The following is a 1,153,433-nucleotide window of genomic DNA, read 5'->3' on the forward strand; positions in this document are numbered from 1 at the left end:
AACTCTTCCAGTAAGATATTTCAGAGTTGTGAACAGGAAATAAGATGACCTCTGAAGGCCTGGCTCTCAGAAGTCTAGTACTAATTATTTTGTAAGAACCTAGGCAATATTAAAAATAAGCAAAAACAAAACCCAAAATTGGAGAGGACTTTCCCGACATGCTTTTCTCACTTAGAAGTTTTCCTTTAGCATACAACAATAATTGTTTTCTATGTACCATTTCTGTTACCACTTAATTAATGATTTTCAGTTATAGATTTTGTTCAGTTTTGAGAGAAGGGAAAAATGTGAATGGAAGATAATTGTAAATATATTAATTTCTTTTCTGTTTAGTGCATGTAAAAAATTATCATTAGTGTAAAGAATAGATATAGTTTATAAAATTTTTATCAGAAGAAAGTTGGCTTCTTCCTGGCTCATTAATTAAATGCTGCACAATCACTTCAAGGCTGTTGATTGGAAGTGTTCCAAATGGTTAGCCTACCCAGGACCCCCACATGCCTTAGTATAGTCATAGCCCTATAATAATAAGACAGTGTGTTTGAGTACCCACAGTTTGCAAGTCCATGGCTGATCCCAAAATTGTATCCTTTCACTCATTCTTGATTTAATAATACCTGTCATGACCTACACTTTGAAGTTGCTAGACACTTAATGAGTTTATATTTTAACTCATACTGTAATAATTTTTCTACAAAATATTTTTGCAAGTTTAAACATTTCAAGTGGTAAGTAGTTCATTTCGACAACAATCAAACTCTATTATCAAGAATGGATTTCTGTTTTTCAGTGTTCAGAAGTGATTATTAATTTTTTTGGCCATAAACATTAAACTCTAGTTCTTGGCAATTTTCCTGGAGACTTAGGAAGATAGGATCTTATGTGTCAAAATCTCTAAAGTATATAAATAAATCTCCAGGTCTAAAGGGGTAATTTCAGTGAAATGTGATACCTTTATTCATGTGTGAACTCCTAGATGACACAAATTAAGTTGATTTGAGGTTTGCGCCATGTCAAGTCATGTATTTAATAAATGCTTCCAGAGAATATGACTACTACTCTGATGTTGCCACAATTCTCAGTTTTTCACAACAGGACTGTATGCTTTTCTAGCTAATGTTTTCTTCCTGTGCCCACATATGTTTCAAGTTCATTTGTGTGTGTGTGTGTGTGTGTGTGTGTGTTGCTAAATATTTTTTATTCTTCATACTGAAAAATATATGGGGGTTTTGTTTTTTTCTATGACATCAGTCACCTGCAGGAGAGGTATTAATAATTTGGTGCAGAGTATAAATACTAAGTGTAGAACAACTGGGAAAGAGATATAGCAAATGCCACACATCACTGCATTTTAATTGACATCCTCTCCCCCTGGCAGTACTTATAAGTTCCTATATGACCTTCACAGAGGGGTTTCATGTTAAAACATTTAGAGGAAGCAGTGATCAGGTTAGCAGCAGAAGCTAAAAATGCACTTCTAAGTCTTGGAGCCTACTTATATTTGAGTTGCTGTTTGTTGTAGTTTTATAAACTAAAGCTGAATTATATGTGAATTACAATATATTTATTAATTATATATAATTTTATAGACCTTTTACAACTTATTGAAGCCTTATTGTGTATGTGTATAGTATCTCCTTTTTTCCACAATAATGTGCAAGAAGATATGGATGTTTGTGTATATACATTTTATATATATATAACATAATTATATGTACATATTATATTTATAAAATTAACCCCATTTACAAATGAGAGAACTGACACTTAAAGACATCAAATGACTAACCTGAAGCCTCATAGCTATTAAGGCCTATACACAACAACTTGGATACTTAAAATCTTGGTTAAAGCCTACTTCAGTAAGTATATAAGAATTAAGCAATATGGCAACAAATAGAATAAATCTATTGGCAAATATTTGCTGAGTGCCTACTGTGTGCAAAGCGGTGTAGGAACCTCATTTTCTCATTGCTTAGTGGCACTTTCTAAACTCCTTGGCTGTTTTATAGTTGCATTTTCCATCATTATAAAGGCATGACCCTCTCCTGGGCTTCAAGCCAAATACTGAACAGCATGAGATAATGTGCAAAAACTTATTCTTGTCATCTGATAATTTATAAAAGCAAAATTGTCCATGAGAAAGATCTCTATAAATATGCTTTATATAAAATCATGTGTAAGATTTTACTTTTTGAGTTAAACCACTTGTTTTCACTTATATTTTAAGACTGTTGATCAATGTGGCCTACTTAGTCGTTACAGAAGCAGACATTTCTAGTGCCTGCTGTTCTCCCTGGGAAGGCTTGTCACTTTGCAGGAACCATATTATCTTTTTGAGGCCACCTGGGGATAGTTTATTAATTTGTTGGTTTACCAGTCTCTAATTATCCTGAAATACTTAATGCTATTTCCAAAGGTGCTACAGAGAACGGCACTGTAAGTCTGATACTTGGTAATTTTCACTTTGTGATATCTTTCCATGGGAAATTCCAAATGCATATCTAGAAGGGAGCCATGGCTAGGGTTCTTTCTCCTTCACTTAATATTCTCCACTGAAGACAATTTGTTTCCCTTGCTCAGTGAAGAGAAGAAATAACACACGAGAGTTATTGGCAGCAAAATAGGAAAATAGCAACATCAGAAATGTGACAATTAAGAGGCCTGTAATGGCGCATATGTGTCGTAAACTGCCAATTAACCTTGATTATAAGAAATGTAGTCAACCTCATTTACCAATATTCCTCTTCCAGAAGATCTTGACCACCGTCAATGGTCAGTGCAGTGTCTAACTTGGCTTTTGTTTCATTGGACCACTATGGGCAAACCTTTTTACTTCACTTCAGAATTCTCATCTGGAGGTTACAAGGGAATGTTGTTTCTAGTTATTGAGTATAATCCATGTATTTGCTTATTTGTACATAATACAGAACACATGTATAAAGCAATTGGTGAATTCATGAAGAAACATGTGGAATATATTCCAAGACTTTTAACCTGATGGTTCATAAGTGTGCTTCAGCATTTCCAGAAATAGTCAATGTTTTGATTTCCTTTACATCAAATTTATTTCAAGCTTATTTTTTCCATCAGCTTCAATAACTCAAAATTTAGCCTAAAAAGAGAAAAAGTGTAGTTTGCAAAATGCTTATCTTGTGGTTCAAATGTTCTGATAGTATGAGGACCCGTGAAATCTCTTGACCTCACATTTATTTTCCACACTAGTCTGCTACCATTCACAGTCCAAGGTTAAAAAAAGAACTGTTTACATCCAAGTTTCCATGTCCTCTTTTCTCATTCACTCTTCAGAACACTCCAGTCTGGCTATACATCAACTCTGCACCAAAACAGATTTGATCAAATAACATCTTTCGGTCCTCTTTATTGTTGATCTCTCAGCAGCATTTGACCTCATTGGCTACTTTCTCTTTTCCTTATCTTTTCTTCTTATCTATCTCATTTCTTCTTTCAGAATTCCCTGAAGGCTTGTATTCTTAAATATGACTGTTAAATGTCAGTTTCTCAAGACCAATAACTCCTGGATGTAAACGGGCGAGGCCCCGATTCTAAGCAGGCTTAGAGATTCAAGAGCCTGCTTGATATCTCCAGTTGGGTATCTCATAGATGTCTCAAGTTTAACACATCTATAACTAAATAAACTATAATAAATAAAGTATACCTTTCTTTTCCCCTCACACACACACCACACACACACATCTCACACATCAAACACACACCCCACCCCACCCCACAAACACACAACCACACACCACTCACTCCTTCATAGACAGCCTTCCTCTTGTATTCTGTGTCTCAGTAAATGGTATCCCCCTTCAACCACTGCATCAGAAAACAGGAAATTATGCTGGACATCTATCTCTTTTTCATCTTCTTTATCTAGTTATAAATTTAAATTTCCAAATCCTCCTTGATTTTGCCTATTTCCAGTTCCCACTGTCATAACCCAAGTTCAGGTTACTTTCTTCTCTTGCCTGGGTTAGGATCTGCAATGGCCGATCCTCACTGAACTCCCTGCATTAATCTAGCCACTGCATTGCAGCCAAAGTGAACTTTGGAAAGCATAGATCTATCATGTCCCTGCCTTACTTAAAACTCTGTGTTGTTTTAATGTAACACAATTTAATTATATACTATAATTCTTAGGATAATGATCAAGTGTTTAATACATCCCAAGATGCCCTACAGAATATAATCCCTGCTACCTCTCCAGCTTTATTCTGTGCCATTCTTCTCCTAAGTGCCTTTCAGTGTACCAGGTTCCTTTCTGTCTCAGGACTTTGGCATAGTCCATTCCCTCCATTTTGAAAGCTTTCTGTACCCACTGAACCCTATCTCATCTCCCTTCACCCAGTAAATAACTACATATTCTTTAAAGCTCAGTGAAAATGTTGGTTCCTCAGAAGCCTTCCTGACCATTCAGAATCCTCTTGTTATAAAGTCTCCTTGGCTGTCCTTTTCTGTTGTTGAATCTAACAAAAATATTAAATAATGGCTTAGTTAACTACTTGTTTGAAGTTTTTCTCACCTGCTGTAATATATGCTCCATGGGATCAAGAACTGTATTTATATTGCTTGTTGCTGCACAACGCCCGAATAGTACCTTGCCATGAAAGCAGTTTCACTTATGTGTATTTAATGAATGATCAAATGAACAAGTAACAATTTAAATGATAACTGATATTGGTAATTTCTAAAACACTGGCACATAGTAGGCACTTAATAAATGTTTATAAATCAATCAATGAATGTTTAAAAGATACCATTTTTTGCTTAAATAAAGAATGCTGCTGGTAAATATTGAAACCTGGCCAGATTATTAACTATACCTTTTATTATCAAAATGATGTTTGTTATTTTTTGCTTTGGCAGAGAGAGTTTTCTATTCTCTTAAAAGCATACAATTCAGAGAAGAGAACGTGGAATGCTTGAATGCCATCATACTAAAGCTGATAGTTACCATGTTATATATAGGAAGTTTTTTCCTGTCAGAGTCTACGTATTTCAGATTTTTAAAAAATGGGGTGGAATAAAATTTTCTGCAACTCTTAGGTTTAACTGATTTTGTCATTATATTATTCTAGATGTTTTAAACTCACAAGACTTCACTGACAAACTCAGTAACCTCTGCTGAATTGTAGTATTTTCTTTAATTATGAATTTAGGCAATACACACACTAGTACTAGCTCTAATTGTGACTCCATTACCTATAGAAATTAAAAGCTTTTCATATATTAGAGTTGCTGCAGACATCTCAAATATCATTTTAAGTAATCTCTACTTTGAAATTATGGGTAGTTACATTTTGTTACTTAATGTTCTAATAGAGACATAAAATGCTATATTACGAACGTAATCATTTAAAATATTGATGACTGTGTATTGGTTCCTTTGAAATTCTATGTGTTTTTAAAATGAATTTTAAAACATTACTCTGGAATGAGGACTTTAGGTTTTACCAGATTGCCAAGGATTCCATATCACAAAATGTAAAGAACTCTTGCATTATACTATTTTTTTAGTTGTGTCATTCATTGTGTTTAGTGTTCATTCAGAAAACAATTCTTTAGCGGGGAGACTCCAGTCTTCAAAAGAAGGGTCAAAATGAAAAAGAATGCCACAGGTCCTACATTCAAATTCAGTTGTTAAAATCTTGGTTTTTCAAACAGTTTTGTAAATTTCTTGCTTTAACATGTAGTATGTTCTTTTCCATCCCTATTCTGTTTGAACCCAAATTCTACTCATTTCAGGCTGAAACTGAGGTTTTGAAGTAGAGCTGGGTCCCTAAACACTTGCCACTTCACACCTCTCTGCATGGAAGTAATTCTTTGGGACTAAATTTTTCTCTTTCCCTGTAGGGAATAAATACATGTTTGCTGACGATGAGAAAGAATTAACCTCAGGCTCACTCTATTCTGGGCTGCATAAGCCTATGGTTCCGAATGGAAGGAGGTTGCAAGAAGCATTCTTATTATTTTGTCACACTGAGGGTGGAGGAGTTGGTCAGTGATTGCTAATGAAAATATAGTCAGACTCAGTATTTCCACCATGCTATAATGGCTTTAAACAAACTAGCAATGAACTGTCTGTTTTAGTGAACTTTCTAGGTAATTGTTGAATTGTTTTTGTAAATGTAGAAACTTTGATCCATATTATTTTATTGATCAGATTATTTATAAATGCATTACATATCTTCTTGCTTTCCTAAAGTGTGTTTGTGGATGTATATACAGATATATACACATCCACACACACACATATTTCTTGCCTGCATTCTAAAAATGATTTAATTGTGACCATAGTATTGCATTCTGTTAATTATGGTTCACTTTTCCTGACATTTTCAGATTACCTATAATGAGAGCAAATGTTGGTATCCCGAAGGACATTGGCTTTGAAGCAAGACATCTGGGCTTGATTTCTGGCTCTTCTGTTCAACAAGCAGTTTTGTGACCATGGGCAATTTATTTAGCCACAGCTCAGCTTACTCAACTGTAAAAAGAGGGTGTTAATACTGCCTCATTAATTGAATGAAATAGTAGATGTACATTGAGAGGTACATATCTGGTACCTAATAAATGGTAGTGACAGAATTAGTGTGTTGTAAAATTCTATCTTCAGGACAACTGAATACTTTGTGCTTTTTCCTGTATGAAAGATCTGTTCTAGTGTTCTTTTGTCTACTTTTAGTGGCTAGCATATCACTGCTGAAAGAGTAATTGTACTTTCTAGCTCCTTCCTTATTTTTGCCTTGTTTTTTTCTTCCTCTCTTTGTAATTTTGGTTCATAACTTTTAGTGTTATGATTACCAATTCTTGCATTTCATAGGCAGGGTTAGCCATTGCACATGCTTTTTCCATTTGATCAATGAACTAATGAATTATACTTCAAAGCATGCGATAATTTTTTCTCACATATCCTATTGTCTTTTGGGAAATTTTATGTTGTTCAGAGGCTTTTCTTTTTCTTTTCTGTTTGGTCTCTTTTGAGATTATGGGAACTACCATGAATAAACAAATGTAATCTGAGGTTGCTTTCCTGTGTGATGTCCCCTAGGCTCTGCAAGTCATACATCTGGGGGATGTCACTACTCCTGCTGTCCCTCTGTTCCTGTGTATGCTAGAGATTTGGGACATTTGTCAGTCTCCTGAGTTGTGCAACCTACTCTTCTTTTCCTGTTCATTAAGAGAGAAGCCCACAACACTTCAGTTTGCTCCCCCAGGAATATAGTTCTCCAATCATATGAAACTGTCCTCTCCAAGGCAGAGAGCAGCCATAGGGTGAGGTTGGAGGCATGTTGGGTCCTGGTGGGGTTGAGTTCAACCTAAACTCTATGCCTGGATTGACTGCACATTCTGACACCCATCTCCATTAGATGTCTCTTACTCATTGTCTCACAATTTTCCTTGAGAGTCTCGCTGTCTTCCTGTCATTCCAAAGTCATAATTCCATCATCCCAAGTCCATCAGAAAGATGCTACTTCTGGAATAGGTTCAAATGTATTTCCTGCGGGGCCCATATTTAAGAATATTTTGGGACAGGAAGTTCATCAAACACTCACTAATAGAAGGTTTCCTTCTCTTCTTTCTCCCCTCCATCCCAAACAAACACAAAGTAAAATTCTAATAAAACCTTCACCTCTGGCTGAGTTAAAATATGCTGTTACAAAAGTAATTCTGACAGATTTTGATGTTTTCAACATTCAGATATTTTGAAGAAAGATTTTAAAACTCATTTTCATCCTGTGTGAAGCTTTCGCTGTACATTTTTCCTCTTACCCTGTTTTTATGGATTTACATTTTTAAGTCAACTTTTTTGCCATCAAAACTGTACTTAAATTATAAATAGTATTTCTATATTCATGGATTTTTCTTTTCACTAGCAAGCAAAAAGTCAGGATATCTTAGCTGTGAAATAGTTATAAAAATTTTAGGTAAATTTGTGAATATTAGAAATTGTACTTCACATGAAAATATAAGGTTCATGTGGTACATTTTTGAATTTAAAAAATATTATGGTATAATTCTTTTTCTTTGAATTCATGAATTCATCAACAAGTTAATCTTAGGAGAATGGATTTTCTTTAAAAGGACTGTGGTAAATCTAACTTCAATGTTCAAATGACCCATAATGTGAAGGAGATAAGCACATGGAAGATGCTTCAGTACACAGAACAGAGTTTAGTCATAGGAATAAATTTGATAGGAATCACATTCGGCTGTAACAGGAATTTACATGAGGAGCAATGTAGCGAGGTAAATTCTTCACTTAAGGGATAGAAACGTAAGGCAGACTTACATAGCTTCTAGGTTTGCTGCATTATGATTATGCTGTTGTTTCATCATTCACTCCTAGGGTTTATTTTGTGCCTCAATGTGAAAGGGAGCTTTTGTTTGTTTGCTTTTTGTGGGTTTTTTCACCGTTATTTGTTGTAAGCTGTTTATTTCTTCATTAATGTTTCACAATTTCATTCAACAAACATTTATTCCATTTGGCTTTTTCCACAGCAAAATCTGGAAAAAACTGTGTTAGGTTCTGTGGAGAAACAGAAATGAATAAGGTATGAATTTGCACTATCTTCTAATCCACTAGCGTAAAGAGACATACAGACAACTAATTCACACAGAGTGGAAGGAAATGAGAGCTGTGGCATGTATGCAGAGGGACAGCGTTAAAGTGGATGTGGAGAGGAATGTGTCTATTTCATGAGCGAATTCTTGAAAAAGAGGTGGGATTTATGGTTGCTGGACCTAGCATTCAATTAATAGCTTACGAATAATATGGATTGTTATTAGAGATTTATTTATTTATTTTTGTGTTCAAGCACGTTAGGTGAAAAAAGTAATAAAAAATTTTAAAACCTAAAAATTGTGACAAGTGAAAATGCATGCAAGCATCCATGTCACATTTCCTTTTCTTTGGGGAGCAATATTAAGTCAAGTCAGAGAACAGGGAAGTGGCTTTATCTGAAGGGTTCTTTTAGGAATCACTAACATTTGAGTTCAAAGTAGATAATTACTTCAGATAAATGTAGTTTAAATATAGTTTTCACCCCAATGACTGTGTTTAAATCTTAGGCAATCTAGTCAACAGAAACATGAAGTTTCACATTGCTAGACACAGTTAAGCATTCCACAATTGCCCTTTCTTGCCGCTGTGTTTGCAGTTTGGAACAAAACTGATTAACTAAATCCAAAAGTTTTTTTGTTTTTATTTATTTATTTTGAGAATAAGTCAAATGGATTTTAAATGGCTTAGGAAAAGATACTTATTTTTATTAGAGGGCTTACTTTCCTGTAAGAAATTGAGCAAGTTTTATGGCCTTATCAGGGGCATATTTAGAAATCAAACAGAGAAAAGGTTTTAACAAAACCATGTTTCACAGTATTTGTCTAAAACTTCCACATAACCATTAGCTCAGCTACCAAAGCTGGTACCATTTTGTGACGGTGGAACTTTCATATGTGCCCCTATACCCCTCTTCTAATTGTTAGGCCTGAGAAATGTATTAATTGTCTTCATACTAAAAAAATATGCACAAAATGGTAAATCACGTGGCTAAATCCAGAAAAGAAAGCAACAAAAAATATGACTAGAACCATTCCTCAACATTCTCTCTTCCTTTCCTCAATACTGCACAGTTTTAGCATATTTATTTCTGTACAAATTTTATAAATCGACATGCTTTTTTAGAGTCAGAGCTGTCTTTGTGTTCCTTGCAACAGGTAGCATGGTCCTTGCCTATAAAAGACACTTGGTAACTATTAGACCGAACCACATAAATTGCTCTTTGTATAGAGTCAGAAATACTCAAACACTAGTGATATCAAATGGTTCAATCTAAATTTGTTGAGTGAATGAGGAAATCAGTGCATGAATTATTCTTCCAACTCATAGTCTATGGATTTTTATCACATAACATAGAGCTTTCACTGGATAATGCACCTTACTGAGCTTTGTCACTCTAGAACATTGCTCTCCAAGCTCCTTTGATGACACACCCTCATTAATAAAACATGTTTGAGGTGACACATCCAAACATGTATTCTTATTATAATCTATATACTTACGTTTTATTACAATACTAAGGTATTCTTGCAATTCTGTGCACCATCTATCAGTTCCCTGGTGTATGCATGCCTCATTTTGTAAACACCATTCGTAGCTGAGCTCTCTGGTTCTTGCAGAGAACTACAAGTATGTTATAACTGATCTTCAAAGTTAATAATTTCTGAATAATTTCATCTAAAAATATAACTTCTGTGTAAAAATTTAATGATGGATTCCAATCAAAGTGGGAGAAGGGATATTTCTGATATACAGACACATTAATTAAACAACAAAGGGAGCCCTCATGCATCCTAGCAGATTCCTCCTTTTAGGATTCTATTTTAATTCAATTAAATATGGCCGCTTTTTATTCAAGGTCATGTTGTTTTCAATTTGTATCTATTCAATCTTTCATAAATTGCAATGTATTCTACCTAGGAGTTATGATTTATACCATTTATACTGCCTCATAAAATGTCTTTAATACTTTAGCCTACATTTATTTCTCCTTAAAAATTCTAATGGCATGTATTGTCTAATTCAAACAGCTGCAGTCATTGCCGTATGCTGTTTTTGTTGGGAAATCTAAGGAAGGGACAGAGGCTTGAAGTGGATGATCTGCTAAGTTTGGTTCTAAGATTTGATGCTTCTGAGTTTATGAGAAGGCTTTTAGGACTTGAATGTCACCTTTCTCGATCTATACAAGCAATAACCACATAACCAAAATTATTTTTCTATTTTTTAAAAAAAAGAAAATATAAAAAGGATGCTGGAGGACAGAGAAACTGAGGCTCTAATTCGTCCCTTAAACGTGGCTCCTTTGTTCAGTGTGAGGATCAACATCACTCCCCTGTCATTTAATTTGATACTCTACTCTTGGCAAGGTTTATTCTCCGTTAGGCTCAGTGGGTGATATCGTCACTGTCCATATGATTAAATGACACTTAGTAATATGGATTTTCCAAGTTGTGTAATATCTTCCTACTCTGTCATCACTATCCCCACTTTATAGCCAGAACACAGGCAAATTTGGCTCTACAGTGAAGGGTTCAGATAGATAAATACGAGCAGGGGAGGTTTTAATTTGGCACTAGCGTTGTTTAGCATTCATAAAAAATTGTTTTACTGCCCAGATGTTGGAAATTTATTAATTATCATATTGGCTCTTGGGCCTCGTTCTTGCAAGAACTATAGTAGGTGCCAGAAGCTAAATAACCTTTTGTCATCTGCTGAATAAAGGATTGTTTGTGCTCTCCAGTTGATGAATTATCTCTGTGCCTTGTCGTTATAAAAAGAAACTCATCTTGTTCACTGGCCTGGCAGGAGATGAGAAGGCCCTAGAGAGAGCACAGAGGATTTTTCCTTTCACAAATCATATGTAGGATGTATGCTGTTGAGTCCTGTCTGGAAATGAAAGTGAAAAGAACTCAGGACAAAACATAAAACTTTCATTGTTAGTAATAGTTGATATATGATAGATCATTACAAACTTATAGGATTAAACATCTGCTTTTACCCATACTAAATTATTTCAAACTAGAAATCAGTTGTAGCATAGACAAATGTACTTTTGCATGTGCTTTGGAAGTCAAGAGAAATTTAAAATTAAAATTTAAAATTCTAATGAAGCTAAGATAATACCAATAATTTTATGTTATTATACTCGTTTATGACAGATTTATGGAAACATTTGATATCAGAGCATATCATTGTGTATTGAAGAGAAAAAGCTAAGTTATTCCTTATAATCATTATGTTTCCACTAAATAGAATGGGTCAAAACCTGCAACTGGATTCATTGCTTTGCTGTTTTTTCTTTTTTAATTAGTGAATAAACTTTATTTTTTAGAGCCGTTTTAGGTTCACAGTAAAATTGAACAGAAAGTGCAGAGTTCTCATGTAACCCCTGTCCCCACATTGATAGTGGGTGATAGATTCACCCACTGTCAATATCCCACACCACATGGTACATTTGCTATTATAGGTGAACCTACACTAATACACCATTATCACTCAAAGTCCATAGTTTACATTAGGGTTCACTCTTGGTGCTGTGCATACTTTGGGTTTGAACAAATGTATAATAAACATGTATCCACCATTATGGTATCATACAGAATAAACTAAGCTCTCTGTGCTCTACCTATTCATCCCTTCATCCCCACCCCCAACCAATGGCAACCATTAATCTTTTTCCTTTCTTCAGAGTTTTGTCTTTTCCATATTATTGAAAACATACAATATGTAGCCTTTTCAGATTGGAATTTTTTCACTTAGTGAGATGCGCTTAAGTTTCCTATGGAGGACTCTCTTTTTAAGGCTTGATAGCTCATTGCTCCTTGTCTGGGTGTATCACAGTTTATTTTTCTAGTCACCTACTGAAGGACATCTTGGTTGCTTCCAAGTTTTGGCAAGTATGAATAAAGCTGCTATAAACATCCATATACAGCTTTTTGTGTGGACATAAGGTTTTAGTTTTGAGGGGTGAATACCAAGGAGCACAACTGTGGATCACATGGTAAGAGTATGTTTTGTTTTATAAGAAACTGACAACTGTCTTGCAAAGCGGCTGTACCATATTGCATTCCTACCAGCAGTGAATGAGGGTTCCTGTGGCTCCACATCCCCACCAGCATTTGGTGGTGTTGGTGTTTTCTAGTTAGCCTGTCTAGAAGCTTATCAATTTTTTAATCTTTAAAAATAATCAGCTTTTGGATTTGTTGATTTTCTCTTTACAATTTCTTTGATTGTGGCTATGATTTTTATTGTTTCTTTTCTTCTGCTTACTTGGACTTAATTTGCTCTTTTTTTCTAGGTCTTGGGGGGAGTTTAGATTATTGATTTTTAGATCTTTCTTCTTTTTAAATATATGTGTTCAATGCTATAAATTTCCCTTTAAGCACTGCTTTTACTGCATCCCACAAATTCTGATAAATTGTATTTTCATTTCCATTTAGTTCAGAATATTTTAAAATTTCTCTTAAGATTTCCTTCTTTGACCCATGTGTTATCTATAAATGTATTGTTTAATCCCTGAGTATTTTGGATTTTTCAGCTATCATTCTGTTTTTGGTTTCTATTTTATCTTCATTGTGGGCTGAGAGCAGACCTTGTATATCTATTTTTCCAATGTGTGAAGGTGTGTTTATGGCACAGAATGTCATCTGCCTTGGTGATCGTGCCATGTGATCTTGAAAAAAAATGTGTAATCTGCTGTTGCTAGGTGAACTGGTCTATATATGCCCATTTATCTAATGAAGTGATGATACTGTTGAGTACAACTGTATCCTTACAGATTATCTACCTTCTGGATCTGTCCATTTCTAATAGAGGGGTGTTACAGTTTCCAACTATAATAGTGTCTTTATTTCTCCTTGTAGTTCTATCAGTTTTTGCCTCACTAATTTTGATGTTCTGTTGTTAGGCACATACTCATTAAGAATTGTATGTCATTTTGAAGTATTGACACTTTTATCATTTTGCATGACCCCTCTTTATTCCTTATTGTTTTTCTTGCTCTTCCACTGTGAGCTTGTGGGCTTAAATGAAGTAATGAGGAGGGAATACAGCAGGAGTTAGAACGAGAGCATTATGGAGGTTTTAGTTGGAGGAAGAAGGCACAAACTCTTTTCACCAATCTCACTTATTCCTCAACCAAATGCAATTATGAATTCTGCACACATAACTCATTTATGAAATTACTTGTTCCAAGTCCAATTAACTAATATTTAGTCTTTATCTTATTTGTTCCCTCAACTGTATTTGACACACACAGACTACTAGACTACTCTCTTCTTTTGAAATATTCTCTTCCTTTGCTTTCTGTGATACTGCAATCTCCTTATTCTCTAACTTTTCTTTCTACTCTTCTCTGTTTCAGATATTTCATTCTCTCTTACCCTGCAAACTGTGGTTCACTTTATGACATTACTTTAAAGCCTCTTCTCCCTTTGAGTACTTTCCTGGAACAGATGTGTCCACTTCTATGGCTTAAGTTTCAACTGTTATAGTTATGACTCCCACGTCTACACATCCAGCTTAGGTCAATCTCCATAAGCTACAGACCAGCATATTCAAGTGCTTACTGGACAACTCCACTGGGAAATCTTTCAGACACCCTGAACTCAATGTATAGAATACTGAATTCAAAGATTTTCTCCATAACTCTAGTCCTTTTTCTGTGTTCCTTAACCTAGTGAATGATATCAGTCCACCATACCATGTTGCTCTAGCAGAGAAATTTGGGATAATTCTTAGCTCCTCTTTCTCATCTCCAGTATACAATCAATCATCAAATCTTGTGTATTTGAACTCCGTAAAATCTCTTGAATCTATTCAATTTCCCCTATCTTTTCAAATTTGTGTTATTATCATAGTTGAATGGAATTGCCACCATTAGCCCCTAATTGGTCTTCCTCTCTCCAGTCTTTCTACTTATCCATTCTTTATCAAACTCTTTTTTTTTAACATCTTTATTGGAGTATAATTGCTTTACAATGGTGTGTTAGGTTCTGCTTTATAACAAAGTGAATCAGTTATACATATACACATGTTCCCATATCTCTTCCCTCTTGCGTCTCCCTCCCTCCCACCCTCCCTATCCCACCCCTCTAGGTGGTCACAAAGCACCGAGCTGATCTCCCTGTGCTATGCGGCTGCTTCCCACTAGCTATCTATTTCACGTTTGGTAGTGTATATATGTCCATGCCACTCTCTCACTTTGTCACAGCTTACCCTTCCCCCTCCCCATATCCTCAAGTCCATTCTCTAGTAGGTCAGTGTCTTTATTCCTGTCTTACCCCTAGGTTCTTCATGACCTTTTTTTTTTTTTTTCACTTAGATTCCATATATATGTGTTAGCATACGGTATTTGTTTTTCTCTTTCTGACTTACTTCACTCTGTATGACAGGTCCATCCACCTCACTACAAATATCTCAATTTCGTTTCTTTTTATGGCTGAGTAATATTCCATTGTATATATGTGCCACATCTTCTTTATCCATTCATCCTATGATGGACACTTAGGTTGCTTCCATGTCCTGGATATTGTAAATAGAGCTGCAATGACCATTTTGGTACATGACTCTTTTTGAATTATGGTTTTCTCAGGGTATATGCCCACTAGTGGGATTGCTGGGTCACATGGTAGTTCTATTTTTAGTTTTTTAAGGAACCTCCATACTGTTCTCCATAGTGGCTGTATCAATTTAATTTACATTCCCACCAACAGTGCAAGAGTGTTCCCTTTTCTCCACACCCTGTCCAGAGTAGTTGAAGTTTCAAACACTTGAAACTTCTTTCAAAAAGGGTAATGGGTTTGCTCTCCTGTCTAAATGTGCACTCAGGTTGTTTTCCTTGAATGGAAGTCATTCTCATGACCAATTCCCTTCTACTTATCTTTCTTGTGTAGGTTAAATGTTGCTTTCTCTTGAAATCACTTTATGGACATCCAAAGTGTGTGTCCCATATGGTCTACAAGTTCCATATGGTCCTGTATACTCTGTAGTGTAAGACTTACTGCACTGTTTCTTTACTGCCTGATTAGTTGTCTCCTCCCTTGGCCTGCAAGCTCCTTGACACTCCTTGGCCTTTTTCACTATTATGCCTCTGGAATCTAACACAGTGTTTGACATGGAATAGGTAGTTAAAATTATTTTCTTAATGGAGGAATAAAAACTAAGGCAGAAGAGAGAAAATAATATAAATAATAGCAGGGATTTTTGTTTGTTTGTTTGCACTTTTGAAGTTCTTACCCATAAAGATTTCTGATATTTACACAGAGAGAAAGGGGAGGCTACATTTGAAAATGCTTGGAAGCAAAGGAAGGAAGGGGAGCAGCTGGAAGATGCTTCTTAGGAAAGATGTGGGAAAAGTATTGGAGAGAAGGGATATCTCTTACTTTAAATATTTAAAATAGATTTTGTTTATCTTCATGAACTAATTTATACCTGTTTTACAAAATTCAAAAGTACAACAGGGTGTATAGTGAAAAGTTAATTTCCCATGTTTCCTGTCACCCAGCCATCCTTTTACTCACCCTGGGGACAATCACTGTGATTAGTTTTCTTCTTTTCCTTCTATGTACAGTCTATGTATTCCTAAACATCTATATATGTTTATATGTATGTTTTTTAAAATATATTTTATAGAGTCAGCAGCATGATATACACTTTTCTGTGCTTTGTTTCTGCTATTATCTATCATCTATCTGTCTGTCTATCTAAAGTATCTATCCATGTATCTATCTGTTTATTTATCATGTGCTCATCAGCATAACCTTATTCTTTTTAAACTTTCATAGAATTCCATAATATGGATGTGTCATATTTTCTTTAATCTGCTCCACACTATGGACAATTGGACTGTGCTCTATCTTCTGCAGTGACAAAGAGCATCACAATGTATACCCTATACCAGCATCATTTTGCTTACATGAAATATAAATACTTAACATTAGAAATGTCACATAAAAAGATGGAAATATTTTTAATCTTGAAGGACTTTACTAAGGTGCCTTCATTGGAAGCTGCATTAGTTACACTCCCACCAGCTGCATCTTCAGCTGCCTTTACTGGCACTGTCACCAATGCAATATGTTGCCAGGCAAGTTTATTTTTGCCAAACTAATGGGTTAAAATGCATCTCATTTTAGTTTTAATTTAAATTTCTGCTAATATAGCTGAGAATACAGTGTCCTTTTCTATGTTTAAAAGCCATATGTTGTTGATTTTTTTTCTTTTTGGTAAACAGTCCATATGCGTTGCTCATTATTTTCTTAGTGGGCTATGAGTATTGTGATGATTTATTTCAAAGTTCTATATCATTATAAATATTTATGTAACCTATAATTATATTTAAATATTTATAATGGTAACTGTAATTATTATATATGTATGCGTATATATATATATATATATATAGCTATAGTTACATATCACAAAGACATATGTGTGTGTGTGTGTGTGTGCATGAGTATGTGATACGAATAGAAAATATTTCCCCCATTTATCTTTTATCTTCTGACTTTGTTCATGAAGTTGCTACCCCTTTGGAGAATCTTTTAGCACTGCGTAGTCAGACTTATCAGTTTTTCTTTTACTGCTTCTGAGTTTTGTGTAATTTGGGAAGTCATTCCTCATTTTAAATTATGTTTTAAAAATTCTCTGCTGTTTTCTTTGAGTAATTAATTTAATTTTACATCTAAATCTTTAATTCAACAGAATTTTATTTCATTATAAAATATGAGGTCATATCCAACTTTTTTTTTTCAGATAGTTTCCCAGATTGTCACAGTGTTATTCAATGTATGATACATATTTTCTTCACTGCTTGGAAATGTTATTCTTTTTATATATGTCAATGATGATTTGCTCAGTTTTCATATGTGATTTATTTATAGGGTTTTTGTTTGATTCAGTTTGATTCTTCTCTCTTTCTACTTCTCCACCAGATCAATTTTTTAATTATTAAAGCCTTATCTAATATATTTTGATATCTAATAAATAGTCTTTCTCATTAATCTTTATTTTTTTACTACCTAGCCTTGATTGTTTATTGTTCTATGTGTTCTTTAGACTATCTTTAGACTAGTTTGCCTAGTTTTTACAAAATCTGTTGAATATTATCATTAACGCATATTAAAATAGATTAACTTACAGATACTAACAACTTAATAATAATTTTGTATCTTCTGCAAGAACATGTTTTTTATTTGTTTTAGTCCTTTTATGTTCCTCAGAGGATTAAAAAATTTTTCTTATATAGAATTTGCACATTTCTTATTAATTTATTCCTCGATCTTTGATATTTGATGCTATTTAAATGGAATATTTTCTTTCATTATTCAGCACGATTGGTTTTTGTATGCATGTATGAAAGCTATAGATTTCTGCATATTAATTTTTCACTTACTCATTGATATCTTTGAATTTCCAGATAAAATAATTTAATAATTATATTAATTGAATTAATATAATATTAATTAATATAATTAAATCGATTGATATTTGTTTAATATATCAATATCAAATAATATATTTTTCAACTCTCTTCCAATTTGTATTTCTTTTCCCTATCTAAATGTGTTCGATAGTACCTCCTTACTTATGATGAAAAATGTTTGTAAGAGAAACCATCTCTATCTTGTTTCTGACATTAATGGGGGTATTTCTATTGTAAACTTATTAAACTCATGTTGTGAGTTTATGATTTCAGGTAAATATATTTATGTTTTATCATATTAGTAAAATAATTCTTTATTCCTCTCTTCTCATTAACAATTGTAATCATTATCAAGAATGGGTTTTGATTTACATAAAATCTAGTATAGTATAAAATGTAATATCTGTACATAATAATAATAATTGTATGATTTTTTTCACTTTAGATTTGTTATCATGGTGAATTACACTAATGCATTTCTTAATATTTGGTTTCTTCACATTTCTGGGAAAAAATACTTGGTATTTTAATATGCTGCTGAAATCTGTTTGTACTTAGACTAATATGATGGGAATAGATGGAAAATTATGTTGAGATAGGAACAAGCAAATGTATGCGCTATGTGCTTATTATTAATAACCTTGGTCATTTCACTGAAGTAAGAGGAATGATAATCTCTTTAATTACTAAACATTTTAAATGCCCATCCTAGAAGCGAGGATTGTGCTTAACACTGGGGTTAAAAAGATGAGTAGGACATTATTCGTATCTTCAAAGATCAGTCAGAAAAGCATTCAACAAATCATAATGCGTTGTGGTCAGTGCTTTTATGATGATAGCGGCCATGGAAATTCAGAGGCTGGGACAACCTGGATGTATGGTGGTGTTGGGGAGGGCACCACAGATGGTGACACATCATCTGGTTTGGAAGGGCAAGTTTAGGTTTTGCCCTAAACTTGGGAAGTGGAAAGAAAGAAATGCAGAGGGTGGCAGGTGGGACATCCTCAATTCATGATGATGTGCTGGAGACTGAAGTTTGATTTGAGGTGTACCTGGAGCAGCAACAGGGTGTAATTTGTTAGGAAACAAAGTGGAGATGGTTTCTGGTAGCCTGTACACAGAAGGAAGTGCCAACTTGACTAGAATTATTATATAAAGGCTGAAAAGAAACTTAGGACTTATTTCATTTATATGGCTACCTTGGTTGACAGCACCTTTCTCTAGCCTGAGAGATGGTACTAAAATCACCCAGGTGTAACCAGGTGGTAGAAGTCAATGTGTGCAAGAGCCTAGTGAGGTTCTGGGCACAATGAGCATTTCTTCCAAAGAGGGGTAAGAATGATTGCACTATGTAAAGAGAGAGGCATTGAGAATAAACACATTCTGATGGTGTCAAAGAAAGAAATCAGCACTGCTTATTGAAGGGGGCATCTTTTCTCCATTGTATATTCTTGCCTCCTTTGTCTTAGATTAGGTGACCATAGGTTGCGTTGGTTTATCTTTGGGCTTTCTGTTCTGTACCATTGATCTATATTTCTGTTTTTGTGCCAGTACCATACTGTCTTGATTACTGTAGCTTTGTAGTATAGTGTGAAGTCAGGAAACCTGATTCATCTTTTTTTTTTTTTTCACCTGTTTTTCTTTCTCAAGATTGCTTTGGCTATTCAGGGTCTTTTGTGTTTCCATAAAAATTGTAAAATGGGGAGGGGGAGGGAGGCCCAGGAGGGAGGGCATATAGGTATACATACAGCTGATTCACTTCATTGAACAGCAGAAACTAACACAACATTGTAAAGCAATTATACTCCAATTAAAAAAAAAAAGAAAGAAATCAGATGAGACTGTGTAGCTAATATTTAACAACTTCCAGCTGAATGCATGCCAGACACTGTATATGTACTATCCCCAAACCTCAAAGCAACCCCGAGAGATAGGTATTTCATAAGTGAAGGGTAAGATACACTATGTAGTGTGCTTAAGTCACAGAGCTGGTAAGTGACTGAGTCAGGATTAGAACCCATGTCTGCCTGGTTTTGGAGTATAGTGAGAGACACAACATCACAAACCTGAAGGGATGCCTTGAGAGGTCACACAAGTCCTGTGTATGTTCATGCCAGTGTGCAGCTTATGTGAAGCTAGAGATCAATTATGGAGAAGTATGTAAGAGCTCCCTGGGGGACCAGCCTTCTATCTCTACAAACTGCCTACGTTAAGATCCCAGTTCTCCTTGTGGCCACTATGTGCCTACAAGTATTGAACACCCAAATGTGGCAGTGACTCTAAAAAAGGGTGGCAAAGCCTAGATTCAACATTGTGCTTATGGTCTGGTCTCTTGTTCTTCACTAATTTTTAAGGTCAAGAATTCTTGACCCCTTTTCTGACCCTCCTAATTGTATCTGCTCTCATAGAAAGTTTGACCTCTATACTTTACATACAAAGTCCTATACATTAGAACATTGTTGTTTCCAGAACCTACCAGCTCACTTATTCTGAGTCTAGTAATAATAATGATAGTGCTTATATAGCATTTATCATTTGCCAGACACTGTTCTAAGTGCTTTACATATTTTAACTTATTTAGTCCTCCCAGCAATGCTGAGGTAGGAACTGTATCAGCAAGAATTAAGCCACAGAGCTTCTAATGGCAGAGCATGATTTGGCTCAGACCTTAACAGTGAAACTAATTTATTAAACATTTTCTATGTGCCGAGATGCAGCAGGTGCTTTATTTGCACTGTTAGCTCTAATTCTCACAATAACTCTGTGAGGTGGATATTATTATCCCCATTTGATAAATGAGGAAAGTAAGCATCATAGAGGTTAAACAACTTGCTAGTAGGTGGTGGGTGAATCCGGGATAATTGAAGCACAGGCCTGTTTGACTCCAAAGCCCAAGCTATCTCAGTCCATCCATGCCTGGAGCCTACCCGTCATTCTGAACTAGCTCTACTCATCCATGTTGGGTCCTAAGAGTGGGGAATGAATAAAGGACGCTGATGGATTCAATGTGCTGTCATACTGGATAATAAAGAGAGATGGTGGGGGGAATGAATGGAACAGAAGCTAAACTCTCTTAAGGAAGAAATGTTCTCTTCCGGACAGTAGTAGATATTATCCTCATACATAGAAGATATTTGTGAGGGTAATTTACAGAAGTGAGCTTAGTTGGATTACTTTCAGATATTTGAATGAAGAATTTCCATCATCTGTACTTAATTTAGCACTTTTGACTGAGAGCTACTGGTGTTAGTCTTTTACCAGCAGAGAAAACATTACTGAGTTAATTGTCACTTAAGGTGTTAAACTGCTGGTTCTTTCATTTCTCATCTTTCTACTCATAAATCTGATTTGATGCTAAGTAAATGCCTGCTCCTTTTCTTTATTTCTGAAGATAGAGTCTAAATAATTACTTCATAGACTATTTCTTTACACTTCATCACTTTTCTTTTGTCAGTTGCTTAGTGTATAATTGTATTTAAAATATTTGGTTTTAGTCGATGCTCTTTTTTAAAAATTAGACTTCTTGAAGTATTTTTGATTGTCTTGGGCTTTGCTTTAATTGACATAACCTTCCAGTTCTCCAGCTTTTTTGAAACTTTCCAAATTTTTTTTTTACTTCCCAAATTCCTGCTATTGTTTTGGTATTCTGTGACCTATACAGCTCTTCACTTTTAACATATACTGTTACCCTATTCAAAAAATTATATATTAATCTATTGTGACACTTATTTTTCTTGAAAATAACATATATTCCATAAATTTTGTGTTCAAGCATGTAAATCCAGAGAACTTTTGGATTTTGCCTTTATCATTTTTTTATTACTATTATTTTTCCAAACACCTTGATGTCAGGATATATGTTAGAAAATAGGGGAGAAAATATAGAAGTATAGTGCTTGAAGACCTTGATTTTTCAAGAATTGTGAAACTTGGTATAAACAGAAGAAGAGTATATAGGCAAAATAACATGGCAATAGGTATTGCAAAAACTTTTCTGGAATTTCCTACTATTGCTAATTCTGTAGGACATTTAAAATTACAAGTCTTTATGGTATTCAATTTTGTGAAAAAATTCAATTATTGTCTTTAATTTTTTCTTCATTCTTAGGCTATTTCTAGCTTATGTGATAGACTTGATTTTGATTCCTTTTTATTTTTCCTAAAAATTTTATTAATTTTTACCTGTATGGAAAAATACATACACATTTCTATAGAAATCATGTTATTAGACAGTCAGGTTCTTATCTTCTTTATTGCAGCTAAACTGCCAACTACCTATAAATCCCATGCCTCCTTTCATTCAAAGGCAAGGTTAAACATGTAATTCTCAATAGATCAAAGATTTTACCTTTGGTTGGCAGACAGTCTAAAGCTCTACCTTACATTTTCCTGTAAGGAAATAGGATATTTGATCCTTGGTCTAAGTCCTCTGCTATTTTTTGTCGTGATGCCACTCATCTCCTTATAAAATCCTGCATTTCATTATTAGCTTCATGCAGATCTGCAAATGGCTGTTTTCTCTTATTAAGTTTCCTTGGGCTCTTCAGCTAAAATGGGGCTCTATTTTATAGAAATGCATTTCTACTCTTACTATTACTATATCCTTTTAGTCATTATTTCAATTTCCTCCTCACTAGATTTCTTTTGAATTTCCTTTAATTTGGTCCCTTAACTCATGAATTCACCAAAGCTATATTTCCAAATGTCACTAATAATCATTTCTTGTTAAAAACCCAAAGCTTTCTCTCTGCTCTTGCATTTCTTTCACTCTTGATTACTTTCGACACATTTAAAACTCTCTTTATTGCTTATATTTTTTTCTCAGCTCTAAGACCCTATGAGTTGTAGATGTTTGATGTCATCTCTTTCAGATATGTCTTTCAAACTTTTAAAAGTCATTTATATTATTTGGTCTCTTGAGGACCAACTGTGGACATTTCAAGGTATAACTCCTCTATTTTCAGGAACTGGCAAAGTGAAGGATAATTGGAACTACATTTACATTCCTAATGCGTTTTTTCTTCAGTTTTCACACTGTCCAGAGGACATATCCACTGGAATAACCCATTGCCATCTTAAAGCAAACCAGAATTTACCAACTCTTTCCTATTTCTAAGCCATTTGTCTTACTGTGTACATGTATATGTGTTTCTTGAGGGAATCTCAGTGATTAATTAGATACTATATATTGTCTGTGTCATCATAATAAGCAAAATCTGCTCTAATACAGTAGTTGCTAGCCATGTTTGGGTGTTGAGCACTTGAAATGTGGCTAGTGATTAGCTTCACTTGTTTCTTTTTTATTTTTAAACGCAAATGATATATTTTCTATCTATAGGGATAAATATTAGTAAAAGTTTCACCTGTTTTTGCATTTTTAAATGTGGCTACTAGAAAACTTAAAATTACATATGTGGCTTACATTTTATTTTCTTGGGCAGTTCTGGGATAGGTTATGCTACAGTCACAACTCCCAAATCTTAGTGACTCACAACTACAAAAGTTTAATTCTCACTCATGCTTCATGTCTGTTGCAGCTTGACTGCAACTTATGCTCTAAATCCCCTCACTTTAGAATCCAAGTTGATGGAACAGCCACTATCTCAAAGTCTTTCAGTCAGTGGGATAGAGGGAAAGGGAACTCCAGGGGTCTTGAACAAATAATGAAATGCTTTAGCCTGGAAGTGACTCACTTTACATCTCTAGTTTTGATTCATTTATCAGCAAAGGTTGCATGGTCCAACACAGCTGTAAGATCAGGAACTACAGCACTACTATGTCCAGAAGGTAGAAAGCCAAAACTATATAACAAATAGCATTAATCTACTATGCAGTCTTTTGGAAAGTTCTTTCTGATTGTTTTTCTCCATTGATTTTAGTGTCTTTAATGCAAAATGGCCTCAGTTGTCTGTTTTCCTTTAGTCGCCTATTTGGAAATGCTATTTTCGCAATCATACCATTACATTTTTTATAGAATAATGGAAGTAGTTATTTAATCTTCAGAGGTATCTTGAATTATTTTCAGTTACTGATTAGAACTTAGTCATTATTGGATGTCTCATACAATTGTTATAGTTCAAATTAAATATGTATTAGAAAATTTAGAAAAGTAAATATTGGCAGTTTTCACTTATCCTCTTTGTTTATAGATTATTTCCTCATGATTTTTTCCCAAATTAAAGGACTTTTATATTTTTCATAATGCTACAGAGATGTGTTTCCAGTTTAGCAGAGACTTCATAGCAATTAACACACTGTCACGAGCTGTAATCACTAGAAGAACAGAAAATATTGAGTTATTTGTTACCCTATGATCATGGGGGCAACCATTCTTTCTATGAGACACTGCTGGAGTTGGTGTCACCTGGTTCTTCTGGAAAATAAAGCCTGTAATTTTACTTATTCAAATTCACCTTATGCTTTTTTCAGAGAGTTGACGTAAAATCCTATATGAGATGCTCACTCTCCATGAAAACGACCAAACTACATTATTGACACAATCACCACAAAGATCCCATAAGATGCAGTTATGCAGAGAGGTGAAGGGTGATAATGAAAATATCACAGGTTTTGGAACACAGACTTTTTAGCCAGGAAGCATCTCCATGTTACCATTTGCTAACTGACCTTAATTAAAGTATTTAAGCTTATTAGGCTTCACCTGCTCTGGAAAATGGGGGTAGTTCTTACTGTGTAGGACTAACTGAAGTCTAACTGACTTCTGGCATGTATTAATTTCTCAGTAAATGCTAGTTGTTATGAGAAGAGCTATAATGTAGCCTCATATCCTAATTGGTGGCAACAAAGAGCTTATTACTTTTCACAGATGGATTCCTTTTGCAGAAGAAGTGTTCTCATTATTAGTTTCTTCTCGATAGCTTTTTCATTTTATTTTGAAATTATACAGTCTGTTTCAATTTGTCCTTCAACCCTGAGTCTTGTTGTACCTTTACTATGTGTTCTCAAACACCTTAGGTAGCCCTTCATTTAAATCACTAGAGGCTTTCCTTCAAGTTGGCCTCACAGCTGGGTCTCTGACTTTGATCATTTCTTTCTGCGCCTTTCCCCACTATGCTTATGCCACTTTCATAGCATTTATTACATATGCCCTTCTACTATAGTCTTATGTATAAGAGTTATTGCTCTATAAATCTTAGGCTTTTAAGGGAGGGAACTTTCACAGTAAGAATCAATTAAAAGTAAATGGAAAACACATTCTGTACTAAGCTTTCCAATGCCTTTATCTCAATTTAAAGCTCTAAGGGACACAAAAAGACAGATGCTGTGTTATTCCTGTTTTATAGACAAGGGAAACTGAGGCTAAGACAATAAGTACCCAAAGTAATACTGATAGGATTCAAAGCCAAGCTGGCCTCTATTTAAAACTCAGGTTCTAAACCACTGCCCACATTTCCTGCCCCACCTCTGCTCGACTCCTGTGGACCTCTCCACTCCCTGTAACACTCAACATACTGTCTTGATTCATGCTTTCACTTGATTAATAAATAAATTTAACTTTTCTTAAACATCATTACTTTTATTAGTAGTCAACTCATGTTATTCATGAAAACCGAAGGGATCAAAAGCATCAATAACTTAAGAACTACAGAAAGTAATACCTCTCTCTTCCATTATTTTAGATAAAGAAGACCAGTCACAGAACATGCTGAGAGGGCCTGTTTCAACTGGGCAGGAGCTAACTTCTAAGCTTAGGGCCACAGTTTTGAGCTTCCTTCATGGTGCATGGTTCCTCTACACTCTTGATAACATTTCCTCTTCTATCTCTATTTATTACCTACTTATTACTTCTACTTTTTTAGCCTATGTTTTGAGATAGTTCATAAAGATACAATTTAATAGAATTACAATGAAAAGATGGAAAAAATTAAACATGGAATAAAGGAAAATAAGAATAGAAAAGCTAGATGCCAGGAGTATGGTTTGTTCACAAGGATATATCATAAGACCCTAGACAGCTAGGGGGAAAAGACTGGAAATTTGTTGCTGGTCTTCTTTACACCTAAGTAAAGTAGAAATGTAATCAAATATGAGGTTTAGTGTTCCTAATATGGAAAAGACTGCTTTCTCAAGGGAAATTTAACATATGCAGGCATGTTTTGGTGTAGTGAAAAATATCCTTTATTAAATACATTACATTTTCCATGGCTACTTGATAAGTTTTGCTTTGTGTCACAGCAGTGCAACAGAACTCGCTTATTAAATGGTGTGTATTCTGTCTTTCCACCAGATGCCCATCTTATTCCCTACTACATTTAGATATCAGGCTGCAGGTGGCAGTGGCAGGACTGAGGAGGGAACTATGAGTCTTAAAATACACATATAAAATGAAGGGGAAAATGTAGGTAGGATTGTATTTAGGCTACCAAAAAAAAATGTAAGTAGGATTGTGTTTAGGCTACCAAAATGAACAGACTCCAAAACTGGAGTGAGATGGTCCCACCAGACTAAACAATGACCACAGATGTTGACTCACTTACTTTTGATGATGATGAACAAGACCTATTTTCAGTAATGATTTCACGTATATTTAATATTTGCTCACATTTCACTGTTGTTTCTTTAGCACCCATTGCTAGCTTTTGGTTTTCTGCTGTCAAAATAAGTGGGAAAAAGAGAAGGTCATGGCTTCCCTGGTGGCGCAGTGGTTGAGAGTCCGCCTGCCGATGCAGGGGACATGGGTTCGTGCCCCGGTCCGGGATGATCCCACATGCCGCAGAGTGGCTGGGCCCGTGAGCCGTGGCCGCTGAGCCTGCGCGTCCGGAGCCTGTGCTCCACAATGGGAGAGGCCACAGCAGTGAGAGGCCCGCATACCGCAAAAAAAAAAAAAAAGAGAGAAGGTCAAATGGATATGGCATTTTTTATTCCAAAATAGGGCATGAGATTTGAGTATAGCCAAGGACATGCACAGATGAGTTTTGACAAAACTAAGAATACGTTCACAGTCATCGGTCAGCTCTCATGATCTGAAACTGATTAACTGATTTACAGAGTCACGTGGCAAAAACGAAGCACTGTGACTAGGCAGCAGAAGTGAGTTGGAAAATATAAACCAAGTTGCCTTTTGGTGTGATCTTTTTGAGTGGCGTTGGGGTCTCCAGGAATTTGACTGGCTTGGTGAATCCCTTTCTCTTTGACCCTCCTCTGCCTCTCCTGGATGTGTCTGTAGAGATGGGAAGATGGCCATTGATCCAGCTGATATCTTACCAATCACTGAGCTCTTCTGAGAGGTGACCAAGCATGACTCTCTGGTTTCCACTCTGTCTTAATCACAGCCAGTTCTTTAGATGGTTAATCTTCCCTGATAATGAGGATTTAATAGTGTTTTAATTGTGATTTTTACTTCCTCCCATTTTCCATTTCCATTACTTTTTTCACTGAGAGTTAATCATTCATCAACATTTGAAGCAGAAAGTAAACAATCTTTTGAACTTTAATGTGTAAATAGTAAAACATTAAGGCAGTATTCTCAAAGTGTGTCTAAGGGCTACCCATATCAGAATCTCTTCATGTGGGGACTTCCCTGGTGGTCCAGTGGTAAAGAATCCACTTTCCAATGCAGGGAATGCAGGTTCAATCCTTGGTCGGGGAACTAAGATCCCACATGCTGTGGGGCAACTAAGCCCACGTGCCTCAACTAGAGAGCCCGCGTGTCACAAGCTACAGAGCCCACGTGTTGTAAGCTACAGAGCCCACGCACCGTGGAGCCTGCACGCCACAATGAGAGAGAGAAAACCTGCATGCCAAAACTAGAGAGGAGCCCCAGTGCCAAGGTCCCACGTGCCGCAACTAAGACCCGTTGCAGCCAAAAAATCCCCACTCCAGACTCATTGAAGTTTGAAAAACAGTACCTTGTGTAAACTAGCATAGCAAAAAAGTAATTTTTACTTACTCTTCATTGTTTTAATTATTTAAAGGTATAATAATGCTAGCTATCTTTCCATGAGTTACCATACTAACTCCTGTGGGGACTATGGTTCTCAACTGGTGTCCCACAAGGAATTAAACCCTAATGACTTAAGGCATCTGTTATATGTAATGAGCTTTTCTATTATGCCTCTAGAATGATACTAGTTATGTAGCAACTACCAGAGAGTGGAAAAAAATAATCATTCAGTTTTCCATGTTCTGAGGTTCAGAGGGGCAACCTTATTGAGAAGGAGAATTGAAATCATTTTATTGAGTTTATAAACTTGGCATTCTCATCCATTAACAAAGACATGATATTTATGTTACTTAGGACAAATTAGAAATTGGCAATGTCTTTTGATGTTTCAAAATGTCTTATTATCAAAGTAAATCATGCTCATGTTGAAAAAAAATCAAGTAGCGTTCTTCCCCTAACTTCTGCTGCAGTGAAAAGCAACTCCAAAATTGCATTGGCTCACCATAGCGAAGGCTTATTTCTAGCTCATACTGCATATCTATCCCAGGTTGTCTGGGGGCTAGCTCTGAAACATGTATTCTCATTCAGAAACTCGGGCTGATGATTAGCCACCAGAGTTTCTGACTAATGTTACAAAGAAAAAGGGAGAGGGTGGTTGAATTATGCACTGGTTCTTAAAGCTTCCACATGTCACTTTCACTCAGCTCCATTGTCAGGAAGTTCAGTCCTGCCATATTCTCACAGGGCAGAGACTGGGAATATTTGGTGAACAGCACTAATGATTACAAGTTTACTGAAAAGCAAGTTTATTTTTTAAACTCCTCCCTCCTCCCAGGCTCCGTCCCCAAGCGACAACCACTTCTGTTTCTGTGCTTACCTTTTCTGATGTGTATTTTTAAATGATATGTTTATATCTCTTTTTTTAAAAATATACTTACACATAGTATATTGATTTCCTGCTATGAAAGAAGAGTTTAGTTCATTCACCCCATCAACCTCTCTGTTCCCTGCCCCTGATCCCCAACTATCTTGCCTTCTTTGGAAGTGAATTGAAGATGTACTATAGTAAGAAGAGGTTATACCAAGGAAGATGAATACATGTCGAGGAAAGAGTGGGCTTAACTTAGAAGCACAGTCACATGCTGTCCTACTATGATAGCTATACTGCTGACTTAGAGAAGAGTAGAACAACTGGTTTTGGGTAGAAGACTGGAAAATAGGAGTCTGTAAGATACAAAGAACGATTTAACAACTTGCACAAAATTACGAATATGGTAAAGGCATTTGGTGGAGGATTAAAAAATGAGAATTCATTCTAAATGACACAAAAAAGTATTTTCCTTATAGAAATATAGGGGCTATTGGACTTAGATGAAACAAAATCCTAGTATATGACTCAAGGTTGCAACTGACTATACTTGCAGCAGCAGCATCACAGTAATAACAATTACTAGGTTTGAGAGTTTGGAACTAATCTAACTATATAAATATAAAAGTAAATTTAAGGCTGTCAAAGCTTAGGTAGAGCAAAAAAGAGGGTGAGGAATGGGTGGGGGCATTAATGTCCTTTCTCATTCTGCAAAATGTGGAGTCAGTGCGTATTGTCTGTGATTCCTGACATTTGAACTGGAGGTTTGAAATTTCAAAGGTATCAATGAGGGGACTGAGGATAGTGATTTAATTATATGTGGATTGGAAGATTAACTTCCTGAGAAAGGAAGCAAGAGTGGTAAACTTTCTGATACTTTGCGTACCTAAAAATGCCTTTATTCTACCTTCATATTCAACTGATAATTTCATTTTACATAGAATCTTTTTTTTTCATTTATAGTCCGTTACTTTGAAGGTTTTGCTCTAATTTGTTTTCATACTTCCAGTATTACTAGAATCCAATCTGATTCATGTTCCTGCATTGCTGACCTATTTTTTTTCTCCTTAAAAGAATTTGTGATCCCATCTTTGAACTTGATGTGGTTAATTTTTACAAAGATGTATCTATACGTGGATTTCTTTTTTCATTCTTTTTACTAGGTACTTGATGAGCTCTTTCAATTGAAAAGTCATATCCTCCAGCCCTGGGAAATTCTCTTCTACTATTTCTCTGATAATTTTTCCCCTACATTTTTTTCCTATTCTCTCATTCTTGAATTCTGGTTAATCAGGTAATGGACTTCCTTGTTTGACCTCCTGCATTACATATTTTCTCTTATTTATTTCATCTTTTTAATATATTTTTACTCTTTCTAGAATATTTCCTTTAATGTGACTTTCATTTCTTCTACTGAACATTTATTTTGGAAATTTTATTTGCCTTTTCCAAGAGCTCTTGTTCTTTTATTGTTCCATTTTTGTTGAATCCATTTCTTATTTTATGCATTCAATGTCTTCCTATATCTTCTTCCCAGATACTAATGAAAGCCTCTTTTAAAGTCTTATTCTGTTCTCTACATTTTTTCTGTCTCTTTTGGAGTTGATTTTTCCATTTGCATAGTTAGGCCATTTTTTTTTCCACATTGCTTTTTTTTCCTTAATGATTGGTTACCTTTTATGGTTAGAAATGAAGTATGTAAACGTTTCCTAGAAGCTCTATAGATGTGGACAGAATTGATCATTAGTTTTCTCTTTATGGTGAATAGGAAAGAGGCCAGCCCTTATACTGGGGTTCTGTAAATGTCAGATACTGAGTTTTCTTATATTTTCATTAGAAAAGAACTCTCTGTTTATTGTTTGTTTGTTTGTTTGTTTTTGACCTGGGATAAGTGATGGACTACTGGGTATTTTGCGGGATCAGGAATTTTATTTAGACTTCCGTTTAATCTCCCTTTTTTCAGTCTCATCCCTCAATTTTAGTGTTATTTATATAGAGTTGACCTTTATATTTAAAGATGTTGTTGCTGCAGGTGTCAACTATTACTCTAAGAGCGATTAAAAATCCATGCTACATGTCTGTTATCCCTTCTATTCCAATAACTATAAAATACATATTTTTGTTCAAATAGCTGTAGCTGGTGTGATTTTTCTCCAGAGTTCTGGATATTTCCTTTAACTTTTCTACCTCATCATACTCACATGACCTGTCTTCAGCTTTTCGTTTGCAGTAGGTGGTCTATTGTATTGAATGTATTGAAGAAAACTCAGTATTTACTTGCATCATTTTATCTAGTTCTCTTGCTACCCTGGCTTTAGACAACTCAGGTGAGCATATTACCTAGCTTAATTTTGTCCAATTTCTTAATTCTGTTTGAAACATCCATTATTGGTTTTATTTTGGGTTTCTTGGGGGGTTATTTTTTGTTTTTGTTTTTTTGCACTAAAATGTCAGAAACTATGTCATTGAAACAGAACTTTCCATCCAGAAAAGAAAAATCATTGCTTATATAGCTTCCAGCTAATTTCACAACATATGTTCAGATTTTCTACTTTTGACTATTATCATAGCACTTAACAATGTTCTACAAAGATAGCAAAAACGGATGTGCTACTAATGAAATCTGTCACTTGGATGTGGGGCTTCCCTGGCACAACTTAGTAAAGAACTCAGAGCTTCTTCAAGATAATGATTAATTTTAGCACTAGTCTGCCTTTTCAAAGCAGTACATAAACTCCTGATGTATATACATATGACATATTCATTAGGATAAAACCAGTTCTTGAATAGTCTTGAAGTTTTCTGATAATTTTGACAGTGTCCAGTGAGTTGAAAGTTTATCAGAAGATAGCAAGCATATTCTAATATTATCTTATATTCTGAAACATGACTAAAAGAGATTAAATAAAGTCAGATATCATAAGTTAAATTCTTATAAGAGTAGCCAAAGAATCTTGGATTTCTGAGACTAAGACATCAATAAGATTGATGATGATTCATTCATTTATATATGCAATTAAATGTTTATTGAACTCAAAATCTGTGCTAGTCACTACACTGAAAGCTAGAAATAAAATGGTAGAGAAAATAGATGCAGTTCTTTCCCTCATAAAGCTTAGAGATAAGTAAAGAGAGAATTGTAATACAATGTGATAGTGTAATAAAATATTGTTTGTCATGGGAACACAGATGAGTGACAGTAAACAAAGACTTGGGTGGAGGGATGGAGGTCAGGGAAGTTTTCTCAGTGAGAATAATGTCTTAGCTGAAATCTAAATGATGTATGGAAGTTAACCAGGTATATAAGAGGTCAGGAGTGTGTTTTAGAGAAAAAGGACATGGAAAATTCTGAAGCATGGGTATAATTGAGTACCAAAATAATGTTTAGAGTGACTGAAGTATTGTGTTGAATCATGTGTGAGAGTGGAATAAGGTGGTAAGTCATAATAGTGTGCTAACAGCAAAGGAAACCATAAACAAGACCAAAAGACAACCCTCAGAATGGGAGAAAATATTTGCAAATGAAGCAACTGACAAAGGATTAATATCCAAAATATACAAGCAGCTCAATAACAAAAAAAAAAAACAACCCAATCCAAAAATGGGCAGAAGACCTAAATAGACATGTCTCCAAAGAAGATATACAGATTGACAGCAAACACATGAAAGAATGCTCAGCATCACTAATTATTAGATAAATGCAAATCACAACTACAACGAGGGCTTCCCTGGTGGTGCAGTGGTTGAGAGTACGCCTGCCGATGCAGGGGACGTGGGTTCGTGCCCCGGTCCGGGAAGATCCCTCATGCCGCGGAGGGGCTGGGCCCGTGAGCCATGGCCGCTGGGCCTGCGCGTCCGGAGCCTGTGCTCAGCAGCGGGAGAGGCCGCAGCGGTGGGAGGCTCGCGTACCACAAAAAAAAAAAAAAAAAAAAAAAGCTACAATGAGATATCATCTCACACCGGTCAGAATGGCCATCATCAAAAAATCTAGAAACAGTAAATGCTGGAGAGGGTGTGGAGAAAAGGGAACCCTCTTGCACTGTTGGTGGGAATGTAAATTGATACAGCCACTATGGAGAACAGTATGGAGGTTCCTTAAAAAACTAAAAATAGAACTACCATGTGACCCAGCAATCCCACTACTGGGCATATACCCTGAGAGAACCATAATTCAAAAAGAGTCATGTACCAAAATGTTCATTGCAGCTCTATTTGCAATAGCCAGGACATGGAAGCAACCTAAGTGTCCATCAACAGATGGATGGATAAAGAAGATGTGGCACATATATACAATGGAATATTACTCAGCCATAAAAAGAAACGAAATTGAGTTATTTGTAGTGAGGTGGATGGACCTAGAGTCTGTCATACAGAGTGAAGTAAGTCAGAAAGAGAAAAATAAATACCGTATGCTAACACATATATATGGAATCTAAGGAAAAAAAAAAAGGTCATGAAGAACTTGGGGTAAGACGGAAATAAAGACACAGACCTACTAGAGAATGGACTTGAGGATACGGGGAGGGGGAAGGGTAAGCTGTGACAAAGTGAGAGAGTGGCATGGATATATACACACTACCAAACGTAAAATAGATAGCTAGTGGGAAGCAGCTGCATAGCACAGGGAGATCAGCTCGGTGCTTTGTGACCACCTAGAGGGGTGGAATAGGGAGGGTGGGAAGGAGGGAGACACGAGAGGGAAGGGATATGGGAACATATGTATATGTATAACTGATTCACTTTGTTATAAAGCAGAAACTACACACCACTGTAAAGCAGTTATACTCCAATTAAAAAAAATAAGTGTGCTAAGTCATAATAAAGACTTTATTATCTTAAAAGTAATAGAAAGCACTTATTTGATTTTAAGTAAGAAAGTACCGTGATTACTTGTGTGTGTGTGTTTATTACTCTGGCTTCTGTTGGAGAATGGTCTAGAGAGAAGCAGCATAGGACGGTAGAAAGGCAAAGGGCTATGCCTTCAACTGTGTAAGAGATAAGGACGTGGCAATGAAAACAGAGAAAAGTAGATGTCATAGAATTTGTACATTCTAGTAATTTATTGGATATAATGAATGAGGAAAAAGGACTCAGGAAGCACCATATTTCTAGCTTGGGCAACTAAGTGGTTATCAGTACCATTCCCTGAAAAAAAAAAAAGGAGTACATGGAAAGAATTGGGTTTGGAGAAATCCTTGAGATAAGTTTGAGATATATTGAGTTTCAAGTACTTGGTGGAACATCCAGAAAGAGGTATGTAGTAGATAGTTAGAAAAATCGGTTTAAAAAATATTTGACAAAGATTTGGAAATTTTCCATATATTGGTGGCAAACTAAGCCATAGAGTTCATGACACAATCCAGAAAAAGACTCCAGAATGAAAAGGGAAAGGGTCCATAATAGAAAACTGAGGAACCTCAACATTGAAGGGATGGGAGACCAAGAAGGCCCTAGAGTTAGGAGAAAAAAACCGGGAAGGGGTATTACAACAGCATCAGGGAAAGAAAGTGCTGTGACATGGAGGGAGAAAGTAATCAAGAATGTGAATTGATACTGACAAGTCAACACATGATAAAGAGTGTAAGTTATCTGTTAGATTTAGCGGCAAGATAGTCATTGACGACTCTGCAAAAATTTTATTGTCAAAGATGAACTGATGCCTAAGAGGTAGTGTAAAGGCAGAGATAGAAACAAATATACGTCCCAGAAGACTTGTAACTCTAAGAAAGTATGTGAGAATTAGCTTTCTTTGAAGCCCTGTCCTGCAAGAATAGAGATTAAGTTAGGTAGATAGATTAATTTTAAGTAAAATTTGAGACTTTCTCACAAGAGTAATAAAAGAAAAATGCATATGAATTAGATTTCACTAGATCCTCTGTCTGGTACGTATTGGTATGATAAGCCTGGGCAGTGGGTTGTGCTGTCAAATCTCTGCATTATTGTTCAGCTGACAATGAAATGATAACAAATGTTCAATATCATCTCTTTATATATACTTATACACATAAGTTGAGCAATACTCACAAATCTGCAAACAAAAAAGTATTCTGCATCTTGAATGAAGAAGAAAATAATTCAGTATCTTACTAAATTCCTTAACAAAAAGAGCAATGCTCTTTTGAAATACTGTTGCAAATTAATACATGCACATGCTTTTTTAAAAAGAAAATACTGGGCTTTCCTGGTGGCGCAGTGGTTAAGAATCTGCCTGCCAATGCAGGGGACCTGAGTTCGAGCCCTGGCCCGGGAAGATCCCACGTGCCGCGGAGCAACTAAGCCCGTGCGCCTCAACTACTGAGACTGCGCTCTAGAGCCCGCGAGCCACAACTATTGAGCCTGCACGCCACAACTACTGAAGCCTGCATGCCTAGAACCCATGCTTCTCAACAAGAGAAGCCACTGCAGTGAGAAGCCCGCACACCTCAGCAAAGAGTAGCCCTTTCTCGCTGCAACTAGAGAAAGCCCATGCGCAGCAACGAAGATCCAACACAGCCAAAAATAAATAAATTTTTTAAAAAAATTTTTTAAAAAGCAAATACTGCTCAACTCAAAATGTATGAAATAAAAATATAACATCTTACATTAAGCCCCCGGTTTACTCCCTGGAGAAAACCATCTTTTCAGAACTTTTCCCTGAGTCTATAAGTAAGATATGCATTTTAGGGGAGACTTATCCACTTTGGGGCACTTGTTAACTGAACTTGGGACTAGAGTGACTTGCATTATTTAAATTGTTCTTGGGTACAATTACTATTTTCTCTTGTGACTATCTCAGTGCATACCAGTCTGAATCTTTCCAAATCTTATTTTCATACCAGAGGCCACCATCAGCTGTCATTTGAGTTCTCTCTCATTCTGAACTACAGTCTTGTAAATTTTTTATTCACTCAACAGGATTATAGCCCATACTTTGAAAGGGGTACTTCATTCTAATTAGTTCCACAGGTGCCTTTCTTTTCCAAAGGAAATAGTTTCCACACTGTCTCCAGAAGAATGTTTTTGGGTCATTATCCCTTTGATAAATGAACTCATTGCTGAGCTGGGGTTTCCTTAAAGGGTCTCTGTGATGCACAGAAATGCTGTGTTATAACTTTTGATCCATGACTGCTCTAATTTTCTCAATTTATCCAATATTATATCCAGATATGCAATCCCAGATCTCCAATGAACCACACTGATACCTCCTTGTTAATTTTATGTACTTATTTTTTCTCAGGTTGCTACTAAACATAAGTTCTTCTCTTCATACTAGTTATCATGTGTCAGCATTTACAGAATTAGGTTGTTTATGGCATTGGTATGAGAATAAAGTATTTCCAGACAATGGATTAGTGGTTTGAATTCTTCCCATGCTATCAGTAATCAAAAGTTGTTAGTACTCTCTTGGGGTCTATATAAAGTGAAGGTGGTCAGAGTACAATTCTAAGGCAGGAACAGAAGTCTTGGTAAAGAGACCAGATGTCTTCTTTGAATAGCCTGTTAAAACAAAACCTGAACATGTTTGAATTTTTTTCCCAGAAGTTATATCCGTGGAGTAGCAATAAAATGTTTCATTCTCTCTTCCCAGCAATTTGCTCATACTATAGTAATTTATAAATTTATTAACTTACCCATTTACTGCTTTCTCCAACGGTAAAAGCTCAAAATGTTCTTTGAGATTGTTTCTGTTTTCCTTGTTCCAAACCAAAGCCTGCCAAAACCAAACATCTTTGATCCTTTACTTAACACCTGCAGCTACCTTATTACTGATGTTTCTCTGGATCTCATAGTTTATCATCCTGTCAAATGATGGCTGTAAATCTATCCTGTGTCTCTAAAATTAATGGTTGGTCAATATATCAAAGAAGCTTTATGTACATTTAACCAAGTCAAACTAGGATACAAAAATATATATAAGATGATTCTTAAATGCTTCTATGATATCAGCCAGACTTTAAAGTTTTGCATACCTTAATATAATAAAAAGGTGAAAGAGAAAGCATTGAGGAAATCAAACTGGAAACTGTGCTTGAAATCTAGAATGTTTCGATGCGCCTAAACTTTCCTTTCTAGACATGTGATGCTTCTGAAGTGGTTACAGAAATAATGTGATCTGTCTGGAGAGCTAATAGTGGTCAGTATGTTTTAAGACAATTTTCTGAAGGAAAGTACAGTATATGATTTTTGTTTGATAATAAAGACTGGACTTTGATATTATTTATTGAAGAATTTTTCCATTATTTTTTACTGTGGCCCGCAAAACATGTATTATTTTATATTAGGATCAAGTATACACAAACACACTGACATGTATGTGTATGTGTAAATATATATATATAAATATGTTTAGATTTGTATGTGCATGTATATGATATGGAGCAGAGATTTTATTAAACGATTCTTACTTTACAATGTGCAATGCTGTCTGATATATTCTGTTCTGTTCTACTGTGTACCATTAAAAAATAACTAATCATATTCCATTAGATTTATTTCATGCCCGATTAATGGGTTACACACTACAGTTTGAAAAACACTGCTCTATTGTGATTCCTTGAGAATTGTGAATATATATTTCTATATTATGTTCTTCCTACCACAATTGCTTTCATTTAAGAAAAAGATTTGTCATAAGATATATTTATGTGTTAGGGATTTTTTTTAAACCACTAACTCTGAATTTCTGTTAGATTAAAGGTACCACATGTTCTAAGGGAAGACCACAAGTATGGTCACTATCATTGTGGATCAAAATAGTCCATAACTATCCCTCTTTCACACAACTAGATAGTAAATCCAGGTAAGCTATGTGTTTAAAAGGAGTATCAAGCGAGAGAGTGGCATGGACATACATACACTACCAAACGTAAAATAGATAGCTAGTGGGAAGCAGCCGCATAGCACAGGGAGATCAGCTCGGTGCTTTGTGACCACCTAGAGGGGTGGGATAGGGAGGGTGGGAGGGAGGGAGATGCAAGAGGGAAGAGATATGGGAACATGTGTATATGTATAACTGATTCACTTTGTTATAAAGCAGAAACTAACACACCATTGTAAAGCAATTATACTCCAATAAAGATGTAAAAAATAATAATAAAAAAATAAAAGGAGTATCAAGATTTTTCTTTTCACTTGTGCTTATCTGTTCCCTGAATAAATGAAAGCCTGCTTCCTAGACTAATATTCCAGCATACTTACAAGCTCTAAATATTCTTTAGCAAAAGACAAAAGTAAATATTTCAAATTTTGGTTGAACAAAGTGATTATATAATATCTTTCACTCTGTATATCTATTTTAATATAGTTTCAGTGAGCCATACATTTTTTTTTCCTGTTTACTGATCTATGCTCCTATGTCAACAAAAAAGTTGCCTATCATTTTATACTAAAATTTACTTTCTCCCTGAATGAAAACAATGCTTCCTCTTTTTTTATTAGATTAAATTATTTACAGGAGGGATGCTAAATCATGCAATGCTTGTTATAAAAATTGTTTGAACCGGTTCTTTATGATGCTTACATTCTTGGAGAAGATGACTGTGCATATTTCTGAACCAAATTTAGCCTGCTGACAATGTTAACCCTTAAAATTTGGAGGACAAAGCAGTCCTTTGTAAGTTATGTTCATATTTCCTTTGCCTGCAAGTCATCCAACATTTTTCACTCTATTACAGAAGTCAGTCACATAGTCTCTCCTAAAAGCTAACCCTTCCCAGTGGGCCATGATTGGTGACATAACCTTATCTTCTACCTTAGTGATTAATTCCACAGGTCACTGGCAGATGATGGTTTTCAAAATGCAGAAAGTGATGAGGAGATTATGAGGATATGTGTCACTTGAGTTAGACTCTGAAAGCCTGAAAGGAGTCATGAATTCTATTGTTGGCTCAGTCAAGGTTTGACTTTTAATATCTCAATTGAACTTACCCTTTTCGCTTTTCCTGCAGAGTATTGCAGTTTGTTATAATTTTTTTTAGCAATCTTGAAGATTTTTTACAAGTGGAATGTGAATGAGAAGTACATTTAGGCAATTAAGATGGAGAAAATTTTGCTTTTAATAAATACATGCAGAGGTTTAGAGCAAATATCAGTGTAATTGGGTATCGGATCCAATATATGTCACGTTTTGATAAATAGTGCGTTTAGGCACATGTGCCTGGTGTCAAGGAAGGATCTAATGCTTGTATGTCCTTCATCAGTCTTCACAAATGACTGAAGTTTAGGGAGAGCAGGAAGAGTAAAAGTAAAGAAAAGAGGGCTTCCCTGGTGGCGCGGTGGTTGAGAGCCCGCCTGCCGATGCAGGCGACACGGGTTCGTGCCCCGGTCCGGGAAGATCCCACATGCAGCGGAGCGGCTGGGCCCGTGAGCCATGGCCGCTGAGCCTGCGCGTCCGGAGCCTGTGCTCCGCAACGGGAGAGGCCACAACAGTGAGAGGCCCACCTACCGCAAAAAAAAAAAAAAAAAAAAAAGTAAAGAGTCTAAATGAGTTAATAAGAATAATGTTAGATATTTACCTTATTATTTCCCTTCAACACATTCATCACACAGAATTTTCGAATGACCTGGGAGTCATCATAGTCATCATATGGCTACTGGGTATTTAGTATATTTCCTAAAACTACTGAAAAAATGTTGAAAGTATTTGCTAAATTCTTAAAGTTCACAAGCCGCATTTGTAACCTGCGAAGTCTTTGTGAGACTATTATGCTAATATTTAGTGAAATTAATTTTACTAACATAAACTTTTCTCGTAGACCAGCGACTAGAACAATAGAATGTAAACTAAGATTTTATCATGAAACATCTTAGACATTGAGAAGTTCTGACTCATTAAAATATGCACTACAATTTAGTCACTTATAGCTATATCCTATAAGAATATTTTTAATTTAAATTCCCTGACATTCTTCCAGTTTTTTTCCCTACACATATGGTCTTTTTTCATCGCAAACATTTCTATAATCAGATCTCTTCACTGCACTATCACTTTAATTGAAAAACTTCATTCTGGTTCTTTCTTCTAATCACCTCCACTTCTGTCTTAACCCTCATGTGTAACTTTTGCAGCAGAGGAGTCACAGTTTGAGTTGGGCTGGAGTTGCGGACAGGTGGTGAGGTGATGACTACAGAAAGTAAAGGAATATCAGTGATGAGCGGTGTAATTGTCGGATTCTTACCTGAGTTTTTACAGAAAAAAAAATAAATAAAAAATGGAATTAAAGTGAAGGATCATCACATCTTGGGAAAAGAACACAGAGCTAAGCCAGCTCAGTGCTAGCTTGAACTAAACATTGGAGGTGTTAGTTCTGCTACCGTCTATATTATGGATTGATTAAATTGGTTGGATACTCTTCGTCACTTAGTTAATATGCAAGATTTAAATGGCTTAACGGCTGGAGTAATTGTTTTGTGTTTTTGAAAGTATTGTGTTTGACATAAATTTTTTTTTAATGATCTCTGATCCTAAGAAGGGTTATATTAATGCCCTGAGGATCCACCCTTTAAAAGATCCTTTTGTCTTTTACATAAACTTTGGATCTACTTTGATGTAATCTCTCAATTTTAAAGATAATTATAATTACTTTCTTCAACAGAAAATCTCTTTTTAAAAAAATTTTATTTTATTATTTTTTTTAGCTTTTTATTTTATATTAGAGCATAGCTGATTAACAATGTTGTGATAGTTTCAGGTGCACAGCAAAGGGACTCAGCCATAGATATACATGTATCCATTCTCCCCCAAACTCCTCTCCCATCCAGGCTGCCACATAACTTTGAACAGAGTTCCCTGTGCTATACAGTAGGTCCTTGTGGGTTATCCATTTTAAATATAGCAGTGTGTACATGTTGATCCCAAACTCCCTGACTATCCCTTCCCCCCATGCTTCCCCACCCCAGTGTGGTTCATTCTCTAAGTCTGTGAGTCTAACAGAAAATCTTTTATGCATCAATATGAAATCCCTTCCAGAGGCAGGCAGAGTTGCACTGTGATCATGGAATCAAAGCCATCCGGCTCCAAACCCCAACTTAACTATTTACTACTCAGGTGACCCAAACCAAGCTCTTTCATATCTATAAACTTCTGTTTCTTCATCTATATAATGGTACCAATTGTACTTACTTATTCAGAATTCTGTAAGCATGACCAATGACAGTACTTTGCAAGAAAAAGGCACTTAAAATGGTAGTAGTAGCTGTTTTATTATTGTTGTTATTAGCAAAAGCTCTGTATAAAGTTCCTAGGCACTATAGTAAGTTAGCAGTAATTACAATTTATATAGTTATAAATTACAGTGATTCCTATCAGCAAATTAGTAGAAAACTAAATAAAACAAATATATTCAAAATGATAGAGAATACTCTTTGTAAGCCAGCCATAAGATGATGACTGTTAAACAATGGATGATCCTTTCCTTAGAGAAGAGAAAATTATTTATTCCATATTGAAATAGATGCACTGTGTAAAATTCATGCTGTGACACATGGGAAATTTTCTGTAGAATGTGTGACTAATCCACTGTATAATAAGTTCATTTTCACCTTTGTGAAAACATGGAAAAGTCTTTTTGATGGCAAAAGTGAGAGCTGGCCACCTGGGAAGAAAGGAAGTCAGCCTATAGAAATCAGATTCTTAACAGGTACAGGGTCAGAAAAGTTACGGTGGTTTTAAATACAGCATGACTTTTGAGCAATTATTGGCTTCTAAATAATCCAAGATAATTTGAAAGAATATTTTTTTCTTAGCTCAAATCATCCATACTTCAGATAATAATTGTTGGCAGTGGAGAATTAATGTGATAGTCTCTAATTTTTCCTACACATTTGAGATTTTTGTATTAAATAGCATCACTTATTTATATATATGTACTATTGTTAATGTTTTGCCTTATTTATATGTTTATATAATACAGTAGTGTAGAAAAGCACACTATATTTTTGAAACTTAATGATTTCTATATAAGAAGCTATTTAGATATTCAAAATATGATCTGTGGACTAGCAACAAGGAAGCTTATTTAAAATGCACACTTTCAGATTCTGCCTCAGAACTATTGAATCAGGTATTGTGTTTTAATAAAATTCCAGGTAATTCAGTGCACATTAAAGTTTGAGAGGCCTTGGGTTAGATCCCAAAGTTATTCCTGACTTCGGAGGTCTTTATATTTCCAAATTATAAATACTTGCAAATTAGTCCTGCAGATCCAAATTTCCAAAGTGATGGGAATTACCATAGTTAAGTGGTTCATTAAGAAAGAAATCCTAATTAAACAAACAAAAAAAATCTAAGTGCACATAGATATGTATGAAAAGGAAATTACATTGTTTACCAAGGCTGATACCAAATCCAAAGCAATGACAAGAGTCTCTAAATATATGAAGGGCTGTTCACCAGAAGAGAAATTGAAATTACTCCATGTATTGTATATGCAGAGAGAATTACTAGCATCAATGAATAGAATATAGAGGAAAAGAGATTTTGGTGACAGGTAATTGAACTGTGCATATGCGCATTACATTCCTTCACAAGTAATATGTTTATCTCCCTTCCCCAAGCATAGGTTACCCAGTTATCTGTCAGGAACACTGTTGAAAGAGCTTCTTGGGTAGGAGGTTTAAACTGAAACACCTCAGAAGAATGACCTCCGAGGTGACTTTCAACTTTAAAATTCTAGGATTTGTCTACTCAGGTACTAAAAATGCCTGTGAATCGTTGGATATATGTGACAAGTGAAAAGAGAACTGTTTGAATGAACATAAGTAGTGGTTAGGTTTAACAGCTAATAAGAATAATCAGCTACACTGCCTGTGTAGATTTAAGAGGCAAATTACATGTTTAACAAAGCTGACTAACAGAGGTGCTTCAAACTATTTTGTGAAGACGTGGAAATTCTCTCACTGAGCCCTCTGCTGGCTGATATGCAGGGCAGCACTGATTTTGGGGTAGGAAAGGAAACAAAACTTCCCCTCTGGGTATAATGTTAGCTGGTGTTTGTACATAAAGAGAGGTATAGAGAAAGAGCAGGGATCAGTTGATTAAGATGGCTCGTGAGCGTTGCAACTTGTTTGACTCTTGGAAATTTATTTTTGATTATCTTTGTTAGAGCAGTTGATTCAGTTGGTGCCATGTGGTGACACCAGTAGATGACTTATCAATTTTTAAATATGAAAACCAAATCTATTTTCAAAAATTATGCTGAAATTTATAATTATATAAAGCTTTAAAAAGTATAATTAATAATTGGCAGTTTCCTAAATTAAGAGTGAAAGATAATTCAAAATTACTTTAGAAGAGAAACAAAACTGTATAAAGGTCTACCCCTGCTTCAATATGTTTAAAACTAGGTTTGTTTAAGACTGAATCAACAGTGATGGTTAATTCACTATCATTTTCAGGATGCAGTGGTGCTATTGAGGGAGAATCCAACACATGGGGGGAAAATACCCTAATGTGGAATGTTTCCATTATCCCCCAAAGTTCCTACTGTGCTTTTTTTCCAGTCAATCTCTAACACCTACTTTTCTGAATTGAATCACACTTTAATCAGCATAGCTTAGCATTGCCCATTCTTGAACTTCAGTGTATATGATTTACGTTTGGCTTTTTTGAGTCTGAAAGATTCATTCAGGTTTTTGGCTTTATCAGTAGTTTGTTCCTTTTATTTATGAATAGTATTCCACAATTTATTAGTTCTCTTGATGGTGGACATTTAGCTTGTTTAAAGTTTTTGGCTCCTATAAATTAAAGTTACTATGAATTTTTTTATTTCTCTTGTGTAAATAGGTAGTAGAATTTTTACTCCTATGGTAGCTGTGTAAATATAAAAAAACTAACAAACTGGTTTTCATAATACTCAAACCTTTCTACATTCCCACTAGCAATGTCTGAGAGTTCCAGTTGCTCCACATCCTTGTCAACACTTGGTATTTTTAGTATTTTAAATTTTAAGCCCTTCTCGGCTGGGGGTGTGGTGATTATGAAAATGTATTTCATTGTTCTTTTAACTTATTTTACTCTAATGATGTTGAACACCTTTTTGTGCCCTAATGGACCATTTATGTGTCTTCTTTAGTGAGTGGTTTGTTCAAACTTTGGCTATTTTTTATTGTGCTGTTTATCTATATATTGTTGATTGCTTAGTGTATTTTATATATAAGTCCTTTATCAGATCAAGAAAAAATCCTGTTATTGTTGGTTTGCTTATAAATATTTTAAAATCACAAATGGGTATAAAATTCTATAGTTATTTTTCATCAATTGAGATGTTTATATAATTTTTAACATTTAATTGATGAATTACATTGAATTATTTTTGAATGTTAAGCCTCCCTTGAATTAATGGGAAACTACAAATTGAAGCTTTTCTATATATTGCTGTATTCATTTTACTAATATTTTGTTAAGGACTGTTACTCCTATGTTCAGAAGGAACATATGTAGTTTTGTGTTTGATCTTCTTGTCACGTGTTGGTATCAGGATTATGTAGAGTTCATAAAATGAATTGGGAAGTATCCCATACTTTTCTAACGTAAAGAGTTTTTTACGTAAAGAGTTTTTTAAAGATTGAAAGATTGACATTATTTATTCCTTAAATATTTGATAAAATGCAACAGGGAAGCCTCTAGGCCTATAACTTTTTTGTTGTTACTTTTTTTTAAGAAAGATTTTTAATTATTCAGTTTTTAACATAGATATGGGGCTATTCAGATTTTCTCTTTTCTCCACTACTTTTGATAGGTTGTGCATTTCAAGCGATCTATTTATTTTATTTAAGTTGTCAAATTTATTGGCATAGAGTTCATAATATTCCTATGATTTCCTTCTATTATCTGAAAGTTTTGTTTTTACTTGATCTTACCTCTTTCATTCATGATATCAGTAATTTATGTCCCCTTATTTTGCTTGACCAGTCTTCTAGGTGTTTTTCAATGCTATTGATCTTTTCATAAAAACAGCTTTTGGTTTTGTTGGTGTTTTAAATTGTTTCTTTGTATATATATACATATTTGGGGGTGTTATTTAGTCTCTTTCTTCTAACATTAATTTATGGCTATTAATTTCTATCTAAACACCATTTTAGCTGCATCTCACAAATTTTGATATTTTATAATTGTATTATCATCTACTTAAAATGTTTTCTGAATTTCCTTGTGATTTGTTCTTTGATCAATGTGTTTTCAGGAGGGTGTTTTTAATTTCCAAATGTATGAAGTGTTCTTTTTTAAGATTTTTTTTTTTTTTTTGCTGTTGAATTCTAATAATTAATTGTGGTCAGAGAAAATACTCTTCATAATTTTAATATTTAAAGGTTTTAAAACTTATTTTGTGCCTCAGCATATATTACATCTTGGTAAATGTTCCACGTACATTTGTAGTTTTTGTTTGAATGAATAAATACATAATAAATATGTAAATAAATAAATATCTATTAGTTCAAGATAGTTGATACCTTAATCCAAATTTCCCTAGACTTAACTGACTTTTTAATATGCTTGTTTATTAGTTATTGAGAAAGTAGTGATAAATTCCATAACCATAATTGTGAAGGCATTTACTTCTTTTTCAACTAAGTTTTGAAGCTCATTTATTAGGTATATACATATTCAATTTTTGTGTCTTCCTAATGAATTGACTTTTTATCATTATGAAATAATGATAAAATTTTAATCTCTCATAAAACTCTTTATCTTAAAGCCTATTTTTATGCTATTATGATAGCCACACCAGTGCTCTTATAATTAGGGTTTGCATGGCACAGGTGTTTCTATCTTTTTTATTTTTAAGCTATTTGTGTTTTTATATTTGAAGTGTGACTCTTGTACACAGCATATAATTCATCTCACCTTTTAACCTAATTTTAGTCTGGTCTTTGAATTATTTAATCCACTTACATTTAATATAATTATTGTAAGATTGTGTTGAAGTCTCCTATCTTCTTTTATTATTTTCTGTTTACCCTATCTAATCCTCTTATTTTGTTCCTGCTTTTTTATATTATTTGAATTAATTGAGTGTATTTGAACATTCCATTTTATATCTTCTGTTAAAATTTTAGCAAAACCTCTTAGTTTTGGTGATTGCTTTAGAATTTATAATATGGATTATTAACTCATCAAAGTCTACCTTAAATTAAGTATTTATTACTTACGACTTCACAGAACCCCCTCCCTTATATTTTGTCCTATTGCTACACTTATTTCTATATTACTAACCCCTGACACTTTGTTATCATTTTGCTTTGTTTTTAAACAAATTGAGAAATAAACTGCAATGCAACACCCTCCTACTTCCAATATTGTAAATTCAAAAAGGCAGAGGCATCACTGATGGTAGTTGGTACACCTAATTGTAGATGAATTTAATCTAATTAAATATGAGTGCCATTGCCAGATCAACTCAGCCTGCAAGGATGCTGAAAGAGCAATCGCTCATATTAACTACCAGAGAGAGGAAAGAGCTTGTACTTTCAGATATTTGGGTTTATTTTGGATTGATCCTTAGCAGAGCCCCCAAATCTGAGGTGCTGGGAATACTGTGCAATCTCTCAACTTTCAGCCCCTCCTCCACTGCTGCTTTCTTGGAAAGATTCAGGAGGGAAGAATTGATGGTCCAAACAATTTGTTCTAGCATTTGGGTATCTTTTAGATACACGCACAACCTACATGCCCTACACTGTTATCTAAGGCATGACTGATTTGCCCTTGTCCTTGAAAAGTCTCTCTGTCTATGACAGACCTAGTCTCTCTCTGCCCAGATCAAGCACTTAACTCAGTGTGTAGAAGCTGCTACACTCATGGCTCACCTATTAAGTGCCTGTTCTTGTCTGGAATTTGGTTCATCAAGGCTTCCTAGCATCTACCATGCTTCATTCACCACACAGAATGTTATGATTTTTTATTTGTCTAGTTTTTCCTTATTATTACAAGGGTAGTGAAGGTGTTTTGCACTCCTCTACATCCTATTTGGAAGTAGAAGACTCACCAGCAAGTAAATACTTTAAATCAATACTCTCTTTCTCTGCAGATATAACTAGAGATAGAGATATAGAGAGAGATAGAGACAGATATACAATAGATTTAAAGAAATGTTTTAGCTTAATGTATGTTTTATGCTCTGTGAATGCTAGAAAGCTTTTTATATATATTTTATATGGCTAGTTAAATGAGAGTTATATATTAGTAGACTTTAAAATAGTATATGAAATATTCTCTCCCATGAAGAGAATACATCTGATCATTAATAAAAGGCAGTAAAGTATATTATCAATTGACTTCAGTGATAAAATTACTTTATCTAGGTCAGCTTTGCAGTAAATCTGAGCATTATGACTTTCCTTATAGTCCTAGAGATGTAGAATTGTAATGAAGAGAGAGAGAAAGAACAGGAAGAAAGAGGGGAGGGAAGGAAAAGGGAGATGCTGTGAAAATTATAGAGATTACTTGAGACATTATCACTGCCTGGTTATTTACTGCTGTAAATTTAAAGCAGTCAACAGAGTGATTTTTTTTCCTTGTTCAAATACTCACCAGTTTTAGGTCAGTGCTAGTTTTTCTGCAGGCCTTTACATTTTGGACTAGATTCTTAGATATATTCTAACATGTTAAAATTGCAGAGGTTTATAAAACTTACAGAAAATTTTAGTTAGTTGCATTTACCCCAAGATAAAAAGGCAAACATTAGAAATGGTGAAATTACTCAAGATTAACTAAAATGCCACAATAACTTATATGTATGCATATCTATATCTACCTACCCAGCTATCTATCTATCTATCTTTATACATATTTGTCTCTGGAAAATTCTTCTCTTCAAGACTGTAAGACTGTTCAGGCCTGGATATTCTTGGGCTTTCACAAGGTAATATAGCCATACCTTCTCATCATTTGCATCAGTGATAAGGATTAAGTATGTTGAAGAACACAAGATCATATACTGCTATAAGCTATTTAGCTGAAAAATCAAGATGTTAAAATATATAACAGTTTATCAATTATCATCTGTACAATAAGGTTTATTTTATTTTGTTTTCTGTTTGTTTCCTTAGTCTTATATCAAAGAGAAGCCTAGATTGTTCCTGTCAAGAATCGTCTACAATACACTCGAGAATCAATAAGTACTTCCTTCTGGGCTTAGATTTCAGCCACTGCAAAAAAGTTTGTCATTACTTGACAGAAGCTTTAGGTGGCCTCAGCTTAGTGATGGCTGCTCTCTAGGAAGGTTATCATTGGGTCCTGCTCTAGCAGGCAAACCATCAGAGAATTTCTATCTGAGGAAGCATCGCCTTCACTTTCAGCCTCTTGTGTCTGCCCTGAACACATTGGTTGCTTATATGGTTGTGATGTTGACTTCTAAGATCTGTGTACTCCCTTCCACATTTTTCCTAGTCTTTGTTTTCAGATCTCATGTCTCCCTAGGTCTTAGCTCAAAACCCCATCCAAAAGCTTTATTATCTTCTGGCAGAAACAGGGGTGTAGGTCACTATGGTTGTAGATATACCTCTCACATCAAGATCCCCTGAGGGCCACAAACAGCACAGGGACTTCCACCTTCAACTTAAAAACACAATAGCAGGCATTACATATGTTTGGCAATAATATAAAATTAATTAAAAAGTACTATATCATAAGAAAAATATTAGTTGAAGACTTTTTGCTGCAAAAGAAGTAAGACATTGCTTAAAACAAACATATGTATTACTTTATTCATTAACTGATTCATTGGATTACTAGTTAATTCATTGAGCCCATATGACATATTAAGCATTAAATTAGATGCTGTGAAAAGTATAGAGATTACTTGAGACATTATCACTGCCTGTAAAGAATTTAGCCATCCAGTAGGAGAGATGAAATATGTACATTAAAAAGTATAATGAGAGGTATAATCTGCTGAAGGCTATACAACATTCTGGGAAAATGCTTTAATGGTCCAATTTCTTTGAAGTGTTGTGGCAGAAGGATTGAAGAAGTTGGGTCATGGAAGATCAGCACAGTTGGACTTTTTATTTATTTTATTTTAGTTTTTTAATTAATTTTTATTGGAGTATAGTTGCTTTACGGTTGTGTTAGTTTCTACTGTACAGCAAAGTGAATCAGCTATACATATACATATATCCCCTCTTTTTTGGATTTCCTTCCTATTTAGGTCACCACGGAGCACTGAATATAGTTCCCTGTGCTATACAATAGGTTCTTATTAGTTATCTATTTTATACATAGTATCAATAGTGTATATATGTCAATCCCAATCTCCCAATTCATCCCATCCCCCCTTTCCCCCTTGGTGTCCATAAGTTTGTTCTCTACGTCTGTGTCTCTATTTCTGCTTTGCAAATAAGATCATCTGCACTGTTTTTCTAGATTCCACTAATATATGATATTTGTTTTTCTCTTTCTGACTTACTTCACTTTGTATGACAGTCTCTAGGTCCATCCACGTCTCTACAAATGACCCAGTTTCATTCCTTTTCATGGCTGAGTAATATTCCATTGTACGTATGTACCACATCTTCTTTATCCACTCCTCTGTTGATGGACATTTAGGTTACTTCCATGTCCTGGCTATTGTAAATAGTGCTACAGTGAACATTGGGGTGCATGTCTCTTTTTGAATTATGGTTTTCTCTGGGTATATGCCCAGTAGTGGGATTGCTAGGTCATATGGTAGTTCTATTTTTAGTTTTCTAAGGATCCTCCATACTGTTCTCCATAGTGACTGTATCAATTTACATTCCCACCAACAGTACAAGAGAGTTCCCTTTTCTCCACTCCCTCTCCAGCATTTTATTGTTTGTAGATTTTTTGATGATGGCCATTCTGACTGGTGTGAGGTGATACCTCATTGTAGTTTTGATTTGCATTTCTCTAATAATTAGTGGTGTTGAGCATCTTTTCATGTGTTTGTAGAGAGGCAGAGGGTGAAGATATTTCAGACAGCAAAAAGAATGTGAGCCAAGAATAAAGGGGAGCCACTGAGAAGCATATGCTCAAGGAATGAAAAACAGTGCAATTTGAGCAAATGCTAGGGAATGTGGAGATGGTATAGCTGGAGATAATCCTAGAGAAGTAGACCAGGATCAGATGTGTATGTGTGTGTGTGAATGTGTGTCTTGGAAGTGGGTAATGATGTAAGGGGCCTTACATCATTAATTCAACCACTAAAGACTGCAGTAACTAAAATATATATAGCAATCTATATTTATATATATCATCTTATTTAATCTGTCCAGCAATTGTCGTCACTCAGTCTCCTTTGTTGGTTACTCCACTTCCTCTAGACATTTTAACATTGGAGTGCTCTGAGGTTCAGTTCTTGGTTCTCATCCTATGTGTTTACATTCACTACCTTTGTTATTTCATTCGGTCTCATGGCTGAAAGTAGCATCTATACGCTATAGTTTTTCAAAGCTGCATCTCTATTCCAGGAAGTTCTTTTGAATTCCAAATTTTTATATAAAGGCACAAGTCAGTACTGCCTCCTGGACACTCCAGCAAGATGTCTCATAAACTTTGCCTAACATATCCAAAGTTGCAATCCTTATCTCTTCACATCCTCCGAAAAAAAAAAGCCTATTCAACCTGCAGCCTCGCCACCTGAGATAATACTGATTCCACCATTCCAGTCACTCAGCTTGTAGTATATGTTGCAATAGTAGATAAACGTGCTTGCAGTATGGGTCATCTGAAGACATGAGCTGGCCACAGCACAAGCCTGCAGCTTTGCAGTCATCAAACATTGTGTAATGAGAACACAGTGTGCCTGCTCAGGGTGAATTGCTGTTCGATAAAAATTCGAAAACAACTTGGAATTATTGATAATATACATGCATTTGCTAGTTGAAAAACATCAACGGGGCCTTTTAGAGATGCTCCAAACTCACCTGAAAAGGTATTGCATGAGAAATTCAGAATAAACAAGTATATCTGTAGGAAAAGCTAAAGGAAGTTAAATGTAGGTAAATGGGCGCCAAAAGCCAGGAATGATTTAAGTTTATTGACTATCAAGAGACATTTATTTACATCAAGTAGTAAAATTATATTACTAAAAAGATAAGAAAAACAACAACAACTTTATCTAATTAAGAGCCTCTAGCATTACCAGGACTCTAGATTCTCTCCAATCTGCTTGTATATGTTTGCTCTCAAACAGATTTATATTTTACTGAGATCTTTGAAAATGTGATAATGTTATGCAACAAGGGCACAGACCTTAGAGTCATCCTTGAGTCATTTCTTTTTCTCACTCCCTCCTATATTCAGGAAATCTTCTTGCGTCTACCTTCAAAAGATACGGGAATCCCACACCTTTCTCACTACCTCCATTCCTGTCACCCCAGTGAGAGCCATCAGCATCTGCCGTTTGGATTTCTGCAACTGGCTTCTCACTGGTCTTCCTGTTTCCACACTTGCCCCTCTACATCCATCTTCAACACAGCAGGAGACTGAGTTTTTACAAAATAAAACTTATTTTCCATTCTCATGTTCAACATCCTGCTAGGGGTTCCCATTTCTCATAATAGTCAAAATCCCTATAATGGCAAGTAAGATCCTATGTGATCTGGACCTTATTACCTGTCTGACCTCATCTTCAGTCTCTTTCCCCTTTCTCTCTGCTCTAGCCACACTGGCCTTGTTGCTGCTCCATGAACAAAGATACCAGGCACACCAGGTACTTACTTGCTCTTCCATCTGCATAGAATGTTTTTCTCCCCAAAAGAAGTTTGCTTCTTTGAGCACCTTCCACCTGTTGTAGGCACAGGTTTCTGTTAAATACCTCTGCTTTTTCTCTATGCCCTTTATAAACCTCAGTGAAGGGAACAATATAGGGATATAGGATTAATAATGAAGAGTGCAGGTTTCTATTTATCCTACTTGTTCAAGTAGAAAGACATTAAGTAGAACTATGCTGATCCTACTGAGAAATGGATGCTTAAGGATATCATCCCATCAACTCTGAGCTCCTGAAGAGACGGAAGCATCACAAGATGGTTCAATCCTCATTCCCTGAACTCTTCAGTGTCTATAAGGACCAGAATCTCTACTGAGTCATGTTGTACATGCCATGCACAAGAAATCAATCTTTATTGTTATGAATAACAGGGATTTTAAAGTTATTATTATAGCCCAACCTAATCTTTTCTGAATAACATACTATTGTTTTAATTCACTTATCATGTTTACCAAGGTTACAATTAAGAGTTCAGAAAGCTAACAGGAATGAATGAGGAAAATCTTCCATTCAGTTAATATGTGTTAACCACACCTATTTTCTGGATACTGGGAATATAGTGATAAGTAAAATTTCCTGTCTTCTTAGAGCTTACAGTCTAGGAGAAGTTGGAATCAAGTGTTGGGTAGAGGGAACTATGAAGCAAATGTCCTGCCAAAAGGGAAACCCAGCCCAAGGTGATGAGGATGAGGAGCACAGGGCAAAGTTGGACGGGATGTGGAGCTAGATTACAACCATTTTAAGTTGGGGAGGTCAGCAGAGGACCATTAGAACTCAGTCCTGGGAAACGGGGAAGGCGAGCACTGTGAGGATGTGAAAGAGAGCAGGCAGCCAGGTGAGGAATTCAAGAGAGTAGTCACCATATAACTTACTTTGGTCATATGGGAAGATGTTAAAGGTATGCTGTTTGTACATCTAAGAGCCAATGTGCAATTATCCATGCTTTCTTCTCCTTTGTGAACTCTGAGCTCATGAAGAGACGGCAGCATCCCAAGAAGTCCCCCGTGTAGACTGAATAGAGTAAGATAGGTTGCAGGCTGCCTTACAGATGGAGGATAAAGCGGATGCCAAGGTGAGAGCAAGTATTTTGCAGTGGTGCAGCATGGGAGTGGGAAAAGGGAGATTACCTGAAAGTGACTGGGATTTGGTAGCTGAGCAGCAAAATTATATTTTGCAAACTCTAGTAAATCCCAGGATCTGGGCTGCTGAATTCTTACTTGTTCTACTTCTCTGAAGCCAGGAAAAGAACCAGAGTGCATTTAGAAAGCTGGAGCCTTCTTCTAACAATTATGATGGGCCTAGGAAAGGCTAGGTACTAAAAGATGGTGGAAGTAACATGGGCAGTTCTTCAGAGAGATAGCTTTATTTTTCCCATTGCATAGGGAAAAAGAGAGAAGTTGTAAGATATCTGTCACCACAGAGAAAGGAGGAAAAGTTCCAGAAACATGATTTTGAGACATGGCTCTTCAGATTCCTAGTTATATGTAATATCACATAAAGATAAACTGATTCATACTACCACCAAGGTGCTTTGACAGAAAGAAATGCTCTGACAGACTTGACAGTTTCAAATTCAGAATTAATTGGAGTGAAGATGGAGCAGATGTTACAATGAGAATTTTATTCAGACTATAGATGTATGTATTGAAGAGCATTTCCTTTGAATGAAAGAAAACAATGCCAATTAAAGCTGTTTTAGGCATATTAGAATTCAGTGAATTAAACTGATTTTTTTCATTAATTGTGAATAGAGATTTAATCCATCACTATGTTCATCCTCTTCAAACTCAAAGCAAACAGAATTATTCATAAAGAAGAGGGCCTGAGAGAAGTGGGATTAGGTAAAGAATGGGCTATAAGGGTTGAGGTATAATGGAGAGATGTAAGCCTATAATTAATGGCACTGAGAGCAGCTGATGTCAGGCAGTTATTACAAAATAGTACTTTATTCTTTCAAATTAGTCTAAAGAGGGCTTGAAAGCATGCATCACCGTATCCTGTTTGTTAATGGGTTAACCATCCACAAATTTCATGCGTTATGATTTCAACAGGAAATAGCTTTAGGATGGAGATTGAAGCTACAGAGTCTAGCTTTTCCCCTAGGCTTTTAATTGTTAGGCGTTGTTCTTGACCTTCCCTCACCTCAACTTCAACAGCATTCAGACAAATTAGTTAATTATATGGGTTAGTAGGTCACCAAAACATGTATAATTGAACAAACCATATGCAAATCAAGACTAAATTATTTGGGAATTAAATAATGCTTGTAAAATTAGATTCTTTAGTGACACTCATTAACAAAGTTCTATGAAATCCTTAAATTCCAAAAAAGAATCTGCATTCTAAAATAGTATCACTCTCTGCCCCACTTTATATCTCAATACTAACTGATGCTCCTCTTCCATACTTAGCCTTTCTCAAGTATTTTTCCCAACATCCTCTATATCCCCATCACACAAATGATTAAACATTTTCTTGTCTATGTGCTGTCGATAGCTCTACTTCAGCAGTTATCTCTTTGGCTCATACCTCTTTATTTTTTTTAAATAAATATTTATTTATTTATGGCTGCATTGGGTCTTCTTTGCTGTGTGCGGGCTTTCTCTAGTTGCAGCAAGCGGGGGCTAGTCTTCATTGCGGTGTGCGGGCTTCTCATTGCGGTGGCTTCTTTTTTCGCAGAGCACGGGCTTTAGGTGCACGGGCTTCAGTAGTTGTGGTACATGGGCTCAGTACTTGTGGCTTGCGGGCTCTAGAGTGTAGGCTCAGTAGCTGTGGTGCACAGGCTTAGTTGCTCCGCGGCATGTGGGATCTTCCCAGACTAGAGCTCGAAGCTGTGTCCCCTGCATTGACAGTTGGATTCTTAACCACTGTGCCACCATTCCTAGACTGCAAATCCTTTAAGGATAAACTGTAACTTAGGCATCTCTTTATCTCTAGGGCTTGGTAGACGGCCTGGTACATAGTGTGTCTTCAATTTTTTTTGGTTAAAAAAGGAATGAACAAATGAAACGTAAAGAAGAATTTTCCTGCAGTTTGAAAACTAAAAAAAAAAAAAAAAAGATTTATCACCCATAAGTCAAATATATAATGAATTATTCTAATATCAAATGGTGTCATAAGATGACACTAATGTAGAAGAAAGGTTTGCAATGAGTTTCATTCTATGACCCTATAGGACCTTAGGAAAAATTTTTAACCCCTTTACCTGTTAAAAAAGGATGATAATACCTATAATACCTACTCCTATTATCTACTTTAATCTTTGCTTTGAAGATAATTGAGAATTGCATAATCGTGTGTGTATGTGTGTGTGTAAATTCTGAAAACCATGATATGTTAAAACATGTAAGTTTCCACTGCTCCATTAAAAGTGGTCACCTTCTATAAAATAAATTAGAAAAGGCATTAATCAATTTCAAGAACCCCTATTTAATATTAGGGTTGAATGTATGAACCATACATATATTTTACTATTAATTCTAAACTGAATCATTTTTTTTTCTTTTGGGGTACTCTTTTTTTTTTTTTGCGGTATGCGGGCCTCTCACTGTTGTGGCCTCTCCCGTTGCGGAGCACAGGCTCCGGACGCGCAGGCTCAGCGGCCCTGGCTCACGGGCCCAGCCGCTCCGCGGCATGTGGGATCTTCCCGGACCAGGGCACGAACCCGTGTCCCCTGCATCGGCAGGCGGACTCTCAACCACTGCGCCACCAGGGAAGCCCTCTTTTGGGGTACTCTTAATCTCACTAAGTTTTAGATATTAATGGGAAGGATGGAAAATTCTGTTTTATTTTTCCTTCTTAAAAATCCAGTGTACTAGTTTTATTAAATAGAAATAAGGGAGGTATACATTGATTCAAATAAATCAAATATTTTATGTTTTTGTTATCCTTCAAAATTCTTCAAATCCAAATGTTTACATTTTTATATAATTGAAATCAGAGCAGAAATTTAATTTTGAATACTGTTTCCTTTGCTTGCATTGTATCTTGAATGTTTTTCCAAGTTGCTACAGAATTTCCTAATAATATTTTCAAGCATATTACCATATTTTACTTAAATATTTCACTAATTCTGGATATTTTGATTGTTGCTAATTTTGCTATTATAAATTATATTGGAAGGAACATGTTTCTGTAAATAGGTTTTCCTTCTTTGGGATTATTTCTTTGGATTAAATTTCTAGAGTAGGGATAAATTAAACCACTCGGCTAAGTTTACCTCCAGTAAACAGCTATATAGGAAAGGGGAAATATTTTCCTTCTTAATAAAGAATTCTTCTGTTGAGCGTCAAAATCCTGAAGCTAAATTAAATGAATGACAAATAAGAATTTGAGATATGTCATGAATATTTAAAACCATTACTTAACAAACAAAACTAAAAAAAGAAATTGGGGAAATAAAGGTAGCTTCAGAAAACAAAAAAAGATTCCAGGAATTATTTCTTCAGCACTATGTGTTTGTTTTGTCACTACTTTTGCCTGAGGTGAAAAATGCAAAATTACAATGGAAATATTATGGTTCTTAAAAAGTTCAGTAAAATTACTCTCCAAAAGTATTTAACACCAATAATGTACTAGTTTATCCTATCAGTTTTGTGAGAGTGTTTTGTACTATGGAAAATATGTTTGATTAGACTTAATTTTAATAAAATTATTGTATTGTTTACCTTAAAAGCAAAAGAAGTAAAAGAAACCAAGGGAAAGCCCAGGATTGTGAGCCTTCATACAAATGTTTCTTCACAATCTATTATGTATTAGATTTTAAAACAGATTTTTACTTCATCTTCAGTTTATGACTTAATCTGTAGCCATGTTCATTTGGTTACTGAGGGCTTCTATTACATTTTTCATTTCAGTATTTAAATTCTATAAGAACTCATCATTCTTTTATAGGTATGTTTCAGAGAAGCCTATTTTTGTTGTCTTAAAACAGTAGTCCCTTGAGTCTCATTAAGAGTAACAGGTTAGGGCTTCCCTGGTGGCACAGTGGTTGAGAGTCCGTCTGCCGATGCAGGGGACACGGGTTCGTGCCCCGGTCCGGGAAGATCCCACATGCTGTGGAGCAGTTGGGCCCGTGAGCCATGGCTGCTGAGACCTGCGCGTCCGGAGCCTGTGCTCTGCAACGGGAGAGGCCACAACAGTGAGAGGCCCGCGTACCGCCAAAAAAAAAAAGTAACAGGTTAAATGAAAAAAAAAATTTTCTCTGTTTTCTTAAATATATATTTCCCCACCATGGTTTTCTTTCTTTCTCTTTTTTTTTCCTATTTATTTGTTCTTTCTTTTTAATGCTATGGGTTTTCCTTAAATGCTTGCTGGTTTTCTGTTCGAATTTATGAATAAAAGATTAGATTGTTCAACATAGGTATCTGGCAAGGTTGTCCTCTCATGGTAATGGAAAGTTTTAGAGCTGTGAATTAGGAGCCGCTGAGGATCATGGTTGCCCTATTTTCTGGCAGTGTGATACAGTATATGCAGCAAGTTCAAGTGAGGCCCACTTCTCTGGAATGTATACCACATTGTCCCACATTCGTGCTTTTTGTAAAAAATTACTTAGAAAATAGCATTAATTCATTCTTGCGTTTTTTCTTTCAACAAAATTTTTTGTTGTGACACTGAATAAGTTCAAAGTGCTTGTGAATAAAGGTGACTCTCTCCCTCAAAGAGCAATTAGTAAAAGTGCAAGTGTGGGGCTTCCCTGGTGGTGCAGTGGTTGAGAGTCCGCCTGCCGATGCAGGGGACACGGGTTCGTGCCCCGGTCCGGGAAGATCCCACATGCCGTGGAGCGGCTGGGCCCGTGAGCCATGGCCGCTGAGCCTGTGCGTCCGGAGCCTGTGCTCCACAACGGGAGAGGCCACAACAGTGAGAGACCCGTGTACCGCAAAAAAAAAAAAAAAAAAAAAAAAAAAAAAAAAGTGCAAGTGTGATAAAAGAAAAGGAAAAGTAAAGGTTGACTAAAATTCCTCCCTAGCCCAGGTTGGGAGTGAGACCAGAGGCTGGTAAGAGGTGGGGTTGGGTGGAGTGAGTGGTGTCATGAGCTCTAGAGTCAGTGCTGACTATAGTAAGATTTGATGGATCTGTACAGGTAAGAACGGTGAATTGGTTGAGAAAGAGGGCTTTCAAAGAGAACTTTCGAGACAAAAGGAAAGTCATGTGAAGAAGTCAAATGCTTAAGAAAGGCCACGGTGGATTTGAAAAATCACAAGTAGCTCAGCATGCTTAGAGAAAGTAGTGTGTGCAATGGCTGGACAGGAGGAATCAAGAGACATGACGTCACTAACTGGATGAGCTTATTGGACGAATCACTTGATTACTTTGTTTTCTTATCTGTAAAAGGAGCAAGTGGTTTTCCAGTGGTGCTCCAAATTGCCCTCCTAGGGGCTGGAGGAGCATGGTGGGCAGACCTCTTGGTCCCCTGCCTCCTTCCCTTCTACTACATCAGTTCTGTTTTCATCTGAAATATTTGACTTATAATTTCACGTAATTTTTTTGAAAAACTTATCACCGCCAAAAATATTTTGGGAACTAAAAGACTAAACTATTTAGGTCTTTCTGCCAATTTAGGAAAAATAACAATGTGTACTGTTAGAAAAAAACGTCAGACTGGGAGTCCAAGGTCTGATTTCTACACTTGACAAACCCCTGCGTGACCATAAGGAACTCAATTTTCCTCTTAGTCAATTTCTTCAGTAATAAAAAGGAACAAATATTATCTGCTCTCTTGTCTCAAAGGTTTTTTTTACAAGTCAAATAAAATTAGATTATGCTAAAGTACTTAATACTCAAAGTACAACCATGATTGATATTCTTAAGGAAAATATCACCTATACTGAAAGGTCTTTCTATGTGCAAGAATCTCTTATATCAAAGATGCTCTTGGCATGAAGGATTTGGTTATTTAAGGGAAGTATCACACTTATGTCACACATTTCTTGGCTCAAATTCCTTTACCTAGAATTGAGATAAAAATCTCTGTAGTGGACAACTTTCTCCACAACTTTCAAGATATATCAGAATGAGTTTTATTTATTTTAAAGTTTTATTTTAATAAAATTTAATATTAATAAGCATTATATAGTTCATTGACCAGTGATGGTAACCCTGTATCCCAGGATTTTTCCTTTTTCCTTTTTTTTCCTCTTTTGGCTGTGCTGCACAGCTTGCGAGATCTCAGTTCTCTGACCAGGGATTGAACCCAGATCACCGCAGTGAAAGCACTGAGTCCTAACCACTGGACTGACAGGGAATTCCCTTCAGGATGTTTCCTTGAGTTATACATTCCCTCTCCCAAGTATATAGAGATACTATGTATGAAATAAAATGTATCTGTTGTTCATAGTACATTCCTTACAAAGCTCTAGAGAGTAGGTTTAGATGTTTGGTTTTCTTGATTGTTGGCGGTGTTTTAGTAGAGCATTTACAAAAGCAACAAACCTTTCTCTTATTAATGCTGGTCATTCCCAATAACAGAACTTAGACATGTGTTAGGTTAAGAGACCTTTCTCTATCCAAGGTGAATAGGTGAAAAAATTGAGGAAAATAGATAATTCTGCTTTTCCACAAATAATGTGGCCATTTCAATATTGCACATGAGGAAAGAGAAACTCAGAGGAAATAAAGTGTCACTAGCAAGTGGAACACTTAAGAATTGAATCCAGATCCATATGATAGCAAGCAAATCCTGTGCACATCACTCTGTGCTAGAAGGTCCAGTTTAATTCAGTTAAATATACTTAATATTATATACACTTATACATTATATATTGTATTGTATGTATGTTAAAAGAGAGGTAGAAGGGGAGAAAGAGAGAATGAGAAAAGGAGGGAGGCAAGCTATATTGAGACTGTATTCTGTTTTCTGTTATTATTGCTATTATTATTGTTATTATTTTGTCTTTTACATTGGTTCCTGGTCTACTTCTTGAGGTATTCAGGGAACAAGAGGATAGAGAAAGATTTTTTAATTTCACCAATATTAGGAGTCAAAAAAGATGAAAGAACATTAGCATTATATCATAAAATTTCATTTCAAATGTATGTAGCCAAAATTAAGATTGATATTGAGTTGTAGTTTGACTAGTTTGTTTTAGATTTGGATTAATTTTGAAGCTTTTATTAAAAGCACTCGATTTATAACCCAAAGTTCTTTGTAACTCAATTAAATGCTATCAATAAGAAATACCGTTTGAGTATGGTGTAAGGTAGTGTTCTAATTTCATTCTTTTACATGTAGCTGTCCAGTTTTCCCAGCACCACTTATTGAAGAGGCTGTCTTTTCTCCATTGTATGTTCTTGCCTCCTTTGTCATAAATTAGGTCCCATATGTGCATGGGTTTATCTCTGGGCATTCCATCTTGTACCATTGATCTATATTTCTGTTTTTGTGCCAGTACCATACTGTCTTGATAACTGTAGCTTTGTGGTATAGTTCAAAGTCAGGGGCACTGATTCTTCCAACTCCATTTTTCTTTCTCAAGATTGTTTGGCTATTTGGAGTCTTTTGTGTTTCCATACGAATTGTAAATTTTTTTTGTTCTAATTCCGTGAAGAATGCCATTTGTTCACTTTATTGTACAAAAGAAACTAACACAGTATTGTGAAGCAATTATACTTCAATAAAGATCTGTTAAAAAAAAAGAAATACCTTTTGATAAAAATATGGTTGATTAATTAAATAGAAATATTCACATAATATTGATGAGTAAACCAGAAATAAGGAGACCTTACTGCACTAGAAGATAGAGCAAGATACTAGATGTTAAAATTTGATTAAATAAAATTAAAATTCAATTTGAAATTTAATATTTAAATAATTTATATCAGGCTTCCTATAAATAAGTAGTTTGAAAAAACATTATTGGAAAGCATATTTCCAAAAACACTTGATCATTTTAGGTATTCTGTTTTTAAAAGCGTATGATCCAAGGCAGGCTCCTACCAAAGTTTCTCATTTATACCCATCATTAGACTAATTTGCTTAATGGACAGTCTTGATTACAAAACAAATTCCTTTGGAAACTTTAATCCTCAAAGAAAGGGAAAAGAGAACAGGTCATCAAAGAACATTCATTGGATACCACAGAGAATGATTATTCAACTTTCAAAGGATCTACTCAACTACTCCATCATTCAACTTCAGAAGAAAATTATGAGTGGTTTTTATAAAAGGCCTTGGATGGAGTCAGGATAAACAAATCGAGCCACATTTTTGATCTGCCACCCCAGTAATTCTAATAAAAAGATTTTATTCTGATTTGTCATACACTTAGTGAACACATGTGAATGTGGGTTCTAGAATTTCAGTTAATGTCCAGAATAGTACACTTCAGTTTCTGGAATTCTGTTTGAAAAACAGGACAGTTAACAATTTTCATGGCATTTTTCCATGGTGACTCAAAAATAATAGATATTAGTTCCCAGAATACATCTTCATGTATTTTTAGTATCCTATTAGGTAATTGATTTAGACTTGGAATCTTAAAACTAATTTAAATCACCTTAGGCTTTCTTACCATCTCCTCACCATCATATTCTTTTCTAGTTCGAACATCATTCTTCTCTGTGGAGAAATTGGAAGCTAGGGTTTAATGGTTTGCTTTTCTATTGGTCATTTGTTCATATTACCTAGCTGGCCCCAAGCAATGTCATTCTTATCCTATCCTTGGTTATCTTTTTGCTCTGAAAATATCAGAGAAATTTCTTTTCTTATATCCTTAGCATTTTTCACAAACATCAGACAACTCAGTATTGTTAGGTATTCATATTCTTCTTTCATGTTATGTTGTTCTTCCTTTCCCAGTTTTTCTTTTTAAACATACTTCTTAAGTGCAAAGTTACAAGAAAATCGGCCATATAATCATCCTGATTTCTTTAGATTCCTTAATGATTCTTAATCTAGATTGTTATAGATAAGAGAATATTAGAATCAACTGTAGAATAATATATGAATTTTTCTTTTTAATTTGTTTCTTACTGTCTGATGCTGCACTGTTCAATGTGGTAGTCACTTATATGTGGCTTTTGAGCTCTTGAAATGGAATTGGATACCAAGATGTCCGATATAAAGATTAGATTTTATACTTTGTATGAAAAAATTATAAAATATCTCAATAATTTTTAATAGTGTTGCATGTTGAAATGATACTTTTAAAAATATATTGAGCTAAATAAAATATTGAATTTACTTTCACCTGATTCTACTTCTTTTTGAAAAACATGTTAGAAAATGTAAAATTGCATATGTCACACACACTTGTTTCTGTTGGGTAGCACTGATTATTCTCAGAGTACTTCTAATATTTTTAATTAATTGTATTATCTTCCTATTGCTGCTGTAACAAATTACCATAAATTTGGTGACTTAAACAACAAAAATTTATTAATTTGTAGTTCAGGAAGTCAGAAGTCTAAAGTGAGTTGGCAAAGGCTTTCTTCTTCGGAGGCTCAAGGGAGGAATCCTTTTCTTTGCCTTTTCTAGCTTCTAGCGGCTACCTGTATTCCTTGGCTTATGGTCCTTTCCTCCATTTTCTAAGCCAGCAGTGTAGCACCTTCAGATCTCTCTCTATTTATCTCCCTGTGATCTCTGCTTCTTTTATCACATTTCTTAGTCTGACTCTGACTCTTCTGCCTCCTTCTTATTAAGGACCCTTATGATTACATCAGGCCCATCTCAAGATCCTTAATCACATCTACAAATTCTCTTGTGTCATATAAGGTAACACGTTCACAGATTGCAGAGATTAGGATGTGGATATTTTTGGAGGGCCATTGTTCTGTTTACTATATTAAGTACATTTAATGTTATGCATCCTTGGTTTGTTTGTTAATTACAATTTTTTAAATTTAGTTTAAGAACAATGACACTTTAATACAAGCAACCAAACAGAAACAGAAACAAGTCTGAAGTGGCATGGTGCAATGGTTTCTCATCTATCAATGCCATGGACCACAGTGTGACCTTAGTTACATCAGTCATTTGCCTTCTTGGGCTTTTTCTATTTAGCAAAAGGAGATTTGGGGTGTCTATGCAAGGACTATAAAACTGTAATTCTTTGGGTCACAGTTCAAATATACTCTACTTTGTTTAATGATTAGTTTGAATCCTGGTAAAACTAATTTCAGCTATTTTTCCTGTATCTTTTATCAGATTTGTGAATGAGAATATGAATTATTAATTGTTTTAATGTATTGCAGATAGCTAAGAATTATACTTGCTTCATTGTATAATAGGTAAACTCCATTTTTCTAAACTACCTTATAGTCTGTTAACTTCGTGACTTATAACAAATCTTGCTTTGAACTTTTTTGACATTATCTTCTCTGCATAATGTACTTAAGCAACTACTTTTTAAAAATTACTATTTTGTCTCTTTCCTTGTCTCCCTCCCTTCTAGTAAACTTAGATATAAGTGGTCAAGATTTCATTTTTAAAATAACAAAACATCATTTATTAGCTTGCTTATCTCTAGGGAAGTTCGGGAAGTTTTTAGAGAAAAAACCAAAATGCTTAAGCTGAAGGTCATGATTTTTAGAATGGATGGTTGGAAGGTTGAACAACTTCTTATGCATTGAGTGTAATGTGGTTTTATCATTCTGTTTGATTGCATCATTCTACTGTTTGTTTCCAGGTATCAGAAATGATTTTATTCACATACAATCAAAAAACAAGCTCTAAATCCAAATACATGTGATTTTAGAAAAACATTCTTTTGAAACATTTGTTACATCATTCCTAGTTCAATGTAAATAATCAAACATTAACTAAAGAGGCAGATTTATGTATTCAGAGATCCTGAGAGGGAGAGACAGACACAGACAGAGAGAGAGAGGGAGAGAAAGAAAGAGATGGAGACATACACAGAAACATACAGAAACAGAGAGAGAGAGAGAGAGAGAGAGAGAGAGAGAGAGAGAGAGAGAGAGAGAGAGGGAATATCCATTCCTTTTTAAGATGTAATTTAAAGGTCTCCTTTATTTAATGTTTTAGGAAATTATGGAACTAAATATTTTGGGACAGGTAGATGGTGCTCATTAAATCACTAATTGAACAATAATGAAAATCCAGGCTAGTGTTTACTTTTAATTGTGTAATTGGCATAAAATCCTATTCAGAGAAGAAACAGTAACCAACCCATGTGTGTGAAGTCAATGAGATGGCAATGCCATTGGAATAGAACTAAAAATTTTTTTTCCAGCTTGAACTACAGAACTACAGAACTACAGAACTACAGAACTACAGAACATTAATTTTCATGTGACTTTTCCATAGTTAGGTCAAATTTTACAATAAATTTTATTAATACTGGAAATAAGACTCAAATAAGCTAATATACAATAAACTTTAATGGATGATGTACAATAGGATGGTTTCCTGGTTTCCTGGTTGTATTTATTTGGTACTAAAGGAACACTTAAGGAATACTTTTAATACTTATTATAAAATACATTTTAGACTGCACTACAATGTATTAAAATTAATCATGGTATGATGGAGTCAAAAGCAGCTAAAATATCAAGAGAATCTGCTGTGACAGTTATGAGAGGGTCAGCATAAATACTATTCAATCTTACAAATATATAAAGATCTACAATTTAAAATAAATCAGATTTTCCACAAAATGATAATGTATTAAGCTATTAACTAAAATCTTTGAAGTTGAAAATGTATATATATATATATATATATATATATATATATTTTTTTTTTTAAACATCTTTATTGGAGTATAATTGCTTTGCAATGGTGTGTTAGTTTCTGCTTTATAACAAAGTGAATCAGTTATACATACACATATGTTCCCATATCTCTTCCTCTTGCATCTCCCTCCCTCCCACCCTCCCTATCCCACCCCTCTAGGTGGTCACAAAGCACCGAGCTGATCTCCCTGTGCTATGCGGCTGCTTCCCACTAGCTATCTATTTCACGTTTGGTAGTGTATATATGTCCATGCCACTCTCTCACTTTGTCACAGCTTACCCTTCCCCCTCCCCATATCCTCAAGTCCATTCTCTAGTAGGTCTGTGTCTTTATTCCTGTCTTACCCCTAGGTTCTTCATGACCTTTGAAAATGTATATATTTTTAAGTAAAGAATAATTGTACCAATTAAAGATAAGTATCAATAATAGGTATTTTAAAAAAGAGCTCCTTCAAAAAGAAATGAAACAGATTCTTAATTATTAGCATAATAGCACAAATATTTGGAAGTTTTTAATAGATCAAAATGATTTAAGCTTGTTTTGAAATTTTGGATGTATTTCTGACTAAGTCCCTGAGCTTTGAAAATATGTTTCATTATCTCATACAACCCTTGATGAAGAAGCCCCATTTCTCTATGTAATAGTTTCATCCTAAAATATCTAGTCTTGATCATTCATTCTTTGGTTTCCATTACAGGTCTTCAAACCAAGAAATATAAAGATGCATCTGGTAAATTTAGCATTCAAGCAGGTGTGTTCTCCCAATACATACCTGAAATATTCAGTATCAGTCAAGTGTTTTAAGTAGTCTTTTCTAATTAAGCAGGCTTATGTGAGCAGATTCTTCCCTGTAGAAAGAACCTCTTCGTAAACAGCCACCCTTGCAGTAGTTAGACCTTGTAATGTTGCAACACTTTTTATTTTTATGCCTTTCATAATCCCCAATTGCCATTCATTTAGATTCAAGACTTGAGCACTTAAAATGAGGTTACATCAGGGGAGTTCTGAAGATGGTAGAGGAGTATTTTTTCCGAAGACTTGCTTTTGAAATATGTTTTACAATATTTTATAAGGTATTTTTTTTTCAGACATAGACCAATCTTTCATAACATCCTAACATGTTTACTACCAGGCAGAACTTGACTGATTTGACCTGGTCATAAAAGTGCGCTTTTATATCAATTATCCAAAAAAAAATTACAGTTCTCTTTTAATAATGACTCTTATATTAAAAGCAACAATTAAATACTTTCTCATCTAGTTTTTCATAGACCCATGCAATTTCTTTATATGATCCATTTGGTATTAATCATTTTTTTAATTTGTTTACAGTAAAATTGAAATAGGATGTGTAATCCTACCTACTGTGGGTTTTTTCAGCTGAAATTTTAGTGACGCAATCAAATTAGAATCCCATATTCCAATTGGCACTCAAGTTTGCCCTTCTTGGCCCTTCATTTCCCATTATTGTTAGTCATAGTAATTTTTTACTTCCCTCCTCTATTTCATTCTCTGAAGAGAGACTAGTGAGCCCATCCAGCATAGAGGATAAATTTGTTTTCTTCATGTACTGACTAGTTTCACTCTTTGATCTATTGAGTCATTCATTCACTAATCATTTGCACTATGAGGAATATAAAGATTAAGTAAGTTTCTATCATCTCTGTAAAGTAAACCATCAAGGAAAGAAGTGAATTTTATTCATATTTTATTCTCATCCTCCTACTTCTTCTTTTACTTTTCCACCTTCAGTGACTCTTTCAACCTGTCAAACAAGTTTGCACTTAAACACACTAAAAATGAACCTTCATTTTGATATTAATATCTATATCTCTTCAGTATGCATGGTGAAGTATTAATTCAGAATAACTAGTAACCATTTACAATCAACAAATCAATCATCAATAGCAAATTCAGGGTTTGTGGTTGTTGTTTGTTTTAAAGTCAAGTCTTCTGTGATATGCTTTGTACCGTGCCCAGTATGCAAGAGGTATTCAATAAGTGGTTACTGAAAGAATATGTCAGCCTCTCCAAATTTCAGAAATATTGTATCTGCTTCTTGTAGACCCCTTGTCTGCTCTATTCTCAAAGGAAATTAAATTGTTCTGTTACTCTTTCTTTATAACAAAGCTTCTTTGCTTATTGCCCAGGAACACTGTTCTGAATGGTTTACAATCTGTTGTTTGACGATTTGTCCAGACATCTTTCCTGAGTTCACTGTGAGTTGAGAATATTAACTGCTAATATAGCTCATTTTACTTCTAAGATTGGGCTCTAAAAAATTCTTCCCGAATATTTGGTACCTTCTCCTATTTTGCATTAATTATGAAAAATACTATCTAATGACTTTGAAATGAGATTTCCAGTTCTCATGTTTCACATCAACAAAGTCGCCTTATTTGAATTCACATGTGTGTTTTAAATGTTCTGGAAGAATCTTCTTTTGTGTTGTAGTTTGGCTTGGGGCTACTCTGAATTTGGTGGTTTCCAGTTAACTGGTCAGAACTGAACATGGTCAATTAATTGCCTGTTTCACAATTTCAGAGGCCCAGTTGCTATATGTAAGATCAAAGGAAAATACCGCCCCCCAAAAAAGCTAGTTAAGCATTACTTTTTCCCCCTATTTCAACCATATTTTTCTCATTTAGGTGGTGATTTTTGCTTGCTAGCTGGAAATTTTTATACCCCTTATAGAAATAAATAAGCATCTATGCATTTCCAGTTCTTAGAAATATAAAGAACTACAAATTAAAAAAAATCTGTATAGATTTAAAAAATCTATATAGACTTCTATGCAGACAGTACATTATGAAATTCTGAACTCTCATATTATTTTTTTCACTTCTACATATACTTATTCTAAACAGAAATTTTTCTAAAACTACAAGCGTTCGTAGAAATCACCTAATTTAAATATTTCATTTTAAGAAAATGGTTCAGACCTACAAACACTTTACAATGTGATATTATAAATACCTGTGTGGTCAACATTAAGTATGAGAAAGAAAGCGCTGAACATTGGGTTGAGGCTCCCCACAATGTCTTTCCAATTTCATTAACTTTGGTTCATCCCAGAGATAACCTATGCCCTGAATTTCATGCTTATCATTATCATGCATGTTTATATAATTTTGCTACATACACATATGCTCAAAAACAATAGATATAATTAGATATAATAATGTTTTAAAACTTGATACATAAATATATCATCCCACAAGTACCTTTCTGCAACTCTGCTTTTGTTGTTGCAGCTCCACATTGCACTTTTGAGGTGCAGTCATGCTAACTCAAGTAGCTATAGTGCATTCACTTTTCTTTTTACTGCATCTAATATTGCAGTATGTGAATATTCTATAAATTCCTTGTTCACTAACATATCCAAAGATGTTTTTATTTTTTCTCTTTCAAGTAATTTTGCAATGGGTATTTTCCATACATGCATAGAGACCTAGAGAAGAATGCACGAGTGGAGAGACTGGATTTTGGGATGGAAGAATCTTTATTGCTCATTCTCTTGAAAGTTGTACTATTACCTGTTCTTCACGGTTTCTCCACATCCTCATAAATATTTCATATTGCTGGACTTATAAAATTTTGCCAATTTCATAGTTGTGAAATGGTATTTCATCATTTTAACTTGCATTTCTCTACTAACTAGGGAAATTGAATACCTTTTTCAGATGTTTATTGGACATTGAGAATCCTCTTCTGTCAACTGACTGTTCATCTTGTTGGCTCATTTCTTTTCTATAATATTTTTGTCTTTATCGATTTATAAGAAATCTGTATGTACTTGGATACCAATCCTTCTTTGGTTATATAACCAGAGATATCGCATAGCAAATATATTCTCTCAGTCTATGCTTTGACTTTTTGTATGTACATACATTTTTTTCATATGCCTAATCTATTGTCTGAATAATTCATCTTTCCTTACTGCCCTCTAATGCCACCTGGTATTTATCAAGTTTCCATAAATGTGGGGATAGAGTTCTAAGCCCTCTATTTTGTTCCCCTGGACCAACTTCTAGCTATGAACCAAAGCTCCATTGCCTCAATTACTGTCATTATATATTAAGCCTTAATAGTCAATATAGAAATTCCCCATACCTTGTTCTTCAAAATTGTATTGACAAGTTTTGACCCTTTCCTCTTGTATAAACACTTTAGAATTAACTTTTCAAGTTCTATGAAAAACTACAGTGGGCTTTCAATAATAATTACTTCAGTTTTATAGATTAATTTACAACTGAGTCTTCCATCCAGGAGCAAGTATACTTGTTAGTTTATTTGAGTTTACTCTTTAATTTTAATAGATAAATTAACCCTGGGTCAGAAGTGACTGCTCAAAGTCACATAGCCAATTAATAACAAAACCAGTGGTAGAAGGAAGATCTCTTGACTCCTTAGTAGCTCGTACACTAAAAACATTTAATTATTTAGTCAGTTAAGAAAGAAGACCTTGGAGTCCTTGCAGCTACTGCACCCACCAGCAGGAAAGTGAATTCAACTTCCCGAGTTTACTAGGCCCTTGATAAATCAGAGTGTAGTCAGAGGGCTTGCTAGAAATGCAGAATTTCATCCCTTCCCTGGTCCTACTGAATCAGAATCCTCATTTTTAAAAGATCCCTGGGTTATTGGTAGACACATTAAAGTTTATGAAATATTGCTTACCAAACAATCCTGAAATTCATTGCATTGGTTGTTTTTCTCTAAAACCTGCCAAAAATGCATATATATATACACACACACACACATATGAATGTTCCTTTAAAGGAAACAAAATGTTAAGGGTTTTTCTAAAAACAGCGTATCTCAGGAATACTGAGGCTTCTTTTGATTTCTGTAGTTATTCAGGAAACAAATACATTTGGTTTGAAATCACTAGCTGCCCCAAATTGGCCTTTTAGCTACTATAAGCCATTGGGGAAAATTCTGTAGAAAAAAGATGGAATACTGCAGAGACAGAAGCACAGAAGATTCAGTCTTTAAAGTAAAACAAAGAAGAAAGATCAGACGATTTTTTCAAGTAGTCACATACTATTCATGTTAATCTCTGTTCAGCCTTCTTCTTGTTTCACTACTATAGCAGCCAGTTATCTACAGGGGGGAGAGGGGAGGGAAAAAAAAAAACGGTGAGGAGAGGGGATTAAAAAAAAAAAAAAAAAAGTGAGATCCCTGCAATATCACGTCAAGCCACTAGGGGTATCTTTGTACCATTTTTCATCCTGCACTGATTTGGAGTAGAAACCTATATTAGGGGAAAACCAGGGTCCTCGGCATTTTTTGCGAGCAGTGCACCCAGAATCCAAAAAAGACTTTAAAAAGAAAGAAGGAAAGAATCCACAGTTCTTTTGGTCATCTGAACAGGGCTACGAAATCGCTCTACTGGACATCAGCACCAGGGATTCATTTTTGAGGTCAATTTCCAATCGAGATAAATCTATTGGATTAGTAGGATTATCTGATTGCAGCTGAAAGAAGTAACGTTGTTTGATCATTTGTATTTTTCGCCTGATGGTCGGATTTACATGGAGGTGGCTTTGAGTCTCAAGGATTCTGGATCGTGGTTGCATCTGGAGAGAAAAAAGGATCAATCGACACGTTTTGGAAGTGTCCGTGGGTGAATAAAAAAAAGAAAAAAAAGGAAGGGGGGGCGCAAAACTGGGGTTGCGGCTGCTTAGAGAAGAAAAAAATAAATAAAATAAAGGAAGCATCTTGAATTCTGAAGCAAGAATTAACCGGGTGCTCGAGATTCCAAAATAAGCGTCTAGGAACTGGTAAATACTTAGAGCAATTCAGCTTGAATTTGACGGCGAAGTGTTACAGAAACTGTCTCCTTGAATTATTGGAAGGGGACTGGGGGAAGATGAGGGGGCTCCTTCTGTGGATTTATCTTACTGAGGGTAAGTGTGGGGTCTTTTATTGGGAGGGGGCTGCCTGGGTCTGTGTGCCGCCGCGCGGAAGGTGCTGCGGACAGGGTGCCTGTGAAATGGAAAGAGAAGTGGGGGATGTAGACCACCTCGCGCATCTCCGGTGGATCGCTAGGGAGCTACCTAGATCGAGCTCAAAAACCTTATTTTGTGGCGTCGGTGGGGAAGCCAAGCAACCCTCCAAGCTCTCAAGTTTGCATTGAAAATCTCTCAGTTGGGAGATCCCTCTTGGATCTAGTGCTTTCTCCTAGTGATACTTTAAGGAGAGGCGGCAGCGACGCCTTGGAAAACCTGCATGTGGAAGGGGGGGAAACCCAAGTAGAAATCGCTGCTGCCTCGGCCGCGGTTTTGGTGGCTGTCTTGGCTTCCAGGGGGAATTGGCCGTTTCATATTGTCTCTTTCTCCCTCGCTCTTTCTTCCTTCCCCTTCCCGCCTCTCCTCTCAGAAACACCAAAGGGTTACAGGGTCACTGCATCGGATAGAGACAGTAGAAGTGGGTGACTGGCCACACATGTTGTTTTGTAATTCACTTGCTCGACTTTGCATAATACAGTCCGAGGTAACTTTCTTCGAGTTGGACGAGTCCAGGAAGGCGTTGCAGCCTTTCTGCCGAGGGCCCAGGCTGGCAAGTGCGCCAGGCAGCCGGCTGCATTTCTGATGGATCCCTACCCTGGCTCCCTCGCCAGTTACTGGCTTTTCTTTCCAACTGAGCGGTGCGCGCGTTCCCAGACATTTTCTTGCAACTGAATTCAGGGATTTTTTTTCTTTTTCTTTTAAAATGTTATTTCATTGCTCTCAGTAAAAGCTCGTCGTTATTTACAGTAGGAAAATCAATTTCAGCAGATATAATTAAAATTAATCACTCAAATGAGTGAATATTAATTGACTTAGGAAACTGTAAGTTGCTTTGGAATCAGAAAAGCATATTATTTCTGAACCAATTTTGGAGTCCACATAGGTTCAGAACAATTACATATAAAGAAGAGGTTCGTTTAAAATATGTAGATAGACATGTTAAATAAGTTAATGCACTCCCCTCCCTTTATAAGCTTCTAATACCTCAGCATCATAGTTTTAGTTGGCTTTTCCTATTTAAGGCCAATTTGTTAAATTTTAAACCTCAGACATTCAGCTGTATTAGAATAAAATGGAAATATATAATAGTTAAACTATAAAATAATGTATTTTCTACATTTTAAACTTTTAAAGAAAAGCATCAAATATTTTTTCAGGGGTTTCTGTTTATAGATTATGAAATGTGACCTTTATGGTTTTAACATTGAAACCTCTTCGTTAAGTGTGAACTCATTGAAAGGCAACTCTTCAATATCATCTAAAGCACTCATCATCCCAATACTTATTTCAGGAATTCCAGATACATCAGACGTTCAGGTATTAAAAGAGGAGCCTCACCAAACTTTCTTCCTGGATTTGTGTGTGTATATGTGTTTCGTAAATCTAAACACTGAAACAAGAACAATGCCATTCCTTTTTTAAGATTAAATAGTAAAATATGAAACTCTTGTCTCCCAAGGATTCTACAGTGGAAAAGTTACTTATTTCTGCAGACTTTGCGTAAGTTTTTCTAGAGATGATAAAAACAGTAAGAAATAGTTTCTACAAGCCTAACTGTTAGTTTTAAGAAGATATCTGAGAGGTTGGGTTTGCCTTTTTTTTAAAAAAAACGCAGCTCTAAATCACGTGGTTTATGTGCAGCAAGAACTAGAAGAATGGATATTCTGCATTTTGTTACATTCTAGCCACTGATGCTGGCCAGAGTCCACTAATATTAACATCTTTTTCAAAGTTTAAGTTAAAAACGACAGCTAGCAAGTAACATATTAAATGATAATAGTAAATCAATAATGAAGGTGAATGGGAGATGGGCTGGGATTCCTCTTTTTAGACTAGTAGAGAATATAATGTTGATACTATAAAAGTAGATGGAGAATATGAAATATGAAAGAGGAAGTCATTTTAAATTTTAATTTGCATATTTCACAACCACTGACGCAGTGGTCATGGCATGTGCCATAGTGCTAAAGCCAGAAGAGTCAGCTTAAAGGACCTTTGTAATGGCTGAACAATATTTTCGTTTGTCAAGAATAATCAATACTTAGTAGTCCCTCGTTCCATTTTCTTTTGGCAGTAAAAATGAAAAGGGGGAAACTTCGGCCCACTCTATGGTTTCTACAAGCGGTTCCTACATAAAACTCTGGTAAACTTTGTAGGTGGTAGATCCACTTTGGAAGGTTAATAATGATAGAAATAAAAATAAACAAAATGATACACCACAAAAAAATTTTAAAGCTGTAGCCAGTAAATGAAGAGCAAGTTACCCAGTTACATAAAAGTTCTCTATTAATAGAGTGGATGACTCTAAGAACTATTGAAAAACCTGAAGAGTTCATTTAGAAAATTAATTACATTTGCTCTACTTTATCCAAATACATGTTTTTTGGGTCATGATTATTAAAAAGAACATGGTAGCCTTGATCAGCTGTTTCAATTTTGCTATTGAATAACACAAAATGTGGTAGTTTGGGGTAAAGAAATAGAAACTCTCAATTAGCCCTGAAAGTTGCAAGCACAGTTCCTAATGTATGTGACAAGAAATAGCGTTGGATTCCCCCAAGCTTATCGCCATGGGAAAACTGATGTTGATTCACTGGAGCTTTGCTGCACCTGTCTCTCGAAAGCCTTCCATGTGTTCTAGCTGGCCTAACATTCAGGGGGTGCTGAATACATTTGCTGCAGATTCGTTCCATGATTTTGAGACATTTAAATACAGTTAAATATTATTCTACATTAACTGATTTTTTTTAAAGAAAATTGCTACACACTCTTAATTGAAAGCAAAATGAAAAGGGCAATTCTTTTTTAATGATTTGTTGAAATTTAACACATGGCTTCTCAAAGTGCCAATCTTCCATCTCTTCTGCTTTATCAAGAAATGCAAAAAAATAAAACCCTTAAAACTTAAAAAGTTTCAATATTTAATTTTGCAAAGCACAGAAACATTAAAAAATTAACATATAGAACACTCACGATGAATTTAAGGTGTCCTTTTAAATGCCTTTTAAAAGGTAATTTAAAACATTTTGAGGTAGCTAACCTCTTAATCTTGTGGGATAGCTACATTCTCAACTGTTCCTAAGAATAATTCCTTAATAGTAACAGGTTTGATTATTTATGCTTTGTTATTAATGGCATCACATTGACAATGTCAAATTTTGCTATGTTGCTATAAAAGGATATGATATATTTCTGCCTTCAATATCTCCCCCCCCAAAGAAAACCCACCTATTTGGTAGCAAACATGTTTGAAAGAGAAAGACTGCCAACTCTAAGCTTAACTGAAGTCAGGGAAAACTAGTAAATCACTCCAGATATTTGAAATTATTAGACATTAAACTTTTGGGGGATTTTATATGAAGTCTTTTTATAACAGTCGATATAATCTCTTCTGTGTCTATTTCCGTTGCATGTAAGAGAAATTCTAGTCAATGGCAAAATGCTTTACTGCTGCCATTACTGCAGACTTTATAGATGAGAGATGTGTCAGCATGTTAGCTTTAGCAGTAATGCCTCTTTTGTGTGAAACCTTATGGGCCTTACAGGCACTTTCTCATCCTGACACTCATAAAGCATTCAATTCCCCATATTTATTATTTAATTTTCTTCCTATATATAGCAACAGAGCACTTCAGTATATGAATGTGTACCCAAAAAAATGACAGGCAAGCATGAATGGGACTAATGAGCTTGAATAATACACATATTAGGGGTTGCTAAAGGAAGTTTAATTAAGAAAAACAAGTTGAGCATGAAATTCATTTTGGAACAAATGCAAGTTAAGTTATTTCTACAGATGTAAAATCAAAAATCACAGGGATACATCACAGGAAATAAAGTTCCAGCCTGAGACTAGACCTACTAAATGCAGTTGACATCTTAGGACCTGCCTTTAAGTTGATGAGCTTGGGTCTGACTTATGAAATCGAAGAATATACACTTTTTCACAGTTTTCACTCTTCTGTAGCAATTTTGGTTTAGTACATTAACTCTGTATCCAGGCATGTTCTGTATTAGTCCCCTTGAGACAGGCCACACAGTAGCCTTTCATTTTTCTATGGTCTACTTTTCTAATACCACATATGCTTGCAGGTAGGGCTACCTGCCAAAACCCATGCCATCCCTTTGGGTGTGCTGTAAGTGGTGCTTCCATAGGAGGTCTGCTCATATATCAATTTACCTGCACCTATAGTTTAATTTCTGGCATAATTTAGAAAATAAGTGGATTTATTTATCTGTTTGCTTGCTTATTTATTTATTTGGTAGTGGCATTGTATATTGGGGCAGAAATTGAAGGAGAGAGAGAATATTGGGCAAATATTTCCTTAGAATGTGGTTTTCTCATATTTTGTCTGTATTTAAATAATGTAGGTACATTCTGGGAAGAGTGAAGCAGTCAGGCAATAATATGAAGGTCTTATGTATGCTCCTCAACAACTGCCTTTTTGGAAACATCCAATTGATAGGCTAATTTATTATTCATACAGACCTTTGGCATCACTTGTGTGTAACAGTAGTTTTTTCTTCCTTGAAACACCCAATGAATATTGAGTCTTCAGAAGAAAAGAGGTTAGTTGTAACATTTCAAAATGAATTGAAAATCTTGCCTTTTTTTTAGATAGTTATGGTGAATACTTTCATACTGTCGTATGGAATACTCCATATTGGAACTTTAACATGGTCACACGTTAAATCAATAAATACTGATTTGATAAAAAACTAACTTAGAATTATCACTGGCGTAAGTTTTTCCCATAGGACAACCATTCCGCTTATGATAGAACTGACCAGGAAAACAGTGATTACTACATATCACATTGACCAACAGTTATCACAGTATTCACACCTGAAAATAATACTTGAGCCATCAATTCGTTAACCGTAAAGCTAAAAGGAGTAAAATTTCACTTCTGTAACCATTATGTTGCAAGTCAGTGCATCTGTCATTTTTAATTTAAATCTATATTACTTAGCTATCCAAAACTTTACATGCAAGTGACATTGTTATCTATCCTTTCTATTATGGGTTAAAAAAAAAAAGTTACTAGTTTCTTTACCTCTTTAACTGTGCCTATGTTGCTCTAAGATTGCATATGTTGCTCTAAGATTGATGCCAAAAGTTTCTATTATTTAGAGCTGTGGTCTTTAGTAATAAATCTGAGAATTATTTAATATATAAGAGTAAAACATTTTACATGCTGCAATAATACAGTAGTAGTAGTCTGTATAACAGCCGTAATGGCAGGGATTTTTGTCTGGCTTTTCAAAGCTATGTGTGTTTCTCCCCAACACCTAGAACAGTGCCTGGTATATCAGTAGTGACCAATAAATATTGCTAAATAAATATAGAGACCTGGTTCTAACCTTGGATGTTAACAACTAAATTGGTAACCTCTTGCTTAATACCTGATCTCTTCATTTTTGCTTTTAATTTTTTCTTAACATAAATCGTTGTTTGAATTGATAGATATTTAAAGCTATGTGCAAAATTCCAAAAGTAGAAAGGAATATATTTAAAAGATTGCATTTTAATCAAAGATAAATAATAATTAAAACTTTTTAGTGAAATTTTTATACAGTTTATTTTATTTTGTTAAATTATTTTATCAAGACTCATAAGTATAATAGGATTGTTTGTGGTTATACTTTACTAAAATGTACATTAGAATTATTTTCTGCCATGTAGAAAATGTGATATCTCAAGGAACTTTGGAAGCACTAAACATCATTTCAAACACTTAGAACACGGGCAGTAAGATCTAAAATATAATGATATTTGGCATTTTGGCCATTAATTCTTTTTTCAATTTTTAAAGCCATTTATAATTACAAATTTCCTATTGTTCAGTTTTATTTAAATGGTGAAATAATTTAAACTTACTCCATGTGTATATTAAATTCTTGTGAATATATATTCATTGATGTTTTGTTACACAAATGGCCCATGAATAGAGCATTGTTTTGAATTTCGTTATTATTAGTACTAATAATACTGTAATGCATCAGTGTATAATGGATCTGTAATACGAAGAGAAAATAAAAGATGTGGATATCTGAAGAAGATTGCAAGTGTAATAGCCTTTCCCCTTTGGGGCACTGGTTGAGCTCTAAGCCAGGTCAGGAGTGACAGAACCCTTATTGTTGTTTGGTGCCTTACACGAAAGGAGTTGGTGGTCTCAGTCCAGTTCCTAGCAGACAGTTACTGCTTAAACAATAGTAACTATAGTATTTGCCAATTCCAGCAGAAGCCTAGGACTGAATGGGCACAAAGGTTTAACTCCCCCCTCTCTGCTAATCATCCTCCAAGGGGTCAAGATTGACTCACCCTGGCACAGGGCCATACTGAGAAACTTAGCCCTTCCTCTGCCAAAGTTGTAGCTATTCTCTGGCAGCACGGGATTTTTTAAAGAGGAATTTAATTAAACAGGGCACCAGGAATGGCAATTCTCCACTCTTCCCAGGCACAGCAACTCACCAGAAAGAAAAATAGGCTTAAATACTGAACTGAGAAGGTAGCATTGCTCTTAGGTTGTACTGTCTTCTCTATAAAGATACTGGCAGGCATAATTAAGTTGCTTCTGGATACGATGACTTGCAACCCAAAAGGGGCTCTTGTCAGACAAAAGCCTCATTAATATCAAGGGAAGTAATCAGCTCTACCTAGCTGTCTCTCCTGAGCTCTTGAGTGATTATTCATTTCTTTTGGGAGAATCACAGGGTCACCAAATGGTTTTAAAAATGTGTCCTGTGGTATTTTACATATACATTAAAACTGTTGCCCATGCTTTTTTTTTTAACAACCTGTTTTACAGTTCTTGCCCTTCTTGCCCCCTTAACCTTCTTGCTCCTCGGTAGATTTTAAATTTAACAATTAATATTTAGATATTCTATCTGAGAATAGGTTCAGAGTAAACAGAAAGTAAAACTTGTTTTATACAGTTAGATGTTAAATGGATTGTTTTACTTGCATACCCAAAACAAAACAAACAAGAACCACCCAATGTTTAGCCATTTGTGTAATGATGGTCTTAGTAGAAATATTCAGTTGCAGAATGCAGAAGGAAACACTACCACTTAGATCTCTTTTTCTTTGTGTTGTCAGAAAGCTGTTATGGCATCTGAAAATCCCAATTTTTGCCAAACAGTAATGGAATTAGTCACCAGTCTATATGACCGTCCATGCACACCTCTGCATGATGAGGAATTTTCATTGTACTTCAACTTGTCATCACCTCTTCTCTGTTTTATCTTCTCTTGCTGCAACTGTAATTAAGGTAATGCCTTCACAGAGGTCAGGTATCACAGATGAATAAATAAAATCTGAGGATAGGGTTAATTAGTGAAAAACAATATAATGAATGAATGGGTTATTCAGTCAAGAAATATTCTCCAGTGACCTACAATGTAATAAATTGTTTGGGGGATGGTAGTTACATATCAGCAATTCAAAAGCCATAGCCTCTGTTCTCAAAGATTAAGGCTAATCTGATTACGTTATTTTTGTGATTATAATTATTCTCATCATACTTGGAGTAAGATCTCACATCCCTAATTTTTTGGCCTAGAATTTCTTGAAATGTCACTTCTTCTCCAGCCTGATGCCCCACCCTTCTCTCAAGTTACACTGATCTCTTTGTTAATAGGGAGCCCCAGGCTTCACAGCATTTGGGTCTCCCCTTGCCTCTGTCTGACGCAGTTTGCCCCCTGACAACTTCTACTCATCTTTCAGAACCCAGTTTACAGATCACTTCTTCAGGAAGATCATCCTTTCCACTCCAGACTCATTAACTCTCCCCTCAGAGCATTATCCTTCTTGGCAAAGCATTTATGACTAAATAGTTACCTGTGTGATAGATTTACATAAAGTTTGTCTTCCCCATTGAACTTTAGTCTCTTTGGGAATCATCACTATGCCTCTCTCCTTCATGTTGGCCTTCCCCGTGCCTGACAATAAATGATGTAATAATATAAGAATGAATAGGGAATCCAGGTTTACAAATTACTACAGTAAAAAGTACTACAGGTTCCGTTACAAGAAAGGCAACAAATGCTTTGAGAGTTGCGGGGAGGGAGTGTTTTTGTGACTGGGAGGGTCTGAGAAGGAAGTACTGACATTTGAGCCAGGCCTTGAGGGATCCTAGCTGGAGTCCCTCCAGGCAAAATCTGATGGGGAGAGTATTTTTCAGGAAGGAAGATCTTGGTAAACAAGTTAGGTCCAATTCACTGACCATGGCTCCCAGTGCTGTGTTTTGTTTGTTTGTTTTAGTTAATATTGTTTTTTCACAAAGATAGTTTGCTACCAGGTATAACCTCTGTGATATACTTGTGATTTTTTCCTGTTAAAATATTTTGTTGGTAAAATTTTTTTCTCCTATTTCTGTCAAATTTTAGTTTGCCTTTTCTCCGTAACATTCTATTTTCTCTGTTATTTACTTACATCATTGGAGAAGTTCATTCAGAGTAGAAATAGCCCAAGGAGTGAGAGAACAAGTAGAACCCTGCTTACATGTTCTGTGAAGGAAGGGAGAACGGGATGTAACCTGGGAACCCACTGAGGCCTGCTTACCCTTCCTCCTAGAAGGAGGCTCTGGATAGAATTGAGGAAGAGGCAGGGTTTATCTTTAGAGTCTCTGAATTCTTCTGCCTTATCTCTTTCTATTTGTTGGAACTCCCTACGTTCATAAAAATGTTTTCTTTTTTTGTTGAAAAGTGTTTCAGTGGCTTTGTGTTTCTGATCTTTAGTTTAATTATCTGTTACATAGAGATGATAATTGTCTCTAACTCATGGTATTTAGACACAGCTAAATGAGATGATATAGTTAGCTCACTGGCCCCAGTCCATACTTGTTGGTGCTAGCATTAATCAAGTTATTAATTAATTAACGATGATCATGCCAGTATATACTTGTCACCATGTTGTCCATAGCTACGGGTTGGTATGGCCACAACATGGGCTGTGATAGACCTTGAACTTCTACATGATTAAGGTCTTGAACTTTGATATTCCCATCTTTGTGATTTTTGGTTCTAATTCTTTCTTACGTTTTCTCCTTGTACCCTTCTGGTTCTGCCTGCCTTCCTACCCAGATTTAGTTAATCTATTCAACACTAGAATTACCATTTCTTATAACCTTTGCTCCTTGAAATTCTACCATTCTTGCCTTGCTTATCCCTATTCCTAACTGCTGTCATTTACTCTCTGACCCAGGTTATGGAATGTTGCTGGAAAAACTTTCAATACCACACCATTTGGAGCCGCTCCAAATTATGCCTATTAATTAACCTCAGCAAGCTAATCAGCCACCTTCCTATTTCCCTCCTGTTGGTGTCCTGTGTATTTCACTCTCCTGAATACCTTCAAACTGAGCGTACGACTTTATTGAGTTTGTCTCATTCAGGAGCAAAGCAAAATGTCATGTATCATAAAGGTTCAGGACATATTCTTTAGAGTTAGGGAGTCTGCCTTTTTATTTATTTATTTTAGCTCTGTGCCCTTAAGAAAGTTATCTAACCACATAAAGCCTCATTTTCCTCATCTCAGATAATAATACTTGGCTTATAATTTTGTTGTGAGGACTGAATGTAAAGTGCTTTGGACAGAGCTTGGCAAATATTTGATGATCTATAATATTAGCTTTTCTTGACGTCATTTTCCCATAAATGTGGATGTATTTAGCTGTACTTCAAACTGTACATGAAAATAAAACTGTTTCCAGTTTCTTTCCCACCAATTCATTCACTAAAGTAATGGTTTCCACACCTTTGTGGTTACATAATCCTCTGTTTTTGATAACCAAATCATAAAAAAGTACAAAATATATACTTATACTCCTACATAAATATCTCTACCATCAGGTTGCAAAACATACACAAAAATAGACACTAAGTGATGAGAAAGATGTCAGTTTTTTTTTTTTTAACATAAACTTGATGCCTTCTTCCCATGATTCATTAATAGCTCAAGATGTAGAGATTCTTAGGGCACAGTTCACAGCTACTAAAATGGATATAAATTTGCATTTCAAAATTATCTTTCTGATGTTTGCAAATATTTTTGTCTGCTTGTTATTATATATGATTAGATAGCCATTATTTTCAGTCTTGCAATGTAGCTGAAAAATAACTTATGCTAGAACTAGGAGAAGTTTCATTTCTGCTCTGTTTTTGTCCATATATATATATATATATATATATATATATATTTTTTTTTTTTTTTTTTTTTTTTTTTTTTTTTTTTTGCGGTACGCGGGCCTCTCACTGTTGTGGCCTCTCCCGTTGCGAAGCACAGGCTCCGGACGCGCAGGCTCAGCGGCCATGGCTCACGGGCCCAGCCGCTCCGCGGCATGTGGGATCTTCCCGGACCGGGGCACGAACCCGTGTCCCCTGCATCGGCAGGTGGACTCTCAACCACTGCACCACCAGGGAAGCCCTGTCCTTATTCTATTACTAGTATTTCCTTTAATCTATATCTTGTGGGAAAATCTTAATGTAGTGGCCAATTTTTTGAGTGTTACATGAACTAAAACATGATGAAAAAGGTATACATCTGCTTATCCAGTGATATTAACTCTAATACATCACCAAACATTGAAAAGGAGCGGTAACAACAAAATGCCACCTGCTGGCAAACCCACCGCAGTGTAGAACCATCACCTTCCAAAGAACATCTCAAGTGTTCTGTGCATCACACAGCCACGTGAAGACACTGGCATGAAACCATATATTCATATTAGCAAAGCTTAATTTCTTCCTCTTTTTGCTTTATAAAAAAATTACAATACATAGAAGTTCAATGATTTACTTCCCTTCTCTCATCTGGTACTCTTGTGGTGGGGTATGAACACACTGCTCTGGGTATCTCTGCTCCACAGTACCGCCAGTTTAATTTTCTTGTGAATAGATTTGATAATACTCTTCCCCTGCTAAGAACATTTCATGGCTTTTCATCATCCAGTGAATAAAATCCAAACTCTTTAGCCTTTTAATTAAGGGCTTGCTTGATTTGGCTGTAACCTGCCTTTCCAGTCTCATCCAGTGCTCAACCTCATTTACTCTGTGTTCTGCCCAAACTAAACTGTGCTCTCCTCAAATGTGGCTGCTGCTTTCCTTTCTGTCGTAGGTCAGGTTTCCCAGGGAAAAAAAAATAAAAAGACTCTGAGATGGAGGTTTGCCTGCTAAAAGTTTATTTGGACATACCATCGGGAAAAACACCTGGGAGGGCAGTCAGGGAATCACAACCAACTCCTCCCTCGACCCCTTTCCACAGGGAGCTTTGCATCTGGGATGGCCCCTCAGAGTGGGTCTGCATTGAAGCAAGAAGACCAGACCTTTCTACACTGGTGTGGACTTTCTACTTGGAGTGTGAGCTGCTCCCAGGGAGGTTGAGCACCACACTACCACTACATATCTTTTCCACTGTTTCTGGAATATGCCCTCTACCTGGAACCGCTTCTGTAACCATCAGTGTTTGTCCAGTTCTTTGAGGCCCAGCTCATATTCCCCTTGATTCATGAACTCTTTCCTTATCCACTAATTCAAGGTAGACCTGTCTCTCCTTTTAAAGCCTAAGAACATTTTTTTTTTCTGATTGCATTCATTTGTTTATTCGTCTCATTTTTAATTACTATGTGAATTAATTACACATTATTTACTTTAAGTGGTCAGTTACTGAACTGACCCACAGGACTCAGATAGGTTATACTCACTGGACAGCTTTATTACAGGCAAATAATATAAAAGAGCAACAGCAGGAGAAGGGTATGCACTGAATAGGGTCTGTAAATCTCAGACTCAGGCTTCTTTGTTCTCCCGTTCCTGGGTCCCACGGGATACCCCTTGTCTCCAGGTCTTGAACCACCAACAGTGTGCATGTGAAACATCTTGGTATAGGAAGCCCACAATCTGCTGGTGGTCAGGTTCTCTTACAGTGAGCCGTTCCCATAAGCACATTTCAGTTACATGGCCAGCATTGGCCATTGTAAACTGCCACACTCCACTGAATCCAGTTATTACTAAATGCAATTATTATTAAATTATTATTACTAAATCCAGCTCTTAAATCCGATTATTATTACTAAGTGCTGTTGCCAGGCTATGTTCTGACTTCAACTTATAGATTCATAGGTATGAAACATTATTTATCTTTAGTTAATACAGTCAGTCATTTATTTCTGGATCTGGATTGCAAATTTGCATGTTCACTAAAATTTATTCATAGCCCCAAAGTCAATACTCACGGTGCTTTTGCAGTCATTCACAGACATGAGCAAAGCAACCAAAAATGTGAGTCACCCCATGAGCGTGCTTCCTGCTGAGGTTGAGCAAGGTGATGATGTGACTTCTGGTTTCAGCTCTCACGCAGAGATGAACAGAGGATGGAGATGGTAGAGAATGCAGTATAGTGAAAGAAGCTCCAGCTCTGGGGCCCGTGGAGGGGACTTGAATCCCAATTCTGGCATCTGTCAGTGAGGTGGCCTCAGACAAGTCACTAAACACTTCTGAACTTTGTTTTCTCTTTTGTAAAATAAAGAAAATAGACTCTACTAGGATGAATTGTTTTAAGGGTTTAAGATGATAATTTGTAACTGTGTGAAATATGTATATATAATATATGTCTGTGTGTATATGCACATACACATGCACACATGCATGTATGTATACACATGCATTTCCCTCGGAGCAATGGATTCATATTCTCTAATTCAGTGTTTGCAGTGACTTTATAGAACATAACTATGGTAAATAACAACCATCAGTTGTGTAGCATTGGCCAAGCTCCATGCAGCTCTGGTGATAAGCGTGTAGTCAATTCAGATCTTTACAATATTGTAGCTGCTTGGGAATAATGACTAGATTGTACTTATCTTTAAATTCTCATAGGATTTAGCACAATAACTTATACGTTATAGATATCCAATAAATGTTTGTTGAGTGAAGGAAAAATTGGATGCATGTGGCCACCCACTGTGATTATTTAATGTCCTAGAAATTTCTCTCTACTCTCTCCAGCATCATCTCTTTGATCTGGGTCACTCAGGAACAAACTAGTTGATGGACCAGGTGTTATGATAAATTAATGCAAGGAGGTAATATATTCCCATCTATTTTGTTTTTTTAAATGTTATTTATTTTTGTTTTATTTATCTCAGTGGGATTGCACATGCTTTAACCCAAAGGGAAGAATAATGGAAGAATTTGTGAGCTAGTATCTCCACCTACTGCAAAGTCAGAGAAAGCTAGTCCTGTGTGGATTGATAAGCTCATCTACTTGCCTGGACTACTGAATAAGGCTTTTCTGACCTCATTATTTTAATGTATTTATTATAAAATATTTCAAACATACAGAAAAATACAGAGAATTCCATAACAAAGATGTGTGTGCTTGTGTGTGTTTGCGTGTGTCACCCAACACCATCAAATCTTAGATTTGTAAAACTTGCTGTAGTTAATTGTGGTCTTTTAAGGCCTCATCCCAGATTATCATTCAGAGTTCCGATTAATCAATTAATAACATTAATTGCTAGAACTAATTTCATACCTTTTCTCCCTACCCATGGATAGCAAATATTCTGTTATTACATATTTATGCATCTGTGAATAAAATATATAGTTTTGTTTTTCATATTTTAAGCTTTATTTAAATAGCATTTTACTATATCTAATCTTTTTCAAAAATACTGAGATTTATTCTTGCTGATATATTTAGGTCTAGGTTCTTTATTTGCTCTGAAGTATAGAATTCTAATTTGTGAATATATCCTAATTCATTTATCAATATCTGTTAATGGACATTTATCCTATTATGAAGTTGGGCTTTTTGGGGTTACTCATTATTTTAACATGATCTTGCGTAAACACATATAGATACCCAATCACTGCATTCAATGTAAAGTAAAAAAAGGTAAAAAAGGTAACAAAATCTAAAGTGCCAGTAAGAACAAGGTAGACCATTTAAATTTCTGTTTCTATGAAATTGTCAGAGTATTTACCTCCATTCTGTTTTCTGAAGGAACATAAAACACTTTTACAATTCAATTTTAAATGCACTAGGATCAGTTTTTTAAAAAGTGTTCATTGTGAAGTGAGAGACTGTATCATGTGTAATGATCAAGGGGATGGCCTTTAAATTAGATGCCAGTGGGCTCCTGGATCTGCTGTTGTTTAGCTGAGAGACCTGGGCCAAGACACTTAACCTCTAAGTCTCAGTTCCTTGTAAGTAAAGAGGAGATAACTGTTGAAGCTAGTTTTTAGAGTTGTTGTAAATGAGATGTAAATGCCTAAAAACTAAGGGTTTGGCATATACTGTACTAATAAAACACCAACAAATAGGAAAAAAAAAAAAAACCCTGCCAACAAATTTGAGAGTCTTTATATTTAGGCATATATATACGTATATATGTAAATTTTCAGTTACTTAATTAAACAAGCCATATTTTTACATTAAACTTGGGCAACTGTTATTATTATAACAGTGACCTCTGAAAAATATCTGGGGTCGATACTGTAATTATACAGGTAAGCCCATGTATAATGGGATATTTATGTAACCTTAAAAGCTAACCATTAGAATTTGAAAATTTACCATGGAATGCAGAATTCTCATCCTCCACAGTTTGTGTTAAAGTAGCACATTAAAGTGGGAAACAGCAGCCCTTTTATTTTTAACACAGTTAAGGATTTGTGAGTACAAAAATGAGCGTTATTTTGTTAGTAACCAAACAAGTACTTTTTTTTAATTTTTAAATTTTATTTTATTTATTTTTTATACAGCACGTTCTTATTAGTCATCTGTTTTATACATGTTAGTGTATATATGTCAATCCCAATCTCCCAATTCATCCCACCACCACCACCCCACCCCACCCCACTTTCCCCCCTTGGTGTCCATATGCCAATCAAGTACTTTTTATTCCGGATGAGATACCAAGTATGTAAAGAAGAATTTTTAGAAATCACTGTATTTGAAAATTAAGCTGAATAAAATATGGTGATGGAAATTTTTAAGTCCTCACCACAGGTTCTCTATTTTAGGTGTCAAAATGCTGCTCTTTAACACCAAAAGGTGAGTAGGGAAGACTGAGTCATGCTGTGGCCCACCACGATTCTGTGCAAGAATGAGCATTATGTACTCTTAACAGAGGTGGGTTTGTGTAGCTAAATCTTCAATACATGCTAGAGTTCTGGCACAGAAATGGGATGGGTCTAAGCCTGTCTTTTGTATGTTAATATGCTTTCACAACAAAGGTATGAGCATTAACACAGACAAGTATTCTTGAAGAAAGGCATTTATCTTATTGCCATCTGTGATGAATTGTTCAGAGCTAAAGGAACACCAGGCTTGAACCAAATCTCCTGCTGCCCTAAATAGTTTTTGCAATCTCCTTTTCAATAATATAAAGTCAGGACAGCCTCACTGCCAGACCAGCACTTCTTCAGGAATCTTCCCCATAATATGACAGGATAGAACCATCTATAATACAAATCAACACTGTTATTTTCAAACTATGCACTTTAAAACATTGCTTGAACAAGAAAAGACAGATTTGTCCAGTTGTGTGCTATTTTGCAGTTAACGCAAGATTACACTGTGAATTGCATTGCACTGAATGTTACATTTTATTCTGAGGCATCCTAAGTTGGACTGGGTAAAGAGTGTTAGATGTTTGATTAATGTCAGTATGCAACGCTATGATTAGGTATGGTTGCTCTTTGAAACTGCCGCACTCTTCTTTTTGTGTTGTTCCTTTGACCTTTAACAGGTAGTGAGAACATTTGTAATTTAAAATATATTGACTGACTCAGAAGTTAATTTTCCTGTTGCAGATTTACTGATATCTAAAATATATAGCTAGCTAGATGGTAAAAAGAAAAAGTCTGCAAAAAATGATGCCAACTTCTGTCTCTTTTTCAAGTTGTGTCTAAAGGCATTTTTTCTTTTAAATTCTTGAATCTTAATTTAAGGTGAATGACCTTATAAGGTAGTTGCACGTAAATGATCATAGTTGAGCTAATATTGGTTTTCTTGTTCTAGCATAATCTTTGTTTTTTCTATATAGCACAGGATTGGGGAACCATCCTTTTATTTGTTTGTTTAATATATATAGTCATTCTTAAAAAGTTTGTTTATATTCCACTAATTCCCTACATATATATATATATATATATATATATATATATATTTTTTTTTTTTTTTTTTTTTTTTTTTTTTTTTTGCGGTATGCGGGCCTCTCACTGTTGTGGCCTCTCCCGTTGCGGAGCAGAGGCTCCGGACGCGCAGGCTCAGCGGCCATGGCTCACGTGGGCCCAGCCGCTCCGCGGCATGTGGGATCCTTCCGTACCGGGCCACGAACCCGTGTCCCCTGCATTGGCAGGCGGACTCTCAACCACTGCGCCACCAGGGAAGCCCCCTACCAATATTTTTAAAAAGTTTTTCTGTTACTGAATTCTAATTTTTAGTATGTTTGGTGATTAATACTGTGGTCCCTTAAAGTGATTGAAGACTTTCAATAAAGGGAAAACTTCACACATAACCTTCAGTATTTTAAGAAAACTATATTGTGAAATGCTCCTGAAACTGTATATTTTAACAAGGCCTGCTTTCTATTAAGTGTGTATAAAGCCAGGAGGCAAGTTTCTCAATATTCTAATTATCGGTGATTTCATCTGTCATCTCACATCAAACCATAATTTTCCTATGGTAGTATTTAACTCACCTGAGTCCAGCCTATAAAAGTATTTCTGTAGCTTGTAAAACATCTAGTTATCACTCTGTCTATTTTAGCTTGTTTGTACTAATGATTTATTTTCATTTTCTCTAGGATATAGACCTGCAGCTAACTGGATTTGATTTATAAGAGGGAAATGTACAGTCAATGGCCACTCTCACTATGTTGCTACTATGGAAAACAGAATGGTCAATAGGATATGGCCTGATAAATAGCGATGATTGAAGATGCTACTTCAATACATGTGAAATCAATGGGAGATACTGGCTGCATGAAGAGCTTTCTGAGCTTTTCTTGACAAGCTCGCCTTTGAGAAATCTGAGGTGTATTCTACCGTTATACGGTTTTTCTCAAGTGGATACAAACACCTTTGCCTCACTGCAACCAGACAACTACACAACTGATGTGGGACCATGGCACTGCCCAGATGCATGTGGCCAGCTTATGTTTGGAGAGCAGTAATGGCATGCTTGGTACACAGGGGATTGGGTGCCTCATTGACTCTTTGTGTGTTGGGCTGTTTGCTTCAGGCTGCTCACGTGCTCTCACAAAAATTGGATGATGGAGACCCACTGGTGACTACCAACTTCGGCAAGATAAGAGGGATTAAGAAAGAACTCAATAATGAAATTTTGGGTCCAGTTATTCAGTTTCTTGGCATTCCATATGCAGCCCCGCCAACAGGAGAACATCGTTTTCAGCCTCCAGAACCACCATCTCCTTGGTCAGATATCAGGAATGCTACTCAGTTTGCTCCTGTGTGTCCCCAGAATATCATTGATGGCAGATTGCCAGAAGTCATGCTTCCTGTGTGGTTTACTAATAACTTGGATGTGGTTTCATCGTACGTACAAGACCAGAGTGAAGATTGCCTGTATTTAAATATATACGTCCCAACTGAGGATGGTGAGTTTACTACAGGAAAAACAGGGAGATATATTTATATTTTTCTATTCTAACAATATTAATTCATGTGTACTGGTAGCATGCATGGCTTTTCCTGTCGGCATGTAGACATATTTTACATGTGTGCATGCAGCTCTTTTTGTTTATGTGTGTTGGCGTTCTTATTTTTTTCCTGTGCCTACTCATTTTCTTTCCTCTGCAGCACGTATATTTAGGTAGAAATGGGTTCCTAATTTCCATTTCCTACCGAATGACTTCTGAGAAGATGCATCAACGTTTCTCCATTGCATGTGCAGGCTCACCGAATTGGGGATCTTTCGCACTCAGTAAATGCAGGAGCGTATTAAGTTAGATAGTGGTGTTGCATGTTCCGGCGGTCTGTGATGGAGCGCCATGTTATTTTCTAGTCTTCTATTCATTTTTCAGTAAAAAGAATATCCAAGGAATGTGCCAGAAAACCCGGCAAGAAAATATGTAGAAAAGGAGGTATGTATAAAAGTGAAAATAAAAAATGGGGGAAACAGCTTGCAGAGGAAGAACAAGATATTCTCCCTAAGGATGACTTGCTGACGCTGGGAAGTGAATGGTTAGGCGATATTTGGAATTTATTGAAGGCTGTCAAAGAATAGAAAGAGGGTTGAGGAGAGCTCTAGCTGAGTAGATGACATTGACAAAGCTCATTGGTGGTGCCCTGTGTGCTGGTGCTGGTGGCATGGACAGGAGTTGAATCTCTGCTTTGAGTTTGTGTATAGAGAAAAAGATACTTAGGTTGTTACATTGCCTGCAGGGAACCCAAAGATGCTGCCTTCCCAGCTGTTCAGCTTTGATCTCTGAACCCTTTTCTACAGATAATAGATTCCTGTTTCTCTTAAAATTGATCAGTTCAGTCACAAACCTAGTGTTTTGTTTGTTTGTCCTTAGTTCCTTCTGAACACCCTATGAACTTTCTCATGTAAGGGTAAATTTTCCATAACTGGTGGGCAATTACCATTATTAAGTAATGGTATTTTTTCCCAGACAGTCTTTCTGTTTTCAATCACTCTTCCAGAAAAAAATGAGATTTTGCAGCTTTTTATACTAAATATTTACAGTCTTAAAATTGCTTTAACATTTTTATATTTATGTTAAACAATTTAAAGCATAGGGAAGAACATGATTCAGAAGCTACAATTAAATCAACCTTCAAAGCATCCTCTAGCCAGATTGAGCAAATGTAGACACTGACAGCTGCAGGCTTGCATCTGAATGTAGCTTGTCCACACTCCATTTTTATAGAACATCTAGTAAATCACTCATAGGAGAGTATGATTTTCTCTGGCAGTAAATTATCTGTGTTATTTTGACCTTATTATAACTTTGTAGAATTTTCAATCTTCATACAGAAGTCATATTAATATTCCAGTTCTGTACATTCTCTCTCTCTCTGTGCATTTCTAATCTCCTGGCTGGACCAAGTCAGATTTCATTACAACATTCTTGTGGGGTGGGGAACGTCTAAACTGCTTTTTTTCACTGGGATTGCATTATGTGGAAGAAGCTTCATATCACCAAATCCTCAATTGCAGATCAGACGTATTTGCATTAAATTGAATTTTGCTTTGTTTTTGTTCTTATTTCTTTGGTCAGACTGATAGAATGGAATTTAACCTTTATTTTATTATTAATGTCATGATTTGGGTTAAAAGAATAGTATACTTAAGAAGGTGGATATGGAGGCAACAAAGATGTTTTAGATAACTAAAAAAGTCTCTTGTTTTTTCCCCAATGAGAATAACTGCAGTAATTTATATGCTTTCAACTAATGTACAGTACTGCAGTGGTTATTATTATGCAGCTTATCAAGCACGTGTAATTAGCTAAGTGACTTTTGCCTCCTATCACAAAGATGTTGATTCACAAAGTCATAAATAAAGATGCCATTGAAGAATGCATAAATATAGCATAATACATAAAAATGTGTACAATTAAAAATTGATAAGGACATCAAAAGGTAAGCTAGTAAGTGAGAAAGTGACCTTCTTCTCATACAACTTCAGAAAGAAATGGATTCATTAAAAAATTCTTTTTCATGGTTCTTTCGATGGTTGGTTCCATCTGCTTTATGAGAGAGTTGGCAAAGAAGTATGTAGGCTGTGCTATTTACTTTGGCAAACTTTGAACTACTTTATAATTAGCCTGAGGACAAGATCTATAGATACCTACATCAGTCTGTGGTTTATAGTCCAAATCTACTGTGTTTTCATATTAAGAATTCTAAAACATTTGTTCACTTTGGTATTTAATATATTATTATAACTAAGTTATGCTGTTTATTAGCTCTTTGTATATTATCCTAACATCTAAATAATTTAAATGTAATTTTCTATATAAATAGTTTTTTTAAAAAATAAACAAAATCAAAGTTTAGAGCTTGACTTTTAAGCAGAGGAATAGAACTTTTTCCCCCAAACTTTCAGCTTTTTTTTCCTTCTCTATCGTGAAGGGTCTATTCACTTCAGGAAATCATATTTTCTTGGTTCAAAAAATATTAGTTATTTCATATTTATGCATATGCTAATATATATACTGCATATGGACTTTGAGTTCTTCGACAGAATTGTGGAAGTTTAGGAAGTATAGAAATAGTTGTGTTGCATTTTATCTAGGTGCTAATAAAATTCTGGCTTATTGTTTATCTGTTTTTTTTTAATTGTGTATGGTCATCTGCAGAGGCAGATGGACCACCACCCTTGTGCCAATCTGTGTATGCTGTATTCATTCAAATCTGTTTCTTAATTGCCTATTATATGCACTATCAGTAATGAATGAAACAAAGATCTCTCTTCCCATAGAACTTGTGTTCAAGTAAGTTTACAAAGAACAAAGCATTTTCTGCACTTTAATCTGTATGAAAGGAAGAACATCTTCTCCCTCCTCCAAAAGATGCTTTGCTGTAATTTTTAAACAGAGCTTTTATACTATTTTTCCTATACAATTGAAGAAAAAAACATATTTTTACCAATAGGCTGCCTCTCATTTACAAAAGGTCCCAGTTGCACTTTTTAATCCATCTTTTTAAATTTCCCATGATAGTTTTAGCCATATGTTAACTACTCTTGTAGATATTTCTTCAGGGCTTTATCCTTGAAAAACTGAAAGAAAGGATGAGTGCTTAAAATGAGATAACTGTCAGCACTTGGCCAAATAGGCAGGCAACATGTGATAGAAGCTGGAATTTGGACGTAGAGACTGACATAATTTATCACCAAACTTTATGAAGAAAGTATATGACTGTCCTTATTTTACAAATTTGAAAGAAGGTTCTCAGAGTTAAGCATTCTGACCCAGTTTCTACTGCTAGTAAGTGGGTGGAGTCAGGTTTGGCCCTAGTTCTTGCTTATATTAGATGCATTTCCATTATGTTAAATTACATCCTGTGGATGATTTCTACAGCAGAGGCTTGTATGTCTCCACCCCTTTACCCTCCTTTTCTTCCTGCTTGCTTTTGCACATTCAAATATATCGTGAATTCTTTTTATTCTATCAGTTGACTCTATTTTAGATGGGTTTAATGCTCACCTTATTGAATTGGGTCAAGCCAATGTTAGCAACTGATTTCCAGAAAACATGCTTAGTACACATTTTAGTGAATACTTTTAAATAGTACACGTTTTCTCACTGTCCAGACAAAGATCCCAGCGTATTCCTCCTGGCTGCTATCAGGAGTAGCTTTAATTTGCTTATGTTTCATTTTGCTTCTCTAGTTCACTCTCTTATGAGAGTTGCCAACAAACCGTAAAGTGGTCAAATATTAGGCAGTAAACATGAGAAGAGGAACAAGAGACCCGGAGAATCCACAGCAAATTGATTGGCTTACGGATACCCTAGAGTTGTTTAGCTTTGTATTTCTCCAGTACTTTGACTATAATTTGCATAGCTCGTGTGAGACGAATACAGAATTAATTTTCGTTTCTGCATAAGTTAACTCACTTTTTTCACTTACCCCAATTTTATTGTATAGAAAATTACAATCTCTGTAGATGGCTGTGGTACAGTTCTTGACTCCTTGAGAATTTTATTCCTGATTTTCATAAGTATTTAACATTTACACACTCTGCTTAGTAGTCTTTACCTGAGATAATATTGAATTCATTCAAGAGCCTTTTCCATAAATTTAGGGTTTATTTGGTCATTTGTTGAACATAGAGACTGATTTTTTTCCTAATTAGATATGTATAAAAATGACTGCTATCACTGTCAGTGTGTTTAGGATTTTAAAAGGGGATTATATTCCAGAATGCTCTTCCTTCATGCTTATACATTTCTATCTGATTTATTATTCACTTAACAAATGTTTATTGAGTCCTTACTCCGTACTGATTAGATTACTGCTCTAGGCCCCTGAGATACATCAGTGAAAAAAAAAAGCAATTAAAAAATCCTTGCCCTTCTGGAGCTTATATGCTAGTGTGTGGAGACACATTGTAGACAATAAACACAATAAACAACTAAATTTAGAGGGTATAAGAAGATGAGAAATAAACAGAGTATGGAGGCTTGGGTGTGCTGGTGTGGAGGGTGAAGGTAATTTTAAATAAGTTAGCCAGTATTGTCTTCTTTTGGACAAAGCCCTGAAGGAAACGAAATGAGTATCTGAGGAAAGAACACGACAAAGAGCAAGCACAAAGGCATTAAGATGAGATTCTGCCTTGTGTATTTAAGGAACAACTAGGGGTATGGTAAATCTGGAAAGAGTAGAGAGAGCGAGGCAATGAGATTCAGAATGATCTGACTTTATGTTAAAGAGATCATTCTGACTGACTTATTGAGAGTAGATTGTAGGAGAGTATGGAGGAACCGGGAGAGCAAAGAAGAGGTTGTTGTAGCTTGGACAAGATGTCAGCCTGGTCCAGGCTCAGACCAGAGGAGTAACAGTGGAAGTCATAGTCTTGATATATTACAAACATCACATTTCTTGCTCATTTGGTTATGGGTTGTAAAAGAAAATGAGCAGTCAGAGAAGATTCCTAGATTTTGGTCTGAATGTCTAGGAAAATAGATTTGCCATCAATTAAGACAGAAAAAAGGAATGTAGAATAGTGTAGGAGGAGGCACAGTAGAAGAATGATGTTTAGCTTGGACATGTTAAATCTGAGGTGACTCTTAGACATCCAAGTGTAGACATCAAGGAACCAGTTTGGCATTCAGGAGAGAGGTATAAATGGAGATATATATCTGGGAGTCATTGTGATATAGAAGGTAGAGTTTTAAAGTCATGAGTCTGAGTGAGAATAAAAGGAATTGAATGAAAATAGAGTAAAGAGATGACACCAAAGATTAATCCAGGGACATTCCAACATTAAGAGGTCTGGAAGAAGAGAAGGAAAGACTATGGAGACTGAGAAAGTGTCACATGTGAGATGGGAGGTAAACCAATATATTTTTGTTGTCCTAGAAGCTAAGTAAAGAAAATGCATCAAAATAGACAAGAGTGATCAACTCTACCAAATGAACTCTTGTGGGGTGGTGTGGGTCAGACACACTGGAGTGGGTTGAAGAGAGAATGGCGGAAGATTTGGAATCACTAAGCATAAATGATTATTTTAAGGAGTTTTGCTGTAAGAAGGAGCAGAAAAAATGGAAGTGTAAGGACAATAGAGGTTGTTTTGTTGCTGTAGGTTAAGATGGAAGAAATAGAGAAATGTTTGTATGATTAAGTTTGACATAAATACACTACCATGTGTAAAATAGATAGCTAGTGGGAAGCAGCCGCATAGCACACTGAGATCAGCTTGGTGCTTTGTGACCACCTAGAGGGGTGGGGTAGGGAGGGTGGGAGGGAGACGCAAGAGGGAAGGGATATGGGAATATATGTATACATATAGCTGATTCACTTCATTGTACAGCAGAAACTAACACAACATTGTAAAGCAATTTTATTATAATAAAAGAAAATTTAAAAAAGAGAAATGTTTGTATATAGTAGGAAGGGAACAATTAAAAATATAGAGGAAAGATGATAGACTTCTAGAATAATATCTTTAGAGAAAGTTGGGATCTAGTATACAATTGGAGGTTTCAGATTAAAAAGAGCATTAGTAGATAATTTAAATTAACATGTAGCTAGGCAGAGTACATGAGTATGAGTACATGGGTAGAAGTAGTAATATGATTCTATTCTCATCTGATTGTTCCTATTTTAATTGTTCAGTGTGTAACATTAAGGGAAGTGGAGATAGAATTAGCATTGGTGAGCTCTTAATATGTTCTAGACATTTAGCCTTATTCATTTATTTAATATCACAACAATCCTATGAGATTTTTATTCCCACTTTACAAATGCAGAAATAAATGGAGGACCAAAGAGGTTAAGTATCCTGCCCAAATATACATAAACCAACTGTATTTTCTTTAAGGAGATGATTTTAGAACAGAGGGAATAAAGCAAAACAATATAGCAGCAACAATAACAATTCTGTTTATGTGGGATCCCAGATCAAATAGAAAATTTGGTGGCCAATTTGCTAGTAGAAAAATCACTACATACTGAAATAATTAAAACGTCTGGTTTATTTGGGGTCTGAAGATAAATGGGAAATCAGATTAAACCAGAGATTTGGCTTCATATTTGAATTAGTATCCTTGGACAGATGTGGTTAAGTCTTCTAAAAGCTAAACAGTTCAAGTTGGAACTCTGAAATGAAGCAGATCTAAAAGGGTTGTAAAGTTTTAAAAGAACAACATCAATTGTTCCATTGTCTACTGATAGGCAGAGAGAGTCTCCTGAAGCTGATGATTAAAAGACTGTTATAGGTGTCCAACTCATTTTTTCCAGAGAATAAATACTTTTTTTCTTGTAGAAATTGGGGTTGAAGTTGAAAGCATATGACATGCCACCAGCAAAAAGAGCTATGTCACAGAATAAATCCTCTGTAGAAAATGCTTTCCTTTCTACTATCCAGTGTAATGATACGTGTTTTAAAGTGTTGTTTTCACATACAGAATATACTACTAGCTTCATAATTATGATGTAATCTTTGCTTTAATTAACTTCTACATTACTTTCTTTTACAGATTTTGTTGATAATCTTTTGTCCTCTCATATTTCTCCCCCTCTTCTTCTTCCTCCCATGGAGGTACATGCTGAAGTAGTTTAGGAAATGACCAACTTCAAAAATCACACCAGTACATATATTTGCTAGTAACAATCACATGATCTCATTCTGGATTTGATCATCTGAAGCTCTGGACTAGATGTGGAAGCATAATTTCTAATCATAAATCTTCACATAGTCCTTTGTAAGTGGACAGAATACTCTATGTAATACTCCCTATATTAGATTCCTAGGGCTGCTGTAACGAATTGCCACAAACTGTGTTGCTTTAAACACCAGAGATTTATTCTCTCACAGTTCTGGAGCAGAGAAGCCCAAAATCAAGGAGTTGGCAGTTTTGGTTACTTCTGGAGGCTCTAAAGGAGAATCTTCCTGCCTCTTTTTGTAGCTTCTGCTGGTTGCCAAAAGTCATTGGCATTCTTTGGCTTGTAGTTGTATTGCTCCAGTCTCTACTTCTGTTGTCGTGTGGCTTTCTTCCCTGGGTGTCTCCCAGTGTCTCTGTGTCTTCACATGGCCTTCTGATAAGAATACCAGTCATAAGATTTATGACCCTTCCCAATCCAGTATGACTTCATCTTAATTACATTTGCTAAGGCCCTATTTCCAAATAAGGTCATTTCTTTGCTAGGGTTGCTGTACAAAGTATCACAAACTGCGTGACTTACACAGCAGAAAATTTTGGCCTCACGGTTTTAAAGGCTGGAAGTCTGAGATCAAGACACTGGCATGGTTGGTTCTTTCTGAGGGCTGTGTAGAAGATTCTGTTGTAGGTCTCTCTGGCTTGTAGATGGCTATCTTCTCCCTGTATCTCTTCACAGGACATTCTCCCTTTTTCTATTGAGGCATGATTGACATGTAACATTATATTAGTTTCAGGTGCACAACATTATGATTTGATATTTGTATATATTGTAAAACAATCACCACAATAAGTCTCGTTAACAGCCATCCCTATACATTTTTTCTTATGATGAGAACTTTTAAGATTTAGCAACTTTCAAATATGCAGTACAGTATTATTAGCTATAGTCACCATGCCGTACCTTACATCCCCATGACTTATTTATTTTATAGCTGGAAGTTTGTACCTTTGACCCCCCCTTCACCCATTTTAACCACCCCTCACCCCCAGCCTCTGTTCTATCTATGAGCTTGCTTTTTTGTTTGTTTGTTTGTTTGATTTTTAAATTCCACATTTATAAGTGAGATCATACAGTATTTGTCTTTCACTGACTTATTTCCCTTAGCATAATGCCCTCAAAGCCCATCCATGTTGTCTCAAATGGCAAGGTTTCATTTTTTTATGGCTTAATAGTATTCTATTATGTGTTCTTTATCCATTTATCTATCAGTGGACACTTAGGTTGTTTCCGTATCTTGACTATTGTAAGTGATTCTGCAATGAACATGTGGGTACATCTTTTCGAATTAGTGTTTTTATTTTCTTCAGATAAATACCCAGAAGTGGAATTGCTAAATCATATGGTAGTTCTATTTTTAATTTTTTGAGGAACCTCCACATTATTTTCCATAGTGACTGTGCCAGTTTACATTCCCACCAGCAATGCACAACTGTTCCCTTTTCCCAACATCCTTGCCAACGATTATTATTAGTTGTCTTTTTGATAATTACCATTCTTATAGGTGGTATCTTATTGTAGTTTTGATTTATATTTTCCTGATGATTAGTGATGTTGAGCATCTTCTTACATACTCATTGGCCATTTGCATGTCTTCTTTGGAAAAATGTCTGTCAGATCCTCGGCCTGTTTTTTAATTGGATTTTTGTGTTTTTTTGCTCTTGAATTGTTAAATTACCACTTTTTATAAGGACACCAGTCATATTGAGTTAGGGCCCACCCTAATGACCTCCTCTTAACTAATTATATCTGTAAGACCCTATTTCTAAATAAGGTCACATTCTGAGATACTCAGGGTTAGGACTTCACTATATGAATTTTGGGGTAACACAATTTAACTTGTAAAGTCACATTCTGAGGTTCTAGTTGGATATGAGTTCTTGAGGGATACCAAGCACTCTTCCATTTTTTTCATTCAAACTGAATCCCTGGAAAGATCTCAAAACGGTGTTATAATTATACCCATTCTACAGTTGAAGAATTATTGCTTGTTGGGGTTAAATAACTTACCCAAGGTCACATGGCTGCTAGTTAGGAATGCTGGGGCTCTTTTCAAATCAAAACTCAAATTTCACTTGATATCCAGTCCTTCTAATAGACACAGATTCTCTCTCCTCTACTGAGAAGTTCCTTTAATTTGTTTTTAAGCATTTTTCTATCAAGATAGTGTACTATGCATTAATCTAGATACTTTTAAATATCTAAGTGTTTGACTTTGTGTAGACAAAATGATTCAGACTTTTAAAAAATTTTCCCTGAATTTTAAACATTTTATCCAGATGGTTGCTTACATGCAAACACTGTTTTAGTTAAGATTAAGATCTTACCAATTTAAAGCTGTAGTAGCATTGATTTTCAATACTGTTTCATTTGTCATATTTAGGAAATTGGACCAAGTTCTTCTTAAAATAATTTTTAATTGAAGAGCTATTTCTTTGTTCACTTTAATCCTATTCATCTGGTATCTATGTAATGATAGCATTAGAGCAATTTAATTATAGCCCATAATTTTCATTAAAGTATGTGAAATGTTGCAAAAATTAGTTTTCAACAATGACAAAAAGAAATCTTAATAAAAGGCTGGGGTCTTTGCAACCATTATTATAATTTTCAAAAGTAGAAAAACTGATTAATCAATAATAGTCTTAATATTCTGTTCCTTGTTTCAGGACTGAAGGAAGAAGTTTTCACTCTCCCCTTCATCCCTTTCCTTTGAGGCAAAGACTTTTGCCACTGTTACGTCAAAAAGGAAATGACATATTGTCTCCTAGTTAGGAGGATGATACAAAAATACCTTCCCTCTCTTCTTTTTGGCTCACATTCTGTTCTTCCAAAAACGGTTCAGGGCTCCTCTTCTAGAACCTTCTTTTCCAAGTTCTCCAAGTGGAAGGAGGAAGAGAGAGGATAGAGGGATAAGTGTGCACAGCACAGGGATGACATAAGGACAAATGTAACACTTCCAAGTAGATATGAAGCATTTGTAAATATTGCTGCTGCCAGGAAAGGAAGAGGGAGGCCTGGGTAGAATTGTTAAGAACATTTATGCTCCTTCTGATTTGGATTCCTAGGCCTCTCAGGAACAGATATGTCCCCATGAAGCGGGTCTGTGGAAAGGGGAATGCCCCTGGCTAGTGATCACTCTCCATTCCTGCTAAGTTCTCATTCACCATCTTCTTCAAGCTCACCATCGTTCCAAGTAGTGAAAGGTCAGGCCTCAGTTTGCAGCTCTAAGCTTTGGCCAGAAAGAATTGATATGTCCCTTTGGCACAGTAGTTTACAAGCCAGGCAGTTCCTGAGGATTCTGAGTGCCAGCGCCTCTCCTGACCCACACCCAAGTCCCCACCATCACCCAGTGCCACGCCCTCACACATCCACACCACCAGCACAACTTGGCTTTCATTCCTTACACATATAGGGAGAGACTACCTACCGTGTCAAGATTTCTTAAAAAAAAAAGAAAAAAGGAAGGGGCGGGATTCTGTTGTTTAAAAAAAATTGGAAGTCATTTATTTAGGGGATTGACTTTATTTCAATGAGAACTGAAATATCTATAAATTTGGATTCGGAAGAGGAATATTTTCTGTAATGACCATTTAAAATATTTTGTATTTCAATTTACTCTGAAAGACCAGGGATGAGATTTTTTTCCTGTTTTTATTTTATGAAGATCTTTGGTCAGCTGTGCAGTTTAGCAAAGGGCTTTTTGAGGGAAACACACATACACGAACACACACACCACACACACACACACACACACACACACACACACACACGTAAAATGTAGAATATTTACTGGGGCCTCATATTGCCATTAGTGGACTCTTTGACTATCCAAGCCGTGCTTTTCCCTATCTATATCTATCTATCATCTATCTATGTATCTATCTATGTATCTATCTATCTATGTATCTATCTATCTGTATATCTATATATTTATGTATTATTCTTTTGGTGTTGATGTTGCTTTGCTCTGTTCTGTGTTCTGCATCCAGAAAGCGGTGCTTCAGATTTCCTACATGACTGTTTCTTCCCTCTGCCTGAGCCCACTGTGGACAAAGCACTCATGTCCAGAACTTCTGGAGGCTCAGTTGGGCAGGACATATTCTTTGCTCTCAGGGAGCTTAACCTGCAGTGACAGCCAACAGGACATTTTTGTTAGTGACCATGTCAATATGACCAAGCAAATGTAAGCCTGATCTGTATTGAAATCTCAAAACAAAATGAGGGAATGGCTGCTTCTGTGAGAAAAAAAAAGGTAATGAGGCTGATATTTGGCACTGTGTTCCCTATAATAAAACATTTAATTAAATCTTTAAATGTGTTTGGAGAACAAAATATGCACATCAGGCATAACCAAAACTATAATTATATCAGTCCTGTTGCCTGAGCCCACCTTTGTTGCTCTGCCAAGAAGCAATGGTTTAAAACTTTCTATCCATCTGTTTAAAAAAAAAAAAAAAAAACAGCCTATGCTGTACCTCTGCAAATCTCTGTAAACCTTGGGAATGCTTTGGCTACTGATACAACAGCTGCCAAGTTTCTGGGCTGCAGGCTGTCTCCTCCAGAGGTAGGTTGTCAGCTGCTGCTCTGTGGTTCTTTCCACACTTTTGTTGAGCATCTACTCTATGCAGGGCCCTGTGGTGGGCCCTGGAGATACAGAGATAAAAAGGGCATTAAAGAGCTGTCCTCAAAGCATTCCCTGTCTTGTGTGGGTAGCAGATACAGAAAGAGAAAACAACAAGGTAGTAAGAGCCCTGAGGAAGGGAAGCAAGGACCATTATGGGAACACATAGGAGAGGTGTCTGTGGTTTAGAGATGTCTCGTGGTAGAAAGTTGTCCCCTATGTGAGCACCCAGGAATAAATATTGTAGTCCCTTCATGCCTTCAAAGGCTAGCATGGTCTGTGGGACCATTTTACCAAGTAACTCCAGATTAAAATATCTCTGAGTGTTTATTTCAAATGTTTGCTTGTTTATTTGTGGGTGGGGATGTGTAAGTATGTATATCTGTGTGTCTCCACCTTCTTTGCCCAGATATCAGTTGTCTTCCGTTACTGCTCTTACTTTGCCAGGCTTTACAAACACTGCCTGCCCACTTCTGAGGTAATGAATCTGATCTGTCATGGGTTGGGAAACTGAGCAACCACAATTAAAAAGAAACAACAAAAAAAAACTTGTTTGTGAAGTAAAAAATAAATAGGCTTGAAATGACTGTCTCCACTATGAGTAATCCATAGCAACTTAAATATATGGTCTCGCTTCAAAGAATTTTTTTAAAATTTTGTGTTCTAAATAACTGAGGCTTTTGAAGATCGTAGCCTCCAGATAAGTGAGGTGTTTACTAATTGTGAAGCTATAGGAGCCAACCTCGTCCTCATGAGGTGACCCCTCAGGGATGTGTGCAGGCATCACTTACTCCTGATACTCAGGATACTGCAGGCATTATCCCTCCACCTCAGTGCACCCCTTCCCTCCTTCCTTCTCCACGTCCCTTACCTTAATCTAGAACCTCCATCATTTCTTGCCTGAACCACTACAATAGCCTTATAGCAGGTCTTTCTATTTCCATTCCTGCTCCTGCAGTACATTCTTCACATAGTGGCCAATGTGATCTTTAAAGTCTGAAATCAGATGCTATCACCCCTTTCAGATCCCTTCAGGGGTTTCCTATTGCTTTTAGAATAAATGTAGTACTACCAACCATGGTCTACGAGATCCTACATGATGATTCCTGCCCACCTCTGCAGCCTCCTTCCATATATTTCCCCCTTGCTCTCTAAATTCTAGCCTTGCTGATCCTGTTTTGATAACTGGAATAGCCAATTTCTATCCTACCTCAGGACCTTTGCACTTGCTATTCCTTCTACCTCAAATGTACAATGTCTACCTCTTTTCCTAAGTCTTGTAAATCAAGTCTTGGCAAAATGCCACCTTATCAAGGGAGCCTTTGCTGAACACTCTGTTAAGGTAACCTCACCTCACCATTTTCTTCCACTTATTCTTTTACATCCCCTTGGTTATTTCCTTCATTATATTTTTATCTCTATATGAAATTATCTTGTTCATTTATGTGCTTACATATATACTTTGCCCCAGAAGAACATTTCTCTTCTTCACTGCTCTATCCTCAGTACTCACAAGGGATTCAATAAATATTCATCCAAAACATAAACAACCTTAAGAAACAATGCACTTTGTTGGAGAAAGCCTTCATCTCCCACCATCTACATTTATTTGAGTAATACTGCACCTGCTATCATTCCTCACCAGACAGAGCAAGTAATAATATATTCTGCTCCTCTCTGCTATGTAATCACTATTTGTTTATGGCTCCCAAAATAAAGAAAATTTCAAAGCCAACACCAGAGTCCTTAACTAAGAAATAACAGTGTTCAGTGGCTCAGTGTCTGACAGATATAACCTGGACTCTGTTGCAGGGGCCCGAGTGGCTGCCAACAGCCGAGCCGAGGCTCTTGGCCCTCTGCCTTTGCACGTTTCTGCCAGCCTTATTGCCTCTGCACTGAATTTATATTTTAATATAGGACGCCAGCAACGCATTTGTGTAATAGGAGCACGGAGAATGATTTTCCTTTTCCAGGCCAGATGCTTCATTTTCCCTTCCCACCTTCTAATTTAATTTTCTCTCCCTCTTACCCAACCCCAAGTTCCCTCCTGTGACAAATATATCTTCTTTTGTCATTATTTTGCCTTCTTTTGTAATTATTTTACATTCTTTTGTCCTTGTTCTACCATCTACCTCTGTGATAGGACTCCTCGCCACTGTTTCTACTAAGGCATTTCATTTGAGGTTACTCAAGAAGCAGCGCCTGAGTGCTAGATGAGCTAAGAGGAGGTCTAACTGAATTTGCTCAAGGGATTTTCTAGATAGTATGAAATAACTCCTCCAGTGGCCTGTGCTGGGGAGCTCCTTCCTTATGATTTAGGCTTCAGTTCGTTCATATCACCATTAGCATGTGCGTGTATCCAGAGGGTTATTTTGCCCTTTTCTTCTTTTATTAGGTATTATCAACTACTGGCTTTCCTATGAAAAACCAGAAATTTCTTTTTAAAATGAGGCAAACCAGAGATTGAGACCTTCCTATATGTACAGCACCATAGGCAGAGTTTTGGAACATGGTTTGTGCCCCCAAATGACTGATAAATGAAGGAGTATTTTGAGCCTGACGAATAATGGGCAGCTTATATTACTGAGATAAATGGAGAGGCCAGTGGCTTTTCTAGTGGATGGTGGAGGCTGGATCTTGTACAATTCAGGATGGAGAGGCATAGTAAGAGCATGGTAGACCTAGAATCTCTTAATCTAGTTGAGAGAGACAAATCTGGCAGTAACGTAGACTAAAGCTGTGTTTCAGAACACATTGCAGAGCTGATGAGTAGAGGATATTAGATTCCTGATACGGCTGGCTTCATAGGAGGGTAGTCTGTGCAGTCAAACTGATCCCTGTATGCAGAATGTCTTCACACTTAGTTAAATGCTCTACTGTTGCCATCTTGAAATTCATAAGAATTTTTGAACAAGGGATTCTGCATTTTCATTTGGCATTGGGCCTCACAAATTATGCAGCCAGTCCTGCTTCCTGGCTTTGCTGGCATTTTCCCCATTCTGCATACCCATAGATGCTCTTGTAATTCTGAGAGACAGTAGAACAGAAACCCTCTGTGCATGTCGGAAAGTCTGATTAAAACTCTCAACTGAAACGCTATGAACACTTGTGTTTGTACCCTTAAAGTTCCCTTCACGTCTAAGGGGAACAATGAAAAAGGGACATGTTGTAATTTGGGGAAATAAAAGGTCTGTTTTTCTCTTATTGCTATTTTTATGCATTTGTTCATTTCATGAAGCAGTTACTGTGTCTAATATGTCCTAAGGACTATGCTAGAAGCTGAGAATAAAAACAACTAGATATACTAGATATGGTATTTGCCCATAAGGGGCAATCAAGCAAGGAATAATTTTTAAAAAATAATTATTATAATAGCTACCATTTGTGCAATGCCTATCGTGGACTAGCCATCGATTTAAGCATTTTATATATTAACTTAATTCTCGTAGAAGCTCTTTGAACTTGTTACTGTTTGTGTCCCCACTTTACTGATGAGAAATGTAAGGCACAGATAGGTTCCATAAACTGTATGAGATTCCACAGCTAGAGAGCGGTGGAGCCAGGATTCAGAACCAAGCAGCTTAACTCCTTTGACAGTGCCCTCCGTCATTAAGTGTAACAGATGTTAGGGGTGCTATGAGGGAAGTAAATAACAGTTATGTGTGGTAGGGTGCTGTCCTGAGGAGGGAATGGCTAGTTCCATCTTGGATGGGAGCTGGAGAGAAAAGGGCTTATTGTAATCATCTTGCTTGAAATGGACTGTGAAGCATGAGGAGGTGGCCCATCCACTGAGGAAGAGGATCTCCTGGGATGACGAGGGAGGGAGCTTGACTAGGTAGAGAGCAGCATGTGGTCAGAGAGTACACTGAAGCCTTGATAAGGCAGCTCCCAGATCTTTGTGTCTAAGGACCTTGGAGGTTTTATCTAGGTGATGGCAAGTCATTAAACATTTTAAGCAAAGACTTGACATGATCGGATGAGCACTTTAGAATATTCTCTCTGACAACAGTGTAAATCCACGAATGAAAAACCACAGTAGAGATGAGTAGAGGGCTATTGTAATGGTGTGTTAGTGACTATGCAGGCCTTACCAAAGGCAATGGCTGGAGGGTAGAAAGGAGGAAATGAAGGATAAGAGATGTTTATTGGCAGCCTGATAGGATTGGGGGGTTGACTAGTGTTGGGACGGCGAGGAAGGAATGGAGCACAGGATGTCTCTGGGATGTCTCGGTGCCCAGCGCCTTCCATTCTGACCCATTGACCTTGCTTCCCCTAACCAGCCTTCTCTAACGTGCTTTTTCACCAGGACTCAAGAGGGAAGGGCAGGATAGAGAGTGAGTTACAATAAAGAAATGAAGTTTGAGGGAATTTCCTGGCAATCCAGTGGTTAGGACTCCATGCTCTCACTGGCAAGGGCCCGGGATCAATCCCTGGTCAGGGAACTAAGATCCCACAAGCCACATGGCAGGGCCAAAAAAAAAAAAAAAAATTAAGAAATGAAGTTTGAGAAAAGGGAAAATGTCAGTAGCAGAGGAGAAAGAGAAAAGGAAAAAAGCTTCCAGAAAACAAAACAAACAAAAGGACAGGATAGTATACTGAACAAGTTTTTAATCTCCCATATGCCAAATGTAAGTTAAACTTCTGGAAATAATGCCATATATATATATATATATAAACTGAGTCATCTTTTAACAGTAGAACTTAGAGGGAGAGAGAAGTATGTCAGCACGAGAAAGACTTAGACGCTTAGAAAGAGTCCTGAGTCTGTAACCTACCCTTGGTTGGTGCAAGCTTGAAAGTGATAAGAAAGAAATGCATAGACAGCAAATCACAAACTGTCAACTAGAAAGAGAGGAAAATTATTTAGTTACATGTAAATTGTTAAAAAGAACATACAGGTGCATAATTTATGTAGATTTGTATTAATGACTAGACAAACGAACGTAAATTTTCAGAACACTAATAACTCAGAAAATACATGTTGATTGAATTCAACATGTATTTGTGGAGCATTTACTGTGCGGTATGCCTCATGCTAGCTATTGGAATATAAACTCCAGTCTGTACAAATTAATGACACATACAGACGTACACATTATACATGCTGTACTCAGGTACTTAAAATCTAGTATGGGGCTTCCCTGGTGGCGCAGTGGTTGAGAGGCCGCCTGCCGATGCAGGGGACACGGGTTCGTGCCCCGGTCCGGGAAGATCTCACATGCCGCGGAGCGGCTGAGCCCGTGAGCCATGGCCGCTGAGCCTGCGCATCCGGAGCCTGTGCTCTGCAACGGGAGAGGCCACAACAGTGAGAGGCCCGTGTACCGCAAAAAAAAAAAAATCTAGTATGAAGGTAAATTATAGATAATCAAGTATGTGTACTAAAAGACTAGAGAGGTCATTAAAGAAAGACATGTTATAGATCCTTTTAAGAATGCAAGAACTCATCAAGTTGGGTGTGAATCAGAAAAGTTCCTTAAAAGAGGTAATATTTTGAATCAGCCTTGAAGGATGGGTAGACTCTCAGCAGGCAAAGATGTAGGACTTGTATCCAGCAAAAGGAAAGGCATAGCAATTAACAAAGACTGGGGACAATAGTATTCAGTTATTTATATCACAGAAAATATTGAATTATAGTAAAAGATCAATACTAGTTTTAGTGAAATATTAGAAGGCTAAGATGAGTGATTTTACTATCAACGATTATGCGTTAATGATTTTGGGGGCAAGGGATTATGATAAGTGTGGTTTCAGAAGAAAGTGGGCAAGGAACAGGAAGGTTGGAGAATTGACTAGATTACAGGAAAGGGGACTAGATAGGAAATAATGGTCCTATAGTTCAAATGAAAAGTGGCTTGCAGTGGAAACAAAAAGATGATGAATTTGAGAGAGATTTCAAAGCAGAATTAGCAGAATTGGAAATTGATTGCAAAAATATGGGGGTGGACAGTGAACAAGGAGCCATTGTCAAAGTTGACAGAAGATAGGAGACTGTATGATCCTGAGGAAATTGATGCTGTTAACAAGTCATATTTCCAGATCTACTCCAGGAATAGATGAGCTTGTGAAGTTTTCAGCAAAATTGATCATGGGAATGAATATGCCCTCCTTTCCTTTATTCTTATCAAAATGAAAGTACAAGAAAAGCTATTTATGCCTTTGTAGTGTGTTCAAATAAAATATTAACCTCATCAAGGCAAGGAAAGCCCCTGAAAAAAACCCTACATTCATTTTTTTATCAAAGAGGGGAAAAAAAGATGATGCATCTTCTGCACTAAAATTCCTCTATGACTGTCATTTCAGAGCTGAGTATAGCTCTAGATTTCCAAAAGAGAAATGAATAGGGTGCATAATACTTTGCTCAGAAAAAAGCCACCCATATACTGCCATAGCCTGTGTGAGTATAATTCTCATTGACAAGCCAAGATTGAGAAATGTATACAAGGCCAATTACACAGACTCAGCCTGTTTTTCCAGCTATTTAACTGTTCACATCAAGGGCTGTGTTTACTTGCATGGAAGTGGAATGGACCCAAAGAACCTGAAAGCAGCATAGCCGCATGTCTTGCTGTGAGAAGTACATGCAGGGGCTGGTGAGGCTTTTCCCTGAGACTCATGCTCCTAGATCATTAAAACCACATAAACCTCAGAGAAAGACTGAGAATACAGAATGTGGGACATGAGGTAGAAAATTATCTAAAGCAGTGGCAGGAACATCTGGCAAGATCAGAGCATGATAGAATGCCCAAATTGCTTTCTGATGCTGACCTGCTAGAAGAAGAAGAAAAATAGTCCCAGGAAAAAGGGGGAAAAAAAAATCAAACTCATTTTGAGATTTTAGGAAAATGAAAGTTTACATTTCTAAAGTGATCACAGTGATCACTTTTAATAATAAGTTTCAAATAGGAAAATTACTTATTTGGGGGGATTTCTGAAAAATAAAAAGAGAACAAAGTAACTAGCCAACCCAATTAGTAAACACAGCAAGTTGCCATATTTCCTGCCCAATAACAGATGCAGGCCTTAGGGGAGCTGCACGCCGCCTTCCAGATCATTGAACAAATGACTTCTGCAGTGCACTAATTATGCTGAAAGAGTTAAAAAAGCATCTAAATATGTTCTACACCCAAGGAAATTTTGGGTCTCAGGGAAGCTCAGCTGTGGGAAGAACCAAACTATGACTATTCCTGAAACCCCACATGCCAGCATCCAGCATCCTGTCCCATCACCATCCTGTCCCATCACAGCAATGCATGATGTTTATTCCTCTCTGTCCATCTTGTTTGCCATGTCCATGTTGGTGGCCTGCCTCTAATATGGGCTTCCACATAAACCTCAGTGAAGGTTAAACTTAGTGAATGTTACATCATTCTTATGTGTTTTGTCCTGAAAATCCTTTGGCATGAAAGTCAGTGATACTGATTGCATGTTGACAGCAGGGGAGCCTATGACAGGGTTTTAAAAGGGCTCAGTGGATGGGAAAGGAAGTTAGGACAGGTACGTATATAATGTAAGTATAAGGGAGTATGATAATCTTCATGAAAGAAGAAAAAAGTGGAGTCTTTGGAGGCTTAAAAGATAGGAGGGATGATATCTAATTGTGAATGTGTTTTAGATCAGGTTAGAGAGTGGGCAATCAGAAAATGACAGTATTTAAGGTGATCTGGACTTTTGACAAGCAGATATGGAAGGAGAGCAGGTGTGCCAAGAGGACAGAAGAGCATGAATGAGAAGAGGCAAGGAGGTAGGAAGGAACAAGGATTGTTACTGTCTCCTGGCTGGAGTTGGGCTGGGAAGCAGGCAAGGAGTACCGGGAAAGAAAGACTGATTGGGACTTTGTGAAGGACTTTGAATGCCAGTGTGAGGATATTACATTTAATTTGGTAGGCAAAGGAGAGCCGCCAGATGTTTGTGCATAAGAGAGTGACATGACTAAAACTGTTTTACGAAGATTAATTTGGTAGTTGTCTTTGGTTAGATTGATGTTGCAAGAGGCTGGGACTTGGAAAAAATTGGTTAATAGGCTTTTACAATTGTGTCATCTGATCAGTAATTTAAAAAATCTTATAAATATTTAAAATTTCCTGTAGTCCCACTGATATCTGTTTAAAAGACTCCAAAAGAGTATAAAGAACATTATTAGCTTTTTCTTTCTTTCTTTCTTTCTTTCTTTCTTTTTTTCAAAGAAAGAAAGTTGTGCTAGGAGAACCAGTACATGAAGTTGAAAGGTTGTTTTCTGGGAAAGGGGTTGGGCCCTCCAGCCTCCTGTCAGCACATTAGCTGTGGAAAGAGCTCGGGCTGGATTCATGGCTTCCTGTTCTCCTTCTGTCATTGCATCGCTGTGTGACTTTGAACAAGTCGTGTCACCTCTTTGGGCCTCAGTTTTCACCTCATTTATGAAATGAGGTTTGGGCTCCATGACCTCTAGAGTCATTTTCATATTTCACTCTTTCAGTTTTTTTTTTCTTTTTTTAATAGGAACAAAGGGAATTGCAATGGATAAAGGATTAATGTCTGTCTACATTTTCTTCCGCCTATTTCACTGACTCACCAAGAATTCTAGAGAGGAGGATGAGTTGAACACTTCACTTCGTGCGTGGATTTAATGTAGCATGAGCTTGTTTCATTTCTTGCAACAGTTTAAATGCCATCTTTAATGTTTTCTTGTCATGCTACTCTTGCTGTTTTTCCCTGTTTCCAGGAAACTAAACTGTTGCAGATGTCTGTTCCCGTCTTACAATGAATTAAGGATACCTTAAAGATATAGTTTCTTCTTTATATTTAAAAAGACTTAGAATACCAATTTAAATAAATTAGCTGTGGTGTAATATTGGTATATCTTAGTTTTATCTGCAAGGGAATAATTTAAATCAGCTAGCTATGAAGTGTAATACTTTAAAGACGTGAATGCAAGACAGCTGCCGCATGCAATAAGAACAAACAGAGGCTATTTCTACTAATTAATTAAATTATAACAGAACATAGCTAGCATTAGGCAACCAATGGTAGTATTTCCAAGACTGATTTATAGCTCACAGGTTGCCTAATTTTTCTTAACTGGGGAGGTGATATGGTTTATAATTCTTATATTTTTTTCTTTCCTTCTTTATTTATATATTTTTTCTGGAGGCTTCCAGGTAGTCTTATAAAAGGCTTGTGAGGATAACATTATTAATATGTATTTCAGTGAGAATCTTCTTGAGTTGTATGTAATTTCATCCATGTCAGTTTGGTCAGACAGATAGGTCAAATATTCTTAACTCTACTCCCTTGCCACTTTCCTGATTCTATTTAGAGAATCATCAACTGTTTCTGGATATACTCTATTATGTTTAAACAGTATTCAGCAAACAGAGTTTGAGTCATTGGGGGACTGGGGATACTACTGTTAGAAGTACCACTCCCCTTTTCTTTAATTTTACAGAAAAATGGACAGGTGAACTATGGTGGTAAAGAATTAGGGTAAAAGAATGACATTAATACATTAGGAACAGTATCCTTCATATGAGTTTTAGAGATAAGCTAATGTGAACTGTTTTCTGAGATGTGGACAAGTATTTTGACGTTGTAGAAAATGGAAAATTTTTGCCTCTTTCCCACCCTAACCCTCCCTCAGACACACATACCATCATTGCTACCACCTGGTACTTTTGCTCATATTGCAGTTGAATAAACAAATTTGGATTTATTTATCGGTTTTAGTATATTTGATTAAGTGGGGATATGTGTACATTTACTCATGCTTCTACATCGTCTCCCAGGTAGCATTTCCAAATGGGTCTTGGTCTTTCCCTTTCCTCTTTGAGAAGATACAAAAGACATGTTTGTTTCAAGCTACAAATCATGAACCATTTACTAAATAATCTGTTATGTATTATTTATGAATTAACTAACACATCAATATTTTAGTTATTGATCCAAAATTAAGAGCAACTGTTAACTAGTAAAATAATAAGGTAATTAAGAAGTATTCATTCAACTTGCCTGACCTAGTCACCTAAATCTGCCTCAAAAATCTTGGAATGTTTAACGTAATAAAATAAGTATTTAAGGAGTCTACAGATACAAATCAATTGACTTTTAACAGAGTTATCAGTTTGAAAAGCTCAGTACCAAATTGAAAAAACTTAGTGTTAGGACTATGGACTTTGATTAATATAAAGGGTGATAGAAACATCTTTGAAATTTAGTGTGATTACTTCTTCTTGTAGCTAGATATATAGCTTTGGCAATTGAATTTATATTAGCATCTGTATCACAATACATTCAAATTATGAAGTCTCTTCTCTGTTTATAGCCTGTAGATCAATGTTGTCTAATAGAACTTTCTGTAGTCATAGAAATGTTCTATATCTGCTCTGATTGGTATGCCAGCTAGTAGCTACATGAGGCTATTAAGAACTCAAGATATAGCTAATGTGACTGAGAAACTATTTAATTTTACTTAATTTTTATTAATACAAATTAAAATTTAAACAGCCATCTATGATTAATTGCTACCATTTTGGACAGTGAAGCTAGAGGATGAATACTAGTATCACCAGAAGAAAGATAAGGGTTATCTAGGATTTTCATATATGAGTAAAAACTTAGTATCTTTATTTTCATGAGTTTGAATTTAGAAGATAATAGCTATTAACTGTTACAAAAAAGGAACTTATTCAAATGGAATATGTCAAGTATGATTATTTTTAATTTCAGGCATTTTTAGAATAGGACACTATAAAATTTATTTTAACCAGCTCTTTGCAAAATTTTTTCCTTGAAATTTTATCATCAATGAAAAATTGAAACAAAAGATATTCAGAACAGTGTGTTGCATCAAAGGTTATTATTTTATACAGGGTACTCTTGATAATATTTTTTTCAGAGAGATAGATACTTAAGAGCTTCTTTTTGTTATTGAAACTAATGTTTACCAAATTTTCTCTCAAGGACATATACCATTGTGGGCCACATTCCCCTAGCTATTCTAGAATTGGTCTCTGAATAGTGACTTAATCATTTGGAATTATTTTTATTAGTTGTTTTTATGACTCTCAGCTTACAAACTTGTCATATGGTTTGTTTTTAGAGATTTTAAAGTGACCATTATAACTGTTGAATTTTCAAATCGTTTTCTAAGACTGTGCTGATGAATCATAATCTATCCTTCATTTTCAAAAACTAGCTGTTGCCAAAAATGGCAAAACTATCCCAGTGAGAGACAAAAGTAGATTTTCCTCGGGATCTTTTGAAACTCACTGTCTGGGGAACAAAAACATTTTCATGAGATTGGTTCATGAGGGCTTCCCTGGTGTGCAGTGGTTAAGAATCCACCTGCCAATGCAGGGGACACGGGTTTGAGCCCTGGTCCGGGAAGATCCCACATGCTGCGGAGCAGCTAAGCCCGTGCGCCGCAACTACTGAGCCTGCGCTCTAGAGCCCGCGAGCCACAACTATTGAGCCTGTGTGCCACAGCTACTGAAGCCCACACACCTAGAGCCCGTCCTCTGCAACAAGAGAAGCCACCACAATGAGAAGCCCGTGCACTGCAACGAAGAGTAGCCCCCACTCGCCACAACTAGAGAAAGCCCGCGTGCAGCAACAAAGAACCAACTCAGCCAATAAATAAATAAATAAATAATAAATAAATAAATTTATTTAAAAAAAAAGATTGGTTCATGAGTAAGCCAATGTCACCAAAAGTGATGTCTTCTTTCTTGCCTTTCTTTCTTTACTCTGATTACTATGGTTTTAAGCTGAATGCATTATATGGAAACATTTGCAATTTGTGATTTTCTAGTATATTAACTTGCAGTATTGCATCATCTCACCTAGCGTGGCTTTTGATGTTGTTGTTTGTTTGTAGCAAATGAGTTCATTGCAGCCCTTGGTACAAAACCTCTTGCTTTTAAGGCTATTATTCTTTTACTCATGATTTTCTTAATAGCAGCTTGAGTTTTTTCTAATTTTTAAGAAGATTACATGTCACTTATTTTGCATACTTTTTTTGTCACAAGGACTCATGCTTTAAGCTTTCAAGAAGCTGGCTGTGCTTATCATCCAGGTGAGACTTTTTATCTGCTGCCTGTTCAGCAAAAGAATCGTTCCTGAAAATCTGTATTCATTGTCTGAATTCTTCGGCTGTCTTCCCATGAAGCTTTTGTTGATGTTGTATCTGAATCCAGTATTTGTCCTTTGAACTTCTCTCTTTTATATCTCCGTATCTTTCTCTTTTACGTGAATGCTTGCTTCTCTTCTTGTCAGATACTGCTCTCATCTTCTATCATTTGCATAGCTGGGAGTTTAAGCAGTGAAAAATAGTTCTTATTGACTTGAGCCTGTCCTGCCTGAATAAGCAACCTTCCTGAAGCCCCAGGGTCATCTGAACCGGCTTGGATTCCTCACCTGTGAGATAATCTTGCTCTGTAACATGCTCTTCTTAGTGAAGACTGTTTTCTGTTCTTGTTTATAGATGTGAGGATGTCATTTGACATTAACCTTAGGGTGAGCTCACTCATCTGGAGGGAAAAAACCCCACAAAACCTCTTTCTTATTCTTTCATTATTACTGAGTTTTTCTGCCTGCAATTCATATGAATTTCCACACATTTCACGAATTTTAGGTTTTGCCTTTTAACAATAGTCATCGAGCATCCAAGCTGTGCAGAGCAACATATTGGCCTTGTGATTGGTTACATATGAAGGAATCCATGTAAATATGCACATAAAGAAAGGAGTTAGAGGGCATGCCAAATGAGAGTTTTAAACATATATTCACTCAATATGTAAAACATTGTATAGTTACTGTCTAATAAAATTGAGGAGAATCTTAGAGATACTTTAAGCCACATTATTTTTTAGGAAAGTAATTTGTTTGGGACCTGACATAACTTTAAAATTTTGTCTTAAGAAGCTAAATGTAATATTTTCATTACTTAATGAAGTCAAGGCACTTTGTGGAGCTTTATATAAGTAATTATTATTACTTTATAAGCAGTTTTAGGATTCCTATAATCTTTTTCTTTATTGTTTATTTTAATTACAGTGGTAAGGGGCATATCTGACTTGTAGAATATCTTGTTGCCTTTTTTTTTTTTCAGTCCTCTAACCAGGAGGATCTAATTATTTCCTTGCACATGGACCAAATCCTCAGACTAGAGTTGATCCAATGTTAATTAGGTTGGCAAACACCATCTCTAAGTTCTTAAAAATTAGACTTCAAGAATAGCAAAATGATCAATAGACAATTACCTTTTTAATTAACAAGTACTTCTGAAATTAAAAAGAAATATTCTTTATTCAGAGACTTAGCTTTGGTTATCATTAAAATAGAAAAAAATAATTTAGGTTTAAAGGAAGAGCCATGTAACAATAGGTTGTAAAATATCCAATGAAAGGTTATTTGAAACTTGGGAATCCTTAGATAAAGGGCTTTTAAGCAAGTTTCTATTAGACAACTCCCTTTGAGTCATGTATGCATAACTAATCCCTTTATCTCCAACCCCTTCGCGTCTTGTTTAATATTGCTGGTTTAAACATCTGTACCTTCATTGCTTTAAAAAAAGAAAAGAAGGCTTGACTCTGTTAAGACATTGAAGAAATCGATCTCCATTTCAGACTTTATCAGACTTGTATAATTATAGTTGAAAAAGCCTTCAAAATTCAATAAATTCTTTTTCTAACCTTTATAGAAAAGTTTTTTAATACTGTATACCAAAAATTCAAGAGAACTTGAAAAATGCTGAAAGTTAAAAAAAGGTAGGAGTTGTTTGAGGAGGATTTCTTTTCTCTAGCAAAGGAAACGAGAGAAAAATGCATGTCTTTAGAATAAACTATGTTTCTTGGTTACTTATGAGACATGCCTGGGAAAACGAACAAAGGCAGAGCCAGTCAAGTGTAATTGGGAAGCTAAGCTATTTTGGAAGGAATTACCAAGTCTACACAGACAAGGAGAAAAGTATTTCCAGGGAAGCGCTTAAATGGCTGACATTCTCTCCAAAGGATGAGGAAAATTTTCAAGGCACAGAGCTAATGTTTTCCCCTGTTGGCATCATGAATAGAGAACAGTAATGTTTTTTAAAGTAATGAATATGAAGTTCTAGAACCCCTAAGTGTACTATAATTATTCATAATCTTACCTGTTTTTCTCTAATTTCGGAGTAAGTCTGCTATGTTTAAGGAGATAGAACCAAAAAAAAAAAAAAAAAAAGAGAGAGAGAGAGAAAGGAAAGAAAAGAAAATTTTATTAAAATATGTGTGGATGGCAGTGTTCTGCATTTCTCCCCAAATCAAGTGGTTCAGTATATTCCTTTCAGGTAGTTCCTACTGACCTTAGATACTTAGACAACACCCCCCACCCCACCACCAATTTTGTGCAGTAATCAATTTAACAGCATTCTTATTTAATATTATCATCCTTCAGAATTTCTTCTTTTCCATAGAGGGAAGCTCAATCCTTTGTGAGGTCTGTCTCTGCAAGGGCATCTGTCAGGTACCAGCATTCTTTAAATTTCCTTTCTTACATGTTTCCTCCAGGTAGAACAATATGCTTCTGACGTGCCTTGCTTACATTTTATTTCAAGTGTTATAAACCTCCTTGACTTTGTTACCCCAATTAACACTGCATACAAATATTAGAGTTGTTGAAGGTTGAGGAGGAAGCCTCTTGAGAGAGATGAGACTTGAGGGATGTAGTAAGGAAGAGGTATGGTTTGGTTAAAGTTGGTCCAGATGGGGAGCCTCAGATAAAATTCCAAGATAAGAGCCAGTAGGTAAGTTGCCTTCTCAGGACTTAAAATGTGGTATGACAATTTGGCCTTCTCAGTGATCTTTCTGATTGGTAACTTCATAGATAGTTTTAGATTTCAATGATTGGAGAGAGACAAGTCCATTCTGAAAGTGGTTACTTTATATCAAATGTGTGGTTCAAATCATTATTATTAGCAAGTATCTATTAACTGATCACTGAATAAGGAGTATTCTATTAAGTAAGCAGGCAGGGGATTCTTACATGTAGAGAATACAGATTCTTTGTTTTGAAAAAGATTGTTTATGATGCTATTTGTTCATCCTAAGTGTAGATTTAAAAAAAATCTTTAGGGTTAACTTTTCTTTCCTTTTTTTCTTATTTATTTTGGGACTTAACTTTCCTTTTACTCCTGAACAGCCAAAAACAACAAAAGACTTTGTGCTTGGCTCATATGTTTCTGTGTTTCTGTGTGTGTATGTGTATGTGTGTGTTTGGCGGGTAGTAAATATTTCTATGAAATATGTATATATGAAAGAAAGTGCTGCTACTAGGAGCAAGGGTTTCACTTCTATCTTTGTACTTCAGAAATGTTGGTTTTTGTCTGAGAGTTATTCTTGAAGTATAATATCATTTGACAACTCAGTAAGTGTAGATATTTGTAGTTACCTATAACCATGGTTACAAGAGTAAATCCAGTCCAACTACAAGTAAAATCTACTCTGGAATAACAGTTATTTACTTGGGAAATTATTTTCCAGCATGCCTTCAGAATAAGTGAAAACGGGTTTCCATCTCACAAATTTCTGGTCATTATTTTTCTTGCATTGTACATTAAAATTAAGTTGTGGCACAAAAGCCTTGAAAATTGTTTTTTGGTAATTTATAATTTAAAGATGCAGTTTAAAAATGTTCCTGATTTCATAATGAACTTTAATATTTTTCTCCTGTCTTAAGCCTACAAAACTTGATCCAGGAGCAGATTATTTTACAGCTGGGGTATAAACTTTTGGAAAATGTTTTTTATAATAGAAATGCTGCCATAACTTTAAATCTAGCAGTGAAAGGAGGCAACCTTCAATCTTCATGATTTGCTGACAACATAGAAGTTTGTTTTCAGATGCATCTGCAATGTCTATCTTGAGCAGTCCAGATTGTAGGAAATAAAGTATCTTCCTCTTAGCGAAAAAAAATTCATTTTGCTGAGGGCAGCATCAGTGGAAATGGGTTTAGTATGCTGTACATTTCACTTAGTGCTTCTTGAATTTTGCTATATATTTTGGTTATAACATGGGGCTTCCCAAATGGTGGTTGTGCAAACATTTGTTCTGCATTATTTTTTCCCCAGAGTGTCTGGAAACCGTAGCTATGAAGTTTCTAGGAATAGAGTAAAAAATTTCATCTTACTTTCCTTTCAAAAATGTTGGTGCATCCTAGTCTTGTGGAAAATGCCTGAAGTTACTGTGAGATTATTTTATCTGAAGGGATGCTTCTGTTGACGGTCTGTATATTATAAACACTCAGAAAAAATGCCCATAAACTGCAGCAGAAAAAAACGACCTTGGTTTACTTTTCGCCTTGTCATTTTGTGCTTTATGTTCAGGTGAAGGCCAGAGAATTCAGTCAATCAATCATTAGATATTTGAATACCAGCTGGGTGCTTGACTATTTCTAAAAATTTTTATTGGGGTATAATTGCTTTACAGTGTTGTGTTAGCTCCAGGTGTGCAGCACAGTGAATCTCTGCCTGTCTAGCAAAGCTCAAGGAGGCAGGGTTGCTTACAGGTCACTCTGCTCCCTCTGTCCATTCTTTTTCTCTTGAAATTAAGAGACAGGGAAACCAGCTCCCAGATATTTGTGTTCCTCTAATACTGTGGGCTCACTAGGTACACAGACAGGATTTTTGATAACTACAGAGGGTTCACCTTGAAGGATGGTTTTCGTAGTTGTCTTCCAAAGAAGGATTGGGATGAGGTTACTTCAGTATCTAGTCTCAGAGAACTATGAGTCTAAGTGCTTCTGGAAAGTATTTTCGGTAGTGAAAAGTTTGTAGTTCTTAAAATATTCCTAACTTTTGATACCATGAAATATTTGTTATATAAAAGAGGTTCGTGGGAGCTAAAATCTGATAAATGGTGGGGGAGGGGTACGGAGCAGATCATAGAAAGCCTTGTAGGCTACATTATGGACTTTAGCTTTTACTCTGTTTGAAATGAGGAGTCTTTGAAGGATCTTGAGTCAAGAATCATCATGAGCTGACTTTTTTTTAGCTCCTTTCAATCTTAATAATAGTATATCCAGAACTGATATCTTCAAAACATGACAGATTATTTTACCATCATTTCATACTCTAGTTAAAAACCTTCTGTGGTGTTCATTTGCTCTTCATATAATATCTTTCGTGGTTTGGCCTCTGCCAACTTTTTCTAGATTTATCTGGTTCCACACTCACCTTGCTATCTGGACTGCCTTCACTTTGTCCTTCCTTTAACATTTCTAATATACTTTCACTAGGACAGTTTCTCCTATTGTATGCTCTTAGCCATATATATGTATATCATTAAGTGACAAGATGGGTGTTTACAACTGATCTGATAGGAAGTGGGAGATTTTGTAAGTTCCTAAAAAGACATATTTTGTAGCCCAGGAGTTCACCCTTGGAAGAAACTTTGGAGGTATCTGGTTCAAACAATTTCCTAGCATTCCAAAATGGCGACTTGGGTTCTATGTGGACACCTCCAGCGACAGGCAAAGGAATTGCCACCTGTGAAGAAAGCCCAGTCCTTTGAGCTATTAGAAACAACTTCTCTGAGAAAAGAATTCCTGGTGAAGTGTATCAGGTAAAGAAAATTAGACTTCTAGGGCCACAACAGAAAGAAACTTCCTGATTCTCCTTCTGGCTCTCATTTAACAGTACAGTATTTATAGAAAAACAGAATATATTGGTCTGGATTTATTTTTACTCTTAACCTTTACTGATCTCCCACAGCTTGTTAAACTTCTTACGCATAATCTGCTTCTCTTAGCTTATACTAAAAACGACACTGCAGGGCATTGTTCTATTGCCTATTTTAGTAGAATTCTGAGATGGTGTGATGAATGACAACTTGTCTAAATAGTTCCCTACTATAATAAAGACAATCTACTCAAGGCTTTATATTCCAATAAAGGTAACCTTGCCTAAATCCATATTTTTAATTTAAAACATTATAGGCCTTTAAATTTTTCAAATTACTTGTGAAATACATATTCCTTGTTTTTTTAAAAAACAAACAATATAATATTAGATAAAACAGCAAGTGAAAATCTCCATTGACCTCTTGCATCTCACTAGATAATTTACTGACAGAAAATATGAAAAATATGGTTATAAAACACAAGTTAAAGTTAAACAAAATGCCTATTATATGCCCCATAAAAGAAATGAATAATTAAATAAAATCTCCTCCCTCATGCTCCCCAATCCCATCCCACAAATATGATTACTATGAACAAATTCATAATCCTCTATATTTACATATATTGCTGTGCCTCATGTAATATATTCTTACATACATATTACAAATATCTATCATATGAATAAGTATATAATTAACTCTTTTACAAAACGGGATAACATAATAGATGTTATTCAGCAATTTGCTTTTTTTCACTTAGCAATAAATTATAGACATCTTCCCACATTCCCTTTTTTTTCTTTTTTACTAATTTTTAAAACATGTAATAGGAGGTTTTACCATGGTTCATTTAACCATTCCTGTCTTAAAAATATATTTTAAGATGCATACTAAATATTATTTAGTGCATTTATACTTTAGCTTATTTACTGTTGTTAATGAAAACTGTGCTTTAGGAAGATTGCTCTGTCGTCAGTGTTCAGGAGAAATTGAAATTGGGAAAGAAGGTGCACGAGAAGAGCAATAAGATATTTTTTCTCCCTGTGATCATCCCGATCTGAGATGGAGTGAGATAGACTGGGATGGTGCAGAGGAAGGGCTGAAGCTGAGAGCTGGAGGAAGCACAGTCAGGGAAGGGGCCCATGGGATGACAGTAGAACATCTGAGTGGACATGAAGAAGATGAGAGGGCTTTGTCACACAGTGTAGGAACGTTGCCACTGTGACACATAGATAGATTGAAATTTTGGATCTCTTCTAAAATAAAACACACTTAAAAAAATAAAGTCATCAACAGAGTCCATGAACATTAATTTTGCCTAAAATCCACTGATAGTTATATAATACCATAAATAATAACAGAAAATATCTACAGGCCATTGTATGTTTCCACTTGCCATTTGCTTCTTATACACATACCATCCATTTTCCACAATCCCCCTGTGAGGCAGGCATTGTCATCCCTATTTTATTTTATCTGTGTGGCTCAGAGATATTAAGTAATTTAAGTTTATAAGGAGTTATTATCTTTGGAGCTATGCTGCTTCTGCAGATAAGGGCAAGGGAGCTCCTGCTTCCTATATTAATTCTCATTAGTTCTCTAATAAACATGAAATAAGGCATGATGGCAATAGAAGTAGAGTCCTCTGTCTAGTTTTGAAATACAGGTACTGTCGTTCCACTTTTCTGTTTTGAACTGAAAGTTTGGGTTTATTTTTTCTGTTTGTTAGAAGAGAAAAACAATCACAGAGATCTATGGTGTCTTGACTATATTTCTAATAGGAGTATACAAGATTTTTCTGAAGAAAATGATTTCAGAACACACTTTTCTGGAATGTATGCTCAGGCCATTCAAGGAACTGACTACAATTTGAATATCTCCCTTTGTTTGGGTTTCTATACTCAGAAATAATTTTTCTTTATTATCTTAATTTTTTCATTACTGTTATTGATTGGAAGACATTTTATATCAATGAAAAGCTTAAAATATCATTCATTTGTTCCTCAAAATTATTAGAGACTCTGTCTATGGGGAGCTCATTATATAAAACATTTTTGAAAGGACTGAGTTTTATGTTTAGTAAAATGAGACCCACAATTCTGTGGAATTATTTTACTACTGAGTCTGTTAATAAATAGGTATGGAAGAAGATAGTGATCAAGAACATTAGCCTCCTGATGTGCAATTCCAAGCAGAGGAGAGCTATAGTTTATTTATTGGCCATGCAAAAACATCAAGGAGGGAGTGTTTTATTCCCAACTTCTAAACTATTTTAATTTGGTATTTGCCAAATTGCCTACCCTAGTTTCTGTATGCCCACTAAATAGTAAGAAGGGACCTTAACAATGGTGTTTATCAATTGATTGTTTAGTAGGATGTAATTAGTCCGTATATGGAAAAATTGCTCTGTATAAATTGTATCTGTGATTCCCCCTACCTCACCCCTCATTTCTTGAGTTCCAGGAGAACTCACCCCTGTTGATTTCCAGAACTTCACATTTGGTCCTTCCCTTTTGGTACTTCCACCAGTGCCAAAAGAGAAAAGAAAAGAAAGAGGAAAAAAATGCTTTCTGTCAACCACCTGTTTCCTGTATAATTAATTAATAGAGCAGTGAAGTGGTCCTATTACACTTAGAGGTAATATAGAGCTCCAGAGAAAAGTAAGACTCACAGTGCCAGAGTTGGAGGGGGAGGGTAAACCCTGAAAGGAAATTATAACCTAGTATAGATTACAAAACTGAGATTCAGAAGTTGAGTATCTTCCCTAAGGTCATAATTTGTCCATGACATTTCTGTCTCTTCTTCTGCCTTTCTTCCTTTTATTTTATTAAGCAGAAAACCCCTCATTCCTCATCTTTAGTGTGTCCTTTTTTTAAACTCTTCAGCCTGGGATATTTTTGGTACAACTAAAAATTTCTAAGCAAAAGAGAATTGAGTTCATGGTATGGAATTTCAGAACACGATTATAGTAAACTTTTTGTTCATTTTTGGGACTAGCTGGAAAATTGTTCTATGGGTACTTACTGTTAACTTGACAAAAGGATATTAATCTTCCAGATAACACAGTGACTCTCATATTTCTATTGGATTCATACACTGTTGGGGTCATTAATAAATATAATGGAAAAGATTACAATAACAAACAAAATTAGAAATCTAAAAGAATTAGGATGAAAATGACTTCCCATGTAAAGAGGTCAAAAGAGGACCTTTGGGTGTCTCATGACAGTGCTGTGCTTAAACCAGTGTAAAAAGTAAATTCTCCATTGTTAACTTTGATTCAAAGTAGAATAGAAGTAAGATAAGCTCTGGGAAAATTTTTTATCTCGTATTAGTCTCACAGTGAATAAGGTAATGTAGGTTACTCTGATACATTCGTAAGAAAAGTGTTACCTTGGCTGAAGACACATACTGGGTCCTTTATTCTCAAGAAAAGGACTTGGCTCGCCTATCTGTAAAATCTGAAGGTCAAGGAAAATCAAGAGGCCTGTGAGATGTCTTAGCATATTACACATGGGGTGAATAGGTAGCTGTATCTAGGAGACATTTTATTATAAAATAGCTTTGGAAATATGCAGTTTAAAATATTGAGAATAATTTTAGTTTCCTCCTGCTTTTTCATTTGCTCTGCTATTATAATACATAAAAGAAACAGTGATCACAATGGTCCGTAGTTGGTTTCTGAATAACATTCAAATTGAATGACCCACACTTGGTATGAGTCAGATAGAAAATAATTTTTTTATACCTATTCCTTTATAGGTAAGTCTTTTACATGACTTTGTTTCAGTCACTAGAAAATGGTGAAAGTAACATTTAAAAAACGAGTTAAAAAACAGTACCGTATACCTATTTAAGGCTACTAATATAATCAGAATTTGATTTTTATGACCCTTATTGCTTTTACAGGCATTATTTTATAGTTGAGATATAGTTGAGATACTGTGATGTTATGAGGCGTGTCTACATAGCACAGATGTTTGTTCTCTGGAAGCTGAGCTTAGGGAAGCTTCTGTGATGCCTTAACATATAGAACTGAGTTATGGGTGAGAAGGCCATGGGGAAATTACATCACTAGCTATACTATTATGCAAGGACATAAAGATGGTTTCTTTTGTGCCTAGGTCACTATAATATGCACATAGGATATAAACTTTGATGGGTGCTTGTGCTTCTCTGTATCTATGTATTGGATTTGGCCCTCTGGACCCAGATAAAAATCACTAGAAACACTGTTTCACTCCTTACCTTTCAGCATTTGGAAGTGGAAAGTTGTGAAACTGATGGTAAACCACTCACTGCAGTTGAAGGTGTATGCTGTTAGGTATATTGATAGATTTTAGTAGAGGTGTTTTCTTTCCCTACATCCTCCAGAGATCTAAAACTTGAGATAAGACTTTTTTTTTTCAGCTAGGATAAAATTCTGGTTTTATGCCACTTCATGTTTATCAATACAGTTCCTGTTCTTTTTTTTAAAACCAGTGAATAGATAGGGGAATGCATTTGCTAGAATATTTCTTTTATATACAGCAAAGGTGAAAAACCATGGATGTGCCTCTATTTTGATGTTCCAGGCTGAAGAAGTGTCACTATAGCTGTGAAATGAAGTGGGTGTGAAATGAGTTTGATGGTTCCATCAACTTCAGTAGGCATATGTTTATTTTATCCTCTAATAGGAATAGATAATGCAAAAATTGTTATAAAATTAAAAGTACAATAAGTTGAGGAAGGAACCAAGATGGTGGAGTAGAAGGATGTGTTCTCACTCCCTCTTGTGAGAATGCCAGAGTCACAGCTAATTGCTGGATAATCATTGACAGGAGGACACTGGAGCTCACCAGAAAGGGTACCCCACATCCAAAGATAAAGGAGAAGACACAATGAGATGGTAGGAGGGGCACAATCACAGTAAAATCAAATCCCATAACTTCTGGGTGGGTGACTCACAGACTGGAGAACACTTATACCACAGAAGTCCACCCACTGGAGTGAAGGTTCTGAGCCCCACGTCAGGCTTCCCAACCTGGGGCTCCGGCAACGGGAGGAGGAATTCCTAGAGAATCAGACTTTGAAGACTAGTGGGATTTGATTGCAGACCTTTGACAGGACTGGGGGAAACAGAGACTCCACTCCAGGAGGGCACACACAAAGTAGTGTGCACATTGGGACCCAGGGGAAGGAGCAGTGACCCCAGGGGAACTGAGCCAGACCTACCTGCTAGTGTTGGAGGGTCTCCTGTGGAGGCAGGGGGTGACTGTGGCTCACCATGGGGACAAGGACACTGGAGGTGGAGGTTCTGGGAGGTGCTCCTTGGCGTGAGCCCTCCCGGAGTCTGTCATTGGCCGCAGCAAAGAGCCCAGGTAGTCTCCACTGTTGGATTGCCTAAGGCCAAACAACCAACAGGAAGGAAACCCAGCCCCACCCATCAGGAGTCAAGTGGATTAAAGTTTTACTAAGCTGTGCTTACCAGAGCAGCAGTCAGCTCTACCCACCACCAGTCCCTCCCATCAGGAAACTTACACAAGCCTCTTAGATAGCCTCATCCACCAGAGGGCAGACAGCAGAAGCAAGAAAAACTACAATCCTGCAGTCTGTGGAACAAAAACCACATTCACAGAAAGAAAAGATGAAAAGGCAGAGGGCTATGTACCAGATGAAAGAACAAGATAAAACCCCAGAAAAACAACTAAATGAAGTGGAGATAGGCAATCTTCTAGAAAAAGAATTCAGAATAATGATAGTGAATATGATCCAGGACCTCAGAAAAAGAATGGAGGCAAAGATCGAGAAGATGCATGAAATGTTTAACAAAGACCTAGAACAATTAAAGAACAAACAAACAGAGATGAACAATACAATAACTAAAATGAAAACTACGCTAGAAGTAATCAATAGCAGAATAACTGAGGCAGAAGAACAGATAAGTGACCTGGAATACAGAATGGTAGAATTCACTGCTGTGGAACAGAATAAAGAAAAAAGAATGAAAAGAAATGAAGACAGCCTAAGAGACCTCTGGGACAACATTAAACGCAACATCATTTGCATTATAAGGGTCCCAGAAGGAGAAGAGAGAGAGAAAGGACATAAGAAAATATTTGAAGAGATTATAGTCGAAAACTTCCCTAACTTGGGAAAGGAGATAGCCACCCAAGTCCAGGAAGTGCAGAGAGTCCCATACTGGATAAACCCAAGGATAAACACACTGAGGCACATAGTAATCAAATTGGCAAAAATTAAAGCCAAAGAAAAATTATTGAAAGCAGCAAGGGAAAAATGACAAATAACATACAAGGGAACTCCCATAAGGTTAACAGCTGATTTCTCAGCAGAAACTCTACAAGCCAGAAGGGAGTGGCATGATATACTTAAAGTGATGAAAGGGAAGAACCTACAACCAAGACTACTCTACCCGGCAAGGATCTCATTCAGATTCGAAGGAGAAATCAAAAGCTTTACAGACAAGCAAAAGCTAAGAGAATTCAACACCACCAAACCAGCTCTACAACAAATGCTAAAGGAACTTCTCTAAGTGGGAAACACAAGAGAAGAAAAGGACCTACAAACACAAACCCAAAACAATTAAGAAAATGGTCATAGGAACATACATATTGATAATTACCTTAAACGTGAATGGATTAAATGCTCTAACCAAAAGACACAAGCTTGCTGAATGGATACAAAAACAAGACCCATATATATGCTGTCTACAAGAGCATATATATGCTGTCTAAAAGAGCATATATAGACTTTGAAATAAAGAATGTTACAAGAGACAATGAAGGACACTACATAATGATAAAGGGATCAATCCAAGAAGAAGATATAACAATTATAAATATATAGGCACCCAACATAGCAGCACCTCAATACATAAGGCAACTGCTAACAGCTATAAAAGAGGAAATCGACAGGAACACAATAATAGTGGGGAACTTTAACACCTCACTTACACCAAAGGACAGATCATCCAAAATGAAAATTAATAAGGAAACACAAGCTTTAAATGACACAATAGACCAGATAGATTTAATTGATATTTTTAGGACATTCCATCCAAAAACAGCAAATTACACTTTCTTCTCAAGTGCTCATTGAACATTCTCAAGGTTAGATCACGTCTTGGGTCACAAATCAAGCCTCAGTAAATTTAAAAAAATTGAAATCATATCAAGCATCTTTTCTGACCACAACACTATGAGATTAGAAATGAATCACAGGGAAAAACACATAAAAAAGACAAACACATGTAGGCTAAACAATACGTTACTAAATAACCAAGAGATCACTGAAAAAATCAAAGAGGAAATCAAAAAATATCTAGAGACAAATGACAATGAAAACACGATGACCCAAAACCTATGGGATGCAGCAAAAACAGATCTAAGAGGGAAGTTTATAGCTATACAAGCCTACTCAAGAAACAAGAAAAATCTCAAATAAACAATCGAATCTTACACCTAAAGGAACTAGAGAAAGAAGAAACAAAACCCAAAGTTAGCAGAAGGAAAGAAATCATAAAGATCAGAGCAGAAATAAATGAAATAGAAACAAAGAAAACAATAGCAAAGATCAATAAAACTAAAAGCTGGTTCTTTGAGAAGGTAAACAAAATTGACAGACCATTAGCTAGACTCATCAAGAAAAAGAGGGAGAGGACTCAAATCAATAAAATTAGAAATGAAAAAGGAGAACTTACAACAGACACGGCAGATATACAAAGCATCCTAAGAGACTACTAAAAGCAACTCTATGTCAATAAAATGGACAACCTGGAAGAAATGGACAAATTCTTAGAAAGATGTAACTTTCCAAAACTAAACCAGGAAGAAATAGAAAATAAGAATGACCAATCACAAGTAATGAAATTGAAACTGATTAAAAATCTTCCAACAAACAAAAGTCCAGTACCAGATGGCTTCACAGGTGAATTATATCAAACATTTAGAGAAGAGCTAGCACCCACCCTTCTCAAACTCTTCCAAAAAATTGCAGAGGAAGGAACACTCCCAAACTCATTCCATGAGGCCACCATCACACTGACACCAAAACCAGACAAAGATACTACAAAAAAAGAAAATTAGAGACCAATATCACTGATGAATATAGATGCAAAAATCCTCAACAGAATATTAACAAACAGAATCCAACAACACATTAAAAGTATCATACACCATGATCAAGTGGGTTTTATCCCAGGGATGCAAGGATTCTTCAATATACGCAAATCAATCAATGTGATACGCCATATTAACAAATTGAAGAATAAAAACCATGTGATCATCTCAATAGATGTAGAAAAAGCTTTTGACAAAATTCAACACCCATTTATGATAAAAACTCTCCAGAAAGTGGGCATAGAGGGAAACTACCTCAACGTAATAGAGGCCATATACGACAAACCACAGCAAACATCATTCTCAATGGTGAAAAACTGAAAGTATTTCCTCTAAGATCAGGAACAAGACTAGGATGTCCACTCTCACCACTATTATTCAGCATAGTTGTTTTTTTTTCTTTTTTTTTTTTTTGCAGTATGCGGGCTTCTCACTGTTGTGGCCTCTCCTGTTGCAGAGCATAGGCTCCAGATGCGCAGGGCCACCAGGGAAGCCCTCAGCATAGTTTTGGAAGTCGTAGCCATGGCAATCAGAGAAGAAAAAGAAATAAAAGGAATACACATTGTAAACTAAGAAGTAAAACTGTCACTGTTTGCAGATGGCATGATACTATACATAGAGAATCCTAAAAATGCCACCAGAAAACTACTAGAGCTAATCCATGAATTTGGTAAAGTTGCAGGATAGAAAATTAATGCACAGAGTGGCTTCCCTGGTGGCGCAGTGGTTGAGAGTCCGCCTGCTGATGTAGGGGACACGGGTTTGTGCGTCGGTCCGGGAAGATCCCACATGCCGCGGAGCGGCTATGCCCGTGAGCCATGGCCGCTGAGCCTGCGCAACCGGAGCCTGTGCTCCTCAACGGGAGAGGCCACAACAGTGAGAGGCCCGTGTGCCGCAAAAAAAAAAAAAAAAAAAAAAATTAATGCACAGAAATCTCTTTCACTCCTATACACTAATGATGGACAATCTGAAAGAGAAATTAAGGAAACACTCCCATTTACCATTGCAACAAAAAGAATAAAATACCTAGGAATAAACCTACCTAGGGAGACAGAAGACCTGTATGCAGAAAACTATAAGACACTGATGAAAGAAAATAAAGATGATACCAACAGATAGAGAGATATACCATGTTCTTGGATTGGAAGAATCAATATTGTGAAAATGACTTTACTACCCAAAGCAATCTACAGATTCAATGCAATCCCTATCAAATTACCAATGGCATGTTTTCCAGAACTAGAACAAAAAATATTAAAATTTGTATGGAGACACAAAAGGCCCCAAAAAGTCAAAGCAGTCTTGAGGGAAAAAAACGGAGCTGCAGGAATCAGACTTCCTGACTTCAGAGTATACTACAAAGCTACAGTAATCAAGACAATATGGTACTGGCACAAAAACAAACTTAGATCAATGGAACAAGATAGAAAACCCAGAGATAAACCCACGCACCTATGGTCAACTAATCTATGACAAAGGAGGCAAGGATATACAATGGAGAAAAGACAGTCTCTTCAATAATTATTGCTGGGAAAGCTGGACAGCTACATGTAAAAGAATGAAATTAGAACACTCCCTAATGCCAAACACAAAAATAAACTCAAAATGGATTAGAGGCCTAAAAAACTCTTAGAGGAAAACATAAGAAGAACACTCTTTGACATAAATCACAGCAAGATCTTTTTTGATCCACCTCCTAGAGTGATGGAAATAAAAACAAAAATAAACAAATGGGACGTAATGAAACATGAAAGTTTTTATACAGCAAAGGAAACTGTAAACAAGAAGAAAAGACAACCCTCAGAATGGGAGAAAATATTTGCAAACGAATCAATGGAAAAAGGGTTAATCTGCAAAATATATAAACAGCTCATGCAGCTCAATATTAAAGAAACAAACAACCTAATCCAAAATGGGCAGAAGACCTAAGTAGACATTTCTCCATAGAAGACATACAGATGGTCAAGAAGCACATGAAAAGCTGCTCAACATCACTAATTATTACAGAAATGCAAATCAAAACTACAATGTGGTATCACCTCACACCAGTTAGAATGGGCATCATCAGAAAATCTACAAACAACAAATGCTGGAGAGGGTGTGCAGAAAAGGGAACCCTATTGCACTGTTGGTGGGAATGTAAATTGATACAGCCACTATGGAGAACAGTATGGAGGTTCCTTAAAGAACTAAAAACAGAATTACCATAAGACCCAGCAATCCCAGTACTGGGCATATACCCAGAGAAAACCGTAATTCAAAAGGACACATACACCCCAATGTTCACTGCAGTGCTATTTACAATAGCCAGGACATGGAAGCAACCTAAATGCCCATCAACAGACAAATGGATAAAGAAGATTTGGTACATATATAGAATGGAATATTACTCAGCCATAAAAAGGAACGAAATTGGGTCATTTGTAGAGACGTGGATGGATCTATAGACTGTCATACAGAGTGAAGTAACTCAGAAAGAGAAAAACAAATATCATATATTAATGCGTGTATGTGGAGCCTAGAAAAAATGGTACAGATGAACTGTTTTGCAGGGCAGAAGCTGAGACACCGATGCAGAGAACAAATGTATGGACATCAAGGGGGGAAAGCAGTGGGGGGTTGGGGTGGGGGTGGGATGAATTGGGCGATTGGGATTGACATGTATACACTGATGTGTATAAAATTGATGACTAATAAGAACCTACTGTATAAAAAAGTAAAATAAAATTCAAAAAGTAAAAAAAAAAGTACAGTAAGTTGCAGCTTTGTGAACATTTTTAAAAGAACTGTTTATGGAGAAGTTTAAAATAAAGTTTTTGGTCATAGTCTTATAAATATTTTTGTTTCATTTTTTTAACAGTTACCTCCTAAGTATGTGAGGTTAGGTCTCTAATTCTTTTGATATTTTGTTTCTCATTTGTAAAATGAAGGTGATACCTACTATACAAGGATTAATGAGCAGTTAGATGAAAAAATGTGAAAGAGTTGTCTATCACCCTTTGCATGTAATGGGTTATTTTGTCAGAGATGAAATCTCCATGAAGTGCTTTTTATGGGAATATCAATTTTTTGAATATGATTTATAATCTCATGGTTCTATGATAATTTTTCCTATAAGACCATTATAAGAAGCACCCAAAGTAGCTTTGGAGAGAGGAATTCTTTTGCTGTATTAATTTTCATGTACTAATTAAAGGCATTAATTGCTTTCCCAGCTGATAGAGTATAGGCACACAGTACAGGAAGGTATTGCCACACATTAAAGGAAGTGTTGCATAAATTGAAGAAGTATAGTCACAATGTTTAAAAGTCAAACAAGTGGGAATTTAAGAAAAAGTTCGAACTTAGCTCCAGGTTTGATACCACCCATACTTACAAATTATAACGTATTCATATTTGCTGTTACCAAAGGTTAATCATTCATGTAAAATATGAATTAAGGGATTCTATTTTTAATAAAAATAGAAAAAAAAAGAATTGAAACTTTAAAGTGAGTGATTGTCACTCCTTATATTACTTTTAGCCTGTTTCATGTGCTAAACAGGAATGCTGAAGGCCTTGTGAGACCTGCAGGGATAGGGAAAGTAGCAGTATTGTTGAACTTGAATCTTTGATACAAGGTACTTCACCCAGTTAGAATTTGATTCCACTAGATTTGTTTTCTGACTATAAATGTGAATGGGACAGACCATTAAGAATAAAATATCTAATCAATAAACAGTTTTCCTGGCCAGCATGCTCTTTCTGACTCAGGGCTACATCCTAGGGAAAATGCTGCTGATTAGCAATCTCTCTCGTACCTACCCAATGGAGTGAGATAGTTATTTGGGGTCTTACAGTCCTGAAATTTCAGCCAGGCAGGTGACTAATTTGAGTCCAGAAGTAGAGTGAAGGGTGTAGAACTTGGTCTGACAGCAAACAACATGGCAAAATGACAAAGAGGTTAAGAGAACATAGCCAGCCTAAATGTTTATGCCCTAATAGCAGTTCTTCAAAATACATAAATCAAAACTTGATCAAACTTCAAAGAGAAATAGATAAATTAGAATAATCTTCTCTAAATAATTGATAGAATCAATAGGCTGAAAATCAACAAGAACGTAGAAAAGGTGAACAGTTTTACAAACAATTTGAACTAATTGACATATATATAACATTCCACTCAACCTAGAGCAGAATACACATTCTTTTCCAAGTGCACACAGAACATTTACCAAGATAAACCATATTCTAGGCCACAATATTCTCAATGAATTTAAAAAGATTAAAGTCATGCAAACTATGTTTTTTTTTTACCTTAATGGAATTAAACTAGAAATCAGAAAGAGAAATTCTCTAGAAAATTCCCAAATATTTGGAACCTAAATAATATACTGTTAAATAACACATGGATCAAAACAAATCAAAATGAATATTAGAAAGTATTTTAAACTGAGTGAAAACAAAAATACAATATATCTAAATATATGAGCTGCCCCTAAAGCAGAATATAGGGGGACAGTTATAACAATAAACTCCTATATTATAAAAGAATGGTCTCAAATCCATGGCACCAGCCTCTACTTTATGAATCTAGAAAATTAGGAGCAAATTTTACTCAAATTTAATATAAAAACACATGAAGTACTTAGGGATAAATCTGCCAAAAGATATTCAAGACCTGAAAAATATTGTTGAGAGAAAGTAAAGAAGACTGAAATAAATGGAGATATACCTTGATCTTTGGTCAAAAGAGTCAAAAGAATATGTATTGTTAAGGTGTCAGTTCTCTCCCTAATGATCTATGGATTCAGTGTAATGCCAATAAATATATCAACAGGCTTTTTTCTTAAAACAAAGATTGATACCCGATTCTCAAGCTCATAGAGAAATGCAAAAAATCTGGACTATCTAAAACAACTTTGAAAAATAAGAAAAAATTAGGATAATTAGTACTACCTGATTTCAAGAAAAATATTAATAAATTGAACATCACCAAAATTTAAAACTCTGGCTCATCAAAGGATACTGTTAAGAGAATGAACAGAAATGCCACACACTGGGAGAAAGTATTTGCAAATCATATCTCTATAAAAGATTTATATCCAGATTATATATAACAAAACCTCAAGAAGCAATAATGAGAAACCAAAACACAAAATAAAAACTGGTCAAAATATTTGAACAAATATTTCACCAAAGAAAATTTAGGGATAGGAATCAAGCACATGAGAAGATGCTCAACATAATTATTCATAATTACTCACAACAGCAGTATACCACTACATATGTATTACAATAGATAAGACTGACCATGCCAAGTCGGTGGAGGATGTGGGGGAATGAACACTTTTGTACATTGCTGGTGGGAATGTAAAATGGTACAACTACTTTGGATAACAGTTTAACAGATCCTTAAGAATCTTAACAGACACTACTATATGATCCTATCATCTGATTGCTAAGTAATTAACCCAGAGAAAAGACAGCATGTGTCCATGGAAAGATTTATATGTGATGTCCTTAAAACCCTTATTTGTATTAGCCGAAAACCTTAATCTACCTAAATATCCATCAACAGCTGAATAGATAAATTGTAGAATATTCATAAAATGGAATACCACTCAGTAATAAAAAGAGAATAAACTACTGATACAAGCAACAACATGAGTGAATCTCAGAATAATTATTCTAAATGGAAGAAGGCAGACTGTCTTTTTGCCTACATTTCTCTTTCATCATTCTTTACTCAAATCAGTTTCCTATAGATAGCATTTAGATGGTGTCCACTATTTTGCCATGGCAAATAATGACACAGTGAATAATCTGTTGCATGTACTGTTTTTTACTTTTGGAGGATTATCTTCTGGATGAATTCCTAGAAGTGGATTTGCTTTTATTGTGGAAGAAATTGCCAACTTCCACTCCATGTGGTTGTACATTTACACTGCCACCAGCAATCTATAGTCTACTCATTTCCCCCACAGCCTCTCCTTTGTGTGTGTTGCCAAAGTTTTGAAGTCTTACCGATTTGACAGATTAGGAATGGTCTCACCTTTTAGGTTAAATTTGGTATTATTTTACTATTGGGGTTATAATGAGGTTGAGTACCCTTTAATATATGTTCAAAGACCATTGGTATCTTTTTATCTGTACTTTCATCTCTGTCAGTCTCTCTAGGTCTCTGTCTCTGTCTCTGTTTTTGATTTTTAGAATCTTTTTCTATATTAGGGTGGTTTTTCTGTGAGATAAACTGCAATTATTTTATTGCAGTTAGTAATTTGTCTTTTGTTTCTGCTTATGGTATCTTTTAGAACATGGTAGTTTTTTTTTGTTTTAATTGTAATTGAAGTTATCAAACTTTCATTGTTTCTGGATATTTGGTTATAATTAAGAAAGCTTTAGTTATAATTTAGAAACCACACTCAGTTTATAAAGTGATTCATCCACTTATATGTCCTTTTAGTATCAACATGGTTTACTTTTTTTTCACTTAAATGTATTTCATTTGGAATGTATTCTATTGAGTAATGTTAGATGCAGAGCCAGGTTGATTGTTTTAAAAACGACTATCCACTTGTCTCAACATAATTTATACACTCCATCTTTTTCTTATTGATTTAGAATACTACTTTTTTTTAAACTAATTTATTTATTTTTGGCTGTGTTGGGTCTTCGTTTCTGTGTGAGGGCTTTCTCTAGTTGTGGCAAGCGGGGGCCACTCTTCATCGTGGTGCACGGGCCTCTCACTATTGCGGCCTCTCTTGTTGCGGAGCACAGGCTCCAGACGCGCAGGCTCAGTAGTTGTGGCTCACAGGCCTAGTTGCTCCCCGGCATGTGGGATCTTTCTGGACCAGGGATCGAACCCGTGTCCCCTGCATTAGCAGGCAGATTCTCAACCACTGCGCCACCAGGGAAGCCCTAGAATACTGCTTTTATAATACACTAAATTTTCACATATCCTTGGGTATACTTTCGGTCTTCTATTTTGTTCTATTAGAGCTGCGTCATATAGTTTTAAGATTGTAAAGGCTGAAGAATATGTTTTCATATGTGGCAGGACTGGTACTCAATTATTCATATCTAGGGATTTCCTAGCTATTCTTGCATGTTTATTTTCTTACGTAAACTTTAGAATTAACTCTTTTAGCTCAAAAAATGAAAAGTTAGCATTTTTGTAGACATCATAATGAATTTATGTGTTGATATGGTTGATTGAAGATGGCTACAAATTCTTGGTTACTCATACATGAAGACGTGGAGTTTAATAGCCCTTCTGGTTTAATAGCCCTTCTAGCAGTATTAAGGAAGTTGTATGGCTTTGGGATCCCATAGTGTGTTTGCCTCTTGAATTCCACTCACTATGGTATCTCAGGTAGGAGCCTTAAATTCTGGGGATGAGGGAATCTATGGATCCTTCTGCTTGTTAAATAGATTTTCAAACAATCCTGAAGTTTTTAGGCTTGATTCACCACCCTTTCAACTACTTATTTGCCAATTCTTGGAATATTTGGAGTTCTGCAGTGAAATTTGGTTGGTTTTTGACCTTCCTACTGCAGCTTAGAAATCAACTGTTTTAGCTAAGTACTTCATTTCTTGTTTTTCAGTGTTCTAGCTTCCAAAATGGTACGATTGTCTGCTTTCTCTTCTTTTGTTATTTTGATATTTTGCCTCTTTCAAAGGATCTGAACTGTCATTTTAAGGGGAACTGGGGAGTAGTGAGGACTGCTAACACAAGGTTTTTGCTTTGAATTCATTTTTATCGAAGTATAAATACTTCCTCCTTAAAATCATTAGTTAGAAACCTGATAACACACTCTTGTTTTAGAATGTTTTAAAATATGGTGCATATATTCTGCCTTCAGCTAAAAAAAGAAATTAGAATTATCCCACCCACTCCAAAGTCCCAGATTCACTCACTTCATCCTCAGTAACACTAGATAACTAACTAACTAAATAAACAAACACCAGGGCTTCCTGAGAGACAGAGCCATGAATAATGGATAATTTTGAGAAGTACTGGATGATGATCCTTGTTGGAAATGTTCTTCCCAAAAGTTTCTTATTACTTCATGTTATTTTTCTCATAAAAGCTGATAAATGTGACAGCAGATGTATGCCCGGATCTGCTGTGGGAGTGATAAACCTAAGTTTGAAAGTGCATAGACACTTTCACCAAAATTCAGTAAAAGGGATTGAAAGAAATTAGGCTATAGCAACTCTACCAATAAAACATAGATAATTAAGGAGAGGAAAACAGTATAACTTGTATATCTAAGTTGAAGTAACTTAACAGACGAGGTGACAGTGTATATATTAGTAGAAGCTGTGGCTGTACATATTTATAACACAAGTCCAAGATACCACATCCTACAACTATTAGCATTCAGCAGGATCTTGGAATTCAGGATAGTGACCTGCAAGGATGATAATCTGAATTTTGTACATGCTAGGATAATGCTACTTCTGATTTCTATACTGAAACATTTTGGCTACTCTAACCTTAATCTGGAAATAGCATAGAACCTTCCTGTTCCATCAGATGACTTCTGATATGTCCGCTCTCAGGTGTGCATGCTTTTGCGGAGCTGGCAAAAATGAGTCAGGGTGAAAAGGTATCAAAGCCTTCTTGCTACTTTGTTTTGGTTCAAAGCTAAAGGTGCTGCTAACCCAAGACTCTCTTTGGGTTAATCTTGCTAGTCTCTCCCCAGGGCCCTGTTTCAAGGGTACGAAGGTGGGGTGTTGATTCCAGTGCTAGCCATGGTCTTTAAGTGGGGGCCCCAAATGATCCACTGGGCCTAATATCTCTGTATGGTTTATAATGTACATTGCAATCTATTCTTACAGGACTGTGTCTGTATGATTTATACACATGCATAGAATGGAGGTCCATCCTTAAAACATTTGTAAAACTATCCTATAAAGTAAAAAAGTTATTCAAAGAGAATAAATATCCCAGATAGCCTTATTTGGCACTTCTGTGAAGACAGGCACATAATTATCACAGCCCTCTCTTCTACAAGGGAGAAATGTAACACAAGGAATGTAAAACCTAGTGTCGTCTCATTAGGCAGATGAGTCCCTTAACTTCTATTGCCTCTATTTTTATATTTTAACCAGAGAATCTTGGCTTACCATTTGTGTCACTGTGAGCAATAGCCAGTGCAAGTAATAATAAAATATCCAGTGAAAATAAAATATAGAAGAATTCTAGAGTTCAAAAGGGTGCCAAGTTAATATATACATATTCTCATATTATATTTAATTGTGATGTATTAGCTGTTAAAAACAAAGTGGATTAAAGAAAAGGCACTTGTATTGTAATTTTTTTCAAATAAACAAGTGGTGATTTCTAAGTCTATTCTATTTGCTGACTTCTCTTTTTGCTGTGTGTCAACTCTTTGTGACACAGCTAAAATGACAATCACTGCATGATATAACCATGTACCTGGCGTATACAAGGGTATGTCAGAAATATTAACCATGTGGGAGTCATTTAAAAAGCAAGTAAGTATGACCAGAATCATTTAGCACTTAGAACCTTCCAGAGGAGCAGTTTAAAAAATAGGCTTGGGCCACAGGGTCTTCTTTGACAGCTAACATCCTGGGTTTATTATATAAGAGGGACACTGTGATGCCTTGATCCCTGATTCACACATTTTAGAGCATTGCTAGCTTCAAATCTTGATATGTGTATTGTTGCTGCTTATTTGTGACTCTCTGAGCTTCTTCGTGTGCCTTTGAGTGTATTTTCTTCACTGCTTTCATCATTTGCATGCTTGTGTTTGTCTTTAGCTAGGAGTTATATGTGTGTGGTTCTGTTTTGTCAAAATCCCCTATCATAATGGTCTCCCACCTCAATATCTTGTAGGCTAAGTGTGATTCCTGAAAGTCATGTGTTTTGTTCTGAATTTACTTAACTTCTTGTATTTAATTAATAGAAAATAAGTTTTCTTCATCTGTACTCTGTTGGTTTATGTAGGTCTCCTATCCTAAGTATATAGCAAGAGAAGATGTGATACATGTTGTAGTAAAATGAGTGGTTATTCTTGCCATTCTGTAGAAACCTCCATGACATAGAGACAGCAGAGGCAGGTGAATTATGTTCCTCTATGTCAGCCCCAAGCTAAATGGGGCTTTATCTTTTCCACACAATGAAAGCATCTAGAGAGAATGCAAAGTAGTTTCCATTGTACAATGAATCACTCATTAAAGTCAGTTGACATCCATGGAACACTTGTTTCAGGTATCACAGCCATTGGGGCAAAAGCTGGTTATCAAAGAAAGACAGAACACTACATTGGACTAATTGTACTTTTATATTCTTTTCAAGTGAAAAACATATTTGGGGGTACATTAAAGACATTTTCTGTATATGTGCATTGAAATTTATGTCCCCCAACTTTCAAGTGTTGTGTTTGTTATAGGTTTCTGAACATATGTGCGTTATTTTAACTTCTAGAAAGTTGTCAAACCTCTTAAATTGCCTGAATGATTGAGGATCAAAACCATTCTAGTCAATTAATATGAGAATGCTATTTGAGTGAAGATCTTTGGAACATGATGCTTTATATATTAATTCAACTTTACAACTTGGAATTAAAAACAAAACAATTTTGTGCAACAAAAACTGCTTTAATATACTTTATCTTATCTAAGACACTATTAAAATGCTAAAATGTACTACTACTAGTTTAAAATGAGGAATCAGAATCAAAGAAACATGAGGTTCTCCATGATAAAGTCCTTTTGACTGGTAACAAAAATACTGGTTCATATATTATATGGGTCTCCCCAGTCTGTCCTCTCTTCATATTACACTTTGAGGTATCATTATGCCCTGGAAAGATGTTTGGCTCAATTTCAGACTCAGCTATTTACTCTGTATGATCTCAAGTTAATGAACTTCTCTGGGCTTGAGTTTCTTCAGCTGTAAACCAGGAGAGTATGAGAGTGCTTTTAAAACATTCTTTGAAGAGACTGGAGAGCAAGCAGGAATGAGTAGTGTCCAGTTAAAGATCTATTATAATAGTCCACTTGAGAATGATTGTGCCTTTCGTAAATGTAGTAGCGGCAGAATTGAAGAGAAATGAACTAATTAAGGAAATGTTTAGATGAAGAAGATCAAGAGAATTAAAGGTAGAGTAGTGAGTTGAAAAATTTTGTAGAGTTTCTCTAGGACTCCAAGAGAAAATATTTGGTTGATGACTATGATAATTATAATACTTAATGTTTATTAATGGCTTACTGCTATGTGTCTCAGTAAAGGTGAATGATATTATCCACCTTTTTCAGATGGGGAAATTGAAATCAGAGAAGGCATGTGCCTTCCTTAGCATTACGTGGCTGGGAAGTGGAAGCATCTGGATTTGACTCTACATCTGTCTGAATTCAAAGTCTAAGCTCCCAGAATTAGGTACAAACCAAACTATATGGTAACAGTATATGGTTAGTATTGATACTACATTACATAGTGGTAGTGATGGTATGTACAAAGCACTAATAATTCCCCTTAGGATTCTGAGTTTCCTTCCACCATTTGAAAGAAGAATTTCTTCTTTGATTAGATATTTGGCATGTGTATTCCTAGAGCTATGTATCACCAGACATAAGTCTTTGTTCTCATTAGAGAAAGGTATACTATTACTTGTCTTCAGCTGTCTCTTAAATACAGCTGCCATTCATGACTATAAATTATCCAGAATCATTAGGTAAAGATTGTAATCCAGCATTTTGGGCCGTTTAGTGAAGGTCATTAGAATAACCATTTTATTGATTAAAAAGGAATATTTACCAATATAGTTAATGTAAACAGTGATCTACTTACGCTATGTGCATAGTAATGCAAATCAGAACAAGAAGTAGTGTGTGCAACAACATTTGGGATCCCCATTAATCAGACAACCGCAGCTTTTTACTTATTAAGTTGCTGTGGGATGATTGCTGAAGGCATTGGTCTGTCAGAACTCAAATGACAAGACTCATGCCAGTGTTTGCACGGGTAAATTCTTTAATCATTTCACTCTTCTTTGTATAGCTTATAATTCTGTTACCCTTCCAGTGAAAGATAAACAAGCTATCTTTCACTGGTTACTGAAGTCTCCTTTCAGCCCATGTGCACTCATGACAAAGGACATTATGGGATCTTAAGAAGAAAAATATTAAGGCTGTTCAATTCCATTGTCAGATAGGCCCTTGCAGGTCCTAAACTTAATACATAAAGAAGGGATGATAAACTTAGACTCAGATAATTTGCTTCTAGACATAGTTCTGCTACTTACAAAAAAAAAAAATTCAACCTTGACAAAGTCACTTTATCTCAGTTTCCTCACATATGAAATAAGGAGGTTGTACAATTTAGGGTGTCTCTCATCTATAATATCCTAAAACCTGGTCATCTAACTATGTTTAATTTCATAAACTATATTAAAATTGTTAGAATAATCTGTGCAGTTTAAGGTTGATTCAGAAATCCATTTGTGGTATCTCTTTCAAGATAGCTACAGTCTTTCCTTTTTTATTCCTTATAAATATTAGATGTTTGGTTCTCTGGAAAATTGGATTTTTTTAATTCATTGGCATACAATTTTATTAATTTCCTTTAACTTAATCAGTAATTCCCAACTGGAAGAATTTGGCAATGTCTGGAGACATTTTTGATTGTCACAGATCGGGGAATAATACTGGTACCTATTGGTAGAGACCAAGGATGCTGCTTTATATCCTATAATGCACAGTACAGACCCCTACCCCCAATATAGAATAAAGTGTCAACAGTGCCAAGGTTGAGAAATCCTAAACTAAATATGCACTTTAGAGTAAATAGGAACTAGTCTGGGGGTCTTACTTTGTACCATATTATATAACATATTACAGGGAAAATATATAAATCAATTCATTACCTATTTTAAATCCATCAAGCAACATTGAGTTGTAAATAATGTTTTTCAGTTTCTACAGAGGAATATTTGAAAGGCAGTGGGATAGATAGTAAGAGAGATTCTGGAGTGGGCAGATATAACTTCATAGCCCGTATTAAAAGAGAGTATTAAGTGCTTATAACTAAAAACTGTTTAAAACTGACACATGACAATGATTATGTTAACAATGATTTCAATGAATAGTATACTTTTGTTAATTGATTTCCTAAAAAAATTCTATGAATCAAAAATTTCTTTGTACCAGTTGTTTGACTTATTAAGGTTTTACAGCAGAAAGGGAATACTGAGCGATGCTTCTGTTTCTTATTGAAATTAGAAAAGAAAATAGGACAAAAACAACTTTCAAAAAAGTTTTTTCCCATTTTTAAATAATGTATGGAAAAAAATAATTTTATATGCTGTAAGAAAGAAAGTACTTGCATATATAGAAACTGGTGCCAAAATAATAAATAGCATTGGAAAGATACTGTAAAGAACTGTGCTGAACAAGAGAAGCTCCTAAAGATATTAAAACCACCCACAAATGAATCAGAAAAAAGCTACAGTTGAAAGATGACTAGAAATGTACTGGTAATTGAGCTGGGAACCATCTTCAACATGCTCCTTTTCTAAATATTCCATCTTTTCTGTACTAATGTGACCTGTAAGGGTCAGTAACCATGACCAGAAAATGGTCAAGTGTAGAGCAGTGAATTCAGATACTTGAAAGCCGAGCTTCCTGAAAATGATCAGTTTAAAATCTATAAATCAGTGCTATTCTTTCCCATTATGAGCAGTCTTTTTCCCAAAGGAATCCTGGCTGATGAGTAGGAGTGCATTGTTGGAAAGAACTGCAGGAGTACTTCTTAGGTGTTTTTCCCCTTTAGCAAACCGTTGGGTAGCTGGAGGAGTATTCAGCATGAGGTATACTGTCATTATATTTATTCTAGGGCTTTTTCAGCACTGTAATTTATTTTTGTGCCAAAACAATATAAATTGTTAAAAAATGTACTTCTTCACAATATGAAACAATTGGACTGGATCCCTATGGAATTATGCACATACCTTAGCTAAGAGGATGGTATTTTCTGAATAATTAAAAACCACATCCTTTTGCAAAAACAAAACACTTAAAATCTTTATCAGTACATTTTTAAGGGCTACTCTTCTAGTTGGACCTAAAATGAACTTTTGAAAAATTTTAATGATGCCCTGAAAGCTCACCACATCTTTATTTTACAACACATTACATCTACTATCTCTTGCCTTTTTACTGAGCTGCTTCCTTCCGGAAATGAACACTTAAGTAGAAGCAGTGTCTAAATTTTAGAAATACAGAATCACTTCATTGTGCAGGGAAAAAGTTCTAGAAAAAGTATGGCCAAATCATCCCCTTTATGAGAAAGTAATGGGCAGCTTAGATAAGAGAAAAATTAAAAGTAAAAAGTGAGCACTAGACAGAACTAGCAATTCTCTCCTCTGTGATCCTAAGGCAAAGGATAAGGAAGTTCCAGTCACTGAGCACCTGCAGTGGGTAAAGCACTCTTCTGATGCTTTCACATATGTTCTCATGGAATCCTTTGAGGCACCATGCAGGGTGAGTGGCACTGTATTGTGTATATTTCATAGATGAGACTACTGAGGTGCAGAGAGGTTAAATAAGCTCATTCAACTAGTGAGTAGACAGAGTTTGAGTCCAAATGTGAGGTCTCTAAAGTTTGATACCCTTTCCTCTAATCACACTGCTTACATTCTTTGCTGTTCTCTTATATGTATTTCTATTAAAAAAACTTCCTCAACCACCTTAAATCTCCACTGCTAGATGAGTTAGTCCTTCAGAGTCAGAAGCCAGGGTTTACACATGTTAGTGCTCATCAAATACTCAGTATTACTGACTGGCATATGGTTGGTCCTTACAAATATTTGTTAGATAGATGCCAAGATTGAAAACATTCACAAAGTGCATCATCCTCCATTTGTCAAGCAAAGGTTGTAGAATGGCATACCTGTCAAAGCATTTATATATTCTGAAGGTCAATGTTAAATAAACGTGTGGTTTTAGTTCTGCTGAAGTGACAGAGTTTACGTAATTGACACTGAAGACTTCAACATGTGGAAAGACTGCTTAACTTCTGTCTACTTGAATCACCTTACGAAAAAAACCCCAATTCTTTAGGTATGTGTTCAAAAATAGTGTTTGTCTAAAACAACATGGGAAAAATAAGAAGATATGTATTTCAAAGGAAAACATTTACATTTACCTATGTGGTGTGTGTATTTCTCAATGTGCAAAGGGAACAAATCACCTGTAATTAGAAGATCTAAAGTAGTGGTGACCAAATCCTTTTGGTAAATTGTTTCTATAATAGGAACTTTGTTATACTTGTTCACGTTTTTTTGCATTTGTAATTGGTATTAGTTTCTAGCCCCAACTGATATTATAATGGAGCGCTGCCCAAGTATTTTGTTTATGTCTGACCTCTTCTCGTGAACTCCTGGTGGGCAGGGACTGGCTATTCATCTTTGTATCCCTGCTGGTGGTTAATGGGTGAATTCGTAGTTTACAGTACTGTTGTATGTGATTGAGGTTGCAAACTGTGATATAACTGGAAAAAGCATCATGCCTGGACTGGAAACTCTAGCTCCACATCTTCTCTTAAATGTCTCTTGACTTTGAGTTCCTGATAAGTAAAATTATAGCATTGCAGAAGTTATATGAAGCCTTTTCCCCCTCTGCCCATCATATTCTATTGACATAGATACACACAAGCCTAAGGATCCTCTTCTCTATTAATAGAATACACTGATGCAATTCTGGACCAAACCATACGCTCTGACCAAGATGTGTATCATTTTGAGTGAACTATATTCAGTGAGAGTTAAAAGTTATACTCTGCAGGGAGTTGAAAGCATGCCTGATGTGTTCATGTTAAAACAATTTATTGTTTTTGAAGGAAAACTGTGTTCAGTTAGATCTGTCTTAATCAGAAGATGTCAGAATTTAAGGACCTTTCCTCCTGTACAGAGATGTGACTAACAGATCAATCATTCCATAACAGGGAGTCTCCTGATGATGTTGTCTTTCTTTGAAAATGATCCCAGTTCTTTCTGAATGTATCATAGTTTCATTGCTATCCTGAGGGTGAAAACTCTGTTCCAGTCACATATTAAAAAAAAAAAGGCCTACATTTCCATGAATACTAACTAAATGGATAATAAAGATGAGCAGCTTTATTTATAATATTACTTTTTATTTATTTATTTTTTCTTATTAGTCATCCAATTTATACACATCAGTATATACATGTCAAACCCAATCTCCCAATTCATCACACCACCATGCCCACCCCGTGCCGCATTCTCCCCTTGGTGTCCATACGTTTGTTCTCTACACTTGTGTCTCTATTTCTGCTCTGCAACCCGGTTCATCTGTACCATTTTCTAGGTTCCACATATATGCGTTAATATACTATATTTGTTTTTCTCTTTCTGACTTACTTCACTCTGTTAGACAGTCTCTAGATGCATCCACATCTCTACAAATGGCCCAATTTCGTTCCTTTTTATGGCTCAGTAATATTCCAGTGTGTGTGTGTGTGTGTGTATATATATATATATATATATATATATATACACACCACATCTTCTTTATCCATTTGTCTGTCGATGGGCATTTAGGTTGTTTCCATGTCCTGGCTATTGTAAACAGTGCTGCAGTGAACATTGTGGTACATGACTCTTTTTGAATTATGGTTTTCTCTGGGTGTATGCCCACTAGTGGGATTGCTGGGTCTTATGGTAATTCTATTTTTAGTTCTTTAAGGAACCTCCATACTGTTCTCCATAGTGGCTGTACCAGTTTACATTCCCACCAACAGTACAAGAGGGTTCCCTTTTGTCCACACCCTCTCCAGCATTTGTTGTTTGTAGATTTTCTGATGATGCCCATTCTAACTGGTGTGAGGTGATACCTCATTGTGGTTTTGATTTGCATTTCTCTAATAATTAGTGATGTTGAGCAGCTTTTCATGTGCCTCTTGGCCATCTGTATGTCTTCTTTGGAGAAATGTCTATTAGTTCTTCTGCCCATTTTTGGATTGAGTTGTTTGTTTTTTTTAATATTGAGCTGCGTGAGCTGTTTATATATTTTGGAGGTTAATCCTTTGTCCGATGATTCATTTGCAAATATTTTCTCCCATTCTGACAGTTGTCTTTTCGTCTTGTTTATGGCTTCCTTTGCTGTGCAAAAGCTTTGAAGTTTCATTAGGTCCCATTTGTTTATTTCCATTACTCTAGGAGGTGGATCAAAAAACATCTTGCTGTGATTTATGTCAAAGAGTGTTCTTCTTATGTTTTTCCTCTAAGAGTTTTATAGTGCCCGTTCTTACATTTAGGTCTCTAATCATTTTGAGTTTATTTTTCTGTATGGTGTTAGGGAGTGTTCTAATTTCATTCTTTCACATGTAGCTGTCCAATTTTCCCAGCACCACTAATTGAAGAGACTGTGTTTTCTCCATGTATATCCTTGCCTCCTTTGTCATAGATTAGTTGACCATAGGTGTGTGGGTTTATCTCTAGGTTTCTATCCTGTTGCATTGATCTATATTTCTGTTTTTGTGCCACTACCATATTGTCTTGATTACTGCAGCTTTGTAGTATAATCTGAAGTCAGGGAGTCTGATTCTTCCAGCTCCGTTTTTTTCCCTCAAGACAGCTTTGGCTATTCGGGGTCTTTTGTGTCACAATACAAATTTTAAGATTTTTTGTTCTAGTTCTGTAAAAAATGCCATTGGTAATTTGATAAGGATTGCATTGAATCTGTAGATTGCTTTGGGTAGTACAGTCATTTTCACAATATTGATTCTTCCAATCCAAGAACATGGTATATCTCTGTATCTGTTGGTATCATCTTTAATTTATTTCATCAGTGTCTTATAGTTTTCTGCATACAGGTCTTTTGCTCCCCCTAGGTAGGTTTGTTCCTAGCTATTCTATTCTTTTTGTTGCAATGGTAAATGGGAGTGTTTCCTTAATTTCTCTTTCAGATTGTTCATCATTAGTGTACAGGATTGCAAGAGATTTCTGTGCATTAATTTTGTATCCTGTAACTTTACCAAATTCATTGATTAGCTCTAGTACTTTTCTGGTGGCATCTTTAGGATTCTCTATGTATAGGATCATGTCATCTGCAAACAGTGACAGTTTTACTTCTTCTCTATCAATTTGTCTTCTTTTATTTCTTTTTCTTCTCTGATTGCCATGGCTAGGACTTCCAAAACTAGTTGAATAATAGTCGTGAGAGTGGACATCCTTGTCTTGTTCCTGATCTCAGAGGAAATGCTTTCAGTTTTTCACCATTGAGAATGATGTTTGCTGTGGGTTTGTTGTATATGGCCTTTATTAGGTTGAGGTAGGTTCCCTCTATGCCCACTTTCTGGAGAGTTTTTACCATAAATCGGTGTTGAATTTTGTCAGAAGCTTTTTCTGCATCTGTTGAGATGATCATATGTTTTTTCTCCTTCAGTTTGTTAATATGGTGTATCACATTGATTGATTTGTGTATATTGAAGAATCCTTGCATCTCTGGGATAAATCCCACTTGATCATGGTACATGATCCTTTTAATGTGTTGTTGGATTCTGTTTGCTAGTATTTTGTTGAGGATTTTTGCATCTATATTCATCAGTGATATTGGTCTGTAATTTTCTTTTTTTGTAGTATCTTTGGTTTTGGTATCAGGGCGATGGTGGCCTCATAGAATGTGTTTGGGAGTGTTCCTTCCTCTGCAATTTTTTGGAAGAGTCTGAGAAAGATGAGTGCTAGCTCTTCTCTAAATGTTTGATAGAATTCACCTGTGAAGCCATCTGGTCCTGGACTTTTGTTTGTTGGAAGATTTTTAATCAAAGATTCTATTTCATTACTTGTGATTGGTCTGTTCATTTTTTCTGTTTCTTCCTGGTTCAGTGTTGGAAGATTATACCTTTCTAAGAATTTGTCCATTTCTTCCAGGCTGTCCATTTTATTGGCATAGAGGTGCTTGTAGTAGTCTCTTAGGATGCTTTGTATTTCTGCGGTGTCTGTTGTGAGTTCTCCTTTTTCATTTCTAGTTTTATTGATTTGAGTCCTCTCCCTCTTTTGCTTGATGAGTCTGACTAATGGTTTATCAATTTTGTTTATCTTCTCAAAGAACCAGTTTTTAGTTTTATTGATCTTTGCTATTGTTTTCTTTGTTTCTATTTCATTTATTTCTGCTCTGATCTTTATGATTTCTTTCCTTCTGCTAACTTTGGGTTTTGTTTGTTCTTTTCTCTAGTTGCTTTAGGTGTAACGTTAGATTGTTTATTTGAGATTTTTCTTGTTTCTTGAGGTAGGCTTGTGTAGCTATAAACTTCCATCTTAGAACTGCTTTTGCTGCATCCCATAGGTTTTGGATCATCGTGTTTTCATTGTAATTTGTCTCTAGCTATTTTTTCATTTCCTCTTTGATTTTTTCAGTGATCTCTTTGTTATTTAGTAATGTATTGTTTAGCCTCCACGTGTTTGTGTTTTTTACGTTTTTTTCCCCTGTAATTGATTTCTAATCTCATAGTGTTGTGGTCAGAAAAGATGGTTGATATGATTTCAATTTTCTTAAATTTATTGAGGCTTGATTTGTGACCCAAGACGTGATCTATCCTGGAGAATGTTCCATGCACACTTAAGAAGATAGTGTAATCTGCTGTTTTTGGATGGAATGTCCTAAAAATATCAATTAAATCTATCTGGTCTATTGTGTCATTTAAAGCTTGTGTTTCCTTATTAATTTTCATTTTGGATGATCTGTCCTTTGGTGTAAGTGAGGTGTTAACGTCCCCCACTATTATTGTGTTACTGTCCATTTCCTCTTTTATAGCTGTTAGCAGTTGCCTTATGTATTGAGGTGCTGCTATGTTGGGTGGATGTATATTTATAAGTGTTATATCTTCTTCTTGGATTGATCCCTTGTTCATTACAAAATGTCCTTCTTTGTCTCTTGTAATATTCTTTATTATAAAGTCTATTTTATCTCATATGAGTATTGCTACTCCAACTTTCTTTTGATTCCCATTTGCATGGAATATCTTTTTCCACCCCTTCACTTTCCATGTGTATATGTCCAGAGGTCTGAAGTGGGCCTCTTGTAGACAACATGTATATGCGTCTTGTTTTTGTATCCATTCAGCAAGCCTGTCTTTTGGTTGGAGAATTTAATCCATTCACGTTTAAGGTAATTATCGATATGTATGTTCCTATGACCATTTTCTTAATTGATTTGGGTTTGTTTTTGTAGGTGCCTTTCTTCTCTTGTGTTTCCCACTTAGAAAAGTTCCTTTAGCATTTGTTGTAGAGCCGGTGTGGTGGTGCTGAATTCTCTTAGCTTTTGCTTGTCTGTAAAGCTTTTGATTTCTCCATCGAATCTGAATGAGAGCCTTGCCGGCTAGAGTAATCTTGGTTGTAGGTTCTTCCCTTTCATCACTTTAAGTATATCATGCCACTCCCTTCTGGCTTGTAGAGTTTCTGCTGAGAACTCAGCTGTTAAGCTTATGGGAGTTCCCTTGTATGTTATTTGTAATTTTTCCCTTGCTGCTTCCAGTAATTTTTCTTTGGCTTTAATTTTTGCCAATTTGATTACTGTGTGTCTCGGCATGTTTCTCCTTGGGTTTATCCTGTATGGGACTCTCTGCGCTTCCTGGACTTGAGTGGCTATTTCCTTTCCCATGTTAGGGAAATTTTAGACAATAACATCTTCAAATATTTTCTTATGTCCTTTCTCTCTCTCTTTTCCTTCTGTGACCCCTATAATGTGAATGTTGTTGTGTTTAATGTTGTCCTAGAGGTCTCTTAGGCTGTCTTCATTTCTTTTCATTCTTTTTTCTTTATTCTGTTCCACAGCAGTGAATTCCACCATTCTGTCTTCCAGGTCACTTATCTGTTCTTCTGCCTCAGTTATTCTGCTATTGACTCCTTCTAATGTATTTTTCATTTCAGTTATTGTATTGTTCATCTCTGTTTGTTTGTTCTTTAATTCTTCTAGATCTTTGTTAAACATTTCTTACATCTTCTGGATCTTTGCCTCCATTCTTTTTCTGAGGTCCTGGATCATCTTCACTATCATTATTCTGAATTCTTTTTCTGGAAGATTACCTATCTCCACTTCATTTAGTTGTTTTTCTGGGGTTTTATCTTGTTCTTTCATCTGGTACATAGCCCTCTGCCTTTTCATCTTGTCTGTCAGATTTATTGAGCAGCTACTATGGGGCCAGAGAATGTTTTATTCTCTGGCTTTAGAGTGGATTCCTTAAAGAGAAAGAGGATTTACATTTTAGTACAAATATTGCAACATTATTTGTAATAGCAAAAACTTGGAACCATGAAAACTTAATACTGTGTTATATTCTCACCAAAAAGAAAAAAATTGTAAAATATTAGGTGATGGTTGTGTTAAGTTGATGGTAGAGTCCTTTCCCAATGAAGATGTATATCAAATCATCACATTGTACACTTTAAATATCTTACAATTTTTTTGTCAGTTTACCTCAATAAACCTGAAAAATAATGTTATATCTCATTCATTTATTTATGTAATCCATAAATATATGTTTATTGTAGGTTGTAGGCCCTAGGGATACAATGTGCTTTCCTTAAGAAGCTTACAGTCTAGAAGGAGGATATAGACCTGTGAATAGTAATATAAATGTCTAAATACTATAATTGGAATTTTTCCAGGTTATCATGAATTCAGAAAGTAGGCAGTGATCATCAAATTTTCCTTAAGGAGAACCTAACTAGACTTCATGGAAATGGTAGTTGACGGGTCTCAAATATGAGAAGGCAGTTGTCAGTTTGGTTGAGATTTCAAATCTGAAGAAAAAGAAAGGTGTTAGCAGAAATAATGAACAGGGAAACACCCAGCTAAATTAAAAGGCACATAATTTAAAATGAGTGTATGAGATGGTAGGTAGGGTAGTGGGAAGGTTGGTGTGACGTGAAGAAATAATCTTGAATTACAACACAAGTAGAAACCATATCTGAATGGGCCTTTCAGTTATTGTAGTTTTCACATGGTCCGTAACTATCTGTGCTCTCAAGAAAGACAATCCTGGGTGAAACCCTGGCTTGGCCCTTCTTTAGTGGTATTGCCATGGGCAATTCACTTCCTCACTGTCTTATTATTTTTTTAATCTTTAATATGGGAATACTAATGTTTAATTCAGAAGGATGCTAGTAGTATATACTAGTTGTGGCTAAACCCCATGCATAGCCTGTAGTAGTTTATCATAAATATTAAAGCTATCATTGCTGTATTTTTGTGCTATGTTTATTTTTTTTCCTATAGACGTTGAGAAGTCATTACTGTCATTTTAAGCAGGAAAGTAAATGATTACATTCTTTTATTAAAAAATTGGGATGGGATAATTTTATTTTCATTTTTAGTTTAGTTGAGGAAAATGATCACATTCTGTTTTTTCTATCTATTATCTCATGTATTTTTCTTTTTTTCCTTTTTTTTTGTGAGAACATTTCAGTTCTATTCTCTTAACAAATATCAATTGTACAATTCAGTGTTATCAACTGTAGTCACCACATTATACATTAGATCTTCAGCCCTTATTCATCTTATAGCTGAAAGTTTGGACCCTTTTATCAACCTTTCCCTAACTCCCCCACCCCCAACCCAAGGCAACCACTTTTCTACCCTCTAGGAGTTTGACTTTTAAATTTTTTTTTTAAGATTTCACTTATAAGTGATACCATGCAGTATTTGTCTTTCTCTGGCTGGCTTGTTTCACTTAGTATAATGCCCTCAAAATCCATCCATGTTGTCAAAAATATCAAGATTTCCTTCTTTCTTGTGGCTGAATAATATCCTGTCATATATATATATTACATCTTCTTTATCCTTTCATCTGTTGATGGACACTTAGGTTGTTTCCATATCTTGGCTACTGTGAGTAATGCTGCAATGAACATTGGAATACAGATATCTCTTTCATATCTTGTTTTCATTTCTTTTGGATATATACCCTAAAGTGTGATTGCTGGATCATATGGTGGTTCTATTTTTATTTTATTTTTTTTTGAGAAACATCCCTTCTGTTTTCCATAGTGGCTGCACCAATTTGCATCCTCAAGATGATTGTGTTTTTAATTTAAGAAAGAGCAGTGTGGTGGCAATTTGGGAATGACTTGAAGGGACTTAAGAAACAGACTTCTTAGGAAAGTGTTACATTTATTGAGTGTGTAGAGGGTAATGTGGGACAATCTTTTAATATATTGTTTGTATTAGTTTCCTAGGGATGTTGTAACAAAGTACCATAAACTAGGTGGTTTGGAACAACATAAATTTATTTTCTCACGGTTCTGGAGTTCAGAAATCTGAAACCAAAGTGTCAGAAATGCCGTGCTCCCTCTGAAGGTGCTAAGAAGGAATCTAGCTTCTGGTAGTTCTTTGGTTTGTGACAGCATCACTCCAGTCTTCTTACATCATTCTCCCTGTGTGAATGTCTGTCCTTCACATGGCTTCCTTTTCATAAAGACACCAGACATATTGGATTGGGGCGCATCCTACTCTGGTATGATCTCCTCTTAACTAAATACATCTGCAACTATCCTATTTCCAACTAAAGTCACATTCTAAGGTCCTGGGGGTGAGGACTTGAACATATGAATTTGGGAGGACACAATTCAAGATATAACATTGTTCTTTCTGACTTCAGAAAGAGCATTGTGGTAAAGATTACAGAGTGAGAATTCAAAGCTACTTTGTAGTTATAAGGTCAGTTTTATTATAGAACCAACTGCCTCTGTTCATCAGTGCTAATCAGAAACAAACCTCACCATTCAAATACTGGGCAAGTATGGGATGGTGCCTATAACTTCTCTTAATTATGCATGTATTCATGGATCAGGCAGTTTAAAATTATTAAGTGATATCAGGTTTTAACAAAGCAAAGTATAAAATTTTGTTTATAATATAATTAAAGCTATATAAGGAATATTCATGTATGTGCATGTCTAAAATTTAACATACTAAAAAGAAGTGTTAGTTTTATTATGATGCTATGATTATGAATTTTTCCAAAATTGTCTTTAAGTTGATTTTTCCTATAAATAAAGAGAAAGCAGATAAATCCAAAACATCAGCTGATTTGTTAAAACTGATTGCTTTGACTTCTAGATCTTGATTTCCATGCAGTTTGAAACCTATCATCATTATTCTGAGCATATAGAAGAAGCTTAGTAAATGCTTCGTGCCTTGATGTGATTATTAATACCACAGCTCAGATGTGACATGGAAAGTGAGTAGAGTGCTGAATTGTTTTAACTGCATCTATTCCATTTTTGTTTTAACTGTTGGCCCATTTCTTGATGTTGAGAGAGATAATGTTTAACTCAGTCTCATTTTAACTTAGAGTAAGGATGAAAAAGTGTTGATCATCTCATTCATTTACAGAAGAATTATGGTAGCTTTTTCTTTCAGGAAAAAATAATTTTGGACGCCACCTAAAAAGGCACTGCTTTTGAGTAAGATGAAACGAGAAATAGAGGTGTGCCGTTTGTTAATTATGAGTTATTGGTGGTATTTTTAGAAATTCTATAAGTAGCTCAATTTAAAAATGGGCAAAGTGTGTGAAGTTATTTTGAGAACAAAATGTCATTACCGAAGGTGTACTTTGTCATATACTGAACTAATAAATAGTTCAGAAAGTCCTTTGCAAATTTATCAAAATGTCATCTTCAGGTACTGGGTTGGAAAATTAGTAACTGCTGGAGTGTGTGACTACTAAAAGGTGTCACTGTAGGCAGGGGCCTATCAGTTTTTAGCTTCAGGCATAAAGCAAAACTGTTAATCATCAGTGTTGAGATTTAAAATGTCAGAAGTTCTTAACATAAAACATAAAGGTTAAAAGTTAAGCATCTATGGTAGTGTATATCCCAATGTACAAAAAGAAAACAGAATGCTAAAAATGTACTCAAATAAGTATCTGAGTACTTTAAAAATACTCAAATAAATTACAATAGCTAAGAACGACATAGGTAGCAAGCACCTTTATAGTATATAATGGCATGTTCTTTAGTTTTATTCCTATAAGATGATTTGCCTTGGCTTTTAACTACTATAGGTGGGCTGAGGGATGGTTAGTATACCCTTCACACATACACCTAGATACACATACACATAGATACATATGTGGCTATTAATGTGTTTGGGAAAATATAATTTTGCTTCCTCAACGAAATTCTTAGCATGTGGAAGTAGCCTAAAACCTTTAATGAAGTGATATAGAATTAGACCATTTTACTTTAACATGTTTATCCACTTGGAAGAGAGAAGACCTGCATAGGAAATGACTCTATGCTCACTATACCTGCAACAATATTTCTCCTGACACTTTATATTTGGCTCTTTGCTCAACTTCCCAACACTTTCACATACACTTGGCTCATTTGCTCCTCCCCAGGATGCAGATGGAGCCAGTAGGAAATCCCACTTGACAAACGAGGTCAAAAAAGTGACCCTCTGGTGTTTCTAGTATTTGACCCAAAGGCAAACACAGGCTAGACCTGGGACAAGAATTTGGGTCTTCTAGAGGTCAGAGATCCACTACAAAGTATTGTGGATAAAATGATATTTTAAGTGCAGAGTAAAGATTTAGGGCTCATCAGAGTTCAAGCAAGAAAGGAATAGCTTATTTTTAGTCATGAAGCTATACTGGTCTTTAAGATTTGAGCAGAGTAACACTTGGGATTTATCTGCTACCCTTCCTTCAAAGAGAATACATAAATATTTCAAATGCTATTAATCTATACCAGTGAGATAGCACATGGTGACTATTAGAGTAGATAAAGACTGGCCCAAATGCTTAAGGGACCTGCATAAGGCCACTGTTTACAGCACAGTCTATTCTAACACCTAATGATTTAGAAACCCTTGGAGAGATAAAGATTAAATCCTGGCTGAATTCTCAATGGCTTTGGACAAGTTATTAAACCTCTGAGAGCCTCTGTGCTTCATCAGTACAATGGGCTGCTGGTAATTCGTCTTGGATAGAGTTGACCTAAGGATTAAATGGGAGAGCGCATGTAAATTCCCTAATAGAGGCCTGACACATTCAAGAAAACATGCTTCTTCCCTTTCTCTCTTCTCTCCATCACCTAAGGCACTTCTTTATGATTTCAGCCTAGTTTACTTCAATCAAGCCTAGTTACTATTTACCTTGTTATCATATTTATAGTATTTTGTAGTTTTATCCTCAAGTTTAAGTACTTATTATAGTGTGCCTCTTTCAACTGAATTGTTTTATTCTCCTTGCTGAAAAATAGAGGTCAATGTCACTTTATAACAGCATAAATGATTATGCTCATTATTTGGGGGACATTTTAGAAGGAAGCAGACCTTTAGGGACTCATTGGAGGTTTTGCTGGCTTAGGCCTTCTCAGTAAGCAATTGATCTCTCAGAGTAAGGGAATTTGGAATGACAGAGTTTTATTTTTAAGAACTGTTATGGTATAACAAGGGAGCTGGTTTGTGGTAAATAAAAGTTGTTTTTTTAAAGGACTAAATGGGTATTTTAGGAAATTTTATTTATAATTCAAAGATTTGTATTTATTTATAATAAATTATAAATTTATTTCCTCGTGAATAATATGGAAGAGACAAAACAGCATTTTCTGATGCTATGAAATGTACCCCTGGGTAACTGAGCAAACTAAATTGCCAAAAGACATAGTGAGTCGAACTGTGAAGAGTGTCTCCAAATACAGTGATTTTACTTGAGCATAATTCATGTTATGTCATTTGTTTGGCAATAATTAGGTTCCAGTCCTAGTTAATCCCTGATAAAATCTTTAACGTATGATGATGTGGTCATGCCATCCACATAGAGGAAGAGAACGTCTTCCTATTTGCTACAGCAGAATCCTTGTGCATTTACCCTGAAAGCAGTATCAGAGCTTTAGGATATACGTTAAGAGGAGAAGCTTTAAAATACGGCCGCCTTTTGAAATACTGGTCTGGTCTGTCAAGGTAGCATACCTTCTGACCATGATTTTTGCAGTGATGTTAAAATGCCAATTTTTAAGAAAAAGAAGGGAGTATCAAGCATGATACCAGTATCTTACCTACATTATTGTATTTAGTTCTTAGAATAACCTTGTAAGCTCAGTGGTGTTATCTCATTTTACACATGAGAAAAACTGGGGCTTGGAAAAGATTAGCATCTTGTTAATGTCACACAACTAGTTAGACATTACAGTGCAATCTCTGAATACAATATCCATTTTTGTTAGTTTTTTTTTATTGTTTTAATTACATGCAGTCACCCAATAATCATTAGTGTCTGGAGATCCATATTAAGGTCATGAAGGTTTGTTTCATTTTCTGGAGTAATAAGAAGTGAATGAAAAGTGTACAATATTAAAAATTTCTTTTGGCAGATTTCTGTAAAAGATAAAAGAAAATATAAGGACAATCAATAGTAAAATGGTCTTGTCTGAAATTTACTTATTTCATATAAGAATTATTCGTCATTTTATCAAGCATATTTATTGAGCCCTTATTGCATACCAAACGTTAAGCATTCACATTATTATCTCAGTTTTAAAGATGAGGAAACCAAGGCTTAGAGAGTTTAAATACCTTACCTAGGTCACCAGGCCTTCACTGGAAAAGCTAAGATTTGAGCCAATGTTTGGATGACTTCAAAGTCTGTGCACTTAATAGCTTTGTTTTCTCTTGGGCTGAAGAGGAAGCCCTGTAGGGGAAAAAATGTGGTAAAGTTTGAACACATTATTCAAAGCTGTAGGAAAATTTGTTAAAGATATAAAAGACTATCCTTTCAAAAATGGTATCTGTATAAGAAACCAGTACTGGGGAGTTTTTAGGACAATAGTAAATTAAGGGTTGAAGCCCAGTAATTATTAGGGTAGCTTTAAAAATTTCCATTGCAAAGACCTTTCCTGAAGTTAGTTTTTTTCTGAAATTATGTAAATAAGACATGGTAAAAGAATTTAGAGAGTCTTAGTTGGCATAAGACATAAGTTCATAAACTTGGAGGAAGTGATCCAAATTAGGCAAAGTTTTCTGTCCCCAGGTATCTGTAATGGCAGTAATAGGACCCTGAGATCTATTTTTATTGTTACAAAAAATCTAACTCTTTTCATGTTTTTTGCATGATGAGGTTATTCAGGTTCACTACATTTCTTTGTTTTTTACTCATATCCATCAACCAGAAGGTAACATTATTCTCCCCAAGCTGACCAGGAGTTTTGATTGACAGCTATATCCTTTTAATTTATAAAATGCATTGATTATTAATAAATGGTATTTGTTAGTCTTTAAAAATATGAAGCTTTGGATTTAGTATAAAGAAGGAGTGAAGCAATAAAAAAGAAATCTTTGTTGATTAAATATTTGGAAATGATTATACTGAAATCTATGTGGATCTTTTTTAATGAAATCTTTTTACACAAATAAGGATGAATGTCAATAGAATATCCTTTTTTTGTTCTTTTTGGTCTTCAAAGTAGTTGATTTTCAAAATGCCGGTATCCCAGGCTCATTTCATTGCACATACATTTCTCAATTGACCAGCCAGCTCAATATCCAGACCTGATCATATTAATATGTTTAGGAGCTTCAGGTAGCAGAAGTAAACCGAGCAATTTATTAGAACAACAACAAAAACAAAAACAACTGAGAAGTCCTTACATATCAGAAGTAATCTGAAAATCAAACTACAGGTAAATGAGAAAAAAAGCGGTTGTAAGTAGGGGAAGTATCACATTACCCAATAGTTTTTTTGTTTGTTTTTTTTTTTTTTTGCGGTACGCGGGCCTCTCACTGTTGTGGCCTCTCCCATTGCGCAGCAACAGGCTCCGGACGCGCAGGCTCAGCGGCCATGGCTCACGGGCCCAGCCGCACCGCGGGATGTGGGATCTTCCCGGACCGGGGCACGAACCCGTGTCGCCTGCATCGGCAGGCGGACTCTCAACCACTGTGCCACCAGGGAAGCCCTACCCAATCGTTTTAACCAATTCTTTTATTCTTGGTGTCTGCTAATACTTTATTAACTATCATTTATTGATGCCAGGAACCAAGCTAGATGTTTTGTAAATATATAATTTCATGTTCTAAAAAACATTCGAGGTTGGTTTATACATGAAAAAGGTTATACATGAAAAGGTTAAGTAACTTGTATAAGGTTATATAACTTGGGATTAAACCCCTGCTTGCTTGATGCAAAAGCCCATCTCTTCTATCATGCCATTTTTAAATGCAGTGTAATAAAAGATGTAGCAATGGTACCATGACATACTACTCAGCAATAAAAAAATAATGAATTGTTGATACACTAAACAACTTGGATGAACCTCAAGAGAATAATGCTGAGTGAAAAAAACAAAAAGCCAATCCCAAAAGATTATGTACTATGTGATTCTGTTTATATAACATTCTTGAAATGACAAAATTGTAGAAATGGGGAACAGATTAATGGTTGCTAGGGGTTAGGAGGGAGTGTATGTGGAAAGGGGCAAGACGGAAGTGGATGTCTTTACAAAAGAATAATACTAGGGATCTTTGTGGTGATAAAATTGTTCTGTTTCTTTTTTTTTTATACAATTATTACTTTATTTATTTAAAGTTTAATTTGATTGGCCTGCAGCTGGTTTACAATGTTGTGTAGTTTCAGGTGTACAGCAAAGTTATTCAACTATACACATACATATATTTATTCTTTTTTAGATTCTTTTCTCTTATAGGTTATCACAGAATATTGAGTAGAGTTCCCTGTGCTATACAGTATGTCCTTGTTGGTTATCTATCTTTTATATCGTAGTGTGTGTATGTTCATCCCAAGCTCCTGATTTACCCTTCCCCCAACATTTCCCCTTTGGTAACCATAAGTGTGTTTTCAATATCTGTTAGACTGTTCCTTTTTGTAAATAAGTTCATTTGTATCATTTTTTAAAAATTGGATTCCACATATGAGTGATAACATATTTGTCTTTCTCTGTCTGATTTAATTCACTTAGTATGGTAATCTCTAGGTCCATCCATGTTGCCGCAAATGGCATTATTTCATTCTTCTTTATGGCTGAGTAATATCCCATTGTATATATGTACAGCATCTTCTTTATCCATTCATCTGTCGATGGACATTTAGGTTGCTTACATGTCTTGGCTATTGTGAATAGTGCTGCAGTGAACATTGGGGTGCATGTATCTTTCTGTTTCTTGACTCTGGTGGTGGATACATGAAACTGTACAAGTGATAAAAGTGCACAGAACTACACACACACACTGACACCACCCACATATACACATGTACATATACACACATACATATACACATACATACATATACACATACATACATATACACATACATACACACAGAAGTACAAGTAAACTGTGGAAATCTGAGTAAGGTCAGTGGATTGCATCAATGTTGATATCCTGGTTGTGATATTGTATTAAAGTTTTGTAAGATGTTACCATTAAGGAAACTGGGCAAAGAGTACAGGGGATCTCTCTGCAATATTTCTTTCTACTGTATGTGAATCTACAATTGTCTAAAATAAGAAGTTTAATTTTAAAAAGGTAGGAAAGGGAGTGCAGAAAGGGAAACCTTCAGCAACCTTTGGGGCTTGCTAATCTTTCCTGCTTTCTGAACGGTCAGAGAGGTGGGGTAGTGATGCCTTGGACAGATTGTAAAATCTGAGCAGGCTAACGGGCAGACCAACAGGACTGGATGTTAACAGGGTCCAGATGGAAAACTGGAAAAAAAAACAAGGCCTGGTAGTAGGGCCAGAGCCCTGCTATATTTCAAATAAGTGCAAATGCCATGTAAAGAATTTTAGCCCGTCCACCCTCCTTGGGCCCTGACAGTGGCCATTTAGCCCCCAATAACTGATAAAAGAGAGAATACACAGGCTATCTTTTCTAGATAAAATGAAATTTTAGGGTTTTTTCCTAATAAAGGTACTATGTTAAATGTATAATTGATTTTATGTGTATACCTTTGGTGTACTGTTCATGAACATTTATATGTCAGAAAATACATTTAATACAAATGATATTTTTGTTGTGAACATATAGTTGCTACATACTGGAGATGTTGAGTAAATATCCATCCTTAGACTTAAGAATGCCTAAATTTCCACTGCACATCTCAATATACTCCAAACAAAGCAATTTTTCATACTTTCTTTTCATTATTTGTTGTCATGTTCTCCCCTGTCTAGACATTGAGTCCTAGGATTGTGGGCCAATTCTTCATTTTTTTTAAATCTCTTCTTCTTTTACTGTGGGCATAATACCATGCAAATAGTGATCTTAATTAATGTGTGTTGAAATAATATAAAAGTGAATGGTGAGGAGAAAAAGGGTAAAATAGCATGTATAACTGCCCAGAGCATATTAAATTTCCAGGGAAGGAGAAGGCTACAGAATTGGAACTGAAGGACCTGAGACGCAGAGAAAGAATATTTCTAAAGCCATCAGACAAGTGCTTTGTTGAGGGACCAGGGCAGGATATACAGATGTCCAAACAGGTATGGAATGAAAAATGCCTATCATCGGGGCCAGAAGGGTGATCTGGAGACCAAGATTCACACCTGAGGATACAAATAGGAAGCCAGCCAATTATTAGAGAATTTTGTCTTTTACCAGACCTAAAAATAGTTCCATTTTACATCTGCTTGGAGCTAGATGCTGGAATATATTTCTGACATCCAGTCTAGTCCAGAAAGTGTACGAAATTTAAGCTCTTCTTGCATGTAATTCTATGCATTTCATATCTCTTTTGTCTGCTTTTATTGCTTCATTTTCATTCCTCATAACATATTAATAAATTTATCATTTAAGGTCTTCAAGTTGCCTTTAAACTGTTTTGGAGGGAATTTGATTTTGACTTCCTTAGCAACAATTTTTTTGAACTAGAACAGTTTCTTCACAGATAGACAGAAATATTTTTGTTTAGAGACCACCATATAGACTTGATAACTGTATAACCAATATATGAAGCTTATGTATTCTGAACGTGTATTCTTAAAAATATTTTAACATAGATAGAAATAGAGATGTAAATATCTAAATACTTACATCCATGGGACAAAAAGAAACTACTATAAATGAACCGTCTCACGATCAACCAGACACTGTGTGCTAACCACTCATATAATCTTCCTAATAATCATCCCTTCATTGTGTACTAATGTACACATTTGGTAGGTACAGAAACTAAACTTTGGAAACATTAAGTAATTGATTGAAAGAGATACAAAAATACTTGAGGTGGGATTAAATTTGATGGCTGACTCCAGAGCCCTGTTTATTCTGTGACATCAAGTGGCTATTTTCAGGAAAAAAAAAAAAAAAAAAGGCCCAGTAAAATATAATTTAATTTTCAGTTATCTATAATTTCTGCTGTAATGTTTAAAATTTATGTTCAATTCTGTCAGTGGGATATGTGCAGTTTCCTCAGTTTGTCCCTTATCTTGCTATATGTATGTGGAAGCAGTTATGATTTAAGCTGTTGAAACAGTTTCTGAATTGAAATGCAATACATCTAGTCAACCTGAGTGCCCACAGGCCTTTAATGTGACAAGAGCAGTTCATTCTCACAGTGTCTCTGATGTAGTCATACAACAAACATATAGTAAATGTCTACTATTTATTAGTACTTGTTCTACATACTGGAAACACTAAGATGAATGTGACATGATTCCTGCTCTTAAGGAACTTATAGATTGGTGGAAGGGATATGTAAGAAATAAGAACTCCATAGAGTAATTAGCATTAGAGGTAAAAGAAAAGGCCATATTGCTGGTACAAAGAAAGGAGAGCTTATCGTTGCCTACTTATTATGAAGCCATGAGGAAACTAGGGCAGGCTTCACAAAAGAGATGATGCTTGACTATGAATTGAAGGAGTAGTAGGAATTATCAGATAGAAACATCTCGGGTCATTCTAAAGAGAAAGATTCATGCCCTGAGGTTTCAAGGGTGCTGTGATAGTTCATTGTTGTTATAATAACTACAGAGTAAAAAGTTGAGGAGTGGCTGAAGAAGAGGCTTAGAGAGGTACACTGGGGCCAGATTTTAAAGGAACTTGTACAGTAGCCAAAGAGTTTAGTCTTCATGTTGGTGGTAATGAAAACCATTCATGAACTAGTTTTTTATCAGGAGAGTGACATGATCAGATAAAAATTTCGAAATGATCACTTTGGCAACCGCATGGAAAAAAGATTAAAACAAAAAAAAAGCCCTGGAAGCAGAATACTGGTTAGGGGGCCACGAATGTAATCTAGGTGAGAAATACAGGGGTCAATTCAATAGGAATTGAAAAGAGGGGCGGATTTTAAAGATATTTAGAAGAATGTGTTGCTCTGTAACATGTTGGTGTTGAAGAGTCTGTAAAAGCTGGGTGGTTCCATGAACTGATATAGAGAATATAGTTAGTGGAGCAGGGTTTTGTTGAGAATTAAATAAATTTGGTGTAGCTATGTTGCTGAGTTTGAGAATACTCTGGAGACCATCAATTAGTACTGACCCAGCCTGTCAGTACAAAGAATTCCATTCTGCAATGTTATGCAGTCTAGATGTTAAAAATGTACAATTAGATTTTAGAAGCAACCTAAGGTTGATGAAGGACAAGTAGATGAGTTGACTGAGGTTTTTTGTGAGAGAAAAATGTGATTCACTAGGGCTGGTAAAAATGAATAAGTACAGGGAGAAACTGGTAGATCAGCAGAAAATACACAGATCAAGGACTTAGAGGTCCCAGGATTTCAGAAAGAATAAGGGAATGAAAGAGCTGAAAATAGTTTAAAGATTTTACAGGTAGAAGAATTCTGAGTCATATGGTACTCTATAGATTAAGGTTATATGAATGGGTTGCTGAAATTATTTGGGGATAAATTTTATTATAAAAGAAGAGATCAAAAAACTGAGAAGCTAGGAAATTGGATACATGTACTGAAATCACTCAAAATCATTACATGAGTTAGACTGGAGAGGGAGATTGTAAGCCAAGTTATTTTTTTCTGTGAATATAGGGGATTGATTTGAAGATCAGTAAAAGAAATGATTAGAGTGAGGAGTGAAGTATAGTATAGTAAAATATTTTGGCCTGAAGGAGAAAGGACTTTTTCAAGAATGAATTAATAATATTCTTAAAATTGAAGCCAGAAGCCAGGACAATGCCTGAGGTAACCCCTGTGTCTGATGAGAAACCAACTGCATGAGTCCTATCACCAGATGCTGACCATGGATGACTGAGTCATGGAAACCAGCTCCATGTTCTAAAGAATATGGCCTGTTCTATGATAAAAGTTCTTTGGAAAGTGCCTGCTGAAGGAACAATTAATTATGATTGAGGGAAGTCAGGGAATGTTCTACAAAAGATAAAATATTGGACTAATACTTGGGAGGTGTATAGGATTTTCACTGGAGGAGAAAAGAGGAAGAAGTTGGAGGGAAATATTTCAGAATAGCAAATATTTTGAGGCTACAGTGAAAAGAAGATGAGGTTCGAAAGCTTTTATCCTGTCTTTTAAAGTTTCTTTTTTTTTTCTTTAGCAGGGGTATGAGTTTTGTGCTAATTTATGTGAATATACTGCAGGTTTCTTAGAAATTTTACTTGTATATTGCTTACTGATAAAGTCATTTGTCGAATAGTAACTTAGCATTTATTTGAAAAAGGAGATGCCATTTTAGGGGTAATCAGAGATATACTTTTAGTATGAATCACCACTGTCATAGTTTTAGAAATGCCTAAAAGTAATAAGAAGCAAAGGTGGAAAGGTCAATAATGTAATCTTTTGATTAATTTAAAATATAATCATTAGTTTTTAGAACACTGTTCTCTATGTCATGGAGGTGGTAAATTTTAAAAATTCTAAACAACTAAATTCATTTTAAATTCTAATTCTCTGAATGTCAGGTGGCAAGATGGATCAAGGTCATGCATGGTCCCTGTGCTTTCTCAATAATACCATTTTATGACAATAATGATATTCCAGCGTGAATTTGAAATGTGTTAAGGGCAAATAATTGAAGGAGAGGAAGTTGGTTGACAATCCATTTAGACCTCTGTCACTAGGGGATTTGTAAGGAAACTGAAGTAACTTTGGGGATTGAATTATATGTATATATAATTGTTTCAGATCTTGGTGCAGAACACTTTTGATCTGATTTATATATATATATATATATATATATATATATATATATACACACACATATACACACACATACACATATATATATATACACACACACATATACATACACATATATATTAAAAATATATATACAATACATATATAATATATAGTACATATTAAATATACCTACTAGATATAATATATTTATATATTATGTATATGATATATACATAATATATATATATATCATATACATAATATAAGGTTAAAGAATGTTCTGAACCAAGAACTGAAACAAATGCACCCTTTCTAACCCAAATTAAGCAATCTGATGCCTAGGAATTGGAATTTGAGACATGGGAAATTGGGTCAGACTTTCTTTCTGCTTCAGGCTACATTAAAAAGAAAGCTAGAACAATTCATCTTAAAGATTGCCCATTTGTCTCATGTTAAAGCAGTATTTTTCAAGAAAATAATGTTTACCAGTAGGGATTTCAGCTACATTTTTTATTTGAAATTTGTTAGTCTATCAAATACATGATGACAAGATTGACTGTTCACTTGATATACCTTCAGACTACTCTCTCTTCAAAATACATGTAGCATTTTCTGTCCTGTAAGATGAGATAAGCAGAGGTTGTTTTATATGCTGAGCACTACTTTTTTAATACGGTAAGGAAATATAAACATGAAATGTTTTCTCCAAGCCAAGGTAACAAAATGACTTTATGGTCAGTGTTTGGGTATGAAAGAGGGATAGAAGATTGATGTTTTGATGGATAATGATTGACTCTTAGCTGTTCTCACTCTTCTAAAGGCAAGGATGAATTTGCACTGATGCTTCCTTGCTGTCATTCTAAATTATATATTTCTGTGGCTCAAGCTGTTATCAGTAATTGTAAGAGGATATTTTTGTGACAGTCAGCCCTCTGGAGCCTGTGTGATGAATCTGTCCTTGGCTTCTTCAGCCCTCCCTGGCTGCTGTACTTGAGGTGTACCTCTGCACTCCCTACCTCTCAGGATGAGACCTGCACAGTCTTTTCGAACTGTTTTTATGACGAACTCCCTGAGTAAGAAGCAGTTGAATGACTTGATTAAGCACTTGTGCTCTGGACTCAAACCTGCTGGTAACTACCTATTTGATATATGATCAGGGCAAGTTATTTAAGCTCTCTGCACCAGATTCCTGCACTGAGAATGGGAATGCTGACAGCAACCTACCTCACAGGAATGTCAAGCTGAATGAGCAGGCGTGGAATGCTGAGCTCAATGAATGCTCAGTACTGTACTTACTATGATGTTTGTTTGGGAATTCATCTAACTACCCCACTCAACCTCCTTATTTTTTAACAATATTTGTAACAGATTCTGAGATTTGTAAAATGAACTTACTAAGAATTGACAGACGGTGTAAGCCCTATTAAGTAGGAAAGCAGGCTATGAAGTTTGTTAGACCTGATTTGAACCTGACTGTGCCATTTACTAGTGTTGTCTGTGGGCAATTCATTTAAACTCTCTTTGCTCTGTTTTTCATTTTTGAAATGGTCATAATGCTAGTAATATCCACCTTATAGGGTTTTGAAAGAATTAGATGGGAAAGTATATATATACCACTTCACATAGTGGCTGACATAATGAATTCAAGAAATGATAACTATTGTTATTATTAATATTACTCTGAAATTTTTCATTAAGTGATTCCCTTTATGAAGTTATCTCTGCCCACCTACAATAACAATAGCTATTACTATATATGCCATGATTTTCCAAAAGATATTCCTTATCTTTTAAATTGCTGCCTGAGGTGTCAATGAATTATATATTAGAATGTCATGGATGTTGAAACCTGAGGGTCATACCTAAACTTAGGTATCTCTTTAGTTGAAGAAATCCACCAAAGCCACTGTAATTTAAGGAGTTTTCTCCATCATGAGAGAATATTTAGAGATTGTTATTAAATTGTCATCCTGTATAAGTTGCTGCTCTTGCAACTATTGACAGAGATGAAAGCTGTGCTTTTCATTATAGGGCATTCTGTATACAGCATGCGTTTTTGTGGTTAGTTTTACAAAAATAAATTTAAATGTGCTTTCTTTCATTTAGTATTAATATGCAGCTGGCATGTATTTATAACTGATGTATAAGTAGCTATTTTTTGCTCCTTTTAAAATACAGAGATTTCATTTGATTCACTTTTCTTTCATTTTAATCCTCTTGTGTTCTCAGTGGAAGAAATGATCATTCCTGCATATGTCAGGTTCTCCTTCCCAGCCCCCTCCTCTGCTCCTCATGAATTTAATGCTGCTTCATGCACTGTGTGTTTGAAAACACCATGTTTAGTGAGTGCTGGCATTATCTTTCTGGAAAATAGCGTTGAAATTTCCCCAGATCCCACTAAGCTTTTCTCAGCCTGTCACAATTGAGGATGTGAAATTGACTCCAAATGGGGGGAATCTCCCAGTGACAGAACGATGACCAGTGCTGAGACATGTAAAAGGTAAAGAATTAGAGAAAAGACTAGATTTGATAACCTAGAGGTAGTAACACAAAATATAGTTTTCTTATCCTCTTTCTCGCACTCCCCATTTTCATGGTAATAAAAAAAAATGACTTAATTACAAGTTAATCACTTCCTGTGAGCAAATCATTTATACTTAACCTCAGGTCCATACAATTAAGACACAAGTAATTCCCTTCACTTGGTTGATAGGATCAAATAAGATAATGTATATGATGAAGGCACAGGATAAACTGTGAAGTTGAGAAGGGTATGTCAAGTATTATGCTTTTGTGAATTTTTTCAAATTTAATCATCCTTTCAACCCTAAGAGATGCATATTATCACCATTTGGCAGATGAAAAAACAGACTCTAAGGATACATGTTAGTAATTGTCTGTAGGGTTTGATTTTAACCAAGATGCAGCTGATTCCAAAGCTAGTGGTTTTTGTTTTTTATCACAATATGCAAATGTAAGATATTATTATTATTACTTAATTATATATAACAAGAGTACCTTATTTTGTTCAGTGAGTTAAAATTCAAACCTGCTAAAACAGAAAATAATTCAGAGTGATTATTAACTTTTCAAAAGAATTCTATGCTTTTGATGACACAATAGTGTCTTTTAAATATAACTTTTTTTTTCTAGTGCAATTAAGATACAATTTGATATTTAAAGACTTCATTTATATTCAAATTTCCAGAAACGTGGTTTGCCTAAATTGACATGTCCCTTCAGTGCATTTTCACTTTGAGCTCAGAAAGTAGATGAAGCATATTTGACAAGGATAAATTTGGAGGTTAAACATCAGAATCTGCATAGTGTACTTGCCATGTTCAGCATAGTTTAAGTCTGAATTGTACCTGAGTAATAAGATATAAGCGATGTTTATTGCTCTAATATACTTACAGGACATTAGCTTTTCTCACATCTGGACTTTGAAGACCTAGGCCAAAGAAAAATATGCTTGTGATGTCCAAAGAACTCAGTGTTTAAAATGTGCTGAAATGGTCCCATTAGATCTGTGAGCTCATGTGATACCCAATTTAGAGCATATTGGAAGTGCTGGTCACTGAGTCAGGTTATTGTTTGCTTCTTTGTTAGTTTTAAAATTATATACAGAGAATTTATGTGGAATTTATATTTCCTGGAGAAGAGATTTAAAATCTGAAAGTTGTATGTAGTTTAATTGACTATATAGTCATCTCAATTTAGTATTTTCCTGGCCATAGCAGCTAAGACCATAACTCAGCTATTCTAAAACTTGAGCAAATGAACAATGGAATGATACTCCAGAAGCTTTAAAGGTAAATAATCCTTGTCCTACATCTAATGATTCAGAAGTTACTGTTTTTAATAAAGTTCTTTATGTTGAGGAAAATATATTACTTCATACTGATAGAACTTAATTTATGTCACCATTTTAAGCCTCTATGCCCCAGTATGGTGCCAGATGAGTCCTACCGTGATGTTAGCCTTCATTATTAGACTATCTAAGGGCCTTTCTCTTTCATAATGGAAACTCATTTAATAATGTACGGTTTGTGTTACATAAAAGATAATTACAGGATACCCAGTAGTTGCCCCAGTTGAAAATCAATTTAAATAAATTGCTCCCAGTATTACAATAGACACAAAATGAAACATATTGGTAATTACTAATTATGAGACAAAATCATTAAGAGCTCTGTGGACAAGAAGAGGACACATTTGAATCATTTTTTATGTATGGTTAAGACATATCCTCAGGTTTTATGAGCTATGTGGGTTGAGGTTACTAATATCTTAAGAAAATTAAGTGCTAATGTTTTGGAATGCATCAATAATTTGAAGTGTTCTAAACACTATGGTAAAAATGTTCCCAAGATTCCTACCCACACAATATTGCTGTGTGGCTTTTGAGACCTTAAGTTATTAGGTATCATTGTTATTCCATAGCTGCTGCATAGAACATGGGCTGCTAGGCATGAAGAAAGGAGGATATTAGGATCTAATTATCAGAGATAGGTTGAAAGTCAGTGATTCAAGAAGGTGAGCTCTGTGTTGATAGGGAAGGGAGATGAATGTGTCAGGTAAGAACCCAAATCCAGGAAATTCAGTAAATCAACCTAAATCAAGGTTGGGTGATTCTGAGTGACTCTGAAGCAGGGACTGGGATTTTCTATATACACTGTATCAAACAGGCAAGCCTTAAGAGAGGGTTTAAAGTGGGTGTGGACAGATCATTACTTTTTGTAAACCTCAGATGTCATCACACAATTAAAATCAAAATAATAAACTTCTCCCATTTAAGTATTTTTGTTTTATTTTCATTACTCGAGGAGGTGGGTCAAAAACAAATCTTGCTGTGATTTATATCAAAGAGTGTTTTTCATGTTTTCCTCTAAGAGTTTTATAGTGTCTGGTCTTACATTTAGGTCTTTAATCCATTTTGAGTTTATTTTTGTGTATGGTGTTAGGTAGTGTTCTAATTTCATTCTTTTACATGTAGCTGTCCAGTTTTCCCAGCACCACTTATTGAAGAGACTGTCTTTTCTCCATTGTATGTTCTTGCCTCCGTTGTCATAGATTAGGTGACCACAGGTACATGGGTTTATCTCTGCATTTTCTATCCTGTACTATTGATCTATATTCCTGTTTTTGTGCCTGTGCCATACTGTCTTGATTACTGTAGATTTGTATTATAGTCTGAAGTCAGGGAGCCTGATTCCTCCAGCTCCATTTTTCTTTCTCAAGATTGCTTTGGCTATTCAGGGTCTTTTGTGTTTCCATACAAATTTAAAAATTTTTTGTTCTAGTTCTGTGAAAAATGCCATTGGTAATTTGACAAAAGCTTCTGCATAGAAAAGAAAACCATAAACAAGACAAAAAGACAACCCTCAGAATAGAAGAAAATATTTGCAAATGAAGCAACTGGCAAAGGGTTAATCTCCAAAATATATAAACAGCTCATGCAGCTCAATATCAAAACAGCAAACAACCCAATCAAAAAATGGGTGGATGCCCTAAATAGACAGTTCTCCAAAGAAGACACACATATGGCCAAGAGGCACATGAAAAGATGCTCAACATCACTAATTATTAGAGAAATGCAAATCAAAACTACAGTGAGGTATCATCTCACACAGGTAAGAATGGCCATCATCAAAAAATCTACAAACAGGGCTTCCCTGATGGTGCAGTGGTTGAGAGTCCGTCTGTTGATGCAGGGGAAACGGGTTCATGCCCCAGTCCAGGAAGATCCCACATGCTGCGGAGCAGCTGGGCCCATGAGCCATGGCTGCTGAGCCTGCACATCCTGAGCCTGTGCTCCGCAACGGGAGAGGCCACAACAGTGAGAGGCCCGCATACCACAAAACAAAAACAAAAACAAACAAACAAAAATCTACAAACAATAAATGCTGGAGAGGGTGTGGAGAAAAGCCAACTCTCTAGCACTGCTGGTGGGAATGCAAATTGATACAGCCACTATGGAGAACATTATGGAGGTTCCTTAAAAAACTAAAAATAGAACTACCATATGACCCAGCCATCCCACTACTGGGCATATACCCTGAGAAAATGATAATTCAAAAGGACACATGCACCCCAGTGTTCATTGCAGCACTATTTACAATAGCCAGGACATGGACGCAACATAAATATCCATTAATAGAGGAATGGATAAAGAAAATGTGGTACATATATACAGTGGAATATTACTCCACCATAAAAAGGAACAAAATTGGGTCATTTGTAGAGATGTGGATGGACCTAGAGTCCGTCATACAGAGCTGAAGTAAGTCAGAAAGAGAAAAATATTGTGTATTAACACATATATATATGGAATCTAAAAAAATGGTACAGATGAACCTATTTGTAGGGCAGGAATAGAGACGCAGACGTAGAGAATGGACATGCGGACACAGAGGGGGAAAGGGAGGGTGGGACAAATTGGGAGATTAGGATTGACATATATACACTACCATGTGTAAAATAGATAGCCAGTGGGAACCTGCTGTATAGCACAGGGAGCTCAGCTTGGTGCTCTGTGATGACCTAGACGGGTGGGATGTGGGGGGGGAGGGAGGTCCAAGAGGGAGGGGATATGGAGATGTATGTATACGTATAGCTGATTCACTTCGTTGTACAGCAGAAACTAACACAACATTGTAAAGCAATTATACTCCAATTTAAAAAAATTAAAAAAAAAATCTTCTCACTTGGTTGAGAGGATCAGAACCTGAAACTCATGAGGGGGGTGTGTGATGTGTTTGGTGTAGTGACATGTGTCCAGGAAGAGTAGTTATCATGTGTGAGAAAGTGTGTGACACTGGGACATTGTTAATCTATGTATGTTGGGTTCTCCTGTGGTTGCGAAGAAACTCCAAATGGAATCTACAATCATGTTGTTTTCCTCGGATTTGGGACTTAACCATATGTTTGTAGAACCATGATAGATTCCCCTGAAACAGTGGTTTGCAAAATGATCAGACTCAATAACTTGTTTGTATAAAATCTTTTGTAATGTACTTTAATTATACTGAAATGAAGCTAATAGAGAATATTCTCTACCTACATATGCCTTTTTTCAAAACTAATTTTAAAATGAATATGTACTTTATTATGTAAATGCATGGGAATGGCTTCACCAGAAGATAGATGAAGTAGCCAGATGTCTATGCCTATGCATAGAATTGCTAAAATGGCTAAAATGCAGACAGATACAGGTAAGCTGTGTTGGAAACACAGACACCATCAGCAGTTCTGCTGTCAGTCACCCTATTCTCCAAAATGGTAAGTGACTCTTGATAATGTTCTGGAAAAGAAAATACAAACTTCCCTAGATTTATATAAATAGTTGTATTTGGGGAGAATTCATATTTCTATTCGACTGTGACAAAAATAAAATGTTTAAATATTGATAAGCAAAAAGGAGTCAAATTATGGGCTCAGATAACTACATATAGTCTTTTTACTTTATATATATATGTCCAGCAAGGTGTTTGAAAGGTGTGTGAGATGCGATGTAGGATAATTCTTCACTCTACAGGATTGTTCTTAGAAACAGAATATCTAGCAAGTAGTGTCCAACAATCAATGAGAGAGGCTCCCAAATTAAAAACAAACAAACATAAAACAGGCTAGAGGACACCAACCACTGTAGGTGGAAACTGTTGCTCTATACTAGTTTTTAAATCTGAATTAAATTTCAGGAAATATTAGTTTTCTAACAAAGGTCTAAAATCAAATAGAATGGTAAGGAATGCAATAATAAGACATGTTAGTGTCTAAAGTGCCTGATCTTATGGTCATTCTGCAGTTCATACATGGAAATGTATGTATTTGTTTGGGTTGTGGACCTAGACCGAGTCTGAGTGAGAGTGTGCCTTGACTTTTCAAAGCCCTTTTCTTCAAATTTTAAATGACACTACATGACATAGTGTATGTGAACATGCCTTGTAAACTGTTAAGTCAAATATGAATGCTAGCAATTCTATTATGGAAATTTCCTTAAATACTGACATAAGGGTTTGTTAATGGCTCCTAAAAGGCAATGGAATCCTTTTAATTTGTGTGCTCTCCTGGGGTAGTAAGTTTAAGTAAGCTTAGACAAAGTTAATGACTCATTAGGATTTGAACTTTGGCCCCCCAAAACAATACTGTTTTCTTAGGACTTTGTATTCCTCGGAGTGCTGCATGGCTGGGAAGCAGAGAACAACTAAAAGGTCATTTGCATTTTCTTTTTAATCTTAGTAATCCACTGGAATCAAAGAATCATAGTCACTCAGAGAGCCCTTTAATTGTTTTAGTCCTCAAGATAAGGCTGTTTATCGAATACTAAACATATGCCAGGCACTATGTTATTAAAGACATTGTAGGCAAGTCTCATGGTCTAACTCTCCCTCTAACTGGATGTGTAGGAAAACTAATCTTGCCTTCCTCTACATCTGTTTTAAACAGTCCTTACAGTCAGTATTCAAAAGTGGTCTTCAAAATCTCACGGACAAATTGCCAATTTCTGAAACAAACTTTTCTTATTGCCTTTTCTCTCCCTAAAACTGTCCAGGAGTATTTGGAAGGGTGTTATGTATGAGACGATGGCAAAAGTTGAGTTTCTCCATTTCAGCATCCTGTTGTCAAATTTAGTCCCTGCACATTCCACGTGGGTGTACCAATTATTTGTACTAATTACTGACATCTGAAACTAGTGCAATTTATGTCCTGCTCTGATAGACCTTACTCTGCTCTGACTGGCTGCATTGGCCCCATTTGGCATCAAGACAGTCAGACCCTGTTTTCTGCCCTAATTCACTTCCAGCCTCTTCTTTGGATTCTTCTACATTATCCTGGTGGACTACTCAGCAGGTTTGCTGGTTCTCAACTCAATATCTTGACCATGTGAGATAGTGCTTGCAACATAGCAAAACCTACCCAAGAGCCTTTCTTTGTCTGACTACTTATGCTTCTAAGGGTATGAAATTTAGTTGTGTTCCAAGACCATGTGGGATAGCACATGAGTTGGCTTCTTCCCCAAGTCATAGAGACTAGATAAGAGTCATGGTGGAGTTTGCAACTAGTACAAGACCCATTCCGCTCTTAAGGTTCCTCGCACTTACCTGATGCTCCTCCCTATGTTTTGGACAATCTAGGAAAGTCAGGACATGCATCTACTGAAATGGCTCTTCTACTTTCCTTTCCTTCTTTCCAGTGTTCTCTGGGGCCAGAAAGGGGAGAGTGGGATTTGGCTCCATGGCCTTTTCCTGTTGACCCTGCCAAGGTCTGACCCTCATTACCCTAAAGGAGGAGCCTAATTAATTTTGACAATTATTTCTCAAGATAACGGGAACCTCGTTTGCAAGGCTTAGATGTGCACAAAAATCAGATATTGACTAAAATAAAAGCTAACTTTTATCTCCATTTTTTCTTCCTTTTTGTATTTTATCTTTCACAAATCCTGATCTTCCCATTCTACCTTGCCCCATTCAATTAGGTGCTTTGGGTGAACTGCAATAAAAATCCTCTTCTCATGATAAAAAAGCACTTTGATAATTTTCAAAATATATCCCCAGTAAACTAAGCATTTAAGATAACGGTGGTAGAGAGGTAGACATTATCCCTATTCTCATGGAGTCCACATTCTATTTGTGGAGAATGGACACAAGATAAGTAAGTATTAATATAAATAAAATAAATTGAAATGAGTATACCAAAAAAGTAAACAGAATGTTAAAGCAGGGAATATTGGTGGGCTTGAAGATATTGGGTGGTTCTGATTTTTTGTTTATATTTAAAGAAACTGAGACTTAGAACTTTTCAAATATTAATCACTTAGTTACTGGGAGAGTCAGGAGTAGAGGCCGAACTCCAGAATCCTTTCTGAGTGAACCCATTTTACAGGTGACATTTAAAAATAATAATGATTCTGGCGTGAGTGTCGGTCTGACTGGTTTGTATAAAATATTATGCTATAAAATATCCTCTGCTCCAATTAAACTAGGGTGCTCACCACCTCCGTCATAGCTTACATATTTCATACCTTTGTGCTTTTTTCTTTTTCATTCCTGGAACGTTATATGCTCTCACTTCTAGGCATCATAATTCTCTTCCAGCTTAGACACATCCTTATTCATGAATCTAATTCTGAATACCACATCTAGAAATAAGCTCTCAGCTCCTGTAATTACCTCATATGGCATTTTTCACATACTGCCTGAATTACTGTTTGGTTTCCCACTGAGTTGAAATCATGTTGTGGTCCAAATACTATATACTATAAATGTATATAGCTCTTTGCTCACAGTTATTGGTAATTATTTGGTGACTAAATACATGAAGTATGTAATAAAAACCCATGATTCTAGATTCCATAGAAATTCCTGGTACATAAATGGTTCAAGGGCCTCATTATCTAATCTAGTTAATGAAGGACATAGTTTCTGCTTCTGTTTACAGCAACACTGAATGCATGCAAGAATAAAAGCACAGTGAAACATAAATATAGATACGTGACTAATTTTGTATATGAGGAGATCAGAGCCAGGTGTGCTTAGTGAAGGGAGCCGAAGACAAAGAACTTGAGTTTAAACCGTTTTTGAAGTACAGGCTGAAAAAGTTGTGGTGCCTTGGAAAAAGTGGCTTGGGAGAAGCTTTAGAAATTGCAGAAGTTATAAAGGGTGAAGACAAGTTCTGTGTAGAGTATAAGTTGATATGCCTGAATGGAGTATTAGCTGGAGAATCCAGGGGATGGGGAGGTGGAAGCTTTGAAGCCTGTGATTAGGAGTTTTAATTATATTCAAGGGATAATTGGGAGCCATTGTTGGCTTCTGAGAAGGGGAACTTGAAATAACATTTAGGGAATACTCCTACTCCTGTCCTTTGCTCATGCTGTTTTCCCATCTGGAAGGTTTCTTTTCCTTTCTTCCCACCTCTCTTTAGCCCATTTTCCTTCAAAGATTTGTTCAGGCCCTCCATCTCTGAAGCTTTTCTGATGATTCTAGTCAACGTGTGTAATCTCCTTCTCTCTCTCTCTTTCTCTTTCTCTCTCTCTCTCAATGTCTCTCTCCCACCTGCACCCCATTGCATTCACTACAAAATTAGCACCCTTCTTAATTCTTTCTTCTTAATTCATAATTGACTCCTTAATTTTTTTTTTTTTTTTTTTTTTTTGTGGTACACGGGCCTCTCACTGTTGTGGCCTCTCCCGTTGCGGAGCACAGGCTCCGGACGCGCAGGCTCAGCGGCCATGGCTCACGGGCCCAGCCGCTCCGCGGCATGCGGGATCTTCCCGGACCGGGGCACGAACCCGTGTCCCCTGCATCGGCAGGCGGACTCTCAACCACTGCGCCACCAGGGAAGCCCCTTAATTTTTGTTTTATTTTATGGTCATATTCAGTAGTCCAGAGTTTCTTGTGTACATCGATGGAAAATAAGGTCTCTGCAGGAAGGGATTGTATATTATATTCTAGAATAGATCTAGGTGCATGGATGATTAATACATATCTTTAAGTTACACTGGAAAAACCTATGACCCAGATATCAGCTCAGAAATAAATAAAGTTTAAGGGTTAGAAGGGACCTAGAGTCCTCTTCAGAGCTTGTGTTGGGATCAAATATGGAATCAGTACCAATGGTTTGTATCACACTTTTGACCCTCGGTGGTGTTTTAGACTGATCATATGCTAGGCTCACCATACCTGGTTCTGAATGATATTGATCTGTCTCAAAAAGAAAATAAAGTTAAGCAGCAGCAACAAATATTTCCTCTTGGTGAAATGTTTTCACTGTTGAAAGTTTTGGAAAAGTTATTGGCTTCTAGGTGGTAACTAATAGACAAATTGAATTCCCATTTGCAGAAGGACTGTAGTCATGTGAAAGCCAAGATGGTCTAGCACAATGCATCTTTTTATAACTGAATACAAGATTAATTTCATTGCTCTTAGATACATATATCTTGCGTACTGTGGATTTAATATATCAGAAATTAGTAGAAGATTTATTTTTCTGGTAGCAATAATTAGTAAGTAAAATTCAATGTACAAATAAATTCAGTGTACTGATTATTATGTCAAATCTGGCATCTTTAGAAAAAACTGGCATCATTATGATTTCCTTTGTATTTAGTTTCTAGAGATAAGAAATTCTTATTTGAAATCAAGATTTTGTTAAAGCCCACTAGTGTTTAAAGAAAGAATTGTTCTGATATTAACCTGGTAGATGTCATTGCATCACTTACTGAGGTAGCCACTGTCTTTTCGGGTATAAAATAAGTAAGCTGTAAACCTTGTTTGGCAGATATCACTCCTCTGTGCATGGCAGAAGTGCATTTTTACTCAATTATTTTTTAAAAAGCAATGATATATTTACATATGTGGCATAAGAATTAACTGATAAATATCTCTGAGGCCCAAATACCATGTGACTGCTATATAATATAGCAAGCAATCTTTGAAAATATAGAATACTATATAAATGCAAACTGTGACTCTTTTCAACCACATTTCTTTGAAGTACAGAGGTAAGATTGGACTTATCAAATATCTGCAGTGGGTGTTGAAAATCCTTGGTAACGTACTAGTTTAACTTTTATATTATTTTAGAAATGTGTTTGATAGCTGAGATTTGGAAGTGCACAGAAATCTTCAGAACCCTGAAGGCAAAGATGAGCTACTTGAATTTAATATGAACTAAAATGGTAATACCTTATACTCAAAAGCTAACTTTTTTTGCAAGATACTCTGAAGTCTTTAGCTGCATTACGTCTCATACTCAGAATACATCTGTGAAGATGGTCTCTGTGAACAGGGTTAAATGCAACGGAAAGAACACTGATAGAAATAAGGAGGGGTCACTTCCCCATTAACAGTTACTGTATAGAGTGAAAAGTACGTGCCTGATTTCAGAAAGAGCTGATTACACAACTGTCTTCTCCACTAGTGGGACAGGTCAATCAAATCAAATATCTTTGCTGTTTCACATGGTACAAATGTGTGGCCTTGGAGAGTTTTGTTACATGATTTCCTCAAGAATACACTAAGTGAGAGTAAGAATTATGAGAAGCTGGCTTAGGAATCTTTCTAAGATAATTTTATGGAAAAATAATACAGCAAGTAATTTTGACATCTTAAAGTAGAGTGAGATGAAATACTGAGGATCTTGCAATATGGGGGAAATATTTTGGGTGACCAGTGAACCATCTGTAAGGTCAGTCTTATTAAGGACTGGGAATATGTTTTAACTATAAATTTCAAGGAGCAACTGAAATAAAATTTACCTATCAACTACAGGAAACAAGGGCCATTATTGCAAATTCCTGCATAGGTGAGTGGTAGCATCAGAGGTAAAAGCAAAGGAGAATAATGGAACGTGTAGGAAAGTGAAGAATAAATAACCCACCATGTATTCAAATCCAACTTACACTTTTGCATTTGGGCGAGAAAAACAAACATCTGCAGGCCCAATTTCAGGTTGCAGTATTTTAGATTGAGCTCTCTGATATATGTCAAAGGGTTTTCCAGAAATATTAAGACTGTAATTAGAAAATAACATTTTGTAGAGATTCTAAACCATGAGTTCAAACTTTACCAATACTTCAAACACTACATAAAAAGTTACCTAAATATTGATATGGTATTTATAAGTTAAATGATCCATTTATTGAAGAGAATTTCTGTAAGCATCGCTTTAACAACCTGGTTATACTTGTGTTTTATTAGAACTTTAATTCATATTAGCCTTTATTCTCCTGAATTTAGTAGCATGAATTAAAGAATTTTTTCTCTCTAATACTGGCTGTAGGACAGAATCGCAGATAACTAATATTTGGGGTTGAAAACATGGAAAATAATGAACAAAAGGAAAACAAGAAATTGTGGTTAGAAAGATGAAAAAAGAAGTGAATTTACCAAAAAAAGGTTTTTTCTTGGGCTTTATTTTGGGTCTCCAGATATCCAGAGCAAATATTTTCAGGGGGAATTGGAGATACTGCATTGGAGAAAAAGAAAAAGTGATTAGAAAACTCTTAATATAAGAGATCTTAATTTAATCCATGCCGCAGAATGAAATTTATAAAGAAAGCATAAAAGCACACACTTTGGGGCTTCCCTGGTGGCGCAGTGGTTGAGAGTCCGCCTGCCGATGCAGGGGACGCGGGTTTGTGCCCCGGTCCGGGAAGATCCCACATGCCGCGGAGCGGCTGGGCCCGTGAGCCATGGCCGCTGAGCCTGCGCGTCCGGAGCCTGTGCTCCGCAACGGGAGAGGCCACAACAGTGAGAGTCCCGCGTACCAAAAAAAAAAAAAAAAAAAAAGAAGCACACACTTTAAGGGCAACACACTGACAGCGATATGAAGACACAGGAAAATAACAGTTCTTGAAAAGCATGGCGAAAGTCCAGAGGAAACTGTATCCTTATATATATAAACAGAGAGTGCTGTGAAATTGACCAACCCTATTAGTAATTTTGTGGGACATATATTGGTTGCTACTGGTTAAAAGTGTTGTAAAACTCAGGGGTTTTTCTCTTTGTGCTCTAAATTAAATAAGATCAATTATCAATTATACCTATTTTTCTGTATGTTTAAGTCAGTGATTCATTGTGGTTAGGGTAGGACAAAATAGGGCAAGATGAACCACCAAATAAAGCTAAACATAATGTAGAGGTGCTAAGCAACCTGAAAATGAGTTGGACGCTTGAGGGGCAAGTGGTGTGCTGAAAGCTTGTGAACAATAATGACGAGGTCCTATTTAGTGTCTCAGTGTGTATGGTGCATTGGGACACATTGAGGGGTGCATGATCGAGGGCTTCAACGATATCAAGATATGAATTGATTCAACAACACATATTTTGTTATTACATTGTCTTGTGCTACAAAAAGAAGCAGCATTGCACAAGCTCTTGTTTGTCTGTCAGAGTGTATGGTTGGATAAATAAGACATGCTTTTGTGCATAGTTTCTGGTATCCAGATTGAAAGCCTGCCATTGTTGCATAGGCATCATTGAAAATATTACTTGCCTGATGGATTTCTGCCTTGATTGTAAATTGAAAAGTAAGATTATTAAGCTAGGACCCTCAGCATATGTATGCAATGCTCCTGATTGGAAGGTTACTCTCATGTGCAATTTTGTGTTGCCTTTTATTGACTGTGACAGAACACACTTGCAGCATTCGTACAACCAGCTGCTCCAAAGAGTATTAACAAGAAATGAATTCCAAAGGTGGAAAATAGAAATATATTCTGCTGCCAGCCCTTCACTGAAGTGTAGACAGATAGTTGAGCTGTTGAAAATTTGCAGGTTTATCAGATGCTACTAATAAATTTCTACCTATATCTTTATTTGTCCTCCTTTTTTGTAATGGTATTGAGACTCTTTACCTTTGTTATATGACACTTTTCCAGAGACTTTTAACCGTGTATATGGAGCCTTATGTGTAGTCACGGACTTCCAATTTTTTTAAATTAGTCAATTTTTAAAGTATTACACATTTTATGGCCAAATAAAGTTGCCAATAAGTAATGCATTTCAAAATACACTAATTTTTCAGAAGAGAAAGGGAAGACTATTTACCTTCAAAACCTAAAGTACTTTGAAAATGTAGTACTGCAATTTTAAATATTCTGTCAAACTGAACAGTATTAATACAGTCAGTCCCCAAGTTTCAAAGGAGTTGTGTCCTAACATTCACTTGTTAGTCAATTTCTTGGAAGTAAAAAGTATACATACATATTTTTATGTAGGAAATGGTGATTAGGTTCCCAGACTGACTCACAAAATCCTCCTCAATAAGTGCCGCTCATGGGATACATTCATACTGGGGCTTTTATTACCACCCATTTATTGTTCTGAGTTACTGGTAAAGTTTTAGTGGCAAAACTTGGCCTCATATATGAATCTTTTTTTTTTTTTTTTTTGCAGTATGCGGACCTCTCACTGTTGTGGCCTCTCCCGTTGCGTTGAATCTTTTGATCCTATTATTTTCCAATGCTATTTACACTGGTATGCTACCTCTAAAATTTTTGTTTTTGTTTGTTTCTTTTAATTGGATATCGGTGAGTAATCCATAGACTTTCTGGTTTGGATATAGGAGGCATACCTGCAAGTCAGTTTTGTCTTCCTCACTCTTGCAGTAAAATCTTGGGCAATTTACTCTCCGACTCTCACTCAGTTTTTCTCTCTACCTGTAAAATGCAGAGAGTAATTCCTTTATCATAGGATGTCTGTGAACATTAGAGAGAGAGTTTGTGAAAGGTCTGTCACAGTGCCTAGCATATGTTGAGACACTCAATATGTGGTAGCCATTTATGTGTGACACTTTATGGTGCCTCTGAAGAGATTAAGTTCCTACTAACTTGATCAAAAACTGGAAATCTATTAGATTATATATTTCAAGGAAAGAGTGAACAATAAAATAGTGGCATGCGGCAGGAGCAACTGGCCCTCAGAAATAACTACAATCAAAGCTTTAACTGCTGACAGCATTCTCTCCCTAGCTTTTATTTCTGTTTGTCTTGGTATCTTGACTTCAGGGCCTCCCTGAACACTCTAACTTCTCTGAGGACATAGTGGGAGAATGGCTATGTAATCTCCTAAGACCTTCTTTTTCATCTCTAGTTCTTTAAATCTAGGGAAAGGACTTTGAGTTGACCATGTTGGTTAAGTGGTCTACTCACTGCTAAACCAATCATCTGTGGCCCCAAATGGAGTCATCCTGAGCTAAAGTGAACATTCATCTGGCAACTGTCTATGAGGAGGGTGTAGACTGAAGTTTCTAGAAAATGGAAGACAAATGCTGGGCAAACAACCCTGTTTGTTATGCTTCTTAGTTCTTTCCTCTCCTTCACGTTTCTTCTCTTTCCTTTACCTAAAAATATGGCCAATTGACAATTGAAGGAACACCAGTTAGACTTGTTTCCTTGTTTCTAACACCAGTTAGACTTGTTTCCTTGAGCCACATAGACATGTTGCCCCACATACACAAAAAATTCTCAATTTCTGCAGTCTAATCATACTTCCATGATTATATTATGATCATTATTCACCTGCAAGGAGTTCTACAGACATCATGGGGTAAATACCTAACAGAGTAATATGTTTCATAGGAGTGTTTTGCCAAATAAGAACATGTTTGTTGTAAAGAAAACGATCGGAAGATATGACTCTTCCAAAAGTGGACAGTCTACTATAGCCATAGAGGAGGCCCGAGTATCCCTGGCTGTACTTACCAATGCTACTCTTCTCATATAACTTTAAAACTATGATCAGAAGTAATATTATCATATTGGTTTTGATCATGGGGAAAGTTAAATTATCAGTTTTTGTGCTATCTTTTATTAACCAATGTATAAATACATATTTTAATTACAGTGAGATTTCATAGCTATCCATAGAGAACTCTGATGAGAGTCAACGTGGCACTGTGTGCGAAGCACAGGTCTGGGAGCGGACCAGTGATTTTTTCTTTGTTTTTCTGTGGATATTTTGGGGGTCTGGATTTCCAGGTCTATGTGACCTCAAGCAAGTTATTTTACCTTTCTAAGCCTCAGTTTCTACATCTGGTAAACAAAGAAAATGCAGATATAAATAGTGCTTACCTCATAAGATCTTTTTTGAGAAATATAAATAATGCATGCAAAGTATCTTGCACACAGTGCTTTCATATAGGTTAGTGATAATAGAGGTGATTATAAATGAATTAGTGACCATTTTTATCTCTTGTCTGATTTTATGGAATTTTTAAATAAGATTGAGAGCAATATGCAAATGTTTATACTGTTTGTTAGGGAGAGGGAAAAAGATTTTCAATCTAATTTTCATGCCTATTCTCTCGTATAGGCTGGACCCTCTCTGTAATTAGAGAGTAAATTACTCACCTTTTATTGTTACATTAATATTTTTCAGATTACTGTGGCCATTTTGTAAATGTGTGTTGCAGTGCATTGAATGGTAACCAGTGGACTAAGAGCATTAAGATAAGGCTTAAGAAGTGAGAAAAAAAATATGCCTTATCTCTAGCTAATTTAAACACTATCTGCTTTTCCATGTTTTAGTGTATCAGTCCATAAATTTTTTGGAGAATCATTGCTTTGTTGCAGGAGGTTGTTGATTTGTGGTGCTTTGTATTGTTTTGCAACTATTAGACACTCAATAAATGCTACTTGAAGATAATGGTGGTATTTTCTTTTCCCCTCAAGAAATGGAAATTCAGAAAAGAAAAGCATCACATTGCAATAATGAATTATCAAACTGAAGATTTTTTTTTCTATATACAAGTGAAAATAAAATCAGTGTTCAGGTGTTCTTTTCAATACTGATTCTTCCACTGATGAGAATAAAAAACCTTTCAAACTATTCCATTAAATAGATTCTGGTAACCTAACTTATTCCATGCACTTTCTAATGGGAGAACAACAAAATACTCCCTTTTGATATGTTAAGACTTCACCCACTAATGGCAAAATGCCTTAAAGTGGGGGCTTCCCTGGTGGCACAGTGGTTGAGAGTCCGCCTGCCGATGCAGGGGACACGGGTTCGTGCCCCGGTCTGGGAAGATCCCACATGCCGTGGAGCGGCTGGGCCCGTGAGCCATGGCCGCTGAGCCTGCGCATCCGGAGCCTGTGCTCTTAGTCTACACCTTGTTCTTTACCATGCCCTGTGGGACATACTAAAGAAGTATGTCCTCAAAAAGCAATATTTTGCTAGATAAATTTTCTACATTATGCAAAAATATCTGAAATTCTTAACAACAAAAACTAGGACCATTTACCTCTTAATCATGGCAAAACCATTTCTTAGATTACTAATCTGTTTGGTCATGCTCATAAACCATGGTTAAATCCTTGCAATAGCCAATCTTAGGGACATATATTTATTGTCCCTACTTCTCCCAATTTTCCACATTGTGTATTGTGTAAAAAAAGTAAGGCAAATGCCAGTTCTAAATAACAATTTTAGATGAACTAATTATACAGTAAGGCTGACAAATATATGCTTTGACTGATATTGTAGAATTACCTCATTTGTTTTAATAATAGTATGAGTTACTACATCACTTGTCACAGTGTTTCTTATAATTAATTGAAGGGGGTTAATCTAAAAGTAATCTAAATTTTCTTCTGTTTGAATTAATATCATTACATAATTTGTGAAGCACATATGACCTCACTCCTGTAACCTGTAAGATAACTGTTTTTATTTTAGTTGTTATATGCACCCTTCTGGCCTTTCTCCTTGCATTCATAGTTGTAATCAAAATTGATAATAATATGGATACTAAATTACATTTCCCTTTCAAAAACAGGACATGGCCTTAAAATTATGGGATGCCTCATTTAAAAAACACCTTACAAAGCCTTACCTCAAAGACAAATGTTTGTATGACTCTGATTTAAAACTTAATGACAATTTGTGCATTATATAGCTGTGCATACATAGATATTTTCAGCAACTTGATTGTTGATTTTTGTAATGTATCCTATTTTTATTTGGTTTTTATTTCCTTGAATATGAATAAGCATTTTTTTTTTACTTGAAGGAGAGATTTAAAATGTAAGTACCACCTTCATCTTAATTTTATTCTGTGTTCTATCCACTTTATCTATTTTTCCATTTCAGAGCCCAAATTTCATGATTTACCAAGCATGAATATAAGATAAAGGAATCCAAACTAAATGTCACCAATACAGTTAAAAACATACATCTATAAATTTTAGGAAAAATCCAAAATCAGCCTGATATTAAATATGTTAGTCTACTCTTGTGAAGCTCTTTTCTTCTTTGTTTGCTTTGACCTAAATTTCCAGCCTGGTATTCTGATTCATATGTGTCATGAGGGCAGCCAGATGGCCTGATTTTTCCAGGCCAGAAGCAAAAAGTGTTCTGCTTTCTCATGGATTATTTGAAATAAGTTGCTCTTGCAGTGAATATAAATGTAAGCTTCCTGTGTCAGTGAGCTAAGCAACAGAATGCGCGGTTTAAAGTCACAGGCCTGAGTCCTCGTCTCCAGTACTGTCATCATAGCCTCTGTGACCTTGACTTGTTTTTCAGTCTTGAAAATGGGAATTATAATATGATCGAGAGCATTTTATGTCCTAAGGTTTGGAGGAAAGAATAATGTAGAAAGGTATAGGAGTAGCAGCAGGTAATTTGGGGGGGACTGGATAATAGAGACATTGTAAATTGCCTCACAAATAATGAGCTCTCTTCTCCTACCAGTGGGGAGAAAATTACCTACTATTGGAAGGTTAGAGGATGATAAGAAAAGAAAAAGAAAAAAGAATTTTGCTGGTCACAGAGGAACCATTTAGTGCACTGGGGTGCAATTTATTAAGTGGACCTTTGTGGCTAAAAAGAGCTAATTCACCTGCCAAACTGAGCAAATTTACATTATTCCCATCCAAAGGATGAGACCCTGCATAGCTAGTTATTCATCTTTTGGGAAATAACTTGGTAAGATATGAGCAATGGAGTAAATCAGCAAAATGAAATGTATTCCGAAATGCTGAAAACCACAGGCTCCTGGGAAATATACTAAAATATTATTGTTAGTTGTATATCTACAAAAATTCTTGTAAATGCGCTCATGTTAATCACTACTGCAGAAGCGCTCTATTTCCTTATGTCTTATAATGTTCTGTTTCTCAGAAAAATACAAGATAATTTAAAAATTAATCAAAAGAACCAGATTAGTTCATTTGAATTAAATCTTATGGAAAACTGCCTTGTTATAGATGTGAATCCTAGTTAGTGACTTTCTCAAGGTGAGAAAAGATATACCCAAACCTCCATATTACTATAATGTACTTTGTACTCTACAAGTAGAAACAAATAAATTCCACCATCATTAAGACTCTATGAAGGAAGCTGGGCAGTAGTGGTTTATGTTTTCACAGTGAGTTTCTGGTATTGAATGGAGAATTTCTATCATATTTTCATCGAGTTTTCATAGCATCTGTACGTAACAAAATGCCTGTTTTTCCTCTCTGATGCATCATTTTTAGGCAGAAACTTGTGTTTGTGTTTTTGGTGTTTAGCTATTACCTGAATATAACCCAGTCTCCAAAGATTTCTGCCACATTTATCTTTTGCATCTTTCCAGTCTCCAAAGATTTCTGCCACATTTATCTTTTGCATGCAAAAGATTTTGCTATAGAAGCTATGACTGATATATGGCAGGGCAAGGCAATTATCAAGAAGCCAGAATAGAGTGCTAATGTGTGTATTTGGGAGTGGCTAATAGAAATCTTAAAACCGAGACTTCACAAGGGTGCCAGAAAATCCCATTAAAGTTTATCTAAAGATTTTCTGAAGCATATAGTCAGAAAAATGCCACCCCCCCACCGAAGGATGTCCATGTTCTAATCTGAGTCTATGAATATGTTACATTATATGGCAAAAGGAACTTTGCAGATGTAACTTACTTATTTTTTATTGAAGTATAGTTGATTTACAGTGTTGTGTTAATTACTGCTGTACAGCAAAGTGATTCAGTTATACATCTATACATTCCTTTTTTATATTCTTTTCCATTTTGGTTTATTATAAGATATTGAATATAGTTCTCTGTGCTATATACAGTGGGACCTTGTTGTTTATTCATTCTATATATAAAAGCTTACATGCAGATATAATTAAGTTAAATACCTTGAGGTGGGGCAATTATGCTGGATTATCTGCGTGGACCCAATGTAATCACAAGTGCCCTTATAAGAGGGAGGCAGGAGAGTTAAGGTTAGAGGAGGTGTGAGGAAGTAAATTGAAAGCAGAGTGATGCAGACTTGAGCCAGGAAAGAGGGTAGCTGCTAGAAGCTGGAGAGGGCAAGGAAGCAATTCCCCTAGAACCTCCAGAAATAATGCAGCCCTGCTGACACCTTAACTTAGCCTAGTGAATCTGATTTTGGACTTCTGACCTCTGGAACTGTCAGATAATAAATTTCTGGCATTTTAAAATCAGTAAAATTTGTGGAAATTTGTTAACAAGAAACTAATAGACAGTTGTTAATCTGACTTTTCAACTTTAGAATATAGATTGAGGTTTAAATTAGAATAGAGTGATTCAGACACGACCCTGAGCCATGCTCTTAGTTCTTTTCAAATAACAGAGCTAGAATATATCTTAGTGATATAAGCCTATTGCACTTGAGTACTTAAAGCCAGAGGAGATAAATGATCTGCTCAAGGTAACACAGCTAGTTACAGTGCAGAGTAACTTTGGGGCTACATAAGACTCTTAGACTACTGATATGTAATTTCTCTTCAGCTGCCTCCGTTTCATGATATGAAAACATTTGCTTACAAAAGGTCAGTGCTTAAGAAGTGTTTTCATATGTTGTGATAAGGAACAGGGGTAAAAGTGAGTGTGACGGTGAGGGCATAGGGCTGGGGAGGGGTCACTTCAGAACAAGAATTTATACATGTCCTACTGAATTCAAGACTAGGCAGACAGTCATGAACTGATTAGCCATGGCCCCTGCCCTCTTGGTTTCTGTTAGTTAGGAAGGCAGACATAAACAATTACAATTAATAAATAACTTGCAAGGAGGAAGATTCTGCAAAGAAGCCTTCAATCACAATATGCAAGGAGTTTTCCCCATAATCTATATGGTCTTTGAATAAGATGATAACCAAAAAAGAATTTAGTTTCACCAAGAGAGCACCATAATTTTGAGCTGTTGTTCTTGCCCTGTAGAGATTTCATAATCACCTGTTACTTTGGGGAAGGATGGATATATGTGTTTTTCAATATCTTTGGAAACATACTTGTGTATATTTTAGAAGCCCAGGTTTGCTGATGACACTTTACTGCGTTACCATCAGTTTCTATGGAGACACTAACTATTGTGCAGTTAAGGGGGGGAAAAAAAGACTCCTCTGCTTCCCTGTGGCTTTAAAACTGTTTTTACTTGTTTTCCTATTCTGCGTATTCAGAAATAAAATTAAAATGGTTTTCTTTTCAAATAATGTTATCTGAATGCCAATAGGATTCTCTTTTATTTCCCCAAGACTGTAAACATTTACAAATTAAATACAGTCCAACAGAAAATGAGATCTTCTCTGACCATCCCATTCTAATGGCAAAGATAGTGTTTCCTCTGTTTGCTTTATAAATCTAGAAGTTTTTGGCATTATATTTCTTAAGTTCCTTTTTAATAACTTATACATTAAACATTACCAATAACTTTACCTTTGATCTTTTGTACAACTGTGGTGTGTAGATAACTTCCATTTACATTAACTGAAGTTACATTTGTATGCTAATAGGAAAGTACCCTTTATACAACCAAATTAGTATAAAGCTATATGAAAGAACAAGTCTTTTCTACTTAGAAGAGGCATGTGATTCTATTTAACAAAGAAATTCACATTAGCGTTTGTTTTCTGGATTCTGGTGGATCCATTCTGTTTTCTTTTGCATCATTTAAAATAAGTTTTTAAAAATGTATTTGGTAAACAACAGATAGGATTTCCTGCTCCAAACTTCCTTTTTACACTGCTTTACTTACTGGGTAGATCTTTTGATTCATTTTAATTCCTCCTTAAAATAGGATTCTCTGCCTACTGTTTTGTTTTTTTTTAAGTTCTATGAAATGCTGAATTACATACATATCAGTAAATATTAGAGTTGGTGAAGGCTTAAAACCTTTCCTAAAAATGGTTGTAAGATATTTAAAAAAAATTACTCCTGAATTCACACATTCAAATGCACTTTAATATCAAAGTTAAATGTTAAGTGTTAACAGTGAATCCATGGAGATGGTGTCATACTTTGCAGTCTAAGTACTTTCAAGTAGCACAAGGTCTTTCAACATAATTAGCACAGAATAGTGAACCCTGCCAGAAATATGGGATTCACCATTAAATTTAGAGGCTTCTTTATCTCTCTAAGTCTAATCATGTGTGCAGAAGACTAATTGTTAATAGCATGGTCTTTATTGCTCATAGCTTTCTTTTATTTTAAATGGAATGGTCTGCTTTGTGAGAAATTATTAGGTTTTATAGGCCTACCTGCATAGAACCTTTTGTTGAATGTCTTATGGTTTTGCCAATTCAGATCCTGAGAGCAATTAGAGGCTATGGCAGAACTGTTCCTTTAATCACACACATATTTTTTATTGCCTGCTTTTTATTTTTTTTACCTGCAGTAGCAGATGCAAAAGCTTCAGTTACTTGCGAGTACACAGAGTAATTGTTAGCCAGTGCAAAAGCTTGGATTGGGAGGCATAAGCTAGGAAGAGGAACATGTTACATAAGTCTGGCACATGGCAGAATGTGTCCTGATGTCTAACATTGTCCCCACAATGCTTATGTTCTCAATCATAGAAGAACAAGTCTTTAACCATTCTCTAAAATGGCAGGGTGGTTTCATTGTTTAAAATGATGGTCAGAGTTGGTCAGACTGCAGTCTTTTCGGACATATGGATTTGTTCAACCAAAATAATTTATTTGCTTCCCATAGTCAGTTGGGAATTATTTGTTGTTCAGTGAGGTAAATAATGGGGACACTTTTCAAACGTGCTCATAACAGTGGTCACAATCAACATTTCATTTCTGAGAGTTCAATTTATATGATGAGTCAGAGACTCCCCTGGTGAGATCCGATAGAGGCATTGTCAAAAATGTTGCAAAGTTTGATAGTATTTTGAGAGAAATTCATGTTACAGTAGAAAATTTTGCTGAAACATTTTGGCCACTTGGCCTACTGAGCTTCTCCATGACACAGAAGGACTCAATGAGATTACTGTTAATAATTTAATGATGATGAAAGTCACTGTTGTTTCTGTATTAAAATGCCTGTATAAACTGCATATTACTTAGAGTTGTCAAATAGTGATGAAGAGTTGGTATTCGCTTTCCAAAAAGCTTTCATCAAATGACAGTAAGCTCTATGTGTGTACTGTTGCATGTGCCTTGAACTTAACAGTGCTTTTCCTTCTCTGTATCTTCAATTTGTTAGCCAGTTACCGGTTGCTCAGGCAACTCTACTTCTGCTACCATATAATCAATAACAGTCAGGGTACTCTCAATCTTGACAACTTTCTTTAGTGGAAAATTACTTTGCATAGGCTTTTTACCATCCCGACTGACAAGCCATCTTCACTCAAATCTACAGTGTCAGGCATTATCAACCCCCAAAAGGTACTGACAGCTTTAGATATATGCATGTACAAATCAATATTATTTTTCAACTAATATCCTTTGGAAACATTTTTTTTTTACTGAAATAATAAAAACTAGATAAATTTGTGACCTAAATCTAGTGGCAAACCTGAAGCTAACTTTGAAGAATGTCATGTGAAGTTTCAGGAGCCACAGTGAAATATACCGGTGGGGAGTGGGATGACCTGTCATTTTTGATATAAAGAAATAGGTCATTGTGAAAATGTTGTCATAGCAACCAGTGGTACTAAGATGTTTCTTCCTCCCTTCCTCCCCCTTCCTTCCTTCCTTCCTTCCTTCCTTCCTTCCTTTCTTTCTTTTTCTTTCTTTCTTCTCTCTCTCTCTCTCTTTCTTTCTTTGTCTTCCCCCCAAGGTAAAGGAAAAAATAGAAAAACACCTTTACATTGCCTGGTAGATTCCATTTTGGGTAATGGATTTCAGACAGGTAAAAATGCATATTGTTGCTTTGAAGCATACCTGAGATCTTTGAAATCCTAAGAGGGGTTTACAGTTGTATAGGTACTTTCCTAATTAAAATATTGATGAGAGATTGAGGGAGTATTTCTTTTTATGGAAAAGATATGAAGAAAATAGAAAATCCAAGAATAACTTTAGCAGGTAGGAAGTTTTATTTGAAATAATCTGACTTCTTTGGTTATAAAAACATGGAATAATTATTCTGTCATCAAGTGGAAAACCTAACCTATCTGTCCTTTTTCTTCTTTGGACATTTTGGCCACAAAAAAACCTTGTTTGTATTTATGAAAATTAGTTGTTGTAGTGCTGTTGTTGTAGTAGTGCTGTTTTGTGGTCTTCAGATCAAACGTAATTAAGAAAAAAATTCTAAAAGAGGTTGAGAGTTTTTTACCCCTCAAAGGCAGTAAGGTTGGGGAGAATAATGCGTTATGAGTTATGACAACTTATAATATTTAAACTTAAAAATAATTAAACCTACTCCTTGCAAGTATTCAAACAGTGCTAGTGTTAAGTAGAACTTGAAAGTTCCTTATAGTTCTACTTTCAGAGATAAATATTGTTTATGATTTGGTATAGACTTTTCCATACTTGTCATACATATGTACATATATTTTATCTACTTAAATGCAGGCATACTGTATTTACTGTTCCATCAGTTGCTCTCTTCACGTAACAATATAATGATTTGTTAATACATGTAGATTTACCAGTTTTTAGAAAAAGGTGTTCTGTAATTTATTTTTTAAATTCCATATGATTAAGATTCGGACTGTTCAAATTTTCTCCATTATAAATAAAAATACTACCATACTATTCTACTATAATCAATGTGCGTATGCATATGTCTTTGAGTACTTGTTCAGGTACATCTTGGGTATCGGTTTCTGGAATTGGATTTGCTGGCTCCAAGGTGTTCAGGCCGTTAATCCTATTTTACATCCCCACCAGCGATATATGAAATTTTGGGTTTCCACATCCCTCATTTACATTGTTCTTAACTATCTTTTTTTGTTCTGTGTTGCTATGATAATTGAAAATATATTCAGTTGGTTTTTGAATCCGCTGCTCTCTCTTATTAGTAGACTATTGTTTTTTTCAGCCATCAGATCTAGCAGGCATTACCAAACCTGTAGACATGGATATCTCCCTATAGATATCTATGATTATAGATCATATAGATATAGACATAGTTATAGATATAGTTACAGATATAGTTGTAAACACAGATGTAGACATAGATATAGACTATAGACATAGACAAAGATACGCACACACACACACACACACACACACACACACACACACACACAAACACACACATTTCTTTTCCCCATCGCTAGCTTCTGCTTACACTGTTTCATCTATCTAGAAACTTGGATTTCTCCCTATATACCTTGATTCATCCTGGGAAGCTGAGCTCATGTTCTTCCATCCCTACTGAGTCATAACTCTTTTGATTGCAAGAGTCAGAAATTGTATCTCCCTCCTTAGGACGTCTGTGGTGCCTTGCACTCCTCTGGGACACTTAGACTTATCCTATCTCTTTAATTTGACATAGGCATTTCTCAACTTCAGTATTAGTAGGTACACTCCCTGATTGCAGGAACTATGTCTTACCCATCTTTCATCCTCCACAGCTACCTTATGATTTGGCAATATTTATTGATTTGGGGAAGGTAATAAGTCAGTGTTGTGTACTTATGAGTTCCCATCGTTGTCTGCCACAAAAGGTGTGATGTTTGAGAAATATGGTGTTTTGGGGAAAAAACATAGGATATGGAGTCAGAGAATTTGCCACTTACATGCTGTGTGATTTGGGGATGTTCCTCATCTTCTGTGCACTTCAGTTTAATTAATCTGTAAAATTAAGATAATAACAATATACTTCACAAAGTAGTAATGAAGAATAAATAATAGTTTGATAAGTGCTTTATACATTTTTCTATAATCGTAAATATTAGGGTTAAGATGTGAATTTTTGTGTCAGTAGAAAGTAAATAAGAAGGCTGAGTCCCCATCTCCCAATGTGTTTCCAATGATGTGAATCTTAAGTAGGTAAATAGATAACAAGATTCCAGTTGTAAATGTTATGACCATATGCATCCATCAGAAACTGTTTAGTAAAAACCGAAAGGAAAATCAACTCACAAATAGGGTTATACTCTCTTTCCTGTATGATAGAATAGTTAAATTAATGGCTAAATCTGATTAAGAAACTGAAAAATTACAGCATTGCCTGCTGCCAATACAAAACCCAATGGACTGTGAGATAGGGGTATGGTAACACTTGAAATTACCTCACATTGTTGAATATTAAGGCAATTTTGCTACCTGTCCTTAGAAATAAAACAGCCCTTGCAATTACATTTTGTAATTTATCATTGGTTCAAAACTTAACGACTTTTACTGTAATAAGTGGATCATCACAGATGACAAAGCACAGTTTTAATTAACAGTGACAGGTAAAAGTCCTTACAGTCAGATTGAATTTATATTAGCAATTATATAAGAAATTCTATTTTAATTATCACAGTTTTACTTTGAGGTTAAGAGTACTAATCATATATAGTCTTACCCCTAACAGTTTGTGAGGCATGAGCAAATATTAAAGAATTCTTAAATATGTTAAATATGTTCTTCTTGATAAATACATTTTCATAATGACCTAGAAGCCCAGGTTTGAATTTAGAATTCTCTAACCCTTGGGTTTCTATGTCAGACCTTGGCTGAAGAGCAGGTCTCTCATCTGTTGACTGAGGCATCACTTTTCTATCCCCAGCTCAACGCTACACCACAAGGGATCTCATGCTCCGATTCTAATGAATCCTATCTCTAAGTCCCTTGATGCTACTTCCCAGCCCCCAAAGCTCTGTCTTGGCCAACCTTCTGGTCTAGTGATACACATATTCTACCTTTAGGAAGATGGACTAGGAAGGAGTCCTACAAGTTCCTGGATTAACCTTAGGAAGATTAGGGCAGGAAATGTCAGAGTTTTACATATCCTGGAGAATGGTCTAGAAAAGGTACCATAACCTGCAGGTGGGCACATCCATTTGGCCCTGCATATTCTTTATCACTTGAGGAGTGCAGAATCACAGAGAGTCATAGATAGGCCTTAAAAAGTACGGGGTCCAGGGGCCCACCTCACCTAGGTCTAGGGGTGGTAATGATTGCACATGAAGGACTTGAATATATCTCAGAGTTATCAATAGATAATGCCACAGATATCTCAAAGATAATAATGTCTCATATACTGATTTTAAATTATATACACTTTATGTAATAAAGAAGGCTTTATATTTAAACCAATGCATTATTTGGTATATTAATTTTGTTTTAAATACAAGGTTTCTGTTTGAAACAAAATTTCTGTGATTTCTGTTGAGTTGTGGTATGATTTCTTTTTTAACATTTTTGTAGGGCATGTAGTTATTAAGAAATCTATATGTCAAAGTCACAAAGTGTACCAAATAGTTCACATAGACAATGCTACAGCTATAGGTATATGCACAAGTCTGGAGAGTCTAGGTATTTGTCCAGCAGGACTAATGACTATCCTGTACACTGTATAGAAGTATATATCTAGAAAAGCATAAGAAACATTAGAAGCATATGCAACAAATTGTTAACAATGGTTTCCTTGGGGGTGGAGTCTATATTTCTAATGTTTTGTGCTTTCAGTACCTTTGTAATATTTTTAAAACTAAAGCCATTGATAGACTTTAAAGGTATAAATACCTAATGCAGTACTTATATGTTGAAATTTCAATATTTGTCTACCTAACATTACTTTTTCTTTTATGCCATGCCAAACTGGTGATGGACATATCTTTCATTAAATTGGACACTCAGTAGACACAACTAATTCTGGATTTTCAAATATTTAATGAATGAATATATATTTAATCTGACACTGTAAGAAAATTTTAATGAACATATGAAAAGATACAGTAGAAAATATTAGCCTTACATAAAATAGAAAAGGAACAAGAAGGTACCCTTGTTGACTTCTTTGGAATCCTATAGGTTCTGGAATCTCACTACTGTCATGTTTAACATTTCATTTAATAATACTCTACTTGCTGTATTCCTACGCACACTCACAACAAAAAAATTCTCTGCATTGATTTCCCAGGATTCATGCTTTTCTTTCTTACTTGACTGTCTAGCACAGTCTAATTTTTCAGCATTTAAGTACCCAAACTTAGTTTTAAATGCTAAGTTTCTGAATTATTTCCAGTTATTACCTACTGAAAGCAACTAAAAACAAGTCATATTGCTTAAAGATGATTTAATTTTCTAAAGCTTGGTTTACGTAGAATACTAAGTCTATGTCTGCAATGACCATTGAATGCCTCACAGTGCATGAGTGCAGTGTCTCTGATAGCGGGGCTTTTGTTAAATTAATGAAAGCTTAATAATTGCATTTTTAATTGTAGCCATAAATTTTTTGTTAACTGAGGATCTTTTCACAGTGAAGTCCCTTCATACCTGAGACAGTTTAGAGGTACTACATACTTTTAGAGGCATCTAATTCAGGCTTAGCAAACTCCAAAGCATGTATAACTGATTTACTTGCTGTACATCTGAAACTAACACAACGTTGTAAATCAACTATAGTCTAATAAAAATTTAAATAATAAAAAATAAAAATAAATTAATTAAAAAAAAACCCAAACCAGTCAAGTACTATGAGAGAGTAGATCAGGTAGTCTATAAGAAAAGAGGAACTCATGGTTCGTGCGGTGACCTGGGAGTGCATACATCTCCTAAAGGCATCCGTTAGAGCTCTTTTAAAGTGTTGTGCCAGTGAAACTAAACACTCTTATGGGCTCTGAGTTTGAGACTCTAGAACTCAGATTCTCACTTATTATACATATTTAATATTCTGTATTTACCAATGCAGATAAGAAGGTCCATAGATTGCCATATTCTAAATTGAGGAAACAGGAAAAACACAAAATCAAGAGATGCAGACATTTGTGGATGGAAAATAGTATTGATTTTATGATGGATATTTGGTATTATTGAGCTCATTTGGGCTATCTGTTAAGATTTAAGTGATTCAGGGTACTATTTCACAGATATCCCAATTTAGATGTTTTCTGGCTTAGAACCAACAGTGGGCTTATTAGCTTGTGTCTGGTGACGAGGGAGAAAAATCAGTGTGTAACTTGCTTTTCAAGTCAGGGAGGTAAAAGGCAATCTCTTAAGTCAAAACATGGAGCATAAAGAAAAGAAGTCCCCCAATGAAACAAAAACTGTTAAAGCTACCACTTACTGCACGTCTGTTTTCTTTGCTAACATATGAAGGCAGCAAGGCTCATAATTTTCATATTACTAGGTTCAGGTCAATCAAAGGGTTAAAAAAAAAATGGAGGCTGAAGGGACTTCTCCTTTTGCCAGGGGATGTGTCTCCATCATTCGTATCTTTTACCTGCTCTTAGGGGTACCCAGTAAGTATGGTGGCTGCTTATGCTTCTTATGGGAATTGGCTCACCAAGGTGTTGCCAAGTCCCCATGAAATGGGAGCCCAGCTACCTAAGGAGGTAAGGTTAGGGCCTAGAACCTGACTGGCAGTGGGGCTGTCTGGATGCCACCTGACATATTGATCAACAGCCCTTTACATTTCCCAGAGCAGGGACAATACTTGTTCCAGGTTTGGAGTGGTACAGAGATCACGGCTCACTAAGTGGGTCAGAGAGTGAGCAATAGAAAACTGTGAGGGCACAGAGCAATACAGGTCATTTTACTTTTGAATCTGACATTTGTCAAGAGCCACGTGTATTATTTGGTTCCTGCTTTTAAGCAGCTTTAAAAAGTGAACAGAATGTAGATCAGGAAGTACTGTACATTCTTCTATGGCTGTGCCTAATAATAATTTATAAGGCATGTAGTATATGATAGTGATTTTTTTTGTTTTTAGTGGATTTCCATCTGAGGACACTGAAATTTAGAGAAGGTGAGTTGCTTGTCCAGGAACACATAGCTAGTAAGAAGGGGGATTCACACCCATGTTTGTTGAATTTCAAGCCTAAGCTAGCCACTCTTTATTAGCTATGATTAAGCTAGCTACGCTTAAGATTCTGAATCACTAAGCTTGTCTAGTCATTTTAGCATAACGGCTAAGATTTGGACTCTATACAAGGCTGTCTGGGTTAAGAACCTGGCTCCACCACCTACTACTTGTGTGACCTCAAGCAAGTTACTTTACTTTGTTGAAGCTCAAGTTTCTTACTATAAAATGAGGTTAATAGAATTCAGTTCCTAGGGGTCTCATTAATATTAAACGAATTAATACATGGGAAATGCTTAGACTAAATCCTGCCTAGTGCATAGTGAGTTCTCCATAAATAGCAGCTATTATTGCTATCATTATCATTACTATTACTAATTATCAAATACCACCAACCCTACAAGTAAGGACTAAACAAAGCCTTATAAATAAATGACTTTTTTTTTAACTTGGGGTATTAAAATTCAAATTTTTAAAGTTATGATGAGCAATGTGCTATATGTTAAGTAACAGATTAATTTCAACACTTCAAAACAGACTGACAAGGGTGGAGAGAAATGCAAAACAGCAAGAAAACATGAGAAGGAGAGAGACAGACAGACATGGACAAAGAGACAGTGAGAGACCTATACAGCAGCAGCCAGGATAGAGTCAATGATAAGCCCAAAGACAAAGAGGCAAATGTACATTCTAAGAGACTGTTCATCAAGCAATACAATTAGCTTGTGATTTCAAATGAACTATTACTTTAAACAAGATTGCATTTTCATAATTCTAGGCAGACATCAAAATATCCTCTCTTTGTATTGATTCAGATGGAGGCTTAAATAAGGCTTTCCAAAAAAATAGCTGTCACAGTATCACTGAGAACTCTGTGATAATGTGGAATCAGAATAAAGAACAGAGGCTAGGTCCCAAATAAGCAAAACATAAGAAAATGGATACTTTATTTGTGTTCTCTTTACTCAATAAAATATTACCATCTTGGGGTTTACAAATTACAGAGACACATGGCTTCATAACTTAGTTCTCATTTGTTTAAAAATCAACTTTATTTTTTCTTTATCTGTGGGGAGCAAAGTGATAATGAGTTAGTACAGTGTAAGAGTAGAACAGTTAAAGAAAGGAAAAGGATGGCACAAATGTTAGCTTTATATTTTCAGATATGATGCTTAGGACACTGAAAATTGCCCTCCTTTTTGGGAAAAACTGTAAATTATTTCCGTTTTCAAAATTATAATAATCCTATAATATATGGCCAGATTGCCTGGCTTTGAATCCCAACTTCACCACTTACTATATGACTGACTTTGGATAATTATTTGACCTTTCTGTACTCTTTGTCTTTAAGATGGGATTAATGATAGTAGAGGGTTCTTGTGGGAATTAAGTAGGATAAATATGCAAAGTGTTTAGAATGCTGCCTTACACCTATTTGTACTCAATACATGTTTATTATTAGCAGTAGATATTATGTATGTGATTATGTTCTTTAGCTGACTTTCCATTAACCAGGCTACATATGCACTCGTTAGATGTTATAAAAATGTTTCAGTGATATTTTATGGCTTTATTCCTAAAGAGTTAATGCTTTTTATGTTTTGCTCCCTCCAACCAAGTTAGAGATGGCCCAGGATACAAAGATAAAAGAGAAATATGAAGAGACAAATAAACTAAGGAAAAGAGGGATGAATATTTGAAGGCAAAGAATAATGGGAATATATTTGTAACTCTGTGTTATTAGAAAATAATATCTTTTAAGGATATTAACTTGTTAAGATTCAAATTACAATGTTACATTAGTTGTAATAATTGGTTATAACAATGTTTTGAAAACATTCAATTTTTTGTGTTATATCATCAGCTCAGCTGAGAATGTCTTAAAAGTGGAAATGCAAGTGTTGATAACTCTAAGGACATAAACTTTCACTCATCCATTTATAGAGTCTTTGTTAAATACTTAAAAAAAAAATGGCATTTAAGAAAATGGGTTCTGGGGACTAGAACAGAAAATTTCACAATTTGTATGGAAACACAAAAGACCCCGAATAGCCAAAGCAATCTTGAGAACAAAAAACGGAGCTGGAGGAATCAGGCTCCCTGACTTAAGACTATACTACAAAGCTACAGTAATCAAGACAGTATGGTACTGGCACAAAAACAGAAAGATAGATCAGTGGAACAGGATAGAAAGCCCAGAGATAAACCCACGCACATATGGTCACCTTGTCTTTGATAAAGGAGGCAGGAATGTACAGTGGAGAAAGGACAGCCTGTTCAATAAGTGGTGCTGGGAAAACTGGACAGGTGCATGTAAAAGTATGAGATTAGATCACTCCCTAGCACCATACACAAAAATAAGCTCAAAATGGATTAAAGACCTAAATGTAAGGCCAGACTCTATCAAACTCTTAGAGGAAAACATAGGCAGGACATTCTATGACATAAATCACAGCAAGATCCTTTTTGACCCACCTCCTAGAGAAATGGAAATAAAAACAAAAATAAACAAATGGGACCTCATGAAACTTAAAAGCTTTTGCACAGCAAAGGAAACCATAAACAAGACGAAAAGACAACCCTCAGAATGGGATAAAATATTTGCAAATGAAGCAACTGACAAAGGATTAATCTCCAAAGTTTATAAGCAGCTCATGCAGCTTAATAACAAAAAACCAAACAACCCAGTCCAAAAAAGGGCAGAAGACCTAAATAGACATTTCTCTAAAGAAGATATACGGACTGCCAACAAACACATGAAAGAATGCTCAACATCACTAATCATTAGAGAAATGCAAATCAAAACTACAATGAGATATCATCTCACACCAGTCAGAATGGCCATCATCAAAAAATCTAGAAACAATAAATGCTGGAGAGGGTGTGGAGAAAGGGAACCCTCTTGCACTGTTGGTGGGAATGTAAATTGATCCAGCCACTGTGGAGAACAGTATGGAGTTTCCTTAAAAAACTACAAATAGAACTACCATATGACCCAGCAATCCCACTAGTGGGCATATACCCTGATAAAACCATAATTCAAAAAGAGTCATGTACCAAAATGGTCATTGCAGCTCTACTTACAATAGCCCGGAGATGGAAACAACCTAAATGTCCATCATCGGATGAATGGATAAAGAAGATGTGTCACATATATACAATGGAATATTACTCAGCCATAAAAAGAAACAAAATTGAACTATTTGTAATGAGGTGGATAGACCTAGAGTCTGTCATACAGAGTGAAGTAAGTCAGAAAGAGAGAGACAAATACCATATGCTAACACCTATATATGGAATTTAAGAAAAAAAAAAGTCATGAAAAACCTAGGGGTAAGACAGGAATAAAGACATAGACCTACTAGAGAATGGACTTGAGGATACGGGGAGGGGGAGGGGTAAGCTGTGACAAAGCGAGAGAGAGGCATGGACATATATACGCTACCATACGTAAGGTAGATAGCTACTGGGAAGCAGCCGCATAGCACAGGGAGATCAGCTAGGTGCTTTGTGACCGCCTGGAGGGGTGGGATGGGGAGGGTGGGAGGGAGGGAGACGCAAGAGGGAAGAGATATGGGAACATATGTATATGTATAACTGATTCATTTTGTTGAAAAACAAAAGAAAAAAAATCTTTTCTTTTTAATCATATACTGAATAAAGTAGGACCCTGAAAATGGAAAAAAAAAAAGAAAAGAAAATGGGTTCTGGGGGCAAATGACATAGTGTTCAAAATTCATTTCCATCACTCATAGCTACAACCCTGGTTGACCTCTCCAATTCTTGATTTCCTCATCTGAAAAAAAAGGGCAAACGATATGTCTATCACAGAGGTTGTTGTGAGATTTATTGGACTAATGCACATAAAGGGCTTAGAACTGTGCTTGATGCCACATTTGCATTCCCTAATTGTAACTTATTATATTAATCCTTGGGTTAGGAGGGACAGTGATCAGAAAGTTGCTGTTCTTTTTTCTTTTTATTGGAGTCTAGTTGATTTATAATGTTGTGTTAGTTTCAGGTGTACAGCATAGTGAATCAGTTATACATGTACATATATCCACTCTTTTGTAGCCTCTTTTCCCATACAAGCCATTACAGAGTATTGAGTAGAGTTCTCTGTGCTATACAGTCTGTCCTTAATATTTATCTATTTTATGTATAGTAGTGTGTATATGTCAATCCCAGTCTCCCAATTTTTGCCTCCCCCCACCCCTTGTTCTTGGTCTCAAGCAGATTGCAAGTCAATTGGAAGACACTGAAGAGTAAATAGGCTTCTGTAATATGGTATGGTAATTATTCTGCAGCAGATAGAAGTATGTATAGGTCGCTGCTCATAATGAGTAATGAGAACCCAATCATTTTAGGGAATGAAGGATGCCTTTCTGGAGAATGTGATCTGTGAACTGGATTCTAAGAAAATGAGATTTAACCTGAGAAGAGAGTGGGAAGGGTATCAAAAGTTGAGGGCACTGCATGTGCCCAGGATACTTTGGGAAAATTCAAGTTGTCTAGTATTGCTGGAGAAAAGTGAGCGAGTAGGCTGAGGAGAGCGGAACAGTTGATAGAAGAAGAAAAGTGAGCAGGGGTAAGATCAGAAGGGTTTTGTTATAGGTGTCAAGGAGGTTAGACCACCAGGGATTCCTCAGAATAATCACATGTTGAGAATGAAGCTGTAGAAGGTCCCTTTGGTACAACATAGAAGATGGAAGGAAGGAGGTTTCTGGCAGGGCCACCCCTTTGGAGGCACTTCCTAAACTCCAGTCATGAGGTCAGAGTAGCCCCCAAAAGGGCCCAACAGTGGGGAGAGGGATAAGTGGATGGAATTTACTCAGGTGGAATCAACGGAACTTGATGTTTCCTCACTTCTTTAAATATGAATACAGACCTTCCCTCAAATGATTATTCCATACCCATTTTCACTTTATTTCCTGAGTATAAATCTGGACCTTGTAATTTGTTTTGCCCAATAAGAACTTATAATATGCATGTTTGATGGCCTCAGTATAAGCATTGTTCTTGCCCAATTCCACAACTATCATATAGACCATTTCTGCTTGAAATGTATTAGGTTCGTGGTTCCAATACCAAGAGAAGAAGAGGCAAAATAAATACGCCACTTCTTTTTTCCTTATTTCATAAGTGACAAACAATTTTCTTGGTGTGATTCATCTCACTTATTAAAGAGCTTTAACATTTGAGGGTCTGATTTTGTGCTATTACAGAATAAAGGTAGCAAAAAAGGGACTATTTCTCTGTGAGAGGAGAAAGGTTTTACATCCTTTTTATTACAAACAAACTTGACTTCAGTTTTCTCCTCATTTTCTATCCATTGGCCAGTATATAGAAGTCTTATTATGCTTTCTGATACTGCATTGATGAGAAAAATTAAGTTACTTAGATAAGTAGCATCCATTGTTTTTATAGTTAGAAAGTTTATTGGTCAAAAATATATAAACTATTCCACACAGTGCATTGGTTGATAGTTAAATGAAAAAATAAAATCCTTGTTCTGTTCACACTGTCTTTTATGTCATAACAATAAGAAAACAGGGTTTCAGACTTATTTTTTTCTTTATTTAGAGTTAATGAATTTTTTCAACTCTTGCTGAACAAATAAAATTATATAAGACAGCAGAGAGTTGTATTTTAAATTATTTGGGGGATTTAAAAAATCCCTAATAAACATGTTTACTATGTTTAAAATCCCTAATGAACATGTTTACTAATAGCTAGAGATATTCATAAAACAATTCTACCATTAATATAAAAAGCTTTGAGGTTTTTTTTTTTTTTGCAATATGCGGGCCTCTCACTGTTGTGGCCTCTCCCGTTGCAGAGCACAGGCTCTGGACACGCATTCCCGGACCGGGGCACGAACCTGTGTCCCTTGCATTGGCAAGCGGACTCTCAACCACTGCGCCGCTAGGGAAGCCCCGCTTTGAGTTATTTTACAAAACAAAATTGAGTCTACAACCTTATTGGTTTCCGGTCAAAATTGACTATATACAAGATCTGGTTGAGAAAATGAATTTGAAGTTTTAGAAAAGGGATTTAAAGGAATTAATCTTTACAGACATTTTAAATTTCTGAATTTAACTAAAATATCTCATTTACTGGAAAGATGGGTCACAAATTTTTTAGATATATTCATTTTACTTAAACATGAGTGCTTGTCAGTAGGATAATTTTTTATTTATGTATAATATATACCATATATACATAATGTTTGCATTTCAGGTAAAGTATCATTTATATAATCTATAAGTAAGTGACTCATTTAAACTCTAGTCTCTCTTACAGCAGCCTAAGCACTACTAATGTATAGGAAGCAAGAGGCAGCGCAGTCTTTACCTCCAGAGAACCTCAGATTTCACACCTTTGGAGCTCATCAGAGCCCATTCAGATTTATCCCAAGGGGTCACTTGATGCACTGCCTGATTCTCCTTCTTCCTGGGGGCTGAATGCACAGCTTCAGTAAGACACCCAACTCCTGCTGGCTTAAGAACAGAGTTATTTTAATGATGATTATAATGAGCTTTAGTGTTGCTGGGAGCCAAATGTATCCTTAAGTCCAAGAGAGAACACTGCAATCAGGGTGAAGTATAACGTAGCTTAGATTATTATTTGATAAGTTGGCCTTTTAATTTTTCCCTTCTTCTGTACTCATTTATTGCCTACTGTTCCAAGGTGAATAATTACCATGTATCTTTATGAAGATATCACAGCAACTGAAACACATTGAAGGCACTGAGGGGAGGGAACTGCCTCAGAACGTCTATCCTGACACATAAGTCAGTGAAACTGTGCCTTTGATCCCAGGACCTGAATTCATTTCTAGTATTTGATTGCGCCTCCAGCAACCATTACAAGCTACTCTTTATTAAGTGACTCCGCCTTAGCAGATGACTTTTAACAACTGCTAAGCCCATCCTTGCACTGCATTGTCATGAGAAGTTCATTTAAGAAACATCTAATAAAAGAAACTTCAGCTAGCCATTCGATATGATGATGCCGTGGCAATCCTGAGGGTTAGTGGACATTGCGAGTGAACTTTGGTTTTAACAGAATTTGATGTGATCTGGTCTGAAATGGTTCTGTTTATTTTCTCTCCTGCCAGACTTTATGGTTGAGAAATTTGTGGAAAAGAATCAAGTCAAGTCGTTTTCATTTTTAAGCTGTTAAAATCTCTTAAGGGAAGTGCATTCACTTGATATTGCTCATTTCCATTTTCATGAAAAAAGGTTTATCCCACCAGATAAAATTGGGAGTGCATAAGAAGCAGGAAACTAGAGGTCTTGGTCCCAGCTTGCTATGTAACGGCTCCTAACCAGTGGCTCCCGAAGTGTTTAGGGTATGATCCTTAGTAAGCAGCACATTTTCCATACAGTATACACAGTATGTTAAAAATTGAAAAAAAAAGTTTCACAGAATAATACCTTTTGTAACAGACAATGGACTCTATTTTCTATTCTATTTCATTAAGAAGAGATGTTGGTCACAAATCACTAAATTGATTTCACCATACATGAATGGGTCTCAGTTTGTAAAACACTGCTCTAGACCACAAATTACACAACTCAGAATAGAGGGAGGCATGCAATCTATTTCTAAAAGTTCCTCCCAACTGTAAAAATCTATGACTCTGACTAGAAAATGCATGTAGATGTGATCCTCACGTGGTAGATTCAAATCAATGAATATCCTGACTAGGCCGATAGATGCATCACCTGCCTGTGTGATCCCATTCAGTATGTGGCTCTCTGATGCAAATTGTTTCTAAAATAAGTGGTAAAATGTGAGATTTTTTAAAGAACATTTTTTAATAATCCCCAAAAAATGCTTATAAAAATACCTGAAATTTTACAGTTATTGTACAATATGTGAGTATTACAATTGGTGAACTGAATGTGAAAAACTTTTTTGAACCACTAATATAAAATAATTTCCTAATTGCTGAGCCACAGTTGAAGGTAATTTATGTAATGAGATCCACTTTTCACACCACTATCATTTTCTCTGTCCCCAGGATAGACCAGGCTGGCATGGAAATTTCATGGGGACAGGGCGATTGTGTCTTTAAGACCCATTGACCATTTTTTTCCCAAAGCAAGGCACTATTCTAGGCCCAGTTCCATGGCACTCACTGGGTATTTATAGAGTCTATGAATGTAAATGAATGGATGAATGGATGGATAAGTAAGTTTGTTCTATTAAGGCTTGTACTAGACAACCCAGAAATAACAAAACTGTCTTATTATATCTGGTTTTATTTTCTTTTAGTCCTTCCTGGACTTAATTCCCTTAGTAAATGTACCCATTCTGATCTCTTGTTTCACCTAAACCACTTCCTTCTGAGTACCTTCTTGCCTGACTTAGCTCCTGACCATCTTCTTTTTACATTTTCCTCACAAAACTGACCAGCCTATTATCTGGTTCCTCAGATCATTTGTTACACACTAGTGCCCATTATTTGGTTCTTCAGTCCATTTAGTTACACACTAATTAATTCATGTAAAGGAATGAAGAAATCTCACTAATTGCTTATAGTATAACTGCTTTCAGAAGAATTTACATCTCTTTTCTGGGAGAAGGCATCCTATTGGATGGTGTTATTAGCACTGTCAGAAAGATATGGGAAAGTTAAAGGAGGATATTTTGTCACTGTCTCACAAATAACCTCATATGGTTGATTTTGAACTTTCCTCAAAATACTGACACTACGCTGGGGACATAGACCTTTCTGTGGTCTAGGAGAGTTTTCTTTTATTTATTTATTTATTTATTTATTTATCTATCTATTTAACATCTTTATTGGAATATAATTGCTTTACAATGGTATATTAGTTTCTGGTGTATAACAAAGTGAATCAGCTATACATATACATATATCCCCATATCTCCTCCCTCTTGTGTCTCCCTCCCACCCTCCCTATAGGAGAGTTTTCTCAAACTGTGGTTGTGGATTTTGGGGTGCTTCTAAAAAGGGTCAATCTCTGAGTCATGAATCAGACCTATTAAATCAAGATTTCTGAATATAGTAACCAGAAATCTTTATTTTAAAATAAACTGTCTCAAGTGGTACACATGCATTAAACTGAAGACCCACAGTTTAAATATTTTTTTTGCATGTTGCAAAGTATCTGTGATAACTTGTTTGAAGATAAGTTTCAATGTCCCCCTATTCAAATGATCCAAACATCACTTATTTTTCCTCTTGCATTATAAATGGACTTTGGGACCATGGGACATGAAACCACAGTTTAGTAGGAATGTACAGTGAATTCTAGACTACTTATCAAGACTTATCAAAAGTCTACCTCCTTAATAGGCAGAGCTAGTGTTCATTTATCACAGATTATTTACTTAGGAATGACCAAAAATGTTTGAGACGATAGAGGTAGATGATCTTTTAATCCTGTTTCAGCTCCAGGGGAAAAAAACCCAAAACTTTCATCATACTACACATTATTTGGAAGTTAAATCCACTAAGGAAAAAACACAACAAAACTAAATGTTTTACTCGTATTTCTATGCAAATATATTCTGAATATTCGAGACCTTTAGATTTTCCATCTGAGTTTCTCTACTAGCAAGGGTAACAGAGTTAAATTTATTCTTTAAATGAATATTATTAAATGCCTACCAGATAGAAGGCATAGTGCTAAGATCTGGAGATGGAGGAAGAAACAAAGACTTCATACTTGTTCTCATGGAGCTTTTGATAATTCTAAGGAGATAATTATTTGTGAAGTTAATTTTTAATGATACCGAAGTACAGTTGCAATGAGAAGTATGTGAGTGGGAGGCCAGGGCACCTGATTCAGGCTTAGGGGTCAAGAAAGACTGCCTTGAGGAATAATATTTCATCACAGTCCTGAAGAATGAACAAGAGGTAGATGACCAGGCAAAGGGTCAGGTAAAGCATTTCAGGCAGAGACAGCATCAGTGAAGAGCCTATCCTTTCATTTGTAAAAGATGTTTTGTTTTGGTTTTTTTTGAGTGTTCATATGCAGCACAGCACTATTTTCTAAGTAAAATCTATCGTTTTAGTTGTACATAATCAATTCTTTACTTTCTACTTCCAAATTTGTCAGTTTGGTCACCAAACTCTAAGGTAAAATACAAATGCGTAATAATTTATAATAATAATACTATGTTCAGGGTGCTTGCTGTGTGCTAACTACTGCTCTTAGTATATTTATGAATTATCTTATTTCATCTTTACAACAACCCAATGAGTTTTTCAAAGGCAAAACACACTATATAAATTTTATGTAATTATTTATAGAGATTATTAGAGAAGGCCTTGAGATAGTAGAGAATTTTAAAAGTAAGAAAATATGTTTATTACTGCTAGAACAATTATAAAATAATTTTGTATCATCTCTGCAGTATAGTAGTCACAAAACTACGGCTTGCTCTTCTCTCTGCATACCCATTTAATCATTTTAATGGAATGGAAAAGTGGCTCCCATTTGGCCAGGATAAGGTACCAGGCAGGCATTGGTCCTGAGTAGGAAGCTGCTATGACTTGGTGGACATCATGAATATATGCTGGGCAAAAAAAGGGCCCCCATGGACCTGAGTTAGATATTTAATTATTAGAGTTTTAGAGTCTTTTGTATTTTTCAGGAGTCTGTTGTAAAACTGTAAATTTCTTAGAATGAAGAAATACCTTAAGCAATGGCACCTCTGAGAGATTAGTAAAATAACAGAATTGATTGAAAAATTGCTCCAAAGTTAGTATCTACAGACTGGGTTGGTATCCTTTGCTGTCTCAGTAATAAACTCTGTGATAGCTTTGTAAAAGCCATTACCCTGTACAGACTTTGCTTTCTTTTATCCTCATAAGCGGTCTTAGACTGTACTCATATATTAAGCCACAGGAGACAATACTAAGAAAAGTTTCATGTGCAGGCACTGTAGCCACACCACATCCAGGATCTGACAACTATACTATCATGTGACCTTCATAAACTTACTTAACCTCTCTGTACCTCCCTTTCTTTATCAGTACAATAAGACCGATAATACTCTCACTATCATTGATAAGCTTAATACCTATCATAAGATTTTTGTAAAGACCCATTCATTCATTTATTCATTCAACACATTTTTAAGAGCACCTACTATGTGCTAGGTACTATGGTACTTTTCAGTGGAGGAAAGAAAGACATTAAATAAAAGAAAAAAATAATAGAGTATGGAGAAAAGTTAATTTGAGAGGAGGACTGTTTTAAATAGCATGTGTAGGGAAGATATTGCTAATAAAATGGCATTTGAGCAGAGAACTGAAAGAAATGAGTGAATAAGTCTTACAGGTGTGGAGGGAGTGGGAACATATTGGTAGAAGGATTAGCAGAGGCAGAGGCCATGACATGAGTGTTCATGACATAGTCATAGAACTGCAAAGAGGCCATTGTGGTTAGGGGAGAATTTTGCAGAGATAAGTTCAGAAAGATATCAGGATGGTAAGAGCATATAAGGGCCTTGTAGAACATTATAAGTACTGGCTTTTACCATATATCATCACATTTAAGACAGTTTTAGTTTCACCATTATTCCATATATGACTAAGAAAAAAACAAACCTTCCATGTAAACGGTGGTACAGTGTTTTCCAATTAATTTTTTTTATTTTGTTTTTATTTAAAGAGCTCATTTAGCTTTATTTAGGCAAAGATTCTTCTTTATGCCATTCATTCTAGCCTGCCACTGTGTCTTGTTGCAAACACAGTAACTTCTAATTTCAATGTTGAATCATAGTAGAAACTTATTGAAGATGTTAACTCAAGATATGTAGTCCCAACAGTATCTATAATTCAGCTGAAGTGATGGTGCTGTGAGCACCTATGACCAAGTTTGCTCATGCATAAGCAGTGACCACTATATCAAAACTGCCACCTGGCTGACAGCAAATATCATACACCTTTTGATTTCATATATAAAAAGTAAATGTGTATTATTATCAGTTAAATATAGGCCTAAATGAGATAGAAATTCAGAAGAGAGGGTATTGAGAAAAGGGGTGATGATTTACTTCAAGAATCATTCTTGTCCCCATAAAGGGAATAGACTGACTGAAATGAGCAAAGGTGGAGGCAGAGAGTGGGCAGGAGGTTTATTTTATTTACAATAATTCAGTTAGATGGTAGTGGTTTGACTCCAGTGGTAGTTCAGAAATCGTATGACATGGTTAGGTTCTTATATATTTTGAAGCTGGAGCTGACAAGGTTGTTGATAATTGGGTATGGGGAATGAGAGAAAGAGAAATCAGAATGACTCTCAGGTGATGGGGAAGACTGTGGGCAGTTGGTTTAAGGTCCACAGAGAAGGTTAGGAGTCTGATTTTAGGCATGATACATTTGAAACTTATTACTCATTCAAATAGAAATGTTGAGTAGGCAGTTAGAAAATGGGCCTGGATTTTGGAGAAGTACAGTCTAGAGAATCAAAATTGACATAAAATGACTCCATCCTAGGATAGATGCTGTTTAATACCATGAAGCAGGATGGCATCACCTAGGTCAGTGTTTCTCAATATTTTTGGCACTATCCACACTTAAAATAACATTTTACATCACAAAGGTACACAACCTACACACTGGAGAAAGAGGTATTGTTCCATGTAACTTTATCTTACTATGTGTGATACATTTTGTTTTTCCTGTCTCCTTTTCTCCTTTTGTTCAAAAACCACAAGTTACTGCATGTTTCTCACCTTGAAAAGCAATAGCCTAGAATGACAATGAGGATGGAGAACAGATGAGTTCCGAAGACTGAACCTTGGAGTTCTCCAACATTTAGAAATCTAATTGATGTAGTATATGCAAATATCTTCAACAATGCCTAACTCGAAAAGTTAAGTTTTCAAAAAAATGTTCATTTTTATTATTAAAATGCACTCCCTCCCCCAAATATTCCTTGATTTATTGTTACCGGTCTTACAGTTAGAGGGCTCAGGCTGTAGTTTACAGAAAAAGAAATAGGTACTATGTTAGTTTTCTATGGTGTATAAGTAATAATCACAAATTTAGTAACGTGAAACAGCATACATATATTATGTCAGTTTTGATGACTTAGAAGTCTGAGTACAGTTTAGATGAGTTTTCTCTTTCAGGATCCCACTAGGTTACATTCTAGGTGTTAGCTAGGGCTGTAGTCTCATCAGAAGCTCAACTGGGGAAATATCCAATTCAAAGCTTCTCAGGCTGTGGGCAGCATTCATCTCCTTAGAGTTGTAGGACTGAAGTATTTAGTTGCTGGCTGTCTCCTAGGGGTCACTCTCAGCTTCTAGATGCCACCTCCTTTTTCTATTCCTTGACCCTCTCCATAGACAGTTCAGAGCATATATCTTACTTCTTCAAGCACAGCAGGTGAATTTCTCAAACTCTAGTCTGCTAAGATGGACTCATATAATGTAACATAATCATGAGAATGACAACACAACCTTTGCCATACACCATAATATAATCAAGGGAGTGAAATCACTTTTGTCATACTCTATTGGTCAGAAGCAAGTCATTTGTTATGCCCATAAGGGGAAAGGACTATAAGAGGACCTGGCTTATTGGAGGTCACCTTAAGGTGTGTCCTCCTGCCTTTCTCCTTTTTATTCAGGTATTCCTCACAACCTGGAACTTGTAGAAAAGAGTTAAATTTCTGTTCTTCATCGTGATTATGAAATAGGAGAGCACAAACTAGGGGTTAAAAAGACATGACCTCTACTATGAGTACTTTCACTGTTATCAGGTGAATATGACAATGTAATTAACTGTCAGAACCTCAGTTTTCCCATCTTTAAAATGGTGGTGGCAGTGTCTTTCTAGAATCTTTTCTCACAGGACTCTCATGAGTATGATATGAAATAATTTATGTAAAATTGAATTTTGAGCTATGAAGTAGTGACAATACAAAAACTATAAGGTGACAATATTCTATATGATGATTATACTCTAATTCTCTAAACTTTCATTGGCCATCTGGGAGGATACAGCAATATTATAAATGGCTTATGGCTTTTCACTTTGCTCTAAACCTTGTCCATAGCAAGCTCTCAAATATTTATTGGACAAGTAAGACGTGTTTTTCTCCATTTGGTTTATAACTAGTTTTGTTTATCTTGGGAGCCATAGATAGTTTTACCTTCTTTTATAAAGTATGTTTGATTTTTAAGAGAAACCACAAGTGTTGCACAGTTTGTACTAAAGGACTACTTTATTGCTTTTTTTATTACCTGAAAAATGCAACAAAAATTTAAAATTAATAACAGTCAGTAACAGGGAATAGGGATAATAAAGGTTATGATACTTGCTTCAGAAGCAACTGACTTTCCATTTCTTATTAAAAAAAAAAAAGATGAGAAAACCTTCTGGTGGTTTATCAGGGGAGTATTAAAAAAGGAGATAGAGAAAGAAATAAGAAACTTTTAAACTTGAAGCTTAAATTTGCTACTTAGCATCTTTCAATTGAGAACAAAATTGGGGATTTGCTTGATTTGGATGGTTCCTCAACTCCCAGAAGAACCATATTCATATTTGGGAGGAGAAAACAATGAAACATTAGGAGGGGAACTGAGCAATCTGGGTACCATAATTATTTCATGGGACCATGTCAGTTGGTCAAAGTGGCAAGCTTAAATGACCATTCCCAGAAAACTTATGTGATATACAGAGCTGAATCCCTGGGAAAGAAACATATTTTCTTTGTAGAACAATATCTATTTTGTATTTGTTTTAATTTTTTTTTATTTCATTAAACACATCTTCCAGTGCTCATCATTTAAAATAATTGCATCTTGTCAATATTTTGCATTTATGCCTGTCACTGTCTTTCTAGTGCTGGAGTTTTATGCTCTTTCAGCATCTCAATCGATCTCCTAGAAATAATATTAACACGTCCAGGGTCGCCTTTCACCATCTGCTGGGTATTTCCAAATAAATCTTCTTTCAACTGAAATTCACTTCAGCAAAAGCAAGTTTCTAACCTTTCAACCTGGTTCTTGCCCAGCCACTTTTCCTTCTTCATCTGTATAAGGACAAGAACATCCACACCTGGCATGCGCTATGGGCCCTCAGTCCACAAAAATGTATCTGAATTCTTTATCCTTCATTCAGGGAAGACATTCTGGTACATTTACCAATCTTTTCTACCCTGGAACATTGGTTTATAGCACCTTTTGAGATGAAGGCAGAATTATTCTGATATGATGTATTCTGTACATTTTTTGATATTGCTGAGAAAGAATTTTTGTAATTACTGCCTCTTGCAAGCAAGAAGTGAAGGAGGGCAAAAGACACAATACACTCTGGCTTACTGGAAGTGATGTTTCCCATCTAGCTGTAAAAGAAAGTATATTTGAGTAGGTGAGTCAGGTCAAAACATAAAAGTCTTTGTACCTGGTCTAAGGAGTTTAGATTCTACCCCAAAGAAATAGGGAGCCACTGAGAGTTTAGGGATTATGAGGAAATGTGAAAAAAAGTAAGAAAGTAATCTTTAGTGGTTTGTCCTATGATTCAATCATACACCTTGAGGCCAGTGTTGCTTTGAAGGTGGTTATACTCATGCTGGTGTGAGGTGCTGAGGTTGGGTAGAATTAGAAGTGAGAAAGACAACTGGATGTGTAGTAGAGAAAAATGACTAGAGTTAGTGATAGATTTTGAGTGACAAATGGTTAAGATGTGGCTAGACTGTAAGTCCTAAGAAAAACAAAAACAGAAAAACTTTCATAGAAGCTCTCTTAAAGGCAAGTTTTGGAAAATGGAAAAATAATATTTTTACACTACAGATCTAGGTAAACATTGCAGGTATGTATGAGAAAACAGTGTATAACAGAGGTGATTATTTTGTTTTTTGACCTTTCTCTTATCTTGCTTCAAGCCATGTGAGGCTTAGAATTAGTTAAGTATCTATAGTGGTTTGAATAGTGCCCCTCCAAAATTCATGTCCACCCAGAAGCTCAAAATATGACCTTATTTGAAAATAGGGTCTTTGCGGATGTAACTAGTTGAGTCATGCTGGATGAGGGTGGGCTTTATATCCAAAGACCTGTGTCCTTACAGGACAAGGAGAGAATACACAGGGATACACATATAGGGGAGAATGCCATGTGAAGACAGAGTAGACTTTGGCATGAGGCAGCTACAAGTCAAGGAACACCACATATTGTTGAGAGCCACCAGAAGCTAGGAAGAGGCAAGGGAGGATGCTTCCCTAGACTTTAGAGGGAGAATGGCCCTGGTGACAGCTTGATTTCAGATTTCAAGCCTCTAGAATTTTAGCAGAATAAAATTCTCTCATTTCAAGCCACCAAGTCTGTGGTAATTTGTTATAAACACTGTACTTAGTGCTTTGTTCAGATGAGTTCACAGAAATCTGTGTTGGAGGGCTTATTATTACATACATTTTAAATGAGGAAACCAAGGCTTTGAAGGACTTTGGACCTAAGAACACAGTGGTAGTATCTGGTGGAGCTGGGATTCTTAAAATTACAGTTGGACTCAAGATCCACCAAGCAAATGACCTCTCCTCCATTCCTTCAGCTTCAGAGCAACTCCTAGGAAATGTATTTCAAGATTTAAGGGTCTCTGAAAAACATTTTTCGTTGGAGTAATTAGAATTAGGAATGGGTCAAGTGTTTCTGCCCCAGATAAGACATCTTATTCCTATGCTTAGACTTCTTGGGCTTTCTGTGGGCCTCTGAGTCTTTGGGGATTACAAAAACTTCATTTTGTTTCCATCCTTCCCAATTCTCCAGTCTTTGGTAACTAAAGATTTTTATAATCTCTAAAGTTTTTTACACAGGGACATAAGTTGTGTGGGTGGTTTAAAATACACACACTTCCATAAACTTGGAGTCTCAGTGAAGCAATATGCAAAATATTTAAGCTTTTTTTAATGATTTCTTCTTAATTTATCATAATGCCTTTGATGGAATGCAAATCTGCACTTTGGAGTTTCTGCTGTTTATAGAAGATGTACACTGGCAAGTGAACTTTTTTCCTTTTGAAGGAGAAATATCACCAATATTGAATAGAATGCTTTGAAAATGTCTTTCGGGCTTCCCTGGTGGCGCAGTGGTTGAGAGTCCGCCTGCCGATGCAGGGGACACAGGTTCGTGCCCCGGTCCGGGAGGATCCCACGTGCCGCGGAGCGGCTAGGCCCGTGAGCCATGGCCGCTGAGCCTGAGCGTCCGGAGCCTGTGCTCCACAATGGGAGAGGCCACAACAGTGAGAGGCCTGCGTACCACAAAAAAATAAATAAATAAAAATAAATGAATAAATAAATAAAAATGTCTTTCATAGCCATGCTTGTATATATTGAAGGTAAATTCAATTTTTAAATCTCCAGGTTTCCCACATTATAAATGTATACATTGTTGGATTCATAAATGGGTGATTCAATAATATCATATAAATTTTTATTTATTGCCAATTTCCATATTATTGTAAATGCTTCAGAAATCTCAGTTTTCATTTACATGTCTCTTTGTTTCAAATATTTCATTTATTGGACTTATAATTTCTGAGTGGGTCTAGGAGGCAAATTCTCCTCTGCTTGCCCTCTGCTCTGAATTGTGTTTACTGCTAGAAAAACGCATTGGTTCGTAATACAATCAACATTTACTTATTGAGTGCATACTATTGGCCAGACACTATTCTAGATATTGAAAATATAATAACGAACAGGAGAGTGTAAAATATGGTTATATGCTTATGTGTATGCATACATAAGAGATTAATTTGATCAATTCTCTGGGAAATACTAGGATATAAAAGAAATAGTAAAAGAAAATTGTTTTACGAAATATCACGTACAGAATATCAATGATTTCTGACTCAAACTGCCTCAGGGTTTGATTTTCTAACACAGTGCAGTCCCAAAGAAATAAAATGTGAGCTACAAATTTCACCATATGTAATTTTAAATTTTTGAGCAACCATGCTTAAAAAATGTAAAGAAAAATAGATGGAATATATTTAATATATTAAATAAATGTATTAAAATATATGGTAACTATATATTTTATTTAACCTAATATTTCCAAGCATTATCATTTTAACAAGTAATCAGTGTAAAAATTATTGAGATCATACATTTTTTGTACCAAGCATTGAAATTCATTGGGTATTTCACACATACAATATATCTCAGTTTGGACTGACCATATTTCAGGTGCTCAAAGCCACACGTGGCTAGTGGTTACTATATGACACAGTGCCTATCTAATGCCTTGATTTTTTCCTTACCTTTTCCATTTAAAATAGGGACATCCGATCTTTTTTTTTTCTCTAGTTCAACATTCTACAAATGGAAAAGATGGGGGAGAAAAGCGAGGATTTATACTCAATTATTTTCTCCAGTATTCCAATAAAAACACAAAGTATAGGATTTATTAAAAGGACATTTAAAAAATATAAAGCTAAAATGTTCATAGCTTGCTTATAAAAGTATCAGATTTGGATATCAGAAGCAGATAATAAAATCCCTGATATATGCTTTTTGAAAATAACTGAGCAAATGATATTTTCTAAGTTTAGAAATTTAAAGAAATTTGGAAAAGACTTCAAAAGAAGCCATGATATGAGCCTTGAGAGATCTTTGGCCAGCACCAAGGGATTATTCTTTCTCTTCGAGCAGCTCTGCAGAGGAATTTTATAATATAACCTGTTACTGTTTTCTTTCCAATATCTATCACGTTGAGTCTCAGATGATGATTTTTTTCTTTTTCTCTGGCAGAATTCAGTACTATTTTATGCATAATTTAGATTGTGTTATTACTCTGGCTTTAACGAAAAATAGGTTTTTTGCAATTCTTAGGTTCATTTTATTCTTGAGGAGTTTATAGTTTTGATGAGTTTTATACATTTGTTAATTTAATATGACAATGAAACCTAGCACTGAAATCTGGAGAATGAAAAGAGAAATGGAGTTACTTTATAATTCTGTTTCTAACACTTTGTAAAATCATTTAATTATAGGGTAGACTATGTTTAATTTTAAATTTTTACTTCAGAGGTGCACAAATGGTATGAAAACTGTATGGACTTTGAATCTTGGGTCCCACCAGGATTATGAGTTTCCTCATTGTGAAATGGGAACAATACTACCTTCACTGCAGGTCTGTTGAGAGGATTAGATGAGATAAATATGACATACAGCGTTGTAAGAGTATCACAGCATTGTGTGACTATTAGTAAAGGTTAACTACTCCTTCTCCCTTACCATAATCACGGCTTATTTTTCTGTTAAAACAAACAAACAAACAAAAAAACCAAGTTCTATCTTCAATCTGAACAACAGCAGATGAAACATTTTTTTTCTTCTTAAGGAAACTGATAAAATTTAAAAAAAAACTTGGTTTTAAAAAATAATGCATCAAGAACAAAATCCTGCTCCTATAATTTATGTAGGCATATAAATATTTAAACAAAAAGTGCAAAGTAACATGCATTTAGGTTCTTCGATCATGACTGATTAGTTGAAGCAGTCAAAAAATAAAAAATCAAAAATGAAAATACTGCTCTTTGCCAACAGGTTAATCAAAAGACAAAATCACTGAAGAATTAACTCAATAAAAATCATAAAAGAATTATAGTTTAGAATAACTGATGTATATTTTTTCAAGAGAAATACAGACTAAATTATTTTCTACATTTATTCTAATGCACACCTCCAATTTATCAGTGGTTAGGACAGTATTTTAAGCTAGTTAAGATAAAATATTGTATGTCATTTAAATTGCTTTAAACCTGCTTCACTAGAACCCTACATGCCCCAGTAGGATGTCTTAGCATAACTAGATGTTTTCCGTCTTTTAATTACTATGACTAATTTTTACAGCTCAGTTACAAACCCTTGAAAATAATGAATATGGTGACACAATCTTAATTATAATGGTGCAAATAGCACCACTCTAATACAGTGTGAGGCTTACATTGAAAAGGAATTTCCCCGGAATTGAAGCTCCTCTGATTGCTTTCCACATCACGTTTTAAACAAACACTGTGGTGCTTTAGCCATTACTTGGTTGCCTAGGATACACAGTTAATGTAGCCCTAAGATGCTGCTACCAGTTAGGCTTTGAAGCCATGCCTGGAAGTGCTGCATATAGCTGCTTTTTAATAAATTAGAGAAATTTAACAGAGACACTTTGGGGGAGGTGCATTTTGATTAATGAAATAACCAACTGTATTTTTTGAGTAGTTACATTGCTAATAGTTATTTTTATTTTAGTTTAGTGTAATTTTCTGTGAGACAGGCTAAAAGTGACTGTTTATAAAACAAATGCAAAATTGATTCAGTGACCTAATTCTCAGGCCATTCTCCAAGATTATAATTTTCTTTGTTACTGAAGTACTGAAAAAGGTAACTAGCTAATCAGATGGAATCATCTCTATAAGCTTCTTCATTTGATAGTTTCTTTTATTGTTACATTTTTATTTAGTCTGTGTGACATACCACAGTTTATTTTTTTAAGATATTGCAACGTTCATATATTATCATAAAAGTTTTATTACAATAAAAATAAACATTAGCAAGACAGTATTTGTAACCAAGTAACTAATGAGATGCTGAACCACAGAAATGTACATAAATTTCAACAGTTGGTGTATAGGTTACTATATCTTTCAGATTAACAAGTTACCTTTCAATTCCTGTAATAGTACATTTTTAATGTTTCACCAAAAGTTGGTTTGCGATTAAATGTAAGATGGAAATACAAAGCTAGTTTTAAATCTTAGCAAAATTTTGGGTTATCTGATTTTAAAAATCAGTAGTGGTCTTGCCTTATTCCTATGAAAAATTGAATTGTTTTCGTGGCCGACTTGAATGCAAATCAAATTGGAATTGCTATTGAGTGGGAAAATCCAGCACTGAGCCAGCAGGTGGTGCTTGAGTTATAAGTGCATTTAGAATAGAGTTTTGTTTGTTTGTTTGTTTGTTTGTTTGTTTGTTTTTAAATCTTGCACAGTCTTCAGGGATGGTTGCTCTTGTTTTTGTTTATTCTGTAGGAGTCATTACATTTTAGAGGGGAAAATATTATTTAGGGATTCTGAAGTATCTCTGGAATTGAGAGGCTTAACTCTTTTCCTTTCTTTCTTTCCCTCCCTCCCTCCCTCTTTTCTCTAATCATTGTTTCCTGCTCCACAGTGGCTTTCAGCAGCTGTACTGTCAGGTAGGAAGGGTGAAATCTTTTCTCCAAAGCAGAGCACCTGGGTGGTAGGAGTGGTAATATATTGTTTCTACAGTCAGGTGCACAGGGAGAGATTCCAGCAGGTAGTCTGCAAGTGCATCACTTTCTTATCTGGGAGGGATTCAAGGAGGTTCCTACCTTCATCTTGAAATCTTAGTATATGTTTATGGCTCCACTTTCCAGGTTCACTGTTCTGTGCCTGCTCTCTCTTTTTGCCTGTGGTTATTAGCATGCAGCATTCTTTATTGTGACTTCACTTTCTTAAATCCTCAAAACACATATGGTCTGAAAGGTAACAAAGTTATGTCTTTTCGCATTTGTTACAAGTAGGAAGGATGGTGTTTATGTACTAAATTCTCCAGAAAAGAGTTTACCATTTGGCCAAATTCAACCGGACATCAAAAATCATTGCTTTTCGGTAGATTGTGCATTTTTTATGAAATATAGTTAATTTACAATGTTGTGTTAGTTTCAAGTGTACAGCAAAGTGATTCAGTTTCATATATATATATATATACATATATATAAACTAACATATATATGTTAGTTTCAAGTATACAGCAAAATGATTCCATTTCTCATATATATATATATATATACATATATATATATATAGTGCACTTTTAAGTTAGATGTACTAACACTAGTGAATGACCATAGTACCTAAATAACAATGGACATTATACTGCTGCATACCTAGTGTTTTTTCTTTCCATGAGCATATCCAGTATATTTTACTCTTACATTTTGATTATTAAATCTAAAAAAAGTGCTAAATAGTCCACTGTTGCTACAGAAATAATCAGAGAGCAATTTATAATTGCATTAACTTTAGAGAATCCCTTTATTGGTTGTTTTTATTAAGTAATATTTTGTTTTGTAGTAAGGATAATTTTAAGGCCCTAGAGTTTATTTGGACCATCAAGTTTCTGATGCTTTAGTTTGGGTGTTAACTAAGTTATATTCCTAAAGTAATAGGTGTGCTGTTTCTCCATTTATTATGAATTATATTAGATAATAATTAGACTATGTGGATAGTTAATTCATTTTAATATAAGCAATCTGAATAGATCACATTTTTCCTTTCATAAAACGTCCCCTTTCTCCTTTTTTTTTTTTTTCTGTAGGAATTTTCCCTCCCAGAGTTAATTCTTCAACCAATTATTGTAATGGTTCCTTTCTAACTCTGATTTAAAGTGGTCAGACCAGTTGGTATCAGCAATGGCAGAGTAAAGCAAATAAAATAATGGGCCTTCCTTCTGTATGATTAACATGGCATCACACATCCTTTTCTTCAAAAATTTTTCTTTTCCCTCTTAGAATTAAACTTAATACACTATTTGTCAGTTATAAATCAGGCTATGAAAATGGGGGTCTGCTAGGTCTCTGATGAAGGGAATGAAATTCATTTTGCCTGTGTAAGCTCCATTGGTTTGTACGTTACATTAATGTTCCATTTTCCAGGTTTTTATTATTAGGAGTGGACATAGATGCAAAATGTATACACGGTTCATTCAAACTCCAACTGCTATTGAAAAACATAATAACCAAAATACAAAGTCCTAATGATCTTGGGTCCAGGGAGTGAATATTTTGTTTTTTATTCATGGGAGCTTATTTTCATATCCTTTCTCCCTTCAGATCTTGCACATAGAACAAGTGAAACAAATTTCTTCTTTCCCAGTTCATCCTTGGCTACTTGAATTTACTGTAGAGCTAGAGAAAAGGAATGTAAAATACTAATGAAACAATGTCAGCTCACAATCCCAGAGTGCCGCAAATCAAACTCAAAGGGTTAGGAAAAAGACCCCTCTTACGAATTTATGAGAAGGACTAAAATTTCTTACCAGTTCACAAATTATATTTAACTTTTCATTCTTTTTCTGCATATAAAGCTTGTTGTCAGCTGGCTGATTCTTTACACACCAGGCCAACTCTTCTGTCTCAAATCTGCCTAGAGATAAGTTTTGAGAGGAGCAGAGACCCTTGGGGACGAAATTTGGTTTTGCTAGTTTTGTTATTCCCTTTTCACAGGACACTGTATAATAATTTTCTGCTCTGGGGTCTTGAAATAACATTAAAGATTGACAATTCAGTTAGGCTTGTCACCTTCAGGTCTAAAGTTGACTCGTACAGGGGAATTATGATATCCACATGACTTTTAAAAAATACGTTTTATATATAAATATTATTTTTCCAATTACAGGTGGCATTTCAAAATACTTTCCTGTGTTGTGGGTCATTCAAACACATTATAAAAATACATATTTTATCTTTGTATGCCCATACTCTCCCTTAGGGTGATTTTGGTCTTTGGAGGAGCTCTTAGAAACTTCTTTCTCAGGCAGACACCAAACAGATGGGAGCACAGAAAAGTTGCAAGACTCCATGATTGGAAGATAGGCAAAGACCGAAGGAAGTAGATGCCCTAGGTTAGAGATAATTCCCAGGATTTAGGATTGTGGGAATGGGGTAAAAATGAACTCAGCTTGATTCATTTTTAGGCTTTATATTTACGACTTTGTACAATATATGAAAATGAGAACTCTTTCTACCTACCTTTGTTTTTGGCCTTCCTTCTTCCCCCCAGCCTTCTCAACTATGGAAGTGAAATTGCTCATTGATTTCTGTGGTTGAAGAAGGAGGAAATTTATCCTGTGCCCCACCCTCCTTCCCTGCAAAGCCCTGCAAATGTGATCACTGAGCTTAGAAAAAGCATGTAGGTTCATTATGTACGTTTTGTATGTAATGTCTTGGCAAGCTTAATGTCCAAGGAACATAATTTATAGACAGGAATGCAGAACCAGTATCAAAGGAATGGAGAAGAAATGCAAACAGAGAAAGGGATCAGAACATAGTTATGAGATGTGATTAAGCCTTCTCCCTTTTGTTTCTATTTCTGAACAAAAATGTTTCCTTTGTCACTTCTCATGGAGCTTTCTCCTATGTAGGAGGCAGGCTTGGGAGCTTGGGGAGGATTGCAGTGTGAGAGAGGAGTCATTAGAGTGACCAAAATGAGTTTTCACTTGAAAATCCATGTACCTATACAAGTTCCTTTTTCCTGTTCTGTGGGTGGTCTTTTCAGTTTCTTTATAGTATTCTTTGCAGCACAAGTTTTTAATTTGGGTGAAATCCAGTCTATAAATTTTGTCTTTTGCCATTTGTGCTTTTGGTGTCATATTTAAAAAGGCTTCACCTAATGCAAGGTCACAAAGATTCACTCCTGTATTTTTTTCTAAGAGTTTTATTGGCTTTGCTCTTTAGGTCTATGGTCCATTTGGGTTAATTTTGTGTGTGGTGTGAGGGAAGGTCCAACTTCATTCTTTTACATATGGATATCCAGTTGACCTAGTACCATGTGTTGAAAAAACTATTCTTTCCCCATTGAATCGACTTGGAATCCTTGTCAAAAATTAGTTACTGCAAACGTGAGGGTTTATTTCTAGACTCTTAATTCTATTCCATTGATCTATATTTCTATCCTTAATGCTAGTACCACACAATCTTCCTTGGTAGTAAGTTTTCAAACTGGAAATTGTGACTCTTCTAACTTCGTTATTTTTTAAGATTATTTTGGCTTTTTGGGGTCCCTCAAACTTCCATTTAAATTTTAGAAACAGCTTGCCAATTTCTGCAAAACAGTCAGCTGAAATTTTGATAGGAATTGTGTTGAATCTATAGATAAACTTGGAAATTACTGCCATCTTAACAAACAATAAGTATTTTGATAGATGAACATGAGATGTCTTCCTTTTATTTATGTTTTTAAAAATTTCTTTCAATAATGTTTTATAGTTTTCAGAGTATGTTTTACACTTTTTGTTAAATTTATTCCTAACTCTTTTATAATTATTTTTATGCTTTAATAAATTGCTTTCTAAATTCATTTTCTGATTATTCATTGCTACTATATAAAATTAGAATTTATTTTTTATATTGATCTTGCACAACGCAAAATTGCTGAACTCATAAGTTTTAATAGTTTTTGAGTGGATTCCTTAGGATTTTATATAACAAAATACATCATCTGCAAATAGATTTTTTACTTCTTTTCTAAAATGGTGCCTTTTATTTCAAAATCAAAAACATCCAGTCCAATGTTAAATAGAAGTATCAAGAAAAGACATGCTTGTCTTGTTTCTGATTTTATGGGAAAGCATTCAGTATTTCACCATTAAAATGGTAAAATTAGCTCTGGGTGTTTTGAGCATGTCCTATGTCAGACTGAAGTCGTTCCTTTCTATTCCTAGTTTATTGAGTGTTTTTCTCATGAAGAGCTGTAGATTTTTTTCAAATGCTTTTTCTGTATATGTTGAAGTAATAGTGTGATTTTTGTCCTCTATTCTGTTGTTATGGTGTATTACATTAATTAAATGTAAAACCAAACTCAGATTCTTGGGATAAATCCTACTTGGTCATGGCAGATGATCTTTTTATATGTTCCTGGATATAATTTGCTAGTAGTTTGTTTAGAAGCATACTCACTTCTACAATGCAAAGCACTTGTAAAAGCAGGCTGAAAGACAGATACAAACAGACTATGCATCCACCCTTGCCCTGTTTTCATTCAACATGTTTGTCATCAGCAGCAAAAATGAGGAGATACAAATTTAAAGTATTTGGTATCTTAAATATACGTGTGCATTAGTGACATAGCTAAAGAAATACATAAAATACCAAAATCATGCCAATCCTAACCTCCAGTTTATAACCAGGAAAAACATTTTGAATCTGAATCTAGGTGTCCCAGAAAGAAAATGTCCCTGCCTCCATTTTGAGGTAAGGAGGAAAAAGTTGTAGATGTAGATCTATATATGATCTACCTATCTTATCTATTTATCTATATCTATCTACCTAATCTTCTTCTCACAAAAATTAAAATATATTTGCTGAGGAATGTCACTTTCTATGGGTTTAGCCTTTACTTGGTAAGCAATGGAAAAACACTGCCATCTTTTGATTAAGGATGTGCTATAATAGACGTGCAAAATCTGGTTAGATGAAAAGCACACGTATCTGTAAAGGTTTTAACCTGCACAAAAGGCTACCGACTAAAGGTCCACGCTCTGACAACCAACCTAGTAGATCTTCTGGAAAACAAAGGGAACCATTGTTTATCTTGTCAATGGAAGGGGTTTGCATATATTAATTCAGGATTTAATAGCAAGCTGAGCCATGGGGAGCTGCTATCATGATGATAAACGCCATTGGAGTCCTCCAGAAAAGGTACTTGTGATGTAAAAGACCTCAGGGAATGGTTTCTGGGGAATCCATAATTAAACGTCACATCATGGCAAGGGCAGAGATAAAAAATGACTTGGAAAATGATAAAATACGAATGTCGGGTCAAAATATTTTTATACCATGTAAAAAAGGCTGGCTCTCTATCTAGTGGCTCTGGACTTCCAATCAAGCGGCTTTGGTGAATAAACTATTTGTAAACAAAACAAAGATAGTGAATACACTTCAGCATTGCTTGTCTTGATAATGTTGATAGAAATTCCTGGATTCTAAATGGGATTTCTTTCATTCTGGATTGATGTTCACAAGAAAATTGAACAGAATGATACAACAGTAATTTGTTTCCTAATAGATAGTTCGAAATATGTTAGGGATGAAATAGTTGTACTTGCTTTCCTCACTTTCCCTAATTTAGTTTGTTTATTTAAAAAAGGAAAAAAAAAGAAACAAATAAACCTACTTTAGCTTTTGGTTGTATAGTCTGATAAGAGAGTATTGTGATTCAAAACCAGTTCATTCCTCCACGTGGATCCAACTCACTGTGATAAACACATAAAATATGAAGGTAGGTAAATTTATACACAGTCCTACCCCTGGGGGCTGCCATAGAAGCCAAACAATTAAAATTGCTGGGCATCAACTGAACTAGGTAGTTGGAACGACATCAGTGATTTTGGAAAATACTGGTTTAATCCTACAGTAAGGGTAATTGAAAAATTCTGATCTTTAAAAAAGTGGATTCCCACTTTCATGGCTTTCTTAGGTGAGTTTAACAGTGAAAGAATGGACCATCTTTTGCACAAGGTACAGAATGAATATGACTCTTTAGATAAAGTCAGATATAAAACCAATATAAAAGCAGTGTCCTGGCCATAGTTTCTCCCTAATCCCTCACCCAACCCCCTTTTCCCAAGAAATGCTGACTGGAAAGAGAAGAAAATGAGTTAAGACAAAAAAGAAAGAAAAATCTCAGGAATAGAAGTTAAACAAAATACAGTGAAGTTTAGGAAATAGAGAATACAGAAAACAAAACTAATGACGACAGGCAACAACGTCTAAAGTGAAAATATGCTTGCTTTTTCTCATACCACAGGTCATAGGCAAGGAAGCATTCTTGGATAATGACAGATTTTGGAATTGAAGGAGAAACTGAAAGAATAAATTGTTCTCAAAAACTAAAATAGCTGTACATAGGTGGAAGAGGTAAGGGCTAAGGACCAGCACTGACAAAGAAGAACCAAATGAAAGTAGATGAGATGTGAAATCAAGAAGGAGTCAAATTATCTTCTGTGACACTTTCAAGGCCTATAGAAAAAGTTTTGACCTTATACAACACACACTGTATTATTAACATCCAAAAACCAGCTAGTAGATTTAGGAAAACTCTTAGCAAATAGATATGGAATTAGTTATCAGAATGACTAAATACAAAGAAATTTGACTTAGTCGATATTTTATAAACTAATAGAGTTTTATAAACTAATTAAGATAGTTATTAGTACATAAGTATTATATCTTAAATATCATAAGAATCAAAGGAGTAATAATCCATTAACTTACTGCTTGATTTTCATTAAGTGGCACCAACTGTATTCATGTGCCTAGCACAATATCTGGTACATAGCAGGCAATCAATAACTATTTCTTGAGTTAGTATATAAATACGTTTTATCCAGTGCCTTCACAGAGCAGATGATATTATTGGCCTTCACCCAATATTTCTTACATGCCCATTATGTGCCAGATAAAAGGGACACAGGACACACATGTTCTGAGGGGTTGATAAACTTTGAAATGGCATAAATGGGCTCATTGACATTTATTCTATTTACTGTGGTCTTTTATAACAGCTCTCGAACTCATGAAAACATAGTTATGTTACAGCTAAGAAAATCTAAGATACAAAGACTGGAAAAAGTAAGAAAGCTTCTATCCCTGAGAAAGTTGAGTATGTATCCATACACCTACCGCATCCCTCTATTTCATGCTCCCTTCATGGAAGCTGGCATTCTTGCTCCCTCTAAGCCCTCTGGTGAGCAAGCAGAACTGGTCTCACTTCAGTTCTTACATCAACCAAGTCACAGAGATGTCTTAATTTATCCTGCAATGCTGTCCATCCTTTCTGTAATATGATTTGTTTCAACCATATCTCTCTTCCTTCCAGAACCCCATTCCACTTCCCTTTCTCCAAGGATAACTATATTACCTCTCTTAGGGATGAACAGTATATCTATTTTCCCTTTAAAGGAGGCTGACACTTTTAGTGAAACTGAAGACTCAAGTAGTCATCAACAGGGACATTGAAGAAGAAGAGGGAGGAGATAAAAGAGCTGAGATTCTTTAAAATTATGACCAATTGTTACTGTACCACGTAGTATATATAGAATTTTTCTATTTGTCTCAATTGATTAAATGTAGTTAATGCCATTTCCAAAATACTTTGTTTTCCTTAATAAAAGAAAGTGAGTGAAATATTTTCAAGCTCCTACTACATGCTATACATGACTACTACATTATGCATACATTTTATATACACTATCTTACTTAATCTTTACAATGATCTTTTAAAAAGGTAGCTACTGTATTCCCATTTTACAGATGAAGAAACAGTGTCAGAAAGATTGAGCTTTCGTTAAGGACTCATAACTAGGTATATTATAGAAATAGCTCTAGACTCTTATTATACTTTCTTTCATAAAACATTATTGCCCATATATGAAAATAAAGATTTAATTTTTTATATGACATATTGATGCAACAAATTCTACCTGAGTTCAGGCATATATTTCTCCTTCACTTTTGCTTTATGCTAGATTCCTTTGCAAGAGGGCAAGTTGTGATTTTGTTCTCATGAAAGTGGCTTCTGGTTTCCTTATTTTAGTTGAGGTTTTAGGAACCTGTTCCTATGGGTCATCCCTAACGTAGGAAAAGCAGAAAGCATATTTAATGCTATTTTGGATAAATTATTTTTCTAGATTTGGGGGTGAATTGTTTGTATATTACCTGTAAAATTATTTGTACATGTTTGAATTTAGTATATTTCCCCCAAAACTTGTAGAGATTGCCTGGCTAGACCTATGTCTTAATAGCAGCAACTTTGCTACAGAAGATCATTACGGGGCGTAGCTTGTTTCCCTCAATATGCTTTGTCTACCAAAACTTGTATTATTATTGAGACCTTTCTGTAGATGGAAGTTTTCTGCTGTTGACCCTTAAAGACTCATAATAAACTCACACTTCAGCAATATATGGCAACAGTTGAGTTCTGCAGTCTAAATTTAATTTATCATTAATATTTGATAGCAGCTTTAATATTTAAAATCACACAAATATCTAACAAGGAGTGGTGACATGTATAGCATCTTGAGTAGCTTGTCCTGGAGTGTAGTCTAAATTATGTTCTCTGTGATAATGATTTCGTAGTGACTAAGTACTCATCAGCTCGAGGGACAAATACACCATTTACTCTACTGTGTTATATTTCCTTCTTTGAACAGCTGCTACTTAGTATTCTTATTACTTCATGTCAGGGCTTTGTACTATCAAATATATCATAGCAAATATCCATTTCTTTGCTTCCTTCACATAGAATTTGAGAAGAGAATCAGTTTTTTTCTTTAGAATTTCCTCTTCACTTTTTTCAGCTTTGAAACAGTATTGCCAACATTCTGTTTTCTGTGTCTTAGGGAAAAGTGTTTCATCCTTTGTGGGGCTACAGGGATGAAATAACAGAAGCAGCAAGCTGCTGGCCTCTCATTGGGCAGTTTGATGTGGAGGGGGTGGGAATTGTTCAAGAATGAACTCTGATTCACTAGGCAAGTTCTCTGTCTCTCCTTCAAGGTTAACTCCAGCCTCTGCAGTTTCTTTGACTACCTGCAGAATCCGATGTTCAGAGATAGACACTCATATTTCATTTGTCATATGTTTAATGTTTAATATTGTAAAACCTGTCAGAGGAGGCAGTTGTCAACTGTGTAAGATTTCTGAACACTGGAGCATCACCATTTTTTAAAAAATTTAAAATAAGCCAGTTAGGAATTCAGACAAATTTCTGTAACATAAAGAGGCAGCATGATATAGTAAGGAGTAGTGGAAAATGCATGGATTTGGGGCTACACTGATCAAGGTTTATGTCTGTGCTCCACATATTTTAGTTATGGAACCTAAGACCATTGACTTCATTCTCTGAGATTCAATGAAATGCAAATAATAGGACTCACCTTGAAAGGTTGACATGAGAAATATATATCATATCAGGATAATAGATACCACACAATATGTATACAAAAGTTTCTTTAATTTCTTCCTTCCGTTTCTTCCTCTTCCTTTAAACAGACATTTATTGAGCCCTCAGACACTATGCTTTGGTCTAAGGAGACAGTGATAAGCAAAAGCAGATGTACTATCTGCTCACAGGGGGTATATAACTGAATGGAGAGAACTACAACAAAAAAACAATCATACAAATAGAAGTACACTGTCATTGGAACAGGTACTACAGAAAGGAGGGACAGATGAGAGCATATTTCAGAAGAATTTGAGTCTGCCATGAAGGTCTGGGAAGACTTTTGTAAGGCAGTGACAGTTGATCTAAGGTCTAAAAGAGAATTAGGAGTTAACCAGGCATAGTAGGGGGTGAAAACCCATCATCATCATCATCATTATCATCATCACCACCACCATCATCATCATCATCATTATCCCTACCATCACCATTATAAAACACGAGCCTCTTTTAATGTTTTTCCAGAGAAGGAAACTCCATTCCAAATTTTGCAATTCATTAAATTGTGCTGTGTATCACATCGTTGTCTTTCCTTCTGCCTTTCTGTATGCACATCCCTGCCTTTGGTCACTTTTGGAGGCTGCTGATCAGCAGTGGTACTGAAGAGGCTGTTATTAATCTTTTGTTTTCTTTATTGCTTTGTTGGGGTGAGGCTGATAGATCTACTGTACATACCTTCCAACAATTAAAATCCTCTCTCTTCTTCAGCAGAGTCCATCACTCACTCTTTGTCCACATCACCAACTCCAGATGTTCCTAACATTGTTAACAGGCTACCTGTCTTTCCTAGCACTAAACTGAAACTGGGAAGTCCAGTTGGGTCAGTGGTGGGCATTCCTAATGGTCCATTCCTGACCCTGGTAGATGAGCCCTGTGTATGGGCAGTCCGTGGCAAACATGCACAATGGCACTTGTATTCTTCATCTATTGTGAAATGTCTGTAGAATTAATGACTTGATAATTCAACTCTTACCATGTTTTCTGAGTTCAGAAATGGCTTGCTTGTGACTAATGTCCTTACTACAGTTTAAATGAAGAAAAAAGGGAAGTGGGGGCAGATGATAGCTTTATAGTAACAGATATCATAATATAGTTATGTATGCAATTATTTACTCAAGATATGTAAATTACTTATCTTCTTTATCACCGGAAGATAAGTAATCCCCACGAAACACAGATCATGTCTTTTTGTTCAATATATCACATAAGGAAAGTGGAAGTTATTGAATATAATGGAGGAAATGGTATCAATATCTACCTAGTATGTGTGGAACAATTTTTGATACCTGGTGACAGCTTCTGGGAAGAAAATGTAATGGTGAGATGGTTCTCCCAGAGTTATCCACCAATGTATGTGAGCAGAAGAGTTTTCATCTCTGTATAAACATTGACTGTTTGCCTTCCCATATCTAGATGAGGGAGAGAGAATAAGAAAAGGATGGATGTGAGGAATTAGCCTCACAGTGACTGGCTGTATCTACATATTATCACAACATCCAGATATAATTTTTTTTAAAAAATCATCTTTCTCCATATGATCAACCATTAACTACTAAAAACTGCCTGAGCATGGCCTTATGTTTTTACCTTTCATCTGGAGAATGAAAAGTGTAGACATCTACCTGTATAAAATGTGTAGACATCTACCTGTCTATAAATGTGGCCGTTATATCATAACCCTAAAAAGTGTATTTAAAACAACTGCAACACAGCATTGGAATATTGACATAAGGTCTGAGAAGTAATTCTGATGGTGGCTCCAAATTCTTCTCGATGCAGGTGTCAACAACTTTTTCTGTATGAATCTATCATGGCTAGATAGACTGCTATTATTTACTAATAACAATATTGTCCAACATTTGAATTACCTTTGAAAGTTTACCTAGTATTTTTGTATATGTTTTCTCATTGAATCTTCACAATGATTCTCTGAAGGATGTAAAAATATCATCAGAATCTTATCTTGATTGAGGTGACAAAAACGTTAAAGAAAGGAGTCAAATCCAGATTTTCAGATGCCAAGTCTTATTCTCTGAGCATAATCAATTTAAATCGTGTCCATTAAATATACAGCCAGATAAAAAAAAGTTTCAGAAACTTAGTGTATAAACTCTTAACATATTGTGCATTCAGGTTCTTCTATTGCTAACATTGCCCCTTGTTAACAACAATATCTATCTCATTGAAAATACTATACTGGTAATAAAGTGTTACTTGGAAATAGTTTGGAAACACAGCTTGGAAATATTTAGTTTGTGTACACAATTTAATTTGCTGTAATTCTTTATATATATATATAGCATTATATCTGTCAGCAGATATAATTAGCATTGGTATCTGTCAGTCTTTTGGAAATATCAATACTTTTAAAGTTACAGGTAAAAAGATACTCTAGTGATTTTCTATCTAGCTGATAAATTTTGTTTTGCCTCTAAAATTTAATTTGAAATAATTTTAGTAGCATTTAATGCTCATTTTTTAATTTAGTAAGTTGAAATCACTACCCTTAAAATTAATTTTACTTGGGTATATATGGATTACCTATTTCTAGGTTATTTTATGCGGGTGTTTAGGAATGGAGAGTTAGCTGAGACGTTCTCCTTCCCCATAGATGACCAGAAATGTGGCACTTTCACTATAACTATCTAAAAAGGCCTTTGTGGAACAAAGTGGAGAATAAATAAGTAAATAAATAGATAGATAGATAAATAAATACAGATGCATGCAAAGTAGAAGTGGCATTGGAAAACTGTCAGAATTTCAGCCTATTTACTTACTTTCATATTTTTTTACAGGGGTTATAGCTCATAGTACATTTCCATCAGCCTCTGAGAAAATGACATGGCCCCTGAGAAATGATGCACTTTGGACTCAAACCTGTCTCTGACCCCCATCTCCGCAGTCATCATGTGTAAACTTAAGGAGATTTTACCCCTTCTGTAAGATAGGAAGAATGATTGATCTCCTGGAGAAATGGAGGAGCTGAGACGATTATGTGCATATGCACAGGAGCACACACATGGCGTGGTGGTGACCAGCACAGTGTGGACCCATATCCAGTACTTAAAACATAGGAAAGTACATTCTCTTGTGTTCTGTTTAAAGTCAAGGAACAAACTAGCATTCTTATAACAGTATCAAATAGAAGAATCTCTTCTCAATATAAGATGTGAACTATACAATTAAAAGATATAAAAAATATTTATAATTCAATTCCTCATATAGGGGCTAATTTATCCATCATATCTCAAGTTACCTAGAAGTAGAGCCTGAGGTGGAAAATTCTTGTACAGGTGGTTATTGAGGGAGTGCTCATGCAAGAAATGGCATGAGAGAAGCAGGATAGGGTAGGAGATAAAGCTTATAAGTAAGGTGGTCTTAGTGGGAACTGAGCTTTAGCCTGATGGCTCCAGGAGTCCTGGAGCATTAATTACCCCACAGAGCTGGTCCCATCTTGCTGTATGGGGGTGTGGCCTTTTGTCCAACGTGTGCATGATGGGGGAAGGCATGCCAGGGGTGCGATATGTAATCTCCTGGGCAAGGTGGCTCCTGTGTGCCCAAAGACAACTCTCCAAAGAAAGGGGAAACTGTGACTGTTAGCGGCCACTGAGGAGAGTTCACTTGCCTGATAAAGGGTATGTGGGCAAGGCCACCACAGTGGTCACGCAGTATCTCATTATATTACACTGTATCTCACATGCCAACCAAAGGAACAGACACGTCGGGTAAAGTCTGGGAGAGTTCCAAATGAGAAACTTCCATCATTTTCACAGATGAGTTACCCTCCTGACATCGATATATGACAATACTCAAAGAGTATTGCCAACCAGGAAACTCACCTGAGCCTTTTGTGTCCAGCATTTTGTTGAGGCTTCATCACCTGGGCATTATTGATTTAATTATTGCCAGGAGAGTTAAATTCAATCAGCCACCTTCTCCTCCTTGGACATATGTAGAGATATGTGGCTCAAAACCATGTGGTTGATTTTTGTTTTTTTTTAAAATTTGTCAACCCCCAATCCCAAATCACCTTGTTAACATAAACTATCAGGTATGGTCCATGGGGCCCTCCATGAGTCATCCGGTTAGGAAAAATGATTAGGTAAGAGAGGAGGGACACGATAGGTACAGACACTCTCATCACTCAGGAAATTCCAAGAGTTTAAAAAGGAGCCCGGGCAAAACCCAGACCTCTCTGTAGGTGAGGCCAAATTCTTTACTACACATAGGCAATAATTCTATTCTTTAAAATAGTTTGCATCTTCTTATGATAAATGCTTTGCTCATTGGTTTATTGGACCTGAATTCTCACATGGACTCCAAATTAAAGTCTATTACAAATTAGCCTAAGGCCTAGATCCTCTCTCTTAAATGTTACTCTATGAGTGTGATCCAACCTACCTATACAATTCTCATAAAGAAATGATCAGAAGAAATTTTAAAGTTCCTGAAAGGAGAGGATTTTGGTAGCAATACAGTTGGAAGAATGGGAGATTTGTGTCTAAGTATCCTCTGAAAGCTACATTTGTAGATCAAGCTTGCAGTTTAAGACTGCTTATTTATTTGGAGAAGTTTTGATTGCTGCTGAGAGGCTAATTGATGTAATAAAATGGCTACTCCTTGGTGCTGCCTCTGGGTATAGAGAATCCAGGCTCTTTGTGGCCCTGTGATTGCAAACATGTGGAGTCATGATATGCATATAGTATGATTAAGTTGTGAAATTGAGTTCAAATGCATGCTTATATTTTGTTTGCATATATGTGGCATCTTCTGTGTGCTTGATGCCATCATATAGAGGTGAACAGAATACCTGGGTATCACTCAGGTGTACTCAGAGGTTCTGGTACATGGATTAAACCCCTCTGGCTGCATCCCCTATTTTGACACCTAATTGGATCTGTGGTCATCTTTTCCCGGTCATACTCTTAGGCACAGTTTCTTTACTTTTTTTTACCCTTTCTTTTATTCATCTACATTCTTTCTGTTTGACTTCTTTTTCTAGGAAACCAGAAATGCTATGACAGAGAAAGAAAAACCTTAGGTAGACTATATTTTATTTTATGCCTAATTTACTCTAGTTAATCAAAGACTGAAAAGTGAAGGTGAAAATATAAGGTGGAGAACACTATGATTGAATTAAATACACAGCTTGTCTTCAAAACATGTTTCACTTGTCCTTTTTCTTTTTTAATTTAAGCATATTTTTGCTATAATTTAGAAAGCAAACTTGGAATAAAGTCACAGGAAAAAATAAGACGATGATTTATGGCCTGTGAGATTTACAAAGTCATTTTTTTGTATGATCACGTAGTTTAGTCAAAAGGCTATTGAACAGGCCCTGAATGGATCAATTTGTCTTTCCTAGCCCTCAGTTTCCTCTTCTGTAAAATGAGATTGTCCTAGCTGAATGGTCTCTAAGGATCCCTTCTAATTGTAATATTATACATTTTACATTGGGTTACATGACTTGAGAATTTGGCATGTTAGTGACAAATTCAATTAATGTAGACAAATAATTTGATGTCAGTAAACCAAAGCATAACTAATGATTTCATTAACCAGAAAGACCTTTTGTCCAAAATAAACGCTCAACTTTCTAGTTTGAAACAACACCAGTGATCCTTATTCCACATGTAAGACATCATTTCCTAACTAGTACTTCTACTGTGAAAATTAACTGTGAAGGTAATGTGTTTATTCAAAATGTTTCTCTTCTGGCAAAAGGTGATTATAACCCATTAAACATTGCTGTCACTGGGCTGTGATGACCAATACATACTAATTAAGAACAGAATGAAGTGTTTCTCCATCACCTGGTTTTCTGAGAATAACTCCCTGTGTAACAGGGTAAAATTTTTATATTACAATAAAATCTTCATAAACTACATTAAGTTATCTGGACAGTGGGAATGTTCCACTGGTAAATTTTGTATACTTTTTGTTTATTCGTGCTCAGTTGAAGATAACAGTGCCCGAAGTAGGTAAACTTAATGAAGTTTGTCTCCAGTCTTCTCCCCTGTGCTTTTCCTCTGCTCTGGTCAGAAATTTGTCCAACTGGAACTGTGGAGACCTAGACTGAGTTGATTCTGTCATCCCATCAGAGGCTTCTTCCAGAATGTGGATACTGCCCTGCCCTGATTTACGCTATACCAAAGCAATCTTTCTTACGCCCTGCCCTTCTTCTCTTTCCACCCCTTGTAACTCTGCTCATTATTTTGGACTTTCTGCTGAAGCCTATTTCATGTTGTCCAGGCTTTGGGACTTTATTTTGCTCCATATTTAATGAAATTTTATTATCACAACAACCCTTTTCTCATGTCTTATACCATAACCTTATGCTTCCTGTATTTGTTTTAAACTTGGATAATGAAGTTTCTGGTAACAGTGTTCACTGAATTGCATCACCTCTGCAAATTGGAGGTTACTGAACTAAGATAGAAAACTCATTTCCTTGGCATAGTCAGGGTATTATATTTTGTACTTAACAAAACTTAACAAAATATTAGCTTACAGACTGAATGGAATTTGCCAGTTTTCTAAGAATTAGAACGCGGTACAGTACAAGTAGTTGTGGATCTGTACCAAAATAATTTTATATCTGTTGAGAATTCAGAATGCACTTCTGTGCCTCAGAGGAATCATTATGCACACTAATTACTATTGTACACTGCTGAAATAGCAGTTAGTAGAAGTTTCTTTTGATAGAAAGGCAGATAAATCAAGTTCCCTGTAGTTTAATTCTTTAGATGGTACATAATCTCTTTATGCAAATGCAGGTGTCCTGCAGTTTACATTGAGGTCTAAACTCCAACAGAGTTGTGTGGAAGAAAACTCAAAGGCAAAAAAGTTCTTTGTAATGTACTTGACCCTGGGATCATCAGAACATTTCAGCACAACTCAACTGCCTGAAGAAAGAACAGTGCTGTAGAGGAAGAACTTTAACTATGGTGGATGGTGCAAAAATCACATTAAGTGTAATAGCTCCAGAGAACGTGTTTCAAAAAACAGTTGGAAGGCCAAGTGTTCAACCATGTGACAGATATGTCCCTTGAAACTGAATTCTGGTTACAAACTATAGAAGTATAGCTTTGAATTTTAAAATATGATTTTAGTGTAACCAAAGTAGGGGAATATCTATAATTGGACTATACTAGTTATAATTATGTTTTGTGCAAAGACAGACCATTTGCTTTTTTGGAAAACAACAACAACAAAACCGACATGATCCAATTTCAAATGACTTAAATATTCTGCATTTCCATTCATTGCTTGCCACAGAGGATCATAGAAGCATATAATATGTTTGTCAATTATTTAATATATATAATAAAGACATCATGGTCATAATGAAACCACACAACTCAGATTGGGACTTGAACCCACTGTCTTTTAATTGAGATCACACACATGGTCTCAGAACTTGGTGAAGCTCAGGTTCTTGATGTCTTATCTCAGAAAGAATTTAGTGAGAGACAAAGTGATAGGTAAGAAGTGGATTTATTTAGAAAGATACACATTCCACAGACAGAATGTCGTCTGTCTCAAAAGGCAAGAATGGCCCTGGAAGAAACACACACCACAGAGTGTGGGCCATCTCAGAAGGCAAGAGGCCCCAAAATATGGAGTGGGTAGTTTTTATGGGCTGGGTAATTTCATAAGCTGATGAGTGGGAGGATTATTCCAACTATTTCAGGGAATGGGTGGGGATTTCCAGGAATTGGGCCACTGCCCACTTTTTGATCTTTTATGGTCAGCCTTGGAACTGTCATGGTGCTGGTGGGTGTGTCATTTAGCTTATGCTGATGTATTACAATGAGCATATAATGAGGCTCAAGGTCCACTGGAAGTCAAACCTTCTGCCATCTTGCACCTAGTTGGTTCTAACCAGTTTATGTCATATCCTCACCTCAAGGGCTATGTTATTCTTTTAAAGGTTTGGCCCTGCCCCCTTCCCTCCTGTTCCAATAACTTGTGGATTTAATCTAACACTTATTTATCAGTTTTCTAGTTCTTAATGAAGTAGTTTTAATTCCGTCCATTTTATTTGCTGTATGTTTTTGTAAAAGGAAACACATGTAAGCACAACTATCACATCTTCCTAAATGCAGACGTGTTGCATCCATTTGTCCAATTCATTCAAACAGGCCTTAACTAAGTTACCTCTGTGAGTGAGAGCCTACTGTGCTAAGAATCAGACACTGATAAGACAGAGTCTTCCGCCAAGGCATCAAGAGTCTAGATAAACAAGTCAACGATTTTGTCGTATACAGGAAGGAAAAGATTATCCATAAAAGAGAACAACAGAAATAAAGTCATGGAAGTGTGAAAGCTTAAGAGAATTTGGGAATAAAACATAATAATTGTTAGTAAGCCCTGTTCTAGGTACTATGCTAGGAACTTTATTATCTAATGTTATAATATAATAATCTATTTTATTCTCTAATATTATAATATTAGTGTTATCTATTATGAGTCCCATAACCATCCTTCAAGTTAAGTTTACTTTCCCAATTTTACAGATAAGAAGCTGAGGGTTAAATAACTTGAGCAAATTGTCAAATCTAGTAAATCATGGAGCTGTGACTTGAATCTGGTTCTGACTCCATTTCCTGTGATTTTAAAACTCTGAGTCTTAGACTGAGTGGTTTGTCACAGCTGGAGAAAAGAATTCTGGGAAAAGTGGCTGAAACACAGTCTCTTTACCAGGCAGGTAAAGATCTTATGGACCCTGTGCACTGCGTTTGTATTTTTCTGGTCTTCAAAATTTCATTCATGAATGTGAGTTATTTCCAGGATTATGGTGATAACAAATATCCCTCCTGCCAGACTTCTGAGTGGCAAATAACATATATTTTCTGGTTTCTGAAAAATGCAGATTTGCATTCTTGACCTGACTTTTTTTAACTTGGAAAACGTACGCAGTTTTTGCTGTGAAGACTGTTGACCTCTTGAACTCTTTTCTTTCCGTCTTGCCCTCAGCCCTATGTCAACCACTCACTCCCACAGACACACCCTGTATCTTCCATCAGAAGCAGAAATTCCTCCATGAGCTTGCTTTCAAGTATTCCTCTCTCCAATCACCAACTACTCTTTTCCAAGCTTACCCTTGATGCCCCAAAATCTTAAAATTCTTCAGTCCTACTCAGTAATGCATCTGTTGATTCAACCAACTCTTCCTTGTTTCTCATCCCATTGATATCTTCTTCCCCAGGTTTAAGAAGCTCACAGTCCATCTTTGTTATCTCTTACCTACAACTATATTTAATTCCCTACCCCTCTCTTCCTAGACCCTGATTGTCTGCTTCTTCACTCATTCTGCTAAATATGATAGGAAAGGCCACAACCACGTTGAGTGGCTGGCCACTCTAAATATAATGCCAACTTCAAGTGGTTCTCAGGCTGCCCAGTAATTATATTATAGTTTCCTTGTTTATTTTCCTTCCTTCTGTCGTTGACCTCTCCTGAATAACTCTTTCTGAGTTATTGTTTTCTCAGGATATATGCCCAGTAGTGGGATTGCTGGGTCATATGGTAGTTCTACTTTTAGTTTTTAAAGGAACGACCATACTGTTCTCCATAGTGGCTGTATCAATTTACATTCCCACCAGCAGTGCAAGAGGGTTCCCTTTTCTCCACACCCTCTCCAGCATTTATTGTTTGTAGATTTTTTGATGATGGCCATTCTGACTGGTGTGAGGTGATACCTCATTGTAGTTTTTGGTTTGCATTTCTCTAATGATTAGTGATTTTGAGCATCCTTTCATGTGTTTGTTTCATATGTCTGTATGTCTTCTTTGGGGAAATGTCTGTTTAGGTCTTCTGCCCATTTTTGGATTGGGTTGTTTTTTTTTCTGCTATTGAGCTGCATGTGCTGCTTGTAAATTTTGAAGATTTTTCCTTTGTCAGTTGTTTCACTTGCAAATATTTACTCCCGTTCTGAGGGTTGTCTTTTCCTCTTGTTTATGTTTTCCTTTGCTGTGCAGAAACTGTTAAGTTTAATTAGGTCCCATTTGTTTATTTTTGTTTTTATTTCCATTTTTCTAGGAGGTGGGTCAAAAAGGATCTTGCTGTGATATATGTCATAGAGTGTTCTGCCTATGTTTTCCTCTAAGAGTTTTATAGTGTCTGGCCTTAAATTTAGGTTTTTAATCCATTTTGAGTTTATTTTTGTGTATGGTGTTAGGGAATGTTCTAAATTCATTCTTTTACATGTAGCTGTCCAGTTTTCCCAGCACCACTTAGTGAAGAGACTGTCTTTTCTCCATTGTATATTCTTGCCTCCTTTATCAAAGATAAGGTGACCATATGTCGGTGTCTTATAATTTTCTGCATACAGGTCTTTTGTCTCCTTAGGTATGTTTATTCCTAGGCATTTTATTCTTTTAGTTGCAGTGGTAAATGGCAGTGTTTCCTTAATTTCTCTTTCAGATTCTTCATCATTAGTGTATAGGAATGCAAGAGATTTCTGTGCATTAATTTTGTATCCTGCAACTTTCCCCAATGCACTGATTAGCTCTAGTAGTTTTCTGGGAGCATCTTTAGGATTCTCTATGTATAGTATCATGTCACCTGCAAACAGTGACAGCTTTACTTCTTCTTTTCAAGTTTGGATTCCTTTTACTTCTTTTTCTTCTCTGATTGCTGTGGCTAAAACTTCCAAAACTATGTTGAATAATATTGGTGAGAGTGGACAACCATGTCTTGTTCCTTATCTTAGAGGAAACGGTTTAAGTTTTTCACCATTGAGAACGATGTTGGCTGTGGGTTTGTCATATATGGCTTTTATTATGTTAAGGTAAGTTCCCTCTATGCCTACTTTCTGGAGGATTTTTATCATAAATGGGTGTTGATTTTGTTGAAAACTTTTTCTGCATCTAGTGAGATGATCATATGGTTTTTCTCCTTCAATTTGTTAATTTGGTGTATCACATTGATTGATTTGCATATATAGAAGAATCCTTGCATTCCTGGGATAAACCCCACTTGATCATGGTGTATGATCCTTTTAATGTGCTGATGGATTCTGTTTGCTAGTATTTTGTTGAGGATTTTTGCATCTATGTTCATCAGTGATATTGGCCTGTAGTTTTCTTTTTTTTTTTTGACATCTTTGTCTGATTTTGGTATCAGGGTGATGGTGGCCTCGTAGAATGAGTTTGGGAGTGTTCCTCGCTCTGCTATATTTTAGAAGAGTTTGAGAAGGATGGGTGTTAGCTCTTCTCTAAGTGTTTGATACAATTTGCCTGTGAAGCCATCTGGTCCTGGGCTTTTGTTTGTTAGAAGATTTTTAATCACAGTTTCAACTTCAGTGCTTGTGATTGGTCTGTTCATATTTTCTATTTCTGCCTGATTCAGTCTTGGTACGTTGTGCATTTGTAAGAATTTGTCCATTTCTTCCAGGTTGTCCATTTAATTGGCATAATTGCTTGTAGTAATCGCTTATGATCCTTTGTATTTCTGCAATGTCAGTTGCTACTTCCCCTTTTTCATTTCTAATTCTATTGATTTGAGTCTTTTTCCTTTTTTTCTTGAGGAGTCTAGCTAATGGTTTATCAATTTTGTTTATCTTCTCAGAGAACCAGCTTTTAGTTTTATTGACCTTTGCTATAATTTCCTTCATTCCTTTCTCATTTATTTCTGATCTAATCTTTTTGATTTCTTTCCTTCTGCTAACTTTGGGGGGGTTTTGCTCTTCTTTCTCTAATTGCTTTAGGTGTAAGGTTAGGTTGTTTATTTGAGATGTTTCTTGTTTCTTGAGGTAGGATTGTATTGCTATAAACTTCCCTCTTAGAACTGCTTTTGCTGCATCCCATAGGTTTTCAGTCGTCATGTTTTCCTTGTAATTTGTGTCTAGGTATTTTTTTATTTCCTCTTTGATTTCTTCACTGATCTCTTGGTTATTTAGTAGTGTATTGTTTAGCCTCCATGTGTTTGTATTTTTTACAGATTTTTTTCCCTGTAATTGATATCTAGTCTCATAGTGTGTGGTCAGAAAAGATACTTGATATGATTTCAATATTCTTAAATTTACTAAGACTTGATTTGTGACCCAAGATATGATCTATCCTGGAGAATGTTCCATGAGCATTTGAAAAGAAAGTGTATTCTGTTGTTTTTGGATAGAATGTCCCGTAAATATCAATTAAGTCCTTCTTGTTTAATGTATCATTTAAAGCTTGTGTTTCCTTATTTATTTTCATGTTGGGTGATCTGGCCATTGATGAAAGTGGTGTGTTAAAGTCCCCTAGTATGATTGTGTTACTGCAGATTTCCCCTTTTATGGCTTAGCATTTGCTTTATGTATTGAGGTGCTCCTATGTTGGGTGCATAAATATTTACGATTGTTATATCTTCTTGGATTGATCCCTGGATCATTATGTAGTGTCCTTCTTTGTCTCTTGTGATAGTCTTTATTTTAAAGTCTATTTTGTCTGATATGAGAATTGCTACACAGCTTTTTTTTGATTTCCATTTGCATGGAGTATCTTTTTCCATCCCCTCACTTTAAGGCTGTATGTGTCCCTAGGTCTGTAGTGGGTCTCTTGTAGACAGCATATATATGGGTCTTGTTTTTGTATACCTTCAGCCAGTCTATGTCTTTTGGTTGGAGCATTTAATCCATTTATATTTAAGGTAATTATCAATATGTATGTTCGTATTACCATTTTCTTAATTGTTTTGGATTTGTTATTGTAGGTCTTCACCTTCTCTTGTGTTTCCTGCCTAGAGTAGTTCCTTTAACATTTGTTGTAAAGCTGGTTTGGTGGTGCTAAATTCTTTTAGCTTTTGCCTGTCTGTAAAGGTTATAATTTCTCTGTCGAATCTGAATAAGATCCTTGCTGGGTAGAGTAATCTTGGTTGCAGGTTTTTCCCTTTCATCACTTTAAATATGTCCTGCCACTCCCTTCTGGCTTACAGAGTTTCTGCTGAATGATCAGCTGTTAACCTTATGGGGATTTCCTTGCGTGTTATTTGATGTTTTTCCTTTGCTACTCTTAATATTTTTTCTTTGTATTTAATTTTTGATAATTTGATTAGTATGTGTCTTGGCATGTTTCTCTTTGTATTTATCCTGTGTGGGACTCTCTGTGCTTCCTGGACTTGATTGACTATTTCCTTTCCCGTATTAAGGAAGTTTTCAGCTATAATTTCATCAAATATTTTCTCAGTCTCTTTCTTTTTCTCTTCTTCTTCTGGGACCCCTAAAATTCAAATGTTGGTGTGTTTATTTTTCTCCCAGAGGTCTCTGAGACTGTCCTCAATTCTTTTCATTCTTTTTTCTTTATTCTGGTCTGCAGTAGTTATTTCCACTATTTTATCTTCCAGTTCACTTATCCCTTATTCTCCCTCAGTTTTTCTGCTATTGATTCCTTCTAGAGGATTTTAAATTTCATTTATTGTGTTGTTCATCATTGTTGTTTGCTCTTTAGTTCTTCTAGGTCCTTGTTAAACGTTTCTTGTATTTTCTCCATTCTATTTCCAAGATTTTGGATCATCTTTACTATCATTCTGCTGAATTCTTTTTCAGATAAACTGCCTATTTCGTCTTATTTGTTTAGTCTGGTGGGTTTTTATCTTGCTCCTTCAACTGCTATGTGTTTCTCTGTCTTCTCATTTTGCTTAACTTACTGTGTTTGGGGTCTCTTTTTCACAGGCTGCCAGTTTGTAGTTCCCGTTGTTTTTGGTGTCTGCCCCCAGTGGCTAAGGTTGGTTCATTGAGTTGTGTAGGCTTCCTGGTGCAGGGAACTCGTGCCTGTGTTCTGGTGGGTGAGGCTGAGTCTTGTCTTTCTGGTGGGCAGGACTGCGTCTGATGGTGTGTTTTGGGGTGTCTGTGACCTTATTATGATTTTAGGCAACCTCTCTGCTAATGGGTAGGATTGTGTTTCTGTCTTGCTGGTTGTTTGGCATAGGGTGTCCAGCACTGTAGCTTGCTGGTCGTTGAGTGGATCTGGGTCTTAGCGTTCAGATGGAGATATCTGGGAGAGCTTTCGCCGTTTGATATTACGTGGAGCCGGGAGGTCTCTGGTGGACCAATGTCCTGAACTCGGCTCTCCTACCTCACAGGCACAGGCCTGGCACTCGACCAGAGCACCAAGACCCTGTCAGCCACACGGCTGTTGGGAAGTCTGAGGTCTCTGCCAGCGTTCATTAGGTGTTCTGTAGGAGTTGTTCCACTTGTAGATGTATTTCTGATGTATTTGTGGGGAGGAAGGTTATCTCCATGTCTTATTCCTCCACCATCTTGAAAGTCTCCCCATGCTGAAGTTTATAGGTTTGAAATGATATGATTTCTGAAAATTGCTTTGAGATACTTTGTAACAAAAGAAGAAGTAGGACGTATAATTTAAAAACCTTCATCAATCTTGGATGATGGGTGCTGTGGACCTAATTATGTTTGTCTCAAATTCACCTATTGAAGCTCTAAACCCAATGTGACTTTGGAGATAGGACTTACAGGAGATAATTTAGATCAAATGAGGTTATGAGGGTGGGATTCTAATCTAATAGTACCGGTAGCCTTATAAGGAGAGGAAGAGCGAGGGCTCTGTTTTTCTCCCAATGCAGTCACATACCGAGGAGCAGTCATGTGAGGCCACAGCAAGAAGGTAGCCTTCTGCAAGCCAGGAAGAGATTTCTCACTTAAAACTGAATTAACTGGCACCTTGATCTTAGATCTCCCAGCCTCCAGAGCTGTGATAAATCAATTTTTGTTGTTTAAGCCACCCCATCTATGGAATTTTGTCTTGTCATCCCAAGCAGACTAAGACAATGGATGGGGGGAATTGATTATATTAGGCTTTCTAATTTTATGTATTTAGAAAACAAAAAATTCTTCTGCTGACAGTTTCTGACCTATGTCAGTAGAAATAAAATGTTATTTAAAAATAGAATTCTCATTTTACTACTCTGTCCCCTAACCTCAATCCATTTGATCTTGTAGGTTTCCTGCTAATATGTCACTAGCAGCCTGCAGCCTACAGGAGACAATCCAAACTGCTTAGCCAGCCAGTCTTTCCCATAATTAAGCTCTAAGTAAATATTTCCAGAAATGTCTCCCTCTGCTCTCTGTAACACATCTTTATACTTTAACAAAAGAAACTAACTTTACATTACCAAAAATGCCCTCTCTCCATTTATATTTGTAATGATTCTTCAAGTTCAGCTCAATTTTACATTAAAATAAAAAAGATAACTGAACAGTTACTATATCCAATTATATGCAACCAAATAAATGAAGGCTGCATAGGTTCCGACAGCACCCCTTGATTCTTCCTTCCTAGGGAACTGGTAATAACCTTCAATCAATGTGGCTGTGAAATTACTTCAGATAGAACTGTACATCCTCTCTTATGACTCTCACTCTGGGAGCTTCATTGGTGCAGGCATGTTTCCTAGTTTCAATACCTTTATTGATGAGTTCATAGTTTTGCACTTATATACTTGCAGGATGTTCAGCCCATATTATTGTGTTGCTTTTCTTTTACCTTACACATTTTCTTTCCCATCACCTTCTTTTTACATAACCCCCGCCCCCCAGGATGTTGATTTTAACTTGCTACTTCCATATTCTTTTAATTCATGTAATTATATACATACACACATACAAAAGTTTCAGTCTTTGGTTTACAAAATGGGAATATTTCATCTATACTTCTCTGCATCTTGCTCCTTCTCACTTAACAGCTCATTACAGAAATCCCACCTCATCAGATGATGAAGATTTGACTCATTCTTCAAAATAACTTCATAATATTCTCAGCAGAGATAAACCACAGTTTACTCAACCATTTCCCTATTGATAAGCATTCACTTGTCCTCTTCTAGTTTTGCCACTAACACCTTGTGGGAGTGGAATCACTAATATGTGGATTTTAATTTGAACACATGCTTTCAAATTGCTTTCTGAAAAGTTTGTGAGAGTTAACATTTCTTTAAGCCATGTATAAGAGTCCCCTAGTACATGGGGGCATGTTAGGCATTATTACACTTTTGGTCATATGCCATCCACTGGGGAAAATAGTCGTATCTCAGGTTTACTTTCATTTGCATTTCTCACACTCTCCATGGTGGTTCATCATACTTCCATCTATCTTTGCCCATTTTGATTTGCTCTATAAATTATCTATTCTTATCTTTGGCCCATTTTTCTGAGATATAAGTCTTTTTGTTATCTGTTTTTAAATAACTTAGAATATTAAGCATAATAACCCTTTTAAATTATCTACATTACAAGTATTTGTTTTCTCTAATCTATCATTTATTAACTGCTTAAAATTTACTTTGGGGGCTTCCCTGGTGGCGCAGTGGTTGGGAGTCTGCCTGCCAATGCAGGGGGCGCGGGTTCGTGCCCCGGTCCGGGAAGATCCCACATGCTGTGGAGAGGCTGAGCCCGTGAGCCATGGCCACTGAGCCGGCGCGTCCGGAGCCTGTGCTCCGCAATGGGAGAGGCCACAACAGTGAGAGGCCCGCGTACCGCAAAAAAAAAAAAAAAAAAAATTTTACTTTGTTCATAGATGAATTTTGAATGTTTATATAGTAAATACGTTTATCTTTTGTTTCATACCTTCTAAGTCTTTTGTCTTGTTTATAACAAACTCTGAAACATCTAGGTTGTATTATATAATCTCTAAATTGTCTTCTAAGATTTTTATTGTTTTATAATTACATCTTTAATCAACAGGAATTGGGTGAGACAGGGATCCAATGTATTTTCTTCTAATGGATAGTCAGTTATAATATCCACTTACTAAATTAGACCATCCTTTTCAAATAAATTGAAAAACCTCCTTAGTGATTCATTATATTCCACAATATACTGTGATCTATTTCTGAGCCATGTGTGCCTCTCTGCCAGTGGCTTTAAAATTTTACATTCATATAAAATCTTCTCTCTTACTAGTTGGAAGTTCTGTCTTCTTGCTTTGGGGTCCCATAGTACTTTATTTTTACTTCTCTTAAGGCAATTACCACTTCCTACCTCAAATTATCGTTGCTTATACACGTCTCTACATTGCTATAAAATCCTTTAAGGGAAAAATGCCCATCTAATTTATCTTTGCACGTTCCACAGTTTCTTGAGCAATTTAGAAACTTTGGACATAGTTATTGAATGAACACACTAATGATTAAACACAAATTATGAAAACCATAAGAGTTTCATACAGTTTTAGAAACCCCAAATATGGTGATTCTAATCAAGATGATGCAGGATTTGTTCTTGTTTTACCTCAGAAGTTCTTGCTACAGTGAATGGATTTGAACCAAGAAATTTTATTTATGTAATCTCTTAATGTTTTACTCATTGGTGTATAAACTCTTCTTGCATAGTTCATTCTACTATATGAACATTTAGTAAGTGGTTCAGTTTAATTTAGTTTTATACTTAGTACCTTTTCCCACTTATAAAGTCATGAATGACATAAATGAGTTCATACATCTACAAGATCCAGAAAACTTTGATAATATTAAACCAAACCAGAGAAAAGCATTTATTATTAAAGGTGGTTTATTCACATATTTTTCTTAATCACAGCTCTTGAAATGCCAATTCTGCTGTAATACAATAACAAACAACAATCAGAGCAACTAAAATTTCTAATTCATTAATATGTTCGCATTACATAAATCTTGATATTCAAGTCGGCAAAAAAGAGGGATTAACAAATGTTCACCTGGAGCTACCTAAAATCTTGCAGCTTTAGCTCTGGGCCTATAACAATTTGCAGAGGAACTGTTTGTGGTAGCCTCTGGGTAAAATAAGATAGGAAATTCTGCTTCATTTCCAGCCATTCTGTGAAATACACTGAGAAAACCTGAAAGCTGACTCAATTTTGCCCTTTTTGACATAATGTTTTCTTTCTTTATATTCAGCATATATATATAAGGCAGTGTGCAAAAAATTTTAATACTCAAATGAGCATGTAATGATAATACTGAGATGCAGTCCTTGTGTTAAAAAAACACCCTAATTTGCTTGTTCTGGTAGGATGCTCAAAGTGTGAGTCAAAAGTGCAGTTGCACTGGGGCAAAAGCTAAGGGGTCCTGATGAGGCAGACTGATAGGCAGGATTTATGGAACATTGCCACTTTAAAATATGGTTATTCAGCTCATTTTGGGCAGCTCTTTCTGAGATTTTTTATTAAATAAATCATCATATTTCTGAGATCAGGAGCCCTCCATTAATGTTTTAATAGACTTCATCTTCCTTAATGACCTTCATTTCCTACAGAAATATTTCTTCTAGCCTGGTAACTCCAAAATTAGCAAAATGAGCAAACAAGGCCTTGGCCATTGTTGTATGAATTGAGTGGATGCTCTTTTTGTCCTTGTTACTTTTTTTTTTCTCTGATTTAAGCTTCTCATTTGAGATAACATAGACTTTTTACCAGGAACAAATCAATGTCAGAAGGCCAACCTAATAACAATAAGCCAAGAGCCATCAGCTTAATATCAAAGTCTTTGATTAAATCCTTGGAATGGGCCGGTAGACACATCTAGTTCTCAGAGTTCAAAGCAAAGAAATAATCCCAGAAAGCAGTTGAAGGGTTAGAGAAAGTCAGAGGGAAAAGAATCCTATGGCTTGCTAGTAATTTTAGTGCTAGTCAGTAATATTGAGACATTCTTCTGATTTAATCCTGATTATTTTATTTATTTCTCCAGTACAGGAAATAAGCCAAGGGTGGTTTGGGTGGTGCTGAGTTTAGAGGAAATGCAGAGAAGTGACTCCCTTGGAAAGAAGGGAAATAACAAAAGAACAGTGTTAAAGTAGACACCAGAGAATGATGTTCTCTGACAAGCAAACATGCTGGGTCTAACTTGCCTTCCCTGGTAATGAAGCACTTTTTGTTTTGTCATAAAATGAAAAGCAGTTTACTATAACAGTGGGTTGCTAAACGTGAGATCCATCATAAAAGTGATGATGTAAACAGATATTTGACCCATTTAAAAATATAATACATAAAAAGAAGTGAACAACAAAACAGTTGAGTGATTAAAATCTAAATGAGATTAAATATACCATGGTTACATAAAATATGCAAATGATCTGATCTTTTTCTTCATTTACTATATCTTAATGGTCGGGGAAATAATGTACTTCCAATTGATACTAAAAAGAAACTGTTTTATTATGTTTACTACACAATGAGTCTGCCTAAGGCATTCTCTAGTTATGTTATACATTATTAACTGTTATAAACCATTACTCTGAATAGCACCCAAGAGTCCTGGAAGTTAATGTATCTCTTTAAGTGCTTAGCTCACTACAACAAGGTAACTTAGACATTGAAAAGTGACTGCTTGTTCATTGACTCTGATTCTGCCAAGATTAGGATAAAGTTAGGAGTGGGGTCAGAGCATGTCATAAAACATAAAAGGAAGAAGAGGGGAAAAATTCAATTCATTGAAACAGAAATTCTCAATGCTGATTTTATGATACTCTAGGGTATCCATTTCAATAACTGTCACAGAATTCTCCAAACGATCAAAGAGTATGGCTCTGACATGCCCTTCTAACCGCCCCCTCACATAGGTCCTTAACAGGCACGAGGCATGTCTGTAGCCTTTCCCCTGATACCACTGCTGATAAGGACATGATTAGAGAAATGTACAGGGTTTGGAGAACTTACTTCCCTCTTTCTCTTCCTCCAATCTGTTAAACGTATTTGGTCAGAAAATTTTTCTATACTTCCTGTACTGCTAAGGACAGAGATAATTAACTGTTGATTATTTCATTAATGTTATCCCAACACATGATGTAAGGGAAGCTCCCCTCCATTTTTTGTTCCAATCTCTACTAGAAAGTATAAATACATATTCCCTTGTCTGATTGAATTTATTTCTTTATTCAGCAAACATTTATTCACATATCTACTATGTGCCAGGTAGTATGCAAGGAGTAGGAAAAAAATAAGATATATATATCCATGTCCTTTTGAATAAAATTGGAAAACACTTAAGAGAAACTCACGGTTTTGGTTTGTTTTTATATTACAAGTATAATTTTGGTTTGATAGGACATTTGTGATTTTTTTAGTTTACCTTTCTTTATATCTCATTCATTGTGAAATTTTCCTAGACCTGTAAAACATTTTTTGATACCATGAAGTCTCTCATTTAATTTGCATACATGGTACAGCTAACAGAACTTATTAGTTAACAGGTAATAGAACTGTCCCATGCCTTCAACTTTGTTCTTTCTGAGCTTCTTCCTGGTGGACTCTCCTTTATTATATGCCAGAGATATAAGAAAAAGGAGAGATATGAGGAAGAAAAAAACAGAAGAGGGAACACAAAAAAATGGAAAGAAATAAGATGGAAAGGATAAAGGGATAGTATGTAACAGGAAGACAAGGAAATTCAGAAGTGGGGAAACAATAAGTAATGTTAAAGACAGAAGCAAACTCATACTTATTTATTGTTTCACACATCAAGCACAGCCCCTCACTGTTTCCTAAGAGGTAAATAATCATTTATTATCCAAACATTTACAAGCAGATCCTCACTGTGTCCAATAATCTAACAAATGTCTGAGAGATTGCATTTAAAAAATTACAAAACACTATTCATCTATTGTTTTTAAACCTTCTTTTCATTGGGCATGTTCAGTTTTTGAAGTTGTCTGTGAAGTTTTTGTATTCTCACAGATGAGTTCCAAACAAACAGCACAAAACAAGCAAACAAACAACAACAACAAACCCTCTACAGTTCAGGATGGAGAAAAGTTTAACGGGAGCTCATGACAAAACACACCTTGGGATTGCAGTAGAGTGGGGTCTTAAAAATGTGTTAAAGTATAATGTGGTCATCAGGAAAACCAATATGATCTTAAGTGACGTAATAGAAGTATAATGTGCAAAAAGGAGGTGATAATTATACTGTGTCTGATTAGACCTGCCTTAGGTTTTACATTCATCACGGAGGACTGCAGACAGACTATACTCCTATACTCCGTTTAGAGGGTATGACCAAGAGAATGAGTAAACTGCCTCCTGTGGGCTTGGACTGTTGAGTAAGCAAGATGAGAGCAGAACTAGGGGTACAGCATGGCTGTCTTTACTTATCTGAAGGGCCACCATGTGGAACAGGTATGTTTGTTCCTATGGCCTCACAGCATTAGGAGTAAGAAGTATATTCCAGCTCACATTTTAAAGGGTATTCTCGTCCTCACAGATGCCAGTAATAGATTGGGCTATGCCAAATTCCTATTAGCCACAATTAGCATAATCTGGATACCTACCCGGTAAGAATATTGTTGAAAGATTCGATCATCAGGTGGATAGCTAAATGAAAGGATTTCTATGTCTCCTTCTACTCTAAAACATAACTTTCTGAATATTAATAGAAAATAGAAATATAGAGTTCTCTAGTCTATCAAAAGGTATATGTATTAATAAATATCTTAGTATAGTTTTCCTCAATAAATAATTTTTATTACCTTATGTCAATGAACCAGTCATTTATATTGGTTTTTATAACACTGCATGATACTATATGATAATTTCTATCTTATTCACTAGAAAAAATATCCTTATGTCCATCATTAGGGCTTCAAGACGGATAAGTGAAGACATGTGCCAGAAATTACACATGTAGATGCGTATGTACACAAACATTTGTATGGAGGAGGTTGTCTATTTAGGAATAGAATTACTTCTGGCTCACAGAATTACTTCTGGTTTGTGAATATTAGAAAGAAAGAAAGAAAAAGAGACACGAAATCTGGCGTAGCAGAGAAAACTTTAATTTCGTGGAGAAAGATATACAGGAAAATGAGTTTTCAGAATCTAAAACAGTGTGAGGGGAAAGTTCCATTGGTTTACTAATAATAGGTAATTGACCAGATAGGCAAGAGCTGTTTCTACATTGTAGACTAAGCAGATTGAGATAAATCAGTGATAATGTCCCTGGAGAGACGGTAAAATGATATGCAAAGAAACAAAGAGAAAATTTACCAGTATGAGCAGAAGGTGAAAAAGGATCTGGAATTTCTTGTTTCTTATTTTGAAATTGAAATCTTTCTCCTATAGCCTCCTTCTTTCTCTAGAACCCAAAAGAGTAAGCGAGCATATAATTGGAATGGTATCCTGTTTTAGAGAATTTTACATGCTCTTTTCAAACCATACATTCCATTGGTCCAGTCTAAATCTATAACTCTGTCCAGTTTCCTTTAATTATTGGGTTTTGGAATGACCACTGATGCCATGGAGAGTCCTACTCTTATATTATGAGGTTAGGACTCCAAGAAAAGTTGCTTTACACACTTTTACTATCTACTTCAATGAGAAAAGAAAAAATTGATTTCCATTTCTTTTCAGCACATTTTATTCCAACATATAATTATTTGGTCAAGATCCTTCCATCACCTTTGTGTTACATCCATTATGTCCTTTGGAGGTAGGTCATACTCAGGGTTTTGGTGACATAGTAAAACTTGGTGGAGGAGAAAATCTATTTTCTAAGTCACTGTATTCATGTTATTATACAGATGCATATATATATATATATATATATATATATATATACACGCACAAACATAATTTCTTTATTATGTTTTGTCTTTTCTTCCTCTTTTCCTCATACTTTTTCTTATTCACCTTATTCTCCTTCCTCCTCTTCCTCCTACTTTTATTACTAGTAGCAATAGCAACAGTAATGTCTTCTACTTATTGAACAATGACCATATGTTTGGTGTGTGCTTGTCAGCCTACATACATTATGTGTAGCACTAAAAATGTTAGTATTTCCCCACTTTATAGGGGTAGAAACAGAGGGGGGGAAAATGTTAATTCACAGAGTTAGTAGAGCAGGATCCCTGCATTGAATTATTCTAAAAGTCAGGTAGTGCTGAAACTAAAATTTCACAATTTGTAAAGTTAAGAGGACTGGTCTCAATGGATGTTGAAAGAAGCAAAGGGAAACTTGTTTTACATATGCAAGTAATGATAAATATTTCCATTTGTATAATTTCGGGACAAGTTTATAAATGAAAGCAGGGTGTGGACATGAGTTATTTCTGGCTGTCATTTTATTATAGTGCCATTTAAAAACTCCTGTGTTAATTGAAAATGATTCTTACCAAAGTTTTATCTAGATAAATAATAATTTCGAAATTTTGGTTAAAAGTTTCTGCTGCCTATCTCCCTAAAATATCTCCTTCATTGATGCTCCATTCTCTAGATCAGTAATGATAAATAGTAATTACAGTTTATCTTGAGAGGGTACTTTAAAACTTCAACTATAACTGGCTGTAAATGTTTAATGTGTAATTATAATGTGGAAATAAATTAATAACCTGGAAAAACAAAAGAAGGGGTTGGCATGTGTTCCTTTCATATTGAACATTTGTCTTCCAATAGACACTGAATCAGTAATATGAAATTGGTACTTAAAACAATAATGTAAGCCTAAAGGGATTTCTTACACTTGATGACCAAATTATATTTGGTACATAATTGATATTCAGCATATGTTGGTGAATAAATGAGGGATGGACAACATAGACCGAAGTTGGCTTGTACTTAGCATAAAAGATATTTTCTAATATGTAAGGAATGATGGCCAAAATCTTGGAGGGTCCAAAGGTATTTACAAGGGAACAGGCATTTTCACCTAAAAGATATTAAAAATAATAATACTAGAGAATTATTCAGACAGTCTCAGATACTGACTTTTCAAGACCTCTCCACCAGAAATTTATTATTTGTTTTAAATTATCCAGCTAATTCATTAAATCATTCAACATATGAATACATTGTTTAGTAAATAAAAAGAGTGGACTCAGTAAACAATGGTGACCCATTCAATCTGGAGGAGTAAGGCACACATTAATTGATATTCTAATTGTATATGTTTTAAAGTTTCAAAATTTTTTTGAAATTAAATGATAATTTCAAAATCTAGAAACTAGTCTGGACAAATCAAGTCATTTGGCAAAGTTCAGCGATTAAAGGAATCTTCATATTTGATACAATTGCATCCCTAATCATTTCACTTTCTACTTTTGAACAATAATTTTTTGTAATTTAAATTGTAATTTTTAAGGTTCCTTTGAACGTTTAAAGATTAATTTTATTTAAATTTCTCTGTTCATCTCAGTATTACCTAAGCACAGTTATTCAGAAATAAGTTCCTGAGGGCTTCCCTGGTGGCACAGGGGTTGAGAGTCCGCCTGCCGATGCAGGGGACACGGGTTCGTGCTCCGGTCTAGGAAGATCCCACGTGCTGCGGAGCGGCTGGGCCCGTGAGCCATGGCCGCTGAGCCTGCGCGTCCGGAGCCTGTGCTCCGAAACGGGAGAGGCCACAATGGTGAGAGGCCCGCGTACCGCCAAGAAAAAAAAAAAAAAAAAGTTCCTGATATTGCCTTCTATTTTTTTTTTTTCCTATCTGAAGTTCTGTCTCAAATTCATATGTATTCATGAAATACTTAGAAAATTTATCCACGTTAGAAACTGGAAATTAGGTAACCAAAAACAATTTGACTTTCCAATACCTGAGTTTGGCCAAAAAAAAAAAGAGAGAGAGAGAGATTAGAGTTATTTTTCAGAGAATAGTACTTCACTGATTTTTTAGAAAATATCCAATTTCTGCTATGTGAGAGCTGAGATGTTCTTTGTGAAGCTCTTATCTGATAAAGAATGAGTTTACTCATCAGTTGTCAGTTACTCAAGATGATTCAACAGGAAGTGAGAGAAAAATTGCTGAGACAATGCATGCACTAAGCAGTTTATTAATGAATGAATAGCCCCCTCCTCCAATTCTAGTAAACAATCCTGTGCAGATTTGCTTCTTAGCATCTTGAGAAGATTTTCATCTCAAATGTACCTCTTTCAAAGATGCTCAAACTCTTGGAATGGTCACCATTCATCAGCTTACACTTTACATATTACATATGCTAAGTATTTCCTCAACGTCACCTTTTATTTACCTCTCCCTAGGACCGTGTATTTTTAAAAGAAAATTATTTCCATCAAACTACATTTATGTTTTAATTAATTTTCTTCCTTTTACCTATCAAATACATATGATATCCAATCACAAGTACTAAATTATTTTTTCAGTCAAAAGCAAAACAACAAAACTTAAATTTTAATTGACCTAGGTATATCTCCATTACTTTATTTGAGACTCTTCATGGCTCAAAAAGTCTGAATCAGGAAGCATAGTTTTGTTTTTTGGGTTTTTTTTTTTTGCGGTACACGGGCCTCTCACTGTTGTGGCCTCTCCCCTTGCGGAGCACAGGCTCCAGACGCGCAGGCTCAGCGGCCATGGCTCGCAGGCGCAGCCGCTCCGCGGCATGTGGGACCCTCCTGGACCGGGGCACGAACCCGTGTCCCCTGCATCGGCAGGTGGACTCTCAACCACTGCACCACCAGGGAAGCCCAGGAAGCATAGCTTTGATTATTGTGATTAATAGTGATTTTTTTAGTATTAACTGATTTTTTCCCCTTTAATCCATCTTCTTCACAACTGTCAGAATATCATATTTACCATGAAACTCCTCTGCCAAAATCTTTCAGTGATTAACTGTTTCTTCCAGGAGAAAAAACAAGCTAATTAGCATGGTTTACAAGAGCAGCCATAACCTGCCCCATTCCTCATCTTCCACCAATGCTTGAGTTACAGTACATATTCAAGTGACTAAACCATTTGCCTTCTCAATCTGTACTTCACTTCCCAACATTCTCCCCAAGCATATATACTAGTATCTTGTGTTCTCTGCCAGTCATACTTCTTCTCAGCTCAGAAAAACCCAACTTTCCACTCAGAAAACTCTTTTGAACTTTTCAGCATGTGCTCCCTTGGCAACTCATGTGTGTGTCTGGAGTAAAACATGCTATGCATGCAGCTGTCTGCCTTTCTAGGTGCTTAGCTCTTTGAGAGGTGGGTCTATGTCTCAAGAATCACGTACTCAGTGCTTGGCACACACAATGGCAGGATTGGAGACAGGCTTTAAGCTGGTGAGAGAGACACTGAATGGAAAGATAGAAGAGTATAAAGTTGAGTTCATCTATTTAACTTCCTTTAGTCATATGCCAGTGAATAAATGAACAGGAGCATCTTGTTATGATTTGAAATACACAAAAGAAGAGTTCAGAGTCAGTTGGCTTCTGATACACTCTTCCATTACATCACCCACCCCATTGGAAAAAGGTGGCATTTCTCCTACAGGACAACAGAAAAATATACAGTATTTTTGTTTTTTATATTTTCTTCATGCAAAATCTATACTTTTCAAAGCTCAAGGCAGTTAATGGAGGTCCCCAGTTTCTACTGTGTTCCAAAGATGCAGCAAAGTTTGGAAGTTACGTTCTTTTCCTGGACTTCTGGAAAATGTCACACCCTAATAGAATTCTCAGGCTGGTAGGAATCTTAAGAGATCTAGAGCAACTCCTTATTTTACAAGTGAGGAAACATTTGCTTATTTAGCCATCATCCATTTCATAGTTGAAAATGTCAGGAAAGTGCCTGGTGCCATGACAAAAAAGAGTAAGCATGCTCTTATTCGGGGAGTTCACTGTCTAGTTAGAAATAATGCCATTTAATAAGGTAATTACACAGATAAAACATTTACAGAATTTGGACCCAAAGAGGTGAGTTGATTTGCCCAAAGCCTCATGCACAGAAAATTGGTGGTTGATCTAAAGTGTAGCGTACAAATGAGTTAACTTCTGTCCTTTGCTCTTTCTAAAATTGTTTTTAAAAGTTTTGTAAACTATAGATATATGAATATTTTAATTACTTTGTTGTTACCCTTTGATGTTTTGCTTTTCTACTGGTAGAATATTAAATCAGTATTTACTGCAGTATATCTAAAATTCAGGTCAGTGCTGTCCCTCATAGACTCCTAATTCCTTTGAGAGAAGGTATGGTATAATGATAAAGACAACAGCCTTTTGAGTGAGAGCCACATGAATCACAGCTGTAGTCCACCACTTAACAAAAAATACAACCTCAGACAAATTAATTGACCTTTCTCTCTTAGTTTCCTCATCTGCGAAATAAGAATGGAAGTGTTCCTCCCACATATGGCTTTTAGGGGATTTAATAAGACACTGCATGCAACATACATAGTAAGCACTCAATAAAATGGAAAAAAGTTTGCTATTTTTGTCATTTTGCCACTTATATACAGTCTTTATAGTACAGTCTGTGAATCAGAAAACATACTACCAATAACATAGCACTTCAGAGCTGAACTTGGAGTTCACTCAGTTTACAAAGTAAAAATCATTTGCTCACTCCTTTGTTCAAGCTGATTCCTCAACTTGCAGTAGTCTTGCTCTTGTCTTTCACCTCTCAACATCCCTATGATGCTTTAAGTTTCACCTCAAATGCACTTCCACAAAGAAGCCTTCACTAAGACTGCACAGAAAAATTGAATCCCCCCTTTTTTCCCTTCCCATAGTAGTTTGCTGTTATCACTGATTTCAAACATCCTGATTTTAAAATTGTCTGCAAGTCTATCTTCCCATAGTATGATGAGATCTGTAAGCATATGGGGAATGGTTAGCACAATTTTGTGCATAGTAGGTTCTTCTAAACTGAAAAGAAAATGAGGAACTTCATTATCCTTGTGACTCATCTTAATTTTGCAATCATATGCCATCATTTAGAAACAAATTTATAAACGTAAATGCAGATGTGATGATTAGGGTATTTGAGCACATTGAGGAATATCATAATTCTAGAAAACTGTAGAGGAAGTAATTTTCTTGACTGGAGAGCAGTGGTAAATTCACTCATTTTTTATTTTTTATTTTAGTTTTTATTGAACTATAATTGACATACAATATCCTGTTAGTTTCAGGTGATTTGATATTTTTACACATTAAAAGTGATCACCATAAGTATAGTTACCATCTGTCACCACCATAAGATGTTATTACAATATTATTGACTATATTCTCTATGCTGTACATGACATTATTGTGACATTTATTTTATCACAGGAAGTTTATAACTTTTAATCCCCTTACCCTATTTAGTCTGTCCCCTGACCCCTCTCCCTTCTGGCAACCACCAGTTTGTTCTCTGTATCTATGAGTCCATTCCTGTTTTGTTTTATTTGTTCATTTGTTTTGCTTTCTGGATTCAACATACAAGTGAAATCATACAGTATTTCTTTCTCTGTCTGACTTGTTTCACTTAGCATAATATCCTCTAGGTCCATCCATGTTATCACAAATGGCAAAATTTCATTCCTTTTTGTGACTGAGTAATATTCCATTGTGTGTGTGTGTGTGTGTGTGTGTGTGTGTGTGTGTGTATCACATCTTCTTTATCCATTCATCTATCGATGGACACTTAGGTTGAATACATATCCTGGCTATTGTAAATAATGCTACCATGAGTATAGGGGTGCATATATCTTTTTGATTTAGTATTTTCCTTTTCTTTGGATAAATACCTAGAAGTGGAATTGCTGGATCAAATGGTGGTTCTATTTTTAATTTTTTGAGAAGCATCCATACTGTTTTCCATAGTGGATGTACCAAGTTACATTCCCACCAATAGTGCACCAGAGGTCCCCTTTTTCCGTGACCTCACCAACCCCTGTTATTTCTTGTCATTTTGGTAATAACCATTCTAACAGGTGTGAGGTGGTATCTAACTGTGGTTTTGATTTGAATTTCCCTGATAATTAGTGATGCTGAGCACTTTTTCATATACCTGTTGACCATCTGCATGTTTTCTTTGGAAAAATGTATATTCAGGTCCTTTGCCCATTTTTTGATAGAGTGCATGCTTTTTTATATTGAGTCATATATGTTCTTTGTACATTTTGGATATCAACCTCTTATTGACATATGATTTGCAAATATCTTTTCCCATTAATGGTTGCCTTTTCACTTTGTTGATGATTTCCTTGGCTGTATCATGTATTCCTATTTGTTTATTTTTTCTTTTGTTGCCCTGGCCTGAAGATATATCCAAAAATTATTGCTAAGTTCAATGTTAAAGAGCATGCTGCCTATGTTTTCTTTAGGAGTTTTATGGTTTCAGATCTTACATTTAAGTACTTAATCAATTTTGAGCTTATTTTTTTATGGTACAAGAAAGTGGTCCAGCTTCCTTCTTTTGCATGTAGCTGTCCAGTTTTCCCAACACCATTTATTGAAGAAACTGTCTTTTCCCCACTGAATATTCTTGTCTCCTTTGTTGTAGATTAATTGACCATTTGTGCCTGGGTTTATTTCCAGGCTCTCTATTCTGTTCCGTTTATCTATGTGTCTGTTTTTGTACAAGTACCATACTGTTTTGATTGCTATGACTTTGTAGTATAGTTTGAAATCAGGAAGCATGATACCTCCTGCTTTATTCTACTTTCTCAAAATTGCTTTTGCTATTTAAGGTCTTTTGTGGTTCTGTAAAAATTGTAGGATTATTTGTTCTATTTCTTTGAAAAGTACCATTAGAATTTTGATAGGGATATCATTGAAGCTGTAGATCATTTGGGATAGTATGGACATTTTAACAATGTTCATTTTTTCAATCCATGAGCATGGAATATCTTTCCACTTATTTGTGTCACCTTCAGTTTCTTTCATCAGTGTCCCATAGTTTTCGGAGTACATGCCTTTCACCTCCTTGGTTAAATTTATTCCTAGGTATTTTATTCTTCTTGATGTAGTTGTAAATGGGATTGTTTACTTCATTTCTCATTCTGATAGTTTACTAGTGTATAGAAGTGCAACATATTTCTGTATATTAATTTTGTATCCTGAAATTTTACTGAATTCACATAATACCTTTTTTGGTGTGGTGTTTAGGATTGTTATATATAATATTATATCATCTGCAAACAGTGACAGTTATACCTTTTCCTTTCCAATTTGGATGTCTTTTATTACTTTCTTTTTTGTATGTGTAATTGCTGTGGCTACAGCTACTGATACTATGTTGAATCAAAGTGGCAAGAGTGAGCATCCTTGTCTTATTTCTAATCTTAGAGAAAAAACTTTCAGCTTTTCATCACTGAGTATAATGTTAGCTGTGGATTTGTCATATATGGTTTTTATTATGTTGAGATATGTTTTCTGTATACCCATTTTATTGACATTTTATCAGAAATGGATGTTGAATTTTGTTAGATGCTTTTTCTGCATCTACTGAGATGATCATATGATTTTTATCCTTCATTTTGTTCATGTAGTGTATCATGTTAATTGACTGTAGATGTTATACCATCCTTGAATCCTGGAATGAATCATACTTGATTATGATATATGATCCTTTTAATGTATTGTTGATTTTGGCTTGCTAATATTTTATTGAGATGTTTGCATCTATGTTTATCAGGGATACTGACCTATAATTGTTTTTCAGTGTCTATCTGGCTTTGGTAGCAGGCTAATGGTGACATTGTAAAATGAGTTTGGAAGTGTTCCTTTCTTTTCAATTTTTTGGAATAATTTGAGAAAGATAGGCATTAACTCTTTTTAAAATATTTGGGGGCTTCCCTGGTGGCGCAGTGGTTGAGAGTCCGCCTGCCGATGCAGGGGATGCTGGTTCGTGCCCCGGTCCGGGAGGATCCCACGTGCCATGGAGCGACTGGGTCCGTGACCCGTGGCTGCTGAGCCTGTGCGTCCAGAGCCTGTGCTCTGCAACAGGAGAGGCCACAGCAGTGAGAGGCCCGCGTACCAAAAAAAAAAAAAAAAAAAAAAAAAAAAATTTGGTAGGTTTACACGTGAAGCCATCTGGACCTGAACTTTTGTTTGTTGGGAGTTATTTTTTGATTACTGAGTCAATTTCATTACTAGTAATTGGCCTATTCAGATTTTCTTCTTTTTCATAATTTAGTCTTGAAGATTATATGTTTCTAGGAATTTATCCATTTCTTCTAGGTTGTCTAATTTGTTGTATTATCTTTGTACATAGTTTTCTTTTATGATCCTTTGTATTTCTGTGGTATTGGTTATACTTTCTCCTCTTTAATTTCTAACTGTAATTATTTGAACTCTCTCTTTTTTTCTTGATGAGTCTGACTAAAGATGTGTCAATTTTGTTTATCTTTGCAATGAACCAGCTCTTAGTTTTATTGATGTTTTCTTTCCTTCTTTTCTTTTAGTTTTAGTTCATTTATTTCCACTCTAATGTTTGTAATATTTTCTTCCTTCTACTAACTTGGGGCTTTGTGTATTTTTCTTTTCCTAGTTCCTTTAAATGTAAATTAGATTATTTAAGAATTTTCTTGTTTCTTCAGGTAAGCAGGCATTGCTATGAACTTCCTTCTTAGAATTGCTTTTGCTGCATCCCAAAGATTTTGGAACATTGTGTTTTCATTTTCATTTGTCTCAAGGTGTTTTCTGATTTCCTCTTTGATTTCTTCATTGACCTATTGGTTGCTTGATGGCATGCTGTTTTGTCTCCATGTGTTTGTACTTTTTTAAGTTTTCTTGTTATAATTGATTTCTAATTTAATACCATTGTGGTTAGAAAAGATACTTGATATGATTTCAATCTTCTTAAATTTATTGAGACTTGTTTTGTGGTCTAAATGTGATCTATCCTAGAAAATATCCCACAAGCATTTGAATAGTATTTGTATTCTACTGTTCTGGATGGAATAGTCTATATATGTTTATTAAGTGAATCTGATCTAATGTGTTGTTTAAGGCCAATTTTTTTTAATTGATTTTCTGTCTGGATGATCTACCAATGATGTAAGTGGGTGTTAAAGACCCCTACTATTACTGTCAATTTCTCCCTTTATTTCTGTTAATATTTACTTTAAATATTCAGGTGCTCTTATGTTGGATGCAAAAATGTTTATATTTATCATTATGTAATACCCCTTTATTATTATATAATACCCTCTTCACCTTTTGTTACAGTCTTTGTTTAAAAGTCTATTTCATCTGATATAAGTATTGTTACACCAGCTTTTTTTTTTTCCGTTGGCATGGTATGCCATTTTCCATCCCTTCACGTTCAGTCTGAATGCCTTTGGATTTGAAGTGAGTTTTGTAGGCAGCATAGAGAAATGTCTTATTTTTTTTTAGTCCATTCAGCCATCTTATGTCTTTTGTTTGAAGAGTTTAGTCCATTTACATGTAATTATTGATAGGTAAGTACTTAATGCCATTTTGTAAATTGTTTTTGGATGTTTTTGCAGTTCCTCTCTGTTTCTTCTTCTCTTTCTCTCTTCCCTTCTAGTTTGATTGTTTTCTTTAGTGTTATGTTTAGATTCCTTCCTCATTTCCTTTTGTGTATTTATTATAATTTTTTTCTTTGTGGTTACCATGAGGTTCACATATAATATCCTATATATATAACAGCCTTTTTTAGTTTGATAGTAATTTAATTTTGAACACTTTCCAAAGCTTTATATTTTTACTCCCCCCGGCACATTTTATATGTTTGATAACACATTTTATGTATTATGTATTATCTTTTATGTATTCCTCAAGTAATTATTTTATGTCAATTAATTTTACTACTTCTGTCTTTTACCTTTTATACTTGCTTTAGAAGTGATTGATTCACTACCTTTATCAAGTATTTATATTTTTCTCTGAAATTTTTCTTTTGTATGCCTTTTAAATTATTAGTGTCTTTTAGTTTAGAGAAGTCCCTTTAACTTTGCTTGTAAGGCTGGTTTAGTGGTGATGAACTGCTTTAGCTTTTGCGTATCTGGGAAACTCTTAATCTCCTCTTCACTTCTGAATAATAACCTTGCCAGGTACAAAATTTTTGCTTGGCAGTTTTTTTTTTCCTTTCAGAGCTTTGGGTATGTCACGTCACTGTCTTCTGACATGTAAAGTTTCTGCTGAGAAATCTTCTGAGAACCTTATGGGGTTTCCCTTGTACATAATAAGTTGGTTTTCTTTTGCTGTTTTTAAGATTCTCTCTTTATCTTTAACTTTTAACATTTTAATTATAGTGTTTCTTGGTGTATTTTTCTGTAGGTTATCTTATCTGGAACTTCCTGGGCTTCCTGGACCTGGATTTCTGTTTCCTTCTCCAGATGAGGGATATTTTCAGCCATTATTTTTTTCAAATAAATTTTCTGACCATTTCTCTCTCTCTTCTTCTGGAACCATATCATGTGAATGTTATTCCACTTGAAATTGACTCAGAAGTCCCTTAAGTTATCCCCACTTCTTTTCATTCGTTTTCAGTTTTGCAGCTCTATCTGGGTGTTTTCTCTTCCAGGTCTCTGATTTGTGCTTTACTTCATCTATTCTGCTGTTGAACCCCTCTACTGTATTTTTCACTTAAGTTATAATGTCTGTTCGGTGCTTTCTTTTTTTTTTGCTTTATATTTTTCTATCTCTGTTGAAATTCTCACTGTATCCATCTATTTTTCTTTCAAGAATGGTGAGCATTTTTATAACCATTACTTTGAACTCTTTATCAGGTTGGTTGCTTATCTCCATTTCATAAAATCTTTTTCTGGGGATTTGCCTTGTTCTCTGTTTTGAAATATAATTCTCTGTCTCATTTTGCATATCTCTTTGTGTTTGTCTATATGTATTAGCTGAAATGGCTACCTCTCTCAATCTTGAAGGAGTGGTCTATATAGGAGCAGATCCATGTAGCCCAGAACCACAATCTGCCCTGGCCACCAGAGCCAGGCACTCTATGGATGTCCCTCATGTGGGCTGCATGCATCCACTGGCTGTGATAGGGCCACGACTGCTGTGCAGGGAGGGAGGGGCTCAGTGAACTCCCCCCGACCAGATGATGGCTCAGTCATCGCATGGGGAGGATCAGATTTGAGTCACTTAATTGTCCTGGTTACAGCTTCATCTTCGTATGAGATAGGCAGGGCTTGGGGCATTTGCCTGGCCCAGTTGCAGCTCAGCTGCTGGGAGGATGTAGCTCAGGACTCTCATCCTTCCTGGTGTGGCATGGGATGGTCAGAGCCCTTCCTCTGGTACTAGCAGGATATAGATAGTGCACCAAAAGTGACAGCTGTAGGCTCCATAACCAGCAAGTTAGAATGAGATTATAAAAATGGCATCCACCAGTGCTTCCATCCTCAGATAAAATTCCTGTTGGTCCCTAACTCTCTGACAGATGGTTTAAAATTAGTAGGTGGGTCTCCCTCACTTATGGTATAGCTGCTTCTCAATCTGTTGCTTTTGCACTGGATCTCAGGGCCAGTGGGTTTGTCCACAAGCCCTTTAACTGCAGGATCTCTCTTCCCTACCAGCCTATGATTCTCTTTATCGTAATCCCTTTTGATTTTCAAACCAGACCTTTTGGAGGCTCATCTTTCCAGTCCCAGCCCCCAGGATTGGTGTGGCTGATGTGGGGCATAATTCCTTCACTCCTAGAGGGAGAGTTCTGTAATTTTGGGATCTCTTCTGATTATGAGGACACCACAGCTGGGGGGGGGGGGGGCGGTCTGAGGAAGGCTGTGTTTCTGACTCTCCTACCCTTCCTGATACATCTCTTTTGTTTTTTTACTATGGAGGTACTGTTCATTTACTGCTCAGGTCCTTTTCAAGGAAAATTATTCCATATGTAGGTATAAATTTGTTGTATCCTTGGGAGGAGGTGAGTTCAGGGTCTTCCTACACGGTCATTTTGAATGCCTTCATTTTTAATTGATGGGCTAAAGAACTACTCCTTGAATGAGTAAGTACTCAAGGGATAAAATGAGAACTTGAGTTGTACAAGGTTTGAATGTGACACTGTATTTTAAAAATAAAAGCTAGTAAATGGGTAATTTGAGTTTCATTCATTTATCCATTCATTTCTTTCAAATATTTATTGAGCTTTCAATAGGGCTGTAGAATTTAAAATATTATTACCTTACCCTCCAAGATTTCAATATTGTTAAAATATGGTAATATTAGACTTGATAATTAGAATGTTTAAACCTGATTTAGATTTTAAAAATAAGTTTTGATATTTATTTAAACAAATTATTTTGTACATGCTGTATTGTAAGAATGGGAATCCTTTGAGGAAGAAGATGGGGAAACAAATTAAAATATTCTAATTCTAAATATATATATATACATACATATGTATATATATATATATATACATCTTCAAATAGCTGTGCATTCACATTTTAACATGTTATAATTAACTTGAAGTCTTTTCAGTCTTGAATTTAACAAAAAAAACAGTAAAGTGTAATCTTATTTTTAAAAATTCTATAGGTCTCTTTGATGAATGATAGTAATTATCAGTACACTGATAAAAGAGAACTATAGAATCATTAGTATTGATCATTATTGATCATTAGTATTGATCATTAATCATTAGTATTGACCATTCATTAGTATTGATCAGAGGGAACAAAATCCTTGGTACATTTTTATTAGTCATATAAATATGTGTTTCAGTTATTTAAAGGGAGAAGAGATTTAAAAGATTATTGACTCATTTCCATTTTCCCTTATGTAGATGTTAAAATTTTTGGGTTTTTTTAATCAATTAATTAATTTATTTTTGGCTGTGTTAGGTCTTCATTGCTGTGTGTGGGCTTTCTCTACTTGCAGCGAGTGGGGGCTACTCTTCATTGTGGTGCGTGGGCTTCTCATTGTGGTGGTTTCTCTTTGTTGCAGAGCACAGGCTCTAGGCACACGGGCTTCAGTAGTTGTGGCATGCAGGCTCAGTAGTTGTGGCATGCGGGCTATAAAGCGCAGGCTCAGTAGTTGTAGAGTACGGACTTAGTTGCTCTGTGGCATGTGGTATCTTCCTGGACCAGGGCTCGAACACATGTCCCCTGCATTGGCAGACGGATTCTTAAACACTGTGCCACCAGAGAAGTCCCGAGGTTAAAGTTTTGACTAACTTATTCTCATCTTAAATAGCATACAGTGGAAATAATTTTTTTTTAATTTGAAAGAACACTTTTTATTATAATGAAGTAAAAATCAAATTTTTTCACATTTTCTCATACTGAATAATGAAATTTTGTAAGATACTCTGTTTAAAAAAGAATATGAAAAAATGAATAAAGCAAAATTATAATGATTGTGCTTCTCAAATTTACACAAAATCAAATTTTCATATATGTTTAAATTCACTTATTTCCTAACAAGTCAATGTATTCAGAACTGTATAATCTCTTTCCTTTATTTTACTTTACCTTTGCAAAGTTATAATTACAAAAAAAAAGTGATTATATTGTGTTTGTAAACACTCACACTCTAAAGATAAAGTTAAAATCTCCCTTTACCCTTATCCAAACTCTCTTCCATTCCCAGAAACAACTACTGTAATCAGTATATCTGCCATCATTTCCTATATATTTACAGGCCTACTCATTGAGTTTGCAAGAACATTTTATGTGTATTTTAAAACATACACATCATTCTGCACCCTTTTTCTTTGCCTTTTTTTGGTCTTTTGTACGTTTTAGTAAGTTAATGGCTTTATCTCTAATGCATTTAAAATTTTTTAAGTTTAGCTCATATTTTTGGTTACTATTATGAATGGACACTTTTCTTTATAATATTTTCTGATTGCTCAAATATAATTATTATATTTGAAAGCTTTTGATTTTTATGTGTTAAACCTGTTGAACTCATTCCTATAGTTTGACCTAGATTCTTAAGTCATCTATGTAAATGCTAATATTTCTTACAGATTTTGAAAATATTGTTTCTTCTTTTCCTATAAATACATCTTTGTGGGGGGGTTTCTATTTTTTGGCATAAAATTCTTCTCTATTGAGTAGAATCAATGATGGAATTAATGACTCATTATATCACAATCATAAAGCAACTTCTTTTTTTCCTATTGTGCCTTTTTATCCACTTGGTGGACAATTTCCCGTCCCTTGGAGGAAATTACAGTGGTCCCCTAGACCACTGTAATTGTGAAAAACTCACATTTTATTCAAAGTTAAACTTCTCTTCTCCCTCAACTTGCTACTGCTACTTGCTACTGCTTCAGATCAGAAGCCTGCACCAGAGAATGGGGTGTGGTGGCCTTTTTCTCTTCCCATTCCTGCTCCTTAGTGACTCTGATCCTCCTTCCCACTCATTGAGTGTGTTCTTTTGTTCTTTTGTGGGTTGCCTGACTCCTTCAACTGCAGCTTCCTCTCCCTCTGCCAGCAGGTTCTAATTCCTCTCAATTTTGCATCCAAGGGCACCACTTGGACATCTTTTGAAAAAGCTGTTTTACTGTGGCTAAAGCCTGCTTGGGTAAACTTTCTTTTCAAATAACCCGTGGTCAACATCTCTACCATGAATTCCATATTCACTCTCCTGGAAGTATTCACCTTTGGTCTTCAATCAGTGCAAGGGCAGTTACTGCCCCAATACAACATTCTGCCCCTCTGCCATGACTCATTTCAGTCAATTTTTTTTTTTTTGTTATGTGGGCCTCTTACTGTTGTGGCCTCTCCTGTTGCGGAGCACAGGCTCTGGACGCACAGGCTCAGTGGCCATGGCTCACGGGCCCAGCTGCTCCGCGGCATATGGGATCTTCCCAGACCGGGGCACGAACCTGCGTCCCCTACATAGGCAGGCGGACTCTCAACCACTACGCCACCAGGGAAGCCCCATTTCAGTCAATTTTTGCCTGTACTTTTTCCCACTGAGCTCCAAGGCATGCATACCAAGCTCTCCAATCCACTCTTTGAAGCTCATACTGAATGGGAAGTGAGGCAAAGCATTCATCTTCCCTCCTCCGTGGGGAGGGGAAGGAAAATGTGTCCACGTATAAATCATTTATTTCCGTATAATCAGTATTGGGGTAGGAGTCACAAGCCAGCTTTTTGGTCACCTCCTTTGCTAGTTTTACATAGACAATCTAGAAGCTCACTTACGAGCAATTTTGTTCTTGACCTTGTCTAAGAAAGAAAACATTCATATAAATTCATATAAACATCTTTTTTAAAAAAGATTTTTTTGATGTGGACCATTTTTAAAGTCTTTATTGAATTTGTTACAGTATTGTTTCTGGGTTTTTTTTTATATGTATATGTTTTGGTTTTTTGGCCTTGGGGCATGTGGGATCCTAGCTCCGCCACCAGGGATCGAACATGCACCCCTGGCATTGGAAGGTGAACTCTTAACCACTGGACCGCCAGGGAAGTCCCCCTAAATATCTTGTTTTTAAAAAAATCCTGGGGCTTCCCTGGTGGCACAGTGGTTGAGAGTCCGCCTGCCGATGCAGGGGACACGGGTTCGTGCCCCGGTCTGGGAGGGTCCCGCATGCCGCGGAGCGGCTGGGCCCGTGAACCATGGCCGCTGAGCCTGTGCGTCCGGAGCCTGTGCTCCGAAACGGGAGAGGCCACAACAGTGAGAGGCCTGCGTACCGCAAAAAAAAAAAAAAAAAAAATCCTGGCCATTCTTGATTTCAGCTGATCTGTTACCACTAAATGTGGGTTTTGTTATAAATTTCAAGTAGATAACTTTCATTACTTTATTAAAATTTGTTGAATTAATAATTAGATTAAATAGCTATTTGTGCCATGCACTGTTTTTGATCCTGGAGATATAACAGTAGGAGGAAAAGTACTCTGTCTTACATTGTAGTTGGAGGAGGAGTCATAAATGTATAATACACACAGATAATTACATATATAAATATATCCAATATTTTAGAAGTTGATAAGTGCTATAAAGTAAACAAAACATGGTTATGTGACAGAGTGACTTGGGTATGAAAGCAGATGAATTGGGGGAGAAAAGGTTTCTTTATAGAGATGGCATTTAAGGTGGATTATCAAGTGGAACTAATCGTGTAAGGAAGAGAACCTTCTAGTCAGGGAAAGTAGCATCTGTGAAGTCATAAGATTAGGATATAATTACATATCTAAGAAACAGAAAGAAGGACTGTATAGCTATAGAACAGTGAGGAAGGCAGAGAGTAGATTCATTCAAATAGCAGAGCATGTGGACCATGGTAAAGAGTCTACATTTTAATTTTTTTTTTTTACATCTTTATTGGAGTATAATTGCTTTACAATTGTGTGTTAGTTTCTGCTTTATAACAAAGTGAATCAGTTATACATATACATATGTTCCCATATCTCTTCCCTCTTGCGTCTCCCTCCCTGCCACCCTCTCTATCCCACCCCTCCAGGAGGTCACAAAGCACCGAGGTGATCTCCCTGTGCTATGCGGCTGCTTCCCACTAGCTATCTAACTTACGTTTGGTAGTGTATATATGTCCATGCCTCTCTCTCCCTTTGTCACAGCTTACCCTTCCCCCTCCCTGTATCCTCAAGTCCATTCTCTAGTAGGTCTGTGTCTTTATTCCTGTCTTACCCCTAGGGTCTTCATGACATTTTTTTTTCTTAAATTCCATACAAATGTGTTAGCATACAGTATTTGTCTTTCTCTTTCTGACTTACTTCACTCTCTATGACAGACTCTAGGTCTATTCACCTCATTACAAATAGCTCAATTTCATTTCTTTTTAAGGCTGAGTAATATTCCATTGTATATATGTGCCACATCTTCTTTATCCATTCATCCGATGATGGACAATTAAGTTGTTTCCATCTCCAGGCTATTGTAAATAGAGCTGCAATGAACATTTTGGTACATGACTCTTTTTGAATTATGGTTTTCTCAGGGTTTATGCCCAGTAGTGGGATTGCTGGGTCATATGGTAGTTCTATTTGTAGTTTTTTAAGGAAACTCCATACTGTTCCCCACACTGGCTGGATCAATTTACATTCCCACCAACAGTGTAAGAGGGTTCCCTTTTCTCCACACCCTCTCCAGCATTTATTGTTTCTAGATTTTTTGATGATGGCCATTCTGACTGGTGTGAGATTATATCTCATTGTAGTTTTGATTTGCATTTCTCTAATGATTAATGATGTTGAGAATTCTTTCATGTGTTTGTTGGCAGTCTGCATATCTTCTTTGGAGAAATGTCTATTTAGGTCTTCTTCCCATTTTTGGACTGGGTTGTTTGTTTTTTTGTTATTAAGCTGCATGAGCTGCTTATAAATTTTGGAAATTAATCCTTTGTCAGTTGCTTCATGTGCAAATATTTTCTCCCATTCTGAGGGTTGTCTTTTGGTCTTGTTTATGGTTTCCTTTGCTGTGCAAAAGCTTTGAAGTTTCATTAGGTTCCATTTGTTTATTTTTGTTTTTATTTCCATTTCTCTAGGAGGTGGGTCAAAAAGGATCTTGCTGTGATTTATGTCATAAAGTGTTCTGCCTATGTTTTCCTCTAAGAGTTTGATAGTTTCTGGCTTTACATTTAGGTCTTTAATCCATTTTGAGATTATTTTTGTGTATGGTGTTAGGGAGTGATCTAATCTCATACTTTTACATGTACCTGTCCAGTTTTCCCAGCACCACTTATTGAAGAGGCTGTCCTTTCTCCACTGTACATTCCTGCCTCCTTTATCAAAGATAAGGTGACCGGGTTTACCTGGTGGCACAGTGGTTGAGAGTCTGCCTGCCAATGCAGGGGACACGGGTTCGTGCCCCGGTCCAGGAAGATCCCACATGCCGCGGAGTGGCTGGGCCCGTGAGCCATGGCCACTGAGCCTGCGCGTCTGGAGCCTATTGCTCTGCAACGGGAGAGGCCACAACAGTGAGAGGCCCACGTACCGCAAAAAAAAAAAACAACAAAGAAAAAAAAGATAAGGTGACCATATGTGCATGTGTTTATCTCTGGGCTTTCCATCCTGTTCCATTGATCTATCTTTCTGTTTTTGTGCCAGTACCATACTGTCTTGATTACTGTAGCTTTGTAGTATAGTCTGAACTCAGGCAGCCTGATTCCTCCAGCTCCGTTTTTCGTTCTCAAGATTGCTTTGGCTATTCGGGGTCTTTTGTGTTTCCATACAAATTGTGAAATTTTTTGTTCTAGTTCTGTGAAACATACCAGTGGTAGTTTGATAGGGATTGCATTGAATCTGTAGATTGCTTTGCGTAGTAGAGTCATTTTCACAATGTTGATTCTTCCAATCCAAGAACATGGTATCTCTCTCCATCTATTTGTATCATCTTTAATTTCTTTCATCAGTGTCTTATAATTTTCTGCATACAGGTCTTTTGTCTCCTTAGGTAGGTTTATTCCTAGATATTTTATTCTTTTTGTTGCAATGGTAAATGGGAGTGTTTTCTTGATTTCAGTTTCAGATTTTTCATCATTAGTGTATAGGAATGACAGAGATTTCTGTGCATTAATTTTGTATCCTGCTAGTTTACCAAATTCATTGATTAGCTCTAGTAGTTTCCTGGTAGCATCTTTAGGATTCTCTATGTATAGTATCATGTCATCTTCAAACAGTGACAGCTTTACTTCTTCTCCGATTTGGATTTCTTTTATTTCCTTTTCTTCTCTGATTGCTGTGGCTAAAACTTCCGAAACTATGTTGAATAAAAATGTTGAGAGTGGGCAACCTTGTCTTGTTCCTGATCTTAGTGGAAATGCTTTCGGTTTTTCACCATTGAGAATGATGTTGGCTGTGGGTTTGTCATATATGGCCTTTATTATGTTGAGGAACGTTCCCTCTATGCCTACTTTCTGCAGGTTTTTATCATAAATGGGTGTTGAATTTTGTCAAAAGCTTTCTCTGCATCTATTGAGATGATCATATGGTTTTTCTCCTTCAATTTGTTAATATGGTGTATCACGTTGATTGATTTGTGTATATTGAAGAATCCTTGCATTCCAGGAATAAACCCCACTTGATCATGTTGTATGATCAGTTTAATGTGCTGTTGGATTCTGTTTGCTAGTATTTTGTTAAGGATTTTTGCATCTTTGTTTATCAGTGATATTGGCCTGTAGTTTTCTTTCTTTGTGACATCCTTGTCTGGTTTTGGTATCAAGGTGATGGTGGCCTCGTACAATGAGTTTGGGAGTGTTCCTCCCTCTGCTATATTTTGGAATAGTTTGAGAAGGATGGGTGTTAGCTCTTCTCTAAATCATTGATAGAATTCGCCTGTGAAGCCATCTGGTCCTGGGCTTTTTTTTGTTGGAAGATTTTTAATCACAGTTTCAATTTCAGTGCTTGTGATTGGTCTGTTCATATTTTCTATTTCTTCCTGATTCAGTCTTGGCAGGTTGTCCATTGACAAGAATTTGTCCATTTCTTCCAGGTTGTCCATTTTATTGGCATAGAGCTGCTTGTAGTAATCTCTCATGATCTTTCGTATTTCTGCAGTGAGAGTTGTTACTTCTCCTTTTTCATTTCTAATTCTGTTTGAGTCTTCTCCCTTTTTTTCTTGATGAGTCTGCCTAATGGTTTATCAATTTTGTTTATCTTTTCAAAGAACCAGCTTTTAGTTTTATTTATCTTTGCTATCGTTTCCTTCTTTTCTTTTTCATTTATTTCTGATCTGATTTTTATGATATCTTTCCTTCCGCTAACTTTGGGGTTTTTTTGTTCTTCTTTCTCTAATTGCTTTAGGTGCAAAGTTAGGTTGTTTATTAGGGATGTTTCCTGTTTCTTAAGGTAGGATTCTATTGCTATAAACTTCCCTCTTAGAACTGCTTTTGCTGCATCCCATAGATTTTGGGTCATCGTGTCTCCATTGTCCTTTGTTTCTAGGTATTTTTAAATTTCCTGTTTGATTTCTTCAGTGATCACTTCGTTATTAAGTAGTGTATTGTTTAGCCTCCATGTGTTTGTATTTTTTACAGATCTTTTCCTGTAATTGATATCTAGTCTCATAGCATTGTGGTCGGAAAAGATACTTGATACAATTTCAAGTTTCTTAAATTTACCAAGGCTTGATTTGTGACCCAAGATATGATCTATCCTGGAGAATGTTCCATGAGCACTTGAGAAAAATGTGTATTCTGTTGTTTTTGGATGGAATGTCCTATAAATATCAATTAAGTCCATCTTGTTTAATGTATCATTTAGAGCTTGTGTTTCCTTATTTATTTTCATTTTGGATGATCTGTCCATTGGTGATAGTGGGGTGTTAAAGTCCCCTACTATGAATGTGTTACTGTTGATTTCCCCTTTTATGGCTGTTAGTATTTGCCTTATGTACTGAGGTGCTCCTATGTTGGGTACATAAATATTTACAATTGTTATATCTTCTTCTTGGATCGATCCCTTGATCATTATGTAGTGTCCTTCTTTGTCTCTTCTAATAGTCTTTTTAAAGTCTATTTTGTCTGATAAGAGAATTGCTACTCCAGCTTTCTTTTGGTTTGCATTTGCATGAAATATCTTTTTCCATCCCCTCAATTTCAGTCTGTACGTGTCTCTAGGTCTGAAGTGGGTCTCTTGTAGACAGCAAATATATGGGTCTTGTTTTTGTATCCATTCAGGCAATCTGTGTCTTTTGGTGGGAGCATTTAGTCTATTTACATTTAAGGTAATTATCGACATGTATGTTACTATTCCCATTTTCTTAATTGTTTTGGGTTCGTTATTGTAGGTCTTTTCCTTCTCTTGTGTTTCTTGCCTAGAGAAGTTCCTTTAGCATTTGTTGTAAAGCTGGTTTGGTGGTGCTGAACTGTCTCAGCTTTTGCTTGTCTGTAAAGGTTTTAATTTCTCCATCAAATCTGAATGAGATCCTGCTGGGTAGAGTAATCTTGGTTGCAGGTTTTTCTCCTTCATCACTTTAAATATGTCCTGCCACTCCCTTCTGGCTTGCAGAGTTTCTGCTGAAAGATCAGCTGTTAACCTTATGAGGTTTCTCTTGTGTGTTATTTGTTGTTTTTCCCTTGCTGCTTTTAATATGTTTTCTTTGTATTTAATTTTTGACAGTTTGATTAATATGTGTCTTGGCGTATTTCTCCTTGGATTTATCCTGTATGGGACTCTCTGTGCTTCCTGGACTTGATTAACTATTTCCTTTCCCATATTAGGGAAGTTCTCAACTATAATCTCTTCAAATATTTTCTCAGTCCCTTTCTTTTTCTCTTCTTCTTTTGGAACCCATATAATTCGAATGTTGGTGCATTTAATGTCGTCCCAGAGGTCTCTGAGACTGTCCTCAGTTCTTTTCATTCTTTTTTCTTTATTCCGCTCTGCAGTAGTTATTTCCACTATTTTATCTTCCAGGTCACTTATCCGTTCCTCTGCCTCAGTTATTCTGCTATTGATCCCATCTAGAGTAATTTTAATTTCAGTTATTGTGTTGTTCATAATTTCTTGTTTCATCCTTAGTTCTTCTAGGTCCTTGTTAAATGTTTCTTGCATTTTGTCTATTCTATTTCCAAGATTTTGGATCATCTTTACTATCATTATTCTGAATCCTTTTTCAGGTAGACTGCCTACTTCCTCATCATTTGTTATGTCTGGTGGGTTTTTATCTTGCTCCTTCATCTGCTGTGTGTTTTTCTGTCTTCTCATTTTGCTTATCTTACTGTGTTTGGGGTCTCCTTTTTGCAGGCTGTAGGTTCGTAGTTCCTGTTGTTTTTGGTGTCTGTCCCCAGTGGCTAAGGTTGGTTCAGTGGGTTGTGTAGGCTTCCTGGTGGAGGGGACTAGTGCCTGTGTTCTGGTGGATGAGGCTGGATCTTGTCTTTCTGGTGGGCAGGTCCACTTCTGGTGGTGTGTTTTGGGGTGTCTGTGGCCTTATTATGATTTTAGGCAGCCTCTCTGCTAATGGGTGGGGTTGTGTTCCTGTCTTGCTAGTTGTTTGGCATAGGATGTCCAGCACTGTAGCTTTCTGGTGGTTGAGTGAAGCTGGGTGCTGGTGTTGAGACTGAGATCTCTGGGAGATTTTCGCCGTTTGATATTATGTGGACCTGGGAGGTCTCTTGTGGACCAGTGTCCTGAAGTTGGCTCTCCGACCTTAGAGGCACAGTAGTGACTCCTGGCTGCAGCACCAAGAGCCTTTCATCCACACGGCTCAGAATAAAAGGGAGAAAAAGTAGAAAGAAAGAATTAGTAGAAGTAGAAAGAAAGAAAGAAAGAAAGAAAGGAGGGAGGGAGGGAGGAAGGAAGGAAGGAAGGAGGGAAGGAAGGAAAAAAGAAAGAAGATAAAGGAAAATAAAATAAAGTAAGATAAAATATAATAAAGTTTTTAAAATAAAAAAATAATTATTAAGAAAAAAAATTTTTAAAAAACGGACGGATAGGACCCTAGGACAAATGGTGGAAGCAAAGCTATACAGACAAAATCTCACACAGAAGCATACACATACACACTCACAAAAAGAGGAAAAGGGGAAAAAATCATATATCTTGCTCTCAAAGTCCACCTCCTCAATTTGGGATGATTGGCTGTCTATTCAGGTATTCCACAGATGCAGGGTACATCAAGTTGATTGTGGAGCTTTAATCCGCTGCTTCTGAGGCTGCTTGGAGAGATTTCCCTTTCTTTTTGTTTGTTCTCACAGCTCCCGGGGGCTCAGTTTTGGCTTTGGCCCCGCCTCTGCGTGTAGGTCGCCGGAGGGCATCTGTTCTTCGCTCAGACAGGACAGGGTTAAAGCAGACGCTGATTCGAGGGCTCTGGCTCTCTCAGCCTGGGGCGGGGGAGGGAGGGGCACGCAGTACGTACGGGGCGAGCTTGCGGCGGCAAAGGCCGGCGTGACGTTGCACCAGCCTGAGGCGCGCTGTGCGTTCTCCCAGAGGAGTTGACCCTGGATCCCAGGACCCCGGCAGTGGCGGGCTGCACAGGCTCCCCGGAAGGGGGCTGTGGATAGTGACCGGTGCTCGCACACAGGCTTCTTGGTGGCGGCAGCAGCAGCCTTAGCGTCTCCCGCCAGTCTCTGGGGTCCGCGCTTTTAGCCGCGGCTCGCGCCCGTCTTTGGAGCTCCTTTAAGCAGCGCTCTTAATCCCCTCTCCTCACGCACCAGGAAACAAAGAGGGAAGAAAAAGTCTCTTGCCTCTTCGGCAGGTCCAGACTTTTCCCCGGACTCCCTCCCGGCTAGCCATGGCGCCCTAACCCCCTGCAGGCTGTGTTCACGCCGCCAGCCCCAGTCCTCTCCCAGCGCTCCGACAGAAGCCCGTACCTCAACTCCTAGCCCCGCCCGACCCGGCATGTGAGCAGACAAGCTTCTCGGACTGGTGAGTGCCGGTCGGCCCTGATCCTCTGTGCGGGAATCTCTTCGCTTTGCCTTCCGCACCCCTTTTGCTGTGCTCTCCTCCGCGGCCCCGAAGCTTTCCCCCTCCGCCACCCGCAGTCTCCACCCGCGAAGGGGCTCCTAGTGTGTGTAAACCTTTCCTCCTTCACAGCTTCCTCCCACTGGTGCAGGTCCTACCCAGGTACGTGTGGGGTTTCTTGCCTCTTGGGAGGTCTGAGGTCTTCTGCCAGCGTTCAGTAGGTGCTCTGTAGGAGTTGTTCCACGTGTAGATGTATTTCTGGTGAATCTATGGGGAGGAAGGTGATCTCCGCGTTTTACTCTTCCGCCATCTTCCCGGAAGACTCTAAATTTTAGTTTAAAAGCAACTGGAAGAAATTAGAAGGTTTTCAGCCAGGAGAGTGAATTAAGGTGTAAACTGAAGTTGTCACAAGCAGACATTGATGTGTGATCACCCTAATTATAAGACTCCTGAGATAGCCAAAGCAAGAAATGTTAGTGGCTCAGATAAAGCTATTAGTAGTGGAGATGGAGAGAACTCATAGGAAGTGCGCATGGGGGAAGAAAAGGACATCCTGCAGCATAAGGTGCTTCAAATAGCCAGTCTTTGCCTCTGGGCACTCCCTAATCTTCCTCTGAGTTTTTGGCTACCTGGTCAGCCTATCTTTCCAACACAAATGCTATATTTAAAAATCCTTTCAACAAACAGTGACTCCTGTTTCTGGCCTGGCCCAAGACAGGGGTAGGAGGACATTATAAGGTTCCACAACTGCTTCTACTATCATATCCCAAATAGCTACATTATGGGTTCTTTGGAGTCCTTTCTACTTCTGGTCTCTCTTGGTACTGAAGCCACCTTTTGTGGTAATTTTCAGTGAGTGTTTTGATGGTGTTTTCTATGTTCAATCCAATTTCATTTGTTTTCTGTATTTCTGGAATTCCGTGATATTTCTGAGTACATTGGTAGTCTTATTCATATCTTTTTCTTGGAATTTCAAGATATGTGGGGAGTGAGAGAGATTCTAGCTTTTGTTTAATCAACTGTCTTGATCTTGAACGTCTCTAATACAGCCCTGCAACACACACACACACACACACACACACACACACACACACTGGATATTACATATCATTTTAATATAGAGTGCTTTTCCTTATTGCTACAATATTTAAACTCATTCAAATCTTTTAGTTGCACTTCTAATGGAATATCTACTAGTTTTGAAAAATCAGGTTTGATACATTACAGTTGTCTTCCTCAGGTATTGAAAATGTTGTCTAAACATTTTATCATCGCATTAAGTTAATGCAGACAATCTTAAGTCAATAAAATAATTTTATATGTCCTGAATTTCCTGTCTTTTTTTCATCTAGATGCTTATTACCATAATCGAATATGCTTGTCTTTTCTGAGTATTTATAAGAAATACTAGGTTTACTAAATCTGCATTGAATTTGCAATAATTAAAAATTAAAGTTACAAGAACTTAAATCTTTCAAATATAACTCATTATTATATATTCAGATTATATAATTTAGATTATTTCATGGCTTTACATCCTTCATTACTTTTATGAGTTTTAAAATACATATGTGTCTTCTGTCTACTTTTTAATCTTTTAATGGGAATGTGCTGCTCTCCCTTAAGACTTTGGTCTTTGGAGTGGACCAGACCTGAATTTGATTCCTAGCTGTGCACTCTGTAACCTTGGGTAAAATACTAATCTCTGTTACTTCTTTTTCCCATCATAAAATTGGGATCATGTCTACTGCAGGAGGTAGTGGAAATTTGGTGATGTAATGTATTTAAGTCTTTTTCATAATGCCAGATTTTTAATAAACATTCATTGCTATCGTTCTTCTTCCCGATTCCACGTTCGATTTCAATTTTGGCATCACCACTTATTGGTTGTGTTGATATAATCTCACATAAGCAATTTAATAATTCTGAGAGCATAGAATTTAGGGGTTAATTAAATATGAGTGTAGATTCTAAAGTACTTTAAAAACAATAAAGTATTTGATAAATGCAAAGGTTGCAAAACAGAATTAAAGTGACACTTTTCTTAACTTAGGACATCAGAAAATACATCACTATTACATAATTACAGAGTAGAAGGAAAGATAAAGACAGTAATCATGTAGTAGGACTACACAGCACTGAGATTAAATGTGGACAGTCATAATAGACAATCAGTATCAGATATGGAAACATCAACTCTTGTCTATCTACTTCAGATTTTCTGCTGGAGTTCTTTACCGTGCATTATAGCCAGTTTCTACCAGCAACATTAGCTTGTCCGATCAACTTGTATTTTTCCTACAGGTTCTCTCCCCTTTGCTTCATCACAAAACATCCAGGTAAAGAGGCCCCATTCATATTTTTCTTTAACTAAATTTCTGCCTTAACCATTAGTCCCAAATGTGCAATTCTAAATAATTGCAATTTCTTACAAATATTTGTGTACCAAACAAGAATATTTCCTTAGAAATTATCATGTTTTACTACACCTGTCATTTGTAAACTTCATCAGCGGGTTTTAGGGAGCCCCTAAGCTAAATATAAATAATATGCTCATAAATGGAATTTATTTATTATGGATTATATGAAGAATTTGGTGAGATATAATAAAGGAATAATGGCTTTTTAAAAGTATAATTGCATCTTTTATCCTTTCTTATTTTAATATTTGATGATATGAGTTATTTGAAGATATTTGGTTTTCTTACTGTAGATTGATATAATCAACTGACATCAATGATAAGGTCTAATCTACTGTAGTGTTGCCAATCTGATACAACTGGGATTACTCCAGTAATGTGTGTGGAGAAATTGATTTAGCTGATGGACCTTCAGCAACTGCCATCGAGTACCACATTTTCAGTTCTTTCTTTGTCTTTCTTTCTTTCTTTCTTTCTTTCTTTTTTGTGTCAACCTTAGTGCATGTATTTTTTTAATTGACGTATAGTTGATTTATAATAATATATTAGTTTTAGGTTTACAAAAAGTGATTCAATATTTTTATAGATGGTACTCCATTTAAAGTTATTACAAAATAATAGCTATATTTCCCTGTGCTGTACAATATATCCTTGTTGCTTATTTATTTATACATAGTAGTTTGTGTCTCTTAATCCTGTACCCCATCACCGCTCCCCACTTCCCTCTCCCCACTTGTAATCACTAGTTTGTTCTCTATATCTGTGAGTCTGTTTCTGTTTTGTTATATACATTCATTTGTTTTATTTTATAAATTCCACAAGTAAGTAATAATATAGAGTATATTTCTTTCACTGAGTGTAATAATCTGTAGGTCCATCTGCATTATTGTGTATATATATATATAATATATATATCCCACATCTTGTTTTATTCATTCAGCTGTTGATATGCACTTAGGTTGCTTCCATATCTTTGCTACTATAAATAATGCTGCTGTGAACATTGGGGTGCATGTATCTTTTTGAGTTAGTATTTTTATTTTCTTTAGATATATACCTAGAAATGGAATTGCTGGATCACTTGGTAGTTCTATTTTTAGTTTTTTGAAGAACCTGCATACTGTTTTCCATAGCGGCTGCACCAATTACAATCCCACTGACAGTCTACTAAGTTTCCATTTTCTCCACATCCTCACCAACATTTGTTATTTCTAGACTTTTTGATGATAGCCATTTTGACAGGTTTGAGGTTATATCTCAGTGTGGTTCTCATTTGCATTTCTCACCTGATTAGTGATATTGAGCATTTTTTCATGCGCCTGATGGCTGTCTATATATCTTCTTCAGAAAAATGTCTATTCAGGCCTTTTGGCCATTTTCTGATTTTTTTTATATTGAGTTGTATGAGGTATATATATATACATATGGTATTAACCCGTTTTGGTCATATCTTTGCAAATATTTTCTCCTATCCAGTAGATTGTCTTTTCATTTTTAGTGGTTTCCTTTGTTGTGCAAAAAATCTTTTAAGTTTGATTAGATCCCATTTATTTACTTTTGGTTTTATTTTTTTTTGCATTAGGATATAGATCCAAAAAAATATTTCTGTGATTTATGTCAAAGAGTATTCTGCTCATGTTCTTTATTTTCTAGTTTTATGGTTTCAAGTCTTACATTTATGTCTTTAATCCAGTTTGAGTTTATGTTTGTACATGGAGTGTGATTCTTTCCTTGGAACTGTACAACTTTCCCAGCACCACTTATTGAAGAGACTGTCTTTTCTCCATCGTATATTCTTCCCTCCAGTATTGTAGATTAATTGACCATAGATCTGTGGGTTTATTTCTGAGCTCACTGTTCTGTTTCATTAATCTGTGTGGCTGTTTTTGTGCCAATATCATGCTGTTTTTATTACTTTAGCTTTATAATGTAGTCTGAATCAGGAGCATGATCCTTCCAGCTTTGTTCTTTTTTCTCAAAATTGCTTTGGCAATTTGGGGTCGTTTGTGGTTCTCTATAAGTTTTAGGGTTATTTGTTCTAGTTCTGAAAAACATCATGAGTATTTTGATTGGGATTGCATTAAAACTGTAGATTGCTTTGAATTGTATGGGCATTTTAACAATATTAGTTCTTCCAATCCTTGAACACAAGGTATCTTTCCATTTCTTTGTATCATCTTCAATCTCCTTCATCAATCTTTTATAGTTTTCAGAGGACAGGTCTTCACCCCCTTGGTTAAGTTTATTCCTAGGCATATTTTTCTTTTTGGTTCAATTTTAAATTGGGTTGTTTTCTTGCTTTCTTTTTGTTATAGTTAATTATTTGTTTATAGAAAAGCAACAGATATATGTATATTAATCTTCTATCCTGCAACTTTACTGAATTCATTTGTTAGTTCTAGTAGTTTTTTGGTGGAGACTGTCTGCATTAATTTAATGCATTGATAAAAAATTTAAACAACATTTTCAGTACCTGAGGAATACAACTCTAATGTATCAAATATGAAAAATTTTCAGAACTAGTAGATATTACATTAAAACTGCAACTAAAAGTTTTGAATGAGTTTAAATATTGTAACAATAAGGAAAAGCACTTTTATTTCCTTTCTATCTTTATTATTTTCTTCCTTCTGCTGGCTTTGGGCTTTAATTTTTTTTTTTTTGCAATACGTGGGCCTCTCAGTGTTGTGGCCTCTCCCGTTGCGGAGCACAGGCTCCGGATGCGCAGGCTCAGCGGCCATGGCTCACGGGCCCAGCCGCTCCGTGGCATGTGGGATCTTCCCGGACCAGGGCACGAACCCGTGTCCCCTGCATCGGCAGGCGGACTCTCAACCACTGCGCCACCAGGGAAGCCCTAATTTTCTTTTTCTAATTCCTTTAGATGGTGGGTTAGGTTGTTTATTTGAGATTTTTTTGTTTCTCGAAGAAGACCTGTATTGCTATAAACTTCTCTCTTAGAACTGCTTTTGCTGCATCCCATAGATTTTGGAAAGTTGTGTTTCTATTTTTCTTTGTTTCAAGGTATTTTCTGATTTCCTCTTTGATTTCTTCATTGACCCATTTTTGTTAATTAGCATGTTGTTTAGTGTTGATGTGTTTGTTCTTTTCTCATTTTTCTTTCTGTAATTAATTTCTAGTTTCATACCATTGCAGTTGGAAAAATTGCTTGATGTAATTTCTATCCTCTTATAATTGTTGAGAATTATTTTGTGGCCTGGTATGTGATCTATCTTGGAGAATGTCCCATGTGCACTTGAAAAGAATGTGTATTCTGCTGTTTTTTGATGGAATGTCCTGTAGGTATCTGTAAAATCTAACTTATTTATTGCATCATTTAAGATCACTGTTATCTTATTGATTTTCTGTCAGCATGATCTGTCCGTTGATGTCAAGGGAGTGTTAACATTCCCTACTATTACTGTATTATAGTCAGTTTCTCACTTTATGTCTGTTAGTATTGCTTTAGATATTTAGGCACTCCTGTATTGGGTGCATATATGTTAAGGAGTATAATACCCCCTTCTTGTATTAATCCCTTCATTATTATATAAAGCCCTTCTTTGACTTTTATTATAGACTTTGTTTTAAAGTCTATTTTGTACGATAGAGCATTGCTACCCGTGCATTCTTGTCATCTCCATTTGCATGAAATATATTTTTCCATCCCCTCACTTTCAGTCTTTAGCACTTCAAGCATATAGATGGGTCCTTTTTTAAAATCCAGTTAGCCACCCTATGTATTTTGATTGGAGCATTTGGTCCACTGAAATTTAGAGTAACTATTGATAACTATGTACTAATTGCTATTTTATTATTTGTTTTCTAAACAGTTGTTTTTGTAGTTTTCTCTGTTTATTTTTTTGTTTTTCCCTTGTTTTTTGATGATTTTCTTTAATAGTGTTCCTTTCTTTCTTGTTTCGGTGTATCTGTTGTAGGTTTTTGATTTGTGGTTACCAAGGGGTTCCTATATGTTGACCTATAACTGTATCTATGTGTTTTAAATTTGTAGACATTTCAATTCAGACACATTCTAAAAGATCTGCCTTTTTTACTCCCCTCCCCTACATTTTGTGTTTTTGTTGTCTTACTTTACATCTTCATTTTTATCTCTCTACTGCTTATTGTAGTTATAGCTGCTTTTACAATTTTTTTGTCTTTTAATCTTTGTACTAGCTCATTTAATTGGTTGATCCTCTGTTCTTACTCCCTGTCTTTCCCTGTGGAATTTTTCCTTTCCTATAGTTTCTTTCTTCTTGTTATAACCTTTTCTTTTCCACTTAGAGAAGACACTTTACAGTTTCTTTTAGTGTAGGTTTAGTATTGATGAACTCTTAATTTTTGCCTGATAAGGTCTTTATATGTTTTTCAATTCTAAATGATCTTGCTGAGTAGTCCAAGTTGCAGTTTTTCCCTTTCAGCACTTTGAATATATCATGCCACTCGTTATGACCTGCAAATTTTCTGCAGAAAAATCAGCTGATAGCCTTATGGGGGTTCCCTTGTATATTACTCTTTGTTTTTCTCTTGCTGGCTCTAGAATTCTCTCTTCAACTTTAACTTTTGCCATCTTAATTATAATATGTCTTGGTGTGAGTCTGTTTGGGTTCACCTTATTTTGGATACTCTGTGCTTCCTATACCTGGATATCTGTTTTCTTCTGCAGGTTTGGAGAGTTTTCAGCCATAATTTCATCAAATTTATTTTTAAACCCCTCTCTATTTTCTCCTTCTATGACCCCATAATGCAAATGTTGGTACACTTGATGTTATCCAGGAATCTCTTAAACTGTTCTCATTTTTAAAATTTGTTTTTCTTTTTGCTCTTCTAATTGGGTGATTTCCATTATTTTGTCTTCTAGATCACTTATACATTCTTCTGTTTCACTTAGTCTGCCATTCATTCTTTCTAGGGTTTTTCATTTCAGTTATTGTATTCTTCAGTCTGATAGGTTATTTTATAATTTTCTAGTTCCTTGTTAAAATTCCCATTTTGTTCATCTATTCTTTTTTCTAATTCAGTTAGCATTCTTATTACTAATGCTTTAAATTCTTTAGGTGGTAAATTGTTTATTTCTGTTTTATTTATTTTTTGAGGGATTTTCTTTTTCAGTTGAGACCAGTTCCTCTCATTATATTTTGCTTAACTTTCTCTTTCTCTATGAATTTAGGTGAAACAGTTACCTATTGAGGTTTTGAAGAGGTGTTCTTATGTAGGAGTATTTCTATATGGTCTGCATGTGCCCATGCCTTTGGTGGGAGAGCTGGATTTGATGTGAACAGAAGTCACGTCTTTCTTCAGGGTGCAGCTGTCACCTTGGTAAGAAGTGGGGCTGGAGATGGAAGAGCTAGAGCTGGAGCTAGGTGTGAGGTGGGGCTCCCCCTCTGTTCAGTGACTATCGTCTCCATATTGGGGGTGGGGTCAGATACCAAGGTGATGGAGCAGAAACTATGAGGGTCAGGGCCAAACTGGCTCTATTCCCAGTTCTCTCTCCCAGCACCAGCATCCTTGCCCCAAAGGGTAAAAGTATTGGAGCAAGAGGGGCCCATGCAGGCTCTTGGCTCATGACATGGTGTGAGCTGGAGTAGGCTGGCCGCAGACAGAGGCAGTGCTTCTGATGCGCTGCCTGTGCAGATGCTGGCAATGGCAGCCTCCACTGTCTCAGAGTCTCCATTGTCCTTTACAGCTGATTGCTCCCCCCAGCCTCTGCTGCCCCCACCCTTTTGTGGAGCAGGCAGGCCTGCATTGGCTCTTAGTGTGTGTCAGGGTGCAGACTGTCACAGTCCAGCCACTCTCAAGAGATCAGGACCACCTGTGATGTGCAACCTGTGTAAGTGCCAACAATGGCCACCCCCGCTATGATCAGACACTGCCCAGGGTCCAAGTCGCCTTTGCGTCCCATGGCTGAGGGCTGAGCTCTCTCACCATTTATGGCAGCCCTCACTCCAGTGTGGAATTGCGAGGTGAAGTATGCAGAGATGGAGCATTCACTTGGCTCAAGCTGAGGCCCATGCCGGGGTGGTCATGGGAAACTGGGCAGCCACTGGAGCAGTCCTCAATCCACCCTCCCACCCTACCTTGTGAGTATGTCAGCACTTGCACACTCCTCCCAAGTGGAGTACACACTTCCCACAGCCCTCTTGTTCCAATGGCCCTCCAACCAGCCAAGGGGGCTCATCTTCCATGTCAGACTCCAGGACTGAGGCACCCAATTTGTGGCTCGAACTGCTCACTCCCCAGGCTAGATCTCTGCCCATGTAATCTCCCTTTCCCTCCGAGTCCCCTCCTAGGGGCACAGGTTCTGACTTGATCATTTTCCTTCCCTTCCTACCCAATTCCATGTGGATCTTTCTTACAGCCTTGGTTGTACAGGAGTCTTTCTGCTAGCTTTCAGTAAGATTTTTTCCCCATGTTGATGTATTTTTGATGTGTTTGTGGGGGGAAGTGAGTACCAAGTCTTCCCAGTCCACCATCTGGATCAATCTTTGCTACTTTAAGTGTAAGAGAAGGAAATCAATTAAATGATTAAAGGGGATTTCCTCATAATTGATCACTCTCTGATGGCAAATCTAATTCCTGTGGAAGCCATGTGAATGACTTGGCTGTTAATATGTTTATTTTCCTCTATACACAGAAATAATATGTGTGACCCTACAGTGATTCTTCAACGAGAGTGACTGGTTTTTTTTTGCCAAACTAGATGCAGATACCTCTCCAGTCTTTTCTTATGATTCATTGAAAAGGAACTCTTGTAGGGAGGTTTGATAGATGGGTTTTTGATAGCAATGGAATAGACTTTCATTAAGACAACATCAGCTGAACACAAATCAAACCTGTGAGTCTGACTTCATTATTGCCAGTATCTTTATATCCAAGCCAACAGTGTAGACTGTGTAGACCATAGAGAGGTGTTGATGAATTAAAAATTTTTAAAATAAAACTTAGTCAAAATAGAGTATCTATATAACTGGGTAAGCAATAATAATGATTAAACTTGCAGGCTCTGTGACACTGCTTTAAATTCAGGTTCTCCACTCATTGATTTGGACGAGTTACTTAATCTTTCTAGAAATATCAGTTTACTCACTTATGAAATGGGGATAATAACAGTATCTACCTCACAGAGTTATTGAGTAGAATTAATAAGGTAATTCATGCAAGGTTGTTTTGCCAGTGCCCAGGGTATAATAGATAATAAAAGCTAGCTTTATTAGATTTTATTACAACCATACGATAGTACTTTGAATATCCAAAGTAGTGTGTTATAGATTCTGTGAGTGAATCTTCATAAATAAGTGGTAGAATCCATCCCTGAACACTCAAATGACTTATGTTAAAGAGCATTTACCACTCTTTTCCAAATTCCATGCTGGTCTGAAAGGGTTCATGCAACTTTCCTAAGTATCTATTTCATGCATGAAAAATCTAGCACATTTGTGACTAATAATGAGAATAAACATTTTATTAAACAACCGATGCTCCAGTGGTTATTGCATTCCTAAGGAGTATAATCCTATGAACATTAATCAAATTCATTTTTCAATTAAGGTGTTAAAGTTGATGCTTGGTCCCTGAAAGGCCATTCCTGATTATAGAAGCTGGGATTGTAAAAGTGTATTTTAAAATAGCATACCGTTTCTTTAGTGTTCTTTTTTTAATCACGTTTTTCATAGCCTGTGATCATACATTTATATTTACAATATGAGTGTCTTATTCATGTGGGTCCACTTTATTTTTTTCTAGCTTTATGAATCTCTTATTTATTTTGAAATTAGACTATAAATTGTCCAAAACAAGTACCTCAGTATCCCTATCATTGTTGAAAAATAAGAAAAATGGAAAAGACTAGAGCCCTGCAAAATATTCAGCAGACTTTATTAAGCAGTGGTTTTAGGAAACAGAAGTGAATTTTTTTGTGTGCCAGTGTTTCCATCTTATTACAGATGGCTCCTGCTGGCAGAGGATAAGGGCAGAGGGAAGCCAATAAACTTGCCATCTTTTTCCTAAGAAGATATGAATAATATAACATATACCTCTTAAAAATATTTTTGCCATCATTCTCTAATAATATCTGTTTCCTCCTGTTTATCTGCCTTAAGGTTGCTATAGAAAGACAATATTTAACCTCCATATTTCTTATCAAAAAATATTATATTACTGTTGAGTGTATTTTGTGTCTTAGTCGTCTCTTTCTTAACAATGAAGTTAGTGTTCCAAACATGGATGGCAGAAATCAATTTTAACTGTCAGGTGATGTGTTTTCAATAAGCAACTTAAATCACTTCATGTTCTTTAAATAGAGGAACAAAGGTAGAATTTAGGATTATACATTACAAAAAATAGAATTTAGGATTAAGGATTATACAAACAAAAATAATAATCAATGTGATTGAAGATTTTGATATATTACTGTTTAACCAATAATACTTATAATGGTAAAAATTATTCTTATGGAGTAAAAATAAATGCAGAATTACCCTATTTAATTTGAATATCTAATATATCCCTGGTATAACAAATAATTTAAGGTAAGTGGGCTAGTATCACATTTAATGTTTTATTCATAAAATATCAAATATTTTAATAATAAGAATGTTCATTAAATAAGAAATAGTTATACTTGATGTATTTTACATCAATAATCTGTGGAGATAAATAGTAGGATTGTAGAAATAGTAAGATCTGATAAGCTAGAAAATTTGAATATTCTCATTAATTAGACATTAGTTCAAATATTCATTTTATTTTAATACTTCATTTTTTTCTGGAAAATATTGCTTGATTTTTCTTAGTTGAGTGTACTTTATTGAACACAGACTGCATTTTTTATTTTTATTTTTCATGTATAAGGTGTCTGAAAAGCCTCAGAATAAACATTGTGAATGCTATCCATTAAACTTATAGCATGTGGTACCTGTAGCTATATAGGTAGAAGAGATTTGTTTGACTCTAGAAGGCATCCAGTTTAGGTGAAGTGCTACTTTGATTCAAGTCATTTCCCTTAATTTTTGTTACTCCCCCTTATTTATTTAACAAACCTTTACTGAGTTCTAAAATGTGTCAAGCTTTGGCCAGTGACTTCAGGTGCAAAGATGAGTTTGACATGGCCTCTCTCCTTCAGATGCTCAAAATATATTGGAGAAACCAGAGAAACATCAAACCAACTGAAAGCAGTATGGCAGGGATTAATGTAGTTTGGACTAATTATTGTGGAGCATAAGTTAAATCTGTATATTACAGAAATGTTAAAATTAAGCTGATTGTATTTCAGTTAAGTAGATTTTGAGAAGAGTTGTCAGCTACAAATCTAACTGTATGGGTCCCAGGTTTGGGGTAACAGACCTTAAGGATGAGTAGCTGAATATGGAGTCAAATAACAAAAAATGTTTTACTAGTTTTCCCTCAACTACTATTTTTACAAGATTATATGAAATGTTCACAAATTGATGCTTCAGTTTACAACTAGCCATTTTTTAAAATTTTCTGTCAGTTATTTATTTATTTTTGCCAAAAAAGTGCTATCCATTAATCTGCAAGGTCTGTGAGTCAGGGAATTAAAATGCATGAATAAACTTTCAAACTTGCTCTGCAAAAATGTAAAAAGCTACACGTTTTCTAGACAGCTGTCCATGGAATATGTCATTTGTTCTTTGAAAAGTCCTTATTTAAACTTAAGGTTGACACTTTGTCCTTAATTCATGCTGCAATGCTTCTAACTTCCCTACATAATAATGTGAGTTAAGGACTGTATTAATGTATAGTTGCTAGTGCTGTCACTTGGTTCATATATTTAACAGTATAATAACAATGACTCTTACATGTTTCTCTCTGTATGATACAGAAATACATGCATACATGTGTATGTATGTGCTTATTGGGATCATAAATGGATTCACAGGTTATATTTATGTCCTAAATGTGAGTCTCAAATCATACTCTGTAGTTTATCAGCTGAAATAATTGTTGTGGTAAGTTCAAATAGCTGGAAGACTTAAAAGGTTCAGAGAATGTTTCATGAAACATATACACTTTTGAGTTGCCCATCTGCATCTTCAATGTCATGTACGCTGGTAATCAAGATAATAGCGTGTGTCTTGCTAATCCAACTGGAATGTCATTCTGAGTGGCCATTTTATTGATGAGGTAAAAATTCAACACATTTATCCCTGTGTAGTTTAAACTCCCCACTAGCGTTGTAATTAATTGGAGAAATTAAATATTTATTCAGAAGTCAATAGAGATTTTGGCACAAATAAAGTCAAAGCATCATAGAGCAAGAAGTAGTCTAAGAAAAGCAGACATTTAAAGGTATGCCTTGAATATTTATTTGATTTGTCCCAGGTTTAACAGAAGTTAAAAATTATGACCATATGATATTTTTAGTGATAAAAAAATGGAAACACTGAGAAGAGTGCAGGTGAAAAAGTAAACGTTCACACTATTTCCCTATAACACATACCATACTAACTCCCTAGAGAAAACGATTTGTAACAGTTTCTGGATATCCTTCCAGGGAATATCTGTGTACATTTAAACATGTGTGTCTTTAATTCTTTTTCTATACAGATGAGATGATGCTTTCCATATTGTTCTGAAATTTGCCTTCTCTTCTTAATCATGTGTTACATAACTTTAATATTAGAACATATGGATCTAATTCATTTTAACAAATGCCTAAGAGTGAATTGGTTCACTGATAGTGAGTAGATGAACTTTAATAGATATTTTAGTTTCCATTTTGCTTTTTTATCATTCCCATTTTTGGATTGACTTAATTACCGTGTGTTATCATGGGCAGTTGGTTATTTCTGAAGCTGAAGATGGTTTAAATTGGTCTCCATGATAAGTATTGGATCAAACATGGGTAACAGAGTTGCCACCACTAGTTAGTGATGGGATTTTGGACCAGTGGAGTTAACTTCCCATGTTTCTGTGATTACATTTATAAGATGGATATGTTTTATTTTTATTGTTCTTTTAGAGCTTTCCTTTGACTCTTTTTTATTTTACTTATTTATTTTTGGCTGCCTCCCGTGGCATGTGGGATCCTAGTTCCCTGACCAGGGATGGAACCCACACCCCCTAAAGTGGAAGCATGGAGTCTTAATCACTGGACCTCCAGGGAAGTCCCAGATGGATATATTTTAAAACAGGAACATCAACCCTTGACTTACAAGGTGGTTAGGAGAACACAGTGAAAGATTGTGTGTTTAGTGTTTTGAAAAAGATGAAGTCTCTTTTAAATGTAGATTTAGCGTTCCATGCTCTTATAGAGTTGTAAACTGTTAGCTCAAATCTGGACAATGGGGCTTCCCTGGTGGCGCAGTGGTTGGGGGTCCGCCTGCCGATGCAGGGGACGTGGGTTCGTGCCCCGGTCCGGGAAGATCCCACATGCCGCGGAGCGGCTGGGTCCGTGAGCCATGGCCGATGAGCTTGTGCGTCCGGAGCCTGTGCTCCACAACGGGAGAGGCCACAACAGTGAGAGGCCCGCGTACAGCAAAAAACAAAACAAAACAAAACAAAACAAAAAAATCTGGACAATGTTACATGCCTCAGTCATGGAAAAAGAACTTCTGGTAATTTTATTTTATTAGACTTTACTTAATCTGAGACTTAAGGGAAGTTCAAGGTCTCACTGGGCAACACACAAGACACAGTGGATGAATCTGCCTCTCCTTGTGCCTTTAGTTACTGTTATTACAACTGGTCCTGTGAGCCCAACAAAAGCAATCCTACTGTCCGAGAGTCTTCTGAAGTTTTTAGTTATCTTTGTCTATCTGTAAATTGTGGATAGAGAGGAGTAAGACAAATCAGTTGTGGAATCTAATTGTGTGGCCCTGTGGCAATTGGGGAAGATAGGACTTTGAAAGTGCTAACTAGGCTAGGATAAAGTACATGCAACACCTAGCAAAGTTCCCTCCTATTACATAGATAACCAAGTTAATCGTAATGTAGTACAGGGGTCGCCAATCCCCGGGCCACAGACCAGAACCGGACCGCACAGCGGGAGGCGAGCGGTGGGTGAGAGAGCGAAGCCTCATCTGCCGCTCCCCGCTCTCCATTGCTCGCATTACCACCTTAACCCTCCCCCGCCCTCTGTGGAAAAATAGTCTTACACGAAACCGGTCCCTGGTGCAGAAAAGGTTGGGAGACCGCTGATGCAGTAAAGGCAATAGGTAGTGGAATTATAATAAAGAAAAATCTCAGCAAGATATTTCATTTTACTATAAAACCATAAAAAATGTATTGTACAAAACTGTGAAAAAACTGTGTGTGTGTGTGTTTTGGTAAACTGGTAACTTACTATGGCAGTTCTGAGCACTGCATATTTCAAAAAGTTCAGTACCTTCTAACAGCTCCTATTTTATGAACGTTTGTATTTTATGGACTTTTGCTCCTGGGAGTAAATAGTAAAATAACTGCAGGTATTTTATCTACTCATTCCATGCCTCAGGCAGCCCCTGGGAGAACAGGAAAGGGAACAGGTGTGGTGTGGCCAGGCAGCTTTTATTGTGTTCTCAAAGCTTGCCTACTCCCTTTTCTTTGCATTGTTCCTTAGCACCCATGAATTAAAATTGTTATAGGAATTTCTCAAACTGTAGACTTATATCTAGTTACCACACTTCATTCCCCCCTTCTTTGGTTTAAGTATTCACAACTAATTAGATTTCTTTTCAAAAATCTAAAATCACTATGCAACTGTAAAAAAAAGATGAGGAAGTTTTACATTTATTGGTATAGAAAGATCTCCTGGATATATTGTTAAGTAAAAAAAAGCAAGGAGCAAAACAGTGAATTTAGAATATCATCCTTTATGTAAAAAAGAGTAAAAATAAAAATACATATAGTTAATAATTGCTTGTGTCTGTATAAGTAATTTCCTTGAATTTGCATGAAGGATACAGAAAGGACACACACAAAACTGAAGAGTAGTTACTTACAGGATTGGGAATAAAAGGCAGGAATAGGGGAGTTAGGGGTGGATGAAATGGGACTATGACTTTTCAATGTACTTTGATATTTATTGATTTGATTTTTCAACTTTGTGAATGAATTATCTATTTAAAAGATACACTAAATGAAAAAAATTTTTGAAATTCATAGTGGATGTAGCAAAATGCATTGCAGACAGCACGGACTATAAACCTGAAGGGAATGGGTTTTTGTAGCACATGTGTCACTGTAGCCTGTAACTTAGGACAAGTTTCTGAGACTCTCAGTCTCCCTGGCCTCAATGTCCTCACCTGCTTCAGATGAAGAGGCTGCAGTAGACTATCTCATGCCCTAGATGTCATTTGGGTTGTATTTTAATTGATCTAAGACTGTGCATAATCTAGAGCTACCGGATTATTGCCGTAGGCCACTGAAATAATGGAAACATATCTTCTAATATATTTTCCATCCAAAAAGTTGTCATAATATTTCTTTGAAGAGGTCCCTTTTATAATGTTCTTCTAGCTGTATTTTTTAAAGGTAGGGACATTGCGTGAAATAATCTCTCTGTAAAATATTTGATTATATAGCAGTTTCCCTTAGAGGAATTTAACTTTTCAACAAAATTTTAGCCTAGAAATATGCCCTGATAATAGTGATAGAATTTATGGAGCATCACCTATGTCCCAGGTAGTGTACTAGGAAGTTTACGTCTGTAATTTTCACACCAACCCTACAAAAAGTTGCTTTTACCCGTATATTTCCTCTTGAGGAAATAGGGCTTAGAGATATTTAGATCATGGAATAGATATTCTAAGTGTAAAACTTGAGTGTCAACAGAATGTATTTGAAAAGGCAAGGAAGATGAATATTAACATCCCTCCATAGAATATGTTAGCTGTAGCCCTGTCTAGAGGCAATAAAGGGCTAGATAATTTCTTTAAGTCTTTTCACTGACAGACTGGGTCTGAGAGAGGGTATGTATCATGGGAGCTTCTCTTGTCTGCCTACTGTCCCACAGGCATTCTCAACAGAGAGACATATAGAGAAAAGTGGACACACTGAGACACCCACTCAGTGATGCCCATGTAAATGGGAGCAAACAAGCAAGACCCACAAACTATACCCACAGGCACAGAAGGAAAGAGAGAGAAAGGGAGATACATACAGGGAAAAATGCAGAAACTGAGATACATGCCCTCAGAAACACAATCTCAGAGACAACCACTGCAGAGATACAGTGAGATGGATCCGGGAGGCTCACGGAGAAATACACAAAAATACAGATAGAATGAGACACAGAGTGTCAAAGACATTTCAGAAGCAGCAAAAGAGAGACTCATAAATGGAGACACAGGGAAATATATATACAACAGATAGAAAAAAGTACGCGCCTGGTCAGAGAGATACACATGGCAGAGCGAAGCATGCAAATAAGCAGCAAGACATAATTGGGCAGAGTCTCATACATTCAGAGCCATTTAGACACACAAGAAAAGTGGTGACATGTAACTCCACAAGAATGAAACATGCACTTAACTAGACAGAAAAATTCACACACCTTCACATACAGAGAAATAAAACACAGAGAGACAGATGTAACATTCATGCACACGAAGATAGGCACACACATAAACAGGAGGGGAGACATAGATACCCATAGCCTGGAGACAAAGAGAATAAGACTTTAGTTCTTAATATAATAATTGGTCCAAAGTTTGCCTGCTTCCCTGGCTCCTGCTTCAGGCAGAGGGCCAAGAATTCCTCGTTTCCCAGGCCACAGATGGCGCCACCACCCTTAGATTACTGTGCTCTGTTCTAATTACATTTTTATATTTCTGTTGATTTCATTATGTTCTAGGGAACAAATTTCTTTCACTCTTTGATGTTTATCCCCCTTGGATATTTCTTGACAATTTTCACATCTTCCTTACATTACACTCCTTAATTATCCTAAAGGAAAGTTCTGAACTGCTTCAGGTTGGGGTCATTGTTTTGTCTAAAAATGACATTTTCCTATTTAGGATTTCCTACATAGCATTTTTTCCTATATTATGTATAATATTAAAGTGAATATTCTTACTAATAGGTGAACCCCAAAGAATCAGAAATATTATCCGTATTAAATAAATTTTATTTATTCACACCAATATGGTATAAAACATTTTGAGGTAAAGATTATTTTTTGACTAGACATAAATATGAAAGCAAAGGAATGGCGCTACTTAGTACTTTTAATGGCACATACATGTTTACATGGAGATCTATATATATGTGTGTATATATATATATATATATATATATACACACACACACACACACAAAATCTATCTGTATATATATATATCTATTTACTTATCTACCTATTTAAATATTCCCACGAAATACAGCATTTTTTGGGAATGGGCAACCCTGTTTCTTCTGGGCATTGTCTTCTCAAACAGAAAGCACCATTGGCCTTCAGCTTGCAGTCACACAGACATTTCCAGCTGATGTGTGTCATAGCCAGACATGTACACAACTTGGTCAGTTTCATATATTTATGTACAGCTTTTCATTTTACTCCACGTTGAGAGTTAAAACAGAAAAAGAGTCAAGATTCCCCAAATAGGAAAAGGGTCTAGAACCCAAGTTTTCCTCAAAGTATGGCCCAGGGACTTCATTTATCATTAAATTGTTGAATTCTAGACTGAACCCTGACCAATCTCAGGGGGAAGGGGAAGTAAGAATTGTCATTTTTAATAAGCTCCTTAGGTGTTTTTTATCCACACATGTTGGAGAAGCACTATCTGGAGAACTAAATTATATTGATTTTCTTACAGGGATTAATTCTGAAAGATATGTTCAGATACAGATGAAGGACAATGTGGGAAAATATTCCAGCTGTGAATCTTGTGCAATGAAATTGTCCTGAATATCCCTATCTATTAAGTTTTCTTTCTTCCTTTTTTAAAATGATGAACCATTTTAGTCTTTTTATGCTCCTGTTCTCTTGTGAGTTTCTTCACTGCCCTTCTGCTTAATAAGGAATATCTAGAACAATTAAGTTGCCTACAGATTTCTACACCATTCCAACAAAATAGTGTTGAAACTCATTCATTCTCAAGGAAAAGTTATTTTCAGGTGAATCACAAAGGGTAAATGAACGCTGATTCTATGCAGTTAAAACATTAGATACTGTTTCTTAATGTGTTCCAGAAAAGGTGAGTTTTAATACTAAATAAATACAGATGTAATCCTATTCAAAGGAAAAATACCTAGGAATGGTAACTTAGAAAACTCACATTGGAGTGATTTTTCTCTTATAAAAGGGATTTATTTATCCAAATAATTCACCACAGGGTGTTCAACAATGCAGCATCTCTTAGTGTCTTTGAAATTTACAAACATTGATTCATGTGCAAATTTTTGAAACACATCTCTTGCTTGAAGTCAACTGCATATTTTTTATTGCTTTAAATTTTAGTACAGCTGTTTTGAGCTTTCTGTATTAAAATAAAAATTCTGTGATATTTGTGACATGGCTGTTTAACTAAATGTGAAATATTTCACAAAATCAAATGTGATTTCCATATATTTGAAAAATGTGCTTTTTGTTTTCATTGTAAAAAACTGGAGACTAAATATAAAAGTGTTTATATGGGTAAGATATTTTTTTTTCTTCAAAGGAAATCTTGACTGCCAGTAGCAAAATATAAGTTATTAAATATGTTGTTTTTGATAAATATTTTTATTCTGAACTATCTTACAGAAAGTAGCTTGATTCGAGGCATTTTAATGGCTTAGAGGGAAGAATGAAAATCAGAGGAAGGAGAAATCAATAAAGCATGGGACCTCTTATCCTATATTGATTCTTATAATCCAGTAACCATTAAATACTTGAGAGATAAGCCTCTTTTAAAATGGCATGTTTATATTTTGAAGATCAAATACGCTAATTTTGCTCATGGGTTTCCCAAAATACAGTTCATGCACAGGATAGAATGCAAGCTTTCAGTGGTCATGCTTCCTATTACAGATATTCTTTTTTTTTAAATTTAATTTAATTTATTTTTTTATACAGCAGTTTCTTATTAGTCATCAATTTTATACACATCAGTGTATGCATGTCAATCCCAATCACCCAACTCATCACCCCCCCACCCCCCTGCCGTTTTCTCCCCTTGGTGTCCATACGTTTGTTCTCTGCATCTATTACAGATATTCTTAAGCTGAGTGTCTTAAAGGCACATTGTGAGTGGGGTTACCTTCAAGCAATCGCTTCTTACAATGCGATTTCACCTTTTAAGCAATGCTACACATTATAAAAATAAAGCTAGAACATCCAAGTTGGTAATAGAATTAACAATAATATTTTAATATTCAAATAATTTAAAAGCATAATGTCATCCAGAAGATCATTGTTAACCTTTCTGCAAAAATTTTTGGCATCTTAACTGGATAAAGTATGAGAATGCTAGCTTGTCCCAAACCTGAACTCACTTCTTGATGAGTATTATTACAATGGAAATAAAGAATTGCTGTGACATTTTGCTTTTAAATTTTTTTTTTCCTCATGCTACAAACTCAGACCTGACATTTTGCCAAAAATGAAAAAGTACTTTTTAATCCTCATTTGCTGGTAATCATTTTCAAATCTATAATGACTAAAAATTAAATGGGTAATGGTTATATTAAATACATTTGGAACCTTTTATAAAGACACCATAAAAATACCTATTTTTTTCTCGTGCAGTTCTAGTATCAGTCTAGTTTTTTAATGTTTCATTTACTGTGTTTTATTAATAATTCTTAATATTTAGTGTGTCCTTAAAATGTTCCAGGGACTGGTTTATTACTACATTTAATGTATGAGCTTGGTGTTATTTCTATTCCCAATTAACAGATGGTTAAGTCAAGGGCCAGAGTTATCAAGTAACTTGCCTAAAGTCTGATAACAGGTAGGATAGTGCAGCCAGGGTGCAACAACAGGAAATCTGATTCCAGAACTTGTATTATTAATAGGCATGTAATAGGAAGCAAGGGGATTTTAATTTTTAAAAAATTGTTTTAAGTATATATGGACTTTCTTCTTTAAGATAATACAAATACTCTTCTTTTGAACATGTGATGCAGTCAGTTCTTTGTGTCATAGCCATGACCTTTGTAACTGGTAGTCCCCACTATTTCCACTTCACTTAATTCCAATAATACAAAGCTCCCACGTTACATGTGAAAAGTCTTTCACAATATGTTCAGAACCATCATCTTATTTGATTCTACAATAATCTCCTGAGATGGCTAGAAGGCAGTGTCTTTTCCTTTTTACAGCTAAAGAAAGGGAGGCTTAGAGATGTGTAGTAACTTGAACAATGTCACACAGATTATCACCTAGTTAAGTGGCAGAGTTCAACCTAGAATCCAGGCCTTTTGTTACTAATTTGCGCTCTTTCACTACAGAATCTGACAGCTGTCATTTTGAGATGAGCCATCTCATGCCGCTAATTCCTCTGGGTACTTACTGTGAGCGCAATTGCCTTACAGCTTCACCATCTGGGCCCTAGTGTGCCTGTGGGATCCATACCGCTGGGACGAAGTAACAGACTCAGGTTCAAATGTGATGTTCTCCATTTAAATAGATCATGCTTCCTGCCTTCTTCCAGGCTGCCTTGCTTGCATGAAGCTAATTTCCTGCTTACTTAGCATCTCTGTTAGGGACAAGCCCCTATGAGACCCATTCCTTCTGCAGACCACAGTACTCACGTATGTCTTTATTGTTTTAATCCTGGGTATACAACCTTGTTTCTCTTTCCTCATACCATAGAAGAGTTACTCAGCACATCTTATCTTCCACTTTCCCACATTTGTAAATGATTCATTTACTGTTTTCTTCATCATTTTAATGCACCTAATGCCATATAATAAATTAGCAGCAGAGTTTACTCTGAGTGGGTTGGGAGTCTCATATATATATATATATATATATATATATATATGTGTGTCTCCCAATGAGACACTCCTGGATTTTGACTGCTATTCTATTGATCTCCCTGAAAGCAATTTAATGACATTTTTGTGATATTCCGCAGGGGCACAGAATAATCCTGATGGTATGAATTCCAGAACAATATAGATCTGGCTCCACATCCTGGCTCCCTACTTATTAGAAAAAAGATTCTGGACAAATTTGTCATTTTTCTAAGCCCTGGACTCCCCTTCCAACTCACCTGTAAATGGAATAATAATAATTCTGGGATTTGGAATAGTTGTGAGGAGTCAGTGAGATAATCCCTGTGGAGTAGTTAGTATAGCATGCTTTCTTAAACAAGTTTATTCATCTCTATTTCCCAAACTATTAAATGAAGTTAATACCACCTACGTCATTACAATAGCTAAGATTTTGATTGACCATTACATTGCATCAAGTAAGCAATTTGATATATTGACTAATTTAGTTCTTATTACAACTCCATAGATAGTAACATTAATATCCTTATTTTACAAACCAAGAAATGGAGAAATAGATAAATTAAGATCACAGAGCTTTTAAGTAGCAGAGGCAGGATTTGAACCCAGGTAGCATAATTCTAGAACCTCTACTTTTTTTTTTTTTTTTTTTTAACATCTTTATTGGAGTATAATTGCTTTACAATGGTATGTTAGTTTCAGCTTCACAACAAAATGTAGAACCTCTACTTTTAATCACTATGCTGTATTGCTTGGCTTAGCCTATTAAAATTATATGAAATTCCATTATGTGTTAGACACAAGATAAACACTCAGTTGATGGCTCATCCAGAAAACTATTTCTGCCAGATGGTCATTGTCAAAATATGGAGCTATGTGTAGCTAATAGGGAAATTGTTCTTGGGTGAAGAAGTACTTTAACATAATCTTTCTGGATTCTGTTCAGTTCTGTTCCGTGGGCACTGTCCAAATTTACATTTGAAGAAACAGTAATACAGAGGGTAAGAACATTACAAAAGTCACATAACTAGTAGATGGCTGAGTAGGGATGACCTAATTCTAAGTCTTTTTTCTTTAGTACATGATATGATAGGAGGTATATGTGTGAGTGTGTGTGTGTGTGTGTGTGTATGTGCATATTAAGAATTTGGTTTGAGGCAATGGATAGGAGAGAAGTGAAAGACAGACAAAAATTTAACCAAACTTCTCTATGTTAAGCCCTTTCCTAGCCATTTATAATTATTACAACAATATTTTTAGGGGGGTTAGCATTGTGCTACTAAGAATCTCTGAAGTTAAAAAAACATGTCCAAACATGAATGAGTCAGGATCTGAACATATATATATATGTGTGTATATATGTGTGTGTATATATATATATATATATATATGTATACGTATAGGTTTGGAGATATATATGTATCTCCAAACCCATTACAACGTAGTGGCAATATCAAGAAGTATTAATATATATTTTAGGGAATACATTTTAGAGTCATAGACTTCTGGGTTTGGAAATGTCTTTGAGATTAATCCAGAGGTAATATTAAAAATATAAATTGTCTAGTTAGAAAGAATATCAGCCTAGCAATGTGGCTAGGTGCTAGGAGCCCCCTGCTATGCCAGGCATGAACCCTTTAGTTTCTTAAACCTGCTGCAGTGAGGACATCTGGGGAAGGGACTAAAGCCAAAGCATCTTAGGTCGTAGAGTACAGGGTTCTGGGCAAAAGTAATTTGCTAATCTGTGCAAGAATTTCACTATTTCATTGGCCTATATGGCCATACCTTAGCCCTAGCTATTCTTGTTCTTCTTTTAAGTCAAGTTGACTTTAATTTGTCCACACTTAAATTATTCCATAAACAATTCAGTTTAATAATATGCATACTGGGAAACTGTTCCTCTTGACTTGTATTACTTATTTGGTTTAAACCCTATGCTCTTTGTCCTTCCTAATCTGTTGGCTTGTTTTTGATATTTTTCTGGTTTTCTATTTAAAGGCATTTCTATGACTTCTAAATAAAATGCTGATTAGGGGAATACTAATGGCTTTATAGTTGTTATATAATTATGGTAGGTCTATTGGTTTGTGGTTTATTTAAAAGAGATCTATACTACATCAGATACTTCCACACCCAATTTTTCCATTTCTCTGCTTGTCTTTTATTGCCATGTGACTTATTGTAAAGGAGCTAACTAGATAAGAAATTTGAGATCTAGACCTGGCTCTACTTTTGACTAGCTCTGGGGCTAGGCAAAGTCATTTCACACTCTTATTTTCTTCAGGACCTGTGAAGTGAGAGGGTTTGATAGTCACTCAGCAGGGTCCCTTCCAGCTCTAGTGTCTGCCCTATGAATCTGGGCATGTATGATCACTGGATTCAAAAGTGTTTCTGTAGTATCTAGTGTAAGCTTTACACTTACTGTGTCAGGCGAGAAGGAGCACAGAATTGTGTCCCCAGCAGATTTCCACTTGCATGGTAAGAGAGAGACAACCCGTGTGGAAAGGAGTGCATGGAGTAGAAAGAGGATAAAACTGCTTCACTGAGGATCACAGATGTTTAACAAGGACGGGCATGTGTGAGACTGGAAACTCAAGAAGTCATCTCAGGAACACACACTCATCACTAGCCTGGCTTCCTCAGGACTTTAGCATTCGAGGGCTTGTCTTCACTGGCTTATTTCTCAATGAGACCCACTTGGACAATAGGAACTTAATAACTGGAACTTCATAATTACTTGTTCAATTTATTTATCTCACTTCTGGAGATAGAATGTAGTACGGTCGAGGAATTAAGGTATTTTCACAATCAGGTCTTGCTGAGGAGTATAGAACTACCTCTAGTTCATATCCTGAAGACAGCAGTTGAGGCTGAAACACACAGTAGTACTCCTTTTTTTCGGTGTAAAAATTTTTACACATTACTCTAGAGGAGATACCCATGATTATCCATCTCTTTTCCTCCTCTCTGAGTTGATTATAATTAGAACTTCAATGAGTTAACTCTATGGTATAAAACACACAAGGTGTGAGTGTGCGAGCTCTTTTCTGTGCAACAGTGATAAGACTCACACTGGAAAAAGAAGTATTCTGTTTTTATTGTTTGTTTGTTTTTTCCTCACATATGATTTTTGGTAAGAACATTTAAGCTCTGCTCTCTTAGCAAATTTCAATTATACAGTACAGTGTTATCAACTATAGCTATAGTCACCATGTTATGCCTTAGATCCTCAGACCTTATCCATCTTATAACTGAAAGTTTTTACCCTTTTACCAACCACTCTCTATTTTCCCCACTCCCCAGACCCTACCACTTATTTTTCTACTGTTTCTATGAGTTCCACATATCAATTGATACCATGCAATATTTGTCTATTTGTCTTTCTTTGTCTGTTTTGCTTCACTTAGCATAATGCCCTCCAGGTTCATCCATGTTACTGCAAATGAGGGGATTTCCTTCTTTTCTAAGCTGAATAATATTTTATTGTGTATGTGTATGCTACATTTTCTTTATCCATTCATCTGTTGATGGACACTTAGGTTGTTTCCACACTTTGGCTATTGTGGATAATGCTGCTATAAATATGGAAGTACAGATATCTCTTTGAGATAATAATTTCATTTCCTTCGGGTATATACTTAGAAGTGGGATTGCTAAATCATATGGTACTTCAATCTTTAACTTTTTGAGAAACCTCCATACTGTTTCTATATTGGCTGTACCAGTTTACATTGCCACCGACAGTGTACAGGTGTTCCGTTTTCTCCACATCCTCTCCAGCATTTGTTATCTCTTGTCTTGTTTGTTTGTTTGTTTGTTTTTTGCGGTACACGGGCCTCTCACTGTTGTGGCCTCTCCCGTTGCGAAGCACAGGCTCCGGACGCGCAAGCTCAGCGGCCATGGCTCACGGGCCCAGCCGCTCCGCGGCATGTGGGATCTTCCCGGATCGGGGCACGAACCCGTGTCCCCTGCATCGGCAGGCGGACTCTCAACCACTGCGCCACCAGGGAAGCCCAATCTCTTGTCTTTTTGATAAGAGACATCCTAAGAGATGTGAGGTGATATCTAATTGTGGTTTTGACTTACATTTACCTGATGATTAGTGATGCTAAACACCTTTTCATGTACCTGTTTATCATTTGGAGGTCTTCTTTGGAAAAATATATATTCAGGTCCTGAATTTTTAAATTGTGTTTTTTCCTACAGAGTCGAACATGTTGCTTATGCATTTTAAGGTATTAACCCCCTATTGGATATGTAGTTTGCAAATGTTTTCTCCTGTTCCATAGGTTGCCTTTTGATTTTGTTGATGGTTTCGTTTTCTGTGAAGAGCTTTTCAGTTTGATGTGGTCCCACTTGTTTATTTTTGCTTTTGTCGTGTTGCTTTTGGTAAATTCAGAACATCATTGTTAAGACCAACGTTAAGGAGCTCACCCTCTAGGCTTTCTTCTAGGAGTTTTAATGTTTTATATTCAAGTCTTTAATGCATTATGAGTTGTTTTGTGTATGGTGTAAGATGGGGTTCTGTTTCAGTCTTTTGCATGTGGCTGTCCAGTTTTCCCAACACCATTTATTAAAGAAGCTATCATTTCCCCATTGTATATTCTTGGCTTCTTTTTTGAAAATTAATTGACCATATATGCGTGGGTTTATTGACCATACTGTTTTGATTTCTGTAGCTCTGTAATATAGTTTGTAATCAGGTTGTGTGATGCCTCTAGCTTTGTTCTTCTTTCTCAAAATTGCTTGGGCTATTTGGAACCTTGTGAGTTCCATACAAATTTTAGGATTACTTGTTCTATTTCTGTGAAGAATGTCACCAGAATTTTGATAAGGATTGCACTCAATCTGTAGATCCCTTTGGGTAGTATGGGCATTTTAACAATATTAATTCTTTCAACTTGTCAACATGGAATATCTTTCCATTTATTTGTGTCCTCTTCAGTTTCTTTCATCAATGTCTCATAATTTTCAGTGTACAAATGTTTTACCTCCTTGGTTAAATCTATTCCTAAGAATTTTAATCTTTTTGATGGCATTACTTGCGGGATTGTTTTCATAAATTCTCTTTCTGATATTTCATTGTTATACAAACACAGCTGATTTTTGTATATTGATTTTCTATCCTGCAACTTTACTGAAATAGTTTATTAGTTTTAACAGGTTTTTTTTTTTGATGGAATCTTTAAAAATTTCTATATATAATATCAGATCATCTGCAAATAGAGACAGTTTTGCTTCTTCCTGTCTGATGGATACATTTCATTTCTTCTTCTTGCCTAATTCTTTTGGATAGGACTTCCAGTACTATGTTGAGGAAAAGTGGTGAAAGTGAGCTTCCTTTTCTGGTTTCTGATCTTAGAGGAAAAGCTTTCAGCATTTCACCATTGAATATGATTTCAGCTTTACATTCGTCTGTCATATATGACCCTTATTAAATTGAGATACCTTCCCTCTATACAGAGTTTGTTGAAAGCGTTTTGTTTTGTTTTGTTTTATGAAAAGATGTTGAATTTTTCCAAATGCTTTTCCTAATCAATGGTCCTTGATTTTTATCCTTCATTTTGTTAATGTGGTCTTTTCACATTGATTTGCAAGTGTTGAACCATCCTTGCATCCCTGGAATAAATCCCATTCAATCATGGCATATGATTCCATTAATGTATTTGAATGATAATGTATTTGTAATGAATTTGGTTTGCTAACATTTTCTTCAGAATTTTTGCTTCTGTGTTCATCAGGGATATTGCCTGTAATTTTCTTTTCTTGTAGTGTGTTTGTCTGGCTTTCATATCAGAGTAATGCTGGCCTCGTAATATGAATCTTGAAGCACTCCCTCATCTTCTATTTTTTGGAAGAGTTTACAAAGAATTGGTATTAGCTCTCCTTTAAATGTTTGTTAGAATTCAGATACAATGTATTTTGTATCTTTTCAGTGGAATGAAAAGATAAAATCTGGAAATAGTAGAGAGGGTCTTATGGTTCAGTCTGGGGCATTTAGTCTAAGATAATACAGAATAAGGAGATAGTAAAGGTTTTTAAATAGAGTAGTGAAACAATGAAAGTGGTGTTTAATGAACACTAATCTGAACTGTATTTTAAAAAATATTTTACATGATTTGTTTCTATTTTGAATTTTAAAAAATCTTATTTTTGCTCATGAATTTCTAAAGCATCAAAATGAGTGCTAAACTATATTTAGTTTTCATCTGTCTTTATAGCTATTTTAAATCTCACAGTACAAGATTGTTGTATATACTTTTGCATTCCCATTCCCTTGGAGTGCTTTCAGTTTTAGTCTTAGAAGGAGTTGAATGTGTGTACATTTTAGCTGATGATGATTATTAAATCCTTTTCTCTTTGGGTTCACCACTATTATAATCTACTACTTCAAAAACTTATAGAATACAAAATGGCTTGAGAGACAGTCTAGAGTCTGGATGATCGTGGGAGCAACTACAAGACTACTGTAATAATTCAGGCATATGGTAACTGTGGCCACAGACCAGGTTAAAAATAGACAGTTTGGGGAGAGGGTGACAAGAACAAAATTTCTCTTGGAAAATTTATGAAATCTGGCTAAGGCAAAAGGGAGGAAGAAGGAATGGTTCAAGATTATTTCCACATGTATAGTTTAGAAACAGAGGGAAGCATTATACCTATGAAAGCAAAACCTGTGTTGGGAGGTAAAACTGGTTTTGAGGTGGACATGCTGGGCATCCCTGTTATACTGAGATAAGAGTGAGATATCCAAGCAGAAATAGCTTGTGGACTATATTTTTCTATGAATATAAGAATAGTTAGGATATGTTAATTCTCAGGCAAAATAGATCTAAATATGTGTTTAATAGAAAACTTTAAAATATTTATAAAATCTCAGATATGCTGGAGTCTTAGATTTTATATTTTGTGACATTCATTTTATTTGCAAACAAAAATAGAATAAGACATTGTAGGCTCTTTTTCCTGATCTAATTTCTTCTAATAAAGCTATTCTCATCTGATAAAAATATAATGCAAAACCTCTGTATAAAATATCCTCCGCCATATTTCTTCGAATGACTTTGCCTCTTTCTAATTTTCTAAGATTCAGATAGGGCAGAGTTTATCAGTCTGTGCTTAAACCTTTTAAATGGCTTCCTATTGCTTTTAGGATTAAGACAAAAATCCCCAGGCTAGAGGAGCTGCATGCTCTGAATGATGCCTGTCTATCTCTTCATTCTCACCACGCACTACTCTCTCTTCTACTCCCCATATGGCAGCCACAGTGACCTTCAGGCTCCCTCTCATTTTAAGCCTTTGCACACGTCATTGTTTTCTGTCTGGCATCTTCTTCACACCCTGCCTACCCATCTGCAGCCTCCGTTTTTGCTTAGTACTCACTTATCCTTCACTCTTCAGGCTACATTGCACTCATTCAATGAAGACTGCCTGGGCTCAACCAGGTCCCTTTGTACAACCTTTGGTAACATCAAGACTTAATATCCTTAACACAATTTGTGTGTGTGTGTTTATGTGTGTGATTATTTGTTTAGTGTTTCTTTCTCCAACAAAATTAATTTTCATGCAGGCAAGTGTCTTGCTTTTTTTCCCACTGTATCCTAAGGACCTAGCATAATATGCATTTGTTGAATGACTAGATGACTGAATACTGGCAGCCGTGACAGGGAGGTTGGACTATTGATGCTATCTCAATCTTCCAGCCTTGTTGAGATAGTGCTGAGCATCTGGTGGTACTTGTGTCCTCACCATACTCCAGGTACATCTCTGGATAATATGTGGAAAGCCAGGGCAGTGGAGAGTGTATCTTCACAAAGTACTGAAGGGTTTATATAGCATACAGCCATGCTGCTCCAGATGGGAAGGGAACATTATTCTGACATTCTTCAAGCTATAAAAATACTGCATCTGCATGTTTTAAAAAAATCAAACAAATATAAAAAATAATGAGCATGTGCAAATTTGGTGATGCTCAGATTAGGGATTAACCTATTTTTGTTACTTTTTATCTAGTTAAAAAAATTTTCCCCAGATCCTATAATTTTTATTTTAGACAGGATTGCTTTTGACTTCAAAGTGTTGTAATCAGGGTAATTTTATGAAGATAAAACTTGTTTTTCATATAAATATAAATAAGGTCTTCTTAGTATACTGGACCAAAAAGATTTTTCTTCCCCTCTCTCTAGATTTTAACATCAGATTCTGTTTTTCCCAAGAGTCATGTTTTCTACTGTGTTCTTCCTCTAAAGAACTGTCCAAGGGAATATGTTTTGTGTTCATACTGGCATTTTCTTCCAACACAAAGATAAACATAAAGCATGCCTGCTGCTTTCATACCCTTGGATGCCAGTTTCCATAGCATGTGTACATATGAACCACTAGCCTAAATAGTCAGCTCACCTAAAAGATACTCAAAAGTCATGAATGACATGCTAGTGCCACCAAAATTCACACAGGTATGGATTCTTTGAAAACTATCAATTGTTCCAAAGTTTGCTTCCAGTGTCTCAGCACAGCTGTTTGCATTACATTTTAATTTTATCATAATGTAGATTTATGACATTATTCAAAGATGTCTTTTAAATTGACAAATTTTCAGGAAAGAAAGTTATTTTCCAGCCATGATTTTTTGATATATGTTCGTATAATTGATAGTTTAAGAAGGGTGATAACTTTAAGTAATACAGTAGTATCAAATTAATTATTATTCCAAATCAGTTTCTTTCACGCATTTCTCCATTCTTAAGAGGTGTGTATTGCAGTTATATAAAATCGACTAAATTTCAACGGGTAAAATTTAATACCTTTGCAATGACACCAATTGTTGTGATATTTGATTTCTTAAAGTCATTGTATTTTAATGTTTATCAGTTTGGAAAACAATCAGATACAGTAATATACTGCTATTTTTATCTAAAATGGATCAAATTCTGGTATTGCCCTCCATATGTTCTTCAGACGTAGTTAGATTTTTACATCCTTGACCTTAGTTTTATAAATAAATTTGTCCTAAGAACATCCCTGAAAAGATTTAGCCTGCTTCCAGTTGTTCCAGAATAACAGTGGTAGCATCCTTAAATTTTCCCATTCTGTGGAAACTGCCTTAGGAATCCTTCAGAGTCAGTTTACCTCAAAGACTGTTGGGTAAAGAAAAGATTTAGCCTGCTTCCAGTTGTTCCAGAACCACAATGGTAACATCCTTAAAATTTCCCATTCTGTGGAAACTGCCTTAGGAATCCTTTAGAGTCAGTTTACCTCAAAGGCTGTTGGGTAAAGAGGGTGGGGAAAGAGTATAGCAGTGTCATTAGCCAGGGCTCGCCATTTATCCCAATGGGACTCACTGGGGCCTGGAGCTCTCAATAATCCTAAAAATTTCAAAGACATATTCTCTTAAGAAGGACACATATTCTCATGGACAGCTTTCTAAGTCAGGAGCTAATGATACCCTCAACCTACTTGCCTTTTTGGGCAGATATGTGTGACACAAAGTACGGAAAATTTCTGCTGAATTGAACCTGTAATGAAGGAATTTATAATCAGTTCTAATGTAGGTGAGACCTAAAGTATATTAGACTTTCATCAAAGGGAATGATAAGAAGCAGCATTAATGTGGGTGGATAGTAATTATTTCGAAGCTCGTAATTATTCTCCAGTTAACTACAGAGAAATGCTGGTATTTTTATTCTTTTTTGAAAAAGTAAAAGGCACTATGGTCAGATTCTGAAATGTAAGAATGCATCATACATCTTTTGTAAAGGCTGATAACTTTGAATTATACTTATGTTAATAGCAAAGGAACTATTTTAGATTTAAGTGAGTTCAAAGTTCATGGTTAGGAGTCCCTTTACCTTTCGTAGTACTGTTGTTTCACCACTGAATCTATTTGTTGCCCTTAGGAGATATAAAATATAGTATTTACTCTCACTCCCTTTCAAAAAGACATGAGGTCCACTTTCTTATTAACTCTAATAAGAGTTATGTGTGAGTTCCTCAAGGAGGACAGACCCTATAGTGTTTCAAGATAGGATAAATCACTTCTACACTCAGGTTTTAGAGGACTCATTTGCTTTATATTTTGGTGATTTAAGATACCCCTTTAAACTGCTGGTATTGAAGATGCACTATCTGTAGTTTAAAAGAATCATAAGCTGTGGTTGGAATGTTGATAATGATTGTTATTTATTATGACGGATAAATGTTTTACCCTTTAGGGAAATCATGTTGATCAACTTGCAGGAATACATAATCTAAATAGTGGTTGCCTAATTTTCATAAGAAAATTAATGACAGTTACCCCTTACGATATTTTATTTCTGCTTAAAATTTTTTAACATCAGTAATTATATCAACAGTAATAGATTAAAAGAAAAGAAAAATGAGCCAGAGTTGCTAATATCCTTGAAAGAAGGGAGATCAAGACAATGGTTTTCTTTCCAGCCTGGGAATAATGAATCTTGAGATCATATAGGGATGTTTCTGTAATCCACAAACATATGTTTACTCTACTGAGGCTTCCTCAGGGAAACCAATGTTGAATTAGTTTCTCAATTTGCAACCCAAAACCTCTCAGATATGTATTCTCAGTTTCTTTAGGCACACGACATAAAGGAAATCTGCTTTCTTTCTTTTTATAATCTTTTTTTTTTTTTTTGGTGGGAAAACTGTTATCAGTCCTCTTTTTCCCAAGTAACCTTCAAAAAATCAGATGTGTAAAAAATTCTTGATGTTAAGAAAACCCAGCTATGCTTGACTCACTAAAGTACTGCTGGAACCCATAATGTGGGAACAATTTAATATCATCCAATAATAAGGTTTTAAATAAAACCTATAGTATTCAATAAATGAAATTCTTTAGCTGGGAGAGTGACTTTATCCTTCCCTAGGGTAATGATGCCCTCATCTACTCATGATGCTGAAGCAATATCTGTAATCTGTTTCTAACCCTTCCAATTTGCTACAGTAAAGGATGTTCTATATAGTGTATGTATGTAATCATTATCCCACATCAGTTAGAGGCATGCAGCTTTCTGAATAGGGAAGGTGATAATAAATAATGTAGCAAAAGGCTGGTTCAACCATTCCCTTCACAGAAAAATTCTCGTATATACAGTATCATGGTTTATCTACTAATGCAGACCCAGAGTCAAATAGCAACTGAGATCTATGTTCCCCATGCAAACAACTGGGAGATCATATGTTAATAAAGATTCTGTTACTGTCCCATCTCATGAAGACCAAGAGCTAACAATTCTGTATGTGTGCAAAGTATGTAAAACTATTGGCTCTTGTCTGTAGAACCTGAATGATTTCCCAAAGAAGGGAGTCATGTAAATTGCCTTGGCTACCCTAGGAGGAGAAATAAAGATAATCATCCAAGAGACACCTTATAAAGCCCCACACTTAATTTAATTGTGATAGGTTTACATTTGTCTCCAAAAATTATTGAACTAACAATTCAGCAAAGAAAAACTTGAGCTCACATTAACAGTTTCCTAATATAGCCAAGAGTCAAGCAAATTAAGTAATTTAACTAAAATTGGAAAACAAGGTGTGGTTTTGGCAGCAATAAATAACTACCACTTAATGTGTGTCATTAACTAGTAAATAAAACCATAATTTTTATATAGTATCCTTGAAAATAAAAATGCAAGAAAATATTTTTGTTGAGGTTTGTCCATTTACTCCTTTAGGTAATTACAGAAAAATTAAAATTTTTCTAAGTCTAATATGTTACATGATATTTTAAAATTGGAAATATTTCAAATATAGTTCTGATACAGCAATTTTTAAATTTAAATTTATTTTTTTTTTATTTTTCAGAAATGCAGCAACATTGTTGCATGAACATTAAATAATACTGAGATACTTTCTGCATTTAAACAGGGTCATATTCAAGACATGTAGATTTCTGTGAACTTGCAACTGAGTGCTAATTATAAACTATTGCTTTCATCTAGGTTTTTTCTTAATGGAATGATTGCTTGCAGAACTGTGAAATATATCATTTAACTTACTGTGTACAGCTCCTCTGTCTGTATTTGGAATGGCCTTGAAACTATGACCTTACAATCAAGTAGTCAATGGGTCCCTTCAGTTACATCATCAATTTCTCCATTTCCAATCTTTAGATCTTTGCCAGTTATTACTGTTTTTCAAGGCTGTCTCTCTGAGCTGACGAAACTCATCTATATCTCATATTTTCCTTCTGTTTTCTGGGATGGTGTTCTTGAATTCTTTGAAGGCTGTGATATTAGGTGTAGTTTTGAATTACAAACATAATGCATAGTAATCGCTGAGAAGAGTTCGAAATCTTTCTCAAAATGTTTAACAATCCTTCCCTATGAAGTGTGCTTAGAGTTAATGCCTGCTTCTTTACTATTTATATTATTGAAATCAACATATGACTTTCAGCCCTCTTTTTTTTCTTCCTTTTTCTATAACTATTATTTTATGCATGACAAAATTCTCTTGCTTACCGTTATGTGGTTGTCTGTCTTTTAACTTGAGTGTTATGTGTTTGTAATGATTGCTTTTTGCATGAGGATTATGAAATGCCATACAAATTAAATGGTTGTGAAATGCAGGGCTTCACCTGCTTTTTTGTACACTGAATATGTCAATCATGTGACACTTAAAATTACTTTCATATGGCCTGTGACTTCCCCTTTGGTGTGTGCCTTTATTCTTAGCAAATTAGTGTGGTTAAGAATAATAAAACATTTATTAAACATCCACAGTATTTTAATACAATTATTATCCTAAAATATGATCTCATTATAAATAACTATACTGGGCATGGAATTGCACTAGGGCATAATTCCATTATATTTCTAAATTGATTATGAAATATAAGCCCTGACTCTGTAACTACCTTAATTGCTAAACACCAACTTCTACAGTGGTACCTTTGCTCTACCAAGTGATGAGATTATTTATTCATACATTTGTGCAAGTTGAAATTTCTTAAATCCACAGTTAATATTTAATCAAAACACATGGGGAAATATTTGTATAATGACAAGTAATTTTAAAAAGTCACAGTTTTGAAAAATGTATGATATAAAAATGTATAAAACTTAAGTGTTAATGCTTTTACAAAAAAAAAGAAGAAAAAAGAAAAAAGAAGCCTAAAATTTTTCGTATCTCTGTTTTCCCTAATGCTATTATACTGTCCCAAATTAAAGAATGAGTTTGGCCTACTTTCTTTATTGTTGTCTCCAATTCAGATTAGAAAAGACACTGAATAAATTAAGTTCTTTCATCTAATAAAACTGTTTACTTTTTTTGTATGCAGTGGGTATTTAAAAAAAAATCATTTCCTTTGCTTATGACTTGAGTTTCAAACCATAACGTATTTTTTTATGCTGGATATATTCACAAACCAAATCTTCTATGAGATATTTTAGGGAAAGGGTATTTTTTCTTAAACAAAATAGGTAATCAACTTTGATGTAACCACTTTCCCACTCTTTTTTGGAAATATCCTTGAGAATTTTGGTATTTACATTTATTTTTTCCCCTCAGTCTTGTTTATTCTTGAATTGTCTTTTTTTTTTCCCTCCATTTCTCCGTTCTCAATCCTAGGTCCCCTTACAAAGAAACAGACAGATGATTTAGGTGATAATGACGGTGCTGAAGATGAAGGTATTTTTTTCCACCAAATCTATTTGCATGACAAGGGCCTCAATCACTTTTTCCACCCCTTTCTATTTTTTTACTTCTTGTCTTTTTTTGAAGAGTTGTTTTTAATTCCCGTTTTTGATGTGTTTTGTCTTCTTGCTTGTTGTTACATATAAATACGCATTTTTAATTTTTTAAAAAATGAGTGTTAAGTTTTGCTTTTGATGCCAACCATTACAACCTTTTAAAAAGGGGACATTTTTTTGTTTTCTTGAACTGACTTTTGATATGTTTCATCCCACATTTTGACTGAAACTTGTCCATATTCTCTGAACTAACAATCTCTCCCCTGTAGTCTCTCTGTACCCATTTTGCATGTTTTCTAATCTATGTAAATATTTTACCCAATATCAAAATGTTTCATTTTTACATTTGATATTTGTTTAAAAAAACCCACACCCAATAAAATGAAGGACAAGCTAAAGACTGAAATAAAGTGTTTCTTGAGCAGTATAATTTAGATTAAAAAAATACTGTTTTCTGTTGGTGTGCTTAAATATCACATAAATAAATGAAATCGTATAGATATGAAGGATATTACACCTATTTAGATAACTGTAGTAAACATTATGCAACCACTTAAGTACCCTGAGAAGATTAGATGGATATCCCTTAATTTCAAAGGCACGTAATTTTGAGATTGACAAATGAAAATATTCTGAATTTCAAATTGTTGCCAACTATAAGTAATAATTTTTTCCTACTGTACTAATAACAAAATTCTTTTCTCTTTCCAACTTTCTTATGACATACAATTCTGACATACTCTGTAAATGTAAGTACTCACTAGATTGATTTGATATTTCTCATTCCATTGTGTACCTTTACCTGGTATTAAATGGAGTGTCTAGAGAGGACCGTTGATTCTTTCAGTTCATTTTGGCTCCAATTAGTTTTTTTTTTTTAATACCATCCTAGTTATGATTCTTATAGAGATAATTAATGTAATCTCAGGCTTAAAAATAATTCCCAGAACCCTAGCAATTAAATCTCATAAGGATATTAATAATATGGTAAGAAAGATTTTCCAAAATAAAATAATCCACAAGCAAGTCAGTAGACATGCTAGTTCCATGAGGTACAACTATGAATGAATGCATCCTTAACTGTTTTCATTAAGATATATATATTTAATAAACTACTTCATAGTAGAAAATTAAATTATAGAAGTAAAGTATTAAAAGCTTAAAAATTATATTGAGTGTTAATATATTTATAACATTTAAGAATTCTTCTGATTAAATGAAATTTATGACATTTGATTAAAAATTCATTTATCATGAACACCACCAGTGGATTAAAGATTAAATACAATGCAGTCATTAATAGTTGAAATAAATCATTATAGCTGCACAAGATTGTCATTTTGAATGCGAAATAGCTAAAAATAGACATAATATCAAAATGCAAATTGTGATTGTTTTTAACGTTGTTGGAAATCTGAAGTATTAAAACATCAAAGACATTTATTCACTTTGAGGACATGGGTTTTTGTTCCTAGTGCTCTCCCTATGAAGAGTGCTGCCACTTGGGGGCTTTGAGATTTGTTGAACCCTCTGAAAATCCTTAACTCTTAGACATTTGTTATCTAAATAATACCTAAGACTTCCTAAGTTCTTAGTGTGTACTCACAAGGTTAGTATACATCATTTTCCTGTTTTAAAAATATTTTGATTGCTGATTTAATATGCTTTTTTTTTTTTTTGGTAAAACAGCATTAAGTGAGATATTTACATGTTTACAGATGATACCTCTGAGCAACCACAGTGAGCTAAGCCCTATAAACATGAATATATCTCAGAGACCTATTTTGAAGCACGTGTAACATTTTTAAATAGCCATTAAAAATATCCTAAACCCCTACTTAAATTGGCAGGTAGTATTTAGGTTACGTACTAAGCCAGTCGTCATAAGAGTTATCAAATCAATAAATATATTTAAATGCTCAAACGTGTAGAGTCAAAGCAGTTCAATTCAAGTTCTGTCAATTCCTCTGTGTTATTTGGGTAATTGTTTAGAAGACAAGAAGGATAAATTCAAATACCCTCCAGACAAAAACCTTCATAGAAAAGTCTGAGCATCTTCTGTTGAATTTGTTTGAAAATTTTTCTGTTGATGTGAGGGTGAATGAAAACCGAGGCCAATTTTCACATTTAATTTGTTTCAAATCTTGAATCAGCATTATTAGATAAAGCAACAGATTTAAACTACTTGATAAACTACTCCTTTTACTTCAGTCAGAAGTCTAGTTATCTGGTCATTTATATGGGATTGTCCATTGTTTCCTGATAGCCCAACTCTTTTACTTGATTTCTAGCTTTCTGTCTCAACACTGTATTCAGAGGCTACCTGAGACATTGACTGGGGCGCGCCCCTCATTCACTTAAACTCATCCAAAGCTTCTCAGTGGAGCACTGTTCTTTACTTCTAATTCTCATTTGTGTTTTTGCCATTATTTTTTGCCACTTTTAGGCCAAACACAATTGTATCAAATTTTAATAATAATCATAAGAGCTGCATATTTTATTGGCTTTTTCCCTAGTTTCAGAAAGACTAATCTGAAGTGATTAAAAATGGGTCAAAGCAAAATCCTAGGTTTCTACCAATTTATTTTGGGAATTTAAGAAATATTTAATTTTTTAAACTGTGCTGGGAATACCTTAATTTTTCAATATTCAAATGCAATTTTCTATCCTACATAGAGCTTTTTAAAAGTTACTCTTGTAGATTTTTGTATATTTTTTAACTAAAAATTGTACTTTTGATCATAAGTCCAGTTTAACAAACGCAGATTTATCCAACACTTCTATATTCTTTTGCTGGTCCTGAATAATAGCTGAGGTTCATCAAATGAGTAGGGGGCAAAAAAAATCTTGAAATATCTTTAAATGTATCAGGGAAAGATTTAACTGAGGCAATACCCCACAATTTAAAAACTGCTAAATGCTCCAAAACTCAAAATTATGGGCAATTAAAAACTTCATGAGTCCTTTAATGAAAGAGAAACCAGTAAACATGTTTAAGGAGTTATGTGACTAATAATTATTCACTAGGACTATTTTTTTTTAATTTAATTTTATTTTTTTTAATACAGCACGTTCTTGTTAGTTATCCATTTTATACATAGTAGTGTATACATGTCAATCCCAATCTCCCAATTCATCCCACCACCACCAACCCCGCCCCGCCACTTTCCCCACTTGGTGTCCATACGTTTGTTCTCTACATCTGTGTCTCCATTTCTGCCCTGAAAACCGGTTCATCTGTACCATTTTTCTAGGTTCCACATATATGCGTCAATACATGATATTCGTTTTTCTCTCTCTGACCCACCCCACCTTGCATGACAGTCTTCAGATCCACCACGTCTCTACAAATGATCCAATCTCATTCCTTTCCATGGCCGAGTAATATTCCATTGTATATGTGTGCCACATTCCTCCCATCCATTCATCTGTCGATGGGCATCTAGGTTGCCCCCGTGACCTGGCCACTGTAAACAGTGCTGCAATGAACATTGGGGCACATGAATTCACTAGGACTATTAAAGGGAATTATGACTTCAAACATAGGTTGTCAGGCAAAAATAAATCCACATTAACTGCTCTAGAGCTGTTGGCACTTGCTACATTGGCTTAAATTTTTGGTTTATCAGAAAGATAAAAAGTTACTAAAGTTAAAAATCAAGATGTCTACTCAGATTCCAGTTTATTATTTTTTAACTTGAAAATCTTAAATACTTTCTTACCATAAAAATTTTACAAGAAAAATAATCATCAGTGTAGTATTTCTCTTTTATCTTCCCACTTTTTTCAGAGACCTAGATGCTTAGCAAAGCTTTAAAACATTGCAAATAACAGAAAATATAAACATGCTTTAGGAATATTTGTAGTTTTACTAAACCTGAACTAGTGTTTTAGTCTTTGGGTATTCTTTTGATTTTAGTAAGGTCAGTAGCAGCTAGTTTAGGCAAACTCAGATATCTTAGGTAAATTCTACTTTATTTCTAAGGGAAAATATGAGACAAGGTTTAGAGGGACAACATGGCTCTAATAAATTCATTATAAGCCACTACATCTAATATATTTGAACTAAGACACAGTGGCCACCCGAAATTTTGTTATTAAAATGATGGCATTAGCAGATAGCATTCAATGGTAGGCTATATGATATATCAATTTCACTTATAGAGGTCTGGTTCTTTTTAAAATCAAAGTAAATAGAGATATAATTTAAACTATTTACATTTATTGTTATATTATTATGATATTATATTTATCATATTTAAACAATTTACTATTATATTTACATCAAAAATGAGCTGTAGTGCTTCCCTGGTGGCGCAGTGGTTGAGAGTCCGCCTGCCTATGCAGGCGACACGGGTTCGTGCCCCGGTCTGGGAGGATCCCACATGCCGCAGAGCGGCTGGGCCCGTGAGCCATGGCCGCTGAGCCTGCGCGTCCGGAGCCTGTGCTCCGCAACGGGAGAGGCCACAACAGTGAAAGGCCCGTGTACTGGGGAAAAAAAAAAAAAAAAAAAAAAGCTGTAGACTATGAAAAAAAGTAAAGTCTAAGATAGAACTTATGATAAAACACTATCAAAAGTAAAGTCTAAGGTTGACCACTCTGATAAAACATTATCAAATAATTCTAATTGCTCTGTAATATAAATATGGCATTTTCCAAGCTTTATTAGCAATATTGAGTTGTTATGTACAAAAATTGTACCTATTTTGGCAATTAATACACCATACAGCATTAACTTCAGGGTTACTTCAAGCAAAAAGAAATACTGTTCAGAACACAGCATTAGAATTTTATAAAACATTCTGGAAAAGAACTGCTGGACACACTAAGTTCTTAGGCAAATTTGAAATCATTGAGAAGTTTGGGAAGACAAATTGGAAATTAGAATCAGCCCAAACAATCAGTAATCTTTTCAAATCTAATTTTCAAAGAAAAATAGAGATATACCACTCAAAATTGCTCCTAGCATCTATTATTGTATTTTCAGTGTTTCCTGACAAAGTCCACTTCATTCTGTTATTAGGTATAAAATATGGCAGGTCTTCCCAATGTGTGCCTGCATTGTTTTCCAGGTGAACAGAACGATTCTACCAAGATTTCATTACTGTTCACAGTTGGTGCTTTGTAATTCTATGTAATTTTAATTAAAGAAGAATTCTGAAACAGCCTCCCTCTGTGCTACCTCCAAGCATACAATTAGAAGAGCACAGAGTCTGCTGTGAACAGTCAGTTAATGGCTTCAGTTTAATAATTTATTATTGCTTTTTCAGTGCCAGACATACTAGAAAAACACGCTAAAACTGTGTGCAGCGAACAGGCGTTTAAGGAGGAGAGTTTGACAATTTCAGAAGAATTGTTTTCTCTCTGTAAGCCTAACATCTCCACAAGCCCCCAGATCTTACAAATGAGTGAATATCATTTTCCCTCCCAACGATTTAAGGAGAAAATAAATTTAGGGTTTTTTTCACTAAATGTAGCTGAGTCTGGTGAATGTCAAAGTATCCTCCTCTCACCAGTTAAAAAATTAGACACTCTTCTCAGATACACCCTCACAGGGAGAGGGGGAGATTTTGATAAATTTATACACTGATATTAAATACTAAGTCAAACATAAAGTAGTCTTTTTTTTTAAAGTCCTAAATTCTGCAATTAGCTATTTCCCCAACTTGAAAATCTGGACAAACAAGTTGAGCTACAATTCCTGATCTTAAAATGATTTTCATTGAAGGAAATCACTTTATTATTATAGTAGAAAAATTGAAGCATTTATACTAGTCATCTTTTTTACAAGAAATGTAAAGCAGCCTCTAAATTATCACCAGTTTTTTCAATGAGTTTATATCATGTTAGTCCATTCTGAAAGTTGAAACCTCAGTTGTTATGATGTAGGAGATTTGTCTGATAAAAAATGTCAAAAGCAAAGGAACAAAGCCATACTTTTAAATGACACTTTTAATATTGTCATAAAAGAAAGATAATACACGATGTAATTTTGTTTCAATTGTGGGCAGAAGAGATCATCGACCATTGTCTAATGGTAATGTTTTAGGTATGTTTATATTCATAATCATATAGATACATGTACACATATAATACTTCAATCTACATAATAGTTAAAACCATGTTCACCAATATACTGTTTAGCATTTTTATCTCTAGAAATTAGTATCTTTTAATACCAATTATAATTATCCTATGTTTCCCTTATGTATTATTTCTAGACACTTGTTGAAACTGCATAATCAGGGTAAAGTATCTTAGAAAAGCACATACATTTGATTAAAATTTAGAGCTGTAGAAATCACTTTAACATCACCCTAAACTTTAGCATTTTGCACTTGGATTTAGCTGTATTCTGTCTCAAATCTGTATGACAAAATCTTAGAGCCAAAGTGGGGCTAAGAAGAGTAGAATATTTACAAAAAGAGGGTAAAAAATAAGTTAATCTGTTTTCTTCTTCCAAAGGGTAAGGGTAATTGGAGTGAGCAGAAGACCTGGACTGAACTAAAAAATATCATTTAAATGAAAGTCCCCTAAATGCAACAAAGACAGAAATATAGATGTTTGGACTCTATTGCCTAAACATTCATCTGACAGTACTTGAATAGTTAAATGAAACTTCTTGCAACTTCTATAGCACAGTGTTGTAATTATGTTCTCAAATTGGAGCATAAGTTATTCCATGTAATTATGATGCATTCAGTACATATCTTTACAGTAATTAAGAAATGGAAAAACAGTGTTTTATTCATAGTAGCAGTGATACCATTGTACTTAGTTTATGGTTCATAAATTCCATATGAAGTTTATAACATTTGTAAAACGAAGTTTTAAGAATCATTATCATTCTATTATTTCTTTTGATTCTACTGTCACATCAGGAATCAATAAAAAAAAAAGCACTGAAATTCACACCTACTTCCAATTTGTCCAAGTTTTGTAATTCAGTTTATGATATTTAACAAAATTTTAGGTAGAAAACAATGGATATCTATTGCTCTTTTCTGCAATAGATCTTAACATAAGTTGCTTAAGAAACACTTTAACAAAGACAGTAATTTAAGGAACTATGTTAAAATCATTCCCTCTTGTCCCTAAAATGGAAAATGTATTCTCTGCTTCATTATGCGTGTTGAGGATAAGAACAATTGCCAACCATTTGTTTTTCAGATATTCGGGACAGTGGGGGTCCCAAACCAGTGATGGTGTATATCCATGGTGGCTCATATATGGAAGGGACTGGAAATTTATATGATGGGAGTGTCTTGGCAAGTTATGGCAATGTGATCGTCATCACAGTCAACTATCGACTTGGGGTACTCGGTAAGAAATTTCTTTTTTCCCCCCCATTAATCCATGAAATATGTGATAGTTTTGTTTTGAATTGTTTTGTTTTGCTTTGCTTTGTTTCACTCATTGTTCTATGCTTGCTGATTCTGAAGCAAAATTTTTGATATTTTCAGTAAATTCTATAAATATTCATAAATTACTTGACAAAAGACAGCTAGGGTTGGTTTTAATATTTAATATAAAAGGTAATGAAATTATTCACATTGTTATGGAGTGCTCTTCTTAGCTTGGCTTTATAGAAATGTGAAAGGCAGCAATGGCAGGGCCTTTCTTAAGAAGAATTAGTCCCTGGGCAGATTTTTCTCTCTTCTACTTTTCTTTTTTACAGTGCTATAAAATTGCCTGAGGTTTGCCATGAATGTAGAAATAAGTTTTTATTCTCTTCAATAATATGTGTATGGACTAGCTTTGGGGAATGATTGCCATTTCTGTGTAGGTTTGTTTGTTTGTTTCTTAAATTTATCAAATATAATTAGAAATATTTTGTTTAAATGTATTTTGATTGAATTATTTGATTTGCAAAACATGCATTGATTTCATAAAGTGTCAAAGAGTTCAACTCAATAATGTATATACATGTAAAACAAAATCAAACTAGTTATCTTTCGTTTTGAAGAAAAGTATAGAACAATATTATTTAAAATAAATTTTTAAGTACTCTGAAATAGGCATAAACTTGCTATTCTACTTGTATAAATTTATTTTTTATAGTATTGTCACAATTTGGTGAGTAAAATAACTATCATTTAATAAGACACCTTTATCTGTGGTATTAGTTAAAGGTATTTGCTAAGAGTACAATTCATTACAAAAGTTTTTTTTTTTTTAATCTTAATTGATCAAAGTCTTTTCCCTTCTTATGCACTTAAAAGTTATCATTTGTGTTATTTGGGCACAAAAAGATACCTCACTCATTCTTTACTCTGAAATATTTTGAAAAAATTATTTGAATTATATTCTCCTTTATAATAATTGTTAATATAATTTATTTTAGCCATTGAGAATCAGTTTATTTTTCTCTTCAGTGTTAGTTATTATTATTCTAATCCCTTCTATGTAATCATAATCTGTGTTTATGCCAATCTCAAAATATAAAAAGGAATGATTTTTGTCAATCACGTTTGTGTGTCTTGGGGAAGGAGATATGTTAGCAAAGCAAAGTGAGAGCTTGATCTTTTTCTAGTTTTATATTTTGAATTTGGAGTATGGTGGACGATATAATAGATACACTCTGTCAATGTAGATATAAAGTATTTCTGTACCATTGTTCAAGTACACATTAGTTTCCCCATCATGTCTAATCATGCATTGCTTCAGTTATTCTTATAATTTCGCTGCATAGGGATGAATGACTTCCCACCAATGAAAACTCTCTATATTAGAATATATATAAAGAGATGCTAATAATAATCTTCTTAAATTAATCTTAAATATTATAGTGTTGTCATCTGTTTCTTAGGCAAGATTTGAATGTGAGGATCTGCACTATCTTTAATGCATTTAACTTTAATCATGGCATTGTTTATAGCTTAGTTGTTTTTAGCGATTATTATTCTCATATTTTTGTGAATTTCTTAAATTGAAAATCCTGATGCAGTGACTAGTTTTCCAATTGAAAATTTCAAATTAGATGCCAAATTGTGGTAACAGTATTTTTAAGGACTTGAACATCCACAAAGTCATATACACTGATTTTATTTTTAAAAAGTCTTTTGGCCACCCCTTACGTTGCCTCACTCTGTTACTGGTTGTACTCACATACAGTAAGGTCCCATAAAATAAACTGTGTTATGTTGGTATAAGCTTTGCCCATTTTAAAAAATGTGTTCAGAACTGATGAGGACCTGACTTTGATCCAATTTGAATCCTATATTCATGTTCATATCCTATCTTTAAATTCCATACTCTGAATAATTGGATTTCAGGACAAAAGATTAACCAGTTAAAAAATGAAGAACTTTGTCTGTATAATGGCAGGCAGTGTTGGTGTTGATGATGGATGATTTTTCCAATGGTAAATATTTGTTCTGGCTCTACTGCAGTTTAGGATTTAACCTTTAGTTGGCTCCTTTGTTCCTCTTAAAGACGTTGTAAACTAATAATCACTACTAAGAATCAGCTGTCCTTTATAGACCTCCTCTCAATATGATAAAGTACAAAACTTTGTTAGTGAAACATTCTTAGGTGAGTTTTGGGACATTAGTTCTAGAACATATGTATTCTGGTCACTTCTAAAATATGTGTTGGGCCTTGTGAAAATGTATTTAAATGAATTAATTCATGAAGAATAAGTTATCATAACATTTGTTTCAGCACACTTTGCCTGTGTGGTGTACCACAACCAGCTCAACAGCTGATCTGCCAGGAGAACTGCAACAATAAAGACTGTAGGGTTTTAGTTGTTGTTGTTAATACTTTGTCTAACAGTAATAAGGTAAGCCAAGGTTTCTTGGCTGTAGGATCCAAAAGTATTGCTGTTTAGTTGGCACTTGGAAGAGTTTTGGACATTAAGTAGAAAATAAGGTTTGATCCCATGTCAGAGGAAATCCTGAGCTGTGTTTTAATTTGGATGTTTTGGTGTTAAGGAAATGAATTTTGGGGTCCAATGTACAAATTGGCTAATTAAGAGACTTACTGTCAGCTGATTGCCAGGAAATATCAGGATGTCTGAAACAGATAATATAATTCATTTTGAATTGAATTTGCCATCCCAGAGGAAAAATATATTACAAGTTTATTTGTTTTAGCAGTAACTAAAAAGGTGATAATGTTTCAGTAAAAAATTTCATACAGCTATCTAGCAGCCAAATTTCCAGTTTAAAGTATTTAATGTTAAAAACATATTTTGTTCATTACAAAGAAGAATTAGCATAGAAGAAAAAAATACCTCCTATGATAGCATTGTTTTGAAGAAGCTATCAACAGGTTGGAGTTAGTTTCTCAGCCAAGACCCTTTTGTGGTTTCCTTTGAAGTGGTAACACAGACTATCAATATCATTGCATTGAAAATGCTACTGGTGGTAAGAAAAACTGCAATAAGTTTGGAAAAAAAAAGCCTAGGGGGTAGTGGATTCTGCCTGCTAACCTCTCTTCCCCAGTTTCATCTTAGAGTTCTCCATAATCTTATCTCATTCAGTCTCACACTTCTTTTAGTAAACAGTTAGACTTTCTTTCACTTTTGGTTATATACATTCTTTGTCCTCAGCCAGTTTTAACTCTTTGTCCTTGGTTATCTAATACATGTTATATAAATGTCCTTTAAAATGTATTTAAAATAATTATTGAGTTATTTTTTAATATTCTGGTATATAGTTAAAATAAAAATAAAAATTATCGTGTTGGAAACAGTGAGAAATGCTTTGATTAGGTGGTCTTAAGAGAGGAAAATAGTATTAAATATTTTTACTGTAAATAGGGTAAACATATGTACTTATGGACAAGCATTGAAAGAGAATATGAAATAAATTCTTCACTATTAAGATGAGGTATTATACAGTAAACCTATTTGAAAATAGAAACTATCTACATATATTTTCAAATATTAAAAATGAAAAAATACATTAACTAATTTAGTGTTAAAAATGTGTTTCAGCCCCCTCTCTAAATTTAGAATAAAATTATGTTATTTATTAGAGAAAAATTTTTAAAAATTATCTTTGTGGAGATCTAACTTAGGCAAACATAAGATTTTTATCTGATGGAAATTTAATAAGATACTTTTATTTTGCTATGGATATTTTAGCGACAATTATGCATTCATAATTCAAGCACATGTGATTTATATTAGAAAAAATTCTCAAAGATTTCAGAACTACTGATATCTCTGGATATTTGGCAAATTTTTAGTAAAGGGTCTAATTAAATATTTTACTTAGTAATCTTATGTCTCTACTACCCATCTATGGAAAAAATAATAGAGTGCTAGTTTATTTACTAGTTACATTTGAAGAATTACATTTAGCTAACTTCATAATGCCATGTGAGGCTAAACCACTTAAAACAAGCTTTCATTAACGTTACTGTGTATCAATTTTAATGAACAACTAAATTTATATTTATTCTATTAGAAATGGTTGTGAGACCTGTTAATTCTTATAAACTATAATGTCTATGCAATAATAATGCTTCAAGTATTATCAGACAAATGACAGAAATAAATATAACTTTGGTGTGGTCAGTCATCAAATATATAACACTTGTTTGCAGAACTGTACATCTTCTATGCAGGATAAAAAGTAAGAAAAATACAGTCCTTATCTTTACAGAGTTTTCAATCTAATTGAGGGGGAAAACAAGCAGTCAATAGAGAATAATAATTGATTTTGTACTTCATAATAATATATATTTATTAATTGATTTGTATGTACATGGTCACTTGATATATTAAAAAAATCAGAACAATGAAGAAAGAAAGGAAGCATAGAATATCAGATGGGTCAATATGAATGCAGTGATCAAAATTCTTATTTGAATCTGAGCAGTCTAGCAGAAAGGAGATTTGGTAAACTCTAGGTAGTTATGATTTAAAAAGAAAAGCATATTCATTTCTCAAGTGGCACAGTGTTTTGTCATTATTTTTCTTTTTTTTGCATTGTTTTTATTTGTTTGGCTCTAAATCCTAAAGCAAAGAAACAATGCTAAATGTGACCTTATATTGAGAGTAATATATAATCAATTATTAAATTTTATAAGATGATAATAACCCACTATCATCCAAATGTGTTCTTAGGAGGTGGGAGACGGAATCAGTCTGTACTTGAAGAGTCAAAAATGTCTTCATGAACTTGGTAGTATTTGAGCAAAACCATGAAGGATGGACTGTCTCTGGGATTAACTAAAGAGGGGAGAGAAGGAAATCCTTTTTTATTTTTATTTATTCATACTCTTTCTACTTCAAAAAATTGGATGTAATTTGTGGCAAAGACACACATATAAATAGGTCGCTAAAATCATATTGAATATGAATACCCATACTATAAAGAAAGAGGAGAAACTTAGACTACGAATATATACTGGAATTGAACATAAATGTATATCCCAATTTCCTAGAAGCAAGGTAAAAAGGATAATGGATTGAATTTCATAATTGTTATTATCAGATAAAGGCAACATATATATCTATATTTTATAAAAAATACACAAAGTTTTTTTTCACACTATAGTACAGAGAAATTTATCATGAGTTGTTTTTAGTTGGAACACCAAGAAAACTATAGGAATCGTGTGATAGTCTTTATGTCATTAGAAGATGCAGAAATATTCTCAAGCATATGATTATGTATTAACCCTCTGTAAAAGCCAAAGACATAATAATAAATGACCACAACTTCTATAGTGTCATTTCAGCAAAGAGGTAACCAAATACAATTCAAGTAAGAATTCACTTATAATAAGGTAGAGCTAAAAACCAATTTAGAGCAATGACAGTTAACTGAGTCCATAGATTTCTTCTCTCAAATACCAGTTGTGTCAACTGAGTTTTAATAAGGGCTGGATGGTAATCAATTTTAGATTGAGTGCTAAAATGATCTCCTGGAGTAGAGATATTGTTTGTCCTTTGGAAAAATAGAAACTTTAGATAGATAACGATACAGTGCAAAGTAGACTGTTCATTATTTTTATTCTACTTTTTCCCTCCAAAATGGTAGGTTGCAATAAAAGCAAGTATTTAGTTATGCCAAAAACATAGAAAACCTGAAAGTAAGCATGTCGGTCAGTGTGAGTGTTAGTTAAAAGAAGTTAGTTTAAAAAACAACAAAAATGTGTTTTAGGTACAGTCATGTATCATTCATTAATTGATTAATTCAGCCATTCATTAATTCTATATAAATTGAGCAATATTAAGTATCAGGCATACTTATTGAGCATATTGTGAAAAACAAGATGGATGTGATCTCTGCTGTCCAGTAGATTACTAGCTATTGGGGGATATAGAAAATAAATGAATCATTACAAAAATGATGTCCTTTACATAGATAATGATTTAGTGCAAAGTTAACTCTCTTTATAATTACCTAGTAAGTGCAGTGAGAAGGCAGCTAATCTATTCTACACACTCAGAAAAGGTTTCCCAGAGGAGGTGACATTCAGGTTTCCCTTTCTTATACTTTACTGAAAAAGGCCTTGTTGAGACTCCCCGGGGCTTCGAGATTGTCGATTCCATTGGTGACTTCTCCGTTCTCATCTTATTTCATCTCTCCATAGCACAGGACACAGTTAAGCAGTCCCTTTCGGTCATGCTTGTTTCTTGGCATCACACCAGGGTTTCCTCCTGCCTCACGGTCTGCTCCTTCTCAGCCTCCTTTGCTAGCTCCTCTCTTACCCTGAAATCTACATGTCGAAGTGCCACTAAGCAGAAATTTTGGCTCCCTTTCTTCTCTCCCTACCATATCTCCCTAGGGGAATTTATGCATGGCTCTAAATGCCATCTGTAGATAAGTGACTTCCAAACTGTATCTTCAGGACTGACTGTTCCTCGGAGCATCAGACTTGTGTACTTCTGCCTACCAACATCTCTAATGACTAATGAATATCTCAAGCTTAATGGCTAAAATATGTTGATTTTCTCAGGTCTGCATATTTCATTGTCTTCCACATCTAGGTTATAATAATACTTGCAACAACAGTAATAACAATCACAGGCACATTCTTTGAGAACTTATATTCCAAAAGCTGTTTGGGCAGTTTGTATAGGTGACATTTTTTTTGGCTCCCCATTGAGGAGTCCAAGGATTACATTATTAAATTCCCACAGTAAGCCTATGCGGTAGAGTTGTTATTTTCCCGATTTTATAAACACAGAAACAAATGAGTAGAGAGGTTAAGTAACTTATTCACAGTCATATGGTCAGTGTTAAGTGGTGGAGCCAGAATTCTAACCCAGACAGTGTTCTCTTGGGCACAGCACTGCACTGATGGCATTGGCACTGCCATCCATCTGGACGATCAAGCAAAACCTCTAAAATTTTTTTCCAATTTGTCTTTCCTTTAGGCTGAACATACAATTCATCAGCTTCTCTTACTGAATTGTTCCAGCGTACACCCTGGGTCTGTCTCCTTTCCATTTCCCCCTCTGCCAAACTAAGCCAGTTCTCCTTGAACCTCTTATATTATTTATCTCTTTCACTTTTGCTCCCTACCTGTAATTCATTCTCCACACAGCAAAATCAAATTATCTTTTTAAACCATAAATTATACCAGCTCACTTTTCTGCTTATACCCTCCACTGGCTTCCTGACTGTTCACTGAGAATAAAATCCAAAGTCCTTCCCTGCCCTTTGTCTCACAAAACCCTGCATGAATAGGTATCTGTATCTCTCAGTACCTGTACCTCTTGTACCTGTATCTCTTAGTTTGTCTCAAAATGCTCTTCTTCTCTATGCAAGCCATCTTTTGTTCTTCATACACACCAAACTCATTCCCATTTTAGGGATATCATACTTGCTCTTCCCTCTGCCCCAGATCTTTGTGGGGCCAGTTCCTTATTCTCCTGATTTGGTTTAAATGTCTTCTTCTCAGAGAGACTGTCCATGTTCATCCAATCTAAAAAGAACCACCATGTTACAAGTCATCTACCTTTTAAAATTCTCTCTATTACATTGATCATACCCAATTACTTCCTATTTATATTTGTATGGGTTTTTTTGTTTTATTATTGTCTAGCTCTCTAAAGCCTAAAGTAGTCCCTGGCACATGGTATTCGCTCAGAAAATATTTGTTAAATAAATATAAAGTGGATCTGAAGAGTCACTAGGTGTTGATTTGATGTGGTCATGGAGTGAAGGAGGCCAGGTTTGAGGCAGAGAAAAAGTCTGGGTGAAAGCCAGGGGAAGAGAGAGGCTTGGCATGTTGAAAGAGATGAGCAAAGCCAGCTGAAATGCTTTGAGTAAGGGGTGAGCAGTGTCAAGTAAGGCTGAAAACAGGCAGCAGGCCACACAGTATCTCATTAAAGATTTAGGAATTCTAAGAACAATGAGAAACAATGATAGGGCATTGAGCAGATAAGTGAAATGATTAGATTTGCATTTTAAAAAGTGTGTTGAGTAGGCCTAGACCTTGATCAAAGTTGACATTCTGCTATGGATACAAAAAAAAAACATGGCTTGTGCCTCATTAGGGTGAGATGCTTGGTAAAGTCAGTGAATGAGACAGATATTTCACTCATAGAGGATCAAGGGATAAGCTGGGCACTGCCTGACTCAGGTGAGTATGGGAATCTGTCCTTTATACAAAGAGCAACACAGGGGTTTTGCTGCTTTTCCCTCCTTTTTTTGATAATGGAAAGAATCAAACCATCATTGTGGAGAGGTCTACTGAACTCCTGCTTTGAGGAGTATGAATCAATATGATCACTATTATTCCAGAGACTGGCCAATAAAAAAAACTGTAATAAATTACTGTATTATGATGTTTTCTTATTTGAGTTTCTGTGTTATTAATATGACCTCATTTAAGCTCTGGGTTGTCCTAAAAAAGAGACTTTTTTTTCAATTCTAAGACAAAGTTGGACGTCTGTGGTTTAAGATTTCATTAAGATCAGTGATTTTGAATAAGGCCTAGTACATAGAAGAAACATTTCCCTCATTTCTAGTCAAGGTGTTCTTCTGGGGCCAGAATTGAACAACTTTCAGGCACTCAAAAGGACTGCAACTCACCAATACATGAACAAAAATATATTTTGTTTCCCTTTCAGAGCAGAGGCCATCATCTTAACTCAGTCATTCACTTATTCACTCATTAATTCCACAAACATTTACTATATGCCCACGATTGGTTCCTGGTAGTTGGGGGTCTGTGTTCACAATGTTGAGAAAAGATCAGACCCAATCCTTCCTTTCTGAGCCTCACAGTGAGTAAAAAGATTTCCATTAAACAAATAAACAAAACTCTTAGCACAAATATTGATAAGTTGTATTTCCAAAAAGAATACACTGTTAAGAAAAAGAATATTTGTGGTGAAATGTAGACTGAGAACTTTAGGAAAGGCCTCTATGTACCTTTCATGCCAGCACAGTTGTAGTTTTTAGTTTTTGTTTTTCTCCATGCATTTACACAGTTAAATATTAAAAGATCGATAAATATTTTGAAAATAATTTTAAAAGATGTAAGATAATTAGAAGCAAAAAAAGTCATTTAAACAAGCAGCTGGGGTAAAAATGCAAAAATCCAGACAAACAAGCAGACCACCCACAATCAACCAGGCAAAGGTCTCTATCAGAATTAAGTGAGCAAAATTGGCTTGTGAAATACAAATACACAGGGAAAGAACCCCAGAGAAGGACTAGCTCTTAGCTATTGGATCTATAAATTGAGAGCTAAACAGTAGTACTTTTCAGAGACAATTGAAGATGTCCTCCCTCACCTGCCTTATATCCCTGAGATGATCTATGCGAAGTAGTAAGTTAGTCCCATTACTGACTTTTTTATTATTATTATTAAACGGAGATATGGGTCCCTTCTTCATCCAGCGTCAGTTTTTCCTCTTTGTTCCAAACAAACAATGAGGGCTTGGAATTTGCTTTTGAGTTTGGTTTGCTTTCAAATGATCCTTTCCTCCCTCTGATGAGTCCTCAATATCAGACCAAGGCAGGACTCCCCCAACTTCCCATGACCTAGTGCCGTAGTCCTTGATATCCCACTCACTTTCATTACTTTGCCTTAAACACGTACTGCAATTTCATCTGCCAGGACATCTCATGAGGTCTTTCTCTTTTTCTTTCTAAAGTCTTTCCTTGAACTACTTCATAAACATTCAAATTTTGCTCCTTTTCCTTTGTCTTCCTGTTTTTAATCGGCAGAGTTAAAAATTTTTTTAATTGCTTATATTTGCTTCCTTCCTTCTATTTCTATTGCTACTAACTGTTCACCTTGGGTTAACAGGCCTTCTAGCTGACCTTCCAGCCTCTAGACTCAAATGTATGTGTCATTTCATTCCACACCACAAGCAGGCAAAATACCTTAAAAATACAAAAGAGTATCAGTTTGGTTGTTTTCGTTGTTGTTGTTTGTTCTGTTTTGTTTTATTTTCCTCTGGTCTACATCTCTAAATGGTTTTCATCAACTCTGGGATCCATTCCAGATTTTTCCTGCCATTGCAGATCTGCTAAAGTATGTTGCTCTTCATCTTAGCAAACTGTATCTTCTGTTCATTTCTGGAAAGTTCCTTCCACCCAATCCAGAATGACTTCTTCACAGCCTACCTGGATCATTTCCAACCACTTACTTGCCACATTTTGCCCAGTCTCCAAGAATCAGCTATCACCCTACCTTCTGCAAAACTAACCCAGGCCAGATTGATCTATCTCTTCTTTCTGCTTCCATAACCTTCACTTTGGCATGCAGAATGCATCTATTAACTGCTTAATGTGGTAGCTGCCTTGCAACCCAAACTAGAAAAAAACACTGTATGTTATCTGGTTTTCCAGTTTCCTTAAGACGAATAGAGTACTCTGCATATATAATTCAAAAGCTATTAATATTCACTGTGTCCTCTTCTCAGGATATACATGTCTTAGGATACAGAGCAAGTGGAAATAGTGGTTGCTGCTGGAGGATGTGGATAGTAAAGAGTACTAACCATGTCCATACACAGGCCTCATGCCTAGTCCCACGTAAATGAAGTTAGATCTTGTTAATGGTAGCAATACTTTGCCCCCAGTAGCAATGGCAAGAAAAGCCCCTGGATCCTCTGGAGAAACACCCTGTGTACTGGAACGGTAACACATGAAAGCTGTAATTTATTTTAAACTGATTAGTGATTTCTGCATTTACCATGTATTTAATATTTACAGTATTCTGTTTCCTGCTTAGCACGGGGTAAGTGAAAAGATTGGTGCTCCTGAGCAATAGATAAACTTAAAAACAGTGTTAAGGGATTCCCTGGTGGCGCAGTGGTTGAGAGTCCGTCTGCCGATGCAGGGGACGCGGGTTCGTGCCCTGGTCCGCGAAGATCCCACATGCTGCGGAGCGGCTGGGCCCGTGAGCCATGGCTGCTGAGCCTGCGCGTCCGGAGCCTGTGCTCCGCAACGGGAGAGGCCACAACAGTGAGAGGCCTGCGTACCGCAAAGCAAAAACAAAAACAAAACTGTTAAAACACCACTCTTTGAGTTAAAATATATACAATGTGGCAGAAAGGATAACTATTGACTTTATATGTGTAATGGGCTATGAAATCTATAAAGTTTTTGAACTCAGCTTAGGGTTGCTCCTTTGTAAAGACAAAGGGAAACAAAAGGAAAAATTTTTTGTAATTTCTTTAACTTTGCCTTTTGATACTTTACCTGTCTTGAATAGCATTACAGGTGCTCACCTATTGCCATGAACAGACAGCGGTTGGGGTGAGAGATCTTAAACTGACTGTTGATTACCCACATTCCAACCCATTTTTTTCTGATAGGGCAGTTAGGACCATAGGTTTAAATATTATTCTTCAAAATTTTTTCCATATATGAGACAAGTTATATTTCATAACTGATTCATATATCAATAAAGTCACCATTTAGAAACCTTTCTAAAGAGCTGAGACAGATCCAAGAGAAATATTAATTTCTGTTCCGGTATGTGCTAGCTTCCTGTATTTGACCTTTGAAAAACAGCACCTTTTCTAGAAAAGTCAGTTCTCATAGAGAATATACAACATACTCAAATAGAAATAAGTTTTAAAAAGGATTTTTGTGTTAGTATCATCATAATTAGGGATAGTTTTTCTGACAGAAAATAGGTAACTATTCTTAATGTTATTTAATTGTGCTAGAGTTGTTTTTTTTATTTTGTATGAAAATAAGCTTTAACAAATATTCATTATTCCTTTTTAACATAAATAAAAACAGTGCTCCACTACATAGTGTTTTCCCTTGAAACATATCATAACGTTATCTGTTTAAACTCATAAGAAATTTGTTTTTCAGAGTGTATGTTCGACCCTTCTGTTTTAGAGCCAATGTGTAATATTTACCAAAGCAGATTTTTTTTAGTCTACAGTTTATATTGAGGTTAATTTTCTAGAAGAACATGTTTAGAGGAACCACAGCAACCCTATATAACTGTTCCCTAATTATAAGCAACTCTGCTTTGAAATGAGTAGTAGCTACATACTTCCTTAGGAATACTTCACCATAAGTTATATAATCTTGATATTTAGAAAGGTTATTAACTACATATTAAATAAACACCTATTTTTAACCTTCCATTTTCTAGAAAGTATTTGTGGCAGCTTATCAGAGTATATACAATAAAATTATGGTTATATATAAATAATGAATTGGGTTTATAGAAAATAGAAGACATGGAAAAGGGGAAAAAACATAGTCTCAAAACATTTTCAGAGTTGAAGATTTGGGCTCTGAGTTGGGACTCTACCAAGTTTCATTTATGTTTAACTGTGAAACATGACAATTCTTCAGAGAAATCAAAGATACTCCAGGCATTGAGTTTTTCAAAAAAAGCTCCTCATGTGTTATTTCATGTTCAAAGGACAATTATACAAATGGAATTCTATGATGAAAATGCTTAAAAATAAACAGCCAAAACCCTGTAATTTAAGCTTAATTATGCACCTTTTTTTTTTTTTTTGCCGTACGTGGGCCTCTCACTATTGTGGCCTCTCCCGTTACGGAGCACAGTCTCCGGACGAACAGGCTCAGCGGCCATGGCTCACGGGCCCAGCCGCTCCGCGGCATGTGGAATCTTCCCGGACCGGGGCACGAAGCCATGTCCCCTGCATCGGCAGGCGGACTCTCAACAACTGCGCCACCAGGGAAGCCCCTATACACCATATTTTGATGTGCTCTGTTTACCTACAATCATCTACCCCATAGGGTACCTATTCTCCACCTGTTGCTAGAGTCCAGCAAAATGAATCTTTCAGATAAAGAGCAGGTGGGGGCAGGAGATGTTGAAAATAAAGCATGTAGAGGGACGGATTTTTAAGCTATGTACACATTCTGTAAGTAAGTTTTCTAATTGGATATTTGTTTTGTATGAGAAAACTACTAGTTATCTTATTTTGCTGACCCATTATTTTTATAGGCAAACGGAATCAGAGAGTTTGGTTTAAAAAAAAACAAAAGCCTCTCTGTGGCTGGCCCAGTTCATCTGCTATTCTTAAGAGGAAAGGATAATACACTTAGTTTTTTGTGTTTTTTTTTTAAATGGTATCATATGATCAAGAACCCAAATTTGTTTCTGTCTATTATTCTCTTAAAAAGATCAACTTGCTATATTATCTTTTTTCTTTTTTCAGTCCTCGTTGCTCCAGTCTTTACATAGAAGTAAAAAATCTACTCTTTTTCTGAAGTAGAATTAAAATTGGGTAACTACAATTTAATGTCATGTCAGTTAACTGTACATGATTTCTATATGACTCAGTAGATGTCAATGGAAATTCTTGATTGTATTAAACTGAGTAAACCCTAATTAAAAATATCTTCACATTATTTTGAAGTTGTATATATACATGTACTTTTTCAGGTTAAAAAAATGATCTGTTAGTCTAGTTTTGAATCTTGCAAAGGTTATGGAGCTATTCTCCTAAATGTTCCTTTTGTAAAACTCCCTATCTAGCACTTACTGCTTCTAGCCCAGCTGCCCAAAAGAATTATAATGCAATTGATATATGTAATTTTAAATTTTAGAGTAGCCACATTAAAGGAAAGAAACAAATAAAACTAATTTAAAAAATTTTATTTCATTCACCTTAATATTTTATTCAACCAAAATATAATCATTTCTAGATTGAATCAACATGAAATTCTTAATGGACATTATGCATTTTTTCTGTTTTGCAATAAGGTTTATATTTTAAACTTACAGAACGTCTCAATTCATATGCTTATTTCCAACAGATAAAGTAAAATGTAGTTCTACCAAAATAATACAGTTGAGTTTAACAGAAAACAGTATTTGACGCTGCTTTGTTTTTAAAATTAAACAAAAATTTTAAATGTAGTTCTGTAACACAAAGCACATTTTAAGTGCTCAATAGTTGCATGTGGATAGTGGCTACCATACTGGGCACCATTTATTCTAGACCTGGGTTCCCCAACCCCGGGTCGCAGACCAGTAGTGGTCCTCAGCCTGTTAGGAACCAGGCGGCAGAGCAGGAGGTGAGCAGCGGGCTGAGGGAAGCTTCATCTGCCGCTGCCCATCACTCCCCATCACTCGCATTACTGCCTGAACCATCCCCCATCCCCACAAAACCGGCCCCTGGTGCCAAAAATGTTGGGGACCGCTGCTCTAGACTGTTGTTTCTTAACTTTTTTGATTATACTCACCTGTTGGGATACACTTTTGAAGTAAGAACCCTCAGTTCATGAATATATTTGTAAATTATATACATATATTATGGTACTAATATATTATCTATATTATAAAAATACATAGAAAACAGAAGTTTTAAAGATGAAATATCATTTTAAAACAATGGTTATTTTATCTTACTCATTTTTTTTAACATCTTTATTGGAGTATAATTGCTTTACAATGGCATTAGTTTCTGCTTTATAACAAATTGAATCAGCTATACATATATCCCCATATCTCCTCCCTCTTGCATCTCCCTCCCTATTCCACCCCTCTAGGTGGTCACAAAGCACTGAACAGATCTCCCTGTGCAATGTGGCTGCTTCCCACTAGCTATCTATTTTACATTTGGTAGTGTATATATGTCCATGCCACTCTCTCACTTCATCCCAGCTTACCCTCACCTCACACCAGTCAGAATGGCCATCAAAAAATATACAAACAATAAATGCTGGAGAGGGTGTGGAGAGAAGGGAACCCTCTTGCCCTGTTGGTGGGAATGTAAATTGATACAGTCACTATGGAGAACAGTATGGAGGTTCCTTAAAAAACTAAAAATAGAACTATCTTACTCATTTTTAAGCACATTTAAAGACATGTGCTTTAAAAGCATTGCTCTGTTTAAGATATTAGTTTCATGTTTTGTCATCCAGATATTCAGAAGACTGTTTCTAAGATCAGTCTAATGTTTAGTTTTAATGGCAGTTAGGGTTGAAAAAGATGATTCACAAAGACACCAAAGTACATTTAAGGAGCAGTTCATTACTAATCATAGTATATTTAAATCCATATAATGTCTTGATAGTTCTGAAGGCTGAATTCTTGTTAGATAGGATTAGACTGTCATGGTTTCTGCCTTGGAATGTAGTTGGCTACAAGCTCACTCTTAACAGAAAAATAAAAGTGTCATTTTGTGTCTTATTGGTACTTGTAACACCTTCAATCTGTGGGTTTATTGCAGGAATCCTTTGAAGCCACTTGCCCCCCCCCCCCCCCCCCCGTGAGTGCTAGTTTTGTTAAAATTAGATAACATAAACAATAAATCTACCTAACTGGGCTCATGTAATGTGCAGTATGCCTTAGAACAATGAAATTAACAAGGACATAAAAGGCTGCTAGGCAATGTCCTCCCTGCCCTCAGGAGTTGTCATGCACTGTATATGACATGTGTATGTGACATGTGCACATAAATGGTGTGTTTGATTTACATACCCAAGGAAGGCTTCAGTGTCATTTTATATATTAGAAAAGTTATATTTCTTTTTTTCTTTATGGTAGATAAATATAAATATATGTTTTGCTATTTTCTTCTTCCACTCCTTTGAATCACATCATGACTCCCTTGGGAAAGCACTTACCATTATGAAGACTACTGATCTAAGTTTAAATGTTCTTTATCATAAGGAGTATGATTCAGTGACGTTATGTACAGATATTATGATTTGAGGATTTTTCTCATTGATCATTGGTAGTAGTTTCAATATATCAAATATAAGTAACTAGAAATATCTTTCATTGTCTAACATTGAACACCATGATATTATTAAAGCAGGCTAGAAATTTTATATGGGCTCTTTCAACTTTGTGAAAGTTGAAAAAACTCCATCCAACATCTCACAGCCTAAAGTGGGCCCAAAAATCCACTTAATCCTCCTCAAACTGTTCCCAGGAGAAGAGCACAGAAAACTGTGCCAGCCAATGAACAAATGCAAGAGTGGAGGAATTAAGATCTCTATTTTTAAAATATTCCTCATATCATTCACTTCATAAGAATTCAAATTAGGCTTTATTACATTTCAGATTATGATACTCTGCTAAAAGGGATTGAGAAAACTTTTTAGCCAAAAAAAAAAAACTTTTTTAAAGGATGTTTTAAAGTGTTGGAAGTATGATTTTCATTTATTTTTCACTTATTTGCAAATGCCATTATGATAATGAGCACTTACAAAGATCCTTTTTCATATTTCATGGTGGGAAAAAACATAAGCATATATCATTTTTCAAAACTTTCAACTTGATTGTGTTTTGTATATCCTTTGCTTGGCTTGCTATATTTGTAGTGGCTAATATCAGTAAAATGTATTCTATTATTTAATATTTTCCTTTCTTTCCTATTTCCCCCAAATATAAGGCCTTTTATTAGTCAAAAAATAATTGGTGTTTATACCGTGCTCTCCAAACTCAAGAACTTTCTGGCCAAATTTGTTGGATGCTCATCTCCATGTAACATGATCTTTGCCTACATGGTGCTTGATATGCTCTTTTCCACTAATGAGAAGTAGATCTAAGAGGATTAGATCAAAGGAATGATAAAATTGAAATCACCATATGCTTCCTTTTGATTATTCAAATTATCAAATTATTTGATTGGTCCTATTATTTCAGATTCTAAAATACTTGAGGTTTCCCAGGTGAAATATTACTCATCTTCTGCTCTAAGATATTTTCTCTCAGATAGCTAAGAAGGAGGCTAATCCTAAATTGTGATTTTGGTTCATATTGTAGAGCAAATTACAGTGCATTTTGAGTCAAGGCTCTGATGGAAATAGGCAAGGTTAAGCCACCTCACTGAAAATGGACACTCATCTCCTACTTTTCTTATGTAGTTGCACCCATGAGACATACTTATTCAAGAAGCTGACAAATTTATGCAATTTAATTCCAGAGTGCTTTTTATAACAAAGAGTGCATTGACTATTGACTGTGTGTGTGTGTGTTTAAATAGGAGGATGTTTCTCTATTAGTCAGAATAGGCTAAGTTTTGCTGCAGCAATAAAAACAAAATATCCGTGGCTTAATATGACAAACTATTTTTTTCTTGCTCACTCAAATTCTTTTGGAGATACAGGCAACTCTGTTGATCATCTGTCCTCTGTGTGACATTTCTATAACTCAGATTGTCTTGATCTTGACCTGTGTCTCTGCCATCGCAATACATGGCCTCCTTGTTTCCTGAGGCAGAGGAAGATCACAGAATTTCACATAGCTTCTCATTGCCTCAGTTCAAAGTAACTGATGGCGTTGGCCACAACAAGTGATATGCCTCCAACTAACTGCAAGAGTACACATAGGGAAGCAATAGAACATGTTATTACTGCAAGAGTACACATAGGGAAGCAATAGAACATGTTATTACTATTTCAGCCATGATGCTTTAGTCATTTAAGGCAACACTTAAACATTGTGTGTCTGATTTCTCAGAGATTCATTCTAAGGTTCTGTCTGAATACTTTTCCTTAAAAAGCCAGTTTGCAGTGTTTTGAAAATAAGGGCTTCTGGTGAAGATATTGATAATGATTAATTCATTTGAAAAACAATAATTAAACGGTTAATTTATCCTAAGCTAGATATTGGGGATACAAAGAAGAGTGAAACATAATCTTTCTGCTCTTAAGAAGCTTACTGATTTGTGAAAAAGATACTTAAACGTATACATTTTGAGTTCTCTCACTTATTCAACAAGTATTTATTTATCACCAGTTAGGTGCCAGGTCCTATAATAGGAATCAGGACAAAGTTTCTGGTTCATAGTGATTATATTCTATATGAGGGTAAAGAGAGTATATAAGAAATCTAATAAAAACAAAAAAAGTTATATCAGAGAGTAGTAAGTACTGCAAGGAAGAGTAAAACATTATGATGCTCAGAGATGAAGCTAAAAAATCTACTTTAGATTAGGTGATCAGAAAAGACTGCCCAAGGTGGGGCCCTTCCTGCTGAGACCTGAGGAGCCATCCATTCCAAGATGGAGGGACACAGCATTATGGGGAAAGACCAGGAAGGACCAAGTTTCTTAAATTGTGATTAGTTAGACTAGAGAAAACAGACCAGTGGCGCTACAGCACAACATATCAGGAGTAGTGTGATAGGGATTGAATCTGGAGAGGGAGGCAAAATGTAGATTACATAGGGTCTGCATAATGAGATGAGCATTCTAGTGAAGCAATGTAAATAAGCTTATGCTATTTAGGGGCACCAAATTGGACCTATTATCTTACAGCAGGGCAGGGATCAATGAGAAAAACTGCTTGGGGAGAAAGGGTGCCTGAGCTGGATTTTAAAGAATGAATATGCATCAGCTGGCCCAGAACAGTTGAGGGTCAGCACATGCAGGGAATGTTAAGCTGTACATTATTATTAGAGCTGAAAATGAGAGGAAGGGAATTGTAAATATATATCTGACTGTGCCGAGAATTTGCAGTCATGGACAGCAAAGGGAAAGCACCTTAAGCCATTTTATTTTTGTGGGCCCCACAAAAAATATCAGAAAAAATTGTACCATTTCTCACATTAACATTTTGCTTATCTAAAGAAAACAAAATTAAAGGATGTTTTATAGTTTTCATAATCGTGAGTTCGCTAAAATCATTCCTATGATTGAAGCTTCTTCATTATATGTATATATAATGGCATGATTTGTGTTGCTGTCATGTTATGTAGACACTTATTTAAACACATTAATTTTGACATTGCAGGTTTCTTTCTGTAGTGTGAATTCTGTCATGTTTTCCAGGACTTAAACTATTTTAAAGGCCCTTCAAAAGCTTAGGAGATTTAAAAACCTAGGCTGAGGGTGTATGTCCAGAAATAGGGATCTCTTTCTATGTGATAAAGACAGGTGATTCCAGGTAGTAAGAGTCCTTCAACATTCATCCAACTAATATTCACAGTCTACTCTACCACGCTAGATGCTGTTTTAGGTACTGGGGACACAACAGCAAACAAGAGAAAAAATTCTCTTCCTTGTGCCTCATATTCAAATGAGAAGAGAAAAGCAATAAACAAAATAAATAAGTAAAATACAGAGTATGTTATGATAGTGATAGGTGCTGAGGAGAAAAACACATCATAGAAGGTAGATGGTAAATTTGCAAAAGGAGTAGTGAATTTTAATAGGGTGGCCAGAGAAGGCTTTGAATAAAGACCTGACTGAGAGTCTGTACCAATAGATATCTGGAGAAGAGGGTTTTAAGCAGAGGGAAAAGCAAAAAGCAAAGGAACTGAGCTGAGAGAGGGACTATGTGTATTCAAGAAACAGCAACTCAGCCTACAGATAAGTCAGATAGGCCCTGGGGACTCTGCAGATGATGCAGAGTTGCCTTTGGAGGGAATGTGGCTTCTTTTTTTTCTTTCCCTGAGTAATATGGAAAGGCTTTGAATGGTTTTGAGCAGTAATACCATGACCTGAATTACTTTTTAACTGTGATCTTTTGGCTTCTGTGTTGAGAATAGGTTGGAGGCGAGCAAGAGTGTATGAAGGGCGATTAGGTGGGAGGCTACCATGATTATCCAGGCAAAATATGATGGTAGCTCAGACCAAAGTGGTAAGTGTAGAGGTGGTAGAAGTGGCTGGATTCTGAGTGTTTTGAAGATAGAGCTGATAGGATTTGAAGGATGGACTTATAAAGTCAAGAATGGTTCTAAAGTTTTTGTCCTTAGCCACTGCAAGAGGGAGCTTCCATATCCTGAGAAGAGGATGGCGGGAGGAACAACTTTGCAGTGGTGAGGCAGGAGCTCAGGTCTGGATATCAATTTGGAAATGCCTATTAGGTATTAAAGTGGAGGTTTCTACTTGGTAATTGGATATGCAAGTCTGGAGTTTAGGGGAGAGGTCCAGCGAGAAAGAAAAACTGGGAAAATTAGTGGTTTTTCATAATCCAAATAATCATGACTTTTGGGGTTTGGATTCTTTTGTAGGGTTTACCTGATTTGTTTCCTCAAATCTGTTTCATTCAGATTTTTATGCTTTTCTTCTGCCCTCTTGTATTCTAACAGTTAACATGCAGCCCATCTTATTTAATACTTGGCCTCGAGCATAGTCGTATATCTAACGGTCTTAAACATCATCTGTGATGTTTTCTTCTTATCTACAGCAAATAGGTAATTGATCCCAAGATGCCCTGCTGAGTGGCCATAATATTACTTTCAAGATGAGTTTTATCAGGTTATAGAATAACTGGAGTTGGGGTTTGTACATATATGTATTATATATGTGAATGTGTACATATATATAATATGTATGTATGTATGTATATGAATATATATATTCAATCAGTTTATCAATATGTTTCCATGTGTTTAGCCTATGTTTTTATTTTACTTGGACTTATCTGAGCATGTTAAAGAGATACCTATTTAATATAGTAAGCTATGCATACAGCCCAACCTGTCCCATCAAGATTTATAATTCTCTAATTTCATAGGTCAGTTAATAGGATTCCCATTCAGCTCCCAGGCTGTCATAACTTGTGACATTCAAGTATGTGTTTCGGTATGGTTTTAGCCAAGGGAAGTCATGTAGCCAGTGAAGCAGAGAGAGGAAAGAAGATTGCCATACTTGAATCTGTACCATCAAAATGACAAAATGGGTCTATCTGTAATAAACAAGAAGTTAGTGCTTGATATGCCAACAGCGTCAACTGTAATGCACAACAGGCAAGTTATTTATGAAGTGAGCCTCTTGAAAATATATAGCTCTTATAATATGAATTTCATTTCTATGTTCCTTCCAACAATATAGTGTGGCATTATCCATCTATTTAGAACACATGGTTGCTTTATTATTTTTTAAAAAAATATGATGACACCATAGAGCTAGGAAATATCGAAGAAATTCAATCATGTAACAAATGGAACCCAACTATTTTTAAAAATATGTTGTGATATTTAGCTTTTTTAAAATTTAGGAGAAAATAAAATATAATTTTCTAGAACACAAAGCAGGCTGTGCTAGTGTTAGGCATGTATTATTTACCAAAAGGGGAGAGGCTTCTCAATAAAAGATCTGTTTAGTTTGCAACTGATAGTCAATAAAATTTTCTTTCTGGAGTGATCATTTAAATTTGCAACAGTAAAACTTAGGCCCAAATGTTTTCGTTGGGAACACATTTCATTGTCAATAATCTAAGTCAGTGGGTTATTCATTTTAATAGAGATGTAGTATATATTGAACAATATACATGTTATTATTATATGCAATTAATATAGATAATAATATAGTCAATATTGCATGTACACACACACATTCTTTTATCTATGTCTTCTCTATCTCCAAAATGATTTAAAACAGCATTTGGCTACCACAGATACATAAAAAATTTTTAATATTGAATTACAGTCATGAGTCACAATCCAAGAATACTAGATGTTTCCTTCCGGGAAGAAAAAAAGAAGTGGTCATCTGTCTTTCTCACCTTGAAAATGAGAAACTTAGAATTGGAGAATGAATATAGCTCCATAGACTAAAGGACGTTAGAAAAATAATAGATTTACATATCACTGACATTTATGAATTGTTTTCACAGTTCTTTTTTCATTTGATCCTCATAAGATCTCTGTAAAGTTGGCAAGGCACGTATTAATAATTCCAGTTTGTATGTGGGACGTGTGAGGCTCAGTGATGTGAGTAAGGATGGCACTACTGATAGGTTTGCATGCCAGAGCTGGAACTTGCAACCAGGTATCCTCACTCAGGATAAAACGTAAATTCAAAATGGTTAAGATAAATCTGTAATATAAATCTACAGCATCATGACTATAGGGGATATTAAAGACACTAGAATGTTTTAAAGTACAGTCCTAACTTTATAATGCCTAATATATCGTCTCAACCATTATGACAATTCTATAATGACGTGAGTCCTATAACGTTATTGTAAGTAAGACATATATTGGAATTTTGAAGTGTTATTCATACTATGAAGTTAACTATTCTTCGAGGTTACCACCACATTACTACAACTGCTGTTTCTATTATTACTACAACTAATACTATAGTAGTAATAATCATAATACCAGTTAAAACAATATTAATGATAGTTTATTCATTTATAGACCTTACTGTATATACAAGTTGGAGGATTTTATAAATTTATTTTTTAAAGAAAAAAGTATAAAGTCCTGACAACATATTCTCACCGATGGAACAATATAAACTTGGGGAAATAATTGTGGTTTCATGGAATTTTCTTTAGCAACTTCTTCCAGGCAATTTAAATTTAACTGACTTTGTTAATTTCATATTTTAATGTGGTATTATGATTCATGAAAGAACTTTCTAGACTTTTGAGACTCTATTACTGAAAAAGAAAAGTTTTCAGGCCCCTATTACTATGCCTGTGTCATAATTTTTCTATTCAGACAGTGTGGTACAATCCATTAGTGGCATCAAAAGTTAGAACAATATAGCATTTTCTATAACTTCAAGTTAAAATGAGCATTTCTGGTTGGGATTTTTTTCTAAGGCTGTCAACAAAATGATAATGCTCACATGGGGAAGTGGATCTAGAATATATAATTACTTGCTAAATTGATCTCAAGGCCCCTATATTGATCTACTAGGTAACACGGTAGTCATTTTTGAAAATCACTGTAATATGTGTTACGAAAATCATCTGAAATATACTTACATAATAGATGTTAATATCTCCTTTGGAACTTTTGCATCCCTTTTACATGTTAACACAATGGACTAAATAATTCTAAAATTGTACGTTGAGGAAACAGTTTTGTTCTTTTTCCCCAAACTATGCATGAAAATGACAAGAAATGGGAAATTAAGCGTACTCCATTTTCATTCTTAATTCTCCTCCTTGCCTTCAAGACAAAAATGAGGGTTTTTTTAAGTTCTTAATGCATATAAAATTAAATAAAACCATACATATACTTTAGGGTAACATTTCTATTAACATTTGAATGTGTTTATCTATATTTAAATGTGCTCGTCATAGAAACTATAGAATAAAGGAAAATCTGCTTTAGGACAGTAAACATAGACAAGTCCCCCTTCTTTATGAGACAACCTGAATTTTAAAAGAACGTCTGCTGTAAACGTATCTGAAGACTCTGAAAAGCCTTTTGTTCCATAATGATATTCATTAATGTACAATATGTTGAGCAAAAGGAATAGCTGTCACCTGAGGTAGACGCTGAGTATGTGAGTCTTAGCATGGAAGTGCAAACTCAGTGACACACTGAACATTCAAATTCAAATGTACTGTATGTTCTCATTTGTATCCGTATATTAAAGTGCTAATTAACTCTTTCTACTGCAGAGTATTTAGCATATTTAGTAGTATACATTTATGTTATTTTTCTTTTTAACTGTGGTAAATCAAAAATAAGTAAATAAATAAAACAATAACTAGCCAAAATGTATGTGTGTGGCTATTAGGTTCTGTGCAGAGGAGGTCGGTGGGAAGGGGTGGAGATTATGCAACTCTAGACAATGGGTAATCCTGAAATTTTTATATAATTTCAAGTCATTAAATAATCAACTTGTATTTTTGAAGGAGCTTTATTGAGGTGTAATTGATATTCTAAAAACTGGGCATATTTAATGTAGATAATTCATTGAGTTTGGACATATGCATGTACCCACAAAACCATCACCACAACCAAGGTATCAGTCAAGGTATCAAGCCATCACCTCCAAAAGTTTCCTTGTCTCTCCTTATTGTCTGTGGTAAGAACTCTTAATATAAGACTCTCCTCTTAAAAATTTTTTAATTGCATAATATACTACTGTTGACTATAGACACTACACTGTACCACAGATATCTAAAACTAATTCATCTTGCATAAGTGAAACTTTATACCAATTGAAACAACTCCCCATCCTCCTCTTCCCCCAGTCCCTGGTGATACTATTCTGTTCTCTGTTTCTGAGTTTGTCTCTTTTAGGCATTTCATATAAATGGAATCATATAGTAGTTGTTCTTCTGTGATTGATTTATTTCACTTGACATAATGTCCTCCAGGTTCATCAGTATTGTCATAAATGATAGGATTTATTTTCTTTTTTAAGGCTGAATAATATTCCATTAAATATATATACCACATTTTCTTGTTGTTGTTTTTTTTTGCGGTACACGGGCCTCTCACTGTGGTGGCCTCTCCTGTTGCGGAGCACAGGCTCCGGACGCGCAGGCTCAGCGGCCATGGCTCATGGGCCCAGGCGCTTCGCAGCATGTGGGATCTTCCCGGACCGGGGCACGAAGCCGTGGCCTCTGCATCGGCAGACGGACTCTCAACCACTGCGCCACCAGGGAAGCCCGTATACCACATTTTCTTTATCCATTTACCTGTTGATGGACATTTAGGTGGCTTCCATAAGTTGGCTGTTGTGAATAGTGCGTCACTGAAACTTGTGTTTTTGAAATTTTACAAATGGCACACTTACAGTTGAAAAAAAAAAACTAGTCTTACTTTGATTGGACAGAATAGGAAATAGTGCTGTGCAGTTAAGTGACAGGAAGTAATGGAAGAACTGAGTCTAGAACCAGATTTTTTGATCCCCAAGTCAAGGCTTGTTCTTTTACATTGTGCCTGGTTAACCTGAGAATTTTGTTTAGTGTGAACATTTGAAATTGCATACCACCTGGTCAACTTGCTATTTTGACAAGGAAAAATTGATAACCGGCTATATAAGAACGTTTTATTTGTATCAGTTTTAACATCAGATTTGGCCAAATTTGTAGCCTTGTAAAATAAGTATGACCCCCTAATTTTGGATAATTTACATTTAGCATATTTGGGATACTTTAAGTATATCAGATTATGTTCAGTCAACTGCACATTTATGACATATTTTATTTTGAAAGTTAACTTTTAGCCTTTACATTATGGTTTGTTCAATTACTGATTCAGGTTATCACACTTATCAAGTGAAAAGTTTCTTAGTAATTTTGTATACCTTGAGAAGTTAAGTTCTTCTTTAGTATGATAAATAACTTTTGCCAACCCTAGTCTTAAAGTCATTCCACTAGAATGTATGTTTAATATGAACTGGGGATTTGTCTGCCTGATTCAATGCTGGATTCCCAGCCCTAAATCCCTGCCTGTCACAAAGAGCCTTTCAAGAAATCTTTGTTGAATGAATGAATGATTCATTGCTGCTTTTCTATAGAACTTGTTTTAAAAAAAAGTAGATAATGATGTTGGTGGAGTTTCAGAATATTTCCAAGAACTTCTGAATTGCTTAGAGAGAGAATAAAAAAATTGGGACTTACGATTGCTGAGGCAATGGATTCTATACTCATAGAGTGAAATTGTCTCTATGTTTGGAATCCTGAGAGTGCGAATAAAAATATGATGTGCAAGCAGTCGAGGTTGACTGATGCTTCACATGAAAAGTCTTACTGACATTGAGCTATAGTTTTCTTCTGCATATATTCATCCAGTTCAAGATGTTAGAGTGTATGAATTATTTTTATTCAGGAAATAGGTTTTCTTGGTTTAATTTAATATTATCAAGAACGAAAGTTTGAAGAGAAAATTAGACCCTCACACTACTGTTTCTTTAACTCCTTGAATTAGATAACTACTTTTTCTTTAGAGATTAGGATACAAGCCAGTAATTTATTTCACCTTTGGTTAATGTGAGTAAAAGAAAACAATCCACCAACCTTTTCTTAAATCATTGAACTTAAATCATGTAACACAATAGCTATCGCCCTGTCATTTTTTAATTTTTTTTAGTTTCAAGTGAAACTTGGATTTAGAGTGTTTACCTATTATATAAAATTGTCGTGTTTTTTTTTTTTTTTTTTTGCTGTGTGGGGGCCTCTCACTGTTGTGGCCTCTCCCGTTGCGGAGCACAGGCTCCGGAAGCTCAGGCTCAGTGGCCATGGCTCACAAGCCCAGCCGCTCCGCGGCACGTGGGATCTTCCCGGATCGGGGCACGAACCCGTGTCCCCTGCATCGGCAGGCGGACTCTCAAGCACTGCGCCACCAGGGAAGCCCGAAATTGTCGTATTTTTAAACAGTGAGTTTTTACCCAGTGTTGAGCTAGGTCAAGTCATCAGCATGATGAGACCCTGAAGACCCTCTGAGGGGCTCTAAAAACTAATGTGTGCTTTTTTTTTTTATTGTGGTAAGATGATTTAACATGAGATCTACCCTCTTAACAAATGTTTCAGGCTATGCGGATAATGCTTAAATCATCCAAACAAGTGTGGCAGTCAGAGAGGAAATGTGTTATTACGGATGTACCTAATAGCCCTGTTATTGTTGTTCCCTCTTAACTGATAAAGCAAATGAGGCACAGAAAAATACAACTTGAAATAGTTACACTGCTAGTAAGTGGTTTCTGTGGACACTGGAACCCAGAGACAACCTGAGGCAGAGATTCCAGCCTAACTACTGTGCTGTTTTACAAATGAAAACCTGGGTAAGGGTATATTTTATACTTAATTTGACAGACAAATTAAGATTAGAAATTTAGTGATGGTTTTTGAGGTAAAAAGATATGCTTGGACTGTGATTAACAAAATAACAGAGATAATAAGTATGTATATAATGGTGGGAGACTATAAAGAGGATATCACATACCTACACAGCAAGGAGGGTTGCACTATAAATGTGAGCATGAAAAGAAAGAGGATTTGTTGTTGTTGTTGTTTGTGAGAGACATTGTAGGACACCTCATGAATGGATGCAGGAAGGAGGAGTCAAAGGTGAAACTATGGGGCTTCCCTGGTGGCGCAGTGGTTGAGAGTCCGCCTGCCGATGCAGGGGACACGGGTTCGTGCCCCCGTCCGGGAAGATCCCACATGCCGCGGAGCGGCTGGGCCCGTGAGCCATGGCCGCTGAGCCTGCGCGTCCGGAGCCTGTGCTCCGCAACGGGAGAGGCCACAGCAGTGAGAGGCCCGCGTACCGCAAAAAAAAAAAAAAAAGGTGAAACTATGTTTTTGATATTCCCTACCCAGTTTTTAATACTCTCACAACCTGACTTCAACTTACCTGTACAACTTCATTTCTTCCAGCATCTCTGTGAATATTATAGCTGTCACCCCACTCTAAGAATTACAACACACAGATCATTTTGCACTGTGAGCATAGAAGCTACTAGCTTTATAATAATTATTCCTACTTTTTTTCTCAATGTCTAAGCAAATCTAAAGTTTTTGGAAAAATTTAAACACTCTACCAAATTAACTGTCTTCATATTTGTTCCACATGTATATATCCCAAATCAAATACCAGTCAAATGTGGTAAAATTGTTTGTTGTATTATTGTAAATGGATCATTATTTCCAGTGTATACGTTTTCCCAAATATAGATCATCTGGTATGACTTCATCCCACCCCTCTTAAATGAGAGTATATTTATCCGTTAAGGCAGCTTTAGAAAAATTTTGAATCTAGCACCTAAAGTAGATGAAATTGGAGAATTGTCTTGGCATTCACAAACTACATGGGATAAGAGAAAGTTGTTCGGGGGATGGAGGATGAGTTCAGTCTTTTACACGTTTGCTGATTTAAGTTTGTAGTGAGATAGCAAGGTGGAGATGCCCAATGAGCAATAGCAAACACTGATCAGTAGGTCTGGAGGGACCTGTTGTTGGAGATGGACGTTTGGATGGTATCCATAGAGGGCATAGGTGAAGTCTTGGGTGCAAATGAAATGACTAAAGGAGTAATATTGGATGGCAAAATGTGTTGAAGGTAGAAACCTTGGGTAATTTCTACATAGAAGAAATCACAACGAAGAAGATGGATCAGCATAAGTAAGAAAAAACACAGAAGTGAAAGGAGATCCAAAGGATGAAGTATGATGAAAAGGAATGGTTAGTTCTCCAAGAAGGCAATGGAGAAATGCTGGTGACTTTGGTGGTCATGCGTGACATTGGGGAACATTGTTTTTATAGAATGATAGGGCCAGAATTCAAATGGCAAATGGTTAAGGAACCTATGTTTAGCTGGGGTTGAGGTGGCAGGGAGGTAGCCCTTTTAGATTGCTCTATCAAGAACTCTGGTAATGAAGGAAAGTAAGACAGAGGGAGTGTTATGAGGGGAAAGTAGAGTGGAGGGAAGTGCTGTATTTATTTTGTTTTCATATATTGATGGAGTGTGTGGGTTTGGTTGCATGTGGGTAGGTATGTTTGGAAGGGTGGTCCTAAGGAAAATTAAATGTGAAAACATTTCTAAGGAAAAATTAAATATGAAAACAAAAGCTGTGGAGAATAATACTTTGTTAACGGGATGCAAATTTGATGCAATAAGTTCTTGAAACACGAGGGAGGGGCTGAGGTATTACCTTTTCTGTAAATTTAACAGCAGAGTAAGAAAAGTTTTCAATTTGTTTCATCTGCTTCTACATTTAAATTTCTTGAGTTAGGCTGTAAATATTGGAAGGAACAGTGAATAATAATGTTTTTCATTGTTTCATTATAGACATTAACAGAGTAAGCATAGTTCTGAACTTATTTGGCATGATTATTCAACATTTGCACTCATTTGACAACTTTTATTGAGTATCTAGTTTGGTTTACACACTATACCAGAAAAGACAAAAACAACACAGAGTTGCTGCCAAGTTCAAGGAGTTCACAGTTCAGTAGTTTAAAATGACCAACCGTTATAAAGCAAAGAAGATTATGACATAAGAATAAAGACATTATCTTATGATCTGTGGAAATTCTTTGAACTGGCAAAATACCATGCATTTAAGATGGTATCTCTAGGGAAGAAAAGGGTTTGGGGAAAAAGCCACTGGATTATGTGAAAAGGAGTTTCTCGGTGATCTTAAAAGATAGTGATTTCCATAAAGGTAGCTCACTCTTCATTTTGTTAATTCCATACTCCCACCATCCTGCTGATGTTAGTTGAACAAATTCTAATTATTAACAGACATATCATTGTTTATGGTAGAACAAATATAATTTTGAAGTAGTCTTGTAAAATGAGTCTGTGCCTTAATGGGCAAACCCTGCAATTTTATTACAGTGTCAATACATAATAGGGCGTGCTTTATTGGGCCTTCACTATATGGCTGGTGTGCTGTGAGTTGTAAGGCCAAATCCTATCCACTTTCTACTGTAGAACATCTAGGCTAATGATCTTCTATAAACAAAAGCAAAGAAACAAAATAAACCAGAACACATACACACAGACACACACACACAGACACACAGACACACACACCCTGGAATTATAATGAGAAATTTATATTGTTAAAAATCTACTCTTTTCAAATATTTCTTTAGGATTCAGTAATATTCACGATAGATAGATAGATAGGTAGATAGGGATATAGGAATTAATCCAGGAGCAACTTAATAGGGAAAAAAGAATGTTAAAAGTGAAAGGGATTTAAATAGTATCTAGTCCAACTCTTTCTTTATAGGTTAAAAATTGAGGTGAGGTATTAGAAGAAAAAATAGGGCTGAATCTAGTTCTCTTTACTCTCATTTTAAATTTTAATTTAAAATGTTTTGATATCATAGTATTCAACACTTTGTCCTATAACCATTTGTTTAGTCATCTATTTATCACTCACCACTGGGATGGTAATTTTCTTGATAGGCAAGAGCTATGCTTTGCTAGTTTGTGTCCCAGGTACAAGTACAGCTCCTAGAACATAATAGATATTTAAAAATATTAGTTTGAAAATATTAGTAGGAATGAATGAATGAGCCATCTTATCTAAGATGCATATTTATAAATCCTCCACTCAGGACTCCATCCAGTGTTACTGAATGAAGCCTCATTGAACAGAAAAACCTGCCCACACTCTGTTACATCCTCTGGCTTACTAGGGTACACTCTCAGCAGCTAACAGGAGACCCAGGGCTCAGTGCTTTCATATAAGGTAAACTGGCCCTGGTATTTCAGGGACATTTCTAAGCAATTTAGAATGGAAGTTAGAAACAGATCTGGAGATTACCTGGAGTGTCTGGGATGAGAGAAGATGGGAGGAGGATAGGATGGACCCAAGCTGGGGAAATCCTCATTCAGATCCCACCAAAATTGCAAGTTTCTTAATCCTCTGGATGCTACAACCATGACTCTTGACCTGGAAAGATGGGGAATCTGATTTCACTGTGTGCCATCCCCTCCCATTTCCACAAATGAATTGAACCAGAGAGAATCCTGCTGGGGAGAGAATGATGATATTTTACTGAGGAGGAAATTAAGACATGGGAAGATTAACTCATTTGCTCAAGGGTAAGATGAATTACGTGTGCTCACAGTATTACACCTAACTGATACTCCCCTTCCACGTCTTAGTATCACTGAACTCAAACCGATATCACTCACCTTAAGGATGGTAATTTTCTTGATGGTCATGAGCTATGCCATCTGTGAGTCTGAGTTACTAAATTAAATGGAAGCTTTTCTTTTAATAACCATGTGAATGGTGGACAGACATTGCCCTTATATCTAAATGAATCAAGAACCACTCTAATACATATCTCCCAGAAGCATTAATAGTCTAAAAAAATTTTAGAACCTTCCTTTGTAGTTAACATTTTTTTCTTTCCTACTGCTCCATGAGTGCACAAGAAAGGAAAATGTTAAACTGCCTCTGATGCTTAATAATATTCCAAAGTAGTTGTCTTAAAAAGTATATTAAAGGTGACTCTCTTACATGTCTTCCTTTACCTGATTAAATGTTTAAAGAACAACTGTTTGAAATGATGAACTTGCAAAAGACAGTTAAATATGTTCTTGTTTAAAAAAAAAAAAACACTGCAATGAGAAGATTGTTTAAAACGTATCTTGGGATTGCATTCTGAGATGACAACTGACGAATAGCTTTGTTTTGCTCTTTTTTTGCCAGAAAGCTTTTTATACATTACTTAGATCTCTCAATGCATTTTTCTCACATCTCAAAGATGGTATGGTTTTTATATTACTTACAAAATGCAAATCAAACACAAAGGGAAAACAGACATTTTGATCAAGTCCTCAATTCTTCAAATAAATGTTTCTAACAATGAGTTACCAGCTATATTAGAAACGTTAGCTTTAAAGACAGTGGTTTATTCTGAAGAGAAGTTTTTAAAAAGCTATATTATTGTATTACTTTAGGCACTCCTAAAAAGTGTATTCATTATAAAATTATTTTCTAAGTATGTAGAGAAAAAGATAAAACTTCTTTATATTATGAAATTCATTCACTCTCACCTTTTCCTACCTGTATTTCTCTAAAATACAGCCTTGGCTGCATGGGAACATTTTTATAAATAATAATAAAGTGAACCATACTAATTATTCCCCTTAAGGATAATTATTTTCATTCAACCAATAATATAATAGGAGAAAAGCTTACATTCACTGCTATGTACTTGTATAAGTCAAGAAACATTTATTGAAGATTTGAAACAGGTTAGGTGATTATAGTGTCAAAGAGATGAATAAAAGTTATTCAGTAAACAAAAACTTTCTGTTCTCAAGAAGCTTACCGTCTAATGAAAGGAGTAAGTAACAAACAAGTATATTATATTTCCCTCTACTGAACATTTACTCTATGCCAGCCATCTTCTTAATGGCAGGGCATGATTTTTCAAGCCCTATTACCTGGACTCAGATAAAAATTCGCCAATTACTAGCTGTGAGACCTTGAGCACGTTACTTAACCGCTTTTTCCTTTTCTGTAAAATAGTGATAATTGTAATACCTGATGTTGTTATGATAGTTTAATAAACTGATAAGGGTAAAAATCCTGGAAGAGTGCTTGGCACACAGTAAGCATGAAATCAGTATTAGCTATTAGTAACTTGAATCCTCATTCCACATTTATGAGGTAGGTGTTGTAATCTCTGACAGACAGAGAACCTTAGAGACATCAAGTCTTTCCAAAGTTGTACGCTAGAGAGGACAGAGCCATGAGTTAGTCCCGTGTCAGCTCAGCAGACTCCCAATTCCACTGGTCTTCACAATGGTTTTCAAATTAATTTTAACGATTAGAAACCTTTAAGTCATGTATCTCACAGGGTAGTAACAGTATAAAGCTATATATTTTATTTCTATTGCAAATGTCATCTTTGTGAATGCTAAAATACTCTTTCACTGCTTTTAGCATTAAAATATAGAAATGTATACATTTCTACATATATTTGTATGTATAAATATATGTATATATTTTATATAAATATATATATAAAATGCCATTTTCCTCTGAACTGCTAAGAAAAGGAAGATGTGAAATAAGCAATAGCTCTTCTAGAATATTGGCCTGCATTTATTGAAGTATACACAGTCACCTTCCAATCTGGAATACTTTGTTGATTTTCTCAGCTAATTTTTCTTCTATTTTTAATAGATATTTCATTTAATTTTTATGTGAATTGTTTTACCTCCTATTGGGTTTTAATGAGATGTGAAGTATTTTATTTTCCAGCTGTTATAGAATTAAATAGCATCTATTGACATTAAAAATTAGCTATAATTACCTGCAATAGGTGTATTTTTAAACCACCCATAAAGAACAGAAAAGCTGTTTTCTACACATAAAGAAAGTGTGTTGGGGAAGGGTGGGTGAGTGGCTAGTTGCACATGAGATGAGAAACCAGTTGAAGGGTTCACAACCTCCTAAAAATGCAGGAGGGACATAGGATATTTCTAATCATTTTATGTACAGCTTATCAGCAACTCTTCCTGGACTACAGATGATTTTTTGAAATACTATATAAGCTTTACAGTAAGTAACGTATAATTAAAAGATCATTTTTTTCCATGGGGGGAAGGGTTATATTTTTTTCCTTCAACTTGATATTGTTTTGTTTGAATTACTCTATATGTGGTTCCAGATAAATATGCACTTAATTTTAGTTCACATTGATTAGTCACTTTTCTAAGTCTCTACTGAGCTTTATAGACATTAAGGGAAAAAAGGACAAATTCGATCTCTAGTTCACTCCATGTGTTGTCACTCAGCCATCTAAAAAACCATAAGACTAATTAGGCAAAGCAAGAGACTGCAGAGTGCAGTGGCTCCTTCATCTGAATATGTCTGACAACCTACAAACATTAGAAGGGTTCACGTTACTAGAAGCTTGTTTGAAAATTCATACTGTTTTGGACTTCACTGGTGGCACAGTGGTTAAGAATCCGCCTGCCAATGCAAGGGACACGGGTTCGAACCCTGGTCCAGGAGGGTCCTGCATGCTGCGGAGCAGCTAAGCCTGTGCGCCACAACGGTTGAGCCTGCGCTCTAGAGCCCGCCAGCCACAACTACTGAGCCCACGTGCCACAACTACTGAAACCCTCACGCCTAGAGCCCGTGCTCCTCAACAGGAGAAGCCACCGCAATGAGAAGCCCGCGTACCACAACAAAAAGTAGCCCCCACTCGCCACAACTAGAGAAAGCCTGCATGCAGCAACGAAGACCCAACGCAGCCAAAAATAAAATAAATAAATAAGCAAACAAATTTTTTAAAAAAGAAAAAAGAAAATTCATACTATTTTATTAATACAAAACCTGTGGTATGCAAAATGTTAAGTACTTCTTAGGATTCGTAATTCAGCATGAATTAGGTATGAATTCCATGCTGTCTTAAAATACTGCTTTAAGCCAATGCTAATTACTTGTCCTTAGTCAAGCACTTTAGGGCAGTGTTGGGAACATGGGAAGCAAACAGTGTGATACAGTAAAAAGGGTACTGATTAGGAAATTGTCCCTGCTTTGGCGTTAGCCTCTAATGTGGATTTTGGTAACTCATCTCAACTACCTGAGGCTCCCTCTTCATATATAGTATTATGACAGATGATTAAACCAGATGATTTCTATGTTCCTCTACTGTGATGCAATTCTCAGATCCCATGACTATGGAAAATTTTCCATTCAATAAATAGATGTGTTCATAGTTCATTGATATAACCAAGTACATTTGAGCTCAAATGTAAGAGTCATATATACTAAAATGAAATATATTTACCTAAGCATAATGTTTTCTCTATATTAATGTATTTGTTTTAATTACACACACACACACACACACACACATTCCTTCATATAAGTGTAATACTTCCTGCAGAAAACTCAAGTAATACAGAAAAAAATATAATGAAGGGTGTAAAAAGCCCTAAAGTCTTACTGCTCATAGACAGCCAGTAAAAATAGTTTTGTGAACAACTTTCCAAACATTAATGCTTGCATTAATCCTTACATACTAAGGTAATGTAAAATTTTATATAAACTGCATTTTATACATATAAATCTGTATATGTATATGTGTATATTTATATATATTTCCATTTAGCAATATAGCCAGACATCTCTCAATGATAATGACCATACTTATTAATGATGACATGCAATAACATATAATAATTACACAAGGTGATCCTCTTAGGTCCCCGGGGGGCAAGTTCTCATCTTAAGAATCACCGTGTTAGAATTTCTGGGTTATGCTTAGATTTTCCTCACCAAATGATTAGAAACATGTTTATTCTTACTTTCTTCTAGTACTTCCTTTGTGGGAATTTAAAAAATATATTTAATTCTTGACTCTGTCTGGAATTTAGTATAAAGAATGAGTTAAAGACACACATCCCTGTTTGATGGCCATTTCTCTACTCTTTTGGTTGAAACAAGTATTTTCCTCACTAACTTTAAATAATTTTGTGAAGTACACATTAAGAATTTTGTATTTACTTGGGTCTATTTCTAGACTCTCTTTACTCTTCTATTTGTCTTTTAATCTTTTATGTTGCTTATATCATGGCATTTTTACTTAGCTTTATAATATGGTTTAATATTTGATGGGTCAAGATCACTTCACACACATTCATTACTTTTTTGTTCATTATTTTCCTATGTTCACAAATTTATTTTCTGACAAATTTTAGAACATTTCATCAAATCTAACTTCCTGAAATTCATTATAGGGTTGTAATTATTCTGTAGTGAATATATAAATTAATTTAATGAAGATAAATGCTTTTTACAATGTCAAGTCATTCATTTTCAAGAATAAGTTCTCTTCTGTTTTCAGGTCTCTGATGTTTATTTCAATAGACACATATATCTAGGCCATATAAGTTTGTGATTATATGTATTCCTTGATTTTTCAGGGTTTTGTAAAGGTACATTTGAGACAAGTTTTTTAAACTATATTTTACAAATGGTTACTGTTCTGAAGTGATTCCTAAACATCCAGCTTAAAGAATGATTTTTATACTTTCTAATAACTTTTCTAATAACTTAAATTTCCAACAACCAAGATATTTGAAAATATTAATAATGTTATCCCCAGCTTTCCATACACATTAACTGAATGAGGACTAGATCCAGGTTTGGCTGCTAACAATATTATCCCCTTCATTAACAATGCCAGGCACCTGGAAGATGCTCAATAAATAACTGTGAGTGTGTTAAAGATTTTTATCTCGTGGTTCTAGCTTAGGATTTAAATAAGAGAAGGAGCAACCTTCATTTTGCCTAATTTCAAGAATGCTTCAAGAATTCTACCATTAAACCAGACTTGGTCTTTTGATCAGAGTCACAACATACTCATGTTAAAATGTTAAAGAACTACTCATCCATTTCTTACATGCTAAGAGTCTTATTAAAATAGACTTAAAATTTTTATCAAATGCCGTTTGATATCATTTGGCACTTTTTCCTTTCACCTATCAATATGGTAAATTAGAGTGTTTCCAGTTTATACAGGGCCTAAAACGTATACAATTTAAAGGACTCTCTTTAAGAAAGGAATACAGAATTATGAATGCCTAGTTGAGTCTGCAAGTGAATAATTGTTTAGGATGGAAAAAGAAAAGCTGCCATGGGAGAGTTCCCTAGGAATAAAAGGTACTGAATCTAAAGCTTTATCAAATTCATGTTGTTGTGAATTATAGAGAATTTCTAATATTTAACTAACCTTGTGTTTCTGAGGTGAACCCTATTTGGTCATGACATAATTCATTAAATATCTTGTTTACTTCTATTTGTTATTAATATATTTGTAGGGGTATTTTTGCATTAAGATTCATGTAAAATTGTGAATCAGTGACGTTTATTTTGTAAAAACAAATGAGAAACATCCTTTCCTTTCCTTTCTCTGTAGATTTTATATTCTAGTGGAGCTTAGTGCTCTTGTTTAAATTGTAAGTCTTTTATATTCTTGAAATTATCAATAACAACTTGATGAGTTGTTTTTAATCTCATCAAGCTGATACTGATAGAGCATAAATGCAAAGATGTTTCCAGTTAGTCTCAAGTGAGTTTATTTGTGATCTTCCAATCTTCCTATATTATTGCTATTTTAGTATAATTGCTGATCAGAAATTTAGGAGAAATACACTGACTCTTCCACACCTTTATACCCATATCTTGTTCACCTTGCATACTGTTCTATCTTTAAGACACAGCCACAATCACATGTAACCTGCTTCATTAGTCAACTCCTTAGATGTCTTCCCAGATATTAACTGTAGGTTGTCAGCATGGTGGTGCTGCCACAGAAAGAATAGCAACAAATGATACCTTTCCTTACTAAGGTTGGCAGGTAGTCAATTATTTGTGAGATGGAGAAATACTTCTCTCTCTTAATGTTCCTATTGCTGATGCTTTTGGGGCTTAAAGAATTAAGTTTAAGTATGAACTAATAAAATAGTTTCAGCACATCTGAAAAGTCAGGAAACAGTATGAACTGAATTTTATACAACGTTGGTTACATTTTTAAATAATATCCTTAATAACTTTTTCTTCTAATCTCAGTCCCTTTTACAGAAGAAGTACTTTTGTAAGTAAAGCGGTAGATCCAACATTAAATCCAATCTAAAATAAGTATAACAAATACACTACAGAGCGTCCCAAAAGTCTAACACCGAGAAAATTGCATATTTACACTGCAGCATGCTTGGTGGCTGAATTTCACAAATGGATTGAATTATACACTAACACATCAACTATTTCTTGTATGTGTCTACTAAGTGCATTTTGACTGAGTCTTTGTACTGAATACATGTCCTTTAAAAAAAATTTTTTTTTCTATTTGGACCATTTTTAAAGTCTTTATTGAATCTGTTACAATATTGCTTCTGTTTTATGTTTTGGTTTTTTGGCCCCGAGGCATGTGGGATCTTAGCTCCCCGGCCAGGGATCGAACCCACACCCCCTCTTTTGATAAGCTGATACAATCTTTAAAACTTGCATTACTTAACAAAGACAGATTGTGTTTAAGCTTCATGTTTTCTGCAGATTTTTCCTGTGCCTTAAGAAATTTCACGATTTTAAACATCAAAATAAATCAACCCAATAGTGTGTTAGGAACTCAGGGTCAGCAATAATGGTGATAGTATCTTTTCTGAGTTTTAATTAAAATTATTGTGATAATCATTTTACAAGTTAGTTACCAAAATGAATATACTTTTGATGGTGATGTACCTTGTTTTATATAATTGATATATTACACCCCAAATATTTTTATTCATTATATGTAAAAATACTATATCTTTAATGTATTTATAAATGCTATTTGTAAACACTGATCAAACACTTCAGAAATGTGAAAAAACAAAGTAGGTAACTTTTTACCATTTACCAAATGTCCAGGTTCTCATTTTATCACTTTTATGCTGTAGAATTTTGTTAGTTTTTTTTTAATTTTTAAGCAAAATGCACCTTTAATATAGGGAAAAAAACCTTTTTTTTTCAAATAATTCAAATATCCATTTTCCTTTGCAAAGTACACCAGTACAGATTTTTTAAAAATGTTAGCTACTTGGGAACTCATTTTAATTAAAGTAATCAAATTATATTTGTACCTAAATTAAATGTCCCATAACCACTCATTTTTTTTCTTTTATAAAATTTATTTATTTTTGGCTGCATTGGGTCTTTGTTGCTGCACACTGACTTTCTCTAGTTGCAGCAAACAGGGGCTGCTCTTTGTTGCGGTGCATGGGCTTCTCATTGTGGTGGCTTCTCTTGCTGTGGAGCACGGGTTCTAGATGCCTGGGCTTCAGTAGTTGCGGCACGCGGGCTCAGTAGTTGTGGCTCGCGGGCTCTAGAACGCAGGCTCAGTCGTTGTGGTGCACGGGCTTAGTTGTTCCACAGCATGTGGGATCTTCCTGGGCCAGGGATCGAACCCATGTCCCCTGCATTGGCAGGCGGATTCTTAAACACTGTGCCACCAGGGAGGTCCCCCCATAACCACTCTTCAATTTCAATATACAAAAAGGGAAACAGTGCAAGAATGCCAACTGAAGGCTTCACTTCTTTTTGGGTTTGCCCAGGAAGACCCTTTCCTTTGAAGCATATATGGAAATAATAATTACTATAAAGAAAGAAGGGTAGGTTATGTGAGTATGAAATTGTGCTAACTTTCTGTGTGTATATAATATTCACTCATATCATAACCAGGACTAACTTTTTATCTACAGGATAATGGATAACTCCTTTAGCTCTTTTCAAATCAATATTTATTCATTCTTTTATTATAGTAATGACAGCCCAAGAAGAAAGTTGCATGATAAATTCAAAATTATTGACTGATAAAAAAATATGGAAGTACAGCGGATGGATTGCCATTAAAATTGATATTCATTGGGAAAAACATTGTGGAGGAATTGATAACTGGGGCTTGAAAGACATATAGCCCTGAAACAGAGGGAGACATGTAGAAAGGTGTCACTACTGTTTTGCCAAGATGAGGTTTGGCAAGATTGTTACCTTCCTACTTATACCTAGTTGCTAGAAAAGTCGAACCAAAAAAGCTCAGATCTTTGCCAGGCTGGTTTGCTTGTTTGAGCATACTACAAGATCAAAAATCAGAAGAGACTAAACATTTTGTTCAAAATCATGAAGAATTATTTTTTGGTAGAGCAAAGTGTATCAATCCTGTCTTATAAATATTAATGCACTATATCACATTTTTCACTGTTAGAAGGAAGGAGTAAAAAGGAAATGTGACATAGTCTGTCACTTTAGATGCTTTAACAAACAGTATTTGCCAAAATGTGGATGAACTTTTTTAGGATCGTTACATTAACAATTGATGATAGTGTTCATAAAAGTGGTGATATAAAAACTTGTATTTTAAAATTAGTCCTGTTTGTGCACCAAGTTACTGACTAAAGTCGACTCTTTGGAAGAATAATTATAATACAATTAATATGAAAACATTTTCTTTGCTCAAGTTGTTTCCTCTGGATGTTTGCATGTTGTCATTCAAGTGTGTATGTCTAAATAAAATTGTCACTTAAAATATTCATGAAAGGGCTTCCCTGGTGGCGCAGTGGTTGAGAGTCCGCCTGCCGATGCAGGGGACACGGGTTCGTGCCCCGGTCCGGGAGGATCCCACATGCAGTGGAGCGGCTGGGCCCGTGAGCCATGGCCGCTGAGCCTGCGCGTCTGGAGCCTGTGCTCCACAACAGGAGAGGCCACAACAGTGAGAGGCCCGCGTACCGCAAAAAAAAAAAAAAAAAAAAAAAAAATTCATGAAAATATTTAAAATTTTTAGAAGTAACTGTACTTTAAACATTGTTTAATAAATGTCTATTTTGGTAGGTTAACTAGAAGCTACTAATAACAAAATAGTCTTGATTTTTTTAAGTTGAGATGTACTTGGCAAAGGAGTTTTCTGCACTAAGCCTACATATTTGAAACATTAATTTTAGATGTGTCTATGGCAACATAATGCATTCTTGTAGTCTTCCAAGATGTGCCACACTTTGTAATCTTTCCTAAGAGTCACACACCAAGAGGCCTGCCATATGTAAAGTAAAGGATGACCATGACTGTTCAAAGAGAATTGCCAATACTAACACTTTCTAACAAACTTCTATTACTCAACATACATGGCTTGAATGTCAAGAAATACTGTAACTAATTTTAACATGAAATTCTAGATAATTCTGAGTATTGCCCATCATCCCCAGTAGAGACAAGGCAGCATTACAATTCAACTCTATAAATAAATATGCCAAATCTTTTATAATTTATATTATTATGGTGGCCACACTGAAGGTTGGGGACCATACACTGCCACAGCACTATCATCCTTTAAAAACATTTAATTTCACATTTCCTCATCATATCGGTTACTTTGTGATGAAATAGTAATGCTGTTCAGAATCTTCTCTCTCCCTGAATTTTCATTGCCAGGTCTTATTTTTCCCACCAACAGCAAAGAGAAGGAAAGATACTAGTTCTCTTCTGTTATTCAGCCGTGTCCAATATCGGGATCTTAAGGCATTCCTCTCAGGGTATTTTGTCAAGTGTACAGCCTCTTATTCTGGTGTGGATAGAATAAAAAAGAGACTTTCCTAATGTTGCAGAGACTTCACTTCTAAGGAGTGTAGTTGCAACACGTTTATGCTGTTGCCATAGTAGTAATAGTAACATTGCCAAATATGAGTAGCATTTTTGTAGCTCTTTCACTACACATTATCTACTTGCTCATGCTATCTCATTTCCTCCTTAAAACCACCTGTATTTTGGAGGTGTTAATCCTGTTTTCCAACTGAGCATAACTGAATTTTAAAAAGTGTTTAAAAACTTTGTCTAAGTCACATAGTTGAAATGGGAATATAAGGCAGATCTCTCTCAGGTGAAAACTGTCTGAATATAGATACAAAACTTGATATTTAGTAATTGTATTTGCCAGAGGTTGAAAAAAGAAAGTAGCACGTATATTTCTGTCACAGAAAACTTCCCTTGTAGCCAGGAGCTATTGTCCAGCAAAAGTGGCAGCGATATTATACACCGTAGGTGTGACAGTTCGGTCCAAATTAGATTCAAAACCAGCTCTGCAAAAACAGAGAGGCTGATGATCCTTCCTGGAATCTATTTGCATGAATGCGTATGCATGGAGACTGTTCCACAGGGAATCGGAAGAAAATGAGAGTTGGTTTGTAAATGGAAGACCAGGGAGTAGTAGAAGACTAGAGTGTTGAGCAAATGGCAAGAGGTCCAAAATATCACTGGAAAGCCAGAGGTTGACGGATGCAATTTCATAACAGGTTTTGTGAGACTCAGTATAGAATGAACTTTAGAGCTCATATTCACAGGGAAGTACAAATTGCACAGAGTCACCATTCTACCACACAGAACCCAACATTACTCTGGCTTTGGGGACCCTGGGAACTTGGAAATATAGAAAACGTTCTTTTGGCATTTTCCCAGGGCATTAATTAAAAAAACAAAACAGAAAAAACTGAAGAAACAAGATCTTTCATGTGGCTCATGTTTTTATTTAAGACTCACTCTTGAGCACAAGAAGAAGTTCATGTAAGAATTACTGGCTAACATTCTAGAAACATGTAAGAATAACTGCCAAAGGCTTTGAAGTGGATGGACCTTGAGTGGAAATGCTGTAAGTCAAGCAGACTGAAGCTGAGAGCCACGGTAATTTGGGTTGATCCAAATTTTTCTGTTGATCCAACTTGAACCCACCGGCTGCTGATGCCCGGCACACTCATGATCAAAATCCTAAAAAACTACTTGATGTCTCCTGTATACTCTAAACATCCCCAGTATCATGATTTGAAACACACAGTCTTCTCAACCTAAGACTCCCTCCCATATCAGTCTTGGAGATTTTATCATTTATTTTTCAAAACCCAAGTTAACTTCCAATTTTCTTATCTAACCTGAATGATTTTCCTCCTCTCTCACCTCCCAGTCCTACGAAGTGGACACGAAATAAATACTTTGCGAATTGTCAATATCGAACAAGCTTTGAAAATTGACCTACAAGTACAAAAAAAGAAAAAAATTGCGAAAAATCATGTTACCACCTTGGAAGGAGAAAAGAGGGATAAAATTCTTAAAGACTGCAGCCTCTGAAATAGATTCCATTTATTGGGCTCTATTGGATATCTTCAGGATATTACTTTTTTTTATTTTACTGCCCAAGAATTCCAGGATCCCCTTATTCCCTCTCTCAAGCATATTTTTTAAAAATTAAATCAATAATGACCAAGTGCTAATAACAGAAACAATAGTTTTTAAAAAACTGTTTAAATCTCAGTATTGCCCTCAGTACAAAAACATTTCTCTTTGTATTTTATATATATATATATATATATATACACACACACACACACACACACACACACACGTATGTGTGTATATAAATACACACACACATACATATATATCTTACTATTTCAGTGACTTCATTTAATACACACATACACACACACGTGTGTGTGTACATATATATACACACACATACATATATATCTTACTATTTCAATGACTTCATTTTGCAGTTACCTCTTTGTTATCATCTCCACTTGCATAGTGAGCCTGGAAAGAGATTTCCAGCCTTTTCTTTTCCATTTTGAAATCTCAGAGGACAGCATTGTGCTGGATTTAAAAGAAGCATGAGTGAAGAAAAATGAGGTCCATCAGATTTCTCTGCTTTAGACTGAGTCATATATTTTCCCTATATCCATACACCAGGCAAAATAGAAGGATAGAATGATTTGTCATTTCCTGTTCTGGGATGTTTAATTTCAGCCACCTTTTTCAAGGTCTGGAAAAACAGTTACCTTCTGTTTTAAAGTTATAATCTAGTAATCAAACCCATGTATGGCCTGGGTAAAATGTTAAGATTTGATATATTTCAGAGAGCACTGCCATTTGGATAGGTTTCCAATTTCTGAACTCTCTTATTTATCCCCGTTGTTGATTAAAATGGGTCATGATTTCTATCATTAGTTATCTCATTGTAAACATACAACTTTAATATCGAAAGGAGTCAGCATAGATGGTTCCCATGATAATTCCTAACTCATACATTATTTGATTTCATTTCATTTGGAATGTCAGTTTTAAACCTGTAAGTACTGAGCCCAAATGAAATTTTTATATGAAACTCCTTATTCATCATTAGGAATAAATTGCATGTATAGTTCATACAGGTAGCCTTGGATTTTTCATTAATACAATGTCCCTGCAAAATACTCATTCTAGGTCTGAAAATGATTCTCAGATCACTTATACACGTCTTCACAACCATAGAAGCCACACTAGTAATGTCAGTAGTTAATTGAAATCATGGATCGTGTCTTAGTTTGAAAATGCCTCTGTAGCTTTTGTATACAGTAAAAACTTCTAAGGTTTTGGATTGGAGAAAATCATAGTATAATTTCAAATTGTTTCTCTACTTAATAAAAATATGTATATTTAATATTCTGTTTGTGTATGGCTTAATTTCACTTTGTTGTTGTTGTCTCACTCTGCACAGCAATGAAGCCTGAAATACTTCAGGGAAAGAAAAAATAAAAAGAAAGAAAGAAAAGAAATGAAATCTTCCCAATTCAAGGGATTTGGTATTTTATCTAGTTTGACAGTAAATAAAAGTACTTTGAGCATCTTTCTAATAACTAATACTATGAAAACGATATCACACTCTCAAAGAGCTTACAGTATTGTTATACTTAAAAAAAAAATCAACAACACAACACTGTCTTCCTGTTAGTACTCTTGCACTCTAAAAATGTATGCCTTTGGGTCTCTTTTTTTTTCTGCCTCTCAGGCATATGTAACTGTGACCTAGCAAAATTATTTTGGCTTGTTTTTTAGTCTATTGCTTTGTACCAATAACAGGCCACACCCAGTATATTCAGAGAGACCACCATGCAGGTAGGAGTCTTGGAAAATATTTTTAAGAGCTGTGATTTTAGTCCTTAGGAGACAATACTCTCATGTGATATGAATGAGAGAGATAACAGTTAAAGAGACATTTGATAATATTTTTTGACTCCATTGATACAGTAAATAAAATCAGTTAATTAAAATACTTTTCCCCCCATTGAAAAGCTGAATTTTCTTCTCCAGGCCTCAGTTTCTTATCTGTCTATTTAGGGGCTTGAACTAAATAATGTATAGATGGGTTCTCTTATTTTACATATTTGAAATTCTTAGATGTTATACAGGGCATGTACACTAAACATTGTCCATTTCATCCAAATTTAAAATTTTTTGGCATCAAGTTGTTCACACTATTCTCATGGTATTTCTAAATCTCAAGGGTATCAGTAGTTATATCACTCCTCCTCCTTTTTAGTCTTAATTTTTTAAAGTTTGTGCTCCTTTCTTACTTTCTTAATCAATCCTACCAGAGTTTTGCTTATTTTATACATCTTTCAAAGAGCCAATTTTTGGTATTATTAACCCTCACTGTTTTGTTTCTTTATTTTCCGTATTAGTAGTTATTTATTTTGTCTATTTTATCTTCCTTTTTATTGTTTGGGTTTTACTTTGTTATAGTTTATAGTTTTTATTAGAACGCTTAGTTTATTAACCCTAGCTTACTTTTTATTTAACATTAGTAAATATTTTATTAATTATTTGACATTAACATTTAGATGTATCTCAGATACTTTATAGGTAATATTTGACTGTTGTTCTGTTCTACGTATTTAGAAATTTCCACTATGGTATCTTCTTTGACCCAATGCATTATTTATATGCATTTTTTTTGTTTTTGAATTTCTGAGAATTGTTGGCTACTTTTAAATTTCTAATTATATTGATTTTTCTGACTGCAGTTTGTAGCCTATCAGTTATTTTATGTCTGTTCAGATGTTCCTCTGTGGCCCATTGTTGTTATAAAAATATTATCTATTTCATTCCAGAGATTCAAAAATGTTTTCTAAAATTAATAAATCAAGGTATATATGTGTATATATATATATATATATATATATTATAGCAGGAGGAAGGATGAGTGTCATCAACGGATTAGTTAAAATACATTTAAAAGAGTAAATAACCTACCCTTGTGAACAATGTGATCAGGTTGATTCCTTAAAGATTCCAAAAGGCAAGGACATTTATATCCAAACTTCTGTTTTCTTATAAAGAGAAATACTGTCTAAAGAGATGAAATGTAAATGATTTTAATTCTTTTTTTAATATCTTTATTGGAGTATAATTGCTTTACAATGGTGTGTTAGTTTCTGCTTTATAACAAAGTGAATCAGTTATACATATACATATATCCCCATATCTCTTCCCTCTGCGTCTCCCTCCCTCCCACCCTCCCTATCCCACCCCTCTAGGTGGTCACAAAGCACCAAGCTGATCTCCCTGTGCTATGCTGCAGCTTCCCACTAGTTATCTGTTTTACATTTGGTAGTGTATATATGTCAATGCTGCTCTCTCACTTAATTCTTCATAACATTGTTCTTAAAGAAGAATCTTCCACAGTGTCTGTCTGCCTGCCCTGCTTCAGTAAGAGGGCACATTCAAGGACAGGCCTATGGGATAGAGGCTTATAAGACTGTCACAGAAATGCATACCAGTTGCCTATACTAGTCAGCATAAACATAAATGGACATCCAAAGAGTATTAGACATCTTCTTTGAGTTACAATATAGGTTTGTATATCCTTCTATAGTTCAATATAGTACATGATTTATACTCTTAATGCCATTTATCTGTTTTTAGGTGTTCTTAATTAGCCTAATGTAAAGTCAGGGAAGACTTCATTATATCTCAAAATTTAAAGTGCATGTTTTAAACCTTGAAAACATAAAAATAATAATTATAAAATAACACATATTAGATGGTGGTAAAGGTACGGTTTTGAAAGAACAGTGACTACTTCCTCTTATCTTTATACTGTGAAGTCTACAGATGATGCATGATTTTGGCAAATCAAGAGAAAAAAGTAAAGGTCTATAAATCTTAAAGTCCTTATGGCAACCACTAGAAATTTTTTGAAAATAGTGATAAAATAAAAGAAATAACAAAATCCAGAGTTGGGAGATGGAGAGGAAGAGAGGGATAGTGTTTTGTCTCCTAAATTTCTTATTTTTTGTATTGGTGAATTAATAGACATTGTTATGAGTTGGTAATTCCAGTAATTGGCATGTATGTGTTTATGTAATTGTAAATACACAACTATAATATTTAACAAATAACAGTAAAAGTTAAAATGACTGCCAACAAAACAATTAAAAATAAAACTTTGGGTAGTGCAGATGGACTGAAGTTTATGTATATATGTATGTGTGTGTGTTTCTGAACTTTTAGTTTTATACCTCTCTGTGTGGTTGAAAATATTTAATTATGAGTCTGACATAATAATTTATTTATCATCCTATATTCAGGCAAAGAATACTGTTCAGATAAATGTTTCACTACATCTGTATTTACTGATATAGAAAGAGGACTACAATATATTTATAAGTAAATAAAAACATAATACATATAATGGTGTGTATTACATATTCTGATTGTTTAAGAATGATAAAGATACATATATGTTTCTATTAATCAATTCATGGAAAGTATCAGGAAAGAAACACACCAAACTAATAACAGTGACTATCTGGACAGTGCTTTATCTTGTATTCCGTTGTATTATTTAAATAAATGTTTCACTACAATAATGCATTGATTATATAGTACAATTTTAAGCATAAAAGAGATTCTAGGTAAGTTAGTTGGCAGGATATCTAACTTAACCTAGTTTACTTTGTGCTTCCAGTGTTCAGGTTTTCAACTCTGTACGTATAGGAACTCTCTGTGCCTTGGTCACGGCTCAGCAGCCAGACCAGGTCAGTCACAAAACCACAACAGCAACTCTTTAAATATTTCTGGAATGAATTCATAAATTTAAGCAAATTTCTTAATATAATATGTGACATATATTAATAGAAGGTATGCAATAGATGAAAGCTTTTGTTTTGTTAAATAACCTATATGAACTAGTAAGAACGAACAGCTTTCAGTAATTAAAATTAAAAATCATTCAGATAACAATGTGAGTGATGGCTGGTGGAAAACTTTATTTTTTCTATTATTTTCCTCTCTGTAGTTTTTAGATGATCTATTTGTACACACATTTCATTTTTAAAATAAAAAAGCTATTAAAAAGTTAACTCCAGATTGTTTTGGCTCAAGATTACAAACAGAACATTCTCACTTGTGCCTTTTTATTTCTGTCAGTGGCATATACCTGCCTTTCTTCGCAGTTTATGTTTAATCCAGATTTCTCCAAAATGGATAATACAATTCCTAAAGCTTCTTCATTATCATCCTTCATACCAGCAAATCTTTGCTTACTTTTAGGTTTTAGAATTCTGATAAGCAGTGATGCTTCTTTCTCGTAAGTTCTACCTACAATAAAATCCTGTTGAGTACAAGAGTATGTAATGGCATTTACTTCCTCAGTTAATTTCATTGTGAATGTGCTAGAACTTGTGTCAATGAAGTTATTCTGAATGTCTTTAATAGACAATAAGCCTCAGTCATGAACAGAGTGAGGAAAAGGGAGAATTGCACATGGACTAATTGGATGGTTATGGCTTCCGATGAGTTTCCATTTCCCTTCAGGCTTTGGACTAAAGCTGAAAGCAAAAGTATTTAAAATGCAAGATGCCAGAGGTACTTTGCTGCTCTGATTTAGCTTTAAGTAAGTCAGTTGTGTTACTGACAGGACTGGCACTCCACAGTAGGATGGTAACCATAATACAGTAACCTAGAAGATGAGGTCTGGAAGTTTTCAGGCAGAGAACTTGGTCAGTTGTCATGGAGTCTGCGTCTTATATTAATAAAGGGAAATTGATCAGTCTCTTGCAAAAGACATAGTTAATTTTCTCTTCAAACTCAAAGTACAACCTGACATAGCTGTTTCTGATATTCTGATGATGGTGGTGAGAGGAAAATTGAAAGAGTAATGATCTGTCTCAAACGGAAAAATTATGATCAGAAAGGAAAAATTTAACCATTTTGCTTTGGTATAAAGCTGTCAGTCCAATAATAGGCTGTTGAATGGCTTGTTTAAATGCAAGAACTTAGTATAGTATTCAAGAAATACGATATTATACTCTTTATTTAACTAGCATAATATGACAGGAAAAATAACCACTTGTCTCCATTTTAGAAATGAGATATAAGTAACATATTATAAATTTGTCCTAGTTCGTGGATGTGACAGTTAATTGATGTACATATTGGCAATTCACTTAGTAGATTATCATTTACTGTCACTTTTTAAATTAGAATGTGATCTTCCATTGTCTTTAATCTATTTACGTCATGGATGACAAATTTCTTTCCCTTAAGCAAAATCTTTATTTATCATAAGGCAATTTTACCAAAACAGTTACATAAAGGAGGAAACCATAATAAGAATCATTTAATTTTTGAATTTTCAGACTACTTGGCATCTTGAAAAAAATAATGAAAACTATTTTATTTTTAGTAAAAATATTTGTGATATTTGCCTTCTACAAAACACTGAAATTTTCCTTTACCTTCAATATGTAATTATTTTGCCATTAATTTCGTAACCACGCCATGAAAAATTTGAGTAGACTAAGGCAGTGTTTATGTATGCAACTGAAACTTAAGTGCAAGGTATAATCACACACTTCTGGTCAGCTCTGAAGGCAGAAGCCACTTCTACAGTTTTAACTCTGACACATGCATCCCTTTCACCTATAAAGGCCTAAGTAAACAGTTCTACTGGTAAAAAGGGGTTATTTGTAGAGGAACTCTGGGCACATGGGTTGTGGAGAAGAGAGATGGAAAAAAATAGAGTAAAAGAGTCTGAACTACATTTTGAGGGGAAAAAAATCACGTGTGCCCATCCATCAGCTTTTGTTGGGAGTAAAACAAAGTGTATGTAGATGATGTTTAACTAATGAAACTTTGTTTAAATTATTTCAGATTGGACTACCAATTTGATGGTATAGTTAGCTAGTACTAATTCCAGAGTAAGACTGTGAGTGCAGTATGATATTTGTCAAAAGTAAATGCTACTCCGTACTAAGTGACATCTTTAGCTTTATTTTAAAGACTTGGTATGAAGTAAATGTAACCCCAGTTGTATTTATTCTTCACTTTTACTCTTTGTATTTATTTTCAGTTCATCCATTTTTTTTTTAAATCTCAGTTTTGAAACTCACTTTCAGCCCTTTCATCCCCTAAGGTCTTAACATCACGATGTATTATACTATCACGTATATACTATCGTTTCAGTGCCTTTAGGAAAGATATTAATACTTCCTTGCCTCCAAAATGCTCCAACCTCAATGACTGTGCTTAGTTCTCATGCATGCATAATTATAGCCAACATTTATTGAACATATAATGTGTCAAGAACCACTCTAAGTGCTTTACATACACTAAGTAGTTTATTCCTGACTGCATCCCAATGAGAGAGGTACTGTTATATTTGCAGGCTTACAGAGGAAAACCTGAGACACAAAAATGAAGAAACTTGATCAAGGTAACCTTGCTGGGAACTAAAAATTTTGAAGTTTAAATTCAGGTGGCTTGATTTCAGACTTTGCCCTAAATCTTAAACATGGAGTTTTGATATTAGGAAATACAGATGCCTCTTGGAAGGATGCTCTTTAATGTGGCTAGTAGACATTATTTATGCTTCAAAATGAATGAATGGAGGAAAACTTGGATGAGTATAAATTTGACATTGGAAGAGGGATGGCTCTTTGGGAATGAAATATGACAAAGAGCTGAGATGCTAGAATCTTAGAAACACAAGACCCTTGCTTGACAATTTTGATTAGAAAAATGTGTGAGAACTGTATTATGCTGTTAGCCATGTGTTCTGGAGTCTGAGAAGTAAGGGGTGGTAGGCTCCCTCTTCAGGTGACTAGTTTAACAGCACCAGGCCTGCACAGTTGAGAGAACCCCCTAAAAAAAAGGACACCTATGAACACATCTGCTTCTTTCCCATGAGCCTGACATCTGTTCTTTCATGAGGGTAATTTTGTGGTTTAGGAGATCTGGTTGCAAGAATATTTTTGTGAAATGCTCTGCAAGCAAATAATAAGGCAGCTCATTACTTTGAGAATTTCTAATGGTGGGGGGCCGGCATTTGAAAACAGTAATGACAGTAATTAAATAGACAGTAATCCTTTCTCTACATTATATAGTTAATAGGAGCTAAGGTTTGTTTCTTTATATGAAAGACTAGATAGTGAGAGAGGCTGAGAGAATAATGCTGTTTTTTTGAGAAAGCAGTCATGTGTTTGGTATCACCTATTATGAGTAAAACTATTTTAGAGATTGACAATTGACTTACATAGAGTTGATTTTATATTCTCAACTAAGTTTTAGTCAATATCAAATTCGAAACCTCAGCAGCATCCAATTGATTTTCAGGTTTTAAACAAAAAGGAATCTATCTCATGGAAGATGTTGTGCCTGTGTTAACACGTAGCCACCGAAGAGACCACTTTTTCAATAAAGCCATGTTTTCTTATTTAAGAATATATGTATTAGGTTGGTAGTGGAGATTTATACAGTGATGATGTTAGTTACCTAGCACCCTTTTGGGGATAGTCATTATCCTGTACTTAGATATAATAGGGTTTAATTTATTCCAGAAAGATGTGCAACATTTCTAATGTCTTTATGGGGAAAGAGGAGTAAAAATGGAGAAGAGTTAAAACTTAGAAAATTACATCATTCAGAACTGTAAGTTTCCAACTGTATTTGAATGTTTATGGCTGTCTTAGGCACAATACTATCTTCCAACAGTACAACCCATCTGTACTACTAGGAAGATCTGAGCAGCACATTAAGGGTCAATTTTGTGATTAATTAGCACTCTTAAAACTGATTTGTATAGAAACCGTCAAGTAAAATTTAAAATGTAACCCTGTCTTTACCAAGTCTACAGAAATGATACCAGATCCCAGCACAACAATCAGTCAGCTGTGTCTCCTAAATTTAGTTTCAACCTAGCAAAAATGTGTTTGCTGTATTGACCAGAAAGTAGAGGCAATTGTGGCCAATAGCTTGAGTTCATACATCTAGTAAACGGGCTGTCTTAGATGAAAAGAAATATATATTTTTCTGTATTTGCTAATTTAGAAGTTTTTGCACAAGGTTACTGAAACTACCAATGTGTGTCACTTATATTATGGTTTTGATTTTTATCTATCTTTGATAGATAAACTGATTTTTATGGATATTTATGAATAATTCTATGTCAAATATAAATATTACAAATCCACTTTCCAGAAGTTAAACTAACTATACTAGTTTTTAAAGGAACATACAATCTACATATATTCTCTTGCCTCATGGCTTGTTAGTAAACTAACATATTGGTTAATATTAATTATCAGGCAGCTGCTAATTAACATTGTGAACAAAGGTGGTTTATTATTATTAGGTGATGGTGGTTGGGAGGATATGTCAATTACTCTTTCTATTGTAATAATGTAGGCACATTTCACTCCTAGAAAATAATCACCTGAAGAGGCAGGGTAAGGGGGACATGTGATAGGCTGAGAAGTTTCCAATTCAGTTACTAAGAATACTTGGATGTATATATATTTTTTCAAAGTGAGGTGGACCAGGATTCACTTGTTCGAACTGAGAGTTAGATTTGCTTTAGCTTTTCCAATTATAGCCCTGGAGAGTGTTCTTATGTGGCTTTATTGCCTTTTTTTTTTTTTTTTTTTTTTTTTTTTGGCGGTACGCGGGCCTCTCACTGCTGTGGCCTCTCCCGTTGCGGAGCACAGGCTCCGGACGCACAGGCTCAGCGGCCATGGCTCACGGGCCTAGCCGCTCCGCGGCATGTGGGATCTTCCCGGACCGGGGCACGAACCTGTGTCCCCGGCATCAGCAGGCAGACTCTCAACCACTGCACCACCAGGGAAGCCCCATTTTTTTTTTTTTTAAAGTAACTCGCTATCCAAAACCTTAATCCCTGCAAAGACAATAGTCCAGATTTTCTACATGTCTTCGAATTTTAATGCAGATTTTAAAACTGTAGCTTTCTAATATTTCCCGGTTACATTCATAAATGCCATCCAATTCATATCTGTGGCTTTCTCTTCACATCAATGATTGGTAAATGGTTGGTAAAAGTGCAACAATTGGAGAGTCCTGAGCTTTTTTTCAGCAGTTACAGAATCCTATGGGTCCAATTACTGAGTGGGGGGAGAAGTAGTTGATGTGGGTGAGTATGGAGAAGGTGAATGTGAGAATATAAGGAGATTGGATAACCAAGAAGTTAAGGCAAGATGCTGAAGGCAGTAATATTTCAAATGATTTATCTGCATATGTTCAGTCAACACCTTTGTCTATATTGATATCATTCAGCAGCTGAAAAATACCATGTTTTCGCTACCCAGAAATTCTGGTTTATATGGCATCATGTAGGGTTTACTTGGGTTGTTGTTTTCAAATAATTAGGATACAGTAAATCACGAAGTAAAGTTACATTGACCACTATTCACTTATTAGTGAATAAAAAGGCACTCGTACATCTGTGTCCCTCTTGGTTGTGGTTTCCACATCTTTAAGTGAGAGTAAAATGGTTCTAGTTATGGCCAAAAGAAGGATTCAACCAGAAATCAGGCAGGGTCTGACTGCTTGAAGTTTTACATAAAGAAAGTCTAGAGCAGTGACTCTCAAGCTTCACCAGGCATATCAAACTTCCGTAAAAATGTGAACTTAACAGGGTCCTGTGGCCAAGGATACTGATTCATTAGTTCTGGTGGAACAAGACCCTTGCATTTTACACACACTTCAGATACTCTAAGGCATATTTCCTCTGACCATATTCCATATCTTGAGGTACTCTAGTCGCCAGTTGGGCCTAAACCCATAATATTTGCATGAGGCATTTGGAAAATGGGAAGAAGCAAAGAAGGAGGGAGGCAGCAAAGGAGGGAGAGAGAAAGGGAGAAAGAGAGAGTAAAGAAAACAGAAAGAGGAGAAAAGCCTTGGAAACACCCTCAGTTGAACTAAAAGGCAAAAGTTATCGATAGATTCTGAAAGAGCATAAGATAGTCTATTCTCGACTTAGATGTCATTTTTCATATTTTTGAGTATATTTTTACTGAGTGATATTTCACACTTTTAAGGAACATAGCAATAGATCAGAAAAAAGTTAATTCCAACTGCAAAGGATATCATTTGGCTACACCATTATTTTTTTTAAGTGCAGATAAATGGTGAGTAGCATTAAATCTGAACTTTGTAGTTTAAATGGCAGAGTCATGCACCACTATTGAAATTGCTATCAGATTCAGGAAGAAATAAAAGCAATTACTAATTGCTTATATTTGATAAAAATGAGCTGTTTTCTCAACATAGAAATGAATATATGCCTTTAAAACCAGTTCTACATATAAAAATCCTACTAAAGAGTGCCCATAAATTTGATGAAAATGATAAATAATCTTGAACTTTGCGAGATGATCTTACCTAGGATTGTATATGTATGCTAACTAATGGCCTATGGAAAATGTTGTTTGGTTTTATTCCCTGGACACCAGAAATCTATAATCTTTTATTGTAAGGAAAAATGAAGTTTCTCTTAAAATCCATACCCAGAACCTACCTTAAGAGGACACTTTTTATTTTTTGAATAGGAAATGAATGAAAAAGTCTGTCTTTAGGAAGCTGCATTTGCGGGTGGTCAGTAACCTAACCTGACCACATCAATGGAAACACAGGCTCCTTGGTGTGGGAAGAGGCCCTCAAATCAGCATGAGAGAAAGCCCATCTTTCCACTTCTACTTTCCAATTTTTGTACTGGCCTCTATGGAGTTATACATATATATGTATTATACATATGTGTGTGTGTGTGTATGTGTATATATATATATGGCAAATGAGGCTCTAATTCATTGTCTCTTTGACTAGTGTTTTTGTTGCTGCTTGCATCAGATGACCGACAGAGGACAAATTAGTTTCAGCCTGTATCGAGAATTCCAGCAGGCAGAGGCATCTGATTCAGATAAATTAAGCACACATTTGAAAGAAAATCTTTTATTCTAGACACGGCTGACTTCATTGCTAGCTGTGATGTTCAGCAATAGATCCAGAGGCTGAGAGAGAGGAAGTGCTGACCAGTACAAATACATTTCAGTGTGTGAAGCATGCTGGATTATCAGAAAGTCTGTTCAGAACACATCCTCCTAGGTTTTAGCAGAGATCCTTACTTTTGCATCAAAAAACTGTGGTGTTTACCATACACGTTACCATGTATCTCTTCAGGCCTGTTATTAAGTTGCCTAAATATATTTTTGTCATTATTTTTATCTTATTTGAAATTCAAGCTTTTAAATAAATTTATTTATGTATATCTGCTCCTGATTTCAAAGCCAAAAACTATAAATTTCATGAAATTAAGGACCACATCATCACAAAAACCTAATAAAGTACATCTCACCTAGTTGTTGACTATTTGTTGAAATAATAAATACTTGCTTAGTTAGAAGCAGCTTGGGAAATTAAAAATAACTCGAAAAACATGAGCCCTAGAGGTTGGTTTTAGGTAAAATTTTGTGCTAATGTAGCTCAGTGTTTTCTTCTTTTTAAGGTTTTTTTTATATTTTATTGACGTATAATTGATATACAACATTTTATTAGTTTCAGGTATACATCATATGATTCAATATTTGTATATTTTGCAAAACGTATACAACAATATGTCTAGTTAACATCCCTACATAGTTACAGATTTTTTTTTATTGTGATAGGGACTTGTAAGATGTACTCTCTTAGCAACTTTAAAATATGCAATATAGTGTATTGTTAATTATAGTCACTATGCTGTACCTTACATCCCCATGACTTATTTATTTTATAATTGGGAATTTGTACCTTTTCACCCCCTTCACCCACTTGCCTCCCCCCCCCGACCCCTCGCCAATGAGCTTGGGGTTTTATGTTTGCTTGTTAGTTGTTTTGTTTTGTTTTGTTTCATTTTATTTATTTGGCTGTGCTGGGTCTCAGTTGCAGCATGTGGGATCTTTGTTGGGGCATGCAGGATCTTTAGTTGCGGCATGCGGGCTCCTTTGTTTGCAGCATGCGGGATCTAGTTCCCTGACCAGGGATCGGACCAGGGCCCCCTGCACTGGGAGTGCGGAGTCTTAACTACTGAACCACCAGGGAAGTCCATGCTTGTTAGTTTTTAGATTCCAAATATAAGTGAGATCATAGATGTTTGTCTTTCTCTGTCTTAGCTCAGAGGTTTCTGATAATTCGAGCAAAAAGGGGAACTGTTTGAGTTTTGCTGTAATGGTCCAGTAAAAGGAGTACCCAGGATGAGAGATTTACCTGGTTCTGAATTTAAAAATGTATCAAGCTGGAAGATAGTTGAAGCTTTATAGTTTTTCAAAAGGGACAGAAACAATCTTCATGTTTCTTACATTAGCCCTCAGTGAAATGGGAGAGTGCGAAATTAAATGTTTACTCAGTGAGGATTTTACACTGAGGAGCCACCAGAGGCAGAAAGATCTTCTTGACTGTTGTTTCCCTAGGAGTTAACAAAATGCCTGGCATATAAGAGGATCTCAGTAAATGTTGTTTGAATTGAAATATCTCAATCTCAGTTAAAAAGCAAGTTGGAGATAGATCACTGGTTTTTGTTCTCCAAAAGATAGTATAGCCCTACTAGTAGCTAAACATGTGTACGATACCTGAAACCCAGACAACTTGGTACAATAGAGTCATGTCTGGACTACAATCTTGATAATGTATCAGGACAAGCTCCCAACTGGGTCAGACCTGCATGTTGCTGCTGTTGATACCTTTCTTCTGGAAGAAGAATGGTCCAGATAGAGACCACAAGAGCACGCATTCAGGTACGCTTGCTGCTTGGTCTAGATAGAGGCCACAGGAGCATGGTCTAGCATGGTGCAGATATGGACTAGAATGGTCTTGATAGAGGCCACAAGAGCACGCATTCAGGTTTGCTTGCTGCAAATGTGTGAAATACCTAATCGTTGTCTTGATTCGGCTGGGAACTTTTGGGACATTACTTAGGATATAAAATTTTAAAACTTGAAAAAAAGATTTCTTTTAAACTTGCGTGACATTAAAATAAAATATGAAATATTTATTATCCATAAAACTTTTTATTGTCAAACAGTCATGGCAGTTTACTGGAATTCATGAGAAATAAATTGCTGAACAGCACCTTTGGCTTATAATTTAAACAAATGAAGACTGGCTGGGTGATCCACCAGGTGAGGCAGTGCTAGCTGTAGCCAGGGTAGCTGGGTAATGAGACAGGGGAGTGTGATCATGTGGGCAAGGACATTGAAGTTGCCTCCCTCTCGTGGACCGAGGGAGTCCCCTGGCCAACACTACACAGTCAGGAGGACAATTTGATTTGACAGACTAACTGGCTAGCTCTTTAGTCTAAATTGAACGTGTGGGCAATAGAAGGGTCTTTAATGTGTCTCCAGGGTAGGCCTGTGCTAATGACTGAGCGGCTGTGATTTAGACTGCAGTGTAATCTGAACTAAAACGAAGCAAAAAAATCTAGAATTACAAATGACTTCTGTACTATCTCTGCCGTGTTCTCGTTATCTCTGTGGGCAGGCAGGATCTCTGGGAAAATGCCTAAATAATCACTAGATTTGTCCAACGATGGCTTGATTAAATAAAATTTTGTTGGTTGTTTGTTTATTAAGGGAATTTGTTTTTTCTGCTACTTTTGCTGTAGAAAAGTCTTTCCACTGTGTGTGTGTGTGTGTGTGTGTGTGTGTGTGTGTGTGTGTGTGTGTGTGTGTGTGTGTGTGTGTGTGTGTGTGTGTGTGTGTGTGTGTGTGTGTGTGTGTGTGTGTGTGTGTTAGCTTTCTGAACCGCCTTAGTTCCCTGAGGCTAACCAGAGGGCCCACTGCATAGGATTCTTCAGTGTTTGGGGTGAGCCTAAGTGCCTTCAGGGCTAGAAGAATGACTCCTTTTCTTTTCCACTGAGGCCCTGCAGCTTGCTTTAAGGATTTTCTGTTTGGTTTCTATTTGGCTTCTCTAAAAGTAAAGTTTTGAAGTGGGTTTTAAAGCTTATAATCTCACTAAGTATCTAGTTTATTTCCATGCACAAAGGGCTTTCTCTTGGATAACGTCTGGAACTTCCCTTCGTCCTTTGGCAGCTTTGTCTTTTGTTCTTTATTAGACAGGGAGACAGGATATAGGAAAAGTAGGTGAAAGAGGATGTGAGCCAGACCTTAGAGTCTGATGACATGATGTCACTCACATCGTATTACGATGAAGTGACCCAAACCCTGAGGTCAACAGAGCCTGACACATGAAGGAACTCAATTATTACTTGCTAACTGCAAAAATCCATGTATTACGGATTTTAAAATATTGTAAGCTAAGGAGATGCTTTAAAATTTTTTATCAATATAATGAAAATTAACTTATAACTCTATTCAAAGTTTTAACTGTAAATTATTTAAAAGATGGATCCATTTGTAATTCTAGATGTTTGTGTTCCATATTTATATAGAACAAGAAATTCTTTAAAGTTCTTGTTTCGTTTCACTGTGGAATTTTCTTTCTTAGTAAAAGATACTTACAAATATTGTAAATGTTTTTGAAGTAGTCTTTTATGCAAGTTAGAATATCCTGGTCAACTGTGAAAGCTTAGTATTACTAAATTGTCATGACCTGGTTCCAGATATAATATTTTCTTCCTTCAGCTACACATCCTGTCTCTTGGACTGTAGACTTTGGACAGTAACTATCTTATGATATTGGACAGTCAAAAGGCTTCCTACCCTTACCCCTGGAGGTATACACGTGTGTAGACTGTCAGCTTTTCACTTTTAGAAGAGATCCTTAACGCTTTTTGGGCTACAGACCCCTTTGGCAATCTGATGAATCTTGTGGATCGCTTCTCAGAATAATGTTTTAAATGCGTAAAATAAAATATGTAAAATTATAAAGGAAACCAATTATATGGAAATATAAAATATCAAAATATGTTTAAATGTAAAGTTTAAGATTATATGGACGTTCTTATTAACACATTGAATAACAATATCTAGCAAGTGGGTCTAATAACAAACATCATTTCAAAGTAGTGATGAGCATAAATAATATTTTGGTGTATCTGTATCAATTATAATGTGATATGAAAATACCTATGCTTTGTAATGATGACATAGTTATGGTACTGTTAATACTACTGTGGTTTATTGCCTACATTCAAAATGGAACACAATGCAAAATTTCAGTTAGAGGTTAGTGATGATAGACATGTAATATTTTTCCTCATCCAAGTTCACAGACTGAAGTCATGAACCCCTGTCATAGAGCAGTAATAACAGCATGATCTCCACTGTATAAAAAGGTAAAGATTTGAGACTACCTAATAGGAGGTACATTTTGAGAAATAAATTTGCACAGATCTATTCCATCTCTTAATTATTCCCTTTTGTGACTAGTAGAGTGTTTTTGAAAGGTGATGAAAGGAGGGAGCACTCTGATTACAGATGGAGAGAACCTAACCCGAGCCCTAAGACAGTGCCCTTTTTAATTAATGGATTTTGAAGTGTTTAGGGAGTACATGCTCTAAAGGCAATGCAACTAGTCATGGTTAGTAATTTTAGCAGGCTTTGGTTTTCAAAGGCAGAGGAGTATTGGGGTATAAACCCTGTCTTCTCAGGTTTTCCTGTAACAGAGCAAAGAGTTTTCACAAGCTTCTCCACTCCCTGTCAGACTGCCAGCACCACCTGAGCACCACAAGAAAAGCACAAAAGATGTTTGGCTACTGCTAGAATGTGTGCTTTGGTGGGGTGGTGTTCTAGTCTGTATGTATGTGTCCCCCCCAAAATTCATGTTGGAATCTTAACTCCCAAAGGTGGTGGTGTTAGTAGGTGCGGCCTTAGGGAAGTGATTAGGTGAGGCAGAGAGCCCTCATGAATGGGATTAGTGTTATTAGAAAAGAAACCCCACAGAGCTCCTCAGCCCCTTTTACCATGTGAGGATGCAAGGAGAAGCCTGAGACCTGGAAGAGGGCCTTCACCAGACCGTGCTAGTCTATTGATCTCTGACTTATGGCCTCCAGAACTGTGGGAAATAAATTTCTGTCATTTTATAAGCTAGGCAATCTGTGGTATTTTGTTACGGCAGCCCTAAAGAGCTAAGACACTCAGTACAGAAATTCATGAATCCACAGCAATTATTAGTTGTACATGTGGCAGTGACTTTCAGCTCCCTCTTCCTTTCATCCAAACTTTACTTTCCAGGCAAACTCTGTGTCTGGAACCTCAGTTCATAAGATCTGTACTTAAGTCCTGACTCTGCACTGTATGCTGAATTTCCTTCACCCTTGGACTACTCATTTATAAAATCTGTTCTGTCTTCTGAAAAGATTTGTTGAAAGCATCAGATGTAGTAATACATGCAAAAACCATTTATTGTAAGTTGTGAAACAATGCACATACGGATAATAACATGATAGTAAAAATAAGCATACTGAACATTGTACTCATAAATGAAAATTAATGTAGCAAGACTTTTTATTTATTCAAAACAATTTTAAATAAAAAATGGCGTCACAATTTTTTTTAATGAGAAAGCACTTTGATTTTAAATCTTTAGTCCAGAAGTATTCCTAATAATGTCCTACATTTTTAGAGTTACGTTTTCAATTGGTTTTATGATATTAAACAGGATAGATGTCAGGAAACTTCTGTCTTTCTAAAATTCTAACAAGAGTTCAGCATTTCAGTTGAACATTTTGTCTAATCAAATGACAGACTTATTTTCATTAGATAAGCAAGCAGGACCTCAGATGTACTTTGTAAATGAAATGTAACTACCCAATAAGAAATTAAGAGATGCTTACAAAGAATTTAGTGCAGGTCAGGCTGGGGTAGGTAAGAGGTTTTAAAGCTTACCACGTGCCTGAAAAGCCTCTCAAAAAATCCCTGAGGGGGCTTCCCTGGTGGCACAGTGGTTGGGAGTCTGCCTGCCGGTGCAGGGGACACGGGTTCGTGCCCGGTCTGCGAAGATCCCACATGCCACGGAGCGGCTGGGCCCGTGGGCCATGGCCCTCTGGGCCTGCGCGTCTGGAGCCTGTGCTCTGCAATGGAAGAGGCCACAGCAGTGACAGGCCCGCATACGGCAAACAAACAAACAAACAAACCCTGAGAAAATTTTAAAACTGAAGATAGTGATTGATCAATGTGATAACATTCTAAGTATAGTAACAGTGCTAAAGAGCTGAAAAATCAAATTGATTTTCCTGGAAGGCAGGCACATACTAAGAAATGTCAAGTTGGTAGGAGTTCTTAGAGGAAATAAGATGTTTACGTTTTGAACAGTAGGTTATGACACCTGTGGAAGTGGGTAATTTTGATAGCACATTTGCAGTGGTTGTGCGTCAGAACAAGTTAAATCCCTTTTACAAAATACTTTTTCTTCTTTGTAACTCAGTCATCGAATATTTATATCTCAGTTTAAAACATTTGGGGAGCTTCATTTTATTTAAAAAATTTAGCAAGAATTGATTAATTTTGATTAATTAAAATAATGGTCAGCTGTTTTTTTACATGCATAAAATTGAAACAACACCTTTCAGTTTAGAACAATTAATGAAGGGACAATATTAATTAAACAAATTAAACAATTAAACAATAATTGGAAAATTTTAGACCGATATTGTTAATTTACATTTCTGTGAAAGAAATATGGAGCATTGCTAAAAATAGTGTGATTTAAAAAGTTATTATATGATTCCAGAGCTGGGGCAAGAAAACATAAGATAAGCCTGGGGCATCTTGTGTTGCCAGAAAGTAAAAAGTGCTAAAAAAATTGGGCCATATTCAAAAGGCACAGAAGCTAACCTGACATAGCTCCCAATGGCCAAAGCTAGAACAACTTAACCAACAAAATAAATAGCATAATAAATACATTAAATAAATGAATAATTTTTAGATTATATCCCAAATCTTAAATAAATATCTGTGAATCCATACTGACACAAATATGTAAGTAGGTAAATACATGAATGGGGTTGAAGTGACAACTTTTTCTAGAGAAGAATTCCAATGAATAAATGTAGAAAGAATGAAGAAAATAAGAAAAATCACCATTAAACCCCAAAGTAATAATTGCTTTAGTCAAGATCCACTGATGAATGCTAAAACTGGTGAGTAAAAGTTTAAACAGAGGGCTTCCCTGGTGGTGCAGTGGTTGAGGGTCCGCCTTTCAATGCAGGGGACACGGGTTCGTGCCCCAGTCCTGGAAGATCCCACATGCTGCAGAGCGGCTGGGCCCGTGAGCCATGGCCGCTGAGCCTGCGCGTCCGGAGCCTGTGCTCCGCAACGGGAGAGGCCACAACAGTGAGAGGCCAGCGTACCGCAAAAAAAAAAAAAAAAAAAAAAAGTTTAAATAGAAACTGGATATTTGTATAGTCTCAAAGTATCCTCCTCCCCAAATGTGAAATTACAAAGGAAAAAATAATAACGTTACAATAGAGAAATCCTGACAGATACTGCATTATGTTAACCAAGTGATCAAGGTTAACATCACCAGCAATACATAATGATATGATTGATATACCTCCATTCCACACACTGAGAAAGGCACAATGCTGCTCTGGTATCTTTTCTAATAATACATAAACTGAATCTAATCATGAGAGAACATTAGATAGACCCAAATCATGAGCCAGTCTATGAAATAATTGACCATTACTCTTCAAAAGTGTCAAGGTCATAAAAGATAAGGAAAGACTGAGAAACTGTCAGAGAATGGAGGTGACTAAAGAGACATGACAATTAAATGCAATGTAGGGTTCTGGACTGGATCCTGGAACAGAAACAATATGTTAGTGAAACAGACTGGAAAAACTTGGATACATTCTGTACTTTGGTTTATAGTAGAGCAACCAGGTTAATTTCTTACTTTTGATAAATGGTCTCTGTTTATATAAGATGTCAACATAAAGACAACCTGGGTGAAGGATATATGGGAACTGCTACTCTTATATCAAATCTAAAATTATCTCAATATAAAAAGGTTTTTTTAAAGCTATTATAATAAAACTGACATATACAAGTATAAGGTAATGAGTAACATTTATACAGCAATGAGTGCCAGGTACTGTTTTAAATGCTTTATATATACTAACTATATAGTGTTTACAGTATTATCATATAACTGCTATTAGCATCACCATTTTAAAGATAGGAAAACTGAGGCAAAGAGAGGATACCTTTTTCTTCCAAAGTCATCCATCTTGATAATTGTGGAGCTGGGACTTCAACTCAGGCTTGTAACTCTAGAATATGTACTCTTAAACCACTGTCTAATGGTCTCCAAGATAAGTGACTTACCTATAAGGAATACAGTTACTGTAGTGGTTTTACCTTTGTTTTAAACACCTTGGGAATTTATTTCACAGTTTGTGGCACTTTTTATAAAATAACCTGTATGCTAGCTAATGTTTGTCCTTTGAGAATGTCTTTGGTCTTTAAAAATCATATAGGGCCACGTGAGCTAGGTAGTTTTAAATAAAAAGTAAGATGTGGTTATTTAGTAATGACCTCAGCGTTTTTTTGTTTTATTATGGGTTTTATTTTTAAATTTTAATGAAAAGATTTTAATCACATTTCTCTATTAAAATACATGGCATGTATATACTGTTCTGCAACCTGCTTTTTCACTAAACATTGTATCATGGATATATTAGAGATAAATACTCTTCTTCATCACTTATAATATGAAAAGCATTTAAATCAATGAATATATTAGACTTCATGTAATCAAGTTTGGATATTTGGTATTGTTTTAAGAAACAATGCTGCTATAAAGATCCTTGTATATACAATTGACCCTTGAACGATGAGAAGATTAGGGCCACTGACCCTCCATGCAGTAAAAAATCTACGTATAACTTATAGTCAGCCCTCTGTATATGCAGTTCCTCTGGACCCAAGGTTCCACATCTGTGGATTCAACCAATCTTGGATGGTAGAAATTGAAACAAATCCACTTATAAGCGGGACTTTGCAGTTCAAACTCGTGTTGTTCAAGGGTCAGCTATACATTCTTGTATCATTTTCCATCTATACATTTAGGCATTCATCCATACTTTTTCTCATTCATTCTTTCAAATATATTTATTTTTACCTACTAGTGCCAGGCACTGTTCTAGGTGCCAGAAGTATAGCAGACAAAAAAAGAAGTTATCCTCTGCCCTTAAGGATCTCATATTCCTTTTTTTAAAAATAAATTTATTTATTTTTATTTATTTATTTTCGGCTGTGTTGGGTCTTCATTGCTGCGTGCAGGCTTTCTCTAGTTGCAGCGAGTGGGGGCTACTCTTTGTTGCGGTGTGAGGGCTTTTCATTGAGGTGGCTTCTCTTGTTGCCAAGCATGGGCTCTAGGCGTGAGGACTTCAGTAGTTGTGGCATGCGGGCTCAGTAGTTGTGGCTGGCAGGCTCTAGAGCGCAGGCTCAGTAGTTGTGACATATGGGCTTAGTTGCTCCACGGCATGTGGGATCTTCCTGGACCAGGGCTTGAACCTGTGTCCCCTGCATTTGCAGGCAGATTCTTAACCACTGTGCTACCAGGGAAGTCCAAGGATCTCATAGTCTTTAGGATAAATTCCTAGAAGTAGAATTGCTGAGTCAACAGTTATATGGATATTAATATATTTTGACCTATTTGCAACATTATTGTCTAAAGAAGTTATGACAATTTAAAAACCCATCAGAAATGTTTTAGAAAGTCCTGGTAAACTGATTCTGCAATGTTTTCTTCTCTGTTCTTTAGATTGAATAATTTCTGTTGTTCGATCTTCAAATTCACTGAATTTTCTATTGTCTCCCTTAATGTTAACTCTATCTAGTGAAATTTTATTTCAGATAATATATTTTTCAGCTCTAAAGGTTCATTTTTTTTGACAGCTTCTATTTCTCACCTGGCATAATTTATTATTGCATTAATGTTGAGTGTAGTGTCTTTACATCCTTGAGTATAGTTATAACAGCTGTTTAAAATCCTTGTCTATTCATTCAGACCCTGGGGTACTTTAGAATCAGTCTTCATTAGTTGCCTCGCTATTGAGTGTGTATCATGTTTTCCTATTCTTTTAATGTAATTTCGAATATATCAATGGATATTATGAATGATATATTGTAGAGACTCTAGGTTCTGTTATGTTCTTCCAAAGATATGCATATCTTTGCAGTTGTTGTCCAGTGTCTTCAGATAGTTTTGTGTGATTTATAATTGTCAGAACTTATAGTTGTCATCTTAGGGATAGTTGTTCCAACAGAAGCCACTTGGCCATGACCAGAAATGTAATTGCATGTAAAATGATTCTTGAAAGCATTTCTCAAGAATATCTTAAAACCATTTGCTCTAAGATCAGGAACAAGACAAGTTTGTCCACTCTCACCACTATTATTCAACGTAGTTTTGTAAGTTTTAGTCACAGCAATCAGAGAAGAAAAAGGAATAAAAGAAATCCAAATTGGAAAAGAAGAAGTAAAGCTGTCACTGTTTGCAGATGACATGATACTATACATAGAGAATCCTAAAGATGCTACCAGAAAACTACTAGAGCTAATCAATGAATTTGGTAAAGTAGCAGGATACAAAATTAATTCACAGGATTCTCTTGCATTTCTATACACTAATGATGAAAAATCTGAAAGAGAAATTAAGGAAATACTCCCATTTACCATTGCAACAAAAAGAATAAAATACCTAGGAATCAACCTACCTAAGGAGACAAAAGACCTGTATACAGAAAACTATGAGACATTGATGAAAGAAATTAAAGATACAAACAGATGGAGAGATATACCATGTTCTTGGATTGGAAGAATCAACATTGTGAAAATGACTGTACCATGCAAAGCAATCTACAGATTCAATGCAAACCTTATCAAACTACCAATGACATTTTTCACAGAATTAGAATAAAAACTTTCACAATTTGTATGGAAACACAAAAGACCCCAATAGCCAAAGCAATCTTGAGAAAGAAAAATGGAGCTGGAGGAATAAGGCTCTGGGACTTCAGACTATACTACAAAGCTGCAGTAATCAAGACAGTATGGTACTGACATAAAAACAGAAATATAGATCAACGGAACAGGATAGAAAGCCCAGAGATAAACCCACGCACATATGGTCATCTTATTTTTTATAAAGGAGGCAAGAATATACAAAGGAGAAAAGACAGCCTCTTCAATATGTGGTGCTGGGAAAACCGGACACATACATGTAAAAGAATGAAATTAGAACACGCCCTAACACCATACACAAAAATAAACTCAAAATGGATTAAAGACCTAAATGTAAGGCCAGACACTATAAAACTCTTAGAGGAAAACATAGGCAGAACACTCTATGACCCAAATCATAGCAAGATCCTCTTTGACCCACTTCCTAGAGAAATGGAAGTAAGAAGAAAAATAAAGAAATGGGACCTAATGAAACTTAAAAGCTTTTGCACAACAATGGAAAGTGTAAGCAAGATGAAAAAACAACCCTCAGAATGGGAGAAAATATTTGCAAATGAAGCAACTGACAAAGGATTAATCTCCAAAATTTACAAGCAGTTCTTGCAGCTCAATATCAAAAAAACAAACAACCCAATCCAAAAATGGGCAGAAGACCTAAATAGACATTTCTCCAAAGAAGATATACAGATTGCCAACGAACACATGAAAGGATGCTCAACATCACTAATCATTAGAGAAATGCAAATCAAAACTGCAATGAGGTATCACCTCACACCAGTCAGAATGGCCATCATCAAAAAATCTACAAACAATAAATGCTGAAGAGGGTGTGGAGAAAAGGGAACCCTCTTGCACTCTTGGTGGGAATGTAAATTGATATAGCCACTATGGAGAACAGTATGGAGGTTCCTTAAAAAACTAAAAATTGGACTACCATATGACCCAGCAATCCCACTACTGGGCATATACCCTCAGAAAACCATAATTCAAAAAGAGTCATGTACCACAATGTTTATTGCAGCACTATTTACGATAGCCAGGACATGGAAGCAACCTAAGTGTCCATCGACAGATGAATCGATAAAGAAGATGTGGCATATATATATATACAAAGGAATATTACTCTGCCATAAAAGGAAATGAAATTGAGTTATTTGTAGTGAGGTGGATGGACCTAGAGACTGTCATACAGAGTGAAGTAAGTCAGAAAGAGAAAAAGAAATACTATATGCTAACACATATATATGGAATCTAAAAAAAAAAAAAAAGGTTCTGGGGAACCTAGGGGCAGGACAGAAATAAAGACACAGATGTAGAGAATGGACTTAAAGACACAGGGAGGGGAAGAGTAAGTTGGGACGAAGTGAAAGAGTAGCATGGACATATATACACTACGAAATGTAAAATAGATAGCTAGTGGGAAGCAGCCGCATAGCACAGGGAGATCAGCTGGGTGCTTTGTGACCACCTAGAGGGGTGGGATAGGGAGGATGGGAGGGAGATGCAAGAGGGAGGAGATATGGGGATATATGTATATGTATAGCTGATTCACTTTGTTATAAACCAAAAACTAACACACCATTGTAAAGCAATTATACCCCAATAAAGATGTTAAAAAAAAAAAAGTGCTTTGAGCATCAGAATAGCATTTTGCATATAGACCATCACTGGATAGATAAATTCTCTAGACCTTGTTTAAGTTTCATTACTTTGTACCTGTAGTTTATAAGTAGATATGCTTTTTTTCTTTCTAAGTTTTAAACCTATTGACGTGTTTGATAATTCAGAGATTTTCTTTCTTGTGAAATTAGATCAGCATTAAAAAAATAATAAATTTACATTGCCTTTACACAGAATTCTCTGTAATTGACAAGAATTCTCTGGAGGAGATAGAATTATAAATAGATATTTTTAAATATTAAAAATAAGCCAGAAAAATCGGACAGAAGGGATCAACTTCAATTTATGACTTTGTTTCCTAGAATCTAATTTCTATTTCTGGGCATGCTAAAACTACCTGTCCTAGTCTTAAAGTTTTACCCTTATGTGCTATTTGTAATGAGGCACATTAGAATATAGGTGGTTTCAGATTTATGGCCTGCCCTGTTCAGAGTGATCTTCAAGTAAAAAATATAAATATAGCACTTTCTGTACTATTGGCTAACATATTGTTAACAGTGAGTGATGGGAAGTTCTGATTTAGGTTACTTAATAAGGACCTACATACTTTGGAGTGAGCTGGAATTTTTACACCCACATATACCCATAACACACAGAGGAAACTGAAAGGAAGTCTCCTACGTATGTATATGCATAAAACCCTAGACTCTATCTGTACACGTATTTTTATCTCATATAAATTAAAATCAGATGAACACATATATAATCTACCAATACAGTAAGATTCAGCTAAACTGTCGCAACTGTTTGCAATCCTCTGAAGATCATTCCTGAGGAATCTAGCAAATATTAATGTTTTACTGTGAAATTATGTTGCACATTTTTCCCTGACCTCCACTTTATTCTTTAAAGTGGTTTTTGTAATCAACTCCCCACGCAATTTAGAACAATATTCATATCCTGTATTCTGTTATTTTTTCATAAATACATTATATCCGTCCAGCTCATCTGAAGCACTTTATTTAAAGGAAACTCAAAGTACTTGTGCTAGGTACAGTAGATGATTGAGAAGTGAAAGAATGGCTAAATTGTTTATTGTCATTGCCATATTAGAGTTTGAAAGCAAGGAAACACTTTAAGACAAAACTGAAATACTTAAGATAGTAAATGCTATATAGTTAGCCTAGAAATAGATTCTGTTACATATAAGAATTTGATATATGTACTATATTAAATACATGATAAATAAGAATTTTAGATCATTAATAAAAAGGAAGGTCATTCAGTAAGTGATTAAAGGATAAGTATCTACAGGAAATAAAATGTATGTCAACATTATCAATTCACTAAATATTCAGTTAAACACTTGAATATTTTTTAAATGCTGAAAATCAAAACTCAGGAAACGGAGAAAACACAGAGAAGAAATAAGCTGCAGGAAAGAAAAAAAAATTAGTTGTCTGAGACATCGTTTTCAGCAAATATTAAAAAATACAAATCTTTATTACTAAAGCATTAAATACTGAAATATATTAAAACTCAGAAGATAAATGGACAAAGACATGAAGTAATCACTGCCAAAAAAAGTAATTAATAAATCTATAAGAAAGAGTTGACCCCTCTGTATTTAAAGAAATATACATTGGGGCTTCCCTGGTGGCGCAGTGGTTGAGAGTCCGCCTGCCGATGCAGGGGACGCGGGTTCGTGCCCCGGTCCGGGAAGATCCCACGTGCCGCGGAGCGGCTGGGCCCATGAGCCATGGCCGCTGAGCCTGCGCGTCCGGAGCCTGTGCTCCGCAACGGGAGAGGCCACAATAAAAATTTTAAAAAAATGTACATTGAAATGACATTAAAAATCTATTTTTAGTCCCGAAATCAACAATTGTTAAATAATAGTATCTTATAGTATCAGTTGTATTTTGATTGGTAAAAATTTTTTTAGAAAGTGAGTGGAAATTTGTATCAGGAATCATATACATGATAACATTATTTGTCATAATTTCCTTTACAAAGAATGCATTAATAGGAAAGAATCCAAAATATGAAAAAAATTTTACCGTAGGGATGCTTGTTATTTAAGACAGAAGTATTTCATACCACCTAGAGGCCCATCAGTAGAGAACTATTTAGGTATATTATGGTACACACAGACTCTTACGCAGCCATTACAAATAATGGTCACTAGACCCTGTAAAGTTATGGCAACATGTTTATTATATAATGCTATATGAAATATCAGCATACAAAATGATAAAAACAATATGATTATAGCTATGTAAAAGAAGGACACTTAGAAAACGAAAGTACTTCAAAATTGTAAAATTATGTGCATTATGGAGACACTATGAATAATATTTGTCTTCCTTGTTCTACTCCTCAAATTTACTGTTATATGGATATTACTTTTTAACTGCAAAAATAAATGTTAAGGGGCTTCCCTGGTGGCGCTGTGGTTGAGAGTCCGCCTGCTGATGCGGGGGACGCGGGTTCGTTCCCCCGTCCGGGAAGATCCCACATGCCGCGGAGCGGCTGGGCCCGAGAGCTATGGCCTCTGAGCCTGCGCGTCCGGAGCCTGTGCTCCGCAATGGGAGAGGCCACAACAGTGAGAGAGGCCCGCGTACTGCAAATAAATAAATAAATGTTAGGTATAAAAATTTTTAAATTTGCATGTTGAATACCAGAAATACTCTAATACGTAGTCAACATTTTTAACACTTCCCTCAGTTTTACCAACTATTATTTTTCTTTCCTTATGAAGACAGAGAGTATTAAACAGCAGCCAAGTGCAAGTATCCCTCTGGTTCTCAGGATTTCCATAGCACTTAAATTATAAACTAAGCCCTTAAACTGTACATAAGGCAAAATATTTTAGAAGCAAACGTAATTTTAATAATGCATTTTATCAATAAAAGCCTAAATAGTTCATAATTCAGATCTCATACATCTTTCTCAATTTTGTTTCCTTGACTTCTTTCACCATCATAGCTAAATGCTGGACTTGTAAAGTCAAAATCCAGTCAAAATGTGGACTTAACTTTTCTAGTGATCTTGATAAAAAAGTATTTGGTAAATTTTGTCTAAAATATCAAATAAATATGTTATATTTAGAGCTGGAACAAGTCGTAAAAACTGTCATCCAATTCCCACTCTCCACCTCACAAAAATTTTGAAAACTTTAAGTGAAGGGCAACAGCTAATTAGGGACAGAGTTCTCACAGGAAACTCAAGTCTCTCAACTCCTGTTCAGTGCTCTATCCAATATATTATGTTGCTATTAAGGATAATTTTACTTCTAATTTTCCATGGTTAGTCTTAAAGCACAGCCATTTCCTAAATATACTAGGGAAACATATTTTTTGGCTTTCTAAAAATAGCCAGCTCTGAAAGAGATCTTTCCAAGTTTTATCATATTTTAATAACTGTTTTTTAAAATTATCAATCTGTATTTATAAAAATTTCACTCTGAAAATTCAAAACAACATTAAAAAAAAAACACTTCAGCCACTACCATCATCGCCAAAATATGAGCTCTTTTCAAGGAAATAATTTATGAACTTTAATTAGAACTTTCTAAGTGACTTTTAACTGATATTCTAACTGTATCTCATTCCTTAAAATAATGCATATATGTAGCATCAATAGGAAATGTTTATTGCCAGTGACAGTGGAACATGCTGGTGTATGTGATATGCATATATGAGGCAGGGAATAGAATCTTTGTGAATCACAATACCCTGTTTATTCTATTCCCAGGACTCTCAATTATCAGTATATCTGAACTTCCCAGTCCAATAATAATTGATGTATTAACAGCTATCCTAAAGCAAAATAAGATACTGAAGTGCTTCTTGACATCACAGATAAACTAAAGAGTGTTGAACATATTTCTGTGTTATGCTCATTTCAATATAGGCTAATCTTTTGAATGAATGTATATTATACTATGAAAATGTATTAATATGAATATTTGATTCCCCAGAACTTCTACCTAAAATAATAGATAGCAGAAAGTTATTGTGAAGTGTGTCTTTCTCTACATTATGTACCTACATGATTTTTTTTTCAGGTGTTGAAGAGGGCATTGTGATTTTGGGGAGTATTTCAACTCTGCAGTGTCCCAGTTAAAACCAAAACTCAGAGGTCCTCATTTTTTTACCTTCTTTGTCATTTGAATATGGACTATTGACAGCTCATCATTTACAAGACATGCACAAAGACAGGGTTATCATGACAGGGTTATTTAGTTGTTAATTAACTTCTTTGGCTGGAAGCTTCCTATTGTTAGGGTAGAATACTACATTCCACAGCAGCTATAGAAATATTTTGTTTGTATTCACTATTTGCATGTAGAATAATTTTGAAACCAAAGTTGAAAGCTTCTAATTTTATGCAGAATGACAGCTATGTATTTCCATAAATGTCTGAGCATTTTGATGTGAAACTGTTTTTTCTCATCTGAAGTCATAATTGTTCAGGGTGAAAGTAGGACATGGGAATGAATAATAATAATAATTTGCCTTTTTGAGATCATGGCAATAATAAGCATAATTGTCAGAGCTGCATATAAGCAAAAGGAGCTTTGACTATAGGCAGCATGACAAGATGGTTATTGAGGGGAGGAGGTTTGTGAATTGCTGACAGGTGGATTACCCATCTTTGCAGCCATCTTGCTTCTCTGTCCTCTTTCTGCATAACTGTAGTCTCTAGCCACCTACCTGCTACTGCTATACTGGAGACTGTGACAAAGAGAGCAAAATAGAGGTCAGTGTAGGAATCCCAAAGGGTTAATACCTTTTATCATAAAGCTCGGTGGCATGACCATTTAGATGTGACATGCCGGTTTTTTAAGCAACCTGTTCCTCCTTAGAAGGATCCATTACTCTGGGTTGTCAAGAAGTAAAAGGTTTTTCATTGTTGTTAAATGATGTTTTAAAATCCTGTCCAATTTATGTTAAAGAAGGTAGCTAGGATGGTTGTGTCTGAAAGACAGCGAAACATGAAAAGGAATAAAAGAACACAGCAAACATGAGATCTGGCAACAACCATGCTAGTTGTTCGGCTGCCAGTACCAATAATAAGGACTAGTTGTTCTGGTTGAGAAAGCTGTTTAATTCAGATGCATCCAACAAAATACACATCCTTCAAAAGATATACAGTATATAAATGTATACTCTAAAAAGCACCATCACCAACTCCAATTCTGAATGACTCGAAAAAACATTTAAATTCCTCAATCTCATAGACATAAAAAAGAGTGTGTCGAATTGTGAGAATCAGGAGAGATTTTGCCAAAAATAAAGTGTTCACTGTGTGTGTGTGTGTGTGAGCATGTGTCTGTGTGTGTATGATTAGGTAAAATTTTATGAGTTTATTTGGACTCGGTATCATTTTCTGGTTACCCAGTGATCATTTTCAGTCACTCCACTTACCTATAAAGAGTATAGCATAGGAATCTGCAACCAAAAGCTGTCCCCATTAACATTCTGTATTAACCTGGACTATGAGAGGAAATTCCCTTTTAAATTCCCATTTCACACAGGGAACTGTCTTTCATGTGTTCAGACCAAAATACTGACCCTCATTCCTGGGACCTATCCCCTCAGTTGTTTTTCAGAGAGCGGTGAGAGGTTTATTCAGAACCACCCACACATGCTTGTCTATTTCCTGGGTGATTGACAGAATGCATTTGTGAAAAGGCTGCTTGGATCAGAGATGCAGCCTGTGCCTTTGGTACAGAGATGCTCCACAGTGTAAAATCTAACCGCCCTTATTGGATATTGCATTAGCATCATGCACAAAATGTTCAGCTGCCTTACTCTTGAACCCTTTTCCCTGACCCCAAACAAATGCTTTCTGGAGATATAAACGTGTGAAAGGTGGTCATTTATATAAACCTGAAGAAATACAAGGAGATAGCATTGGAGGCAAATTGTTATTGCACTCTGACCTTGAAGGAAAATTGATTTATTATCATGAAATAACAAAGTACTCTTAAGGCTAAAACATTTTTGCCTTACTTCAACCTGATGAAAAGGTCTATTTCCAAGTTATAAACCCATCCAAAGTGTGGCCTCTAATGGAAAATCTGAGAGCTCCTTCACACGTGGCAGTAGGAGCCACTGTGCTGATAAAAGTCTTCATTAAAATATGGTCGGGATCTGTGTGCTATGGCAATTTTCAGCTACAAATAGAAAAAGAATTGGTTGCACCTGTAATGAGAATTCAATTAAATAACTTTGGGGAAAAAAACTAGAAGGAGGGCTTCCCTTGTGGCACAGTGGTTGAGAGTCCGCCTGCCGATGCAGGGGACACGGGTTTGTGCCCCGGTCCGGGAAGATCCCACATGCCGTGGAGCGGCTGGGCCCGTGAGCCATGGCCGCTGAGCCTGCGCATCCGGAGCCTGTGCTCCGCAACGGGAGAGGCCACAACAGTGAGAGGCCCGCGTACCGCAAAAAAAAACCAAAAAAAACTAGAAGGAAATAAATATTGAATCCTTCGTCACTGAGTGTTTATCTTGAAGGGAACAATGTATAGACTGGAGAAGAGTGGAGATGAGCAGACATGGCCCCTTTTCTGTTTATTCTTTCCTGCTAAGGACCTGTTCTCCAACCAAAGCCTTGCCTGCATGTCTAGTTCTGTGAGAAACAGGGTGAAACAAGACCACTTGTTCCACGCAACACAGAGATGTTGGAAAGGTTGACAGGTAATGTCAGTAAAGCACTGTGAACTTTCTGGACACAACAGTAATACTGCACACTGTTCATTTTTTGGACTATTGATCAGATGCAATGGTTACTAAATAACCAAAAGTAGCAAATACGTACATCGATCTCTTGGTTCCCAGCTGGGAGCATTGTAGGCTAATAATATCTCCCTAGATTCTCTGTAACTTGATGTGGTATTTTGTTGGATTTTCAAGTTATCTGAATAATCTGAAAATCATTTAAAATATTTATAGAGAAAAAGGGTTTCAAATCCCTGCAGTGTATTGCATTTGGTCAAAGCACAACCCTAAAATAATTTCTCTTTTTTATGTACATTATGCCTTTGCCCAGTACATCCCTCTTCACCTGTATGCCTAGCTTGACCTTTACCTTTTCCTCTAAAATTCCCGAATCCAATTTTTTCTAGCTGAAACATCCACAAACGTTGAACAGCGGGGATGATTTACTCCTGGCCAATGTTCAGGGCCATTTGCCAACCTCCGCAGCACAATCCCAAAGCTTACCAGGATAGTGGGTGTGAGTGGCCCCCACTGAGGTTTCCTGGGGACTCTTCTCAAATCCAACATATTCAAATTCAGAAAGGTTGGTCCTTTCTAATACCCAGTGATCAAATGAAATCTAATTATGCTATCCCTAAATAAACCCTCCAGCTCTGTCCTAATCAAGTCATAATAATGCCCATCGCGCAGAAAAGACAAAATTGCTTCTAGCACATTGCCTCACACCTAGCAGTAAGTAATAAATACTTGATGAATGAATATGCAGGCAAGTGCACTAAACAGCAGAATGCATATTCTACAGCCAAGGTCAGAGCAATTACATTTTGGAAGCAGACTTCACGGGGAAGTAACAGTCGCCTGCATCACTGTTCTACTGAAGCACATAAATGAAATGGTTTTGTTTATCGTGGAAACTTGATAATTGAGAGAAATCATCTATTTTTGTTTTATTAGTATTTACTTATTTTAAATATATTTTATATCAGAGTTTGTTACACATATTTAAATAGTTTTTTGCAAGTGCCTTATTTTATGCATTTTCATTTTTTATGTATTTTCGTTTTTAGTTCCCTTTTTCTGTTTGGGCCTGTGAACACAGACTGCTTTGTAAGTTTCTATATCATGGCCTCCAGTAGCTCTTGCCATCTCTGTTCTCTGTTTCCATTTTAGGCAACTTCTTTTTTCAGATGTGATGCATTCTTTCTAAATGTGGGTTGGCCAGAAGAAGGGTGAGAGGAACAAAACATTATTAGGATTTTCCTATACATGTTTGGTATGCATCATTTTCTTTTAAACTTCAGAATAGCACTGTTAGGTAACTAACAGTAGCCCCAGTTTACAGAGGAGAAAACTTGAGTTTCAAAAAGTGTATAACTTCCCGCAGGCTAATGTATCAGCACACTATTCAGAGCCAGGAAAAGACAAAACAACAAAAAAAGAAAATGACAGTTAAGAAATGAGAGACATAAGACATTATATCATAACATCTATAAATTTGAACGCTTACTATGACTTCCATATCTCTCTACTCTTGTGGGGTTCCTACCCAGCTCTATATCCCAATTATGGTTCAGGAACCACGAGACAGGCAAATGTGAGGTAACAGACAACAGTGACTGCAGCAAGTAGAGGGGAAGGGGAAGTGAAGAGTGCCAAAGGGTTACTGCCGTAAGCAGCAGTGAGGTTTTAAGCTGACTCAGAAGATATATTGTCCTTGACAGTCATTGCAGTAGGTGGCGATATTGTACTACCTTGGAAATTTGGGGAATTTTTTTTTTTTTTTTTTTTTTTTTTAATATCTGAAGTGAATCTATACTACAGCTATGAATCTCCTGGGCCCCTGCCTCTTGTATACCTGCTAGTTACATTAATTTTTGACCCAGCCTGAGCTTCAGACAGGAAACAAGTATCTCCCTTCCACAACTCTCTGAGAAATCAGATCCCAATATCTAAGGGCCCTTTGGCTCTCCACCTGGATGTCTCCTAACACCTCAAACCCACATCCTAAATTGACTATATTTCCAGCCTCAAGCTATTTATCTCTCTTTTCTGACTTTTCTAGTTAGAGATACCCCCGTCCACCCAGTCATCCAAGCCATTAACATGGGGGTAAGCCTTGTGGGCAATGACATAGTGGTTAAGAGCACAGCTTTTGTAGTAAGTGGGTTTTGAGGTCAATTGCCATGATTTGGAATCCGGCTCTCATACTAACAGTGTGACTTTGAAAAGGTTAGTTTACCTCTTTAAATCTCAGTTTTTCCATCTTTAAAATGGATATAAGAATCATACCTTTCTCTTAGTATTATTGTGCAGGTCACATGATATAATCCAAGTTAAATACTTAACATAGTGACAAGCATATATTAAGACACAGCAAAAATTAATTATGGTGATGACCGTGATGATTAATGATGGTCCTTGACTCTTTCCTCACTCATCCTCACCACAGGTTACCAAATCCTACACATTCTAAGTACTTTCAGATCTTCACCTTATGTCTGTCACTTTGCCTTAATCCTTGATCTTTTTTTGTATAATCATTATTGTATGGGCTCCTAACCTGTTTCTTTACTTCTTGCTTAACCCACCTCCATCTGTCCTTTATGCTGCCCCAGAAGCATAAATACAATTTTGTTTTCCTCTGCTTAAAATTCTATAGTAGCTTGCCTATTGTTTATAAATCCCAAACTCCTTTTCACATCATAAAAAGTTTTGTGTGATATGAACTCTGAATATTTATCTAACAACATCTTTGGCCTCCTGCCACTTATACCCTTCATTCTTTTTCATGCAGGATGTGAATGAGACGGAACCAAAGTCATTCCCCCTCTTCATGCCTTTACTTGTGCCCCTACTCCTGCCTGAAACATCCTGCCAATTTATCCAACTTTCAAACTCCTATTCGCTATTTAAAATCCCATGAAGCACCTCCGTGTCCTCTTTCCTCCCCTTCCCAAACTGGTTGCTTTCTCTCTTATGACATACTGGATTTGGTATTGAGTTCCATTGTAACACTACCACGGAGTATTGCAATAATAATAATGCAACAGTATGATAATTATTATTACCATTATATAGCTACTCTGGTCCCACTGGATGCCGACATCTAGCACAACACCTAACAGGAACCTGAGCAGAAGCCTGGGAAACCAGTGGAGCATAGTGGCTTACCAAGAGGTAAAAGGAAGACATACAAGCTCATTGCCAGGCACAATTCATCTCAGAGACTCAAGTTTATAAGAATGGAGTAGTCCTTGGTAGCTGATAAGTTTTCCAACCACTTGGGGTGGGGGAAGGAGTCTCCAAGTCGTTCACTGTCCTGGAAGATCTTCTTTGATGTTCTTATTTGAGTGTAAAGATACACTCTAATAGATACTTCAGTCATACAGTATATGAGGTTTTTTATTGCTGCCATACAAATTGCCACACACTTAGTGGCTTAAGATAACACATATTTATTATCAAGGAATTAGAAAGTCTTTCACAGGTCTCACTGGTCTAAAATCAAGTGTCAGCAGGAATGCGTTAGTTATTGCAGGCTCTACGGTAAAACCTATTTCCTTGTTTTTTCAGGTTGTCGACAGAATTCAGTTTCTTGCAGTGGTGGGGCTGGGATTCATTAAGAACTAATGTGACTAGATTAGGTCTATCTGGATAGCACAGCTGCAAAGTTCCTGTTGCCATGGAAGGGAGCATATTCACATGTTCTCAGGATTAGGGCATAGTCATCTTTGGGGAGCATTATTCTGCCTAGTGTACACAGAACCCAATAATTACTGTCAGGCTGGTCCGTCTGAGAACTAGGAGGTTTATAGTATGTAGAATAAAAGTCTCTTTGGTTCTGGGAAATAGGACGTCTCCTTTAAGTTGAGTCTTCCAAATAGCCTGCTGTGAAGTATCTGAAAGAACTAGATAGGCTTCCATCTCCAGTGTAGCAAGGCTTGGGGATTGCTTATGTGAATTCCCCATGCCCTGGAAAGGCATTTTACTTCCCTAGTATTTAGGACCTTAGTTGGCATGTGTTTGTTTGGTTTACAAAATATAGGCATGTGGAGCAAAGTTGGTATATGCTCTGTTAGGAATTCTCTGACATTACCTCTGCTTTTCATTCTCTTTTCCATTCCAACCTTGGACTGTAGTTCCCATTCACCCAGTGGACATTGGCATACATCATTATAAGGTGCCTCTCAGGCCTGAAATGTCCAATTCTTTCAATTCAGCCTTCTTATATAGCATCACTCCGTCTCCCTTTTCTCACCTAATCATATTCTTCCTTAGCAAGGGACCTTGACTTCAATTCTCATTTCACTCAAATAGATACTTCCTTCCTTGTCACACTCCCTTTTCCCCTTCCTTGAACTGGATTGTCAGTTGGTATTCCCAACCTGCCTTGATTCCCAAACCTACTAGTAAATATATCCCATCAAATTTTCACAATAATTATTCTTATGCCTTACCAAATGCTGTTTCCAGGGTCCCCAAAGATCTTCTTTGTCAGACCAATGTTCTGTCACTCACAAGCAAGTACCTTACTTCTCTTTTGCATTTAACTACTTCCTTTTTGAAACTCAATTCCATTGAATCTATGATTTTTTACTCTTTTGTTTTTTACATATTTTTAAACTCTTACCATCTTTCTGGGCTTTTTTTGCCTCATAATAAGATCCCCCAAGATTCAGCCTCACTGCTTTCCCTTCTGGAAATCCTAGTAGAGATCATCACCTTTGTAGCACCTAGATGTCTTTGTAATAAAATCTTCAAGCACCTACTATTTCCCTAAATAACTACCATGTTAAATTGAGAGAGTGAGATTTGGTACTTTCCCTCAAAGGGTACTTTTCCATATCATTGCTACCCTTTTCAATTCCTATAAATATATTATTAAATAAACACACTGGCTGATGCCCACTGTGGATCTGTAGAACCTAGAAATTAGGTTGTAAATATGAATATCTAAGATTGGATAAGTTGTTAAGCTACTAACTATAGTCTAAATATAGTCTCAGTCACCAACAGGCACGGTTCATCCTAATAAAGAGATTTTACTTTTAAAGTGTGTACCCTAAATCCAGTGAGAATTTACATTTTGATCTTATTATATCTAGGTTAGGTATACTGTCATACTGATACCCTCACTTGAATGTAGAACAAGTAAAGTGTTTTTGTTCTAACTAGTGAAAGGCAAGATAAACAATAAATATCTTAACAAGAGGCAAGTCTTTCACTGAGCTGGATAAACTTTAAGGACTCAGTTCTACAAGGAAGCTATAGATTTCTTCTCTCCTTGCCATAAACATCTACCACTCATGTTACAAATCAATATTAATAAAATAGCAGGGTGTTCTTGCCCCTTTTAGACTACATGAGTCATTTCAATCAATCAAATTTATTCATAAAAGCCACGGTGTACTGTAAAAAGTTAATATTGAGGAAAAAAAGAATTTAAAAGCCACACATAAAAGAAATGCATTTTGAGATTATAGTTGAATTGTCAAGATTTGAAAGAGAAAATATATCTAATGAAAGGTTATGTCTTAACAATTAGCTTCTACTGACGTAAATGATCATCTTTCTACTAGATGGCCCCTCGTTATATGTAACAATTTTGAACTTACTAAAAACTATAAAGTGTCAAGCTCTTTATTTGTAAGTTATCCTGAAGATGTATTTAAAGTCCAATATTTTTCCATCTTTTAATCATTTGGAGGATTTTATTTTTATAACTGTACATTTATACAATTATATTTCACCATGCATTTTTATTTTACATTTTGCTTAAGTAAATATAGGAAGGAGTTTTCCTTTTCAGTTTCTCTTTTAGATATAGGGAGAAAAATTACTATAGTTTCTTAATACAGTAGCAGGCAGTGATGTGCTGGAGCTAGCTCATACTGGTTTGTAAAAGCCAATTGCATCCATCTTTCCCCAATTCTGCATTCAAATATGTCACATTCGTAGCTTAAAATTGGCATATTCACACCATAGAAATCAGCAAAAGCTACAGATCAGGGCTCTTCTCCCCAGACAGCTGGTTTTTAAAGTATTAACCAGCATACCACTGATATTAGGGTATATACATTTCCCTAATATACTTAGCTGCTAGATCTGGGGAGCCAAAGGAACTGGTTAATTGGCTTTGTTTTGTTTTTGTTGTCATCTGTGTGGTGGTTGTTGTTTGTGTGGGGTTTTTTTTGTTTTTTTTTTTTAGCAGTTGACTAGGGACTTATCCATTTCTGTGGTAAAACTGCCAGTATGAACTGTGAATCCTTTTTTAATAGTGGGGTTGTGCACTCCTTGACAGGGCACCAACCATAGTCACTGTAATAAACAGACTATCAGCCACAGAGTCAACACACTTTCAAAGAGATCCAAGGACTTTAAGCAAATTGAAATTTAAAGGAAAGATGAAATTGTCCTGTGGATGATTCATATAGAGCTTAAAGGAACATTGAAAATGATAGTAGCAATAAAAAATCAAGTTTGATCAGTGGGTTAAGAAATTAGTTTTTCCCAAAGATAATAGAATTATTTGATAATATTGTGTTAAAATAATTCAGTTTAGAGAGAGAATGATAGACATATACATCTCTGAATCTTTTGGCAAAATAAGATAGACAGGAAGCCAATTCCATTCCTTCTACTTTTCCTTCCTCACCCCCATTTCAATCTCCATGAAACTGTGGGCTTTGATTACTTTAGCAGAGGTGAAGAGCTTTGAGGTGTTGGGGTACATAAGCTTCAAAACTTAAAGGATGATCTCAGAAAACAAAATTTTGCTGAACCTGAAACAGTCTGCATTAATGATTTTTGTGATTAAAATTAATGCACTGAAATTTTTTTCAAACTAACTGGTAAAAAATAATTTAGAGTGACTTGCATTAGTAGACTACATTGTTTAACTTTCTCTCAAAAAACAAGCCTGAAAGATGTTACCTCTATGAAACTCTTCAGTTGGGAACATGAGTGACCCTTGGTCACTGCTTTACAGCTCCTACTTAAACTAGACCAGCGAGATTAAACCAGGCTTGACAAACTCTGGCTGGTAGGCCACATGTAGCCTACCACCAGATTTATACAGTTGCTGAGCTCAGTATGATTTTTACATTTTTAAATGATTGAGAAAAATCAAAAGGAAAGTATTTTGTGATGTAAAAATTATATGAAATATAAATTTCCATAAGTAAAGTTGTATTGGAACACAGCCATGCCCATTCTTTTACATGCCCTTATGGTCACTTTCAGGCCATAATGGCAGAGTTTGACTAGTTGTAACAGAGATTATATGGCCTGTAAAGCCTAAAATATTTACTGTATGTCCCTTTACAAAAGAAATTTGCTTAAGCAGGGACTAAATTATACTTATTTTTTTTGATGGTTTTATTCCATTCCTTTACTTGAATCAAATTAGCAAAATCAACAGTTTTCTTAAGGGCATCAAAGAGCTACATAAGTTAATTATGAAACATCTAAACATGGAAATAAAACAGTGCATATCAATCAGCTGAGTTCATTGCAGGTTATGTGTTCAGATTTTCCCTTTCCCCTCAGTTGTCTCCAGCCAGTGGCTCTTGAGCAGCTGGTGGATCTTCTACTCCTCATGTTCTCTCCTCACCAAAACACAGAGGATAAAAGGGCAAAGCCTTTTGGAAATACTGAAAAGAGATCAGTAAAGATAATGCTCAAGACAGAAAATAAAGAAGAAAGCTCATAATGATATTGTATTCTTTTTTACTGAATGCTAAAAACATTGATTTCTCAAACATAAACTTTAATATGTGCCCAAGTTTTTGACTGGAATAATCTGGACCTTCTCAGAGTCTGACCATAGCTTTGGGTGCATCTGTTACATTGTAGATGTGACTATACCCTAATGTCATTTGTCCTGCTTATATGCAAATGCAGGTAGCCAACCAGAGGAAAAGAAGTAATTATTGGGCTTCCCTGGTGGCGTAGCGGTTGAGAGTCCGCCTGCCGATGCAGGGGACACGGGTTCGTGTCCTGGTCCGGGAGGATCCCACATGCCGTGGAGCGGCTGGGCCCGTGAGCCATGGCCGCTGAGCCTGCGCGTCCGGAGCCTGTGCTCCGCAACGGGAGAGGCCACAACAGTGAGAGGCCCGCGTACCGCAAAAAAAAAAAAAAAAAAAAAAAAAAGTAATTATTGCTGGATTAAGGCTGCCCAAATGAAGAAAAAAATGGATTTTAAAATATCATGGATTTCTCCCCATGGTTCCCTTTTAATTACTTTCCTTATAATTAAATGTGGTTTTGAATAACTCTATCTCCATCTCTATCCCGTGTAGGTTTTCATAACTATGGGGGGACGGCAGTGGGGGGAGTAGAAGAGGGAATCTACTGTAACTTCTCATTTTTAAGAGGCAGGGTTTACTTAGGATTACCTATCCAAATCCCAAACCATCTTGAGGTCTTCAGAGTTTCAGAGGAAGGCAGGTATGCAAAGTACAAAGGTTCAGAGACAGAATTGACACTGAGACGGGGCAACATTTATTTTGACCAAGAAAGTAATCCTAGAAACTCAGTGAAACAATTCAGGCTTAATTATTATTTGCTTAGCATTTTATCCTGATAGGGGATGTGTGATATATTGCCAATACTGCTGCAGAGAAAACTAGGTAGTTATGAAGTGACTATTTTAAGGTCGTAAAAGCGATAATTAACATAGTCCTGTTTTAAAGCCAAGTCTTCTGTCTCCAAACTCCTATCTTTTGCAACTGTTCTTCAAGGAAAGCAGCATAGAGTTCAAGAAAAGCACATAGAAATTCTCTCTTAGGACTTTTTGACCATCTAATTTAAAAATATTCAGTTACTGTCGTTTAGCCTAGCAGAAGCTAGAATATAGATATATTTTCCCTCACCTTCCAGAAGAACGCTTTTCCAGTTTTGAACATGGCATTGTGACCGAGCATGCATTAGGAATTCACATGCATTGCTCTCTTCAAGATGTTCGTGTACAGTGTGTGGCCCACCACGGTGTGGGGAGGGAGGAAGGAAGAAGCACAATTAATACATAGACTCACTTCTGAAACCAATAACTAAAAAATAGAAATAGAAACAATATTTGGAAGCTAGTGTGATTTTTTTGTTGTTTGTGTGATTTTTTTTTTTTTAAAGAATGTGTTTTCTTTTAGCAGCTTGGCATTTTTCTCTATTGCGTGTTAGAGTTGAATAATAAAATTATGGTTAAATCTGTTTGCAATCTCATTTTGGAGTTTGTTCCATTTGTTAGCTGCCCCCTAAAGAATATTTCCTAGTTTGCTTTTTCAAGATTTGCATATTTTGTGTATAAAACTTAGGTAAGTGAGATCCTCATTTCTAAGATCCCTACAAAGTGATGAAGGGTTCTGTTTTTCAAAACTGAAGTATAAAATAGTGATAACTCTCTTCATGGTACTTGGGACATTTTGATTTTGCTCATTTCATTTTGGAAACTATGTTGGGAAATGATCTGAATTTACGCAGGGCATTTAACTTCTTTTTCAAGAATAGGCCCTAAAATGGTGTGGAATTTTATTGATTTACTTTGAAAATCACTGCACCACCCTTCAAGAACTCTGAACTGAATTGAAAGGACATATTGCAGTTGCTATATCAGAGACAGAGTCATTTGTCTCACAAAATTACACAGTATATATTGAAACTTTAGATAGATTTTGCTTGTCTAAAATACAACTTTTATATTTAAGTCATTTTAATGACAAGCTAGTATAAAAACTAATGATCAGATCTTCTGGTGTAGATTTTCTTTTTGTAGATTTTGTAGATTTTCTTCTGGTGTAGAAAATCTGGTTGCTTACACAGATAGCCCTTGAATAAATGTTATTTAATTATCCTAATCAGTGCTCATACTTTTTCAAGAAACCCTCCAGTTTCCCTCATTCTGCCATATCTCTGTATCCCAACTTCTTTTAGCTTGGATACTTTAACTTTTTCCAAATCCCACAGTTTTCCTATTCCTCTTGGATAGGACCCATTAAACAGTCCACATAGGGGTCTTAGCTTCTGTCCTTTGTGTTGGCCTTCCCACAGGGATGGATACATGACTGGCCTGTGTCTTCACATTCCTCCTTGTCTGGTGAGGATTTCAGGACTAGAAACAGCGGATTCTTGGGACTTCCCTGGTGGTCCAATGGTTAAGACTCCACACTTCCACTACAGGGGACAAGGGTTTGATCCCTGATCGGGGAACTAAGATCCCACAGGCCGTGCAGTGTGGCCAAAAAAAAAAAAAAAAAAAGCTGATTCTTGGCACTAAAAATGTGATTTTTAAGAGAGTTTGTGTAAGGATAAAGAAAAATGTGATATCTCAAATTTATAGGTCAACTTGATTTCATATAGCAACATTTTCTAATGGTTACATAAACTTGCTTTTCACAAAACGGAATAATTTAAGATTGTATTTATTCTTCCACATGATCTTTGAGTAACCAGGGCTATTCAACTCAGTTTTTCAGCTGGCAACTATATTTTACTATTTGATCATTGGTTCTTTCAACAGGCTAGATAGCCTTACTCTTTTTTTTTTTTTTCTTTGTCATTGAGAAAGCTTGGAGTAGACATGGAATAGTGCATTTTGGCTTGCTTCTGGGCCAGCTGAGAACACGATTGTAATTGTATTAGACTATAACTATTCTGTGAACTCACAGCGTCCAGTCTAAAGATATCAGGAGCATCTATTTAACAAATATGTATTTCCTGACTACTATCTGCCAGACAGTGTTCTGGTGTTAGAAACAAAAGTGAGACTCACTACTTGTATTAAAGAGCCTCCATAGGATAAGACAAATAAACACAAAGTACTATGCTATTACTGCCATCATGAAAATACTATAAGAGCCCTTGGGTTTGCCACCTAACTTAGCTTTAGTGGATCAGGACATCCTACACAGGGCAAACAGCACATGTAAAAGTCTAGAAAAGTTTAGCGTGGAGAAGAGACTTGTGAAGTTAACAATGGCCAGGTCAGGGAGGGCATTGCCTCTTTGATTAAGAAGTTTACCCAGGGGACAAAAGGACACCACACTGATGGGCTTTTAGGAGGGCTATGGCCTTATCAGATCGGATCTGTAACAGTCTGGGAGAGTGTTGATTAGATCTAAGGAAGAGGGATTGCTGTGAAGAGAAGGGATGGTTTGGAGAAAGAACAGACCAGACCTGACTTGGCTACTGACTGAATGAGGGAAGGAAATGGAGTAATCAGGAGTAATCATGACCTGGACAGATGATGAAACTTTTACCTTAGGACATGTATGTGCTAATGTTAAAAAGCTTTTGTATGATAATGATGATCTAATTTTGTGCTTTGACCATTTAAAAATATGTATAAAATATTTATATAAAATATAAAAATGTTCCTTTAAATTCTTTTTTTTTGCGGTACGCCGGCCTCTCACTGTTGTGGCCTCTCCTATTGCGGAGCACAGGCTCCGGACGCGCAGGCTCAGCGGCCATGGCTCACGGGCCCAGCTGCTCCGTGGCATGTGGTATCCTCCCGGACCGGGTCACGAACCCGTGTCCCCTGCGTAGGCAGGCGGACTCTCAACCACTGCGCCACCAGGGAAGCCCTCCTTTAAATTCTTTAACAAATAAAGCTCTCTACTACTGCAGTTTCATATTTCCTTTCTAGAAGGGACAGATGGCAGCTTCAGACTGGGAAGAGGTGATTAAAAAGTGAGGATTATCTATTGGTGAGGCCAGGGCTACCTCATCAAGGCAGTTGCATTTGAGATACAGGAAATAGGAGAGAAGGTAGGAAACTATACCTGTGGGTATATACCTTCTGAAACAATGAAGCGGTTGCTGAAAGCTGGGACAGTTTGTCTTCTATTTTAAAGTCTCAAATGAGAGTCAGTGTCAGTCTCAGCCAGATTCCTTGAAATACCGTCATATATTTCAGGGAGCTGTAAGGGGATCTTTTATTACATCCTTTCTAATCCTGATGTGCCCTCTAGAAGTTGGCTTTAAAATACTTATAGTCTTTTCTTCCCCAGCACAGACTCAGAAGGTGCTCTCTTTTTTTTTTTTTTCTTTTTCCATTTTCAAGTAGCTACAAAGTTTACTGTTGAAGTAGAGATTTACTTTTCCAAGAAATTTTGAAGGTCTTCTACATGATGGTACAATTTGAACTTTAAGAACTTTGTAATATATTCATTTTATGTGACTTCAGGCTGCCAATTTTATTTTATTTTTTGAAAAGTTAAACTCTCTGAGGTTCTTAGTCCGCATAGAAATTCTTGTGGGTTCCTTTAGGCACCACACGTTATTTCATTATTGTGTGGACTTTTTTAAAAAAAAAGAGGTATGGTGTAAAAATCTTCCTTTCTCATTTTTTCTGTCTCCTTAGCTCTCCCTTTCCTCTATTCAGTTTTGGCCCAACAAATATTTATTCTTGGGCTAATACATTTGAGGCTTTGGAAACTCAAAAAGAAAAAGAGGCTATCCCTACTGTCAAGTGTTTAGAATCCCTTTCTCTCCTGCTTTTCTCTTTTTAACTTTCACCTCTTTTAAAAATATATCTTGCCTTATTTGTTCTGCCTTTTTTTCCCTAAGTGGACTACACTTTTGTACGTATGTGAGTAGATAGCATTTTTTTTTCCATTCAGCGTTCAAGTAGGCAAGCACAAATACGTGACATATAGGCCCACGGAAAGTTTCCATCCTCAGCACGGCGGCTGGAGGAAGATATGGATGGTTTAGCTTTTCATTTCTTCTTCTGGGTCACTTCTACTTCTGGGAGGGAATGCTTGGGGCCAGATCTGACCATATAAAGATATGTTTGTGTTTGTGCGCCTGCTTGGTAGCCAGCAAAGTGATGGTGATAAGATTTGACAGAAAAATGCCAATGGATGTAGACTAGAGTGAGCTCCACTGAGGGAGATGCAGGATAAGCTTCCCAATACAAACTACACAAAGTTGGAGACACTTCGGTGTTCCCGGTGAGAAGACCAAGGTGCCCTGGATTTCTGGGACCCAGAAAGACCCTGATACCACTGCTTCCACCATATTCTTGAGGTGAGGATCTTATAAGAACTTTGGAAAAGCTCTCCTTTCTAGTCTCATGGGGTTTTGAACACCCTTGGCACCTCCTGACAATAAGTTCAGGCAAGTTCTGGTTACTTGCCTGAGGCAAGTAATTGGTAACAATTCCAGAACCTCTGTGCTTGCCTAAGCTCTATTTCCCAAATGGACCATCTCCATAGCAGGATGAGGCCTCAGGCCTGCTGAGGTCTATTCCTACAAGTTCCAGATTATATTAATTTTCTACAGATGAATGGCACTGCGAATGTCTTAGTTATTTCTTTATTCTTATTTTGCACAGTTTGAATTTGCAACTTGAGCCCAGTTGTTAAAATGACTCTAGAGCAAGGAAAGCCAAAGATTTCGTATTAACTTCCAACCCCAATTTGTACTGCCTGCTTAGAGCAACACGTTAAGGAGGATGCCAAGGCTTCATGCTAGTTCAGTGAGAGAGAGCCCTGGTCTATCAGGGATATATTCCATTGGCAGGGAAAGGCAGCAATGGCATGTGTTCCTGACATTTCCCATTCCTGGCCTATCACTATCCGAAATCTTCAAGAGAGCAGAAGACAGACCTCTCATGTGGCCCGCCCTGTGGCATACACTGGCCTGTTGGATGCCGTCTGTGAGTTAGATTACCAGATCTACCAGTGACGATGGATGTGATAAGAAATACATCACTTGGGGCATTTCAAGCAAGCACAGAGATGTTTGGTAAAAATAACAGAAGACACGGATCCAGAAGCAATTTCTCTAGCAGATTTGCCTCTATAATTGCAGGGAAGTCTCAGCACATAGTCTTTCCTTGAAGCAAAACGGATGTCACTGACATGGTAGGACTTGTGGGGTTCTGAGAACTCTTGCCCTAACAGAAATAAAAATTTCTTCCATCAGTTTGTGGGCAGTCCTTGAAATTTAATCACAGGGAACATATCCCTGTGATATACTAAGGAAACTGAGCTCTGCTACATGAATAAATTGTAGAATTAAAGACCTCTTGGCGTGAGAAGGAACACGAGGGTCATTGATCCAGTACTATGGCTTTCTAGTCAAGGAAACTGAAGCACCCTAACCAACTAGTTCTCTTTGATTTCAGGGGGAAAGAAAACTAGTATTTATTCACTAGCTACTAACAACTATTATAGATTAGGAGACTTGAAAGCAGAGAGTTTAAGTAATATGTTTATGATTATACAACTAGGTTAGTAGCATAGTTAGAACTTGAACCCAACTTTATCTGGCCCCTAAGTGCCTGTGCTCTTTGCACAAGATTATATCGCTCTCTATCTTATTATCATTCTTCCCATCTATTCTCTTCTTTATCCAATTCACCCACTCTATAGATCTCTGCTACTTTTGACTTAGTAAGCGCCTGATAAACTAATATATGACTTGTGTTAAGACAATGTCTTATGACACTTATTGTGTACCTACTTTGTGATAGTTTCTAAGAATGTAAAAGAGATATCACCCTGCCCTGAAAAATTCCAGAGCATTAATGCACTGCCATCTATCTAGACAACCTATTAATATTTGTAAACAAATTTGTGATAAAGTTACAACTACATTTTCCATCATTCCCAACACAGAGCCAAAACAGTGGCTGCTTCTTTGGGCTATTTCAAATCTACTTCTTCTGTAACACTAGATTTCTTTCCTTTTTTTCCCCTTCTTTTAATGAAATATTAAGAATGTCTACCTTACTCAGGCTCTTTTTGATTAATTAATAACTGCTTGAAAAGGTCTTTGAAAGCCTCAAATCCTAAGCAAATTATAAGCTATTTTCTCCTATAGTTTTTGGCATTTTTCTCCTCTAGGAACAGTTGAAGGGCTTTCCCATTGTCTGGGCCTAGTCATCACTAAAACCTAAAGAGGAAAAAATGGTGGCATGAAATATCTACTTATTATTGCCCCTGGCCAGGCTCAGCAGGCAGGAAAGATTGGAAACCCAGAAAGCCTACAGCTCAGCTTCATTATAAAGAAATGCCACCAGCAGCATTTCTCACTTCACTTTCTGAAAGGATATTTAAGTGTAAGAGTTTTTCCCCAGCAAGTCCTTGTTATTCAGATTGAAGTATTATGTCAGGTGATACCCTCTGACTTTGAGGCACAATTTAAAATGTGCATTGCCCCTTTCAGTTGGTGGAGAGCAGTGCATTCATGGTATTTCCAGAGTCCAGGATTCCACAGAGGGTTTCTTTGGAGTCAAGGACAAACACTCTCCTAGCCCATGTCCCTACATTTCTGTCCTCAAGCTAAGTCATTTTCTCTCTTCTTATCCCATATGAAGAGTTGAGACTGACTATGAAAGAAGCATCCTGGAGAAGGTGTAACTTACAGTTGCTTCAATTATTTTTCACTTTTCAACATACTGTAGAGCTAAAAGGAGAAAACAGCACATTCTGTAGAAATAAATGTCAGTTAAAGCTATAAAAATAAGGGATTAAGGGAATACTTATAGTTACTAAATTAAAAAAAAAGTATTTAAATGTTAATACCAAAGCTAGTTTGATTGTAGTGAAAACATCACGCTCATCTGGTAGTTTCAACTCAGGGCTGTGCATCAGAACACCCTGGGGAGTTCTTCCAACTTTCCAATGCCAGCCTCCATCCCCACCCCAAACCCTTAGGGATGGAGCAAAAAGTGCTTTCTGAAAGAGATTTTCATAATATTTAAAGAGCAACAAAGATGTTTGCATTTCTAAACCTCATCATCTCACTGGTAGTAAATTATCCTAAAGAAATAATTCAAACTAAGCGAAGAGCTACATGAGAAGAGTTCAGAATTATTTATTATACATAAAAATTTAAAGAGTTTAAATATTTAATGGACAATAATAATTTCTATCCCCATCACCCCACACCCACCAATATAGCACCACCTGCCTGTGTTGGGCTTGAAGCCTGTCTAGTACAGAGTTGGCTCTGGAACCAGGCAGAATGAAGCCTACTGGTGGCAGTTATCTGTGACTCTAGTGGGGTTGGCAAAGCCAGGGACAATTAGTACTGATGTCATTTCTGAAATTAGACTTTAAAAAAAGACACTGCTTGTAAAAGACCAGAAGGAAATAGAGAAAAATGAAAATGATTTGGCTTGTTGAAATAGTGGGCCTGCACAATAATTATTTTTCTTTCATTTGAGAAAAATGAAAATGATTTGGCTTGTTGAAATAGAGGGACTGCACAATAATTATTTTTCTTTCATTTTGAATTCTGTTAACATAATTTTAATGTCTGTACAAACCTTTTTAATGGGAACTATTGGCAGGCTAAAGATATTTTTTAGCTTTATTAATTTATCTAAAGATTAAAATGTAATAACATCAACTGGCCAGACTCAAGCAGCTTAAACCCAGTGCCTTAAGAGTCACCATTTGTCTCAACTATCACAAAGTACCTCTTCCTACCAGTGGGACAGGAAAATGGATCATTCCTCCATTACTGGCACACATTTGGATTAGGACATTGTCTCCCAAAATTAATGTTATTCATTTTTAGGAAATGACTAGCATATGCATTTTATTATGTTAGCTAGTTACTAAGTCAGGAAGTCCTTATGGAATGATTCAAGGCAAGAAGGATTTGATTGAGGGGGGTCGGGGAGGCTCAGTTAAGATATAGAAAAAGCCCAGACACTGGCCTTTGGTATCTCGAAAAGAAAAGCAATGCAAACTTCATTTTAACCCTGGGATTGACTCATTATCAAGGCTAGCAAGCTGTTGATCTTCTGTTTCCTTCTGGATACTTCTGTGGATAAATTGTTCCCAGGGGCCTATGTTGTGGATCATCCTTTATCATAGGACTTTCCCAAACCAAAGGATTGCCGGCTTTGGGCCTTTCCCATAACAAAGTTTTATTCAAAAGGGATTCTGTGTGTGTGTGTGCTGTGCCAGGTACAGTCCCTGGCATCCTAGACCTTACAATCTCATTTTAAGACTCAACTTGTTCAGTCTCTGCTATTGAGCAATTAGTTCACCTGAAGATGCTCATTGTTGCTGATGAATTATGTGGTTTCTTATCTGTCAGGTCAATGGGCGAGAAATTTATTAACCCAGAGGTCTCCTAGTTTTAAACCCTAAAGTCACTGTAGTCTTAATCCATGCACTTGAAACCACTGGGGTTGATATTCAATATCTTTCTTCTTTTTCCTCATTGTTGGTAAAAGTTCCAGTGGATACAGTGCTTCTCAAATATTAAAGGCCACGTAGATCATCCAGGGCTTTGCTAAATGGCAGATTCTGGTTCAGTGGAACTGGGGTGGTGCCTCAGATTCTGCAGTACCAATGCCCTCAGGTGATGCAGGTTGTGTTGCTTATCCATGGGCTACACTTGGAGAAGCATTGGCTTAGGAATGAGCCAAACCATGAAGGACAGAGGAGGAGAGAATGCAATCTTTTCCTTCAACAAACTGAATACCAGCCTTCATTTTCCCTTCTAGTAATTCATGTGATCATTCTAAGTCAAAAATTTGAAATTTGCTACTATTTTATTCTGCTCTATTGTGACTCTCTTTTTTCTTTCTCCTTTTCATTTCCCACACAGGAAAAAAATGGGAAAAATTATGTAGAAAATTCCTTAATATAGTTCATATTTCTTCGGTATCCTTTTTTTTTAAGTTCTATATATGGTATACAGATTTACATGCAACTTCAGCATATATATTCTACTGTATTTAAGATTTTAAGATTACTAAAGTTTTATAAATAATATATAAGGCTCTCAGCCAATGTGTATATTATGTAAATAATTGTGTGCTTGCTTGAGGAAAACAATCACCTTGGTAGTGATGCAGCATAAAGAATCTATGTTTGGAGTCAGATACTTGATTTTGTTTGGGCTGTTTTAATTTCATTTTAACTGGCAATTTTCTTATCTTCTTAAATCGTTCATCATCTGTAAAATGACTATGATAATTAAAAGAGGAAATTTACGTGAAACACCTTGTAACTGAAAGCATTTTGTATGGTTGCTAAATATTGATGATTCATTGTTTTCGTATACCTTGTCTGAAATCACAATATATTTTATTGCATTTCACATGCCAGTATCAACGAACCTCATTAAATTTAAGTAAAAGAGAGATAGTAAATTAAAAAACAAAAGCAGAACTCCTTAAACTCACTGTACCTCTAGAAAGAAACAAACTGTTATAATATACACACAGAATTTATTAAGAAAGTAATCCCCTAAAAAATAAAAATGTGCTAATTTTTGAGAAATAATTATTTAAGCTATTACAAGCTCCAGTGGTTTTATAGCTAACATTTTTTCCTCTAGCTTTGCGAAATCTAATAGTTTATCTCAATTATTATGTGACACTAATATGCAAGTATCTAAGAGGTGAAATAAATTCATATTAACCTTGCATAAAATGGCTTCGAAAACAATGATCAAACTTCATGAGAATGCAAAAATACTCCTTAAATATGATAATCATTCAGAAACACTGACACATATATCTAATGAGTCAAAAATATTAATTTTCTTTTACTCTCCCCCAATATATGTAAATGTTAGCTTGCCTGCTGAAAAGGTTGAATCAGAGATTAGCTCAAAACTGTCAAGGAGAATATCAAAACGGCACCTTCTAGGGCATGTAGGCAAACCAGATACTTACTGGAGACAGGCTAATTTATCATAGTGCAGTTGCGATGGCAACAACAGTTCTTGGTGCCATGTGACCCAAAGCAGTTTCTGTTGACTGGCTCTAATTGACTGTCAGTTCAGCAAAGGTTCCACTGTTTCCAGTGAAAAGGAAGAGAGAGCATTGATACTTGTTGAAAAGGCATAATAATAATAGTGTATCTCAAACCATGAAAGCGTCCCTTTGTCTCCTTGACGTTTATTTTTATTCTGGCTAAAGGGACCCCTCTAATTTTTGTTACACAAAGCCCCCTTATTTATTCACAGATTAAATATGTGTTTCTCTGTTTACTAAGAATTCCATCTACGCCAATAGAGTTACAAACAACAAGTATTTAAATCGTTTATGATAATAATGATATTTTACTTACAATGTGCTAGATTTTGAGCATCATTTTTCTAATATTTTTCATAAAATCACAAGAAGTCTGGTTGCATGAAATATGAGCTAATAATTAAATTTCCCTGCATATCATTTTCTCAAATATAAAAAAATATAGAGCCTGATAGTGTTCCCCTCTGATCAGAAAGAGCATGAGATCTTTAGGGAAGGTAGACAATAGGTTGCACATAAATTTTCTTGTCTCCTTTTCACTGTTAATTTTCATTGATGTGTAAGTAACAAGGGCCATTGAGATAGTCACACTCCTTGATTCCACAATTTCACTCTTGGGATTTTTGTCTTGAGGAAATTCCACTAAAGAAAGAGTTCTGTGACATAGGGGAGAAAGAATGAGATTCGGAGTCAAATAGATATGAATTTCAAATCCTGGTTCTGCCACTTGCTCACTGAGTGCCCTTGGGGAAGCATTTTACCTCTGTGAGCCTCAAGTTTCCTCATTTGTAAAACAGCCTGGAGAGTATCCATCCTGAACAGTGATTGGGAGCCTTATAAACCACATGTGTTAGGTGTCTGGTCTATGCCTCGTGTATCTATCAGAGCTCTCAGTATGCAGCCCTTCTCAGTGCAGCATCGTCTGTAAAGCAAAAACCTGGAAACAATCCACATGCCCTGAATTAGAAATCTGAGTTAGTAAATTCTATACTAGTAAATTAGGTATATCAACAGAATTAAATATGATGTAATCAGTTAATATTTTGACCTTAAAAAAATAGGACTTATGGGGGAACTTTTATAACTTAATATAAAAACAGCAGCATTACAAATAGCAGAAGTAGAATAATGGGCTTTATATTACACTATCGTGTGAAATATACATTTATGAAGAAGGTAGTTTTCCAAACGAAAATAGTATAGGTAGTATGGCTGTAAGTGATTACTGTATTAATGTAGAGCACCTCCTTTATGGTACTTTACTATCTTTTCAATTAAAAATACATAATGAAAGAAAAAATGTAGAGGTTGGAGTGGCAAGGTGAGCACCCTCAGTGGCCTGCAGCAACTGGAATGCCCCCTACGTCCCTCTTTCTCTTTCACTTAAGAGAAAACCGTTCACCCAAACTCCAAGACAGGAACTAAAATGTGGCTCTGCTAACACTGTTGGATGTCCCCAGAGCAGTGCTGCTTCATGTGAGAAACAGAAAAGACTTTTCAAGAAAGAATCCATGTGTGAAAGAATTGCAGTTTATGCACCAAGGAGATAGTGAGTGGAAGTGAAAGCAATTTGCAAGGTTGATTAAAAGGTGTGGTTTGCATTTGGAACGCAATTTTCTTTCAAATTTAGGACTTAGACCTTAGATATCCTAGCATATGGAAGGAACAGCTGTAAGTCCACCTTCTAGTTTTTTCCGTAGCACTAAAAATTCATTATAACCTCAAACTAATGATCACAGGAACTAAGAGCCATGATTTTCTAGCTGAGTTTTTTTGTTTGTTTGTTTGTTTGTTTTTGCGGTATGCGGGCCTCTCACTGTTGTGGCCTCTCCCGTTGCGGAGCACAGGTTCCGGACGCGCAGGCTCAGCGGCCATGGCTCACGGGCCCAGCCGCTCCGCGGCATGTGGGATCTTCCCGGACCGGGGCACGAACCCGCGTCCCCTGCATCGGCAGGCGGACTCTCAACCACTGCGCCACCAGGGAAGCCCTAGCTGAGTTTTTAAAGTAGCAGTTGAGCGGTTCATTGAGTGCCAGGTTCGGTGCTGACAGCCCAGGAAGGAGTGAGGAAGACAGATAAGAAGGCATTGAACGAGGCAGCTGGGTGAGTCTCACAGTGAATGCTGACATGCTCTCCTCTCTCAATATCCTAGTTAAACTGGCTAGTGTCCAGGTACGCTTATCTACTCTGCCAAGGACAGGCCACATTTCACTTCATGCAAAACGTATGTCAAGCAGAAGAACTCAGTAATAGCCAAAGAAAAGTGCTTGATGCCTTTTTACAGTATTCTTACCAAGACTGCTCTGCTCCCAACCATGAGGTGATTCTTAATGTACCTGAAGAGTCTCTGTTGAATTTTATGTTGCTGTTTTAAAGCAGAAGGATATATATTGAAAAAGATTAAAAATATAGACTGAAACTCTATCCTATTGGTCTTGGTAAATTATGTCTCCTTCATTGTTAGGGTCCCCTCTGTAGGCCAAAGTCACACCACACTCCAGTGGACTTATATGGTATACTCAAAACAAGGAAATTACACTTTAGTCAAGTACTGTGTCATTGGCATTCTCACCGACAAGCCCAAGTGGCCTCTTGAAATTTGGTGGCCCTGTGCTTCCTTATGACGCATGGGTCATAGTTTTGGACCATGGTTCTCCCTCCCTAGTTCACCCATCTTTCCCTCGTTCATCCATCTGTTTTTGAGATCTCATCTCTCTCTAGGATGTGGCTAAGTTCCCATTGCTCTGTTAGCCACCGGCTTCTCCCCTCGCCCAAATTCCTGGGCAGATCACTTTGGAATCAGAGGGAACCTCTGCTCCACTTCAGCCTGTGTTCAAAAGGTTTAGGCTTTTGTAAAGCAAAAGCCAGCAAGGCATTTGCTTTTTCTCTTTCTGACTTACTTCACTCTGTATGACAAACTCTAGGTCCATCCACCTCATTACAAATAACTCAATTTCGTTTCTTTTTATGGCTGAGTAATATTCCATTATATATGTGTGCCACCCTAGGGGCAGGACAGGGATAAAGACGCAGATGTAGAGAATGGACTTGAGGACACGGGGAGGGGCAAGGGGAAGCTGGGATGAAGTGAGAGAGTGGCATGGACATATATACACTACCAAATGTAAAATAGATAGCTAGTGGGAAACAGCTGCATCGCACGGGGAGATCAGCTGGGTGCTTTGTGACCACCTAGAGGGGTGGGATGGGGTGGGTGGGAGGGAGATGCAAGAGGAAGGGGATATGGGGATATATGTATATGTATAGCTGATTCACTTTGTTATACAGCAGGAACTAACACAACGTTGTAAAGCAACTATACTCCAATAAAGATGTAAAATAAAAGCTGGCAAGGCTTACAGGCTCTGCCTGATTTGTGATCAGCCTTATATATCGCCAGAGGCAATGAAGCATAGAGGCTACTAAAATAGGGAAAAAGGTAAAGGAGAACATACAGAGAGAGGAAAAACAGTATTATCTACTGAGATGCATACCTTCACAGTCCAGGACAAAACACACAATAAAGTCATGTGTGTGTATGTGGGGTGTGTGTGTGTGTGGTTTTTGTTGCTATGTGAAAGTGAAAGTGAAAGCGAAAGCGTTGAGGCCTAGAGACAGAGAAAGGCTAAAGCAAACATGAATCAATAACGACAAGATCACCAGGTTGAGTGGAGTAACGATTTGAGCTCCCTGATATAGGCCCTTCAAACTAATGCTAGGTCAGCTCCAGCGATCACTGTTTCATAAATCAATAACTGATTCAAGTTTATTTGTTTTGACTTTGTTTTAACTTAAAAGAGTGCCATACTCTGTGTGGTGGGATGTTCATTAGATGATGTGCCTGTATTTGAATGTGGCATGAGATTTTATTTTGAATGACATATGATCTTTGATTATGAGTTTTTAATAAAATTACTAATAGCATTAATTGTGACTTTTTAAAATCATTTCCACCTTAAGTTTGACTTTGGCCCTTTAGATTAGCTTGTTTGGGCAGCATATTAACAAGGCTGAGGTTTCAGGCATGAATTTCTTCGGACCTGGCTAACCTGACTCCATTCCTTGGTTATAGATTAGACTTCTAACCCCAACCTGCCAGTTTTAAATGACTCTTCTGGTCTCAAGGGGTGTTTTATAAGAGAATGTGACCAAATCAATGGGAATCGATTTCCTATTGGAAAAAGACTCAAATTTTATGACCTACATCTTATGAGTAACCAGCGTTTTGCATATGAAAGACATAATTGATTAATTTATTTTCAAATGTCTACATGGATATCAAGATAAAACAAGTTCACATTAAAAACATTGATTACTCTTGACAGGTAGACCGAAGTCTATATCTGCAGGCAGGAAATTTATTGCTTTTGAATAATATACAATTAAGTTTTTCAACATTTTCTAAGAGCGTTCAAAAAGGAAAAAAAATATGTACATACTCTCCTGCCTATGATTCTTTACCTTACAACTAATCAAGTAACTTCTAGAGTTATTTTCAGCGTTGGTAATATACAAACTACTTAATAAAGACCCATTTCATTTGTTAAGCCAGGCAGATACTGTAGTAAATGTGTCAGAAATAGTGATGGTGAACTGCTACTTTATAAGCTCAAGTCATGTAACTTGTCATCTGCTGCTCCCCTATTCAGGCCTTGACTAGTCTTTTAAATTTTTTTTCGAGAACCGTAATGCTTATGTGTTTGTCTCCTTTTGTTTCCAATGTCCATGCAGCTTCTTTTTCCAATTCATGCTCATGTTTAATGCCTATCCTACCTATCCTAATCTTTCTTATTCTTTTCTCATTTCTTTTTTTTGTTTGTTTTGATTAAAGTATCATTTTAGGCTGAATTAAGATTGTGTGAAAGAGGCAACATAGTTTGAACATGGATGTCATGAGCATGATTTTAAATTTTCTAATCCTGTTTTCAAATCTGTAAAATTTAGGTAATGATTCACTCTATCTTAGGCTTCTTGGGAGGATGAGATCAGATAAGCACATTATTTAAACTGGCACAGTGTAAGCATATACAGGAGTATCAATATATAGTAAAAGTTAGTGTTTTGATGATTACTTATTATGATCATCAGACATTGAGGGGTCTGAGTCCAATTCCCTTTCAGCTACCCCACTATTGCTGAGGTTAATGAGCTAGTTGTAGGGAACTATGATATCTGATAACTAGGTCCTTTCATGTTGCAACACATCATGAAACACTCAGTAACTACAGTTAACATCCTATATAAAATGGATTAAAAAATTACAAATCCCACACTTTGGAAGATATTAATATTGTACTGAAGATATTTTATCTATTGTATTATGAAGCCACAAACACAGTTGGTCAAACACACCTGTGGCATGCTAGAAATATTTTGTTCGTTCATTGATTCATTCATTTATTGATCACTGTAAGTTGAGGGATTTTCGGAACAAAGAAATATTAAACTCCAGCTTAAGGAAATATATAAGGGAGGCACATAATTACCATACAGTCTAATTATAATATTTAGTATCAAATAATTGGATACATGTAAAAGTTCTTTGTAAATGTTGTCATAATAGTGACAATAAAGGATTTCATGAAAACCACTAAAAATGGTGACCAGTTAATCACTGGTGACCTTCAAGGTAGCAGTTTGAGTAGAATGTATCCTTTAAGGCAATTTTTAATTATTGTAAAGCCTAAAAAGATACATAGCTTAGTGAAGATTACACAAAATGTATGGGAAACAGAGATGAGGCTACCTTTTCATAAAAGTGCTTGAATTTGACCTGACTGTAATATAGAATGAATGTTCCAGTTTATCCATAAAGGATATCCTAGTATTATGAGGCTGAGGGGTCACTGGCTCCTGGAGAATACTGAGAACAAATCTAAAGGCTTTAATTAGAGTAATGTTGGAAGATGAGAGCAAATGAAATGTTCTGGATGGTTTCTGGTGATTGGACCAAACTGTCAAAGAACGCAGACAGCAAGAAAGCAGACCTTGTTTTATGTCAATTCGGGTGGTTTTTTTTCTCCCAACTTCAGACTACAGTTGCAGAATAAGCGACTTCCAGCATACTACTTAATTAAGTGAGAATAACTTAGAAAAGGAAGAAGGTACACATTGCTGAAAAACTAGTTCTAGCAAGAAAATCTGAGTAAGTTCACTCCAAAGGGAATTTGAGAATTTACATAACAGAAAATAGGGCTAAATTTAGAGATGAAAGACCTGATGTGCAGAATCTGATATAGCTTCACTGGATGAGGAGGAAGTTCTTGGATTTTATCATAAAGGAAGATTAAAGGAGATAATGATCTTTTGGATTATTTTGTATTTCTCTGGATTGATACTTTTATCATAACTATTGGAGTCAGTCACGCCTGGAATTAAATTGACTGTGTAATTTTAGACAAACTTTGTGAGGCTTAGGTACCTCTTTTGTAAAAATGGGAACACTAATACGTATAAAATATAATATGTTATGGTGACTGGTATAAGACCAGGTAAAAGTCAATATTCATGAAAATGGCAAGCATTAGAACATCATTTGAATACAAAAGCAGATTTTCTATGAAACAAAGTATGTAAACATACCTTTTTTTTCCCCCTCTAGATTTTTCTAAGCCATGACCTAAAATGGCCACTCCTGAGTTCTCTAGTGATGGTTAGACCAGTTACTCCCTATTAGGGAAAATATTCAAACTAAAAGTAAGGCAGAAATTCTGGGATGCCTGATGCCTTCCACCTTGTTTGAGAGGCCTCATATCTATGACAAGTTTAAATACTATCATCTGAAGTCAGGAAGGAGGTACTCACAAATTTTTCCCACAGAGCAACCTCTTATACTTCAACTTTTCATTTTTGGTTCCTTATCTCAATTTATTTTTGGTGAATAACATGGAATTTGAAGTCAACGGACTCTGGTTAAAATCCTTTCACTTTCTTTTTGTTTGTCCTTTTCAAGTTAAACATAGATTTAGTTTCTCATCTGTAATACTGAAGTATGAACACTTATCTCTATTTTCAGATTTAAATGAGATAGTGTTTATAAAATGCTTATCTCATTGATGCATAGTAAATATTCAGTCAAATGTAGTAATTTTTATTATTATTTATTAATATAAACAGTACATTAAATATTACTTATTAATATCTTCAAAGTTTGATGTTTGTAATCCTTTTGGTATATATTTTTATGGGATCTTTACTCTACTTATTCAATGCTACATGATGTGTTCTCCAAAGGGTACTAGACAACAAAATGTTAAAATGCGTAGAGCGGCAGCCTTTTCTAAGTCATTTCTTATCTTCACTAATTGTGTAAATTTCCTATTGCTGCTGTAACAAATAACCACAAACTTAGAAGCTTAAAACAACCTAAGTTTATTATCTTACTGTTCTAGAAATCAGAAATCCAAACATCAAGGTGTTGGCAGGATTGCATTTCTTTTGGAAGCTCTAGTGAGGCATATATTTCCTTGCCTTATCTATCTTCTAGAGCTGCCTGCATTCCTTGGCTTGTAGCCCCTTCTTCTGTCTTCAAAACCAGCGGCCCAGCATCTTCAAATTTCATTTTCTCTCTCTGACCTTTGCTTTCATCATCACATCTTCTCTGATTCTCAGTGTCCTGCCTCCTTCTTTCCCCTGCAAGGACTCCTATGATTTTGCTGGATCCACCCTAATAATTCAGGGTAATCTCCTTTTTCTTTCATAAAAGATAATTAATACTTTTTTAAAGGTTTACATACATTTTAGAAGATAAATAATATTAAAAATGTTAATATGGTTGCTGAAGAGTGTTGACTTTACTTAATCAAATGAGCATGCTGAGATGCTATTTCTTTTTTAAGTTGTAGTAGAGGGGCCCTAGACTGCAAACTGCCCTGAATAGTTGAGATATTTCTCAATGAGACATTGAGAAAAGAGGAGAAAACCTTATATCTTATGAATTCAGCAGTTCCAATATTGATCTTCCAATCTGATAAGACTAAATACAATTACTTAAAGGCACTAAAGTGAAATGGAAGTAAGATTATTACTTATAGTTATCAGGTATTCTACTCCACCTTTGTAGTAACCTAGCTAATCTCTAGCCCAACCTACAGGTTTTAAACAGTTTCACAAATTCATTTAGGAGCCACCAAAATGAATAAGGAAGGAGTCTTGAGAAAAGGAAAACTAAGTGCTCCAGGTCTCCCAACCTATGTCAACCAGAGCTTTTCAGTTCTTAGTTTGTTTTGACTGAGAGAGAGAGAGATGGAAGGAGGGAGAAGTGTTTGAAAATCACTGTTCTAGCACTTCATACCTGGTTGACAAATGCATTAACATATTTAAAATTAACAGTTTGTAATTTCAAACATGGAATTATAAATTCAAGGAACATAATATAAAAGTAAATTAAAATTCAGCGTATGTGTTTCAATTTCAGGATCTGTTGACTTATTTTTCAACTAACATGTTGACTTCAAGTTTTGAGACTCAAAATGAGTTAAACCTAAAAAACCCTCCAAAACAACTTGGAACTTACATGGAGTACATCAACTGTTTTTACAACACTTCGATGCTTATTGTGTATACAGTAGAAACAATGAAGTTGACTTTAGTAATCTATTGTTTTGGTTGTAGTGATTTATTTTTTCTGTGTTCAAGTTCAGTTGATACTAGGAATGCATCTGGAGACATTCAAAATAGCTTTCTTTCATTCATCTAAAGGCTTGGTTTCTTCTATATTGATTGTGATCAAATCTCATCTATTTTACCCTAAGAAAATAATCCTTTCTCAACAACTCAAATTAAATGGAACATATAAATATGAATTTTCACTTCACTTAAGAGATTATCAAGGCATTTTTCCAACAGGATTGTATTATCCTCATTGAAGGAAGCAATTAAAGTGTGTATGAATTCTATGACTTGTCCCAAATTATACAGTAAATGATTGTCAAAATGAGAAAGGAAACTAGACTCTTACCAACTAGTATGTGTTCTCACCATGATGTTTCTTCTTCTATATGTAAAAACTTGGGCAGCACAAACTTCAGAAATTGACACCATGAAGAATTTAGTGCTGTTGATCTTTGCTAATTGTAGTACTTGGGATTATTTGAATCGCTTGATTGACTGAAACAGACCCCGAGGACATGACTATTCTTACTTGTCACTCACTTTCTATCCTGAGCAGAACATTTTCCTCTGTGCCATTCTGAATGCGTTACAGCAAAAGATATATAGCAAGGCCAAGTTCAAGGCCTTAGCAACCAGGGTGCTGCCAGACAGTTCCTAAGTCTTGTGTAATGTCTTGGTGTTCCTTGATTATTTGCTAAATATAACACTTACAAAATAATGTTTTAAGGAAACAGCCTCAGTGATCCAGGCAATACAACTAGAAATCTTTAAGGAAGAATATAGAAATAGATTTTCTTTCTGACTTGGAATAAAAACCAAGTTGTATACAAAACTAAATATTTATGTTTTAATATTTTTGATCAATTTTCATTAATAAACTCTCCTTGGACTTCAAATGGAGAGAATCAGGCAAACATAGGTTATTTGCCAAGCATGATAGAAGAAAGAAAATATAAATATAGTTCAGGCAATTTGTCTCTATATTCATGTTTACTAAAATAAAATCAAAGAGAATTATTTAATCATTTGTTTTCATAGCACCTTAAATGAATAATTTAAGGTACATGGCCTAAAGGTTTGGAGGAATTGTCTTCTGGAAGAAAGAAATAGTTTTAGATTTTGGGGTGAGGGGAGTGGGAATTGGGCACTTGGGAGAGGATTTGATGGCTTGTTAGACACGTGTTTGTGAAAGGTATCTGGAATGACTCAGTAATAAGGCAATTATTTCAAATCAAATTGTTGTCTTCAGATGAAAACAAAATCAAAAACATTGAATTGGCAACATACGCTAATCAAATGTATGTCAACTGAGCAGCAAATTATAGGAACCATTTCAAATAATTTAAATCATATTTTAATTTTTTTGTCTAATATCAGGTCAAATGATAAAACAGCTCAATATGAGAAAAAGAAAAGAAAATCTGTTGTCTGAACTCTTCAGTGTAATCAAGATGTTAAAATACCAACATAAAATAATATTTTGATGAATATTTCTTCATAGCCGTCAACCCTGGTGGTCAGTGGGCTAATATATGCCACAGGCTAGCAGACAAAGGTCATAGAGGCCCGCAGGCACATGATTGTATGGCCCACAGGGTGCCTGTTGTGGTTATCCATTGCCACATAAACCAACCCAAAATGCAGTGGCCTAAACAACAATTTATTTTTGAGTTGTCTCATGATATTGTAGTTTGCTGGGCTCATCTGGGTGCTTCTCATTTAGGTCTCATGGGTTTTCAGTCAGATGATCTCTTTGCTTCTAGTCATCTGAAGATTTGAATGGGCTTAACATCCAAAACGGCTTCCTCACTCACACATCAGATGCCTCTGTATTCCTCTGTGCGGCCACTCTTTGTAGCAGAGCAGCACGGACTTCTCAACAAGAGCCAGGAAGCAGAGATGGCAAGTCCTATTCAGGGCTTCACAGATTGTATGTAATTTGTGAAGCCCAGAGCAAGGTAAAAATGCAGGGCCCCACGTGAAGATGGGGTCCTGTGTGAAGCTGGCCTTGACTTTATTAAAAAGTATGTCTGCTGCTGATACAGTGTCACTTGTGCCAGCTCCCTGTTGGGGAATGTCATGTGCATATAGAGCTTAAAGAATTGATAGTGGCCATCTTGAAAGTAAACTAACATAGTAGTTTAAAAAGAAATGGAGCCAATGGCTGATATTGAAAAACTGGAATATTTTACTTCCACTGAACTCTGGCAACCATTTTCTGTAACTGACTAATGGCTACCTCTTTTAGACAGAGAGTGAAACTTCCCTTTCCCACACTCTCTACCTAGCCCCCTTCATATTTATGTTACCTTCCTGGCCACTGCAGGCATTTGGGTTTGAGACTTGTGCTATTAGCATAAAGTGCTGTTTTTTTTTAAATGATATAAATATACCTGTTTTATAACTATTGTATAAAATTATGTGTGCTAGTCTAACTTTTTATATATTTTCAAATTTGATTTTGTGCATTTATTATTTCCTTCTTTGATTTCTCATTGTTTTCCTTTTAAGATAAACTATGGATTCAATTTAGTAAAAATACAATATGATTTACTTGGACAAAACATGAATAAATAACAAAGCCTTGTATTATCTAGCAAGGGCCCATTCATACTTAATTTCACAAAATATATTTTGTCATGGTGGCATAGATTTTTATCTAGTTATTTTAATCATGACTGATCTTGTTTATAGCTATTAACATATAACAACATAGTAAAAGAAACAAATGAGTAAGAAAAAAAGTTCTGACCAATAGTTATCTTACAAACCATATTCTACAGATTTTCAGAGATATTTGATGTGGCTTATTGAAGGAAACCAGAACTTGGGTATATGAAAGCAAATATTACTATGTTAAATAATCTTTACTAGTGCTAACAATGATTTACAAAGATTCCATATCATAATTATGTGAGCAAGAGTATTCACTATATATTTTTATATACTTAATAGTACTTTTAAAGTAAAAATACTATATAAATGCTAAGGAGCTGCATTTTTGACCATTAAAAAACTAAGGTATCACAATGCTTTCCTTTTGTAACTTTCAACTAATTATAATTCCTGCATGAATATTAAATGTGAAAATATAATCCAATGAAAATTGATAAGAAAATTGAATGTCTTTCAAATACCACATCTTTCACTTTAAAACCAATCAACTCAATTTTGTGGCTAATTATTTCTCAACAAATTTTCATATATAATGTTAACTTTGTTAGGAAATATAGCTCAAATTTAGAAAGAACCATTTCTCTTCATGCATCCAAACACATTTGTACACTTTTTGAAATTGAGAAGTTATTCATAGGAAATAGATAAATACTTTAATATTATGTTTTATAAAAGCTATTATACTTTCACACAATTATTTAAAATTTATCCCAAGTGGGCATTGGCTGAATTTTTTCAACCTAGTTTATTTTTTATTAATTTTGCGTCCATCTTCAAGAACTGCAGAGTTTCTTCTCAGAATAGGGAAGATGGCAGATTTTGGGTAAAGGTAATTGGAAAAAAGAAGTTGGAAGTTCTTTATTGGAAACAACTTATCACATTGCCTTTTTGTTCTAATGCTATGTATCTTCTCTGGAAAGCAATTTTATTGACTAATAGTACGACTTTTTTCTGGGATACTGGTAGGTGTGCAGTCACAGCAGGCATACTGCTTGGCAAGTCACTTAACCTCTTCATTCCTCAGTTTCCTTATCTGTGAAATGGGAAGAGCAGTAGTGCCCATCTCATAAGGCTGTTCTGAGATTTAAATAAGTTAATGTATGAAAAGCTTTTGTTATAGTGATTGGCAAAATAAGTGTTACATAATTGTTTGCTCCCATCATCATTGTCATTTTTGTGGTTTCATATATATATACATATATATATATATATATTTTTTTTTTTCTTAGCAGAGTCTTACCTAAAAAGCTAAAGGATGAGATAGATGTTCTTGTCCAATATTTTCAAATCTTTTTAATTATATTGGTCTTAGAATTGGAGACGAAAAGAAAGGCTGAGAGGGAAAAAGTCAAATCACAACCATGGTTTCAGGTACACAGCAAAGTATATATATATATATATTTTTTTTCAGGTTCTTTTCCCTTATAGGTTACTACAAAATATTGAATAACTTTGTTGTGCACCTGAAACTAACACAACATTGTAAATCAACTATCCTTCAATAAAAAAATGTTTAAAAAGTAAGTGAAAAAATAAAATAAAATCTTAGAAGAAATGGTGGAATTTAGTCCTACAGTACATTTTATAAGATACAACTTCTGACAGTATTGAAACAATATGCAAGTGATATTAATTGATATATTAAGCTACAAAAAAGTTATGGAAAAATTACCCATTTATACAAAAACTATTTGCACAGGAAAAGGTATGGACAGATAACATTATAAAAGTGATTATTTGTGGTTGATGAGATTACACACATTTTATATTTTTCTCCCTCTTACTTGTCTGTATTTCCTATTTTTCTGTAATGGACATGAACTGCTTCTGTAATAATTGAAAAGATCATACGCAATTTAAAAAAAATCATAACCATGGTCACTAGGGTCTGTGAGAGAGGGCAGAGGACAAGCAGGAGAGATTGGACTTTTTAGTAGAGGGTCCTGTTGATAACTGTGATCCTCAGACTAAACCAGCAAATCCTGGAAGTTCAAGATATTCCAAAGATTTCAGAATCAGTATTTCTAAAGGAATCAATATCCATCCTGAATGGTGATACACACTCCACTCTAAGATGGATCGGTCTGAGAAAGTGACTGCTTTGGGGGTATTACATGTGCTCCTTTTCTTCTCCTTTTATAAGTGCACTTCACAGAGAACAACATCCATCTCTTGCTTTCCAAAGTTTACTGATCCCTGTGGTTTAAAATTCTCAGGGATGGGTTAAACATCTTCCAAGATGAAGCAATCTTGAGGAAATACTTTTAAAATTTTCTAAGTGATATATAATATAATCTCCGTCTTCTAGCTCATGGAATCTTCAGTATATAGCTGATAAATGAATTAAAAAATCTTCAGAGTCTCAAAGAAAATTTAGAATATTGGTGATTTTATTGAGAAAGAGAATGGCTGAGTAAAAAATCCTTTTACAAGTCAGTTAATTTCCAGTTCTTTCTTTTCAACAAAATTGAAGGTGATGTTAATTGAGTTGTCAGCTAAGAGATCATTAATGGTAATTTTTTATTACAGATTACTGTGTGATTTCTGGCACATAATTTGGAAGGAATTTAAAGAATCAGATGACACTTCTATAACAAAACTCCTTCTATTCTCACTTTCTTATTTATGTGAATTAGTTTTCTCAGGACTGATATATAAAAACTAACAATAAAATTTATTTTGAATACCATCTTTTTAGAGCAATAAAAATATTCAGCCATGAATACAAGAACTGGTTGTAGAATCAAGGGCCATCCATCTCATGAAGAAACAAATTTCCAACATTTTAATTTTGGTTAGTAATTATCAAAACTTATGTTTATTTGTCTTGATCAAGTATATACTAAAAATAGTTATACTAAAAGTTAAAACTGGAATAAAAATGTTAACACAGATTCTCACGATCACAGGAAATTTTTACTTAAGTTTTTTAATATACATATTTTTGTGGCAGAAAAATTGTAAGAGGATGATCAACAGAGGTCTTTCATATGTAAAACATTTATTCTATTAAAATACAATGTTGAGGGAGAGGTGAAATCAACTAAAGTTCAAGGGTAGAAAGAAACAATTCATAGGAATTCCCTGGCAGTCCAGGAGTGGTTAGCACTTTCACTGCTGAGGGCGCAGGTTTGATCCCTGGTGGAGGAATTAAGATCCCTCAAGCCACGGGGTATATTTTTGTTATACCAAAAATAAATAATAAAAAGAAAACGCAAAATATTTTAACTGTTTCAGCAAAGTTTATTGATTTCATTTATTTTGTAATATATGATGGTGGTTATTAAGTTGATGTGACAATTAGATACAAATGAAAGAGTTACAAACATTATTTTAACCTGCCAATATTTATGGTGTATTGGGAATTACATATTTTCAAGTCTTAAATTTATGAGGAAACATTTTAGATGTGAAATGTATAAAAGTTCATAGTTTTAAAAATATTCCTTTAGAAGGTATATGAACAAAAAAAAACCTAAAAACCACACACTGGTGAAACCTTTTAAGGAATCATCTGGTCCTAAGATTATATGATTATTTTGAAAATGAAGTAATATTTAAGTGCATTTAATAAAATTTTTTTGAAATCTTATCAAGAATTGCTTTAGAAATATTTAGTGTTACGATCTTCAAAAACCTATTTTCAATTTTTTATGGTTTTTTTTTTTTTTTTTTTGGTGTGGAAATTCTCTTTGACAACTTGATAGTCTTCCTGAAAATTAAAAAAGGATTAAGAACACACACATAGAGATACATGATGGGCAAGACCTTTGGGGTCGTTTGGGCAGAAGAGTAGGAGGGAAGGGAGAAGCCAGGAATATTCACTAAAGCACTATTTATTGTAATAGAAAAATCCTTTATGTAGATGTTAATAAGATAATCCATTTTAAGTACTTAATTAAAAAGTGACATTTTAGAAAGCTGTCTGTGGATAATGAAATTAAGCCACTGAGGTTCTTTTGGGGATGTTGGTATTTTGATGTGAGTTTTGGATTAACAACATTTTGAAGAAAAAAAATAGTTCATTTAAAAAATTCAAAGAGTAGTAACTCTCTGACTGACAAACCAACCCAGTGCATTCAAGAATAAGGAGAGAAACTTCTGGGGCAGATGCTTTTTATTTTACCAATTCAGAACAATTAAAAAACATCTACTTGTGCTATGTGACTGCTTCCCACTAGCTATCTATTTTACATTTGATAGTGTGTATATGTCCATGCCACTCTCTCACTTTGTCCCATCTTACCCTTCCCCCTCCGCGTGTCCTCAAGTCCATTCTCTACATCTGTGTCTTTATTCCCATCCTGCCCTTAGGTTCTTCAGAACCTTTTTTTTTTTTTTTTTTAGATTCCGTATATATGTGTTAGCATATGATATTTGTTTTTCTCTTTCTGACTAACTTCACTCTGTATGACAGGCTCTAGGTCCATTCATCTCACTACAAAGCAGTTATACTCCAATAAAGATGTTAAAACAAAAACAAACAAAAAAAACAAAAAGAAAATCTACCTGGACAAAATGTAGACTAGTAACAGCTATTATTGTCCAGATGTTTTCTTTAGCTGCCCACCTCACAGAACCACCATGCTTCTTCCCGCTAACCTGGGAGCTGAAGGAATTACAGTCCCATTTCCGGATATAGAACAAAAGAAAGGGAGAGCCTGCTCCCAGAGCAAAGCCCATCTATAGAACAGGGGAAGATAATTATGGGGTTTCTTCCCATGAAGAATGGATCTGTTGACAAATATATATTTGTAAATTTATTCTAAAAAGACTAATTTGAAACATTTCTAACTTATAATTTTTATTTTAAAATATACCATAGATTTAAAAGTTTGAAAAATATATATTCATAGTTTACATAATACTAAATCAGCACCCAGATTAAGAACTAGAACAATACCTTTAAAAAAAATTATTTCTTTAAAGTAACATCTATGTCATTATTCTGATTTCTCCCACTCCAATTAGGATGCAAAGATTTTTAAAAATTATAAATGTCATTCAAAACTTCTCTAGCTGTCATTCATTTTTATTTTAGTGCTGTCCTTTTCATTAGAATCGTGGTGTGCTAAAAACTCTAAGATCTTACTATAGTCTAGTTCTATTTAAAAATAGTTTATAGTGACCATGCAGTGAAATACTTCTAAATCTGTAGGCCTAAAGATAATTTGTTAAAGTATAATTTCATTCTTTAAATGCTGTGTTTTTTTCTGTTTTCATGTTATCTATGAATAAACAGATCATAAAAGACTACCTTTCTAACTACCAAAGTTATCTCTTGTGTTCTGGAAAAGGTCATTTAGTTTTCCTAATTGTAATTAAATTATACCGTGAAACCTCACAAAAGTCTATGTCCCCAGCTCTAGTTTCCCTAGATAATACTCTTTTATTTCATTTTCCCTTTCCAACCATAAAACTCAAAGATCAACTTCTAGCTTCCCATAGAAATTAAAGTTCACCTGAGTCTGCTTTGTAGGGATTCCTATTGTCCAATTCCAACCTTATTTCCCACTAAATTCTGAGAACAATCTGCTTCAAACAAACCCACTTGTCTTATATATTCACATATCCTCATCCTCTACCACCCATCCAGATTCTATCCACATTAAAACTTAGTTCCCTTTCTGGACTAGTACACAGTGAATTTCATCTCTTTGATCTCATGAGTTTTTTATTACTGGTTCTATCTCTAGTACCTATCGTATATGTGTCTTGTAAAGTTCTTTTACATGTATATGTGGCTACATGCTCCACGAGGGCAGAGAACACATCTATGTTAAGAATTTTAAGAAACTGAGTTTGGGGGGGGATGGGTGGAGGCAGTGTCAGATGCATTATAAGTTCTGACTTTGATATTGTTGCCGGTGAATTTTGAGGTTCTTTCTTTGTTGTGAAAGAATTCAGAGACGAAGTGATAGGTAAGAATCAGATTTATTTAGAGAGAAACACACTCCACAGACAGAGTGTGGGCCATCTTGGAAGGCAGGAGGCAAGAGGCCTTGAAATATGGCGTGGTTAATTTTTATAAGCTCGGTAATTTCATAGGCTAATGAGTGGGTGGATTATTGCAACTATTTTGGGGAAGGGGTGGGGATTTCCAGGAATTGGGCCACCTCCCACTTTCTGGCCTTTTATGGTTAGCCTCAGAACTGTCATGGCACTGGTTGGTGTGTCATTTAGCTTATGCTAGTGTATTACAATGAGCATATAATGAGGCTCAAGGTCTACTGGAAGTAGAATCTTCCGCCATCGTGGACCTAGTTGGTTCTCACTAGTTTTTCTGAAGTACTATGGCTATGTCATTCTTTTAAAGTTTGTGCCCTGCCCCCTTCCCTCCTGTTTCAATATAAGCCTTAACCCAGTGTTACCAAACCTAAGACAATCCAGTAATCCAGTACCTCTTTCAAAATATCATCATAGCTGTATTGTAGTTTTACTACCTCTTGATTTTGGTAGAGTATATGCAAAAAGCCAATTGAGTCTTTATTATCACTTCCCCTTTTAATAAGCTTTGGCAAATCATTTTTTTCTTCCCATAATTGAAAATATTCTTATACCTTTCCTGGACATTTTGTGAATTAATTTTTTTTTAATTTTTAATATTTAAAGTCTACTGTCAAAGCTGAAGTATCTCATCTAATTTGAATTCTCCCCTCTCCTAACTCAGGCCTGACCCAGGCTCAGGAAGTTATGGGCAGGGATGGGGACACAATTAGTCTTTTCTAGCTGTTGTACTAGCTAGCTATTGTACCTCTCTGGCCTTTGTACCTCTAGCTATTGTACCTCTCTGGCTTTCCCCGGGCTTTGGAAAGAGAGGAAGAATAAGAGAGAGCTTGAAGTTAGAAAGAGCTTTCTTGGAACTGTGAGTGTCTGTACATTTTTCAAGAGTGGCCTCATTTTTGGATTGATGGAGACAGTGGGGACCATTGGGGGGACCTTGGTCTTTCATTCTCATCCAGCCATTATGTGTGCCAAAAAGAACATCAAAGCCTTTCTTCATTCTGAGCCAGGGAGCAGCTGGTGAGGGGTCCTACCCCTTGTGTCCCTGTACCCTGCCATTGCAGTGGTAGGAAGAGGGGCTCTGAGAGTCTCATACTTCTCTGAAGACCTGGTCATGTCCAGCCCAAGGCCTTGTATGTAGGAACTGTAGAACCCTCTTCTGAGTCCTTGAAATTCCCCAACATTCAGGGTCACACACAGATTTCCTGGAATACAAGTGTAGATAGATTTCTATAGTTTGTTTTTATTGCCATGACCAAGGAGTTGTTGTAAACAACTTTTAATATAAAACTTCAGATTTTACATCCTGAGTGCTGAGTTATGTATTGTTAATCATAGGGAGTGGTTAGTATTTGTATTCTCTTATGTGTGGAAACTGAGACTTAGAAAGTTTAATTATTTTCCCCACAACCACATACTTGTGACAGAGCCTTTTGATCCTCTGTTCTTTAGGAAGCCAGTTAAACTTTGATAACTTTCCAATTTGCCTTGTGAGGAGTGCTGTGTACCCCAACTGAGTGGTACATTACCTTCTGTGATCATGGACAAAATATTGAATTTCAACGATCTTATGTTAAAATAAAATAATCTTAATAATATCTACCTCAGGGACTTATTGGAATAATTAAAATCTACAATACCTGAGGGCAGGGACTATGTCACATAGTGTATGACACATAGAAGGCACTTAATATTGTTTGAATTGAATTGTTTCACAGGTAAGAAGATGGCTTTTGCCTTAATTTTCAACTTGAGATTTGTTTTTCTCTTCCTCTATCAACAATGTCATGACATTTAGAAGTACTCTCACATAGACAATGTATAGTTAACTTCTGAAAGGAATAAAATTTTAAAAGAAAGGTCAATTATAGTTGTAAATACCATTCTTATAGAATTCTCTGTTAATAGAACATCAGAATTTTCTTGTGAAAGTCAGTTTCTGTAGACATACCTAATCCAGAGGTTTTATATCAACTTGGCAAATGAGATACGTTCCATTTAATCCATGTTTCATGAACAAAAGTTACATGAAATTCTTACTTTCCCTTGATTTGAGAGGAGCAAAGTGCTACTTGCATAATTCAATGCCTCACAGTGGCTTCAGATGGAGGAGAAACTTGTAACAGTTGCACCGTGATCAGCTATGTTCTTGTCATCAAGGGTTTACAATCTGAGCACCATATGGTTGGCGTCATTTATTTTGCATTCTTGCATATTCTTTCTTTCTCGCAAATTACCAGCTAAGTTGTACATTCACCTTAAAGGAATGTAAAGTATATGGCAGGTTGTCAGATTTGCCCACACAGTATCAGATGTCAGACCACCCACTTTTAATTTGTTAGCTTTTTGCTGAATGGATGGGAATTATGTGACTTTTGATTCTGTAGTTATAATGGAATATTTTATAGGTAATCACTGTCATTTACAAAAAAAGAAGAAAAAAAGAGCAACTTAAATTTTCCCAAATCTTTTCTGGGAGGAACAAATCTCTTTATTAAAGTGTATGTCTATCCAATAAGCTCTTTCAAATTAATTCCTCCCTAGAACTCCTCCTGATGACACCTGATAGTGAAAGAACTAGTAGATGTTATTCATGGCAAGACGAGAATATGTATCCCGGCATCTGCACGTGGTGCTTTTAGAAATGATGAATGTTTTAGCTAGGAAACTCTGCACCTACTGGGAGACTTATACTTTAATGTCATCTATCAAAAATGTAAATTGCATATTACCCTGGGGTTGGGGCCGATTATTCTAATTATTATTATTTATTATTTATTATTTTTTTATCACCATCAGTGTTGCACCAAGTGACTGGCGGAAATGTTCCAGTTAGAAGAGGAACTGTTATTTTCATATTTCCTAAGCAATATCGATTTGTGTGGCTAACATTTTAGCAATAAAAAGCAAAATGTAAAACTGCAGCCTGCTGTGAAGGGAAGTCTACACATTGAATGAACACTGCAGGGACATACTCATAAATATTCATTAAACAGGGTTTCATTTTCAATGAAAATGAAATTTAAGTACTGAAGGTAATGCAACACCAGTAGGTGAAAAGCTATTCCACTTCAGCTAAGGAAACAGGATAGAATGAGATAATCTAAGAAAGGAGGACAGAGTTTAAAGCATGCCTTTTGTATCCCAAACTCTGAAGTAAGAAGATGGAGAGTTAATTCAATTGTCATACTTATCCTGGTGCTTCTGATGCCCAATTTTCACAGTAAAAGGGAACAGAGCATTTTTTAAACATCCTATCCAAAATAATCTGAATTGGGGAGGTGGTTTGAAGGTCTAGAGAGTTCCCTTGGAAGAGCTAGTGAAATGTAGTCTTCTGGAGATAGCACTGTTCAAGCACTCACAGTGGCCTGCTTCTTCAAATCTGTGTGGTCTCTAGTAAGTTGCTAAGATCTCTGAGGCTGTTACTTACCTGTAAAATGAATAACACTACCTCCTCACTCACATGGTCTTGTTAAGGAGAGAGAGAGTTTGTGTATGCAGAAGTGTTTTATAAATGATAAAGAACTATGAAACTATTTACTGTTATAATTTCCTAGTATTTATTTCAGTATACTTGTGTAGCCTAGTTCCAACCTCAATGATTGCTTAGTTATACTGACACTTTTACATTCATCGACTCTATTCTCTTTTCTTGCAATAGATGAATTAATAAATGAATTCAGACACTCGATCAATAAATATTAAGTGAGAACCTATTAAACTGCAAGCATCATTCTAGGGGTCGGGTAAATCAATAAACATAACAAACAATGTATCCTACCTGTGTGAACCCTATGTTTTAGTTAAGGAATGTCAACAAGAATCTAACATAATAACTACATAACAAATTAAGTTTGTTATAGATGAGAAGTGCTTTGGAGGAAAATAAAGCATGGAGGTGGAATAAGGAGTATAGAGAGTAGCAGGGGATGTAGGAGAGCTGGGTACAGTATTTTCAAAATAGATTAGTCATGGAAGCCTTCAATATGCAAATATTTAAAGACAGACTTTGAAGTACACGAGGAAGCAAGTTCTATGGATATCTAAGAAAGAGCATTTCAGGCAGAAGAAACAGCAAGTGCAAAGGTCCTGAGGCAGAAGTTTGCCCCTGGTGATCAAGGAAGATCAATAACTCTTGAGGAAATGGAAAAGAAGTGAGTGTGAGAAAAAATAGGTAGAAATAGGGTCAGAGATAGGAGGCCAGATATCATAGGGTGTTTAAGGTCATTGAAGAATTTGACCTTTTACTGTGCATGCATAGAAGAAAGGAAAGCACTAGAAAGTTTTGAGGAGACACATGACAGATCTGACCTATATATTAATAGGATCATTCTGACTTCTGCGTGGAGGTGGTAGGTGACCACGTAAGAGACCACTGTGATAATCCAAGTGAGACAAGATAGTAGATTGGGGAAGGGTAGTAGCACAGAGAGGGGTGAGAAGTGTTAAGATTCTAGATGTCTTTGGAGGTATTGCCAACATCATCTGTTCATAGTTTGGAGGAGAGATGGGGTAGGAAAAACAGAGGCAGGATGATGCCAAGGATTTTCACCTGAGCAAATGAAAGGATTTGGTTCCTGTTAACTGAGGGCAGATTTTGCTTTGCTTTGTTTTGTTTTGTTTTTTAGTGTGCTTGTGTCTGAGTGAGCTCGTTGGTACTTAAGATTAATATTAGATGAGTTACTTGTTTATTTTTTTACCACTTAGTAGTATGAGTTTTCCTGCAACTATCAAGCAAAAAGGGGTACTATTTCAAATTGATTTATGTTATTGTGGCAATAGGTTAGTCCTTAGTTTTGTTTTTTTAAAGATGGATTCATAAGGAATAAATTAGGCTATGACTCCTTTTTCTATGTCATTTCTGTTATTTATTACTAAACTATAGATGTATAGAGAAAAATACACTGGTATGTTATGATTAATTCCAGTATGCTGAGAGCAATGAATTGTGTTCCATCAGAAAATAAACCCATCCTCAGCTAGGAAATCTGTGAGAGAAAAGGAAGGTTCATATTATTTTTTTTTAAAAAATTGATAGACTATTTCTACATGTTAAATCTGGGAGAAAAATAGAAAGAAAGTAGCTCCAATATTATTGTTCAGGAAAACTGTTAGGATAGTAGCATCAGCCATGGTTACTGAATTTTGGGTGTGTGAACAGATTCTTTAGGGTTGTGGTGGCAGGGGGTAGAGAGGACTAAACTGATGGAATTATTAAACTGGTTTTTATTTGTTAATCTTGATTAGAGTGATGGTTTCATCACATGTCTTATGGGCTAAAGAGAATGAATGAGTTAGCACTCTTGAGGACCACCTGGTAGATGACTGACTGAAGACCAGGGAATGACCAGTGTGTGTGCAGGATGAGTCCCTGACACTACTGCCTCAGGTAGCTGCTGTGTTACAGCTTAGCTCATGTGTAAGTGTGGGATATCTGCTAAGTCTCTTTTGGTATAAGCCACCTGAAATCGAAGGAGATTAACATAAGCATAAAGGTGGCTGGTGTGATGGGTGAGGGTTGCCTTTATTGGAAGTATGCTCAGAGAATCACAGGAAGTCCTAAACAACCAGACCTTGAAAAGGACAGACAACAAGGAAGCCTAGGGAATCTTAGGATTCTTAGGAACAAGTAGGAGAGGTACCAGTGATGAGCAAAAATTGGTATCTTGGGAGTCATGGAACGATCAAGTGGGAAAAGAAGGAATCAATGGTCTAAGAGATGAGAAAGCAAACAAATTAAACATTCAGAGGGGTACTGGAGACATCCAGGGCAATTTTAGAACTTGGATTAGAAAGGACCATAAATCAGATGTCAAAGTCTCTAGTGACTGATGATACCACAAGTGAGACACTAGAAGTTCAGTGAATGGCAGGAGAAAGGAAAGTAGAAAGGTAGTGTTTTGGAAGCCTCATGGTGCAGAGAAAGGACATGCCTCCCACCACTGGACTGGCAAGTAGATAAAAATTGAGCCTCCATTAGCAGAACATTTCACAGTAAACCACAGTTCAGTTAAGACCACATGTTAGGGGTAGGAAAATGGCTGTCTTGGGGGTTGAATAAAAATAGCAGGCATTTGAGACAGTGTATTTAGTTTGTCACAGAATTACAAGTGACTCAGACCCACTCGTGCTTGGGAGGACCCCAAGCACTTTAGGAGAAGTCAGATCTGATGTAATTAGTTATTACTCCTTCTGGCCTTTTCTGTTTCCTCTTTCAGAAACGTATGATGAGATGATAATGACTATCAGATAAATCAGCGGAGGTTTCTTGTGATATTTTATTTACTTTCTCTTAATGTAGACACAAATCCCATTAGGCAGTGACTAGGTGGTTTCTGTGTTCTGAATAACATCAAGCAGACTCTTAGAGCACTCCAGAGATGTTAATCTCAGCTACTTTGCCAAATCTCAAAGGCTCAGATTGGCTTTGATAGATTTTCTTTTCTTAAGATATTTGTCAGATCACAGTGCTTTCTATAAATGTATATTGTAATTGAGTAAGGATGCTTTACTAAATAACAATGTGATAAACAAATGCTTCACTCATTGGAGGAGAAATGTTAACACCTGAACAATGCGCAGTGCTACTCTCAGTGTTAGGGGAGCTGCAAAAGACATTTGATTGTTTTCCAAGACTATAATATCATTAGAGAAAAATCATATGCACAAGTAAAACAACTATATGTAAATGAACTGTTTTAAATGCATCTAACAATTTACCAGAATCACACACACACACACACACAGAGAAATCGGGGATGGTTTACATTCTGTGGCAGATAAATTAAAAATTATCTTAGTTGCTCATTCTACTTTGTTGTTTTATGAAGAAGTTGCAAGAAAAAGTGAATAGTAAAGATGTGCATTTGAATTATAGGCACATATTGTGATACAACTCAAATAAATGAAGGATAAGAATTATTTTGAGTAACTATCCACTTCTCATTGGGCTGCTTAGCTTTCTGTCCCTTTTCTGCAACAGAGATCACATTGTACACGTTGTCCTTATTCCTAGCAATTAAGATTTTCCCCTTATATATCCTGGAAAACCACATTCTATAAATAAGTTACAATTTTCTTGTTTTTCTTTGTTTTTGTATTCTCAAACTGCTTTCTTAGAAAACCTCTTGATGGATCAGTTATTGCTATATATATAATTTTGTATTGAATGAAAAATTTTAAAATCTTTATAGTGCTTTACAATTTCCAAAAGTTTCACACACGTGACTTCATATAAACCCATGATAACCCTTTTCCCCCCACCCCTATATGCCCACCCCCACAAGTGGTAAGCACTAGTTTGTTCTTTTTATCTGTGAGTCTGCTTCTTCTTTTTATTTATTTATTTTTAATTTTTTTAATTTTTAAAATATTTTTAATTTTATTTAATTTATTTTTTTATACAGCAGGTTCTTATTAGTCATCAATTTTATACACATCAGTGTATACATGTCAATCCCAATTGCCCAATTCATCACACCACCATCCCCAACCCCTCACGACTTTCCCCCCTTGGTGTCCATATGTTTGTTCTCTACATCTGTGTCTCAACTTCTGCCCTGCAAACTGGTTCACCTGTACCATTTTTCTCGGTTCCGCATACATGCGTTAATATATGATATTTGCTTTTCTCTTTCTGACTTACTTCACTCTGCATGACAGTCTCTAGATCCATCCACGTCTCAACAAATGACTCAATTTTGTTCCTTTTTATGGCTGAGTAATATTCCATTGTATATATGTACCACTTCTTCTTTATCCATTCATCTGTCGGTGGGCATTTAGGTTGCTTCCATGACCTGGCTATTGTAAATAGTGCTGCAATGAACACTGGGGTGCATGTGTCTTTTTGAATTATGGTTTTCTCTGGGTATATGCCTAGTAGTGGGATTGCTGGGTCATATGGTAATTGTACTTTTAGTTTTTTAAGGAACCTCCATACTGTTCTCCATAGTGGCTGTATCAATTTACATTCCCACCAACAGTGCAAAAGGGTTCCGTTTTCTGCACACCCTCTCCAGCATTTGTTGTTTGTAGATTTTCTGATGATGCCCATTCTAACTGGAGTGAGGTGATACCTCATTGTAGTTTTGATTTGCATTTCTCTAATAATTCGTGATGTTGAGCAGCTTTTCATGTGCCTCTTGGCCATCTGTATGTCTTCTTTGGAGAAATGTCTATTTACGTCTTCTGCCCATTTTTGGATTGGGTTGTTTGTTTCTTTAATGTTCAGCTGCATGAACTGTTCATATATTTTGGAGATTAATCCTTTGTCTGTTGATTCATTTGCAAATATGTTCTCCCATTCAGAGGGTTGTCTTTTCGTCTTGTTTATGGTTTCCTTTGCTGTGCAAAAGCTTTGAAGTTTCATTAGGTCCCATTTGTTTATTTTTATTTCCATTACTCTAGGAGATGGATCAAAAAAGATCTTGCTGTGATTTATGTCAAAAAGTGTTCTTCCTATGTTTTCCTCTAAGAGTTTTATAGTGTCCAGTCTTACATTTAGGTCTCGAATCCATTTTGAGTTTATTTTTGTGTATGGTGTTAGGGAGTGTTCTAATTTCATTCTTTTACATGTAGCTGTCCAGTTTTCCCAGCACCACTTATTGAAGAGACTGTCTTTTCTCCATTGTATATCCTTGCCTCCTTTGTCATAGATTAGTTGACCATAGGTGTGTGGGTTTATCTCTGGGCTTTCTATCTTGTTCCATTAATCTATGTTTCTGTTTTTATGCCAGTACCATATTGTCTTGATGACTGTAACTTTGTAGTATAGTCTGAAGTCAGGGAGTCTGACTCCTCTAGCTCCATTTTTTTCCGCTCAAGACTGCTTTGGCTATTTGGGGTCTTTTGTGTCTCCATAAAGATTTTAAGATTTTTTGTTCTAGTTCTGTAAAAAATGCCATTGGTAATATGATAGGGATTGCATTGAATCTGTAGATTGCTTTGGGTAGTATAGTCATTTTCACAATATTGATTCTTCCAATCCAAGAACATGGTATATCTCTCCATCTGTTGGTATCATCTTTAATTTCTTTCATCAGTGTCTTATAGTTTCCTGCACACAGGTCTTTTGTCTCCCCAAGTAGGTGTATTCCTAGGTATTTTATTCTTTTTGTTGCAATGGTAAATTCGGAGTGTTTCCTTAATTTATCTAACAGAATTTTCATCATTAGTGTATAGGAATGCAAGAGATTTCTGTGCATTAATTTTGTATCCTGCAACTTTACCAAATGCATTGATTAGCTCTAGTAGTTTTCTGGTGGCATTTTTAGGATTCTCTATGTATAGGATCATGTCATCTGCAAACAGTGACAGTTTTACTTCTTCTTTTCCGATTTGTATTCCTTTTATTTCTTTTTCTTCTCTGATTGCCATGGCTAGGACCTCCAAAACTATGTTGAATAATAGTGGTGAGAGTGGACATCCTCGTCTTGTTCCTGATCTTAGAGGAAATGCTTTCAGTTTTTCACCATTGACAATGATGTTTGCTGTGGTTTGTCGTATATGTCCTTTATTATGTTGAGGTAGGTTCCCCAGTGCCCACTTTCTGAAGAGTTTTTATCATAAATGGGTGTTGAATTTTGTCAAAAGCTTTTTCTGCATCTATTGAGATGATCATATTGTTTTTCTTCTTCAATTTGTTAATATGGTGTATCACATTCATTGATTTGGGTATATTGAAGAATCCTTGCATCCCTGGAATAAATCCCACCTGATCATGGTATATGATCCTTTTAATGTGTTGTTGGATTCTGTTTGCTAGTATTTTGTTGAGGTTTTTTGCATCTATATTCATCGGTGATATTGGTCTGTAATTTTCTTTTTTTGTAGTATCTTTCTCTGATTTTGGTATCAGGGTGATGGTGGCCTCATAGAATGAGTTTGGGAGTGTTCCTTGCTCTGCAACTTTTTGGAAGAGTTTGAGAAGGATGGGTGTTAATTCTTCTCTAAATGTTTGATAGAATTCACCTGTGAAGCCATCTGGTCCTGGACTTTTGTTTGTTGGAACATTTTTAATCACAGTTTCAATTTCATTACTTGTGATTAGTCTGTTCATATTTTCTATTTCTTCCTGGTTCAGTCTTGGAAGTTATACCTTTCTAAGAATTTGTCCAGGGCTTCCCTGGTGGCGCAGTGGTTGAGAGTCCACCTGCTGATGCAGGGAACATGGGTTCGTGTCCCTGTCCAGGAAGATCCCACATGCCACAGAGCGGATAGGCCCGTGAGTCATGGCCACTGAGCCTGCGCGTCCAGAGCCTGTGCTCTGCAACAGGAGAGGCCACAACAGTGAGAGACCTGCGTAACACACACACACAAAAAGAATTTGTCCATTTATTCTAGGTTGTCCATTTTATTGGCATAGAGTTGCTTGTAGTAGTCTCTTAGGATGCTTTGTATTTCTGCGGTGTCTGTTGTAACTTCTTTTTCATTTCTAATTTTATTGATATGAGTCCTCTCCCTCTTTTTCTTGATGAGTCTGGCTAATGTTTTATCAATTTTATCTTCTCAGAGAACCAGCTTTTAGTTGTATTGATCTTTGCTATTGTTTTCTTTGTTTCTATTTCATTTATTTCTGCTCTGATCTTTATGATTTCTTTCCTTCTGCTAACTTTGGGTTTTGTTTGTTCTTCTTTCTCTAGTTCCTTCAGGTGTAAGGTTAGATTGTTTATTTGAGATTTTTCTTGTTTCTTGAGGTAGGCTTGTATTGCTATAAAATTCCCTCTTAGAATTTCTTTTGCTGCATCCCATAGGTTTTGGATCATCATGTTTTCATTGTCATTTGTCTCTAGGTATTTTTGATTTCCTCTTTGATTTCTTCAGTGATCTCTTGGTTATTTAGTAATGTATTGTTTAGCATCCATTTGTTTGTGTTTTTTACGTTTTTTTCCCTGTAATTGATTTCTAATCTCTTAGCATTGTGGTCAGAAAAGATGGTTGATATGATTTCAGTTTTCTTAAATTTAGTGAGGCTTGATTTGTGACCCAAGATGTGATCTATCCTAGAGAATGTTCTGTGCACACTTGAGAAGAAAGTGTAATCTTCTTTTTTTGGGGTGGAATGTCCTATAAATATCAATTGAATCTATCTGGTCTATTGTGTCATTTAAAGCTTGTGTTTCCTTATTAATTTTCATTTTGGATGATCTGTCCATTGGTGTAGGTGAGGTGTTAAAGTCCCCCACTATTATTGTGTTCCTGTCGATTTCCTCTTTTATAGCTGTTACCGGTTGCCTTATGTATTGAGGTACTCCTATGTTGGGTGCATATATATTTTATGCATCTTTTCTTCTCTTGTGTTTCCCACTTAGAGAAGTTCCTTTAGCATTTGCTGTAGTGCTGGTTTGGTGGTGCTGAATTCTCTTAGCTTTTGCTTGTCTGTAAAGCTTTTGATTTCTCCATCGAATCTGAATGAGATCCTTGCCGGGTAGAGTCACCTTGGTTGTAGGTTCTTCCCTTTCATCACTTTAAGTATATCATGACACTTCCTTCTGGCTTGTAGAGTTTCTGCTGAGAAATCAGCTTTTAACCTTATGGGAGTTCCCTTGTATGTTATTTGTCGTTTTCCCCTTGCTGCTTTCAATAATTTTTCTTTCTCTTTATTTTTTGCCCATTTGATTACTATGTGTCTCGGCATGTTTCTCCTTGGGTTTATCCTGTATGGGACTCTCTGTGTTTCCTGGACTTGGGTGGCTATTTCCTTTCCCATGTTAGGGAAGTTTTCGACTGTAATCTCTTCAAGTATTTTCTCTGGTCCTTTCTCTCTCTCTTCTCCTTCTGGGACCCCTACAATGTGAATGTTGTTGTGTTTAATGTTGTCCCAGACGTCTCTTAGGCTGCCTTCATTTCTTTTCATTCATTTTTCTTTATTCTATTCTGCAGTAGTGAATTCCACCATTCTGTCCTCCAGGTCACTTATCCATTCTTCTGCCTCAGTTATTCTGCTATTGATTCCTTCTAGTGTAGTTTTCATTTCAGTTATAGTATTGTTCATGTCTGTTTGTTTGTTCTTTAATTCTTCTAGGTCTTTGTTAAACATTTCTTGCATCTTCTCGATCTTTGCCTCCATTCTTTTTCTGAGGTCCTGGATCATCTTCACTATCATTATTCTGAATTCTTTTTCTGGATGGTTGTGTATCTCCACTTCATTTAGTTGTTTTTCTGTGGTTTTATCTTGTTCCTTCATCTGGTACATAGCTTTGTGCCTTTTCATCTTGTCTGTCTTTCTGTGAATGTGGCTTTTGTTCCACTGGCTGTAGGATTGTAGTTCTTTCTTCTGCTGTCTGCCCTCTGGTGATAGATCGGTCTTGATTAGAAAAGATCAAATCACGGAGCAGGTTGAGTCCATAGCTTTGCCACCAACATGTCATTATTTAAATATCCAATGAGGTTGATTTTTAAAAACTCATAAATTTCTCTTTGGAGAGATAAGAGATCATGCATGCCTCTGGCCAACTCTCCAATAAAAGAGCCAGCATTTTATGAAGACATACCAGTGCCTGTTATAGGTATTTTATTTTCAGGAGTTCATTAAGTGCTCATAGCAGCCTTGTGAGGTAAGTACTGTTATCTCCATTATACAAATGAATAAAGTGAAAGTTAGTGGTTATGTGGGCTCTACTAGTGCTTTCCATTGTTCACAAACAGAGGTAGCTTTTCAGCCCAGCCATTGTTCTTAACTTCTATGCTAAGTTCCCTCCTTCTCAGAAATTTGGAGTCTTTTCGTTTTTAATTTGACTGCCTTAGTTCAGGGCTTCATCATTTCGCTCAAATCCAAACTAGTTCTTTAGCACATAAAGCCCTTCATGATCTTGCTCATGTCAGCTCATTTATAGTTAAATCATCTGAGGCTTATAAGTTAAGAGTCTTGCCTATGGTCATACAGCTCAAAAACATATCAGAGATGGAATTTAGCTGCAACTTAGGAATAAGAGATACAATTCTTAGTTTAAATCTTGCGACCAGAATCAATAATAAAAGTCTAACCTAAAACGTTTTTATGCAGTCCAGCATAAATACATGGATTTTCTACCTTCACCGAAAGGCAATAGATGCTAGTTTTATTGGAACCCAGGAGAAACGAAAAATCCAATAAAGCCACTCCTCCACAAAGTCAACCAAGTTCCAGCCTCTTGAAGTTCAAAGTGGCTGGTTCCATCTGTTATGAGAATATGGAGTCTATGTAGCACACGCACATGCACATGCACACACACACACACACACACACACACGCTTTCTATTAAAGTGATGAAGGAAAAAAAAATCCATTAAAACCAGAAACTAGATTTTTGATTGTCTAGACTAACGAGTTTGTTTGAGATTTTGTCTTATTTTTGTGTATGTAGTTTTGAGTCTTTGTAACCAATGGTTAGTGTTAAAAGCAATTTTTTTTTAGTAACCAGGCCACAAAAATTATTAGAATTTGTAAACTCAAATGAAATATTGAATTACACCATGAGGGAAGGTGGTAACTGATACAGATATTTAGACCCGAAAGACATATATCAATCCCCATGGACAGTGGAAAGACTTCAGCAATGCTATTCTGAGCTAGTTAAAAATTCTTAAACATATTTTCAAGGATAATGCCTCATGGAAAATATTGAACTATTTGCCAAAACTTCTCACAAACATGGATTCTGTTGTGCAAAATTATCATTTACTTCATAAAGATTTTTGGGTCTCTACATTAATATTAACCCTTTAAAAGGAATAGTTTCCTCTTTTATGTTATTTTTATTTTTTTCCAAACATGTATTATTTTCACACAATAATTTCTAAGATCAGGGTTATCTAAGGTAAGTGTCAGCAAACTGCAGCCCATAGGTCAAATCCAGCATGCTACTTATTTTTGTACAGCCCTCAAGCTAAGAATGCTTTTTACATATTTATATAGTTGAAAAAAATCAAATGAAAAATAGTTCAAGATGTAAAAACTATGAAATGCAAATTTCAGTGTCCATAAACAAACTTTTATTGGAACACAGACCTGTTCATTCATCTAATTGTTGCTTATGGCTGCTTTCATGCTACAGTGGCAGCATTGATTAGTGGAAACAGAGACCCTGTAACCCGCAAAACTGAAGCATTTAATATCTGGACCTTTGCAGTAAAAATTTGCTAAATCCTGATCTAAGGCAATAACTCTGAAGTCTTCTAAAATTACTTTTAACGTGGAAGACGTGTTTCCTTTTTTTCCAAAATGTGAACCTCCTTTGATTTACTTTTATCAGGTCTCTCTCAAGGCCTAGCCTGTTCATTGTATCAGTAAAATTGGTAATGTCAGCCATTAAGATGATTAAAAACTTAATTACAAGAAATATTTTCTTGAGAGAATATTTTCTAAACAGAGGCCTGTGTTGAAAGGATGGCTCTGGAAATCTCATTTTTAAAAGAAAAAAACTTGTTCTTCTTCAGACTCTATGTTGTAATTGAAAGAGTGTGAATGTTGACTCAAATTCCTGGGTAGGATATTCGATCTGTCTCATACAGTGAATGGGGGTAATTATATCAACTTCATAAGTTTGTTGTGAAGTGTAAATGTAATAAGTTTTATAAACGAGTCAGGTTTTGAGGGTACTATTCTAATTTGTAATAGCTTGTCAATGTATTTTAATCTTTCTCTGTGTCTAGTCGAATGCTAGCTGGGCTCTCTGTTGTCTTAAGGCAAAAACTAGATCTAGAATCCTATGTAACAGCTCTAACAAAATAGGCTAGGAGTGAGTGGTCGGATTTTGTATTTTTTTTTAATGTTTCAAAGACTTATTCTGATTTTTAGTTTATAAATCCAGTCTCTGCATGTGCTTTCTCCTTAAGGGTACCATGTTTCACCCTAAGCATGGCCATATAGGTGTCTACCTACACTTCCCCATAAGTACCATGCATTTCATGTTTATTACAGTGTGTTTGATTTGCATTATTTCAGGTTCCTACACTGTGAGTTTAGACACTTCAGGTTAATAAGCATTATAAAAATTATTTCTCTCATTTATTCTAGCATTATAAAGGTAATTACATCTAAGTAGTGTGACACCATTGTGAATCTGTTTGGATGACCAGAATTACAATGGCAGATGGCAACCCAAGGACATTATTATTGCAGTTTACTGTTGTATTTTCACAAGTTTTAAATTAAAATCCTCAGCTGAAAGGGTGCTACAATATTGAAGAAAGTACCTTTAAAAGGAAACAACTTGTACAGCCTTTCATGAATCAGCATATTGATTCTATCATTCTTTTAGGTTTTCAAGGTATATGCCTTGTTTTGATGTACCACTGTTGTACTGATGTACCACTGTTGCACGGTTGTAACATTATCGCCTGGAAAGGAAGACTTTATTGCCTCAGTTTTTACTCTAGCATTGGTACTTTTGCTTCAGCATTCACTATCATATGTGAGGCAGTGAGTATATTAACAAATTGGAGGATTTTTAAGTGATTCTAGTTGTACTGTTTCTGTCTTGAATTAATACATTTATTTTCATTGTTTAGAAATGTAACTAAAATATAGGTTTTTTACCTAGAGTAGCATGTAAAACCATGTAAAAGAAAACTCATGTGAACACAGAGACATATACATACATAGACATATAAGGCAAGTTTTCTGAATTAACTTGTAACACAAATTTTCAAATTATGGAACTAATAATTTTATTTCTTTCCCATCTGCCTCCTCTGATTCCATACGGCAGCTCCCAGACCATTTAATGAGCAAAAAGATCATCAAGACTGTTAGAAAAACGGCCAGATTTAAGATACTTTGGTTCGAAGTAAGGGCATGAGCTCTTAGTTATGAGTGCAGAATCCAGCTAACGCCTTTTGTGAATATATTAGCTTCTCAGGTGCCTTTTTTCTTTCTTAATGATAAATTGAGTCTCATTTACTAAGTTTATGAAATAACGTGCCTATCAACGAGAGGTGTTGGGGTACGTACAAATGAAGCAAAGATTCTGCCTCAGAGGACAAAATCAATAGATTTTACGAACCTTAGTAGTGGCTCAAATGGGGAGACTGGACTCAAATGAGCTCAGTTCTCACGATGATATTACAAGCAGTAGGTATACCTTGATCAGCTCTATATATTACAAGTGATTTATTACTACTGAGAATTAAATATACAAAGTTTGTTTTTTCATCAATTAGAATGCAAAGAAAGAGACCAGACTAGCATGCAGAAGAAAGCATATAATCTGTGACTTCTCCTACCTATACCATATCACTTAGTAAGCAGTTGTTAGACATGAACCACTAATAGCTACTACACTTGACAGGTGATTCTGTATCATCTGTAACTCTTTATTTGTATCTCTCTAAAGTGTTGGGCATTGTCCAAATGTGATTAGCCTACGATAGGATAGTAGAGGCAAATATGTTCCATTAAAAATTGTAAAGTAGTTGCTCTGTTCAATTTTGTAAGAAGATATATATTAGTGTTTGCAGCTTACAAAGTTAATACTCGATGTTCTGTTAACATTTCAAAATTTGTAGTTGTGACCCACTAATATAGTTGTCCTGATGTTGAAATCATGCTTCTGGGGTTAATATTAGGTAAATATCACACTTAAATTGGTCATTGTGTTTTCAAATATTCATTGAATATCTATTGTCAAACACTGGGAATGCAATGATGATTAAGTGAAGGTGCTTATCCTCAAGAAGCTTATTTTCTAGCATGGAAAGCAGAGAAAAATCGCATTGTATTTTGAAGGTAGTTGAGTAGTCTCTGGTGCTGTTCACAAGAAATTCAGTTCTCTTTCCAAGCTCAGAGTAGAATCCCACTCCCCAGTTCCTCGAAGTTAGGTGTGGCCACTTGGATAAGTTTTAACAGATTAAATGAAGCAAAAGTATCACTCTATAGCAGAAAATTTAAGAGCTAAACTATGATTCACCACAATCCTATCCCTCCCCATGGCACATTGAGCACTGAAGCATGTGTTTCCTATAGGACCCCAGCCTCAGTGGCTGAGTTACTAGAATGAGCAGGCCTTTCAGTGATCTGCGTTGGATGTGCACAATGGCTAGGAAATACTTGTTTGTTGTATTAAACCACTGAGACTTTGGAGTTCTTTGAGACTGCAGTCCATCTTGGCTGTCCATCTTAGCCTCTCTTGACTGATACTGCTAGTTGTGTGTAAAATGTCAAAGAGGCACAAGTTAGGAACTACATACTATTCCAGGCTATGACAGATAAGATCAAATGAGTAATTAATCATTAGCTTGGTTTCTGCAGTGTTATAGCTTGACAGGAGGACCAGAACACCTTCCAGACGGGGGGAGGCTCCTACCCCTTGTTCTCTACTCTGCATCCCGTTTGATCAACTCCTACGGAGAGAGGTACTGAGAAAAAGTCTCACCTCAGGAGCTCTCGGCATCAGTGATTGATGGCAGATGTCCTTGATGGTAAGAGTGGAGTTTAGGGATGGTGATCTGTACCCCACACAACTTTCTATCTCTCAGCTGAATCAGGGATGATATTTGGGGGTGAAATGAGTAAATCAGTGTTTCCTAAATTTAGCTGATCAACACAATGGCCTGATGAACCTATTTTAAAAGTTGAATTTTTTTTTTTAAGCAATTAAAGTTGAACACAAGGAAAACACAAGCCAGACCAAAAGGTTATAAGACAGTGAACATATATCTCTTCCCTTACCTAGACTGTAAATCTTATTTCAAGAAGGGATTAGTGTAAACAGTTTTTGTATGCTTCCAGAAATTTTCAATGTATGTATGTATTTGTGTAGCACATGGAAAAAAATATATGTATACAGTAAACACTTCTAATCTTTTATTTTGCTAAAATAGATTTATTTATGATACCATTATACATGTGGCTTTTTCTTCTCAATATATCTCCATCTGAGGACCTTTTAAAAATCCAAATTACTAGGCCTCCACAGGCTCTGCTTGACTGTATCTAGAAGAAAAACTCCAGAAATATTTATATTTAAAAAGCTGATCAGGTAATTCCAATAGTCAGTCACACTGAAAAATTTTGCAGTAGGTAATCTGTAATATTCCTTTTAGCTCCAAGAGTTTTAGATTCTGAGATATGTCCATATAAATGATAAAATTGTGACAGTATCATTGATTCTTCATAAAACCATCATCTGTTTAGTCTTGACAATTAAATAACTTTGACCTTAGATCTTCTTTGGGTCTTTCTTCACATTTCTTTAAAGTTAGAGAAGCACTGTATGGGTTATGCAAAATGGGCTTATAGAAATGAGTCATTAGCAGAATATTTTATAAAAGCCCAGCTCAAAATGCCAAATATGCACATACTAGAAAAACTACAGTCCATGATGTAGCTTAAATTTCAACTGGAAACGTCCATCTAACTGTTCTTGTGAGTAGAAGCACTCAACTGTGTTGGACTCAACCAGCAACATTGATTTTCCATGTTCCTCTCCCTTCAGCTGAAAAGAATCAAGTTAAATCTGTAGGGAATGAAAACTAAACAGCCCTTAACGTGAAGGTCCGTGTCCTGTTACATTTATCTTGTAGGTTAAAATCACTCATTGATCGCTAATCACCTGTGGTTGTTTACACACAACAGGTTCCATGGATAGCACAAAACCACAAAGAGGATTATACATACCGCAGCAAGCAATCAATAAAAAAGTCTCATAATGATCTTCCTGAGAGGAAACTGAAAGATTTTCCCTTTGTGGCAGTCTGTATATGTGCGATAGGATTGTCAAAACAGACATAAGGGTTTCCAGCTGACAGAAACATGTTTTTTTAACATTTGGCTTTCGTATCCACTTTCCTTGACTCACTATAATGATATTACAAGTGAAAAAAAATCATTTTAAAATTTATTTTAATAGACAGTTAAATTCTTGCTTTGTATTTTTGCCCAAATAGAAACATGCCTTTTGTCACCTTTAGAGTATCACTGGGTTATTTTTGCTTTTGGTTTTGTTTTTTGCCTTGCTTTTGCATAAAGCATCCGCTCAAGTCCACTTTTATCATCTAACAGGCTGGATGATATTTATCTTAGTGTTCTTAAAAAGTGGTTCAGTGCATCTTCAAGTCAAAAATGATTATTTGGTCTTAAAAAGCACATTGTGTATAATAAACTTAAATATGTTGAAACTTATGCTTCAAGCACTGATCTACGAACAGAAAATAAAGTCATGATTAAATTAAAGCTCACCTTTAAAAATTTCTTGTATCTTGTAGATTCTGGTCTACAGTATACATTATACCTCATTCTCATCAGAGGAAATAATGGAACCCATTAACTTGATCAACATGAGTTTATCTTTCCTGAGTTTTGTCCTGAAACATTTATATAAAACTATAGATTTGATATTCTCCATTCTGAAAAGCCAATGTGAACAAATTAAATTTCAAAATGAGTCTTTTACTCCAGCTCCCAATAACAAAATGAAGGAGACTGACCCATCTGAGAACACTTGAACGTAGGGAGACAACATCTCATCTAAAATTCCTTGAGATCTTCCCATAATCATATTCTACTATTTCCTGATTTCATAAAGTAACCTTATAATTTCTCCCCAGATGATATTTGATAGAGACATAATTCTCATAAACAGTTTAAGATTATTGAATCTCTGTGTGCATTTGTCAACCAGGTGCTCTTGAAACCAGCCAGCTGCTTATTATTTTACATTTATAGTAATAAATATTGACATACTGTATTATATGAATGCTCACTATAAATGGCTTTAATGATCATAATTTACCACCATTTATTTTCACTGCTTCTGAAACTTCACAATTCTTACCCCATTTTCCATAATTATAGAACATTTGATTTAAAAGTTTTAAATGTTACACTTGGTACAGTTTGGTAAAAGGGCTTTAGAGGAGCTTTCACGGGTTAATTATGGGGAGAAAACAGTGGAAGTTGTCTAGCTGTATAAATGTGTATAGACTTTGAGAGTGAATGTCAATATCCACATGCCGGATAGTTTTGCTTGCTGCTCCAATTATATGAAGATCACAGTATGGAATCATAATTTGCTCCCCAAACTACCCAGGCCTTCCAGAACACTGCCTGGAATTAAATCTTCTGCTCGTGCATGGCTTATGAAAAATGGAATGGCAGTTCATTTTCACTACACATGACAAACATAAAAGAAATTGTGGATTAATTTTAAACCCTGCTTAGTGAAGTCTTATCAAATTGATGGCACCCTTTGTCTCACTGAAGTCAGGCATCAGAGTTGATGTGCTTAATTAGAATCAGGCATCTCTAAATGTTTTCGAGTGACAGCTTGGATCATCCTATTGCACCTCCCCATGGTTTGAAGCCTAAAACAAAACAATTGGCTTAAAAGGTTGACTGGATATGACTTTCACTTCATGCACTACATTAAACACATCAGAATGTATTATTAAGCTGGATGTTCCAATCAACAAAAGCCAAAGGCTTTTTAGGGCTTGTTTAGATAGATGGATGGATAGAGAGAGAAGAGAGAGAGAGAGAGAGAGGGATAGATAGATGATAGATAGATAAAAAATTTTTTTTGTATTGGCTTATGTGTCCTTGACTCTCAAACAGTTTTTCTTTAATTTCTTTCAAGGGAAAACAAGATGAAGTTAGAATTAACTGCCCTTCTGCCATCATCTTTGGATTATTCAGAAGCCAACTATGCATTTGATGAATTATTTAGACTTTGTCTCTCCCATTTTGGCCATTTTGCTATTCATTAGACACCATTATCAGCTTCTAATTGACACTATACCATGAACACACGGGCATTATCTACCTTAAAAGCATTCTACTTATGAACAACATCCACAATGCTACAGGACACTGGCTCTTTGTTCTTAAGCAGATGTCAACACTGATGGAGGAGGCTGCCCACTGCTCCACATTTGTAGAACTTTGATGATCCTTCTTTACCCACTATTGTGTTCTTAGCTTTGGAGTATTTTTTCCAGGGAAATATCATGATCAGGAATATTGAGGAAAATATATATTTGTATTTATATTTATATAAAATACACACATTTATATATATATATATATATATATATATATATATTTAGTGAAGCACTGCCTGTATTTTTGCCAGCTTATAATGATTGCTATACTGTTTTAGAGCTAAGAGCTATATGGTCGGGCAAGTTTAGACTTACATCTACTTAATTAACTCATAAAAGTAACACCAGAAAGAAAAACTGACTCTAATGGTATTGGTTTGAAACAGGATCAAAATGTAAACCTGACCTCTGTTATTCAATGGAGACCAGCCTAGTAGCCATTATAGGATGAGGGTGAGACACCTCAGGTTGATTCAGATGGTTATGATGTGGTTCAGATTTTACTGTATTTCCAGCATATTCCAATCTCGGAACAGCACCAACATTTACTGAACGTGCGGCATGAGCTTTAGAGTTCGAGGTTTAAAGACTTTTTCTTTCAATTTGGAGGGGAAACAAAGTTTCCATCCATTAAGAGCAAAATGCAATCAAAAGAGAAGTGAAACTCTTGTGCTTATGGGAATAAACCTGTATTTGTTTCCCTTTTTTTCATAGTTTATTACAGCTTCAAATATTTCCTTGCATGACTGATAGTCTTCCATTAAAATAGTGAGAGTCATTACAAGGATGAAAGGTACAGATCTGGGTGTTAGTGTTAAAACTAAATTTTCATGTTAATTTAATTAAAAGTGCAGTTTATTTACTTTTAATTCTCTTTTTGGACTGACAGTTTAGCGTATTAGTAGCCTTGAAAGTAATAAAGGACATAACATAGTCTTAAACATGTTTTCTTTGGAAGCACTCCCATATTAATTACTTTTTTTTTTTTTTTGTGGTACGCGGGCCTCTCACTGTCGTGGCCCCTCCCGTTGCGGAGCACAGGCCCCGGACGCGCAGGCCCAGCGGCCGTGGCTCGCGGGCGCAGCCGCTCCACGGCACGTGGGATCCTCTCGGACCGGGGCGCGAACCCGCGTCCCCTGCATCGGCAGGCGGACTCCCAACCACTGCGCCACCAAGGAAGCCCCAATTACTTTTTTAAAGGGGCCTTATGTATCTCTCTATGCCTTGTAACTCCAGCGAGATCCTTGCTGAGCCACCCATCCTTTCTTTGCATTTAAGAATCAGTTCTTCAGGTTTCAGTGCGGCACCCATTACTCCCACCAGGAAAAGAAGCCAGATCAGGAAAGACTAGAAGTTAACTCCAGTGAAAGGCCATTCACAATCAATTACATTGGAGCTTTTTTCTTCCTTAGGTACTTGGAGTGTCTGCTCCTACTTGCGTTGGGTAACATTTTGTGTTATCTGCTTTATCAGGGAATGCTAAGAATTGAAAATGAACCAAATGATTGAAGCTTTTGGAGGAATTCAACTTCTTAGATTTGGAGGGTTTGTGCTTTTGTTGTATTTTACAGGCAAATTCCCTTTCCGGCCATCTGATTTTTCACATCTCCTACTATTATTGCCTATAAAAGTAAGAACAGCATTTAGGGAGCCCAGCAAAACTTCCCAAGTGTGACGCTATGACATTTTGTTATTCCAGAACCACTTCAGGAAGTGTTGTATTTCTACTTAACATTTAATGTTTTGCAGCTGCTAAAGAATTATTCAGTAAGTAGTAAAACAGAGGAAAATCAATCTCTTCATAACATCATTAGTAATAAATATGTTTTCTTATATTTTCCAAGAGAAGTGACAAGAAGCGCAGATAATGAGCAACTCTGACAGACAAATAAGTGTGCCAGCCAATATTAGACAAAGCAAAATATGAAATAAGAAACTGAAACATTTTATCATTTCTTGTAATAAAACCTCATTTTAAATGTCCAGTTAATATTACCAGACATTTCCCTGTGAAAGGAGAATTAAAATAAACATCCCAGGAAGAAAACATTGCACCCCTTTCTTAAGGACAATCAGTTCTTACAAGAACATGTATTTTCATATTGTATTTTATGATAATTCCAAATTGAGCTCAATTAAAATGAATCATGAATGATCATATGGAAAAAAATACCATATTTAAAAAGGACAAAAAGTGAACTTCTGTCTGAAGCTTTGTTTACACAAGCAATGTGAAGTCAGTGGAAACCTTCCTGCAGCATCTCCCCGTCGCTCTATGCTGGACTGCAGGGAGAAACTGGGAGGGGCAGCCTCTGGTCCTGGAAAGGTTGGTCGGGACGAACTGTTATCAGTCAGCGATCCCTCTTCTAAACCCAGGGTGTTCACTGTCAGGGTGGAGTTTGACTAGCAAGCCTAGCTAGGAGGGAAGAAAGATGTGATTCCAGCAGAAAAGGGAATTCTCCCAATCTAGTCTCATTGATTTTTCCTATATTCGATTTTGGTGTAGCTGGAAAATTGTGAGACTCACTTGTAAGGAAGGCTGTCTTTCACCTTCTCCATCATCCCCAGGCTATCTGCTATTTGACTACCCCTTTGCTCCATTCCAGTGTTTTCTAGCCTGACGATTTGATGCACCGTATTTTAATTATCCATTTTGTATTTTTGTTTGCCTCCTGGATTGTTAGCTCCTTGAAGGAAATGACCATGCCAAATTCACATTGGTTGTCCAGAGTTGGTATTCAGTAATCATTATTTGTATAAATTAATATATAATAAAGAGAAGAGTTTTAACCAAAGCTTTATATTTGTTCTGTCTGAGAATTCTATGGGAAACTTTATATTGACAGACTTTGATGGTGAAGAGAAAATGAGATGGAGGCCACTTTCTGAATAATTTAGATCCTTAAGTCCCCTTTACCTGGCCTTAAATAGAAATTCGATTGGATTGCTTTCATCCAATCTGAGCTTCATTTGACCTGATTTGAAAGTCAATAACATTATATGATAGCAGGACTCTAATATATGCCTCATCTGCTTGATATCAGGAGTTTTTTGGAAATTCTGAAATAGATGGTATTTTTCATCACATCTTGGCTTCCTTCAGAGAGGGTGGTGGTACCAGGAACCAGAAATCTCTCTGGTGATGTTGGTTGCATCTGTGCAGCTACCAGCATTTCCTCCTACACCTGTATCCTAACAAATACATTTTTGGATGTGTGTGTAAACCTAATTTCCCTGTGCATAATGTTAGTGCCTCTGGAGTGTGCAGAGCTGGCTGGAATCTGCACTAAGTGGTTTGGGAATAAGGCTTTCCTTGTCATTATTTGCACAGTCTGTAGTATTCAGCTTCAAACCCATGCCATATTATTTGTATGATGCTTGGTGACAGCCTGTGTTGACTTTTAGCTATGATTCTTGACATAATTTAATGAGCTAGAATGCCATTTCCCCTGTAAGAAATATGCACATATTTTCAATGCCAATGAAAAGTTGTTTATTTTACACATATATTATTTTTCTGAATCCACGATTTTGACTCAAAACATATTAACGTGATACATTCAGTATACAAAAATGTACTATTTTCCCACTTGCATTTACAAGTGGTTTGGTCTTCAGCATAACTGAGGGAGGAAAATGTACCCACTTGGTTGTACAAGGCTTGCTTCTTTTCTGCTCTTCCTAATTAGCTTTTAACAAGCTGTCAACCTTCCACTCTATGTGTTGCATTCCTAGGGAAAGGACAGGGGTGAGCTGCAGCCTCCCTGTGAAAGTAGACTGCATTTCTTAAGAGAGGGCAGTTCCAGGCTGTCAGGGTGGGTCTTAGTGCCACAACTTTGAGTCAAATACAGTATGAGGGGCTTCCCTGGTGGCGCAGTGGTTGAGAGTCCACCTGCCGATGCAGGGGACACGGGTTCGTGTCCCGGTCCGGGAAGATCCCACATGCCGTGGAGGGGCTGGGCCCGTGAGCCATGGCCGCTGAGCCTGCGCGTCCGGAGCCTGTGCTCCGCACCGGGAGAGGCCACAACAGTGAGAGGCCCGCGTACCGCAAAATAAATAAAAAATAAATAAAAAATAAAAAAAAATACAGTATGACTTTTCCTGGTGCCATAAACCAATGCTGAGCGCAGCATGTGTATTTATGTGTCTGTGTCATCTGTCTCTTTCCTTAGATATGTCATCAACTTCTTCTACAGAGACTAACTTTCATATAACCGGAAAAAGCCCATTCAATGTTTTTTCTTTTGTTACATTAGATATTTAAAAATAACACCTAGTTTTTAAATAGGAGAAATAATACGCATTCAGTCTGAAGAAATGTAAGCAACTCAAAAAATTATACTGAATAAACCCAAATAACCTGTTAAGCCACCACACAGATAATCAATTTAATATTCTGGTGCATTTGGGGGGGGGGTTCATGTAAAAGTTTCTGTTCGATTGTGTGTGTGTATCTACATACAGATGTTTATTGTTTATTGTTTTGTTCACAGGAAAGGTATATCGCATTTTATATTATTTTTGTAGCATGCATTTTTATTTAGCAATAGTTTATGAACATTTCCCACGTCAGTAACTATTACAGTATGATTTTTAGTACACTGTCATGTGGCAATATGATAATTTACTTAACCTACTCCCCCATTAATGGATATTTAGCTCATTTCTTGCACAAATTATCTCTTTGCATTTCCAGGATCATATTTTTAGGACAGATTCCTAGACATGGAATTATTGAATCAAAGGCTATGTCCATGTTGAATCTTTCTATATCTATTGCAAATTGCCCTACAGAAAGATGAACTCTTCTCATACTTCTACTATTAGAGAATGACTTTCTCTGCACTGGCCTCTGCTCAATGGGACATTCATTGTCTTTAATCATTAATATGACAAGTGAAATACACATTTTTTTTTTAATTCACATTGGTGAGGTCAAATGGTTATCATATGTTTAATAGTCATTTCATTTAGAAGGAAAAACGAACGTAAGTAGTAGCTTAGTGTCATTTTTGAAAGAGGGGTTTCTCGAATCACATGGCCTGGTCCTCCACAATGTTTCACCCATGTCATGTGGCCTGAGACAATTGTCTTAACTTATCTGTATAATGTAGACAATAGTGGCAAATACTTCACTGATTAGTTGTTAGGATTAATATATTCCCACATATAATAATAAGAGGGAAAATAAGAATATTATAAACATCTCTATGGTACTCACTACATGCCAGGCACTGTCCTTAGTGCTTTATATATGTTAACTCTTTTACTATATTATGAAGTTATAGATAAAGCATTTAGCACAATGCTTGCTACCCTCAATAAACATTAACTGTTATTTTTGTAAATATGTTTTTCTCATGGCATGTGCAGCACAGGGACTAATGTTATGGATGAAAAGTAATTTTACTAAAACATTTGGAAATCATCCACATAAAATTGCTTTAAAATATCCAATACAGAAGTTAACTATTGTGAGCAACAATTTAAATTTTGTTTTTTTGCTTAATGTAAGACAAAATTATGAGAAGGATGGATGTTTGAAAAAAATTGATTACTAAGTAATAGCACTATTATTGACATACCTAGTGCCAGTGTTCGGTGTTCTTACTCATTGCTGGAATTGGAACATACAGATTACATGGAGTAGAATCAAGTAGATATTCAGTGAATTGGAACAGCGGAGGCAATTTATTTGGTAGTCAAAAAAGAAAAAAAAACAATGATTTCTCCATTTTACTGAATTGTACTATCTGCTGCTATCAGAGGTCAAGAAACTGAAAGATCAAACAGTTAACTATTTGTTCATTTGCCCCTCAAAGTCCTGATATTTGGCTTCCAGTGGAGATGAGTGAGTGTTTTATTTATTTATTTTTTTACATTTGTTTTCCAGATAATACTTATTTAACAAATATCCAATGCAAGACATCATGCTAGACTCTGAGATTTTTTCTTTTTAATTTAAAAATACTGTTTGCTTATGTTATCTTCTTCTGAAGGAGCAATCAACACTGCTTGCCTTCACTTCCATTTCAAAAACACATAACCTTTAAAATCATCGGTTGATATTCTTTTTGTTTTGTTTTGTTTTAAATTTAATTTTTTATTTTATATTGGAGTATAGTTGATTTACAATGTTGTGTTATTTTCAGCTGTACAGCAGAGTGATTCAGTTATACATATACATATATCTACTCTTTTTTAGATTCTTTTCCCATATAGGCCATTACAGAGTATTGAGTAGAGTTTCCTGAGCCATACAGTAGGTCCTTATTAGTTATCTGTTTTATGTATAGTAGTGTGTATATGTTAGTCCAAATCTCCCAATTTATCCCTCTCCCCCTTCCCCGTTGGTAACCATAGGTTTGTATTCTACATCTGTGACTCCATTTCTGTTTTGTAAATAAGTTCATTTGTACCATTATTTTAGATCCCACATATAAGCAATATCATATATTTTTATTTCTCTGTCTGATTTACTTCACTCAGTATGACAATCTCTAGGTCCATCCATGTTGCTGCAAATGGCATTATTTTGTTCTTTTTATGGCTGAGTAGTATTCCATTGTGTATATGTACCACATCTTTACCTATTCCTCTGTCAATGGACATTCAGGTTGCTTCCATGAGTGAGTGTGTTTTAAAGTTAGTATCAACATTTAAGACTCTGTGAGGCAATGCAGGAGGAGGCACAGAGATATGGCTATGAGCACACACATTTTTTTTTTTTTTTGTGGTACGCGGGCCTCTCACTATTGTGGTCTCTCCCGTTGCGGAGCACAGGCTCCGGACACGCAGGCTCAGCGGCCATGGCTCACGGGCCCAGCCGCTCTGCGGCATGTGGGATCTTCCCGGACTGGGGCACGAACCCGTGTCCCCTGCATCGGCAGGCGGACTCTCAACCACCGCGCCACCAAGGAAGCCCTGAGCACACACATTTTGGTGTCAGAAAAACCTATCTTCAAACCACAGGTCTGCCACTTCGAGCTGGCTGGCACTGGGAATGTTACTTAAATTCTCCAGGTTCTGATTTCTTTACTTACAAAATGAGGATATTTACCTCAGAAGTTAATGTGAGAATTAAATAAGATAAGGAATGCCAAACGTATAACACAGGGCCTGGAACACAAGGCATATTACTAAACTAAATGTTAGTTGTTGATTTTATAATTATTACCATATGGACAATGCTGAATTATCCAACATGTGTTCTGTTGATGTGTCAAGATTTGATACTGAGGCATCTGCAGAAGATAAATGTGAACATGACCAGAAGATAAGTAGGTGTGGTTGCCTTAAATTCAAAAGAAAGATCTGAGCTTGAGAAATGGATTTGTTTGTCAATTAGTATATGGGCAAGTAAATAAATGGACAGAGGTAAAAGTTTCAGGAGAAAGATGGTACCTGAAAAAGTAGGCAGGAGTTGGGCCTAGGACACAGGAAGAGAACATTTTTTAGAGATAGGAAGAGGGAAGTCTATGCCATAGCAACAGGAGGGAAGGCAAAAATGTGTGGACAGATTCATGAATATTTATGTATTTGTCTTAAACTGTTCTAAAACTCCAGTACTTGTGCTTATGAATCTTAAAAAGTAATGCTTTTTATCTTGATTCTTACTAAAGATTATTTTAAAGTATTCTATGTCTGGAAGTTTTAATTGATTACAATAAACTCTAATTTACTGGCAATCCAGAAGAAAACCCTAGCTAAAATAAAGGAATTTGTGGAAATTGATAAATAATGCATTCTAAAAGACATTTTTAAAAATGGAAGGCACAGTTTGTTAAACTTTTAGGAATCATGATTTTGTAGCCTAGAAAAGTTTTGCCCAATGGGAGGACATCTTTCTTCACTCTGTTTTTTAACTACTGTCAACCCATGTAAAAAATGGTACTTAACAGGGCTTCCCTGGTGGCGCAGTGGTTGAGAGCCCGCCTGCCAATGCAGGGGACACGGGTTCGTGCCCCGGTCCGGGAAGATCCCACATGCCGCGGAGCGGCTGGGCCCGTGAGCCATGGCCGCTGAGCTTGCGCGTCCGGAGCCTGTGCTCCGCAACGGGAGAGGCCACAGCAGTGCGAGGCCCGCGTACCGCAAAAAAAAAAAAAAAAAGAAAATGGTACTTACTCATAAAGAGAAACAGTTAAACAATTAGATAATCAGTATAAATTAACATCTGGAGAAAAACTCCTCGCACATTCTATCTAGACTTACAGTTCCCTTTATGTAAGGAGAGCATGTTTTTAGATGCCTTTTATTATGGTTGCAAATCCTCAACGTATAAATATGCTTTCTGCATCTATTCTTAATTATTTCAATAATTGGCTACCAAAAGGGGAGCTTTATGTATGATGCAGCCTTTAGTCATTTTTCATTCCTAGCAGAAATGATACATTTAAGAAATATAAGACTTCTTAATCTACATGGTGGAAAAGAGCAAAACTGTAAACAAAACATAATTAGAAAGATTTGTCTTCCTATGTGACTTGGGGCATTTTACAAGTTCTACTTCTGCTTATTTATATTTTCAGAAAAACTCCTCTAATAGCCAGTACTATAAATGTCAATTTATAGACTCTGAGGTGACAGAGGCATCTGAATTGTGCTTTTGAAACCCTGTCTTTACTACCTGGAGACTAAATATGATGAATAGTTAAATAGTCTTCCATTGGTAGAACCAAGTCCTAAAAAATGAAGGCATCTAATAAACATTCAGCTTAAAAAATACTACAGAATATCTGTATAAAATTGTGTCAGAAAGTGAAGTATGGCATTGCAATAATAAATGAAAATTAAATAAAACTAGAATTTATATGAATTTATTACCGTAGATTTACCAGAGTGTTGCTAGACTTTAATGTGTCAGGAGGAAATCATATGTCTTGCATTGCTGGATCAGTTACCTTTGCAGCTTCTAATAAATTTTGTCTTCTGATTTTGATGGATGTTTAACCATCTGCTTCTGGAAAGATTTCCATTTACAGACCTGGAAAATGCTTCAACAGAGTACTTATTAAGTGTTAGCAATTGAAAGATACAAACAGGTTTTGTGTGGTTACAGTGGCTTAAACAAACGTTGGAACCGTATTTTGTAACTAAGAAAATGAAGGGTATTTAATGAATTATTGTTTTTCTTCATTTCTTAAAATGCTCCAAAGAATATTTCATGGCGTAACTTACGTTAAACTTTTAAATTATATTAACGAAATGGAACAAATTGGTAAAAACTTTCAAATTTGTCTCTGTGAATATTAAGACTTTCATTTAGACAAGTTTTAGTCTCATTTATAAATATTAGTTAAGCATTTGCTGACATAAAAAATATAGTTACTGGAAAATATAAAATATCTTTTCATAGCTACAGAAGAATCTGGAATTGGAATGTTTAAGTGTGTGCTGTAAATTTAATCATATTAAATATATGTTTATATGCAAAAGAGAGTTTAAATAAATATATTCATATTCACACTTATTCATAAGAGGTCCTAACTAATAAAAACAAAAGATGTTTATATATGGAACTATGTCTCCATCCTACTTGAAAAATAAATATTAAGAAAATTTTCTTTGGAAAATTTGTGGTAGCTTTTCAGTTTATTAAAATTAGTCGAATACATTTATATATTATCTGATAAAATCAGACAATGTCGAAGACTTTTGCTTGGCATTTTTAACAGTATTGATTAGCATATTAATAATACTGAAGCCACAGCACAGGTGATCTTGTTTCTTCCTATTAGATATAACCTCTTTAAGAGCAAGTATCATTCTGATCTTCGTATTCTATATCTTATAGAATTTTTGTGAATTTTAATGTATGTCTTTATATATTCACGTAATTTCACCATGGTTTAATGTTACATCATTTTATGTAATTCTTCCACAGGATAATTCACGCACAGTGCAGTAGAAAGTACATGTACCTGTGATAAAGGCCATACTGTGGTGGACACATAATACCACACTTGATGATGTACCTGGTGTGATTTCCTCTTCTTTTTTGTAAAAACACTATTGTGGCAGGGGGTGGAGGATGAGGGGTGAGTATTCTCTGGGAAAAACACCTCTTTCTCACCTCGTCAGTCCATACACTTTAGGCGTGAGAACTTCCTTCCTACAGACCCATAGATGGGCATGTGACCCGGGACTAGCCAGTCGATCCATTCCACCCTAAAGAGACAGGTTTAAGGGTGGGTACGTGCCCCAGTCAGATCAGTGAGTCTCACGTCCCAGATTTTGGTCCGACTCTTTCTACTGAGCCACGGAGATGGGAAATGAAAGCCTAGAGCTTCTGGCAGCCATATTGCCCATAAGAGGAGATATCCTGCAAGGAAGAATCCTTGTGACTCTTTGATTCTGGGATCCTGTCCCGTTTTAAACTAATACTACCCTGGATTTTTTAATTAATAAATGACCTTATTTTTGCTTAAGCTTGTTTAAGTTGGACTTATATTACTTGCAACTGAAAAATGTCTGACAGATACAGTAATCTGTACTGTGGTTATTTCATCTATAAAACAAAAGATTAGAATAGATGTTCCATGATCTCTCTTTCATAAATCAAATTCTATTTTTATGATTATATGGACTTGGTAACAGAGAGCACATATGTTTTTTATATCAGAATAAACCATAAGTATTTAGTGCTTTCCTTCATTTTATGTTTTTTCTTAACACTAGTTTTTAAAGGTACCTAGTTTCTTTTTAACCTCTATATCTTTCAGTGATTAATTACCTACTCTGCTATTTATGAAAATTCATCGTAGCTTAAAATTATTAATTTAAAAAATTAATAAAGGCAACCAATTGTATTTAACCATATAATTGACTGTGAAAGAAAAAAATTCAAATTTATAAATGAGGTTATTGTACTAGGTTCTCTTGCCTAATACTTAACCCAAATCTTATTATCATTACCTAAATTGTTTTACCACAAGACAAACTTTGTTTAAACCCCCAAAAAACATATCGTCTTGCAGAAAGAGCTTCATTGAAAAAAAAAAAAAGACTGTCACTTTTTTCTTTTTTTTTTTTTGCCGTACACGGGCCTCACACTGTTGTGGCCTCTCCCATTACGGAGCACAGGCTCCGAAAGCGCAGGCTCAGCAGCCATGGCTCACGGGCCCAGCCGCTCCGCGGCATGTGGGATCTTCCCGGACCGGGGCACGAACCCGTGTCCCCTGCATAGGCAGGCGGACTCTCAACCACTGCGCCACCAGGGAAGCCCGACTGTCACTTTTTGAAGTAAGTTCTGTTAACTCTTAGAGCTGCACTCCAACTGGGTGCAAAACTAGGGTGATAACCTAGTTAATGGTAGACAGTCCTGGATTGCCCGGGCCTGTTTCAGTTGACATCTGTTTTCCTGATGTAATTATTAATGGTCCCTCATTTTACCATCATAAGTATCTCAGTTTGGAGAAAAATTATATGGTCACCCCAGATACAGCCACCAAAGATACTCCATAGACAAATGGTAAAAGAAAAAGGCCAATAAATGATGTATTTGAGAGACGTAAGTACAGATGGTACATATGGAAACAATTTATAAAATCTAAAATATTATCAGTATACTACTGTAATTTATGGAAGAAAAGAATGGAAGAAATGTAGATGCTTATTGATGAATTTTGCTATACTCACTAACCTTCAACAAACTGTTCCTGAAAAATAATAATCAAATATGACTCACAGGTAGTACCTGGTTCATCAACATCAGTGCATTCTATAACAAAACTCTGTGGTAAATGAAGCATTCTTTACTAATCATCTACATCAGTAGTCACCACTAAGAAGCTCTTTCTAAACTGTAAATCTTGAGATAAATGTAAAATGTTATTATTGTTATTAGCATTATCATTGAAGTGCATAGAAGTATAACCATTTTCATTGGGAAACCTGCATTTAAAATTTACAGAAAATTTGCTTTGCAAGATGAATTTCATTTTTTACTTCCTGGATAAACTGTTAGGTTAAAGTGAAATCATCATTTTACTACATCTGCCACCTAGTCCAAATGTCACTTCTTGATTTGTTACTTCTCTTGTGTCCTGCTTTCTTCATGTATATTCTTTGAGTAAAAACACAATCTACTTCTGAAGCATTAACAGAAACAAAAGCTAATTATTTAGAACTTACTTATAATTTATTATTCATATTAAACCACAATAAACTAGGTTCAGACACAGTGGACAAACTAAAACCAAAGCTGCTTTTCCTGGACTTTCTTTTTAAATATATTTCCATCATTTTATTTAGATTACCTTATACTGCCACATACACATATACACACAAATATAGGAATAGTGGGCTGGCTCACAATTATGATAATTATCCATTGAATCTGGAAATAATACTGTGTATTTGCAGGATCCATGAAAACCCCTTTAGGTATCAACAGACCATAGGGAAAGATTGGCAGACTTTTTTAGTAAAGGGGCAGATAGTAAATGTTGTAGGTTTTATGGACCATATGACATTGGCTGCAACTATTTCATTCTGCCGTTGTAGCAGACAGACAGCCATAGATAAAACATTAACAGTAATGTGTGGCTATATTCCAATAAAACTTTATTCATGGACACTGAAATTTGGCTTTCATATAATTGTCACAAGTCATGAAATAAAACTCTTCTTCTGAATTATTTAACCATTTAAAATACAAAAGCCATTCTTAACTCATAGGCCATAGAAAAACAGACAAGGGACTACAATTAGCCTGTGAGCCATAGTTTGCAGACCCCTGTCAGAGAGCATTAACACTGTGCCCTATCAGGAAGAAAAAATAATAAAGAATTGTGTGTGGTATTCAACCAACCTTCCCCAGTGTGCTTCAAGATACATATAATGTGTTGAAAAAGAGGAGCTGTATCTTTTCTTCCCTTAGAAAATTCAGAATATTATAGCACTGGGAAAATTTTATAACAACAGCTTCTAACTGGTTTTTACATAAAGAGTCCATGACAAATACACTGTCAAAAGAATGCTTTATTATGTGGAGATATGATTTCAGTTTCATGTATAACCAGCTTCCTTGCCAATCAAATAATGCTATAGATAGGTATGACATCATGTCTAGGCATAATCATAGTTTGACTGATAGGTTGGAATATGGAATATAAACAGGAAACTAGAGAATAATTGCTTGACTTAAAATTTAGGTAAAAATAGTTGAAGAGGAACAATATTACTAACATATGAATGTATTAGGAATTATCCTAAAATTGTCGCTTCTATAACTAAGACATGATCTAATGATGAAAGAACCTTGAAAGTGTTTGATATTTAAATTATTGGTTAGTCAAATACTTCATTTTGAATACATTTCCATTATATAGATCAGTATTATTAATAGAATTATAGACCATTCCGAACACTCAAGAATAAATACAGGGTGGGAGGGAGGGAGGCTCAAGAGGGAAGAGATATGGGAACATATGTATATGTATAACTGATCCACTTTGTTATAAAGCAGAAACTAACACACCATTGTAAAGCAATTATACCCCAATAAAGATGTTAAAAAAAGAAGAAAAAAAGAATAAATACAGCTTATCATATGAAAGAGTAAATTATAATCTAATGCTAATTATTAGCAAAATATAGAATTATTTTTTTATGTTTTTAAATAGTGAAGTAAATTCTTTTTTAACATAAAACTACATAGAAAAACCTTTTCTAGGTGTTATAGAGATCTTTAATGACATAATGACATTAAAATAAAAACATCCAAATTTGATGAAGCAGAGTTTTGTTTTGTTTTTTAACGTATTTATTGGAGTATAATTGCTTTACAGTGTTGTGTTTAGAGGGTTTTTTTAACATTATTATAATACTGTTATCTAATCTACAGATTTTATTCAGATGTTTTCAACTGTCTCAAGATATATATTTTAAATTTTATTTTTAAAATGTATTATCTAATATTTCATATGTAAGCAGGGTTGAAAATTATGAAGCATAATAATAAAATGATCATCTGTCAACCAGTCACTTAACTGAAGATCTAGAACAGGGGTCCATAAACTATGTGTTATATTTATATAGTAGGCCAAATCCAGCCCGCTGCCTGTTTTTAGTAAATAAAGATTTATTGGAACACAGTCACTTGGTGAGTCAGAGTTTAAATACTTAATTGCACCATGTGGTCTATCCAAGTTTTTCATTTTAGACAAGGAAATTAAGCAGAGATGTAAAGAGACTTATTTAAGGTTATACGGCAAATTAGTGGTAAATCAAAATAAGAATCCAGTTTTTTGTCTCTTACAATATTCTACAATCAAAGGAAGCAAGTGAAAGCCAGCTTGTGAACTGAGAAAAGAAAATGACAGTATTTTAAATTGGCCACAAGATCTTTCATTGCCATGACCATCTTCTTCTGCCTCCTCCTCTTCTACTCACTCCCCCCATTCTCCTCCTTCTTCTTTAATAAGTTAGTTGTAAGCTTAATGTTGTAATTTAAAAGAAACTAAATTAATTCAATTTAGATGTAATTGAATATTATTTGTAGGTATTGCTATCCTAAAGATGTATTCTCAATTAAATTGTATTTTATGAAACATTAATTCCTCCATGGTGGTCCTGATTGTATATTTGAATATTTCTTAACATTTCCAACACACTAAATACACTTAAAGAGTTGTATTCAGTTGTATTTGTTTTATTTAGAAGAAAGCATGATGATACTGTTCATGATTGAAACTTATTGATAAATAACATTAAATGTAATCTTCTCATCCATGAATCCTAAGAAAGATTAGCAAAATCCTGCATATTAAATAGCTCACAGATTTCTATGGGGATGGGAAAATTTATTTTCCCCACTAAATTAAGCATATGAAGGATTTTCTTTCTTTAGAGAACTCACTGATTCCTACTGAGCTGGATATTTTTTAATGAGTTGATAATATGGTGAGCATCATGAAATGGTGATTTCAGGCATCTATGTGAAAGGCTATCAAAACAAAGAATATAAGAGATATAGCTACAGGACTATGATTCATGCTATAAAATTACAGAAAAAAATAACTATTTGAAGGGTACTATATACGATGAATTTTAAATATCTTAGCATTAAATGTGCATGTCTTTCTGAGGAAAATATGATATTTATCTGTGTAGATAAGTTGTTTGGATTAAACCAACCTTAATCACTGCCTACATGAAGTCAAAAAGGGCAATATTATGAAAATTTTCTCCTCCAAACAGATGCTCAAACCTTGCAGATCATAATGCATATATAAATACCAAAGCTCATTATATTTTAGATAGTTATAGTCTATTGGGAACTTCTGAAATATTATTTTGCTTTGTCTATTTTCTTTTATGGGTTAGAATAAAATACTGACATATAAAAGAAACATTGATCTGAAGCAGATACTACTGGGTTTCCCCAATATCCATTCTTCTTGGATAACCCCTGATTTTTTAAAAATTTATTTATTTTAATTAATTAATTTTTTGGGGCTGCGTTGGGTCTTCATTGCTGCGCACGGGCTTTCTCTAGTTGCGGCGAGCGGGGGCTACTCTGTTGTGATGCACGGATTTCTCATTGTGGTGGCTTCTCTTGTGGAGCATGGGCTCTAGGCGCGCAAGCTTCAGTAGTTGTGACACGTGGGCTCAGTAGCTGTGGCGCACGGGCTTACTTGCACTGCGGCATGTGGGATCTTCCCAGACCAGGGCTCGAACCCCGTGTCCCCTGCATTGGCAGGCGGATTCTTAACCACTGTGCCACCAGGGAAGCCCTTAACCCCTGATTTTTAGCCCAGAATAATGGCTGTATTATTTAGACAACAAACAATCATTTAAATGGGGCATGTGCGTAATTTCTGTCTACTAGGACATGAACAGAAGTTTCTTTCCATCCCCCTCCTGTTGTCCTGAATAAAGATGTAGTAGTGAGCCCTCTTTATCCAGTTGGAAGGAGGAAATACCTAAGGATGGCAGAATGATAAGAAGACCTAGGCGCCTGAATCCTCCATGCTTGGAGCCAGCATATGAACCCTGGATTGATGATTCTTACACTGAGGCATGAGAAAGATACTTACTTTTTATAACCTAGCTGGTAAAGTTTTGTTATTTATCAAGATGATTCATTGTTTTTTCTTTAATGTTACGAGGAATTACATGAATATTGAATTTTAATATTCAATGAATGAACATCTTGCATTCTTGAAATAAGCTCTACTTGGTCAAGTTTGCAATAAATTCAGTTTGCTACGATTTTATTTAGGCTATTTATGTTAATATAAAAAGTTCTATTAGTCTGGAAATTTTTCTTTTTTTTAATGTTATGATATCAGATTCCTGCTAGTTGCTTTTGAACCACTTTGGTCCCAAACATTTTTGCCAGCTTTTCCAGTTTCTTCCATAATTACTGATATTTTAAGGTTTCCTTTTTTTTTTAGGGGATGGGGAGGATCAATTTGGTTAACCACATATATCTAGAAAATCATCCTTATGCTGAGATTTGTATACCAGATTTTACAGATTCGTATATCACATTCTCAAACTTTTTCTCAGATTTTGGATATTCTTTCATTCTTAAATGATGCTTCTTGGGTTTTTTCCTCTTTTTCTCAGTATTACATAAGGCATAAATTTGTCTGTTTGATTGCCATTGTCAAATAACTTTCACTGATTTTTTTCTGCTTTATAATTCATTAAATTATTCACTGCAAAATTTAATTGATTTATTTATTTTTAGTTTTTATTGATTAATAATAAAAGCATTTGCAGATAAAATTTTAACTTCTGATTAAACCTTTGACCATGCCCTCCAATTTTTGATATGTACTACTCTCACTGTCATTTTTCTACTAATATCTGAATGGAATTTTTCCCTCTCTTTGGCTCCAAAAGTTACTTTGTGGAGTCCTTTTTGTTTAAATTTCAGGGAATTTTGGGAGATTTGCAATTTTATTTCTAACCTTATTTTTTATAGTACAGTTATCCTTCTGTATCCATAGGGAATTGGTTCCAGGACCCCTCATCCCCCTGCAGATACCAAAGTCTGCAGATGCTCAAGTCCCTTATATAAAATGCTGTGGTATTTGCACATAACCTATACACATCCTCCCATATACTTTAAATTATCTCTAGATTAGTTATAATACCTAATGCAATGCAAACGGTGTGTAAACAGTTGTAAATATAATGTAAAATGCTGTGTAAGTAGTTGCTGATGCTCGACAAATTTAACTTTTGCTTGTTGGAACTTTCTGGAATTTTTTTTCTGAATATTTTCCATCTGCAGTTGGTTAAATTCGTGGTTGGCTAAATCCACGGCTGCAAAACCTGAGAGTATAGAGGGCTGACTGTATTGGGATCAGAGAATATGGCCTAAGGGCTATGTACTATTGGAATTTATTCAGGTTTTTGGTATTTATATACAATAATTTTAAAATATTTTCATGGAGTTTTAAAACAAAGATATAGCATATAGACTTTAATTATAAACTATATAAAGAGAAATATATTACTTATATGTATTAATTTTATTTTTAGATCCTTGGTATCCTTATCTGTTACATATTTAAGTAAAAACAGAGAGGCAAGTTATTTTTTTCCTTTATTCTAAAGTTTCTGCCCATTTTATCTTGAAATTATAAAAGTTTTTTTCTTTATATGTTTAAATATATTATTCCTTTTGTGAATGTTTATATCTGGTCAATATATTGTACAGATTATCAGTGTTGCACCATCAGTGTCTGAAATACCACTTAGATTTATACTATTGTGATTCCTGTCTTCACATCAAATTTAGATGTTATTTCCTTATCTGTCTTTTTATTTTTAATTGTCCTATAGCGCATTCTTTAGATGTGGTGTCATGGGTCACATTTGGATTTGGTATTGTAAGCCAATTTGATAACCTACTTTCAATTTTTGTGATTCTTTGTGATTCTATGTATACTTTACACCCTTTAGCTATATGAACTAGAATATAAATTATTTCTATCTATTTACCTGTCTATCTCTTCATACTTTTTTTTCAGGCTCATCTCCTGCTTCTTTCTTTACTATGGTGGAAATAATTGAAGGGAAGCTCAAAAAATTAGTACCTCGAACGTATACCAAAGATGTGTAGCAGTTCTTGGGTTTGGGGACACCTTTAATCTACTCCCAACTTAACTAATCACAATTGTTATAATCGATTTCTCTTCCATTCCAGGGCCATTTTAGGAGTTCTATGAAAATATTGTTTATACATATGGACTATTTTTGAAAACGTTATAAAGTAGACAAGTCATTTGTAGTAGTTGAAATGTATGCACGTGTAGTTCTCTTTTGTATACTGCTTAAGATGAAGACAGAGAAGGGCATTAAATATAGGTGTTGAATATAAGGTGGATGTAATTTTTTGTAAACCTGAAGAAAACCCGTATGGCAAGACAAAGGACTCAGTACAGCAGAGATGGGGATGGTGCCTTCTCTGCAGATGAGGAAGGATAGACTCCATGCTGCATGGAGGGTCTGGATTCAGGCTTCTGAAAATTCCTCCTCTCTTTTGAGAAGAAAACTGAGAAAATAACTTCACATAAACTCCCCCACGTCAGAGAAGCTTCATCTGTCACTTGACCTTAAACCTTAATGAGGGCAGTCCCTACTATCTACTTAGCTATCTTGAGCCCCAAAGTGACTTACAGCTACTCTGTCACTCATGAAGGTCTTCTTCCTTAAAGCATCTCTCTGTCTCCTGCTTCTTAACTTTCTGCTGGTCTGAGTAAAAAGTGACAGGGAAACAGAAAAGTAGTAAGCTGTTTTTTAAAGCCTTGAGTCTTTGTACTCTGTTCATGAACAGTTTCTACTGGGAAGATGATTTTTAAAAATGAAGTTGGACTTTGAAAATCAAATGCAAGACACTGGGTTTGCAACAAGGTTAAGTTCAGAATACAGAATATATATATATATATATATATATATATATAGTTTTATTTTCTGTGTTTTTGAAGTCATTTTGGAAGTCACTGAAAGGAGGAGTCAAATTTGAAGCTTCTTAGTCAAGTGCTATCTTAAATTGGAGGCCCAATGAAGAAAGTGTTTCATCCTCTCTTTTAGAATACAATGTTGTTAGGTCAAACATCCTTTTCAGTCTGAGCTTACTCACCCAAATCTATTCTTGGTGAAAGTTTTACCATGAACTGTCACATTTTAGTTAAAACTTTCAACATGGATGTTTTATTTCTCCCTTTTATTTGAACATACTTGAAAGTAGCTTTCAATTCTAAAACAGATGCTAGAAAGGCTCAAATATTTCCTAAAAAATCATTTCTTTTTCAAATGGGAAATCTAGTCCCAAAGATTAAAGTTCTGTAAGGATAAAGAATTTACTATGCAATAAACTAGGAAATTCTGTTAATACAAAGGCCTGTGTTAGTTCCATTAACTAACAAATACATTCTTGGATGTGACTTAGTAACTACAAAGTTATCCTTCTGATACAGAATAGCCTAAGGGTGCGTTCTAATTAAAAATTTGAAAGCTGATACTCAGTATACCATATCTCTCTGCATTTCTAAATTAAGCTGGGATCTCTTATGTTGAGTTAGTCTATAGTCTTTCACTGCTGTGTAGCAGTTGAAAAAATGCTAATTTAATAAATCAGACCAAGTTCAACCCTAAACTATTATTACTATAGCAAATAAAGTTAGTGGTAGTTATGGTCGAGCTGCAATTTATGGAACCCCATAATTCTATTGTAATAAAAATAATAATTCCAACAATAACAATAATCTACCCTTTATTGCACTCCTGCTGTGTTCTAGGCCTTTTAAATGTATTATTTCATCTGACTCATACCACGACTATGTGAGAGTTATTCCAATTCTATGGTTAAAGCAGCTGAGGTGAGAGAAGAGGATGGTTTTAAATAAGACAAGGATGGAAGCCATGGAGTTGAGTGGGGGGTAAAGGGAGCAGTTAGAAAAGGGGTTCGTTAAAGAACTTTAAAAATCCTAAAAGTAACATTTTTGTAGGTTTATACGTTACCTTTGTAATGTATTTGTGCCTTAGATAATGTGGAAAGATAAAGGAAAATACAGAAGAAAATAAAAATGGCCAATTCCATTTCACACGTGTTGCACGTAACATGCTATGGGAGATTTCAGGAGGGACTGCCGATTATTTGGTTGTAGGAATCAGGAGTTCAGGAAAGGGGTCTGAGTTATAGCTTTGAAAGTCATCAGTATATAGTAGAAGTTGAACTTCTACTATAGAAGTTGGAGAAGGTAATTTAAAAGAACTGTGTGGACTGAGTAGAAAAGAGGACAAAAGATAGGGTATGGGGAAACATTGGTATTTAAAAAGCAATAAAAATTAGTGATATTAGGAGAATTATTCATTCAAACAGGGAGTTATCACCAAAGCTAATAGAAGAGAGATTTTATGATATAGAAATAGTCAAGAATGTTCAACTCTGGGATTAAGTAAGATAAGGCTTGAAAGTATCTAGTGGGTTTGCCAATTGGTTAACAAGGGAACAAGAGGATGTGGGCAGGCTTGAAAGCTCAGTGCTCTTTTCAGGAGCATGTGTTAGGTGGCTAGTGGGGAAGTGAGTGAAACTTTATAGAAGCCAGAGTGTGCAGAGAAGTAGATTACGAGGTCAATAGCTAGAAATCCAGAGGAGAATTTTATTAGAGGGACTGAAACACATGTATTTGTGGAGAGAGAGAATATCAAGATATAAGAGAGATAGATGATACCAAAAGGAGATCTTGAAGGAATTCCTGCATGTAGATCTCAACAGGATGTCCCAAGAAGGCTGCCCCAGATGGTGATATAAGGCACTGGGGGAGGGGAGACTGGATGCTGAAATCCAGCCTGAGCCTTTCTTGCCCAGCCATGTCAGCTGGAGAAGATGGTGTTTTTTTGTTAATAGTCCCACCAAATGGGACTTTTTTTCTATTTAGTCTTCGCAGAAAGGACACCTTTTACAATTCATCCTCCCAGAAGAGGTGGCTTTTTTTCTAATTTGCAAAAGTGTTTGCTAGTAGCAGCCCAAAATTTAGCATAAGAATGGCAGTGTTTGTTTTTTTTTCCAATTCTCCATGTCATGTTATAGAAAAGCTTTCAAACTTCAAACACAATTTTAACAGTTACTGTCAAATATGTTATTGAAACAGGAATGTAGCATACATTTTGATCGTCTTTGGATAGCTAGATGAAGAAACAAATGACAAGCAACATCAGATAGACCTACTGTATACTTTTGTAGTTAGCCAAAATGTATTTGCTTTTTTATTTTTTAAGTACATAGCAAAGCAGAATCTTTATTTGTAATGATTGTAGCATTTGGTTGGGGTTCATTACCCCTTGAGAAGAATAAGTAAATCTGTGTATTTTCATACATCTTCCACACTAAATTTTATTTTACTGTTTTTTAAAATTTTTATTTATATTGGAGTATAGTTGATTTACAATGTTGTGTTAGCTTCAGGTGTACAGCAAAGTGATTCAGTTATACATATACATATGTACTTCTTTTATGTACTTCTGAATAGTGAGTGACAGAACAAAGTCCTGTAGTTCATCCCGTTACCGTACTGAAATGACAGAATGTTGTCATTAGAAAGTACCTCAAGGTTGTCTACTGCAACCTGGACATGTTACATTTGAGCACATTCAGGAGGGTGCAGGACTTGTCTGGGATCATGTAGCTAGTCAGCGGCAGAGCCAAGACGGCTTCTGATTCCCCATTCAGTGTTTTTTCCACTATGCCTGGAAACAAAGACTTAAACTTTTGCTTTTGGTGGCAGATGTTAAAGCACTTCTTCGCAGCAGTGTCCTGAAAGTCGAATTCACCTGATATGAGGCGGAAGCTTGAAACGCAGTCCTCTTGCTTTCTAAACTTGCCCTGCTCATGAAAGCTGAAGGAATCAGCTCTAATTCTGACTTTTTTTCTTTTAATTTTTAATAATGGTTCTTCCTAAATGGATAAAAATGGGCATGGTTGAAATATGGCAGTTTCATTTTCCATGATAGTCTTATATATTTATGTCCTTGAACCCAAATAACATTTTTTTGAAATATTATGCCAATATTTTTTAAAAATAAGAATATTGTTTGAGTTACATTTAACATTTTGAAGTAGTATGTGAGGATAGGATTGGCAATCACATGGATTAAATTTAGAGAAGATCTTGGATTTTGTGGTAGCTGTTTAGATATGAGATCTGCATGGCCGTTCTGAGTAAGAAAATACACAATCATAAGGAGCTCTGCAGGTCAACACTGAAGAGTGGCGTGCCAGTGTCTTGGTTTATATTTTCAGCCATTGTTTTCCAAATTGTGTTTCTTGAGTTATTTACAGGTATTATTTCAATAAATAAGTCTGTGATCAAATGATGCTATACTTTTACTATTGCCTCTCCCTACCACTATGTGAAAACGTATATAGAAGTATTCCACAGTTGGGAGAAATTTTTCTTAGGTTGTTTTCTTTTTTCCTTCAGGATCTTTCATTAAGTAGGCAAATTTTTAAAACATCTTTGAACACAATTGCCTATCTTCTCCTGAAGTAAAGGTTCACATGCTGCTCTAAAGGAACTGCTAAGCTAAATAGCTGAAAAGAAAACATGACACACTTTGCTATAGTAATGCAAATGCTACTGATACTAATACAGTAAAAAATAACTTAAAAAATATATAAGTATACATATTTTTATATTATGCACGTGTATGTTTGTGTGTAGATTTTGGGGGGAGGGAACTAGCAATGCAGCTATCTGTCTTTAGCCAGGCTTATTCATATCTTAAGGGTGCTTCAATTTTGTACAATTTAGTAGTATTTACCTTGTATTCTTTTTGACAATTAAGATTTTAACTTTCAATAGCATGAACTGATATTTGAGATAAATGTTATTTCCATTGCACTTTGGTTTCTTGTCCCTTTCTGTTAACAATGGAGCCAGTGACCTAAAATCTCTTCTTCTTATGGTTAATATCTTTCTGATCCAGTCAGAAGTCTACAGCTCTGCCTTTCAAAGCACACTTTCATGCATTCCCTTTCTAGGGGATAGCATGTTTTCCTGAATCCCAAAAGTGTATCACATGAGTTAATCTGAAGATGCCAAGATAGATATAATTTTGTTTGTTTTGATATGAAATACTAATAGGAAGTAAAAGGTCAATCTTGAAAAAGCTGTCATCAGAAACAAATATTACTATGTTACCCAACAAATAATATAAAGATAATTAAATAATAAACTAAGAAAGTATGTGAATTATTTGTACCACCCATTTGTTATATTACATAAAAGAATATGGAAACTTATAGATATCAAGTTAAGAATGTTCAGATGCCCCAGCTGATTGCTGATGCATTCTATACACTGACTATCTGCCATGTATCACCAGACTCAGTAATAAGCAGACTTTGTGTTGTGATTCTTGCGCAGCAGAATCAACCATGATAATCTGATAGATTTAAAAAGACAAAAGTTGAACAGAACACTATACGAAAATAGAGGAAAATATTCCCTTAAAATAGTGTCAATGTCTAGCATTGACCTTGGTAAACCCCCAAATTGAGAGTGGTTTCATGAACTAGAATACATTTTGCAAGGTAAGTACAGTATACAGAACTATGACCTGAACCAAGCCTTTACATTCATTCAAAGAGAAAAGTCTAGGATTAAATAATGACAAGGCCAAAATTTCTTCAGTAGATAAATTGGAAATGAATATCAGAAGAAAAAATCATACAGTTTCTAGAACAGTTTTATCAACTTTGCCTACAAGTCGTACTTAACATCTAATAGCAAGACAAGGTCAACAACAGCAGTATCCTGGGACATCAGCATGGAAGTCAAGCTCACTGAAATTCAGATTTACTGGGCTGGACATGTATAGAAGATGAATAACAGCAGGGTGGTGAAGCAGCTGATAGAATAGCTGAAATGGAGTGACTGTAAGCACAGTAGGCCAAAGGAATACTCAAAGGCCTTTAAGCAATGTGGCAGAACTCCTGACTGCCAGACAGTGATTGCAGCAAACAGACCGTGCTGGTGCACAGCAGTCAGAACCTGCGAGCCTCACTTCCAGTGACCGTGCTGGGCAAGCTCTAGGACTCTTGCCTGAACTGTAATAAGGTCACTCTGTAGGGTTGTATAATAATATGTTTTCTCTTAGAAATACTTTAAATACAGATAGGTCTTTATTGTATTGATTTGAACACAACTAATATTTCCTTTAAAAAAGAGTCCGTGTCAAAATCTGTCCTTTGGCATCTTCACAGGGGCCTTTTTTCACTCCTAAGCCACCCCAAAGTTCCCTATAACCTCTGGTTAAGTTTTTATATTACTACACATTTCAGTTTCTCAGAAATATTTATTTACCTTCAGCCCCCTTCAGCATGCTCTGTGTGATCCTTACTTCTCGCTTTCAAGGTCTACTATTATTCATAATCCTTCCGGAAAGCATTTCATCCCATTTCCCTCTGCCTTACCCTGTCTTTGAACTTGTCTGTCCTATGAGTCCTTACTTTCACAGAACTAAGAAAAAAAAAAAGTAAATATGCATCATCTTATTTCATCCTTGCTGCCATTTCTTTAAACACTCATTTTTCTTCCTTAGACAAAAACATAAAGAAGACATAAAGTCTAAGGCCCAGCATGAAGTCTTCTCAAACTAACAAAGTTGATAGATTCAAGTTTCTAGCCTTAAGGAGCCTAGGCTCAGGCTTTGTAAGCTCTGATGGTAGGTGGCACGCGTCCCGTAATGTATATATATAACTCAAATGTCATGATATCAAACTTGCTGGAGTTTTCAACATTACCTTCATCCCTTAAAAGTTGAGTGGTTCACATTTGTGTTTGTTTTTCCATAATTTATAGTAATAAATATAAAATTACAGTAAGAAATTATACAACCCTTGAAAACATCTTGGTATTTCAGTGGTAAAATAAGGCATGTAACTTATAGCATGCATTTCTCAAGTCTACGATATCTAATCTAGTTTAGTGACTCTTAAGAGTATCTCTTCCTCCTGTGCAAAATGAAGTTTTAAAATAATGACTGGATTTTGAATTGCCATTTTACCTGCCACACAAGCTATATGGTTACTGGACTTTTGCTTTTCAAATATAATTAATGTCTTTTAACAATGGATTATGAGATATATCTTTATCTACACGCATACATACATATATATGTGTGTGTGTGCATATATATATTTTTTTTCTATACCCATATAGGTCTCTCAAACAATTACAGCCCTGTACAATTTCACTAGTTCTGAAAAATGGGTTAATGACAATTTTTACTTCTTTGACACAATATTGCCTGAGGCTTTTAATAAAGTGTGTTAACCAGAAAAATATATTTTATAGCCAGAAAATACACAATGAATGCTTTATTGAATCCTAGGCTTTCTGGAAAGTTATCACAGAGCAAACTTTGATGAATTCAAACATTTTCTCTCACACTCTACAGTTATTGAGAAATCTTCTTTAACACGACCAAATTGGATAAGACAGGAATATGCAAGGAGATTTAAAAGAAAATTTGCTTGTCACTGTCAATGTGTTTAATAGGTATATATGTATTTTTCATTTTATTTATTTTTATTTCTTATTGCCTAAATGAAAATGACTTGAGGATGATTTCAGCATCAAAATGTGACCAAAGGAAACAAAACTTAAATTATAAGGAGTTTGGGCTTCCCTGGTGGCGCAGTGGTTGAGAGTCCGCCTGGCGATGCAGGGGACACGGGTTCGTGCCCCGGTCCGGGAAGATCCCACATGCTGCGGAAAGGCTGGGCCCGTGAGCCATGGCCGCTGAGCCTGCGCATCCGGAGCCTGTGCTCCGCAGCGGGAGAGACCACAACAGTGAGAGACCCGCGTACCGCAAAAAAAAAAAAAATTATAAGGAGTTTCAGTTTTCCTGTAGTCAAAGTAACAAGGACAATATGCCATGTGCCATGATTTTAATTATTTGCTAAAGTAGTGCAAACCAGTTCATCTGGAGAGACAAATTATTTCCTAGTATTGAATTTTATATGACTTTATCATATGAATCCTTACAAAGGGTTTTAAAGTAATATAGTTGCAATGTATTTTTTGCAGAAGAAAGGCAAAGTTTCTTCAAATATTTTTATATCATCCACTTATAAAAAGCCAAGAATTAAATACCATTAGTAAATATTTTAGGGATTATCTAAAACTTTGATAATTTATATTCTAAATTAACACATGGACAGCATATAGAAAACTAAAGCAAGAGTTAGCCTGTCCCTTAAACAGTCTGTCTCAAATATTCTAGATTGAAACGAGTTTGTTTTAAGATCAAGCTGTAGTCATTTCAGGGCTAGATTCTATGATGTCTCTGAAGTGTCAGTATTTTATGCTGTTGATTCAATAGCAATCCATATTCTTTAAACATGATATAAGTCTGTGTTAGAACTAACATTTGTTAGGAAATCTGGGAACGTGATTTGCCTTCTCACCGCTTTTGCACAGAGTGGTGCCTACAAGTAGAATCAAAATTGTTACCAAAAAAGAGTTCTGACTCATCCTAAGTAATTGCCCAATAATTTATTGAAAATCTCAGAGTTCTGCTTTGTGAAGCACGGAGACGATATTTGTGCTTAAAAAATCTAACCATAAAATAAAACCTTTAAACGGCCTATTTTTATTACATCACTATAATATTTTTAAATGAGCTATATGCAATTATTTTAATGCACTCAATACATGAATATCATGTACTGCATTGCTGACAAGGGTTTCTCTTTTTAACTCTTTTCATATGTTTTGATACCTGAAATAATAGGAGTAATTTAGATTGGTATTTTCTGAATACATATCAATTTAAAAATGTACTCTAGTCTCTTAAGCCCCTAGAGGAAGGTAAGCCCAGTCCTAAAGACCAACAGAGTACATGTGTTTAGTCATGGGTGATTCAAGTAAATGTTAGAAAAGACTTGTGATAGTCTATGGTAAGTATTATGAGAGAAGATATCCAGGGTGCTTTGTGAAAACAGAGGAAAGTCACCTTACCAGCCTCAGCCCTGAAGGCCATTTCATTGTTAGTCATTCTAGCTAGAAGGAACAGCATTTCACTGAGTTGAATGCAAATCCAAGAAGTTCACTGTGGCTGTAGTCCAGATGTTTTATAGATAGGTAGGAAGAGATTAAGGAGGATGGATGTAGGAGCCAGATAATGAGGGCTTTGCTTACACTGGAAAGAAAGTTGGATTTTATCCAAAGTTATAAGGCAAGCATTAAAGCTCAGGCATTTATAGGAGGGGTAGATTCCAGAGCTACTAGAAGAGCACAGCATGGAGGACCTGTCTAGATCTGGATTTAAATCCTGGCCTTGCAAGCTAAGAGTTCTGTGACTTGAGCAAGTTATTTAACCTGCAAACATAAGTGTCCTTATCTACAGAATACTTGCCTAGTGTATAGTTACTCTGCAATAAGTGGTAGCTGTTGCTGATGATGCTAGCTGCTACTTCTGCTTCTTAAAAAGTGAAACTGAAGATGGAATTCTAGAGGTAATGGAGGTATTGAGTGCTACTGGAGAACTGACTGGAAATAAAGGAAGAAGAGTAGGTTTGGAGTTTGGTGTTTCAGACATGTTAAATCTGAGATGGACAGTAGAGATCTTGTGGAAATCAGTTTGTGAGTTATTGGTAATGGTGTGATGAATGGTAAAGCTGTGTGTTGGTGATTCACCACTCATTCTACTGCCTAGAAAGAGGATATAGACAGCAAGATGTCAATGGTGAAAACCGGGGTGCACTCTCTACTATTTGAGGACTAGTCTGGAAAAAACAAACAAACAAAAATCAAAGCCTCTGAATTAGGGAGAGGGAACCATAAAGGGAACTAGGGAAAAGTGGTGTCAACAGTCAAAAAAAGATTCCAAGGGAGGGAATTGTTTATACTATGGATGCCAATGAGAAATCAGCTGTGATAAGAGCTGAAAAATATCCACAGAAAAGAGCAACTAGGGAGTCACTGGCAACTTTCAGGGAGTGAAAAGGGCTAAAATCAAATTGCAGTGGGATGGGAAGTGATTGAAACATGAAGAAATGGAGAAAGAGTATAGAGATTTGGCTAAAAATGGAGAGAGAGAGAGAGAGAGAGACATGACTCTGAGAGGGGAGGTTAAGGATGTGTTTTATCTTGTTTTAATTTGAGCATATTACCACACCCCAGGGAAGTAGCTGATTAATGAGGATAAGTACACAAGAAAAGTGGTGAATAATTTTGTAATAGAAATTTTATTTGGAAAGTTCCCCTGGAACACAGAGAAACAGTAGATGTGAAATTCTAAAGTCAGGTACCAGACCCCTCTTAGAGATGTCAGCTTAGGTTTCTTGGGCTTCTCTGAGGCCATCATATGGGTTCCCTGCAGTCACAGGGCACAGAGAACAGGTACCCAACTCACACCAGGAAGTTAAGACCTCCCTGTGCACATCTAGAAAGAAAGTGCCCTCCCAGAATTTGCCCGGGCTAAGGATGTGTGAGGATTACCTCTGAACCAATACAGTTCACAACTGAGAACTGGCATGTAGACATTGACTCTTGCCCAAGTGGACTGCCTGGAATGCAAATGAGATGGAGGGGTCTCTGGAGAGTGGACTTCCAGGAAACCAGGAGCCAAAAAAGGAGCAATTCATTGGCCACTTATGACAGCTACAGTGGGAAGTGCCCAGCTGAGGAGCTTCTGAAGAGCACACAACATCCCCATAAAGAGAGTCTTTAAGTATATAACAGGACTAGAAAACATAAAGCATCTTACAGTAGCATTAATCAAGTAAGAATGTTCCACTTTCCCTTTCCTAGTAGGAGAGGAAAAAGTAAGAAACACAGGCTACTACGTTCCTTTCCTTGATGTCAGGAGACCTGCCTGCCTGCAATAGAAGTAGGTTCAGCTTGGATAAGAGTTCAGAGTTTTGATTACTTTTTAGGACTGGATTAGTATTTAGTAGATACAGTATTTGTGATTTAAAGTGATTAGTTTTCTACTACCTGAAAAAGACCAGAAAAGTCATGGATTGTTTGGATTTTTGTAGTGGTAGAGGAGAAGTACTTTTCCAGTGAATAAATGTAGAGACAGGAGACAAAAATAAAGTTGCAGTTTAAGTGCACACACAAGTCATGCTATTCAGCTTACTGGTACATGTTGTTAAATAAGGTCCCAAGGAGGTGAGAGCCCACATTTGGGAAAATTGACCCTGAGCAACAAACTTTCACAAATGTGGAAAGAAGGAGATAATGAGGGACAATAACAGTAAGATGTAGTTGAAGGACGGGGTGAGAGAACAGAAATAAGTTGAGAGAAATGTCCTAGTTTCTTTGGGAAGTGATGAACTTCCCTGCTGAGAGTTAGTAATGAAGTGGTAGGTAGATTGAAAGATTGAGGAGAATGATAGAGGTTTAGGATATAGGACAGCACTGGTTCTCAAAGTGTGCTCTCTGGACCAGGAGCATAGCATCTCCTGGCAACTTGTTAAAAAAATGCAAATTATCAGGCCCCAGCCGCACCTCTATGGGTGGAAGCCAACAATCTGTGTTCTAACAAAAGCAGCTGGTGATTCTCACACACACTGTAGAATTTGAGAACCACCCTGGTACAGCAGAGTGGTTTAAAAGCGCAGGTTCTATGTTTACAGCATAGCACAGTCACTTATTAAATCAGTGCCTTTTGCAAATTATTCAACCACTGTGTGCCTCAGTTTCTTCATCTGTAAAATGAAGATATCTAATAGCAACCAGCTCACAGTATTCTTGTAAGGTCTATATGACTCAATGCATCTTAAGTCTTTAGAACAGTCTCTGGTCTATTGAAAATTAATTATTATTATTGTGGAAAATAAAATAAAATGCTAATTATCCCTCTAAGACTTGGTAGCTCTGATTAGTCTAATGGGCTCTGCTTTGTGATATTTGCCCCCTTAGTGGCGTGGACTCATTGGTTTAATCCCTTGCCACAAGACTGTGAGCCCAGGAGCTGTGTCATCTTTTCCTTTTTTTGCAATGTCTTTAGCAGCATGAGGCCTGTGCTCAGGGACTGTTTGATGGAAGAAATGGAGGAAGGAGTGAAATGATGTGTGCAGAGCAATGCATATGCATAGGAGTTCTGAACAGAACTGTGATAACTCATTTTTGAAGAATAAGATTATAGTTTTGAATATTTTTAAAAACATTTGAAGTATTTCTTTGAAGAAATATTGCTAGGAGACCATATCCAATGTAGTGGTCCAGTGAAGGACAATTTCTGCGTTAACTAGAGAAGCCTGGTTTCCAGTGGATTTGAAAGAAAATGTCAATTTGCACTGATTATTTTTCCATTTACTTAGATCTACATGGCTTCATTCTTTGAGTGTTTAATAATGCTTTCCAAGACCCATATCCTTTGATCATAATGTTAGCCACATAGATGCCTCCCCAATAGTTCTGTACTTAGTATCAGTGATAAAGCTACATTTACAAATCTCCTATTTGTCTTTTTCTGGTGTTACTCTACTAGGCTGGAAATGTGTAATAAAATACCCTAATGACTACACCTTGAGAACTAAATCCCATTCTAATTGTTTTGATGCATGGGCTAGCAGGATAATTGATTGACACTAAGACCACTCAGTAAACAGCCGGCTAACAGAATTAGATTAATGAAAACATATGGTAATTACAACCGTGCAGAACAACTTGGAATCTGCAATGTAGCCTCAGGGTAAATAATCAAAAGTCTGATCAAAGAGCAATTAGAGTTAATAAAAGTCTTATAGTGCAATTAGGATTAAGAGAGGCTGAAAGATAAAACTGTAAAGTTTTAAGAGGGTATTTGATGAAAGATTTACTTCATTCCTAAAAAAATGTTTCGGTATTCTAGAGTAATCATTGAATTTTTGAAAGATGGAATTATCATTTATGTTTTTATAACATTGTTTATGAAACATGTAAGACTTTTCATACTGCATTGGTATTTTTTATAAAACACTTGTACTTTTATTAGAGTCCTCAAACTTTGACTCATTCATTCATCTGGCAAATAATTATTAAGCACTTACTATATACGAGGCTGTAAATTAAACACTGTTGAGAAGAGGTAAAGCAGCCACAAATCCTGACCTTTGAAATTAGATTTTGGTGGAGAATTAAAATTTTAAAATCTATGATTCAAGGTGGAGGAAAGTAGAAAATCCTTTAGCAAAGGTATAGATAAAATACTAGCAAAGATAAAAAAAGAAGTGAATACTTTTGTGGGGACTTCAGAGAAAGCTTTAGGATTGCTTCCTAATTCTTAAAAGTTTGAAGAATCTGTGACACATGTTGGTAAAAGTAGGAATGTTTTGTTTTACAGTACTCCCTAGGGGGGGCCCTATTTTATGTTTTATCCTTCCATGTGTATTTTTTTATGATTGAAAGTATATATTTGATTTTGTAGTCTCACTGTCTTATTTCCTAGATGAGTGAGACTAGAAGCAAAGCCATGGGTCATAAGTCATAAATATTAGGCTTTCCACTCTTATTTTGATACAAGATCCAGTGACACTCTTTTCACTTGCTACCCTGAATATTTATTATTAGGTTCAATGAGCTCAAATATAGTGGTGACCCATGATCATACCTCTCTAGATAAAGAAAGAACACGGGCTAATGGGATTTATATATTTCCAAGGCTGGGATTTGAGGTGGTGTCAGCATCACATAGAAATGGATTTTACCTACTTCTGAAGATGAGTATATTTATACCTTCAGCTGTCTTCAGATACATCCATTGTTTTTTGCTAGATACCTTGGCCTAAAAATAATCTAGTTTTTGTCTCATCAATTTGGGGATTCAGGGAAAGGAGAGAGTGAGTTCAGATGGATATTTGATGGATGGGGCTCAACACTGGGGATCTCCCCCAAATCCCTCCCTTGGTTCCTCTCCACTACTATCCACCACTTTCCTTTCCAATCAGTGAGGAGTAGTTGGCTGGGAAAGAGGCTGCCAAGTCCTTCCGTCAGAATGGGCGTCCAGGTTCAGCGTTTGGGCTCTCCAAAACGTCCTGCAGCCCAGAACTCCGCCCTCTGCCCCCTCCCCCCAGCGCAGACCCTCAGCCCTAACCCCACTGCCCCTGCTCCCCCCGGGAACCCCCCAGGGCCCGCTGCCGCCTCTTCCAGCTCTGGAATGTCCTTGGGGACCACCCACTCCAGCGCTTAGGGACCCGTGAGGTCTAGTGAGCCCTACTGTGCACGCTGCCCAGATAATTTACAACCTTTATGTCCCTTGAGCTGAGCTGTGCTAACTCAGGTCATGGCACCTGTGCCCTGGACTCCTCACACTTGGGCTTTCAACTCTTCTCCCCGACGCCGACGCCCACCCTGCTGTGATGGATGGAGGGCATAGTGCCTTCTTATAAGATATGTAATAGGGAGTGTGTGTTTTACATTTAAATAAATGAAAGAGAGCGAGAATGACAAGGCAAGAATTATGGTATGAGAAGAAGGTGACAATTGGGTGCTGTGTAAACCAGGGGATAATATGGGTTCCAGAGCAAAAATGTAATTGATCTTCAAGGAGGGGAAATGCCTTAATACTAATACTTACAAGTGTAATATTTCTTTGAAGTATGAAAAATATGTGCAGGCAGGGTGTCTTTGAAAAGATGAGAAAATGGAGATGCAGGCAGGGTGCCTGACTTACCCAAGGTTGCACAACTAGTGAGCTCTTTTCTGGAGATAGTATCTTATGATTCCTCTTCCAATGCCCTTTTCTCTTGGAACCTAAATGTCGAGGCCTTCCCTAACCATCCCAGCAGCTCCCTTCCACTCTGATCATCATCTATCATATTACCCTTCATCTTTTTTTTTGTGGCATTTTTGTGTTCATGTCATTTTGATTGATTTTCTCATGTTTGTGTGTTTATTCCACTAGAGACTAAGTCTCCTGAGAACAATAATATATCCTGTTCACCACTGTTTCTACAACTGGTTATCACTGCTGTATCCCCAGCACCCAGCACACTATTGGTAAATCCACAAGAAATATTTATTAACTGACTATTTACTATAAAAAAGCGGGTTAGGTGTTGATAAATCAGGGTAATTGCAACTGAGTGATATATTGATACATTGAGTGCAACAGGAGTTATGCAAATAACATAAATATTCCAAACCCCATGTTTGGGGGTTTTATTCTCTTATTTGGCTATATTATAAAAGCAATTGTTCTTTTACCCACATAGAAAAATTCACATCCAACCTACACATAATATTTTGTATATACTTTATGAGAGATTTATTGACCCAAGATATTCTGAAGGATTTGCTATAGGATACACAATTCAGCAGTGTTAACAGAGTCTACTAGGTGCAGTGGTCCATGCTAGGCCCCAGGGAGTGCAGCAATGAATAAGATGCAGTCCCTTCTTTTGGGTAGTTTATAGTCTCATTTCATGTATAACTCTTCTGAAATAACAAAATCAGAATTTTAGAAGCATTAAAGACAACATACTGATGGTCAGCATAGTTAAGTGATTGAACCAGTCAAGCTGAGAGGTAATAGCAAAGCTAGAACTGGAACACAGATTTTCTGGCTCTCAGTCAGTACTTCCTCTGCTGTAAAAGGCTATGAACACTAGTTATTCTTTTACTGATTCTCTATCATGGATAAGTATGACTTACTACAAGCTAGCCTCTCTAGTTTTCTTATTTTCAGTTAGTATTTCCAAGCTACACCGAAGAGCACGATTCTGCAAGCCAGCACTTCTTTCCATGACATGTGCCCTTAAGGAATCTGTGACCTTTCATATTTAACTGTCATTTTCTCAAGTAAACACTGGCAGTTCTTTTCATCTTTCCTCATAAATACTTTTTTAACTTCTTAATAATTTGATTTTTGACCACTTGCCAATTTATTAAGTGTATATATTGTCACTTTAGTGATTTGTATCCAGGTTCTATACTCAATCTCTGAGTACTACAGCAAAGAAATTCACTCGCTCATTCATTCCTTCATATATTCTTTCATTTAACAAATATGTATTGAGTATTTACCGTGTGCTAGGTACTATAGATATAATGTGAGCAAATATAGTCAAGGTCCTTCCTTTATAGTTTCCAAACACACACACATACACACACACGGATATATGTATGACTACAACTGTGCCAAATGCTAGAATGGAAAGATATCCACGCTATGTGAACCATTAACAAGGCTATTTGACATCTCCAAGTGGATAAGGGAAGGCTTCTCTGAGAAAATAACATTTCAACTGAAATCTGAAGCATGAACAGTTGGTAATTAGACAAATGGAATAAAGCATGTTTCAGATGGAGATGCAGATGCGGGGAGTTGCCTGTGATTCAGTGATGGGAGGGATTATGGCAAAGGATAGGCATAATAGTAATGTAATAGTGTAACCAGAGTGTAAAGGGTGAAGGAGAGCTTTATCTGATTTGATAAGGTGGGTAGAGATTGAAGCATATAAGGTCATCAACAGCATATTAAGGAGTTTCTTAACCCTAAAAGAATGGGCAACCACTGAAGTTTTTTAAGCAGGGATTTAAACTTTTCATATGAGAAGTTAAGGCTGACAAAGATGGCTTTAATGATCAAGTTTGTGTTTCTAGAAATCTAATGGTGCGATTTACTGAGATTGGGAACAATGGACAGAGTCCAGGTTCTAGGAGCATGAGGGAAGGAAATTCATGCATTCAATTTTGGCCATGTTGAGTTTGAGATGTCTTTGAAATACCCAGGAGGAGATGTAAAGTAGGCAGTTGGTTATACAAATTTGGAACTCAGAAGAGTGTTATGGCCTAGAGATATAATTGTATGAATCGGTTGTGACTAAATGATAATTGAATCTGTGAGCATGGATGAGATCACATAGGGAGAAAATATCAAGTTAGAAAAGGAGAGAGAGTTAAGGAGCAGTTTTAGAAGATTGTCAACATCTTGTAGCTTGAATGAGGATCGCATGCCAACAAAGTAGAAAGGAGAGGCAAAAAAATAGGAAGAAAACCAGGAGACAATTGTTTTGAAGCCAAGGGAAGAGAAAGTATTAACAATGTCATTGTCCATGAGAGACTAAGGAAAAGATGAAAGGTCATGACTCTCATTTTTACAGGTAACAAATAAATGGTATTTATTGACTCTGGCAGTTATAATATCCAGCATTGGTCTGGCTTCATGCAAGTCTCAGTCAGACACAATGCCGCCAAGAATCATATATCTCCTCCTGCCTTCTGTGGCATTGGCCCCATCTTCATCCATGGGTGATTGGATGGAAGGATGAGTGAGAAGGGAATATGAAAGACAGATCCTGGGAGCTCCAGTTGCACAATTGATCAGTGTACAATACTTATAAAGATGGATCCCAGGTTCTGGCTTGTGTACCTGGTATATTGGCATTATTCACTAAGATTAATAAAACAGTGGAAAAACAGTTTTGGAGGGAAATTTTTAATTTAGTTGAGTTTAAGAGATATGTGAGGCATCCAAGTGCAGATGTTGAATAGGCAGTTAAAATTAAAAGAAAGTGGTATGTAAAGTTATGCAAGTGTATGGAATTACTTATAAAGATATAAAGAAACTGAAGAGAGCCTAGCACCTAGCATTGAGATACTCCAGCGTTTAAGGATTAGGAACAGATGTACAGCCAATGAATAAGAACAAAAAGTAGCAGTCAGGAAGAAGGAAAATCAAAAGTAGGTGGTATCACTGAAGCCAAGGGAATAAGGACTTTCAAGAAAAAGGGAGTGATCACCTTTGTCAAATTACCCTGAGAATCAAGTGAAATAAAAATGAGTAAAATGAGGACAAAAAAATATTCATTTTAATTAACAAGGAAGGACACTGGTGACATCAGGAATTGTTTCACTAATAAACTGGTGGCAAAGGCCGGTGGGGAGGGGAGAATTAAGTCAGATTGGAGTGAATTAAGGAGTGAAAGTGGGATCAGAGAGGTGATTTTATTTGTTTGGTGAGAGACACTTGGGAATGTTAAAAATAGGAATAATCTAAGAGAGAGGAAGAAATTAGAAATACATAAAATAAAAGGGAAATCAGCAGATGGGAGGGGATGAGATTCAGCGTATGAAATACAGCTTTTACAAGTCAGGTACAAGGTCACAGGATTATTAAACATGAGAGCTTATTAAAATAATGGCTCATAGAATCTAGGTTGAATAGGACATGCATGAAGATAAGACAGGGTTAATGGGTAAGAAGTAAAAAAGTACCAATTATGTAAAGACTCCAACGAGACAAACGAAGGCTCCGTTTAGTTAATTGAGCAGCAATATCTAAAGAACGTTCTGTCATAACATAGTCTGTGCTAAGCCTGGTACACAGTGCAAAATTTTTCAAGATAGCCATGAGACTGGAAGTCTTCCCAAGGTTACTGGAGGGACATTATCTTCCTATACAACCATGGGACTTTTTTTGTGTTCCTATTCTAGTCTTTTCATCATATCCTTTTTTTGATTGTTTATGTATCTGCCCGGCAAGTCTAGATTATGAGCCCCTAGAATACTTTTTTTTCCTTGCTTTAAGCACACCAAGGTTTTTTTTTAATATAAAAGTACTCAATAAATGTGTTCAATGGATTGAGCTGAGATTTCTCATTAGCCATTTTTTTGTTTGTTTGTTTTTTGCGGTACGCGGGCCTCTCACTGCTGTGGCCCCTCCCGTTGCGGAGCACAGGCTCCGGATGCGCAGGCTCAGTGGCCATGGCTCACAGGCCCAAATGCTCCGCAGCATGTGGGCTCTTCCTGGACCGGGGCACGAACCCGTGTCCCCTGCATCGGCAGGCGGACTCTCAACCACTGCGCCACCAGGGAAGACCTCATTAGCCATTTTAGTGATGACTGTATTTGTACTTTTGAGGTTAATGTTGAGTTCCCAGGTAGTAGCAATGGCAAAAATTTACTTCCATCTCATTTTCTGGATTGAGGAATTGTGTCTTAAGGGTATAAAGGTCTAGGATTAGTGTGTTGTTGCTCCCGATCCAAACCCACCTACTCAATACAAATACAGTGGGTTGAACCAGCCAGTTGTGCCTCTTGCCAAATTTAAATCGCTGGAAAGTGAATTTGAAAAATGAAAAATGATTTTATAACATTAACATATAAACCTCCCATTTAAAACATTAACTATTAAGTAAGAAGTAATGCATAAAGGACTACATTGACTAAAAATTACATTATCCTAAAATGTATGTTCTTTTTAATTTTCCTTCATGTTATTTTCACCTTTCATTCATACTTTCTATTATTTAATCATAGTATCATACAATATTATTTTTATTTCACTTTTCATTATATCATAAAAGTATTCCATGTTGCTATATAGTCTTTATATTTATCATTTTTGGTGACAGCAAAAAAATGCCACTGGGTTGAAACATTATAATTTACTCAGCTATTCCTATTTTGTTTGACATTTAGTTACTTCTATTTTTTTCCTCATTATAATACTTTAATGAACATCTTTGGGAATATAGTCGTTCTTTCTTGTTGGATTGTTTCCTTAGGATATATACGTATGGGTATATATTGCCAGATCAAAAGATAAAGACATTCATGTGATAGTTGATATGCTTTCAAAAAAAGGTTGTATAATGCCGTACTGTTCCAGACTCATCTCATCAGGTATAAAAGTTCTTGTTAGTTTAATATATATAAAATGGCTCCTCTGCTTGATTTGCTTGGGTGGGGGTGGATGTCATTTCATATTAGTGTAAATATTCCTCCAAAATTTGAGTTTATATTTTTTGAGTTTATATATATTGAGTTTATATATAAACTTTATATATATTTTATATATATATAAATATATAAATATATTTATTTATATATTATTTATATATATATTATTTATATATTATTAATATATAAATATATAAATATATTTATATATTTATATATAAATATATATAAAAAAACTTTATATATATTTTAAACTTTATATATATTTTGAGTTTATATATATTGAGTTTACATTTATATTTTGAGGAATATCAATTATTTATTATCAGTTTATTTGAGTTCTTTTTTTGGAGAAACCAATTCTTTATAATTTGATCCATATATTCTTCCCAGTTCAGACCTTCCCAATTATTAAAGTTCAGTTATGTCTATTATACACAATTCTACAATTTATTTTATTAAATAAATTCTATCCAACATTTACTTGCAGCCCATATTTAAGAGTATATTAGTGTCTGAGGCTCTGGACATTGTAGTCACATGAAACTTGATTTGGAGCCCAGCTCTGAATCTAGTTGTCCTACTGGTAACTTTAACCTCCGGTTTCCTCATCTGGAGATACTAATAACTACAGTATAGCAGTTGTGGGAGGATTCAATATAAAGTACTGAAGCATTGTGTTCAACAAAGTCCAGCTATTCACTGATTTAATTTATCAGCCGAGCAAGTCAGGATAACTGATTTTATTTTAGTTCATTTTATTTTTATCATCCTCTTGTAGATTCACCAACAGTGTGAGCTGATAGTATTTGGATGGTTTTATACCGGAAATAAAAACATAGAATGTTGAAATCTTTAGTAGGACTATTGACCAAATACATTTCCATATGAAGTTGTTTTAGCTCAAAGTGCTGGAGAGTGTAGGTCACTGCTCACAGGTATCACTGATACACTGTATAATCCCAACTATTTCTATGTTATATTAAAGCAGGGATCTCCTTTTATTCAATGTATTACATCTGTTGTTCAGTGGCATTGGCTAGATATGTCTTCTGTTTCTTATATTGCTATTGTAGGGGCATATTTTGATGTGCTGTTTATTTTAATGTTGTTAGATGTGTCCTTTTTTAAGATATAGAATTAACTTATATCTATGTTATAGTGTCTACTCTTTGCATTGTATACCATGGTACCAAGCATATTTTCTTACAGATAATCATATTCTAGCGATAATACACATACTTATATAGCACTTTGTAATTTTTGAAGCATTTTACAAGCATTCATTAAGTCATACACATAGGAATGTCATAAATACAGAAATAACCTGCCATGTTGCTTTCTTTTTGTTTCAAGTAAAATGATTTTAATGACTGACACTATTGTACCATACTTATGACTTTCAAAACACCCTCACTCTCAAATTTTTATTTAAATCTCTTTTGATATTCACCTCAAACATGTCAGGAATAGAGAACATGTATTAGTGTCCTTAATTTACACATGAGAAAGTTAAGACTCCAAGACATTAAATAACATATTGCATGGTCATATGTATAAAAAGTTGAAACAAATAGGTCTAGGATCCAGGTCTCTAACCATTAACTCTATTCAAACCACTCATGTGTGCCATTCTTTAGTTTGGTATAAATGTAAATGCCAAGAATGAGGCACTCTGGTTCCTAAGGATGAAAAGAAAATAGACAATTTTGCCGAGAAACATGCTAAGAAGCTTTATCTATAATAAAAAAATAGAAACTGCATAATTTATATTTTAATATTTAATTATTCCATGCAATTTTTTTCTTAAGAAAGAATAAGACTAATGGGAGGAAAAAGAAAATGCTTTTAGAAGAAAAAAAAATAGAACTCCAACAGCCTTGCTGTCATTCTAACTCTACCACATATCTCTGAATGCTTGGTGCATAGAATTAATAAAGAGCCCACAGATAGGGAGCCAGAGGATGTCATGGATAGTAAATTTAGAGTAAGGGCAGTTAACTCTATAAGGTGAAGAATGATTGATCATTCTAGAGAATAAGAAAATTTAGGAATGAAAAGTAGTAAATGATTGATTAATGGTCATAGTCAGACATACCCTGTATCAATTTCTGAGTCAAACCTGCTTCCTGTCATATTGGTAAGGGTGATCCCAACTGGTAATAAAATTGATTTCATCTCTGTTGCTACTGTGAGTTTCAGTGATGGCAATGCTGATATGTACCTGGACCATTTAAGTACCTTATAAATATGATATTCCCTTTTTGAAGTTAAGTTTTGATTGCAGTTTACTTTGAAAAATACATTCCAAATTCTAGCTCATGCATTACATTCCTTTGTCACCACCAAACATTTCTTTGTCGCCTGGCAACATGATGCAACTCCATATCTGGAACCCATCTTGAAGAGGTATTAGTTGCTAGGTAGGTGAGTAGTATGTGGATAGTTGTCTAAAGACAGTGGACAGAGAATAATAGAAATGCTATTGGAATTCTACAATTTTCCTCATAAAAACATTTTTGTTTCCTATTACCTTTATTTTTTTCTCTCTGAAGGAAAAAAAGGAACCAAATACAGAATAATTAAATTTAAAACTACAGTTATTGATTTCTTCTGTTTTTTTTCCTTTATTATTTTGGATAAACTCCTTAGCATATTTCTCATAAACATTGTCGGTTTTCTTTTATTTCACCTTCATGTTTGAAGGGCAACACATTACTTGGTCTTACATGGATTTGTCAGGACGTTTGTCAATTGGCATGTACTAAAGAAGCAACTAGTAAGTTACTTTATTTAAAGCGTGACTACAGGACACCCTTGCCTTAAATTTCCCCAGATCAGTTGTTGACTTCTTCCCCATTTTCCCTGAATATATGAGCTGTGAATGGAGAGCACTGGTCCCACTCTGCTCAGGAAATGCTTCTGGATTTTTTTTTTTAATTTTTTTTTAGGTCGCTAGAATGATTTAATATTTATAGATCCTTAGAATTGTAACAGGTATACAGTAACATAGGGGTTAGCAGGCTACAACTCTTGGACCAGATCCAGCATTTGGCCTCTTTTTGTACTGCCTGTGAACTGAGAATGGTTATTACATTTTTTTTTTACATTACATATATTTTATTCATTTATTTATTTTTAACATCTTTATTGGAGTATAATTGCTTTACAATGTTTGAGTTCAGTGCATGCCCAAAGGATTAGTGCAGAATTTTCTTATGTGTTTTTCATGAACCTCCTGAATCAGAAATACCTGGACGTTTGTTTGAAAGGCAAATCTGTCCCAGACCTATTCAATCAAAATCCTTGGGGCTGGATTCCAGGAATCTGATCTCAATGCCCATCTCTCTACCTACCTCTTGGCTCCTATGCTCCAGCCTCTTTTGGTCTCTGACTCATGCCAAGTATGTCTCCACTAGAGGCCATGCACAGCTTTTCCTCTTTCTGGATCTCTCATTTCCCAACTTTCTCATGAAGGATTCCTTCTCCTCATTCAAGTCTCAGTTCAACTGTCGCCTCTAGAAAGCAGAGTTCACTGACTCCCCAAAGTAACCCCCCACTCTCACCCAAGAGTTTCTATCTCATTAATATGTTTTATGCATATCAAAGTAGCTAGCAATGTCAGATCTTGTTTATTTCTTTATTTTTAACATTTAGCGTCTGTCTCTTTATGATAAAGTTGAAACTCTACCAGCACAGGAACTTTTCTGTGCTTTGTTCACAGCTGTATTTGCAGGAGGTGCTCCAACAAGTGCTGGTAGAATAAATGACTGAATTTTTTAACAAGCTCCTCAGGTTAATGTCACACATCCTCAAAATTGACACCTTGGGGCTAGAGGATGTCTCAGGACTAGCATACGTTTCTCAATTAAAACCAAGCAATGTGGTGGCTGAGGTGATTCCAGTTCTTCAGCATAAGTAGATCTTCTCAGAGGCAAATCAAACCTAATTGAACCCTCCAGGAGTGCTCAAGTACATCCAAGAGCCCTGTGACAGCGCAAAAGTTTACTGGCTGGGACCAAAGAATCCTAGCTTTGGGTCCTGGCTCTGCTGTTTATTATGTACCTTTCATTTAGCCAAATAACCAAAGATTGTAGACTTTAGGGACTTCATGGTGATGCTTTATCTCTCAGAGTCTAAATTTCTGCATATATAAAACAAGAGAATGAGACCAGATTAGTAATCCATACTAGGTTCTACAAAATGCTAATTCATTAAAACCTAAATATTGGCTCGCTAAAAATAATGCAAGAAATTGCAAAAGCTTGTATGGTACAAAAATGTAGGAAATTCTGACCACTAAGCTCTCTCTTAGAGATTCTCAATACACATTTGTAGTTTTAAAATAATAAAAATCCTCTGGAAATAAATCTCTTTATATTTATTTAACCCAGAATTCATCAAACGTATCTGATCACAGCACCTTTGCTTATCCTGCTACAACTCTGAACTAATATTACACAAAATTCAGTATGAGAAATACTGGATTAGATGATCCTAAAGCTGACTTCTGGTTCGTGTGGTCCAAAATTGTCTGGTTCCACATTACAAGCATGCTTGCCACCCACTCTAGAAATTCTGTAATCCCCCTGGGACTGGCTGCACATCTGCAGTAAAAAAAGAACTATGGTGATTCGAAACTTTCTGCTTTCTGTGGTGAAATCACTCATCAACATCCACAGGGGGCTGGATAAGATCAGCCCCCTTCTATGAGAGCATGTGCAGGCAGCCTTCCCACTCCATCCCAACAAATCCTGAATCTCAGAAGCTGTGCAAAATTAAAGGGTTCAGGCCAAGAGAACCTTTACCCAGGTAGCAGAAACTCATTCTTGTGCCAGATGATGGATTAACGAGAACATTTTGTCTATTTCTGTAGAAAATATGCATTGAAAAAACAGGGAGTTTTAAAAGTTTCCCTTTGACTGTTACTGACACAATGTTGCCATACTTCAGGTGACTCATCTGCTCAAGAGAATGCATGTATCCCTGAAGTCATGCATTTGGTAATAAAGTGATTTTTTAAAGAAACTATTGCATTATGGGTTGAATTGTATCCCCCCAAATTCATACGTTGAATTCCTAACCTCTAGTACCTCAAAATATGGTCTTATTTGGAAACAAAGTCATCACAGGTGTAATTAGTTTAAAGTTAATAACATTAAGATGAGGTCATACAGGAGTAGAGAGGACTTCTAGTCCAATATGAGTGGCGTCCTTATAAAAAGGAGGAATTTGGACATCAAGACCAACATGCACAGAGGGAAGGTGATGTGAAGGGATACAGGGATAAGATGCCATCTACAATCCAAGGAGAGAGTCGTGGTATAGATCCTTCCCTCACAGCCCTCGGAAGGAACCGACCTTGCCAACATTTTGATTTGAGACTTCTGGCCTCCACAAACATGAGACAATAAATTTCTGTTCTTTAGGCCACCCGATTTGTTTCAGCAGACCTAGCCCACTAATACACAGGGTCTAAATGTTGTAATCAGGTCTCTTGGTCCTATATATACGCTTATCCAGTTGCCAGATGAGTTCCTTCCTCCAGAATACCAAATGTCTGAGTGGTCCTAAGATGTGACGGAGCAAGTCAGTGAGTGATCCTCTCCAGACCACTTTCTTTGGTTCTTGTGCCCTAGAATAGCTCACGTCTCAGAGTAGATCCCTTAATGACATTTTGCTGAACTTAACTTTACTCTTCTAGAGTATTTTGCTTCAGCTGAAATAAGCAAAGATTGGAAGAAATTACAAACATTTGGAAAGATAAAAGGCAATGAAATTACTTTGAAACACACTTTGTACAGCCTCATAAGGTTGACCAAACAACATTTTGGGCAAAACTGCCTAGATTTTTAAAGTGGTTGTTAGAAGCAGGTAACATAGAAAATTGAAGCGAAATCTTCCCTGAAATTACTGCTACCCTTGCCAGTGTTCTTTGAGGACTGGCCTAATGCAATTCCTGCCTCTTCAGCCTAACACAGAGGGGTCAGAGCTTTAAATGGCACTTGTAACAAAGGGAAGAGTTAAATTGCTCTTGTCACTAATTAGTTCAGATGTTACTTCAAATTGACTTTGGTCCTGTTATTGAATCAAGAAATCCAAATCTGAGGGAATCAACTGTGGGAATGCTACCAGTTCAGAAAATTAAATTAGAGCTCCATTTTCTTTTTGATGTTTTGCAGTTAGAAAAGGAATTAGTGCCCATGTTTAAATTCTGTAGAGCACTAATTTCAATGTAAGAGGGTTGAAAAAAATATGGAAATAATATGAAAAAGATCAAGGCTTGAATCTAAAGCTTATAAACATTTCCATGACATTTTCTATATTTGTTTCTCTGTTTGTAGTTCCTTTCTATATCCGTTAACCCAGTTTTCCTTAGTAGAGTAGTTTCATCAGCAGCAACATCATCATCGTCACCATTAACTTCATTTTCATCAATTAAACAGTCATTCAGTGCCTCATCCCCCTGAACCTGTGCAAAGAGTAATGTGCAGACCCAACTTTGCCCTGTGGTTATTTATAATTATATCACTGTATTGAGTATATGCCATACTGTGATTCAGTGGGACTTAGAAAATGACTTAATAATTCTTTTCGGTTTTATCAGCAAAGGAGGTCTTACTTCTGTATTCTCACTTGCTTTGAGAATTAATGAGATTGTCTATTAGTCATGCCTTTACTGTCAAATATTCTAAATGCCTTTTCTTATCAATACCAACATTTTAAAGTATATTTTCATTTTATTAAAGCTGGTAGTTTCTACTCGGGTAATGTGACTAAAGCCACAATAAAGATGCACAGCTACATTTTGGGAAAGTGCACCATTTCTCTACCACCTAAAGAAAAATTAGATACCCAATTACTGAATATACTCACTTTTGAAATGTAGCTTCATGTGCTCATTTCTTATTTTGTTTCCAAATGCATAAAAGATTTGGGGAAACAAACATTGGAGTAAACAGGAACAAGTCTATAAAATATAATCTGTCTAGTCTGATTACTATGGTCAGGGGGCTAGAACCAGAAGTCATCACAGTTTGCTTCTCTCTGTGGGAAAAGGGTTACAACAAATGGCAGATCCTAGCTTAAATGTTCTTTATTTGTATGGAATAAAGGCTCTGTGTGAGTTAGGGAAAAGCTCATTCTCAAAAAAAAAACAAAAAGGTGAAGATGCAGAGTTTTTTATTCTCTCTTCTACCATGTTTCTCTCAATCCTTTGTAATAATCTGCTGTGTATTCTTAGAGCTTCCCATAGCCACTATTTTTAGCCAGTTCTAGGATAAATGAAGAAAAAGAGCAGGTTGCTCTGACTTTAACTGGAAGAACCAAGGTGAGAGGGCCTTACCTTCTTCGCACAAGTCTACCTATCATGACTTCCAAGGAATACTAATATTTCTTCCAATAATTATTAATAATGCTTCCTGGAAGTGCAACTGTCCAGGCAGAAGTTAACCTTTTCTCCTGTACTTTCTTTGTTCCCTGCTCAACTTTCCTAAATTGCATATACTGCTAGTTCGGTTGTTAAAATTTATTTATCCCTAAATATTTTTTTTTTATCTAGTGCTTTCTTCAATTGAACTGATCGATTCTACTTTAATTTTTGTATTAAGTGCAGACCTCTTTTTTTCTTTTCCTTCATACCACTGCTCTCTCCTCAGCATCTTCCTACTTTCCCTGCCATTTCTACTTATTCCTGTCATCTTATTTAATCACCTCTCAACTTTGCTGTCTCTCTGTCCATCTCTATTGCACAATCCACTTTTGTTTTTCCCACTTAGAATGTGGAAGGAAAGATAAGGCAGGAGAGACCAGCCAGCTGATTGACAAGAATCTTCATGAAGTGGCACTTAATTTGGTGAATGCATCAGGCTTTGGCTCAGCTATCTGCATTCCGTCTCTCTCTCACAGTTTGTCACTCGTTAACTAAGCCCACAGAGCCTGAGATATAATGCAGCTGTTATCATAAAATGAGAACACCCACACTCACATCAGCTGCTATAACAGCATCAGCATGACTTACACATTCCTTACCTTTAGGCAAATCTGCACGGGAAATCACATGCTGTACTCAAAACAACCTGAGTCAGTTTTTCTTCAGAAATGATCTTTACCTAAGAGAGCTTGAAGAACTCTTGTCCACTCTAAAGATAACTTTGACAACAGCGTCATAATGCTTCAAGTGTGTTGCCAAAATCCCCTCTCCCATGGGCAGGCTTGAATGGACATTCAAGGATTATATTTTTCTCCGATGTTTTGTTTTTTCCGTACTTCCATGTCTGAGCAGGCTCCTTGAAGATTGACAATTCTTTTTAAGTTATGATGACACATTGAGTCAAGTCATAATCTGACCTAGGAGAGTCTTCCTCCATAGCTTTAAGAAGACTTTGTGTATCTTCAGTCTTACCCACTATAATGGTTAGAATGTGTCCAGCCAAAGGTAACAAAAGATCCCATTCATGGTGGCAAAAACTATAAAGACATTTAAAAAGAAGTCTGAGAGTTTGCAGTGTCAGGCCAAGTATAGCAAGCAGCTCGATTATGTCATGGAAGACCTTCTCCCAACCTTCCTTTCCCCCATGCTCAGGGTTTTGGTTTTGCATCTCATGGTTCTCACAGCTTCAAGTCGTCATAGAACAAGTCAAGAAGGGAGGGACAGGGCCAGAAGGCTCTCTCATCTCTCAGCTCTCTCTCATCAGAACCATTCCTGCACCCCACCTCATCCAAGCTCTCCCTCCCACTTTACTGCTCTTTGGGCAGACCTGGATCACCAGCTCAGCTCTAGACAAATTACTGGCATAGAAGAATAGGATTGGCATAACTGGTTTAGAATAATCATGATCCATGGTTGGCAGCTGGGCATAAAATCACCCAGGAAGGGAATGGGGGATGGATTCTCTCAACCAGCAAGAAGTAGGAAATAGGCTAGAATGAATGACTGCCACACTCCACCCCACTGAGTGATTATATAGTTATACTCTTAGGAAAATGTGACTGCCTATATTTTTAAGTCTTTGGGTGCTAGGCAACATCACAATTTTCTCCAGGTACTGCTTACTTCACCTTTCTCATCCAAACTCAGCTGTTAACTGTTTTCTTTACTCTCCCTGTCTTGGGTGAAGACATTTAAAAAAGAGAGTCAACAGTACCTTTTTAGAGAGATACATTTTTTTTTTTACGAACACACTGAAGATTGCAACTGGCTTGAAAATTTTTGCAAATAAGCATGCAGATTTTTATATGACTTGCATAACAATTCCAGTTAAGAATGTTCCATTGCCTTAAAGTTTTATTTTTCAGAGGGTCTTAATCCATTTTGAATGTTGTTTGATGCAGCCACTATCATGAAAATCGTTTGCTCTATTGGCAACTTGATTATAATGGCAGTTCAAGCAGTATGTGTCTTCTTGAGATAATGTCATTATAATTTAAAGGGAACATTAGTAAACAACTCACAGCTATTTGGTATGAAATGCGTGTGTATAGTTATAAATATTCATAAATATTGTATCCTAATAAAATATATTAGTTTTATTTTTTCTTAAGAAAGATAGCAAAGGATATTAGAATATAAAATGTGCTTTCTGAGTCTGTTTTATTTTCTCATTGAAAATGTTTTTTCTAAGCATATACTGATTTTTAATAGGCTTTATTTTTTAGAGCAGTTTTAGGTTCACAGCAAAATTGAGGAGAAAGTACACAGATTTTGCATAATCTCCCGGACCCCACACATATATAGCCTCCCCCATTATCTACATGCTCCACCGGAGTGATAGATTTCTGACAGCTGATGAACCTATATTTACACATCATTATCACTCAAAGTCCATAGTTTACATTATGGTTCATTCTTGGTGTTGTATGTTCTGTGGGTTTGGACAACTGTATAATGATATAAAACTACCATTTTAGTGCCACACAGAGTACTTTTACTGCCCTAAAAATTCTCTATGCTTGGACTTCCCTGGTGGCGCAGTGGTTGAGAGTCCGCCTGCTGATGCAGGGAACACAGCTTCGTGCCGCGGTCCGGGAAGATCCCACATGCCACGGAGCGGCTGGGCCTGTGAGCCATGGCCGCTGAGCCTGCGCGTTCGGAGCCTGTGCTCCGCAACGGGAGAGGCCACAACAGTGAGAGGCCCGCGTACCGCAAAAAAAAAAAAAAAAAAAAAAAATCCTCTGTGCTCTACCTGTTCATCCCTCCCTCCTTCCTAAGCATTGATTTTTGAAATGTTAAAAATACCTTAATAACTGATATAATCTAATAGAAAATACTTTGAAAATCAATAAAAAATATATTGTGTCTATGACTTATATGCATTTTAGAAATTGTATGTGATTCAATATCCTAAATGTATATGAATATATTCAATGTCAGAACACAGTGTGCCGAATTCTATAATTCATTGAAAACCTCTAGAGCAGGGCTGTCTGAATAAACTTCTGTGATGATAGAAATGCTCTATATCTGTACTGTCCAACACCATAGTTACTAGCTCATATGTCTATTGAACATTTGATGTATAGTTAATGTTACTGGGGAATTGATTTCTCAAGTTTATTAAATTTTCATTAAATTTGAATTTAAATAGCCACCTGTGACTACTGGTTACTATGTTGGATATCACAGATCTAGAAGGAAATGTAAATTATAAGGGAGAATATTTCTATCATGCGTTATTGAAGGTTCTAGACACCCCCCTCTCAGAGTGTGGAGTCTCCAGTACGATGAATCCCACATATCAGGACACAGAAGAATTACCTGAAGAACCAGTTTTACTTGAAGCCCCTCAACATCAGAGTTGCTTGATCAGTAGGTTTTGAATGGGGTCTAAGATCAGGTGATTCTGATACAATTGTTCTGAGAACTACACTTTGAAGAGCATTGTTCTAAGGTCTGCCTATATCCTCTCCCCTGCCTGTCCACAGGAACCAGCACCAGTGGCTGCTCTCCCTTGTAGAGTGCCTTTCAAACATTGCTGCCTTTTTGCCCACAACTCATAGTAAGCAATAAGTTTATCGTTCTCCAGAACACACATACACACACATGAATGTATGTATGTATGTTTGTATACTACATATATATATAATGTATATGTATCACACCAAAAAGACATAAATTTCACAAAACCATATTTACCTTTATTAATGCAATGAACTCTGATCTTTTAAATGATATTCTGCTTTCAGTTTTTAAGAATCTGGTGATGACCCATTAAAATGATTTATGACTCAACAGTGTGTCAGGACTCAAGTGAAAAAAAAAAAAATTGTGGTAGAGTCATGATTCAGGCCCTGAAGCTGCACATAGTACCTCAGGGCAGAGACTCAGAGGCAGCAAATGGAGAAAGCTTTTTTGTTCCACCCTGCGTTAAGCCATGGGCACCATCGCATGGCTAAGAAATTTCTGATTCAACAAATGCACCAGTGGCTCTTTCTCTTTTTACTTTTAAGTGATTCAAGAGTAAACCACATATTTATGGTCTAGCTGCCATAAAAATCAAACATAAATGTCTCATGGAAGAATTATTTTCGTAAGTAAAATAGGCTTACCTTTTTTTAAATATGATGATGAATTGGTCCAAAAATAGATATAGTGGTAACTTTTTATGCTGAATACTAAACGAGTAGTTTTAACACACTCTCAGTGTGTTAAATACAATACTCTCAATGTATTTTTTTTTCATTTTTATAGATCCAGAAAAGGCAAGAATATAGTAATAGCATACATATAATGTGAAGTTCTGTTCATTTTAAAAACCTAAATATTTATCATAGATCCTTAAGACAAATAATGCAGCAATGTTTGTGCTTAGTTGTTAAAAAAAATCCTGGGAGATATTTCTGTTTACAGCAATCTTAGTCTGTTTTTTCTCATGTTGGGATGGCTCTTAATTTTATCTTGTGAGTTATAAATCTGAAGCCATTAAAATTAATGATTGTCTGGTATAATAGGACAAGAGGCTATTCAATCCCTGGGGGGATAAATGGTTCTTCATTATCATTTACTATTCCTCCTGTTTCTTGTTAAAATATGTAAATAAATAGAAGAGGGACACCTTACAGGCATTTTCATTATTTTGATGTCACTGGGACACAGTTTAATACTCTCATAATGAGTGGTCTCTACACAGTTGGATCCCATATTCAGTGATATAACATTTTTATAGAGATGTCTTAAATGTGCTGTGGGAATATGTCAACCATTTTACAGATCAATTCCTCATGAGTTCACTTGTATGTGGCCAAGAAAATTCACCCATTTAGTTATTCATGTTGCTACTTGTGGTTTGTAAAAGATATACCATGTGTGCACTGAATGGTCCATTCTGTGCTAAATATATTTGTAGCATCATGTCAGATGGAATTTGGACATATGATTCACTCTCCTTGTTGCAGAGTAGCACAAGTGATTACAGCATGAAATGAATAGAGTTACTAGTGGCTAGGTCAAGAGTTAAGAAAGGATGTGTTTGTGTGTGTGTCTGTCTGTCTGTATTTTTGTGTATCCCTACAAATGTTATGGTAACTTGCGATCAGTAGATGGAGTTGCAGGTCCCAGAAATGTTTATTTATTTTTTTTATACTTTGGCTTTATTCATAACAGTATATATAGAGATGTATAGTTCATGGTAGCTAGAAGTAGCTCAGATTTTCCATTCAGTAATTTAATTGTAAAATGTGTGTGTGTTTGTGTATGCATATACACACACATATATATATGCACACAAATCAATTTAAAGTAAATACATTTTTTCATGATATTATAGGTAAATATTTCACATCAGTCAGTATAAGTGGATTACCATAAAGGATTTTGCATGTTTAACTCATGGAAAAAGTAAAATAAATTAGAAAACTTACATATGTTTCATACTTTACTTTAAAAACTGTGAAGCACATAGATGATATATTGGTAGATACTAGCTTAGTAAGATTTTCTTTTGTGTGAATATTTCCATATTTAACTTTGATAAGAAGCAAAAAAAGCTTTAATTTGTAATGCATTAACTCTATTTTAAAACCCATCAGAATTTAGCTTTCTATCTTACATCTGATGGCAAAATTTGAAGCTCATGTGAGATTTATTCCTCTTTTAGAGTAAAACATTTTGTTTATCAAAGGACCCAGGCAAAATTAGGTGACAGCATTAACCCTTTATTTCTCTCTACCAGCATCTAATTCCTTGGCTTTAGGTTAGAATTAGGGACATGTGCTTTGCCTGAAGGAGATGGATATTTTTTGTTTTGAAAATCCCTGAACAATTTTTGGAACACCATGAGCACTTTACAAATGTCAAATAATTATAATAATACAAAGCAGAAGGCTAGACCAACATCGACAGCTTTACAGAGGAAATGTCTGAAGCTTTAACCTTACAAAGAAGAAACAGAAGGAGAAGGATGGAAGCTAACAGAATTGGGCACCAAACCTTCAGAAACTATTAGATATAAAAAAATATTGAATTTAAGTGAAAATGTCTAATGTTTGTGTTTTTCTTTCATTTTTCTTTTTTTACATGCTCACTTCTGTGGATTTTCTTGGACCAAAGAATTCATTTTTCCTACTCCTAGTTTCTTAAAAATTATCTAGCTACCAGCCTAAGGTTTGCAACGTTTGGTTGCTTATGAGAGAAACTAACTCAGATGGCTTAAGCTATAAGGAGATTTTATTAGAAGATTATTCAGGTGTCATGAAACCCAAAGGCCAGAATGCCATTGTTCCCAAGGAAGGGACTACAGCAAGGGACTTGGAGCCTGGTGGAACTTAGTGCTTCTCTCTGGGCGCCTACCTCATTCTTTCTGTAGACCTGCATTTTCTCTTTCAAAGGCACATGGAGGGAAACTTGGCCACTGCTCAGCTCCTGAATTTATGTTTCAAATCTAGTTTGCTTAAAGGAAAATGAATGAATGAATCTCAATCCCAAATTCCTAAAAGGGAGACTCTGAGCTGGAATAGGTCAGGTGCTCATCCTGGTCCAATCAAATGTGCACAGATGGCATCCTATTGTACAAAATGCTGCAGAGGACTTTCTGCCATGTGAAGCGAGAATTAAGGAAAAATTATTGTGAATTGATCAGACACTCCAAAATACCCCTGATTAATGGTAGACTATTGTGTGTTTTGTTTATAATCATAGCAGTGACTCTAATTAGTTCCAAAATGTCAACAAATATGTATCAAATGCTCAAGAGGAATAGAGCATCAGTCAGATCAGAATCCTAAGAGTATATTAAGTTTGCTAAGAATTGTGAAATTGAGGCCAATGTGAGTGGGGCTTTTGATCCCTAATCCTACTTCAATTAAAGCTCTTTATCAAATGGATTCTAGGGTTAATAATGTTTCTTGAATTATTACTATGTTCCTAGCACTATTCTAAGCACCGTACGTGCTTATCCTGTGAGACCAGTAGTATTATCATCATCTCCATTTTTAATTAGGGAACTACAGTATAGTGCATTTAAGTAGATTGTCCAGGTTTTCAGATTGTGTTATTAGCCATCACACTACAGCTGTACCTCTCAGAGCACCACTACACCAGAGTTAAAAACAAACAAATCCATTTTTAAAAATTCTGATCTAATCTAACCACATAATTTAAGAAGGAGGCTTTCAAAGCTCAATGAAGTAAAACACTAGAACCAAGCTTCACAGTTTCAGGAGACCTAGGGCTAGAATTAAGGTTCACAGTTTGTTTAGTGCTTTTCCCATTAAATAAGGAGTCATCCAAGGTCTTGCCCATCGTCCGTACACTTTGACAACTAATATCCCATGGGCAACATAATACCATCAGTGCAAATTTCTCTATGGATTGAGCCACACTTGAGATTAGGTGAAGGGATGACCATGGCTAGCTTTCATGATCTGCAAAACCCCCTGGTAGGTACTCTTTTTATACTCATTTTACAGAGGAGGAAAGTGAAGTCCAAAAGGATGCATAGTTTTTCCTATGTTATGTTTTAGTAAAGGGCATAGGTGAGCTTTACACTTTGGACAACCAGCCTCCAAAACATTCATTTCTTTCACCTCATTCATTGATATTTCACTTGCCAGGTACTCTATTGTCACCTTACTTCTGAATTTGGAATATGCTTACTTCAGAGGTAGCTTTCCTATTCATATGTAATTTATCCAAGCTTAAGGCACACTGTTACATCTTTAGAAGAAAATGTCCATGTGCCTTGAGTGTTTATGTGGAGAAGATAATAATGTTATGACTCTTTTTAGCAAGTGACTAAAATATATTAAGAAGAAATGATAAAGTATAATCTCAGAGTCAAGCTTCACTTGATTATGTGTATCAAATAAAAAACATCACTTTTATTAAAGCCCAAACTGTGGCAATTTCATCCCTACCCACTAGGGATTAGCCACCTATACTCCAGTTATTGCACAGAGTCCCCAGAACATTGACACGTGTTCCAGGTTAAATCTGTTTACACTGTTTTATTCTCATCAGGTGTCACTGCCTGTCCTACCACTGCTCCCATAGAGAAAACCAATGGTCCTGCTGATTTCAGTTCTCTCAAAGCGGCCAACCCCTGAGACGCTGGTATGATGCTAGGCTCTGGACAAAGGTGAAAGGAGCATCATTCACTTATTGCACCCTCCAGCTCCACACCAGACATTATCACCTGGGTCTGAAAGCATTATTACCCATAACACAGTCTACGAAAGATCCCTTGCAAATAGTTCTTTGTACTGCTGGTCTTCAGCTCCTAATCTCCTGTCAGAAGTTGTACATACCAACAAAGGAGGCATGCTTACTTCTATGATGGCCAGCAACAGTCTTCAGACATAGGGCATGCTTTCTCATACTTAGATAACTGTCTCTATGGGAGCCAATATCTCCAGAGATGTGGTGAACTCTGGATGCCCTGTAAAATAGTCTTTGTTACTTGATGGAACAGTTGAACTCCTTAGAGATACAATTGATTAGTCATATCCATTTCAGAAGAGGGTGGTTCCTTGATATTCTCATAATAGAAAGTCTGGTTGGTATTTTTCCCAGAACACAAAAACAATCTTCCTCAAAACGGATTTCAAGGAATTTTGAAGAAAGCTTTTAGATGACATTTTTCCCCATATTCTACCCAGCAAGGTTTTAAACATTTTAGGACTGAATTTAATTTGAAGTACTTGGTCCTAGATGAATGACATTACAGAACTTCTAGGAGATGATTTTACCTTTGATATCTCTGAATCTATGTTGTAAATAGCCAGAAATATAATTTCAGCTGTACATTTTATAATAATGGAAAAAATTACTAACAGTAAGATGATACAAATAATGAACACTTTGTAGAATATATGTGGAAAAATTGTTAAAAATCACTGCTTAAAAGAATCAATATAAATTTTTTTCAAGAGTTATAGCTAAAGGGTACCTTTATTCTCTTGCTGCCACTTTGTATTTTAAAATCCTAATAATGTTTTGGGAACTTACCTCTAATTTTTCTTCACAGCCAATTCATAAGACAAAGAGATTAATTTCCTTTCTAGTTACACCTAATTTTTGCCCATAGCTCGTATTAACCAGTTGTGATCACTATTTTATTCACAAAAAGTAGCTTCAATTGACATTTAACTAATTCCAGAGAACAGAATCCACCCTTGAATAATGAAAGCATATCACTAACAAGTACACAGGGCAAAGCATTTCAAAGTAGAGTGGCATCTTCAAGAGAAGAGTAAAAACTTATTTTAAACAATGTGGTAATTCCATGTCTTTCTAAAGTTATTAATTTGAAGAAATAACAGACGTTTTCTTTTCTAATATGACTAGATCTTTAAAAGTCAATTAACGTAGGGACTCATAATAAAGAGTTGCGTGAATACCTTAAACATTTTATTATCCCTAAACATATAAGTGCACATTACTGTGCCAATCTTTTGATGTAAGACCAGCAACTTTCCTTTGTGTCCTAGTCCATTAATGGGAATTCCTCACATTCTTTCTCATCTATAATACCCTGACTACAGATTTCCTGCTTTCATTTCTTTGAAGTGGAGTAAAAACTTTAAAAAAATTGCTCATCAGTATGAGAAAAAAATATTCTAAATGTTTCCTATTTTTAATTATTATAATTCCACACCTAATTTACAGCAACTTGAATTATTCCAAAGTATTTGTTAGTTTTCATAGCAATGACTCTATTCACGTTCATTTTCATTGTTAAAGTAAATAATTAATTTATATACATAAACAAATTTAACTAGCATAAACAGTGTTGGAACAATTTTGCCAAGCAGACAACTCTACTTGTGGAAGCAGAAGTGAGTGGAGGAATCAGAGAAAAATCTTACCATCTCCCAGATTCTGTAGGTGTTGGAAAGCCGTCAGTAGATTTTACAAAGGTCAGAGAGATTGATGAATCCACAGAATTGTTTAAATCGAGGTTATATAAGAAAATTCTAGTACATTGAGAAATTATCTGTATGTCTTGTTTAAGGTATGTTAAACACCTAGTGTGAGAGTCACATAATGAGGGCAAGAATGCAAAGAACTCATTGGGTAGAGACGGATAGAGAAGAATTCATGATGTTAGTGGAACTTAGATGATAGGTAAACTTAAAAACCTGAGATAAAGGAGGGAAGGGTAAAATTGACCTGACAGGGGCAATATGGCAAGTACAGCATGTGTCAGGTGTGTTCAGTGGTAGTCAGGATTAAATTGCTTGACTGGGGGAAATGGGGTGTTCACTGGTCTTCCTTTGGGCTCTTCCAAATCCCAGGAGATCTAAGGAGCCCAGCCAGGGCCTGCCTTCTGTAGTGTTTGTTGTGTAGTACTTCAGCCTAATGCAAACTATCTCCCACCCCAGCCCCACCCCCACCCCCATAGTTCAGATCTACTTCATCAGGCTTAAATGCAAGATTTAATTGTGCTGAGGATTCATCAGCAAAGGACCTTTGTAAAGCATGCTAATCTAACATTTTCCATGGAAGATAAAGTTGACAAAGCAGATAAGGACAAAATTAAAATGGGCTTTCAAACTGACCTAAAATTTTCAATTTTATCCTTCAAGTTTATGAGAGAATGATTTGAACTGGTTATTTAATGAGTTTAAAAATCCAGGTTTTAAAAAGTTTTTTTTTTAAAGTTGTACCAGTTTACACTGGCACCATTAGCACGTGCAGATGCTCTACTAGATTTTGGAACACTTCTACATTTTACTTTTCTGTTGTTTTTTTTTTTTAAATTCCATTTATTTAAACAAACAAAAAAATCCCCAGCAGAACAATTCACCCATTTCTCCCACCCCTAAACCTTCCCCTCTGGCAACCACCAATCTGTTCTCTGTATCTGTTAGCTTGGTTTAATACGTGCGTGTGTGTGTGTGTGTGTGTGTGTGTGTGTGTGTGTATGTGTATTATATACATATATATATCTCATAAGGTTCCACATGTAAGAGAGATGATACAGTATCAGTCTTTCTCTGTCTGACTTATTTCACTTAGCATAATGCCCTCCAAGTCCATCCACGTTGTTGCAAGTGAGGAGAATTCATTCTTTTTTATGCCTGAGTGATATTTCATTGTATATATACATGTATATACATAGGGCACATCTTCTATATCCATTTGTCTGTTGATGGACACATGTTGTTTCCATATCTTGGCTACTGTAAATAATGCTACAGTGAACATGCGTGTACATATATCTTTTCAAATTAGTGTTTTTGTTTTCTTCAGATAAATACCTAGAAGTGGAATTGCTGGATCATATGGTAGTTCTATTTTTAATTTTTTGAGGAACCTCCATACTGATTTTCATAGTTTCTGCACCAATTTACATTCCCTCTGCCAGTTCACAAAGGTTCTTTCTCCACAGCCTTGCTAACACTTGTCATTTCTAGTCTTTTTGATAATAATCATTCTAACAGCTGTGAGATATCTCTATTGTGGTTTTGATTTGCATTTCCCTGATGATTCATGCTGCAGAGCATCTTTTCATGTACCCGTTAGCCATCTGTATTTGGAAAAATGTCTATTCAGATCTTCTGCTCATTTTTAATGGGATTGTTTTTGCTATTGGGTTGTATGAGTTCTTTATATATTTTGGGTATTAACCCCTTATCACATATATGATTTGCGTATACTTTCTCTCATTCAGTAGGTCACTTGTTCTTTCTGTTGATGGTTTCCTTTGTGTGCAGAAGCTTTTTAGTTTGATGTAGTCCCACTTTTCAATTTTTGTTTTTATTGCTTTTGCAAAAATATTTATCTTTGTTCAAAATAGAGTCTATGTTTAAAGGGGAAAATATAGGAATGAGAAAGGACTTTTAAAAGGCTATTGAGGACTACCCTGGTGGCGCAGTAATAGGGAATTTGCCTGCCAATGCAGGGGACATGGGTTTGAACCCTGGGAACCCTGGGAAGATCCCACATGCTGCAGAGCAACTGGGCCCATGTGCCCCAACTACTGAGCCTGTGCTCTAGAGCCTGCGAGCACAACCACTGAGTCTGTGAGCCATAACTACTGAGCCGCATGCCACAACTACTGAAGCCCGTGTGCCTAGAGCCTGTGCTCTGCAACAATGAGAAGCCTGCGCACCACATCGAACAGTAGCCCCCCGCTCGCCGCAAAGAAAGCCCACACAGCAACAAAGACCCAATGCAGCCAAAACTAAAATAATTAATTAATTAATTTTTTAAAAAGGCTGTTGAAAGAGACAATCTGAAAAGGCCTATAGCTATTAAATAATTGAGTCAATAATAATCTTCCAAAACAGAAAGCACTAGATGTGGATGGGCTCATTGGTGAATTCTATCAAATATCTAAAAAATAAATTATTCCAATTATCTACAGTTTCTTTCAGAAGACATAAGCTGAAGGAATACTTCCTAACTCATTCTGTGAGGCCAGCATTACCCTAATACCAAAACCAGACAAAGACATTACAAGAAAAGGAAACTACAGACCAATGTCTCTCAAGAACACAGTGTGAAAATACTTAACAGAATATTAGCAAAGTGAAAGTAATATTGTATAAAAAGACTTATACACCATAACTGAGTGAAATTTATTCTAGGTATGCAAGGGTGGTTCAACATTTGAAAATAATGTAATCCAACACATCAATAGTCTAAGAAAGAAAAATCACAAGATTATATCAGTTATTGCAGAAAAAGCATTTGACAAAATCTAACACCCATTCATGATAAAAACTTTCATCAAACTAGGAAGAGAGGAGGACTTCTTCAACTTGACAAAAAACATCTACAACAAAGCTACAGCTAACATAATACTTAATGGTGAAAACTTAGAAGTTTTCCTATAAAGATCTTCAAAGAAGATACATAGATGGCAAGTTAGCATATAAAAAGATATTCAATGTCATATGTCATTAGGGAATTGCAAATATAACAAGGAGATATACCACTATACACCTTTTAGAATGACCAAAGTCTAAAACATTGACAACACCAAATGCTGACAAGGATGTGGAGCAACAAGAACTCTCATTTATTACAAGTGGGAATGCAAAATATTAGTCACTTTGGAAAACAGTTTGGTTGTCTTTTACAAAACTAAACATGCTCTTACCAAGCTATCCAGCAATCATGCTCCTTGGTATTTGCCCAAATGAATTGAAAACTTTTGTCTACACAAAAACCCTACACACAGACATTTATGGCAGCTTTATTCATAATTGTCAAAACTTGGAAGCAACCAAAATGTTATTCAAAGGTGACTGGGTAAGTAAACTGTGATACATTCAGACAATGGAATATTACTCAACACTATGAAGAAATGACCTATCAAGCTATGAAAAGGCATGGAAGAAACTTAAATGAACTTTACTAAGTGAAAGAAGCCAGTCTGAGAAGGCTACATACGATATGATTCCAACTATATGACATGCTGGATAAGGCAAAACTATGGAGACAGGAAAAATATCAGTTGTTGTCAGGGTTTGGGGTTGAGGGAAGGATGAATAGACAGAGCACAAAGGATTTTTAGGGCAGTGAAATTATTCTGTGTGATGCCATAATGGTGGATATTTATCATTGTACATTTGTCCAAACCCTTAAAATGTACAACACTAAGAGTGAACCCGAATGTAAATTATGGACTTTGTATGATTATGAAGGTGTCCAGTGTAGGTCCATGTGTAACAACGTGTGATGGAGAATGTCGATAGCGGGGAGGTTGTGCATGTGTGGGCACAGGGTGTATATCAGAATCCTCTGTACTTTCCACTCGGTTTTGTTATGAACCTAAAACTGCTCCAAAGAATAAAGTTTATTAATTTTTTTAAAAGTCCGTTGGAAAGGCCCAGGTATGAGGTACCTAGGAAAATGATGGACTTCCAACAGGAGAACTTAGTACTAGAGTGAGAAACAGATGGAGATACCTTTGAAAAATTCAGAAAATTGGGAGTGCAGGTAGGCTTTGGATGAAAAACAAAAACTCATTGTTAGATACTATTCAATTTGATAAATATTAATTCAATAGCTACCATGTGCTAGAAATTGAGGATAAATCATGTGATAAGCTTCCAGAGGGCTTATAGTCTTATGAGGAGATCTGCAACTAAAGAGTCTATGATGTAAAATAAAAATATACTGTAAGGGTAAAGAGCTTAGACCCTAGAGTCATAATGAGACAGATGTAAGTTTGAATTCTGCACCCATCAGTTTCCAGGCTGGGACCTCTGGCAATTTTTGTACCATCTTTGCATCACTTGAGCTTCACTTTGCTCATAAGTAAAGTGTGTATTTACTTTATAACCATATTTTGAGGAGTAAATGAGATTAGATAATCTGTGTACAGCAGTTAGCTGTGTCTTGACATCTGGAGAATAATAGTTAATGTGATGGTGGTAGAAATATAATGACGGTAATGATGTAAAAGTAGGTTCTTAACATGATTTTTCCCACCAGGGGACATTTGGCAATGTCTGGAGACATTTTTTATGTCAAAATTGGGCGAATGCCATGGGCATCTACTCATAGAGACCAGGAATGTTGTTAAACATCTTGCAACGTACAGGATAGCTCCACAACAAATAATTACCCAGTCCCAAATGTCCACACTGCTGGGGTTAGAAACCCTGATATAGAAGAAATGCTTTAACATGAGTAAAAAGATGCCATAGTCGTAAAAATGAGGGAGTTTGAAATGAAAGTGGGATACGTTAATAGAATCACCAAAGAATTTTTTTTTTTAAGTAACAATGCTCAGGCCCCACCCAATGGAATAGGACTCTGGGTCCAGGGACCAGTATTTTTTAAGACTTCCCAAGTGATTCCAATGGCATCTAGACAATGCTGGCCTAGATAAAATCACGAATAGGTAGAAGAATGTATGAAACTAGACCCTGAATTTTGTTTCCCAGAAGCAGACAAATGTTAAAGGCCACAGTGCATTTCTAGTGGAATTTTCTGCCCAGTGAGGAAGTCATTCTACACCACTTTTTGGAAAGAAATTTGGAAGAGCAGTGGAGGTATGTGGAGTGGAAGTATGTTGGTGCTGCCCCACATTTTCTCATTCATGGCTCTGTTTGAGTCAGCATCGTGACTATTCACAGCGAGTAGAAGTTTTCTTTATCAGTTAGTATTTTAAGGTAGGTTGGGATAAAGCCTTTTAAGTAATTCATTTATCCATGAAATATCAATACTTCAGTAAAAGGAAATCAGAGAAGTGCATAGAAGACCTCTGTCTTCGCTCAGGCTGCCATAACAAAATATCATAAACTGGGTGGCATGTAACAGCAGAAATCTGTTTTTTGGAAGCTGATCTTGGATGATCAGGGAACAGCAATGTGAGGTTCTGGTGGAGGCCCTCTTCAGTGTTGCAGATTCATACAGTGGAGAGCAGAACAGAGGAAGCAAACTCTCTCGTGACTCTTCTAAGGGTACCAATCCCATTCATGATGGCTCCACCCTTATCGCTTCCCCGTGGCCCCACTTTCTAATACCTTCACATTGAGGGATAAAGTTTCAACGTATGAATTTGGAGAGGGCACAAACATTCAGTCCGTAACAACCTCAAAAGCCTGTGAAAAGGAGTGCAGCACACCACCAAAAGGAAGTAGCAGGGAATTGAGAAGTGAGCCTGGGGTGGCAAGGGACAAGTCTGTGAGCCCTTTTGAGGTAAGGGAGGTGGGAAGAAGGACTTAATGTTTCAAAAGAAACATAGGGGCATTAATCAGATGAATAGCATCAGAAATGGTAAGGACTTCTAAGGAAGAGAAAATTGCAAAGGTTCTTTTCCTCTTTAGAAAGTAATTTCTTTTATTTTACATTATATATTGAGTGGGAATTGTTTTAGAATAATTGATGGCACTAGTGAAGCAGAGTTCTTTAAATCCTTGTTAGTCAGTGAGTGGTCAGTACGGACTGGCAGCATCAGTGTCACCGGGGAGCTTGCTAGAAATGCATAATTTGAGGTTCCACTCCAGATCTGCAGGTGTATTGTATGCACATTAAAATTTGAGAAGCACTGCTCTAAATAATAAAGTTGAGCATATGTATATTAAAATAAAATGATTTTTGAGAAACCCTTCATATTCTAAATCCTGCTGAGCCTAAAAACAATTTTAAAAGATTTTTATCTAATAGATACTTTTCCTGCAGGAATACAAAAAAGGATATTTTTAAATTCTAGCATATCTCTTTAAGTAAATTTCAGTGTAAAAATAGGGTTTGTTTAAAAATGGATGGAAAATAAGATTTTTGAAGAACAAATATATTTGTCTATCTTACCTGTAAAGCCTATATGATTAGGCTTTCCTCTGAGTAAATAGGATATGGTTTGGTATTGCTTCACAATTGAACTTATCAAGATAATAATTTTGATGGAAACTCATATTTAAGAAGTACTTGTAGTGCATAATCAAAGATTATATGTACAGCATTTATGGGATTTGTTTGATATAAGCATGCTCTGCAGTAGTTTATACTTTCCATAGAATCATAGAATTTTAATGCTAGAATGGACCTTATAAATGACCTAAAATAATTCACATTCAGTTCTGCAGTTCCTTCCTCTGTGTCTGTGTATGAGGTTTTGATTATCTGTATCACTTAAAATATGTTTCTCAGAATTGAACCAAGCACCAGATCCACAAGCAATGATCACTTTTTATGAACTGGAATCTATATTTCAATTTGTGTAGCTTGAAGATTCCTTTTATCTTTGTTATTACTCTATTTTTTATTAACATTATTTAGAGCATTTGTTTAAAATTATGCTTAACCAAAACTATCAGAACTCTTTCCCATGAATTCTTGACAGTGTTGTCTACCAGTCTAGGCTTGTGCAATAGAATTTTTTGAAAATAAAATATAACTGCTGCATTGACAGTTGTTTAGGTGTAGGACTGGCTTGTTAGTATTTGTCAAGATAAATCTGAATCTTGACTCTGTCACTTCTCATATCAGCTATCCCTCCATGTTTCATGCCATCTGCCAATTTTAATACCTTTTTATATCCTTATTTAAGTAATTGACCAAAATGTTCAAGCCTAAGGAAGTACGCTGTTAAAATCAAGATATTCTTGATTACAAATTAAATTAGTTTGGAAGAAGGTCCTATGTGATTCTATGTTGGCTCCTTCTGTTTGGTACTTTCTGAACAAAAGGATGCTAATTTGTAAGCAATAGGAAAAATATTTCTACTTTACCTTTAAAATGGAGTGATAGTCATCAAGATTTCAAAATGCAGAAATACTTTCCTGTATTTGATCAGTCCAAATATTAGCATCTGTTGTTTAAACAGAGTAAAAGACTACATAGAGAGGATGAAGTATGGCCAGATATGGCTACTGTGGGAGTCCTAACAGTGGCTTAAATTATGTTCGTGTTAAATCTCGATCATAACATCATTTTACTGTAAGGTTTTTTTTTATTAACTTCTGATTTTACAAATTATAGCTTTATTACTGGTGGAGAAAATGATAACAACCTCTAAAGATTATTCAATGTATTTAAAATAACAAGTCTATCTGGGTCAAATCCAATAATTAATATTTCCCTAATGAAAATAAAATAAAGATTTCTTCTTATTAAATAGTATTACATGCTATCTTCAGTTATTAACATGACTTCACCTCTCCAATGTACCTTTTATTCAAGGATGTAATCGTCTGTTACAATTTGATCTCTGTTTCATTGGTGGACAAACTGGGATATCAGAGGTGTAATGACTTCCCTTGAATTGTATGTCCCATTAATGATAAAGGCAGTTTTATTATAATCTATGACCTCTAGTATAAAATAGTAGCTCCATTCTTCATCAAATTGCTGATGATCCAGGCTTCCCTGGTGGCACAGTGGTTGAGAGTCCGCCTGCCGATGCAGGGGACACTGGTTCGTGCCCTGGTCCGGGAAGATCCCACATGCCCACATGCCGCGGAGCGGCTGGGCCCATGACCCATGGCCGCTGAGCCTGCGCGTCCGGAGCCTGTGCTCCACAACGGGAGAGGCCACAGCGGTGAGACGCCTGCGTACCGCAAAAAAAAAAAAAAAGAAAAGAAAATTGCTGATGATCCCTTTAAGTGTCACTAGCTGGAAAATCCATAAGTTCTGGATTTTTCTTCATCATATCTTTAGATTCTAGCGTAAGTGCCAGGATGTAGTAGATGTTCGATAAATATTGAATGAAGGTACTAACAAAGTATCATATGTATGACTCTTTCACTTAGAAAATCACTCCAACTGCAAAGTCCAAATACATAAACTTTACTCATTCCATCAGCTTGCTCTTGTTTTATCTGTTATGTGTATACAACATAAGCCCACTGCTGCATTTGCCTGATCTCAGTATACACAGCCCCCAAACCCTCACCCACACAAAGTTATGCCTTACTCATTCTTGTCCATATGAAATTATTCATGCTTTTCTTGCCACCTTAAATGATTTTTTTTTACCATCAAACTAAATTTATATAGAGAAACAAAAGAATGACAGTTATATATGTGTGTACTGGAGCGAGATGCCTGAGGTCAAATCTAGCTCTTTGATTAACCAGCTATGTAACATTAAATATGATACTTCACCTGTGTCTCATTTTCCCCATCTGTATAAGAGGATTGTGATAGCATCTAGCTCATAGGATGTTGTAAAAATTAAATCACCAAATAGTTAGCAAAGTTGACTTTATCATATTTTCAGCTATCTTTAAGACCTTGTTTTCATGCTCCCCTGTGCAGTGCAATCAAACTTCCTTCCCCAGCCTCCACCTTCATCTCCTCCATAACCTACCCCTGTCTCTCCTGGACCATTTGATAAGATTATCAATACTTCCCTGGTTGACACATCTAATGACCTTTCTTGGAATTTGTTCTTGTTTTCCGCATTAACAGTTTTAAAGGTGCCAGTGACTTTGTAAATGCTCCCTCCTCTAATTTCATAGCTCGTTCCGGGATCTCTTTCTATCTCTCTAGACTGTATTTCTAGTTTCAAGACTTCTATTTCTCTTCTCATCAAGAGTTTTGACTTTGTGGCCATCAGTATATAGTCATCCAGTCACAAATATAAAATCAGTTATATTTTCATATTCATTATTCATTCTGTCTCACATTTTCTCTCACACGTGTCCCCTTCCCTCCAACTACACTGGCATTCTCTTTAATCAGGTCATCAGTTGCCTGTATTTGAAAAGATCTGTCCAGTCTCTCTCCTTATCTTATTTACCTCATGCACAAGCATGATCTATCTAAAGCACAGTTCTAATTGTTTGTCCCGCTCTTTATTACACATTTTTAATTCTTTCCAGTTTCCAACCAGCCTCTACCTTATTTTGTCTATTCACCTTGTTGTGGACTGAATTGTGTCTCCCCCAAATTCATATGTTGAGGCCATCACCCTCAGCATCTCAGAATGTGACTGTATTTGGATATAGGACTTTAAAAGAGGTAATTAAATTAAAATGAAGTCATTAGGGTGGGCCCATATCTGATAGAACCAGAGGCTTTATAAGAAAAGGAGATTAGGACACACAGAGAGACACCATGGATGCCTTTGCACAGAAGAAAGACCACGTGAGTCCACAGTGAGAAGGTGGCCATGGCAAGTCCAGGGAAAAGGCCTCAGGAGAAACCAAACCTGCTGACACTTTGATCTTGCACTTCCAGCCCCCAGACTGTGAGAAAATACGTTTCTGTTGTTTAAACCACCCCTTCTGTTGTATTTTGTTTTGGCAGCTGTAGCAAACTAATACACACCTCTTATGTCCTTCACAGTCTCATACTTTAATCAAACGAGTTTTTATTTCCTGTTCTGTGCTTTTGATCATGCCATTCTCTTATTTTCAAATGTTGCAATTCTCCTCCCATCAATCAACACAAAAAAACACTTCTTTGCGGAACATCCCCTGAATCCTTCCTGACTGTGACCTCCCAGAGCACTTTGTTTCACCTTCCCTTATGGCACATATTACTTTATATCTTAGGATAGGCTATAGCTGACCATGTGCATATTTATATCCCCAGCTAGGAAGTCGTCTCCTTGATAAGAGAAACCACATGTAGTAAGATGTGTTTGCATCATCCTCTGTACTTAGCACACTAAATGGGACAAAGCAGTGCTGAATGTAATGAAACGAGAACTACTTTTTCATGTTCCCAAGTTTTCATATGTGGAATCCCATCAGTATTGCAAGCCCTAGAAAGCAGAAGTCAGATCTTCTCACTGTACATGTATCTGGAGATGCAGTTAGGTTTAGATATAGATAGATAGCTAGATCTCTATATAGGTACACACACACACATTTGTTAACATGTGAACATGCACAAACAAAATGATGCTGTTTAGGTGTGCAGTTGTTAACTGAGTTCTCCAGAATGAGTAGAGTGACTACAGTGATTTTGCTGGCCCAGACTAATCTTGGGGGTTGTGTGTGTGTGTGTGTGTGTGTGTGTGTGTGTGTGTGTGTGTGTGTGTGTTGGGAGTGTGGGGGAAGCCACCGCAGGGGTTTGTAGGAAGATTTAGTTGCCCTAAGAATAAACCCCAGAAGGGTTCTGTATTAGTCTGCTTTTGCTGGGTTATGTTGTGGTAATAATTCCCCAATTTTCATCCTTGCAACAATACAAATTTTGGTTTAGCTCTGTCTCTGTTTCATTCCCTCTTCATTTCTGCCAGGCACATGTCAGTAGAGGGGAAAAGGTTAATGAAAGGACCACAGAATATCTCCTAAAGCTGCTCCGATGTAGCATATGTCTCTACTGCTCACATTTCATTGGCCAAAGCGTGTCACATGACCAAGCCTGATGTCAGTGGGATGGCAATTATATCCTCCCCCCACAGAGAGGGGCCCTTTATGAATAGGGTTATATTAGTACCTGATTTTGAAGAAAATATGTGAAAATTAAGGCAGGTACAGAAAAATCCTAAATTCCCCTTGCTTCTCACCCCAACATTTTTTCTCCCAAAATTCTTTTCTGTTTTCTCCTCACCTGTACCCTTGCCCTAACCTCCTAAGAAAGTGATTCACTCTTGGCTCTTCAGGCAGACACACAGGTTTGCTTGTACAGGTATGCCCTTCACTAGAGGAGGAGAACATGTCCTGAGTGTATTCAAAATACTGATCCTCACTCTACTGTACAAATAGAGCTCTGTAGAGTTAGGGAGAAACACAGATTAATGTAAGACAATGGCACCAGGGCCATAGCTTCATATATAATCACCTACCCAATAAGGAAGCAAATTTCTTTATGAAACTTGGTTCTTTCATGGTCTTGGATATATAGACAGGGTTTCTTGGGAAGGATTGAAAACGCCCTTTCAAATTATAGCCTTTTCTTCTTTTTCTATTGACTTAATTTCATTCATTTACTCAGTCACTAATCTAACAATATTGAACATCTATCCTGTGTTACATTCTGTGTTCCACTATGAAAGATACTAAATAACTATAAAATATCTAATAGCTATGGAGTGTTTAGTATATGTCAGACACCATGATAAATGCATTATTCAAGGTGCATTATTTCTTTAAATCTTTACAGAACCGTAAGAGATAGATAGTATTATTGTATAGTAGAAGAGAAAAAGCTTAAAGAGGTTACATAACTTTGCCACATTTGCTCGCTAGAAATTGGTGGAGTTGGGGCTTGAATCAATCATGGTTTCTTTGACTTCTGAGTCGGCACTCTCAACCACTAAGTGTACATAGTTTGCTTCTTCAGGAACGTTATTATATAGCTCATAATGAGTGGAAGTAGTGATTTCTAAATATCTAGGTTAAATTAAAAGTAGAAAGCAAAATATGGTATTTGTAAGCTGTGTTTCATAGGAGAAGAGAGAAAAGTAGGAGTGATTAAGTCTAACAGACAGCAGAAAGGGGACATGGGAATCCTTCATCACGAAGTCAATGACTCAGCTGAGCATAAAGGATGGGTAAGAATTCCATATGCAGAGGGCATTTATGGCTTGAGGAAGATCAGAGAGATGTGACCATGTGGAGAAGACAGGGCACAGATCTGGGTGATGCATGAATAGGATACGTATGAGATTAGAGAAGGTTGGGATCACAAAGAACCTTAGCAACTATAGTAGTGGAATTTGGACATTTTTATGGAAGTCAGTAGGGAGGTGCTTCCCCTCTAAATCATTATCAACTTTTTATGGGTATTCTAGGGAACATGGAATGACAACTTTAAAGATGGGTTACAAAAAGGACTTAAAAATTATCTTTAATCAAAATATACCTCTGAAGACAAACTTTGTGATATTTAAGGCCAATTTAGTCTCTGAAGTTCAAATGAGCATGAACATAATTAGCCATTTTCTCCCTCAAGATGAGGATGGATCTGTCTCATGTAGCTCGTAATTTGGCAATTGCACGTAAATCATGTTCTTCTGAAAATCACTGACGTTATATAAAGGGACAGTCCTTTCAACATGTTAAACCCAAATGCTGACATTTTTCAAACATTATTTGATTTTTTAAATTTACAGCATAATAATATAAAGGGATAAAACTCTTTTCAGTTGAATTAAATATTATTTAAATGTTTCAGGAATACTTCTGTTAAGGCATCTATATGTAGTATTGTCTATTCCATATACTACATTTCTTCCTGATTTGATTTCTCTACAAATAGTCACAATTCTTCTGACAGATTATACATAACAGCCAAATTGCTTATTAGTTAATGTTTTATAGCAGGTAAAATATTGAATGAAAAACTTGAATCGGTGAATGAAAGTTGGGCTTCATCAAAATGACTTGTTTCTGTATGAAAATGAATGAGTTTGTTGATGATTTATTGCATTTTCCATTTGGAAGCATTTTATTTAGTACCATTGGGTTACTGTACAAAATATAAAAGGCTAGAAAAATTAATACCATATCTCTCTCAAATCTGATGATGGGATGAGAAGGTACAATCAGCCTTCAAGGTCAAAAAGGGATTTCTTGCTTGATTCAATTACTGCTCAATTTGATAGCAGTAAAGGAGTTAAGAGCATCTCTCCTATAATTTGGCTAGACTTTCATTATAAAAATAGAACACATTAACGAGAAACCATTAAACAAAATTTATGTGTGAATAGCACCCTCAGTAGAAGCTTTGCTCCTGCCATTTACAGGATAAAGTAGAGGTAGCTGTTTCACATCAATTACCAGTCACTGTGGACAACATACTTTTATTAACTCTGTGAAAAGCATTCATATTTATATTTTAAGAACGACACAAATCCATTCTTTTCAGTATTAATCTGTGTCCCACACAATTACTGACCTGACATTTATTGGAGTAATAAGTTGGCTTTAGTGTTTGTTGGCTTTTTCCCTCCTTTCGGCCATCCTTGCTTTGCTGTATTGTGTAATGTGCCTTCATTATTTTAACTGGCTGGAGGGAAAATCGTTCCAATTTCACATTAGTGAATGTGGCCCGTTTCTTTTAATTTCCTTGGTGTACCCCTAAGAGAAAAAAAAGTATATATTCAGAGTTTCAACTCAGAACAGTGGCTATAAACACAAAATGCAAACTAGCTTGGGGGTTTAAAGCTTCTACTTATTGTCAAAGTTTTAGTTCATGCTGTTTGGATCCATAACTATGCCACAATGGTTGTAGCTGTGTAATTGTAATGAGGAGACCCAGGTTCAAGTCTAAGCTATTCTTCTCTCTCTTCTGAAGCCATGGGGCCCTGGCAGTTCTGTTAATTTCTTCAAGTTTTATTTTCTCACCTGTAAAATGGGGATACTACTAGCTGCTTTCAGAGTTATTGTAAGGATGAGACTAAATAACAAATATTCAACAATATTCACTGAGGCTCATCTTGTACCAGACACTGGGCTAAGCAAAACTTACAGGAGTAAACAAAACCTAGAACAATCACTTCTCCCTTGGAACTTTTGTCATATGAGAAAAACAAATGGCAATTTTATGGTATAGAGTAGGTGTTCGCTATTTCCAGACCTTTCCAGCCTATAACTATGAGATGACATTTCTTTTAAATGCCAAATTGATAGATGTAGGGCCAGAACTTCTCTTCAAAGCATCATTCAGCGCTTCTCAGAGCCCCCAAGGAGCCTTCTAGTGTAGCTCAGAGAACTTGCTCAAGTTCTCTCCCTTCTCTCCCTCCTCAGCCCACCATGACAGTCAGTCTGTGCTTCTGACCTTGTGGGCAGCACAGCCCAGTGCCCCCAGAGTGGCCCTGTCCAACCTCCTTCAGTACCTGCACTCGAGTCTCAGGGAATGCTGAGCCCACATTGCCCTACTGCCCGGTAGGCAAAACAAGAATTTATCCCAACTTCTTTTTTTTTTTTTGCGGTACACGGGCCTGCCTCTCACTGTTGTGGCCTCTTCCGTTGCGGAGCACAGGCTCCGGACGCACAGGCTCAGCGGCCATGGCTCACGGGCCCAGCCGCTCCGCGGCACGTGGGATCCTTCCGGACCGGCGCACGAACCCGTGTCCCCTGATCGGCAGGCGGACTCTCAACCACTGCGCCACCAGGGAAGCCCCCAGCTCCTTTCTTGATGAGGCCCATTTCTCTAGCTGTTATCAGTATTTTCTAACCCTTAATTTGACCTTTTTTTTTTTTTTTTTTCCTCACTATGAATGACCGGGAAATCTCACTGGTTTCAAAGGAAATACCATTTCCCACTCAAACAGCATGTGTCCTTACCCTCAGCTTCTGACAGAACAGAGCAATCAGCCTTGACTAACACTATGGGGTACCTATTGTCCAGTCCATGTTGTCTTTACCATTTCTCCAGTGGAGGAGTTCTACAGTTCCTCCTGCTGTCCTTGAGAAAGCTTCTTAGTTTTGAAGACAGCTACTTGAAGATTTGCAATTCTTTTCTCACCATCAGTGTCAGAGAAACCAGGGTCAAATTTTGGTCATAGCTCAGCCCTAAGATGATAGCAGCAGATGGTCTACTCCCTTTTACAGATCTAACTCCAGGAAAATAAGACTACCTTCTCTTTGTCATGCTTTGTGTAATATGGTTGAGATTGTACATACCACTTTCAAGGGATGTAGCAGAGATGCTAGATTTGAATATAACAACCAAGAGCACTTCATTCTTTTGAGGATTTTTGATACGATGCTGTAGGAGAGGAAAATAATTGCCCCTTTACCCTTCTGAGTTCTTAGCTGAGGCTGCTATAATAAAAGATGTATTAACAAGAGAAAAACAAAGAAGTTGATTAACAAGTATATATGTACACAAGGGAGAACCCAGGGAAAAGTGAGTAACTCCCTGAGGTGGCTTAGAATTTCAGTTTAGATAGTATCGTCAACAGAGAACGATAAATTTTTGAAGAAATGATAAAGAAAAGCAGTTTCAGGCTTCTAAGGGTAAAGGCTAGTTAGTACAATATGTTATATAGATTCTTTTCGTGCCTTCTCCAGACTGATAAGGTCTAAAATTGTCTCTGGGGATTAAACTTTGTCCTTTTTGGTAGAGCAAGGAAGAGAGACACCTTTGTAAATTTATGTCCTGCTTTTAGGCAAATGGGGGAGAGCAGAGAACTTTCTTTGTATCTATTTCTTCTCAACTGCTTTCAACTCAAAATAATCTGTATGCCAAAGTGGCACCTTTTGGTGTATCACAGTCTGCTACACTTCAACATTAAGTTACCAAGGCAGAGCACAAAGTTTAGAGCAATAAAAGTGAATCAGATAGTAAGGAGGAAACACAGGTACTTTACTGATATTTACAGATTGCAATAAAAGAATCAAAATTGTCATCTTTAAATATAAAGAGCAGCTTCTGCAAAAATGTGAGGGGACAGTAAATTCAGAAATGAGAATAATTTTAAACTGTGATGCGCATGACAGGTGAAGTCTTTCAAATAACTCCTCCAGATTTTGCACAAAACAGTGCATCTTGATGAGTCCAATTCTTGGTTAAGGGTATTTTCTTAGAATGATAACAGACACTTGGGATTTTGAGAGTTCTTGAATAAGTTCTTTATTCCTAGCAGTCCTCACACTGTTAATATTTTACTATAAAGAATTTGAAAGGCTTTAGTGCTGTATGATTTGCAAATAACTGTTTTTGCTTTCAAAATAACAATACAATTGAGTTTAAGACCAATATGCACACAGTTAGATGAAATCATTTTTTTAAATGCTAAAATAATAGTATCTTACTAACCCAGAGGCAGTTATGTCGTTGAGTGATAGTTTATCTTCAGGAAGGTCAAATTCAATACAATGGTGTCAGTTTCTAATTAACTACAAGGTCATCTAGCAATTATTTAAAATTATTGGCGATCGAATAGACCTTAAAATTTCAGACTAAAAGACAGAACTTAAGCATATGTGATGCCTCAGATACATTCTTTATGCCAGAGAAAACATCAGAGAAATCTCCATTTTTCTATTCTCATCTAGAAGTAGTGTTTTCTAAAGATTATGGTTGATACTGCTACATGTTTTTAGTAAACTGAAACTTTGTCAAAGATCTTACAAGTGTTGCAAAGTTAACAAGATAGTTAAGAGGTTCTCAAAATTGAAAACAAACCAAGTTCCATGGAAAAATGTAAAAAAAAATTTTTTTTAATTGCCAAATAGCTTCTAAATATCTTAGGGTATGTAAATCACATAGGTCTATATAAATGAGTAAGTGTCCAATTTATCCTTTTATTTGTCCTATATAAGAAACATCAAACTTCTTAACATATCGTCTTAAACATTTTGCTGTATCAACACAACCTATGTTTTCAGATTTACCCGTATTTTGCTTAAGTTTAAGCCACTTCTGTCAAGTGCTTGCGCATCTGTATTGTTCGCTCTCTTTTTGCCATCTGTCGACATTCCACTTATTCTTCACGGCACTATTTAAATGTTATCACTTTAGGAAGAAATAATCACCTCCCCCTCACCTGTTACACTTGGTGCATACTTAAACGTTATTGCTGTCTCCCCATGTGATTGCATTTCATCCTTTACCTGTGTTTCACCATTAAATTGTATCCAGAGGAAAGAGATCGTACTTTATCCTTCCCTTTAGGCTCTGATAGCATGTCATAGAAGATAGAGGCTTTAGAGCTAGACAAACAAGGTACGATTTTGAATCTTAGTTCACAAGTATTATGTCCCAGAGCAAATCATTCAATCTCTACAACCCTCTGTTTGCTCATCTATAAAATAAGGGTAGTAACCTACCTCTCAAGCTTGTTCTGGGAATCAAGTGAGATACCACGTAAAGCACTTGGTACAGTACCTAACCCTGAGCAGAGACTTAATAAATGGTGATCACTATTCTTGAGAGAAGAATAGTAGAAAGGAGATCATTTCCAAGTCTGAGTGGCAGTAAGAGTGGAAATGGTCAGTAGGGGCAGGGCTGGTGAACAAACTGAGTAGCTGGAGCAAATCTCCAGCAACTCACATATCTAAGTGATTTTCATATGAACAAAAGCATAGTCTTCTTTACTCTGTGACTCAAAGTGGTGTTTTTATCTTTATAAACTATATTTTTGCTCTATTTATTGCTATAGTTTTATGTTAAGTCATTATTTTAATTTTATGGCCATCAGTTAAACAGCACATTATATTCTTACAGAATCTATTATCAAATTATATGCTATATATAAAAATATTTTAATATTTAACCATAGACTCAATATAGCTCTCGATTTTAAAGGGACTTAGTTTTCATTTATCTAAAGTCTCTCATTGTACAGAAGTGTATGGTTGCTTCACCAACATTTTAATCGAAGTCAGGTTTATGATGCAGATCTGTATGCCTTAATCTCTGGGTTGTATATAATAAATCATTTCTTTGGCAACCTGGCCAAGTATTCTTAGTTGAGATCCATTCACGTGATTTTGTCTCTTTAGAGGAATCATAGAGATTGGTAGAGTTTGTGGTCATTTTAGAATGGATTTATTGAGAAGGTTCTACCTGACTTCTCAAGCAGTGAGATTCCACAGATACATTTAGGCACATACTTAAGACAAAATTTAAATTGCCTTTAGAGGACATTATACACAAGGTTCTCCTTTCAAGCCTGTGAAACAGTCAAGTATGTTGATTGGTTTCCCTACTTTTCCTTTGCCTCTGCAACCTCATTTGTACGTTAGAAAGTACAAGACTGAGTATTACCTTTGATTAAAGTAGCCAAATACTCCTGTGTATAAATTAGATCCCATACAATGTGGATTGTGTGTGTGTTTATTTGTGTGTGTGTAACTTTAATACCGTATTTTTTAAAAATAGGACCAAACCAATAACAATGCATATATATTTATTTTAAAATATAAGAAAGAAAACCTGGAAAAAGCCCTAAACAGATATTAACTAAAAGGATGATCACCACAGCAGTGTCTTTGTATCAAAAATGGAAACTTCCAAATGTCACAAAAATGGAGTAATAGTTAAACCACTTCTTCAATAACACCAAATACTACCAGTAGTAAAAAATATATGTGTATATATATATATATATATATATATACACACATATATATGTATATACATAGTTGAATTTAGGCAAGGAAATGTGTTCCCAAATATATCTATATATTATACAAGTAGATTATAATATTATATGTACAGTAGGATGCTATTTTGTTGCAAGTAAACACTTACAAGCATGAAAATATACCTAGAGATAGGTACATAGAAAGGCACCAGCATCTTCATATGAGTATCTCTGGGTGATAGACTTATCAGTGATTTTTGCTTTTCTTCTTACTCATTTAGGTTTTCTGCTCTGGATACGTATCACTTCATACTAGGAGAAAGGGAGAAGTTAGTTTTCACAAAGGAAAAAAAAAAATCCAAAGAGCTTTATTTTCTTTTAGCATTTGGTTTAAACACTTTAAAGTGTTTGCATAGGTATGCACTAGAACAAGTGGTTGCCTATTATTAGAATAATAATATGTAAATAGCAAGCATGATAGAAACCATTCGAACAGTATTCCTTGACTCTTGTTACTCAGCCCTCAAGGTCTGTGTCACAAGATTGCATGATGAGTTTAACAATGTTCAGTAACCTGCTTCTGAAACTTGAAGTAATAAAGCCTCCAGGTTGGAGACATCCTGTTACTGAATTTTGTGCTCTAATACATTGCCTTATGGTAGCTTCTGTTGCTTTTATATTTTAACGCATGTGTCTTTTTGAAATTTTTGTTAAAAAGACAAATATCTTGGATAACATAAGTTGTAGGTCTCACATCCATCTGAACCTGTCATTTACCCAAATTGCAAAGCCATCATGTGTAATTTGTCTCAATTAGCAATTTTATAGTTAGTAATTAACTTTACTGTTAATTGATTCTCTCTGTAATAAATGCTTGAGGAAGTGAAATGAATATGATGCGATTTTTTTTTTTTTTTTTTTTGTCAAAGAGAAAAATTTTCACTTGAGCTTTGAGCAAAAGCTGCATTGCCTTGGAAGGACAGATTTGTTTTTCCTGCCAAAAATGACACGAAGAGATTGATGGGATTTCTATCAGCTCTTTTTGAAGACTGAAAATTATGTCGATAATTTTGGTATTGTTTTAGTTTTTACTTTTTAATTTTTTTTTTCTCTTTAGAATGCAATTTTACCTAATCTTTTAAACACTGATGTCTAGGTCTTGATGTACTACTCTCCCTAAAAGGTGTAATTAAATGTGCTTTCATAAGGAAATCCATTACACTAACAGTTTGAGGAAGCCTGTATAAATTTGTAAAGGATTAATTTTATATTATATCTGAGTCATCCACTAATTTGAAAGCTTGGCTTGTAGTTGACTGACTGAATGTATTTCAGTGTAGCAGTTTGGGTTATGCTCTTTAGCACTGGAGAAGAACTTTCAGTTTAAAGACCTCATTATGCTTATGAATATATGGGAGGGATGGGTAAAACGCAATTAGAAAACAATACCAGCAAATTAGCATGCATGTTCTTACATGACTATTTGGAATTCAGAATTAATTTTGTGTCCTTTAGTTGGTGCTAAAAGTAAAGATTTAGGGGTGTGGGTTGTGTTTTTTTATTGTGTAGCAGATTCAAAGAGAGGAAAGGATTTAAAAGTACATAGTCCAGAAAGTGATGAGATACTTGTAAGAGGAGGAAAAGCTTTTCCTCTTAGGGTCTCTGACTGGGCCTGAAAATTAAACTGACAAACACAGATTAACAGGAGAAAAGCATGCACATTCACTTACCATAAGTTTTATGAGACATGGGAACCCTCTTAAGAAAACGAAGACCCAAAGAAAGAGTTAAGCCTGAGCATTTTTATTCTAGGTTGATGAAGAGTGGAGAATCATGGAAAACCATGATAGGACAAAGGGTGTGCTCTAAGGAAGGTAAATCAGGGGAAGAGCAAAAAGGCCTGTTTGTTTGCACGCCTCGGGTGTGCCCCTGTCTTTGCAGATAGGATGCTCCTTTCCTGACGGTACAGGGAGGGCACCTGTCCTGGGAGGGGCTTCTGACCTGCTTCATGGGAGACAAGGGAGGTCAGAGAGGCCTCCCAGCACCTGCTGTTTCTATGACCTGCTTCAGGGGAGGGAATTTATGACAACTGAGTTCTTTGGGAGGCTGTGCTTTTAGGCAGAAGGTGATTTTAGGAACTCAAATGCCTTCAGCTCAAATAAATCTAATGTCAAAGTGGCTTACTTCCAGGTGTCATATCCTAATTCCCTTCAAGCTTCACACCTTTCCCACAAATGATTTTTACCACTGAGTTTATCTCTTTACCTAATTGTTTTTTCTTGCTTGCTTTTTCCCCTTGATTTCTTCCTTTCGGCAAGACTGTCTTGGCTCTGGTATCTGGTAAACTGATGGATTGAGAGGGGTGGTCAGTGTGAAGAGAAACTTAAAACGAGATTGTATGGAGAGAGAAATATATTCATACCGCTTGCACATCCCCATAATATTTTTCTCATATCTCTTAGTATCACTGAACGATGATTTACAAGGACTGGTGCTTGCCAGTGATGAGACATTCATGGGTGAAATGGAAAAAATAAAGTTTTTCCTAAAAAAACTTTCCTAAAGCTAAATATATTCAATTTAAAGAACTGCCCTTTATTTTGAGATTATAAAACTCTCTTCTTTGAGTTAAAAATACCCCTTTGTTTAATGAAATGATAGTGTTAGTAGAAGAAAGTTTGTTTTGTTTTTTATATCTCTTCTGGGGAAAACAATTAGATGGAAATTCTGTTTTGGTTTCCCAGATATATATATATTTTTATTTTTATTTTACTATTCTATGAAACACAGTCATATCGGAAGCCAGGTAATAGAAACTAACAGAAGTAAGAAGTAAGGCAGTTCCTCTCAGCATTCAGGTAAAGATGCACACCTGGGAACTGCCAGATGCCATGATTCTAAGTGTGTGGAGAAAATAGATTTGAGAGAATAGATCTTTATGCATAGAGTCAGAGAAAAGTGATGAGAGAGAGATGGGGGAGAGAAAGAGAGAGAGAGAGAGAGAGAGAGACCCAGAGGTCATCACATTTCTGGTTTGTTATCTCTAAGTCCAGCTCTTCTCTTGATTTTAGTTACATGAAATAATACATTCCTTTTTTTGCATGAGATAGTTTGAGTTGGGTTTCAGTCACTTGCAAACAACAGTGTCCAGGTGAAGGAGTTTCTGGAAAAGGCAATCTCCAGTTTCTTTAGAGGGGCCCTCGAACATTTTCTTTCAAGAGCAATGCCCACAGGCAGACATGGGAGTGAGAACCTTGACCTGGGTTACAGGGGTGGGCGCAAGTCCAAGGGGAGGGTTCCGTGATGCTGCCTTTCCCTCTCTAGGCTGTGTTGCTTGGTGTTCTAACAGATGGCCAGTAGGTGGTGGAGATCTCTGCCACCTTTGGCAAACTGCTGATGTCTCTAGATTTCTTGGTGCATGCCTGCTTGATTTCTACTTAGAATAAACCTCCTTTTAATGTCTAGCACTCCCTGGCAGTCAGATGGGCAGCCCTGGGATCTCTCTTCAAACCCGGTAAAGCAGCTCCCTTTGTTTACTGCATTTGCTTTACATAGCCTTTTGCTCTGAGGCTGAGTTGAAATTTAACATAGGTTTGTTACCATGACATAAAACAATCTAGAAAATCCTAGAATTACAAGGTGAAAAGGAATACATGAGCATTTAATTTTCAAAAGCTGTGAGTACACAAACAAAGAGATTGGGGGCTTGTATGATTTTCAACACATTATTTTCATATACTTGTATGAGTTCATATCTTGGGAACTCTTTATTAAAATATGTCTAGTATTTATTTCCAATTTTTTGCCTTCTTTCTCTTCTAATGACATATAGTTTTCATATTTCTATTATCTTAAGGCCATTAAATAATAAATCTTCCTTAAGTCAGACTCAAGCAATATATAATTTATGATAAGTCAGATAGGAAATTTATTGTAAAGTTATGTATCTTTATCCTCATAAAGAGGACAGTGTTTTTTACAGAGAAAATTAATAATATAAGCATGGTTATTAAGTTAATAACTAATTTTTGAAGCACCTTAAATCTGCATATACCTGTAAACAATTGCTATGCTAATTTTAGAACATTTAAACTTATCTTCTGAAGTACCTTCACTTGACAACAAACTGGTAATTACGTATGCAGTATAGTAATAATTAAAATTTAAAATTTTCAGTCACTCTCATTGACTATACCCCATGTTGAACTGAATAATTAGTGTTGTACCAATACAAGTTTACATAACATAAAAATCTTAGGGTTGTCTTCATAAATAAATCCTAATGGTTAGAGATTTTTAAAGTTTTTTCTGAGTTATCTAACAGTGTCACCACAGAATCCATGTCTAATAAATACCATTAGGCCAACAGTTATGGCTGGTGGTGGGTTATCTTGCCTCTTGAAGCATGAATTCCCCATTGCGAAGACACCGTTTATGGACTAGCTTGTAGGAAGATGCAAGAGAGAGAGTAACTTTTTAAACTAGATTTTAAAGAATCTAGTTTACTGAATATTTATTCCAGAAAGTCAGGAAAGAAATCTCTGGAGTGAAAGCCCTGGGGTAAATTGTTGAAACATTGCTGTCCCTGAGTACTGAGGCAGAGTTAGAGGGAAGTTGGGGAAATCATGGTTCTAGATTTCTTCTTCTAAAGACCATTCATTTGATGTACAATGTATCATTTGTCCCCGATACAAAGTTTCTCAAGATCCTTTAAATCTTCTGGGTACATCTGGCTTGCTCTTCAAAACCTTACAGGACCTTAAAAAACGAACAAACAAAAACCTTACAGGACCTTGAAGGGGACAAAAGGGGTCTTCTGGAAGTGACGGTAATGGTCTCTTTTAGATCTGGGTGTCAGTTACACAGATTTGTTCACCTTGTGAATGTTCATTAAGCTCTAAACTTAAGATTTGAGCACTTTTCTCTGCATATGGTTTACTTAAAAATGAAAAAATCTAAAAGGATATTTTAAATACGACTGGAACATTTACTACCATAAACTCCTGGAAGGGGGAGTCATTAAGAGATAAAAAGGAAAAGGCAAAAAAAAAAATAAAATAAAATAAGAAGTAAGAGAGGCATCATCTCCATTTTACCTATGAAAAAACTGCAAAGATATATGATTCTAGGGTCCCAAACCTGGTATCTGCAGGAGCTGGGGTTCTCTTTGGAGACGGGCTCCTTCTCCTAGGTTATGTACAAGGCTTTTTGATAATCACAGGTGCTCCCTCTTCACAGGCATCCGAAATGCTGGCATCTGCCTGCTGTTTGCAAGGGTGAGGAATGTGATATGGGTAGAAAGGCAGAGAATGAGTATCAAGGGAATTAATACCCATTACTTCCTTTGAGGTGGAAATCCATCATTGCAGTGTGGAGAGGCACTGCTGTTAAATTCTCTGCAAACAGCCATCTGTCTGAGATCTCCCTCAAGTGGCTGCCGTCCAGGATGACTGCAGCCTTCAAGTGGCTGGAGCGCTGTAATGTCTATGTTAATAGCTGGGAAATAGCAGCAGCAGCCAGACCACTTCAATAGAACAATTCGAATCTGGGTAAGTTTGAGCAAAAAAGTCATGCTGTGTGATGAAGAGGCAGAATTGGTAACAGTGACAGGCCCTGCAGTCAGCAGCTGCAGATTTTATGTGAAGGGCAGACTGATCTGGAAAATGGGAAGGGTCGACTGCCAATTAGCATTTCAGGGGGTTTTGTTCAGTGCATCCCCTGACTCCTTGTATACCACTCATCACATGTAGACACTTAGGAAATAAAACACACTTGTAACATCGCAAGTTGCGGAAGAATATATACAGATACTAGTGTAGACAGAAGATAAAACTAGTGTTCATTGCAAAAATCCAAGCAGGGCACCAGGGCTTTTTCTACTACGTCCAGAAGTTCATAGCTCCCTGGTGTTCCTAGTAGCCCTATAATAATAACATGGGCTTGACCATAGTTAAACTTCCATAGTAACACATAGATTATCCATAAATCAGAAAATATTTTTTGAGTATCTGCTGGGTATAAGGCTTGGAGTGTTAGTTATTTAGGGGACTAGAAGAGAAGTCCCATGGTTCCTGTCAGTAAACGTTAGCCTGCTAAATGAGTAATACATGCAATGAGGACCACAGGGCTACCATGTCTTTCTTCAGGAAAACAGGTTATCTTCTGGGTAGAATCAATTATATTTTAAGGAATGGGAAAGAGGCTAGGATTGGGAATACTTTAGGTTTACGACTCATATATGACATCGGAGAGTTACACTTTCTATATCCCACTGAGAAAATTTTTCTCCATGTACACAAGACAGTCATTTGTATGTGGTCCTCCATAGAGTTCCCCAGGGCATTTCTGGCAAAAAATAAAATAAAGTAATATTTTAAAAAATAGTCATCATTCAGAGTCATGAAAGATTCTGAAGTCTTCTATCAGAAGCATTGAAAAGGCTGGTAAAAGTCAGATTCCCCACCAAAGGGCACCATGAATTAAGTCTTTCATAAACACCAAAGACTCCTTGAATCCTTTCATCTGCTTATTGACAATATAAAATCACTACCGTACTGTCAGTCTAGCTGTAGTTAAATAGTTGGCTCTGTAGTGATGCCATTTGGAGTTTGTGGCATCTTTCACATAGAAATCTTTAAAAGAGAAAATAAACACATTCCATTTTATCAGCATTTAGTTGCACAAGATAAACAAATAAAGATTGAATGCCTACCTCTAAATCACACCCGTCATTTTTCATGAGCCCAGATGGCTCTTTCTTTAACTCTTTCTGGCTAATAATCTCCTCTAATAGTAATAATAATAACTGCTGTTTTGTATATGCCTCCTGTGGGCCAAGAATTAGAGATACTTTACACACATTATTTTATTTAACTACATTCCCAGTTCTGCCTAATCATAATATTATGTAGATTTTTCTAGAAATCCAGTTTTGAACAACTGATTAACAAGCACATAGGCCAAACTTAGATTTTCCAAATGAGGGCACCCATTGCCGAGAATTGTTAAGTAACTAGCCTGTATTCTTTCTGACTTAGGGTTACAAAATATGACTTAAACATGACTCAAGAAGCACAAACCAAAAGTACAAAGCATAAACAAGAAAATTAAGATACTCTTTTCAGTGAACAATATTATACACAAAACTGAAAGGAAGATCACAGCTTAACAGAAGATGTATTCAGCATCTAAAATTGATAAAGGGGATTGTTATTTAGAACATATTAGGAGCGCCTTCAAATCAAGAACAATTCCAGAGACTCCAAGAGAAAATAAGCTAAGTATTTAGGAAAGGAAAGATGCAGAAAGGGAAGCCCAAATGGATAATAAGCATATAATACGATGTTTAAACTCATTAGTAAGGAGGGGAAAATGCAAATTAAAACAACGGGATGACACTTTATATCAATTCAATTGACAAAAACTAGAAAGGAATAACTATCAGGATTGCTGAGGATGTGGGAAGCTGGGAACACTTGTGCTCTGTTGATAGGAGTATAAACTGGATAAGTTCTTCTGGAGAAAAAGTTATTGCTGCAGAGAAGCATTTATAAGACTGCTCTGTGACACTGGCTACACAGCAGAACTTAGCTATGCAAAACTCATATAGTTAAAAAGTCACAAAGAGACAGCAACTTGTATTTTGTGGGAAATATCTCCTTATAAGAGGGAAAGGAGGCCATTTTATCAGTAGTTTTAAGCCTTTTACTAGACATTTAAATTAGTAAAAAAAATGAAAAAAATTTTCACATACAGTCATTTATTTAATCCTCTATTCCCAGAGGCCAAACACTATGCCCATTATTGTGCCTTGAACATGTTTGATACTAATAAATAGTTTTAGATGAAAAGAAAAATTAATGTAGATGAGTTTTTAAAATCCTAATAACCCAACATGTACATACAGCCATATGGCTAATTTTAAAAATGATAAGTGGGGGAAAAAAAAAAGAAAAAACACAACTAAAATGTAGACTATATCACAAACACTACTCATATAAATAAGGAATAGATAAACATAAAATACTACTACATATTTTACAAGCATAACTGAAGACACATAACAAGCATAATAGAGTATGAGGTGGGGGAAGATTAGATAAAAGAAGTGGTCAGTAATAAAAGGGGAAATAAATAAATAAATAGCTTTAGGATACTTGTCATGACCATGTGCCATGAAATGTTAGGAATGGTTAACCCAATTCTCTGCCCTTGAGATCCAATAAGCAAACAAAACCCCCTCTATTATACAGTTTATTAACAACAAAGGCAGAACTTGGAGCAAACTCACAAAACCTCTGTTCCTAATCTTACCCTCTTTCTATATTGTGTACTGCTTTTAAACTAAATATTTCCACAATGTATTCATGCTATAAGGATCATTATAATCCAATTCAAAGACGTTTATTAAGTAGCAGTTGTGTGTGAGAGATTGTCTTAGGTGTTCAAAAAGAATACTGTGTAGCCAAAAGGGTAAGCCAAATAAAACTTATAAATAAGTTTTATAAAACTTATAAATAAAACTTGGATAAGTTAGGTCGAATTCCATTAAAAAAAAATAGAGAAAAACTAAAACAGAAACTGAACTTCACCAAGCCTTTGAAGCAATATAAGCCTATACTGAAATTGTTTCATAGTATAGCACCCAGCAGGAATTCTGAAAAATGCCATTTACCCAGCTGTCTACCCAAAGTCCTATTCATCCTGGCAACTACTCCCTCCAAAATGTATCTTCTTGGACTCTTTCAACAATTCCAACCCTTCTCTCTCACACCTTCTTTTCAAACTTTGTTTAGTTTTTCTTCTTCCTAATGTAGCTACTTCTGTTCTCATCTTGAGCTCCACAGCTCTACTTGTTACCCTAATACACAAAAAAAGGCTAGCACGTAAGGTTCAGGGAGGAAGATTATAAAACACTTACATAGGGTGACAGTCCTTTTGGAGACAGATGTATTTCAGAATTCCATTTTTTTTCAGATTTTTGGAAGTAATACAGTGCATAAGAAACACTATTAAGGAGACTCTGCTGCACTATTTATCACAGTTGTATTATTTTTTCTGCAACAAAACATATGAATATTCACACTATATGGAACTGAGACTTAACATAAGTTCAGGTCAAGTTTTACCCTGAAATAAATTCAGATCAGGTCAAGTTTTGCTGTCAAATGAGTTTTTAAAAGTTTGATTTTTATACCTTTGAATTATGAAATTGAGGATAAGGAAATGTGGTTCTGTACATCAATTTCAAAAATCATAATCACGAGTTAATATACATAAATTCATAGACCATTGTATAGGTCATGATAAATATATAATGGGTGTTGGCTATGATTATTATTAATAATAGTATACACTTTTGTGGCACTGGATAATACATTCACTGTTTTACTTAATCCTTATAACCACTCTTTAAATTAGGTATTCTTATTACCCTCATTGTATAGAGAAGGAGAGTGAGGCTCAGTACTGTGTCCAGAAGCATGTGGGCAGTTTGTGGCCAAGTTGAATCTCCATGTAAGGTATGTCTCATTTCGAGGCATGTGCTCTTAATCATACACTATACTGTGACTGCTGACCTCAAGAAGAATCGACCTCTGGTCAGAGATGACAGAATAAACATACATTTACCTATTCTTCCTCCTGAAAGCATAATAAAATAACAGTAAAGGATATTTTAAAATGCTATATCCATGATGGGGTAGGGGTGTGGAGGAGAGAAAGGGTGGTAGAGGGAAAATAATAAAATTTTGGAATTTGGAAAGCAGATGAACAAATTATAAATGATTAAATACTACCAAGGAAACTAAATCCTAAACCAAAACCAACCCAATTTAAATTATAGAATCCACAAAGTCTCAGGAGATGACCAAATTAGATCTCTCTAGAAGTGAGGATAAAATTGGAATTTTAAAAAAGGGAATATTGGTTAAAACTCTTTAGAAGCAGAAAAATGAAACTTCTAAGAAAAAATAAAAAGGAAATGCTAGAAATCAAAGATATTGTAGGAGAAGTGAAGACTGCCCTTGATGGCCTCATTACTAGACTTGACACAGCTGAGGAAATAATCAATGAGCTTGAAGACAGGTAAACTGAAACTTCCCAAACTAAAATGCAAATTCTCTTGAAGAAAAGAATTAATAAGGCAGATTGGAATTTCCAAGAACTGAGGGGAGATTTCTAAAGGTGTAACATGTATGTAATTGGAATACCAGAAGGGGAAGAAAGAGAGAATGCAGCAGAAGAAGTAATAATGTTCAGGAACTTTATAAAATTAGTGACAGACACCAAACTACACATCCTGGAGATTTAGAGAACATCATGCAGGATAAATACCAAAAAATAAAAATTAAAAAGAAAAAAAACAAAATACCCCTACAGTTAGGCATATCATATTCAAACTGCAGAAAATCAAAGACAAAGGGAAAATCTTAAAAACGCCAGATAAAAACAACTTACCTACAGAGGAATAAGGACAAAATTACATGGGGCTTGTCATCAGAAACCATGCAAGCAGGAAGAGGGTGGAATGAAATATTTCAAGTGTTGAAAAAAAAGGAAAATCCCCACCAACCTACAATTATATATTCAGCAGAATTATTTTTCTAAAGTGAAAGAGAACTAAAGACTTTCGTAGACAAACAAAAACTGAAGAAGTTTATTTTCAACAGACTTACTTTATTAAAAATGTTAAAAAGAAGTTCTTTGGGCAGAAGGAAAATACTGTACACCAGATATTTGGATCTCCATGAAGAAAAAAAGCATCAGAGAAGAAATAAATGAAGGCAAAGTAAAATTTTTCATTTTTCCTATTCTTAATTGAATTAAAATGTAACTGTTTAAAGCAATAATAGTAACAATGTATTGGGTGATTATAGTGTATAGATAAGTAAAATGCCTGATAACAATATCACAAGAGATGAGAAGAAGGAATGGAGGATTCTCTGTTATAAATCACTGTACTACATGAGAAGTGGCATGATATTATTTGAAGGAAGACTTAGATTAGTTTAAATAGTGTACTGTAAACTCTAATGCAGCCAATAAATTTTAAAAATTAAGTAAAATTGATACACTGAAAGGGGAAATAAAATAGAATCATATAAAATGCTGTTTGGAACCAGGGAAGGCATAAAAAGGGAGGGTGGGCAGATAGATGCAAAGAACAAGTGTAACAAATAGAAAAGAGTTACAAACTAGATATTAGTCCAACCATATCAACAGTTACTTCAGTTATGAATAGTCTAAACAGACCAATTAAAAGGCAGATTCTGAGAGTGGATAAGAAAACAAGACTCTAATATATGTATCTGTAAGAAACCTACTTTAAATATAAAGACAGGTCAAAAGTTAAGGGATGGGGCTTCCCTGGTGGCGCAGTAGTTGAGAGTCCGCCTGCCGATGCAGGCGACACGGTTCGTGGCCCGGTCCGGGAGGATCCCACATGCCGCGGAGCGGCTGGGCCCGTGAGCCATGGCTGCTGAGCCTGCGCGTCCGGAGCCTGTGCTCCGCAACGGGAGAGGCCACAACAGTGAGAGGCCCGCGTACCGCAAAAAAAAAAAAAAAAAAGTTAAGGAATGGAGAAAGATGTGCCATGCTAACCCTAATCCAAAGAATGCGTAGAAGACCTAAATAGACATTTCTCCAAAGAAGGCATACAGATGGCCAACAGGCACATGAAGAGATGCTCCACATCGCTAATTGTTAGCGAAATGCAAATCAAAACTACAATGAGGTACCACCTCACACTGGTCAGAATGGCCATCATTAAAAAGTCTACAAATAACAAATGCTGGAGAGCGTGTAGAGAAAAGGGAACCCTCTTGCACTGTCAGTGGGAATGTAAATTGGTGCAGCCACTATGGAAAACAGTATGAAGGTTCTTTAAATATCTAAATACAGAGTTGCCATATGATCAAGTAATGTCACTCCTGGGCGTATATCCAGAGAAAACTCTAATTCAAAACAATGCATGTACCCCATGTTCATAGCAGCACTGTTTAACAATAGCCGAGACATGAAGCAACCTAAAAGTCCATTGACAGAGGAATGGATGAAGATGTGGTACATATATACAATGGAATGTTACTTATCCATAAAAACGAATGAAATAATGTCATTTGCAGCAACATTGATGGACCAAGAGATTATCATGCTAAATGAAGTAAGCCAGACAAAGACAAATACCGTATGATATTACTTATATGTGGAAACCAAAATATGATACAAATGAACTTATTTACAAAACAGAAACAGACTCACAGACATAGGAAACAAACTTACGGTTACCAAACGGGAAATGGGAAAAAAAGAACGCTGGAGGAGCAACGTTAACTTCAGAGGTAGACGATTTCAGAACAAGAGAGATTATCAGGAATTAAGAAGGGTATCACAGAGGAAGCACCCGCTGTGTCTAATATCATGACACCTTTTTTCACTTACATTACCTCATTTATTCCTCACGGAAATACAATTGTTAGGAGGCATTTACTCTTTGAATATAAGGAAATTAATAAGATGCAAAAAATGGCAGTGCCTTGGTTTCATTTTATTAAATTCATTTCATTAAAACAGCAAACAGAAAACCGTCACTTGAAAACTACAAACAGGAACTCAAAGCGACATCATGTTTGCTCATCTTGTATTACACTGATTATTGTCATATAAGCCTATTCAAAACTGCTGACACTGTTGCTGCTCCCAGGTAGACAAGAGACCCAGGAAGACGTGTGGTCAGCAGAACCTTTCACTTCAGCCTGTTGCCTTGTGTGGTCTGTGGTTATCTTGTCTCGTCTCGTATGCTCCTGATGCCCTGCAGTCTCTGTCACATGCAATCTTGGTGGCAATTTCGACTGCTTCCCGGTGTCTCACAGTTTTGCCACATGGCTTGATGTTGTGTTTGGTATGTGCTTAGCAAATTTCGTCTGCCTGCCAAGTTTGCGTTTGCTCCACTTAATGCAGCTCCTGCCTCAGTATCCTGCTACCATCTATCATCCACAAACATCTCACCCTGCAGAGCAGAGCTGGAGGAAGCGTGGCTTCAGTCTTGCTGGGCTGGCTGGAATCCAGGGTCTTGTTGCCAGTGATCTGCAACTCCATTTAACAATAGAAAGGGCTGATGATGTGGCTCGTGAAACTGCCTGAGAAATCCACGTGCTGGCAAAGCTACATCTCATTACCACTGCCATGTACTTCAGTATTTCAGGCCACTGACCTTATTCATGGATACATGATCCTTTGGATTACCAACTTTATACACTCTCCATTTAAAAAGTAGACAATATATTATTTGGTCTGATGTGGAAAATGGCCTGGTTTTTTATATCTTTACAGTAAAGAGATAGTTGGTGTCATTCATTGTTAGGGGTATGTGGCAATTCATTAACTTTAAGCAAGAAATTAACATTTTAGTGTTATAAATATTATTCTTTTAAAAAATTGTCAATCAACTACAGGACCATAATAAGTAAAGCCCAGATTGGACTTAAAAACAAAATAAAACAAGCAAGCAAATAGTTTAACCTGGATATTCATGCCCCAGGCCTCCTCCACACTTCCTGGCTTTGGGGGTTTATTTTATACATACAAGTTGTATTTAACACACTCTTATGTAGTGATCATTTTATGCCAGATAGTCTTTTAGGTATTTTACAAATATGACATCATTTAATGCTCATAACAACTGTATGAAATAGGTACTATTATTATCCCCACTTTATTGATTAAGAAACTGAGACACAAGAAGCTTAAGTAACATGCTGTAAGTCACGTAGAAAGTGGCAGGGCTGAGAGTCCACCTAGGCAGAGCTGCTGCATAATCTCAGATTATAACCACATCTGTGTTTTATCATCTCACCCAACGAGAGTGTATTCCCAGGGCTAAATTTCAGTATTACTTCAAGCCAGACTCTTCATTCTATGGAAGCGTAGTTTATTATTCTCTTTCACGATACATGTAAGGACACCCTAGATGTTTACTGATTGCAGAGAAACTAGATGTGATGTAAAGCAGTTTTAACCCCAAACTAACAATTAAGTAGAGCAGTGAAGTTTAGTGAATTGCTAACAGAAACCAAATGAGATTTACAGGGTTAAGAGGAACAATCTGATGAGAATTATACTGTCTACCTCCACACTGACTGCGACCCCTTGGATAAATGGAAAACAGCAACAACAGTGTCAAATGAGTGAGGCAGCCTGGTGTGGGCAAAAGATGACAGATTGGGGATCCCAAGTAGAAGTTCTAGTCACTCTCATCTCCTGGAATATTTCAGTTATTTTGGGCGTCAGAATGTAACTCCAGTTTGTTTCAGACAAAGCAAGTCTCCAACCCAGCTTCCCCCTTTCCTCTCAGGACATCTTTGAAGGGTCGGTGCATAGCTCCTCACTTTCTTTTCCTTCGGGGCAGACATGTTTTCTACTTTTTTAATTTATTTTTGGTATTATCTGACAACATCTAACTGGACAAAGCAGATCTTACTTAAATGTATTTATTCATCCTGGTAGCCAACGAAATTATAAGTACCTACGTACTAGGTACTAGGCTGTGTAACTAGGTTCAAGGCTATGTTCTGAGAATACAAAGTGAGAGACTAGGCTTCTGTCTTCAGAAAGTTCAGTCTAGGGCCTTCCCTGGTGGCACAGTGGTTAAGAATCTGCCTGCCAATGCAGGGGACACGGGTTCGAGCCCTGGTCTGGGAAGATCTCACATGCCGTGGAGCAACTAAGCCCGAGCGCCACGACTATTGAGCCTGTGCTCTAGAGCCCGCGAGCCACAACTACTGAGCCCGAGAGCCACAACTACTGAACCCATGTGCCACAACTACTGAAACCCGTGCGCCTAGAGCCCCTGCTCTGCAACGAAGAGAAGCCACTGCAATGAGAAGCCTGCACACTGCAACAAAGAGTAGCCCCCACTCGCCACAACTAGAGAAAGCCCACACGCAGCAACAAAGACCCAACACAGCCAAAAATAAATAAAATAAATAAAATTTTTAAAAAAGCTCAGTCTAGTGGGAAAGATAGATGTTTAAGTCTGCTGAGGTAGAGATAGGTCAAAATTATTAGAGGCTCACAGAGAAAAGTAACACAGAGAAAGCCTCACAGAGAAGATAATGTTTCAAACGTTCTTGAGAATGAGTGAACTGGGTGGACCAACAGGGAAATGAATAGGGCCTGAAGATACATAGCCTGTGGGAGTACAGGTGAGAGCATAAAGTGCTTGGTAGGGGAGGATAATGGAGGAAGTGGTCCATGAATTAGGAAGGTGGCAGGTTATTCATTGGAAAAGATGAGATAATCAACGGTCCTCGGGGTGTGGTCTGAGCAGCCTCAGCATCACCTGGAAACTTGTTAGAAGCACAGTTTTGGACTTCGTGGTGGCACAGTGGTTGAGAATCTGCCTGCCAATGCAGGGGACACGGGTTCGAGCCCTGGTCCGGGGAGATACCACGTGCCATGGAGCAACTAAGCCCGTGTGCCACAACTACTGAGCCTGTGCTCTAGAGCCTGCGTGCTGCAACTACTGAAACCTGCGCACCTAGAGCCCGTGCTCCACATCGAAGAGTAGCCCCCTCTCACCGCAACTAGAGGAAGCCCGCACACAGCAGTGAAGACCCAATGCAGCCATAAATAAATAAATAAATAAGAAATGCAATTTTTCAGGACCTACACCGGACCTACTGAATCAGAAACCCTGGGGTTGGGATCCAGAAATATGTGATTTAACAAGTTCTCCAAGTGATTTTCATGCAAGCTAAACCACTGACATAGAGTGAAAAGCGAAGCTCCCAAATACTCCCTTTCATATGAACCGTATCCCTCACTTTTCAGCTGGCTGCTTCAACAAGTCTGAAGGCTGAGAATTCCTAGGAAGAAAAATTAGGTAGCTAAACTCAAATAAATTCTACCTGGTGACTCCTAGTATTTATGGAAAGAGGTTTTTATCTATAGCTCAAAATATACAGGCATACTTACATTCACCTCTGTTTATGTTTCAAAACTGAGTATTGTTAGTGATATTTTCTCCATAAACTCAATTCAGAAACAAGTGCACCACCTTTCTGTTGAGTGGGCTGATCTCCACTAGCACGACTGAGCTTGAGAAAACTAACTCTTGACGTTAGAGATCACAGCGTTGAGTAAAGAACTACCAATGTAGTGTCCTTCCGTGCAAAAGGCTTAATAACAGAGCTCCGTGAACAAGCCCAGTTGACCCTTGAACAACATGGTTTTAAACTGTGCAGGTCCACTTATACCTGCATTTTTTTCCATAGTAAATACTATCATCCTTCACCATTCATGGTTAGCTGAATTCATGGATACTGAGGAATTGTGGATGGGGAGGGCCCACTATAAATTACGTGTGAAGTTTTGAGGGTTGGCGTTGTTCAAAGGTCAACCATGCATCTAGGTGGTGCCACCACACAAAATACTATTTACAAATACGCACAGGTGGGGAAATAGGAAGAAAAACTACTTACATATCAGCTAAGGTTGATAGTTAAGGATGAACTTCATTTTGTAGTGTGTTAATTTAGTATAATTAATTTTTTAAAGGCCACTGTGTCACTCATGCTATTTTGCATGTTTTAGCACCTTTTGTTTCCTCTGAAGTAAACACATGAAAAGAGTAATTAAACAGCCATAGAGGAAGGCTAAGACAGTGGTTTTGAGCATATTAACTGAGTGGTAATTTCAACAATGAAAAAGTACACTTGACAATGTGATGAAACATTATTGAAGAATGGTGCTCTGAGGACTGGGATTTTAATAGGTTGAAAGAGAAAGTGTTGGTGCAAAAAAGTAAGGGCAGGGCTTCCCTGGTGGCGCAGTGGTTGGGAGTCCGCCTGCCGATGCAGGGGACACGGGTTCGTGCCCCGGTCCGGGAGGATCCCACATGCCGCGGAGCGGCTGGGCCCGAGAGCCATGGCCGCTGAGCCTGCGCGTCCGGAGCCTGTGCTCCGCAAAGGGAGAGGCCACAACAGTGAGAGGCCCGCGTACCGCAAAAAAAAAAAAAAAAAAAAGTAAGGGCAGAGATGATGCCTGATGTTAATGCCTCCAGTAATAATAAAAATATATCGAATGAATTTTATGACAAAAATATATTTGCCAATATGGAAAATTATGTTTCTTATTCAAAGAATGTCATGAGGTGTGAAGTCTCCTGAAGAATAATAACTAAAATAAGGTAATAAAGAGAGAATGTAACAGTCAGTGTGAATCTGAAGAATATGATTCTCATTGGGTTTTAACTCTCATTTGATTTCTGTGTGCAAGTTATGGAACTTTACTGCCCCAATGAATTGTTAGGTTTTGGTCAAAACTAATTTTTTAAAAAATCTATTGTCTAGGTGTTCTGTGGCCAGTGGGCACATCTTACTCATTGTACCAAGGAGATTCACTGAGGGTCAGCCATTATAGCCTCATTTCATTCTCAACTCATTCAAAGTATTGACAATGAATGTAACTATATCCTTTGCTCTTCTTGTGATGTGAGACATGTACTCTACCTGAAACACCTTTCCATAAGAAGATTCTCAGCAGTAAGCCACTTCTACAACTTATTCTAAGGATAGTCTTTTCATCATGTAAACACATACTAAAAATGAAGTTCAATGCCAACTTCTGTCATCTTTCTTGTACAAGTCTGTTCGGAATGCTCCTGCAGGTGCTGTAGCTTATGAAATATCCTAAGGTTACCCACTGAGTCCATCACTGATTTATTTAAAGAAACCCCTTTCTTTCAAGAACAGCTACTACAAAGAGTTAAAGTCTTTTGCTTTGGAAAAAAATTACGTGCTGGGTCTAAAGATGTCCTAAATCTCTTATGTTTCATTTCCTGAGTGTTCAGGTGACCTTTCATAATCCCTACACATTCTTAAAGTGGTCTTCTTCCTCCTTGTCTAGGAATCTTGAAGAAGAACTGAAGAAACATACTCCAGCTCCCTTAATCCCTTCCCTTCTAGACCTACAGTAGCCAGTGATGCTTGATTATTTTGTTTTAAATTGGTTTTTTGTTTTTTGTTTTGTTTGTGGTACACGGGCCTCTCACTGTTGTAGCCTCTCCCGTTGCGGAGCACAGGCTCTGGACGCGCAGGCTCAGCGGCCATGGCTCACGGGCCCATCCGCTCCGCGGCATGTGGGATCTTCCCGGACCAGGGCACGAACCCGTGTCCCCTGCATCGGCAGGCAGACTCTCAACCACTGCGCCACCAGGGAAGCCCCGGGAAGCCCCTAAATTCTTTAGTTATTTGATGTATATAACTCTTGAGGCAAAGACCATGTGACATTTTCCTTTTATGTGCTCCACACAACCCATCATAGTCTTGAGCATCGCAAATTGCTCATTGAATGTAAACATAATTCACTTAGCGAGCTCTAGTTTCAATTGAATTCGTTTCACATAGTACGAGACTCCTCAGGCAAAAGAAAACAAGAGAGGCTCCCTTAAAAGCCAGTCATTTAGGAAGGAAGTACCCAGTCTCCAGTGCCAGTTGCATCATAATTTTACCTTCAGATCCAGAACATAATTTTTTTTTTTACCTCAAAAGAGGTTATCTTATGGGAAGCACAGTCCAAGATCCCTCAGTTAATTTCTGTATTTCCAAAAGCCTTTTCACTGGCTCCAAGGGATTTATTTTCCCTTAAGAATGAAGCATTCAAGGACATCAGGGAAGAAAGATAAGACTCAGTAAGTTAGTGAAGCTGTTGGAGCTCACTCCTTGCAAAGGACAAAATATGCATACCCGAAAAATGAAAACAGCAATGGGGTGACTTCCAGACCAACCAACGCAGTTGGGGTTTCTGGCAGTGAGGGTGCGGTGTGTTTGGAATTGTCTGTGTTCACGGTGCCTTTGTAGGCCTGTGACTGCCTGTGCTTAGGAAGATAAGGAACGTTGAGAGGTAACAGTTTTCTGCGTAAGAATGTGAGAAACTCAAGTAAAATAGGTAGGACCTTCAGGTTGGGGCAACGGTAGCTGGAAAGTTTGTTGAAGTTGAGCTACTGATAAGCCCAGAATAGAAATAAGGCCAATCCTCGCATGTTCCAACCATTTTCCTGAAAATGATGTTTCTGAGGTCAATATTCACAGTTCTCACAAGTCAAAGGCATTTTTCTCTGTCCTAATTCTCCTTGACTTTCCGTAGCAGTTGACTCTGGCTCCCCACTATTCGTGATAGTCTCTAATTTGACACCCAGCCTGCTACATTCTTCTGTCCTCTTTCTTTTTGCCTACTCTTTTCTTTTCAGAGAAAAGGTGCAGGAGGCTACAAAAGGCTGAATGTCCACCATGGATCTACTTCTGATTAGCTCTGTGGGTTGTGAGGGGAGAGAGGGAGAGGAAAGCCTGTTCCTAGGGCAGGTCAAGGACACCCTTCAAAAGAAACTGAGCAAGTGACTGCCAACTCTGTACAGGAGGGATGTGGAGTGAAAGTTAGGTGGGGAAATCTGAGTAGATTCTAGCCTTCTCAGAAAGGAGCTTCCTGTGAACCTGAAGGGGAATATAGGTGAAGTAAAGTACAAAAGAAGCAATACACATTGTAGGTCAACTTTGTGCTGGGCAACACATTCATTCATTATAAAAGGAAAAATTGTTAAACTACATCAAAATTTAAAACCTCTGTTTGTTGAAGGACACCACTGAGAAAATGGATAGGTAATCCACAGTGTGGGAAAGAGTAGTTGTAAAACATATGCCTGAGATGTCATGGTCTCATTTTATCTCAGGAAAATCCTTTAGGGAGAAATTAAAATCTCCTCTTTTCCAGAAGATGAAAAACATCAGAAAGTTTTAATTTTTTCAATAATTTTTATGAAAAATTTCAAACATCAACAAAGTTGAAAGAATTTTATAGTAAGCATTCATATATCTACTATTAAATTTTGTCATTAAAATGTTTTATACCTATTTTACTACATATTTATCCATCTATTTATCCCTCTATCTATCCATCAATCTATCTTAATTTTTGATGTAATTCAAAGTAAATTTCAGACATCAGTACATTTCTCCCCAAATACTTTGGCACATGTATAACTAGAATTCAATATTTTGCTATAATTTTTTTTCTTTTGATAGAAAACACACATACAAATGCACAAATCTTGTGTTTTTTAACAAAGTTTTGACAAATGCAAACAGACCTGTGTAACAAAACTGTGATCAAGGTACAGAACACTGGCATCGCCAGCATGCTTTATCCCAGTCATTCCCCAATCCAAAAGGCAACCACTCTTCTGATATTTTTTCTAGAATAGTTTAATTTTGCCTGTTTAGAAGTTCTTACAGATGGAGTCAAAGAGTATACACTTTTTCCTGTAAGGCTTCTTCTACTCAGCATAATTATTTTGAGAACTGTTCATGTCATTTGTATATTAGTACATTTTCCCTTTTTATTGTTGAATAGTATTTCATCCTATTATTATTATACCATAGTCCATTTATTTATTCTTCTATCAATGGACACCTAGGCTGTTTGCAGTTTGAGGCTATTATGAATAAAGCTTCCATGAATATTATTATACAAATCTTTTTATGAATATCTATTCTTATCTTTCTTGTGTAAATACCTAGGAATGGAATTTCTGTGAGATATTTCTCCAAGTGACTGTACCATTTTGTATATAAACAATATATGTCAGTTACAACTGCTTCACATCCTTAACCAACACTGGTGTGCTCAGACTATAATATTATTCAGTTTGGTAGGGTTTGTAGTAGTTTTAATTTATTTCCTGGAGACTAATGATCTTCAGCACTTTTAATGTACTTATTGGCCATTATTTATCTATTTTTATGAAAGGTTTGTTCAGATATTTTGCCCACTTAAAAATTGGGTTGTTGGACTTTTTATTATTAAAATATAGAATTATATATGTCCTGGATACTTGTTCTTTATCAGATACACATTTCATAGATATTTTCTCCCACTCTGTGACTTCCCTATTTATCTTCTTACTGGTATCTTTTGATGAGCAGAAGTTTTAAATTTTGCTGTATTTTAATCTATCCGTTTTTTAATACTTACTGTTTTCTATCATCTAAGCTAGCTTGTCTAGCTCCAAGTCATACAGATATTCTCCAGTATTTTCTTTAAGAGCGTTAATGTTTTGGATGTTACAAATTAATTTTTGTATGTGATATGAGGTAGTTGTTGAGTTTTATTTTTTTCCATGTGGATATCTAACTTTCTAGTACCCTCTGCTGAAAAGACTTTTCTTTCTCTATTGTATTGCTTTGGTTCTTCTCAGAGACTTTTAAATAAATTACCCAAGATTTCACAGGTAGTAGGCCAAGGAACAAAAGTCAAAAATCACATTTGACTGAAAAAAGCTATTTACGTCCTTTCCCAAAATGTGTATGGCTAATAAAAAACAGTGCTAATAAAAATAGCCAAGAATTAATAGTCACTGTGCTGTTTCTTAGCATAGATTGTTTCATTTAATTTTCAAATCCACTCTATTAAATAAACATTTTTATAATGCCAGCTACGAGATAAGGAAACAAACTGATAGTGGTAGAAAAATTTGTTAAAGTCACACAACTCCTAAGTGACAAAACCAAAACTTGACCCAGGTCTATTTGAATGTGTAAACTGCATTCCAAAGCAGTGTGCTGTATCACCCCGTAATGAAGATCAATATGCCAATCATACATTTCACCTGGTGAGAAGTGACGACATTAGCTAAGACTGCTTCTACTATCTAGAAAACAGGCAAATTTGAACCTATACAATACCTGGAGAAAACTGGAATTTCAAACCAGCATTTTAAAAAGTGGTATCATGATGTCTTTAATGACTTATGTTTTCATTTTTATATTTTGCTTATAGTGTTTAAATCTACTTGCAAATATGATTTGAAAATAGTGTAACAGAGATTAAGAATAGAGTGTGGAGCTTTTAAAATTCCTTTTTCTTTGTTGAAACAAAGCAGGCTGTTCAATCCTCTGAAATAATTTCTATTGAATATAACAAGAGGTCTGATCTCAAATCAGATTTTCTTAGTTTCAGGAAGTCTGAAAAAAAGGCGCTATGATTTAGAGTACTACTAGGGTAAAAACTACTTGTTTGGAGACTATTTGGTCATTATAGTCTTAGTGTTTCAACAATGACCTAAAGAAAAAGGTGTTATCTCAATATGTGTGAGATTTATTGCAAGCATATTACTAAGAACTGTACCTTCTGTTTTGCAAAAGCATGTGAAACATTGAGGCTCCATACTATATTTTCTTAAATATAGTTTAGCAGTGACTTGAAATTGCTTTTATATATAAAAAGATAACAATAGTATTTCCTCAGATGGAACAAGAGTTTTGTTCTTTAAATAATAATGGAAAATTGAACATTGCAGAATAATATATTTACCCGTTTCATTAAGAGCAGGCACCAATGCCTCTAATAGAAACAAACAGACTTTTTAAAAAATTCTTTTCCTTTGTTTGTTTGTGTGACTGTTTAATGCTTCCTGGAGCTCTACATTAGTGCATGGGAAATGGGGCTGTGCAGAATTTCTGAGCTCTGCTAATGATCTTGCAGTCACAATCTCCACATTGTAACACTTGTTGGACTCTAGTTACCTCTTGTTTCTGTGTTTGAGCCCACATTTTGGGTCCAACAAACACATGCTTTTCTATGCTTACATGGAATAAAGAAAACAATCTAAGTGCAACCTAAGGACTATATCTTAGGAAATACAGATTTATACCTCTAATTCATAAGAGGCCTCCCTACACCCATGCTGCCTACATTTTAAAATTGAGGTGAGGATTAAACAAAATTGCTAAATAATTGTATATTTATGAAGTATCAGAGGGTGGGTTCCACTGCTAAGCAAAAAATTGCTTTCTCATTCCTTAATTTTATTTAGTGTTGTATCAACCATCCAACAGTGTTTACAAGAGCTAATAGTGAATATCTGTGAAAATTGTATAGTATACTTAAAATAGTTTTTGAAAGATTTTAAAGAGTTAAAAACAAATCCACCTTGAGTGTAAAATTAAAATTGTTAGGGGAAGTTACCAATGATGAATCGATGGGATTTCTAGAGTTCTAAATATTTCTATCTTCACATTGAAAGAAATATTAAATATAATAGAAATGTGTCATTAGGTCAGAAATTCTTGTATTTTTCTCTGCCTTTACTTACTATGTTTCTTATATTTAACTTATCATAAGCGCAAACCAAGATTACTAGATGCTGAACATTCTAAGTGCATTTGAATGTCATCAAGTTGCCCGAGTTTTGAATACTGTCTGCATTTAAATACAGGTATACTTCACTTTATCGTGCTTCTCAGACATTGCATTTTTTACAAATTGAAGGTTTGTGCAACTCTGTGTTGAGCAAGTTTATTGGTGCTATTTTTCCAACAGCATTTGCTTGTATCCCTGTGTCATATGTTGGTAATATGGTAACACTTGGTAATATTTCAAACTTTTTTATTATTATTATATTGGATATGGTGGTCTGTGACCAGTGCTCTTTGTTTGATGTTACTACTGTAATTAGTTTGGGACGTTGCAAACCATGCCTATATAAGACAGCAGCCAATCGATAAATGTTGTGTGTGGTCTGACTGCTCCACCGACCAGCCGTCCCACTGTCTCTCTCCCTCCCCTTAGGCATCCCTAATCCCTGAGACACAGCAATACTGAAATTAGGCTGATTCATAATCCTAAAATGGCCTTTAAGTGTCCAAGTGAAAGGAAGAATCACACATCTCTCACTTTAAATCAAAAGCTAAAAATGATTACGCTTAGTGAGGAAGGTATGTTGAAAGCTGAGGTAGGAGGTAAGCGAGGCCTCTTGAACCAAAGAGTTAGCCAAGTTGTGAATTCTAAGGAAAAGTTCTTGAAGGAAATTAAATGTGCTACTCCAGTGAGCACAAGAATGGTAAGAAAGAGATACAGCATTATTGCTCATATGGAGAAAGTTTTAGGGGTCTGGATAGAAGATCAAAATAGCCACAACAGTCCCTTAAGCCAAAGCCTAATCCAGAGCAAGGCCCTAACTCTATTCAGTGCTATGAAGGCTGAGAGAGACGAGGAAGCTGCAGAAGAAACGTTTGAAGCTATCAGAGGTTGGTTCATGAGGTTTAAGGAAAGATGCTGTCTACAGAACATAAAAGTGCAAGGTGAAGCAGCAAGTGCTGATGTAGAAGCTGCAGCAAGTTGATCCAGAAAAGCTAAGATAATTGACGAAGACTTTCGATGTAGATGAGATAGCCTTATATTGAAAGAATATGCCATCTAGGATTTTTATAACTAGAGAGGAAAAGTCAATGCCTGGCTTCAAAGCTTCAAACGGCAGGCTGACTCTCTAGTTAGGGGCTAATGCAACTGATGACTTTAGGTTGAAGCCAATGCTCATTTTCATTGGCTAAACCTAGGGCCCTTAAGAATTATGCTAAATCAACTCTGTCTGTGCTCTGTAAATGGAAGAACAGAGCCTGAACGACAGCACGTCTGTTTACAATATGGTTTTCCGAATATTGTAAGCCCACTGTTGAGACCTGCTGCTCAGAAAAAAAGATTTCTTTCAAAATATCACTGCTCATTGACAATGCATTTGGTCACCCACGAGCTCTGATGGTGATGTACAGCGAGATTAGTGTTGTTTTCATGCCTGCTAACACAACATCCATCCTGAAGCCCATGGATCAACGAGTACTTTCAACTTTCAAGTCTTATTACTTGAGAAATACATTTCATAAGGCTACTGTTGCTATAGACAGTGATTCCACTGATGGATCTGGGCAAAATAAATAGAAAACCTTCCAGAAAGTATTCACCATTCTAGATGCTGTTAAGATCATTCATGATTCATGGGAAAAGGTCAAAATGACAACATTAACAGGAGTTTGTAAGAAGCTGATTCCAACCCTCATGAATGACTTTGAGGGGTTCAAGTCTTCAGTGGAGGAAGCAACTGCAAATGTGGTGGAAATAGGAAAACTAGAATTAGAAGAGGAGCCTGAAGATGTGACTGAGTTGCTCCAATCTCATGATAAAACTTGAACGGATGAGGAGTTACTTATGAATCAGTAAAGAAAGTGGTTCCTTGAGATGGACTCTACTTCTAATGAAGAAGTTGTGAAGATTGTTGAAATGACAACTAAGAATTTAGAATATTATTACATAAACTTAGTTGATAAAGCAGTGACAGGGTTTGAGATGATTGAGTCCAATTTTGAAAGAAGTTCCACTGTGGGTAAAATGCTATCAAACAGCACTGCATGCTATAGAGAAATCATTGGTGAAAGGAAGGGTCAATCAATGCAGCAAACTTCATTGTTTTCTTATGTTAAGAAATTGCCATAGCCACCCAGCCTTCAGCAACCACCACCTGATCAGTCAGCAGCCATCAACATCCAGGTAAGACCTTCCACAAGCAAAAGTATTACAACTTGCTGAAGGCTCTGATGATGGCTAGCATTTTTTAGCAATAAAGTATGTTTTAATTAAGGTATATACATTTTTTAGATATAATGCTATTGCATCCTTAATAGACTACAATGAAGTGTAAACATAACTTTTTTATGCACTGGGAAACAAAAAAATTCATGTAGCTTGCTTTATTTTGACACTCACTTTACTGCAGTAGTCTGGAACTGAACCCACCATATCTGTGAGGTATGCTTGTATATTTTTATGAAGTGCAAATTTTTCCATTTCCTTTAAGTTAGTGAGAAGACAAGATTCCATTTACAGAAATTAATTTTACAGTAAACCCTTAGATTACATATCTATTCTATCAAGTGAAGGATTACAGTTTTAGCCAAGGTCAGGTAGACAGTTCTATATATAAGTGAGATGGTGACTGACAATTGAGGTATGAGTTAGGATTTAGCAATAGATTGAGAATCATCCAGATCCATCTATTGAGCTGCTACCATATGCACGTACTATTATGTTTGCTTGAGAAAATTACAAAGAAAAATTTCTAGACAGTTCCTGTCATTGGGGATTTTATGATCTGATAGGAGGGATAAGAAGTGAATAAATCTTAAACACACATATATACCTACACACAAACACACACACACATAAGTACACATAGCAATATGTATCAAGTAAAATATAGAGAACAGCCAGACAAGATAGAGTGTGCTACTGGTAGTCTAGAGACCTTGTACCAAGTTCTATCTCTATCACTGTTTTATTTTTACAATTAGTTATTTTTTTCTGTTTTATTCCCCAGAAATATTCAAGATGGTCCAAAAAATAGCTATAATTTACAAGTTATTTCTTTCAGACAAAGATAGTTGATGACATTTATGTGAAGGAAATATTTTAGAAGGAACAGTAATTTGAAACCAAGAGGGACCCTAGGGTTCTAAGTGGGAGCTCTGAGGTCTTAAACATATTCTATGGGTGGGCAAAAATTGGAGTATGAGCTTTCTAGAAGGCAATAAAAAGGAGATCTGATAAAGTTTGTCATTTAAAAGGTCTAAGGAAAGCAGTTGCATGGGAAGAAACTCATCTATTCTCAGAACTCAGCAAGAAGAGAAGTGTGTTCCATCTATCCTCAAGAAGAGAATGTTGTGGGAGAGAGTCAACATCTGCAACACATCATTGCTATAAACACAACGGATTTCATGAGATTGTTTCTAAGACATCCCTTCAGATCAGCTGGTGGTTTACTATTAATTTGGTCTGAAGATCAGTTGTGTTCTGTAGTTTTGGACTAGTCACTTGCCCTTTCTAAGCTTTAATTTCTTCGCGTGAACAGTGAGAGAATTAGATTGATTAGATGATTTAGAGAATAAATTTCAGCTTAATGCGCCAAAGAGAGGTGAAGTCATTGGTGTCAATGAGGGCAAAGGAGGCTTAGAGGAAGAAGTGTGAGTTTGGTCACATATAAGTTGATATCCTCACAGAAACATTAAGGAGACAGTTGGAAGCAGGGCAACAGAAAATGATCAGGACTGAAAACAAAAGTTGTAGGTAACGACATGTATCACAAATTAGAGCTATGAGAAAAAGAACTTCTTCTGGAGGGAGTATATAGGTAAGAGACAAGAACCAATCCATAAAGAAGGATGTGACAATCAATCCATAAGGAATACCAGAATTAAGCGATGAAAGAGGAGCCAACAAAAGTGATAGAGAAAAACAGAGTTCAAGAATTTTAAAAGGATATCATAAATGATGAATTGCAATGAAAAATAATACTTGAGGATAAGATACATTAATAAGTATGATGCAATAAAATTGATTTTTTTAAAGATTCTTTTGATGTGGACCATTTTTAAAGTCTTTATTGAATTTGTTACAATGTTGCTTCTGTTTTATGTTTTGGTTTTTTGGCCGAGACGCATATGGGATCTTAGCTCCCCAACCAGGGATCAAACCCGCACCCCCTGCATTGGAAGGCAAAGTCTTAACCACTGGACTGCCAGGGAAGTCCCTGATGCAATACAATTAATGAATTCAAATTAAATACATAAAAAACTTTAATTAGATCAGTAATTATAGATGCTAGTTAACAAAGAAAGTTTTAAAAATACTAGTAAAACAGTTATTGCTATAAAAATATTTTATATTGTATAAAAAGTGATGAAATAAGTAAAAAAAAAGAGAATAAGTTAGACTATCATAAATGCCAAAAGACAAGCAAAAATTTCTGCACCTATGAAAAATATAGGTTACGTCTGGCTAGCAGATCCAGGGTGAGCTTAATGGAAGTAGAAAAATTGAAAATGATCCTCAAAGAACAAAAGCCACAGGATTAGAGCATAGAGGGGGAGACATGTGTTCTGAGCATCAGAAACAACATGGGCAAAGACTTGGAAGTGAAAAAGTTTGAGACTTTCAGGGAACAGCTAGTAACTATGTTGGTCACATAGAGTATTCAAGTATATATAAGGCAGTACTTATTGATGTGTTTGAAAAGTTAGGTTGAGTCGCTCAGATGCTGGTGTGAGAAAAGTTATATTTAATTTGTTGGGCGATAGGAAGTTATTGAAGTGTTTTGAGCTAGTAAGTGACATGATCAGAGAAGTTCAGGAAGACACATTTGTCAGTAATAGGACGAAGCGGAACAGGATTGGCACAGGGAGTGTGGAATGGGAGGTCTCAGAGGAAGTCCAGTTATGGCAAAGTATATGTAGATGGCCTGAACTAGGGAAGTTGCAGTGGGAATGGAAAGAAAGAGATTGAGAGGGCTGGCACACTTGGCCAGGGGTTGAATGTCAATTTGTAACTACTGGAAAATGACAGCGTGACCTAGGCTAATTCCCTATCTTCACTGCCATCTTTCTTACTTAGTAAAAATGGATTACAGTGTTTTGCTTCTACCTGTCTCAGAAAGGCTGTCAGAATTGATGACACATATTTCCCCAAAGTAATCTAAAGTGCTTTAATTCCTTGGAACTGGATACTATGTAAATACGATTATTCATTATGTATAAAAGAGGAACACAGGATGATGGATGTGCCGAGCTTACACAAGAGAACTGTTTAAGATTACTGAGAGAGAAAGAAGCTGGATAATCAATATGTTGTTTAATGTGGAGGCTAAAGACATTGATAGAAGGATACTGAGTGAAAGGGAAATAGAGGAGGATAATGCATTTGGGAGTTAGGACTGATGAAAGAGGGTTATGTTACGTTAAATAATTTCTAAAGAAAGAGTAAGTATTTTAGGTTCCCTAGTAAATATTAAGTAAAAAGAAAAAAGCTTAAAATAAAAGTCACTTTATTTTAGATCATTGGTAACATTTATGAAAAGAGGTGAAAATGGGGCTTCCCTGGTGGCGCAGTGGTTGAGAGTCCGCCTGCCGATGCAGGGGACACGGGTTCGTGCCCCGGTCCGGGAAGATCCCACATGCCGCGGAGCGGCTGGGCGCGTGGGCCATGGCCGCTGAGCCTGCGCGTCTGGAGCCTGTGCTCTGCAACGGTAGAGGCCGCAACAGTGAGAGGCCCGCGTAACGCAAAAAAAAAAAAAAAAAAAAAAAAAGAGGTGAAAATGGATTAGAGCAGTTATACATATAGGTGTACATTCTAAATTTTACACCAAACGTGGTCAACACTTCTATGTACAGCCACATTATAGAATAGCACTTTAATTCAAAGACAAGTCACTACAGTTCTAGAGTTCTAGTGACTAGAGTCAGGCGACTAGAGTTCAAAAGAATGGGCACAGTTACAGGGTACCAGTACTGACCTTGGGGGGTAGATGTAAAGTGCTCAGAAAAATCATGTTAGGATCAGGATTTTAGCTGATACCTGTATCAATAACCATGAAAAGAAAGGAATCCAAGTCAGTGAAACTGAGAGTTTGAAACTTCTATTTTTTTTGCATTTTCCTAGTGTGATTATGGATCACATTGACCTAGTATTTATCACAGATTAAAAGTCTGTAATCAACTGGTAGAAAATATTGCATCATTTAGCATCAAATAAGCAATGTCACAGATGGACACCTAATGTCATGGCTGTGTGCAGAGAGGAGGCTCTATTTTGGATTAAAAGGTGAAGTTAATTATGTCTGGCTTTTGACCCTTCCTTCTCTTGAAATGTTACCATCCCAGCCGCTTGGCCTCTTTTTCATCAAGAGTTTCTTTAAAGCTTTTTCTTCTCTCAGCTGATAATGTCTTTTCTAAAAAAAAAATTTATTGGAGTATAGTTGGTTTACAGTGTTGTGTTAGTTTCTGCTGTACAGCAAAGTGAATCAGTTATACATACACATACACCCGCTCTTTTTTAGATTCTTTTCCGGTATAGATCATTACAGAGTATTGAGCAGAGTTCCCTGTGCTAGACAGTAGTTCCTTGTTGGTTATCTATTTTCTGTATAGTAGTGTGTTTATGTCAATCCCAATCTCCCAATTTATCCCTTCCCCCATGCCCCCTAATAACCATAAATTTGTTTTCTACAACTGTAACTGTATTTCTGTTTTGTAGATAAGTTCATTTATATCCATTTTTTCTTTAAAATGTACTCATGAATGCTGAAGAACATTCTAGAATCACAAGAGGAAAGCTATAATGGTAAAATGGGGACTAGAGTTATTGCTCTGAGGGTGAGAGGTGTCACTTCTTTCTATTTGTCCGACCAGTTGAGCATAATGAGTCTCATCACAGGAAGAAGAGAGTTCTGGGCTGAGAGGTCAGATATTGGGAAAAGGCTTGGCTAACTCTGGCATCCTATAGTCAGAGCATTGTAGAGGGATGCCCTTACCAGCACTTCTAAGGATGTTGTTAGTATAATTACCAGAAACTGCAGGGGCATTTCATAGGGAGTTAGATGGGTGTGTGAAATCACTGATCCCACAGTTTTCAAACAGAGTTCTATGAGATTCTAATGTTCCTTAGATTTCCCTCATGGCCAAATGCAGGAGGTAAGGGACCAAGCAGGGAGGCCTCTGGTTCCCTACTTCTGGTTCTGCTGCACCAACTCTGTTTTTACATGTTTTACTTGATGTGTTTACCATGTTCCAAGTATTATTATGCTAGGAAATAAGAGTCCACTCCTAAGGTCAAGTAACTGGGATCCGAGGAATAAAGTGACTCACCTAGGTTCCCACTGGTCTCCCGTTTCAGAGTGCCACTTAATGTTATTAGGCTGATTTGTGAAGAGACCCAAGTGGGCTGAATTTCATAGCCCGAGTCTAAGAGACAGAGTGAAGGAAGATTTGGCATGTCCCTCTGAAGGGCTGCCAAGGCTGGGGTTTCACTGATGAGACCATTCCATTCTCACCTTTGTGAGCTGGTCAGCCTCCACATACACCAAGGAGAGCTCCCTCTTTCTTTATGTGCATTGTCTTTTGCTGTAGCAGAACTAACTGTCTGCAAGGCAGATTTCTTACAATCAATTTGGAATGGCTCTGACTTTCTCTTACCCTTATATATGGCAATCAACTCTACATGGATGCCTGGAGGATGCTTCAGGGACTGAAGGACGAGAATGAGACAGAATACCTTATAAACCAGGGCATGTCACAAAAACTGAGGGAAGAAGGTAATTACAGTACTCAGTACTATGGGGAGAACTAATTGGATCAAACTAATAAAAGGAGCTACTGCTTGAAAGTAAGTGGCATTAGCCTGTGTGAGAGCCTCAAAAACAATGTCAAATTACGCTTTGTGTCATTAAAATCTTTTCCCCACCCATCCAGAAGTCAAAAGTATATCCCTGGCAGACAGACGAGCTTCATATGCTTTCGCTCTATCTAATTTTCTGTTTGTCTGAATAAAAATGCAATGCAATAGTTTTGAAACGAGATGTAGATTTATATGCTTGACAGTAATAGCTCTAGACGTGGATTCTCTGCCTTTCCAGGGCCAGTAAAGACCCCCTTCCCCTCTGTGGAGAAATTTAGTTATTCATGTAGCATAAACTGTTTTAACACTTAACTCAAGGATCACAAACTCCAAGCAATTCTTCAGTAAGATGTTCATTTCTTTTTTACTTGCAGCCTCACACTGATATTGAGATGTCACTGGATTCTTTCCCCTATGAACTTTATGAATGTGTCGGGTAGGAAATGTAAAATGAGGTTCATTTCAACTGGGGCAAAGAGAAGGCATGTATTGGGTAGGAGAAAAATTACTCAGTGCATCAGTCTGTAATGCATGTGTGAGAAAGACTCGGACACAATTCTGGCCTCTTTTGATAGCGTGTTTATTTTTCCTTTTTCTTCATAAGTATGTTAATTATTTTCTCTGGAGACTTCATTGAAGAGTTAACAAGAGAATTGATGAGTTTTTTTTTAATTAAGCAAGGAATATACTTGAGAATGCATAATTTGTAATAAATAAGCATCAACACTTAAAACCCATGAAGCAAATTTCATTGGGACCTGCTTATTTTTTAACTTGAATACATTTGGTGAATAGCCATATTTCTTATTATTGCATATATTTTAATGCATTAAATAGGGTGATATACAGGTATATTTCAATATAGCAATAAAAATCAAATGGAACAAACCAAATTTTTATGATGGTGAGCCTGGAGGCTAATATTTTACTATACCATTTATTTAAATTCTCATCTTACTAGTCATTAATAAGAGAAAGGTGAGGTAATTGGTTGCTTCTTGTAGAGGGTGTACAGTTTAAGCATCCGTGTCACTGCCACTAATGGCGGAGATCTGTGAGATTTTCAGTACTGCAAATCTGACAACAAAACTTGGAACCAGTAGATTTCTAGAGAATTCCCAATTTGGCTTAATCTGTCGAGATTATTACATTACAGTGCCAACTGCTTTGTGAAAGTAGCAGCAATACTCTATCAAAAATGCTTCTAACAAAATAGATGTGGCAATAATGTTTTATAACTAACTAATCACTACCTTATCCAGGGAGGAACATTATAGAATGAGATTATTTGTACTCCATGCCTATCCTTGTACTAGTCCCAAAGCACATGTATAGGACTTTTTAGAGTTATTGCATTCTGTCAGAGCAATATTATCTTTTAGCGGGATACTGGAGTGTGGAAGAAAGTGCCTTGAAGTCGACCTTAAAAGAAAAAAGCAACTTGGGTGAGTCTCCTGCCTTCAAGACTTAATATCATGCAATTAGGGGCCAATTCCTCACTATCCCTGAGTCTCAGTCTGCTCATCAAAAGCTTAGGAGTAGAATTCCTTGTTCCACTCAGGTCTCAGTGCCATTATGAAATTAAATATTATGATGAGGTTGAAATTATTTTGCAAACTCTGAGGCAAGAAGCAAATGATCATTGTTATATATACATATATGTGTGTGTGTGTGTGTGTGTGTGTATATATATATATATATATATATATATATGTATTTTTTTTTTTTTTTTTTTTGCGGTACGCAGGCCTCTCACTGTTGCGGCCTCTCCCACTGCGGAGCACAGGCTCCGGACGCGCAGGCTCAGTGGCCATGGCTCACGGGCCCAGCCGCTCCGCGGCACGTGGGATCTTCCCGGACCGGGGCACGAACCCGTGTCCCCTGCATCAGCAGGTGGACTCTCAACCACTGCGCCACCAGGGACGCCCCCATTGTTATATTTTTTAAATCTATGCATCTAGTAGTCTTACAAACACAGTTTTACTAACTATAAATGCACCATTTGAAATGAACTCTATATTTATATACAGTTTTTTGGGTTTTTCTACGCTATAAATGTTTCTAATAGAGATCAAATTGTCATAACTGATGTATGTCTATAATGCTTTGCCATTAATATTGCACAATGTGCTTAGCTATTTACCATAGGAAAAAAAAAGCATCAAATAATTAATAGTATAATACCATTCCAACAAAGCTGTTAAGAAAGTGTTCAATAGCTTTGAAGCTAGCAATTCATGTATACATTAAACAAAACAAAACAAATTTCTATCTAAAGTAGTCACACTTAAAGAAACAACATAGAATTGTGGTTTCCAGGGACTGAGGGAAGGAGGAAATGGTTAGTTAGTTGTTTAACAGATACAAAGCTTCAGTTTGCAATGTAGAAAAGTTCTAGAGAAAGAAAAAGAAAGAAAGGAAAGACATATATATGACACAGCATGTGAGTTTTTAAAAAGAACACCCCTTCACAGATGATTCTTTTTTTTTTTTTTTACATCTTTATTGGAGTATAATTGCTTTACAATGGTGTGTTAGTTTCTGCTTTACAACAAAATGAATCAGTTATATATATACATGTGTTCCCATATCTCTTTCCTCTTGCGTCTCCCTCCCTCCCACCCTCCCTATCCCCCCCCTCCAGGTGATCACAAAGCACCGAGCTGATCTCTCTGTGCTATGCGGCTGCTTCCCACTAGCTATCTACCCTACGTTTGGTGGTGTATATATGTCCATGCCTCTCTCTCGCTTTGTCACAGCTTACTCTTCCCCCTCCCCATATCCGCAAGTCCATTCTTTAGTAGGTCTGTGTCTTTATTCCTTACCCCTAGGTTCTTCATGACATTTTTTTCCTTAAATTCCATATATATGTGTTAGCATACGGTATTTGTCTTTTTCTTTCTGACTTACTTCACTCTGTATTACAGACTCTAGGTCTATCCACCTCATTACAAATAGCTCAATTTCGTTTCTTTTCATGGCTGAGTAATATTCCATTGTATATATGTGCCACATCTTCTTTATCCATTCATCCGATGATGGACACATAGGTTGTTTCCATCTCCGGGCTATTGTAAATAGAGCTGCAATGAACATTTTGGTACATGACTCTTTTTGAATTATGGTTTTCCAAGGGTATATGCCCAGTAGTGGGATTGCTGGGTCATATGGTAGTTCTATTTGTAGTTTTTTAAGGAACCTCCGTACTATTCTCCACAGTGGCTGTATCAATTTACATTCCCACCAACAGTGCAAGAGGGTTCCCTTTTCTCCACACCCTCTCCAGCATTTATTGTTTCTAGATTTTTTGATGATGGCCATTCTGACTGGTGTGAGATGATATCTCATTGTAGTTTTGATTTGCATTTCTCTAATGATTAGTGATGTTGAGCATTCTTTCATGTGTTTGTTGGCAGTCTGTATATCTTCTTTGGAGAAATGTCTATTTAGGTCTTCTGCCCATTTTTGGATTGGGTTGTTTGTTTTTTTGTTATTAAGCTGCATGAGCTGCTTATAAATATTGGAGATTAATCCTTTGTCAGTTGCTTCATGTGCAAATATTTTCTCCCATTCTGAGGGTTGTCTTTTGGTCTTGTTTATGGTTTCCTTTGCTGTTCAAAAGCTTTGAAGTTTCATTAGGTCCCATTTGTTTATTTTTGTTTTTATTTCCATTTCTCTAGGAGGTGGGTCAAAAAGGATCTTGCTGTGATTTATGTCATAGAGTGTCCTGCCTATGTTTTCCTCTAAGAGTTTGATAGTTTCTGGCCTTACATTTAGGTCTTTAATCCATTTTGAGCTTATTTTTGTGTATGGTGTTAGAGAGTGATCTAATCTCATACTTTTAAACGTACCTGTCCAGTTTTCCCAGCACCACTTATTGAAGAGGCTGTCCTTTCTCCACTGTACATTCCTGCCTCCTTTATCAAAGATAAGGTGACTATATGTGGGTGGGTTTATCTCTGGGCTTTCTATCCTGTTCCATTGATCTATATTTCTGTTTTTGTGCCAGTACCATACTGTCTTGATTACTGTAGCTTTGTAGTATAGTCTGAAGTCAGGGAGCCTGATTCCTCCAGCTCCGTTTTTCATTCTCAAGATTGCTTTGGCTATTCGGGGACTTTCGTGTTTCCATACGAATTGTGAATTTTTTTGTTCTAGTTCTGTGAAACACACCAGTGGTAGTTTGATAGGGATTGCATTGAATCTGTAGATTGCTTTGGGTAGTATAGTCATTTTCACAATGTTGATTCTTCCAATCCAAGAACATGGTATATCTCTCCATCTATTTCTATCATCTTTAATTTCTTTCATCAGTGTCTTATAATTTTCTGCATACAGGTCTTTTGTCTCCTTAGGTAGGTTTATTCCTAGATACTTTATTCTTTTTGTTGCAATGGTAAATGGGAGTGTTTTCTTGATTTCACTTTCAGATTTTTCATTATTAGTGTATAGGAATGCCAGAGATTTCTGTGCATTAATTTTGTATCCTGCTACTTTACCAAATTCATTGATTAGCTCTAGTAGTTTTCTGGTAGCATCTTTAGGATTCTCTATGTATAGGATCATGTCATCTGCAAACAGTGACAGCTTTACTTCTTCTTTTCCAATTTGGATTCCTTTTGTTTCCTTTTCTTCTTTGACTGCTGTGCCTAAAACTTCCAAAAGTATGTTGAAGAAGAGTGGTGAGAGTGGGCAACCTTGTCTTGTTCCTGATCTTAGTGGAAATACTTTCAGTTTTTCACCATTCAGGACGATTTTGGCTGTGGGTTTGTCATATATGGTCTTTATTATGTTGAGGAAAGTTCCCTCTATGCCTACTTTCTGCAGGGTTTTTATCATAAATGGGTGTTGAATTTTGTCGAAAGCTTTCTCTGCATCTATTGAGATGATCATATGGTTTTTCTCCTTCAATTTGTTAATATGGTATATCACATTGATTGATTTGCGTATATTGAAGAATCCTTGCATTCCTGGAATAAACCCCACTTGATCATGGTGTATGATCCGTTTAATGTGCTGTTGGATTCTGTTTGCTAGTATTTTGTTGAGGATTTTTGCATCTATGTTCATCAGTGATATTGGCCTGTAGTTTTCTTTCTTTGTGACATCCTTGTCTGGTTTTGGTATCAGGGTGACGGTGGCCTCGTAGAATGAGTTGGGGAGTGTTCCTCCCTCTGCTATATTTTGGAAGAGTTTGAGAAGGATAGGTGTTAGCTCTTCTCTAAATGTTTGATAGAATTCGCCTGTGAAGCCATCTGGTCCTAGGCTTTTGTTTGTTGGAAGATTTTTAATCACAGTTTCAATTTCAGTGCTTGTGATTGGTCTGTTCATATTTTCTATTTCTTCCTGATTCAGTCTTGGAAGGTTGTGCCTTTCTAAGAATTTGTCCATTTCTTCCAGGTTGTCCATTTTATTGGCATAGAGTTGCTTGTAGTAATCTCTCATGTCTTTTGTATTTCTGCAGTGTCAGTTGTTACTTCTCCTTTTTCATTTCTAATTCTGTTGGTTTGAGTGTTCTCCTTTTTTTTCTTGATGAGTCTGGCTAACGGTTTATCTACTTTCTTTATTTTCTCAAAGAACAAGCTTTTAGTTTTATTGATCTTTGCTATTGATTCCTTCATTTCTTTTTCATTTATTTCTGATCTGATTTTTATGATTTCTTTCCTTCTGCTAACTTTGGGGTTTTTTTGTTCTTCTTTCTCTAATTGCTTTAGGTGCAAGGTTACGTTGTTTATTCGAGATGTTTCCTGTTTCTTAAGGTAGGATTGTATTGCTATAAACTTCCCTCTTAGAACGCTTTTGCTGCATTCCATAGATTTTGGGTCGTCGTGTCTCCATTGTCATTTGTTTCTAGGTATTTTTTTTATTTCCTCTTTGATTTCTTCAGTGATCACTTCGTTATTAAGTAGTGTATTGTTTAGCCTCCATGTGTTTGTATTTTTTACAGATCTTTTCCTGTAATTGATACGTAGTCTCATGGCATTGTGGTCGGAAAAGATACTTGATAGAATTTCAATTTTCTTAAGTTTACCACGGCTTGATTTGTGACCCAAGATATGATCTATCCTGGAGAATGTTCCATGAACACTTGAGAAAAATGTTTATTCTGTTGTTTTTGGATGGAATGTCCTATAAATATCAATTAAGTCCATCTTGTTTAATGTATCATTTAGAGCTTGTGTTTCCTTATTTATTTTCATTTTGGATGATTTGTCCATTGGTGAAAGTGGGGTGTTAAAGTCCCCTACTATGAATGTGTTACTGTCGATTTCCCCTTTTATGGCTGTTAGTATTTGCCTTATGTATTGAGGTGCTCCTGTGTTGGTTGCATAAATATTTACAATTGTTATATCTTCTTCTTGGATTGATCCCTTGATCATTATGTAGTGTCCTTCTTTGTCTCTTCTAATAGTCTTTATTTTAAAGTCTATTTTGTCTGATATGAGAATTGCTACTCCAGCTTTCTTTTGGTTTCCATTTGCATGAAATATCTTTTTCCATCCCCTCACTTTCAGTCTGTATGTGTCTCTAGGTTTTAAGTGGGTCTCTTGGGGACAGCAAATATATGGGTCTTGTTTTTGCATCCATTCAGCCAATCTGTGTCTTTTGGTGGGAGCATTTAGTCCATTTACATTTAAGGTAATTATCGATATGTATGTTCCTATTCCCATTTTCTTAATTGTTTTGGGCTCGTTATTGTAGGTCTTTTCCTTCTCTTGTGTTTCTTGCCTAGAGAAGTTCCTTTAGCAGTTGTAGAGCTGGTTTGGTGGTGCTGAACTCTCTCAGCTTTTGCTTGTCCTTAAAGGTTTTAATTTCTCCATCAAACCTGAATGAGATCCTTGCTGGGTAGAGTAATCTTGGTTGCAGGTTTTTCTCCTTCATCACTTTAAATATGTCCTGCCACTCCCTTCTAGCTTGCAGAGTTTCTGCTGAAAGATCAGCTGTTAACCTTATGGGGATTCCCTTGTGTGTTATTTGTTGTTTTTCCCTTGCTCCTTTTAATATGTTTTCTTTGTATTTAATTTTTGACAGTTTGATTAACATGTGTCTTGGCATATTTATCCTTGGATTTATCCTGTATGGGACTCTCTGTGCTTCCTGGACTTGATTAACTATTTCCTTTCCCATATTAGGGAAGTTTTCAACTATAATCTCTCCAAATATTTTCTCAGTCCCTTTCTTTTTCTCTTCTTCTTCTGGAACCCCTATAATTCGAATGTTGGTGCGTTTAATGTCGTCCCAGAGGTCTCTGAGACTGTCCTCAGTTCTTTTCATTCTTTTCTTTTTATTCTGCTCTGCAGTAGTTATTTCCACTATTTTATATTTCAGGACACTTATCCGTTCCTCAGCCTCAGTTATTCTGCTATTGATCCCATCTAGAGTATTTTTAATTTCATTTATTGTGTTGTTCATCATTGTTTGTTTCATCTTTAGTTCTTCTAGGTCCTTGTTAAATGTTTCTTGGTTTTTGTCTATTCTATTTCCAAGATTTTGGATCATCTTTACTATCATTATTCTGAATTCTTTTTCAGGTGGACTGCCTATTTCCTCTTGATTTGTTAGGTCTGGTGGGTTTTCATCTTGGTCCTTCATCTGCTGTGTGTTTTTCTGTCTTCTCATTTTGCTTATCTTACTGTGTTTGGGGTCTCCTTTTTGCAGGCTGCAGGTTCGTAGTTCCCATTGTTTTTGGTGTCTGTCCCCCGTGGCTAAGGTTGGTTCAGTGGGTTGTGTAGGCTTCCTGGTGGAGGGGACTAGTGCCTGTGTTCTGGTGGATGAGGCTGGATCTTGTCTTTCTGGTGGGCAGGTCCACTTCTGGTGGTGTGTTTTGGGGTGTCTGTGGCTTTATGATTTTAGGCAGCCTCTCTGCTAATGGGTGGGGTTGTGTTCCTGTCTTGCTAGTTGTTTGGCATAGTATGTTCAGCACTGTAGCTTTCTGGTCGTTGAGTGAAGCTGGGTGCTGGTGTTGAGATGGAGATCTCTGGGAGATTTTTGCCGTTTGATATTATGTGGAGCTGGGAGGTCTCTTGTGGACCAGTGTCCTGAAGTTGGCTCTCCCACCTCAGAGGCACAGCAGTGACTCCTGGCTGCAACACCAAGAGCCTTTTATCCACATGGTTCAGAATAAAAGGGAGAAAAAGTAGAAAGAAAGAATTAGTAGAAGTAGAAAGAAAGAAAGGAGGGAGGGAGGGAGGGAGGAAGGAAGGAAGGAGGGAAGGAAGGAAAAAAAGAAAGAAGATAAAGTAAAATAAAGTAAGATAAAATATAATAAATTTATTAAAATAAAAAATAATTATTAAGAGATAAAATAAACGGACGGATAGAACCCTAGGACAAATGGTGGAAGCAAAGCTATACAGACAAAATCTCACACAGAAGCATACACATACACACTCACAAAAAGAGGAAAAGGGGAAAAAGTCATAAATCTTGATCTCATAGTCCACCTTCTCAATTTGTGATGATTCGTTGTCTAAAGGAAGGAAGGAAGGAAAGAAAGAACGAAGATAAAGTAAAATAAAATAAAGTTATTAAAATTAAAAGTAATTATTAAGAAAAAAATTTAAAAAAAAAAACGGACGGATAGAACCCTAGGACAAATGTTGGAAGCAAAGCTATACAGACAGAATCTCACAGAGAAGCATACACATACACACTCACAAAAAAAGGAAAAGGGGAAAAAATCATAAATCTTGCTCGCAAAGTCCACCTCCTCAATTTAGGATCATTCTCTGTCTATTCATGGATTCCACAGATGTAGGGTACATCAAGTTGATTGTGGAGTTTTAATCCGCTGCTCCTGAGGCTGCTGGGAGAGATTTCCCTTTCTCTTCTTTGTTCTCACAGCTCCCAGGGGCTCAGCTTTGGATTTGGCCCCGCCTCTGCGTGTAGGTCGCCAGAGGGCGTCTGTTTTTCGCTCAGACAGGACAGGGTTAAAGGAGCCTCTGATTCGAGGGCTCTGGCGCACTCAGGCGGGGGGAGGGAGGGGCACGGAGTGCGGGGCGGGCCTGCGGCGGCAGAGGCCAGCATGACGTTGCAACAACGTGAGGCGCGCCGTGCGTTCTCCCAGGGAAGTTATCAGTGGATCACGGACGCTGGCGGTGGCGGGCTGCACAGGCTTCCCGGAAGGGGGTGTGGATAGTGACCTGTGTTCACACACAGGCTTCTTGGTGGCGGCAGCAGCAGCCTTAGCGTCTCATGCCCTTCTCTGGGGTCCGCGCTTTTAGCCGCGGCTCGCGCCCGTCTCTGGAGCTCCTTTAAGCAGCGCTCTGAATCCCGTCTCCTCGCGCACCAGGAAACAAAGAGGTAAGAAAAAGTCTTTTGCCTCTTCGGCAGCTCCAGACTTTTCCCCGGACTCCCTCCCGGCCAGCCATGGCGCACTAACCCCCTTGCAGGCTGTGTTCATGCCGCCAACCCCAGTCCTCTCCCTGCGCTCCGCCCGAAGCCCGAGCCTCAGCTCCCAGCCCCACCCGCCCCGGCGTGGGAGCAGACAAGCCTCTCGGGCTGGTGAGTGCCGGTCGGCACCGATCCTCTGTGCGGGAATCTCTCCGCTTTGCCCCCCGCGCCCCTGTTGCTGTGCTCTCCGCCGCGGCTCTGAAGCTCCCCCCCTCCGCCACCCGCAGTCTCCGCCCGCGAAGGGGCTTCTAGTGTGTGGGACCCTTTCCTCCTTCACAGCTCCCTCCCACTGGTGCAGGTCCCGTCCCTATCCTTTTGTCTCTGTTTATTTTTTCTTTTGCCCTCCCCAGGTACATGGGGTGTTTCTTGCCTTTTGGGAGGTCTGAGGTCTTTTGCCAGCGTTCAGTAGTTGTTCTGTAGGAGTTGTTCCACGTGTAGATGTATTTCTGGTGTATCTGTGGGGAGAAAGGTGATCTCTGCGTCTTACTCTTCCGCCATCTTCCCGCACAGATCTATATACAGTTTTGACATCATATTTAATTTACTGTACTTTTTTCAGTTGGTTTTACTGAACTTCTATTCGTTTGAAATCATTCCAAGTAAACCTTTGTTTTGTATACTCTTGAAGTTGTCGTTTTGATGGATTAGTGTCTGGAAAAGGAACAGTAGGGAGTGGCTAAGGCTAAATGCTCGTTGGCTCCAGGTACTAACAGTTAACAGTTGTTTCCCTTTTGGCTTTGGCCCTTCCTTATCCTTCTTTCTTTTTCCCCAGAGCCATCCTCTCTCATTTTCTAATTCCCTGATCCTTGTCCTTCTTTCGCAATTGCTACTCTTCAATTCCTCCTTCATTTCATTTTGCTACCTTCTCCTGGGGTGTCTAATTATTAGAGAAGAAAATTCACAACGTTACCTAAAATTGATTACTTTAAAATTGTTGCCTTCCTTCACTATTATTAAAAATCTTCAGAATAGGAAATATGCATAATTTGTTCAAAATATTGTTCCATTGTGAACAACAGATACGACTCTTTCAAGTGTTTCCACTGAGTTATGAGCAACTAGACAGCTGGGACTGGGTCTAATTCATGGCTCTATTCCCAGCGCCTCACTTGGAGCTCTGAGTAACTAAACAAAATGGAAAATTGACAGATTGGTAAACCTAAGTCAGTGCTTTCAAACAGCAAAGAGGTTGCACTAACACATCAAGAAAGCTCAATTACTACATGGAGACCAACTAGACTCTTTCTATGGAGAAACCACACACACAAACACATAATTGTACTCAAAAATGATTTGACAGTGCAGAACTGAGCAGCTGTGAGGATTACAAAGATGTCTAAAATAAAATCATTGACAAAGAGTTTATAACCTTGAGAGGACGAATTAAATGAGTTCTATAATAAAACTTGTTATATTAGTCCATAACCCTTCATGATCTGACCCTTCACGTCTTCTCTTTCTTAGTTTCTTGCCATCTCCTCTGACAGTGCTTCAGGTGTTCCAAATCGGTGCTTCTCAAACTGGGTTGAAGGACCGATTACTTTTGTTTGTTTATTTCTAATTCACATTGGACGCATACATGGTCCTACTGCATGTGACTAGGACACTGCTTATGCCACATGTGAATCATTTGTTCAACAATGAGAATTGTTTTATACCATATTCAAGGCAATGATGAGTCCATTGATGCTTGATGTCACAGCAGGATCAAACTTCCACGAAAGTTTCTGCACACTTACTCCCAAATTCTGAACTTAACTCTTTTGGACAGTCTGCCATCGAGTTGGGGGATCACAGTTTTAAATAACACTCTTTTAAATTACTTGCAGTTTGCAAACCACGTGGCACCCTCTGCCATTCCACTTGTGGTTTCTCCTTCCTGGAATGACCCTGACTTCTTCTCCCAACTAACCCCTGACTTGCCTGTCAGAATTCAGCACCTCAAGTCACCTCCTACAGAAAGCCTTCCAAGACTGTGACTCAAAGCCCCATTACTGTGCTTACCCTCTGCATATATCACAGTACTCATTACCTGCATTCAAGCATAAGGGTTTACTTTTCTAAGTATGAATACCTTAAAGGAAAGGTCTGTCTTTTCTCTCCAGTGCCTAAAAGTGCCTGGTGCTCAACACTGACATTTAATATTTAATTACTGAATGAATGAATCACCAAATGAACCAAAGCACATTAAGTGGCACCGGCAACACAGAATAGGGAGATGTTAATTCTGGTTGAAGGAACTGGAGAAGATTTCACTGAAGAAACTGTATTTGAACTAGCCCTGGAAAGAACAGGAAGTTGGCAGGCATAGGAAGGGGCAACATATTTTAGGCTGCAGAAAGGCCAGGGCAAAAAAAAAAAAAAGAGGTATTGATCATGAATTCGTGAACTTATCAAGAAATCGTGACTTGTTTTATAGGGCTAGAATGCTGGGCCTTTTTCAGATAAAGCTGGAGAGAAATCTGGAGAGAGAGACTTACCTTGGACTTGGACTTACCTTGTGGGATGTGTGAAATCATTAAAGATTTTGGGCATTTTGGAAAGATTCATTCATGGTTTCAGTCCATAGCTCCTAAGTAACGGAATGTCATGTACTATGTTTGGTCCTCCTCTTAAAACATAAACCCCATTCTCAAATAGCTAATGGAATATCCAGACAGGCAGCAGTGGAACCTATCTCAAAATTTTGGGTGAGAATTAAATGATTTGACCTGTAAACAGATAAAATAATGCTATCATAAGCATTGTTTGCATATCATTGTAAACAGTGGTAAGCACTCCCTAAATGTTACCCCAATACATGCCTGACTTCTTCTTCCTTGATCTTATTATAAATGAATTTACAACGTTCTTAATGTCAGGTATGTCTATCCAATTCAACTGGACATTGAATTAGTTCTGTTTGCCTCTCAGAAGTATGTTACAGCCAATTTTATCTATTCCAGCAGAATCTAAGTCTACATTGTTTTTTTCCAGTATTCAGTATTCCAGTATGCAGAGCAAATTTTGTGCTCAGGGCTTTGCATGTGTTACTTCTACTGTTTAATCCTCACAACTCAATGAGGAAGATACTATTATTATCCCCTTTTTAAAGATGAGGAACTTAAAGGGGTTAAGGAATTTGCACTAGGGAATTTGAGCAAAGATCTGTCCCCAGAAATCAAGCTCTTAACCATGATATCTTATAGCCTATTTTTCCAGAAATACTTTTAGATAATTTGCAGTTATATAATAAGTGTATTGGGTAGTTCCTTACGTTGCTTTTCCCCCTTCATGCTTCATTCTCTTTCAAATGCGTTTTCTTACTAAGAGTAGAATAGTTTCTCTTTCTCTCTTTTTTAGAGTCAGGTTTTGGAGGTTCTGAAAGCAATTCATATGGATGGGAAGAAAGATGGACTGGAAGATCTTTTGTAATCTTTCCCTTCTGAGAATAATTTTTTTCTCTTTATTGAATTATATGTAATACAGAATTATTATCATTCAGATGTCATTTAAACAGTCTACTTGAGCTTTTTCTTACTAACTCAGTGTTATAATTTTCTTGAAAGGTGAGTAAACCTTAAATCTTTCATTGGAGCAGGTTTTACTCTCAGTACAAAGGAGAATTCAAAGTTCTCACCATAGAAGTTCTGTAAGACCAGTGTATATAATGGGATTTTTATAGTTACTCGTTGAAGATAAATGGCCATTTCTGTTTCTGTTTTCCTGTAATGAACCATTTAATAAAACATTAAATTTCTCTATGTCATTTGCTAATAAGCTCAAGTGCTATATTTCAGATTTAAGAAAACCATTCTCCTTTCAGGCATTTTAATAAATTGAGAAGCCTTGTCATTTATTATGGTAAATATGAACTTGATCAAATTAATAGTAAAGGACTTCTAATTCATCTTTGGATGCTTTCATTCCCTTGGGAAATACAGTTTTTATAATATGACTTTTAAGCCACTTATATTTTTTTTCATTTTTCTACATTAAGATTAATTACTTGCTGATTGACAGTTTGAGTTGGGTCCTATTTTCCTCCCGCTTAATTACATCTAATCATTTCCTTATCCTTCTATAATTTCATGACAACTCTACTGAAAGTATTGTGACTGTAGATTGATGTTCCACAGCTTCTTATATTCTTGTAATTTAGGGCCTATTAATGGCAGACTGGGGGGAAAAAAACCAAGAACTTAATTGGCTTTAAATTGGCCTTAAACTGTAATTAGAGGAGGACAGAAGTAAGTCATAACTTAGGTGTTTTTTATCACAACAAAATTTAGAGGCGTTGATGTGTCAGGGCACTGTTTTTGTGGGGGGAGAGGAAACTTCCTGGTAATTAGACATGTGTTAATGATGCAGCGCTTAGCAGAAAAAGAAGCCAGCCCCGGTGGAGATGCTGATGAACCTTAATTTGCCAGCAGGGACTCCTGGATGTCTCATTCTAACAATCTAGCCCCAGGTCTGTAGGTGACCAGGCAGAAAGGTGAAAGGATAATTTGACATGTATATGAAACCTCCCACCAAGACACAGGACATAAAAATGAGTTGCTCGGCAACTGGGTTTGAGGAATGCCCTTCCATAAAGTTTTCTCATCCTCCTTATATGTCATCCTTGCCACCAGTAGCCAGCTCTGGCTGAAAGTAACCTTGATCCTGCAGTGGTCGTGGTGTGGATGTCCATGGGAGGGTAGTCTGGCTGCCACATCTGTCATCCATTGAGCCTCCAGAGTTGATTCTGGTCATCTAACTTGCTAAGTGGGGGTCCCTTTTTTTTTCCCCTTCAACTGTCCATCTGTATCCATTGCAAAGCTCAGTCAAAAAGGATGACCTTCCAATATAGAGGAGAATCATCTTCAGTCAAGAGAATTGTTGAATTCCCTGGGTATAATTACAAAATTAGCTCTGCTGGGAGGTGGGGTTAAATCATTTCCTGTAATTTGCTAAGACCTCCTACCTCTTTTACAATAGAAAGGAGATAGATGCTGAAGCGAAGTCCTTGTGTAGTCAGAGATAGAGTAAAATATTTGGATTGGTATTATCCCATGGCATTGATTGTGATTTTGAGGGAAGAGAGAGTTGTAGTTAAGATGATTTCTTTGCATTTGCAGTGAAGTGACTGTAGAATGCAGTAACAATACACATGGCAAATGGTAACAAGGCAGGTAAGGATATATTTACCAGAATTTTTTATGCCTCCTTTGTCAAGTGAATGAGCTCAGAGCCTTTTATATCATTATTCATGTAAAAGCAGTCTGTGCATGGGGAATTAGGCAGAGAGGCAGTTTTTATTTTCACAGTTGACTTTTAGAATTATGAAAATTTAACTTCTTTAACTCCCTTTGCTTGTACATCATTTTGACACATTCTATAATGAAATTTTATGGCAAAGTAAAGCATTTATACTGGAGAGTACCTGTTTCAGTTAAACTAGATAAAAGGCACATGAATTGGACACACTTCCCATTCCACTGCAGATGAATCTCACTTTTACAGATTTTGGAAAAGAGCATTAGGAGTGCCATGTTGTAGCACTAATAAAGAGATTTATGTATTTCATCTTGCTTCCTTCTTGCCGTTTCCCAGGACCCATGAAATTGCCTGAAACACAATAGGTAAATACTCATATATATTTGTTGAAGAATTCATAAATAAATAGATGAATACCAATCAAAAACTACTTGAGGAATTTGCATTATAAATCAACTTGCATATATATTTTAAATATTAATAAAAATATTAATTAATCTCCTATCATTAATTTTTTCTGACCTACCTCTGCCAGAAAGTGTAAGGATAGTTTGGAAGTAGATATATGCATTGTACGGTTATTGTGAAAAAATAATAATCGATACCATTTTTCTAAGATTTTAAAGCAGCAAATTTCTATGCAGAAATATCTAAAGCACTGAATTTGTCGATACCTCCTTGCCTATAGATAATTTCTGTTGCCAAAAGTTCAGCATATCCTTGGGCAAGATATTGAGAACCCTTAAGCAAATGCCAGGTCTTTCACATTCAACCCTGCAGGATTGAGGATGAAATGTGAGTAATCTGATCTGCAGATATATTCACAAATGTGTATAACAGCTGTATGTAAAGAGAATATGAACAGTTTCCCATTGCTGTTTAATACTTTTCTGAGCTTCCACAATGTGCCTTCCACAATGTGCCTAACTAGGGCACCTCAATTATTCTCCATCTGTGCTCACTACCAAAGCTGCCAGCCATCAGACTGCTTGGGCCCTGAAGCCTATGGCAGAGAGCCTGACAGGGTAAATGGTGCAATCTAGTATTTCTTCCTGGGCAAGCCTAGGCAGTTAATCTAGTAAAGGGATCACTTTGTGCCCAGCATTGACTTAGACTATGAAATAAAGCCATGGGTTAGCATGTCCTCCAAGGCAAATTTGCATGGAAAAGATACTATGTTGGAATTCCACATAACAGTATTTTCAGTGCCAGTGGGATAAGATGGCTTAAGGACAAAGATACTATAAATGAAGGGGTTTTAGGGGAGTGTGGGGGAACTTTAGTAATCAAATTTGTGAATAGGATATAATATGCATCAGCCTCTACTCCCAGTTTTACCTCCTATTAAATAGTGTGCTGAACCACATCAAATGGCCTTTTCTGCAAAAACCTTGGGAAAGCAATACATGTTCTTTAAGCTAATAGCCATTTTTAAATCCTGAGACTCTGGCTGGTGAAAATGAACATCTATGACTTCTGGCAATATTTGAATCAAGTCATATGCCACTCTATATGGATTCTTATTTCTAATTCTTTTAATAACCACTTAAGTTAGATGTTATCACTAACTGACGGGAAGAAACTGAGGCATGGAGAAGTTAAGTAATTGTGCCGAATTTGCATGGCTATCATGTGTCTAAGCTGGAGATTTGAAGCTGGCTGTATGATATGTAACTCACATTGTTGTATACACTGCATCTAAGGGCTCAAGGCCCTCATGGATTTAGAAATAATTTATGTGGCTTCTGAATTCTCATCTTTGTCCCCTTTAAAACTGCTGGTTAGTGTGTGGGTTGGAGGAGAGGCACCCAAAGAAGTTACTTAGCTTTCCTAAGGGCATTGAGAGTAATCATCATGGTACCACCAATGTTGGACTAGAAGCCTCAATTCAGGATCATTTTTATTTTTCATTTGTGTTTTCACATGGCATTCAGTATGTACTCTATAATAAAAAACGTTGAGTTGGGGGATGAATATGGTGGGGGAAGCAGTGAATTGGAATGTTTTCCCTTTTCCAGCTAAACCTGAACAGGCCACCCCATCTCATATGTTAGCAGATCACACAACTTCAGCCATGCATAACTTGGACTTTTTGAGTTGATGTGAAAATAGAGAAAGAGGAAAAAGAGGAAGGGCAGGAAAAGAGAAAATGGGAACGACCCTGGAACTGATTTAAAACTGCAAAAAGAACCAGAACGTGTGTTCGCCTTTACTCTCCTTGAACAGTAAGGTTTAAAGCAAGTGGAACCAAACATTTCCTTGAGGCTCCTTATCTTTACTCTCTCCCTCCCCAGGCAGATATTCGTTTTTCTTGAAGGAGATTGCTGATCAGAATCAAACTCTCCCTTCCTCTTTCTTGCCATATCCCATCCTGCCCTACAATTCAACTTGCTTCTTCCTACGCATTCAAGATTCCTCCACTTTCAGTCAATAAACGATGAGAAGAGCCGTGCTGTAATTTTGTGCTTTTCACATTCTTAACTTACTTTACAATGGGAGTTTGAGGTGCCTTTTGCCGGCTCATGCTGATAAGAAAAAATATATAAGAGTGTTGGCTTCTTGAGCTTACATCAACGTTGTGAATTATATAATGAAACCTGTCTGGCTTGGAATTCTAAAGCTATTATCCTTCTAGTGCTGAGATGGGACACCAGAAGAGCCATTTAGGATCTCTTAGCCATTTATAGCTTGTGAAATCAGATTCTTTTCCTCTTAAAAAACATTTGTTGAGGATAGTTATTCAACTTACCACCTTGTCAATATTTTGCATTACCAGCCCTTGGGGGGAACACACTGAATCCTAAGGTATGATTTCTCCATAAGGTTATTCTGCCTCTTAAATGAGGTCTCAATATCTATTCTAGTTGTGTTTGAAAAGTTTTCACTTGGGATCTTCTGTGACCTTGGTGTTGTGTGCCATTTGTGCATCATTAAAATGTTGTAATGAAGTTCTGCCACACACAGATTGTAAAAGGTCAAGCAGAAAGTTGGGAGCCAGTGAGGTTGGGAGTAAAAATTGTGCTTGCTGCAGAAGTTGAGGGATTCATTATATTGATGCTATGGGGTTTTCAGCAGAGTAATAACTGGGTTAGCAATAGAATGTAAATCTTCTCAGCCACTTAGTCTGAATCTGCTTCTTCTTGATTTGTGGGGATATATTTTTAACACAGTACAAGGAAAGTCATTACACTCAGAGGAAAGCCAGTGGAATTGGTGAATTCACTGTAGATGGGTCGGCCATAAAGAAGAGTAGAACTAGAGGAATAAAGCACATCAGCCTTCCTGGTTGCCACTCTAAGAAGTATTATCAACCCATATGAAATAATTGTCTCAGAAGAACTTTGCATAAATGATTACTTTAATTCTTAGAAGGATATACAGTATTGTTTTTAGCTTCAGTAGTCCAGAAGTGCAAGTATAGCTAATTAAAATGCTTAAAATCATCATCAACAGAATTAATTAAATGAATTTGAGATGAAAATAACATCAAAATAGCAGCAGCTTCAAACCAGTTTATTAAGGACCAGCAAGATAAGCTAATGGGGTCTTGGCTACTCTAAAAGGGGAAGAAACTCTAAAGCTACTGGTTCTCTATTGAATATCCTCTGGATGCATTTTCTTAAAATGGAATTCTAGAAATTATGTGCAAAAGTGCAGCAGTTGATTGCATGTCTCACAAGCTTACATATGGAGTGAAATAATTTCTTCTTTAAACAAGCCCTAAACCATCTGTTGACTTAAGTCAGCTCTCTGAATTTTACTTGGAAATAATTAGAAGTCTAGATAATCCATAAGAATATGTGGCTCAGTGTGTTTCTTTAATTTATTCATGGGCTTTTCTCTGTGTGTGTATGAGGGGGAAGGGATAAGAAATCTTTTCCTCCAGAAGGATAAAGAGTCAGTAAGATATGTCATAAAATTAAGACTATTATTAGGCGTCTCAACTTTATTCAGCTCCATTGATCTAAGTTGAGTGATTTAAAAGCTTTAGAAAAATGAAAATGACTTTTTAGAAAGTTTGGGAGTAAAGGGCAATGGGAAATCACAGATAATTTTATTGAAAAGCTTGTTTTGTAATTATCAAATGTTAAGGTTTCAGAGCCTATAATTTAAGGTAGAAAACCTACCTATAGCTCTATTTTCAATAGGTGGCACTCTATTTTGTATAGAAATTGATTCATTTTCTTTATCAACACTTCATAAATGACCTCCTTGGGCCAAGTGGAGTATCTCTTGCTATTGTTCACATATAATAATCCCAACATTTAAAAAAAAAAATTTGTCCAAAAATTCTAACTGATTATACATCAACTAAGAAGACAGTGTAATTCGATGGCTTGAAAGTATTCCTTGAAAGGAAAACAATGATTGTATGAACTGGAATGTTACATCACAATCCTTTAGAACTAGAAGGACTTATGTGTGTCATATATACCATTCATTAATATAGTCTCATTGTTCAGAAGAGATAGCTATTTTTCTGTCTAGATTTTTTTCTTCCAAAGTATGTGTTGGTGAAATCATTGGCTTTGTGATCAAGAAACATAGTCATTTATTAATATGTTATGTCTTTATTACTTTAGAACTGCCTTTTCTATTAAAATATATGTACCCAAAACACTCTGGTTACTAATTTAACAATGATTTAAGTATGATAATTATGTATAATAAATATTACATTCATTATGTTCACCCCTAAATATAATATTATATTAAATACTAATAATAGCAACCAGAGTGTTTTCTTGGCAATGGTACCAATCTCATTTATTTACTCATTTATTCACGCATCCAACAAACAATTTCTAGCAATTGCTCTATACCAGCCTGTTGTAACTTTCCCCTCAGAAAAGAGCCTATTATCTAGTAGAGAACCAGATATATAGGAAAATAATGGCAGTCCAACATGATAATGTATATAGTAGAAGCGTACAAGGGTACGTACAGCAAGTAGAATCATTGTCGAAAGGGTACTTTGCTATATATAAGAAATCAGGGTGGTTGTGAGAAATAAGTGAGATAAGGGTATGGCATTCAGAAAGTATTCACAGCTATTAGAGTTAACTGGATCACCATCTACCAAATATGTATTGAGGATCGTCTATGTGCCACACACTGTACGAGACTCTTTAGATATAAAAGTAAAAAGGACAATCTCCTTGCCCTCAAAGAGCTTACTGCCAAGTAAAGGAGACAATAGAAGAATAGGGGAAATAAAATCATTACATCATTCCATAATGATAAATGCTTAAATCATGCTTTTAGCAACCTGCAGGGGAAGGACTTATTAGCTTCCTGAGTGGATTGGGAAGACTTCACTGAAGAGAAAAAGTGGAGGAAGAAGAAGCAGCTTAGATAGATGAATTGGAATTTGCTGGACAAGGAAAGTTGATCCAAGGGGCAGGAATAAAAAATACAACAGTAAGATGGTCTAAAAAAGCATGGCAAGGGAGTCGAATATTAGAGTATAAATTTCAGGGAAATGTCTCATAAAGACTTAAGGGGTAAGGTTGATCACACCATGAAATTTCTTAACATATGAGCATGCAAGTTTTTCTGAAAAGCATAGATCTTTCATTTTAATTTATAACATTGCAGTCTTAAAATGACACAGCAAAGTAAAAGAAGATTTTAATACAGTTGACTCGAACAGCATGGGTCCACTTATATGCTAGATTTTTTTCAGTAGTAAACGCTAGAGTACTGCACAATCCATGCTTGGTTGAATCTGTGGATGCAGAGGAACCATAAGTATGGAGGAACCTCAGATACTGAGGAACCAGGGGTATGGAGGGTTGACTATAAGCCTCACACAAACTTTCAACTGTGCAGAGGGTTGGCACCCCTAACCCTCCTATTGTTCAAGGGTCAACTGTACATCAATTTCACTCTAAGATAGGACAAAATGAAATAGATGTAGAAGAACTAAATAACATAATCAATAAGGTAGATACTATAAATATATATTGAAATGTACATCATGATAATAGAGCATATACAGTCTTCTCAGATGCACTTGGAACATTCATAAAAGTTGACCATTTATTAAGCTATAAAGCAAATCTTAGTACGTTATAAAGTTTCAATAATACTGACATGTTCTTATCAACATACAACAAAACTAAATATTAATTTTAAAAGACTTTTCAACCTGGAAATATCAGAATTCTCTACTAAACAACTTCTGAGGAAAAAGGAAAATACAAACACTGATTTCAGAATTTCCAAAAATTAATACTAAAACTCCACGTATTCAAATCTAAGTGATACAAATAAAGCAATGATAAGAGAAAAATTCATAATCTTAAATATTTATATAAATATGAAAGAATGATATAAATGAATTAATTTCTCAACCCAGAAACATAACAAGTAAAGCTTTAAAAAAAAACCACCAGAAAAAAGTAAATAATGAGGAAAGAGAGTGAAGTTAATTAAATATTATAGAAATGAGAAAAAGAGAAGAAATAATAGACACATTACATATTGGCATTTTGACACATTAATAAATTAAACAAGCCACTATCTACCTAGATCAAGAAAAAAGGGGAGAATAAAAAATAAATGGAAATAAGATACATATCTTACTATAGACTGAAACAGAAAAAACTAAAAATTATGACATTCTTTGCCTAACTCTCTGAAAACAGATTAGGTAATATATCTTACTGTATATTGAAACCAAAAAAAACTAAAAATTACGAGACTCTTTCCTAACTCTCTGAAAATGGATTAGAAAACTGAGATAACACAGATAATTTTCTAGGAAACAGTGCACATAGACCACAATACATGCACACAATGGAGCACTATGAAACTGTGAAAAATAATGAGAAATATCTGATTAAAAATATAGAATAGTCTCTATGATATATTGTGAATTGAAGAAAGCAAAATTCATAATATTTATGTTGACAAATATAATTTAGACTCTCAGCAATAATATCATCCTTAATGATTACTAGAAAAATTTTAAAGTATGTTAGACGTGAGGAATCAAGGAAGTATGCCTCATAATCAACAAAATGGCAGTTAATAGAAATAGAACTTGGGTGATTCTTATTTTGGAACTATTAGAAAAGGACTTTAAAGCCTCTATTTTAAATATATTCAGTGATTTAAAGGAGAGGGTGTTCACAATAAATAAATCTATGGAGAAATCTCAGCAGAGAAGTAGAAACTATACAAATGAGCCAGATGAAAATTTTAGAGCTAAAAATGACAATATCTGACATTTTAAAAATCAAGGAAGGGCTTAAAATAAAATTGGAGAATGCAGAAAAGGTTAGTGAACTTGAAAACAGACCAATAGAGAGTACTTTATCCAAAGAAAACAGGGAAAGCTTGAAAAAAAGTGGAGTCTCAATAACTTGAGAGACAATGTCAAAGTGATCTAAGTTACATGTAATATGAGTCCCAAAAAGAGAAGAGAGAAAAATTGGAGCAGAGAATTTTTTGAAGAAATCATAGTTGAATGCTTACCAAATTTGTTTTAAAATATCAAGTTCAAGAATTTCAGTCAATACTAGACAGGATAAATAGAAAGAGAACCTGATTCAGATAGATCTCAAACTGCTAAAATCCAATGTTAAAGAGAAAACCCCCAAACCAGCCAGAGGAGATAAAATACCATTATGTACATGGGAAAAGTGATACGAGCCATAGCAGAATACAGATAAGGATGGAATGGCATCTCAAACGTGTTGAAAGGAAGGAAAAATTGAACCCAGGATTTTATTTCCAGTGAAAACATCTTCCAAAATTAAGGATTAAATAAATACATTTTTAGATAAATGACAACAAACAGAAATCATCATTGACAGACTTGTACTATAAGAAATGCTAAAAAAAAAAAAGTTCTTTATGCTAAGGGAAATGACACCAGTGGAAATTTTGATCTACAGGAAAGAATGAAGGTCACTGGAAATGATAAACCGGGAGGGGGTAAATAAGAGATAATCACCTTTTAAAAAATTTCTTTAAAAATTTCTGTCTGTTTAAAATAATAATGTACTGTGGGATTTATTCCACATGTAGCCTTAACGTATATGACAACAATAACAAAGGATGGGAGAATAAATGAAATTATATCCTTGTGAGGTTCTCATATTTTAAAAGAAGTATTAAAATTTATTATCAAATGGCTTAGCAAAAGAATAATATGTGTGTGTGTGCACAGGCTTGTGTGTGTATGAGAGGGAGAGGGAGAGAGATTAAAACAGAGGATGTGGTAAAAATGTTAATAGTTGGTGAATTTAAGAAAGGGCTTATAGGTATTTATTAGTCTTTCAACTTTTTATAGTTTGAAAAACTTTAATAATAAAAAGGGAATAAAGGAAATAGCAGATTCTGAAGTACCTAACTGGATAAATTTTAAGGATGAAAAAGAAACAAACAAGGGAAGAGTCTAAGAAAAAGATATTGGAAGCTGCATAAAGACAATACTTTATTCTTAATATAATGCTAGAATTTAGTAGGTGTAAAATATTTTGGGTAAGTTAGTTAATGAATAGGAACTTGAGAGATGGGAGATTAGAAAGAAGAAAAGGAAAATAATTCTGAGTATTTATCCACCCTCTTAATTTAACAAACATATAGTATAGTAATTAAGAACATGAACTGTGGAGCCAGATTCACAGTTTGAGTCTGAATCTTGACTCCATTACTTACTACCTATGTAATATTGGACAAATTACTTAACTTCTCTATGTCTTACTTTTGAACAAATTTAATTACAATACTGTCTGTATAGTTGATATAGGGACATACATATATATGTACATGTACACATCGTATACACATATATATATACACATACACACATATACGCATCTTAATATATAAAGTACTTAAAGGAGTGGTAAGCACATGATAAGTACTATAGAAGTTTTAGCTTTTGTTATATTAAAATTTTTAAAATATTTTCAAAGAAAGCTGTATGTTTAATGAGGTATCTAATTATTTTATTAATAAATACAATATATAGCCCCAGAATAAAATTTTTATGACAAATTCTTCATTCATTATTTGTCAGTTATTTAATCATATCTTCTGAAATATATGCAGAAAATATTCAAAAGACATAACCAAACCTTGACTTTTGAAAGAGAGATTCTCTTGGTGCAGCGGAATAACTCAGGCATGATCTAAACATTTTAAGACATTACTTTAAATCCATCTGCATGATGTGACAGTCTTCTTCTACACTGGCCTGCAATGATCCCACGTCCTCATAATCACACTCTTGTGTAATCCCCTCCCCTCGTGTGTGAGCACAGTCCCTACTGACTCTCTTCTAGTGAAGAGAATATGTCTAATATGTGAGGAGGTTATAAAAGAAAGTGACTTTTGTCTTGTCCTTAATTTCCTCCCCCCTCCACCAGCTCTCCTCACTTTACTTGGTCTGAGGAAGCCAGCTGCTGTATTGTGAGCGGCCCTACAGAGAGGCCCATGAGGCGAGGAGCTAGGGCAGCCTTTGACCAATGGCCAGAGAGAAATGAAGTCCTCAGTTCAACCCTCTAGGAACTGAATCCTGCCAACAACTACATAAATGAGCTTGGAAGCAGATCCACCCCCTAGTTGAGCCTTAAGATGACTGCAGCCTTGGTCCATACCTTGACCACAGTCTTGTTAGAGACTGAGCCAAAAGACCCAGCGAAGCAGCACCAAAATTTGAGACCCATAGAAAATGTAAGATAATAAATGTCGTTGTTTTAAGCCATGAAGTTTCAGGTTAATTTGTTGCATATCACAAAATAACTAATACACTTGGCTTTGTAAAAGTGTATTTTTAAAACAAATTTGAATAGCTGAATAGCTTAATGACATTTTTTGAGATCTTAAAAGGGCTGTTACAATAGACTTAATGCCAACTTCACCACTATACAAATGATTCTTAGACTAATTGTTCATGGTCTCACTAATACAAATTTGCAGAGGCAGTTTATTCTTTTTTTGTTTTTCCTTCTGTTCCCCTCATTTAGAACAGATGATCTAGTAACTAAACCCTCTTGAAAATAATGGACTTTTTAAAATGAAAAGATTTCAGAATTCTCTGGCTCAAAGAAAAAAGTGAAGTTATATCAAGATAGGTATTTGACATCCAGTCAATTTATTTCAAATCTGTATATAAGTAACCTGTCAACATATTCCAAGGTTGAGTATGCTTTTAAAAAGTTTCTTTTCTTATTTAGTTTTCACTGTTGACCAAGATGTCAATTCTATCTCAATATAGCTTTTAGATGGATTATGGAGCGAATCTTTGTATGTGTATCAGTATGTGTATCTTGTAGACTTAGTTGATTTTAGGTTATGGTCAATTCTACTGTGGTGAAGTAACTAGTATCTTGTCAACAAGCATGTCTTACAGGATCTCGAGGTAAAACCATGTCTCTGTGACACCCTTTTTCTTTCAGCGCTAACCTTAAATTGGTTCTTGTTGTGGGCAAAGTGTGTTTTGGCAGGACTTCAAATGTGAATGACTTGTGTGTGTTGGAAATTATGACCTGTATACAAAAAATCAGAACCAACAATCTTTCAAGCGACTGGCCTTGTGTTTGATAGAAGAGAGAGTTGATAGCTAGTAAGTTCTTCAAATATTCTCACTGAAGTTAATGTGGTTTTCTCAGATTGTGATCCTCTTGGTGATAAAAATAATAACACAAAGAAATTTATTTGACACAATCTAAAATCCTTTTCCTTCCCTCTATTCCTGAGTTCTTTGCTTGATAAACATTATAACTGTTTCTCTGTTGCACTGAAAGAAGTTGCCTTTGGTAACTCCAGATAAGGAAAAAAATTCAAAAACATAATCACGAAGGAAAATAGGTAAATAATGATACTATGTTTAAAGTCATCAGAGTTGGCAAATCTTGATCTTTTTCCTTCTGTTGCTAAGAGACTGAAATAAATTTGATAAATTTACCTTTCTACCTGCCAGGCCCCATTAAATTAATCATAGTGCAAATGGGAATTCAGTAAAACTAGAATATATTTGGGGGTTATATTTTTACTGACTATAGAGGTAGTCTGAACAGTAGTAACTTTTACTTCTACTGAATATTCAGAAATAGTAGATCAGTAATTGCAAATTCAACATCTGGAATCGATTTTCTTCTGTTTTAAATTAGAGAAGAGATTTATAATGGCGTTTGTTTAGAAAATGTGGCTTAAAAGTCCACATGGAAAGTGTTTACTTTTCTTCTCAGTGACATTACAGAGTTTGATGAAGTCTTAATTGGGTTAAAGTAGGCAGATCTGAGTAGATTCCTATGAAAATAATTATTGTCAGGTCTCCCTTGCTCTGATGGGCATACAGTGTTCTACCAGAGGAATTTCATTTGGCAAATTTGTTATGAATCTGTGCAGACCAGCTCTGTTGCCTAGTTTAAGTCATCTGTTACACCCTGTGCCAGGGTCCCCAGATGTCTAAACTTAGACACCCTTGAAGAAATGGAATAATCAAATTCATCTCTTTGAAGAAAATACTTTGGGACATTTGGGAGAATATTCAAAAGGACATAAATATTAAAGAAAGTAAGTGTAGAATGTTCAAGCAGAGAGAATTATCTTGAGAATCAGGACACAAAAGTCCCGAAAAGCACACCCTAGTTCTTTACTTTGAAGCTATACAGGATTTCCTCTCAGCAGGCTGGCCTGAGGCAGAACTGGGAAGTAGGTAAGGTTAGAGTACTTTTTTCCCCCTTGTGTCATTCCTTCTAGCACTATATGTGCATTTGCATTTTAACTGGGCTTCCTTGCTTTAACTATTGGAAATTGACATTTCAGGTGCTGTGAAAATAACTGAGAGAAAAGTGTTTCTGAGTATGGTGACCTTTCAGAGCTTTTCCAAGTTCACTATACAGCGGCTGCCTGCTCTGTCTAAGCACCCCAGGGCCCTATCTTGAGGATAAGTTAGTGAGTACAGTGAAAATGTTGTATGAAATGCAAACATTATATGAAATACAGGAACATCTATTGGAAAGCTTCAAGTCTGTCCCAGCCCACCACCATGAGCCCAGTCTGCTAGGTATTCTGACCTCTACGTCCCCCCTTTCAAAACCACGTGTGTACTTAATTTGAACCTGATAGGTACATTTTGCACTTAGAATTACATAACGTTAGTTGCCTTTCAGAAATGTTCACCTTAGACTGACTTTATTTGCAGGCTTTTAAAGTTTGTTTTAAAATATTAATTTAGAAAATGTTGGTGTACCTGAAGGAGTTATATTTGATATAGAAATGATCCTAGCCACATGTGCCCTTTAATCAACCTTATTTCTGCTTCATTTTAAACTCTTAACATGATGTTTACCTAAAATAATAGATGGAGTAAAAATACATTTTTAATTTTTAATGTAAAATATCAAACTGAAAGCATTTTGTTGAACAGCAAGTATACACCACATTAAGGTGTGTGGGGATGGAGTGATACCAGACATTTATTTACACCTGTAACATGCCAGGTATGGAGAGAAATGAGTTGGTGGGGAGAAAAGCGTTAGCGTTGTACATATGTGTGTATATATCTGTGTGATTCTGTGTTGAACTGTGGGGTAGAGTCAAGGTTTCACAGGAGGGAATCATTAGCAGACAAGAGACGTGCACAGGCTTTGGAGAGGGATAAAGAATGGGGTTTAATCTTTCCGGAAAAGCCAGAAGAAGCTGCATGATATAGAAGTCAGAATAAGTCATGTGTTACCTGTAGCAGAACCTCACAGGGTAGTAAGCTTAAATACTTAGGAAGAACTTCATTGCCTTTGATGCAGGTGTGCCCTGCAGTTTGTGAGCCTGCGTGTAATATGATCAACATGGTGTTTTGGAAATGTAAATGATAGCCGGGCACAGGCCGGATTAGAGAGGAAGAGACCAGATGAGGGAAAGAAGCTAGGAGGCTGTTGCAGTGACCAGACAAATGATGATAGTGGGAATGAAGAGGAAGGGAATACCCTGGGAGATATTTTGAAGAAGTAATTAATGAGACTTTCTGTTTATGTAAATATAGCACATGAAGGAGGCTGTGAGACCCCTAAGATACCCAACTGCATGTGTATCATACAGTTTCTTCCTATATATGGTAAAAATAAAATCTGTGTTATCTAAACATACATTTTCTGCAGCAAGTGAATATTTTAAGGTTGGATAAAGGAGAAATACAACCAAGTGAGTTGATAGTAGTGCATGAAGGTGTGAAACTGGACCACACAGGGGACAGTGTAGGGAGTTCATTGCTTATGCAGCTGTCTAGATAGCTTTTGGCCCGGAAGTCAAGAGATGATAAAGAAACCATCTCGGTGTGTCACGTAAGTGTCAGGAAAGTAGTTTGAACCTCAGTCTTGTTATTTCTGAGAAAACTGTATTCTCGAGTGGTTATTAACACATGTAGGGGAGGAAAACTTTTCCCTTCTTCCTTTTGAGGTGCTTTGGCTGATCTAATAATTAAATTGACATAAGACATATTAACAGGAGAAAAACAAATTTAATTTTTTATGTATGGTAGCCCCAAAGATATGAGAGTCAAAGAAGTGACCAAAACAGGTAGCTTTTATACCTTTTAGGAAAAGAAACAATAACTTTGTGTTGAATTGACAAAACAAAGGGTTTGGGGCTTGGGGTAACAAATTAGTGAAGAGGTAACAAGATTTCTTTATACAGACTTTGGCCCTGAATTCCCTGTCTCTGGTGATAGGATGTCTTTTTATCTCCTGGTACAGGGAGGTTCCCCTTCACATGGGAGATTTATTTCTTGCTTTCAGGAGAATAAAGGAGGATCAGAGTGTCCTTCTGGCACCTGTAGTTTCTTAAGTAAATTTAAATCAAAATAATCAATATGCCAAAGTGGCATATTTGGGGTGGCATATTTTGCTCCCCTTCACACAGGATCCAGAGGCAGAAAGAACAGGTTTTGGTTCCAACTCTAAACCTTACTACTTGTGCAACCTGGGCTGGGTGGAAACATCACTAAGTCTCAGTATCCTCATTTGCAAAATGGAAACAATAGAGCCTCCCTATAGGGTGATTATGAGGATTAAATGAGACAGCTAATGTACAGTACTAAGGGTGGCATTCAGTAATTGATCAGTACATAAATATTAGTTGCTGTTGTTATTACGGTGCTGTTATAACATGGACAAATGAACTTAGAATGATGATTTGGGAGATGGTTAGAGGCAATGTTGAAGTTGAATCTTTTCTACAACTCTAAGGGGAAACTAAGGCTGTGAAAGGCTGAATTAAAGAGAACTTAGATAGAAGATTTCTGCCTAAGATTTTTTTATTAAATTGAAAATAAAAGTCTTGTAACTATGCATTATAGTTGGTTATTATTTGCCAGATAATTTATAACATGCACCTCACAGTCCCTGACATTTTAGTATAAAAGTTTGTATGCTAAATATCAGAATATTTATCTTATTAAAATGTCTGGAATGGCTAATTATATAAACTGATAAATTACTATCAAGTTGGTCTAGCAATTGAGAGTAAGGAGCATGGCTAACATATGACATTTTTTAAAAAATGAAAGTCTAAATAGGAAAACTTTTCTATTTCTTGGTGCCCACATGAAAGAAGAACAGGGATTTGAGGCAGCTTTTAGTTTTCTGTTACTCTATCATTTGATAAGCCTTTATTTTAAAAAAAGATGACTGATGATTTGATCCTGAAAGCCAGAGAAATGTTGGTAGAATATTGAAGGACATAGGTTTGTAAGGAAATAAATTTAATTAAAAAGGAGGTGATGAATGCTTAATTGTGTTGTGTGGAATGTGAGACAAAAAGAGTTGGCTATACCACCTAAGAAGATGTCAGCTGCACATTTGAAAATATGAAGCTGGCAAGCAGGTAAGAAATAGTCTCAGGTCATTCTGTTATTTATTAAGCACATGTTTACTGTGAGAAACCATGGTAAGAATTTCCAAGGACATAGAGATAATTTTCTGCTTTTAAGTAGTTTATATACAGGTTAGATCTGGTTGCAGGATCAGGACAGCCAATGCCTTCAAGAAACATTTAGACAAGCAGAGATTAGAAGGCGTTCCATATGGAAGAGATCTGAATGAATAAATGAGTAGAAGAGGTGTATGGTTGCTAACGTAGCAATAAGAACAGTTGTGCTACTTGGCTACAGAAAAGGGCAAATATAGTAGAGAATCTTTGGAAAGTAAGTCTGGGGTAGGAAAATACTTTTGCATTATTATATTTAATACAGTTGCACTAAGTGGTAGTTGCTTGCTTTTTCTATTCTACAAATGAGAAATTTGAGAATCAGAGAATTCATTGGTTTGTCTAACATCATTTAACCAGAAAGTGTGTTATGAGGACTCCCAATTCCAAGGAGAGACTTTATGTCTTTGGGGAAGGGGACAGAAGAGGATCTTGGGTGAGCTGAAAGATGGTGTTGTTATACAGGGACCAAAGAAAGCCAGCAGAAAACTAACTTTGGCATGATCATGAAGAGTTTGTTCTGAGATTGCCATGTAACAGATACCAGCAGGACATCCAAATCAAGACTGGAAAATGTAGGCTCAGGAGTTAAAAGTTGACAACTTATAATAATAAAACTATGAAAGTGGTAGGCACATCAAAGGTACTGACAACAAAATAAAGGGTTGTGTTTCAACGGTGAGGTCTGAGTTGAAACTGGGCAACATGAATATGAGGCCAGCTGGATCCGTAAAGCTGTCTAATTGCTTCCCACAATGTTTTCAGTCCAGGGCAGGAACAGACAAAGCAGACACTGTGGGTGTCAGAGGCAAAGGTATTGGTGTGGCTGCTCTAGCATAAGGTAATAGGTTACTGAGGATTGTTTGGGGAACCCCACAGAAGTTCATGACCGGAGCACCTATGAAGAAGCTAATGGTGTACAAGTGACTGGGGAATAGAAGAGTGAATCATTACCACTAGAAAGTGTTCATACCTGTGCAGTGTATTTGAAACATAAAAGACTCAAATTAAAGACATTAAGATATATTGCTGCTCCCAACGTAAAGAGTATAATATTCCCTTCTTAGTAAAGTGAACGACTCTGAATAAAACATGCCTTTTTATGTGGAATTTCATCTGCATCAAATAGTTCCATTACCTAAACAATTCCTTAAGTTTTCTTTTTATGGTATTAATATGTACAACATATAGCTCAACTATTTTATTTTCTCAGATTCTCAAGAGAAAACAAATCAATAAAAAATAAAATTTTAGGTTTAATGTGTTCAAGAAGCATGGATTGTCAAAGAAAGACCTAGAAAATATTTAATCCAACCTTTTGGGTTTTTTTTTTTTTCTTGAATGAAGAAACCATGTAAAGTTATACTAGGGGTACAGAGGCCATTACTTTAATACCATTAGAATAACAATATTCTAATCAATCATGAAGTTTATATGCAACTTTTACATATTTCAGTATTTTATTTCATTAAGATTAACTAAGAGTTTATGCTGTGTATATTTCAATAACTTTTAAGGGATAGATTTCAGAGTTTTTGCCTGGGGAGGCCGCTTTAGAATATCTGAGTAGCGTCAGGATGAAATGTTTAAGAGTGTATCTTTTGAGCATAGAGCTGACAAGATTTACCTAAAATCATTTTCTCCACTGGTAGAAAATTCTAAACCTTGAAATCACTCCTTTGGATTAAGACACTGATTCTCTGCCTCAGTTCTCTTCCTTCTAGAAGTCCTCATAGGTAGCAGTGAAGCCTACAAGATTATTTTCAATATTTTGGAAATCCTCATAAAAACCTTAATTTACTTCTTCACATTTGGTTGAACATATAGCAATCCTAATTTCATGCTAATCAGAAGCTCGGATTAACTGTTAGTGTCATCACTGAAACTTTTGGGATGTGATGGATGTAGAAGACTCGCTTACTGGTCATCACAGTGCCCATTTCGATCACTTATTTCCACAGAAATACAAAGTGATAGCCAAAATCTTGGAAAACATGAGATCAACGGGGGGAAAAAATAAAGTGATCCTCTGTGGTTTAAAAAAAAACAAGAACCACTATTTTTAAAGTAATCATAATATCCTGACTTAAAATGTAAATATTGCCTGGAATGACACAATAAACTGTTGGCTCCCACCTCATACAGAAGCAAAGACTGGGTTATCAGATACACTAGCAGAAAGCAAAAGCCAATACAATATGCAGAAAAGACGTCAATCAAATTGAAAGCAGTGAAAAGGTCAGGAACAAGACTCTTCTGGGAATGTTTGTAACATAAGCTTATTTGGAGTTCAGTGGAGAAAGATCATCTCAAAATAAAAGACTTGATTCCAAATGGAGGATTGAGGTAAGTGATAACTGCCTCAGACAAGCTCTGTTTAAGTCCTAGGAAAATAAAGAGAATCAAACAGACTTTATAAATCACAATTATTGCCCATTTTCTTTTGGCAAAGATGATGATGTGCTAATATTTATTGTTAAGCTTCTGTGATTTAGGTGTTGCTTGTGATTATTTCCCACTAATTTAAATTATGTTTATTTTAGTAGAAACATAGACATGAAAAAGGAAATATTTAAGTCAAAGCTATTTTTCATAGTTATAACCAATTAAAATATGAAAAGAGTGAGTTTAATTTCTGAGGTATTATTTTCTTGTTGAAAACATTTTGAAAATCTGGAACAAAATGGAAGTCATAATATTCAGGATTAGACATGAATTTAGCTTTAGCAAATTACACAGGGTTTACTTTTCTAAAGAACAGATCGTATAGTTAGCACAGTCAAAGTTGACAGCAGAGAAATCAGCCACATTATCCCATAGCAAACATGGTGTAAGTTTCTGGGCTTCCCCAAAGGGGCCTCACTAGTAGAAACAATTGTGCATGATCTTAGTGCTTAAGGGTCACATCAGATCTTCTAAAAGCTCAACTGCTCCCTTCAGCCCAGCCTTAAAAAACACGAAGGTTAAGCTGGCTGGGACACAGCCTTGTCCAGATATATGCTGATGACCACCACACCTGAGCCAGGAGTTTCTGATCAATCTTAGGGTTCTACAATGCACAATATGATAGCTACTGTATACTAGAAACCTTGTTTGTTTAATTCTGAACAAACTTCTCCTCCATCACTCTTGCCCTTCCTAAGATTACCTCACTTGAACCAAGCACATTCCTGAATTTAGTGCTGTGGAACCAGAGCAAGGTTTAGTTACCTAGATATCTCTTGGAGTGATGCTAACAGATCCATGGATGAGCTGTAGGAGCTGTTTGACAGAGGACTACAGGATCTACCATAAATTTTCATCCCAAATTTGAGTGGCACTTAAAGGGTGTTCTTACAATAATCTAGCTTAATTTTTAACGCATCTAAAAAAAAAAACAATTCCAGCAATATTTGAAAAATGTATATTTCCATGTCCTCAGATCTGGAGAAATTTAGGATATAATCAATAATTTATTTTAAAGAAGCAGAGTATCAAGTTGTTATTACATGAAGATCATGATTTTAAACCACATAATATTGGTTGATTGTGTTCCTTAATAAATAAATAGCAAATCAATTTAAATGATAATCAGAGCCCCTAGATTAGAAACAATTTTGATTAAGTGGATCTTTAAAATAAATGACAGACATGATTTAAAATGTCACAAAATGAATCAAAATTTATTTCTGATACTCATGTTGGCAGTATAACCTGCCCAGAAATCACACATCCTAGCTGAGGGCAGAATGGAGCCACATAGGAGTAGACATTTCTGCAAATTAATATGACTTTTCCTTCCATTTTTAACCACTAAACCTCATAAGCATTTGTGTATTAAAGAATATCTTAGAGGAAAAATAAAATAAAATATACTTCAAGATATTTATTTTTTACTGTTAGATCTAAAAAGAAAAATAAAGAGTACATAGAAGTAATCCACATGTGGATTATTGATCCTTATGTATATCAGTATTTAGATATGTCTCCATGCAACCAAAAATAAGCTATTAATATCTTAATTTCATTGCTTTAATTAACTTTATTAGTATCAAATCATGCATGGAAATAGCTAATTTAATACTAAGAATATACACTACACTGTTCTATGAAGAATCACTGTGGGTGTAACAACGTCTGAGGTAGTAATTAAACTAAGCAACAGCACTTTATTTTACACATCTCTGCCCACGCTCTATCATTCAATTAGCTTGTAATTGCTAACCCAATTAAATTATAATTTATATTATAATTACTTATACCATATAACATATTATATGTTATTTGTCCAATATATATATCTCATGTCCAAAATTGGACCCATAAATCACCAAGATATTTTGTAATTTTAAAAATAAATATTTTTTCAAATGAATTTTGTTCTTCTTAGAAGTGATACAGGCATGTCGTAATTTTAAATTTTAGAATATATTTAAGATCTGGTCTTTAACCATTAGACCCAATTTTCCTTTATTGGTTTAGCTGCTTTGTTGGCATACAGAGAGAGCCTTAGCCTTCTTTCCATCACTCTATTCGAACTTCAGTGAGGTTTCCTGAACACTCACAGTGGGTCTGAATCCACACCAGATTACAGCGATTCAGGGTGGGTCAGAGAAGACCCAGACAGTGTTCCACTGTGTTCAACCAAAGCTTTCATCGCAACTAGAAATGCTTCTCTACGTTCTCTTTCCCTAACAGACTCCTACACATCTTTCTCAATACAATTAAATTGTCGTATCTCCTATGAAACCTTTCTTGAATCTACCAGGGAGAGTTAAGGGTTAGTTCCTCCCTCCTCGGGGACCATAAAATTAGAGTGCGTGTGTGTGTGTGTGTGTGTGTGTGTGTGTGTGTGTGTGTGTGTGTGTGTGTGTGTTTAAAAGTACTGCGGGTGGATTTAAGGTGGGTAGCCCAAAGATTAATTATCAGGATTAACTTGTAATATTACTGAAATGCATTTGAATCATTCACACTCACTGTAATTTACATGACGCTAACGAAGCTTAATATTCAGGACTTCTTATTTGCATAGGCTCCTGTGAGTACTGGCAATTACCTGAAGGTATATAATGAACCACTTGCTTGTATTTCTGGTGAAGAGATCTCAAAAGAAAGGCATTTGAATCCCCAAGATTTCAATATTAGCTGTGTTTTACTTTCTTATTCTAAATAAATATTTACTTTGTGCCTAAATTAGTGTTAGGATTTTTTTTTTTTTTAAAGAAGTTACCCCTGATTGCATAAGCGTCGGGCAACACAAAACCTAAATCATCTTCTTTTGAAACTGCAAAGTAGATGTAAGAGAGCAAGTCACTGAACTAGTGAGTAAGCTTAGCATTTTTTTTGCACTCATCACTGCATTCAATAGAGTCTTGCTAAGGTCCCATACTAGAACAATAAAATTCTTTGCTTTTTTCCCCTTATTTCCTGTTCTCATGTAATTTTTGCAAGGCAAGTTTCTGGAGACCCAAAAATAAAGACATTGTAGTAGAGAAAGAAGAAACAACAAAAAAAGAAGAAACAAACACACTGAAGTCAGGGAAATCAAAATTCGAGGTTCAAATCCTACACCTAGCCTTTATTCACTGATATAATCATAACTAATCAATTTAAAATTTCTGATCCCTTATTTCTACATGTGTGGAATAAAGACAATAGTATCTACCTGGCAGAGTTTAGAGATGATTAGAGGTGACATATTTAAAATCTTTCATAAATCACAGGTAATCAAAAACTGATGTAACTGCCATTAGGATTATTTACCCTCTTAGTAAAAAATGTTTGGGGGAGTGGCTTCTGCCCATATCTCTTTCTTAATTCCAAGTGTAGCCATGAAAGAGTTTTAATTTGGTGCTAATATTACCTTTAACAGCTCTCTTTAATAGTGGGTAGCTTCTGATCTTCCCCAACAAGGAAAGACCTCTGAGTTCCATTTTTATGAGAAGGACATGGCCTTTCTTAACTCAAGATATTAACCTTACCCACTAAGAAAATACCAGGGAGAAGGCTGGCAGAGGACACAGAATATTTTAAACCAACACAATCAAACATGCAAGTCAAGAAGATTTCTTCTTTAATAATATTGACTCTTTCTGGATGACTATACATTTTGGATACAGGAAAAGGCTAATATATTCTGTCTGTATGCCTTCTGTTGATTTTAAAGAGCACCAATCACTTGGTGAACAAGCTGAGATCATTTGGAAATCTTGGAAGTCACTGAAAATGGTAACTAGATAGCTCAAATTTCTTCTGTCCAAAGCAGCTCTGGGTAGGCCAGCATGTGAACAATTAACCTACAGAATTTTCTGCAGCTGTTAATAGAAGCTGAATTGTTCAAACAACTGGATATTAAACACATTCCCAAAAGAGTGTTTACTTTATGTATCTTATATGCATATTTTGCTGCTAAATCAGCACTCTGATGGACACATCAAGTGACAAATTACTGTGAAACCTCATTTTTTTTAACATCTTTATTGGAGTATAATTCTTTACAATGGTGTGTTAGTTTCTGCTTTATAACAAAGTGAATCAGCTATACATATATATATATCCCCATATCTCCTCCCTCTTGCATCTCCCTCCCACCCTCCCTATCCCACCCCTCTAGGTGAACACAAAGCACCGAGCTGATCTCCCTGTGCTATGCGGCTGCTTCCTACTAGCTACCTATTTTACATTGGGTAGTGTATATATGTCCATGACATTCTCTTACTTCATCCCAGCTTACCCTTCCCCCTCCCCGTGTCCTCAAGTCCATTCTCTACATCTGCGTCTTTATTCCTGTCCTGCCCCTAGGTTCTTCAGAACCATTTTTATTTTTTTTTTAGATTCCATATATATATGTGTTGGCATATGGTATTTGTTTTTCTCTTTCTAATTTACTTCACTCTGTATGACAGTCTCTAGGTCCATCCACCTCACTACAAATTACTCAGTTTCATTTCTTTTTATGACTGAGTAATATTCCATTGTATATATGTGCCACATCTTCTTTATCCATTCATCAGTCGATGGACACTTAGGTTGTTTCCGGGTCCTGGCTATTGTAAATAGTGCTGCAATGAACATTGTGGTACATGACTCTTCTTGAATTATGGTTTTCTCAGGGTATATGCCCACTACAGGGACTGCTGGGTCATATGGTAGTTCTGTTTTTAGTTTTTTAAGGAACCTTCATACTGTTCTCCATAGTGGCTGAATCAATTTACATTCCCACCAACACTGCAAGAAGGTTCCCTTTTCTCCACACCCTCTCCAGCATTTACTGTTTGTAGATTTCTTGATGATGGGCATTCTGACTGGTGTGCATGTAGCTGTCCAGTTTTCCCAGCACCACTTATTGAAGAGGCTGTCTTTTCTCCATTGTATATTCTTGCCTCCTTTATCAAAGATAAGGTCACCATATGTGCATGGGTTTATCTCTGGGCTTTCTGTCCTGTTCCATTGATCTATATTTCTGTTTTTGTGCCAGTACCATGCTGTCTTGATTACTGTAACTTTGTAGTACAGTCTGAAGTCCAGGAGCCTGATACCTTCAGCTCCAGTTTTCTTTCTCAAGATTGCCTTGGCTATTGAGGATCTTTTGTGTTTCCATACAAATTGTGAAAAATTTTTTCTAGTTCTGTGAAAAATGACATTGGTAGTTTCATAGGGATTCTTTTGAATCTGTAGATTGCTTTGGGTAATCTAGTCATTTTCACAATGTTGATGCTTTCAATCCAAGAACATGGTATATCTCTCCATCTGTTTGTATCATCTTTAATTTCTTTCATCACTGATGAAAATGTATAGTTTTCTGCATGCAGGTCTTTTATCTCCTTAGGTACGTTGCTTCCTAGGTATTGTATTCTTTTTGTTACAATGGTATGTGGGGGTGTTTCCTTAATTTCTCTTTCAGATATTTCATCATTAGTGTATAGGAATGCAAGAGATTTCTGTGCATTAATATTCTATCCTGCTACTTTACCAAATTCATTGATTAGCTCTAGTAGTTTTCTGGTAGCATCTTTAGGATTCTATGTGTATAGTATCATGTCATCTGCAAGCAGGGACAGTTTTACTTCTTCTGTTCTGATTTAGATTCATTTTATTTCTTTTTCTTCTCTGATTGCTGTGGCTAAAACTTCCAAAATTATGCTGAATAATAGTGGTGAGAGTGTGCAACCTTGTCTTGTTCCTGATCTTAGTGGAAATGGTATCAGTTCTTCACCATTGAGAATGATGTTGGCTGAGGGTTTGTCATATATGGACTTTATTATGTTGATGTAAGTTACCTCTGTGCGTACTTTCAGGAGAGTTTTTATCATAAATCGGTGTTGAATTTTGTCAAAAGCTTTCTCTGTATCTATTGAGATGATCATATGGTTTTTCTCCTTCAGTATGTTAATATGGTGTATCACATTGATTGATTTGCGTATATTGAAGAATCCTTGATTCCTGGGATAAACCTCACTTAATCATGGTGAACGATCCTTTTAATGTGCTGTTGGATTCTGTTTGCTAGTATTCTGTTGAGGATTTCTGCATCTGTGTTCATCAGTGATACTGGGCTGTAATTTTCTTTTTTGTGATATCTTTGTCTGGTTTTGGTATCAGGGTGATGGTGGCCTTGTAGAATGAGTTTGGGAGAGTTCCTCCCTCTGCTGTATTTTGGAAGAGTTTGAGAAGGATAGGTGTTAGCTCTTCTCTAAATGTATGATAGAATTCGTGTGTGAAGCTATTTGGTCTTGGGCTTTTGTTTCTTGGAAGATTTTTAATCACAGTCTCAATTTCAGTGCTTCTGTTTGGTCTGTTTATATTTTCTGTTTCTTCCTGGTTCAGTCTCAGAAGGTTGTGCTTTTCTAAGAATTTGTCCATTTATTCCAAGTTGTCCATTTTATTGGCATATACTTGCTTATAGTAATCTCTCATGATCCTTTGTATTTCTGGATTGTCAGTTCTTACTTCTCCATTTTCATTTCCACTTCTACTGATTTGAGTCTTCTCCCTTTTTTTCTTGATGAGTTTGGCTAATGGTTTATCAATTTTGTTTATCTTCTCAAAGAACCAGTTTCTAGTTTTATTGATCTTTGCTATAATTTCCTTCATTTCTTTTTCATTTATTTCTGATCTGATCTTTATGATTTCTCTCCTTCTGCTACCTTTTGGGTTTTTTTGTTCTTCTTTCTCTAATTGCTTTAGGTGTAAACTTGTTTATTTGCGATGTTTCTTGTTTTTTAAGGTAGGATTACATTGCTATAAACTTCCCTCTTAGAACTGCTTTTGCTGCATCCCATAGGTTTTGGATCATCATGTTTTCATTGTCATTTGTTTCTGGGTATTTTTTGATTTCCTCTTTGATTTATTCAGTGACCTCTTGCTTATTTAGTAGTGTTGTTTAGCCTCCATGTGTTTTTAATTTTTACAGATTATTTCCTGTAATTGATATCTAGTCTCATAGCCTTGTGGTCGGAAAAGATACTTGATACGGTTTCAATTTTCTTAAATTTACCCGGGCTTGATTTGTGACCCAAGATATTATCTGTCCTGGAGAATGTTCCATGAGCACCTGAGAAGAAAATGTATTCTGCTGTTTTTGGTTGGCATGTCCTATAAATATCAATTAAGTCCATCTTGTTTAATGTATCATTGAAAGCTTGTGTTTCCTTATTTATTTTCATTTTGGATGATCTGTACATTGGCGAAAGTTGGGTGTTAAAGTCCCCTACTATTATTGTGTTACTGTCAATTTTCCCTTTTATGGCTGTTAGCGTTTGCCTTATGTATTGAGGTGCGCCTATGTTGGGTGCATATTTACAATTGTTATATCTTCTTCTTGGATAGATCCCTGTTTCATTATGTAGTGTCCTTCTTTGCCTCTTGTAATAGTCTTTATTTTAAAGTCAATATTTTCTGATATGAGAATTCCTACTTCAGCTTTCTTTTGATTACCATTTTCATGGAATATCTTTTTCCAACCCCTCACTTTCCGTCTGTATGTGTCCCTTGGTCTGAAGTGGGTTTCTTGTAGACAGCATGTATATGGGTCTTGTTTTTGTATCCATTCAGCCAGTCTGTGTCTTTTGGTTGGAGCATTTAATCCATTTACATTTAAGGTAGTTATCGATATGTGTGTTCCTATTACCATTTTCTTAATTGTTTTGGGTTTGTTATTGCACGTCCTTTGCTTTGCTCGTGGTTACTACCTAGAGAAGTTCCTTTAGCATTTGTTGTAAAGCTGGTATTGTGGTGCTGAATTCTCTTAGCTTTTGCTTGTCGGTAAAGGTTTTAATTTCTCTGACTAATCTAAATGACATCCTTGAGTGGTAGAGTAATCTTGGCTATACGTTTTCCCCTTTCATCATTTTAAATATGTCCTGCCACTGCATTGTGGCTTGCAGAGTTTCTGCTGAAAGATCAGCTGTTAATCTTACGGGGATTCCCTTGTATGTTATTTGTTGCTTTTCCCTTGCTGCTTTTAATATTTTTTCTTTGTATTTAATTTTTGATAGTTTGATTAATATGTGTCTTGGCATGTTTCTCCTTGGATTTATCCTGTATGGGACTCTCTGCACTTCCTGGACTTGATTGACTATTTCCTTTCCCATATTAGAGAAGTCTTCAATTATAATCCCTCCAAATATTTTTTCAGTCTTTTCTTTTATCTTTATCTTCTTTCTCTGGGACCTGTATAATCCAAATGTTGGTGCATTTAATGTTGTCCCAGAGGTTTCTGGGACTGTCCTCAATTCTTCTCATTCTTTTTTCTTTATTCTGCTCTGTGGTAGTTATTTCCACTATTTTATCTTTCAGGTCACTTATCCGTTCTTCTGCCTCAGTTATTCTGCTATTGATCCCTTCTAGAGAATTTTTAATTTCATTTATTGTATTGTTCATCATTGTTTGTTTGCTGTTTATTTCTTCTAGGTCCTTATTAAACGTTTCTTGTATTTATTCTATTTCCAAGATTTTGGATCATCTTTACTATCATTACTCTGAATTCTTTTTCAGGTAGACTGCCTAATCCTCTTCATTTGTTTGGTGGGTTTTTATCTTGCTCCTTCATCTGCTGTGTATTTCTCTGTCTTCTCATTTTGCTTAACTTTCTGTGTTTGGGGTCTCTTTTTCGCAGGCTGCAGGTTTGTAGTTCCCTTTGTTTTTTGTGTTTCCCCCCAGTGCCTAAGGTTGGTTCAGTAGGTTGTGTAGGGTTGCTGGTGGAAGGGACTGGTTTCTGTGTTCTGGTGGATGAGGCTGGATCTTTTCTTTCTGGTGGGTAGGACTGCATCTGGTGGTGTGCTTTGGGGTGTCTGTGACCTTATTATGATTTTAGGCAGCCTCTCTGCTAATGGGTGGGGTGTGTTACTGTCTTGCTGGTTGTTTGGCATAGCGTGTCCAGCCCTGTAGCTTGCTGGTCGTTGAGTGGAGCTGGGTCTTAGCATTGAGATGGAGATCTCTGAGAGAGCTTTTGCTGTGTGATATTATGTGGAGCCAGGAGGTCTCTGGTGGACCAGTGTCCTGAACTCAGCTCTCCCACTTCAGAGGATCAGGCCTGACACCCGGCCGGAGCACCAAGACTCTGTCAGCCACACAGCTCAGAAGAAAAGGGAGAAAATTAAAGGAAGAAAGAAAGAAAAATAAAACGTTTTAAAATAAAGAATAAAAAGGTAATAAAAAAGAAAGGAGCAACCAAACCAAAAAAACAAATCCACCATATGGTAAAAGTGCTAAAAAGTATACTAAAAAAATTAAAAGGACAGATAGAACCCTAGGACACATTGTAAAAGCAAAGCTATACAGAGAAAATCACACAAAGAAGCATACACATACAAACAAAAAAAGGAAAATAATATATATATTTAAAAAAAGGAAGAGAGCAACCAAATCAATATACAAATCTACCAATGATAATAAGCTCTAAATACAAAACTAAGATAAACATAAAGCCAGAAACAAATTCGATGCAGAAAGTAAACCCCAAGTCTACAGTTGCTCCCAAAGTCCACCGCCTCAATTTGGGATGATATGTTGTCTAGTCAGGTGTTCCACAGATGCAGGGTACATCAAGTTGATTGTGGAGGTTTAATCCACTGCTCCTGAGGCTGCTGGGAGAGATTTCCCTTTCTCTTCTTTGTCTGCACAGCTCCTGGGGTTCAGTTTTGGATTTGGCCCTGCCTCTGCTTGTAGGTTGCCTGTGGGCAACTGTTACCCCCCCCAGACAGGACGGGGTTAAAGGAGTGGCTGATTAGGGGGCTCTGGCTCACTCAGGCTGGGGGAGGGAGGGGTACGGAGTGCTGGGCGAGCCTGCGGCGGCAGAGGCTGCCGTGACTTTGCAACAGCCTGAGGCGCACTGTGTGTTCTCCCGGGGAAGTTGTCCGTGGATCACGGGACCCTGGCAGTGGCGGGCTGCACAGCCTCCTGGAAGGGGAGGTATGGTTAGTGACCTGTGCTTGCACACAGGCTTCTTGGTGTCTACAGAAGCAGCCTTAACATTTCATGCGCGTCTCTGGTGTCCACGCTGATAGCCACAGCTCACGCCCTTCTCTGGAGCTCTTTTAGGTGGTGCTCTGAATTCCCTCTCCTTGTGCACCCCAAAACAAGGTTCCTTGCCTGTAGGGCAGGTCCACCTTTTTTCTGGACTCCCTCCCGGCTACCTGTGGCGCAGTAGCCCCGTTCAGGCTGTGTTCGCGCCGCCAAACCCAGTCCTCCCCCTGGGATCTGACCTCCAAAGCCAGTGCCTCAGCTCCAGCCCCCGCCCACTCCGGCGGGTGAGCAGACAAGCCTCTCGGGCTGGTGAATGCCGGTCGGCACCCATCCTCTGTGTGGGAATCTCTCCGCTTTGCCCTCTGCACCCCTGTTGCTGCACTCTCCTCTATGGCTCTGAAGCTTCCCCCCGTCACCTCCCGTCTCTGCCAGTGAAGGGGCTTCCTAGTGTGTGGAAACTTCCTCCTTCACAGCTCCCTCCCAGAGGTGCAGGTCCCATCCCTATTCTTCTGTCTCTTTTTTCTTTTCTCTTTTGCCCTATCCAGGTATGTGGGGAGTTTCTTGCCTTTTCGGAAATCTTAGGTCTTCTGCCAGCGTTCAGTAGGTGTTCTGTAGGAGTTTTTCCACATGTAGATATATTTCAGTTGTATTTATGGGGAGGAAGGTGATCTCCACATCTTACTCCTCCGCCATCTTGAAGATCCCCCTTGAAATCTCATTTTTAAAATGAGATTATGGAGACTATTGTGGGAGGAAATGAAGTATTGCATTACTTTTAAAGTGTTGCTCCATTAAGGTCAGAATGCATCAACGTAGATACCCTGACTAATTTTACAGGAATTTAATGCACTACTACATCATGGAAATCTGTGAAATAGCTTCACAAACTTGGTTTTTAAGTGAAACTTGTCTTATTTAAGCAAAGCAGTTTACTTTCTAAAGTTGTTATAATAGAGTAGGTAATGTAAGACTAATTATATAGATAATAGCAAATGCTCAGAAAATAGTCAAATAACATGAAGAAAGTTGGCATATTTAGACCTTTATCTTCATTGCTCAAATTTTTGGTTAACAGCAATCAGGCAAGGAAGGCACATTTTTATAGAGCTCAAAATATCAAAAATTTGGTCTTTAGAGGGAACAAAAGCCAGAAACATCTCACTGATGTGCAGTTACTCTCTGATGAATTACAAAGCTGTTTCCTAAAGTCAGTCCATGGGGATGTCAGTGATGGAGGAACAAATTCAAACAGTTAAATGTCTACATATGCTATGTAGCCTTTTGCCTACAAAGGGAAAATAGTACTGCTAAAACTTAAGTAGAATATTTTTAACATCTAATTTATATGATGGATTTATTGTACTATTAGAAAAAGAATTACTATTTAGTGAGGTTTTTAAGGAGAGCAGCAAATGTAAGTTCATTTTGCTAATCAATTTATGACATGTCGTGTTGCAAAAGGATGACCAGCATATGTGTTAGATTCATCCCTTTTGGAGAAAAGTTTGCAAACACTTGATTGTGTTATGTTCTGGAATCAGCCCAGTCTGTTCACTGAGGAAATCAGAGGTGTTCAGTAGCATTTATTACAAGTATTAACAGTAATCAATTGTCCATCTGAAGGGTTCTGGGCAGAAATTTAGACCATATCATTTCTGAAGGCTCTTACAACACTAAAATTCTATGTTGTCTCAATTTTGTTCTCCTATTCATGTATATATAGGATTCTTCCTCACAAGAAAGCATATGGACATTTCAAAAGCAAACAAACAAAAAATGGTAATGGCCTAATGGAAAGAGCTTATTACTCTTTAGGGTCAGAAGAAAGATCAAAACTTAAATCCTGACTGCCACTTCCTACATAGGTAACATTAGGGTTATCATCCAATCTTTGCGACCTGGTTCCTTTTTCATAAGGTGATATTAAAGATAGAAATTACTTTCCCAGTTCTGCATTAAAGTCTCTGAAAAAAAATGGACTGGCAATTTATTTATGGCTGTTTTTACATTACAAGCAATATTGGATTTGTCATTTTAAGAGAAATTTTATTTCAGTCATGCTTTGCAACTTCCTACTCTGGGAGTATCTTGCATAATCCTTCCCCATCTACAAATCTACTTTTATATTAGCTGTATTTCTGTAAATTCAGATTACTTTTCTTTATTACTTTAGTGAAACAAAATACCATGATATAATTACGTGTGTGCATGTGTGTGAGTGTAAATATAAGTATATTTTTCTCCTCCTTCTTTTCTGTTAGATTGCAGTGTTAAAGACTGTGCATGATCTCCAAGTATTACATCTGATTCTTTTCACTCTGCTGTCATAATTTTTGTCCAAAAAAGCATTGCACCAACAATGCCTACATCCAGAACGTATAGCCAATGGGACAGACATGCTAAATCATAAGAGACAGAATAAATTAACCCTTTTCTATCATTCTGGTAGAGATTAAATATCAGAAATCTGGTTGCTGTATTGTGTGGGTGACTGAGTTTGAAGATCATATTCATCAGTGGGTGGGCTGCACATCTCTGCCATGGACTTAACTGTGAGTTGTAAACTGCACAAGAAAAAGTCTGCATTGCTCCATGTTACTTACTTCAGAGGGAGAAAGGCATGCATTGTATTTATTTATAACTTGGAAAAAGAATGTCACTTAAATTATAGAAGTTTACCTTGAATTATTTAATCAAATTTAAGGACATTTCTACTACCCAGTTTGTTCATATCAGAGAGCAAAAGAGGGGTTCTTATATGAGGTATTTAGGCTGTAAGACTGATACTGAAAAGTGTACAATGGCTACAGTATTATTATTATTATTTGACTTGTGATATGTTTTAAAATGAGAGGCTAAGAAATGGATTTCATTATTCAAATTATACTTTGTACTTGCCTCTCTGTTTAAGTGAAAACATCAAGCAATTTTAAAAGAACCTTCAATGTGGGGATTTTCCAATGAGGCAAAACACACATTTATGTGAGATGTATACATATATTCTCAGTACTTTCTTGATATGACTGCCCATTCTTCCCTTTTTATATGCATCTCAATATACTTTAATCTGAGACTTTATTTAGATCACTGGGCCAAGGAGAAGTTCATTAAAAAAAGAAAGTAGCAATTTAAAGAGGTAGATGGTAGATATTCTGTCAGGCTTATTCATACTAGCTTTAGCAATCATTTTTCTATGACTTTTGGTTTAAAACAAGACCAGTATGTAAGCAGTTGGTGGCATTTTATTCAGTCACTGAAAAATAATAAGAAGAAGAACTGCATAATAGATTGGAGATTTTAAGATATAATAGTAAATTGAATAAAAGGATATATAATATATCTCAAACATGAATGGAGCTTTGTTTATAAAAAATGTGAAACATTTTAAAAATAGGAAAATATACCAAAATAGTTAAGTTTCCTTTCCTTTGTGTGGTAAAATTCTGATCCTTATTTTTCTTTCTACTTTTTTTTCCTATTTACAGTATTCTTTTTTTTTTGAATTTTATTTTATTTTTTATACAGCACGTTCTTATTAGTTACCCATTTTATACGTATTAGTGTATATATGTCAATCCCAGTCACCCAGTTCATCCCACCAGCAGCACCCCCCAGCCACTGTCCCCCTTTGGTGTCCATACATTTCTTCTCTAAATCTGTGTCTCATTATCTACCCTGCAAACTGGTTCATCTGTACCATTTTTCTAGGTTCCACGTATATGCGTTAGCATACAATATTTGTTTTTCTCTTTCTGACTTACTTCACTCTGTATGACAGTCTCTGGATTCATCCATGTCTCTACAAAAAACCCAATTGCTTTACTTTTTATGGCTGAGTAATATTCCATTGTATATATGTACCACTTCTTCTTTATCCATTCATCTGTCGATGGGCATTTAGGTTGCTTCCATGACCTGGCTATTGTAAATAGTGCTGCAGTGAACATTGGGGTGCATGTGTCTTTTTGAATTATGGTTTTCTCTGGGTATATGCCCAGTCGTAGGATTGCTGGATAATATGGTAATTCTATTTTTAGTGTTCTGAGGAACCTCCATACTGTTCTCCACAGTGGCTGTATCAATTTACATTCTCACCAACAGTACAAGAGGGTTCTCTTTTCTCCACATGCTCTCCAGCATGTGTTGTTTGTAGATTTTTTGATGATGGCCATTTTGACCAGTGTGAGGTGATACCTCATTGTACTTTTGATTTGCATTTCTCTAATAATTAGTGATGTTGAGCTTCTTGCCCATCTGTATGTCTTCTTTGGAGAAATGGCTATTTAGGTCTTCTTCCCATTTTTGGATTGGGTTGTTTGTTTTTTTAGTATAGAGTTGCATGAGCTTTTTATATATTTTCGAGATTAATCCTTTGTCCATTGATTCATTTGCAAATATTTTCTCGCGTTCTGACGGTTGTCTTTTCATCTTGTTTGTAGTTTCCTTTGCTTTGCAAAAGCTTTTAAGATTCATTAGGTTCCATTTGTTTATTTTTGTTTTTATTTCCATTACTCTAGGAGGTGGATCAAAAAAGATCTTACTGTGATTCACGTCAGAGTGTTCTTCCTAGGTTTTCCTCTAAGAGTTTTATAGTGTCTGGTCTTACATTTAGGTCTCTAATCTATTTTGAGTTTATTTTTGTGTATGGTGTTAGGGAGTGTTCCAATTTCATTCTTTTACATGCAGCTGTTCAGTTTTCCCAGAACCACTTATTGGAGAGACTGTCTTTTCTCCATTGTATATTCTTGCCTCGTTTGTCATAAATTAGTTGACCATAGGTGTGTGGGTTTATTTCTGGGCTTTCTAACCTGTTCCATTGATCTATATTTCTGTTTTGGGGACAGTACCGTATTGTCTTGATTACTGTAGCTTTGTAGTATAGTCTGAAGTCAGGGAGTCTGATTCCTCCAGCTCTATTTTTTTCCCTCAAGACTACTTTGGCTATTCAGGGTCTTTTGTGTCTCCATACGAATTTTAAGCTTTTTCGTTCTAGTTCTGTAAAAAATGCCATTGGTAATTTGATAGGGATTGCACTGAATCTGTAGCTTGCTTTGGGTAGTAGAGTCATTTTCACAATGTTGGTTCTTCCAATCCAAGAACATGGTATATCTTTCCATCTGTTGGTATCATCTTTAATTTCTTTCATCAGTGTCTTAAAGTTTTCTACATACAGGTCTTTTGTCTCCTTAGGTAGGTTGATTCCTAGGTATTTTATTCTTTTTGCTGCAATGGTAAATGGGAGTGTTTCCATAATTTCTCTTTCAGAATTTTCATCATTAGTGTATAGGAATGCAAGAGATTACTGTGCATTAATTTTGTATCCTGCAACTTTACCAAATTCATTGATTAGCTCTAGTAGTTTTCTGGTGGCATCTTTAGGATTCTCTATGTATAGTATCATGTCATCTGCAAACAGTGATAGTTTTACTTCTTCTTTTCCAGTTTGGAGTCCTTTTATTTCTTTTTCTTCTCTGATTGCCATGGCTAGGACTTCCAAAACTATGTCGAATAATAGTGATGAGAGTGGACATCCTTGTCTTGTTCCTGATCTTAGATGTAATGCTTTCAGTTTTTCACCATTGAGTATAATGTTTGCTGTGGGTTTGTCATATATGGCCTTTATTATTTGAGGTAGGTTCCCTCTGTGCCTGCTTTCTGGAGAGTTTTTATCATAAATGGGTGCTGAATTTTGTCAAAAGCTTTTTCTGCATCTATTGAGATGATCATGTGGTTTTTCTTCTTCAATTTGTTAATATGGTATCACATTGATTGATTTGCATATATTGAAGAGTCCTTGCATCCCTGGAATAAATCCCACTTGATCATGGCGTATGATCCTTTTAATATGTTGTTGGACTCTGTGTTCTAGTATTTTGTTGAGGATTTTTGCATCTATATTCATCAATGATATTGGTCTGTAATTTTCTTTTTTTGTAGTAACTTTGTCTGCTTTTGGTATCAGGGTGATGGTAGCCTCATAGAATGAGTTTGGGAGTGTTCCTTCTTCTGCAATTTTTTCGAAGAGTTTGAGAAGGATGGGTGTTTGCTCTTCTCTACGTGTTTGATGGAATTCACCTCTGAAGCCATCTGGTCCTGGACTTTCGTTCGTTGGAAAATTTTTAATCACAGTTTCAATTCCATTACTTGTGATTGTTCTGTTCATATTTTCTATTTCTTCCTGGTTCAGTCTTGGAAGGTTATACCTTTCTAAGAATTTGTCCATTTCTTCAAGGTTTTCTTTTTTATTGGCATAGAGTTGCTTATAGTAGTCTCTTAGGATGCTTTGTATATCTGCGGTGTTCTCCTTTTTCATTTCTAATTTTATTGATTTGTGTCCTCTCCCTCTTTTTCTTGATGAGTCTGGCTAATGGTTTATTAATTTTGTTTATCTTCTCAAAGGATCAGCTTTTAGTTTTATTGATCTTTGCTATTGTTTTCTTTGTTTTTATTTCATTTATTTCTGCTCTGATATTTATCTCCTCTTTCCTTCTGCTAATGTTGGGTTTTGTTTGTTCTTCTTTCTCTAGTTCCTTTAGGTGTAACCTTAGGTTGTTTATTTGAGATTTTTCTTGTTTCTTGAGGTAGGATTGTATTGCTATCAACTTCCCTCTTGGAACTGTTTTTGCTGCGTCCCATAGGTTTTGGATCGTCGTGTTTTCTATATCATTTGTCTCTAGGTATTTTTTGATTTCCTCTTTGATTTATTCAGTGATCTCTTGGTTATTTAGTAATGTATTGTTTAGCCTCCATGTGTTTGTGTTTTTTTACCTTTTTCCCTGTAATTGATTCTAATCTCATAGCATTGTGGTCAGAAAAGATGCTTGATATGATTTCAATTTTCTTAAATTTACTGAGGCTTGATTTGTGAACCAAGATGTGATCTATCCTGGAGAATGTTTCATGCACACTTGAGAAGAAAGTGTAATCTGCTGTTTTTGGATGGAATGTCCTATAAATATCACTTATATCTATCTGGTCTATTGTGTCATTTAAAGCTTTTGTTTCCTTATTAATTTTCTGTTTGGATGATCTGTCCATTGGCGTAAGTTAGGTGTTAAAGTCCCCCACTATTATTGTGTTACTGTTGATTTCCTCTTTTGTAGCTGTTAGCTGTTGCCTTATGTATTGTGGTGCTTCTCTGCTGGGTGCATATATATTTATAATTGTTATAGTTTCTCCTTGGATTGATCCCTTGATCATTATATAGTGTCTTTCCTAGTCTCTTGTAACATTCTTTATTTTAAAGGCAATTTTATCTGGTATGAGTATTGCTATTCCAGCTTTCTTTTGATATCCATTTGCATGGAAGATCTTTTTCTATCCCCTCACTTTCAGTCTGTATGTATCCCTAGGTCTGAAGTGGGTCTCTTTTAGACAGCATATATATGGATCTTATTTTTGTATCCATTTAACAAGCCTGTGTCTTTTGGTTGGAGCATTTAATCCATTCATGGTTAAGGTAATTATCGATAAGTATGTTCCTATTACCATTTTCCTAATTGTTTTGGGTTTGTTTCTGTATGTCCTTTTCTTCTCTTTGTTTTTTTTTTTTTGTTTTTTTTTTTTCGGTACGCGGGCCTCTCACTGTTGTGTCCTCTCCCGTTGCAGAGCACAGGCTCCGGACGCACAGGCTCAGCGGCCATGGCTCATGGGCCTAGCCGCTCCATGGCATGTGGGATCTTCTCAGACTGGGGCATGAACCTGTGTCCCCTGCATCGGCAGGCGGACTCTCAACCACTGCGCCACCAGGGAAAGCCCTTTTCTTCTCTTGTGTTCCCACTTAGAGAAGTTCCTTCAGCATTTGGTGTAGAGCTGGTTTGGTGTGCTGAATTCTCTTAGCTTTTGCTTGTCTGTAAAGCTTTTGATTTCTCCATCGAATCTGAATGAGATCCTTGCCGGGTAGAGTCATCTTGGTTGTAAGTTCTTCCCTTTCATCACTTTAAATACGTCATGCCACTCCCTTCTGGTTTGTAGAGTTTCTGCTGAGAAATCAGCTGTTAACCTTATGGGAGTTCCCTTGTATGTTATTTGTCGTTTTCCGTTGCTGCTTCTAATAATTTTTCCTTGTCTTTAATTTTTGCCAATTTGATTACTATGTGTCTCAGTGTGTTTCTCGTTTGGTTTATCCTGTATGGGACTCTCTGCACTTCCTGGACTTGGGTGGCTATTTCCTTTCCGATGTTAGGGAAATGTTCGATTATAATCTCTTCAAATATTTTCTCGGGTCCTTCCTCTCTCTCTTCTCCTTCTGGGACCCCTGTAATGCAAATGTTTTTGTTTAATGTTGTCCCAGAGGTCTCTTAGGCTGTCTTCATTTCTTTTCATTCTTTTTTCTTTATTCTATTCCACAGCATTGAATTCCACCATTCTGTCTTCCATGTCACTTATCCATTCTTCTGCCTCAGTTATCCTGCTATTGATTCCTTCTAGTGTATTTTTCATTTCAGTTATTGTATTGTCCATCTTTGTTTGTTTGTTCTTTAATTCTTCCAGGTCTTTGTTAAACATTTCTTGCATCTTCTTGATCTTTGCCTCCATTCTTTTCTGAAGTCCTGGATCATCTTTGCTATCATTATTCTGAATTCTTCTCTAGAAGGTTGCCTATCTCCACTTCGTTTAGTTTTTTTTTTTCTGAGGTTTTATCTTATTCCTTCATCTGGTACATAGCCCTCTGCCTTTTCATCTGTGTATCTTTCTGTGAATGTGGTTTTTGTTCCACAGGCTGCAGGATTTAATTCTTCTTGCTTCTCCTCTATAGTTTTCTTTAATGAACACAGATTTCGTTCTCAAAGCAAAATAACATATATGTTAGATGAACATATATTAATATGATGTTGCATAGTATAGCAAAGTGTTTAAGCATGTAGATTCTGGATCCAGACTGACTGAGCTTGAGAGGTGATTCCTCTTCAGCAAGTTGTCTCAACTTTCTCTACCTCCATTTCTTCATCTATGAAATGTGGATACTTAAAGAGTTTTCACTCATCTCTCTTTTGTGAGTAATCATGTTAATGTATATAAAGCAATTAAAATAGTGCCTGGCACATTGGAGGTAGTCCATATGTATTAACTATGATGGTTAAATTTATAATTTAAAGAACGTTGCAAATTGAGAACAACCTAACATTCAGTGTTCTTTGAAAACACAGTTATATCTAGAATTGGATTTATAATATTCAGTAGCATCCCATATTTTGAGGTCACTTACTTAAAATTTGTAACATAATTAGCTATTTGGAACATAGTTAAAAATGGATATTTAAGTCTTTGAATATTTAAAAGATAGATGTAAGAAAGTTCATATATAGTTCTTGTGTAATTCATCCTTTAAAAACTCTCAAACCTTCAGAGTAATTGTTCTTATTTTGCAACCAGTGCTAATACCCTGATCTCAATTTTTTCCCTTCTAACCACAGCAAGTAAGGCAGATGAAAAATGCTGGCCATAGTAACAGGGTTTCTGACAAGAATACGGAGAGTTAGCCAGTAGCCAGATTGTTAGGACAGGGACATTATAGCCGTGTATTATGAAAAACAACAACAAAGTGCCCAAGAATTATTCATTCTGTGGAGGACAGTTTCTGGGAGAAAAAATATAATTTTGTATTTTGCAGTACAATGAATACAAAAAGATGATGCTTCTGCTAAATTGTTAGTAAGTTACAATTCGAATTCACTATCTCATAAAGCAGAAACATTTTTTCACACATTTTAGAAGGTTTTTTTTTTTTAATTTAGTACTTTTGTGTGGGAAGGGATATGGGAAGAAATAATTACATGAAAAGGCTGATCACCTAATTTCAGATAACTGAGTACTAATACAGAAATTCCAAATTACAGTTTTTAAAGTTCTCTCCTTTTGAGTTTCTCATATATTTTTCTAAGATTGTACAGGCACTTAAATTACAGCTACAGTCAATTTATTTAACTAACATACATTCCTGAAGATTTATTAATGAGTAGATTACAATAAAAATCCATATATCTTCTCATAGCCCTTTCTCTCTAGGTTTTACTTGAAACAAAAACGAAAACAACATACTCTTTTCCACTCTTCGAAAAGATGGTATGGAGTGAAAAACGGGGATGCGGGAGGGAGAGTCAAAAGAAACTGAACATGTAAATCATATTCTTATATTCTTTGTTCTTGAAGAACATGTAAATTATATTCTTATATTCTTTGTTCAGGAGAACCCAGATAACTGAAATAAGGGTGAGATTATGGTTGGGTTTGTCAATATTCAAAAGTAAAGAGTGATTAGAAAGGATTATCTGGTCTAAATAGAGTTATGTCAACCTGTTAATAACTTCTCTGAGAAAATACTGTTCCTAACATTTAATGCTCCAAATTCTTCCTATAATCTTTGTTTCACTCTTATGTGCCACAAAAGCCGATTCTTCTGTAATTCAATCATGATTCATGTTTTTACACTAGAATGATGAGCTTCAGTCTTGATAGCTTACTAAAGTTGACTTCAAATATTTAAACTGTGCAAACTAACTCTTTTTAAAAAACGTAATAGGAAGACAATTGTAGTTCATCTTTTTTTATCAAAATTAAGACTATATTTCCTCAATTATAAAATATCTTTGATTGTAAGAATTATCACTGGGCTTCCCTGGTGGCGCAGTGGTTGAGAGTCTGCCTGCCAATGCAGGGGACATGGGTTCGTGCCCTGGTCCGGGGAGATCCCACATGCCGCGGAGCGGCTGGGCCCGTGAGCCATGGCCGCTGAGCCTGCACGTCCGGAGCTTGTGCTCTGCAATGGGAGAGACCACAACAGTGAGAGGCCCGCGTACTGCAAAAAAAAAAAAAAAAAAAAAAAAAAAAAGAATTATCACCAAGTTAGAAACAATCCTTGAAAGAAAAACAGCAGTATCATATTTAAAACATATGTTGATAGTTGGTTGTGAAATGCAATCCAATTTCATAAAAGCTACAATTATAAAAATATAAAAATGATTTCTTAAAATTTGCACCTTAGGAATGGATAGGTGGTACATATGTGATAAAATGTTAGGTATAGTTGTTATATGAATGCTTACTGTATTCTTTTGACTTTGCTGTATATTTGAAATTTTTCCAAATAAAATGTTTGGGAAAATATACTTCTTAGAATGGGACAATTAAAACCTCCTGATTGAAATTAAGAAAATAGCATTTATTAGGCCTTCAGTTGCTTCACTGAAGTATCTTTCTATTATCACTCACTTATGAATATGCTTTCATGAAGCTGTACTCTCATAAATCAAGTATGAGTCAAGTCATTTCCTTGGCAATATAGTTCCTGTAAGTGATTTCACTCTTATCCAGTGGGTCTTGCTCAAATTTCCTTCTTCCATTACTCAAAACTTCATGCTGAAGAATTTTCATAACACATAGCTCTTCCTCTTAAGCTACCTCCCACCTTCTAATTGCGTTGTAGTCACTGTGTCTGATTCTTAACATTTTGAGGGGAGATCCTTTGTATTTTTTCCTTCACAGCAGAGGATTACAGAGTGGGAAAGGAGACCCTGAGGAAGAGAGGAAAGAAGGCATTTTTTAATTCTTCAAATTAAAAATCTAATTGGTAAAATTCTAATTTTTATCTATTGTTAAATAGCTTATTGAAAGTGAAATAGCTAGTATACCCAGTTTATTGTCAGCAAACAGATTTTTTAAAATATTGGAATCTAAGTTCAGATTTTTTAAATGAATTTATTTATTCTGTAGTTTTTAACAAATAGTATTTTAGCTCTTACCATGGTCAAGAAAAGTCTTTGAATAAAAGTCTTCTAATTTCCATTGCAAAAAAGATTGTCAATTGATTTTCAAGTAAATGAATGCATTTTTGGTTCAAATCATTAATATTCATCTGTGATTTTTTCTTTTTTTTTTTTTGCGGTATGCGAGCCTCTCACTGTTGTAGCCTTTCCCGCTGTGGAGCACAGGCTCCGGACGCGCAGCCCCAGCGGCCATGGCCCACGGGCCCAGCCGCTCCGCGGCATGTGGGATCCTCCCAGACCGGGGCACGAACCCATGTCCCCTGCATCGGCAGGCGGACTTCCAACCACTGCGCCACCAGGGAAGCCCCATCTGTGATTTTTAAAAAGTCAAATAGTACAAAAAATATATATAGTGTAAAGTTATTCTTCTCTGACCGAATGTACCAAGTATCTCACCAACTTCTTATGTCAACCACAATCAATTTGTCCTTTCATAAATATTTGATGAAGCATGTATATATATATATTTTTATGTGTATATATACAATTTTGGATTTAATGTGACTGTTAAACAAGTCATTTTTAACTTTTTTTCCTGATCTTGAGACATTAATTCAATTATTAATAACTTTAATTTGTACTCTTAGAGGAAAAAGGTCATATATGTAAAAATGGTCATTACAGCCTTTGAAGCGATAGGATAAAAAGCTTTGGTAGAAATACAGAGAAGTAGGACTTCCCTGGTGGTCCAGGGGGTAAGACTCCATGCTCCCAATGCAGGACGTCTGGGTTCGATCTCTGGTCAGGGAACAAGATCCCACATGCATGCCGCAACTAAGAGTTCGCATACCACAACCAAGACCCAGAGCGGCCTAAATAAATATGTTTTTAAAAGAGAAATATAGAGAAGTGAATACAGCATAATGTTAAGTTCAGAAAACAGTACAAATTTTATAACTTAATGTAAGCAACTATATAAATCATATACTTGCTTAAAATGATTGGGACGGAAAACTCAAAAATTTTAATAGCCTTTGTGTCTCTGTGGTAAAATTCATGAAAACTTTTCCTCCTATTTCCTAAAACAATCTCAAAACCTTCAAAATATTCAAAGTATTACTTTATTTGAAATAAATATTTGAGAAATGCAATCTTAGATAATATATAATACAGGAATCTATTTTTTCTTATTATAAATAAAAAGATTATAGCAGAATCTCTATAAAGTTAAGTTTGTATTGTTGTTTTAAATTTTTTCTAGTTTTACATCTCCAAAGACAAATTCAGAATCTTTTTTAGCATCCAGAATGCAATTAATCTGGGGACATAATGTAAAATCTTTTCTGAAGGATACTATCAGTTTTTCATAGACAAACCATTACTTTTTTTTTGTAAATAAGCAGGTAGGCGTTTGTTTCAAGCACTCATCTCCTTAGAGCCATTTTGTTTTATATTTGTCACAGTAAGAACAAGCTGATCAACCTTTCTATAATAGTTAAGTGTAAAATTACAAAGCTTACCAATGCATACATAAATTGCTAAAGGTATAAAATGCCTTTATTATCTTGAGCCACAAAGATAGTATGAAAGAAAAAAAAATGTATACTGTTGCCAAGTTTTAAGTGATTTAACTAACAAGTATGCCCTACTCTCTCTCTCTCTCAAATCTAGATCCAAATATGAGGTTTAGATCTTTGCATAGACTCATTCTCTGGGATTTTTCATGACTCTGTATCCTGGCCTTTAAACGTGGTGTAAAGTTGTATGACACAGCTATACCTGTGGACACTACAAAATTACTTTTAGCATGTTTATGTTTGCCCATGTTCTTATGATACTCTTCATAATTGACCGTAAGGATCCATTGCCCCATGCTTTTCTCATTTGGATAGTTATAAGTGAGAACTGTGGTGATGTATGGAATTCTCTTAATCCCGAACTACATAACAGAGAAAGAAAGCAAATGAGTTCTCAATCTGAGGAAGGAGTTTTTTTTGTTTTGTTTTGTGTTTTGCGGTACATGGGCCTCTCACTGTTGTGGCCTTTCCCATGGCGGAGCACAGGCTCCGGACGCGCAGGCTCAGCGGACATGGCTCACGGGCCCAGCCGCTCCGCGGCATGTGGGATCTTCCCAGACCGGGGCACGAACCCATGTCCCCTGCATCGGCAGGCGGACTCTCAACCACTGCGCCACCAGGGAAGCCCTCAGGAAGGATTTTTTATTGTCATCTTTTGCTTTGTATTCCTGCAGTGTGGCACCATTTGCTGCTCAAGGCAGAGACTTTTAAATCATTATAAATGCAAACAAAATTTTAATAGGTTTTACTACATGATACTTATTTAGCATTCATTACATTTTGTGTTTTTCCCTACGATGTCATGATGTAAAATAAAGTAATATCATAGAGTGATGGGAAAAAATCCATTTTGTTTCAAGATTTACTTTGCATTGACTTTAATAGCCTAAGTTAAAGGTTAATTTGTAGAAGTGTAAACAATTCATTCTAGGGGCCAACAAAGTTCAGATACCTTCCTTCAGGAGAGAAGGCAGTAAGATTCAGAGGCAAGTGAAAATTTCAAAAGTGACCAGAAAGGAAAATAGATTACTTAGGAGCCTTGAGAGAATATAAAAATAAAAACCACATGAAAAGTGCCCATTTTGCAACCTCTGTTGTCACAGTTGAGGCCTTGTTTATTACATTGTCGAAAGAGGGGAGAAAAGAAAAATCATCAACCAAAAGAAAATGATTTTTTATTCTTTAAAATTAAACAAGTATCCAAATTTTTCAAGACAGTGTAAGGAAGGTGCCTAAAATGCATTACCAAGTGCTGGACCGTCTGCAGTAAGGACCCATTTTATGACAGATTTCAAATAGAAGTTGAGGATACCAGAGAATAGAGCTACGGTCTCTTTTTAAAGTCATTAGCTTTCAAAATCCCAAACGCTTTCATGGCTGAGATTAGTAAAGACCAAGAATCCATCCTGAACACACACGATGACTTCTAATACAAAAGGAAAAATGAAAACACTGCTGTTACTGACTCAGTCAGTAGATCCCACCACAGTGTATACTGTACTTTCTATATTTTTAATTTAAATGCATATAGTTCCAGGGACTGGAGAATGATCAGCACTCTTTCACTGCAGAGCATAATAGAAGATGGGAAGTTTGTCCCATAAATAAACATATAACCTGCCTTGGGTACCATTTTGCTTAAAATATTTTCCCTAGAAACTTATCTAGCCATTCTCAGTATGTGTTTCTTCTTCTAACCTGCTCTTTATTACTGCTTTCCTTCTTTCAACTAGAACTTGAGCAGAATATTATGAAATTGTGGCTTTTGCCTCAGGCTTGTGTACATGTAGTCCAGAGTCCACAAAAACAGAAGCCTTGTTCCCAAAAGAAGGTATTAAAATATTTACATTCAGAGTTTCGCAAGCTTAAAGAAATGCACAATTTACAAGCACATAGTTTTTCCCAAGGACCTGGAAGTATTTCTTACCCTTTGTGTTTATAAGTCCTTGGGGTAAAAGGGACCTCTACTTAAAAAATTTTTAAGTAATTAATAAATACTAATCTAAAACATATTTCAGCAGCACTTTTATTCTTACTGTAAAGGGTTAGGTTACCAATAAATCATCCAGGAGAGCTCTGCAGTATTCATGTGGAGTGTGCAACAGATCCATTTCATCCAATTATGTTCAAGAAGTGATTCCTTCACTGATAGGCATCCAAAATTTCTATGGCCAATTCACAAATGTATCCAGAAAGCAAAATATACTACACAATATTTGCCTTAGAGACTGTATAAACAGACCATTTTTTCTTTCAAGGTAACATGTGGTAGACCCAGGTTTTTGTGGTGGTACGTGTACTATATCTAGATTTATCATTTTTCTTTAACCCATTAACTCTTTATCAGCCAAAAAGCAGTTCAATAGAGATTTGCTTTTCATTAAGGATCTGCCACCATTTGTCTCATAACATAGGCATCCACTCAATGCATTAATTTCTAAATTGAGGAATAAAGAAAAAACTTTCCATGAATATAAGACAGACCAGAGCTGTACAAGTAGAGAGAAATCAACCTGCCTGTTGTAAAGAAGAACATGCATCCCTATGTGTACCCATTTGGTTTCTGTGTAAGAATCAACAAAATGTTCTATATATATAATGCAAATTACTTTGCATTGGAATTTTAAATAGAAAAAAGAAACAAAATAGATAGTGCCTTAAGAAGGAATGGTTTATTGCTCTGGAAGCCTTCACAAAGATATTTCAAAGGGAAAGAACACTTGGATCAATTCATACAGGGTGAGTTGGCTATTTGAGAACCAAACTAAAAGGAACTCTCTATAACCAAACCAGTAGAACTCAGGTTGAATACAAAGGCACATACGGATCAAAAACCCGAGGACTGGCAATATTTGTACATGATCCATACTGAAATTTAAGAAAACAAAAATTTTTTGCAGGAAACCATAACAATTTTCCAGAAAACCCAGGGATTTCTAGTTGCTTTCTGTTTAAAGTGTGGTCCTCAGGGCTTCCCTGGTGGTGCAATAGTTGAGAGTCCGCCTGCCGATGCAGGGGACACGGGTTCGTGCCGCGGTCCGGGAGGATCCCACATGCCACGGAGCGGCTAGGCCCGTGAGCCGTGTCCGCTGAGCCTGCGCGTCCGGAGCCTGTGCTCCGCCATGGGAGAGGCCACAACAGTGAGAGGTTCGCGTACCGCAAAAAAAAAAAAAAAAAAAAAAAAAAAAAAAGTGTGGTCCTCAGACCAGCAGCATAGACATCATCGGGGAGCTGGTTAGAAATGTTGATCTCTGGCCCTAGTCTGACCCACCTAGGTGAGTTTTACTCACTTTAGAGTAGTAATGTCTCACTTTCAAAGATATTTGCTGCCTCCTCCAGATTTTCACAATTGTAAATCACGTTGCAACCTTGATGCATTGATAGACCATAATCTGTGTAGCCTGAGGAAACAGTGCTGAAGCAATGAGGCAGAATTTCTCTTTTCCAGACAGCTCTGACCTACCCAGAGCAATGATTGATCTTAGATGACCTGGTGGCTGAAGGAAATTAACCTGGTGTTGTGAAACCAAGGTGAAAATTGTAGTTATCTCTAATCAATCTGGCAAATGGATTATTTGAGGGCTTCAATGCTGCTCATCTCTAGTTAAACTTTTTAGAACAGCTATTTGTTTTCATAGTTTCTATTTTGATTGCCAGTGCTTCATGCAGTTTCTCTATTTATTCAACAAGTAAAGAATGTATTTCCATTCTGGGAATTTTTTTTTTAATTTCTTAAGGTGATTTATGAATTAGACCTAATGATAGGAAATATTTTCCAATTACTTAACAAGGAAAGTCCAAATTAATAATAAGCTTGCCTTTAACCTTTGCCTGTTGCAGAAATATTTTCTTTAGCTAGTATAGTATAGTATCTAGCCAGGGGTCATACTAGATCCAGAACTATTGTTTCATCTTTCACAGTGTTTTCTTCTTTAAAACTAACAAAGAGATCATACTGTGTTTACTATCATTTTTAATCCAGAAATATCATTCTTTAAGATAGTTTGATAAATTATTTATTTCTCCTTTCTTTAGATACTAGAAAACATATTTGTAAAACCAAGTGTTAAACTTTGGTTTTCTAAAAGTAATAACATTTGTTTTGGGGAATTTTCTTTTGCATTTAAGATATATTATAAAACCTTATAAAGTCTACCTAATTCCAGTTAAATTTATAAATATGTTTAAAAGGCAATTTATAATTCATTAATTACTAACCAATGGTTCCCCTCTTTCTGTCATCTAAACTTTGATTTATCACTACTATTATAAGTCTCCTCAAATATGGCCAAGTCCCAAAGTGAAGAGCAAATGAAGTAGCTGAATCTACTCTACAAATACTGTGCTAAAGAAATCCTAGAATAAATGACTTGAAAAATAAATCTCTGACTACCTCTGAGCTTTTGGATCTCCTGTATATATGAAAGAATAGACAAATGTATCTAAATTATAATTACAAATAAAAATACATTGAATTTTAAAAAGTATGAAGAAAGAGAAAAAATATGTTTTGTGAAAAGCATCCCTCAAGTACCTCATAGCCACATGACTGTGGCTATAAAGTGAAGGAGTTATTCTGAGAAGGTACCAAAAACAGGTGACTCTTTAGAACTTTTAAGACAGTAGTGGACCGGCAAATGCAAGGAGGCAACTATGAGCTGGAAAAGACATAAGAAAAACCAGAGGAAAGAGGGTATGCAGAGGATAATATACAAGTATAATAGAAAAAAGAGAGAGAATAATCTCATTTTAAAAAATGGACAGCAGTTACCATTGGTATGACAGATAAGATTTGTTGTTTTCTTAGCAATTATAAGAAAATTTTGTGGAAGGTAACATGAGAATTTTGGTATATCAGAAGGTTTCATTTATCCATAGGTACACTGAGCTGTGGTTATGTCTTATTAAAAACTGTTATCAAAATAAGTTGCCATTTAGAAAAAATAAATGAAAGTGATACCAACGACAGAATCCTGTGTTTCACATTTTTGAGACAAACCAAGAAGTGATATTATTCATGACATTTCTCTCTCTCTGTCTCTCTCTCTTTCTCTCTCTGTCTTTCACTTCAGAGGGGAAAGTGGGTCTCTGGAGCACTTTGGTACATGTTGGTACATGACAGTTCTGGTCATCTCATGAAGATATAGTTAGTCCAATCATAATATTCCTAAAGAAAACATGAACATTCAGCTTTATGGTTATTCAAAAGTTAATGGGCAATTGCCATTTCACATGTGGCCCATGGATTCTAACTTCAAAGCGGTCCTCTATCTCCCTTCCCCCTATCTTTAATCCATCGAGTCTTTACATTTTCTAGGCCATTATCAAAATGAACTGAATCTGTACCAGGATTCTAGAAGGGAGCAGCCCCGTAGCTCATTGTTATTCCCCTGAGCTAGTCAGTTCTAAGGGCCATACCTAAAACAGTGAATACAAAAAAAATAAATCAAACTCTAGGATGGCTTTATTATTTTTTTTATTGGAGAAAAATTGCTTTACAATGTTGTGTTAGTTTCTGCTGTACAATGAAGTGAATCAGCTATATGTATACCTATATCCCCTCCCTCTTGCGTCTCCCTCCCACCTCTCCCCATCCCAACCATCTAGGTGGTCACAGAGCACCGAGCTGAGCTCCCTATGCTGTACAGCAGGTTCCCACTAGCTATCTGTTTTACACATGGTAGCATATTTATGTCAAACGTAATCTCCCAATTCATCCCACCCTCCACTTCCCCCTCTGTGTCCACATGTGGGATGGCTTTAAAAAGCTTAGTTTTCTTATAAGAATGAAGCTTTAGCCTTGCCTGGCACATCAGGATCTAAAGGAATACAATCTTCCATTTATTTGCATTAACTAGAAAGGCATTGTGACAAGACGGAACCTTATTTTCTGCAAACACAATTTTGCAGGAGAGAAGGAAAAGGAAGAATTGAGATATCTATCTGAAGTAAATTTAACCAGATACAAGGATCCAGTTATGGCTAAATAAGTGCAAGCAATAAAGATACATGTTTTCAGAATAGTGCTTTCTTTAATAAGATCCCACATAGCCTGTTAGAAGATGAGGGCATTTTAGAGGCACAGCTTCCAGCTAAGCCACTGTAATACATACCCCGCTGTCTGTGAGATATTGGTTAGAGGAAGGAAAGAAAGGCAGATTACAGTGTAGTTAAGAAAAATTAAAACAGTAGCTTGTCTCTCTGAAGCGAACTGATTAATAGTTACACACAAACTCATCAATAATGCTAATACCTAGCAACAGATTAATGCAACACTTTAGCCTACTTGATATAAATGAAACCCCGGAAAACATTTAATAAAGGTGTGAATTTGATTGCCTCTTTCCCAAGTTTGACCTTATAAATAAATTGTTCAAACCTTGAATATAATTTTTTCTGCTAGCTGGTATACCTTTAATATTTGGACAATCCTTTTAGCCAATGTCACAATAATTTAGTTAATATCTATTTATTACTATACATATTTATTAAAATACAAAGATTGAGCCTCTTTCCTGCTTCTTTGCATCCCAACACATACTCATTCTAAAGTGTTTCATACATCTTTTTTTTTTCTCCCTCTCTAATGGTCTTCTCTGTATTCTTATATATCTAAAGGGGAAAATATAATAAAATTTAATATTATGGTTTTGGAATATAAGGAAAGGAAATTATATAAGGAAATTCTATTTTCCCTGGAAATTAAGTTGAGGAAATTTGTCTTTATTACATGGATGTACAAATCTGAACATTATCCAAGAAAGTAAAAATCTATATCCTAGTGTTCTATATAGTATAGACTATACAATTATAGTACAGTGACCCTAATCCAAATCTAGGGTAGCAAGGCGATTTTACATATTTTCTTTTTTGTTTTATTTTGTTTTTTAATGTTTATTTTATATTGGAATATAGTTGATTTACAGTGTTGTATTAGTTTCAGGTGTACAGCAAAGTAATTCAGTTATGCATATGCATATATCTATTCTCTTTCAGATTCTCATACCATATAGGTTATTACAGAATATTTACATATTTTCTTAAATTTTTTAATAACTTCATCTTTTACTAATAGTCTAAAAAGCAATTTATGGATTTTACATCCTCAAAATAGCATAGTGTAGAAACAAAAATGAAAAGGTGGTTTCTACCTTTTGTTTTACATCGAATATGTTTTAAACATTTATATTTTAAGGACTCAATATCTCTTACAGGAACTGGTAGCTACAAGGTGAAGTCACCATCTTGCAGCTTGACTGAAGTTTGTATGGCTTGAAGCTCAAGTCCTTTCATGTCACTTTGCCTCAGTGTACCCATATGTGAAATGGGACTTATTATCACACCATATGCTATTAAGATTTAATAAGTATCCTTTGGATTTTATTTTGGTTGGACTCATATTTGAAGGTTACAGTTTCTATTAATCTACGCTAAATCTCTGTGAAAAATTCTACTTGAAACTTTCGTTGTGAAGCATAATTATCTCATGGAATAAACATGGGATTTTAGGAATGTCTGGGCTTTAACTATCTGCAAGTATAATGCCCTAGGCAATTTTCTTCTCTCTGAGCTTCAGTTTCTTCCTTAATAATAATAATAACAACATTTGTCTCACTAGATTATTGTAAGAAATATTCGATAAATGGATGTGTAAAAATATTTTTATAAATTGTGAAGTTGGACTACATATATATTGATATCAATCAGTAATATCACTCTCAAAATTGCCATTGCCAGGTTTTTTTGTGTGTTTTGAAAAGCAAACAAAATTTTGCATTCACATTTGAAATAACAGATTTTAAAAATGTACATTCCATGTTAGATGGTATTTATAAACACATGGCTTTCTTCTTCTCAACCATAACAATAGTTCACATGGATTTCACCTTCCCTGTCTCATAGCACAGACCCACAATGATGAAACATCACTCCTGCATTTTCTCCATTGAATTCCTGCTCTGCTTCATTTCAGTGAGATGCTTCAGAATGGGGGAAGGAGTGATGTCAGTTGAATGGAAATCAGAAAAATTTGTATCTTTTCAAAGGAGTCCTTTGTTCTTAGTAAACATCCTTCCTCTTTCTGGTCACCAGCAAAACTGGCTTCTTATCTGACACATACTTTACATCTCCATTTAGAGGTCTCCATCACTGCAAACTTAACTTGCCCGCCCATTTCATAGCACAGTACAATGTTCTTGAATTCCTAAAATTGGCAAGATCTTATGGGCCTCAGGATCTATATGCACATTGTTCTTTTTGCCTAAAATAATCTCATCTTTTGAGTCTTAGGTATGATGTCACCTCATCTGAGAGGATGTCTCTGGCTACCAAATCCACAACACATTCCACCTATACTACCCTTTCCTTTTCCTTCATAGCATTGATCTCACTGTGTAATTATGTATCTGTTTATCTACTTACTTGTTGTTTGCCTCCTCCAGTTTACTGTGAACTCCATACGAGAGGGTTACCATGTCTGTTTTGTTCCTCCCCATGTATCTAACAAAGTACCTGATACATAGAAGGCATTCAATAAATGCTTATTGACTAAATGAGTAAATTAATAAAAGGAACAGAGAAAATATAATTTTTAGTGTCTTGTGAAATTAGAATTTGTCCAGAGGCACCATCTCGGAAGGCTGGATTAGGTCATTGTAATTGTTGGACGAACATCTCCTTGTGCATCTTTTGCCAACATTTTAGCTTAGTATGCCTTAAACTTAATTCATTATTATTTCTCTACTTGCTGTACTCACCTGCTCATCCTTATGCACTGCCCAGCTCTTAAAATGGCTCCATCCACCTCCTAGTCTAAAAGTAAACTTGGGGATCATACTTAGGTCCTTCATCTTCTTCACTCTATACATCCAAATAGATTTCCTTCTCTGAAAGTATCTTCTTCATTCTTATCTTACATTCATGTGTCTCTTATCTGAAAATCTGCATAACTCCTGACTAGTCCATGTCTTCAGTTCCTCCATCCTTATTTGTATGCTGCTATCTCCTATTAAATTATAAAAATCTTAAGGGCAGGGATTCTCTTAGTTATCACAGTTCATAACATAGTGACATACACATGGTCAATTCCTGCTTAGTGCTTATTTATTTACGCTAAGGTTCAGTAGTTCCTATAAGTCTTTGTAGAGCCAAGCTATGATATGTAATAACGATGAGTTATATTTGTAAAGTTGTTTACAACACATCTTCAAATCCTTTGTCTCATAATTTAGCTTTAATTTGGTAACCATTCAAACATCATTTAAAACCTATATTGCTGATTCTTCTGTTTCTTTCAGGCAGTCTGCCCTGAGGGTATAAATAATAGTATCTATTATTTACTTTTTAGGATTTCCATGTTATACCCTATTAAACCTTGATAAATATTCTCCCTGTGTGTTTCTAGGGAAAATAAATTGCTTTTCTGCTCAGCATTCCTTGGCCCTACACACAAAAAAGAGTTAAGCATATATTTTCAGGTAGAAAAGGGAAACCTGGTGACCCAGTCACAAAGACTAACTTTTTTCATCTCAGCAGCTGTGGGACTTGGCCAGCAGCGGTCCCACCTTTTGAAAAGTAATAGCCTAATCAGAGTGGAAAGAGGCAGAGGGATCAGGTTGATCAGAGGAGGCTTGTCTGTAGCATCTCACCATTTCTCTCTGCCCCAGCAAGGGGCAATGAGAGTTCATCAGGCATGCAGCCCTCATATCAAATGTTGTGGACACTTTCTTGGGGGCATTTGTGGATTTGTGACTGGACAAGCCTTTTTCTGCCTCAGCACCCTTGTCATGTTGTTTCTTCATGGTCAACATGACTGAGTTAAATGTACGAGGGTAACTTGACAGGGTCTGAAAAATAGATAAACAGACCTTGAACCTGCTGAAGAAGTTTCAAAAGTTAAAGTTATAAAGGTGCTTATGAAAAAAAAAGTAACACAGGTATGGAGCTGGATTTAGTTCAAGAAGAAAAATCTAATTTTAGTAACAAACAGGTAGCCTGAAAATTAATGAAATCAATTTAATGAAAATTAAATTAAGGGCAGTTGTCACACATCTTGCAGGTTACCTGGAAAGTCACTAGCAATAGCAATGATGTGTGCTAAATTAGATTGCTAAAAAACATGATAGGGGAGTCACTGTCTTGTGTAAGCGCCCATATATACATACATATTATATGTGTAACATTTTACAGACACTACTATAAATATCACATTCAAGGAGTGAATTTTCAAACATGTTTACCAGTAGAATAGTTTTTCGTATGATATTTTTAATGGACACTGAGTGTATAAAATAGATTAAAATGGAACTACTGTGGTTAAAACAATTATGGGGAAGAATCGGAAACCCCACGCATTTGGCCTTCCCACCTGTCTCCCATGGTGACCCCTAAAGGTCTTCTACACAACTTGGGCTGATTTAATCAGGTACCAATACAATCTATATACTTTAATAGTGTAAAACTTTCTAAAATGTACTTAATATAATCATGGAAACCTTATTTCATAGAGCATTAGTTACCTGTGTAAGTTATATGTCTTACCTTATTTTGTAGCAACAAATCAGAAAGTAAATAAATATTTCACAAATGTTACTGAATTCAGAAAGGCTTTGAGGGAAATTTGACAAATGATTTTGAAGAAAATGAGGCTCATAGTGGTTTTATTCTCATAACTTTTCCTAGGAGGGCATGGGCAGTAAAGAGCAAATGATTTCTCTGCATTTGACATTAGAAATCCATTTCCTGGAACTTGCATAGCAAACATATTCATCCATGTGTTAGTCATCATAAGGGTCGTGAAGAATATCAGATGTAATGACAGAGATCAGTACATTCACAACGACCTCAGATCAGAGTAGTCTGAAATTAGAAGATCAAAGAAGACCAGATCATACAGTAAGACAATGCTCTTTTTCTCAAGCTGCTCAATATATTTAACTGTGTTAAAGGAATTTGCAAATATCCAAGTATACAGTTCTCTGCAAATTTTAACAAAGTAGACTTCTATTAATATTCAAATGTCTGAATGGCAAAGCTTTGGACTCTAGAGGGAGGTCAGAAATCATTCTCATCACCTCCACTCCCAAAGAGAAAGAGTGAAATGGATTTCTTCTATTCGTCATGCCCCAGGCATAGAAGGATTCGTGGCCTCAGAAATCAATGTGGTACTAGGGGAAAGGAGTCAAAAGGTGGACTACCCAAGTCGATCTCCAGTCCAGACTAGCTTTCTACTTAAAGATTCCCAGGATCACACTTACTTTGTTTTGGCACAAAGTCATGATAGAAGATTATATTCATATTTAGAAATGAAGTAGGCAATAGGTAGAGACTTCCAAGTGTAGATTCATTGCTAATCTATGAGAGATGCATGCTGGGTGTAAGTGGACTAGCTTCTGGCCCCAGAAACCTGGGAGAAGTAAGTGATTTGTGTAAGGTTTGCTCCTCATTTCTTTTCTCAATCACTACTATCAGTATGCTCTTTCAGGTTCCCAATAATGACAACTGCTGTATGAAATCCATGAACATTTTTGTAGACATCATGAAAATAAGAAGTAAATCCAAAAATAAGAATGTGCCAGAGTAATTATAATATTAATTATCATCATAATCCTTAATAAAAATTACAAATGTGAGTTTTCAAAATCAGTATTGAAAAGGACATGAACATTGATGACTGTTGTTTATTGAGGTAGAGTTGATTTACCCTATTACATTAGTTTCAGGTGTACAACACAGTGATGCAATATTTTTATAGATTGTACTCCATTTAAAGTTATTACAAAATAATGGCTATATTTCCCTGTGCTGTACAATATATCCCTGTTACTTATTTATTTTATACATAATAGTTTGTGTTTCCTAAACCCATACCCCTATCTCATCCCTTCCCTTTTCCTTTCTTCACTGGTAACCACTAGTTTGTTCTCTATATCTGTGAGTCTGTTTCTGTTTTGTTATATACATTGGTTTGTTTTATCTTTTAGATTCCACATATAAGTGATAACGTAGAGTAATTGTCTTTATCTATCTGATTTATTTCACTAAGCATAAAACTCTCTAGGTCCATCCACGTTGTTGCAAATGGCAAAATTTCATTCTTTTTTAAACCTGAATAATATTCTACTGTAGAACCTGGATAATATTCTACTGTAAGCACTTAGATTGCTTCCCTGTCTTGGCTATTGTAAATAACGCTTCTATGAACATTGAGGTGCATGTATCTTTTCAAATTAGTGGGTTTTTTTCCCTTTGGATTTATACCCAGGAGTGGAATTGCTGGATCATATGGTAGCTCTATTATTGATTTTTTGAGGAACCTCCATACTGTTTTCCACAGTGACTGCACCAATTTACATTCCCACCAACAGTTTATGAGGGTTCTGTTTGCTCTACATTCTCACCAACACTTGTTGCTTGTGCTCTTTTTGATGACAGCCATTTTCATAGGTGTGAGGTGATATCTCATTGTGATTTTGTTTTTCATTTCTCTGATGATTAATGATGCTGAGCATCTTTCCATGTACCTGTTAGCCGTCTGTATGCCTTCTTTGGAAAAATTTCTATTCAGTTCTTCTGCCCATTTTTTAAGTGGGTTATCTGTTTCTCTGATATTGAGTTGTATGAGTTGTTTATATATTTTGGATATTAACCCCTTATCGGTCATATCATTTGTAAATATTTTCTCCCATTCAGTAGGTTGTATTTTTGTTTTGTGAATAGTTCTCTTTGTTGTGCAAAAGTTTTTAAGTTTAATGAGGTCCCTTTTGTTTTCTTTTGCTTTTGTTTCCTTTGCCTTAGGCAGCAGACCCAAAAAAAATATTGCTGTGATCTATGTCATATAAATGTTCTGCCTATGTTTTTTTCTAGGAGTTGTATGAGTTCACGTTTTACGTTTAGTTTTTTAATCCATTTTGAGTTTATTTCTGTATATGGTGCAAGGAAATTTTCTAATCTCATTCTTTTACATGTTGTTATTGTCCAGTGCTCCCAGCACCACTTATTGAAGACACTGTCTTTTGTCCATTGTATATTCTTGTCTCCTTTATCATAGAATAATTGACCACAGATATGTGGATTTATTTCTGGGATCTCTATTCTGTTTCACTGATCTATGTGTCTGTTTTTTGTGTGTGTGTGTGTGCCAGTACCATGCTCTTTTGAGTACTATAGCTTTGTAGTATAGCCTGAAGTCAAGGAGCGTGATACCTTCAGCTTTGTTCTTTTTTCTCAAGATTGCTTTGGCAATTCAGGGATCTTTGTGGTTCTATACAAATTTTAGGATTATTCTAGTTCTGTGAAAAATATCATGGGTATTTTGATAGGGATTGTATTGAATCTCTAGATTGCCTTGTGTAGTATGGTCATTTTACAGTATTAATTCTTCCAATCTACAAATACAGTATACCTTTCCGTCTGTTTTGTGTTGTCTTCAATTTCTTTCATCAGTGCCTTATAGTTTTCCGAGTACAGAGCTTTCACCTCCTTTGTGAGATTTATTCCTAGGTATTTTATTGTGTTTGATGGGATTGTTTCCTTAATTTCTCTTGTTCATGATCTTAGAGGAAATGTTGTTAGGTTTTCACTGTTGAGTATGATGTTAGCTGTGGGCTTATTATATATGGCATTTATTATGTTGAGATATGTTCCCTCTATACACACTCTGTGGAGAGTTTTTAACATAAATGGATGCTGAATTTTGTCAAAAGCTTTTTCTTCCTTTATTGAGATGATGATATGATTTTTATTCCTCAATCTGTTAATGTAGTGTATCACATTGATTGATTTTTGGATATTAAACCATCCTTGCATCCCTGGGATAAATCCCACTTGATCATGGTGTATGATTCTTTTAATGTATTGCTGGATTCAGTTTGCTAATATTTTGTTGAGGATTTTTGCACCTATGTTCATTAGTGATATTGGCCTGTAATTTCCTTTTTTTGTGTGTGATATCTCTGGTGTTGTTATCAGGGTGATGCTAACCTTGTAGAATGAGTTCAGAAACTGAACATTGATGATTCTTTTTGCTTCATAGCACTTGCTGTGAGTTTCTATTATGTGGAAACTGTTCATTTTGGGAAACACAATTGAAGTAATTTTTTTTAAAAAAATGAAAATAAACCTCTCCTCAAATTGATAAGCATTTGCTGTATTTTCTCTTGACATATTATTAACCTCTTCTTCTGGCATGGTTCCAGTGAGTGGCTGGTTGCAACTTCATTAAGTTGACTGAAATTCTTCTTGTAACCTGTTCACAGAAGCTTGTCATCAGTCAGTTAGTGTCAGTGCTGCCTTCTTTCTTTTTCTGTGTGGATGAGAATTAAGTAAAAATTAGGACATCTGACATAGAACATTAAAGAACCATCTGAGATTTAGGAACTCTTGGTTTCATATTCTTTCTCATGCTTTGCTGAGAAATGGCAAAGCAATTGTAGTTAAGTATTGAAATCTCATCTGAACACACTAATACAAGGTGCCCTTCCTCTGACTCCCTTTTTCAACTGAATTTAACTCTCTAATTCCCCCAGGCTGGGCCAGCTACCTCTTTTTTCTATCCCTTTATCCCCTCAGACTCCATCATAATGCTTTTCACATGGTCCAGGAGGTACGTGAGTATTTTTGTGGGTGGTAAATGAACCACAGATTCTGTGAAGACAGAGACCATGTAATTTTGTCACTGTAGCCACAGTATCTATCACAGCCCCTGGTCCTTTGGAGACTCTCAATTTTACATTAATATAGAAACATTAATTTTATGAATGGATAAACTCAAATCATGCCAACAAATAGCACTCTTGCTAAGAATGTAGATAAATTCTTTTTGGAGCGAGATAGCATGACTCCTTTATGCTTCTGCTTTTAATTAGGTAACACCCTAAAATACTGATAGGAGAGCAGGAACAGATGACACAGCTCCCCAGTTCTGTCCCTGAGAACCACTCATAAGAAAGCCAGTTCTCCTATCATTGATACCTCCTACCATCACACTCATTTATACAGATTCATTTTTTTCTTTTACAATCTGGATTTCCATATGAGAGTCAGCTCATCTAGTAAACTAATTCACAATTAATTTATGATTAATAAATATGTGGTATTATGATTAATAAATATGTATTATTAACAGAATAGCTTAATACCTAGGTCTCCTTTACTCTTGCAGAGAATACATGCATTTAAAATGACCTATAAGGCTTAATCAGAGGGAATAATCCTAACTGGAGTGTTAGGGATACAATGGCAAGAGGTTATAACTATATCTCTACTGCTAGATTACAAAAGTAGAGAGGAGTTCAGTTTGAAAATGGATAAAATTTAAATGTGGAAACCCCCCCAAAATATGTAAATTATTATGTTTGACTGAGATGGGATTTCTACTAATATTTTGTGATTTTTTTGAATAACAGAACTTATAATAATGGAAAACCACTGGTTTCTTTTATATTATTTAGGTTTTTGTTAGGAGTAATAATTTTTGAGAAAACCTACTGAATTATGTTATTTTAGTGGGAACTCTCAACACTGCTCTTATTAATTAAGAATATTTTTTAATTTTTTTTTAAATGTGATTGACTTTGTAGAACCCATGTTAGTGGTATTTAGAAACTCTCTGAGACTTTCATAGGTGACCTTAAAAGGTAAAGCAATATCTTTATGGGAATAACATCCTGGAGTAAATGAAGTAATTAAGTAAACAAACACACAAACAAATGTGTGTGTGTTTATGTGCATATGTGTTTGTGTACTTTTTTAACTAATAACTTGTGGCTTTCACCACCACTGAATATTCAAAGGGCTTCCATTTTTCCACTCTGGCAATGATTTGAGGGTTAATGAGACAATGGGTCTATGAGTACCACTGTAGAAAGATGCTAGCTACATATAAATGATTATAATTATCCAATTTTCTGAATGTTTTCTTAATAAGCAGATGGGAAATTTCCGTTCATGGCAAGGAATTTCAAAGGCTTAATCATTTCATTTTTGTAACTATTCAAAGTTTCAAGTAGAGCTCTGCTTAGAACTCAAATCACTTTTAGAAACCATTCATATTTATTCTTCAGAGCAAAAATTAGTGAATGAATGTGAATAACTTTGGACGGTCTACACACCAAACAGCAAAGTGAAAACTTGGCAGCTGTTCAATTTATTTGATCAGTGTAGATTGTCAGATGGAATATTCATGGCCCCAAAGGGAGCCTTTAAAATTGTTTGGATTTAGATCTGCAAAGAATTGTTTTTATGTATTAATATAATGTATGTGAGTCCATTCTATCAAGCCTGTGTTAAAAACAGATAATTCCTCTAGTCACTCACTCAGCCTTTTGAGTAGTCAATCATTAAATCCAAAATTATTTCAATTGATATGAATATAGGGTACAATTATGTAGTGTTTTGGAGTCAGTGTATCCAGCTGTGAATAAAAACACAGTGTATAATGGAACATCTCTGCTCTAGGTTTACAAAGAAAGCAGTTATAAAGAGTAACTGAAATAGCTCCTGGAATTTCATAGAGAGATCAAGTCCTGACAGAAGTAGTCAGAGGTGTGGCACAGCCTCTAATTAATGACAAAGATACCTGCTCATTATCACTCCACACCAGTTCCCCCTAATAATGCAGTGATTCATTGTCAGTGAGTGAGTGGTATGTACTTACAAGCGTAACTGCCCACAGTTTAATTAATGTAGCTCCAAACTTATGTCTGGATTAGCTGTTTTATCTGTCTTTCTTCTCCAAGTACTTTCTCTGCAGCATATCACTGAGGTGGTATTAACATTCATCTGATAAAATCAAAGCGTTTCCCCATAAATGTTGGACCAAAGCAAACGCAATTCACAGGAAAAGGAAATTTAAATACAAATCTCATGCATAATGCTGCTAATTTGTTACAACTTGCAATAAAGCTCTTAATGAGATTTTACAGGATTGGACCTGTTTCCACTGAGAGTTTCATTAACCTCCCTGAACAAAAATTTTTCCTCTGTTTATGGCTATATACTTAGTATATTTGATTATCTATATTTCACATCTTGTAATTCAGTCTTTGAAAATTTGTTTTATCATAAAAGTAGAAAATTCAGATGTGAATGATAAAATTGTTCTTTGTGTAATACATATATGTCTATGTCCATCTGCCTATATATACCCACTTAGAAAATTATTTGGTAAAGGTAAAAGGAGGAGAACATTTTTATCAATAGCAGGGAATTTGCTGCTTCAAAGGTTGTTTCAAGTGTGGAAGACAATAAGAAAATATGTTAAAAGTTGGGTGTCTGGTAGTCACAGTTTTCTGCAGTCCTATTCAGAAGTGATACACTAAATAGAGTATAAAATAATACTTTTCAGACTTTCATATGCATCTGAGTCACTTAGGCATCTTGTTAAAGTTCAGATTTTGATTAGTTCAGTGTGAGCCCTGAATCTCTGCATTTCTAACCAAATCCCATAAAGGCGGCTCCTCCATAAATCAGTAGCACTTTGAGTAGTAAAAGGATTGTCTATTAAACTACTAATAGGTAGAATCACTTCCAGTTTAAAGAACAGAACATAAAGCAAATGAGTGTTATAACCAAAAATCAGAAAGTGAACAATGTCTTAAAAATACATAAGCCATTAGAAAATCCATTACATAAGAGCCTGGTTATGCATTTATCAGGAATCTTAGCTTTGTTTATTTAAATAAGATCTCATTAATTGAATGAAAATGCCACAAAATGAAGGTATCAACTAAGTTGGGCTCCCTGATGTGAAATTCTGATAGTTACTCATATTAAAGATAAATTGCTTTATTAAAACTGGACATTTCTATTAAAACCAAAAGCAGTCCTTGAATCAGCTGTATAAATCAAAAAGCAAATGTTCAAGGGAAAACAGTAGGAGGTATGAAGCAGACATTTTAGTCCAGGTTCTGTGTGGAACCAGCTTTCTTTTTCTATAAATTGAAGATGATAACATCTGATCCAAATCTCATAAATGTGTCGTGAGATCTGAATATGAAAATCCACATGTATGCATTTTGAAATAATTTATAACTTATACCTAAAACCTTCTTAAAATTGCAAATATTATTTTCTGCTGTAGATACCAGCCATGATATAGGCCATGCTGGTATATGTGCTAATTTACAGTGTTTGATTTTGTTTATGATCTCCAGGTTTTAACATATGTGAGGGAGAGAATGTTCAATTTTATTTGGTAGTACACTTTCAAAAAGGCCCGGTTTCATCTGAAAATATGCTAGAGATTCTCTTGGCACAGATTCCATTTAAATGTGTGGTAACATTATTCATTCTCATTGAAGGCTGTCCCTAGAGTTCTGAGATTAAAGGAGAGAATACAGTTCCGTATCTGGATAAACAGTTACAGAAAGTGATTAAAACTTATTAGTGGTAGGTATCAGTGATTATGTTAACTGGCAGTATATATGCCATCATTTTAACCATTTAGTTAAACATGGTAAGGAAATTGAGAAGGAAGCCTTAATTTAATTAATCTCAGAAATAAAAAGTTCAAAAGAATTTGCTAGCATGAAATAGGTGCCCCTGTGAAAAGAAAACTTACTGTTAGTCAATGCAGAGACTCAAAGAGAGATAAACTGTGAAAAAATCTGTGGAGTTAATTCTGTCAGGCAATGAATTTTTTTCCAAAAGTTGCAGTGTTTCTCGATGCTCTGGCTGGGATGCAGTGCTGATGTGATTTGCTGAGTCAGGGATTCCTCATGGCAGCTGTCAAGGTTGATGCGTCCTCTTTAAAGATGTCCCCTAAAACTTTGCTATGACCCATGGCGACTCTTTGAGCTTTCTGTGGATCACAGAAGGCATGATTAGTTTAGTTTATTCAGGTTTTGTATTAATGGAGTATGGAGTTTGTGTTTCTTGTCGAGCAAAAAAATGGGAAGAAAAATCTTCCTTGAGTTTTCCAATATTTTACTTAAAATGAAAACCCACAATGCAATCATATGCTCTCATTGCCGCTCACATTTTGCTAAGCCAGACTCTAGACAACATAGGAATCTTTCAACACGGGTTAAATTTTGCATGACTCAGCACATCCTTATGTTAAAAGTGTTTACCTACCCACAGTTGTTTTTTAATGTCCACCATGAAGTAAATTATTTTTATGAATTTAACATGCTTATATTAAAGCTCTGCCTCACTGATGAAATCATCTTTTAAAAGTTGATGGCTAATCTTGTCTCTCGGTTTGAAGTCCTGAAGTGACTCTGCTTCCCAAAGCTTTTGAATAGAGTCAAACCTCTTTAGTGCAGCAAACAAGGTTCCTTGTCATCTGACCATGCCTGCCCTGATTTACAATCCAATTTCTTCATTCTCACATCCTGGCTTCCAGTCATATTAACTTCTAAGGGTGGTTTCCCCAATGGCCCATTGGAGGAACCACTGTCTCAAGCCACCAGGCTTTTACACAGGCTGTGGTTTATATCTAAAAGGTTACTTTGTGTTCTTTCTCCCAAATTCCTCAAGTTCAATTTACAAGTCATCCCCGCCAGAAGCTTTCTAAAATCCTTGTAAAGGGTAAGGAAGGTACCTCTCTGGGTAGAGTGTACATTTTTCTAGGTTTTCTAGGGACAATCCCGATTTATGTGTCTATTTTCAGCATTCTGTTTGGTTAGTACCCCCTTTTCCTCTCAATATAGTATTTATATTGTCCTGGGTTGGGTGATATGTTATGTGGCCATCCTGCTTCTAGGGCCTCCACATTCCCTTGTGCAGCAAGAAAGATGCCAAGAACATGACTGTTGTGAAGTTGGCCAGGTCTGATTTCAAAGGCTTCTACCTCTGTCAACTGTGTGATGTGAACATAGGCAGTTAACTGACTCTTTTTGGCCTCAATTTCCTCCATAAAATTGGGACGATGATAACTAACTTTTGGTAGTTTGTGATTTAAATCCAGTTATGCACGCAAAGCACAGAGTTTAGCGCCTGCTACATTGTAAGCTCTCAGTAAATTACAGTTGATTTTTAACTTAGTAATGACAGTGTGTTTTAATTATATAGTACCTCTTTCACTGGACCGTGAGCTTCCTAAAGACAGACTTCTGTTTATCTTTTATCTAATTTTCCTTGATGCCTAGCACAGTAGCTACCACATTATAGATTTGTAATAAATGTTTATCAAATGGATAAATGACTAGAAGAATGATTGACCAACTGACTGAGTGAATGAATGAATGAAGACTTACTACCTGTCCTCAAGGGAAGAAAAGTGCTTTTACTATAAGCCATGCTATGTCAGAAGTGCCCTAATAAATCAAAGACAATGGGAACAGTGAAGAAATTGCAGTTGTTTTCATAGGGGAGATCAGGGAGTACTCACAGAGAAAAGGGTACTTGAATAGAGCTTCAACATGTAGAGAAGAAATGACATGTCAGACAAAGGGCATGATCACTATATTTTCATTGTACAATGAATATCTTTGTAAATAATATATAACTTTAAAAAAATCAAGAGTATTTCTAAAATTGAATGCAAAAGTTCAGACTTTCCACCCTCTGAAGAGACCTTTGTGGTCGCCATTTTTTCAAGGACACAGGTATTGCTGAATGTGAATCCTCCTATGTTGATACACACTTTTAAAAAATCACAGTCAGGTTTTCTTTTTCCTCTTGGTTTAACGGTTGAACATTCATGTGTATGTGTGGTGGTGGAGTGAGGTGTTCATTTTTTCCCCCTTTGCTTTTTGATGCAATCGTCTCTTAAAACTAGAGTTAAAATTAATAAAGATCTTTTTTCTAAAATTAGAAGGATCTATTTGCTTTGACAAGTTCTAACTGTTTATAGTGTCAGATTATTTTCAAAATATTACAGATGTGGAAAAGGGGTAGAATTAGTTTTGAGTAAAATTATGGCTTGTCGGCAGATAACACAATCAACCTTTCAAAAGCAAACACCTCTTTCCAAGTATAGTTGTTAGGAAATGAAAACCTTATTCAAATGCTAAATAAGAAAAATGAGGATAGGAATATAAACTCCTCTGGAGAAAAAATAACAAAGAACAGTATTTTAGGCATGGTTTTCAAAGAGATTCCCAACTGCAGGTGCTACCTAGTTGTTGATTGGTTCATTGGATGGCCTTGATGGTGTTGACAGCCCATGAAAGTGGGGAATTCAAGTTAATGGACAGCTAATAACATGACTGAATGGTGCCTGATCTATCTGAGGGTGGAAAATCAATAGTGTATTAGATTCCGCAGGAGAAGATGGGGAAGGGAAAGCAAGCTGTATTTGCCCTCATCACCATGGCCACACTAATTAAGCACTGCCTTAAGATGGAGAGGAGCCTGGAGAAATGAACTGGTAATGAGATTCAGGCTTGAAATAAATGAAGCAACTTCACCATAAGGCACACTGACAAGACAATTAAACCTCTTTATCAATGCAGCTTTCATCCAGAAATAAAATCTCATATGGCTGCTATAAAATAAATGGGGGACTGGGAGGAACTGTAAATCTTTTTCTCAGCTTGCAATTGTTCTTATAACTTCCACATTGTTTTGACATTTGGGTTTATTTGCATTAGAAGTTAGTCATAGTGAGTAACATTTCATTTTGCTACATAGAATTTCCTGGTGTGTCACATTTGTTGAAATGTTTCAGGAAAGGTTTTGATTAAGCATAAAACTGATTATAGATAAAAAGCAATTTCCTCAAAAATTTTTGGACTGGAAAGAGGGAATATTCTAAAGAGTAATAATTGCTGTTAGCATATCAAAAATCCTTTCAAAAATATTTCAGAGTAGTTAATTTTATAGATAAAGGCTCATTTTTACTTATCCAAATATCACCTTTTCCTCCAGTTAAAAATTCTCTGTTGAGAAAGACCGTCACAGATAGCCAGAGAACCTTCTCATCTAAATTTTTGGAACTGGAGTAGATTTTATTTTAAACACAATGATGGGAGAATGGGTTTTTATTGGCAGGTAAATGTTCTGGAGAATGGACACATATCAAATATATTAAATATAAAAAATATATATATAAACCCATCAGCATTTTACAAAAATGTATGTCTTTGAATCAGAGGCCTTTTGCTGTGTTGCAGTGTATTAGTGTTATGGTGAACTGCTGTACATAACATAAAAATATTATTACCTATTAGAATCCCACCAAAATCCCTCATCACCAATATTCTTGAATATAATTTGTACTGTGTGGCATAGCCGTGCATTTACCTATTAAGTTTCTATACACATGTTGTAAGATTTTGAGGGGAAATGGCTAGGGCATAACAACATCTTTCCTTTTTTTTTTTTCTTTCATGTATCCCTGATACCTAACACTGTGTACTTCACACAACTGACATTTATCATTTTCCTTTTGCTATATATTGGTTTTTAGTAACATTTCCTAGCTTAGCTTCTGTGTAAAGGCAGAAAAATAAAAACAACTGGCTGTTTCCTCTCATCTCATAGAGTCATGATATTTCACTTTATCTTTTGTTTACTCTTACATATTTAATAGAGTTTTCCATTTCCCACTCTTTCACAATGGCTTCTCATTTCATCCTTCAGCATTACAAACTATCCTTTCTTTAAGCTTTTGTTATTTCCTTATTTCTTCCGCAGTTGTTTATTTGTCCTTCTATCCACGTTCTATGGCTTGGCTATTTAAGCTTCAAAAATATTATAGTGATGCTTCACTCAAATTGACTCTGTGAGTTCTAGAAATATAATAATATTTCACTAGAGCTATTTTACTCAAATAGCTTTTACTGGGTATTTACTAGATATATTGCACTGTGGTATATTCGTCCAGGGATACAGATGTGTGCAGTCATTCCTTCATTTACTCAAAAAATATCTGTTGAATGTTTAGAACTCAGTGTACTGTGTGTGGCGAATACCAAGGAGCATAGCATACTGTGGATTCAAAGATAGTCTTACTAGGCATAGATTCGGCCTTTGAGTATTTATAACATTATTTTTTAATTCAACATACAATCCAAGTTAGATATATTAAAATTAAATATAATCTAAATAAAAATCAAAGAAATAATACAATAAACATATTTGATGAGTTGTAGTGCTACATAAAAGTTGAGTTTTTTCTGTTTACTTTCATTGTTCTTAGGAATTAAAAGGGGTTTCAGGGAGGAAGTAGGATTTGAGTTCATTCTTGCAGATGAGTAGGATTTTTGTAAGTGATGGAGAAGTGGAGAGATTCCCATATTCATGAAGATGTGCAAGTCAGCAGGATTAGAGTTAGTTTCTTTTGGCAGGATCATAGATTGTGTTGAGATGGGTGGCATGAAATCGGGGTCAGATCACAGAGGATATTAAGTGCCATGCTGAGGAGTTCAGACATTATGCTGGAGCCAATGGAAATCTACCAAAGATTTCTTCTGACCAGGAAATTACATGACATTATGAGTTTTCAGGATATGGCTAGTGGTAATCATTGGAAAGAATGCGCAGCGTAACTGTGTGTTCTCAGATTGTAACTAGCAGCAAGAAAAGAATGAGCATTCAGAGTTCAGTGAGGAGGCTATTGCATAGATATAGGTGAAAAATAATATACACTTGTGTCTTGGCCAGTAGGGTAGAGCTAAGGCTGAAGAGCAACCAAGAGGTAGGTTAGAAAGTTTAATTCATGGAACTTAAGTTCTTGCTGGATGTGGAAGGTGCCAGAGGGGGAGGAATTGAAACTGATTGAGTTTCTAGCTTGACTGAATCAAAGGGTTTTGTTGTTGACTTAACTCAGTGACCCCAGATTATTTTCATTCTGGGAAAGTGTCTTCACCATATTGAAAGGATTGTTTTCTTTCTTGGGTATATACAACTCTTTCTGACTCTTCAGGTATTTCCACCTTTTTAAATTTTAGCTAGTGAATTCCCGCCACTTCTCCATTAGAAAATAATAGTACAGAGGACGCTTAGGGACCCTTGGAAATGTATGTTACCAGTGATGCTGGTTTGGGAGCCATTGTATGAATGGTTACAATATCCTACGGCCATGAAGTGTGTGCTGGGCACATGGGTAAACTGCTCAAGAAGGTGGAGGCTCGGTCTTTGCCTCAAATGCTTGAACCCCTGAAAACAGTGTAATAACTACCATTGATTGGATATCTATACTGTACCTGACCCAGAGATAAGACCTTTACACAAAATATCTCATTCAGTCTTTGGTAGGAACCATTAGTCTTTTACAGATGAGTAAAATGAATTTCAAAAAGATTAAATCATGTGACCAAAGTCTCACTACCAGAGTCGCTGAGGAACGATTTCAACCGATGTTAGAATCTAGCCCTAGTTTAAAGTTTATAAGACATTGTTAACTTTTTGAGATTAAGGAGCTCTTTCATATACGCTTTTTTCTCCAAGAACTTAGGGTTATCCTTTGTATATAATACTTTCTCAAAAATTCAAGAATGGTTACATTTTTCCATTATAAACTGAAGCTAGATTTTTTCTATCTGATTTTTCGCTCAATATTCCTGGATATAGAAGCAAATTATAAAATTCTCTCAGACATCCATGCTCAGGCTTCCTCAACAAAATATTCTCTTCTTGTCTTTTATAATGGTTTTCAGAATTATTTTACTTCATTTCATTTATTCAAAGTGATTAATAGCCATGCATTTCTGTAACACCATAATTTTTAATTGAACATTTTATTTGAGATAATTGTAGATATACATACAGTTGTAAGAAATAATACAGAGAGGTCCCATGTTGCCTTTACCCAGTTTCCCACAATGGTAATATTTTGCAAAACTATAGTACAGTATCACAACCAGGATATTGATATTGACACGGCAAGATAAATAATAACTCCATCACCACAAGGATCTCTCATGCTTCCTTTTATAGCCACACCCACTTTCCTCCAGCTTCACCCCATCCTTAATCCTTGGCAGCCACTTCATTTCTATAATTTTATCATTTCAAAAACATTGTGTAAATGTAATCATCTGAGTAAGATTGGGGATTGGCATTTTTCACTAGGCCTAAGTCTCTGGAGATTCAGCCAGGTGATATCATATATATTTATATTTATATTTTTGCATACTAAAATATAAGCAGTGTCTTTAATATTGAGTGAATCTATGTATTTTATAAATGTGGGTGTTTGATATGTTTATAGCAAAAAATGCTCTGTAAATTTTAATAGAACTGTGTAGAGTTGCATACTGAGTATTTTAAATAACTTTTATGCTGAATTGTCTTATTGTTTTGTTTTGTTGCTAAGCTTTTAGAATTAATTGGCTTACTTGGAAAAAGAAATGGAGAACAATTAATGGTATAATATAATCTGAAACAAGTGTCTTCTAATAATTTTAAGGTAACATTATTGTACTTTATGGGTGATTTCTCCTTCTGGGGAAACTTGTAAAAATAATAACCTCCCTTATCTAAAGTTTCAAAAGTACTTTTCCCCTATGTCTATTTGCAGCCCCCTATTGAGTGGGCATTCTTTCTTGTTCATCACTTTCTAGTTTGGATTTAACTAGCTTTGAAGTCATTGTTAGGTGCTACTGAATGGCCATTACAGCTTTTTGGAGTTGCTTCTCAGTTTTTATTCTCTATGCCTAACTTACAAGGACTCCTTCCTCTTGTTTGATCATGCACATTTTATTAAGCCACTTAATTTTCATAAACATTTTATTTGACCTACACTGTCAAAAAGGTTCTCTTTCTTCTTCTTTGACAGTATTTTTCTTTATTGCTGAACTTATGTCTTTATAAAGAAACTAACATATTAAAATTTTTTTTTATCCTTTTTATTTTGGCTCAGTTGAATTTTTATCCAGGGTGGAAAAAAGCATTAGCCATTAATATGTTGTACCTTGTTGGAATATTTATGATAAGCAAAAATGTGAAGATATTTTAAGCATCTAAAGATTCCTTTCAGGGTTACATTTGATGTTACTCTCCAGGAACAAATCCTTTGAAATTTAAATGTGGATTCGTGTCTGCTGATGCTGTAGCATTCATGTCTGAAGTAAAATCAGAAGCTGTCCATAAGTTCCTAAACCATTTCTCGCTTGGCCAACTGAAAAGGGAGACAATGCAAAGGCCTTTTTGTGAATTAGGGCATGTTAAAGAACTGCAAAAATCTAAAACACTGCCTTCGCTGAATTCTATGAAGTGTTGCACATTTTTTGGTTTTCAGGGTGGTATACACTTGATATGTCATTTTTAGAAGTGAACATTCTACCATTACATACTTCCTCAGCGAACATTTCCCTGATTTGTAGTTATTTAATTCCCTATTCCATCGGGTCCTATGCTGCATTTCCTTGTAGATTTGTACTTTCTTTTCCATATCTCTACATCCCAAATGAACTAATCACAGCCTTCAGTTTGGCTGTGTCTGGGTTTTATTTCTATCTAGCTATTTTAAAGGGATGTTTATTTCCTGATACTTTTTTCAGGTAAGGTTAGATATTCTTCTTCTTGCTGTTTGGATCTAACATCCAGAAGAAAAGCATAAAAACCTGAAATCAATAGAAAACAAATATTTTATTTTTTTACTAATTGGCTTTTCAAGTATTTTTTCTTTGGGTTTAAGTACATTGTGGCAATGAATGAATATTATCAAAAGAGAGCTATTATGACATAAACCTCAAGGACAATGCCTAGCACATAGTAAATACTCAAAAAATATTCCAGTGTATGAACAAATGAATAAGAGATAAAGAATGTTTGCTTGAAGTAGACTGCCAAAAAATGTCATTTTGACCAAGGACCCTAGTCAAGGATATTATTTTCCTAACATCATGGCTCTTTGCTTAAGTTATCTGGATGAATGCTTCAATTTGTCAATATATTTTGACTATATAAACACAGAACCTTAGAACATTTTCTTTTAATAAATGACCCAGGGTAAAATGTAGATAGGTTAAACACATTTAAAGCACTAAACAAGAAATGTATTATTCCAGACCTTTTCTGGCTTTTGGTAAATAGTTACTGCTGCTTTTTAAAGGTCACACTCAGAAAGACCCAAGGCAAGTGTTGAGAAATATTTATTGTCAGTCCTTCTTACACACGCTTGGGTACCACCTGGTACTGAGCAGCAGTAAATTTGTCCTCATGAATCATCCGGAGTAGATCATTTTTAAATTATCATTTTAATTTTTTTTAAAAAAGCATTTTAAAGGGTTGAGGTTCTGTGATTTTCATAACTATTAGCTATTACTTTTATTAATTACTAATCGGCCAGTCTAAGAACGGAGGTACCAACTCATATTCCACAATATGGCCATGTGAGGTAGTGAAGTTGGCAGGGGTGGGACTGTAAAGCATGCACACTCCCCAGGGAAAGCAGTAGCTGCTTCTAAGCTCTGATCGGTCATGTTTAAGACTGCAGACCAAATAGCTCCAGATCATACAATTGTTTCAGAGAAGCTGGAACTTTGAGTTTTTATGTAAACTCTCCTCTCCCAATCCATAAATGTAGACAAATATTTCCTGTGTTTTTTAACCAACTGTGATTAAAACAAATGAGCTACAGGAAGATGCAAAATACAGATGGAGCTTAACAATATATTAAATAAAAAATAGAATCCCAAAATATTTCATATAGCTTTTTTAACTTTTTGTAAAGTTAAAGTTATAAAATCTACTTTTAATGAATATATGCATGTGCAGTAAAACTCTAGAAAAAGGAAAGCAATGAAATGATGAACACAAGTGATACAGAATGGTAATTATATTTGGTGGAGGAAGAAAAGGAATGAATTATTAGATACATGTTATCATTAAGGTCCTGTCTTATGGATTGAATGGAGGGTTACTGGATACCATTACATTATTAAAAATAAAATACGAACTAAATAAATGAACACATGAACTTACTCATGAACTTAAAAGGAAAGTATGTCATAAGACAAGGGTCAAATTCTGTGCATATTAAGTCTAATTAAAAAGTGTATTAGACCAAGCTAAATACACATGCTATTAGATCTACCAGTGAACCTAGTCCTGGAACCACGAATTTTCAACCTAAGAGAAAAACCCAGCTAGCAAGATTATTATGTAGGTGAGAAGTTGATATGTAAGATCAACAACAGTTTAATAGAATGACTAAAGAAAGGTCACAAAGTAATATCTAAATAATTGCCAAATTAATATATAGGCAGTTGACACTAGGTCATGAATTAGGGAAATCTCTAATTGCTTAGGAAGATGTATGTATGAGGTATAAGAACCAAGTCTTAATGTATAGGTGGTTTAAATGTAGGAACTTCACAAGATCAGACTATCCAGTTGAAAAATAAAGTCACCTAGATATTGAAATAGATACATAGATAGATATTAATTTAAACTTTCTCTTACTCCATTGCCATATGTATAAATTTAAAAAAACAAAAAAACTCCCTATACTTCAGAAGGCTGTTACGAATATAAGAACTAATTCCCAAAATAGAGTTTGAAGTTCATGGATACAGTCATTAAAGTAAATGTAGGAGAAATCAGTGTTATTGTTATTATACTGAACTAATCACTGAAATTCCTATTTTTCTCTCTTTTTTTTTTAACTCAGTGCTAGTTCAGTGATGTTTTGCTAATACCACTCTGTTCTGCTCATTGTTCAATAGATCCAGGACACAGATTAACTGCCCAGGTTGGATGCAGAATGTACTGTGTATCTCCAGCTGTATTGAAAAGTCATTTTAAAATGTCACTCATTACTCCTGCTTCTCTATTAAAATGATGAATTCAAACACTAGGAGACCAAAGTAAATTGATTTAAAAGTCTTTATTTATAAGCCAATACTATCACATTTTTAAGATATGTTATACTAAAATCCAAATATAATTTATTCTTTACTTTGGTCTCATTATTACGTAGTAACAATAACAGGCACAGTGATTAGCATTTAAGTAGGTATTCAGTAGTCAGTGAACAAATAAATTAATGGTTTGCCTTTTTTTCTTTTTTAATTGATCCTCAGAACAATGATACAAACCACAAACCTTTATGGCTAAACACCAGCATGTATGTTATTCCTGTAGAAAATGTATATAAGCATATATGCCTACATGCACATGGTATCCTCTATAATTTTTGCTTTTTCATTTTCAAGGAATATTAGCATTATCATAGAACAGGTACATTAGTAAGGATAGGAAAATGAGAAAAGTCAAAATAGAAATAATCCCACTACTCATACCAGATATTTAATGTTTTGTTTTTTTAATGTTCTATACCATGAGTAAATGCTTTGACATTTTTCTTCATTTGAAGGCATCACTCCTAAGAGCATCTGCTTATCAACACTCTATAAGCTCCAAAAGACACATTTTCACATGCAAGTAGATTAGGGTATTAATTTCATATACGTTCAAAGAATTGATCTTCAAAGAATCAAACAATAACATACAGAGATTTTGAGCTCCTAATGTTTCTGAGGAAAAATGGTAAAGTGAAAGCAATGCATAAAGGATGTGTTTTATTTCCAAAGTAAGACAAAGTTTTCTGACACATATTCTTTACTATTTAAATATATTCTATTCTAGTGTTAATTAGGGGAAAGTGTCAGTAAAAAGTGATTTAAGACTTTGATTTAAAACTATGACTTTCTTTTCATTCTTGCATCCCTTAGCTAAATGAATTTAAATCCCCTTTTGTCTTGAGAACTTTGCAACAATTATTGCCATAAAAACAACTGGAGATGCTCTGTGTTGTTTTAGATCTGGTAATAGGAACTAGTGAGCTTAACTTCTACACAATTAAATAATTGGAGCTAAACTCAACCTCTCTAGGTTTGCATCCTGGCTTTGCCATTTGTTAGCTGTGTGGCCTTGGAATAATCACTTAACTACTCTGAGACTCATTTTAATTATTTAAAATATGGATACAAATAGCACTAGTGTCATAGAGCTGTCATATAGATTTAATAAAATGATTCTTGTATAGGTCTTAGGTGCCTAATATTTAGAAATATATTAATACTTTAAAATACTTCTGATATTTGATAAGCCTACTGTTAAATTTTTATATATCAGTAATTGTACATGGATGAATGAACTTAAATCTTAAGGCCTGAAAATTTGAAGGCTCTATATCAGCCCTTTTTTATTATCACACTATAAATCTTTGGAAAACAGGATTTATAACACCAGCTCAGACAGAACTTAACTACAGCACAGCAGAGGTAGGTGCCACTCTAATAAAGGTAATTTTTCACTTTGCCAGAAGCTCTCTTCTCTACCTTTATCTCCCCCTCCTTCTCTATTTTTAGATTGAGTGGTACAAAGATTAGCTAGAAATTTTCAACATGTTAAATGGAACTACTCTTGTGTAACAGAAACATATTTCTGCATCATATTTATTTAGGCTAAGGTACCAGTTTTTTCAGTGTTGTACATGAACAAGCTTTGGTTTTTATGCCAGCTGATCCAGCCTGCTTGTATTTCCTTGCTGTTTTCACCTTTGTGGCTATTAGAGTATTAGAAGTATTTAGGCATTTAAGTTCTTAGAAACACAGCTTGCAGGAACAAACATATGTCATAAACATTAAGAGGGAGACTTTATGTAGCTCATTAAAATACCAATCTATGAATATCAACTTAAAGCCCCCAGTAATATGACTGAAGTTGTAAAAATGATCTCTCCTCTCATTTTGCATAATCCTCTATTTTTAAATGGCATATAAAGAGTTTCAAAACTCCCAGGAGTGCTCTAAATATTGTAAAGTGGATGCTTCACACCAGTTTATCTGATGCCTCACTCAGTGAGCCTTTCAATTTCAACTAGATCAAGTCACAAAAATAATTACTATGTCAAAAACAACCCCAAAAATATAAACGTGCTTTCTTTCCTTCAAAATCTGTTTCCTCTTAAGTTACAAATTTGGTAAACATGATTTTATTCACATACTTTCTGGTTATGTTTGTCACATTTACATTATGCTGCATAGTTTACATGCATTTCTACGTTATTTGTAAGGTGCTGTTATCATTGTCTACCTCACAGATGTACCCAGCAAACACATCTTTCTGTCGAATACTCATTTTTACCTTGGCTCGAAGGTTCCAACAATGCTTCTAGGTCTCCTCTCTCAGCGACTACGGCCCTCCAATTTATAGTCATCTCTCACTCTCCAGATCTTGATCTCAGACCTCTACTACAAACTAGTAGGCATAATTATTCATCTGTTAAAGGCAAGGAAACTGCAGTTCAGAGTGATTTGCTCAAGATTATAAAGCCAATAAAGCGTAAAAGTTGGACAAGAACCTAGGTTTTCCAAACATTGATAGAGACATCAGTGCTGCCTGGTTAGCAAATGACTATTGACTACACTAACATATAAAGTTGTTCCATGATTGTAGACTGTCTCTGTCCAAATTTATTATGATTTTTGGTTTCTCCTATTTGCAAATTAAAAATTAAAGTCAGCAGAGTATGGTCGATGGAATAGTACATTGAAGTTACATTTGGTTCAAATCCTGTATGGCTGCTTGCTAACACTATGACCTTGGAAAGTGATACAATCATCCTGGGTTTACTTCTTTGCCAATGAGAAGATTAAATGAGATAACTAAAGTGCTTAGTTAAGACAGCGCTTGTCACTTAAAGTCAATAAATAATAGCCATTATTTTGTAAAAATTAAAATGTGGGAAAAGAGGATTAGATATCAGACAATACCTAGCCCTGGCTAGGTATCACTAACTGCTGTGTGACCTTGAACAAATCTTACTGTCTGGATATTGTTTTCCTCATCTGTTAAACAGATATAAAACCATATTACAGAATCCATATAAAGATAAATGATTCATGGAGAGGTCCTTTAAGCAGAGAGCCTGGAGGTCATGGAGATAACTTTTGAATTCCTGATCCAAGAAATTAAAGGTATAAAAATGTCTAAGAATAGGTGAAAAGGGAAAGGTGGCAGGATTAACTTAGACACTGGGCAGAGATAAAGGAAGCCTGGGGCTATTCTTCCATCTTAGAAGATATAATAAAAAAGACAAAGCCCTAGGGTTTAAAAGCTTGGTCTGTCATTTCTCCTCTACTGCTAATTTGCTGTGGAGCCTTAAAACTGTCACTTACCTCCTCTGATCTTCAAAACCCTATCTGCTTAATTAAGATGTGGAACTGGATGACATGTGACTGTGGTCACCTCCAGCACTAAGGTTCTATGTGTCTATACATTAGGTGACAGCATCATAAAATATATTCCACTAAATACTTAATATTTTCAATATTCTACTGATGTTTTAGGGTGAGAGAATGAAATGTTCCCATAAGGAGTTCTGTATATGCCATCTACCTCCTAAAAGTTCATAAAAGAAAAATTTCTTGGAATATTAAACATCTAGGAAATCAGCATAGAAGGAAAACAACCAACCCCTCAATTTACAAGCTTAGTAGCCTCCACGGAACTTGTATTATCACTTTTATAAATGTTGCACTAGATAATATACGAGCTTTAGAAAACACAGAGGTTTAGTCACATGGAAGAGATTTTTATCATTATCATCATCATTACTACCACCATCATTGTCAACAGCATCAACATTACTACCTTACATTTATGAACACCAGTTCTATATACTGCAAAATGGATTGGGACATGAACAATTTTGGTTCCTCACAGGCTAAAATAGCATTTGGAAACTGTATGCTCACATTTCAGAAAGCTGAATGTTGATTTTGGACTTCAGTATTAACTTGGTGCATGTTTAGAATTCAAATATTCTTAGATAATGGCAATTGAAATAGAACACATAGGAGCCATGTTCCAGTTAAATTTCATTTCAGTCCTGAATGACTTTCACTTATAATATTTTCTCACTTCTTAGAAGTAACAGAATGATGCATGTAAAGAGAGTTTTATTCCACAGAGGGAGAAAGTATAAGCTGGCGTTGACAGCCAGTCTTATAATTTAATAATACACAGTCTCCAAAACACTTTTACATCCACTATTTTATTTGGTATTTGTAACAATCATATAATAGTAAGATTAGAAGATATTATTTCATCCATTTTATGAACAAAGTAAGAATAAAAGGTGAAGTCACTTCTTCAAGGGTGGAAACCATTTTGAATTTTAATGATCATTATTGTTTAACTTTATTTTGTTTTGCTTCCATTCCCTTCAATTATATTACCATTTGTATTAGATATTTATCCAAAAAGCTGGTTTATGTGAAAGAATGAAGATTGCACATAACAGATCAATGTTTCTCAAGTTGTTTTGTCATAGCACACAAAGAAAATGACTGGGATAACTGAACCAGCCTGCTTATGGCTGGTGAGGAATGGGCCATGAGGGTTGCTAGAGGCAATACCTAATACACCTGCAACCTCTGCAACACCCCATTGTGAGACTGCCCCCCAGCTGGGAAGCTCTGAAACCCATAAAAATATATGATTGATTTATCCAAAGAATAGAAGGAAACTCTGTTACTTTCATTTTCCTAAGTCATTTTTTCTGTTGCCCATTACAAATCCTTTATTAAACATATAATCTTGGGACTTCCCCGGTGGTGCAGTGGTTAAGAATCCACCTGCCAATGCAGGGGACATGGGTTCGAGCCCTGGTCAGGGAAAATCCCACATGCCGTGGAGCAACTAAGCCCGTGCTCCATAACTACTGAGCCTGTGCTCTAGAGCCTGCAAGCCACAACTACTGAGCCCGCGTGCTGAAACTACTGAAGCCCACACGCCTAGAGCCTGTGCTCCGCAACTAGAGAAGCCACTGCAATGAGAAGCCCGCGCACCACAACTAAGAGTAGCCCCTGCTCGCTGCAACTAGAAAAAGCCCGCGTGCAGCAACAAAGACCCAACGCAGCCAAGAATAAATAAATTAATTAATTAATTTTTTAAAACATATAATCTTGACAGACATTCAAGTCCAATACTCTGTTTCAGGATCTGAATCTAATCTGTTTTCAAAGAGAACAAAGAAACGTTATAGGTAGGGGATAAATTTGTGTAACAAGGAGGTTTATTTTTTTTTTTGCTAATTAGGGTCATGTCATGAATACTTTTTTTTTGTTGATTTTTCATCTACCTTTAAAATTGCTAATTTTTCTTTTTTTTAATTATTTTTATTTTTAAAATTCATAAATTGTTTGAGCCACTACCATTTAGCACTGCTGAGGGTTGTTTTTACAGGGAGGAAGGGAATAGCATATATTTTCTCCAAATTTCTCTCATGACCCTGATCACTTTCTTAGTATTATACTTATTTGTAGGCATTTAACTTGTTTTCCTAGAGGGAGCATACATGCCTGCTTCAGTTTCAGAGCCGTCAGAGAGCTTACTGTAATATATTGCACGTAGCATCCTAACACCGCAACAAAAGCCATCCATTTTCTGTACACTTAATTGGGCACCTACTATGAACCCTATTGTATGCAGACACTAGGAATTAAAAATAAATAAATGAAGATGTATTTAGGGGGTACATAATTTAGCGATAAAAGCTAAAGTTATACAGCAGTTTCATTCAATACATTATAAGTGCTAAGGTTTACATTTTTAAAAGCATCCTTTATTCACTTGTAGTGCACAAGGAGCTAAGTCAGGAAACATTTCATGAAAGAGTAAAATCCTAAAGTTATTCTTGATGGATTCTTAGATGTTCAGTGAGACCATGAAGGTGATATGGGAGTAGAAAGAAGGCTCTCTCTAGCATTTGCCTACCAATGGGATCAAAAAGAGACACAAAAAAATCTAAGCATTTGGCAGGATCTGGAAAGAAGTTATGTACAAGTGGAGTGTAAAGTAAGGTACCGGTGGGTTTGTGTTCCATACTAAAGGCAATTGTGTGCCTTTTCCTGTTAACACCCCTAGCTTATATAGGTTGCATAGTTGGATGTGAGCTCTACCTAATGTTGTCCATAATCTATAGTAAATAACCCTGTGTACTCTCAATATTCTTCTCTGTAATCTTTTTAAAGGTGATAATAATTGATATTCCAACTCTAGCTAAGGCAGAGGAACTAGGGGAAAAAACACTGGAATATCTTATTTGTTCATGGTTAGAATATGTGTGATTCAATTAAAATAAAATTCATACAACAGTAATACATGTCTGTTATGAAATGTCAAATAATACTAAGGCTTTTAGAGTAAAAGATGAATATCTTTCTTCATCCACAACTCATCATCCCACAGAAATAAGCCACCATTGAGTGTTTTGTGTGTGTATTTCCAGACCCATTTCTATTCTTTTCTAAATGTGCATGTTTCTTAACATTATAAGTGCAATCATTATATAATGTGCTTTCTTCATTTTGTTTCTTTTTCATTTAGTAATATGCCATAGACAACTTTCCCTACAATACATATAAGTTTCCTTCATTCTTTTTAATCACTCCAAAGTACTCCATAGCTTGGATTTACTGTAATATTTTTTAAATCCCCCCATCTTAAAATTTTGTGCAAACTCATTAAACTAGACAATGTTGTATTTCACATAGATCTATGAAAGCTTTGCCATATACCCAATTATTCTGTGGACTTATATCAGGACCCTCTTGTTCCATACCACATGCTCTTGCTAGGGGCTCTAAAATTGCTTCAACATAATTGTTTCTTCCTGGAATGACTGCAGGATTACTATATGACTTACTTAGACGCCAAGCCCTCAGGTGGTAGCAGGCTTTTTTTGACTAAGAAAGTGTTCCAGGAATATTTGCCAAGGACTCATCACTCTAAGATTACTTTATCTAGATCAGAATTTCCCGAACTGTGTTCTATAGAATACCAGTGTATCTCCAATAGGCATTCAACCAAAAGGAATTGCTTTGTCATATAATACAGTATTACAATAGTTTCCCATGGATATTCACAATGCACCAACTTCTATTAAAGGTCAGGAAGTTCCTATAGTAAAAAAACACTTATATTTGCTTAATTTAGGATTTCTTAATATGAATGCTGAACGCTTTTTAAAGTAATAGCTGTATCTCATGAAATACTGGTATGCACAGCTTGAGAACCACTGGTCCAGATGCCTAGATACTTCACAAAATGTCCCTTAACATTAAAAATAACAAATATTAACAAATTAAATACAAAATATCATAAAATAATAGAGCTAGAAATATCTTTAGAAATAGGTGTTAGGTTGTTGTGAGGATTAAATGAGATGATAATATGAAACATCTGGGCATCAAGCACATAGCAAGCATTCAAAAAATGCTAAGTCTTGTCATTATTAGTCCCCTCTATCTGGTCATCCCATTGGTTCATTTATTAATTTAACTCTCTAGAAAATATTTACCAGAGATCCACTTTGCCTTCCTAAGGAATTCAAATTTTACCCTGTGGCACTGAGTAACAATTAGAGATTTTAAAGCAGGATATGACACGGTCATGTTTGAGTTTTAGAAAAATCTCTCTCTCTGCACTGTGGAGGTTACATTGACAGAGGAGAGTTAAACCCCCGAAAAGGTAAAGTTTTAATCCTCAAAAATATAAAGTTTCTTGGGCAAGTTATCACAACTTATAAGTGCTAGAACAAAGACTAGAACTCAGATCTACTTCAGTCCAAATCCAGGCTTCACTCAACAGTACTCTGCTGGCTGTGTTCCCAGCTATCAGTAAAATAAGGCCCAGCAGTCATTATTTGACCCGCAGTATATCTGAATCTGCAGGGCAATAGGCTTTGTTGTTAGCGATTCACTTCAGTGACTTAATAGCTTGCAGTTTTCAAGTCTCTGTAACTTATACACTAGGAAGTACCTTAGAGCCATAGAAATTCAAGTTCAACTTGAATGATACCTTTAGAGTCAACTGCGTAGCCTTGAGTGTGAACTATAGTTGGTAAAACATGGAGGGTTCAGGCCAAGTACATATGCCCATTATTTCTGCTGCTCTGGAGCAGTGACTAGCAACAGCATTTGAAAGAACAAAAGCAGTGAGTTCTGTCTGAGAGCCACTTGACCTTTTCAACTCTACTTGACCTCCACTCTGCCCACAGTTCCAAAGTGGAGTGAGTGTTCCTGAGAGTGCTATTGTCTATGGCAGCATGTTATTTTGAGATTACTGACCATACACATTTCCATCCAATAGGATGACCTGTGCTTTATGTGAAAAGATTGTCTGTAGAGCACAGGGCAACATTGCCACATTGGTCCACATATGTATTCTGGACAAGTTGGCAAGTGTATGAAATTAGCTAATTCAATCAGCGATTGGGTCTTAAGCTTCAAGTCACCATGTAAACTAGTTCTAAAGTAGGCTTTCAGAAGTCTACTGAGAAGATGGCGGAGTAGAAGGACATGCGCTCACTCCCTCTTGCGAGAGCACTGGAATCACAACCAACTGCTGAACAATCATTGACAGGAAGACGCTGGAACTCACCAAAAAAATACCCCACATCCAAAGACAAAGGAGAAGCCACAGTGAGATGGTAGGAGGGACGCAATCACAATAAAATCAAATCCCATAATTACTGGGTGGGTGACTCACAAACTGGAGAACAATTATACCACAGAAGTCCACCCACTGGAGTGAAGGCTCTGAGCCCCACATCAGGCTTCCCAACCTGGGGGGGTCCAGCAATGAGAGGGGGAATCCCCAGAGAATCAGACTTTGAAGGGTAGAGGGATTTCATTACAGGACTTCAACAGGACTGGGGGAAAGAGAGACTCCACTCTTGGAGGGCACACACAAAGTAGTATGAGCATCAGGACCCCGGGGGAAGGAGCAGTGACCCCATAGGAGACTGAACCAGACCTACCTGCTAGTGTTGGAGGGTCTCCTGCAGAGGCGGCGGGTGGCTGTGTCTCACCGTAGGGACAAGCACACTGGCAGCAGAAGTTCTGGGAAGTACTCCTTGGCATGAGCCCTCCCAGAGTCCACCATTAGCCCCACCAAAAGCCTGTAGCCTCCAGTGCTGGGTTGCCTCAGGCCAAACAACCAACAGGGAGGGAACTCAGCCCCACCCATCAGCAGGCAAGCAGATTAAAGATTTACTGAGCTCTGCACACCAGAGCAACACACAACTCTACCCACCACCAGTCCCTCCCATCAGGAAGCTTGCACAAGCCTCTTAGATAGCCTCATCCACCAGAGGGCAGACAGCAGAAGCAAGAAGACCTATAACCCTGCAGCCTGTGGAATGAAAGTCACACTCACAGAAAGATAGACAAAATGAAAAGGAAGAGGTCTCTGTAACAGATGAAGGAACAAGATAAACCCCAGAAAAACAACTAAATGAAATGGAGATAGGCAACCTTCCAGAAAAAGAATTCAGAATAATGATAGTGAAGATGATCCAGGAACTCAGAAAAAGAATGGAAGCAAAGATCGAGAACATGCAAAAAATGTTTAACAGAGACCTAGAAGAATTAAGGAACAAACACCTATGCTTCCTCTTGGAAGAGCAGTTGCAGCAGCGATGCTTCAGGCCCGATTCAGCCATTCCTGAAGCTGCTCCAGACACTCAGGGCTTACCAGCCCATCATACCTGGACCCGAGCTGAGTCCCCTGACACACTTGAGATGCCATATGTGAGCTGCCCTATGGAGAGGTCCCTATGGCAAAGAACTGAAGGGAGCTGCTCATTCACAGTCCTTGAGGAACTGACGCTGTCAGTCCAACAGCCCTCAAAGAACTGAATCCTGCCTGCAACCATATAGCAGCTTGCAAGCAAATCCTCCCCCAGTGGAACCTTAAGCCATGTGGCTGACAGGGTCTTGGTGCTCCGGCCGGGTGTCAGGCCTGTGCCTCTGAAGTGGGAGAGCCGAGTTCAAGACATTGGTCCACCAGAGACCTCCTGGCTCCACGTAATATCAAACAGCAAAAGCTCACCCAGAGATCTCCAACTCAACACTAAGACCCAACTCCATTCAATGACCAGCAACATACAGTGCTGGACACCCTATGCCAAACAACTAGCAGGACAAAAACACAGCCCCATCCATTAGCACAGAGGCTGCCTAAATCATAATAAGGTCACAGATTCCAGAAAACACACCATCAGATGCGGTCCTGCCCACCAGAAAGACAAGATCCAGCCTCATCCACCAGAACACAGGCAACAGTCCCGTCCACCAGCAACCCTACACAGCCCACTGAACCAACCTTAGCCACTGGGGGCAGACACCAAAAACAACGGGAACTACAAACTTGCAGCCTGTGAAAAGAGGACCCCAAACACAGTAAGTTAAGCAAAATGAGAAGACAGAGAAATATGCAGCAGATAAAGGAGCAAGGTAAAAACCAAGCAGACCAAACAAATGAAGAGGAAATTGGCAGTCTACCTGAAAAATAATTCAGAGTAATAATAATAAAGACAATCCAAAATCTTGGAAATAGAATGGAGAAATTATAAGCAACGTTTAACAAGTACCTAGAAGAACTAAAGAGCAAACAAACAATGGTAAACAACACAATAAATGAAATTTAAAATTCTCTAGAGGAATCAATAACAGAATAACTGAGGCAGAAGAACAGATAATGACCTGGAAGATAAAATAGTGGAAATAACTACCAAGAGCAGAATAAGGAAAAAAGAAGGAAAAGAATTGAGGACAGTCTCAGAGACCTCTGGGACAACATTACACACACCAACATTCGAATATAGGCGTTGCAGAAGAAGAAGAGAAAAAGAAAGGGACGAGAAAATATTTGAAGAGATTATAGTTGAAAACAACCTTAATATGGGAAAGGAAATAATCATGTCCAGGAAGTGCCAAGAGTCCCATACAGGATAATTCCAAGGAGAAACATGCCAAGACACATATTAATTAAACTATCAAAAGTTAAATACAAAGAAAAAGTATTAAAAACAGCAAGGGAAAAGCAACAAATAACACACAAGGGAATCCCCATAAGGTAAACAGCTGATCTTTCAGCAGAAACTCTGCAAGCCAGAATGGAGTGGCAGGACATTTTTAAAGTGATGAAAGGGAAAAACCTACAACCAAGATTACTCTACCCAGCAAAGATCTCATTCAGATCAAACCTTTACAGACAAACAAAAGAGAATACAGCACCACCAAACCAGCTTTACAACAAGTGCTAAAGGAACTTCTCTAGGCAGAAAACACAAGAGAAGGAAAAGAACAAACCCAAAACAATTAAGAAAATGGTAATAGGAACGTACATATCAATAACTACCTTAAATGTAAATGGATTAGATGCTCCAACCAAAAGACGTAGACTGGCTGAATGGATACAAAAACAAGACCCATATATATGCTGCCTACAAGAGACCCACTTCAGACCTAGGGACACATACAGACTGAAAGTGAGGGGTTGGAAAAAGATACTCCAGAAAATGGAAATCAAAAGAAAGCCGGAGTAGCAATACTCATATCAGACAAAATAGACTTTAAAATAAAGACTATTACAAGAGACAAACAGGGACACTACATAATGATCAAGGGATCAATCCAAGAAGAAGATATAACAATTGTAAATATTTATGCACCCAACATAGAGCTAACTCAATAAATAAGGCAAATGCTAACAGCCATAAAAGGAGAAATTAACAATAACACCTTCATTGTAGGAGACTTTAACACCTCACTTTCACCAATGGACAGAACATCCAAAATGAAAATAAATAAGGAAACACAAGCTATCAATGATACATTAAAGAAGATGGACTTAATTGATATTTTTAGGACATTCCATCCAAAAACAGCAGAATACACTTTCTTCTCAAGTGCTTATGGAACATTCTCCAGGAAGGATCATGTCTTGGGTCACAAATCAAGCCTTGGTAAATTTAAGAAAATGGAAATTGTATCAAGTATCTTTTCTGACCACAAGGCTATGAGACTAGATATCAATTACAGGAAAAAATCTGTAAAAAATACAAACCTATGGAAACTAAACAATACACTACTAAATGACCAAGAGATCACTGAAGAAATCAAAGAGGAAATCAGAAAATACCTAGAAACAAATGAAAAAGAAAACACGATGCCCCAAAATCTGTGGGATGCAGGAAAAGCAGTTCTAAGAGAGACGTTTATAGCAATACAATCCTACCTCAAGAAACAAGAAACATCTCAAATAAACCTAATCTTACACCTAAAGCAATTAGAGAAAGAAGAACAAAAAACCCCCAAAGTTAGCAGAAGGAAAGAAATCATAAAGATCAGATCAGAAATAAATGAAAAAGGAATGAAAGAGTGCTTCCCTGGTGGCGCAGTGGTTGAGAATCCGCCTGCCAATGCAGGGGACACGGGTTTGTGCCCTGGTCCAGGAAGATCCCACATGCCGCAGAGCAGCTAGGCCCGTGAGCCATGGCCGCTGAGCCTGCGCTTCTGGAGCCTGTGCTCCGCAATGGGAGAGGCCACAACAGTGACAGGCCCGTGTACCGCCAAAAACAAAACAAAACAAAAAAAGAAATGAAGGAAACAATAGCAAAGATGAATAAAACTAAAAGCTGGTTCTTTGAGAAGATAAAGAAAATTGATAAACCATTAACCAGACTCATCAAGGAAAAGAGGGCGGGGACTCAAATCAATAAAATTAGAAATGAAAAAGGAGAAGTAACAACTGACACTGTAGAAATACAAAGGATAATGAGAGTATACTACAAGCAGCTGTATGCCAATAAAATGGACAACCTGGAAGAAATGGACAGATTCTTAGAAAAGCACAATCTTCTGAGACTGAACCAGGAAGAAATAGAAAATATAAACAGACCAATCACAAGCACTGAAATTGAGACTGTGATTAAAAATTTGGGGGCTTCCCTGGTGGCACAGTGGTTGAGAGTCCGCTTGCCGATGCAGGGGACATGGGTTCGTGCCCTGGTCCGGGAAGATCCCACATGCTGCGGAGCGGCTGGGCCCGTGAGCCATGGCCGCTGAGCCTGCACGTCCAGAGCCTGTGCTCCGCAACGGGAGAGGCCACAACAGTGGGAGGCCCGCGTACCGCAAAAAAAAAAATTTTGCAACAAACAAAAGTCCAGGACCAGATGGCTTCACAGATGAATTCTATCAAACATTTAGAGAAGAGCTAACACCCATCCTTCTCAAACTCTTCCAGAAAATTGTAGAGGACAGAACGCTCCCAAACTCATTTTACGAGGCCATCATCACCCTGATACCAGAACCAGACAAAGATACTGCCAAAAAGGAAAATTACAGACCAATATCACTGATGAATATAGATGCAGAAATCCTCAACAAAATACTAGCAAACAGAATCCAACAACACATTAAAAAGATCATACACCATGATCAAGTGGGATTTATCCCAGGGATGCAAGGATTCTTCAATATATGCAGATCAATCAGTGTGATACACCATATTAACAAACTGAAGTATAAAAACCATATGATCATCTCAATAGATGCAGAAAAACTTTTGACAAAATTCAAAACCCATTTATAATAAAAACTCTCCAGAAAGTGGGCATAGAGGTAACCTACCTCAATATAATAAAGGTCATATATGACAAACCCACAGTCAACATCATTCTCAGTGGTGAAAAACTGAAAGCATTTCCTCTAAGATCAGGAATAAGACAGGGATATCCACTCTCACCACTGTTATTCAACATAGTTCTGGAAGTCCTAGCCACAGGCAATCAGAGAAGAAAAAGAAATAAAAGGAACCCAAATTGGAAAAGAAGAACTAAAAGTGTCACTGTTTGCAGATGACGTGTTACTAGACATAGAGAATCCTAAGGATTCCACCAGAAAACTACTAGAGCTAATCAATGAATTTGGTAAATTTGCAGGATACAAAACTAATGCACAGTAATCTCTTGCATTCCTATACACTAACAATGAAAGATCCGAAAGAGAATTTAAGGAAACAATCCCATTCACCATTGCAACAAAAAGAATAAAATACCTAGGAATAAACCTACCTAAGGAGGTAAAAGACCTGTACTCAGAAAACTATAAGACACTGATGAAAGCAATCAAAGATGACACAAACACATGGAGAGATATACCCTGTCCTTGGAAGAATCAATAGTGTGAAAATGACTATACTACCCAAAGCAATCTACAAATTCAATGCAATCCCTATGAAACTACCAATGACATTTTTTACAGAACTAGAACCAAAAATCCTAAAATCTGTATGGAGACACAAAAGACCCTGAAGAGCTAAAGCAGTCTTGAGGGAAAAAAATGGAGTTGGAGGAATCAGACTCCCTGACTTCAGACTATACTACAAAGCTACAGTAATCAAGACAATATGGTACTGGCACAAATACAGAAATATAGATCAATGGAACAGGATAGAAAGCCCAGAGATAACCCAGGCACCTGTGGTCACCTTATCTTTGACAAAGGAGGCAAGAATATACAATGGAGAAAATGCAACCTCTTCAGTAAGTGGTGCTGGGAAAACTGGACAGCTATATGTAAAAAGAATGAAATTAGAACACTCCCTAATACCATACACAAAAATAAACTCAAAATGAATTAAAGACCTAAATGTAAGCCCAGACAGTATAAAACTCTTAGAGGAAAACATAGGAAGAACACTCTTTGACATGAATCACAGGAAGATCTTTTTTGACCCACCTCCTACAATAATGGAAATAAAAACAAAAATAAACAAATGGGACCTAATGAAACGTAAAAGATTTTGCACAGCAAAGGAAACTATAAACAAGATGAAAAGACAGCCCTCAGAATGGGAGAAAATATTTGGAACAAATCAATGGACAAAGTATTAATCTCTAAAATTTATTAACAGCTCATGCAGCTCAATAGCAATAAAACAAACAACCCAATCCAAAAATGGGCAGAAGACCTAAATAGACATTTCTCCAAAGAAGACATACAGATGGCCAAGAAGCACATGAAAAGCTGCTCAACATCACTAATTATTAGAGAAATGCAAATCAAAACTACAGTGAGGTATCACCTCCTACCAGTTAGAATGGTCATCATCAGAAAATCTAGAAACAACAAATGCTGGAGAGGGTGTGCAGAAAACGGAACCCTCTTGCACTGTTGGTGGGAATGTAAATTGATACAGCCACTATGGAGAACAGTATGGAGGTTCCTTAAAAAACTAAAAATAGAATTACCATATGATCCAGCAATCCCACTACTGGGCATGTACCCAGAGAAAACCATAACTCAAAAAGACACATGCACCCCAGTGTTCATTGCAGCACTATTTAAAATAGCCAGGTCATGGAAGCCACCTAAATGCCCACCAACAGATGAATGGATAAAGTAGATGTGGTACATATATACAATGGAATATTACTCAGCCATAAAAAGGAACAAAATTGAGTCATTTGTAGAGACGTGGATGGACCTAGAGACTGTCATACAGAATGAAGTAAGTCAAAAAGAGAAAAACAAATATCATATATTAACGCATATATGTGGAATTTAGAAAAATGGTACAGATGAACCAGTTTGCAAGGCAGAAATAGAGACAAAGTTTTAGAGAACAAATGCATGGACACCAAGCGGGGAAAGTGGAATTGGTGGTAGTGGTGGTGGGATGAATTGGGAAATTGTGATTGACATATATACACTAATATGTATAAAATAGATAACTAATAAGAACCTGTTGTATTTCAAAAAACAAAATAAAATTAAAAAAAAATAAAGTAGGCTTTCAGCACAGGAAAGTATTTTAAAAAAATTTTTAAGCTTTGCTTCATAGCTATGTTAATAAAATTTAGTCTAATAGATTCATTTCTAGATGTTCAAGTCTCCAATATTACCATGGAATTTTCCATCAAATATAAACAACTAGTTTTCACTTTTAAACTTCAACACCTTCAGGATCTATACACCCATCTGTTAAAGCACCCATCATTTCAGGTACATGGAATTTTATGGGGACAAAATCAAAGCTTAGGATGTACTACTAGGGCATGTTTCTAATTTCTTTTCTTTGTAGAACTGAACTTACATGAGCATATAAATATGAGAAACTGAACTCACTATTCTTACACTTGTCAGTTTCTTTTTTAAATCAAGCAGACTTTACTGCTTCTAATTTACACCCACACTCTCCTCCATCTATTCTTTTACCCTATTTCATATATGTAGAAAATTTTCCCATCTTTCACAAGTAAAGACTTCTCTTTTTCCTCTTCGAAATCCCTTTACCTGTGGACTGGCTCTTAATCATGCTGCCTTGAAGTGTCCTGTGGAATAAAGGAAATAGATGAAAAGAAAAATGGGTAAACATTTTTCCCAAGCCCAGTCATACTGTCTATTTTCAGTATCCATAAAAACATAGCAATCTGTGTAATGCTGCCTGCATCTAATTGTTTTTTCTCTTTCCGGAGGTAACCTTCTTGAGAGAAAAATTTTTTTCACCTAAAACTTTAACCCATTTTGAAAACTGTCTTTCTGCGTGTTCTATAAGAGCTTGAGCATGAAGGAAAGGCTTGATAACCATAAAATAAAAATAGCAGGGTTGTACAAAAGAGATGTAACCTTGCCGCATTCTTTCTTGCTTTAACTGAAAGAAGGTTGTGCCCTCTGTTAGCTGAAAATCCACCAGGATCCCTTAGTCTTTTATTATCTTCTACCTAGAGGGGGAGATTATTTTTTTCCACCTCTCTGATGACATTTTCAAAATAATCCTTGTTCTATAATAACCTCTTCAGGGAGAAGGAAAGAATGCAATTTATGACATCCCCATGATTATCGTGTGGCAAATTTGCCCTTCAGATTCAGCAATGACATTGTTTTTAAGCCAAAACCTAGAGCTAGGTCTCCTAAAGCGAAGATTGCTTGCTCTGGCTTCTCTGTCACACGGAAAATCATGCCTAGCCTTGCTTAGTTTATGTTTTTAAATAACAGAGAGAAGAGAGATTCCTCTTCTCTTTTTTTATAGCTGGATCTGCCATGCTTACACATGGCATGCTTACATGGTGGTAGATTCTGTAGTCACAGATGTACCAAAAAATTTTGTTTCAGCAGCATGTTATTTAAAGACAAAAATAAAAGATACACTAATCAATGAATACATATCCCATCCTTCAAATAAATAAGGAGGAACCTTTTTAAGATGGTAAGCATATATTCAAATATTCGCTGATATTTGAGCATAATTTGGAGCCACCAAGAATGGGGATGCCAAATGCTACCAGTTATGCGTTTAGGTAGCTGGTAAGTATAACCATAGATGTTCAATCTGAGATAAATTCACCTAACCTGAGGCGCTCTGGTGTTGACTCTAACTGTAAGGGAAAACTAGATTTTTCTTCTTTTTTCTCATGACACCAGATGTGTGGGGATTTTTCTACATCAAGCAATTCTTTATTTCTCAGCAGACAACAACTGGGTGTCCTACAAAGTTAATTCTGATACTGTCTACCTGCAGATAGCATCAAATCCCTCAGATTAAGGGCTCAATCCCATAAGACTGCCCCCACTGTGGATGTCAATCTCAAATTCAGGTGTCGTGGATACTTCTGACCAATCAGCTGTAATTCTGAGTTCCCACAATCCACCTCCACAGGTTTGATAATGTACTAGAATGGCTCACAGAACTCAGAGAAATACTTACTTTCATTAACTGATTTATTATGAAAGGAAACTACCTAGAAACAGCCAGATGGGAGATGTGCATATGGCAAGGCATGGGAGAGAAGGCGTGGAGCTTCCTTGCTATGTCTGGGTGCACACCCTCCCAGCACTTCCACATATTCACTAACCCAGAAGCTCATCAAATCTGCTTGTTCAAGAGTTTTTCTAGAGCTCAATCTCTAGCCTTCTCTGCCCTCCTCCCTTCCTGGAGGCAGTGGGTGGGGCTGAGAACCCCTCCAGTCACTTGGTCTTTCCCATGACCAGCCCCATCCTGAGGCTATCTAGGGACCCTACCCTGTCACCTCATTAGCATAAATTCAGCTGTGCTCAAAGGGCTCCTTATGAATAACAAAAGACACTCCTATCTCTAAGGAAATTCCAAAGGTTTCAGAAGCTCTGTCCTAGGAATCAGAAACAAAGACCAAATATATTTCTTAATATACCACACCAGCTCACCAGGATTCATAACTGGGGACCCCAAGGCAAAGAGAAAGCCATTTGCAGGTAGGTTTTGAAGATGAAAATCAGTGGCAAAGGCAGAAAAATTATGGTCACCTGAACATTGGGATTCGTTGCTGATGAATTACAGGATAGAGAGCAGAGAGCTCCTGTACCTGGTGTGGTGGTCAGATTTCTGCCCATGGGCAATCAGTGCTGAGTTTGTTGTCAAGTGGCTGTGTTGTTTTGTTTGCAGGTCTACCTTGAGATCTCTACTCCAGTTTAAAATTTTTTCCTTCACAGCCTCCTCATTCTTATAGTGCTTTTTTCACCTTCTTGCCTCATAGAGTCATAAATATATATATTTTTTCTTCCAAGCTGTTATAAGTTTATTTTCTCTTTCTGTGAAAAATTCTCCTAGAATGACTCTCTTCCATCTATTCCCATTGTCATTACTGAAGCTCTTGCTTCCATGCCTTATGCATGGTTGAATATCATAGCCAGAACCCATCTGATCCATCCTGCCTATACCTGCTGTTATTTCCTAATGCCTCCTGCACTAATCAACACTTCTGCTTGGCTTTTAAAATCTGTAATATATACTATGTACTTTAATTTTCTTCTCCTCCCATATACTTTGGCCCATCTTAAGTCTTACCTGTTTTATGAAACGTTATGCTATGGACTGAATTGTATTCATGTAAAATTCGTATGTTGAAATCCTAACCCTCAATGTGATTGTATCTGGAGATAGGGTCTTTAAAAGGTAATCAAGATTAAATGGCCTGTATGGGAAAAGAATCTAAAAAGTGGATATATGTATATGTATAAATGATTCACTTTGCCATACACCTGAAACTAACACAACATCGTAAATCAACTAAACTTCAATAAAAATTTTAAAAAAAAGATTAAATCAGGTCATAAGAATGCATCCTAATCCAATAGGATTGGAACCCTGTAAGAAGAGGAAGAGATCTCTCTCTCTCTCTCTCTCTCTCTCTCTGACATGTGGGGACAAAGCAAAAAGGTGACCATCTTCAAGCCAGGAACCCAATTGACCAGTACCTTGATCTTGAACTTCCTAGCTTCCAGAACCATAAAAAAATAAATTCCTGTTGTTCAAGGCAACCAGTTTGTGGTATTTGTTATAGCAGTCTTAATAGATTAATATACATTGTAACTAGTATCATTGTTGCTCTATTAATAGCCACCATTTCTTGAATCCGCTGGACATTGAACATTAATCCACTGGACATTGAACATTGATCCACTAAAAATGTTTGTTGAACTCCTATTTTGTATAAGGCCCTGTAGTGGGTAGGGGAGATAGACTGGAACTGGTGAACAGTTGCTGCCCTATGAAGCAATCTTCAGGGGGAGATGGAAGATATATATATATATATATGTATATATACATATATATATATGTACATATACATATATAAAAATAAATGCTCTAAGTATTAGGAAGGAGAAATACAGAGTTCTATGAAAGCATGTAACAAAAGAACCAAGCTTAGTCTGCTTAATTTGGAGGTTCCTGGAGGTTTCTCTGAAAAGTTTAAGCTAAAACTTGAAATTTGGCAAAGAATTTACTAAGCAAAGAGGTAGGAAGGACAATAGGTGCAAAACGTGTGACTCAGGAAGGAACTTGGGGTATTTGAAGAACTTAAAAAAGAAGAGTCTAGCCGAAGATTATTGAATGTGATGGTGAATGGCATGAGATGAAGCTGGAGAAATACTTACATGGCAAATTACAGTGTGGCAGTGTAGGCAAAGGCAAAAATTTTATTTTTATACTCTAAGAGCAATGGAAAACCATTGAAGTGCTTAAAGTAAAGGTATGGTGTGAGTGGATTTTCAACTGGTTGGGGGAGTTGGTATGATGCACAGAGTTCAGGGGTGGACATAGTCCCCTTGGGAACTGGTCAAGTAGACAGTCAATGGAGGTATTGAATAGGCAATTGTATAATCCACTTTGGGACTCAAAAGCAAGGTTGAATTCTGAAATACCTTTGGGGTTATCAGAATATACATGTATATGTCATGGTTGTATGTGAGATTCTATAGAAAGAGAGTATGGTGATAAAAGAAGCAGACTAAGATCCAGCACTGAGCCCTGAAAAAAATCAAGAAGTATCCAAAGAGGCAGGAGGAAAGCTTTAAGACTGAAATCTCAGGTCATGAGGAATGAAGATGTTTCTAGAGAGCTGTCACCAGTCACTTTGTCAAAAATTATGTAGGTCATTTAATGTGAGGCAGAAAATGCCCATTGAATTGCATGACACAGAGGTTCTACTTTGGGGCAGACATTATGCAAGGTGTTTTACATCTAGCTTTAATTCTCACAGTGCAGTACATATTATTGTCATGGGACAGATGAAGAAACTGAGCATCAGAGTTCAAGGTCACAGAGTTGGAAAGGGTGAGGGCAAATCTGGGCTTCAACCGAAGTCTATGATGTTGGAGACATAGAGCCCTATACTTCTATTCTGCCACTTAAGCCCTTCCCTAAACTGGTTTTGGTTTTGTTGTTGTTGCTACTTGTTTGTTTGTTTTGGTATTAAAATCAAGGCCACAGAACTAGATTCTGTTTATTCTCTTACTGCTTTATATGTATGTAGTAGCCTTGTCTCTCCCACTGGATTTATGAGTTCACTAAGGGCAAGCACCAGAGCATAGTGTAGGGAAAGAAAATAGACTTTGCAACCTGACAGACCTCGGTCATAGTTTAAAAATTATAATGTTCATGAAGTGTCTAGCGGAGTGACAGGTACAGATGAGCCAAGTGTTGAATGCGACTTTCATTATTTCTTTGTATCCCTTTCAGCCCAGTGTGCTGTACAGAGTAAGGTTAAATAAATATCAAATTTAATTCTTAGGGTACTGTAAGTGATAATAAATTCTTTATCAGTTAATTGTACCCATCATAATTGCTAATATAGTTTAGGAGTCAATCCACTCCCAATAATGAAAACTTGCCTTACCCTGGGACTGAGAAGAGAATAGATAATGAGATACTCTGCCTTTCCTTAAACTTGTGCAAATGCCACATTGGAAAACTAGACCCCTGAAAATCACGAGCTCATTGACAACAAGTTCTTTGATTTCTCCAAGCTACCATTTCCATTGTACCTAATCTAGCCCTAGGTGCATGGTATTTACACAGTCCTTACTAAAATAAAATAAACAAATTGCATGTTGATGAAGAAGAGATTTCTTGGCCCCTGAAGACATCAAAAGTTTTCTTTTCTGAACTACAAAATGTCAGGTGCTAGCGTGGCATTCTAACTTCCTAACTACCACACTCACTTCTGTTTGTAATACAGGTTATAGGCATACACTGGATATATAGGGTATATCTTATCTGATAAGATATATAGGGTATATCTTATCATCCTTTCCAAAAATGTCATGGAAAAATATGATTTCAGAGGTTATTTTTGACACACGAACAAGCTAAAAATGTTTCTTAGACTGAAGCCAAGACTTAATAAGTACTTTACTATCATGACTCATCAAACTTAATATACTGGAATGCTGTGTGAGAACTCTTATCTGAATGGTTCAGTCATGCCCAAGTATGAGGGAATTTATTTGGGACCAAATGTAGATGTTTAAAAACTGCTCAGTTGTCTGTTTTTCTCCCTTTCAAAGCTTTACAGGTATAGTATACTGCTCATTTTCTATTATATAGGTATTATAAGAACGTAATATTTTAAAACCACTTGATTCTTTGTTATCCTGTTTTTTTCTGGAGGATTTGTTTACCTGTGATTGCTAATTTTTTGGACAGAGTGACAATAGTACCTTTTGGATCATGTGTAGGGCCATGAAATAGTGCTGTTCTCTCCCTCATCCCATGCTCCTGCCAAACTGGTCTCTTCGACATTTTCCAATGTGCCGGTTCTACTACCTTCTCCTGAAATGGCATATACCTCCCATGCATCCTACTGTGGCAATTCCCCTCCTTCCAAGGTTCAATTCCCAGACTACCCTCTCCAGGAATGTATATGTAGCAGAGACTCAATAGAGGCTTGAGTTGAATTTAATAACAGACAGCAATTTTCTTCCTAACTTAATCCCTCATGTACTATTAAGAATGAATAATTTGGGTCCATTAAATGTCTCTTTCTACAACTTGAATGAATATGTGCAAACTGCAGGTGTACTGCAGGCATCTCCAACACAAATGTTTACGGGGACCAGACAGTTAAAATAAATGAATATAGTGGGCTTGATGGTCAGAATGTAAAGTAGGGGTGGTATGGCTCTGATAAAACTAAAGAACATATTCTTGTATGTAGTAGCAGCTCCTGCTACTTATAGCTGATTTTTGTCCTACTTTGTTCTGTCATGTTCTTAATGCCTAGAAATGTGCCTGGCACATAGTAGAACCTCAATAAATATTTGTTGAATGAGTGACTGAATGAATGAATGAATGCTAAATGAGAAATCAGGCTCCCAAATCTCCCACTTTCTCAATAAATAAGAGAAGTTCAAATTTTTTTTGGAAACATTCTGAATTTTTAAATTTGATGACTAGTCCATTGAAATGAAAAGTATGCTCTGACCAAATACATCTACTGATCAAGCTTGACCTGAGAGCCAGCAGTTTGCTACCCATCCTACATTTGATTTTTAAGAGGGAATTCTCTTCTAACAATTTTGTAAAGGGTAATAATTTGGGTACTATTTCTAGCTTCTCTCTGGCTGGAATCATGAAAACTAGTTAAATACTTAGAGAATGTGTTGGATAGATAGGAATTACACTTAACATTTTCTGAAACATTTTCATTTGGATTCTCACTTGATCCTTACAACAGCTCAGTTAAATGGAAAGAAAGTCACTCTCACCTCCATTTAATTGCCTTTGAATACATCCAGTCTCTTCACTGCTGTTCTGATTGAATGGTGATTATTTATTGACCCATTTTAAAAGCAGCCCCAAAGTCAGTGTAGTTCTTGTCTTTGTACATTTAGTCAAACTGACGGACCTTAGAGAACCCCGAGTGCAGTGCTTTTACCTACTCAGTTGGGAGCTTGTCACTTGTCCATTTTGGGGCGAGCTATTTCAGTGGCTTCATAAAGGAGCCACATGTGTGGACATTCAGGAAGGCTGGGTTCTTTAGATATGGTGCTGCGTAAAGCAACCTGAAAAGAACATCATAAAACATGTCCTGATTCTTGCCTTCCTCACTGCCTCATCTGGAAAATGTGTCTGCCTGCCAAATACAGCAGGCTTAGGAAATCAAAATAGAAACAGGAAACAAAGGAAATTAGAAACAAATTTATTTTCAGAGTGTGTCCTTGTCCTGTGAAGAGCAAAAGAACAACTGCATCTGTTTGAGGCTATTACCTAGACATTATAGGAAACAATCCTCAATGCAGACATGTCCAAATACGTGTGGTTAAGCCTGTTGTCAAATCTGGAGATGAAAGACTTAATACAAGCAGACAAGTATCATATAGAAGTGGATGGGGGCTTCCCTGGTGGCGCAGTGGTTGAGAGTCCACCTACCAATGCAGGGAACACGGGTTCGTGCCCCAGTCCGGGAAGATCCCACATGCCGCGGAGCGGCTGGGCCCGTGAGCCATGGCCGCCGAGCCTGCACGTCTGGAGCCTGTGCTCCGCAATGGGAGAGGCCACACAGTGAGAGGCCCGCGTACAGCAAAAAAAAAAAAAAAAAAAAAGAAAAAGTGTATGTATAGAAAAACATCTTGAATGATATATACCAAAATAATAGAAAAGATTATGTCTGGAAGGCATAATTAGGAGTGATCCTTGTTTTTCTTTTTATAATTTCTGTTAATGGCATATCCAATTTTTATATTCAGAAAAAACAATAAAGGAAAACCTCATATTTCTATCTTAAATCATAAAACCAGAAGATAAGCTTGTAAAATGACAGGCTGACTAAACCAGTTGGGTAACTCTAACTCACAAACTCAGGTTTGCAGATGAGCTGTGCTTCTTCACATGTCAGAGACTCCCATCGCTTTGTACTCATTCAGTCCTTGATTTTGGTAGTGTTAAAACGGTCTGAACTAGAGAAATTAAGGAATTCTTTCCATTCTTGAAGATATCCTTTTGTCTTTCTAGTTTAAATTACTTTTATGATCTTATTGTTCATACTTCAAAGGTATTTGCTGTTTATGTGATTTTCCCTTCCTATGTTTATTCTTTCATGGGAGGTGATTCTAATATGCTTGCTATCAAACTGTTCCAGATTCTCATAGACTAAGTAACCAACAATTGATGAAGACCACCAAAGTGGTCATAATGACAAACTGTAAAGATTATCCTCTTCAAACTTCCCTAAATCTTTGAACTATTTTTCAAATATCTGTTCCATAGAAGCAAATATGTTCCACTATGTGGTTGACATATCCCATCTGCTATCTGTTTGTGTGTGTGTTTTTAGTGTTTTTTTTAATTGACGTATAGTTGATTTACAGTGCTGTGCCAATCTCTGCTGTACAGCTAAGTGACTCAGTTATACACATATAGACATTTTTTTAAAATATTCTTTTCCATCATGGTTTATCCCAGGAGACTGGATATAGTTCCCTGTTCTGTATAGTAGGACCTTGCTGTTTATCTGTCCTATGCTGATCTGGAGGCTTCCAAATGAGTTCAAGACAAAACATTTTTATTAATGGTTTGGCTTCCTCTTTACACTTCCTCTAGGATGTCACTTGTGTCTATAGTAGTAATAAAAAGTGCTGAGTAATCCCCAGTGAAACAATTGATAGATCACCAATGGATACTAAAGCCATTATGTGAAAGTTTGGAGTGGGAGTGGTGGTAACAGAATAATTGCAAGGTTTCAAGGTATTACTCTATAGATTACTTATTAATTGCAAATGGGAAAACTTCATTTTACTATGGAGAAATCGGTGGGAACCACCTTAACCAAGAGATCAAATTTAACTTCATTAATAGTGGGATAAGCTGACATTATGTGTCTTCTGATTTGAAGTAATATGAAGAACAAAGTATTGCTTATAGGGTATTCTTGCCAAGACTATTTAACTTAAATCTAACCAAACCTTCAGATATAACTTCCAGTTCACAGGAAGTACAGAGGACAGAGGCACAGGTTAACTAAAACCAGGAGGAAACATAGAAATCCAGATTGTAAGCCCTTCTACAAGGCAGTTGGCCTGGTCTTTTCTAAAAGTCAGTGTAATGGGAGAAAAAACTGGTGGGGTACTGCTCTAGATATAACAGACAAGTGCAATATGGGAACCTTTATTGGATACTGGTTTTAAAAAATAGCTATAAAAGACATTTTAATGACAATTGGGAATATTTGAATATGAGTTGGATATTGAATGATATTACAGAATTGTATTTTTAAGTGTGATAGTGATATTATAGCTACATAAGAAAATATGCTTATTCTTAGAAGATGAAAACTGAATTATTTGAGAGAAAGACTTATGTATGAAATTTACTTTCAAATAGTCCCTCCCAGAATGAGAAAGAAAGTAAGAGAGCAAGAGAGGGCAAGCAAACATGGTAAAATATTAATTGTTGATTTTAGACGGTGGGTATATGAGCACTCATTTTATTACTCTTTCAACTTCCTGTTGTTGAAATTCTTCATAACAAAAAGGGGGAAAAGGGAAGGCTAAACCAAAAAAATGAAGCCCTTTATAGTAATACTTGGCATTCTGATTGTATTTGCAAACCTGTATCATAAACATAGGATATTTAAAATTTTCCTTTCATGGAAAGGAAAATTTTTTTCTTTTAAAGAAAACTTTTCTTTTAAAACTGCTTCAGAGAAAATAAGATTGTAAGACTGACCCTGTCTTGAGGGATTTATGGATTTTTTTTTTTCAGTCTATTTGTAACCTCCTGTAAATCTTCTGGAACCTTTTGGATTAATTATCAATAAACATTTACTAAGCACTTCCCAGAGTTCAGGGCACTCTGCTAGTCACTGTGGGCTTAACAGTGTTCAGAGTAGACTCTGTCACTGCCTCAGGTGTCAGGAAAATGATTCTGTTCTTTATCCAGTAATAGATTATTTTAAGTGATCTGAATAAGGAAATTCAATCTGGCAAATGATTATGTTCTAGGTATAAGACTCAGTGCTCTGTGCCAAGGGAGTAGATGAGAGAACCATAGGGAATGTTCACCAAGCATGGAATCCAAGAATCTGCTAGGGTCACTCTGTCCTTTGGCCACAGATAAGCTAGGCTCAAGCTCTAGTCCATGATTTGCGGAAAGTCCAGCGCCCTCCCCAAACTTGCTGTGAATTCCTGGGTACCACAAAGTCTCATGGTCACCTCAGACTCTACTCAGCTTCTGCCAGTGAATCCATTCTCATTCCATCCATGTCAGCTCAGCCCCACTTCTTGATTTTAAAATAAGGATTTTATGATTTATTGGAATTTTGAGAGGTCATGTGGTCAATAACATTAATTGTATGTTGGAAGGGGAGAAATGTAAAAACAAAGAAAAAGCAGCCAAGGAATTAAAACCTTCACAGATCATAAAAGATTCCAGAGCCTATCCTGTTTCCTTATCTTTAGGTTGAGCCTCACTGGAAAAATGTCTTTCTATCCTTTGCCATCTAAATTTCCAACTACTTTTTAGGCAATCCCATCTATTTAATCTCTCCTTCAGGATCCATCTCTCTTTCTCCCAACAGTACAAGTCTCACGTCTAAAAAATTCAGTGTGAATTAATCCCTGGGTGACCTGCCAGTTAGTTCTTGGAGGGATATTGCCCTTTGAATCGAGCACAGTTTTGACTTTTGTTAGGAGGTGGGTGGAAGGTTGGGTACCAATGAGATGGAGGATGGGGGAAGAGGCTTTGGCACTCCCAGTCAGGCGAAATAGTCTATGGTGGACAAGACCTCCCAGCCTAGTCCCCTTGTAGGTCTTCCCTCTAGCAAAGACCTTAATTACTCCTCTGACTGTAGGAGCAAATTCACACACTTCGCAAAGATAAACAATAACTTTTTGGAAGCAGATTGTCAATCTTATGAAAGAAAACTTTTTCCTACCTGCCTTCTTAATTAGCAAGGCCATCTTTCTCACAATGGAATGAATATTTCTTATCACAAAAAATAGTGATTTTTAAAATCTTTCCCCTACCATCCGCCCCATACAATACCCCCCCCAATACTATTAGCACACACAACCTCACACCACAAGCCCATACATACCTCCCACATACACACCCACACACATTTTTTATTTGAGCCTTTTTAAGCATTGGAAATAGACCTGGGTAACTCTTTTGGTTATTCCAATACCCAGAAAATACTTTGCAGCTACAACCAATAAGGTCTTAAACTGTTAATAATTTCTTAGGCAAGGCATTCCTCATCCTCTGTTTTGATCTTGAAGGTGAAGGAAGAGGGCAAATTATTTTATTGTAGCTCTAAGACCAAGAAGGAATGGCTGTGATTCAAGAACAGAAATAGGAGAGTAACCTGAAAAGTAGTCAACAGACTAAGGAGAGAATCAAAAGGACCATTTTAGAAAGTGATGAATGGGAAAGCCAGTTTGCAAAACATTAAGGAATGAAAAGATTATGAGGAATTGGTGAGGTAAAAATGAACACTTTTTACACAGTCTACGAGAGAAAAAGAGAGAAATGAGAAAGCAACATGGCCCATCTTGTTTGGTTATCAGCTCAGTACTTTCATGTACATGAAGCCATTTACTTAGCCAAAAAAATTAATTAAATCGTTTTGGGAATCTTTATCATTTAAATTATATCAGCATTTAAGGCTTTGGAATAGAAAAGCTATATTTCTTTGTGAACCTGAATGAGATGTCCTGTCCCCTTCCTGACTTTGTAATAAGAGGCTAAGTAACCGACCCCATGGTGGGTACCCAATATGACACTACATAAAGAGACTGAGGTATGTGAAGTACTAAGAGAAACCTGACTTATCCTCCTATTTCTGGACAGCCCAGAGGAGCCTGCAGCTTCTGAGTAAATGACTTGAAGCTGGATAGTGTGGGCCCCGGCAATTTTGAAGAAACTCTCTTATGCTACCATGGGAGTGAAGACTTGATCAATTTATCATACACAGTGAAATGCTACCTGAGCAGTGGCAGTATAGCTGGGTGCCCAGGTGCAAGCAGAGGCCAGGGTCTAATCCCATCTTCCCAGATATCAAGCAAATTCTCCAAAGGGTATGCAAGAGAGATCCAGGGCTGTGCCCTCTTGTCTTCCTGGAGGGGCTGCCGCTCTCCCTGCAAGAACCTGCTATTTATTCTTTCCTTTCAGAAACAATTGTAACTACTTCTGATATAGAAAAAGGCAATTTAACGTTCTGCCAAAGTTCTGAGATTATTCAAACCATTTTCCTAATATCTTTATTATAATAGCTATCATTCTGATCATCCCACTTCTAACATTATTGTTTCTTAGGATTTCTAATGCATCTTAATCAGACATTTGGTTTCCTAAGTTAACCACTTTTGAGGCAATTTCATGAAGATTATATTACTCAGAGCCCTTATTTTAAATCATGTGTTAGGTAAATGTCTAAAAATACTGAGTAAGTGGATAGGGTACAACTTTTATTTGTATTTTTTTGCAAATAAGATTGTGAGTAGTTAGCTAGAACATATAATAGGTTTGTTTTCTGTTATATCCTAATGACAAGCAGAAGATGGGAAGGTGTAACATGTGTTTGAAGGTTAACAGTGTTAAATATGCTTGGAGAGGGGGGTAGTTTCCTATAAAATACATAGTTGAAAGCAAATATTTTTCTAACCCTCTGAAGGTTTTAATGATTCCTATTAATAATCCAAATATATTTTTGAAATAGCCAGCTTTACTGTTTACTCTAGTCCTGGGTAAGTGGGTTTAAAGTTCTAACAGTTTTGACGTTTAAAAATATATTCTGTCATCTCCAGATCTTTCACAGAACAAAATGTACCCACCTGTAGGGTTCAAAATATGGCCTGTTAAATACTGGGGGCTACAGGGTCCAGTGCTGAAATGATCACTGAGATCATCTGATGCTTTAGCTTAATTTAAAATAAAAATTGAAGTTTATCTATTACTAAGTATGTAGCATAAAATGTACAGAACTATCTTGACTAAGTAATTATTATTTTAAACTAGTAGCTTCTGGAAAAGCCATTTTTAAGATTCAGACCTAGATCAAATCTGGTGAAGTAAAGAAATAGATATTAGTGTATCATTGGAAATTAAAATTCAATAAAGAGGAAAATGACTATTATTTGCAGACTATTGTTTTTAAATTTTAAAATTCTACCTTCCTTTTTTTTTTCTCAACAAACATGGCTTAGTTTCTGTTCTAATGTGTTTAAAGCTATGCACATACATAGGGGGCTTTGATGTTTGCTTAATCTGCAAATAATTCCAAAATCATAAGATTGAAACAGTCCTCGATTACTGAATACTTTGCAACTCACAGGGTATGGCAGACGTCTGTAAGCTGTGAAAATGTGTCTGATGTATTGGTGGGTTCACATTAATGTTCAGAACAGGAAAATCAAAGCCACATCTCAATACTTAATATTATTGGCATTTGTTACCTCCACTTTTCAGATGCTATAGGAAGGAACTGAGTCAAATGAATACTCAAGACTTTTCATGAACCTAATGCTAAACATATGTGTCTCACTATTATCAAATTTTGACTTAGGCCACTGAATTCCGAGGCTACAGAGGCAGGTAAAATATAAGGAAAACTTTATACTTACGGGGTAGACAGAGCAACATTTTTCTGACAGTGAAAATTATCTAACTATAATTTTTTTTTAGGAAAAGCATACCTAGTACAGACCACCTGATTATTAAGAGGAAGTTGGGGGAAGGGATTCTACTAGAAGCAAGGGAGAAATACTCTTTTCTTGACATTTTTCACTAGATTCAAGTGAAACAACTCAGTTTACCATGAATAAACTAGCTCTCTTCCATTTGAAAATATGTCTGCTGTAGGCAGGTCAGCTTTGCATGAGACTTTGGGACAGGGAGTTGGATTCCTGTGTTAGGCAAAACCCTCTAGGTTCCTTAAGTATCTCTAGGGTCAGATATGACGAAAGAGGAGCCATCACTCAGAATTGTAATAGGACCTAAAGGCCATTTTGGTCCTGGCCCAGACTTACTAGCATAGCTTGCAGTGATCTAACCCTGCAATTATCTTGCTGTGCAACTCCATGCCTGAGGATTTAACCAGATACACAATACTGTGTATTATGTCACTGCTTTTCACCTCTTGGTTAAAGAGTGTTTTCCTGAAAAATTATTTAGTGAGAAAAAACTCTGAGAAGAAAATAGTAGGAATTTTCAACTGAAGATACTCTTAACTCTCTGGCCCAGTGAGAAAACTAATCAAATGATACTGAAAAGGGAAGGATTGATGGTACACTCATTCATTCATTCATTCATACAACATGTGTCTACCATATGTCAGCCAAGTTCCACGTACTGTGTGATGAAGGAAATACAGTCTTTGCCTTCATGGGAGTTAAGAGTTGAGCCATAACATTCTGCTAAAAATGATAAAGTGTTACGCTCAATGTTTGAAGATATGCACACTTTCTTTCATGAAAGTAAGTGTTCAGTCAATGCACTGCCCCTCCCCACGGTGCTATATTGCATTTATCTTACTTAAAGAAATGTGTGTGTGATTGTGTATAATTCTAGTTTATCTTGTCAACAGTGGAACCAATTTTCCCCTGTTCAAGTGGGGATTTTGCAGGAGAAATGTGATTTCTGCCTCTTCTTTTGGTCTCTTGCAGAGTAGGATGCATTTGTATTGTCATCTGAAAAGAGGAGAAAGATCTCAAGGTTAGAGCTCTCATCTTTTTTCCTTGTCACTTATTTATTCAAGTCAAGGAAAATTATTACAAATTGGTTATAATTTGTTTTTAACTTTTAATGCAGTAGCATGTTCCTCATAGTAACTCCATAAGTGTCTGATCATTGTATTCATATATGGAATCTAAAAAAAAAAATGGTACTGATGAACATAGTGGCAGGGCAGGAATAAAGACGCAGACATAGAGAATGGACTTGAGGACACGGGGAGGGGAGGGGGAAGCTGGAGCAAAGTGAGAGTAGCATTGACATACATATATACTATGTAAAATAGTCAGCTAGTGGGAAGAAGCTGCATAGCCCAAGGAGATCAGCTCAGTGCTTTGTGACCACCTAGAGGGGTGGGATAGGCAGGGTGGGAGCGGGCTCAAGAGGGAGGGGATATGGGGATATATGTATACATATAGCTGATTTACTTTGTTGTACAACAGAAAGTAACACAGCATTGTAAAGCAGTTATACTCCAATAAAGGTGCATGAAAAAAAAAAAAAACAAACCATTGTGTGCCCAGCAATTTTTAGTTAGTAGGAAAGAAGAGGATGAGCAACATCTAGTATCTGCCCTCTAAGTGCTTAAAATGATGATAATTTAATCATTATAACTAGTGACAAGTCAAGGCTTTTTTACTAGAAAAAGTAAAGACTACAAATAATTTATTTTTCATGACATTTTCTCTAAAGAAGTATTTCACAAACTGTTCTAAAGTCAATTATACTCTAATTCAGTCCATAAGAAAATCAATTTAAGTTATATCATCGGTGCACGAGGGATACGTAACAAAGTTAAACAGGCAGCTTTACTGCAGGACTTAGTACACTGACTGTTCAAAAGGTACTAATATGCTAGATTTCCCAAACTAATTTGACTGTAGAATCTGGTTTTTTTCTGGAATACTCATTAACTTCAGTCTCACAAAACATGTGTCCCACTGAACAGTTTGGGAAACACTGCTGTAAATTTTATTGCCTTGAATAATATCTCCTGGAATATGTTTCTACATGACCTAAAAGAAAATGAAATACACCAATAAGCACAACACAAAAAAATCACAAACAAATATGAATTATGCAGTTTCTTAACACTGTTTAAATATTGCACTCTAACATTAAGAATGTAAACAACATCATTTTGCAGCTAAGAGGATTTGTTTAGGAGTCACTAACCTAGGTTTTCATGTAGACTCCACGTAACTTACTAGCGAAATGATCGTGGGAAAGCAATGTCAACTCTCTGAACCTCAGTTGTTTTCATCTGTTCTATGCGAATACTAATATCTATTTTGACAACCTTGCTGGAACATTGAAAAATCTCAGACAAGGTCATAGATATGAAACAACTTTCAAAAATCTTGCATGGAAGGATTATTATGATGTACCACCAGAAATACTATCTGTCATTGAATGTCCTGGTATAACAAAAGGCTGTAAATATGTGTAATGAATCAGTACAGACATATTAATTTTGACTTTTCTTTGGGTAAAAAAAAGAATAGTCTATTATTTCAGCTATTTTACATGTGGGGGAACTTAAATACTGAAAACTGAAGTCATTTTCTCTGGTTTTATGGGGCAGAACGGGGCAATAACATCTATTCCAGCTCCTGATTTCTAGAAAGAAACAAAAACAGGCTTTATTTACACATACGGTGCTCAAACTATTCTGGAAACCGTTTATCTGGTCAAGTGTCATTCTGCTTGTTAACACCATTAGCATAGAAGAAATTGATCATTCCAGTTGGACTGCTAATCCATTTGACTCAAAGTTAGAACTGACACTGTTTTCCAACCATTCTATCCGTTAATCTATAGGCATCATTCAGAACACTAGGAAATTTCAGGTCCCCTAAAATCTAACATAATGCTTAATATAAAATACAAATAACTTGACACTGGGGTAAATAAAATAGTGTAACAGATAGCAAGTTTGGTCTCAGTAGAATTTGCCTGTTTTCATATATATATATATATATATACATAAATATATATGTAAGTATACATATACATATATAACTGCCATATATATATATGGAAATTACTTGAAATTTGGCATAAAAATTTAGTCTCCAAGGAATAGGGTCTCTTTAAGTTAATTCAAGCTACTAGAAAGAAATGTTGGTTGCCAAAATTTATGCAAATTATTTTTAATAAGGTTATTTTTTACCTCTTCAAGGCTTAACTCAAAGTTGCAATTCAGAATGATATAATTTTTTTAATTGAAGTATAGTTGGTTTACAAATTGTGTTAGTTGCAAATGTACAGCATAGTGATTCATTTTTTTCAGATTCTATTCCATTATAGGTTATTGATATCATTCTTCTTAAATTATAATTTATTCTACATTCACTACTATTACTAATTTATACAACTCTTGGGTTAATATTTAGTTTGTTCTGAATAACTGTATAATTGTAAATGTTTTTATGAGTATATCACTTCAATTTTCAATCTTTATTTCCTCAATTTTGGGTGTTCACAAAAATATACAAAAGAAGGGCCAGGTATTTAAGGTAAAAAAATTAAATCACCTAGTTGATTAATTTTGGGCAGTAAACTTGCAACTTTTTTGTTTGTCTATCTGAACTTAATTTTCTAGTTGTTTTATAATCATGGCTAAAGCATATATAAGCAAAACATACTTTCAATACCTAGTTTCAAATTCTTATGCAGAAAAATTAGATTCTGTATTCTGCTAACATTACTGTATTATTGCTTAGTCGATATCTACAAGCCAGATACTTTTTTTTAATGAATAGACTTTATTTTTTCAGAACAGTTTTAGGCTCACAACAAAATTAAAGGGAAAGTACAAAGAGTTCCCATTAACTTCTGTTACCACATATATACTACCTCCCCCACTATGGACATCCCCTACCAGAGTGGTACATTTGTTACAAATAATGAACCTACATTGACACATCATTATCTCCCAAAGTCCATAGCTTACATTAGGGTTCACTCTTGGTGATATACATTCCATGGGATTCAAGCAAATTAGGACAAAATTAGGACAAATATATGACATGTATCCACCATTGTAGTATCACACAGAATAGGTTCACTGCCCCAAAAATACTGTGCTCTGTCCCCCTAAGCCCTGGCAACTACTAATCTTTTTACCGTGTCTATAATTTTGTCTGTTTCAGACTATCACATAGTTAGAATCATACAGTATGTAGCTTTTTCAGATTGGCTTCTTTCACTTAGTAATATGCATTTAAGTTTCTTCCATGTTGTTTCATGGCTCGATAGCTCATTTATGTTTAACGCTGAATAATATTTCATTGTCTGGATGTACCACAGTTTACTTATCTATTTACCTCCTGAAGGACATCTTGGTTGCCTCCAAGTTTTGGCAATTAAGAATAAAGCTGCTCTAAACATTTGTGTGCAGATTTTTGTGTGGACATAAGTTTTCAGTTTATTTTGCTAAATATCAAGAAGCAAAATTATTCAACTGTATGATAAGAATATTTTAGTTTTATAAGAAACTGTCAAACTGTTCCAAAGTGGGTACCATTTTGCATCAGCAATGACTCAGAGTTCCTATTGCTTTAAGTCACTGTCAGCATTTGGTATTGTCAGCGTTTTAGATTTTGGCCATTCTAATAGGTGTGTAATGCTATCTCAATGTTGTTTTAATTTGCAATTCCCTAATCTTTTCATAAATTTACTTGTCATCTATATATCTTCCTTAATGAGGAGGCTGTTCAGGACTTTTGCCTATTTTTAATTGTGTTGTTTCTTTTCTTACTGTAGTGTTTTAAGAGTTCTTTTTTATGTTTTTGATAACAGTCCTTTATCATTTGTGTCTTTTGCAAATAATTTCTCTTAGTCTGTGGCTTGTCTCCTCCTTCTGTTGACCAGATACTTTTCTTCTGTAGAAATATTAGCTATACCTTTCAGGTGACTTGTGATATATTATTTATTTTATCCTACTTTAAAGACATCCTGTATTTTAGACAAGCAAAAAACGTTTATAAGAATTTAAACATAGAGTTGATCCATGGTTTCTTGCCAGATAAATTTATATGCTAACTTGACTATTTCTAATATATTTTCTCAGCTTTCTTTAGACATGTTCATTGTCTTGTTAGGCTTCAAGAGATATTTTGTAAGACACCCATCATTTCTTTCACACAGAACTTAAGAGTCAAATACATTAATCTTGACATTTAAAGTTTTGTATTTCAGATAACCAATGGTAAAACATATACTATATGCTGGGGGTATTCCAAGTATTTTATATGTATTACTTCATTCAACCTTCAAAACTCTATGAGACAAGGACTGCTATTATTATCCTCATATTATGGATGAGGAAACAAGACAAAGAGAAAGTAACTTTCTGAAGGTTAGTGCCTGGGCAGCAAAAGTAGTATTCAGACTCCAGCACTATAGTCCAGAAACCTGGGGCTGAGCTATTACATCCCATTATGGTAGGTCATGTTTCTCCTCTCTGCAGCATTAAATCTGTGATTGTTATTGGTTGGTAGTATCTCCTTCAGTTTTCTGTCTTGTGGATTATTATTATTTTTTTAATCAGCAATTTTTTACAGTGATTAAATTTTGAGGAAAAAGCTGAGAAGGAAGATTAGGTTACTTCATAAATTGTAAAGCCAAAAGTTGAATGGATTTTTTTATAACTCTGTGATTGGAAAAAAAAATTATATTAGCTAATGACTCAGTTCTTGGGAATGATGTTAGGAATTTATTTTTAATCTCTACATTAAAGTATTAGCATTTATTATTTCTGAAATAATTAAACAGCCAAAGAGTCCAATTTGAGCAAAAGCAAAATTTTAAAATACATATGCTAAATGTTCTTTAATGGCTTCTTGGCCCATTTTATAATTGTTGTTACACTTCACTTAACATGTTTCTGGTCTTCCTTTAGTAATTAAGTACTTCTGGCTTTTCCATGCCATTTAAGTAATAGTTTTCACACTGTTTTTCATTAAGAAATTAACAAGAAAAAGTCATTCCTTTAATACAAGCAAATTATTTTTCAGGCAGTTAACAGGAATAGGATTACATCCTTCAGGAAATTTACGAGTAATTTTCCTATCCAGTTGATAGAATAGATGAGAGGAGGGTTGCTAAAGTGTTTCCTAATCTTTCATCTTGTCACATTAGGATTCATTAGATGTCAAAATTCAAAATGCCTCCCATGAAGAAAATAAAATCACACGTTTCGATGGTCAGCTATTCAAGGAAGAGCAATGGGTGCAGAAACAGGAAACTCAGTTTGATGAGAAAATGGTTTGATTCGCTGAAGATATAAATAAATCCAATTAAAATCTAAGTCCCCTACAGGATCAATATATAAATACCTAAAAAATGTCTCCCTCACAGTACTCTGTAGTTAATATATCTGTAATACATATCCACTAGTGATTCATTAAATCAACAGATTAGTATATTCAGTGCTTACTAAGTGCAAGGTACTCTCTTATTTTGAGCCCAGAGAGACCAGGTACCAGTTTTATCCTGCAGTCTGGTGGGGAAAAGGAGAGAGACAAACAATAAACAGATCATCAGTAAATGAATATAGTAATTTCAGTTAGTGATAAGTATGAGAAAATAAAACATGATGAATACAGAGGGACGGATGGCCAATTTAATACATAAAAATATTATTATTTATATTATTTATTCCATGTCTATACCACATATATAGAAATAAAATACACAAATGTGTAAAATCTAGCTTAAGAAATAAAACATTTGAAGCCTTCATATACCTGCTGATCTCAACTTCTCCATTACCACCACCTCCAGAATTTGCCACCATTTTTAATTTTGTTTGTCATTTGCTTAGTTTTCCTAATGATTTTACCACACACATGTATACAATTGTCTAGTTTTCCATGCTTAAAATGTTATAAATCATAGCTTTTTCTGTTTGTCTGCAACTAGCTTTTTTAGGTCTACATTTTGTTTCTGATATTCATCCATGCTGATGCATATTTATGCATATTCAGTGCTATGTTATAATATTCCAGTGTGTGAATTCATCACAGTGTATTTATCCATCCTGCTCTCTATTGACATTTGGATTTTTTTCAAGTTGTTTGTTCTCTTCTTGTTTGCTATTACAGCTAACATAACTCTGATCACTTTTTTTAAATCATGCTTTTTATCTGATGCATATGTGTTTCTCTATGGGTATGTACCTAGATATGGAATTTCTGTGTCACAGGGTAAGTTTGTGTTCACATTTTCTAGATACATTTTCTGTTCTTTCAAGTAGTACCTATGCACACTAGAAATGTGACTGTTTGAACACAGAATGTTCCACCCAAAGAGAATACAAGCAAAGGCCATAAGGTGGGATGAGCTCGGTTGTTCTAAGAAAAGAAAGAAAGGCCAAAAAGCTAAAACATAGCAAGAGGTCTAAAAGTTGGGAAACAGCTAGATCAGATAGAGCCTTTAGGACCTTTGAAATAGTGATCAGGATAAGAACATGATTGTATGTACTACTCTTAATTGTCAGTAATCTTCAAATATATATACATTAATTTCTATCAATAATATATGTTGATAATAAATAGTAATGCATTATAATACACAGTTATGTATTACAAAATGTATAATACATGTTATGTAGAATAGAGATATAAAATAATTTATAAGATAATAAAATTATATATATATTTTTTATAGACTGCTACAGACTACGTAGAACAGGGAGACAATTGAAGCCACAGTTAGCCACTGGGAAGTTTGTGTTTTATGAAAACTCCAAGCTCTGAAACCAAAGTGAAGAGAACCACAGAAGCTAAGGTGCTATGATTGATGTTTGGCCATAACTTTACAATTATTATTGCATCATAAGATGCAATTGCTTTTCCACAAGATGTCACCTCTAATTATCTCTCTGCTCCAAGTGGCCTCGGTGGTTGTGTAGCCTGGCTAAGAAGTAGCCAGCAGAGACTTGTATTAGATTAAAATCTAGCTTTCTTTATTCAGGGTGAACTTTGTGAGGTGCTGATGGAGATGATCGAGGTGGAAAGCCTCTCTCCACAACACACCTGTCGGCACAACCACAGAGAAGGAGTTCAAGTATGAATTTATGGTCAGTTATTAGTTCCCAAACAGGCCCCCTTACACGGAGGGTAGGGAGAAACTGAAGAAAAAGGCAGACCACTTCAGATTGGTAGACGGCAGATTTAATTAGCAAGGGAACTTCCGTACAAGGCTCCTCTTGGGCGGCCACAAGAAGAGTAGATCTTTACACCCCTCCTACCAGCATCTTAAAAGTGTATATAGAGGCCTTACCTGGGTTCAGTCACAAATACTGTCCAGATGGTCTTAGCGACACATCGCTGTCTCAAGGCTGCGCCCTTGAAAATGGCTCCCGCTGTGGGAACAGTGGGCAGGATGTACATTCCAAGGACAGGGAGGGGTTGAGGAGCCTCTAATTGCCCAGGTCCAGTTCTCAGGACAAGGCAGTCACATCCTCTCAATTACCTCCTTCAACAGTTATTTAAAGCTCCAGTGTGTTTATTTTTCTCCATCAGACACGAATTTAGGATTTGTTAACAAACTCTTCACAGCAGAAATTAATTACTGATTAAACAACATCTACAGAGCTGAATAAATCAATGTTGCTTGATTAATTAATGTGTCTACCTTGTATTCATAGAAGATAGAAGGCATGTAAGATAAAGTAGACAAAATAGTTATACAAAAAGACATTGAAGAAACATATTGCACTTTTTTTTAAATGAGGCATCAGTCTTAAATCTCTGACATTGCTGCTTGCATTTTGCAGCACATTGATTTTATTCTAATAACATTCTCTGTTTTAAAGTACCAAAAAATTCCCTGAAATCTAAGATACTACCATTATTCTTAGTTTGTAAAATTATAATACATTTTAGTAATTTTTTTGCACTATAAAGCTAAAGGAACATAATGTATTTAAAAAGATGTTTAAATCTAAACTCCGTATCTACCTAAACTAGTAACACAATTTCATTAAATATTATCAGCTCTAACAGGTGGAGACAATATGCTCTAGTGCAGTGGCTGTAAACTTTTTGACCAAATTTCCAGTAAGAAAATATTTTACATTATTCCTAGCATGTACACACACATGTTTACACATGTATATATACACACACACAAATCTTATAACTGCATCAAAAGTTTCAGAGTCAAAATTTACCACTAATACAGGTGCCAAAATATAACCTCTTCTATTAATCGATTCTATTCTATTCTATTCTACTCTCCTCTATTCTTTTTTTCTTCTTTCCTTCTTTTATCCTTTGCAGTCTTTCTTTTTTTTTTTTTTTTCTTTCTTGTCTTTCTTTCACACTGTTGTAGTGGTTAAGAAACATGACTCTGAAATCAAACAAAAGTGGCCTCAAGACGACTTCACCACTTTCAGACCTTAGGGAAGTTATTTAATCTGTAGCTGTAAAATTTGGGTATACTTCATATGGATTTTGTGAGATTAAATGAAATAATGCATATAAAGATAGCACTATTTTATAACCAGTAGTAATTGCTCAATAAATGTTAGGTATCAATAAAAGTGTTAGTAGTTTGAATTTTAAATCAAACCAAATACTTCCAAATATTTGAAGATAATTCAAATAAAATTTGTTGTTATACAATAGCTGACGTGAATCTGAATTACAAAAAGTGAGCCTTTAAAACAGTAATCCGCAATCTATGGTATACTCTTTCCCTTAGTAGGGTTTACATAGAACAGGTTTATGAGAGAAAGAAAATCGGTTCATGGACACTGTGCTTTAACAAGGGTGAAAAACACCTTTTTAAGCAGAATTGAAAACTTTGTTTCTTCAAGACGTTTTATGGATATAGATACCCAGTGAACCCCCCTAATAGTTGAGATTGGCTTTATCATTCATCCCCAGTTACAGAAACAGCATTCCAAATGTAGCCAGTATTTTTTATTCACGCCAAACTACAACTAACACCATAGACTATTAAGTTGAACTGGGCTGCGTGTAAGGATGTCATGAGTTGCTCTAAGTGTTCCCAGAGCCTGGAGAAGTCCTCTTTAGACCTAAGGAAGACAAGTCACGTGCAGTGGGGCATGCGTGGAATCAGAGCGCAAGGGTGTCCCCTACAGGCCTACCGAGCTACAGCAAGTCGTTGGCATGAGAAGTGTAGGCTCCCTGTTGCCAGCTCTTCTGATTTTTTTTACAAAAGGGACTGAAAATCTAGATTTTTGTGTAATAGCTTCCTATTTCTGGATTCTGGCAAATAATCTTTAAAATATTACACACCGTGTGGGCAAAACAAAACACACTGCTAGCTGGATCTGGCCCATGAGGTGCCAGTTTAGAGGCTGTGATATAATTCATCCTGAAGATTTATACTTGCTGAAACCAGAGGAAGGGAGGGTGTGGGAATTAATTAGATTATTGTGAATAAGAGTTTCTTAATATATTTGGAAAGACCTCCACTTCAAACACTGCATATGAATAATACATGATAATGACATGAATATTATTGTACTTTAAACATAAATGTACTACCACGTTAAAATAGCTTCTAAGTCCTCCTCTTGTTCTTAGCTGCAGAACAAATTTGCATGCCCCAATTACCAACATTCTGGTGTGCATTTAGCAGAAGAACACTTCTACAAAAGAATGTGTGTCATTCAGTGAAGAATGTGACATAACAGGGTTTCAAGCTACTGAACTGAACAATGAATTTTTAATTTTGTCAGTGACGAACATCAGCTATTCTCCAATTTGATTAAGGGGTATGGGTGTTTTCCCACTTTTGCACCCCTTTTCTAATGAACAAAAAAGGCCTTAGGAAAATGTGTCACTTATGAATATACTGTTTTTCTATTCAGTTTCACTAATTTAGATTTCAAAAGTGACATAATATGTCCTGGACAATCTTGCAGAAGCCATACATTATCTATAGAAGTTGTAGAGTAAAAGTAATGATTCCTAGATGGAAGGTATTTCCCCATTACTTATATATGCATAAATATATAAATTTATGAAATTGTCCCCTAGCTAATTTGGAAATATATGACAAATTACCATGATCCAATAGCTACACTTACATTTTTTTCTCTGCTTCCCACTCTCTTGCATATATTCCTTTAAATTCATTTTCAGTAACATATAATTAATACTCAGCAGCATAACTGAATTTACTAGCAGTTAATTGTGTCCTCCCACTTAAGTATATAGATCTTGATAATTCAGATACCAACTACACGTATACATGTATTCTAAGAAATTTTACATGTTATAAATCCAAGTAGGATTATTAAATAGGGGTCAAAGATATTAAGCTATTAAGAATTATTGAAGACTCTATAATAACTATTTGTGTGGTTTCAACCCTTCATTTATTCATCAAATATTTACTTAGCACCTGCTATATGCCTGACTGAAGTATACGTGTGAACAATACAGCAGTAAAGCTTTTATTACTTATACTACACATTTCCACAATTATACTATTCTGCTATTATAGACCTACCAAATGAAGTACAGGTTGCCATAGTATACCATCTGAAACCTGTTGCAACAGTACATAAGCTCTTTCTGACATTTTTCCCTACTCTTCTTGTATGTACACTAATAGAATACTTGTATTTGCAAGGACCTGGTGAATAACGACATTCTTAAGGTGTGATTTCATCCAGCAGTCATGACCTCATCTAGCTCTCATATTTTTATGTTTAATAAGAAGGAAAACTTTTCAGATAACATTAAACCCCTCCCTAATTTCCACCAGGGTTCAATTGGCCAGAATTGGATCCCAGTGATGCCCTAGCCAGAAGTATTGAGCAATCACCAGTAGCATCTGCCACAAACACTTATTGTAACCCAGATTTAACATCCTCTCTTAAATCTTCATCTTCCCTCATAGGACTCCTCTGAAATATCTTCTTCTTCTGACATCTTCACCTGTTAAAAACCTCCATTTCAGTAGCCAACTGAAACTTATCCTGAGGTTTGCATACACCTCTCCTTCCCAAAGAGAAGAACTTCTGTATTTTGAACATTTAGTCTGTCCCTATCTTCTTCTCTAATTTCTCTGCTTTGTTTAATAGTTATTAGCCTGTATATCTTCAATTGCATTTCAAATAAACATCCTTTAATGTAAAGACAGGTTTTTATTTTTTATGGCTTTCAAACCTTTCATTACTTTCTTTAAATGATATAGATGCTGAACAAATATTTGATAAACTGAATAAAATTCAAAAATTTTAACCCAAGTAATTCTAAAAATATTTGAAGTGATTTATATGTCAAAACCAGAACAACATATGATAGATAACAGGTCATTTGTCTTTAACAGCATTTTCCACATTGCAGGTACTCTCCTCTGCCTTTGAATACCCTGGGCCGTAGACATGTTTTCCCCAAGTCTGGAAACATTTCTACTGCTCACATAATTCTCTCTTTCTTTTCTAAGTGTACGTCTAACAGAGCAGGGCTGTGATATCATATATTGGCAGGTGGTGGCCTTTACATATAGAAATCAACAAAAGCAATCTTCATTTTGAAACAGTGAGTTACATAAAAGAAGTTAATTCCTCACTTTTACTTATACAAGTTTAGAAAAAGCTGTTTTGTATTTTATATATATATATATATATATATATAACGTTTTGCTGTCTATCTATCGATTATCAATCGATCTCTACATGCTAATATTTAAAAATTTTACTTTCTACCTTCATTACCGCCTGACAACCTCCACAGGTGTTTGAAATAGTTTCTCATGTTGAACATGCTGATCGTGTGCACAATCTTTCAAACATTCTTCTGACATCTCAGCCATAGTATGTGTGTGTTTGCATTTCTCTGGAATGTTGAATTGTCCTCAGGCCTCTAAGGTAGAACATATTTATGTTCCCAAATAAATTTCTCACAAGAACTGATCACAGACAGATTAAGTTCCCAGGAATCTCTAGAATATTTGGTCTTTGTAAACCTTTACATAGCCTCCAGAAAACAAGCACAGCTTGGTACAGACTTATTCAGATCATTGTGTTCTGTTGACGGATTTCTTTGTGAGATCTAGTGCTAAAAAGTTTTTTGCATCAAGGACTGAGTGACTGATTTAGGTGAAATATGCTGCCTGAACCATTGTGTATTAAACAGGGATCCAGATATTCGTAAAGTCTTTGAACAGAGTTCCTCTTCTTCTCTTTAGCTGATTCCCACACTGCAAGTGCACAAAAGATTTATTTCAAAAACCCATTTCCTAGTTAAAAGTTAGCTGAGAAAAAGAATATCTCATGAACATTTATTAGCATTTTTTTGACCTCATAATGTAAATAGAAAAAAAATGGCTATGAAGGAAAGAATACATATACAAAAACACCTCTGTATATCAGTTTTCATATCAAAACTTCAAGAAAAGGCTTCAATCACAAACCATGTGCAAAAGCAGCCAACCAAAATAGGTCTGATTTTTTTTAAATAAATTTATTTTATTTTATTTATTTAATTTTGGCTGCATTGGGTCTTCGTTGCTGCACGCAGGCTTTCTATAGTTACGGTGAGAGTAGGCGCGTGGGCTTCAGTAGTTGTGGCACATGGGCTCAGCAGTTGTGGCTCGTGGGCTCCAGAGCACAGGCTCAGTAGTTGTGGCGCACGGGCTTAGTTGCTCCATGGCATGTGGGATCTTCCCGGCCCAGGGCTCAAACCCATGTCCCCTGCATTGGCAGGAGGATTCTTAACCACTGCACCACCAGGGAAGTCCCAGGTCTGAATTTTTTATTCTTCTGAATTGCAAAATACAATGGTGGGAAATAAAAATTATTAACTAAAATGCTAAACTGCTTAAAGAAAAGTAGAACTAAACTTTTCATCTAGGCCTGCCCCAAAAGTACCATATACTATTCAGATAGCGTACTTATAATATCTATCTACCTACCTACCTACTTATCTATATTTATATATATATAAATGTATCATCTGAACCATATTTAGCATACTTAGGATTCTTCACCAGAAGGAAAGAACCAGATGTTCTCAATTTCAATGAAACAATAAAATAATTTAAAGATGAATAGTATTTTGCTTACCAAATATATTAGTTTTAAAGGACATATCATTTAGGCCTTCATATGTAGTATTCATTGAGGATCCAGAGAGTTCTATCATATTATGGGAAAATTTAAACAATTCTATACTCAACTACGAAATCCAGATAATTAATGTAACATGATGATCCTAAACCATCTATTCCTATGTACCACCTGCTGTGACCACTGTCTATTTTCGCTGGCATTAGCCAGTATGATCATTTTAAAAAGTTTATAAAATCATTTTACTCATCTGCTTATAAGTCTACAATAGCTTTTCATGCATTTAGAATAAAATGCAAATTCCTTGCCAGTCTCTACTAGTTTCTGTATGATCTAGCCCTTGCCTACCTTTCCAACTTGACCTCATTCTTTCCTCTCTCTGTCTCACTACACTCCAGGCAGCCTGAAAACACCAGCTCACATGTTTGTCTTCCACATGGGCAGCTAGGTTCTTCTGTTGGTGACTTCTCTATCTTCAAGTCTTAGTTTAAGTGGTCCTCCCTTGAAGAGGTTTATCTCTAAAACGTTACTCTCTTACGTCTTCCCCAGCATGTCCTAGAACTTACCGCAATTTATAATTTTGACAAATTATGACAGTTGTATTTTATAGGCCAATGGTCAATGTAATGTGTGTACTTAATATAAGCAAGGTAACATTTCAAGGACAATTTTCAACTCAATTTCCCTCAGGTTTGAAAAAAATGTATAGGTAGAAGTGGTGATATTCACTTTCCCAAACGTATTTAAATTACCCATAGGTATAGATATATGTAGCATTTTGCTTACAGAGCAAATTATACTAAAACAGCTTATAGTCTGGCTAGTCTTATCTTTTATCTTAGTTCCCCGACCAGGGATTGAACCCAGGCCCCCTACAGCGGAAACGTGGAGTCCTAACCTCTGACCAGCCAGGGAATTCCCATCTTTATCTACAATGTCAACTGTACAACTTAATAATTACATTCATATTTATACTTAATTTTTCATGATTTTAAAATAGCAAACATCTTTGAAATGCTTATGATTTTATTAAATTTAAATTGAATTGAAGTTGGCACATTATCACAGAACAAAACTACAATATGTTGTAGGATATATATTTTTTTTTAAATCAGCTGCACTTTGAACCATAAGGATTTAAAATTTTTAAGTGAGTGCTGTTTATATTTTTATGTTTATATGTTTATATATTTTTTATGGAGTAGCATTTTCAATTACCAAATTTCAATTGCCAAATGGTTATTTTTTAAGTTTTTTTTTTTTTTCTTAAACAGTACTAGATTATAATAGCTTACAATATTTGGGTCCAATCAAATTATCAATATAATTTGGCTAAGAAATAATGGATGAATATGAATTTAATCACTTCATTTATAAATGCAGACAATGTAAGTGAATTCATCTGAATTTTGTCCCTTTAAAGCCTCACCATTTTTCCAAACACTAGCCAATTCAAAATGGCTATCCAGGGTTTTCTCAAATAGAGAAAACCCTGGATATCTTTGGCATTTACAGAAGAGTCACAACGTAGCCAAAATAAATGTAACTGTGATTCATTTCCATACTTGGTTAATGGCTCATGGCAAAATCTTGAAGGTCTTCACTGAATTATATTAGGTTATTAGAGAATTAAGAAGGAGTCTAAAACTATCATTATTCTTTAAGATGGCATATTTTTCTTCTCAAAGCAGAAGTTAGCAGAAGGATCCTGGACAGAAAATGAATCTCAAGAGAGATAGTTTACACTTCATTTTATAAAGAACTTCAATATTAAACTGATTTTAAATAAATTTCTCTATTAGAGTGATAGTATAATACACTTTAAGATTCTACAAAGGAAAAATGAGGTTGCATTTCTGTGGAATAAGTGGTGACTTTTCCAATTTAATTTAGGGCTCTCTGTCCTCAAGTAAATTGTTCTGTAGATGACATAAAGAAAGCGGTTTGGTCCTTTCTACACAGGAATTTTCAGATATTTTATGAAGAAATATTACTACAAGGAATTTTACTGAACCAGAAAGTGTAAATGAAGGATCACTTATGAAATGTGTTGAGAGGAGGGCAAAATGTGAAATGCTGCTGAACTAAAATGAACTTTGTTTTGTCTCCAGGGCAGCCCTGACTTAATGAAATGCAGCTATGAGCAGAATAAATCAGACTTTGCACAGAAAATTGGCAATGAAAGCACTTAAAAAGAAACCACAGTGTTCCCAAAATAGAATCTATATGTGTGTATATGTTTGTGTATATGTGCTTGCGTGTGTATATAAAAGATTTTCATTTTCCTTCCTGAATACATCTGATATATTTGAAACACTTTTGTTCCTCGGTTATTGAGAGATCAAAAGCCCATCATTTTAACATCAACTAGCATAACTTGAATTTCCTTTTTTATTAAAAAAAACCTTGCCCTTACTAGGTCTTTTTTCAAAGACAAGACATTGGTGCTCTAGGTGGAGGCTGTTTACGTTTCTTTCTTTCAAGAGATGCTTGACAGCTGCTCCCTGGAGAGGCGCTCGGACTTTTAAAATTTTTATTAGACTATGGTATTTGAAATTTGGACAGTAGACATTAGCCTTTGAGGTGCAGTGTTTGATGGTATGAATCTTTTAGGCCGTAGTACTGTGAGAAAAGATTTTAGAGATTCACTACAGACCATTTGTCAGGGGACAATGAAGCATTTGTGAACAATATACTGTGAAAAAATGCTTGCAAAGTTTTCACTAGACAGTATGGGAAAATCTTACGGGTATGTTTTTCAGGTTTCAATGAGATGTCAAATAGCATAGCTACTAAGGGTGTAATGGATTTTTTTTACCATTTAGTTCTCATTTTCAGACAAAAGGAATGTCTCCTTGGCTAGAGTTGTTTTATGTTACAGACGTAGTATATAGCACAAATTGCGATGAAAATAAGCAAGAACATGCAAAGTGAATAATGAAGTATCAAAATGAATAAAAAAAGTAAGGGTGGCAAGAGCTGGAGTGTGTGTGTGTGTTCACATTTTTTTGTAATGTAAAGGAAACACTGCGTGGTTCTCAGAGAGCAAAGTAGATCTTAGTGAAATCCATTTTATGCGCTTACAGAAAGAATGTTATTCCTTTAATTTTTTTCCTTACAATTGTTTCCGTCTTCATTTGTAATCTAGCCTTTCTGTGGTAACGTAAACTGGCAGGAGGCCAAATTCAAGGCACATGTTGATTATTTTAAGTAGCATGGTACACAGGCTGGGAGAAGAAAATTCATCCGCTTTAACCAGCCAAGGCATAAAGAGCAATGGTAGCGGCTTTGGTTAAAAAAAAAAAAAAAGTTGTGTTTCTTTAATAAATAACATCATGCTCCACTTCTCTTCTCCTCGAAGGCCTATATGGGGTAAAGGCAGCTGAAACATGCTGTGTGCTGGATAGTGGCTTTAGGAATACCATTTAAGCCAGTCAGCTGCCGTAATACTACAGTAAGCCTTTTAAACTAACAGCTATTTCCAGAATAGTTCATTTCTCTGGGAAATCTGTCCAGGAGATATTTCAATTAGGGTCAGCTGGGCTTCCAGAAATATGTTCACCGTCTTGTGTGGTATCTTAGTCAGCTCAGACTGCCATAAGCAAATACCATGGACTGGGTGGATTAAACAGCAGACGTTTATTTCTCATAGTTCTGGAGGCTGGGAAGTTCAAGATCAAGTTGCCAGCTGATTTGGTTCCCTGATGTGGGCCCCTTGTCAGCCACCTTCTCACTGGGTCACATTGTGGGGTTGGGGTGGGCAAAGTGTGAGGCAGAGAGAGAGAAAAGAGAGAGAAGAGACAGAAGGCGGAGAGAGAGAGAGACTGAGAGGGAGAAAGAGAGAGAGAAAGAGACAGAAGGGACAGAAGGCAGAGAGAGAGAGACTGAGAGGGAGAGAGAGAGAGGAGGTATTTTGTATCTCTTCGTTAGAAGACACTACTTCCATCATGAGGGTCCCACCTTCACAACCTCATCTTAACCTAATTATCTCCCAAAGGCTCCCATCTCCAAAGACCATCACCTTTGGGCTATGGCTTCAACACATGATTTGGGAGAAGGAACAACACAACTTAGTCCATAGCACCTGGTTTTCTTTTTGACCTGTTTTGTTTTGTTTTGTTTTGTTTTGTTTTTTGGGTACGTGGGCCTCTCAGTGTTGTGGCCTCTCCCCTTGTGGAGCACAGGCTCCGGACGCGCAGGCTCAGCGGCCATGGCTCACGGGCCCAGCCGCTCCGCGGCATGTGGGATACTCCCGAACTGGGGCACAAACCCGTGTCCCCTGCATCGGCAGGCGGACTCCCAACCAGTGCGCCACCAAGGAAGCCCTTGTTTTGTTTTTTTTAATGCTCCTAGTTTTCTGAATAAAAATGAGATGATCAAATTTGAATGGAATATTTAGAAATCCTTTTCATTCAATGGCTTCATATAATTACTCATCTGTCAATAGGAAGAGTGAGTTTTTTCCTATCAAATTATGTTATGTTAACATATAATGTATATGTTAAAATTATATACATTAAAGGTAATCGTTTTAAGAATGATGTTAAGATATCTAACATAAAACATAAGGGGGTATCTCACTTAAGGAGGTCCTCGTATTTAAGAGGTAAATATAATTTGTAATGTGCAGATTTTAAAAATATGAAATTAATAATACTAACAAAGTCTGAGTTTTGCACAAAATTTACAATTAATGCCAAAATTTAAAACAAATTGATGTTGAGAAACACTTATGGGGAACAGTGTTTTTTGTATGGGTGTATATGTATCTCATAAGGTCAGGGGCTGGGGAGGTGGGAAGCAGGTGAGGGGAGCCAGGGCAGGATATATGTACTACAGTTTGAAAAAGCCATTAATCAAACTATCAAGGCTTACTTAATACAGACATCAGGCTCATCATGTCTGAGCTCCTGAATTCCACCTTATAAATCAATTTTCGTCATTCTTCAGGTCTTTCCTGTCACCTTCTATGTTAATCTAAACCATAACAGCTGCTCACAACTCCTGGATGCCCTTATCTTTTTTTAGTCTTCCTTTCTAAAATCTTGTTTCTGAAGTCTTCACAATGTATATGAAAGATATAAAAATTTCCTTTCTGAGGGGTAGAGAAGAATTCCCTCCTGAGTAACCACTGGGTCAACTCAGGAATAGCCAGGTTGATATTCATCCAGTATGCACTGGACACCATTTTATCTGTAGTAAAATATCTTGACTAGCTCCCTAGGGAACGGCCACAACAACAAAAGTAAGACTTCCTATTCTTTATCCACAGTTCTCTGAATTTATGGCACTCTGAAAACCAGTATGAAATAAGATACTTGAGAGATTTTCATCTTTGGTGTCTGTACCTACCTGACTACAGTTAAATTTTGATCCATTTTTAGAACTGATAAGTGTCACTCAACCACCAACCAACCAACAAACAAATCAACAAAGGGCCAAATCCAAGGAAATAGCAATTTGAGGGTAGTTTTTAATTGAGAGAAACATTTTTAAAAATTCAGTTCTAAATATGATAAGGCTCACATTGTATTCACTAAATACACCAACTCAATTTCATAAAGGCCAATTTATTCTGATTATACAGACAGGAAAGATAAGAAAGAGAAACAGGATCTAATGAACATCTGGGAGAGGAAAAGAGAAAGAAAGCTCAGTAGGGAAAGAGATTTTCTAAAAGAGGTGGAGAGGGAAGAAATATTTACAAAGAGCAGATCACACAGAAGAGAAAAACTTTAGAGAGGCAGCAAGAGACAAGTTCTCTAGGCTGTGAAGTTGCTGTGTTAATCAAGTTAGGCTTCCAGTCTGACTCCAGTTTATTTGTACTATAACCATCAAAGGAAGTGATCACCTGTTATCCCTCTCCTTTGAAATTCCAATGAGCTTTTCAGCCGTTATCCACTAGACATTGCTCTTCAACTATTCTTATTATGCTTAACCTTAAGAAGGCATTTAACAAGATGCCATGACAGCCTCCACAGGGGATTGATTTCATTCTCTTAGATAGCAATATCATTTCATAAGTACTTAGAATGGAACAGATGAAATCAGTTTCTTGTGGGATTTTCTTTGTCATGCAAAGCATATATTCCATTTATTCCCTGATTGTTAGCATGGATTCTTTTCCTTTCACCTAGCTCCAGAACCCCCAAATAGATACATGCACACACAAGCACAGACTCTACAAACAGAATCCATTACTTGTTTTTCTTTTTCAACTTCTCTTCGTAAATAATTTCAAACTTACAGAAGTGTTATAAGAATTATACAAAAGACTTCATCAAGATTTTTCAAATGTTAATATTTTATCACATTGGCATTCTCTCTCTCATTTTTTATCTGAGCCATTTGTGAGAACATTGTAGACCTGTAGATCCTGATTGTCTCTTTCTCCCAAGTACTTCAGTATTTCCATCCCTCCAAAAAAAAAGGAAAGAAAGAAGGAAAAAGGTTTTTTTTTACATTTACTTATAGTAATCAGTTATTTAAATATTGTTTCTACTGGTAAGATTGTTTGGCCTCCTCCACCACTGTATACCTTATATATAATAAAATCGAGATTTAAGAACATCTTTTTAATATAACATTTGTTTTTCCACAAGAGGTTTACTTGATTTGCTGATATCTCATTTCTCCATATTCATTCTTATACTTTTGTGAAGTATTTTGGAGGAGATGACTGCAAAGCATAATACCTTAAGTGAACATTTTTTGCTTTTTTCTATAAATATTTATCCCCATCTCCTTCCTAAACTTCGTGCTTGACCCTACAAGTAGTGTGATGCTATCTCACTTCCAAACAGATCAATATAATATACACCTTTAACAATGGCAACTGAAGACTGAAAATGGTTTATTTTGGGCAGTCAGTATCAAATTCCAGAACAACAATTTTTGCACTTCTGACTTCACTGAAATCATGTCAACTTGGCTGTCTGTACATAAAATTTTTGAGGATTAAGTTTGCTAATAAATGTAAAGCACTTAAGAAAAATGTTTGGCAGGTAGTAAGTTTTGTATGAGAGCTGCTATTATTACTTTTTAACATCAGATAATTCTTCAAAACCATTTTCCCTTCCCGTTATTTTCCTACTACTCTCCATGGTTATGTCATATTCTTAGCCACATAGGTTCAATTTCTTAGAGTGATCGTCAACTTTCTCTCTTGTTCTCTTGTCACTTCATTCCTACTTCTACCTCTAGGCAAACACATCTGATTATTTCTACTTTTGTAATTGCATTTGTTCCTGACGTTACTGCCACCAGTCTGGGCCAGACCTCACCACATCATATGTCTGCTGTAACATTAGTACCCCAGTTCCAACTCTTCCTCCCATCCAGTCTTTCTATACAACATTATCAGATTACCTTCCCCAGGTGATCTTCTTCCAAGGTCTTGGAAACACAACATCCTACCTCAGCCTCTTCACGCCAATTACTCCTGCTCACTGCAATGTATTTCTCTTTTTATCTAGCCATTAATTGAGAATATTTGTGAATGTACTTTGTAGAATATAAAGTCCTATGTGGAATTTTATTGTTATGCTACATTTTAACTGAAATATCTCTGGATTTAATCAGTTGTTAGGAGAAAATTCTATTTAGTGTTATCTATAGTTCCATTCTTGAATCAATGTGGCAACACGAGAAAACTGAAGATTAGTGTGTCTTTAAAGGGTTAACATAACTAAATGTCAATTGTAGTACTTCCTTTACATACATATTTTGTCACTTCCATTTTTATGGAACAAATAGTGACCAATTTTTAAACAACCTGATAATGTAGATTTTTGTGTTTTCTTTATCTTTCCCTTTTCCTATTCAGTTGAGTAAAGGATTGTGAAAGCAATTCCAAATCTGTGATGGAAAACTGTATGAATAATATTCATGCTCGTGGATCATAGCTTAGAAATGCAATAACAACCAAAACAATTCACCTGAAAACTGTTTCTCACTGGCAGATTTTCATATGTCAGAAGTAAAATATTTACTTAGGAAGGAAAATATTATTTTTTGGCTTCCACATAGTTTTAGGCAGTGTCTACCAGAAGCTTCTGGAGGAAATCAAGAAAGGGAAATATTTATTGAGTATCTACTATGTGCTCAATAAATGTGTGCTTATATGTGCTTGTATAAAAGTCATTTCAGAAAGAAGAGGTGTTACAGCTGTTACCACAGAAATGCAAAGGATCATAATAGACTACTATGAACAATTATATGCCCACAAATTGGACAATCTATAAGAAGTGGATAAATTCCTAGAAACATACAAGCTACCAGATTGAATCATGATGAAATAGAAAATCTGAACAAATTACTAGTAAGGAGATTGAATCAGTAATCAAAAACCTCCCAACAAACAAAAGTCCAGGACCATATGACTTCACTGGTGATTTCTAACAAACATTCAAAGAAGAATTAATACAAATCCTTCTCAAGGTCTTCCAAAAAGTAGAAGAGGGAAGTTCATTTTATGAGGCCAGTATTACCCTGATACCAAAACCAGACAAGTCTATGACAGGAAAAGAAAATTATAGGCCACTATCCCTGATGAGCATAGATGCAAAAATCCTTGACAGAATATCAACAAGCTGAATTCAACAATACTTTAAAAGCATCATACATCATGATCAACTAAGATTTATTTCAGGGATGCAAGAATGATTCAACATCCACAAATTAATCAATGTGATATACCATATTAACAAAAGGAGGGTTAAAACACATATGATCATCTCAATATATGCAGAAAAAGAATTTGACAAAAACATCTATTTATAATAAAAACTCTCAATAAAGCAGGTATAGAGGGAACATACCTCAACATAAGAAAAGCCATTTATAACCAGCCCACCACATGACAGCATGCTCTACAATGAAAAGCATGTAGAGAGGAAAAACTCTTAGAAGTAATAAAGGCATTCATAATGTTACAGGATACAAAAGCAAAACCAAAAAATCTGTTGTGTTTTTATACACTGAAATAAAATGAAATATCAGAAAGAGAAATTAAGAAAATAGTTCCGTTTACAGTTGCTTCAAAAATAATAAAATATCTTGGAATAAATTTAACCAAGGATGTGAAAGACCTATATATTGAAAGCTATAAGACATTGATGAAAGAAATTGAAGAAGACAAAAATAAATGAAAAAAATACTCAATGTTCATGGGTTAGAAAATTTAATATTGTTAAAATGTCCATACTACCCAAAGCAATCTACAGATTCAGTTTAATCCCTATCAAAATTTCAATCGCATTTTTCATAGAAATAGAACAAATAATCCTAAAATTTGTATGGAACCCCTAAAGACCTCAAATAGCCAAAGCAATCTTGAGAAAGAAAAATAAAGCTGAAAGCATTACCCTCCCTGATTTCAAGCTATATTACAAAACTATAGTAATCAAAGCAGTATGGTATTAGTGTAAAAACAGACACATAGATCAATGAACCAGAATAGGGACCCCAGAAATAAACCCACACATATATGCTCAATTAATGTATGACAGAGGAGCCAAGAATATACAAGAGGGAAAGGACAGTCTCAAATAAATGGTGTTGGAAAAACTGGAAAACCACATGCAAAAGAATGAAACTTGACCATTGTCTTACACCATACACAAAAATTAACTCAAAATGGATTAAAAACTTGTACAGAGACTTGAAACCACAAAACTCCTAGAAAAAAGCATAAGTGGTAATCTCCTTGACATAGAACTTGGTGACAATTTTTTTAATAGGACACCAAAAGCAGAAGCAATAAAAAGCAAAACTGTTAACCAGCTGGGGCTAATGCAAACTAAAAAGCTTCTGCACAACAAAGGAAACCATCAACACAAAGAAAAAGCAACCTACTGAATGGGAGAAGTATTTGCAAAATATATATCAACAGATATCCAAATGGCTGATTTAAATATCCAAAATATATAAAGAACTCATACAACTCAATAGCAAAAAAAACAAAAAAGACAATCCGACAGAAGATCTGAATAGACATTTTTCCAAACAAGATATACAGATGGCTAACAGGTAGACAGAAAGATGCTCAGCATCATTAATCATTAGGGAAATGCAAGTCAAAACCGTGATGAGATATCACCTCACACCTGTTAGAATGGCTATTATCAAAAAGACAAGAAATAATAAGTGTTGGTGAGGATGTGAAGAAAAGGATACCCCTGTGCACTATTAGTGGGAATGTAAATTGGTGCAGCCACTATAGAAAATACTATAGGGGTTCCTCAAAAAATTAAAAATAGAACTACCATATGATCCAGCAATTCAACTTCTGGGTATTTATCTGAAGAAAACAGAAACATTAACTTGAAAAGATATATGCACCTATGCACCTCCATGTTCATTGCAGCAACCAAGATACAGAAACAACCTAAGTATCCATCAATAAATGAATGAATAAAGAAATTGTGAGATATATATATATATATATATATATATATATATATATATTATTCAGCCATAAAAAGGAATGAAATCTTGTCATTTGCAACAAAATGGTTGGCCCTCAAAAGCATTATGCTAAGTGAAGTAAGTCAGGAGACAGAAAAACAAATACCACATACCATATGATCTCTCCTACAATTAAATGTAAAAAACAAAAACAAGATCATAGATACAGAGAAAGGATTGCTTGTTGCCAGTGGTAAGGGGTGGGAAGTAGAGGAAATGAGTGAACTGTTCCTTATTTGTTTGTTTGTTAGTTTAAATCAACTGAAAAAAAGCACTAAACTTAGTTTTACCCCAAAGTTCTTTGGTGGAAAAATATGAGAGAACAATACCAAAAATAGGGTTCAATTAAATGTTTCACTTCATTGACAAATTTCTGCAGTGAATATAATCAATATATTAGTTACAGTTTGATTAAGAAGTAATATTAACTTCTAACAAGTATTAGCCAATTTTTATTATAGTCACCATTTAATTGGTAAATACTTAGCTACTACTCCTCTCTGTACATAATTAAGTTTTAATATAATTTTTAAAGTAAAGTATTATAAGGTTAGTTTTTGTTATTGAATTGACATTATTTAGAATCCAGAAAACTTGTGGAAAAAGAGCATAGTATCTACTGAAGTTACTTTTTACTACTTAGGAACTTTGTGCAAAAAACTAAAGAGCTAAATAATAAAGAAATATAATATTAATTTCAGCACTGTGCATATTGCTTAGAAATTTCAACTATCTTGATGGTAGTAAGATCTTAAGTAAATAGGCCTAATTTTCTGATGAACAGATTTCTAAACCAGAGAAAGAGATTTCCATTTTGAATTTTTAAAAATAAGCTTTTAAATTTTAATTGTTTTTATTTTTATTATAGTATATTTTTCTTTGCATTGATCAAGTGCATGGCTTTAAAATAACAATCTATTAAGGAGGGTTGATTGCCATTGAATATTTGTACCTTTACATAAAATAGTTTGAGGCACATGAGGAATATGCCAGGCTCAATTTCCCTCCATATATCACATTTCATCAATACAGAGACAATTTTTCCCCTATGTTTTGACTCAATTCTAAGAGTTGATGGCATCTTACAATCACTATGAGCCAGACAGCAATTTTGATGTGATTGTCATTGACTGTGATGTGATTACTTGGCCATAACTGTTTATACTGTTGTCATTTCAGTTGAGTTATATGAGTTATAGTGGATACACAAGTGGACTTTAATTATTATTTAAAGTCTTCCACAATAAAAAAATGAAAGCATATTACTAGTATTTAAAAATAAATGAAGAAACACCAGAGGTATTAAAAAATGGTGAATTCTTATTAAGCTATAATGAAAAACAATGATATCTTACCCTACCTATTAGTACTCTTAAGGGAAATTAAGGAATGACTGATTTATCGCTTCCCCTCTGACTATATGCACAGGATGTCAAGTATTCCTTCTACTGTTGAGAAGTTCAGGATGTTTAACAGCCACTGACCAAGATTCACTATGTGTTTAGGGAGACTTTGAGCGCTTAATACAGGAAGTTTCCAAATTTTCTTCATTTCTCTTCTCCATAAAATTTCTTGAGCCTGTTGATTAATATTAGCACAAATACAAGCCTGAGATATTTTCATTTCTATGGGCTGTCTCTTTTGTGTTACAGTTTCAAATAAAAGAAAGTAATGCTACACTATACCAATTTTTAAAAAGCACTGGAGTTCTAACTGTCTTCTTTAATTTTCCTTAAGCTTAATAAACAAGGCCTACAGATTAGACCAGAAGTTCTCAATTTTTTTCTGCCACAATATAAACCGTGGAAAACACTCCCACAAACATCGCCGATTTTGACAAAACACCAAAAATATTTTGTAAAATAAAAGGCTGTTTCAGTATGACTCAAGATTTTCATCATCGTGAGCCTCAGCTTCCATCTGCTTCCACAAAATCAGGAATTCCAGGGTTGGAAGGGCTTAGAGGACTGATCCAAATCTACATCCAATACAGGAATCTTCCAGCATGTAGTTCAACAATTTCCTCGGTAGTCACGTAAAAAAGCAGCAGAACCTATTTCAGGACAATTTAGTATCTAAAGTGAGGAACAATCTGGCCCCCCAGTATCTCATACAATGTGTCCTAGCTATGACTTCTGAGAAATATAAACATGATTACCCTGTACCCCTCACCCACAAATAGAAATTAGAACTCTCATGTTCTTTTTAGGGCTTTTTTTCCCTCTTTCTCCTGGCTCTACGTAGTCAATTTTTCTGTGCCTTACTAACATGAGATGGCTTCCGGACTCTGACATCATTCTTTAGTTTGTCAAAATGAAACATCCAGATCCGCACCAAGTAATCCAGGTATGGATTGAGTTTGACAGGACTATAAACTCTAATCAAAAGCTGTTCCCATTTCGTTAACTTCCAGAGCAGCTGCTTCATAGTTTTTCATTCATTAAGAAAGTAATCTATAAGACAAATATTTTTGTTCTGCTTTTTAAGATCAACTGAATTATGTCCAGTTCTGTATCGCGTGATTGGTTTATTGAATTTACTCAAGATTTTGTATTCATTCTTCTAAATTTTACTTCATTATTTTCCAAAGAAACGATGGGATTGTCCTCAGTGATAAAATGGCTGTGGATCCGGATTAGGGATTTGCACTAAGAAACATGGCGAGTTTAAAGCATTCTAATGGCTCTTCTGCCATCTTGTGAATATGCAAACTCTCCATGGGTTAACATCGAGGATGTTATAATAGCCTATAATTCAAGGCAGAGGCATCTGATTACATGAGGATGAGGGAAAGGAAAGAAAAAAAATCACTTTAATTCTTCGGCTTGTTCTCTGTCAGGCACAGGATTAGGTATATGAGTTATCACTCTTTATTGACACCCAATCCTAAGAGGAAGATATATACAGATCTGTTCTCTTTGTACTCTACCACACTGGTTTTAAAGTCCAGAGGCTTAGGTTTGTATCTTTTCCCTACCATTTGCTAGCCATGTGTTTTAAGCAAGTTCCTTGAATCTACATTTTATAGTGGAGAACAAATGAGATTAAACCTTACAAAGAGAATTCTCATTAAGTGCTATTTGTATTAAGATTATTACTAACAGGACACCACTATCTACTAGACTAGAATATTTTCTAGATAGGACTGGGGATAATACCAACCTTCTTCCGAAGGTTATGAAGTTAATTTTTTTCTTTTTCCTCCTTTCACGAAATCTTCATTCACTACCCATAGTTATTTCTAAGCTCTCTAATCAAGCTTACGTTGTTTCTTTAATATATAAAGTAAATTTCCATATGAATCAGAACCTAGAAAACTTTGTTTTCTTTTCTGTGATAACTTTTAAGTTTTGTTCAATTTGTCCATCAACATTTCTCACCTGCTACAACCTTTAATAATATCTTTTGAGATTGAAAAATAAAATCCAAACAGTGCTTTTCCTGGAATCTTTACTTCTTTAAAAGCTACTTTGCTTTTGTGCCCCAGTAATGGTGTATTACAGAGCAGAGCGGCAGGTGGATGAACCACTGCTGTAATCCATCAACAGGGCTCCCTGGCTCCATGATGGGTTATTGTATTACATCATCAGCCCAGAGGCTGACAGGAAAGAAAGTGCTTCAAACAGGCCTCTTTCATAAATTGTTTTAGTCCTAATGAAAGAAATAATGGTTTGAAAGGGTACAGATGAGTAGGAAAACTCACTATACCTTCCAGCTCTAGTTTGAATTATATACACGTGAGAGTAGCCACCAAAGTTTTCTAGTTCGCAAGATGGAATTTTCTTTTTGTTTTAAAATGATGATACCAGCTAACGTGCGTAACAGTGACCACCGTATTCAACAACGTCTTGAAGAGACTTTGGATCATCTGAATTAAAGAAAAGATTTAAGTAATACCAGAATAGGTTTTATAATACGTGAACTTTGGTTCTTCAGTAACGTATTACATATGTATGCTATGGCTCTGTTAACCCAAATGTTTAATTAACTACTTTCTGCATTTTGTATCCTTATTGGGTAACAGATTTGTCACTAAACTTAAATATATCTGTTTACATATTTATACATGAAAAACGTGAAACAAAAATTTGCATTCTTATTAAGGAAAAGCAGTCATGAGTCCTGTTATCCATTTACTCGACACTTGACATTTAATAGGATTTTAATAAGTTTGTTGGAAGAATAGGTAGACAATTATATGATTAAATCTCTAAGTTAATTTCTTTCTTTTTCTAAAGAAATCAGTTTGAAAAATATAGTAACATCATGTTTTTGAGAATAATAAAGTCAAATGTTTTTGCAAGCAAATTCAATAAATATACAACTCTATGAAAAATAATTTAAAATCAGGTGTCTCATTGATTGTCATTAGAGAGTTGTATGAAAAACATGAACTTTGCAAGAGTTAATGTGTATTTTAATTTGCCTATGCTGCTCTATTTTGTTCCTAAATTAAATAGCATCATGAACAAAATGAGTTTTAGGACAAAGTCTGTTATATCTCTTACCCTGAATATGCCCCCCTCTGCACCATTTTCCAACTGTAGGATTTGCTCATTAAAAATAAATAGTGGCACACTATGCTATGGGCAAAGAGAACACTGATTTGGAATATAAGCTTGTAAACTAGTTTTGACCCTTTTCTAATAACTCATTTAGTGTTTTAAAGAGATCTTTTATGTTGAAAATTTAATATTAAAGTCTTTAATTTTCTTCTAAGGCCACTAATAAAATTGGGTAAAGTGAATTCATAAGCATTTTTCAGAGCTCTCATAATACCAGCACCTCAAATCATATTTTACTTCACGATTTTGAAGTTTCAGGTATGACATTACTCCCAAACTTGAAACATTTAGTTACATCAATTGACTTCTTCTTTCATAGTCCCAGGACTCTCCTTGTCACCAATTTTCTCACCTCTCACTCCAAGTTTTGTGGCCTTGAGAAGCTCACATTCCACATGTCAGGGTCACCAGCTTGGGTGACAGTAAGTCAATTCTGTCATTCTTCTCCCAAACTTTTATTTCTATGCCAAATTATTCATCATTTTGGTCAATATAATAACATCTTCCTAATTTACTTGCTAGACTCCAAATTCTAATGTAATCCTTAGATAGGGTTTAAACTTGGATATTTGGATCTTTGGATGCCAAGAGTTTTCCCAAGGCTTTCTCTATTATGCCAAATATCTCTTTTCGCAGCTCTTCTGGTCTTTAAAATATCCACTCACTACTTTAGTGACATGGATATTGCATGGAAGATTATCATTAAAGTTCCACTCCCAGAGCCCTGTGCTATCTACTAACCCCTCTACCTCACATGTGCAGAAGGTATTAGCATTTATAAAGTGCTTCGATACTTAATTATTGTAAATTATTTGTGAGGGACCACAAATCTTCTTCACCATTTTCAGAGTGAGGAAAAGGAGACTCAGAGGAGGTTAAAAGACTTGCCCAAAGTAATGCAATCCTAGTACAATAAAGAGCCAATCATGGGTGGCTCCATGCTAGAGATATTATGATGCATTCTGAACAACTCTGCCATGCTTATCACTGGTGTGATTGCCAATGAAAAATCTTTGTAATATTTCTCTTTTCCCACCTGTGGTGAAAATATTAGATTTGTCTTTCCCATTCACCACGCTCAGCATATGTTTTGTGTATTAAAACCACATCCACAAACAGGTCAAGGAGTACATTATTAGGAGGGTTTTGTACTTAACACACATCCATGAGCTCTGTTTTGGGGTCAAATTTCTGGCTCTGAAATCAGTTTTGTTGAATATTGTATTTTACGGTGTAGTTTACAAGTCATGTTGGGAAATAGGAAAATGCAATTGTATATTTTTTTAAGTGCAAAATACCCTTCACCTTTTACCTTACAGTACCCTAGTAAAGCCTCATTAAATATATTTATATCAAGTAAATATAGGAAGCAGTCAAATAAGAATTTTCCTAATTCTGTTACCTACATGAACATTCAGAATTTTTACAGGAAAAATTTTCAAACGATGTTTAAAACTGTCTTAAGTTAACTCTAGTTGTACACAGATATAAATAAGATAAATCACTAGAGGCATTTTAAAAGTTCCAACCATGATGTATGGAAAAACAGGACTTTGTGTTTATAGTAAACAGCTTTTCTGCAGGCCATCAGCTGTAAGATCCCTTTCTCTACTGAACAGACTGCCTCCTTGGGAAGGAGGAAGCCATAACAGCTTAGTATTCTGAATTTTTTTTTTTTTTTAGAAAGATTGTAAATTGTTTTGCCTGTTCAAGTGCAAAATAGTGAAGGAACAGTGAATAATGACTTTGTGGTATAGATTGGCTATCCAAAGGGAAAAGAACAGAGACCAGTAACATCATTTTAATTGGACCGAAAAATCAAAAGCATACTTTTTTTTTTTTTTGCTGTACGCGGGCCTCTCACTGTTGTGGCCTCTCCCGTTGCAGAGCACAGGCTCCGGACGCGCAGGCTCAGCGGCCATGGCTCACGGGCCCAGCCGCTGCGCGGCATGTGGGATCTTCCCGGACCGGGGCACGAACCTGTGTCCCCTGCATCGGCAGGCGGACTCCCAACCACTGCGCCTCCAGGGAAGCCCAAGCATACATCTTTAAATGCAAGTGTGCACATGCAATCATTCAGACACTCATGCACACTCACAGTTAATATCATTTAGCCATAATTTATATGCATAACATACAGACAGAAAGGAGAGTTCCTAATAATGTGTACAGAAAGGAGAGTTCCTAATAATGTGTATGTCTTGCCTCAACTGAAAGTTGCCTTGGTTTTGATGACTCAAAATTAATCCACGCAAACTTTTAACTGCTCAGTGCTAAATTTTATGGAACACATCAGATAAAGAGTTATCTAGTCAACCCTAGAGAAGGAGATTTTTACAACCTGACAAGCTATAAATATTTAATTTGAAATGATGCTATTGTACAACATAGAAATAGTTTAGGAAAATATACTCTTGTAATTTAACTGTGCACTATACTGAAAATTTGGAAATTATTTCAGAATTTTTGGCTATATAGACACTCTACTTCAATAACAAAAATATTCATGGAAAAGATTTGGAAGGAAATGTATCATTATTTTTCTCCAACTGAGGGTACTGTGGGTGATTTTTTCCTACTTTTTACATTTCATTTCTCCCCAGTTTCCTACAGTACATATTTTATAGCTTTGGGTTTCAAAAAGCTACTTTAAAAATAAATGAGTGTAAAATTTTAATATCTACTGAGAAACATTCATTTGTATTATGATTAGAAGGAGTGGCCATATTGACTGGTGATAAATTCTGTTTGACTCCTTTGTTCATAAGCTCCATTATTGATTATATATATGTACTGTATGTGATAAATATGAAGAAATAACTAAGTACAAGGCACTGTCTTCAGCAAGGGAGGACATTACTGAAATTTATGGAACACAATTCTTTTCAGTTTTATAGTTAAGGAATAATCATTTGGATATCAAGTAAGAGATGGTTCTTTTATTAACAAGTCTCAATATTTTAAAAATGCAAGGTTTTTAATTTAATATACTTCCATACAGTCAAAATATCACTCATGACCTTTCATTGTGTTATATTCCTGAGAAATATTAGTCTAGAGAGTAGAAGTAAAAGCATAGTCACAATTAATTAACTTATGCTTTATTCTTCATGCTGCAGTCAGTCTTCAACCATGACGTAATGACATTTCAGACAACAGTACTGCTCGGTGAGGCATTTGGCTCATCCTGGGAAAGTAGAAGAGTGAAGTGAGGAGAACACAGGCTCCAGAGTCAGGCCCAAGATGAATTCTAAGCTCTGCCACACACTAGTTTCATGAATTTGGGCAAGTTCTTTAATGTCCCTTTGCCTCAGTTTTCTCATCTGTAAAATAGGTATAAAAAAAGGTAATGGGCTTAATAGTGCCTGACGTGGTAGGAAATTCTTGATGAAGATTAACAATTATTATAGTCATTAGCGATTTCTACCAATTATGGTTGTTGATAAAGGAAGCTCTACATACTATGTGGAGTGTTCACAAATTATTTATAAAGCAGGCAGTGCATTATTTGTTTTATATTTGCCACTTAAAGTGCTATCTCTGTACTCACAAGAATAAGCGGAAAGAAGAATAAACTATCTAACTAATCTAGGGCAAAAGATTTTTCCCTTGGTTTATTCAGATAACTGACCCCTGAAGTATGCTTTCATTTTTAATTGAATTATAGCTATAATTTTCTCCATTCTCCACACAATGTGTGTAGTCAGCCTAGGTGTTATTCAATAGACCTGTTCCAACGTCTACTGTAATTGATTTATTTAGAAATACCACCAGACCAAAAGGAGAATGAAAATAAATGGAACATATCACAACATTGTAAAACAATTATACTCCAATAAAGATGTAAAAAAAATAAAATAAAATTTATTCTTTTTAATCCTAAAAGAAGAAAAGAAATGAAATGGAACAGATAAAAGTGCCCTGCTGCAAGCAAGAGCTACAAATTGAGGTTAAGAGTAATTACTTTGGCTTAATCGTTATTTGTAATCTTAGAACAAATGCAAATCTTCCATTAGAAGCAATAAATCCGGTGCATAAAGTAGAAGATGAGTATTTCACTGCCTAGCAATGGGAAGCCATAGCTGAATGCTAAATGCAGCCATGTAAAAATTTCCTCAGGTCCTTCAACTGAACTGATAATGCGGGGGATATGGTGGACACAGAAATACCTCAGAAAATGAATATCGAGGTATGATTTATTTGCTCTATGTATTTTCTTTTTCCAAGACACTTTATAAAAACTATGTCTTTGTACTTACAAACTCTTCATGTGCTCTTTCTCAAAAATACTTTATATTTATCCCGAGTCTGGCTTTCATAAAGCCTGATGTTCTTTTTGTGGTTATGAGTCTTCACACCTTCATCACTGAAGTAGATGATAAGGTGAAGTTATTATCTTTATTTTAGAGAGATGAGAATAGAAATATTGAGAGGTTCAGTGACTTTCCCAAGGTTATAAAACCATTCTGTGATAGATCTGGGGAGAGTATAAAGTATATGCAATTCAAACTCATTTCAACTACCATATCATTGTTTTTCAGATTATTTTTTAAAGTCAGTAGGTTATTATTAGTAGTGAAATTATGATAACCATAGTGATAAACTAAAGGTTGTCATTAGATTCCTCAAATATTCAACAAATGCAGGGCCAAGATTATGATATAAGAAATGCCGTATTTATTTTAAAATAAATTGCTTGCCTCATAAGAGAATAGTATTTTAAACTATTAAAGCTTAGATAGGATGATACTGAGTTTTTGGCTATATTATCAGTTACCTTGTTGTCTTCATTATGAAGAATAAATGAGATTCCAAGGTCTATGTGTACCTACAAGATTATTTAGAAACATAAGTTGCAGAAAAGACTTGGGTAGGTAAAATTGAATATGTGTATTTGAGAAAGTGATGGCTGCAGTGGGAGAGAAAATACATTGGAGTGTTGCAATAGAATAATGAAAAACATCAGTATTCAGACAGTTTCTGCTGTATATATAGTCAGGGTCAAGCATCAAGTAGATTGTTTTAGTCTCCCCGACTGAGATCATGCCACCTTAAGATTATTTGTTAGATGTTGGCAAGAAGAAAGGTTAGTATGGTATAAATGTATTTTAAACTTAATACATTTATTTTGTTGATTTTTAAAGAATACCGTGTCAACCCTTGAGAGGAAGGAGGGCAATGCAGAGTCTGTGGCAAACCCAGAGTAGTTACACTGCTTTAGACAAATGAGTATGTTTCAGCTCTAGCGAAATGGAACATTTCTGGGGGTTATTACCCTAAGACTGCTATCCAAATGTGATCTCAGCTTTCTCACAAGATCCTTAACAGTTTAAGAAGAGAATTTTAATTTGAAATCCATTTCTAAGGGGCAACATCCAAAAGGCCACCCTACGACACCTTCTTTTAATGTGTGACCTCCTCCTGTAGAAGCCACCTAGTGAAGTTTTGATCTGCACTCATAGTTAATCATTTATGATGCCCTGGATTGGGAGGGACATTCTTTTCCAAAACAGTGACAGAATTATAGCAATATCATCCCAAGTTGATTCAGTGAGACCATCTATTTTCCTTTAATAAAATAAAATAAAAGAGCTGTCAAGAACCATTTATGCCCCACGCCACCATTTCTATATGAAAAGAACGCAGCCACCTTCTTTCAATTTAGTAAGGAGGCAGAAAAGTCAAAGAAGAGTTAGAGATGAAAGAAAAATTAAACACAATGCAAAAATGAGAGTGCCTTTTAGCATACATTAGGGAGATGAGAGTAAAATATCAAGGACACTAGTATCGCGGGCAATCGTTCCCTCACAAAAAGAAACCACCAGTAACTGAAGGAAAGTTTGCAGCTTTATCACTCTTTCTTTCTCTTTCCTGTAGACTACAATGTGTTGTCCAATTTTCGTGCGAATTTGACCTAGCTGAATGGTTGCATTTAGCTAACAAAGAAAATTAACAAGTGCAAGTCTGTTTTTGAACTGTTTGTAGAGAAATGTCATGCCATTATAGCAAAAGCAGATGTGGTGGTCAGAAATATTTTACAGGGTACAAATGGCTTTAATGAAGGGGCAAAGGTGTTAATCCTTTGCCCCTTAAAGCCTAGTGTTAAGTTACTGATGATTTATACATATAAAGCAAATGTGGGAAAAGCTCACTTTTAATTTTATTCCTGTAAAGATGGTAAATCTCACCTTCATCAATTATCTGCCTCATTCAATAATTAAGAATCCAGTTAATTTGTCTGAGATAATACATCTGTTCTCTGAGCGCCTACTCTGTACCAAGCATGATGTCAATGACTGCGATGTTTATAAAAATAAATAAGATAATATTCCTTACTTCCTGGATATCATAAGCAATTAGAAGACTCAGACTATAAGAAAGAGAAAAGGCAGCCTATGAATTTTGAGGTACAGAAAACTTGGGAACTATGGAAAAGGGAGAAAGAATATGGTTTAGCTTCTTTAAAAAGAAAAAAGAGGTATTTAAATGGGTTTTGAAAGATCAACAAGAGTCTAACGAGATTGGCTTGCAGAGAAAACAGATTTATATTTGATTTATTTCTTTGCAAACGAGGAGCAAGGATATCACTAAGTTGCTGTGTTTTTCACATGAGAGACATGGTTTGCAAGAAATTACTGTGTACCTTGATCTGCAATAACCAGACGAGTGACACTTCATAACATTATTTACCTGTATTTTTCAATATAGCAAACCTCCTCTTGACACAGCATACTACTGCCACATGGAACAACATAAATTTACTGAACAAACCCTCTCGCAGGCCTTCTCTGCGTGGTTTCCTTTGTGTTCTTATCCACTGAACATATGCACATATACCTGGCTATTTATTAGGTCTTGATGGCTCCACTGAACATATGCACATATGTGGGAGAGAAAATATATTGGAGTGTTGCAATAGAATAATGAAAAACATCAGTATTCACCCACCCTCCCATCTTATCCACTGAACATATGCACATATACCTGGCTATTTATTAGGTCTTGATGGCTCATTGGGGAAGTCCCCTCTTCTGAGAAGCATTTTCTGAAATCATGCATCCCAAATCTAGATTAAATATTCCTTCTCAGGGCCACCAGCCCATTGCTGTTACCTTTATCATAGCACTTACTTCATTCTATTTCAGTTGTCAGTTTGTTTTTCTGTCTCTTCCGCTGGACTGTAAATTCCTTGAGGGCAAAGACCAAATAATATTAGGATAAGCCTTTTTATCTACAACACCTAGAAAAGAGCCTGCTTTCTGGAAGGCACCGACTCAATAAATATTCGTTGACTGGGAAAAATACAGATAGAAAAATGTAGAAAGAATGGTTCTGAATAAACTTGGGATCTCATCCAGGCTTCAGTTGGCCAGTAAAATCAGTAAGTGATTATATTCACCTCACCATAGGTCTTGTACTTCCTCTCACCTTCACGTTTCATATCTGTAATTAGCAGAACCTACCAATGTTTCCTTCAAAATATTTCTTTTCCCTTGCCTCTTCTTTTTTTATCTCTACTAACATTGCCCTAATGTAGTACCTCATTTTTCACCTGGACAATATTGCAATAACCTCTTAACTGGTCTCCCAGTTGCAGTAAATGCCTATTAAATTGAAATGGCTGAATTGTTTAAAGTAACCCTCTTATTTTGAAAATAAATCAACCAGCAAATACCTGCTACCCGCCAACAATATGCACTGTTATGTGCTTTGGGGGAGTCAGAAGAAGCAGAGCATAGAAAGTGCCACTCTACTCCCAAAACACTGTCATATGGGCATGGAGAACCGTTAGAAAGTGCTTCTTAAAGTGCGTTATGCATGCAAATCACTTGGGGGTCTTACTGAAATACAGACTCGGTAGGTCTCGGGTGATGCCTGAGATTTTGCATTTCCAATAAGTTGCCAGGTGATGCTTGTGTCGCTGACCTGTGCACCATCCTTTCAGTAGAAAGAAAGTAAAACCCATTAAGTGACTTAGAGTGGCCTTACAGTGAAGATTCTAAGGGCAGGCAGAGTTCCGAGGCAGCAGGAGATAGAATGAGAAAGTCTTCAGGTTGAGAAAAGAATGTAAGCCGAGAAGATGCAAGTCTGTGCCCTATTCCAATCAGTTTTGGACTTGGCTCACTTCTCATCTCTTTAAGGCCTGTGAATCTCCGCAGCACTGCTTCTCTTCTTCCCAACTCCATTCTTATCTGTCCTCTAAAGTACACTCAGAAAGATCTGTATAAAATCCAAATCTGATGTTGCCACTCGTAGGCTTAAAGCCCTGTAGTGTCTTCCCATCACCTGCCATATAAATTCCAGACTTGAAGATCTGTCCCCCAGGAGCAGTGCCCAGCTCTCTAGCCTCACTTTCCACCACTTCCACCACACGTAACCTGTGTTTGCCAGCCTTTACCTCATGCTTTCTTACCTCTGCTTTTCACAGGCTGCTGCCTTTGTCTGGAAAGCCCTGCCCCATTGTCTATCCTGTCTGTCATGCAAGGCAGAATTAGGTGTCTCAGTGCCCCTTTTAGTTCCATAGCACAAAACACTTGATTGCATTCTTCTGTTTATTTCCACTGATGCCATTGCTCCCATATGAGCCTCTATTTGGAAGGATCTGAATCTCATCTTTCTTTGCATTTTCTACCTATAAGACTTTGTTCAAAATATCAAAGGTGCTTCAATAACCATTGGCTAAGAGAATGAATGAATGAATGAATGAATAAATCCCAACTAGTTACTTACTTAAATATCTTCACTTATAAAAAACAATTTATAACAGCACTAATAAACAAAACCAATACATACTGGGATGAGTTTTCAATATACGGAGGAAGCAAATGTTGGGGTGAAAGGGGAGGAGAAAGAAAGTAGAGGAGGGAAATTCTAGGACACCCTGCAACAGGAGAGGGAGGACAGATATTTGTCACTTACACTTGTCTCTGCTCTCCTGCACATGCACACACACATGCACACATGCACAGGACATTCGTAATTTAAGCTGCCCTAAAAAATCCTACCAAATCTGAGCTAACCTCCAGAAATCAGTAGAAAAGGCAGGAAAGTGTGTAAATACTCCTTATTTTCAGGTCACTTATTATTTGCCTAAGTCCTGGAAGTCGTGTCTCAGATCTTGGATTGAACTGAAATGAGGGTCTCATGGTGAGAACAGTCAACGTTCCCCCTATTTACAGAAGGCATGGCTGGGCTTATAGACAACATATATGAATTATTATTTTTCAGTTGAAAGCGAAGCTCAACCTTGAATGTCAGGGAGCAATTCAAAGATGATCCTGAATAAAAATAAATCATGCCTCATAGCAACGCCTAAGAAAGCCACATAAATGACCACGTTGGTAAAAGAGAAAATATCTTTAGCATCTTTTCTAGACCACCTCTCAATAGAAAAAATATAAAAGTCAAAAATATTAGATATAGTGATAAGCAAACAGATGAAAAGATTACTTGCCATTTACACTGAATAAATTATATTATCAGAATTGTTACTCAGAAATCTTACATCATTAATATGAAAGGAACTTGACAATAAGTAAAATGACTTAAAAGTATTCTGTACATCTCACTCCAAACAAAAAGCACTAAATCAAAATTAATGTAAATAGAAACATCAATGGGCAGTTATAGTGTAAAGAATAGTGTCACATTATGTAAGTATTAACCTCAAGTTTACTTCAGATAATTCTTCTATAACAATTAAATATATGTAATTTATTTCCCCCCAAAATTGTAATATTACTTTTCTATATCATCCTTCATTTTAATCTTTTTTACCCCCAATACTTTAGAGTGTTTTACCAGGTTATAAATGCAATACTTATTGAAGTCGAACAAAAATGATTTATGATTAGTTACCATATCAGTCAATCAGAGCATCTGCCTATATGCCGAGCACTACACTGAAGGAAATAGAAGAAACAGACACATGGGCACTGCCTACCTTCCTGGGCATTAAAATGTAGACAAAAGACAATACAAACAGTGAGAACAGTGAGGAACTGTGGAAGCTAGTACATACGCTCTATCCTGTAGCTCAGAATGAAAGTGCTGTTGGGATTCAGTGTTGCGAAGTTCTACAATTCAGGCTTGGTTTTATGGGTTGGGGATGGAAAGATGAAAAAGACTTACAGGAGGAGCTAGGTATGAAGTGAAGTCCAGAGTGAAGAGACACGAGGAGATGTAAAGCTCTTCGGAGTCAAGGAAAGGTGTGATTATAGATCTAGAGACAGGAATGAGTATAATACACAGCCAGGTGCCTGTAGCACAACTAAGATTTAAGTGGGACCTTTTAGAATTGCTACACGCACAACCTGCCCAGCTGTATTCAGAGGCCCTGCTGTACAGCTCCCTGAACACATTGTGCTGTTTTAAGCCTCCTTGAACTTAGTTGATTCTGTCCTTTGAGACCCAAACATTTCTGCCTCTGTGAAACCTTTCCAGATCCTCAACTTGGCATCCAACTCTGTACATCTATTAACAATTCTCTCCATAGGCCATGATTCTATATAATCAACCTATCAACTCCTCTACTAACCTCCCCACATATTCTAAACCAGCACTGCTCAGTAGAACTTTCTGTGATGATGAAACTATTTCTGTATTTTTCAATACAAGAGCCTCTAGCCACATTGGCTACTGAGCACTTGAAACGTGGCTGTTACAGCAGAAATGAATTTATGTTACTGAATTTTGATAGATTAAAATTAAAATTTAACCAGCCGCATGTGGCTGGTGGCTACTGTATCAGACAGTGCAGTTTTAGACTATGAGCTTCCTGAGGGAAAGAATTGTGTACTATCATCCATATACCTCAGCATGTTCAATCACGGTGCATATTCAACAAAGTAATCAAGCAAGTTTTGTTGAATGAATAAATGAGTGAATGCTCAAATCTGAGTGGATCTCAGTGTGTATGACAAAGTAATGAATGTAAATATTAGATACATGAAAAAGTTACAAATCTTAATGGCACTTAAAATAAGTATTAAAAGATGAGAATGGGGCTTCCCTGGTGGCGCAGTGGTTGAGAGTACGCCTGCCGATGTAGGGGACACGGGTTCGTGCCCCGGTCCGGGAAGATCCCACATGCCGCGGAGCGGCTGGGCCCGTGAGCCATGGCCGCTGAGCCTGCGCATCCAGAGCCTGTGCTCCGCAACGGGAGAGGCCACAACAGTGAGAGGCCCGCGTACCGCAAAAAAAAAAAAAAAAAAAAAGATGAGAATGGAAAGTAATGAGGCATGTAGGCATACTTTTAAATAATTACTGGCAATGGTGGCCTAGGATAGAAATTAACAAAAAAAAATCTGCTGAAATACTGATGCTCTATACAGTTTATATACAAAGGTTTAAACTACATTTATCTCCTTACCTTGTACTTTCTTCATTATATTTAAGTCTTCACATGCTAAGCTGTGACCTCCTTGAGAACAGGGACTTTTAATCTCACTGTATTTCCAGATCCTAACATAAAGCCTAGAACATAGTAGGCACTCAATAAATGTTTATTGGGTAAATGAAACAAATGATAAAACAGGAAATAAACTATATTAATAAAACTAGCAGAGTCAATGTTCAGAAAGGAAAGATAGCTATTTCAAAGGCCCTAAGTGACTCTCAGCAATAAAGCATCCTGAAGCATCTACTTTATGTGTACATTTACACCTTGTGCTTGAGAAAGTTGTGTTATTTCAAGTAACTTTTCCTAAAACAGAATCTCAATTATCTTTTTCTCCCTGTCCCCCACCCGTTGTTCTATGGAGTCCCATTGCTTTTAGTTTTACATTTGGTGTCAGCCTTTTCAGCTCTTTCACTATTTTCTTTTTGTATTTTTGTGACCTTAAGGAATTGGAATGGAGTTTCCTTCACTTTCTCATAGTAGGTGGTTAACATTATGCAAGGAGAAAAACATCACCATAGACTAATCAGAACAGATTGCAGGAGTTTTGCCTAATGCTTGTGCATCAGACCTAACACATCGACTAGCATATCCAATTTATCATTTCTGATAGACTAGAGTCTAGTTTATATTTTCCAGCCAGTGATGGTTCTCAAAGCATAGTTTTCCACCCTGTCATGTCAGAAGGGATTATTTTTACTTCTCCAAGTTTGGCTACCTTCTTTACTTTTTTCCGTCCTCCAAGGGGCTCAGGAATCAATATGAAAGCAGGTCTTTGATTGTCAATGCTTAAATGAAACATAGTAATTCCAAAGATATTTATTGAGCACTTACTACGCAAGACCACGTTCTAAGTGCTTTGAGGGATGTAGAGGTAAATTGTGCATGAACCTGAACTCAAAGAACATGGTCTCTTCTGGAACTTCAGATATGTATATATTAGTTACAAAGTAGGAATGAATAAATTTAGTACAATGGTTTAGAGCACAGACCTGGGAAAGCAGCCTTGGATTTGTATCTTGCCTCCCATGTTAGGAGCTGTGTGACATCAGGCAAGATACATTAACCTCTCTGAGCTTTATTTTCCTCATCTGTGAAATGAAGAATACTGATTTCTGTTTCTGGATTCTTGAGCTATAATTTGAATAAAGCCAAACCCTCTGGTGGAGTATGAAAGAGACAAAGCATGTGCTACCTTAACATTGTTCTGTTCCTGGCACACGTATGAAACACTTAGCCAGTACCTGGCACAAAGCAAAGTGCTTTCTAAGTTTAGAGAAATGATGTTTCTGCTGTATGGATTACCTGAATTTTATCTGAGACAGAAAGACCGATAAGATTTAGATATAGAAAACTCAAAGGCAAGGTGTAAGAAGAAGGGTGTTAACATTATACACAATAATTCCAAAGGCCGGGAGATTTGGTGTAGGTTATTAATTTTCTTAATAGTTGTATTTATCTAAATATTAAATGTCTACAGTGTTTGAAGTACCATGCTAGGTGCCGTGGGGAGGGATGGCACAAATGGTCTCTGCTCTCACAGGAGTAATTAACTAGTAGAGGAAAATATGTACAAACATCATGGTGAGGGATAAAAAAGAAAGGGGCCACAGGACCAGGACTCAGTGAGGGGTAAGTGTGAAAGTAGCCATTCTTTATATCTCAAATCAGGTCAATTCCTTCATGATGTATCCTGTCTTAAACATGGTTCCAGATCTGTGGAAATAATGGTTGGTTATTTTATCCTCATCTAGTAGCTAGATCAGGGGCCAGAGAGAAGAACAACTTCAAATCCCATCCTAGTGGGACTTCCCTGGTGGCGCAGTGGTTAAGAATCCGCCTGCCAATGCAGGGGACACGGGTTTGAGCCCTGGTCTGGGAAGATCCCACATGCCGCGGAGCAACTAAGCCTGTGCGCCACAACTACTGAGCCTGCTCTCTAGAGCCTGCGAGCCACAACTGTTGAGCTGTGTGCCACAACTACTGAAGCCCACGGGCCTAGAGCCTGTGCTCCGCAACAAGAGAAGACACTGCAATGAGAAACCGGCACACCGCAATGAACAGTAGTCCCCGCTCACCTCAACTAGAGAAAGCCTGTACACAGAAACAAAGACCAAACACAGCCAAAAACACACAAAAAAAAACCCATCCTAGTGACATGCTTACTAAGATCAGAAGGTTGGGGATTTGTAAGCAGAGAGCTGCCTAGGAAATTTGGCAACCATGATAGGGAGTCAACCAAATCCGACAGGGTCCCAAAAAAACCTGCAGATCTTAGGATGAGGCCTCTAACTGGAGAGCTTCTTAGAAGTCATGAATGATGACATTAACTATTTCTAGCTCCACCTTGACTTGATGGGCTCCTGGGAGAAACATTTCCTAATCACTAACCTCTACTCATGATTTTCTCATTGGTAAAAGTTAATATTATGTGTTTGCCAGGATGTCCTAGATGCCAAGGACGATGCTTCAGTTACCTTTGTATCCTCTAAGCTCAGCTCTTAGAACACAATAGATACTTGTTACATATTTATGGAATGAATGAATCAAACCACATATTACTGAATGAATATATTCTAGTTTTATTCAATAGTAAAGTTTAAAAACTTGTAAAACAGTTTTTTAAAATAGCTATTTGAGTTCCAGAATGTAAATACTTAAATGATGTTTATCAAAGAGAACAAAGTTTTGAAGGCAGAACTAACAGCTGCCAAATGATTTTAATAATAAAAATAGTATTTATGATAATATCGCATGTTTGTATTGCACTTTATGCTTTTCTAAAGTTCTTTCGGTTTTTAGCTTTATATTTTGTATTTTTATGAAATATGGTCATCTGAATTTGTTTAAAATAAGTATCTTTTCACCCAGAAAGTTTCGAGAAATGAAAAGGCATAAAATAATAGCCAATTATAGTAAAAATAATAACAGCAATAAGGTCAAAAACATGAGCTACCATTCACTGAGTAGTTGCTATGTTCCAGCTAGTATAATAAGTACCTTTCATGTGCCATCTTATTTAATCCTCACAGCAATCCTATGAAATAGGAACTATTGCAAGCTCCCTGACACCATGGCGGAAACTCAGAAATCTTAGAATGTCAAAGATCATACAGCAGGGATATAGCAAGACCAGGATTGGAACCCAAGTCTGTCTGCCCCCAAAGTCCTTGCTCTTAACCACCCCGCTAAGCTGCCTCCCCAGTGCTAAATAACAAGAACTAATACTATTTATAAACCCATCATGTGCTCCATGTATTGGATCTTCATTGTATTATTTATCCTCAAAACAATAGGAAGTTGTAGGTTTGATTATCCTGTATTCCAGATGAGAGAACCGAGGCTTAAAGAATCTTGGCTCCTTGCCCGTGTTTACAAAGCTAGTCAGTGGTAGAGTAGAGAACAGACTCAAATTCACTTCAAAGAGCCAGCAGGGTCCTTAATCACCACCTGATGTTAATGAAAATTAAGTGTTCTGGTTAGGAGGAAATTATTATATTTAGAGTATATGAATTTTTACTATAGCTAGAATAAAATAACATACCTACACTTAATATTAAAGTCATACCAAGTGTAATTTCCTCTTTCTACAATGATTAGAAAGGCACTTCAGAATCTTGAAGTGCCTCGTCATCATGCCCATAATTAGCATATAATAATATTTTTAAAGTGCTGGTATTAGAACCTTTGGGCCATTTAGCTTCTGAGGATGTGGGAGTTTGCTTGAAACATTTTCCTTTACTGCAACTGTGTTTGAGTAAATTTGTTTTGAAATCAAGTATGAATGGAAGGCACAGAGCACAGAGTACTTTTAATCCAAGCCGTACACCCTCACATGAGAGAAAAAATATCACCCTTCCCTAGTGGAATGGAAGCATTATGGGAGAAGGGTAGCATAGCTCCAGTGTCCTCAATTTTTTAAATTACTCTTTAACATCTAACTCATTCCATTAATAGTGCATTCAACTACCACCCTATTTAAGTAATTGTTAATAATCAGGAAAACTTTCCCCATCCTTTGAATCTATTTCATGAAAGTGAAATTTTCCTAGCACCATGAGGAAAAAAAATTCAAGTTATATGAAAGAACTTGCCATTGCATTTGAGGTAGTGGGATTTAAATTATGTATATGTCCATCATTCTTGAGCAGGTTTCAAAATCTGCTGTGTATTATCTTTTTTACAACTAATAAAACTCATTAGACTAATAGTCTAGTATTATGTAAATGTATTTTATCCAAATATCTAGTATCCATAAGTAGTTTATTCTCTATATCCCTAATGTAATATATCAAACAACAACTCATTTGTCAAAGGGAGACAGTTCATTAAAATTCAACAACCATTTGGCCAGGATAAAACAGCAACAGTATAAAAATTGATGTTGCGAAACTTAACAAATGAAGGAATAAGGAAATTGTGAATCAGGAAATTGCAGGCCTGCCCTCTAGGACCATTTTTGGGTCACTTGTCTGAATTTTAATATTACAGTTGTTTTACAAAAAGTCTCCAAGTTATTAGGCTGGGAGGGAAGCCAGTTTACAGCTAGGTGACTTGAATATCAGGGGCATTCAATAAATGAGAACATGATACCACTTGGGATTTAAGAGTAGAAAAGGTACAACACTTGAGCGCTCTACTACAATTCAGTTTCTAAAAGTGAATTATTATGTGATTTAGAAAGTATGTTTTCTACTTTGTTGAGTCGTATTTAAGTAGCACAGTGAATAAGAGTTTTAGACTTTTTTGTTTATGATTTCAAATGCAATTTTTGCTCCATATTTTTAAAAAGAAAGAAAATATCAAGTGAAAAAAATAGCACCTACCAGAATTTTGGACTGTTAAAAAAGCCAAAAATAAAAACCAAAACCCTCATCCTATTGTGAAAGTATTATAAAAGGTAACCACTTTTAGAAAAAAAATGAAAACATGCAACTTTTTAAGGCACTTGGAGAAGTACAATTAGTTTTAAATTAACAATAAAAGATTATAATTATATATAATTATATATATTATATAATATGTATATATAATTATATATGATTATAAAAGATTATAAAAACATCAGATATTTTTAATGTAGGTTATGTTCACCAAGATTATTTTATTCTAATCATTAGTATATTCATTTGTGCATGTGTACACATTTAAGGAAGAAAGTTCATTATGTTTACATACAGTTACTGGTTTGCACATGATTTATTCGTTGGCTGTGTATAATTGTTACCTAAATACCTTAGGCTCACATCACTTTAGTGGTATCTGTACATTTCCAAAATCCTTTCCCTTGTGCCCAAACAGGTTCTGATCTACATACAGTTATCAGGGAATGTCACATTTGACTCTTCACATAGCCAAAGGAACTGATTTTCCAGAAATCTGTCCTTCCAAAGGCAAATATTAAGGGTTTGATTGGGAGCAGAGATACCTAATACTTGCTATGATTTTATTCTATTCTCTCCTCTTTCTGTTGACAGTAATACATTATATAAACTATATATATATTAACTTATTTAGGTATCAGTTATATACAGCCAACTAATAAATCATATGTGTATATAACAGTATATTTATAAAACTGTATATACTTATATGTTATTTATGTATATCATGTATTATATATAATATGTAATACAGACTTATATATAAAACTTACACAGATTTTATATAAATAAATATATTTGCATATTTTATATCAATATGTATTTATGTTTAAATAACAGATGTATTTATAAAACTTATTTTCCTACATAAACCCAATATATTACACTTGTTTTTTCAGTTAACAGAAGCTTTTGCATGTGGTAAAAATGGCATGCATTGTGAAAGGAAGCCAAAGTTGCCAGACTTGTTTGGCCCTTCATAGATCAAGTCTTCCTTAGAAATCCACTTTCTGTTCTCCATAAGTTTATTGTGGGGAGATTTTCTTATGCAAATAACCAGACCTATACAGTGATCTCCCTAACATATTTCTGCCCTATCGGAGTTCCACCTGCTATTAGAAAGGAGCATTTGGTGTCACAATTACTGCTTTGCTATGCACATGAGAAGAAGTAATCAAAGTACGGTATGTAGTTATTTATTAGTACATAGTGAGTGGTACAGCTATGCTTCCTTTTAAGCTGTTAGTCAAATTATGCAGCTAATAAGCAAAAGACAAATGAGCGAAGTTATTTTTGCCTCCCAGTTTTTCTCTTGACAGAGATCAAAAAGGGGGCTGGCTTGCAACTCTATGGCCTGTCATTATGTAAAAGCGTGTTCCCTGCCAAAAATGAAACTACAAATCACATGTTGTTTGATAGTGTTCATGTACTTGTTTGAACAGACCGCCTCACTGAAACTATGAAGAAAGTTCTGACAGCCACTGTCTGCTTAGCAAAATTACAACTGCAATAACGCATCAAGTGGAATCATTGAGAATACTTAGAAGCTGCATTCCAGGCATTGGGGCTTGAACCTAGACTTTCAGATTTCGGGTTTTTGTTTTTTTTTTTCTGTTTCAAAGGTCTGTCTTCAAATAAGATAACCTGACTGTTTGAGCATGGTACCTGTCTCTAAAATTTACTTCAGGTGGGTTCCTTATTCAGTCCTGCAAATGACATCTATTAGAACTACTTGTCCATATAGTTTAATAGAGGTTTATTTAAACAAACAAACAAACATGATTGTGGCTTATAATACTTATACTTCAATTTTTCTACTGTGCCTAAACCCCTGAAATTTCACTGTGTGTTGGCCATATAGCAGGATATCCAGAGCAGATATATGTTTTATTTTTGACGGTGTCAGATTGTAAAAAAAACAATGTTTCATTTGAAGAGATCATAGAAGATACACTGTAATAGGATTTTTGAAACACATTAGAGAAATTTTGACTTGAAAAATTCAGTCTTAAACAGAAACCTTATTTACTCTCAATTTAATTTTTGAAAAATGATTGAATTCACTCAAGTGACCAGGGTTTTTTGCCTACTTGATGACTAGTAATTTCTTCGGGGAACATTACCTTTTCAACTAGGTGCTTAGGTGTCCTATCTAAGATGCAATTTAAGAGAAGATTAGATTCTTACAGAAATCAGTGATACTGTGCAGATGTTATAACTCATGAATTTTTTTCTCAACAAGTTAACAGAGGAAATATATTTATTTAAGTATGCATTCAATATTTATTTATTAAGTGGCTGCTCTGGGCTTAGCATTGAACTGGGCTCCCAGAGAAACATATAATACAGACAATGTAGTTCCTGCCACGATTACTGTTGCTTAGTTTTTCTGTGTTTTTGTCTTGTCTTCCTCACTGGCCTGTAAGCTCTTGGGGAAAGCTGTATAGTCTTATGTGTTCTCCAAAGTGCTTTCCACAAAGAACTATTGATAGATTAGTAAACTTTTTTTTTTTTGACCAATAAAGAGCATGTTTTATGAGCTTCCTCCCTTCACATTCATTTCCTGCCACTCTCTTTCCCCCAAGGAACTCTGACCATACAGACTACTCACTATTCCCCAGAATGACTTGTGTTTCCACATCTCAAGGACTTTGTTATTGCTCATCTCCTGCTAAAAAACTGAAAAAAAGCCCTATGCCCCTTTGTCCTTAAACTTAACTCCTCCTTCGAAACTTGCCACTATTAAAATACTTACCTCATTGGTATGTAATTAATTGTCTCCCCCCTTCACTAAGCTACTAGACGTTTGGTATCATTTTGTTGTTGTTGTCTTTGCATTCACAATGTCCAGGAGAATGCCTAATGCCCAGGAGAGGTATTCAAAAAGTGTTAGCTGAATTCAATCTAATCAATGAGACACACATAGTTATTACTCCTTTTTTTTTTTTTTTTTCCGGTACTCGGGCCTCTCACTGTTGTGGCCTCTCCCGTTGCGGAGCACAGGCTCCGGACGCGCAGGCTCAGCGGCCACGGCTCACGGGCCCAGCCGCTCCGTGGCACGTGGGATCCTCCTGGACCGGGGCACGAACCCGTGTCCCCTGCATCGGCAGGCGGACTCTTAGCCATTGCGCCACCAGGGAAGCCCTCCTCCATATTTTTGAAAAACATATTCTAAGCTTTTATTATTTGCCAGCAACTGTGGGACACATGCTGTTTTGCTGCCAGGGTTATTTTGAAACAATCTAAAAAAATAAATAAATATCAGCCTTTTAAATTTACCTAGTAGTCTATAAACAGACCACATATGAACCCTGGTCCACATGCCTCGTGCCAGATACGATGAGAAGTGGAATAAGGTTCAAATATAGGGTGAGAACCAGTGATAGGTTAGAGGTTAGTGAGAAAGTGAGAGTGAGGGATAGGATGACCATAAAAGATATCTATTGGCAAATTGGCAGTTTTACATTTTGGTATAGCCTCATCAAAATTACCATATCAAATACCCAGCCACATATGAACATCTATAAGATGACACAGAACAGTTGGTACAGTGGAACAAAGAAGATGACCATATTATAGAAAAATGGAGTTGGGGATATTTCAGACTTTGTCCAAGAATAATCATTGCCAGTATTGGCTAAACTATTAAATGGGATAATTCTGTCTTGTGGTTGCTTCCAACTTTCTCCCTTTCCTTTAGACTTCTCTGCTCTTCGGATTCCCTAGCGTACCTTCCCCACATATCCTCTGCTTCAAAAGCCTCTCACCTTAAAGTCTTCCACACCACAGTTTGGAAAGGGATCATTGGTTTAATGATGATACTCTTTCCAGGGGTATTTATATTTCAGTGAGAGATAAATGAGCTTAAGCCAAAGAAGTAGATTTTGAATTGTGAGGTCTCAGGCAGCAGCAGAAATAAAGGTAGGAACAGTTTTCTCAGAGGCCTACACAACCCAAAAACTTCTTCCCACTCCACCAGTATCAGTCCTGTGTCTCCTGATGAGGTTTTTGTGAGAGATGGACATATTGCTATTATATGGGAAATGAGTTATGATTAAGATTATTCCATCCTGCCATGGAAAAATAGTGTAAATGGGCATATGGGAAGAGTGAATGAATAAGTGCTTTTATGAAGAGAAAGCCAAAAAGATGATCCATCTCTCATTTCTAAAAACACCACTGTGCTATCTGGTATAACATTACTATTTTTAAGTGTTGCTTCAGATAATGTACATTAAAAAATTATTTTCTGGTATTATAAGGTTTTCCATTTGTTGTTTATTTTTAAAATTAATTTAAAAGCCAAGAGTCACCCAGAGCTTAGAATAAATTTAGGTTTTTTTATTATTTTTCTTCATTTATATTTACCCATGGAATTCCACACCACACCATTGTTAAATGGTGCTTCTATTCACTGTATCATGATGCTCCTCTATTTATTTATACTAAAGGAACACCATATTTCTTAATTGGATTTCAGATTCACTTTCTAAAACTTTCCCCCAATACCAAAAGTGCAAAATCTTACTCTAAATTTGAGAAATAATCTCTATTATTCTCTTTTATACATTTTCCACCTATCCATTTTCAGTGCTTTCAACTAAATCAAATTATTTAGGTTATATCCAGAACTAAAGCTAACTGTGATGTAAAAGCACTATTTGTAGAGAAAGAATTAAATTCTTTGAAAAGAAATTAGATTGATAGGTATAGATGATATAGATATAGATATAAACATAAATAGATTTAGCACTACCTTTCATAACTAAGAAGAATCTTGTTGATAATAAAGTACAACCTCTTCACTCAAAAAATAAAGGGAAAAAAAGGCCCAGAAAGATTCAGTGACCTACTCAGGGTCATATTTTTTATTCCACGCAGACCTGGATGCAAACACAGAAGTCTTAACACTTAGACTACTTTCTTTCCATAATAGGTAATAATTATTGGAACTTTACATTCAAAATAGAGTAAACAAGCAAGTTTATGATCTCACTTGTTTGGAAAATGGAGGGTTTTTTTTAACTTCTTTATTGAGGTATAATTGCTTTACATTGTTGTGTTAGTTGCTGCTGTATAACAAAGTGAATCAGCTATATGTATACATATATCCCCATATCCCCTCCCTCTTGCGTCTCCCTCCCACCCTCCCTATCTCACCCCTCTAGGTGAACACAAAGCACCGAGCTGATCTCCCTGTGCTGTGCAGCTGCTTCCCACTAGCTATCTATTTTACATTTGGTAGTGTATATATGTCCATGCCACTCTCTCACTTCGTCCCAGCTTGCCCTTCCCCGTCCCCGTGTCCTGAAGTCCATTCTCTACGTCTGCGTCTTTATTCCTGTTCTGCCCCTAGGTTCTTCAGAACCCTGTTTTAAATTATTATTTTTAGATTCCTTATGTATGTGTTAGCATACGGTATATGTTTTTCTCTTTCTGACTTACTTCACTCTGTGTGACAGACTCTAGGTCCATCCACCTCACTACAAATAACTCAATTTTGTTTCCTTATATGGCTGAGTAATATTCCATTGTATATATGTGACACATCTTCTTTATCCATTCATCTGTCGATGGACACTTAGGTTGCTTCTATGTCTAGGCTATTGTAAATAGTGCTACAATGAACATTGTGGTACATGATTCTTTTTGAATTTTGGTTTTCTCAGGGTATATGCCCACTAGTGGGATTGCTGGGTCATATGGTAGTTCTATTTTTAGTTTTTTAAGGAACCTCCATACTGTTCTCCATAGTGGCTGTATCAATTTACATTCCCACCAACAGGGCAAGAAGGTTCCCTTTTCTCCACACCCCCTCTAGCATTTATTGTTTGTAGATTTTTTGATGATGGCCATTCTGACCAGTGAGGTGCTACTACATCATTGGAGTTTTGATTTGAATTTCTCTAATGATTTGTGATGTTGAGCATCCTTTCATGTGTTTGTTGGCAATCTGTATATCATCTTTGGAGAAATGTCTATCTAGACCTTCTGCCCATTTTTGGATTGGGTTGTTTATTTTCTTGATATTCAGCTTCATGAGCTGCTTGTATATTTTGGAGATTAATCCTTTGTCAGTTGCTTCGTTTGCAAATATTTTCTCCCAATCTGAGCGTTGTCTTTTCATCTCGTTTATGGTTTCCTTTGCTGTGCAAAAGGTTTTATGTTTCATTAGGTCCCATTAGTTTATTTTTGTTTTTATTTCTATTCTCTAGGAGTTAGGTCAAAAAGGATCTTACAGTGATTTATGTCATAGAGTGTTCTGCCTATGTTTTCCTCTAAGAGTTTTATAGTGTCTGGCCTTACATTTAGGTCCTTAATCCATTTTGAGTTAATTTTTGTATACGGTGTTAGAAAGTGTTCTAATTTCATTCTTTTGCATGTAGCTGTCCAGTTTTCCCAGCACCACTTATTGAAGAGGCTGTCTTTTCTCCATTGTATATACTGGCCTCCTTTGTCAAAGATAAGGTGACCATATGTGGTGCGTTTATCTCTGGGATTCCTATCCTGTTCCACTGATCTATATTTCTGTTTTTGTGGCAGTACCATATTGTTTACTGTAGCTTTGTAGTATAGTCTGAAGTCAGGGTGCCTGATTCCTACAGCTCCTTTTTTCTTTCTCAAGATTGCTTTGACTATTCATGGTCTTTTGTGTTTCCATACAAAGTGTGAAATTTTTTGTTCTAGCTCTGTGAAAAATGCCACTGGTAGTTTGATAGGGATTGCTTTGAATCTGTAGATTGCATTGGGTAGTATAGTCGTTCTCACAATGTTGATTCTTCCACTCCAAGTGCATGGTATATCTCTCCATCTGTTTGTATCATCTTTGATTTCTTTCATCAGTGTCTCATAGTTTTCTGCATACAGGTATTTTGTCTCCTTAGGTAGGTTTATCTCTAGGTATTTTATTCTTTTTGTTGCAATGGTAAATGGGAGTGTTTCCTTAATTTCTCTTTCAGATTTTTTGTCATTACTGTATAGGAATGCAAGAGATTTCTGTGCATTGATTTTGTATCCTGCTACTTTACCAAATTCATTGATTAGCTCTAGTACTTTTCTGGTAGCATCTTTAGGATTCTCTATTAATAGTATCATGTCATCTACAAACAGTGACAATTTTACTTCTTCTTTTCTGATTTGGATTCCTTTTATTTCTTTTACCTCTTTGATTGCTGTGGCTAAAACTTCCAAAACTATGTTGAATAAAAGTGGTGAGAATGGGCAACCTTGTCTTGTTCCTGATCTTAGAGGAAATGGTTTCAGTTTTTCACCATTGACAATGATGTTGGCTGTGGGTTTGCCATATATGGCCTTTATTATGTTGAGGTATGTTCCCTCTATGCCTACTTTCTGGACGGTTTTTATCATAAATGGGTGTTGAATTTTGTCCAAAGCTTTTTCTGCATCTGTTGAGACGATCATATGGTTTCTATCCTTCAATTTGTTAATATGGTGTATCATATTGATTGATTTGCATATATTGGAGAATCCTTGCATTCCTGTGATAAACCCACTTGATCATAGTGTATGATCCTTTTAATGTGCCGTTGGATTCTGTTTGCTAGTATTTTGCTGAGGATTTTTGCATCTAGGTTCATCAGTGATATTGGCCTGAAGTTTTCTTTCTTTGTAACATCACTGTCTGGTTTTGGTATCAGGGTGATGGTGGCCTCATAGAATGAGTTTGGGAGTGTTCCTCCCTCTGCTATATTTTGGAAGAGTTTGAGAAGGATAGGTGTTAGCTCTTCTCTAAATGGTTGGTATAATTCACCTGTGAATCCATCTGGTCCTGGGTTTTGTTTGTTGGAAGACTTTTAATCACAGTCTCAATTTCAGTGCTTGTGGTTGGTCTGTTTATATTTTCTGTTTCTTTCTGGTTCAGTCTCAGAAGCTTGTGCTTGTCTAAGATTTTGTCCATTTCTTCCAGGTTGTCCATTTTATTGGCATAGGGTGCTTGTAGTTATATCTCATGATCCTTTGTATTTCTGCAGTGTCAGTTGTTAGTTCTCCTTTTTCATTTCTAATTCTGTTGATTTCAGTCTTCTCCCTTTTTTTCATGGTGAGTCTGGCTGAAGGTTTATCAATTTTTTTTATCTTCTCAATGAACCACATTTTAGTTTTATTGATCTTTGCTGTCGTTTCCTTCATATCTTTTTCATTTATTTCTGATCTGATCTTTACGATTTCTTTCCTTCTGCTAACTTTGGGGTTCTTTTGTTCTTCTTTCTCTGATTGCTTTAGGTGTAAGCTTAGGTTGTTTATTTGAGATGTTTCTTGTTTCTTGAGGTAGGATTGTATTGCTATAAACATCCCTCTTAGAACTGCTTTTCCTGGATCCCATAGGTTTTGGATCATCAGGTTTTCATCATCATTTGTTTCTAGGTTTTTTTTTGATTTCTTCAGTGATCTCTTGGTTATTTAGTAGTGTAATGTTTAGCCTCCATGTGTTTGTATTTTTTACATTTTTTTCCTGTAATTGATATCTAGTCTCATAGTGTTGTTGTCAGAAAAGATACATGTTATGATTTCAGTTTTCTTAAATTTACCAAGGCTTGATTTGTGACCCAAGATATGATCTGTCCTAGAGAATGTTCCATGAACACCCGAGAAGAAAGTGTAATCTGCTGTTTTTTGGATGGAATGTCCTATAAATATCAGTTAAGTACATCTTGTTTAATGTATCATTGAAAGCTTGTGTTTCCTTATTTATTTTCATTTTGCATGATCTGTTCATTGGTGAAAGTGGGGTGTTAAAGTCCCCTACTATTATTGTCTTACTGTCGATTTCGCGTTTTATGGCTGTTAGCATTTGCATTTGCCTTATGTATTGAGGTGCTCCTATGTTGGATGCATAAATATTTACAATTGTTATATCTTCTTGGATTGATCCCTTGATCATTATGTAGTGTCCTTCTCTGTCTCTTGTAATAGTCTTTATTTTAAAGTCTATTTTGTCTGATATGAGAATTGCTACTCCAGCTTTCTTTTGATTTCCATTTTCATGCAATATCTTTTTCCATCGCATCACTTTCAGTCTTTATGTGTCCCTAGGTCTAAAGTAGGTCTCTTGTAGACAGCATATATACGGGTCTTGTTTCTCTCCATTCAGCCAGTTTATGTCTTTTGGTTGGATCATTTAATCCATTAACATTTAAGGTAATTATCGATGTGTATGTTCCTATTACCATTTTCTTAATTGTTTTGGGTTTGTTATTGTAGGTCTTTTCCTTCCCTTGTGTTACCTGACTTTAGAAGTTCCTTTAACATTTGTTGTAAATCTGGTTTGTTGGTGCTGAATTCTCTTAACTTTTGCTTGTCTGTGAAGGTTTTAATTTCTCTGTCAAATCTGAATGAGATTCTTGCTGGGTAGAGTAATCTTGGTTGTAGATTTTTCCCTTTCAGCACTTTAAAAATGTCCTGCTTGGGCTTCCCTGGTGGCACAGTGGTTGGGAGTCCACCTGCCAATGCAGGGGACACGGGTTCGTGCCCTGGTCTGGGAGGATCCCACATGCCGCGGAGCGGCTGGGCCCATGGGCCATGGGCGCTGGGCCTGCGTGTCCGGAGCTTGTGCTCCGCAATGGGAAGGGCCACAACAGTGAGAGGCCAACTAACTGCAAAAAAAAAAAAAGGCCTGCCACTGCATTCTGGCTTGCAGAGTTTCTGCTGAAAGATCAGCTGTTAACCTTATGGGGATTCCCTTGTATGTTATTTGTTGCTTTCCCCTTACTGCTTGTATTTTATTTGATTTTATTTATTTATTTTTTAACTTCTTTATTGGGGTATAATTGCTTTATAATGGTGTGTTAATTTCTGCTTTATAACAAAGTGAATCAGTTATACATATACATATGTTCCCATATCTCTTCCCTCTTGCGTCTCCCTCCCTCCCACCTTCCCTATCCCACCCCTCCAGGCGATCACAAAGCACCGAGCTGATCTCCCTGTGCTATGCGGCTGCTTCCCACTAGCTATCTACCTTACATTTGGTAGTGTATATATGTCCATGCCTCTCTCTCACTTTGTCACAGCTTACTCTTCCCCCTCCCCATATCCTCAAGTCTGTTCTCTGGTAGGTCTGTGTGTTTATTCCTGTCTTACCCCTAGGTTCTTCATGACATTTTTTTTTCTTAAATTCTATATATATGTGTTAGCATACGGTATTTGTCTCTCTCTTTCTGACTTACTTCACTCTGTATGACAGACTCTAGGTCTATCCACCTCATTACAAATAGCTCAATTTCGTCCCTTGCTGCTTTTAATACTTTTTCTTTGTATTTAATTTTTGATAGTTTAATTAACATGTGTCTTGACGTGTTTCTCCTTGGATTTGTCCTGTGTGGGACTCTCTGCACTTCCTGGACTTGATTGACTATTTCCTTTCCCATATTAGGGAAGTTTTCAACTATAATCTCTTCAAGTATTTTCTCAGTCCCTTTCTTTTTCTCTTCTTCTTCCGGGACCCCTATAATTCGAATGTTGGTGTGTTTAATGTTGTCCCAGAGGTCTCTGAGACTGTCCTTAATTCTTTTCATTCTTTTTTCTTTATTCTGCTCTGCAGCAGTTATTTCCAATATTTTGTCTTTCAGGTCACTTATCCGTTCTTCTGCCTCAATTATTCTGCTATTGATCCCTTCTAGAGAATTTTTAATTTCATTTATTGTGTTGTTCTTCATTGTTCGTTTGCTCTTTAGTTCTTCTAGGGCCTTGTTAAACATTTCTTGTATCTTCTCCACTCTATTTCCAAGATTTTCTATCATCTTCACTATCATTACTCTGAATTCTTTTTCAGGTAGTCTCCCTATTTCCTCTTCATGTGTTTAGTCTGCTGTTTTTATACCTTGCTGCATATTTCTCTGTCTTTCCATTTTGCTTAACTTACTGTATTTAGGGTGTCCTTTTTGCTGGCTGCAGGTTCGTAGTTCCTGTTGTTTCTGGTGTGGGTAACATTGGTTCAGTCGGTTGTGTAGGCTTGCTTGTGGAAGGGACTGGTGCCTGTGTTCTTGTGAATGAGGCTGGATATTGTCTTTCTGGTGGGCAGGACTGCGTCCAGTGGTGTGTTTTGGGGTGTCTGTGAACTTAGTATGATTTTAGGCAGCCTCTCTGCTAATGGGTATGGTTGTGTTCCTGTCTTGTTAGTTGTTTGGCATGGGGTGTCCAGCACTGTAGCTTGCTCGTCATTTAGTGGAGCTGGGTCTTAGCATTGAGACAGAGATCACTGGGAGAGCTCTTGCCGATTGATATTACATGGGGCCAGGAGGTCTCTGGTGGTCCGAAGTCCTGAACTCGGCTCTCCAACCTCAGGGGCTTGGGTCTGAGTCCTGGCTGGAGCACCAAGACCCTGTCAGTCACACAGCATAGACAACTGTGGCAAAAATCTGACTGGTGTCTTGGATTTTTCTTTTCTGGGCAGTTTATCCAAGCCAGGTTCCCTTTGTCAGAAACACAGCAAGACAAAATGCTGAGATATACAAGGTTTGCAGTGAAGACAGGGCTTATTCACAAGGCAGCCAAGGAGAAGACAGGAGAACAAATCTCAAATCTGGCTCCCAGAAGACAAGGGGCTGGGGTATTTATGAGATAAAGGATAACACAGCAGGGCGGTCTCCAACTATGCATTTTTGTTCATCGCAGCTCACACGATTCCTTTTTATTTTGTTTGAATAGTGAGCATAATTCTTCCTCTCTTGACCAGGCACCACAGATAGAGATCTGAAGAGCTGACTTTGGTAAGAATTCTCACCCCTTGCTCACTTCTGCCAGTTTTCCCAGGATTCTGTGTCTGGAAAATGGAGCTTTTAAAGATATCATTGATGATATTTCAGAGGCATAATTCTTAACAGCAATTATCATTGTATCATTATAACACAAGTTAAAAAGCTGCAGTAAGTAGATGTGTGAATAATTAAGCGTTTATTATATTAACACTCAAAGTGACAATCTGAAGAAACAGATTAATAAACCAGGAAAAGACACTACAGATATTAGGGGGCCAATTAATCTATGAGATTGTACATCCAGCCAAATATCAAGTCTGAATTTGGACTTGGACTTCGTGGGGGCTTAGGGAAATCTCTAGGGTCAAACCCATTGATTGTACAAGACAGGCCAAGTGTCTGTGTACAAGCAATACCCCTCTCCTGATGTGCCACATCATCTTGATTCCACATGTTTCATCTAGGTTAGAAGAGATGTCACTAAAGAACAGCAGGTACAGAACACATGGCCCAACTCTTGGAAACCACCAGTGATGCAGGCTACAGTTTAGAAAAAGTTGCCTGTTTCAGGAGAGATGAAGTATAATCAGAGGTTAAAGTGGAAATCTACTAGTAGAGAATGGCCAAACATTCATACAGATTGGCGGTAGGCTGCAGTTCAGCGAGCTCATTTCAGGTTCACCAATTGCCAGGCCTGGAGAGTAAACCTAACTCCTAGACCCCAAATATTGAAGGTCATTGAACTCCTAATCTGATGAGGATTAACTAGAAAAGACGCAGCTCTAAATTTGTAAGTTGAATCTTCAGCAGTGTATATACGTAGACTATTCTAGAAGGCATAGACTGACAATAATAAACTTAAAAATTTGGTTCCTAAAAAGATTTTCATTAATGTAATGCATTCAGTTAAGTAGCATCATTTCGTTCACAAATGCCTATTGTGTACCTGGCGGTAGTTTCTAAACTTTCCATAATCTAGGATTTTGTCATACTCAGTTTTTATCTCCAGAACCTAACATAACTTTATAGTTGTTGATAATTCAGAGGATAATTCTGTGTATCAACTTTTCTCTTATTTTATTCACATTATAGGTAATCTGAAAATCCCCCATAGTCATCCAAAATTATACTTACTTAGATTTTCATTAATATTCACTTATAAACTAAAGTAAAACTGAAATTTATTTTCAAAAGTTCTCAATTTGAGTTTTATCATCTTGGATACATCTTGTATGCAAGACTATAAGTTAAAATACATATATGTTTAAAAAATTATTATAACCATCTACCATGACTACTGATCCTAACTTTTCATGCACAGAAGTTGCTATTTCTTTAGAGTTTTGGTGTGTTTTTATAGAATGGACTCTTTTCTGCAGCATTTTCATTGATCATAGATCAAAAAGCACCCTGAAATATTTTGGGGTTTATTTTCTATAACAAATACTCATATGGCACTTAAGTTATAATGTGAAAAATAAATCAGTTACATTTTAAATAGTGGCCAATAATCAACGTTGTCAAGATCAACAGTGTGTAGAAAAAATTAACTAACACACGTAGAACTTTGTATATGCCAGGCTCTATCTTAAGTGCTTTAAATATGTTGACTTTATTAATCTTTACAACAACTCTATGAATAGGAACTGTTATTATCTCAATTTTACAGGTGAAGAAAACTGAAGGTTAAGTAGCTTTCCCAAGGTCATTTAGCTTGCAAGTGGAGAAGTAGGAATTAATTACACCACTCAGGTGGTGAAGCCCCTGAGTCCATGCTCTTAATGAATATTTCATTTGATCTATTTGGAACAAAGTATTTTGTAGCGTGTCTTGTTATTGCGGATCCATGAATGGCAAAAAAATCACTATCCTTTTCAGCTATCACCTTTGCTGAAATGTTGAGTAGGCCATACCCACAGAAAGTGAGAAAGTTTTATGTAAACAGTTTTAACAAATAGAGCATAGGACTGAAAAAACAAGGCTACATTTCAGCAATGTAGTGCATGTGTTGTGTTCTAATAATGAGCCAAAATTCTTGTACATCTTGAAGCCAACACTAATAAGCTAATGAGCTTTTCTTTAGCCATTTCTTCAAACCTATAGATTAAATACAAGTGAAGTGATCTCTGGTTGCAAGAAACAGAAGACAACTCTGACTACCCTAAGCAAAAGGAAATGTACTGAAATACAGTGGGAGGCCACAGAATCACAGGGAGGTTGGAGAACCAAGCTTGGAAATGCAAGAACCAAGTCATGTTGCTGGAGAAGTAAGACAGAACTATAGGTACAGTTTATATCAGGTACAGTGTGGTCAGGGGAGCCATACCAAGATGAGTGAATTCCAAATATTTACAACCTGTTTGCTGGTCTACTGAAATTCTAGATTCAAATTCTAATAAAGGAGGAACCGATTAGCTTGACTTTGAAAAAATGCTAGGAGAGGGAGGGAACTGGAATACAATCCTGCTAGGCTATGTTCAGTGAGGACAACATATGTTTCCTAAAGACAATTGAGCCTGCTATTAGGAAATGGAAATAGATATGGTCGGTCAAAATCCCACAAAATCCATGGTTGCAACCTTCAAAATAATTACCATTATCTCATGTGTGAGTGTGTTTGTATGTTTATTAAAGCAATCTGTTGTGAAAACTGCTTTAAAATTATATTTTAGTATATTTTTCTGATTATAAAAGTAATGCATATCCACTGTAGAAAATTCGGAAAATACACAAAGGTCACCTATAATCCCAAGAGCTCTCTAGCATTGACATACTAACGTTTTCCCTTTTTTCTTCCTACAAACAGTTATGCACACACACATATACACATCTGTCCAAAGCCCACATTATAGTCGAGTTCGTCTGCCATTTTTTTCCCCTGCCAGTGACCATTTTTCTGGACATCTAGGCATGAAGACCTCTCTCTGGAGACCAGATTTGACAGGGAAAGTTTGGGAGTTCCTGGTCTGGCCAGCAGAGGGCGTGGGTTCCAGTACTAAGGCACCAACAGCCCTGGCTTTGAATTCTGCCTCTGGCCTCTGCCGTTTACTCATTATGGCCCCTTGGACAAAGTACTTAATTCCCTGTTTCCTCATCTGTAAGGTGGAAATAATAACAGCTACCTTTCAGTGTCAATGCTGGGAGGAAATGTAACTTTGAAAGCTCCTAGCACATGATAGTAATTTATAGTTATTATTAATAATAACTCAGACACTGGCCACTCAACTTCTAAGGCTTGAATTCTGTGTTCTGAATTCAATTGTCTCAAAATCAGCACAGAGCTTAAGTCTTCATATCCTGGCCCAGAAACAGACCTCCTCTACTGCTTCTGTCATTTATACACCAAATGTAAGGTGAGTGCTTACTGTGCACAGGCTCTATCTAGGTGCTGTGGAAGGCATTAAGATTAATCAGACACAGATTCAGCATTGAACGTCCCTACAGTCTATCGGACGCGATGAGGTGCGAATTGGTACACATAGCAGAAAGTGGTAAATACTTCAGTAGAAGAAGATTTCAGAGACAGTGCTATGAATGTTGAGGAAAGATTAATTTCAACTAATAAAGGTCACAAGGTAATAATATTAACAACGCTTTCCTCTTCTATGGGCTTTTATCTGGGACTAAAATCTCACTCCAGCCTCCCTCTCAGCCATTAAAGTGGGCAACTTTATCTTACTCGACCTTAAAAAGACCAGTTAGCCCTCCTCTCACTAGTTATTCTCCTTAGCTATCAGAAGAAATATTTCAATAGCGTGGGGGTCCAAAGTGCTGATAACCTTTTTAGCTCATCTAGAGAAGTAGTATCCTCAGAATCTGTAAATGCTTAGATCCCGAAGGTAGAAACTGGTTTGTTTGTTCTCACCCCTGCTAAGGTCTCTTTTCCTTAGTGGCTCTGCTGAGACTGATTCCAGGTCTCTCACCTCTTTACTCTTCTCCTTACTGCATGGTATCACCTCCCCTCAGCAATGGTGGGTCACTGACAGCTTTCTCACCCTGTGGACAGTTGGGTTAAATTGCAGCCTGGAGATCCAGGGATTGTAAGTTTGGATGAATGAGGTCTAACAAGAAGTAGGGATCAAGATGTCAGAAAATCCTCAAGTTCTTCTCAGAGCTTAAATGTAAAAGGTGAGGGCAACCTTGAAAGAGATTTGTCACACATAAATATCTCCCACCAGGATTGCCGTCCACTCTCAACTAAAGTTTGTGCCTGTTACTGAACCAAACTTGGTTCCACTCACCTGCTTGCAGTAAGGCCAATCTACTGACACCGGGTTGCGGTGAAGGAAAGTGCAGCATTCATTGTAAGACACCAGACAAGGAGTCCAGGACAGCTAATGCTCAAAAAACCCAAACTCTCTGATAGGTTTCAGGAAAGCACTTTTAAAGGCCAGGTAGGGAGGGGAGTCACTGGGTTTGTGATCAGCTGGTGAAAAATTCTCTGATAGGTTGAAGGTGCGGTAATAGGGTGGTGTCACAGCGGTTAACATTATCAATCCTCAGGCTCCAGTAGGTCTGAGGGCTATGAGTTCATGATCATCAAGTAGTTAATGTCTTCCATTGTGTAGGGGTTTTGGTATCTGTAAAACAACTCAGGAAATGTGCATCAGATATTGTTACAAGTTCTGCTGGCCTGACTGTTCCTTGTGTCACTACATATTCACATCCTTTCAGTCATTCATTCTGAGCCAGGCTTTTTTGACTCAGGGGAGGCCTGGGACACTATAGTTTTTCTACAAACAAGAGGCAGGCAGAGGACATGGGGGCAGGGGTCGGTCCCAGGAAGATGCCATAGTGTCTTGCTGGGTTACATGCTTAGGGTGTGAGGAATAGAAACCTCATTAAATGGACAAGATAATGAGTCCATGACAATGTTAACATGCACTGAACTTACTTCTTTCCGTGGTTCCCCTTTACCTAATTTTCCCAGACCTTTTAGGTGAAGTTTCTTGTTGAAGGCAGATTTTCTTCCCCTTTGTGTTCTCTTTTTCATTCATATTTCTTCCCATTCATTTCCTCTCTCTGCTCATTATTCTTTGATCATACCTTCTTTTTCTCTTATGCATCTTTCTTTTCCCATTTCTGTTTCTTCCTTTTGCTTCTTACACTCTCAATCCACTTCTTTTTTCTCGTCTTACTATCTTGACACATCCTATCTCTTGATGTCTCTCTTTTTTCTTATCTCTCTCCCTTGACACGTGTCTTGTATGCACAATACCCATGGTACCTGAGGAATTTGGGATAAAATGACCTGGGTCCCACACAAACCTTCTTGCTCCACTAAGCTAAATACAGAGGCTGGTTCCCGGCATCTCTTAGTCACGTCTATTTCCAACTGAAAAGACTGCTGATGATCTAGCAGGTTCACTGTGTAGATGGAATCCAATTATCTGCTGTTTGCTGCACAATGGCCTTGTATCTGCCAGCCATGTGCCAGGTGGTGAAAATAGTGAGCCTACTTTATTCCTAAGCATGAGGATGCTTTTCTACTATTAAAAAAAAAAACCCAAAAAGTAAAAGACAAAAAAAAAAAAACACCTGAAAAATAGTTTTGAAACTCAAAGTATTTTATCTAAAAGGTCAAAGATTCAATGGAATTCTGCTCTTTTTTCCTTGTTATTCAAGTTGCCATTTTTCTGTAATATTAGCTGTGGTATGTATATGTTTTCAACTTGAGTTCTTTCTGTCCCCTACTTATTAGGCTTTGCCTTCAACTCATAATCCTGCCTGCTTTTCAGAATGTTCCTTTTTCCATGGCAACAGAGATGCAGATGAAATATTCTGATGTTACTGTGGGGAAGAAGTAGAGGAGAACCTGAGTGTGACTCATCTAAAAAAGCTGTTATTTGAGACTAAATATCTGGCCGGCCCTCACCAAAGTCAGTGAGTTGCACAGGAGTGGCGGAGGGCAGGATTTTAGCCCTCAGTGAGTATTGATACATATCAGTCAGGTAAATTGCCCTTATTTTTTTGTTAGAACTTTTGGATTTTTTTTCTTATAAAAGAGAAAGCACTTCCTTTGCAATTTTTTGCAGACAGATTTGAATGTGTCACTGAACAGATATGTCTGTATGAAGGGCTTGGTTACTGAAACACACACTTAAGATCTCTTCTCCTATGATTATTAGAGTTCTTGGCATGGGTACCCACCATCTCACATCCCCCCTAGCAGAAATTCCCTGATGCTGCAGTGACCTAGACGAGAGAAGTAGTATTCTGCCCCTGTGCAGTCTGGCAAAGGTTACTATTCCAATTGCTACTGAGGATTTCCTTCATTGAGAGACGTTTAGAATTCTTGTTGGAGGGTCCTGGGGTGGGCAGAGAGTGACAGGAGGATGTAAGCATTCACCCGGCAGATTAGTTGGTTGCACATTTGTTCTGGGACAGCTCAAGGTGGATGTTTCCTGTGGTGTTTTGTCTTAGGGCTTTCTTCCCTTGCCCAGGGCACTGTTATCCCATCATCAACCATGCTGTTTCAGCTTCAGAAGGCAGATATAGCTCCGATTCATCCAGGGTACCCAGATATATGAAGAAACTGGATGAAAGACCAGAGAACACCCTTCCATCCCCTCTCCTCCAGCATCATCAACATAGGATGCTTTCTGACATGAATATAGACTAGGAGTTGTGGAATTTCTCATGAAGCAAGGTCTTGAAAGAGGCAGGTTTTTTTATTAGGTCTACTTCTACAGAATTCCTAGATTCAAGTGATAAAGCCGTGGCTATTCTGTTATTATCAGAGACTTAATCAAATCATTCTTTATTTAAAAAAAACATCTCCATAGCAACATAGACACAAAACAGATTTTCTGGGTAATATCATAATTTGATTCAGATAATACAGAACTTCTATTTTAAAATTATAATGACTGTACAGATATTTTTCTTGAAGCAATAATATTAAGATTTTTAAGGAAAGGAACTCATGCCCAAAACAGGTTTTATACTTTTCTATTAAACGTAAGAGAAAACAGACTTATATCTCCATAAGTAAAATTAAATCAGATGATAATCATTAATTAAATATGGTTTATTTCTCTAAATCTCTGATTTTTTTACAGTAGTGGGGGGTTTTGTTTTGTTTTTTAAAAACTTCATAAAATTAGCATATCATTAGCTCAAGTCTTTAATAACTTCTAATGCCAGAGTAGTTTTGTTGTTCTTTAAGGACAATGAATCAATATATTTTAAGATTCTACAATACCCTATATGTGTTCCCAGAGGGCGAAGTAGTCTCTGCATGTTAAAAAAAATTTTTAACTTAAAATTTAATTAAGCAAAAGCATGGATTAATTGTGTTTCCACTGATGTAAAGAAGTCTTTATTGGACATTTCAGCTGATCAGTCACTGGATTAGTTCATAAGATAAACTCATTCATGAGTGGTAACTGAAGTCCTTGTGGTTTCAGTGGAGTGTGTCAGATTCTGTTGGTATTTTCTCCACTAAATATAGGGTTTTTTCTTTCCTAAACAATAAACCTTGGGGTGAAAGTTCTGAGACAGTATAAGCTCATGAGGAAGCAAAAAATGTAATCTGATTAGTTGGATTTGTATCTGTGCATGGTAAATTATAGAAGATTATGGTGTTTCTATGACTAACACCCTAGAAAATCTTCACAGATGAAGACTTTGTTGTTAACACGGATACTCTTTTATGTCTAAGACAGTTTAGTATATCATCTACCACAACTTTCCAACTTTTGAATTTCTAGGCAGGCAAAATATTAAAATGCATATTAACTAAACTTCAAACAGGTGTTTTTTTTTTTAGATGCCACCTGTAAATCCTTCTGGATTACACACCTCCAGATAGCATATCTTAGTCTGCAGGGGTTTATTAAAGAAGGATTTAAACGTGATTACCGGCAATGAGTTGGCAGAAATGGAACTTAGAAAAGTAGTCACGTGATCATATGGACTCAAAGCCTCTTGATCCAGAAATTATTTAATTGTGCTTAACACAAATAGTTAGCAAATTATTGTGGCACTTTTATTAATTTCAATATGATTCAAAATAAAAAACCATTTTTATATGTTCAACAGAGATCTCAAGTGACATGAAAATATATTTGTGGTAAGTTTACCCTTAGGAATCCACTGAATTTCCCTCTTAAGAAAACTAAGATATTGAAATCAAAGCCCTTGAAAATCTTAACATTGATTCTGTCATATTCCCTTTTCAGAATACAATTAGCCTGAGGTTAAAGCTAAATATTATATCATTACAATTTTCAAAAAGAAAATGGAGATGTTTAAAATTCCATTGTTCACTATTACTTCAACACTTCTTTTATAATTAGTCTGTACAACTCTCCAAACATAATAATAAATGAACATTTTAACTTTAGTTAACATTGAAACATCAAAGTAACTATTTTTGTTACTGAAAATATTTTAATGCTTATATTATAGCTGCCATTTTTTCTCTTCCCTTATGGTTTATCACAGGATATTGAATATAGTTCCCTGTGCTATATAATAGGACCTTGTTCATCTATTCTATATATAATAGTTTGCATCTGCTAATCCCAAACTCCCAGTCCATCTTTCCCCCCACCGACCTTGGCAACCACAAGTCTGTTCTCTATGTCTGTGAGTCTGTTTCTGTTTTGTAGATAAGTTCAGTTGTGTCATATTTTAGATTCCACATATAGGTGATATCCTATGGTATTTGCCTTTCTCTGTCTGACTTACTACGCTTAATATGATCATCTCTAGGTCCATCCATGTAGCTGCAAATGGCATTATTTTATTTCATTCTTTTCTATTATAGCAGCCATTTTTAAAGTTTTCAACTCTTCAGGAGTTTTATATGTTTTTGCAGTCATAGTACCTATATATGTGCAGTTCTTTTGTATTTCTTTTTAAGTTGTATTAGCATAGGCATTTGGAAGTTAAGTTTTACAACAGTAAAACAATTAAACCACCTGAAAGTATATCCCTCTTTCTAATTTCTATGATTTTGCATTTAAAAAGAAAATATTGAGACAGATGACTATACATTGTATATATTTTTAAATAAGAAATACGGTAGCACTTAAATTCTGATTAGTAAATGTGTGCTCTTTTAATTTTAATATGTTTCCACAATATATTGTAGAGAAGGACTCTGTTTTAAAGACTATTTGTCAGGGCTTTTATTCAATAAGTTCAACCTTACAAGGCCCTTGTGAAGGTTACTGAGATAACTACATGTAAAGTGCTTCAATATAATGCCTGATATCCAGTGCTCAATAGCCAGTGGCTGTGATTATTTTTATTAAACATTTTAATCAACATAGTTGAAGTAAATATGGAAGTCATATGGTTAATTTGATTAGTCTAGAACCTAGAATAACAAATGGAGCAACTGGGCAAACACCTCAACTGTTAAAGTCCAAATGAGTCTACCAGAACTCTTTAGCTATGTTGACCATATTTGTTTCAAACGAAAAGTAAGAACACATGATTTGATTTCAAATCAAGAAAATGCAGCATGCATGCTCAGAATAATCCCAGGTCATCTCCTGAGCAGATGCTCCAAAGGCCTTGAGGAGGCATCGTGTTCCTTTCTTCCTTTGGTCTCCTCTGTGTCTGCGGTGGGAGGAGTGAACTCAGATGGTGTTCTCCAGGCTCACATCAGCTGTCAGCCACCAAGGTCAAGGAGGCAGGTCCAGATCGAGGAGGCAATATCAGGCACCACGGAAGCAGGGCCAATCCTTGACAAAATTATGAATTGCATTTTAGCTACAACACCCTTCCATCTTTCCGGAGAGAGCCCTTCTTTTACCTCACACCACTTCCCTTGACTCACAGGCTTCCGCTCAAACCCCTAATTTGCTCAATACCTCTCATCACTGCTCTCTACTGAGGTCCCCTACTCCCAGACAAGGAAGGAGTGCCTTATGTTCTAGACTCATCCTCTCACTGCTGTTCATTCTGAACTGCTTTGGACACCTGTCAGTGCTCTAGAGAACTTGCCTCCTGGAGTTTCCCAGACCTTCTTTTCATCTCCTGGTGAGATAATGCAGGCTAAGATCTCTACTGAGAACTACTTGCTGGGCTTCCCTTCTTAAGTAGCATTCTGAAGACCTGTGTGGAAAAGGGAAAAGAGCATTAGAACCCAGGCAGCACCAGATGTTCCTATTCTTGTGAAACTAATAGGCTTTAGAAGGCAGAGATGTGCCTTTATTTACCCAGCAAGACCTAGTACAGGACTGGAAAAAACTTGATACTCGATTGGCATGAGCCTGCTAGATTATTCCATATTTCTTGTTGGGAGTGTGAAGTATGATTTCCTGCATATTTGCCTTATCCTCCCTTTCCCTAGACTCTGGACTGCTTTCAGAGTTACACACATCAAAGACTCACAATGGGTAAAATAACCCTGCCCAGCCCCAAGAGCTGCCGATTTAGCCTTCTGTGGGAAAAGTGAAAGGATATTAAAACTTCTTTTTTCTCTTTCCTCTTCTTCCAGCCCGATGAGATTTGAAAAATGAATGGTGCTTATGTTTTGAGGATTTATACCTCTGGAGAACTAAGTAGGTCTGAAAAGAGTGAAAAGAACAGTAAATAAAAACGATCTGGGTGCTCAGGCCTAGTAGGTTGGCATTTAGACTTGTAGGGGTTACATGAGGACTCTACAGTGTTTTGTACAGCTCATCTGTGATGAAGAGGGCAAGATTTACCAAAAAAAAATGGTAATTATGAACAAAGACAACATACTTGGCCAATGTAACCTTTTATTCTATTCAATATAATGGCAATGCCCAGATCCCACATAGGATGAGACCCCGAAAGATTCTTAGCCTCAGGCACAGGACCTGGCATGTAGTAGGCACTCAATGCTTATCTGTCCAACAAATGCACCAGTACAAGGATACAGACCGAATGCATGCAGTACTGTTCTTAGCTCAATTAGAAATGAAATGAGTATTTTTTTATTACAAAGAAATTGATTCATATTGTCTTGCCAAGCTAAGTGTGTGAACTGAATGGACTTTATTTATAATCCAAATGTATATGGCTCCTGTACATAAGTACCACAGATTATGAGACATTTTTACTATAAGGACATTTTGTACTCCAGGATTATTTTCTTATCCTATTTTCCAAGTAAGACAGAAATAACTGTCCCCACAGACATTTGCTTGTACTTTTTATAACTATTAATTCTTTGTGTGTCTTGCTGCCTGGCCAAACTATAATCTCTTTTTCCTCTCTGAACCCCTCATGGTGCCAAGCATAGAAATTTACACATTCTAGACCTTCAGTAAAAGTTGAATTAATATTCTTGTTAATGATGTATAAATGAATTTCTCTTAATACAAATATATGCAAACTAGAAGTGCTTGCCAAATTCTAATTGGTAAATAATGCAAGCACCACATGTGTTTGCTTTGCTTTCTTTTAATACTGCCTATATTTTTCAAACCCCTTGACACATTATAAAACAAAGCTTTCGCAAAAGGCAAATCAATTTATTTTAACAGAGACTTCTTAAGAATGCCTTTGGGGAACATGAATGAATGATATAAAAAAGGCATCCGCTCACCATTATTTCCAGATCATGAAAATATCATTCATTTCCAATTCTGTGCTTCCTGCCTGACCACCCAAAGGAAAGCAGCAGTCTGACTTTTTATCCTCATTTCAAACAGAGGGTAGTCTGTGAGAGGTGGGAAGACGCAGTTGAATTCAATCAAGTCAAACTTTGTCTTAGCAAAGTTTGTACTAAATCTACGAAGCAAAGAGCAGGGTGAGGGTGATCCAGTTTGCTACCACAGCTTAACAGTGAGTTTATTCAGACAAGAGGAGGAAATAAATGGTAGGCCAAGGCAGATGATTCACCATTACTGTAGCTGACATGACCCCCATTTCAAACACCTAATTTAAATCTGATCAGATCTACTTCAAAGAGCTAAGACTGGGATCAGATATAGTCTAAGTCCTCACTGAAAGTTCCCCAATCCTCTGTAGTATTGCTGGCACATAGCTGGCCTTAGGTAACTTGCATTTATAAATCTGACCGCCTGTCTATATTTTGCCATCAAAGGTGTACCATTATGACTAGATAATGCCATTACAGAGTAAAAAGAGAATGATAATTCATCAATCTCAAGAGTTAAGAAAATAATCACAGTGCCTAGAACCTCAATTCAATCAGCAAAGACCCAAAGGAAATCACCAACAGCCGCAAAAGTACTGAATACTCATTTTTCTTTCTTCGTCTGTGTTTGTGAAGGTCTCTAGTACATTTGCGGCAGGAAGCAATGTGTGTCTTACCCTAGTGATACAGGTAGGTAGTAATTCTATGTTTTTAACTGAGGTGCTGCTACTTTTGTTTTGATGATTTGTTAAATTCCTCCTTCATCCTTCCCTTTGACCGTACCATTACTCTGTTTCTTTCGTATTGCAATCTTTAGCCCTTTGCATTATACATTCTTCAAATCAGAGTATGGAAGAACATCACAAAGTTTGTTGTTACTTAGTTCTTGTCACCATGAATATAGTATTTACCCTGTATTTTCTAGTGGATCTCTCCATCACACAGGGGTAGACACATTCCTGCAGGTAAATGTTTAATGAAGTGGTTGGATCAGATGGGATACGTGTTGATTTGAGTAGGCATGTTGTCACTCTGGAGAAGGATGATGTTCACCACACTGGTACGTCCCTACTGGCTACCCTGTCTACCTTTCTACCCTTCATCTCCTCCTCTGCTCACCCAGATCGCTATGCCTTGGGCACCCTGGCATTCTCTCTCTTTCTAGACCCACTGAGGTCATCCCTATCTTAGGGACTTCCTGTTGCCTCTTCCTGGAATGCTCTTCCCTCAGATTGTCACACGACAGGCAGGCTTCCCCTTAACATTTCCTTCTGAGCTCATATGTTATTTCCATAAAAGTCACATCGCCTATATTCCCTGACCTCTTTCTTACACATTAACACCAATTTTTATCTGTCACATCCCCTTGTTTGATGTTCTTCATTTTACTTACCACTATCTGAACTTACATTGATTTTCATATTTGTTCCCTGTGTATTTCTCTCTTCTCCACTGTAATAAAAGATCTATGAGACTAAGGGCCTTGTCTATCTTGCCCACTGTTGTATCTCCAACACCTTGAGGAGTGCCTGGTACACAGTAGATGTACAACAAATATTTCTGGAAAAATAATGTGCCCTTCAAAGAGAACTGTAGGCAGGATTAGTGAGGTGACTGATGTTAGCAAAGGTCGGAGAGAGGGGGAATCATTGCCTATTTTCCCCGATGACTAAATTTTCTGAGACCCTGAAATGTCATAGAATTTAGAAGCTGGAAAGAGCTTAAGGCTCAAAGGAAATGAGATTCTTAGTCTCTTGGCTGATAATTGGCAAAACTGAGGCTAAGTTCAAAGTCTTTGTACTGCTTTTCCTCTCCTTACCAACCCCCAGCTTAAGAACTTGAGGCTCTAAACTGTATTCCCCTATTAGCTTTATTACAAATGGCATTTTTAAATGCAGAGAAGTTTGTTTTCCATACCTGCTATAACAAATTACCTCAAATATAGTGGATTAAAACAGCACAAAGTTATTATCTGACAATTGTGTACGTCAGAAGTCTGACACAAGTCTCCCCGGGCTAAAATTAAAGTGTCAGCAGGACGGCATTCCCTTCTGGAGAATCTAGTTGAGGAACCCATCTCCTTGCCTTTTTTGGTTTGTAGAAGCCAACCATGTTCCCTTCCTCCAACTTCAAGGCAGCAACAGCTGGTCAAGTCCTTCTCACATCTCATCACTCTGACCTTCTCTTCTGCCTCACTCTTCCACATTTAAGGACCCTTGTGATTACACCGGACCACCCTGCCTAATCTAAGATAATGTCCTAATTTTAAGGCTAGCAATTTAGCCATCTTAATTCCATCTGCAACCTCCCACTGTGTAGCAGATTAGCACATTGTGCGGAATAGACTATGAAAATTGGGGAGTGGGGGGGTGCATTATTCATCCTCCAAGAAGCAATTGTGAAAAAAAAAATTGATAACTCTCCCTCTTTCAAAATCCCTATGGTTTACCTTTTGGAGTATGCACCATTTGAGTTGTAGACAATTTTTAATGTTAATAAAATTCTGATGAAATAGTTGCCCACAGACGTAGTTAATTTTTGTGTTAAAGTATAATTTTTCAAAAGTTAAAAATAGGACTCTAATATATGTTTAAGATAAACACATGTTATATTGAGTTTCTAAATTATGCAATTATTTACCTGAATTTATATTAGCTATTCTGAAATGCTTAGTAAATTTCTGTGAAACTAGCTTATAGAAACAGACAATTATTAGTGAACTTAGTCTTTTTTGCCATGCAACAACAATGGTCCCTATTAAAAGTGTTAATAAGTACTTAACACATTTATGGGCATATATTGTAGTGTTATCTTTTGAGATAATGCTTATATCTTTAAGAATGGAGCCATACTCACAAGACCCTTTGGTACCCCTTTTGGTTACCCAAGATGGCAGATTCCTAAACATTCAGTTACTGAGAGTTTTTAGAAAGCTTTCAGTTGTTTTGTTTTGTTTTTTTTTTTGTTTTTATTTTTTAAGTATAGAATAAGCTAGTGAGCAGTTAGATTAGTCTTGACTATATGTAATATTATAGAAAACCCAAAATATAGTGGCTCATAAAAAGGTGATCATTTGTTTCTCAAGTAAAAGAAGTTCACAGATGATCAGTAGGGTAGATCTATGGTTATCAGCAACCCAGGATTCTATAGTCCTAGCCTGAGTTCCTTCTTAAAGTCATTTTACAATCCAAGATGGCAGCTTCTTAGAAATTGCACCAAATCCTTACACTTAGATGTTATTGTCTGAAATGTACTGGGAAATGCAGTGTTTTGATTGGATGCATGGATGCCCCAAATAAAATCAGAAAAAGAAGGGAAAAATTAATATTTGGTGGCAATGAGTAGTTTTTGCCATGTTTAATTAATTATTTAAACTGTTAGAATCTGATGGAATTGACAGGGAGCTCTAATCAAAGTCAAGACTTCAGAATTTCAGGTCGAGCTATTATTAATTAGGAGTTTTCCCTGGTTAATGACCTAAACTTTGAACCTCAAATCGTCATCTGACTTAACAGTGAACATATCTTGGGTTTCTTCCAGTTCAAAAATCCAGTGATTTTATAACATTTATTTATAATAAAATACAAATTATAAAATTTATATTTTCCTATTTTTATAATATTTCTTTCTTGGCCTAAGAAACAAATTATGGTTGGATTTAACTATTATTATATAGGCTTCTGGAATGCTCAAGACAGAAACTAAAAACATTTTGGAGAAATTTTTAAGCATATGAGTGCCACTTGCTGTCCCACTAATAGAAATGTGATACTTCCAGAAGCCTGTGCATAAGCCTCAAAATAAAAACACTATTTAAAATTATATCTCCTGCCTAGGATTGAACCAACACACTGAATACTTTCCTTCATATAAAAATCTGAGAACTATTTGCATTTTAGGAGTATACATTTTAGCTAAGCTAGCAGGAGGGAAAGTATTTATTTTGTACTGAGAAAATTTTGTTTCAGGAAGAGTGAAGATATGTGACTGACGATTGTCATCTTTTATATGCCTTGTAACTGTGATAGATGGTCTCGAGCTTCAGTGCTTCATAATGGCATTTGGAGGCATGTACAAAAAGCAGCTAATTCAAATGAAGGAGTCAGTAAAACATTACAGCAAATGTAGGTCGCAGAAAACCATGGAAATCTAACAGAAGGGCAGTGCGTTGCCAGTGAATATACTTGAGGACAGTAAAAGAAAACTATTTCTACACTCATCACTGGCTCCAAATAAAATGGTGTTTTTATCTTTTCTACTCCAGCTTCCCAGCATGACAACCTTCCTCCCTCCATTCCTTTCACTCTTGCAGACCCCTTTACCCCACAGAACCAAATGGTTTTATGCTTTCCTCTTAAATATTCAAATCTCCTTAATATTCAGAAGAGAAAACTGTGACCCAGAGGAGATTCATGAACACCCCTCGGGTGAAGTTTTGGCGGTACAGAAATTAGAAATCCAATTTTACTGGATTTCCAATTCACTTTCAATTGCAGTGTGGTGTTCATTAATAATTCCTGTTAAATTGTGCCCTGTCCAGGCTGAGGCCAGTATCTGGACTCCTCCCATTGACTCCTTATACCTCCCTCTATACATCCTGTCATCAGCAAATGGGTTTGCATTCTAAGATTTTTAAAAAGGCTTCATGGAACCAGTGAGAGAGTTAAACAGAGAGACATAGGGCTCCCCCAGTACAGGTGACAGGTGACCCCTATCAGGAGGATAAGTCAGCTCAAGTTTTCCAGACTGATCATTATCTCATTCATTCTTTCAAACAGGTTTTGAACACATGCTCTGTACCATGCACTATGCAAGGTGCTGAGAATTCAAGGGGAACAAATATTTCTCTTCCTCCATCTGTCAGTTATGTTGGCCTTGAACAAATGGGTAGAGGGAAGTGCCCCTTCCTAAAATGGAGAAGGCTGTCTGAGGAGCAAAATTGCAGGAGAAGACCAAGGATCTACAAGAGCGCCTGATACTTTAGGCTCTCAACCAATGATAACTACATCCCTGGCCATGTTCCCCTCTGTATTTGCAGTATTTAGGAAGAGCAATATTTAGGATAGTTTAGATGTCAGATTGTGAGATTGGGTAAGCTCAGAGAACCCTGACACCAGGATCTGTCATGTGTGGTTGATGGATGCCACACATCCCTTTCCATCTCAAAATACCTTTCCCCTTGACCTGTCAGGTACCTGAGTCACATCATTAGTAGGATTGCTTCTGCTATGTCTACTGAAGGCCTTATTGTAATAGACATATGCAAGTTATTCAGAAATAACATTTTAACAAATTAGGCTCTGTATTGGTGTTCTAGGCCTGCCACAACAAAGTACCACAAACTTGGTTGTTTTTTTACTGTTTTAAGTGCTCTATTTGTTTTTAATTTTTAAATTTTCTGTACAATATTTAAAGGTTACTTTCCATTTACAGTTATTACAAAATATTGGCTATATTCCTTGTGTTGTACAATACATCCTTGAGCCTGTCTTATACCCAATAGTTTGTGCCTTCCCCACACTGGTAAGCACTAGGTTCTTCTCTATATCTGTGAGTCTGCTTCTTTTCTGTTATATTCACTAGTTTGTTGTATTTCTTAGATTCCACATATATGATATCATACAGTATTCATCTTTCTCTGTCTGACTTATTTCACTTAGCATAATGCCCTCCAGGTCCATCCATGTTGCTGCGAATGGCAAATTTTCATTCTTTTTCGTGTCTGAGTAGTATTCCACTGTGGTTGTTTAAAGTAACAGAAATTTATTCTCTCACAGTTCTGGAGGTTAGGACTCTGAAATCAGGTATTAACAAGGTGTAATTAGTTAATAGGAGGTCACACTCTATTAGGGTGGGCCATAAGTTCAATATGACTGGGGTCCTATAAGAAGAAGACACATGAAAAGAAAACACCATGAGATGTCAGAGGCAGAGATTGGAGTATGCTGCCACAAGCTGAGGAATACCTAAGGCTACCAGACATTGGAAAAGGCAAGGGAAGACCTCATGTTCACTAATTACACCTGTAACTAATTATACCTGTTTCTAAATAAGGTCATATTCTGAGGTAATGAGGGTTAGAACTTCAACATATCTTTTGGGGGGACACAATTCAATCCATAGCAGTTTCCATTAACACATAAAGTTGTTTATCAGATTAGTTAGACCTTACCCCAGCAGGAAGCAAGAACCCTGGAAGAATGGTAAAGAGGGCTGAAAAGTTTGTATGAAGTGAAGGGGGAGGGTGAGAGGGCAGGGAGGAAATATGAAGGAGAATGGAATGAAGCCACTATGGCAACCCCAAGTAAGATGCAATGATGAAAAATCCTTGGTCAACCAGAAGACCACAGAAACATATCAGGCATCAGAGGGGGCGGTGGGGGGGGCACCCAAAGACTATGCCAGCGAAAAGAGTGAGGGTGGTGAGGAAGACTTTACCTACTTCATAAGTTTGCCTGTGCCAGAAGATAAATGAACTTTAGAAGCAGAGTTTTGCAATTTAAAGTCAATTAAGTCAATGAATAATTTCCTCAGAAAATTGTCTTTGGCCCTCTCACAGTACTTTTATGGCTTATACTATATTTTTCATGGGAAAAATTAATGCTTTAGACAAGTTGAATCCATACCACTTAAGTTCCCTTTAAATAATCAAGCAAGGCTAAAATGAGAATATTCATGGTAATAGAACCTGCCACCAGGGGAATATCTCTTACCAAGTAAACTATGACTAATACCATTCTTTGACCACCCCTTACCTTCCTGAGAGTAATAAGGTAAAGTTGCAGTAGGGAGGATTTAAGACAGATAATAAAAATGCTCCCAATATGGGTTTTTTGTTTTTTGTGCTTTTTTCCATAATTGCTGCATCATTTTTCATTGAGGGAGATTAAGGAATAGTAAGGAGGTTTTCAGAAATGGTTTAAGTACGATGCTGCTTTACTTCACTGAGTCTTATAAATTTTTCTTAGTTTAACCAAAATATTTCCTAGCACAAATACTCTTTTTCTTTGCCCCTCGGCACAGAGAGTTGCTTTTTCAATAAACAGCACTTATGTCCTTGAGAACTTCACCTCATGTAGTATTGCAGCCAAGGTCCATGTTGTAGACCTCCTTCAAAAAAGGCATTCTCATCTTTGGAAAACTCTTGGATGGAAGCCAATGTGTCCCTTCAAAAATAAGACCACCCTGAAGAGGAGTATATCAGAACAATGTAATTGAAGCATTGATCATTAAGCCTTTGATCAGATAGGTCACCAACATTTCCCAAGCTTTATTTTCCCCCACAGAATTCACTGTAATTGTAGTTTCTTGGTTCTTGACATTCTCTAAGTTTCCCACTCTGTGCAGGGATCCAGATGACAGTAGCCCTTTTTCTGTTGTTTGGAAGCATTTCATCAGTTCCCTAAAGTGGGAGGATCGCCTCTGGCTGTTGTTGCCGTTTATCGAGGTTGAGATGATGCTCTAGTTCTGACAGAACAATTCTGGTTTATGTTCAGCTGGTGACTCATTCTGACCTAGATGATTTTCTGCCATATTTGTTCATACTCAGTCTTCCCTCTTTCAAATAAGTACGAGATACCCAACTTTACTGCAGGTAACTTGTCAAGATACCCAAAAGGTGGTTCCCTATTTTCTAATGCATTTGTATTAGTCAGAGTTCCACAGAGGAACAGAGCCAATAAAAGAATACACACACACACACACACACACACACACACACACACACACACACACACACACACACACACACACACACACACACACACACACACTATATACATAGTATTGGTTCATGCAATTATGGAGGCTGAGAAGTCCCAAGATTTGCAATCTGTATGCTGGAGACCCAGGAAAGCTGACAGTAGTTGCAGTCCAAAAGCCATCAGGCACAAGACCCAAAAGAACCAGTGTTTCAGTCCAAAGTCCAAAGACCAGAAAAGACCAACATCCCAGCTCAACAGTCGGGCCTTCTTTCTCAGTTTTTTTGTTCCATTCAAGTCTTCAGTTGATTGGACAAGGTCCACCCACATTAGGGAGGGGAATGTGCTTTACTCAGTCTACTGATTCGAATGTTAATCTCATCCAGAAAGTATTGTTAAACAACACATATAGAATAATGTTTGGCCAAATGTCTGGGCACCCCATGACCCAGTCAAACGGACACATAAAATAAACGATTGCAGCTGTTAATAGTGCCAGCTAGTGCCGTAATCACACGGATTGTTCGGGAGACCACTCTGAAATGGAAACCAGGACCCATGGAAGAGACAGGTAAGAGGCTTTGTGAAGGAGTAGAGTGGAAATGCCAAGGATTTTAAAACCAGATAGACTAGGTTTTGACCCTGCCTCTTCCACTCTTCAGTTGGGAAAGTTACATAACTTTCCAGTTCTCGGTATCTCTATCTGTAAACAGGGGATTAATAGACCTACTCCATAGACTTGTTCTGAAAGTACTTCTCAAGATAGGGTCCTCAGATCATCTGCTCCATAATCACATAATCATAGTGGTTGCTTGCTTAGGCAGATTCCTAGACCCCACCCCTGAAGCTTCTGATTCAATAAATTTGGAATGCAGCCCAGATCTCTGACATTTTAGCAAACATCTCAGATCTTACCAAGCCTGCCAAGCCTAGAAAACCACAGCTGTGAGATTTAAGTGTAAACCACGTGGTACATAGTAGGAGTACAACAAAACAGATCTATCCTGGACAAATCATCAGCTCCTGGAAAACAGGGCTGCTGTCTGTTCACCCTTGCATCACCATTAGTCCAATACCCTGGCACATGACAGATGCTCTGTAAATGTCTGTTGATGTGGATGGTTAGAAATCACTAGTCAGAGTTGGAAGCAAAGACCAGGAGAGTCAGAGAATGTTTGGTTCAAGTGCAACAGCATAAAAACAAGACATCCCATCAGAAAATAAGCAGGATTGCTCACTGCAGTTCAGTTTTCCAGATGTCAGCATTCGTGGGGAAAAGCAGCCACCAGGTATCAGGTAGAAACCATCAGGAAGACAGTGGAAGGAAGAAGTTAGAAATATCATGGATACTGTGGCAGGAAGGAACCAGGCAGAGAGATGATGCAGAACTCATTGGCAATCAGGATTAAGGTGTCCACAAAATCTGAAGGACAAGACACCACAAGATGAAGAGCAGAGACTTTGCCCTGAGAGTGTGAAGCAGAAAATTTGGGCACCCAGCTGAGTGTGGGAATTTTCGGGGAGATCTGGTGGGCAAATCATCAGAGGTTGGCAGTTTCAGGGGTGGTACCAGACTAAATCAAAATTAAAAACATACTGAACAAAACTAGAAGCATCGTTAGTTGTATGATAATATCAGACAAATTGAGCAGGCCCAGTTAATCAAAAATTTGGTTGTAAATTTGTATGGCGATCTCCTGCAGAGATGCACCTGTTGGGACCCTATTTCACACACTCTCCACCTCTGATCTAGACCTAGGAATATATATAATTAATGTTTTATAACTGGAGCAAACATGGTTGTTAGTGGAATCATAACCAAGCAGTGATTTGATCCTTAAGTGCAGAATATCCTGACAAAAGTACTCTTTGCCTACACACACACACTTGAAGACAAATTAAGAGGAAGATAGCGTTATTCCAAAAATAATAGCGAATTGACCATGTGAGAATGATCTCACGGATTTGAGAAATATACCTGACGTATGTGTACCTAAAGCTTTATTCCTCTTCCATTTTACAGTTGATTACCTCAGACATTGTCCATATGATGTATGGATCTATTTTCCTAGTCTTATCATAATACGGTTTTCTAGGGCATCACTTTACACATGATTGTGCTTTCCCAGTACCTGAGTTATAGTCTTATATCTTATTATGCATATGAAATATTTAGGCAGCAATCAGTCCAGCAATTCAGTGTATTAATTACTTGATTTTTAGAAAGTAACTTGCCAGCAATCTGCAAAGAAAACCACAAAATAATTCTATGGCAGTACAAGCACTGTGTGTTTTTACACATAAATCCATTACAGCGAGTCATTCATGGGGAATAGATGGCGAGCAAAAATAGGACTTATCAGGGTAAAGCCCTAAGGGTTGTAGGAAACACAGGAAAGTCCAATTAGAACTGCAGGGAGTTGGTTCCATCTCTTAATCTGCAGCACAGCAGATTAATATTATTGCCTACTATTTAAACTTTATTACTCCATTTTTCTGTCTGTGGTCCTCTGCTTTGCCAGCCCACCTTGAAAAGATGGCAGGGAGAACCATATAATACTTTTTATGGCCTTGGCATCAGTACTGTTTTGTGGCTTGAAAGATAAGTACCATTCTAGAAATGATGAGGTAAGGAAGCAGGCGACACTTTAGCTTGTTTTACAAGCCAGAGTGTGGGCCTGTTTGCACTGCATTCTAATCAAGAAAGCCATCAGCACGGGTGCTTTGCCAGCTCCTACTGACTGACAACAGAATTTACAGGAGTCATTTTTCTATAGCATTATCCTCATAAAGTCAGAGGCATCAAGAGACAGTGACTACAGCAAAGACTCCAAATGGGTGGTGGTCTTGTGTTCCAATTATAACAATGACACAGATTTACCAAATGACCTTGGACAAGTCACTCAACTTCTTGGTGTCATGAACAGTCCTTGAAGTTTATTTAAAACCAGTTTCCTGGAGCAGCAGTACTTAACACAGACATACATAAACATTTTCTTTTCTGAAAAACTCATGCAGATTGTGAATTCCTTCTTGTATTTTACTTTGCAAGCACTTCAACTAACAAAAGACTTCTAGGCTTAAGAGTACATTCTTCTGCTGTGTACAGAAACTTGGTAGGCAAACGCTAATCTGATTCAAAGTTTAGAAAACTGATAAATCAGAGCCTTCTCCCTGCCCCAATCTGTGCACACATTATTTCATATAGTAAACCGACGTAGTATGTGGCTTGCAAAGTAAATAACTTATTATTTCACAATCAACATGGTGCTGCCTCACTTAATCATATTTTTGCATAAAAGGTTCCTAGGTTAGGTTTGGGGTCCACTTTGCATTGGCACAAGAACTCATTAGATTCAGCGCAGTCAATATATATGGCCAAATAAGATTCCTGTTTGGACAAGCAAAGTTTTCTTTTCTCTGAGTTTGCAATTCTCTTCCATTTTTCATGTTCACAAGACACATGTAAATGTAATCTCCCTTATGCACACCACGGATCCACTTCTTTCTTCCATTTCTTCCCAGGTGTTGATTAGACAATCCCAGTTGCCGTTTGTATCTATTGTACCATACAGAGTTGTTGAATTGATACAAATGGAAGTGTTTATTTGAAAATATCACTTTTCCCCTTAGCCTTTTACTATTCTAAGGTCATACTTTACTTTTTAAAATGTACCACTAATCATTTTTTCACATTTTCAAAATCAATTCTCATGTTTCATGGAACTTATTTGCTGGGATTCTTACATGGTTTGTGCCACCAGAGAGGGGAGTAGCCAATCTCGACTCCTCGGGGGTTTTATATTTCTTCCATATATTACTGAGAATATTTTACCTTCTCCTCACAGGGTTCTCACATGGATCAGAGGAGAGCTGACAACTTCACATTGTTCCCACCCCCAGAACCTCCCACATCTACCCTTGCCTTCCTAACTAAATATGCGCTTTATTCTCCCTTTGTGCCAAATCAGTGTGCGCTTCTGCTTTTTATATTTATTGTTAATCTGGTGAATGCCTTTTTTGGTCCTTGATGATAAAGGGAAGGTTCAAATCTTTTTTGGCACTAAACCAAAGTATCACATGCGATTAAGTTCCTAACAAGCTTGGTCTTCTTCCTTCACTTTCACTTTCTTTCCCTGTTTCCTTTTCCTCTGTCAGTCCCTTAATATTGTTATTCTACAGGGTTTCTTCCTTCTCATTTTGCCTTTTCCTAATCTCACCCACTCACCTGCCTTTAACCAACCTGCCCGCTGGTAACTCTCAAATCAGTGTGTGCAGCCAGATGTCTTTTGCTGACTTCTAAATATGTGTCCTAGATCCAGAACAAGTACTTTGTTGACAACTGAATATCTCATGTGTACTTTTCCAAGAAATGTTTTTCAAACTTTGTTGACTTCTTTCCACAGAAATAAATGCATTTTGCATTTCAAATCACAAAGTATACCCAGAGACACAAAAGGGCTGCGTGACTTGGCGCTCCCAGTAACATGACCATAATGTAACAAATCATCACTACTTCCAAATTGCTCTTCCTTCTGTATTTTCTCTCCTGGTTTATGAGACCCTAATACAGAAATCCAAAAGTTATTTTGGACTCTCCTACATCTCTTACCAAGTTGGCCACCAAGTCATTAGCATTCAACTTCTTAAATATCTCTCGAATTTAACCCCAACTGTCTATCCCACCGCATGGACTATTATTGCATGATAATTCCGATAGTGCTGCTTGTCTCTTATCTGTCTCATGACGTTTAACCCATCTTCCATCCTGTTGCATACATTATTTAATGATGTTTGCTTATCTTTCTCCTTCCATATATCCACCACTTTCTAGGTTCTAGATATGAGCAAGAAATAATGCCTCTCCTGAGTTACTTACAATCCAGCAGAGGAAACAGAATTGTAAACTAATAAATATAAGATATAAAATATAGATCTAAATATAAAATATTAATAAAATTATAAATATAAAATATTTTAGAAGTTTGAAGAGTTTCAACATCTCAAGAAAGGGATGACATGGAAATCCAAAGGAATTAACTTAAAGCTGTTGTCTTCAGAAAGCAAGTGTATACACATACACTCATCTGGTATCTACCATCTCTACCTTTCCCTTTAGGAGATGTGTGAAGCTAACTGAACTTTTTTTGCACTAGTCTTTCATCTTTGGAGAGTCACTCAAATACTTTTCCAGAACCCCCAGGATTTTTCACAGAACATGCTTTGAATATCGCTGATATAGCCCAGCACACTCTGTTTAGAGGTAAGGGACCTGAGGCCAAGAGGGGACAGTTGATGTGTCCAAATTCAGAGAGCTTCTCAGAGGTTGAATCAAAAGGAAAACCCAAACCTTCCAAGTAGTAGCCCTTGTTTTTATTTTAGGTTTGATGCAGGTTCTTTCCTCATCTCTGCTGCCCTTTTCCCCTCTCCCAGAACAGAAAATGACAACAGTCCTAAGTATCTCATTAATTCAATACCTGAGTTGGGAAGGGCTGTCTGTGCAGTCTGAGATGTTAGTTACAATATAATACTCTGAAAAAAAAAAATCCCAAGACAGGAGTTTTGAATCTTGTTTGAAATTTTAATGAAAAATATAGCCTTTTTCTCCAGACAAACAAAAGTATGCCCAGAATTTTAAGGGTTTTCAGATGCCACTAAACCCTTCCAGAGATCCCATGGACTTTCAATTTGTGTAATGGGCAAGGGGAGAAGAAATTCAACAACCAGCATTTGGTCCAACCAACTTGCAACATAAACAGCCAAAGTGATGCAATATGCCTTGTACTGTTGGTCTATCCTTGTATTATTATTATTAGATTATTCTTGCAAGTCAGAAAGATAAGGGAGGAGACTTCCCTGGTGGCGCAGTGGTTAAGAATCTGCCTGCCAATGCAGGGGACACAAGTATGATCCCTGGTCTGGGAAGATCCCACATGCTGTGCAGCAGCTAAACCCATGCGCCACAACTACTGAGCCTGCGCTCTAGAGCCCGCGAGCCACAACAACTGAAGCCTGCGTGCCTAGAGCCCTACTCCACAAGAAGAGAAGCCTCCGCAATGAGAAGCCTGCTCACCGCCACGAAGAGTAACCCCCGCTCGCCGCAACTAGAGAAAGTCTGCACACAGCAATGAGGACACAGCACAGCCAACAAATTGATTAATTATTATTTATTTATTTTTTTTTTTGGCGGTACGCAGGCCCCTCACTGTTGTGGCCTCTCCCGTTGCGGAGCACAGGCTCCAGATGCCAGGCTCAGCGGCCATGGCTCACGGGCCTAGCCGCTTCGCGGCACGTGGGATCTTCCCGGACCGGGGCACGAACCCGCGTGCCCTGCATCGGCAGGCGGACTCTCAACCACTGCGCCACCAGGGAAGCCCTAATTAATTAATTTTTTAAAAAAAGAATGGGTATTTAAAAAAAAAAACGAAATATAAGGGTGCAGAAAAACAAGGTTTATAGTTAGGACCATGAAGTATCTTCATTTTGGGGGGTATTTTGAGTCCTTTTTGTGTTTGTTTTTTTGTGTGTCACTATAATTAAACTCTAGAAAAGCAAGATATATTACGCACATCAAGGAAAAGATTTCTAGAGCAGAAATACCAGTATGAAATATAGCAAAAAAGCATAAAGACCTTATTTTATTAGAAGTTGTGTAGACATCATCACAAAATTCCATATAGTTTTCTCCTTTATACTGAATGTCGTGTTTCCTATATGAAATAAAATTGAAACTCACTAATGGCCACCAAGACTTAATTACCCCCTGGATCATCAAAATCTGTTCAAAGAGACAGATGGCTGGAATTGTCTCTGTTATGAAGAGAGCGTGGAAGTTCTTTATAAGCACAGCTAGGAAATGATCGTGGATGCTAAGAAAGTACATGGTTTCTAATTAAAGGCATATACTATCTAGAGGGAAGAGATGGACTGTTAGCTGCTCCCCCCTCATTATCGAGGTGTATTTGTGACCATCCATTTCTCATATAATGCAAGACCTTGACCTAGCTCAGTATGAAGAGCTAAGCAGGCCATACTGTGAGAGGGATCTTCTCCAGAGTTGTGTTTTGTTTCTTTTGTTTTTCTTTTGTTTTCCAGGTTCAGTTAGCATGACACAGAAGTGGTAATTTTAAGTTCTAGTTTGAATGTGACTTTCAATATTGCTGTAACATTGGGATACTATTAAAGACAATATATAAGATGCTTTTAGGCTAGTTTTTGTTGAGCTCAGCTTTTACTAAACTCATGATGCATTGAATTTTATTGTTACTTCCCCTACTTTTTAAGTATCTTACAACATAAGGACCAGGTGCTGTATGTCTGTTACTCAATTAAAAAGGGCTATATACCATCCACTAAAATTTAAAACAACACTAAAATGAAGAAGTGACTTGCTGAAATGTTCCTTTGTGAATATTCCCCCCATTTCTTGGGCTGCCTGATTATGGCCTTTCTATCCAAATTGGCAGTTCAGGGAATTATTCACTTCTGGAGGTGATGACTTTTTCCATTTGTCCCAGCTGCAAAGGAGTGCATGTGTTTCAATGAAGTTACATCTTAAAGACCTGGTTATTTATTACTGGTATACAAAAATTAAAAGCAAATAGAGATAGGATCCTTGACTTTAAGTGACTCAAATATTGAAAATAATTCCAGGCTAGGTCTAGTAAGGTTTATAATAGGCAAGTTAAGGATAATAAGGATTAATTTCATAGGCTTTACTTAAATTTGTAAATGGGAACGAGCAATTGTTATACTTACCTGCCAGGTTCACATAGACAGTATATGAAAAACATAAGGCAATGTTTATTACCTGTACAATTAGCTAATTGAACACTTAGGTAATTTTAAACACAATGAATTCATTACGTCAACCGAATTCCTTGAAATTGTGACTAAAACATAGCCACCCAAGGGAATACCCACTCTTGCTACTTACTGGGGAAAAAAAAAATTAAGATTTTTACTATCATCTCCATTTTAGTAAGGAGGAATCTAAAGATTAGAAAAGTCAATGGAAGTTCACAAAACTCATTTGAATGTTTTCAGTTCCTTAATCTCCTCTTGATTTATCTACAGCACACAGTAGTCATAACACTTAATATAATTATTTTATTTTTACTTCCAATTATTTCATAATTTATCAGTGTAGTCATATTTTTTAAGAGTATAATTTTTATAACAGAAAAAGAGTTTCAGAACTCATCTAGTTCAACCTGTTTATTTTACAGATGAGAAAACTGTGACCAAAAAAGGCAAAGAAAATTTCTTAAAGACTAATAGATGTCTGGTGGTAAATATTTCAAGTGTTGGAACCTAGATTTCCAAGTCTTTTAAAAATATTTATTAAATAGTGTTATTTAATTAATTCAAGTGGAATTATATTTAAAGTACAGAGATGGAAAAAGAAATTAATGCTATCATAATCTAATATTTATTTGTCATACAAATATACCAAGTGTATTAAAAATATAATTTTGTTTGTTGCCATTAAATTTGGCCAGAGTATGAGCACAAATAACAGAATCAAATCTGACATTATTTGCACATTATATATACTTAAATGATTTTTTTTTTTTTTTTTTTTTTTTTTTTGCCGTACGCGGGCCTCTCACTGTTGCAGCCTCTCCCGTTGCGGAGCACAGGCTCCGGACGTGCAGGCCCAGCGGCCATGGCTCACGGGCCCAGCCGCTCCGCGGCATGTGGGATCCTCCCGGACCGGGGCACGAACCCACGTCCCCTGCATCGGCAGGCGGTCTCCCAAGCACTGCGCCACCAGGGAAGCCCTTAAATGATTTTTAATATATATTTGTATGTATACTTATGAAAGTTCTTACATCATATTTGATAGTAGTGAGAAAGTTTGATATTAGTTCAGAATTGTGTTTTTTCGCTATTTCCTTATATTGAAATCATTTCTCAGTTGGCTTTTCCAAAGGGAATTCCTCAGTTAATTATGTAGGTATTTATTAAGAAAATTGATTCATGAAATAAAGATTACCTTTGTTCATTTGATTTTGCAGGAGCACTACTGTAACAAATAAACAACCTTGTCATTTGCTACTGTTTTCCAGTGAGTGCTCAGGAGAGAAATTAAAATGATACATCATCAGTGTATCTTCCTGTAAAGTCAGATGGAACAACTTTTGCAAATCAAATGTCATGCAGTTCCACATAACAGAGATTTGGCTCAATTATGAGTCTAATCATTGTTCTGTTAGCGTAGATCATTTACCTTCATCCCCAAAGGCACATACTTGTAGGATACCTACTACATAGTAGGGACTAAGGAAACAAAACTAAAGACATCAATGTATTTTCTTTACCATGTATATAAGAGGATGTAAAATATCTTTTATTTTTTAACATCTTTATTGGAGTATAATTGCTTTACAATGCTGTGTTAGTTTCTGCTTTATAACAAAGTGAATCAGCTATATGTATACATATATCCCCATGTCTCCTCCCTCTTGCATCTCCCTCCTTATCACACCCCTCTAGGTGGTCACAAAGCATGGAGCTGATCTCTCTGTGCTATGTGGCTGCTTCCCACTAGCTATCTAGTTTACATTTGGTAGTGTATATATGTCCATGTCACTCTCTCACTTCGTCCCAGCTTACCCTACCCCCTCCCCATGTCCTCAAGTACATTCTCTATGTCTGCGTCTTTATTCCTGTCCTGCCACTAGGTTCTTCAAAACCATATTTAGGGCTTCCCTCGTGGCGCAGTTGTTGAGAGTCCGCCTGCCGATGCAGGGGACATGGGTTCGTGCCCTGGTCCAGAAAGATTCCACATGCCACGGAGTGGCTAGGCCCGTGAGCCATGGGCACTGAGCCTGCACGTCCGGAGCCTGTGCTCCGCAACGGGAGAGGCCGCAACAGTGAGAGGCCCGCGTACTGCAAAAAAAAAAAAAAAAAAAAAATTATATTTTTTAGATTCCATATATGTGTTAGCATACAGTATTTGTTTTTCTCTTTCTGACTTACTTCACTCTGCATGACAGACTCTAGGTCCATCCACCTCACTACAGATAACTCAGTTTCATTTCTTTTTATGGCTGAGTAATATTCCATTATATATATGTGCCACATCTTCTTTATGCATTCATCTGTCAATGGGCACTTAGGTTGCTTCCATGTCCTGGCTATTGTAAATAGAGCTGCAATGAACATTGTGGTACATGACTCTTTTTGAATTATGGTTTTCTCAGGGTATATGCCCAGTAGTGGGATTGCTGGGTTATATGGTAGTTCTATTTTTAGTTTTTTAAGGAACCTCCATACTGTTCTCCATAGTGGCTGTATCAATTTACATTCCCACCAACAGTGCAAGAGAGTTCCTTTTTCTCCAAACCCTCTCCAGCATTTATTGTTTGTAGGTTTTTTGATGATGGCCATTCTGACTGGTGTGAAGTGATACCTCACTGTAGTTTGATTGGCATTTCTCTAATGATTAGTGATGTTGAGCATCCTTTCATGTGTTTGTTGGCAATCTGTATATCTTCTTGGGAGAAATTTCTATTTAGGTCTTCTGCCCATTTTTGGATTGGGTTGTTTGTTTTTTTGATATTGAGCTGCATGAGCTGCTTGTATATTTTGGAGATTAATCCTTTGTCAGTTGCTTCATTAGCAAATATTTTCTCCCATTCTGAGGGTTGTCTTTTCATCTTGTTTATTGTTTCCTTTGCTGTGCAAAAGCTTTGAAGTTTCATTAGGTCCCATTTGTTTATTTTTGTTTTTATTTCTAGGAGGTGGGTCAAAAAGGATCTTGCTGTGATTTATGTCATAGAATGTTCTGCCTATGTTTTCTTCCAAGAGTTTTATAGTGTCTGGACTTACATTTAGGTCTTTAATCCATTTTGAGTTAATTTTTTTGTATGGTGTTAGGGAGTGTTCTAATTTCACTCTTTTACATGTAGCTGTCCAGTTTTCCCAGCACCACTTATTGAAGAAAATAAGTGTGACATAGATGCTATTCAGCATGTGATAACTACATAGTTGCTATTTTAATTCCACAATGATATGCTCCTGCAAATAAAATTCCATTTGCCCTTTATCTACATCAGGTGAAAAAAAAAATCATTTCAGGGCTTCCCTGGTGGCGCAGTGGTTGAGAGTACGCCTGCCGATGCAGAAACGCGGGTTCGTGCCCTGCTCCGGGAGGATCCCACATGCCGTGGAGCGGCTGGGCCCATGAGCCATGACCGCTGAGCCTGTGCGTCCGTGACGGGAGAGGCCGCGGCAGTGAGGGGCCCGCGTACCGTAAAAAAAAAAAAAAATCATTTCAAACTGTAGCATGAAATATGCCCATCCTTTCCACAGCTCTTCTTCAGAGTATGCCTGCTCCCAATAAGTATGTTTATACAAATCTAGTGATGAAATAATAACATGCTTTTTCTAGTCTGTGAGGTTTCTGTGGGAACCAAGAAATAGCACAAATATCATGTAGGTAGACTTGTATTATATAGATTATAAAGCACACATTGATAATTTCCTGGAGGGTGTTACCACATAGAAATTAGTCTGTAGTGTCCTCTTCCCACTGAAGATCAGCGATTCCATTTGTTTCCATAGCACATTGGGGTTCATTGCACAGACTATAGCCTCAGACTGTTTGGATTTTAATTTTTAGCTCTGCTACTTACTAGCTGTGTGGCCTTGGGTAAATTCTTTACCTCTCTGTGTTTTAACTTCGCCACAGTAAACTAGGGGTAATTATAGTTCCCACCATATAGAATTATTAAGAAAATTAAATGAGCTACTATTTCTAAAGGACTTATAGGAGACCTGAGAGACAGAAAGAAAATGTGCTTTGTTGCCAGACAGAAGTAGATTTTAATTATGAGTCTGCCACGTATTAACTAACTGTGTAATCTTGGGCAAGTTTCTTAAAATTTGTGTTTCAAATGGGACTAAAATGGGACTGAGATCTCCATCAAGCCTGGCTCATGATATACACCCACCCAACCCCTTTCCCCTTCTTCTCAAATTCTCAGTTTACAAATTTGTAACAAAATCAAACTATATAATTCCCAAATCAATAAAATTGGAATGATGTTTGTTTTAGTTGCTTGATTTGAGGTATAATACACTTTCTTTCAGATCTTTGTCTTAGGCAAAGTTCTCCCACCAATGAATGCTTAAAAAGAAAACTAGCAGATATATATATTGTATCTGTAGGATTTGCTAATTAATTCAAGGAAGTTTTCAATAAGAACAAAAGGATATAATAAATTTTCAAGTTTTTGTAATTGTGATGTTGTGATACCACTTTTAGAAGGATTTCTTTCAGTAGGAAGGTGACTACTGATTCTTAGGCCTGGTTTCCCTAAGCCTGTTATTGTTGTTTATATTGCCTGCATATGGGGACCTATCTCTCCACTCCTGTCTGAGCAGAATATACTTGAGCCTCCAGTTCTTGTGTGATATTAATTTGACAGGAAACACACTCATCCTAAATTGATGAATTAAAAGAAGTTCAGAAAAGTGCTTAAATTCCTTCTCATTAAAAAATTTTTCCCCGGGCTTCCCTGGTGGCACAGTGGTTGAGAGTCCGCCTGCCGATGCAGGGGACACGGGTTCGTGCCCGGGTCCGGGAAGATCCCACATGCCGCGGAGCGGCTGGGCCCGTGAGCCATGGCCGCTGAGCCTGCGTGTCCAGAGCCTGTGCTCCGCAACGGGAGAGGCCACAACAGTGAGAGGCCCGCGTACCGCAAAAAAAAAAAAAAAAAAAAAAAAATTTTTCCCCCATTTCATTATAGTCTTCCAATACACTTTTTCCAGAAGATTTTCTTTCACGTGAAGGCCTCCCATGTTCCTAGGTGAAAGTGTAGCAAGGTTCAAATAAGGCTCTCACCCTGATATATCTTGAACACCCACTGTGTGCACAGCAACTTCCTCTGTGCCTCATGAGCCCCCATCATTGGAGAAGTGTAAAATTGAAAAAACACTGCATTCAATCTCAAAAGCTGACTGAGAATTGAGATGAATATTTTCCTGGAAAATTTCAATCAAGAAAATTTAAATGTGTTCATGAACAACATGAGAAAATTTGCAGCCTCACTAAAAAATCAAAGAAATACGAATTTAAAGAAAATGAGATGCCATTTCCCCCCATGAAGTTATCAGAGGTGATTACAAAAATTATAATATCCAGTGCTAAGATTAATACAGTGATATGGAGCTAACATTCACAAGTATTGGTGTGTAAAGTGATATAAACTTTCTTGAAAGAAATTTCATAATATATATCTACCTTAAAATATGAATAGAGTTCTTCCCAGTGTTTTCACTACTAAAAATCTAAAGATCAGAATATAGAAAAAAATGATTTATGAACAAAGCTGTTTACTTCAGCATTATTGGTTTTAGTGAAATATTGTCATTAATCTAAACGTTTAAGTATAAAGATATAGCTAATAGATTATAGTACACTTATAAGACAAAGTATTATCCTGTTATTACATATTATACTTTTAAGTGACTTTAATGGTATAAGAAATTATTTCTGATACAATTTTAAATGAAAAAGCCAAATGAAAGTTGTACATATTGTATATATAAATGTAAGAAATTCTCTTATCATTTAACAGTAGGTACTCGGATGAAGAAATGATGGATAATTATTTTCATTTTCATAGTTTTCTTTTTCCTAATTCTCCAGCAATGGCATGTACTGCTATTACTGTCACTTAAATGCCTTTTAAAACTATGGAAATGTGATTACAAATGACATTATGAAACACAGCAAAGTATTCAAAAATATTAACATATGGTTGGCTTATGGAAATTAATTTAATCCCTAATCCACATGGCAGGAAGTTTTCTAATGAATTCAAAGGGGAAGAAATTCCATTGGCACAGAGTGTTTTCTGGTATTTTCTCCTCTCATCTCAGTGTCAACTTGCTGTCCAGCAGCAGCTCAAAAGCACATCTGACTTGTTGCTAAATTTTATGCTGCTCAAACTCTGAGAGTTTTTTGAAAGCTTCTGCTGTATCAGTTACAGTCCAGCTGGGTTAATGGAATATTCTGCCCCTTCAGCTTTGTCCCTCTGAGGAGCTCAGAGAGAACTAGGGGATGTCCCAAGGAAGAGTATACTAGAGCCAGGGGGAAGTGTGTGGTATTGAGAAATCGCCCCAGTGAAAAGTTAGTGGTTACAGTAAGTCTGGAAGCTTCTAAATGTTGGGTAGCTTTATATCTGATAGTCATAGATGAAGAAGTATGCACATCTACCTTCTGCTTTCCAAAAAACACATTGAGTTAGGTTTCAGCAGGGCAGTCTTTCAGAGCTGACCACTTGTATCTTAGGTATTCTGAGGTGTTTCTTTCCTTTCCACCCTTAAGTGACCTCTGTCAGTTTACCACTAGTTTCTTAAAACTAATTTAAACAGGGTTACCTAGAATAGTCCTTCTTGCTTTATACCTCCTGTCTAGATACAATTGTTAATAGTGTCCCCTTTCATTCTCAAAATGCCCTAGTTTAGTGAAGTTGTAACCCCTGAAACTATGCAAATATACCTCGAAGAGTAGCAGATTAAACTGCTGTTTATTTGCAACAAACCGTCTACTATTTTCCCTTCTCATTATTATGGCTTTAGTTTTAGGTGACATCATACCACACTAAAAGTAATCCAATAGCCTTTGAAATAAATTCCCTCTCTCTAGCCTTACATTTCTCCAAAATACCTTCCATGTGGATGCCAAATTGACAGAAGATCCATATAACCTCCTATTTCCCCTGCTTATTAAAGCCCTTCTTCAATTCCTCATGGTGTAAGGTTAAAAGATAAGCTTTTTAAGATGGCACATATGATCCTTCATAATATGGCTTCTACCAACAGCATAGAAAATACTCAACGAATGCTAGCTTTTGTTTTTATTATCCTGCCCAAACCAGCTATATCAGCTCCTTAAGGAATCTTTCCCTAGTTCTTTTGTGCTACCTCACTGTTTTCTACACCTTTTATTGTTACACTTTTCATACTATATTTTACTGTAGGTCTGTGTTCCTTATTGATCTGCAAAGACTGGATCGTATATGTCTCTGTTTCCCAGAGTACCTAGGAATTGGTGCTCAAAAATGAATATTTAGTAAATGAAATTTAACTTTTGATTGATGTTTATCAGTCTTTCCAATGAGTCAGCTTGTTAATGGTGGATTTACAAAGGGGAATGGAGAAAATTAGGGCCTTAGGAGTCTAAATATGGGTGACTAACTTACGACAAAAAAGAAATACTTATGGTAGAAGTGAGGGGAGATAAGTAGTCTGGATAACAGACTCTTCCACAGTTTCCCAAAGCAATGTGCCTTCAATGTTCAAGACTGCAGGCTGCCAACAAGATGGCATTGACGAGTGGCATTGAAGGAGAGGATTTTGCCTTTGGTATTTTCCATCTTCTCTGCAAAGTATCACTCTTCCCTAATTTGGGGTCTCCACACTCATGATTCCTGATATCCAGGGCTCTCATACCTTTCTGTCACCCCAGAACCCCGAACTGGGATATCGCTTCTAAGTCAAGCTGGCCTCGCCAGTGCTGGCGTGCTCCACACTTGCCTCTTTCCTTATCTCGACTCCACCCCCAAGGTTCCTTTTCCTGGCAGTTATGTAGAGAAATGGGTTTGCCTTTCTAAGACTGGGTTGATCTTCTATAAAATTATGGAGTTGCACATTCCTTGGCTTTATGCATAGTGATAGCTGAACCTTTAGATGAGTATTCTCTTGAGCCAAAGGAATGATTTGCAAGTATGGGAATTTCAGCCACGAGAGTGTCCAGCACTGAAGATACAATTTAGTGAATACAAATCTCTGAAGAGTGGTCACCATTACCACCCCAGCCTTTTACTTCTTTGGTAATAATGCAAATTCAGTATTTATTACAATCTGTATTATATGCTAATTTCTAGCTTATTTTTGGTTGTGCCTATGACAAGTTGACATATAGTTTCTCTTTCCTTTTATTCTTTATGTGGGCATTTAAACGTTAATTTTCTGTATTTCTTTTCAGTAATCTACTTTAAGCTTCATGTGAATAAAAGAATATGAAACTTAGTCCTGCCCCACTAAATCACTCAGTTATGCTTTTAGCAACAAATTAATATAAAATAAAATTGTGCAGTTTATAACTGCACTTTTTAAATATATAAGAAAACCTTCTCTTCCTAAAATTATCTTGTATCTTGAATTTTTAAACAATTTCCCTTCACATTTCTTCCTCTGATGCATGTTTTATATCCCATCCTGCTGGACTGTGTAAAAAAAAAAAAAGGCAATCGTTACTCTCATCGTTCTAATGATGGCTAGTTTGTTGTTTGTAGCATTAACACATCATCAAACCAACATGAAGAGCATTAGATCGGAATTTTATCAACCTTGTCACTGACTTGGGCTGAGAATTCGTAATTCATATGTTCTGAAGTTTAAGGATGTCTCCCCTAAATTCATTTAGAAATCTACTCTTGAGAACATTTAACCCAATGAAACCGGGAACTAAACAAGAATTGTCCACCTCCTTACCCCTCCTTGGTATATTCAAAACCTGTAACTCCCACTCATTCCAGCTCCTTCCCCTGAACTTTTCTTCTTGGCTGAGACCTCAGTTCTAGGCAGTGATAATAATTAACTTCAGTGAAACTGGTGTGAGGAAAAAGGAACAGTGGAGAGCACATACTTCTTAATTCAGTTACTTCTTCACACTCCAGCACTTCTCTGTATCTGTGTGAGATAATGTGACTCCAGCTCAGTGGTTTAACAAACCTTTTTTAGTACATGTTACCCTATTATCTCTTATAATATCCTGGTCCGATACATCATAACTTCAGATTCCTAAGACCCGGAGAAAGTAAAATAGGGGATGTGTTTTAATTAAAAATGGAAAATCCTCCTTAATAGGCTTGCTATTTTATTGATTTATGTCCTTTGTGATTAAAAATAGGATTTATGGTTGCTACTTGAATATTAAAAGTGTGGATTTGTTAACTTATCCTCTGTATGATGGTCAGATAGCTTATATAAAATTATAAAAGGCTTCATTCCAAATAGAATAGTGTTCTCTTAAAGAGCAGAACTAAGAATAGATTTGAGAAAAATGACCCAAACAGACAAGGAATAAATTGAACTCTTCCAAAATCATCACCCCCTGTTCCCCTTTACCCTTCTTTTATTGATCTCTGTAGAACTTTTCACCTTCTGATATTCAGTATATTTACTGGCTTATTAGTTTATTGCTGTCTCCCTCACCTAAAATTAAAATGCAAGAAGGCAGGAGTTGGTCTGTGTTGTTCATGGCTGTATCTCCAATGCTTGGAAGATTGCTGGTACATAGTAGACCCTCAATGAATAGTAATAAATAAATGATGGAATGAATATTATTGATATGCTTTTTGAAATCTACAAAGGTTTGGGGCCTAGCATGTGATCAATTTTGGTAAATATGACATAGGTTGTTGAACTTGTGTTCTCTGTAGGGTGCTTATGGTATAATACAGGCAAATTAATCCAACCTGTAATCCAAACATCACAAAATTCAAATCATGTAATTCAAATTCTCTGTGCCCATTTATATTTACTGCATAGTCTGTCAAATGCGCAAAGAGTTACATAAAATTCTTCTAAAATAATTGTTCTTCTACCAGTGTTTTCCTTATTAATTTTTAAAATTGTTATATTTCTAGGAGGCTTATTTTTATATGTTTTAATGTTATTCTCTTTGTCATGTAAATATTCATGACAACTATTTTCAATGTAGGTTATAACTCTGATCCAAAATGTGGATTTTTCTTTAGGAAATAAATATGTTATTTAATATTTTCTTTCTTGACTTTTACTTTATCTAAATTTAATACTGCCCTCAATGCTTGCTTTTAGTTTCTTAACCTTGTAATGTTTTTCAATCCATTGACTTTTATATTTTTTACATGCTACTTATAATCAGCATGTATTCGGATTTTGTTTCTTAACCAGTCAGAAATTCTTCATCTTTTAAAAGTAGAATTTATCCTATTTATATGTATTATCATCACCACTCTCCTGGCTGTATGTATTTTAGCTTTAGTGTTTTCTATTCTTTATCTCGGTTATAATTCCTGATAGTTATCTTTATTTTAGTAGTTTTTATTGTATGGATTCGGTTTACTTTTACTTTTCCAGTGAGTACAGGTATTTCCAAATCTACAGAAGTAAATGCACATACACACTGTGCTTCTAACTCTAAAAGTAAGTTCATTAATTCATTCAACTAATATTTATTGAGCACCTACTATATGCTAGGAAATGTTCTAGGCAGTTGAGGTACATCAGTTATCAAAACACAAAAAAACATGTACCTTGAATCCTAGTGAGCTGCTTTTTTTTTAACATCTTTATTGGAATATAATTGCTTTACAATGTTGTGTTAGTTTCTGCTGTATGACAAAGTGAATCAGCTATATGTATACATATATCCCCATATCCCCACCCTCTTGCGTCTCCCTCCTACCCTCCCTATCCCACCCCTCTAGGTGGTCACAAAGCACGGAGCTGATCTCCCTGTGCAATGCAGCTGCTTCCCACTAGCTATTTTACATTTGGTAGTGTATATATGTCAATGCCACTCTCTCACTTCCTCCCAGCTTACCCTTTCCCCTCCCCTTGTCCTTAAGACCATTCTCTACGTCTGTGTCTTTATTCCTGTCCTGCCCCTAGGTTTATCAGAACCATTTTTTCTTTTTCTTTTTAGATTCCATATATATGTGTTAGCATTTAGTATTTGTTTTTCTCTTTCTGACTTACTTCACTCTGTGTGACAGACTCTAGGTCCATCCACCTCACTACAAATAACTCAGTTTCATTTCTTTTTATGGCTGAGTAATATTCCACTGTATATATGTGCCACATCTCTTTATCCATTCAACTGTGGATGGACACTTAGGTTGCATCCATGTCCTGGCTATTGTAAATAGTGCTGCAATGAACATTGTGGTACATGACTCTTTTTGAATTATGGTTTTCTCAGAGTATATGCCTAGTAGTGGGATTGCTGGGTCATATGGTAGTTCTATTTTTAGTTTTTTAAGGAACCTCCATACTGTGGAATGGTATGGAAAGACCAGAGTTAAACCCACGCACCTATGGTTACCTTATCTTTGATAAAGGAGGCAAGAATATACAATGGAGAAAATACAGCCTCTTCAATAAGTGGTGCTGGGAAAACTGGACAGCTACATGTAAAAGAGAGAAATTAGAACACTCCCTAACACCATACACAAAAATAAACTCAAAATAGATCAAAGAACTAAATGTAAGTCCAGACACTATAAAACTCTTAGATGAAAACATAGGCAGAACACTCTTTAACATAAATCATAGCAATATCCTTTTTGACCCACCTCCTAGAGAAATGGAAATAAAAACAAAAATGAACAAATGGGACCTAACGAAACTTAAAAGCTTTTGCAAAGGAAAGGAAACCATAAACAAGACAAAAAGACAACCCTCAGAAATGGGAGAAAATATTTGCAAATGAAGCAACTGACAAAGGATTAATCTCCAAAATATACAAGCAGCTCATGCAGCTCAATATCAAAAAAAAAAAAAAACCCAATCCAAAAATGGGCAGAAGATCTAAATAGTGAGTTGCATTTAAGAAATTAGAAACAATAGTTATATTATAGTTAATTCATGGGTAAAGTCAAAAATTAAATAAAGTCTTTTTTGCTTTCCTAATTTAATGTGAAGAATTTCAAATACGTTATCTTCACCTTTATTTGCTGCCCTCCATTCAAAGGCCTTATTAATATTATCTACTTGTTTAGACCTAAAATTTTACATTAATTTTTATTTACAGCTTAAACAGCTTCTATTCCAGTAATGTTTTATGTTTTTATTCATTTGTCTATCCAAAGCCACAATTACTTAGAGTATTAACTATGTTTTATAATTTTACATCACACCAGTCCTTTAATGATACATTTTTCCAGTTTTTAAATTCTGAGTTTTAATTCGTCATTCAGTCAGCTGGAATTCATCTTTAAGTAATATCTGCAAAATGGACATAATTTCTGAGCCAAGCATATCTGAAATTCTCACTCTTTTGCTTTCATGTGTGAATAAGTATTTAATTAGGATAAAAATTTTTAGCCATCGGTTGATATCCTGCCCTCGAAACTCTGTAGCACCTTTTTAGTTGTCTCCAGATAGTTCATGTCTCAAAGTAGTCAGTTGCTAGTCAGACTTTCATTCCTTTCTGGGGAACCTTTTTACCTGTATAGTTGACAGTAGGATGTATTAATTATACTTGTGATTCAAACATTTTGTTCTAGTAGGTGTTTATATATTTGTTTCTTTTTATTCTAGGCCATTATAATACTGATGTTTAAACTCAGGGAAATATCATCATTGTACTTAAATTTTTGCCCTGCTAATTTGCACTTGCTAATCGCCTTCTTTGCAATTGCCCTGATGATGTTTTCCTCTAAAATGTATATCTATAACTCTCGGGTTACATAGCCATTTTCTCAAACTCTAATTTCTTTCCTTTCTTTGTTTTTGTATTGTTGTCCTTTATGCTTTATTATAGGGGAGCTTCTTAAGTTTTTCTTCCTCCTTGCAGATTGCATTTTCAGTTCAGACTTATTTTATCTTTATAACTTCCTAATCCAACTTCATATACTATATATTTTTGTACCACACAAAGAATGCAAAATAGTATTGTCCATATTTGTTTTCCAATCCCCATAGTAAAAATTTTTAGAGATAAGCACTGGCTCTCAGTCATGCAGATATTTTCTCTCTCTGTCTCTTTCTCTCAGTGTCTCTAATTTTCTTTTCTTATTCTCAAATGGAACGTCATCTACACTGAATATTTACTACTCAATAGGGTGGGTGAAATGTCCTGGCTCTGATTTTTGATAACCTACCAGCTAGTTACATACCCATTTCCTACCTATAGCTAAAAGGCAGAATGTGTTGCCCAAATCCGAGAATTTGTATCCTGGCATCTAGCATATTTGTACTATACTGATATCCTCTTGGCTGCTTGTATCTAGAATTTATGCAAGAGAGGGTCCTGATGGTAGAGGAGATTAAACCTTTGGATTAACCCATGCATGATGTCAGTTACTTTTTAGTTATTTTATTATATGACCCAATAAATTCCTTTTATTATTGTTGCTTTTTTTGCTTGATTCCTTTAAACATTTTCCTTTCTTATAAATTAAAAGAATCTTAGCTAATACAATAGTTATTATTTCTTTATGTGTTTTAGCATGTTAGAGACTGAGGCAGTCTGTAAAATTGTAACTGCTGAAAACCAGGTCAAGGAGCACGTTCATTAACCAGCTATTCAGTCTTAGATCTAAGAAGGGAATTTTGCCAGTTGAAAAGTTGACTGAGTGAGTAGGACTAAGAACAAGTCAAAACTCATAATTTGACAGATTCCAGGTCTGGATACCATGCTCAAGGGAAAAAAAAAGGAGAAAACATCAAAACTAAAAAAATATTTTCCTATTTAAAAACATTATCAAGCAAAAGAAAGGTATCGCCATACTGAAAGAAAAGCAGACCTTTGAAAATGATACAGAAACCAGAATATAATTTTAGAAATTTGACATTCTTCCTAGAATGTATAATATATTACCTCTGCAACAGAGGTATAAATCAACTTAGAAAAAATAAATTGAAATAAAAGACATCAGTCTGATATTTTAAAATGGGTGGTGAGATAAGGAAGGATATCAAGAGAATTAAAGTGGCAGATTTTAAGTCAACAATGATTGATGTTAACAAAGAGTAGAATCAATACAGTAGAAAACTGATTCATTGATGTGGAGGTTATACTTTAAAAGCCCACTTATAATCTAGGGGAAAAAAGAGGCTAGAGTTGCAATGAGGAGGGAGAAAATGATAGGTATGATGTTAAAAACATAGAAAACTAACTTTAGAATAGTAGAGTTTTCTAAGAAAGATATAAAAATTGGAACAGAAGCATAAAGAAATGTATTATGGAAGAATTTTCTTGAGTTGAAAAAAATGAGTAACCAAATTGAGAGAGCTTTTCTTATTACAAGCAAAGGCTAAAAAGAGATACCCACATTTAGACAAGCCCTAAAACTTTTTTTTAATTACAAAGACTGAAAAAATGCATACTCTCACCCCCCGCCCAAATAAAGTATATAAAGAAAACCAACACACAATAGGATACCTAGAAAGGAACAAAAAAAATCAAGCCCTATATCCAACTTCATTCCAGAAGACAACAGAGCAGCACACACAGAGTTTTAGGCAAAAACATTGTGACCCAAGGACATTACACACAACAAAATTCCTGTTCTCAGATATTCAAGGGCTCGGAATTAATACCACACCTGCATTCATCTTGAAACAAAGTAAGAACTCAAGTACATGATATATGTAAGAGAGTTTATGGTTCTTTCCCTACTTCGGTCCCAACTCAGGAGTCCAGGTGGAAACTGTCTTGTCAGGGAATTCTGCAACCTAGGGGAGATACTAGGTTCTACATTTTTCCTCAGCTCTTTGTCTTCTGCTTCCACACTTCACCAATTTCCAAGATGTGCGCTTTGTGCCACACCTTCCACTTTACAACTAAGATGGCCTCGCATGACTTATCTGGTGTCTACTTAAAATAACAGGTGCTATCCTAGCCTAACAGTTGCTAACAATTACAAAACTTAGTGTTGAGAGTTACACAATGCTTTGAACACCACATCTTTTTTTCTCCTTTATTTTCCACCTAGAAAAGCAGAGGTGAATGAAGTCCTGTTATCATTTTAATTACTAGAAAATGTAATTGCAGCCCTCTGTATCTTTTGAAAATTCTTATTTCAAACCTAAGACAGTTTTTCTGTCTTTCTAGTAATAACTGAGTGATTTTTTTCTCCATTTTATGTTTTTATTGTTTTCTTTTACAGGTTTCAAGTTTTCTTTAATGCACTGCTTTTTTCATTAAAAAAAAATAGAGGCAATTAAAAATTTTTAAAGTAGTTCTCATGCAGTAGAGAGATGAATTCACCACCAGATGTTGACCTTGGACTTTTGAGACAGGAGTCCTTGGAAACAGTTTCCTAAGCAACCAACATTCAGGCATACACTTATTTGCCAATACAAAAAAAATTATTTTTGAACACCTTCCTGGTACTTAACTTACATAAGAGAACAAACTCAGCACAGCTCTTGTCCTCAAGCATCTTACAGTCTTTTGGGGAGACAGGTTCTAAACCAATAAACCTATCTACACACACATCCTTGCCAATTTGGCTGTGTGTGCAGCACTGCAACTCTGCTCCAAAAAGTAGTCTTTTATCTGGTTTTCACAGTAGCAGAGTATGTTGGTTTTGAACATGGACTTTGGAGTCAGAGCATCTGAGTTCAAATCCAGGCTCTACTACTTATCAACTGTGTGAGTTTGAGCTGATAATAATAATTATCAGTTAGTACTACTGACCTAATAAGATTAATCAGGATTGAATGAGTCAACATTTGTAAGTTGCTTAGACTGCTAGCTATATTGTAAATGATGTATAGGTGTTAAATATATAAAATCCAGTTTGATCAACTTTATGATCAGTTCAAAGTTCTCCAAGATGTTTGTCATAGTCTAACTTTCAGACTTGATTTTTATTGTCATTTAAAGTGTTTTATTTCTCTACGTCTTTTTCATTATTTGAGGGAAAGTTGAGAGAGGGTGTGTTGGGCCTGTTTTAATCACACACCATTTTTAATCACAAATCTTGCAAAGCTGAATAGAATATCTAAACAGGCCCAAGGCACTGGGGTATTTAAATGTTCACTTACAAACATTTCTCATTTCTAAAACAAGTATGCCCTTTGCCTACTGCTTTGATAACCCTTTGCTTCAAGGAAGACAAAGATCATACTTAAATTCCTCCTTTTAAACATGTCTGTGTTCCCAGGTCCAGGGCCCACAGAATGACTTAACTGGCTTTTCAGGCTTGTGGGTGGGCAGGCTGGAGACCACAGTCACTATGGCAATGACAGGTTTAAATAAACAGTGTCAGCAATATAAATAAGCGGCTGCCACAAAGCAAGACTTCCAAATCAAACTCAGAACCATAACTCAGAACCATGACTGTAAGCTCAGAAATTTTTACCTAACATTAGATTAGCCGGGTCCCTACCCCTGGGTCTTTTCTTTCTCGAAATCTCTTTCAAATCCCCCTCTGTATAATTTTTTCTGTCCCAGCTTCTTTTTAAACTTTCCTAATATGTTCTCTGGAAGTCATGTTAGGTTGGTGATATTTCAGGCTCTCACTAATTACAGTATATATAATTCCTTATTCTTAAAAAAAGAACCACAAAATACTTGTTACAGATAGAAATAAACATTTAAAAGTTTTTCTGGGATCCTACTTGAAAAGTACCCTATAAAAATGACAACTGCCCTTAGCACACGGGGTCAACACATGTTAATGCATTTAGTCAACAGAACAACCTATGAGGTGTTGTCCCAGTCTTCAGAGAACACTGTTTCGCAAGAGGCAATATATTCACTGAAATTCACAGCTCTGATAAGTGGGAGAACTCACCTTAGTACCCAGATTTTCTGACTTGTTAGGTCCAGGCTCTCTGACACTTCCATCATCACAGAGAAAGGGGGAAAGTCAACTTGTTTCACTTGTGTTTAATTGTGGTCTTTCATCTCTTAGAATAAATTACTAACAACTGAAAGTTAGATCATTTTCTTTCCTAATAAAATAAGTGCAGGTTTTCTTTATGTTTTAGTTTGTTTTTCTTCAGACAATCACTGAAGAAGGGAAAGGGAGTAATGATTTCAATAAAGCTATTTTTAGTCTTTTTTTTCCTTCATTTAATGTTTCTTAACCATGTCTTTAGACACTTAAAGAAGATAGTACTGATTTGAGAGCTGATAATCAAGGGATAATCCTCCTGCTTAATTTGTGGAGAGTTTAAAATGGTCAAATATTATGCACAGAACTTTCTACATGATAATCATCATCAACTAAGACTTAAAATTCTAGTTTGGAGAAAGCAGTAATTAAGAATCTGGTCTCTACTACGAACACCACATTTCCTCTTTGAGAGTTAGTTATGTATGCTCATTGAGGTGGAAATACAATACAGAACATTTGAATAACAACATTATTCCCCCCCAAATGTCTTTTTATTGTCACCTTATTGAAGAAAACGCTAAGTAAAACTTGAAGAATTGAAATTTAAAAAAAAGTGTAGGGAAAACAATAGAAATATAAGAGGAGATTAAAATTATTACTGCAAAACAGTGTGTTTTGGAGAATTTTTAAAAGGCGAAGTCATAGATGTGCAAAACAGGTATATTGAATCTTTTAAAAGGCAGATTTAGAGTATTCCTAGTTTCTGACCAGATATTAGGACAAGAGGTGACAGAGAGACCCCCATTAAAATGCTTGGTGAGCACTCCAGAGGCCACCTTTCAGTTAATCGGTAATTTTTCACAGACATCTAATCTATGAGTTTAAATTACTTTGCACTCTTATTATTCTTTAATTGAAGTGCACAAATGTGAAATTGCCATAGATATCACAGGAATGATTCTAGCCTCAATTAACTTGGGTGGAATTGAAGCCCTTTTTTCCCTGAACTGGGACTATTGTCTGACATCTTGTATTTATTTAAATTGTTGATAGAAAATTAGAGGGAGACTGTGTGTGACTAGGTGTTTTATAAGGATGTTCTAGAGCCAAAAGAGCATCTGCACAGTCTATTGCTATTTTAATCCATACCCCCTGATGCAGCTGTTTTGTGTAACAGATGTGCAGCCAGCAGTAGCTTAATCTCCCCAGATTCCATTTGGAAAGCGTAGATTCATAGCACTCATTCTTTTTCAAAGTGGCATTTAGAGTCCCCGTGATATTTAATTCAAAAGACAACCACCCTATTGTTTTAAACTAATTCTACATAGCTGCTGTTGTTTAATATATGAAACATGACTTAAGCTTTCTGTTGAGATTGTGGGGAAGGGCAACAAGAGTGAACTCTATATTAGGCATTCCATTCTATCAATTCTAAAAACTTGGAAGAATATATTGCCAATAACTGATGTATTAATAGGCAACTGATTTAAAACTATGGTCTTCTGTTTTTTCTAGCCAGTGTCACTTGGGAAAATATTCTTGTTTGAATAGTTTTTACCTGGAATTAAAAACCATGAGGAAAATAAATCTGGTCTCTAAACACACAGTAACTGAACAGATATAGATACAAGCTCCACAAAGGCTGTAAAGTAATGATGAAATTATTCCCTAATTCTCCATATTACTAGTAAATATTATTTATATCAAGGATTATACCTCTAGGTGTTTTCTAAAAGTAAGTTTCATAAGTTCTCTATATGGACAAATTGATCAATTTATGTTTTGAGTCAAATATTCTGCCCAATTTCTTTTCACATTCTTAAGACTCATAACCAGCTCTGAATGTTATATCCAGAAGTCTCCTATTACATGAAAATGTTACCTGGTATGGTAACCTAATATGTTATCTAATATGGAACCTAATTGGCATTACTTGGAGATTAACATCAAAGGTGATTTTCTAGCCTTGACAAAATTGTGCCCATTTTTTATTCAATTCAAGGTATATTTGAGTACCTATTATGTGATAAGCCCTAGGGATATACACCAAGTGGCTCCTAGGCATTCAATAGTCATTCACCAGATTATTTAGCTAGTCCCAAAACAAGTATTTCAGAAATGAGAGTGGTAGTGCTGACCCTGGTTAAGGCCTGCTGAGATTAAAAGAAAGCAAAAAGATCTAAAAGAAATGCGGAAATGGCAAGATTCCCACCACACGCTTACTTATCTATTTTGCCTAGTCAAATTTAATGAAAATGAAGTCATTCATCTTTCAGTTGTACTGGTTGCTCTATATATGATTTTATCTCTTATTCCAACTGGTTATAATTGCAAATCCAGCTTTCCACACACAGACGAAATTTTGTGGGAAGAATAGGCAAGGCTATGCTTTAGTAAAAATCTCACTGGGATGGCCCTAGTTTCAGTTTTAATAAGACATTTTCTTGATTCTAGAGGAATTACACTCATGAATGAATGGGTGGTTAGGTTTCTCGCAGTGAAGAAAAATGGCTCTTGATAATCAGCAGGGCCACACTCTTGGATGGAATCAGTCGGAACCAAAGAGAGCATGGTTAGTCTACCTTAGGAAAGTGACAAGTAAATTGAGCTAATTCAACTTAAATGCCCATCGATCCTTAACAGTATTATGTTATGGGCCAGGTAGGCATATGGGCCAGAATAATCCTCAAGAACCAATAGCTCAAAAGCCTATTTAATTGGAGCATTTCCAAGTCTGAAGATTGATACATCTTAAGCATTCTCTAAATTACTGTAAATCAATCATGCATTAGGGAAGATTATCTATGCTTCTTTATAATGCCACTAAAATTTATGAATCGTCCATGTTTTTAGGCATTACTTAGAGACCAGCATCAAATATGATTCTCTAGTCTTGACAGTACTGTGTCCATTTTCAGTTCAAGTCCATGGACTTTTATTGAGAGCCTATTTTACGGTAAGCCCTAGGAATACACAATTCCTGGAAATTGTACGAATAATCCTTCACTTCAACAGGCTCATCAATCATTGAGTTTCTTCTTAACATGGGTTCTTCATCCTTATCTGGCAGAAGGTATATTCAATGTCTTTGAAAGAAAAGCCCACCTCCATTTCTCTCTTAAGAGTCTGTTTCTCAAAACCTGTATGAAGGGCCTTGTGACGGGTCTCTCTCGTCCCAGCTCTCTCTCACATCTCTACCTCTTATTCAGACTTCTTATCTAAATGATTTTATCAGTTCAGCAGGGAAGTCTCTCCGATCTTTTAACTTGACTCACAGTTATCTATAATCCCTGCGTAGTAGACAGCTGTCAGCTAGACCAACTTGCATTCATCATTCACCAATAAAGAAGATGAGATAGCAAGCCTACGCCAACACTCCATCACAGCTATGGCAGGAAGTCACTAACAGCCATCTCAGCCGCAAACCTCCCGGCTGTGAAAGACTAGCTGTTTCAGGCTCCACAGCGATGGCTACTGCTCTGTTTTGCTCCAATGTCTGACCTCATCTGAATAAGGACTCAGAGTGTCTATAAATTTGCCTGAAAATTTGCCAATGTGTGATGTATGTAAATTACAGATTCTTGAAAACATAATCATCCACAGGACATGTTTTTAGCCTGTGTCTGTACACAAGAAATAAACAGACCGGGAATGCCTCAATCATTCACATTGGCTGTGTTAGCAAGCAACGTGGATCACTGCACAGTCAGTTCAGTTTCAGATCTGGTAGGGGCCAGGCTTCCAGCTCCACCTTCAGATGTGCAAGTGGAGCTCAGCCAGATCATTAGCAAGTGAGGGGCTGCACAGAGGGAACAGCAAAGCCAAGACCCCGAACTGGCTAGGAGAAATGATACTCAAATTCATTTATACGTTGTATCATTTTACAAATCATGGCCTACTGTGTGCTAAAGGCTGGCAGGGGATACAAAGCTGAAATTTTTTTCTCTCCCCTCCATCTCACTCAAATGTTTATAGTCTAATATGGAAGAGTCATGTATTTATAAAGATTATCCACAATAAATATGTACAGTCACCAATTCAGCACACATTTATTGAGTACTTATGGTTTGTTAGGAAGTGTACTGGGGACATACTGCAAAATAAAGAATTCTAATATAAAGATTGTATTTCAGATTATAGCGTGGGAGGTTAGAACCAAAAATGGACACTATAATCCCATATACAGCCTTGATATTAGAGTTCTTTATATTACTTCCATAATGTCATTTTCCCCGCCCTTGCTTCTCTGCCCTCTACTCTGTGGCTTTTCCATGTCCAAAAGATTTGTGAGGGCTCTCCATACCATGGAAAGTTTCAGATGACAGTGTAAGGAGCCCTCAAGGGAATGTAACAGTTGTATTAGTGCGCATATATTTGTCTCTTAATGATACAGCCTTAGACTCTGAATAAAATGTTGGACACCTGAAGTCCTAGTTTCTAGATGTTAAAAACATACCTGTTATGGATAGAGCCCTTCCCCCACCTTTAATATTTTGTCACTGCTTCATTTAAGAACAGCAATAAGCTGAGAACTGCATTTCGTCCTTCATTTTTATTATAATGTGATTGTTCCAATGTATGTGTTGCTTATTTCCCATGCCTCTCTAAACTCGGTGCCCAGCGTTGTGCCTGCACATGCTCCAGTGCATTCTCCCTTGAGCTGAACTATAAGGTATGTTATGAATATAATTAAGACAGCCCCCTCCCGCCAGAACCGTATGGTCCTATATAGAAGATATGAAGAATGGAGCACTCAGGCAAAGATCCAATGCCAGTCTCTTTAAGTTACATGACCAGGGAACATAGATAGCCCCTCCTTGAAATAAGACTAGACAGTTCTGTCCCCAGGAGCTCTGACTGACAGCTGGCTTTCTCTGAGATGAGTGCTGATTTCAAGTGAAGCTATTTCACATTCCCTTTAAAATTAATGTAGAAATGAATAAGTACTTTATCCACTTACCTACTTTATGAAAAGTGAGTCCTATTCTACTTACATGAAGGCTGAAGAAACCACAAGTCATTAGCCCGGAAATACTTTTGATGAAAGACAAATTTTCTCTTGAGTTATGTTTAAAACCAGAGGAGTTTCCTTCACTTTCCTTTTTTGCTTCGTTATTTTTCTCTTCTCTGATTGTGCCTTTTGTATCGTAAGAAGGAGGCTGCTGTGTTTCATTGTTCACAAATGGATCATGCATTTGTTCCAATGTGTGACCTATAGAAAGGAGAAGATTATATTATCAAGGAAGAAAAGGAGGTTATGTAGGTTGGATGATTTGTTAAGGGAGAAAAAAGTTAAGTGTTCAGAAGAGAAATGCTTAGAAGCCCAGGAAAAGTCATCCTTTAGGTTGCTACAGCAGATGAATATTTGGCTTAAAAAAAGATCATACATAAAGGCAAACTTCTTTATCAAAATATTAAGTGCATTTTTTTTTTTTAGGACAAAACCTTTATCTTACTCTGTCAATAACTCACTAGGTGACCTCAAACTCTTATCTACTATTCAGGGTCATTATCTAGATTAAATGAAACATGGTATGCAAAGTACTTAGCCAAGAGCCTAGAATAGTGTAAGGTTCTCAATAAATTCTAGTTATATTACATAGGACAAGAATTATTATTAATTTCTACATAGTATTAGAATTGGTATTACTAAAAATCATGTAATTAGTCCATATTCTGGAAAGACCATATATATATAAAATTATAATTATATATGTATTAAAATAAAAACACATAATTTATTATAATATATATTAAAATATTTTAAATTTTATTTATTTGGTTTAAATTAAGGGGTTTATTTGTGTGCAGGGGAAAGGGTTTTGTTAAAAGAAAAAATGGCGGCTTGAGGAGTGAGAATCTAATGCAGAGAAACTTTCAGATGGTAGAGGAAACACAAGTAGAAGGACATCGACTTAACTGAAAGCCTGGAGGAAGACTGGAGAAAAAAAAGGAATAGAAGTCTGACCTGGCTTAATCAAAGAGGCTGAAAAAAAGAGAAGGAGAAGGAGGTCATACTAGTGGAACAGACTTGGTGCTGGGTCTGGAAGTTTGAGAAATTAACATTCTTTACTTCTGATCACAAATAATTTAAGAGGAGCTGTGGCCCAGCTCAGGAAAGGAGCAGCTGTGACCTGGGATATATATAATCAAACATTGATCACCCCTTCTTACCCTCGAAGCCGTACTTGTTCCTCTGAGTGAAGTTTCTCTGGGCAGGATCTGACATGCTGTTTTTAATAAGGAAAGGGCTTTTCTGTTTTACCACTGTATAACTATACCAGCTCAGCTGAGGAGGAAATCAAGGTTTGCTCTATTGCCAAACTTGCACCTGTAACTCGGGCTATTTTTTATGAGTCAGCCCACCATGTGTGCTTTGGTGGAATTTTTTATCTTTGATGCTAGTAATATTAACCAACTCTAATTTTAAGAAACACAAGGAAACTACGTATAAAATAGAAAACTGCTATTTTTATAACTCTAAAATATTCACAGAAATGATTACTAAGAAATGAAAACTTTACAAATAATGTGCATTTAATATTGGAACAGTTTGCAGAGTATAATTTTTTTTTCTTTGTAAGAATCGTGGGATAGGGAAAGAGTCTAAGCCTGTTTACACACAAATATAATCCTAAACAATTGGAGGAAGCGTGTTGTGGACCTCTTGGACCAGCTACCACTAACTCATAATGCACTTATGTGCAAATTAGAAAAAGGCGCCCCCTGCAGGCCAACTCCCTTGTGCTGCGACAATTTCCTCACACAGGTGGCCCTGTTTATGTGCAACCCTATGGTACCAGGGCAGAGCTGGTCAAATGCAGTATGCCAGCGGCCTCTCCTCTTAGATAAGCTGAAAAAAATCCTTATCGTGTTGCATGATGATTTTTCTCTGGGCATGGATAAGAGGTGAAAAACCTAAAAAGCAAATTATTTTCTGTAGAATTTATAACATTGCTTTTGTTATAATTAACTTTATTCAAATAAATTGCAAATTAAACTACTATAACTTGGCTCTGATCAACAAATATTCATCTATATTATGTATTTATCCATTGGTATAAGAGCCGGGGAATATCTTCATACAATGTAGACCAAAAAGAATTTGGATTATTTTGCCTGAAGAGTAAAGATTTTCCTTGAATATCCTGCCAGAAGAACCCACCAGATGTTTAGCATCTCAGAGTGCAAAACAAAAGGAAACTGGCTTGAACTACATAGATATTTCAACTCTGAAAAGAATTTCCTAGCAAAGAGAATAATAAAATTAGTTGATAAGAGAACTTTTCTTCCCAAGGTAGCTAGAACTTTAAAAGTAATATTAAGGATTTTATTGCCCCACATTTTAAAATCCAGTTTTTCCTTTCCTTTGGAAATGTAGGGATAATTTGTAGATAATAATCGGCATTCTTAACTGCAAGAAAAATTAATAAAGGTACATAGAATAGGCTTCACACATTCATTTTTTGTTGTGGGAGAACTGATTTTTGCATGAGTAAATACCCTTTCTTGTCTAGAATAAAGGGCAGATGAAAGGTAGTCTGGAGAACAGGTCAACAGAGCACATAGCTTCATATAGCAAACTTTTGCCATCATAGTCCTATAACACAAAACACTATTACATGGAAATAGTTGATTAGTAAAGCAAAAAGAAGAGGAAACAATGTAGTGAATAAGTTTGAGTAAAGAAATCCACAACCTATTTCTTACCCTTTGCAAGCATGGGGCTTGGAAGATAGGAAACCTGGAGTCCTAAACAGCTGTGTGACATCATGCAATTTATATTCACTCTCTGATCCTCAGCTTCTCATCTGTACAATTGTGTGGTTACACTAGTTATTAACATTCCTTCCAGCCCTAATATTTTTGGTAGGAATTTCTTACACTCTTTACCTCTAAGATATCAGAATTCTCAAATTTTAGTGTACATGGAGATTCTGGGCTCCTTCCCCAGACATTCTGATTTCCCAGACATAGATTCCAAAGAATCTTTTTCACATACTTTCTCAATGTTGAGACTGCAGGAAGGCCAAGAAATATATTCAAGAGACATTTGAATAAAACCTAACTTTCTGAATAACAGAGGACATGTCTTATTAGACTTTGTACACTGAGTAACAAGCAGAGTGCTTGGGAAAAAGTAGGTACCCAATGAATGTTGATTCAGTGAACTAATTTTCATTAAAAGATTCATATTTGTGATATTAATTGATCTCCACAATTATCTGATTCTCTAAGAGAAAGAAGGGGTATTTCTAACAGAGGGAAGATAGGCTATATATAGGTTTCTCAGAAACTACAAATTGATGCAGAAATACTTTGTAAGTTAGCATTTTTTTAATCATACTTTCTCTTCAATGTGGCTCCCTTACAAACCTCAAAGTAAAAAAATAAAAAAACTTGAATTCTGCCCTTGTATGCCTTTTGCTAAGTGGCATAATAACAGGATGCTCTTTTTACTCTGAAAAGAGGACTAACTCTTTACATTTAAGTGCAAGAAAGTCAAGCTGTCACTTCAACCCACAGCAACTGTCTCTTGCAGCATCTCTGCCAAATGTCACCCTTCCTCGCTGGGGTTTGATTCTGCCACCGGATCCGGGGGAGTATGCCTCGCTGCACAGCTTGTAACATCAGTCTCTGTGCCTCCAAGCCTCAAGTTCTTTCTCATTTCACCTCATGTACATTAATACGGTGATTAGTTTCACTTTTTTCTTGAACAGCTAATCACTTGGCAGCCAACAGCCTACTGTAACATTGCAGGTCAAAAGCAGCTGAAAAGGACAGTGACTTCAAGCTGGAAAATATAATGCTTCGTGAAAACTGCACCCGGGACAGGACCTCGGACTTGTCACCCAGACATGAAAGATTTATTTTCAATTACAAATCCAAGCTTAATGTGAGGGCACCCTGGGGGAGATTCAGATCACTGCTTCTTCTCAATTGACCTTCTACTTGTTTCAATATTTCCTTCGCTGTTAAACAGTATTCCGTGACCCTCTAAGCTGAAGATCCATATTAGCTACTGTAAAAATTGCTGGGCTAGGAAAACTTTTGAAGAATTTCTCAGCTGAAAGCCAAGTTACACGAATAATTTCCTCTATGATGAGCCTTCACTGGTTAACACAGCAATAGATTTGGGGCTTCAGGCAATATTTCTGATGCATTGCAGGGGCCAATATCACCAAGCTACTTAGGCTTCAGTAGAATCCAAAAGCAAAGATTTATGCCAGTTTTCAATATTAGGTGGATTTACTGTTAACATCTAATCAAGACCTATCGTATATCCCTTTGGCATCAGTAAATAAGATTACCCTAGGCTGCCTGTCGGTGCTGCTACCTTGGACTCTGGAATTAGTGATTTGCCTCAGGATATTTTGGGTCTCTGTTCTAGTGCCTTTATGTATATACACTTAGCAGCTGCTCCAAAATGCATGCCATATGGCCCTAATCTAGGGTTCACAAGCTTGTCTTTTAAGAACCCCTAATTGAAACTTCCTAGGAAACGTTAGGTTTTAAAAAAATCGTTATAATTTAAAATTTGCAGGAATGAGACATTTGGATTTTCATTCAAGTTTAATCAGAGATCTGATTATTGGGAAGTAAGTTAGTGTAATTTTCTTTATACTGCAGATTTTACTACTTTTAACCTGAGACTTCTCTTTTGACATATGTTTCTAGATCATTTATTGTAGAATACTTACAGCATTCTTGGTTTTCGCCTTTGAATCTATTATGCCTATAATCATGGATAATTGTATTAGAGGAAAGTAAACAATTACCTTCACTAGGTTTATCTTGTGAATGTTCAGTTTTTACTTAGTGATTGTGTTTATGTAACATCAGGAATGGTGCTAGATTTTTCTGGTATTTGTAAACCAGGATAGTTCAATTATATGCATATTTAGGCTTGCATAAAAAAATCATTAACTAATTCTCTCTTGCCATATGTATTTTTAACTATTTTTTCCTAGAATCAAAGGTACTTAGAAAGAGCCATCTTTAACTTCACAAACATTTACTGTACACCTACTATTTGTATGGTACTGTGCCCCATCTGGGGATAGGGACAAACAAATAATTACAATCCAGTGTTCGTATATACTTACAAAAGAATGTCCAGAGTAAACTGGGCATTTAGAGGAAAGTGGACTAGCTGTGTTTGAAGTTCTCCCAACAATAATATTTGAGCTGAGCCCTGGAGACTGAGTAGAAGTTGACCGCTTAAGCAAGCCAAAAAACAGTGGTCCTCTGCAGAGAAAAATCAGTGGATGAGAGTGATGAAGTGATGCAGTCAAAGCCAGGTTCTCGCTAACTGCAATGACTGTAGTATTTTGGTGACTTTTGAGATTTAAAGGGAATATTCAAGTTTATTATAGTGCTTAGGCTTTTTCTTAAAAGAAAGTTTTTATTCAAAACAGATAAAGGGGGTTCTAAATGTATTAAATATAGTGTATATTATCGCATTCCTAGGGTATTTTGACAATCAACTGAAGGCACTATACAAATTTAGCTACATGCTCCATCAGGCAAGAGAGCATAGTGATAAAAGTTCTACTAGGCAATTCATTCATTTGTTATTTATGGATTGTTTCATGGAATATTTATTCAATGGTAATTAAGTGTCAGGAACACAAAGATGGTTTCTGTTTACTCAGGGAGATAGACCTATACACCAGTGATAATACACTTTGGCAAGAGCTCAGGTAGAGATAACCCAGAGATTGGGTGCTAAACCATCTTGTATATATCTTTCCTGTCTTTTACAGTTTTCAAAGTACATTTGAAGTGTTCAAGGAAGGAGTTGTTCCCCTGTTCTCCTTATTGCCTTTATTTTATTCTGTTGGCATCATCTAGGTTATTCAAACTACCATGCTATTTCCATAATCCTCAAACTTTAAGTCATTAAAATTATTTTTTGCTAGGGAGAGTTATAGATTTATTATCGCTACCTGTTTTGTTTGATGTGTGCGTGTGTGTGTGTGTGTGTGTGTGTAATGGGGTGTTGGTACTTCTATATGTGGTATTGGTGAGATTAGTGTTGCTCCAGATTAGCAGTTTTAACCTCATTATATGCCACTTTTTCACAAATGAGATATCCTATACTCCAAAATTCAGGATGCTTCAGTTTCTATCTTTTGAAAACACTAAAATTTTTTGTAATCTTTGTAATTAATTTTTGTAATCTTAATTAATACACTTTACTAAATTACTTTGTAAGTTTACTTAATTTTGTAATTACTAAATATTTTTTATTGCTTTATATATGAAAACACTATTCAAAAATTTTAACCAAAAGGAAGTTAAAGACCCCAACTATTAGAGGTTTCTTGCAAAACATGCTATTTTACTGCATCAAAGAGAAGTAAAAATGTGCTCAAAGATGATGGATACATGTCAAAATGACATAGGAACCAGTATGGAGAGACTCCCACTGGCCAAATATGGGACAATTTAAGCATCAAAATAAATAATAATAGTAAAAGATGATAACCCCCAGGATAAAATAAGAACCCATGAGGCTATAATGATAGGAAGGAATGAATGAATGCAAATTGGGGAGAAAGAAAACCTTTTTCTTACAGCCAATTCCAACTAATAATAAAATGTGGTAAAATTAATATTTGTTTCAGATAAGAATCATGAACAGATACTAAAATTAGTGGATGAAAGTGTGATGAAAAACAGGATTTCACATAGTCTCAACGTAATCTCTCTACTTTATACTTACTAACTGGAAAGGGAAAATAAGTTAGTAGTAGAAAAACCTGGCAAACAGTCATGGGACAGATCAACCAAGTGCCCCCTGTTATGATGCACTGAGATAAAAACATTACTTCTATGATTTTTCTGCAAAAATTCATAAGCTGAGGAAATATAATCATGAGGAAACAGCAGATAAACCCTAATTGAGGGACATTCTACACAATAACTGACCTGTATTTCTCAAAACAATTTCAAAGTCAAGAAAAACAAAGACCAAAGAACTGTTTGAAGTTAAGGAGATTAAGTGGAAAACTAAATTCAACATGTGATTCCAGATTTGATAGGAAAGAGAGAGAAGGAGGGAAGGAAAGATGGAGGAAGAAAAGGAAGGGAGGAAGGAAGGGAGGGAAAAACGAAGGTGTTAGGATGTGAGAAATCTGGGTGAAGGGATACATGGTCATTTTTTATTCTATTTTTTGAAATGTTCCTGTAACGCTGAAAGTTTTCAAAACTAAAGAGTATTAAAATCATTAAATCAGTCAGATTAGCTTTTAATAGAGAAGAATATAATAAAAACAGCTGGTCTTTTAATAAAGACCAGATTTTACTAGTCATACCTTATACTGATGTTTATCTTCTCAAAAAATCCTATGATGGTAGAAATAAAAGAATCTGCTTTGGATTGCCAACAAACACATGAAAGAACACTCAACATCATTAATCATTAGAGAGATGCAAATCAAAACTACAATGAGATATCATCTCACACCAGTCAGAATGGCCATCATCAGAAAATCTACAAACAATAAATGCTGGAGAGGGTGTGCAGAAAAGGGAACCCTCTTGCACTGTTGGTGGGAATGTAAATTGATACAGCCACTATGGAGAACAGTATGGAGGTTCCTTAAAAAACTAAAAATAGAACTACCATATGACCCAGCAATCCCACTACTGGGCATATACCCTGAGAAAACCATAATTCAAAAAGAGTCATGTACCACAATGTTCACTGCAGAACTATTTACAATAGCCAGGACATGGAAGCAACCTAAGTGTCCATCAAAAGATGAATGGATAAAGAAGATGTGACACATATATACAATGGAATATTACTCAGCCACAAAAAGAAACAAAATTGAGTTATTTGTAGTGAGGTGGATGGACCTAGAGTCTGTCATACAGAGTGAAGTAAGTCAGAAAGAGAAAAACAAATATCATATGCTAACACATATATATGGAATCTAAAAAAAACAAAAACCATGGTCACGAAGAACCTAGGGGCAGGATGGGAATAAAGATGCAGACCTACTAGAGAATGGACTTGAGGACACGGGGAGGGGGAAGGGTAAGCTGGGACAAAGTGAGAGAGTGGCATGGACATATAGACACTACCAAATGTAAAATAGATAGCTAGTGGGAAGCAGCCACATAGCACAGGGAGATCAGCTCGGTGCTTTGTGACCACCTAGAGGGGTGGGATAGGGTGGGAAGGAGGGAGACACAAGAGGAAAGAGATATGGGGATATATGTATATGTATAGCTGATTCACTTTGTTATAAAGCAGAAACTACCACATCACTGTAAAGCAATTACACTCCAATAAAGATGTTAAAAAAAATAATAATAATAAAATAAAATAGGTAAACAACAAGGTCCTACTGTAGAGCACAGAGAACTATATTCAATAGACTGTAATAAACCATAATGGAAGAGAATATGAGAAAGAATATGTATATATATGTATAACTGGATCACTTTGCTGTACACCAGAAACTAACACAACATTGTAAATCAACTATACTTCAATTAAAAACAAAATTATCTCAGGAACAAAAAAAAAAGAATCTGGTTTGGTCAATATTAGTATGAAATTAAGTAAATTGTTTTGTCAGCTTTTTTCATTGCCCAGACTTTATGTCCTGTTCTTCCCTTTTTATTTTCTGTGTCCTTCTCAGGGGTCAGCTAGTGTGGGATTGAGGAACACCACCTGTCTCCTTCCCACTCAGGTCCCAGCTCTGTGCAGTTGACTACTGCTGCTTGTTTTATAATTGTCAAAATTACTCAAATATCACTTGTCTTCTTTTTTTTTCTCTATTTCCTCCTACAGTCTAAGATATGTGTTAACAATTTTGCTAACCATTCTAAAATAATGAGCCATCAGCAAGTCAAGACAGAGCCTTTACTGAACCAAGTTCCTATGCCCACTGCACAGTGAGGCCAAACAAATGGAAACGCTGAAGTTTGGAGCAGAGAAAGCTTTATTGCAGGGCCAAGCAAGGAGAACATGTGGCTCATGCTCAAGAAACTCAAATTCCCTGAAAAGTTTTTACAGGGAAAATTTAGGGTGAGGGCGGCAGGGTGTGTGACTTTCTTCTGATTGGTTGGTGATGAGGTAACAGGGCGATGCTCCAGGAATCTTGGGCTCAGCCTGAAGTTACCATCTTCCACCTGAGTGTGGGCCTTAGTTCCAGCAGAAGAACTCAAAGTGTTATATATATTCTTTAAGCAAGAATCAGGATACCGCTTTAATTGCTGCACTACTGTTTCTTGACTGCTCGTCCTTTGCTTCTGCATTCCCTCACTTCCCTGATTAGCAACTGTTGAATCTGCCCTTTGGAACTCAGGGAAGGTCTCAGAGGCTGAATGAAGCCTGTTTCCTACGAACAGGAAACAGGCGACAGGGAAAGGATTTGTTCCAGGGAAGACCCTGGGTTTCACAATGTCTTCTACTTAATCAACATCATAGTATTTTGGTTCACAAAACTGTTCTCGTTACAATAAACCCAATTAAATGTTTGACTTGAAATTCTAAGGCACTACCTGCAGTGAATACAAACATGTCCTTTACCCTTAGCGGGATTCCTTAAATGGGCTTATATCATAGCAAATACCCTTACTACCTGAATAAGACTTAGAGGGCAACATAGGTATTTTCAATTGCCTCACCAGCTGCAGTCTGTAGAACAATTAAAAAACCTCTGTGGTAAATTTAACCTTGTTGTGTGTGTGTGTATATATATATATATATATATATATATATATATATATATATTCTCAACTATTTTATAATTTTCAAACATTTTTTAATCTTTTTGAAATTTGTATTGATTTTCAATAAAAATGGAATAATGGCTTATTTTTTTAATAAGTGATAAAGAAAATGTCCAATTTAGTTGATTAAAGCCAAAGCATTTTTACCCAACATACACTAAGCCCTCCTGTGCACCAAAAACATTATCTCCTTTAATAATGATAACTGTGCAGGGTAGAACTGTGATTGTTAACACTGTCTACTAGGAAATAGTCTCAGAGGAGCTAACAAAAGTGCTCACACTGTAACTTTCTTATACACCCAAGTTGTCCTACTACGTCCGGGTGCTCTTTTCACAACACCAGCTACTGAGAAAAGCTCAAATGCCTTTCAAATTCTGTGTCCCTGGGCAATAATCTGGGGCAATATTTTGGGCCAGCCTGCTGGTCCATGTGTTCTCTTCTTTCATGTAGGCCTTACCCAGTACTGTCCTATTTTTCTCCCTTTAAAATTACTGCTACCCACTTTATGTCTAGGAGCATTTTCCCCAGAGATTGGGTGCTTGAGAGGGTTTGCTCCTAAATTTCACTCTGCTGCTGCCATCAAAGAAATACACACAGACCTCTTTCATTTGGAAAGTTTAGTTGTTTGTCTCCATGTGGTAACAGAATTGTAATATATTAATGCCTGTTCAGCAAACAGGTATAGCATGGCCATTTGGGGCAGATATAGTGGAACACCCAATCCAGAAAAGATAAAGATGGGCAAATTATGAATACAAATCATAATTTACAAAGTACACACACATACACACACACATTGCAATGGAGTGCATGAGAGAGACCAAAATATATGTTAGATGGTTAGATATTTACAAAAATTTTTATAGTCCTTATTGTTCCTAAGGCAATATAGCATAGCTCTAAATTACATAGTTCGTGAAAATTTTTCTTTATATGGCAACCACTGTGGGTCCCTCATTGTAAAGTAAAGTATGCATTTAAATTGCTAGACGCATTCCTGCATAATCAAAACAGTTAGAAATGAACAATGTGATTTCTTTTCTCTCAGTAGGCCTTTTAAAAGGGAGACTTCTCTTTTTTCACTTCTTTGTGAGAACAGGTTATTCGGAAAGCACAGAAATTTTTTCAATTTTGGTACAGGTTTGTTGTCCAGATTCAAATAGACAAGAAGTACACAATAGCCTAATTCAGTGTATGTTGGATAAGCTTTTCTTGACATGCAGACCAAGAAGTGTGAACATTAACAACCTTAGGTTGGGGTGGAGAATAGAGGAGAAGGTGTTGGAGCTGGGGCTGGGGATGACTTTTTCCCCAGCATCTTGAGCCCTTCTTGTAATGGAAATAGCATGCATAACTCAGGGCTAAGCAAATCATGGCCTTTTCCTCTCTATTACTATCTATATTCAGAAGAAATTGGTTAAAATAAATATTTTAGTCCTGTTTGGGGGAAGGAATCACAAAATGTTAAAATTAAATTATAATACAGAAGGATCAATCTCACCTACTGACCTTGAAAATATTGAAAATATTGAGAATTTGGGGACTTAGAAATATCTACAGGTGTTTTCTTTCCAGGCATCTGTTAGCAGTCACCTTCTTTCCCATTGTATTCCTTCATGTTCAGCTACCAGGAATAAAAGCCTTGGCCAGTAACTCAATTTGCTCTTCCCAAAGATGGGTCATTAAAAAGCAAACTATCTCACAAGACACAAATAAAAAAATGCACCAAAATATAAAAGTTTAGAAATACCACCAAGTTATATGATATTAAGATATCAGCCTCATTTTACAGCAGTTTTTTTCCAGAGTATACATACAAAAAGAAAATTATTTTGACTTTATCCTTTGTCACTTTCCAAGAAGAATTTGGACAGTAGCTCTCAAGAGAACACAACAGCAAGGAAGCTAGGTAGGGATGATGGGTAATTAAATGGTGCTGTGTGTTCTTTTTCCCTACACAGACCCCAAGTTATCCAATTTGAGGAATTTTAAGCCATCATATTTTAAACAATCTTGACTCAAAAATATAAAGGGAAACTATCCAATTATGTATTAATATGAGGGTTTTCCCATATCTTTTTTTTTTTTTTTGGCCGTGCCATGCTGAATGAGGGATCTTAGTTCCCCCACTAGGGATCAAACCCAGGCCCTCGGCAGTGAAAGCATGGAATCCTAACCACTGGACTGCCAGGGAATTCCCAGTGAGAGTTTTATTTAGGTATAACAGTGTCCCCCATCAGAACAGAGTATTTTTCAAAAGTGAGTTTGCAGACAGAAAAAAAGGAATCTTGTTTGCTGGAAGATTGAAGGTTGAGTGACTAGTTAGAAGGATTTTATGGGTCTAAGAAGAAAAGAGGAGGATCCAGACTAAGTCAGTAACATGAGTAGAAGACAGAAGACACAAACATAATGCAGAGGAAGAACTGACTTGACTTGGCAACTAAGAAGATAGGGAGAGTTAGCCCGTGGGATTTCCAAGTGTATTTTTAGCCAGAGAAGTTGAGCTACTATTCCCACAGTTTTAAATTCAGTTATGTTAAAGGTGCAAAATTCTTAATGAGCTAATTTGCTGATCCATATTCCCAAGTCCCTAGAAGGATGCCTCACTACTATTCAAAGTCTCATGTCTGCAAGGCTGGCTTTTTACTAGTCATTATGGTCTCTTGAAGTGCTTCATCAATTTGACTCAAGGAGTCAACCACAATCATCTGTATCCAGACAACAGCATTGATAAGCACAAAAGATTTCTTTTCTACTCTGTATATCATGAATTACATACTGTAGAATCTAAAATGTATATATATTCTATTTAACACATTTAGAAATTAAACACAATAAACATAGACATTCAAATCTCCCCCCTCCCAAAGAAAAGAAAGTATAGAATCCCTGATATCTTAAACTTCTGACATTCTAGATGTCATCTCAAATGTAAACATTCTGCATTTTTCCTAATCCCAGGTTTCTCCTTGAATATGTTTAGATATTTTTTTCTACTAAGAAACACGATTCTTTCCTTTCGTTTTACATTCTAAAGATGTTGCCTATATGGTTGTATTGTAAGAGATTTGAATACAGATTGGGTCAACCACTAAGTTGCAAGGCTGCTGCCAGACAATTTAACTTAGTTCTTCCCACACTCCTTAGGGTCTGCCTATCAGAGAGCTATCTGAGTTCACTGTGCATCAGTAACCCAAGCCAATACCTTGGTCACAGTAATTCTTTACTTTTTTTCCCCTTTCCCAATTTATTTTAGGCATAAACTGATTTTTCTACTCGAAGGGCCTGTGGACTTATGATCAATTACGTGGTTTCTCAGTAATACCTAGAAAGTAATCCTAGTTGCTAAATCAGGTAATCATCAAATTGAAGCCAAATCTGCTCAGCAAATTAATCAGATCAGTAGTAGTTCCATGTAGGTAGGTACAACAATATTTGGAGATTTTTAAAAAATAGAATGAAGTTTTAGGTGGGAGGAATGACATTAAGTAAATTATATTTGAACACATAGTTGAATGGCAAATGTAGTGGATACATGAGCCAGTGACATCATCCTTGACAAAACTGTAATTTTGAATTTTGTTAAGTTTGCCTTAAATTTAAAAGTAATAATTTTTTCATGGTCTTGTAGTCATGAGTCAAGTAAGTTAAAGAGTTGAATACAAATGTAAAGTTACAGCTAGAGTGATCTGAAACGATTCTGCTGTTAAGGACATGACAGCTGAGTCGATATTAAAAAGAACTTTAAATGAATACTTCATTCAATAGCAAGGTATAACGAATACTGCCAATGCACATAAGTTGGACAATTAGCAAACTGTGGCTCTTTCAAGGTAGCAATTTATTTAACTTTCTTCATTTTGTGCCCTTAGCTGAGCCACAAAGTTTTGTTTGGATATAGAACCAAAAATCAAAGAATTCATACAAGCATATAATATCACTTTAACAAGTCTAAAGAGATACGATTTTATTAGTTGGCTGGCCTTAAATAAAGCACATGGTTACCTTTTTTTTTTTTCTTTCTTTTTTTGCGGTACGCGGGCCTCTCACTGTTGTGGCCTCTCCTGTTGCGGAGCACAGGCTCCGGACGCGCAGGCTCAGCGGCCATGGCTCACGGGCCTAGTCGCTCCGCGGCATGTGAGATCTTCCCAGACCGGGGCACGAACCCGTGTCCCCTGCATCGGCAGGCGGACTCTCAACCACTGCGCCACCAGGGAAGCCCTGCCTCAGTTAATCTTAAAACTCTTATTTTGCAAAGAGGCAATTTTAGGCTCCTGATAACATTTGGAAGCTTCAAAATACCAATTGAAGTATGTATTACTTTCAGTTTTTGGAAAGTTTAGAGCTATGGTTGCCCAATTCAGTTTCAAGAAAAGTAAGTTTGGGGATTTCAAAAGCTTCCCATAATGGCCACTGATATTCTAAATCACCTTTAGTTAGGTTGGTCCATTAGTTAGAAAGGTACGTGAGGAAGGACCATAGTTTTTGGGGTTTCTTTTATTTTTTATTTAATATTATTTTCATTTTTTTTTCCACACACACACTGTATTTTATTCTTACAAGAGATAAATAAACTGACACCAAGCATTGTAAATGGATGACCACAACAAAAGCAAAAATGATTGCAATTACCAAACACGAAACACTCATACTATGTCATAATATTGACATTCAGTCCAGTAATCCTCCACTGTAACAGCTCCTTTACTTTGCAGTGAAAATTGATTTGTATATTTTTTGCCTCTGTTGTCAATTGCATTATTATGAACTTTCATCAAATCTTTAACTGTGGTCATTTTTAAGTCTTTTGTCATTTACAGTCAGTTCTGGGTGTCCTCTGATGCTTTTGCAAATATTTTCCTATAAAAGGGTTTCATCTTCAAGGAATTCATGGAAAAGACTCTGACAAGTACAGGTTTCTGGTAACTGACTATACTGCTAAACTGAATGAATAAGCATTTTCAGAACTCTAATGGAAAACTGATGAATTCATAAAAGTGCTAACAAAAGATCAAGGTGAAAAAAAAATTAATTACATGGGACTGAGTGAACTGATGAGGATGATTATAATTTTTGTGACTTTCTGTTTGAATAAAAGGACCATTTTTTTTTTTTTTTTTTTTTTTTTTTTTTTTGCGGTACGGGGGCCTCTCACTGTTGTGGCCTCTCCTGTTGCAGAGCACAGTCTCCGGACGCGCAGGCTCAGCGGCCATGGCTCACAGGCCCAGCCACTCCGTGGCATGTGGGATCTTCCCGGACCAGGGCATGAACCCGTGTCCCCTGCATCGGCAGGCGGACTCTCAACCACTGTGCCACCAGGGAACCCCAGGACCATAGTTTTTAAACATAAAACTGGTCAAAAGGTCCCTGTAAGTGGGGCATGCTCAAAATGTTTAGTTAACTGGGATCCCATTCCTCAGAGGTTTCAACCTAGAGTAAAAGAATCATTTTCAAACAGCCTAAACAGCTCAAGCAACTCAAAGAGCTCAAACAGCCTGCAGGCCTAATACCAGCCAGTTGAAAAGGAACAGTCTAGTCCAGAGGGAGCCAAGCCAAAGTATGCTAAGTACAGCTTTAATGGAGCAGCCGAATTTGAAGGGAGTCAGGCTGAAGGCTTAATACTGCAGTGCCAATGGAACACCTCTATTATAAAAGGAATTGGGTCAAAAGCTGAACTGGCACAGTTCTAAAGAAACAGCCCCTGTTCCTGAAGGATGGGCAAAAAGCTAGGCGATTCCAGGATAAACAGCCAGCCCCGTTCCAAAAGGAATCCTGCCAAAGGTGAGCACAGTTCCAATTCAAAAAGCCCAATTTCAAAAATCAGGCATAAGTGCCAAACAAGTACTTGCATACAGAACAAAGTCGTAGCCAGAGAAGAAAGCCTTAAAATAGATCCCCAATAAGATAGACTCATCCACCAGAGGGCAGATAGCAGGAGCAAGAAGAATTACAATCCTGCCTGTGGAACAAAAACCACATTCACAGAAAGATAGGAAAAATGAAAAGGCAGAGGGCTATGTACTAGATGAAGGAACAAGAGGAAACCCCAGAAAAACAACTAAATGAAGTGGAGATAGGAAATCTTCCAGAAAAAGAATTCAGAATAATGATAGTAAAGATGATCCAGGACCTCGGAAAAAGAATGGAGGCAGATCGAGAAGATGCAGGAAATGTTTAACAAAGATGTAGAAGAATTAAAGAACAAACAAATGGAGATGAACAACACAATAACTGAAATGAAAAATACACTAAAAGGAATGAAGCAGAATAACTGAGGCAGAAGAACAGATAAGTGAACCTGGAAAACAGAATGGTGGAATTCACTGCTGCAGAACAGAATAAAGAAAAAAGGATGAAAAGAAATGAAGACATAGGCTGACATAGGAGACCTCTGGACAACATTAAATGCAACAACATTCACGTTATAGGGGTCCCAGAAGGAGAAGAGAGAGAGAAAGGACCCGAGAAAATATCTGAAAAGATTATAGTCAAAAACTTCCCTAACATGGGAAAGGAATAGCCACCTAAGTCCAGGAAGTGCAGAGTGTCCCATACAGGATAAACCCAAGAAGAAACATGCAGAGACACATAGTAATCAAATTGGCAAAAATTAAAGACAAAGAAAAATTATTGAAAGCAGCAATGGAAAAACGACAAATAACATACAAGGGAACTCCCATAAGGTTAACAGCTGATTTCTCACAAGAAAATCTATAAACCAGAAGGGAGTGGCATGATATACTTAAAGTGATGAAAGGGAAGAAACTACAACCAAGATTACTCTACCCGGCGAGGATCTCATTCAGATTTGATGGAGAAAGCAAAAGCTTTACAGACAAGCAAAAGCTAAGAGAATTCAGCACCACCAAACCAGCTCTACAACAAATGCTAAAGGAACTTCTCTAAGTGGGAAACACAAGAGAAGAAAAGGACCTACAAAACCAAACCCAAAACAATTAAGAAAATGGCCATAGGAACATACATATCAATAATTACCTTAAACATTAATGGATTAAATGCTCCAACCAAAAGACACAGGCTTGCTGAATGGATACAAAAATAAGACCCATATATATGCCGTTTACAAGAGACCCAGTTCAGACACAGGGACACATTAAGACTGAAAGTAAGGGGATGGAAAAAGATATTCCATGCAAATGGAAATCAAAAGAAAGCTGGAGTAGCTATACTCATATCAGATAAAATAGACTTTAAAATAAAGAATGTTACAAGAGACAAGGAAGGACACAACATAATGATCAAGGGATCAATCCAAGAAGAAGATATAACAATTATAAATATATATGCACCCAACATAGGAGCACCTCAAACATAAGGCAACTGCTAACAGCTATAAAAGAGGAAATCGCCAGTAACACAATAATAGTGGGGGACTTTAACACCTCACTCACACCAATGGACAGATCATCCAAACAGAAAATTAATAAGGAAACAGAAGCTTTAAATGACACAATAGACCAGATAGGTTTAACTGATATTTGTAGGACATTCCATCCAAAAACAGCAGATTACACTTTCTTCTCAAGTGCACACGAAACATTCTCCAGGATAGATCACATCTTGGGTCACAATTCAAGCCTCAGGAAATTTAAGAAAATTGAAATCATACCAAGCATCTTTTCTGACAACAATGCTATGATATTTGAAATGAATTACAGGGAAAAAAACATAAAAAACACAAACACATGGAGGCTAAACAATACATTACTAAATAACGAAGGTATCACTGAAGAAATCAAAGAGGAAATCAGAAAATACCTAGAGACAAATGACAATGAAAACACAATGATCCAAAACCTACGGGATGCAGCAAAAGCAGTTCTAAGAGGGAAGTTTATAGCAATACAAGTCTACCTCAAGAAACAAGAAAAATCTCAAATAAACAGTCTAACCTTACATCTAAAGGAACTAGAGAAAGAAGAACAAACAAAACCCAAAACTAGCAGAAGGAAAGAAATCATAAAGATCAGAGCAGAAATAAATGAAATAGAAACAAAGAAAATAGCAAAGATCAATAAAACTAAAAGCTGGTTCTTTGAGAAGATAAACAAAACTGATAAACCATTAGCCAGACTCATCAAGAAAAAGAGGGAGAGGACTCAAATCAATAAAATTAGAAATGAAAAAGAAGAAGTTACAACAGACACCACAGAAATACAAAGCATCCTAAGAGACTACTACAAGCAACTCTATGCCAATAAAATGGACAACCTGGAAGAAATGGACAAAGTCTTAGAGGAGTATAACCTTCCAAGACTGAACCAGGAAGAAATAGAAAATATGAACAGACCAATCACAAGTAATGAAATTGAAACTGTGATTAAAAATGTTCCAGCAAACAAAAGTCCAGGACCAGATGGCTTCTCAGGTGAATTCTATCAAACATTTAGAGAAGAATTAACACCCATCCTTCTCAAACTCTTCCAAAAATTTTCAGAGGAAGGAACACTCCCACATTCATTCTATGAGGCCACCATCACCCTGATACCAAAACCAGACAAAGATACTACAAAAAAAGAAAATTAGAGACCAGTACCACAGATGAATATAGATGCAAAAATCCTCAACCAAATACTAGCAAACAGAATCCAACAACACATTAAAAGGATCATACACCATGATCAAGTGAGATTTATCCCAGGGATACAAGGATTCTTCAATATACACAAATTGAAGAATAAAAACCATATGATCCTCTCAATAGATGCAGAAAAAGCTTTGACAAAATTCAACACCCGTTTATGATGAAAAAAAAAAAAACCTCTCCAGAAAACAGGCATTGGGGGAACCTACCTCAACATAATAAAGGCCATATATGACAAACCCACAACAAACATCATTCCCAATGGTGAAAAACTAAAAGCATTTCCTCTAAGATCAGGAACAAGACAAGGAGGTCCACTCTCGCCACTATTATTCAACATAGTTTTAGAAGTCCTAGCCACAACAATCATAGAAGAAAAAGAAATAAAAGAAATCCAAATTGGAAAAGAAGAAGAAAAACTGTCACTGTTTGCAGATGACATGATACTATACATACAGAATCCTAAAGATGCCACCAGAAAACTACTAGAGCTAATCAATGCATTTGGTAAAGTTGCAGGATACAAAATTAATGCACAGAAATCTCTTGCATTCCTATACACTAATGATGAAAAATCTGAAAGAGAAATTAAGGAAACACTCCCATTTACCACTGCAACAAAAAGAATAAAATACCTAGGAGTAAACCTACCTAGGGAGACAAAAGACCTGTATGCAGAAAACTATAAGACAATGTTGAAAGAAATTAAAGATGATACCAACAGATGGAGAGATATACCATGTTGTTGGATTGGAAGAATCAATGTTGTGAAAATGACTCTACTACCCAAAGCAATCTACAGATTCAATGCAATCCCTATCAAATTACCAATGGCATTTTTTACAAAACTAGAACAAAAAATCTTAAAATTTTTATGAAGACACAAAAGTCCCCGAATAGCCAAAGCAGTCTTGAGGAAAAAAAGCGGAGCTGGAGAAATCAGACTCCCTGACTTCAGACTATACTACAAAGCTACAGTAATCAAGACAATATGGTACTGGCACAAAAACAGAAACATAGATCAATGGAACAAGATACAAAGCCCAGAGATAAATCCAGGCACCTGTGGTCAACTAATCTATGACAAAGGAGGCAAGGATATATAATGGAGAAAAGACAGTCTCTTCAATAAGTGGTGCTGGGAAAACTGGACAGCTACCTGTAAAAGAATGAAATTAGAACACTCCCTAACACCATACACAAAAATAAACTCAAAATGGATTAGAGACCTAAAGGTAAGACCAGACACTATAAAACTCTTAGAGGAAAACATAGGAAGAACATAAATCACAGCAAGATCTTTTTAGATCCACCTCCTAGAGTAATGGAAATAGAAACAAAAATAAATGGGACCTAATAAAACTTCAAAGCTTTTGCACAGCAAAGGAAACCATAAGCAAGATGAACAGACAACCCTCAGAATAAGAGAATATATTTGCAAATGAATCTACGGGCAAACAATTAATCTCCAAAATATATAAACAGCTCATGCAGCTCAATATTAAGAAAACAAACAATCCAATCCAAAAATGGGCAGAATACCTAAATAGACATTTCTCCAAAGAGGCCAAGTAGCACATGAAAAGCTGCTCAACATCACTAATTATTAGAGAAATGCAAATCAAAAGTACAATGATGTATCACCTCACGCCAGTTAGAATGGGCATCATCAGAAAATCTGTGAACAACAAATGCTGGTGAGGGTGTGGAGAAAAGGAAACCCTCTTGCACTGTTGGTGGGAATGTAAATTGACACAGCCACTATGGAGGACAGTATGGAGATTCCTTAAAAAACTAAAAATAGAATTATCATATGACCCAGCAATCCCACTGCTGGGCATATACCCAGAGAAAACCATAATTCAAAAAGACACATGCACCCCAGTGTTCACTGCAGCACTATTTACAATAGCCAGGTCATGGAAGCAACCTAAATGCCCATCAACAGACGAATGGATAAAGAAGTTGTGGTACATATATAGAATGGAATATTACTCTGCCACAAAAAGGAACGAAATTGGATCATTTGTAGAGACGTGGATGGATCTAGAGACCGTCATACAGAGTGAAGTAAGTCAGAAAGAGAAAAGCAAATATTGAATATTAACGCATATATGTGGAATCTAGAAAAATGGCACAGATGAACCGGTTTGCAGGGCAGAAATTGAGACACAGATGTAGAGAACAAACGTACAGACACCAAGGAGGGAAAGCAGTGGGGGGGGGGGGGGGTTGTGGGGGTGTGATGAATTGGGAGATTGGGATTGACATGTATATACTGATGTGTATAAAATGGATGACTAATAAAAACTACTGTATAAAAAAATAAAATTAAATTAAAAAAAAAAAAAACAGATCCCCAGTAAAACCTGGAGGACTTCTAAATGCAAATAGAGCAGACACTTTAGTGGAGAAAAACTTACTCTTCAATTCCAGGGCTGGCGAGTAAAGCAGTGAGTAACAACAGGCTCAATGAGGGTATCACACTTGTTTGCCACCAACCTGGAAGTCATCAAGGGTCTTCTCTTGATCCCCATGCAGGCTATCAAAAGGTTGACCTAAAACAAGTAGACTGCCAGCTATTTCTGCAGTAAAAATGGGTTTGTTTGGGATCAAGAGAGAATTGCTGTTTGGGTCTACAACCATGGCAAGCCACATGCAAGTCCCCTCACAGCAAGGAGAGGAGAACTTTTTTAAAAGGGGGAAAAGGAAGCTGGGAGGGCTGTAGTAAATAAAGAGTCCATTGGAGGAATTGAGAGTTTGAAGTAGAGTGGCTTTTCACTGGCTGAGTTGTGAGAGTCTCTCATTGGCTGAGTTCTTGCCAGGCAAGGAAAGTTTTTGTTCTTCCTGCTGAGCTCTGCTATTGTCATAGGGCATGAGCGCTTTCCTTTCTGACCTCCCAATTCTATTTTAATTGAGGTTTCTTTTCATTAATTTTAGACTGTTCTTCTCCTTTTTTCTTCAATTGCCTTTTCCACTCTATCAGTTTAGATCTTTATAATGTCTCACCACCTCCATTCTTTCTATTATTCAACATATATTTCTTTTCATTATTAAATTCACTATAAAATGGAGCTTTGAGTACTGGAGAAATATGAATCTCAACTTTTCAAAAATCTTCAAATATTCTACACTGTTTTCTAGTTGAGCAGATCTCCTCAGTTTAGCATTTAGGGCGTTCTAAAATGTAACCTCAAATTACGTCAGGTACAGTGATTCTTAACCATGGGGCATCATCAATAAAAATGTGCATACACCTATATATGCAAAGAGTTGCGTATAATTTTATGCACCAGTCTTGGAAAAATACCCCTGCTCTATACCGTCATATCCTGCCACTCTGCCACACATACCTTAAATTCCAACCATATTAGACCACGAGCAACTTGAGGACTGACAGTATTTATGCAAAAACACATTCTCATACACCCCATGATACTATCCCAAATATCTCCACCAGGTAACTTGGCCCCTAGAATATCTCCCTTGAGGTCTTTCAGAATGTTTTCATTCTCTTTATCTGCCCCCTGTTACCTGTTACCTGGATAACTTGGGAACATCTGGGGAAGATAAATGTCTTTTTTCAGATTTTAGTCTCTGCTATTCTTCCTAAAGTAAATTATGCTATTCTGGTGGGAAATAAATTTTTACTAAAGAACTTGGATTGTACTCATCTTGATGAACACAGGCTTCAATTTTATTTAAATTTGATGTCTATCTGATTCACGTCAACTCAAAAGGGTGTTCTTTGATGTCTTTTTATTTCTGTTTTCCAGGTTTCTTGAGCACAGGGGATCAGGCTGCAAAAGGAAACTATGGACTCCTTGATCTCATACAGGCTTTAAGATGGACTAGTGAGAATATTGGATTCTTTGGTGGTGACCCCTTAAGAATCACTGTTTTTGGATCTGGTGCTGGGGGTTCATGTGTCAATCTGCTGACTTTATCCCATTATTCTGAAGGTAACCGTTGGAGCAATTCAACCAAAGGTATTATGCAGGTTGCAAATTTTGACAAATTTGGTGTCTGCATGCCACGACCATCAGTAGTATGTGATGCTCTGTATATATTTCTCTGTTTAAACTGTTAGGTTGAACTCAATAACTGTTTACAACTTTGTTTCTTCAGCTTCTCTATGCATGTTTAAATTTTTGTCAAACTCTTTTCTTTGTCTCCTGTGGAGCTTGGTATGGATGCCCTTTCAAACACACTTCAGAATAATTAACATTACACTACTTTCCTCTCCTCCAAAGGGTGATTTTGGGGAGAATCAAAGATGTTCACAGTTCTGTTATCTCTGTTTATTCAGTAATCAAAATCAAAGACAAGGGTTTTTTTTAATTATTTTTTTAATGCAAGGCTTGTATATAATCTATTTTCTAGATAGTAGATGTTTTAAACCCTTTACTAGGATGAAGATAATACGGAGGCAGTTGTAAGCTAGTTTGTCTGGAAACGTGATTTTCACTTGTTGTCTGAGTAGAGAATGGAGTTTGATTATTTTGCATGCGTGATCCAAAATTGTCAAAGCATCAAGGTCACTAGTAGAGCTTTTGATTAAAAAGAAAAATATGTTTGAATTTGTGCTTTTTCTATTTTCAACTCCAAAAGTGTTCATTTTTTTTCCCCTGAAGGCTGGCAAAGCAGCATGGAGCACTGAGGGTGCTTAAATCCATGAAATATTGTTCTTGTCTCCATTTTCTGGCCTTGACATCCGTTTTCCAAAATGCCTGCCCAAGGCTTATCATGCTGGTCTTGATGGAATCCCATTTTACCATGAGTTTAGTCACCCATTCTTAAAGCATTATTAACTTGAAATATCCACAAAAGTATACACTGTCAATTGTAATTCATGAAGCTTCTTAATTTGTAAGACTGAGTTTTATGATATGAGCAACAGACATAGAATATTTGGTTTTGGTATCAAAGACACATTAACGTGGAATTTCAAAATAACAGTCATTAAATGAGTTTGTATATTTGGAGGATCATATATTATTATAGACTTAATTTATAGACATAGTTTATGTAACATCTCATTTGTATTAGTAGAGTTCTGAACCGAGATGACAAAATGACACATGTGTGAGAACTCTTTCAATTGTATAGAGATTTTGGTCTGTAGTGAAATGACATTTTGAAATAACAAACTTCGTTGCTGTTGTTTTTCTTAATTGAACAGACTAGACTGTTCTAGCCTGAGGACTATACTAACGCCAATACTTATCTAGGATAACACTGGACAATCTGTTCAGACTTCTTAGGATCATTTGGTCTCAAATGCTCTTTGTGCTGATTTTTTCTAAAACTTTTTCTAAATGTAAAAGTGAACATGGGCATCAAAGCCATTTTCAGCCAGTATAACACTAGCATTGCATAAAGAGATGAATCAATTAGTTCATCAGCTAGCATTGCTATTCATCAACTCATAATATGGTAAACAGTGGCAAATGGCTATGCAAACAATTGAAAATATAGCATTCCATCACACTCTTCAAGGAAATCTGTCCATGCCTGGCTAGATAAATGGACTTACGTTTGATCTAGTCATAAGTTTATCTCTATTAGCAAAGCTGCCTGAATTGACCAGGAGATGCCCAGAAGAGGTCTTGAAATCATCAGGCTAATTTTATCTCCATTGCAGACATAGACTTTAAGGTCTGGGAACTTCCCAGAGCTGCAACAATGCTCAAGCCTGTATCTATCAGGAGTCAACCACACATAACAAGCACTCTCGCTGACAACAGAATATGTGGTTTTTCCCAGTATCATCTAGATGGCATATTTCAGACTATATCAAATGTGATGTGTATTGTCCTTAAAACCTTTTTTGATATATTTAATTAATGTCATTAAGTCCCTAAAATGGGAAAGAATCTTATAGAAGTCTTATTTTAGCTATAAAGTTTTTAAGCCAATATTTTTTTAAGTACAATATTTTTAAGTACAATATTTTTAAGTACAATATTTCTCTGAGCAAATGTTGACAAACACATAGCCTATATAATTTTTTAAAATTATTTGTATTTATATTATTTGCTCTGGCAAACTTTGCTCTAGCAAACTGAAAATATGTTCATAAAGATGTCAGAAACCAAAACAAATTTAAATTAGTATTGTTTGACTTTTTGAATATTTTTATAATTATCTAGAAACATATTACAGACATTTTGAATACATATATGTGTTTGGAGAAAAAATGAAAACTTTGCTTCTAATTCAGTCATTACTTTAACACCTCTGTGAAAGAGTTCTTACACATTAACACATATGAATGATTGAGCATGTGTTTGAATAACTGAACTACAAAGCTGTATTTGGAAATTGACAATAAATGTAATTTCTTAAATAAAATAGATAAATTATATTTTTAAAACAAGAATTTTATTAGAGAATACCTTAATAAGTAAAGTTCATTTATAAATTTGAATGGTATGCAGCTCTTATCAAGCTGCATATGGGACCATGATTTATAATTCTTAAATGTAATTAAGTGAAAAGCAGTGGACCATGTACTTTTCATCTTTTATGATAAAATAAAGCAGTGCACATTCAACAGTGGAGAAAGTTAAATCACCCCCCCACTAAATCCTTCTGCTGATGGCTTTTTCTTTAACCTAGTGAAAATACTTCAAATGTTATAACTTCTTCTGAAAGATGAATATTCAGCATACTATGTCTGACATAAAGAACTGGAAAGAGTATGTCTAAAGTAATATTCTGTTTCGTGTGCCTTTAGGGCCATCCCCAGGGTATTAGCAAATACCCAGCCCCAGTAGTTATGTGAGGTCTGAACAATTTTTTTTCAGATAAAATCTGATTAAAACAAACACACAGAGCCATTTTGAAGAAATGCTTGCAGCCAAATTGGAGGAAATATACTCAAAAGACAATACAAAGTCTGATGATGAATTAAAGGGGAGAGAGTTAGCCGCATCTGGTTGGCTATGGTAACAGCGTAGGTGTTTACATGCTGAGCAAATAAATACTTGGGCCAAGTATTTCCACACTCTCCTTCTCTCCTTGCTTACTGCTTTTTTGAGACATTGCACAATTTAGATCTCTTGATCCCAAAGTAGTTGCTACTCAAAGCAGAGGACTAATGTCCACCTCTCGAATTCATTATACCCTGGGGATGACTTTATGTACCTTCTCTTAAGCAAAACTGTCTCTATCTCCCTGTTTCTTGAGTCATATCTGGGACATGTCTCAAATATCAGATTTTATTGTTTTACCACAGCATTATTCAAAGGTCATCTGAAACTCTTTGTTGTTTTTTCCTATAGGACTTTTTCAACGAGCAATAGCTCAAAGTGGAACTGCCCTTTCCAGCTGGGCTGTTAGTTTCCAACCTGCAAAATATGCTAGAATGTTGGCCACAAAAGTTGGTTGCAATGCTTCAGATACAGTAGAGTTAGTGGAATGCTTACAGAAGAAGCCTTACAAAGAACTTGTTGACCAAGATATTCAACCAGCACGATACCACATAGCCTTTGGACCTGTGATTGATGGTGATGTAATACCAGATGATCCTCAGATACTGATGGAGCAAGGAGAGTTTCTCAACTATGATATAATGTTAGGAGTTAACCAAGGGGAAGGGTTAAAATTTGTTGAAAATATAGTAGATAGCGATGATGGTATCTCCGCTAGTGATTTTGACTTTGCTGTTTCTAATTTTGTTGATAACTTATATGGATACCCTGAAGGCAAAGATGTTTTGAGAGAAACCATTAAATTCATGTATACTGACTGGGCTGACCGTCATAACCCTGAAACCAGAAGGAAGACATTATTAGCTTTGTTTACGGACCATCAGTGGGTGGCACCAGCTGTAGCTACAGCAGATCTTCACTCAAACTTTGGTTCACCCACATATTTCTATGCCTTTTACCATCATTGCCAAACAGATCAGGTTCCAGCTTGGGCTGATGCAGCTCATGGTGATGAGGTTCCCTACGTACTAGGAATCCCCATGATTGGACCTACAGAGTTATTTCCTTGCAATTTCTCCAAAAATGATGTGATGCTGAGTGCAGTCGTAATGACATACTGGACAAATTTTGCTAAAACTGGGTATGTACCTAAGGAATGAAGTTTGCTATAATTTAATTAAAATATCCTCTTAAGCACTTAAAAAATACATATTTTGTGTCCAAATGATTTAATTTAATAGATTAATACCAACAATACATTAAGTTCCTTTATTCAAAATTTATATTTGTGGTGTTTCAAAAAAATCACTGCTTTATTCTTCCTTTGTAAAGTTTAAGACAGTCATACCTTTATTGCATTACTCAATAATTAAATTTATCTTGTTTTTTTAATTACACAGGACTTATTATTGTTATTCAATAGTGACAAATATTTTATAAAGACTTTTCAATTTACAGTACTGTATGCCTTTTGATCCTCCCAACTACCTTGTGAGGTGAGCAGCTCAGATACTATAATCCCATTTTACAGAAAAGGGACGATAGGCTACGAGAGCTTTACCTCGATATTCATATGTTTAGTGTACAGCAGCATCAGGACTCAAATCCTTACCTGCCAATTCCAAATGCCAAGTTTTTTCCAATGCTGTCTCTGCTAGCTTGCCTATGAGACAACTCATATGTACATGAATTTTTAAATCTTTGGGTATATAGCAGCCCGTGGGTAGACAGAACAAGAATGTGAGATTTACTTATACTACATTATCATCCAACAACCTGCCTGAGCTGGGATTGATATTTCTAAATTGACCCAAGTTATGTTAAAACACAGTCTAAAGCCTGGCTGAGTTCACCCTCTTCAATTAGATGTTAAACCAGTATTGTTTTGATTTTTAAAAGAATAAAACAATTTTTTTTCTCATAATTTCTCTTTTCTAGCGACCCAAATCAACCAGTCCCTCAAGACACAAAATTCATCCATACCAAACCCAACCGCTTTGAAGAAGTAGCATGGACCAGATATTCCCAGAAAGACCAACTTTATCTCCATATTGGATTAAAACCAAGAGTTAAAGAACATTACAGAGCCAATAAAGTAAACCTCTGGTTGGAGCTGGTACCTCATCTGCATAATCTCAATGACATTTCTCAGTATACCTCGACAACAACTAAAGTGCCATCAACTGACATCACTTTCAGACCTACGAGAAAAAATTCTGTATCTGTCACATCAGCCTTTCCCACTGCCAAGCAGGATGATCCCAAACAACAACCGAGTCCATTTTCAGTGGATCAAAGGGACTACTCAACAGAGCTGAGCGTCACTATTGCAGTTGGAGCATCACTGCTGTTTCTGAACATCCTGGCCTTTGCAGCCCTGTACTACAAAAAGGATAAGAGGAGACATGACGTTCACAGGAGATGCAGCCCTCAGCGCACGACTACGAATGATCTGACCCACGCACAAGAAGAGGAGATCATGTCCCTCCAAATGAAGCACACCGATTTGGATCATGAATGTGAGTCCATCCATCCACATGAGGTGGTTCTTCGGACCGCCTGCCCCCCAGATTACACACTAGCTATGAGGAGGTCACCTGATGATGTTCCCTTAATGACACCCAACACCATTACAATGATTCCCAACACTATACCAGGGATTCAACCCTTACATACATTCAATACATTTACCGGAGGACAGAACAATACTCTGCCCCATCCTCATCCCCACCCCCACTCACATTCAACAACCAGGGTATAGCCAGATAAGAGAAGCAAACTCTATTTTTTTGATGGATTGCAGTAAAAGATTACTGAAGATTCCTTGGCTTTCAACCTACAAGACGCTTACTATTTAAATAAGGAGGAATACTATGTGAATATACATATCAAGAACTTTGGGGGCTTTGAAAAAAACATGAATTGTACATATATACACAAATCAACTTTAAAAATGAATTTCAATTGCTTGAAGCAATTGTTCTGAATGATACTTTTTCATTCACATTCAAGAATTAATTTTTTGAAGATTTATGTTACATGATGGAATTAGGCATGTGGAACACCAAACAGGAAAGAACTATGTCTGAAATATAAAATATAAAAAATTTAAAAAACAACCATGAATATGCACAAGGGACACACCAATGGAATGTCAGCTAATTTTCACCAGTTTTTATTTGGAGCTGTTTTATTGTGTAGACCATATTTACATATTTGGATAAGTACACAAAGCACCAATGCTGTTAATGGCCTTAGCGGAGGCTCATGCTGAAATTTGCCAGTAAAACAACGAAGTTTAAAGACTGGCAGGTACAACATTATCACATAAGTGCTGTCAGTATAAAGTTGTGGGGATAAAGGAAACTGGATATTTTTAGCACGATGTGCATGATAATTTATATGCTTGGTGGCTGTGCTGCTGATTAAGCTGTAATTAAAATTCTTCTCATCCCATTGGAGTTTTTAATAGAAGCTTCCTCCATCAATTGGCAGAACCTAAAGAAGATTTTAAGGGGCAAAAGTAATTACAATAAAATAATTCACAGTAGTTTTGATAATAGATGGAATTAGTTATGAAAGGTATTTGAAGAAACTATAGGTATAGTGGTGAATACTCGCTGATATGAATCCCAGAAAAAAAAAATTCCTATATTTTTAATATTCTTTTCATTCCCATCTAAGTACTTCATGGAAATATAACCCTAATTGGACATGTGTTACAGGATCTATACTTTGCTGTGGTTTTTGTTACTCTGTATTTTGTTCCTTTTGGTAAGGTGAAGTGTGTCCAAAGAGTTACTTACTAGTCTTTTATGATACAAGGATGCCCCAAATTACCACTCTGATCACAGTTCTCAGTTCATTGATTTACTCATGTTGCATGACAAAATGTTTACTAATAATAACTCAATATAAAGTTATGTCCCTTCTCACGTCACTTATCTTTCTCGCTGAGGTTCATTCACTGGAATTTATTCACGCAATCTCAGTAGAGTGCAACGTAGATGCAAAACCTAAAAGGAGAGTCAACACCTGGAGGATTTTAGTCTTACACATGCGTGTGATTTTAAATGAATATTCTAAGACCACAGGAAACTCTTCATCCCCCTGTTGTTTACCAGTAACAGTATATCACAGACCTTTCCAAATGTTTGTATATGTAATCAGATGTACATTTGTATTAAAAAAAATTGAGATGGACTTAAAGAGCACATCCTGATAAATACTTTCTCTCTTACCTGTACTATATTTCTATTAGACTAAAGTTATGTGATTTTTTTTTACATTTTTTCAGATGACTAGCAATTTTGATAGTTTGTAAGATAATGCAAAGAACTTTCTCTGACAAACTAACTGCAGTAACAGAAACCTTTCTTTTCAGTTACTCTTTTTCAAGAATGAAAGCTTATTATACAAAAAAAAATTGTATACTACTTGATGGAAACAACTTTGTACATCTTGGCCATGTCACTGGTCATTGCGTGAAATAAAGATAATAATGACTATTAGTCCAATGCTAAGAGACATGATCTTTGCTCATTAAAGAGCTAAAATGTTTATTGCTGTTTTGTCTTTTTTTAAAAAAACAAGAACAACAGAAAAAGAAACATGACTGTCTCAGAGAGTCATTTTTCCAGACAAGTCAGGTTTTTGAAGACATATAGGTAACTTCTACAGAAAACACACCATGTATTTAAAGGCAAGTCTCATCTAAGATGAAACTGATGAAACTTTAATATTTTGAATTTTTAAGCCCAGGAACTCATGAAAAAAATACTAGCTTTGTATTTTTAAATACCTCTTATGTGAAAGTGGTGTGGAAATAAAATGTGCCAATTGTTTTCAGTTAGAAACACAGGTTCCAATTCTGATCATCAAGGAACAGGTCTATTGGAAATAAATGTGCAATATTCATGAAATAGGATAGCTAGGTTCACAATATAAGGGTGATTAAATTATCATAAAGTAGTGGTTAGAAAGTTATCCTTCTAAGAAAATTTTAAAGTGCTGAGCAAGACATTAAGCTAACACTAAAGATAAAAATCTTTTCTTTCAAGGAATTTGTTTACTTATAATTCCCCCTCCCAATTATTAACTATCAGTAAAATGTAGATATTGCTCCGTAACTTCAAATAAAAATCTGTTAGAAGCAAAAAGTCTTCAAACTCCAGAGCAGTCTACGTGCAGTTTTTGCCTGATTGGTTATGCTTTTAGACTGTGAACTGCCAATGTAAACAAATAAAAAGAATTGTTTTAACATCTGAAATATTGTTTAATCAGAAACTGTCTTTTACTGTATTGATTAAACAAAAGATAAAAACAGAAATAGAAATGACAACAAAATAAGATATAAATGAAATCTTTCACATGCATTACTTCACTTAGCAAAACCATTCTATTATATTTTAATGATGGCCATATTTATATCTATCTACCTATCTGTTGCTCTAAACTTATCTATTACTTGATCTACATAGCTATACCATAACAGACATCTATTTTATACTAATTTAGGGAAATGATTTAGGAAAACAAAGCATAGCCCTATTCTTTTTTTTAAAATTAATGTAGCATCAACTTTGTGGAAGATAAAGCAGCTGTAGGTTTTATTACTGTTTCAGGTCGTGATGAAGTCATTGTGAATGAGTGTTAGTTGCTAGATTTATAATTACAACAGCTAGTTTTCTGAATGTAAAATGATGTCCCACAATAAAAAGAACATTAAGAACTGTTTTTAAAGCTGAAACATAAATTTTAAATGCAAGAAATATTTTGAATATTGTTATGAAATTTTACCCAATATGTTTAAAGTATATTTATTTAGATGATAATTTTCTTTAGGAAAAAAGTTGCAAAATTGAAAGAATATTCCTGTCATCACTTATTACTTCAGATTTTCCTGCCTCTGATGAAACTGCAAATAGTCAAGGCTGCTTACAGTTTATACAAACATTAAGCCAAAATTGACTTTATTTCATTGTCTTGCTAGTATACAAAATTCTTGCCAAATGTTTTCCAACAGATTAATGTTGTTTTAGAGGATGGCATTAGCAATATAAGAGTGACAGATCTCATAGTTTTAAATTTTTATTGAATATGTTGACTGTGAACAAAATCTAGTTGACTGCTACAGATACATCATGAGTTTCACTATTAACTTTAGGAAACTGGAAAGTCATTTGCTAAAGCATTAAAAATACCCAATTTGAATCTGGAGAGATCATGCTAATAGCTCAAAGTAGAAAATCTGAGTAAAGTATAGATTATTTCATTCTTCATTTCAAATTTAAAAGTTGACCATAATAATTCTTTAATTCAATTTTTTTATCTGTATAACATAAAAACAGCAACAAATTTTTTTAAAAAACGATCAACCATACGTAATACTAAAGAAGAAAACAAGGATGGCACTAATCTTCTTACAGAAAAGAAATACCAGAACTCAATTGTTTTATCTATAACATATTATTCTCAGTTATTTCACCTGTTGGCACACTTATACTGACACATGTTAATGTAATGAAAGGATTCAGAGAATGTGGTTTTGTGTTCCAGCTTTAAAGACACTACTACATAGAAATTACTGGGATTCTTTTCTTTGGCGAGTTTCACAGAAATATTTTCATAGGGCAAAATGATGAATGGAATTCTTAGGAAGCTGTCGAATATGGTGGCAGTCCTTTGATATTTGTTTTCTTCTGTGTTATTGGCTCAAAGTACTGGCCTTTCCCTTCATTTCTAGTAATTAGTTGTTATAGACTATCACTTTTTAATATGAGTGAAAATTAGATAATTTGGTTATACATGTGAAACATGCTCCCAAATAAATTCAATTAATGGGCACTTCCCTGACGAGATTTTGTTATCATTCATTTAATTATCTTGTCAAGCTTTTTGTTACAACAATTGTTTTGGCTTTTGAGTCAACAAACTAAGGAAATTTCTCCAACAGCCTTATACCTCTCCTGCACTTGATATAACAGCATACACTTCAAATTTCCATCAGAAGTCTCTAAAGAAATTTCCTACTGATGTGAAACATTTGGTAACAAACTTGATTATTTTTCATAAGCATTCTGATATTACTTTATTCTGGCACTTTGCTGTATTTGTATGCAGGCCAGAAACCAGTTTCATTTGAAAAGGGTTGTAGCATCTACAGACTGGAATAACCATGTGCAGGGCATAAGTGCCTTTCTTTCTAGAATTTTATTTATGAACATTATTGTCTTTTTTAAATCTGCAGATCCTAATAATTCAATTTAAAAGTTATAATAGGGTGACCATGTTATAAGTTAACAATAAGAAAATTTTATTTAGAAAGGTCTTTTCTTGCATTTACTTTGATTTTTGTATGTTATCAAATGGGTCCAAATGACTTCTGGAAAAGAGCAAGGTGAATTTTTGAAAAGCAACAGTTATTTAGGAATTTGATTTAATTGTACGTGTGGAAACTTAAATCTCTAGCAAACTTAAACTTTTTCTGCCAAATAAGTAATTTTAATGTAAAAGAAGTCTGAAGTTGTTAGGGACAATCAAATCAGACAGGTATATAATTTTATCTAGTCAACCATCATATATACCATGTGGTATATATAGCCTATGAACTATATAGTTTGTAGGATATTTATGATGGCCCTTTCAGACTCATATATTTCCAAATGACATTGTATACCTCCCTACATATGTATTAGTGTGATAGAATTTAGTCCTCTATGAAAAGTCAAGCCAAAGTGCTAGCAGTTTTGTGTTGAAATGAATGATGACAATTAGAGCTTTAAAGAAATTTGTAAAAGTACAGTAACAAAAAATCAGCAGATGAAATTAAAGCAGAGGAACTATTTTTGAATGCCGTTTCCAGGATTGATATCTATATTAGATGGTGTGTTTCAAAGGATTTTAGTGTTTTTGATTCATCCTTCTCTGCACTCGTATCATTTAGCAAATTAATGGGACATATGTCATGTTTTTTGTAACAAAAGGCCATTGGGTTGTCATGATTCAGTTTGTGTTTGGACATCCATGGATTTCATTAAAAACAGGTTTATTATCATGAATAAATATTGCCATGTTTTCCAAGTTGTGTTGACCATTTTTAAACTCAGAAATAATTTCATCTCTGTTTGACACACACAAAAACATTTCCAAGATAAATGTTCCCTTGCAACTCCTTTCTCTTGACCACACATGTGCTGACAGTTCTGATTTCATGGAAACAGTATTTTATGGTCTGTTCACCTCTTGGTGAAGGCAGGGAAAGAATTTGGAGGGCAAAAAGTTTGGGAACTTGGATACAGTTGTTACACAGCTTGTCAGAAAAGAGAGAGGAAAGTGGGAGGAGGAAGAGAAAAATGAAAAAGGGAAGGACTGAGGAAAGAGGGAGAAAGAAAGGAAGAAAAACTTCTCAATTTTTAATTAATGACTTCTTGCCTCCAAATAGTTTTTTTTTTCTAAGCAGAGATATATGACAGTTACTCAAAAAGAGCACAAAGGGATTTAAATAAATCCCTTTAAACCATAATCTATTGTCCTTAGAGAAGAAGATTCATAATGTTTAGGAAGAGGCACAAAATTTAATCGTTGATACAAGTCTTTGTCAAATTGTGTCACTAGAAACAAAAATAAAATCTAGAGATATGTATTTCTCGTCTTGTACAATCTAATCAATAATGATCTCTGTAGGGAAGACTAAGTGAAGTGTGGACATCTCTCATCTGACTATCATCCAAGATAAGAGTACAGTAAACAATTAGGACATCATAGAATTTCCCCATGCATGGTCTAAAGACCAATATTTTCAAACTGCTAAATAGAACTGTCATGGCCTTGCTGGTCTCTGTGACCACATATAGCCATCAGTACCAAATAAACAAACAGTTCAAAAACACATTCTAAGAGTTTCACTTTCCACAAAAGGATTTTGATGTTTAGTAGGATTTCATGTTGTTTTATATGATTACACTTTTTCATTACATTTTTACATTTCCTTACAGGTTACAGAATGTTATTTTTGAGTTCAAAAGAGATGTCCCAAATGTATTCTATAAATGTTCATATGAAAGCAATCTTTTCTAGTGGAGTGCCATAATTTGAAGTACTTTCTCTACTGCCCCCATCCTGGAGAGTTGCCTTGAATCTCCCCTTAAACATTTCTGTTTCTCTCCTGAAAACCCTCAGCCTCACTCTCAGAGCTGACTTCCTCTGCACTGCCAGAGATCTCCCCACCAGTTCCTGCAGCTTCCATTCCCATGCCTTCTCCCATTATTATGTATGCCTCCTTCTTCAAGGATGTAGAATTTGTGGGGAAAGTCTTAAGGTGAATTAAATAAATGGTGCTTCGGGCAGGTTGGAAGCTAGTGATCACCAATCAAGCAATGAGAGGAATTAGCCATCCATTCACTCAACAAGTGGTGCCCAACGTGTGCCAGACAATGTACTGAGTGTTAGACACATGAACCAACTCTGTGATTTACCCAATAACAATTATTGCCACACTAGGAATAGTTTTAAACACTTAAACTACTCAGATCACCTTTTGTGCTACCAACTATATCACATCATTTTGCAACATCTTGTTTTATCTATTTGATAGGTCTAAAAATAGTAAAGATAAAACAACATTTGTTCAGTTCCCACAATATTATATGAATTCTATTGAGCAAGTCCATCAACAGAGGCAGGTGTATAATAATGCTTCCTAATAATAAATATGGCCATATCTGAAGTCACCCTATATTAGGCCAAAATAGATCATGGAATACGAAATACTCAGCTTAAAGCTCACCTGATCCAACCACGTAACTAATTCCTTAATCCTCTACTACAATCCTAACATGTGGTTGTGAACCCTATCATTGCACAATACCATGAATCAGGAATTCTAAAGCAGCTGGCTACGTTTGGGACCATTTGGACTTTCTTCCTTATACTGATCTATTGTTCTTTTTTTCCCCCTAAAAGTCATAAAGTCTCCATCATCTGACTTCCTTTTAAATATTTTAAGACAGTTATTATATCTTCCATGAGTCATTCTCTTCTCAAAGGAAGAATTTCTATTTTCAATACACCATTCTGAACACTTTTTTGAATATCCTACCAAACTAAGTTTCTCAGGAAGTATGATGTCAAGAGTTGAACATAACAAATGTTTCAAGTATAGGTTGATCTTTACTTCACAGAACACCACTATAAGTGTCCTCATTGTAGAAAATATTTTTTAAAATAAAATCTATGATAGTATCATCTTCTTTAGTGGCCATAGCACACTAGTAATTCAGGCTGAGACATACTCCTTACTAAGACTCTTTAAAATCTTACACATACAGCCATTAAGGAAATTCTACCTTCACCCTGTCCTTGATAATTTGAGTTTTACCTCATCTTTAGGATACTGAACACTATTAAATGACACTTCATTAGATTCAGCACATTGTTCTAGCCTATGAAGTTCTTTCCATTCAAGAGGAGTGAAATCCATTAAAATGATGAACATCCTTCTATCTTTACCCAGATCATTAACAAAAAATACTGTCCAGAGTTAAGTTGAGGACAAAGCTCTGGAGTAATAGGAATAGTAGTATGTATAGTACTGAGAACAGCAATAGATATATTTGCTGAGCACTTGCTATATTCTAAGTTCTGTATTTACACCCCACAACAAACCACCACACACCACCCTCACAGTACCTATCAATCATTTTCTATGCACTTATTCATTAATTCATTCTTTAAAAGATACTTATTAAAGATCATTTACATACAAGTCACTGAGCTATTTGTGATAGAAAAGTGAATAAACTATAGCCTTTTTCACCCATTACTAGCAACCAAATGATTAATTCTTCATCTTGTTTACACACATAGCCTGAGACATTATCAGATAAAAAAATATTTGAATGACATCATAGTCATCTTTAGTAAGAAAATTGGGGTAATTACCCTAGAACTTCTATTTGAAGATTTCTGAGTGGCTAGAGCTTTGTGGTAAATGGTAGAAGATATCACAAAAAAAGAATGTGGTTTTGCCACTTCAATATTTTCCCCAATTCTTACACTAATCATCTGTCATAATTAAGATGCTGGCTTAGGCAAGACAACTGTACTCTTCAAATGGGATCATTTAATAGAAAAACTACTTCATGAACAAAGTAGAAAAATTGAAATAGTATAACATATTTTACAGTGAAAAGTAAACATCTGTCTCACTTCAGATCTCAATTCCTTCCCCAGAAACACTGACAGTTACTAGTTTTTATATATATTTCTATGAATATTCCATTCATATATGAACAGGTGCAAATGTGCATTGCCTATGTCTGGACGTGGAGAATATGTATATATTCTTTTTTAACTTATCTGGAAATGCTCCATGGGAGCACAGTAGGTCTGCTTTATGAGATAACTGAAGTAAATAAAAATAAGTTTCAAATTTATCCATGAATCCAAACTACTCTAATCAAAATTGCAGCAGAGTATATTTGTTTCTTTCCAGACCTTAGAGGGGTAAATGTCAAGAATGACCAAGATCATTTTGAAGCAAAAGAATAAGGAGCAACAACTTCACCTACCATATTTCAAGAGTTACTAATAAGCTGTGGTAATTAAAACAGTGTAGTATCAATTAAGAGAGACAGATGGAGAAAAACAGTGAACTCATAAATAGATCAATGAAAAAGGAGGAATTTGGTGTATGCCAGAGTAACATTACAAATCAAGGGGAAAGGAAAAATTCTTCAGCTAACAGTAGCTACCTACATGACAGAAAATTATCTCTATGTCCTACTATACACAAAAATTAATCCCACATAAATTAAAGATAAAAATATGAAAAGCAAACTTTAAATGTTTTAGAAGAACACATATGAAAATATTGTCACATCTTGAAGTAGGGAAGAATTTATTAAACAAGAAATAAAATAGTATAAACTATAAATGAAAGGTTAAGAATTGAAATTAAAATCTCAATACCTCAGATAAGATTTTTTTAATGATGACAAGCACACACTGAAAGTAAATATTTACAACATATGTAAGCAATGAAAGATTAATTAATGAGTTGAATAGAAATCTCCTGTAAATAATAGGAAAATAACCCACAAGAAAAATGGCGCTGATGAAATATTGTGGATTGAAAACATGTCTTTGTTTCTTCCCTCTCCCTAATCCTCACAAAAATATGAGAGATGAAAAATACATAAATCCATCAGAACAAGAAGAATAGAAGAAGAGATTACAGATTGGGATTTCTATAAAGCTTCTGGATGATAAAAATTAGATAAATTAAATGATATTAAGGAAATAATACAAACTATAAATAATAACATAAATCAGAATTAGAGAGGTTAAAAAGTGCCTTAATAGAACTCAAGAAATAATTGTAAATAAAAGAAACAATGATTTCAAACGTGAAGATTAAATTGAAAGAAACACAAGAGCAAAGAATGCTTTAAGAAACTTAAAAAATGCCTCAAGACAAATAGAGGTAAAAAGGAGAAAAGGTCCAAAAATAAAAAAGAAAAGAAAGAAGAAAAAGGATTCAAGTATAAATGAAAAATAAGGAGGCAAACAAGACTCAACATATGTGTATATGGAATCTTCCAAAAAGAAAACCAAAACAGAGAACAAAATAAATACAATAAAAGTATAATTACAGAAAATTTTCTCAATGTAATAGAAAAAGATTTGAAATTACATTTTGAAAGGATGTACTGAGTATCTGAGAAAACTGATAAAAAATGACTAACATTAAGACATATTCTATTAAGATTATTGAATATCAAAGAAAAAAATTCTTTGGGCATTCACAGCCAGGTAAAAAGATCAAGTCTCTTATGATGGATAGTCTCATAATATAATTAGGTTATCATCAGAGTTTTCAAAAGCAACGCTTTATGCCAGAAGAAAATCGAGTAGCATATGCAAGACGCTCAAGGAAGAGAATGCGAGCCAATGATTTTTATATTGAGCCATAAACTAACTTTACTTAAGATACAAGTATGAAGGCCATAGACAAATCATTAATGACATTCAAGAGCTTAGGGAATATTGTTTCCATGAACACTTCTTGAGAAATTTAGCAGAAAGTGACCTCAGACAAACAGAAAGATGACACTGATGTAAGGACTTATGATGAACACTAAATATATATTCACTCAAAGAACTATGACTAAATGAGGGTTATAAGGTAGAGAGTACATTAGACAATGGCTATATACTTTGACAATGTAGACATAATACATTTATAAAAAATGTGAGAATAGGAAAATCATATGCAAAAATTTTCATTACTTTCAGTAATCATATTGGTGTTGGTAATAGTGCTACTGCTACACTGAAACTGTTACCTGTTAAGAGGGATACAGCAAGTGAAGAATATTGTGATATGCTAATTCTATCATCCCCACTGTTTTGAGAACCAGCAATAGTTTTTTATGGAATTTTTGAATTTTATTTTATTTTATTTTTTTATACAGCAGGTTCTTATTAGTTATCCATTTTATACATATTAGTGTATACATGTCAATTCCAATCACCCAATTCATCACACCACCACCACCCCCGGCCGCTTTCCCCCCCTTGGTGTCCATACTTTTGTTCTCTACATCTGTGTCTCAATTTTGCCCTGCAAACAGGTTCATCTGTAAAGAACCAGCAATCTTAATGTAGAAGAAAGGATATTCTGATGCAAGATAGAATAGGTTAAGTAAAAGCCCTGTGGTTTGGATTTTAAAGTAGAAGTGTCAGAATAAAAACTAAAAAAAAGTTAAGCAAATAATGACCTAGCCAGTAGCAATGAGAATCTCCAGAGCTCACATTGTGGTCTTGAAATAAGTCACTACTTTAAAAGAAAATCACAGGGAGAGAGACAAAGAAGGAGAGAGGGAGAAACAGAGAGAGACACCTGGGGAACAAACTGTCCGAGATGAATCTGGAACATCTTGTCAAAGACTTCTATAAATATATCAGAAGGACTCAGGAGCCTCCTTGAAGATCTCACTATCTAAAGATGGGACGATTTGAGTATCAATAAGGATCATTTCAATTGATTGAAACAAATCAAATTGAAATCCATAAGTCAATAACAGCAAAAAAAAAAAAAAACTCTTCTGTCACTTATGGAGGATAACTGGAATTCAACTCATTGTTTTGAAAACGATAAATAAAAGGAAGCATTAAAGAATTTGTCCTATCATTCTTCTATAAACTATGTAATTAGGTAGCTAAATCATAGATGAAAGGAATTTACTCATTATAGAATTATTTCAGCTAATAAAAGAAGGATCATTGTATTAGAATTTCAGATTTTCTCACTTCCAATAAATTAATGGAGCTAACTATTGAGCATTGGTATCATTATAAAAATAGAAACAACCAGTCATGATGTGCCTCTGGATGGAAATTCATAGCACCAATTCTGAAGAGGTCTTGTACCCAAAAGTGAACCTATATCTGATGAAGTCTCTATATCCAACTACTAAGAAATACAAAGGACAAAGAAGCAGCTTAAAATACACCATGGGGATAAAAACAACAAAATTCATACTATTGGATATTTTATCAATTAAATTTCCTGGCTTCTTCAATGAACAAATTTCAAGAAAAAAATATGGTGAGATATTCTGTAGATTAAAAGAAATTTACAAAAACAAACAAACAAAAAAACTGCTTAGGGAAGTATCCCTTGGTGATAAAATTATAAAGAAAAGCAAGATGGGTAACAAGCACCCAAGATGGTGTTAATTTAAAGGAGAGGAAAGAAGTTGTGATCAGCACGGGGCATGTGGAGGACTTCTGAGGTGGTCTGCAAAGTTTTATTTCTTAATCTGGGTGGTTTTTTCCAGAGTATTTTTCTTACAATGATGTATTATTAAATAAACATTTATTTCATGAGGTTTTTCTGTACCTGTATCATAATTTACAATAAAATAAAAAGAATTGTAATAAAAGAGGTAATACATGAAAATGTTTCAGCCTTAAAGGACATGAGTTTATTAAATGAAAGGGTCTACCAACTGTCTAGCATAATGGATGGAAAGAGCACCGCATCAAGGCACACAGTCATGAAATGTCAGGGCATCAGAAGAAAAGTTTCTACAGCTTCCAGAGAGAAAGAGAAGTGGTTCTCAACGTCAGCTCTGGAAACAAATGCCTTCACATTTTTTAGGGGAAATTATGATCTACTTAGAATTTTATATATAAACAAAATATTAGTCCAATGTATCAGTCCAAGAAGACATGGATCCAGGAGACAGAGGGAGGGAACAGCCAGGACAACTGCTCAGGAGGCCAGAGAACAACCAGTCCCGCTCAGAGTGTGATGCTGGGGACCCCAATAGAGAGGCCTGTAGAATAAAATTGAAACTGATGGAGTATCTGATATGTTTCATCATGTAAAAAGAATGTCATTTGTATGGATTTTATAATTTTTTGCTGAATTTGAGAAGGATGTAGAAAACTAAGCAACAAATAAAATGATCATTGTTGATACAGAGAAAAACAAAAAGTGCTATAAGAAATGGAATGTAATCCTTGAACATATATTTGTGCACATGAATGGAAGTACACTTAAGGGATAATTCTTACAAGTAGAAAGGTTGGTTCAAAGGATATTTTCTCTTTTTTGACTATTTCCTGATTGATTTTCAAAGATGTTATACAAATTTACACTCCCACCAACAGTGTATTAAAGTACCCATTTCCCTCCACTATGGCCAAAAATGTAATTATCACTTTTTTATCTTTTCCATTTTACTATAAGTGGAAAGTCATTATTGTATTAATTTGCATTTTTAAATTGAGGTAAAGCATCTTTTCTTATGCTTATAAGCCATTGTATTTCTTTTTATATTAAAAATCTTTCTTTACTCTGTATATTTTTCTATTTATTAATTTCTTCATATGGAATTATGAGAGCTCTCTATAGATAAATAAAATCAGTACTTTCTGTCATGTGTGTTGTAAATAATTTTGCTCAATTTTCCTTTGAATTTTATGTTATTTTGTGCTGGGCAGAAATGTTTGTGTTTTGTTATTTAAGTGTATTGTGTTTCCTTTACGTTTTCTGGATTTTGTGTCTTGCTTAGAAATACATTTCGCATTCCAATTTTTTTTTTAATTTGCTCATATTATCTTCTGTATTGACAGTCTCATCCTTTATAGTTCAATTTTTTGATCCATCTGAAATTTATATTGATGTGACAGGTAAGGAGGAATTTAGGTTTTGGGGGTTTTTTCCCCCAGCTAAGTCAAGATTTTAATTCATTTCAGACCTGAGTAAAATGAATGCTATTGTATTGTGAAACTGAGAACTTTTTAGTTTTAGCTACTGAAATCTACAAGACTGTAGAAGAGCAAGATGTTAGCTAAACCACATGTAGGTCGTTACTACCTCTGTCTCCTTCCATGCCTATGACTGAAACCTACCTGTTTCCTTAGTATGTGACATCTTACAACCAGATGGGAAATTCCCAAGGAGTTTAAAACTATCTAGCCAGTGAAGGGAAGGTCCTCTGGCTTATGATCCCAGTCTGTACATGGGTGCCATCATAGGGCTTTGGGTTATTAAGTATATTTACATCTACAGACCATATTTCGTAACTGCTACTCACTATCAAACTAGCTTAAAAATAACAAATTTGCTGGCCCTATAATCAGAAGAAAATCAGTAGTAAGAAAAGTATTGTGGTGGGTTAGTAGTTTGATCTAGGTTGGAGTCAGGAAAGAGCAACAACAAAAGTATATCTTCACCTGCACCTGGATTTACAGACCTAAACCAAATGCTTAATAAATGTTGCCACAAGATTGCATGGGATGTCTCCCAAGTAGGGTATCTTAAAGACAAGAGTGGTTGTCTTGACATCTTTAAGATACCTTACATGATGGTCTTGAGTTTCTTCCCAAATTGTACAGCAATAGACAGTCCTCTAATCACTTTTTCCCCTGCTACTGAGAAAGATCTTATTTAATTGCTTGCTTAATTTCTTTATCCACTGCCCAAGAGGTCTATTGCAACTCTAATTTTCTGGCCATCTTTTTTGAGGTTGATTCTTGGGGACCACACTTTGCTAATGCTATATGACTTATAACTATGCTTTTTTACTCTAAGTCCCAAAGAGCTTAAGAACAGCTATTAGCTATTTAAAAAAAAAAAAAAAGAAGTAAAAACTAAAAGGAAGTGATAAAAGAAAGGATCCACATTAGAGCTGGAGAATATCTAATGAAACTACTTTTGTTCAGATTTCCATGAAGCCTTTTAGCAAAGATGAATGAGCTCATGCCATGAAGCTGTGTATGTTTTAAAAAGTGATAAAAGGTTAACTGGGTAGAGTGTGAGCAAGACTGTATATAGAAGGAACCCTTTAGTTGATGATTTAAGTACACTTAATATTCATATATCTTATGTCTACATCAGGCTGCTGTTCTACACAAAGTCTACACAGTGTTTTGGGAGACAAAATAAAAGAGCTTAGCAACGTGTGCACAGTTTATAATAAAACATTTTTGGGGAGTTAGGTGAGGAAGGGAAAGGGGAAAGAACTGGGATGCCCAGCAGATGTGAAAAGATGTGTTAAAGAGAGAAAAGTTTAAGTATTTTTCCCCCCTGGCAACCAAAAGGTTCTTTGAAGAGTAAGCACATATGTCTGTTTCAAGGGCTCTAAAACTATGAGAAAAGAGTGAGGCCCCCCAAAATTAGAGCTGAAGCTGACAAATCATCATTCTTAAGAGGAAGGAAGTAGTCATCAAGACAGGATAGGATAGGATAGGATTGATAGGATTCAATCTCATCAATTTCCCCTTGAATTTTCCACAGTTCAAATTCTATGTTAAATTACATTTTCTTTCCCTGTCCTAAATCAGAAAGTCCTTTTTACCAAAAACCAAGAAACATAATACTATAGCTCTATATACATTTGACATGGAGGTAACTATGCTAATCTATCAGAAAATATTTTGTCCTTTCTTTGCTATGTGGACCAAAAAAACAGTAAAGTGGAGAGGTGAATTAACACTCATGAGATTGCTTTTTTCTTGTGAGGATTCAGCCTTAAATATCTTGGTCAAATTGTCAAACCACTCTTCTGTACATTAGATAAAAAGATCCATCAAGTTGCATTTACCCAGCTAAGGTGACTCCATTGCAAAGGCTACCTTCTACCTACCTTTTTATTTTGGTGGGTTTTTTTTTTCCTTCTACATAGTTTTGTCTACACTCACCTCTATGCAGACGAACATCTCATTGCAAATCCTGAGTTTCTCCCTCATTTCTCCTGCCCTCCATGGCCCCCAACCTTTCTTTTCCTATTTGTAACTTATTTTGCCCTTTCTCCTCAGATGCACTACTTAGTCTTTCTCACCTCGACTTTACTCCTGAGTAGGTTTTCCTTATTGTTCTCTATGGCAATGCATTCGTAGAGCCCACTTTTAGTGCCCTCCCAGTTAGACAGGTTTCTAAGGAATCTCCTTTCATGTATCTCATATCTATCTCATCTGTAACATCTTTATTAATCCCCAGTGACATTTTATAGTTTTGACTCTCAATCACTCTAATCTGGAAGTTAAAACAGCCTTCTACATTGTCTCTAAAATCCTGTATGATCCAGCTGCTGCTTACCATCAATAAGCTTCTTCATCTTCTTCTCCCAAAAGCCTAGACTTCAACCACAAAGAAATTTTCTGAAGTTCTTCAAATGCATTGTGCTCCTGGTCTCTCTGCTCTGGGTCTTTGCACAGACATCTCCATCTTCCTTCTCTTTGCTTGGCCAACTCAAAGTCATCCCTCAGGACTCAGCTCAGATGGACCACATCCTCTGGGTAGCTCTCTCTGGTCTTGGTGACTTCTAAACTAGGCAAAAACTGGGCTCTCTGTTTTGTCTCTGCCACAATATAAATCACACTTTACTTGATTGTCTTTCTCTGTACCTTCCTCAAGGCTATAAATTCATCAGTCAGGGACCATCTTCTTTGCAGTTTCACTCCCCACGATTACTGCTCAGTTCAGATTTGGGGAAAGAAAATGACATGGAAGTCCCTGAAAATGACTTGACTATTCTACCTCTGTGATTTTTCACCTGCAGCTCTATTTGCCTGAATTTCATCCCTACAAATTTACCCTCCCTCCAGCCCTCTAACCATGCCTTCGTCTATTGTAACCCTGCTTATTCTTCCAGGTCAGACTCAGGTGTTCTCTCTCTCATGAGCATTCCCAAATCAGACCCACTAGAATTGATCCGATTTATCTCCTAGCCATGTAATGTGAATCAAACATGGCTTTATCAATGTACTCAATCTCTTGTTTTTTCTCCCAAAATAGATGGATTAAAAATAGAGACTATGTCTTAAAATATTTGTATTCCCCATATCATCTATCACAGTGTTTTGCAGAGTGCCAGTGCTTAATATGTACTAAATGATTTATTGTAAAATAATTTTCCAAATTTTTCTGTGTTTCCTCTAGAAAGTGTTCAGTAATAGTACTTTTCCCCCTTGGGAATTTCTTAATCTTTCCTTTTCTAACAAGGAAGTATGTGAGTTATTTCTATACATTTTCCTTACCAGACTGCAGCAGAAATCCTTCTGAAGATTTGGTGGGAGCAATAGAAATGTGTGAATAATTCTGCTTGGTACAGGTGAAATTGTAATTAGAATTCACATCTGTTCAACTGATGTTTCAAAGACTCAAAGATATCTGGCAGGAACGTTCCTCTCCTCTACTTAAGAGCAATGTGGAGCACATGACTTTTTAACGTTTTCTCTCATTGCCAATGTAACCAAAGCCCAACCACCCATCCTTCAATACTCCAGCTCAAATCAGACATTAATTGCAAAGTCTTCCCTGCTTCCTCTAACTTGAAAGTACTCCCTTCCAGCCCTGTATACACACAATATTATATCTATATCTCTCTTATGACAGTCATCTCTTTCTCCCTCATATTTTTGTAAAGATGTATGCCCATGTCTTGTATCCCTTCTGAATTGTGAGTTCCCGGACAGCAGAATTTGTGCCTGATTTGCTATTCCCCTTTGCCCATAGAAAAGTGCCTTGCATTTATGTGTTGGTTCTATAGCTTATATTAGCTGTTAAATGGCATGTTGCATATACATGAAGATTATGTGTATAAACATAGTATGTACATACAGTACCCATATTTGTATCTTTGCAGCAGAACTAATATCCATGTTAAGCCAGTCTGATGACCACTGTAAAAGTGAGAGAATCAGATTGATGTTATTAGAGTCTAAATTGCTATACCAAACTTATTTTGGTGCCATTATTCTCCCTCCTAAGATGTAACAAAAACCTCAAATCGAATTTTAGTCATGTCTTAGATATCACTTCATTCCAAAGTCTTCCCTGATTCCCAAAGAAATTCTAGAGTTTGTATTATAATTCCACAGCAGTAATTACAGAATATTGTAGCTGCCCACTCATCTAACTGCTTTGTCTTTCATCTCCTTGAGGGCAGGAACTACATCATGATGTTGACTTTTTTGTTCACACTGCTTAGGAAGATAGCTGTGGTGGATGGAATAATGTTCACCTACCCACCTCTGCCCCCACCAAAGACATCCATGTCCTAATCCCCAGAACCTGTTCACGTGTTACCTAATACGGCAAAAGTAACTTTGCAGACGTGACTAAGCTACGGATTTTGAAATGGAGAGATTATCCAGGTGTGACCTCAATGTAATCACAAGTGTCCTTATAAGTGAAAGCCAGAGGCAGGAGAGTCAGAGTCAGAGAAGACGTGTCAACAGAAGCACAGGTTGGACCAACACCATCAGTAGCTTTGAAGATGGAAGTGACACAAGCCAAGGAATGCAGGCAGCCTCTAGAAGCTGAAAAAGACAAGGAAGTGGAGTCCTCCCTAGAGCCTCCTGAAGGAACACAGTTCTACCTACACCTTGATTTTAACCTGGTAAGATCCATGTTGGACTTCTAACTTCTGGAAGTGTAAAATAATGTGTAGTTTTAAGCCACCAAATTTGTAGTTAAACGTATACAGTAGCCAACACATGGCGGGTGATTCATAAATATTTGTTCACTAAAAGAACCACAGGATATTAGGCCTGAAAAAAATGTCTGATAGAGTTAATGGATATGATAGAGTTAATGGATATGGGTAACACAGAGGGTGCGCCTATGAGAGAAGGGCAGGTAAAGGAAAACTTCCCATCGCTCATTGACAGTGAGCTTGTGAGAGAGGTGTAGGTAAAAAAACGAAGCAAAAACAAAACAACCCCCCCAAACTCCCCATTTTATGGCTTAAGCAACTAAATAGATAATAGGAAATATATAAGGAAAGGTTATGATCTTAGTTTTGGACACTTTGGAATTAGGATCACTATGCAACAACCAGATGGAGATATCCAGGAGACAGTGGAAAATTTGGTCCAGGAACTCAGAGGAGATCAGATATAACCCAACAGCCTTGGAATATGAGGTTAGAACAGTAAAATAACTGGTGATAAGACTAGAAAGGTAGCATGAGGTTTCTTAAATGCCAAGGGAAGCCAAACCCAATTCATCAGAAGGAGGTTGGAATGGGCATCTGGAGGTATTTGGACTGGGAAATGATGACATCAAACTGATGATTTAAGAAGACTCCTGTGGTGGTCTTATGTAAAATAGATTGGTAGAAGGGGAGAATTAAGGCAGAAATAGTATTTAGACTTTATAGATCACTTTCAAAGACACTTTCCTATTTGATCCTCACAGCAACCTTGTGAGACAGTTAAGACAACGCATTATCAAAGGCCAACCTTTTTGTTATATCATCAAAAAACACTTGTATTATATTGACAATTATTTCAACTTACTTTTAAAGCTTTGCTTGTAACTTGCAATGTGCTCAGTTTCTTACTACTCTAATCAGTGTATCAGGGTTCTTGGTCAAATTCTTAGTCTTTAATATTCAGGATCTATTTATCAATAGAAAATCAACAGAAGTGAGTGATTATCATCCATATAAAATATTTCAATCCTTACATAAACCAAGTTGTCCTGAGGGGAAGTGGGGAGAATATTGTATTTTCATTAAAAGGAATAATAAAATATTGCTGTCAAACGAGTCAGATCAGGTGTTTTATCACAAATAACTTGTTATGAGAGAGTCATATTAGCCCAACCTTGTGAACCAAGTAAAAGCATTTGGATGAACCAACTGCAAACCTTCTCTATAAAGTCTCTGACATAACACCTTGAGATTTCAGTTTTGACTCTAACATCCACCTGACCAGGCTTTAAAATCAAAGAGCTTAAAAATCACATACTGCAATGAAAGAGTCTCTGGGGCTATATTTAGGTGCTGCTAAATCACCAGGAATGATTAGGTTGGAACAAAAGAAAGATAACTGAGAGAGTGCCCAGGTAAATCAGGTTAGGAGCTCAAAATTTCTCACCATTACAATTCCCAATTCAATTCTCGCCATTTGATTTATAGAAGGCTGCTCTGAAGCATTCATATGAATAATTCAGCACTTACAGACATGAGAAACAATGTAGGCTTATCGTCACATGGATTAAGACAAGTTCTAAAGCTGATTTCACTATGACTGAAGCTCATCCTGGAGTTTACTTTTGACTCATGTTTTGGTTCTACACCATCATTAATCCAGATAAAACCACTATTTTCAAAATGCAAATATTAGCAATTATTTTAGGGGATCTCAGTGTTTCAGCAACCCAGAAATGGTCAACATGGTCTAGAGCCCTATTGCTCAAAGTACTGTCTGAGGACCAGCAACATCAGCACACATGGGAGCCTGTAAGAGAAGGGAAAACTAGTGACTTCCCAGGACTTACTGAATCAGATTCTGCATTTTCACAAGATCCCCAGGTAATTCATATCCACCTCACAAATTTGAGAAGCTCTGATCTAAAGCATAGAAATTTCAGAAACTGCTCTGAATTTTGTCTCCTAAAATCCTTCCAGCAAACATTTCTATGACATCACAGGAGCTCCAAGCCCATATACATTTCTTATTTCTTTTACTTCTGATCACTTTCCATGAGATCATAAATAGCCAATCATCCAAAGGGTTTCCAGGCTCCTTATACTGGAGCATAGTGGTTGAATGCATATAAGGGTTTTTTTTTTTTTTCACTAAACACACTTCTTACTTTTTTCCAACTTAAGTTGTACAAATCTTAGTATGGGAAAAAGAGAGTGCAGTTGGCAGAAAGAATGTGTTGGGATGAAGTGGAATGCATTACAGGTCAATATCTATTTCTCCCTAGTTCCACTTCATGGGTAACAATTTCAATTACTGGATGTATGATTTTAACCAATTTATGTTAACTAGATATTCACTCATGAGAAACAGATAAATCTCTGTAATTTAATAAATTACCTACAACTTTATTATCTGTATTTTGTTAATCGGAGATGGCTTGAGTGTGACATTTCCTCATGAGTAGAACAGGTGAGCAGAAGTCTTTCTTGCTGTGTTTCATTTTTGTTTTTCCTAAACAACCAGCAGCTGGTTCTGCATGGGGTGTGGAGCACGTTGGCTGGCATGGAATCTCCCTGGGGCTACCCTGCCCTGTCTACCTCAATTATCCACTGGTCCTGATCCTGTCTGTTGTCTTCCAGGTCCACCTCAGTGACTCTCCATCATCAGGCTACTCACTGTAATCATTCATCTCGTCCATATCCTGGATGACCTCATTGCTCTCTGAGTCTTCACTCTCCTCGTCTTAATTACCCTCCTCCTCCTTCTTATCACAGTGTTCTGAGGCTGGCTTGCCAAGAGATACCAAGTTGCTGTCTTTCTGTGTGATGCTCTGGAGCTAGGCTTAGTGCTGCTGTTCCCGCAGCTGCAGCTCTCTCCTCCACCCAGGGTCCATCCAGATTCAACCACAGTGTCTCAGGCACACGAGGCAAGAGCTAGGGCAATAAGGTAGACATGGCTCCTAAATAGCTGTTTGACCTTGGACGAGTCTCTTAACCTCTGAGAACCTCAGATTCATCATCACACCAGGAAGCAGCAGGCTGCAGTGGTATCTTAGGTTATGGAGTTTGCATGGTAGCAGGATGATAGCAAAGGTGAGGAATTTCCAGCTTCCTGCAGGAATGTGCAGTCTCAGCCCAGAGTTAAAGCACAAGGGAACAGGTATGTGCATACGCTTTGATTCCACTCCTGGTTTTGTTACTGCTTGCAATCCTTTGCCAGCCATGTGGCCTTGGACAATCTTTTAGCCCATCTAAGGCTCTACTTCCTAGGCAGTGTGATGGGCAGAGGTATCTTCACTTATGTTCAGTGTCAAATATGTATCACATGTCTTTATACTCACATGTCACTCTTTCCTCCCAACAATTCTGTAAGACTAATTTTTAACCTTAATATGAGAAAACTGAGGCTTAGAGAGATTAAAGAATTATCCCAAGATCCCATAGCTTACAGATAGCTGAGAAGGAAGTCAAACTCAGGTCTGACTGACTCTAAGACCATGTAAAAGATCATGTATTTTTTTTTTCTTTACACCAATGCAGCCTACTGATATAGGATGTTGTGATATTCAAATGAATTTTTGTAAATTAAAGAACTCTTTAAAAAAGTAAAACATGCAGAAAGACGTGATTGTAATACTTTAACTAACTTCATTTTTACTTTAGTAGGAAAGCAAAAAGTCTCAAGCCTTGTCCCAAAGATGCTGCCAGTCTGGCTGTGACAAAGCCTCATAAAACAGATAATGGATATACTATATCATATACATTTAGTTCATTGACCTAAGTATGTAGTAAGAGTGGCTGGGTTTGATTTTGTAAGAGATACAAAGATGAATAAAATAGGCTCCTTCCCTCAAGGAAAGAATATCATACTATAGTAAAGGTGATATGTAAAGAGCTTGTTGCAAAACAGGGCAGAATGAAATGAGTACAGAGAAAAAAACACTGACTGAGCACACCAAGGAAGAGTCTATAGAGCATGTCGCTTTTCAGGGTCTTGAAAGATGGGCAGAGAATGTGAGAACACATTCCAGGCAGAGAAAAAAACGACTCCAAAGGCACAGAAGCGTGAAGGCACACATGTGAAAAAGTTGAGTTGACGCAGTTACATCTGGGAAGGAAATGGTCCTGGAGAGGAAGAAATAGAAAGACTTACCATTTTAACTATAACTATTTAGTATTATTTGAGCTCTTTTCAACATGCCTGCTCCCATGGTTTTTCTTTTCAATTTAAGTGATGTCATATCTGAAGGAAAAAAATGTGTTACATGGTACAATGGAAAAAAGTTGGAATAAAATTTTCTACTGCATAATGTGCTAACTACAGGTGCCAACGGTAAAACCAAACAGGTTAGAAAAAAGCAGAGGGTTCCCAAAGAAGAAAATTTGTACAAAAGAAGCAGGGTTTGAGGTGGCCTTAAATAATAGGTTAGAGACGACTAGCTAGAGAGGAGGAAGAATTGAAAGAGAACTCGGATGATTTGTCATTTCAGTCATGCCTCCTTGCCTGACCCAGTTTGCCTGAGTGGAATTGTGCAAACAATTGTGGAACGTCTCTGCCACCACGAGTACATATCGCTGTGGTTAAGTTTAAAAACCCACGAAATGAAGCATGCTACAATGAAATAGAGTGTTTTTCAGTTTGTCTTTAAAGTTCCTCCTTAGCAATTTGTATCTTCTCTCCAAAAGCTTAGAACAAATTTAAGTTCATGGCATTTAAGTTCATCTCTTTCTTTTCTTTGCTCTCACATTTCAGTGTGAATGGTGAACGTATAAGTAGAAAATCTGGGAACCTATATTTGAGCTTTTTAAAGGATATTATGACATCATTCGTTCTTTACAAACACACACAGGCACTTAATTAAAGTCTCTATTTTTCACTTCAATAATTACATTTGTGAACCTAAGTCCAAGTTTTTTGAGCATTGGCATAGTTCTATCCCTTTCCTAAGAAGAGGGTCAGAGTCTGCATAAGGGCCTTACCATCTGCAAAAGGCAAACCAACTGGATGGAAGAGAGAGTCGACCTAAGAAAACCAACTTAGATGTTCCAGAGACAACTTTCTATATTACTGAGGTCTAGTTTTTGCCCTGGACACCAGGAGTCTGATTGTTCACTAGGAGAGAAACTCAGATTCAGATACTTTTAATGAGTGAGTAAGAGAAAAGTTAGGTACTCTGAGGATTTCCCAAGTACACGGCTAACAGGGTACAGAAAATGCACACTCCTTACCTAACAGCTCAAATGTGGGTATCCCATAAAAGACATCTTTCTCCCTCAGTGTCCCATTCTTCCAGGACACTTTTCCAAATCTCCCCACACATCCAATGGCATCACCCTCTGTCTTTCCCCCTATATCTAGAGTTCCATTCTGGTACCTTATCCAACTCTGGGTCCTGGGACCTCAGCAAGGTCTACAGTCCGAGTCAGCCTGGCCCAATTAGCAAAACAGAGCTCCTGACATGTAGTTCAAAGGGACCTTAAACACAGGGAACTACTTACATATGTGTTGGAAAAGATGCACAACCAAAATGGGTGATGAGAGAACCCTTAACATTAGCAACAGCAGAAAGCTACTATCACCCCTCAGGCTGCAGGGATTTAAAAAAGAATATGAAATTACTAGAACCCTGGACTCAGGGATGCCTGATACGAACAAATACCACCAGGGGGTAAACTGAATGGTAAGCTGGTACCACAAGAAAAGGCACAACCGTTATGTTAAACATCTCCCAAGTCAGAGTACAAGAGGGAGAATAGAACTCTGGCTTCTTGATTTTGCCTTCCAATTTTCTGCCAATTCCCTCCATTGGCCAAACCAAATGAAAATCAGCAGGGTTAATCCCTTGTGATACAGATCAGGAGAAGGCTGGCAATGGATCTGAGACCAAATGCCCAATGACTGTCATAGTCCCCTTCTCATCCAGGACTGGAGATCAGGCAGGTATTTGATATCCCATCTCCAGGAAGATGTCTGGGACCCACACAACCAGAATACCCTGGAGTAATATCTTTCATGAGCCTCTCTCTCTCTTTAAGTCACTGATTTTTCTCTCCCCAAGCAGCAACTGAGATGTGCTGCAGAGCCTGACTTGTGGCAGTTTGCTGAAGTCTCCTACCCAATTTTGCCAGCCAGGAACCACGACCTAATCACAGATGTGGAATCTACTCCCTCACTGTAGAACTCAGCACCCTTATCTCCGCAGTAACTCTGAAGTCTTTGACGCCTTGTAGTGATTCACTGTGGAACTGGAGATCTTCCACTTCTTTCTCCAAGTCATATTGCATCTAATGGGGATAATCATCTTTAGCTGTCACAATAATGATACCGAATCTTTAGTCATGATCTAACATAATAAAGGTTTATTTCTCATTTGCACAAAGACTGATGTGGGTCAGGATCTCTCCTCCATCTTTAAGCCAAGTTGTTAGGATTGCATGGCCTCCAAGGCAGCTCAGCGCTGAGTTGCAGCTTCTGACAATCTCTAAGGAGACAGCCACTAAGGTCATTTACCAGCTTTGACAGGAGGCAAGATCCAAAGTCCACAAAGCTCTGCAGTTCTGGCACCTCAGCCAGGAACAAGAATGGAGTAACAGAACAGAGACAGGGGACTGGCAGCCCAGATTCACTGGCACCAAGATTCAGAACTATCCAGCAGCATCAGGGTCCAAACCTTGGTCATGTCAGCCTAAATCTCTTGTCGAAATTGACGATTGTCTCCATTGATTCATATGTCGGGAGCATATCAACTACTTAGTCCTATCACTCACCCACCAGCCAAGCTGCTCAATGGTGCAGTGTCCACCCTGGCCATCACCTATGACTGATACTTCCTTTTAGAGATCAAGGCTGAGGCCATTTCAAAGCACATTGATACAACTTTTGGAACACAGATAAGTATATCATCAGGATTCCCCCTCTTCTTAGGGCACCTGGTGTTTTTGTTCAAGAGGTAACAACAAAATAAAAACATAAACAACCAGAATGGTGAGCTCTTTCTCCATTACAATCATAAAATGTGAGGTAGCTCTCTGCGTTCCTCTACCCACAAATGATCTCTGACCTCTTGAGCAAGAACCAGTAGTTAGTAAATTGATTTTCTAGGGCACCTACAATGTGCCCATGAAGCTGAGGTATAGACGATGACCTATGTCACCTATGTCAGTAAAAGCATGTAATGATTTCATTTGATTTGGGAAATAGCCTAGCTCGGGTAATCCTTCATGAATAAATTATCTTGTATTATCTCTTAAGAAAGACTGAACTGAGTGGCCATAGGGAATGCTGTCCTCTCTCCTGACACGCAGACTCCCTGTATTTCATCTTTGACTTGTCCCGCATATGGCTATCACCCTCTTCTGGAGTGATTCTCAATGAATTGAGATGGTATACTTTTTTTTCCTTATACACGTAGATAAAACTGCTTCAGCATATTTATCAGTGGGTTTTCTGATTCCGTGAAGCATCTGGCAATCTGATCTCTTAGTCTGCCTATTTGACTTTTTTTCATTTAAAGCCAGTGTTTAGTTTTTAGTCAAAGTGTTGCACTCATAGTGCAACATTAGTGCAACATTATATGACTCAGTCATATAATGAATATAATGTCATATAATGAAAAACAGTCATATAATGAAAAACATATATAATATGTTTATATATTCATATAATGAAAAACATATAATGAAAAACAGCAGTCATATAATGAAAAACAGCAGACAGCCACTATTATCAGGTTTTTCTCTCCAGAGACAATCAATTTCAACTCTTTTGACTAGTTTTATGTGGTATTTACCTTTATATTTATAAACATGCTTGTATTATTTCTTTTACTCTCCAACTTTCATTTTCAAAATTCTCGAAGCCCCAGAAGCATTTAAAGAATGGTACCTTTCACTGAGATTCACCAGTCGTTAACATTTTGCAAGAGTTGTTTATGCCTCTCTCTTTTGACTTAAGTATTTGGCTGTATGTTGCACATATTATGACACTTTACAACCAAATACTTAAGCAGATATATTCTAAAAAAAGGGTATGTTTGTTCCAAATGTCTTCCAGCTTTTGACAGTACTATTTAAGGAGCTCTCAGGCTCCATTAACACATCCGCAACTCAGAAATCAATCTGATGACCTAGTGGAACGTATCCATTGATCATTAGAGAATTTTTAATCCTATACTGCCTACTAGCACATACCTGGTGCATCTACTTGACACCATAGAATTTGAATATAGTTCCCTGCATTCCTCTACCTATAATATTCTCTTCCATGGAAATTATAAGTTCCATTTGCACTGCTTTCCTTCAACCTTCAGTGCCACATCTGCTTTTTACATCCACTAATAATTTCCAGCTGACTTGTACAACTGGGGACCAAGGAGGACCTCAAACATACTTGTAACTGTGTAAGAATGACATTAAGCAGCCACAGGCTCTGGTGTGAGATGGTCTTTGCATCTTCTTGCAAATTCTACACTTACCTTCATCTTAAAAGCAGGATGATTTTCATTTTCCTTTTGTAATTTTTGGTGACCACATATCTCTCCTTGTCAGACTTCCCTTTTTGGCCAATAGAGATCCAAATCCTTTATAATGATGCTTGCTGAGAATGTTTTGCAAAGCCTATTTAACTTTCTTGAACAGGGAAAGCTTTTGTTTCTCTTTCTAGTGAGAACCCCTGCTTACTTACAACTTATAAAAGAGCAACCATTAGCTTTTCTTCACAATGATCCTTCTACTCCCAGAACTTTGGCCAAAGGTTTTTAGCTTGGCTTTTAAGTCTCCCCATTTATCTTTTATTTGTCTGCCTCTCTCTTCATGGGCCGAGACAGAAAGACAAAGTAGATCATCCCAAGCATTTCTCTACCAAAAGAATGATTTTCTAATTTTGCTTTAACCAGTAAGAGGAATGCCTTTTTGTATTGAACTAGTATTTATTTTTTCTAATAGAAACCCAAATTTATTTCATCTTTCCTGAAGAGTGCTTCAGCTATGCAATTTATAAAGCTTCAGCTATGCAATGTATAAAGTTAAATATTTAATAATCCCCATAGCAAATATTGTAGACAGGATCAGAAATGACTGCTTCCTAAAACTAATACCTCCTAAAAGAAGGGATAAATCCTCAATTTATTTAGGAGTATAGCATATAGATCTCATTTACATGAAACTTGAAAGTCATTTAAACAGAGAACAAATGTAAAATTATCACAAGAGGAAATGGCAAATAGAACATTGATGAGTTCTAAATATTAATATTTAAGATGAACACAGAGAAAACAACTTTAAAAGTGGACTTCACATGAAATACTTTACTTTTAACCTCACTGAATTACTTTGAAACTCTAGTATGAATTTCCAAAGTCATGTTTCTCGAAGTGTGTCCCACAGATCAACAGTATCAAAATTTCCAGAATGTGTGTTTAAACTACACATTCTTGATCTCTGTCCTAGATGCTTTCCTGATGATTCTCACCCACACTAATGTTTGAGAACTATTATGAGAGAGAAGAGAAAGTAGAGTAATTATTTGAGAGAAAGGATTTTACAAACATAAAACATCAATGGTAACTATGAAAATGGCAATAAACATCCATGTCTTTGGAGATGAGTGTTAAAATATTATTTACTAAAGAAATTATGTGGTGTCCAGGTTGAAAACAATTAATCCTGAGTTGATCATTATTGAAGCTGGGTGATGGAAACACAGAGTCATTATTATCTTAGTTTTATATATATTTTAACTTTCCCATACCACAAAGTCTTTTAACATGTTGTTATATAATGTTCCCAAAATAAGGAACAGACATTGGCCGTAGGGTGACCTATCTTTTTTCACATGATGAACTAAAAAAGATTAATCCCACATGCCCTGAAATCAGTTCGTGTACATCTGGTATTTAATCTAATTTCAACTGAGCTATATCTGATTGAACACATGGAAATTTGTCTTTGAAAGTATTTTTTCTTTTTAAAACAACATTCTAGATTATAATAGTCATTTAAAATTATGTGTTTTACTTTCTCAACATTTCTCATAGTGTTTCCAGCAAGACTTATTAATTATTACTACTCTGATGTAACATCACCTTTCATTTTCTGATCTTTTTCTTTCCCACATGACCTTGTCTCTCTTGAAGAATAAAACTCTTACTTTGGAAAAGCAACTTTAATATCTGGGATCAGGGGAAACGGTCATGTCTCATTTATTAATGTGTTGGACTCTTTGTCCCTTTAGTCTTTTTTGATTTGAAGAAAACTAACTTTATTTTTATCTACTAGCCCCAAATACTCTGAGGTATTGAACTCTTAGCCTCTCTATGCCCAGCAGCTGCTTTTTAAAGGACTAAACTCTTCTTACATTGGTTTGTACAAGTAAAACAATTTGAAGTACATCTATAAGTTTTACGAGATCAATAGACTAGCCTACACAGGAGATGGCAGAATGGTACTGAGAGTTGTCCAAGCCACAACTTTCTTTCAAACAGCTCAACAGTCTACAGACATCAGCAAGACTGAACTAATCAATACCTCCCAGCTTCTGCCAGTCGCACTGCTGTGTAGGGAAATAGCAATTGATTAGCTTAATCAAAGTCAAGGTTGGAACAGTCTACAGCCATGAATATAGAAATAGCTCATGACTTTAAAAAAAAAAAGCATTATTATGAAATTATGTTTAACCTTTACATCCAGTGACATTTTTTTTTTTTTTTTTTTTGGCGGTACGCGGGCCTCTCACTGTTGCGGCCTCTCCCGTTGCAGAGCACAGGCTCCGGACGTGCAGGCTCAGTGGCCATGGCTCACGGGCCTAGCCACTCCGCAGCAAGTGGGATCCTCCCGGACCAGGGCACGAACCCGTATCCCCTGCATCGGCAGGCGGACTCTCAACCACTGTGCCACCAGGGAAGCCCCAGTGACATTTTAAAGAAGAAGGGAGATTAAAAAGAAGGAATCAAGAGGAAAAGAGTTTAAATGGTAGAAAATATTGCTTGAAAATCAATTAACTTCTTGTTAACGAAGACACAGCTAAGCTGTTTGGGGGGAAGACACTGCCTCTCATGTTGTCAGTGGAGCATGTTGGCTGTGCTTAATCAGTACTGAATGGTGATGACCTGGGCTTCTGCAAATGCTAAATCATTTCTAGCCAAAAATATGCTCTCTTCATAAACAAGCAAAACTAAATTCTATTGTTTAAGAGTTCAATCTTTGGTGTGAAAATTATCAAATAAAACAAAGAAGTGGGGCTTCCCTGGTGGCGCAGTGGTTGAGAGTCCGCCTGCCGATGCAGGGGACACGGGTTCGTGCCCCGGTCCGGGAAGATCACACATGCCGCGGAGCAGCTGGGCCCGTGAGCCATGGCCGCTGAGCCTGCGCGTCCGGAGCCTATGCTCCACAACGGGAGAGGCCACAACAGTGAGAGGCCCGCGTACTGCAAAAAAAAAAAAAAAAAAACAAAGAAGTGATTACCACAGAAGCTGGAACTGTGGTTACTTCTAAGGGGGAGACAGAGAGTTGTCATTGGGAAAGGGGACACACGGGTTCAGGGGTGCGGACAACATTCTCTTACTTGAACTGAGAGGTCGCTACACAGATGTTGGTGTATACAATAATTCAACTACCTATATATTTATGTTTTATGCCTTTTAAAATGTATTTTGTATTTTACAATTTTTCTTAAATGTGTAAATAGAACAACTACCTAAGCTAGTGTGATTTATACATCTGCTTTGCTAACAATGGTTCTGACCAATCTGGAACAGGAACCAACCAGAATTTTCAAGAGGAAATTCCACCGTTTAAGAATATTATGTAGCGAATTCCCTGGTGGTGCAGTGATTAAGAATATGACTGCCGATAGGGTTTCCGGGAAGACGGCGGAAGACTAAGGCGTGGAGATCACCTTCCTCCCCACAAATACACCAGAAATACATCTACACGTGGAACAACTCCTACAGAACACCTACTGAACGCTGGCAGAAGACCTCAGACCTCCCAAAAGGCAAGAAACCCGCCCACGTACCTGGGTAGGGCAAAATTAAAAAGAATAAACAGAGACAAAAGGATACGGACCGGGACCTGCACCAGTGGGAGGGAGCTGTGAAGGAGGAAAGGTTCCCACACACTAGGAAGCCCCTTCGCGGGCAGAAACTGCGGGTGGCGGAGGGGGAAAGATTCGGAGCCGCGGAGGAGACCACAGCAACAGGGGTGCGGGGGGCAAAGCGGGGAGATTCCCGCACAGAGGACCAGGGCCGACCGGCACTCACCAGTCCGAGAGGCTTGTCTGTTCACCCGCCGGGGCGGCAGGGCTGGGAGTTGAGGCATCGGAGGGCCGGGAGAGGACTGGGGTTGGTGGCGTGAACACAGCCTGCAGGGAGTTACTGCGCCACGGCTAGCCGGGAGGGAGTCCGCGGAAAAGTCTGGAGCTCCCGAAGAGGCAAGTGACTTTTTCTTCCCTCTTTGTTTCCTGGTGCGCGAAGAGAGGGGATTAAGAGCGCTGCTTAAAGGAGCTCCAGAGACGGGCACGAGCCGCGGCTAAAAGCGCGGACCCCAGAGACGGGCATGAGACGCTAAGGCTGCTGCTGCCGCCACCAAGAAGCCCGTGTGCGAACACAGGTCACTATCCACACCCCCTTCCGAGGAGCCTGTGCAGCCCACCACTGCCAGCGTCCCGGGATCCACGGACAACTCCCGCAGGAGAACGCACGGCACGCCTCACGCTGTTGCAACGTCACGTCGGCCTCTGCCGCCGCAGGCCCGCCCCGCACGCAGTGCCCCTCCCTCCCCACCGGCCTGAGTGAGCCAGAGCTCCCGAATCAGCGGCTCCTTTAACCCCGTCCAGTCGGAGCGAAGAACAGAGGCCCTCCGGCGACCTGCACGCAGAGGCGGGGCCAAATCCAGAGCTGAGCCCCTGGGAGCTGTGAGAACAAAGAAGAAAAAGGGAAATCTCTCCCAGCAGCCTCAGAAGCAGCATATTAAAGCTCCACAATCAACTTGATGTACCCTGCATCTGTGAAATACATGAATAGGAAACGAAACATACCAAATTAAGGAGGTGGACTATGAGATCAAGATTTATGATTTTTTCCCCTTTTCCTCTTTTTGTGAGTGTGTATGTGTATGCTTCTGTGTGAGATTTTGTCTGTATAGCTTTGCTACCACCATTTGTCCTAGGGTTCTATCCGTCCGGTTTTTTGCTTGTTTTGTTTTTTAATTTTTTTCTTTTAATAATTTTTTATTTTAATAACTTTATTATATATAACCTTATTTTATTTTACTTTATCTGCTTTCTTTCTTTTTTCCTTCCTTCCCTCCCTCCTTCCTTCCTCCCTCCCTCCCTCGCTCCCTCCTTTCTTTCTTTCATTCTTTCTTTCTACTTCTACTAATTCTTTTTTTCTACTTTTTCTCCCTTTTATTCTGAACCGTGTGGATGAAAGGCTCTTGGTGCTGCAGCCAGGAGTCAGTGCTGTGCCTCTGAGATGGGAGAGCCAACTTCAGGACTCTGGTCCACAAGAGACCTCCCAGCTCCACATAATATCAAATGGCAAAAATCACCCAGAGCTTTCCATCTCAACACCAGCACCCAGCTTCACTCAACGACCAGCAAGCTACAGTGCTGGACATCCTATGCCAAACAACTAGCAAGACAGGAACACAACGCCAACCATTAGCAGAGAGGCTGCCTAAAATCATAGTAAGTCCACAGACACCCCAAAACACACCACCAGACGTGGACCAGCCCACCAGAAAGATAACATCCAGCCTCATCCACCACAACACAGGCACTCGTCCCCTCCACCAAGAAGCCTACACAACTCACTGAACCAACCTTAGCCACTGGAGACAGACATCAAAAACAATGGGAACTATGAACCTGCAGCCTGCAAAAAGGAGACCCCAAACACAGTAAGATAAGCAAAATGAGAAGACAGAAAAACACACAGCAGATGAAGGAGCAAGATAAAAATGCACCAGACCTAACAAATGAAGAGGAAATAGGCAGTCTGCCTAAAAAAGAATTCAGGATAATGATAGTAAAGATGATCCAAAATCTTGGAAATAGAATGGACAAAATGAAAGAAACATTTAACAAGGACGTAGAAGAAATAAAGATGAAACAAGCAACGATGAACAACACAATAAATGAAATTAAAAGTACTCTAGATGGGATCAATAGCAGAATAACTGAGGCAGAAGAACGGATAAGTGACCTGGAAGATAAAATAGTGGAAATAACTACTGCAGAGCAGAATAAAGAAAAAAGAATGAAAAGAACTGAGGACAGTCTCAGAGACCTCTGGGACAACATTAAATGCACCAACGTTCGAATTACAGGGGTCCAGAAGAAGAAGAGAAAAAGAAAGGGACTGAGAAAATATTTGAAGAGATTATAGTTGAAAACTTCCCTAATACGGGAAAGGAAATAGTTAATCAAGTCCAGGAAGCACAGAGAGTCCCATACATGATAAATCCAAGGAGAAATACGCCAAGACACATATTAATCAAACTGTCAAAAATTAAATACAAAGAAAGCATATTAAAAGCAGCAAGGGAAAAACAACAAATAACACACAAGGGAATCCCCATAAGGTTAACAGCTGATCTTTCAGCAGAAACTCTGCAAGCCAGAAGGGAATGGCAGGACATACTGAAAGTGATGAAGGAGAAAAACCTGCAACCAAGATTACTCTACCCAGCAAGGATCTCATTCAGATTTGATGGAGAAATTAAAACCTTTACAGACAAGCAAAAGCTGAGAGAGTTCAGCACCACCAAACCAGCTTTACAACAAATGCTAAAGGAACTTTTCTAGACAAGAAACACAAGAGAAGGAAAAGACCTATAATAACGAACCAAAAACAATTTAGAAAATGGGAATAGGAACATACATATCGATAATTACCTTAAATGTAAATGGACTAAATGTTCCCACCAAAAGACACAGATTGGCTGAATGGATGCAAAAACAACACCCATATATTTGCTGTCTACAAGAGACCCACTTCAGACCTAGAGAGACATACAAACTGAAAGTAAGGGGATGGAAAAAGGTATTTCATGCAAGTGGAAACCAAAAGAAAGCTGAAGTAGCAATTCTCTTATCAGACAAAATAGACTTTAAAATAAAAACTATTAAAAGAGATAAAGAAGGACACTACATAATGATCAAGGGATTGATCCAAGAAGAAGATATAACAATTGTAAATATTTATGCACCCAACATAGCAGCACCTCAATACATAAGGCAAATACTAACAGCCATAAAAGGGGAAATCGACATTAACACTATCATAGTAGGGGACTTTAACACCCCACTTTCACCAATGGACAGATCATCCAAAATGAAAATAAATAAACACAAGCTTTAAATGATACATTAAACAAGATGGACTTAATTGATATTTATAGGACATTCCATCCAAAAACAACAGAATACACATTTTTCTCAAGTGCTCATGGAACATTCTCCAGGATAGATCATATCTTGGGTCACAAATCAAGCCTTGGTAAGTTTAAGAAAATTGAAATTGTATCAAGTATCTTTTCCGACCACAATGCTATGAGACTAGATGTCAATTACAGGAAAAGATCTGTAAAAAATACAAACACATGGAGGCTAAACAATACCCTACTTAATAACAAAGTGATCACTGAAGAAATCAAAGAGGAAATCAAAAAATACCTAGAACCAAATGACAATGGAGACACGACAACCAAAACCTATGGGATGCAGCAAAAGCACTTCTAAGAGGGAAGTTTATAGCAATACAATCCTACCCTTAAGAAACAGGAAATATCTCGAATAAACAACCTAACCTTGCACCTAAAGCAATTAGAGAAAGAAGAACAAAAAAACCCCAAAGTTAGCAGAAGGAAAGAAATCATAAAAATCAGATCAGAAATAAATGAAAAAGAAATGAAGGAAACGATAGCAAAGACCAATAAAACTAAAAGCTGGTTCTTTCAGAAGATAAACAAAATTGATAAACCATTAGCCAGACTCATCAAGAAAAAAAGAGAGAAGACTCAAATCAATAGAATTAGAAATGAAAAAGGAGAAGTAACAACTGACACTGCAGAAATACAAAAAATCATGAGAGATTAGTACAAGCAACTCTATGCCAATAAAATGGACAACCTGGAAGAAATGGACAAATTCTTAGAAATGCACAACCTGCCAAGACTCAGGAAGAAATAGAAAATATGAACAGACCAATCACAAGCAGTGAAATTGAAACTGTGATGAAAAATCTTCCAACAAACAAAAGCCCAGGACCAGATGGCTTCACAGGCGAATTCTATCAAACACTTAGAGAAGAGCTAACACCTATCCTTCTCAAACTCTTCCAAAATATAGCAGAGGGGGGAACACTCCCAAACTCATTCTACAAGGCCACCATCACCCTGATACCAAACCCAGACAAGGATGTCACAAAGAAAGAAAACTACAGGCCAATATTCCTGATGAACATAGATGCAAAAATCCTCAACAAAATACTAGCTAACAGAATCCAGCAGCACATTAAAGGGATCATACACCATGATCAAGTGAGGTTTATTTCAGGAATGTAAGAATTCTGCAACATACGCAAATCAATCAATGTGATACACCATATCATCAAATTGAAGGAGAAAAACCATATGAGCATCTCAATAGATGCAGAGAAAGCTTTTGACAAAATTCAACACACATTTATGATAAAAACCCTGCAGAAAATAGGCATAGAGGGAACGTTCCTCAACATAATAAAGGCTATATATGACAAACCCACAGCCAACATCATCCTCAATGGTGAAAAACTGAAAGCATTTCCTCTAAGATCAGGAACAAGACAAGGTTGCCCACTCTCACCACTCTTATTCAACATAGTTTTGGAAGTTTTAGTCACAGCAATCAGAGAAGAAAGGGAAATAAAAGGAATCCAAATTGGAAAAGAAGAAGTAAAGCCGTCACTGTATGCAAATGAGATGATACTATACATAGAGAATCCTAAAGATGCAACCAGAAAACTACTAGAGCTAATCAATGAATTTGTAAAGTAGCAGGATACAAAATTAATGCACAGAAATCTCTGGCATTCCTATACACTAATGATGAAAAATCTGAAAGTGAAATCAAGAAAACACTCCCATTTACCATTGCAACAAAAACAATAAAATATCTAGGAAAAACCTACCTAAGGAGACAAAAGACCTGTATGCAGAAAATTATAAGACACTGATGAAAGAAATTAAAGATGATACAAATAGATGGAGAGAGATACCATGTTCTTGGATTGGAAGAATCAGCATTGTGAAAATGACTCTACTACCCAAAGCAATCTACAGATTTAATGCAATCCCTATCAAACTACCACTGGCATTTTTCACAGAACTAGAACAAAAAATTTCACAATTTGTATGGAAACACAAAAGACCCCGAATAGCCAAAGCAATCTTGAGAACGAAAAATGGAGCTGGAAGAATCAGGCTCCCTGACTTCAGACTATACTACAAAGCTACAGTAATCAAGACAGTATGGTACTGGCACAAAAACAGAAAGATAGATCAATGGAACAGGATAGAAAGCCCAGAGATAAACCTACGCACATATGATCATCTTATCTTTCATAAAGGAGGCAGGAATGTACAGTGGAGAAAGGACAGCCTCTTCAATAAGTGGTGCTGGGAAAACTGGACAGGTACATGTAAAAGTATGAGATTAGATCACTCCCTAACGCCATACACAAAAATAAGCTCAAAATGGATTAAAGACCTAAATGTAAAGCCAGACACTATCAAACTCTTAGAAGAAAACATAGGCAGAACACTCTATGACATAAATCACAGCAAGATCCTTTTTGACCCACCTCCTAGAGAAATGGAAATAAAAACAAAAATAAACAAATGGGACCTTATGAAACTTCAAAGCTTTTGCACAGCAAAGGAAGCCATAAACAAGACCGAAAGACAACCCTCAGAATGGGAGAAAATATTTGCAAATGAAGCAACTGACAAAGGATTAATCTCTAAAGTTTATAAGCAGCTCATGCAGCTCAATATCAAAAAAACAAACAACCCAATCCAAAAATGGGCAGAAGACCTAAATAGACATTTCTCCAAAGAAGATATACAGACTGCCAACAAACACATGAAAGAATGCTCAACATCATTAATCGTTAGAGAAATGCAAATCAAAACTACAATGAGATATCATCTCACACCAGTCAGAATGGCCATCATAAAAAATCTAGAAACAATAAATGCTGGAGAGGGTCTGGAGAAAAGGGAACCCTCTTGCACTCTTGGTGGGAATTTAAATTGATACAGCCACTGTGGAAAGCAGTATGGAGGTTCCTTAAAATACTAAAAATAGGACTATCACACATCCCAGCAATCCCACTGCTGGGCATATACCCTGAGAAAACCATAATTCAAAAAGAGTCATGTACCAAAATGTTCATTGCAGCTCTATTTACAATAGCCCAGATATGGAAACAACCTAAGTGTCCATCATCAGATGAATCGATAAAGAAGATGAGGCACATATATACAATGGAATATTATTCAGCCATAAAAAGAAACGAAATCGAGCTATTGGTAAGGAGGTGGATAGACCTAGGGTCTGTCATACAGAGTGAAGTAAGTCAGAAAGAGAAAGACAAATACCGTATGCTAACACATATTTTTCCCACATTTAAGGGGAAAAAATGTCATGAAGAACCTAAGGGTAAGACAGGAATAAAGACACAGACCTACTAGAGAATGGACTTGAGGATATGGGGAGGGAGAAGGGTAAGCTGTGACAAAGCGAGAGAGAGGCATGGACATATATACACTACCAAACGTAAGTTAGATAGCTAGTGGGAAGTAGCCACATAGCACAGGGAGATCAGCTCAGTGCTTTGTGACTGCCTGGAGGGGTGGGATAGGGAGGGTGGGAGGGAGGGAGACGCAAGAGGGAAGAGATATGGGAACATATGTATAACTGATTCACTTTGTCATAAAGCAGAAACTAACACACCATTGTAAAGCAATTATACTCCAATAAAGATGTAAAAAAAAAAAAAAAGAATCTGCCTGCCAATACAGTAGACATGACTTCAAGCCCTGGTCCAGGAAGATCCCACATGCTGTTGAGCAGCAAAGCCCATGCGCCACACCTTCTAAGCCTGTGCTCTAGAGCCCACCAGCCACAACGACTAAGCCCATGTGCCACACTACTGAAGTCTGCACACTGAGAGCCCATGCTCCACAACAAGAGAAGCCAGCACAATAAGAAGCCGGCGCACTGCCAAGAAGAGTAGACCTCACTTGCGGCAGCGAGAGAAAGCCTGCACACAGCAACAAAGACCCAATGCAGCCAAAAATTAAAAATTAATTAATGTAGAAAATAATAATATTATATACAGGGAGTTCCCTAGTGGGGAAGGATTAGGCCTAGTGGGGCCTAGTGGTTAGGATTCTGGGCTTTCACTGACAAGACCCAGGTTCAATCCCTGGTTGGGAAACTGAGATCCCACAAGCCAGATGGTATGGCCAAAAAAATAAGAAAAGAAAAAGAATATTATGTAGTGAGAAATATTATGTTTATGTATGTATGTATGTACACACGCACATTTTTGTACATGGTTTTATTTCTTCAGTAAAGATGTACCTGCAGTAACATTTCTGACATCTGGTTAAATCTAGAGGATCCACTTTTGGCTAATATTTCAGACTGAACTTTTTTGGTTTGAGTATGAATAGCCTAAAAATCTTTTCTCAGCTTTATATTCTTTCATAATACAACCTCATATTTCTTAATCTTCTCCTCTAGACTGTCTTCAATAAGGTCTCCCAGACAAAAGACCTGTATGCAGAAAGCTATAAGACACTGATGAAAGAAATTAAAGATGATACAAATAGATGGAGAGATATACCATGTTCCTGGATTTGGAAGAATCAACATTGTGAAAATGACTATACTACCCAAAGCAATCTACAGATTCAATGCCATCCCTATCAAACTACCAATGGCATTTTCACAGAACTAGAACAAAAAATTTCACAATTTGTATGGAAACACAAAAGACCCCAAATAGCCAAAGCAATCTTGAGAAAGAAAAATGGAGCTGGAGGAATCAGGCTCCTTGACTTCAGACTATACTACAAAGCTACAGTAATCAAGACAGTATGGTACTGGCACAAAAACAGAAATATAGATCAATGGAATAGGAGACAAAGCCCAGAAATAAACCCGCACACCTATGGTCACCTTATTTTTGATAAAGGAGGCAAGAATATACAATGGAGAAAAGACAGCCTCTTCAATAAATGGTGCTGGAAAAACTGGACAGCTATATGTAAAAGAATAAAATTAGAACACTCCCTAACACCATACAGAAAAATAAACTCAAAATAGATTAAAGACCTAAATGTAAGTCCAGACACTATAAAACTCTTAGAGGAAAACATAGGCAGAACACTCTACGACATAAATCACAGCAAGATCCTTTTTGACCCACTGTCTAGAGAAAGGGAAATAAAAACAAAAATAAACAAATGGGACCTAATGAAACTTCAAAGCTTTTGCACAGCAAAGGAAACCAAAAACAAGACTAAAAGACAACCCTCAGAATGGGAGAAAATATTTGCAAATGAAGCAACTGACAAAGGATTACTCTCCAAAATATACAAGCAGTTCATGCAGCTCAATATCAAAAAACAAACAACCCAATCCAAAAATGGGCAGAAGACCTAAACAGACATTTCTCCAAAGAAGATATACAGATTGCCAACAAACACATGAAAAGATGCTCAACATCACTAATCATTAGATAAATGCAGTGTACACTAGCTTTCATTCACAGCTACTTCTGGAATAAAACAGAAGACCCTTCTGGAGCCTAGGTTCAATTTACCAAAGGCAAATGAGGGAATTTTAGGGTATGGACTGTGCCCAGGCAAAGGAGTAAATGTTACCACTCCGGTCCCTTTAGGAAGGTTCCGCCTGCTCTGTGCACTTGACTGTGTGAGCTGAACCAAACCTTGGCACAAGAGATCTAGAATTCTTGGAACCCAGACATCCATGAAGTAGCCACGGTAATCATAACTTAAATATTTGAAAAATCCTTAGAGAAAAATTCTATTTTCCCAATATAAGACCACAGTAAATTATTGTAAACAGTTTACTTGGAAGACAAAATATTTGTCTGAACCGTCAATGGAAAGACAAATTACAATAAGGGCTCTTGGTGGTGTAATGTTGGAAACTACTGCTCCAGGGAACAGAGATTTAGGCCATTTGTATACTGCTCAGAATCTAACATATACGAGAACTCTATAAATATTAACAACTACCTTTCAGAAGTGACATTGTGGTGAGTAGCTGATACTTTGAAAGCGATTAACAAGGATTCCGAAAATAAATTTTTGATCTTATGCCATTACAGAATGCTAGTGCAAGAAGATTCCATACAACATCAACTGAAGCATTATAATACTACTCTGTTACAGGCCCTAAGAGATTTGGAAGAAACTGATGTACCAATTACTTTAGTGCTGGCAATGAAATTTGTTTATGAATGGATGTACTTTATTGTTGTTAGGGATTTGTTTGTTTGTTTTAGGAAATAGGGTACTTCTGCTTCTCTTCTCAAGGCTGAATGACATGTTTCATAAAACACACACTGAACAGATATGTTCCTAACAGTTTGTCTGTAAAATATGCCCTTGAATGACATGAGTTCAACTGGCATATTTGCCACATCTTTGAGATGAGAAATGTTGCAGACATTGCTTAACTTCTCTGAACTTCTGACTCATGAGGATAATAATATGGAGTTGGAAAAAAAAAGACATGTGAAAGCATTTTGCAAACTGTAAGGGCGAAATTTTATAAAGGACCAAAAAAAAAAATTCTTTCATAATATGACCTCACATTTCCTTCCATAAGGTTTCCCAGTCAAATTACTTAGGACACTTGGCGCTCTTGTTTTGGTACTCTATGGAACCATTGTTTTCCCCCACGAACTTCTGTTACATTATTAAGTATGCTATTATTCTGGTCAGGTTCAAGAGAGAATTATTGGCATGATTTATCACCAAGACAGCATGTGTCAATTACATCTGAGTCAAAAAAATTTCAATTCCTTAAATACAGCTGGGAATCTCTATTTGTGATTAGTAGGAATAAAGGCTTGCCAAATCTAGACAAGTAAAAAATTAAACGTAAGGCAAAAAATATATAGGTATAGACAAAAGTCTTCGCTGGTGACAGAAAAACCCTTTCATGTAAATAAATTTATGATTGTATGAGTATATAGATATTAGATGAAATATGTAAAACCTTAAAAATTAACATTAAAGCAAATTATCTTTGAAATCTGTCCAAAGCAAATTGAAATATAATATCACATATTGGTTTTACAAGTTTAAAACTGCTTTGGTTGCTGTAGGCTGAGTGATATGCAGTGAGCGATTGATTTATATGAATTCTCCAGACTTCTTCCTTTTATCTTTTCCTCTGGAGCAATGTCTGCCCCTAAACTTTTTTCTTAAAAATTTCCCGTCTTTTATTTCACTGAGAGAAACAACAACAAAAAAACAATATAGCATTCAGAGAATTAAAGGGTCAGCTACCTGCTTTATTTGAACAGAGGCTTATGCTCAAATGTGCTGCTTCTCTAGAGCACTAAAATTACTAAAATCCATATTGCCCTTGAAGAGGAAAATAAAACAGTTGCAAATAGGTTGAAAACCAACAATTCCTGTGTTAGCTGCTCCAGGGATATGGTAGGAGATTGACTTTTTTTTTTTTTTGGTTGCGTTGGGTCTTTGTTGCTACGCACGGGCTTTCTCTAGTTGCGGTGAGCGGGGGCTACTCTTCGTTGCAGTGCATGGGCTTCTCATTGCGGTGGCTTCTCTTGTTGCGTAGCATGGGCTCTAGGCATTCGGGCTTCAGTAATTGGGGCACAAGGGCTCAGTAGTTGTGGTTGCTCCACGGCATGTGGGATCTTCCCGGACCAGGGCTCAAACCCGTGTCACCTGCATTGGCAGGCAGATTCTTAACCACTGCGTCACCAGCGAAGTCCTGGAAACTGACTTTTGTAATGAAGTGTTATGCTTGCCTTCAAACACGGATTACTTGTTGTGCTTCCTAGGGTTAAGACATGGATGTCACTCTCTCCTTTCAAACCCTCATGCTTCTTAAAATTGTGCTGGCTTTCTGAATTCAACATTTATGGCATACAATTATTCCTGGCACATATGTTTATTGATTGGTGATGTTAGAACACACGTGACACCACTAATATTTAAATCCATTAACTTATTCACAGATTCAGCAAACATTCAGCAAACCATAAGCCACCAAAACACTGAGCTAGGCACTGTGAAGACTAGATAAGAATGTGCTTTCAATGTACTCTCAATCCAGGCTGCTGTGTGCAGTTGTATAAGCAACTATTAGAATGGAATGTGATATGTATATTATAGAGATGGGCATGGGATGCTACAGAGAAGAGAGGAGTTGCTAAATGTCCCATAGGCATACAAATTTAAAAAGCAATTATCATGAAAGCCATATACTAAAATATTCATTTAAAAGTCTATCACGAATAGGTGGAAATTAAACAACATACCCTTGAATAATCAATGGATTAAAAAAAGAAATCAAAAGAGGAATTAGAAAATATCTTGAGACAAATAAAAATGAAAACACAACATACCAAAACTTATGGGATGCAGCAACAGTAGTATTAAAAGAGAAGTTTATAGCAATAAACATCTACATTAAAAAGAAGAAAGATCTCAAATAAAAAACCTAACTTTACACCTCAAGGAACTAGAAAAAGAAGAATAAACTAAGTCCCATGTTAGCAGAAGGAGGGTAACAATAAAAACGCGGGCAGAAATAAATGAAATAGAGAATAGAAAAACAATAGAAAAAAATCAATAAAACTGAGTTGATTTTTTGAAAAGGTAAGCAAAATTGACAAATCTTTAATTAGACTTACTAAGTAAAAGGAAGTTGTCTATCAAGCCATAAAACGACATGGAGGAAATTTTAATGCATATTGTTAAGTGAAAGAAGCCAGTCTGAAAAGGCTACATACTGTATGATTCCGACTGTATGAAATTCTGAAAAAGGCAAAACTAAGGAGACAGTAAAAAAGATCAGTGGTTTCCAAGGGTTGAGGGGAAGGGAGGGATAAATAGATGCATCACAGGGGATTTTTATGGCAGAGAAACTATTCTGTGTGATACTGTAATGATGGACACATGACATTATGCATTCGTCAAAACCATGGACTGTACAACACAAAGAGTAAACCCTAATGTAAACCGTGGACTTTAGTTAATAATGCATCAATATTTGTTCATCGATGTTACAAATGTACCACACTAATGCAAGATATTCATAATAGGGGAACTGGGAGTAGAGGAGGCATGAAAAACTGTACTTTCTGGGGAATTTTTCTGTAAACCTGAAACTACTAAAAAATAAAGTCTATTTAAAAAAAAGAAAGAAAATGGGTAAAATTAATTTTAATAACATACTCAATTTTACAGTTCCAAAGTATTATTTCAACATGTAATCAATATTTTTTAAGTATCAAGAAAATTTTAGACTTTTGTTCACACTAAATATTTGTAATCCATTAGACAAATTTCAAGTCTAATGAAGTCAAATTAATAGTCACATCTGGCTAATAGTTACCATAGTTGACAGTGCAGGTGTAGATTAATTATGTCTTAATTGTTAGGATAGAGGTGTTTACGGATATAATAAAAGTGGGGGGAGGGGTATTTAAGGCAACCTCTGTGGGACAAGAAAGGCTTCAGAGTGAGGAGAGGGCTGAGCTGGGAATTGAAGGAGTCAGGAATTATCTATTAAGCACAAAACACCAGGCAGAGCCAAGGTAAGGGTCAAGGGTAAGCCCTGACTGACTCAGTCAGTAAAAATATAATAAGCCACAGTTAGATCCAGGAAGCTTATTACTTACACTGACAGTGAAAGAAAGAATAACTAAAAATACCAATTCCCTGGGTCTTTATCCTACACACCAAAAAGGGTGACAGGAAAACAAAAAGGTGCTGGTTGACTGCTATATGAGTTGTGGGATAACCTACTGCTGAAGACTCAATTCTAGACTGTGGCTAAGTGGTGTTATACAGCTGTTCTCTGAAGGAGATAGGACAGAAAGCCTTATACTTCATCAGAGGTGATGAGAAACTGTCTCCCAACAGCCTCCCAGAGAAATAGGGAAGAAAGTGAGAGATGACCTCATAGCTTCTTCTCACAAGCCTCTCATCCTTTCAAGTCCTGGAAAGAAGAAAAGGCATTCTGCCAAGACTCAGATTAGCTGTGGCTCAAGCTTTTGCCTGCATGATCTATGTGGATATGTGCAAGGTTGCCAGGGAGCCATGGCAGAGATATTCCCCTACATTGCTGAGAAAGAGAAAGAAGAGAGGACATCTAAGAAAATATAACAGCATGCAGAAAGGCAAAAGGGTGCAGCCTCTGGCTAGAATTCGATGTCATGTGGCAGAAATATGACAGAGGAGACTTGAAACTTAGGCACAGATTAACCTTGACAAGTCTTGTAAATCCTAATGAGAGTTTTCTACCTAAAGGAGTTTCAGGAGAGAAGGACTGGATCACATTTAGATATTAGAAAGGACCTTCTGACAGCAGTGTAAAGGAGGACTGAAATGGACCTGGACTGGAGGTGAAGCTGGGGCTGCTAGAATAGACAGTGAGAGCCAAGCATCATCAGTTTGCATAGTGTCCTTTTATGGTTGAAAAGGAACACTCACCAATCCATAGAACGCAGTTCCCATAAGTAGGCAAGGAAGGCAAAGGGCTCAATGCCACATGCCCCCTGTCCCATTTGTCAGTAATCCAATTCTGCCACCTTCCTTTTCATGTTGTAAATTTCGATCTTGTCAGGATTGCTTCCTCCCCATTTTTTGCTAAATGGAGTTCCATCACTTGGTCTTGAAAAATGAGAGTCTGAAAGACTGGTGAAAAAGCTTTCAGGAAAACAAGAAGGAAACACTGTTGCGTGTTCCCTTACCCTACAGAAAAGCTCGTACTATTATGTGTCATGAAAATGTTATTGCTAATAGAGTACTCTGGCAAACATCCAGACTCCTAATCTCGGTCTGCCTGCCCATGCCCTAGGCCTTTGCTAAAATGTCTCCTTCTCACTGCAGCCTTTTCTGACCACTTGATTTAAAATTGTAATCTTTCCGGGCCCCCCGGCAACATACTCCATCTCCCTGCAATGCTTTATCATCATCTAACATTTATTTTACTTATTTTATTTTCTGTTTATTTCCACTAAAATATAAGCTCCATGAGCTCCTGAGTACTGTATTCCCAGTACTGTAATAACTGGCCACATGGTTATTAAATTTTCAAAAAAAGTATATATATCTTGTGATTCCATTTATATGAAGCTCCAAAACAGGAAAAAATATTTAATGGTGAATAAATAATTATTTATACTCATTATTTAAAACAAATATTTTAAAATAATAATTATTTAAAAATTATTTAATGATTATTTAATGATGATAGACAATAGTGATGACCTTTGTGGAAGGGGATAATAACAGGTAGAAGGTATGAGAGGTGCTAATACTGGTGCTAATACTATCTTGACTCTAGTAGTGGTTACACAGATGTGTGCTGTGTTCTTATGACTTCTGTACTTTTCTATATCTGTTATATGTCAACTAAAAGTTTATCTAAAGAAGTTGGGAAGAAGACACATCTGCCTAGCAGCTGCTTTTTCTGTCTTTCTGCTTTTTTGTGCTTGGGTTTTTTGTCTTTATTGCATCACCATTTCTAGATGGCTGCTCCCCCTTGAGGCATTACTTCTGTGTTCCCAGCAGGGAAAGGACTGAAAAGTGAAGGGGTAAAGGGCTTTCTCTTGGTGAGATTTTGCTTTTCATTATGAAAGAAAGCCCTCCTGGGGACTTATGCTTACCTGTCACTGGGTTACATGGTTACTCCTGTGGTAGGTGTTCAGCTTTGCAGCCTCTGTACCAGAGAGATATTAGATGTGGGTTTTTCAGGAATCAACTTATATTATCTCTACTTATCGAAAAGAAATTTGAGGACAATGTGAATACGAGTATTTGTAATGTAAATGTAATGTAAAAGGAAAATACCAGGACCCCAAACACTTCAAAGCACACATCATTAACTAACCCCACATTTGCAGTATATGTATTAGACCCCAAAGCTCCTTCATGCTCTTTACTTCCAACTGGTGCTTTGGATTGGTATTGCAATCAGGTCTCCTCTGATCAAGAGAACTGGACCAGATGTAAGCATCCATACTTTACATACAAGGCTTAAAGACAGGCAAGTGTGGCCCTCACTACTCTTTCCTCTGAACACACCCAGATTCTTGCATGACTTCTCATGTTCTCCCAGGCCTATCATATGTTACAAATGCTAGTGAAAGGAATCAAAGAGCATAGTGCAAGAAAGATTTAGGAGAGAGCCTACAGAGGGGTGTAAGAAAAAGATTAAATGAATCAATTTAATTTGTTTCTAGATTTGATACATTTGTTTCTTACTCAACTTGCTTCTGAAAGTGTTCATGATGGATTCAATTTTACTTGTAATGTATATCTCTCCCACAACCAAATTAAGCCCGAAGCCATTGTCTTAAATTTTTATGTGATTGAGGGTTGCACTTTATATTTGTCTTATATCTAAATTCTTCTCCCCGAAGACTAATGTGGCAGAAGGAGTGGGAACACTTCAACTCCCCTTAGAGGTTAAATCTTGTGACCCACACTACCAGTCATGTATTCTTCCTGGAGTTAACCCAGTGTATTTATAAGTTTATAGTCTTTTCTGGCTGTTGTTTTTCCCTATTAGGATTATTCCTGAACACTTCCTGCACCTTCATGAGAATTATTTCCAGCCTCAAAGTCATTTAAAAATGCTGTTTGATATTGCTTAGAAGCCATTGAAATGTTTCAAGTGACCTTAGCCCACCTTATACACTAAATGTAGCAGTCACCCCTAGACTATTCCTAATTCTCAAAATATTACTGACTCTGTTGTCCTACTACATCAATGGCACCATGTTAACATCAATTAATTACTATGTGTCAGGCAGTATGCTGAGTACTTTGACAGACATTAATCAATTTGATCCTCACATAACCCTATTTAGTAGATGCTACTACTATTCTCATTTTATAGATTAGAAAACACAGAGGTTAAGTAACTAGCTCCAGTTAATTCACCCAGAGGGGATTAGAATCCATAAAGTCTGGCCCCAAAGAGAGAGTACTTCCCTCTACCCCATCTTTGCCCCAAAGTAATATCATCTTAATCCAAATAATATATAATTATCTAATACTCCATTTCATAAAATGTAAAGCTTCAAACCCTATCTAATGTTCAAGTCTGCTAAACCACCTATTGTATATTTTTTTAATTAGCTGACTATACATAAAGAACTCCCCTCCTGATTTTCTTCATATTCTTCTCAGAGGGTCACTGGTTGAAGTCTGGGTTTCTCATTCAGAGGCCACAGCTGGGATACTCTGCCGCAACCTCCAAAATTCTGTGACTTCAGCTCCAAGATTTTCTTATAAACCTTCTGTTTTCTGAAGTTAGTGACATACAAATATGCTAGCTCTGGGACTTTCCTGGTGGTCCAGTGGTCAAGACTCTGTGGTTCCACAGCAGGGGGCACAAGTTCAATCCTTGATCAGAGAACTAAGATCTCTGATCTTAGAACTAATGGGCATGACAAAACAAACAAACAAACAAACAAACAAAACAATGCTAGCCCCATACCCCCAGATTTTTGAGAACACAATCAGCCTTAGAAAAAATAGTAACAAATTTAACAGCTATTAATCTATGCATTGTTTCTCTTTGCAACTATATTTCCCATTCAAAAATTTAGTAACAGATTCCATTATAATTTTAATTTCTAGGACAATAATTCTCAAACAATTTTTCATCAACAGCACACTCAAAAGATAGTATCTACTTCTACCAGTCAGGTGGTTCATTACAATGATTTGAGGGAATGGAGATGAGTAAGAGGTAAGCAAACATCTTTCTTAGGATGTGTAACCCCATAGAAAAGGTAGGGGGGAAAAAAGAAAAAGAATTATTTAAAAATGTGTCCTAGTTGAAATGTGTACTCATTTTCAAACTGAGAATCATCATCTGAATACTAAATCAGAGAATTAGTGATTAAGTGAATCAGAGGAGCACACAGATCGCTACAGAGATGGATGAGAGTTCTGAGTTTCAAGTTCTGAGTTTCACCTTGTGCCAGGCATCTTGTGCAGTTCTTTAGAAACTACCACAAGTAAACTTCATAACACTTAGAAGATACATCCTCAAAAGAGATAAATTGTGAAACTAAGATTTCCATATACTTGGATTAAAAACAACAACTCTGCTTAAGAAGACATCCTTCTTTCTCAGAGATCAGTACCTGTAAGATATCTTACTGTAAGAAAAATTGGAAATTTTCTGAAATGGACTCTAGTCTTGGACTAGTCATGGATTCTAGTCTTCAGCCTTTTCTTCATGTCTCCTTCCACAACTTCTGTATATGTAGAGAATACCTGGAGCACGATAAAATAACCAGACTTTCAGGAAGTTACATTAAAAATGGATATAACTTCCAGTCCTGGGTATATATCTGAAGAAAATGAAAACATTAATTTGAAAAGATTCATGCACTCCAATGTTCATAGCAGTATTAGCTACAATAGACAAGATATGGAAGCAACCTAAGTGTCCATCAACAGATGAATGGATAAAAGAGATGTAGTATATACATGCAATGGAATATTACTCGGCCACAGAAAAGAATGAAATTTTGCTACTGGCAACAACATGGATGGACTTGGAGGGTATTACGCTTAGTAAAATAAGCCAGATAGAGAAATGCAAATATTGTATTTTATCACTTATATGTGGAATCTAAAAAATAAAGCAAATTAGTGAATATAACAAAAAAGAAACAGATTCACAGATGTAGAAAACAAACTAGTGGTTACCAGTAAGGAAAGGGAAGGGGGGAGAGGCATGATAGAGATAGGGGATTAGGAGGTACAAACTACTATGTATAAAATAAATAAGCGGGCTTCCCTGGTGGCGCAGTGGTTGAGAGTCCGCCTGCCGATGCAGGGGACACGGGTTCGTGCCCCGTTCTGAGAAGATCCCACATGCCGCAGAGCGGCTGGGCTCGTGAGCCATGGCCGCTGAGCCTGCGTGTCCGGAGCCTGTGCTCCGCAATGGGGGAGGCCACAACAGTGAGAGGCCCGCGTACCGCAAAAAAAATAAATAAATAAATAAATAAATAAATAAATAAATAAATAAGCTATGAGGATACATTGTACAGCACAGGAAATATAGACAATGTTTTATAATAACTATAAATGGATTATCTTTAAAAATTGTGAATCACTATGTTTCACACCTGAAATTTATATAATATTGTTAATCAATTATACCTCAATAAAAAAAGAGAGAGAAAATTTTCTTTAATTTTTTAAATGGATGGATCAAGTCAAAGATAACCAAAGCCCTCCCAAGGAAACAGAATGGTTCAAGGGTCAGTAGCACTTGAGTCTAAACCCTTAAAGAATATGTCCATCAGAAGAGGTTGTGATCATAAAGGGTGCATAGAGAAAAGACAAAGCACCCAACATCGACACAAGCGATGTCCAGGGCAGTAGTGCTAGGCACACCCAACAGTTGTTCTATTAAGTAGGTGGCAGTAAAAGGAAACACATGCAGTATAGAGGTGAAGCAGACTGACTTTGCGTCCTTCAAACCTAGGTTCAAATTCTGTCCCAGCAGTTGCTGCTTGTGATACTTTGAGCAGGTTATTCTGGGACGTTCCAATTTTTTATAAAATAAGACTAATAATACCTACTTCATAGGGTTTTGTGAGATGAAATTATGAGATAAGGCATGTAAAATGCTTATCATGATGCCTGGCACAAGTATATACTCAATAAATATTATGAGTATAGTAGACTGAATAAGAAGATGGACCCAAAGATTCCCTTCTCTCATGTACAGCCTGTATAATCACCTCCCCTTGAGTGTGGCAGGAACCAATGAATATGATGAAGTAATCGCTTCCATGATTAAGATTCCTAATCAGTCGACTATAAGTTAACCAAAATGGAGATTATTCTCAATAGGCCAGGCACAATCAGGTGAGTCCTTTAAAATTAGGAGGATTCTCCTGCTGGTTTCAAAGACTAAGCAAACTGCCATTTTATGAGAGGAGATGGCCATAGGCAAGAACCTGAGGGCAAGCTCTAGTTGCTGAGAGTGGTCCTGCGCTGAAAACCATCAAGAAAATGAGGACCTAACAGACCTACACGGAAATAAATTCTGCCAATAGTCAGTGAGATTGGAAGAGGACCTCAGACCTCAGGTGAGACTATAGCCCTGGCTGATATCTTAATTTCATCATGAGATCCTGACCAGTTGACCCAGTTAAACCATAATCAGACTCCTGACTCGTGGAAATAGTAAGAATAGATGTGTATTGTTTTGAGTCACTAAGTTTGTGTCAATATGTTATGCAACTATAGAAGATTAATACAAGTAGTATCTGTTGTTGTGATATTGTTACTATTACTATAAGTAAAATCATATAACTATATTCCTGTTTCTGAATCTAGGCTCACCTCAACTTTCTGATAATGTTGGCATCTCCTATGGCTTGTTCATAAGCAGAGTGTGCTGGTCAAGCTAACAATTACAGAATATATTTGGTATTTACATTTCAAATCAATTTATTAGTAAAACCTGGGAGGTCACAGTTACTTACAGTAAGGAATAATTGAACTAATAAATACTCCACTTTTTTTGAACCTTTTTTCCATCCCAGCCAGTGCAATCTCATTTGTATACTGATTAGAGCCAGAGGGCCACCAAGGAGGGCTAGTTTTTTTGTTTGTTTGTTTGTTTGTTTTTCAGCCACACCATGGGGCATGCAGGATCTTAGTCCCCTGACCAGGGATCGAACCCGAGCCCCCTGCAGTGGAAGTGCAGAGTCTTAACCACTGGACCACCAGGGAAGTTCCAAAGAGGATTAGTTTTAATCTTTGTGGTAGACAGCAATGGTCAACAAATATCCCACTTGTTATTCTAAAGGGTCCTACTTTCTATGCAATGAAGTGTGATTGAAACGACACTAATCACTTCTAGACTGAGGCAATAAAAAGCCCGTGAGCAACGTCCATTCTTTATCTTCTTTGGCCAAGCCATCCAAGGAGACCACATGTGCCAGATGATGCAGGTACAAGATGGTGAAGCCATCATCAGCCTAGGTCCCTGAGTAACTAAGTGAAGCAATACCCATATCAATCCTCACTGAAAATGCAGCATAAACAAGAAACAAATTTTTATTACTTGAGTATCTAAGATTCCAGAGTTAATTTGTCACAACAGCAAAACCTAGACTATACTAACAGATAGGTTAAATAAGTAGAAATGGATTAGGAAGGATCACTCATTTAGAGTTTTTTTTTTTCTCTGCCCTCTGTGTATCTCTCTTCTCTTTTTTATCTAATGTGGATGGTTTAATAATATTAAGACCCATGGGACTTCCTGCTTGCCTGACTCCTTTCTCACTAGTAGGTACACCATATAACAGGCTAAAGTTTGATCCTTCACATTCATTCATCCTCCATGATAGCATGGTTGAAGCCATAACATACAAGAAAAGGTATCAGTTTGGCTATCACATTTCATGTGTCAAAACTAAGGGTAGGCAGCAGCAACTATATCAGCAACTGATGACTGGAAGAGATTAGAAGACTTAGGGATCCTGGCTATATTTCCTTTAGAACTGACAACCAGAAGCCATCCTTATCTTGTTCATGACTTTTAAAGGCAATTTTCTAAGTGTTTCACCATTAAGCATGACATGAGCTATTGATCAAAGTAGATATTATGATTTTTAAGTAAGATTTTTCTTTCTGAATTTCCTTACAAATATTCTCAGGAAATAGCTTTTTTTGGACTCAATTTGAAGGATGATAAGACTGTTCTCCAGGGCTTCCCTGGTGGCGCAGTGGTTAGGAATCCCCCTGTCAATGCAGGGGACACGAGTTCGAGCCCTGGTCCGAGAAGATCCCACATGCCGCAGAACAACTAAGCCCGTGCGCCACAACTACTGAACCTGAACTCTAGAGCCCGCGTGCCACAACTACTGAAGGCCGCGTGCCACAACTACTGAAGCCCGTGCGCCTAGAGCCTGTGCTCTGCAACAAGAGAAGCCACGGCAATGAGAAGCCTACGCACCGCAAGGAAGAGTAGCCCCCGCTCACAGCAACTAGAGAAAGCCTGCGCACAGAAACAAAGACCAAACACAGCCAAAAATAAATTAATTAATTAAATAAATTAAAAAAAAAAAAGACAGTTCTCCTTTGACAGTTTGAAGTGATAAATTATATTAATAGATTTCCTAAGCTTGAATCATCTATATTTCCTGGAATAAACTCTACTTGGTCATGATAGATGATAATTTTTAATGCAGACTTGAATTCAACATGCTAATATTTTGCTTATAATCTATACATATATATTTCTAAATGATACTGACCTAGAGTTTGTTTTGGGTTTATTTTGTCAAGGTTTTCCAGTTTCAAAAATAAATTTGGATAGTTTTCTCCTTTTTGCTATACCATGTAATATATTATGTAGTATAAGCATTATATGTCTTTTTAAGTTTTAAATAGTTGGCCAACAAGCCATCTTACTCCAAATATATGCTAGAATAATTATTTTATTATATTATCAAGTTCCCTGTATTTTTCTAATTATATTTTTTAAATTATTCCTGATTCAAATTTGGCAATTTATACTTTTCCAGAAAATTATCCTTCTCGTTAAGGTTTTCCACTGTATTAAACGGTTTGCTCTTTTTATTATCTTTCTTAATTTTAATTTTGGTGATTTTTTAAATGACAGTTGTTAAATAACTCACCTTAGTAGTTTCTAAATCAAGTCAGAATTAAAACATGTAAACTGTTGCATCTGTGTTAATACAGGAAATGCCCGTTAATGTTCATGAACTCGATTTGCAACATTATCTATTCATAACATTTCTAATCCAAACTTTCTGCACAAGACTGCAGATAATAGCAAGGTGATACCTTAAACTATTAAATGATGTTTAGTGATAATAACTCATAATTTCACATAATGTAAAAAGGGAATTACCTCTGGGTTGCTTTGTAACACGTGGGACATCAAAAGTCATGCAAATTATAATCAAAATATGGAGGAGAGTTCAAGGAACATATTCTGCTTATTGACAAAGGAATCCTATGAGAATGAAATGTAACAGATGTAAACAGAAACATGGCTCTAAATCACGATGTTCATTTTATAACATTTTTTCTTTCAAAACACAGATCTAGAGCATAAAGCAAGATCAACATGCATCATATAGTTACAAAGCCAATCACTTTATAGTAATATAATGCAAAGAGTAAAATGAGAAATAAAGTCTCGCTAACCTGATTAAAGTTTAACATAAATGGATTGGCAACTCAAATGCAGGAAATAATTTATTTTTCCCAAGAGAGCTATTCATAAGAACACAGTCCTCTACAATGTCTGGCAGTATCATTTATGGAATATAATCTTCTCCATATATTAAGCTAATAACTTGTAATTTGGTTAAAAATGAGCTTCCTGACCCCATCCCATTCTTTATCAGAAAGAAAGAGACACAGTTCTGTGGGTATTCAGTTTGTTTTCATGGAACCAAAGGATTATGAAAGCTCAGATAGGCTATGAAAGCTATCTTTTGATACTAGGTGAAACCTTCTTAAAATACATTGGACAAACTAAAAGATACAGAGATACCTCAGCAAAGTCCTGTATATTTTCAACAAGCTAAAAGGTAATCAAGAGTTTCTGGAAGGTTGATACAGTGAGCTAGAAATTGTGATATTTGATGTAGAGGGTCATATACATAAATACTGATGTACTCTCAGTGATGAAAAAATTTGAAATGGAAAAGAAAAATGAGTTTTTTGCATCTCTATCTTAGACAGATGTTTGGGAATAACCAGGAGTTTGGTAAATGATCACTATGAGTCAGAATAAAGAGTGGCATATACGTCAGAGGATAAGAATTTGTATATCAAGACAGAGGAGGAGGAGTTTGTAAGTGACCGTGACATGCATGATGGATTAGGGAAATAACTGGGTACAGAGAGTTCAGATGGAAGTCTATTGTAATAGTCCCTGCAAAACAAAAACAAAAACAAAAAACAAAGCAGATAAAAAACAACAACAACAAAAACAATGAACCTTTGATTCAATCCAACTCAACAAATATTTATTGAACAATGACTATATATCAAGTACTCTTCTAGGTGGTTAGGTTAAAATTGTGAACAAAACAGTCTAACATTCTTACCCTCTAGTGACTCACATTTTAGCAACTGAGGGCAAAAGCAATAGAAAGAAAGACTATGACAGCAAGAGATATTGGAAAGACTGAGTTGACAGGACCCTCTTGATATTGATGGTCAAGAAAAGGAAGAATTTGCAGAAAATTCTATGGCCTTAACCTAAGTCACAAGTAAAATAGAAAGACCATTGATAGAGAGGGAGCAACTTATTCAGCATATGTTGAAGCCTTCCCAAGTACTAGGGACATAAAGATGAAGAGGAAGGAGCACCATTCTGGAAATGTGACTACTGTGATGAGAGTGGCAGTTCTGGACAACTTGAAATTCTGATTCAGGCAGGACATCCTTGTGAAATATTCAATAAAACAATTGAAAAGGTGATTTTGAAATTCAAGAGAGAGGTTAGGCTAAGAGAAATCTGATTAGGAAGTGATTTTTCTGGTTATCATCATATATGAAATCACCAAGAGAAAGAGAATAGAATAAAAGGTAACAGCCAGAGACAAAAACTAGAACCCTGATATTTATAGTTATACATTGTAAGAGGAAACAAAGAAGACTAAGTTAGAATAGCGATAGAGATGGATATAAAATAATAGAAAAAGAAAAATGCTGGAATATCATCCAAGTGATATTAATCTATATGAATGTTTCCAAAAGGATGGAATCATCAATATCAAAATGAGCAGAGACTGAATAGAAAGAGAAAAGACCAGAAGATAAATGTTTCAGAAGGAAAGTGGGAATTCATGAGAGGAAAAGCCAGACTGCAAGAGATTGTTGGTTAAAGATCAGAAATGGAGAGAGTTCATGTAGACTACGCTTTTAAGAAAACTTGGTGGTCTACAGAGGTAATTTTGGCTCTTTGTGGGAAAACTGATTAATAGAGATTTGAGTATGTTTATAAGCTGAGGGGTAGCAGAAGGTGCCACTCCAAAATATGCTCCTTTGGCATAAGGATTATTTTGAGCTGATTATTTTGAAAAAGTGCAGACACAGAAGAAGCTCTGAAAACAGTAGAAGTTTCCCTTTTGTAAGGGAAATTTACATTAGAAAGGGGGCCATACCAGGAGTTTAAATTGTTTGTTTGTTTTTTTCTCCTGTTAATCTGTTTTTTATTACATGGGGGTCTCAGCCAAGAACCTAATAGGGTAGAGGGAAAATTATTTTCCCTCCCTTACACAACTAAAGAGAAAAAGTTAGTGGTCAAATTGAAGATCCAAAAGCAAGAGATTGAACAGTTCTCAGAAGAGACATGATCATTTGGACTCTGGACCATAGTCAAAGGGATTAGCATTAATATGACAAGGCATTTCTTCTGTCAAGCAAGCAGGACATGCTATATGAATATAATTTGAGTTGCAGAGAAGAAGAAATCAGAGGGAGTCTATGTATGGGAGCTTAGGTTTTACTCAATAAAGGAGGAGGAAGTTCATATGCCTTGTCTTCAGGTGATAAGGGTGATGAGAAAGGTAATGAAGATTATGGAAATTTTTTAAATTACCACTTTTACGTTCCAGCAACTTAGTGAAAATTCAAGACCGTAGGAACTTAAACCAAGAAGAAAAAGAGGGAAGTGTATAGAAGAGAAAGGGACATGTGCCTAAGGGAGATATTGAAGAAAGATCTGAACTGGAGGAAAAAAATCTGCCTTTCAATTCATTGAGGGATGACTTGGGAAAATGTAATTTAAAAAAAGAAAGAAAAAAAGGGAAAAATTTTTTTCCTGGGAAAAACTTCATATGGAAATGCAATGGTAAAAAAAAAAAACACCCTGATATATGCTATATTTTCAATCATACTAGCCAAATTAATATGTTCTAGAATTCACTTTGGTAATCATCATATATTATCACATATATTTTGAAATTAATAAATTTCAGTAACAATATCATATACAATGTTCAGATATCAAATGGAACTCTGCTATTAAAAAGCCAAGATTTTTATCTAATAGTAGAATTAGCAGGCATGAAAATTTGATAAATTAATCTTATACTGGTTTCTATGAATGGGTAAGTAAAAGTGAAGCTGGATATTCATATTTATTTATTACCACAATCATTGGTACTGATGGCAATTGAAAAATTTTATTTGCATTTTACCAGGTGAAACAAAGTAAGTATTTTATATGGATTGCAATTCTTAAAGAGAGTATCTGAATTTGTATCTACTACCTTGTTTTTCAAAAAGTGGCATAATCAAGAGGGAGTTACTGCATGCCTGATTGCAAATGTCTTAGGTGAAATGCACACATTTCTTGTTTAAAGAGTTTAATACTTTCCAGAGACAAACAAGGTTTAATCTAATGACGAGGTGAAAGGTCTTGAAAATAAAATATGAATAAAACTTAAGTCACTAGAGTTAGAAAAGATGAAACAATCCTATATTTAGTGTAACTCTAAAAAACTGTCCAAAAAAAGCATTCTTTTTGAATGTGTTTCTTCATATGGTGCTATTTTTTATTTTTCATTTCTCATTTCTATCCATATATCAAGACTTTGCCTCTGTATTTAGGCTTTAACTGATGATCCCAAAATACAATGTCTATTTCAGCATGAGTGCAGAGTCTACAACATTTTTTTCTTGTTTTGTTCCATGTTCATCATTATGTATGAATAAAAGCAAAATGCAGTCAATATTCATGACAATTAATCACAATGAAGAATGCCTTACATTGTCTAATGTAAATCTAACAAGACATAGCACAGATAAAAAAGATAACATTTTTTTGTTTTTTTATATTTTTTTTTACATCTTTATTGGAGTATAATTGCTTTACAATAGTGTGTTAGTTTCTGCTTTATAACAAAGTGAATCAGTTATACATATACATATGTTCCCATATCTCTTCCCTCTTGCGTTCTCTCCCTCCCACCCTCCCTATCCCACCCCTCTAGGTGGTCACAAAACACCGAGCTGATCTCCCTGTGCTATGCGGCTGCTTCCCACTAGCTATCTATTTTACGTCTGGTAATGTATATATGTCCATGCTACTCTCTCACTTTGTCATAGCTTACCCTTCCCCCTCCCCATATCCTCAAGTCCATTCTCTAGTAGGTCTGTGTCTTTATTCCTGTCTTACCCCTAGGTTCTTCATGACTTTTTTTTTTTCTTAAATTCCTTATATATGTGTTAGCATACGGTATTTGTCTTTCTCTTTCTGACTTACTTCACTTTTTATGACAGACTCTAGGTCCATCCACCTCATTACAAATAGCTCGATTTCATTGCCTTTTATGGCTGAGTAATATTCCATTGTATATATGTGCCAAATCTTCTTTATCCATTCATCTAATGATGGACACTTAGGTTGTTTCCGTGTCCTGGCTATTGTAAATAGAGCTGCAATGAACATTGTGGTACCTGACTCTTTGAATTATGGTTTTCTCAGCGTATATGCCCAGTAGTGGGATTGCTGGGTTATATGGTAGTTCTATTTTTAGTTTTTTAAGGAACCTCCATACTGTTCTCCACAGTGGCTGTATCAATTTACATTCCCACCAAGAGTGCAAGAGGGTTCCCTTTTCTCCAGACCCTCTCCAGCATTTATTGTTTCTAGATTTTTTGATGATGGCCATTCTGACTGGTGTGAGATGATATCTCATTGTAGTTTTCATTTGCATTTCTCTAATGATTAATGATGTCGAGCATTCTTTCATGTGTTTGTTGGCAGTCTGTATATCTTCTTTGGAGAAATGTCTATTTAGGTCTTCTGCCCATTTTTGGATCGGGTTTTTTGTTTTTTTATTATTGAGCTGCATGAGCTGCTTATAAATTTTGGACATTAATCCTTTGTCAGTTGCTTCATTTGCAAATATTTTCTCCCATTCTGAGGGTTGTCTTTTGGTCTTGTTTATGGTTTCCTTTGCTGTGCAAAAGCTTTGAAGTTTCATTAGGTCCCATTTGTTTATTTTTATTTCCATTTCTCTAGGAGGTGGGTCAAAAAGGATCTTGTTGTGATTGTTTTTTTAAAGATAACATTTTTAATAATGACACTTAGAGAAACAACATTAAAATTCTTTAAAAAGCAATTCTTCTGTTACATATATATATATATATATGTATGTATAGTTTTTGTTTTATGTTTCTCATCCAAAGTTGCTTTACATTAAAGTAATTTGTCATTTTCAGGACTAGATAGAGAGGATCTCAAATTTAGCCCTCAAATATTTTCAGAAATTCCAGTTTTCAAGTTTGAACAATGCTATGTATGCCAGGCTATGAGGAGCATGTGTGGCCAGACTGCCAAGATCACAGCACAGATGCTGAAGCCATAGTGTTTCATGAATTTTGTTCTGCTGAATGGACACATCAGAATCACTATTAAAATATGTATTCCTGGGCTGTCTCTGAGACCTACTGAGCCAGAATTTCTTAGGACTGGTAGCCAGCAATCGGCAAATTTAATATTTTCCTGGAGATTCATGCATACTTAAATTTGGAAACCACTACCTAATGTTGTGTCATAGCCTGGCAATTTTCACAGCTGTGGGGAGGGAGGGCAGTGATAGATAAGTAGAAACAGGTTGAAAACTGGAGTGAAAATACTTTGCTTGAAATATAGACCATTATAGAGTTATCCACCTACGTTTGGGTGAAAGAAAGATATATTCTGGTAGGCAGAATTCCAAGATGATTCCCAAGATGCCCCCTCCCTGGGGTACATAGCCTGTATAATCCCTGACACTGTGAATATGATAGATTTTACTCCCATTATTAGGTTATATTATTACTATTATTATTATTTTATTTATTTATTTTTTTTGCAGTACACGGGCCTCTCACTGTTGTGGCCTCTCCCGTTGCAGAGCACAGGCTCTGGACGCGCAGGCCCAGCGGCCATGGCTCACGGGCCTAGCCACTCCGCAGCATGTGGGATCTTCCTGGACTGGGGCACAAACCCGTGTCCCCTGCATCAGCAGGCAGACTCTCAACCACTGCGCCACCAGGGAAGCCCTAGGTTATATTAGATGGGACAGTTGATTTTAAGACAGAGAGATTATCCTGGGTGAGCCTGACCTAATCAGGTGAGCTCTTGAAAGAGACTGGGCTCTTCCTGATGTTTGTGATTCACTGTATAAGAAAGGCTTGACAAGATTCCCCATTGCTGGATTTGCAGTTAAAAGGAGCCATGTGGCAAGGTATGCTGGCAGTCTCTAGGAGCAAAGAGAAGGCCCCACATGACAGCCAGCAAAGAAACAGGGACTGCAGTCTTACAACCACAAGGAGCTGAATTCAGCCAACAAGCTTAATGAACATGGAAACAAATTTTCTCCCAGAGTCTCCAAGTGAAAAAACAGCTGGCCAACACATCAGTTTCAACTTTGCAAGACCCTGAACAGAGAACTCAGTCATTCCACATCTGAACTTCTGACCTAAAATACTGTGGGGTAACAAATGGATGTTAAGCTGTTACATGTATGATTATTTGTTTCACAGCAATTGAAAACTAATCCATACCCAGCTGCACAAAAGTGACCTGGCCTGTGGTGATAGGTGCCTAACTGAACTTAGCCACTGCTATGCACACTTTGACTTTCTTGAACCTCAGCTATAAATGAGATTGGTGTAATGAACCAGCAGATTTTACATATCAAAGATAGGTTTATAAAATCACCAAGATCTCTTGTGTCTAGGTTAAAAAAAATTCATTAAGAAATTATTGGTAGGGGGCTTCCCTGGTGGCGCAGTGGTTGAGAGTCCGCCTGCCGAAGCAGGGGACACAGGTTCGTGTCCCGGTCTGGGAAGATCCCACATGCCGGAGCCTGTGCTCTGCAACGGGAGTGGCCACATCAGTGAGAGGCCTGCGTACCGCAAAAAAAAAAAAAAGAAATTATTGGTAGGAAAAGCAGAATCCCAAATACAGTAGTTCAAAACTATGTTCAAGTTTATATGTTACAATCAACATTATAAGGTAGATTAATATTTTAATCGCCATTACCAAAGAGGCATAAGAACTTAATTGGAGTAGATGGTCCAAGATTGTGCACTAAAGCTGCCAGCATAAGACCTCATTTTCAGAACAATTATTTTCCTTCACCAAAGAGAATCTCATGAGTTCATCTATTCAGCCAAGATAAATCAATTTTTTTCTCTTAATGTGTCCACGAACAACATCTACTTTTCATTATTTCTTGTGGTCACAAAAGCATTTCACTGAATATTTCTACAAATAGCTCTCACATGCCCATGCCTCCTTTGATGACTTTGCAATTCTAATAAAGTGATTAAAACTCCTTATCCCTGCTGTGGCCTCTGCTAAACAATGTGAAAATACCTCTCCTGCTGGGGTTATCCTGCCAGCAAAATTCAAATGACCCACCAACAAGTACATCTGTTGTAATTTGACTTTCTTTGCCCTTGTTACTTTTTTCTACTATTCTGTAAGATTTTGAATTTTCCCCTTGAAGCTCTAAATTCCTTTTTAATTATTTATTTGTGGAGAATCTCTTCTACAGATAAAGTCAAGTTGATTAGTCTTCTAGTTTTCCTCTAACGGAATTTTAACAAGTCACTTGCTCTCTGAAACCTCACAGCTTCCTAATTAATAGGTGTTTGAACATGACAGGGTCATCCAATTTGTCTTATGTATTCATTGTGTTCGATTATGGGTCCCAAATATCCTGATTAACACATGTACAGTTGTGATCTTGCTGGGGAAGAACATGGCAGTGAATCGGAAATACAAAGTCAATGAGATTTTGACAAGTAGTTTTGCTAAATACAGGAGGTAATTTAGAGTGGCAGAACATTTAGGCACAGACCATTAAATGTTTCATCAATATTTAAGAAATGTTAAAAACAAAACTGGCTTTGGGGACTTCCCTGGTGGCACAGTGGATAAGACTCCGCGCTCCCAATGCAGGGGGCCTGGGTTCAATCCCCGGTCAGGGAACTAGATCCCAAATGCATGCTGCAACTAAGAGTTCACATGCCACAACAAAGGAGCCCACATGTCACAACTAAGGAGCCTGCCTGCTGCAACTAAGACCTGGTGAAACCAAATAAATAAATTAAATAAATTTTTTTTTAAAAACTGGGTTTGGTGGAAGAATTTTTTTTTTTTGGACTTTCTGATTTATACGTTTCACACTGATGAAAGAAAACTTGGTCCTTTGCTGTGTTTTCCTTTAGTCTCATCCTCTGGTAGCAGCACCTGCTCTTCCTTTGGGCAGAGAGCCCTTTCCCATTCACTCTATGGATCAGACAATGCTGAAACTATTGACTCCTGGATCCACTAGCAGCCCAGCCCTGGCTAACAGAGTCACATTACACTGACCACAGTGGGGAATGCATCACCACTGTGGGCCAAAGCAGTCTGGGGATTTTCATAAAACTGTTGGGAGAGATAAGCTGTTGTTTCCTCTGGGGTTTCCACATGGGTTAAAAAACCTCTGAAGCTACTATTGACCCAGTTTGCTCTTACATAGGAGAACTTGCCTGAAAATGGCAATAACCTAGGAGGAAGCAGGACTGAGAACAGACAGACGAGTGTGGCCATTTCATTGCTCCATCCTCTGGCACCCAGCCAGACCTGAAGTTATACCACCCGCAGCCTTTTCAATTACTTGAGCCAATCAATTCCCTATAATAGTTAAGCCCCTTTGGGCTGTGTTTTCAGACTTGCCACTGAAAGAATCTTGCTGCATAGAAAAGGTGTCTCTCACAAAAGTTAAATTAATCCAAGACTCTACCCTTTGAATTTAGTAAAAATGACATTATAAAGCTAATTTATTGACTTAATAATTTTTGAATGGAATACAATCAAACTCCTAAAATATACCTTTGGTGATTATTTTACAGTCATAACCATTACATCGTTTGAATTTTTCCAGTATTTAAAGGTACTTCAATGATATAATCTCATTAATTCTTACAATGTCCTTTTGAACTAGCCAGGGGACAGGTATGCTTATCTAATAATATAATAGTCCCGTTCTCTCTTGCACTTCATGACATATTTCAGTGAAGGCTGAATAACAAAGCACAAGGTCACCTATGTAAGCACCTACAGAAAACAGTGATTACTTCCCTTATGATGTAGGTAGGATATCACTGTGGAAATCAGCATAAAGATTCCAGCACAAATTAATCACCTGTGAGGAACTGTGTGGCCAATAGAATTTTTAATAGTGTAGGTAGATGAATATAAAATTTACATGATGTATATTATATGCACTGTGTAGATATTTAATCAACACATTTTAATGAAAGTCCTTCTACTTGTACTTCATTATATGTATATTATATGTAAGATAATTACATAATTTATAAATACAATAATATGTTTATTAAATGGTTACTGTATGTATGTTCTTATAAAATGTATATTTAAAGTATATGAAAATATACTTTATTTGAAATATGCTGAAAGTAAATTTAAGTGTTCCCCATTATATTTTTCCTCACCATACAAAAAGTGTGCTTTTTTCCTCTCAAAAAACTAGCAGCTATTTCGACTCCTGAGTAAAGTAAGATTGGGGTAGAAGATATACCCACATTGCTAAATATTTTTCTTATTAAGATTCAGATTATATTTTAATTTTTTAATAGAAAATTTCCTAAAATATATTACATGACCCTGACAATTTAATCTGCTCTTGATGACTGAGTGGCCTCCTCATAAGCATCCTTCTGGGTTATAAAATTTTAAGTGCTCTGGATCTATTAAAATATGTAGTGTGGTTTAAACACAAATGCTGTGCTTTATGAATTTATATGTCTGCTCTTAGTAATTTTCTATTTTTTTGAATTCTGTGGAATTTGTGTAGCTTGCAATAAAATCCTTTTTACTTTAGTGGATTTGAGTTTCTATTACTCATTAGATGTTTTAGGAGTGTTTACAGGAGGCATTTTAATACATAGCCTTAAAAAAACAGCTATATAACCCAGCAATTCTACTCCTGGATATAATCCAACATAAGACACATACAAAAATGTTCAGAGAAGCACTATTCACAGTAGCCAAACCTGGAGATAAAGCTAATATCTATCAAAAGTAGAACTGATTCCTAAATTTTAGAATATTTGTTTCAGGAAAATGGGGCAAGAGAGAATGATCATGTCCCAGGTCTCGGGTGAGTTCCTGGGACGGGCCACCAAGTAAGATTTGTTGGCTTCGTGCAGGAAAGAATTCAAGAGCGAGTCATAGTAAAGTGAAAGCAGGTTTATTGAGAGAGGTACACATTCCATAGGCAGAATGGAGTCCATCTCAGAAGGTGACAGTGGCCCGGGGCTGTGGAGGTGGTTAGTTTTTATGGGCTGGGTAATTTCATAGGCTAAATAGTGGGAGGATTATTCCAACTATTTTGGGGAATGGGTGGGGATTTCCAGGAAGAAGGCCACCGCCCATTCTTTGGCCTTTTATGGTCAGCTTCAGAACTGTCATGGTGCCTGTGGGTGTGTCACTTAGCATATGCTAATGTATTACAGTGAGCTCATAAGGAGGCTCAAGGTCTACTGGGAATCAAATCTTCTGCCATCTTGGGCCTCATCAGTTCTAACCAGTTTTTGTAGTATCCAGTTTTTCTCAACAGCTGTGTCATTCTTTAAGGGTTGAGCCCTGCCCCCCTCCTTTCCTGTCACCTATTCATACAATGAAATATTGCATAGCCATGAGAATAGATAACTTCACAGAATAATATGCATGAAATTCCCAAGCAAAAAATCTCATCAGTGAAGCTGGATACAAGAGAGCTTGGTATGAGGAGGTTCTGGAAGGGAACAAGGTGGGGAAGGCTGGGGTTCTGGGTGTCACTAATATTCTGTTCCTTGATCTTGGTCCTGGCTCCACAAGCATGAATACTTTCTGAAAAGTCGTTGAGCTATGCTGTGGTTTGTGCATGTTTCTGCATGTACTTTATAGCTCAGCAAAAGTTTACTCAAAAAAGAAGATAAAAATTAATTATGATATATGCCTTTCTATTTATATTGAACACCACTTTCAAAGCCCATGTATTATCTCATTTTATTCATCCATTTCATAACTGTTCATTTGTCTGTTTGCTTATGTGTTCCCTGTCATGTTCCAGGTAACAGGCAAGGGGCTGGAGATGCTGCACAGATTAAGCAGACCTAATCCCCACTTGCATGGAGTTTACACCCATGTCCCCCCATAACATTCCTGTGAAGTAGGTAGAGAAGGTATGGTCTTTTGAGTTTTTGTTTGTTTATGTGGTAGGATTACATTTTTGATAGAAAACAGTTTTGTTTGTTTATGTGTTTGTTTACATGTTTGTTTGTTTCATTGGGAGATAATTAAGCATGCTTATGTGCTTCACAGAAGAACCCATTTGAGAGGTAACAGATGCAGGATGTGAGAAGGAAGGAAGAAAAATTTTAAAGTGAGACCCCTGAGAAGGACACAGGAAAGGACCCCAGAAGCAGGAGAAAGGAAAGAAAACTGCAAACTGGGAATTATCAGGGGTCATGTGCTGTTTGCTAGCAGAGCGTGGACCTGAAGGAACCTGGCACCTCAGCCACATCCAACCAAATTTCTCTTCATCGTTGCCATTTCTAGGATGCCCACAAATCTCATTTATACACATGTGCTTGCATGCATGCACACGCATATATACTCTAAACAATAAGCCTGCTTCCTATGCACATAGTTCACCATCATCTGCTGGTGATGTGTTGTATTCCCTTCAAAAAAAGGAGGCCTGCAGGCCAAGTTTCATGGCTTAAAACTGGTGGAGGTCTTTGCTTTCTCTGGCAGTGGAGAGAACTAGAATGGAAAGGAGGGAAATATGACAAGTGTGAAGGGTCAGAAAATAGAATAATGACACTAATGAAAAATATGGGAGAAACTCCTCTTTGGAAGTTATTGATTTGGGGAGTGAATTTGTAAATACCTTGGGATTTGTCATCAACATGCTTTCTAGGAAAGCAAAGACCTGAGCAAGAGGCAATGCTGTGTGCCTTGAGCCCCGGGGAGAAAGTTCCTTTATGTGTTATTCCAGTTTCTGCAAGCAGCAGACAGGGAGACGGAGTTAAATGTGGAAAAGATTGACAAGGATGAGTGCCTATGAGGGAAAGTGAGGAGGGAGCTAGGGAAGCTTGGAGGAGCCACAAGACTAAATGTAAGCCTGGTTCTTACAAAAGACAGAGAAGGAATGAAGTTCGGATAGAAGAATCTTAGACTAGGGTGCACTTCTAAAATAATCCAGCAATGTCAGTGGGAGTCCTCAAAGCAAAGTTGTCCATCAGACAAGTCCCACATCCCACAAGACTGGGCCTGCCTTAGTATTCCTGCTGCACTCAGTCACCGGCTGGGAGCAGCCCCCAGAAAGTGCTGTGTTGTCATGAATGTGTTGTTGAATTTCAGAGCACAGCAGCTAGGGCCATACAGGAATTATATTCCCCCCAGTTAGAGATCCTAGAGAGGCATTTTTGTGGCCACCACACCTTGTATGTTTTGAAGGATAAAAATGGGACAATACTCATTTGGAGGATAAGAGAATCTGGGGATTTTTTAATATTGTGAATCTTCCTCCGGACTCTGCAGATGTGATGCTTGCAGATATATATTGCCATTTTAGAGAGTGCAGGCGTTACAATTGTCTCTGATAGGTAACATCAAGCAATGGCTTGAATCAAGTGAGGAAGTAATCCACTTTAATGTCTGCAGGAGAACATTCTAGGCAGAGGGACCAGTAAATGCAGAGGTTATGAGGAGGGAATATGCATGTCTTGCTCGAGGAAGCACAAGGAAGCTAGTTGAGAAAATAAGAGGGAGAGTAGAAGCCTACTGTAGAGTGACCAAGATGGAGTGTAAAAACAAACGAGGTCAGGGAGTTAGTTGGGGACCAGATCATATAAGCCTTGGATGTCATGGGGAAAGCTGCAGCTTCACTCTAACATGGGAAGTCCCTGTAAGCTCAGGGTAGAGAATCAATGTTATTAAAGGGATCACTCTGGTGCCTGTGTGAAGGATCAACTATAAGTAGAAAGAGATTCCGAAAGTCATGTTTTCTCAACTTCTCTGGATTTATCTACATATATCAATTATTGTCTCAATCCTTATGTACTGCCTTTTTCATGGGCTTCTTTGCAATAGGTGAACATTCAAATGGAGTAACTGAAACATGTAAGAAAGGGATTGCATATGAGAATAGGGGAAGGGTAAAGGGAAACCAACAAAAGAAAGTGATGTTCTCTGGTTCCCACCCACAGGCCTGAAGGGGGAAGAGGAAGGAGCAGTTACCAGAAGGTGGGGAGAGAACCATTGCTGTGGGAGAGTATCACCAGACAAAAGCTGTGGAGCACTTAGCCACTGCTAACCCATGACACCAGCAGGGAGGAAGGCTGGGCAATAAATACCTTGATCTCACTTTTGGACAACGCTTCCACATCTGCTGGTGCCTCCCATTGACCAAAACTCACCAACAGTCAGAGTGCACGAGCGCTCATAATGCGATTCATACAGGTCGACTTCCTGATAGAGCAGTCGGAGAAGGGTGCTGAGTGGATCTGCAGGCACATTCAGCAATTGGTCACTACAGATATGCAAAGTATTTATCTTTTTTAAGAAGTTATGTTTGCTCCTTAAGTTCTACGTGCCTCAATTATCCTGTCGCTCTCATCTCCTTCCAAGAGAAGCTTCTTGAATCTACTTACTGTCACCATCTTTTGAATTCATTCCTCTGCCCACTTCCCTCTGGCTTCCACTCACTCCCATCACTCACTTGAAAGGGATCCTCCCAGCATCATCACTAGACTCCTACTTGTCACTTCTACCAATCTCAGCCTATTTTATTTGACCATTTTTCAGCATTTGATCATAATAATGACACACTTTGCCTTGAACTGGCTTTTCTGTTGATCTCCTCTTTTCTTCATCTTACCCTTATTAGTTTCCTAGGGCTGCTATCACAAAGTACCATAAAATAGGTGGCTTAAAACAAAAGAAATTTCTTCTCCCACAGTTCTGGAGTCTGCAAGTCCAAAATCAAGGTGTCAGCAGGGCCATACCCTTTCCGAAGTCTCTAAGGAGGATCCTTCCTTGCCTCTGCCTAACTTCTAGTGGCTGCTGGAAATCCTTGGTGCTCCTTGTCTTGTAGATGCATCTCTCCGATCCCTGCCTCTGTCATCACATAGTGTTTTGTCTGTGCATGTGTGTGCGTGCATGTGTATTTGTGTATGTGTCCTCTTATATGGATTTTAGTCATACTGAATTTAGGGTCCACTCTAACTCAGTATTACCTCATCTTAACTTGATTACATCTACAAAGAGCTTATTTCCATATATGGTCACATTCATGGGTTCCCAGTGAGCATGAATTTTGACAGGAAACTATTCAACTCAGCACAGGCTCCTTTCTTGGACCTTATTTCAAAGCACCCATCCTTTAAAATATAACCTTGCCCAGGGTTTTCTTCATTCCCCACTCTCTTATTTTGCACAAGTTTCAAACACAAATGCCTACAAGGAAGCAAACATATGACAAAAATGAGTGATATTGTTCTTTTATAAAGAAAACTAAAAAACGCCTGCCTTGTAAATAACAATCGACCCTTGGTCTAAAGGCAGGTGGAATGGCCTGTGGTCAACTGAAGAAAGCGTGTCCTATTCTAAAGGTGACAAGCTGTTCAGGCCCATCTGACTGTTGTCATTCAGAAATGCAAGCTTAGTGACGTTAAGCTGATTTTGTTTTTAAGAAAAACTGGAAATCTTTATTTTTATATAAAATCACTTAGAAAATGATTCAAAAATAAATCAAACAAACAACAAAAAATAAAAATACCAATATGTGGGGAAACACTATGCAGACCAAACAAAAGCCATTTATGTGAATGGCCCACAGGTCCAGTTGGTAACCTCTGTTCTACTTTTTTTTTTTTTTTTTTTGCGGTACGCGGGCCTCTCACTGCTGTGGCCTCTCCCGCCGCAGAGCACAGGCTCCGGATGCACAGGCCCAGCGGCCATGGCTCACGGGCCCAGCCGCTCCGTGGCACATGGGATCCTCCCGGACCAGGGCATGAACCCGTGTACCCTGCATCGGCAGGTGGACTCTCAACCACTGCGTAACCACGGAAGCCACCTCTGTTCTATATACATCTCTCTGATGATGTTGAGGGTCACTTAGGATCAGTGGTAACTTGGTTTTTAGACTACCCATCTTTCTAGTTGTAGAGATGTAGAAAGGACATCATAATGGACAGTCACACTTGTCTACTCACAAGAATATCAAGCTTCATACGTCAGATATTAAATTTGGCGTTTGCCGCCACGAAACCTGCCTCTCTCTCTCACAGTCACTTCCTCAAAGACTGTCAAAGTCATCTCAGCTTTCCCACTATCCCTTAGCATATTTAACCATATATTTTACCCATGCAGTATCTTTTAAAGCTCTCAGATGAATACCCCAAATCTCTCAAACGAATCTCCTTCTCTCCAACCATATAAACACTAGCTTGTTTTGTGTCCTGTTCTAATAGCAGCTCTTTTAAATAAATATGTATCTCACTTAATCTTCATAGCAACAGTGTGATAATGTTGTAGTTTAGGTTCTAAAATAGAGCATGAGAAAGGTCTTAGGTGAGAAAAGCAGAAGTGAGGGAGGGAAGAAGAGCCAATTTAAGGTGTATTGCTATGATTGCTTCTATAGGCAACAGGAGCTGGAATATTTGAGAAATGAACAGAAGGCCTCCAAGAAATGGCCATCCAAAAGACAAGAGTTTGAGCCATTTACCACACCTGCCATCCCCCTTTGTTAGAGGACTGGCCCTGGGCCATTTTTGCGTTGATTGAGAGGCTCCTACAGCTCAGGGACAAAAAGAGAAAAGATACACACCATACACTTGAGTTGGACTACTACCAGGGCAAAGTGAGCCTGAGCTCACGTGGAACTATTAAGCACAGCTGCAGCTAAACCCAAGGTAAGCTAAGGGGAGGTGACACAGAGCACCAAAGGCATCTGCTTCTGATGAAGAAAGTAAAGGTTTGAGAGGTAACACAGATTGAAAAGTAATCAAACGCGGATTTATATTCACGTGTGACTCCAAAGCTTCTACTTTTAACTCCTATGTGTAAGAAGTTTCAGGCAACCTCAAAGTTAGATGGCACAGTTCCCAAGACTGACCTCAATTTTTATACCAGCTACGAGTTTGGCAGTGTGTGTGTGGTGGGGAGGGGGGCTGGGTAGGGGAAGAGCGGTGTCCCAAAGCCATCATCAGTTTTAATAATTCATAAAAAAGACTCATAAAACTTACTGTCTAGGAGAGTTCTGAATGTGAGCTTCCTTGGTCTGCTCCCCATGGAGTCAGGATGCATTACTCTCCCAGAATCAACATGTGGCAATACTCATGGAGCACTGCCACCAGAGAGGCTCACCCAAACATCAGAATTCATCATTTTTATTGGAGTTCCATTACACAGGTTTGATTTTCTTTTCTTTCTTTTTTTCTTGGCCACACCATGCTGAATGCGTGATCTTAGTTCCCTGACCAGGGATCGAACCTGTGCCCCCTACAGTGGAAGCACACAGTCCTAACCACTGGACCGCCAGAGAAGTCCCTACATAGGATTGACTGATTACCCATGTCATTGATCTCAGCCTCCAGTCTGACTGATACCACATGACCCCACCCAAAATCACAAGGTTGGTCTCTCTGTTATAACCAATCTCGACCCTAAGATTATCAGATGTGATTGACCCCACCCTAAAATCTGGTATGGCCACCCCCACTCTGAACAAAGATAATTCTATCAGGTATGACATGGATTATCTCCAAGAAGCTGAGGACAAAAGCCAGACTTCTCTTTGGGCAATGCCAAATTCTTGACTACATACTATGAAATATGATTCACGATTCAGAATAAATCACGGCCATTATAAAATATAGGTCTGATTGTGTCTTCCCCTCCTTGAATAGCATCAGTGGCTCTCATCACCTTCAGAGTAAGATCCATTCTCTTTAGAATGGCATACTAAGCACCTCGTCATCTGACCTCTATCTACCTTTCCAACCTCATACTATGCACTCTTTTCTTTGTACCCTACAGCCCTTCCAAACCACTGGAACTTCCCCTAATGACCCTGTCCTGTTCTCATCAGCAGCCTGACTAGTAAAAATGAGCACATATACTCTATAACAACAAGAAAGTTACTTTTTTTTTGTTGCTGTTGAGCAGTGCAAATAGATTAAGACAAGGTCCTGAGACCTGTGAGTGTGTGTGTAGGAGGTGTTCCTTGCTGAAATGTCAATTGAAGAGGAGAGAAGATGTGAGCGAATAGGAGAGAAGAATGGATATACTCTAGTTTGGCAGGTGAGTGGCCGAAGTAGGATTGAAGTTCAACTTTCTTCCACCATTTGGAGCAGAAACAAAATGTTCAGACCTCTATCAAATTCTACCACATGTGGCCCTTTTTGCCTCAGAATTTCTGAAGATGCAGTAACGTCTCCCCAGAAAGCATATGCACATGCACATATTCACACACAGCTACGTTTCAAGACTCCATTCAGAACGTCTTCCCTCACCATTGTCCCTGCCCTCTTTCCTCTTTATGTGGATCACTCCTCTTTCTCTTTATTGCACAATACTGCCTGAACAGTTACCGAGGTGGATTCCTACTGTTTATTTGTATATTCTTCCTCTAGGAGCTTTAGGAGAAAAAGACCGTACTTTTTATCTCTACACCTTTATCACCTAGCACAGGCCCAATAACACTGGGATGAAAATTTATAGAGTACCTGAGCAAATAAAGCAGGAAGAGAGAGACAGAGAATGGCAGGAAAGAAGACGGGAAGAAAAGAGAGAGGGAGGGTGGGAGGGTTGAAAATTCATTTGGTTTGCAGAGAAGCAGAGGATGAGTTAGTGTCAAGTTTAATAGAATACTATCCCTTGAAACCCCCAACCCTTAGCCCCCAAGCAGCAACCCTGCTTCTGATGGCAGAGTTTGGTTAGCGCAAGGATAACACAAGGCATAAGCTGAATGACATTAAACTGCTCATGGGTTCATGCCCAAACCAATTCCCTCTGCAGGGAGGTAACATATCTGTAGTCTTCTGTGGTACTTTCAGAATCTCTCCAGGCTATGGTGACAACAGATTTAGTAGACAAGAGGGAACTAGCAGCACATCACATGAACTGAACTGGAAAATGTCCTGGCCAATTAACAGCAAATGTTTCTGGCAATTAACAAACAGCCTGGGAACAAAGACTATCTACCCTGTTATGCTCAGTCCTGGAATGTTCATAGTCTCTTCCTGTCTTGGTTTTATAGTTTCAACATCTGAAAGATGGATATTCCACTCTTTAACTAGTTTGTAAGCTCCCTTGAGGACCTAAACCCATCTAATACATCTTTTTATTCACACAACACCTAGCACAGTGTTTGACTCAAAGTAGGTATGTCATAAATATTTTTGAAATAAATAAAAAATTCTACCCCAAACTTAAAACTATAGTTTGTCTCCTGCTATCAGGTGACCGCACAACGACATGGGCATATAAATTAAATAGTGTGGTTTAAACATTTCTCCACCCTTTTTAGTTGCCTTAATCAAAATCAAAACAGATAAAGTTAGGTTTGTATGAGGAAAGACATTTAGAGGTTATTTAGTTCAATTCTCCCCTTTTAGATGAGAAACCTCTTAAATTGGCTCCTCTAATATAATGGAGCTAGAACTACGGCCAGACTATAGTCAGAAGCCGGTCTCCAGACCTTCAGTCTAGTGCTACTTTTTTTACAGCAAGTTTTTTTCTCATAACTTCTTTTTAGTAATCAAGACAACAGGGTGTTTTTTTAACAATACTTAAGAAAACATAAGGCACTTTGGTACATTTCAGTAGTTTTCTCACTAACACATATCAAACAGCCTTGAATCTTTGTTAGTTTGCATTCAAGAGCTCTTTTGATGGTTTGGCATCAACATTCCCCCCATTTCTCTGAAAGAATAGAGGCCATCAGCCAAGGTCACTTTTTCCTTCTGATTCCTCTTGATCTATTTCTGATTACTTCTGATCTACAAATTTATCCTACTTTCCTCTTGGTTAACCTTAGAGAAAGAGATGTTCCTTCTCTTTCTCAGGGCTAAATCTACCATCCTGGCACTTGATCTAATTCTTGTCAATATCCAAGAGATTTGTGCAATAGTCTAGCCTCTCTCTCTCTCTCTCCTGAGGCTTAGACCTCTCTCTAGCTCCTGGCACCACAAACAGGCTTAAGTTTCCTCCATCTTGAAGCCTCCTGATCCTACTTACTTGAATAACTACGTGCAAATCCTACCCTCCCCTTCTCATTCAAACATTTTGAAAGAATACACTCAGTCTCACTTTGTTAACTTCATTCATTTCTCAGTTCGCTACAATCTACCCTCCACCCCAAGAATATTACTAAAATGGCTCTAACCAAGACCACAAACTGCTTCCTAATAATCAAACACAGGGGAAATTTCGAGTCTTATGTTACCATCTTGCTTTTTTCATCTCAAAACCTTTTCCTATTCTCTCAGTTCCCATGACTCTGTATTCATTTGATCCCCTGAAATGTTTTATTCCTGTTTTCTGTGTGGGTTCTTCTTCCACCTACTCTTAAAATGTCAGTTTCCCACAAAAAATATAATCATGATTTCAAGTACCAATATACACTGATGGCCACCAAATCTGTATTTCCATCTCAAACAGTTTTGATATTCAGATATAGGTGTTCATATACCTATTTAATGAATTCCATGTTCATGCGAGATAAGCACCACAAAAACTCAATTCAACATCTTTGATCCTATCCCCTACTTATACATACTGCAGAACCCCACCAAAATGCTATATGTGGAGTCGAAAAAATTGCTTTGGCTAAAATTCAAGGTCACATTATTGTAAGGTTAATTAAAAAGTCATGCTATAAAATTGTAATAGGCACAAAAGTAAAGATAGTGAAACATATATTGAGTACAGATGGCCATACACTGACTGAAAAAGGCTCAAATGATCAAAAGGCACTCACTTCCCAACTATTCTTTGTTCCATATTCCTCCCCCCTGTGTTTTTTCCTCATGTTCCTCTTTCCCTGGGGCTGGGAGGAGGATTGGAACCAATCATAAATCCCATTATATCCAAATTCATGTTATAAAGCAATTTTACTGAATTTTCTGTCTATCTTACTTAGTGGTATCACCATCAACCTAAGCGACATCACTTAGAATAAAAACTTGGGGCTGATTCTTGTACCCTCATTTCATTACTCTCTAGATCCAATTAATCAACAATTCTTGAAAATTGTACTCCTTTAAAATTGTACCTCTTTAAAAGTCCTTGAATTGGCATAGTGTTGCCATGTTCCCTAATCCATACCGTAATCTTTTTCTGGATTACCCAAATAGCCTTCTATCAGGTCACTCTGACTCCAGGTTTGTCCCACTCAAATTTCAGAACTGAGATTCTAGAGAAAATGTAAGGTACTAAGGCCCTCTCCCTGCCCTACATCTCACAATCCCACTTGTGAAATATACCAAGATTTTTCACACGTCAGGAGTTTGCACTTTCTCTGCCTAGAATCCTATACCAACGCATTGTTCACTCAGCAATAGCCTGTTGGTCTATTAAGACTCACCTCTAATTTAATCTATGAAGTCATCCCTGTTCTTCCTTCCTCTTTCCAAAGAATGCAATTGACCACGCCCTATTTTTGGTGTCCTCTCTTTATAGGCATGTGTCTGTTAAAATATCTATATCATTTCTTTATTCTCGGTCACTTACTTTTTTCTTTTTCCCACTAAAATTTTAAACTTATTGAGGAATGGGGCTAGAAGTGATTCAGCACTGGGTGTAGATGGTGGATACAGGGTATGTATAATTATTTTTTAAACTACATTATGTTCTATGCATTGTATAATATATCTCACAGTTTAAGAAAATAAAGGGAAAATAAAAGAGATTACACAGAGCCACTAAGGTCATGTGAAAGGCAGAAGTCAAATTAGAAACAAACAATAGGTAGGAAAAGGGAAATTATGACAGACCATCCTTGATAAGGAAAGGAGTCTATGTTTGCTATCTATCACTTTCCAAACTGTGACTCCTTGTTTGAAGTGAATCTTTTGCCTATTTCCTATTCTTTTTTCCCATCTAATGAGCAAGCGAAAGCTGCCATTGGCTGAAATCATACACAAACACTGACCACTCTAACTCAACATACAGATAAGAAACTAGTAAAAGCATGAAGCGTGAAGTAAAGAGAGAATTTCCCCTCAAAATAAGTTTATAAAACCCTCCAAAATCACTTCAAGCAAGTATTATATATCACACATTAATGACCTTACCCATCCTTTCATGCTCTTTCAGTAGTTTTTATCCCAGACCTCTTCTGTCATAATTTAAATCATAAATTAGTGTAAATAATAAATATCCAGATATTATTTTTCTCATATGCTGCAAATATCTATTTGAAGAAGTGGGAAGTTTTTAATGGGAGCCAAGTGTTCTAATGAAAATTATGTAAACAGTGGCAACTTGAAAATTTCTACATAGAAAGGACTTGTAGACAGTAATTTGGCTGGAATCAGAGGCTGAGAGACTTATTAGAGAGAAGTGTCGGCCGTGCACGCTCTCTGTTTTATTGGCACATATGTTTGTTTGGGGAAAGCTTAAGGAGAAGAGCGTGGCTGATGAAGATTGTGAACGGGATAAATCTTCTCAAGCCGTCCACGTGCGCCGACACTAAACACCATGCATACCTGGGTTGTCGGGATTTGGGTTTTGTTTTTCACTTTATGAACACACCAAAAATAACAAAGAAACATATTTAGAATGAAAATATCTGAAAATAAATGAGTGGTCATCTTTTTTACAATTTCTGAACCGAAAAAATTAAAAATATACAAAACAAGTATGGTGGGAATCAGTGTAAAAGTTTTCTTCATGCTATTTGTAAAGGCATAGAAAGATTAGTAAAAGAGCCCTGCCTCTACCTCCCTCTATGTTCAATGATTAGGTAGTATCTCTCATTTCACATCACTTGACTTGAGTGAAGGATGCTATTACATGCATTACCTCAGGAAACATTATGAAATTGTGGGATTGTGTCCTAAATTTCCCTGAAGGCACAATAGAATGGATGGGATCTCTCACTTGTCTTAGCTTTTATTTGAACAGAATTTGAAGTGTGTGTCATCAGCAAACCACACATTTCCCCTAAACAATAGTTTTTATCCCCTAAACTCTTTTTTAGTTGTAGGGTGGCATAATGTGACAGTAAGTGTCTCCAAGTACTAGTCAAACCAAATTACACTCTTGAGCCTGTGCGTGCTCTGCCTGTTGATGGCAATGTCCCTGTTCTGTCATCCTTCCTCATCAGCTGTCTTGCTAAAGTGTGCAGTGAGTAATGATTACAAGGTGATATTTAATGAAAATGCTACCCATGACTCTGAGTCAAATGTGACCCCTACTATTCTTCTCCTATTAAAGAATAATTACCCATTCCCCATGCAATTGCAACTGCGTGTGCCAGAGACCTTGAGTTGCCAAATATGCCAGTAAACTACTCAACTTTTGAAAAGTTCTCAACATACGAGGTGCTAATATTGATAAAGGAATGCATAGGAAGTAAAAAGTCTAGCTCTTGGGAAAATTACATGTAAATAACCCCTGTTAAAAAAAAAAAGCAGAAACTAACACACAATTGTAGAGCAATTATACTCCAATAAAGATGTTAAAAAATCTATATATAAATAACCTTGCTTCTACTAATTTGGGTGAGAGTTGCAACACGCTTTTTAACTAGCTTTTATATAGGAGATGAAATGAAGATGCCAAAGATTAATGCTGTCAATTTCAATGGCCAGCATGTATCCAAAAGGCAAACATATAAATCTAAAGCAAATAGAAGTGCATTGCTTAACTTCTGCTTATCATTCATTACACAGCTGCCCGGAAGTTAGCCATTATATTTTGCAAATCCATCACATCTCAAATTCATCTTGGAAAAGTTCCTTCCTCCATTACTGGATTGGGCTTTTATGGACCTTTGATGGCTCTCACAGTAATCAGCACTGGAAGATCTACAAGATTAACATGGACTAAAGTTTTGAGAGAAAGAAAATGAATGTATTCCACATTACTCTCTAATTTTTTTTTTACTGCCTCAAAACTAAGAGTATTAATGTAGGCTAAGACACTTTACTTACAATGACCATAATTCTAGCAAAGAGAAAATAAGTTTAGGGTTTCTAGTCACCTGTTTCTCAATATAGACACAGTAGTAAGCAACTTGTAATTTTTCAAAATGCCCAAAGCCTAATGTTCTCAGCTTTGGAAAATTCTTTAATATCATTTTGGAAAGCAAATCTGGCTTGTAATAAATAAATTTTCTAGTATTCATAAGCTTCATATATACTCTCATATGTCTTATTCAATACATGTAATCATACATGTAGTAATAACAGCAGGTATAAGGAGTAGAGGTACAATGGAACAAATGATCAATTTGAAAAAGGGAAAGGAATAAGGTAGGACATGAACATGGTCCAAAGGCTTCATAGTGGAGATGACTGTCTTGAAAGATAACAGGTATTTGCTATATACATATAGTGGTCTGAAAGCATATCCCCACATTCTTTGACACTCTTTCTACCAAGAGGTGGAATCTAATAACCCTTCTCTTGAACACTGTTTGTCCTTAGTGACTCACTTCTAATGCATAGAATGCAACAGAAATTACACTGTATGACTACTGTAAGGCTAGTCCTAAAAGATGATATAGCTTCCACCTCTCTTGCTCACTTGAGACATGTATGTTTGAAGGCCCAAGACACCATGTAAAAAGTCTGACCCTCCTGAAGCTGCCATTCTGGAGAGACCAATTCAAAAGACCACATAGAGAGATGCCCAAGGAGCCAACTGTTCCAGATACCAGCTGCTTGAGTCCTTTGAGCCCAGGAACAAGGCATGTGAATTAACAAGTCTCAGACAATTCCAGTTCCAGACACCATCTTTTTGTATCCACAGCATAGACCTCACTGGGCAAGAACCACCTAACTAAGCACCACCAACTCTCCTGACCACTGCTAGTGTTGGCATGATTTATCACACAGCAGTAGATAACCAGAATGGTAGCCAAAGGGAGCAGCCTGTGAAAAATTGTGGAGGCTTAAAACATCCTGGTGTTTCAAGCAAGAACAAGTAGCTGAGCATGGCCAAAGGACAGAGTCTGAGTCAGGGCAAGGCGAGAGACAAGACTGAAAGGGGTTAGCAGAGGTCAAGTTATGGAGGTCAGAGTAATTCATGCCATGGAGTTTTATCCTGGAACTATTGGTTATTCATCCATATTTTGAAACACATCTATCTAGAAAGATTAGTCCAGTACTTGTGAAAACGTTTCAGAATATTATTAATAATATTCTGTGAATACTAGTGAACACACACACTGCATTGTCAGTTTAAGAAATAACATGTTTTGTAAGTGTGCTTGTCTGTTGGTATACATCTCTTTAGTCTCTGGAAACTCTGAAGAACTAACTGCTTAGATTAACACTTCACTTTACTGAACTCAAAGCAACCCATCCTGGATAATGGCTTGTCCAGACTTATTATCATTCAGGGGTTATTTTCTAGTTAGCAGCTTCAATGGCTCTGGTTTTATTTAGAAGGATTTCAGTGCTTCCCTGAAATGGTTCATCTGAGCACTCTGTGCATGGTTAACATTTTGTGGCTATAAAGATTACTCAGAGTCTTTAATGATAAGAACCCTGAGTGGAAGAGAGGTTAACATATTTGCCAAGCTCACACAGCTATGTAGTTCTAAGGCCAAAAACAAGACCTTCACCTTTTTTCAATAAGTGGTTCTTTGCAGAACACTATTTACTGGCCAACTAGTGGCCATGTTGGAAAGAAACTAGAATAAAGTGGTAAAGTCCTTAATGCTCGATTGCAACTATTTCCATAGAAATACTGCTGGGTTTGGCAAATCCTGACATTTTGACGATCTATAGTTGTAATTCAATATTATATTTGTAGCAGAAAATATGTATCTCATGTTCATAAAAGACAAGAGAGGTAGAAAAGAGCTTCACAATGTAAGGTCTGCTCATTTTATAGATTATATATACATTTATTTTCATATTGAACTCATAGATTACAGGGCATTTGAAAAATAGGAGTAGATCTGACTTTTTTCTTTTTTTCACACTAAAAATTGTTTATTAAAATGCAAAGCAATGGACAATGAAAACATCCTGTGTTTTGTTTTTGGTTTGTTTTCGGTTTTTGTCATTGTTGTTGTTTTACTTTCTGGTAGGGGTAAGATGGGGCATACAAGGGTTAGGGACAGATGGAGACAGCCCAGAAGGAAAGACAGCTTCACCTGCTCCTACAGCTTTCCTGGGGCCAGCCATGTGTAGTGCCTCTCAAATTTTGGGAAACAGCATGTTATAGTGAAAAGAATATTAACTCTAAAAACAATATAACAGGGTGTTAGCTAGGGCTTGTCCTATTGCCTCTAAATTTCAGCTGAAGCCCCAAGTCTGAGAAAAATGGATGATAGGTACTTCCTACATTCTAAAGAAAAGTGTTAGACACATCCATGTGAGACTAACTTAAGGCAGCAAAACCAGGGCAGCAATGAACCCCTACTTCCTAGCTATATAAAAGAACACTAGTTCATCAGAGAGTTAACCAAGGTAAAGAGTCATCAGCCTTATTGAAGTATTCCCCCCTCCACACCAAGATAAGTAGAATAAGAGAATTACATAAATATTAGAAGTGTCTAAAAGGGGCACACTGGGGATCTCACTCCCCGGTTGGCTGTTTGGGGAACCTGACATATATTCCCCGGACCTATACAAACATGGAAACTGGTTGCTGCCTCTCACCTGGAGAGTGTTAAAGGTGGGAGGGTGGTGGAACTGATTTGATTTGCAAGGCAAGTAGAGAGGGCAGCAGTGGGAAGCAGACGGCACTTATATTGTTTTGTGAAGCAAGGAGGTTTGAGTTCCCTCATGCCAAATGGATTCCTTGGAAGGTAGGGTTCAAAACATATCGATGGACCCCAGCCAAAAGGGCATCCCTCAGGAAGAAGCTGGAAATGTTCCTCGCTGTAAGCGAAGTGAAGTTTCAAGGAGTCGGCCAGAGCATGAATCCCCTGTGTCAGCCAGCATTTGGAAGTGTGCCGTCAGAGAGGACACCGAGAGATGAACTATAGAGCTACTGCAAGAGAGACATTGCTTTGTCCTCCTACCTCAACCCCCTCCAGCCCCCCCTGGGGCCGCCCCCCCCCCCCCCCCCCCCCCCACTGAATACATTGAAGCAACCCAGTGCCGAGTAAATGGAGAGGGGTAAAAAGCCTACAGCAGCTTTCTCACTTCCAATCTCTGATGCCCAGCTCTGACCTTAGCTGGGGCAGGGGAAGAACTTTGAATCAGATGGACGTTTGAAGATTTGTTTTAAGAAGGATCAGACTTGGTAACACCTGATTATCAAAAGTATTCTTAAGCTGAAAGTGACTTGAAAGTTGTGCCATCTCCTGATCAGGTGAGGGGGAGATGCAAAGGACCTTTTTAGAATGCAAACATGGATGAAAAAAAGCTGTGTCCTGGTTATAACCTATCAGAATTTCACTCGTGTAATAAAGTAGTTACATACAGAGAAGTCTGAGTATCAATACTGTCATGTCAGATTTGTTTGAACCCAGCTTCATTTATAAAAATGGGGTGATAAGACCTATGTCACAGGCTGACGGGAGAAATAACTGAGGTAATGCGTGTGTAACACATAGCACATAATTTACAATAATATCCTGTTTCTTCTGCCTTCTTTTCTTGGTTGCCATATTTTTTTAAAAAAAGAGTTAAGGCAGCTTATACTTAGGTTGCCTAATTAGAAGTTGAAAATCAAAATAATAAAAAGGAATGACTGACATATAAGCCAATACCATATTAAGAACCAGGTTTATTAATATGATTAGGGCTCCAATTTGAATTTATTAGAGACTGTAACAAAAATTATCTGATTAAAAGAAAACTTTCCAGTTCTTCAAGAGAGAGCCACTCTTTTGGGGTGCTTAAACCCTAAAGATAATCTTATTATATAAAACATCCAGGAGACTCTCCTTTTATTTATGGTGTCTAGAGATTCTAAAATGTATAATCCAATTATATAGAAAATGTTTTTTTTTTTTTGGTCTGTACTTTGAAATTCAGAAAGGTGTTAAAAGGCCAGTCCATAAAAGCTGTTTAAGCCACAATATAGCTTATTTTTATGGTGCTACTGTTATTCCCTGAGTTCTATTTCCTGACAGAGCAGAGATCTTGAATATAGCCTCTGTGTGTATGTGTGTGCATGCGTGTGTGTATGCGCATACAAGCTCCCGCACAGAAAACAGAGGATACTTTTTGAGAAATCTCTTTTCTTGTAATTCATTAAAATTATTTTCAATATTCTTCCTGTACCACAATATTGCCCACCCAGGCCTGGTCCACAGCAACCAAAGTGTTTCATGTTTTCAAATTATTTGCTTTCCTTTCTACAAACAAAAACAAATATTGCCAAGGGCCAGCTGAGTTTAGGAGGAAAGCAACCTGATTAAATGAGTTCATACTAACATGTAAATACCTAAAACCCATTTACCGTTCACATAAATGTTTGCAATTTTATCAGTGTTCATTTTTGAGCCCAAATATTCTAAGAATTTCAGGTAGCATAACAAAAATGAAATAAAAAACAATACCTAAACTCAATCAACATAGCCTATCCTTTAAAGCTCCAAGTCTTTGTACAGCACCCATGAAGTGATTTCCTGTGCTGGGAGGATGGAGCTACAGAGAGAGCAGTCAATATTTTGTTGTTGTTTGTTTTTTGGCCACACAGCACAGCTTGTGGGATTTTAGTTCCCCGACCAGGGACCTTGGCAGTGAAAGCTCGGAGTCCTAACCACTGGAAGGCCAGGGAATTCCCAAGAGCAGTCAATTTATGCAAGGGCTGTGTATGAAGTGGGCTTTTCTCCTTCAAAGATTGACTTCTTTTATTACAAAATCTCATTCAATATACACCTCTCATCTATATTGCATTTTTAATTAAGTTGGATCATTTATGACATTTGTAAGTGTTTCTAAGTTACTAATAATCAAGCTAAATGAGAAAGGAAAGTCTGCAAAAGAATAATCTCACTGAAGAAAGAAAAAAAACTACATGATTTGTCAAATGAGAATGGACTCTGAGTTATCCAGAATGAAGAGCCTCTTAAAATGGAGACGCCCACAAAGCAAAGACACTACATTCTTCAAGGAAAGTTTGTGTTCCTGTTTTTCCCAAGATTTTCAGTGTTTTGGAATGGACAATCAGTCTGTTCATTTACATGTGATGAATGATTTTCTGAGCATCTCGGCTGTAAATTTAGAGAATTTTAAAAGGAGTGAATTGTTCCTGCAGCCCACAATGCTGAAGAGGCTCCAGGGAGCAGAACAGTAGAAGGAGCAATAAGACATTTGTCAGCCACCCTCGATAACTTAGCATTTTCCCTGTGAATTAAGGCATGTTGTTTAATAAATGTTGATGTTTACTTAGTTGGGGCAAACCACTGTTAAAGTGGTTTTGAAACAGAAAGAACTTCCTTAAGATACTCTAATTCCTCCTCATTTTTTAGAAGCTGCCTGGTATGATGGCCCACTAGACAGAAGTCTGGATTCTAATACTATCTGTTAGTAAACACTTGTATGACTTTATTTAATCAGAGAAGTTCTTTTTTCCCTTTACCTTTTAAGTATGAATGGTACACTGTACTCTCTATGGCCCCCATCCTGTAAGCCTGGCTATCATCTGAAGCAGCACTGCCTGTCCGCCGTGCTACTGCTGGCTCACAAAACCCATTTCTGACTCAGGCAATTTTTTCAGGCTTTGCTTTCAACATTGAAGCATACACTTCTCAATAAATCAGCAATGAAGTCCTGGACCCTTTGTCTTAATGTCTTAACTGATCTGCCTACTCATCTTATTTTACTACTTCAAGATGTAGAAAGAGCATATATCATGGGTGATTTAGAAATATTGATGTTTGTTATTTTCTAGGTTCTTCTCCCTATCCCACAAGCTTCATAACTTGTAATCATAGCAAAAAAAAAAAAAATCCATATCATGACATTTTTCTATCGTTTAGTACACACCACCTGGAATACAGGCCAAGAGATTCCTGCTCTATCCAGAGAGGGGGAGGGAGCATCTCTGAGCTCAAAAATACTATGATGACTCTTTTATCTTAATTTAAGTAATTCTATTATCTTCTACATGCTTTGAATTCAATGCCTTGGGTTAATTTTCTTTTTTTAAATAACTAGGGCCTATAAATTTACTTTGTAATTAACTGTATTGAGTGTTCTCTTATAATGTCTACAATTATCCTTCCACTTTTATTACCCAGAATGTCCACTTTTCCTTCTTAAAGTAGTCCCACTTTCCTTTGTCTGATCCATTTAGATTTTGTATTCATCACCACAGTAATGGGAGCTGCAGCCCTGGTAATAGATGAGATCACTCAGCATTAGCACAGATGGAGAAGGCTGGGGAGAGCAAACCAATACTTTAGGACCAGGCAATAGAGGAGACTTCAAAGAAAGAGATTTTAAAAGCATTACAGTTAAAAAAAAAAAAAGGAAAAATATATACAATGTTATCCAGGAAGCCAGGAGAGAGAAGACATTTCATGTGGGAAGTAGGGATGGGGTGCATACAGGGAACACAGTTCATGTCAAACAATAACTTAAAGAGATCTGACAATATGAACATAATTAATAATGAATCAAATACAGTTGAAAATGACAGTTTGCAAAGGATTGAAACATGAATGGTAAATAAGTTTCACCATGTTTATAGGTCAATGAAAGAAGTTATAATGCAATACACAGAAGGGAACAGGATCAAAGGAAGTTGTTTTCTGACCTGAGATTATTTTAGAATGTTTATAGAAGTAGCTAGCAGAGAGGAAGAGATAGAAGATATTAAAAAGAAGATAAGGCAGGCAAACTTGCTAAAAGTGGCAAGAGAGAATGGAATATGGATTCTGATAAGAATTTAAGTAAAAGTGAATCTCCTTAGTAGAGGAGACTCTATTTTTTCCTGATGATTTTTAAAATTATTTTTAAAAATTATTTACTTTTCCTAATTAACTTTTCAAAGTTATGTAACAATTGTTTTCCTTCCACTCTAGGAACTCATTGACTACTTTTATATTTGAAGTTCTGGTCTACCTAATCTGTACCTTACCATTCTAGTGTATCTTAATGTTTACTCTTATCCATCAATAAAAACCTTAAAAGAGCCTGCTTTAAATAGAAATATTTAGGTTTTACGAAAGTACTCTGCTGATCGTTATTTTTATCTTGTTCTCTTCACGTTCCTAGGTAAAAAAATAAGAAAAAATGTCCCCAAGTGATACTGCACTTTAAAAAGCACAATTACATTAGAAGAAATGTTTTCCCTGTGGAAATAAAACACAGCATAACAGAGGTTTGATGTAGGGAAGGACATACTTTGAAAAATTCATTTCTCAGTTAAAGTGTCTGCTCAAGCTTTGAAAGGGGAATTGCTAAATCTATCTTAAATTAAATAATACCCTACTGACAAACACCAAGAGGGTAATGTTCATTTCAACTGGAGTTTATTTGATACCTGACAAAATGACTGGATCTAAGACAATCATTAAAATCATAGACTACTAAATTACACAGTGAAGAGCGTATAGGTCTTGGTCTTTTAACACAAGGAAAGGGAGCCTCAGTCAATTTGCCAATCACTTCCTTAGATAGAGCCTCCCATTTTGGATAAAATGTTACAAGTAATGGAAGTGTTGCAAGTTAAGCAGGAGCTCTGTTTACAGAAATGTATTTGAGTGACTAAAACATAATGTAATTTAAATGTGATATCTGATGTGACAAAGTGAGAGAGTGGCATGGACATATATACACTACCAAACGTAAAATAGATAGCTAGTGGGAAGCAGCCGCATAGCACAGGGAGATCAGCTCGGTGCTTTGTGACCACCTAGAGGGGTGGGATAGGGAGGGTGGGAGGGAGACGCAGAGGGAGGGGATATGGAGATATATGTATATGTACAGCTGATTCACTTTGTTATAAAGCAGAAACTACACACCATTGTAAAGCAGTTATACTCCAATAAAGATGTTTAAAAAAAAAATGTGATGTCTGATGGAAGCAGTTACGCAGAGTACCGTCACAAGCATCTGTAGTCTCACTTCAGAATAATTCCAGGTCAGCGTCTGTGGGACACTCCGTGATGAGTTAAATGATAAGAACCCACACAGCCTAGAGCAGGGAGTCTGTAGTGCTTCTTCCCCTCTTGGAACAAATGAGCCCTCCCGTATCAATCCTCAATGGGGGTGAATATAGATTGGTTTTCTCCTTAGACCTAATGCTGTGTGAGCCACCCCACTAGAGCTCCTAGCTCTTCCTCTGGAAGTGAGCCCTGTGGGACACCCATTGACCATTTCCAGTGTGATCTCACAGCCTTGCTTTACAACTCCAGTAGATTAGGAAAGACAAGCCCATCTTACTTAGAAAGTTCAGAATAATGCTGGCAGTTGATGAAAACCCCTGCCTTTCAATGTGTAAGCAACCTATTCTAAGTAATGCTGGAACAATTTGGCTTATAGATAAAGTCGTGCAAGCAGCTGAAGATAGGCAGAGGTTTATAGCCAGAAGAGGATGCAATAGTATTAAAAGGAGGGATTAATGTCAGTAGCTGGGGTCTTAACCATTTCTTAAATGCATGTATATGAAACCCAGGATTGAAATTGGAAATATGTGTTTCTAACAAGTCAATTTCTTAATAATCAGGGGAAAGTCAGGATTGTAAAACTAAATAAAATTTCAAGTAATGTTTAAATATTTTACTCTTTGCCAGTTTCTGCCACCTATGATTTCAAGACTTCAACTAAATCAAAACCTCCTCTTTCAGAAAGTAATGGTTTTAGATTTTAGGTTAGTACAGATTATGTAGTCCCTATAAACACTATCTTGTACATATGCCATAAGAAATTAAACAAATTTATTATTAATTAGTCTATGGTAAAAGATCTTATTAAAACTCCTTATTATATTTATTGCAAGGATGTTGTAAGAACCAAAGAAAGAAATGTCTCCTGAATCTCACTTTCAAGAGAAACTGGCCTTCTCCTGAACAAGTAATTTGGTTTTGTTTCTTTGTTTGTTTTTTCAATAAATTTATTTATTTATTTTATTTTTGGCTGCGTTGGGTCTCCATTGCTGCATGCTGGCTTTCTCTCTAGTTGCAGCAAGCAGGGGCTACTCCTCCTTGTGGTGCAAGGGCTTCTCATGTGGTGGCTTCTCTTGCTGCGGAGCATGGGCTCTAGGCGCGCCAGCTTCAGTAGTTGTGGCCCGTGGGCTCAGTAGTTGTGGCTCACGGGCTCTAGAGTGCAGGTTCCGTAGTTTTGGCACACGGGCTTAGTTGTTCCGCGGCATGTGGGATCTTCCTGGGCCAGGGCTTGAACCCATGTCCCCTGCATTGGCAGGCCGATTCTTAACCACTGCACCATCAGAGAAGCCCCTGAACAAGTAATTTGATTTTTTACATATGCTTGTATTTTCTAGGAGTCCTGTAACTTACTTTATTCTCTGTTTTGACTGCTTAGAAACTCAGAAGAAATATGCAGTCCATCTATAGAAGCATAGAGAATAAGATGGAATTTTTGTACTAACCCTACCCTGGGCTTTATCTTAGTTATTCTTCCATGTCAAATTCTTCATCAACTTACTTTTTGAAAATGTATATCTGTGAGGTCTTATGGATATTTATTTTATACTTTGGGTTATAATCCAATACTACTTTGTGTATTTCGGTGCTCAAATTTTTTTTAGTTTTAGCCATCGAGAGCTATTTCAGTTGGTTCTTTTGTCCCATGGACATACCCCTATTATTAGTTTTTTATTGTTCTTTTTAAACACTTCCTTACTTTCTGGCACTAGTAGATTCTCTAGGATCATCTTGTGTGTTTCCTCTCTATTCCTAGAATCAACCATTTCTCCAAGCAGCCCTGGATACATTTATTGGAGAATGGGGTTAGAAACCAAGATCTGAGCTCTAAGTGTGCCATTGTTTCTAGTTCCTCTTACCTGAAAGAACAAGGAAATATATGCATGTACACTAACACGTCTGTGAACACATAGCTATAAATATTTCTACATGTAACCATATAAATCACTTTCTAAGCATTTAGCACATTATACCTTTAATTCTTACAGCAGCTCCATGGTATAAGTTCCATGTGTGTCCCTATTTTATAGATGAGGAAACAGATGTAGAAGCCATAGGAACTCACTGTAGGCTACACAACTTATGAAAGCAAAGATGTAGTTGTTTTTGTCCCATGCTTGTATAAATTAAAAACCAAGTTATAAAGAAAACAATGTGACAGTTTCATGAAAAAGTAAACATAAGTTTACCATACAACCCAGTAATTCCACTTTTAAGATCCTACCCAAGGAAAATGAAATTATTTGTTTACACAAATACCTGCATGTGAATGTTTATAGCAGAATTATTCATAATAGGCAAAATATAGAAATAACTCAAGTGTTCATGAGTGAAACAAAATATGATTTATCCATACAATGAAATACTATTGAGGAAAGAAAAAAAAGGAATGAAACACTGATACTTGATACGACTGATACTTACTACGACAGGGATAAACCTCAAAAATATTACATAAAGTGAAAGAGGCCAAAACAAAAGATTACGTTTGGTGTAATTCCATATATGTGAAATGTCTAAAAAAGGCAAATCTAAGAAGACAGAAAGTTGATTAGTGTTTGCATGGAGCTAGAAGTGAAAATGTAAGTAAAATCTAAATGTACACAAGAATCTTATTGGGGTGATGGAAATGTTCTAAAACTGGATTTCAGTTTTGGTTGTATAGTTCTACATTTATAAAACTCACTGACTTGTGCGTTTTAGATAGAGGAATTTTATAACATGCAAGTTATACCTCAAAAAAGATGTTTTTAAAAGTTATGGACAGAAGTGGTAGTTGCACAACATTTGAATGTACAGAATACCACTGATTTGCATACTTTATGTTATGGGAATTTCACCTTCAAAACCTAAATAACTAAAAAGTTTGAACACTGTCAGAATGTGTGTTTTTTGTACTTATTTTAAGTTTTTTAATCATGTTCTTATTCACGTCTTTACTTTTAAATACACAATTCATATTTATTATATAAAAAGCAGGAAAGAAAAAAACCTAATTGCCCATTATCCTACTTCTTAGTAATAATTTCATTTAATTTGTGCACATACATCCTGCCAGTCTTTTTTTCTGTATGTTTTTATCAAAAATGTAATCCTACCACATATACATAGTCCTACAATATGTTTTGCGGCTTAACAATATACATAAATGTTATATTATGCTAAGATGTCATGGTTTTGAAATTTGAAAACAAATGCACACCTCATTTAAAGGTTAAATCTACTCTGTGGGAGACACAATGGCCAATCCACCAAATACAACCTGAATCACCACTCTCTGTATGCCATGTGCTATGGATGGAATTATGTGCCCCCAAAATTCACACATTGAAATCCTGATCCCCAATGTGACTGTATTTGAAGATAAAACCTATAAGGAGATACTTAAGGTTAAATAAGATCATAAGGGTGGACCCTGACCCAATATGATTAGTGTCCTTATAAGAAGAGACAACAGAGCACTCTCTCCTTCTCCCCCTCTCTCCTTCTTCCTCTCTCTCTCTCTCTCTCTCTCTCTCTCTCTCTCTCCCTCTCTCTCTCTTATTCCATCATGTGAGGACATGGCCAGAAAGTGGCCATTTGCAAGCCAGGAAGAGAGACTTCACCAGAAACCAGACTGGCTAGCATCTTGATGGGTATCTCAACCTCCAGAACTGTGAGAAAATAAATTTCTGTTGTGTAGCCACCCAGTCTGTGGTATTTTGTTACGTCAGCGCAAGCTGACAAATATACCATGTTTTCCAGTCAATCCTAGCTCCTGGACTAATCAAGAAACTATGCAACAGGCTTTCTTGAGTGTGAACTATTATGTTTCAGGCACTGTACTAGGTATTTTAATATTTTTTATTTTGGTTGCACTGGGTCTTAGTTGCAGCAGGCAGCCACCTTAGTTGTGGCATGTGAACTCTTAGTTGCGGCATGCATGTGAGATCTAGTTCCCCAACCAGGGATCCCTGCACTGGAAGGCAGACTCTCAACCACTGCGCTACCAGGAAAGTCCCCTGTACTAGGTACTTTAAATATGTTACTTCATTTTATTCTTAGAACCCCTTGAAGTCATCTTATAAATAAGGAAACCAGGATTCAGAAAAGAAAACTAACTTAGTCAAAGTCACACAGCTACTAAATGCCAAAGTTTGAACTTGAACCCAGGCATGTTGTACTGCACAGGCTATGTACATGCCCTGACAATTCACTGTATGCTGTCTCCCCATAGGACAGGAGACTGCTGAAGCTAAGAGACTGAGCTAGGAATTAATAGAGCAGGATTTATTTCCAGCATAAAATTTTACATATATTATACTTTTATTGATCACCCACTATGCACTAACTACCATTTACAGAAGGCCATAAATGCCAGGCTGTAGAGTTTTTATTTTGTCCTGTAGTTCAGAGGTCAGCTAACTTTTTTCTTTAATTCTGTAAAGGGTAAGACAGTGGAAAGTTTAGGTTTCGTGGGGGATACTGTCTCTGTGGCAACCGCTCAACTCAGCTGCTATAATACCAAAGCAGCCATAGGCAATAAGAAAATAAATAAGCATGTCTGTGTTCTAATACATTTCATTTATGAAAATAGTAGGTTGAATTTGGTCATCACACCATAGTTTACCAACCCTGATATAGCCAATAATAAATGATTGAAGGTATTTGAGAGGGATTTTATCAAAGATGTGTTTTTTGAAGATAGATTTAACAGTAATGTACACGATGATTTAGGGGAGGGAGAAAATAGAGGCAGATAAAGCTTGAGAAGACTAAGACTCAACAGATTTGGTATAAAGCATGAAGAGAAAGAAGCAACATTCATCAAGTATGAGTCGGTCAGGTTTTTAGAACATATGATCCCCTTCAGAACTCAAACTGAGAACTTTCCCTTTGACAACTCACAAGAATAGATTATATGCCAGTTTAAGTCAATAATTAATTTTTTTTTGGCAAAACCCAGAAATCCAATTTCCAAGGAGTCTGAAGATATTCAAAAGCAAATACCTCTGTCTCTCTCTTTCTCTTTGTGTGTGTGTGTGTGTGTGTGTGTGTGTGTGTGTGTACGTGTCTTATAGCCCAAGGAACCCCAGAATATCCATCAAATGTCTTTATTTGTAATCACATTATTTAGTAAATCAACCAAAGAGTCAGGATGTGACAATAAGGATGATGCTGAGGAGTTCATGCCTCACAAATTGCCAAAGTCTAACACAAAGCTGGGTTGATAGATTAGAATAAAACCATTCGTTTACACAAGCTTCCTTGGAAAGAGATAGGAACTGGGCCACTTGTCCCTTTATTTCTCTCCACAAAATCCTCTTTTATAAAAATGTTGCCATGGCTGGACTTCCCTGGTGGTGCAGTGGTTAAGAATCTGCCTGCCAATGCAGGGGACATGGGTTCAAGCCCTGGTTTGGGAAGATTCCACATGCCATAGAGCAACTAAGCCCGTGTACCACAACTACTGAGTTTGCAGTCTAGAGCCCACGAGCCACAACTACTGAGCCTGCGTGCTGCAACTACTGAGGCCCACGCGCCTAGAGCCCATGCTCCGCAACAAGAGAAGACACCGCAGTGATAAGCCCGCGCACTGCATTGAAGAGTAGCCACCGCTCGCTGCAACTAGAGAAAGGCTGCGCACAGCAACGAAGACCCAAAGCAGCCATTAATTAATTAATTAAAAATGTTGGCATGGCAATTTCCTTGTGAGGCAATGAGAGGGTAGGATTGACTACACCGTTTAGTAGATGAAAAGCAGAAGACCCAAGGGGACTTTAATTTACATGGTCAAGATCACCCAATTAAACATTGCTTTATTTGGGAAAAATGCAAAACACTATGAGTTTCTATCTATTTGATCTCAAAGCCACAAACTGGAAAGTGAACAATCCAGTTAATGAGCCAATTTTTGTCGATGTGATGACAGAACATTGGTTTGACTCACATTACTTAAATTAACCAGCTGTTTAGGTAATGTGGTACAGAACAACTGGCATTCCAAACCATCCATTACTTCTTCCAGTTAAACTGTATTGCCTTATAACTGTTAGCAAAAGAGCATTCACTCATTTGTTCATGCATTGTTTACTGGTTAAACATTTAGTGAGCATCAGCTGTTTCTCAGGGCAGGGTACTGTGCCTAATAATAAAGGAAATACAGAAATGAGGGAGACTCAACCTCTGCCTGTGAAGAGCTTCCAATCTCAGAGAGGACATAAGACAACAAAACATGTATTGATAAATAAATGACAGAATGTGATGTGTCCTATGTTGATAAAAATTGCGGTGCTTACGACCCACAGGGCTTCTCTCTTTGAGGAAATTGCACTTGATACAACTGTGATATATCGGATTCAGGTCTGAGCGCTGCCACTAACTAGCTTTTGGCATTTGCTTAGTCACAACTTTTCTGAGCCTTAATATCCCCATCTATGAAAGGATTGGCAGTATTAAGTGTCTGTTAATGCTTTTTCCTACCAGTACTATCCTACGTTTCAATATTTTAAGTTGGGAAAAAACATGGATCAGAGTACTTTTCAAAGGATAAAGGAAACTTTGATGAAAAAGGTAGAAATATGGATGTTCTCAAAGACACAAGAATGGATCTTAATTGATGCAGCTGAGTTAGGCATACTCTGTAAGCAAAGGGAATAGCATAAACCAGCTACATATGTAAGAAAACATAATGATAACAATACCTACATTTGTGGGGTAAATATCTGGAAACAGAATCTGCTCAGAAAACTGGAAGGAGGCATGAGGCTGAAAGCAGATAGAAATATCAATGATTAGCATTTGGTGGGCAAAAAAAAATTCTTTGGGTCACCCCCTTTTCTGCATAGACAACTGCATGGGGAGAGGGAAAGTATGGATGTGGGAAAGGCTATCCAGTGAGGGAAGTGACATCCTGGAAGGTCAGTCCTGAGTACCGAGAAGCTGCAATAGTGCCAAAGCCAGAACGAAGCATCCTTGCTCCCATGGCACAGGGCTACTAGGAAAAGGCAAAGGGAATTCTCAGGATTCAGTCTCCAGGCTGGATATGTTATGTGCAGCTCGGACCAGCTTATGGAAATCTCTAGGTCAACCAAGTGAGTGAAAATTATAAGGGTGACAGGAATCTGGAAGTTTAATTCATGGCAACATCAAGAGTGAGGAAAAAGATCTTCAACATTTGTGTTGGAGTTGTTAAGGTTTTTTTTTCCCCCCAGCCACACCGTGTTGTTTGAGGGATCTTAGTTCCCCGACCAGGGATCGAACCCAGGCCCTCAGCAGTGAAACCGCAGAGTCCTAACCACTCTTCTGAGTTAAAATTAGCAAACCATTCTCATTTAGAGCAGCAAAAGCAGGAGCTTTCTAACTAATATGAGCTGTGGAAGTTTTGGAAATTTAATAGTATGTGAGACACTTGAACAGTAGTTCATCGACCCCTTTCCTTGATTTCTCACTAATACTGAATTTTATCCCAGAGGAGAAGGAAAAAGCAACAATTTTAGAAGCTTCTGGGACCAAGTGTAACGCTAGTAGCTGTGGCCTAACCTAGGCCTTGGCGGTGGACGTTGCTGCAGATATAGATCTATGTCTCGAGATTAAGTCTGTGGCATGGAGGCTTCTGAAAGCATGAGAGGCCAGATATTCTTCAAAAAAAAAAAAAACCCCACAACCCCTTATTCCCTCCTCCTTGGTCTTGTCTTAGAAACACCTGTGGCCTGAGCCCAGTTTTCTTGCGCTCTGAGGTATCCCCAACATCTGAGCAGAAGGAGAGTTTGAGGTGAAAACTGAAGTCAGTCCCTACAGGCCTGGCTCGTGGGATGTGCCCAAGGGGAGCAGCCCGGCATCACTTAGACGATTCAAGGGCATTTCGGGAACAATCTAGGAGGATTGCTTTGTAGGAGATTAATGACCTGAGGGATCATTTTAAAGAACTGTTGGTTAATAGGATCATTACTGCATCATAGCCCATATGCCTCTCCAATTGTGGTAGTGAGAAAGGAGACTGGAAAGAAATGTAGAGAGTGTGAATTATCATACAGTTCATTGCTGAACCAAGAGTCATGAATAGACTGCTTGTAAAGAATGTGGAGAGTTCACCTGGTTAGATTTGCAGAATGGGTATTACTAGTTAGATAGGTGGCTGAGGATAAAGAGAACAGAGCTTTTATCTGAAAAGCAAGGTCTCAGCCATTTGAAATGATGCCTCAGGGTCTCTCAGGAGGCCCTACTGTCAACTCTCAATGGAGAAGGTTGTTGGTGACAGAAGCTAGCTTCAGGCAGTTTCTTCCCTTGATCAGAAACATCTGTTTCTTGATGGTAATAGATGAAGTACCTCTCACCTGTGTACTAGTGAAGGGCCCCTGCTGCTCAGGAAGCAGTGCTGTCCAGTCCCACCCACAGCTTCTCAGTGCTCACCTCTAAGCTGAAGGCTGCTTATTGTGAATAAGTGTCACTCCTTAATGGAGGTCTGCCACCCCACCCCAGCCTGGTAGCCCAGTAGACTTGCCATCAACACTAGGCAAAAGTGATAGGAGTTAATGGCCCTAGAAGCAAGCCTCAACCAATGAAGAATACTCACCCCTCTCTTGAGGTAATTCTAAAGTATGGTCAGCACAGACCTCCAGAGTTCTTTAATGGGATTACCTTCCTGTTGCCCACAGTGGTAACTTGCTTGATAATTTACTCTCTATTGCCTTCCTTCTTTTTCTTGCCTACTTCCCTATTTCCCTACTGGTGTTTCCTGGAATCACCTCCCCACTGACTCTCAATCTTTGCCTCAGCGTTTGTTTCTGGGGGAATCCAAACAAAAACACTCAGGTAACACACCTTGTTACAAATCAATCTCAAATATTTTTTTGGTTTTGGTTGTGCCTAAAGCATAGGAACACAAGCATATATACACTTCTAATTTAAATACAAAGGCTTCCACCTTTTTCTACCCTTTGGCCCAAAACAGGAAGAAAGGGCAGGAGAATTGTATCATTTCAGGACATAACTTACATCTTACCTATCTGGGGGTCATCTGAGCATCCTCATTAAGGGGAAAAGGGGAGTAGGGGTCTCTAGGTCCTTTAAAAACTTACCACTCAAAGTTTAGTAGCACTCTGGAACTTGTTAAAAATGTAAAATGTCAGATCCCATCCAAACCTACTGAAAGGATCTGTATACTTTTTAAACAAGATCTCCAGGTGATTCATATGCACATTATAGTTTCAGTGTCACTGCCCTCAGATACCGGGCTGTGGTCTTTTGGAGGAAGAAGACACAATATTTCTAACAGCAGATCTTAGCAGCTGCAGCTCTCTGCTTAGGTGTATAGCGTATCACTGCTATGTAAAGTAACCCAAGAGGAGTCCTTGAATTTCCCTTATATGGGGTTACCTGGGTATAGATGAGATTTTACCACTTGCCACCAGGTGTAACAAGCTGTCAGGTGCAACAGTGTCCTCCAGCCAAAGACCCAAGAACACAGGTAATTGAACAAGTTGAGTTTATTACCAGTTGCCTGAAGAGAGAACACACATCATGGGGAATCCTGGGGTGTCTCAGTAAGAGAGTATCAAAAAGAACTTATTAAAGGATTTGGATTTTGGTTGAGTGATTTTGGAGAGAGTCCAATGAAGTAGGGTTTTGCTGTGAACTGAGTGCTGTCAGAAAACAAGGATAATTTTGTAATTGGGTATCCTAATAAATCTTATCTATGGGAAGGGCAAACTAAAGTGAGGCTAAAGTTATAATTGGAAAAAACCACAGAGTGAGAGTGAAACAGAAGATATGAATCTGATTTCTCGTTTGTAGGTTTCAAATCCGTTATGCCACAATATACCACTCTTAATTTGAATCTAGGGATTACAGATGCATACTATTTGTACAACATGGCCTTTAAACAAACCAACTACTTTCTTTAATGCTCAACACAAGAAATGGTGATATGTTCCACAGTTTTAAAACACTGGCTGTGTTGGACTCATTGAAAAATAATATCATTCAATAATTTATTGAAAACAAAATTGATACTCTGCAGTTACTGTGTACCACACAGTAATTTCTTGTTGCCTAAAGATACATGGTAAAGAAGACAGATAATGTTCTTACTCTAATAGAGTATGTGAATAGTGGAGAGGGACAGACAATAACAAATAAATAAGACAAAAATTCCGACAGTGAAAGTGTCATAAATAAAACGAAACATAGTGGGGTATTAAAAAATGGAGAAGGGGACTGCTTGAGTTAGTTTAGTCAGGGAAGGGTCCACTGAGGACATGACATTAGAATTGAGACCTGAATGAGGTGAAGAAGTTAGCCATGTATAAATCAGAGGGAAGAGTTTCTGGGACAGAGAGAACAGACAGTGGAAAGCCCCTGGGTTTGGTACAAGATTGGTGTTTTCAAGTAAATAGAAGGCCAGTGTGGCAAAGTGCAATAAATCAGGAAGAGAATGGTACAAAAAGAGCTAGAGGTAGAGAGGTGATGCTTACAATTTTGTTTGCAATTTCTGAACCTGTGAAGTTTAAGAGGCTTAATAAACAGTTGGTAGTTGGATATTTGAGCTTGGGATTTGAGGTTCAGAACTGCAGATATAAACTTGCGAACCATCAACTATGCTGTATGCTCTGTTGTTCAACCTTGAGTTCTGCTTAGGATAGGTCTTCAGTATATAAGTTCTAGAAACCAGGTATAGCAACTGTTAGGTAAAGAAAGATAAAATAATGGGAAACTATGGCTATTGGTGTAAGCCAGTATCCTTGGAATGGGGTGAAAAATTACAAGGTCTTTGAAATGTTTTGGGTTTTTTTCTAGGTAGGATTGGAAGAAGATGCCTTCCAATTGACAAAATCCTGAAGAACAACACCCTTGAGTTGAATCTGCTTATCGATAAAGAGTGATTAGAACAGAACATTACTCAAAGTAATCTCCATAAAAACATTAGCTATTATTATTTGTAATAGTTGCAAAATACCATTTCATGGTATACATGTTCCAAAATGTATTAAACCAGAAAACCTGATGAAATAATGGATCTAGAAAATAATGATCAATGGATGCTAAACCCTTTAGGTGAAGACTAGATTGGTGATCATACCAATAACATGTGAACACAGTAATCAATGTTAACACTGAAAAGTGGGACAATTAGACATTACATGCCTACAAATGTGTTGTAACAGGCAGTATTTAGCACCACCTATGAAATATTTCTATCTAAATAATTTAACTAAAATCTAGTAGACCCTCAGTATATAATGGCTGACTAGTTTACAAGAAAAAAAAAAATGAAGAATCAAGTAGTATGTTAAATAAGACCACAAGGAAACAAACAGCTAAATCTAGAATGTAGAAAATGCTACAAAACAAATAACCAAGTTTTCTCAACAAATAAATTGCATAAAACAGGAGGCAGGGAACTCTTACAGATGAAAAGAGACTTGAGAAATATACCAACAAGATGCAACGTGTTGGTCTTGTTTGGATTCTGATTCAAACAAATCAACTGTAAAAAGCATTTTCGAATCAAAGAGGAAATTTGAACAACAAGTGATGTTAGATATTAATGAATTACTATTAATTTTCCTAGGTATAGTGATATTGTGGTTTTTTTAAGAATTCTTATTTGAAGTATTTATGGGTGAAATGATATCTTTTGATAATCCAGGAAAAAAAAATTGGAGGGTAGACACATAAGATAAAATCAGAAAAAATGGTCATAATTTTCCATGTGATTTGATGAATTTATAGGGATTCATTGTGTTATGTCGTTCACTTTTATGTATGTTTAAATTTTCCATAATAAAAAGTCTTCTCTTTAAAACTGTATTCAAACATACCCATATCAAGAGGCATTTACTTGTGTCTGGTTTTTTTAACATTAGGAAAGATGCTGTAATAATATATTCATGTTTCCCTTTAGTTCTACAGAATAGATTTCCAAGAGTAAAACTGCTAGACCGAAGGGGTATGTGTGTGTGTGTGTGTGTGTGTATATATATATATATATAAATTTAAAATCTATCATCACATTGCTTTCCAAAAAGATTGTAAGCTTTTACATTTCCATCAGCTGTATATAGCTTTACCCTCTCATGCTTACTAACATTTGGGGTTACTACTTTTAAAGTTTACCAATCTGATGAATGTAAAATGTATGTAGCTCAGTTTTTTTTAATTTGCATTTTCCTTACTACTAGGGAAGTTTAACACACTATTAGTGTTTAGCAGTCATTCAGATGGGCTCCTTCATGAACTGCATTTTAATATTCTGATATTTTTTCTATTGGGATATTTGTTTTCTTGTTATCAATTTATATGAATTCTTTGTGTAATAGACATTAAATTTTTATCTATCATATGTTTGTTTGAAATATGTTTTATTATCTATAATCAGACTGTCAACTTTGTTTATGGTATGTTTTTCCAGGCAATATGTCTTACTTCCCTTAATATGTTCATATAGCTAAATATGTCTATCTTGTACCCTTGCTTGTTTTCAGGTTTTATTTGCCTGGTATCTCTACAACAACCTCTTTCTTTATCACCTTACACCTTCTTTATTACATTGTTTCTTTTTTTAATAAACTTATTTATTTTATTTATTTTTGGCTGCATTTGATCTTTGTTGCTGTGCACGGGCTTTCTCTAGTTGTGGCGAGCTGGCGGCTACTCTTCATTGTGGTACACGGGTTTCTCATTGCGTTGGCTTCTCTTGTTGTGGAGCACAGACTCTAGGCATGCGGGCTTCAGTAGTTGTGGCTCGCGGGCTCTACAGTGCAGGCTCAGTAGTTGTGCCGCACGGGCTTAGTTGCTCCGCGTCAAGTGAGATCTTCCTGGACTAGGGTTCGAACCTGTGTCCCCTGTGTTAACAGGCAGATTCTTAACCACTGTGTCACCAGGAAAGCCCCTACATTGTTTCTTATAAACAACATATACCTAGTTTTTTTTTAATTGTAATTTCTGTTTTGTAGTGTCATTTCTGTTTTTAAATGAGAAAATTAGTTTCATTCATATTTAGGTACCTCATATAATTGCTTTTATTCCTTTCATCTTACTTTGTTTCCTACTTACTTTAATATTTTCTCCCTTACCCTGTCCTTCTACTTATTTTTTTCTGATTTTTAAGTTACTGTTCTTTCTTTACTTGTTCCCTCCTAATTTAGAGTTTTATTTCATTTTCTATATTTCTTTACCAACCATTGCCATATTTTTAAAGACACTCATAATAAAACATATATCACTTCCAAAATATAAAAACAAGAGAGGATGAGCTTCACGATAGCGGAAGAGTTAAGACACGGATATCACCTTCCTCCCCACAGGTACATCAGAAATACATCTACATGTGGAACAACTCCTACAGCACTCCAACTGAACGCTGGCAGAAGACCTCAGACCTCCCAAAAGGCAAAAAACTCCCCACGTAACTGGGTAGGGCAAAAGAAAAAAGAAAAAACAGACACAGAATAGCACCAGTGGGAGAGAGCTGTGAAGGAGGAAAGGTTCCCACACACTAAGAAGCCCCTTCGTGGGCAGAGACTGCGGGGGGCGGAGGGGGAAAGCTTCGGAGCCGCGGAGGAGAGCACAGCAACAGGGGTGCGGAGTGCAAAGCAGAGAGATTCCCGCACAGAGGATCAGGGCCGACCGGCACTCACCAGTCCGAGAGGCTTGTCTGTTCACCCGCCGGGGCGGCAGGGCTGGGAGTTGAGGCATCGGAGGGCCGGGAGAGGACTGGGGTTGGTGGCGTGAACACAGCCTGCAGGAAGTTAGTGCGCCACGGCTAGCCGGGAGGGAGTCCGGGGAAAAGTCTGGAGCTGCCGAAGAGGCAAGAGACTTTTTCTTGCCTCTTTGTTTACTGGTGCGCGAGGAGAGGGGGTTAAGAGCGCTGCTTAAAGGAGCTCCAGAGACGGGCGCGAGCCGCGGCTAAAAGCGCGGACCCCAGAGACGGGCATGAGACGCTAAGGCTGCTGCTGCCGCCACCAAGAAGCCTGTGTGCGAACACAGGTCACTATCCACACCCCACTTCCGAAGAGCCTGTGCAGCCCGCCACTGCCAGCGTCCCGGGATCCAGGGACAACTCCCGCAGGAGAACGCACGGCGCGCCTCACGCTATTGCAACGTCACGCCGGCCTCTGCCGCCGCAGGCCCGCCCCGCACGCAGTGCCCCTCCCTCCCCCCGGCCTGAGTGAGCCAGAGCCCCCGAATCAGCGGCTCATTTAACCAAGTCCTGTCGAACGAAGAACAGAGGCCCTCCGGCGACCTGCACACAGAGGCGGGGCCAAATCCAAAGCTGAGCCCCTGGGAGCTGTGAGAACAAAGAAGAGGAAGGGAAATCTCTCCCAGCAGCCTCAGAAGCAGCGGATTAAAGCTCCACAATCAACTTGATGTACCCTGCATCTGTAGAATACCTGAATAGACAGCGAATCATCCCAAATTAAGGAGGTGGACTTTGAGAGCAAGATTTATGATTTTTGACCCTTTTCCTCTTTTTGTGAGTGTGTATGTGTATGCTTCTGTGTGAGATTTTGTCTGTATAGCTTTGCTTCCACCATTTGTCCTAGGGTTCTATCTGTCCAGTTTTTTTTTGTTTTATTTTGTTTTTTAATATTTTTCTTTTAATAATTATTTTTTATTTTAATAACTTTATTATATATTATCTTACATTATTTTATTTTACTTTATATACTTTCTTTCTTTTTTCCTTCCTTCCCTCCTTCCTTCCTCCCTCCCTCCCTCGCTCCCTCCTTTCTTTCTTTCTACTTCTACTAATTCTTTCTTTCTACTTTTTCTCCCTTTTATTCTGAACCATGTGGATGAAAGGCTCTTGGTGCTGCAGCCAGGAGTATGTGCTGTGCCTCTGAGATGGGAGAGCCAACTTCAGGACACTGGTCCACAAGAGACCTCCCAGCTCCACATAATATCAAATGGCAAAAATCTCCCAGACCTTTCCATCTCAACACCAGCACCAAGCTTTACTCAAGGACCAGCAGGCTATAGTGCTGGACATCCTATGCCAAACAACTAGCAAGACAGGAACACAACCCCACCCATTAGCAAAGAGGCTGCCTAAAATCATAATAAGTCCACAGACACCCCAAAACACACCACCAGACGTGGACCAGCCCACCAGAAAAATAAGATCCAGCCTCATCCACCACAACACAGGCACTAGTCCCCTCCACCAGGAAGCCTACACAACCCACTGAACCAACCTTAGCCACTGGGGACAGACACCAAAAACAACGGGAACTACAAACCTGCAGCCTGCAAAAAGGAGACCCCAAACACAGTAAGATAAGCAAAATGAGAAGACAGAAAAACACACAGCAGATGAAGGAGCAAGATGAAAACCCACCAGACCTAACAAATGAAGAGGAAATAGGCAGTCTACCTAAAAAGAATTCAGAATAATGATAGTAAAGATGATCCAAAATCTTGGAAATAGAATAGACAAAATGCAAGAAACATTTAACAAGGACCTAGAAGAACTAAAGATGAAACAAGCAACGATGAACAACACAATAAATGAAATTAAAAGTACTCTAGATGGGATCAATAGCAGAATAACTGAGGCAGAAGAACGGATAAGTGACCTGGAAGATAAAATAGTGGAAATAACTACTGCAGAGCAGAATAAAGAAAAAAGAATGAAAAGAACTGAGGACAGTCTCAGAGACTTCTGGGACGACATTAAACGCACCAACATTCGAATTATAGGCATTCCAGAAGAAGAAGAGAAAAAGAAAGGGACTGAGAAAATATTTGAAGAGATTATAGTTGAAAACTTCCCTAATATGGGAAAGGAAATAGTTAATCAAGTCCAGGAAGCACAGAGAGTCCCATACATGATAAATCCAAGGAGAAATACGCCAAGACACATATTAATCAAATTGTCAAAAATTAAATACAAAGAAAGCATATTAAAAGCAGCAAGGGAAAAACAACAAATAACACACAAGGGAATCCCCATAAGGTTAACAGCTGATCTTTCAGCAGAAACTCTGCAAGACAGAAGGGACTGGCAGGACATATTTAAAATGATGAAGGAGAAAACCTGCAACCAAGATTACTCTACCCAGCAAGGATCTCATTCAGATTTGATGGAGAAATTAAAACCTTTACAGACAAGCAAAAGCTGCGAGAGTCCAGCACCACAAAACCAGCTATACAACAACTGCTAAAGGAACTTCTCTAGGCAAGAAACACAAGAGAAGGAAAAGACCTATAATAACGAACCCAAAACAATTAAGAAAATGAGAATAGGAACATACATATCGATAATTACCTTAAATGTAAATGGACTAAATGCTCCCACCAAAAGACACAGATTGGCTGAATGGATGCAAAAACAAGACCCATATATTTGCTGTCTACAAGAGACCCACTTCAGACCTAGAGAGACATACAAACTGAAAGTAAGGGGATGGAAAAAGATATTCCATGCAAATGGAAACCAAAAGAAAGCTGAAGTAGCAATTCTCTTATCAGACAAAATAGACTTTAAAATAAAGACTATTTGAAGATACAAAGAAGGACACTACATAATGATCAAGGGATCGATCCAAGAAGAAGATATAACAATTGTAAATATTTATGCACCCAACATAGGACCACCTCAATACATAAGGCAAATACTAACAGCCATAAAAGGGGAAATCGACAGTAACACAATCATAGTAGGGGACTTTAACACCCCACTTTCACCAATGGACAGATCATCCAAAATGAAAATAAATAAGGAAACACAAGCTTTAAATGATACATTAAACAAGATGGACTTAATTGATATTTATACGACATTCCATCCAAAAACAACAGAATACACATTCTTCTCAAGCGCTCATGGAACATTCTCCAGGATAGATCATATCTTGGGTCACAAATCAAGCCGTGGTAAATTTAAGAAAATTGAAATTGTATCAAGTATCTTCTCCAACCACAGCCCTATGAGACTAGATATCAATTACAGGAAAACATCTGTAAAACATACAAACACATGGAGGCTAAACAATACACTACTTAATAACGAAGTGATCACTGAAGAAATCAAAGAGAAAATCAGACAATACCTAGAAACTAATGACAATGGAGACACGACGACCCAAAACCTATGGGATGCAGCAAAAGCACTTCTAAGAGGGAAGTTTTTAGCTATACAATCCTACCTTAAGATACAGGAAACATCTCCAATAAACAACCTAACCTTGCACCTAAAGCAATTAGAGAAAGAAGAACAAAAAACCCCCAAAGTTAGCAGAAGGAAACAAATCATAAATATAACGTCAGAAATAAATGAAAAAGAAATAAAGGTAACGATAGCAAAAATCAATAAAACTAAAAGCTGGTTCTTTGAGAAGATAAACAAAATTGATAAACCTTTAGCCAGACTAATCAAGCAAAAAAGGGAGAAGACTCAAATTAATAGAATTAGAAATGAAAAAGGAGAAGTAGCAAGTGACATTGCAGACATACAAAGGATCATGAGAGATTCCTATAAGCAACTCTATGCCAAAAAAATGGACAACCTGGAAGAAATGGACAAATTCTTAGAAATGCACAACGTGCCGAGACTGAACCAGGAAGAAATATAAAATATGAACAGACCAATCACAAGCACTGAAATTGAAACTGTGATTAAAAATCTTCCAACAAACAAAAGCCCAGGACCAGATGGCTTCACAGGCGAATTCTATCAAACATTTAGAGAAGAGCTAACACCTATCCTTCTCAAACTCTTCCAAAATATAGCAGAGGGAAGAACACTCCCAAACTCATTCTACAAGGCCACCACCACCCTGATACCAAAACCAGACAAAGATGTCACAAAGAAAACTACAGACCAATATCACTGATGAACATAGATGCAAAAATCCTCAACAAAATACTAGCAAACAGAATCCAACAGCACATTAAAAGGATCATACACCATGATCAAGTGAGGTTTATTCAGGAATGCAAGGATTCTTCAATATATGCAAATCAATCAATGTGATACACCATATCATCAAATTGAAGGAGAAAAACCATATGATCATCTCAATAGATGCAGAGAAAGCTTTTGACAAAATTCAACACCTATTTATGATAAAAACCCTGCAGAAAGTAAGCATAGAGGGAACTTTCCTCAACGTAATAGCCATATATGACAAACCCACAGCCAACATCATCATCAATGGTGCAAAACTGAAACCATTTCCACTAAGATCAAGAACAAAACAAGGTTGCCCACTCTCACCACTCTTATTCAACATAGTTTTGGAAGTTTTAGCCACAGCAATCAGGGAAGATAAAGAAATAAAAGGAATCCAAATTGGAAAAGAAGAAGTAAAGCTGTCACTGTTTGCAGATGACATGATACTATACATAGAGAATCCTAAAGATGCTACCAGAAAACTACTAGAGCTAATCAATGAATTTGGTAAAGTAGCAGGATACAAAATTAATGCACAGAAATCTCTGGCATTCCTATACACTAATGATGAAAAATCTGAAAGTGAAATTAAGAACACACTCCCATTTACTATTGCAAGAAAAAGAATAAAATATCTAGGAATAAACCTACCTAAGGAGACAAAAGACCTGTATGCAGAAAATTATAAGACACTGATGAAAGAAATTAAAGATGATACAAATAGATGGAGAGATATACCATGTTCTTGGATTGGAAGAATCAACATTGTGAAAATGACTCTACTACCCAAAGCAGATTTAATGCAATCCCTATCAAACTACCACTGCCATTTTTCTTTCTTTCTTTCTTTTTTTTTTTTTTTTGTGGTACACGGGCCTCTCACTGTTGTGGCCTCAGCCACTGCGGAGCACAGGCTCCAGATGCCCAGGCTCAGCAGCCATGGCTCACGGTCCCAGCCACTCCACGGCATGTGGGATCCTCCCGGACGGGGGCACAAACCCATGTCCCCTGCATCGGCAGGCGGATTCTCAACCACTGCACCACCAGGGAAGCCCCCCACTGGCATTTTTCACAGAACTAGAACAAAGAATTTCAAATTTGTATGGAAACACAAAAGACCCTGAATAGTCAAAGCAATCTTGCGAACGAAAAACAGAGCTGGAGGAATCAGCCTCCCTGACTTCAGACTATATGACAAAGCTATATTAATGAAGACAATATGTACTTGCACAAAAACAGAAACTTAAATCAATGGAACAAGATAGAAATCCTAGAGATAAACCCACGCACATATGGTCACCTTATCTTTGATAAAGGAGGCAAGAATATACAGTGGAGTAAAGACAGCCTCTTCAGTAAGTGGTGCTGGAAAAACTGGACAGGTACATATAAATGTATGAAATTAGAACACTCCCAAACACCATAGACAAAAATAAACTGAAACTGGATTAAAGACCTAAATGTAAGGCCAGACACTATCAAACTCTTAGAGGAAAACATAGGCAGAACACTCTATGACATAAATCACAGCAAGATCCTTTCTGATCCACCTCCTAGAGAAATGGAAATAAAAACAAAAATAAACAAATGGGACCTAATGAAACGTTAAAGCTTTTGCACAGCAAAGGAAACCATAAACAAGACCAAAAGACAACCCTCAGAATGGGAGAAAATATTTGCAAATGAAGCAACTGACAAAGGGTTAGTCTCCAAAATTTACAAGCAGCTCATGCAGCTCAATATCAAAAAAACAAACAACCCAATCCAAAAATGGGCAGAAGACCTAAATAGACATCCTCCCAAGAAGATATACAGACTGCCAACAAACACATGAAAGAATGCTCAACATCATTAATCTTTAGAGAAATGCAAATCAAAACTACAATGAGATATCATCTCACACCAGTCAGAATGGGCATCATCAAAAAATCTAGAAGCTATAAATGCTGGAGAGGGTGTGGAGAAAAGGGAACACTCTTGCACTGTTGGTGGGAATGTAAATTGATACAGCCACTGTGGAGAACAGTGTGGAAGTTCCTTTAAAAACAAAAAATAGAACTACCATATGACCCAAGAATCCCACCAGTGGGCATATACCCTGAGAAGACCAGAAATCAAAAAGAGTCATGTACCAAAATGTTCATTGCAGCTCTATTTACAATAGCCAAGACCTGGAAGCAACCTAAGTGTCCATCAAGAGATGAATGGATAAAGAAGATGTGGCACATATATACAATGGAATATTTTTCAGCCATGAAAAGAAATGAAATTGAGTTATTTGTAGTGAGGTGGATGGACCTAGAGTCTGTCATACAGAGTGAAATAAATCGGAAAAAGAAAAACAAATACCGTATGCTACCACATGTATATGGAATCTAAGAAAAAAAAAAAGAGAGAAGGTCATGAAGAACCTAGGGGCAAGACGGGAATAAAGACACAGACCTACTAGAGAATGGACTTGAGGACACTGGGATGGGGAAGGGTAAGCTGAGAGGAAGTGAGAGATTGACAAGGACATATATACACTACCAAAAGTAAAATAGATAGCTAGTGGGAAGCAGCCGCATAGCACAGGGAGATCAGCTCGGTGCTTTGTGACCACCTAGAGGGGTGGGATAGGGAGGGTGGAAGAGAGGGAGATGCAAGAGGGAAGAGATATGGGGACATATGTATATGGATAACTGATTCACGTTGTTATAAAACAGAAACTAGCACACCATTATAAAGCAATTATACTCCAATAAAGATGTTAAAAAATATTGTTTAGCAAAAATAAGATCATACTGCACATATTGTTCAGCTACTTTTTTCTAATTTAATTTGGTTGTGGACAGGGAACATGATTTCAAAACTTTGAAATTTATTAATATTTGTTTTATGGTTCAGCATATGATTTATCTTCGTGCATGTTCCATGCACTCTTGAAAGAAATATATATTCAGCAGTTGTTGGATATAGTGTTTTGTAAATGTCACTTGGATCATGTTGATTTATAGTGTTGTTCAAATCTTATATGATGACCTGCTCTGATATTTTGTCTACTTATTCTACCAATTACTGAAAGAAGTATTAAAATCTTTAACTTTGGGGATTTATCTATTGCTCCCTTTAATTCTGGCCATTTTTGTTTCACGTATTTTGAAATATTATCATTATTTTTTAAAATTAATTAATTTTTTTATTTTTATTTTTGGCTGCTTTGGGTTTTGATTGCTGCAAGTGGGCTTTCTCTAGTTGCAGCAGGCGGGGGCTACTCTTCATTGTGTTGCGTGGCCTTCTCATTGCGGTAGTTTCTCTTGTGGAGCATGGGCTCTAGGCGCGCAGACTTCAGTAGTTGTGACCCACGGGCTCAGTAGTTGTGGCACACGGGCTTAGTTGCTCTGTGGCATGTGGGATCTTCCTTGACCAGGGCTCAAACCCGTGTCCTCTACATTGGCAGGCAGATTCTTAACCACCGTGCCACCAGGGGAGTCCTTGAAATATTAAGTGTATTCACTTTAGGATTTTTATGTCTTCTTGATGAACTGATCTTTTCCTGATTATAAAATGACTCTCTTTAAGTCTGACGATGCTTCTTGTCTTGAAGTCTGTATTGTCTGACATTGCTATAGCATACCAGCTTTCATACGTTTACTGTTTGGTGTATTTCCATCTTTTTATGTTCACTCTGTCTTTATTATTATTCAGTGGATCTCTTGTAGGCAGCAAATAGTTAGGATTTGCTTTTTTTTTTTTTTTTTTTTTTTTGTGGTACGCGGGCCTCTCACTGTTGTGGCCTCTCCCGTTGCGGAGCAACAGGCTCCGGACGCGCAGGCTCAGCGGCCATGGCTCACGGGCCTAGCCGCTCCACGGCATGTGGGATCTTCCCGGACCGGGGCACGAACCCGTGTCCCCTGCATCGGCAGGCGGACTCTCAACCACTGCGCCACCATGGAAGACCAGAATTTGCTTTTTTATGCATTTTATAAACTCTGAATTCACATTATTGATGTAATTGAGATGTAATCTACTATCATGCTATTTGCTTTCTATTTGCTATTTGTTTATTTGTTCTTCCCTTTATGTCTTTTTTTGATTTAATAAAATTTTTAATATCTCGTACTGTCTGTTCTATGGGGCTGTTTAGCTAATACAGCTTTGTGGAGTTTTGCTTTGCTTAGGTTTTTGAGTTTTGGCATGTTTCCTCTAGGGGTTATAGTATGCATCCTTAATCAATCACAGCCTTCTTGAATTAATATTATGTCACTTCACACATTGTGTAAGAAATAGTGGTAAAATTCAGTTTGCACTGTCCCTCTCCTTTGTGATACTGTGTCACATATTTATCTCTGAAAGTGTTATAAACCTCAAAATATACTGCTTTTACTTTTCTTTTAAGTATTTGATGACTTGAAGAATTTAAGAAAGTAATTAAGTTAATATTTTGTGTTTACCTGTGCATATAATATTTCCATTATTTTCCACTCCTTCCTATACACCTGAATTCCCATCTGGTATCAATTTCCTCAGTCTGAAGACATTCCTTTAGCATATCTTGTACTGTGGCAAATTCTTCTGGCAACAAGTTCTCTCAGCCTCCATTTATCTGAAAATGTATTATTTTTCTTTCATTTTCAAAAGATATTTTCGCTGGATCTAAAATTCTAGGTGAGACTTCTACTTACAGGCATGGGGATGTAATATGGTCTAGAATTACCTCTTGCTGTCAACTAGAAAGTGGAAAAATTATAGAAAACAACTATTTTCAGATAGTGGGCAATAGGTAAGACAGATCTGTGATCCTTAAGAAAGGAAATCAAATGAGGTGAGTCCTGTCATGGCCCTGACCTCTGACTGGAAATTATTTGGCATAAGGAAGGCAAATGCAAAGAGGGTCCAACAGTCTCACTGAATTGAGGAGAGAGCTTAGAGACAAGTGCAGCTAGAATTTTCAGAAATCAGAATAAGGAGATACACAGAGAATGAGTTTTGTCAATCTGTATGGGGTCTCCTTCTTCCAAGGTTCAAACTCCCTCCAGTTTCTGATTTTGGTTGCCTTTAAACAATCTTGTTTCTAATGTTTTCCCCAGAATTTTATCATTGTTATCAGCAGGAGGATGAGTCTGATACTCGAGAACTCCTATGATTTTTTTTCACCTGTTGATAGAAGCCAGGACTGCTATGAGTTTCACCTATGTCTTAGAGATCTTTTGCATCAATGTCACATATCACATCTCATTCTTTTCAGAGCCAGCATAGCATTCCATAACAGAAGCAGCATGATATATTTAACCATTCTTCAGTGAAAGGCACTTAAGTTACTTACAGGATTTTACTATTAGAAATAATGTTATGTTAAATAGCCTTACAAATATATCTTTTGCACTTGTTCTAACAATTTTTAAAGTTTGGATCCCAAAAGTGGAATTGCTGTGTCAAAGGGTCTAAACACTTAAAAATTTTAGAGATACTTATAAATAGGCTCTACCAAATTAAACTTTACAATGTATATGTTTCCCTTTTCATTTACTCCTCAAGAATAACTTTCAAATCAACCTATGAAATTCCACTTTTTAATATCATTAGAATCTTAATTTAGATTATCATTCTCTTATTTTATTTGTTTATTTGGTTCACATTTCTTTTGATTTTATTTTATATTTTTAACCCGTTAGAATTTTTGTTGGTGGTAGTGCTGTTGGTGGTTGGCTCTACTGTTAATAAACTTGGTTTTACATTTCCAGTAAAAATTAATAAAGCACTAAATAGAGAAACTTTGAAAAACACAAAAGAAAATATTTTTAAATGAGGAAAAAGTATTATTTTTCTTTCTTCTTAGGACATTTTGTTCCAATCTTTTTTTCTTTTTTTTTTTAATGCATAGGTTTTGGTTTTAAAAAGTTTGATCATATTGTATATTTAATATTGCAAGATACATTTCTACTTAACATTACACAAGAAGAATTTCCTCTCTTGTTAAGTACTTGGATTCTTTTCAGTTTTGATTATTTTAAGTAACACTGAAATTATTTTGTACAATCCCTTTATAATAGTTTCCCAGAAGTGGAATTACCTGGTCAAAGTTTACTGATACATATTTAATAAATATTGTTAAATTACTTTCCAAAATGTTCCAATAGTTTACATTCACATTTATTAAAGTGTCTATTTCATTACACCCTTGACAGTGATTTTTTAGAATTCTGATAATTTCATAGATAAAATATAAGGTTTCTCTTTTTTTCTATTTACAGTCATTTTATTACTTGTAAGTTCAGACATTGTTTTATAGGCGTATTAATCAGTTAATTTTCTTCTATTGAAAATTATTAATTTTTTCATTTATTTACTTTTGGTCCTCACCAATATACTTTCATCTACTAATATCCCGATCACTGTCCCTAATTTATTAAGGGCTTTGTTAAATCACTCAGACTTGCTTAAGTTCCGCAGCTATTCTGATTATCTACAAACGTCCATCTAATATCTTTGCCTCTCATTTAATGACTTCCTCACTTCCAATGACTTCCATTTCCACTTCACATTTGCCATACTCTCCCGTTGCACTCACCACTGCAAATGCTTCATAAAGTCATCAATTCACAATTTTCCTCTCACCTTAACCTCACTCGTCCTTCCACCTCTTCTATTTCATTATTACCATAATACTTTGTCTTCATCTAATTTCCAAGTACTGAAGAATCATGAAACTTCTCTCGCTCCATCAAATCTATCTGTAATCTATCTGCGAAACACCCCTTATCTTCAGATCCCACATCGACTCCATGAAATATTTTCATAATTATCCTTTAGACCCTTATCTCTCTGGCCCATTTATCTTTTGTTATATATATTCTTAAAAAATTCAACCCAACCCAGCTCACCTATCCTCCTCCTCTCTGACCAAACTTTGCTTGATAAGCACTGCTGATAATTAGCCCCATCACAATTCAAGATCTTTTGCCTCAACTGGGCTTTCAGTGCTTTTCAGGAATCCTTTATACTTCCTCTAGTTGCTCCTACTTTCCCCAGTTGTCAACAATTACTACCACAAATTTTCTTCACTTTCTCAAACTACCAAGATACCTCTTCCAATGTCACTTTCAGAATACGAACTCAATCATTACTTATAGAAAACAGTAACCAAATCTTCCTCAGCTTCCTGTCGCTCTATTTTTATCTTTTACTCCTCCATTGTTGCTCTTCTGCCTTCTCTGCTCCATCCATCGCTCCAGCTCTCTCATGTGTCTTCAATATCTCCAGTAATCAATTTTTTTTTGTCAGCATTTAAATTTACTCATGTTTCTCTTACATTAAAGAGAGATAGAAGAAAGGAAGAAAAGGATAGGAGGGAGTTCAGGAGGGCAGGGGGGAGAAAGTGGGAACTTCATCTAGGACTCCACTAGCTAATATGCTTGCAGATAAAATGTTATAATAAATATTTGTGGAATAAATGTTAAAGAGCATTAAGTTTCAGTGTGATAAACCTTGATACATGAGCTTCATGGTGTCATGGAAAAAAACTCTACCATCCTTCTAGAACTGTAGATATAACCAAACAATGCCCTAAAGGATGTACGTGACCCATCCATCTATTTTGTAACAAAGATTACATGCAAACATAAAAGTAAAGTAGTATGCACTTGTATGTTTTCTAATCATATAATGTATTTCTTTTTAAAGTTTAGCTTTTTCAGCAGACCTAGAAATGTTTATTAAGGGACAGAGAACTTCCTTAATTATTCTAAAAAATTCCAACATATAAATTAGTTTTACATTTTAATTACCTTATAAACATAGTATTCCTGTATATTTGTATTTTGTTTTGTTCAAGCTTTTTTAGTTTAGGTTAGAAAGAAAATTGCGTATTTCACAAACCTTAAAGCCTTTCACTTTGTGGCAACATTAAGGATAGTGATTTGCATTTTAAAATATTGTCATTAGTACACATCAAAATAGCATTTCTTCCATTAATCTGTTAATCTTACCTAATTACTTGACCTATCAATTATTTATGAGTTTAAGAATTTTATTCTTAAATTCTTTGTGTTCAAAGTGAATACATTGTAGATTAATTTTAATATCGGATACAAGAACTATAAGTTCACTGTACATATGGATTCTTGTGACATCATATCACCTTTAAGAATAGATTCTCTAAAAAGTTTCAAATATATACCAAAACCTGAAATTCATTGTTTTATGCACCAGATGTCACTGTTTCTCCATGCTAGTAAAACAGGTCAACAAATTTTGGCAGTTAAAAAAACCAACTTACCCTTTATTTCTATTCTTAAGTCTATATCCAACAGAAATATGTAAGTGTGTAAACCAAGGCAAAACCAAAGATGTTCATAGTGGTACTATGCATAATATTTAAAACTACAAATTACCCAAATGACAATCAAGAGTAGAATGGATATATACCCTGGGGGTGTATACACACAATGGAATACTATACAGCAATGAGAATAAAAAGTCTGCAACCACGCACAACAAATCTCAAAAACATGTTGAGTGGAAGAAGTCAGACAAAAAAGAGTATATTGTATAATTCCATATATTTTATAAAGTTCAAAAGCATGCAAAACTAACCTATGATTTAGAAGTCAGATTAATGGTCAACCTTGAGGGGAGACTGTCACTTGAAGAGGCCAAGAGGGGACTTCTGAGGGTGCTAGTAATATTTTGTCTTTTGACCTGGCTGGTGGTTATAGGGGTTTATTCCATTCATTGAGCTATAATTTTATGATTTAGGCAATTTTATTTATATATGTTATACTTTAAAAGTTCAATAAAAAAACAAGTATGAAGAATTAATTGAAACTAGGTTAATAAACCCTCTGAAGATTTACTCAAAATATAATCCAAATTTAATGATTAAATATGTTGAACGAAATGCAAGAATTCCTGAGCTTTTCCCTTCAGTTGATTCCAAATCCCCAAATATTTTGCTTTGACTTCCACAGTTGCTCCCTGGGAAAGAGAAATCCCTTCACTGTGGCTTACCAGTTCATCCTGCGGCATGCACCCTTAATTGATCAGCTCCACTCTTCATTATCTCAACCATTTCCTCTCTACTGACACTTTCTCCATAGCAAATAAACCTGTTTATGTTTCTCCCATCTTCAAAAACAAAAAAATCTTCTCTGCTTCTCATCTCCTGCTAGTTAGTATGCCATTGTCAGGGTAGAACAATACTTTTTTACTACCCTCTTATGTTCAGTGTTTGGGGGCCTGCAAATTACACTGACAAAAGGCAGATTAGTAAGAGAAAAGACATTTTTCTTTTTTTCACAGCCAGGCTTCTTTGTCTCCATATCCTTGTCTCCCAAGGATATCTCCCATGGCAACACAGAAGTCCATGAAGATTGTTCTCCCTTAGGTCACAAGTAGCCTCCATATTGCAGTTAGCTTTTGCAGTTAGCTTATTCCCTGAGGTATTAAAATACACTATTGACAACTATTTCTTGGGTACAGCTAAGCTGTCTGAAAAACCATAATTCCTCACCTAATGTATAATGGGGGAAAAATTTAGTTCTATGTAATAATTTAAGCAACATCATTAGATCCTATTTTCTTCAGGTAAAAATTCCTAACTTCTCAGATATCTGTTGCTATCCCAGAAATCTCTCCAAGATGACAGTTAGGTACAGAGTAGCGTGTCGCTTATCATATCTTTCTAGCAATGAGGAAAAAAATGGCGATTCTTTAATCCATGTAATGTACTTATGCTGTTTTGGCACTTCTCTCTCCTCTTAGTATTACCCTCTAGGGGAGGTTTTGGAAATATTGGAGTAAGAGGAAGTAATGTCGTTTGTCGCAAAGATTAGTAGATGATACTGGTATTCATTTGGGTGGAAGAAGGGCTGTTAGATGTTCTGCACAATAAGCACTGCCCCACATTCCATAAGACCTTAAAATGTACCACCAAATCTTCCCATAGATTAAAAACCTTTTTATAACAATAGGACTCTGAAACCTAACTTCATTGTATATATTAAAAAAAAACTATATTTCTTGCAAGTTTAACATATATTGAATTTTCCAATAAAGCTAATACTGTGTAAACTGAGGGGAGATTTAACTAAGAGTGTTCACCATTGCTGAAATTCACAGTGACAATGCTACTTATATACTTGATTTGTCATTAAAACATGTCTCATCAGTCCAGATTTGTGGTTATAGCATTCACAATTATTGTACATATGGTACAAACAATTGTCCACTTTGTTATATAGTCTAGTAACTAAGGAGATGGAACATTCACATATTGAAGTACATACTATTTTATTGTAAATTGCATTTTTTTCTCCCTTATATCAGATTAAACATATTGATTCATTAATTTTGTTATTGTGTAGATAAGCTATATTAACTATGAATTTAACTTTAACACAATAAAGAGAATATTCAAAATATTTGTTAAAAGGGGAGCCATTGGATATAATAGGTTGACAGTCATTGGTATAATTTCTAGATCAGGCCACTCTTTACTTAGTGACAGTCAAGTGATGCTCCCCGGCTGACCATGACCTTCTTCTAGTTTCACAAATAATTCATGATGATGGCCAGAGGGCAGAAGAGGGACTTACTTACTCATAAAAGATTCTCATTTTAAATTTGATTGTCTCTTCAGTACCCCAGTTACCTCAGTCTGTCCGGTACCTGAGGTATGTCCTAAGTGGGTATTTGCAATAACTCCAATAATTTTGATCTCCTGCCCCATCTCTTGACTATAATTAACCACCATTCTCTTTTATGGGTAGAGGCTAAACTCAGTTTAAATCAGGCATTTAAACTATCCAACTATTAGGAAAAGGGATAAAGTGTTCTGGTGGATAAATAAATAAAATAAATAGCTCTCTTGGTGTTGGAAGGAGTGCAAAAATAATTATCTGTACCAGGCACAGATCTAAAAATTTGATATATTCCCTCATTTTATCCCTGCTATGAGGGAAATACATATTATAATCTCCATTTTACAGTTAAGGTAATTTAGGCACAGAGAAATTAAGTAACTTGCACAGGATGACACGGATAATTTTTTTAAATGAAGAACATTGGAAATATGAATTACCAATGTCCTACTTATGTCTAGGGAAATTCAATCTTAACATGAGAGTCAACAATTAAAAAAAACAAAACAAACAGAAACACTAAAAAACCCCAATATATAGAGCTCTAACACAAACAGTAAATTAATGTAGGATGATGTGGTTGAGTCTATTGTTGCATGAAATAGGGAGATAAAATATAACTGGAGCTATCAAATTTGGTTTCTGTTTTTGCTTACTGATATTTTTCTTTACAGAATTTCAGTTTAACAGTCAGGAAGTAGGAGAGGAGAGAAATGTGATAGTAACCTAGGGTAGTGAAACTTTGTCAGAATGAACAGGGATGGTTAAAGGAGATATAACGGGATTTAAGGAAAATCTTTTATATGGAACCTACATTCTCTTTCACAAAAAGCTTGTAATGTTTGTTCATACTCTGTCTTCAAGCAGTTCAGACAGGTCACATGGAAATTTACAGAGGCTGGTACACAAAAGCTTATAAATGCAAACTTCAAAAGAATATCTGCAAAGCTTGCATGCTTTGAATCTATAAAGTAGGTATCTGGGTTAAGACTGTAAGCTTTTGGAACAATACAAAAAGCCATAAAAGAGGCTTTTAGCTGTTGCCAGGTGGTTTTGAATTTGGGAGGTACAGGTAAGGGGTGAAACTTATGGAGAGCCCAGGAATGATATTTTCCAAGTTTACATCTTAAGAACTGGGTACAAATATATGCAATTTTCAACTGTACACACCTCCCCCACTCCCCCCAATAAAAAAAGATTTTGTAATTTCTGATGGGGCAGTTTCAATCCAGCATTTTAAGAACATGGACTAAGGAACCAGACTATTTGGGTCCAAAATCCAAAATCTTGGTAGGTCAAAAATGAATAAAAGTGGTTTACCTGTACAAGAAAAGAGAGAACAGGAGAGAGAGCTCAGGATGAAAGCTAGTTTTGAATACAGAATTATATAAATGTCATACATATTTTTTGAAAAAATAATAAATCAGGATGACAGAACAAACCATGCCCCAAATTTGAAAAAAAATTGAAACAACCTAAGTGACAAATTGTCAACCTAAGTGTATATCTGGTTGGTACCATAACTGAATGGACAAGAATTATTCCAAATAAGTTTAAAACACAATATTTTGACTCTACATCCCTAGTGGACATATCCTAAGGGAAACAAAGAAACAATACCAAAAGCACACTGAAATTGTATTCAATGCTCTTGTGAATAGTAATGTTGATATCATTATTCTGGTATTTCATATAATGATATTATTAGTTTGAAACTAATATATGTATTATATATGCACATTGATAAAGCAAATGAATAATTATATTTATATCATTAAGAAACAAGGTTTTTCAAAGTAACAGAAGAGATACAAATATAAAATCAAATAGATAAGTAAAACAAATAACAAACTTATGCTTTATTTATTTATTTCTAAAAAAAATTTGTTTTCTAGCACGGTTTGCAAAAGGTGCAAGAAATTGCAATGAAAAGACAATGTCTGCAATCATTATCAAAATGATATCAAAATATGTCTCTCATATATATGTGATTTATACATACATAAATCATATATATGGTTTATATAAGGAAGGAAGGAGACAGGGCACAACTTTTGAAAGAATGACGTAGCCAGAGGACAAACTTATTAGACCCAAATGGATCCAAGATGGTGGACAAGTCAACTTTTTCTACTAGACCTTGAGCCTCAGTATCAGCAAGCTCACATCAGCAAGCTAAATGACACACCCACAGGTGCCATGACAGTCCCAAGACCTACCATAAGGATCAAAAAGTGGGCAGTGGCCCAATTCCTGGAAATCCCCACCCGTTCCTAAAATAGCTGGAATACTCCTCCCACTCATTAGCCTATGAAATTACCCACTCCCGTAAAAACTAACAACCCCATACGCTGGTGCCTTTCTCACATTCTGAGATGGCCCACACTCTGTCTGTGGAGTGTGTTTCTCTCTAAATAAATCCACTTCTTACCTATCACTTTGTCTCTCACTGAATTCTTTCTGCGATGAGACATCAAGAACCTGAGCTTCATTAAGTCCTGAAACCAAGTGTGTGATCTCAGTTGGAAGACTGTGGGTTTTGGCCGGGTTTGAGTCCCAGCCATGTGGATTCAAGTCCCAATCTGGGTTTTGGCTGGGTTCAAGTCCAGACACGTGGGTTCAAGTCCCAATCTGAGGTGCACAGTTTCAAAAGTAGGACAATCATATTATGTTCTTCTTGATAAGATGCAATAGGTAGTACACATAATATCATCTTTCTGTGGTTTATTATCCAAAAGAGAAAGAGAGAGAGAGAAAACAAAGCTGATCTAATCAAGTCTGTATCTGCTGTCATATTACTGTAAAGACATGAGTGTGAAGGAACATGTTAATTAATACCACACTGATATAATCAGTCCAGTGGAAAATGTGAGAAATTCTGCAGTACAAATGATCTGGTGCTTTAATGAGAAATGGCATAAAAGGATGGAAGCGGGGGGTGGGAGGGTCGTTAGCATGCTAAACAAAGATGCTCACACTGTATGCCCGCTGTCATAGCTCTAAACACAGTCCCCAGTCTTCCAACTGTGCTCCTTTCAGACTTCTGACCAAACGGCTAACCCATTCAGCACTGCCTAAGCGTCCAGTTATACCCTTACTTTGGACCACTTCTCTCTCTACACAAAGTAAATGACCAGATGCCCTGGCTGAAGCTCTGCCCTTTGAGAGGATTTCCCCTTACCTCCTTCAGGACCATTCTGGAGTAGGAGATGTAGGTTAAAAAAAAAAGTTTATTTTCAGCTTGCAACCATATGCCAAGAAAATCCATTCATGAATCAAGTCCAAACTTCCCTCCTCTATCAGCTGGTAATGGAGAACCCCTCCCAAGAAGCTGAAGGAGAGCTGTTAATACAGCAGTTGCAGCTGACATGGGAGTCTGGGCCATTTGTTCTTATAGGTTACTTATATTCTCTGGACGTATGTGAGCCTGAACATTGATAGACCACTTCCATCTTACAACAGATTGCTACAGGGCTCGCCCAATTTTATGACTTGATAGGTCAAGATTGATAATTTTTACTACTTGGTTATTTGATGCTCTCAGGTCAGAAGCTCAGTTTCTATCTGAGTTCAGTAGTAGTATGCCAGGAGCTGTTTTTGAATTCTGGATAGCTTTCTCTTACAGATGGTATATCCATCTTAGTCCTATTGAAAGAGAGAAATGACAGAGTAATTTGAATAGGAAAAGTGCAACACAAAAAAATTATCAACTATAGGTCCTACAACTAGTGAGAAGTGAATGAGGATTCTAATGCAGATATTTGTAGCTCCAGTACCCACACTCTCTCCACCAGATCTTCCAACTTTTGGCCCCTTATAATTCCTATTTGCAGGGCAGTTCAGGCAAATATTTCTGGAGACTTCAATACTAAGGATATAAAACAATTGCTGAAAATTTACCCTAACCAGGGGAATTATTTCCCCATGGACCACACTCTGGGGTGATTGTATGAGTCCAGGATTCATCCAGCAAATATGTCTGCAGTTAAAATTTCATTCTGCAGAATGCTGGGGAATCCTGCCTGAAACTTTACTATCTTAATGTTTTAATAGTGTCTTAATAGTCTTAATGTCTTAATAGTGAGTTTCTCTTTGCATTTCATCATCTACTGGATGGATATTTTAGAACAAGTCAAAAGCAAACATTTTTGCATCACAATGACCCTCTATATACAAAGTCTTCTGGTTACACCCACACCTGAACTGATGACAGTGAGGTTTCCCCTCATAGGACCTGTCAATATGCTATGATTATTAACCAGATCTCCTATTCTAATTGAGGGAACCAAGATGGGACTCTGGGTCCAGCATAAATTCAGACCCTTTAGCCAAAATTCTTCAATACGTGCATTTCTCTTTCCCCAGAGTATGTTTATCTAAGTAAATAGCCATAGATACCTTTAAATAATGATGGAGGAATCATGGCTGTATACACTTGCTGTGATATTGTTGAGTTCTTCTTCTTGAGATGCCTCTTTTTCAGTCAATGAGTTGTGGCTCTAAGAACTAGCTAAGGACTAAAAATTGGGATTGAGATAGTAATTGCAGCAATTGTAAGGATGTAAAATTTTCCTACAAAGATGAGGAAATGAATACCTAAATATAATAACTCAATCTATCACATCTATCTATACTACTAATACTAACATTAAAAATGTTATAATAGATAGCATTCCCACTATAGAATTCTTCAGGATATATTTTATGTATTGTTTCATCTAATACTTACAAAAAGGGATAAAAAGACAACATAAGGAACATCATGACCTAACTTCCATTTTCCTCCCCTTCTTTTCTCATACTCTAAGTCTAAAGTAATTAATATAAATAAGCAAATGAATGTTGTTGAAGCCTCTGGATCTGTTGAGATCTGCAGTATATTCCTTGTTGTCTCTTATTTTCATTATCTTCTTTCCATGTATTATAATAAAGTTTTAAGTGGCCACATATTTGCCCAACTAAAGATTATAGTTTCCAGATATCTTGTAGTTAAGGGTGACCACATGACAGAGTTTTGTAAATTTAAGAAAATTGAAATCATATCAAGCATCTTTTCTGACCACAATGCTATGAGATTAGAAATGAATTACAGGGAAAAAAACATAAAAAACACAAACACATGGAGGCTAAACAATATGTTACTAAATAATCAAAAGATCACTGAATAAATCAAAGAGGAAATCAAAAAATACCTAGAGACAAATCACAATGAAAACACGATGACCCAAAACCTATGGGATGCAGCAAAAGCAGTTCTAAGAGGGAAATTTATAGCTATACAAGCCTACCTCAAGAAACAAGAAAAATGTCAAATAAACAATCTAACTTTACACCTAAAGGAACTAGAGAAAGAACAAACAAAACCTAAAGTTAGCAGAAGGAAAGAAATCATAAAGATCAGAGCAGAACTAAACGAAATAGAAACAAAGAAAACAATAGCAAAGATCAATAAAACTAAAAGCTGGTTCTTTGAGAAGATAAACAAAATTGATAAACCATTAGCCAGACTCATGAAGAAAAAGGGGGAGAGGACTCAAATCAATAAATTTAGAAATGAAAACGGAGAAGTTACAACAGACACCACAGAAATACAAAGCATCCTAAGAGACTACTACAAGCAACTCTATGCCAATAAAATGGATAACCTGGAAGAAATGGACAAATTTGTAGAAAGCTATAATCTTCCAAGAGTGAACCAGGAAGAAATAGAAAATATGAACAGAACAATCACAAGTAATGAAATTGAAACTGTGGGGATCCCTGGTGGTGCAGTGGTTGAGAGTCTGCCTGCTGATGCAGGGGACACAGGTTCGTGCCCCAGTCTGGGAAGATCCCACATGCCGTGGAGTCACTGGGCCCGTGAGCCATGGAGGCTGAGCCTGCGCGTCTGGAGCCTGTGCTCCGTAATAAGAGAGGCCACAACAGTGAGAGGCCCACGTACCGCAAAAAAAAAAAAAAGAAAAGAAAAAAAAAGAAATTGAAACTGTGATCAAAAATCTTCCAACAAACAAAAGTCCAGGACCAGATGGCTTCACAGGTGAATTCTATCAAACATTTAGAGAAGAGCTAACACCCATCCTTCTCAAACTCTTCCAAAAAATTGCAGAGGAAGGAACACTCCCAAACTCATTCTATGAGGCCACCATCACCCTGATACCAAAACCAGACAAAGATACTACAAAAAAACAAAATTACAGACCAATATCACTCATGAATGTAGATGTAAAAATCCTCAACAAAATACTAGCAGACAGAATCCAACAGCACATTAAAAGGATCATATACCATGATCAGGTGGGATTTATCCCAGGGATGCAAGGATTCTTCAATATACCCAAATCAATCAATGTGATACACCATACTAACAAATTGAAGAAGAAAAACCATATGATTATCTCAATAGCTGCAGAAAAAGCTTTTGACCAAATTCAACACCCATTTATGATAAAAACTCTCCAGAAAGTGGGCATAGAGGGAATCTACCTCAACATAATAAAGGCCCTACATGACAAACCCATAGCAAACATCATTCTCAGTGGTGAAAAACAGAGAGTATTTCCTATAAGATCAGGAAAAAGACAAGTATTTCCACTATTGCCACAATTATTCAACATAGTTTTGGAAGCCCTAGCCACAGCAATCAGAGAAGAAAAAGAAATAAAAGGAATACAAATTGGAAAAGAAGAAGTAAAACTGTCACAGTTTGCAGATGATATGATACTATACAAAGAGAATCCTAAAGATGCCACCAGAAAACTACTAGAGCTAATCACTGAATTTGGTAAAGTTGCAGGATTCAAAATTAATGCACAGAAATCTCTTGTATTCCTATATACTAATGACAAAAATTCTTGAAGTGAGATTAAGGAAACAATCCCATTTACCACTGCAACAAAAAGAATAAAATACCTAGGAATAAACCTGCGTAGGCAGACAAAAGACCTGTATGCAGAAAAGTATAAGACACTGATGAAAGAAATTAAAGATGATACCAACAGGTGGAGAGATATACCATGTTCTTGGATTGGAAGACTCAATATTGTGAAAATGACTATACTACTGAAAGCAATCTACAGATTCAATGCAATCCCTATCAAATTACCAATGGCATTTTTTACAGAGCTAGAACAAAGAATCTTAAATTTGTATGGAGACACAAAAGACTCCAAATAGCCAAAGCAGTCTTGAGGGAAAAAAACGGAGCTGGAGGAATCACACTCTCTGATTTCACACTATATTACAAAGCTACAGTAATCAAGACAATATGGTACTGGCACAAAAGCAGAAATATTGATCAATGAAACAAGATAGAAAGCCCAGAGATAAACCCACGCACCTATGGTCAACTAATCTATGACAAAGGAGGCAAGAATATACAATGGAGAAAAGACAGTCTCTTCAGTAAGTGGTGCTGGGAAAACTGGACAGCTACATGTAAAAGAATGAATTTAGAACACTCCCTAACACCATACACAAAAATAAACTCAAAATGGATTTGAGACCTAAATGTAAGACCGGACACTGTAAAACTCTTAGAGGAAAACATAGGAAGAACACTCTTTGACATAAATCACAGCAAGATCTTTTTTGATCCACCTCTGAGAGTAATGGGGATTAAAACAAAAATAAAGAAATGGGACCTAATGAAACTTCAAAGCTTTTGCACAGCAAAGGAAACCATAAACAAGACAAAAAGATAACCCTCAGAATGGGAGAAAATATTTGCAAACGAATCAATGGAAAAGGAATTAATCTCCAAAATATATAAACAGCTCATGCAGCTCAATATTAAAGAAAAAAAACCAACCCAATCCAAAAATGTGCAGAAGCCCTAAATAGACATTTCTCCAAAGAAGGCATACAGATGGCCAAGAAGCACATGAAAAGCTGCTCAACATCACTAATTATTAGAGAAATGCAAATCAAAACTACAATGAGGTATCACCTCACACCAGTTAAAATGGGCATCATCAGAAAATCTACAGACAACAAATGTTGGAGAGGGTGTGGAGAAAATGCAACCCTCTTGCACTGTTGGTGGGAATGTAAATTGATACAGCCACTATGGAGAAGAGTATGGAGGTTCCTTAAAAAACTAAAAATAGACTTACCATATGATCCAGCAATCCCACTACTGGGCATATATACAGAGAAAACCATAATTCAAAAAGACACATGCACCCCAATATTTATTGCAGCACTATTTACAATAGCCAGGTCATGGAATCAACCTAAATGCCCATCGACAGATGAATGGGTAAAGAAGAAGTGGTACATATATGCAATGGAATATTACTCAGCCATAAAAAGGAACAAAATTGGGTCATTTGTTGAGACATGGGTGGATCTAGAGACTGTCATACAGATTGAATTAAGTCAGAAAGAGGAAAACAAATATCGTATATTAACGCATCTATGTGGAACCTAGAAAAATGGTACAGATGAACCAGTTTGCAGGGCAGAAATTGAGACACAGATGTAGAGAACAAACATATGGACACCAAGTGGGGAAAGCCACAGGGGCGTGGGGATGGTGGGATGAATTGGGAGATTGGGATTGACATGTATACACTGATGTGTATAAAATGATGACTAATAAGAACCTGCTTTCTAAACAGTAAATTAAATAAAATTCAAGAAAATAAATAAATAAATAAAATATAAGTTAGAAGGCATGATGAAATAACCAGTAAAAGGGTGGTAAGTGAAAGCTTTGATTTCTGGACTCTTGGTTGCAAATGCCAGAAATCCAACTGAAACCTTTTAAAGGAAAATAGGGTTTCATGGCTCATGTGCTTGGGAGGCTTAAGGGTGTGCACAGAGGCTAGGGCTGATATATCTGTCTCAACTCTGCTTTCTTCTAGAGATTTTCAACTCTTTGTCACTTAAGAATTATAATTGGTGTTCATGGATCAAGAATTTGCCTCTGGGCTTCCCTGGTGGTGCAGTGGTTGAGAATCTGCCTGCCAATGCAGGGGACACGGGTTCGAGCCCTGGTCTGGGAAGATCCCACATGCCGCGGAGCAACTACGCCCGTGAGCCATAACTACTGAGCCTGCGCGTCTGGAGCTTGTGCTCCGCAACAAGAGAGGCCGCAACAGTGAGAGGCCCACGCACCGCAATGAAGAGTGGCCCCTGCTCGCCGCAACTAGAGAAAGCCCTCGCACAGAAAGGAAGACCCAACACAGCCAAAATTAAATAAATAAATAAATAAAATTTAAACATGAAATCCTGAATGCTAAATATCACTTAAAAAAAAAAAAAAGAATTTGCCTCTGGTCGTGGAGTCAGGGCTCTTTTCTAGATAGTTCTATCAAATTCATCTGGGGTGGAGAAAACCATTTTCCCAAAGGCAAGGACATATGGCAGGGGAAAAAGAAGTTATGTCCATTGCATAAACTGGAATGCTAGTATGGAAGATATGAAAGTTACATCAATAGTTATATCATATACTTAATGGAAAAATCATGAAAGTGATGAAACCTCAAATATATATACTATATTAAGAAAGTTGGAGGGCAAGTGTTATGTAATATTTGGGATGGGTTATCTTGTCCTTACCTTTTGCAAGGTTTATTAAGTTATTCAAACCATTCTGTATTCTAGTAGACTTCTTTTTTCTTAATCATTAGATGATCATTTTATTCTATTTCAAAGAAGACTCTAAATTATATTAAGAGTGTTTTGCTTATAGCTATTTAAGACACGTTCTAGTATGGAAAAGTCTCACAGGTATTCATGCTAAGCCATCCATCCAATAAACAGAGCTTGGGCTGTACATACCATTTAATATTTTCTTCTGGATCATTTGGTATATTGACAGAGCAGGAAAAGAGAAATTCTCAAGTTTCTTTTCCACCATACAGTCTAGCCATGTATCAATAATTTTTGTAAAAATTGGATTTTCAAGATGTGAACATATTTTAAAGGCTTTATAATGTGATGAAAAAGAAAACTGGCAATTATACAGTTATTCTTTTAGTTAATAAATCACTCTGGAATACCAAAAGTAAAAAAAGGAAAGAAGCAAATTATACTGTGCATTAGAGGAAAAGAGGAATAGAGAAAACTTCAGTTTAATGTTTTTGAGTAATTAAAATTTTGATTTCATGAATAGTCCTTCACGGATTCTTTAATGAAACATATCCTTTAGACAGATAGAAAGAAATCCTTTGAACTACTTGGATATTGATATTTTGAAAAAAAAAATCAATCAATAGTAATAGTAATAATAATAGTAATAGTAATAATAAACAGTAGTAGTAATAAAATTTTTTTAGAAATCCTCATTATTTCAGACATAGAAAATCATTTCTGAATGAAGATAGAAAACTTAATTCATAGATCAAACATACAAAAATATTTCTTAATATTATATGTTAAAGAAAAGAATAAAGTTTTTGTGTATAATAACTAAGTCCTTAGTTCCTTCATGGATCTTTAGAATTCTTTTACTTCTCATTGAAGGGAAATTTGTTGCTTGAATTAGTCAAAATAGGCCAAAAGCTATTACAAACAACACCAAAATGTCAGTGTCTTAATGCAATAAAAGTTTATTTCTCACACACAAGGTCCAAAGTGGATGTTCTAGATTCAGTGGCTCTCTGGTAGCCCTCCTCTAAGCAGAAGGTCAAGGTCCCAGGCTCCTTTCATCTCATGGCTCCTCTATGGAGGGTACAGAGATTGGACATCACAAGAAGGCACATTTATTCTGGGTATGGATTTGCTTTACCTGCCAGCAATGCTTGGCCAGCAGCACCATTCATGGACTTACAGAACACCTACATTCACCATCTTGAAATCCCACACAACATTGTTTCACAGCAAAATAAGTGAGGCAGAATGATATTCACTGGTTCTTCCACATATGTCACTGACTGGGATGCAGCATACAGTATATGTTTTGAGCACATATGATGCTGTTTCTCCCAAAGTTGGAGTGTATGGCTCCAGGAATCTAGAGGGAGAAATATGAGTGGCTTCTCTCATGACTACACCTAGTTATCTGCTTACAAAAGTTTGCTTCCCATCCCTGAAACTTTGGATGCTTCTGATTTAGTGATCTCAATTTCCAAGGAACTAAGGAATTTTACTACCAGGGGACATGACTACTGTTCCATTGAAATGGAAGTTGAGACTTCTTGCTGGCCATTTTGAGGTTTCCATATCACTGAATTAACTGTCAATGAGGGGCATACTTAATTAGCTGAAGCGATTGATCTTGATTATCAAGGAGAAATTAGGCTGCTGCTATACGATGTCCAGAGAGGACTATATCTGGAACCCAGCAGCTTCTCTGGGTTACCACTTACCATGTACATATTTAATAGTAAAAATTAACGGAAAACTATAGAAACACAAAAGAGACAGAATTACTGAGGCATTAAATTCTTCGGGAATAAAGATCTGAGTCATTCTACCAGCTTAATAACCATAACCAGCAGAGATACCAGCTGAGGTACAATGGATAATGGAAGTTACAATTATCAACTTTCTCCTGACTGGTTACAGAAACAAGGACTCCAGCATTTTGTATATAGTATTTTCCCTCTTTCCTCCTTATGTCCTTATTATTTTAAATAAAGTTTGGTGATGATTGTTATTACTTTTACTTTCACGTTCAGTTATAGAGTATCCAAGGTGGATTTATGACTGAACCAATAGAGGAACTAACCTAACTAATAAATCAGAAGGGTGATGTTGCTGCTCTTGTCTGTGTCTCCTTTTTTGAGGGAGAAGGTGAGAGTATTGCTGTTTGAATAACTGCAGAAGCATGAAGTTATTGCTATAGAAGTGAAAAAAATGTGAGGAGAGATGTGCACAGATGCTGAGATGACAAAGGTGAGGAATGTGCTGGGTGTTTGCCCATGGACTCTGCTCCAAATCCACCCTTCCACAGTGTCTTCCATGATGCTGGGGCTAGGATAGGTTGCATTTCTGAGACACTGATGAATTTCTACTCACAGGCAGCACGAAAGGGATTTTGGAAAGTAAAAGAGAAGAGAAGAGACTTTATTTTTCCCTGTCAGCATGGTTTGAGCAGCAGCAGATAAGGTCTCAGTTGTCTCTTGCTGCTCACCAAACTGGTCTTGCGTTGCTCTCTCAGAGGTATCAGCTGCAGCCAAACATGCCCCTTGTTAAGAGGTCAGAGTACCATTCTTCTGGGGACCCTCTTCTGAGCTCCTAAGGTATGAGCAATAGCTGGGAGACACTCTGTAACAAAGAGCTCTGACTTCACTTTTTGATCTTTGGTTTCTGACTTTAAGCCTCACCCTCCCTTTCCTATTTGGCCCCATGTGTGAACAGGCTGATAAGAAAGCCCAGGGTGCCTCCTCCTTTCACTCCGGTGGGCAATTTAACACCTTGCAAATCTCCAGCCCATGCACAGGAACTTTTTCCCCAGACCCACACCCCTAGAGCGCCTATGAGGCATTCTAGAGGCCCAATCACTCCCTCTGTCTCCCCCCAAGTCAGCATGAACCTACTTGAGCCTACTCTTCTTTCCCCAGGGCTCCCTTGTATGTGTCATCAACTTTTTCTCAAATTCTCGTGGTGTGTGTAGTGTTATCAGCTTCTACATCCCACCCATAATTGGGAGGGAGTCCATTCCACCTTTATGAGGTAACCATAAAATATAGTTCCTCCTCAGAGGACTGAGAACCCAATCACACATGGTCACTCTCTGAGTTCCCAGGTTTTGGTAATCCATCTTTTCCCTTTTGTTTTCCTAGTGCATTTATTACTGCTGCATAACAAAGTACCCAAAACTAGTGCCTTAAAGCATTTATTGTTTCCCAGCTTCTACAGGTCAGGAACGGGGAGACATTAACTTGGTGCCCCTGGATCAAAGTTTCTCATGAGGTTGCGTTCAAACTGTTGGCAGGCACAGCAGTCACATCTGCAGGCTTGACTGGGAGGAAAAATCAGCTTCCAATCTCTCTCATATGGTTTTTGGCAGGCCTCACTTCCCTGACACAGGAGACTTTCTCCCCACAGGACTGCCTCATGGCTTGTCAGCTGGCTCTCCCCAGATGAGGAACCCAGGAGAGAGTGAAAGAAAGCATGCTTAGAGAGAAGCTATAGTCTTTTCATACCTTAATCTTGGAAGTGACATCTCATTACTTCTGCTTTATTCTGTTCAATAGAAGTATCACTAGATCCAGCCCATATTCAAAGGGAGGTTATTGTACAAGCATGAATACCAGGAGGTGGTAGCTGTCTCCTGCAATTATCTCTGAATTACCTGAGTGTTCCCTTTCTACTTCTTCAGCTTCACAGATTACACTCTGTGTAATCATTGCCTTGATATGAAATTGCCTCTCTTTAAAGAGTGTGGTTATTTTTGCTGACTTGATATGGAGAGATACAGTACTTAGAATCCTCTGCTGAAATTTCTCCAACCATCCGGCTCAACAAATAAAGACAGCATGGCATACTGTCATCCACACTGCATTGGTCAGAACTCAGTCACATGACTAATATAACTGCATGGGAGGCTGAGAAATGTATGGGGCACACCAACATCAATGAAACGAACAGCTTCTGCCACCCTGCTTAATATTCAAGAAGTCATACACACATTGTCAACACCTCCTGGATGCCACTTTCTCAGCTAAGTAACTTTCTTTACACAAAAAATTTCTGCAAAAACTCAAAACACTCTGTAAGCCGAGTGATTTGAATTTATTTACTTATTTTTCATTGAGTTCCTCACACTGAGGCCATTAATTTCTTGAAAAGCATTGGAAATAGCAGGGACTTTATATAGTTAACAATTACAGAGAGTTTGCAGACCAAAGGTACTTTAATGTAAGAAGTATTTTCTTTTAGTCATTACAGAATTAAAATATTAGTACTTGCTACTTACTATCCAGTATTTGCAGCAAAAGAAAATGGACAGTCTATTACCATAAAATACACTGTACTTTATGCATTAATTTCTCTATTACTGGGAACTTTAAAATCATTAGAGAGAAATGAATATGAATTTTATTTGTGTGTGAAGGTTTACCTGATATTTTCAAATAGTACAGACCTTTATAGTCAAAACAGATGTAAATAGAATTCATAGTTTAGTTAGGAATTCTTAATAGTAAATTTCAGTGCTTTGGGATTATGACAGGGAGATTATTCAATTTCAAAATAACTTTTCCAATTTTATCTTTTTACACATTATGCATACTATTTAGCATTTGTTTTCTTTTTTTAAACCTGATTTTTCAAACAGATAATATATTTACACAGCCCCCCACAAGAAAACAAAAAGGTATGTAGTGAAAGTCTCTTTTTACCCCATTCTCAGTCCAGTCAGCACATTTGAGCTCCCCTTTATATGAGTAACTATTGCTAGTTTCTTATGTTTCCTTCCAGAATTTCTTTATGCATGTGCAAGTAAATATAACCATATCTCCTCTTTATACAAAAGGTACTATATTTTACACACTGTTCCGTACCTTGTTTTTCTTTCACTTTATATATCTTGTTCTATTTCTCAAACCTGTTTACAGAAAAGTTCCTCATTCTGTTTATTTTTCCCCCAACAACTGCATATAGTACAATGTACTGAATGAATGTATTATAATTAATTTTACCAGTCTCCTATAGATGGACTTTTAGGTTATTTCCAAACTTTTGTTATTACAATGAATAATACTGTACATGCATTAGTTCTATAGCATCAACTCCCAAAAGCAATTTGGTGGTTCCAGGGGAATATAATCCTGGTGTTTGTAATTTTGATTGTTACTAAAGAGTTCTCTGTAGGGGGGTAAAATATTTTATACTCCAGTCAGAAATGTATGAGAATGCCTATTTCCTAAAGTTGTTTGTTTTTCCAATGAAAATTTTAATTACCTGAGAATTTCTAGTTGTGACAGTGCCCAAAAACCAAACCCATAAAGTGACCATTCTTCAACCTACCGCAATTGTCTAAAGTGACCAGAGTGCTGATTTTTAGGTTTGAATAGTTTCATGTAGACCTATTCTAAAATACGTACAATGGATTCCGTAAGTACATATGCGCTGTTGACAGGGCAGAACAAGGATCTGTATCTTTAAGATTGTCCTCCCCTACTGAGCTGGATTAACTAGCAATCTTGGAACACAGTGTTCTCAGCTAAAGTTCAAATTTGGCTGGGGAATCTCACTTCGGCTCTGATACAGTCTTTAGTATATGAAATTAGTTTAGAAAACTATGAATTTGTTAAAGCTGTCTACCTGTTTAACTAGTGCTTCTGTTACATGGTAATTTAGCAACAGATGATGTTGTAACACTGTTCAGAATGTGACATGAAATCCTTACTACCCTGAAGATTTAAGTTAGAAAGAACAATAGTCTTTTGCAGTCAAAACAATCAATCCTTTCCAATATAATCTTATATGAAATCTTAAATAAAAATCATATTAACACACTAAGGTTAAAGTCAGTTGTGTAAAAGGGACTTGTAATGTTATCAAATGGATATAATTTAATTATAACTTTCTATCTATAAAACGCCTTGAAAAGCAGATCACTCTATGCTTTACATTATTAACAGTAATTAATGATGGATTTAAAAGTTTTAAAAGCAAATGCTTACTAGTCTAAATCTACTTTTGGATAAATTCACAAAATGCTCAAAAGGCCTTGAGTCAAGGTTTAGTTTACAGAATGCGAGAAGTCAAACTAAAAAGTGCATTCAAGTGGATTCAGGTGATTGAGGTGTTTATGGGCACACAAAATCATGTGGGGAATTTTTGTCTCTACCTAAAATGAATGGAATTACCTCAGACCAAAACATTTCAGGCAAGGAAGGCTTTTTTATCTGAACTGACCAGATCTTCTTGGTTCTCAGCTTTGGTTTATATTGTCTATTTGTCTAAAGCAAGTCGTAAGTATTCATATTGCAGAAAGTTCAAAGGTTCCCTTAGAAAATCTTCCTAATCTTTCTCTATTTTTGGGCTTGGGTTTTGTTTTCTTGCTCCTTTTAGTTTAAGGGCTTCACACCATTTGAGATTTTATCTCTTTGTTTCACTTTAATACAGGTTTAATGATAGTCTGTTTGCCTCAGGCCCAAGGTTTAGCAAAACAGAAACAGAGTGGGATTCTTATCTTACTTAGGGTTTTCCCCAATTCTACAAAATTTAATCTCCTCAAATATTTTGCTTGTGCTTCTACACCGAAAGAGGCACCTACAAGTATTTTACCCTGTAGGAGATCTCCTAGGAAAATGAAAATCTGTAGAAATTCTTCTACAAGAATCTGATAGAGGTTTTTCTTTGTTTTGTTTTTCTATGTTGTTTTTTCTTCTTTCTCCTCTCTTTTTTTCTTTCTTTTATTCCTATTTGAAAGGCTGGGTGGTAGAGCAAGGCACCCATCTTTCTTTATCTGATAGAAAAAATTTCCTCTAGCCTTTGGTGCTTACAGTTAATTACGGACTAGAACCGTTTCTGATTTCTTTTTGATTCTTGCACAACAGTTCTATTACTGTTTTCTTGTTTGTCTAAAACAACTTCTGATTTCACATCTGTCAATTTACCCTTACTCTCATTAAAACTTCAACTGAAAAATCTTCTTTTCAAAAAGTTTGACCCTACTTACAGAGGCCTAGCTAAAATTCCTTCCATTCCTTAGTATTAATTAAAACCACCTTTCCCCTAGGCAGTTCCATTGTACAAAAATAATATAGCAAAAGTAGAAATACAGTGAAAGCAGAAGCAAAGGGGAGGGAGAATGAAAGTGGGAGAAATTGTTACTTGGAATCTTTAACTGCATGCTCATTGTGGGTGGATACTCATACATTAAGTAACTAGTTTGGCTTTTATTTTCAAGTTCACTCCTCAAATCTTTATTCAGATTCCTTTCTTCCAAAATTGACAATACAGATGGAGCATAATACAGTTATTAAAACTAAGCAGAATGCATCCATCTGGCATGCCTTTCAGGAATCCAGCCCACTAATTTTTGCTATGGTTTGATGACTCAACCCCCCTAGGAGGCAGCACGGGAAGAATTTCCTCATTTTGCAGAACTGCCAAATCTCATTCATTGGAGCAAAGGCTCTTCATTTGGGGCTCATTTTTAAACAGTTGTTTATCTGTTTAAATATTTAAAAAAATCTCCCTCAGTAGAGGGAGTTTGTCATGCTTTTCTAAATAGCAAATAAACACACTCCTCCTCCCTTCCCCCCATGAAGCTTCAGCTTTCTGGCCACTGGGCCTAGTTTTATTGGTTTTTCTCCTCCCCCCCACTTTTTCCCTCTCCCATCTCAGCTACATCTCTCGGCCTCATTTGCTTCTTGAAGGTTCCAGTTTCTTTTCTTCCATTGAGACATTTGTCTCATTTATCCCTCGTGAAAAAAAAAAATCCTTGCCTTATTTTTCTGTCTTCTTCCTTTTAAAGCTGTTCACTTATCCCCCCTTTTATTTTTCACTCATAATTAAGCTTTAGTAAGTGCAAACTGCAAGCACAATGCCAAGTACCCTCTCAATATTCTCCCGCCCGAAGGACATGGCTTTATTACCCCGTTCAAGGGATGAAAGAAACAAAGGTACGAACTCAAGTAACTTGCAGAATAAGGTCCTGAAGCTGGAAGGGACGAGGCTCAGCACTATACCCAGCTAGCTACCTGTCCGGAGGCAATGCACTTAAAAAAGTAATCTTTAAGAAGTCTTATTAGATATAGAAAAGTACTTGTAAAATATATTCAAATTATAAAAGAAGCTCATCTCTCTCCTACCATGGGGCAAGTTTTCCAGTTTTGCCCATTTAAAAAAAAAAAAACCTTCCCTATTCTTGAGCCTGTTGCCATTTAACAAGGCTCCTCAAGCCCCCTTCCCGCTTCGCTCGGCAAACGTGTCTTTTATTATGACTCAGCCCAGCCCGCTCCTTGCCAAGCGGCTGACGCTCGCGGCGGAGGCGCCGGGGCAGCAGCTCGGCGGCGAGAGCTCGCGCGCTCCTCCCGCTTTACGGCTGCTGAAAACCCGGCCCGCGCCCGGCAGCCGTACCGCAGACGAGCCCGCGCCCGCGCCCGCGCCGCTCAGGTAATTTGAGTCCTTCTGTTTCCAAAGTTTTGCCCCAACCAGCTCGACGCTCGGAGGCGGCGCGGCCTCGGCCCAGCCGTCCGGCCCTCCCTCCCGTCCCCACGACCGGACCGGCGAGGCTGAGGCGCGGGCCGCACCCCTGCGTGGGTCCCGGCGCGCCGATCGGGTGTCAGGTCCCCGGGCGGAGGGGCGCTCGGGCGGCGGCGGCGGGGCGGGAGCGACCTGGAGGGGCGGCGCGCGGGGCACCGGGCTCCGGCCGCTCCCGGGCACGCGCCGGCCGGAGCAGCCCGCGGTCCCGCCTCGCGACCCCCGCTCATCTCCCGAAGCCGGTCGTCTAAGTGCAGAGACCCGAAGCTCCAGAGAGCCCGTTTCTGACACGTTCACACACGCACGCACGCCCGCCCGCCGGGGTAGACAGCGGCGCTGCTGACCCTGCTTTAGGGATGGCTCGCCCGAGGGGCGCCCTCGCGTGTGGAACGCCTCTCTTGAGGACGCGCACCGTCGCTTGCTCTAGGAAGTTTAGGAGAGAATGTTGAAGGAGCAGCCTGTGATTAGCGCCTGCGCTGCTTTCTACCCTAGTGTCTGGCTCTTACTACCACATCTCCCCCACGGTCTCACTCTCCCATCCTCTTCATCCTTTAGTCCTCCCTCCCCCTTTCTTTATCCACACTTACTATTATTATTTTTATTTTTCCTCTTCATTGGGTATCTCATCCTTTGGTGTCTTGTATTCTTTTGCCCCGCACTGTTAGAATAACAAGTACACAGACAGTATCCTTTCCTGTTCTGTCGTCCTTAGCAAGACTGCTTACCGTGGCTTGTGCATCTTGAGGAGCAGAGTATTGGATCCTGGACCTGTATGTGTGATTAAGTTATTGGACTGTGTGTCCTGTTGCCTCAGTTGGCCATGCTGTACAGAGGACAAGGGTTTGTTTGAAACCAACCTTAGGAACTTAGAGCATGGTGTTGCTTCTGTTGATGGACTACATCTTGACAAACAAGCAGTTACATCATAGGTTCTTGTAGTATTCATTCCATTCAGTTCAATCCACTAACATTTCTTTGAATGTCAATCATGGAGAGCTGGTGAAGGACTAAGAGAGAAAAGAGATCCAGTTCCTGTCGTCCAGAGAGTGCATACCTAGAAGGGACCATGGTGAGCACTGGGATAGTGGTACCAAGTGCTCTGGGTGAATGGGGGAGGAAAGGATTAATGAAAAGGTTAGGTTTGAAACTGGGCTTTGATATTTGAGTAGAATTTTCCTCATTTTCTTTATTTTCCCCTTTAAGAATTCTTAATAGAAAGAAGAGATCTTTCAAAAATACTTTCACCTCAGGGCTTCCCTGGTGGCGCAGTGGTTGAGAATCTGCCTGCTAATGCAGGGGACACGGGTTCGAGCCCTGGTCTGGGAGGATCCCACATGCCGCGGAGCAACTAGGCCCGTGAGCCACAACTACTGAGCCTGCGCGTCTGGAGCCTGTGCTCCGCAACAAGAGAGGCCACGATAGTGAGAGCCCCGTGCACTGTGGTGAAGAGTGGCCCCCGCTTGCCACAACTAGAGAAAGCCCTCGCACAGAAACAGCAAAAATAAATAAATTAATAAACTCCTACCCCCAACATCTTCTAAAAAAAAAACAAAAAAAAAACTTTCACCTCAAACTACTCAGGTTTTTCATCTTTGCAACTGGCAGTAATCTCTGATCTCAGGACTTACAGGGAATGTAGGAGAAATTCTGCTTCACAAGAATGATCTTATGATTCCTGGTACCATATAAATAGTATTATAGACTATTATAGGACCAACAAGAGTGAAATGGTACAATTATTGTTTACAAAAAGCATTATCAGATTCACATAGAGAGCTCAATACTCATTTATTAATTTAGTCAACAAATATTTATCATGTTTACTGTGTGCCAAGCATTGTTTTTGGCACTGGAATAAAGTACTGCCTTTTTGGAATTTACATTCTAGTGGAGAGAAACATTATATATAATACATAGAAAAATATAAGGTGATACTGTACAGGAATACCTTGGAGATACTGCAGGCTTGGTTCCAGACCATCACAATGAAGGGAATATCGCAATGAAGGAAGTCACAGGAATTTTTTGGTTTCCCAGTGCATATAAAAAGTTATGTTATGCTATACTGCAGTCTATTAAGGGTGCAATAGCATTATATCTTAAAAAAAAAAACGCTTTATTGCTAAAAAAAAATGCTAACCATCATCTGATAATGCAGGGTTGCCACAAACCTTCAATTTGTTAAAAAAAAAAAAGTGTTATCTGTGAAGTAATAAGAGAAGCACAGTAAAATGAGGTATACCTGTACTAAGTGCTATGAAGAAACATAAAGCAAGAAAAGGTGTGTGTGCATGTGTTTAGCAGTTTCAAATATGATTATAAGGGAAGGCCCCCAGAGTAGGTGACATTTCAGTAGACTTGAAGCAGATGAGGCAGTGAGCCAGGTGATATTTGGGGCATGAGTTTTCCAGTCTCAGAGAAGATAAAAATGCAGAGGCCCTGCATTTTGGTGTGTTCAAAGAAGCCAGTGTAGTGGAGTGGTGTAGAGGAAGGAGGAAAGTAGGTTATGTGGTCTTAAATGAAATAGAGGTTAGATAGTACTGCATGGTCTAGTAAGCTGTGGTAATGACTCTGGCATTTACTTGAAGTGATATGGAAGCCTTTGGAGTGTTTTGATCAGAACAGTCCAACAGAACTGTTGAATTCCATTACTCTTGCTACTGTGTTGAGAACAGATTGAAGGAAGGCCAGGGCAGAAGTAGGGGTGCCAGTTGGGCAATTATGATAATCCATGTGACAGAGATGGTGGCTTAGACCAGGATGGTAACTGTGGAGGTGGTGAAAAGTTCATATGCTGGATGTGCTTTGATAGTATGTTCCACAGGATTTGCTGACAGATTAGATATGGAGTGTGACAGCAAAGAAATTAGGGAGAACTCAATCACCTAAGCAATTGAAAAGATAGTATTTACATTTACTGAGATGGGGAAGATAGCAGGAGAAAGACATGGTGGTGAAGATTAATAATTTGGATTTGGACATATTAAGGGTTAGATGCATTTTAAATATCCAAGTGGGGATGTCAAGCAGATGGTCTGAAGACCAGGCTAATGATATGCATTTAGGATTCTTCAACCTACAACTGGTTTTAAAAGCAAAGAGATAGGGTAGATTCATCGAAAATATGTGGGGTTAGAAAACTGAAGAGGACCAACAACTGAGCCTTGGGGGCCTTCAACATTAAGAGATGAAGAGCTACCAGCAAAAGATTCTGAAAAAGAGCTAGCTGTATGCTACGTAAGGGGAAGGGCAGGAGTGTGGAATCACAGAAGCGAAATGAAGGAAATGTTTGAAAAAGTAGGGAGATTGTCAAAGTTGAGGATTGAGAGTTGATTTAGCAAAGGAAATCATTGATGACCTTGATGATATCAGTTTCCTTGGAGTGGTGGGTGGTGAAGCCTTGTTTGGAATGTTTGGCAAAGCAGCAGAAGCAGAGGAGTTAGAGGGTAATGGTATACATCCCTTGAAGATTTTTATTGAAAAGGAAAGGAGAGAACTGGATCATTAGTTGGAGGGCCATGTGATATAAAGAGTTTTAAAGATGTGCAAAGAAAAAAAAAGTATGTTATGCTTCTGAGAAAGAGTCAGTAGAGATGGAAAAATGATGCAGGAGAGAGAGAGGGGAGCAGTATTCTAAGGATGGAACAGGAGAGGCTATCTGTTTCTAGGCTTATGGGCTATTTATCTATACTAATAAGAGAGAAGGAAAACTGTGGACACAGGTGCAGGTGGGGGTGTGTGCATGTTCTCTTTGGATTCCTTCTCATTGTGATGAGTGGCACACAGTGCATAAGAAATTTGTAGGAAATGGTATCTTTTTCCCATTTGGTCACGGATGTATTTGATGAGAAAATACTTTGAGATTCTCAGAATTTCTCGAATTTCTGCTTGAGAGAAGACTTAGAAAGTTGAGATTATAAAATAGAAGGTAGCTAGAGGTGAAGGGGGAAGTAAGGTAAGCAAGATTATATCATGAAGTCTGAGAAAGGCTATGGTGAGGACAGTAAAAACATTGAATCTTACCTCCATTGCTGCTGGCTAACTATAGTAATGTTCTAAAAATATTATTATCATATCAAAGAGATAGCTTACTTTTTAAGTACCAAGTGTGATCTAATAGAGAACCGTGTTATTGCTGGTGGTGAATCTACTTATGGAGGGGTGGTATTAGACCTGGAAAGAGATGTTAGCTAGGAATAGATTTCAGTTGGATTTTGAAAATGATGTAATGAAAACTGTATTGGCAACAAATTGGGTGTAAGGAAAGAGCATCTTGACAACACTGCTCATGGATACTAAGCCACTGCACTTAGTAGGTGGAGAGAATTTTGCAGTTGGAAATAGTACCTTGTTTGACATGACTTTCCTTCAGTTATTTAGGGACCGTTTGTTTATTAAATCATAATTATAAAATAGGGTTTTGTGTGAGGTCTTGGCAAGAAATGGTGATACCAAGATGCAAATGACATGATCCTTGCCTTCAAATTACCGTCTCTAGTAGAGAAGAAAAGAACGTACACAAATATTCTGAAGAATTGATAAATGCCATATGAAGAGAACTGAATGCTTTGATTTTCTTTTCTTAATTTATTGTGGAAATTATCAGACACTCAAGGGTAGAAAGAATAGCATAATGAACTCCAGTGTACTTATCACTCTTCAAAACCTATCAGTTTTCTGCCAAACTTGTATGTTGTGTGAGAGTAGGGAAGGGAGCAATTGTTTCTGTTTGTAGATCGGGATAGGGAGATTTCATGAAGCCTCTCCTATGTGGAGATGTAGAAAGAACATTGAACTGAGCCAACTGTAGAATTCTTGCTTCTAGTTCTGTACCTGCCAGTGCTTTGCTGGCTGACTTTCTGTTACTCAACTGACCTCTCTGTTCTTTACTTTCTCAGTAGAGTGTGGCTGTTATTCTACATCAGGAGGCTGCAAACATTGGCCCTCAGGCCAAATCCAGCCTGCTACCTGTTTTCGTGAACAGTGAAGTCTTATTAGAACACAACTACATCCATCAGTTTATTGTCTGTGTCTGCATTTGTCATAGATTATATTTTTGTAGTTGAGGCAGAGATGATGTGGCTGAGAAGCCTAAAATATTTACTCTCTTGCACTTTACAAAATGCTTGCCAAGTCCTGTTCTATATGGTCTCTCATATTCCTTTAGCTCCAATATGTTACTCTATTAGCTGACTAAAAGTTAGTAATTTTTGAGCATTTACTAAGAGCCAGCACTGTTGTTTTGGTTTGTATGTACTAACTCATTTAATCATCACCAAAACCCTATTAGGTGGGTTCTATTATTTCTACAAATGAAACTAAGGCATACATTAACTTGCCCAAGGTTACATAGTACTAAGTAGTGGAGACAGGCAATCCTGTTACAGCATCTATATCCTTAATTGTAATGTTGCATTTCCTTTAGATACATAGAAAAATACATATATGAAAAAATTTAGTCAATTAGAGAATGAAAATTCATAAATCAATGATTTGCACTTAAGTAAAGTTCTATATTGTGATTATAGATGTAAAGGCTTTAGGATGCTGACTAATCCTGAATGTACATTAGAGGTGAATAGTGTGTGAAATCCAAATATGCCTGGGTAGAAAATTCTAGTACATCATAATTTTCTGATGAAGCCTTAGTGGATTTTTGAAAGTAGAACGCTGTACTTAAAAAGAAAATAAATATAAAATGATATACCAATAGGAGTCTATTATTGTTTCTTTTGACAATATTTACGAGTTTTCAGGAGTCCATGTCATTAGGATATGACATGATTGTTTGGTGCGAAAGATTAGGAGTCAGGGGCCCAGAGTTCTAGTCCCAGTTCTGTCCCCAGCTTGCTTTTGTGTCCTTTGTCTTCTCTGGCCTTTGGTTTTTTTAACTGAAAAATGAGCAGGTAGCCCAAGATCATTTTAGGGCTTCCTACAGCTCAAAAATATGATGCTGTAACTTTTTACATGGCACATTCAAAGAAATAGATGAGATAGCAACGTGGAAGAACTAGGCTTGTAAACACAAAACTTTAATCTCCCCCTTTATCCTGTCTACACATATGAACACATATAAGATATGTATACATAAAAATTCATGCACGTATAACTATAAAATCAGTGTGATTCATTTTATATGTGATATCTAGTCACATTTGATGTAGAAGCAGTTAAATATCTGTCCTTATGTTAGTGTATTTTTGTATTTATATGAGAGAATGGGTGATTTCTTTTCTTCCTTAGCCAAAAACATACAGTTGTATAGAAAGCGAGTCTTGATGAATTCCTTGACCTCTGTGATCTGTCAGTGTGCCTCATGTTTTCTCTAGCAAAATTTGATTCATTGTTCAATTTGTTTGCCAGTTAAAAGCAAACAGTATGCCCGAAATCAGGGTTGTCTGTTTTGCACTGTTGCATGGGATATTGATGTCAGACAAAATTGTGATTTAATTGTTTTGATATTTTGATCTGAGCAATTCAGATAAGAAAGGTGATTTATCTTTCATAGAAACCTTGTATTTTGAGCTCAGCATAATTTTTCCCCAACTACTTGCTTATAAATGTGGTTTCAGTTTTTAAAATGTTGGGTTTTACTCATAATGGGAATTTGCTCTCAGTATTAATTACGTGTTTGGTTAGGAGTATATTACAGATACTTTATGTTTTAGATGTTCAGTCATGAAAAACTTTAGAAGAGTTATGAATCCTTTAAAAACAGATAATGAAAATTCTATACCCTTTGACTTTTCCATTTCCATACAATATCACATGTGAATGTTTTCTATATTACAGATAGCTTTTTGCTTTTTTACAACCTTCGCATAGAAAATTATTCATGAACTTCTTCAGTTTTAGGGCTTTATTATATTGGTCCAGCCTCTGTTGGTAAATTTATAACTCTACATAGGCTGTGCTCTCTTACTCCTGTGCATTGAGTCCAGTTATCATTGGTGAAAAAATAACCTCAAATAATGTATTCCTAAATATACTTTGGGTCTCCTTATCTTTTTACACTTACTGGAGGAAAAAAATAAAACACAAAGCAGAAACACTTTTAAACAAATTATACTCTCTCTGTATATAGTAATGATTTAAAAATTTATTTATTTTCAATTTAACACACCAGTCAATGATTTGACAACCTCTTGGAGCATCTCCTGCTTCTAAGAAGCACTCACAGCCTAGTCAGCTTCCAGAGGGGAACGTTCAGCTTTTCTGAACCAAACCTGAAACATATTCCCCGCTAGGCTTCAGAACTCTCAGAGAGTGCTCAAACCAAAGTAAACACCTTCTGGTGCACTGTAATGCTTTTCTGAAATGCTGGTTGTAGAAGTCAGTTTGAATTTTTAATTACATTTAGGTGATAAAAGCATCCTTTATCTGACCTTCTCAAGAGATGTGAATCTGTTTGGGAATGACTTAAGAAGGCTTGTAGTCTTGGACCCTTTCCTTTAATTTTCCTAAATTCCCAGAAAACTTTAAAAACCAGGTGTTTTCAAGCACAACAGCTGCCAATTATGCAGGAAGCCTACTCTTGTGTGTGTATGTTTGTGAAAATGCTTGCTTTATTGCTTCTTGTTGAGATGAGATAGCATTGGAGTTATATTTCCCAGGGAGGCTCTGTTTACAGGAGGTACTTGGTTCTTAGGATAAGCCCTTTTCCAGTAAATCACAGCTGAAATTATAGAGTGCTAGCAGTTATCCCTCTTCTAAGAATTTTCCCCAAGATAGCCTAATCACCAGGGGTCTAGTGTCTACCTCAGAGTAGGCCAGCCTAAATGATTTGTAAATCACCACTTTGGAGCTGTAAAATAAGATGATGATTCTCCAACTGGGGTACTCTGAGCTATGTTGGAAGGCTCCAAGCCACAGGTAAACATGACTATCTTCTTGGAATGTCAAATACACTAAATTTTTTTTGAAGGAAGTAGTTAAGTCACTTATATGGTAAATTAAATGTTTAAGATCATAAAAAGATTGTGACTATGACATCCAATGCAAAATATGTAGTTTTTAAAATAAAATTTAAGACTTCAAAATAATTTCTTGCATATAGTAGGTCTTTATAGAACATATTTTCAGACCCCAGGAAAGGATATGGGTTGACATACAGATAGTAGTTTGGTTGTCATATTCCCATTATGTTTAGTCCCATTAAGCTTATATTCAGAAGCTTATAATCAGTCCCATCAAATCTTCAGGTTATAACCATTGTCCACCTGCTTTGGTTTACTTGCTGTTCTGATGTTTACCCACACTGATCTTTTAAATTTGCGGGAATGATTTTCCTCTTTACTCTTTCTATGTTTTTCCTATACTTTTGGCATTGAGATATTATGATTTCTGTGAGAAGCTGCCCCCCCGCTTTTTTTTTTTTTTTTTTTACGAAACTGTAGATAAATAGGAATTTGCAAAGATAGTACCAGAGAGGTCCTGTGTTCTCTTTACCCAGTTTCACCCATTGGTTATATCTTATATAACTATAGTATGATATCAAAACCTAGAAGTGGACATTGGTACAGTTTGTGTATATAGTTCTGTCATTTTCTCTCATGTGTGGATTCATGCAGTTACCACCACAATCAAGATATAGAACTATTTCATCACCACAGAGATCCCTCTTACAGTACCCTGCAAAAGAGATACTAAAAAAATCATAGGAATTTAATCTAGTAAAGGAATTATTCACTTTCTTATTTCTAGTTTTTGAGATTTTTTACACAAATGCTACATTGTTTTGTATTTTGGGCCATGTAAGAGAAAGGTGAAATATTATCATTACACTGCAGGAGAGCTTAAATAATCAAAATAGTTATAACGGGGCTTCCCTAGTGGCACAGTAGTTAAGAATCTGCCTGCCAATGCAGGGGACACAGGTTCGAGCCCTGGTCCGGGAAGATCCCACATGCTGCGGAGCAACTAAGCCCATGCGTCACAACTACTGAGCCTGCACTCTAGAACTCGCGAGCCACAACTTCTGAAGCCTGTGCACCTAGAGCCTGTGCTCCGCAGCAAGAGAAGCCACCCCATGAGAAGCCCACGCACCGCAACGAAGAGTAGCCCCCGCTCACCGCAACTAGGGAAAGCCCGCGTGCAGCAATGAAGACCCAATGCAGCCAAAAATAAAATAAATTAAATAAATAAAAAAAAAGTTATAACAGATCAAGTCATCTGTGAAAGAAGTTTTTGAAGGCTTAATCTCAAGTTGTCTTCAAAAACCTTTGTTTTGGGACTTCCCTAGTGGTGCAGTGGTTAAGAAACTGCCTGCCAATGCAGGGGACACGGGTTCGAGCCCTCGTCCAGGAAGATCCCACATGCCGCGGAGCAACTAAGCCCATGTGCCACAACTACTGAGCCTATGCTCTAGAGCCCAAGAGCCACATCTACTGAGCCTGCGTGCCACAACTACTGAAGGCCGTGCACCTGAAGCCTGGGCTCTGCAACAAGTGAAGCCACCACAATGAGAAGCCCACGCACCGCAACGAAGAGTAGCCCCCACTCTTTGCAACTAGAGAAAGCCTGCGTGCAGCAACAAAGACCCAGTGCAACCAAAAATAAATAAATTAAAACAAAAAACAAAACAAACAAAAAAAACCCTTTGTTTTGGAAGGTTAGACATTCGTATACCTGAAGGTAGGGACCATGTGGTTCCATCCATCTTTGTGACTAATCCTTATATGTGTGCTGGAATTGCCTGGACAAAAAAGAGAAAATGGGGGAGCAAATAGAAAGAGGGATCTTGTTTAAGGTCCTAAGTAGTCAAGCAGACTTGTCTCTTCCTGGGGAACCCAGAGTTGGAGAAAAATAATATTTCAGTATTATCAAAAGTGCTATTAAATGTTCATGTCTACAGCTATGTCAGAATCACTCACTTTCTTATTTTGTTTAATCAGATTATGTGAGAATAATTATTCTATTACTAGGGCCTCAGAAATCCTTCCTGATAGTTTTTCTCAGAAGTATTTTCAGCAATCATGATCTGGGATTTTATTCTCATTGTCATATGAACAGTGTAAATGTATTGTTAAATTACAGTTTGCATAGATCTTAGTTTTAGCAATTTACAAGATAATATATATGTATATATATATATATATTTTTTGCGGTACGTGGGCCTCTCACTGTTGTGGCCTCTCCCGTTGCGGAGCACAGGCTCCGGACGCGCAGGCTCAGTGGCCATGGCTTACGTGCCCAGCCGCTCCGCGGCATGTGGGATCCTCCCGTACCGGGGCACGAACCCGCGTCCCCTGCATCGGCAGGCGGACTCTCAACCGCTGCGCCACCAGGGCAGCCCCTACAAGATATTTTAACTTCATTTATTTGAAACTTTGTGACTTTGAATGTATAAAATAGCTATCTTCTGTACGGTTTTCAGCTATACAAGCAATAAAGTATTTTTGGAGTTTTGGAGATACTATTGAAAATTTGTACTGTAATTAGTAATAGCTGCTTGTCCATTAGTCCTTCCCCAATCTTTTTAGGTTATCTGAATACAGCAAAGAATTTCTGTTTCTCTTCTCAGTTTTTGCTTTGCTATCTGAATAATCTTCATAATATTATTATTGTAGTGATAGTTAAACATTAGGTCCAGATTATTGTCATCTTCATTATGTTCCATATCAACTTTCCAAGGTGAAAACAGCATTATATATGTATAACTATAGATATTGTTTTCATTTGCTTTACTAAATTTGAGTTGGGTGCACAGGAAGGGCAAGGCAGAGAGTGAGCATGCTCATTTTGTCAAATATATTTTATTCTATTACAGCAGTTGAAAATGATGTAATTCCCCCCCAAATCCTTAATTTCACTTAGAATGAAAAAAATCTATTTTAATGGTTATTAAATGTCAAACACTTTTAAAGTTAATAAAAAAACTGACATTGTGTAAGTATAGAAAGAAAGGGTGGCTTGGTTTTTACTTTTACCAAGATTAGCATGGTATGCTGCCATGTGTCTCTAACTTCTGTATCATCCTCAATTTGGGAATGTTGGTATGGATTCTGCTGGTACTGAGGGTTTTATTTATTGCCAGTATTAGAGACAGTGACATTAGTGAGATTCAAGTGACTCATCATCACCATTTCTTCCCTTGAGTGGAGAAAGTTGCTCTTGACTTCATTGCTGCCTGGTGTATATCTATAAAAAAGCAACTGTTCTCTTACTTGCTCAGTATCAAATGTAAAAATCTAATTGTGTGATTTTTCATATTATTGTTATTAAGAATTCAATTTTAAAGCAAGCAGTGTGTGTTTGTATTATAATCTAAACTCTTCTTAGTACGTATCCAGTTTGAACTCTTCTAAGCATTTTTATGACAAAAACAAAAAAACCCATCAGAGTGTATTTAGGACAAAGTAGTTACAAAACTTTTAAATTAATGTTTGATAAAAATGGACTTGCCATTATTACTAGTTTCTATCTCTGATTAGAATTGCTCTATTTCTCATGTCTTCTTTTTGGTTTACATGTTTTTGGGGGGGTAGTGAAAAACAATCTTTACCTATTTTCATAACATGTACATTTTTGTTTCTACATAGTTATTCCTTCACTTTAATATAGACAAAAATAACATAACCAATAAAACAATGTTCATTAATGCAGTGTTAAGGATAGTGGAGGGATTAAGGAAGAATCTTGTCAAGTTTGGTATCTGTTTCAGTAGCTCACTTTTAAGCAGTTAAAAATGTCTTTAGGACATCTGCCTTGTCTTTCTCTTGCACCTCATCTCCTTGGCGCACTTATATTTATGACCACCTTTCAGAATTTTAATTTCTTTATTTATAAAGTGATGCTAGTAACACTCGACTATGTAAGATTATTGTAAGAATAAATTAAGATGGCATGTGAGGAAACTACATTATGCTACATACATGAGTATATTTGAAGTTAGTCAAGTCTGGGTTTAAATGCCAGTTTTTTACCTTGGTATTCTATTACTCTGTGATTTTTGACAACTTGTTGGCCTCTGCTTTCTCCTCTCTAAAATGGAAATGATTTTACCTACCTCAGAAGTTTGTTTTGGAGTTAAATTGATAATACTGTAATGTATGTGAAGCACTTAGTACATTTCCTGGCACCTAATACTTAGTAAATGCTATTTCCCTTTTCTTTTCCCCATTTTCTCATTCTCCCCAGACATGGGGAAGGGGACCTGGAAAAGATCAGATATGGGTTAGGATGAAATCATTTTGTTCTGTGTTCTTTGTCAAGCTGTAAGGGGCTTTTCGTTCCCAAAGGAAAGTTAGTGAGGGGCTTTCTTTGTGGGTGAAAGACCGGGAAGATTTTCCAAGTCACCATCCACCAACAGTTGTTTGATATCTGATCATCTAATACTATCACTCCTCTGCTGAAACGTCTTTGGTGGCTCCTCACTGCCTTTGGGATGAAGCTAAACTTCTTAGCCCACTGAACAAAGCCAGTTATAATCTGGCCTCCATTAAAGACTCCATCCTCATGTCCTGTCCCTTATCCTAAACACACTTTGTGATATAAGTAATCCTCCTTCTATGCTCCCATCTTTACACACATGTGGACACTCTGCCTGGAATGCCTTTCTCCCTTCCCTAAATGACAGATGCTCGTATATCCAGCCATATCTCTTTTTGTAAATGTCCCCACCCCTTTTCCCCAGAGCCAGTCACACTCCCTCTACTGTTGTCCTATATTCCTTGTATATATGGCTGCCTTTATTAGCACCATTTTGAATGTATCTTCATCCCCCACCCCTGCCATGTTTTATTTGCCACATGGTCAGACACAACGTCTTTTATTCTTTGCCTCCTTGTCTATCATTATATTGCCCAGAGTGTGCTTATTAAACTTTTTTTTTTAATTTATTTTTTTTGGCTGTGTTGGTCTTCGTTGCTGTGAGCAGGCTTTCTCTAGTTGTGGCGAGCGGGGGGCTATTCTTCGTTGCAGTGTGCGGGCTTCTCATTGCGGTGGCTTCTCTTTTTGAGCACGGGCTCTAGGCGTGAGGGCTTCAGTAGTTGCAGCACGTGGGCTCAGTAGTTGCAGCTCGCGGATTCTGGAGCAAAGGCTCAGTAGTTGTGGCGCACGGGCTTGTTTGCTCCGCAGCACGTGGGATCTTCCCGAACCAGGGCTCGAACCTGTGTGCCCTGCATTGGCAGGCGGATTCTTAAGCACTGCGCCACCATGGAAGTCCCCTTATTAAACTTTTTAAATAAATTTGTCTTCATGACAAAAGCTAAGTACCTATAATGTGCTGTAACATAACAGCCCAAACCAAAGCTGTTCCCGAATTCCTCCCCCACATCCCTTGTGAAGATGTACTTCCCCAAATAGATTATAAACTCATAAGTATCCCTGTACTTAGCTTTGCCAGGCACACAAAGGTTGCCTAGGCTCACATCAGGTGTGATTGGGGGTTGAAGATACAACTTCATCTTACAACTTCACTGCCTTTTGCTGCTTAAGCAAAGCTGGTGCACTGAAAGGAGAAGATAGACTAATAGATAGGAAGTGAGGATTTCCTTACCTGAAACTGTTTGAGAATAGCCAATAGGGCCAAGTTTGGCCCCTTTTTGAGATATCGCACGCATTGTGTGTGGGGATAGGTGGAGGGGGTGGGTAGGTGTGCTTGGGAGGGTATGAATGGGTGGGTGGGTAAGTGGGGCAGGAATGAGGAGGACCATGACTCCTAGGGTCATACAAGGGAGGTCTGTTTTGAGGTAGTCCCCAAAGACTCTTGATATAAGTAGATAACGAGAACTTTGTGAGTAAAGAAGCAGGAAGCCTGAGAGTATAAAAGATGTTCAAGAGTTGTATTAAGCAGGAAGAGCTAAACAGGAATGAGGGAAGGTCAATAACAGAACTGGAGCTGAACTTAATTATAAATGGGTCACATGTAGATCTCAGGAATGTCATCTGCTGGAGCCATGTTCACTTCTGGGGACACTTAAAGGCAACGAGTTACACTGCACGGTAGGGATGGCATGGGGAAAAGTAGAGAAATAGAAAGATTAAATCAGCTTGGCTGTGTTTTTTCGCAAAATAAATATAGGGATATATGGCCTGAAACATGGTTTGGGGACGGATATAGGAAATCAGGATTTTTTATTTTTATAGTGATAACAGATAACTGTAGACAATTTGGGCCTAGAATTCAGGTCACTTCAGTTAAATTCAGTAAACACTGAGAGCTATTCTTTGCTGAGAGAAAACACGAATACCCTGATTTGCCTTTCACAGAACTTTTACTGTACTTGGAGGAATGAGAAAATAAAAGCCACTAAATGGTAAGATATTGTTTTGTCTTATTTTAATTTTTTTTTGGCGGTACGCGGACCTCTCACTGTTGTGGCCTCTCCTGTTGCGGAGCACAGGCTCCGGACGCGCAGGCTCAGCGGCCATGGCTCACGGGCCCAGCCGCTTTGCGGCATGTGGGATCTTCCCGGACCGGGGCACGAACCTGTGTGCCCTGCATCGGCAGGTGGACTCTCAACCACTGCGCCACCAGGGAAGCCCCTATTTTTTTTTTCTTTTTAATTTACAAAACTGTTTTTATCTGAGACTCTGATTTATATTTTATTACATAGACGAGAGATGATGGTTTGATGCTAATATTATTAGATAGCAGTAGCTTATAACATATATTTAGGATTTGCTTCTTCGAAAGTTTATTTTGCCTACTCCATTTTCAGCTCACTCTATTTCTTCTTCTACTGATATTGAAAATGTTGAGTGTGAAAAATGAGGTTGGTAAACTTGAAAAAAGTAGTGTAATATTTTTAGAATGTCACTTTTTTTTGCTATAACAGTCTTATGTGTCCTTCATTAGAAGCCACATCACATCCTTTTTGGAAATATATAACTAATTAAAGTAAAACTAATAAATGAGCACAAGTGTTGGGATACAAAAATTGACACTGTTTTACATTTAATTAATTGTATTCTCTATTCTTATTCTTAGAGGTGTAGTTACTTTAAGAGGTCGTCTAGTTTACCCCTTTTCATTTATAAAGAAGTATTAAATGACCTTCTCAGACTCACATAGGTCTGACTCAAATGAGACCAAGCTGGGACTAGAAGTTGGTGTTCTGGCTTACAATCCAGGCCTTTTCCACTATCCAAATCCACATATTGGTGTTTAAAAATAAAAACACCAACTTTGTTACAAGTAATGGCCTTCCCATTGTTTTATTAAAATGTGCAGAAGCACTTTCAGTGCACTTTTATTCTTTATTTCACATTATTCTAATGGAGCTACTAAGCGACTCAGGATTGCTTCCTAATTTAGTTAATATTTTCTTCAAGCTTCTCTTATCTCTTAGGGGGCTATGAAGGTAGACTAGCGAGCCATTATTCTTCCAGGGCAGAGGAAAACCTGAGGGAATGGGCAAGAGAGTGAGGGGAGAAGGGTTCTAAGGAAGGGATGGTCCAGAATAGTGGTTCCCAAGGTTTTTAGGAAATTTCCACTGGTCTTTAACAAAATGAGGAAATAAGGATTATGCAGTGAGTTTTTCCACTCTCTTTTATTCTATAATCAAATCTGTCCTACTCTTTCTAGTAACATTATTGAGAAAAAGTTGATAACCCTATTTCAATACTCTCATATATATATTTTTTTTGTTTTGTTTTGTTCTGCTTTGTTTTTAGCTTTATGGGTCCGTGAAGTCCAAAAGGTGTAGGAGATGCTCATCCAGAATCTATAGTGCTGTTCAGGGAGAAAAGCCCAGAGGAGGCCTCTTATAATAGAACCACTGGGTGACATTTGGGGCTAGATGCCTGGAATGAAAGAGGTGTTAAGAGACAAGTGTGTTTTAAAGTGGAGGAGATGTCAGATTTGAGGATAGTGGGGAAATGGGGAAAATGAAGATGAAGACTGTTTATTTAGTTGGTTTTCTCAGGATTGGTGTTAAATAAGGTTTACATGTGAAGAACGTGCAGTAGACAGTGACTTGGAAGAATGCTTATTTGGAATTCTTGCTGTCTGCACAGGATTCATTTGGTACTCTTACCCCAGTTATGGAATCACTGAGTGTTTTACCCTCAAAACAGGAATTTAAAATGCTGATTTTTAAAGTGCTTCGTGATCTTCAAGTATACCACTCTAAGCTTCAAAGATAGTGTCTTCACTTGGATACAGTCTTTGAAATGGGATTCCACTGAAGCTTTACAAAGTGGTAGTGCAGCACCTAATGACAGCAATCTTGCCTTTTTTTCATGTTTTCAAAACCACCTGTTATATTGTACATGGTCTGTAATTATGAAGTGATGTGAAAAAATTATTTAATTTTTTGGAAAGTTGGGTCAACATGTTAGTGGGATAATGGCAACATATACCAGGATTAAAAAAATGAAACCCGCTTTCTAGATAATCTGACTTTCTAGGAACATAAACACATGCTGCTAAAGCAAAATGAAGAAACAAGACAAAACCAAAAGCAATTCCCCCTCTCCCTCCTCAAATAACATCCGTAAATAATCCCCCATGATAAGTGGATATGCTAGAGTGCATTGAGTCATAGCATCTGGAATCAAACATACAGAATAAAGCATACTAAGAACTATTTTTGATTTTTCTTCTCCATATCATATAAGCCCTAAATGTGTTTTCCTCTTGCATAAGGAAGAGAAATAACTCAAAGATCAGTTTTGTGTTTGGCTGGCTTTTTTGTTCATATATAAAAGCAGTGTGTGAAAAATGGAAGCATTTAGCATTTACTTCTATTTGAAAAAGTTTGGTTAGAAAGATCCAGGTGATATAGATCATGTATATAAGACTTGTTTACTTGTGTTATTTTCTGAGAGCACAGTACAGGTGAGCCTTGCACAACTTGAGGGTCAGGGGCACGTATCCCTCCTCTTGGCCCCGCCTCTGCCCCCCACCAATTGAAATTCCACTTTTAACCTTACAGTTGGCCTTCCATGTCCATGGTACTGTATCCGTGGATTCAACCAACTGAGTATTGTGTAGTACTGTCGTATGTATTTAGTGAAAATAATCCAGGTATAAGTGGACCCACGTAGTTCAAACCCATGTTGTTCAAGTGTAGTGTCAACTGTACAACTATTTAAAAGTAGAGTATTACTCTGTTACATTAGTTTCAAATTGACTTTCAGAGAATATTTTCTTTGAAAAATTTTATGTTTATAAGCTTTTTTCTAGTGATCAAAATAATATAGTCATTGCGGAACATTTAGAAAGCCTAGAAATATATAAAGAAATAGAAAAAAATGTCACCTATAATTCACTACCCAGCGATGTCCTGTTAAAATCTCGGTATTTTTTACTTCTGATTTTTTTTCTATTTTAGTTTATCCTTATATTTTTGAGATCATACCAGATATTTTAACATTCTGCTTTTTCAACATAACATGTATAGAGTATTTTTAAAATATTATTTTAACTTTATAAGTGTAATTATTGATGACTGCATGGTATATCATCTGACGTGGCCATAGTAAATCTAACTATTTCTCTGTTGCTGGACATTCAAGTTGTTTGCATAAATATTCAATCTTTAAATTAATGGAAGTTTGTTTTCTTGAGGCTCTTCTGTTCAATTGAGTTAGCTTATTGAAGAGATTCTTTTTAGGATTAGATTTTCCTTTTCTTCTCCCATCCCCTCAATTACATGCTGGCTAATTCCTGGAATTTTCCCCTACCTGTTCTTTGTAATCTGAAAAACTCCTTGTTCTCTATGACTGGTCTGGCAGCTTCAGCTTAGTTGTGATGGATGTATTGTGACTGTAAAAGGTAAGTACATATGGCTCCTTTTGTTAAGTTACCCTGAACCTTAACAGGAGGTCCTTATGCAACTTGAGAGCCATAAATATACGCAAAGATGCTAAATAGAATGTAAGGAATGAAATAGTACTCGTTCACTATAGTTTTTTCACTAGTTAAGTTTTTTACCTCAGTTGTATGCAAAATGAAGTGTTTTACGCCAGTATTAATACTGATGGTTGCATGAATTAAGTATTGAGTTTTTACTCATAATGTATTTTTTATTGATTTCAAGAGTACAGCAACAGTTTGTCAGTATTGTATTATAAACATTCTATTGGTTATATGGGACCTATCTGAGTTTATTATTCTTTTCAATAATATTTTTCATTTTGTAGGAAAAGATGGATAGTGTTGTGGACAAGATTATTGAGCAAAATGCTTGGTCCTTAGATCCCTTGATAAGGTTATGTAGATTTTTCCCTGCTTTAAGATCTTTTTATTCATGTTGGAAAAAGTACTACTTTGTGCAAAAGTAGATTGCTATTCAAAATAATATATATTTCTTCGGGAAACTTTCTTCAACATCCCTTTTCCTAACCTTATGATAAATTTTATTACACAGGCTTATTTTGAAAATAAATTAATTAAATGTTAAGATTATTTCTGGAAATAGTCACAATATATGATTATAAACTAGTTTACATTTTTATTTAACAAGATGCTTTTTGATAGCATTAGACTTTCTATACCACAATTCCCTCATGTACTTTGAAGAACTTCTAAGAGGGACTTCCCTGGTAGCCCAGTGGTTAGGACTGCACACTTCCATTTCAGGGTGCATGGGTTCGATCCCTGGTGGGGGGGGGGTGGGGGAGGGAACTTCTAAGACAATAACTGTGTGTGTGAGTTATTGTGTTTCTAATATCTATATGTTAAAATTACTTTAAAGAATAAATAGCTTATCTGGCATTATAGTCTATGAATTTTACATCTCATTAAAAGAATAATTTGAAATGGATATAATGAATTGTGTGTTCTATGGTTGTATTCCATTTAGACTATTTTAGGAATTCATCATGAAACAAGGCATGATTTATTGTTTCTCAGGGTTTTATTGTTAAAGCAGCTTTAATTTTTAATAGTCTATTCATTTAATACCATTGTTTTACATGGAAGGCATGAGAAAAATATTAGTTTGCCCATAGAAAAACCTTGATTTTTGTTTTTAAATATTTTTTCTTTAAATATTTCTTCTTAAATGTTGTTCCTTACTTCCATAAATGAATGATTATTAGAGCATGTATCCTTGACTTGTGGAAAATTCTTCAGAACTCAACACAAAGACAGCACTATATGTCCAAATGGAAATCAAATCAGAATATATAATCATTTTATTTTCACACATCTACTGAAATCAGAAGGAAAATTTCCTCTCTGTATGATTTTTTGGGCTATTTTAATAATGGAGCAGTTCTTAAAATATTTAACAAATATTTATTGAGGATACCAAGGACTTTTAAAAAATATTTTTTAGGAATAAAAATATGGAAGTACTATGAAAACCAATGAAAAATTGCTAAGATGAAATGGAAAAATCTTCAGTAATGTAGAAATCTCTTTAAAATGGCTGGTGCTCTGAAAAATAAAGATAAATCTGGATTCAAAATTGACAAGACTGAGATAGTTTAGAGAATTAAGTCAGTTGTTGGTAGAGAGGTGAGTGTCAGTGTATGTGCATCTTTGAATTAGGAGACAGTAGTTCTCACTATGCTCTTGAAGTGAAAGTAAGGAAAGGTGAAGGGACCATTTAGAACAAGTATTAACACACAACAAAGTTAGTTAAAACAAGTCAATTCATATTGCAGAGTTAGAATAGGGAAGGGTCCCACAAAATTGAGGTTTATTTGTTTTCTTTTTAATTGATTGACTGATAACGTAGCGGTGCTAGTAGATTCTGGTTTATAAACATGGTAATTCTGTTATCCCATTTGCTTCATTGTCAGTGTTCTGTTATATTACAAAGCTACTGTGAACAGTCTATAAATTTCTGGGCTTTAATTAGCCCTGGAAATATGCAGAGTTTAAAAGTAAAAGTAATTGCTCAGCCTCTGATAACTTGTGCACAGTGAATCACCTTCTTTAGAGGAATGCTACATAAAACAAACAATTGTACAGAAGAGGCAATTAGGAAAATATGGTTTTGTTGCTGGGTCTGCAAGGAGGGATTTGCAGATTTTGTGAGATCCTGCAGAGTGTCAGTGAAATCTGCATTATAGCACATTATCTCCTGTGGGGAAGAATCTGAAGGGCTGCTTAGAGGTCTCGACTATCTCTGCTCTGTATGCTTTTGTCCTACTATGTAAAAAGCCTTCCATTTGCTGGAAACAGTAGCAGTGTTGGAACATTGAGAGAAAAGGATAAAAGAATAATGAAAAATTTCAGCTATCTGAGAAGGACTTTTATAGGCAAGCTTGACAGGAAGCCTGGGAGTCAAGTTGAAGGGTGATTAGATAAGCTGATATGATTTTACATACACTCTTTTATTTTGAAAAGTAGCTATCATATTCAAAGGGGAGAAAGCCAATAGGTTGAGTGAAGAATACCTGATATGTAGGTATATCTGAAGTTCTTTTTGTGAGAATCCTAAAAACTAAATTTAATGCTATACACTAATGGTTAATTATCTTCCAATTTTTTTCTTTTTGTAGTCAGATTTTGAAATTTACTCTCCCAGGTGCTTTTTTAAAAAGAAGTAAAAGTTGCTGAAGAATGCAAAGTTGAGAAAGAAATAAATTTAAAAGTAATCACTAGAGGTTAGAAGGTATATTTGGAAATTAGGATGCTGATATATGTATTGGTGGAAAAAAATAAGAAATTCCAGAAAACCTCATATTTCTGAGCTATAATATTTCTTGGTTTTAACCTTTATTATTTTCTTGATTTAGATCTTATTGTTTTTAGTTTGTAGGCTTATTCCACAAACTAATGTTCAAGGTTTTAAAAAGTGTTTTATATTTAAAGAAATAATACTTATGAGATTGTAGTATCTTATTCTAACCTATATCTGTAACAATTTTTAGTTTAAAGTTACATAATAACAGGTTTCGTAGTACAAAACTTCATATGTTAAACTCTAAAATGATCATTTTAAAGTTGGTTGTTAGTTTCATTTCTTTTTTTGTATAATTTTGCCTTAGTTTCTTATATTATTGTAATTTCTGGCACTTTTTTTGGGGGGGGGGTTGTCATCAGTGAGCCATTTACATTGTCTTAAATAAGATCTAAGCTTATTTCTCCTTCACATAACAATGGTAGGATAGTTTATAAGCTTCAAACAGTTTTTTAAAATGAATAAAATTGTTACAATTATGTTTTCAATTGACAGAATTTATCTAATAAACAGCTAGTTACTCCAGAATTTTAATGCATTAAAGTGAGTTAAAACAAATAAAATGTTTGATTTTGGCAAAGTCCAAGTGAATGTTGTTAGATTAATTATAGATTATTTTTCATTAGATTAAAAATTTGTCATTTTTAGGTAGATAACACTTTAAGATATCATATTCTATGATTCACTTTTCAGGTGAAAATGTAAATGAAATAGCAAGGTGTTTGCCAGTATTTTCCTTCCTGCAATAATTAGAATAAATTCATGTAGAATAGAAAGGAATAATTTAGTACATGCTGTTATTTTTAAGCATTTTACAGTCTTTATTGAGCAGATGGTTTATATATAAAGGCCTAACAAACTTCAATATCTTACTTCTGGAACAATGCTTTAATGATTAAAGGGCATTAATAGGGCTTCCCTGGTGGCGCAGTGGTTGAGAGTCCGCCTGCCAATGCAGGGGACGTGGGTTCATGCCCCAGTCTGGGAAGATCCCACATGCCGCAGAGCGGCTAGGCCCGTGAGCCATGGCTGCTGAGCCTGCGCGTCCGGAGCCTGTGCTCCACAACAGGAGAGGCCACAACAGTGAGAGGCCCGCATACTGCAAAAAAAAAAAAAAAAAAAAGGCATTAATAATTTTAAAGTATATGTAATGTGAATTTTCATTACATTTCAAAATAAATTTTTTTTGTCTTGAAACTCATTTTTAAACACAGTGAAAACTTTTTCTTGAAGGATCATTGTATTAAAGAGATTGAGTGTGTATGTATAATTCTCTGTGTGTTTTTAAAAAATAACTGTTCAAAAAATTGATAATAAACTAATTTTGACACAATTGAACTGAAGAATGTTTACCTTTATATATCAACACAATTAGTGACATTTGCTAGTGATCTTTTCCCAAACAAGAACTGTGTTTTATTCACCTTTGTATCCCCAAATCCAGCACAAGTGTCTGTCTAGTACATATTCAATAATATTTACTGGGTGAGTTTCAGTATCTTTTCTGCTAAATTCTTATTTGTCATTATTTAATCAAGCTAAGATAACATATTTGTTTTATAATTCACTGTAAGTTTAAATGTATTTAAATATTTCCAAATACAGTTAATTATATTTGAGTTACTGTGCTTTTCTGCTTGTGAGAAGTAATTATTTGAATATAAAACAAGGTGTCTGAACTACAGTGTAGTTTTCTTTCTAATGCTTTTGCAATAACATCAATTTTCTGAGCACAGAAAATATCTGTTTCTGATGTCATTCTTCTGTTTTGGTCAGTTCTTTATTTTCTTTCTGTTTATTAATTTTTACTCATTTTTATTTCTTAGTTGTAGTCTTATATCCTGATGCCTAAACCTACACACACCTTTTTTCTTTTATTTGTACTTAAAAAATTTTTATCTTTTCTTAATACCTCCCTTGGCCAATCTTTGTGTATGTGCATATGTTTGTGTATATCTGTTTGTGTGTGTATTTGAGAGACAAAGTTACTGTAACAAAGATATCCATTGGGTTAAAAAAGATAGAACCTTATTTCTCCTTGACATAGCAATAGTAGGGTAGGGTAGTCAAGGTTGTCAAAGTGGTTAGTTTCACAAGGTTACCAGTCCCAAGTTTATTACATTTTTTTACTTTGTAGTCTAGGAGGAAGTTGTCCTTGTCTGCAAAGTTAGATCTGGGTCACTACCATTTCTGCATTCTAGTTTGAGAAATAGGAGAAAGCATAAGTAGAAGGCAAACAATTTCCTTTTAAGAAAGTGCCTGAAAATTTTCACATTCCATTGCTTGGAACTTTGCCACATGGCTACACATGGCTGCAAGGAAGGCTGGGAAGTATAGTCTCTGTATGCTTGGCTACTGAGCTAAAACTCTGTTACTATGAAGCAAGGGAAAATGAATTTAGGTGACCACTACTAGTTGCCCATTGCATTTAACTTGTATCCTGTTGGCTGGTAATTGTGTTTCATTTGTGCTATTAAGGAAAGGATCAAGGGAAGGATACAGTATTCCTATTTTTCTGGAATATGTCTACTGTGACCTAGCAGCATGGTGTGTCAAGCATAATTAGTAGGACTCCCAATGAGAAAATCCTAGGAAGCAGTAGTTGTGTTTAAAGCCATATGACCCCATGTAAGGACCGTCCCTTCAGGACCAACCTTAACAGAATTTGGGTTTGAGGGGTTTTATTAAGGGAGATTGGGTTTCACTCACAGGATATCTGGGTGTCCATTGTGAAATACACTTCTTTAGGTTAGTGTTTTTGTTATAATTTGCTTCATTTCTTCACAGCACTTTGGTGAAGTCTTAATTCCCAGTGCTGCTTTTAGTATATCGTTCACTGTACTCTCTTAGCTTAATAAATGTTGGACATATTAGAACATTTTTTTTTGAATTTTATTTTATTCACTTTTTTTATACAGCAGGTTCTTACTAGTAATCCATTTTATACATATTAGTGTATACATGTCAATCCCAATCTCCCAATTCATCACACCACCACCACCCCCGCCACTTCCCCCCTTGGTGTCCATATGTTTGTTCTCTACATTTGTGTCTCAATTTCTGCCCTGCAAACTGGTTCATCTGTACCATTTTTCTAGGTTCCACATATATGCGTTAATATACAATATTTGTTTTTCTCTTTCTGACTTACTTCACTCTGTATGACAGTCTCTAGATCCATCCACATCTCTACAAATGACCCTATTTTGTTCCTTTTTATGGCTGAGTAATATTCCATTGCATATATGTACCACTTCTTCTTTATCCGTTCATCTGTCGATGGGCATTTAGGTTACTTCCATGTCCTGGCTATTGTAAATAGTGCTGCAATGAACATTGGGGTGCATGTGTCTTTTTGAATTATGGTTTTCTCTGGGTATACGCCCAGTAGTGGGATTGCTGGATCATATGGTAATTCTACTTTTAGTTTTTTAAGGGCCCTCCATACTGTTCTCCACAGTTGCTGTATCAGTTTACATTCCCACCAACAATGCAAGAGGGTTGCATTTTCTCCACACCCTCTCCAACATTTGTTGTTTGTAGATTTTCTGATGATGCCCATTCTAAACAGTATGAGATGATATACCTCATTGTAGTTTTGATTTGCATTTCTCTAATAATTAGTGATGGTGAGCAGCTTTTCATGTGCTTCTTGGCCATCTGTATGTCTTCTTTGGAGAAATGTCTATTTAGGTCTTCCGCCCATTTTTGGATTGGGTTGTTTGTTTTTTTAATATTGAGCTGTATGAGCTGTTTATATATTTTGGAGATTAATCCTTTGTCCGTTGATTCATTTGCAAATGTTTTCTCCCATTCTGAGGATTGTCTTTTCGTCTTGTTTGTAGTTTCCTTTGCTGTGCAAAAGCTTTTAAGTTTCATTAGGTCCCATTTGTTTATTTTTGTTTTTATTTCCATTACTCTAGGAGGTGGATCAAAAAAGATCTTGCTGTGATTTATGTCAGAGTGTTCTTCCTATGTTTTCCTCTAAGAGTTTGATAGTGTCCAGTCTTACATTTAGGTCTCTAATCCATTTTGTGTTTATTTTTGTGTATAGGTGTTAGGGAGTTTTCTAATTTCATTCTTTTACAGGTAGCTGTCCAGTTCTCCCAGCACCACTTATTGAAGAGACTGTCTTTTCTCCATTTTTATCCTTGCCTCCTTTGTCATAGATTAGTTGACCATAGGTGCATGGGCTTATCTCTGGGCTTTCTATCCTGTTCCATTGATCTATATTTCTGTTTTTGTGCCGGTACCATATTGTCTTGATTACTGTAGCTTTGTAGTATAGTCTGAAGCCAGGGAGCCTGATTCCTCCAGCTCCATTTTTTTCCCTCAAGACTGTTTTGGCTATTCAGGGTCTTTTGTGTCTCCATACACATTGTAAGATTCTTTGTTCTACTTCTGTAAAAAAATGCCATTGGTAATTTGATAGGGATTGCATTGAATCTGTAGATTGCTTTGGGTAATATAGTCATTTTCACAATATCAATTCCTCCAATCCAAGAACATGGTATATCTCTCCATCTGTTTTTTTCATCTTTAATTTCTTTCATCAGTGTCTTATAGTTTTCTGCATACAGGTCTTTTGTCTCCCTAGGTAAGTTTCTTCCTAGGTATGTTATTCTTTTTGTTGCAATGATAAATGGGAGTGTTTCCTTAATTTCTCTTTCAGATTTTTTATCATTAGTGTTTAGGAATGCCAGAGATTTCTGTGCATTAATTTTGTATCCTGCAACTTTACCAAATTCATTGATTAGCTCTAGTAGTTTTCTGGTGGCATCTTTAGGATTCTGTATGTATAGTATCATGTCATCTGCAAACAGTGACAGTTTTACTTCTTCTTTTCCAAGTTGTATTCCTTTTATTTCTTTTTCTTCTCTGATTGCCATGGCTAGGACTTCCAAAACTATGTTGAATAATAGTGGTGAAAGTGGGTATCCTTATCTTGTTCCTGATCTTAGAGGAAATGCTTTCAGTTTTTCACCATTGAGAATGATGTTTGCTGTGGGTTTGTCATATATGACCTTTATTATGTTGAGGTAGGTTCCCTCTTTGCCCATTTTCTGGAGAGCTTTTATCATAAATGGGTGTTGAGTTTTGTCTACTGTGTAGGACAGAAAGCTTTTTTTGCATCTATTGAGATGGCCATATGGTTTTTCTTTTTCAATTTGTTATTATGGTGTATCACATTGATTGATTTGCATATATTGAAGAATCCTTGCATCCCTGGGATAAATCCCACTTGATCATGGTGTATGATCCTTTTAATGTGTTGTTGGATTCTAGAACATTTTTTCTTTATGGTTTATATATTCTATCTTGAAATGTAAGGCTTTTCACATTAAAACTCTATGGAATTGCTGTGTTGTTGAAGCTGAGGGAAATCAGACCCTCCCATATTGTGGGTGGGATTCTAAAATGTGAGTCATTTGGAGAGCAATTTATTAATGTTTATGAAAATTACCAATACATATTCCCTTTAATATAGTATTTATTATATATATTTAATATATATCTCTGCCGGTATACTTACACATGAGGCATGATGTGTTTATAAGGTTATTTGTTACAACATGGTTTGTAATAGCGAAGAACAGAAACATCCTGAATAACTATCAATCATGGAGTGGTCAAATGAACAATGGTACTGCTATAAAATGGAGTACTATATAGCTATATAAAATGTTGAAGCTATTTAAATACTGAAATGAAAAATTCTCTAAGATTCATCACTATGTGGAAAAAAAAGTACAGAACACTGTGTGTGTTAAGACTCCTGTGTATAAAGAAGGGAATGAAATAATATATATTCATATATGCTTGTAAGCACATAAAGTACCTCCCACAGAATTACAAATGCATATGATAGAGCCAAAATATTTTTATTTAGGAATTACACTATAAACTCCCTCTTAGGAATCCTAATTTTATCCTTATGAAATTATGTCAATTTTAATGAGCAAAGGAGATTTTTCTCCATTAAAATATAAATCTGTTTATTTTAGAAAATGTACTGATTGGCTAGTTCAGTTCTGTCTGATGTAGAAGTTCTGTTCTACAGTATCCCCACTTACTGGTTATCGTTTGTGTGTCTGAACACTGCCATTGATAGGCACTTGATTACCTTCCCAAGGGAGCTAGTTCTGTACATTTAGGTACAGTGAGAAAGCCCAAAAAAGATCTGTCTAGGGTGGGACAGAGATCTGGGAACTGGATATATTACTAGCCTACAGATACTAAAAATTTTAAATCAATTTTCTGAAATAAAGGGTCAGATTGTTGAGGAACATTGTAAAGAGCATAGTTCCCACTTGAGGCAGTGCATACCATTCTTAAATAAGTGTTAGAATTCCTCTTTATATAAAGCTAAAATCCACCCAGATTTACCTCTTCCATGACTTCCATACATTAAATTTTATTTCTATTCTGTGATTTTTATTCAAATAAAAGCCTTTCAGATATTTGAAAAGACATCAGGCTACAGATCCTTTGTTCCTTTGATGTTCTTCATGTTATGTAATTTACAGACTCTATCATACTGTTTCTCCTGTAGAGGTTCTTCAGTGGAAGCATGGTATGCAGAAGTGAACACAAGGATCTCAATATACAAAGACCAGTAGACCCTTGTGTAAATAAACCTGCCTTGTTTTACATGGGGTGTGTGTGTGTGTGTGCACGCATGCATGTATGTATGTATGTTTTAATGCTAAGAATATACGAGTTCTGCTGGCACCTAATGCACATTGTTGTCTTATTTTTAAGCTAGAGGTCCATTACAGTAACTAGATATTTTTCACATGAACTGCTATTAATTACTGTCTCTACAATTACTCTCTCTACAGTACTTTTTATTTCTTACAGAAAATATTCTTGTATTTCTCATTTGTTTATCATAGAAGTTAAAAAAATAGAAAAGCAAAAAAGAAATTCCAAATTGTACTTATTATAGCCTCTATTAATACATCATTGTGTATCCTTGCAGGCATTCTCTAGATCTGTGTTTCTCCAAACTGTAGGATGCTACCTATTAAGTCAGCTGTGAAGTTAACTTAGTTAATTACAACTAGCATTTAAAAAAAGAAATAGAATAGTATAAATTAGAAAATATTTTACAGCCTTATACACAGAAAAAGTGAGTATTGTTCCATGAAAATGTTTCGATTAAGTACTTGTATCTGTGTTTTAATTAAGCACTTCTATATGTGGAAGAAGATGTACAATGCATTTATTAGAATGGAACACAATGAAAAAAAAAGTTTATTAGTAGATTCACTTTCCCTCTTTTCTTTCCATTTCTTTCTGTTTCACTGTCATCCTCCCTCCTTTTACTTTCTCCCTCCTTTCCTTTCTCTTTCTTTTTTTTCCTCCAAAAATGAAATCCATTTTGCATGCTGTTTATAATGATTACTTCATTGAACTATGTTGTGAACAACTTTCTGTGTCAAGCATTTGTCTCCAGAGGCGTTTTAAATGACTGAAGAATATTACATTGTATAGATGGCCCCATCATTCACTGATTCTGTAATTTGTTTTAACTGTTGTGTTAGATTCTGGTGTACAGCAAAGTGATTCAATTTTATACACATATACAATTTATACACATACACAATTATGTGTATATATGTTAAATTACATAATTTATGTACATATATATAGTCTTTTTTATTGTAGGTTATTGAGTATCTTGAGTATACTCAAGATATTGAGTATAGTTCTCTGTGTTAAACAGTAGATCCTTGTTGTTTATCTATATTATATATAGTAATTTGTATCTCCTAATCCCAAACTCCTAATTTATCCCTCTACCCCCTTTCTCCTTTGGAAACATAAATTTGTTTCCCCTGTCTGTGAGTCTATTTCTGTTTTGTAAATATGTCCATTTGTATCATATTTTAGATTCCACATATAAGTGATATCATATGATATTTATCTTTCTCTGTCTGCCTTACTTAGTATGATAATCTCCAGATCCATCCATGTTGCTACAAATGGCCTTCTTTCTTTCTTTTTTATGGCTGAGTAGTATTCCATTGTGTGTATGTAGGTGTATATATATACATATATATATATATATATATATACACCACATCTTTATCCTTTCATCTGTCGATGGACATTTAGGTTGCTTCATGTCTTGGCTATTGTAAATAGTGTTGCTGTGGACATTGGAGTGCATGTATATTTTCTAATTAGAGTTTTCTCTGGATATATGCCCAGCAGTGAGATTGCTGGATCATACGGTAACTGTTTTTAGTTTTTAAAGGAATCTCTATACTGTTCTCCATAGTGGCTGCACCAATTTATATTCCCACCAACAGTGTAGAAGGCTTCCCTTTTCTCCACACTTTCTCCAGCATTTTTTTGTTATGAACAATCCCTAGAAATAGGATTGGTGGTTCAAAGGACAGGCATATTTTCAAATCTTATAAAAAGTTCCCAAGTGCCTTCCAACAGTGCTCTTATTTGTGGTGCCTATCAATTTGATAGTTTAAGATGGCAGGTTATTGTTTTACATTCTATCTGTTCAAAATGATTTTTGTAACTTAAAGGTGAAACCTTGTATTTGTTTCTTCTATATTTCAACATGTAAATATAAGCTGTTCCTTAAAACACTTTGGGTCCTTTTAAGTTACTCTTTCTGCCTTCTAAAAGATGAGTTATAACTCCAAGATGTATGCTATCTGAAAATATTTTAAAAGCCTATTGTGTTTTCACCCAGTTCACTGATAACAATATTGTTAATAGTTTGGGTCCAAATATAGAATCACAAGGCACGATACTAGAAACATTCTACATTGATAAAGATCTACTGATCAGTCAGAGTCTTGGGCAAATGTTTAGCCAACTTTGAAACTACCTAACGGAAAGGTCATCCAGCCTAATATTTTCCATCTTTTCTATAATAATTTCATGAGAGCCTTAATCAAATTTTTTCCACTTATATGAGGCCATATGCATAGTGGTTATAAGAACAAAACCTTGGGCTTCCCTAGTGGCGCAGTGGTTGAGAGTCCGCCTGCCGATGCAGGGGACACGGGTTCATGCCCCGGTCCGGGAAGATCCCACATGCCGCGGAGCGGCTGGGCTCATGAGCCATGGCCGCTGAGCCTGCGCGTCCGGAGCCTGTGCTCCACAATGGGAGAGGCCGCAACAGTGAGAGGCCCACGTACAGAAAAAAAAAAAAAAGGACAAAACCTCTGCAGTGTTCTGGGTTTGAATACTACACCCATAATTGACTAACTCCATGACCTTTGGCAGGTTGCTTTACTGTCTATTTGACTCAATTTCCTCATCTTTTTTTTTTTTCAATTTCTTTATCTTTAAAATGGCAATATTTTCCCTCATAGGATTATTGTGAGGATTAAATGATATAATACTCAATTCTTGGCATAAAGTAAGTGTTCAATGAGTGTTGATATTACTGTTAGCAACTTTGATGTGTCTATAATTTTCCAGGTTAGTAATTCTAATTAAAAAATAAAAGAAAATTAAAATCTGGTGTGACCTCTTAAAGAACTCATGACAGCTCTTGGTGATCAGTGCGTCCATTTATAAGAGCTCACGAATCATCTTATTAAATAATTATTTTTATTTATTTATTTAAATTTATTTATTTATTTATTTATGGCTGTGTTGGGTCTCCATTGCTGCACATGGGCTTTTTCTAGTTGCGGCGAGCGGGGGCTACTCATCGTTGTGGTGCATGGGCATCTCATTGTGGTGGCTTCTCTTGTTGTGGAGCATGGGCTCTAGGCGCACAAGCTTCAATAGTTGCAGCATGTGGGCTCAGTAGTTGTGACACACGGGCTTCCATAGTTGTGGCTTGTGGGCTCTAGAGAACAGGCTCAGTAGTTGTGGCACACGGGCTTAGTTGCTTCGCGGCATGTGGGATCCTCCTGGACCAGGGCTCGAACTCGTTTCCCCTGCATTGGCAGGCTGATTCTTAACCACTGTGTCACCAGGGAAGTCCCGCAAAATAATATTTAATAAATGGCGTTTGGACTATTTAATAGGGATTAGGAGAATATTTAGATCCTCACCTCATAGTTCATAGCAAAATAAATTCCAACTGGTTAATAGCAGAGTGAGAAAGAAATCAAGCCACTGTTGCATTAGAAAACGTAAAATTGAATATCAAATATCTGGAAGGGAAAGGAATTTCAAATTCTAAAAGCAAAGAAACACATTATTAGGGAAAAGATAAACAGATTTAATTAAAGTAAGATTTCTTAACATAAAGTATTTAAAAGGGAAAGAAAGTGAACTATTTGCAGGAAACAAAGTAGACAATATGTTACAGCATATATAAAATACAGTTTAGAGAAAATATTAAATTAGTGAATGAGTAAGGTATATAAGGGATGATCGTAAAAATAATGAGTAATGTTTTGTATAGTTTGTGAAATGTTTCTTTTAGTCTCATAAAAAAGTAGTTATAGGGGCTAAAGTTAGAACAGAAGAGAGTAATATTCTATGAAAGCATCAACTAAGTTTCTAATTAATGATACAAACTTACACTTGTAAGAATCACATGCTCAGTGAAATTCTAACATAAATCATGCACTCATTCATTTTGCAAACATTATTTGAAGATTTAATATATGCCAGATATCACACTTAACTGCTAAAATGATAAATATGAATAAGAATGAGCTCTTTTCAAGGAATTCACAGCCTGGGGATGGAGCATTTCTTCCCCCCTTTCCTCTTCCTCTTCCCTTTGTAAGCCTAGTCCATCAGTCCATTCACTCATCTGTTCATCCAAAAAACAGACTTAATGAGTCCCCTAGAATATATAGCGCCTTATGCTAAGTGCAGGGGTATTAAGATAAAAAGTGAAACTCTGTTATGAGGGCATTTAGTCAGGGAGATGGGCCGAGGAAACTGGTTAAGAGATACCAGAGATGCCATTCCAGAGAATACATATCTCTAGCTCTGTGAGGGGAAAACATATACTGTGTTGGCAGATCTTGCAAATCAACACCAACAGTATTAACACATCTTATTCAGTTGTACATTCTTAACACAAAAGTGTTATCATTCTTTTCAAATATAATACTTAGTAAATGAAATAATCAAGTCTTTATGAGAATAACATCATTACTTGTCAAGGACCCCATGCAAGTTTATTAAAGTGTAAGCAGGTTTTGCCAAATATCTGTCCTTGTGATTTTTTTAATGGTTATTCAAAGGCTAAAAATAGAACAGTCTTCTTTTGACATAAAAACCACAGTTATTACTGATAGAATGAAGTGGGAGCAGCAGGAGAGGTACATAATATCTAAGAGCTTTATAGAGATCAGTTATGATATATTTTTCCTGTGTTTGGCTATTTTCATTTAATGCTTTTATTTGTCCTGTGGTACTTCGCTCTTTTCATTTTCAGTCTTCCTCTCTTTTCTTTAGTTTTATATCTGTTTTTTTTAATTAATTAATTAATTTTTAAAAAAATTTTTGGCTGTGTTAGGTCTTCGTTTCTGTGCGAGGGTTTTCTTTAGTTGTGGCAAGCGGGGGCCACTCTTCATCGCGGTGCGCGGGCCTCTCACTATCGTGGCCTCTCGTTGCGGAGCACAGGCTCCGGACGTGCGGGCTCAGTAGCTGTGGCGCATGGGCCTAGTTGCTCCGCGGCATGTGGGATCTTCCCAGACCAGGGCTCGAACCCGTGTGCCCTGCATTAGCAGGCAGATTCTCAACCACTGCACCACCAGGGAAGCCCTTATATCTGTTTTGTAGATAATTTAATCTCGTCTCTAATATTTCATTATAATGTCTTAATTTTCTAAAAGTTTATTCAAGTTGTCCATTCACTTTACACTTAAAATTTTTTTCTAGGAATATAAATGATCATAAATGAGTACAATTCTTAAAACGTTTCTGTACTATATAAACTTTGAAATAAACTATACATGTTGCATGTTATAGAAATGCTAAGGTTAATTTTAAATAGTAGTAAATAAATGTTTAGAAATGAATTAGTTCTTATAAACCATTATTTACTTGTCATTGTCAATAGTTATTATGTTGTGTTTATTTTTTTCTGCTGACCCCTGGATACATGTTTATGTATTGACTGAAGTGGTTTCATGAATTATACCCAGATTGGTTGAACATGGTGCAACAAATCTAAGTGTTTTAAATGGGAATTACTGAGGAGGAGGTGCCGAAGAAACTCTGTCTAGGGAAGGTGTAGCAGTCTCAAAGATCAGATGTCTTTTGAGCTGGGTCTCACTAAATATTTCCTGTTGAAATTGACCCCAACGGCTCATAATCAGGACTAAAGTTCTGTGATAATTAAAGAGAAAAACAAACAGCAAATTTATCCATATACATTAACTTTGTTTCAAAACGTGCATAAAGTCTTGAAATTATGAAGTAGCCTTCCTTATGGCCATTGCATCGTGTAACTGGTGTTTGGACCAAATACAGTTTCCTTGATATAAACCTGGGATTATAATCTCATTCTGATGATTTTTAGCTCTGTGCTCTTTCTACACATTTTTTCCAATTTTGTTTATAATACGACACTAAAAGAATGAAACCACATGACAGAGGTAGGAAGTGAAAATAAATCAAAATTTACATTTACCATATGCATCCCAGTAGAATGCTTGTGTAGGCACCTCGAGTCACTTTTAAACAGTCACTTGCTACAAATGCGCACTGAAACATTAGAATCACAAAACATCATGTTGGGTGAAAGTAAGGGGCAGTGATTTGTATTAAGTTGCTGCCTAAATTGGTTAATTGGCTTTCTACAGAACTCCCTTGTTTAATTTGTTTTTGAAATAATAAGAGCTATGGCATTAAGAAACATGCTACCAGAGCAGAAATTTGCATGCTGTAACTTAGCTGTTCATTTCCTATTATCTGGAACAAATCTGCAAGTGCCCTAGAGCAAAAATTACCCACACAGAGATTTCCTCTGGGGAAGGATTAAAACTGGAAAGTCAGTGAGCTAAAGAGACTTAATATTCTTGGTTTAGAAACATCATAGAATAGGTGAATAATTTTCCTAAGGAACTATACAAGTTCTTTCACTGTTATCCATGAGTATTTCAATGGAAACTGTTAAGGAACAACTGTAGTATGAAGGTGGTAAAAAAGTAAAGAGGTTTCATAGATTTAATGGAGTAAGGTCATTGATTATATATATCTATGCAGGAGGAGTTTAATGAGGAATTGAGTGGTTTCTATATTTAGCTAAAGAGAAAAATACCCTAATTATTGGCTATTTAAAGTAAAATATGGCTTATTATTTTCCATTTTATATGTGAAAACTGTGATCTACTTATGATATAAAACAAAATTATCTTTAACATTATATTTTACAAATGTTGATTGGTTGTGTTTTCAGAAACTTATGACTGAATTAGAAGGTGGAATTTTGTCTTGTGTTTTGAATTGTGTCTTCTGAGATATATTTATTCATAGAAATGTACAATTGTAAGATTTATGTTAATTTAAATTTAGCCTCTGGAAAACAAGACTTCCCCCGGTGACAGTCTCTAACAGTGTTTCCGAGAATTTAAGCATCAGAAAAGCAGTACTCTCTTACGTACTGTGGTCACACAAATACCTAGAGTCTATTAAGATTGACATTTAAACTATTCCTAATAGATATAGAAAAAATAATGTTTGTATTATTACTTGTTCAAACCGTGATAAAAAATGTCAGTTTTAGAAATGAGATATAATTTGGGATATCTTCTTTCCCTCTAATTCTATAAAAATATATTGCTCATAAATAACCTCATTAAAATATATTAATAAATGTGTATTAGATATCAGTTGAAAAGATATTCAATGATAGTATTCATGGGTAATTAAAAATAAATATATTTTTAATATTTAACATATATTTTAAAGAAATGCCAGATTTTGTTTTAAATGTCTTTTTTTTTTTTTTTTAACATTTATCATAGCTATGTATGAGACTACACTTTTTGGCTCATCTACACTAATAATGGTTGTAATCTGTCTTTTAAGTGTTTGCCAGGCTGATAGGTGTGAAATGACAGTTCATTGTTATTTTAATTTACAAATCTCTGCGTTTGAGCTTCTGTTTAATGTTTTTTCCCCCTCAAATTTGAATTTTCTTTTATGTAAATAGCCCTTTAATTGCTAATTTTTCTACTGGGTGTTCATATCTGCCTTACCAAGTTTTAAGAATTCTTTATAACATAGAGTTTACTCTCTTTATTTAATATTTTCCCTAAATTTATAGTTTGTTGATTGAGTTTGTTCATAATATCTTTTGCCATACAAAAGTTTCAAAGCTTTGAATAAATATATGTTTACTTTGATAATTTTATAATAAATTCATTCTTGATCATGAAAGTCTTTCAAAACTCTTTATTATACATAGAATGTGCTGTATTTTCTTATGGGATTTTTATTGTTTTATCCTTTTATATTCAAGTCTTTAATCCTAAATTTTTAAAGATATGATGTAAAATTGTAATCTAATTTGATTTTCCTCAAGACATATATTTAGTTTTGCCAGTACCATTTCTTAAGCCATTGACCCCTTTCTCAAATCCTTGGTCTCATTATTGGGGAGATTATCTATCTGACAATAATCATATTATCTGATGCACTTTGTTGTTAAGTCCATGATTTGATAATAGAGGCTTCCAGCAACATTTTTTTTTTGATGTTGTTGTTTTTTGTTTGTTTGTTTGTTTGTTTTCTTGTACTGCAGTTTCTTGTCAGTCATCAGTTTTATACATATCAGTGTTTACATGTCAATCCCAATCGCCCAATTCAGCACCCCCCCATCCCCACCCCAGAGTGGTTTTCCCCGCTTGGTGTCCATACATTTGTTCTCTACATCTGTGTCTCAACTTCTGCCCTGCAAACCGGTTCACCTGTAACATTTTTCTAGGTTCCACATACGTGTATTAATATACACGTATATGTTTTTCTCTTTCTGACTTACTTCACTCTGTATGACAGTCTCTCGATCCATCCACGTCTTAACAAATGACTCAGTTTCGTTCCTTTTTATGACTGAGTAATATTCCATTGTATATATGTACCACAACTTCTTTATCCATTCGTTGGTCGATGGGCATTTAGGTTACTTCCATGTCCTGGCTATTGTAAATAGTGCTGCAATGAACATTGGGGTGCATGTGTCTTTTTGAATTATGGTTTTCTCTGGGTACATGCCCAGTAGTGGGATTGCTGGATCATATGGTAATTCTATTTTTAGTTTTTTAAGGAACCTCCTTACTGTTCTCCATAGTGGCTGTATCAATTTACATTCCCACCAACAGTGCAAGAGGGTTCCCTTTTCTCCACACCCTCTCCAGCATTTGTTGTTTGTAGATTTTCTGATGATGCCCATTCTAACTGGTGTGAGGTGATACCTCATTGTAGTTTTGATTTGCATTTCTCTAATAATTAGTGATGGTGAGCAGCTTTTCATGTGCTTCTTGGCCATGTGTATGTCTTCTTTGGAGAAATGTCTATTTAGGTCTTCTGCTCATTTTTGGATTGGGTTGTTTGTTTTTTGATATTGAGTTGCATGAGCTGCTTGTAAATTTTGGAGATTAATCCTTTGTCAGTTGCTTCGTTTGCAAATATTTTCTCCCATTCTGAGGGTTGTCTTTTTGTCTTGTTTATGGTTTCCTTTGCTGTGCAAAAGCTTTGAAGCTTCATTAGGTCCCATTTGTTTATTTTTGTTTTTATTTCCATTATTCTAGGAGGTGGATCAAAAAAGATATTGCTGTGATTTATGTCAAAGAGTGTTCTTCTTATGTTTTCCTCTAAGAGTTTTATACTGTCTGGTCTTACATTTAGGTCTCTAATCCATTTTTAGTTTATTTTTGTGTGTGGTGTTCGGGAGTGTTCTAATTTCATTCTTTTACATGTAGCTGTCCAGTTTTCCCAGCACCACTTATTGAAGAGACTGTCTTTTCTCCATTGTATATCTTTGCCTCCTTTGTCATAGATTAGTTGACCATATGTGCATGGGTTTATCTCTGGGCTTTCTATCCTGTTCCATTGATCTATGTTTCTGTTTTTGTGCCAGTAACATATTGTCTTGATTACTGTAGCTTTTTGTATAGTCTGAAGTCAGGGAGTCTGATTCCTCCAGCTCCGTTTTTTTCCCTCAAGACTGCTTTGGCTATTCGGGGTCTTTTGTGTCTCCATACAAATTTTAAGATGATTTGTTCTAGTTCTGTAAAAAATGCCATTGGTAATTTGATAGCGATTGCATTGAATCTGTAGATTGCTTTGGGTAGTAGAGTCATTTTCACAATATTGATTCTTCCAATCGAAGAACATGGTATATCTCTCCATCTGTTGGTATCATCTTTAATTTCTTTCATCAGTGTCTTATAGTTTTCTGCATACAGGTCTTTTGTTTCCCTAGGTAGGTTTATTCCTAGGTATTTTATTCTTTTTGTTGCAATGGTAAATGGGAGTGTTTCTATAATTTCTCTTTCAGATTTTTCATCATTAGTGTATAGGAATGCAAGAGATTTCTGTGCATTAATTTTGTATCCTGCAACTTTACCAAATTCATTGATTAGCTCTAGTAGTTTTCTGGTGGCATCTTTAGGATTCTGTATGTATAGTATCATGTCATCTGCAAACAGTGACAGTTTTTCTTCTTTTCCAATCTGTATTCCTTTTATTTCTTTTTCTTCTCTGATTCCCGTGTCTAGGACTTCCAAAACTTTTTTTTTCCTCAAATTTTGAGCATCTATTCCTCCATATAAATTTAAGATAATTTTATTTGATAAAGGACAAAAATTGGGATTCTAATAGGGAATTCATTAAATATACATAGTAACATTGAGAGACTTACTTTAAAAATAATATTTAGAATTCTTATTCAAAAACATTAAATATCTTTCCATTATCCTCTAATAAGATTTTAGTTTTTTGTTCATAAAGGTTCTGTGACCATTCTTGTCAACAATAGTTCTAAGTATTTTATACTTTTTTGAGTAATATGAGTGAAATTTTTGTATGTTTATATTGTTTTTCATCTCCTTAACCAATTCTCTTACTGCTAATTTCCTTTCAGTAGAACTTTCAAGTAAGTGTTTTGTTTTATTTTGTTTTGTTTTAAGTAGGATAACAAACAGGTTTTTAAGCTCAATTTTAAGTGTGGTCTGATAAGTTTGGCAATAGTAATGCTACTATTTAGAGGCAGTGCACATTAGTATTTAGTTTATATGAAAGTATCGCTGTTTGATACAAGTATCACTCTTGAAAGTATCATTATCTACAGAAACTTTATGTCATGCTGAGTTTGTACTTGTATTATCAGTCTCATTGATTCATTTTATTGGAAGATTTTTTTGACAGAGATTTTCTGAAAATAGAATGGTAATGATAATAAATTATTTGACATCTCATTAAATTATTTTTCTTCACGCATACCAAATAACCTCCTTGGAATATTACTTAAAATAGGAAATATACACCTTTTTACTTTCACATTAACTCCCACCCTCACCCCCCTGCTAAACACACACACACACAATCTTGATTTGTTTTGATAAGTACTGCAGAAGTACTTATACACTGAAGTATCCTTAGGGGAAAATAAAGAGGGATACCTGGATTACTTGAATTGCTACTCACAGTGTCTGTTTAAACTGGTAGAATGTGTATTGGCTTCTGCCTTGGATGTAATAAAGAATACAGGGATGATTAGACCTGTGGGCCAGTCATGGCTTTGTTACTTAACTAGATGATAACAATCAGTAATTCTCCAAAGAATATCTTTTCCTTAGTTTTGTTTTTTCTTAACCATTTTGCAATTATGAACTTTTTTTGACTCTGATGAGAATATATAAAAAATCCTTTCCAAGAAGATGTTTACATACACATACACAAAATTTTGCAGCTATACATTTTGAGGGAGTTAGCCTATCTCTTGAAGCCTGACCATGGACCTGTCTGTTCCATTATCTCTAGCATACATGAGTTTTAGTCTTTGTTCTAACAATATTTAATTTATCCTTGGCTAATCACTTAAACTCTCTGGACCTCAGTTTTTTCAGGTAAAAAAGAGCAGATTGGATCTGATGAGCTTTAAAGCCTATTCCAACTCTGAAATTCTTTGAGCTAAAGACAAAGGTTATTGCAGTATCATAGCCTAACCTGATGAAAGCAGTGCACTCTTATTATTCCACAATTAAAAGCTATTCCTAGTGAGTATCTGCTGTTGATTTAACTCTTTTCATTCATAAATTGCCTGATTTAACAGATGTTTATTGAGAACTGCTGCAAAGCACAGCATGGTGCTTGTACAATTGACTCCCTGCCCTTAAAGATCTTAAACATAAGTTAAGAAGATGAATAATTTAATGAATGCTGCTTAAGAGAGGTATGAAATGTGAGAATTTAAAGGAATAAAACTGGGATCAGGAAACTTTGCCTATAAAAGGCCAGATAGTAAATATGTGGTTTTGTGGGCCATACAGTCTCTGTCATAAGTGCACAACTCTGCCATTGTATGATGAAAGAGGCCATAGATAGATAATATCTAAATTCATGGGTATGGCTGTGTTCCAGTAAAACTTCTACAAAAACAGGCAGCAGGCCAGGCTGTAGTTTTCCCACTCCTGGAATGAAGGATTATATTCATCAAGGAGCACTTTAATAGAAGAGATGGCATTTGGGATGTGTTTTGAAGGAATCATAGGCATTTGGATGGAGCAAAAGAAGTCAGGGGCAAGAATTCCATGTTGGGGAGACAACATGATCAAAGACTTAAAGTAAGAATGTTTCAGAAACTGTTGTATCATTGATCCAGATGGAGAACTGGTTTTTATTCATGTCATTCGATATTGGAGGGATTCCATGAGAAAGTCTGTCCATTATCATGAGTCAGAGGACCTTTAGCCTTATTTTAACATTCTAAATGTTGTTTTACTACTATTTGTGCTAGGAATTTTGATAGAGGATGGATGACTTGGAGAAAATTGTTGTCTGTTACTTTGTTTTAGACTTAACATTTGCTTTTGATTATGGTAATCAAGAGAAAAAGCTCTTTCAAAATTCTTCTATCACGTGTTCTTAGATTGGTAAGGGATGCATCTCTGTCTCTCTTTTAACAGTTTGAGATATAATTGACACACAATGTGCAATGCCTACTTAAAATACATAATTTGATAAGATTGGATTTGTTTATACATTGCCAAGCCTCATAGCCATCAGGATAGTGGACATATGCATCATCCCCAGACATTTCCCCATGCCTTTTTGTAATCCCTCCCTCCCACTTCTCTTGATCTCTTTCTTTGCATCACCAAGTAACAGCTGCTCTGCCTTCTATCACTCTGTATTGGTTTGCATTTTTGACAGTTTTATATAAATGGAATTTTATGGTATGAACTCTTATTCTTTCATCCAATGTAATTTTGAGATTCATCTGTGTTATTTGTGACAATAGTTACAATTCCATTCACATGCAGGTCTTTCTGTTTCTAGTTTTTTTGCTATCCTAAGTAAAGCCCTATGAACATTTGTGTACAAATCTTTGTATGGTTATATGCTTTCTTTTATTTTGGGTAAATACCTGTGAGTTAAATGGCTGTATGTTATGGCAGATATATGTTTAACTTTTCAAGAACCTGTCAAACTGGTTTCCAAAATTGACCATTTCACATTCCAATCAGCAATGTATGTAAGTTCCAGTCCTTCCACATTCTTGCCAACACTTGGTATGGTTAGTCTTTTAAACTTCAATCATTCTGATAGGTTTGTAGTGGTAATATCTTGCCATTTTAATGTGTTTTTCCCTAATGATTAATGATTTTAGCATCTTTTCGTTTGCTTATTTGCCATCCACATATCTTCTTTGGTGATGTTTCTGCTTAAATCTTTTGCTAAAATTTATTGGATTGTATGTTTTCCTATTGTTGAGTTTTCAAAGTACTCTGTATGTTCTATACAAGTCCTTCATCAGTTATATGATTTCCAGCTATTTTCTTCTCTTTTGTGACTTGTCTTTTTGTTCTCCTAAACAGTGTCTTTTGAATAATAGAAGTTATTTTTTGATGATATCTAGTTTATCATTTTATTCTTTTATGAATTGTGCTTTTGGTGTCATATCTAACCTCATCTAAGGTCACTTTCTCTTTATTTTTTTTCTTTAATTTTTAGTCCCAGATTTTATGCTAAGGCTGTGATCCACCTTGATTTAATTTTTATATATGGTGTAAAGTATGGATTAAAATCCTTTTTTTTGCAAATAAATTTATAATTTTTCTAGCACCATTCGCTTAAAATCTTTTCTCTACTGAATTAATTACCTTTTCCAGAATATTTTGTTCATGTAATTTGGATCTGTTTTTGGAATCTCTATTCTATTCCATTGATTCACTTATTTTTGTACCAATAGTATACTGTCTTGATTACTGTAGCTTTATAATAAGATTTGAAATCAGGTAGGATTGACTTTCAAATTTTTCAGAGTTGCTTTGGCTATTCTAAGTCCTTTGAGTTCACACATGAATTTTAGAATTAGTTTTTCAATTTTTTTAAGACAGCCTGATGGAATTTTGGTTAGAATTATGTTGAATCTATAGATTAATTTGGGGGAGAATTGATATCTTAACACTACTGAGTCTTCTGACCCACGAACAAAGTTTATCCCTTTGTTTGTTTAGGTCATCTTTTATAAATAAAGTTTTCAATGTACAGGTCTTGCCCGATTTTGCCAGATTTTCCCCTAAGTACTTCATATTTTTAATATGATTGTAAATGGTATTGTTTTTATTTCAGTTTCTGTTGTTTATTTCTAGTATATACAAACAAAATTAATTTTTCCAATATTATATTAAAGTGTATCCTGCAACTTCCTAAACTCATTTTTTGGTGCTAATGGCTTTTTTATAGATTCCAGCAGTTTTTCAACATAGATGATCATGTTATCTATAAACAAAGATATTGTTATTGTGTTATCTAATTTTAAATGCCTTTTACTTATTTTTCTTATTTTATTGGCTAGAAGTTGCAGTACCATGTTGAATAGAGGTGGTGAGGGTGGACATTCTTGTTTTGTTGGTGATCATTCAGATTTTCACACAGACTTATATGATGATAGATGTAGATTTTTCAGATTCCCTTTATCAGGTTGAGGAAGTTGACTTCTATTATTAGTTTTCTGAAAATTTTTATTAGAAAACGATGTTGGATTTTGACAGATGCTTTTTCTTTGACTATTAAAATGGTTTATATACTTTTTTCTGTTAATATGATGAAATACATTGATTTTTGCATGTTTAATTAACCTAGCATTCTTAGGATAATCCCCACTTTGTAATGATGTACTCCCCTTCTTGTGCAATGTTGGATTAGATGTGCTAATTTTTTTTTTTAGGATCCTTTTACCTGTGTTCATAAGGGCTATTGTTCTGTAGTTTTATTTTAAGTCTTTGCCTGGTTTTGGTATCAGTGTAATGTTGGCCTAATAGAATCACTTGGAAGGTATTCCCTTCTCTTCAATTTCTAGATGGATTTGTGTAGAATTGATATTATTTCATCCTTAAATGTGTGACAGAATTCACAAGTTAAGGTATCTGGGTGTGGAGTTTTCTTAGTTTCTTTGGTTTTCTCCTATGTTATCTTCTACAGTTTTTATAGTTTTGTGTTTTACATTTAGGTCTGTGATCCATTTTGTGTTAGTTTTTGTGAAGTGTGTAAGTTCTGTTTCTAGATTAATTTTTTTTTTTCCCCTGTGGACGTTCAGCTGTTCCAGCACTATTTGTTGAAAGACTATCTTTTCTCCACTATATATTGCCTTTCACCTATTTCAAAAATCAGTTGACTGTATTTATCTGGGTCTATTTATGGGCTCTCTGTTTTGTTCCATTGATCTATTTGTCTGTTCTTTTACCAGTACCACACTGTCTTTATTATTCTAGCTTTATAGTTAAGTTTTGAAGTTGGGTAGTGTCAGTCCTCCAACTTTGTTCCTCTCCTTCAATATTGTGTTGGCTATTCTGGGTCTTTTTCCTCTCCATATAAACTTTAGAATCAGTTTGTTGATTTTGATTGGGATTGAGTCTGTAGATCAAGTAGGGAAAGAATGACCTCTTGACAATATTGAGTTGTCCTGTACATAAACATGGATTTTTCTCTCCATTTATTTAGATCTTCTTTGATCTTATTTTCTTTGTGAGAGAAGTTTGTAACTACAAATTCAATATCTTTAATAGCTATAGGTCTGTACAGGGTTTTCTATTTTTCTTGAATGAACTCTGGTAGTTGCTGTCTTCTTGTTAGGTTTTCCATCTTATCTAATGATACTGTTAATTTGTATTGAGTCTCCTTTTTTTGTCATCATTTTAGATGTTTATCAATTGTTCTGATTTTTCTCAGAGAATAATTGATTTTCATTATTGTTTTATATTTCTATTTTGATTTTTTTCTGCTCTGTGATTAATCTCTGACTGTAATTATGGATTTATTTATTTCTCCTAAAGTTCTATTAATTTTTGTCTGGCATATGTTGATATTCCCTTATTAGATGTATAAATCTTTAGGATTATTATGTTTTCTTGATTAGGGGTTAACCTCTTTATCATTATAAAACCCCTTATCCTTCGTATTATTCTTTGCTCTGAAATCCAATTTTCTGATATTCACAATTAATTCACAATTAATGAATTTGAATCTGACTGGATCTTCTAATAACAAGTTTGTTGTTCTTTCCATTGCTTCACTGTATAGATATTTCACTTCTATTAGTCAAGAAACTCCTTGAAGCCTGGAAATATGATTAAATGACATACAACAAATAAGGGCTATAGAAATTCAAAGAAAGAGGTATCAGTTTGGCTGATAGCAGTTATAAATGCCTTCTTGAAAAGGATGAAGTTGAGCAGTTTAAACATTTAAACTTCTTGTTATTTAAGTAACAAGAAATAAACAAGAATGCCAATAAATGCTGGCTGTGTGATCCTTTTAATACCATATGAGAAGGCATCTATAAGAGTGAATCGATTATCCATTTGACTAACGTCTTCAGGGGTCATTTTTAAAATTAGATTTGCCTATGCTTCCCATTAATAAAAGAAGAATGATTCTCATGTAAATGTTAAAATTTTAAGCAGTGTTTTAGTGGACTGAGGCCAACATTTTCTTCTGGAGAAAGTAGTCTCTACTATTGGAACATAATTAATAGAAAACCATGATTTGATTTTCAACTCGTTAGTTTTGTACATAAGCATTCATTCAATGAGTACTTGTTGAACATATCTACAGAAGATTACACTGGCAGGTCAGGTTTCACCTGCAGATTTGCTCTGTTTGGTCTGTAAAGCATTTGAAAAATACTTCAGTTGGTGGCTCACAAAAATCAAGGGGTTTCATGTATAACCCTGACTTTCTGGAATTTTTTAATATAAGGAACCACCTGATTTAACAACACTCATCTGCCTTCCCTCAGTTGGCTGGAGTAGCATAGCAGCTGCCCATTTCAAGAGTAGACACTTTTCAGATCACCTTATTTCCTACTCATTTATGTTGTCTTGCTGGCCATTATAGTTATTTGAGACTATGATTCTTGATGTCCTGTGCATATGATACTCTGCAAGATACATGGGGGATCCTTCCAACAATAAAAGTAGGAGAGATAAATATGATGCAAGGAAGTAGAAAAAAATAATCTACATGAGAAAGGCTGAAATTTATATTCAGTAACACTGTTTTAACCGTCATGGAATACTGGATTCCCAAATAGTTATGATAAGCAGCCTTTTTCTTTTCCATATCAATCTGGGAAATTTATCAACAGTTGTACATAGTCTTACTTCTACATAAACTATGCAAAATCTGAACCTGCCCACTTAGGAATGCTCGAGAAAGAACAGTAATATGAGAAATGGGAAAACAAATGATACCATTTGTTCCAAAATGCTATTTATATATTGATAGACTAAAATTTTCTTTTCCTTTTTTTTTTTAAACTCAACTGTGAAGCAGTAACTAGTTATTACCACTGAAACCTTTCACTACTTATAGTAAACATTAAATATTTGTCTATATAAACCCCTTCTCTCATTTTCTGAGAAAGCACTCTAAAAAACTCATACACACATGGATGCCTTACTTTATCCATGAGGTCTTTAACAGGAGCTACTGCCTTCTTATGCTCAAGTTTGACCACTGTCAAAAGTTCAGTGAATCCGTGAATCAAGCTGGGCCAGTCAGAGACTTTTTTTCTGGTATTTTTTTAAACAGGTGCAGGTGTAGAGGTGAGTGTTACAGAAGATTCCTTTTCTCTCTGGTCCTGAAGCTTAGAGGATGGAAATTGGGAAGCTGCTAGTGGCCATGTCTCTGGCAAGGAAGACAAAGTCAGTCTTTAATAGGTAGGTATGAAGCCAACCCATAAGAGAAGAATAGCAACATGATACAAATCCCTGTATCTGTGATATTTGGAAGATAGCCCTATCATTCCTTTTCCATAGTTTGTTCATATGAGCCCAAAACAATTCTCTTTCGGTCTAAGTTAGATGGAGCATATGTCATTTGCAACCAAGATAGTTCTGATTAATACACCACTATATTTTTTTCAACTTTAATAATTTAATCCAATGATTTTTTTTAATGGCCATAATTTCAAAGCAACTGCTAAGTGTTTTGGAATTCAGACAAGAGTAATACACAAGCATTGTTGCTTTCAGAGAACTTGAAGTCTAGAAAGGGAGATTAGGAAAATCCACAAAGATATAATAATTTAGAGTTATATGAGCTATATAAGAAAAAAATGTAATTAAAAGAGGAAGGAATTATTGTTTTGAGGGAATTGGGATAGTTTTCATGGAAGAGGTGGCATTTGAGATGGATTGGATTTCACTGGGCAGACATGTGGGGAGGCATTCCATGCCCAGAGAAAAGAATAAATAAATGCATTAAGTTTGGAAGTATGGAGTAGTTTTCAACAATAGTAAACGGTACAGTTTAGCTGTAGGCAGCTAAAATGTCTAGGCTGGAATGGGAAGTCATGGCTACATTGTGGAAGCCAGGAACGTGAAGGTCAATTAGCTCTATTTGATTTGGTGAACATGACGGGAGAATATTGAGTATTTTTGAACGTAGATATACTATGATCTGAACTGCATTTCAGGATTAGTTTTGCAGTAGTGAATCACTTGGATTTGTATAAGGAAAGCTAACAGGTAGAAAGATTAGTTTGGAAGATACTACAAATATCAAGTTTAGGAGTGATGATTACTTGCAATAGATCCGTGAGAATGGAATGGAAAATGGATGTCAGATAGAAGTGACATGTTGGGAGAAGAAATCAGAGATAGCTCAGAAGTTTCATATACAGATGATTAGTTGGATGGTAATACTAGTAACCAATGAAGATTAGAAGCCCTATGAACCTCTAGCACGCAAGCCGCATACCACGTTTTATTACTTAAGTAGAAGACTAAGCTTGATCTGAATGCAGTTTTTCTTCATCTTCACCATTATAATCAAAAGACCACATAATTTGGAGTTAGCTAGATCTGGTTTTAAATCTAGTTTCAGCTGTTTTATAGCTGTGAGACTTAGGTAAGATACTTAACCTTTATAAATCTTAGTTTTGTCACCTCTTCTATTAATATAATAGGATTAACCTACTATGGTACTCATGAGAATCAGGTGAGTTAATATATGCAAAGCAACTGGAAGCATACCTGGGATACAGCAAGGATTCAGTAAGTGCTTCTTAGTTGTAGGCATTGATATACTGCCTAAATCCCTACAAATTCATAAGCCAGTCCTTAATAAGAACGCAGTATGTAAAAAGCCTCTTTCTACCGTAAGAGTAGAGACTGTTCTCAACTTCTCATCTAGAGTACCTGGGGTAAATTCTTAGTCTATTTCTTTACAATCTGATGGCATTCCCCAAATTTTGTCATATTTGCCTTGTCTGCCTGGCTTGGTTTCTTCCTTCATTTCTTTTTTTTCTTTTTTTTTGTCAGTGTCATTTTTTTTTTTAACATCTTTATTGGAGTATAATTGCTTTACAATGGTGTGTTAGTTTCTGCTTTATAACAAGGTGAATCAGCTATACATATACATATATCCCCATATCTCCTTCCTCTTGCGTCTCCCTCCCACCCTCCCTATCCCACCCCTCTAGGTGGTCACAAAGCACCGAGCTGATCTCCCTGTGCTATGCGGCTTCTTCCAACTAGCTAGCTATTTTACATTTGGTAGGTATATATAAGTCTATGCCACTCTCTCACTTCGTCCCAGCTTACCCTTCCCCCTCCCCGTGTCCTCAAGTCCATTCTCTACATCTGCGTCTTTATTCCTGTCCTGCCCCTAGGTTCTTCATAAACAATTTTTTTTTTTTTAAGATTCCATACGTATGTGTTAGCGTATGGTGTTTGTTCTTCTCTTTCTGACTTACTTCACTCTGTATGACAGACTCTAGGTCCATCCACCTCACTACAAATAACTCAATTTCATTTCTTTTTCCTCCTTCATTTCTTGATTCACAGCCTCTACTGGATCTAAACCCTATTCTGAGCCAGCCTACTGAGCAATTGGTTCTCACATCCTGCTTAGTTCCTGCCATTCACACCTATAAACACCCCAACTCACCCTTTGAGGCTGCTCTTTATAACATCTTCAAACTAGATGAATCACATAAAATCACAGCCACCTACTTGACTTTGGTCATGACATGATGTAATAAACACATGATATTATTGCCTACCTGTGATATTTCAGCCTTTCCCCCTCCTAACCCATTATCAACTTTGTTACTGATGTGGATAGAGTCTGCATTGCCACATTGTATCTGTCATCTGGATGTTGACCAGCTATTTCTCGACCCCATTGTTGGTTACTGGATAAATCTCATCAGATTATGATTTTAGAAATTTTCAGGTCATCTTTTTCCTTAAATTCTTTCTGTATTATTAAACACAAATTTTTGGTCAGTTGCTTTTTGACAAGAGTACCAAAACAATTCAAGGAGGAAAGAAGAGTTTTTCAACTGGTACTGAGACAACTGTATATCCACATGCAGAGAATGAAGTTGCATAGCCCTACCTCATACCATACAAAAAAATTAAGTTAAAATGTGTCATAGACCTAAATGTAAGAGCTAAAACTATAGAACTCTTAGGAAAAAAAATATGAAGAAAACTTCATGACCTGGGCTCTGCAGTTTTTTTTGTGTTTTTTTTTTTAAAGATATGACACCAGAAGCACAAATGACGAAAGAATAGATTACATCAAACTTTGTGTTATAGATTATACCATCAAAAAAGTGAAAAAATCCATATGATGGGAGAAAATATTTGCAAATCATATATCTGAAAAAGGATTTGTATCTAAAAGATATAAAGAACTCTTAAACTCAATGCTAAAAAGATAAGTAACCCAATTAAAAATGGGCAAAGAATCTGAATAGACATTTCTCCAAAGAAGATATGCAAATGGCCAATAAGCACACGAAAGGATGCTTGACATCATTACACATTAGGAAAATGCAGATCATAACCACAATAACATACCACTTTATATCCACTAGTATGACTCAGATAATGGTATGTGTTGGTGAGGATGTAAAAAATTGGAACCATCATATATTGATGAGTGGAATGTAAACTGGTGCAGCTGTTTTGAAAATGTTTGGCAGTTCCTTAAATTAAACATAGACTTTCTGTATGACACAGAAATTTCACTGCTAGCTATATATCCAAGAGAGATGAGATCATGTCTATCTACACGAAGATACGGACATGAATGTTCAGTATTTTTCATTATAGCCTAAATGTGGAAACAACCCAATTGTTCATCAGCTGATGCATGGATAAATAAAATGTGGTATATCTATACAGTGGAATATTATTTGGCAATAAAGGATTGAAGTATTGATACATTCTACCACATGGTTGAACTTTGAAAATATATATGTGGTAAGTCAGAGAAGCCAGTCACAAAAGACCACATACTGTGTGATTCCTTTTATATGAAGGTCCAGAATTGGTAAATCTATAGAGACAAAGTAGATTATTGGTTTCCTAGTGGTGTGAGAGGGGGGAATGGGAGTGACTGAAAATAAGTATGGGATTTCTTTTTGGAAGGATAAAAATGTTCTAAAATTGACTGTGGTGATTATTGCACCACTTTGTGAATATACTAAAAAACATTGAATCGGGCATTTCAAATGGGTGAATTTTATTGTATGTGAATTATATCTCAAGGATGATTTTTTTAAAAAGTCAAGAACTCCTGGTTTCAAGTTTAGAGGAAAGCGGCAGTTTTATAATTTGCAAAGCCTCTGGAGAGTAAAAGGAGGGAAAGCTTAGGTGAATTGAAAATAATGGAATGAACTAATTAAGTAGGGGGGAATGTCAGCTCTCATCCTACAGGTAGGAAGAGCCCTTCTATTCAGAGAGCAGCCCTCTGAGAGCCTTTTTTTGGGTGTCTTATTAAGTGAAGTGGGAGTTGGTGGGTTTCTATTTCATGATTAGCAAAATAAGCTGGCCATTTAATCTCTTCATACTTTAAATTCACACATAAAATATTTAGTACCACTTCTCTTAATTAAAATTTGCAGTGGGGTTTACATCATGGGAGGAAAAGGAGAAATATTTACCTTTAAAATATTATATAGGTATATAAAGTAGTACCTATATTTTCCAGAGCTGTTGCCAGAAACAATGAGTAAATCATTTTCTGGGAGCACATAGCCATAAGAAGTGAATGAACCACATAAGAACATTGAGACACTCAGTATCTTGTAAGAAATTACTTGTAGAATGGGATATTGCTTCAATGGAAGAAATTACTTTATCAATTTTGGGTGATCAGTATACTCTCAGAAAGTACATTATGAATCTCAGATCACCGTAACGTGCATTAATATTGCTGGTGTTCTTTTTTCAACCCTGTATCACTTTTCACCATTATATCAATTACTAAATCTCGTAACTGTAGGCCATGATTATATAGCCATCTGCCCCGTGCTCTGTAGTACCTTTTGGCTATCCAGAACAGCAGCAGTCGCAGTAAAATTTTTAAGTCTTAGAAGCTTAAGGTATTCAAAGCACCATCTTAGACTCACGCTGTTCATTATCATAGTTATAAAAAAAAGCCCAAACACACTCTACTTTTCTTAAAAGTTTCATTTTGGTAGTACTCTTTAAACTATTTGTCATTATTATTATTGTCCAATATTGGTTATTGAGACAGTTGATTTTCGATGTCAGCTCACTTGTTACTCTCTAACATCTATTATATGCTTAAATAAATTAATACCAGTTTAATATATATCTGATACCCTCAAGAATTAGTCTCAGCTGATAATTTAAGTAGATGTCCCTTCTAAGGAGTCTTTTGTGTTTTAAACAATCTTCTGAAGTACTGGATTTTTTTTTTTCTTCCAGCATTGATATTGCTTCAAATTGTCCTAACATATATGATAGGTTTGTGTTGTAATATGCCATGATTATTTCTCAAAGGAAATGTTTGTATGAGTCATTCTCTTTCAACAAAAAGTTTCCCAAAACTTTTGATCATTATACTCTGTATGCAATTTATAAAAGTACTTTTATCAAAAGAAATGAATCTTTTCTAAATGCATTCTTGTTTTTCCTGCGTCAATAAAGATCATTTCATTGTCTTGATTCTGTTGTCACTTGGCGTATTTAAAAAATATATACTTTTAAAATTTACTATTTCAGAGTACCTGGATACCATTTAGTAAGTTGCTTTGAATTGTATCATAGAATCCAAGATAATTTTTAGAAATTAATATATAACTTAAATTCTGTAACCTGTTGTGATAAGTTCTATTTTTCTAAGACTAATTTTTGAGAAAATGAAGACAGCTAGAATACTCAATCTTGATGAAAATAACTTTGGAGTAGCTTAAGGCACTGCCATGAGCGATACTTACCGTAGGTACTTTTTTGTGCTGAAAGCAACATCGTGTGCATTTATAATTCCAAAGGCAGTTTGTCCTCAGAGAACGGATGGAATTTGTCTAAGAAGTCTGGAAGGTTCATGGTCTTCAGCTGTGCAAACATTTCCAAACTCGACTGAATTTATATTAATCTCTTCATTTAAATAAGTACTCTTATGTTATTTCTAGGTTACCTCCAACAGTGTCAGTTGCTGTGGCAAAATAAGACCAGGTAGAATCAGAGTCTTTGGGCTTGTGGGATTGCAGAGGGATTCAGCCCAGACACTTCCTTTTCCAGGTGAAGAACTGAAGCACAGATTTTTTTTTTTTTGGACAGGCATCATATCATTTTATTAGTAAATAAGTTAGCACCTATCTATAAAAGATAAGGAATTCTTATTAAACCATAAGCACAATACCATCATCACTCCTAAAAAATTTATAATAATTTCTTAGTATCGTTAAATATCCAGTGAGTGTTCAGATTTCTCAATTGTCTCATGAATATTTTGATTCTCTTTGCTTAGATTAGGATCCTAACAAGATTCATGAATTATGATTAGTTGATAGGCATCCAGTGTCCTTTCCATTTTATTTATTTATTTTTTAACATCTTTATTGGAGTATAATTGCTTTACAATGTTGTGTTAGTTTCTGCTTTATAACAAAGTGAATGAACTATGTTCATACGTGTATATATATCCCCATATCCCCTCCCTCTTGCGTCTCCCTCCCACCCTCCTTATCCCACCCCTCTAGATGGTCGCAAAGCACTGAGCTGATATCCCTGAAGCACAGATTATTTAAGGCCTGTGCCCAGGGTAAATTCAATGTTTAATGTCTGAGCCAGGACTAATATTAGTCCAGCTGTTCTTCCTTCAGCTCTGGTGCCAACTTTGATGTAACAACTGGGTTTCAAAACCACTGCTAGAGACCTTAGGGATTTCTTCTTGATATAATGTTTTAAAGGTAATAGAAAATATTCTGAAAAATCTGGCTTATTTGGAAACATTCTGAAAAGACTGAAGAACATAACCATAACACACCCTTTTATATGAGTGAGGATATGTGTTACGGGTTGAATTGTGTTTCCCCAAAAATTCACGTTCAAGTCCTAACTGCCAGTATCTCAGAATGTGACCTTATTTGGAGATAGGGTCTTTAGAGAGGTGATTAGATTAAAATGAGGTCATTAGGGTGGGCCCTAAACCAAATCAATTGATATCCTTGTAAAAAGAGGGAGAGGTAAGACCGTATAAAGACACAGAGACGACAGCCATCAAAAGCCAAGGAGAGATGCCTTGAACAGATTCTTCTACACAGCCCTCAGAAGGAACCAACCCTGCTCGTTCTTTCTTGATCTCAGACTTCTAGCCTCCAAAACTGTGAGGAAATAAATTTCTATTGTTTAAGGCATTCAATCTGTGGTTCTTTGTTATGGCAGCCCTAGAAAACAATGAGTTTTATTTAATTGTATCTAAGGATGTGGGAACAAGTACATTCTGAAAGTTCTAATATGTAAAAAAAGAAAAAAAATTCATGATCGAAACAGTTACATATACAACAGAAGAGGGATCTTAGTTCTTCTGTATCTTTTCATTCATTCATTCACTTATTTCCTCAGCCAACATTTATACTTACTATGTCTTGAGCATTTTATTAGCATCTGTGGGCACAAAAATTTGCTTGGTATAGTATGTGGCCTTGAAGAGATTCTAATGGTAGAAGTGAACACCTAAACAAATCATAATATATATATATATTACATGTATAAAATTGTTTGCCCCACTCTTACGCACCGCCTCAGACAACTGTAAAGTTTAAAAAAAATTGCCTGTCATTATTTTCAACAAATGCCTTTGGGAAAAAGCCTTTTCCCATTAGGTGCTTTAGGTTAAATATAGGTAAGCTTGAAGTAGGTCTTTTAGGAACCACTAAATAGGTTAAATCATGCCATTTTTCTGGGAATGAGATTTTTAAGATGCGCCAGCCCCATTCTGCTTTTTGTAGCAGTTGCTGGTTTGTTGGTATTCACCACAAACGTGAACTACAGTATTAATTTTCAACTAATGGGATAAGGGACTAGGGCAAATTCAAATTCCACAAAGATCACTATTTTTACTGAGATCAGTTACTTTTCTTGAATAAAAACTCCCCAGAATGTTGCAAGTGTTTGGTTAATTTCTAGAGTTCTGAAAAAGTTGATTCTAACAATTTTTTCTAGTTCTCTTGTTGCTTTAAGGAGGAGAATTTTTGGAGTTTCACTCTGATTTTCACGGATGTCACTCCATTTCTTGTACTTTATATAACATGTATTATAATCTTTTAGTATAAAATGTTTTATAATTTCCCTTGTTATTCCTCTACTGACCCATGGGAAGTTTAGAAGTGTGGTATTCCAGGATTCTAGATATCTTTTTGGTATTGATTTTTAATTAACTTTCATTGTGTTCAGATAATATATTTGACTTCAGTATGTATATTTCATAAAATATTGTTTTAAAAGTTCTATGCTAGAAATATGGAAAAGTGTGCTAGATTTGAGAGCAAAGAATTAACTTCACATGGGGCAGACAGGTATGTTTTTTTTTCGCAGCCTTAATTAACCTTGAAGGAAGGTTAGCTTCTGTGCCAGATGGAAAAAGTGTCAGGGCACTTCCTGGACTGGGTATGGTATATGCTAAAAGTTAAGGGAATAAAAAATGAGGCTGACATAAGGAAACTTGACAAGATCTCTAGCCAGGTGGTTTAAAGAGCCTGTGGGAGATGCTATGGGTTGCTGGAGATGAGAATGGAAAGAACACCAAGATTTAATTACCAAAAGCCTTGTATTTTAAGGCAAAAATGTGTGTACTTGGATGCAATAGGAAGATGCTGATAGGTTTTAAGCAGGAGGAAGAAATGATCAGGTTTACTTTTTAGAAAACTAATTCTGATGTCATATTCCAGGAAAACTAGAATGGGAGCAGTTAAAGGTAGAGAGGACCTGTCAGTTCAGGCTCACAGTGTTGAGGGCCTCCAACAAGGTAATGACCATGGGAAAAAGGAAGGCATGAATCTGATAGATGTTTATAAGATATATTTGATTGGATATCCTTATTCAGTGCATGTTTTAAGTGAGGGAGAGGAAAGTTTAGTCAACTTTTTGGACTGGGGACTAGATAAATTATAATGCTCCTAATCACAATAAATATAGAGAAAGAAGCAGGTTTAGCAGGGGAAACACTTTGTTTAGATTTGAGATGGAGATTTACTTTGTACAAATTCATGTTCAGTCTGTTGGCAACGTGCCTAAGTCAGCAATATGTTATTAGACCCCGGAGACCACTGTTAAACCATCTGAAAGTGAATCTAATGGTGTTATTAATTTAATGAGAGATTCTTGTTCATTAGCCAAAATACGTTACTGGAAAGGTATCATTTTTTTTAATAACAGCAACATTGAGAGAAAATCTTGTTAATTTATTGAACATATAAAAGTCCTGGCATCTAGTTGTAAATTGAGAGCCATTTTGGAATAACTGAAAGATTGATCAAAATATATATGGAGTTGCTTAACGAAAGCCAATTTAAAAAAAATAGCCTTAGTGCATTAATAAGGGGGGCAATTCTTCTTCCTCTGGGAACCATCAGGGTGACCATTTGTTAGATGGTTTATACACCAATTCAATTCAATTTAACAAACATTTGTTGAGAATCATTTATATACAAGGCAGTGTAAGTAACTATGTAGCCTTGTCCTTGCACACTTATAGTCTCTCAAAACCTTTTTAATTTTTAAAATTTTCAATTTTTTGCACAGAATTTTCTATCTGAGAAAAAAAACCAGGGACCTTTTAATCAAATCCTTTTTCTGAAGTTGATAGTATTTAATATCCTATTAACTGAGAAGATAAATGATACAATCTGGAATTCTTGTATTTCCATTGATGTTTTAACAGGGACCTGATTTACCTCTCAATTTCAATTAACAATATTTTCCATTTATAATAAGAACAAAAAATAAGAGAAATTCAGAGAAGGTAGAAAAAAAAGACATATTCCCTTGATGTTCTCCAGTAGCGTTAAGAGTTTGGAGTTTCTGGTCTGCTACAACTAATATATCCTGTTTTCACCAATGCAGATACTAGTAAAGCCACACTTACTTTGATAAGCCAAGTTATCTCACTCTGAGCCCTTACCTGCCAAAGGAGGAAAGGCCCACTCATCCCCCTAACATCTGTCCCTTCCGTGTGTGCAGCCTCCAGACACCTGCCTGAGATTCTGACCTGACTGTACTGCCTGCTTACAAGTGAAGCAGGACTGGATCTGTTCTCAGCCAAAATTGTATCCTCTATTTTCTCCCTTGCATATTCTGGCAGACTTACTTTTGGTTTCATGAGCTACTTACGTCAGATATTGTTTCAACTGCAAAGGCTGCCAGAAAGCAGACATCACACAGGTTATATTTGGCGTGTTTACAAGGCATGGCAGTATAAATGGGCTCATGGAGAGCTTATTGAGTGATTACACAGAAGATATTGAATCTTTCGAGAATCAGGGATTAGGGATTCCAGCTGTCTATCTTTTTCTGCTGCAGTTAAGATTTTTAATACTTACTGATAATATTAGACAACTTGGTGTGATAGCAAAATCAAATAGCTGGGACTCAAGAGATGCTATCTCCAATTTAGGACTAGTGAGTTGTGGTTCAATTTCAATGGAACTGTTTCCTCATCTGTTAAATGAAACAATTGAACTAGATCAGTGGTTCTTAGGCATGTATACATGTAACTTCACATGTAATTTCAAGAAATTCATGGAATCACTGAGGTACAACAATGACCTACAGATTTGTGGACACTGAACTACATGGTCTCTTAGAGCCTTTCCAGCTCTAAAATTTTCTGATTTTATTACGCCTGAGCTCTTGAACTCCAGTTATGCTTTCTTTTGGTTTAGCAGCTGCTCTAGATGGGACACCTCTGGCTTTTCTAGGGTGGCTGATGAACAGTCAGCAGGCCAGCTATGTTGATTTGTTCCATAACCTCATTAGGCATCTGTCAGTATTTCCCAGTTCAGTCCATGCACATACTGTCTCTACTACCCTGAAATTTTCTCATTTGATGATCTATGAGAACACTGGGCACCCTTGAAGCACTTAATATGCCAAGGAGAAAATGCAACTTCCATTAGCACTTTGGCTCTCTCTGTGTTGACATTAGATGTTGATAATGCATTTGACTCATTTCTTGGCTATTTGCATGATCACATACTGTAAGGGTTTATTTTTCCTTTACCTAAATTGTAAGGCAGAGAATTTTCTCCTAATGTAGAATTGGTTAAAGGAAAGGATTATTTGTCCATATATATATATATATATATATATATATATATATATATATATATATATGCTGAGATTTGTTCAATACTCAGGGTTGGAATTATTAATCTTTTAAGTATCCTCAGTTAAAACAGTGTTAACATCTAGTTTCCATCTCAGCTTATTGCTATCCTTGACCTTGATGAGATCACTTACAGTTCTATTATTCTGATGGATGCTGTAATAATAGAAAATTAATAACCCTGAACCCAAATTATGTTAGAACACTTCCATAACTATTCCTCTTTACCATCATAACTGCCATGATCCCTGTGGAACTCCTCAAGGGCTATAATACTACAAGAAGTTAAGCATGAGGCTATTGGCAGTGAGATCTAGACTAAATGTGTTCATTGATGTATTAATTAATTCATCCTAAGTGATCAAAATAATAGCAGCCAGCATCCAGATGAACTGTCTGTCCCACCCCATTATTTACCCGTTCTATTACTTGCTCGTGAATGCAAAAAGTGAATTATCTATTTAAGCTAGTTCATTTACAAAAAACTATACCTTTAGAATCTTATCTTTAATCTTTTCTTAACATTTCCTTATCAATTATTTTGCCAAAATATTTTAATATTTGAAAGTACAGTGGCCCCCCTTTATCCCAATTTCACTTTTTGCAGTTTCAGTTGCCCAAGGTCAACCTTGGTCTAAACATATCATGGACAATTCCAGAAATAAACAATTCATAAGTTTTAAATTTTGCACCTTTCCGAGTAGCATGATGAAATCTCACACCATCCCCCTCTGTCCTGCCAGGGACATGAATCATCCCTTTGTCCAGCATATACCACTTGTTAGTCACTTAGTAGCCATCTTGGTTATCAAACCTATTGACTGTCTTGGTATCACAGCGATTGTGTTCAAGTAACCCTTATTTTACTTAATAATGGCCCCAACGTGCCATTATTAAGAGTAATGATGCTGACAGTTTGGATATACCAAAGAAAAGCTGTAAAATGCTTACCTTTTTTTCATCTTTTAAGTGAAAAGGTGAAAGTTATCGACTTAACAAGAAAAAAAAAATGGTGCGCTGAGGTTGCTAAGATCTATGGTAAGAATGAATATTCTGTACTTAAATTGTAAAGAAGGAAAAAGAAATTTGTGCTAGTTTTGCTTTCACACCTCAAACTGCAAAAGTTACGGCCACAGTGTGTGATGAGTATGTTTAGTTAAGATGGAAAAGGCTTTAAATTTGTGCAATAAGGTCTGTTTTTTTAAATTGAAATTTAGTTGACTTATAATAGTATATTTGTTTCAGGTGTATAACATAGTGATTCAATATTTTTATACATACACCTACAAAATTATTACAGTATTACCATTTTCCCTATGCTGTACATTACAGCCCTGTGACTTATTTATTTTATAGCTAGTAGTTTATACCTCTTAATTCCCTTTGCCTATTTCTCACATCTCCCCAGCCACCTTCCTTCTGGCAATCACTAGTTTGTTCTCTATATCTCTGGGTCTGTTTCTATTTTGTTATATTTGTTCATTTGTTTTGTTTTTAGATTCCACATGGAAGTATAAATATACAGTATGAAAACATACCTTTTAGGTCCATCCATGTGGTCACAAATGGCAAGATTTCATTCTTTTTTTATGGCTGAGTAATATTTCATGTGTATCACTACTAAGTGATTGGTATATGTATATATATACACACACATATATATATGTCACATCTTCTTTATCCATTCATCTATTGATGGGCACTTAGGTTGCTTCCATATCTTGGCTATTGTAAATAATGCTGCAGTGAACCTTAGGGTGCATATATCTTTTTTAATTAGTGTTTTTGTTTTCTTCGGGGAAATACTCAGGAGTAGAATTGCTGCATCATATGGTAGTTCTATTTTCAATTTTCAATTCAACAGAACCTCCATACTGTTTTCTGTAGTGGCTGCACCAGTTTATATTCCCACCAGCAGTGCACGAGGGTTCCCTTTTCTCCATATCCTCCTCAACAATAATATATTTTGAGAGAGAGAGATTGAGACAGAGAGACCATATTTATATAACTTTTATTATGGTATATTATTATAATTGTTCTATTTTATTATTAGTTAATGTTAATCTCTTGCTGTGCCTAATTTATAAATTTATCATAGTTATGTATGTATAGTAAAAGAAAAAGCATAGTACAAATAGGGTTCAGTATTATCTGAGGTCTCAGGCCTCCACTGGGGGTCTTGGAACTTATCCCTCATGGATAAGAGGGGATTACTATATAGATGATATGCAAACAGATAATATATTTCAAAATCATTACTTTAGTTTTAAAGGGGCATCATTCCCATATATTCATCTTATATTTATGTTAAAGTTTTTCCAGTCCTGCAACTTGTGTCAGTAGGGCCTGAAAGGAAGAGATTTTTCTTTGTTAACTGAATCGTCATGTTAATTCAATGTTACCATTTACTTTACACTTAGCTTAGAAGAGTCTTCCTTTAGAAAGCTTTCCCTCCCTTAGCCTACACTGTGTTTCTTACCCCCAACTCCGGTATGCTTCCTCCTTGGTCACGTTATGCCTTGAACACATCTCTGTATACCTCTATTATTGTACTTGCCACATCTTTTGAACATTAGCTTCATAAATGTCTGTCTTCCCCACTAGACCATGATCTCCTTTATGGTGGGGACTTGATCTTATTTAACTTTTTTCCTTATTACCTGGCACAGACTGCAACACTCAATAAATATTTTTTAAATGAATAAATAATTCCATTTCCTGTTGATTGCTTGTGATAATGTTGAAAATTAGAGGACTTTGACTAAATATGTGACAATATATTTAATTCTAACAGTTTTCAATGTTAGAGTCTTTAATATCAAAAACTGCAAGATGAACCTGACAAAGAGTATTTTTGGAATGAAAATAAACAAACGTTTTCAAACTAAACGTGTTAAATGCTTCAAGAGTAAATCAGTGAATCCTAACATTTTGGAAGCGTATCTCTTTTCTTTTTTATTCTTGACAACTTTATTGAGATATAATTGACATACAATAAAGTGCCTATATTTAACAGTCTGTGAAGTTTTGACACATGTATACACTGATGAAACCATCACCACAATATAATGAACATACCCATTAGGTCCCCAAATTTCCTCCTGCCTCTTTATAAGCCCTCCCTCCTGTCCAGGCCCTGACCCCAGGCAAACACTGATCTGCTTTGTCATTATATATTTAGTTTTCATTTTCTATAGAGTTATGTAAATGGATCATATAACATGTACTTTTTTTTTGCTTCTTTAAGCATACTTTTGAGATTTATCATGTTGTATTAATCGTTTATTTCCTTTCTAGTTGAGTGACATTCCATTGTATGGATATGCTACAATTTCTTTGTCTTGTCCCCTATTGAGAAACAGTTGACGTTTTCCATGTTTTGACTCTTACAAATAAAATGGTTATGAACATTCTTATACAAGACTGTATATGGACCTGTGGATATCTAGAAATAGAATGGCTGGGTTGTATGGTAGGTACATGTTTAACATTTTAAGAAACTGCCAAACTGTTTTCCAAAGTGGTAGTATCATTTGCATTCCAATCAGCAGTGCAATGAGATTTCCAGGTCCACAGCATTCTTGGTTACCTTTGGTCAGGCTTTTAAATTTTAGCCATTCTAATAAGGGTATAGTGGTATATCTTTGTGGTTTTAATGTGCATTTCTCTAATGACTAATGATGTTGATTATCTTTTTATTTGCTTATTGCCATCCATATATATTATTTGATGATGTATTCAAATCTTTTGCCAAATTTTTAATTGTTTTTGTTGAGTCTTGAGAGTTCTTTATATTATTGAGATTCAAGGGCTCTTTATGCTTTTTAGATACAAATTCTTTATCAAATACGTGATTTGCAAATACATTTTCCTAATCTGTGGCCTGTCTTTTCATTCTCTTTAACAGTGTCTTTTGAATAGTAGAAGTTTTTAATTTGATGAAATCCAATTTGTCATTTTGCTCTTTTATGGATTATGCTTTTTCAGTATCATACTAAGAAATCTTTGTCTACGCCAAGCTCACAAAGGTTTTCTTTTATGTATTATTCTAAAAGCTTTAAGTTTTAAAAATTTAGATCTGTGATCCATTATGAGTAATTTTACATATGGCTTAAGGCATGGATCAACTTTCTTTTTCTTTTGTTTGTTTGCATATTGATTTTCAATTGTTGCAGCATCAGTTGTTGAAAAGACTGTCCTTTTCCCACCCAATTGTCTTCTTTCCTTTGTAAAAAAAAAAAAATCAGTTGTCCATCTGTGTCTCTTTTTGGAATGCCTATTTAATTCCATTGATCTGTTTGTCTCTGATCCACCACTATTCTTCCTTGATTACTGACTGTATAATAAGTCTTTCAATCAGGTAGAGTTAGCCCTAGAAACAACACAAGTTGTTTTGATTATTCTGAATCCTTTGCATTTCTGCTTGAATTTTAGAATTAGTTTTCAAATTTCTACAAAAATCCTGCTGGGACTTTGTTTGGGATGTGTTGGATCTATGTATCAATTTTGAGAGAATTGACATCTTAACGCAACTGCATCCTCTGACCTATGAACAAGTTATGTCTCTCTGTTTACATATATCTTCTTTAATTTCTCTTAGCAGTGTTTTGTTGTTTTCGCTTCACAAGTCTTGTGCAGGTTTTGTCAGATTTATTCCTAAATATTTCGTGTTTTTATCTGTTTTTAAATGGTATTTTTTCCCTAAATTTGAATTTTTTGATAATTCATTGCTAGTATGCAGAAATACAATTAATTTTTATGGATTGTATGTCAATGTTGGATCTTACACCCTTGTAAACTCATTTATTTCTAGTAGCTTCTTTGTAGATTCCATTGGATTATCTATATAGGTGATCATATACTATAATTTACTAAGGCAGTTTTAGTTCTTCCTTCCCAATCTGAATGCCTGTTATTATTTTAAATTCCCTTTCCCCCAACACATACACACACACACACACACACACACACACAACTACTGTGGCAGGAACCTCCAGAATTATGTTGTATGTAAATTGTGAGACCAGAAATCTTTATGTTGTTCCTGATCTTAGGTGGAAAACATTAATTCTTTCACCATTAATAAGATGTTAAATGGAGGGTTTTTGGTAATATTAGGGTAGGATGTTCCCTTCTATTCCTAGTGTGCTAAGAATTTTTATCATGAATGGATAAGTGATTTTGTCAAATGATTTTTCTGCATCCATTGAATTGTTTTCTTTTTTAGTCTGCTAATATGGTGAATTTTGTTAATTACTGTTTGAATGTTAAGCCAACCTTGCATTTTGGGATAAATCTCACTTGATCATTATATATTGTTAGATTCTATGGGCCAATATTTTGGTAATTTGTATCTTCTCTCTTTTTTTCCTCAGTCAGTCTGGCTAGAAGTTTATTTTTTTCTGATTATTTCAAATAATCAGTTTTTTTATTTCATTGAATTCTTCTATTTTCTGTTTCTCTGATTTCAAGTATATTATTTATTCTTTCATTTCTTTTACTTTAGTTTTAATTTTCTTTTTTGTTTTTAAAGGAGTTATTACATTTTTTAACTAAAGATTACTCATATGATAGATATCTGTGATCATATTCAGGTTTTTTTTCTTTGTTTAGTTTTATATTTTGTAGGCTAAGAAGAAAATTAGAGAAGCTTAAGGGGAAGTTACTCATTTCTCCTCTGGAGCAGAGTAGAAGACTTTAATGCATGCTTAAGCTAAGTGCATTTCCCTTCCATCCCTTTCCAATGCCAACCTGAAAGCCGCTGCTAATGAAATGCATTGTCTGATTTGCAAAGTATACATGCTCTAAATTTCAAGTTTACCATGCTTTAAGAGCATTGGTCTAAATTAATATTTATTATTTTTGTTATAATATATAATAGTTTTAATTGATGTTAAATTTACATTCTTATAATTCTTTTAAGATATTTTTAACTGCTCAAAATTTTTCCTGGTATTCTAACTACCTGAACTACTTCTACTTCTTGAACAGCATCATATTCATTTAATAAATATATTGTGATAACCTATTAAAAACTGATATAGCATTTTTGATACACATTATTTGTGGTCATTAAATTATCTCAAATGTTTTTTCTTATAGTTTTCATTAGTCAATCATTTTTATTCCTAATATTAGTTATTGGCAGGTATATATATTATGTTTTACAATTTTGAATGGGGGAGCCTGTTAATTGGAGAGAATAATTTTTCCAACTTCTCAATGATATGTTATACTTTTTAAAGTGTGTTTCTGAGGCAAACATAACAGGCTTGATATGAATAAAAAATAGTATTGGTATTTTTCATATGTTCAGAAAATGTTGACAGTGCAAGAAAGGTGGGGTGGTCAATTCCAAAGCAAGGGAAATAGGAAGGAGCTATTTGATTCTGCTTAGTCAGTCAGATTTTCAAAAGTTGAAGATATAAGTTGTAGAGCAGTGAGGACATATAGGACATAAGGCTAATGTCTCCTACCCCCAAGTAGCATGACTCAGTACTCTAACAGTACCCAAAATTTCTGCATTTACATAAAGATTTTTCAGATGCTACATGTAGTTCTTGATATCTTTTTTTTTAAAGCAAACCTAACCATAAATTACCTACTTATATTTTCTATTTTATTATCTTAGTCAATGATAAAAACAAAAAAAGACAAAAAAAGAAGTTATCAAAATCAACATTTATCTTAAGGGATGGACAGTGTTTATTTTTGGTGATTTGGTTCATTTACCTTACTGATTAAAAAATATAATTGTCCAACCTCTGTTTTTCCTGATGATATTTATGGTCCTTCAAAATGCCTTTTTTGAATGTTAATTTAATAATTTGACTATTTAAAACTAAAATGACTGGCTTAGGTTTGTACTTACTTCACTTATACTAGAAATGCTATTTTAAAAATAATGCAGTTTTGAACAAATGAAAGTGTTTGGAAGTGGTAAACATTTAATTGGATTGTCTTATAGTATAAGAACAGCAAATGAATTTCCTTTAAAAATTTAGTAATTTTGCAAGAATAAAAAGGTTTACAAGTTTTGACTAAGAATTTCCCTTTTTATTAGAATATAATGAAGCCCTCTTGCAATAGATCTTCTAATAAAATACTTATCAATCCATGTTTCCTAGGAGTTAATGCTAAGATAAGTCATTGTGTACCATCTTTTAATTTTCAATATTTTCTCTGGAAGAGTCAAATCAATAATTTTTGAAATATAAATAATGAACCTTGACAGTATTTCTCAAAAGTAGGAAATTTTAATGGTAAGTTTCTCTGTAGCTTCTGCACCAAATGCTGCTACCTTAATGCATAGCAAATCTGAGCTAACTTTCCTTTTCTGTACTACCAGCTTTTATAGAGGAGCAAACCAAACTACTCCACTTTTTGGTTGAAATGGGACTTGATTGGTAGGACAAGAGCAGAGCTCATTCTAATCTTTGGAGCACTGTCTTTATGTCTTTAGAGCATTAGAGAAATAAAGAAAAGAGAAATTCCCTCCTCTTTGCCCTCCTCCTCTTCCTTTTTTTCCCCCCACGCCAGTGGCTGATAGAAAAAACAAATATCGACTATGTTGGCTTAACAGTCTATTTGCTATTAATTAGTATCTATAATAGAAAAACATTATATTGACAAAAAATTCATTTAGGTACTCTATTATATTAAAAATATTTTTATCATCTTTGTTGTTTTGCTTTTATTATTTGTATTAAAATAACTTTATCTTAATCATATTTCTTAAAACTCCAGCATGTGCTGTATATGGTACAGATTAATAAAGAAGATGCTGTATGATATTATAATTTTTGCTGATCCTCTTTTTTAAAAAGTTTAGATTAGAAGGCCCCTCTTTGCCTCAATGTAATGGTTAATTTCATTTCTGCATATTATTCTGGAACATCAGTTAAAGCAAAATGTTACTTTCTCTTAGCTTTTTGCTGCAAAAGTATCCAATCTGTACAAATCTAGGGTACTGTAGTCACTCAAAAGAACCTCTTTACTATGCAGCTATTCTGTCAATTTACATATCTTGCCAGTGGTTGGACAAAAGAAAGATCAATTAAATCTCCATTTGTATCAAAGTTCTATTGTGAGGTAATCATAATGTCCTATGGTGAAACAGTATGTAGTTTAGTTTTATGTAGGGGACAAGATATTTTATTCCACAATTAGATCCAAGCCCCCAAATTCAGATGTTCTGGGGGAGAGCAGCAATTTAATTTTCCTTTCAAATAATATGGGGATGATACACTGGGGATGACATACTTAGAAAACTTAGAGAAGTTACAAAACTTAATGGTTTGCTTAGCAAGTAGTTGTCCCTAGTTTGGTATTCCAACTTGTTATTACCCTAGGTGCAATTGGGTGCTAATGGTCAAATCAAGATAAGGTAAGTCACTTGGTGTCTCAAGTGGCAATTCTTAGTTTTTTCAATCTAGAGGAGACTGGTCTCTAATTCTCCATTCTAACTACCTATTTAAACACTGTCTCCTGTTCTGGGAATATTTCCAAACTCAAATTTGTTCTTGATTTGTTGTATCCTATATTATAATATTTTTTTTATTTTTAAAATGAGTTTTCCTCCTTTACTAAAGGTAGTGACAACTTACACTAATTTTGTGCTTATTATAAGCTAGGTAGTAAGTAGCATGCTGAAAGCAGATTCTGAAAGGATATGGATATAAGTGATCATCACTATACTACTGGCATTGGGGCTGGTCTTATGGAGATAAAGAAGGAGGAAGGATGCAACAAAAATAGTTGCCACCTACCTGAGACTGTCCATTCACGAATAGTAGTACAAGTCTATTTCCAATCTGTGTCATTGGATATCTCTATATAAATAAGTGTTTTCTAGATATAGAGAACAAAGTAGTGGTTACCAGTGGGGACAAGTAAGTGGGGAGCAATATAGGGGTAGGGGAAAAAAGAGTTATTATGGGATTATATGAAATGTGTGAAACTTAAAAATTGTGAAGCACTATGGAGTTTACTGAATTTTTCATTCAATAGAGAAAGAAGTTTTTTCCATTTTCACAGACATTGTCTTTAACCCCATCCAACCATCTCATGAAGGCACAAAGTTGTCAAAAGGAAAATCAGCCCAAACCATCTCCACTAATGAAAATATTTCCAAGTGTATATATATATATATATATATATATATATATATATATATATATATATATATATATATAGGTCATAACATCAACTCTGTATACAAAAGGGAGCACTTTAAAAAAAAACTTAAAATATGGTGTAGATCATTACTGTTATATTAAAGTCTTATTATGTATCCTCAGCTGATAATTTGTCCCAAATAGAGCTCCATTTTGTAACCTAATATTATGGAGCAATGGGTGAAATACCTTTGTAAAAATTCTGCACTACTATCTCCATAATCTCTGCTTCACTGAGTATCATCCAAGTGCAAAAATGAAAAATTATAACCTGCCAAGCATCAGTGGCAGAGTGAAATGAAAAAATTGTGAGCTAATAACAGTGATGCCTCAAAAAAATTTCCTGGCCAATTTAACATTGCTTCATCCAAGGTCATTTCTCAGAGCTGATTATTATTAGTAATTTGCAGATGAGACTATGCTACCTCGGTCATCGTTAGTGAAGATCAAGAAAATGCCAGAGAAGGTTTAAGACAAGGTTATCTATCTTTCTCAAATAAGATGCCAATAATAATTCCACTTTATTTTCTTAATACCTGGCAGAAAATAATTTTTAAAGAAAAGAAAATGAAAGCCTGTTTTATCTTCTAGACATATAATGTTGCAACATAAAACACCAGAGGTAAGGATAATAGAGGGACAGTGTTTACTAGGTCCTTAAGTAGCATTCATTTGGGAAAGAAATCCTTGGGATATTTTCCTGGAATTTTAGTCTGATGCTTAAAAAAAAAATTGTTGATTGAATTTTATATAGACATTGATTCTTATGACCACCTATAGTTCATTTTTAAACTTCTAGAAAACTTCCAAATTTACTTTCTCTTGCCCAGTTTAAAATTATATTATAAATAGTTCTTTAAAATAATTTTATTTGTATACATAACTAATTCAAATATAGACAAATACAAAAAAGAAAATGAAGCTTTTCCATAATTTTACCAATCACAGGTAACTTTTCTTGATCTTTTAGTGTATACTTTTCAGATCCGTATGTGCATCAGTGTGTGTGCATCTGTGTATATGTGGGTAGAGAAGAGAGATAGATGAGTAGAGGACAGATTTTTAAAAATGAGCTCACAGAAGATATACTCACATTTTATCTAGCAACTTGCCATGGACATCTTTCTTGCTTTTTTATTTTTTTTTACTAGTTAAGTTCTTAATTTTGAAATTAGAAATAGTGCATTATTTTATTTTTTAATTGGGGTATAGTTGTTTTACAATGTTGTGTTAGTTTCCACTGTATAGCGAACTGGATTTCCATGTGCTATACAGCAGGTTCTTATTATTTATTTTATACATATTAGTATATATATGTCAATCCCAATCTCCCAATTCATCCCACCCCCAACCCGCTTTCCCCTGTTGGTGTCCATACATTTGTTCTCTACATCTGTGTCTCTATCTCTGCCTTGCAAACTGGTTCATCTGTACCATTTTTCTAGATTCCACATATATGCACTAATATATGATATTTGTTTTTCTCTTTCTGACATACTTTACTCTGTATGACAGTCTCTGGGTGCATCCACATCTCTAAAAATGACCCAATTTCATTCCTTTTTATGGGTGAGTATATTCCATTGTATATATGTACCACTTCTTTATCCATTTGTCTGCCGATGGACATTTAGGTTGCTTCCATGACCTAGCTATTGTACATAGTGCTGCAATGAATATTGGGGTGCATGTGCCTTTTTGAATTATGGTTTTCTCTGGGTATATGCCCAGTAGTGGGACTGCTGTGTCATATGGTAGTTCTATTTTCAGTTTTTTAAGGAATCTCCATACTGTTCTCCACAGTGGCTGTATCAATTTATATTCCCACCAACAGTGCAAGAGGGTTTCCTTTTCTCCACACCCTCTCCAGTATTTGTTGTTTGTAGATTTTCTGATGATGGCCATTCTAACTGGTGGGAGGTGATACCTCATTGTAGATTTGATTTGCATTTCTCTAATAATTAGTGTGATGCTGAGCAGCTTTTCATGTGCCTCTTGGCCATCTGTATGTCTTCTTTGGAGAAATGTCTATTTACATCTTCTGTCCATTTTTGGATTTGGTTGTTTGTTTTTTTGATATTGAGCTGCATGAGCTGTTTATATATTTTGGAGATTAATCCATTCTCCGTTGATTCGTTTGCAAATATTTTCTCCCATTGTGAGGGTGATCTTTTCATCTTATTTATAGTTTCTTTTGCTGTGCAAAAGCTTTTAAGTTTCATTAGGTCCCATTTGTTTATTTTTGCTTTTATTTCAATTACTCTAGGAGGTGGGTCAAAACAGATCTTGCTGTGATTTATGTCAAAGAGTGTTCTTCCTATGTTTATGTTTACCTCTAAGAGTTTTATAGTGTCTGGTCTTAACATTTAGGTCTTTAATCCACTTTGAGTTTATTTTTGTGTATGGTGTTAGGGAGTTTTCTAATTTCATTCTTTTACATGTGGCTGTCCAGTCTTCCCAGCACCACTTATTGAAGAGACTGTCTTTCTCCATTGTATATCCTTGCCTCCTTTGTCATAAATTATTTCACCATAGGAGTGTGCGTTTATCTCTGGGCTTTCTATCCTGTTCCATTGATCTATATTACTGTTTTTGTGCCAGTACCATATTGTCTTGATTACTGTAGCTTTGTAGTATAGTCTGAAGTCAGGGAGTCTGATTCCTCCAGCTCAGTTTCTTTTTCTCAAGATTGCTTTGGCCATTTAGGGTCTTTTGTGTCTCCTCACAAATTTTAAGAGTTTTTGTTCTGGTTTTGTAAAAAATGCCATTGGTAATTTGATAGGGATTGCAATGAATCTGTAGATTGCTTTGGGTAGTATAATCAATTTCACAATATTGATTCTTCTAATCCAAGAACATGGTATATCTCTCCATCTGTTTGTGTCATCTTTGATTGCTTTCATCAGTGTCTTATAGTTTTCGGAGTACAGGTCTTTTACCTCCTTAGGTAGGTTTATTCGTAGGTATTCTATTCTTTTTGTTGCATTGGTGAATGGGACTGTCTCCTTAATTTCTCTTTCTGATCTTAGGTTTTTAGTGTATAGGAATGCAAGAGATTTCTGTGCATTCATTTCATATCCTGCAACTTTACCAAATTCATTGATTAGTCTTAGTATTCTCTGGTGGCATCTTTAGGATTCTCTATGTATAGTATCATGTCATCTGCAAACAGTGACAGTTTTACTTCTTTTCCAATTTGTATTCCTTTTATTTCTTTTTCTTCTCTGACTGCTGTGGCTAGGACTTCCAAAACTATGTGGAATAATACTGACTAGAGTGGACATCCTTGTCTTGTTCCTGATCTTAGAGGAAATGCTTTCAGTTTTTCACTATTGAGAATGATGTTTGTTGTGGGTTTGTCATATATGTCCTTTGTTCCCCCAATGCCCATTTTCAGGAGAGTTTTCTTTTTTATCATAAATGGGTGTTGAATTTTGTCAAAGCTTTTTCTGCATCTATTGAGATGATCATATGGTTTTTATTCTTCAATTTGTTACTATGGTTTATCACATTGATTGACTTGTGTATATTGAAGAATCCTTCCATCCCTGGGATAAATCCCACTTGATCATGGTGTATGATCCTTTTAATGTGTTGTTCGATTCTGTTTGCTAGTATTTTGTTGAGGATTTTGCATCTGTATTTATCAGTGATATTGGTCTGTAATTTTCTTTTTTTGTAGTATTTTTGTCTGGTTTTGGTATCAGGGTGATGGTGGCCTTGTAGAATGAGTTTGGGAGTGTTCCCTACTCTGCAATAACTTGGAAGAGCTTGAGAAGGATGGGTGTTAGCTCCTCTCTAAATGTTTAATAGAATTCACCTGTGCAGCCGTCTGGTCTTGGACTTTAGTTTGTTGGGAGATTTTTAATCACAGTTTCAATTTCATTACTTGTGATTGGTCTGTTCATATTTTGTATTTCTTCCTGGTTCAACCTTGGAAGGTTATACCTTTCTAAGAATTTGTCCTTTTCTGCCAGGTTGCCCATTTCATTGGCATAGAGTTGCTTGTAGTAATCTCTTATGATGCTTTGTATTTTTGTGGTGTCCATTGTAACTTCTCCTTTTTCATTTCTAATGTTATTGGTGAGTCCTATCCCTCTTTTTCTTCATGAGTCTGGCTAAAGGTTTATCAATTTTGTTTATCTTCTCAAAGAACCAGATTTTAGTTTTATTGATCTTTGCTAATGTTTTCTTTGTTTCTATTGCATTTATTTTTCATCTGATCTTTATGATTTCTTTCCTTCTACTAACTTTGGGTTTTGTTTGTTCTTCTTCCTCTAGTTCCTTTAGGTGTAAGGTTAGATTGTTTATTGGAGATTTTTCTTGTTTCTTCAGGTAGGATTGTATTGCTATAAACTTCCCTCTTAGAATTGCTTTTGCTGCATCCCATAGGTATTGGATTGTTGTCTTTTCATTGTCATTTGACTCTAGGTATTTTTTGATTTCCTCTTTGATTTCTTCAGTGATCTATTGGTTATTTAGTAATGTGTTGTTTAGCCTCCATGTGTTTGTATTTTTTACTTTTTTTCCCCTGTAATTTATTTCTAATCTCATAGCATTGTGGCAAGAAAAGATGCTTGATATGATTGCAATTTTCTTATATTTACTGAGGCTTAATTTGTGACCCAAAATGTGATCAATCCTGGAGAATGTTCCATGTGCATTTAAGAAAAAAGTGTAATCTGCTGTTTTTGGATGGAATGTCCTATAAATGTCAATTGAATCTATCTGGTCTATTGTGTCATTTAAAGCTTGTGTTTCCTTATTCATTTTCTGTTTGGATGATCTGTCCATTGGTGTAAGTGAGGTGTTAACTTCCCCACTATTATTGTGTTACTGTCAATTTCCTTTTTTATAGCTGTTAGCATTTACCTTATGTATTGAGGCGCTCCTATGTTGGGTACATGTATATTTATAATTGTTATATCATCTTCTTTGATTGATCCCTTGATCATTATGTAGTGTCCTTCGTTTTCTCTTATAACATTCTTTATTTGAAAGTCTATTTTATCAGATATGAGTATTGCTACTGCAGCTTTCTTTTGATTTCCATTTGCATGGAATATCTTTTTCCATTCTCTTACTTTCAATCTGCATGTGTCCCTAGCTCAGAAGTTGGTCTCTTGTAGGCATGATATATATGGGTCTCGTTTTTGTATCCATTCAGTCAGTCTGTGTCTTTCGGTTGGAGCACTTAATCCATTCACATTTATGGTAATTATTGACATGTATGTTCATATTACCATTTTCTTAATTGTTTTGGGTTTGTTTTTGTAGGTCCTTTTCTTCTCTTGTGTTTCCTGCTTGGATAAGTTCCTTGGGCATTTGTTGTAGAGCTGGTTTTGGTGGTGCTGAATTTTCTTATCTTTTGCTTGTGTGTAAAGCTTTTGATTTCTCCCCTGAATCTGAATGAGATCCTTGCTGGGTAGAGTATTCTTGTTTGTAGCTTCTTCCCCTTTATCACTTTAAATATATTGTGCCACTCCTTTCTGGATTGCAGAGTTTCTGCTGAGAAATCAGTTGTTAACCTTATGGGAGTTCCCTTGTATGTTATTTGTCATTTTTCCCTTGTTGCTTTTAATAATTTTTCTTTGTCTTTAATTTTTGTCAGTTTGATTATTATGTGTCTTGGCATGTTTCTCATTAGGTTTTTCATGCCTGGGTCTCTCTGTGCTTCCTGGACTTGGGTGGCTGTTTCCTTTCCCATATTAGGGAAATTTTCGACTCTAATGTGTTCAAATATTTTCTCGGGTTCTTTCTCTCTCTCTTCCCCTTCTGGGACCACTATAATGAGAATGTTGTTGTGTTTAATGTTGTCCCAGAGGTCTCTTAGGCTGTCTTCATTTCTTTTCATTCTTTTTTCTTTATTGTGTTCCATGGCAGTGAATTCCACCATTCTGTCTTCCAGGTCACTTATCCGTTCCTCTGACTCAGTTATTCTGCTATTGATTCCTTCTAGTATATTGTTAATTTCAGTTATTTGTTCATCTCTGTTTGTTTGTTCTTTAATTCTTGTAGGTCTTTGTTAAACATTTCTTGCATCTTCTAGACCCTTGCCTCCATTCTTTTTCCGAGTTGCTGAATCATCTTAACTATCATTATTCTGAATTCTTTTTCTGGAATGTTGCCTATCTCCACCTCATTTAGTTGTTTTTCTGGTGTTTTATCTTGTTCCTTCATCTGGGATATAGTCTTCTGCCGTTTCGTTTCGTCTGTCTTTCTGTGATTGTGGTTTTCATTCTGCAGGCTGCAGGATTGTAGTTCTTTTTGCTTCTGCTGTCTGCCCTCTGGTGGATGAGTGGACATCTTTCTAGGTCAATAATCATTGGTTTACATTTTCATTTTTAATGGCTTCATATTTTTGTTGGTAACATCTGGTATTTCGGAACATTGAGAATTACAGTTTTTCAGCAGTTGAATAATTCTGAAATAAAGACAACTTTCTACATTCATCAGATTATGTTATAAAATAAATTTTAAAACTAAAACTGGTGGAAATTTAAACATTTGATACTTACTACAAAATGCTCTCTAGAAAGATGTAAGTATATACTTCTCCTAGCACCACATTCTTACAAGGGTCTTCTTTAATTAGATTAGTGAACTTTGATATCTCAGCATTGTTTTTTTTGTGTGTGTGTTTTTAATTAGTGATTTAGAATATACAGTTGACCCTTGAATAACATGGGTTTGAACTGTCCAGGTCCACTTATACATGGATTTTTTTCAGTAAATGTGTGCTTTAGTACTTCACCATCTGTGGTTGGTTGAACCACAGATGTGGAGCTGTCGCTATGGAAGACTGTAAAGTTATAAGTGAATTTTCGACTGCAGATAGGGTTGGCACCCCTAACACCTGTGTCTTGCAATGGTCAACTGTCTTTTCAAATCCTTAGTAGCTATTGCACTCTTTTTTGAATTTCTTGTTTATGTCATGCCCATTTTTTTTGATTTGTATAGTCCTCTTATTGTTATTTAATAATAATTCTTTATATTTTTTGTCTTCACGTATGTTTTATTCTTTTCCATTTTGTGAATTTTAATTTATTTATATTTTCCCCAATATTTAAAAAATTTTTTTTTAATGGTTTGGCTGTGAAGCCATGCTTACAAAAGCTTACCCTACACAAAGTTTTATGATTAATTATTTTAATTTTTTTCTGTGACCTTTTTATGTTTAATGTTTAATCCATAAGCAGTTTATTCTCAGGTATGATTTGAGAAAAGAGGCTAACTTATTATATTTCCAAATGGCTTGGCTGTTAACAAAGTATCGCTTAATGAGTAGCCCAACCTTCCTCACTAATTTGACATGCCTCAGTTATCATAATAGTTTTCAAACTATGTTTTGAGGTATTTTAGACATTCTGTGGTGTGCTCTTGGGATATCCTTGAAGAGCTGGAAACTTGGTAACTGGGATTTTCTTCTTACCATCCTTATATCTCCATTGAAATATCTGTGATTTTTTTCTAATTCATTTTTTACATATTTTAAAATAGTTTCATTTTTTAGAGGCATAATTGACATATTATATTAGTTTCAGATGGACAACATAACAATTCGATATTTGTATATATTACAAAATGATTACCACAATAAGTCTAGTTAGCATCCATCAGCATACATAGTTACAAATATGCAGTTTCTTCTTAATTTCTAAAAATCAGTTTTACTGAAGTACACTAAATACAGATATTGTATGACATACACATCAATAAAGTGGTATAACCAGTACTACATTCAAGTTAGAGAACATTTCCATTACTACAATAAACCTCCATTGTGCCTTTGTAGTTGATCTTCTTCCTCTACTGTTGGCCTCTGGAAACTGTTGATCTGCTTTATACATTATAGTTTAGGTTTTTCTAGAAGTTCATATAAATGAAATAATACCAGCAGGTAGTCTTTTATGTCTGGCTTTTTTTTTTCACTTAGCATAATGCTTGTGAGATTATCCATGTTGTTTATGTTCAAATCGTTTGTTCCTTTATACAGCAGAGTAGTATTCAGTTATCTGGATATAACACAGTTTGTTTATCCAGTCACATGTGGATATCTAGGCATCATGAATATGGCTGAGGTTTTGCCTATCATGAATATAGTTATTGTGAACATTCTTATATGGGTCCATATGTGGATATATGTTTTTATTTCTTTAGGCTAAATACCTAAGAGTGGGATTACTGGGTTGAATGGTAAGTGCACATATAATTTTATAAGAAACTTCATAAGAAATTGCCAAGCGGTTTTCTTAAATATCTGTATTATTTTGCATTCCCACCAGCAATGTATGAGAATTCGAGTTGTTTTACACGTTTGTCAACACTTAGTATGGACAGTCTCTTTAATTTTAGCCATTCTAGTGTGTAAGTAGTGGTATCTTATTGTGGTTTTAACTGAATTTTCTTAATGGCTAATGTCCTTTGCATTTCAATATAAATTATAGAAGCAGTTCCCCAACTTCTACAAAAAAACCTGCTGATATTTTAATATTGATTTTGTTGAATAAATTTGGAGGCAACAGTTTGGGGACAATGACATTGTAACAGTATTGATGAACATGGTATGTATTTTTATTTATTTAAATATTCTTTAACTTGTTTCAGCAAAGTTTGATAATTGACAGGGTATGTGTTTTATAAAATTAAAAAGTTATCCCTAAGTATTTCATATTTTGATGTTATGCAGTGGCAGTCTTAAAATTTTTAATTTTTTTTGCTAGTATATAAAATACAATTGATTTATATATATTGATTTTATCCTGTGTACTTGGTAAACTCATTTATTAGTTCTCATGGCTTTATGTGGTTTCCTCAGGATTTTCTGTATGAATATTTTTTCTGAAAAAAAGTTTTCCTTTCTTTCCAAACTGTATATAATTTATTGCTTGTTTTTACCTTATTTTACTAGTGTAGATGTCCAGTACAATATTGAATATATATGTGATAAAAGCAGATATCCTTTTTTGTTCCAGATATTAGAGGGAAAGTATTCAGTGTTTTCAGTATTTCACTATATAAGAATGATGTTAGCTGCAGGTTTTTCAGAGATGCTGTGTTAGTCTGCTTGGGCTGCAATAACAGAATACCACGGACTGGGTGGCTTAAACAACAGAAATGTATTTTCTCATAGTTCCTTAGGCTAGGAGTCCAAAATTAGGGTACTGTCAGGGTTGGTGTCTGGTGAGGGCTCTCTTCCTGACTTACAGATGACTGCCTTCTTATTGTGTCCTCAGATGGCTTCTTCTCTGTGAGAGAGGAGAGAGACAGAGACAGAGACAGAGACAGAGGGAGGGAGGGAGAACTTTCTGGTGTCTCTTCCTTTTTTATAAAGAAACTAGTCCTGTTGGGTTAGGGCTTCACTCCTATGACTTAATTTAATCTGAATCATCTCCTTAAAGGCTCTATCTCCAATATAGTCATATGAGGAGTTAGGGCTTCAACTCCAGATGAATTTTGGGGGGACAAAATTCAGACCATAACAGATGTTCTATATCAGATTGAGAAGTTTCTTTATATTTCCAGGTAGCTTAAATATTTATTTTAAATAGCCGTTAAATTTTGTGAAATGTTTTTTGGCATCTGTTGAGATGATCATATGTTTTTTTCTTTTCTTTTTATAGTATATTAATATGGGGAAACATAATTCATTTTTGGAATGTTAAACCCATCTTTCATTTACTTGCATGTTTTATATGGCTTTCATGTATAGCACTTTAAGTATTTGTTTATTATATGCATATAAGTATAATTTATATATTTTATATATTGGGGAATACAATTTGTTAAAAGTTTGTTAAGGGACTTATTTTCATGTCTAAGAAGTTATAAGAGATATTGATCTGTAATTTTCCTTTCTTGCAATGTCTTTGCTTGGTTTTGGATCAAGATGATGTTTACCTTATGCAAGTTGGGAAATTTTCCCTCATCTTCTATTTTATGAAAGAATTTATATAGAATCAATATTATTTTTTACTTAAATGTTTGATAGAATTCCCAGAGATGCTGTCTTGGCTTGAAAATTTCTTTTGGAAAGGTTTTAAACTTGAGTTTAATTTCTATCTTTGTTAAGGGCTATTTCGGCTATTTATTCCATGTTGAGTCACATATTTCAAGGAATTTTTTGTTTCATCTAAGTTACTGAATTTATTGGCATAAGTTATTCCTCATATTCCTTCCTTATGCTTTTACTTTGTGTAAAGTCTGAGTGATGTCCTTTCTGTCATTCCTGATATTGGTATTTTGTGTCATTTCCCATTTTCCTTGATCAATCTGTCTGGAGGTTTATCATTTTTTTTCTTTTAAAAAAACAGCTTTTGGTTTCATTGATTTTTCTCTATATTTTGTGGATCTTCTATTTTATAGGTGTGTACTTTTACCTTTATTTTTTTTAAATCAAGGGACAGAATTATTTAATTAATTAATTTATTTATTTACTTATTTATTTATTTATGGCTGAGTTGGGTCTTAGTTGCGGCACATGGGATCTTCACTGTGGCACCTGGGATCTTTCGTTGCAGCGCACAGGCTCTTTGTTGCAGCACAAGGGTTTCTCTTTAGTTCTTGCATGTGGGCTTTCTCTCTCTAGTTGTGGTGCACAGGCTTCAGAGGGCATGGGATCTGTAGTTTGTGGTGCGTGGGCTCTCTAGTTGAGGCACGCAGGCTCAGTAATTTTAGTGCACAGGCTTAGTTGCCCCATAGCATGTGGGATCTTAGTTTCTTGACCAGGGATTGAACCTGTGTCTACGGCATTGGAAGGTGGATTCTTTACCACTGGGCCACCAGGGAAGTCCTCTTTTATCTTTATACACCTTCTTTCCGTTTATTTTGGTTTATGGTCCTCTTTTTTTTAATCTTTTTAGTTCTTTAAGGTGGAACCTTAAGGAAAATGATGTAAGAGTTTCCTTCTTTTCTAATACAAACATTTAATGCTATAATTTTCTTTTTAAGCACTGTTTTAGTTGCATTCACATATTGTGATATAGGGTGTTTTCATTTCCTTCAATTACAATATTGGGTTGGCCAACAAGTTCATTTGTTTTTTTCCATAAGATTGCTCTAGTAGCAGTGCTTGGTTGTCTTTAACTTCATTGGAACAATTATGTTAGATTGTTTTGTGACAGCTGTCATATCAGCATGCATTTAAAAAAATCGAAATTGGTGTAGCCATTTTAATATTGAAGATGGAAGAAAAAATTCAACATTTGTGGCATATTATGCTTTATTATTTCGAGAAAGGTAAAAATGCAACTGAAATGCAAAAAAAGATTTGTGCAGTGTATCGAGAAGGTGCTGTGACTGATCGAACATGTCAAAAGTGGTTTGCAAAGTTTCGTGCTAGAGATTTCTTGCTGGATAACGCTCCACAGTCGGGTAGACCAGTTGAAGTTGATAGTGATCAAATTGAGACATTAATTGAGAACAATCAACGTTATACCATGCGGGAGATAGCCAGCATACTCAAAATATCCATATCCAGTGTTAAAAATCATTTGCACCAACTCGGTTGTTTCTTGCTTTGATATTTGGGTTCCATATAAGTTAAGTGAAAAAAACCTTCCTGACCATATTTGTGCATGTGATTCTCTACTTAAATGTAGTAAAAAACATTGCATTTTTAAAACAAATTGTGACAGGTGATGAAAAATGGATACTGTACAATATGTGGAATGGAAGAGATTGTGGGATAAGGGAAATGAACCACCACCAACCACACCAAAGGCCAGTCTTCCTCCAAAGAAAGTAATGTTGTGTATATGGTGGGATTGGAAGGGAGTCCTCTACTATGAGCTCCTTCCAGAAAACGAAACGATTAATTCCAGCAAGTACTGCTTCCAATTAAATCAACTGAAAGTAGCACTCATCAAAAAGTGTCTGAAATTAGTCAACCGAAAACGTATAATCTTCCATCAGGGTAATGTAAGACTGCATGTTTCTTTGATGACCAGACAAAAACTATTACAGCTAGTCTGGGAAGTTCTGATTCATCCACCGTATTCACCAGATGTTGCACCTTCAGATTCCATTTATTTTGATCTTTACAAAATTCTCTTAATGGAGAGATTCCCTAAGAGACTGTAAAAGGTGCCTGGAACAGTTCAATTCCCTAAGAGACTGTAAAAGGTGCCTGGAACAGTTCTTTGCTCAAAAAGATAAAATGTTTTGGGAGGATGGAATTATGAAGTTGCCTGAAAAATAACAGAAGGTAGTGGAACAAAATGGTGAATGTGTTGTCTAATAAAGTTCTTGGTGAAAATGAAAAATGTGTCTTTTATTTTTACTTAAAAACCAAAGGAACTTTTTGGCCAACCCAATATTTCTTAATCCATCATGACTTTTTTTCCTTTGACCCATGTGTTATTTAGAAAAATGTTGGTTTCTAATATGTGGGATTTTCCATATATATATGTGTTACTGATTTCTTGTTTAATTCCCTTGTGTTGAGAAAACATACTTTGTATGATTCAGTCTTTTAAATTTGTTGAGATTTGTTTTATGACCCAGAATATTGTCCATCTTGGTGATTATTCCACATGAACTTGAAAAAAATGTGGAATGTTCTCCAAATGTTAATTGGGTTAAGTCAATTGATTGTATCATTCAAGTCTTCTACATACTTACTGACATTTTTCTGTACTTGTTCTGTCAATTACTGAGAAAGGTATTTTGAAATCTCTCACTGTGAATGTGTATTTTTCTAGTTCTTTTAAAATTCTATCAGTTTTTATTTCATGTTTTTAAATGCATAAACCTTTAGGAGTGTTATGTTGATGAACTGACCCCTTTATCATTATGTAAATATCCTTTTTATCCTGATATTATACATTGCTCTCAGATCTGCTTTTCTGATGTTAATGTAGCCATTTCAGCTTTCTTTTTTATTAGTGTTTTCATGTCATTTCTTTTCCTATCTTTTTACTTTTAATCTATATGCCTTCATATTTAAAGTAATTTTGTTAGATAGTATATAGTGTTTTATTTAGTCTCTACCATTTCATTAGATTGTTCAGGCCATTTATATTCTATATTCTTATTCCTGTGTTTGGGTTTAAGTCAACTGTCTTGATATTTGTTTTCTTTTCCCTATATTTGTTTTTTGTTACTTTCCCCCTTTTTCTCTTTTAGATAAAGTGAATATATTTTATGATTCCATTTTATCTTCACTATTTTTCCCATCTGTGCCTTTTTGTTTTATTTGCTTAGTGGTTACTCCAAAGTCTACAACATGATTTTAACTTATCAGTTCACCATCAGATGATATTATGCCACTTCACGTAAACATGTAAGAACCTTTTAACAACATACCTCCATTTTCCCCTCCCTTCCTTGTTTTCTTGCATTTATTATTTTACCTCTCCGTATGTTATAAACTTTACAATAATGCACTATTATTTTTACCTTAAACAGTTATCTTTTAAAATGATTAAAATGAGAAACATTTTATACCGTATAGTTACCATGTATTTACCATTTTCATAACTCTTTATCTTCTGTGCAAATTCCCATTTATATCACTTTATCTCTACCTCAGAAATGTCCTTTCATGTTTCTTATGTGCTGGCAAAGAATCCTTTTTTCTTGTTGTTTTATTTCAGTGCTTTAAAGTGTCTACAGTTGTCTTCTGTCTTTCAGTTTTGGATGATAAGTTGGCTGTAAGTCTCATCTTTGTTCTTTTGTAGAGAATAAGCCTTTCTTTCCTCTGTCTGCTTTCACTAAGGCATGACCCACTGGAGTCTCCTCTGAATGTCCAGGTATTCTTTGATTGTCTTTCCATTCAATGTGGTAGAAATCTTTCTCTCAAATACTGTGAGCTCTGAGAAATGTTTATTTTACTGTTTTCCAGTGCTTCTTTCTCTGGCCTCAAGTGATTTCTACTTACATAGGGCAGATCAGTAGCCACCTAACTCCTGGAATGGACTTCATGCAGATATTTAAAGCTTTCTTTATCTGTGCAGTAGTGGTATCCTTGGTATTCTCTCCCATTGATTCAAGCTGCCTTGGTCTTTCCAAACTCCGATCTCTATCTCCCCAACTCAGTGAGACATCCATGGTCTCTTTAGCTTCTTTCTTCCAGGCTACCTCTTGGAAACTGCCTCCAAGCACAAACTGGGGCAATCATAAGGTTCATCTTTATTGTTTCCTTTCTCTCAGAAGACACAGTGTTACTTGTTTTTCAGTGTCTGAAAACAGTGTTTTCATATATTTATTCTGGTTTTCTTGTTGTTTAAGGTAAGAATATGTCTTGTTTCTGCTACTTCATCTTTATTGAAGTGGAAGCATACAATTTCTTTGAACAAAGATTATCAGTGTCAGAATATAAGTTTGAATTCCAATGATAGGCTGATATCTTTTGTTTGTTTGTTTTTGTGGTGCGCAGGCCTGTCACTGCTGTGGCCTCTCCCGTTGTGGAGCATAGGCTCCGGACGTGCAGGCTCAGCGGCCATGGCTCACGGGCCCAGCCGCTCCGCGGCATGTGGGATCTTCCCGGATTGGGGCATGAACCCGTGTCCCCTGCATTGGCAGGCAGACTCTCAACCACTGCACCACCAGGGAAGCCCTAGGCTGATATCTATACCTCCATCTCTTTCTAGATTATTCATTCTGTTACAAGTATCTACCTGCTTATTTATTTATTTATTTACTTACTTATGGGTCACCAATGCCACAACAATTTAATTATTTTATTCATTTTTAAAAAACATATTTTTTAATTGTAGTTGGTTTTAAAATTATATAATTGACATGTTTTCAATTTCATGTAAATTTTAATATTCCATAGGGGATTTGTTTTAATATTGATAAGATCATTTGCAGGGGTGGGTAAAAGAAGTGTTTCACATTGTCAATATTGTTTTCTGTAAGCTCTTGTTTTTATTGAATAAAATTCAGTTTAGTTATCCTCTTGTCATCTTGTGCTTCCTAAGTTTACACTCTACAGTGTTGACCCAGATGTAAAACTCAGCTCTGTTTATGAAATCCATTCACAAAAAGCATATGAAATTATATTTTATTAAATATCTGGGTTTGGAGGGACAGCACTGAGATGTAGTAATACAAACAATTTCACATAAAACATGAGATATCCCTGTTTTTAAAAGTCCTTTTGTTACCCCAACATCAGATTTTTATTTTACCACTTTCTTCAGCCCTGTGCCTACCTGAGTCTTGCTGATGTCTTTTCTTTATCTAACTCCTTTACTTCTTAGCTCTCTTCTCTCTACCCACTCACCTTTGAGATTTTGATTATTTCTAGTGCAAAGAAATTTAGCTATCTCTTTACCTGTATTGGAACTTATTCTACTAGACCTTCTGGTCCTACTTTCACCCCAACTGAAACATCATTTTTTTTTTTTACTAAATTCTGCTGCCTACTGTTAAGATAATGAATTTTTCATCCCACTACATTTATGAAATAATGCTCTATATTTTTGAATTTTGTATTTCTATTTTAATTTTCAAAATTGAAGATGTATATTATTCCAGGAGATTTGATGGCTGTGGAAGCACTCCAGATGCTACTATCTTAATCATAGTCTTGAGCAGTATAATGATAATTACCAGTATATAAGTTTCATAAGAGAAAGACAGTCATGTGAATAGTCAGATGAAAAATATCTGCAATATATAATCAACTGTAATATAAAGTTTCCAATTCAAGATATCTAACATGAAATGCGTCTATTCATTTATACCCATGGATTTAATTGAGGATTATCTACAGTCTTACTTGTTGGACTATTAATAGAATTTATTAGTTACTAGGTACTTATTAAATAATATTTTTAGGGAAATAAAAATGAGTTGTACACATGAAGAGATCAAATTATCTATATGTTATTGGTCCTGTTTCAAATTTGATACTCTTTCTTTCATAAAACAGTATGTTTGCTTCCATATTATTGTTTCTTCAAAATTGTATAAATGTTCTTATATTGGTATTTGATCATATATATGTTTTATTATCAACTTCTGGAAAAAATAAAGTCAACTTGGAAAATAATAACAATACTGGCTTTTACTCAATAACATTACTCTTTTATTGATTTCTGCTCCCAAAAGAATTGTATGTCATCATTTGTAAGTTACTACACTAGGTACCATGAAGCTAGTGTACCAAGTACTTAGAAGCTAGTGCTTCCAAGGGTATTAATAACTAGTTAAGGCCATAGAGTATTCACCTGTGACATTAATTGTAAAGAATGTTTACAGTTAGTTCATATTTAATATTCAAAATATTGATAGATTTCAGATATAAAGCAATGACTCTAAGGGAGCAATGAGAATGAAGCACTATAAGTCAGGAAGGCATCATGAGGTGAGTTTGGAATAGTCCTAAACAGCATTTCAGAAAACGTATATCAGGTGGGGAAGAAAGTAATGCTCTAAGGCATAAAGATGATATGAACACAGTAAAAGCAAAGGATAGCCCTTTACTGTTGGGCTGATGCCCATTATTTTTTTTATAACTTGTAACTGTTAAAAATGTAGGTTTGGAGTCAAATATTGCTTCAAATTCTGAACCACCATATACTGGTTATGTGTTCTTAAGCAAGCTTCATTTTTCTCATTTTTAAAATGGGGACAAAATTAACCTACCTTAAGGAAAAAATAAAATGTTGCATCAAAAATGTTTTACACAGAGATAGCCTCATCTACCAGAGGGCAGACAGCAGAAGCAAGAAAGAACTACGATACTACAGCCTGTGGAAGGAAAATTCACAAAAAGATAGACAAAACGAAAAGGTAGAGGACTATGTACCAGATGAAGGAACAAGATAAAACACCAGAAAAACAATTAACTGAAGTGGAGATAGGCAACTTTCCAGAAAAAGAATTCAGAATAATGATAGTGAAGATACTTCAGGAACTTGGAAAAAGAATGGAGGCAAGGATCTAGAAGATGCAAGAAAAGTTTAACAAAGACCTAGAAGAATTAAAGAACAAACAAAAAAAGATGAACAAAAATAACTGAAATGAAAACTACACTAGAAGGAATCAATAGCAGAATAACTGAGGCAGAAGAACGGATAAGTGACCTGGAAGACAGAATGGTGGAATTCACTGCCACGGAACAGAATAAAGAAAAAAGAATGAAAAGAAATGAAGACAGCCTAAGAGACCTCTGGAACAACATTAAATGCAACAACATTCTCATTATAGGGGTCCAAGAAGGAGAAGAGAGAGGGAAAGGACCTGAAAAAACATTTGAAGAGTTCATAGTCGAAAATTTCCCTAACATGGGAGAGGAAATAGCCACTGAAGTCCAGGAAGTGCAGAGAGTCCCAGACAGGACAAACCTAATGAGAAACACACTGAGACACATAGTAATCAAATTGACAAAAATTAAAGACAAAGAAAAATTATTAAAAGCAACAAGGGAAAATTGACAAATAACATACAAGGTAACTCCCATAAGGTTAACAGCTGATTTCTCAGCAGAAACTCTACAAGCCAGAAGGGAGTGGCAGGACATATTTAAAGTGATGAAAGAGAAGAAACTACAACCAAGATTACTCTACCCAGCAAGGATCTCATTCAGATTCGATGGAGAAATCAAAAGCTTTACAGACAAGCAAAAGCTTAGAAAATTCAGCACCACCAAACCAGCTCTACAACAAATGCTAAAGAAACTTCTCTAAGCAGGAAACACAAGAGAAGAAAAGGACCTACAAAAACAACCCAAAACAATTAAGAAAATGGTAATAGGAACATACATATTTATAATTATCTTAAACGTGAATGGATTAAATGCTCCAACCAAAAGACAAAGGCTTGCTGAATGGATACAAAAACAAGACCCATATGTATGCTGTCTACAAGAGACCCACTTCAGACCTAGGGACACATGCAGACTGAAAGTGAGGGAATGGAAAAAGATATTCCATGCAAATGGAAATCAGAAGAAAGCTAGAGTAACAATACTCATATCGGATAAAATAGACTTTAAAATAGAGAATGTTACAAGAGACAAGGAAGGACACTACATAATGTTCAAGGGATCAATCGAAGAAGAAGATATAACAATTATATATGCACTGAACATAGGAGCACCTCAATACATAAGGCAGATTCTAACAGCTATAAAAGAGGAAATCGACATTAAAACAATAATAGTTGGGGGAACTTCAATGGTTAAGAATCTTCCTGCCAATGCAGGAGACACGGGTGCGAGCACTGGTCCGGGAAGACTCCTCATGGCGCAGAGCAACTAAGCCCATGCGACACAGCTACTGAGCCTGCGTGCCACAACTACTGAAGCCTGCATGCCTAGAGCCTGTGCTCCACAAAAAGAGAAGCCACTGCAATGAGAAGCCCGTACACTGCAACAAAGAGTAGCCCCCACTCGCCACAACTAGAGAAAAACCTGCACGCAGCAAAGAAGATCAAATGCAGCCAAAATAATAATAATAAAAAAATAATAATAATTGTGGGGAACGTTAACACGTCACTTACACCAATGGACAGGTCATCGAGACATAAAATTAATAAGGAAACACAAGCTTTAAATGACACAATAGACCAGATAGATTTAATTGATATTTATCAGATATTCCATCTGAAAACAGCAGATTACACTTTCTTCTCAAGTGCACACAGAACATTCTCCAGGATAGATCACATCTTGGGTCACAAATCAAGACTCAGTAAAATAAAGAAAATTGAAATCATATCACGCATCTTTTCCAACCACAGTGCTATGAAATTAGAAATCGATTACAGGAAAAAAAAGTAAAAAACAGAAACACATGGAGGCTAAACAATACGTTAAAATAACCAAGACATCACTGAAGAAATCAAAGAGGAAATCAAAGAAAACCTAGAGTCAAATGACAACGAAAACATGATGATCCAAAACCTATGGGATGCAGCAAAAGCAGTTCTAAGAGGGAAGTTTATAGCAGTACAAGCCTACCTCAAGAAACAAGTAAAATCTCAAATATACAAGCTAACCTTACACCTAAAGGTACTAGAGAAAGAAGAACAAACCAAACCAAAAGTTAGTAGAAGGAAAGAAATCATAAAGATCAGAGCAGAAATAAATGATATAGAAACAAAGAAAACAATAGCAAAGATCAATTAAACTAAAATCTGGTTCTTTGAGAAGATAAACAAAATTGATAAACCATTAGCCAGACTCATGAAGAAAAAGAGGGAGAGGACTCAAACTAATAAAATTAGAAATGAAAAAGAAGAAGTTATAACAGACACTGCAGCAATACAAAGCATCCTAAGAGACTACTACAAGCAACTCTATGCCAATAAAATGGATAACATGGAAGAAATGGACAAATTCTTAGAAATGTATAACCATAACCAAACCAGGAAGGAATAGAAAATATGAACAGACCAATCAGAAGTAAAAAAATTGAAACTGTGATTAAAAATCTTCCAACAAACAAAACTCCAAGACCAGATGGCTTCACAGGTGAATTCTATCATTTAGAGAAGAGCTAACACCCATCTTTCTCCAACTCTTCCAAAAAAATTGCAGAGGAAGGAACACTCCCAAATTCATTCTATGAGGCCACCATCACCCAGATACCAAAACCAGACAAGGATACTACAAGAAAAGGAAAAGACTAATATTACTGATGAATATAGATGCAAAAATCCTCAACAAAATACTAGCAAACAGAATCAAACAACACATTAAAAGGATCATACCAGGCTTCCCTGGTGACCCAGTGGTTGAGATTCCACCTTCCGATGCAGGGAACACGGGTTTGTGCCCTGGTCCAGAAAGATCCCACATGCTGTGGAGTGGCTGGGCCTGTGAGCCATGGCTGCTGACCCTGCCCGTCTGGAGCCTGTGCTCTGCAGCGGGAGAGGCCACAGCAGTGAGAGGCCCGCGTTCTGGAAAAAAAAAAAAAAAGGATCATACGCCACGATCAATTGGGATTTATCCCAGGAATGCAAGGATTCTTCGATATATGCAAATCAATCAATGTGGTACACCATATTATCAAACTGAAGAATAAAAACCACATGAGCATCTCAGTAGATGCAGGAAAAGCTTTTGACAAAATTCAACACCCATTTATGATAAAAACTCTCCAGAAAGTGGACATAGACCAAATCTACCTCAACATAATAAAGGCCATATATATGACAAACCCACAGCAAACACCATTCTAAATGGTGAAGGACTGAAAGCATTTCTTCTAATATCAGGAACAAAACAAGGATGTCCACTCTAGTCAGTATTATTCCACATAGTTTTGGAAGTCCTAGCCACAGCAGTCAGAGAAGAAAAAGAAATAAAAGGAATACAAATTGGAAAAGAAAAAATAAAACTGTCATTGTTTGCAGATGACATGATACTATACATAGAGAATCCTAAAGATGCCACCAGAAAAATACTAGGACTAATCAATGAATCTGATAAAGTAGCAGGATACAAAATTAATGCACAGAAATCTCTTGCATTTCTATACACTAACAACGAAATATCAGAACGAGAAATTAGGGAAACATTCCCTTTCACCATTGCAACAAAAGGAATAGAATGCCTAGGAATAAACCTACATAAGGAGGTAAAAGACCTGTACTCAGAAAACTATAAGACACTGATGAAATCAATCAAAGATGACACAAACAGATGGAGAGATATACCATGTTTTTGGATTGGAAGAATCAATATTGTGAAAATGATTATGCTACCCAAAGCAATCTACAGATTCAAATTACCAAATTACCAGTAGCATTTTTTACAAAACCAGAACAAAAAATCTTAAAATTTGTATGGATACACAAAAGACCCTGAATAGCCAAAGCAATCTTGAGGGAAAAAAACAGAGCTGGATGAATCACACTCCCGGACATCAGACTATACTACAAAGCTACAGTAATCAAGACAATATGGTACTGGCACAAAAACAGTAATATAGATCAATGGAACAGGATAGAAAGCCTAGAGGTAAACCTACGCACCTATGGTCAACTAATCTATGATGAAGGAAGCAAAGATATACAATGGAGAAAATACAGTCTCTTCAATAAGTGGTGCTGGGAAAACTGGACAGCCACATGTAAAAGAATGAAATTAGAACACTTCCTAGCACTATACACAAAAATAAACTCAACATGGATTAAAGACTTAAATGTAAGACTAGACACTATAAAACTCTTATAGGAAAACATAGGAAGAACATTCTTTGACATAAATCACAGCAAGATCTTTTTTGACTCACCTCCTAGAGTAATGGAAATAAAACCAAATATAAACAAATGACACCTAATGAAACTTAAAAGCTTTTATACAGCAAAGGAAACTATAAATAAGATGAAAAGACAACCCTCAGAATGGGAGAAAATATTTGCAAACAAATCAACGGACAAAAGATTAATCTCCAAAATATATAAACAGCTCATGCAGCTCAATATCAAAAAAAAACAAACAACTGAATCATAAAATGAGCAGAAGAAGTAAGTAGACATTTCTCCAAAGAAGACATATGGCCAAGAGGCACATGAAAAACTGCTTGCTCCACATCACTAATTATCAGTGAAATGCAAATCAAAGCTACAATGAGGTATCACCTCCCACCAGTTAGAATGGGCATCATCAGAAAATCTACAAACAACAAATGGTGGAGAGGGTGTGGAGAAAAGGGAATCCTCTTACACTGTTGGTGGGAGTGTAAATTGATACATCCACTATGGAGAACAGTATGGAGGTTCCTTAAACTAAAAATAGAACTACCATATGATCCAGCAATCCCACTACTGGGCATATACCCTGAGAAAAGCATAATTTAAAAAAATATATGTGCCACAATGTTCACTGCAGCACTATTTACAATAGCCAGGTTATGGAAGCAACCTAAATGTCCATCAACAGACGAATGGATAAGGAAGATGTGGTACTTATATACAATGGAATATTACTCAGTCATAAAAAAGAACAAAATTGGGTCATTTGTATTGAGGTGGATGGACCTAGAGACTGTCATACAGAGTGAAGTAAGTCAGAAAGAGGAAAACAAATATCGTATATTAATGCATATATGTGAAATCTAGAAACATGGTACAGATGAACCAGTTTGCAAGGCAGAAATAGAGACACATATGTAGAGAACAACCATATGGACACCAATCATGGAAAGCGGAGGTTGGGGGGGAATGGTGATGGAATGAATTGGGTGATTGGGATTGACATATATACACTAATATATTTGAAATAGATTACTAAAAAAACAGCTCCTATAATAAATATATTTCCCAGAGGGGGTGAAAAATTAAAAAAAAATTAAAAATATTTTAAAAGCATGTAAAAACATAAAAAAGGAAAATGTTATTTTATTAAAAGATAGATTAAAAATAACCAGTGTGTATTAGAAATTTAAAAATATAATTATTAAAATTAAAATGGTAATAGATGAGTTAAACAGCTGATTAAACACAGCTGAGGAGATAATTATTAAATTGGAAGATAGAGGCAATGAAATTACCCAGGATGTATGTAACACAGAACACATTGTTTTAAATTTAGAACATCAAAATAAAAATAACATTCTAAAATATTTTACAAATAGTAACACTAAGTTAATTACATTACAGCTCTTAGTGTGTGTTTCCATTAAGATCAGTATTTAGCACATTTTACAATGCTCATTTATCACCCTGGTAGGTTACAGTTCTTTGCAGGGGCAGCTTTTATATCAGGTACTTTATTGATAAATATTATAGGTGTGTGGCCAATTTTTACTGGACAAATAAGTGTTTTGCCAAATTAGAGAAACCTTTTGGGTAAGTAACTGATGGGAATCAAAGGAATGACAACTGGAAGAAAACCTTAAAGGCTGTAGAGTAGAGTTTAAATTGGATAGAATAGCATTTAGTGATGATATTATGTTTGGGGAACCAAATTGGCAGTAGTGGTTTAAAGTTGTCTGAGACTAGTGTGAAACTGTCTCAATATGATACCTAGAAAGAAGAAAGAACACTTTTTAGTTAAGTTCCAAAAATAGTCTCAATTGAGCATGGGCAAAAGGGAAAAGAGATGAGAAGAAAGAAATTGTAGAGTAGGAGAAAAGAGCAAAAGATGTAGCTTAAAATGTGAATAGAGATAAACTGGTAGGTTGATCCAATTACCTGTTTGCTACTAGAATATTCCATAGAACATTTATTATTGATTTTCATACTAATCTACATTGGCAACCAAAAACATTTTAGTCGTCATGCTTTCTATACTGTCTCCATCTCTTTTCTCTTACTAGAGTTGTAAATGTTACAGTCCAGGAGCAAGTGCCTCTAAAATATTGACATTGCTTCTTGTCAGTATTCTGATAGCAATCTTATTTTTGTTTATTTAATGGCATTTAGTAATTATATTTTAAATATAGTCTATATTCAGATATCAGTTATACATCTACCCATTTGACCCACCACTATATACATGAAAGGGAATACTACCTACCCAAAGACACACAGTAGCTCACCTTCTGTTTGCAGACACTTCAGTTCTACCTGCTAATCCTACTTTATTAAGCAAGAGTTTTTTTTCCTTTGGATTAGTTTGAAGGGCTTCCTATGAAGTTATTGATTGAACAAAGATGATAAAAACTGATCTGTATACTGCTATCTAATAAAAGTGGTTTATTTTTTATATTATCTTTGCTTAAAACCAGAGGTATATATAATTTGGAACAACCTCTTTGATAAGAGGTTAAGTCAACCTCTTAAGTCATGTCTATAATGTTGTTATTCATCCAAAGAACAGCAATTTCTTTATGAAATTTGAGAAAAATATCAAGAAATGAATAAATTTGAAAGCCTAATATTTAACAATATTATTACAACATTTAAACTGTTCCTTAAGTTATTAAAAAATAAATGTAAATTGAAGCTACAATGAGGTACCACCTTACACAGGTCAGAATGGCCATCACTAAAAAGTCTACAAATAACAAACGCTGCAGAGGGTGTGGAGAAAAGGGAACTCTCTTACTCTGTTGGTGGGAATGTAAATAGGTGCAGCACTATGGAAAACAGTATGGAGGTTCCTTAAAAACCTTAAAATAGACTTGCCATATGATCCAGCAATCCTACTCCTGGGCATATATCTGGACAAAACTATAATTTGAAAAGATACATGTAGCCCTGTGTTCATAGCAGCACTATTTACAATAGCCAAGACATGAAAGCAACCTAAATGTCCATCAACAGATGAATGGATATATACAATGGAATACTACTCAGCCATTAAAAAGAATGAAATAATGCCTTTTGCAGCAACATGGGTGGACCTAGAGATTATCATACTGAGTGAAGTTGTCAGAGAAAAACATATATCATATGATATCACTTATGTGTGGAATCTAAAATATGACACAAATGAGCTTATTTATAAAACAGAGACAGACTCATAGACATAGAAAACACACTTATGGTTACCAGAGTGGAAAGCAGGGTCAGGGGGAGGGCTAAATTAGGAGTTTGGGACCGCAGATACAAACTATCGTACATAAACAAGTTCCTGCTGTATACCACAGGGAACTATATTCAATCTCCTGTAATAAACGATAATGGAAAAGAATATGAAAAAGAAAACAATATAAAACTGAATCACTTTGCTACACACCAGAAACTAACACAACATTGTAAATCAACTATACTTTAATTGAAAAAACTAAAAATAAATGAATTTTGAAAGTTCCTTTGCTATAGTTACTTCTAAAATTAATTTTTAAATGGTTGTGATTTTCCTGTAGTAAAATACATATGATTTCAATGTATATTGTGATGTTAAGTTTTTCTTTCAACCGACAGGTTAGTTTTAATTTTATTTTCTATATTATTATTAGAGAAAATGAACAAACTTTCATATTCTGATTAAGACTTGGATTTATTGAGTTTTTTGGGGGGAGGGATTGTTACTATTTATGTATCATCTACTGATTATTAAATGTTACATGAGGGACTGCTTGTCTGTGCCAGTGAAATGTTCTTTTGCCAGAAGAAAGCATTATGTACTTTCATCTTTAATTGCAGTACTTCTAGAACAATTATCCTAGCAGTTCCTTTTCATAATCTTAGAATTTTATTTGCGTATTAGAGTTAATTGAAAATAGTGTTGATACATATATTAGGATGTTTTTCTGGTATGGTAATATAACATGGCAAGTATTTCTGCTTCACCGTGGATATTATATTCTTTTCTTTCTTAATCAGTTAAAAAAAATTATACCTCCCCAAAGAAAACCAAAATAGACTTAAAAAAAATTATACTTGGGCTTCCCTGGTGGCGCAGTGTTTGAGAGTCTGCCTGCCGATGCAGGGGACACGGGTTCATGCCCCGGTCCGGGAAGATCCCATATGCTGCGGAGCGGCTGGGCTCGTGAGCCACGGCCACTGAGCCTGCGCGTCCAGAGCCTGTGCTCTGCAGTGGGAGAGGCCACAACAGTGAGAGGCCCGCGTACCACACACAAAAAAAGTTATATTTGAAGAAAATCTAGATGAGGTATTTAGCTAATGAGTAGCTGATTTTGTTTTTGATTAGTTTTAAGAAGTTTTAAATTCAAGTTGAACTTTGAAAAGTTGTTTTTCTTTCTTGAAAAGAAGACGTTTGTTTTAGTTATAAGACCAAATTGGTACCAAGTGATATGGCACCAAGCTAAATAAATACCTTGCGTTTACTCCTTGATTGATGGTACAATGGATTATTATTCTATTAACTTTCTCATGTCCTTCTATATGTTTCTTTCAGTATTTTATAGTATGTTTCTGTCACTCACTGATTTCCTCCTGAAACCAGAATGTTATTAAAAAAATTACTCAAACTCAAATGCCTTAGAGCCCATGTAAGTAAAATAGATGAAGTGTAAAGATGATCTCTGGTAACTAACAAAAGGCCTTTATGCTGGTGAGAAAGTAGGGAGTGTGGGGACTCAAGAAACCTGGAGAGTATGTGCTCTATTTAAGGACAGTAGTCACTAACCAACTTCACCCAGTTTTTACTATGTGGGTATGATGGCCCAGGGTTGCCAAATCTTCCAGTTGTATGGAGAAGCTAAAAATCTGGATGTTTGTGTTTAATTTCCTGATCTTTGAAGTTTGGCAAATAACTTTTAAAAAACATTGTATGGTCCAACACCTTGTATGGACCATCTTTATGCAAGATGATTTTAAAAAACATTTTTGATTCCCAACTTTTTAAACTTATCTAAAAATAAACCAGACCCAAGGTTGACAGTTTGGATGACAAAGACTGTTTAGAGACCATCTCTCTCTCTCCCTTCAACATCTCTGAGCCCTCTCCTTTCTTGTGTTTCCACCTGGTGTGCTGTACTGTCCTTATTCCACCAGACCAGTTAATACACAAGCCCAGTTAATTCTACCTCCTTAATAGCTTTCATTTCTATTCACTTGACATTCATCTCCACTAGTTGACATCTATCTTCATATCCACCTCAACTACTTAGTTGAGTCCACCATCATCTTTCGTCTGATTAATGACACTGTTTCCTAACTAGTCTCTCCTGTTTTAATCTTTCCGAATCCATTCCTCACACTGAGACAGAGGAATGACCTAACTATAAAGTAAATCACAGCCCTACTTCAGATCTTTCAAGGATTCTCCATTAACCTGAGAATAAAATCTAATCATCTTAACATGACCCACAAGGCCTTTTATTATCTGGTCTTTGGTTACAGGTCTAACTTTACCTCATGCCATTCCTCTTCATATTTTATGCTGTAGTCAGGTTGAATTCCTTCAACATTTATATTTTTTCTTGTTTATGGGTCTTCGTAAATGTGGTCCTCCATCCTAGGCCTCTTCCCCTTACCCATTCTGCAGCAAATTGATGTGTGAAGAAGAGGATGTAGGTAAAGCATAAGAAAGTTCAGATCTATTCTAATTGCACTGAGCACATGGTAGTCCCAGTTGCCTTTTCAAAGACGTGGTCAACTTTTTAAGAAAGCAGAAGTAGCAGCCCTTACATGATAAGTCTCTTTGTATTCTGGGTTTTTTCAAGATAAAGGCTCAGTGATTTGAGTTATCCAGAGTATGAAAAGCTCTGACATTACAAAGGTATGTCGTAAAATTATTTGAGTCAGCAAGTTATCTCTCTCCCTGTCTATTTGTGTTTATCTCTCTGTCTCCATCTCTTTCTCACACACACATTCACACACTGCACCTATAAGACAGGCATATCAAACAAAAAGTATTAACGAGAGTTTTATTAGAATCAATAATCCTGACTCAAACCAACATTCGGAGAGTATGCTCAGTACACAGATTTTATATCCTTAAACATGGAGATAACATTTTCAAATGATATTTTTTTCATAAGTCTTTGCAACATAAGATTATTCAAAAGCTTCACCATTAAGGTCAAGGTTAGTCCTTGGCATAGTTGTTTAAAAGAGTGAATGAATGAGTGAAAAGTAGTGGTTTTTGGTGGGTTTTTTTGCCTGTTTGTGTGTGTGTGTTTTTGTGCTTCCTGTTTTTCTTTCATTGCCCTTCGCTTACCCTCTTGTTTTCAATGTATCAATACCTTTCAGAGAAATTCCACGTACAGTGGCATCCTCTGTGTCCCACATAAGATAATGATCTTATGCGTCCTCTACTTTGTCCCAGTATTAGTAGAGCTAGTGGTTGAATGGACTATTTTGGTAGTCATATAACACTAACCAGGAGCTTAGAGATGACTAACTAAAATGAGGGTAATCATCAGTTAAATCCATTACACCTGTCATCTGCCTTCACTGATCAAGCTTGCTTTAATTGTTGCTACAAAAGACTTGCAGGTCCTCCAAGCTTCACAGAGCCTAAACAAGATGTTCTGCTGGAGTTGCTTTCCAGAAACTTGGAGTCAGCTGTGTCTAGTTTGAGCTAAAGCTGGTTAAGACTGGTTGGGATCACCAGTCCTCCGACTGGGCATGCACCAATGTCCCGTCGGTGACCTTTTGACATCAGAGGGCTGAAAACTCCACCCTAACAATAATTACCTCACCTTTTTCTTGCCTCTAATCACTTTTCCTCACACTCCCCAGCCTCAGCTCTACCCCATAAATAGCCCAGGCCCCTTGCCTTCAGGCACACGGATTTGAGATTTGTTCTCTCATCTCCTCACTTGGCTGCTTTGTGAATAAAACTTTTCTCTGCTGCAAACCTGGGCATCTCCGTGTGTGGCTTGCTGCTCGTCAGGCAAACGGACCTGATTCGGTAATGTAACCTTGTTATATGATGAAACTGGTGTTTAACAAACTCTCATTTGTTTTATTAAAAATATTTAAACAATGGCAGTATCATTGGAATAGATGTAGAATCTCCCATGAGGAAAGCACATCGTTTATATCTGGTTATACTTAATACAAATTCTTATAGTCATAACTCATATTCTGTCATTTCAGTATAATTTTGGCTTAATTCACATAAATTTTCTATAAAAGCAAAGATCAAGGATAGTCATCTAATGGAGTATTCTGACATTTTTGTCTGCATGTCTTATACAAATGCACTTTGTTTAAGCTTTCCTGTAACAAAGATGTAATAGGTGGTTTAAGTTTGAAAACAACCTAAGACAGGATGACAACAGTGGAGTGACAGGAAAAAAAACTTCTCTGTACCAGCTGGATGAATTGAAAACAGATGAAAGATAAATTCTACCTTGTGGGATTTGCTGCCTGCTGGAGCTAATCACATTAATTCTAACCCACCTGAGGCTTCACACTGTTTATCTCATCTGTGGGAAAATGTCTTTTCCCTCATTTATGACTTTGCTATTCATATATTGCCAGGTCATTGCCAACTTGTGCTTAAATATAACCTAATTATGTGTCTTATTATTTTAGTAATCATAATCATATGGTTCTGTAACATTATTTTCCTTTTTCCTCCTTTTGAAATTCAGTTTGTGAACAGAGTAGCACAAGTCCAATAGGTACTTCATTCTCTTTTTGAGGTATAAGTGACAACAATTGATATAACATTATAATAGTTTCAGGTGTACAATTTAATGATTTGATATTTGTATGTATTACAAAGTGATCACCACAATAAGGCCAGTTAACATCCGTTCACCGTACATAGTTGCAAACATTTTCTTTTCTTGTGGGAAACGTTTTTTTTCTTGTGAGAACTTTCAAGGTCCACTCTCCCAGCTACTTTCAAATATGCAATACGGTATTATTTACCATAGTCACCATGATGTGCATATATTCCCCATGACTTATTCATTTCATAATTGGAAATTTGTACCTTCTAACCCTGTTATCTAGCTCCCTCCACCCCCCCCTCGCCCCCGCCCTCAGGTAACAACCAGCCTGTTCTCTATATCCATGTGCTCAGGGTTTTTTTAGGTTGTTTTTTTTTTAGATTCTACATATAAGTGAGATCACGTGGTACTTGTCTTTCTCTTTCTGACGTATTTCACTTAGCATAATATGCTTAAGGTCCATCCATGTTGTTGCAAATGGCAAGATTTCTTTCTTTTCCTTGGCTGAAAAATATTCTAGTGTGTGTCTGTCTGGGGGGCACTTTTTTAACATCTATTCATCTCTTGCTGGCCACAAGTTGTTTCCCGGTCTTGGCTATTGTAAACAGTACTGGAGTGAACATGAGGGTACATATATCTTTTGGCATTAGTGTTTTTGTTTTCTTGGCATAAATGCCCAAAAGTGGAATTGCTGGGTCAGGTGGAAGTTCTTTTTTAAAATTTTTGTGTTACTTCCACTCTGTTTGCCATAGTGGCTGCACCAATTTATATTCCTACCAACAGAGCACAAGTGTTTGTTCCCCTTTCTCTACATCCTCACCAACACTTGTCATTTCTTGTCTTTTTGATTATTGCCACTCTAACAGGTGTGAAGTGATAGCTCGTTGTAATTTTGCTTTGCATTTTCTTGACGATTAGTGATGCTGAGCATCTTTTCATGTGCCTTTGGCCATTTGTATGTCTTCTTTGGAAAATGTATAATCAGACAATTCTCTTAAGAGAAAATTACAAAAGAATTTTTTTTCTTTGAATATAGTTTGTCTCTTTATTTCTTCCTTTTTTGTCTTTCTCTTTTTTCCCTCCTTTGAGTTAACAAAAGCTCCTTGAAACATGATCTGTTTCTTTATGTTTGTTTGCAATGTTACATAATTAATAGCATCATATGTTAAAAATTTTACTGGAATATGATTTAACTACATTAAAATACGACTGTCACTACCTCATTTAATGATGACATCAGATGGCATCCAACACAATTCTATCTTTGGTGTATCAAGGTGATAAAATGATATTTTTATGGTGCATTGGGAAAAATGGATGAAGTGGCTTTAAACTGGAAATAAGCATATGTTCGTAGGAGGGGGTGTTCAGCCTGCTTGGCCTTGTAAGCCTTGCTGAAGACTGAAGGATTTGTCAAAACATACTGTAGCCATAGACAAGGTAGGAAGCTTTGTGAATTGAAGTAATGTCTTAACTGTTGTATACATGTAATTTTTTCAGATGAAAGTGAAAAATTCAGTCAATCTTCTAGAGAGTTTGTCTTTATGACTAACCACAGCTGGGTTTTTTTTTTTTTCTAATAAAGTTTAGTACATGGTAGATAATCAGTAAATTTTGAGAAACCCAAAGTTATATAGACAGGCCATTCAAATGATTGGATACATTTTTAACTTTTTATCCAGTTGTCTGTTATCTTTTAACATACTATTTGACACTTCCATATTTAAAATGAATAAAACCCTGAATGATAGTAGCAGCTACCATTTTGGGGGCACCCACTATGTATCAGGCCCTCGTGAGATCATTTAATCCTCATAACATCTCTGAAAAACAATCCTGATTTGTATCCTCATTTTATGTAAGAGGATTCTGAGTCTCCTAAATTTTAATCAAGTAATCAAAAAAGTAGTGGAGCAAGGTTTTAAACAGGCTGATCAGATTCCAAAGCCTGAAATAAATGTGGTTGCCATGTCTGTAAGGAGGATGACTGACCTGTAGCATTTGTTGAATAAATGACGTTTGGACCCCCCCTTGCACTTTCTACCACTTTTGGCTTGTACTTCTCTGCATTCACCTCCATCTCTCATTTCATCATCCTCTTTGTCAGTGGTGACGTTTCCCAGACAGAGTGTAGGGCAGACTGGCTGTGCCAGGAGACTAGCATTCCTGTGCAGACACTGAATCAAGGCCTTGACCTCATTAGCATTGGGAGCCTAGAACACCTGCTTTCAAATCCTAGCTCTGCTTCTTAGTGGCCCTGTGATTTTGGACAAGCACTGTTTCTTCATCGTTGTATAATGAGAGTAATAATAGTACATGAATTTTTATATAGGATTGTTTGAGTATTAAATGATTTAATAAATGTATAACACTTGACATATTGCCTGGCATATAATAATATTAGCTATTATTATTTGTGATTACATCATGGTCACCTTTCATAACTTTTCTAAAGGAAACAATATTAGAGGAAAAGGAAATTTTATTCGAATTTTTAAATGGCTAGCTCTTGTTTAGCAATTGCATTTTGTAACACTGAAATTTTGTATTAGTGTTTTATCACTGAAATAATTGAGAGCCATATTACAACATTTCTGTTCAGAATTTTGAATGTGTTATGATACATTTCATGATGGAGGATGGAGTGAAAGGAGGAAGTTGCTATGATGATTCAGGGTACTTGTACTTATTTAATAATTTTGTTCTACCTTCTGATGTAGTGAAATACTGGTTTCTAGGAAAAACGTAGAAAATTGGGGCACATCTAAGTGATAGAAAAAAGTCTTTTATTTTAAAGTGTAATTAAGCTTTTAATTGTCAAAATTTGATATGTAGACTGTCATCTTAAAGTTATCTCAGTTGCCAAGGAAATTCAATGACAGGAAGCTTAGGAAGAGCTTTATCTAGTTGACAGGTTCTAAAGAATCTGTCCTAATGGAGGGAGGAATTTGCATGGAAAATGTGGAACAATGATCAATAAAATCATCCATCATATTTTATTGAAATTACATTCAAATATAAGTGTTTTTGGTGTTCTGGATTCCAGGGTGTATCTACAAAAAATTCTACCTGGCCTGTCCCTTTCTTGCTTTCTATTCCATATTGAAAATGGGATGCATAACTTCTCAATGATGAACTTGACTGGGAATTGTCAAGTTATGCTCCCCAGCTGTTTTCAAAAATAAAGTTTTATTTGAACATACACAACCATGCAAATTTGTTTACATACTGTCTATGGCTTTTTCACATTGGAACAGCAAAACTGAATAGTTGCAACAGAGACAATATGTTCAGCAAAGCCAAAAATATTTATGATATGGACCTTTACAGAAAAAAATTTGCCAATCCCTGAAGTAGACAGAGCTAAATACACCCATGAGAGTTTATTCCAACTTGATGTTTCTTACTTTCTCTGCAGGAAAGATTAACTCTCCTCACTAGGTTTTCCTAAGAGCATCAATAGTATTGATTAAATATGGCTACTGTTTCATGTGTTAGTCTTTTCCTTTCCTTTAGATTATAAGCTCCCATAGCATGTTTAGAATTATAGGGATAGCCTTTTATAAATTACAAAATATCACAAACATAGAAAATAGGAAATGTGACTATTAAAATATTGAATGGGACAACTGATTCATCTCGTATGATCACCTTATTTTGTGAAACTGCTAACTAATTTGTTGAAGAAATTGAAGTTAAACACATTGACTTATATAGTTCATGTGACTTGAAAAAAAAGATGTAAGATTATGGGTATTAAGAAGCATTAAAGCAAACAAGCTATCATGAAATAGTGTCATTAAAAATCTATTGATGTTTGAGTTTATCTGGTTTTGTTTGTATGCATGTTGTGTTTCTCAATATTCTTCCCTGATTTTCATCACATTCTGTTGCACTTTTACTCATGGAGTTCTAGCCTTTTTAGTCATTTCCATGACTTTCTGGCATATTTTTTGGATTATTTTAGTTTTCTCTTAGAGTCCAGAATTGAGATCCGCTCTCAAAAAGTACTGTGATTAGTGTGGGATTAATCTCTAACCCATCTTATAAAGAGGCATGGTCTGTCATCATTATCATCAGCAAATAAAATCCATGTAAAGGCCACCTCCCTGAAGTCTCACTTATCTTTTTAAAAGTAAATTTGAATAAATACTGGTAATAGAATTTATGAGGAGCAGAATCCAGTGAGAGAATTCTCTGTAAGGATTTTAGAACTTCATATAGTTCATTTGCAGGTAGGTATAGTTTTCCTGCTCTGGGGAGATGATGCTGATTATTTAAAAATCAGAGATGAAACAAGAAACCCCTAAGCAAAATGATTTATTTGCTTTTTGGTAAACTTGATTCTGTTTTGTAACCTTTGAAACATGGATTTTATGACTGATAGTATTAAAATTTATACTCCCTCTAGAGCGTGTTGTTAATCATTATTGCTCTCCTGGGGCTCAGGATTACCTGTCTGCATTGTAATACAATTTTCCTTAATATTTGCAATTGAAATACCAATGGTTCTTAACACACCTCATATATTTCTATCAGTGAAATGAAATTCACAAGAAGTAAGGGCTTGCCTCCAGAAATAAACTTCAAAATATTAAATTCCTCTTAAAAATTTGTAGAACTTTTTAAGACCAATGTTGATTTTTGTACTTGTGAAATAAAATATCTGATCCTAATGGTTGTATTTTAGTGCTCCAAAAGATAAATTCATTATCTAAGGATAGTTATAGCATAAATAAAAAGAGAGCAAACAATAAGTACTTCATTTATAATTCAGTTCAATGCACCAGACATTTATTATGTCTCTACTTTGTGAAAGTCCCTGCAGAGATGATGTCAGGTACTTATCTTTGGAGGAGGAGGATTGAAGACAGACATGAGCACCTATAATACTTTAGAGCGTGCAGATCCATTACTATGACTTTAGAAACTCCCATCTTTTGTAGAGAGGAAAAGATACCAGAAATGGAACTTGGAGCTCCAGATGAAGTTCAGGAAAACATACTGCACTTTTGAGACTCTTTCTTACTCTTATTAAGTAGTGGTAGCTGTCAGGAACTGTGTTAAGAGCAGGGCTTGATGGGTGGAAGCAATCCTGTGTCCTCTACAAAGCAATAAGTGATCCAGAGATACAGATTTGAGCCTGAACTAAAGTCACCCATGAGATTTTCAGCTCTGCCAAGTTCTTAGTGCTATCGAGAAGTCAGTCTTATTAATATTTTGAGTAGAAAAGGAAAGTTGCGTACAGAGCTTGCCTAAATTTGGGAGTAGCAGGGACAAAGACCCTTTCTGGAGGAGCTCTCCCACCTGAATCAAATTCATTTATTGTGTTCTGTTGTGATTCAAAGAGTAAAAGGCAGCATTGGTCTCAGGGGCTTGTAGAATAATGAGGGAGATAAAAGATACATTGACGTTTCCCAAACTACTGAGGGAAAACTGGTTCAAGTGCCCGTTTCACATCCTGATCTATTCTGGGGAAAGGAATGTTCTCAGAATTTCTGCCCCTTTTTCCCCCCAGCACTCTTTTCCTCCTTCTTCATGGAACCCACTTAGTTTTAGCTTTTTAAACTCACTTGGTCCTGCACCAAAACTATATCCTCTATTGGCTTTCACAAGAAATCCATCACATTAAGCATACCATGACAGTTGTAAGTTTGTAAATTAGTTGAAGATTTGGTGGGGTCATCTCTGCTGGCTCCCAAAAGCTAAGACCCCTAATACATGTTGCTGTCTTCTTTATCTAGCAAATACCACCTGCCAAGGGTAGTCTAGTTTCCTCCCTTCCCACAAAAGTGCTGGTGATTTTTTTATTGTTGAATAAATAATACAGAAATTGCAGATGGAATAGAGAGAGAAAGCAACACAAAAGAACTTAGAGGGTTTGGAAGTAACCAGATTTTAAAGTGGCAAGTTGGAGCATGGTGATTACAGTGTGTGCCACTTTAAAACTCCATGGTAGATCTTGGAACAAATTCCTTTTAATCGCATTCCAACTGTGTGGTTGACAGTAAAGCATCATTCCAAAATATCCCTTGTATTCTTTGAGTCAGGAAATTACTGCTCTAGTAAAAGGACATTTTGGAAGCAAAATTATAATATGGATTTTGACAGTAAGACGTACTACTTGCAAGGAATGCAAGTTATACATAGAATCAATTAAAAGGAAAAACACAGTTATTAGGAAATGATGGGATTATTATGGTAAGATGTTAAAAAACTCATTTTCTCTACTTTAAGCACGATGTGGTTGGCAATAACTTAAAAAAGCAAATACATGCACGTATTTGTACATACGGTATAAAAATATATTTAATATTGTACATTATGTGTGTATGTAAATATTAGAACAACTTAGTACTTCTGAAAAATATTTGAATGATAGGATCTGCTATTAAATTTCTTATGTTTGCTACAAAACACTATTTCTTAGTAAAAATAAGTGCTATAAAGCCACGTAAGTAAAACTGACACTATTTAGTTTTTAAGAAAAATTGACATTTTTCACCAATTGGTTTAGTTCATAAGGATTTCAAAATATAAACAATGAAAGATATTTTTGAGCTAAACTTAGGCTTGGGATATAGCTTTTTTCTTGTTTAATATTTTTTTGGGATGCTATGTAAATCAAAGTGCTCTGATGCTGTTTGAATTTATTTTACATAATTCCAGAAGTGGGACAAGTTAATTCAGCAGCTGAATGACATTGTCACAGAATCTGTTTCTACCCTTCTGCTCTGCCATTCTCAAGATGTTAGCTATATCCTCAGATTAACTTCCTCCATGCTGTCAAGATGACTAAAGCAGTTCTAGGCCTCATATCCATATACAACAGCAGAAGAAAAAGCATTTTGTTAGGAGGGTGGAAAACTTTGCTAGAAGCCCCCAGAATATGTTTCCTTGCATATTGTTGGCTAGATATGGATAACATATATACGCTTAAATCAATTCCTGGCAAAGGAAATGGGTTCACTACGATTGGCTGAGTCTAATCGGGTTGGCTGAACCTGGGCATAAGTCATCCTTCCCAGAGCTGCTTGGGGAAAAGACACCTAAGATGAATCAGGGCTCTGCCTAGCAAAAAAGAGGAAACGATGGTTTGTATAGGAAACCAATAGTGTCTATTGGAGAAACAAACATCTGACTTTAAGCTAGTGGTTCTAAACCCTAGCTGCAAATAGAATAATTAGAATTACCTGGAGAGCTTTTAAAAAATATGTTGATTTAATTGTGCTAGGTTGCACATAGATATTATCAATAGCATTTTATAAAAATCCTGGTGATTTTAATGTATAGCTAAGTTTGAGAGCCACTGCTCTAGGTAAACTGAGGATAGAATAAGGAAACAAAACCCTCCATGAATCTGCACACATTTAGCTGCTCAAGCAGTTTTCCATCTCTACTGAGCAGTACCTAAAAATTAATCAGCAGCCAGCAGGGAAAGGTTACCAACACAAAATCTGAGACCACAGTTAATTTGCCAATGTGAAATGATGCTCACTGCCATAGTCATTGCATATTTTCCAGGAACGTATGATTTTGGGGTACTTAAATACCCAGACAGCCTTCATAGCCAAGCCGAGATGGGGTTTTATGTAAAGGTAGGAACGTTAGTCCCATTTTTGTGATGAGAGAACTGAGTCGCAAAGAGACTGTTACTGGAAGAAAGAGAGAACTGAAGGTCTTATCTTAGTATCCTGCAGCCACGGTTTCCTCTTTTTACTTATTTATTGTTGCTACTTTTGTTCTTGTTTTATTTGAGACAGATGTCATTTGTTTTGGTTCAAGTAAAGCTTCATAATTATAACAGGTACCCTTTATTAACAGCATATTTTGAGCCACGAACTGTGCTAGGTGCTTTATTACTGCCCCAACATTTGTTTAATCACTACAGAAATCACATGCAGTAAATAGTACTAACTCTACTTCATAGAAAAGGATATTGGAACCCAGGGAGTTTGTTACTTCTCCGAGGTCTCATAATTAGTTTATTTCTCTGGGATCTAGACTTTGAACCCATAATGCAGGGAAATGCCAAAATGCATTTTGCTATGCACAGAGATTTGATTTGGTGCAGCTTACCAGTTCAGCAACTACCTATTGGTTGACTAACAGGTGATAGGTGCTGGGCTAGGCCTGAGTTGGATTGCATTTTCCTTGCACAGTATAATTTACATTTTTTTTTTAGAAATGGGTTTAGGCCAGTTGCTTTGCACCAAGCACTTAACATATGATCAAAGAATAATTAAATGAAGAAATGATGTGGAATCTTCATTAAGATTGCTTAATTTGGAGTTGCTCAAATTTTAAAGACTAGTGAAACTACCTTGGCAATACTTTCCTTTTCCAGAGGAACTTATTAAAATATAGAAAGTAAAGGTTTTAAATATGTAGCTTATATTGCACTCCCTGATATTTCCAAACAAATACTGAGTTACTGGAGAGTGTGTCTTGAGTTATTCAGTCACATTCCATATTACTGTTTTTTGATAAAAACAGTACTCTTTTAATAAGAGACATAATTGGTCTGTATGGCTGACATTTATTCAGATACTTGCTTTAGAATGTGTTCTTCTAATTGAAAGATAAGAGGAAAATAAACTGAGCGATGGCTATTAAGGACTCACTGGTTTAGTTTTCACAGAGATAACATTTTCCAAATTACTGAGTTATGATATTGAAAATGAAGGGCAGGCTCCTTGTTGGGGGAAAGTGTTAGAATAGCCCTAATGCAGAATCTCATTAAAGCAACTGTCAGGATTCCTCTATTTTACAATCACCTCCCCTATTCTGTAAGAAGCAACTGTCATTTTGAGTGAGTGTACTGCCAAAGAGGCATTTACAAATAAATGAAAAATGTCACAATTGATTTCACTCCTTCCAGGATACTGTGTGTCAGCTTTGTCACAAACTGTCTTTGTTATTCTCTGTTTTAGATATCCCAGTTGGACATTGGAAATAGCTTTTGATGGTTTAGGGCCTCTTTCACTTGACCCCAGGTAAGCCCTCTATTGGTGACCTTTTATAAATATTTGTAAAACGGTTTGAGCAGTTAGAGAGTATAAAAACATTTTTCCCTCTTTCTCTCTGTAACTGCTGTTTTTGTCAAAAAGCATTTCAATGTCAATATCATTTACTTGCATTTTTGGACATTAGAGAGAATAATTCCGTGCCCTACAGAGCATCGTAAAATTATACAATTATAATTCACATCCTCTTCCCTAACATGATGGTTTGTTATTATAATACTTAATCTAATAATAATTCTAATAACAATTACTTGAAAAGAAGATATATGAATATGCTCTTCCTGTATTTTGAAATAGGTGTCCAAATTTTTATCACTCTTTCTTTATAATATTATCTTGGATATATGTCTTTCATATGATTTATATATAACATTACTGATACACATTCATTATTGCCATCACCGTAAACCAGTCCACCAGCACTACGCCATCATGCTGGCATTAGTGAGCACTTACTCTGAGCCATATGCTATATGAATTAGCTATATGAATCAGCTTATGTGAATATATCACTGTGGTATTTGAATCCAAAGTTAATATGGATTTGAAAGAAAAGCAACTAATTAGAAATTACTAACAGTTGTTACTTTTACCATGGATATTAAAGTAAATCTTCATATAATTATACTTTAAGAAATTTTAATCAGTATAATTAGTTATAGATTATGGATCATTTGGGATTATTTATCTTTCTACTTGAAAGATAATGGAATGGACCAATTAGGAATATTCTGTTTCTCTTGAAAAATAGAAGTTGAAGCAATTCACTCATTCATGCAATAGATATTTATTGAGCACCTATTAAGTGGGAGCTATTTTACACTGAGGACATGATGGTGAAGAATATGTATCTATTTCTCAGGGGCTTACAGTCTAGTGACAAACGGTCAAGAACAGGCAAGTACACCATCATGTGATGAGTGAAAACAGTAGGGATAAGCATGGGATACAAAGTGAGAAATGAGGTGGGCATCTAAGCTAGACTAGAGATAAATGCTCAAGGAGGGATGTGGCAGAGGATGGAAAAATATTAAATTTTGGTTACAAAGTAGTTATGGTGTCTGATGTGTAGTGTTTAAGATAGGGAGGTGTGCCTAAAGAATTCAGGAAGGGGCACATCATGAATGTCCTTCTGAACTATATCAAGGAATTCAGGTATAATTGTGAACAGTAGCAGTTAAACTGGAAAGACTTCATCTGATACTGAATATTTTCTTCAAACTAGGCCGATGAAATTCTCACAGGGCCAGCTTCCTATATCTGATAGCCAGGAAGGCAGGCCATTCTTCCTCCTTCACACCTACATAAGTAGAATATATTTCCTAGAATATAAGGTCTTTGTTAGCAAGGACCTGGGCTGATGCACCTTGTTTTCCCAGGATCTGTTGCAGTATTTTGCACATAGCAGGCTCTCGGTGTTTGTGGTGTGGGATGACAGGATCAAATGTAAATTCTGGGGAATGGATAGATTGACCCAACTGAGGGTCCCCACAAAGACTGACTACTTAAAGCCCTATACTCCTCTTTCCCTGATCAGTTGTCACAAATGGCAAAACTGCTTTCTGCATCTCCTCTTGATTTTTAGATTCATAGTAAGGGGACTCCATCAAAATCAATATGAAATGCAATTTTTAAAATAAATAATAATGTATCAACTTATAAGTGAAAAAATGTATGTCAGTAAATTCTCTTTAAAGACATAAAAAATGTTTGAAGAAAGCTAAGAATAAGTGAAGAAAATTATTTTTAGCAAAAGAAGAAATAGCCAATATATCCAAGTTTTATTTATTTTAACTCTAGAAAATTGTGTAGTCAATATACATTATAAAAGCTTTCTTTTGCAATGAGAAAGAGATGATAACTATCATTAAACTAATCATATAAAATAATGTATCAAGAAGATAAAGTGTACTTGTTTTGTAAGAAAAACTAATGAGGAGTCTTTAAAACATATGGTGATTTACAAATCACAAAATTACTGGTGTATATTATTGTATAGTGTGGACACGTTGGGTTCAGTTATAAAAAAAACTTACCATTGTAAAGTTCTCCATTCTAGAGACTTTGCTATGACCATCTTTTCTGGAGTTATTCCTTTAAAATATGCTGTCTTATGGTCACCTTGCTGCCAGATTGGGCTTGAAACCCGTGGAGCATTTCTGTGATTTTTTCTTTTTTTTGGTATGGCCACATAAAATCCTGGAAGGACTAAGACACCCACCCAAGGCTACACAGAGTAGGATATCAGCTCTCATGTGATATTTTAGTGACCTAAGGATAGACACAAACTGGAAGTTTCAATAAACTCGATAATTTTAGGACATTTAAAATATTTTTTTCCAAAATGAAAATAACTTCTAAAAATATAAAACCTGGGCTTCCCTGGTGGCGCAGTGGTTGAGAGTCCGCCTGCCGATGCAGGGGACACAGGTTCACGCCCCGGTCTGGGAAGATCCCACATGCTGCAGAGTGGCTGGGCCCGTGAGCCATGGCCGCTGAGCCTGCGCGTCCAGAGGCTGTGCTCCGCAACGGGAAAGGCCACAACAGTGAGAGGCCCGCGTACACCAAAAAAAAAAAAAAAAAAAAAAAATATATATATATATCAAACGTAAACTATATATATATATAGCAATAAAGAAAATATGAACAAGGATACCAAGTTGCACACAGAATCTCTCAACCTTAGAGTCACCTGTCGTTCATAGGGTAATGTTAACATTTTGCAAAGTGAAGAAGAGGCAGTTCTCAAAGAAATGCTGCCTAATGTTTTGGAAAAATGGACATTTCTCTGGCTTGCTATCACTCAAAATACAGGTTAAGAATAGCCAAATTAAAGAAAGTCTAATGAAAGTAGAAAAGAGGCAGAAATGAGAGCAGTAGAACTGGAAATGTTGTGAAGGATCAGGATATGCCACCCCAAAATATGCTTCTTTGTCATCAAAATGATTTTTTTGTCCCTAGTTTTCATTTTTTTCATTTTTTGTTTTTATTTTTTAAAAATTTTGACTGGAGTATAGTTGATTTACATTGTTGTGTTAGTTTCAGGTGTACAGCAAAGTGAATCAGTTATACATATATCCACTTTTTTTTTTTTTAGATTCGTTTCCCATATAGGCCATTACAGAGTATGGAGTAGAGTTCCCTGTGCTATACAGCAGGTTCTTATTAGTTATCTATTTTATATATAGTAGTGTGTATATGTCAATACTTTGGGATTGGGCATCAAAATGATTTTGAGCTGAATGTATTTAGTTTCTGAAATCCCGTATCTGCCTAAAAGCAGAGCCTCCCCAAAGATCTCAAAAGTCACTAAATCAGGCTACCCTGGTGGCGCAGTGGTTGAGAGTCCACCTGCCAATGCAGGGGACACAGGTTTGTACCCCGGTCCGGTAAGATCCCACATGCCGCAGAGCGGCTGGGCCCGTGAGCCATGGCCGCTGAGCCTGCGCGTCCGGAGCCTGTGCTCCGCAACGGGAGAGGCCACAACAGTGAGAGGCCCGCATACCGCAAAAAAAAAAAAAAAAAAAAAAAAAGTCACTAAATCTGCTTCTGCAAAGCTACTGTAATCTTCTCATCACACCCAAACAGACTTTGTCACAAAACTGACATAACCCCCGTTGGTTCTTCTAAGGTCCCTTTTATCTTTCCAAAATGTCCTTTGTTTTTCTATAAGTGCCCTTTCTCCCCTTCCCCTTCCCCTAGTGAATTAAGTCTATAGACCCCAAATTCCAGCCATCCCTTTGAGGTATTCATCTCTGAGTTCTCTCTTATGTATACTCAATGCACATGTAAATGAATTTGTTTTTCTTTTGTTAATCTGTCTTTTGTCAGTCTAATTTACAGGGACCTAGCCAATGAACCTAAAATGAGTAGAGGAAAAAAATATTTGTTTCCTCCCCTACTAATTGACTACTTAGGGTTCTATACCACACAGTCATACTGAGTACTAAGGACTTCACTTTAGGAACATTTAGTATAGGAACTTGCTTCCCCACATGAAAGTCAACACTTGATCTAAACTAACTCTTGGTATCTGATCTCAGTTTAACAGCCCTGCCTCTAGGTTACAGCTGGTCCAGGTGAAATAATACTAATGAAGAGATTAAAGTTGAACCATAGAGGCATTCTAAATGTCCTCATACTGCTAAATGACTTTAGCAAAAACATGACCCTCTGTCTTTAACAGCAAGTATCAATTTCTAATAAGTAAAATGAAAACGTAATTACTTCCTTTAAAGTAAGAAAGTGCCCAAAGAAATCAGCCCCAAATCCTTCAATAACACCTTTAACGGCAAAAGGGGATTTCTAACAAGTAAGACAAAAATGATTATTTTCTTTATTGTAACAAGAACTCAAACAAATTAGAAACATTACTAACTCCTTTATATATTTAGAGTAAAGAAGTGAATCAAAAGTTCGCAAAACAGGCTTTCGTCTAGTAAGAGAAAGAAATTTTTTAAAAAAGAAAGAAAGGCAGACGATGTGGCCAGGCCTGTCAGTGGGATGTGTAAACAACTGCTGGCCGGACAATTGGCAGAGGGCTGGCTCTGGCTGGGCCAGGTGGTGGGAACAGTATGAGGCGCCGGCTGCCTTGTTTCGGGGTCACTACCTGTGCTTATTCCGTCTGTTGGTTTCCTTCTTTTGCATCCACCTTCTGACTTGGATAGCACCTGTTCTGTACCATTACCTTGGCAGGCAGATTTCATGTACATTTTAACAAATTCTCTGTGCCAAATTCTCTCCTTAAGTTACCAAAGGCAATTGTTAAAATACTTTCAGAGCAAGTGAGACAAAAAACAGTTTTCTATAAAGACTAAGGAGTCAAGTATGCTACTGGCAGGACGACTGCTTGTGAATTTTGCACACAACATTTGAAGCTGGCTTGTTGATGAGAAAAACGTTAATTGTTTTTAATTGTCTGAGCAAAGGGGTGTAAATTTCCTCCATTCTGTTGCTGTTTATTGGATGTCTGTTCATGCTAACATGCCCAGTTTGGCTTCTCTTTTTCTTTAACATACCTCTGCAAATTTCCAGGAACTAAGACAAAAACAGTTCTTTTATATTATTAGGACATAGCCTTTTCCCAGCAATATAGTGTGGCTTATGCCAACCTGTTGTCTGGAGACTAGGGAACTTTACACATGGGTTTTCTAAATGATAGGTATTTTGAAATTTTCTATAAAAAAATTTGATAGAATTTTTTCTCCTTGTAGCTGCAGCCCATTTATTTACTTTTTGCCTTATGAAGATGGAGGGGGAGAATCAAAACATCCCTCAAAACTGGAATAATACAGTTTTGGGTGGGACACATAGTCCTTTTACTAGGAGTAAGATTTTGCACACAGGAGAACCAAAGCTTTTCTCACATTTCTTTCTCTACCGTATCACTCTTCTTTACCTCCAAACTCTTACTGGATGTTTATTCCTAAAATAGTGACATTTGGGTAACATGAATTTCAAAGAAAACTTTTCAGAAGCTCTTTCATCTCAATGCCTATCATGCCACATTCCACATTCCATTTAATTTTAAAGCCATTTAATTTTAATTGGGAATGAAATAAGATACCTATTATAAAGACAATTTAGAGATGAATTCCGGTAACAGATTATTTTTGATAACCATGTATCTGAATCATCTTTTGTGAAATTTTTACATACTGCTTTATTTTTTTTCTAAATTAGAAAATTGAAATGTGTGATGATACAGCTAAAGCACAGATTCAGCCCAGAAAGATGAAAGGCGATGGTTAAATAACAAAGGTTAATAGTCAAGGGATTTGACAGCTTTAAAAATACAATGTGTTTATTTAGTACATTTAAAGTGGGTTAATCAATCAACCATTCAACATATCCTAAGTATGTGGCATGTGTGCGAAAATGCACTGGGTGCTGTAAAATACATATTTTTAAACAATCAAAAAGCATTACTGGGCTCCATTTATGATTTTAATTATTATAGAGTATAGAGGAGTTCGGTATGTTTCCTGATACAGAACTGTTTACAATTATAGGAAAACAAAATAGGCAGTGAAAATATAATACAGAAATAGAGAATAGGAACATATTTAAATAGGTGCTAATTATGAGATGAAGGCAATATTTGTAAGAGTCATTAGAAAAGGCCTAAATCTGTGTGCTGGGGACATCTCAGAGAAGGCAATTTAGAGGCACTATGGTTTGAGGTGGACTGTGACACGAGAATTTGGGTAGATGAGAGAGGTAAATAGACATTTTTTGTCTGGGGGGAGGGGGGGTGACCAAGCAGCATGACCCATAAAGGGAGAATGGCAGTTGGAGAAGTAGGCATTAGTGACTGGCGCAGAGGATGTGCCCTGGGAACTTACTGGATGTGAGGAGAGGTAGAGGCAGGGCCTTCAAAGCCAGGCAGCATGCGTTACACCAAGGCAGTGGACTGCAATAAGTTCTTGAGCTGGGAGTGCCATTATGAAGATAGGGTCTTCTGTGAAATGATCCTGAGCTGGGACTAGAGCAGGATGGTTGGTGGGAGGGAGCTGTGGACATCTAGGCACATGAGGAGTAGGCTGAATTAGGGTGCTGATGGGGGAGTGAATGAAGAAATACAGTGTAAGTAATTAAGCCATATTTTACTGATACTTATTTCTTATTTACAAATGTGGTACAACAATTAACACATTCCGGAGTTAGTAATCAGGTTAAATTACTTTGATTACCTCTTTTACATTTAATGAAAAACATTTGAAGAAAGCTACTTTCTAAGATGCTTTATAGTCTGCTTTCTCTCTATAGTTTCTGTTTTACTGATCTTTCATTCTTCTCCTTCTACCTCTCTCACCCTTTTTCTCTGTCCTCTCTCACTTTCCGTTCTAAAAGAACAAAAAATTTAGGGTGCTTTTTATTAAGTCATTTAAATAAATTAATCATCATTTTATATAAGTATAATAGTTTAAACCTCATATAGGCTTAAAATTTAAAAGTAGCACCTTGCTAATATTTCTTTCCAGGCGGCTCCTGAGACAATGATTTTCAACTCTTCTATTTTTTTCTTCTGATAGCTCTATGCTTAAGTAGTTATTTCTTGATTTATAGATACTTGATACTATCTATTGACTTCTTGTTTTGTTGGTTGAGAATTAGTTTTTCTAAGATCTCATACCCAGCCGTCCAAAATATCCTCCCTTTTAAAAAAAATTACGGTTATATCACATTTGCTCATTAAATTGTTTTCACGTTTGTAATAATAAGTGAATATCACTTACTTCTTATTCTTTTTTTAACATCTTTATTGGGGTATAATTGCTTTACAATGGTGTGTTAGTTTCTGCTTTATAACAAAGTGAATCAGTTATACATATACATATGTTCCCATATCTCTTCCCTCTTGCGTCTCCCTCCCTCCCACCCTCCCTATCCCACCCCTCCAGGCGGTCACAAAGCACCGAGCTGATATCCCTGTGCTATGTGGCTGCTTCCCACTAGCTATCTACCTTATGTTTGGTAGTGTATATATGTCCATGCCTCTCTCTCGCTTTGTCACAGCTCACCCTTCCCACTCCCCATATCCTCAAGTCCGTTCTTCAGTAGGTCTGTGTCTTTATTCCTGTCTTACCCCTAGGTTCTTCATGACATTTTTTTTCCCTTAAATTCCATATATATGTGTTAGCATATGGTATTTGTCTTTCTCTTTCTGACTTACTTCACTCTGTATGACAGACTCTAGGTCTATCCACCTCATTACAAATAGCTCAATTTCGTTTCTTTTTATGGCTGAGTAATATTCCATTGTATATATGTGCCACATCTTCTTTATCCATTCATCTGATGATGGGCACTTAGATTGTCTCCATCTCCGGGCTATTATAAATAGAGCTGCAATGAACATTTTGGTACATGGCTCTTTTTGAATTATGGTTTTCTCAAGGTATATGCCCAGCAGTGGGATTGCTGGGTCATATGGTAGTTCTATTTGTCATTTTTTAAGGAACCTCCATACTGTTCTCCATAGTGGCTGTACCAATTCACATTCCCACCAGCAGTGCAGGAGTGGTCCCTTTTCTCCACACCCTCTCCAGCATTTATTGTTTCTAGATTTTTTGATGATGGCCATTCTGACTGGTGTGAGATGATATCTCATTGTAGTTTTGATTTGCATTTCTCTAACGATTAATGATGTTGAGCATTCTTTCATGTGTTTGTTGGCAGTCTGTATATCTTCTTTGGAGAAATGTCTATTTAGGTCTTCTGCCCATTTTGGGATTGGGTTGTTTGTTTTTTTGTTATTGAGCTGCATGAGCTGCTTATAAATTTTGGAAATTAATACTTTGTCAGTTGCTTCATTTGCAAATTTTTTCTTCCATTCTGAGGGTTGTCTTTTGGTCTTGTTTATGGTTTCCTTTGCTGTGCAAAAGCTTTGAAGTTTCATTAGGTCCCATTTGTTTATTTTTGTTTTTATTTCCATTTCTCTAGGAGGTGGGTCAAAAAGGATCTTGCTGTGATTTATGTCATAGAGTGTTCTGCCTATGTTTTCCTCTAAGAGTTTGATAGTTTCTGGCCTTACATTTAGGTCTTTAATCCATTTTGAGCTTATTTTTGTGTATGGTGTTAAGGAGTGATCTAATCTCATACTTTTACATGTACCTGTCCAGTTTTCCCAGCACCACTTATTGAAGAGGCTGTCCTTTCTACACTGTACATTCCTGCCTCCTTTGTCAAAGATAAGATGACCATATGTGCGTGGGTTTATCTCTGGGCTTTCTATCCTGTTCCATTGATCAATCTTTCTGTTTTTGTGCCAGAACCATACTGTCTTGATTACTGTAGCTTTGTAGTATAGTCTGAAGTCAGGGAGCCTGATTCCTCGAGATCTGTTTTTTGTTCTCAAGATTGCTTTGGCTATTCAGGGTCTTTTGTGTTTCCATACAAATTGTGAAAATTTTTGTTCTAGTTCTGTGAAAAATGCCAAATATCACTTACTTCTGAGCCAAGACTTAGATTATGATTTTTTTCCCTTTCTCATACATTTTTAAGCATTAACACTTTCCTTTTTTGTTTGCTTAGTTTTCTGTATATCTGTTACTATTTGTTCCCAAATATTCTATAAAAGACTGTTTAAATGGCCATCAGTAACATTTTAAAATGATTTTTTATTGTTGTTGTTCTCAGAAAAGTGTGGCCTTGAATGGCTTCATTATTAAAGCAAATAGAGGCCCTGAGAAAGAATTTAGTCCTCAGCTTAGTATACAAGAAAAACCAAAGAATCTAAAAGAAACGAGAGAGTGTTCTGAAATACCAACAAAATAAACTCCTCTTGAACTTGATGAGAGAGAGAAGGATAAGAATAAAGAAGGGAACAGATTCAGATGAAACTCATAAGCGATTGGCTACATTAAACTTTTTCTGGTTTTGGCCTGGAGATATTCCTGTTGTACCCCTTCATCCTCCTGCATCAGTTGTGGCTATTGTTTCTAGGCCTAGTACAACTGTCATTCTGGAATGTTTCTTTCCCACTTTTTGTATTAGGACCCTTTGGTACCTACATCTTATTTCTGCCTCCAATGGCTTTCTAAGAAAGGGTGCCTGGGAAAGTCTTCTGTTTCCTTACAAGCTAGATGTGTCTTTATTCTGCCCTCCTGCTTGATTGATAGTTTGGGTGATCACAGGCTGCTTCCTCTCAGAAGTCTGAAGCCTCTACTTTCTTATAGTCTTTCTGTTGAGAAGTCAGAGGCCATTCTAATGGTAGGTGCTTCTTTTCTTAGGAACTTTTTGATCTCTTTAGTGAGCATCTGTGTGCCTTTTCAAACTGAATTTTCAGCTTGGTAATTTTCTTATTGGTATTGTTACATTATTGTGATTTTCTTTCCTCTTTATTTTGGCAACTTCTATTGAAAAAAAATGCTGGCTATCCTGGATTAATTCTCTGACTTTACCCCTGTTAACTTTCCATTTCTTTTTGTCTCTTGTGGTTTCCTTGACTTTGTCTTTTATTATTATATTCCTAATTTTTAGGAACTCTTTATTCTGTGATTGTTCCTAATTTATGATATCCTGTTCTAGTTTTATGGTACGGTATATTAATTTTATTTTGTTGAAGTATTTCTCACTCTGCATAGTCTGTTTCCTCCTGGTTATCTTTTTTTGCTGTTTGTTTTTGCATGGGAAGCGTTCTTTACATATTTGATAATCCTTAAACATCTATTTTAAGAATTAAACACTAAAAGGTGATAAATATATGCTTAGGTGGGATTTGGTTTCTGGTGAGCTTCACTATGGAAGGGTGATGAGCAAGCCTTTTCATTTTCAATAACTGATATATATATATTCATCAAATTTTATAACCCAGAAAAGTAGATATTTCTCCCATTTTAGTGTTGAAGAAACAGAGTCAAATGGGGTTAAATAGTTTAAGTTAAATATCTCATTAGGTCTCTATGTGAATCAAAATCTTGTGTTCTTTCTAAGACATCATTGTCTAATTTTATTTTTTCTCTTCTGGAGCTACACCTCTGAGTCAAGAGGCATTATGGTAAGATTTTGTGAAGATAATCACAGCTCTTTAAACTGCAGGGTAAAGGCAGCTTCACGTAAGTGTAAATACATTTTGAAATGCCCTCTTGAAGCCTTTCAGTTCATAGCATTTAAACTGAATGTTGGACTAGTAAATTATAAAGGAATTGAAATGCTTCACCAGTTTGTACTTTGCTGATATTACCACATTCTTAAAGCATAAAGCCAGAAGTGGAAAAGGAACCACCTTCATACACTGCAGAATTGAATAAAAATATGTACAATCTTTTGAGAAAAGAATTTGGTAATATACATTAATAGCCTTTAAAAAATTGATACCTCTGACCTAGACATCTAATTTTAGAAATCTCACAGAAGGAAAGCAGAGGTGTAGATAAAACTACAGATAAATATACAAAATTATGATGTTCATTATTAAATATGCCAACTTAAAATTAGAAAAAAACAAAATTCCTACAATGGCAGGACTTTTAAATAAATTACGGTAAAGCCATATGATGGAGTATTATGTAGTTCTGAAACATGGTGTTTTTAAAGAGTATTTAAAATACAGAAAAGTCTGGTGTGTTAAGTGGAAAAGCAGAATGCCAAACTGTACTCACTGTGCAGTGCAAAGTAGGTTAAAATTCATGTACATTTGCATAGAAAAATGACTGGAGGAAAATATACCAAGCTGCAATAGTATTTGTCTCTAGCTTCTGGAATTACAGGCAATTTAAATTTTCTCACTGATGCTATTCTGTAATTTCCAAATTTCCTAAAATAACTACATATTACGTTAATAATAAAAAAAAGTATGTAGCCTTAAAAACACTCGAAGGAGAACAGAAAAGCTCTCTCTAGTCTCTTTGCTATTGAGAATAAGTGAGGATAAGTGTCCTGTGGCTCTTCCCTGCCTTCATGTAACCATCTGGGGATAGTACTAATGGGACAGAACTGGGCTCTTTACTGCACTGGATTGTTATTAAGAATTTTCTATCTTAGGAAAATGTGCTGATTCCTGTTATCTTTATTGCCCATTTTCTTCTTTTTCCTAACTCCATTCTCTCATATTTTCATTTTTTATTTATTTATATTTTTTGCTGTACGCGGGCCTCTCACTGTTGTGGCCTCTCCCGTTGCGGAGCACAGGCTCCGGACGCGCAGGCTCAGCGGCCATGGCTCACGGGCCCAGCCGCTCCGCGGCATGTGGGATCTTCCCGGATCGGGGCACGAACCCGTGTCCCCTGCATCGGCAGGCGGACTCTCAACCACTGCGCCACCAGGGGAGCCCTCTCATATTTTATACCTTAAACACTCATCATTGGATTGTCATAAATATGATTTATTTAAGTCACTAATGTACATTTTAAATTTATTGTGCATTTTTATTTACAGTGCAACTGTGTATATGATTCATACACAAATTGGAACTGGTTTCTGAAATATTTTGTAAAAATCTATTAAAGGTTTTCTAGTGACAGAAGTCACATATGAAGAAAGTTAAAGGTGTGTAACTGGATTAAATGAATAAAATGTAAGGGGAAAAAAATCATCCTGATTACCTATAATTAATACTAGCCTAGCTTTTAGACATTTTTCTAGGTAAACAGTCATTTCATGTAATTTATTTACTAATTGCAGTGATTTTAAACACCTGGGCTCCCTTTGCACTATCTATAAAAATCTTTAGGTAATAAGAATTAACACACGTATGATGTTGAAGTGGAGTGAAATGGGTAAGATCTAGATATTACAGTTGTCACTCGGTATCCTCGGAATCCAGGACCCCTTGTGGGTACCAAAATCCACAGATGCTCAAGTCCTTTGTATAAAATGGCATACTACCTTAGCTTTCCCTATTCATGGGCATCCCACAGATACAGAGGGCTGACTGTACTTACACTTTTATGAATTTCAGGTATACTGAATTCTAGAATAGAAATTATGTAAGCGGCATTATCAGTTCTGTGGATATAATTTTAATAACAGAACTTTTTAAAATGAATATTTTAAAACATATGTTTTTTAAAATTTCAAAGCACAGATAATTTGGCCAAATTAAATAATTAATTCGTAAGGGCGGGCAGTAGATAATGTGTTCTTGAATTTTCAAGAGAGATTGCAGTGCGTATTTTTTTTTCTATAATCACTGTGCAAGTATTCATTACACATCCAAGAGCTAAAGCTTTGCTCACTCTATTAAAAATGGAATTATAAAACATATGGGCTGGTATTGTATATGAATAGAATGAAATTTGGGCAGATTGCTACTATTAAGCAGCAATGTAAAAATAGTGCTTAAAGTCAGAGGCAAGGAACATCTTCAGCACAGCTTCATTTATGAAATATGGCAAATTAAATGACTTTTTAATTTTTCCCCTAATAGGTTAAAGAATTTATGTTTGGTCTTAGTTCATAATTATCTTGTTCATTAATTTACAATTTTGGAAGGTTGCTTTTAACTTCACTATTTTAGGTTTGACTTAGACAACTTTACATTTTCATCCACTGAAATGAGGCTGATGGAGTGAGTGGCCTCACTACCTGGGGGGATGGCTTTCTTAGTTACAGCTTCCCATCTGCCTCAGAATTGTCACACACTTTGGTTCCTCCTGTCCCCAAATCCTGGATGTGACTTTATTTTCCCACTTGGTGTTCTTCTCAAAGTTCTGATCCTGCCCCCGAGGTTTAGTGTGTTTATATTATCAATGAAAAAAAAAAGTTTTCTAACGGTCTCATCCTGCAACATAGTTAAAGGATTAAATGATAGCCACTGATGTGTTTTCTGTTGGCTAAAATACTTTTCCCCTTTATTAAGTAGACAGTTTTTCTTTTTCTTTTTTTGGTTATAGAAGGAAAAAGGATAATTTAAACAAAATTTAGTTTATGTTAAAAGACAGTTGAAACACTAAAAGTCTTTATCTTTTGGACCATTTATCTGTGTTACCTGGGATAAAGGCAGAGATTCAACTAAGTCTTTAATTGTGAGGTATAAGAAGTATTTACAGTATGCTTACAGTGTATCCAATTGAATATTTTGTTCAAAAAGGAAATTTTACTGTTTTATTCCTCTTTCTGGGACAGACATTCACTTTTTTCCCCTTAAATAAGCAGATAATCGAATACATATTTTACAGGAATTTAAAAAAATCATAAAATGTATGTGATAAAATAAATGTTGTTTAGTTCTCCATATTTTTATCCATTAGCTTTGGATTGCCTATAAGAACCATGACTTGAATAATAAAGGATTCTGTAGCATATGTGTGTTTTACACATTACATACACTGTGTTCTTCATTATCGACAAAAAGTCAGTCTTAAATGTTTTCGGTCTGTCCTTGACTTTAAACAGAAATAAGTTCATTCAGTTTTCTTTTGGTGCATTATTTAATGACACCAACTTTTTGTACTGATGTCTGACATATAAGGAGCTCCTTATAAAACATCTTCCCAGGTTAATGTATGGTTAGTGTGTGGCTCATGTGTTCCCAGATGTTGTGGACTTTTACATAGTCCTCAAATATGTTTTTCAGCCGATGTTTATATAGGAAAAAAATATATTGATTTATCTAAATTCAATGTATGATTTTTTTTAATAAAAATAATGTTTGAGTAGAGACTAGATATAGTTGTTAGAGTGTCAGGATCAGGTGTAGCCTCTGCAGAAAACGTTGCATATAGCATTGGTGATGCACTTGAGTATGGCTGATGCTGGAAGCCACGCTGCTGCATCGAAATCAGCCATCTGCTAACTACTGTATTAATCGCTTGATGATCATGAAGCAATGTCTTCAGCAGTTTATATCCTAATATAATAGTTTGCCACTTAGAGTTTTATTTTATTTTTATGAATTTATTTATTTTATTTGTTTATTTTTAGCTGTGTTGGTTCTTCATTGCTGCGTGCGGGCTTTCTCTGGTTGCGGCGAGCGGGAGCTACTCTTCATTGCGGTGCACGGGCTTCTCATTGCAGTAGCTTCTCTTTTTGCGGAGCAAGGGCTCTAGGCACGCGGGCTTCAGTAGTTGTGGCTTGCGAGCTCTAGAGCGCGGGCTCTAGATCGCAGGCTAAGTAGTTTTGGCACACGGGCTTAGTTGCTCCGCAGCATGTGGGATCTTCCCGGACCAGGGATCAAACCCATGTGCCCTGCATTGGCAGGCGGATTCTTAACCACTGCACCACCAGAAGTCCCCACTTAGAGTTTTAATGTGTTTTATGAAACTTATTGTATTGGGGTTAATGTATAACAAATACTAATATTTCCCATTCAGTGCAACAGGAAAAAAGGTTAACTTTTTATGTGTGATTTTTAGGAGCTGTAATACTGACATTCAATGGGAGAGATACCTGAACTCTATTTTGAAAGTCTGACGTGGTGGAAAGAAACACAGGCTTTGACATCCATGGTCCTTGGTTCAGATTCTGCCACTGCTACATTAGGTGTACTTGGATAAGTTCCTTAAGGGTTTTGAGCCTTAGTTTTCTCCTATTAAAATGAGAACAGTAATATTCATCTTTTACAGTTGTTTTGAAGGTTAACAAAAATATAAATAAAACATTTCAATGCCTTGCACACAGTAGTCAGTATATTAGTGAAGGCTATTAGGATTAGTGATCATTTGCAGTAATTTACTATGTAAAAGTTAATAATTGCCAGATTTTGTATAATGCCTTCTGGTTGGTGGAGCACTTTCATGTACAACATATTTAATCTTTCCTAAAGCTCTGGTGAGGCATCTTATTATTATTCTTAGCATGTCCCATATGTAGCTTACGTATGAGGTTAACTGATGTGGCTAATAAATGATGAAGTAAAAATGTGAGCCTAATCTTGTAACTTCCAAGTCTCTGCTCTTTGTACTATAAAATATCAATTTCTTATTAATAATTAGTAACTTCACATTCTGGATGACAAACATTTATTTGGCTTAAAAGTCTTAGATAGATAGATAAGTAGATAGATGAAAAATTTTCTAGTGGAATCAGGTATTAGTTTTTACTAAACGTCAATAATGTAAGGAGCTGTTGGCACTGGATATATTACACAGTGATTTGCAATCCCCTAGAGTCTTCACAAGCTTTAATTTACTGAGACACATGTGGGCACTGACTGGGTAGCTACCATCCATATGTTACAGATGATGTGCCTGATGTCCTGAGAAGTTGTGTTTTGCTTTTAATAAATAGCAGAATGTTGTGTCTCCAAGTACAGGTTTTACATGAATTTCCCAAATTCTATTTTATTTAGCACTTAGTGAATAAGAATTATGTCTAGAGTAGATGTTACAAGTACAAAAACAAACAAGGCAAGTTTCTTGCCTTTATAGAGGTTAAAACGTGTGTGTGTTTGTGTGGAGAGACAAAAATGCGTTTAAATGATCACAATGGAAGGTGCCATATGTCAGTGATCACAATGGAAGGTGATGTATGTTATAAGAATTGGAAACCCAAGTCGAGTGTGATGCAGAAGAAAACAAAATAAAACGAATGTAGATTATATCTTTGGTCAGAGAAACTCCCAAAAGGTGTAATAGTTTATGTGGAAGAAAACTGGAAGTGACTATACTTTTTTTAGAATCTGAAACTATGAAAAACTGCATTTTTTTCTTCAAGAGATTATGGACTGTAATGAGTGCACTCTAAAATGTGCCAAAATTTATGATAAGAAAAAATAATTAAGCAAGATAATATAACTGCCTATTGATACTTAATGGAAATACTTATGTATTCATTAAGTTTAGAACATGGAAAACTTAGTTCTGTGTCTTGATTCATTCCACTTATGTTTAGGTGGGAATTAGGTTTAATGAGTTTTAATAATATCCTTGAACTTGATGTATTTAGCTTCATCTAGAACACTTAGGTCCATACTGCTTTAAGTAGCACATTAAGATAAAGATAAATTCTTCCTTTTCTTTCATCTATTCCTGAAAAATTTGAGTGTATGTGGTTTGGAGTTAGTCATTTTCCATTTCTCATGATTAATTCAGGAAACAAGCATTCTGGGCTTTCCAGGTACGTTCTTTTTAGTAATGGGTGATTTTTTGTTTTACATTTGAAGGTGTTGTCCTCAGGTGAATGTTAGGCAATTCTCTGTCCTTAAGTGCAATGAAAGCTGCTAAATTTGTTCATCTTAATTTAGCTAATCATGTTCTCCATGCTATTATATTTTACATGCAAAGTAAAAATCTCTGTGCCTTAAAATAATCTAAACTGACATAGTTCGTGAAATTTTACAATTATAACTACCACATTATATTTTACATATTTTATAAATATCTTTAAAATATTTCTATTTTCTCCAGAAAACAGAAAAATAAAGAGAAATCACCCAATCTTTGCCACTCATTATGCTTATTTAGCCTCTCTATCCACAAATAAAAAGTTATCATATCTTTCATGGTTTTCTCTTTTAGTTAATATATTTTGAATATCTTTCAATATTATTAAATATTCTTCTATAATATAATTTAATGGCTGTAATCTGATACATATACTGTAGAATAAGCTGTATCACAATTACTTATTTAATCTGTTGTTGAGCACTGAAGCATTCCTTCCCTCCTCCCTCCCTCCCTCCCTTCCTTCCTTCCTTCTTTCTCTCTCATTCTACCTTTTAATTAAAACACTACTAAACTCCTTTTCAGCAGATCTGTGAGCACATTTTTTATTGTTCAGGTAGAAAAACTTCTAGAAGCAGTATTGAGAAATTAAAGTATATGTACATTTTTAAGGGTAATTAAAGTATTGTTGCATTTTCTCCAAAAACGTTGTACCAATGTATACTCCTATATTCATGGTGATTTTTGTAATTAAAAATTTGGTTTTGTGTAGTCATAACTATCGATATTTTCCTTTATGTTATTTGCTTTTGATATCATGCTTAGAGAAGCCTCATCTTCCCAAAGTGTGTGTAAATATATAATATTTGTATATATATTCCTTTCAATACTGTAATGGTTTATTTCATATATCTATACATAAATATATAGGTATGGATATAGATATAGATGTAGATATAGAGGTATAAGACCCTTTGGTCCAAATAGAATTTATTCTGGGCTACTCTTTAATACTCTAACAGTTGCTGTCCTGAGAATGTTATCAGCTAACTACAGGCACAGGGTTTACTATGGTCCAGCTAAGTGTTTTATAAGCATTATCTATTTAAACATCACCTATGACAGCAATCCCCAACCTTTTTGGCACCAGGGAACAGTTTCGTGGAAGACAATTTTTCTATGGATGGGGCCAGGTTGGGGGGATGGTTCAGGCAGTAGTAATGTGAGTGATGGGGAGCAATGGGGAGTGGCCCATGAAGCTTTGATTGCTCACCTGCCGCTCACCTCCTGCTGTGCGGTCTAGCTTCTAGCAGGCCACGGACCACTACTGGTCTGCGACCTGGGGGTTGGGGACCCCTGACCTATGTTATAGAAACTACAACGATTATCCTGTTTTACAGATAAAGAAACTGAGACTTAAAAACAAGATTTAAAGCTAAGTATCTGTGGCTTCAAAGCTTGTTATCTTAATCAGTAAGCATACTGCCTTTCTTTAAAAAGAAGAGCTACACTGTGATTGAATACAATAATTAGTATTGTTGAATAGGAGATTTCCTGAAGGAGGGATTGCCTTTGATGATTGATGAAGAAGCTCAAGAGTCATAAAAGGAATCAGAGAGAGTTCCTGCGGGTTCCTAGACTCTACATAACTTTTTTCTCTGTCTTTTTTATATCACACTTTCATTTTGGATAGTGTAACTTCTCTGTCATCAGGCAATTGTAGTTAAATAAGTTTTCCTCTTAATATAATACAAATTTAAGGTGATAGGTGCTTGCATTCTGTGTGGAATTACAATTTCAGTTCAGACGTCAGGGAAAGGAATCTCTTTTGCAATTGAGGTTAAAGGTCCCACAGAACAAAGTGGAATGATTCACCACCTGCGTGAGTTTTCTCACTGCTGTTATGTTGTATCCTTTTACGAAAAAAGATTCTGAATATTTTAGGAGACTGTTGCTGAATTTTCTAACATTGTTGGCAAGTATGTATCACAACTGTGTTCTTCTTACTTACAGTTTAGTATTAACATTTCCTATTTGAATATTTAATATCATTAGAAAAATAGATAACATTCTTTTTTTTTTTGCTTGCTCCTTTTCATTATAAAAAATATTGTCCTGGGGCTTCCCTGGTGGCGCAGTGGTTGGGAGTCCGCCTGCCGGTGCAGGGGACACGGGTTCGTGCCCTGGTCCGGGAGGATCCCGCGTGCCGCGGAGCGGCTGGGCCCGTGGGCCGTGGCCGCTGGGCCTGCGCGTCCGGAGCCTGTGCTCCATGATGGGAGAGGCCACAGCAGTGAGAGGCCCGCGTACTGCAAAAAAAAAAAATAAATAATAAAAAAATATAGATTGTCTTGTCTCTTAAGTAAAAAAGAATGCATTCCCTTGGTTAAAAAAAAAAGCAGCAGCAATTTTAGAAAATATTGATCTGGCTTTCATATCTGAAAGCTGTCTTTCTTAATTTATAAGAAATCACTGTAGAATTGTATAATTTTTTTCTCAAGAAATAAAAGAAAGGGACTTCCCTGGTGGTCCAGTAGTTAAGACTCCATGGTTCCACTGCAGGAACATGGGTTCAGTCCCTGGTCAGGGAACTAAGATCCTGCATGCTGTGTGAAGCTCCCTTTTTTGGAGTATGTGTTTTCAAAACGTGAAGATCCATAAATTGAATAATTTTCATGGATTATAAAATTTATAGTGCAGTTTTACAGAAATATATTTTGATTCTATAACAATCTGTAATTACATTATAAAAACAACATTTGAAGCCATATATTTTTATATTTGTTAAGATATTAATAATGATGTTCAAAATATGTTACAAATTACATTTTGTTTTGGCCTTTTTATCCCGATAGAGACTCAATTTTCTTAATCATTGACCTACGTGGAATCATAGACCTACAAGCAACATAAACGTTGTGTATTGACTTTTAAAAAATGCAAACTTATTTTTAGACTACTGTAAATATTCCCATTGTGAATATGGGAAGTTTAACTATTTCTTTCAGGGGTTTCATCTCATGAAGTTTTTTTAATATCTCAAGGTTCTATTAATGTTATTTTTGTTTTTGATTAACATTATAAGAAAGATTTCTGTGTTAAAATGTGAAATATCTTTTTAAACTCTGAGGATCACTTTCTTGATCTTTAAAAACATCTTTACTGTAGTAGAATCCTTTAAGAGGTACCTCTTCATTAGGTTTTTAGTAAATATGTCATGGATTTTTTTCTCATTTATCATATGTGCTTATGGAGAAATATTTACATCCATTCACTAGCTGGTTTCTAACATCATGGGGTAGGAGTCTGAAGGAGTCTGTACCACTGGTTGGTGGGGGAGCTAGTACATAAAAAAGTAAAGCATTTTTGTATTTCTTTTAAAAATATCTCTTTGTCAGGAGGACCTCAATATCACTGCTAAGTTTGATGATTCGCTAGGTGGACTCAGAAGACTCAGGATGTAGTCAGGAGAAGGGCTATGGTTTATTACAGCCTAAGGAAAAGGCACATGGGGCAATGTCTGAGAGAAATCAGGTACAAGCTTCCAGGGTTCTCTCTCAGCGTAGTCACACAGGAAGCAGTGATTCCTCCAGCGATGAGTGTGACAAATGTAAAATGTTGCCAACCAATGAAACTTCTTAGAAGCTCAGCAACCAGCGTTTTCAGTGGGGATGGTCATGTAGGCACCTTCTGTCTGGCATGTACCAAAATGACAGACTCCCAGAAGAAAAGCAGGAATTCAGCATAATCTATATTATTTATATAAACTGTTTGGGCATAGCGAGCCTTGTATCAGTGCTGGGAATGGTGGGTACCCTCCTGAATCCAAGTTCCATCTCTACCACTAACACATTATGTCTCTGAGAAAATCACTTTTACCATTCCAAATCTCAGTTTTCTTCTCTCTTAAATGGCAAGATATGCTAGATAATATTAGAAGTAATCTCTAATTCTTAGAGTCTGAGTTTTATATAGATTTGTTTCTTAATCTATGTAGACCAATGGGATTCTTTTAAATTACTTCTTCCTCTAGCCCCCAATGTGATTTATTATAGATGAGGCTCAGAGGTTTCTATTACACTTAGGTTATTTCTGTTTGAATTTTTCCTACTTTTATAATTTCCACATCCAAACATAAAGTTGTGTCTTGTATGGTAAAAATCCAAAGGAAGAAGTTAAGTTATAGACTGCATGGCCTTAATGAAATAGATATGAACTGTGACAAGGCAAGTAGTCAATCCCCATTTAGCTGAGGGGGGCACAATAAGTCAGAGAGAATAGTTAATTTGTAAATGTCTGTACAGCTAACACATCAAAGAGCCTAAACAAATAGTTCTTCTAGCTACTCAACAGGATGTTCTTTGAGGGCAGATACTGACATTTTGCAGTAGGAAAGTGTGGCTCAGTAAATAGGAGTGGCTCAATAAATGTTAGACAGATAATAGTTATACAAACTTGGAGCAATTGACTCATTCTCTCATGGGACAAACCTTTAGAACATAGCTATCAAAAACGTTCTTCCTTTTAATGTTTTGATTGATGGTTTTGTAATTACCTTTGGTGTTTTCAGTTCACCTGGGACCTGACTTTTGCCGTAGGGGATTTTATCCCTCCTCTTTAGAACATTAGTTTCTGCCTTACTCTAGCAGTTTCTTCCCCTGCTCTTGCTGCGTCTCTCTGTCTCTGTCTCAGGGTACTGGAGGCTACTTGGTAAATCGTAATTTTTTTTTTTTTTTGGTCTCCTTGTCTGCTTTCATGTATCCTTCTGGTCTAGAACAAAGAAATATTTGTCCCTGCTCAAGCTGTCATTGAGATAGAAGCTCCCAAACAGCACCATTTCAAAGAAAACCCTTTGACAGAATAAAATAAAGCAATTTGCCATTTTCAGTGAAGATCATGGCCATTCTGGTGGAAAATGTGTTCAATCATTCTTGTAAATGAAAGAGAATTATAGTGCTACTATATTATTTTTTACAATACTTTATATATCCTGTACTGACATTTTTCTTTTTAGTTAGTTGGACGTAAATATAACTCTTCAAGTGTATTTTGGGAAGTATATTTTGTTCAAAAGTTCTTTGGTACTTTTGGAAAATTCTTCTTTAATAATTCTATTTTGAAAATATTTTTCTAGAGCTACATGGAAAATAAGCACTGTAACTAAATTTTTGGTATTAAAAGATACCTACTAAATTATTTTAAAGATGCATTTAATTGAATATTGAAAAATGATTCCATACTGAAAATATTGTATGTTGACAGCTAGACTCTATCTTTTGGAATTGTATCTTTGTAATTTCAGTACCATATTTAACAAATTACATTTATAGTTCTCTACTTAATTCAACTCTTAGGCATTATATGAAGGAGACATTTTTAAGTACCAGTAATTGAAGTATTATGATTAAATCTATTCATATAAATTTGATGCTTTGAGATTGTGAAAGAAAATGTCAATTAGTTTGTAATTTAAAATACCAGTAGCCCTAGAGTTGTAATATTGAAATGATGCTATGTTTGTTTCACTTGAAATAGTAGATTCTAAGAGATTTTGAAATGTTAATTTAAAACAAAAGGCATTGAGAACAATGATATGTGAAATATAAAAACTGTTTGCCAGTGGAGCAATAGAAATGACAGAGTAGGATGTAAGATATTTAGACTTCGGTGGAACTATAATTTTTTTTTTTTTTGGAACTATAATTTTAAATCTTATTTAAGATCTGTGTGCTTCAAATTAATTTATAATTTTGAATCAATAATATATTTGCAATGCTTTTGCATAGTTGTTTACTAGTTGGGCCACAATATTGCCCCCCCACTAGGTGCCCTATTTTAATTGTAGTCTATGTAAATAATGCCTATTGTAGCTATGCCAGGAGAAGCAATGATCTTAGGAACATGCCATTTTGTTTGGCATCTGGTGACCAAGTATCAAGGATAGAAGTAGACCTTCTGCAAAAGTTGATATATTTGAAAATAATAAATATGTCAGTAGTGATATAGAAATTGTTTCAGAGTATTCACTACAAAGATTCACCATTTGACTCTTCTGAATCTAGCTGGGAATTCTAAAGTGTCTAAAAGTACTCTATTTTCAGACCTAGCCAAATTTCACACACAAACAAAGTCACAGTTCTGGATAACTCAGTAATAAATACTTTAAGATATAACAACAATTTAATTTTTATGATGACGTAGCAGTTTTCAAAGCAGATTTAACTAGACATTTAAAGCTAATATGTTGTTTTGGCTGAAATGATTCTGTTAATTTACTTGGTTTTCCACTGAATTTTCCACATGAAAAGGCATCTGTATATTGAGTCTTTTTATTTTATCTATTTAAACATTAATTTCTTGTTTATAAATGCTTAAGTTACAACATTTTTTTTCTGGTACTATTAAGCATATGTTTAGAAGGCCTATTATCTCTTTCCCAGTTATTTATAAGTATATGAAATATACTTTTTGGCAATATCACAAATATTTTAAAAGAAAAATTTCAGTAATGAAGTTTAGCATGTACTCTTTGAAATTTCATGATAGAGAAAAATTAAGACATACTAATATTATTTTATAAAATTTAATATAAATTAAATTCCCAAATAATTTGGGAAGGTTTCTTGTGAAGATTAGAAAGATTTATTTGGATTAATTTATGCAACAGCACCTAGCTAAAACTTACTTAAGACTAATATAAGCATTTAAGGTTATAAATGTCCTTTTAGATACTAAGTTTACTATATTCTACAAGTTATTATTTATAGTATTGTTTTTATTTTTACTCAGTTCTAAGTAATTTAAAATTTCCATTATGATTTATTTATTTTCTGACCAAAGAGTTATTCAACTCTGTGTTTTTAAAATGTATGTTTTTGTTTGTTTTTTTGTTTTTACAAACTTGTAATTTAATTGCATTCTGATCAGTGAAGGTGATCTATGTTTTAAATTTCTTGAAACTTATATTTTTTCCTAGAATAAAGTAAATATTTGTTAATATTCTGTGTGTGCTTAAGAAGAGTGTACTCTTCTTTGGTGACTGCAGATTCTAATGAAAGTCATTAAATTAAATTTGCTATTTTTATAAATTTCTATAACTATTAATTTTATCTAATTAACCTATTTCAGTACCTGAAAGAGGTGTGTCAGTCTCTCTCAATACTATTGATTTGTACATTTCTCCTTTTATTTTTCTCAACTTCTGTTTTATATATTTGGGGGCTTTTAAATTATGCACATATAATTTAGAATTATATATGTTACATACTCCTAGTGAAGTGAATGTTTTATTATAATGAAATTGCCATCCTAACTCTAGTAACAGTGTAGTTTTATTTTATCTGAAATGTACTTGGCCATTCCATATTTCCTTTGGTTCATGTTTGCTTTGCATTTCTTTTCCATCTGTTTCCACCCAGAGTTTCAAAATCTGTATGTTTTACATTTGTCTTGTGTCCCTATAGCTGTGTTTTATGGTATAATAATGATATCTTTATTTCTTTTTCTCTATTTAAAAAAAATTAATAGACTTTTGCTTAACAGTTGTAGGTTTACCAAAAAATTAAGTGGAAAGTACAGAGAGGTTCCATATATCTACTTATTTCCTCCATCTCCAATTTCCTCCACTAATCTCACATTACTGTGGTGCATTTGTTCCAACTGAAGAGCCAATATTAATAGATATGTTATTACTAACTAAAGTCTATAGTTTACATTAGGGTTCACTCTTATGTTGTTCATTCTATGGGTTTTGATAAATGTATAATGACATGTATTCACCACTATAGTATCATACAGAATAGTTTCACTGACCTAAAATATCTCCTGTGCTCTACCTTTTTATCTCTCTTCCCTTTTCCTGAACCATTGGCAACCACTGATCTTTTTTTACTGTCTCCATAGTTTTGCCTTTTACAAAATGTCATATAGTTAGACACATATAGTATGTTACCTTTTCAGATTGGCTTTTTTCATTTAGAATTATGCATTTAAGATGCCTCCATGTTTTTCTGTGGTTTGATAGTTCATCTCTATTTATTGCTAAATAATATTCCATTTTATAGGTGCTTAAAAAAAGCAGTTTGTTTATTCACTCACCTACTGAGGGACTTCTTACTTGATTCCAAGTCTTGATAATTATGATTAAAGTTGCTGTAATTATTTGTGAATAGGTTTTTGTGTGAACTTGAGTTTCCAAACCATCAGGTGAATACCAAAGAGTGTGAGTGCTAGATCATTTTTTAACAGTTTGTTGAATTTTGTAAAAAACTGCCAAAGTGTCTTCTGAGATGACGGTGCCATTTTGAATTTCCATTAGCAATGAGTGAGAACTCCTGTTACTTCTTCACATCCTTGCCAGCATTTGGTGTTGTCAGTGTTTCAGATTTTAGTGTAGATGGAGTCGTAAAAATATCCAATCAGACATTTTCTTTTGTATAACTGATGAATTATTACATTTATATTTATTTTGATTATTGTTATTTAACTTACTGTGTCTTTTTTGTCTATGTCCTACTTTTTCAATGAACCATTTTTGTTTTCTTATTGCTTCATGTTGGATTGGGGCATTTGGGTTGTGTGTGTGTGTGTGTGTGTGTGTGTGTGTGTGTGTGTGTGTGTTATATCCCATCTTCTCACTTCTCTGGTTTGGAACTATTGTTTTTGTGGTTATTCTTGATGTTTACCATGTATACTTAAAGTGTAAAGTTGAATGGTAATTTAAGACTGGGATCTTAGAACACTTTGATATGATCATCTTTCTGATTTACTTGTTGTTTTCATTTTTTTTCTGATTTACCTGTTTTCATTTTTTTAATTAAATTTTTTAAATGACTGCAATTTTGACATTATTATTATCATATACAGATAATATTTGTGTAGATTTATTTTTTATTCATTCCAGAAACACAGCTTATTCAAACACAATTATATTTTGGTGATTATTTCCTTTCAGCACTTTGAAGATATTTTTAAAATAGTGTTCTGGCTTTCATTACTGTTGTAGAGGAGTCTGCTACCAGAATGGCTGGTGTTCATTTTTAGATTTGACCTGCTTCACCTCCTCTTTTGCCTTTTCACCTGCAGTTTCAGCATAATGTGCTTGGGTGTGTGTTCTTTTAGTTGCTTGTACCATTTGAGCATTTTTAGTCATTATCTCTTCAAATACAAACTCTTTAAACTTTTCCTTACACTCTCCTCTGGCTCTCCTCTTTAATATTATCTTATATCTTCTCATTCTATCTTCTATAACTTTAAAAATTTTCCCCATCTTTTTCTATCTTGTTTGCTCTTTGTGTTCCAACTGTGTAATTTCTTCAACTCTGTCTTCCTCTTCACTGATTATTTCTTTGGTTCTGTCTAATTTGTTGTTAACATTTCCCTTTTGTTTTATTTTCTAATATTTTATTTTATTTCTGAATATTCTGTTTGGTTTCTTTTCAAATCTGCTGATATTTTGGGAATCTCTTGTAGTATTTAAGTATTTCTACTCTGTAATTAATTTTAAACAAAACAAAACAACCAAAGGGCATGTCTTATAGAGGATAGATTTTGCTCACCCCTAAATCCACTCTGACAGGTACATACAAAGATGCTTACACTGCTATGGCCACTTCTAGTAACCATCTGATTTTCCAGTGCTTTGAGAACTGAGCATGTCATATAAGTACAAAACAATAATTCCTTTGGCTCTCATAGCAGAATGTAAGATTCGTGTAGCAGAAATATATGTTCTTGAAGATAGGTTGTGACACAAATAATTTGATACTATTCTGGTTTGACATGAGCTATGACAATTTATATGTTATTAAGATTTTTATTATATTTTGCTTTTGATAAAATTAAAAATATAAACCATAAAAGATCTAGGTTATGTATATTTTAAGCAAACAGTTAAGTAAGTTTAATGAATAGTTTATTAACTTTAAAATCAGTATGGGATTTCTCTTCATGACATGTTTAATTTTTAAATTTATTGCTATCAATTAAAAATAGATATATACTTATTACTTATAGAGTATACTATATTAATTTTTCAATTATACTAAGACATTGGGTACTGAACATTTGATTAGAGCATTTTCCCTAATAGATCTTGTTTATGCTTAATTGAATTGCAAATTTTACTACATGTTTTATTTCTGATACATTCCAAGTATTACCTTACCTATATTTATCTTTAGAATTTTAAATATATGATTCAATAATACTAAATGAGTTACTCAAATTTGACAATAATCTCAAGAGGCAATCTGATACAGTTAAATGACACAGGCCTAGTTTAAAATTATACTTCTGCTTTAAAAATAAACCTATATGAGCATATGACAGTTGTTTAGTTTTTTTGAATATCAATTTTGTCACTTACAAGATTAGGCTAATAGTGTTGCTATAAATATTAAATGAAAATAAAAACTTACATAGTGCCTGGTACCCAATATTTTCCCAAGAAATGAAACTTGTGATCATTTTTATTATCATTATGTTTAATGAGTAGATACTTGCAAGAATTTTGCATCCTTTGAGTATTTTTCTTAGAAGGTTACATTAACTCTACTAAACAATGTGAAACATAAAATAAAAATTATCCTTGCTATGTTTTTCAATATTATTTCTATTTGTTAGAAATGTTTATAGCCATTTTCAGGTATGAATTTATATAATATTGGAATTATGAGGTAGGTAGGATCTATCTATTACTGCATTTTAAGTATTAATGTCATTTAAGAGCTACTGTTTCCTCTTTTGTAAAACAAAGAGATTTATTTAACATAGTGTTTACAAACACTAATCTCTGTTTTTTGTCCTCTATCACTACTAATTTCTATTTATTGACACAACAAATTAATAACTTAATTAATCATATACATATTGATTGAATACATACCATGGAAAAATCACCAATCCAGATCTTATGAATTATTATAAGATGTAATTTTTGAAGGTGCAAGGAGGTTTTGATAGTGGAATAGCAACGATTAGAACTCAGTTTTTCTAAATCAGTTACATAGAATTTTTCACCATATCATATTGCTTGCTGTAAAATGTCATCTCTGAGCTGAAGTTTCATACATATATGAAAAGTTCAGTTGTAATAACTGATGTGGTAACAGTTCAAAACAAAGGGTGATAAGTGGATAAGACTTATATATTTAACAAGGCAATGAATGATTAATTGGCAAATGAACCATGAAGAAAATCATGCTTTAGCAATTCAGAGAAGGAAACTATAATTTGTTTTGTGATTTTATTAGCAGTGTCATATGTCTATATCTCTGGGATATGTCTGTTCTGGGATATGTCTTGTCTCCCCAATTAGACTGTAAACTCATGTAGGTAGGAACTATTATTTTTATTTTTCTGTATCACCATGAAACATGACATCAGGCATGATTGCTGAAAGTGCTTTTGGATTTAAACATCATTATAATTATTCCTTTTTAAAAATAAGAACATATTCTAAAATATAACTATATTAGTCTTAATACAGGATTCTCTTTAAATTATACTAGAATTAAATCTGTACTGAAATGTTTTCAACATCTTGGCCATACAAAAAATAAGTCAACTACTGCATGCTACATCTTCTCAATTATGTATGGGATTATATCAAATCTCTTTTGCCTAATGATGAATTTTTCACAATTTCAGCCATCAAAAAATATGCCACCATTGATAGATCGTGTTATAGTTTTCATGAATGTTATGCACTATATTTAAAAATGGAAAGATTATAAGATTTGCTAACAAAAAAATTGCAGAAGGGAGCATATCACATGTATATTATACTTGTGAAGAGTAATTTCATTTGTATATCATTTTCTATAAGAAATACTTCTTTTAATAAGGAACAAGTATTGATCCAAGCAGAACTCATTAAATATGTAAAATTAATTATATTGTTAGTGTAGAAATTAAAAATATTCAACATCACATTTAAAAAAATGAACTTATTTTTTTTAATGTGATCAACATCACATTAAAAAAATCAACATTAAAAAAAATCAACTTCAACATCACATTAAAAAAAATCAACAAGTATTGATCCAAGCAGAACTCATTAAATATGTAAAATTAATTATGTTGTTAGTGTAGAAATTAAAAATATTGAACATCACATTAAAAAAAATCAACTTATTTGATGAATAATGTACATATAAAAAAGCATCCATTCTAAGTGTGCAGTTCAATGAATTTTGACAAATATGCATACCCTTGTAAATATGTGTACCCTTGTAACTATGTAACTGTATGTTTACAGTGGTTGTTTTAAAGTCTTTGTCTACCAATGCCATCACCTCTGTCATTTCAGGATCTGTTTCTATTATCTGATTTTTCTCCTGATGGGTGTCACTCTCCTGCTTCTTTGCATATCTAATGATTTTGATTAGGTGATTACGAGTGTTACACTGCTAAATATGAGTTTTATTGTTTTAAAGCTTGTTGACATTTGTTTTGGCAGCCAGTTAAATTATGATAAGCTGTGTTAGACAGGTTTAAAATATAGTTTACCCTAGGCTGGTTAACTTCTATTACTATGGTATTACACTTTTGGGTTCTCAAATGAATGCCTTAGGTGTTCAAGGGTGTCTCTACATTCTGGCTAGTTTGAGCTTTGGGAATTGTTCAGCTTACAACTCCCCTTCCTTGTTCTTTGCTCAGCCTCGTGGAGTTTCACCCTCTACATGCACCACTTATAATTGAGCAAACAACTCAGAGACCCCTGTGCAGCTTCTTAGAGCTTTTTCTCTATGTAGCCCCATCAACTGTAGTACTCTTCCCTGAAAATTTAACTTCCCCAGTTTCCTCAAACACTAATTTGTTTCTTCAATTTTGTGAGACTTCTTGCTTGCTTCATTTTCATTCTTCTATGCTATAGTCTGGAAAGCAATTTTATAACATTTGCTTATTTCCATGGCATAAATATTCCCCCCATGGCTAATTTCAATCTACCAATGTGACATTATTGAACATAGGGTTGAGGAAAATGCACACCATCAGTTCTTGTGTACCACTAAGCTTAGAATATATGACAGTTAATTTCTTTTTGAAATATAGTGTCCTACTTTAAGTATGTATAGTCACCCATGAATTTTAAATCTTGAATAGTTTTCCATGTTTGCTTAGACAGTTTCTTTTACATAATTTCTATTCATCTTCAAATTAAGTTGGGTCAATTGATAGTTTTCTGAGTTGCACTAGATACCTTCTAAAAAGCTTTTTATTTTTTTATTTTTTTATTTTTTGCGGTACGTGGGCCTCTCACTGTTGTGGCCTCTCCCATTGCAGAGCACAGGCTCCGGACGCGCAGGCTCAGCGGCCATGGCTCACAGGCCCAGCCGCTCTGCGGCATGTGGGATTCTCCCAGACTGGGGCACGAACCCATGTCCCCTGCATCGGCAGGCAGACTCTCGACCACTGCGCCACCAGGGAAGCCCTAAAAGCTTTTTAAAAGAAAATCCAAGAGAAGGGAATTTTTGAATAATTTTATATGAATTTGATAAAATTTTTATTACATGCATAATGTTACCTGAAATTTTTATACAATATTTTTCATATACAGTATATTTTTGAGCCTGTCTTATAATGAGTATTTCAACATTGCTTCAGCTGTCCTTTCTTAAAAATGATGATTAGATTGTTCATTTTCTTTATGGCAGAGTGAGCAGTAATGAGTGCTTTTTCTTTTCTACATATAATGTAGAAAAAAATATGTTATGAGTATTATTTTTAAGCATATTTTAGAATGGGATGTCATGATTAAAAAATCTGATCACAAAATAATGGTGTTCTGTTATACAGTTATCTGGATAATGTTTTTTAATTTCAGTATAATTTATATACAGTGCAATATTCAGATATTATGTATACTCATCAATCAGATTTGATGAATGCATATCAAAATATGAACACTTCCATCACTTCATTAAGTTTCCTTGTGTCCCTTTTCAGTCAATCTTCCCCACAGAAGCAAATATCTATCACAAGTTATTTTGGCTTGTTCTAGAATTTCAAATAAATGAAATCACACAGTGTGTATTGTTTGACTAGTTTCACTCAGCATAACTTTTTTGAGATCCATCTGTGATGTTGCTGTATCAGTAGATTGTTTCATTTTACTTCCTAATAACGTTTATAAAAGCAAAACAAGCTTATTTATTCATTCACCTCTTAATAAATATCATAGGTTATTTCTGGTTTTGGGCTATTAGGAATGAAGCTGTATAAACATTTTTAAACAGGGCTTTCTATGGACATATATTTCCATTTCTTTTGGATAATTAATTAGGAATGTAAATTGCTGCGTCATAGGGTAGTTACATATTCAGCTTTAAAATAACCTGACAAATAGTTTTCCAAAGTGGTTGTATAATTTTAGTTAATTTTTTAAAAAATGACTTAAGTAACTTAGTATTTGAAGTACTCACAGTTTTCTCAGTGAAACACCAAATTTTAAAACATAACAAATAAATAAGAATCAAGTAGTATTTTGTGGATAATTTACTAATTAGATGTGATTTAAAAGGACAACAAAATCATATCATTGGCAAAATTATTAAAGTTGTAAATGTTTATAGATTTCTACCTAAAATATATATGACTGACTTTCTCCTTAGTTCATCAGTAGGGTTGAGACTTTGTGGTCAGTTTTTTACTCCTTGGCAATGTGAATATTAGGTTTAAAGCCCAAGGTTTTCATAGTTAGGGATGAACTTGTCTAATAATTCTTATTTCATCAATGATTATAATTATTAGAAACATGATTTTTTTTTGGTCTGATTTTGAAATTGTTAGCTTTCATGAATATTGTAAAGAGATGTGTTAATTGGTAATTTTTTGCAACAATGGCCAGATATTACAGGGGAAAATCTGGTTAAGTATCTTAAGGAAAATTCCATACTGTGAAATTTGCAAGTTTAGTGACAATCATTGAACTTACATATACTTTCTATGATCAAAGTTATGTAGTAAGTTTTTTTGGAGGAAGGATATGCAAGAGAAAGGTAGATATGCATCTCAGCCAGGTATTCATTAACTCGTTCATGTAATATGTATTTGTCAGATGCCTATCATTTGCCAAACACTGAGCCAGGCAGTGGGTATACAGTATTGAATAAAATAGATCCCATCACTGAACTCTAGGAGCTCATTGTCTAGGAGAATAGACGGAAATTAAAGAAGCAGACATGCAAATAAAAATATCATAAAAGCTTGAAATAAGTGCTCTGAGGAAAAATTATGTGAGAAATATGAGAGTACTGTGGGTAGAGATAATACTTTTGATTTGTATGGTATATGTTTACTTTTGGGTTTGAACACTGCGAGGAGAATGTGGAGATACATCCTTCACGTGTGTATAAAGTTTGTGCTCTTCTAAATGATAGAATGTTTTGAGTTGCATAAAAATTAAAATATACACATGTGACATGGAAGTACTATGTAAATATTTCTGTTTAGATGTTTAACTAGACACACATAATTACAAATAATTTTGTGGTCATATATATTTACTATTGAATACATAACGGTCTGAAGATTCTTTCTTTACTTAATTGCGTTATACTTCTTTACTATTCTTACCTAATTTTAAACTTAAACCCTCAGGAAGTATTGCCCTTATGTATTTTGGTTGATTGATTAATAGCTTTATGGCTAATACTCTCAATAGAACTTGTTAAACGTAATACATCTGTTATAAGGTTTAAATGATACCTTCTTCCAGATCCTAAGAAAAGTACAAGTAATTATGTTCTCATTTTATTGGTACACCATTGCCTTTACAGTGACAGTCAAAAGCATTGTGCAGTGTAAATAGAATAAAATACAGTGATCTTAATCTGGAGAAACAGGTTTATTTTTTCCAACTGGAGATATCTGAAATGCTTGTCATAAAGAAATTATAAAAACATTTGAGTAGATGTTAAACACTACAAAGAGCTTGAGGGTAAATGCTTAAGTTTTTTCTTGGTGACTCCTGCATAAGTTAGCTTATGATCAGATAATCAGTTGTCTGGGTAAAAAAACAAACAAACAAGTGTTTAGATGCTTAAGTATATATAGTGTAACACATTTGACTAGAAAAATCTGAATAATGGGACATTTAAAAAACTTATCCTTTGCTCTTATTTTTTAAAGCTAACATCTGATTTAATAACAATTTGAAAAATAGTTGAGAAATATTAAAAAGTTATAAAAGATGTTAGCTTTACTGATAATGATGTAAAAATTGTATTTATTAATCTGCCAGCAGATGTCAAATATAAATAAAAGCAAGTATTAAAAAGACTGGATGAAAAGTAGGCACAAACCAGAAGGTATATTTGCATTTACATGGTTTGTCAGCCAAGAATATTTGTCAGTTTGTGTAAGGCAGGATGGCTGGAACCTAAGAAGTTTGTTTGTAAATTCTGCTAAATCCTTGATTGACCTCTGGACTATACATAGTATGCTATGCTCCAGAAGATCTTGTAGAAAGCAACAGCTGAAAGATTAAGAGGACTTTTCAGAGATTTCAGATACTGTCCAAGGTAAGAAGATAAGAGTTTTAATCTAGCAAAGTTAAATATACCCTAGAACATAAATCAGCCTCTTTCAAAGATAGTAATAGAATTCAAAAACTAAAATGTGTCTTTTACAATATATACTACACAATAAAAATTTGCTAGGCAAGTGAAGAAACAGAAGAATATGAGCCAAAATCAAGAGAAAAACTGAATAGGGGGGACCTTCAAGATGGCAGAGGAGTAAGACGTGGAGATCACCTTCCTCCCCACAAATACATCAGAAATACATCTACATGTGGAACAACTCCTACAGAACACCTACTGAGCACTGGCAGAAGACCTCAGACTTCCCAAAAGGCAAGAGACTCCCCACGTACCTGGGTAGGGCAAAAGAAAAACGAAAAAACAGAGACAAAAGAGGAGGGGTGGGGCCTGCACCTTGGGGAGGGAGCTGTGAAGGAGGAAAAGTTTCCACACACTAGGAAGCCCCTTCACTGGTGGAGATGGGGTGTGGGCAGAAGGGAAGCTTCGGAGCCATGGAGGAGAGTGCAGCAACAGGGGTGCAGAAGGCAAAGCAGAGAGATTCCTACACAGAAGTTCGGTGCCGACCAGCACTCACCAGCCCGAGAGGCTTGTCTGCTCACCCACCAGCATGGGACGGGTGGTGGCTGGGAGCTGAGGTTCGGGCTTCAGAGGTCAGATCCCAGGGAGAGGACTGGGGTTGGCTGTGTGCACAGGGCCTCAAGGGGGCCTGTGCGCCACAGCTAGCCAGGACAGAGTCTGGGAAAAAGTTTGGACCTGCGTAAGAGACCATTGTTTCGGGGTGCGTGAGGAAAAGTGATTCAGAGCACTACCTAAACGAACTCCAGAGATGGGCGCAAGCGGCTATCAGTGTGGGCACCAGTGACAGGCATGAAACGCTAAGGCTGCTGCTGCAGCCATGAAGAATCCTGTGTGCAAGCACAGGTCGCTATCCACACCTCCCCTCCCTGGAGCCTGTGCAGCCTGCCACTCTCAGGGTCCCATGATCCAGGGACAACTTCCCTGGGAGAACACATGGCGCGCCTCAGGCTGTTGCAGTGTCACTCTGGCCTCTGCTACCGCTGGCTCACCCCGCATTCCCTACTCCTCCCTTCCCCTGGCCTGAGTGAGCCAGAGCCCCCTGATCAGCTTCTACTTTAACTCCGTCCTGTCTGAGCAAAGAACAGATGCCCTCAGGCGACCTACATGCAGAGGCAGGGCCAAATCCAAAGCTGAAACCCAGGAGCTGTGCGAACAAAGAGAAAGGGAAGTTTCTCCCAGCAGCCTCAGGAGCAGCAGATTAAATCCTGACAATTAACTTGATGTACCCTGCATCTCTGGAACACCTGAATAGACAATGAATCATACCAAAATTGAGGTGGTGCACTTTGGGAGCAACTGTAAACTTGGGGTTTGCATTCTGCATCTAATTTGCTTCTGGTTTTATGTTTATCTTTGTTTAGTATTTACAGCTTATTATCACTGGTAGATTTGTTTATTGATTTGGTTGCTCTCTTTTTTTTTAAGTATACGTATATTTTTTCTTTTGCTCTATTTGTGAATGTATATGTGTATACTACTTTGTGTGATTTTGTCTGTATAGCTTTGCTTTTACCATTTGTCCTGGGGTTCTGTCTGTCTGGTTTTTTTTTTTGTTTGTTTGTTTTGTTTTTTATTATAGCTTTAGCACTTGTTATCCCTGGTGGATTTGTTTTTCTGGTTTGGTTGCTCGCTTCTTTCTCTCTTTCTTTCTTTCTTTCTTCTTTCTTTCTTTCTTTCCCTCTCTCTTTCATTACTTTTTAATTTTTAATAATATATTTTTAAATAACTTTATTTTATTTTATTTATTTCTTCCTTTCTTTTTATTTTCTTCTGGGCTGTGTGGCTGACAAAGTCTTGGTGCTCCGGCCGCGTGTCAGGCCTGAGCCTCTGAGGTGGGAGAGCTGAGTTCAAGATATAGGATCATTGGAGACATCCTGGCCCCACGTAATATCAATGGGTGAGAGCTTTCCCAGGAATCTCTGTCTCAACGCTAAGGCCCAGCTCCACTCAATAACTAGCAAGCTCCAGTACTGGACACCCCATGCCAAACAACAAGCAAGACAGGAACACAACCCCAGCCATTAGCGGAGAGGCTTCCTAAAATCATATTAAGTTCACAGACACCCCAAACACACTGCCAGATGTGGTCCCACCCACCAAAAAGACAAGATCCAACCTCATCCACCAGAAAACAGGCACCAGTCCCCTCCACCAGGAAGCCTACACAACCCACTGTACCAACCTTAACCACTGGGGGCAGACACTAAAAACAATGGGAATTTTTAACCTGCAGCCAGTGAAAAGGAGACTCCAAACACAGTAAGTACAGCAAAGTGAGAAGACAGAGAAATACACAGCAGATGAAGCAGGAAGGTAAATGCCAACCAGACCACACAAATGAAGAGGAAATAGGCAGTCTACCTGAAAAAGAATTCAGAGTAATGATAGTAAAGATGATCCAAAATCTTGGAAATAGAATGGAGAAAATACAAGAAACGTTTAACAAGGACCTAGAAGAACAAAAGAGCAAACAAACAATGAAGAACAACAAAATAAATGAAACTGAAAATTCTCTAGAAGGAATCAATAGCAGAATAACTGAGGCAGAAGAACAGATAAGTGACCTGGAAGATAAAATAGAGCAAACAACTACCACAGAGCACAATAAAGAAAAAAGAATGAAAACAATTAAGGACAGTCTCAGAGACCTCAGAGACAACATAAAATTCACCAACATTCGAATTATAGGGCTCCCAGAAGAAGAAGAGAAAAAGATAGGGACTGACAAAATATTTGAAGCGATTATAGTTGAAAACTTGCCTAAGATGGGAATGGAAACAGTCAATCAAATCCAGGAAGCACAGAGAGTCCCATACAGGATAAATCCAAGGAGAAACATGCCAAGACACATATTAATCAAAACATCAAAAATTAAATACAAAGAAAAAATATTAAAAACAGCAAGGGAAAAGCAACAAATAACATACAAGGGCATCCCCATAAGGTTAACAACTGATCTTTCAGCAGAAACTCTGCAAGGCAGAAGGGAGTGGCAGGACATATTTATAATGATGAAAGGGAAAAACCTACAACCAAGATTACTCTATCCAGCAAGGATCTCATTCAGATTCGATGGAGAAATTAAAACCTTTAGAGACAAGCAAAAGCTAAGAGAATTCACACCACCAAACCAGCTTTACAAGAAATGCTAAAGCAACTTCTCTAGGCAGGAAACACAATAGAAGGAAAAGACATACAATAACATACCAAAACAATTAAGGAAATAGTAATAAGACCTTACATATCAATAATTACCTTAAATGAAAATAGATTAAATGCTCTAACCAAAAGACATAGACTGGCTGAATGGATACAAAAACAAGACCCATATATATGCTGTCTACAAGAGATCCACTTCAGACCTAGTGACACATACAGAGTCAAAGTGAGGGGATGGAAAAAGATATTCCATGTAAGTGGAAAGCAAAAGAAAGCTGGAGTAGTAGTTGTCATATCAGACAATATAGACTTTAAAATAAAGACAATTACAGGAGACAAAGGACACTACATAATGATCAAAGGATCAATCCAAGAAGAAGATATGACAATTGTAAATATTTATGCACCCACCATAGAAGCACCTCTATACATAAGCCAAATGCTAACAGCCATACAAGGGGAAATTGACAGTAAAACAGTCATAGTAGGGGATTTTAACACTCCACTTTCACCAATGGACAGATCATCCAAAATGAAAATAAATAAGGAAACACAAGCTTTAGATGATACATTAAACAGGATGGACTTAATTGATCTTTATGGGACATTCCATCCAAAAACAACAGAATACACTTTCTTCTCAAGTGCTCATGGAAATTCTCTAGGATAGATCATATCTTGGGTCACAAATTAAGCCTTGGTAAATTTAACAAAATTGAAATTGTATCAAGTATCTTTTCCGACCACAATGCTATGACTAGATATCAAGTACGGGAAAAAGATCTGTAAAAAATACAAACATGCGGAGGCTAAACAGTACACTACTAAATAACCAAGAGGTCACTGAAGAAATCGAAGTGAAAATCTCAAAATACCTAGTAACAAATGACAATGAAAATACGATGGTCCAAAACCTATGGGATGAATTAAAAGCAGTTTTAAGAGGGAAGTTTATAGCAATACAGTTCTACCTCAAGAAGCAAGAAACATCTCAAGTAAACAATCTAACCTTACACCTGAAGCAATTAGAGGGTGAAGAACAAAAAAAACGAAAGTTAGCAGAAAGAAAGAAATAAAGAGCAGATCAGAAATAAATGAGAAAGAAATGAAGGAAACAATAGCAAAGAACAATAAAACTAAAACCTGGTTCTTTGAGAAGATAAAGAGAACTGATAAACCATTAGCCAGACTCATCAAGAAAAAAAGGGAGAAGACTCAAATTAATAGAATTAGAAATGAAAAAGGAGAAGTAACAACTGTCACTGCAGAAATACAAAGGATCATGAGAGATTACTACAAGCAACTATATTCCAATAAAATAGACAACCTGGAAGAAATGGGCAAATTCTTAGAAATGCACAACCTTCTGAGACTGAACCAGGAAGAAATAGAAAATATGAACAGACCAATCACAAGCACTGAAATTGAGGTTAAAAATCTTCCAACAAACAAAAGCCCATGACCAGATGGCTTCACAGACGAATTCTATAAAACATTTAGAGAAGAGCTAACACCTATCCTTCTCAAACTCTTCCAAAGTATTGCAGTGAGAGGAACCCTCCCAAACTCATTCTATGAAGCTACCATCACCCTGATACCAAAAACAGAGAAAGTAGTCACAAAAAAAGAAAACTACAGGCCAGTGTCACTGATGAACGTAGATGCAAAAATCCTCAACAAAATACTAGCAACCAGAATCCAGCAGCACATTAAAAGGATCATACATCATGATCAAGTGGGGTTTATCCCAAGAATGCAAGGATTCCTCAATATATGCAAATCAATCAATATGATAAAACATATTAACAACTTGAAGGAGAAAAACCATATGATGATCTCAATTGATAGAGAAAACGCTTTTGACAAAATTCAACACAGGTTTTTGATAAAAACCCTCCAGAAAGTAGGCATAGAGAGAACTTACCTCAACCTAAAAAAGGTCCTATATGACAAACCCACAGCTGACATCGTTTTCAATGGTGAAAAATTGAGACTATTTCCACTAAGATCAGGATCAAGACAAGGTTGCCCATTCACACCACTGTTATTCAACATAGTTTTGGAAGTTTTAGCCATAGCAATCAGAGAGGTAAAAGAAATAAAAGGAATCCAAATTGGAAAACAAAAAGTAAAACTGTCACTGTTTGCAGATGACATGATACTATACATAGAGAAACCTAAATATGCTACCAGAAAGCTACTAGAGCTAATCAATGAATTGGTAAAGTAGCAGGATACAAAACAAATTCACAGAAATCTCTTGCATTCCTATACACTGATGATGAAAAATCTGAAAGAGAAATTAAGCAAACACTCCATTTACCATTGCAGCAAAAAGAATAAAATACCTAGGAATTAATTTACCTAAGGAGACAAAAGAACTGTATGCCAAAAACTATAAGACACTGATGAAAGAAATTAAAGATGATACAAACAGATGGAGAAATATATGATGTTTTTGGGATTAGAACAATCAATATTTTGAAAATGACTATACTATCCAAAGCAATCTACAGATTCAATGCAATCTCCAAACAGATGCAGAAATATATCATGTTCTTGGGATTGGAACAATCAATATTGTGAAAATGACCATACTATCCAAAGCAATCTACAGATTCAATGCAATCCCTATCAAACTACCAATGGCATTTTTCACAGAACTAGAACAAAAAATTCACAATTTGTCTGGAAACACAAAAGACCCCAAATAACTGAAGCAATCATGTGAATGAAAAACAGAGCTGGAGGAATCAGGCTCCCTGACTTCAGACTATATTACAAAGCTACAGTAATCAAGGCAATACAGTAATCAAGGCAATATGGCACAAAAACAGAAATATAGATCAATGGAACAGGATAGTAAGCCTGGAGATAAACCCACATACATATGGTCACCTTATTTTTGATAAAGGAGGCAAGGATATACAATGGAGAAAAGACAGCCTCTTGAGTAAGTGGGAAAAGTGGACAGCTACATGTAGAAGAATGAAATTAGAACGCTCCCTAACACCATACACAAAAAAAACCTCAAAGTGGATTAAAGACTTAAATGTAAGGCCAGACACTATAAAACTCTTAGAGGAAAACATAGGCAGAGCACTCTATGACATAAATCACAGCAAGATCCTTTTTGACTCACCTCCTAGAGTAATAGAAATAAAAATAAACAAATGGGACCTAATGAAACTTAAAAGCTTTTGCACAGCAAAGAAAACTATAAACAAGACAAAAAGACAACCCTCAGAATGGGAGAAAATATTTGCAAATGAAGCAACTGACAAAGGATTAATCTCCAAAATTTACAAGCAACTCATGCAGCTCAATATCAAAAAACAAACAACCCAAACCAAAAATGGGCAGAAGACCTAAATAGGTATTTCTCCAAAGAAGATATACAGACTGCCAACAAACACATGAAAGGATACTCAACATCACTAAGTAGAGAAATGCGTATGAAAAGTACAATGAGGTATCACCGAACACCAGTGGTGGCGCAGTGGTTGAGAGTTCGCCTGCCGATGCAGGGGACACGGGTTCGTGCCCCGGTCCGGGAAGATTCCACATGCTGCGGAGCAGCTGGGCCCGTGAGCCATGGCTGCTGAGCCTGCACGTCCGGAGCCTCTGCTCCGCAATGGGAGATGCCACAACAGTGAGAGGCCCGCATACCGAAAAAATAAATCTATAAACAGTAAATGCTGTAGAGGGTTTGTAGAAAAAGGAGCCCTCTTGCACTGTTGGTGGGAATGTAAATTGATACAGTCATTATGGAGAACAGTATGGAGGTTCCTTAAAAAACTAAAAATAGAACTACCATAGGACCCAGCAATGCCACTACTGGGCATATACCCTGAGAACACCATAATTCAAGAAGAGTCATGTACCACACTGTTCATTGCAGCTCTGTTTACAATAGCCAAGACTTGGAAGCAACCTAAGTGTCCATTGACAGATGAATGGATAAAGAAGATATGGCACATGTATACAATGGAATATTGCTTAGCCATAAAAAGAAACGAATTGTTTTTTGTAGTGAGGTGGATAGACCTAGAGACTGTCATACAAAGTGAGGTAAGTCAGAAAGAAAAATACAAATATCGTATGCTAACAAATATATATGGAATCTAAAAAAAAAAAAAAAGGTTCTGAAGAACCTAGGGGCAGGGCAAGAATAAAGCTGCAGACATAGAGACTGGACTTGAGGACACAGGGAGGGGGAAGGGTAAGCTGGCACGAAGTGAGAGAGTGGCATGGATATATATACACTACAAAATGAAAAATAGATAACTAGTGGGAAGCAGCCACATAGCACAGGGAGATCAGCTCAGTGCTTTGTGACCACCCAGAGGGGTGAGTTAAGGAGGGTGGGAGGGCGATGCAAGAGGGAGGAGATATGGAGATATATGTGTACGTATAGCTGATTCAGTTTGTTACATAGCAGAAACTAACACACCATTTTAAAGCAATTATACTTCAATAAAGATATTAAAAAAGAACTGAATAGAAATTCACTCTGAGATAAACCTGGAGTTGAAAGCAGCTGAAAAGATTTTTAAAGCAGGATTTATGAATATACAGAAGAGTTTAAAGGAGGATATGGTCCTAGTGAGTGAAGTCATAATCATAGTAGAGAAATAGAAACTATATTTTTAAAATGGAAAATTTAGAGCTAGAAAGTAGATATACAACATGAAAAAGTTATTGGGTGGGGCCAAGAGCAGCTGACGAATGCAGAAGAAATGGACAATAAATGTAAAGATAAATCAATAGCAATTATCTGATCTGAAGGTCAAAGGGGATAAAAGATTAAAAAAAGAAAAAATTCTCAGTGAAATGTGGAACAATATTAATGGTCCCATGTATGTGGATTTGCGATCTCAGAAAAAGAGGAAAGAAATAATGGGGCATAAAATTATTTGAAGATATACTGGCACCAAAAGTCTCTAATTTTGTGAACATAATTGATTTTCAGATCCAAGAAGTTCAGGGACCCTAACAGCATACATACAGTTATACCACACATAGGCACATCATTGGCCAACTCCTGAAAGCAAATGTTAAAAAGAAGATGTTGAAAGTAGCTAGAGAAAAAGCAGCACATTGTATACAGGGAAAATGTGATGGATGATTTTTCATCAGAAACAAAGGAGGACAGCAGACTCTAGAACAACATCTTTAAAGCACAGAAAGAAAACATCTATCAAAATCTATCAACCTCAATTCTATATCCAGTGAAAATGTTTTTCAATTTGAAGATGAAACAAAGATATTTTCTCATTAAAAAATTGAATGGATTTCAAGAGCATATCTGCACTCTAATTAATGTTAAAGTAATTTCTTCAGGCTGAGAACAATATCAGATGGTAAATTGATATATAGGAAAAAATGGAGAAGAACAGAAATGGTACCTATACAAGTAAATATTAAAAAACATATTTACTTTTCTCTATTTAGTTAACAATCATCTTAAAACATAAGAGACATTCTTTATGATTTGAGCTCAGTCACTTTACCAAAGCCATAAAAATAAACTGTATAAATAAAATTTCATCGAAACTAAAACTTCTGGTAATGAAAAAACCCCATTTAAAAAGTGAATATTTGAGCCATATGCTGGGCAAAAATATTCACAAAATATATATTTGACAAAGGATTTGTCATCCAACTGAGAAAAGATAATTAAAAAAATAAGCAAAAGATTTGAACATACACTTCACAGAGAAAAATATGCACATATGCACATATAAAATAAATACAAGCAATTATCAGGGAAATGAGTATTCCAATCAGAGCAATAAAAAGCAATACAAAACAATAAAAAACAAAAAGAATGTTGAGTGGTTTTCTAGATACAGTTTTGCAAAATTGATTACTACAAAAAGATCTTTGCAGTGATTGGGTATATATGTATGAACATTTTTTACCTCAGTTGTCTATTGTATGGCAGTCACAGCTCAGGTCTTTAGATGGCTGCATGACCTCTTTTTATGTAGACATAAGGTATGCTTTGTGTGGAGGCTAGAAAACTCATGTTGTCTACTCTGTTTTGTGGTAATATGTCCACTGAGAAGAAAAAATAAATTCTTTTTTTCTCTTAAAGATGATTTACAGTCCCAGATATCTTAAAGCCATTTTGTCTGAAAACATACATACTTATCTACCAAGCTGTAAATTAGTTGTCCCTCGGCCCACTTAACTTAAGAGATAGCAGTGAGATGGGTCAGCTTTGTATCTCAGTGACAGCAGTGGGCTTGAGGACTGAGAGGGTGGAGCACTGAATGAGATGTCATTTGTAAGTTTTGTCTGATTCCCACATGGATTTGTCCTGGTTGTGTAAGGAGCTAAACTGTGTGGAAGTCAACTTGCAAATGTCAATCTACTTCAGAACTGGCACCTGAATTAATCAATTTTCAATGTTACTGTTATACTAATTTAAGACCAGATTCATGTTTGAGAATTAAACAAAAAAAACAAACACAAAATAAAAAAGAATTGATTGTGTAGCACCAGTTCTTCTCCATATTGGTTTTCATTCTTTCCAGATATATGCCACACATTTGCTCTTAACTCAGATTTTACAACTGCATCTATAAAATTTTAAACATTAAAATGTCAATTTTTAACCACATTTTTACTCTTTTTTAAGGATAATGCTGAACTCTAACTAATTCAGTTTAACTTTGTTTCTGCCATAGTGGTGATGCCCTTTGTCTATTTTTGATAAAATAAAAATAATTAATACGTTTATTCTTAGTTGTAAGGTATATTACCTTTAAAACAGGGGTTCCCAACCCCCGGGGCTGCAAACTGGTACTGGTCCGTGACCTGTTAGGAACCAGGCTACAGAACAGGAGGCGAGCAGCAGGTGAGCGAGTGAAGCTTCATCTGCTGCTCCCCATCATTCCCCGTCACTTGCATTACCCACCTGAGCCATCGCTCGCATTACTGCCTGAACCATTACCTGCCCCTGCCACGTAGAAAGATTGTCTTCCACGAAACCAGTCCCTGATGCCAAAAACGTTGGGGACTGCTGCTTTAAAAGATATTTAGCCTTTGTGGGTGATTCTGAGGTAGCTAACCAATATATATTTCCTCTTTAGGCAAATAAAATCCAGAGAATCAAAATGTTAAATTTTAGATATTAAATCTAATTTCTGCACAGATTTCTTTATTTTTACTGAGATAATTATACAGTTAGTACTGAATTCATCAAGTGGATAATGAGAACTTTATATCATTGGACTTAAAAAATTGTTTTAAATCATTGATGGATCTTTAACATTTTTTTCTGCAAAAAGTGTGTAAGGATATAAACAAAAGTATCAAATCTTGCAGAAATGTATAATGGAAAAGAAACATTAACCAACAACATTTTCTGGAGCTACTGAGTAGTCATGGTAACAAAAAGTTACACTATTTTAAACATTTGTAAGGGTTTTCATGTGGAAGGGATTTTGATTCTTAATAATTGCTATTTTCCTTTCAAAATTATGTCAAAAATATTTCCAAGATGAGGAACAAATTTGTGGCTTATTTTAATGGTTTACATTAGGAAATCCACTTAACTTTTTAAAAACAGATCTGTGGAGGAATATTTGTCATATAATAACTTACACAAAAAGTGATAATTTGTGAAGTTTTGGCTCATGTATACATGTGTGAAATCATCCCTACAGTGGAGGTAATAAACATGCCCATCACTTCTTTTAATCCTTCTCTCCCATCATTCCCTGTTCTACCCTTTTGTCCCCAGGCAACCACTGATCTGCTTTGTGTGTTTATAGTATTCTCATTCATATATTCTCTCCACCATTCCCTCCCCACCTCTGCTCTCTCTCTCTCAGTATTGCTTCTTTTATCCCGAATAATTATTCTGAGGTTCATCCATGTTGTAGTGTATTTCAATACTTCATTCCTTCCTATTCCTGACTAGTGTTACGTTGTGTATATATTCTGCAATTTGTTTATCTATTCAGCTATTGAAAGGTATTTGGGTTTTCAGATTTGGGCTATTAACATTTGGGTACAAGTTTTGTATGATCATATGTGATCATACACTTTCATTTCTCTTGGGGAAATACTTAAGAATGGAATAGTTGTATTATGTGGTAGGTGTATTTTGACTATTTAAAAAACTGCCAATTCCCACCAGCTATGTATGACAGAGTTCCATTTTCTTCGCATCTTCACCTCAGTATTTTTCATTTTGTCTTTTCTGATAGTGGCAGTGGTATCTTTTTGTAGCTTTAATTTGCATTTCCCTGATGGGGATGTTGTTGAGCACCTTTTCATGTCCTTATTTGCCATATGCATATTTTCTTTGGTACAGTGTGTAAATAATTTTGCCCATTTAAAATTTTTTTGTTTTCTTATTATTGATCTTTGAGGATTCTTATATTCTGGATGCAAATACTTTATCAGCTACATGCTTTATAAGTATTTTATCCTGGTCTATGGCTTGTCTTTATCATTTTCTTAAAGTGTCTTTCAAAGACCACAAGTCTTTCATCTTGATGAGGTCTAGGATCCACTTTGAATTAATTTTTGTGTATGGTATAAGTTATTGATCAAATTTCATTTTTTTGCATGTGGAGATATAATTGTATATTCATATGATAAAAGACCCATTTCTCCACTGACTTGCCTTTACCCTTTGGTCAAAAATAATTTGTTCATATATTTGTGGGTCAACTTCTGGCTGTATTTTCTTCCACTTTTCTGTTTTTCAATGCTAATACACAGAATCTTGATTACTGTAGCTTATAACAAGTCTTGAAATCATGGAATGTTAGTCCTCCAAATGATTTTTTTCCAGTTATTTTGGCTCTTGTAGGTCATTTAGAATCAGTTTGTCAATATTTACAAAGCATCTCCTGAGATTTTTACTGGGATTATACCAAATCTATGTATCAATTTGAGGAAAACTGCTTTTTAACAGTGTTGAATCTTCTAAACCATGAGTACAGTGTGTCTATTTATTTATGTCTTTACTTTTTGTACTATTTTGTAATTTTCAGTGTACTAATCTGCATTTTCTGTCAGATTTATCCCTATTTCATATATTTAATGCTATTTTAAATGGTATTTTATTTCAATTTTGATTGTTGTTAGTATATAGAAATGCATTTTTATATTAATCTTATATCCTGCAGCCATGCTAAAATACTTATTAGTTCTCATTTTTTTTTTCTTTAAACCTATCTTTTAGACCACTTTTAGGTTTGTTAGGGAGGAGGAAGTTTCCCCTTCTACGCTTCTTGAGTTCTTGTGGCTGGTAATTGACACAAGACAGATTAACAGGAAAAAAAGAAACAAGTTTAATTTGTGCACACAGAGGTCTCAGAGGTCTCAGAAATAGGATCTAATAAGTTGCCAAAACAGGCAGCTTTTATACTTTTTAGACAAAGAAACAATTTGAGAGGAATTGACAGGACAAAGAAATTAAGGTTTGAGTGATTAATTAGTAGAAATATAAGCAAAGTTTGGGTTTGGGTAGTAAATTAGTAAAGACATAACAAGGTGTGCTTATATAGGCTTCTTGGCCCTGAATTCCTGATCTCTCTGGTAATAAGGTTTATCTTTCTACCACCACCTCACCCCTGACCCCACCCCCCATAGAGAGAGGGTACCTGTCACATGGGAGATTTATTTTCTGCTTTCAGGGAGACAGAGAGGAGGGTCAAAGTTTCCCTCCTGAACTGGCCATTTCTGAAGTAACTGTAATTAAAATAATCAATATACCATTGAGGCATAATTTGGTGTGGCCTGCTCTGGACCCCCAACAGTTTCATAGCAAAATTGAGCAGAATGTACAAAATTGTCTTCTATCCTTTTGCCCCAAGCACAGCCTCTCCTGCTGTCGACATTGCCCTTTTTAATTCATTTCTTTTTTCCTTTTTCTCTTTTCATGTTTCTTGTGCTTGGATTTCTTGAGCTTCTTAGATGTGTGTGTTTATAGGTTTCATTTAAAAATGGAGAAATTTTGGCCATTATTTCTTCAAATATTTTTTCTATTTTATCTCCTTTCCTTTGAGGAATCCAATTTCATGTGTATTAGACCACTTGTAGTTTTCCCACGGATTGCTGACGTTCTTCTCTTCATTACTTTAAAAGAAAAACTTACTTTGTGTTTAATTTTGGAGTTTTTCTATGGCTATGCCTTCAGGTTACTAACATTTTCTTCTGCAGAGTCTAATCTACCATTAATTTCAATGGTTCTGTGTTTTCACCTCACACATTGTAGTTTTCATCTTTAGACATTTGATTTAGGTCGTTTTTGTTTATCTCCCATGTCTCCTTAACTTTTAAACACATAGAATACAGTTATAATACATATTTTAATGTAATGAAACAGTTTGAATTCAGAATAAGTTATGAGAATTTTGTTGTCATCTATTAAGCAGGCATTAAAAATATTTGCAAAATTGTAAATCAATGCCACTCTTCTTACTAACCATTTTCATAAAAATATACTATCTTAATATGTAATGAGTCTTATTGTTATTTTTAAATGAGTTAAAATATTTTTAAATGTTTTATTTTTTAATTTCCAATACAGTAAATAGCCATAGATTTAACTCATATAAACAAAAGCTGTTTGGAGTCTTCAGTACTTATTAAGAGTACAAAGTGGTCATGAAACCAAAAGGTTTGAGAGGTACTGATTGATTATCTACACACCCCTGAATTTCCATAAAGGATAGTAAAACTGACATCAGATAGTTTCCAGAGGGTCTTCTTCTGAGAGTAGTCTGAAAGCCCCTGCTAAGAAGATTTACAGGTAAACTATATGCTGTGGTCTGAATGTTTGTGTCTTCTTAAAATTCATATATTGAAATCTTAATGCCCAATGTCTATGGTATTAGGAAATGGAGGCTTTGGGAGGTGATTAGGTCATGAAAGTAGAGCCCTCATGAATGACATTAACGGTCTTATGAAAGAGGTCCCAGAGAGCTCCCTTGCCTCCTCTACCACATGAGGACATAGAAGTTGGCAGTCTGATATCTGGAGGAGGGCCTTCTCCAAACCTAATCAGACTGGCGCCCTGACAATGACTTCTAGCCTCCAGAACCGTGAGAAATTTCTGTTGTTTAAGCCACCCAGTCTGTAGTATTTTGTTATAGCAGCCCTAATGGACTAAGACACTATAAAAAAGTATTTCTTCATAAACTTACAACCATAAATTCTAATGGATCAGATTTGCTAAGAAATAGAGTATCATTCAGAAACAGTCTGGGAATAGCCTTAAAGATATGTGAAGTGAGAATGCAGTAGATAATGTAATTTGAGACTAAAGCTTGAGATTCTAGTTCTTAAGTTCACACCATGATTCTTACTTATTTCATCATTTGGGGCATATGTCAATTTGTTTACTCAATTTTCAAATGGGTCAAATTGGTTGAACATCATAAGGTTGTTCTGAGGATTAAATGAGGTGACAGAGGTTGTAGTGTTTAGAAAACTGTTGCAGTATACTTATGTTAAAGGTTATTTATTCCTGGTGCTATTTCAGCTTCTAACTTAAAATGGAAATATGGTCTAAAATAATGTCTGAGATAAGGTCTGGCTCTCCTGAGCAAACTCTTGAGGTTTTATGTTTGTTCACATTTAAGTATGACCATTAAGTAAAATTCAAATTGTTATCTTACCTGCTAGGTCAAAATATGCTGTTTTTTAAAATTTTTCTGGTGAAACCATATGCTGCAAATAGCTGAGATTTTGACCTAATTATGTCTACTAATATTTATCTTTTTCTATAGTTATTTGTGTTTTTCTCACAATTTGAGAAAATAGGTCACTTAGTGTTGCATCTTAGTATGATATAAATAAATTAAAATGTAGTTTACTTTTGTTCTGGTGCATAAGATCATTCCATAATTTTTGAAGATATTGAGCTTATTTTCTTCATTTTTTTCCCTAAAAATTTGCTCTTTCCTCCTTGCAGCATGTTTTAACTGCTTTTGTGCAATATGTTCAAAGAATTTAAAAATATTATCAAATTTTAAAATATGATTGCAGATGCTGTTTATATCTTTATTGTTTCCAAAAAATTTGAACCTTATATTTTAGAAGGAAAATGGGATTGCTTTCACTTGTAGAATATGTGTTTTCAATTCGCAATAAATTTTCTTTCCAGTAAGAAAATAAAGGACTTTTGCAAGGTTCATAAAAGCTAATCTTATTTAGGTTGGAAATATTTTAATAAAAAAATCAAGAATTAAAATCTTAAAATATGTATCGATATTGGTAGAATTGCTTGGTTAGAGGTATAATAGGTAAGAACTACATATTAAAAAGTACAACACATTAGAATGCTTCTAATTATCCCTAATTTCTATCTTTATTTTTTATTTGTATATTTGTTGACTGTTTTCTCTTCCATTTTAGAGATCTGAAGGAAAGGGTATTCATAGCTGGAAGGGATTTTGGAATAGTGCTTACTACAGTCACCAAATAATAGATTGTCATTAGCTCCACCTTTATATCATAGTTCTTTTAACATCACTGAATAGATACTTGGGAATTTAGGAAATGAGTAATGGCATAACAGAATAATGTAGACAAAGATATAATAGATTACAATATATAAATAAAACTATAACCAACTTAAATTTGGTATAACCAGAAAAGGCTTAGCTTTATTATGTGTGAGAATACTTTTAGTATTCAAATTATTTATGAGATTAATTTTTTGGTGGTAATTGCTAATTTTCTTTGGAAAATCTACAGTTAAGACATTTTTTGTGGGAATTTTGGTAATTGTAAATATAAGTCTTAGTGCCTTGGGTATTCGATGTAAGTAAGATAAAAACTGAATTCTACAACCTTTATCCTCTAGCGTTCAGCATAGGTGGGTAAATGAGCTAGGTCAGATTCTACTTTAGCAGTGAAGGAGTTAGAGTAAAAATATGCAAATAGAGCTTAGGGTCAGATCTTAAGGGGACATGTTTGTTTCAGTTTAACTGTGTAGAAAGTGTGATAAATACATCATTGTATGTGGGCTTTGGTTGAAAAAGTTAATTTTTCTACTTGAGACGTTGAAAATTTATATCACTTCTCCTTCCAGTTAAAAATACTAAACAATTATTTTGACCCCCTATTAATTTGACAATTGTAATGGCATAAGTGAAATTTACTAAACTGAAAAGTGATTTATGTCAAAAAGTGTTCTGCCTATGTTTTCCTCTAGGAGTTTTATAGTATCAGGTCTTACATCTATCAGATTTTACATCTTTAATCCATTTTGAGTTTATTTCATAAAAAAAGAATGAAATTTTGCCACTTGCAGCAAGCAACGTGGATGGACTTGGAAGGCATTATGCTAAATGAAATAAGTCAGACAGAGAAAGACAAATACTGTATGATGTCACTTATGTGTGAAATCTAAAGAATACAACAAATTAGTAAGTATAACAGAAAAGAAGCAGACTCAGATATAGAGAACAAACTAGTGGTTACCAGTGGGGAAGGGGGAGAGGTGATATAGGGGTGAGGGAATGGGGGGTACAAACTATTGTACCACATGGGGAATATAGCCAATATTTTGTAATAACTGTCAATGGAAAGTAACCTTTAAAAATTGTATAAAAAATTTAAAAGGTGAATAAATAAAACAGTGAAAAATACACTAAAAAAATGAAAAGTGAGTTTTTGAAGTGATGTAACTGTAATTTTTTCATCATTTTTATTTAACTCCATTTTGTATTAGAATTCCAAAACCCTAATTAATTTTCTTAGGTTTCCTCACTTTTACCCCATTGCTTTTTAGAAGGAATGCAGACTCAGGTGGAAGCTGAGGCTTTTAAAAACCATGTTTATTGTTGGGTTTTTTTCTTTACATCTCTGTTCTCTTAGATTTGGGGGCTTGGGGGAGAGAGAGAGACAGAGAGAAAGAGAGAGAGAGAGAAATAATTCTGAATTTTATCATTAGATGGACTAGGTATATATGGAGCACCTAAAAAAGAAAACAAACAAAAACCAGCAAAGATTTCTTTTTTTAAGGATAAAAGAATTAATCATATTAGGAAAAAGCAGAACTTACTTGGACTTTCCATGGTCAAATTTTTAAATTTTATTTTGAATTATATATGGAGACGGCAGTGCATTCAGTTGATTGCTCAGGTAAGGAGAAGAGATCAGCCTTTCCCCTGACTCGTGCCATGTTTATGTCAAAGGAAAGAACCTCCACTGTGGGACACAGAATGGGTCTGAGCAGCTTTCTGTTCCTTGTGCACATCAGTAGACTATGCGCATGTCCTCAAGGAATTCAAAGCCGAGAGATGAGAGAGGAGGGATTCTTATGAACTGCATCTTTGTTCTCCATTCTCTTTTCCAAACATCTTATGTGCCAGAAGTCAAGCCTTTCCTTACTAAGTATTTTTTTGATTTTTTTTATTCAAACAGAAAGTCACAAAAATTATAATCATCCTCATCAGTTCACTCAGTCCCATGTAATTAATTTTTATTTTCATCTTGATCTTTTGTTAGAACTTTTATGAATTCATCAGTTTTCCATTAGAGTTCTGAAAATGCTTATTCATTCAGTTCAGCAGTATAGTCAGTTACCAGAAACCTGTACTTGTCAGAGTCTTTTCCATGAATTCCTTGAAGAGGAAACCCTTTTATAATAACATTTTTGCAAAAGCATCAGAGTACACCCAGAACTGTCTGTAAATGAAAAAAGAATCAAAAAGATTTGATGAAAGTTCATAAGAATGCCATTGACAAGGAAATGTAGTTATTTCTGAGATATACATTTTAAAGTAATAACTAGAATTATGACATACAACAATATACCAGAACATATAAGATTTTTAGAAATTTCATCTAATGTCTGAAACATTTATATTAACATATTTCCATACAAATAACCCAAAGAAAGTTTAGTATTAGTTGTTTGTGTTTTTGATTGTTTTTTTATACTGCAGGTTCTTATTAGTCATCAATTTTATACGCATCAGTGTATACATGTCAGTCTCAATCACCCAATTCAGCACCCCATCATCCCCACCCCACTGTGGTTTCCCCCGTTGGTGTCCATACGTTTGTTCTCTACCTCTGTGTCTCAACTTCTTTCCTGCAAACCAGTTCATCTGTACCATTTTTCTAGGTTCCACATACATGCATTAATATACGATATTTGTTTTTCTCTTTCTGACTTAATTCACTCTGTATGACAGTCTCTAGATCCATCCACGTCTCAACAAATGACCCAATTTCATTCCTTTTTATGGCTGAGTAATATTCCATTGTATATATGTACCACTTGTTCTTTATCCATTTGTCTGTCAATGGGCATTTAGGTTGCTTCCATGACCCGGCTATTGTAAATAGTGCTGCAATGAACACTGGGGTGCATGTGTCTTTTTGAATTATGGTTTTCTCTGGGTATATGCCCAGTAGTGGGATCGCTGGATCATATGGTAATTCTATTTTTAGTTTTTTAAGGAACCTCCATACTGTTCTCCATAGTGGCTGCATCAATTTAGATTCCCAGCAACAGGGCAAGAGGGTTCCCTTTTCTCCACACCCTCTCCAGCATTTGTTGTTTCTACATTTTCTGATGATGCCCATTCTAACTGGTGTGAGGTGATAACTCATTGTAGTTTTGATTTGCATTTCTCTAATAATTAGTGATGTTGAGCAGCTTTTCATGTGCTTCTTGGCCATCTGTGCATCTTCTTTGGAGAAATGTCTATTTAGGTCTTCTGCCTATTTTTTGGTTGGGTTGTTTGTTTCTTTAATATTGAGCTACACTAGCTGTTTATATATTTTGCAGATTAATCCTTTGTCCGTTGATTTGTTTGCAAATATTTTCTCCCATTCTTAGGGATGTCTTTTCATCTTGTTTATGGTTTCCTTTGCTGTGCAAAAGCTTTAAAGTTTCATTAGGTCCCATTTGTTTATTTTTGTTTTTATTTCTATTACTCTAGGAGGTGACTCAAAAAAGATCTAGCTGTGATTTATGTCAAAGAGTGTTCTTCCTATGTTTTCCTCTAAGAGTTTTACAGTGTCTGGTCTTACATTTAGGTCTCAAATCCATTTTGAGTTTATTTTTGTGTATGGTGTTAGGGTGTGTTCTAATTTCATCCTTTTACATGTAGCTGTCCAGTTTTCCCAGCACCACTTATTGAAGAGGCTGTCTTTTCTCCACTGTATATCTTTGCTTCCTTTGTCATAGATTAGTTGACCATAGGTCCGTGGTTTATCTCCGGGCTTTCTATCTTGTTCCATTGATCTATGTTTTTGTTTTTGTGCCAGTACCATATTGTCTTGATTACTGTAGCTTTGTATAGTATAGTCTGAAGTCAGGGAGTCTGATTCCTCCAGCTCCATTTTTTTCCTTCAAGACTGTTTTGGCTATTCGAGGTCTTTTGTGTCTCCATACAAATTTTAAGATGATTTGTTCTAGTTCCGTAAAAAATGCCATTGGTAATTTGATAGGGACTGCATTGAATCTGTAGATTGCTTTGGGTAGTATAGTCATTTCACAATATTGAGTCTTCCGATCCAAGAACATAGTATATCTCTCCATCTGTTGGTATCATCTTTAATTTCTTTTATCAGTGCCTTATAGTTTTCTGCATACAGATATTTGGGCTCCCTAGGTAGCTTTATTCCTAGGTATTTTATTCTTTTTGTTGCAATGGTAAATGGGAGTGTTTCTTTAATTTCTCGTTCAGATTTTTCATCATTAGTGTATAGGAATGCAAGAGATTTCTGTACATTAATTTTCTATCCTGCAACTTTAACCAAATTCATTGATTAGCTCTACTAGTTTTCTGGTGCATTTTTAGGATTATCTATGTATAGTATCATGTCATCTGCAAACAGTGACAGTTTTACTTCTTCTTTTCCAATTTGTATTCCTTTTATTTCTTTTTTTTCTCTGATTGCCATTGCTAGGACTTCCAACACTATGTTGAATAACAGTGGTGAGAGTGGATATCATTGTCTTGTTCCTGATCTTAGAGGAAATGCTTTCAGTTTTTCACCATTGAGAATGATGTTTGCTGTGGGTTTGTTGTATATGGCATTTATTTTTCTGAGGTAGGTTCCCTCTATGCTCACTTTCTGGAGAGTTTTTTTCATAAATCGGTGTTGAATTTTGTCAAAAGGTTTTTCTGCATCTGTTGAGATGATCATATGGTTTTTATTCTTCAGTTTGTTCATATGGTATATCACATTGATTGATTTGCATATACTGAAGAATCCTTGCATCCCTGGGATAAATCCCACTTGATCATGGTGTATGATCCTTTTAATGTGTTGTTCGATTCTGTTTGCTAGTATTTTTTTTTAATAAGATGTTGGGGGTAGGAGTTTATTAATTAATTTATTTATTTTTGCTGTATTGGGTCTTCGTTTCTGTGTGAGGGCTTACTCTAGTTGTGGCAAGCGGGGGCCACTCTTCATGGTGGTGGGTGGGCCTCTCACTATCGCGGACTCTCTTGTTGCGGAACACAGGCTCCAGACGCGCAGGCTCAGTACTTGTGGCTCACAGGCCTAGTTGCTCCGCGGCATGTGGGATCCTCCCAGACCAGGGCTCGAACCCGTGTGCCCTGCATTGGCAGGCAGATTCTCAACCACTGTGCCATCAGGGAAGCCCTGTTTGCTAGTATTTTGTTGAGGATTTTTGCATCTATATTCATCAGTTATATTGGTCTGTAATTTTTTTTTTTGGAGTATCTATGTCTGGTTTTTGTATCAGGGTGTTTGTGGCCTCATAGAATGAGTTTGGGAGTGTTCCTTCCTCTGCAATTTTTTGGAAGAGTTTGAGAAGGATGGGTGTTAGCTCTTCTCTAAATGTTTGAAAGAAGTCAGCTGTGAATCCATCTGGTCCTGGACTTTCATTTGTTGGAAGATTTTTAATCACAGTTTCAATTTCATTACTTGTAATTGGTTTGTTCATATTTTCTGTTTCTTTGTGGTGCAGTCTTGGAAGGTTATATTTTTCTAAGAATTTGTCCATTTCTTCCAGGTTGTCCATTTTATTGGCATAGAGTAGCTTGTAGTAGTCTCTTAGGATGCTTTGTATTTCTGTGGTGTCTGTTGTAACTTCTCCATTTCATTTCTAATTTTATTGATTTGAGTCCTCCCCCTCATTTTCTTGATGAGTCTGGCTAATGGTTTATCAATTTTGTTTATCTTCTCAAAGAACCAGCTTTTAGTTTTATTGATCTTTGCTATTGTTTTCTTTGTTTCTATTTCATTTATTTCTGCTCTGGTCTTTATGATTTCTTTCCTTCTGCCCACTTTGGGTTTTGTTTTTTCTTGTTTCTCTAGTTCCTTTAGGTGTAAGGTTAGATTGTATACTTGAGATTATTCTTGTTTCTTGAGGTAGACTTGTATAGCTATAAAATTCCCCTTAGAACTGCATTTGCTGCATCCCATTGATTTTGGATTGTCCTGTTTTCATTGTGATTTGTCTCTAGGTATTTTTGATTTCCTCTTTGATTTCTTCAGTGATCTCTTGGTTATTTAGTAATGTATTGTTTAACCTCCATGTTTTTGTGTTTTTTATGTTTTTTCCCCATAATTCATTTCTAGTCTCATATCATTGTGGTCAGAAAAGATGCTTGATATGATTTCAATTTTCTTAAATTTACTGAGGCTTGATTTGTGACCCAAGATGTGATCTATCCTGGAGAATGTTCCTTTCGCACTTGAGAAGAAAGTATAATCTGCTGTTTTTGGATGGGATGTCCTATAAATATCAATTAAATCTATCTGGTCTGTTGTGTTATTAAAGCTTCTTTTTTCCTTATTTATTTTTATTTTGGATTATCTGTCCATTGTTGTGAGTGAGGTGTTAACGTCCCCCACTATTATTGTGTTACTGTAGATTTCCTCTTTTATAGCTGTTAGCAGTTGCCTTATGTATTGAGGTGCTCCTATGTTGGGTGCATATATATTTATAATTGTTATATCTTCTTCTTGGATTGATCCCTTGATCATTGTGTAGTGTCCTTTCTTGTCTCTTGTAACATTCTTTATTCTAAGGTCTATTTTGTCTAATATGAGTATAGCTACTCCATCTTTTTTTTGATTTCCATTTGCATGGAATATGTTTTTCCATCCCCTCACTTTCAGTCCATATGTGTCACTAGGTCTGAAGTGGATCTCTTGTAGACAGCATATATACGGGTCTTGTTTTTGTATCCATTCAGCTAGTCTATGTCTTCTGGTTGGAGCATTTAATCCATTCACGTTTAAGGTAATTATCGATATGTATGTTCCTGTGACCATTTTCTTAATTGTTTTGGGTTTGTTTTTGTAGGTCCTTTTTTCTCTTGTGTTTCCCACTTAGAGAAGTTCCTTTAGCATTTTTTATAGAGCCAGTTTGGTGGTGTTGAATTCTCTTAGCTTTTTATTGTCTGTAAAACTTTTGATTTTTCTATCAAATCTGAATGAGATCCTTGATGGGGAGAGTTATCTTGGTTGTAGGTTCTTCCCTTTCATCACTTTAATATACCATGCCACTCCCTTTTGGCTTGTAAAGTTTCTGCTGAGAAATCAGCTGTTATCCTTATGGGAGTTCCCTTGCATGTTATTTTTTGTTTTTTCCTTGCTGCTTTTAATAATTTTTCTTTGTCTTTAATTTTTGCCAATTAGATTACTATGTGTCTTGGCATGTTTTTCCTTGGGTTTATCCTGTATGGGACTCTCTGCGCTTCCTGGACTTGGGTGGCTATTTCCTTTCCCATGGTAGGGAAGATTTCAACTATAATCTCTTCAAATATTTTCTTGGTCTTTTCTCCCTCCATTCTCCTTTGGGATCCCCATAATGTGAATGTTGTTGCATTTAATGTTGTCCCAGAGGTCTCTTTGAGTGTCTTCATTTCTCTTCATTCTTTTTTCTTTATTCTGTTCTGCAGCAGTGAATTCCACCATTCTGTCTTCCAGGTCACTTACCCGTTCTTTTGCCTCAGTTATTCTGCTATTGATTCCTTCTAGTGTAGTTTTCATTTCAGTTATTGTATTGTTCACCTCTGTTTGTTTGTTCTTTAATTCTTCTAGGTCTTTGTGAAACATTTCTTGCATCTTCTCGATCTTTGCCTCCATTCTTTTTCCGTGGTCCTGGATCATCTTCACTGTCATGATTCTGAATTTGTTTTCTGGGAGGTTGCCTATCTCCACTTCATTTAGTTGTTTTTCTGTGGTGTTATCTTGTTCCTCCATCTGGTACATAGCCCTCTGCCTTTTCATCTTGTCTATCTTTCTGTGAATGTGGTTTTTTTCCCACAGGCTTCAGGATTGTAGTTATTGCTTCTGCTGTCTGCCCTCTGGTGGATGAGGCTATCTAAGAGGCTTGATGGGAGGGATTGGTGGTGGGTAGAGCTGACTGTTGCTCTCTTGGGCAGAGCTCAGTAAAACTTTAATCCACTTGACTGCTGATGGGTGAGTCTGGGTTCTCTCCCTGTTGGTGTTTTGGCCTGAGGCAATCCAACACTGGAGCCTATCTGGGCTCTTTGCTGGGGCTAATGACAGACTCTGGGAGGGCTCACACCAAGGAGTACTTCCCAGGACTTCTACTGCCAGTGTCCTTGTCCCCACGGTGAGCCACAGCCACCCCCCACCTCTGCAGGAGACCCTCCAACACTAGCAGGTAGGTCTGGTTCAGTCTGCCCTGGGGTCACTACTCCTTCCCCTGGGTCCCGATGCACACACTACTTTGTGTATGCCCTCCAAGAGTGGAGTCTCTGTTTCCCCCAGTCCCGTCAAAGTCCTGCAGTCAATTCCCACTAGGCTTCAAAATCTGATTCTCTAGGAATTCCTCCTCCCATTGCCAGACCCCCAGTTTGGGTAGCCTGATGTGGGGCTCAGAACCTTCACTCCAGTGGGTGGACTTCTGTAGTATAAGTGTTCTTCAGTCTGTGAGTCACCCACCCACCAGTTATGGGATTTGATTTTACTGTGATGGCGCCCCTCCTACCTTCTCATTGTGGCTTCTCCTTTGTCTTTGGATGTGGGGTATCATTTTTGGTGAGTTCCAGTGTCTTCCTGTTGATGGTTGTTCAGTAGTTAGTTGTGATTCTGATATTCTTGCAAGAGGGAGTGAGAGCACGTGCTTCTACTCCGCCATCTTGATTCCTGTACCTTACTAAGTATTATGGGTCATTTTTTTCCTGGGCTTTCTATTCCATTAACTAATACTTAGTAGTTTTCAAAGCTAATCTAATACATTAACCCTCACTTTAAATTTTTCACACAATAGTTTATAGCACTTACAGACTTGGAATTGGAGTCCATTTTAAAGTGTTATGGAGTCAAGGCATCTGCAGAGTAAAGAAACACCACCCCTAACACAAACGAATAAAAAAATTAAACACTTCTCTATGCCTATGACAAGACACATTTATTAAGCATGTTAATAAGAACATTTGTTAAGTTATGTGCTAGGGACCATGCAAGATGACATGATATATAAATGAGGTAATCTACCAATGCTAAATTGAACTGTCTGTCCAATAATGATCCAGTTAATTACAGTTTCTGTCTCCTTCCCCAGTCACACACATATCAAGAGATTTGAATTGACCAATCTATTTGCCTTCTCTCATTTTACTTCACTTATCATGCATTTAACATCTGCATATAGTAAAGTTATATCTTTTAAAATATATATGCTAACTGATACTGTAAGAAAGATTTTGAGTACAATTATGCAACAGTTTTCACCATCTTCCCTTTTGATTCTTTACATGAAATTGAGTGTGATTTTGCTGAATTTCAAAGTAATCAGTTACTTAGTGAGTCTAACTTTCATATTTAAAAGGGTCTAGCAATGACTTTTAAAGAATATGAAAGAAAACATATTTTTTCTTTCATTGATTCTTACATTTCCTTCTGTTTCTGTTAGCATAATTTGCCCACTCCCTGACTTGTCACTCAGCCTTTAAAATTCAGATGGAATGCTTTCTAGGCATCATTTCTTGTGTGCAGTTTTTGATATCATCTACATCACAGCTGTGCATTAAATGAATTTGATTTTCCCTGAGTCTGAGAAGCAGCACTATCTTATTCAAAAAACTTGTCTGTCAGACGTCAAGACTATCTGTATGTCTTCTTCGGAGAAATGTCTATTTAGATCTTCTGCCCATTTTTGGATTGGGTTGTTTGTTCTTTTGATATTGAGATGCATGAGCTGCTTGTATATTTTGGAGAGTAATCCTTTGTCAGTTTCTTCATTTGCAAATATTTTCTCCCATTCTGAGGGTTGTCTTTTCGTCTTGTTGATGGTTTCCTTTTCTGTGTTTTAAGTTTCATTGTCCCATTTATTTATTTTTGTTTTTATTTCCATTTTTCTAGGAGATGGGTCAGAAAGGATCTTGCTGTGATTTATGACAAAGAATGTTCTTCCTTTGTTTTCTTCTAAGAGTTTTTTAGTGTCTGGCTTTACATTTAGGTCTTTAATCCATTTTGAGTTTATTTTTATGTATGGTGTGCAGACGTAGAGAATGGACTTGAGGACACCGGGAGGGGGAAGGGTAAGCTGGGATGAAGTGAGAGGGTAGCATTGACTACCAAATGTAAAACAGACAGCTAGTGAGAAGCAGCTACATAGCACAGGGAGATCAGCTAGGTGCTTTGTGATCACCTAGAGAGGTGGGATAGTGAGGGTGGGAGGGAGACACAAGAGGGAGGGTATATGGGGATGTGTGTATACATAGAGAGGATTCACTTTGTTACACAGCAGAAACTAACACAACATTGTAAAGCAATTATTCTCTAATAAAGATATTTAAAAAAAAAAAAAGTCAAGACTACTCACAAATATGGCATTATTCCAGGCAGAGCTTCCCAGAGATGGAATTAATACCCAAGCAGGTCATTAACAGGAGAGCACCAGTCCCCATCAGATTTTGTTCATGATCTGGGAAGTCACGGTGGCAGTGATGGGCAGTAAGGTTAATACCTGGCCTTCAGACACATTCCATGAGAGACTTTCCAGAATTCTTTCATCTTAAATCTCAGGTTGGACAGAACTGACTTGGAGACTCTAATGCATAACTAAGTTTTGAAGACAAGTGCTGAGGGTGAGATGGCGTGCAGTGCGGATAAAGTTTTTGTTTTTTGCCTGGGCCAGTTTTGTTTGGTATAGTCATGGGTATATGGGCTCTTGCCCCCCAAATATCTTAAAGAGATTGTTTAGCCTCAGAAAAAAGCATCTCTTTTTCATGTATCCCAAAACCCATTTTATAAAGATACAGAAAAGATATTTTATAACTTAAAAGGTGACAATATATTAATAAGATTTATTCAAGTTTTGTAATTGTAAGCGTTTTGAGTTGCCATAAATTTGAGGTTATTAACATACAACTGAGCTGTGTAATGATTAAGCATACCAGTTATAATGTAATATATAAAAATTAAGAAGTATTTGCAATTACATGAATGCTTTGTATGTAGTCTGTTACACATAAATTTACAAAGTTTATATATTTTTCCATATTCTACACATACACAAGCAAGAAGACAAATTTCTGTAACTTATTCTAAATGAGGGTGAAGGAAAAATAGACCTCAATAAATAATGAAAATGAAGTTTAGACTACATATAAAGGGCAATGGGAAGAGGGAAGAAGGTTGTGCAGACCAGAACAAAGTGATAGTTTAAAATAAATAAGTCAGACTTGGTTAAATTTTAGTAAGTAAAGACTTATATTTGTGCTTTCCATCAGTGTCCTCTAAACTGAAGTGAAAGTAAACAGTTTTAAGTGCATAATCCGTTTGAGTTTACTGTTCAGTCTTCTGCATTGCAAATGTGTCAGTATTTAAAATGTAAAAATGTTTCCATGTAATTCAACTTAACAATTATTATGCACTTACTTGTACATAGAAATACAACCATATGTGTTCTGAGTGATAATAAGCTAAGTCTAAATGGCTACTTACTCAAAAGGCTTATAAACGCATAGGATTTATCTTGATGAATGCACCATCCTATAGCTCTGGCCTATAGTCATGTCAGTATCCTCACGTTGACTAGTATTAGATACTCAGATTCATGCCGGTTACATGTCTAGCAAAAAAAATTATATGAAGCAAACTTCCAATTTGTTTATTGTGTAAAGATGGAGGCTGTAATCTTTTTTCTGGGAAGCTTCTTTCTTGGTATTAATTTATCCAGAAAGCCCAATAAGTGCTCAGAAGAAGACTGCTTGGGAATTAAAGAGTTTGGGCAAAAGTGTGCAAGTTTTTTTGTCTTATTTTAATTTAATTGCTTTTTGTTCTACTTTTAGAATAAGTAAAATATTTACATGGCTTAGGAATCAAATATTACAAAGAGGTGTAGAGTAAAATGTCTGCTTCCACCAGTCACTCATCCATCCAGTCCCTCTGTCACTGCCATGGTAGCATTTTTATTAGATTTTTTCCCTTGTAATGCAAATATAAGCAAATAGAAATATATGTTTTTACTCACCCTATTATGTACAGAAGGTAGCATACCTAAAGACTGCATTTCATTCTGTGTATTTGTCTTTTAACAACAAATCTTGAAGATATTTTTGTATTATTAAGTAGATAGTGTCATTATTTTTTAGAGCAGTATAATAGTCCACTGTAGGTTAATCTCATCAGTGTCTATTGCTGGGTATTTGGGTTGTTTCCAGTCTTTTGCTGTGACAAAAAATTTTGTTCATATATCATTTAGCACATGTCAACTATATCAGTAACATAAATTCCCAGAGAGGGGATTGTTGGGTCCAAGTATATTGCAGTTTTGAAGGTTATTGCCAAACTGCCTCTCTGTGCTTGTGCCAATTTATACTATTCAAAGCAATGCATACGATTTTCTGTCTTCCCATAGCCAAACCATTAAAGTGTATTGTCAAATTTGATATTTTTGTCAATCAGTGGATATGAAAACAACATATTAGTGTGGACTCCAACTGCATTTCTCTAAGGGAGCTTGTACAGCTCTACATATGTTACCTTTTCATATATTTTAGAGACGCTTATTTTCCTTTATATAACTTGGTAGGTAGTTTCGTGGGTATTTCATACAGGTTGAATGAGGCCAGAAGAATTTTTCCTTCCTACGATTGAACAGACATCTCCAGTAACATAAATATATCTTTCCTAAGGACTCATTTTTATTTTAAGGGGACAATTTTTGATATATGTTCTGCCTTTTGGGTGTTTGGACTAGTCACTTTTATGCTGTAGGGCAGTTGACCGCACATCTTCATGTTCACATTTAGTTTTCTCCAAACAGGGACAAAAGAAAATTTCTGCTTTCTAAATTAAAATCAGATTATTATACCCAAATGTCTTGATTGATTTTTATTTATTTCAAAATTCCTCATGGCTAATCTCATCATTATGTCTGGATTTTACCGGTTTTAACGCTGAGAGGACAAATTTGCTTTCTTTAAATCTAAGGTATTGACAGGAAACGGAACTCTTCACTATTGCTGCCTATAGCCACCAACACTTTTATATGCAGACATAATATTTTGCAGTCTTTTAGATTTAAGGTATATTAGGTGTTTTTGCTTTGTTCTGTTGTTGCTGTTTTTTGGGGGATTTTTTTGTTTTTTTTGCCTAACACCATACAGTACAATAAAGTGGTATGGCTTGACTTCCATATGAATTACCAAGATCTGTTGATCTTCTCATCTTCCTACTAGTTTGTTCTGCTCACCTAACTGTCCTGGGGTTAATTAAACAAAATCAAGAAAATGGCATCTGAAACAATGTCTGTTCTATCTCCTTTTTTTTTTTTTTCTGGTTGAGAGATCATGCATTTTATATAGGCTATTTTTATCTGTTTCAGTACTATCCTAATTATACAGTAGGATAATTACTTTCTTATATCTATATCACCTTTTTTTTTCTTTTGAGGGAAGTATGTCTGATTCCTGGCATCTTTAATTTTTAAAAATTTTTTTAACATCTTTATTGGAGTATAATTGCTTTACAATGGTGTGTTAGTTGCTGCTTTAAAAAAAAGTGGATCAGTTATACACATACATATGTCCCCATATCGCTTTGTCTTGCGTCTCCCTCCCTCCCACCCTCCCTATCCCACCCCTCTAGGTGGTCACAAAGCACCAAGTTAATCTCCCTGTGCTATGCGGCTGCTTCCCACTAGCTATCTATCTTACGTATGGTAGTGTATATATGTCCATGCCACTCTCTCACTTTATCCCAGCTTACCCTTCCCCCTCCCCATATCCTCAAGTCCATTCTCTAGTAGATCTGCGTCCTTATTCCCGTCTTGCCCGTAGGTTCTTCATGACCACTTTTTTTTTGTTTTTTGTTTTTAGATTCCATATATATGTGTTAGCATACGGTATTTGTTTTTCTCTCTCTGACTTACTTCACTTTGTGTGAGAGATTATAGGTCCATCCACCTCACTAAAAATAACTCAATTTCATTTCTTTTTGTGGCTGAGTAATATTCCATTGTATATATGTGCCACATCTTCTTTATCTATTCATCTGTCGATGGACACTTAGGTTGCTTCCATGTCCTAGCTATTGTAAATAGTGCTGCAATGAACATTTTGATACATGACTCTTTTTGAATTATGGCTTTCTCAGGGTATATGCCCAGTAGTAGGATTGCTGGGTCGTATTGTAGTTCTATTTTTAGTTTTTTAAGGAACCTCCTTACTGTTCTCCATAGTGGAGAACAGTATTTACATTCCCACCAACAGTGCAAGAGGGTTCCCTTTTCTCCACACCCTCTTCAGCATTTATTGTTTCTAGATTATTTGATGATGGCCATTCTGACTGGTGTGAGATGATATCTCATTGTAATTTTGATTTGCATTTCTCTAATGATTAATGATGTTCAGCATTCTTTCATGTGTTTGTTGGAAATCTGTATATCTTCTTTGGAGAAATGTCTATTTAGGTCTTCTGCCCATTTTTGGATTCAGGTGGGTTTTTTTAATTCATATTGAGCTGCATGAGCTGGTTATAAATTTTAGAGATTAATCTTTTGTCAGTTGGTTCATTTGCAAACATTTTCTCCCATTCTGAGGGTTGTCTTTTGGTCTTGCTTATGGTTTCCTTTGCTGTGCAAAAACTTTGAGGTTTCATTAGGTCCCATTTGTTTACTTTTGTTTTTATTTCCATTTCTGTAGGAGGTGGGTCAAAAGGATCTTGCTGTGATTTATGTCATAGAGTGTTCTGCCTATGTTTTCCTCTAAGAGTTTGATAGTGTCTCACCTTACACTTAAGTATTTAATCCATTTTGAGTTTATTTTTGTGTGTGCTGTTAAGGAGTGTTCTAATTTCATTCTTTTACATATAGCTGTCCAGTTATCCCAGAACCACTTATTGAAGAGGCTGTCTTTTCTTCACTGTATATTCTTGCCTCTTTTATCAAAGATAAGGTGACCATATGTGCATGGGTTTATCTCTGGGCTTTCTACCCTGTTCCATTGATCTATACTTCTGTTTTTGTGCTAGTACCATACTGTCTTGATTACTGTAGCTTTGTAGTATAGTCTCAAGTCAGGGAGCTTGATTCCTCCAGCTCCGTTTTCCGTTCTCAAGATTGCTTTGACTATTCAGGGTCTTTAGTGTTACCATACAAATCGTGAAATTTTTTGTGCTGGTTCAATGAAAAATGTCAGTGGTAGTTTGATAGGGATTGCATTGAATCTGTAGATTGCTTTGGGTAGTATAGTCATTTTCACAGTGTTGATTCTTCCAATCCAAGAACATGGTATATCTCTCCATCTCTTGTATCATCTTTAATTTCTTTCATCAGTGTCTTATAATTTTATGCATACAGATCTTTTGTCTAGTAATGTAGGTTTATTTTTAGATATTTTATTCTTTTTGTTGCAGTGGTAAATGGGAGTGTTTCCTTGATTTCACTTTCAGATTTTTCATCATTAGTGTTTAGGAATTCGAGAGATTTCTGTGCATTAATTTTGTATCCTGCTACTTTACCAAATGCATTAATTAGCTCTAGTAGTTTTCTGGTAGCATCTTTGGGATTCTCTATGTATAGTGTCATGTCATCTTCGGACAGTGAGAATTTTACTTCTTTTCCGATTTGGATTCCTTTTATTTATTTTTCTTCTCTGATTGCTGTGGCTAAAACCTCCAAAACTATGTTAAATAATAGTAGTGAGAGTGGGCAACCTTGTCTTATTCCTGATCTTAGTGGAAATGGTTTCAGTTTTTCACCATCGAGGGCGATGTTGGCTCTGTGTTTGTCAAATATGGACTTTATTATGTTGAGGAAAATTCCCTCTATGCCTACTTTCTGGAGAGTTTTTATCATAAATGGGTGTCGAATTTTGTTGAAAGCTTTCTCTGCATCTATTGAGAAGATCATATGGTTTTTCTCCTTCAATTTGTTAATATGGTGTATCACATTGATTGATTTCCGTATATTGAAGAACCTTCCATTCCTGGGATAAACCTGACTTGATCATGGTGTATGATCCTTTTAATGAGCTGTTGGATTCTGTTTGCTAGTATTTTGTTGAGGATTTTTGCATCTATATTCATCAGTGATATTGGCCTGTAGTTTTCTTTCTTTGTGACATCTTTGTCTGGTTTTGGTATCAGGGTGATGGTGGCCTTGTACAATGAGTTTGGGAGTGTTCCTCCCTCTGCTACATTTTGGAGCAGTTTGAGAAAGATAGGTCTTAGCTCTTCGCTAAATGTTTGATAGAATTTACCTGTGGTGACATCTAGTCCTGGGCTTTTGTTTGTTGGAAGATTTTTAATCACAGTTTCAATTTCGGTGCTTGTGATAGGTCTGTTCATATTTTCTATTTCTTCCTTGTTCAGTCTCAGAAAGTTGTGCATTTCTAAGAATTTGTCCATTTCTTCCAGGTTGTCCATTTCATTGGCATAGAGTTGCTTGTAGTAATCTCTCATGATCCTTTGCATTTCTGCTGTGTCAGTTGTTACTTTTCCTTTTTCATTTCTAATTCTATTGATTTGAGTCTTCTCCCTTTTTTTCTTGATGAGTCTGGCTAATGCTTTATCAATTTTGTTTATCTTCTCAAAGAACCATGTTTTAGTTTTATTGATCTTTGCTATCATTTCCTTTTCATTTATTTCTTATCTGATCTTTTTGATTTCTTTCCTTCTGCTAAGTTTGCATTTTTTTTGTTCTTTCTCTACTTGCTTTAGGTGTAAGGTTAGGTTTTTTATTTGAGGTGTTTCTTGTTTCTTAACGTAGGATTGTACTGCTCTAAACTTCCCTTTAGAACTGCTTTGGCTGCATCTTATAGGTTTTGGATCATCGTGTTTTCATTGTCATTTGTTTTTTGGGTATTTTTTGATTTCGTCTTTGATTTTTTCAGTGATATCTTGGTTATTAAGTAGTGTATTCTTTAGCCTCCATGTGTTTGTATTTGTTACAGAGTTTTTCCTGTAATTGATATCTAGTCTCATAGTGTTGTGGTCGGAAAAGATACTTGATACGATTTGAATTTTCTTAAGTTTACCAAGGCTTGAATTGTTATCCAAGATATGGTCTTTCCTGGAGAATGTTCCATGAGCACTTGAGACCAATGTGTATTCTGTTGTTTTTGGATGGAATGTCCTATAAATATCAATTAAATCCATCTTATTTAATGTGTCATTTAAAGCTTGTGTTTCCTTAGTTATTTTCATTTTGGATGATCTGTCCATTGGTGAAAGTGGGGTGTTAAAGTACCCTACTATATTGTGTTACTGTTGATTTCCCATTTTATGTCTGTTAGTATTTGCCTTATGTATTGAGGTGCTCCTATGTTGGGTGCATAAATATTTACAATTGTCATATCTTCTTGGATTGATCTCTTGATCATTATGTAGTGTGCTTCTTTGTCTCTAGTAATAGTCTTTGTTTTACAGTCCATTTTGTATGGTATGAGAATTGCTACTCCAGCGTTCTTTTGATTTCCATTTGCATTGAATATCTTCCTCCATCCCCTCACTTTCAGTTTGATGTGTCCCTACATCTGAAGTGGGTCTCTTGTAGACAGCATATATATCGATCTTGTTTTTGTATCCTTTCAGCCAGTCTATGTCTTTTGGTTGGAACATTTAATCCATTTACATTTAAGGTAATTATCGATATGTATGTTCCTATTATCATTTTCTTAAATGCTTTGGGTTTGTTATTGTAGGTCTTTTCCTTCCGTTGTGTTTCCTGCCTGGAGAAGTTCCTTTAGCATTTGTTGTAAAGCTGCTTTGGCAATGCTTAATTCTCTTAGCTTTTACTTGTCTGTAAAGGTTTTAATTTCTCCATCAAATCTGAATGAGATCCTTGCTGGATAGAGTAATCTTGGTTGTAGGTTTTTCTCTTTCATCACTTGAAATATGTCCTGCCACTCCCTTCTGGCTTGCAGAGTTTCTGCTGAAAGATCAGCTGTTAACCTTATGGGGATTCCCTTGTGTGTTATTTGTTGTTTTTCCCTTGCTGCTTTTAATATTTTTTCTTTGTATTTAATTTTTGATGTTTTGATTAATATGTATCTTGTTATGTTTCTCCTTGGATTTATCCTGTATGGGACTCTCTGTGCTTCCTGGACTTGATTAACTATTTCCTTTCCCATATTAGGGAAGTTTTCACCTATAATATCTTCAAATACTTTCTCAGTCCCGTTCTTTTTCTCTTCTTCTTCTGGGACCCCTGTAATTCGAATGTTTGTGAATTTAATGTTGTCCCAGAGGTCTCTGAGACTGTCCTCATTTTTTTTCATTCTTTTTTCTTTATTCTGCTCTGCAGTAGTTCTTTCCAGTATTTTATCTTCCAGGTCACTTATCCGTTCTTTTGCCTCAGTTATTCTGCTATTGATCCTTTCTAGAGAATTTTTAATTTCATTTATTGTGTTGTTCATCACTGTTGTTTGCTCTTTAGTTCTTTTAGGTCCTTGTTAAATGTTTCTTGTTATTTCTCCATTCTAGTTCCAAGATTTGGCATCATCTTTTCTATCATTATTCTGAATTCTTTTTCAGGTAGACTGCCTATTTCCTCTTCATTTGTTAGGTCTGGTGGGTTTTTATCTTGCTCTTTCACCTGCTGTTTGTTTCTCTGTCTTCTCATTTTGCTTAATTTACTGTGTTTGTGGTCTCCTTTTTTCATGCTGCAGGTTAATTGTTCCTGTTGTTTTTGGTATCTGTCCCCAGTGGCTAAGGTTGGTTCAGTGGGTTGTGAGGCTTCCTGGTGGAGGGGACTGGTGCCTATGTTCTGGTGAATGAGGCTGGACCTTGTTTTTCTGGTGGGCAGGTCCATGTCTGGTGGTGTGTTTTGGGGTGTCTGTGGCCTTATTATTTTCGGCAGCCTCTCTGCTAATGGCTGGGGTTGTGTTCCTGTCTTGCTAGTTGTTTGGCATAGGGTATCCAGCACTGTAGCCTACTGGTCATTGAGTGGAACTGGGTCTTGGCATTTAGATGGTGATCTCTGGGAGATTTTTGCCATTTGATATTTCGTGGAACTGTGAGGTGTCTTTTGGACCAGTGTCCTGACATTGGCTCTCCCACCTCAGAGGCACAGCCCTGACACCTGGCTGGAGCACCAAGAGCCTGTCCTCTACACGACTCAGAATAAAAGGGAGAAAAAAAAAAAGAAGGAAAGAAAGAAGAAGATAAAATAAAATAAAATAGTAAAATAAAATTAAATGAAGTTATTAAAATAAAAAATAATTATTAATTTTTTAAAAGTAATAAAAAAAAGAAAGAATTAAGAGAGCAACCAAAACAATAAACAAATCCACCAATATAACAGGTTCTAAAAATTATACTAAAATTAAAAAAATAAATAAATGGGGCTTCCCCGGTGGCGCAGTGGTTGAGAGTCCACCTGCCGATGCAGGGGACACGGGTTCATGCCCCGGTCTGGGAGCATCCCACGTGCCGCAGAGCGGCTGGACCCGTGCACAGTGGCCACTGAGTCTGGGCGTCTGGAGCCTGTGCTCCGCAACGGGAGAGGCCACAACAGTGAGAGGCCCGTGTACCACAAAAAAAATAAAAAAATAAATAAATAAATGGGCAGACACAACCCTAGGACAAATGGTAAAAGCAAAGCTATACAGAGAGAATTGCACACAGAATCATACACATACACACTCACAAAAAGAAAAGAAGGGAAAAAAATTATATATCATTACACCCAAAGTCCATCTCCTCAATTTGGGATGATTCTTTGTTTATTCAGGTATTCCACAGATGCAGAGTATATCAAGTTGAGTGTGGAGATTTAATCCACTGCTCCTGAGGCTGCTGGGAGAGATTTCCCTTTCTCTTCTTTGTTCGCACAGCTCCCGGGGTTCAGCTTTGGATTTGGACCCGCCTCTGCATGTACATCGCCTGAAGGCGTCTGTTCTTCGCTCAGACAGGATAGGGTTAAAGGAGCAGCTGATTTGTGGGCTCTGGCTTACTCAGGGGAGGGAGGGGTACAGATGCGGGGTGAGCCTGCGGTGGCAGAGGCCGGTGTGACATTGCACCAGCCTGAGGCGTGCCATGTGTTCTCCTGGGGAAGTTTTCCCTGGGTCACGGAACCCTGGCAGTGGCACGCTGCACAGTCTCCCAGGAGGGGAGGTGTGGATAGTGACCTGTGCTTGCACACAGGCTTCTTGGTGGTGGCAGCAGCAGTCTTAGCATCTCATGACCGTCTCTGGGGTCGGCACTGATAGCCACAGCTCGCGCCTGTCTCTCTGGAGCTCCTTTAAGCTGCGCTCTTAATCCCCTCTCCTCGTGCTCCATGAAACACAGAGGCAAGAAAAAGTCTCTTGCCTCTTCGGCAGCTCCAGACTTTTTCCTGGACTCCCTCCCGGCTAGCTGTGGTGCACTGGTCCCTTCAGCCTGTGTTCCCGCAGCCAACCCCAGTCCTCTCCCTGGGATCCGACCTCGGAAGCCGAGCGTCAGCTCCCAGCCCCCACCCATCCCGGCGGGTGAGCAGACAAGCCTCTGGGGCTGGTGAGTGCTGGTATGCACTGGTCCTCTGTGCGGCAATCTCTCCGCTTTGCCTTCCACACCCGTGTTGCTGTGCTCTCCTCCGTGGCTCTGAAGCTTCCTCCCTCTGCCACCCGTAGTCTCTGGCTGCGAAGGGGGTTTCCTAGTGTGTGGAAACCTTTCCTCCTTCCCAGCTCCCTCGCATTGGTACAGGTTCCGTCCCTATTCTTTTGTTTCTGTTTTTTCTTTTGCCCTACCCAGGTACATGGGGAGTTTCTTGCCTTTTGGGAGGTCTGAGGTCTTCTGCCAGCGTTCAGTAGGTGTTCTATAGGAGTTGTTCCACGTGTAGATGTATTTCTGATGTATTTGTGGGGAGGAAGGTGATCTCCACGTCTTACTCTTCTGCCATCTTGAAGCTCCTCTCTCTTTATCTTCTTAACACCTCTTTCCTCCTCTTTCTGAAATGTACTTAAGTATTGAGCATTTTCTATGAGACAGACATTGTGCTAGGTAGGCACTGGGGAGTCACAGTCTCTCTCCCTGGAGGAGTTTATTGTCTAGGGATAGAGAAGTATATAAACTGAGTCCTTTAAACAATGTTGACTGAACAAGAAAGTTTTGAGCTGAGTTTTGAATAAGTGAGGATTTTCCAGGCATAGAGAAGGGTGGAAGATACTGCATGTGAAAGGCACAGAGGATTGAAGAGTTACAGCCTTATTGACTCAAATGTCATTTGGACTGGGTAGATCATAGGGTATTGGAACCTGGGTAAAATGGCGAAACTAGAAATGAGAGATCTGTAAGGATGTGAAGAGTTAAGCCAAGAAATGATGGAGACTTGGAAGTAAGAAGTGATAGCAGACCTGGAAAACAAGGGATACTTGACAGGTAAGTCAGCATGATTTCTTCAGTGATTTAATGCATGGGTGAAAGAGAGAAGGTGGAACATAGAAGTACTCCCAGGTTTTGGTTTGAGTTACTATGTGGACCATTATGCCAATCAACTTACAAAGGGAAGACAGAGAACTGGATTTGAGAATAAGATGATGAGTTTGACTTGTGGGGTGATGAAATGGGAATGGCAAGTAGTTTGTTGCATACATTTTTGTGTAGCTCAAGAGGGAACTGGACTGCAGCTTTAGATTTGGTAGTCATCCATATATATAGATGATATTTGAAGTAATTGGTATTGACCAGACTGTCCAGGAACATGAGGTTAGACCCCTGTATCTCTACCACTACCACACCCACATTCAATGGATGAATTATTTCAGCTCTTGAAAAGAAGCAGCAAACTTTCTCAGGAAGCTGACTGTGAGGGAGATGGGAAGAAGATTTAAATAGAATGCTGTCATGGAAGCCAAAAATCCAAATAATTTAAAAAAGCAGTCTTCAAATAGGTTAAATGAGAGAGAAGTCAGGTAGGACTTGGTCATTACACATATTTTGAGTATATCTTTTATCTCAGATGTCAGGGACCTAAATTTGAAATGATGTATTCTGTGACCTCATTGTTTACAGTCCAGTGGGAAGAGAAGTGCAAATGGTTCAATAACATATTTATTTTAACAAAGGGAAATTATATACAAAGTGTGAAACAAAATCTCATGGGGTCAGGGAATATTTCAGAGGGAAGATATATTTTGAGATAAAACTGGAAAGACAAACAGTTTTCTAGTACCAGAGAAGCATATGGGATAATAGGTAAAAAAAAAAAAAAAAAAAAAAAAAAAAAAAAAAAATCATGCATGCATGCAACATGTCATTTTCTAAAACACTGCATGACTAGAACCCAAATTCTTTGTAGTGGGCGTGAAGATAATTGGAAGAGAAAGGGATCAGAGTGAGAGGAGAATTGACATTTAGGACAGTAGATTTGATTTTGTCATCAGTAAGAAGTCTTGAAAAATTCTGAGCCATGGTGTGTTACAATAAGTACTATCCAACAAATATTTACAGATATAACTCTCCTTCCAAGCACATGATAGTATTGCAATTGCCGCGCCTTCCTGGTTGGGTGGAGCCACGTGATGAGTACTGGCCAATGAACTGTAATGTGTTTCACCTCTGTACTTGAGCCTGAAACACTGAGGCAAAATTCTCTAGAACTCTATGTTGCCTCTGACACAGTACTGTGGGTACCCCATTGCTTGGTTCCCTGAGTTACTACTATGAGCAGAGCCTCCTCCTGACCCACAATGGACATATGGTACAAGCCACAAATCTCCATTGCATTAAGCTATGGTGATTTGGAAGTTTGTTTCTGTATCATAATTAAGTCTGTTATGACTGAAAGAGATGGATGTTAAAAATGATAAAAAGGTAGAATCAATAGGATATTGTAATTTACTAAAAGTACCAGGAAAGAAGAAGAAAGAGAAATCTAGGCTAATGAGTTGTATAAAAGATTATCCATTGGATTTATTAGTTAGGTTGCCATTTGTGATCTTCAAGACAGTCATGTGGGGTATGATGAGGAAGGAAAGAATGTCGATAGACTATACAGTAAATGGGGATAAAGAAGTAGAGACAACTAGTGTTGAAATCAATAGCATGAAAAATAGACTAGCTGACTTTGAATATCTGAACCTGCAAAATATAAATGTATTTGCTCCTATTGTAAGAAAAATTTACAAGCTATATTACCAGAGAGTGAAATTAATGTATTATAATACAACAACAACAAAAAACTATGGCTATACTTAATAGGGTGCACAAATAACTTTGGGAAATGAAGGATTCTCATTGGCTAATAAGAACTACAGCAATTTCTGCTTTCCTCTACAAATTCTATCTTTAGTTTTTATGGCATTTATATGAAGAAATTCACCATTTATTTCTAAGACTTCAGTTTTTGATTGCTTTTCAAAACATTTCTAGTTTGTTAAATTTAATATTTTAAGAAATGAAACAGACAACATCTAGGTTCCAGTCAGCTAACAATGCAACTGTAATTCAAACTGCAAGATAGACACATTGTCCATTGCAGTTGTTCTGTAAGGCAAGGAAAGCCATATTTACATCTTTTTTACAGATTGTCACCTGCAAAGGAAACATAAAGACTTAATACAAGGTTATTAAATAGCAAGCAGCTGAGATAACACCAATGCAAAGTGATGGCAAAGACCAGCGTAAATCCATAATATGATAAGTGATGGCAATTATATGATTTTTATTCTGAATCATATATAACCTATCAAACTGTACCTGTGTGCACTTTTAAACATGCTGCTCCATGAATAATTTTTTTTCTATTAAGTTCTTTAAATCTTGAATAATCACTGAAGTACCACACCATTCTATTTTTATAGTATATGTGGAATCTTGATCCATAAAGACTCTGGAAAGCAATACACCCTTGCAAGGAGGAAGAAAGATATTTCAGATAACCAAAACGTAACATGGGATGGTTCAATATGGCTTATTTATTAAATACAGAGTGCCAGTTGTCAAAATAGCTATTGTGGAATTGTATTAACATCGACTCTATTCAAGGTTAAGCATTTATAGTAAGTGTTTTATTACAGCAAATACTGCACTATACTCCTTAGGGTCAAATCTGCAGGCATTTAATTTCAGCAATTGCCATAATAGAGGCATTATGATAATGTCGCAGCCTCTTGGGCACACAAAGAGTTTAGATGCTATTATGTTTTTCCTTTTCCTCTCTTTTAAAGCTTTTGTCTGTAATCCACACAGTACTTGGAAAAGCAAGGATTTATATCCTTCCTTATTTGAATATTTGGAACTTGATTTCAAAGGTTGAAATGAACAGAATCTAAGAACAAAATAATGGCATATTACAGAAAGGGGAATAATTTTCCATATGTTTTAGATATTCAGACACAAGGGACTCATCTTTATCAAAAAGACCACATCTATTTTTTCTGAGTCCCACCTTCAAAATTATTGAATGGCAAAATGTTTTATATTTCCCATAGGTAAGCTTAAACTCAGTTATTCTGTCACACTATTTTGTTCATTGATTTATTACCATTATTTTAAAAAGCATAATTTAATAAGGTATTATCTTTTATCATATAAGTTAATAGGCATAATTATTGTCAGCAGGATGCTTACAGTCTAAGATAAAAAATACAATTCTTAAGAATTTGGTATTGCTAGATAGTCACACATGTAGCTGTGTTAAATCTTTTATTTACTGAAGTTACAGCAAGAGAAATGTGAATATTATTTTCTTTGCTTAGACATTTGGAAAATGCACAGTCTTGCCTAACTCTTACAAATTTCCCTGCTCATCCAAAAGGATATTATGATTCCTTTTTTTTTAAATTGTGAATTTCTAGTATCAGTCTAAGCCAGTAGATATATTATGGGTTTCTAATTTGCATTTATTTGTTTATTTGTTAACTAGTTTGCATTTTAAAAGAGTAATTGGACAAAAGTATTTGACCCGTATTTTTAGTTACCTTTTTTTTTAATGGCTGGAACATTTAAAGTTTAAAGATATGCTCAAAAGGGATATCAGTTACATTTTTTTCAGAAAGTACGTTGGATCACTCTAGTTTCAGAAAAACAGCATCAGAATTTTATCTGTTGATATATTTTTTAAAAAGTTTTCCTTAAATTAAGTATTCTAATCAGTTGATTTTTTTTAAAAATGTTTTTTCTTAAATTGAGTATTTAGGATTTCTTAAATATTTAGTGGATTAGACTCATGTTTTAAGAAAAAGCATGATAAAGCCAGTAATATATAATTAAAAACAAAGTTGATCAAAGTCTTTATTAGATATCAGTAATATTTTTATTATAGTTGGTGGTAGCAGACATTTTTCTACACCTCTTTGTATTGTTTGATTTTTAAACCATGTAAATATCTATAAAGCATAAATTATGTTATCTGGGATTATTTATGAGAATTGGCAGACCCAGACTGAGAGAGACAGTTGAGTGGAGATGAGGGAACTAGTAGCCATGGCCAGTTCTGCATCTCTTCAGATATTCTGGGTTTCACTTTAAAAACATAACAGTCAATAAAACTTGGAAGTGAGAATTTATTCATTCACTAATTCATCAAATATTTGAGTGTCTCCTATGTTCTAGTCTCTGTTCCAGGTACCAGGAAACCATAATAAACAGGAAAGAGAGCAAGGTCCATACTTTCATGAATCTTTAATCAGATCCTGTTAACCTCAGAGCCTTTTTTCGGTTTAAAAGTAGCAGCCCCGTGCTCATGGCTCATCTGACTGCATGGGGATGGCTGGTGAATACAGACAAAATATCTTAGAAGACTGTCTTCAAAAACCCAAAATGAAGTTCACACTTACACGCTGGTGCTTGACCCTCTTCGTCTTTATGAATAAGAAAATGACTGAAACATTCAGCTACAACTGGAAAAATTGTGGTGAAAAGTGCAGCCTGATAAATCAGGGTTTAACAAATGACAACCACTTGGGAAGTGACTTAATCATTCTTGTTGAATTTCATATTTCATTAAATATTCTTATACACAATTTCCTGTTAATTGCTTTAAACAAAACCTCCCTTAAGGAATTATTTCAATTAAGTATAAATGTTCCACAAGAATAGTTCTGACAAAGAATCCCCAGGTAGTTCAAATTCTAATATGCATTGACAGAAGGTAAAGAAAAATAACAATTTTTGTATGTTTTAACATGTTTATTACAGCAGATACAATTCACATCTGACTAGCTGTTTCCTCTTTCACCCCCGCCACAACCATGTTCATTGGGCCATTTCCTTATATTTGAGCAATCAGTGTACTTTCAGCACACATGCTCAGCAGTACTTTTAAGTCCATTCTTACAGGGTGCAATGGATTTCAATAATTTATACAAACAAGTGGGTTATGCTCAATCACTGCAATTTTATGCTACTGTACACAGGAATGAAAAGGTAGAAAAGTGCCATGGCAACAGTTCCTTAAGAAAGGAGAGAAAGAGGAGCCTTAAAAACATGGATAAAATCAGATCAAGGATCATGGGAAATGGGAGATAGTAAACCACAAAAACAACAAAATAGAGAAGTAACAGATAATGATAAGTGATGCCAGGACATTAAAATGGGAGTGATATGATAATCAGCAACTAGGTAGATTCTGTAAATTAAGTCATCACGAAAAGCCCCTCTGAAGAGGTGACACTTATGCTTATATAATATTTACATGAAGGATCAAGCTGTATTTTAAAGTCTCTGAGGGTGTTCCCAATAAAAAATACCCCCTTGCTATGATCTGAACGTTTGTGTTCTCCCCAGATTCACATGCTGGAATTCTAAAACCCAATGTGATGGTGTTAGGAGGTGGGGCCATTGGGAGATGATTAGGTCATGATGTGGAGCCCTTATGAATGGAACAAATGCTTTTATAAAAGAGATCCCACAGAGCTCCCTACCCCTTTTGCCAGGCAAGATACAGTACGAAATCTGCATCCTGGGAGAGGGCCCTCACTTTACTATCCAGTCACCTTAATCTTGGACTTCTAGCTTCCAGAACAGTGAGAAATAAATTTGTGTTAGTTATTAAAATTGTTTTAGTTAGTTAGCAGCCCAAATGGACAAAGAAACCTCTTTTATGCTGGTTTCTGAGCAAATTGAAAAGTAAAATAGGATCCAATATGGAAAGAGCACCTTTTTCTCATGGAGGCCAGCTTGGAGGATACAGCTTAGTGTTAGAGTCAAAGTGTGTCAGACTCACAGTCCTAACCTCTGACAGTTTCTTTGGGTAGAAAGGCCTTCCATATACATACAGAGAGAGTCCATATACAAGTGGACAGGATCACTGTCCAGGGGAAGAAAGGCAGAGTAAAGCAGAGAATGTCCAGCTATTTTTCTGAAATTTAACAATCTGAAAAGAGAAAAAGGCTAGAGAGAGACAAAAAAACATCATAGCAGTGGAGATCACTTCACCTGTAAAGAAACAGGAATGAGGAAAAAAGCAGTCTTGCCTGCTTCCAACATTACACGAATATCTCTGAGAAGGGTGTAGTGACACAAACTGGGAAATGACTTTGGGATGTTCTTGAAATGGAAGGAAGGTCACTAGGAGAAGACCATAGTGCACACGGACAGAATAAAACCAGATGAGGTTGGAAAGTTTGGCAGCAGCAAGACCATGTAAAGCTTTGTAGGCCAGACTTGTGAATTTGGATTTTTATTTTAAGTGAAACTGGTAGTCACAGGAGGGTTTCAAATAGGCAAGTGATATGTTCTGATTTAAATTTTTAGAAGATCTCCCTAGTTGCTATTTCCAGAATATATTGTTGGGCGGGGGGAGTGTTAAGACAGGAGACCATTGCAGAAATCTAGTTTAGCAGTGTAGTGGTTTGGAAAAGAGTGATAAGAGTGGAGAGGTAGAAAAATAGATGGATTCTGGATTAGAGTAAATTTGGGAGATGAGGGAAAACGACGAATTAAGTGTAGCGTTAAATTCTTGTTTGGAATAACTGGATTCCACTTGCTGGGAACACAACTTGTGGAGGAATACTTTTGGTTGTGGGGGAAGGGAATCATGTCTTCTAAGTTGAGAAAGCTATTAGATGTACAAATCCAGATGCCATGAACGTAGTTATACATGTGAGCCAGTATTCTCTGGGAGAGACCAGGACTGGCGACATAAGACTTAGATATCCTCTGCATATAAATGATATTTAAAGCCATGGGATTGAATAAGGTCATTCCCCAAAGAGTTTATAAATTGATAAGCCTTTCACCTTCGTAATCTCAGAGGAGAGAAACCTGAGAAAGAGCAGCTGGTAAAGTGGTTGGAGAATCAGTTGTGTGAGATTACAGGTATGAAAGAAGGAAACGTTCAAGAAGGAAGCAATCGGCACAATTTTACTTTAACCAGAAAATTATGTGTAAGTGAAACAAAGTAAATGAGCAGACACACACACACACACATACACACACACTAGATCACTGGGAATAGGGTGAAGAACAAATAAGAGCAGCAGAGGTAGTGTGTGTTTTAAAGATTTGTATGTGCTTCAACTTCCTACAAATCTACTGGCAAAATTATTTTTTAATTTTGTTGTTGGTACTTAGAATTTGTTTTTATCTTTAGTGGTTTAACAAATGATAGTCAAGTGCCCTAGCCTAACTTTAATTGCAGATCTGCGTCTTGCATGATAGTTAAATATCCTGGAGAAGGATATCATAAACTTCTATTTTATACCATCTCAGATATTTGTCCTTATTGGCTGCTATGCATTTTGTTGGTCCTCTGTGAATTTTCACTAAATCCTAGATACTATGTATGCAAATTGACACTATATTATTTACCAAGCCAACATGATTTCACTTAGGACAGTTTTAGTTTGATAAATGAGTCTGTGATTATTCACCAGAAATGCACTATCTTGGTCAACTCCAGAAATTCCCTTCTCTTTGTTCTTCAGTTTTGCACTTACACTTATACTCCTTTATAAATCCAATATTTCAAATCATATATAGTGATTTATATTTAATAACACATTCTTATTATTCATATTTATTTTCTCCTTCCAAATGAAGTTATAAAACTTTTTATTAGTTGTATACATAACAATATGAATAATAACACATATTCTGAAATTGGCTGTTAGTTTCATTTTCTAATGTTGTGATACTGATAACTGAAGTATCACAAGTATATTGACAAACTATTCTGTAATACATATAATGCAGAAACTCTCAACCCAACCTGTGCATCAGAATCACTTGTGGAGTTAAAAAAAAAAATACAGTAGCTTGGGTTGAGAACCACTGCATTAGGCTATATTGTAGGAGTACCTGCTGAGCTCCCTATATCATAGAAATCTCCTAAAATATTGATTCCAGTCTTCTGCTAGGGAAAGGCATGGGGCAGAAGCATAAAAACTTTGCACTAGCCTTAAAAAGGAAAACAGACATCAGTAACATGACCTCAAATGGGTGAGAGCAAGAGAAAAATGTTGATGGATTAGAACAATATTGTTCTTCTATCCTGTGAGATGTCAAGGTTCAGAAGGATCATTGACCAGGTTTGGTGTCAATTTAGAGACATCTAGAGATGTAGTGCCATGGCTATCAGAATCTGTACCTTAGATCTGTTTTAGTAGTTCTCGGTCATAAGACCTCCTAGTGTTCTTGTCTCTACTTCATTCTGCAATCAAAAGACATTTTGTTTTTCACTTAAAAAAGAATAACACAATAATTCACATTTATTGTACAAAAAAGATATTATTGATAATAATAATCTGGCAACCAGAAATAACAACTTTCATATTATTCTCATGTTGAATAGCCTTTCAGACTTTTCTCTATAGGCAGTAGAATATGGTATGAGGCAAGTATATTTTCTGGTTACAAGCACAGACTCTGGAGTCTGATTGACTATCTTCAAATCCTTGCCTTGTCATTTACTAGCTTTGACTTTTGGCAAGTTACTTACTTTCCTTATTCTTCTGTATTAGTATATGTAAGGTACTCAGTAGAGTGCCTTGCAGGTAGCAAGCTCTCTGTAGGTGTTAACTATATTATTGTATATGTAAAAAGTATATGATTAACAAAGATTGGATAAAGCCACTTTTAGCCATTTTAAAAATGATTGCAGATTTCAGTGAATATTTATTCATCTCTAGATTAAGCAATGATTTATTTAGCACCAGCTATGTGCCATGCACTATACATCTAAATTAACTTCTTTAATAGTATTCTATCGTATAGATTGCACTGCATTTTATTTAATCAACTCCCTAGCAGTAGACATTAGACATTTTTTCAATTTTTAAAAATATTATAAATAAGACCATAGTCCTAGTAGCTAATTATGTACACACTTACATGATGCCTTTCTGGAAATATCTGGGTCAAAGGATATGCAGATTTCAAAGGCTTTTGTTATTTACTGACAAATTACCATTCAGGGGGATTGTGTCATTTATGGCCACACCATAATAATTGAGAATTGAAGGCAAAAGTCTTGAGCAAATGTAGTTGACTGAGCCATAGGTAGTCTCAGAAGGATAACTTGGGCTTTTCAAAACCAAGATGTGGCATTAGAGAGGTAGAAAGAGCCAATGAAAAGCAGACAACAAATCAAAACACTTTCGAAAAGTATCGTTACTGAATTAATCATTTTGGTAAACTTGCAGCAACTAGAATACCAGGTTATTAAATATGAGGGCCCAAGATGTATTTTTTTTTTTTTTAACCCTCCTTGGTACTGCCTGTTAGGGTCTTTTTTTTGATAAGCATTCATCTACATACTTGAAAATGCCACAAATGAAAAATCCTGTTATTTCTTTCACTTAGAGGTCATGGCGTTATTTGCGTCAAGGGGTCAAAACATCTTGTTGTTTTGGGTTGTTGATAGATATTCCCACTATGCCCAAGAGAGTAGCGTTTAAAAAAACATAAAGGAGGTAAAGCAAAGTTATTTTCTTGGAAACCAGGCTTATTTTCTAAATCTCCCTACTGTCTACAAGAGTGATCCTATCTGCCTCTCCCTTTGTGGTCCTTCTCAATTGATTAACCCAAACCATAGTTTTGTTTTTGCCCCGTGGATATATGCAAATATTTTAAACAGCTGTCTTGAAAATCAACCCTACTTGATCCTTCTTATCTTATGTTGCATATGAAAAGACAATGCAGTTAATTCACTGTTTACTTCAAGTTGTAGTTACAACTCCACCTTTAAATTTGGTATTGAAAATAACAGTATTTAGCATCTATTCGATAGATAAAATTTTAAAAGATATTGTATAAGACTTTTCTTGCTTGGATTTTTAAAAATTGGAACTAAATTACAAATTGGGTATAAAAATAAATTATCCAAACGTTTTAAAAGTCATTTTGAAAAGAAAATTAAGTTTATATTTTATTCATTGTATCCATCTCATCAGTATTAGGTATACAAAAAAGGAGTTGAGGCTTATTGAATGCCAATAAAACAAAACCCACAGTTACATAAGTGAACAGAGGAGTAACTAAATTCCTTTCAGTAGAATAACATAATTATTAAGTTACGAAGTTGTGTATTTAATCTTCTGGATTCTAATTCCAATACCACTATTTCCTTGGACAAGCTATATAACCTCTCTAAACCTTAATGCCATCATCAGTAAAATGGGCACAGTAACAGTACTCATCTCATAGTTCTTTTGTTTGGTGGTGGTGGTGGTGGTGTGATGAAGATGAATTGAGATAATGCATGGAAACATTTAGCACTGTTTGATAGGAAATAGGTATTCAATAAGTGCTAGCTATAGCTATTTCAGTGAAAATCAAGGAAAACAATAATAAGGAAAACAGGTTTCCATTAGTATCACGTTTCCTTTCTCTACAGTTGCTGGTACGGAATCCAGAGAGGTGAACAGATTTCCCCTTCCTAGTAATACAGCCACAGCAACAGCAACAGCAGCTGTGACTGAGGAGAAAAGAGAACTACCATCTCTCCAAGAGGGGACCCTCTGATTCAACAGACATTATTCATTTTCTGAAGGCTCTGAAGGATATTGATAGACTAAAAACCTTGGCTCATCCTCTGGGGATAGACAAAGTGAAAGATACCCAATAATAATTGTTCTCGTTAATCTTGAGATAGGCAAGTCTCTTTGAGCCTTCCAGTGGTCTTCTGAGAATAGGACCACAAACTATATTCTTTTTCAACCTGGCTCTTTGTGTGTATTTCTGGTCACTAAGAGGGAGAAGGGTGAATCGGGCATTGTGTTTGGATTAGCTGGACAAATAGAAAAGCATAACCCATGACAGATAAAATCACAACAAACTGCAAAATATTTCTCAACTCATGTTTCTATAGTAGTGTTAGTTTGAGCATTCAGTATAACTGTCTGCTAAAGCATAGTGAGTTCAGAAGACATCTCGATGGTCTCAGGTGAAGGACAACTTCTCACTTGAAGTTGGTGGCATACCAGATGGATGGAGCATGGAAATGGAAATTTCCCATCACGTTTATGACAAGGCACCAGTTAAATGGAACAAGACAGAGTGCAAAGTTCACCTTTCATACCTATAGACCTTTGGAGAATTTTGGTTACTATCACAGAATTTGCTGTAATATGACACATTTTATACTTTTTTCCTTCTCTTTCAGAAAGTTCAGTCTTTTAATAGTCATGAGTTTCAACTTCTCATGTAAGAATGAAATGTTAGCACAGGATATACAAACATCTTCAAAGATTACTTTTCTTTTCTTTTATTTCTATTTTTATAAAGCAGGTACTTATTAGTTATCCATTTTATACATATTAGTGTATATAGGTCAATCCCTATCTCCCAATTCATCACACCACCACCATCCCCACACACCGCTTTCCCCCCTTGCTGTCCATACGTTTGTTTTCTACATCTGCGTCTCAATTACAGCCCTGCAAACTGGTTCATCTGTACCATTTTTCTAGGTTCCACATAAATGCGTTAATATATGATGTTTGTTTTTCTCTTTCTGACTTACTTCACTCTGTATGACAGTCTCTAGATTCATCCACGTCTCTACAAATGACCCAATTTCATTCCTTTTTATGACTGAGTAATATTCCATTGTATATATATACCACATCTTCTTTATCCATTCGTCTGTCGATGGGCATTTAGGTTGCTTCCATGTCCTGGCTATTGTAAATAGTGCTGCAATAAACACTGGGGTGCATGTGTGTTTTTGAATTATGGTTTTCTCTGGGTATATGCCCAATAGTGGGATTGCTGGGTCATATGGTAATTCTATTTTTAGTTTTTTAAGGAACCTCCATACTGTTCTCCATAGTGGCTTTATCAATTTACATTCCCACCAACAGTGCAAGAGGGTTCCCTTTTCTCCACACCTTCTCCAGCATTTATTGTTTCTAGATTTTCTGATGATGCCCATTCTAACTAGTGTAAGCTGATACCTCATTGTAGTTTTGATTTGCATTTCTCTAATAATTAGTGATGTTGAGCAGATTTTCATGTGCTTCTTGGCCATGTGTATGTCTTCTTTGGAGAAATGTCCATTTAGGGCTTCTGCCCATTTTTGGATTGGGTTGTTTGTTTTTTTAATATGGAGCTGCATGAGCTGTTTATATATTTTGGAGATTAATCCTTTGTCCGTTGATTCGTTTGCAAATATTGTCTCCCATTCTGAGGGTTATCTTTTCATCTTGTTTATGGTTTCCTTCACTGTGCAAAAGCTTTTAAGTTTCATTAAATCCCATTTGTTTATTTTTGTTTTTATTGCCATTACTCTAGGAGGTGGATCAAAAAATATCTTGCTGTGATTTATGTCGGAGAGTGTTCTTCCTATGTTTTCCTCTAAGAGTTTTATAGTGTCCGGTCTTACATTTAGGTCTCAAATCCATTTTGAGTTTATATTTGTGTATGGTGTTAGGGAGTGTTCTAATTTCATTCTTTTACATGTAGCTGTCCAGTTTTCCCAGCACCACTTATTGAAGAGACTGTCTTTTCTCCGTTGTATATCGTTGCCTCCTTTGTCATAGATTATTTGACCATAGGTGTGTGGGTTTATCTCTGGGCTTTCTATCCTGTTGCATAGACCTATATTTCTGTTTTTGTGCCAGTACCATATTGTCTTGATTACTGTAGCTTTGTAGTGTAGTCTGAGGTCAGGGAGTCTGATTCCTGCAGCTCCATTATTTCCCCTCGAGACTGCTTTGGCTGTTCGGGGTCTTTTGTGTATCCATACAGATTTTAAGATTTTTTGTTCTAGTTCTGTAAAACTGACATTGGTAATTTGATAGGGATTGCATTGAATCTGTAGATTGCTTTGGGTAGTATAGTCATTTTCACAATATTGATTGTTCCAGCCCAAGAACATGGTATGTCTCTCCATCTGTTTGTATTATCTTTAATTTCTTTCATCAGTGTCTTATAGTTTTCTGCATACAGGTCTTTTGTCTCCCTGGGTAGGTTTATTCTTAGATATTTTATTCTTTTTGTTGCAATGGTAAATGGGAGTGTTTCCTTAATTTCTCTTTCAGATATTTCACCATTAGTGTATAGGAATGCAAGAGATTTCTGTGCATTAATTTTGTATCCTGCAACTTTACCAGATTCATTGATTAGCTCTAGTAGTTTTCTTGTGGCATCTTTAGGATTCTCTATGTATAGTATCATGTCATCTGCAAACAGTGACAGTTTTATTTCTTCTTTTCCAATTTGTATTCCTTTTATTTCTTTTTCTTCTCTGATTGCCGAGGCTAGGACTTCCAAAACTATGTTGAATAATAGCGGTGAGAGTGGACGTCCTTGTCTTGTTCCTGATCTTAGAGGAAATGCTTTCAGTTTTTCACCATTGACAATGATGTTTGCTGTGGGTTTGTCATATATGGCCTTTATTATGTTGAGGTAGGTTCCCTCTATGCCCCCTTTCTGGACAGTTTTTGTCATAAATGGGTGTTGAATTTTGTCAAAAGGTTTTCTGCATCTATTGAGATGATCATATGGTTTTTCTTCTGCAATTTGTTAATATGTTGTATCACATTGATTGATTTGCATATATTGAAGAATCCTTGCATCCCTGGGATAAATCCCACTTGATCATGGTGTATGATCCTTTTAATGTGTTGTTCAATTCTGTTTGTTAGTATTTTGTTGAGGATTTTTACATCTATATTCATCAGTGATATTGATCTGTAATTTTCTTTTTTTGTAGTATCTGTGTCTGGTTTTGGTATCAGGGTGATGGTGGTCTCATAGAATGAGTTTGGGAGTGTTCCTTCCTCTGCAATTTTTTGGAAGAGTTTGAGAAGGATGGATGTTAGCTCTTCTCTAAATGTTTAATAGAATTCACCTGTGAAGCCATCTGGTCTTGGACTTTTGTTTGTTGGCAGATTTTTAATCACAGTTTCAATTTCATTACTTGTGATTTGTCTGTTCATATTTTCTATTTCTTCCTCTTTCAGTCTTGGAAGGTTATACCTTTCTAAGAATTTGTCCATTTCTTCCAGGTTGTCCATTTTATTGGCATAGAGTTGCTTGTAGTAGTCTCTTAGGATGCTTTGTATTTCTGTGGTGTCTGTTGTAACTTCTCCATTTCATTTCTAATTTTATTGATTTGAGTCCTCCCCCTCATTTTCTTGATGAGTCTGGCTAATGGTTTATCAATTTTGTTTATCTTCTCAAAGAACCAGCTTTTAGTTTTATTGATCTTTGCTATTGTTTTCTTTGTTTCAGTTTCATTTATTTCTGCTCTGATGTTTATGATTTCTTTCCTTATGCTACCTTTCGGTTTGTTTGTTCTTCTTTCTCTACTTCCTTTAGGTGTAAGGTTAGATTGTTTATTTGGGATTTTTCTTGTTTCTTGAGGTAGGCTTGTATTGCTATAAACTTCCCTCTTAGAACTGCTTTTGCTGCATTCCATAGGTTTTGGATTGTCGTGTTTTCATTGTCATTTGTCTGTAGGTAATTTTTGAATTCCTCTTTGATTTCTTCAGTGATCTCTTAGTTATTTAGTAACGTATTGTTTAGCCTCCATGTGTTTGTGTTTTTTACATTTTTTTCCCTATAATTGATTCCAATCTCATTATGTTGGGGTCAGAAAAGATGCTTGATATGATTTCAATTTTCTTAAATTATCTGAGGCTTGATTTGTGACCCAAGATGTGATCTATCCTGGAGAATGTTCCGGGCACACTTGAGAAGAAAGTGTAATCTGCTGTTTTTGAGTGGAGTGTCCTATAAATATCAATTAAATCTATCTGGTCTATTGTGTTATTTAAATCTTGTGTTTCCTTATTCAATTTCTGTTTGGATTATCTGTCCATTGGTGTAAGTGAGATGTTAACTGATACTGTCCCCCAGTATTATTGTGTTACTCTCGATTTCCTCTTTTATAGCTGTTAGCAGTTGCCTTATGTATTGAGGTGCTCCTTTGTTGGGTACATATATATTTATAAGTGTTATATCTTCTTCTTGGATTTATTCCTTGATCATTGTGTGGTTTCCTTGCTTGTCTCTTTTAACATTCTTTATTTTAAAGTCTATTTTATCTGATATGATTATTGCTACTCCAGATTTCTTTTGATTTCCAGTTGCATGGAATATTTTTTTCCATCCCCTCACTTTCAGTCTGTATGTGTCCCTAGGTCTGAAGTGGGTCTCTTGTAGGCAGCATATATATGGGTCTTGTTTTTGTGTATATTCAGCAAGCCTGTGTCTTTTGGTTGGAGCATTTAATCCATTCATATTTAAGGTAATTATTGATATGTATGTTCCTGTGACCATTTTCTTAATTGTTTTGGGTTTGTTTTTGTAGGTCTTTTTCTTCTCTTGTGTTTCCCACTTAGTGAGGTTCCTTTAGCATTTGTTGTAGATATGGTCTGGTGGTGCTGAATTCTCTTAGCTTTTGCTTGTCTGTAAAGCTTTTGATTTCTCCATCGAATCTGAATGAGATCCTTGCGAGGTAGAGTAATCTTCATTGTAGGTTTTTCCCTTTCATCAATTTATATGTGTCATTCCACTCCCTTCTGGCTTGTAGAGTCTCTGCTGAGAAATCAGCTGTTAACCTTATGGGAGTTCCCTTGTATGTTATTTGTCATTTTTCCCTTGCTGCTTTCAATATGTTTTCTTTGCCTTTAAATTTTGCCAACTTGATTACTATTTGTCTAGGCATGTTTCTCCTTGTGTTTATCCTGTATGGGTCTCTCTCCGCTTCCTGGACTTGGGTGGCTATTTCCTTTCCCACATTAGGGAAGTGTTTGACTAATCTCTTCAAATATTTTCCCAGGTACCTTGTCTCTCTCTTCTCTGTCTGGGACCCCTATAATGGGAATGTTGTGTTTAGTGTTGTCCAGAGGTCTCTTAGGCTGTCTTCATTTCTTTGTATGCTTTTTTCTTTTCCGCAGCAGTGAATTCCACCAATCTGTCTTCCAGGTCACTTATCCATTCTTCTGCCTCAGTTATTCTCTTTTGATTCCTTCTAGTGTATTTTTCATTTCAGTTATTTTATTGTTCATCTGTGATTTTTTTGTTCCTTAATTCTTCTAGTTCTTTGTTAAACATTTCTTGCATCTTCTCGATCTTTGTCTCCATTCTTTTTCCGAGGTCCTGTATCATCTTCACTACCATGATTCTGAATCCTTTTCTAGAAGGTTGCCTATCTCCATTTCATTTGGTTGTTTTTTGGGGGTTTTATATTGTTCCTTCATCTGTTACATAGCCCTCTGCTATTTCATCTTTCCTACTTTTCTGTGAATGTCATTTTTATTCCACAGGCTGCAGGATTGTAATTCTTCTTTCTTCTGCTGTCTGCCGTCTGGTGGATTAGGCTGTCTAATAGGCTTGTGCAAGTTTCCTGATGGGAGGGACTGGTAGTGGGTAGAGCTGGATTTTGCTCAGGTAGGCAGAGCTCAGTAAAACTTCAATCTGCTTGTCTGCTGATGGGTGGGGCTGGTTTCCCTTCCGGTTGGTTGTTTGGCCTGAGGTGACCCAAAACTGGAGCCTACCCGGTCTCTTTGGTGGGGCTAATGGTGGACTCTGGAAGGACTCATGCCACGGAACACTTCCCAAAGCTTCTGCTGCCAGTGTCCTTGTCCTCACAGTGAGACACAGCCACCCCCTGCCTCTTCAAGAGACCCTCCAACACTAGCAGGTAGTCTGCCCGGGGGTCACTGCTTCTTCCCCTGGGTCCCAATGCGCACACTACTTTGTGTGTGCCCTCCAAGAGTGGAGTCTCTGTTTCCCCCAGTCCTGCCAAAGTCCTGCAATCAAATCCTGCTAGCCTTCAAAGTCTGACTCTCTAGGAATTCCTCCTCCCATTGCTGGACCCCCAGGTTGGGAAGCCTGACTTGGGGCTCAGAACGTTCACTCCAGTGGCTGGACTTCTGTGGTATAAGTGTTCTTCAGTTTGTGAGTCACCCACCCAGCAGTTATGAGATTTGAGTTTATTGGGATTGCGCCCCTCCTACTATCTCATTGTGACTTCTCCTTTGTCTTTGGATGTGGGGTATCTTTTTTGGTGAGTTCCAGTGTCTTCCGCTTGATGACTGTTCAGTAGTCAGTTGTGATTCCGGTGCTCTCGCAAGAGGGAGTGAGAGCATGTCCTTCTAGTTAACCATGTTGAACCAATCTCCCCAAAGATTACTTTTTTAGTTTTTTGTTTCTTTAGCTGGTTAGCTGGTTTATGAGTTTTGATACTTTGCATTTTTGTTTTTTGCTGTTTTTGTTTCTGTTTTGTTTCTCTTGGCCAAAATACCTGATCAGAGTTAAGTCTGTGTACTTTTCAACATTAAAAATTTTTATTCTCTTGGCTGAAATCATTGTAAACATTTTACTGCTGCTCTAATAATACTCTTAAGAAAAGAGAGATACCTGTGTGAGTTTGTTTTTTAAAAAATGAGTTTTCAGTATAAAATTTGTATAATAGTGAGTCATGTCCAAATCTTCATTATGAAAATTGCCTGATTAAGAGATGTTATTCAGCAATTTATTATTAAGAAATCTAGCTTGGAGATTTATAAGATGTCTTACAGACTAATGGAGTTTTCATTTTGGAATGGAGTATTTCTTTTTTAAAAGTGGGGTAGTAGGCTATATTTTTAGGCCATCCTGGGGAAGCAATACCTGAGAAAGTAATTAGAATCAGTAGTTGGGCAAGGATTGGGATCAGTGCTCAGGAATGATCTACATAATTCTGATATCAAGGGAGCATCTCTTAGAGCCTTTCTCATCTTTTGGTGATTAATCAGATATTTAAAGTGAATACATTTACTTGATCTCATCTAGAGAGAATGTTTGAAAGTGCAACATATGAAGAAATCATTGTAGAGCTGCAAAGTTTTCTAACTTGGCTCCTCCCTAACAGATATCTTTGCCTCTGGTAAATTATCTTGCTTCCATTATTTTTCTAGATAACAATGCCCTTAAAACAGTTTTTATAAACCCTGAAAGTTGAGTTTAAATTCTCCTGGTAGGATCTATTATGACCGTTTTATTTTTCTTGTAAGGATAAATTTGTTTAGCAAAATATTTGAATTTCATGTGCTTGAGTGTGACTCTACTTGCTGTGTGTGTTACTTGTGTGTGTGTGTGAGAGAGAGAGACCTAGAGAATGGGTGGTGGTGGTGGATTTTTTCAGCTTTCCCAGCTATCAGTTCCGCTTCCTCCACTAACCAAGTGAGAAAATTAGTGGGCAGCCTAGCAAGATAACTCAGACTTACTGTAATACAGGTTTTCAAATTCTTATGTAGGGCAATATGAATAGTCATATAGCTTTCTTAGATCTTGTAAGATAACTTAGTATATGCCAGAGACCTACTTCCCATTAACCTTCCTAATGAATTATTTTAATTGCTAAGTAAGTTATCTTACTATGAGCATAATCTCTCTAATTCATATATGGCATAGTTAGGCTCAGGGACAATTGGTCTGAAAGATTAATAGAATAATTACTAGGAAAGTTTTTCTTTGGGGTTAGTACATGTCAGACACTATTCTAAATGTTTTGTGACTTTTTAACCTATTCCAATCTTTACTTCTGAGGAAGGTAATGCTATTAATACCCTTATTTTGCAGATGGGGAAATTGAGGCTTTAAGAGATTTTATATACTTGCTTAAGGTTACACAGCTATTAAGTGACAGACCTGGAATTCAGACCCACACAGTCTGACTCTAGAGCCAACACTCTTAACCAGTTGCTTTCCCGAAAAAAGGGGAAAGCTGATTTTTATGTAGAAAGAAATGCTGGATTTTTATTTAGAAAAGTAAGTTAAAGACTTTAGCCTCAGGCTGTGGTTTATCCACTGAAACTCATGAATCAGAAATCTTTGGTGTAGGCTTATCTTGGAGCCATTCATTTTCTTGTTCATGGACTTTTATGCTTGCTCCTCAGCTTTCTGGCATAGGATGGAGGACAGAGCTCCAGTTAAGATGCCCATCATGTGCAACATGTCAGCACCCTGAAGAGTTGTGATGGGTGAAGAGTAATTGAGACTAATACTGATGCTTTATGAAAATTACTGCCAGATGCTGGCAGAGTTCTGGGAGGTCTATTATGTTACATGCACGTTGCTGTTGTAGTTTCTGAAGTAGTTTATAGATTTCTTGATTTTTCTGTGATATTTACATGACTATGGATGTCTAAATTTAGTGGTTCATTTACTTTTGATTGCAAATAACTAATGAGACTGACTGAGGATTTTTCTTTATTTAGTCAGCTACTTGAAAGTGTAATTTAAGGGGAGAAAAAAGACCTTATCAGTTTGACTATCTGTGCCAAAGATGATGCTTTGACATAATCATTGCCAGTGCTGCAATCTGTTTCCTAAAGCTTTAATCCATCAAAGGATGTAAAGGCCACCCGATGAAGTGGTTGGAACATGGGACCATCCAGTTGTTTAAATTCTGTCCTTACTACTTACCTTTAATGCAATTCCAAGTAGGTTTCTTACCTCCCCTGAACCTTCTTTTTCTCCACGGCAAAATGGAAATCATTTCATTGTTCAGAGGATTCACAAAGCCTAATCATCTCTGATCAGAGGGTCACACTGAGAATGATCCCAAGTCCAGGCACCTTCTCTCTGACCGCTACAGACTATTCTTCCTTCTTATTCTTTACATATTTCATGTTACTGAGGACTACAACATACAGTAGTATCTAGTGCCCAGTTTTTATTCCTGGATTGGACTGTGGCTCTGACTGCTCTTACACTAGTAACCCAAACTTGTAAACAAAAGAAGGGACTGCAGAGACAATGTGATATAGTGCACTGCTTTCCAGATTTGCCTGCTAATAACAGTCACATAGGTCATATAGATTTCCAAGTTCTTTCCTTAGAGATTCTTATTTAGTAGGCCTGAAGTGGGACACAGTAGTATATGTGTTTTAACTAGAGATCCAGACAAGGCAAGCATGGAAAACATAAGAATAAGTTTTAGAGTTGATAGATCTGAGTTTAAATCCCTTTGCCACTTATGAGCTATGATATCATTTAACTTTCCAAGACCTAGCTTATAGGTGCCTAGTACAGATGTCAGGTATGTTTCTCATAGCTTTGCTGATGGAGTCCAGAATAAGTAAACATTAAATGCCCAGCTCCTTGCTTCATTGTTCTGCCACCTCTTAACATTTTCCAGTGGTGTGCTGTTAATATTTAACAACCAGCTCTCCAGAAAAGCAGGCCCTATGTTTGCCTATTTCTGCAGTGTAAATACACCCACATCGGCTGATCTCAAGCTACCACAATTGCATCATTTAGTGCAGAGTGGAGAAGAGATGTGCACATTCAGCTTCTGTGAGCTGGAAAGAGCTGTTCCAGCACAAACCTTACATCCAACAGTTGTTTTTCTCTCCTGCATTTCCCTCTCCTCTTCTTGCCCCCCTTTCCTCTCTTGCTCTCTGAAAGTGGAATTAATTGTTACATCATTACTTCATATATTTTACTTTAAAGGACACAACATGAAATCTGCCCTCTTAACAGATTTTTCATTTACAAAACATTTATTGTATATCTCCTGTATTAGGTACCAAAAATGCATAGAAGATTATTACAATTCAATCTCTATGCTTCATATCTGTCCAGATGAACAAGATGGAAGGAAAATCATGCCACTTGGGAAAAAATGATTATACTGCAAATGAGTGGTTTACACTTTCAACTGAACTCCCAAGCACTTCCTATTAATCCTTCTGTCCACCTCATTTTCCTGCATATTCTCTCTCTTTTTGTCCTTTACTTTGCTCTACTGGTTGTCCCGTTTCTTTCCTCTATGCATTGTCAACTTCTTTCTCTTTGTTGCCTTAGTCAAGTCTCTCCCACCTTAAAAAATGACAAAAACGATATCAAATAACGAAAAAACTGACATGACTCCTGGTCCTTTATACTTAAAATTCTTGAAACAGTAGTAAGCTCTCTGTGTCTTTATTTCTTCCCCTTACATTCTTTGGTGCTCACTTTTGCCATTAGACTTCTGCCCTACACTTTAGTGAAACTGTTTTTGGTAAAGCTATGTCGACAAATGCAATGGGCACATCGAAGCCCTTATCTTGCTGGACTTCTCTGTAGCCACCGACATTGCCAATCTATCCCTCCTTGACAATCTTCTCTCACTCACTTCTGTGCACATTATTGGCCTGGTTCTTTGCAGCCTTATGATCATATATCTAGACTCTGACTTACTCACTAGATTTTTACCCACTATTTCAGTGGTTTTGAAACTTTAGCATGCATTAGAATCACCTGGAGTATTTGTTAAAACACGGATTACTGGACCCCGATTCTTGTCTTCTTTAGGTCATGGGTAGAGAATGAAAATTTGTATTTCTAACAAATTTCCAGGTGATGCTGATCCTGCTGGTCCAGGACCCACACTTCAAGAATCATTGCTTTAACTCCACATTGGGCTCCTCTTTTACTTCCTGCCCCTAAATATTAATTTGGCTTGTGATTTACACCTGGACCTATTCTTCTTCTCACTAATGACATTGTGTCTAGGTGAACTTATCTCTTGTCATGGTTTTAATGCTTATGTTGTCTGACCGCAAAGATGCTTTTCTCTTGTAGATCTCATGACTATCTTCAAATTAAGATATCCAACTGTGTGCTAGACATCTATTAAATGTCCCATAAGAACATGACTTGCTCATGGTTAATCAGCTGAAATTTGCATCTAAGTCTGTTTGAACCCGATGCCCCTACTTTTAACCACTTACTTTTATTGGCCTCTCATCCCTTTTATGATTGCACTAGTTCAGACCTCCTTCATCTTTGAGAAGATGAAGCCTTCTGTGTCATGGTCCGCAAGACCATCACCAAGTTTGATGTTTCTCTAAGAGGATTTGCAGGCCTCAGCAAGTAGTTGTATTCATGGCCATGATTTATTACAGTGAAAGGATATCACACTAAATCAATAAAGGCAAGAGGCACATTGGGTAGAGCCTGGAGGAAACCAAGCACAAGATTCCAAGGATCCTCTCCCAGTGGAGTCACATAAGACATGTGTATGTCCTCCAGCAGTGATTTGTGACAACATGGGTGAAATGTTATCTACTAGGGAAGCTCATTGGAGAACCGTGTCCAGGGTTTTATCGGAGATTGACTACATACACACTCCCTACCTGACACATACCAAGATTCTAGTCACCCAGAAGGAAATCAAATGTTCAGCATGAACTTTGATTGTTTGCACAAACAGTTTAGACACAGTTACATATTCTTATCAGGGAATGCTGGGAACCCTCCTGAAATTGATGTTCCCAGATGCCAGCTTCCCAAGGGCCAACCTTGTGTAGAACTTTGTAAGGATTGCAGTCTCCAGCTGTTATGTTAATTCTTTTCTCTGTACCTTCTGATGAGTCTTTCTCTATAGTATCTTTTACTCTCTCATTGCGTCTCCACCCAGCAGCAGAGTGAGACATTTAAAATGCAAATCTGATCTTATCCTTCCTTGGCTTAGTATTCTTTGTATCTTTTCTAGTTCTCAATAAATGAGATAAAAGGGACTGACTAGGAGAAGTCTTTGGGATCATCATTGTTATTGCAATTAATGTGTTCTGGTTTTGTAATGTGAGATATTCACTCATTTATTTTAACTTTAGGACTTGTAAGAGTTTCCCATTGAATGCCATGGTGGGGAATCGCCTTTTCCACTACTGCTCATTTTCTGGACAGAATTGATGTCTCCTGACTTTGAGCTGTCTTAACAATTTAAGTTTTCCTCTCGTGGCACTCTCTCTCCTAGATTATTGTTATTTGTGTGCATATCTCATCTCTATATTATAAGGTCTTCGAGAAAATGATTCATGTCTCACTCTCTTTATTCCTCAAATTAATCCCCAATAGCTAAATATTTATCACTTAGCTTTCAATAAGTATGTTGAATAAGTGAATAAATGACTAAAAGTGAAAATAATGGTTTGTGTTTTATCCTGAAAAAGTTACTTGTCTATTTTTATAAGTAGCCATTTTTTAATATTATTCAGGTTAAAAATATTTAAAAATTAAAAGAAACATAGAAGGATATTTAAGAAGAAATTAATTACAATTCCCTATTTTTAAAATACCTAGTCTTGTACTTTGATTTAGTGAAACTAGATTTAAGTGCATTATTTGTTTTCATTCTCTGAATCAATTTTTAAGTAATTAGAGGTTTTTATTTTCATTTTCTCCCTCTGAAACTACATTTCTGTGAAAATTTTTGCTTAATTAGGGCTGTGCTAAATTATATATGCCAGTCTTAATTTTTAAGTGAAAGTATTGGATTTCTGCATAGCCAAAGAAACTACAATTTATCTTGGCATCAGAAATTGAGATTAATTAGTACTCTCAAGTGATACTTTGATTTTTCTTGTCAGTTAGGCAAATATATATACTCTCAGTGTCCTGATAAAGACAATGGTGAGAATATATAATTTGTTCATGGTAAATAATTTTTTGTGTTTATCAGGCTTTTCACTAGTAACCTGTATGTACGTTCTTAATAGTAAAATCAAAAGCTCTGAGATTTGCATAGAAGAAGTTAACCAAAGAGAATTTGACTCACAGATATTGCTAGGTTATATGTGTGTGTGCATTTATGAGTTGGTAATTTCTCCATATAAATATAAAATAAATATATAGATTGTTAAGCAAATGTATATACTTATGAAGATATTATCAAGCCTTCATGGGCTGCTGTCACTTTTGAAATGCTGAGGGTGAAATGTTAAACTCTCGTATCTGTTGTGTGATGAAAGTCTTTTGAGAACATGCTATTGTCATGTGTCTGTGGCAATCAAAAGCATGTTGTCTCTGGCTACAATATGGAGATGTATGGTAGCAGCACCATGCTCCATTCTAATGGCACTTTATCTAGTCTACTGTGACAAATAATTCTATTCAGCTTGTCAGTAGTGACAGCTGAGACTTTTTGCTTAGATGCGTTGACAGTGCTTGTATTAAACAGCTAGAGCCATATACTCCATTAAGTTTCTATAAAATGAACTGTCTGCTTCTTGCTGTTTTGCTGATAGTGGCAACAGTTGTAAGCTAATCCTCTCCAGTTGTGGATTGCTTGACAGAGTGCTTTCACTCATCGGCAGGTAGTAGATCTCATAGTTTTAGTAGAGTGGCTACAAGTGGCAAGACATCATTTGTTTCCTAACAGTTTTTTTTTTTTAGCAGTTATTTACTCTAAATTAGGCTGCAAATATGTCCCTAAATAGGATAAAAAACGGACTTTCTAGATGGTGAAGTGATTGATGGTTTTTTCACAACACATTATTCATAGGCTCTTGATGCAAAAGACATAAACATGAGAAGGGTATGTCTCTGATTATGTCTACATTGAAGAACATGTGCATTAATGAAAGCTTCACATTCCTTAATATGTTTAAGTAAATTTAAAAGAAAATAGATAAGTAGTCTTCAGTTTCTTAAGCAAAATCATGTCATTGGAAATACCGATACCTGATTGTTTTCAATATACGGGGAAGATATAACTTTGGATTGTTTTCTCCTTTAAATGAATGGTAATTTCTTTAAGCTATTTCTTATTACATTTATGCATTTTATTAAACTCTTGTGTTTCTTTAGTTTCTCCTCCACAGGAAGGTATAAGTGTGATAATCCTTCTGTAGGTGCTACAAAGACCACTTTTGTCAACATATATCTTTGAACTTGATTTGAAAAGCCAATGAAAGCCTTGGTGCTCTATTTGTAAGGCAGCTTTTACATTCTACCTGTCATCCTTGGGCATTATCATGATGGAGTAAGTCTTTGAAGAGGACAAATAAGGACAGATGTCTTTAGAAGGTTGAACATTAATTTTGATAGAAGTTTAGGCACTGAATTCTTAACTAATTGAATTCTTAAAAGAAGCTGCATGTAGGAATGACATATTCATATTCTTTGTAGTATTCCCTTTTTTCACGAAAGTTAATCTAAGCCCTTATAATATATAATGTTATATAACAACCTCTTATAATGCATCATTGGATATATTATGCCTTAGAGCACTTCAGTGAAATACGAAAATTTTGGTATGGTTTCTGAACACATTTTTTTTTTTTTTGCAGATATTAGTGAGTATATAGTTTTGGAAATTAAATTTTGCTCCTGTCCCCAAAGCTTTTAGATTCTAGCTTAGGATGAAGTACATTTTCAGTTATATATGAAGAGTCCTTAATTCTGTTATCTTTGTCCTAGAGTATATAAACCCTTTGCATTAATGTTCTAAAGATGAGGAAGAATTTTATTCAACTGGATTGGGGACATTTTATGGTCTAATAGACTGTTCTCCAGTATGGAATTCATTAACTCTTCAAACTACATAGCTAACAATTAGAGATTTAAAAGCAGTAATCTTACAAATGACGTAGTGCTCTATAATAGTGCATTTACCTCAGACAGGTGACTATTTCCTGCTGTAGGCCATTCTTCAGGCAAGGTTTCCCTAAGGCAAGGAAAATTACTTTATTTTTGTAGGAGCAAAAAGGGTTTTGATGAATCAGAAGGTAGACCCAGAAGAGGCTTGCCCACAGGTCCAGCTGTACATTAGTTGGGAAGGAGCTGTTAGGTGACTTTGACGAATAAAATGTGTACCCTTCCTTTTAAGAGAGATTGGGAACTGGGTCTGACCTGCCCTTCTATCAGTTATTAGAAAGACATCTTCTAGTGATGGTTTAGACAGCATCCCACAAATCTTTCTGCCCCCAGCTTTTCTGCCTGTGGTTCACTTTGAAATGTTAGTTGTGCCAGATATGGATAGAGATGATTTTTCTCCCTCCACTACTTCTGTTAATAAAAATAGATTGAAAGAGTCAGGGAAAGCAGGAAACAGTCCCAAAGAAGTAGATCACAACTGAAAGGATTCAAGAAATGTCTTTTGGGGAATTAAGGAAGATTTTTAATCTTCTTATAAGCCCAAGAAAAAATTGCAGGAGAATCATGTTTGCTTTTCTTAAAGACCTATATCACTGATTTTATTAGCAAAGCTTGTGCTTAGTATAACTGACTTTTGTGTATGATGTTTCTCTCCCTCCCCTCTACGCCTATTGCCTCTTGTCCTCCATCTCAATCTCTATCTTCATCTCTCTCCTACTGTTAACAACATTTGGGATCTGTGCTAGGATCTTAAATGTACATTTTAAACTGAGAGAAATACCTAATATGTATGAGGCACTTAAAATTTGCTAAATAACTGTGAAAACAGATCCATAATTTTTATTTTATTAAGTCAAATTATAGCTCTGAACCTTATCAAAAGGATCTAGAACAATGAAACTAAAATTTTGCACAATACTTTGAAAGTGTTCTGTGGAAATTTAACCCCAGAGCACAGAAGTAAATCTCAACCATTTATGTGGTACTTAAATCAATTGTGTAATAACATCCTATAAATTACATATGAATACAAAAGACCTAGTTCCCACACAAAGAGGACCTAATTTGACCTCCTGTACCCAGTTGTGAATCTCAGGGTATTTATGGAGTGCCCGTAGGGTATATAACACAGTACTTGATGTTGCAAGTGTATGTTTTATCAAAGGTATAATAAATCAGGTGGGAAATATAAAATGATCATTAATTTTAACACTGCAAGGAATTTACCCAAGTACTTCAGATTACACTTAAGAAAGCAACAGAACGTATAAATATAGGGTGCTTTAAAGTGAAGTTGGAAGTAGGGCAAAGACTTTTATGACGTTGTACCTTATTGTTATTTAATTGGAAATAGCAAGGTGCATTTTTTGAAGAGGCCCTAAATGATGGCTGACTGATAATACATCATCTCAGAGTATTTCTCTGGTGTTCTGGGACCATTCATTGAGAGTCATTCTGAATTTAAGCTGGAAATTGCAATTTGTGGTACCAAAAGGTATGTATATACTTCCAATAAAATAGAAAACTATGTCCTCTCTGTGTTAGTATCCAGAGGACACACTGGTTGGGGGTTAAATCTGATGGCAAAATTATGTGAGTTTCTTATCCACCATATACCTACAGTTCTGGGGACTGCCAAAAAAGTGATACTAGTAAACCTCCCAGTAACAAAGCCTCTGCAGTGAGTGCCAGCTGCTCCTAGGATGGAAAAGTGGATCCCAGCAACAGTTAGACGTTCTCCATAATAGAAGAATAGCTGATTTCTATTTTTGGTGTCTTTGTATTTTTGATTACTTGTATAGAAACAACATTTCAATATACACACATTTGGATTTTTGTATGTTTAATTTATATACACCGATGATGTAGTTTTAGTACTCATTCAATATTAATACTCAGTGTGAAAAATAGTAAGCATGCATGCCAAGGTTAAGTAAGTGATTAAACTGATAAAATTTGAAATTTTTAATTTAATGTAGTCATTCAACTTTTGGGGGGTACCAGGTACTCTGCAAAGACCCAGTAATACAAAAATGAATAAGATAGGTTCTGCCTTAAATCAGTAAATCTAGTGGGAAAGGCTTTTAGTCAATTATTATTTTAGCTTATTGAGAGAGTGAATTTGATTGACAAAATGCAGTCCACATTTTCTTATCTAACTCAGAATATTTTTGCATACTTACAGAAATAATTGACTTAGCATTTTAAAAATATGTCTTGGGGCCAAGCTCTGTGCTATTTGTGTACCTTAAGAAGAACACTAAAGAAAAAATAAATCATAAATTTAATCATTGGATTCTCATTACGGTTCTCTTTTTAATTATAGTTTTATATGGGGATAGAAAAACTTGGACATTTGTAGATAACCTGTATAATTTAATGTAAGACAGTGTATGATAGTAAAAATGCTTCTTTACTGGAAAGGATCTTTACATAGCACAGCATCTATTTGACCTGTCAATCCAATTTTGGGTAATAATAAAAACAAACTGTATGTAAGTAATGGAATTGATCAGCATCCAAAAGAGATCATCCTGACATTATTAATTAGACCTACATCTACAGAGTAGCTCTTTCTTCTATTATAGATACTAGTATCTATCACAGATAACCCTTCCTGAAGGGTTAAATGAAACAGGCATTTTTAGTTCTACATAAAAAACTACTAGTTTAGCAGGTGCAAGAATCAGGGCTGATTTGCCAAGGATAATTTATAAACTGGGTGGGGAGTTGACCTATCTTCTTTTTGATACAATTGAAAAAATCAATTAGTATAACTCTGCTTATATACTTTTTAGTCTGTATCTAGTTTATACAGTCTCTAAAAGGGGAATATATGATACATGAACTTGTCCTCTAAAAAGGATCATAACTAGCTATACTCCATCTTCACTGAGGTTAAGAGAAGAGAAAAATATTACATGTAGAAGAAAGAAACTGGTTTAGACACAAAGAAGAAATTCTTAATAGCATTGAATCCAGAACTGGCTATCTAAGAGGTTTTAACTGTTTCTTTCTGGATGACTTTTAAGAATGTACTAGATAGTAACTCAACATGGATAGGTATATACAAAATGCTTTCCCGAGGTCAGTACTGCTCCATAATTCTGTGCTTTCAGTATCCATTTTAAAATTTGTTCCATAAATTGCTTGTCCACTTTTAGTAAATTGCTGCATTTCTTAGCTAGAAGTTTGAATAAAGATTCTCAAATTCAGTGACGCTGTACTTGTGGCAAAAAAGTATGAGGTAAGTATCAAATTCTCTCAACACTCCATGATCTCCATCCACTGGGGCTTTAAAATTTTTTTATTTATTCTGCTTAATTAGGTATCCCAGTCATAAATAAGGTTTTTGTTTACTGTAACACAGCAGTACCTAGAAGGAAGATCTTTGCGTTAAAGCAGTTATTTCCTGCCCTAAGGACTACATGAATCTACACAGCTCAGGACTCAACCTTGGGTGGATCTACTGTAAAGAATCAAGAAACACATGAAGATTCTGTAGTGTTATAGGCTAAAGAAGAGTGATGTCTTCCTTTTTCTGAGGCAAAACTTTTGAACTGTTCTTTATAGCTTCTACTTTATTTGGTGATCACAACAAAATAAGCTCAAAAGCACCTTGAATGTCTTCAATATAATTTGTCAAAAAATTTCTTATCTGGTCCCATCTACATTAAGACTTAATTCTTATAAGGATTATTTTAGTTATAAGAACAACTGTTAAAAGAAAAGTACACATTGGCTTAAGTAACTGTAACAGCTTCTAGTACTAACAACAGTTTTAAAAGCTAAGAACTGTTAGTAAAACCAATGTCAAAGAAAAGGATATTTAAGAAACTAAAATAGGTACATTAACCATCCAGTGCATATGACAGAAAGCTTACAAATAAATAATGGTGGTTGAGTCTAATTCTTAAAAAAAAAATTAATGCAGAGATGGTTCAAAACAAAAACAAATGTTACCTTTTTTAACACTCCTGCCAAGAGTGAAGCAGAAGAAATCCCTCATAGATATTGAAGTTAGATTTATGCCAGTATTTACTAATGGGACTCAGATGGGTAGATCATATTGCTTCTACTGTCTTGTTACAGATGTTTGGTGATATTGTTTAAATTCAAATATGTATTTTCTCTTTAAATGGTCTGAGCCGGATTTTCATTTATACATTATATTTGAAATTAGCTTGAACACACTTTCCAATCCCAACATCCTGGGTGTCCTTGACTTTTCACTGTTGCCTTTCTATCTTTTTATATTTACAGTTGAAAAGTTGATGCCAAATTTTGTAAAACATGTTCTCTTCCATGCTGAGATCCTCTATGCCAACAATCTCCCTGGAGCGTGTGCTTTTGTAATAAGCCCTGAAAATGGGAACTGATAATGGAAATACTGGCAGCCCTTTATACAACAGGGGTGCTAGCCTGTGTTGCTGTAATTAGGAATCTGATTAGAAATAAGAGATGCTTTTGGTCTTCAATTTCAAGCTATGAAATGAAGGGATTTGAGTTGTCTCGCTTTTGGCAGTCGTCAAATTTCAGTCATACTGCAGCTTTCTGAGTCTGGCCACGCAGAGCCTGTTCTTTGAATGTGTTTTCTAAGCAAATGGTAACTGTGCTTTCTTATTCTGTTTGTAACACTTTTTAAAAATAATTATTACCCTGATTGTCTTCTTAATGTTTTCAGATGTTATTCTCTTATTTATTCCCACCATTTCCAGAGTTGAGTGTCTTCCCATCTATGCTATAAAACATAAACTAGCAAAATAATAACAACAATATTTACTAAATACTTAGTGTGTACTGGGTACTAGACTTGGTGAATTATGTGTATTTCTAAGTTAATTCTCTTATGAATTCTATGAAGTAGATATTATTATTATCCCCATTTTATAAATGAGAGAAACACAATCATATAGCGAAAAAGTGATAGAGCCTGTATTCTCCATCACCGTGCTGTATCACCGCACTGTATTACAAAGTATTCCATCCACAGAAAATAATTTAAATTAAGTCAACATTAATCCCCTTGGTCATTCATCCAAATTCATCTGCTTTCATTTGACAAATATTAATTGAAGCCCTATATGTGCCAGACATTGTGTAAGCCTCTGGGAATGAAAACATTGAGTCCAGTCCCTGCCCTTGCAATTCTTACAGACAAACTAAATACAATATTAACAGTGCCTAAAACTACGGATACCAAAATGTGGGCAAGTCACCCCAGGTGCTGTAGCCAATGTGCAGGGGTGCTGCAAAATATTTAAAACACAGCACCGTCCATTGGATGTTGCATGAACTACTTTGGATTTGTGTGTATTTTTTTCAAATGACTATTAAATTAATATGACATGAATACTTCTTCAGGTTTTTAGACCTAACCACTTAATAAATAAAACTCATCAGTATTTCTTTTGGCCTAGAAGAGTATGAAAAAAATTATTAAGAACATTATGAACAGAACAAATTTAGGAATCTCTGGCCTAAGGAAGGGAGTTTCATATTTTCATCAGAGCAATTTAAAGAATGAACCAAACAAAGCTGAGCTAGGGAACTCTTTTTTTTAATAATTTTTAAAATAGATTTATTTACTTTTATTTATGTTTGGCTGCGTTGGGTCTTCGTTGCTGCTCGCGGGCTTTCTCTAGTTGCAGTGAGCAGGGGCTACTCTTCGTTGTGCTGTGGGGGCTTCTCTCTGGGGTGGCTTTTCTTGTTGCAGAGCATGGGCTCTAGGCGCGCAGGCTTCAGTAGTTGTGGCACGTGGGCTCAGTAGTTGTGGTTCACAGGCTCTACAGCGCAGGCTCAGTAGTTGTGGTGCACGGTCTTAGTTGCTCAGTGGCATGTGGGATCTTCCTAGACCAAGGATCGAACCCGTGTCCCCTGCATTGTCAGGCGGATTCTTAACCACTGCGCCACCAAGGAAGTCCCTGAACTAGGGAACTCTTATAGGAACTCAGGATTCAGGACAACAAAATGAGACTGTGAAATTGATTATGAAAGTAATACCCAGTTGGGGATGCAGAAATACTTCCATATTTTTCTCACAAGGTTATTTAAATAAATCTCATTTAAAGGAGTTTAGTGGCTTCAGAATAATGGTTAATTTGAATTCAAATTATAAAAGATTTTTAGGAAATAGGTAAAATTGCTTTTGTTTTAGTGAGCTAATTATATATTTTGGCTTATGTGTAAATAATAAAAACATAATGGGCTATCAATCTTATTAATTTGGAGATGGCGGTTTTTGATGCTTTATGCTATTGCCTTTAAACTTAGGCAAACTGAATGCACTGAATAGGAAGAGCATATTATGCTGTCACCTTAAGAATGCATGACTATAACATGTCAGTGGATAGGCAGACATCTCATAGAAAAAAAACTAAATCTGAGGCAGAGATGTATTTGACAGTCCACTGTCTACACACTTTTAGTTTCCTCTAGTTCAGAATTGCCACAAGCTTTGCTAGTAATTTGAGTCCTAGAGCATGTAGAAATTGCTAGCCGTGTTCCCCTAGCTACTTTTTCATGAAAAGATGATTATGTGATGCTAAGAGGATTTGTTGACAAGAGGGAGAATTTTTATTGAATAAGTCTGCTTTCAAGGGAAAAAAAAAAAAAAGAAGAGTCAATGGAAAATAGCAGTTGAATCATTTTCTGGAAGATTAGAGAGATTACCACTGGGACTTGCTCCCATTATCTCAGAGCTAAGGCTTAACTATGTTTTTTCATATCACCAAGTGAGGGGGTGAAGGATGAGAGAACATGAATGATCCATCAGGGAGAACATATGTAGGAAAAAACAGTATTCATGGAATACATGATTACACGTAAGGTCTCTATATGTGTGTATAAACGGTAGGGTGGCATTATAGAAAAGGTCATTTTTGATTAAGAGAAGGTCTGGACTCAACTCTTATTTATGCCCTTTAATTATAAATATGATCTTAAGGTTGTTACTTAACCTTGTTAAGCCTCAGTTTCCACAGCTGTAAAAGAACATTGTAGGAAGGAATAAATGAGACAATATGGGTAAAAGACTTAGGGCAGAGGGAAGTTTGTATATAATGAGTTTGATCTCTCACATTTAACTGCTAGTAAAAAAGTCACTAATAAGATATACAAAACAGAAGTTGACTTTTTTCCTGTTATAAAAATGTCTGGAAAGTTACTGTCCTCATCTGGTAAGGTGGCTTCATAATTTCATTAGCATTCAGCTTTCTGCTTCATTATCCATGGCATGAGACTCTCAAGATCTGATCCTGATTCAAGATGGTACTGAAGCTCTGGCCGTCATAGTCAGATTGGAAGCAGAAAGCAGGAAGAAACGGAAAAAGGAAAAAAGAAAAAGGGATGTGATAGCTATCTATGCCCCTTTAAATGAGGTTTCCTGAAGATACTTTCCAACTACTCATTACAGTTCTTTAGCTGTAACTTAGTGACATGGCCCAACTAGTCTGGAAAATGTTGCCTCTTAGCAGGATACACGCATTTCTGGAATTACACAAGGTCCTCTTAAAAAGTTCTCTTAGACTGAAGAGGAGGATGGGCAACTCATGTTTTCTCACATAAGCTCTAAATATTACTCATTTAACATAAGCCTTTATTTCTTCACTACTAAACTGAGTATAATAATATCTGCTTTCTTAGATTGATCAGAGGATCACATGAAATTGTATGTGCCAAAGTTACAGTCATCATTTGTTGTATAAATATAAAAACATTAATGTTTCAATTCTAAGGTATTATTTAGCATCTATTTAATGTGTTTAAATTGCTCTCATTTCCAGATTTCTAGTGAACTTCTTGAATATTTTTGATGCTTCTGTTATCAGAAACTAACAATATTTAAATTTTTAACATTCTTATATCAATTTTATGATTGTTTCTGGGATCTTAATGAATTTATATAACAAGTGATTCAAACTTTCCTTCTACAATGTAAATAAGAACCAAATTACTTTATATAAAACTTTATAAAATGCAATTCATCCAAATTTGCTTGGAAAATAGAATGATCCATTTAGTAGTAAATTTAGATTAGCATTGTGTTTAACACATAATAAAAATTAGAATAAAGTTTGCTAACATTTTACTTAGCACAGTTTAAAATTTCAGGAAACAGCTATCTATTTCAAGATCTTTTGAAATATTTGTTAAAGGTTTTACAACTGATGATACATTTATGCATATACATATCTCATTTCCTCATAAAAATAATACTAATTATGTAAGTTTATAAATTTTTTTAAAAGTTGGGGGAGAAATAAGAACTGCTCAAGGAGCCACAGATCATTTTAGAATTATTATATAAATTCTATTCTTCTAAGTTCAGTGTATTTCATTCTATGACAATGATCTCCATTTTGAACATCAGGTATATCATCATTGGCATCATGTGGAGATTGGACTGCACTGATTCTATGTCATAAAACTACCATGTCAATTTCAGAATAATTAATAGTTTCCTGGATTGCAATCTCTAAAAGGCAGAATTATATTGTCATATGTAACTTTGAGAGTGCCTATATATAGTTACTCAAACATTTTTGAGTACTGTATTTGCTTTTTCCAGCTACTAGCCTTTAAGTGGAATTATTTAAAATTAAGTAGTTTATTGAAACACTGTTACATCTTTGTGTTCACATTGCTATTGTTACCTAGGGACACTATATTCTGCATCCTCTTCAGAAAGTCCTTCTCTGTTGATAACATTTTCATATAGATTCTGAGGTAGTGAATATTTATAGATAGAATGATCTAGATAATATCCTCAGAATTCTATTTTTATAAGTTTTTTTATTTAGCGGCTGTAAGTTGAAAATTCAAATCATTCCTTTTTAATGTCCATAATATTTATACAATAACCAAAACCAAAAATCCATAAAATATTGAAAAATTGGTGTTATTTTTTCATTTTGAAGGCATTTTGCTTTTATAAAACAAAACTAATCTGAAAAAATTTCAAGTGGTAAGAAAAATTTAGTGAAATTTGAAAAAAAATTTTAAACTTTGGAAACCAGTTTTTATCCTAAATAAATAATCAGAAATGTACACAAGGATGCTTACATATTGTTCACTGAAATGTATTTATACTTGTAAAGGAGGTTGTGTTGGAAAATGGCACAGAACTATACATACAGCTAATTGTAATTGTGGTTTACAGAAATACACACACACATACACACACACACAACCACACACACTTTATTTGAAATAGACTGGAAGACTATCCCCCACAGAGTTAGTATCTTTATCAGTGGAATGAAGGTTAGGTCATTTTATCATTTGTGCTTTTACATACTTTTCAAAGTTTCAATAATTAAAATGCACTTAACTATAACATGACAGAATAAAAAATGTTTAATGTGGTTAATTAAAAAATATTTACTGAGTACTACTAGATGCCCCTAAACATATATACAACTATAGAATATATTTTTGTAGTCTGAACAAATGGGGATCATATAATACTTTGGATATTTCTATAATTTTCTATCCAGTTCCCTTTGATGGGTATTTCACTTATGAGACTACTTTCTTAAGAAAAGATTCAGTAATGGGATTTTGAGTCAAAGGCTAATATCAACTTTATGTTTGAACATACTACAGAGTCTTCCACATAATTCTACCAGCTGTGTATGATTATTCCATACATTTAATAATTCTGAATTTTATAGAGGGTTTCATCTTTATCTGCCTGATGTGGGAGCAATAAATCCTATTTTCGTTCCACTCTTTGGGTATGGTAATGAGATTATACTATAATTAATTGACAAGAATTTTTATAATTAGTTGTGTCTTTGCCTAATTTTCTATTAGTATGTTGGGTTTTAACCTATTGATTTACAAGAGTTCTTTGTGCATTAGACGCTTCTGTCAAGATTTTTCCTCTACTTATTTTCCACTTTTAATTTTTTAAAAATATTTATTTTTTATTGAAGTATAGATGCTTTACAATATTGTGTTAGTTTCAGGTGTACAGCACAGTGATTCAGTTGTGTATACATATGTGTATATATATATATATATTCAGTATTATTAATATTGTTAGATTCTCTTCCCTTGTAGGTTATTATAAAATATTGAGTATAGTTCCCTGTACTACACAGTAGGTCCTTGTTGGTTATCTATTTTACATATAGTACTGTGTTTATGTTAATCCCAGCCTCCTGATTTATCCCTCCCCACCCCCTTTCCCCTTTGGCAACCATAAGTTTGTTTTCTATGTCTGTGAGACTCTGCTTTAGAAGTAAGTTCATTTGTATCTCTTTTTTTAGATTCCACATATAAGTGATATCATATTATATTTATCTTTCTCTGTCTGGCTTACTTTACTTAGTGTGATAGTCTCCAGGTCCATCCATGTTGCTGCAAATGGCATTATTTCATTCTTTTTTATGGCTGAATAATATTCCATTTTGTGTGTGTGTGTGTGTGTGTGTGTGTGTGTGTGTGTGTGTTTGTGTGTGTGTGTGTGTGTATCTCCTTTATCCATTCCTCTGTCGATGGACATTTAGGTTGCTTCCATGTCTTGCCTATTGTAAATAGTGCTGCAGTGAACACTGGGGTGCATGTATCTTTTCGAATTATGGTTTTCTCTGGGTATATGCCTAGGAGTGGGATTGCTGGGTCATATGGTAGTTCTATTTGTAGTTTTTTAAGGAACCTCCATACTGTTCTCCATAGTTGCTATACCAATTTACATTCCCACCAACAGTGTAGGAGGGTTCCCTTTTCTCCACACCCTCTCTAGTATTGGTTGTTTGTAGAATTTTTCATGGCCATTCTGACCAGTGTGAGGTGATACCTCACTGTAGTTTTGACTTGTATTTCTCTAATGATTAGTGATGTTGAGTGTTTTTTCATGTGCCTCTTGGCCATCTGTATGTATTCTTTGGAGAAATGTCTATTTAGGTCTTCTGCCTATTTTTTGATTAGGTTGTTTGTTTTTTAGCTGTTGAGTTGTATGAGCTGTTTATATATTTTGGATATTAAGCCCTTGTCTGTCACATCATTTGCAAATATTTTCTGCCATTCCGTAGGTTGTCTTTTCAGTTTTTTTTTTATGGTTCCCTTAGCTGTGCAAAAGCTTTTAAGTTTACTTAGGTCAGATTTGTTTATTTTTATTTCCATTACTCTAGGAGAGGGATCCAAAAAGCTATTGCTGTAATTTATGTCAACCACTTTTCATTTTAAAACCTTATTTATAGTAACCTTTCTCTATACATCATTACCATTTTTTGAAATAGTTAAGTATATCGTGGTTAAATATATCATGGTACTTAAATATTTTCATGGTTGTGGAACAGGTTTAGAGGGGCCTTTATCACCAAAGAGTACACAAAGTATTTACTAACTTATTCTAGTATTTAAAGTTTTAATGATTGTAATGAATTTTTTGATCTTTCTGGAATGTATTTTGCTGAAATGAGTAGAGAAAGAAAGGAAAAGTGATACTTTTTTATTTTCCAGTGGACATTCAGATTTCTTAATACTAATTTTTGAATAATGGTCATATCCTAGGTGATCTGAAGCACAAATTTTATCATGTATAATTTCCCTATCTACTTGATAATTAAGATAAATCCAGATTGTTAAAATGTGAACAGTTAACAAAGATGATTCATTCATTCCCAGAACTATTGATGTCCATCTTCTTTTACTCTCACTCTTTTATTCATGCAATGTCAATTTATTAAAAGCCTGCTCAGTACTAGATGCTCATGGTTCATGGTTCGTCTCTGACCTCAGAGATCTCAAACTTGAGGCCGTGTTTACTTATGTGCAAAATAACTGGTATGAATATATCAGATAGATATGTGTATTGTGATAGAATATTGCAATAAAAACTTCATTCCTCAAGTATTTGAACATACAGGTCATAGAGTATTAGAATTGAAAAATGACATGAAAGATTATCTATGTCCAGTCCCTTATTATATATTTAGGAAAACTGACCCAAAGAAATTAAATGGCTAATCAAGATCATATTTTGAGTTACTTGCAGAGGCTGATTTAAAATCTGGATTCCCAAATGATCCTTGCATTTTGCTTTATCAAGATATTCCCACAGTATGAAAAAAAGATTCATGGTGATAGAACTATTGTTTCCTCTTCTAACATTTTGTAGCACTACTACATTATGTCTGAAAGTTAACCATGTTTTATTGTGCATCATATAGAACTCTTGGTGCCCATTGCCCTCCGTTCTCATTCAATGATATTCTCTTTAGGCCTACTGGTTCTCTTCACTGTTTGATTGATTCTTCTGCCTTCTACGTGCCATGGTCTTAGAACTTTTTTAGGGATATGTGTAGGGAGAGATGACTCATGTGTTCTTCTCTTTCTATGTGCATTTGTAAGATTTCTGATAGTTGATCTTAAAATATCTGCATGGTTGTGATGAAGAAAAAGACACGAAGACAGGATTACAAAACTATTGTTTTTAAACTGTGTTAAATCCTTCTAAAAATTAAAAAAAAAAAAACCTCAAAAAGCAAACATCTTTAGTCAATCACTAATAGCTGATGCACTGCACACCATTATTCTTATCACAGAAATAAATGAACATACAGATGAGGCAATAATATTACTTAGAGACAGTTATGTTCATATTTAAAAGTTGGCCTTCTTTGCTGTGGAAAGAAAGATTGGAAACCTAGGAGAGTTATTTTGGAGGTCCTAAATGAGTCTGCAATTGATTAATTAGTGGAGTATGACCTTTAGTTACCATGCCCTTAAGATGAGGACGGAACAAATACTAAGAGCAGTTTATCTTTGCAAGACAGCAACAGTGTTTCAGAATAGAGAAAAATAAATAGCTTGATCATTGGCTTAAGCATTTTCTTTGGTTTTTGGGCTTATTCTATTTAATTCTCCTCAGTAATTCTTTAGGGGCATTATCAGAAGCACTCTTTTAATTTGCACACAATATGTGAAGAGTGTAAAAGTGAATTTTATCATCATAATACTTTTGAACTTATAATTTTATACGGTAGTATATTTATAATATACTTTTAATAAAGGATACATATTAAAACCACTCATCTTTCAGGAAGGTCTATTCTCTCAGGTCCTAAATCTGACACCATATCTTTTTGTATTCAACAGGGCAGCTCTCTTCTGTAGGGACTGTCCCTCATCTCTACTGTGGGCTTGTGTTGATGGGCTTAGTGCTCCCTTCTTACCCATTAAAAAAAAAACCTTTTATTTATTTATTATTTATTTGCGTATTATTTTTGGCTGCGTTGGATCTTCATTGCTGCTCGTAAGCTTTCTCTAGTTGCAGGTAGTGGGGGCTACTCTTCGTTGCGGTGTGTGGGCTTCTTATTGAGGTGTCTTCTCTCGTCATGGAGCATGAGCTCTAGGTGCGCAGGCTTCAGTTGTGGCTTGTGGGCTCTAGAGCGCAGGCTCAGTAGTTGTGGTGCACAGGCTTAGTTGCTCCGCAGCATGTGGGATCTTCCTGGACCAGGGCTCAAATGCGTGTCCAACTGCATTGGCAGGCAGATTCTTAACCACTGTGCCACCAGGGAAGCCCTATTTATTTATTTTTTGTACAACAGGTTCTTTTTAGTTATCTATTTTATACATATTAGTGTATATATGTCAATCCCAATCTCCCAATTCATCCCACCACTACCACCCTCCCTTGCCCCCCTTGGTGTCCATACGTTTGTTCTCTACATCTGTGTCTCTATATCTGCCTTGCAAAGCGGTTCATCTGTACCATTTTTCTAGATTCCACATATATGTGTTAATATATGATATTTGTTTTTCTCTTTCTGACTTACTTCACTCTGTATGACAGTCTTTATGTCCATCCACGTCTCTACAAATCACCCAATTTCATTGCTTTTTATGGCTGAGTAATATTCCACTGTATATATGTACCACATCTTCTTTATTCATTCATCTGTCGATGGGCATTTAGATTGCTTCCTTGACCTGGCTATTGTAAATAGTGCTGCAATTAACATTGAGGTGTCTTACCCATTTATATATGCATATGTTACAGAGACTTTGTGAGTCCTGTGCATGCAAAGCCAATCTTCAAATAAGCATGTAGTTCATGTTAAGTGGGCAAGAAAATGGACAATTTTAACCTGGACCACAAAGTGACTGATTAACTCAGGAATTCTGAAGTTGAAAGGATAGTTATTAGCATAATGTTATGCATAAGGAATGTGGTGGATGTGACTCTAAAACTTTCAATATAATATGCCATTTGAGGCAGCTTTTAAATATATTATGGTAGAGTGGTTGTTTTTTTAATTAGCTTTTCCTGTAGTGTAAATGAAAGGTAATGTATTATATATGTAATGCTTACTCATTTAAAAACAAAACTACATATTTCTGAAACACAAATGTTATTGTAATTTTTCATTTTGTTGGCTAAAATAAAACATTATTTAAAACACCATTAAAGTATGACTTTCATTATTAATCACTTAGCAAGTTGCTCTGATGTCATTACTTAGATACTTAGTAGGTGTTTTTTGTTTTTTAAGGTTACAAAGGATTGCTCTTTAACTGGAGTACACAAGAGCTCTTTGGTTCTCTTTTTTTTTGGAGAAAACCTGAGCCATATATTTTTACCATGACTCATATCATCTTAAAATAAATTTTAGAAAAATTTAAGTGTCTTAAATTTCTAATTCATTTAAAAGCTAATATAATTTCTGCATAAGCTTGTGAAACATTTATGCTTAAAAAATGTATCCTCACTTTTCCTGATATTTTCCATTTTCAAAAGGATAGGAATGGAAGAAAATATTCAAGCATTTGGATTATGATTCACTGTTCCTTTTTCAGCCTGTATCCCTCTTTGATATTCTCAGCCACTGCCATTAACAAGATTTTGACTTATTTCAAAGTTAATGTTAAAGAAACAAGTCAGTTGGAGGAGTGGGGGTTGGACAGAAATTATTAGTGACTATAGTAGCCCTGTGTTTACTAAAGAATTTGTTAAACAGAAACTATTGGAGGTTATAGCTTATCTTTAGGATGTTCTTACATGTTTGATAATCAGATCCCTGGGATTTCAGGTGGGATCTGCCAGCTCATAAAACTAAATGATTCTTCCTAATAGAACTTTTTTGGGTCCAGTTACATAAATTTCAGTTTCCCTGGGTAAAGAATTGATTCATTTTGCTTTCTTTCACTTTCAGAAGGGTTGGGTTTATTTTTGGTTCTGCTTTACACTCGCCACTCCAGAAGAGCTCACAATGGCATGGTATTCTTCTGTGTGACTAATAATTTCTAGGAAGTAACTATTCTCACTTCCCATAGATTCATTCCCCACATATTCTTAACATCATTTTTTGGTCAGATTCTTTCTGTTTCTTTTGGTTACATATTCTTTACTATATTAGTAGTATTTATAGACAAAAGAATAAACAAAATGGTTCAGGCAAACTCTTTCTAAAAAGTTACTTAACTCTGTTAAAGTTTAAAATTCCAGTCTTACAATTCCTACCATAACTGTCACTCTAGTCCAGGGGAGTGGTGAGAAGAAAATGGTCAGTAGGAAAAGTAGGAGCAGCTGGATATTGATTCTGTTTTTTTCAAGTTTTCTTTTATTAAAGTATAGTTGATTTACAATGCTGTGCCAATCTCTGCTGTACAGCAAAGTGACTCAGTTGTACACATATACACATTCTTTTTTTATATTCTTTTCCATTATGGTTTATCACAGGATATTGAACATAGTTCCCTGTGCTATACATTAGGACCTTGTTGTTTATCCATTCTAAATGCAATAGTTTGTATCTACCAACCCAAAACTCCCAGTCCATCCCCCTCCCTCGCTCCCTCCCCCTTGGCAACCACAAGTCTGTTCTCTATGTCTATAAGTCTGTTTCTGTTTTGTAGTTAGGTTCATTTGTGCCATATTTTGGATTCCACACATAAGTGATATCATATGGTGTTTGTCATTCTCTTTCTGACTTACTTCACTTAGTATGATAATCTCTAGTTGCATCCATGTTTCTGCAAATGGCATTATTTCATTCTTTTTATGGCTGAGTAGTATTCCATTGTATACATGTACCATATCTTCTTTACCCATTCATCTGTCAGTGGACATTTAGGTTGCTTCCGTGTTTTGGCTATTGTTTATAGTGCTGCTGTGAACATAGGGATGCATGTTTCTTTTTGAATCATAGTTTTGTTCAGGTATATTCCCAGGAGTGGAATTGCTGGCTCATACAGTAATTCTATTTTTAGTGTTCTGAGGAACCTCCATACTGTTCTCCATAGTGGCTGCACCATTTTACATTCCTACCAACAGTGTAGGAGAGTTTCCTTTTCTCCACACCCTCTCCAGCATTTGTTATTTATAGACTTTTTAATGATGGCCATTCTGACCGGTGTGTGGTGGTACCTCATTGTAGTATTGATTTGCATTTCTGTAATAATTAGTGATGTTGAGCATCTTTTCATGTGCCTGTTGGCCATTGGTATCTTCTTTGGAGAAATGTCTGTTAAGGTCTTCTGCCCATTTTTCGATTGGGTTGTTTATTTTTTTGTTGTTGAGTTGTATGAGCTGTTTGTATATTTTGGAGATTAAGCTCTTATCTGTCACATCATTTGCAAATACATTCTCCCATTCCATAAATTGTCTTTTCGTTTTTTTTTTTTTATGGTTTCCTTTGCTGTACAAAAACTTGTAAGTTTGATTAGATACCATTTGTTTATTTTTGTTTTTATTTCTATTGCCATGGGAGACATTCTTTCATCCATTCTTTATGGCTAAGATATTTTCTTTGAAGTAGTTATGTTCCTAATTTAATCATCTCCCTCTATTCTGGCAATAGCAAAATATATTCTTTTCATCAAGTTCCTCAAATGTGGACCAATCTTTGCTTGTGGCTCTGATTGTTGTTTGAGAGCATGGGGGAAAAGAAAGAATAAAAGTGAATATATGTGGTGTGTGTAACGGGAAATTGAATTACTTGATTTTATTTTCAAAATGGGCTAGAGAAAGATAGATGAAAAACTATAGTAAACAAGACTTATATATTGCAGTAAGAATGTGTGCACTATTAAATACGTATCATATGGGGTATAAAGATTTCAAATATCTATAGTTTTTCACTATTTTTTCTTTTCAAGTAAAGTCCTTACATAAGCTTAAATTTTGTGTATAATTCATTTTCTTGTCTCAGCAAATATTTCATGACATTCAGGTTACTGGTTATGAGGGAAAACAGGCTGTGACATCTGTCAACACATTGATTTCCAGGGTTGATACAGATGGTCTGCGCTGATCCCTGTTCTCCCTCAAACCCCATTTGCGTCCCTTCCAAAACTACCTGCTCATCCACGTAAATGACCTTCTCAAGGAGGACCAGTCAAAAAAAAAAAAAAAAATGAGGACCAGTCATGAAGGGTATTTAAAAGGTATATTTCCTTGCTATAATTTCTTGACCTGTTCATCATTTATTCAAAGATCTGTAAGTCCGTAGAACAAATAGACAGACTTTGGTTGGGATGTTCTGTTTTCTAGAAGCAGTATAGTGAATAGAGAGGATTGAACTTGAGAGTCCGTAAACCTGCCTGAGTAGTTACTTGCTTTATGACTTCAGTAAGTTACTTTTATATATCTTTTCAGTCTTAGATTTTTCAACAGAATATGTTAATATCTCAAAGGGTTGTTCATAAAGACTAAACACCTTCATTAAATTAAAATTTTTGGTGCCAACGATGGGCCAGTCACTATCATAGACATTGGGGCTACAACACTGAAGAAAACAGGTATGAAGAAATCATAAACAAATAATTACAATATCTGTGCCCTCGTGGTGATTACATTCACGTTTGGAGAGGTAGGCAATAAATAAATACATTTGTAGAATATATACTATATCTGTTAGTGACAAATGCTGTGGGAATAAATAAAATAAAGGAAGGAAAGACAACAGAGAGTACAGGGAAAGGAAGGACTGCAATTTTAAGGAAGGTGGTAAGGGAAAGCTTTATTGAGATAATTTTAAGCAAATACTTAAGGAGGTGGGGGAGAGCCACTAGTTATCAGGGGAAGAACTATCACATTAAATGTGATAATTTATGTAAAAAATCTTAGCACGGTTTCTGGCTCAAAGTACAGTAGTGTTTAATGAGTATTTGCAAGTATTATTGTTATAAATAAATTGATCTTAAGTAAAGATTTTTGATGTGCAGTTTGGAGTTTCACTCTGATCATAGAAATAGCATGTGACTGTGTTGATAGTGCTAGTATTTGCTTGCTTCTCTTTTTGTTATGTTAAAACATAATCCAAAGAATATGTCATAGTCTCAAAACCGTATTGTCAGAAAGACAATTTAATTGTTTCAGATACATTTGTTTTTTCCCAAAATTGAAAAAAATAATCCTTAACATATTGGAATAGAAACCATTCTTTAGAAATTGATGCAGAAACTGATAAAGCTGTTTTTCATTTGTTTGTCTGTTTGTTTTTTACTAGAAGAGTCTTTTAAAACACTTAAAGCTTGTTTTTAGCTTATTATAGAAAGAAAGCTAAAAGTAGATGAGCCTGAAACATTGACTTTTATCCATCTTGAATTTCATGGAGCACCCAGAATGATGGATCTTTCCCTTCAAATATTTATCCATCACTTCCAGACAAGTAGTGTATGAGGCAATAAATAACAGACAGCTAGAACAGGAGAAAACAGTTTTTTAATGCCTTGTGCTTAAACTGTCACTCTGACAGGAAGTAATAACTGAATGCTGCATTATTTAAGGCATGGTAATAGACTACTTCCTTTTAGAGGCAAATTACTTTGGGATCAACTGCCTTTCCCTCAAAAGCCAGAGTTTCCTCAGTGAAAGACTAGAGATGGAAGTTTGATGTGAGGTGATTGGCTACTGAATCCTAATGTTATATACAGCAGAATAGTATTTCCTTTGAGACTGTGGTCATCATTCATCATTAAATGAAGAGTTTTGCCAAGTGCATGCTTTTCCATATGGTAGGCAGTGGGATGCATTATGAAAGCAGAGGGTTGGATCTAGAATAATCTGTGTTTGACTCTACTACCTACTAGTATGATTCTGGGTAAATTACCCAATGTCCTGGGATTCAGTTTCCCTGCCTGGAAAATGCATGTAGTCATACTAATTTAATTGAGTTACTGAGAGGATTAAGTTAAATGATGTGTGTAATGATCTGGACCTTATATTTTGGTGTCAACAAGCAAATATTTACTACTTACAGATGATTTAAAGATCTCTTAAGTTACATGATAAATATATAGGTGTTTAGCTGTTGAGTTTTAATAATAGGTGTTGCAATTTCTATATGTATTGTAGAAGGCACCCAGGAAATATTAGTGCTCTTTCCTGTTCCCTCTCTCCCTTTGAATTTTTTAAATCATAAATAGTTTATGGTCCCAGAAGATCATGTTCTACTTGAAGGTTATATATTAAGCCTTCACCTACACAAATCTTGTGTGTCAGAATTCTGTCCAGTTTTAAAATACCATCTGATGAACATAAGAGCAGAGTTGCAGAGTTGTGTACTATTATGTGCAGTAATAGTGTTGGTTGATGGAGTTTGTGCCTGAGAGCCAGTTTTTTAAAATACAGCTTCTACTCAGTTGAATAATTATACTTTGATGTATGAAAAGTCCATTATTGAATATGTTCTACTTTCATATGTACTTATTTGTAACATTATTCATGATTTACTTGCTTTCGGATGGTAGTCATGATGGTTTCCCCATCGTAACTGCAGAACTCTCTTTTTCAAGGTGCTTATTACTTTGATCTATAAAATAATAAGCCAAGTTGGAACAATAAATAGAAAATGAAATTAGTTGTATTTTCACTTTTTAATTTCTTTATTATGGATAGATATAGTTTTAATAGGTAATTGAATCTTGCTTTTCTACTTTTTACTCCTTATTAAAATAATTTTACCATTTTTCTTGATATGATGTGAACATATATTTGACAGTATTTATAATAGTGTTTCAAATTGTTACAGGATCACACAATGTTATTTTCTATATTTATTTGGGATTTTAATCACTTTTCAAGTTTTTAATTATCAGAATTTTATAAAATTAAACTGTATTTTATTTCCTCTGTTAGCATTATTTTGATATTTTAAACAATATTGACAAGAATATGACCTTGTTGCATATTGTTTTATCATACACATTTCTCAAGAATCATTAATCTTTTGAACATGTAAATATTTGAAAATTTCTATATTAATTCTTTTGTGTATAATGGTCTTCTAAGTCCAGTGCATGTTTTTTTTTCACTTTGAAGACCAAGTGTAAAATCATTGGCATCACATGGAGATTAGACTGCAGTGATCCTATATCGCAAACCTATACAGTTAATTTTGGAATAATTAATAATTACCTGGATTGCAACTTCTAAAATGCAAGATAATATTTGCTTCTTTTCTGTAGCTTTGAAAGTGCCTCGTTAGTAGTTATTCAAACATCTTTAGCACTATCTACTTACTTATTTTTATAAGTTATTAGCCATTAAGTAGAGTTATTTAAATTAAGTAGGTTATTTGAAATTAGGCAGTTTATTTGAAACACTGTTACATTTTAATGTTCACGTTACTATTTACCAAGGGACATTATACTTTGCCATCCCTTTAGGAAGACTTTTTCACATGAGATCTGAAAGAGTGGATATTCAAAGACACAATGATCTAAATAATATCCTCAGAATTCTATTGCCATAAATTTCTGTGATTTAATAGCCCAAATTTCAGATCATTCCTTTTTACTGTCCGTAATATAAATACCAGGACTAAAAAACAACCAGCATAATATTGAAATGCAAATGTTATTTTTTTTCATGTTGAAGGCATTTTTTTATGAAAAAAAATTATCTGAAAGAAATACCCAAATGGTAGGAAAAAAGAAAACAGTAAGAAAATTAGTTTCTCTTAGCCTAAATAATCAGAAAGGTACACAAATATAATATTCATTAAAGAATATATTTGTAAAGAGTTCCCAAGGTTAGAGAATAGTTAAATAATTTACAGCATATCCACATATGAACCTTAAACAATTTTGAAGAATATTTTATGAGATTAGTTTATGACAGAGGAAATGTTCCCAATTTAATGCTTTGTTAAAAATACAAAACTGTACACTCACTTTGATCTCAGTTTTGATTTATAGAAATATATGCATGTACATATGTATATACATGTACATGTGTTTATTTCAGGACTTAATAAAGTTGAGCACTGTTTGATTTCCTCTGCTAATGCTATTTTTATTTTTTCAGATCATGTTTGCAAATAATATGGCCTTGTTGCAAATTATATACATTTCCAAATATCAGTAATCTTTTGAACATGTAAATGTTTCATCTTGGTGATTCTCTTATGAGTAGTGTGTCAGAAACAATCAAAATGGGTAGTTTTATTTCTTTATTTAAGATAAAGAAATAAGTACCAATGAAGTATATATTAATTTACTAAGTTGTGTTTTCAAATGATATCATAGTAACAGCATGATAATTGAATTTCACACCTTCCAACAGGCTGCCTTTTATTGCCATGAACATTAAATCTAAATAAAAACGTTTTCTCTGGCTTTGCTTATTAAAATATACAATCTAAGCTTATTTCGTGATTTCGGTCACAATGGCAAGATTTTAGGACCTTTCTGCATGCCCTTCATTCAGTAGGTAGTTATGGAATGTCCAGTTTATATCACACTCTTTGATAGGCCATGGAGATAATAAAAAGAATAAGAAATGGGTTTTTTTTGTTTGTTAAGAAAGAATTTAGTAAAGAACAATTTTATAATATAGTGCTTCATTATTAATATATTAGAAGTACATATAAGGAGCTATGGGACAAAGGACCCTAACTCTGGGTGGGGTTGTCAAGGAAGGCTGAAAAGAGTGGTGCATCTCCATCGAGGATGGAAATAGGAATCAAAGATGAAAGAAGAAGGTAAAGGGCATTTCTGCACAGAAAACAACATGAACCGAAATGTAACCATGGCACTAGGAGAAATTACAGTAGGAAGATCAGTCTTTTAAAAAAGCTGATAATATTATGTTAACAGTATGAGCATAATCAGTTAAGGAGACTGTGTGAGAATATCAAATTATAGACATAATAAAGGTAACTATAAAAATATGCTTTTGGGCTTCCCTGGTGGCGCAGTGGTTGAGAATCTGCCTGCTAATGCAGGGGACACGGGTTCGAACCCTGGTCTTGGAGGATCCCACATGCCGCGGAGCAACTAGGCCCGTGAGCCACAACTGCTGAGCCTGCGCGTCTGGAGCCTGTGCTCCGCAACAAGAGAGCCCCGCGCACCGCGATGAAGAGTGGCCCCTGTTTGCCACAACTAGAGATAGCCCTCGCACAGAAACGAAGACCCAACACAGCAAAAATAAAATAAATTAATTAATAAACTCCTACCCCCAACATCTTCTTTAAAAAAAAAAAAATATATATATATATGCTTTTGCACATTAACACATATTCAGAAATATTGGTGAAAGAATTTGTTCCACAAGAATGAATTTTCTAATGAATGTTTAGGGAGGGACAAGTTAATTTATTCATTCTTGATAAAAATATATTTCAGTATTTTTTTCTTCATTAAACAAATATGATTTTTCCTCCTTTGTCCATTTTGCTTCTTTTGGAGGTTGGTATAGCTATCAAATATCTGTTTTTGCCCTCTGCAGTAATACAGTCATATGTTTTCCTGTAATATTTAGATACATGGCAGTATTTATCCTTTCTTTAATGGCCTCAGATTGCTCTAAGTTTTGCAGTTCTTAGGATTGTTCTTTTTTCCTTTTCTTGTCTCCCTCCTGATAAGGAGCCCTGTACCTATTTCCAGTATTTCTTCAATCACCTAACATTTTGACTTAATCAGCTGTGGAATTTTTTTTTTTTTTTTGCGGTACGCGGGCCTCTCACTGTTGTGGCCTCTCCCGTTGCGGAGCACAGGCTCCAGACGTGCAGGCTCAGCGGCCATGGCTCATGGGCCCAGCCGCTCCGCGGCATGTGGGATCTTCCCGGACCGGGGCACGAACCCACGTCCCCTGCATCGGCAGGCGGACTCTCAACCACTGCGCCACCAGGGAAGCCCAACTGTGGAATTTTTGAAAGCTCCTTTGGCTAGTTAAAAATTTTTGTCATTTATTTTCTGATTTGCTTAATTAAGGTTATGGGGCAACATAGTATACACTAATTCTATATAGCCTTAATTTTTAAACTTTGTTCACATGCATTGTATAATAAATTTATATATTATTGGGTTCTTTCATATTATGGAACTTTCCATAGCATACAGTAAAAAGGGAAATTAAACTAGGATCCAGGGGTGTACATGTTTCCCCTAAAAGAATTTTGAAAAATTATATACCTTCTTGTATATTTTAAAATTCATATCTCAACTTTCCATTATAAATTTTACTGGTGCAAAGGATGTAATTTCTTATTACTATTGTCATTAATTGTATCCAGTGGGATCTAAATTCATAATAATTGGACACTTACCATCATCTATATGAAAATAATTGAGCAAGTTTTTTATTAATTAGAAAATTCACATTATTTATTTTTCATCTTAAACTTAAACTGGTGTTTAGAAGTCCTGAAGTACATGTACTTAATTTCCCTCTGTACCTCTTAGACTGTCCTTTTGTAGCCTCTTCGCAAGGTTGGCTTGTTACTTGTAACTAAAAATGTGTCAGTGGGAGGAGAGATTGGTATACAATGATGATTATGATTAATCATAATCATAATCATGATTTAGCCTAGAAATGTCAAATGTCAAAATGTCAAAGGCCCTGGAGCACTTCTCAATCATGGGTCCCCATCAGGATTGCCTGAGCAACACCTTGGCTTCCAAACCCCATTTTTAGTCCCTGTGCTTATCCACCTCTCATGTAGACAAATGTGCCCTGCATGGTACCCAGTCAGAAAAGGGAGAATTGGTTCCTCTTTAGCACTGCTTCAGAGGAGGGGTTCACGGAGTCTCCAATCCTCAAAAGCTATATAGTCCCAGGGAGTCCTGGTAGAATGTGTCTGAGGGGCTTATTACCTGCTGTCTATGATATCTCTTAATAGGCAAAGCCACTAAGATTATTTTTATAAAGCCCTGATCAGTACACCCACCCAGAGGAGCCTTGTAGGACGGACTTCTCATCTCCCCTCCCCACTTAGCCTTGTCAGTGGGGACCAGCCAGCCAAGCCAAGCCAGTAGTGGTCCCAGGGCTCCATTTAGTACCAAGTTCCCAAGAAAGGCCTGGAAAGAGTCAACCTAGCCAGGGTCTCTGGCCTTCGGCATATCTCTTGCCTTTAGTTTTTCTGATGCCAGAGCCAGGCCTCTGGGATTGTATGTGCTGGACTTTGCATATGGCCCTGAGGCATAGGAGGGCCTGGCACTGCGCTGCTAGCGGGAGACTAAGGACCTGAGGTAATTCAGTGTATAGAGGAAGACATTCAGCTGTTGAGAACTTGGGCTCTGAATTTGAATTCTGAAAAAATCACCTAAGGAGGAGCTATTGAAAAAATGCATGCTGATGCATACCACATCCAGCCCATAATCTAGACTCCCTAAGTCAGGATCAGCTGCTGTGTGTACTACAAGCTCCTTGTGTTTCCTCCTCCTCTTCCCTGGGTTAAGAACCATTTTCAGATTGCTTGAAACAAGCAATCTAGGCTTGTTTCAATAAAAGACATTTATATTGTGTGACTCCAGAATAACCCTATCATTTCATTGTCTTGAAAATATAGTTTTCAGAAGGGAAAGTGTTAATTGATGATGCTGTTCACTCATTCAGTATTTATGCAGTGATTCTTGTAATGCCAGACACTGTTTTCAGTCCACGGGGTAGAGTTTCTGCTTTCATAGAAATTATATTCTAGTGTCAGTGGGATAGCTGTGTAGATATTGTTAAAGAAGAACAGTACACAAGTAGGCAAATAGGTAATTAAGATAATCATAGAAACTGACATAATTTCAAGATGGGAAAAGAGAGAATAACCACAGTGTTGACCTTGGAATATTAGAAATTTGTTATTTAATGATTTTGTTTCCTTGCTGTAGACTGCTTTTGGAGATACTGTTATGGAGCATGCATAATCAAAATAAAAAGGCAATTCCAAGTGCCTCGTATCTAAAGGTTGCAATATCAAATTGCTATTTAGATACAAGAGATACAACAGCGCTATTTAGATACAATCATTAGGCCTCACATGAGGCCTAATGATTGTAGACCTTGAACCTAACAGCAGTTAAAGCAAGTGGAATATATAATAAAGAATACATGGAGAGAAGACAGGAACAGGGTTGGAAAGATGCTGTATTTCTTTTATTCTGTAACAGACAGCAGAGACTTCCTTTAGCTCTGTTTATGAAAATGTATTAAATTTATGGTTACCACCATATTAATACATGATACAGTTCTATTTTGTTCTATTTCAAATTTGTTCTATTTTTAACCAAAGAGATCCACTTAAAATGATCTTAATAAGAGTGACTTCTTAGATAGTGAATAATTTTCTAATATCATTCATTAATTGACTACAAATTACTGATAAGATATTGGTATGAATGCAAAGATAAATGATACAAGATTTCTGCTTTCAGTGAGTATAAGCTCACTCAAATCATACTGATAAAATCGGGCAAAGGATATTCAATCTATATTCAGACTTCTTTGGTGGATGGAAGAATGTGCTTAAGTGGCTCAAAAGGGGCATAAATAAAATGCAGTGAGAATTTAAAGATGAGGAGCTCAGTTGCAGTTGGAAGGGCCATGGAAAGCACCACAACGGGGGAGAGAGTGAGGACATCCTCCGAAGGAAGTTCACGTTACTAGGTAGAAAAAGCAATGAAGGATGTAACGATGTCCAGGTAGAAAATACAGGGTGAATGTAGGTATGCAGTTGGGAAGGTATAAGTCTGTGTAAGAAGAAACGTAAACGAGTCCACAATGACTGCAGCTCAAGAAAAATAGTACGAATGATTTTGGGGAAGCTTAGTTGATACTATAGGAGACCTCAGGAATATCCCCCAAGTGGATCCTGTATATAATGATTTTTCTGTCTTATGGGATGCAGCTAGAATTTTTAAAACTATGACTATTATCTGTTGTTTTTAAGCAAGATTGGCTGAGATATTTGTGCTTATTCTCAAATATAAGCTGCACCTCTGCAAAAAGACAATGGAACAAATGGTACCCGTAAATTCTCTCTTGAAGTACTTCTTGGTTTAAAATTTATGCTTGCTTGAAAAATTATGTTCATAGATTACATTTCAAAAAGAGATGGCAGGAGACCTGAGATAAGAGTTGTGACTGGATGTCCTGATGGGACCACTTTCTTTGCCATCACGAAAGGTGATGGAAGGATGGGAATGCCTTCTTTTGTACCCTGCCACACTCACAGAGGCTGGATTATCGAGCAGGAGCAGCCCTTGGTCATTCCCTGATTGAAAAGGGAGCAGCTCCAGCTCTAGGGCCAAGTTCACACAGATAAAGAACCCTGACGTCAGGCAGCAGGTTAGGAAGGGTGCAGGGGCAATCTGGGCTTAACTGAGTGCCACACCAAGGAAGGAATACATGGAGAGTAGAACCCATTTCAGTCTTTTGTGTCTTGTAATTTTGACTCTGTGGTGATAAACAACTGAAACAGTGTGGCTAATGCAGTCCCTAAAATATTTGGGGTCATAGCCTAGTGACCTTAATGCTGCACTAGGGAGTTTGGGCTTTGCATTAACAGGCAAAAGGCCTGAAGAATTGGCACTTTTTGTTCCCATTGCTTAAGTTACAAGAATGACTTGCTCAGAGTTGTGTGTGAAGAAAATTTATTTGATGCTTATGTGAAAAATGGGTTCAGAGGAGAAGAAACTTCAGAGTTTATGCCCATGTAATTGGTAATATTTTCCCCTTAGAAAGACAGTTTTCTAATGTACTCTAGAACTTTTGAAGCTAATTTGTTTTTTATAAGATTTTTTTAACATATATATTAGAAGATCTTGGGTCAACTTAAACATATTTTCTGGTAAGGCCATCATGTGTTAAATAAGTGTATTTTCCAATATCAGCCTGACTAAGTGAGTTTAGACTTCATATACTATGACTGGAATATATAATTCATGCTTATATTAAAGGGAATTAGTTTAGGATGGATTCATAATGATATTGCCATCAAATTTTATGGATCAATGGAGATTATTAGACTTTCTGGGATCATGCTGTTCTTATAAAGGCCTTAGGTATAGAATGAATATATTATTGCTTTTTGCTAACCACAAGAGCCTAGATAGTGGATGAAACACAGTGAAAGCTTTCATGTTATGTTATTCAGTTTTGGAAGGAATCTTGGAAATGTTTCCAATTCCTAAATGTGTTTATTTCTTAATGAGAGTGTTAGATTATGGTGTTTCCACAGCTCTGAAAAATCAGTTTCTGTCAGTATTCAGCTAAGACCACACACCGAGTAAAAAAGCAAAGTCATTCCCAAAAAGGTTTATGATCAGAATTACTGGGGAGTTAAAAAAAATTCTTGGGTAGGACTCTTCAAATATTCTGATTCTGTAATTCTTTGTGGCCTTGGGCTCTGTTCTTTTTAACTAAGGTCCTGTTTGAGAACCACTGCAATATTATGTCATGGGGTAGCATACAATAGAAATAGAAATGCAATAGAAAATAGAACATAGGAATTTCTCCTTACATTTTGCTTTCTGGTCTGGCCAGAGGAACACATTAAGTGTTCACATAAGTGGTACTTTCAAAGCTAGTGAATGATGAATGAAAATTAATATAAGCAAAAAAAAAAAAAACCTTAGAAGAGTAAGCCAAGTATTCTTTTTTAATTTATTTTTAAATTGTGGAAAAATATACATGACATAAAATTTGCCATTTTAACTATTTTTGGGTGTGCAGTTTGTGACATTAAGTACATTCACATTGCTGTGCAACCACCACTACCATCCATCTCCAGAATTTTTTCGTTTTCCAAGACTGAAATTTTTAAGCAATACTTTACAATTTCTTTCCCCCCCATCTCCTGGCAACCACCATCCTATTTTCTGTGTCTGTAAATTTACTCTAGGCCCCTCATGTAAGTATAATCATACACTATTTGTCCTTTTGTGTCTGGCTTATTTTACTTAGCATATTGCCTTCAAATTTCATCCACATTGTTATAACATGTTTCAGAACTTCATTACTTTTTAAGGCTGAATAATATTCCATTGTATCTATATATACCACATTTTACTTATCCAGTGATGGGTTATTTGGGTTGTTTCTAGCTTTTGGCTATTGTGAATAATGTTCCTATGAGATTGGCATACAAATGTCTGTTGGATCCCTGCTTTCAGTTCTTTTGAAGTAGAATTGCTGGACCATATGGTAATTGTGTATTTAATTTTTGGAGGAACTGCCATAATGTTTTCCACATCATCTATACCATTTTATACTCCTACTAGCAATGCACAAGTTGAACCAAGTATTCTTACCTCTCCAGTAGCTTATCAACCTTTGGCAGAAACTGTCTTGATTCTCTTGTATTTTTTCCTATTAAAACACCCTGGTATGGTGTTTACTTCACACTAAACACATCACAAAGGCTAAAAACTAATAAGCAGTTAGTTATTGTTGGCTTATTTTCTCTCAGATGCAGGATATTTATGTGGTTGTAAACAACAAAGTATAATAATTTAGTCTGGGGCACTGACTGGAGTCAAATATGATTCTGAAACAAATAGAAGTGAATTTAACCCATCACTGTTAAATTAGAACATTTCCGAAGCAACACATTTGTGGCAGCATTTTGGTGTTATTGTTGACTACTTCTCCTGATAACTTATATATACCTATATATCATTAAATATTGTCTGAATGCATGTTTTGTATGAAATCATCAGTAACCTTGAAAAAATGTAGTTTTCAAACAGTTACAGAAATCTGAAAATATTTTCGATTATTCTGACAAGCTGAAGAGATAGTTATAGCTGCAAAGAAGTCAGCATCATTGTCTTTTTTTCTGTTACTGGCTACAAGGAGTCTCAGAGACGAGTTTAATATTCAATCTCAGTAACTACTTTTAATTTTAGCAATCTGATTGCCTGCATGCCTATTAACATGAGGAACTGAGGAATCTGGAATCACAAATCATTTTTTGGTGGCAAGTAGAGTATATATATGTGTGTGTGTGTGTGTGTGTGTGTGTATATATATATGTGTATATATATATATATATACACATATATATATATACACATACACATATATATCCCTATATAATAAATGAATGGATCAATGATATAATGAATGAATAGAAATAAACTGAATCATATAGATATTTATTTCTAAAATCTATACTTCCTCTTGGTTACCAACTTTGGATTAAATTGGAATGTATAGGCTTAAAAGGAGAAACAAGACTTCAGGACCAACCTCACATGTGAGTCTTTAGGGTTTGAATTTCAGAATTTGTGTTCTTACACAATGTTTAATCCTGAAAAATGTTACTAGTTTACACTTCTGTGTAAACACTTGTATATTTCTTTAAAAAATTATATTTAAGACTAAAAAAGTGTTAGGTGCTTGAGTTAAGCATTAATCTTTCTTAATTCATGAATAAATAAAATGATATACAAAATGCATTGAAGACCAAATATAGTAAAATCAATATAATTTTTGGATTTATTTTACAAAATGAGATTCAAATTGTCACCGTAAGAATTTACTAGGCAGAGAAAAAAATTAAATAGGATTTAATTTAAATCATAAAAAATGATTCTCTTTATTAAAAAATTACTCCTTCCTATTTTTGATTAAATAAATGAATTGAGGGAAATTTAAACATTAGGTTGTAGTATATCTTACTTGTAAATAATGATAATGAAGCACATATCAATCACTGAATCCTGTCATCTTTATGGGTTTTATTTCAACTCACATAATTTATACTGCCTTCACAATGGACTCATAAATCTTTAGAGATTTTTTCAGCATCCACTATTTATATAATGATCTCTGACTGTTATGAGTTTTAGGGAGTTTATTCATCCCTGAGGACAATGAAAATAGCTTGAAAAGCTATTGCTTAGAAAGCATTTGGGGCTTTGGGATCTGAAAAGACTTGTGTTGTAATTCTGTCTCTGCCGTTTGCTTATGGGCTGTGAGGCAGGGATCAAGTTACTTAACCTTTCTTTAGCTTCATTTTCCTAAATTGTAAACTAATGTTACAATATGTAGAGGGTTATGACAAGGATTTAGTGGCTTAATATTTAAGGCCCTGCTCAAGATAGGCATTCAATACATGGTAATTATTATGGCTACTAAAGATAAACACAACAATAAGCTGCTTGCATGCTAATATTCACCAGTTTTTAATGGTACATCTAATAGGAATATATCATAGTAAACTATGGAGAATATGAAAAGCACCTTTTTTTATATCTGAAAGTCACATATCATTGAAGGTATGATCATGCTTGCCAAAACTCAGGATCCAGAGAAAAAAGTGCAGGAGGTTTGTTATATGAAACTAAAGGATTCACTCTAGCGATGGATTTTGATCAAGTTAATAAAGTCCATTAAGTAAATGGGGTACCCCAGTGACGTTTATGTATTCAGTAATGAAAAAATTGGCCAAAGGGAAATATATTTTTTGTATAGAAATATAATTATATATGGCAGCGTAGTATTTTTTGCATAATGTTTATGATAGTATGCATACAATATCAAACATCTTTAGCACAAATTACTAAGGATTCAAAATTGGGTAACCATCAACATTATTAGGCAAGAGAAACAAAGTCAGTGAATAAGAGATGTGGAACTATGAAGGAAGAAAACACACAATTGGAATTTGTGCCTATATGCTGTGAATAGAAATGATTTTTTGAAAATTTATTCAGAAATAGAAGGTTCCAATTTTAAAAATTAAATATACATACACACTCATATTAAAGGGAGAACTTGAAATAAAAATGATAGCAATAAAGATATAAAAATACATTTAAAATTAAGACTTTACTGTAAAACTTTAGGTAAGAGTGATATTT

At 36.0% G+C, this 1,153,433-nt stretch overlaps 1 protein-coding gene and 1 long non-coding RNA gene across 6 annotated transcripts; both read left to right on the forward strand.

Annotated features, from left to right (window-relative positions):
- The first annotated feature begins 69,425 nt into the window (after positions 1–69,425).
- Positions 69,426–795,313, forward strand: NLGN1 (neuroligin 1). 4 transcript variants are annotated; one of them, XM_073803913.1, is made up of 7 exons: positions 69,426–70,092; positions 87,012–87,824; positions 303,647–303,706; positions 310,939–311,091; positions 787,595–787,807; positions 791,105–791,894; positions 792,692–795,313. In XM_073803913.1, exons 2-7 carry the CDS (start codon positions 87,332–87,334, stop codon positions 793,512–793,514), a joined length of 2,532 nt encoding a protein of 843 aa, XP_073660014.1. In that variant the 5' UTR covers positions 69,426–70,092; positions 87,012–87,331; the 3' UTR covers positions 793,515–795,313. The 4 variants fall into 4 exon arrangements, with proteins under 4 accessions (XP_073660014.1, XP_073660015.1, XP_019801595.1 ...); XM_073803914.1 differs by having other exon boundaries at positions 787,595–787,780; XM_019946036.3 differs by lacking the exon at positions 303,647–303,706.
- A 61,347-nt stretch (positions 795,314–856,660) lies between these two features.
- Positions 856,661–859,444, forward strand: LOC141278466 (uncharacterized). Of its 2 annotated transcripts, none has more exons than XR_012331222.1 (3): positions 856,661–856,850; positions 857,154–857,265; positions 859,297–859,444. It is a non-coding gene; the product is annotated as an uncharacterized lncRNA (long non-coding RNA). The 2 variants fall into 2 exon arrangements; XR_012331221.1 differs by having other exon boundaries at positions 856,661–856,822.
- Positions 859,445–1,153,433: the final 293,989 nt, after the last annotated feature.

Source organism: Tursiops truncatus, chromosome 4, assembly GCF_011762595.2.
Source record: "Tursiops truncatus isolate mTurTru1 chromosome 4, mTurTru1.mat.Y, whole genome shotgun sequence".
NCBI lineage: Eukaryota > Metazoa > Chordata > Mammalia > Artiodactyla > Delphinidae > Tursiops > Tursiops truncatus.

Excerpts from the sequence above, each read along its gene's own strand:
- NLGN1 (XM_073803913.1), top strand. The coding sequence starts at position 87,332 with ATGGCACTGCCCAGATGCATGTGGCCAGCTTATGTTTGGAGAGCAGTA. Across the intron at positions 311,092-787,594 it reads CTATCGACTTGGGGTACTCG|GTTTCTTGAGCACAGGGGAT; the intron begins GTAAGAAATTTC and ends TCTGTTTTCCAG. Across the intron at positions 787,808-791,104 it reads TTGGAGCAATTCAACCAAAG|GACTTTTTCAACGAGCAATA; the intron begins GTATTATGCAGG and ends TTTTTCCTATAG.